Raw genomic sequence first — 1113598 nt, forward strand, 5'->3', positions numbered from 1 at the left:
ACAAATTAAGTAGTAAAAGCATGAATTTGGTCAGACGTACTGATTACTATGTCAATATATGAATATCTAATTATATTTAATTTAATAATTATTTTACTTTGCACGTTATTTTTTTCTTTAAAAAATAAAAAATTCGAAGGAATATATACTGCAGTCGGACAAATTAAGTAGTAAAAGTATGGATTTGGTCAGACTTACTTATTACTATGTTATTATATGTATATCTAATTAATATTTGGTTAATTTACTTTGCACATTATCTTTTTCTTAAAAAAATAAATTTAAAGGAATATATATTGCAGTAGAAATTAAGTAGTAAAAGTATGGATTTGGTCAGACGTAGTGATTACTATGTCAGTATATGAATATCTAATTATTATTTAATTAATGTACTTTGCACATCTATCTTTTCCTCTAAAAAGTAAAAAATTCAAATGAATATGTACTACAGTAGAACAAATTAAGTTGTAAATGCCTGAATTTGGTCAGACTTACTGATTACTATATCGATACATGTACATATAATTAATATTCGATTAATTATCTTTGCATGTCTATTTTTTTCTGTAAGAAGAAAAAGTTGTGCAAAGTAAATTAATGTTTTGCATTAGTTACACAATATTATAATATTGCGGAATTCGTACGACTGATAAAATTCATACTTTTGCTACCCAATTTGTTCTACTGTAGTATATTTTTCTTCTAATTTTCACAACATTCAATAAAGATTGAATTATTTACTAATCAGTTTAGAAGAATCAATATCTTTGAGAACATTTTGCAAATAAATAGTTTAATTTGCATCAAAAAATAAAAAAATTTATACAGTAATATTATATTCTGTATGTTATATAAGTTATAATTGAGAAGTGTTCAACCAGTATATGGTGATTCCACATTTTCTCCAAAAATATAATTCACTCGTATAATTTGTATAGTTGACTCAATTGTCCGACGTGAACATTTAAACCAACGCTGCTGCATATAGCGCGGTATCTGATACTGGTATCATCGCTGGAATATGCCATGTTTGCTTGCCACACCTACTGTGTCCCTCTATCAGCGAGCATGTTCCTCGAGAACGTTATAATTACGACTATTTTGGAAATCCGTGTCGAGATAACCAACCGACTTGTGTGACAAGATTGTCTTCGCACTAAACCGCACTCGCGCATTTGGAAGAGACTCGCTTATCTCATTTCAACTATCAATACTATCACTACAAGGGTGTACAGAATATTATATAACTTCAATATATAGTCTCGATAATAATCTTCCGTTTAGTTTAAGTTTATATAGTAATATTAATATTATATATGTATATATTTATATATATAGATTTTTAAAATAAATTTTTAGAAAATTTTAAATGATAATATAATTCATAATTTATGAATTTATTTAATGTTTGTGTTATGATAACAAAAACTTTAAACATAAACATAATTTGTAAAACAAAGATTTTTAAGAGAATGTTGTTTTTAAAACAGTTTCAAAATATAATCCCGGTTATCCCGCTCAATTTATGCTATTAAACATTTCTTGTTTTTATATTAAGCCATTAAATACCAAGTGGAAATACCTATACTATTTATCGCAAAATAAACACCTCATACAGCATATAATTTAGAATTTATCGTTCTCCCGCATGATTCCACGCATTCCATAAAGCAATATACTTCATATTACGAAATTAATCTTCCCATATAATATCGCACGTTTATATTTTATTCATTAAATTGTATATCTCTATCTTATGTTCTGTTAATTTATTTCATATTGACCTTTTGCTCAGTTTCTATTAATATTCTATTTTTTAATATAAATTCCTCTCTAACTATTGATATAAATATACAAAAAATATTTGTAAAATCCTTCAACGCTGTGTCATTAGTATATGCGATACATATTTTGCAAAGTTAAAGTAAACAAATGGTGGAGATAAACAAATTTCAACAGTGTCTCTGGTATCGGAGTTGTTCTCGGTAAAACTTTCGAGTAGACTTCTGTCAATGGTCTCTCAATTTTGCGTACACCAAAGGGTTGTTCCCCTTTGAAAGCACAACTTTCAAGTATGGACACCCATCGAGGATCACTCACGATTTTGCGTTGAACGAGAAATGTCTGCAACTATACGAGTTGGTTTGCGAGAATACATATATTTGAGCTTGCATTCGCGTTTCTATATTAACGCTTCGTAAATCGTCACACAGGGCTTCTCTTAGTCGCAGCGCTATGCAAAGTATTTTCAATTTTCACGTTACATATACACGTGGCTACAGCTGCGGTTGCAGGATCATGCGCCCTTTTCATGCCTATCTACCTTCTTTCTTCCTACGGAGGTTTTCCGCATCGGCGAACTTCTGTCTGCGTTCTCGCGCTCGCTTTATTACGCCGCAAACACCGCGAAAAAAAAAAATAAATAATTCGCGCGCCACCCCTCGCATCTGACTGATGCATCTCTCTGCAATACATACATGATACCCGGAAATTGGCATGTTCTATCTCGCAAGCACAGACTATGTAAAGGCAAATTTACGCTTTCCTCGTTGAAAAAAATACATAGAAATGTATGCCTCGATAATAATCTCCCGTTCAGTTTGATGTTATATAGTAATATTAATATTATATGTGTATATATACGTACATATATATAGATTTTTTAAAATAAATTTTTAGAAAATTTTAAATGAGACAATTATTGCGAGAGTATTCAAATGCTCATTATGAATGTAGTCATGTAATCATCAGTGAGCATTAGATAATCAAGGGATAATCAAGATAATCAATTTAATACTGCAACAATGAGCCATATATCCTCAATAATCATCAGTATGACAATTGACATACACGTACAATCGATGTATATGAGGTTATTGTCGAAATTGAATTACCCATGATAATATTCTCATGGAAACACTTCAACTAACACAATATTCAATGTTATCACAGATGAATTATTCGACGTAGCTATATTAGAGAAGAGGAAGTTTCTGTTTAAATTTATGAATCAATTGTTTTTATATCTGTTTATAATCCAATGTTTTCGTAGATATTCTTCTCGATTATTTAAACAATTTTTTCTAAATTATAAATATGTATAAAATAATTTTATTTAATGTAATTCAATAGTCTTTTAAATAGAAGCAATACGAGACAATTATTTTTTACAGAATTAATTTGATTTTTGGCAAAAAGTAACTTTGTGTTATATTCGAATATATAGCGAGATTTATATGTATGTCTATTCAAAGCTTCTCAAATTGTTAAACACTGTTATGAAACTTACTAAGACGGAATAATTCTTCTTATAACAATTGCTGACGTGAGCCGTAGAAATTATGAACGCGATTAAAACAGACTGTTAAGCCGACGATGTTATTAATAGTGATCCGAGCTACCTACTGCGCGTAATGCAATTCTTCTCTCGCTTTATATATACAAGCATATACATATACATATAGTTGAGCGCTCGTATAACAGTGAGTACCTAAACGCAAGGGCTTGTGAAGTTACTAGTATTCAAAAAATTAAATTTCTAAACGTTATTTAATTGCACGTCGTTTGCACATGTTTGCCCTTTTTAAATTTTTGCTTTTACTTCTAGAAATGTTATTAAAAAAATGGAGGGTTAATTTCATAGATTCTCGCAAACCCCTCTAATTCGTTTTAAATTTAATTTCTAATTAACAATTATAATTAACATTTACTATATTTCTACAAAATTGGATTAAATCGATATATAATTAGCCCTCAATTTTTTTATTAAGTAATTTTTAGTGGTATGTAAATAAAAATTAAAAACCGGCAGCCGTGCAAGCAATGTAAAATAATAATCAAGTGACGTATAAAAATTTAATTTTTAAATAATTTTTTCGAATATTGGGAAACTAATTTCATACGGATAACGCGAAGTACAATCTAGAGAGTGGCGAGGAAACAATGGACAATTAATGCATGCCATTCACTTCGTACATTCCGTGAACTTTGAATTCTTGCGGTAGACTTCGTCGTCGTTCGCGTTGTCCCAGAAATAGCACAAAGGCCTAGCAAAATGCCTCGTCGTCATTTAGAAACGCATTTGCGTCTTAAAATCTTAATTATTTAATTATGAGTTTCTTTGATTTATTTCTCGTCGATCAGATATTTATTTCCTAATCGAGATTGAAAGCTCTTTATTTTTAGACCGCATGTTTAGTACTAAATATGAACATATGACGTTAATAATAATAGTTTTTTATCTTACTAATTTAAAATATTTAAATTTTATTCGCAAATTTGCGCTTTATTGATATAAGACAAGATATTCTAGTGAGATAGAGAACGGATGATATTTAATACGCACCATTTGCTAGCTTTGAATTTCCGTAAAAATACACACCTGCTTATTCGCAACAGGAGACACTTCCTTCAGTGATACTACAAAAACCTTTCTTTAATTACTTGGTCTTTAAAGTTGAATCCTCCTCGAAAGAAAGAGAAGGAAAGAGCTTACTCTCGGGTCAGAAAGTGCTGCACAATAAAAATAACAAAAATGCCAAGGAAAAAGAGGCACAAAGAAATAATGGTAACGTCTTGAGAATCTCTGCAAGTATCTTGTAATCGCTCTTGAAAAGAAGTACATATTTCATCACCCTTGCACTATTGCATTACTAGTATAATTTATTTTAAATGAGATAGAAAAGAAGAAATAAGTAAAATAACTTGTTTTTAAAAGAATTTTTGATATTTTGAGATAAATAAAATAATAATGTGTAAAATTATAAAATTTGATATGTATGAGACGTTGTCTTGAATTTATTTATTTTATCCAAAAATCTCGTTTTAACAATATAATTATGATACATGCAGACTATCTCTGTGTATAAATAATTCTAAATTCTTATAAGATCCTAAGAAAAATTTCAGAGAAGTTTTCAAGTTTTCGAGAAATTCACATTTATGATAATAATTAAAATTAATATATAGACACACATGCTTAAATTTTCGTGCAAACAAAATAAATCCGCGACTGAAAACTCCACCTTAAATTCACACTTTAAAGTCCTGCTTTAAACTCGCGGTTTAAAATCACGTTAACCTTCCCTTTCTTGTAGCGTTAGGATGCAATATGCACGTGTAACGACTAAGCTGAGAGAAAACCGCATAATAAGTAGTGGTTCGGCCGCACGTGTCCAGTCTCGTGAGGGCCGCCGAACATAGTTCCGCGGCGCGCCAACTTTGCCGAAGTGTTGTCAAAAATTTACATAATCGTGTAAAATCTATCAGACGAGATTTTGCGCCTGTCTGTTACAGAAAGCGCCAACTTGTCCTCGGACTTTGCGCCGCATCGTCGTCCTTCGACAGCCCGGCCTTTTCTCGTCCTAACTATCGATTATCGTAGTTCAACCGCTGCCGAGGTAACTCGTGCTTAACTTGACGAGATAGGGACGCGATTATTTAGACCACGACCCACTAATTGGCAAAGTTTCCGACTACATATTGTCCTTGCTTTAGGCACAAAGTATTCCACTGTATCGAACTGCAAACGCTTTGAACAGGCTCTTTTGAGCCGATCTTGGAAATCTTCTATGGTTAATGCTTTGAACAACATTGCACGAACAATTAGAATTCCCCATTCAAACCACAGCAGCCTTAATTAACACTTGTGTGACCGAACAGAAACTAAGTTTACTTTTGTTTCACCAAATTGTATAAATACAATATTTATAAGAAAATACATTTACTTAGATATTTTTTATTGAAAAATTATAAAAAGTATTATGCATAATAACACATTTTATATTTGAAGTTTTAGCACAATTATTCAATTTCAATTAATAAAAACAAATTTCTTAAAAAAATTAAAATAACGAATATAGGAATAATAAATATTATTACATTATCGAAGTTTAATCCTAATCCTGCCATTTTTCAATAAAAATTTCGTTTACCATAGAAACAATAAATTTCTGTACATTTTAATTTAAGAGTGCATCACGTATAAAGGATAGTAATTTAACTTTAGAAAACGATTTGCTATCGAATACGTATCTCGTGACTCAGCGTGCAATTTTTTGCACGTTGCGATATGCGAATCCAATTTTCTTCCCACTATTACAGGCGGCTTCATCGAATTAAAGCAGATCGAACCACACTGCAGCTGCGTCACCGGACCGTTAATTCCCGTTCATTGCATTCTAACGAGTCAGTTAAATATCGTCAGATCATAATCATTTGAAAAAAAAACTTTCGATCTCTAAGGATTTTTGCATTTTGAGATTAATCTACTTATAATTCAGCATAGCACGTGTGGAACCATTTCCAAAATCGCAACCTCTTACGTGCAAATAGTAGGTATAACATGGCAACGTCGTCTCCAATGAAGACATACACGCGCGCTCGTGCGTATAGATTTACCGAGACATGTACATAGAGGAGACGCGTGTCTAGTGTATGAACGAGAAAAGCCTCCTTTCTATTCTCGGCTACCTCACGAAAAGAGAAGCACATTTTTGCAAAGTCGTTTTCTTTCACAGTTAGTACGTACTTTGCATTTATGGCATTTGCACACCGGAATCGCGTCCACCTTAATATAATAAGGAAAACGTGCCTCAGTCCCGGGTAATTAAGACACTTGTGCGATTCTCGTTCTACGAAAATGCTCTTTGTGTATATATAAAGTGTAGCAAAAAAATACTGGAAGTATTGGAACTTGAGAATTAAAAATAGTACTGTTTACGAATTAATTTACATCAACCGTAATTTAATATTGGGAGTTGAGAAATTTTACGGTACTACAATAGTAAATAATAGAGTCTTAGATTAATTTTAAATGAACTTTTTGCTTATTTATAATATTTAAACTTTGAATACAATTGTGATTATTACTGAGACAAATTCTATGATAAAGATGACTAATAATTGTATCTAATTGACACGATTGTGAGATGATTTTTGTTAAAAACAACAAAGAAAATTTAATTGGGAACTGGTTTATGAATTGTAGGTAAAGTATGCGATGTTCTGGTACACCCTATAGCAATATACGTCCCTCTCACGTACGCGACATATATCGTACGGGCTTGCCTCCCAGCGAGCGAAATCCGGCATTTTTGCAGGCTGTATTCGCGTGTTCCAAGCGCACGTGCTGACGTAAAACGAATAATTACTGCACGGCGCTAAAAGGCGGAAGAATATGATTCGTTAAAGGAATTATCGTATGTTTTAATACTTTGTCCGCCGATTTCCAGCCTGCTTCTCTCCTTTTTTTTCTACTGTCTGCTCCATTTTTATTCTCATATATTTGCTTCCCGTTACTCTATTTTCCTCGCAATCGCAACATTTGAGCAATGTTTTTTTTCACTGTGAGATAATATTCGTATTGAAATTATTTACGTGATGATAAATAATTATATAATCTCTCAAGAATGAAGCAGGAGATTAAAAAAGAGAAGATATTCTCTCTCTATTTTTGACTCGCAATGAGATTAAGAAATCTACGAATTTGTTATGGAAGAAACATTATTATTTATATAAAGTATTAGCTCGTAATTATGACTGCATAATTCAGGATTTTTAAATCAATCAAATTTTTTTTTGCAACTTGGATTGTTGATTGTGTTATTTTATATAGATTATTATAATTTCATTATTATAATCATGTCTAATATATATTGTGTAATATCTTATAATTATGAAGCAACTCTCTTTCTATATTTTGTCGGCAAACTCTAATAACCAGTTGCAACGAAAAAGATAATTAAAAAGATGATATCCATAAAAACTACTTATATGCCTCAAGTCCTACATGTCCGCGTTTTTAATCACTGCCGAAAATACACCACGTCGGCGTCGGTATTCATAAAGGAGCGTGTATCATGTCGTGTTCTCGTTAATCACCAACATATCCCGGGACGTTAATCATGAATATTCAGAGTATGAGGATATGTAATCTTCGAGGAGACATAACAATTTAAGATCCGACATGTTGCAACTGTTTGAGACTATGCGTTTACCAGGATATAGTCACGATCTCTATTCTGAATTATGCATCCCATTAGTAACTATCGGAAAAAATTTTGTGGCAATATTTTGAAATTATTTTGGAGACCACAATAAATCTGATATAGTTTTTCTTAGAAAGAAAACTTTTACAATTGAAAGAAATAATAGAACTTATTTGTCTTTGTGTGTGTACACACACACACACACACACACATATATATATATATATATATATATATATAGATAAAAGAATATGAAAATTCACAATCTTAATTTAGCTCGAGAAGCTATTATATCCCTATAAAAAAATTATTATTTTTAAAGCATTACCTCGATTCTCACTATTTTCAAAGTTTTAAATATTTAAAAAATCTTCATCAGTAATATGAACTTTTTATCTTACTTTACTATCGACTATAAATATGGTGAGAGTATGAAATTCAGCAGAGATGACGTTACTGGAACACACCGAGACGTCATTAAAGTTAGATGCACGAGAAATTCAGGACGCGTTATTGCAAAATGCATCTCTTGCATAGAGCGCATTCGCAATGTGCATACGTGACAACTTCGCGCATAATTCTTTATTCTTTTTATTGTCATGCACTTATAAGGCATCGCTTCTTCGTCCGCTACCTTTTAACGGTGTATATTTAAAAGAATATTATTTTTTTCCACGTGTCGCGCAAACTTCACATGACAGTTTATCCCTCGTAAACGTCATAAGATTAAGTACATACCTTATCGCGCGCATTAAATATGCATTATATTGTGTTAAACATTATCCCATGTGAAATATTTATGCTATGTAAATTAGTTAAAAATTATATTCATTCATGAATATACGAATCTATAAATAAACAAAAATAAACGCTTACAAAAATTAAATAAAAGCAAAATAAAATATTTTTACATTAATCGAACATAGATCTGAATTGTCAGAAATTAAATCAATATATGCAAATAAAATAAAAGGAAATTTAAATCATTTTATGTATACAATGTAACATGTAGATTTCTAATATAATTATATTTTATTTCTATTGTAAATTGCTCATGTATTAAAAACTATATCATATTTTATTTTTGATGGATTTTTAAATCAAAATGTATACAATCATATATAATTATACAATCATAATTAATTAAATCATTATCAAAAATGTATTTTCCATAATATAATTGACATAAATTCCCAAAATTTAAACTAATATTTTAATAAAATATTTAAATTTGAACTGATATGCTAATAAAATGTTCTTTTTATAAAACTAATTTATTAATTAAAATATTTCTAGACTAAATACATGGTTATTTTAGGTATAGTTGACAGATCTAATATTATCAATATAACATAATTTTTCTCGCGATTAATATCTGATAATTAAATTATATATATGTTGATTGCACATATTGTTGTTTACTTCCATTAATTTTCTGTCATCAAAGTCATTTATTTTGCAATCAAATTGTATATCAATAATTAATTTGTATAAAATGATCAATCGTCAATTATCCACAGATATATTCGATCAATTTATTGTATATCGAGTCTTTTAATCATGCTCGATCATGTGCATAAATAATTTTGATATCCCATTATCATTTCGAAAAATGCGAGCAGCATCTAGACATCGTGATATCGCGATAGGTTGCGAGATAGATTATAAAACGAGAAAGTTTAACGGGAGGAAATTGCGAGTGGACAGTTAATTAAAACCTTAACGCCGCTATCGCGACTCTCGTCGTCGCCGCCGCACTCGAATTGAAGTTTCGTGCACAGCACATATTATTTAATACGGAACTCACGCAAATTGTAGCAGCAGCTGTCGCTACCGTTGATTCGCAAATTGCTACGGATTTTACGCGTGAAACTTAAATCATACATCGGCGCTTTCGCACTTGCACATCGTGCGTTTATTCGAACACATTTGTTCACAACGAAAAAAAAAATTAACTCTGAATATTTTATTTAGGCGAGAAACTTTCAACATGAATACATTTTATTTATTTTTACATTTGTTTCTTAGATTGATACTATAGGTGATGTTTGCCTATTTTTATAGAGAATAATACAATATATTGGCTTTAAAACAGATATTTTATATTTTTTAGAGAATGTTTATTATTAAATTAAATTTATAAAATTTATTGTTCCGCGATAAAAATTCAATAATATATATTTAAATTTTTTGTCGTATCTTTTAATCTACAAACAGGATTCTATACTTTGATACATGTATTCTTTATGTCAAATGTGAAAGGTACGTCATAAATTGCATCACATGATACGCTGCAACCATAAAGAACCGTGATTTATCGCATGGGAGTCGCGCGCGTTTGCCCCAATTTCGCTAACATTCAAATTCTTCGAGGTCGAGGCTGTTTCGAGAAGCCGGGCCAAAATCATGGAATGGATATAATTATTTTCGTGAAACGCGGCCGGAAGAGAAGCTGTGAGAGAGTATTAATAATAAAGCGGCGATGCTGCGCATAAACTCTCTGCCGCGGGGAAGCAGGTGCAAATTATCCGGTCGGTCAATTGCAGGCATTTCGGGATTTCGTGGCAGAAGTTTCGCACCGCGTACCTTGAAAAAGGATATAACTATAGGTACTTTTAACTATCATCACTTTTAATTATGGACGCGCTGTCTGTGGTTTTTGTGCGATTTATTAATATATGACGCAACTCGCAAATCCATTTTTCGTTCAACTTTTCGACCGGAAAGTTGGATCGTGGCTATAAATGTCAATACGAATAAACTTGCATTTTCATTTAAATTGTTCGATCAGCATATGCCGCTCCCAAATGAGTACGGAATGCTATTGTGACATGAATTTCGGGCGAAAGAGCTGGGCTATTACAGCACGAGCTATGACCAGCTATCAATTTAACTCTTGTATTCTGTTAGCCTGAAATAGCACTCTTTATAAAGTATAAAATAGAAATATAATCTGCAATAAAACAAACGTGATTAATAAGTTTGTGAAAAAATTAATATATGTATATATCTATATTAATTTTTTCACAAACATGTGATTTAAATAAATAAATATAATTTAATCACATGTTAAATTATGGAACGCTTTGACACATTTCTTTTTTTTTTTTTAATAATTATAATTATATCTACGCTTTCAATTATTTCGATTTTCTATATAATTCTAAATTATAGTCAAAAGTGAGATCGGAATATAAAAGTTAACGTATAAATATATATGTATATATGTGTGGGTATGTGTTTAGAGGATATTTTCTCTGGACAAAAATTTCATCTAGATAATGAGTCGTCAATATGTGGCCAATGCGAAAAATTGAAAGGCAGCTGTGACAAATCGACATGATAACGGTGAAATGCAAATTATGGACATCACATTGTCGACTTTTTCCAATTTTACGAATAGGAAAAGCGAAAACGCTTTTGCAAGAAGCCAATTAGCCGTTCGTTCGTGAATCTCTGTACTAAAGCACGAAAGTGGCAAATCAAAAAGTATATAAAGTTATGTATAAATATTTGTGTTCACTGTATAGATAAAGTTAAGTCGTACAACGTATTTCAAATTCTCTAGCTAATGTTTCTTACAATATTTACAAATCATTATACGATTTTTTTACAATTTTTAATATTTAATATTTTCATAATTTTATTTGTGCAATTTTAAAAACTAGAAAAAGCGTTCTATTTGCAATTCTGTATGATTCTAAATTTAACGCTTGATACAAAAATCTCACTATGTGTAATATACATATACATATAGGTACATATATATATATTTTTTTTTCTACAATTTTTTGCATATATAATATAATTTGCAGAAATAATAATAATTTGGAATTGTTTTTTAAACCCCAAAATATGTATATATATATATATATATATATATACACGTATACATACACAATACGTGGGCAGTTAGTATATATTTTGTATATAAAATAATTATTAAAATCTCATTATGCACAGACTCAATGTGCAATTCTTAAACAGTTTCTTCTCATATTCCGTCTAATATACAATCTAAAATAATGTTGCTCCAAAAAAATGTTGAGAAAATCTCGAACTTATTAAAGTAACGTAATGACATATAATTTAATTTTTAGACTTATGTTTGCGTTTGAATGATTTTGATTATTTTTCAATATCAAACATGTTCATTATTGCATCGGCCATGACGCGATAAGACGAGAGAAGTTAGAAGGCATCCGGATTCGGGACTGCTTGAGAATGCACGAACGCTTTTGTAAAGTTTTAGCTGCAAATTTCGTAGACTCGTGCCGATGGCGTACGCCGGCTTATCGTCACTTTATTGCACTGGCAAGTCTTCTCATCGGTGATGTCTTGGAATAAATTTTCTCGAGATAAATAGGAGTTCTAGTTTGTTCGAGATGAGCAGAAAGGGCGGTTAAAATCTAACGATTCTATAAGATTTTACTTGGCAGAAACTCGCGTATCCTTAGTAAAGAAGTACGCGAAGATAAAGATGATAACGTTTATGATATTAAGATTATTTATTAAGGCTGACCTAATGAAAACTCGAACATAAAACTCCAATTTTTTATTTCATTTTATAGAAAGTTACGGCTCTATTAAATTAATAAGGAAAATGGTTAGTGAGAAGATAATCTCTCTTTCTCTTTCATAATCTCCTAAGCATCTTATATTGTTAAGCCAAACTACTCAACGTTTAAGGTTTGAGAAATTTATATAACTTTAAAACAAGGTGAATTATCTCGATCCGTGTATTGAAAAATGTACTTTTATAAAAAGTGACAATTCAAAATTAAATTTATCATTATTAAAAATATCTTTTCAACTATATGTACATCTATATTTTCACTTTCTTCTAATTTATGTGATCAATTGCAAATATCAATACATACAATTTATCAATGGCAAAATTAAATTCTTGATTTAACTAATACATTCTTCATCTAAAATACTAATATTCTATTCGATACTGATCGATCGTATAGCTGCCGTGAAAAGAGCTAAATGTTTGAAAGAAAGGAGAGAAGGAGAAATTCCAACTTGAAAAATTTAGCTTAAACTATTATAATCGCATGTTGCGGAGTTCTCCGCATATCGAATAGAACACGAGGGAAACTTTCTACCTGGAATCTCGTTGTCTCTCGCGACGAGATCTTGCCGTCGGAGTTTCATCGTCGATGTCCACGTGCATATTTTCCCCGCGATAAATAAGGTTGACCCATTTAGCGGAGGCGGCTATACTGAGAAGGGTGGTGTGCAAGGGGTCAAAGTGCATTGTGTATTCCAACGCAGTGGCGGCGCAGTTTATACAACGGGGTCGCAGTAGCAACATACCAATTAGCCGTTTTGCATGGCGACTCACGCCGAGTATGCGTCGCGCCGTTTTTCGTGTTTGTTCGCGAAAAAACAAGTGCTTGACTACAAAAAAAAGTGGCAAGCTAGCTCGAAACTAGTGGTGTCCGATACGCTCACACCGAGCTATCGGAATCCTACTTGTAGCGCATGCACTTGTATCGATCTTCCCGAATTTTACCGGAAGAACAATTTCGTATGAGATATTAATTTTTATGTACTACATATATGGTACGTTTCTTCGTGAACGTTTATCGATGAATATTACGAGTTATAATGTACAGACAAAATTTTCTCTTTGAATTTAACCTGAAAATCAGGGTAATCGTAGAACGTGGTATTGAAAGAATTTTAAAGAGTTTCTCTGATTAATATTTACCACGATAAAAATATTAATATATCTACCATAATAAGATTTAAAATATGTTTGATTAATTTCACTGATTGTGAGTAGTAAAATTAAATTTTACATATATGAATTTTGCTAGAGATACTTCAAAATTACACGATGGAAATAATCGTACAATCTATAAATAATTAACTTTTTTAAATTTTTTCTTTTTTTTTGCATATATTATATAATATAATTTGCAGAAATAATATTAATAATTTGGAATTGTTTTTTAAATCCCAAAATATGTGTATATATATATATATACACAAAAAATATTAGTTATTTGCGTTATCCCTATCACTATCCTCTGTTTCACGATAAACATCATAATTCACAATCCCAGTCTACTCTGTTAGATTTCACTTGTGTATTACTCGACGTGCTCGAACACATCGCAGAGGTCTTTGAATGGGATTTTATTTTTAGTTGTCGCGACCGATTTGACGAACGAAGAAGAAAATGACGGTCGGAAGTGCAGTCGCTTCTCTATGTTTTGCGCTCGACGGCTTATCGATCTTTGCATCCTCGCGCACTAGCTGTACAATAAATTGACTGACAGTAATGCGAGACATCATGGTTTCAGTCGTTAAAATAAAAAAAGTTGAATATTGAGGAGAAAACGTGCCTAAAATATTGTATATCTTACAGCTTTAATAAATAAAGATGCGATAAGTTTTTATGCTTGCAAGAAAACACGATAAAGACTTCTCTTCAATATTTTGAGTGACGAATATATGTATATTCTATAGGATAGCTTAAAATAAGAGACAGCCCATCGAAGCTGCCTCGATATATTTCATATTGATGAAGTATTGTGGAGACTTCAAGAGGCACAAGAAAATATTTCAAACAAGAATCTTATGATACATAGAAAGCACTTCGCAACTATGTATTTCAATTTTTTGAAAACGTCAAACATTTTAAATCCAAAAAGGGAATACTTGATTCTTTCAAGATTCAGTTTCAAAATGTCAAGTTAGCTTCAAGAACAAATTTAATATCTTAATGTTTAAATCTGGCAAGAAGCACATACAGACTATTTATTTTTGTTTTACTTTAGTTATTCACTTTTATTTTTAATTTTATAAATGTAAAATATAATCAAAATTTATTAGATTATATGCAGTTAGAAAGAAATAATATTTTCTTTTGTAAAAGTTATGTTTTTTATTTAAATACAAATATTAATTTTTGTCTTGGTACACAGAAAGAATTTTCTCTTAGAATTTACTTTAAAAATTATGGTAATTATGGAATATTATATTTTATTGGAAGAAGTTTATGAGTTTCTTTGATTAATATTTACCGCAATAAAAAAATATGAATATCTACCACAATAAGATATAAAATATGTTCGATTAATTTTACTATGTATATATTAATATTTTTAATCGTGATAAATATTTAATCGGAGAAACTCTTATAAAATTCTTTCAATGCCGTATTGTCCCCTGATTACCATGATTTTCAGGGTAAATTCTAAAAGAAAATTCTCTCCGTGTACAGCAGATACTCAGGTACACTAGGTTTCGCGCGATAATTCCTTGGAAAGGATCAATAAGGGATAAAAGCGTTGTCTTCGTCGTTTCGCGTATCGAATTGCTGTACCGATCGGTGATGAGGTTCAATCTTTTCGCAAAGTAATTAAAGACTCGTTGCACAAAGTACGCCGGTGTCCGAGGAAGGAATATTCGGTTTCGCATGTTTAACGCGCAAGAAAACCTTGATGCGCGTGCTGTGAAAGCGAATCATTTGGAAGGATATTGCATTACAAGAGGCCCCGTTCATGCAACGCGAGAGATGGGTGGATCCTCGGCTAAGTCTCGATACGTTCGAACAGAGAGAAAGAGAGAACGTTCGTAGGCTACGGAATGCAAAACTAGACGATCTAAAATGCATGGAGCCTTCGAACGGCGTTCTAAAATATTTACACCATCCGAGCACAATCCCGCGGCCACTATTCACCGATCGGCTTTTCCGATGCAAAACTCATAGTTAGTAATTATGCAGGGTCGACTAAATCGTGCTACATGGTGGTAAATATTTCAAAGATCTAAACGAACGTCTATTTAGCTTTTTTTCCTTGCGTGAGAATTGTCTCTTGTAATATAACTCGAATAATTTTTAATATATTATACGTATTATATGCAAATATATTTGATCATGTATAATTAAAGCCAATCTCAGAAAATCCGCGAACAAATTATCGGCTGAAACATTGTGAACACAATTGAAAATATAATGACGTGCACAATTAATTTTATTTCCGAAAGAATTAAATATTTTATTAATATGTATTTTATTTCACATTTTATTAATATAATACAAATATTTTATTTCACATTTTATTAATATAACACAAATATTGTTTTTATGAATCGTTATGCGGTTATCGTGTATACGTAGACAGAAGTATAAAAAGCTTCAACTCCGATACCAAATTCTCTGAGTTTCACTCGAAAAATCTAAAGGAATTTAACTTTCTTCGATCTCGGTAATAAATTTTGAAGCTTTTAAGCCCCCGAGCTTCAGAACGGAAACGCTCTATCGACGAGCAGATGCTGTTTCTAAATAGTCGTGATGGCGTCACGTTTCGGCATTCTCGCACGAGAAAACTCTCTTCTCTCCGGGAATGTTCTCCGCAAAATACATATTCCTCGTATTTCATGTACCAGCGCACATACATCGCGCGCAAGCTTCAGGATTGGCAAGTCGGGATGCTATGCGGCCTCCCCAGACACCCACACGGTGTGCTTATCTGTTTTCTTCTTCCCAAGACAATTTTCACTCTTCCGGCAATGTGATTTAGCGGACCGAAACCACGCTTCCTATGCATATTTATCGGCAAAAAGTGGTGGAAGAGAGCTTTATCAGTCGCTGAAAATTAGAATTGCTGTGTGGGATCAACCCCCAAAAGCGCCTTGAGCGATTAAAACAGCTTTCACGAGCCTTCAGATATTAAAATATCTTTCTTTCGTTGACCACTGATGATATAAGCTTGTTTGCATTATTTCTAATTGGGAGGGAAATATTTCGTTTGCTCGTTATTATATTGTATGATTTTTCTATTTTTTTATTTTGTTTTATTATGTACATGACATTATTATTGATACAATTTTGCAGGGATTTTAACAATATATGTATGATTTATCTTAACTTGTCACCTGAAATATTATACAAATTCATAGAAATTTTCTCTAATATTTAGTTACATTTTACAAACGCTAGGCACATTTAATTATATTTTACAAGTGCAAAATTCCTAAAATTTTTAAAAAATTTTTTTGTTTAAAAAATTAAAATGTCAACTCACATAGAATCAACCGTTCAACATTTCTAGATTTTTGTATATCAAACAGTATAATTTTTTAGAATAAATGCAGCTGCATTAGCTATTTATTTGAAAAACACTGCTTAGCCAATTAAAAAATTATTAGCAAAGTTTAAAATCTCTAATTTCAATAAACTTTTGTTAATCAAATTTCATCATTTTTTCATTTAATGAATATATCTATACTTTTCCATACGAATTAACGAGAAGAACAGTTTGTACACATAATTTTGATTTCTCAGATTTCCAAATCTGTAAATATAGCGCTAACCTAGTTTGCTCTGTACCTTTGGCAAAAGTTTTTATGCGACATGATGCTATCGCTGCGAGCATTTCGCCGCGGTCCTCCGTTAGCCGCTTGCAAACGTAAAAGTTTGCTCGAAAACAGCGAAGGCAAGATATAAATGTCGCCGCGAAACGAAGAAGCTGCATTCGTATCGGCAATCGTGCTTTCGCGAGGAAATTGTAAAATGCAAATGGCCGAGAATTTTAATCCGCGAACCAGCGCGGCAACAACATCCATAAGCCTCCGCTTGTCACAGAGAAATAGAGGAAATACGACGTAATAGTGAAAATGGAACGGTGAAAATAAACTCTTATGAAGTAGATTCGAATAAAATTTTATATTTTAGATATGCGCGAGAAAGCGGCTTTCTTTTATGAATTCTTAACAGTATAAGGTCCATATTTCTTCACGAATGTAGACGCATAATAATTTTAGAATAACATATAAGTAATGAAAAATCTAAACCCCTTTTAAATGACTTTTCCTGGCATTTTGCTTCCATTTATTTCTAAAGCTTTTACACTTTCTATTTCTTCTCTTTTCACTTAAAAGGTAAAACTGTAAATGGCTGAATCGATGTGAATTAAAGTGCGCACGCACATGATGACCGCATAAGAAAGCGTACATTTCCACGCCGAACAAAATAGTCCCGGTGTTACCCTTCGGGGGAGATTTGCTTAAGGGCAGCGACGTAAAGTATTCCGGCTCCTCTTTTTCGTTGAAGCCAACGGGAAACAACGCGGACGGTATAAAATTTGCGTGCGGGTCTGCAGCTTCGGTCGTTAAATATTTATGAGACCTGGTTCTCTATTTTTTCCTCTTCTCTCTCTCTTTTTTTTTTTTCCCCCCATACCCAGGCCGAAACTTTACAGTGGCGGCGCGGGTATTTGTCGGTGCCCGTCCGGCACAGCATCCGGACCGACGGGTCATCTGTTATAAAAATGGCGCTACGTTATAACGTAGACGAGAGGATGAGGGAGAGTATGTCCTCGCCTCTGTTTTTGTTGTGCGACGATTTCGCCGAGTGATGAACGCGCTCTTTACCGAGCGAACCTCTTCGTGCAACCGTTCGACAGAAACTGCTCGCTAATTATACAGTCGCGAAGCGATATCTCGATATCTCTGTCCGATAACGGCGCGAGTCGGACAAAGCGACCGCGGAACAAAACGGATATCGACAAGCTTGCTTATCTATTTTGACCATCTTATTAGTGCTTCTCCTCGAATCGCGGATACTCGAGTGGAACTTAGTTAATTGCAATTTGCAGTCTCTCTTCGATTTCGTCTCTCACTTGTTACCGCCGCTCTCTGTCTTTTTCTCTCCTCTTTCTCTCTGTCTTGCTCAAGTGTATCAGGCTCTGCCTGCTTAATTTTATATTCCGAGCAGAAAGATTTCAGTAATAGCGCGGCACCCCTTCATCGGAGCATACTTCACTTAATGGGTTGCTGACTTGGTAATTGCTAGTAGAGTACCACGTAATTTAGTCGTCCGTAACAAAGAGAAGAGAATATATTACCCCTTTAAGTTAGGCCCTACCCTCGAGTTTAATGGAAATGCGAGTAAGAAAAATAAGTGCATCCCTTAGTAGCGCGCGCTAAAAGAGGAGGTAATGGTTGTTTGCCTATGAATACAAATGCACCGAATATCGCGCGTGCATCTCGCATTTTCTCGTATATGAAAGTCCAAATCGCAGTAGCGTAACTAACCACGCGGACATCCTTCACTGCAAACAAATCGTCAGAGGAATTTTCTTATGCCGAAAGAGAAGGAAAACGAAAACGCACATTTATTATACAAATTTTTATTGCTTATATTATACAACTTTTATTTATAGAAAGAAATTCCGAAAACATATGATAAATGTTCCAGTTTTTATCATAATTCGTCGCTTTTATATATAGGTTGCTCGATAACTTATTTAATGATTCTCCTGATATAGGAAGTCAAAAATTGATGATTGATTTTTATATAAAATGAATTTGATTATTCATATATTTTTGATGAATTATAAATGTATATTTCTCGTATATGGAATATTAAAGAATAAGAAATAAGCTTTAATGATTTCTAATAATAAAATTTCGTCTTTTTTAGCTTCAAATGAACCTCGCTTTAATAAAATATTTAATATTAAGACTTAAGAAATTGTGAATAGAATTTGATAAATTTTTATTAAAGTTCATTGTATTGAATAATTTTGGTATGATGTAAAACGAGCCAAGTTCCTCAGGGTATATACTTCCTAAACATTAGTCAAGTTCTCTAGTTACATAGTTATATGCAAACCCCATCGTGTACTGATAACATGAAAAGTATTCTTGCAGTCATCATATGACAGTCTATAATGAGTTTGATCTTCCTAGCAGCTTTTACATCCTAAGATTCAATTTATAAACTTATTAATTATCCATGAATGAGCCTATCATATTTGAAATAAATATTCAAAATAATTAAGATAAATATAAATTATATATTCCAAAATGTAACAAAATTTAGAAAATGAAATGTGCGCAGAAGAAATCATTTCTCTTATACTCTGGATTTCACTTGTTTTGTGATGTGTTTTAAAGACAAAAATACTCGTAATGTAAGTAGTGATTCTTTTCTAATGCATGTGCGTCTAGCTTAATACCTTAATAGAAAATATATCTTACCCGAAAAATTTTGTAAGTCTATATCAGAAACATTCGCGCGATTTGCAATGTTTCAGAATGATTGGATTAAACGGAGAGTTTCAGTGCTTTCGATACGGCAAACTATGGGTCTACATACCAATAAAGCAATAAATGGTAATTAAATCCAACACAGGTATTATGTACCACGATTCGTAATTGGATCGTATTGAACATGGAATTTCTCATGAAAATTCTCCAGCATTGTAAATAAGAAAAGTACAAAATAACAAGCATGAAGCTACTGTAATAACATAAGACTATTGCATTATCTAAGTTATTGATAAGCGAATTATCTACATAAATATTGTCTATTTTTAAAATGCAGGAAGAGTTAGATTTGAAAATTTTGATAAATTCGAAGATTTCTATATAAAAACATTGCACTTTCAACTATGCTTTCAAATTTTTTTTAATCCACAAAAGAGATTTTTCAAAAGCTTTAACTCTAATTTTTGTTTGTATGAAAAAATAAAGAAATAAATAATATATGGATAATAATTAAATAAATAAATAAATAAAGGTATTAATTAGTTTTAAATCATTATTTTAATATATAATTTTTTTTTATTTCTCGTTAAATATTTTAATTAATTTATAAGTACAATTAATATTTTTCAAAAAAAAACATTTTAAGAGAAAAATAAAAGATCTGAATGTTTCCTTATCGTTCTAATTGGAGATTCTTTCATACCAGCAGTTAAATAAGACCGCGTAATTATCCTCATATATAAAAGATACTAAATAGCGCAGTCAAAACTGCATTATTTTAATTATTAATGATAAATTCTTTACTGGGAATCGTATATTCTGAACACGTATCGACTATCGAAAAATTAATAATAATGATAGCGTTAATTTATTCTACAAGCTGTTGCATGTAAGTTTATTACACGTATCGCACATAGATCAAATCTTTCCTTTTGCGCTATTTTTCTGCTGTTTACATGCAATTCTTTTCATTGTTTTCTATTTTTATCTTTAATGTCTGCGTCGTAAGGATAAGCATTTTCCATATCTGAGTTATTTAAAGAACGTATTTCAAGAACTGGTTCGTGTGGAACATCATAATTTTTTTTGAAAACTTAATCATGTGCGTGATGAACATGTATGAATATTTGCATGGCATGCTAGAGATATAAATATAGCAGTGAAATTTAATATGTGCCGAGCTATGCTATTAAGTGCAAATGAATCTTTAAGTGACGGTAAAAGCAGAAAAGAATCAGAAAGAGTTTCATCTCGCAAACATATTAACTATTTTTTTGCACGTTTTCTCTTTCTCTTCCTCTCTCTCTCTCTCTCTTTTTCTCTGTTTTCTACTTTTCTTTTTTCCTTTCTCCTGTCTCTCTCTCCTTTCCGCTTTTAGAATATATTAACATTTAATCACGCATTAATGCATACGTGCATGTATGTAATTTACATTTCAAATTTAGCGCACATTTACGACACACTCGCAACGCCCTTATTGTGTCCATTGATAACCCTTTTAGTATCGTTATGTCCTTTGCGTACGCGAACGCGTTGTGAAATTTAATTAGCGTTTAACATCCGCCATGACATTTTCGTCAAATAAGAAAATGGAGACGTATCTTTTTTTTTACATGAAAAAAATACGAATGTTTAAGATACAACTTGATATAACATAGATTCATAATATTGAATTAAAAAGTTCATGCTACTGCAAAATTATATACGAATTATTCCTCGCTTTTAAAGCGTTCACATATACTCACATTATTTTTATACGACGCATATACATATATTTTGCTGTAGCATAATTGCAATTAGCAATGACACTACACCGTGGCCACTATAATATAATGATAATATATCATTAAATTGTACCACAGAATAAATATAAAATAAAATCTATATTTTTTCATTTTTTAAATTAAAAATACATGTATAATATCAAGATTTTATTACTACTTTATTGACACTTTATTTTACATAACGTCTATATGAGAAATTAATTATAATCAACATATCTGTATACAGTAATACAATTATTTAATTCACGAATTAGTCTATAATTAATTTATTGAAATAATATGTTAAATATTTAACGAGATATTGATTTCAATTTTAATTTGTTTAGTCGAATTTTTTAATTTCCTATTTTGCAAATATTTTGTTCAAGTCTCAAACATTTTTATAGGATTTAAATGATCGATATTTAAACCGTATATTTATAATGGTTAATTAGATCGTAGTTGTAAACTAAACATAATTTGACATGAAACACAGACTAGAGAGTGGACATATAGAATTCTCGTTACCGGAACGATGTACTGTGTCGAATAGTTACTGATAACATGTAACACTCACTTGTAACGTTGTTGAATTAACGCAGGTTGAAATGCTTGATAATGTAGCGCTATTATATTTTAAATCGTTTCAATTTGTGTTATTTATTTTATATATTTAATTAACTGAACGCTCTTTTTCCTGAGAGCAATTGCAATTTTCGCACATTTAATTCAGCAATACCGTATCAGACTCCTAATATTTAAAGTTATAATTACTATATATATATATATATATATATATATATATTTTTTTTACCGACGACCTAAGTAATATTTTATGCGGCTATTTAATTTTCATCGCACGTTCTCATTTGTTCTCAAATGCACAATTATATTGCAAAAGTATAACACACATTTATGTCAATATACTCTACCTATATATTTAACTCCTATCAGTCTCGATTATATATTCCGTTCTACATTGCGAGGAAAATAGCGAGGTAACCGTTTAGGTATAGTGAAAAACAATAATTTTCTCATAAATTTATCGTATTTTCCAATCGAGCCGGTGCGCGGAGGCGCATTTATTGTTTGCAATATCGCACGTATATCGCGACGCGATCCCGCTGCGTTATACAGGAAGCGGCGCAGCGTTCCGCTTCCTTATTTACGGAGGAGGAGGCGGCACCGTATGACGCGTATTCCATGCAAAGTCATTTTCACGGAGGCTTAACGCGTATTTCATGTTTTGTCGTAACGACGAGTAAGCCCTCCCACACTACCGGCCGCGCTTTCGACTGTTCATTCCGCGTAATCCGGGTCTGACTGGACGGGAAATATAGCGCTCTTGAAAAGCGCAATGAATAACATCGCGGTTTCGGCTCGTTCTGGCCTCGTTTAGCATTTTGGCCGATCTGCTCGCGGTCTATCTAGCCGGTAGAAGGTGGAAGGGACAGATGTAACAATTTTTCAACATTAATTGTTTTTTTAACGTTACTTGTATATATAGATGCAGCTATCTCTAAATAAAATGCGTTATCATACTTTATATATAGGCATTTGACTAACAAATTTAATGTAAAGCAAACGCGATTCTAGTTTACGATTGGTGCAATTTTGAATGCATTTATGCAAAAATACTTTCGCACACAAAATATATGTGTCTCACGAACGCATAATCATCTAGCGCATGTGTATGTTTATGCGTACGGGCAAAATTATTTATAAATTCTTCAAACTGGAAAGAGAAGCTAAGGCGGCTTTATGAATATAATTTGAAGAATCTATATGTGTCTCTCTCTCTCTCTCTCTCCGCGAAATTCGTAACTCTGTCGTGACATTCTATATATTATACAATTTGTTTGGTTTCTGAAAATTAACTAAGAGACTTATAGAAATAGCACTCTTTATAATCACTTGGTCGCAAGGGAACGCAAGCAAAAGATAATTAGAAGGCCTCACTTCTCTTCCGGTTATAGCTTACCATCTTAATCCTCGCTTACGACCGTTAGTCCTGCTTTAACTTCTGTATGCCGCCTGGAAAACGCAGAAATCAAGGATTACGTGCAGATTAAATTTTGTTAACACATTGACTTTAGTTTTGATAATCCAATGCGAAACTCTGAGAGTTAAATGTAGGTATATGCTTCTTGAACTAACATCGGTCAAAGTAGAAATGATCTATCTCGTATAAAGCGGAAAATGCAAATCTCTCATATAATTATTCCAAATTCTCGAAATTTATATAATTTGTTTGAATCCTGAGTATTTGTTCCATTGCACATCTTTTATCATAATATGAAAATAACAATATTTTATATTCAAAGAATATCTTTAGTAAATAGCACAAATATCGCCCATTATAATTTTTCATTTCGTTTATGATGGACTGATGGACGATAAAAATATCTATTTACTGCTACATGATTTATTTTTAACATTTTGAATGTTAATAGTGAGCTATATTAACACAGATATATTCATAAATATAAAAATATTACAAAATTGTAATGCATCTTTTAAAAACGTATATATCATTGTATATTTATTTTACACGAATTTTTACACTTTTCAAAGATTATTAAAAAACGTGTGAGACGATTCGATAATCCGTCAATTGATCCAAGCGTCAATACCAGCAAATAAAATAGCTTCAGGATAATCGCACGTTATCGCATTGCGGCGGAAGTATTTTCCGCAAGATTACCTTCGAAATTTTAGGAAACCGACTGCCGCGGTCCTTTCAAAGAGTGCATCCATAATGTCGATATACGCTGCTTTTCGATGCAAGAATTCCCGCTTCAATGCACAATTTAGTGTATAGTGAGGACGAATGAAAGCGCACTTTAGGCGACCGTACTCGCATCCTTTGATATCGATCACATACAACAGGAGTCGGCGATGATTATGTCTTAAAACGGTATATTAAGTGTGAATTTCACGTGAGATTTCATCATCATATAATTCACATATCACACAAAATATTTTAAAGAGAATGCATTTTATATATATGTATAAATACCATAAATTAATATAAAGCCTTTTTCATAGCAGATTATTTTTTATTATCGATTCGTATTAACTGATTGATTAATCCAAAAAAATGTATGTAGTAAAAAGTGATTACTTATTTACACATATATATGAATGTATACATAACGAAATAATGTTTACCAGTACTCGATATTTATCTGAACTAAATAACTTTTTTACACTTTTTTGCTATTTTTCTTTTTTCTTTCATCTTTTAATCTATATTATTTACTAGATTTGATAGATTTTTTTTATACTATCGAATTATTTTTACTTTATTTTATAGACATCAGAATTTTATTATTCGTGAAAATGAAAAAAAAAACGCTACTTGTATTATAGATTATTATTTCAAATATTAGTAAATATGTTGATTTAATCATATATCTTATTAAAATTGTATGATTAAAATCAGAATATTAAAACATGATATGATTATATTTATTAGTTGATATCATCGAACAACATATCTATAATTGATTACTATGTAGTGAATATTTGAATATTATAAACTATCACAAAATGATAATTCAATAATCATTCAAACTTTACAGTGTAACCCAGACTCACCGCAAAGCCGATCGTGGCTTTGTCAATTTGTTCATGCCAGCAATGACAGATAAATTATACGGATAAACCAAAATTAATTTAACAGAGATTCGATTAAACAATATAATTCACTAGGATGACATGCAGTCAGTCTAACTCGACGACAATTGCAATAGTTGGTTTTTCCAGCAAATTCATAAATTTTATTTTCTTTTTACGCCCGCGAATATTTGTTTTATAATATCTTTACGATAACAAATAAATTGTATTACATCGCGCATCATTTTCCTCGCTCGAAGCAGAACGGAAAACATCCGTAATATCGTTACATTTGTTGTCTCCCGCCGCGGAAAAGCAGTAACTCACATGCGCTGCAGCTTTTAATTTCACCTGCAACGCTGTGTCGACACGGCGAACTTTCAGTTTACCTTTTATTCATTGAGTAAATAACTACGATACGAGTGTAACGTATGATCAAAGGATGCGCTCACGCATGCACATCGCGTATACGCATAAACATTATAACCTCTTGCCTGGAGTAATATTGAGATCTAGCGGTTTTTACCTCGGCATTATTGACTGCATTTCTCGTTCCGTTTAACGAGAGCTTGCGCGAGCTTTCAAAGATGCGCTGGGAGTACACCAACTTCCTTTGTGAGGATCTTTCATACGGTGGAAGCTGAGAAATGTATGCATTTCGGTACCCTTGTGCACGTCGAACGTTAACGTAAATATGAATTTAATATCATCAAAATTCGGCAAAGATCGCGAGAATGTATTCCTGTTGTTTTTTTTCCTTCAGAATTATATCTTCAAATTCTTTGCTAGCTTATTAATTATTGAAAAATATTGATTCTTGATATCTCTTAATATTTTTATAAATAGACATTTTATTACAATATTTGCGATTACATAAATATATCTGATTAACGAAGAAAAACTATAATAATATATTGATAAAAATTTTAGAGTAATTTATTATAGTAAGTTAAAGGAGTAATAATGAAAAATTTTAGAAGATATATATAAATATATTTATATAACACGTGTCAGTTATCTTTTTTAGGAAGAGTTTCTATAAAATTACATATTACCTATTTTATAAAAAATGAGATACAGATTATTTTAAAAAGAATTTTACTCTATTAAAAAGCAATGTTTCATATTTTCTTAACCGTAATCTCTTTTTACATTTATTTCACATGTAGGAGCTGTCAATCAAATATATATATAGTTAACTATTTTTGGCTATGTCAGTCAAATGTTATAATATATTGAAATTTCACGTACGTTATATTTTATTAAAATACAGTCATTGCAGAAATATGACTGGATATATAAATATACAACACGAGTAAAGAATATATATATATATATATATATATATATATATTCTTATATATATATATATATATATATATATATATATATGCACATTCACCGTACATGTGCGCACACAGGCGAGAAATTAAATAGCTGATTTGAAATTCTCCGTGAGCATTGAATTATTAAGTAACTGACGAATTAAATGGAAAGGAAAGAACGTCGTGCCATAATTCGTCTTCGACGGTATTATCAATCTTATTCGGTCTGTGAAATGTAAATGTAAGTAACCGCGTCGTGCGTGTGTTGAATCCGAAAGAGAACCAATTCAACACGAAATAACACGACCGTACTTTGTCACATCTTGTCTATCTGCGTTTGCTCAGTTTTCTGCCTTAACCGTAAAGTAGGATTTAAAATTGGAAAGCGAAGAATCAATTGATTCATATCTTGTCAAAAACGAAAAATCTCAGATGTATCGGTACATCACGATCGTACTGTTGTTGGTATTTTTTCATTTCATTGCATATATTTTGCGTACATCTATAATTATATACAACATCCCAGAATACAAGAAAAAGAAAGACAATAATATAAAATTATATTCTCTATTTTGAGATAATTTTTTTCTTAATAAATATTTAGAGAACAATTAATAAAACAATTTATTTTTGGCATATTATTGTTTGCTTGTTGATGCATCAGATAACACTTAAGCATACAGCAGCATACAGGTATGTTGAATAAATAGTAAAAATATTTTTCTATCATTATATATATTTTTATAAATCAAATTCTATTTAAAACACACACATATACGCTATATGTTGGCTAAAAACTATATGCACTTCGCGCATGCTTCTCGTAACGCAGAAGTTACAAAAATGCATTCGTTGCAATCAATGCACCATTATTCTTGTTCGTTATCCTCTCGGGAAAATTTATTGATAAACAATAGCCCGTCGGTTGTGGCGTTGATCCGCGAATACTATTGGCGTAGCACATCGTCCCGATCAACGACCAAGCCGATTTTCATAGCATTCGTGCGAATTCAGAATTGCTTAAAATTGGCAAAAAATAGAGAACTCTTTACGCGTACGCGCGGACCTTTAAGCGTATTTCGTTGATCCGTTCATCTGCCAGTCCCCACGCGCGAAATAACCGACCGTTGACGATTGCGCGCTTTTAAAACACATTGTTCAAGTTTATCGAGACATATCGTGTGAGATTCTTTTTTTCTCTCTCTATAAAGCGCCGAGCAACAGCGAGCTCGCGTGCGAAAGAAACATATGGAACCTGAATTGTGAATAAAGAATAAAAAAGAAAATATCTTTTACATTACTTGAAACTTTTAATTAAAAATAACAGAAAGAAAATTTTTTTTCTTTTGCTTACCGCTTGATGAGTTCATATTGTATTTTTATAGATACTGATTTTTCCCGACGCTGCAAATCTATACTCTTTAAAAACAGGAGAAATCAATTTAAATATCCAAGAAATAGTTATTCATATTTTTTTTAATAAAAATTATTTAATCTTTCTTATATTTCATATGCGATATTTTTTATATATATTATTTTACGTACAAATTTCTTTTTATATAAACTTTTTTACATTTATATTTGTGTTAATTTATTTTGAAAACTTTGTATACAGTTTTTACAATTTTTTACTAAAAAGAAAAAACATACTTGTTAAACGTATCCTACTTTTGCAGAAATATTTTTTACTCCTTTTTGCAAGTGAAATGACATTTTGAAAAATTGCATAAAATTCCGTCGTGTACGTCATGAAACGCAGCGAAATGAAGAGATAATTCAGAATACGTCGAATAATCGGCGCTCCGGTATAGCTCGTTCATTCGTACCGCGTTTCTTCGTTTCTATTCCTTTTTTTTTACTGCTCTTTCTCCGCGCCATTGGATGGAGCGCGAACCAGGCACGTAGAAATAAATGCGGCGATCGCGCGGAATAAATGTCTCACAAATCACACTCATCCCCATTCGCTCGCGTTTTCAACGATGGCAAACTCGCTATTCCGTGTTTCTTCCATTTCATGGGAAAGTAACGATAGAAGTAAAATTTTGGAAGAGGGAAACCAAACGGACAAGAACACACAAGATCAGTAAAATCTTCGTAAACTCTTGCTTTTCAAATCTTGACAGTAGACAAATTATGACAGTTAGAATCTTAATATAAACGTCGAAAAATAATTTCCTTTCTTATATAAAACATTTACATAGAGATGTTTGCTCAGCAAATATTTTATATATATTTAATTATAAAATATTTAATGTGTATATAAAAATTGCAAATATTCTAATTTTTAATTATTATCTTATTGTTAGTGTAAAAATTATTATCTTACGTATAAACTCATTTTATAATAATACAGACAGAATTAATACTTCTCTCTCTCTTTCTCGGAAATAGAAAGGATCTAGGCGAGAGAAGCTCACGTCCGTTGCTGCGAAACGAAGAACGATTGCCGATTACCGTGGTGGCATCTTGTCCATTTCTTACCTCGGCACCCTCTCTAAAGTATCCTCGAAAGTCTTCTCCCTTTCCAGAATTCAATGTGCTTTCAAACCTTCTTATCAGTCACGATGCATTCTGTCACATCTTGACAAAATTACGGCAATTGGTCCTCTCAAGGGAGAATCGATACATTATTTCTAAAGGGATGCAGTGTGCTGGAAACATTGACATAATTATCAACAATTGCGTTAATAATGGATATATTATACTCGCCCAATTAATATCGTAATTCTATCACCACCAGTTGCGACCGTGATAATCAAAATGCTGCATTGTACGATTTAAATAAAATAGAAGAATAATATGTGTAATGAAATTAAACTTAATTTGATATTTTATATTATTAAATAAATATCATTACTTAAAATAGATTTATACATATAAGACTCACCGATCGTTGCTTATATAAAAATGATTGAATTAGTTCTTGAATAAAGTTTTTTTTATATACGATGAATATTGTCTTATTAATTAGATTTTCTGAAAAATAATGACATTTTTATCTAAAAAATATAAAAAGAGTGATGATTTCTATATCGACAATTTTTATACATGTCACGTTTTCAAGTAGATACCAAACTTAGCAAATATATTTGATATGATAATGTGATAGGTATCATTATTTCTTATATACCTCGTTAGAAAATATATCTCAATTTATCTCCTTTCTTAAGCCGTACATGTCTTTCATCTCGCAATGCATTTCATTTGTGTCGAAAAATAATGATGCTATCGATTCTTTTCGAGAGACTTCTTCTGAACGGGCAAATTATCATGAAATTTATAGCTATGCCAATGGAGCATTGCCAGTTTGATTAAAGAAATTCATTCTCATGGAAGAAGATATATTTTCTGGTGAAAGAGAAAATACATATATGTGTATATTAATTTTAAATTACATATATTATTTATAAAAAAAAGTTAGAAAAAATTATAATAAATATATTTTACTTTAATTAATATTATTCTAACATCATAATTATATTTTTATTAATGTAAAGGTATATATTAACATAAAACACAACACTATATTAATTAATTCTTTATTTATAATTTTCTCATAATATCTAATTTATAATTTAAATTATTTTGTAACAAATTATTTGTAAGATTTCTTTCGCGCTGATATAAATAATATGTATACCGAAACATCAGAAATCAAAAAAAATTAATCATCTTTCAAACAAATCATCACACTCATCAAAATAGTTATTAATGTCATTTATTTTTTCGCATTTTTCTGAATGCATTTCAGACAAATTACATAATAATTATTTTTGTCACCTAAGTTGAAAATAATATTCTCAATAATCTTACAATATATTTTTAATAATACATTGCTTTTTAAATGTATTTAGTTTCTTTTCGGAGGAAACTTAGAAAATTAGCAAACGACTAGAACTTCCGCAATGCTGCGGAAGAATCGTAAGATGAATGGGTTTGGGACGAAGGAAAAATTGGGCGAATTTGTCGAGTTCAGTATCATAAAATTCGGTAATGATCCGGTAATCAAATTCCAAAAATTTATGGTTGTTTTTGTCACGCACTCTTCTGTGTAAACGAGAAACGCTTGAGTTTTACGACGATCCCTGACTTTACGGGCGTGGCTTATTGGTTACGGATACGCATATTCCTACCGAGAATCGCCGAGAAAAATTATGCAGTATAATCTTTTTTATATGTTTGCAATTTCGCCGTAAAACCTGCGGAATATCGTACCTGCCATTTGGGTTATATGCAGAATGAAGTACGTGAGCGTATCGTTCGTTGATGCATTCTTTCGATTGCATGATGCATCATGCGTATCTTATTCCCCGGAGGTTGCATTAAACCGTGTGGGTTGCGATAAAAATGGGAATGGTTGGGTAGTAAAGCATATTTGCGAACAGATCGGCGAGAGTCGGAATTTTGTATCTATTGGGTCAGTATTCTTCGTCAATAAATTCTTCGGCGATAAAAATATTGGGTGTATCCGAGAACATAATACAACCGAAGAAGAGATAATTTTTCATGCAAAAATAAATTATTTTTCTTAATCTATCTTCTGTATATACATCGATTTTTTTAAATATATACACAAAGAATTATCTACGCAATATTAAGTATATTTATTTTATTATACACATATTCAAACAGATAATATCAAGACATTCTACAATTAATGTCATCTGTTAAGATACTTTTAAATGGTAAAAAAATAAATAGAAATTATTTTTTTATATATCAATTATTTATTTATTTAATTCTTTATAACACAATCTATCGATTTCTCAATTATTCATTTAAAAAATTAATTTATTTTAAAGACTGTTTGTACTTTTACAGAAAACGGCATTAAAATTTATATGATTTGTGTTTGCGCGTACGCTCGATTGCTGACGTTGAACGCTCACGCACGAAGCTACGGATCCTGACAATCGGGTTGTAAATCCGATCGTCGATATCCGTCTCGTGTATAGATTGCACAGGAAGATTCAAAGTGGACTGTATCTTAAGGAGGGTGGACGCGCTCCGATTGGTGCGCAGGATGGGTAACGATTTAAGCCACGTGCCGAATCGAGAACCAGAATACGGAGTTATATGCACAAATTACACAAAAACAATCCATTTATTAACTAAATTTGTCCGAGAGTCACAATGTACATAAACGCAAATTAATTTGAAACCTTTACATAAAATCTTTATCTATTAACGAATAAAATAGTCACCGCGAAAACACGTACGACGTGGTTGTTAAGCAGTCCGAAATGTCTCACTATATGGTATCTAGCATGTGTTGCATGGACACCACCGAAAAACTATTTGTTGCATAACAATTGCTAGTTACGATGAACACGCTCGAAACTCGTGTATCGAATCGTTCGAAATCTCACATTAAGATTTCGTACACGTTGCCGATTGCGGCGAATGCGATATTAAATCGCGAACCGAAATGTTTCAATTAACATGAAGAATCACTGATCACATAAATGTTACAGTGCGTTGAGCACCACGGGCTCGAAGGGATGAAAAAAAGGAACGCAAACACAATCACGACATCAGGTATCAGTCTCAGATGACTGATCACGTGATCTGCGCGCTCCAACTCACGTGATCTACGCGTGCCAAGCGAACACGCGCGAGCCTCATGTATACAATTATTACGTTCGTGGAAACAATCGGACTTCGGCACCTTGATATTTCACCATTGCGTGAATTCTGGTCCCAAATCACTGAATTCCGCTTCGTTAACAATGTTTTGAGCGCAAATTTTATGTCGCGTATATAACGGCGCACCTTGTTGCTACCGTTAATTAGCGAATGTCAAAGTGAACGTATTTCACATCTCACTTATCACTGAATCACAGCAGAATATCAATCTGATTATTTTTTTTATTAATCAAACGAACTACGAACAATTAGAATCGCGACGGAAAACCCACATGTGACTAATCGCAAAGCCGTGCCAGGAGCGAATGCCCAGGTTCGATGACGAGGCAGTTCATCCCCGATCGATTCGATAATCGAACGCTTGAAGCGCGGCGTGTAGGTTCAGTGCGTGCTGCCCCGTGCCGGATTAACTCAAAAATTATAGAATTTCAAATTATCGACCTACTTCTTCATTCTCTTTGAACAAATAATAAAGTTCTTGACCTGGGGTCAACTTACTTCTGAACATACCGCCCGCCTCGAAATAAAGATTTCGAAATGTCTTACAGTAACTAAAGAACTTACCCCAGGTTTGGGGTTTTTTTTTGTTACATAAAGAAAAAAAAGAGAAAAAATAAAACGTTAATCGCTTAATGATTTTTCGAGTGAGATTCAGTGATTACATATTGAACAATAACAGGCATTTGGTTGCTTACATGATTGAATAACAATATTAAGACATAGATTCTTACTAAACTTACATTAACGCGACGCGAGTGGTCTTGAGTAGTCAAGGATATTGAGCGCCGCCCGCCTTAACTAACTACGAAGGACTTGACTTGTCCTAATTATGCGAACGATTGAGACGTTGCATGCGCATTATGGAGTTGGGTTTTCCGCAGTACCTGTCTTACGTTCCGACAGTTGATCGATTAAGTTAATATCGATAGGTAGTAGGCACAGTTTAGTTACTGGTCGCTTGTATTCGGACGTCGCTGTTTTAACTGAGACGACTCGAGTTAACCCGTCAGAGCCCGGATGACAATGAATAACTCGCCCTAATTCCCATTTACACGGTGGGAGAAGGGGGTTTTGAATCAAAACCATTGAGCCAACCTGAATCGGAGGCGTTTCTCGACGCCACTTTGATCTTTGTTGAAGAGTATTGACATAATCTGACTGCCACTGCTTCCAAAAACGCTCCGTAATCTGTCTGAGTAATTGCCATCGCGACAATCTGTTTTCGTTCAATTGTAGAACGGAAGGTTCCGGATTCGTAGTAATGGCAGTCCCAATCAAAAGGTGACCTGGGGTCAGGAACTCGTAGTCATCTGGAGTATCATTGAGTGGAGAAAGCGGCCTTGAGTTGAGGATAGCCTCAATTTTGCACAACACTGTCGTGAACTCCTCAAATGTCAATGCGTGTGAGCTTACAATTCGACGAAGGTGGTGTTTGACACTCTTCACTCCTGCCTCCCATAGTCCTCCAAAATGAGGAGCATGAGGCGGGATGAAACTCCAAGTGATCCTATCTGTTGCGATTAAATTGAGAAAATCCGTATTGCGTTGAGCATCCCGATACGCGCGGGATAGCTCTTTATCGGCTCCTGTGAATGTTGTACCGTTATCCGAATACATAACTGCTGGCAAGCCTCGTCTGGCGCAAAATCGTTGAAATGCGTTCAAAAATGCTGGCGTTGAATAATCGCTGACTAACTCGAGATGAATGGCTCGAGTTGCCAAACATATGAAAACGGCTATGTAAGCCTTTCGTGAGGTGATTCCTCGACCAGCAGAGGCTCGAATGAGCACTGGACCGGCATAATCGATGCCGCTGTGCAAAAACGCCCTCGTTGGCGTTGAGACTCGAGTTGATGGGAGTTGACCCATTAACTGATTGGCTACCTGAGCTCTTTCTCGCGTGCATCGAACGCACCTGTAGATAACTGATTTAACTAAAGGCCTAGATTTTATAATCCAAAATTCTTGGCGAATTTTAGACAGGGTAGACTGAAGACCGGCGTGCAGCGAGGCTATGTGCGTGTAGCGAATGAGCATTGTAGTAATTGGATGATCAGCTAGTAGAACTGGATGTTTGGATTGAAATGGTAGATGAGAATGCTCCAATCTTCCGCCAACGCGGAGTAGACCATTTGCGTCTAGGAATGGATTTAATGATATCAGAGCGCTGTTTCTTGATAACCTCTTGTTTGATTTGAGTAAGTAAAGTTCTTGCTTGAACACCTCTGCTTGAATCATATGCAACCAAAAGTTACGAGACTGCATGTACTCAAATGCTGTAATGGCGTGGGACCGGACGTGATCTTTGTGATCTGCCGCGTGCTTCCGTTGACATTTGTTTATGAATCGGTATATATATGCAGTGACGCGTATCAATTTTGGCCACCATGAATACCGTGCAGCAAGACTCCAGTCTTCACGAGTACTGTTTTGATGAGCTTCACATGCCTTCAGTTCCAACTGAGTTTCGTGGTGCTCTGATAGAATTTGATGAGGCCACTCATCAGAATGAAGATGCAACCATGACGGCCCATGCCACCATAGGTTGATGGATATCAAATCTCGGCCGAGTAATCCGCGCGAAGCACAGTCTGCGGGGTTTTCACTGGTGTTTACGTGATGCCAACTACCGGTTGGTAATCGTGTCTGAATTTCGGCTACTCTATGAGCTACGAAAGTTTTCCAATTTGAGGGGTGCTTCTTGAGCCATGCGAGAACTACAGTGGAGTCTGTCCAACAATAAATCGCAATGTCGCTTAAATGAAGTGACTGCTTGATAAAGTCAATCAAGCGAACTAGCAGAACGGCAGCAGAAAGTTCGAGGCGAGGAACCGTCATTGGTTTAAGAGACGCGACTTTAGATCGCCCAGCAATGAGCGAGACCGTAATTTTCCCAGAGGAGGATGTCACGCGTAAAAACACCACTGCTGCGTAAGCGATTGTGGATGCGTCCGCGAACCCGTGTAATTCCACAGTTGCCGTTCCGGACTCAAAACCTGTCCAGCGACTCAGTTGAATTTTTCGTAGATAGGGTAATGACTCGTAGATAGACTTCCAGGATGATAAGATTTCGTCCGGAATAATGTCGTCCCATCCGATACGGTGTCGCCATAATTGCTGCATGAGAGTTTTCGCCTTTAAAATCGCAGGTGTGACCCACCCGAGCGGGTCGAATAATCTTGCTATTGTTGATAGAATTGCTCGTTTGGTGTTAGGAACAGTTTCAGATAATGTAATTTGAAACTGAAAGCAGTCATGTTTCGGGTTCCAGACAATACCGAGGATTTTTAGACTGTCATCAGTCTCCAAATTTTTTGCGTAAGCCAATCCATGATTGTCAGGCTGAATATCTGAAAGCAATTCTGAGTGGTTACTGGCCCATTTCCGGAGATCGAAACCACCACGGTTCAGCAAATTACAAAGTTGAGTGCGAGCTTGCTTTAACAGTGTGATATCGTCTGCACCAAATAATACATCATCGACGTAGATGTTTTCTCTTAGGATGGGAGAGGCTAACGGAAATGAATCTCCCTCGTCACAGTTCAATTGTTGGATTACTCGAAGAGCAAGAAACGGTGCTGACGCAGTGCCGTAAGTAACGGTAAGGAGTTGATATTCCTGTATAGTTGAGTTGTGGTCGACCCACAGTATCCGTTGGTAGTCTCTATCTCTAGGATCGATTAATATTTGGCGATACATTTTAGCGATGTCCGCAGAATATACATATTTATATTGCCTCCAGCGCAATATAACTGCTTGTAGATCGGACTGCAATTTTGGGCCGGTGTACATGTGAAAGTTGAGAGACGTTCCATTGGATGTGAGGCAGGAGGCGTCGAACACGACTCTTAAACGGGTTGTCGAACTTGTCTCCTTGATGACTGGATGATGAGGTATATAGGTCGCTTGAACATTATTTGAATGCAAAGGAGCGACTTGCTTCATATGATTTAATTGCTCATATTCGCGCATGAAGTCCAAATATTCTTGTGCAAGTGTGGGTTGACGAGCAAATTTACGAATTAGCGACGAAAGTCGGCGTTCAGCTATGCTGCGAGAGTCGCCTATTTTAATAGGCGGGCCCTCTTTAAAAGGGAGTCGCACGACATATCTGCCATCTGCTGTTCTAGTATGCGTGCGTTGAAAGTGATCCTCGCATTGTTTATCTTCTATGGACGCATGAACATGTTGAGGAGTTTCTTCAACCTCCCAAAACTTACATAATTGCCGTTCCAAGGAGCAGCAGTGAGCAACTGCATGATACCTTTGTTGTGAACTGGGTAATGGTGAGCCTTGAGGTTGGGCTCCGACATGCGATGAAACCAAAGTAGAGCCGACTACATGGGTGTTTTGTATGACATGATTAGGGATTGACGTAGGTCCAGATAGAATCCACCCAAAATGCGATTGTATAGCGTCTGGTTGACCTATGGGTCCATTGCGTATATTGACAAGAACCTTGCTATACAAATCAGCTCCAATAATGAGGTCAATAGGAGTTGATCCAGTCGGATCGTCATCCGCTAAGGTCAAGTTGGAGATGTGTTTCCAGTCACGTAATGACGAAGCGTGTCTGGGAGCATACTTCGTCAATGCTCTCATGATGTAAGCTACCGTGGTGAAGGTTGGCTCAGGTTTATCGCGAGGCGAAATATTAATTAACGCGGCAGATCGGCATGTACCGGTATCTGCACAGCTAATCCCCGAAGTTGAAGTAAATGTTTGCATACGAGGTAAGCGTAAAATTTGCGCTACGCGTTCCGTAAGAAATGTGAGTTCTGAACCACCGTCAAGTAAGGCTCTGACAGTTAAGGAACGTCCAGAAAGCGAATGTATTTTCACCGTTGCCGTAGACAACACCACAGGAGTCGGTGATGTAGTTAACGTGACCGCTGAAAGCGCTGTGACATTTGATATATTAGTAACATTCTGCGAACTCGATGACGCAGGAATGCTCGTTGTTTGTTGCAATGAGCGCGAGTCAACGTGGATCATTGTGTGATGCCGCTTGCTACATTTGCGACACGTGAATTTACTCTGACAATTAAGTGCTACGTGCTTATCGCTTAAGCAATTGAAACATCGCTTAAGTTTCTTTATCAATTCGCGTCGTTGATCCGTGCTCATTGAAAGAAATTGTTGACACTTAGAGAGAAAGTGAGATTGTTTACAAATTGGACATGACAAATTAACTGACGCAGTTGCGGTGGCGCTTGTCACTCTCGAATGTGACTTCGTTTTATCGTGTTCGTGAGGATGGAGTTCCTCAAGCGCTATAGCGCGCGAAGATATGAAACGTATCAAGTCTTTGTACGTTGGAGGATTTTCGTTATCGCTACTCTTCAATTTCCACGCTCGACGCGTAGCGGAATCAAACTTTTGTGAAATGAAGTATACTAATATATCGCTTACAATATCCTCTGCTGTACGATCAAGACGTTTCAATGTCGCTAACGCTTGTTCCGTTTTATCTCGCAACTCGTGAAGTTCTGACGCTGATTCGCGAGTCATCTTTGGAAGATGATATAAGGTCGACACATGTACTTCGATCAACCGTCGTTTGTTCTCGAAACGCGTGGTTAACGCTTTCCACGCGACCTTAAAATTTTCGGCGGTTACTTTGATTCCTGATATCGCATCGCGGGCCGGACCTGTCAAACTAGAGATCAAAAAATGCATACGAGTGAAATTTGACAATTCTTTGTTATCTATAATCAACGACTGAAAACGGTCGCGAAAGGTCTCCCAATCCTCGTTTTTTCCAGAAAAAGGCGGTAATTTAATAGGAGGGAGATGCTTTAACGAGAATGACGATGCGTCCATTTGCGCAAAAGAAGTTTCGAGGGATGTATCTCGACTTACGACAGGAACCAGGTCTTCTAGACATTCGTTCATATGATCCAGGGCTGATTGATAGAGATCTTCGTGAAGGTCGAATTGATTCTTCTTGAAATAATTAATTGACCCTTGATCATCCTCTGGAACAAGTTGAAGCAGAATGGTGTGATTGTGCACACCTTGAGTCCATTGAGCTTGTAAAGTCGCAATCCGTGAGCGAACCCTTGCGGCCGTCAAATTAGAACGACCAATCTTTTTGAAATTGTCGAGAGCTCGAGCAATTGAGTGGAAGATAGTTTGCTGATTTGCAAGAGCGTCTTCCATTTTGACACTATAGTTGTTTATGAATATGTCACTAACACGATTGTCTACTTAAACGCGATTACTTGACTGACTGTATCTCGAATCACGCTGCACTTAAATATCACTGGTGTCCTTAATTCAGTGTTCTCGATTCGTCATTACTCTCCCATCCGGCTCGAAGGACCAAAAAATGTTTGCGCGTACGCTCGATTGCTGACGTTGAACGCTCACGCACGAAGCTACGGATCCTGACAATCGGGTTGTAAATCCGATCGTCGATATCCGTCTCGTGTATAGATTGCACAGGAAGATTCAAAGTGGACTGTATCTTAAGGAGGGTGGACGCGCTCCGATTGGTGCGCAGGATGGGTAACGATTTAAGCCACGTGCCGAATCGAGAACCAGAATACGGAGTTATATGCACAAATTACACAAAAACAATCCATTTATTAACTAAATTTGTCCGAGAGTCACAATGTACATAAACGCAAATTAATTTGAAACCTTTACATAAAATCTTTATCTATTAACGAATAAAATAGTCACCGCGAAAACACGTACGACGTGGTTGTTAAGCAGTCCGAAATGTCTCACTATATGGTATCTAGCATGTGTTGCATGGACACCACCGAAAAACTATTTGTTGCATAACAATTGCTAGTTACGATGAACACGCTCGAAACTCGTGTATCGAATCGTTCGAAATCTCACATTAAGATTTCGTACACGTTGCCGATTGCGGCGAATGCGATATTAAATCGCGAACCGAAATGTTTCAATTAACATGAAGAATCACTGATCACATAAATGTTACAGTGCGTTGAGCACCACGGGCTCGAAGGGATGAAAAAAAGGAACGCAAACACAATCACGACATCAGGTATCAGTCCCAGATGACTGATCACGTGATCTGCGCGCTCCAACTCACGTGATCTACGCGTGCCAAGCGAACACGCGCGAGCCTCATGTATACAATTATTACGTTCGTGGAAACAATCAGACTTCGGCACCTTGATATTTCACCATTGCGTGAATTCTGGTCCCAAATCACTGAATTCCGCTTCGTTAACAATGTTTTGAGCGCAAATTTTATGTCGCGTATATAACGGCGCACCTTGTTGCTACCGTTAATTAGCGAATGTCAAAGTGAACGTATTTCACATCTCACTTATCACTGAATCACAGCAGAATATCAATCTGATTATTTTTTTTATTAATCAAACGAACTACGAACAATTAGAATCGCGACGGAAAACCCACATGTGACTAATCGCAAAGCCGTGCCAGGAGCGAATGCCCAGGTTCGATGACGAGGCAGTTCATCCCCGATCGATTCGATAATCGAACGCTTGAAGCGCGGCGTGTAGGTTCAGTGCGTGCTGCCCCGTGCCGGATTAACTCAAAAATTATAGAATTTCAAATTATCGACCTACTTCTTCATTCTCTTTGAACAAATAATAAAGTTCTTGACCTGGGGTCAACTTATTTCTGAACAATTTGATTTATTTAAGAAAATATTGATATTATAAAAATATATTTCATAAATAAAATATTCAAAAATATTATCAAAAAAAAAAAAATAATTACGAATAATAGAAGAATTTTATTGCATCTGTAGATGTTTTCATAGAATAGAATATTTTTATACTGACTGACTGCAATAGCGCAGAAAATGAGATTCGATTTGTGAACAATGAAGATCTTTATTCCGTTGACACAGAAGTTTGCAGTATTGTGTTGCATAGTGTAGCAAATATGCAAAGGACTGCAAACAAATCTTAACATTGAACCAAACATTCTTATTGAAGTTAACTTCCCGTAAACTCGTCGATTGTAACTTTTTGCTGTCGTTTTATTGCAAGGAAAATTGCGAATTTCTAAGAGGCGATGTCATTACAGATTGTATGAATTAGGTGGCGTATAATAGAAAATAATACCTTCAAATTGCGTTAAAACACTTCTTTCAATCTTTCTCCTGTTTGCTTTTAATATACACTATATAGTGCCTTATTTCTTTCAATAAAATATTATAATACTGTAATAATAAAATAATTTGTCGTATGTAATAACATAATTATATTATGTTTTCTATATATGTTCTGCCCTGCATAATATTGTACCTGCAAATTTTATCGACAAAAATATAAGCTTGATATGAACACAATGGATTCGAATTCATTATATATGATATACTGATCAAATTTACTGTCAATGTTCTGATTCTATTCATATTTTATTCATTGGTTATTTTATGCATAACTCAGTATTAAAATATACTTTTTTAAAAACTTTAAATTATGTATACAGCTGTATACATATACAAATTGTAAAATGTATAATTTTTTAAACTACTTTTTTAAATTAAAAATTACTACATGTTAAATGTTACCGTAAGCTAGGATTGACAATCTCTAACATACCAAATGAGAACGCGATCGGAAGCAAGTTTTCTCTTTTCTCTACCATCGCTATACATGATTCTTACAAAACCTGTCTTCGGTAACTTACCATTGTAGCGATTTATTGTTGTCAAATTTTATTGCATTTTATAGAAAGCCAAGCTATGATCTACTACTGTTAAAAATTTTTATAGAAACGTTAATATGATAAATAATGTGTTATTAAAAATCTGCAAAGATTTGAACAGTATAATAAATTTATGTGTCTTGCAAGTGAATTTTTTAATAAATTCTATAGATGTTTATAGTTCAATCCAATCAACAGAAAGTGCAGGTGCCAAAATATTCTATCAAATTTTATGAAATTTTTTAAAGATGAATTAAACAAATTACATATTAAAGTATTACGGTATTACGGTTAATATGTAAACAACATGTCAGCATTTCTACACCGTCAAAATGACTTTTTTATAATCTGTTACTTTAAATTCTTTTATTTTATCACATTGCATCTCTAATTATACACATTGTATCTGTGACTTTTCCATTTGATTCATTATTACTTATTTATATTTTTCCCAGTATTTCTAAATATTTCTATTTCTAATCTTGCTCTTTATAATTAATGACATTCAATTTTCTTTAACTTAGAATCCATTTTTTCTACGGCAATTAAGTACAATATCTTTCTCACAAATTTTTTACATGTTGTTTTATATATTTTTATATAATTAACAAATTAAAAACTGAAAAACGAACGTAACACTTTTATATGTAACTGAAATAAAAATTGTTTCATGATTGGTGTATATATTACGAGAATTTTATTTACATGAAAATCCCTAGATTTTCCCTGGCCTGTAATATAAAAGCTATTTTAATATTTTTATTAAGGAAAAATTAGATTCAAATTGGTCAAAGGATTTATGGATATGAAAGAAAATGTGATTGATGAAAATAACAGGGAAACGATGTTTACATTACCTATATATTTGCCGCTAAAAGTATAAGTTCTCATATATTGCGAGGAAAAAGGATCCGGTAGTTAAAGGCCGTAGACCTCACCTTGTACGAACGATCGATGGTACATCCCTTCCATGGGACATCCACGAGCCAGCATCAGCTTTGCAGACTTTTCGGAGTCGGCGCGATAGAGCGATTCCCTTGAGGCGCCCTCGTCGGGCGGACCGTCCTCCATCAGACCCATCAGAACCCTACAAAGCCTCTTCGCGTCTAGCAGCAGGTCGGTACGCAGTTAATCATTTTCGTGAGAACGTGTGAGTTTTGCTCTGTCGAGTTTGACGTGTATCTTTTCATCGATTGTCTTATTTCACGTGGTCGTCGCTTGCCACCGGCGGCATCTTTAATCGATATTCAAGGTGAGCACGACCTTGATTCGTCCTTGTTTTTATTTCATTCGCAGCCATCCAAAAATGTTCGACCCTCAGAAGACCCTTGACATTTGTTGTGAAAATTCAATTTAATAAATGTTTGAGACATGGCATGACGCATGACGTTTATACTGATAGAATTTTTCGAGTTTTCGCAGTATTCTCGAGTGTAGAGTACAAATTTTATAAATAAAACGGATTTGTTTATATATAACATAAATTGTCCGATTGCGAAGAAATTGCATAAAATTGAGTAATTTATACATCAGTAAAAAAATTCGCAATTTTATGCATGATAGAAGAAGTAATATATAAATCGAAGTATTCTATTTCTTAAACAAGAGAGAAAACACTTTAAAGTTTTATTACATACACAATCACAAAGTATATTTAGACTATCAACACAGTGATAATGATAATAATAATCAATATAGTTACTGATTATTTATTCAAAGTAGAAATTAATCAATATGATGAATAATTATTTACTAAAAATAACAACTCTAATGACATTGTTATATTACAATTGAAATTGTTGCCTTACACGTTGATAGTATTTTTTCTTGACTTTCTTGGATTAGAAAACTGATTTAAATTTAAATATCAAAAAATTATTTATTTATATATTAACACTATTATTAATATTATTTTGACAGTTTTTCTAGCTTTATATTAATTCGATAAGACTTATCACAATATATGCAATATTCTCAATCTATTTTTGTCTGGCTTATTCCGGGCATTATTATCAGTAGATATGTCTTATAATAACGTAATTGTTACGTTTATTATCTTCTTGCTTAATATCACTACGATATAAAATCTTAAGTAATTGACACTATAATTGAAAATATATTTTTATCATCGATAAATCGATGCAATATATTGAGTAAATAAATTTTGACAAAGGGGAACAGATATCTTAATGGTCGCTATATTTAGTTTTATTATTTCGCTATTTTATTTATTAGGACAATAGTAGATCGTTGTTGCATAAGAAAACATTGTTTACATTTTGCGCATAACGCCGGCGAAATTGCGACTTGGAACGCGCTTGCCTGTTTTGTGAACAGCTGATTGTCAGACTCGTATATGCACGGTGCATTGCGCATCTGTTAACGATCAATACATGTATTATCTATATACTGACATGAAATGAAAATTTAATGAACAGGAGAAATAGAATCACTACGATGATTTTCAGAAAATTTGTTATCTTCGAAGCAGCAGTTTCGTTATTTTGGGCAATTGTAGACATGTAAACAATGGCCGGGTCCGTGACATGCGCAGTTGACTCGCTTGTCAAGAAAATAATTCAATTGACTTAATAATTCGTTTATATACATACATATTTTCAAATCGATGACTCTAACATTCACATAATTCAATTTAGCGTGACATATCTTCGTGAGATATCTTGAGATATCATATATTAATATAATAGGAGTAATATAATAAATGTAGTTTTGTGTGTGTATTAATATTTACAGATTAAAAGAAATGATATTAATTTTAGTTTTTAACACTAATATAATTTATTAGAAAAATTGCAAATAACATCATGGAAAATCTGGGAAATATATATATATATATATATATATATATATATGTTATTTTTAATTAGAAGATACATAATTAACGTTTTGGCATTCTAGGTAGTATTCTTTTATAGATTTGACTTTTTTTTGTTTTTTGATATATATTTTTGATCTGTGAAATCTCTGCGGATATTATGCAATACGATCCAAACGATTGCTGTAAACGAATAACCAAAACAGCACATAAAATTAAATAGTTGATTTAATATTTTTATACATATAATATAAAACAAATATGGAAAGAAACGAGTTTTTATTAAAAAAGGATGAATAGTTTTTGTTCTATATATTTTTTATCTAATATCTATATTATAGTATTTAAATCTTTTCACACATTTAAATAAATATTTACTTTCCATAAAAAATAAAATTGCTCTTTTTAAATTAAACGTTATTAAAATGTTTGAATTAATTTTTAACTTCCTATAGTTAACACATTTTTCTATAAAGTTAAAACATTAAAAATATGTTTTATTTTGTTTTAAATCTATAATTTATCTGGATTAAATTAAATTATTGAAAATAATTATATTTTATTTATTGTAAGATAATACAAAATGACGTGCATAATATCAATAAAGCATATGCGGGGAAACATAGAAATATAGAAGATCCGATTGAATGTAATGGGTACAAAGTTCAAAAGCAATCATCGAATAAGCTTGAAATCGCTTATTACAGTCAAACTCGCTCGTTACGTCATCTAATTGCTCACTGTATCCTAATAGAACTGTTGTTTCAGAGCAAGAAATACACGTGCTTTCATAATTGCGTCATCAATCAATTGATTGATCCTTTAATCGATCAAAGTACAAGATTAACAGACGTCATGAGATAATTAACGATTTGTCAAGTTTTTATCATATACTATACATATATATATACTCTTTTATAAAAAAATAGCATTAAATATCTTTAACTTTGTTATAACACGAAATAATTTATCAATTATCTAAAAATGATTTCAGTATTTATCATAATTAGTTAAAATTATCATTGATAAAAATTCTTAAAAAATCTTTTTCTGATGATAATATGCACTTATTAAATCTATTATAATTAAATCTTTAATATAAAAAGATAATCTTCTTTACTAAAAGAATCTTATATCATTTTAAAAAGATTGTCGAACATCAATTAAAATTCATCTTTGAGCATATTCGGATTGATTTCAGTCGAGTTGACGGCACGTGTAAAAATAAATATATATACAGTTTGATGTAGATATTTCATAATTATTATACGCAATATTCTTTTGTTTGGTGTTATTTTTCCACATGTGTCACATTTTCCAGAGACACTACAATGTTGATATAGCCAGCATTTATTGTGATATCTGTTATTATTTTAACAAGCTTATTATTTTACCAAATAAAGTCGCAAAATGTAACATACAAGTATATACAAAACAATATTCAAAATTTTTAACATGTTGAGAACAAAATAAAATAATTAAAATTATTATTTTTATATTACAATTTTTCCTGTTAATTCTTTAGCATTTTAAATATATTTAAAAATCAAATTAATAAAATATTTTTAAAATAAAATATGAATTTTTAATATCACATTTATATAACGAAAGCAATTATAATAAATATATATTGTATAAATAAAATCTTGTAGATATAGATAAATATTAAAATTCTTTCTCCTCCTCTCTATGAGCTTTAGACACGAAATCACATATAAAATAACATGCAAAAAGAATTGTGTATATAAAATACGTATATTTATATATAATCTTATAAAAAAAATTATTTAAAAAATTGGAATAAAAAATATTAAAAATGTTAAAGTTATCAGAAAATATTAAAACTAAAAACGAAACAATCACACGGAAAATACCGCGTATAATTTTTTGGAGCAAGACTTGAATAAGACTTTCTCGTGCTGCGATAGGTCATCAACCTCTGGACATAGCGTCAGCAAAGGTGAAGTGTGATGATTGCTTTCTTACAGTGAAGTGTTTCTCCCATATCTCAGAATTAAACTTTGTTATCGTACCATTACGGAGGGACGTCAATATCAATTATTTAATATATGTTAGAGAGTTAGTGACGTCTGCAAAGTCACAAGAATGCTGCACACAGAGTTGCATGCAGAATTACGTGTATTAAAAGAAATTTTTTATGGACGTCATTAAAAACGATGTATTATAACAATAAAATATATAAACAGTACCGTTCGTAGAATTAATAAAATCATTATTGATAAACTGTTGGTGACAGATGATAAGATTATTAATTTATGTGATATATATCTCAGATGATGCCGCGGTATGAACAAAGATGATAATCCGTATCAAACACGGACTATCTGCTATTAACAGACAAACAAATTATTCACGGGAAAATATTAAAGATTGATAAAAGAGATTAATGAAAGAGATGTTGATAGAATCTGAATAATTGATAATTGATTACCATATATAAAATGGATTATTCAATTTGTGGAACAAAGAATAATATATAATTTTTATCTGTAACGAACGTAACATAGGTATGAAAGAAATCACTCGATTATAATTGTTATAATTTTATCATTCTTCGTCTTATGTGCAAACAGCTATTATAATGTGTTATGACTGATCGGAACACATGAATAAGCAGCAGTCGTTAAATTATTATGAACGCTTTGTTTTGATTTCTCAGAATAAATTATCAACTTGTATAAAATCATCTACTAAACTTACTAAATAAATACGTCTTATTATTCGCAATTTCTTCTCTTTAATATAATTTTTACACTACATTATTTTTATTTTATAGAATTATTGTGAAAGCTAAATATAAAAAATATAAGTAGAAAAGTCAAGATGAAAGTTTACGAGAGTTTTATGCCAACGCATTTAACACTAGAACTATTTCAATATTTTATCAGTCTTTTCAGTTAATAGATTTAAGAGATTATTTTTTTTACGTTTAACGATGTTAAAAAATATTTTTATTCTTTCGCCAAAATAGTAATAATATCTAAACCTCTTTATAGAGAAAAATTTTGATTAAAAATTCAATTGTAATTGTAAAATAACAAAATATATCGACGCTTTTAATGATTAATTTGAGGAATTCTATTTTGAAATTATTTTAGCTCATTACTAACGCTGCTCTTATCAGAACGTTTATGCAGCTATACGATTATCATCGCTCGTTTCCATTTATCTTGCAAAATGAAGAGGCTCATGACCTCATACATCGATCGAATACAACGAAAACGTCAAACTTTTAAACACCGTTAGCAAATAATAGGTACAGTCTGCCACAAAACTCATAGAAAACTGAATACCGTACGGACGACGCAAACAATGATAGCGCATTATTTAAAAAGTTGTTTTTCTTTATGAAAAAGAGAAACACGCGCCTCTGGACTTTGTTAAAGGCGAGTCATCAGGTGTTGACGCCGTGATCGTAGCCTTGACAAAAGTCACCGTATAGCATTGAGAAGTGATGCACGGCGCAACAACGTGAGAAATGAATGCCTCCTTTCAAGAATGCCTCACTTGTGCAGCATTATCAAATGTCAATGTCCCTGCGATGCGACCACAATTGGTGCATTTATGTAAATAGAGTGAAACACATATACTTGAAGTTTACACCTGTTAATTATCTCACCGTGTCATAAACGCGGATAATTCATCGTCTAAGTGTCACTTCCAATTTAGAAAAACATTCATTCTCTTTCAACGTACATTTTAACGTGTCTTTTACTATATTAATATTAGAAAATGTGTGACAAGAGAAATTTGTCAACTCTTTTATGAAAAATGTTTATCTCTCTCTTCTTCATTTATTACATCATTTGAAAATGATATGCAATATTAAATGATTAAAAGTGCGACTCAAAATATGTACGTACTACAATAATGTTGACTCTGATGCAGCCAGTTCTAGATAGCATATTTAAAAAAGAGAAGCATCTAAAAATATATCAGAAATTATCGGAGTCTTAGACGCACAATATATTTATTCACATTGGCAAGGAGGGGTTGTAAACCCCCTGAAACATCGCGGGCATTATACTCGAGAGCTTGGTGTTCCGAGTGAACTGGCACAGCTGAGCACGCGGATGTCTGCTGATGTGCACGTGATTCCAGCGTGCTATGGTTCCGCGGCATCGACCGACTTCCCTCTCTTTATGCACCGACACAACGGTGCCGACACAAATGTGCCGACACACACACACATCCACCGGTCTGTCCAACACCTGCGACAGCGCATGAAACGCGTATCGTGCACAGATTTAAACCCTGGGATACGCTATTTGGGATAGAACGGGAGTAGAATGACATTTTGAAAATATAGATCGTGTAAACATTAATCTTTTAGTTCGAAATAATTATGAAATAAAATAAAATTTCAAAACAAACATCTTCATCTAAATTTATGTCATTTTAGCCTAATGTATGTGTGTGTAGTCTAATTTGTTGTTTTGGTCGTTTCAATGTTTTTCGTATTACACGACACAAAATTAGAAATATTTGTTATAATGACTAATGATTTTGAAATTTTATTGTAATGTACTCTAGCCCAAGTCAAGATATCTATACAGGGCTCAATCAAATTTATTACACAGCTTGTGTTTTGCTCATATTATCTAAGATTGATTTAATTGGCAGAGCCCCAGGGTTAATTTCTTCATTTTTCATTTTTCTTGTCGGAAAAAAATTATTGCCTTTCTTTGACTCATTCTTCTAATATTTATGATCGTAAAACTTCAAGAATTGACTCAATTCTAAAATTGGATCCCCGCAACTACGGATAGTGATCGCTTCGGAATATCTGTGACGTGTGTGCGGCGCGTGTAAAAAGGGGTCGGTGTGTCCTCGAGAGAATACGAGGTGACTCGTGCATGTGTAGGATTACGAAGTCAGCGTATGAAATTGTACTCGTGCTTTAACTTACTACATTATGCAATGTATAATGAACAGGAATACAGCAAGTTTTTTTTTAACTTGCCATAATTTCTTTAATGTAGAGTTCAATGTCCTTATTCAATCGCATAAATCTGATTTATTTTATTTCAGATGTGTAATGTCTCTTTTTATTTATATTAAAATTCGTAATAAATATATATATAAAAAGGATCATTAATAATTAGAACTTTAATTGTTCTAAGAAAAATTATCCAAACCCATTGAAAAACAATGAATAATAAATCGCGAAAGTTTTTAGAAAAAAAATCTCAGTTGCATCGCTCGAACATTTTCTCCTCTTGAGTATTCACTATAAGGCATTGTGCTGTACAATCAGCTGACTTTAGTATAGTGTACTACGAACGAACGAACAAAGGCTAGGCATCGTTACGGTGGGTGATTCGACCTGCTTCTGCATGATGAAATGATGTGGAAAAAGCAAGAATATGTAGCCCAAGTTTTTACAAATATCCACTTTTTTCTATAGAAATTTTAAAATTATTATTTTTGAATACAATTTTTACCCGACAAAACGCAGCAATCTATTTTTAAAAAGTTTTAATACAAATCAAATATGCACTTTACGTGCATATGCTCCTTACAGGAAATAGATTCTTTGTATTCAACGCCACTGCGTGAATTTTTTTGTTTGCTGCAGTTGTCGCTGCAATGTAAATTTCTTCATGTTTTCTTCTGAAATGTAAAGTGATTAAATTGATATTAATAATAAAAATCAATACAAATTATAAAAAATTTTCATATAACTTTAAAAATATATATTACGTGTGCCACTCTACATTTGATTTACATTTATGTAAGTATATTGTGGTCAAAATTTTGTAAATGATAAGCAATTAAAAATTGAAATTTTTCACAGATTTTAGATTGTTCAACAAATGAAACAGAGAAATTTTAAATTTAAAATAAAACCTTTTTCAATTTAATGTTAAATGCGTTTTGTTTTGGAACATATCTAAAGATTGATTATATAGATATTTGAGTTTAATATTAAAAATAATTGCAAGAAAATATATCACTTAATTAAAATTTTTAAGTAAAATTATGTTAAAAATTTTATATATACATACACGACAAAAATAATGTGAAAACGTGCGGTGTGATATTAAATTTTTTTTACATCATTAGTATTTCGAAATTTATTTTGAATTTTTAATTAAATATATACAGGACATTTTCATAGTTTTTAACTTTACAATTTTCTTATTCTTTATAATGTTATAATTTTTTAATTTTATTATTTTATATATTATTTTATATTGCTTCTGATTCATACAAATAAATTAATTTCGCAATGAATACAAAATCTGTCGCGACTATCTAAGTGCGTAAATTCTTTATCGAAGGGCTCACTTTATCAGGTATTTTTCATTAAAGTGGGTCAAGTGATACAAGATTCTCAGAAGACTATCTATTCATCGTCAATCTAAGTAAGAGGTAACTCCAAAGGTGACGAAGAAGCACAAATGTAACGCTTCTTTGATGTTAGGAAAAATCAATTTTTACATAGAAATTCTCACTGCGATAATCATTAAATTGCTGTTATAATTATTAATGAAACATTTTTAGGAGAAGAAATTTTATTATTTGATTTTCATAATAATATTTGTGACTTACATAAGTGTTGTTTTCGTAGTAGTTATTATTGTTATGCGATATCCAAAGGAAATGGTATTATGCATGAAATTTGCATATTCTTGCAAAACATCTTCGAATTATTAATGATAAACGTTCTCTAACGCGCGTGCAAACGCATCATGAAATGTTTAAAAAAAAAATCAATTACGCATATAATATGTAATTTGAAAATATTTGAGTATTATGTGATCAGATTTTTTTCAACAATAGTTTATTATCATTAATGTAAAATAAATATTTAGCACATTAAAGTTATAGAATTAATAATAAATAACAAAATTATATTCTTCAATTAAATGAAAATTGATTTTATTTTGAACAAAATTTTAATTAACGTCTAGTTTTCGATATATAGCATCGAATAATTACGAAAAGGAATGTCACTCCAACAAATTATTCGTTAAATATGAATTAATAAAAATATTTGAACAATCTATTATTAATAATATCTTAGAATAAATGTGTAAACGATATTACTTACTAATTACTTTAAGTAAACATGATTAATCCATATTATAGATTGCTTTTATAGACATGATTAATTTGAATAAAACAAATAAACAATTTTATCATTAATCATAATTATATCACTAGTTTTTCTGTTTGCTTCGTTGTAGATAAATGGGTTTGAGTGAGACGTAGCATCAAATTATTATGCACAAGAAATTCGAAAAAAATTATTTATCTTGAAAATTGCAAGAATTTTAATTGTATATTTTCCATAACTTGAAATATTCTGAATTTGAAAATACCAATAATCTTGTTTTCGTTTAAAAGAAAAACTCGTTTTGTGGCAATATGAAGAAATCTGATAACATGAGCTTAGAAAAGTCAACAAAATAATTATCATCAAGAAACAGAGTCCAAGTCTTACAAATAATGCACATATCTTCAGTATCATTTCTTGTTTACAGATAGCTCACATGATTACACAGTGCATAAAAAATTTAATAAATAAAATATTGTAAACAATTAATAAATAAATGCAAAATAATTTAAAATATTGAAAATTGAATAGATTCAAGTTGTAAAGTAAAAATTTTCTGTAATTTTTTTTTAAATTGAAGTAAATAACTTGCATTAAAACTTGGATTATCGGCAATGTTTGTGCATCAAGCAATCCCTATCTCACTTATTGTTAGACATAGATTACAGAAATAGATAAAAAAATATTTTCTAACAAACAATCATAATATCAATTTAGGTTTGTTTTTTTTTAATATGCTCTGATATATTAAGCCTAGATTTATTGCAATAAGCTGAGACCTTTTCATGAAATAGTTAATAACAATTTGCATATTTTTTTTAATTGCAATGATAACATTAATGCTTTTTATCTAGATAGAAAAATCGGTTTTTCTTTTTTAAATCAATATTATAAACAATATCATAAGTTACACATATTAAGATTAATTTTATTGTATTATAAATAATGAAAGTTTTATTTTTTATTCGAGAAAAGAAGAACAAAGAAAAACAGTAAAATTAAAATAAAATTAAAATTAAAAGAAAATAAATAAAGAATAAAAATTACCCTCTATAAAAATTCGAAATTTTGCATTGCTTTATTATAATTTAGATACCTTGTTTTATTATAATTAAATACATATTTCTGTCATCATGTTTATAGCTGGCTTTGATTAAAACAATTTTAATTAGTTGAATTAATATTGAACGTACTCGTATAACAGATAATAATATTTATTTGTGTCTGTGAACATGTTTTTGTCATTAAATCTCTATGTACATACCAACATTTCTGCCAGGTTTAACTTGTTAAAATTAAAGATAAGATGTCTTATAATCAGTATTTTTGACGTTCAAGAGATATCGCAATGTATGTTATTTATTTATTATATTTTTTTATTCTGCAACTTTACAGCTGTTTTGTTTTTTTAGATATCTTCTTTATGCAATTGTTATAAGAATATTTTGTCACATTATTAATTAATACTTGTTAAATTAATCGAAAATTTGCAGTCTGTGTTTATATCACGAACTTTAGCACGTAATAACATTAACAGTGACACACCTCCAGAACTGATAAATATATGTGTTGTCTGTTTAATTTCTAATGAGATCATACTGTGATAGAGTAGATTCCAGCATTGCATAATGCTTATATAATGAACAACGCCATACATCTTTTATTTTGCGGACACGATTAACATTTGTACAAATAACAAATCACGTAATACTGTTACGATTTTAATTATATAAACCGCACGTCTTTAACTTAAAAATCTAACAATACGTCAGTGCATTTGCAACAATATACATATATACATATATATTCTCAATTTTTCTCCTAGAATTTATTTAGATGAATACGAACATATATATGCAACTGCACAATACACACGTACATGCACATTTTTTTAAATTAATTAAAAATAAGATATATATAAGCAAGAATATTATAATATAATTTATATAATTATATAAATATATTATATAATTTTTTATATAAATTAGATAATTTTTTAACTGGTGATATTTGAAGTACCTCATTTTGGAATTATAAATGTTCTCCATATAATCACCACACAACCGCAATATCATCGTCGGTCTCAATGCTAGCCTCAATTTACAGTTATTTTTAGTACTGCATTTATCCATGCACTTCTAGAATCTCACGACAAACAAATCGCCTATTATTATATGAAAAATATGTACTACATGTAATCAGTCTAAATTTGCATGAGAGTAAATTTGTAAGAATTAGTCAGAATTTGTGTAAAATAGCAGTCGATGTGTCAAAAATAGCACATTGCACTTTTCGCGAGAAGTTCATTGAATATCCAACAAAGATATCTTGGCGTTGCCAAGTTAACATTTTCTTGATAGGGTAAATAAATGTTATCTGCTGCGTTGCGCATAAATTTAAAAAATCATAGATAAACTATAAAACGACAAATGAATTATTATGCCAGATAGAAGCTGTATAGTAGATATCCTTTCCAATTAAAAATTTACTAAAACACTAAGGAAACTATTTCGTTTATTTTTGCAAAGAATAAAACTCTTTAAAATATTTTAATTTTGTAATTAAAATTATAGCTAGAACAAAGCCAGTTTTTCACAATTTTTACAAAAATAGAATTACTTAAAATGTATAAAAAAACATATCGACAATTATTAATCTGTTTATTTTAGATATGACGAATATGACAAAGTGATATTTGTATCGTATTAATCATTATATGATATCTGTTAAATTCAATTAAAGTTTTATAATGTTTTTATAAACTTAAATATTTTTATTCTTTGTCTATTTATTCACCAAATTTAATTATTATTATTATGTTGTAAAGATTTCCAGTTTATTTTTTCATATCTGGCTGATATATTAAATATTCGAAATAATTTTACGAAAATCTGAGAAGAATAGTTTCTGGTTTGAAAAAATATCTCAGTATTATACTTATCAGTTTATTTTATTGTAATTAAGATTACTATTGAATCAATTGAGTCCACAATTTTATCATCATTGTATATTTCCGTATGAGACGCGTAATTAGCGTTCATATTTTCTTATCGCAGTTAAAGAACGATAGAGCAATATATCACGATAAATTGGAGCTAATTGATGCTATTATTAAGCGGAATAACAGTTAAAATATCTAATGACTTATATTTGTGAGCACACAGATGTTCTTCATCTGGATATTGTTAAAAATTATAAAATGCCTGATATGTTACAATTGTTGTTATTTTCGTATTATAAAAAAGAAAAATATATTTTAATGTGTGCAGATATGTATGTACGTGCTAGCAGAAGAATTTCGCGATTATATGTCCTAATACAGTCATACTTGCATAAGTAACGTCATCAACATACATCAAACAGCTAATGAATTTATAAACGAAGAACGAAAAGTTATTAATAAATCGTTAATACTTCAATATGTACATATGATTCATTTTCAATGTACATGATTCATTCTTTTACACGATACAAATATTCGAACATTCACGCTTCAAAATCATTTCGAGAAAAAATGTTTTTGAAATTTCTACAATACAAAATGCACACAAAATATTTTACAAAAATTGACTAGATATTTTCAGGCGCGTTGCATCTAACAATAAATCTTTATGCATGATGACTAATAGTCAAATAATTTAAAGATACAGATTTATCAATTGCGATTTAATGTTGCAATAATAATATAGAGTGGCTATATAAGTGATACATTTCCAACTCCTTATAAAAGCTTGCCTCTCGTCATTTAATTAATTATACTGTGGGAACAAAAACAAACACGTTGTACGCGACCCCCAGCAACGCAGCTGTATACTTTAAAGATGAGAAAAACAGACGTTGTGCGTGCACGTGGTCTGCGAGTGCTCCGCGTGTTTTCCATACTGTTCTCTGTGTTCACTTTCCCTTCCACCTTGCCACAAATGCGTCGGCCTGCGGTATAAAAACGAACGCGCGCTGACACAACGGGTTAGTGCGTCTCTGCACGGTGTATGGGATAAACGTGTGTTGGAAATTTTATTTTTTTCTTCCTGTTCTTTCCATTATATCGCAAGTTCGTCTTGCTAAATTAGAAGATTTAAATCTGTTTTAATCGCTTTAAATCGATTTAAATTTGGATTTTAATCGTGCAGATTAAAAATAGCAGTGCTTAATCAAGCGCGATTTTGTGACTCGGCCTAGTGCCAAGATTTTTTGGGTGACTAAACCTTGCAGTGACTTTAAAAAATTATATTTAATTAAGAACTGGTGTTATGCCGGTGGAATTGGAATCGATGGCGCCTATTGCTCACAAAACCATTTCTCATAATGAGTAGGCAATTACAAGATTTTTCTTTTTGCTATTTGCTTTAATTCTTAATTATTTATTTAAGAAGACAATGAATTGTATCAATTATTTGTAAAAATCATAACGCGTGCCGTTAAATTATACAACTAGAAATTTAAGAAACTGTTATTGAATTTTAAGAAATTGTTGTTGAATTATTTATGTAATTATAACAGAAGATTTCTACATTTATTTTTAAAAAATTTTTCATTTATTTTTTATTTATGAAACTTTCATGGTAAACTTTTATTGCAACGAGATTTGATAAAGTAACAAAGTAGTTTCAATAGATTTAATAAATCAGTCGTTCTCCCAAATTAAAAAGCATCGTTTAAATTAAAAATATAAATTTGTAAATTACCTTAATTACATAATATGTAGCTATATTTTAATGAGAATTAGCATCAAAAATCGCTTTTATGTTATTCATTTTGTGCCACATTAACATATCTGTAAAATTTATTTAAATTCACATTTGCTTTTAAGGAAAAATACGATTATATATATATTATGTTTTCTTCTTATACAACCTTTATAAATATTTCATGCGAAAACGTGCTTTCAAGTAATTCCAACTAAAAGAGATTGGAACAGCTGATTCACGCGTCTGATAGGTTTCTTCGTGCCCCAGGCATATTAACACTAATGACGTACTTCCGTCAATTTTAACATCAGCTTCAGATCATTTTCTACGTGATTCGAAAAAACGGAAAATACGTCACTACTAATTTTTCTAAAAATTATTATTTATAAAAATAATTATTTAATTTATTATACAGGTTTATCTTGTTACTAAAGAAATTGCTTCTCAAAACACACAGAAAAAATACACTCTCTCATATCATTAATATATATTCTTTTTTCACATAACTTTCTAATTAAATAATATCTGATTAGAATTTTTATTTAATTCTGATAGACAGCTTAACAAAAAAATGTTATTAAGCTATCTATCAGAGTTAAAGATAATTAGTACAAAATATATTTATTTAGTTTTATACATATGAAACTATTAAGAGAAAATCTTACGCATAAATTTGTAATTGCTAATTTTAATAATTACATGAAAGAAATTTAATTTAATAAAAATAATGCTTACGCTGATGCTTTTCTCGATCTAAATATTTTGTATAGGTAATATTGTAATAAATATATAAATATTTCTTTTAATTTTTTATATTTTGCATGAAATTTTAAAATAAACTTTATAATTACGATTACTTTATTGATGATTATTTGCATTAAAAACGAATGTAATTTTTATGTGCAATATATTATAAAATATTTGATGCACCAAAAAATTTTAATCAGATATTATTTAATTTTTAAGATAATGTCATTTTAAAAAATGCAATAAATAAAACATTCTATAGCAACCTAGTATTCCAAAATGATCGAATTTTAATCACAGTAAATTTTTTATACTATATAAGAATGATTTTTATTAACAATATATAATATTAAAAAAACATTTCGAGATTTATGAAAAATGTTTCAAATTTTCTTCTCATTCTTTAGACGAAATATATATAAGGGAGGAAACCTTATTTCCCTTTTATTATATAGCATGTATAATAATATTATCAGTTAGTAAAAAGTAATTCCAAACAAGTAATTATATAGGAAATAGATTTCTCTTATACAGGTTTTTCCCCATTTCGCATTACAGAGAAAAGATGAATAAGCTGTGCCGTCAACTCTCGATCGAGAGTCCGAGCGTGACCGGTCGGGAATGCGTCTTCAGCTTCGACGTACCCGTGCCGGATGTTCCTGCTCACGGTGCCCGCATCCGAGTGATGTGCGCCGGTGCGTGTTATCATCCCCGTAGGTCATCGAGTCTGACCAGCTTGACCTCGGTCTCGAGCGGCAGCAGCCTGGCCGCCGACATGTCGATGGAGAGCGACTATCCGGTATCCCTGCCGCATCACGGGGTGCGCGATGCCGCCCTGTTCCCCGGCTACGAAGTGGCCGGCGTGATCGAGTCGTTCGGCACCGAGGTGCCCGAGGGTTGCGAACTCGCTGTGGGCGATCGCGTTATCCTCTATCCCTACGACGGTATTCCGAATGGCTACGTCGAATACCTGGTGGTGCACGATCTCAAGTACCTGATCAAAATACCGGATAGTATGTCGCTCAGCGTGGCAGCTATGCTACCAGCTGGTGCTCTCCTCGCTATGAACACCGTCTTTGCTGCACATGAACACGTGCAGGTACGATTAAAATTCTCATATTTTATTATCACTTGTTAAACGTGAGAATAATAAGAAAATCATATTTTTATAATATTAAAAGATCAATAAATTGGCCGTGAGATTGAACAAAGCAAAGGCTCTTTAGAAACAATGATCTGCTCTTTAAAATTTATAATTGATTAAAGAATACTTTTGATCCGATTTGCGCTAAATCTAATAAAATAATTTTCTATTACAAAGAGGAAGCAGAAACTCATAAGTGCAATAATAAAATGTTGCAGGCATTATTGAAAGAGAGAGGTGAGACCAGTGTGTGCAAGATTCTAGTAGTTGGCACGGGTGGTCTTGCCTTGTGGGCCCTCAGAATTGCGTCGTATCACTTCAGCAACATGAGAGACAGAGTCACCACCACGATAGCCACTCTTAAGGATGACGGTCTCCCTTTAGCTCAAGAGTTCCAACGGTAAATTTTATTCGATTGGTTCAATTCACGTGTTAATAGTCTAGTAATTAAGCCAACGCCAATTAACAAATCATAATCAATCAAATTAAGGAAAAAAATTATTTGAGTTTAGCTCAATTCAAAGAGTTTAGCTCAAAGAAATTTAATGCTCCTAGAATGACTTGGTTGCAACATGCTTTAAGCCTTCATATTATCTTATCTGATTTATCTAACAATACCTCGATTACAGAGTGAATGTAGTACAGTGGAACGAAGACCTGTACGAAAAACAGCTGATCGAGCGCACGATGGATGCTTGCGGTGGCCAGGTGGACGTAGTGATCGACTTCGGCACAACCTCGCGCAATCTCCATCGTAGCATGCAGTGCCTCAGCAAAGGCGGCGTGGTATTCGTGATTAAGGAGGTCGCCGATCGATTGTTGCCCAAGTTCAGCCGACTAGCCGAAGATCGGCATCAATCCATCAAACCGGTGGAACTGGGCACCCTGGAACAACTGCAAGAGCTCGTGCAATTGGTCGGCTCCGGTGAGATCGAACCACCACCGCACACTGTCTATCCCGCCGAGGAAGCCCTCGATGTGGTACAAAAGCTTTGTCATTCAGAGATCCAAGGTCGCGCGATTCCCCGCTTCTATCCCGCAGATTAGAAGACTTTTCGCTGAACGATTCTCCGCGATCGCGCGGATTAGGAGACAGATCCGACGACGACGACCGAAGAGTCAAAATGCCGGCTCCGGGTGATGAGAATTGCACAGTTAGTATGATTGAGGCCTGTGCGTTTAAGAATTTTGATATAAAGCTTGACGAGTTGGACTATCGCGAAGAAGTAGTTATTATTTCATACTAACGACCGGAGTTTAGATTAGGCGTCGACAATGCGTACGTCACGCGAGACGATAGTTCGCAGATGTAGAAAGAGAAGAAGGATTATAAGAATAGAGGGGAATTTTTCATGGAGTGAAATTCCAAGAATGAGTTAACTTGAAGAGATTCAGTCTACTATAGATCTCAGAGGAATCAGGCGAGAATTTACAGTACATCATCTTGTTACGCATAGTGACACAGTTGAAAAACGATTTCCCAGTTCTGATCAAATGTTAATTGTTAGCTCTATAAATTATCATGTTATATTAGTAACGACACGAAATACCGCACCAATTGTATTTGACTTTGTTAAGTATTTCGTATCGTTTTTTTTAAAGTTGCTATCATCTTTAAAAAAAGATCTCATCGTATAATATGTGAACCAAAGAGTCTCTTGCGGGAGATTTTTTTTGTCGCTGGAGAGATGAAATAAGGCAGAATACAGCTTTCACTTATCATTGGAAGGACGTCTTTTTAGGCAACGAGCAATTAGTCTTCGTAGATAGGCGAAGATAATTACGCGTGAATCGAACTGTGACACAACAGTTCAGATAACATAAAAAAAAAAAAAACAGTGTGAAGCCAAAAAAAGAGCATTATCAGAAGAGGTGACGCTCTCTATTTCCTGTTAATGAATATATCTGCTGAATATTTGTTTTTTGACGCAAAACAAGATCAAGGATTTACGATTTATATGAGCACGTGATAAAGATGTTGATGAAGCGTGCGGGCGAACAAAATATTCTATCTTTACGGATCTTTAAACTTCAATATGCGTATAAAGTTTCGGCGCTATCGTGCTGGAAATAAATAATGCGCCCGATAAGCTAACTTCAACTTCCGACCTACATTGATACTTATGAGTTTTTTATTAAATACCGACAAAGGATCATTATATTATAGCTAATATGAGTACTTAAAGTCGTTGGTGCCTAGAAATAGCAATAGCAAGGAAGGTTAAATTAGGACGACTTCAAATAATCGTATTAACTATATTATTGTACTACATTACAGCTAATAACGCCGCTATTTAAAGCCGCTGATGTATTTATAAAAATGTCAACAGCATGAGGAAAAGATGAAACAAATATTTTTACTTAAAACTAAAAGAATGACTGTTAGAAAGATTTTTTTACATAAACAAAGTTTCTCTCGTTAGTATCGCTACTACGTGTGCGATTGTTAAAAAAGGTATATATTTCTTGTCGCGCATATACAGAATATGTAATTTCAGACGGAATTTGGTTAATTCTTTGTGAGTCTTTGTTTACATCAAATATGTCATTAAAAAATCAGCCTTGTTAAACTCTATATACGAACATGACAAGAAGAATTATATGTTAATATATGAATTCGATGTAAATAAAGAATCTTAGGATTAGGCAACGCAATTCATCGAGTTAATTATCCGATAAGATCGTGAATCAGCGATCTTTATCTTCAAATGCACTATTTATTTTAAGCGTACTTTTTACAACATTTTCCGCTATTTTAATTATTGTGCAACGTCGCGACATGCATGACGCATCTTGCAATTATTTGAAATATATAAAGTCTACAATTGTTGTTAAAGACGCAATTTTTTTGATAATTAACGCATCGACGAACACCCCTAATGCAGTACAAAATACTGCAAGACCCAATAAACAAGTCCGATATTTATGAGCACACTTCAATGCATATTGCAGTGATATCGCAACACAAGATCAAATGTGTATATATTTAGTGTCAATTCAGAAATAATAATCGGAGATGACTGTATAAGCTTAAAATAAGTTTCCGTTAAGATAAACTACGGAGTAAATATTTGCTCTATCGCAAAATGTAATGTGTTATAATGATCCTAAAATGACATAAAACTCGGTAAATAACCGTGTCTACAAAACTAAGAAGTGAGTAATCAGAGCGAAGCTGTTTCTTCGTAAGGTTTAACAAAAACGAAATAATCGTTTCGTAAATAAATCTAGGCTCTATTCCAATATTCTGGATTAGACATTATTAAGATAAATATAATTCTCTACAATATACCTTTTAATTAATGGACGCACTTCATCAGACATTCTCGTATTAAAAATTGAAGTTTATATACGTGCTTGTGCAAGTCAATGACTCGATATCGGCAATATATTTAATTATGCGCAAGTTTTTTTAATCAGAAAACAACTGAATAAGAAATTTAAATTTTAATGCATTGTCTTTTATCATGCCTGATTTTTCCAGTTAATCCCTCTTTCAAGGCCTTTCTAGATCCGCGCAAGATTATCATACCATATGTTAATGCGTTACTTTATGATACATACCATATGTTAATGCGTCACTTTATGCAAACATTTGCGTAAAATGTATATTATTTCGTTAAGATTGTACTCGATACATATTAAGATCATATTTAAATCGTAGTTGTGCAAGAGAGTAGTTATATGCAAGAGTGCATTGCGTTTCGAAAAGTAAAGAACGTACGATGTTAAATGGCGAGTGATACTACATTAATCCGGAGATTTATGCTGAGATCTTGCTGTTAAATCTGCCGACGATTTCGCAAAACTGAACCACGAAATCGCGGAGATTCGAGCTTTTATCATTAACTCGCACAATAAGAGCATAATATAAAAGTTTGTATGTATTTCAACATTTAACTCGCGTGAGACGAGTCAAGTTTCATTAAACATGTATATTCCAAAATATCTCGTCGTTTAGATCAATATTTACTTTTCATTTAATATAGGTAAGTCCAGTAAGTTACAACGCGAGCGTGAATAATGATCGCAATGCAGACGCAAGTCTGCACCTCGAAAGACTGTTTTGTTTATTTCGAATGATATACTTGGTATTCTCTTATTTTGTATATTTAGACGACAGTTTAGTCGTAGCACACGTATCGTGTCACATTATTGTACCTACTGTTAATTGTAATGAATTGTATTAAGGAGATAATATAGCCAATATATTCTCTTTTCTTTTTTAATAATATGCGTTTCATTTCTCTTATTAGAGTAAATATAATCTATATTGAATATTTCAGGCCTTTCGTACGCAACTCAAACTAATAAGATCAAATGATTAAAAGATTATGATCAAAATATATGATGTTCATTGTAATGATTTGCTTAGCTTACTCTTTCAAATAATTTCAAAAGAAACGATATGACAATAGTTTATTATTTATAAATAAATTCCGTGAATATGTATGAATAAATATTAATTACTTTGCATAAATTATAAATATAACGTTTAGTAATTAAAATAACGATACCAACACTGAAATAAAAACAACATAATTAACAACAGTTAATCTTAATTAAAAGACTGATTCGTTTTTTTTTCTTTTTTATAACATTTTTATTAATTTCTTTGTCCTATTCGTATTAGAAATAATAGATCATTCTTGAAAAACTTAACATTTATGTATGCACAAATATACATTAGAAATTATATATAAAAAATCGATAAAAAGATTAATACGATCGAGTGATAAAAATATGATTAGAAACAAATGATCACAATATATGTGTATATCTTGAAAAAATAATTACAATATATGTATATGTATATCTTAAATGATCACAATATATGTATATACCTGTATATCTCTGATGTAGGCTAGTTAAATATATTAAAAGTTGTAAGAAATATTTTATTGGAACACGATTTCGTTTTAAGTGATTACATATGCACATTTTTCTGTGCTAATATCAATTATTAATACAATTGAAAATAATTTAATTATTTATCAACAGCTTAAACCTTCCCAATAATAAAGCATTATGTACATTTTATATACACGCATTAATAATTAAATAGTGATTATTGAAATTGTAGAGTATAAAAATCTTAAAGAATATATAAAGCGTGTATAAATCTAAATACTAACGAGAAATTAAAAAAAAAACTTGAGTATATTTCCACTAATACACCCCGATAGATTATCTTTCTTAAAAATTCGAGACTTGATCATGCTGAATACAGCTTCTTTTTGTACATTTCAGTTAGACAAAAAGATTATATAGACTACTACTGCATTAAAATAAGCTTGATATTAAAAAATAATTTTCTTATAAAACAAAATCAAATCGATATTATATAATCGAGAAAGATGATTGATTTTTCAATTAATCGATTTTTCAGATTAATTATATCATGATCTTATAATGAAAACTATAATACTATAAATGTAAAACTTGTGCCCTAATTTGACTTTCCATTATTATTGCTTTGATTTGGCCGCCGAGCTTAAATAATTCCGTGGAACGTAGCCTTGCTTACCTTCTCGATTCTCTACGAACCACCATTCGTTATTTCCTTTTTCGTCATGAGGCCTAACGAGTCGGAGGGCTTGGCCATTAATAATAGGCAACGTGCCTGGCATGTTTCCAGCAAAATCATACATCGCGTAGTAAAACTAAAAAAAAATTATGTTAGTACAAAAATATTGAAGTGTAATTTGGAGATATATTAGGGCTCCTAGCTCCTCACCGACATGTTGTAACAGCAAGAAAATACACGCTAAAAATTCTTAGATTTCGAAATAAAAATATGTCAAAAGAATGTGTTTTCTTTTATCTCTGACGTCACAATCTAACATGATCGTGGCGAGGACCCAGGAGTCAGGAACGTTAAGATACTAACTTCATTATATACATTTTGATACACTTGAGCTCTCGGCATTTCTGACATGTTGCAATAATTGTGATTCAATTTCGATTCTTCGTCTAATGAAAGCAAATCTTCCAGATGCGACGGAGACGTTTTCCTGATTTCCTTCTCCGGAGAATCCAGCGACATCAAATTTGGAGGACTGGAGCTCTTCCTTCCAGTAGCAGCGACGTCCGTCGCGGTTGGATCAGCTTGGTGCTGATTTTGCCGCTGAACCGGTCTCAGTTTTTGAGAGGGCAGAAATCCTTGAGTGACTCCAGTGTCAACATACCATCTCGCCGCGTTTCCCATCGGATCCTGTTTCTTGATGGCTGCAATTAACGTACCTCTCGCCGCACTTACGTCAAGCGTGGAATTACTGGTAACGTCCTCAATCACTACAAACAATTTGTCTACGGTGTATTTTTCTCTAAGCAGGAATCTCTGCTGTTCCGTTTGCTCGCACAATTGCGATTGGACCTCGTCTGTTCGAGGATTCGTGCCAGCAAATGCGAAACGCGTTAATTGATTCCATATTAAATTATGATTCACGAGAAATGACTCCAGCACATCTTGCGAGGATAGATGCGGCGACGTCTGAAAAAATTAGTTTTTATTCAAACGTACACTCCAATTTAGAATTAAAGATCAAAATTTTATCTATAAATACCTCGCAAAGAGTCAGATATTGCTTAGTAATTTTTCCACTCAATAACTTTCGAGTGTTCGCGAAAGTGCTTATGCAATTAACTAAAATCTTCGCTGCTGCGTCCAATAATATAGGTAATTCCTCGATCAATTGTTGATTCAATGCTTCGTAAATACTCTTAGCAGTAAATAATTCCTCTTGTGTCTGAAATGAAAGGTAAAGTACATCATAAAAGTGAAAAGATGTTTAAAGGAATCTAATATGCGTGTTCGCATTATAACATAAATATAGGTGTCCGCAGGATTTTTTCCAAGAAGATGTATAATTAATTTTTTTGTTCTTAATTTTAAAAATTTTTATATTAAATATGCAAATAAATTTCAATGTTTATTTAAAAGAAGACAAATGTTTAATTTTTTTACTGATTCGAAGATGGGCAAATGCTGCCTGCGGACGCCCATGAACATAAATACTAAATTATGTAAACAATTACAATTTTTGATTCTTTATATTTCTCACTCTTAGAAATAGCAGCATCGTAATCCAGCAACTTATCGTGTCTCTTCGCTACCAGCATCGCCGGTCCTTCTAATAATGTCGCTAAGGAATGCAACGGTGTGCTCACTCTCTTTTCGATACAGGTCTTAAAGTCCTGCATATATTGAGACCAAATTATAGATCTTATGTTTTGTAGTTTCTTCATCTCGGCAGTCGGAGTCTCTTGATAATAATGCACAAGGAATTCGGCTATTACTTCACCAGATATAGCTTCGTCGCTCAAATGTGTGATACATTGCTCAATATCCTTAACTAATTGCCACGTGCATTTCTCTATAGATCGAAATTGCTTCTCAAGTTCCTCAAACTCGGTGTCACTCACGATATTTGTCAAGCCTAGACTCGCCGACAACCTTGTGCTTAGCCTTGTAGACATTTTCGCTACGGAATGCATATTTAATTTCGACATTTTGCTAATTAAAGTATTATCAGTGTCTAAATATTTTGACACGATATCTCTTCTGCGTTTATATTCATTGATATAACTGGCTACATTTGTCATGGCTTTCCATGCTTCTTCTATAGCTGCTTTGTCTGGATGATTATCTTCTGTGCACTGTAAACATTATTTTTATACAAAAATATAATACAATATATCTTCGATAATAAATAAATTATATATATATATATATATATATATATATATATGTATATTTTTGGAAAATGATAAACTTATTGTTGCTAATCTTGCTAAAATTGATATCAATTTAACATCTTGTCAAAATAATATGTATTTAACTAGATTCAAAATTGGATTTTTATTGCTTTCAAAATTAACTACACTTTCTTATGCTTTATATAATTAATGCAATTACTGACCTTTATTAATTCATATAACATTAATGGGTACTTCAAAATTCTTTGAACTGGTTTTATCAGAATAGAGCTCATATCAAAGCAAGCAACTTGGCGACGTAGTGTCTCAATACCCTTATTAAATATTTTCATGATTTCTTCATTATTTTCATACTGAAACATAAATGAATACAATTTATATAATTTTTTATATTATAAGTAGATAGATAAAGCTTAATTAAAAAGAAAAAAATATATTTATTTTATATGTAGAATACCTTTGTTAACAAAGCTAATGCTGCTTCATGATTTCCACAATACTTAACATAAACGCTTTTCAATTTCTCGGACATATTTACAAAGCAAGGTCCAATTGTTTGCAAGCTTTCATCGCAATCTTTCATCGATTTTAAGATCATATCCAATAACTCCTCGGCGACATGAATAACTTCCAAAATATTCCCAAACAACGTAACGACATCAATTCCCTTTGATCCGAGGAAACTCGGATCATGCAAATTAAACGTTTCGTACGTCAACTTCAAGTCGCGAACATATTCCTTCTCTGTTATAACCAACTCCGATATTACATTTTGTCGTTGATCCGCACGTTTTTGCCTTACATTAGCTGTATTACTAATTGCAGCTTCATTTTCTTGAGCAGATGCTTCTATATTTGCAACAGTTTCCTTCTGTAATGGCACTCTACCTGGAGCCGGAGCTGGCGGTGCTGGTCTGTGCGGTTGCGACAATCTCTTTGGCTTTTGCTCTTCAGCTGTTACAACTGCATTCGCTTCCTTATGTCTAACCAGGACGAAATCTTCAAATTCTTCCAAGTTCGATTCCTGTAGACTATCTGACGAATGCTCGGATATCGAACTCAAATATTCTCGTGGACATAAACCGATTAGGCCATTTTTATTCTTCACATTCACCCAATCTTCATTAGCCATTTCCACCACGGTGACAATTTCGTCTTCTTGAACGCTCAAATCACCGTCCATTTGCGCGTCGAAGGTAAACAGTACTTTTACAGTAGCATTCGGTTCCAAAGCATCTTTTTTCGCGGGCACTTCAGATTGAACTTGATCCTGCTTGGTTACCGCACAATCGACTATAATATTGACATAAGATGATGGAAATATCCCTTTAGTAGTATCGATCATACCCTCCATCCATTCAGAATCGATATGTCTGATGAGATGCACCACTTCACCTACTCCGAAACTCAATTCGTTTGGAAATTGCGCATTAAATGGATATAATGTTATGGCATATGGTTTAACATCGATAGAATTCGCATGAATATTGCATTGTACATCTGTTGCATCACTAATTGTTGATAAGGCCTCTGGGAATAGATCAAAGTAGCTTGGAGCAGGTTCGTCAGGCAGATTCATGTAAGAGTTTCCAGTAGAAGTTTCACCAAAATCTTTGTAAATTACACCATCATAAGATGTCGAGGAAGATGCAACATCATTTTGTGTTGTGCATGTAATTTCACTTTGATCAACTGTGTCTTGATCCATATCTATGTATGATATAAATCCTTCTGGAAATATGCCTTTCCTACCATCTTCTGTAACTCCATGACACCAGCCATCATCTAAAATTTCTATAACAGTGACAATTTCGCCCGCTGTTAGGTCCAACTCTTCATCAAGTTGCGCTTTCAGTGTTGTTTTAACCTTTGCTTTTTTTCTTATTAATTTCTTTTTTATTGTTTTCTGCAAAAAGAATATTTCTGATTAATAACATAATTTTTAAAAAATTCTAATAATTAATGGTATAGTTTAACATTGGCACATATGATGTTATGTATAATCTTTTTAAACTACCTTTATTAATGTTGTATCTAGTTCCCACGTATGTGTTGTTGGAAAAATACCATTTTTCCAGCTTGTCCTGCCCATGCACCATCCTGAACCTACATCTCTTACTCCAATTACAAGTTCTCCTAATTCAACGAAAAAAAATGTATGATCTAAATTGTTATTTTTATCCATTTATTGCATTCCAAGTTTCTATCAAAGACTAGATTAATCCTAAATTCTTTAGAAAATTTGGGACTTTACAGCACTATAGCACTGACATAGCATATACCTTTAACAATAATTTTACCTCGCGCAAAGGACAGATCTCCAGTCTCCTGTCCAGGAAAGTCAGCTACAGCGACAAACACTCTTTCCGTCTCATCAAACCGAGGAAGTTCCACTTTATGTAAATGACTCGTAGGAAATTTGCCGACTCTGTCCTGAGACTGACCAAGACACCAATGCTTGTCTACGACCTCGTGTATCTGAAATTATCAATGTGACAAGGCATTCTATTATTTTCAGCTGTTTACATCTGTTGGTAGGTTATGCGATAAACGTTCACGCCAAGTACCAGGAAATATTGTCCCTGGGAGAGGCTCAGCTCGCCATCGACGGTGGTAAGGAAATCGTGCAACACCTTCGCCAGCGTCCCCGGCTCCATTTCCGCTGCGACGTAATCGCAGTCGTTGATCCCGCGATACAAGGATTACTACGCTTCATAAGAGGAAGAGGAGGCGCAAACTGGCGCGACCTGTCAGCTGAGCGCGAGTGCACACCGAGAAGTGGCTGTCACGTGGCTCTTGCGTGTATGTGTTGAGTATCAAGTGTCAAATAATTCGATAGCGATCAGCTGTTTCCGATATAGATTGCCGGTATATTGGCAGTGCTGAAAAAATCATTTTCATAATTTATATTTATGTATTGTCAGTACTGACAGTTTAATAGCCGCATTCACTGCGATCAGCTGATTGAAAAACCGCTATTTTTCTAAATTTTCGCATAATTGGTATTAATATTTAATGATGTGCATTATATGCATTGAGTAATTCTGAACAAGATTGCATTATGTGGGAAAATTGTATTAAATATTAATTATTATATGTGTATATTTCATTAGGAATGAGGTTAGAATGGCTAATATAATATAATTTCGCACAAGTGAATAACATCAACAATTGTGAATGATAGTGTAATTTATCATTGTTTATAATTCTCTAAATTATTATTCCTATATGAATTGTTTATCTTATGTACATAATTGCTATATGCAAAATTAAACAAAATATTAAAGCACATTAAGAAGGTTAAGTGACTTTTATAATAGAATTATACTAATATTGAATATTTTGTGATTCATATAAATTAATAATTGTTACATTAGCTATAGAATCTAATGATAATAATTTTGTACAGGTAAAATGCAGTGCATACGTAAGATTCTAAATATCGCTCAGCATAATTTACAAACGTGTAACAAGGTCAACACAATCTGTAAAAGATCAGGAATATTGCTCCAAGATATTGTTTGTCGTTTCAATCATGATTCCGAAGAATATATATCTGCAGACGAGGAAAAGGATCAGGAAGCATATGCAGTGATCTCCAACCACTATTTAGGTACCGCAATTGGAGGACACAGAGCATTTGTTTTACAGCCGTATATAAAATGGGGTAGAGATAAGAAAAGAAACACTTCGCCGGAGCTACAAATGTCTGAAGCTGTAGCACTCGTGAACACTTTATCTAACTGGTGTGTAGTTGGAGCAAAGTATGCCCCATTGCTTTCATTACAGAGGAAAAGTTTATTAGGTACCGGTGCAATGGAGGACTTGAAGAAAGAATTAACAAAATGCGAACACCCAACTGCCATATTTGTCAGCACTAATCAGCTAAAGTTTGTTCAAATTGGTGAATTGGAAAAAATTCTAGGTTTACCAGTGTATGATCGTTACTCTATAATCATTCATATATTTCGTCAGCATGCAAAAACCTCAGAAGCAAAATTGCAAGTAGCTTTAGCAGAAGTACCATATGTCCGGAAAAAAGTACTTGAAACATGCGTGACTCGTAGTGGTGTAATAAGCATGACAGAAAAGACAAAATTGATGTTTGATAATAGAGAAAAGAAATTAAAAAACGAATTGAAAAAGTTGAAACAGCATCGAATAACTATCAGAAGCCAACGTAAGAAGTATGGTTTTCCCACAATTGCTGTAGTTGGTTACACAAATGCGGGAAAAACTTCCTTGATAAAAGCACTTACAGATGACAAAGCCCTTCAACCTAAGAATAAATTATTTGCAACCCTTGACACAACTGCACATGAAGGAATTTTACCCAGCAAATTAAAAGTACTGTACATGGATACTATTGGATTCATTCAAGATGTACCAGAAACTTTGATCGAACCATTTGTTGTAACTCTAGAGGATGCCATGGTTGCTGTAAGTATTACATATATATTTAGAGATCCAGTATTATATTTTAAACGAAAAAGTTTTTTAATTTAAACCCTTTTTCTAGGATATTATAGTTCATATATATGACGTCAGTCATCCTGATATGAAAGCACAGTATCAACATGTTCAGCAGACAATAAAACCTATGATAGACGAGGCTCATCCGATAATCGATGTCGCCAATAAATGCGATCTCGTTCAAAGTGATTGCATACCCACAGACGCAATCGCTGTTTCTGCTACGAATTTAACAGGTGTGTTTAAAATTCATTATTATCGCTAAAAGATCAAATAAATGCAATTTATGGAGGATAGCTTCAAAACTATTTAAATATTTACAGGGATCGATTTATTACGCTCGAAAATAGAGAAAGTTCTTTTGGCGACTACTGGACTATTACGTACACGTGTAAGAGTAGAATCGGGTAGTCCTGCGGTTAGCTGGTTTTACAAAATGACGACAGTGACAAACGCTCAACCAGATCCTAATGACGATCAATATTTAATTCTAGAAGTACTTGCTACTTCACTAGATATTCAAAAGTTCAAGAAATTTCTAAGGTAATATAGTATTTTATATTGTACTTTATTTGCAATGTTTCATAAGTATTTATTTATTCATAATATATATCCATTACTTATTTGATAACAAAATCTTAAAGCACATTTTACATTATTTAAAATATTTTAATAGCATGTAAAATTGTTTTTTTGTGCGATTGATCTTATTCATATAATATTGAAAGAATAATTAGACTGTTTCTCATTGGTGAGTAGATTCTCAAAATTGAATAAAATATAATTTCATAAAAAGTGTTTTTTTTTTGTCGTAAAAAATATTTTAAATTCTTATATTGAATATATTATAGAATTTAATATTAAGTAACTTATTATTAATATTAAGTAACTTATAATTATATTATTAATATTAAATAACTTATAATTGTCATGCATACACACACACACACACACATAAATTACAATTTGTGGAAATTTGCAAATCTATTATATTTTAATTAATTAACTATTGAAATTATTATATATAATTGATTATAAAAATGTGTAACAAGAAAATGTGATAAACATATGTTACCATTATTATTCAAACAAGCATAAAAGTTTGCACGTAATTATCGTAAAATTACTTTAAAATATTTTTGTTTAAATAAATAGCTCACACATGTACATATAAAGAAAATACTTAAAAATCTGAGGATATCCTTGAGAGCGGCACTCTGCCAAGAAGTTTTCTATGCTTTTACAGCTTAGCATGTACACGTGCTCCACACATGTTTCCCTATAATCAACGTTTCTGAATGCCAGATGCACGAGACACGAGTTAAAATTTTGACTGAGATATTCGTTACGGTTATTAACGACATTAAAGACTTTATTACAGTATTTAGGTATAAGCAACGCAAGTATAAAGAATGTTTACTGATTCTTTAAACAGTATTTTTTAAAGCTAATTGTAGTAAAAAGAACCAATCATTTTGAATTTCATAATTATATCTATGAACATTATTATTAATTCATTATTTGAAAAGAAGATTCATGAAAACTTTTAATATAAGATAATATAAAAAATGCTTATTTTTTAAACATAATATAGATATTTTTTAAAAATTACAATTTTTATAAATTTTTGAATTTAGATGAAGCGCTATATAAAATGTTTATTTTTTAAAAATTCTATACCTTTTAGATTTTTCTATGATTTCTATGATTATAAATTTATGAAAATAAATTTTATTAAGGAAATTTAAGTAAATTTTCCCACTTCATGGCAGAGTAATCGAATCTCTATCATATCACTTTAAATATTATATCTTCTAGCAAAAAAAATTCATTTAACATAAAGGTTTTTTCAACACATGCAGGTTTTTAACAATATTTTTAATAATATATTTATCTTTGTTAAATAGAAGTTAAATCAGATGATGTATGCTCATCATATCTACGGACTCCCAAACATGGAAGAAAAAATATAATGATTTCAAGCAGATGCATGAGATGAAAAGCAACTTGGTGTGTTGAGAGACTCAAGAAAAGGAAAATCTTTCGGAAGAAAATGTGGCCGTGGAAAATCTTTCGGAAGAGAATGTGAAATTTGACAAACGATCAATCCGCGTCTGAATCGCAGCACGAGAAAAATCATCGCTCGGTATTTAATTTTATTTAAATTTTATTGTTGCCGTCTTTTTATTAAGAGTCTCGTTTGTTTGCCTTATCTCTCCGCTCGCGTGTCAGCGATCATCCACTGCGGGAGAAACTTTGCGATGAGGCCGTTATGATGCGATGTATAATTCATAGAGCTCGACAGCTCTTCGTGTACATGAAGTGTCCCGGAAACTTCATATAACGATAGTAAAGTGAAATATGATACATATTTTTCAGAAATTTCCCTTTTGATATAAATATAAAGAATTTATATTGAGAATCTCCTTCCATTCATTCTCACTTTATCTCCCTTTATCATCAAAATTATCAGCGTCAATTTAGTACAATTATCTCATTCGAAATCAAAGGGACGCGAGATAAAAACGAATCAGCTGATTGTCAATGATGTCTTGACGACTGCGCTTTTATGCGGTTGATTTCTCGATCGTAAAACTTCCTAGCGTTCGCTCACACGAGCAACGCGTCATTAATATCCGGTGACGGCGGGACACCCTGTGTATAGCCTTATAAAGTATCCCGCGGAATTAATCGCGTAGCGCGCAGAGGAGAGTCCTGGACCGCGCATCGTCCTTCGGCTCCAGGAATTAATGAAGGATTGATATCGCGATTATGTTGTAGATGTAGCAAGAGCGGTGTACCGTGTGGGCCGATCGGCAGCACGGACCACAGCGATAATTAATTGCAGGCGTGACGGCGCTTTAACGTCGTTAATTTTCATTATCTCGATCGGAATCCGCTTGTAGCGCGGAACCGCCGTCGCTTTGCAGCTCGCTAATTTTGCGCGCGCGTTTGCCTGGTAACCTCGCTTCCGGGAAACGCATTAATAATTCTCTGGGCGAGAAGGGGTTTCGCAAAGAGGGAACTCTTGCAAAATTTGTCACCCGTTCGCGGCTGCGGCGACGTTAACATCGCGGCCAGGATTCGCGGCGCACAAGGATGCGCTTTGTGCGATGCACTCTTGCACTTCTAGATTATTAAAGCGAATTAAGTTAAATCTAATAATCACGATGTTCGGTTGAACGACAAATTTCCATCGCTTGTACTTGCCAAAATACTACTGTCACGTTTGTATGACAAGTGTCACATTCGCGTAATTTTTTATTTTTCGGATATAAAAATTAGCTAATCGTTATCTTAAACCCTCGAGCATAATCGTCAATGTAATCGAATTAAGAATTATTTGTACTTAGCCCAATCATTTTATTTTTTTATCAAGTAAACAACAAGTTAATTAGTTAAAACAAAAATGTACCTATATGATTAAGTGATAAAATAATATTAAAATTTTATTTAACTATGCGAATATGTATATTTTTATAGTATATCAATATAAAAAAAAACTTTTTGAACTATCTTGGCAAATTAACTTGAGAATTCTCAGATATCTTATTCATTGACATTAAAAATTTACATGTGTTAACAAAATTTTTATGTCAAATTTTTTTTGCTAAAAATATATATAACACATATTTAAAGCGATATAATATAAATTTGATTATTCTGCCATGAAGTGAGGAAATTTATCTAAAACCTTGATAAATTTTAAAAAGTACAGAATTTAAACAAATAGACATTTTATAGCTTCATCTAGATTCTAAAATTTATAAAAATTATAATTTTAAAAATATCTATATTATATTTTAAAAAATTTCTATATTATCTTATATTTAAAGTTTTCATGGATCTTTTTCTTTTCAAATAACGATGACTCTCTCAATAATAATATTCATAGATATAATTATGAAATTCAAAGCGATTGATGCTTAAAATTAGCTTTAAAAAATACTGTTCAAAGAGTCAATAAACATTCTTTATACTTGTTTTGCTTATCATCGTGAGATCATTTGACTGTGAAATTAATTTAAGAAGAACGAACGAATGGATGTACATTGTATAGTATCTCTTTTCTTATTTCAGAAGAAAAATCCGTTGGAAAAATGGAATAATAATGGAGGTTTATGGTACAATGGTCTATTAGATCGCAGCCATCGGTCAGCGGGGCTGGGCCCGCGTTTACTTAACGCTTTAAACACAAAGCTGTGGCTTAACCGGGGACCTATTGTGCTTGCCCCCGGCAATTAAACCAACGATTGGCTAACGAACGCCGATCGCCTCGTCGAGTGTGCGACTCGTGTAATGTAATGATCGCCGGCGCTGATTTGCTCGCCGTTACAGATTCAATTACGGACCGCGCCATGCGGCATGCCCCGGTATTTCGCACGGCACGACGCAGCACGGCTGAACGTTCCCGAGATCAATGGTGGAAATTAAATTAAACCTAACACCGACAATACATATTACGCGCGCATAAATAACGAAAGTGACACCGCCATCGGCCCAGGCGACCTAACGAGCATAATCCGATACTTGCATTGTTTTGAGGTGTCGAACGATAAGTGGCGAGCTGTGAATCTGTTAAATGAATCGACTTTAAATCAAACGGAGACTGATTTTAATTGAAAATTCAATAATGTAACTTTCAAGTCTCACGTCTGCATTGTTATTTTATTGCGTTGCATATTCATTTTTGCATTTTTCTCTTTGCATTTGTTAAATATTGTAATATATTTTGAGATTATAGAAACTCGTTTTTAGTTTCTGTATCTCTTTCAGAAGAGAAACTGTAGCTTTATTATTTAATTTATTTTAAAAAAATTGTATATAAAACTCTCTTCTCTTATTATAAAGATTTTTCAAATCAATTTTAAATTTAATAATTTATCATTTATAAATAAATATGATTTGAATGTATATATATATATATATATATATATATATATATATATATAAGATAATTAAGAAATACCTCTCAGAAGAATGCAAAAAGGAGTATACCATGTATAAACTTTCTTATATCTAACTGTTATATCTACGTATGTATCTGACAGATACAAAAATATGAAGTACAAGTATTTGACTTTTGCAAAGGCAAATCTTCTCCTCAACTGCTTAGGAAAGAGAATGCCCATAAGGCGTTCAATCAGTAAACCAAGGTGGGGCCTGTTTTACGGCCGATATTCGCGACTCGGTTAGTAACTCTCGAGTTTTTAGCGGCTTGACTTCAAAAGGATGCAAAAAAATTTGTACGCGACCGACTCTCTTCTCCTCGTAGGAGAATACCTTCGTGAAACGATGAACGCGATTCCCTCCATCGCGAATTATCCTTCTCCTTTCTGCGTGCGTTTTCCGTTTCTTTCATCTTTCTCTTTCGCGTATCTACTCGTCCAAGAGGTCGAACGTCGAGCAATGTGCGCATTTGCATACGCTTCTCCCTTCCTTTGCGTTCTCATCATTGCGCTTTAACGCGTGTCATCTCGCGCGTGCAGTCATTTATCGCCGAGACTTTATAACGGGTGTCCCTCCACTACGGCTCGTCAATGTTTAATGAGATTCAAAACGAAAACCGATCAGCTATTCGACAGCTATTCAATAATCAATTAAGGACTTGGAATAAGAAATTACGTCTGAGATTCAATTATCTATCATGAATTAATTTCAAGAGTGGAGAAACAGATTGCATTATTTATAGTTGGTAAAATTTTTATGCAAAGTTTAATTATATAAAAATATATATATATATATGAACTAAATATTGATCAATCGCAATAATGGATAAAGCTTTTTGTCATTCGTTAAGAAGAAATTACTTTTAAATTAAGGAATTAATTAATATGAAAGAGAGGAGAAACATATATGTATATAGATATATATTTACATATATTAATAGTTATAAAAAAATGTATATATTCAAAGAATGCGTATATATATATACATATGTATATACATATGTATACATAAGAATAAAACAATTAATATACATATATTTGATCAATTAATATGTGTTGAAAACATTAAAGAAATATTACTATATTAATAGTTATAAAAATGTATATATTCAAAGTAATCAAAGAAGGATATTGAATTGATCAAGTATAAACATTTTCATAAGACTGAATCAAATATACATATATTAATTTTTATATGTATATGTATATAGGTATGTGTGCGCGTGTGTGTGTGCATATTATATTTGCATATTTCTATTTTTTTTTTATTTTTATTACATTTATACCGTCCAAATTCAACGTTATACAAACAGAATGTTAAAACATTAAAGAGATATAAATATTCTCGAAGAAAACGTGCAAAAAAAAAAAATTATTTGACATCCTGTTTTTCCAGTATGAATAACCCACCAAATGGAATACCGGGTGATACAAAAACACATACCTGCGTATATCGGGGTGCGTGCCTTCGTAATCACCTTGCATCGACCTTCTCCCTCGACATCGTCCTCGGCGGCGACGAAACATCACGCGCACAACCCTCGGCACCTTTTTACGAGATACATCCCTGTCAGAACCGGCGTGGGAGTGGCATTTCGCACGGTTAGTACGCGCTGGGGGCGAGTCGAGGCGCGCACGACGGCTAGTAACTTTTCATAGGGAAAGAAGGGAGTTAGGTAGAAGCCGGTCGGCGCACGCGCCCAGTGGGGGGGGGTGGGAGGCAACCGGTGGGGGTGAGGGGTGTATCGCGGCCTGGCGAAGCCCAGTCGAGTCCCGTGAGTCCGGGCAAGCACTCCTATCGTAGGTGGCATCGTGGTGGTGGTGGTGGTGGTGGTGAAGGTGGTGGTAGTAGTATTAGGCGTCGTCCGGGACCGAAGAGAGAGAGAGAGAGAGAGAAAGAGAGATTCCTCCGAGAGGGAGGGAGAGAGAGAATCACCACCGTCGTGTCATCGTCATCCATCGTGTCATCGTCATCGCGCGCTCGGTAAAAAGCCTGCCCTGAAAAAAAGGAATAAACAGCCTCGCGTGTCGAAAGAAAGAGAGAGATAGAATTAATTCGAGCGAATGAGTGTGTATGTGAATGAAGAGAGAGAGAGAGAGAATAAGAAGCGGTTCCGAGAACTATCTGTCCGCGGTTGTTATCGTAGCGAGGACGCGCCTACCGGCGCGCAAAGTCTCGAGCTAGCTTCGCCGGCGACGAGAAGACGTCGCGGTAGCGAAGTCGGAGGAGAGGGAGAGGCGCGAGCTGTCACTTCGATCGCCATTTTAGCGCCGAGGAACGGCCGCGTAGGATATACGCACGCCGGGGGCCAGTGCGTGCCGCGATGGATGCGCCCCCTCCTCCTCTCCGCACTTCCTCCTTCCGGGGGAGGGGGAGAGCGCGTGTTAAATTCCGGAGTCAAAAATTGCGCGCGAGTGTAGCTATTCGCAAATTTTTCCTTTTTCACAGTTGGCACAATTGCAGCATTCGACTCGCCTCGCTATTTCGTGTTTCGCGCGTGTCAACGTCGGGGGAAGATTAATTTGACGTTTCGTTTGACAGGTGATTTTTTTGTAACGTCCAGAGTGGCTTATTAATGTGTTATTTTTAGTACGAGTCTCTCTCTTTTTTTCTCTTTGCGCGTGTGTGTGTGAGAAAGAGAGAGTGCAATACTGCATGTTTGGAAATGTGAATGGTAATTAATTTTTTTATTTGTTTATATAATTTATATTTTTGATTCATTCATATAATTAATTTATTTTGATAGAAATAAATAGTAAAAATGTCTATTGCGATAATCGAAATAATATTACGAATATTATAAGATCATTCAGTTTTCGAAATTTCGCGCCGATGACAATAAGAGATTTCAAAGTGCAATACTGCATATTTGGAAATGTGAATAATAATTAATTTTTTTATTTGTTTATATAATTTATATTTTCGATTCATTCATATAATTAATTTATTTCGGTGGAAATAAATAGTAAAAATGTCTATTGCGATAATCGAATTAATATTACGAATATTATAAGATCATTCAGTTTTCGAAATTTCGCGCCGATGACAATAAGAGATTTCAAACGCGGCAACAATTCGCGCGCTTTTCGCGAGCGTGTGGAAACTATAGGTTGGCAGTCGCGGTTGAGTAATTATAAGCGGCCGACTTCACTCGCCATCGAGTTCGGATCGAACGGTCGCGTCGCGATTTCTTTAACCATTTCGTCGTTTTATTTCGTCCGCGCGGATAGTAAAAAAAAAAAAACTTGTGCGATATCGCGAGTAAAGGTTTTCGGAGTAGTTCCACGAAAAAAAAAAAAAAACACGCCGCCTCGGATTCCAATCTCGCGCGAGCGATGCTTCACGGAGGTGCGCGAGAAAAGAGCGTCGAATAAAGAAGGAAATTAGAAGAAGAGACGATAAGAGATCGAGACGTCGGAGTGATAAGACACATGTGAGTAAACGAGAGCGCGCGAGTGGGAGGAGCGAGCGCGTGAGTCAGAATGTAAGGAAGAACGAGAGAGAGAGAGAGAGAGAGAGAGAGAGAGAGAGAGAGAGAGAGAGAGAGAGAGAGAGAGAGAGAGAGTACGAAAGAAGCTCGGCGCCATACTGGCTCCCGCAGTTTCTGACACGCACGCATGCCGGCCGGCCGGCTCGCGATGCCGTCCGCGATTCGCGTCGCCAAACAAGACGAAAAAAAATAAGGGAAAAAAAGCGACGCTCCTCTGATCGATCGCGAACACTTTTTTCTTCTAGATGTCAAAGCGCCAATGTCCCCGCGGTTTCGCGCGTCACCTTCGCCACCTGCCCCGCCTCCTAGTGCACGTAAGGGACGAGAGCGGCCGAGAAGAATCGAACAATGATTCTGCGCGATTGAATACTGTCCGGTGAGTGTGTGCGAGACGGATAAATAAACACGGTGAGTGAAAACAGACGGATATATACACACATATATATATATTTCATATATATATATATATATATTTCGGGGAAAAAAGATCGCAAAGTTGTGATGTCGAGAGCCCCGTGACATCGTCGGGCTCCTCTCGTCGTGGTGATATCAAGTGCTTCGCTATATTTGTGCGTTCTTACGCGAGATAGAAAGAGAGAGAGATATCGAGTGCACCGGGATATCGCGAGTGCGCGACGTGATCGAAGAGTCACGAGGCGACCCGGAATAACGATATAATAGCGAGTCCGCCGGCTGTATATGTGAGTGTGTATTCGTTACTCGGAAACACGAGAAACGTGTCGAGAACGGGGGATCCTGAGTGACGTCGGGGGGGGCGCGTGCAGGACCGACTTTGCCCCCCCACCCCCTGCCTCCGCAAACGTCACCCTCGGAGGTTCGGCGTGGTGTCGAGAAGAGGATCGCTCGACGGTTTTGCAACGGTACGGTGAGTGGTGAGTCTCAAAGTACTTTTGTATCTTACGTTTTTTTTTTTTTCGCTTGTTCTCTGTCTAAGAAAGTATCAATTTTCATCCGCACCTACTTTAAAGCCGATGTAACAGACCGGAGCGCACGATGAATAATGTCATTTATCCTTGTGTATTTTGAGGTGTTGTGTAGCGATATAATTGTGGGGGTGAGATGTAAGAACGATACATCAATATTTTTTCACAGGTGGAATCAATAGTCGTGCATTGTTGAACAACACTTTATGATAATTATTAAGTTTATGAAAATTATTAAATTAATTGTAGCTACGTTTTTAGCAACTATACATTTTTCAATATTTTTTCAAAGATGGAATTAATAGTCATTGTTGAATAACATTTTATGATAATTATTAAGTTTATGAAAATTATTAAATTAATTGTAGCTACGTTTTTAGCAACTATACATTTTTCAATATTTTTTCAAAGATGGAATTAATAGTCATTGTTGAATAACACTATATGATAATTATTAAATTTATTTAAATTATTAAACTAATAGTAGGCTACGTTTAGTAGTTGTAAATTTTTTCATCATTTATTAAAACATTGAAAATTGTTGCGTATCATCCTTATCTTGTTTTTATGCATTTATGGATTTTTTAGAAATATGAAAGATAATTAATTAAATCGTACGATAATAGATAAACTTTTTATTTTGAAATTTGTAATGTCAAGTCAATCGTTTAGAAATTAATTCTTGAAGCTGAATATCTTTATCCAAATAATTTTCTTGAATTTAATAATTTATATAAAGTTGAATATATACATATATGCAAATAATTATTTTGTTATTTTATTTAAGAAAAATAACAATCGGCAAAAACATAAGATTTTTCTATAAATTAAGTTAATATTTTAATTTATAATATTGTTATAACTTGCCTTGTTCGTCAAAATAAATGATTAAAATTAGTTTTTTAATTTCTTAAGTCAGGTGAATTAATCCTATGTACAAACTGTACAAATATATGTATAATCTGAGTAAGTACCTAAACTTTTCTCTGTGATATATATTATATTATACAATTTTTGCCAAAGTGTCTAAATCCTTGACTTATTTATTTCTGGTGCGGATGAAAATTTTAAATCTGAAATATATTTGTATAAGTGTAATGTTACTAATTTTAAACAACAAGTTGAAGCTATTATTTGATATGTATTTACCGAATTTAGCTGTAAGGCTAAAGAGATACAAATCAAAGATTTGATATATATTGGGAGGGATTAATTTATCTATTTATAAAATTCTCCATATAGAGAAATCTCATGAATTCTTCTATAGTTTTTGCTGTCGAACATTTTACTGGCACGGTAAACGCGAATTTATCATTGTAATATATGCAAATTGTGTCAGATTCCTTTTCCTGTCTTCACGCAAATGAAGTGTTTTCTAGTCTTCAGGGTTAACCCTTTCGTGCTCATAGAATGAAATATACTCTTCCTACTTATCTTGTCGTAAGCCATGTTCAACGTATGATACTTATCGCAGAGCTCCTTAAGATGTATGTACATAATTTCGCAAATTTATTTCAGTTATAGCTTTTAAAAATACAAATACAGCTTTTCAAAATGTTTAGAATGTTATATTATTAATCTATTTCGAAAAGAGCATTATAATTAATACCAAAAATATTTTATGTACATACATTCATTTGATTATTAAATAATAATTCTCAAATTAAGTAAATAAATAATCATATAGTAAATCTTTATAGTCACATATAGATGATAATGTATTATTAAATTATTATTAATTTTTCAATGATAATTTTTAATAATACATTTATTTTCATGTATAATTGCTATAAGTTTTTTTACAAATTTGTATAAAAAATTAGCTGCCGCATAGCTAAATTTTAACTGTCTATATATTACAATTTAAAATTTAGTTAGCATGACTAAATTTTAGCTGTGGTGACTAGTATTTTTTAGCCTGTATGAAGTTAGCCCCCCATTTTTCGAATTTTAAAATTTTAAAGGTTGTTCCAGGTTGTTCTAGACTTGTTCTAAATTGTTCCAAAAGATCAAATTTAAAAAATAAAAATTTTCGCGAAAAATGGAAAAAAACGATTTTTTGACCTGGCCCCCCATTTTTCGAAAATCGAACTTTTAAAGGTTGTTCCAGATTGTTCTAGTTGTTCTAAACATTGTTCCAAAGTGATAATTCCCTAAACAAAATATTTCACGAGATATAATAAAAAAATAGTTTCGTGCGCTAAAACAGTATTTTTACGTTTTCGGCTATAGTTATTATCTCTTAAACACCAAACTGTATATTTTAGCTAAAAACGAACAGAACAACCTGGAACAACTCTCAATTTTGCTAGAACATAATTTTAAAGAGTACTTTACTCTTGGAAATAAACATATTTTTGTTGTTTTTTCGTGTTTTTCGACCGATAACGACATGACAGCGATCCCAAACTATAGAACAATTACGTACTGGCATGGAACAACTTGGAACAACTCTCAGTTTTGCTAGAACATTATTTTAAAGGGTACTTTACTCTTGGAAATAAACACATTTTTTTTGTTTTTTCATCTTTTTTGCCCGCTAAAGTCGCGATAGCGGTCCCAAACTATAGAACAATTACGTACTGGCATAGAACAACTTGGAACAACTCTCAGTTTTGCTGGAACATTATTTTAAAGAGTACTTTACTCTTGGAAATAAACACATTTTTTTTGTTTTTTCATCTTTTTCGCTCGCTAAAGTCGCGATAGCGGTCCCAAACTATAGAACAATTACGTACTGGCATAGAACAACTAGGAACAACTCTCAATTTTGCTAGAACATAATTTTAAAGAGTACTTTACTCTTGGAAATAAACACATTTTTCTTGTTTTTTGTGTTTTTCGACCGATAACGACGTGACAGCGATCCCAAACTATAGAACAATTACGTACTGGCATAGAACAACTTGGAACAACTCTCAGTTTTGCTAGAACATTATTTTAAAGGGTACTTTACTCTTAGAAATAAACACATTTTTTTTGTTTTTTCATTTTTTTTGCCCGCTAAAGTCGCGATAGCGGTCCCAAACTATAGAACAATTACGTACTGGCATAGAACAACTTGGAACAACTCTCAATTTTGCTAGAACATAATTTTAAAGAGTACTTTACTCTTGGAAATAAACACATTTTTCTTGTTTTTTTGTGTTTTTCGACCGATAACGACGTGACAGCGATATCAAACTATAGAACAATTACGTACTGACATAGAACAACTTGGAACAACTCTCAGTTTTGCTAGAACATTATTTTAAAGGGTACTTTACTCTTGGAAATAAACACATTTTTTTTGTTTTTTCATCTTTTTTGCCCGCCTAAGTCGCGATAGCGGTCCCAAACTATAGAACAATTACGTACTGGCATAGAACAACTTGGAACAACTCTCAATTTTGCTAGAACATAATTTTAAAGAGTACTTTACTTTTGGAAATAAACACATTTTTCTTGTTTTTTTGTGTTTTTCGACCGATAACGTCGCGACAGCGGTCCCAAACTATAGAACAATTACGTACTGGCATAGAACAACTTGGAACAACTCTCAGTTTTGCTGGAACATTATTTTAAAGAGTACTTTACTCTTGGAAATAAACACATTTTTTTGTTTTTTCATCTTTTTTGCCCGCTAAAGTCGCGATAGCGGTCCCAAACTATAGAACAATTACGTACTGGCATAGAACAACTTGGAACAACTCTCAGTTTTGCTGGAACATTATTTTAAAGAGTACTTTACTCTTGGAAATAAACACATTTTTTTTGTTTTTTCATCTTTTTTGCTCGCTAAAGTCGCGATAGCGGTCCCAAACTATAGAACAATTACGTACTGGCATAGAACAACTTGGAACAACTCTCAATTTTGCTAGAACATAATTTTAAAGAGTACTTTACTCTTGGAAATAAACACATTTTTCTTGTTTTTTGTGTTTTTCGACCGATAACGACGTGACAGCGATCCCAAACTATAGAACAATTACGTACTGGCATAGAACAACTTGGAACAACTCTCAGTTTTGCTAGAACATTATTTTAAAGTGTACTTTACTCTTAGAAATAAACACATTTTTTTTGTTTTTTCATCTTTTTTGCCCGCTAAAGTCGCGATAGCGGTCCCAAACTATAGAACAATTACGTACTGGCATAGAACAACTTGGAACAACTCTCAATTTTGCTAGAACATAATTTTAAAGAGTACTTTACTCTTGGAAATAAACACATTTTTCTTGTTTTTTTGTGTTTTTCGACCGATAACGTCGCGACAGCGGTCCCAAACTATAGAACAATTACGTACTGGCATAGAACAACTTGGAACAACTCTCAGTTTTGCTAGAACATTATTTTAAAGGGTACTTTACTCTTAGAAATAAACACATTTTTTTTGTTTTTTTATCTTTTTTGCTCGCTAAAGTCGCGATAGCGGTCCCAAACTATAGACAATTACGTATTGGCATAGAACAACTTGGAACAACTCTCAGTTTTGCTAGAACATAATTTTAAAGGGTACTTTACTCTTGGAAATAAACACATTTTTTTTGTTTTTTCATCTTTTTTGCTCGCTAAAGTCGCGATAGCGGTCCCAAACTATAGAACAATTACGTACTGGCATAGAACAACTTGGAACAACTCTCAATTTTGCTAGAACATAATTTTAAAGAGTACTTTACTCTTGGAAATAAACATGTTCTAGTAAAATTGAGAGTTGTTCCAAGTTGTTCTATGCCAGTACGTAACTGTTCTATAGTTTACGATCGCTGTCGCGACTTTAGCGGGCAAAAAAGATGAAAAAACAAAAAAAATGTGTTTATTTCTAAGAGTAAAGTACCCTTTAAAATAATGTTCTAGCAAAACTGAGAGTTGTTCCAAGTTGTTCTATGCCAGTACGTAATTGTTCTATAGTTTGGGATCGCTGTCACGTCGTTATCGGTCGAAAAACACAAAAAACAAGAAAAATGTGTTTATTTCCAAGAGTAAAGTACTCTTTAAAATTATGTTCTAGCAAAATTGAGAGTTGTTCCAAGTTGTTCTATGCCAGTACGTAATTGTTCTATAGTTTAGGACCGCTATCGCGATTTTAGCGAGCAAAAAAGATGAAAAAACAAAAAAAATGTGTTTATTTCCAAGAGTAAAGTACTCTTTAAAATAATGTTCCAGCAAAACTGAGAGTTGTTCCAAGTTGTTCTATGCCAGTACGTAATTGTTCTATAGTTTGGGACCGGTATCGCGACTTTAGCGGGCAAAAAAGATGAAAAAACAAAAAAATGTGTTTATTTCCAAGAGTAAAGTACTCTTTAAAATAATGTTCCAGCAAAACTGAGAGTTGTTCCAAGTTGTTCTATGCCAGTACGTAATTGTTCTATAGTTTGGGACCGCTGTCGCGACGTTATCGGTCGAAAAACACAAAAAAACAAGAAAAATGTGTTTATTTCCAAGAGTAAAGTACTCTTTAAAATTATGTTCTAGCAAAATTGAGAGTTGTTCCTAGTTGTTCTATGCCAGTACGTAATTGTTCTATAGTTTGGGACCGCTATCGCGACTTTAGCGAGCGAAAAAGATGAAAAAACAAAAAAAATGTGTTTATTTCCAAGAGTAAAGTACTCTTTAAAATAATGTTCCAGCAAAACTGAGAGTTGTTCCAAGTTGTTCTATGCCAGTACGTAATTGTTCTATAGTTTGGGACCGCTATCGCGACTTTAGCGGGCAAAAAAGATGAAAAAACAAAAAAAATGTGTTTATTTCCAAGAGTAAAGTACCCTTTAAAATAATGTTCTAGCAAAACTGAGAGTTGTTCCAAGTTGTTCTATGCCAGTACGTAATTGTTCTATAGTTTGGGATCGCTGTCATGTCGTTATCGGTCGAAAAACACGAAAAAACAACAAAAATATGTTTATTTCCAAGAGTAAAGTACTCTTTAAAATTATGTTCTAGCAAAATTGAGAGTTGTTCCAGGTTGTTCTGTTCGTTTTTAGCTAAAATATACAGTTTGGTGTTTAAGAGATAATAACTATAGCCGAAAACGTAAAAATACTGTTTTAGCGCACGAAACTATTTTTTTATTATATCTCGTGAAATATTTTGTTTAGGGAATTATCACTTTGGAACAATGTTTAGAACAACTAGAACAATCTGGAACAACCTTTAAAAGTTCGATTTTCGAAAAATGGGGGGCCAGGTCAAAAAATCGTTTTTTTTCCATTTTTCGCGAAAATTTTTATTTTTTAAATTTGATCTTTTGGAACAATTTAGAACAAGTCTAGAACAACCTGGAACAACCTTTAAAATTTTAAAATTCGAAAAATGGGGGGCTAACTTCATACAGGCTATTTTTTAGCTATAGTTTAACGGAGAATGCTACAGCTAAAAAATATTAGTTAACTAAAATTTAGGCAAACTGATAACTAAATTTCATACGCAATATAGGGACAGCTAAAATCTAGCAAATAAAACATTGAATAATAATCGAAAAGTATCACTCGGGAGGGCATCAAAGAATTGTTTAATAATTCTTTCAAATAATATCTTTTAATTTTCATTAATATCTTAATTTTGCACACTAAAATTCTATTTAGCACTTTACACTTTACCTCTTAAATAATCCATAATAATGTTTATGCTCTCTTGATTGTTTTCAAATAGATATTTCTTAAAAATAATTGTTTATGTGTATATGTGAAAAAAATAGTTGATACTGAATAATTTTTACTTCAATTTCTTGAAATTAGTTTCCTATAATGAATAATGCAGAGCACAGTATCATGAAAAAAACATTTTATTCGCGCATATTTGTGCATGACACTTCATCGTGCTTTTATTGAAACTTAGATGCTTATTTTATGTCACTTTCGGACCGAAGAACAGGACATGTAATCTATTACGCGATTGTACGTACGATTTAACGCCATGCTGTACATTGTAAGTCGATGATGCTGATGATGTACTCTCATTAAGATAAACCGAATAAGTATATAAATTACGAAAAGTATAAAATTATGTGCGATGTATAACGTCACTTTTACGCACCATTTTCCCGCGCAATTCAGCACCTCGATAATGATATTACGCTTAATGAAGTGCCCTAGCCAGTAATTTACTGTAATTCACTTGTATTCAATTCGTTATATGCAATCGTACTACGCAGATTTATATCGTATAATAGCAGTATCGTTCACGTAATTATTCTCATACTTTATTCAAGAAGTACGACACGTATTTTACTTTTTATTATTTTGCGTGCAATCAATAACGTCAAAGATGATTTTACTGCGTGTATTTTGTACTAATGAATAAGAAATAATATTTAAGTAACATAACACACATGCACATTATTAACAGTATTATTAAAATAATATTAATAGCAATAAATTAATAATTTTATATGAATAAGGTAAAAAAATATATAGGTATGTTAAATGCAATCAAGAGACTAAACTACAAATATATTAAAGTAACGCGATGTAAGAACTATTTCTTTAGTCTTTAATTAATTTTCTTCTTAAATTAAATTCTTCTAAAATTAAATTTCTCTTGTTATCAATCAATATAGATACAATAAATATTTGTGTATCAAAGTACTCGTTCCTTATAGCAACAGTACTTTTTACATTCTTCTCAATATGAAATCCACAACTTAAATCCGCAATTATACAAGATATAACCATATACACATAGAGAATTTTCTCTTAGAATTTATGCTGAAAATCATAGTAATTATGGCCTGTATGAAGTTAGCCCCCCATTTTTCGAATTTAAAAATTTTAAAGGTTGTTCCAGGTTGTTCTAGACTTGTTCTAAATTGTTCCAAAAGATCAAATTTATAAAATAAAAATTTTCGCAAAAAATGGAAAAAAACGATTTTTTGACCTGGCCCCCCATTTTTCGAAAATCGAACTTTTAAAGGTTGTTCCAGATTGTTCTAGTTGTTCTAAACATTGTTCCAAAGTGATAATTCCCTAAACAAAATATTTCACGAGATATAATAAAAAAATAGTTTCGTGCGCTAAAACAGTATTTTTACGTTTTCGGCTATAGTTATTATCTCTTAAACACCAAACTGTATATTTTAGCTAAAAACGAACAGAACAACCTGGAACAACTCTCAATTTTGCTAGAACATAATTTTAAAGAGTACTTTACTCTTGGAAATAAACACATTTTTCTTGTTTTTTCGTGTTTTTTCCCCGCTAAAGTCGCGATAGCGGTCCCAAACTATAGAACAATTACGTACTGGCATAGAACAACTTGGAACAACTCTCAGTTTTGCTGGAACATTATTTTAAAGAGTACTTTACTCTTGGAAATAAACACATTTTTTTTGTTTTTTCATCTTTTTTGCTCGCTAAAGTCGCGATAGCGGTCCCAAACTATAGAACAATTACGTACTGGCATAGAACAACTTGGAACAACTCTCAATTTTGCTAGAACATAATTTTAAAGAGTACTTTACTCTTGGAAATAAACACATTTTTCTTGTTTTTTTGTGTTTTTCGACCGATAACGTCGCGACAGCGGTCCCAAACTATAGAACAATTACGTACTGGCATAGAACAACTTGGAACAACTCTCAGTTTTGCTGGAACATTATTTTAAAGAGTACTTTACTCTTGGAAATAAACACATTTATTTTGTTTTTTCATCTTTTTTGCTCGCTAAAGTCGCGATAGCGGTCCCAAACTATAGAACAATTACGTACTGGCATAGAACAACTTGGAACAACTCTCAATTTTGCTAGAACATAATTTTAAAGAGTACTTTACTCTTGGAAATAAACACATTTTTTTTGTTTTTTCATCTTTTTTGCTCGCTAAAGTCGCGATAGCGGTCCCAAACAGCCAGGTCAAAAAATCGTTTTTTTCCATTTTTCGCGAAAATTTTTATTTTTTAAATTTGATCTTTTGGAACAATTTAGAACAAGTCTAGAACAACCTGGAACAACCTTTAAAATTTTAAAATTCGAAAAATGGGGGGCTAACTTCATACAGGCGTAATTATGCGACAATATATTTTTCAATATTTTTAAAAAATATTTTCAAGACAATATTTTAAAACAAGTTTTTAATATTAAATATGTACAATAAATTTTACTATGTACATAATAAAATTAATCGAACATATTTTATATTTTATTAGATATTTTAATATTTTATAAAATAGATAATAGTGGACATTTTAATATTATATTGTGATAAATATTTAATCAGAGAAACTCATAAAATTCTTCCAATACCATATTGTCGCACGGCTACCCTGATTTTCAGGGTAAGTTCTCTGCGTGTACGTTATAAAAAAGCATTAGTAATTATTTGTACTAAACGGGGAGATACTTGGCATTGATGATAATTAGTCTCCCTTGCGAAATTGAAGCAGAGCTTTTTCCGGGCTTCGTTTATATTTGAATAGACGAATGGTGCCGGGAACGCAAACGACGTGTTCGACTTCGGAGCGCGCGTTCTAATGAACTTCATCTAGATAGTGCGAGCACGAGCGCTCGATTCTTTTTCGCCTCGTCACGCGATCGATCGTCCGTTCCCTCGCGTTCGACATTTAATAATCGGGAGCCGCACTAGGAAATCATTCGGTACTTTCGATGCGGGAGGTCCGCGACTCCGCTTAACTCGTCCACGTCCGCGATGATGAAATATCGTATATTATCACCGCGTTTCCATCGCCGTGCTCTTCAATAAACTTCCTCTCGCACCGCGGGAATCTGCGGGATGAGAGTAAATCGAAAAAGAATCGCTGCTTTCGAAAAAATCATTTGAATATCGTCTTTTGCAGTAGGTGTCGAGATACAGGTCGTATAAAAAATATGCTTATATTATTTTTCTTACATATTCTTTACCGAAGTTTAGAATGAATATTTGGCTTATCCGCTAATTCTTATAAATTAAGCTTTGAGGAAAAAATCGACTCCAAGAAGTAATCAAAGAATCCTGGGAAAATCTATAGTCCATTGTCAGTAGAGATGTAACACTTCCTGTGTGCATATTATTTTTCTTACATATTCTTTACCGAAGTTTAGAATGAATATTTGGCTTATCCGCTAATTCTTATAAATTAAGCTTTGAGGAAAAAATCGACTTCAAGAAGTAATCAAAGAATCCTGGGAAAATCTATAGTCCATTGTCAGTAGAGATGTAACACTTCCTGTGTGCAGATACTTTTTTCTCGTATTCTCTGTACAGACTTGTGCTATTTTCGCACAGATTATTTGACCGTGTCTAGGAATTCTCTCTCGTATATATTTTTACCTTAAATTACTTTACAACAGCGCGATAAATTCGTGTGAATATAGAGATCCGTGAATTATCCAATCTCTTCTGGTCCTCTCGAGGAATGAATAAAAACAGAGCTGCTTCCTTTTTTTTCTCTTGTTTTCGCGTCTTCGTTTCGGCACTCTGGTTGAAGTTAATCGACGCCGCAAAAGAGTTTGCTGCCGACTACTGGCAACTTTAAAATACGGCCAGCTTTCGTGGCTCTGACCATTAACAGGCGGCGCGGTTAACCTCAAAAAGTCTACGGATCGGCCTTCCGCGGGTAATTTCACCGGTGTATGATGAGGAAGGGTTACAACGAGGTCGGCCGTTCGTTCTTTTTCTCTCGTACCTTTTCCGGTCCCCGACTCGAAAAAGAGCGATCTCCCAGCGTTATCGAGGAATAACGCCTTGCGATCGTCTTCTCTGTCTCAACATGGAGATTATTCCGAAATAATTAATGCGATTTTTTTTCCCGAAACTATGAATTGTCTGATGATAATAACAATAATATAAATTGCTACACTAAAAAAAATTTGGATGCAAATATTTAAATTGAATAAGTATGACATTATAAATCTAACTAAACGTATATTTGACTTAAATACTAATATATGTTCAATTAACAAAATAGTAATTTAAGTGGTTGAAAGATTCAGTCAAGTTGACAATTTTTTTCCAGGATATATTATTTTTATCATGTTATTTATTATTTCATCGAGATAATTTATGTGTCGTAGAAGAGTCTTGCAATTTATTTGCATCCAAATTTTGAGAAAACCATGATTTTGAAATATCAAATGACCATTAACTACTTTTGCGTAGAAGTTTATCATTATTTTTTCGTGACTACAAATCTGGCAAATATGCTTATTTCAACCAAACACTAAGTGAATCCCTTTTGAAATACGACCCGCTATAATCCGATTGCGCGAGAAAAAAATGTAACCAAGATTATTCGGACCTGGGAAAAGGGATACCTGAAATAACAGGCATGGAGGGGTTGCCGGATTACATCGTGTATTTGTTTAGAGGGGTCGATATGTTGGATTGTTTCTCGAACACGTTGGCACTCGAGTTTGTTTAATCCCTTCATCGGTAAAGACGTGTGTTAAACGTTTAGGATCAAAGGCTAGCACATCGTGACAACGGAAATATTTATACTTTAACACGGGGGATTTAAAATCCATATAATTTCAATAAATTAATTATTTACTTCCACTGCATTTTTATTCCTACAAATCATTATAAAGAATATTTTCTCGTACATACCTTGTTTGCTGGCAATTTTACCAGCACATTTACAATATAATCATAGTTGCAAGATTATAGCTATTTCTCCAAATTTAAAATGGAGATAAAAGAGAAATAAGTATGATCAATCAAAATTAATATTGGACGCTAGTGGTGAAAATAAACTTGGCAAAATTGATTTCGACGTAACTAGCAATTTTATTCAATACTTTCACGACGTTTCGACCATTTGGTTGTGGTCCTTATCAAGTGAGAATTCCATCAATTAAAATGAGATTAACGCAACATAAAACCGATCTTATTTAAAATTAATAGTTAAAAGAGGAACACGTCCCATCGTTGACGAAACATCATAGCGGTTTTATGTTGCGTTAATCTCATTTTAATTGATGGAATTCTCACTTGATAAGGACCACAACCAAATGGTCGAAACGTCGTGAAAGTATCGAATAAAATTGCTAGTTACGTCAAAATCAATTTTGCCAAGAAATAAGTATATTAAAAAACAATGTGTTGGATAACGATGTTTACTCCGGAAATTAGATTTAGAATGTAAAATAACATTTAGATAAATCATGCTAAAGATAGTGACAAGCTTAATTTATTGAAGACAAGCCTGTGAACCTCTGAAATCTAATTGATATATCGAAGGATGATTCTTTCGAAATTTCGCGATATTCTTACATCACTATAGCATTTGCTAATGCGGTTTGCCACTGCCGGGTTTCGAGCTTTACATCGTGCACGCCGCGCTTATTAATCGGCACGGTACCAACGTAAATCATCGACAAACGTAAATCAAGGGGGTAGAGACACGGCGAGGAGCAACGAGGAAATCACTCCGTTCCAAAGAAGAAGTCGCGAGATCCGAGTCGAGAGCTCAACCTGCTCACTCGCGAGTTCTTCTCTCATTATCAGCGAGACGCGGATACATATTTTACGAAAGTCCAGAGGTGAGCTCTCGCAGTCGTGACGAAGAGGTAGAGATCACCAGCAGACGAGGCGGAATTAAATGTAAGAAACAGGAAGAAAGAGAAAAGGAGAAAGAGAAGAAAAAAGAAAGAGAGAGAGAGAGAGTGGAATGATCACGGGCGGCGTTGGCGTCTCGCGGAAAAGGACGGAGATGAGGCAAACAGACAGGCGGATGGATTCGAAAGGACTGGCCGCGAGAGAGAAAGGAAACCGAGAAGAGGATCGCGAAGGTATAAGGCCTCGCGTCTTTGCCTCTCTTCCACCCATCACGTTGCCTGGTCGAGATGACTGAGGCCCCGTGGGACTGGCGAGCCACGAGTTTGTTCCTTCTCTCCTCTCTCACGGATACGAAAGCAAGAATCTAGGACTCGATGTGTATACATGTCTACACGTATATACACGGTGTCCCTTGGGTTTGCTCATCGCCTTTCCCCTTTAATACTATGCAGTATAACGAATTTAAAATTGAAACAAGGACCCATTTTTTTTTAATGCACCTTTCTTGAGACTCAAAAGTGTAATCGTACAAAAACAATAGAAGTTGAGAATATGCGTGATATAAATATAGTGATAAACTGCACAGAGAGAATTTTCTTCTAGAATTTATCCTGAAAATCATGAAGGGTAATTAATATCTATTTATTTAAAATAAGACATAAAATATGTTCCTTTAATTTTACTATGTATATTAATATTTCTTATTGTGGTAAATATTAATCAGAGAAACTCTTAAAAAATTCTTTCAATACTATATTGTCTCACGATTACCATGATTTTTAAGGTAAATTTTAAAGAGAATTCTCTCCGTGTAGAAGTTTTTACTTTAAGATCCATTATAAAGATAATTATTAAACAATCTTTTTTAATATTTATGATGGCAAAATAATTTTTTAGTCAGAAAAGTATTACATGAAATGCTGAAAAAATTTTTATTACAGAGCATTAATAATATTTTTAGAGCAAATAATAATTTACAGTAGCAATGCAGAATAATTCACACACATATATCTTTAAAGTTAATAGCAACATCTTTCAAATATTTTTTTAAAATGATTACGGTATATTTGTAAATAAATTTTGTTCCGAGCAATTCGAGAATTCGGCTGGCAAACCGCTGATAGCAAAAAATAATTTAGATTATTTTACAATTTTCTCTGATTTTTTTTTGAAATTACAAAATAATATACTTGTAGCTATAAAATATTTAATGGCTGCAGTTATAAAAGTCACGATGCGCGAGAAATAGAATCGCCGAGAGAAATCGATTTGCCGAAGAACGCGGAACCAAGAGCAGAGGCGTTAAACACCCAGAACACCCTGTATAGACTTGGGTTGTACTCGAGGAGAGGCTCCTCGTGCACGAGGCCATACCTCGCTCGTTTCTTCTCGTGCGCCACGTTTGCCATAAGGGCGCCATACCCGGTTGCATCATTACTGTGCGCGCGTTCGTCATACAGCTCGTTTCATCTGCGAGCAACGGAGAGATACATTTAGATTGTGCAGTATAAGAGAGAACTCTGCGAATATTTCTCTCTTTAATTCGATTGAATCGTTTATTTTAAAGCTTGATTCCAACAAAGTCGAAAATGAGTTTTTCTTATACAGGTAGAATCTTTCTATGCACAGAGAGAATTTTCTCTTAGAATTTACTCTGAAAATTATATGATAATCATAGGATAATATAGTATTGGAAGAATTTTATTAGAGTTTCTCTGATAATATTTACCGCAATAAAAAAATATTAATATCTACCATAATAAGATATTAAAAATGTTCGATTAATTAGTTTATGTACATACTAATATTTTTTTATTGTGGCATATTAATCAGAGAAACTCATAAAATTCTTCTAATACCATATTGTCTCAAGATTACCATTTTTCAAGATAAATTCTAAGAGAAAATTTTCTCCGTGTGTAAATTTATACTTATTGTTAGAAAAGGCTATATTCATCTTTATTATTTTCCATTTTGTGCTGCTGAAATGGTTGGCATTTGACTAAAATGAAATAATTTTATTAATATGGATGTTTTCTGAATAAGAATTTTAAAAATAAATATTTTAATTTAATTATATTTATTTATGTAGGTATACGTAATATTTAATATAACTATTCTTATTTATTTAGTACAATATATTAATATATAGGGAAGAGAATTTTTAACGGTTAAATGTTTATAAAAAAATTGTTAGTTTCATGTCGGATAATCGATTATCGATGCACAATGTATAAACAAAATCAAATTGAAGACTAAAACACGTTATATCTATTATTGTTGAATTTTGTTAATGAGACTTATAATATGTGTCACACATCTCTACAGGATTCTAATAAAAATTGTTGAAAAGATTCGAATATCATAATCTTTTTCTATTTCTGCTTGTACTTCTTTTATCTACATTTCTTCTCTCTTTTTCTCAAATCTAAACTTGTATCATTTTCATCCGATTATTTTCGAAACGTACTTGTTCTGTTCGTAAATTCTTTAAATTTGTCACTTAAAGTACTAAAAAAAAGGAGAAAGATACACAAACTGCTACTTTTTTAGATATTTACAAAATATTTTAAGCAATTATTAATAGCAACGAAAATTTTTTGTGTACGGTGTTAAAATTCCAGCGATCTTTATTGTCTCTTTTGCATAGGTAAAATTCGCATGCTCGAGTAGCTCGGCAGTCTTCAAGTATGAATTCTCGATTTAGCCGGATATAGTAGATAGAAAAATCGCCAGTCCAGCGGACTTTGCTCTTGGTCCGGAAACGTTTTGAATCGTTCTCCAATATATGACTCGTGCGTGTTTGGAATAAATCCCGATCCCGAATGCGAAGGACGCTACGCGTCAGGATTCAAAGTTTTCCTTAGATCGACGCCGTAATGATCAAACGATGTATGCCATCTTAATCGCGGATTGCGTTCACGTAGCCGCTTGTTCCTATATGCAGCTTGCTGATGCGCACGCGTTATCATCAGCCGCTGAAGTTATCTCGTGTCAAACGAGTAGGTCACGTATCCGATAAGACCGCAATGTACTCAGAATCATCTTCAAGCAACTCGAGTTGACGCAAGTTGAAACATCTGCCGCGGTCGAAATTTGTTTTGTCTTTATCTGGGTTTGTTTTTAATCTAACAATTAAGTCAGAGAAATATCCAAGTGGATATTTCGGCAATTAAAATTAAAATTGCAAAGAAATTATATAATTATAATTATTATATCGTATGTGGCACAAAAATATTATAGAGAGCTTAGCACTTTATACATTTATATACACGGAGAGAATTTTCTTTTAGAATATATCCTGAAAATCATGGTAATCACAGGACCATATAGTACTGGAAGGACAATAGTATTGGAAGAATTTTATAAGAGAACAATTTCTCTGATTAATATTTACCACAATAAACAATTTTAATATGTACACAAAATAAAATTAATCGAACATATTTTATATCTCATTGTGGTAGATATTAATATTTTTTATTGTGGTAAATATTAATCAGAAATAGAAATCCTTCCTTTAAAAAAGACATGTTAACTGGATAAATTTAATTTTAATCGAAGTATGAGTACTCTATTCCACGATGCTGGTTGGTTGTCTCGAAGTTTGCTCCGCAGCTTGAATCTTGAACAACCAAGTCGTTTGACAGTTTTACAGTTTATGATACAGTTAAACTTAATATTATTTTAATTTACTGAGTTCCTATTATGCACATAATTTTATGTTTGTATCATCGAATTTCTATTATGTACGTATATAATTTTAATTCACCGAATTACTATTATGTGCATAATTTTAATTTGTTGAATTTCTATTATGCACATAATTTTAAAAATTTGCCGTACTTCGTCGTTGCTTGAATGCTGCCTTATTAAAAATTAAAATATTTTCTGGGAGGGAATTGCTGTAGTGACTTCTCTTTTTTTCAATTAACTAATATTAAAAATTAATATTAGGAAAAATAAAACTAACCTGAGGAAAAACAATACTAATATTAGGAAAAATAATACTAATATATTATGAAAATAATATATTAGTACACGTAGCGCGCGCTTTCGTTGTTCTATAGTCTTATAAAATCTCTAAAAATATTAATCTTATAAAATTCTTCTAGAGAGTACCATATATTGTCCCACAATTACCATGAATTTTAGGATACATTTTAAAAGTAAGTTCTCTTCGTGTATAACATTCAAAAAAAATTAAGAAAAGAATCCGCTTTTTTACGTCACAGACATTTCTAAAGAATCAATTGCTCAGATAGTTCGCGAAAAATAAAAAATAAAAACGAAAAGGAGATATAAGTAGCATATATATATATATATATATACCGGATACAAATAATATATGCTACATTTGCGACAAATATAAATTTTATTCACCAGACTGCGTGCATGCGCGACGACACGACGAAATTCAACGACACCGAATTCCAGGCGCTCCTGGTGCCGTCGGAAAATGTACCACACATTCGAATTCCGATTACCTTCCCGCGTAATACAGCGGAAGTCAATATTGGCGTGCTCTCCGAAGGAGTTACCGCGACGGCGGAGTTTAAAGGACGTCGCTCGGCTCGCTTTCTCGAAGACCGGCGGCCGTCGACGGGTTTCTCGTGTACAGCAGGACGAGAGGCTGTCATTGTGATTTCGCGAGCGAATTCATCGAATATCTCGGAATTCGGCCCCGAGCGGCATGTCCTTATATCCTCTCTCGGATGGCTCTCGGTATTTCTATACGAACGCTTACTATACCTCTTTCTACCTTCCTTCCTCTAGCCTCTCGTATACTCTTCCCTTTCTCTCTCTTCTACCTCCTTTTTCATCGTACTCGTTTTCTCATTGTCAGTGTCCGTCTCTTTGTCTCTTATCTCTCTTCTGTTCTTTCTCCCGGGGCCTCTGTTCGCCCGTAGCTCTCTCATGGAACTTCTCTCGTGTTGTCTCCTCTTCTCTCGTATCTTTTTCGCTTCTGCTACACGTTCTCACTCCCTTGCTTCTCTCTCTCTCTTTCTCTTTGCAGAGAAATTCTCTTCTTCTCCTGTCTTTCAAGTCGCCTCGAGCTTTCCAAACTTTACTATCTTTTCGTGTTTGAAAGACGAAAGGAGAAGAGAGCTAGTATCTCCCTCTTTTCTTCTTGCAATCTTTCTTCGTCTTGTTAGATCTTTTAGTATTCCATTCATTTTTTATATCGTGTGACATATGCATTTGTGTTTCGTGGATTGATAAGCACAGACTGACTTGTATTACTTTATTCCTATATTATTCTTGGTATTTGTTTTGTCATTTTGTTTTTTATTGTTTTATACAATCTGTCAAATCGATTATTTCTTGAGCTGCATTTTGTATTTGGATATTTGTTTTATAAATTATATTTATGCGCGTGTGTACAAAAATATAGTAAATGTGAGAATAAACATAGCTCTTCGTTTCGTCGTTCTATTTTTCGTATTCTTCTCCTATGACTTATACTTTATACATTATTAACGCATTATTCAACGTACACCTGGTTCTGATTCATTCATTCAATCAATAATGCATTGCAGTTTTAAAATACTCATGTTTACTTGTCAATATATATTTCACATTCATTTATCACATCGCAAATATTTTTTCGAGAAAATTCTAAAATATTTTTAATAATATTCCTCTGTAATTTTTCCTGCTTCACTTTTCCTGGTTTTTTTTTTTTTTTTTTTTTTTTCAAATATAATTTATTTATTATACAGGGTGTGCCTATTTTAGGAGATTATTCTCTGTCGAAAATTAAGGGGGTTTCGAAAATTTAAAAAATGGAACGAAAAATATCCTCCAAGTTTCATTTTTTAATTTGTATGAAATTTGAGAAAAAAAATAAAAACTTAATTTTTACCTCCCTCTTTAAAAAAGTGTAACTCCTCAGGGAGGAATATAGAATATTTATATGAGAAACCTCTCTTAATGTTCGACAAAGAATCACCTCCTAAAATTTTTCACACTTATTTAAATACAATTTGTACATACAAGATACTTCTTAGAAAATTGTAGAAATGTTAAAACGCCAACAATCATTTTTTTTTTCTATATTACATCTTTATTTATTTGTGTATCTTTTCTTTCTTTTTACTTTTACTATATACTTTTTCGACTTCTTGATTCGACTCTTCTCAGACTGTCTTATTCCTCTATGTACAATTCTAAAAATCCTTGTCTTTTTACTCTCCTCGCTTTGTTCAATATCTTTCGTCGTCGTTGACGTAGTGGCGAACTTCTTTCCTTAATTTTCTACGAAGAACGCGCCTCCGCGATTAAGACAAAGTACATACAACGGACCTATCGAGCCATGCAGACCGTGCGCCGCTGACTTCTTTGTCGTATTCGCGTCGGAGAAGTGCATTTAAGGTCCCTAACGACGAAACTTTTGATAATTGGATGTAATGCTTACTTTTTATGAGGGAATTTCTATGCCGAAACTACGCCAGTAATATCGCCCGGCCCCAGACTCGAGCCGAATCTTTTCGAATTAATATTGCAAGGAAAAGAGATTTATGTTTTGCGCTTATTAATTGTACCCGACAGGAAAATAAGCTATATAATTTTATATAATCGTCAGGTGCAATAAGTATTTATACAAAAACAAATGTAGCATTGCATTTACTTTGATAAAGATTGCAGGACTAATGAACCTAAAAAATAAATCACTGAATTTTGTACGCAATCAGTATTAAAGTAAAAATTAGGATATTACTCGAGTGAGATATTATTTAATTAGTTAAAAATATCAGTTTTTTGATTAATACATTGGTTAATACATGCCAAATTATTTTTAAACTGGTTAATTTTAAGAAAAAATCAATTGGAGCAATTTAAATTTTTTTGCATAAATATGAAATTTATTTGACACATTTTTACGAAGATATCCAAAGTAAAAAATTAAAGTTATACATATAACGTATTACGATTTTAAAGGTCTGCATAGATCACTTTTAATGTTTATGCTGAATTAATAAAAATTAAAAAAAGCAAATGGAGTGTAAACGATGTTTCCATAAAATAATCATTTGAATCGAAGGAAGTTGAGCCATCCTCTACCACCCATTCACTTTGGAAGATCATCCGGTATGAATCATTCAAAGTGAAACATGTAAACAGAGTTTCAACCTAAGTGATTCGTGAAAGTACATTAGAAGGCTTCGTTTCGCGCGTGGTTATAGAGGTTAGATTTATATAGATGATGCTGTGAAATGAATTATGATTCTGTTATTATACAAATGGATATTGTATAGTCGGGGATTGTGATTTTCAAATGAAAGAAGCTTATCTACATCTCTCATTTCGATGTTTTAATCCTTTCACTATCGTTAAACATGTAATAGTGTTACTTTAAATGTCATTCAGTCATAAAATCATTCTTTAGATTCATAAATTAAAAATAATTTTGATTAATATTAAAACAATACAATTTTCTCTTAGAATTTACCTTGAAAATCATAGTAATCGTGAGATAATATGGTGTTGGAAGAACTTTATAAGAGTTTTTCTGATTAATATTTATCATAATAAAACATATTAATATGTATATAATCAAATTAATCAAACATTTTATATATTATTATTGTAGTAAATATTAATACTTTTATTGTCGTGTAAGCATTAATCAGAAAAGTTCTTATATAAAATTCTTCCAATACCACATTGTCCTACGATTATCATGATTTTCAAGATAAATTCTAAAAGAAAATTCTCTCTGTGTACATGTATATAAATTATTATGTATTAAGATTGTCATATCCCAATATGTGTAATTTCAGGACTATTAATGAACAAAAAAAGTTTACGTTAAATATCACATCTGACGATATAATATCCACTTCGTTTATCGTTCTGTTGAACGATTCGTTCAACAGAATCGAGGAGTAACTTGTGTAAATTTCAGTTTTATTTCGCAAAGGTGGCAATAATTCGCACAACGTGTGCTCCCGACATTAACGGAAACGCGCCATCGCTCATCGGCAGCGAGGAGCCCGGGATCGCGTCCCGGGGTCAATTCCTGAGATAATAAATCAGTACACGCGTTAAGACGATAAATCACGACGTTCCACGTCGGCGCGCCCGGTACCTCTACGTTCGTCTTCGGCGTTCGCCGAACCCTTCTCGCGATTAGGGGCGCCCAAGTTTCGTTTCTTCAGGACGCGCGACGTTATCTCGATTGTAATCGCAGAAGTTCGTGGCACGACCGAGATCCATTCTGCTCGGGCGATTTTATTTTTTCGCGCCGAAGATTCGCGCAGATCGCATCGCGATCTCGCGGAGTAGCTGAGAGAAAATCCGTCTGTTTTTATTCAAATGCGTGGGATCGATGTAATCTCTCGACACGGCTGTACCCGCATCGCGTATTATTAACGATAACGAATCGTGGCGCTTACGATTTCCATCTTTTTTCGCTTGCGATACTTACGGTACTTATCCTTTATGCATATATACAATATGCAATACTTTGATATTTTTTTTTTATGTAAAGTGTATATACACAAACGGATATTTATTTGTTAAATTCAGCAATTCGATGAATATTCTTGAAACTTCTAATCCATTTCTATATCAAAATAAACTAATATCTTTTACAAATATGTTATATAAAATAATGTAATGTTTCTTACGATATTATTTTATAACGGGAGTTTTGATTAAAAAACAGATATTGCCTTTATGCTATTTTTTGAGATTCTTTTTTTATTTTGTCTTTTTTCATATTAATTTACACATTTGAATCATATATACCAAAATTAAGTTTAACTGTTCTGTGATAAGTCATAAAGAGATGATTAATTATGAAATTCAAATCTAGCAAATTTTCTCTCTTGGCAAGGATCTACTCTCGGGTGTTCGTTTTTGCCGATACAAGTTAAAATGTAATTTCCGTCTGGGTTTTCGTAATTTTGACTGAAACTGAGCGCCATATAGGACTACGCTTTGTATCTCTCTTATCTCTCTACCTGCTATCTTCTTTTTGCAAGCGTAATTATCCCGGTGCGGTGTGCAAAATTTAGAATACACATTGCTCAGCGAGATATATCAAACTTAACTTCAGACTCCCGAACTAATTTATCGTAATGAGGAATAATGAGCGGCAATTTTCTCCCTGCCGAGCATCGTATCGATTTCTCTCGTTCTTTCTTCTTCTTTTCCTTGGCCTTTTTCACTCGCGCCTTCTCTTTTTCTCTATTGCCAAAATCCCGAAATACTTTAATGAAATTTCAATCAGTCATTTATTGTATATGATTTTCGGGCTTTATCCGTCGCATTTTATGCTGCATCGGCGACGTTTGTGGATTTTGGGAGCGTGAAATTAATATCTCTTCGAGATTATGACAGATTTGTATGCATGGCTGGCAGCTATGCAAATTGGAAAATAATTCGTTGACGCACGATGTGAAGAGGTGGGTTGATGTGACGCGGAAAAGGGTGTACCACTCTCTCACAGAGTGCGTTTGTCTCCTTTCGTCTATTAAACTCCGCCTGACGGTCGAAACCGTCAATTACGTCATAATTGCAGGGCGGGAGGTAAGGTTGGTGAATTGCATCTCGCTTTATGGCTTTCCGAAGATTACTTGCCGAAAGTTCATCGACTTCCTTCCCGCGGTCGACGAGTCGATGAGGCGAGACGCGGTGGAATTTAATCGCCGTCATCGCTCGTCGTCATCGAGAATCACAGATCGGCGTAACGTGAACCTTTGCAGACATGTAAAAGAGATAGGTATAATAGATAGAGGGATGTGATTACATGTTCAGGAACCTTAGTTCTTTCGAGACATAAAACACAGTAGCAAAAAGTGGAAAATAAATGCGGTAATAAATAAAACACAAATTTGATACATAATGTTTTATCGATATAAGAATTTATTAAGGTTTTGATATATAAAATCTAATATGTCAGAAAAAAGGAAATATAAAAAATACATGCAGAGAAAATTTTCTCTTGGAATTTACTGTCTGAAAATCATGGTAATCAGAAACTTTAGTATTAAAAGAATTTTATACGAATTTTTCTGATTAATATCTACCACAGATATAAAATATGTTTGATGTTAATTTTACTGTGTACATGTAAAATTTACTAGATACGTATTAATATTTTTTATTGTGGTAATTATTAATCAGAGAAACTCTTATAAAATTTTTCCAAAACCATATTGTTCCACGTTACCCATAATTTTCAGGATAAACTTTAAGAGAAAATTCCCTCCGTGCATAAAATAAATTATAATATATTACTTCACTTTGTTGAACCGTTATATAGGCATTAAATTATTTTTTAACAAATTAATATTTATAAAAAAAATGTAATTCATAGTATATTCGTGTGATAGTGAGAGATCAGTGAACGCTTAACACATTAATTTTTTTTAATATTTGAAGCATAATGAACAAAAGGGAATCATAAGTAGAGTGAAAAGAACAGCGGGATTATAGAAAAGAGTCTGTTGGAGGGGAGTGATTTTTGTGAAACATACCTTTGTTTGGATCTGTCGATCTTCTCTCGATGGGAAGAAAGGAAGGCGTATATCGAGACTGCGTTATCTTTCCATCGAGAAACGTTGCGCTCGGTGAAAAGAAAAAATCATTCTGATTAATTTGATGCTGTTCAGCAGTGCGTGGTCTGTCCGACGTTTCGACAGGGATCTATCATCGCTGATGTACGATTAAAGCCGGTAGATAGAAATAGTAGAATCGAATTTTTGTCAGATATATATTGTTCCAATACAACCATAAAAATATGTGAAAAAATATTTATACAATATTTAATATAATAAAGATAAAATAGAAATGAATATGACATATATTACCTCATCTATAAATCTATATGATAAAATAAAAGTAACTTCTTAAAGTATTATCTAATGTATATAGAATAGTTTTATTAAACATTTTTTTGTGATAAGAATTTATTAACTTTTCTAAAACTTTACTGAAAATTACGCTTGTAAAGATCTATATAGCATTTATCAAATCAAAAGAACAGAAAATTTTAAAACATGATTCAAAAATATGTTGTCTATTAAATTGACTTTCGCGTTTACTCTTTCAACTTTTATGATAAATTATAAGCCTAAAGATATTTGATCTATATTGATCCCATGAGAACATCATTGCATTTATGGGGTGGTTTCACGTTGACGACATCGCTCTTGTTCTTCTTATATGAAGCTTCTGACCTTCTCGTGTTCTCTTCATGTCCCTCGCCCTTCTTACTAAAGAGCAACAGCCTTCCACAAGCACACTTCGAGCTTGCATGAAACTGCACTCGACCTCGTTGCGTCCACAATTCTCTTTCTTCTTCGAAAAAGAGATTAACATCCAACAGTTTCCGAGCTTCGTATTTTGTGTTACACTGCTCTTTTCCTTTACTGTGTTATGAAATTCTCTTTATACGCAGCATTTAAATAAATGTTTTATCGTTCAATTTGTCTTACTAATACAAAAAATTATTTACTAACATAGTTTTTTGCAAAAATGGATAAAATAATTTGAAGTACGAGGGTTGATCAAAAAATTAAAATTTTCTGTTTTACTGTGACTTGTATTTATATTTTATACAAATTATTGAACTTATTGTGTTAAAGCATAAACTAACAACTACTTTTCAATATAGTCTCCAAGAAAATTGATGCACTTGTCTTATCTTGCAAAATAAATCTAAGAATTCCTTCTTGGAAAAATCCGACTCTTGATGTTTAAATCATTTTTGAATAGCATTCTGTATACCACTAAATCATCAAAGAGACAATTTATGGTAAAAGATTTACTTTTTAGAGATATACATTTTCTTCAAGATAGTATCAGACTTCATTTCAATACAGAAACGTTTGCAATTATTTGATTGAAGCATTATGGAGCACATCCTTCCTACATCCCAGATTTGGCTCCTTCCTTTTTTTATTTGTTTGAATCATTAAAAAAGTATCTTAGAGTAAGACAATATTTTAATGATGCAACGCGTTTAGCTAGTATAATTAATAGTGACATTAATATAAGTCGAAAGTAATACAGGATTTTTTACTTTGAGAAATCGCATGAAATAAAAAAAAAATTAAATATTCAAATATAGGTACTTTGAAAAAATAATCAATGCAGATCTCATTCTATAAATACTTTCTAGACGTTGAAGAAATTTTAAAACGTGTCACGCACTATATCGCTACTATGACATGCACTAAAATCAACAGACGACAACGTCTTATTATGACGATGTTTCTGCGACTCCGTGAAAAGAAAGCGTTACAAATATTAAGTGTCGCGTGGATCCGTTCGTGGATTGTTCGCTTTCGTTGTAAAATTTCTATCGACTAGTCGTTACAACGCATAGTAACACGAGTTCTTATCCGCGCGAGAAAGAAATTCAAGTTTCCATTCTTTTATTCCGCCGCATCGTTCTTCACATTATAAGCTCGCCTGCCACGCAAATCCACAATGATCTCATTCTAACGATAAATATTGTAAAATGGAATTATATAAAAAACAATTTACGGTAGCAGTAATTAAAATTTCGTGTGTGTGATATTAAACCTTATTACTTTTCATTATAAAAAAAAATAGGGTGAATCTCTACTTACTTTTTTTATAGATATACATATATCTAAAAATAGTATCTTATGAAAAGCGATTATTACACCGGAATAAATTGAGAGCAATATATATATATATATATACAGTATTTTAGAAATAAAAAAATACGCTAATATTATAAAATATATCTGTGGATGTGTGTAATATAATAGATCTAGAAAAACAATTTGTCAGTTTTATACATATACACAGCTGTAATATTCATATAGGATTTTTATTTGTTAATTTTCTCAACATTGAATCTTTGCAAATAACATTTGTGTAGAGGGTATTGCAATTGGAGCATTAAAATTTTTAGTTCTAAATTTAATTTTGTTTTTGCGTTACGATAATAAAATATAGTGTATAAAAAATTTTATTTTGTTTTATTTATTTTTCTTTTCATCTAATCTTCGATACATTCAGCTTTTGTGAAAAAAAGGACGATATTAAAATTTCTTTCTGTAATCTCAGAATTTTGTTCGCGTGCATTGCAACAAATCTCACACTGCGCGCGTAGGCGAGTCCGAGATTTTTTGCGGGAGAAAGAGACAGAAAGAGAGAAAAAAGACTAAACGACTAGAAAGAAAGAGGGAACACAAGAGAAACGTCCAGCAATCCCGGCAACTCGGACGATGTAAACGCGCGTCAATCCGTGACGCGGAGCACCGCTTTGCTTCGTTTTGTTTATTTTTCGAGGAAAGCGCTCAGACAGCACGTGGCGGCTGCCGCTTGCGAATGACACGTGTACATACAGCATTGCATGCTTTCTCGTCCGGCGTTCCCGCTCCTCTCTTCGCCGTTGTTCGCTCATTCACAGTGGCTGATCGCCGGCGACACGCGTTTACACGCGGGAGAAAAAAAGGCGCGACACCTCGCCGCGACAATGGCGCGATAATTCGCGCGAATAATGACGATGTAGGGAAACGGGACGAAAGTAAACGTTGACGCGAGACCAGCTTGTCTCGTATCAACAAATTGAAAGGCCTGTAGCAAGGAGAAATCGACTTTTTACTTGAATATTTAAGAGTGTGAAATGTAGAGAAAAACTTGTCTCTTTTATTCTTTTTTTTTAATTAATAAAAATAAAAATAGCATATTTTATTTGTACCTTTAATTTACATTATTTTGTACTACTTAATTCTAAATTTATATAAATATGCATAATTCGCATTTAGTATGCAAAAAGGGATTAAATTTTCGTCTTCAGTTTTTTTATTTTTATTGTATTCATTTATTCAAATTCTATATATATTTATAATTTGCGAAATATTTATAATCTTCTCGATTTACTCTTTTTTTTTTTTTTTAATTTGACTAAGTACCTACTTTGATATTTACCATATTTCCACGTCTAACGTTAGACACGGCACATCAGTATCTCACATAACGGTACACGTAACAGCTCTGATTTTGATTTTTATTCTCCTAATATGAAAACAGCGTGAGAATATATTCTAACGGGTCTGAGAATCATATGGCGACATATAACGACCTTAACATTACGGGTCGAAGAATGCGAATACACTCGTGTATATGAGAGAGGTTAATGCTGTTTGTTGATGCTCCTATAAATAAAGACGTCGAGATGCAATAATCTAATAAAATAATTGCTATTGCCATTGCTGTAAATTGTAATCTCGCCATTTCTCGGGGCTTATTGTTGTACACCAAAATTTATAAACAGCTGATACATAAATACCGTGATAATTTATGCTCGACGGATGAATAAAATACTCGCTGAAAAGTTATTTTTCTTCTATGATACACATATTACCTATATCTTATATCACAATAATTCTATATTAGATTATATGTATATGAATAAACAAATTTGCATTTATTTTAATTTCCAAAATACAAAACTTTATCTTCATTTTGAAAACGTTCTTATAAAATTTTTAAGCTTTTAATTGCTGTATTTACATATTTAAAAAAAGAAACTTTATATTTACATATATACATATATAATTATTTGTACTTGGCATATTAAGAACTAAATATTGGAGTAAAATACACTATTCTTCTCATAGTATGTGAATTCTTTATAAAGAGATAAATAGAATTTGTTTCCTATTTTTAGTATAAAAAATATTTATTTAGAAAAAATGTAATACAATAAAAAGATTTTTTGACATAAAGTGTATGTGACAAAAAGTCAATGGGTATATAAAATATTATCTGTGCTATTTCTAATTTCTGTTAAAAATGACCTTAAAGATCGGTTCTGATAAGAGCATTTTATTCATTATAAGTCTCCATGATGAATTGCAAATTCCATAAAATCAGGTTACCAAGTTAAACAGGTACGTGATTCGTCATCTGATTCGGTACCCGTCGACACCCGATTCTTTATCCGGTAGACGCTCTGCTCAAATTATGCTTATTCGTATGAAAAAAAATAGAATGAAAAAAAGAAGGAAAATATTAAGTTTCGACGGAGAAGTTTTAAAAGTCAACAAGTGCTACATCGAGATAAGAGTATTTGCTAACGCAGTTCTCATATTATTTTCGTGTTTATTATGCTTACATTATTCTCGTCGTATAAGCTTACTGCGTATATACTATTTAATAAAAAAAATCAATTTTTAAAGATATTCAATGAAGCCATTTTTTTATATTTATCGAAAATGTAATAATTTTAATAGAAAAAATAGAGAAAAATACATGATAATTTTAAAGTAAAAATTAAACATATTTAGAATTTGAAGATAAGTTTATACACATTATTTCTTTATATTACTGTTTCCTTGAATTGTTAATTATAAGAAATGAGACACAAGATTTTTCCCTCTTTACACTTTTTTGCATTTATATTTCTGTCATAGTTATTATTACTCAATTTTTCAATATCAGAATATTTATTCAAGAATCGATATGAAGTATGCCTTCGTCTCTTTCGACACTTTCAATCTTTTCTTCTGATCCCGCCAGAGCCGAGGTTCTTGAAAATTTCTCACTCTCAATAGAGCAATTACGCGGTGAGATATCTGGATTTGCCAGCTTCCTCAAGCTGGTTTTTCTTTGTGCCGCGACGTGGCGCGTTAATCTCTTTTTGAAGGGCTGTTGCTGAATTGGATGATTCAGGTGGAGTTTGTCGGAGCTATAGGTCTCTCTCGCCTCGGGTTAGATGGAGAGCAAGCGAGAAGACAGAGAGGAGTTATCTCCTCTCTCATGAAAAGGGGTTGGAAGCCCTTCGGGGCGCTTTGGTAGGGAGGGTTCGAACCCCCGTTGCGCGTTAAGCCTCGTTTTCAGGGAGAGAGAGCCTGCTTCGTGTGCCTCGTGTGCAGTTGACAATAAACGCGATGCTCGCCGTAATTCACAGCGGGAACGAATGGGTCCGCCGCCACGTTGTAAAGTTAACGAACTTCATCGAACTCGGGGTATATATACTCACTCGCAACAAGTATATGCATGTGCAAGTCCGGCCGGCGGGAAATTTCATTACGGTCGCAGCTGCACGTTTGAAAAATCCTCCATCAGTTCGCACAATCTATTTCGAAAGTTCGATCACGCGATGAGATTTGATGGGATTAGACTCGATACGAGATTTCGACAAGAACCGAAAAGTTCGCCGACAATTATGTTATTGATTTTTGATATGACGGAGGGAATATACGTTGCGTATTTAATAGCTAACAATGTTGAATCAGTGGTTTTTTTCGACATTTTCTTCTGGACGAAATACTTTTTAACGATTGAAAATAGTTTTAATGTATTTATAATACTAAATTGACGTTAGCATTCTTTACTAATTGATATAAAGTCATTGTACTATGTTCTAATCAAAATAGAGATCAGAAAAGAGATATCTGAAAATGAAACAGTAACACCGAATAATGTAAATAATAGATTTGACCTAATTACTGTTATAGAATTTGCTTTTATCTTAATTAAGAATATGTTTGCTGAATACATTATATAACGATATGTTTGCGAATCGATCAATATTTCCATATGTATTATTCTCATGAATTAATTTTTGTATTTAAATCAATTCCCATTATATATTAAATTATTAAATTATAATCAAATTAAATTAAAATTTTATCATAAAATTATTAAATAATTATGAAAGACTGAATTTTTTTTCTGATTTTTACCATACGTATTATAGTAAATTGCGCAATCGAAAACTTATATTATCTATGCTACAAGAGATTTATTGCTAAAGACATCGTAGAATGTATATATATTTATTAAATTTATATACATCTATATATATATATGATATAAATGCTTAAAAATATAATAAGTAAATTATTTATATTATTCTTATATAATTTGAATACTTTGTGCTCTTGTGAAAGATTATAAAGAATTCCGCAGAAGATGAAATATCATGCAGCTCCCTATTTATATTTTGGCTATCATTTTGTTTCAAATGATCATTGTTATAGCCAACAATCAGTAAACATTAATTACTATGCTTTGTACAGAAACGTCCATTAGAATTCAACGTTGTTGCTATTAAATTTACGCAATGGTCGGCGAACAATTTCAAGCCCCGAAAGACAGACAAACGTAACAAATATTCAATTATTTCGAGTGCGAATCGTTGACTCGCGTCATATCAACTCGTCGTCATTGTCGCTATGCATTTCCCAGTGATGATATCGCGATCTATCATTGCATAACATTGCGATGCGCCGACACCGTTGTGTCGGCGCGTGTTCGCGGCTCATTTGCCGCGAACGTCACCGAAAGATTATCCTGTTAGCTACGCGATTCCATCCACGTCGGTAATTGGCATAAACATATCGCAGGACCTGGCGGAAGTACACCGGAAATAATGGTAGCCTGATAATCATCCTGAAACGAAGCGGGGGCTCGGCCCGACCGGTCAGCCCGTAATTGAAAACCTGAGCGGCGTAACGAGACTGCACTTTGCTGCACACAGTAGCAAACGCAATTAGCAACTCCGCGGCTTCGAGCCGCTCCAATAAATCTTCCATCCCCCGTTTCTGTTCCCTCCACTCTATGCGTGTCGAGTACCCATGCAGAAAGCGAATTTTTAGCACACTCTCTCTAAGAAAATAAAGCGCACGTCGGACGCGAATGCGTTATCCGGCTCACGCGATATCTGTATTTATAACGTTATTCGGTCGCGAAAATATACAATGTGTTTCAAAGTTTGTAGGTACATCTATATATTATATATCTGTGATAGTAAAATTTATTTTATTCAGAATCTATACTTATCCGTAAATTTCAGCTACTATTTTATATATTTCTTATGAAAGAATCGATAAAATTTTAAATTTATTTTAGCTAGAATGAAAAAAGATCTGCTTAAATTCAATAATAAATTTGATCAATGACTATAATAATACGAAAACATTTATAATTTAAAATACATTAGCGCTGCCACATTTCTATTATAAAGTCAATTAATAATTAAATAAAAATGTCTTACATAGGTTATATGTATATATATATATATATATATATATATATAGATGTGAATTTGTGGTTCATGTGTATAACGATGCATGTTTTATACTCTTCCCGTTCCGTATTTATTAGGACGTTTCAAAGCGAGTAATCATCCATTAGACTAGCGATAAAGCGATAAAGCAATATCGAGCTTATTGTAACGTTGAATAGCATATCAATCTGGCAGTCTTTCGCAGGAAATTAATTCCGAGATGACTGGCACTTTTCTTACATTTATATCAAGATAGAACATATTCGGTTTTCAAATAGAGAGACTAATCTAATTTACTATATACCTTTGATTCGGCAAATAAAAGCCGCATTTCAAAATGAGCAATTTAGATTTTGATTAGAGTTGAATAGTGACTCAGAATGATTCCGATTTTTAAAAAGAATAGTTGAATTGTGTTATATCGTTTGTATACCTGTGTGGTTTAATGTATATAATGAAATGAAAATGATTTTAAGTACAGATATAGCTATAATATTTGATGAGATTGTGATGAAATCTTTTTGTGGTACGAATAGTTTGCTGTAAAATATTTAAGATCGCTCTTTTTCTTTTTTCAATCATTTATTCTGTTCCTGTTTTATAGTTTCGACATAGAGCCACAGTGCGATTTGGGTGAAAATTGCAAAGCTGAGCTTGTGCTCATCTTTTTTTGTTTATGCATTTCTGTGTGCGCGAGATATTCCGCGCTTCAGATATTCCACGAAGAGACTTTGCGGCTTTTCACTTCATGTTTTGCCTTTATGATTCCGTCTTGCGTTTGCTTGCAAATGCAAAGTGAAAAGCGTAAAGTGAAAAGAGAAGTAACTGGAATTTTCAATGAAATTCTGTCAAAGCCTCTCTTCCGATATCAATCTAAATTCGTAAAACGTCAAAAAAGCAAATATGTTTCTTGCACAGGTAGCACACATTTTTTTACGGTCGCTAAAAAAAGGAAGAAAATGCAAAATATCAACATAATAGTATATTTTTGCAAAGTTAAAATTGTTATTCAAATATCATTTTATATGTATAAAATAATGTAAAATTTAAAAAACAAATATATTTTACGAAACACAATACATCAGATAAATAAAGGTTTATATGAGAATCTAATAACTATGAAATATTAATAATATTAATAATTAATTTTTAATAATATTTCATGGGGCATTTATATATTATAGATTATCAGCGATTATTATTTCTCACTCTTAACTACACAATGTCGGAATTATTTTATCTTTTAGAGTGATTTTAGAAATTTAGAGTGTATGTGCCAAACAAAGTGATTCATAATTATTTGTGTCAAGTGTCTATCATTTTGCCCAGCAACCGATTACGGGGGTCCAAGCATTTCCGCTCGTGAGATAATTTTCTTATCGCTCTATAAACGTGTTCTCTTTTATTATTGCATTGACGGATACAGTCGTCTATGTTTATCATGCTGCATCAATCAATATTATATCGAGCTAAAATAAGTATTAAAATGCATAGGATAAAATGTTTTCTTGTAGTATATAACATATCACGTGTAATTATTTTTTTTGTTTTTAATAGAATTTTGAAATAATACAGATATATTAGAAAAAAAAATTTTTATGGTAAGATTATATGCTAAAAAATTCCTTGTCTTGCTCTTGTATAAATTTATTGTAGAAGAATAACATTTCTTAACATGATTTTTTATAAGATGTATAAAACTCTATTTTATTACAATTTAGAGTGAGATTGTTTGTTCGCTGTATTTTATTGATTATATAATGGCAACAAATAATGCATTGAACGATATTGGAAGTTTTTCAAAAAAGATCAACAATATTAATGTACGATAATTTGCCTACAAAATCATACAAATATATGCAGTTCTTTACGAAATGTGATAATTTTCTTATAGATTTTTTTTTTTTAATTAAATTATTTCAAAATTATTACGAAACATTTAGCTCATGTACAATTTTATGATGCTGTTATGCAAATTAATTTTCCTTCTTGATTCGTCTTATAATTTTATACAAAAAACATTTATTTAAGACATATTTATAAATAACACACAAATAAACTTGATATAAAGCGCGACTCTCTATATCTCAGGGTTAATTTTCAGAGCCTTTTAGTTCTCGCCTTCGGTGCGGCATTTAAGTGCGCGACTTACCGGATAGTATTGGCAGGCGTTCAAGTAAGGTCAAGAACTCGGGCGCGCGATAATTTTCTTGCAAGAAGATATACGCGCGATACCGGTAAGAACCAGCGAGCACAATGGGACCGAGCTATCGCGCGCCGATGCCATGAATCCCGTGGAGCGCGCGCGTGCAATAATTTGCCCGACAAACAATAGCGCCTCCGTGTCGCTCCGCGATCGATATTAAGTGCACGCCGGAGACACCAACCACCACCAAGCAGGTTGTTGGCGGAAAACGGCGCGGAGCCGAGTTATCGAGTTTTGATTGGTGTTTTCATCGTCGATCGCATTCGCTACGTTCGCGTCGCGTCGCGTCGCGCGTGCGACTGACGTGCTCGGAAATTGAAATAATAATGCAAAAAACCAAGAAGAAGAATAGCAACGTCGCGACCTGACGTTATTGCGATGCAAAACCATCGCACAGTACCTACTCGCGTCGACGAGAAACGACGAGAAGGAATTCTCTCACTCTTAACGGGGCTTCGTATGCATGAGAGTCGGCCAATATTTATGGCCTGCCTTTAAGGGAATATACGCGTGTGTGCGCCCGCGTTTTACGTTTCTCCTTGCGGTTCGAATAATCCGCGGCGTGTATCAACTTTTCTTCTTTTTTTATGATTTGTGTCGCATCTACTTTTTTATGTTAGGCAAAATTGTACACAGAGAAAGTTTTCTCTTAAAATTTACCCCGAAAATCATAGTAATCGTGAGACAATATATAATGTTGGAAGAATTTTATAAGTTTCTCTGATTAATATTTATCATAATAAAAAAATATTAATATCCACTACAGTAAGATATAGAATATGTTCGATTAATTTTACTATGTACATATTAATATTTTTTATTTGTAAATATTAATCAGAGAAACTCAGAAAATTCTTCCAATACCATATTGTCCCACGATTACCATAATTTTTAAAAAAAATTTTTCTCTGTGCACTTAATCGATCATCTTATACACATTATCTTATATATTTTTCATTTTGATGAACAGAAACAGTCTCGCAAATTGCTATAGAGCAATTTGGCGGAGTAGATGGCCAGCATAAATATAGCATAAAGATATGCAATCATTTCGCAACACAGTGCAATTATCTATGCGAAACACATTCTCTTTGCACTCGATATATTTTTGTCGCTTTATCGCAAGCCGCTCTTATCTCCCCTGTCTATTAGGTGTACATGCATCGATAAACGCGTACGGATCGCCGTTGCATAATTACGCGTTGCGGAGAGGATATAGAATACCCCCTATATTCTTTCCCGGAGAAATATATCTATTCTTGCGGAAATGATGCGACCGATACGGCGCGAAGTCGTGTTCGCGTCACACCACCGAGAACTAAAGGTTAAAGACATTAAGAAACGAGCGTAAGCGAGGATGCTATTGTTGTATTCACCATACTGTAGTCAGTATTCTTGTGACCGGAAAAGTCAGAGTTGGATGGTCGATTCACATGTTATGTCGTCAATGAACAATCTAGTCTACACTTACTGAACTCTGACGCCAGCAAACTCTGACTTATCGAGTTTCTTCTATCTTTTTTGTTATTATAATATTTTGATAGTGCAATAGTGCACGATTAAGTCCTCTCGTGGTTTGAAAATTTTATTGACAAAAATATACTTATTTTCAACACACTTAACATTTCGATACGAAATATACAGAAAACTGATATTTACTAAAACAACATATTATGAAATTATACAAATTAACAATAAAGAATACAAAGATTATTTTAAATTTTGATTTTACAATTGAATTTTGTAAAAAACAAAATATTTAATTCCCTGTTTCTCTTTTTTTTCTCTCTCTGTCATATCAAATCGACTTATCTAAATCATTTATTGCAAATTATATTCTGAATTCCAAATGATACATGAATAAAGTTTAGTTGTATTTATTCGAAAAAAATGAATTTACCATCTGTTTGCACTTCCTGAAATTCGAAAGCATTATGCCACCGATCAGCTGATTCATGATATTAAACAGATGTTAGATAGTTGTTATTCCCAACAGTATTTCACAGCGATACAATATTCAACAATTTTTATAGGGGAGGAAGAGAAGGATATAATTGTAGTTTGCTTAAGTATACTCGTGCTTGTATAATATTGCCATAACTTAAGTAATCTTTTTCCTAGACGCAATGGACAAACCGCATACATATATGCTAACCAAAAATTTCTTTGCTAATCCCGCTTAAGTAACATCCGTTAATCTTCCAACGCTTCATACACATCGTCGTGATCCTTCAATTTCCCGTAGCTTATTACTCAGAGATTATCGATGCCTCGACACATCATCAGGTCCTGTACTTCTCCGTTCGTTCCCGCGATGCAAAGTTACGGGACACCCCGTGTGTATCCCATTGTTCCTTCAATTGAGGGTGGTGTTCTCGGAGAGGTAGGTGGGCTCGAATTTCCACATGGCGCGAGTGGGTGGAATAATTTAGCGAACGAGACGAATGTCTCGAATGCGCGGGCCCGCCGGGCTCGAAATCGCCGGGCCGCGTCATGCCATGAAGAGAGAGAGATCGATATGAGGTTTTAAGGGACACGCGAAGTTCTATTTCCGAATCCGTGCCGCGATTGTCGTTTTACGTTCTTGGAAGTGTGTCGAGTAGTAAGAGATCGAGAGGGAAAAACTCGTCACGTGACGTCTGCGGAGTTGAAAATTTGCAAACGATCCCAGATGACTCGAAATAAACTTACTAAAGAAATGTCTAAATTTAACGGAGTATTGATTCTTTTATTCGAAGAGTAAATCGTTATCAGGATATCGCATTTTTCTTGTTTATATAGATACACAGAGAGAATTTTCTCTTAGAATTTACCCTGAAAATCATGGTGATCGTAGAATTATGATATTAAAAGAATATAGAGAGAATTATAAGTTTCTCTCTAATTAATATTTACCACAATAAAATTTTAATTAATATCTACTACACTAATTGTAAGATACAAAGTATGTTCGATTAATTTTACTGTGTACATATGAATATTTTACCATGATTTTCAGGGTAAATTCTAAGAGAAAATTCTTTCCAGGTAATGTATATAGTGGTCTTTGATTCATTTCATTTATTCGGAAAATCTTTTCTACGTCTTTCTTCCTTCTTCTTTGTCGTTATATGTTACTAACATTTTATATCTCGTATCTATGGGATGTGATTTATTTGAAACGATGAACAAAATGAGCCATGTGAAGTCTACTTTACTCTCAGTTCACGTTCAATGTATAGTTCGCGAAAATGTTACGAGGTGTTTCTCCGCGAGCAATTCCCTTTTCTTGTTATGGCGAAGGACCGTTTCTTGATTTCGACTCACTCGAGAAAATTGCAAAGGGATTTATCTCCCTCCCAACAGTGACACAATCATGGCTTTATTACTGTCATTAAGGAGATGTAGGAAAATGTGGGGGAGAAGGGAAAAATTTCGAACTCGTGAATTACTATTTGTTGTTTACGAGCAAAATTGATGCTATTTATCTAATTTTTATATAAGTTATAAGGAAAATTTGACAAGTCATAAATATTAAAATAAAAAATTATTTAATTTCACCTTAAAATTATTTTTAACACAGTTACAAAACGTTAATATATTTTAGAAGTTTTCAGAAAATATTTTTTTACTCTTTTTTGGTATTTATAAAAGATAATAGTAGCCACTCGTAAAAAGACAATTTATTTTATAATTTTTTAAATATAAATTTATTTTTTGAAATCATATATAATATCGTAGAATGGATATATAGAAAGAACTTTTTAAACTGTTATTTATATAAGATAATAGCCACTTGTAAAAACACATTTGTTTCTCAAGATTCTTTTATATATTAATATTATATACAATGTTTTATGAAGAAAATGATAAAAAAAAAATTCCCTATTTTACTAACAATAAGAATACTTTTATTTACAATTTATTCACAAATTGGGTTTAGTGTGTTAAAATATAAGTTAATAACTCTCTCTCTCTCTCTAAGGTCTAACTAACAATAAGAGTCAAATTTTTACCGAGAGAGAATCTTCAAAGTCGTGCCAATAAGATAAAACAAGTGCATCAATCTTCTTGGACAATATATTAAAAAGTAGTCATTGTTACATTATAACAATATTATATTAATAATTCAACGATTGAAACTATAAATGCATAACTAGAACTATATAATTAATACTATAATTAAAACGATACAAACTATATAATTCAATAGCAAAGCGAGTATTCTACACCATCTCATTGCGTGTAATTATGAATGTGACGTTTCCATCGATTACATTGTACATTCACGCAAAGTAGATGCAGCAGTATCTGCTCGAATTTCGAATAAGGCATGAATAATCTATTATCCATTCGTTGACAACAACAGCGCAGCGCAGCACAGCGTTTCCGCGTATTGCAATTTTTAATTCACGAACGTAAAGGCTATTTATGTCCATGCCCGTGAAAGCGTTAAGCTATAATTAGCCGTGTGCTCGTTTCTTGCGCTTGCGACGACGAACGCGTGTACCCTCGAGGTTGGAAGGACCTGATATCTCTGTGCTTGGCCTCTTTTTTTTTTTTTGCTCCTCTCTTCTCTCTCGTCCTCTCGAGTTGCTCCAACTTTGCCGGGCGCGAGTTTATGATCGGGGAATGAATTTATCGGGAACGAAATCGCGCACGCCGGGGGTTCAGAGTTGCTTCCAGAGAGTATAAAGATCGGATCGTCTTCGTCGCGTCGGTGCACCGAGGACAGATTGAGATTCCGATAATGGAAATTCACGACACGGCCGATCCACGTGGGACGCTTAGGCATTTTGGAACATCCGCACGCGCGCGAGATCGTAATCGAGCATTGTTATTATTTCGCGTTCCGACGAGGCGCGTGAGACGGATAATTATTTCCAATTAGATTTTTTTTTTGTTTTTTTTGTTTTTTTGTTTTTTTTTTCGTGAACGAATATGTTCACTCTCGCCATTGTGAAGAAGGCTATTATTTTCGTGTATGAGCAATTCGTTTCGCGCGCCGCAATTAGTCACCGTTTATTTATCGTCGCGATAATGATTTCGAGCCGCGAACAAATCGAGGACGCTTTCTGCCCGCAACAATAAAAGATCGAAACGTTCCGCTGTGCATTCCGATTTTTAAATTGCATTTTTTTCTATCTTGTACATTCCACACACCCTACACGGAGAGAATTTTCTCTTATGGAATTTACCGAGAAAATCATGGTAATCGTGACAATACGGTATTGAAAGAATTTTAAGACTTTCTCTGATTAAAGATTTATCGCAATAAAAAATATTAATATGTACATAGTAAATTTGAGAGAAACCCTTATAAAATTTTCTTATAAAATACTTCCCTATATTTCATATTGTCCCTCGATTTCCATAATTTTCATGGTAAGTTCAAAGAAAAAATTCTCTCTGCGTGTACGTCTGTTCATTTCACTATCTGTGACTTGTGTTCATTCTTCCGTCTAGATTTTGAAATTATTTCTGCCTTCTCGAGTATAAAGCATATACATACATAATGCGACACCCACGCGTCAAACAAAATCGCATGACTCGCGGAAATTAGATGCCATGTTTCCGTTCTCGTGTAAGTATCCCTCGCATTTGTCATACGCAACAACATGTTCCCGACGCGCGCGCCGCATATCCGTTCGATTTTTCCATCGGAACGAACCCGCCCTTTGCCGCATGCCAGTCCTCGGCATTTTTATCCGGTGACGTGCGAGCGCTGCCGTCGTCGTCATCGATTTCATCCTGGGACCGAGATGCCTTCTCTAGAGATGTTTACGATGCTAAACTCTTTCTCGACAACAATCTCGGAGTCGCACTACTCTTGATTGAAAAAACTTGGATTTTTTCCCAAGAATTTTCGTAATTTTTTTACTCCACACGACGAAAGTCGACGAGATTTCATCTCGGTGCTGGAATTAACTCGGTTCACGCTCCGGCGAGTCCTCTGATCGGTCTAATCAGGATGATGGTTAAGTGAATTCCATCTGTCATCGACGAATGCGAGGCGGACGATGTAGCATCGGTATTACGTCCTCGCGATTTCGACAAGCCTTCCTCGTCGTTTTGACGTATCTAGGTCAGGCCGATTGCGCTTCTGGGTCGACCGAGTTCCCGAATGCCTTTATCGTTGAAAGTCAAGCTCGAACGAACTTCGTCCCTGCCGACATCGTCGCCGCACGAAGTTTTAACCGGTGTTGTACCTTCCGCGATACCAGAGAATTAGTCGTTGCACGAGAGAGAGAGAGAGAGAGAGAAATGACAGACGGGGCGAAAACGAGAAAGTTACAGACAAATACGAACGAAGAATAATTGTTTGCCGAATTTCCAGCGGTGAATCGCGTGCCAAAACGTCCCGTATCTCTCCACGATAGCAATTATTTTCAGAATTATATTTTTCGGGGCTTTTATCGTTTTTAATTTTCCGGAAAAAAATGTCTCAGAGTCTTTTATATTTAATAAATAATGTACAGAAGTAGAAATATCTGAATTCTCGATATTATTTTATGAACTATATATATTTTTATATTACATATATATAAATGTTTATGTAAATTAATAAAACGAGAAAATATTTTTTTTTTTTTTTTTCGGAAGAAGCTTAATGCACGGAGAGAATTTTCTCTTACAATTAGAATTTACCCTGAAAATCATAGTAATCGTGCGTTAATATAATATCGTAAAAATTTTATAAGAATTTCTCTAATTAAATATTTACCACAAATATATAAAATATTAATATATACATAGTAAATTTTACGTAGTAAAATTAATCGAACATATTTTATATCTTATTGTGGTATATTTATATTTTTTATTGTCGCACTTATTAATCAGAGAAACTTTTATAAAATTTTTCCAATACCATATTGTCTCACGATTATCATTTTCAGGATAAATTCTAAGAGAAAATTCTCTCGGTGTGGATCAATGTATTCTGTATCAAGAAATTAATTTTGGATTGTATCTGATAATTGTTGAACATCAAAAATATAAAATACAATGGAGAGAGGCGTTTAATCATTTTTTATATGATTGATTTATTGAATGATAACTTTCAGTGTTAATAATGATTTACGATTCTTATTTCGTATACGAGCCTGATGTTCGTACAGATATTACTCTTTACAACACTTTCGCGCGATATTTCCGCCTTCGTCCATGTTTTCAATCGAATTTCCGCGTTTGTAATTTTGTTACATTGCGGCACAAATGGTAAGGGATGCCGTAGTGTCAAGTTACAATGCGAATTATCCTTTTGTCCTTCAAGTTCCTTTGTCCTGATACTTCGGTACTTGCGATACTCGCGTCCCGAGGACCGAACAGAATTTCTCGTCTCTCGGAATTATATGGCGAAACGGCAACAGGGAGTTGTTCTCAGGGCTGTAATACGAACATCTTTTAAACGATCATTGTTACGCTATCCGCCATGCAGAAATGAGATTGCATTTTATTTCGGAGATTACATGATTCCAGAGTAAGTTTTATCATCGCTTCAAATTTATTTTATTTATTTATTTTTTTTTTTTTTTCAAAAAGTAAACCATTTTCCGCAATTTGAAAAACGATAATGGAAAACTGCGCGATTCATCGATTTCCTGGATTTTTACTGTGTAAAATACAACAGACACGAACTGACAGGCATTTTGAACAGCAAAATAATAAAATAAGATATAAAGGATGTGCGCAATAAGAGCGTATCATCAAGTTGTAAGTTGATTAATTAATTTAATTTGATATCTCGCCGCTGATAAACATTTATCATCGATGAAAGCATCGCGGTTTGTAGGAAAAAGAGACGCCGGATATGCACTTAGCCGACGACGAGACGCGCCGCGGTAGTTAATAATCAGCATACGCCGATAAGGGGAGCTAGGCGTGATTAATACCGGGAACTCTTATCGCCAAGGTGTGGAATATATACTTGCTTATACGGTAGTATTATATCGTCGTGCGTGTGTAACGGTCACTCACGGTGAATACGAATCATTTCTCGGATTTCTTCGTGTGAAAACATCCAATCGTATGGTCGGCATGTTTATTACAATCCCTCGATGCAGCTTGTGCCATGTAGATCTGTTTCTCCCCGAGATAGATAGCGAAAGATGCAATAGTCTTGTTTACTATAAAAGTGATGTATGTGTTCAGTGATATGTATCTGTTTCAACATTTCGAATTTTAACGCGAGCGTAAACTTGTGCATTATATATCACATTTATATAGTAAGAATTTCAAAACAAGATTTACATTATTTTTAATAAAGATATATATATATAGTAATCGATATGTTTTTCAATAACATTCTCTATCTTCTCATATTATAGTTTCTTTGAAGATTTACACTTATTATAGTTCAGTCATAAAGATCTGTCATGTGGGATGTACTTTAAAGATAATTTATAAAACATTGGAGATGATGTCACAAATTATACATTTGATTTTATATATTTGTCATTGTCACAATACAATTAATCAGGATTTAAATCTGAATGACTCATTCATTTAAAAATACATAAGTCTACTTCTACACGGAGAGAAGTTTCTCTTAGAATTTATTCCGAAAAGTTTCTTTGATTAATGTTTACACACATAGTAAATTTTACTATGTACTTACTTAGTAAAATTAATCGAACATATTTTATATTCTATTGTGATAGATTTGTGTAAAAATATTAATCAGAGAAAATTCTCATAAAATTCTTCCAGTACCATATTGCCCCACAATTACCATGATTTTCAAGGTAAATTCTAAAAGAAAATTCTCTCTGTCTATTATCAATCAGATTAGAAAAATATTTTTTTTAGTGATTGTGCGAGAACACTTTCATAGCAATTTTGCAAAGAAGATATTTCAGAGTTTCAGAATTAAATATCCCGATCTTCAGTAACGTAGCGTTTCGTATCGTATATCTTTTATATATAGCAAGAGTTCCTTTTTAATCGTGTTTATTGTACAGTATATATAAATCTGATTATAATTTCTGGATGATGGAACGAGTTTGCTCTGAGATAACACTTTATTTTCGCGGGCATCGCGTATGATGCACCGGTCGCTTTTTTTTTTGTAAATCTGAAACTGGTTTACAAGTAGCGCACCGGTTTAGGACTCTTCGGCGATGCTGAACGAAGGGAGGAGCGATTCGCATCTCTTTTCTCGTATACGCGCCCCGTTATTACAGCAGCGGTGTCGATCGAAGGTGTGCGCCCGTTTTCTTTATTTGCAACTACAGCCCTGGTTCTCCTTGCCAGCAGCCTTGCCCGAACCGGCCAACGACCGTATCTCTCTTTACCCTATCCTGTTTCCACTCTCTTTCTGTCCCTCGTTACCTACCTACCTACCTCTCGCTTTTGCTTTTGTCTCTCTCTCTCTCGCTTTCTGTCCGTCTTTTACACTCCTTTCTCTTTCGCTGAACAAACTCTTCCACGAGGTTCCTTTTGGCTCCGACCTCTTGCGCTAAACTTGCACGAACCTGCACGAATCTGTATAGAGAACTAGAGATCAATCGGTGGAATTCGAGATGACGCGCATTTGAAATGGAAAAAAAAAAGAATGATATTTCTGGTGATAAGGAGACATTTTACTCTACGTTGAACGACACGTTGTAAAACGCGGAAAAAAATTTCGGCACGCAATTGCGCAGGTAAAACGCAGGTTGCAAACACTTCGTGTGGCGTGAGTTTTCATATTTTCGATGTGATTATCGGTGGTACGTGTGGCTTAACGACTTTGCGTTGCGTGCGTCTGATCTAAAGATTAGCGACGCGTTTTCGGCACAAAAACATGAACTCCTTCTAACTTATGCATAGAATATCCCCGAGCTGCTACTTTATATTCTCCTTTATACTCCATATGGATAATACAAAAATAATACCAATATCGGAAATTATCTTAATTTGAAATTAGATAAATGCTGATAAATAATTTGCAACAATAATAATAGAAATGAAAAAAAAGAAACGTAAACGAATCTGTCAAGTCGATACAGTGATTAATTTATATTATATTCACAAATGACAGCGTAGTTATATATTCTTCTCATACTGTGCGTAGACACACTATTTTGAATCTTGCTGTAAGTTGATTGCGCTGTTGGACTCGACTTGCTCGAAAGAATGAGTGGGTTAGCTTTCGTTCTGGTAAGCGTGGGTGGCGTGGGCCTATCCCATCTTATCAACTGCATGCAGCAGCCGAGACGGATGTCACGATAATGTGTTCCGTGAAACGTTTTCGTCACCATAATGAGGCTTGTACCAAATATCATTTAATGAGGAACCGAGAAATTACACACCATCTGGACGATAACTTTTTAAAATCACGTCTATTATGCTTACTTAATCGAGACTCACGACTTTTTTAACTGCAGTTAAATTTTATTGAATAAAGACATCGTGCACATCATGAAACGTTAAGAATATATGAGTTTTTTTATTTCAAGAACATATATGTATGTGAGTAATATCTGAGTTACAAGAAAAAATCACACTAAATTGACACAATAATATATATATTAAACTAAAATGAAAAATTCAGAAATAAATATTTTTTATCGGCTCTCAATATAAAGAATATAAATATGCTGTTTTCTAAGTCGGACAATAGAGCCAAAGGATTTGCGCGCCTATTTCTCCATATGTAAGTTTCGAGATTAATTTATATATGGAACTTTGGGATCTCAAATTGAGATACAGTTCCGAGTAATTAATTTTTCGTTTCTTTGGCTCTATTGTCCGACTTAGAAAACAGCATATTTATAAAATAAAAAATATTGCATTTTTTCAATCTAAAATATTTAATGTGTATTCTGAATTATATTGCTGATAAATGATTAATCTGTATTCTATTTTTTAATCTACTAATTTCATTTTTTTTATTTATTATTTCGCGCTATTTGGAAAAAATTAGGAAATCTAAGGTATTCTTGTGGCATTTCAATATTATTACGTAACTAAGTTCTTTTGCATCGATGCAAATGTGCATAACGAACGCTTACTGGCTTGAATTTCGAGCCACTGCATACATGAGATTGTCCCAGTAGGAGGAACGAAAGCTTGACGAAAAATGATATGTATTTCTTCGCTTCATGCGCAAACGAATGACTTGCCGAGTCGCTCGTTCGATGTCTACGTCGTCGAACCGCAGTATGTGCAATGCTTCTCGCACGTCGACGAGGAAGCTATCGTATTTCGTCGTCCATATCGTGTAACACCTGGACGCACTAATGCGGTGGTTAGGTATACACACATTACGGAATAGATGCACGAATGAATGATTCACGTACAGTGACCTAAGTGCTCACAGATCGATTACGAATCGCATTTTCGAAGAATTCGCGTTGTGAAACTCGTGAGCGGCTGGCGAACAGCTGATCGGCGCTTGGGATCGCTTGTGGATTTTGGAGTAGACGTTGCATACAGAAATATAGTCCAATTAAGATACATATTAATTAAACTCAGTCAAAATATATTTTATAAAATGTCAGAAAGCTATTCCTTTGTTATCATTCTTCTTTATAATTTCATTGCATATATATATATATATATATATATATGCATATGACAGATAGATTATGCACGAAGAAAATTTTCTCTTAAAATAGGTAAATGGTACTAGAAGAATTTTACAAGTTTTTCTGATTAGTATTTGCCACAATAAAAAATAGAAAAAATATAAACATGTACATAGTAAAATTAATCGAAAATATTTTTAATCAGAAAAACTCTTACAAAATTCTTTTAATACCATATTGTCTCAGTTTTATGATTTTCAAGATAAATTTTAAGAGAAAAGTTCTGTGTAGACATATAGTCCAATTAATACATACATGTTAATTTATCAACTTAGCCAAATATTTGATAAAATGTTAGAAAGCTATTCCTTGGCTGTTATTCTTATTTCTTTATAATTTTATATATAGGTATTCATATGACAGATATAGAATGACAGATTATACACGGAAAGAATTTTTTCTTGGAATTTACTCTGAAAATCATGGTAATATAGGACATAGGACAATATAATATTGGAAGAATTTTGTAAGAGTTTCTCTGATTAATATGCCACAATAAAAAATATTAATATGTACATAGTATGTAGGAACGTATAGTAAAATTAATCGAACATATTTTATATCTTATTGAGGTAAATATTAATATTTATTATCTATGATAAATATTTTTAATCCGAGAAACTCTTATAAAACTCTTAAATATCATATTGTCTCACGATTACCATGAGATTTTCAGAATACAATTGAAAAGAAAATTCTCTCTGTGTAGAAATATAGTCCAATTAATACATACATGTTAATTTATAAACTCAGCCTAAATATTTTATAAAATGTCAGAAAGCTGTTCCTTTATTATCATTTATCACATTCTTATTTCTTTACAATTTCACATATATACATATACATATAACAGATATAGAATGACAGATAGATTACAATATTTAAGCTCAACCTTTTAATTTATGACGAGAACAATAAAAAATATAACTTTAATATGATAATAATCACAAATAAGAACGACCTGAGGAGTCATACGCGAATTGCTGCGTACATTTCATGTGATAACCATTATTTGTTATACATATGTAGAATTAGAAAGAAGTCAGAACGATAACAAAAGAATGACACATTCTGACGCTTTGACAACTACTACAACACAGATTATATCATCGTATTTATTGTTTCCATTATCAAGGCATGACAGTATAAAAGACCGGAGTCTAGCATAAATCGAGCACAACTATACTCGATCGCGATCGCGTCTCGATTCGCGCGTGTTACTTGAATTCGCGAGGACGCCACATACGACCGTCACAAGGTAACATCGTTTTGCACCGACTATAGAGGGAATTCCATTGAAGTCGAAGCTTTCCCCGGGGCAGGCGCGATAAAAATGCGTGAGAACGCGTCGTCTCGTCGGTCCGCCGTTGCAGGAAGAATCGCGCGCGCAGCGCGATGTTTTCTCCGGAGAAACTCGATACACGACGACGAAGGGGAGTCACGTTGCCGAACGTCATTTTGCAATAGCAACGTCCTCGCTAGCAGGAAGGTCATCTCGCGTCGTTCAAAAGTACATTTATTCGTTGTACGATTGTAGGAGACATTATAGGATCTCGTGATTCTTTTTCTTTCTTTTTTTTTTTTTAGCCGGTAATCTCCGGCGTTTCTCAACGTCATTATTGACGTTGTGAGGTAATGAGCGAAGAAAAGCGGCGATTTAAACGCTTCGAAGAAGAGGAGAGAGACTACCGCGATCGCGCAACCGATCACGCTCTCGTTTCTCTTCTCTCTACCTGCCTGTCCGGCCTACGGCGAATCTCACGATCGGGAACGAGAGCAAAAAGATAACGAGTGTAGCCTTCGTGCCAGACGGTGTACATACAAACGCGTTGCGCGACTTCTCGCGGTCACGCGATACGGCCCTTGAAGAAGCGCGGTATAGTAGCAGTACATACACAAAGCAGCGCGTTGAGAGAGATTACTCCGGGGATCGTTCCCGCAACTCTTCCCCCGGTGGGGAAGACGGAAACGTGAAAAATTTCGCGATAGAGAAATTAATGAGAAAATTTTTCGCTTTTCACGTTACCAGCCTCGGGCCAAAAAGAGCCCTCTGCTGCGCGTGTCGGGGTCGGGACCAGGTTCCTCGCGTGCGGGGCTGCGCGAGCATCGGACGGACTCGGGCGAGTCCGCGCACGCTCGGGCGGACTCGGGCGCGCTCGGCCGTTCCCGGCGCCGAGCTCCGCGAGCCCTTCGCCGTCGCCGCAGTAGTCGTGATTCACAGTCCGGATCAGTACGTCGAAACGATCGTCGCTCCGTACGGGAGGACGCGTGCGCGAGTGCGGCTGTGTGATCACGTGAGAGTAGTGCAGGAGCAGTTCAATACGTCGGTTCGGTGGTGACTAACCCGCGTACGTCGCCCGAATGGTGTATTGCATTTTTTTCGAAACATCCCGGAAATAAGTGTTAGTGAATTATTGCACCAGCGGAGCGGATATAGGATTAGTGACGTGCCGAGGATAATGTGCAGGCGTGTCGGCGTGCGGGCCGTCGAAGTTCCACGGAGAGTCACGAAAATCGCCGACAAGCACCAACACGCGTGACAGGTAGGAACTTAACCTCCACCATTATGGTGTTGCCTCCGAATTTTCAAACGGGCGATGCTCCGATACGAATATTTCTTCTTGCGTAGGCGTGTCTTCTTTGTGTTCATCGGACGGAAGTCGTCGTTGTAGGTTGTTGTAGGTCATTGAGGTATTTTTTCGAATGGATCTCAAAAACAATGGAAAATCGCGCGGGGAAATTTTCAAGAAGTAGATTCGAAATTTAAACCGATAAATTGAACCAGCTCGCAATTCGTTCGATTGTCTTTGTGTATTTTGGGAAATTTAGAAACAGTTTGTGTGCGAACAGAAACTGTTTCGAGGTTAACAGGGTTTTATTTCTTCCGAGAGAGCTTCCGTGAAATACGTGAAAAGTTCTTTATTTCTGGCCCTTTTTGTTCGAGTGTCGACTTTACGGATAAATCGAGTGTTCCGAGTTGCTTTAACAGAGTTTAAATGACCATTGCATTCCGGGGATTGCGTTTTCGCCGACGAGCTCAAACGTACTAAATGCTGCGGTCGCGTCAAAAAGAAAGCGAATCCGGTTTGCATTTGAGAACATTACTTCGGAGCAACGGTTCTTAATCTTCTCACTTTGATGGATCCGTCGAATCATTATTGCCAAGCAGATTTTTATCTGAGCGTTTCAGAAACTCGATATTCTGTTTCCTTACTGGGCGTGTCAACACACATTTTTTTGAATTCTTCGATCTTTCGTTTACACACATTTCATGGAAATTCACGACTTGTCAGGATAAAAATATGTTTTCAAAGAATTTCTTAACAGAAGAAATCGTGAGAATGCGAGGACACACTTTCGAGTATTAATTTCGTAATATTTATAAATATTCTAATATTTGAATATATTCAAATTCGATTTTGAGAACCGCTGCTCTAGCTATACCATTGAATTCTAAATTGGAAGAAGGAAAGGAGGGTGTTAAGAAATTTCAAGCGTGATGTAAAGTTGTCTAACGGGTAGAAGAAAAGAAAATGATTAAGGGAAGAAATTGATTAATGTGAAAAGTAATTTTTAAACATATGAGGCATATTTTTTGTTTACTAGTTAAAAAGTCGATAGCCATTAGACATTAAAAGTTATTTCTTCATTATTAATGAAATGGAATTTTTTTCAAGAAAGATATATTGTTGCACTTTTTATGTGCATTATATGTATTACAATGTTGAGACACGCGGAATCTTTAAAATGACTTAACAAGATTCACTAAAGGAGTGTTGTAGAAAGTATGCTTTGGCGCCTGTTCAAAGAAAATAATAGTAGACAATTATTACGGCATTGTGGACGTGAAGCGTGCAAGACAATGAAAACAAATGTCGTTCTTGCGCACGATATTATCTTACATGTAATTTTATATTTGTGATACGTAAACTGTTTCTATCTAATTATATCTGTACTTACTTTTTTTGGAATCTATTTTACATTGGTATATTGAGAAATAATTATTTTTTTTAAACTTATATTATATCTAGTATCTTTAATGTCTATTGTCTATTGTCTAGTTATATGAGCAGCAATCATAACTCTGGCAGATGTATATAAGTCTGATATGATTATTATACAACACGCATATATATTATTACGCAGAAAGAATATTTGAAATAATTATTTTTTATTATATTTTATTATATTATTCTCGTAATGTAGAGTTGCATAATATACTCTGTTATTATTTTCCATTGCAACTGTAATCATCTTTGATATTCATAAAAATGTATAGAGAAAGTATATATAATTCGAACATTAAACTACAGAATTATAAATATATATTGAAGCGTATTTAAAAAATATTCAACATAGAATATATAATACAGAATCAACGTGAAATATATTTTATTTTTAAAATGAAATATAATAATAAAATTAAATAGCATGATATTACTTGCTTTAGGTAAAACATAGTTATAGAATATAAGGAATTAAAGAATATTGACATATTCTTTACTTCGTTATACAAAGAGAATCGCATTTTAGTATTTATAAAAACATTGATAGACGCTCGATGTAATCGAGATGTGTAATAAAATAATGCATTTTCAACGATTCATGCAAGACTAAGTGTGCATACACGACGCGATTTTTTGGAATCGAAAACGAAATATTCACACATGATATAAAAAGAAATTTGGCGGAATTTCAATATTTTAATATTGTTTTAAAGAACAATAGAAATGAAAGCCGGAATTTTTTGGAGTACGAATTTATTGATACAATCTCATATACTATACATGTCAATACAACTTAAATTAAATGCGTGATTGACAATTGTATAACAATGGAAAATTTTCAATGAGACATACATTATGAAACTAAATTAAAAAAAAAAATTAACGATAGAAGTATAAACAGATTATTTAAAAATATCACAAATAATATTTTATTATTTAATTAATTTGAAATAGATTTTGTTTGATTATAAAAATTTGTCATTTAAAGTTGATTTTATTATGAAGACATATTGAAAATTTAAAAATTGTGACACAATATCAAGTAAAAATATCCTAGATTCAAATAAATTTGTTTTTCATACATAGACATTAATTTAAAATTTAAAAAATTATCTACATATTTAACTTAATGTTAACCACTACGTGCAAAAATGCTAATGAAGAAGTAATTTCTAATAAAAAATTGTTTTCGATTCTGTTGAAAAATATCGTTAAAAATAGGACACCCGATGTTTTTAAGACACCCTATATATCCTCGTGTTTTCGAGATGCTTGCATACGTATATGACTGGAATCAAGCCGAGAACAAACTATTCAGACGCGGATAGTAAAGCTCTTCTCTCTGTGCCTTCTCTTTCTTGAACTTTAATATTTCAATATTCTTTCGCTGCAGAGCAAGTCCCAGGAATTTTCCGAACACATGTGAATTTTACATGCCCGTGTTTCGAAGCTCGCGCGTGGTGAAATAATTCTCACTCTCGTGGCAAAATAATGCGGTTTTCGCGATGCTTCAAATATAATGTGCTACGCGTATTTCGCGGAGAATCGAAAACGGAGGATCCAAATAAACGGGACAGAACACAGGACGAGGAAAGCGTTCGCCGAGAACGCTTTAATACCTTAATACCGTTTCAGAGTACAAACGCGAGTCCGGGAAATATGTCGCTTAGCGTCCTCGTCGTCGTGTGACTCGCGCCCCGAATTTATGCGGCCAGTATTCTTTCCTACGGTATTCTCCGTTGCGTATATATCATTTCCGAGTCTCGTGCGGTGAATCGTGTGTAATCCACCGTTCTTGTAACGGCCACAATACGCTCTTTATATTCCTCCGTCCACGGCACGAAACTGCAGCTTTTTCGAGCGGTTTGTACTACTTCAAGCTCGAAGGCCCATCGTGAAACATTAGACTATTTTTAAAGTAGATGAGCTGTGTCAATAATATTTCTGTCATCTTTATCCAGAAGAAATAATGTTATATATCACTGCTTTTTATATTTTATTAAAAATTAATTTTTAATATCATTAATAGGTATTTTGAAAAAACTTGACATGCTTCAAAATTATTTTAAAAATGTTGAAAATTCTAAATTCTTACTTTTAAACGTTATTCAAATAAATAACCATCATACATAATAATCTAAATTTCTAGAATTATATAAAGAATCACAAGTTATTAACGATTCTCGAAGTAAACGAAAATAAAATATTTGTGTAATATTTTATTTTGCGAAATGATATAGGAAAAAATATATCTTCTTTCGTTCTCGTAATCGCAGACTACACTACTATCCACAATACAAGCTATGTCCCAAGGTGGACCGTAAATAGAAAGATACGTCATTCAGACATGTATTCTCTATGTACAAGCGAGATGCGTTTTTAACACAAAGTTGAAACGAGGTGGCTCTATGCGTATGTGTGTTACGTGTATACGAGCGAAGAATCTGTCGACGGGAATCGACGCAGCGTCTCTGTATTATGCCTGGTATAAACGTCTCCGTGGCTCGAGCATTTCCATGGCGGAAAAGTTAGTTCTCTCGTTAGAAGCAACGCGATGTTGCAGTGTTAACGGCGCGGTCGTGCCGCACGTGGTGCGTTACAGAGAGGCACGGAAACAACGTCGTTACAATCTCGCGGAGTATGGCGCTATATCCACCGGTTGGATTTCGTCTTGTCGCGAGAAGAATATTAAGGAGGCGACGCAGCGTTAATTCGAATGGATAGATACGCATACACTGAACAAAAATTATCAAATTTGAATAAATATTTCAATACTGCCTAATAAATTATTTATTTGAAACTAATATTGATTATTGATTGAAAAATATTTATTTGATATAAGAATATTATTTCATTGGTATATATCAAATACAATATATAGAAGCGAGCCGATTAATCTGCAATATTTAGAAAAATAATTGATTCGATAAACAGTTTTTTTATATTTTATAAGGATTCTTAGCATGGAAAAAAATTAGCTATCATAGCTAAATTTTAACTGTCCTTATTCGTGTGTAATATAGAGCTATAATAGCTAATTTTTTCCATGTGTAAATTAAGTTTTTAGAATAAAAATAAACAACAAAATCTTATTTTTTTTTGCTTTGGAGCAAATTATTTTAGTTTCGTAGATATTTTATTAGATATTCTAACAAATGATGACTCGATTTTCAGTATTTCAATATGTTTGTGAAATTGATTTAAATATTTTTCGAGCATTTATATTCATGAACATTTGGCAAGCAAACGCGTCGTCTAAATTTGGCTTTGTAACGATGAAGCGCATAACCGTGATGAATGAATAAAAGGAGGGGATGGCGAGTTGAAAGTATGAATGGGCTAATCAATTTACAGGCGTAGTCTTTGCCCGCATCCCGACCATGGCGCGTTCACGTTGCTATCAAAAATTTTTAGTTACGAACGACGAATATATAAGAGAAAAAGATATAAATGTAGAGAAAGAAATATCAAACATGTATTGTTAACAATGAGTGATTTAAATCATCCTATTGAAAATTTGAAATAAAAAATTAGCATATTAAATACAATAGAAACTAAATATATATATATACATATACATATATGAAAATGAAATTATTCAAAGATAATTGGTGTAGAGAAATTAAATTCAGTTATACATAAAATATCTTTTGGAATTAAAAAGTGAATTTAAATATGCATATACCTGCAATAAATTATAATTTAATATTCGAGCATGAAAAATTTCTTAATTGCTCGGCTCAGAGTCTCTTTTTTCACAGTTTATTGTTATATGCCTTAATATTTAGTTCTTCCAATAATAAATATTTAAATATACATACACAATATCTATGTGAGATAATGAGAGCATCGGTACATAATATTTTCAGAGCACGCTCCTCAATAAATGAACCGTGTTGGCACAGGGTCAAGCGTCACACATTGCCCTAATTGCATGTAACATGACCTTTATCTCTAACCGGTATTCCCAACCGATTTGCTTAATAAGAAAACTTTGTTACGACGAGCTCTGGGCGTCGATCCTATCGTGCTGTGAGAATCGCGAACATATCGCGCCAGCGATATGTGAGCAAGAAAACCGCCGTGAACTCGCGCGAATGACTGGTCACTGAATCATTCGTGCAATAATCCACGCCTGCACGCCCGGAAGGTGCTCGACCGTGTTGCTACACGCGCGACCGTGCATCTACATGCGTTCTGTTATGTGCCGCCTTATATGTGTACGTAGGTATCCGTGCACGCCCGTGTAATGCCGCGTGTTCCGCTCTCCGTTCGCCGAATATATTCGCCAACCCGAGGCGGATATATCGCATCACATATGGGTGATGTAAGATATGTGATTAGATAGTTGCCGAACGCGCTTAACACGAAGTATTTCAAATTTCTTTCATATTTTACGTAGAGAGAAATTCCATTATTCGAATATCTTTTTCTGTTTAAGGAAAAACTTCACGAACATAAAAAACGAATATAAATCCAAAATTTCAATATCGATAAAAGTGCATTAATTGTAAAACAATAATTGTAAAATATAAAACACATTGTAAAAAAATAATATCGAAACACGAAAACAAAATTGTTAAAATTTAATAATTCAACAATTTTATGTTTCAGTATTATTTTTCATGCGATGCACTCTTGTCGAGATATTGAGTTGTTCTCTATATTATACATTTTGTATAGTACAAAATACGTCATCGAGAATCACGCGTCCGATAAGTGCGTCGAGTTCGAGAATTCTCCGTACGGTATGCCTTTGTACTTTTCATCATCAACATGCTAATCGACAGGTAGACCTGACTCTTCCTCTATAAATAGATCGACGATGTTGCGTGTGTGAAATTCTAAATGAAGTTGTGCACGTCTGGGAATCCTTCACTATAATTGATTGAGAATAAAATCGAAGACACGCTCTTTTATATTTATAAGAAGAAGAGTGCTGTTCAGTATCAAATCATACTTTATTAATTCTGAACTACATTTTTTATCAATAAAAATGTAGATTGAACTTTTTTATGATGCACATTTTTTCGTTGATTATTAAACTCGATATAGATGAATATATTTTCTTCTCAATGACTCACTTTTTTGCGACGTAAATTAACTGATGTAGAAGACGGATCCATATGATACCGTAATAATCTTCCATACTACATATAGAAGCGGGATTCTTGGAATTAGATCCTCCCTTATAATTATCGCATTCCGACTCGTTTATCATTCTGCCATCGATGAATATTCAAGGAAATTACGTAAGCGATTCGTCGTTTTCATTTCGGTGCACTTCAATTTCACCACTGCATAATATCTCGCAACACATTAAATACACATTAATAAACGTGCGTATATCAGTTTTAAGCGTGGTACGATAAATTACATGCCTTTTAGGCATGGTTTTGATGACAGATATGTTATTATCGCATAGTAACCGTGCAATGCGGGCGATACATATATGTTTATAATACAAGCTATAATATAACATTTTAAATCTAATTGAATTTAATATTTCTTATTTTTATGTTACTATTTAATGAGAAATTTTTATTAACAATTGTTAAATAATAAATTTCAGAGAAAATTAACAGTGTGACATGAAATTTTAACAATGCTGATAATAATGTGTATAATTTCACAAACACAATTTTTTCCTCTTTTATATAGAAATTTCTTATTGTTAGATTTAACAATATTCTTTTATTTACGTACTAAATGTACATATATATATATATATATTTTTTTTTTTTTTCACCAACTATTAAGAGCTCGGGCTCCGTTTTATATTTTAAGGAACATGACACACATCAAATATTAATCTAAAAATAAAAATTAAAAGAGACATTCGTCTCGTTTTAAGTAATTAAAGTCTCATACATCATCGAATTCCTAAATTTTCGTGCAATTAATACCATATGCACACGTATTTTTTTATTTTTGGTTTTCATGAGAAAACAAGAGAGAAAGAGAAAATGTGGAAAAGAGGGCAGAGCTAGAGCCATTAATCTTCGAGCAGGCCAAACGCGCCACAAGTGGTTTAAAATTCAAACGATTTCAGAGTCTTTTCGGTTTTGCGTTCGAAGGTTCCCTCGAAGGTAAGCGTGCTTCTCGATCCTCCGTTCGGTGGTAATGGCCGTCGGACTTCCCTTCTCAAGGCCTTTCTCTTCGAGACGGAGAAAAAGAGGATGTGTGTACGTATCCACATGTTTTCTTTTGTCCTCGCACGTGACTTCAGCCTCGGCGATTTTTACAATGGAAGTGCAAAGTCAAATTTGCTTTCGTTTGGATTCTCTTGTTCTGTCCTTATTCTTAATACCCTTTCCGTGGACCCCGCTCCACTTCACCATTATACAGATTCTTTGTCTTTCTTCCCGGAACTCGTTTTAGGATCATCTCGATGAGAGCGGGACCGGCGAAAACGATTACATTCCTGGTTTCGCTCCGGCTCGTCGGGTTGATTTTAACCATAGATTCTTCAATTCTATGTTGAAATAGAGAGAAAAAAAATTTAATTTTCAAATTTGTTTCTTGAAGTTTATTTAAGAATTTTTATTTATATGCTTGCATAGATATTTTTGTGTGAATGTTGAATGAATGTATGAATCGCTTTTTTCAAATTGATTTTAAAAATATAATATTACACACATATAAAGAAGGGAAATGAAAAAAAATATATGTACATATATAGCAAAAAGAATATTTTTATTTAAATATAATAGAATGACTGATATTTCTCTGAGAATGATAGATATAAGGAAAAGATTATTGAAAAAAATGCTTCTTCTTTATATGTAAAATAATATTACAAAATCACAAACGTTTGAAATTTAAAACTTTTTTTTACCTAAATAGAATATCAATATTGATCACAAACGATATCTTTATAACAATTCAACAGAAATTTAATCCGCGATAGAAGTCTGTGTAATGCGAGATTTTTTTCCATACAATATAAACTACATAGAAATTACTCATACATTTCATCTTAACAATTTTGCATTGATAAAAAAAACTGTGATATGTAGAAATATAATTAACTAGCACTCTTATACCATATATGATTATAGTGTCCAACTTAATCATAACTCTGCGATATGATGATTATTTTTAGGAGTAGGCTTAAGAAATGTTAATCGACTAGGCACCTAGAATTAGAGCGACTTTCGTCGTTGACATGCTGACATAAGATGACAGTGATCCAATGAATGTAACCATCTTGTTTGACATTTTTCAAACGACATTTCTTAAGGCACGAACAGTCATTACTGTGTTGCCAACAGTTCGGTGAAAAAGAGCCGACATGTATATAATTTCGGTTATCAGTTTCTTTTGCACCTTTAAATAGCCGCGATTTTTGTATTCATCAATGTGTTGCTTCTTTTAAATAAGTCTGTGCTTAGTTTAACAGTTAAACAAAAACAAAACAAATTGTATATATGCATATTTATAATAAGCAGCTTTCTAAATCTATTTTTTGATACATACGTTAAATTATATTAATCTATTAGTTTAACAGCATCTAAATTTTTAAATGGTGTTTATTTGTATTTTACTTCTATATTTTCACTATTCTATATTTTATTTCTCTTGGCAAAAAAATAAGCTGGGGTTAAAGAATGATTAATATGACAATCACGTAATTCAATTTTGTTAACGCTATTTGAGAGAAAACATTATTTATGTTTGTTTGTTTTACTTTTTATTTTGTTTTTATTTCAAACAATTTGAAACAGCAATTAAATATTTAATATTAGTTAAAAGAGCGACTCTGTTATTTTTTGGAACATTTTAAAATAACCAATAATACATTTAAAAAAAATATCGTTTGTTTCCGAAGCTGTACAGGATTTAAAAAATTTTTGAAATCAATTTAAAAAAAGTTAACTCAAATTATATTACTTTTGCGTCAAAACTTTAATAAATAATTTAAATTTAAATAAAGGATAAAATTTCATTATTTTATTGACATTTTTATATATAAATTAATTTATCACTTTATAATTTTTCTTTTTGAGTTTTTAGGGACCTTTGACAATTGCATACTTTGAAATAATAAAAAATTAAAAAATATAAATTGTGAAACGTATTTTTTTTTAATTTTCTAACGTATTGTTTCAACAAAAATCTGCGAAATATATTTCATACATACTCACGAATAAAAGCAATTAGCTGCGTTTCCTAAAAATCGAAATAAATATACTTCAGTGACACATAAACTGTATGTTTCCTCGATAAAATTCTTCGTGGAATTATTCGATGTTTTGTCCTTTAATTAAAGCTGACTTCGAAAGAGTCGGCCTTTAATTATTGACAGAACGAGTTGGGGGAAGGATGTTCCTTGGCAACCGTGTTTTACGTGTTAATCAAACGCGTGATCGGCCTCACCTGTCGCGCAGGACAGTAGCTGGGGGCAGAGTGTAGTAGAGGTTGGCTTTCCATTTGCGACACCAGGCGTTCCTCATTCTGGCGAGTTTATCCGGGCGATAAAACGACTTCTTGGTATGGCTATGCTGAGCAAATTGTAGGACGGAATGTTGGTGCTGTTCTCTCCTCCCGGGGAAACTCCATGCTGGAATGACCTCGGATCCTTCCATCCACGTGGATCTTCGAATAAAAGAGTCGACCAGCTGTAAAACGACGGACCGTTATTACGAGGGGAAGTTCGGGAAGGGGGAAAGGCAGAATGGTGGTTTGGGCGTTCTATATCAGTCGTCATCCCCGAACGATGTTAAACTTGATATATAACTCACAGTCCGTGATCTTTTTTTTTCATTTTTCCTGTTTTTTTTTATTTGTCAAAGTACAAAGGTACAAAGCAAAGTGACAAGATAAAACGATAAATTGCAAGAAAACATATATTAAGAGATGGTAAAAGCATGAAACGTTTAGATGTGATAAGCATTATAAGTATGAAAAGATGAATTAAACATGATAATTGTATAATTATGATGAATAATTAGCGGAAATTGCAAATAATTAAAAATAGTATAGGAATAACACGTAGCATGAATGCATGATATGTGTAATAAAATATTTTTCTTATATTTATTGTAAATTATTTACTGCAGTATATTTAAATATTATATGCATAATAAAAAACTTATAAACTTAAGTAAATTTATCGATTATTAAATTGCGATTATATGAAACCGTATTTGTGTGTGTATATGTGTGTAATTATGTTTCTTATTCTTTTTTGATCTTCGATCTAACGTTATGATAAAGGATCAGCTTACTGTGTTTATGATGCCCTGGCTTTCATTGGATTTTATTCACTGTGAAAGAATACTCTTTTGACATCCTTTTGCCTTTCATCTCGCGTTGTCGCGTAAAGAGAGAAAGGGAAATTGAGATAGATGAACAGGGTGAGAGCGCGAGGATCAAACGAACGCAAATTATTTCTACTTCCAAACGAAATAATCCCGTTCGTATCGTCATCGTGGAAACAACGAAAAGCAATTTTCTCCGCAAGTACGAAATAGGTACAGTGGATCTATACCGGGGTTTCATTTTAATACCAGCTCGGTACTGTGTGTGTAAATGAATTCGGTTGCACTCCGTGTTGCCTCAAAGAAATCATCCCATGATTGTGCTTTACCTGCAATCTCTATCGATATCCATAAATTGATATTTCGATTATAATCTCATGTGGACGATTTATTTTTTTAGAAATTTAATAAAATGTATTTCATTGTATTAATTATGTAGAAACGCAATAAATAATTGTCGTGTTAAAAAGTCATTAGAAGAAAGTAATTATAAAATATTGTTTCATAAAATAATGAATATTACAATACATTTTGTCGTAGCATGATTTTATTATAATTTTTTCAAAATAATTACTTACGAGTTTATATTCGAAATCATGCATTCAATAATTACACATCTAAATTTTTTTTTCTTTTACTAAATTAATTTCTGCATTGATGCCAGCCTACTTATTTATTTACAAATACAGAATAATTAGTTGAATCTTTCTGCCCTCGTTCTCTTTTACCTTATTGCCACGTAACCGAGATTGCGACAAAATATTTCTAAGATTAGTCATGCGCAATATCATAGTGAAATTACTGTGCAGTTATCAGGACTATAATTAACACAAATTTTCAATACATGGAGACAATGTTATTTTTCTCACCATAAAGTTATGCGACTAAGTACGACTCATTATTATAAACTTGTTGTCAAATAATAGAGCCATAGATACCGATTACGTCATTATCATAATATTATACTTTACTATTTTCTCCTTGCTTCTGGCTATGTTCAAGAACAAATCTGCAAATTGCATCTTGCAACATTTTCTCTCTATAAAGAATTCTCGACTTTTTTCCATAGAATTTTCGCGACTCGAAATAAATGATCTGGATGTGAATAAACATTAATTGGATCGATCGAAAACACATTATATTCTATTACTGCAACTTCATACATTTATGAAATTTGAATCCATTTCTGAATTTAACAAAGCTTATTTTTGTTTGTGCTATTTTATTTTGAGCGTCACAAAAGTAAATTTTAGATTGAAATTATTCCATCTAAATTACATTTAATTCAGCTCTATATGCCGTTAAACTTTATAAATTTATTTATTGATTATAACATGATATAGAGTATTTTGATATTTTTCTTTCCGCTAATTGAGATTAGAATTTTTATTTATTATGTAATAATTATTATTTATTCGTTAAAATATATATTTTGTAAATGTGGGATTCGTATAAAACATTTATTATTTTATTTTAATGAAAAATGTTAGAGACATCACAGAAATGACATTACAATGTGACAACACGTTTACAGTCCTTGTAATTTGTTGTGCGGTCTCATTCCTCTACTCAGCATTGCACGGAATACTAGGCTATCCTAATCGCTGATGGGAAGAATCGCGTGTCGCTACTTCCCGTCACGCGCTGATGCCTCTGTGAACGAGGCATAAGGGCACTAGGACGCCGGAAGTGAATGTAAATACCTGGCTCTGCTGATTGCAATTCTAGAAAAAGAAGAGAAGGCTAGTAGTCTTTTTAAAAAATAAAACCGAAAGCCTGATTAATATCAACTTATTATTTTTATAATTTTTATTTCCATATTTATTATACGTTTATATGTCTTGGTTATAATATATGATTCGTAAATAAAATTTTTATAAAAACTTCAGCTCTCTTTCTCTTTCAATGTCTCGAAAAGAGCTAGAATTCTTAGCTATTCAGAAATTCTAAAATGAGATATTAATTTCACAAGGTAATAAATTTAATACTCTCTTCTGTTTCACACAATCATAAAAACATCTGGATTCCGAATGAGAGTTAATGACCCTGAATGGAACAGATATCTCCATATAAAGCATGCATATATATGCAACATAGATATACGTATGTTTCTGCGTCAGCACGAATTTGCTGAAAATTATTCGTGCTTATTGATAATACAGGAGACATTATTGTAACTGCTTGCAATTTTCAATTTCGCTCGACCTCCTTGTTTGATTATCCTTGCGCCAATTTTTTTCTAACAAAGATCGATCGCGAACTTCTTGTATTGCGTCAATATTATTTCTTATAAGTTTCCAGTATCAAGAAAACCAATCAACGATAAGCTGTAAATTTTATTTTATATAAATCTGTACACTTGAAATCATTAGGAATTTATTTATTAATTTATAAATTGACAATTTAAGAGATTCTCTTTACTCTTATTTTTTTTTTAATTTTACTCTTTATTAAAAATGTTTGATCAGCGTAAGTTTGTAAAATTGCAAGATTCATTTGCGTTTTTTTCTTTAATTGCGTAATACTCGAACGCGAGATCTCTAGCATCCTGTTTTCCAGAATGCGAAAGTATTGTTTTGTCGTTGATTGGCTACAGCTGACTTTCCTTCCCTATTGAAATAGCAATCGAAAAAGCATCTAACTTTGCAACTATACTTATTGTTCTCTCTCTGTTTTTACTTAAGACAAATTATTCTATAAATTTTTATATAAATTATGCACACGTGTTTTCCAGGAAAAAACATTGAATAAAATTTTATTAATAATTGATTTTTAATATTAATAATGAAAAGATAGATTTCGATTTCTAAAAAAGATCTTCAAAACGTTACATTTTATTTAATTTATATTAAAAAGATACATGTATATATACATATATGTCAAAGTTATTTCTTGTCAAAGTATATCTTTTTCTTCGCATTTGCCGATTTGTTCTATTTGTTTTTATTTCAGCAAAGTTTTTTCAAAAATATTTATACACTTTGTATAAAAAATATACATATATTTATATAGTTTCTCTTCTTTTTATCGAGATCTTTAAAAAAAAGTAAAATTAGAAAAACGTATTATTCCATATGAATTTTAATTATAAATTATGTACATTACGTTCGCAAATAATTTTCTTTGAAATTTTTTATTATTAAAAATAGTAAATTGTAATTTCTATGAAAAATTGCCTAAAATCATTTCATGTTTTTTTAAAGATCTTGGCAAGATCTTGACAAAAGAATTTGTGTGGGTGTGTGTGTACCCATATTCTATTTTGGACCTCTTCGAGTAGCTTTTATTGAATCGTACAGGGATTCGTGGACTTAATTTTCGTAGTGGAATCCGCCGGGATTACCATGAGCAGATTTTCCCAGACTTTCACAAATCGAATGCAAATCACAGCTTTCCGGTCTCATGTAAGAAATAATACCAATCACTTAGGCGCGGCGGAAAGCCGTTACTCGATTCTGCGAGCCATTATTTTACTTTGGAAAATACCGGATTCCGAAGAATTATATATTCATAGGCATTTTTGAGACAAATATCAGAGTTCATATAGCAAATCGAATCTTGCTTCTTCATTTTAACCTCGGCCGAGACCTTCGGGTTAAGTGGCAAGAAGCTATACTTAATATCCGTGTTGAGAGGAGCAGTAATGTTTGTTATTCTGGCGTATACATCAATGGAATGCAAATCGCAAATGTTTAGTTTCATGTAGCACATGGTAACAATTGCTTATTGTTGGGTATTGCATGGTGCCATTACTCGATTATACGCAATGTCTACCTGAAAGAGTACGGAAACTTACCTCTTGAAAATATATTATAAGCTTGAAAACACTTTACGAAACAAAATATCGTATAACAAAGTCGAATCGCTTCTAAAGATTCTTCTCGAGACTCCTTTAGCTACCTTTAATTCGTGAGAGTTCGAAGCGAGAAACGGGAGATTTATTATCCCGGTTGGAGTGTCGTGTTTGTTAATCTTGGAATATCAATCGAATGCAAATTACAACAAGTGTCCGGCAAATAATAATCGGTCGATGAACGAAGTCTTTTAATGACTCGAAAAAAATGTCAGGTACAATGACACTTTTGTTAGGTTAACATAAACAGGGTTACAAGATAGTACAAATAAAAAAAGAATAAAATATGATAGAATGTTAAAAAATATACAAATTAAATTAAATTGAGTTAATTTCAAAACTTATTTTCAAGATTTAACAATTAATTTAATTGTTTAGATAAATAAAATAATACGACAAATCTGAATTAATAAAATTAATAATTGTAATTTTGTAATAATGTAGGAGAATATGAAATAATACTTACCTTTTCTTGATAAATGAAATATATAATTTTTTAACAATTCGTAACAGATATTAAAATATGTATATTACTAGACAATCGAGAGAATGGAAGAGGAATGATTTCAATTTACCTATTCGAATTTGTTTTAAAACGAATGAAGGCTTCGAATATAGAGCGTTTTACCGAAGTTTGACTTGAAAGTTGGAACTATCACTTTATTACCATTCTGTCCCGCAAGGTCTTCAAGTTATTCTTGAGTCAAGAAGATCCAAGGACTTAATCTCCGTCGCGAAAGCATTATAATCTGTCTTGTTCTCGGAATATAAATCGAATGCAAATTGCCAAGCGACTTTCCGAACGATCCAGGAAATAATACCTGTCGATTAGCGGTGTTGAGTGCCGTTGCACGATTACTGGGAGCCTCCTGGGAAAACGAGGGACTCGCGTTACTTATCGGACGGATCGATCATCTTCGTCGTTAGAAAAGATTCGATAAAATGGATACGAGAGAGATAGTCGATCTTGGCTCACCTTGAGGGAGTCGCGTTACATCAGACCGGGCGCTTCTTACGTATATGCGCTTGCGGTTACATTAGCCGCCTGTTATGCGAGAAAATCGACGTGGCACGGGAATTTATCCGTTTTCAACTTGTAAAACGAAAAACGAGTGTCCTGTGTCGTCGTGAAACTATTACGTCGAGAGAGAGACGCCGCGTTACGCGACGGTTTCTTTTAACTCCGTTAACTGTTATCGCTAGGAAAACTGCATATTACGAAATGCTGCAGGAATGCGTGGTGTTATTTTTACCGTGGATAATGCGGTGACTTGTACGTATACATGTGAAAAACGCATATCCGACTCGCTCGAAGAAGAAAGACATACATAAGTAAAAAGATCATAAATAATAAATGTATATTTATACAGTAATGTCATATGTTAATAGTTTCAAAAACATTAAGCTCTAATGGAACTTTGTTATAAATGATCAGTTATTATTAGTATTTGATAATAGAAATAACATTAATATCAGAAACATTTTTAAATAGTTTTCACACGTTAAAAGAGATAATAAAGAAAAAAAATAGATATAATATATGCGTATATCTGAATAATGGCTAATTAAAAATGTTTAAATATGATTTATAGTTTCTTCACGTGATAATAAATGTATATTGCATATTGCATCATATATATACGTAACAATTCCGCATTCAAGTTTCGAGTGCGACATTTCTCACGGTCGGAATTATAACGAAGTAACACTGTACTCTTTCAGAAATCGACTAATTAGGAATGCAACTGTCGGGTATAATAATTAATTGAAAAAGATAGCGATGACGATTGATAGCCGTAGATATTAGTCGACATATCCGTCAATTTCATGTTTTTTTGTGTTTTCCTCTTGTATCGGATTTTTGAAATTTTTATTTTTTATTTTTTTTATATTTTTATATTTTTTTTATTTTTTTGATGGATTTGATACCGATGTATATCGGATGGAAATTTCGTTCACGGATCTCGTTTACAGTTTCGTTAACGTTCTCGTTATTTCTCGCGGCGCTATTTTCGCGCTATTTATTTCTTCAGACTAAAATCTTTCTTGTTGCACGAATTAATTTTCTTCACTCTAAGAAGTGTATCTTGACATCTCGAATTCGAGTATGCTGAGGGCCACTTTGCGGCGCTTTCTGTGGCACCCAACCTGTTAATTAGCGTGAATTATTATGGATGAGGATATCATAAACGCCGCGCGTAATATAGAACGGTATATAAAGATCAGACGGAAAGATAGAATGAAAGGGACCGAGATATGCTTCCAGAATTTATGAAATATAGAACATCTACATATGAGTTTTATTTTCACGTAATTTTGTGGATACATTTAACTAGGCGACAGCTCATTAATTATTATATCAAATCAGGCTTTATTTCAAATTCTCGCCTTATTTCAATAATCTCTAAATATTTGTTACCTCTTTATTTGTGCATCTTTTGTTGACTTAATTTATATATATATCACGTATATGGAATATCAAATTAATTAAGTGTTAAATTTTAAAAATAGAAATGGAAAGCTCTAATGTTAAATATAACAAGTAAAATATAGTCGATTAATTAAGAATCTAACATAAACGATACGCTAATTATTCTTTTATCAAAATGTTTATTTCGAAATGTACGTTTTGGTTCTAATTTTAGATCATCAGTTTGTCACATGTATTATATATTATAAAATAAATCTTACGACGCGTGAATTATTGACTTAAAATAAAAATATTTGTCTATATAAAATATAGATGTAGAATATTAATTTTAAATATTAAAAAGACTTTTAGTTATATTACAGTAGAATATTTGTGTGAAGTTGCCCTATAATTTCTCGTATATATAAAAAATCATACGTGATTCAAAGATACAATTATCTTTATCCTAAAAACTAATATATTTACAGAGAATATTATATATCTCTAAATGTGATTTGAATTGGTTAAAATATGACTTATATCTGTTCCGTGGAATGATCACAATCAAGTTTGCGAACAAAATCAAACGCCACGTTCCGAGATACCGTGATACCTATTTCCTATGTCAATATAGTTGATCTCTCGAGCTATCTGGAAAACCGTTCGATCTGACGATGCAGCTCATCGGCACAGAGAGAGAGAGAGAAGAGAGCCCGTGGTGTACGGAGCGAGGTCATTCGACGTTCCCAATAATCGATCCGTTACACGCCACTAACAAAGTGCACGCTCACCACGGCACTCGGAGCCGTTGAACTTGCTAAGAATGAGATTTCGTTCACACCGCCGTGCCGACACCGGAATCAATAAAGAGCCCGGGCGGATTGAACTAGGTTAATACGAGAGCAGAAACGTAACAATTCGGTGCGAGAGAGCACCTCCGTTCGCTCACCGTGTTTCGTTTCACGTGCCTATTCCCCGTTTTCTGCTCTTTTTACCGGCACATGTAATGGATTACACGATTTAATCCGCTTCGTATTTCGCGTGTGCGACTCTCCCAATCGATGTTTCTCCTTTCTCTCTCTCTTAACACTTATTCCCGCTATTATTATCATTTGCGTATATGCGACCTTATACGTATTCGCATAGACACGTCATTACCTGGATCATTTATATTATAAATATAATGTGAGACGAGGTTATTTTACTTTTATCATCAGAAAGATCATTACCTTGTTCCGTTTACGCAACCATCTCAATTATCCGTTTGAACTTTAGATACTTTATATTTTCCGTTAGCTATAGAAGCATGAATATTATATTATAAAAAATTATTGAACTTTAATTATAATTTCCCATAGATTATTATTATTACTTATAAATCTTTGTACAAATTATTAGATTACTTTTTTACATATATGCGCATTTCGCGAATAATACCAATAATTCTCTTTTCGAAAAAAATTGTAAAAAGAAATTGTTTAAACGGTATGCCACTCCTCTTTATTAAAATTTAATTGGATTGTTTTGCGTATAATATTTAAACTTGTTAAAATAAGATACGATATATTAATATAATAGCAGTTCCGGCTGGCACATAATTAGCATATAATATTATAATATTATCTTTTTTACTTTTCGATAATCGTTTCCTTCTCCGTCTCTATCCGACTCTCTATTCCGTTCTCTCTCCTGCCTTCCTCTTTTCTCGCCGACCTAGCCAGAACGTACGGCCAAACGTATAACGCGGTCGCGCTATTAAATCTAAGTGGCTTAAGGCCTTAAAGTCCGCTTCGCGCCAATAAAAAGTGGATGAAATTACATTGGCCGGCGGGCTTGTGGCTTACTCTGCCCTCTTCGATCGTTCTCTCTTTGCCGGCAAAAATCCGCCGCCATCCCCCGTTATTCGCGAGTTATCGCGCGGATATCGCACTTTTACCCTCCCCGGAAATGGTTCTTACTCGTAAGCAAAATGACGCTGGTGGCGACGATACGCCGGCACGTCGCGCTATATAGCTGGACCGAGTTTTGTGGAGAACAATCTCGTCCAGAGAGATAGTATCGCCGCGTATTTTTCTTCGGGAAAGAGATTACGGGACAAGTCGCGCGAAATTCGCGTTTATAAATATATATGTATATATATATGTGTGTCTTTTTGCGCGTCAGCTAGCTTTTGCACAGGATGGGAAAATTAAACGACGAGAAAGCGGGACTTTAATTCGTTCTCTCATAGAGACTCGGAGTATTTTAATATCCGTTCGAAAGAGTGCTTCTCTATTTCTCGTCTAATCGTTTCTTCTCTGCCCTTTCCCATGTCGCATATGTTAATAGACCTGATAAAAAAATATTTTAACAGTAAAAAAATATATTTTAGTTGTTTAATTCTTACTGAGATAAAATAGGGATTAGCTTTAAGTGTTTTTGATATCGATGCTATTTACATCTATGCCACTTTTGACAAGCTTTCTGTCGGCGGATATAATATGTTTCGGTGCACATCGTTCTCACTCGAAGGTGTGGGCTCTGCTTCAATCTCGCGCGGTAGATTCGTGAAGTCGATACGACATCATTATATACGCGCTCGGCGGCTCTTCACTCGGCTTTGTTTGCGCATAACGATCGCAATTATCTCGGCGCGACGTTATCCGCTATGAATCACCTGCTAACCTGACGTAATGCGCGCCCGTCGCGATTTGATATTGCTGCGACGTGTTTAGGAAGAAGAATCTTGCGCGATGTATCATTTTAGATAAGTGCAAATTGGCTTTAACTCGCGCTCGACAAGCCGATTTACTATGATTCAGTCATGATGTTAACCCATTTGATCTCATGGTATCATTTTTGGAACGTTACTTAATATGCCAGATATATGTCATGTAGACTGTAAAAGTGCAGTACGTTAGAAATGCCAGAGTGAGAATAAGAAGTAATTTTGAATGTAGTTAGAAGGAATTTTCTTTTGACAGATAATATGTTACTTTTATAAATATCTAGATAAAAGAAAATAGACTAGATATGAATTAATACATACATAAAATATTCAAATTCCGAGATAAAATAACTGATAAAGAAATACTGTTAAGGAATTACAAAAATATATTTAATTATGTAGTAAAAAATAAAAGTAAAATCAATGATTAGAATTAAGTGTTAAAAATATTTTAAGAAAAAATAAAGTTATAAAAAATGCTACCTATTGATTTGCATCAGTTTATATATCATCAAAAATAAATTATATTTTGTAAAAATAAAACTATAAAATTCGTGATCGAATGGTCGAACAAAAGATGCACTATTATAGTTGTAGTTAATGCAAATCCGTTCGGGTAGCATCTGTGCGAAAAGCACGACGGAAATATAATCAATAAAGTGCATCTCGATGGGCTTAATCGCATCGACAGGCCAGCTGTCTCGTTAACCCTTTCAATGAAAATTAATTTAACGAGGTCTTGCATAGCCTTTTCTCAGCATACTTGGCTTTTTCTTTGTTTAGCAAATCCGTTTGTAGCTTGGTCAGATTAATGCCGGTTTTAGTTTTAGCCATTTAGCTATTTCATAACGCACTTTTGTTAAAAGCTATTTTGTCTCTTGCTTATTATTATTTTTTTTATCTACAAAATATCCATATGTTTATTTACTAGTTTAAAAAAACGGGGACATGAGATATATTAAAACTTTTTATATGAGATATTTTGTACATTTTCTTTTATAAAAATATTTTCAAAATAGTAGGTCGTCGTAATGCTGATTTTTAAGCTTGTCAATATCTTTTTTCAATTTTTATAATATTTTCTATGTTTCTATATATATTTTTGATATATAGGAAATTAAATCACGAATAAATATATTTGTGCCATCATAATAATGGTATTTAGAATATCATAAATCATAACAATCCAGAAATCTCGTGTCGTCTTTCCACACGGACAATGAATTACGCGTGTTTTATTGCAACATGTGACGCGCAACTCTAAATATAAGTATGCACAGACGATGTTATAGCAAGACACGTATGCAATTTGGCGAAGCTTCGAGTTGCAGTTCATTTTGAAAAGAACGTAAATTAACTTCAAATAAATCCCACCATTTAAAATAGGCACGTCATTTCAATTTGTAACCGCACCTCGCATAAAATTACATCTCGCAATTTGATTTACGTCGCCTTCGAAATGCACAACACCATTTATCACGTGACAGAATTAATCAGCGTTGATGTAACAGTCCAGAGTTAAGATAAAACCTCGGACTTCTCGAGCAACTTAAAAAAAGTCTGTCGCTCTTGTACCCGTCCACCCACATCCTCTGCTTCTCTCTCTCTCTCTCTCTCTCTCTCTCGCTCTCTTCCTCTCTCTTTCTATGCGCAACGCTTTTCTAGATAAATCCTTCAATTACGGCGCGACCGGGCAAGTCGGTGAACGTGGACGCGACGCGGCGCAACCTTCGAAAACTTCGTTTCGCCGTCTCGGGACGGCGGCTTTAAGTGATTTATAATCAAAACTGGATTAGAGACAGGTTGGAAAAGCCTTAAGTTACCCCGCAAGCTTGAGGCAAGGCCCGAGAGCTTTATGCGACAGGCTCCGCCAGATGATTTAAAAGTCGTCTAAAGTGTATTAAACGTGGGATTCTCGCAAAAGCACGTTCGATGTTTGCAGTATCGACGTCTTCTCCTTCTCCTCCATCCTCGTATTTACGTGGTTACGCGTGCACGGTTAAATATAAAGTATATAAAGTACCGTAGAAACCTCAACATCTCAAGCTCATGTACAGTCATAGTTTTCTTTTCACCTTAAAGTGCATTTTTTCCTGATTGAAATCTCTTTCTTAGCATCAAATAATTTTTACAAACATTAGAAATGAAAAAATTTTATGCTAACTTCTACAGATCAATTAGATTAAGTCTTATTAACGTTACGTTAAGTTTACTTAAAACGCACAAATAAATTTCATTTTTTCAAATTGATTTAAAATTTAATTAGATATATAAAAATAATGGAATATAAGAAATATATATATTTTTCTCATAACATTTCTTTTTCTTCAGGGAAAAATTAATTTTAAATTTATCATATTGTATGTCAGTATACATTTTCGAAGCATTTTATATAACTTGTAATATCGATTTACGATAAATGTCGTGTAAAGATTTGTGCGATTAAGAGTACTTCATAATATGCAACTATTTTCACAGAAACATTTTTTACATTATTAATTGCATGACGGAAGTTGCGCAATAATAGTGGCAATTACCAAAATGATTAATTGTAGAAGTCGATGTATAGTGGTGGAATAATTTTCACGCTAAAAATTTATTTGCTGTAGATTGCAATCAAATCATTCAGATACATATTTATCATACGGCGAGTAATATATAGCTGTACATTTGTTGTGTTACACTATCGATGCAATCGATGACATTCACACCTCGATATAACACTTGCGGGTGATGAGTATCGACTACGTATATAATAGTTTCTAAAGTCTTAATTACTTCTCTATAGAAACGAGATTATTTTCTTTCGGAGAGAACAAATTGCTGAGTATATTTAACAAAAATAAAAAAATATTGTTTAATTTATTTCTATAGACTATTATTTATGAAGTATAAATCTAACAAAAAGCGTCAAATTTAAATTTACAATTAGATTGAAACATAAGTTTCAAAAGAGAGAAATGGTGAAAGAAGAAAAATGAGTTTTCCAACGAACACACAAAGAAGTGATTTATTATTTCGACTCGTGATATTTAAAAGTAATTTACATGGGTATATCTTGAAAGGAAAACCCTACCTGACGAGACGTCGAAAAACAGGGGTGATTTGTCGCTATACAATGGTAACATTTATCGCCACTATTTCGTACGATGGAAAAATGCTGTACAAATTCTCACAGTGAAACGGAAAATCGTCGAGAACCCTACGTCTTTAGGTGACAGGTGTTTCTGATAGCGATATCTCGACATCGTGTTATATAATACATGGACGTATCTTTCATGGTTTTATGTCACAAGTGTAACCTCGAAATTTGATTCCTGCATGAAATAACCCTGAATTAAAAATGTTATATTTAAACACGGACTTGATTCAGAATTATCACTTAATTTCTTTGCAGATTTTAATATATCTATCTCGAATGTATTGTTGTGTATTTTTATTTTTAAACTTTATTTAATTTATTATTACAAATAAAAGATTCTTTAAGTATACAACTTTTTCGATTATAAATTTAATTGCAAAATGTGACAAAATAATTTTGAGGAAAATCCTTTTACGATTATTTAATCATAAAAAAAGAATTCTAATTTTATATAAAAAATTGATGATGATTACATTATTCTTATTAAATAGTATTTTTCTTTTAAATAAAACTTTATTTATTTTAAGAAGCAGATGGTTTTATTTTGATAGCTTTAGAATTAAATTTATGTAGGATTTATATACCATAAGATTTCTGACTCGTAATCACTCACAGGAATCAGATCACGAAGTTGATCATAATGTCGCGGAATACTCTGTTTAACAGAGGTGTCTTGTGGCGGTTTTGTCAAGCCCTTCTCTTGACGTGACGTGACAGCTCGCAAATGTGCGTCCGTATGGCCTGTATGAAGTTAGCCCCCCATTTTTCGAATTTTAAAATTTTAAAGGTTGTTCCAGGTTGTTCTAGACTTGTTCTAAATTGTTCCAAAAGATCAAATTTAAAAAATAAAAATTTTCGCGAAAAATGGAAAAAAAACGATTTTTTGACCTGGCCCCCCATTTTTCGAAAATCGAACTTTTAAAGGTTGTTCCAGATTGTTCTAGTTGTTCTAAACATTGTTCCAAAGTGATAATTCCCTAAACAAAATATTTCACGAGATATAATAAAAAAATAGTTTCGTGCGCTAAAACAGTATTTTTACGTTTTCGGCTATAGTTATTATCTCTTAAACACCAAACTGTATATTTTAGCTAAAAACGAACAGAACAACCTGGAACAACTCTCAATTTTGCTAGAACATAATTTTAAAGAGTACTTTACTCTTGGAAATAAACATATTTTTGTTGTTTTTTCGTGTTTTTCGACCGATAACGACATGACAGCGATCCCAAACTATAGAACAATTACGTACTGGCATAGAACAACTTGGAACAACTCTCAGTTTTGCTAGAACATTATTTTAAAGGGTACTTTACTCTTGGAAATAAACACATTTTTTTTGTTTTTTCATCTTTTTTGCCCGCTAAAGTCGCGATAGCGGTCCCAAACTATAGAACAATTACGTACTGGCATAGAACAACTTGGAACAACTCTCAGTTTTGCTGGAACATTATTTTAAAGAGTACTTTACTCTTGGAAATAAACACATTTTTTTTGTTTTTTCATCTTTTTCGCTCGCTAAAGTCGCGATAGCGGTCCCAAACTATAGAACAATTACGTACTGGCATAGAACAACTAGGAACAACTCTCAATTTTGCTAGAACATAATTTTAAAGAGTACTTTACTCTTGGAAATAAACACATTTTTCTTGTTTTTTTGTGTTTTTCGACCGATAACGTCGCGACAGCGGTCCCAAACTATAGAACAATTACGTACTGGCATAGAACAACTTGGAACAACTCTCAGTTTTGCTGGAACATTATTTTAAAGAGTACTTTACTCTTGGAAATAAACACATTTTTTTGTTTTTTCATCTTTTTTGCCCGCTAAAGTCGCGATACCGGTCCCAAACTATAGAACAATTACGTACTGGCATAGAACAACTTGGAACAACTCTCAGTTTTGCTGGAACATTATTTTAAAGAGTACTTTACTCTTGGAAATAAACACATTTTTCTTGTTTTTTCGTGTTTTTCGACCGATAACGTCGCGACAGCGGTCCCAAACTATAGAACAATTACGTACTGGCATAGAACAACTTGGAACAACTCTCAGTTTTGCTAGAACATTATTTTAAAGGGTACTTTACTCTTGGAAATAAACACATTTTTTTTGTTTTTTCATCTTTTTTGCTCGCTAAAGTCGCGATAGCGGTCCCAAACTATAGAACAATTACGTACTGGCATAGAACAACTTGGAACAACTCTCAGTTTTGCTAGAACATAATTTTAAAGGGTACTTTACTCTTGGAAATAAACACATTTTTTTTGTTTTTTCATCTTTTTTGCTCGCTAAAGTCGCGATAGCGGTCCCAAACTATAGAACAATTACGTACTGGCATAGAACAACTTGGAACAACTCTCGATTTTGCTAGAACATAATTTTAAAGAGTACTTTACTCTTGGAAATAAACACATTTTTCTTGTTTTTTCATCTTTTTTGCTCGCTAAAGTCGCGATAGCGGTCCCAAACTATAGAACAATTACGTACTGGCATAGAACAACTTGGAACAACTCTCAGTTTTGCTAGAACATTATTTTAAAGAGTACTTTACTCTTGGAAATAAACACATTTTTTTTTGTTTTTTCATCTTTTTTGCTCGCTAAAGTCGCGATAGCGGTCCCAAACTATAGAACAATTATGTACTGGCATAGAACAACTTGGAACAGCTCTCAATTTTGCTAGAACATAATTTTAAAGAGTACTTTACTCTTGGAAATAAACACATTTTTCTTGTTTTTTTGTGTTTTTCGACCGATAACGTCGCGACAGCGGTCCCAAACTATAGAACAATTACGTACTGGCATAGAACAACTTGAAACAACTCTCAGTTTTGCTAAAACATCATTTTAAAGGGTATTTTACTCTTGGAAATGAACACATTTTTTTTTGTTTTTTCATCTTTTTCGCCCGCTAAAGTCGCGACAGCGATCGTAAACTATAGAACAGTTACGTACTGGCATAGAACAACTTGGAACAACTTTCAATTTTACTAGAACATGTTTATTTCCAAGAGTAAAGTACTCTTTAAAATTATGTTCTAGCAAAATTGAGAGTTGTTCCAAGTTGTTCTATGCCAGTACGTAATTGTTCTATAGTTTGGGACCGCTATCGCGACTTTAGCGAGCAAAAAAGATGAAAAAACAAAAAAAATGTGTTTATTTCCAAGAGTAAAGTACCCTTTAAAATTATGTTCTAGCAAAACTGAGAGTTGTTCCAAGTTGTTCTATGCCAGTACGTAATTGTTCTATAGTTTGGGACCGCTATCGCGACTTTAGCGAGCAAAAAAGATGAAAAAACAAAAAAAATGTGTTTATTTCCAAGAGTAAAGTACCCTTTAAAATAATGTTCTAGCAAAACTGAGAGTTGTTCCAAGTTGTTCTATGCCAGTACGTAATTGTTCTATAGTTTGGGACCGCTGTCGCGACGTTATCGGTCGAAAAACACGAAAAAACAAGAAAAATGTGTTTATTTCCAAGAGTAAAGTACCCTTTAAAATTATGTTCTAGCAAAATTGAGAGTTGTTCCAAGTTGTTCTATGCCAGTACGTAATTGTTCTATAGTTTGGGACCGCTGTCGCGACGTTATCGGTCGAAAAACACGAAAAAACAAGAAAAATGTGTTTATTTTCAAGAGTAAAGTACTCTTTAAAATTATGTTCTAGCAAAATTGAGAGTTGTTCCAGGTTGTTCTGTTCGTTTTTAGCTAAAATATACAGTTTGGTGTTTAAGAGATAATAACTATAGCCGAAAACGTAAAAATACTGTTTTAGCGCACGAAACTATTTTTTTATTATATCTCGTGAAATATTTTGTTTAGGGAATTATCACTTTGGAACAATGTTTAGAACAACTAGAACAATCTGGAACAACCTTTAAAAGTTCGATTTTCGAAAAATGGGGGGCCAGGTCAAAAAATCGTTTTTTTCCATTTTTCGCGAAAATTTTTATTTTTTAAATTTGATCTTTTGGAACAATTTAGAACAAGTCTAGAACAACCTGGAACAACCTTTAAAATTTTAAAATTCGAAAAATGGGGGGCTAACTTCATACAGGCGTCCGTATGGTCGTCCAACACGCTCGCACATCTCGTTGCATTATTTCGGCTACGCCGATTCATCACGTCCTGACACATCACCAGTGACTGTTGCATTATGACGAATGTCATTCAGACATTCTCCTTTGCTTTTTCATCTGTTATCATGCGTGATAATAAACGATGAACATCATAAATTAGAGAAGAGAAAATAATAAAAATAATAGGAAGATCAAAAAGAAAAATAGAAGGGTCAACTTAAATCGAAAAAAGAAATACGTACGTACATAATCACACGTGTATATATTTGTAGAAATGTGAAATTTTTATTAAAAATCGAGAAGTTATTGAAATCCGAAATTTAGAAAAAAATCTAAAAGTGTTGAATTATGCTCTACGTTGGATTAATGCTTGACATAGTTTACTGATTTATTAAATCAAATTTGTCACTTAAATGAACATAGGTCACAAAGAATCATTGACCCATTTATTTTGACATCACAATTGTTACGGTTGGCGTAGTTATTATCTTTAACTGCTTAATTTTGCACTTGTTTCAACAACAATTTGTCACGAGAGTTTGGACAACGTAATACAACATTATATATGATAAAACTTTCTTGGAAATGTAAGCTATTTCTTTATCAAATGGTTGGTTTTCTTGAACTTAAAAATGATAATGTATGTCTCATCAGATAACTTTTTGTACCTAATAAGATGTTTGTAAATAAGTATCGATTTTTCTAAATAGTAAAGCGATATAGAATCGGACAAAATATCTTTTCCGTTATATATACATATATATTATTTTTAATTCGGTCAAATATATATGTAGATATCTGAATAAAATATTTCGAACGTGTAAAAGTTTAATAAACTGTGCTAAAATAGACATATATAATGTGTCTATTTATTGTTACTTTTTAATAATACATATGACATTACAAATTGAGAGATTTCATCACTTTTTAAATAATCTTTTCTGGGAAAGACGAAATTTGAGTCATAAATAATTTCAGAAAATAAAAGTATAGAAAAGTAAAGAAAATTCAAGTAAACTTGAAGAGATATATATTAAATCGTATAATGATTTTTCTGAAATAAATTGTACAAATGATTCTCTCCCACAGATTTAAAAAAAAAGTCGCTTTTTCTGAAAAAGGCAAGGCAATTAAATTAATTATCTCGATGCGATGTGCTTTTTATCGGCATCGTAGTTACAGCTCTCTCGTGCGCTTTTGGCGAGCAACTGCGTTTTATTATAAGCTAACACCACGAGGAGAAGGGAGAGAAGTCTGCATTTACCCCTCTTATCCCTCCCATGCCCACTTTCTAGGTCGGTTTAGACCAGAACGACGGTGAGTACACCCCTGGGTCGATCCTCCCGGACAACCAACCCCAAAGCCCCAGCGTCCCTCAGGGGGCTTCGGCGCACGCTATAATACTCGGGAAACTTAACAGGCATCCAGCTTACCGGCAGCCCTGTACAAGCAACATCCCTCTTTCCTTTCATCCCCGACCCTCCTGCGACCGCCGATATATCTTCTCTCCCTTCGCCGATAGTCGTACCGCTATACTTTCTCGTAACGTATGCCCCTTTCTAACATTCATCTATGCGCCTTTCGCTTTCCTTCGAACTATGAATGTTTCAAATCGCAAATTGTAATTTTCGAATCCAATCTCGCTTCTGTTTTCGAATTTCTAAGCGAAGCCTCCAATCTGACATAAAAACAGCTGGTGAGCCCTGACATGTATGTCTCGGATTTTATATCAATTATTTAAACAAAGAATTGTTTGGAGAAATACGTAGTTATATTAATATTGGATTTTTTTTTTAATTTAACAGTTTGTTTATAACATCTTAAATCAAATATTGTAAGTGTAAATTATTCTTATCGCGCAAGATACTACTGTACGCGTCTTTAAAAAAAAACTTATTTAAAAAATGCAATGTTAATGTATACCTACTATATTTTTTTATTACTGTCGCATCTTTTTTTTTTTTTTTTTTTTTTTCAAATAAAACTTTCTTTACTTCTTTTATTATAAAAGTTTAGCAACTGGAAAATATATCCGAGGGAACGGATGTTATTACTCATTTAATCATTTCGTGAGATGTCGCCCTTTTCGTACTCGAAGAGCAAACTTTGTCTCTCTTGCTCTATGCTAGCGCATCTCCGCTAATGCAATTTCCAACAGGATTACAAATTCTGCAATTTGGCAGCCATTCGTTTACAACGGCGTGTGAATCATTGGTGACGCGCGGCTGTAAATAACGTTTTGATGTCGGCCGAATATTAATATTGTGTGCGCGCGCGCATCTCGAAACTGCGCTCGTTAGCCCTACGGATTATGAACTGCAATTACGTCCGGGGGCGTGTGCAAGGTGGCCCCGAATTCGCTGGGGACACACTGTATAGGGTGTTTCGAATAGGACCGAGAACAGCTTCGGCCATCAACTACATTTCAAACTCGAAACACGCGAGCGATTTCCATGAAACTGACTTGCTCATCGATTTTCAAACAAAAAGTCGTTTCAAAATTGTTTCTCTTTCAATTAATTTCCCGACAAGCCTGGAACTTTTTTATGGAGACTCGATACTAATTAATTTCTTTTATAAAGAAAATGTCTTGGCAAAATTCTTAAAATCAGGAAGAAAGAAAATTGATAAATTTTTCAATATTTATAAATAAAATTTGTATCGGTCAAATTAAATGTCTCTGATAATTGGAATCGCACGATTTATTTTGGACGATTCTGTATATTATTTGCAGCGCACACGCGCTGGTTCAGCGGGTAACGATCATACGCGACTTTCGACAGTAAGCGAGCATCGTTATCCACTTCGACCTGCGATAGGCGGTTTACGCGCGATCGTATAATACGCAACGAGCGGTCGCTCGCACGCGCGTCCGTCGTAATCGAAGTTTATAAACCCGCCCCGTTATTAATCGCGCCCGATATTAATCCACGCGCATACAAGTGCATACACATATATGTACGACGCGTACTTTAGTCCTTTCGAGTTGCAAATCAGGGAGTTATCTCCGCATTTCCACGCGCGGGATGCATCGATTCGTTGGGAACTTAATTGTTATTCGTTCGCTGCGCCTAATCAATCAATCTTTTTACGGATTTGTAATAATTTTTCACTACACGGTAGCAATAATTTCGGATTATAATCGTAGCAGCAAAATTTTCAAATATATATCTGCGAGAAAATATATATGACAGCGGCTTTGTTTTATTATGGAAAATTTATTTCCGCTTGTTTACGAGAGATATAGAGCGTTTTGTCACAAAATTATTTAAAGAGCACGAAAGGTATCCCGCAGATCGAGTCGCAGCACTGTCGTAAAGGGCACATCGTGACGGAATTCATTCCCGTAGTGCATCCTAGCGAGCGAGCTCCGTCCTTTCTTTTCTTCTGCTTCGTCTAACTAGACACACGCAGAGTCTTCCTTCCTCATATGGACCCTCCTCTTAGAACTTGCCCAGTTCTATTTGTCTCTGTCACCAGTAAATGGCCTTTGCCGAGCATTACGAGCCTGTCTATTCCTTCTCTTTCTGAGTCCGCAAATTTTCACAGTCTTCTCTTTTTCTCCTCGTATCTCTCTCCCTATTTCTCATACGTCTTTTCCTATATTTTTCTCTTTCTCTCTTACTTGGGTTTCGATTGCGACTGATAAAAATTGGTCTGAATGATATCATAAGAAGAATTCTTCTATTTCTTATTGGCTATACATAACAATTTTACTTACTCATATTCTTTTACTTCAAATTTTTCTGATATCTTTGAATAAAATTGAATAAAATGATAGCTCATATAACGAGTTTCTGAGATAGTTAAAAATAGCAACTAGAAAATTTAGATGAGAATTTGTGAAATAGAATTTTCTAATTATGGAGACTGTATTTTCTTCGCAAATCGTAAAAAGCAGCGGTACATCAGAATTTTGTACACTATTTCATTAAAAGGTAGAACTTAATCAGTAAAACGTGAAATGTATGCTCTCTCCATAAAATGTTTGCCAGTTTTAAACAGCAGCGCAGTTAAAAGATAAAAAAAAATTACATGTACAAAAAAAATGTTTTGAACTTTGTTATTTACTTAACCCAAAATTCCAATACATACAACAAAGTCACATATATAAAAAAAGTTACAAATATAAAAGAATTTAACGTGATAATTTACGAAAATAGTTGCAAAAAAATACATTTAGCATGCGTATCACCACTCTTTATGATAATTTATTATATATTATTAAATGCAATATTATATATATATATATATATATATATATATATATATATTAGCGATAAGAAATGAGAAAGGATTGTAAGATGAAAAAAGTACACAATAAAGAGAAAATGCTATCTCGTTATATTTATATTTTCTACAAAATTGATTGTGAAATCAAAATTATCTTATGTTTAGATAACGACAAAAACTTTTAATACAATAGAAATGTCAATTTTATGAAAATTTTCAATAACGTGATATGTTTCTTGAATGAACGGTATCGGAACGTGACACATTGTGCACTTAAGGGTTAAGCAGTTGATACTGGCAACTTGCCAATCTTTCGTGAATGTCGCGTGCCTGCTGTTTGCCAGCATTGTTCCATTCACTATCGAGCAGATAGATATATCAGTGGAAAAATCTATTTTACTGATCTGATATCTCATCGGATTTTATCGTCAACTTTAACCGTATCTCATATAAGAAACATCAGCAAACTGAATAAAATATTTCTTCTCTTTCAAAACTGTTTTATTATTTGATTCTTCAAACATAGTTTGAGCAGAATTTATTTAAAAATAACTAAAGTTTTTTAAGTTGATACACATTTTACGTTTTTTACTATACATATATCAATATCAAATGATATGCTGATCATTGATAAAAATATTAAAATATTATCTTTATTATTATTTTGTACTTTATATAAAATATTAAATATTATTTCATACTTTTTTATATGAAAAAATATTAAATATTATTTCCTTTATTTCTTTTTAAAACATGATATATGTAACATGTAATATTATTAATATTGATTACAGTTATTTTAACAAATTTAATAATGTCATACCATTTGCATTAAATTACTCATATAAGTTAAAAATTTTAATGTTTGACAGATAAAATTCGTAATATCATTTCAAGTAATTACGTGAGATATTTCTGGGAAATACGTATAGTTAATACACATAGTCAGATAATTTTATTCGAGAGGAGATTGATTACTGTTACGATGAAGAATAAATTCAGTATCTTTCAGTTAGTCCCGTATTTTGACACGGCAACGTAATGCCGCTTAATTTCACTGTGCAACAGAAGTTATTAGACGAGACTATTAAAAATCAGGAGATACTATCGTTGATGCGCTACCGGGTAGCCTCTTACTTCTCATTAGCTTCGATGGATCCACGTTCGTTCTCCTACACTTTTTTTTTACGTCCGACCTGATTTTCCTTGTAAGCGATCACCTGATACGTGATCGTTTCCACGAGCCGGGCAATATATCACCTCGTTACTTTATGGATCGTACCTCGTTAGCTGACGGAACGAATGATCTTACGTTTGCAACGTGTGTCCGTACAAATAGCTTCGCGGAATTTATGCTTACGCATATTTATAATAGTTGTTAAATTCAGACGACAAGCTAGACTCGAGAACTTGTATTTTCAGGCTTTTGTATTTGTCTACTTATTTAATTAATTTTTTTTAAGCAGCAGTAATGTAGTTAAATAATTACTACTTATAAAATAAAAAATATATTGTTGAATTATATAACGGAACAATATACTTTTTGCGTGTTTTTTTCTCGTTCTTGAGTAAATTATGATATAACAACAGAAGCAGACAGGCAAACCGCTCAATAAAGAGCCACACTGTGCTTAGATATGAGTTGATAAGTATCTCACATATATCACTAGTATGCACGTAGTATATATATATATATACAGATAATAACGATAATATTTTATCATAATAGCAACATGCAATGTTTTTCTGTCGGTTATAGTCGTTTGAAAAAAACATGTATGTCATACTTTGACGTAACAATTATTTATAAGATATTTATATCATTTTGTCATCTAATTCTAATAGAATGTTACACATTTTTTATAACGTTCTCTCGAAACGTGCTCTCGTTCTTATACGCTTTCTTGGAAAAGCTGAAGAGTCACATTTTCGGCGCAAGCGCCAGAAAATCGACTGAGATAATAGCGGGTTTGTAAATCTTCTGGGGACAAGGCGGAGATAACGAGCTAGGATGTTTTCGTAGAGTTCACTTCTCTCTCCTCACGGTATACTATACTTCGCGGGCATTTAGTTTTGGTTTAAGTTCGTCGGAGAGAGGAAAGTTCACGTTTCTGTCGCCGTTGGCAACTCGATATGCCATAGGAATCGGCCGTTTTTAAAAAGTCAACGACCGGACGATTGTTTAAACCCTCTAACGATTGTTCAACTCGTTAAGGATCCATTAGGGGCTTCGGACTTGATAGACCGCACAAATTTTCCGCTGCTCGAAGTCTCTCTCTCTCTTCCACGCTTTAGCGGTGGCAAATTAATTCAAGTTTTCCCATCCCGGTTGGTTATAGTAAGTTTTTGCTAACGGCCGTTCTCTCCTCGGAAAATTTCCCCGTAGACCATAATAGCTATTCCGCTATGTTTAAAGGCTTTTAGTTTGTTACTTTGGTGAGCAGTAAATCGCTGTTATCGAAAACAGTTTACTCGAGGTGGATTAGAATGTAGATTAACTAACAATTTTAGGAAAATGCTAACGAAAAGATGTAAGAATTATATTTAGATTCTGGAACAAATTTCGTAAGAGTAATTAAGGGAATATTAAAATGGATCATCAATTATATAAAGATGAAATTAAGAGAAATAATAAAGCCGATTTTTATAAAATCTTATATAAAAAAGATAAAAAGAAAAGAGGAACGTAATGAAAATGATGTAACTATTTTAGTATCTATACAAAAGCATTTTTATTGCTTTTTTTCTTTAGGATTTTACTAAGGATTAATTAAACATTGGAGAAGAATAAGTTTGTTCTTGCGTCGTATATCTTTTTGAATTACATCAAAAGTTTTCGCGGCACGTTTTCTACGTCAACCATTTACTTAATGAGGAATCAGAAGGACTTCGAACCGAGTGAAAGATTTAAAGGTTCGCGGAGAACGATTGTACTGCTTTTGCGTTGCAATTTTTTTCCTACTCCATTATTTTTCCTCCTCGGCGTCTCTTAAATACATCCTTTTCTATGCTTTTAATACTTACACTTTTTTCCAAGGCACGTTTGTCGAGCAATCGCATTCGTTACGTAACCTTTTCTTAGAAAGGCAGTTTGTCTTTTAAGCTGCTCTCGGCAATATGAACGGCTTTACCCTAGATGTGCGTTCTTTATGGAGGCGCCGAATGCAAGGACACGTTTACAATAAAATAGAACGTGAGGGACTGTATTGCTACACGATGTACTTCACGTTGAGTCATTGTACACTAAACGCTATTTTAATTTTTTTTCGATGATAAATTGTCCCAAATAGAAATTGAAAGATGAAAAGTCCATCATATTTAGAATTTTGCAAAATGCAATTTTGCACAAGATATTATCGAATATTTCTTCATTAATATTAACATATATTTAAAACATTTATATCATGCAGTATAAATATTCTATAAGTATATAAATTAATTTTTACATAATTTATTTCTGCATCAATATTTTCTTGTATTTTATTAATGATATGAGAAATCCTATAATTTTAATATTTACTACATAAATTATAATTTTTATATCACTAAATATGTATAATTTATAAATTGTTTAATAACTCATTAACTCATAGGTCTCCGTTTAATGTCACATCGTTATTGCAAAACATGATTTTCGATATCGAAAGACCATATTGGTATCTTGATATATATTTGAAGTGTCTCTATATAGCCTTGAATTTCACATCGCCTCAAGTCAGCACGCTAATTAGTCCGTAGTTTCACGCATGTTTGACTTTCTCGACTAACATAGTTCGTCGTCGGAAACGAGAGGTGTCTCTGTCGTGTATCGCTTCGGTGAGATCGCGGTACAAACTGCCGAGAGCAATTAAGACACTCGTTAATTACTGTTTTAACCGACATCGAGGTGCGTGTCGCTCCTCCTTAACACAATGGGAATTCACGAAGAAAGGCACGCGTTCTGTTCATCAGATACGGAGAGTTACCGGGGTTTAGCGTGCGCGTCCATCCACTTCCAAGTCAGAGATGCGGTAGAGTAACATCGTAGATATTTATTGCCTTCAAATATTATGTCATCAAGACGTTAAAGACATATTCGCTTAGGGCGGTGCTTAAGACACTTTTTGCTTCGGCAAATTCTTGCGTCATAGAGATTTTCCTTCGCGTGAAACTGCACATTCCCGCAATCGATTCGATACTTATCGGTGCACGTGTGTCACCTGATCTACTTTCTTTGTGTACCTGCAATCATTATTTATGTCATGCTTACTCACCGCGAATGGCTCATACAATTGCACGAACTTTGTAATCTTTTCTTTTCCGTGGAACAAGTGTATACTGTTGCTCGATATTGGACTCTCCGATTCGTCATTTAATGAATGACGCGACGTATTGTCGACTCGACGTTCCTACAGTCTATGAGACATACTTCGAAACTACGTCGCGGTTAATAAACAAATCGATATCGCATTCATTGTTCCTTCCAGACTTTTCCGATTGACATGCGCGATGCGTAATATTGATTGTTCTCGAATCATTCATCTTTATATTTATAGGCATTCATTTTATTAATTTTTTTAGGTAATTAAAAAACTTCTCATGCTCTTTTATATACTGAAACACATTATTAAATCAATAAATATTTATTTCAATACTGCCTAATCAATCATTTATTTTCGAAGCAAACAGACATTTATCTGTTTTGAAACGGATACTCTTATATATGAAGTAAATATTTATTCGAATTCTATAAATTCTTTTCAGCGTATATAATCTTATTATGGGCTTCAAACTAATCCTATACTTATGTATATATGTATCCAAAATCATACGTTGGAACCCCTGCGACTATTCTGAATTATTTCTAAAGATCGCGCAAAGTATGCGAGATTTTCGCGCGCAGATGTTTCTAATCTGCTTCGGGGAAACTGAAACGCTATAAACCGAGATTGACATCGAATAAAATCGGTGGGGTGTAATTCAGAAAAGAGAGGGAAGAAGGGAGAAATGGGTTTTCGGGAAATAAGAAAAGTTTTGTTCTCGATCAACCGTTACCCTTCGCGTTGCGATAAGAGATGAGAGGGAGAAGAAGGAGATGATTGCCGTCTCTATTTTTTTTTTCCTCCGTTCGCCCTTTACTCCACCTTATTCCTTTCCCTTCGCTTTTCCCAATGCGCTCTCTCGCCGGCTGCACGAAGTCGGCCGTTTCATTTTCTTCCGAGAGATGCGTCGTGGGGCACGTTTCAAAGGCACCTGGTTTTCCTCGCTCGATAAATCGCACATTTCTTCCCCCGACTACCGCCATAGCCTCATTACTTTCATCCTACTATGTAGTCTCGCCCGTCGAATTTTGTACGTGAACTGCCAAACGATCGCTGAGGGGCACTTCTGATCGCATAAAAATGCTTACGTCCCATTAACGAGACGTCATTTAAATATGTCTTTTCCTTTGACAATCGTACATTTTGTTGCCGAATCGAATTAAATATATATCTAATTATTTATATGTATATCTTATTTTATATTTAATTTGTATTTTATATTTTTATTAAATATTTTAGATATTTTTATAAATAATTTTTAGAAATATGATATTTAATATTAAGCGTCGCGCGTTGTTGTTATCTTCTTTATATTATTTCGCTCGATTCCTATCGTTGGCTGTTGGCAATAATTGTTCCGTTGCACTAATTGCACCTTTCCCTTTGATCGAAAGTAGATTGCATCGCGTGCAAGAGGTGCTCTCACCTTGAGTCCGAGGAGATAATAGTTACAATTATATATGAATGTGAATGTTGCCTCACATGTATATTGTGTACCTATGTACATATCCTCAAGATCAATTCGCGAAATTAAATATCACAGCAGAAACAAAGAGAAACGAAGCATGCCAGAATTATTTTCCCTCGTTTCACAAATTTAACGAGTCTTCTTCGCGTTTTTAATTTCAATTTTTTCTCCTTTCTCCTTTTTTTATTTCATAGTCTCAAAGATTTTCACATAGTTCTAAATGGATATAATTTTCTATTGATAATTGAATAAAATGTACAATTGCTCGTTATAAATTTGTTCGCTGAAGTGCTCGAGCGCACCGTAATAATCGTGGACTTTTATTGCTCTGTTGCAGGCCTGGGCGAGGCTCGAGAAGGAGGCCGCCTCCGCCAGGATCGCCCGGCAGCGCGAGGCAGGAGGAAGAGAAGGTGGAAGAGGAAGAAGAGGAAGAGGACGCGACGGAGTCCATAGCGCGGAAGTAGAATAGACATGTTGTCAGTCTTCCCGGCAGCGACGACGGGGACGATGAGGGCGGCGATATCCCGGCCGGCGGTATCGCGGTCGTGCCGACGAGGCTGTCGTCCACCGCTGCCGCTGATCTTGATCCTAATCCTGACGTCGCTATCATCGCGGCTGCCGACGGCGCGCTCGTTGCCGGCAGATATAGTGCAGAAGTTCCACGATTCGGAGGTGGAGCGCATGAACCATCTGGTGGTGGACAAGAACACGGGCCGGGTGTACGTGGGCGCGGTTAACCGGCTGTATCAGTTGTCACCGGATCTGGTGTTGGTTGTGAAGGAGGTCACCGGGCCGAAGGGCGATTCCACGGCGTGCTCGATGCTGGACTGTCCCCGGGAGGCGCAAAAACGCCCGGTCGACAACGTGAACAAAGCCCTGGTGATCGATTACACTACCACGAGACTCATCTCTTGCGGTAGTCTATTCCAAGGTATGTGCACGGTACGCAATTTGCACAACATATCGGATGTGGTGCAGGAAGTTAAGGAGGCGGTGGTGGCGAATAACGCTACCGCCTCGACGGTCGCGTTTATCGCCCCAGGTCCGCCAAATCCGCCGGTCTCCCAGGTCATGTACGTCGGTGTGACCTTCACCGGCAATTCGCCCTATCGCTCGGAAGTGCCAGCGGTGAGTTCGCGATCCCTCGACAAGGACAAGATGCTGAACATTGCTGAAGCCGCGGTGACCACCGGTACGCGAATGTACGTGAATTCTTTGTCGCGCGAACGTTATCCGATCAATTACATCTACGGCTTCAGCAGCGGCGGTTTCAGCTACTTTCTCACCACGCAGATGAAAAACACAGAGACGCCGATCTATCTGTCGAAGTTGGTGCGCGTGTGCCAAGACGACGAGCACTATTACTCGTACACGGAAATACCGATTAATTGCACCAGCGACGAGCGCATCTACAACCTGGTGCAGGCCGCCTACGTTGGCAAGGCCGGTTCGGTGCTCGCCGGTGATCTGGGCATCACTGCCCAGGACGATGTGCTATTCGCCGTGTTTGCCGAGAGCGACGGGCCCAACAGCGACGTGCCGCGTCCGCATTCAGCTTTATGTGTTTATTCCCTCAAAGCGATCCGCCGCAAGTTCATGAGCAACATCCAGAAGTGCTTCAGCGGCGAGGGACAGCGGGGTCTAGAGTTCATCTCGCCGAGCCACAAATGCATATCAACGGTGAGTCATTTTACGAACAGCTTCAATTTAACCGTTGTCTTACTTCGCGCCTTGTTCGTTGTCCGAGGAAAAAGTAAGGAATTTCTTTTTCATCGATATAAAATGTTATATAATAAATATTTTGAAATTAGAATAATATACGAAAAATATAATGAACTCGTGATTTAGATTCAAGATGTTGTAAAATAATTTTCGAATCAAATAGTTGGAATTATTAACGAACTGGACAGTTTTTCAAGAGATCATAATTTTAATTTGATAAAATTAGAATTGATTTATCTTGAATCGAGAGAGAAGTTTCCAGCCATAAATATCTTTATTCGCTACCTGGCTGAAATCTCTCGTTATTTCATTCGTTTCCCTTCGCGGACGCGCGCGATAAATTGATAGCTCGTTTAAATGAATTGATATCTCGCGGCGAGGCTGTGTTGCCAGCCAACAATAGCTCGCGGAAAAGGCACCACTAAGGTAAGGCACCTACTACGGTACTTGATGGCTCAGCGTCACCAAGGGTATCAGTGCCATCGCGCCTAGCTGGAATTATTATAATCATATACGGCGTGGCGTATACACGCGGTGGTACTTTCTGTTGTCGAGCGGCTGAATGGCCGTCAGGTGGGAAGAGCACGTTGCAAGAAGGACGTGAATCGCCCTCCTTGATTATTACAATGCGAATCAATCGACCGCGTCTCTCTCGCGAACAGGCTCCGGGGGTCCTCTTCCTCTCGCATTTACGTAACAGGTGGCGTCGAAAAGCTTTAAAGGAAGAGGACTGGTCTCTCTCTATAAAACGCCATATGTTCCTTTCACGCGCGCTCGCGCGTCATTCGTGCGTGCGAATGCCAGGACTCGAGAGAACAATCTTTCTCTACTGCATCCATCCGCGTAGACTCTGCACCGAGTGCTTCTGATATCGAAAAATTCGTATTATATGCTGCGCGCAATCAAATTTACATATGAAGAAATGAATGATCAATTTTTCAACGGAGATTTATCGTGATTTTAAAGACATATATATTACTCGATATAGTGAGCATATTATCTTAATAATAAATGTTTGTGTATACGAAAATGTTATTATGCTTATGCCCATCGTGTAATAATTTACTAAATTTTGCGAGCAATATTGCATTTAAATCATTATTTGCATTATTTTGTGAAACGTGTGCACATCAGGATATTATTTTGTTTATTTAATTGCATAATTATTATCATATTGCAATTTAAATATTACGTACATATATATATATGTATATATCTTGTAATCCGCATAGCGGTTGGATAAAGTATATATTTAACAGCAATTATCTGGTAATAAAATACGCGGATTTAAGAATGTCTCCATTATCAATTTGCAAAAAGTAATTATTTTTTCCGTGAAAATAATTCGAATTTTTATTTACGACTTTCCGCGCTCCCACGGTAATGCAATTAAATTTTCTAACAAGACCGCGAAGTCAGGACTTTCTTTGGCATTCGCATGCATGATCTGCGCGCGATATATACCATAATTTATTAGCGTAGCAAACCGGTCGTCTTATTGCGGAACGATTTTATTGCGCACGGTCAATGGCAATCGCATTCCGCGACTTTTTCTCCGCGTCACAGACAAAAACGCGATGAACATGCGGCCCTTTTGCCGTCGTCATCACTGCCCGTAACCACCGAGGCTATATCTCTTCAGGATCGATCGTTGTCGATCGTTCGTCAGCGGTTAACCGAAACTTATGGAGAGCGCCGATGAGTTTTCGATTTCTCTCCGTCGATCGCTTTCCCTGACATATCGTATATATGCAAAATATTCCCCACGTAATATATATGTTCTATGAATTTGAAATCGAATTATTTTTAATACAAATTTGACGAAATAATGCTCCTGAAGTATGCAATTTTCTTTAAAACTTTATTCTTCAAGATCTTCAAATTCTGTGTAAAACAAAGGTTGGTACAATATATTTCTATTAATTTTTATTGTAATTTTAAATTGGTCAAGCAATTCACATATAAGAGAAATCTGACTGAGTTGCACTTTATGTATTCTGTTGCGAGAATTCTGGTGAATTGATTTCGTACGGATACATGCAACTTTCAAGCGAATTTCGCGATTCATGCTTGTCTCAATAAACGATCAGAAGGGACGGTTTTTTCGTTTCTCTTATAAAACCATATTGCGGAGTCACCGCTTGAAAAGGAACGAAATGGATTCGATATTAAATTAGGTGGACACACTTACTATTCAACTATGTTGAGTTGATTTCACAGTGACAGAAATACGATTGAAATAAATTATTGGATATATATGTCTGTATTTCTATAAATATATTTTTAGTATTTGAATGAATATATTATATAAATAACATTAATTATGCACGACGTTCAATGTGAAATCTGATAATATTTTGATAATTTATCACGGCGTTTTTAATCGTATTAGACAATTTTAGGTGTGCCAAATATGGTAAGTTTGAAGCCTGATTTTTATATATTCGGTTTCTTGTGTAATATCTACGTGATATGATAATGAAATTTTTGTATATTTAATGTGAAATGATAAAAAACTAAGTTTTTAGAATTTCATACGGTTCAATTTAGACACTGAAAAAAATTGTCAACTTTTGACTAAAGCTTTCAACTAAATATTATTTTGTTAATTGAACATATAAAAATATTTAAATTGAATATAACGTATTAAATCTAACAGAACGTATATTTGACTTTAATACTAATATATATTCAATTATCTAATAAAATAGTAATTTAGTTGAAAGGTTTAGTCAAGTTAACAAATTTTTTTCCAGTGAATAGATTGAGATTTAATATCAAAATGTTTAGGCTATTGTAAAAAGTATTTACATTATTTAATATATTTTATCTGGGAAATGTTACTCTCTTATTCTTCTCTTTGGTACACAATTCATTAATTGAATGTGTTCCATTAATTTTATTTATCTTGTCAGCGAAAATTTCTCGATGAGAGAATTTCGAGATTATATATTTTTCCTGATCCCTCCCTCTCCTTCAGAGATTTTCGCAAATTAATTTTACCTGTCTTGTAAAAAAGTAGTATTAGTGAAGTGAACAATTTATCGTCATTTGTATGTCGTCAACGCTCGATCTATGTTTACTAGGAAGTTTCACGACTATTTCACGACGCATGTCGATTTATATAAATTTAGCATTTGCACATAAACATGATATTTAGATTGATTGCAAGAAAGACGCAAAACATTTTTCAATCAAACGGCATCTAAGTAAATCTCTGACATGTGTAAACAAAGCGAGATCGATTAGAATCTTAAGAGAGATTGATTGGGATTGCATTGTGCAATGTTATGCTGCGAAAAGATATAGAGAATATAGTGAAAAATTTCGCGCAATATTCGATTTAACACATTTATCTCAATTCTTCGATTTATTTTAACAAATTCAGGACAATTATTTACCAGAAGAAACGATTCATCTTCCATATCGGCGCAACCATTTATCTTCGATATCGGCTAAAGGATATAAGACTTCTCTTTTTTTTTTCGTTAAAAAAACGTCACGGTTCTTAAACGGCGGTTATAACGAAGCTTGCCCTGGTTATCATCGCCCGAGATGCACCGGCACGGCTTTCCTTGAAACTTTATCGGAACGGTACTTAGAGAACTGTTTTCAGTTTCCCTCCCTTAAAGATGCGAAACGCTTCACGAAGTCTAGCGAAATGATATTCACAACGTGGCGCGAGATTTATTCAAATTTTCTATGTTTCGTCTTACTCTCTCTCTCTCTCTTTCTCCTTCGTTTCTCAACTTTTACTCCGCCGTGAGAACGTATGCCGGAACACAAAGGATTTCTTTACGTACGAGGGTGAGAAAAAGGTGCGCGACCTGTCGGCTGAGAGTCAGTCGCTGGACGGAGATAAGCGGGCGACCATAAAGGAGATAAAGATTGTTTGTTTGGTCTATAGCTAGAGAGACGACGAGCTGTCGTGGGACACACGACGCATTGGCTTTTTGTTCCTATTTTTCCGCTCTTTTTCTTCCTGTCCAGCCTCCTCCTTTTCCGGTTCCTCTTCCTTTATCTCTCATTCGGACGAACAACCGCAAGATTCCGGTAGAACGGAAACCACAAATTTGCTGGATGCGTGTATGTACGTTCATCTGGTTAATTGAGAAGATCGTGTTTAGTCTGTGTGAAGTCTGTAGGCCTGGAGAAAAAGTATGAATCATAATAACGAAAGAGAGGAAGAAATCTTTATCCTGAATCTTTTACTGAAACTATTATATTCTCCCAGATATATTTGTATAACATAAAATGTATCTGTATTATTTTTTTTTTTTTGCTCATATTTATTTCCATATAAATTATCCAGATTATTTTTAATTCTACAAAAAAATATCTAATATCTAAGATAAGAGAAATAATTGAATAGGGAAATTGAATTTATTGTATATTTTTAAATATCATTATATTTACTTTATATTTAATAAATCAGTCGTAATTTCAGTATTTAGACTTACAAAAGTTGTCAATAGCAATTGCATCTAAAAAAAAAAAAAAAAAAAAAAAATCGAATAAGAGAGAAGAAAAAACGCGACAAAGAGTTGATTTCTCCTTCGAATTTTGTCGTGTGTGAACGACATGTACGAGCATGACATGTTCACCTCCGTGAATGTACCGTAGCTATGTGGATTCAATTTTTACGTCACAAAAGAATCACGGCAAAGGGATCGACACAAGGGCAGGGCGAGGAAGGAAAAGCGTTCGAGAAAAACCCATTCGCACAAATTGGATGGCCTCCTCTCGCGTCGGCCATCAGAGTGAGCCTCGCAATTAAAAAGTTTTGCACGGCAAAAAAAAAGGAAATAAAAAAAAAAAATTCGCGACTCGTAGGTGGTGTAAATGTGCTGCAGTTTCGCGAGATTTTTTTTCCTCTCTTTCTGTCCGAAAAACGAAGCGGCTATGTGTGAAAAAATCGCGCGCGCTCTCTCGATTGTCGTGGAAGATAGAAGTTCAATCCATTCGCGTCGAAAATGGAAGATGCATGGATATGGATTGAAGAACAGCAAAACGGATATTTCTATTATTATTTGCACGTGAGCTTTATATTTTGAAAATAGCATAAAATTTTGGGGAAATGCAAAATTCGTTTCGTTTTAGCAAGATGCATTTGTGAGAAATATACATTCGTATCATAAATCCTTTTTTAATAGTTATTACATTTCAACAATCATTATGTTCATATTATTCAAATAATTTACATACATAATTGTATGTAATTTATGTTAAACTTTATTTGTTATTACGGGATTATAGAAGTAACCGTTTTGTAGCAAATAACTGTTAAGCTTATGTGACTACTGCTCACTAGATGAAATATATCTAAAGCGACAGACGTCAGATTGTTTCGCGGCAATGAAATAAAATTCCCTTGGGATGAATTTTCACTAGGGATTGAAACCGGTAAAATTTCAGCGAGTTTAGATTTCCGTACTGCAGACACTCGAAAATGATCTCTATATTTATGAGCTACGATGGAAATAGTTCAACTGGCGTAAAATATATTTTGCATAAATGTCGAAACTTTTACTCACTGACATTTTAGTGCTCACCAATTTTTACTTATATGACAAATTTGATGAATTACGTGAAATATAGAATAGGTTTCTGATTTTTAAATTTTTTGTGCGCAATTTTTTTAACTGACTTTTTTAAATAATCTACAATATGCAATAGAACCTTCTTTTTCTTTGCTGTTTTGAATTCCATTTATTAATTTCGAAATGTGACCCTATATCGCTTCCAAAATTACACTGCAAAATCTGATACATCAAATTTTTATATCTTTAAAGTTTTATAACAGTTTTTTGCTCATAGTAAATGTCAATTGATTGAGCAGGCATAACGGTGCAAATGCTCCTAAAACCGGATGCTTCCAATAACATGTATATATATTAATAGCACAGGATGCGACGTGTAGACTTCTATTTTACTGATTTAACTCATTATCAGGATAGATCTGCAATATGGAATGAAAATTATAATACTTTTGATTCATCCCATATATAGAGTTTTCCTACATAATGACAGTAAAAAGCAATTATTTTTTATCAAATTATGAGACATTTTAGATTGGGATATCAGATATCTTTTTTAAATATCATTTTTCTTTTTTTTTTTTTTTAAACTTTTGAAATTGGACTTTGTAAAAAGCTTTTTTGCCTTCTTGTCATGAGTTTTATTATGTAGATATAGGTCATTCAGAAATTTATATCAAAAAACAATTTTTAATGGAATAATATCTTGATATCAATTTTAGTCTAGACAAAAGACAGATTGAAGATTTACTCGAGAATATCGCTTTACCATCGTTACACAGGCTTCTTGAAATAACTTGTATACATTTAAAGAGAAGCCAACATCGGCGTCGAAATGGATCGATCGAATTTAATCGTCGCGATTGATGCCTCTATTGAAAGCCCGATTGAAATCCGATATTCCTGTTTTCGCTCATAATTTATGAGACGAAATCATCGATCGCGCTTCTTACGACAAACGATGGCAGCAAAATTGATTTGGATGTGGCAGGACGCCGGTTTTTTCAGTTAGCTAAAGAATCCGATAATATTTTCATCGGTTTTCCGAAGCAATCTTTTTTCTCTTTTTTCCCTCGTGCTTCTTTCTCTTTCTTTTTCGTTCGAGTGTAACCTCGCACTTTCGCACCTAGAAACAGTTATAGAAATAACATCGCGGAATACCATATAAACTCAACTTACTAGGGCGTGGAATAGTAATTGCCGGATGACGACGTATAATTGTGCCGACATACAAATCGCTGCGGTAACGACTTCTCCGAGTACATAAGATGAGAAAAGGGATCGAGAGAAATAATAGAAACTGTAGAATTAATTTTTTTCCGAGAAAAAGTTATAAAAATGATAATTTTTGTATTTTTGTTTGCAATTAAATTTTCACGCGTTGAAAATATTCGCATATCTACTTTTTGAGATAAGCGTTTAGCTCATGCTATTGAAAGTTTTCAATATGTTTTTGCTCTGCAGTTCGTAGATTGCATTTAAATTTTTATCGAACTTTTACTTCTACACAAAAGCAGTTTTTTCTACTTCTTCTTTTTTTTTTTTTTACAAAAGAGGAATATAAAAAAGTTGTTCCAATTTATTTAAACTAATAATTACAATTTTTATTGTAATAAGTGTCCGTCATTTTTATGAAAGAAAATTATCGAGATTGGTTTTATCTAATTATAATTCATATACTTAATCTTTTATTATACGATTAAAGTAATGTGCGAGAAATGATTTAATTATCTAATTAATATCGATATTTGAGGAGAACACATATGATTTGTCAATTAACTGAAATACGGATTATATGATATGAATCGCGAGGATGTTGACCTTTCGCGATTGAATTTATAAACCGATGTGATCCGTAAAAGTTATTTCTAATTTAAGCAGCAGCACATGTAGCGCATTTAATTTTGCAATAACGTCTGGCTTCGAAAGATTGAGTCGATTCCTGTACATTTATGCATAGGGACTCGGCGTTGCTCTCGTACACGTATTCATACATTTTTCTGTATACGAATGGACTGAATTTTAAAAAATGTAAGCATAGAATAAGTTAAAGCAAAAGCGGAATATTTGAAAATGTGGCAGGGAGGTATAATGAGTCTCATTAATTAATAGAAATAACATTATTTAATATTTTCATACATTTTTTCGAGAACGTATCCCTTTCTCTTCTCTCTTTCCAACTCTTCATTTTTATAATTCATCAAATTAATCTCTACTATATTGATTCTCATTTTCTAGTATAATTTATATTTTATTTTATTGCAGTAAATTTTTTTATCATCTATTAAATCATACATATACAGATTTAATATTGAATCTCTTAAGATTTTCCATTAAAAATGTCATCTGTTAAATATAATAGAAATGCATTTAGAGGATAATGAAAAGGAAAATAATGAATGTAAGAGTCGAGAGAACAAACTCGCTGTTATTGATTCATTATAGCTACGGATGAATAAATTCCTTTCTCGATGAAAAATTTGGCCGACCGAGACAATCTTCCGGAAACACCTGGCGGAAGCTTTTTGCAGGCTCACCGGCCTGCGCGAGTATATGTATATTGAGTCGACGCGTCATATCCGGCACGTATTAGACTTGCACGGCAATAAGAAATATTTTCTCTGCGAGTGGTTTCTACTCAAGCAGCCGTAGAACGGGTCGCTGCACGGAAAGCACGTCGTGCTTCGATAGAGTGCACATTATGCAAGTGCATCGCCGCGCATTTGCGTCGCGCTTTTAAAACGTGCAAGTACTTGCCTTCGCGGGTGGCTCGTTATTTTACGGTCATTGCATTCCGTTCGCCTTTGCTCGCGTTAGATTATATAGTTTCTATAGGTGAGAAGGAGAGAGAAAAAGTCAGGGAATTTTCTATTATGGTTTTTATAAGACTATTTCCCTATATACCGAAAAAAATTAATAAATATGTATTTTAATACTGCCTAACAAATCATTTATTTGAAACAAATATTTTTCACGTCGAATCAATATTATTATTTATGAGGCAGTATTAAAATCAATATTTATTCGAATTCAATAAATTTTTTTAGTGTAAAAAATAAGCATTAACTTCTATGCATTTATTAACAAATAAAATTCTAATTTTATTCTAATTTATTAGATAAATGAAAAATCTCTCGTAAAGTTGAAAGAAATAATTAATGTGTTGGGTGGTTTGTTACAGAAACAATTAGAAAAAATATTTTCTGACAGAAAACATTTCTCAGCATAAATTAATTGAACATATATTAATTGAGTGTTGTTATACGTCTGACTTTAGGCGTATTTATCATTTTTGATTCGTTTCACGTTCATATGCAATATGAAATTTACATAAATGAGCGCAAATGTGCGAAGCCTTAGCAGTCTAATTGCATTGCTACATATCTAAATCTAGATTACGGGTAATTTATGAGGGTAGAGAAAAGATAGGATATTAAAATATCATAATAAGAGAGAGGGAGAGAGAGAGAAATATAAGATTATATGTATATAGAAGAGGAAGAGAGAAGAAGAAAAAAGGGGGAAAATAAAGAGAAGGAGAGTGAAAGAAGCGCAGCAGAACATCCGCGATTCGCGGGAACTTTTTGTCCATTCGAATGAAAGAGCATTCTCTGCTGCGCGCGAAGTTCTTGATGCGTTTTTGATGCGTTTTAAGTGTATGTTGAGCAAGTCAATGATTAACTTTGCAGATTTTTTCTTTTTTTTTGCGAATCGTGTGTGCTAATCGAGGCGCTAACGATGCCATGACACAATATCAAGATACCGATATCAAGATCCACTTAAATATCATAATGTGCTTATGCTTCATATTTAAAGTCTACATTATTTTACAGTAGGTACACAGCATTATTGTTTATATACTGTGTTATTTTATAAAATTGTACAAAATTCACTAATCGTTTGTCGAAGTTCAACATTAATGAATAGCGCACTTAAATCATCTTATATAAGCTGTTAAAAAAAATGTGTACGTGTTTAATCGCTTATCTAAAAATCTGAAAAATATTTATTATAATGGAAAAATTCATGGGAATTTACCGACCGCTTTATTGGCCATCATAATTTGTGTTATCACGTTACATTATTATGGCACGCTGTGATTCAGACATCCTACTCCGCGAGTATCCGGTTACAATTCCGTGCTTAGCTGCGTTACTCGCGAGAGATCCTCATCGTCAAGGTACATCTTGTCTTTGTGCGCTAGCATAATTGACGAAGCCGCGGATAAAGAGAATACGCGTTATACGACGGCGGAAAGAATGAAATTGTTACGGCGGGAGTTTGCGAAAGGCTGGAAAACGCGAAACGATAATGACGGACGTATAACGACGCCGCAGCACGTACGGACAAAGAATAATTCAGCTTATAAAGAGAGAAGAAGGAAGGCTATAGAAGGTGCGGGAAAATGTATAGATGGAGAAAAGGAGCGAAAGAGTTTGAGCGCGAGCCAAAGGTCGTTTTATAGCCGGTGCGCGACGTTAAGTTAAGGAAAAGGGGGAAAAAAGTCATCTATGTAGAAACATGTGTACGGGTGAAAAGACGTAAGAGAGGAGAGCAGAAGTGAAATCTCGAGTTTCAAAAGTTTCGCGCCATCTGACCCGTGATGCAAGAGTTCTGAAAAGTAACGCAAGGTTTTTTTTTTTTTTTTTTTTTTTTATCAAGAAAGAAGGTTAATGAGACGCGTTTCCCGCGAGATCGTGAGGGAGCGAAATATTTTCGTAAAGTATGAGAAAGAGTAAGCAGCACCTTCCTGTCAAAGAAGTCTATCACGCTTCATCGTCTCATTAATCTTCCGACCTTCTTTGGTTAAGCATTCATGACTTGACAGATCGGTTTATGAATTATGAAAAAAGAATTAAACGATATCGAAGTGTTAATTTTATTGTCTTATTTTGAATTTATAATTGCAATTTTCTACCCGATTTTTTGTTTGATAGAAAATTACAATCGAAGATAAAATAAAGATTTTTGAATTAATTTCCATTAGTTTATATTTTCGAATGATTCTTTGTTAAATTCTCCACATTAAGCTTAATCGCGATCAGAAGTGTTTTTTTTTTAAATTGTACGTGATGGATATACTTTGACATTTTGCTTTTGAAAACATGATTTGCACGTTCTATATTCAATGAAATCGTAGAAGTAACAGTACCGGTATAAACTGATGCGAAACATCGTCGTTCCATTCTTCTCTGATTTTTAATGGAAGACTTAATAACAGATGTATACGTGAGATATTGACCGTTAACGGTAACTGCAATCTGTTTTTATAAAGCGTAAGGATTTATCGATGTTCCATCTAAATAACCAGAAGCTGAATCACAATCATAATATAGAATCACAATCATAATTTTATAGTGAAAATCATAATATGATTATTTTACATTGCTCATTACTTACTCAAAATATTTTTCTATACTTTGATATTAATTAGAAATGAAAACGAGAGAAAGAGAGAAATTCAGTGTTTATACATTTTACAAAGAAAGTATATTTTGCATATATTTTCTATATCTTGTATAAAATAATACAACAAGTTCTAATACTCTATTATTCTGATCAAAACATTATTTCATAATTCGTAACAAAACAATTAATCTGCGGCCCTCTTATACTTTTATTACACGAATTATCTCACTGGCATAATAAAATAAAAAGGATATAATTATAATCCCATATAGGATAATTATAGTCCCATTTGCGCGTGTGATGTCATTATTCTTATCATCAAATTTCTTTTCTTCTAAATAAAAAAAGGGAGAGAGAAAGTTTCTATTACTTTATAAATTTTACAAAAGACATTTTGGAATGAAGAACTTCGTTCCAGTTTCTCTTTCAAATCCTGCAGCTGCAAAGAATCAATCGAGTATTTACGTCATCAGTTAAACGTTGAGTCGTTTGCAACAGCCGGATTGAAGGACTTACTATTTAAAGAATCGAGAACTTTAGCTACCTGTAAATTATATATTGCAGCCGAACTATTCACTTCGAAGCGACGATATTATAATACAAGCCGCGAATAAAATTACTAACAAATCGTATTTTCGTGAGATCCAATTTTTACCAAAGTTTTCATTTTGTGGGAGGAAAAAATTACGCTCATCTGAAAGACACGAATGATAATTTCGTGAATTTTTAGGACTTTTAAATAAAAAGAAATTTATTACAAAATAATTGAATTCATTGAAATTTATATTAAAACGAATACACACATGTACAAGTTATAATATAGTATTGGAAAAATCTAAAAAAAAATAAGCTCTGACTCGTTTATTGATGAAATGAGATTTACATAATAATAACGCGATGAAAAATATTCGAGAAAATTTGAATTGAATTGTGAAATGCGCTTCGCGTTTTAGTGCATTTTTATTTTTTGGATCATTAAATATCGATAGGCACTTTTGTATAAAATCAATATATATTTTATCTGCGTCACGAATCTTTAGTTTTATTCTCTTCTTTTTTTATTGTGTTATTTTTTCTAGATACCTTAGTTTCATGCTGTAACATTGAAAGAAAATATATCTCGCATATTAGCCTCGGGATAAACATTTGTTACAAAGATTGTTTCATGTCAAGCGAATTTTCTCTGCTGCTATCGATTGAAACGCGACTCGTTTATCTCTCCTTTTATCTCGTATCGATCTGGTCGCCTCGAAACGTCCGCGATTTCGAGGTCACTTTCGAACTTTCGAATCATTTTCCATTATTTTTTGACAGCTGTTTTTATTTCTATCATTGTATTAATCACAGTAGGTAGTCAATCTATTATCGACGTAGAAGCTTTTGGAAAAAATTTTACGTATAATTATCTTTCTCACACATCAACTATGAGTTTGTGCTTTATCTACGTATTAAAAAATTCTTCACATATTTTTACAATAATTATGTTTAACTCATTTTATATATTTGTCATATCTCGCAGTCATTTAATATTGCAATTTTTCATTTAATTTTCAAAAAAAGCTTGTTCTATTTTCCAACAAATACATCCTGTCCCGTTTCCCTTCTTTCTCTCTCTCTCTCTGACGTTTCCAGCGCATTAGGCTGCTTGAAATAATAATCGACCGCGTCTCTTCCTTCCGTTCGTCGCGATGGCGTCGAATAATCCGACGTGCCAGTGAAATTCACGCTCCGATCCCCGCGAATCCCGTCCAGTTTTTCGTCCGACCGACGCTTCGACGGGCGCGGCTCAAACAAATGCAAATCCGTTAAGCTCGGGACTAAGCTCGGGGCTTTTATCGAAAAAAAGCTGTGCCCTCGAAATCGGCGGCCCTTCGCGACGCGACGGTGAACCGCAAGCTCGATGCCATCGAGGAGAAGCAACGTTTTTAATCCCTGCGAACTCGTTCCGGAACCCCTCTGCAAGCTTCTCCGTTCTAAACGACCGTAAATGCGAGACCTTTGTATAAACGCGAAAAAAGTGTGCGCGAAATGTGTTTTCTTAATATATGTATACGTACTTTGTGTTTGAGAAAAAGAGAATTTGTTCAAAAATTTGACAGATTGTTGCAACTCCGTAGTTACATCTACAAAAATATATATTTTGTGCATATGCGTATGTAGGTATATTTCAGTTATACGCTTATTTTTTTTTAATATTGGAATTTTTATAACAAAAATATTGAAACAATTCTGAATTGAAATCTATTTGATTTGCCAGACAATTTTGATTATTGATTTTCCAAGCAATATTTTTGATTAGTTTGTTTCGTTATATTTGTATAGATAAAAACTTTTTTCAGAAAAAAGCATTTTATCTTTATGCTTAATTATTCAGTTACTTTAATAACTTAAAAATAGAATACTTTAAAGGGAAATAAAAAGATAATGAAAAAACTAACAAAATGTATATATGTACTATATACAATATACAATTTATATACTAGATATAGATTTTGCTTATAGGTTTTTTAGTTTACATATAAATATAGAAATATCGGGAATCCGATAAATAAGGATTAAACGTTTAACTATAGTTTTCATTCAAAAACTGTTAAAAATCGTTTCTATTCATTTCAAGTGGTTTTGGCATTTGTTTATCAAAAATAAAATATCGAAAAAACAAAATCGATCAATTGCCAATAGGTTCGACTCGGTATTATATCTCCGACATCGAACATTGTTAAGTTATTCGTCAGGAAAAAAATTCAGAAAATGTCACGACATTTACTCCCTCAATACAAATAACATTCCGCTGAAATACCAATCTATTGCCTGACACGACGAAGGCCGCGGCGATTTTGCAGCCTACAATTTTGTAAAGTGCGAAATACAGAGAGCCGAGTCATCTGATTTGCATACGGTCTTGCATGCGAGAGAGGAAGAAAGAATGCACTCTTCTTTGTTGCATTAAAGTTAGAAGGTTGCCGTGTCTCCTCTTCGAGAGATCATATCTCTTGGTTATTAAAAGTCGTCCATTGTAGATTCATATACTAAGATTCTATTATTATTATTATTATTTTAATCTCTTAAATAACTTATTTTAATTTAAAAAATTATTATTTTTTTTTAATATATTGCTGTAGTTTCTTTCTCTTAATTTTTTCACTTTTATATTAATCTGGTAATATATTTGTGAAATTTTCAAGTAATTTGTTTGATTGCATCCCTATATAATCAATTTTATTTATTCATTTATTTTATTGTCATTACGCGTTCTTATACGTATATTGGTAAACTTTTTATTTTATGACGATTAATAACAATTGCATAAATTTGTCATACACCTTTAACATACATGTACCATATACGCATATGAACCATAGTATTCTTCGAAAAATCAGAATCAAATCTTTCTCGAAATGCATAATAAATACTCTTCGCTCTTTCTCGTTTTTTTTCCCTCTTTCTTCTGTTTATTTACTATGCATCGAACCAATAATCACGCTCTCGATACAACTCTGGCACGTTGCCCTGATACTATCCAATGAACGTCCTCCTTTCGTCGTTATGGCAACTTTCTGCTATACGAAAAAGACGAGAGACCAACGAGGTTGCTCGTTCAGACTTTGAACGACGCGCGTGCAACGCATTCAGTATATATTCGAAGACGCTTGCCGTGAATTTACTCTGTAGAATACATAAGATATGACAGCGTATGCCTGTGAGTTCGTTGGTCTCTTTTTTTCCTGGCCTCCTCAAGCTTATTTCGCACTGCATGGCGTGATCTAGCTCTCTCGCTGCTACCATATTTAATGGCTCTCCTTGACAGATATAGAAAGGCATCCTGAAAATTGATATCGCGAAATTGATCGACGTAGCTTGATTTATACTTGACAAATCAAAATTATAATTTTTATATTTTATAATTACGTTGTGCAAATTCATGAGAATATTCAAATCGCATAATAAACGTAAGAAAGACCGGCCTCAATATATTATATTATTTCAGGAAAATTTAATTCGGTACATCTTTACGTATACGCATATTCAAATTTCCAAGCATCGCAGGAACTTAATGCTAGTATATATATTTCTACGTTTTAACGGACAGGATTACCTGGGCATTAGGGAGTTATTAGAATTGTAGAAATTTTTGAACGGCTCGCCCTTAGTTCGCGCAGTTTACGCGGCTTCCTACAGTTTACATATCTCCGTTTTACGCACCTTAGGGAACACCAATTAAAAGCGTTCGAGCGTGGCGCGACGGGAATAATCCTAAGGATAATGGTTAATGGAGCGACGGGCGGATAACGACGGTGTGATACAGCCTTGCTGGCACATTGCCTTCGTTCGTTCGTTTCTTTTTCTGACGAGAAGGGCGTCTCGACTTCCGGCCGAGCGCACTCGCACTTCACTCGAGCTATATATGCAACTGCTCTATCTTTAACTAGGTTACAACGTGTATATATACTCGCACGACGCCGGCTTTCCTTTGCCCTTGGAGACAGAGTGCATTGGAGTGCGTCGCACCCTCTTCTCTCTTTCCAACTTCTTTACTTTCCCTCCTCGGTTTCTTCGTTCATTCCGATTCTATCGTTCCCGTTTTCTGCGCCTCTTCTCGCTCTCCTAGCTAGGTCGGTCAGCGTGACGCAACGGTATCATTGTTTGAGCATAGAATGCGCCGGGAACGATAGCCTCCTTTCCCAGAGACGGCGCCGCAGAGTGCATTCAGTCGGTCTCTCTCTCTCCCTCGCTACGTATCCATCCCTCTTTTTCTCTCTTTCTCTATCGTTATTCCGGTATCGTCTCTTTTTCTTTAGATGAGATGGCTCGATACGCCGAACGAAAGTGAGATGTAATCTGTCGTTTAAAGCAGTACCCCGTGAGAACATTGTTATGAAATAATGTTTAATGGTATAATACAAGATGTCATAGGAGCGGTGTGTTTTATATAGATATTTTGGAGATATTTCTTACATGAATAATATTAAAATAGGTTTATCTATATATTGCTATATTTAATTATTTTTTATAATGCTGTATTTAATAATTTTATTATTTTTTCGTTTTTATAATTCATATTTTGATAATATTGAATTAAAATTCTATTAATGTCGAAATTTATTTGAAATACGAATAAAAAAACAGTTTTGCGTAATATATATATATTTTTTTAATATTAAATAAATTTTAGAATTATATTTTCTCTCGGATTAAAACAAAAATTATTCCAGAAATCGAATTACACAATAGGTTTTTTGAAATATAATATTTCTAACTTTATATTTAATAGAAAATTTTCATATTAAAAAAAAAATAATATTGAACGTATTACCTATATTATTAGATACATATATAAATATTTTTATTATATTTTAATGAAATTTTTATTTTTGATAAAAAAACGCAAAAAGCCGTAGTTGTATAGAGCGCGAGTTAGAATTTGTAGATTAAATGACGCTGCTCGTGTCGTGCTAATCTCAGTCGACTAGAAGAGACTATCACAAGGAGGGTCCACGTGCGGATGTGAAAATTCCACACGGTCCGATGGACATCCGTAAATCAATCGAGCGTTTACCCTTTGCCCTCTCGAGCCACCCTTGGTACGAACCAACGACCACCCTTCTCCACGAATTACGATGAAAAAGCGATCTTGACTTCTATAAATAAGGATTACTGTGAGGACAAAAGTTGTTACTGTTACCTGCCTGTCCTCATCACGCGACCAATTTTACTGAACACCTGACTGCACAAGCGAGAGCAGACTTATTTTTTCAATGAATTAATTATTTACAACTTAATGCTTAAATGAATGGCAAAAAAGAATCTACAGAGTTATAATTGATTTAAAAATTATACGTGAATTATTGGCAATATTATTAAATATTATTTGTAAAATTATTATTGATTTCAGAATAATCCATCACACTTTTTTTTTTAATTGACGAAATAATAATTTATTGAATTATGCTTCACATAGAAATCATTTAGTGAATATATATTATAATTTTGATATAAATCTGGGAATATAGATCTATATTTGTAAAATATTCATATTATAGGAAGGAATTTTTTTTAAATATATGATTCGGAAGGTATTTTCTTTATAGAATTAAATTTAATTAATATATTATATGGATGTCTACGTTGAAATCCTAAAATTCTACAAATTCTGTATTTTGAACGTAGTGCAAAAATTATCTACATCTCATTATTTATATTTCTCTCCTTTTAAAGAAACATAAAGTAAAATTATTTTTTACATTAAGATATATATATATATATATTATGTATATTTATAAATTAATAAAAAAATGTAAAAGTTTTAAAATATCTCTGCTTTTCTGTAACATTTACAAATATAAACTTTTCATGAAAACATAGAGCTTGAATTATTTAAATATTCAGAAAAGTAAAGCAGAGAGAATACATAAATAAAAGTAAAATGTAAAACAATTATATATTCTAGTTAATTTTATGTTTTTCTGTAATGGAAATAGCTGTTCGCCATTCAGGTTTTTAATTAAGGCTCGGGTATATAGTCCAAAGACTGTAGTTAGGTCTAGTTAGCCAATTGGGCAGCCATTGTCGGCACATGGTTACTGAAATTTTCTCGAGCAATCCTGCACATTCACATATAGTTACAGACCGGATTGGTTGGGAAGAGTGTAGAGAACATTGGCAGAAATAGTAGCAAACGGATGCAATTTCAATTTCGAGACTCTGATTTAATCCCATTTCGAATCTCCTTTCGAGTCTTCTGAAGAAATTTGCTTCTTTCTCCGCATATTTCCCTCCTTTGAAAATACACTCGAATGTCTTTGACTTCTGCAGATTTATCTCTCAGGTACCCCACTCTTCCTCTCGGGAATGCTAATGCATATGTCAGTATCGCCATTATTCGATTCCTCTCTGGAATGTTTCCTCGCTCGAAGACCCAACGTTATGTTTGGAATATTGCATATTACGTTCCTGCGTTTTATATTTGTATCAGGTTTTTTTTTCAATGTAATAGAATGCGTGACATGTATTTTCATCGATCGACTGTATCGAGGGGAATTACAATACGTTCTGCTAATCATATAGCGGATTACAAAATATACATTTTCGATTTTATTCAATAACCCTAGCATAGTTTGGATTAAAAATAATCAGTATTTTAAAATGTCAACTTATACTATAAAATCATTGATAAATTTTTATTCGCATTCTATGATTAATAAAAAGCGAGATACTTTTTTTCTCAGAAATTTCTGAGAAAATGAGAATCAATTTGATCTCGCTCTTTTTTCTTCCGTGTTTCAGAATACGACGAAATAAAATAATCTAGCGAGGTATATCAGGTGGCGGTGAAATTTTATCGGGAACACATTGTCTATATAGTTGTCTCGCGCGCTTTCAACGAGACAATCAATTCGGATCGCGGAAGATAATGCGAGAAACGGCGGAAACCGTATAATCCGGCAAGCGAAAGCCGATATACGGAGGAAGCCTTCGATTTTCGGAGAGAGAGATCTTTATCAAGCCTGTAGTCATGCCGTCGTCGTCGATGGCGGCGTGAAATCTATCGGGCTAACTTTAATCGAACTCCTTCTTCTCTTCCTTCTAGTCGCATAAAACGCGTTGAGAAATGTCGTCGTTCCGCAACCGCCTTCTTCTTAGATCGAGAATAATCACGAGAAGCGTTATCGCGCGATAGAAATGTTTAAACTTTTATGCGCTTTGCAGTTTCACACGGTGCGTTTACCTCGAGTGTGACTTTTCTGCATCGAATAGTCTAGCTCGAATGAATAATGGTGAGCCGCGACGTAAACCATTTGTGCTGCCCGGTATTAGCGAGCTGCTTTGTGCCTCGGCGTGACTTCATTTATTTGTGAAACATTGCACAGAGAGAAGTGGCAGAAATTCATAGCTTTATCTCCGCGTTGTTGTAGCTTTTATATTTTTTTAATTTTTTTTTTTTTTTTTTTTTTTTTTTTTTTTCAGAGATATGCACCGCGATTTACTTACATTGCAATATGATGGAAAGTACAATTTAACTATTACGCGTTTATATTTTTTTTTACATTTTTAACAAGGTTCAAATCTCGGATTGTTTGTTTTACTCGGATAATCTCGGAATATATTAATTTGCACAAGTTCGCAGATTTACTGACAGAACTAATTTTGACGATGTCGATATTTTCTCGAAACATCGATCACATGCGAACTTCGTTTACTGATAAATTATAAATCTGAGTTAAGAGAGAAATTGTACAAATAATGTTGAAAGACTACTGATAATATAACAATAGCAAGAACGAACGAATGAATATAGAGCTGGACAGTAACTTATTCATTCTTTGATTAATCTTTGAAAAAAAGTTAGTTTTAAAACATGCTTTTTTAATCAATCTTGATCAGCTTTGAATTATTTTGCTAGTGATATATAATGAAGATTTTTATTAAAATAGCTGAAAATTAATAATATATTAAATCTCTACGTAATTAAATTTATACATTAATTAGAATTATATTCATATGATCGGATTTATTATACAGTAGTATCATTGTTTCAATGAGTCAGTATTTTTGAAACTATATATGATAAGAAATTTATCAGCAGGGCACGGGAATCATTGACCTCTGCGAAAGATATATTAAGCGAGGAAAAGTGACAGCTTTTTCAGCTCGATATCATTTTTATAAAGGCGATTTCTATTTTCAGCTGTACCATTATTATAATATTTTATTTCCACGAAGATTTTCTATTATCTTTCTCTTTTATTTAATATTTGATTTCAAAATTTCTCTATAAGCTTTCAGCATTATTATTCTTTGCGCATAAATCTATTTTATATTTAAAAAGTACAAAGTCTATTGTTTGCACAAAATAACCTATGACGAAAAATTGTTCTAAAATCGAGGGAGATTGAATTCGCTGGCAAAAGAATATGTAAATTATTAAAAATTAATATGGATCTTTGATTGAAATTTACGCGAAAATTTTTCTCTTCCGAGTGTATTACGGCAAACTGGTAAAAATTCACATCGCGCCGTCATCGAAATGTATAATACCCTACATCTCAGTTTGACGAGCCTCTGCTCTCAGGTTTGCTCATGTAAATGCGACGAAATTGGAGTTTCTGCGAGAAGAAAAGCTTTCGAAGGAGAGAGTCGCGAGGATTGCGCAATCCTCGGAGGTTCGACGTTCTTTTTCCCTTTTTTTTTTTTTTCCCCCACGCATTTACACTTTCTCTCGATGTGGCCGCTGAGAATTCAGCCGTGGGTCTTTATACGTAGAAGGGAGGACGATGGGCGATAGTAGGGTTGGGTTCGCGAAAGGGATGAGAGCGAGGAACAGGACGGGAATAGGTGGAAGAGAAATGCAGATTGAAAATCTGCGGCCGTCCCTTCGGCGGAGGGTGCATCAGCAAGAAAATTGGGGCCGGGCGAGAATAATACGAGCCACGGGGGATGAAGGAACGAAGGACGGTAGGCAGTCTTTTTCCACCCCTCGAGCTCGAAATATGTTAATTACATTTGGACACCGCCGGCGACCCTCCGGCATCGGATTGCGCGCCACGCCGGGATATTACAACGCCGGGATTCGTGTAAATAACGCGCCATAACTCATTTCTTTCGGCCCCGAACTCTCTCGGATTGTCTCTCTTTCTTTCTCTCTCGCCTCTCGCATGCACATCGAATATAATAAATTTTAAGTTGCCGCAACGAGGAAGTTATCGAAGTGCGGATAGTATCGCATGCTCGCTCGCGGTAAAATCAGCTTTATAACCCGGAATTTCTTCCACAAATGTAATCGTGATTGTAGAAAATGAGGTGTACCGGAATGTAGTTTAATTCGAGCGGTTGGGCGCGATTTAATTGGAATGTTGACAAGTTTTTCAGAGTTTATTTATTGCGGAAAGTTTTTCACGTCCGATAATCAATTACTTGTACGATTTTTATAGTCAGCGGTAATATTTTAGCGTGAATTACACGCTCTTTGAATTCTGTCTGACAATGAGAAAGGAAATAATCATAAATTTTTCGAGAACATTTCTTGACCACAGATACTTCTTGACCGCAGAAATGAAGTATAGAGAGAGAGTTCGCATTAATTTCTTTTCTGCAATTAAGATTTATTTTTTTTACAACTATAATTATATAGATGATTTATAAATTTTAGTTTTCCAACAGTTCTTTGCCATTATCGTTAATCATGAACATCAATTCTACGGTTTCAAAAAGAAAAAATAGAATGTTAAAAATTATGTCAACAGTATTTTTCTTTATAAAATTATTACTTTTATATCTGCAGCTTTGTTAACATATGATTAAATCTCGAGCTTGTTCGCTTACTAATTGCTTCTTCTTATATTTGATGTCATCACTGATGAAAAGAACACACGTTTTTTTTTTATCAATTATACGATGATCGTAGACATTCCGTTGCCTCGACGTAATCACGTGGGACGACTGCAACATTGAGTAATTGTGCAGAATGTCGTGGAAAGAATCTGCTATTTATTATCAAATAAAATAACGCATTCAAAGTTTTGAAAAATAGAATTTGGAAATAAACATAACATTTCCATATAATATATCTGCATTTTAAAACTTTTTTAATCGCTTGTAACTCGAAGATCAATAATATCGTTAGCTAAGGGAAGATCAATCCCAAATTGGTCAAAGGAACCTTAATTAAAGTTATGCTTGTCTAGGAATTCAAATATGTGAACTTAACGATTGCCTCAAGTAGATGCAGAAATTGACGGGAAAGTTATTAACGTAAGCTCGCGCGTCACGCTCTCAACATTCTCGATTGGCAGTTTAGCTTGAAAGTTTAGCTGAATTACGTCAGACTCGCGCTTTGCGCCGGTCGTAAGCTAAATAATCAATTAATTTGGTGTCATTCTGATAAGTAGGTACGGCTACCGTGACCAAAGAAAATTGTGCGGCATTAAAACGACCGCGCACTTTATTCCATGCATGCGCTCGATAGTTTATGCAATGCATTAGGAAGCCGCGTGTCAGAATCACGGCGAATAATTCAGCCTCCGTAATGAATCGGCGTGGCATTACACGGTATTGTGAAATCTCGCAGAGCTATTACGTCGGCGCTTCGTGTATTACCTCGTGCGACATCCCGATAGCTACTTTCGCGGCGTTTACTTACAATAATATATTCACGAATTTACTCGATGATGTTAACAAAAGAAATAGGTATTCATAGAATGGAAATATTTGAAATATAATAAACAAGAGAAAGAGAGACTGGCAAATATATTCTACAATTAACAAGAGTAATGACTGTTGTATTGCAATCGCTATTTATTTATAATTTATCGATGAATACAGTCATATTATGAAGAGAGTAAAAAAAATTAATAGAAGAATTTAAACAGAAAATCTGCTTTCGCGTGTGTATTTAAAATGTTCACGATTATCTAATGAATTATACATATTCTTATAAAACCTTCTTCTATTTAACAATATATGAATAAATGTTATATTAATTTTGTTTAATATTAACCTATTGTTGGAATACCATAAATGCACAATGAGGGCATTTATATTGTTGAAATAAAATTGCTCATACGCATTGCGTATACGATTCCTCAGATTGATGAAATCTGACCTGGATCCGAATTACAATTTGATATGCGCGATTAAGTATGCAGATGCTGCGAAGCATCTGCCGTAGTTTCGTATTATCGAATTATCAGATTAAACGTAGGAATTAAGGTTTTAAATCCATGGCTCAACTCGTTGCGCTGTTTAAGCCGCAGCTCATTAAAATTGAAGGACTCGAGACGCCTGTATATCTCTCTTTATCTCTTTCCCTCCTCTCTCTTTTAACGACTCATGCCAGATTTTCGGAGGTAATTATATGCGCGGTGAATGACGGAACAGCGTGAATTTAAATCATTACGTATATGAATAAAGGAGATGACATAAAAGCGTGGAGATTAAATACGTTATTTATTCAGATTATTACAGCTAGGTTTATTTATACATATTTTTAATGCATAATATTAATGAAAGATTTTACAAAAGAGAATTTAGTTCATAAAACATAAAATAGCCGCCGGATTTTATTAAAATTAAAAATAAAATTTGAACATAATCGTATTAAGTTTAGAGCATAAAACAATCTTATCACTACATGCTATATACAGTGACAAAATTAGCATTCTAATGAGAAATATTATTTCTTGCTATAATAATAAAATACGAACGACCATATAATAGTAAAAAAAGACCCTATATAATATCCCAATAAGAATTTAACAAAACATCTCGGCATTACTAGAGTATCACGGAATACCGTTTCTCCCACGCGAAGCGAGAAGAGATTTTTCGAAACGTCAGCGCAACGAGGCAGGATAATCTAAGACAGACACCTAGTAACTACTTTCACGCTTGGTGGAAAAAAGAGCTTAGCAATTAATTAGTGCACGAGTTGGTTGAATCAAGAGAGAGTGAGATGGGCTTTGCTCCTTTTCTCCTCGGCCAACCTCAACTGAGAATAAAAATTAACGGCAAGCAGTATGTACGACAGCGCGTAGTTGCATTAACCCATTTGCTCGCCACGACCGCTATAAAACGTCGGTAATACATCCTGCTTATATGGCGCCGCGAATCACCTGCAGGGGGTGAGAAAAAGGGGTCGAAAAAGTGAGAGAAAGAAAGAGAAGAAATGAGAGAGGGTGACGTCGAGGTGTGCTTCGACCAGACGGCGCGGCGTTCGTGCTTTCGAGCACTGAGCGTGCCTCGCAATTGTTATCTAAACACACGAACATACGTTACGAGAAGAACGCGCGCCGACCAGCGGGAGGTCTCGAAGGAAGCTCGAGCTTCGGGGCGAAGGAAATGGCGAAAGTTCCGGGTGAATGGGGTGAGTGCCGCGAGAGCGCGATTTCGAGGGGCCGAGAAAAGTTTACGATGCCGTCTCATAATTCTCTCTCTCGGTATTCATTTAGAAATTTCGCATCGATCATGGCACGCCCATATTAGGGTGCAAGTTGTGGGCGGCACGGTTATGGTTGTGAAAAAAGGAGAAAAAAATCTTATGGGAAACTACCTTGAAGAAACTTAGTGGCCTTTGTTTCGCGATAAATTCCTTTTTTGCGCGCTCGTTACACGAGAAATTTATGATTAGGCAACAGTCGTTCGAGTATGTCCGTTACGTGATTTTTTTTTATATAATCTGACTATCCATTAGTATGTTCCGATGTGTGATTTACTCGACTTGTGAACATGAAACCGGATTTTTTTTTCCTTCCCGGTAATGAGTTTGTCATCGGATTCTTTTATATTTAGTAACGATATATCTCTCGAAAAGCAATTCAATCTACCGCAACATGGTGACAATGTCATGAAAACTCTTAGAATCTGTTATCTGCCTCATCGAACCGTTATATAGATACGTGACATCGTAACAGTAACGGGAAGAAAACATTTCGGACCTATAGGTCTTGTAGGAACTTTTATTATGATACACACAAAGAAAATCCCCCAAATTTCTAAATAATATTTGTAGAGATAAATAAATATAGGAGAAATGCTCGTGTATTTTATAAATACAAAAAGTAGAAATTTAAAATATATTGTGTTTAATATAAATAATTAAAAGTACGAAGAAAATGTTAGATAAATATTTTTAATGAAAAATAAAAACATTTTCAAATGATTTTTTTTTTAGATTGACAAATTGAAGAAATGCGATCTTGAATTTCTGAATTCCTTGTAATACTTTTTTTATGTACGTTCCATATACTCGAAAGAAGAGAAATACTCGGCAAAAAGCAGAAAATAAGAGAGAGAATAATATTTTATATGTTGAAGAGTGTTTAAAAGTTAACAAAACTTTCTTTCAAAGCCCATTGCCTCTTTTGTATTCATCGCAGGATTAAAGTGCCCATCATCGTATCCTATTTACCCCGTGTTTATCACGCCCTTTTTTTTTCAAAACGACGACAGAGAGTGACGGGTTGCACGATGCACAAAGAGTCCTCGTGCGATAAAACGGTGCACGTGCTTCGTGAAAGCACGCCTCTCGTCACCCTTATCTAAATACGCGAACATACGTTAACGGAAGATTCACGCGTGGAAAAGGAGGAAAGAGGGCAGGACGCGAAAGAAGGCTCTCGAGGGTGTCCGTAAACGAGGAAATGGCATAGATTCTGCTGTGCGATTGTCGATGGGGGAACGTACGATCAATGCGGGAGGAAGAATCGGAAAAACGCAACAGGGCGGAAGTACGTCGTGGAGATAGCATTGTGCCGTGCCGGAGTTCAAGTCCGCCCTTTGTTGGGTCCCATGTTTGGCAGGGTGTGTTGCCTTCGCGCGCAGAAAATGTCGAAGCGAGAGACCAAAGGAAGGGAACACCCTTCGAGTACGTAGGTTACCCCACAACGCTGCTGGTGATCGTAAAAATTTACCGAAGTCCGTCGAGGAATTGCGTATTGTTCGATGATTTACAGCCCCCGGAACGCCCCGAAATATTCTTATTCCGAGAGAGAAAGTCGCATCATTCTTATTTCACTCTTGCGAACGTATACTCAAATCGGATTGGTATGCTTAAGAAATTACTCGAGACAATTTTTTATTTTTCTCAAATTTCTTCAATTTTATTGGCAACTGTAAATGATTAATATTAATTATTAAAATATTTCATCATTTTATTAAAATTATTTTTAGTGATTTTTTTCCGAGGAAAGATATATCAATAAAATTCACTCTTGCGAACGTATACTCAAATTGGATTGGTATGCTTAAGAAATTACTCGAGACAATTTTTTATTTTTCTCAAATTTCTTTAATTTTATTGGCAACTGTAAATGATCAATATTAATTATTAAAATATTTCATCATTTTATTAAAATTATTTTTAGTGATTTTTTTCCGAGGAAAGATATATCAATAAAATTCACTCTTGCGAACGTATACTGAAATCGGATTGGTATGCTTAAGAAATTACTTGAGACAATTTTTTATTTTTCTCAAATTTCTTTAATTTTATTGGCAACTGTAAATGATTAATATTAATTATTAAAATATTTCATCTTTTTATTTTCAACATTTATATATTACAAGCTTGTTACGCAATATTACAACATAAAAAAATTATATACATATGTCACACATATGTAATTACATTAATCTTTCCCTATTAAGAGCCTTCGTTTTTCATTTATACGGCATAATTATTCTCGTGATCATTCCAACGTTAAGTCAAGAATCTCCGCGGCTATCATTAGCGTGACTTTCGAATACGACAATGCACCGCGCGTTGCACCGTCCATTATTACGTTTACGTATGCGTACATGCATACGCGGACTTACGTATGCATCATCGCAATCAGTATTGGTGCATGGAACTATTGCATGGTACGTGCACTCTCCTTGTACGAGAGATAGATTGATAGATAGCTTAATGCACCCTGGGAATCCGGTCTTTCTCTTTCTCTCTCTCTCTCTCTGCTACCATCCTCCCCTATGCAAACCGCATTGCCGCGTAAATACGCACCGATGAATATAACGCCGGTCAGATAACACCCTAATCAAAAACGGATGAGATAGGCGTCAGCCGGGTGAAAGCTCTCGCCAATGATTGCTCGAGAGTTAAAAACGTACGTGTGTATCGCGGGTTTAACAACAAACGTGGATCGCAAATGGCGAGAGGCAGAACATTTAATAATTTTAAAAATTCTTGAAACTTTGTATAGCGAGTTAAATTAAATGAAATTAAATACGTATATGTAAAATTACCTTATATTAAATTAATTGGAATATATTGAGTCTCTCTCTCTCTCTCTCTCTCTCTCTCTCTCTCTCTCTTTAGGGCTATTTTGAATAAGCAAAATAGTAATATATTTTAAATTATTTAAAAAATTACAAAGATATATGTATTTGCTTTACTTGTTCCTTGGAAGAAAATTAAACTTTTTTATGTTTGATTTTAGATGAAATGTCAGGAAATTTAATTTCATATATTAGCAGCGTAAAAGTAGTATTCTTAGATATTACTTTCACAAGAGAGGAAGTTATAATGCGATCTGGTATCTTATCAAAGAAACTTATAAAAATCTGTTATCAATGGTTGATGGAATTTGAAAGAAACATTCTATATATCCGATAATAATAATTATTTCAAAGCATTTTTCGAAACATTACATTATCAATCATGTAGTACAGTGCCATAGATATGCTACAGATATAATAAGATAGATAATAGCAATGTAAACACAGTGCATAAAGATATGCAACCGCGAATATAATGTTCTGAGATTTACCGCATAGATATAGTATCATAACCCACGTGTTCAGATCAAGACTGCGGAAAAGTATTCTTACAAGAAAAGAATTAAAATCAACAACACTCGATAACGATACGTCTGGAACATGCATATACATTTATTTAAATCGTATCTTTGCAATTGTTCAGTTTAAGCTATTTAAATATATTAAATGATTTACATAATCTCTTTAAATTAAAATTATAAGTTTTACTATTCAAAATATTTGTTGTATAAATCTTTTTAGTATATTTCTTTGAATTATATATATATATATATATATTTATTTATTTTTGTCAAAATTATTAAATTATTCATGCTTATAGCATTTGTAATTTTCATTGCATTTATTCATAATTAAATTGTCGATAGAAACTAAAACTCTTGCGAAGAGATTTATTTAAGCACAAGAATTATTTATCTTTTTATTAACAAGCAAAAGATACGAAGTTTTTCTCTTATTTTGATTTAATTATCTTATTTGTTGATAAAAAGTAAATTAACATTTAACTCTATCGAGAATATATTTATTTAGTTCTAGTTGATTATATGACTGGATAACTTTCTGCTTTTTTTTTAAATTTCCATTCTACAATTAAAAGAGAAGCATTATTATCAAATATTAATAAACAGATCGAAAAGAAGAAACGTTTTATATAAATAGACAACTTTTAATAAATTAAAAGAAAAAATATTTACTCTTTTTCTTCGCATGCAGAAATCTAACAGTCTGTTTATATTTCATTGTTTATTTGTTTGTTGATAATATAGGAATGGTTAACAAAAAGACGTACAGTTATGAGGAAAAATATCTGCGGAATAAAGTGCACGTATATGCATATATAAATATTATTTTATTAAGCACAAAAGTACGAGAGATATATATTACATATGTATGTACAGCCATGCTTTACGCACCCGATATGTTCTAAATCTATTACTGTGGATGGTTTAATTCGCATTTATTTTGCCGTCAGGAATGTCTTTATCCTCTCGGATGCAACACAACCCGCGCTTGTAACCCCTTTCAATTTCCACGATACCGCGATTAAAGGGCCGTTATTCGGGATTGGTGGCCGCGATCGAAAGCAGGACATTTAATCCGTTCTCCACACACACACACACATACATACATATATATCGGGACTCCTCCATAACGCATAATGGGTGATGCGGAGAAGGTTGGGCCTAGATAGTTTAATGGTTAGAGCAGTCGTCCGGCAAGCAAAAGGTTCCGAGTTCGGTCTAATCACCCGAAGGCCCGATTCTTTTTCGCGGATCCCACAATAATGTAAGAATCAAATGTTCCAAAACTCTGTCAACGTCCTATATTCGTCCACAAATTTCTTCAAGTAAAATTCTATTGATAGAAATGTCAAAAAACATTATTTTAGAATTATATATAGCTCAAGTGCAAAATTAAATTAAACTAGTAAAAAATGAAAGATATATCAAAAGTTTAAAAACGTGGATAAACTTGAAGAGAGAACTACAAATGTAATTAAATTTTGTCATCAGAGTAAATAACATTATATATCGAAACACTACGTGTTTTTCGATATTTTTAAAAAATAAATCTTTTTTTCGAAAACAATCTAAAACACATTTGCCAATATTTCCTATTTGCATTTTAGTAGAGTCCCGGTCTATTAGTCACCCGCGAGAAGGCCCGATTCTTTTTCGCGGATCCCACATATATTCCAGCATTGTAGATAAAGCGGCTCTCGCGGGCTAATGAAAAGCACAGAAACCGTCCGTCAAACTATCGTTGACTATCTCTCGATCGATTCCTCGAGAGAGCATTCTCTCGACGAGAGAGAAAGGAGGGTCAAGCGATTTCGACGGAATCGGATCGCGCCGGAAGTGCCATGCGGGTCCGGAAGAGAAGCGGAAGTCGCAGGTGAAAGATAACGATACGTCCGTTCTAGCGTCACCCTCGGTACATCGCTTCCTAGAAACTGAAGTCGAGTTTCCTATAACGAAGGAATAGCGAAAGATATCATCTAGGAGAAGGTAGAGAGAGAGAGAGAGAAAGGGGTTGAGTAAAGTTAGATCGTACATCCGAGCAGCTTTGTTATTTCGTTTCTTTGATACCCGGCACGATGGGAGAGGGGTGGCGGAGGGAGGGGGTGGCGAAGATTAAAGTCGGGAGAAAAGAAGGGGTGAGAGAGTATCAGACCGAGTGTTCCACCGCACTGTCGGATGAAAAAACATGGGTGTTGCGCACCTCTCTTCTCGGTGCTCTCTCACCTTCTCTCTCTCTCTCTCTCGTTCTGGCTGTGAATCTGGCGGCCCTGGAAGGACCGGGGGAAAAAAGGGGCGAGAGAGGAACCCGGGCACGCGCAGCTCAAAGGCGTTAACCGGGGTTGCAGGGGTGGCGCGACGCGGCGCTCACCAGCTTATCGACGAAAGTCTTCGCCGAGGGATCTTCTCCGCGAAACGAGACGTAATAACATTCCCACACCCTGCGCGTTTCCGTTCCGGCTCGCTCGAAGACTGGCTGCAATAACCGGCTCTCTCGGCTATGTCTCCATTAGCCGCGCCAAATCATGTGATCCGGCAAAGGACGCTCCCAATAGTCGGATATTATCGATATCGTCGGTCTGATTCTTAGAGAGGAAATTCGACAGATGATGGAATTTTTATTAAAAAATCTTATTCGTATATTACGAGAAACGATTACTTTTATTACTGTAGCCTTTAAAGTTATACAAGTGTTAAATCATTTGTAACGAGCAATTTCGTAAAATGCGAGTTTAAGAAATATATTGGAAAAGTATTCTCTTTTACTTAATTTAAAAATTAAATTAATATGGAAATTTATTTTTGAGTAGCAGAGTGAATGTCTCTTTTCCGACAATTTGCAATGTATCAATTCGTTTAATCAAATTTCAATTTTAATTTATGATCTGTATTTTGAACCTTTATCATTATTTTCTGTTTTGTTGAGCAAATTTTCCATTGCCATTAAATTAAAATATCTATATTTCCATGAATTCAATTAATCGTTCTTCTCAAACCGATGGTTTTCATTTTTTGACATATATTTAAAAAATTTTATATTTTTTGTAAAATTAATACCAATTTTAATTAAAATTCGAAACATGTTTATTTGAATTACGTTGCGTTGGAAACAAAAGAACAATACGCCATCAGATATTTATTAATAAAACATTATCAAGATTTCTCTCGCACACACACATGCTTAACACGTGGTTGCTCGCTAATTACCATATAAAGTGCCTAATTTGGTCTCGGTTTATATTAAAATTGACGTCTTATAACAGATAATATATTATATTCTTGCCCTTTGAAATTTTCTCTCTCTCTCTTTTTTCTCTTCTTTTTCTTTATCAATTTACAATTAGTCGAATACAGTACGATGTACGCCTCGCTACATTTTGGCTTTATGCGAAATAGAACGAAAACGCAGCAATGAGAAACGCATTTTTACGAGCGCATAAATTTACATTAGAGAGGAAATGTTTATAAATTAGCGTTCGCGCACGGGCGAGGGATGAATTTGAGCTTATCGCAGGGGTGATAGCATTGGGTGCGGATAGACGGACAAGCATAATTGTTTGCTCTGCTAAATGTCTATCCGATAGCGGCGGCCAATGAAGTCCGTGATTATGCTAGTCCGGGATGTGTTCGCGGTGGATCGAAGGGAAAATTAATCTCGGTTCATTGTTGGGGTGTAAAACGCGCACCCCAATCTCGGACAAAAGATCAACGATTAATTAGTATGTATTGAATCGTAAAATTATTTATTACACAAAAACTGGTGTTTATTATATCGAAATTTATATTAAACAGTCATGTATAAATATAAAATGCAAATAGGAAATATTGGCAAATGTGTTTTAGATTGTTTTCGAAAAAAAGATTTATTTTAAAAATATCGAAAAACACGTAGTGTTTCGATATATAATGTTATTTATTCTGATGACAAAACTTAATTACATTTGTAGTTCTCTCTTCAAGTTTTTCCACGTTTTTAAACTTTTGATATATCTTTCAGCTTTTACTAGTTTAATTTAATTTTGCACTTGAGCTATATATAATTCTAAAATAATGTTTTTTGACATTTCTATCAATAGAATTTTACTTGAAGAAATTTGTAGACGAATATAGGACGATGACAGAGTTTTGGAACATTTGATTCTTACATTATTGTGGGATCCGCGAAAAAGAATCGGACCTTCGGGTGACTAAGACCGGGACTCGAACCTTTAACTCTAACTATCAAGCTACCTAGGCCCAACCTTCTCCGCATCACCCACTTATGCGTTATGGAGGAGTCCCGATACTACACTCGGCCGTCCTGCATTGACATTCGCCCTCGAATGTCGCCACGCGCTAGTGCCACCGGGTCTTTGGGCCTCTTTCCCACCTTCAGCCGACACTCGCAAACCGTTTCTAACATCATTTTGCTTCGTGTAGACCGAATCCTGCCTCCATCCCGGACGAGCCCCCAAATGTGGGATCCGCGAAAAAGAATCGGGTGATTAGACCGGGACACGAACCCAGAACCTTCCGCTTGCCGGACGACTGCTTTAATCATTAAGCTACCTAGATCCTCTGCCCAACCTTCTCCGCATCACCCACTTATGCGTTATGGAGGAGTCCCGATACTACATTATTTACATATATTTCAAAATTTAGAGGACTTGATATGTTAGAGCAAAGACAAAATGAACCAACTCAATATCTCGTCGAATTCCACTGCATTTTCGGGGAAGATGCTAAAGAGAAGTGAGAAGAGACGGAGGGTGGATGGGAAGGGGAGAGAGAAAGAGAACGTACCCCTCTCGAAAAACAATATTGTTACACGTCGTCGCACGAATCCCGTGTCTCCCATTGGCCGAACACGCTACGATGTTACCGACGATTCCCAGGCGAATCAATAGTGTTACAGAAACTCGCTCTCGCGTTGTAACACCGAATATTACTTGCGCCACGAACGAACGCCGTTACATCCCTCTCTCGTCGATCTCTCCACTACTCACCGATATTACACACACACATATATACATATATATATATATATATATATATATATATATATACATGGTTGTAAATTTGTAACTGTATTAGCGCACTGCACTCGAAACGGTCCAATAATGCGCTCGATGGCGGCTTCATCGGATTTTGACGTTATTTTGAGAGTGCGAGAGAGAGAGAGAGAGAGAGAGAGAGAGAGAGAGAGAGAAAACGAGAACGAGGGAAGAAGAGAGAAAGAGAGAGAGGGAACGGGCGGACACTTCGTCGATAACGTTTTCCAGCGGCGGCTACACGGTAATGTCCGACGAATCGATATTTGGAGCACCCCCTAGGGAGGGAGGCGGCGGCCCGAAGGCGCCCGGGCGATGAGGGGCACTGCCGTGGTCAGGGTGAAAAGGGACGAGACGACGGGGTTGAGGGGTGTCCGCTGGACGGCGAACGTGTGTTCTCGACGGTGCGTCGTTGTTCGGAGACGGCGATCACTATTCGAGTAGGTTTCGCTCCTGGAAGAGAAACGATCGGATGATATGCGATCGGTTGACGGAGTGCACTCGATGGACCGCGTTTTTTTTTTTTTGTTTTTTTTTTGTTTGTTTGAGCGAACGGAAAAGTGAACCTTTCATTTTCAGCCCTATATATAGCCGTATAGAGAGGGGACGTTTAAGGTAGATAGTTTTGTATGTAAATTAAACGCGCACTCACGTTAATTATAATTATTTAGATCAATCAAAATTAATATTGCACGCTAGTGGTGAAAATAAACTTGGCGAAATTGATTTCGACGTAACTAGCAATTTTATTCAATATTTTCACGACGTTTCGATTATTTGGTTGTGGTTCTTATCAAGTGAGAATTCTATGACACAATATTACACAATAGTTTTTAACAATGTTGAAATGTACAAGAACATATTTCAAATGTTAAGTTATGACCACAAACACAAAAATATCCATCAATTAAAATGAGATTAACCATACCGATCTTATTTAAAATTAATAGTTAAAAGTCGTTGACGAAACATCATAGCGATGGGACGTGTTCCTCTTTGAACTATTAATTTTAAATAAGATCGATTTTATGTTGCGTTAATCTCATTCTAATTGATGGGTATGTTTGTGGTCATAACTTAACATTTGAATATGTTCTTGTATGTTTCAACATTGTTAAAAATTATTGTGTTTTAGAATTCTCACTTGATAAGGACCACAACCAAATGGTCGAAACGTCGTGAAAGTATTGAATAAAATTGCTAGTTACATGGAAATCAATTTTGCCAAGTTTATAATTATTTAGATTTTTTATCTCCCACTTTTCATGTGTGATATAATTATATTATAAAAATACATATATAACAATTTTGTTTTGCAAATATGTAAATTGATCATATTAAGGATTTTTAATTGAAAAATGAAGTATAGTTTTTTAATAGAACCACGGACTATAAAATGTGTATCACTCGTGTGTGGAACTCTAGCCTTACGTTTAGGAGATAGACTTAGAGAATGTATTCTCCATCATGTAATGACGTCATAGGTTATCACGTGATATTGTGTATATGTGTTAAATATGTAAGAGCAGGCTATTCTTTGGTATTATGATTTATCGGCAGAGTTCTTTCTTAAAGGCCATATCGAATCTCGCGAACCCTCGCTCGTAATAAATGTCGACGCGAGAAATTACGAAGAGAGAGAGAGAGAAAAAGAACCTCGCGGAAGAGAGAGAGATAGAGTGAGTCCCCTGGGATTATCCCGAGCTAACGTTGCCTTCGTTCGCGTTAAACGTCGGGATTTATAAGTCCGCTGTCGTCGGTTCGTGCGACGACGACGACGAGTTCCGGACTGGTCCATGGGGGTCCGCAGCGCGAGTCTGGACTTCTCGATAGTCGAGATTTATCGAGTCTACGGCTTGACGAATTCGATCCTGGGGCAATCCGGCTCACTGCCCTGTTCCTCGTCTTCTCCTGCTTTTCAGACTTTTGTACGTGTCTGTCGCTTCCCTTGGGAAGAGGACTCTCACACGATACATTCTTAGCGAGATTTATTGAACGGATAACTCCTGCCATCGACTGCATTGCCTCGGAAGTATCTTTTTCGGCCAGCACCAACGAGTCGTGCTATCTATTTTATAAGGAAATGTGAATTTACCGTTACTTTATTATCGACTTATCTGTCTTATGAAAAATTCCATTTCTCGGAATGTCTGCACTCATTAAATTAATACAGTAAAATTATTTTCTTTTCACGAGTGGTTATATTTGTTGAAATTCAAGCGACTGCAACATTTAAACTTACTTCACACAAATTATCCATAATTTTAACAATTATTTCTTAATGTCTATACTTGGATATTCATTACCATTTTTTCATCATTTTTCAAGTATGGTAGAGAAAGAGTAAAAAAAACACGTTACTTATTGTTTTATTATTTTTTAACGACGACGGAACTTCCGCGTCGTGTAATTGCTTTTTTTTTGGCTGCATAAGGCACATTTATTCGTTTATTTCGTCTAATAGTTGTAGGGATGCATTTTCAAGATTCGTGATGAAACTCGTCGTGCGCATGGTGGCAATTAAACCCGAAACATTTCTAACGTCAATTAGGCGCTAATGTTTGTAATAACTACTGACGATGGCAGTTTTAATCGCGATGTCGCATGCGACATCGTACAATTCGAAACTATGAGAGTGCATTCCTGCTTTTGCGGGGCATTCATCCTGTCAGCCCCGAGCTATAGAATGACGTTGAATATTCTATCTCGAATATTAATAGTCGTAGTAATATATGTGTATTTATTATACAATGACAAAATAAATTTAAAAGAATAATATATATATATATATATATATATATATATATATATATCTATACATATATGCAATTTAAATATTTCAAAATATATATTTATTTTATATTGTGTCCATTTTTTGTTTCCTATTAACATGTTTTTAAAGTATCTATTTATATAAAATAGATCTTTTTTTTTCAACTGTTATTTAAATTTTCAAAATTTGACATTAAACTAAATTTACAATAAACTAATTTTAAAAAAATACTTCAATATGAATATTTTATTTTTAAAAACATGCGTCAAATTTTCTTGTTTTAACACTGAAAAAAATATATAGTAAAATTAGGATTGGCTAGTGTTTTTTCACGGCTGGAAATTAAAGGTCTCATATTTTGAACTGCATTTTGTATAAGAATTCCATGGGCGAAGGAACAATTTTTAATAAGCGTTTCGTACTTTGCGAAGAATTCTGCGCTCGATGTAGTAGTAGAGATTGAAATTCTCGTTCCGAAACGGTTTAAATTTCGCGGTTGTTGCTCGCGAGTAGCCGCAAGCTACGCGAGATACAGAATCCAAACTTTCGGGAAAACTTTTGAATTGGGCATTAATCCAATTTGTTGCGCGAAAGTTCCGAATCAGGAATTAATGGGTAGATTTTTATTGTTTTCCGCGTCGCGTTGTATGCACAAAACACAGCTTCTCGTTATCAGGAGAGAACGAATGGCTAACTTTCGTTCTCGTTAAATTGAAAGAAAAATATGTAGGGAAATATATTTGTTAATGTCTACTCTTATCTAATAATCTTTCAGTCAGTTGACGATATTTTGCGAATAATAAAAACATTTGCATCAACTTATATTTTTATCAATTCTTATTGTCAAATCGAAATTTTCGTACAAGATCAAAAACGTAGTCGCGTGCGAATGACGTTTAATCTTGCGATAAAAAGAGACTTCCTATCGAATTCCCGCGCAGAAGCTGGCAATTCCGATGCGGTCGCTGAAATAATCGCGTCTTTTTTAAAATTCGAGACATATTGAAGCGGTAGAAAAGTGGCGGGGAGCACTTTGTTGTAGAGAAGAAGAGTGACAGTCGTGGAAAGCAGAAATAGGATGAAGGAAATCGAAGGGAGCTGCGTGATTAATGAAAAGTTAAAGAGCAGGATCGCAAAACGCAGTCAGAAAACCGTAGAATTTCAAGAATAATTTCACTATTTCATATGAAATTTTATCGACGTATTCGAATCGCTATTATTTCACGGAAAAAAAATTAGCTATCATAGCTAAATTTTAGCTGTCCATATATTACACTATATATTTAGCTATGGCTAAAAATATTAGTTACCATAGCTAAAATTTAGGCACGATAACTAAATTTCAGGTTGTAATATATGGACAGCTAAAATTTAGATATGGTAGCTAATTCTTTTTTCCCGTGATTCAATCGGCGGGAATTCACGATCATGATATCGAATTCCAGACGATAAAAATGAGAGATGTGGATATAGTTTATATAGATTTACACAAAACACATGTTAAAGAAAGCTCTCTCTTTCTCTTTAACGATTGTTAAAATTAATCTTTTATCATATTGGAACGTTAGATATTTTGCATGATGCTAAACAAAATATGAAGCATCATCATTGTTTATTCATACATCGTTATAACGCTCAACAATAAATTATATATATATATATATATATATATATATATATAAACTCTCATTTGATGACGATAATAAATTTGATTTCCGTGTATATTGATTTCATGATAAGGCTTCAATATTAAATACGTTCGAGAGTAAAAGAGAGACAGGAAATCATCAATATGATCTTTATTATCTCGTGTAATTTGCGTTCGAATAATGTTATCGATTCAATAATTCTTGATAATTCTGCTAAAGTAAGAATCGTTTGAATATAGAATCACATGAAGAAATATAACATAAATATATCACAATATTGACCAAGAAACATAAATACGTGTCCAATATGGTCACCCCGGTGATTTTCTACCCCCTTCCTTCTTGACACGAGTATACGACGAGGAACTAAGACGGTTAATCAAATGATAAGCACGTTTGGAACTGATCCAAGCTAGGATTCATCCTCGTAACTGCGTTGTATGCACTGCCCGGAACAAGCAGGCACCGATATATATTCCGTATGCAAACGACCATTGTTTTACATTCGGATTTAAATGCCCTTGTTTACTTTCAGTATTTATTTCCCATGAGAATCTATCGCGAAATTATCGCGAGTAGAAAATCGGGTTAGCGATCCGATCAAAATAATTATCATTTTCGAATAATAATTAATAATGATTCACGAATATTTCTATATTTATTATATAAAACGACTGCATCTAATATATAATTTAATAATATAAGATTAACTGAAAATACACAGAGAATTTTTTTTTTTAGAATTTTCCCTAAAAATTATGGTAATCGTAGGACAATATATGATATGGAAAGAATGTCATAAGAGTTTCTCTTCTTAATATTTACCACAATAAGACATAAAATATATTTAATTTTTATTTCGTACATATTAATATTTTTGTTACGCTTTGCAATGCCATATTGTCTGATTTTCATAATAGAATTTCTAATTAATATTTACCACAATAAGATAAAAAATATGTTTGATTAATTTTACCACACAATATACATATCGATATTTTTTCTTATTCTAAACATTAATCAGAGAAACTCCTATAAAACTTTCCCGGGATAAATTCTACGAGAACATTCTCTCTGTACAATCAGAATAAAAAAAATGTGTCAACATTGATTATATAAAATTTGATCTAAAAAATTCGCCGTTGCCTCATTCCGGATACTCTTTTCAATCCAGTATATTTTTCCTAATCGCCCGACTGGTTAATAAGCCAGCTCGGCCAGCTGCTTGTTGCTTTCCCGCCAAGAGTCGGCCTACCGCGGCGTTAATCGTGATAATTTGTAACTGTTCGCGTCACGAGTCTTCTGCGATGCAGCCTTCTCGTTTACCGGCATATCTCGCCGCGAGATTGATACTTATTCGATGCGGGGCCGACTACCTACCGCGCCGTTTTATTCGTGCCATGTGCGTCGTCGTCGTCGTCGCGATATCTCTCGTGTCTACATTCCCTATTGCGTATTCGTCCTTTGATGCGCGCTGTATGGGCGATTTCTGGCCGATGCTCTCTTAGCACCGGGGCCTGCGTCTTTTCCCGGCACTAACGAGCAATCGCAGCGAAGAAGAAGAAGAAGAGAAGGTGGAGAAGGTGAAATGCCGATGAAGGAGGAGCAATACGAGCAACGGCAGCAGCAACGGCAGCATCACGATGCAAAGAATCGTGCGCGCGGGAGAAAGGGCAAGAGCAGAGGGCAGGCGTGTTACAAGAGAAAGAAGGATCTCCAGGGCGATAGGTGAGGCGAGAGAGAGAGAGACCTACCTATCTAGCAAGAAGAGGAGAGATCCAGGACTGGGGCTCAGAAGCGAGCTCAACGTCGACAAGATAGGAGGCGGCAGCCTGCAATTACTAGCTGGAATGTCTGGGAACGCGTGGGACTCGATCTTAAAGGCCCGGCCACGACAAAGTCCCTCGCCCTTCAGCCTTCTTCTTCTTCTTCTTCTTCTCTCCCGACTTTCATCAACGGCTATTCCGTGAGGCCCCTACCTTGTACAGGGTGACCCCGGGAAAATACGTCGGGACTACCTGATCGCGTGGCTAGATCTCGCCGTGATCTCGCATATTATATATACTTAATCCATAGGAACGACATTGACGAGATGCGCGACATTAACTAGATTTGCATCGTTACGCTACGTGAATTGAATAGCGGAACGGAGTAAACGTTGTGACAGAAGGAGATAATTGAGAAGGGAGGAAAATTTCGATTTTTTTTCGTGAAGAAGAAAAACGACGTTTTTAATTAATTTTTCTGTTTTTGTGCTTGCCGTGGGATTGCCCGTCCACTGACGGGGATCGAAATTCAATCGGGGAATTATGCAAATTTAATTTTAGCCGGAAATTTAATTAATGTTGTTGACTCTTAAGGCTGTGATAAAAAAAAAAAAGAAGCCGGTCTACTCTCGCTCGCTCGTTTTCGACGGACGCGCGAAAAAATAATCTCGTTCCTTCATTTTTCGCAGCACGCGACGTCCCGATACCGCGATATCGTGTGGCGGTTTTAATGAATATAATTAACGTGTACTTATATTATTTCCCACACATCGTTCTTTATCTTACATATTTTACATTCTTTTAAAGATTTTCTCGCACGCGTGATTTGTGCATGATCGAACGAAGAGAAAGGAAGTTGGAACTTTCCTTAGCTTATATAAATGCATACGTATGCATATCAATGATCTACGCCCACTCAAAACTTGATGACTAATAAAACTTACACATATTAATAGGAATAGTTAATAGATAGATTTTCGTTATCGATAAATATTTTAGAAATCCCTTTACGTGCTCACGTGAACTTTAGAGAACAAAATTATAAAGATACTTAAGTTACGAAAACGACAGAGACAAATATTAAAAATTTTGTTGAATAAATATACATTTTATTCTTTCTATTATTTTTACATATATCTTTGTTTAAAGTATAAAGCACTACTAAAAGTTTATTTAATAATTTGATATTTGCATAATAAATAAAAAAATGCCCATTACTAAAGTATTTACAGAATACTCCTGTTTAAAATAATATTTGCGTAATATTTTTACACACAAAGAAATAGGAAGATGAATTTTCTTTCCGAAAGTTTGAACCTGTTTCTACCTGAACGATCATACATAATATACCTATAGCACAGATCCGTAAAAAAAGGTAAGGTCGAATATTTGCGATGTTTCTCGGACGCCGAATACACAAGACGACCTTGCCTAAATGTAGATTTCGGGCCGGGATCGAATTTCGCCGTTCGTCAACGTCGACGTGTTGGCGCTGATACCGCGAGATACGAGCTTGACTACTTGTCGGAGGAGAAATTTGGAGAATCCCTTTGTTGCGACGCCGTATGTTAGCGTGCCGAGTGGCTAGGAGATTACCAACGGGTTCTCGAGTGACCATGAGAAATTGCTTGCTCAGGATGTCGGATAATCACGAACACCCTATATGTGAACTGCCAGGATTATGCGAGCCTGTGCATATAGGTACTTCTCCCTCGTTCCCGATTTCCTCCATCCATCGCTCTCTGACTCTCCTTCACATATTCTCGCTCTTTATACAATACTTTAGCGGAATATCTATTTGTTAGGCTACCAGATGAGAGAATTATACCGAGATCTTTTTTGCCCCGATTTTTTATTATTCATTCATTTTATTTTATCTTATTCGCGCTTAATGCCTGCTTGAATTATTGGACTGGCGACTTATTCATTATTACTGTTACTTTTTCTATATCAAACTCGTTCTAGGAGCATTAATAATTCTCTTTTTCTCTCTTATTTATATGAATTATGCTCCGTTTATGGAAAATTCATTACTTTGTTAAATCAGACATTCTTAAAAATCGACATTATCCATTTATATTACTATTATCTGCTAAAATAAATACTATTTTATACTTTTACGCTCGTATCTCTAAAACAATTTTAATATTTTTCTTGGGATTATATCTAGAGGGAAAATAAATTTTCTCCCTCTCTCTCTCTCTTTATGCCTCGTTTTCCTACCGTTCTCCCGCATATCATTGTCTCACAAATCTTCTCTTGTCTCATCTGTTAAACTCTGAAATACTCGAGCGTAATCAATGAGGGAGGCAGAACAGCACAGTCAGGGAGTACGTAGTACCGGCTGTGTACATTGGCGTCACAACCGCTTCTGCATATGTATATATCTATCGTGTACGTACCCGGGCTTTCAGCTACGTACATCTGCACGTAGGATGTTTCCAAAGCGCTGTCACGTAGCGGCAAGATGGCTGGGATTCTCAGCGCGGTTAGGTGCGATGTCTTGACCGCATGGACCGATCGGACTGTCTAAAAAGCCATCTTTTCGCAGCCATCCTTCGCGAAAGGTTTGATAAATCGAACGCGACGCGTTCTGTCTGACTAATAATTTTTTTTTTTTTTTTTTTTTTTTTTTTTTTTTTCCACGGATAAATATATTGCATAGTTATTTTTTCGAGAGAGAAATTTGAAAATTCTTCTCAGAGGCATTCCTTGAAGAGAGAATCTGTTTGACATTTGTATTGTATCTCTATAGATTGCGTTTTCACGCATCAGGGTAGAAATATCCAATTTTTATAGTTAGATATTAATTAATGTCAATTAAATTACAAATTTAAATTTTCTCGAGTTAAAGTTTACTTCGAATTAATAGGGAAATGGAGTTCCAGTACTCATCTGCATTTTTGAAGCTTAATTCGTCAGGTTCTTTAATCTCCAATGTAAAACAGCGCGCTAATGAAGTCTCTAATTAAATTCACCGAGGAAAAATCGATTATGTGTGAGTTACATGGTGAGCGAAATCCTATTACTCCTATGCATCTTTTTTCAGGATAGCTCTATACGAACGATGTGTAGGAATAACACTTATTTTAAACGGCAACTTTAACTTTTTAACATCTTAATTAAAGATTATCAAGAACTAATACACAAATATGTATATAGCAGATAAATTATACAAATATGTAAAATGGTAATCTTATTTGGCATCTAATTTCTAAATATTTTATGTGTATAATATATATATATATAATAAATATATATCCTTTTTTCTTAAAGTCTGCTATGCTTAAATTATGTGTTTATCAGTCAAGTTTTAAATAGATAATACATGAACAGTTTCACACAACGCACTTGTCAAGCATAAATTTCACATCGTTATTTATAATACGATCTTTCATAAGCCATTATGTAAAAGAGGACATTCTCGTCGAATCGATCATTCTAAGTGCGATGCAAAAAGAATCAATTACATTTGTAAAAGACATATCATGCATGAATCAGTGACATTAATTCCGTGCGTTCTTGAAGTGATTATCGAGATTAGTCTCTTTCCGTGTGCATAAATTTACATACACTTAATTTTTTTTTTTTTTTTTTTTTGACGTATTAGAGTATTCCTAATTTTATTATAGAGCATTTTCAACTCTAACATTTATTTAATAATTAATATTCTTGTATAATTAAATTACACGTTTTATTTGATTTATTCTGCTGAAAATGACATAGTGCTATTCTTCGCCCTGATCACTGATTAATTTATGCAGAAATAATTAGTATATCGATATGGAAATTAGGCTGTACTTATATATTAAAAGCTTTCTCACTGTGTGTGAAATCGCTGTTCTTTTCACTTATTGAAAACAGTCGCTGTTGTTCGATATAGTGCGAAATTGCATACGTCACATGTGAATCGAAATGAGTTTGACACGCCTGTCCTTACGATGTAATAAATGTACATACCGTTGTAAAGTGCGCAGGAGAAGTGCAATACTTATTAGCGCCTTGTGTTCAACGTATAAAGGCCACTCTTACCTTAAGCGCGCGCAATGACGACAGCTTTCGGCGCGTTGTACGGCACGCAACTGGCATGTTTCCATTTGTCTTAGGTTACAGCGTGACGTAATCGCGAGGCTCCTCGTAGTAGTAGCACACTATAATAATCACCACTGTTACGTTGCGCGACATGCCAATTGTTATTGGCATTTTTTACAAAACAGAATTTATAATAACAACACAATGTTTACCAATAATTTTTTTCGACAGCATTTCGGAAATCTTTATACTGTGAAAATACTTGTAAATAATAACAATTATTTCATTTAAATAAATAACAATAATAACAATAAATTTCTTTTGATAAAAATCCCTATGCAAGGGAGTAAACAGCTAGTATAAATATTGTTCACAATACATTTTTATTGGGTTATTATTTTAAGTGAATTCATATGGAAACTGTATGTGCAGTACATAAAAATTATATTTATGAAATTCTGTTAGATTTTTTCTCTGTTTTCTATAGTAAATAAATACCCCTGCAAAAAAGCTGATTTCTTTTATATAAAAATCATTACTTTCTCTTTAAAGGTAGTTTCTTTTTATAGTCATAATATGTCAACTGCAGTTTGATCGTATTAAGTTTATTATATAACTTTAGATAAATATTTACATAAATATATAAATATTTTCAACGACATAAGAACCCAAGTTGGCTACTTGAAACTTTTATTTCAGTCTTATATTTTACTCGCGGAATATAATAATGAGGCATTACAATATTTAAAACGAATGTTAAACATTGTAAAATTATTCGTCTTGCATATTTATTCGAATACAGAAATTAATAAACTTTGTGGAGAACAAGAGTTTCTACAATATCATAATTTTAAATTACTTTATAACACGTGTGTCCAAGAAAAATATGTCAAAAAAGTTACATGAATTTTAGAAAAATACTCGTAATTAGAAAATCTGAATTCTGATATAACACGAGTGCTATAATCAGAAATGATAAACTAATTAATAATGTGATTATGTAGAATATTAAATATAGATTATCAATTTGTACATGGAGTATTTGTAGCGTTCAAATCAACCTTTCAATAATCATATTGCTTTGGCCATCCACTTTTCTCGTATTTCAACTCCCGATATAGTCGATGTGATTAATCAGGATCAAAATATAATTCCAGATATTGGGGGGGAGGGGGGCACTATTATGGACTTTAACCTGCGCAATCATCGTAATACACGATTGCTCCGATTAACATTCTCGATAGCTGCTGGATAATGATATCCCTTGAAGTAGCGCGCCATGAAAATAAAGTAATTTCAAGCACGGTCGACCTATTCACTCTTATCCGGCGCAATGTTGTAATTCGACCAAATGTCTGCTAAATGTTTCTCGCAGCGTATAAATTGCACGGCTAAACTTATTGTGAACCGTAAATAGTGGCAAGCGAGAGCGTCCGTGGAAACTCGAGCCAGCGACAAAAATCGGGGGATTAAGTCTCGGGACAGGTTTCTCTTTAGCTGTTTAATCGCCGCGGCGTTCGACTTAACTCGGATTACTTGCGCGAATGCATCGTTAAATTGCATAATTTCCTTAGTCCTTCCGGCGGCCGCCGTTTTTATTACGGGTCATAGAGATATTATCATATATTTCGAAAGAATTTAAATATATAACAGGTTAGCATCTTTGAATTCTTACATTATCGAATTAAATCACTTTCCATATTTCTCGAAAGATTTGGCAGAATATAAAGAAAGAGAAGAGGAGATAATTCGATAATGTAATTAATATACATTTTTTTCACTATATTTTATTTCAACAAATATATTTATTAACGTTCCGATGGATTAGGCAATAATTAATCTTCCAAGATAGATGAGGAAATACGAGTTTTTCATAACATATGACGCATATAGAATTAAATATAAACATATAAAAATGTCACAGGGTCACACGGTGGTTAATGAAGTTATTATGGAGAGTTATGGTTTCAATTTATCTTCTTTGCTTAGAGAGACTAAAATATATCACACACGCCACGCTAAATATTACACACGTCTTCTCAATTAATTTTAGGATTTTATATTTTATTACGTATTATGCAATCGCATTGTAATATATGTGTTAAAATCGATTTTGATCTTGCGTACTAAAGTTTTTCAATTTTTCTTTACCATCGTTAAACGAATTTATTTTCTTTATCATTCATCCAATTTTTTTTTCAAATTAAAGCTTTTCTCTCTCATCTTAAAACAATACTATGAAAACCATTAAAATGAAAGCAAACGTGCTGACATAAAAGACACAGTAAAAAAGTAGACGCATTAGATTAAGAAGCTTTTTTAAACTAAGAATGCGGTGCATTCTCCAGGATTTAATTCCTCGATTCTTCTTCTTTCTAATGTCGCGAATAACCGTGTCGTTACATGGATTTTTGCGATATCGATCCCGTCTGCAGTGTCGCGGTTCGTCCATTCCACCGGGAATGGTAGACAAACCAGAATCTCCGGCCGCGAGGTTCAATTTCGTCTCCGAGAATGAAGAAGGACGAGTAAGAGTGGAAAGGGTCGGTGATGAGAGAGAGAGAGAGAGAGAGAAAAGAAGGAAAGAGCGAAAGGTGAAAAGGCACGAGGGAAAGTATAAGGGAGAGCTAGAAAGCGAACTCGCTCGAAAGGGAATATCGCGTAGGGGGTTGGATGCTAATTAGCATTTTCCAATTAAGGCGCCGAAGGCGGCGGAATCTCGCGCTTCCCGCCGGGAGATAGAGAGAATCGTTTCGAGCGAATTATCTTTCGCGCCGCCACCGAGAAATCGCGTTATCGTTCCCGTAATTCGCGCCTCCCGACTCTCGCCTCGATTGTTGACTCGCCCGGCATATGAGATTCCGAGGAGAGTCGCGTGTAATCCTCCCGCGACGCGTGTAAGCTAGGCGTCTATTCTGGAAAAGGTCATCTTTTGTTCGAAACTTTGCAATGAATATATTCTCAGATTATATCTTTTTTGAAAACAAAGTGATAAATATAAGGCCAACTTATCGAGCTGAATATTCGAGATGTTCAGTCAACTACCATTTATTACATGTATAAATTATAAAACTACAGTCATTATATTAAAACTAACGCAAATTACAATCATTCTATAAACGTTTCGACCGCACGCGGTCTTCTTCAGTATAATTATTGAAATATAAATTCTTACAATTCACATAATATCGAAATTTAATTATAGTTATTCAGAATCAAGAGTTTTTGAGCAATTAACGCGTGTTTTAATCCGTCCTGTCCAACAATGTTCGCCTCGATATGATCCCTGATTTTAATAAATGAACATCATACTTTTAATTGGGACAATGTTAAGATCATGGACAACGAAAATAATTATTATAAAAGACTCATTTCTGAGATGCTACATATCAAGGAACAAAAAAATGGACTAAATTTAAACAAAGATACTGAGTTACTTAGCGAGTCGTATTTTGATATTTTGGATATATTAGCGAACAAGAAATAATAATAGGACAAATAGGACATTAACGAGTAAAACATAGATATTAGATCATATATAAACACGCACGCTCTCCGATCAAGTAGAGTTTAAAATGAGCTGTCTTTCTGTATTGTTGGTTTGTTATGTGTCATCCTTAATAACTGTTAATGAGTAGCAAAATTGTCAAGAAGAACGATGATAGGTAAGCATACTACCAATTGTAGGGGATACATATTATAATTTGGACATATGTTGATCGGTAATTTTTTATTAATCGCAGCGCCTACGGAACGGGTTAATTTCTCGCATATTAACGATGAAACTATCCGAGATCTGAACAAAATCAGGGATCATATCGAGGCGAACATTGTTGGACAGGACGGATTAAAACACGCGTTAATTGCTCAAAAACTCTTGATTCTGAATAACTATAATTAAATTTCGATATTATGTGAATTGTAAGAATTTATATTTCAATAATTATACTGAAGAAGACCGCGTGCGGTCGAAACGTTTATAGAATGATTGTAATTTGCGTTAGTTTTAATATAATGACTGTAGTTTTATAATTTATACATGTAATAAATGGTAGTTGACTGAACATCTCGAATATTCAGCTCGATAAGTTGGCCTTATATTTATCACTTTGTTTTCAATATACGAGCGACAATTGTATTAATTTATATCTTTTTTATATTGCATATGTACACACTGAAAAAAAAATCCATGCACTTTTACGTGGAAATTGCTTGTTCCAAAGTGGAAAAATTACTTAATTCTCATTGTAATTTTTTTCCCCGTATTTTTTCAAGTGAAAATACATATATTAATGTAAAATATATGTAAAATTGTATGCAAAAATTATTTTTAATTTTAAATCTAGTATTTATTTTATTTTATCAGAACTTTATTTCATAACCATTTATCCGTTTTATTTATAACATTTATTACATTACTAGCATTTCGTATATATTGTATAATTTTATGTTTAATGGAATATTTTTAACTTTAAAAATATATAAGAATATATTTTATATAAAATTACATATAATCTATAATCTTTTATCATATATAGGTAGCAATATTGCATTATGCTGGGTCGAAAAAACCCAGCAGCATAATCATGTAATTTCACCGAAATATTTTTTTCAGTGCATATTCATATAAGAGGAAAATACGAGGGAGATATTTGAATTACATACATGTTTTATTTTAAATTTAACAATAATGTTTTTCCAATATATTTTTTTATAACTTCTAATACCCGCGAATCTACCTACCAATCATCGACAATTGTGTTAATAATTATCCCACATTGCGCAATATCGAGCAAACGACGCGATTTCCCGCGCCAGCCATTTAAATTGCAATTAGAGTAGAATTACGACTGCGTTCTGGACCGACTCGAGCTTTATCTTCGACTTTGCGCCGCTATTTTCCTCGCGTGTCGCTACTTAATCTTAGCGGGCGATAAACTATTCGGACCTCCTTTCTTGCCGGTTCTTCTCTCCTGATTCCTTTCTTCCGGTTGACGGCGCACAGAGGCCGAAGTCAAAGGATCCTACTACGCTATTTCCGCGTGTCCAATTACCATTCGCCAATTAAAAGTTGGAGCGGTGTACCGGGCATGGCCCGGAAAAAGGGCTTTCCGTTCCCGACTCGATTATAGGAAAAAAACGCGCAGAGGTTCAGAGGAAATACCACAAGGGTTAGAAGAAGGGCTGAAGAGAGGACGAAATCAAGCGGAAATTTTATTATTTATGCAACGCCGCGAAATGAATAGATCGCAAATCGATGCGTTTAATTGCGCAATCATACTCATTAATAGCACGTTATTTAAAATAAAATCATTTTCTCTCATTTTTTTTTCAGTTTACATTCTACTTAGTTTTATTTCATGATTTTTTAAGAGAATATCTTTAGAATTAAATTTTTTCAAACTATGAATTTAAAGAAAAAATATTTTTTCCATTACTATAAGTTCTTCTTTAACAACATAAAATCACAAATAATTTGCATATATTCTGCATAAAATTAAATACTTTATAATTAACGGATTATAGAATTCTATCAATTTGTATCATCATTGTCGCACAAATAATATATGAAATAGCTATAGAAGCTATGTTATCAAAGGGTTAGAATTTATCAAACGCATAAATAATAATAAAATAAATGAGATAATGAGAGAAAAATGAAGGAAGCAGCACAAGCGAGAAAGGAAACATAAACGTGAAAAAACCGATAGTCCCTAAGGACATCGACGTCCCGGGGAATCCTCGAGTTTCCGAAGAATGTGGCGGCGGGCCGCATAGAAGCAGACAGAGCCAATTACAATTTTCCAATTAAAACGTCCGTCGAGAAGACGCCACTCTCGACGTCGACGAGAGAAAGCTTCCGCTCTTAGAGGGATCGAAGTTTGGCCGTTAAAAATGTCCGTCGATGTCGGCGGCTTGATACTAGGCGAGACGAAACTCTTAACGAAAATTTTTTACGACAGATAATACCAATCAATAGATATTTAATATAAACGAGTTAAGTTAATTGATCGAAAAATAAAAATAGAAGCATTAAAATGTCTGTCTTTCTTTTTTAGCAAATTTCGCCGCATAAAATTCAGATTCTTATGTCGAATCTGGGAACACTTTACATGTTTTTAATTAAAGATCTCAATTTGACAAAGAATAAATAAATAAAAGTATATTTTTCTCTTACGACCGAATGAAACAAACAATTAAACAGATTTATTCAGATAAAAATGTACTACGACGTAACGAATTGACTCGATGAAAATGTTTATAGAGTATGATGCGCGTTTTGCTGTAAATGGCCGCAATAATGAGAAGCGACAGCTCTGTATTCTATAGGTTTACGAATAATTTTAGGGCTTGAAGAGATTTCGGCGACTCGATCAGCGTCGCGGGTTTCAACGATCATAGGGTTGAGTTAATTGCGATTCCCCAATTAAAATGCCAAACAGCCACCATAACACGTCGCAAATGGACGGCTTCAATCGGATTTCCATTATCGTACTAACACAACAATAATTTGCGGCCAAACTCCGACCGATCATCTAGCTCGCTATCATTGTTACTAACTATCGTTGAGACCTAACATTGAGAATGTGCGTGCGAATCCGTGCACCCTCTTATTATACATAATCACTATTCTCTTGTAAGCCCTTGTTATTATTTTGGTATACCTATGCGAAAAGCATCGCGTCAATTTTATTATCATTGATTTAATTAATATCTTAAATAATGCGTTTAAACGAAACATCTAAAATTCGACATGCAGAAGTTATTTATTATCATCTTGAAATTTCTTCTTTTATTCATTACGTTGTCTAGGAGAATTTTCAAATTTTCTTCGAAATTGATGTAGACATTCGTGCTCTCATTATTTAAGGTAAATAACAAACCAGCGCTGCCTTTTAATTATCATATTCGTACAATCTTTCTGTCGGTCTCTAAAATGGGAAATTCTCTAGGCTATAAACGACATAAAAAAAGAGAGAGAAAGAGAAGAAAAGAGGTTGAGTGTGATTATTAAAAATTTATTCTCGAGCAGCGCGTGCGCTGCCAATGTAATAATGCATCGTCGCTGCATTGCAATGGCGGTCTTTGGCTTGCATAAAGAATTAATCAAAGCAAGCGAATAAGAAAAGAAAATATATTTGTAGAGAAATAGGTGAATGTTTGTCGCGGATCTGGGACACGTCTCTTGACAGGAACAATTATAACGCGGGAATAAGCAATCGTTTGCAGAAATACAAATTTTTGAAGAACTCAAGCACGTCATAATGAGAAAATAAAGTTTTTTTTTATCGAATTTTTCTTAAGAGAACATTTTTCATATAGAAAGTTTATGTTAAGCATCCGTTTTAAGAATTTTCAAGTGTCATCGAATTTTAACTGTTCCAAATAAACGAAATAAATGACATTATTGCGACGTCAAATTTCAAATAAAATATACATATATAAATATTAAAATAAATATATACAAATCACGTTATTTTAATCATGTTATAGGTTTTGAAGATATCATTAACATCTCTTTTCACAAACTAAATGACTAAATATTTATAAATTTTTTATAAACCTCTTTTCTTCTCTTTCTCTCTCTTTTTTTACGTCGTTTATAGCCTAGAGAATTTCCCATTTTAGAGACCGACAGAAAGCTTATTAGTAAAATTTCAAGATATTTCTTGAATTTAGCGAAATATTTCAGGACATTTACACGATAAGAAAGAAAAATACAAAAACAGGAATCGTGTCACCTGGTCTCGTCGGTTGAAAATAAACGTCGCGATTCGTCATCCGATTACAAGTGGCGTAAAATATTTGGCCGCGATTCCAAAACAAATCTTCCCGCTCCGTGCACACATAATCGACTTTGAATCGAGAGCTTTTTGCATAAAGCATGCGGTATATCGTCCCGGCTGTGCGAACAGCAGGAAACTATATCGATTGCGTCTGAATCCGCGCGGCTTCGAGGCGCGTCATCGAAATTGCAAAGCGTTCTTCCATCGGGAGAAGGCGAGAGATATAGATAGAGGCGCACAGATTCTGTCTGAACGCGGCAGAATCATCCTCCTTTGGCCTATCACGACTCCGTGCCGGCCGTTGCACTTATGCCAGCGGCAAGGTAGCAATCAAAATATTGCGCAAACGGTATCACACTGCATGCCGTGCTGGAACGGCGTTTATTCTAGCACGACGTGCACAATGCGATTGTGTTGAGCTAGTTAGGGTGAACACCCGACAGTAACGAGCATCGTTCTCTCTTTCTCTTTCCCGCGGCCTTTGCTCGCAAAATATTTCCACGAGCAGCTATGGTTCAACATATTTATCGACCACAAATGCTAATTGTTAACATTCAACTCGGATCTATTTGTTGCGGCAGTTTTAAATGTTTCAAGTAATTTCGAAATCCGTGAGAATATTTTCTTAATAAGGAACAACATGTTTTTGATGTTGGAAGATATATAAGAGTGGTTTTTTTTATATACATAAATATATATTTTTTTATATACATATAATCTTGCCGGCTACATTATATGATAAAATTACTAGACGGCTAGAGATTATGGTACATCCGGAAGACTATTACTTTTTGCTTGGACATATGTACCGAGCCTAACTCTTGTAATAAAGTCGTGTAAATCGAGCGCCTGATGATTTTACCGCATATCAGTGTTGCGCAACTCGTTGTAGAATGACGTTACTGGCGTTTTCTCGCTTCCTCGTTTAATAATGGAATAATTGGAAGCGCGTCTTACGATGCACGTCGCGGCGAATAATGGTTTGTAACGATTACGAAATGGCAAAGTGGTTCATCGCACGCGAGCGTCATATAGGAATAAGAACTATCGATGTTGCATCGATATTTCAACGCGTGATCATCAACGAGGCATTAATTAAGTAGAAAGCTGGCGAGATCAGCCGGCTTATTTTTTATTGGAGATGATACTTTGAGTTAGCCAGCAACATGCCATAGTTTCAATCCGATAGTTCTATATGGTAATTGAATCTTTAGTCCATTAATTAACTGTCTTGACTTACTAAATTATGATAAGCAGGGGTAAACCGTGCTATTGATTCGATTATGCTAAATTCTAAAAATTACCATTTCACTATGATTTCATCCATAAACTCTGCTAGTTTTACTATAGCCAAGGGGTTCCAGCTAACTAATTATTCTAACTAATCAGTCAAGCGATCTAGCTAATCTAGGATAGTAACTCAGTTACCTGCGGCTACTTTAGCTGACTCAACTAAGTAAATTAACCAATTAAACAAGTTAATGAGCAGTGCACTGAGCTGAAGAAAATTCAGTGAAATTATTAAACGTCGATTATACGCATATACATATATATTGCTTATCGCTTATTATATTGTTTTCTCCCGTTCTCTCTTTATTTATGTTATATTCGGTCGAGCAAAGAATCTCACGAGGTATATCGTCAAATGTCACGTTAGGCGGGAAACCGGTACATCTTGTAGAGCGAGAAGCCGCAACGAGAACGTCTCGCGATTTTTACGAAGGTATTACAATCTCGCGAGGCGTAATTTCGGCCAAGTCCGACGTAATTTCCTCGGGCATTTATGAGCTTTCCGACCCCTGAGGGCTCGTCGTTCTTCCTCCATCTTCCCTCTGCTTTCCGTTCACCTGGGGATCTCTTTCGAGATGCGCGGCCCTCCCAGTCTCCGATGTCCCATAAGCGATGGCACTCGCAGTCGTCGACATTTACGATCGTAAGTGGGCGATGGTCATGCCAAAGTACGATCCCCTCGTCGTCCTTCATACGCTCTCCATCGTCCTCCTTCTCGTCTTTCTATCTTCGTGCGCCGCACGAATGCAATATTTTTTGCCTATAAACTCGCTTCCCTTCTTTCCCTTCCAAGACGCGCATTCGCGCAGTCGTTTTTCACGGATATACCGCGATATATTCCGCGCGCGATTCTCCGGCGGAAAGTTATGCGCTCGCAATTCACGACGCATAACCACGTGAGATACTACGGCTCGAATCGAGTTGCTTCTGCCGTCTACTTCCTTCCGCTCTCCTCTTCATCGCGATCAATCTTTTTTTTTTCTTTTTCTTTTACGAGAGTTTGTCAAATTTTCGCGATTTCGAGCCATCTAATTCCGATATTGTCACGTGGTTTCTTAGGTCTCTGCGAAGTCATTGAATGAGAATAGTTTTTCTTTGAAATTATACCCGATTATATATTCTAGATTTTATATATATATTTTTTTATTTATAGATAGTTTTTAATTTGATTTTCTCTTAATCAGGAATATCGCGAGAGACATCGATTTGCAAAAATACATCTCAAATAATTTTCACAAATTATATATCAGCTTATAATTTTAAATTATAAACGCAAATAAAGCGTAAAGAAAAAAGAATTACATTGAATTAATTTGGAAATAATTAACGTTGAAAGATATTGTAGTAATAAAAGAGAATTATTCGCTTAATTGACGATTCTCCCCTTCCAATTTCCGTTCTATCTATCTATATCCACGCGATAATTGTAGGTCTCGCTCGTTTCCATTGTAGCTGACTGAAAATGAAAAAGAAGCTTAAGAAAGGTCGCCCTTTCATGACATCGCCTTTTTTCGGTCACAATTTTAGGGACGCGATCGACTGACGATTTGACCAGATAGGTAGATACATCGCTTTCGTGCGAAATGTCGACTATCAACCACCCTCTTTCCCTCTCTCGATCGATCGATCTTCCACGAGTATGCGTGTCACAACAGCGCTTTTGCGTCGACCGACGTTTATCGTCCGTTCGAGGTCGATCGGCTTTTCCCTTTATCGACCATTTGATGTCTCTTAAATAGCGGGATAATCCACAACTTGGTTGTTCGGTGAACGAGTTCTTCCAACCTGTTTTTCCTTTTTTTCTCTCTTACAACGTCCTTATTTTTTGCAATTGATATTAAAATTTATCTTACCGACATACTACATATAATACTCGGTTAATATTTTTTTTATGTATTATGTAAATCCTTTTTTCCCTGGAATTTTTGATAAATAACAATTGGAGCAGAGTCATGCAAAAAGTTTTGCTTCAAAGGAATTTCATTCAGAGCTATAATATATTTTATCTGAATTATTTTTAAAATTTTAATTGATTTATTATTTTTTTTTTTGTATAGAACGATCGCTAATTTATTTTTTCCAAAGAAAGAGAGAGAATAGTTCAAGCTAATTGTTCCTGAACCGTTCTTTTTTTTTTATTGTACAGTTCTAGAGAGCCTACATAAACGTTTTCCTGCCTCTGTCTCGCTCGTATGCTCTTTACAGCCAACACCACTGCAAGCCCCCGTAGTCAGCGGCTAATCTGTGGATTAACGCGCGACACTATAGGAATTTATAGCGCGGAAAGACAGGAGAGATGGTAATCGCGCGCGCACTGAAACGCGGTAAAGCGCGCGAAATTCTCGCGCCAGGAGACAGCGTATATTTCGCGACATGCCACGCGCGCGTTAAAGCTAATTTACGCGGTTCGTCTTTGACGACGATCGTGTTTCGGAGTCATTCGAAGCGAGGAAAAAAAATTGCGCGCGAGAGTTTCGAAAGGTTTTATCTCGCGCGTGGATATACAATTGTTGTTTTTACATAGATTCAATATGAATTTGTAATTTATCAGTAAATGATGTTCATGCATCTCGTGTTTAAATAAAGAGTCGCCCGACTCTTTAAGTTTTTTGATATACATAAATATCACCGGAAACGCTTTCTGCTGACCTACATCGGATATCGAATAATCCGCCTTGGACAAACGTCGTTCCAAACGAGATCTCGCTCTGTCAATTTCACCCGGATGTGATCGTCGCGAACGAATCACATAAATTTGCCTTCGCCGTAACGCGATATTCTGATCCATCGCGGAAAATTATTTCGATTCTTCGCGGTGAACGGAATCCATCGACCTTGCGCACGCGCCCCGTTTTCGGCGCAAATATCGCTTTTTGTCTCTCGCGCCCGACTTGTTTACGGCGATGGGGCTACGGCCCGGGCTATCTCCCGGATTGCCGTCGGTATTTTTCGTAATTCCCGCGCGGCACAACGCTCGTAAATCGAATTTCGACTGGCACGCGTGAGATATATGCGGTAAACAAAGTCGAAAGCGTGCGCGCATACGTCCGCCGCGCCGGTCGACGAATATTAAAGGCCTTCGACGTTTCGGAATTGGACGCGCCCGAATACCGATGGTATCGATACCCTTGATAAATATGCTTTCATTAAGCCGCACATTGCTGTCGAAATAAAGCTCTTGTTCTTTTACGTTTCATATTGCGATATCGGAGCCTTATTAATCCGTTATCCGCAAAAGGGAAAGGTCTCCGAACGATGGAATGTGTTTTTTTTCTTTTAATGTACAGAAATTATATTTATATACAGAATTTTTTCTTAGAATTTATTCTGAAAATTATGAGAGAAAATTCTCTCCGTGTAAAAATTAAAATTGTTGAGCAAGTATATATTTTCTAGCGAAATATAATACAAAATAAAAAGAGAACGTTTCGACTCGAATTGAAATTCTGAATTTATGTAGACTTTTCTCTTCTATGTGAATAAGGATAATGAAATGTCTTTATCTATTTGAATTGTGAAACAGCTATTTAATTAACAATCAATTAGAATTAAATTAAAATCTTCATAAAAAATAAAAATGTCAAAAATTGTGAAACAACTATTTAATTAACAATCGATTAGAATTAAATTAAAATCCTCATAAGAAATAAAAATGTCTAAAATTGTGAAACAGCTATTTAATTAACAATCGATTAGAATTGAATTAAAAAATTAGAAAATTATTACGTGAAACAATAAATGTTATTTCTGAGAAAAAAATAAACTAATTTGATTGGGAAAATTTTTGTTGCGTACATCACACAAATTAATATAAAATGCAGAATTTGAATGGAATAATCTCACTTGGCGTCGGTTTCTCTTTGTTAAGTTTCCCATTCACTTTTACGATTTTTGATAATTATCTCGATCTGAAGGCGACTTTTGAGGCCAGCTAACGTCATCGTCCGGTATGTCGGAGAGCACGTAGAGCGCGGTTGAAAGGTTAAGTGTAATTTCGAGCGGGTACGACGCGAGGTGACGACGACGACGAGATACAAGCGTGGGCTCGTTGGACGGAACCTCGCTCTAACTGGAGGTCGACGTCCTCGCGGACCTTTCGAAACTGCCGTGGAAGCCGCGCGCGCAGTCTCGTTAATCCTCGTGGCTCGTCAAACTTCTCGCGCAATTGCATCTTGTCTCTTCTGTAAGAAGAAAAAAACCAAGCAACAAGATCACCACCCTTACACACACGGTGTCAAAAAATCGCAGAAATTTCTGAAATTATTCAATTTTCTGTAATTCAATTGCCCTTTCACTACAAGAGAAACGCGAACAATTTCAAATCACTTCCCTGTAATGATATACATTTATCTTTTCAAGCTCCGTTATTTTTTTATCGCAACACCCCGTGTACAAGGTGATTACGGTTCTTGCCCTGGTTATTTTGCCAGGAACCCGCGCCACGTTTTTGCGAGTATCGCAGTCGGCACTGCTTCGCGGTCTAATCAGCAAATGAGCCGGACACACACGTGATGTCAAGTGATTATCCCTGCACGTTGCTCGGAATGAACGAAAGGCGGACGTGTTCGCCAACGTGGAGTCGGCGTTCAACGTGTTTGGGTTGTTGCGGTTCTGTCAAAAAGTTCACAGCTAGTGTACAAGCACCGTGTGCGCCAGTTCGATGATTAAACGTTCGAGTTTTCCAGCGGTTTCAGCTGAAATATCCAGTAATGGTCGCGCATTCGTACTTGCGGCAGCGACCATTACCGTAATTATCGCGCGCTTTTCATTTTCTCGCGGTGCATTTGCCGCCTCCTCTCCGCGGAAGCCAATTGGACGTTTAATTAGGCGCGAAATCATCGGAAGGCGCATGAATTTTTATATTCGCCTGGACCAATATTTTCTTCGTATACATTTCTGCTTTGCGTTATTTTCGTTCTATTTGTTAGATTTATATTTTTATATAATATATTTTTGTTATTTCTCTACAAATAGACAAACGCAAAGTTATCTTGAAAAAAATAAATCAAACGTATCTCCGTGCGTCGCAGAGTATCAAATTATGTTTTATAATATTTTATATACAAGAAAGAGAGACATGTGTATGTAATTAGTAAAAAAGTTTTATGATTTTCATAATATTAAAATTGAAATGAATGTTGTCTCTCTTATACGCATAAAACTGATACATATCACCGACACGTATCAGTTATGAATTCCTTTATCCTTTGCGGCTTGCCGACGTAACGGCATATTTTTTATAATTCCAGTTTGCCACAAGTACAGGTGGGATTTTTTAAACTCGCAACGTCGCGCGTAACTCGAACGATGGCGAACGTAATTTGGCCGCAGCTCTCGCGCGTTCGTTGGAAATTGGTTTTATCGAATATTGGGCTTGCACGAAAAATATTACATTCCGTTACGTTGGAGAGATAGCGACGTTTTTTTTTTTTATTTTTTTATTTTCATGCCCTGAAAGTTTGCGATGACGTTTCGAACGACGCCGGTGCATCACATCGGTGCGTTTCAGCATAGCGAGTGCCTGCGCTGTTTGCCTGCCTGCATCGATGTCTACTGCTTTGTTTGACGTAAACGTGTAAACGTGCAGCATATGTCGAGAAACGGGATATTCGTTCGCACAAAGAGTTGCATATCCTAGAGATTAAATATCCACGTCGCTTGCGCAATTCGTTTTCCGTGTTGGCTACTCACACAATAGACTAAAATATCCAGTAACGTTTAACATCGTCGATATATTCTGTCGACACTCGGTATTACACTGTATTTTGCTTAACTCTGGATGATATATTCGCCACTTACATTGTCAAAATTTTATATTGTACTTAAATAATGATAAGAGACGGCAAAAATAGGAAAATAAATGATATCTCAAGGTCCGGTGCAAAATAAATTCGACATGTATTAATATGTTACATTTAATCTTTTTTTTTTTTAAAAAACGTTGATATTTTATTATATCTGATAAATATGATTGATGTGCAATATTATAAGGTTTACTGATAATAAGTAATATAATATTGACAACGGTATAAAATGTTCCAATCATTCACAAACACTGAAATATAAATAGAAGTGAAAATGTGTGGCTTCTCTGACATATATTTTTATTTTATGTATTTGCATAATTTTTATGCTAATTTATTTTTAAACAGTTTTTAATTCTCTGCCGTTTAAACGGATAAAAGCCAACATTTTAATGCAAATTGGAAAATATATTAATGTACGTAAGAGAATGACATTTTTTATGCGCGAAACGCCGTTTATTATTTTTTTCTCAACGCAATATTTTACGAATTAAATCTTGCTTATACAAATGCTTGAATATATAGGAATAAAATAATTGAAGAAAGCTTCTATATTTTGTTAGAATTATTTTTCACCGGTTAAGTGAGGTTTCTCTCTATTTTTTTCAAACGTTTGAAAATACCGGAATAAGAGGATCAAAAAGAGAGGCTAGAGCTGCGAATGACGAAGGAGGAGTTATGTCACGTCGTTCACGGGGATGACTTTTAGCGCGGGTTACTACCCCGTCTGTATGTACTACTCGCGGCTCTTTAAGGCCTTGTCACGCCGTAAGATCACTCCGGATTATTATGACTGTCACGTGCGCCACGAGGCTTTTGTCGGCCCTCGTCCTTATGACGTCGAGCAGTCGCGATTTTTCCGGCTTACGTCGGTACACGCTATGAACTTGAGAGTCTTAAGAAGCTTGGGGGTGTTCTGATTTATTCGCAACGCTCCGATTCCGAATATTTATTTCTTTTTTTCTTTCACGCCTCGATTCGGCTTGTACTTTGCAGAGTATGCGAAAACACTTGCGTACGAAATGAGGCACCTGTTGTTCTTCCGATAAGATAGAAAGAATATTATATTTCGATTTTTTTTTTTATTGGAAAATAAGAGTTAAATATAAATGGATTACTTGTATTAGAACAGATCACTAAAAGGAATTGTGCACATTTCTCGCAAAGAATAATGTAACATCTGTTTGATACATAGTCTTTCTCTTTTTCTTTTCTCTAGTATTATAGATAAAAATATTTCGACTGCAGAGAAGATTCTTGTATTTTAACTTGATATTAGAAATAGAATTTAACATCTATTTAATAAATCCTACGCACGTAAAATTAATAAAATTACAACTTGCCAGGAGAAAAATCCATTTTATTTCATAAATAAAATTTTACAATTCGCCATCTACATTTATATTTATAAACCCTATCCCCCTTGTATTCATCCAGAATGTAAGGAGAAAAAAAGCTCCCTTCTACTTGACAGGTTCTATCGCAGGGGAAAACCATCTCGGTAGCCCCGGCAATCTCGTACGGTTCGAATTTCGCGTTTTCCCCCAACCGAGGAATGCGCGTTCGACGTTAAAAAATAGCCGGTCCGGAAGCCTTGGGAAACCAATTGCGCGCCTGTAAACCTATATGCCAATTTCGCAGAGCCGCCCTTTCGAAGAATAGTGTTGGGAAAATTGCGAAGAGGGTCTCTCTTTTACCCGCAAGTTGTACGATTTCCGGATGACCGCGGCGTACTAGATAATTATTCGCCGGCATTCCATTCACGGCGTGATTTTCAACCTTTTTTCTTATTATCGATTAAGCGCGAGGTGAAAGCGTTATAGAAAAGTTCCAGTAATATCATAAATATTGATACAGCAATAATGGTAATAAAAATAAACCCATCAGATTAGAGATGGATGCGAGAATTTATTAATTTTTAACGCACGTGAAATAATTAAAATTTCCAATCAGATTCCATCTAATTATTGATACTAAGTATATATATACCATAGATTCGATTAATAAAAAAAAAATTTGGATAATTGTGCACGAAATAATAAAGACGAGACAACGTAATAATATATTAATTACGGCAATAAAAACATTGTGGTTGTAAGGATTTCTGAAAGGACGGCGCTTGCTTAAATACCTTGCGATCGCGGCAGCGGTTGATCTAGGACAAATTAGAAAATAGCAAATCGGAATTCTCGGCATTTCTGCGCCACCACACAGCGACATGGCAATACCGGGTGAATAATTCAGAATGCTCGAGAGACGACGATTGTGCGCGCATATATAACTCTCCCTCGCGAGGGACGCAATTTTCGGACGAGCTTCCGGAAGCTTGCGGTCGCATGGACCCGTCGTCTTGTAATTAGCGTTGTCGAAGTTGTCGAAGGTGGTGCTCGAGCCGTTGAGGCTCCGGAAACACCCGGGCGTATCGCGCGTGGAATCGATACGTCGGTTATCCCCGCATCCCCCACGCTCTCTCGTTTTCACCCCTCTACTTCCCTCTCACCTATTCTCTTTCTCCTCCCCTTCCCCGACCAACCCTCTTCTCCCCATACACATACACATTTTCCATTCTTATGCGAATCCGTTTCATATTCTGCATTCTTGTGCTTTTGCGCTACACAAATATTTTCTTATTCGGGCATAGTTTTTGCTAGTTTATTATTTAGTTTTTCAAACTTTCGAATGTATATATCTTTTTATGATATTTCATTTATTAACGATCGTTCTGTTTCAAGAATTATTTATATTATTTATTATTACTTTTGTATCGCTTAAATAGTATTAATTCACACAAATATTTCCTTATTCGAGCATAGTTTTTGCTAGTTTATTATTTAGTTTTTCAAACTTTCGAATGTATATCTTTTTATGATATTTCATTTATTAACGATCGTTCTGTTTCAAGAATTATTTATATTATTTATTATTACTTTTGTATCGCTTAAATAGTATTAATTTATAATATAATACACTTTCTCATGTGTATATTATTTATCATTTATTGTTTAGCCTTTTTTATGTGATATACATGTGTAATATTTTCATTTCGTAAATTATTTCCACTTTTTTTCTTATAATACTCGTATTAAATAATATATTGTATTTATTTCTGCACTTTTACACAATGTTATCAAAATATTATTAATTCACAGTAGTTATTTTTTTAACCCATTTTTTATTTACATTTTGTTCCAATATTATAAATCTTGTCTCTCGGATAAAAATAAGTTTTTCTGCCCCCTTGCTTTTTTTCTCTTTCATTTTGTCTACCTTTGCTTTTATTGTCAAATGTATGCACACACAGACACCGATAGCCACGTGTATCTGACATTGTGCACAACATGTGGTGGTATAACAGGCAGATGTACACTGATTAGAAACTTACATGCTTTTACGAACGATATAATGACCGACCAAACTCTCCCTTTTTCCCTCTCTTTGTCTCTTTCGCTCTCGGACTGAAGTATCGACTTTTGTCGGCGCAAGACATTCGGTTCAACTCGTGGCCATATTTTTCGCCGAAAATGGGCCAACCCCTGTATATTGCGGACAATTACACATGCATAGAGACTCGTAAAATGCGCAATAAAGGCTCTTATTTCGCTTTCTAAACGCAATCGGCATTGGTACTACACGATAATTGGTATTTTAATAAATTCTCGTTTTATGTAAATTCCGGAGGAAGTTAACTGGCGCGTCGCGTCGATCGCGAAAGTAAAAGCGAAGATGCCGCGAAAAGTGGTAAGATAAGTATCATGAGTACGATGATTGCACGAGCTCGTATATTTTCCCCGTTTATGTCGAGATAATTCAATCGAAATATGCTCTAGTAGTTTTTATGGGGAAAGCAACTGCGACCGCAAACGTGCTTTCCTTTTTTTTCGCCGAGTATTAGCATTAACGAAAGTGCATTTGAAAAGCGGCGTAGAAAGCGGAGGTTGATTTGCTGAACTTTGAAAGGAGAAATTAGAAAAGTATCGCAAAAGTCAATAGGATTGCATTATGCATACAATTACATTTCACGAATGTCAAAGTTTGTCATATGTATGATCGGAAATAATGCATCGAAAAAGCTCTGATCGAATTACTTTATATCAGTTTATACATAATATATATTACAAATTTTTTTTTAATTAAACTTAATATTACATCGAAAATATATATATATATAAGCTTCTATTCCATAACTCGTGCTATTTTAATGTATTTTTATATATTGTATGGAATCTAGTTAAAAGTTAAAATTAAAAGTCTAAAAGTACAAAATATTTAACTAGCACATTAAATTGCGAAATGTTACTATTTTGAAATTTATATGAAATATGTTTACTGACATTACGTTTGAAATATAATTATTTCATACACAATATCAAACGAAAATTTAATTGTTTACCTTATATCTATTTTTTAAAAGAAAAAAAAAATTGTCCGCATTTTTTCTCTACATAAATTTAGTAACACAAAGATAATATATTATATATTTTTTTTATTTCCCTACGTGATACATAGCTTTATACGCGGCATGCGTGTCTCCTTTTTTCGAAGAGATAATCTCTGAAGTAAAAAATGAGTGGAATACACAAGGACTTTTTTACGGGAGCATTAAATGCATTTGCGCAAACGTGTTATCGAAAATTCGGCGTAACAATATTAGCTTCGTGCTCTCGTCGGACGTAGCAAACACATAGCGGACGGTACCGCTTGTCGTCTCGCGTTAATGATCGACCCTGATCCAGGTAACGTCCGCGCCTACGACGACGCAGAGGAGAGGGTTTCCTGTCTCTCTAACCACTTTAGCGCGTAACCTCGTAAACCGACCGCACGTTCGGGTTACTTCGAAGGCTCTGCGGCCCGGCGGCGGCGCGAACTATCGCGCCCGAGGAAGTTGCGAGTCGCTAACTGGAAATTGATTTTGTGCCCCCTCGCTCGATTTTGCGCCGTGCACCCCTCCAAAAATTACGGGGTTTACTGCCGCCATGCTCTCTCGCCCACTGCTATTATAGACCGGCGCCGTGCACTTGCTCGGAGAGTTTTATCGAGCTCCCCTTTTCGTCTGCGCGCTTTCTCTCCTACTCTCGGAAAAAGTAAAACTCCTTGGATATATATATATCTATATCGAGAGTAACTCTCAAGAGTTTGTGTTTATCGAAAATCACTCCAAGAATAAAAGTGTGCATTAGAATTGACGTTTATCGCGGAATAATGCTCTCGTATTTTTCGCGTGTTTTTTTTTTTTTTTTTTTTTTTTTTTTTTTTTTTTTTTTTTTTTTTTTTTTTTTTTTTTTTGAAAGATAAAACTACCGTATCATTTATCATGCGCGCGAAGTCTCTATGCACCGGGAAAATGTATTATTGAAGAAATATATCGAGAACGGTGTCGGCTTCTAAAAGGTAAACCTCAAAGCTCTGAGAAATCCATCTTAAGCTTATGTTTAACCGCAAAACTACGTGCTACCTGATCTCTCCGGTATCTTTCACTAACACCTGAAGATCCGTGATCACAGCAAAGTCCTGTTATTGTTATGAAAGTAGAACTCATGCGAATATCCATTTGAGTCTTTTATATTATAAAGAACTGTATATGCACAATAATAATTATAGTAATTTTGTATATTACGCGTATACATTAAAGATATATCAGGGACTGAAATTTATTCTTTCACAACATATCATTCTATCAAGAATAAACCTCTTATTTAAATACTTATCAAAGTAATTCCGAAGGCTGCACAATTCGAAAAATTAGAGTAAACATTTCACGTAGACATTTTACGAGCAATCAATTTTACAAAATTATCACATGTTTACCACACAAAATTGTACATTCGAGAGAATTCCAAAGAAACTCGTGAAATCGTAATGTCGCGCTATTGAAGCGTGCCATCGATAGTTGCTCTCGATTAGCAAAACTCAAGTGTATATGCACCGGACTTTATTTGCGTTCGATTTCACGAGAGCACCGATCAAGCCTATATGCGATCATTGGAGACGATAAGCTGACGAAGAGAGGGTGTCGAAGATAAAATCGTATCGAATTTCTCGCTGCGCTTTTACACGCTTTATTGCGCTGTATCGTGTTTTACGTCGGGGTGTGGTGGATATCGTCGTAATTAGAAAACGATCAAGCCGATTCGCGACCGGTCATGTCAGCTGGATTTAACTCCTTTGCTCTCGACGTATCACACGGACCGAGCAAGTCCCTTGACATATGATTAATGTTACCATCACGCTACGATTATACGTATGTAATTACGATCATTTCGTTTCATCGTCAAACATGAAAAAAATTAGATAAATCAGATAAAAATGAATTGTGAAAAATTTACCTACCCATGACGAATTTATTTATCGAGTCGTAACTCTTAATATAAATTATTGATATAAAAGGCTAATAAGAGCAGAAGTGATTACTTTTGCTCTTATTAGCCTTTTATATGTGTAATACTTTATTTGAATTAAAAGCATTTAATTAGTATATTATAAATTATTGATATACATAATTCAAAACTTAAAAAGTGAATTCGAAATTATTCTACCGCAAAATAACATCGAGCGATGGTCTTATTACACCGCACATTGACCGCTTACAAGAGAGAAAGAGAGAGAGAGCCTGCGCTGTCGATAATTTCCCTTATTTTTCTCTCATACGCGGAAGCCTGGTAAAAGGCGCAAGAGCATATTTTCCGATCGCTCGTTGGTTGCGTATACGCTATGACGAAATTCGCGGTCAAACGCGTGATCGCTTTGAAACATGCGACGGAACGGTATTTCGCGCGAATAAACGGCACATATTATTCCAGTTCGAGGCAACCGCATCGCCGCCAGTCTTACGGTTTCACTGTCGCCATCGTGTCGAAACGCTATATATATATATACTATATATGTATATATACGCATGCGAGCGTAAATATGTATGGTATATGCGCGCGTGTATGCACGCATCTTGTGTACCGCGCCTGCTTTCGTCGTTAAAGCACGTTGACATGACGCCGCCGTAATCGATGTCCGCGGCAAAGTTCCTTCCCGTTGGCTACAGAAATTAATTTCAGACGTCGTTTCGGCGTCAGCAACATTACGGCTATCGATTTCGAATATCGTCGTCCGAAGTCGAAATATATTATATAGCGACGTTAAATCTGCACTGCAAATATTGATTTTAAACTGAACCTTATTGTTTTTAATGGATTATCGAGATTGTGTTCCTCGTGATTGGCGACAGGAATGAAAAATAGGAATATTTCCTATCACACATACACTACGGTGACTCGAACTGATTTATAAGAGATTATACATTTTTCCTCGAGAATATATATATTTCTAATATATATATATATATATTTTTTTTTTACATTATTTATAGCGCTACCTTGATATGCTTTTATGCACGATTAAGTACGCATGATTTACTCCCGAAGTTGTAAAATATTTATACTGCTTGTTTTAACTCTGAAAAACTGGTAATATATTTCTCTTATATTTTTCGTTAACCGTATATGCATAAACATATACATTATATTTTGATTTATAATTGTAATAATTTTTCTGTCGCTCAAACACAAATATTGTGTTAAATTTTCTCTCCTTTATCATGTATGTTTTTTTTTTTTTATTTTTTTTTTTTTTTTTGTGCGAATATCATTTCAGTTCCTTTTCACAGTTGTTGAATTTAAAGTTAATATATTATAAAAAATAGATGCGTAGAGAATTCTGATTACTTCTATTTTTATTACTCCTTGACATGCAATTAGTCGCATGTACATTTCATACATGAAGGAACTATGGTACGAAAGTAACTAGTTGCATGTTCATTAAACTTTGACGACAAGCTTCTACCGCTCGATCTAAACCTTGCATCTTGTAAAACGACCTCGAACCCTGATGACACCGTATCAGAGACATAGCCAACATGCGCGTATCATCCGGATGATAATCCAGTGCATATACAGAGTGTCTCGGATATTTATATCATATTTATAGAATTTTCTTTTTTTTTTTAAGAATTTAAAATTACCTCCTCCGGCAATAATTATATCGCACGCTGTCATTTTTAATTTGTATATATATATATATATATATATATATATATATATATATATTAAAAGTGCATTACAACAAGATCTATTTATTATCGATCGGAATGAAAATATTTATCGGAGAATAAAGTTGAATTCTCTAGAACCGCGTTTCATTGACATTTCGGTCGCGAACGATTCGCAGATTCCGCAGAAAATTCCTATTTGAAATCGGGCGAAGAATCGGCGAGACGAATCCGCAGCGATAATAGTTCCGGGACACGCTGTATGTACATGCGTATTACGCTGACGAGTACCCCGACAAAGGAGCCTCTCGAGCGTAAAGCGTGTCAGAGCGGTTGGGCTTGACATGCGAACATGATCCAAGAGAGTGAAACGCGGAGAAACGCACGCACGTATACACGGGGGTGGCGGGTCGGAGAGTGATCGAGAACGGGGCGCGAGTGCATCGATTTAGGGGAGAGAGAGAGGGAATCGATAGGTGGTTGGGGGCAGGTACGTGTGGCGGAGCAGATTTATTGGATCCAGAGGGAGTGAGGGTAGCAAATCCAGCGGGATCAGCGTAACCAAAGAGCGGTGCCTACTAGTGTACCAGAAATGAAAAGAGAAGGGCGAAGAAGGGAAAACACAGGGATCGTAGATGAAAAAGATCGCGTTCATATACCATAGATGCACCATTCATTTGTTGACGGTCCTCGACGAAAAATGTGTGTGTGTGTGCGCTATAAAAACCGGATGTTGCGAGGGCTGATGGATGTGTTTAAATCCGATAAAAGAAACGACGCATGCAAATGCGATCTTGTATTTATGAAAATTTAGAATGGATTCTTTCGTTTCTCGAAAATGAAATATAAAATTGATTTTTTTTTTGGCTCGCATTTTTGCTAGGAAAATGATTAATTTATTTTAGCAGATAATTGATACACTATTATACTCTCCGCAATTTAAGATTGCGCAATTACGCTCAATTTGATTGCAATATAAAACATTTATTTTCGTAATAAAATTACCGAACTGCCTTCTAAATTATTTAGTTTGCACAGAGAGAGAGAGAGAAAGAAAGTTAAGAAATAAATCAGTTAAAAAATTTTAAGAGAAAATTGAATTTTTTAAAGAAAAGATAAAGCTTCGCTACTTCTAAAGTAGAATTTTTTCCAGCAAAATGGAGTTTAAGAAATAATATTGCAATGCAAATATTACATAAACCTATATTCTTTTCACATAGACTGCAATTCTGCAGTTTGTAAATATATTTTATTGCCATTTTTCAACTTTTGAAGTTTATGTAGTATCTGAATTGTTTTGCGAACTAAATTGATGTAAATACTTGCCTCAATTTTTTTTTACGTTGCCTCTACATTGAAAATTTGAAAATTGATACCATCATGTTATCAACACGAACTGAATTTATCACATTTCTCTCATCTTTCCAAATGTTTAATTTAATTCCAAACATTTATTCCCTCTATTTTGTTTATTGAACCCGGTCTTATCAACACCAGGTTCCGAGGTTCCCAGGGGAGGCTAAATCGAGAGGGATGATAGAGGGTTGTTTTTTTCATTCTCAAAGGAATTATCGCACACGATGCACTACTCTACTCAACGCTTGCGCTGTGCTTTGAATCTCGCCATAAAGATAGGACGAGGGAAAGAATCCTACGAGAAAGAAAAAGAAAGAGAGAAAGAGCATCGACAGTCGATGAAGTTTCCCTTGGAGAGATCTTGCTCGACGTTGTAGTACACTGACCTCCGACCTAATTTCGAACCGATTGAGCGATCGCGCGACATTCTAGTCGCACATCCTCGCCTCGGATTAATCGGCAGGGAAAGTTCGAGGAATTCTGACAATGTCGAGGACAATTCTGTCTACGATGATGATGATGATAATGATGATGAGAGCAATATGTTCATGTTTGAAGTGATCTCAATTTTCTTTCACATACAGTCTCTAACACAGATGTTTCAAATTACGATGAGGACTGACGAGTATGTCTCGATCTGAAAAATAGATGTATGTAGGAATAATATTTTAGGATTATTAAATACTGAAGTAAAACGTAAGTGAAGCGTAACGTAAATTTTTACGATATAAAAAAAAAGTTGAATATTTAAGAGCGCGTTGTTTGGTCGCAACCAAACTCACATGTAACTAAATATCGATGCTGTAGTGCGGTCTATAGTGTGGAGATGTAAAACCTTTACATATGCGTCGGCTACGCCCCTGGGGGTGCAAAGTGACTCAATAGCCTCCCGCCGTGCTCTGTTCCCAGTCTCGTATTTACACTGACCCGAAACTATCGCCGCCTCTTCTCTGCAATATTGACAGGTTCTTCGATCAATTCGTAATGGATCTTTCCTTAGTAAAAATGTGAGCTAGTATTTGTTGAGTTAATGGCAAGTAGATAATGAAATCAATGGTCTTCAAATAACTCCAAATGGACTTTTCTTTGGTAGAAATTTCATTTGAAATGCGCGCGTTGCTCTTGATTCTTTCCTTTAATCAAACGTAATTCTAGAATTATTTTCTTTTTATAGTCATTGAAAAAAAAATGTATAATATTTGAAAAAAAATGTTTAACCAAATATATTAATAAAGCGTGATATGTAGTCTGAATTTGTATCTATATATAGTACGTATGCTAAATTCGTGTCTCGTCACTCGCCAGCACAGATTTGCGTCGGTCACATTGCGTGCAGCAGTTGCACCTTCTGGCGCATTGTACGTGTATCATGCGTAAATTTGCATAAATGCAGGCACGAAAGCGATACTGTTTAGTGTTCAGAATCTCTCCACTAATAAGGAAATATTTATTTATAAGTGTTTGCACACGTTTGTGTGCTGACATCATAATTGATTGATAAATCATAGGAGCTATACGTTGCGTATCAAAACGATCGGAGAGAATTTCGCGATTTTATTTATGAGCATTTGCGAATTTTAAAATTTTATCCATAGTATTATTTATACATAGATTGTAATAAAACTCAACTATCGATAACGCACAGTATATTACGGAGTAAAATAATTTAGTGCATACAATTGCAATGCATTATACATCACATGGTCTCACAATAATTAAACACACTCGGTATTTTTTAACAGAACCATTGAAAACTCATTCAGCGAATATTGCATAATCTCGATTTTGTCCGCATATGATGATTCATTCAAATAATTAATTTATGAGCCCCCACAAGAGTAGAATATTATATTCAAGAATTTTCACACAAAAAATATATTATTTAAAATCAGGCTGGTTAGACTGACGTACCGACAAAGTCTGTAAAATCACAAAGGAAAATAAGAAAATTCAAGTCCAATCCGCTATTTCATGCGAGACGTAAAATCGCGAATTTAAGAATATTCTTCGCGTTAGAAGGCATCGCACACGAGAGCTTTCGTCGATATTCGAAGGTCGCGTGCGTCAAGTCTCGCGATACATCGAGAATCCATTTCGCCGCCTACCATATCGCGCTTCGTGTGACATTGCGCCCACGCGTGCCACGCGTGTGTACACGCGCGTGCGTAAGTGCCTGACACACACATACACGTACACACAGTCCGGATCCGGCCGACGGGCCGAGATTTATGCAGATCTCTGCGATATCTATGTGCTCTCTCTTTCTCTCTCTAGCATCAGGGGGATGCTGTTCGCGATTTCACGGCCGTAACAATAGGCGCGCCCCCGCACGCTCGTTTCCTCGAGACGAAGAACGATCGTGATATACATATATATCTCTCTCTTCCTGTCCCTCCTCGAGTAACGGCGAAAGTGGATGGTGTTGTAAGACGACCTGATTTCCATCGACCGCGCGCGATTCCGTCCCGAAATTCTTTACCGCGGCTAAAGATGCAAACGAGAGAACGACATTGAATAAGCAAGAGGGAGTCGAATTAAATTTTATGCTCGGGGATTTAGATTATCGCGGTACTAACATTAAACGACGAGCATGTTTTACATATGTTAAAGCGAATGGCAATTAATGCCGATTTAATACCAGTGCGTTCTAGATATTCGATTTTAATGTTTTCACGTACAATGTAGATGCTAGATTATACTGCATTATTCTCTCATAATTGTATGCTAATTAATATATGTATAATTATATGGTACATTTAACCGCGATAAGTCTTTTCAAGTCTTGAAATCTTTCTGAGCTGTTATTATTATTCGTGTCTGTTTTATAATAGTATAACATATAATAAGTGAAGTCGTACGATGCATCATAAATGACATATAATTATCTATTACGATGAAATATTGCGAAATTCTATTTATCAGGATTTACATGCTCAAGCAATCAGTCTTCTCGTTTGCAAAGTTAGAAAGAAACTAAGAATAGACGAGAGTGGGTAGAAATAGGAAGCAGGAGATTTCGACATATTCCTATTAACTTCTCGAGACCGTATATGATACATGACGTGTTTAATTTTTTTAGACGCTGGACCGACACAACTTGGCTGTGCGTCTTAAATTGAAATTCATAGGCTTTATTGAACAATCGTTTCACTATATTTGCTTCAGCAGCGATAACTGACAGCAAACATTTGTAAACATGCATATACATTTCGCAATCGAAACACGTGTAGAATCGTGTATTTTCTCTTGCTTTTATTCAATTCGTACGAGTGGGAATAGATCATGTATGTACATTCTTCATAAGAGCTCTTAATTATCTGAAGAAGATATGTTATACATATATTAAGTCCTAGACATATTCTGTTAAAACTTTCAATATATTCACTACATATGAATTTTTTATAACGATGATTAAATCGCAAATTCTGACACTTATTTGATAAGTCTTCCAAATGGAGAAATTGATTATTGATTAGGAAAGATCTCGGATATTTCTGCTCGATTGGAGAAGTGGAGAGCAGCAGATTTGATTTTTGTATGACATATGTAAGATTGGTTTAATAATATCATACTATTTCGGATGAAATTGCGCAATTTTTGTCTGTGATGTAGGAATCATTTTCTTATAAAAATTAAATATTCTTTCTAATGCGAAAAAATCTAGTAATTTGATAAAATAGATATTAATCTTTTAATCAAATGCAACATATAAACTATCGATATAGGATTTTATAGAAAATTGATAACGTTGTAAACCAAAACAATACGTAAGATTTCTCATATGCAAAATTATTTTTATAATATATTAAAATTATAAGATTGAGTGTCTCAATTTTTATATCAGAGAATCTATTTTACATCGATTTATTTTTGTAAATTTTCGTCTTTTTATTTTTTCGTCGAGTGTTTCAATTTGCGATCGCCATGGAATTTTACAAGTTATAATTACTCCTACGGTCGATTTTATATTATCAACGTATTCAAACGACTACATGAGAAATCTGCAACGTATATCGATGGAGAGCACGTTGTCCCGAACATGTTAAAGTCAATGTCCAGAGTCCTGCTGCGTCCCACTCACTCTCCCGTAGTTGAAGAGACTAAATATACTTACGGGATTATTCGTCGACATATTAACGACGAACTATCTCACTAGCCAGCTCAAAATTCTCCGCACGAACGTCCAAGTTATCCCGAAGGACGTCGCTTCTCAGTGCTCGTTTCCGCACTGTGACATTCTAGTTGTGACTAGAGCATCATCAATTTAGTCAGTAGACTAACTCGCCATGCTGTATCCCATACTAAAGACATTCATTTGGAGCAACAACAACTGGATAAGTTGTTGCTGCAAATAATGTATACAGCGCGATATATTCATTCATACCTTTCGTAAAAAAGTGACAAACTCAGTATTTTATGCTGAAATAATTCGATATATAGATTTTCTCTCGTTTTTAAACGATATAAGAAGATTTGACTGTTGAGGAAAAAAGGTTTAATCAGTCTATAATTAGCTCATGTAAAATCTGCTGATGTATCTCAGTAACGGATGGATAGAATTTCTACGAAACCAGATACTCTCGTGGATTATATTTTCCTGTAAACATTAAGAGAGAAACAACAGTAGTACTTTGCTAAACTGTTGCACTGCGGTTTACTGAAATCATCCGCAAAAGCTCAAGCAGGACTAGCAGTACATCAGACCATGTTATCTTGAAATAAACAAACGGGCGGGCCTTTGAAACATTCTAATAAAACCTCAGTAAATAATCCATAAGTAATTGTACTAACGCATTAAAAGTCAGTTCTTTTTATCATCAATTTATCGGCTTTACGTGAATCCTACAACTGCTTTCACGGATGTCCAGATCGGATATTTATAAATAGATATTTAATTAGATATTAAAATATGACGCACAACGAATAACGACAGAGAAATAATAATGTATACCTATATAATACAATACAAACAGAGTCGCGTTCTCAAAGTTAATTAAATTGTTATCAAAAGAGAGAAAGATGTGCTCCGAGAGACGATGTATTATTTTCATTCGCTTTGTCTAATAAATGAGATACATGTAGCGGTTTCTTTTGCTTGCCTATACGTTAGAACGATGCATAATATTAGATAATAGAAAGAGCAAGAAGAAAAAGGAAAAGAGCGAGTGCACATGTCAGGGCCGTGGCCGATGTATCGTTGTCCCTGCAGCAGCCTCGTCGGACGAAGAGGGCGCATCGCCGTCCCTGGACCACCCTCCTGAACACCTCCTCGCCCTCGTCATCCCCGTCGACCTTCCCTTACTCCGCTCTACCGGGCTCTCACCCTCGTTCCCGTGCGAATCAATAGTGCGTAGTCGCGGCGCCCCCTGGCTCGGTACTATAAGGGGGTAGTTGCTTGTCGACGCGCGGGGGTTGACAGAGGGAGATCGCGACGATGCCCGAGCGACGACGGAGAGCGCCGATTCTCCGAGCGACACAACGGGGTTCGGCGATCGACGAATCCCTACGTCGAGGGCGCGTTCGTTCGTTTCTTTTTCGCCTTTTCCCCGACGTTTCTTGGTTTAGCCCGGTTTACATTACGTTTTGCATTCGGCGATATTTATCCGCTGAATTTATCTTCCATGTATAGATGTATACCGTGCCTATCTATAGTTATCCCGACACATTTTGTCTTCAAATGATTGATGGACCTTTTTCCTCCCCCATCATTTTCTTTCATTATCTTGTTTTGCTTCCGCATAGAGTATTGATTCTTGCTTCACATCTGAGTCATTAATTTTGCTTTTTGCTTTTGTTTACAATTTTCTAATTAGTAATGTGTTTTCTGGAAAACATAGCAATCAATTAATGATTATTTGAACATTGAAAACTGTTATTTTTCAAGTTGTATTATGCATCTTTTACGATACCATATTTTCCCATCGAGATAAATTACTTGAATTATGTAGAAGAATACATCTCATTTTCCGCGTGCGCGCCAGAAATAAATAGATCTCGATTTTCCGTGGAGCAAACTAAACTTTTTAGTTTATGTTACGACAATAAGGCAAGCGCAAAAGTAAAACCTCGAATCGAATAACGAATAAAATCTTGAAACGAGCGAAAGCCTCTGCCTGTCTACTGACCAAGTATTTATCTCGTTTATGCAGCATACCCGCCTTATTCTATTGATCTTGCGTCTTCCGCTGGACTTGGAAATTCCAAGTACACGGAGGGAGTTGAAACTTTGTTTCCCAGAAGCATCCTGCTTACAACATCTTCAGAGCCGAAGTATGCTATCTTTAATTACTATCACTTGGACTTTTATAAATGTTTGAACGATGTATTCTTTTGTATCTATCAATTTATTGGACCATTACACGGTCCTCGCTTAAGAAATATTTTTCTGAATGATATCGATTATTTTTCCTCTCTTTTGCTATTTATTTTTTTCTTGGAGCTGTTTTAAATTCGAGAATTTAGTAGCTTCTTCAACTATCACGATTACGTTCAGTCGAAATGCTTTTCTTTCAAAACTTCTATTAATGTAATTAATTCAATTGTTGGCAATATTTAATGTCTAATTTCTACACACTGAAAAAAAAATTTTGTTGGATTAACAAAACTTCTGTTCGAAAATGGACGAAACGGAATTCTGGTTGAATCTACCAGAATTCCTTTTAATACAACAAATATCTTGTTTGCACCAACAAACTGATTTGTTGTACAAACAAGATGCTTGATACATTAAAAGGAATTCTGGTAGATTCTTGTTGCATTAAAAGGAATTCTGGTAGATTCAACTAGTAATTCCGTTTCGTCCATTTTCGAACAGAATTTTTGTTAATCCAACAAAATTTTTTTTTCCACTGCATTAATTCTTTGTTAATTTAGTTCTTATATTTTTTTCTAGATAAGATTGAATAGGATCATATTTTATTTTATTTTTATATTTTCTTGACGTGCACGTGTAATAAATGCTTCTCTAAGTTTAGATATATATCTTTCGACTTTTATTTTCGTCACTATATCTTTTCATATATTTCATTGCTTTCCACGAGCACAAAGGTTTTTTTTCTTTACTCCACTTTTTCATTATATACCATCAAATATCGAACGACTTTTCTTAGCTGTTTTTATCTTCTCGGATTCTCATTATAATCTCTGCTTTGCACCTTACGCTTTTTCTTTCTGGTCATTCCGACTTGTGCGAGCCAACGACCTTCACCTTTTAATTTATCACCGACATCCAACATCTTTTTTTTGCGCTCCGTCGGCTGGAATGCACCCGTCCGGGTTAGGTCACGGGATCATGCGTTTAAGGGACTGCGGCGAGTCAGAGAATGACAGTGCCCATGGGGTCAGGAGCGTATCGATAGGAAAAGCGACCGAAAAGACATTTCGTCCGAGAAGGTTAACTGTTGTTCCCACGATGTTCAAGTTTTAGAAAAATATTGCGTGCCCTATCATATTTCTCTTCGAAATTTTATAGTTTTTGAGAAAGGTTTTACATTTCTTAAATGACTTAATAAGTTCTAAAGAAGTCTCAAGTCTTTGTATAATTTATATCATATGACAGACTTTCACATTGATAATAATTTATATATTCGTACGGTTGGTAAAATATTTTATAAACATTTTTTTTCTCTTTTGTAACACATAAAAACGCTTGATTACCCACTTAATAAAATACAAACGAGAAGCAATATTTTATAATTTAATTCCTAATAGGAATCACGCAATAATATAAAAACAGTTTAACTTGTATACATATAAATGGTGACAGCTGTAGTATGTGTTGTCAAAAGCGATAATGAGAAAGAACATTTCTTCGAACGCAATCTTGTCGCAGAATTGTTAAGAGTTAAACACGCCGTGCTCAGTCATCAAGGTCTTTCATTTCTCCTCGTATCAAGATTTCGCAGCATTGTTCGCGCGTGGTGATTACAGCGCGCGATAATTATTAAGAAATGGCGCGAAAGTCTTAACGAGGGCGAAGGCATTCTTTCTGGAAACTATGTCTTGAAAACGCGGAAGCGAGCACGTTACAGTCCCATAGGATATAGGAAGTGCATTACGCTCTCGAGAGTCGCTCAATGGACGGAAGATGTGCTCGAGAAGTGTCGTCGTCCGATGCGACTGGCTACATTCAGATGCACCCATAGTTATAAGCGCATCATTCTCCGTGCTTCTCGAGCGCATCTTCCATCCGGTTACAAGGATTACTCCAGTTGGAAACACTGGATGATGCATACTGTTAATCCTCAACTCGGACGCATACGCGGTATTTTGGTGTAGCCGAGCATCTGTTTTCGGAGATTGCGAGGTTAACCAACTACTATATTTGACCGGTTATATTTGACCAACGTAACTACCGCGTAAGGTTCAGTTCTTACCTCAAAAATATACAAGCTTGTGTGTATGCAAATGATTTAAACGTGTATCCTTTTCGCATTACTTATCTTTGAAAAAAGTATAAAAAATAATATGATTTTTTTTTTCTTTAAAGATTGATCAATTGAACACTATTGATATAAATATAATTCAGAAATCTATATTGCAAAATATTATAAAAATTGGATAGGTAGTTTTGTTGGAATTTTTTAAAACTCATGAATATTTATAAACTGTAAGTACAGTATGAAAAAAGCGAATAAAATCGTTTCAAAAATAAAAAATTCTACAGCTAGATTTTATATTTACATTTATTTTAGCATATGCACTCTCATTTAAATGTTCGTAAAATCGCGTAAACGCGAAACTTTAAGTAATTAGGGATTAAACATATTTCACGGCGCATACGTAACATCGAGTAGGTGAGACCCTCGAGAAATTTGTTAGCAACAGAGTCTCGTCGAGTCTCCGTAAGCCGAAGCGAGCGAGAGAAAGAGAGGAGAAAGGGAGAGAAGAGGTACAGGGTGGGATGGTAAGGGAAGAAGCTGATATATATATATACATATATATCGTAAGAAGGATGGAGCGAGCGAGTGAGTGAGTGAAGCGCCCTAAAGCAGCAGCCAACCCCCGGGCTAAGCCTGGCGAAATTCGTTTGGTCCGCGCAGGAGCGGCTGCGCCCGAGAGAGAAGGATGGCGTGTTACATCGGGGGTGGTCTTCGCGAAGGGTAGGACAAGGCAGGATAAGGCGAGACAAGAGAAACCCTCCCGGCTATGCGACCCATTGATACCTACTCCTCGACCTGCACACTGTCTCTCGCCATTCTCTCTCTCTCTCTCTCTCCAAGACTCTCCCTCTTAAACATCCGTTCTCTTACGTCTTTCCACCCTCTTCCTGGAACGCAGACCCTTTCGATGGCGATGATGATCGCCGTCGCTCCGTTCTAATAATGGCTGGCATACTGCCCCGTTGAACCCGACCGCGCTAGATCTTATCGTCGCAATTAGAGAATATTAGAATGCTCCGATATTATGAGAGGACACTTTATTTTTATGGCGCTAAATCAATTTACGGTATTGATATCTTATCTTCGATATTAGCGCGAGATTATCGGGATATTTTATGGAGGCAGTATCTTTTCAGAAATGTCAGTGAATATTATTCATCGCAATGATCTTAAAATTGATTTTTGTGTGGATTGATTATTCCAAAATAATTTCTTCTGTATATTTATTTATTTAATTAAATTTTAAGTTTAATAAGAGAATGCTTTTTATAAAAGTGAGTTTCACGATCCATTCGGAATATAGTCGGGATTCTCGTTGAATTCGATATCATGGAATAGTGAGGACTTGTTGGAGGATTATGGCGAAAATCGTAGCATACATTCACGAAGACATATGTTCTTTTAACGATACGTCTGGCACGTTGCCGTGCTTACAGCTCTAAGATTCGATTTCGAATCTTCCATCTCGTCGTTCTAGGCAGAGATACTTCTTCTCTTTTCTGTTCGTTTTATTCCGTCTCTTTTACTTTTGCTCCATCGTTCCGCTCAGCCTCTTTCTCTCGCATGACCGAGTTCTCGGACCCCGTCGATAAAGCCAAACGGCCGGCGATGATCGTTCCTTTTTAATGGGCACTGGCAAACTGCCTTCGGCATGATTATCTTTGTATACTATAACCAACAATCGTTCTGGAACGAATGCGACTTAAAATCGTCCCGCTCGTGCCATCACCGGTTGAGAGATGGACGCGGCTTGTAATTATACTCTTCCAATCGCAATCCCGATACAGATTCGAGCGTGAAGCGATTATTCGCACAAAAATGATATCGCAAAACATGACATATCGCACAAAAATTTTACCACACGTCCTGTATGTAGAGTTAATTCTAGAATAAAAATTCTTCAATCTTTATATATTGCTTGAAACGAGTAGATGTATATTTGATGAAAAAAGCCATATTTAAAATGCTTGTGTTTTCTCCATTTTTGCTAACTCTTTTTTTTTATATTACAAAAATTATTTATATTTATTAATGTTTATTATCTTTAAAAGTGCAATCAGAGAGATTGCGAGCGACGAACTGACTTGGATATAAATTTTATTCGTTCGATTTATTGCGGTATTCTTTCGCCGCAAAAACGCGTGCAGATAAAATTTCGGCGTAAATCTATTTATGTATTTTTTTCATGATATAAATTACAGCGCGACAATTATTTTTCGCGTTATAACGAGCGGACGAAAAACGATTTAAACCAAAATGCATCGGATGGTCGCAGTGACATTAATTTGGCGGACAGTTTGCATTGCGTCGCGATTGTGATGGCCGCGAAATATTTTTCAGCGAATTTCCGAGCTACATATATATATATATGTATCCTATCGATAGGTCTCGTAAAACTTTCTATGATTTACGTTAAATGCGAGCACACCACCCTTTTCTATGAGAAAATCCGACGGTACTCTTTGCAAACGGATAAATAATCCGAGCGTGACAACCCGCCGGCGCTTTTGATACACGCAATTTTAATTATGGAATTAATGAGATCGCTCGTTAATAAAACTACCAGTATTATTAATTTCCCGATTATTCCAGCACGGTAATTATGAGACCAACATCCCGAAATTTTCACGCTGCAATCAACCCTCGGATGAATGTTGTTGATTTTATTCTATTCGGATATGTATGATGATGCCGAAAATAATTATTTATATGCACAGTTATATCTTTTAGATATACTAAAGTTATATATTTATTTTAGAACTTATACAAATTCGTGTAAAATAGAATTAAACTAATAAATAAAATTAAACTAAATAAATATATATTAGTAAGAAAAAGAGAAAAAAGAGCAGTTCTCTGCGATTTTAGAGTAATATATATAATATTCCTTTGATATAAAATATCAGCACTACTGTTTATTAACTTTTAAATAACTTAGATTTTTATTGGATCGGTCGATTGGATCAATTAATATTTTACAATCGTATACAAATTAAAAAGCTATGCAATATTTTTTTAATTTTGAAAAATAAAAATTTAATTCTGATAAAAGTGGCAGTGCAATAGAAATCGTTTAAAAGCTCTCTATTAAAGATTTATTTTTAATAAATGGCACTGTATTCTCTCTCTCTCTCTTTCTATCTGTCTTTTTTTTGTTTCTTTTTTCTTTTCTGGTAGGGAATTAATCGAATTGTGGAGTTAAAGTTAACGCTTGAGGAACGCGATGGGTAAATAAAAAACGCGGATTCCGTTTTAATCGTAAATTTTCGAGGTTCTTGCACAAAGTTTGCGTTCAAACGCACTGCCGAGAACTTTGACCTTGGATAAATCATTCAACCGAATTCCTGTCGTGAGTTCCGCAGCCTCTCGCGGAACGGGGAACTGTGGAAAAAAAAGAGGAGGCTCTAAAAAGTCCAAGGCGGAAAGATCGGAGATATCGGGCGGCGAGAAAAGCAATTTGCGAAACGTCGCTTCACTTTCTTGTTTCGACGCGCCGGCGTTTAATTGGCGCGTCGAGTGAGTTCCTTCGACGTGTTAACATCGAGATCAGAAGGAGAAGGAGAAAGAACGAAAAAGAAAGATCTTGCTATAACCATGATTCCCTTAGCTGCGCGTCAATTTTTATTAAATAATTTGAGTTAATAATTTTACAATAATTTTTCAAGTTTACGAGAGATGTCTCGTTTGGTAATTCAGAATTTAGAAATTGATATGAAAAGTTAGATAATTTTGAAAATTTCTATACATAATTCTTCGTGTAAAATGGAAAATTAAAGAATTTTAATTATTAAAAAAATTTGAAATTAAAAGACATAATCAATGTTTTTCATAATCTCATAGCTTATCAAAGATTGCGGAATAAATATTTATAAAATAATGATATTTAATAAATTTGGCTAATGAATAAACAAATATGTGTGAACAAACAAATTGATAGATAAATAATTAAACAAATCCATTTGAAATGTTATAAATAACTGCGAGCCTCGTCATCGATCTATACCGTTCTCCAAAAGTGCGAATAATTGGAACGCTCACAACGCGACCGCGTAATTGCGCTTTTGACTTTTTTTACGATACTATTTTACTCCCGTACATTTTTATTATTATTTTTTTTTACGTCTCCCTCCCTTCCCTCGCATCCCCTTTGACGTCGGATTACGTGCACGCGCACCTGCACCCGTGCCACAGACCGAGAAAATCAATAACCGCGAAAATTTCCATCGTTCCGGGCCATTTGAACCGTAGATTGTGCGAGTCTGCGGAAATTCCGGCTCGATTTTCCGCATGGCCGTGCTTGCGCGGAAATTTTTGGCCGATGGATGTGTAACACGGCAAGGCCGCATAACGCGACACGCGCGAAAAATGACGCTAGACTTTAGCATCGAGATGAAATAAAACGTGAAAGTGCGATATAAGATATGAGAGAATCCAAGTTACAGAAAATATTGTACATTGATAGATATATTATATTCCGGACATTTACAGTGTTTCGAGTGTTTCATATTTCTTTTGTCTTATTTCTAATTATAATAATTGGATTTCTTTAATTATTCAAAGACCGAGTGATAAGAAGACGTGATATCTTTGGAATCGGTTCAATCCATTAATTTTTAAAATATTTTCTCTCTCAATTTACCATTATAATTCGATTATACTTTAGATTAGCGACAGATATTCTTTATTATATTTCGTTAATCTCATCGAGAGGAATATAAAGTCTCTCAAAACTTAAACAGAGTATGTTCGCAGTTTCAACAATTCTAATTTCGAAACAAATCTCATAGGTACAGACAAACAAACCTCGGAGAGCTCGCAGAAGAAAACCAACAATAGCCAGTGGTAGCGTTAATAAATGTCATCTGTTAGTGGGAAACGTAGCAACGAGATCAGCCAGATGTTGACCGTCTCGTTTAAGATTTCCACGCTCGAATCAATCCCAAAAATACGCGATAAGCGGGTCGATCTCTCTCTCTCTCTCTCTCTCTATAGGAGGACTGATAGCGAGCGCTCGTTACGACCCTTCGCCGGTTCTCCGCACAACCACCGTTTCTTTTCCACTCCTCGCCACTTGTTTCATCCCTTGTATGTACATAACTGCCACCCCACACCCTTCCGCGAAACCTGGCTCCGTTTTTTCCAGCGCCCTGCACACGTAACTACCCTCTCGCTTTCTTGTCTCTATTCTCTCGCACGTATCCCTACGAAGAGAGAAACAAACATAGGACGGGATTCGCGAAAGAGAAAGACGCGCGCGTATGGGAGGAGTCACTGGAAAATAGTCACGTTCCGGTTAATTTCGAGCAACCCACGTTCCGTCATCCCCTTCTGCACCCCTTCCTTTTCTCTTTTGTACACGAGGTTGTGTAGGTATAGCTACGAGCCACCAGCCTGCTATTCCATCTCTGCGCCATCTCGCGCATCCTTGCTCCCGTTCGTCCTGAGAATTTCTGTTCATCCACGTTCGCGTTTCTTCGTCCTATTACAACTTTCACACATTTTTAGCTTCCTCGTATCATTTTCTCCTTGTAATTCGTCGCTTGTGTAATACAGAATTTCAAGCACACGCAACTCCTCTCTTGACATATCACGTGTGTATCGATAGATGATTAGCATGATTGCTCAGGTATCAATGATTTTTTTAAATTGCACCGACGCAATATATAATTCAAAAATATCGCATATTTTTGTAATTAGATTTCAAATAAAAATTGTATCAAGCTCGCATCTCTTTCAGGTGATTAGGACAATTTATTATATTCGCGCATCTTTAGCATCTCAATTTTATAATAAAAATACAATAGTAATATTTTATTAATTGATATTATTAAAATATTATGAAAAGTACTCAATATTTTGAATGAAATATTTAATAAAAATAACACCTGCTAATTAAGTTTTGAATGAAAATTAGAAGAATCCGTCAGAGTAAAATTATATATATATATATAGAGAGAGAGATACCGGGAACGAAGATGCTTAGGATATCTCATATTTTCCGATACTCTTGCATCGTGGAGGAGATTAATTAATATTATTAAAAGTACTCAATATTTTGAATAAAATATTTAATAAAAATAACACCTGCTAATTATGTTTTGAATGAAAATTAGAAGAATCCGTCAGAGTAAAATTATATATATATATATATAGAGAGAAATACCGGGAACGAAGATGCTTAGGATATCTCATATTTTCCGATACTCTTGCATCGTGGAGGAGATTAATTAATATTATTAAAAGTACTCAATATTTTGAATAAAATATTTAATAAAAATAACACCTGCTAATTATGTTTTGAATGAAAATTAGAAGAATCCGTCAGAGTAAAATTATATATATATATATATAGAGAGAAATACCGGGAACGAAGATGCTTAGGATATCTCATATTTTCCGATACTCTTGCATCGTGGAGGAGATTAATTAATATTATTAAAAGTACTCAATATTTTGAATAAAATATTTAATAAAAATAACACCTGCTAATTATGTTTTGAATGAAAATTAGAAGAATCCGTCACAGTAAAATTATATATATATATAGAGAGAGAGATACCGGGAACGAAGATGCTTAGGATATCTCATATTTTCCGATACTCTTGCATCGTGGAGGGGATGAAGTATATAGAGAGAGTGCCGACAGAGCCATTAATGCGTCTGTACTGTACGTCGCATGCACCTGTACATACGTGCGCTACTCGTAGAATAAAGGGCCATTGTCAGTTACGAGGACGCCTCCATCCAATCGATTATCGCTTGAATCGAGTCCTGGCATGTGCCTCCAGATAAAGGACTACCTAGGACAATAGATATACACGCGAGCAAATGCATGTGCATACAAACAGGAATAAACGTAATGGTTTCTTAATACATCTAACCACGCGCCGTTTTCTACGGAAAATTAATACCTGTAATTAATGTGTCCCTGAAATTGACTTTTTGACATTAATTAACCAACGACTTGTAAATATTTCACGAATATTACATCGAGCGAGCTCGAGGTCTTTAAGCACCTACAATGCGCGTTGAATTTTAATGTAAGGCGGACAATATGTCTGAACGAAAGAAGCAAAAGAGAAATGTATGCTTGTAATCTATATGGAGCTATGCGAATTTTACCAAAAATTCTAAAAATTACATCGTACAAAAATAGTAGTAGTTTTTCTACATTTGAAAAAATATCAGCTGTTTATATATTTGTATAAAACAATTTCTCGTTTCTCTTCCGAAACCACGTTGTAGCATTTGTACTATTTTTATTTTTACATTATACTTAATATAATGTGCTCGGCCTGTTTTCTGTCAATTACGTATGTGAAATATAAAATGATATAGGTACTATAGATGATGATAAAATCGATAGACGTTGAAAGTAATCGAACCTTTAATCATTTAAAGCAATGAATTACGCTCAATCGAAATTTCTGTTATAATAAATGTAGTATTACATTACATTACATTTCGCGATTTTTTATATGTTAATAAAGAATAAGTTTCTCTCTCTCTCTCTCTTTATCAAATAAAAACTTGTTGTGAACCTACTCTTTTTGTTTTACTATATATGAACAAAGAATTTATATCTCACTCGTAAATGATTCATAAGCAATAAAAATCAGGATATAAAAGTTAAACATATAAATTAACTTGTCGGTGGGTAATTAATTTAGTTTACTCTGTATACACAACTCTGTAAAAATTATTTTCGAATAATTCTCAGTTGCTCTGCAAGATATATTAAATATAATTATATACGTCGTGCATAAAAATGCAGTTTGAGTAAAAATTGCAACGAAAAGACTTGCATTATTTAAATATTTACGTAAATCATGAGATTTTTTCTAGTTTTATCCTTTAACGCACAATTTCCAGTTTTATTAAAAAACGAATCTAATTAAGATAAAAACAAAGATCTCTTTTTACAATTGTATGTTACATTTAATTTGAAAAGCTATTACATAATTTAAACTCACATATGTCTAATATTTAATACTTTTTAAATAAAAAAAATTATTAACAGAAAAGAAATACATAAAAATAAATTTTAAATTACCAATTTTCAGAAAGTTACTTTTTACATAGGAAGCGGTTTTTTTTTTATATCTGTAAATAGTATAGATATCCGTGTATTCTGTGTATATTTCTACTGCAAAAAATTACAGCTACCAGTTACTCAAATATTTACAAATAAAAAGAATATAAAATATACTGTTATTTTGCTATTGTTATTAACTTTTTTCTACGAACAAATAGTTTTATTTCTAACACAAAATATATCGTTGTCTAAAATTCTTGTTATTACATATATCTAACGTACACACGGATTATTTTGACTCCAAAATGCAGGATTGGGAAAGAGATTTTATTGTTTTTGTGTTAAAAGTCTCATATATCTCGCACGAAGAAAGTGATCGAGATGAAATAAAATTGATTTTTATGTCGCTATCTTAATTGTTACCGAATAACAACAAAATTTAGCCGACTAAAATCAGATTTATACGTCGCGATATGTTGTTGTCGACTCGTTTCTTGGTAATTTTTATGACGTCGCGTCCCTCGAACATCGACGAAGAAGTCCTCTTATCGTAATTGTAATGGACTGTACTTTAACAGTCATAATAATTCCGGCCATTATTCTTTTTACAAAAAAGAGCAGACATCATCCGGTCATAATAGTGATTTAAAATTTAAAAATGGAAATGCTCGACGCGAGTATTGATCGGTGGTATCCTTCTTCTTTAAATATCGTATCAACGAATTTTTCAACGTGACCGAGTTTCTATATTCTTTCACATTTTCTCAACGAAGATAACACAGAACCAAGCAGAAGCAAGAATTTCCCTGGGGTGGGCGCGTCAGAATTAGAGAATAAATTTTAAGAAGATTCCCAGATAGAATTTAAGATTTGCGAAATTAAGTGCGATTAATTTTTTAAACAAACGGTAAGAAAGAGACAGAAACGTTTTAGTACAGATTCCGAGAATTTTACGTTATAATACAAAATTTTCTAATTTATCAGCGTTTTATATGTCTACTATTAAGTACATTACCTTGAAAAGATCCTCAATTCTGTGAGTTAAGATACGTAAAATAATATTTTGTATAAGACAGAAGGATGAGAAAAAGAGAGAATCTTTGAAAGAATTGAAACAATACTTTATTAGAGAGAACATTTCGAGAGAACATAATTAAACGCTCGAGAGAGGGATATTATAATGATTATTACACGATTTCTCGTTTGAATCTGCTTCCGGAGAAGCTGACGACGGCTTTCGCATTTAGAGAATCTTAGCAACAGAAATTTCCTCTTTTCTTTGATCGTACAGTTTCATTACAATAACGAGAACGAAAAGCAGGTAGTTTCGAGATCATTTTCACTCCCGTTACCTTTCAGACCTTGAACACCGAGTGTCCTTTATTCCTTTCCTCCTGTTTCCTGCAACTTATCCATCCCCTTTCTCACCGGATCTTGCGCAATGCGAAGGTCACGAGTTTTTATTCGCTGGCCAATTAATTTTTACCACGATGTCGATTAATGCTTAACTTTCTTAATTCTTCGTGACCTTTCCTCGTGAAATAACCGGAGGGCATTGCACCGTCTATGAGAGACTTTCAGATCTATCCCGCGAGATAGAAAAAGAGAGAATACCGGAGCGAGAAAATAATTTCATTATCATGATAACGAATCTTTGAATACCGGCGAACTCTTGATTACTTCCAACGTTTAATTCTCCCATTCCGCTGAATTGATCAATTTGATGACTACGGTGAGACGGGGTGAGATTGCACCGATGGGGGAGGGATGAGGGTGGCTTTACCGCGATAGAAAATGTGTTTATACGATAATATTGTATTAATTAATATTATAATAGTATTAATCAAATGAAATAAATTGCATTTCGTATCCATGAAACTGTCCGATATTGTTAAGCAATATTTTTTAACATTATTTACAATCGTGTATTAAAAAATATTTTTATATCGTATTACTGAAAGAATATGTCGTGTCAGTGTAATATCGACACAACTTTAAATTTTAATATGGATGAATTCAGTTTTTTTTTTTTTTTTTTTTTTTTTTCCGCAATCAGAATGTACTATAATTAAAATTGACAAAAGTTGATTGCGACAGATAACGAAACCTTTCCGAGTCTGGGTCATATGCGCCCAGGATAAAGGACCTTTTTTCTCTATTATATATCTCTTCAGCGTTCTATGAACCATGCAATTTTCCTGACCGGTCTTATCGCTGCTCTCATCGTATTTCCTAAATACATGTCGGACTTATATGTATTTTTAATCAGTGTTCGGATCGAGTTCCCTCCCGAACTTGCCCGTTGTGCCGCTAGCTTCCGTTCAACTTACCAGGCGATCGTTTTCCCGCGGGATGAATTCGCCGCATGGGGACCAGCCCGACGAAACTCGATATTCGCAATTTCGCTCGACTGTCGCCGGAATCGAGAGTCGGAGGCCTCGCGCGTCCTTTTTGTTCCTTACCGCCAATAGATTCCACGTCTCCGCTCGATCTTCCCACGTTTCGCGAATATCGTCTCTAGTCTCTTTCTCTCTCGCTTTAAACTCAATTTCTTTTGTTTCTTCTTCGTGTCTTTTGCCGCACCAGATCAGCTAGCGAATCAAATAAAGTGGCCATGAAATCGGTTAATAATTGTCAAATCGTTTCTGAAATTTTTTAAAGCGACACTTCTCTTTAAGTTTGTTGAAAATAAATTTCAATATTATTATAGTAGAAAGTATCTTTGAAAAATCAGTGACATAAAAATTCAATATATATATATAACAAACGCACAGAAAAAACAGTATCCTTGAGAGAATGCAAATATGCCTTGATTCAAGTATATTTTATTCTTATAATAGCGCCAAATATAAATAATTTTGGATAAAGGATAATTTATCCTTAAAACAAAGTGCAAAATATTCTTGGTTGAAGCTGAAATTTACTTATAAATATTGCATGGACAAGTGACAAGTGTGCATCGGATATAAGCGGTACTTTCAAATATATATAATAATTCTTAGTTCAAATGTGACTAAGTTTGTTTTTACCATATGCGATTTTTAAAACAAGAATATATCTTAAGGATAAAATATACTTCACACAAACTTATTATTAAGGCAAATGAAAATTTGTGATTACAAAGAGCATTCTATGCTTAAATCAATCAAATAGCGTTCAAGAATAAAAATATACTTGAATCAAGGATTCCTTTTTTTCTGTGCGTGCTTCGAAAAATTCTATTTTTTAATAATTAATTTTACGAGGAGCTTCACGATTTTTAAGCGCGAGATCTCCGCCCGGAAATTAGCTTTCACTTCGATTTGCGAAATGCGATATCCGTTATTTGCGTCGGACGCAGTCTTGGCAACCCAATACGTCGCGTGTTTGTTTCAAACATCTCGAATTCGCAACTCACTCCTGAAAAGAGGCAATCATCAAGCGAGCATACTGTTGAGCGTCGAAACCTTGTAATTAGCTGAATCGCTACCTACGCTGATAGAAAATTTTAAAGATTTAAAAATTCGCGGATTACAAAAAGCAAGTTTGTCATCTCGGAATATTTTGCAAGACGATTCAAAATAAAATGACTCCATTTATAATCATTGTTTTTCTATTCGTTGTTGCATAAAAATTCAACTATCTTAAATTTATTTATACATATATATGAAAAGTCATAAAAATATATTTAATCATAATTAATCGAGATTATTAAATGAAGAGTCTTATTTTCTCATGTATATATGTATTACGACATCTCAAAGTAAACATTTATTTCCGTTTTAGTAAAGGATGTCATATCAATACAGGATGTGCAGGTTGCCTTTTCTGTTTCTCGATTCATTTCCCGTCAGTTATCCGGTTGTCTGCGATAACTCGAATCGTTCCCCTTCTTTTTTTTTTTTTAGATCTTTTTACCTCAACTGCGTTTTTATTTGTCCTGCGTTATAATGATTTGTAATACATTTGAAATTACAAATTGAAGAAAAATATTATTCGATTTTCTTCTATTTTTACTACAATTATTATCGTGTCAAAATTGATTAAAAATTATATAAATTATAATTAAAAAAATTAACGCGATACAAACATAAAAAATTTAAATTGCGAGAGTAATAGAGCTATAATTTCTGATTTAAAAATTATAATTTTTACATAGCTGAAATCAAACTTTAATCACTGACATATATTTCATTAAATTCTGCCCCCAAACTCTCTCTATCTATCTATAAAATGTAGCAATACAGAAATGTAAGTTCGACTACAGCTTTGACTCGGGAAGAGAGGGAAGTGTTAAGAATCCTCGTTCCAGGTACCAATATACTTAAAACCGGCACCGTCTTGCAATCTGGCGCAATCGTTGTCGCAAGGGAAAGAATTCTGTTTCGCGCCGCGGGACGGATATTGGAACGGATTTTCGAATATAGCGCATGGGACACGGGAATCTCTGCCTTTACAACGGTCAAAGTATATTTTACTTCACTATGCGCTCATGCATTATTCAGGTCCCCACCCGGAGAGACCCGCGCTATCATATTTTGTCACGCGCTCTTGCGCCGACCGGCACGTTGCAAACTGCAACGCTTTAAGCGAATCGGCATCATCTCCTGGATCTTCTCGACATTCGTTAAATATAATGACGAGGCTCTTTCTCGCGCATATCTTTGTAATAATAGAGATTTTCGCAGGCGAGATGTCGATACTGCGAATGTACAAAGTAATCGGGACATCGCAGATTTTGATTAGAATGATGAGAGAACTGTGGGATGTGATTGCAGTGGCAAAGAAAAGGAAAATAAAATGAAAAATAAACTACATCGAATTTAGAATTTTTAAATCCTTTCTTCGTTATAGAATCTCAACTCCGAGTTGTATCAATTATTAGAAATTATAATTAAGCTACCTGTAGCTTTTGGTCTTTAATAGTCTGTTTGATTTTTAATCTCTAACTAAGCGTATTATGATACAAAAATAAAATAAAAAGAGAAAGCACGCGCTGTTCTATCAAAATAAAATATTTAATAAATATATAAATAAGTCAGTATGATAAATGTTTTTTCATTGTCCATAAAAAAAGAAACGATAAACAATGCCAACCAATTCGATATGACCATTATCCCACTTTTGCAAGGTGGCAAAAAAATATTAAAAAATCTGCTGTAGCAGAGAGGATTGCAAAGAAGGCCGGGAATATGAACGGAGGAAAAGGGAGAAGAGAGAAGGAGTTGAAGACAATGAGCTGCACCTTTATAATGTTCGACTCTTCGGAGGAATCGTTCTCTTGTAGCCTCCCTTCCGACTAATTAAATTGGTGGATACTCATCCTCTCCTTCCTCGGCTCGCCAGGTCGATCGATCAAAGACGAAATGAGCTTTCATTATCCGATCGTTTCGCGTTCGCGGCAAGAGCGATTTGAATATTTTTCCTCCTTGGGGATCTAATGGACCCCTGGATGCCTCTCGATTTTCCGGGCGTCTTCCGTCGTAAATGGGGAGCCTTATAATGCGAAAAATAGAAAAGATGTTTGAAGGAAAAAGCAACGCGAAGTGATATTAATGCGGGAAAACGATCTTCTCTCCTCGGACTCGGGGTTCACCTCCGTTGACTCCATTAAACGCGATTCTACTCCCTCGATAAAGGAAACTCTTGAGGGAAGGATGCGACTTTCTCGTCGGTGTTCCATCTCGAGCGAGTCACTTGTAGAATTGAGGCAAAATCTTTTCGATTGAAGGAAAATCGGATCGATGAAGCTTACACGGATGGATAAAAAGATCTCACAAACATTTTACAAAGAGACGTTGCGTGATATATATATTTTTTCTCAATTTATTAATCCAACATTTTATTCTCTCTATTTCAAAAATAATCTATGCATAAAAAATAAAAGAGAGATGTAATTATGTATATTTTTTTTTTACCTCTATATGTATTTTCATTATATTTTTCCTTGTTTATATCTTTCGATATAATAGATTTTTCAGTGATCGTGGGTCTTTTTCCAAGGAAAATTTTATTGGACGTAATCCGTAAGAAGGAATGGAAAAGCAGAAAATTAAAAATCTTTTTTTACATTTTTATCTCATATTTAAAAAAATCTGTCTGTTCTGAATTGCTGTTTTTTATGCATTAACGTAGTCGGTAAATTACATTTTTGTGTTCTCAGGATTTTTAGAAATTTTGCTGACTGTCTGCGATCTCAGTTATTCTCGCCTTCGTTCACATTTTGCGGGAGATCATTAGCAAACATTATGCGCAGAAAAAAGAAGTGCAAGACATTAATACGGAAAAGGAGATTGTCGCGCGCTCGAATTTCCTTCTGATTCTGTTAAACATGATTCTTGCATGAAGGGAGTTTCTGTGAACCACCTATTTCTCGTAGTCACAATCGGGAATTGAGAAAAAACCCTTTTGCGATAGACAAATAAATGATCAAATACGCTTTTAAACGTATATGTTCTCTATCTTGTAGTAACATAATCTTTTATTATTTCTTTTGTACAGGAATTTTTCCGTCTGCACTTTCGTTCTCTATATTTTCGTTAAAAAGTAAATTCTCTTTCCGATCAAGTAGAAGAAATATACCGTTTCTACAAAAATTAAGCTGCTGTTATAAATAAATTATTATGAAAACTGTATAGTACAGTTTTTAGTATTTATTTCATTTAAAGAAAATTTTTTGCTGCGCATATAAGTTTATAAATGAATATTATTCAAACAGTAATCTGATTTTTGTATTATTATTCGCGTTCATACATATCAATAACTTTAAATTATATTTTATTTCAACCTGTGAATAGATGGAAAATTTTACGCAATATTTGTTATAAAATGAAACAAATAATTTTCCTCTGCCTTCTGATTTATAATTATTTAAACAGACATTATTTCACAGTGATACACACAAATGTTCCCTGAAAATAATTCACACAAGCATTGTTAATCTCATCTTGCTTGCTTCATTGCTTTCTGATATTTTATTTTTCTTTTCGTGATTTCAATTATAATCAATAGCGTCAGATTTACATTCACTTTTCTCGACGGCAAATACATTTTGCATATTTTTATATTAAAGAGCGCGCCCATCGCGTGCGAGTAACGCGAGAAGTTTGAGAGTTGCGCGTACATTGGATGAATAATTCAGTTTGAACGACGTTTTAGAATTACCGTAGATAGAAAATCGGCGATGAAAATCGGCACATCCCACTTTCCGATCGATCTCGATAAATATTATCCCGAGAGAAAGAGAGCGAGAAAAAGAGGCATCCACTTTCGGTTACGCGACGAAGGTCCGTCGAGGATTTTCCGTAATTTATGTTTCGAATTTGTCGTCGGTATGACACGCCACAAGGCTTTGCAAACCTTGTTGAAGGACCATAATGCGCTGGTGAAAATGCAGCGGCGGATATGTAGATCTATATTCGGGCGAGATATATAGTTGCATTCGCTAAGCGCGAAAAGATTTTCTAAAAAATCAGCTTTCGGCAGATTTTTTTTCCCGTCGTCTTCTTTTATTCTCTTTTCCACTATTTCATTCGTTTCATTAAAAATCACTGCTGCTTCTTAATCCGTTTTTCTATTCGATTCTAGCGAGAAAGCAATTTTTTTATTAGTTCTTTGGTAAACCTCAATCTATGGTTAAAAACTATAAGATATAACTATTCGACGATATATATACTCATCAAATTAATGCCGGATCTCTTAAGCCGATCGGGCTTGATGAGAACGCTAGCTGATACGTTATTCATCGGCGAGTATCGATTCGCGTATATTAGCACGGTTCTCCCGCGATGTCCATGTGACATCGAAAAGCAATTTGCGAAAGCGAGTCGGTATATTGCAAAAAAAAAAAAGAACGTTCTTTCCGCTCTCCAATCTGCTAAGTAGTTCTCTAGTCTAAGAAACACGTATACAAGAAAGTAATAATTTATAATACGATGTACGCGAAATATTTCTGAAGTAATAGTAATGAAAGTTGCGTAATCGATGCGATTAGTTTGAGCATAAATTTGAGAAATCAATATATAATTTTTACAAGAGAGAAAAACTGTTATACATAACTCGGAAATAAAATGCTGCGTTAGGAAAATTTTTAAACTAGAATTAGAAATGATGAAGAAGCAAACTCCCGTTAATTTTCGACAAAGAATCATCACTTAAAATTTTTCGCACTTATATTTAGATACACCCTGCATATTAACTTTCACTTTTTCATAGATCGTACAAACAACAATAATTTGCTATATGCAAGTTCCGATGACGTCATTATTGCACAGATGCAAAATTGTACTTGGCGTGTTTGCACAGCTTGTCGCTCATTAAAATTGCGATACAAATTTCGATGAGGCGGGAAAAGGGGGGTTGGAAGGGATGGAGGATAACTGGTAGAGCAACATTAGCAATATTGCAGAGATCGGCGAAACTTTACGAAACTCTACTCGTTAGGAGCGAACGAAACGAATGCTTACACGGATGAATCATTACGCTAATTAATTAACGCTGAAAATCTAAAAGAGACACCGAGTCGCGAGTGTATTTCTGCGGTTCTGAACATTTGCACATGTGTATGTACACATATATATAAACTTACATCCAATCGCAACGTGTCGAGATTAAAAATTTTAAACAATGATATAATGTTCTGAACAGTTTCGACACATCTAATCTAAAGCATATTTATGTATGTATTTATGTGAGATAGACGTAATAAATTATAAAATATTACATACATTCAATCTGTAATCAGTAATCTTCTGAATTTATATCTCTTTTATATAGACATTTAAATTTATCATATAGGGGTATATTATATAAATTATATAAATTGTGTATATTGTATAAATTGGTTAATCTGGGAAAAGAGAGAGAGAGAGAAACCGACGAATTTCTAAACCAAAGACCATAGAAACATAATAAAAGTCGGTCGAAACGTATATGCCGGAGTTTCTCGAGACCGTAGATGCGAATTAAGCGAATTACCTTTCTTAATTCTAAGTTGACGAAATGTTTGCGAGATCTCTTCGCCAGCCGCTTTTGTATCCAGCTTTGCAAACGCTAATAAGTTTAACGACATAAATATTAGCTGTTCGTACAGCGTAGCAATATACATAAAGTTAGCGAAGTTGTGTACAAATTTATTAAAATTTACATATATCCCTGCAATAAAAATTCTAAATTACTCTTTCTTTATTATCGAATTTTTCTAGATTTTCTATATTATTTAAAGATCTATACATATGCTTATTTTTCATCTTTAATTTTATTTCAATTTATAATCTAAAAAATCTCCATCTTCTTGCAAAAAGGACATTTGCTCGTAAAATTCTCCGCGACGTCCACGTCTAAAAATCCCAACTAAGCACTTTCTTTATCACCACAGTTTTCTAGAAATTATCTTCGTAGTTGACACCCCCTCGTATTGTAACGTCGAACGTGTTTTCCTTCAACGAACGAGACAGGAAAAATGCGAGAGCAACGAAAAGGGCAACGTCTCCTCTTCTCTAGGGAGAGTAGAGGTTTTTACAGGGGTAGAAAGAGATAAAAGGGGAAGGCTACAAGAGAAGAAAGAGCAAGAAGGGTTGAAACAAACAGAGTGGGAAATCGAGATCGTGGGGAAGAAAGAGAGGCGAAAGCGGCGGTGGTGATGGCGATGGCGGTGGCTTGTGTAAGCGTTATGCGATTTCAAACAAATGGCGAAACCGTGAGCGGAAACGTGACCAAGGCTGGCGTCCATTCGGATGCCATTGGTAAGTTTACCTTGCGCGCCGCGGTAACTTACCAGTCGAGATCCCGCAACGGAACGAGGGATGGCAGCTGTCCTCGGTAGCATTCCGGCGGAGCAGGGTATTGCGGCGTCGTCGAGGGGGTTGCATGGGGGTGGAGACGGAAATACGTCGGGGGAAATACGGAGACGAAAATCCGACGGAAGCGCGATTTTCTACGTGGATCTCTCCCTAAGCTACGAAACCGTTTTACTTCGTACCATAAGCAGTGTCTATTTAAACTCGGCGTTTAATTAGACCGTCGCTAAATAACTCAATTTGCTTTTGCGTCTCGTATTACGATTTTCGAAGGAAAAGAGAGCACTGATTTGCGTCTGCGGTGTATCGACGTTTCAATTTACAATTAAAGTTTCCCGACTTACGAGCTTTAGATTATTTATTTATTTATTTTTTTTTTATTATTCTATTACTTATATAAAATTAAGAATTAAATTATTTACTTTAAATATATTAGTAATTGGATTATTTATAGGTATAGGATTTTATATAAAAACTTGATATATTTATATATATAGATTTTTTTTTAGTTCAATATGATTTATAAATTATATATTTTTAATTATTTATAAACCATTTTTTAATTTTGGTGAAGAAAGATTTAAAACGGATAAAATCATTTAAAATAAAATAAACATATCTTCTGACATACGTTCCATCATAGACTTTAACATTGAGTAGAATATGCAATAGAAACAAATTAAAATAAATGATAAAAGCGTTTAAATATCTCTTTGACATTTTGACATAATCTAAGGGATTTCGGTATTAATCAAATGCGCATGCGGTGTTTTTCAAACTGGAAGTTAAAACAAACATGACAAACGTTCCGAAAATAACCACGAATGCGCGATGAATTATTTAGTGCGCAAAAGTGAAGCTACAACGGGAATAATGTTTTGCGATTTTTTTTTTCTCGCAATTTTCTCGTACGTAATTTCAGTACGTAAATTTTAAATGACACTCCAATATATATATATATATGTATATATTTCGTCCTTCGAGTATGACTAAACTAGACATCGCGAGCTAGGAAATATAATAATACGGAAAATGGCTCGGTGAATATCGAGCCATTTTTTACGAGGAGAGAAGAACGGAAGAGCGATCTTTCACATCACAGATTCGAGTAACTTGAACATTTCTCCTCGAATAAGGAGAAACGGGAAGGAAGCGTTTTCTGTGCGCATCTCGCGCACCAGTCAATCCATCTATTCGACGGAGGCGGGCCAGAATTTAATTGCCGCAGGTACCCCGGGCGAGAGCGGAGGATCAGAATTTAGCGATCGGATAGATCGTTTCTCGTTATTGCAACGGGAGACAGTGGATTCGACGTCGTTCGCAATTGCCCCGTCGCGGTAATTAAATTGCAGATACACGGCGCGACGCGCAGCTTCTGCATCGACGACGACGACGACGATGCTTCGACGAGAAGCCATATACGCGTTTGTATACGTTGCCAATATCGCAAATGCGTTCGAGTATAGACAATGGAAGAGGGCAGGGAAGGTGGGACGTGAAAATTTTATATTTAAATTATTTTGCAACAATAAATTATTATGTGCGTATATATATATATTCGACCGAAAGCGAGAATCTCTGGAATTGATTTAAGATAATTATCAAACTTCGACGTGTAAATATGACAATAATTTTGATAAATGACAATCCTAGATCGCAAATAGATGATAACACTATTTTTGATGTATAACTTTGAGGTAGGTTATATTAAACATTACTTTATTCTTTATAATTTCAATATGATATTAAAAAAACATTTTGAGAGAAATGTTCGCTGTAATAGTTATTATTAATAAAAAGTTCTAAATTGAGTAAAAATGGTACATTAATAATTACAAATGTACAATTATATATACATGAACTATTAAATTTTTATTTAATTTTATCCAATTGAATATATTGAAATTATATTATCATGGAATACGCGCTAAATAATTAATATCACATTCTAACAATAAGATGGAATTTGAATAATGTAATATCGTGAAAGTGCATGTATTTTATTTTATAAAACATTCAAATAATACGCAGTTTTGATCAGAAAAATATATTTTGTTTTTCATGGTCATACATCTTCGTTTAAATGTTGATATAACGCGGAACTGTGCATTAAGACAATTAATCAAATACACGCGGCACTTTTTTCACGAGCATCGCGAGCCATTTCAAATACAGCGAATATACAGCAAATATTTGGCGCACCGGATTGAAAACACAGCGAGATGAAACTTCGAATGATCGAATACATTCCGTTTGCACTTTTCACCAAAACACTTTTCTTTTATAAACAATTCGATACTGACTCGGATTACCTTCCTGACTAACGATAAGCTTTTATTATTATTTAACTTGATACAGCAAATCACTAATAGCATTTGTTTAAAGTAAATTGATCTCGATTTTGTTCTAAATATAAGTGTAGTCACATGAGAGGGATAGATATATATATATATATATATATATATATATTTATATTTTTTTTCATTGCTTATTACAGTAGGAAATTTGCATTATATCAAGCTTGTTTGCATTGCAATGATTCTATGCATACTCTACTCTTAAATTGAAGAGATGTGTGCACACACAAACAGATGCAACGCACAGCAATTTTTTAAAAAACTTGCTATTATTGTAAGCAGATACATTTAATATAATAAATTAAAAATCTAAAGATTTCTTAAATCTCTAAATCTGTTAATTGAATCGAATATTCAAATAATCGAGGAGCATCAACTCTTGAAGAATAAAAATATTCATAACTGTGCCCGAGAAAAGTTTCATAATAAATCAAGTTTTTTCTAATATTGTAGCAACATAAATAACCGCATTATTATTTTCTTGATGGTGTGCGCGCGCGATAGGCGATGCTTTTTAATGCAGCAACGTTCGTTTTTCTCTCTTGTGGCCTCATTATCGTGCCTTGAGGAGAGCGACGTTTTCGCGTTGAAGCTGAGCGTGCGAACCGCGCATAAGGACACCGGTAAAATGGAAAGTGGGATGAGGAGCTTTAGTCGTTAATGCGCGATGCACCGCTAAAAGCTTCGGAACGAGTGGACCATCACGTCACTCTTGCGTTAGTTTCCATCGATGCCCAGCAAAAAGCAAAAGAAAGATTTCAGTTCCACTCTCTTGTTAGCAAATATTCTCTATTATTATTACACAGCGTGTCTCGCAAACATTTCATTCTCATTTGACTCGAGTTATAAAATTAACAAATTTTCACGAACCAAGATGAAGCTTTAAATGAATAAAAAATTTGAGTGAGAGGATTTTGAAATAGCTACATATAATGAAAAATTACATTGTGCTGAATTTATCATTCGATTTGAAATTTATATCTATTCAAATTCGAAGAGTTGTTTATAAGTAAATGAAATTTGCAATCGAGTTTTCGTTAAGATAGAAATAGATTTTAATTGATCGAAGAATTAGCGAGTGATGGGATAATTCTTGTATGATATAATTTTGTATTATCGTCTCTCCTACAATCGTCTGATATTTTTTTTATTTTCATCAGCATTTACAAAATTTAACGATGTTATCGTCGAGTTATAACAACCATCCTGCGCACATTTATATTTGATCAGAAAAGTTACTTTGTTAAGTACTTCGAGTAAAGCTTTGTGCTGATAGAAAACGTATCGTGTAACTTTGATATGTGAGAAGTTTCTCATTAGAAAATTGCTATCGAATAACCAATAAAACGTGATACGTATGAGACGAGCTATTTGACATGATTTATAATAATAATATTATTATTGAACAGAAAAAATATTGCACACACACACACATATATATAATAAGAAAAATAATGTCCCCTTTAATCACATAATTCTATAATCATCGTGCTATGGAATTCCTAGAATTTGTTCAAACGAGAAATTTCAAATGATTTCTTTTTTTATTTCCTTTTTTTACCGTAAAAAAATAAAGTTTTAATTTCCACATCGGCGAGAAATGGTGTCTTATTCAATTCACTTTACGAGGTATCGCGTGCGGAATTTCACGGCGAAGTAACACTCTCGAAACGACTTGACCGGGGTTGTATAAGGTGTATATATATTCTGTCTAACTGTCTTCTATTAGAGGGCGAACCGCGGTGCATCGGTAACCGAAATAAAATCGCTCGTTTCGTTGCGAATGAGCGCGCGAGCCCTTACTTACGCGCGCATGCGACCCTCCTTTTTTTCTTTTTTATTATTTTTTTTTTGTGCAGGAAAGCAATAAAAGCACCCACTTCCGACTCGTTACACGCTATTACGACCGTGCGCAATAAATCGTTATAAAACCACGCCTCCTTTCTTTCAGAAGTTTATAACCCGAGGGGCTCGTCCGCCCACGTTTCACCAACGATGCGCTAGAAACCAGCTTGTATCTGTTTTGAACAGTATTGCTCTTATAAATGTTCAGTCATCTATGTGTGTGTGCGAGAAAAATATCGAAACTATCATTTTATTCATGACCTAAAGTGTAAGGAAAGAGCAGAGTAAAAAAAAAAAAAGTTATGGGGATAAGATTAGCCAGTTCTTTCCTAAGGTCGACTAAATTTTTAATATCACTCTTGGCGAGAATTATTTGAGATAAGTTCTTTAGAAAATCGTTATGGGTGAGTGAATAAGCGAGGGATGAATCGGATTAAAGTTCAAAATTGGTTAGAAAAGGTATAGCAGGTCGAGAACAACTAGCTGCGCTCTGACTATCATGCCACTACTGAAAGAGATTTAGCTACTCCTAGTTTAAAATCGGATTTTGCCTCCGATCATATCTACTCGATTATTACTGGATTATACAATTTTTATATAAAAGAGAGAGGGAGATGTATAGAAAGAGAAATTTTAGGCGTATGAATTTTAATTCTTCCAAATAAGAATTTTATTTTATTTTAATTATTGAATATTATTAACAATTTTTTTATATACGTGTGCGTATAAATATATTTATAATTTTAATCTTCTTATGTTCTATTAAAATCTAAAAAATCTCTTAAAGTTTTCTGGTTCAGTTAAATTTTATAACCGTAACAACTAATTTATTAAATAAAATAAAAAACTTTAAAATTAAAATAAAAATAAAAAAATAAAATAAACTTATATTGCGTGTTTCTCAATTTGTTTATAAAAACCAACTTATACAATAAGAATAAAATTCAGCAATCATATTCGTCGTAATAACGTTTGCGAATTGAACCAAGGTTGAATTCAATATCCGTTTATATCGAAATAAAATCACAAAGATGCAATGCGAAAGTGAAGACTTGCTTACTCGCTTCGTTAATAAAAAGGAAACATCTCGAGATTTATCGCTTATTCTTAACAGTAAAACCGTATCAAGATTATCTCTTGTAATATTGCTTTTTATAGGTAAATCTGCATAAAGAATAATTAATGTTGAGCAAATTCCGTCTTTGTCACGCTTTAAAGAAAATTGATATTCTTCCTCGGTGGAATCATTTGCGAGAAGTTAATATCATTCGTGATCGTTTTTATCACAAAGCGGAAGACGTAATAACGAGGAAGGACAAGTATCGAAATGCAGCTCGATCACTGACAGAAAAATAAATCAACCTCGAACTGTTTTTTTTGCTTTGTTCCGTCAAACAGGATAACATCGAAGCGAATCAATTTCTCGTATTGACAAAAACGCGACCGTTGAAATGAAACGAAGGGTACAAAGGGAAGAAAATGAAACAGATATCGAACGAAAATTATCCGCAAGAAGAGATCCATCGTGTTTTGCTTGTGTTTCGATAACTCGAAGCATAAACTCGTACCTTCGAAGATATCATTATTATTAATGAAAAATTTTATAATTTAACGAAAAAGAATGAGCCACAAAAATCTTTTAAAATAGGTCAAGTTTGTTAATATCAAAGCATCATTAAGATAATATAAATATGGGAAACAAAATTTTCTTAATAGTATAAAAGAGTAAAATTTGTTATGAAACTTTTATGTAAATTAATTTAAAATATTTTAATTACCGCATGAAATGTATTTTATGTGGATAAACATATATAAAATAACTGACAAATAATATAATATAACGCCCATGCATAATAATGGCAAATTTATTCGCATTTTATATATTTGCACATCTGAAAAAAACCTCAAAAGAAATTACGATCTGAAAATTATAGTCTATCCAATTACCTTACAGATGCAATAAATTTTATAAACGATGATTAATAATATTATTATGAAGAATTTGCGCAAATATTGCATATCTGGATTGAAAAGAAATCCAATTAAAATCTGCGTTGTTGATGAAAAAAGAAATGTCACACATTTTATGACGCTGTGTGCCGAAAACGACGCAATAAGAGAATATTCAATGAAAAAACAATCATTGAAACGATTTCACCAGACTTTCGCTGCGGAACGAGAAACACTCGCGATATAAGTGACCTAATAACTCGAGCTGGCCGCCATTGCCTGTATGGATATAAACTAAATAATCGCCCCTAAATAATCGCTTGCTTAGAATACAGCTTTGGAAAAAGAGATCTCGTCGTAAGAAAAAAAAAAAAAAAGACGTCGCGTGGAATGTTCAGCAATGCAAAAATGTGCACGCTCTATTGTGAGCGACGACAGTCACACATTGTTACCGTTGCGACATACAACGTCGTTAAGATCGTTTCGCCGATACTGTTACGACGGCGAATGTTACGGTAATTTAGCGTGACGCGTATTTTCTCGCGGATTATGCGACGCTTATTGTCCGGTTGCCATTTGTTATTCACTCGCGAAAACTTATTGCGCCGTCGTAGCGGCGCACGAACCGACGATGATGTACATATTATTGCGAATTATGCGAAACATGCGAGTGTATATAGAGGGTTAATCGGGCAAATTTGCACTGGCGTTCCATACGGTGCATTCCTTTGTAGTATTGATGCTTTCATAAATAATTGCGAGTTACGAATAATTCTCCGTAAATGGTGCAACATTCGTGGAACGTATCTTCTACTTGCTTGTCTAATTCTTTATTCAAATGTGCACGAAACTGCATATAATTTCGAAGATTTAGTTTGATAATATAAAATTTTATCGAAGAATTATTATTAGGTTTATAGAGAGAAAATAAAAATTTAATTTTTCAGAAAATAAAAAAATTTTATTTTCTGTAATGAAATTTTTCGAACATTTTAGTTTTATATGTATAACTGAAAAAAATATAAATTAAAAATGTTTAATAATGTAATATATGTATACAAATTATTTTAATCGAAATCTTTTATTACTTGTTTTGCGAAATTATAATCAGAAATATGTTCCATGAATTTCATACAATTTCTATAAATATATAATTGAGCTACTACAGTAGTAATAAATTGATCACATGAAATTCGGAATTACAACTTATACCGCAACATATTACGACGCATACTGCGTCGTATAAGCATATTCAAATAAGATGAACATAGTAACAACCGGTTGAAAATATTTGCTTTGCACATATTGGCGAAGCCGTCGATTTATGTCACCGAAAGACCTTCGTGTCACGTACTTCACGAGAAATATCGTCAGGTTACTGACGACGGCGGCGAGATGCAGCGCTGTGCACGAAAATCGAAATTGGCGGAAAACCAAGATGGAAGAGAGGCGAGAAACGATCGGAGGGAAACCAAGGTGGAATAGATGACGAGGACGAGGACGTCGACGTCGACGTCGACGTCGTCGTCGCCAGCGACGACGAAAAGGGATCGAAGAAGAGAAAATGCGGCGATCGTCTCGCGCTTCCCGACACTCTCTCGAAATCGTACCGTCCTCTCTCGACGCAGATCGACACGACGGGTAAATCGACGAGGAGAGCGTTTTTTCGGAAAATGAGATTTCGGCGGGAATTCGACGACGACGCGAAAAATTGCTGCAGCGACAGAGAGAATGGATTGTCCTCCTTAATCGGATTGCCGAACGGCGAAATATGGCGCGCACTCGCGATTTCATTGCCTGTCTGTTGTCGGCATTTTCATATTTTCGAAAATTGGGGAGACACTCTCTCATTCGATTTCGCCGCCGGACAGGATTAGCGCACCGGCGAGGCTTTTATATCGCAACAACCGGCGAGATTTGTCGGAAACCATTCTGGATTCATTTAGTTACACGTGGACGAAATTATCTCGTCGTATCGGTTGGAGTTGATTTTATTTCACAGCAAGATATATAGCGCGTGTGTCGTCAATTAGGATTCGAAGATTCTTCATTTCAAATTATTTGATTTGGAAAAAATCATCGTTTATGATTTAATTTTGAATTAGAATCTATTTTTTAGCAAAAAGCTAAAAGATTAAAGGAAATCATTCAGTTTAGTACATCAAGCATACTTGCAGAATTCAGCGACAAGCAATTTTCGGGACTCTGGCAGGAAAAACGCATTCGTAAAAAAATGGTATATACGCATATATATATGTCTTTTTATCAGATTACAACAAACATAAAAGTTTCGAAATTTTTCGTTGAAAAATATTTTATCCGGTGACAGAATGGCGTGTACGTGCAAAATATGTTTACGTTTTCGGAAATGATTGCGCGTTTGTAATAACAGCCGTAGGTGTGCTTTTTTATTGCTCAACAGTATCGTTCAACGGGAAATACGTTTCAAACGTGAAAAAAAAGCAAGGGTGAGGGAGAGAGAGAGAGAAACGAAACGCGAAATTCATATTCCGAAATTATTCCCGTCCATATTGACTTGGTTAGCGAATATATATATATATATATATATATAATACATGCATCGGATCGAAGAGAGATAGTTTTGGAGGAGATCAATAATTAGTTCTGTTGACATTAGTCGTCTAGGATATCCGTAGATATCCTAGATAGCACATTTCCGCGCGTATATCCAGTTCGGTAAAGCTGTCGGAAGGCGATCGTCCAAAGTACATACTTCGATCCCGATATTAATTCACGCCGATTGCCATTATTAAAATTATTCGACCGCGTTTAAGCTGTTTACTCTATTTTTTTCACCCAAAATTAAATGACGAAGGACAAGTCAGATGAGAAATCTCGAGCGCTCTTCATATTCCTGTCGGAATAATTCATTGCACTCGGTTTTTCGCCAGATAACATATGAATATCAAGTGTGTCAAAGCATTGACACAGCGGCTTTGTGCCTGGAAAATATATGAAAAAAAGCCGAGATGAAGTTTTGCATACTATGAATTTTTTAAGTCTCGTCCCCTTTGCATGGAAGATATAGAGAGTAAATCCAGCATACTCGAAGTCCCGTGCGCGAATATTTAAGGCTGAATATTAACATTGCGCATTAACATTTTTTACTCTGGAATTAAAATTAGTGAAAAACGGTGCATCCTTGCTAAATATGCAAATTGCTGCATGCAAGCATAAGAACTTTGCTCAAATTACTATTAACATATTCGTTATGACCGATCAAGTCGTAGTAATTTCACAATTTTCCGTTGATTCCTTCTATTGTTTATGACAATGCAGACAAGATTGGATTAATTAAGAAATATAATATAAAGAACTTAGTTTTTATTTCTAACTTTGAAAATATACCGTTTATATTAAAATACCAAATATATATGAATCTCTTTAAGGTATATTTAATATTTTAATAACTATTATCACACTCTCGACTTTTATAGAAAAATAAATTATTTTAATTCATATTATGCTGTATTTGTGTACAAGCTCGCGTTTGTATCCTTCGCGGACGTTTGCATGATTGAATAGAGGTTTATTGCACATATGCGGCTGCAGCTTCGGGCGCGATTTCGCACAAGGACGTCACTGATTTTCCACAATTGTCGCCGTCGCCGAGAACGACCGCAGCGAAAATGCATCTCGACGCTTCCTTCCGCACCGTTGGTGGCGTATTAGCACTGGGAATGCAAATAATTGTTTGCTGCGGTAATATGTGTACGCGTGTGCGTGTGCACGGGGTGGTGTAAAACCGACTCTGGAATGTAAATAGAGCCGACTTCGCGCGATGCTTTCGCCGGGAAACGAGCTTGCTGGTTTGTTCGCTCTGATGTGGATACATACGCTTTTGTATGTGCACACATAACACGCCCGACCGGTGGGATCATCCTATCTGTCGACTCGTGCAGAACAATCCTTAGTTTCCTGCAGGAAGGCATTCGGAATGCACCCATAGAAAAAAAAGATACGTGATTGAACAAAATTGAATGTGAACCGATTCGGCAATTAATAATCAATTCTCTTGTAAATCTTTAATTAATTAAAAAGAAAACATCTATCATTATTTAAATTATTCAGGCATTAAAATTTCACGCGAGATATCTCTTACATATATATTATAAAATTATAATTATATATTACACGCGTAAAAAAAATTTTAGACTACATTTTAGATGGTGCATTTAAAATATTCAAAATATAAGAGAAGATTTACTGGCAAGTTCTGCCTTTCTCACGCCTCATGTGTTTCAAGTTTCACGAGGAAGAGAAGAAATGTTCGGTAAAAGACAATAAAACAGCATCTCTGTGTCGTAGGACGCGATTAGTCGTCGGTCCGGCAAGAATTAATCGTCGGCGCTGCGATAATTTATCGCAACCAGTCTCGCCGCGATATTTTAGCCGCAGATATTTTTCGCGCCCCGTTTTCGCGCTTCGCTAACTTACCTGCCGCTTTTCCGCCGGAAAAAGGAAGCGTGTTCTCCGCGAAATCACTCCTGCAATTTTATATCCATCGAGATTTGTTTCACGTGAATCATTTTCCCGTGTATTCTTTCTGCGCAAATCGCTTGAACGTAAAACTTTTATATCCCTCCGCAAAATTATTTTCTTATAAAAAGGAGTTGTTCTCAACGATATATAAAATATATTTATGAAAGAGTGCAATTTTGATATTTTTATATGTTTAATGTACAATATGTATACAATAATATTAATAATTGAACATACGATGCTTCGAATTTTGGCTTGTGTAATTTTCTTATAATATTCCTATATTATATTATCTATGCCGATGTATAAAATATGATAAACATTCTAACTGTGATAAAAGATAACAGTTTCTGACGAGAGAACTACACAGAAGGAACAACATACTCCGCAGAAAATTCATATTTTAATAACATTTTGCACACACATATGTAAAGCAGTCAGAAAGATGAATGATTTTGCAATTTTCCTTTAGCGCAGGAAAATAGATTTATGTTGTCATACTTCGCATATATTTTAACACGCGAAGTTAAGAATCTGCAAGTAAAATCAGTCGCGGCCTATTTCCTCAGGCGGTGAATTAGTCGTTGTAAAGCGAGCTTTTAATCCTTAACGTTAAGACGCTCATATTTTTCTTATATCTTACTTTACATATTCATTGGCAGAATATTAAGTTTTATGTCCGACATAAAAGATAATCAAATAAATAAACTTGGGTAGAAAGATTTAATTGTGACCTATCCAAAAAAATTATAACTATTAATTAAATATGTTATTAAAAAATTAAAGAAAAAGTTTTTTTTTCGTATGTTCCATTTAATATTGTCTTCTCATCACAAAATTTGAGATTATCGAATCAAAAGTATTGAAACTAATTTGATTTATTGTTAATTAAATTTGATGTGAATTTTTACTATGAATGATAGACATTGTATGTATATATAAATTCAGAGATATTTTTCCCCATCTAATTCCACGCTGTAAAAAAATATGTAAAATTACACTTATTATTTATTATTAATTTTACATATTTTTATGCGATATATTACATATTTTTTTAGCGCACGTATAAACGGAATCGTTAAAATTTAAAATAAAATTAGAACGACTGCTTTTTGAAGTATGGAAGATTAATCATAAATGGCTAATATTTACATTAATTAACTGTTCCCAAATATTGTCGCTGCCAGAATATATCTCATCGTGTCTTGTTTATTTCTGTTTACAGAAATTGCAAACGATCGGCGAGGATTTCTGTGGTCTCGACGTGAACACACCCCTAGGCGGCGAAGAGCCGATGGGTGCAACTGCCGTTTTGACATTCGAGACTCACTTGACAGCTGTGGCAGCCACTTCGACCGGCGATTACACCGTCGTCTTCGTAGGCACCAACAAGGGTCATCTCAAAAAGGTCAGTGCTCGAAATTAATTAACTTGATAATTCGATAATTTATCCCTCAGAAGACACAGTCATTGTTTCTACTGTTACATGAGAATATCTTTATAAAAAAAATAACCTCGAGGGTAAATTAAATTGGATCGCGAATAAAAAATGTTTGCATAAAATAATGAATTCGCGAGTAGCGAAACGTAGTTCGACATTTGCCCACTACTCGCCTTCCCGAATCTCTTCGACCGTGGAGGCGAAGAGTTCAGTAACCCTGAACTTAACGGGGCGAAGCAGGGGATCAAATGGCAAGGTTCAGTAGTCATGCATGCACATGCACGCGCGCACACGTCATTCCATCTTGGAGCACACGCCCGCATATGTATCGGAATCTTTCCCGATCTTCGTAGAGCATGATCGTTAAATTAATCGCGATCACCATGCGATTACCACGCTCGTGCATCAAACACCGTGGAAGCAGCGTGGCGTATAAACGTTACAACGGGCCATTTAATTGGCTTCGGGATGGATGATAGAGCCGGCGGCACGTTGAAAAAACCGCGGCGTGTACTCGCAGGGATTGGGAATCGTGGATGGTGCATTTTATCGTACACCGCCATTAAAATAATACTTAGGGAAGCCTCTTAGAGGAACACAGTTTCATTGGTAGGTTGAATCGCTATGCGCGAATAAGAACGGATTCCCATGCTTTCTTTCCTTTCGATTCATCCGGATATTCATTTATTAAGATTTATATATTCCAGGCTTTAAACATATAATTTTGAATAATTTCTCTCTTAATTCCGACGTAAACAATTTTTTCACAATAGCCATCGCGATATCGTTCTCATTATATGATTTTTCGAGACTTTAAATTAATTATCTGCTAGATAGAAAGGAAACGCGTTCTCTCTTATTTGCGATCTCGACAGTCATCATCCTTTCGATAGAGAAAGTTACGATAAATATAGCTGATTGTCCTATTGTAAATAATAGTATATTTCCAGAGTAATAGCATATAGAGAGAGAAAAGAGCACATATATTTTATATGTATAAATATATATACGTGCTTCTATATATATATATATATATATATATATATATATATATATCTACATTATGATAGGCGCGTTTTTGCGCGACATCGCACGTATATCTCGTTATAAATTTATATTATTTACGACACTGTAAATGTGAAATCTCTATTCGCGACTTGTGGTATTCTTCTGAGATTTATCGGTCTCATAAACAGCGACGTGTAACTCTGCTTCGGACGTTTAACACTCGGGTACGGTACATCTAGAACCTAGGGTGGCTCGTGATTCGCTTTGTAAGATTCGCGACGTAATACTATACCTTTTGCCATTTCAGCGGAAATGGATTATCTCGGCGAGACCTCGCCTCGAGCTCACCTAAACGTTCCTTTCGAGCGTTCGATCAGTTCGCTCGATAGGTCAAATCGATTTACGCGAGTGCGCGCTTATTATCGCAATAAGGAGATTTATTTAGATCCGAGGGGAAAAGATCTCAAAAATCACGAAAAAATTAAGATTATATTAACAAGAGAGATGAAAAGGAATAATAATACTAACACATTGTGATATATAGATTTCAAATTTTAAAATTAAAATTTTTGCATTGAAAAGTTTTATACAATATATTAAAAGATATAATAATGATAAAAATTAAAATGTGATAAGGTTAACGTGTAATAAGAATGTTGGTAATATTGTATTGAATATTGCATCATGACAAATTGCTGAAAAAAATTATCGCATATGTATAATTAACAATATATCCGGCTTACTGTGACGAGAAAAAGTATTTCGTTTGGAAATTCTTGATCTCGTATTTTTCACTTTTTCCATTTGCATGCTGATTGTTTCCGAGATATTGCAAAAAATATGATTTTTACGAATTCAGCGAGGTTCAAATACACAGTGGGATTTTTGCGCGTATTGAATATTTTATCCCCAGTGAAAGCTGCTTTCGCGTACGTTTCGATGAGATGACAGAATATCGTTGCCAGAAAGTTGCAATATCTCCGCTTTATTTCCTCTCGAACTCGTTCCATTAGGTACATGTAATCACATCTCATCGCGAATTGTTCCTCCAGCTATGTATTATTGAATATTTTTTATTAATTTTAATGTAATTCATCGGTACCTTTATATGCATTTAATACTAAATACCACAATGCTCGATATACTTTGATATTTTTAATACTCTTTGCAAAAACGGCGACGTTTCATTTAATAGATGTGTGTCACATGTGACAATTAAAACTTCTATAATAATAATTTAATCAAATAAATGGAATAAACCTATCATCGCGAGTGTAATATGAGAAATTTAACGAGCTCATATTTATTAAGATTTTCTGCTACATATACTTTTCAGAAATCTCTACACCTATTTAATATCAAGATCGGAAAATACTCACGCCAATATAATATTTAATATCAAAAGCAATATGTCACAAATACGCTAATATTAAATTGTATCGTTGTCGATACTATCAGATGATCAGTGTCGCGGAATCATGATTGCATCGTGGCCGGAGATTGAGCGAGAGCTTATAAGTGATAGACAAAAGAGATAAAATACGCGAATCGACGTGCTACAAAAGAGACCAAAGGGTCATATTTCGAATACATTATACAATTTAATTGATCGATTTATATATCGTCTTGTACGCGATCTAATACGAGGGCGTATTCTTACGTGTGACACGTGGCGATATATGACACACGTGCTTGTTATAACTGCGCTCAATATTAACTGATATACAGTTAAATTGAGTGATCAGGTCAATAATTCTATTTTCACTAAGCAGATATTGATTTTATGGATATGATATTCTCCCCGAGGCGGTGGAGAAAAGAGGACATATATGAGAGCATAGGAACAAAAATATAATCATAATATATTGATCACTGTATACACACGTATATGTGTTACAGATTATATATCCACATACATATATATAATCAATGTTTCAAGTGTGATTATTGACTTTCGTTGATTTCAAATGCGATGTATAAATGAAAAGATTCGTTAATTTTCGACTAACATAAAATTGATTTAATTCATAAAACGCTTTTTAGTTAAGTTAATGCTATTGCGGAGTAATTTTATTATCGATTATATATATATATATATACATTCCACACTAATAACATTCCTCAATATATTATGGTTTATCAATTATTGGTGTAGTGTTATTGGGGATATAATTATATATGCACGATATTAATATGAGCATATATATAGAATATATATTATATATATATATATATATATATATATATATATATATATATTTTATATAGAATATTATATATTTTATATAAAATCTTTCAGATAATTATTTTCAATTATTACTTTCCATGACATCAATATATTCTTAATTAAGCTACGAGTTCAATTTCCATTAAACAAGACTTCAATTAGATCTAAGAAAGACAGTAGATTAACGAAAATAAATGTATATATAAAATACTAGATATTCTATGCACCTATATATATATATATATATATATATATTTTATAAACAAATAATAAAATATTTCATAAATACATTCACTTTTGCTAATCTACTGTTCTTTCTTACATCTAAGCGAAGTCTTTTTTAATGGAAATTAAAGTTGTAGCTTAATTAAGAATATATTGATAGCACGGAAAGTAACTGAAAATAATTGAAAATAATAATTGTTTGAAATTAATAGAAAGTGCACGATTTCTCCTCACATACAAAGCAACGGCAATTTTCGCACGCGGATAAAGTTCTTTTACACGAGTGCATCGACTCGCGCGGGCTAATTGCGTCGGATCGGTCGGCCGGTGATTAATAATCGCACCGCATTGTTTATCATTGCGATGATCATCACCGTGGCGGCGAGATATTTCGTTCGCGATCCCTAGCACGACACGAGAAGGCGCCTTTACCGTACCGTCGAGGCGGCGGGCGTTGATTCATGACTTCTCTCTTTCTCTCTCTCTCTTTCTCTCTTCCTCTTTTTCTCATCTCGGTCCCGGAAGGTATTAATTAATGATCGCGTCCACTTATACATATATATATATATATATATATATATATATGTATAAAACGTGCGGACCCCAATACGAACCGGCACTGCTCAAGTTGTGCCGTGAGGTCATCCCCGAGATATTTACACATGCAACGCTATGCAATCACTGTGTGCGAATGCGCCGGTAAACAATCTTCCTGCTTTGAGATTAGATTATGAGTCGCTCATAAATTTCTTGTGACATATGCGTAAGTCTCAAGGTATTGACGTGTACGATAAAATCTAATAGGCGACGTACTTTTCTGCTAATTTTTTTCTCAAATTGGAAGACTTATCAGGAGCCTTGAATGTCCTCCAGAATTCTAGAGTTCTCAATTGTTTTTAGAAAAAGTTCTGTTTAATTAATTTAAAGCAGAGAGAAAATACGATTTGAAAAAACCGGAGAACTAACTTCGCGACATTATGTAACAATTGCAATTCTTTAAAGTTCTGAGAAAAGATTTAAGATAGTTCTATAGTTCTAGATAAGTTTTTAACAAAGTTCTGCTGAAAAAACTCTCAAATATTAATTTCCAAGTTCTTAGATCGAGAAACTTTTTTCGGAAATCTGACGTTCTATCGAAAGTTCTGGGTAGATTTTCATGAGTTCTAACAATTATTCTTAACATTCAAGGAATTAAAGAATCAGTACAGAAAGAATTCTTACGATCTTTCATCTCTCGTGTCAGAAAGTTCAAAGTTTCTAGAATCGAGAAACTTTTCGGAAATCTATTGCGTTTTATCGAGTTTTATATAGCTCCACTCATTCTAACAAATTTTTATATAATCGAGGCTTTAAAACTAAAATTTTAAAAATTGCGATTTTTATCTTTCAGGAATTTCAAAGTTTTTAGAATCGAAAAAAAAACTTTGCGAATCTACTATTCTGTTGAAAGTAACCACGAATTTTTAAAAATCTTCTTTCACTAAGATCTCAAATAAATATATGCGATGTTCACTATAGAAATTTCGGTATTGAAGTACGATGTACAAAGCCTCACCCGAGCTGTTAATGAAAGTTCCGCTGCTTATTATATACAATCATGCGGGAATCCGTGACTGAGGGTCACGGCGAGAGGTCGCCGCTGATATATTTACGCATGCCCATCGACATCCCTTCCGGTAGCGCCGCGCAAATATCGCCTCGAGTAAAATACGAATCGTGGGACCGACCAAAGTTTTAATTCACGTCTCTCGACTTATCCGAAAATGTGTCTAGTAAAGAAAAAAATGCTGCAATCAACGTAAGTTCATTCTAAAAAAAATCTTTTTCAACAGCCATTTCATAACATTAATTAATTAATATAATTTCAATTAATTATCAGTTATCTACCTAAAAAAATTAATTTATCATTATGTGCAAAAGCAATTTTGTAAGCTTGAAACTACTCACTCAGCAAAGCTTTAGCAATCCTAATAATTTTTTCACTCGTATAATATTTGCTTTGATATGAAGATATATGCTTAGCGGAGTTTACCCTTCCGATTAATCAACGCAGCTTTCCATAATTAACAGGTCTCGAAGACATTCGACGGCACAGCGTCTCTCTCTCCGAGTTTGGTTACTCCGTTATAATCTCCTTCAATGGAGGATTTTCCGCGTTTCTCGGTTCTGTTTGCCTGCTAATTGCAGACGCATCCGACGTCGATCTCTTAATTAATACGCTGATCTTAGAACCTCCGTAGTTGCTGTGAGCTCGACAACGAGCCGATCGATCGATCGATCGATCGAGGCAATTCGAGAGAGACCGCGCTACCGCTTCGTTGATAATTAACCATCGTATGCCGATTCCTGCGTTTAACAACATGCGACTGATGTTTATCATAGTGATAGCATATCAGAAACTGCTTTTTTCAAACTCTCGCAGCTAATTATGGGAATATATCATATGGAATAAAGACGTTTTTCTTGTAGTATGATTGTTTGAGCAGCTCTTGAGCAGGTTGAAAAATTAATCAACCAGCAATATAATGAAGTTAACACTAAAAATTAAAATATTGTATAACTGTTTTACTTTTACAACAATCAATATTTAATTTTAATAAAACAGAACATTTCTCAAAATTTTACTCGAATGATTTCTAACACAAAATTCGAATATAGAAAATAACTAATAAAAGATTGAAGTATAGGTAATATTATATATGAAACTATTAATGTCGATTTGGAAACTTAATGATATTTTCTGAATGGATTGAAGAACAAGAAAACACAGATTTAGGAATTTTCTCCCTTTCTTTCTTCTTGTAACTGAACAGAATCGACTATGCATTCTGCGAGCAAACGATGTTTCATCGTCAAATGGTAGTTCGATTCGGAAGGTCTTCAGGTCGAAAAGTCATAGAATGTGATTGGATAAAATTGTTTGATTTTCCGATATCCGATATAACGGGAGTTAACGTCAAATTTTGCCGAAGTGCATGCCAGACGGTTATACGCTTCCATTACCTTTCTCTGCATTCGATAAAATGTTCATTTACATTTTTCTTTCTGCCGCTTCAATCTGTAATATCTCGCGAAATCCAATTTTGACATTCATGGTAGTTAGAAATTTACGACTCCGATAATATTCCAATCCTTCTGACTGTCAAATTAACTGGAGCATTAATCTTCATATGCGATCATCCATCCTCGTCTTTGCATATCGCTAACGTTGGTCTATTGAAAATTTCCGCGGAGGAATTATTTTTACGTTTCGAGTGTTCACACGAAAACACTTTCGTCTGCTCGCTTGAATCGATATGTATCTACCGCAGCTCTCTGACCTCGTGAGTGATAAAAATCGGGCGAAACGATATGTATTTTCTGGAAAATTTCCGCTACGTGGAATTTAGGTTACTATCTAACGACGATTTAATCAGTTCTAGCTACTACGAGCAGCTAGATAGACCTAACCGCGTGGATCGTAGATTAATTCCAGCGTCCATCAATCGACCGATTCTATACAGAGGATTACGATTAATAACGGCTGTGCTTAGGGTATCGCGTATGAGTAATCGCTTATGTATACACGTTTCTGTCCCGAGCCTGGGAACGAGAAAAAGGGATGATCATCGGTAAAACGAATCAGTCGATTGATTGACTTTTTATTAAAAAAGACTCAAATGCAATCAACAATGAATGCTAAATCGAAATGGAAAATCAGAAAATGGTATTATTGATAGTGTGAAAATACGATAACATCAGCAGATCGTAATTATAGAAAGAGAGAGAGACAGTCTAGGTAATGAGAAAATAGTAATAATTATTATTATTATTACTATGGCAATATTATTATCGTCTGGATTTCTGTATTTTCGTGTATTTTGAATATGATAGTAATATTTACGCTGTAGAAAACTAATAAACATAATTGCAATTGTAATTTTGTAATATCTCGCACTTTCATATTTTTTGTTTTTAATTCTAATTCCAACTTTAACTTTACTGATATACAATCAGCTGTAATAATTGAAAATATTCTTATCATTGTGTAATATTTTTATATAATTTATAAATTTCTATCAAGTTGATTAAATTTTGTGATATTTATCTTCATCTACTAATTAAATTTAAGTTACCAAATTATTTTGATACAAAGCTAGTTTGACTAACAATTAAATCGATCGATAAATAAATGATTCTGTAATTTAACAAATATTGAACAGCAACTCTCATATAATTTTTTATTTTTATTTGGAGAAAAAATACAGCAGTGTGTAAATATTGAAATGAAAAAAAAAAAAAAAAACACCTATACAGATGTTAATAATTCGTAGACATACATATTCCGTTTTACATTCTCGAGATTGACGGGATATTTTACATAACACAAACCTATATAGATTCGGAAAGCACTCACACGATGCGATCTAAGCTGCAACATAGTGTTGATCCGCGGTGTTATTAAGTGTACCAGTTTCAATTTGTCCATGATTGACGAACATCAAGAGAGGGATCACCGAATGCGCTTTGAAGGGTGTGTTCGCGATTATTGCACGCACGTTGCGTTTCGAGAACATATGCGCCAGGACGACGACCGTGGGTTAAGGGGCAGTAATGGGTTAAACTCAGGGATTCCCGGTTAATTAATTGGTATTAACGTGCAACTCGATGGGGATAGGCGCAGCGCAAGACCCCGGGATCATCCCGATATTCGAAAGGGTTTGCGTCACATAGACCGCACGTAAAGGACATAAATTGTACTTGAGCTAGAATTACGACAAAATTTACAAATCAGCCGCCCAAAACAACAGAATAGCAAGAAGAGTGAAATATTTGAAAAACGACATGTTTCTCTAATTAAATCTAAATCAAAATTAATTACAGATGAATTTTCCGCATACTTTATTATATGACACGTTTATCTACATCTGCCTCGAAATTTCCCTAAAAATAAATCAATTGCAAATATACGCAGATAAATTTATCGTTAAAAATCAAGCTTGATTTTCTACGAAATTTTATTTCATTCACGAGATACGCGCATGTGTAAAATTGAACATACAATTCAGGAAAATGTTCGATTATTTTTAGCATACCAGTTTAAAAAAAAAGGCAAAAAAGTTTTATTTGCCAAAAAAAAAAAAAAAAAAAAGGAGAGAAAACGAGAAAAACTCTGGTAAATCCGAGCTTCATTAAATAGAATGGTTACTTTTAATCGGAGGCTTTAATGCGGATTCGTCGATTCGCGTTCGCGATTAAACAGTCGGTTAAACGGAAAGAATTCCGGCGCATCGCGCGTCATATCGCGCACGTATTCGCGACGTGCGGCGGATCGATCGCTCGTAATTTATTATTCGTTCTCGCGTCGCGACGTTCGATGACAATAACGCGCGACGGGTTCGACAATAATAACGCGGAGAACGCGGGGAACGGACGAACCGTAAACGCGGCTAATGGGGGCGTTCTCCGCCTCCTCGTCGCACAGTTTCATCAATGCGCAATAATAGGCTGCGGCGAACCGCGTTGCGACTACAGCATCCGGAACAATTGGATTACCGTATGTTCGGATCCGCGTCTGAAAATTCCAATCAGCCATAACGATCTTATCGTGCTGCGGATGTAAATGCCCTTGCCGCCGCGGCATGTCGGATTGTTTTCCGCGGTGGCGAACTCTCGCGAAATCACGGCCAAGATTATAATCCTTCGTGTCGAGCGCGCCGGCACGATGCCGTAATACGGGCAAATTAATTAATCCGTCGGACAGAGAGATACTAATGAGAAAAGCGGCTATATCTTGCCCAAGAACTTCTCTTCGGTTAGACCAAGCCGCGGATCAGTGTCAAATCCTTGGAGGGTTCAATTTGTCCAACAATCGACTTGTGAAAGACTTTGTTAATTTATATATGTCTATCATTCGCGGTTTTCAGTGCCGATACAACTTTTATGTAGGTACGCTGAGAAAGAAATTGTTTTTTAAATTAATAAGCAAGATTTATTTATTTCAATACCGTCTAATAAATCATTTATTAGGCAGTATTGAAATAAATATTTCATTGAATCCAATACATTTTTTTCAGTGCATTATTTTTAGAAATCTCTTACGTATATCATCTTAATAGAGAAGACGGTATCAAGATTGAAGCACCTTTTGTGCTCTTCTTGAATTATAAATTTGAACTTGACTTTAGCATAAATGATACGACCAATTTTACAAGTTTAAGAGACAAATAAAATTGAATTTATGAAATTAGGGTTGCAATATCAATGCTAAAAATATCAATGCTCAATTTTATGATTATTTGTGTATTTAAATATAGCGTGCACACCAATCGTTAATTAATTTATGTCACTAATTAGCATTCTAACATGCATCGTCGTGTTTTGATATCTAATTTAGGATGCGACTGTTTATCAAGCTTGTCACGCGCGATATCGCGGTCAGCGCACGAGGGAGAGAGCTTGCGACTCCGGCGCTGCAGCACGTTGAAAGATACGAAATTAAGTACGACATAACGGCGGAATTAATCGGGCTCGCGATTAGGGGGGCCGAGAGTCGACAGACAGCCGCGAGCATTAGTTCGGCGGCGGCGATCGATCGACTACCGAGTTCCGGCCGAGCACGTCGCGTTTCCACGCCACGAATTATTAACACGCTTTCGCGAAGTCTTGTCGGAAAGAGTATCTTCCGCCATATGGCGCGCTCTCCGGACGTTTATTCACGGATATATTACTTCCCCTCCGCCGCCTTTTGATTATAAGTTACAGGCATTGTAAATATTTATCTCGTATACGCTGCTAAAAATACGTTAATTAACATAATTAATTTACGGACACTCTGTGTTGATCCTATATACTGAGCGATCGCGCGCAAGCGGTTTGTTTACGATCGATTGAATCGGCCGAACAGTGACAAATTTTAGGGAGAAATAAATGGCGTTAAATTTCATTAAACTGCGTTCTTCTCATATTTCAGAAAATATATGTATTTTTTACACGTTATATGTGAGAACGAATAATATGCAAAAAAAGAATGCAACTTTGTTCCAAGAAGCAAAATTGAACAAAGATGAGAGTTTTATATTACTTTAAATTCAGTCTCTCTCAGTTTCGCTCAACTTAAAATCCGGAATGGCAAGACGCGACTTTAGACGATAAACATTTTTAAAATAAACTTTGCGTCTATATACTTATTGATCCATCAATTTGTCCACTTCAAACTTTTGCTTACTGTTAGATATTAATATCCGACCTCCCACATCAGCATCTTCGAGCAGTCTATCTCCACCTACACGAAGAACGCGATCTTATCATCATGAATTTCGATTCTCACGCCTATTAACCACCTCTCACTCTCTCGTTTCTGGTCAGTTCCTTCATAGCATCGAGGTCACATGTCCTACGATCGATTTGCAGGAATAAAAGGAATTTGACGACGAAATAAGTGGTAGGCAATGGACATGGAGAGGAGCATACGGGATAGAATGTAGATTCAGGCCAGATCAGTAGGACGGGGGTGGCGATAGGAGCTTTCGGGGTGGAAAGCCCAGGGTATATCGGGTCCCGACCCAGAACGCCCCGGGAATAACGAGAGATTGGGACGACGAGGAAATTTCATCGCTCGCTCGCGTGGGTGGTCGATGTGTGCGGCTAGACTGAGAGAGAGAGAGAGAGAGAGAGGAAGATGAGGAAAGAGGGAAAGAGATTTATCGAATTTTCGAAATACCCGTGCACTCGGCGATGTCGAACCAGACGCCCCCATTTCTCTGCTCTTCTATCTATCTCACTCTTTTTTCCATCCTTACTTTCCGTTCTGGCCCTCTCTTTCTTTCTCTCTCGTTTCCGCTCGAGCGCCGATTCTGTTCGGCAATGATTCCCGATTTCTCAATTTCGCGGCTACCTGGAAGCAAGGTACTTTTCGGAGGTGAGAATTTAGATTTGCGGCGAGAGACAGTCTTCGAGATTGAAAATTATATGGCTGAAACAGCAAGTCGTACTGCGATAAGGTATGCTTTTATCTTCCGGAGAAAATGACATTTCGAAAGTTTAGAAATAATATTAAAATGTTCACTCATTAAAAAAGAGATTATAAATTGAAAAGCATATTAATTCATATATTAATATATGAAATCGCGTTTAAAAATTGTTTTCCCGCAATTAATTATATATTTGATTAATTTATGTTTAAATCCCGTTTGAAATTTAAGAAGCTTAGGAAGCAATTTGCGAAGATGTTAGATTTTGTTGAACGATCGAGAATCATCCCCTCGCTGGGCAACAAAATCTAACAACTTGGTGCGATTGGCGCGGTAATTCTTGTTGCTCTTTTTCATTGCGTTACAATCGCGAGACACAACAAAGAGTTGGATTCGACAAAGGAAATCGCATAGAGGCCATGAGACTTACAAATCGAAGAGTTTCCGCGCGACGGTGTTTGTCTTCGGAACATTTTCAAACTCGCCTGCCTGATTTCTTCCGCAGTTTTCTGGCTCTATTGTTTGCACCTGACTTGTTTGGCCTGATGGCTCCTTTAGGGAAATTGTCTTTCGTAAGCCGGAGAAAGAGCGATCGTATAATAATCAACTCGGAGAACGATGAAACTGCCGCGATTAATTTCCGATCGACTCTGTTTGATCAAGGAAACAGGAGGATTACCACTCCGTTCTATCCTGTGCGTTTTAATTTTACCGATTTCCGACGTAATATCGTCGATGTAACACACAGATTTTCGACACAAGCATGAAAGAATATGAGGACGATATAGAATTAAATTACAGTTATTTTCAAGATAAATTCGACCGAAAGCAAGAATCTGGAATTGATTTAAGATAATTATAAAACTTCTACACATGTAAATATGACAATAATTTTGATAAATGACAATTCTAGATCGCAAATAGATGATAACACTATTTTTGATATATAACTTTGAGATAGATTATATTAAACAATATTTGGATTCAATGTTAAATTATATATATTAAACATTATTTTATTCTCTTTAATTTCAATATGCTATTTAAAAAACATTTTGAGAGAAATGTTTGCTGTAATAGTTATTAATGAAAAATTCTAAATTGAGTAAAAATGGTACATTAATAATTACAAATGTACAATTATACATGAACTATTAAATTTTTATTTAATTTTATCCAATTGAATATATTGAAATTATATTATCATAGAGTACGCGCTAAATAATTAATATCACATTCTAACAATAAAATGGAATTTGTGAATAATCACAGAAAAACCAGTATCCTTGAGAGAATGCAAATATGCCTTGATTCAAGCATATTTTATCCTTATAATAGCGCCAAATATAAATAATTTTGGATAAAGGATAATTTATCCTTAAAACAAAGTGCAAAATATTCTCGGTTGAAGCTGAAATTTACTTATAAATATTGCAAGGACAAGTGACAAGTGTGCATCGAATATAAGCGGTACTTTCAAATATATATAATAATTCTAATAGTTCATATTAAGAATAAAATATACTTCACACAAACTTATTTATTATTAAGGCAAATGAAAATTTGTGATTACAAAGAGCATTCTATGCTTAATTCAATCAAATAGCGTTTAAGAATAAAAATATACTTGAATCAAGGATTCCTTTTTTTCCGTGATTGAATTAATGCAATACATTTTTTTAAGTAATTTTTGTATGACTGCCTATCTAATAGAGCAAATTATTTTTAATATGTCATATAGTTATTTCTGATACAACGATAATTTTTCAAAACGTTTATATACGTATATATTAATTTCCTCTTTTTTCTCTCATGATCTTGTTTCACATTTATTATTTCGCGCATTGAGAAAATCAAAATTATGAAAAAAATTTAAGTCGTCGCAGAAATAATTGTGCCGCGTTATTAAGTTGAGCAACATACTGAAACGAGTGTTGAAAATACGGGAGATGATGACGCGAATGTGTAAGTAAGAATTATGACAACAACTTTCCACGGTCGTTGGAAATTTCCGAAAGCACGGAAACTCTCGTACAGCGAATTACATTATTCGTTCTCGAGCGAGCACCACAAATATTCTGGCGGCGATACCCCCAGCCCTTTATTCTCTCTTTGTTTTCTATCTACCTCTCTCCGGCTCTTCTCTATCGTTAATCCTACTCGGATCCGCGGATTCCCGTATGCCCATATTCCCAAGGGCCATTCAAGAGAAATTATGAACGAGACGAGTATACCCGGAAAGGAGAAGGACCGAATATGTATTTCACGTTCGTCCGTCCGTCAAATTCTCGTTTTCAACAAACTCGCGCGCAATATAATGCCAATATAACAGAAGGGTGCGATAATAGTGCTATAATTTTGTATGTGATCATCATTAATATTTATTAGAAAATAAATATGAAATAATATATACATGATTTTTTTTTACGACGCACTTGCGTTAGAATTTTTCTCTAAAGATACGACGAAACAAATTGCTTATTGATCGCGCGACTTTTTTCACGCGGGAAGGCGTTTTTTTTTTTTTTCACGACTGCGAAATTTCCTCGACGCTGTCGAGGAATTTTCAAGTGTAATAAGCTTCTTTTGACATTCCGCCGTCCGTATGCGCGCTATGGACGGGATAATTAACGTGTCGGAAGCGTGCGTGGAAAGGGGGTGGAAAACGGGGTGGATGCTGAAGGTGGACGACACATTAGAAAATAAGTTTCCGCGAGCGCGGCTGGAAAACCAAGGCGGAAATTGTGTCTGGGACATTGCGTCGCGTCGCGGCGCTGCTTTTTCCGGCTATCGTTTCTCCCTATATCCGCCAGCATCTCTCTCGCTTTCTCTCTCTTCCTCGTCCAACTCGGAAGAATAAATATCGCGCTGGTGCGCGCAAGTTGGAAATGAAAAAGGTGAGGTTGACAGCTACGAGAGTTTCTGTTTCCCATTATAACCGCTTTAAGTTTGCGATTCGCGCAGGTTCGCGATTCGCGGTTATTGCACCGGGTAGGTAATATTGTGGAGTTTGCTTACGATGCCGGCTTATTGGAAGCGAGATGCACCACCATCTAGATATCCGCGCGATATCTCTTTATTCGAAAAACGAATGCGATATCTCTTTATTCGCGAGAGAAACGGCCGCGACTATTCTTTATTCGCGAAACGTATGTGACGTCTCTTTATATATTCGATACGAAACGGATACGAGATGAGATATCGAAGATGAAGACGAAAACTGTTCAAAGAAATGGCTATCCCCCATACAACATGATCCGACTTCAAAAGCAATATAAGCGTGCGCATATATAATATATATATATATATAATATATACATATATGAACAATTGTGAAATAAAATATTTTATATAGATGGCTAAATGTATATTTTTCATATATGAAGATTTTCCACTAGCTGTAAAAATTATTTTCCGCCACTATTTACTTTGCTATATATTTATTTTGTCTCTTCCTCCGCTTCTCGTTATTTTTCGCTACTAATCTGTTTTTCGTGCTCATAAACATATTCATTCTTTATGACGTAACACACATACATACATTTATTAAAATAAAGTCGTGTTTTATTATTACTCTCGGAATTTTAATTTCGCGCAGAATATTATGATCCATGTTTAAGAAGGCGAAATTCGGGCGAAATATGCCGAGAACGCATTAGTTTCAGCGATAAATTACAAGACACGGCGAGAGGACTCTTGTCTCGTTTAGGCCGTCGTATAGCCGGGCATTTCGGAGAAAATGTTTTCTTCTCGGCACGTCGAAAGTTTCGTTGTTGCGAGGCCGCGCCCGCAGTTAAGCCGCGCGACGATATTCCGCCGGGAGAATTTCCGCGCGGCGTGCAAGTTAAGCGAAACTTCTTGCTTTCGTTATCGGGGAAAGAGAGAGAGAGAGTACAGTAACCTGGTGACACGAGGGAAATCCTGCGTGGCAGGCTGCCGTCGCGAATTCCAGGCGGAGGCATAAAACCACCCTTATTTCTTGTGAGCTATTGTCAAGTGTCAGTCTACCGATCTTTTTTTTTTTTTTCGGCTCGCTACGTGTGTTTTTTCGTACCCAAGTAATGGAGTTTTTGTTCGATTATGAGTGATTAACTTGGAATTGTGGAAATGCAGGTTGATCGTTCGAAATTTTAGTCCAGGAATTTAATATGACGTGAATGTAATTTTATATATCGGTATCATTTATTGATAAAAAATTAGATATATATTTAAACAATTTACACAACCTTCGTAACTCTTTTAAAGGGTTGTCATAATTAAAATTCTCATCGCTGGTCAATTGCAATTTTGCCTCTCCCACAAATATGGCTCATATCGCGCGAAGAAATATATTCGTCTCGCGTAGAAGATATTTTCTAGGATAAAACGATGTGTTCTCTCCCTCGGCGTTAAAACGACAAACCCTCCCATTATTGGCTGATCTACTCCACCCGGTCGATTGTAACTCCGACAACGTAACACAGAACGGAACGGGACGGTGATCGGAGAGAGGATCGGAACTTAAGTCACCCAGCTACATTCGTCTAACTGAAAACACGCGGAATTTACGACGACTGAACCGGTATTAATGCGAACCCTGGACGGGTAGACTGATGCTTCATCGTCACCGGAGATTACACCCGTAAATAAATCAGCGTAGAAACTTCCCAGCTGATCGTTACGTAATCCGAGTCGATCTTAACCCCGCGTGGCGGTATCCTATCTACTTCCCTAAGATTTGCGACATCGTTCCACCTGGGGGATCTTGCCGGGCGATTTGCGACGCGCCACCTCGGCGGTTTGTCTAACCGCCAAAGAGTACCTTTATACCACCTAGTGCACAAGAGAGAGAGGGAGAGTTTCATCGTACCGAGGTTGCGAAAAAAGAGGATGATTCTCTTCTCCGCGAAGCCAACCGATCTCTTGACAAACGTATATTACAATCTTTTTACATCGCGGCGAAATCATGTTAGCTTTGCAGATGCATCGCATTTTCAAATTGGTTCATCATATCAAATGAAATAATTATTAATTGATTGCACACACATGTATATATATTTAAATATGATAATAATTCATGAATTAGAATTTATGTTATATGTTAATATAATATTTAATTGGGCAATAATGTGTATTTATAAGTATGCATACAATAATATATTTATACAATGCAATCTAAACATGCAAAGTTAAATCTGTTTGTATTTGGAGGGAAAGAGAAAGAGTGAAAGAGAGAGAGAGAGAGATTGAATTTTCATTACACATTTATCGACAAAGGTAATTAGTTCGTATAATAATATGTGAGATGTGTATATGATTTAAATACAGAAATACCAGATGGGAAACAAATAATCACATTTCTTGTCAAATGTTAGTTTAAAATTAATTATTGCACTTATTTATTTCAACTATTAAACTTACTAGATTTAATTACCTATAATAATAGAGATTTATTTGTGTGTTCTATATATTTTATTTTTTGTTTTATTTACGCGGTTGGATGTACGTTTGTGTCACAAATTATTTCCGGAAATCAATATTGAAGTCGTCCGAGAGCAACATCGTTTTCTAACTTTTATACGATGGCCTCCGCTTTCTAGTCTCGAAGATCAATTTTATTTCTTGCTTGCATATCGCGCCGGTTGTCTCGTGGCTGGCCACAACGCGCCCTTAGGAATTTACGGAACGCACTAAATGGAAACGCCGAGTTTTTCCGCGTTCCCCTTCGATTTTACAACACGCAATATCCATCCGACCTCTCTATATTAATAATAAATAATATGTTGGGAGAGATAAGAGGGAGCGCGATAAAAGTAGATTTCTAATTAACGTCAACTCAACTTCAATTGCTAGCGACATAAAAATTCCTTCATAAAAAAAAAAAAAAAAAAACGTTGCCTTTAGTGAAAGCAGAAAGCTATAATAAAAATGATTTATGAAGAAGATTTCAATAACGAATAGAATTATATTTCAGTGTCTTTAGAAAAATTATCTTCATATTAATGTAAACTTTATATATATGCTAGAATATAATAAATAATGAAAATCACAGATGGTGAAGAAAGGTAATATTTTACTAGTTAATTTTGAACTGGATTTCAAAAGAAATGATTCTGCAATTATATACTCGTCTGCGATTTTCTTCTTTGATCATTTAGATTATATAAACGGTAAACAAGCCGGAGGAACAACGTTGATGCAAGTCATGACACAGTCTGCAATTACAATCCTTTCTCCTGATTTAATTGCGAATTACAAAATTCTCGTCGATCATGCAAAGCGGTGAATGTTGCACGCAATAACGACCTATGAATAGTTAATTCAACGCGACTTTAACATCTACACGTAATGACGTTGCAACTAAATTCTCTATAACTAATTCTTAATTTCTCCCATCTTCTCAGTTTCTTTTATCATCTAGCGCGTAGAAATCATTTCAATTGGATTCTGGACCACCCTTGATTCTCCCGTATTTCCAATTCAAAATAGAAACCTTCGTTAACGAGACTTTTATTTCACTTAATGCTCTACTAATTTATTCGATGATTTTTCAATTATCAATAAATTATTAAATTATACACTGAAAAAAAATTTAACGAATTAGAATAAATATGTATTTCATTACTGCCTAATAAATCATTTATTTGAAACTAATAATTTTGATTCGATGTGAAAAATATTTATTTGTCATAAGAAAATCCTTTTCAAAACAGATAAATATTCATTAGTTTCAAATAAATGATTTATTAGGCAGTATTGAAATATAAATATTTATTCACTCAATAATTTTTTTCAGTGTATTCAAGAATTGTATAAACGAGATTTTTCATTTTTTATATACCTATATTTTTCTGCGCTAAATTGCAAAAAATGTGTGTATACATATAATTATTAAAAAATTTCATAAAACTCACTGAAAAAAAAAAAAATTATCGCACCGTGCGTATGAAGTGAATAATGAATTTTGAATTGTAAATGACCCCCCAACTGTCAGAAGATTAATTAAAATTTGCCGAGTTAGAGCTCTTCGCGAACAATAAACGCGAACCTCTTTCGCGATAGATATCAAAGAGCGAAACTCGCATTGTTGGCGTTTCTGGCGGCAATCGGTCGTCACTCGGTTGAGTTAGGTCAGGTTCAGCCGCACCGTGAGCACTGTGAGTCCAGTGCCCTGTGAGAATCGTTCCGGCCGATAAACTACCTCGTTCGCCTCGTGTAGAGGATTCGACGCGGATAGACGTCGTGAGGGTTAGGCCGGGTCAACCGAAACGCCGGACACGATGGAACGAACGCACGCGAAGAAGACGGCCGAGCAGCCAGTTAGTTAGCGTTACAATGCCTTCAGTCGGCTTCTCAACACCTCTTTTCTTCTCTCTCCTTCTCTTCTCCGGTCTGCAACTTCGCCTGCCTGCTCGCATTGATATACTAGTCAATTTTAATCCCGCTTGGAAAATTGTACACGATCAAATTTACAGAGACGATTTAATTTTCACGTCATTCTCGCGCAGCAGTTCGTGATAACTGTATAATAGAATGGAAACTGTACGCGGCATGTCGATAGAAAATTACACGCAGCTCTCACAGGTTCGGTTTGACCTCCCAAGCGCAGAAGAGGGATGATTAACTCTTAATTGAAAAAGTCACGAGTTTAATATGATAAAATTATCAACGTAGCGGTAGACGTTATTGTGGATATCGCGGATTTCATCGACAGGAAATAAAAACGAATGAAAAAGAAACTTCGTTTACAACGGTAAGATTAATTGATCCTCGCGTTTCTTTAATAATTTTACAATTGTTAATTTAATTAAAATCAAACAAAAAATTAACATTTTTTAGTTCCTGACGTTACCTACAATTTTTCCGTATATTACGCGCGTGCAAACTGGTTACGAATCATTCTTTTTTCACCGCTCTTTTGGCGCGATAGCTGACGGGTTAAAGATATAAAAGAGAGAAAAATTCCAAGTCATGATAAGAACGTTTCCATCCGGCCAACGTCGCTATACGATTCTGTGCGTACATATATATACACACACACATATATATATATGTTGGCGATACAGTGCATCTCTCGTATATGCTGCGGTATGCAACGGAAACGGAGTACAATTCCAGCGGGCAACGCGCGCAGCGGGTAAAAATAAGGAACACACAACCGGCTGTGTGTGGCTCCACCCACGCAGTTTCCCCGTGAGAGATCGTACGTCAGCCATACCAACTGTGAATACAACAACAGTGAGCCGGGCAGGTCCAATTTGCCGTTGCTTGCCATAAAGGCGACTGAGTAACACGTATAGGTCTGAGAGAGAGAGAGAGAGAGAGAGAGAGAGAGAGAAGAGATGGAGAAACGAGGTGGGAGAGATCGGATCAGCTGCAGCGAACCCGCCGGCGAGAGTGAGCCTGACTACTACTTGCGAAAAGTCGATTTTCTGGCTAAATCCGATTCCGCGTGTAGCCGTTGCTCGATTTGTTAGAAGGAATGATATATATATATATATATATATATATACAGCGAGTCCTTTAGCTTTTTCTCTCGCGCCTTCGAAAAATCATAGATGATGCAACAATCATCTCGATTTTTAGTTCCCAATGGCGAGCTTTTCACGTTTAAGATATAGAATTTTGCTGGATTGATTTGATTTTTTTCATCAAAAGTCTCTGAAAGCTTTTGTTTGTCTCTGAAAGATTTAATTAAATTACAGTTTACTAAATCGGAAATAATTTTAATGAATCGAAATCATCGGAACGATTTCATGAATTACTTATTATTTGAATAATGCTAATTTAAAGATTGATTAGAGATAACGGAGAAAAATTTTATTGTTGGAAAAACTTTAATTATGACACTACTTTATCGGATCCTGATTTATCTCATGAAACTTTATAGTTTCATTATGACTGATACATTATTCATGGAAATATAGTCTATCTCTTCGTCCACAATTATGGCGAAATGGATTAAAAATTGTGTGGTTGCGCTCTTTTTTTTTTTTTTTTTAATCTATTCGAGCAGCGCTAAAGCGGCGTTAAATTATCGATTTTGTTATACATTGAATTATTCGCGGTACGCCGGTGATGGTACACCTCCATTTCTCTATCGCGAGCAATCATATTATCGTAGAAATTTTTTCTTATAATCGCGCGCTGACGAGGGTCGCTTTGTATATTCCGCGTACGATGCGCCTTCAAATAGTCAATATCATGAATAATTTCATTTTTCCATCTCGATATCGCGTTATTTCGCGGGCCCTATTAATTGTGTCGGCGACGTGGCTATTCGATGCATCGGACGTTGCACTATTAGTAATCGGCAAGATAATAGTAGGATACTAATCTACGGTCATTGACGTATCATTTTATCGAGAAGAGAAAAAAGGCAATATAAAACTGAACTTTAATTTTTTCCGTTCTTTATAATTGATAGTGTTGTACACGGCGCAAGAATTGTTTGAAAAGTTGCTGAAAAATTCATTAGTTTTTTTTTTTTTTTTTTTTTTTTTGAAGCCACATAGAACACAATTGAGTTTTGTGATTAAAATTTGCAAAAATGAACAGAAAATGAGATAATAATTTATGCTATGTTATTTCGGAAAATAATATAGAATGAAATAAAGAACGTTAAATAGAATATAATAGAAAACTAATTTAACATTAATTAATTTGTGAAAATTATTGTTTGGAGAAGAAGGAAAAATGTGAAGAAAAATATATATAAGCAACTTTTAATTAACTGGAAGTTTAACATCACTATATTATGAAAAATAGTTGACTTCGACTACGTGCATTATTCGTCTCGATCTTTACGACGCAATAAATTTTAATTAATATTCTAGCGGCTCGACGGTAATAATTGGGCCGCAATGTATTCCGGCTGCGGTAATTTTTCCGCGCGTAATGACGGCGTGCGTGATACAACCCACGACAGTTGCAATAGAGATCGATCGTGGACAAACTGACATCGTGTAATCCGTCATCCCAGTTAAAGCTTGTGGAAAAACCTGCGGTCGGGACCTTGAGAGTCTTGCGAACGAAAGTAGGTCGAAAGGCAAAACGGACGCGTATAAATGCCGTCGTTGCAAATCGGTTATCGATGCCGGATTGGAAAATCGGTCGGAAAATATCTCAAGGAAATCGCCTCGGGAGCTGGTAAAACACTGGTATATTTTTTTTATTTTTTTAAATAAATTTTTACATAATTGAAAATAACTTGATCTAAAAAAAGACAAAGAAAATTTGATATAAATATATAACATAGTCGTATTCGTTGAACAGCAGTGTCTTCCGACACCTGACGCTCTCGGTAACCCATTTAGCTCATAACCCTGTTTAAGTGACCCTGTCGATGCATTATTCGACGTACGAGCCTCCCGACGAGAGATGAACGGCAAGAATTCGTCGTGAGAACCGTAGGCCCTTATCGGGCTTAGCTAGCGATAAATGCGAACACGTCTGAAAGATTCAGCGGATTACATCGGGGGAATCGCTCGACGAGCACTCGCGGTAAATGTTACATGACGTTCCGTTTTCTCTCTCTCTCTCTCTCTCGCTCTCGCAAGATCCGCAACTTTCGATAAATGGCTCTGCGAACGGGGCACATTTGCTTGAATATTAAAAAGATGCAGCACTGACGGGAGATAGGCGTCTTAAGGCTGTGTTGTTGAGGTAGTGAGAATTTTTTTAAATGATCTGGCGATCATTAAAAAATATATATAGGTACTCAGTATGTGCAATTCTGTACCATAAATAAAATGTCTGATTTATTTAATAATTCTGAAATAAAACTTTTCAAACGAGGTGTATGTAATTTCTCTCTCTAATTGCTTTATCGAAATATTTTCATTTGATACGTTAATCAGGATTAATTATTCCAATTGTTGTATTTATGAATTATATATAATAAAAAAGTAAATTAATAAATTATTAATTTCCTAATTTATATAAATTTGCAATATATGGAAAATTAATTTGTTTCGAGAGAATATACATCGATTCGATTGAGATTATACAATAGTTTTTCGAGTATAATATTCTGAATGGATATAATATCCATCGATAATATCGAAAAGAATTTCTTACATATGTTAGCAATGCAATATGGTACAGCTATCGCATATCGATAAAATTCGAATTATCTGGATGATATCAAGACGACAATGTCTGATCTAATTTATAGCTACTTGAAATGTTTTGTCCGCGAGACATTTTTCTGATATAAAAGTGAACACATTAAGAACTTAAATGTAATATCCTCGGAAGTTTCTTGTTAGTTTCTCGGGGACGTCGTTCCGACGTCTACGCTGTAATGGAGAAGTATACTTTTATATAATTCATTCTCATGCTCTGCTAAGATGTTTTACCAACATTCCTAGACCAGATTATTCAAACTTTGGCCGTATTCGTTATATTCATTACGTAAAATAAATAATGCATCGTTGAAATAAAATCATGTAAACTGTGCTTTTCAAATTTTCTGTTCCTCTCATATTGCTTACATATATATAATATTATATCGTGTAAAAAATTATGATCGTAATAATTTCAAAAATAGTATTCAAAATTCTCTCTTTTAAAAACATTTTTAATAATTTCTGATGCATGGTTATATAAAGTGAAAGAAAAATGTATAACGTGGTAACTGACTACTTATTGTTTGCTAAATCATAAATTAAAAATAATATTTCTAATTAAACAGTACATAGCTTATTTTATATTTCCGATTAAATAAAATATTTTCATCTCAATGTATAAAGCTAAAATTGACGTCTACATTTCTTATTGTATGGAATGTCATCCCTTTGACATATGAGGATGATGTGTAAAGTGTCAGTAGTTAAATAAATGTATTAAATGGAAGACTATCAGAGAGAAAAAAATAACGCGTTTTTCTCTACAACAGAATCGATCATTTCGGAAGCTGCAGCATTTTTGCAGAAATATCGGTGCAATAACATGCTTGAAGGGAAATTTCTTTCTCTCTCTTTCTTTTATAACACTTTATCATCTGTTATTTTTCGACAATTTGTAATACAAATAGAGCAATATTGAAGCAGAAACATATATCTCTTGAAAATTCATAGTCGACAATAAAACTATTTCAACAGATTCTGTAAAAAAACACACTGTAAAAAAATTGAAAAAACAGCATGAATATATAATCAAATATTAGCGATGACTAACAATCAAAAAGGTCAACATAATACATATTCCATAAAAATAACTTTTGATTAATATCGGTCGAACATTTAATAATTAAGCAATCAATTATCAAGAGTATCTAATTTTTTATGCCATATATTTTTAATCTTGCTAGATTTTCTCCTCCCTTCTTTTTCATTATTATTGTGTTATTAATTATAGTTGTTACGACGAAATTAAAATACGAAACGGATGATCAAAGATATTGGAGCAAAATGGCACCAAGCGTTTGTTTCCCTTTTGCAAAAATATATTGATCTTCAGTTTCGTCGGTTGCGTGTCACGCGCCGTGAACATATAAGTACCGATTCGCGATACGCCGAAATGGCAGAGAGAAAGAGAGCGAGAAATGGAGGTGCGGGAGTCACGAAAGGACACAAAAATATGTCGAGTGTATATTCGCCGACCCGTAACGCACGGCACATTTTGCCCAAACTCGGCGAGGACGGACTTTCACGCTGCACGCGTGTCGCACGCGCTTTCACGAACCTTCGAACCAACAGTGGACGTCGTGCGATGCATAAATAAGGTTCTTTATCCTTTTTTAGATTTAAGCGCCAATGCATTTTTTCGGCGGATCGATCAAAATGTTTTTTTATTTTATTTTTTCAGAGTTAACGAATATGGAATTTTATATTATCAATTTTATATTTAATTCTCGATATTTCAAACGCACGATTTTTGACGTTTTTTAAAATATTTTTGAGCACTTACTATCGATCGCATGAAATATTAGCGATTATGATAATTGAAAACGATTCTCGCAGGATGATTAATAAAATTGCAAATTTCAAATACACTATTTTAATTTGCGTGTTCTCTTTGCGCGCGTATCGTGTTCAAACGCGAATATCGCGTTATACAGGTATGTAAACTGCGTCCTGTTGCTGGCGTGCACATATCAAATATTCACTTGGGGTTTGTATTTATGAAACGCTCATGAAATTTATATTGTTGCTTTGTGCGACGCGATGTACGAGCACGCGTAAATATGCGTAATATATCGTGTTACCGTACACTTTACTATCATTCTTCAAAATGTGACTACTGCAGATATCATGACCATCAAGAGAGATGGACTGTTGAGAGTCTGTTAAAATTCATCTTTGACGTACCTATGTATATAAATGTACATAAATCGATTTAAATCGCAAATGTAATGCTTTTTATGGACGACTTTAAAATCGATAAACGATTACAGCTGCTGTATATTATGCTATTTGTGTCTCTGCGGACATAAAAATATAAAGATTTTAAAAGTACGTAAATAACGAGTATACTTTTAGAACTTTTACTCTACTTTTTAATCATTAGAAATTTGATTTATGCGGCTAACATGTACATGAAAAATTATTTCTAACAATTATATAGAAAATACAGTTTCAGCAATTTAAATTCCATCATTAAAGAGAAAAAGAAAAACATTTAATTTTTTTTAAATACCCAATTTAAATATCTTAGAAAAATTAGTTTAACAAATTTGTACGTCGATGAAAAATAAAACATTTTAAAATAAAAAGGCATGTCTATATTAATATAATTAAAGATTATATAAAACTAATGTTGGGGTAAAAATTTGCTCCGAAAAGTTAATTAGGAAATAATTTAAAAGAGCAGAGATGGGAATATTATTAAAATTCCCTAAAAATGGTAACGAAACAAATAAAATAAATTTGCGATCGTCGGTGATTTTACGGCGGAAGAATCTTCACCGCAATAAAATGGCGGATAATCGAGGGTTAACGTTACAAATCTGCATAATGACATCGTTAAAAATGAGATCGGCTCGCGATGCAACGCGAGAACGCGCATAAGAGCAGCTGCCGGCCGTGTCATGCTAAATGAAAGCCATCCGTGAAAATCGTGTCATTGCGCTAAAGCCGGCGGGTCGCACACGGTTCGTCGCACGCAGCGTGGTATATAATTCGAAAAATCGAAGCAAGATTTAATTAACTCGGGATCGGGGCTAACGCTCTATCGATTCCGGAGCCGTTGTTTGTTAGATACATTATGATTTGGTTGACCAGTTCCCGATTAAATTAATTTTTTTCTTTTTCTACTAAAATAATAATTTTAACTAAATAAATCGCATGACAGATTATTGCATTATGAGATGGTCTGATGTATATAGACATGCCTTTTTATTTTAAAATGTTTTTATTTTTCATCGACGTAAAAATTTGTTGAACTAATTTTTCTAAGATATTTAAATTGGGTATTTAAAAAAAATTAAATGTTTTTCTTTTTCTCTTTAATGATGGAATTTAAATTGCTGAAAAAGCTTTTAACATATTTGAACGTGATAATTTAAACACAAAAATGTACGTGGAAAGAATAAATATTTAATAATAAGTCGTGTTGCGATGGCAAAATTCGCGTTTAAATAAAAAAAAAAATAGATTACAGCTACAAAAATACTAATATACGTCACACATATATGCAAATAAAATTGCTTATATTTGGCTTGTATAAAATCGAAAAAAGAAGAATTATTGAAGCGTATTCTGACGATACGAGGTGATAACATGGAAATAATGTATCGAATAATACGATAATGGTGGGATTCGTGTACGTGTTAAAAATGAGAAATTTTATAACATTATATTCGCGAAAATATATACATATATATACGAAACGGATTAACGACGCGGCTGTTATCCTTCAGGAAGCCTGCAAATGTGAGAGATATTTAACAGAAACACCTCTGCGTGTTGCATTAAAATTATGTTAAAAGTATAAGCTCTCTCTACGCGAAAGAGGAGAACGAAAATATGATGTACACGCAAACGCAACGCACGGATTTTATCTCGATACCATCTCATTATGCACAATACATGCATACGCATGCATGCATTTGGACACGACGCATGTGTCATGGTGTCGTGTCGTAACGACAATCGCGTCACTCGCGAGAGCGCGGCCGGATGTCGGACGCGTGAAGTAATTTCAAAAATCCAAACGAAATTTAATTAAACCGGGAATGCCGACCTCCTCTGTTAACTCGGTCCGTCATTGTGTTCTCGCACCCGCTGGATCGCATTCAGTGCATCGCTTTACAAAATGCACCGGCTCGCGTAGTGTCTCGAAACGATTTTCCGTACCGAATTACCTTTTCCCCGGGACCTATTTGCAACTTAAAAGCCTCTCGGACCGCCCGCAGCTGAATTTTACATTTTACGCTAGCACTATCGACCATCTCGCGCCCCGTTGTTCGCGCGTTTACGAAAAACCTGCCGTAATTGGGAACACCGAGGTGAAAAGAGACAACGCGTTTCGTACAACCAAGTGAAAATTGTACGGCTGCTGTGGCTCGCGAAGAATATTCCCAAATCGGCGTAACAATTATTTCAACCTGCGAAATGGATTACCGATACTGCCGGATTTCAAAGTGCCGCATATGAACCATATTTTTTCGCTTGTCAAATATATAACTTATCAAAATCACATCTATTACATTTAAAGTCAAAACATTGCTCAATATATTTGCATCACTTACACGATATACTTGAATCAACTGGGTGACAACTATTATTATTGATCTGTCGGATGAATATATATATCAGTCGGACTCATCTTGCCTGCATTGTGAGAAAAATTGAGATACAGAGATCAAACATTCTTTGTATAATAAAAACTATAATGCCTGAGAAATAATTACCGTTAATTACCCTGCGTGAGAGGGACATCACGTAAGAGAGTTGATGTGACCAAAGACGGACATACCTCGCGATGAAAAAATGAATCTAATCTCTCTCATCACGCAGCCATATATTCACGCCACCCTCGAAATGGCTCGAAACAATAAGCCGTCACGGTCGCGCGTGTTCTCACGTGCGTGAAGCGCGTGAGGCCTCGGCCTTGCGACGAGTCCGAGGTGATCGTCGGTGCTGGAGATGTCGCCAAAAATAGCCGACCGATTGTAACATCGGCACGCACGGATAAGTCCGTAACCCTTTAGTACGGGAACGACCTCACCGATTCACGACGACACGCGGTTCTCTTTTTTCCTTCTTTTTTTTTATCGGCGGAATTCGCTTTCGAGCGAAAGCTTGGAATTCCAGCGGCAGCGGAGAACCGGTTTTCTGGCTGCCACAGGACGAGAACGAACCTCTTCGAGGACGGTGGGGCACGAAGTGGTGAACGATCGCGCTTCTCTCTCGCGCTCTCATCGGCAACCGGATCGGTTTCTCTCGTGACCAATAAATCTGTGCGCTAGCGTAATCGCGTGGCTCTTCTCTGCACAAGAACGGGCGACAAATCGCTCCGATTAGAGAGATATTAGCGCTTCGCGCCCTGGCGATTTTTGCTGGGACGGCGACACTTTAAACGAGGCGAAAGGATACTGCGCGAAACGTTAATTATGTAATATACGCGGCGATATGATTTATAATTATGGTATATATAGCGTAGTAATTTATACTACTATATTATGGACCGTATTACCGTGCCTCTCTTATAATATGCGATTAATTATTGCCACTAAAGAGAGATTACACACCGCGTTAGAATGATCTTAAGAACGGAAGGCTTTTAGCTTTTATGTATATATATATATATATATATATATCGGTACGAGGTTCTCTCGCAAGAGCGATAAATAAATAAATGTTGAGCAAACAATGCAATAATGATCGAAAAGAGTCGATGTTATATATTGTGTCCCTGCTATATTATGCAAACATTTACTTATTTCTACAGAGATTGATAATATTTATGACAAATAAACGATAGAGACTATTACCATCAGACGCATTTATACTATTATTATTCTTTAATATATCGTGCTAATCCAATTTTGCTACTTTCCATTTTTTACATCCTTTATTTTCTGCATTAATATATTTTGCATAAAATATTATTTGTAATACAGCTACAAAAAGTGACATGTTAAAAAATAGAGAAAGAGAAATAGTTTATTTTAACTTTGTCTTTTTTTTTCAATATAACAGGTTCTTTATTAATACTTGAATGAAAAAGATGTAAAAAAAGATTAATCTCACATCGCTTTTTGATATAAATAAATAAAGTGTTTTTCATGTCTAGTTGCATTTTGACGTGCCGTTTTGCTTTTTTTTTACAAGTCCAAATATAAGTCGCTCTTTATATGAATGAGAAATATGAAAAATAATGAAAATTAAAGATCGCATTACATACGTAAACGATTACGCATGAAACCGTGTTCCGCGATATTTCTGCGTTAATGGAACGAATCGGTGCGGCAATCGCTTTTAAGCAATTTTACAGTACAATTTTAATTGACTTTCGCCGACCAATGTGTGGATTGTATAAATTACTATTCTCGTATTATATATATGAGTTATACAAGTGTGTTTTAATTTACACAGCTCGAACGATTAATGTGTTACATCGTGCCAAGCTTCCGATAAAATCATGTTTGCTGGTTAATCTCATGAACGGACTGGTTGACGCAACATAGAACTTATAAATATGTAATTAACGTCACACTGAGAGAAATTTAAAAAAAAAATAGTAGATGTACATATATTGCAATATCTGATGTGTAGCACTAGAAGAGAGTACAGAGAAATTGAAAAGTTCAAAACCAGTTAAAGTGATCTTATTTAGCATACGAGAGAATATCTCAAAATTCTTTTCAGTAAATTCCGATAATTTTATCTATTAATTACGGAGCACTTAAGACTAGACGTCATCATTCATATATATTTGAAGATTTTTTTCAATCTTTCCACATCGAAGAAAAAATAAATTTCATATATATTCATAAACGAGGGATAACGCGTGGAAAATCGGTGGGTTATGCTACGATAATATTATGCAGGATATAGCACGCGATAAACCTATGGCAATGGTATTTATATAAATATTATATCAGACGAGTTATAGGACGACTCACACGATAGCGAATTTCAAAGAGGAACGGCGATGCTGTGATGAAACTTGCTGGCCGGTCATCTCGTTGCGAGATCGTTTCACTGGCCATGCAATGTTCGACCGATAAATCTGCTTCCCCATATACGCGCATATAATCGCGATCGTTTTGCACGCATTATGCACTGGTACATGTATATTTATGCGATACGGTGACAAAATGCATCCCCTTCTACTCGCGGCAAAATAGACACTATACGAGCGGTCTTCTCTCGGCAGAATTATAATTAGAATATATGTCACTGTACATAATTTACGTCTCATTTTTCACGTGAATTATTATTTTTTTATGATAGGACGAGGAATTCTTCGGGGGCCAATATTGATCAAATTAATTCATATTAATTTGATATCTTATCTCGATTTAATAATTTATCTCGATAATAAAGTTATATACTTTTATATCATTTATTACAATATAATTACAATTTAATTAATTGATAATTTGACTTTATATCAGTTAAAACAAAGTTTTCTAATAATACTTTCTGATTTCGTAAGAACATAAAATTAGGACAGAATTGGCTTATAGTTATAGACGATCCCATTTATCTTTATCGGTTGCAATCGATCGAACTCTAATCGATTCGGGCTTAACCGAAGCTTATCGAAGCAGAGTGTTCATTGAACATTATTCAGTAATGTTCAATGAGATTCAATCCTATTTCATCGGCATCGGAAGTACGAGCCTCGATGACAATAATAAACGCGAAATCAGGATATTATGCGAAGATGCGACGAATCACAGCAGCACACCAAAAACCGATGCATTGTTCAATGTAAACTCGATGCATCAAATGCACTTGTCAAATGAGTCATTTGCAGACTCGTATGGCAATATTGTGTTTTGGATATTTAGCTGTCCCTGCAGAATAAATCTTTCAAGCACTGAGTCCACCCAATGTCGAAATTGGGAAAAGTTATATAATTTTCTAATATAATATATATACTTTATATATATAATTTTTTATTTTATTATTGAAAGAATAAATATATCTATAATTATATATATTTTAACGCAAGTGAATAAATATATGAATTGAAATTAAAGATAAATATTCGCGATTATACTATTCGAAAACATAATTAGATTTGCCGATTGTTTACGCGACAAATTTCAATCGAATAAATATCACAATAAACAATAATATATCGTAAGAAAATGAGCGCTAAACATAAAGTGAATTAATTCATTGCCGCGAAATTGTGAAATATTATAACGCAATACAGAATAAATTTATGCAGAATATTCTGTTTCTTGAATTTCGAAATAAAATTATTAATTAAACAATTGCATGATGTATAATATTATTGCTTTTCATTATTTTAATGCGTTTAATTTAATTATGTTAATCGGTCTCGCGATTTATATTTTATAGCACGAACTCAATCTCCAAATGAATTACATTTGATTCTAATAAGGATCGTAAGAAGAATTATTATATATCAAGACTTATAAAGTAATTTTCGAATTTTTAGAATTTTATAAAATAACATTTGTATAAAAAGATTTTTAAAAAAATTATATTCAGCTTTCTGTTGCTTTGATTTTTATTGGAAATAATAGTTTATCGCTCGAAATATGCATTTCGAGAGAAAAACCTATCATCGGCTATGTAGTTACGCGTTGTTCGCTGAAAGTTTGCTATTTCTGTTACATCGAGAAATTCTTATTGCCAAAATTTGGATGATATTTCATAAAGTTACGGTGCTGTGCGCTCGATAGAGTTAGTTGTCAGGCCGTTTTAACACTTCTACGAAAGAAAATAATTCCTCGCTCGATATACACGAGATCGTATCTGCATTATGGTGATAAAACCCAGGCGAGTGCTTTCCGTACTCGCGCGAAAGGCGGAATAAAGCGAAATGTATCGCTCGATTTTCGGACGGAAATTGAAGCGGTCTTTCCTTCTCTTCTCCATCGACTCCTTTTCTTTCGCGACAAAAAGACGACCCCTTATTTGATCAATGCGTACATTCTCGCGCGCTCGCGGGATTCGAGAATTTGCGGTACCGGGCGACGATACTACATCATCACGCGTTTATAGTAACGCTGTAATAACGTTACACGTACGTACACGTATATATGGCACTATGCTACGTGTTATGCCGTTGGCGCAGAAATAACGTAACGGATCGCCAGGACTCGCGGCACGCGGCCCATAATACTATAACTTGCGCGAAATTATGGGATATATTTGCGCGAGTATTTAGTGCTTCGACGTGAGTGCGACAAATAATGATGTCTTATTGTAACCAATGCATTACATTCGCACGCGAACGCGCAGCGCACAATAAATGATTTAAACGAAATGAATATGGAAACTTGGTCGCGCGAATGCGCGGAATAGGAAAGTATTTTATAAACTACGTGCTAAACTTGTGCTACCGATGTGACGTGCAAGTATAATGAGCATACTGGTTCATTTTGACGGTCCATTTATTTTATTAATTTATGTTGCGGCTTTTGGAATATATGTTATTCATTTATAATAGATAGTTGATCTGTGTATTTGTAATTTATTTCCCCATATTTGCTAATCTAAAATTATATATATACAGGGTTTGTCCGGAAAGTAATGCGTCGCATTTTTTTAAAAAAAGAATTTATTGATCGCATAGGTAAAACAACTTAAAATTGTTCGAAGTATGACCCTTCTGCGTCAATACATTTTTGCCAACGCGATTTCCATGCGTCATAAGATTTCTGGAACTCCTTGACTGGGATGCTGTTCAGGGAGGCCGTCGAAGTAGCTTGTACGTTGTCAACCGACTCGAGCTGTTGTCCTTTGAGCTCCCTTTTCAGCCGAGGAAATAAAAAAAAGTCCGCCGGGGCCAAGTCGGGACTGTAGGGCGGCTGCGGAAATTGGGATTATCTGCACAGAGTTGCTTGAGTTCTTCACAAACTTCCACTCGGTGTTGCTTTTGCGCATCGGTCAACACTCTGGGCACAAGTTTTGCGCAAATCTTCCGCATGGCCAAGTCTTCCGATACAATCTCGTGAACAATCGTTTTCGGCAAGTTCAATAATTCCGACATTAAGCGAACATTCATTCGACGGTCTGAATTCAATAATTGGCGCACACGAGTCACATTGTCGTCCGTTCGCGATGTTGACGGGCGTCCTGCGCGGGCCTCGTCGGCGACCTCCTTCCGACCTTCTCTAAACATCTTGTGCCATCTGTTTGACTGCGATTTGGAAAGGCAATCGTCCCCGAAAACTTTCTTGAGCATTTCAAAAGTTTCCAGCGGCGTCTTGTCCAGCTTCACGCAAAACTTTATCGCATAGCGTTGCTCTATCGTTCTCTCCATCACAAGTTCGACGCGACCACTAAGCAGAGGTTCACAGAATAAGCCGTCCTAACCCTCCAAGCGCATGGAAACAATTGAGCGACCTACCGTTGGAAAGCTAAGGGTACCCCCCTTCCTCCCCAACCGGTCCCATCGCTCTGCGATGTATAGTCGCGTCACAAAAAAATGCGACGCATTACTTTCCGGACAAACCCTGTATATGTTATTTATTAATAATATATGATTTTATTTATCTATTTATAATACTTATATTTTTAAATTTCTTTCATTGTGATATAATTATTTTTACCCACTTAAGTTTCTCATTCTTTATAATGATGATTTGTATCATTTCCTTATCCTTACTTGCTGTAGTTATATTATTTAATATTTTACGAGTTTTTTTGATGACGATTATTACGTCAACTTATTTATTACAATGTGTCCTTTAGTCTGCTCATTTAAAGTATAACTACATTAATTTTCTTTTCTCACTTTATATATTTGCCACTAAATAGCGTTGCTTTATTTTCCGATTTCGCATTTACATATTATCATGCCTATGCATTTATTACGTACGTATATTATGCGGTGTGATTAAGAAGATGGAGTTAACGAGTCGCTTCGTCTCGCAATCATTACAGCTTCCCGGTGCGCGCAGAGTCGCGAGACACAATTTTGCGTTTCAATACCGCCGTAATAGAAAATCACTTCTTGATACGCTCCACGCGAGACGAACGCGGCGCTGTCTCTGTAATTGCAATGTAGGGATATACCTATACGTATACCATATACTACACCGTGTACGTTCAGGTATATACATTTGGCCGAGTCACGCGCAAAATAGCGCCGCCAGTTCATCGTCCAAGTCATTCTGCACCGGAAATATAATTACTTCTTCTTCTCTCACGTCTAATTGACAGATTCTCTACGCGTCGCAGAATGGACGCGAATGGAAAATTTACGCGATTAATACGCGACGTCAAGATCTGCAAAATGGACGCATACGATGTTCGCGAGCGCGCGATTCGCGTCCGTCGACTTGTTATTTTCGCAGCGAATTGTAACGACCGGAGAATGTCTTGGAGAATTATTGCGAGACGTTTTCCGTTCCATGAACGACGGCTTTTTTATTAAGCGCTCTCGAAGATTGCCTCCGAGACTCTCGTCGAAGCTGTCAGGGGGAAGCAGTGATCATCTTCTGCCTTGGATAAAAGCTCTCGAGAAGTCAATATTGAACAGGAAATCTCGAATCGATTCGTACAAGAAAACGTACGATGCTTGATCGTAACTAAAATATTTTAATTGGTATTTGCGAATCGCGTATGCCAATCATTTTGATTATACTTTCTCACGGCATAATCGATAGCACTTATGGAAAGACAGTTTGAAAATTAACGAGTATCGATAGTGACAGTTGATTAAATGATTTTCTAATATTATAATTTTAGAAAAAAAATAAAAATAAATTTTAATAAATCTTATATTTAAAAAAATTTAAATATATATAAAAATATATTTTTGAAAAAACTCGATATCGCGGATTATTTTTTTTATAGAATTGAATTGAGCTTAAAGATTTTCGAATAGTATAAAAGATATATTTAATTATCAATTAAATTAACAATGCCAATAATAAGATTGATATTGCTCTTATTTAAATTCTATTAAAAAACATTTTATTCTAATTCTAAAATCTTAAAAAAACTACTTGAAAAAACGATCCGAATATTTAGCATATATATTTTTGGTTGCTTTATTTTTGAGATCAGATACTAATAACTAAGAGTATCAGCGCGCGATACAATTTTACTCAATTTGGGTCAACTCCATTATACTACGAAATATTTATGGCATAATTGACTCTCGCTTAAAAAGAAAATTACATTTCCATACGACAGAAATATCTTTTTTAAAAATACAAAATTAGATGAAAAAGCTATAAGATGTGAATGATTTTCCAATTTACTGACAAACTATCATTAGCTCTCGAGAGATGTGTTTTGCAGATAACCAGTTATATATTGCACTGAAATCTTCGATTTCACCTAACTCATGTCACGTCCAGGACAGTTTTGATATCAGCCGCTTATCGATCCTGTCGCGATCGCCAGCAGCTCGACTGCTCACCGACAGGACTATGACTCAACGTTTAATCGGTATTTACCCCGAAGTGACGATGGTGCCTCGGGCCATTTTCGCTGTGTTTGACGATAACTTCGAAAGGCAGCGACGGGACTCAAGTCAGTGTCCATTACGTTAAATCGCATACGGAGGAGCGCACTTCGTAAGCGCGCTACTGCAATTTATCAACGCGTGGTTTATTTACACTCGCGACTCCTCCCGGGATGACGCCGAAGGGAGGAGGGCCAACCCTTTCATCTCTTTCATCTTGCCTGGACGGATGATAGCGGCCGAATTCGAAAACGTCATTTAATTCGCCGCCGAGGACATTTCACTTTCTGTCCGCCTGTCTGTCCATCTGTCTGTCCGTCCATTCGCATCTCTTTTCCCTCGTTCTCGCTTTTTGCACCGCCGATTGACCGACCGACCAATCGCGCCATGTCAGAACACTGGCCGCATATCGATCATACAGAGATCGTCCGACGAATGAATCGACGAGGGATTTTTTTTTTTTTTTTTTTAATTTTTCCTCGATATCCTATATCCGCGGTCTGCTCTTCAATTAGAACTCGCGGATGAATGGTACTTGCGAGAAAAAAAATGGACGAACAGAAAGATCACGCGCGGAAGGATAGGAGTATATGTGATAGGGAGTGCACGAACGGTAGATCGGAATCGTAACCGGTAATTCAGAATTTCGGAGAGATCGAGATTTGCGGCGAAACATCAAGGCCGCTCGCGTGGATAACGAACGTGTCTGATATGTGTATTTTTCACGTGGCTGTGAGCGGAATAATCTTGCTTCCAGGAAAATGTGTTCTACATTTTCCGAGAATAATAATACAATATCTAATACATGTCTTATTTGTAAATTAGTATATTACAATAAATTGAATTACGAGTGTGTTTGCTTGTAAAATATTTTCGATTTTATAAGCATAATTAATTAATGTGAATTTATATTTTCGATTCAAGTTTACTAACAATAAGTAATTTGATATTCATATATTGATAGTTTTTTAAAAATATATATTTTTGAAAAATATATGTTTTGAAAATTAAATTGTTAATAAATTGATTCTTGTTTACGAACGCGCTGAAAATAAATAATTACATATATTTATATATATGCATCTCGATAACAACCGTATTTCCAATAGTACAATTAATAAATGGAGAAGGGAAACTGAGAGAGAGAATATAACGAATTTGAGGGGATTATAACGAATTCGCAATATACATTCTGAAATAAAGTGTTAATTGTGTTTAAGCCGCTTAAAATAATCACGGTTATATCAGAATTCCAGCATCGGGTGTAGTGTTAATTTTTTTTAACTAAACTTCCTTTCTTTGTTTATATTATATAGATAGGATAATAATCTAAAAAATAAATCTACATAGAGCGAGAGAGAAAATTTAGCTTGGATTTTATGTACGCAATATTTTTATAGGCTTTCTCCTTTTTGAGATTCTCTGTTCTCAATATATGATGAATTAAATCTGCTCAAAAGAGATTCCGAATGCTGATTTGTGATAAATAATATGATAACTCACTTTCTCTTGTATTCGAGCGTCAATCGTATAATAACGATGATAACAGCACCGATGCTATAATAACCATCTTGTTGAATTCTTTTGTTCGCAACTTATTTAAACTCTGCGTATGTTTTTTTCTGCTTTTGAATCTTGAAATGCGCCATAACGATGATAATATAATACTATGCGTCATAATTCAGAAGTTTCTCTCTGAACTGAAAGGTGCACGCAAACGCTATAGCGTTTTGCTGCATCTTTTCTGAGAGCAAATGTTGCGACTCACGTTTGACAGAGTTTACACGAATTTTATCTTCCAGAAGTCGGCTTAAAGTCGTATTTTTTTTATTGCAAAATTAAATTGAGAGTTATTTTTTATACGACTCTTTTCCTGTTCGTTTTCATTCATTATTTTGTAGACGAGATCCGCACTATGTGCTATTTTTTTAAATCCGCAAGAATTTGAATTTTTCTCACGGATGATCGTAATTTTTGTATATGAAAAACTCCACAATAATCTTCGCTATTCTATTTTTCTTTTTTACTTTTACATAATCAATCAATCATAAATTTGCATTAGATATAAAGGGTGTTGCGTGTTAAATCTCTTGATTATGAATTTTATTTGTGCATTATGTATAGATGTAATAATAAGAATATTAAGTCAGCTCCTCAATTTTTAAAAACACGATCTACACTCCATTCCTCTCAGCCAATAGAGCCACACGCGATGTTATTGCGACAACTAAGAAAGAAAGAAAATTTGGAAACTAAGGAATTTGTATCCTATGGTTGGCATCTCAGAAATTCCTCTTTGTTCCTTCTCCTAACTTCCCCTGTAAAGAAATAGGCGAGAAAAATATTGGTCCGAAAGTCGGCTGAATCGGGAATCGAACCCGAGACCTTCCGCTTGCCGGGCGATTCTTATTATTGTTTCGATTGTTTCGTCGCGTCTGGGCCTAATCACGACGCTTTGGAGGTATATTGAGAGAAATATTGATTTGTAAGTGTCTGAATAGCTCAGTTGGAAGAGCAGTCGCCCGGCAAGCGGAAGGTCTCAGGTTCGATTCCCGATTCAGCCGACTTTTGGACCAATATTTTTCTGGCCTATTTCTTTACAGGGGAAGTTAGGAGAAGGAACAAAGAGGAATTTCTGAGATGCCAACCATAGGATACAAATTCCTTAGTTTCCAAATTTTCTTTCTTTCTTTCTTAGTTGTCGCAATAACATCGCGTGTGGCTCTATTGGCTGAGAGGAATGGAGTGTAGATCATGTATAGATGTGTTGAACAGCAAAATATGATAAATTACGTAATTTCTTTCATATGAAAGTCATTTATGAAGCATATTACAGCTAACTTCCAATCATAAGCAATCACGAGTGAACGAATGTCGACATTTACGTTTTATGTGAGATGTCATTTCGTTGAAACTCGAAGAGCAAACTTTGTCCCTATTGCCCTGCGCTAACTTATCTCGCTAGTGCAGTTTCCAACGGGACTACAATTCCCAACGATTTGGCAGATATCCATGCCTATTATTCGCGACCGATTTAACATCATTAAATATCATCCTTGACTAAAATAATTAAACATTAATATAGTCATAAAAACATTGTTTTATTGTATTTTTTAATTTGTTTTGTGAGCGATAAATTCGGGAAATTAGAGTAATCAAATTTTTACATCCTAATATTTATGATATAGTCGTGTAATAATTTTGAAATAATTTAACCTTCGTATGAATAAAGAAGTATAAAACACCCATAAAGTTGTCATACGCACGAGACGCGAGTCAAAATCATCCGTGGGAAAGAATCTCTTACGCGCATATAAAGGTGTTTTCACGACTTAAATATTTCAACGTTCGGCTCAAAAGAACGAAGGGGCTAATCTCGTTTCATGAGGACCCCAACACAAAGACCGTCGCATCGCGATATAGTATAGTCACGCTATAGAGGACCTTTTAAGTTAATCTCCTGAACGATTTAAGAGAGAGTCCGGTATAAATCACGACGCTCAAAGAGCGTGCATATGATGGAACAGCGATTGGCCAAATAGGAAAATCGCCGGCGGACCTTCGTCGAGCGCTATTGGAAAATTTCCCACTCATTGTCGCATACGGCAAACGGGTCTCGTCACATTTCAGGACAAAGCGAACAGGGATGAATATTAAGTGGAAATTATGCTTATACATGGTGGCGAGAAACAAGGACTGAATAACATGGCTACTATACAAGTGAAATAAGTTTGTACGTAACTATTTTACTTGTTTTTCTATATATTTGCATAATTGGAAATAATTTTCGTTCGTTTAGATTATTCTTGCGGTAAATATATGAAAAAAAAAGTGATTTATCGAGGAAAAGGGAATTGAATTTTATTCGTGAGATATTACGCGCGAGAGCCAAGTTTTGCTGATACAGATGTATGATCGGGAATGCGAGCACATACGAAATTTCTTACTTGTTGCCGTTGTGTATAAAGAAACTTCGTCTTCATATTTGGTATCGAAGTGCTAGTTCATCTTTACCCTTTCCGAAGAATGAGTAAAGATGGTTCCCCGAACTTTTCACTTCCCGGTTCGCAAGAAAATGTTCACGTCGCGTCGCCCGCGTAAGAGAAACTTGACAGAAATTGGATTAGAAATTCCTGGGGAAGGTCGGGTCAATTTTCATCACCTCGCGTCGTTCCCTCGACACGGCGTCAAAAATCATCAACTTCCAACAAAAATCAAGCTACCTGGAAAGAACAACAAAGAAGGGTTGCTGTTTTTATTACGAAGGAAAACGCGATCTGAATTGCGCTTGTCACAAATGTGGTTCTTCAATCAAAGTTGCTCCTGAAACTGTAAATCTTATTTGACATGAAGAACACTGTCTCTTTGACTTTAAAAAGTGTACGACTTTGACATTTCACGAGAAACAATTTTTACTCTACGTGCATTACCATATATTGAGATTGATTAAAAAATGTATTTTTAAATATCTACATTTTCATTTTATCGTGATTCATTAATTTGTTCATTTCCCACATATTACATATTTGACAATTATATGTAATATTCTCAACCGTTATTACTACATACAAATTATTAAAATGGTGTTATCAGTATTATGAAATCTTTAGCAGCATTAACTTATAATTATAGCACTGGTGTAATTAATAATTATTCTATACTGCTGGGAATTCCCTTTAAAGGACTCGCTATATTCTGAATTCAAAATCAACGCTGCTCGATTAATTCGACCAACTTTGTCACAAATAATCTTCCTATATCGCTCTAACAGATTTGAAATGACAGATTTTAGCGAATTGACAGTTGCAAGACTATCTCGTTAATAAACGCATCAGAGTGCACCGCTCTAAAAATAGCAAAAACGACTAGTGCTGCATAATGTGAACGCGATTGTCCCTAATTTATCGTATTGTGGAGGCAAATAAGGCATCGTTACATCGTCGTCGTAAACAGCTGTCCAAACGCGCGCCAGTTGATTAGGTTGATGCGACGTCTATGACTGGGTTTCTTAATTATCATCGTCTTTGTTCGATAATTACGGTATTACGGGATTACGATATACACGGCGCGAGATAATACTGACATATCTCTTCTTTTCTACGAAGATCTCGTCTCTTTGATATAGCGCGTTAACGTGTACGCGAGAAAGCGCGCGCGAATTAGAGGCGAATTGCGCTAATGTACAGAGACAAGAGTCCTTTTGTCATCGAGAGGACAATGCCAGGACATCTCCTCAAAGAGGGGCGTCTTCGCGTCTTCTCGTTCTTTCGAAGACGAAGATTTCTCACGGTGGTACAAATTATCTCACTTTTATTTCGCGTCATCATAACGCCGAAACTTGACGTCCTTCCCGAGACGAGGCACGAATGAAGATTACTGCAGACCAAATGATTGATGAACGTTACTTACGGATTATCTTTAACCGCCGTAAAATCTCAAATGGAGACGCGACTTTAACCCTTTGTACTCTTGTCTCGAGAAGCTACTTGAAAAACCATTCGAATATTCAAAAATTAGTCTCAAAATTGCATCATTAATTTCGTAACGATTGGTGCGCGATTACAGAACGAGAAAAGTCACCGGAGCACTCTCGTTAACGTTGTTTGCGGACTTGCACGCATCTGTAAGACACCGATCATGACAATCATTGCGAGAATCACGAGAACGTGTAACGGTGTCGGTCGTTTTCCGAACCAGCCAATGAGACAATCGTAGTTCTGATTCTAATTACGGCGCTGCACAGATCTTATTCGTGAACCGCGTCGATTTTTTGACGGCTGATTTTTTTCTGATTTTTTTCGGAGGGAAGACGATCACGATCGCGAGCGTTCGAAGCGAAGGAAGCTAGGTACCGTTGTACTTCCTGTAATTTAGTCCACTAACATGGCCGGGATATACACACTGTATAATCTACCTTGTGCTACGCTTCATTGGCAATAAATCCCCAGGCACAAGGGCACTACGCGATTAATCGTTTGCAATGGAGACAACTTGAAAATTGATAGAGAAATTATTTCACACACGAAGAGAATTTTCTCTTATTGGAAGAATTTTATAAAGTATTAATTTGTACATAATAAAATTAATCGAACGTATTTTATATCTTATTGCGATAGATATTAATATTTTTATTATGGTAAATATTAATCATAGAAACTCTTATAAAATTCCCCCAATATCATATTGTCTCATGATTATCATGATTTTCAAGGTAAATTTTAAAATAATTCTCTCTGTGTAGAGATTTCAAACATTAGAACATTGTACAATAAATTTAAATAAATTTCTTAAAACGTACAAGAAATGCGCTTACATTAATTGATGAATTATAATGTAAGGTAAATTATTGACATAATTTGTCTATTTTTTAAATAAAGAAATATCTCTAATTTCTAATAAAACATTTATACATGAGAATATAATTTTCTCGGGAGCTGCCTAATCTACATCGCCCGAACCAAATTATCTATGCAAACAATCAGACTACTTTTTGCACATACATTGCTGTATGCGTATCTTATTAATTTATCAAGTCAAAAAAGCTTATCTAGCCAAGAAAGATTATGTACATCGATAGCTGAAAATTTCCGCAAATGTCCAAAGCACGCGAGCGATATTTCTCGAAAACGAGATAGCCGATCATTCGCCGCGACCTTTCTCGAGGGTTATTCGACAAGTACCTCAAGACTGGCATCGCGACTTACTGGAGAGCCTCCGAGGCAGCAGGGAAAGATGGGAGAGGGATTTTTAACATCTCGTCGAGACGAAAGGATACCGTGGGTGGATATAGCTATATACATTGGTTCTAGAGACTTCGGTAGGAATGATGAAAGGAACGAAAGAAGATGGAGAGAGAGAAAGTAAGGTGGACCGGCACGAAGCGTGTGGAGTGTGTAAGTGCGCCCCTTTACGTCTGCTAGAGGGATAAAAAGGCAAGCCTGCCAAACTTTCTTGCACTCGAGCTTCGAGACGACCCTCAGGGCTCGTCGGTTGAGCTGCATTTACACCAGAGCATTCTCTCCCTCTATTTTCTCTTTCTCTCTCTCTTTATTTTTCTCTTTCTTGCTCTCTGTTTCTCTCGTTTTCTGCGTCCTCTCAAAGGGCGCCTTCGAACGTGTATTCGTGTAGAAAACAATTTCGAGAATCTGCCGAGACAACCGAGAATTTGTACAAGAAGAAATTTCGAAGAGAGATAGACGCAATCTCGTTGAAATTGGAGTCCGGAATAAGTGAATTTTGCTAGATCGAAGAGGAAGAAATGATTCTCGCACAAAATCGAATGACAGGAATGCAAAGAAGAAAAAGATTCGAAAAGAAATATAAAAAATGCATGAGTGCTAGTGTGACTGACTTTTAAAGGTTTAAAATAGACCTGTAAATTGCTTAATTATATTCTCATTAATTTTTTGTTCCTTATAATAATGATTTTTTCAACAATTTAATTATCTCGCAATGTGCGAATGTTACGCTAGAGAAATAATTGCATAACCAGAATTATGCAGATTCTGTTATACTTTTTAATGTATCAAGACGGAAATTTCATAACGAGCTCGTACTTGCAATATCTTCCGCGTACACATCATGAGTTATAATACATCGCAAATATTGTTTTACGTAATGGAAGACACCATAAGGATATTACTAGCTTCCCCTGTATCCCACGGATTGTTAGAAATTACACTCGTTGCCTGTTTTGTTTAAGGATCGATATCCTGCTGTTTCCACCACCGCCTCTCGCATTTCTCAGCAACTATAAAGACTTTTCCTATCACAAAGTCTCGAAGAAAGCCTTTGAAGCTTCCTTTGGACTTTCTGATTTTCCCTCCTCATAATTTCCTTCCTCTTTCATCTGCCCTCTCTCTCTCTCTCTCAGTCTCTCTTTAGTCATGTCAACGATAATTTTGTGTTAATTATTGTTTGGCATATTCCAATCCAGACAAAATTTTCCAATAAAGAGTAATTTGCTTTTCAATCAACGTTGCTTGTTTTTACGATAAAGATTTTCAACTTTTCTATTTTTTTGTTTTAAACTAACTAATTGTAAGTTAAATAGCTGTTACATAAGTATATAATATTAATTTTTATGAAAAATATTTATAGATTCATAAATATAAAGAATAAAAATGTACAATTATTTTCACTAAAACATTGAGGGAAATTTATTTATTTTTTATATTATCTGAATATTAAAATATAAATGCAGATATTTACACAAAAATTAAAAAATCCAGTTTAAAAATATTACTTACTTCCCACGGAAGACTCAAGTACTGCCTAAGATAAATATCTAGACAGTTGTCATAAATTTCAGTCAGAGGAGTCAACACGCACAAGCTTACGTCTCTCTAGCTTGGCCTAAAAAGATGCACTGATATATCTAATTACCGTTGTTAATTACGCCTTTGCACGCCCAGGGCGGTTATTTTCTTCTTCTCAAGTTCCGATGTTCCATTAATCAAAACTCGATCGAGTCGCCATTCATTTCTTCCTACATTTCGCCGAGACATACGAGACGACACATTGCGCGACCGACAGAAGCGAACGTATCTTTCATGTAATAGACGCCGAGGTATGCGGCTTTCGATATTAAATCTCTCCACGAGGTCGACGTTAATTACCGATCTATCATGTGCCGTTTGATTAATTTTCGCAACTGTGTGCTCTACTTCCTAAAAATCGATTTATAGCAAATCCCTTCTCTCTCTCTTTTCCTTTCTTTCTCCCTAATATACGCAAAAATATGACATTTAAAAACATATAAAGTCTGCTTTAAACGAACTTTATACCTCTTTACGTAACAAAGATTCGTTTCATGGCAGTTTGAGTTATGCACATTTAGTGGTAGCACGAGAGGGAAGTAGATTGGATATTATGCCATATATCAACGAAGTTTACTAATTATACCCTTGTGTATTCTAGGAAGCGCATTGTGATATTATACTTGATACTTGGTGTAAAGAGCATAAGTCAAAATTCTACTACAAGACCTAAGATCTATAAGTCAAAACCATAATAAATTCTAGCTTTTAGGAAAAACAAAGAAAACTTTTAAATTATACGGATTATCTTTTAATATAGTGATAGAGATAATATTTTACGTTTATAATAAGGCTGTTGGAATTCATTAAGTATTTCGCACACTTCTAGAGCCGCGAATTAGAATAAATCTAAAAAATTTAATCTTATATATTAAATAATTTAAATCTATAATTTAATCATATATGAAATCAAATTAAATATATAAATATGATGTTTTTTTTTTAAATCGGATAACAGAGCCAAAGCACGAAAAATTAATTATACGGTACTGTATCTCTTGGTTTGAGATCACTAAGTTCCATATATAAATTAATCTCGAAACTTACATATGGAGAAATAGGCGCGAAAAATATAAGTCCGAAAAGATTAACTTATATATGGAACTTAGTGATCTCAAACCAAGAGATACAGTTCCGAATAATTAATTTTTCGTGCTTTGGCTCTGTTGGCTGATTAAAAAAAACATCATATTTATATTCTTATTAATGAGAGCTGATAAAAATATTTCTTTCAAATTAAATATAATATAATCATATTAAATGTAATTTAAGCTATCAAGGCACTAAATATATATGCTCAATTTTGCATATTAGATCATGATATTAAATATATTTAAAATATTTAATGCGATTAATTTTATTTTGCGCAAAGAAAAAAGTATTTTTAAATATTAAATTTTTATTCTAAGAAATATGATTCGAAATAAATATTTGTCACTGATGCTGCATTATGTATGAATAGGAGCATATAAATTTATTTTCAAAATTGTGAAAAAAATTTTTTTATTTTTAATATTTTCTTATGGGGCATGATTATAATTTTAATACTTATTTTAAATATTTGTTTTATTCTACAATTATTTTTTTCAATATAATATTAGGTATGTTTTAGAGATGGTTCAGCTTTTATATAATTCAGTAAATATCATAATGCTAATTAACATCACGTGTAGTCTAGCTTATGTTTTTTTAATCATCAACTGTTGTCATTATTCATTGTAGTTTTCATGCTGAATATTTTACAACTCATTATTACGGTCTGAGTTTGATTAATTAATTAAGCTTTTCCGTCCGTTTATTTGACATTTAAAAATCTATAGAAACTAGCAATTTTAATACGTGGCGATAATTGTTGCTAAGTGCTACAGCTGATTAAGATTCACAGTCTCATTCAAGAATAATAGTAATCTCGATTTTTGGAAATTGTTTCAATTTCTTTTTTGGTCACGTGTTTAATCGTAAGAAAAATATGTGAATTTGCGTTTCATACGATTTCTATCTTAAACATTTCCAGCCGTTTTAGCAATGAAGCAAAATATATATCACTCAACTTTACTATTAAAATTACGAGATTTCGTTTTCCTAGGTTAGCGAAACTTAATTAATTTTATTACATTTTTTGTCAAGTTTAGCGTTTTATATTTGGTACTTCAAATATAAATAAAACAATAAACACGGGATCTACTAAGATCAATTAAAATCCAATATTTATGTTTTACAGCTGATTAAAACAGGTATTTTTAATATTTGTGAAAATATATTCATAGGTATATGTAGAGAGCTATTCATTCAACTAGTTTCTTATATTTTCCAAAAAGAAGAAAAAATCGTACACTGTCGATTGAAAAAAGCCGACAGTAATGGAATTTCATTGCACATTAACAACCGCTCGATAGGTCGCAAATGTGACTCTGTGTCTCTTTTTTTTTTTAAATTTTCGATAGCCCATTTTTTAAAATTAGTTCAGGCTGACTCGACAGCTCACATTTCGTGCAAACGCTTGATCAAAGTAACGAACTTTGGCATAATTGACAGCAAGCGCGCGTGTAAAGCACGGTTTTAATCGTAAATCTTTGGACGCGCGCAATCAACATTGGTACTCCACCACCGTACATGTACATATACAGCTTTATCCGCCCAGTAACTGGATCGTTACCCTCCTCTCGTATTGTTGCACGCATTGTCTCTGCTCTCTTTTTAAATTGAAATCTTTTTAGTTTCAATTTTTATTCACAGCAAAATAAATACGAGTATTTTGAGTTAATAATATATTTTTAAAAACATTAAAATATATATATATATATATATGTTTGTGTGTGTATATATATGTAGTAATCATTGATCAGTTTATTTCAATTCAAATTTGTAATATTATTTATTTCAATGAGGTACGGAAATATTAAACTGTGATATGTCGCGTAAAATTTTAAAAATAAATTTTATATTTATGTTTTTATATTTATACTTTATATTTTTATTATAAATATATATTTATATGTATATTAAATAACGTTCAAAATATATTGCTGCAAGCGCGATTAAATATAAAAATATATTTAAAGAAATAAATCTCTCTGGTGAATTGATTTTTGTGACCTTTTGACTTCATGCACTCGAAGCTGGATAAGATTTGATAAAATTAATGGAGTAATAAAATCTTTTGATCTTCAATATCAATACTGAATGAGAAACATCGCGAATTTCCGTCTCAAATAAATTGACAAGAGATATATAAAATTATATTTTCGAATGGAAAGCTAGAAATATCGCGATAATTTGAAAATACAATTCCTTAGCTTATACTACTTGTTATAAAATAAAAAAGTTGTATTAGCAGGATAAAGCATTGTTAAAATAATACGTGATATTAACGGAAATTTGAAACAACGAGAAGACTAGTTTCCTGTGTAACATTCATCTGAAGAAAATAGGAGGGACGCAAAGGATATACGGCTTTATTATATAACAAAATTCAGTAGAAATGTGCATATTGGAAAGTAGGTTACAGAGAGAGAAAGAGAGAGAGAGAGAGACGTGCTTTCTTTGCTTATTCCGGTCTTGAAACGTTAACGCGTCGCGTGATGTCACGTGCACAGCTGAAATATAGAAAAGCGAGATAGGAGACGGGTTTGCTTTTCCGTGTATATTAAATCATTTCGTATCCTCATAAGAAACAGTAAGCTATGTCATCTTGTCTCTATCCTGCGTTGCTATAGTTTCGTTATTAAAGGATAATACGCGACAAGACAGGCAGGACAATCTACGGGAAAGGAAAAGACGAAGGAAAAGAAGCTCGCAAGAGTGCTAGGCTATTATTTAAGAAAAAAAATTCGCGGAGAAACTTAAATGAATATTTTCCTATTAATTTGTTTTCCCGGCCGAAAATACAATTGCACGACGAAATTGCCGAAATCACAGCGAGGCGGAACAAAAAGTTTTTTTTACGAATCACACTAGCAATCCTGTTCGCGTCGAAAGTAAAACCGGAAACGACTACTGAATACGAGGTGCCCACGGTATATCCGTAAAAATACAGAATATGACGCTCATAAAAGAGCGAATGAGGAGGGTTGAAATATGAACTAGCTAAAGAGATGAAAGAGCGAGAGGCTAGACAAATATACTAAATGAAACATTGAGGGTAGTAAATGACGAAGGAAGGAAAAATGAAAATGGTTGGAGAAACGAAATAGAAAAAGAAGAAAAAAACCAGAATTCGTTAAGTGCTAAACAGAGAAGGAGAGCGAGACAAGGAAAAGGGAATGAAAATAGAACACGAACTGTTATTGCATACTACATTAATTCTCCGAGAAAAATTAATCTTACAAAAATTATTCTAAACAAAAATTCTTGAATACGAAACTTTATTACTGAAGTTGTAATCTTACGTATGATAGACACATGTATTAACATATACACATTTGCAATTTAATGAAAAATAATAAGTACTAAAAATAATTGAAATGAATTGAAATGGAGTGCTATTTAGCATAAAATCTGATGCCAATTATTACACGAGAAATCATTTCATTAATTTGATGAGAAACCAGTTTATTAAATTTCACTCAAAAAAATCACATTGATAGACGGCACATTATATACACCGTTCACGATCGAGAGACCAATAAAGCGCCGGTGCATTAGAGGTCCGAGCACAAAGAAAATATAGATAACCATAGCAGAGCGAATGTACGAGAGAGAGCAAAGTAAAGTATGTCCATAAATACGGCAGAAGTCGGAACGTGGTATGAGCTATAAAGAGGAAGTGAGACAATAAGCGGAGAAAGCAACCGAGGAATCGGACGGGCGAAATAAGGTGAAAAGGAAAAATCGTCGGCAAAGAAAATATACTCGAGAGAAACTCGAGAGGACGAGAGAAAGGAAAGCACGGAGGAGGCTGTTATTAATGTTAGCCCTGAGATGGCGAGACCAAATCTGATCGCTCTAAAGTCAAAGAATACTTATTTTATCTGCAAATTTTCAACATAATGCATTTATCAATTCATAATAATTTCATGCACCTTCTTCCCGTTTAGCTCCAACAAATGTTAATATAATTATTGTCACTCACTCAATTATGTAACAGTAATTTTGTACATTATATAATATATTCTTTTTATAATAAATATTAAGAATATACTGTTTATGAAGTATAAAATCATTTCCAGCTATTATTGTGTATATTCTAAGTGCACTACTTTCTTCTCAAGATTTCTGAAAGCGAGTTGTTTATTTTTTTTTGCAAATGATAAGAGCATTTTGAAAGATAAAGACTCACAATATTTCAAGGAACTCATTAAAATTGAATTTTGGAAGAGATTCAGACTTGTCTTACGTAGTTGTCACCATTTCACAACACAACAGTTTAATCGACACATGGCTGTTAGTAGAGCTAAATTATTTTTCGTGTACGAAATAAAAAGAACTTAGCAGCGCTCATTTTGGAACAACGACGGAGAGAATAAGGGGGAAGATAATTATAAAATAAATCTCCAGAGGAAAAACGGAATGAAGTGTGTTAATAAATTGGGTGGAAGCTAGTAGATGGTAGTAGCAGCCATAAAGATGAAGCGGAGAAAAGCTATGAGGCGAGACGGTAGGTAGAAGGAGGATTCTGCGAAGGCGAAAGATGACGAAGAAATGAGGAAGAAGAAGAGAGAGAGTAATAGAGAGGAAGAGGGAGTATTCTGTACCGGAGAGAAGAGCTTCGAGAGAAGACGAGCCATTGTTTCTCCATGCCAGACCTGTTTCGAGACTAATGAATTGCATTATAGGAAATCCGGAATATAAATTAGATTCTGCTATTACGTCGTCCAATAGGTAATTGCTGGCTTTATGCGCCACCCTTTCCACCCGATCCATCAATGCAGGAATGTATTATAAACACGACAAACTAACCTGCCGACGTTTTATATTGCTAACTTTACGATGCAGTAATATATTTTCGCTATTATCGAAGAAATTTCATCGATGACAATAAAGAATTTTTTTTTTTATTTTACGACCACGCGGAACACGGTAAAAGCCCGATGATTGGTATTTACATAATACATACTTGTATTTACACATGACTATATCTATTGTACGTATTAGCATGAGATTTATATATCACATTGCACAGTCATCGTAATAATATATATTTTTTATTCTTCAAAATAATTGGGTTTTTTAACTTATTTGTTATTATTGATTTTCGATAGAGACAGTTATTATTCTGAAAAATAATAATGGTCGATAATGAAATTTATTTTAAATAATATAATAAATAAATAAAATTGACTTTATCGAATATTTATCGAAGAAATATTATTAACGAGTGCACGAATTAAAATTGATGCATTTAAATGAAATGTAATAACGGATAATCTTATTTTCTAATTATTATTTCATTATTATTCTTTTTTATTATTATTTCATTACTATTCTTATTTGTATAATTATTATTTCAAATTAAGAATTTTCTTCTCAATAATAAAATAATACCGTATTGCTCGTTACACATGGCCTTAATTTAATAATTTATCATTGTTTTTATTGTCATACGAGCTTGAGCATTGGTATGTGATGTTTTGATTAGGTATTAATTTAGCATTGCTTATTTTCTACTTTCGATATAAAAATGTTTAATTTAACAGAATTGTAATTGGAAGATTATTCTCATCGAAATACAAAATTAAATATTTAACAGTTATTTAATAATCTTTTATTTCTTTAAGTAAATTATTACCAATCAATCAAACTAAATTAATCAAATCTACAGACGAGAAAAACCGCAGCGAAAGCATATCTTGTATATGCGGAGAGAATTTTCTTTCAGAATTTACCCTGAAAATCATGATAATCGTGACAATGTGGTATTGGAAGAATTTGATAAGAATTTCTCTGATTAATATTTACCACAATAAAAAATATTAATAAGTACATAATAAATTTATCTTATTGTGGTAAATATATTAATCACAGAGAAACTCTTATAAAATCCTTCCAATACCAAGATTATCATGATTTTGAGGGTAAATTCGAGAGAGAAAATTCTCTATGTATAGATGTTGTACACGTATATTATAACGGAGGAGCATGATGAAACATTAATTCGACGATGTTTCTCACAATAGTTTCGACATTTTACCAATATAGAGAGGCCCAAACTTTCCCTTTAGAAAGCAACTTTTTCTAGATCGCCGTGCACGAGGAACTCGAGGATGACAGGCAGGAGCGCGAATATGAGTTTGCAACCGCGCGTTGATCACACGCGCTTACCGGCAAAACGTTTATTTAGCGATCATTCGGGCACGGCTCGTTGAAAAACCATTTGCATCGCAGCTCCGACGCCGGCTTATGAGATATTCGCCGACCGTGCTTTTTCGCGACACGATTTTTGCGAGACCATCGTATGGTCGTTAGCGCTCGACGACGGGATCGAAGGCTCCCTGAAATGCGTTAGCCGCGCAAAGTATGATTTATAGGAAAAATCCGATTAGCTCCACTCTCGGGGCTTTGGTACAGCCCTTTTCATCGCGGCCACCCCTCTTCTTTCATCGTTTCCCCCATCCGCGACTTTGCCTTTGCTTCTTCTTCTTTCTCGTCTCAGCCTCGCGCGCGGATTCTAAAGCGAATTTACGCACGGTTCATCTATACGATCATCTCGGATGAATGATTCGTTCTGTCCTCAATGAAAATTTCATCACGCCGTTCTTGTCGCGGATTTATATCAGAGTTCCCGATATTATATTATGGATATATAAAATGTATTATGAATGTATAAAAAATTTACGCGCACAAAAAGCAAGTCGCAAAGTCAAAGATATACCTAGGGTATACCGTGTATAAAAATGACGTACTAGCGCACAATGCGAGGGAATCGATTGATTCCGCTCTCGGGAAGATGTCGACTGTATTAATTTCGCGCTCACCCCTGCGGCTTCATCGTGGAATGAAATCTCACCACTTTCCTCCCTTCCCGATCGATTCGCTGCTTCCTCCCGATACCTCGTTCCGAAATTGTCGTGCCGCTTAATTAGAGTTTGCGAGATGAGACTTTTTTCCCCCGTGTTTCAATAGTGATTCCATTCGGGCGATTCGATGGCAATTAATCTCGGACGTTGTCCAGGAACGGGCGAAAGCGCAGGTAAATAGTGGAAAATCCTTTATCCGCGGAGAAAAAACCCGATGGAAAGTTTCGCGGCGTTATTTCGGATTCTTGCCGTTTCATCCCCTCCATCTCGCAATTTTCACCCCGTTTTTTTTAACTCCCCCCGAAAAACAACGACAGATTCGAATAATGAAAAATTGTTGCGTCGACTATATAGCCCGCGTAATATAAATTGTGGCATACAATCGCATTTATGTCACCTCGCTTGTTTTATACCCTGGTAGATGAGGAGAGAACGGGATGAAAGGACGGGGTGTATAAGGGGGTTGAAACGCATTATGCCCGCGCTTTTACCGACGTCGTCGTCGGCGACCTGGTTATTACATACTGCAAGTTCATTTATCAAATCGCGGATAGTGAGTTCTTGCGCTCCCAGTCGCGGAGGTCGACTAAAAACGCGATACGTACGTCGCTCGTAAATGTGTGTACTGCCGGCCATCGCTTCTTATCGGCGACGATTATCGCGGGAAATGATGATTCGCGCGTGCGGCATTTTAATGACACCCCTCGGATGAATTTTTCTCTCTCTGTCTCTCTCCTGTTAATTTCAATTTAATGGATTTCTCGGATTCATCACTATTTTTTTGTCGCGCCGTTATCGCCAGGTATACAATTTGGTATACACTTTCGACGGCTGACCTTTCCATTAAAGTTAGCACTTCTGCTGTTATATAAATTTGTGTTGCATATAGAGCGACTGGAGAACATTTAAAGGTAACTGTGTGCGAAAAGCAGTAAATGATTTAAAATAATCAATATTCATGCATACCGCCAAATATAATATGCTACAAATATATATACTGTCACATGTATAGGACAGCATGATAGGCAAAATTGTCACATCTTGTAATGTATTTTAAGATATAGTGCAATATCACTTTTGTCGTTCTCTAAATTTTCTACTTGCATAGCGCTATGATTTATAACTCATAATCACTTTATTTGACATTTGAAAATATAAGAATTTTTCTCGATGTTTTTCTCTTCATTTAAATTGATAATTCAAAGAAATTGTGTTCATCGCAAATTAAAAGAATGAAATATTTTCTGTTATTGATTCTCTAGTCTTAGGAAGACATTGTTTAATTCTCGCGAAGGTACGACGTTAATTTATCACCAACATGAAAGATTCCCGATTTCATCCGTTTCTGTCAAATCACTATTTCAGTTTGACATGTCGCAAGTATCGAACTGTAATTTATTAATCACGAATGAATAATGTTAACTGCGTTATACTTGCACGTATCAGAATTTCATCTGCTACATCGCATAGCTGCGATGATAATTTAGAGTACAGATTTTTCAGACCAATAACTTTTTTTATTCAATCTGGGTTAATAATTCATATTTTTATGAACGTTTCAAACTGTGAAATTTGCACGATTTTAATTTATTTCAAGTTAAGTAAGTTTAAGTAAACAGCCTTATAATATTTAATAAGTTAAAAATTATGTCAACTCTGTTTTTCATTTTTGATTTATTTTTATAATATTAGAAGAAAAAGAAAATCTATTAATTTATTAAACAAAAGTATATTTGATTGACTTAAAATCAATCAAATTGTTTTATAAATAATTCTATCATAACGTCAAATTAAAAAAATAAAAAGAACGAGGGAAAATAAGTTCTCATTAATATATTAGATAATGTGAAAAATAATAAAAGAATCATAAATGTGATTAATGTGCGATAATTTAATATCAGACGAAAGATTCCTAGACGAATCCATTATTATAGGACACAAGGCATTACATAAAATGTTATTGACCCAGAATTATAATTAGAGCTAATTTTTATCGATCTTGCTACACTCACCTTTTACCGCATATGAATCGGCGTTCGATCCCCTGGATAAAATCGATGGATAAAGCTTATGAGATAAAATTCTCTAGAAATCTCTCAGCGGCAGAATACATTTGTGCCTTTGTTGAACGACTCTCAGAGACATTGTCGTCTCCCCATCGCATAGTGACGATGGAAATCCCTTTTTTCCCACTGATGCATCCGCGGGAGAAAATCTCAGCGATAGTGCAGCGAAAGATGCATTTAAACATTGGGGGAAAGATGCCGTACCGCCAATCGGGGGTAACGCGCAACCAGATGAAGGAGATAGGAAAGGATACATACGTAATGCATAATCACTGCCTAGAAATGCATCGCGACAGCGGGAGTACTTACCGGATTTAATCGCGCCGTGTTCGGCATCGGTCCTGTCGAGGACATCCTGATAGACTGCAAGAACGTGCTCCAAATCGAATTCCCGTTATGATCGTCCTTAAATCCCTTTCACATCGTCGCCTCTACGAGAGAAGAATTTTCTATCAGACTTCAATTGGCCGCTCGAGGTCGGTGAAACGATCGATATACACCATATTGTGTGATATTGTGCATATCTTCCTTTACAGTTTACATAATTATATGTATATAAGACTTAAAAAAAATTAATTTAATTAAATTATACAAAATATCTTAAATTTTCATACATTTTCTAAAAATTATACTTTATAAATTATATTTCTCTATTTGAATTAGACATGTCATTTTAGTACATTAGTTTGTAACACCTAAAATTGGAAAAACTGTCAAATATGCATGCGCATAGAGAGTTCTCTCGGTCTAATATGTCATTACGAGATTAACTAATACAATAAATTATTTATCAACGTGCGATAAATCTGGCTTCTCAGACGATGTTGTTTGCAAATCTCATAATTAATACTTGATTATTATTCCGATTCGATTGACAGTTGTCGCTATTTATACGAGCATTAACGAGAACGGAGAAGCCACGTTTTATATTAAATTAATCGCGTTTGGTCGCGCATATGCTGTGCAACTTAAGGTGTCGATTTCGCTTGTGGCATTAATGCGCGAGCACTTTACGTAGGACGCGCGAACACGCTTCGGTTCGAAATCGATTCAGGAATGTCGACGTTCGATTCGATTTTTTTATCGCGATGCGACCGATCGACGGCGCATTGCCCACGCAATTGCAAACGCAAATAGACGCATACGCAATAGCACATACCAGAAAAGCAAGAATGCAATCGGCCCGCTAATTAAGATGTCCGACCACTACCTTTCGCGATTATTATTTTTCACCGCGGCTGAAACGTCATCGATTGAATGTCAAGACGCGAGGTGGGATGATATCTCATCCTCCGCTGTACGCTTAATCTCCTTCTTGTCTTTTTAGCGTTGCCCTTCATTTTCTCCTATATACGCTATTTCTCTTTTACATATGCGCACCTGCGCTCTAAAACGTGCTGCAGTATATTACGTGAAATAATTGAAAAACACCATCCATAAAATTTCTCGTCTTGAAGCTCGCTTTAATAGTTATTACTTATTTTAAGAAAGATGCGAAATAAAATGTTAATTAAGTAATACTTCAATCAAGTAACATTCACTATTTCCTGCTAACATCTCGATCTTACGTAGCAAGATACTTTAACGATTTATCCCTCCTCCGCAAATTTATGTATGCAAGTACAAGAGAGATTAATAGCACATTTGCACAGAATTAAGATAATTGGATATTTGTTTTCCTCACAATTTTAATTATACGAAATTTTGCGAAAATTTCAATGCAGCAGTTATCTATTCATATATTTTTATTAAATGTCCCCGTTTTTTTTCGACTTATTTATTCATTCCAAAAAAAAAATCAATTTTCGTTCTTATCGATATTTTTTGTACATCTAATATTCCATCGTGCTTGCACTTGTCTGCACAAAACTTTCATAAACCTTTTGCCTGCACCCTGTCTCCTTCTTCGTCATTACCTGATACCCTCTTTGCGTTTGCGCCTGCCTCACGGTACTCCTTCTTCCATTAAGAAATAATTTCTATCTGCCTTGGTCCCTCCTCCCTTCCATCTTAACCCTCCTACCGGCTCATTCTCGACCTCGCCGACCTTGCCTTTATCCCCGCGCGTTTATTAAAGCCTCTTTGTGCGTCGACTTTGGCTGGGGATTTGCCGAGGCCGAATGACGCGCGAATAACTCGCGTTACCGTATATACCGATGCGAACGAAATTACGCTAAAAAGCCCGGCCGCGGATACACGGACGAACCTTAGAATTAACCGCCATCACTAACACTCGGTAGTCTTATAATTATTGTTATTATTTCTTTCCGTCCGTTCCCCGTCTAGACGTAAGGATTGTAACATAGTTACCGCGCCGTGATTGCCTGTCTTAAGTAACGACTCATTATCCAGCCAGAGGTCGAATGCTGATCGGCACAGAGTGGACAGCCCTTGGCCCCCTGTCTAGAATTCTTCTTAGAGCCACGCTCATCCTTCACTCTTCCCGATATCTCGCGAAGCTGCATCGATTAACGATGCAACAGTGAAATTCGAGAAAAAGAGAAGACGCGAGAGATGCACCATCTATAAAGTTCACAGAAAAAACAGTATCCTTGAAAGAATGCAAATATGCTTTGATTCAAGTATATTTTATCCTTATAATAGCGCCAAATATAAATAATTTTGGATAAAGGATAATTTATCCTTAAAATAAAGTGCAAAATATTTATTCTTGGTTGAAGCTGAAATTTACTTATAAATATTGCAAGGACAAGTGACAAGTGTGCATCGGATATAAGCGGTACTTTCAAATATATATAATAATTTTTAGTTCAAATGTGACTAAGTTTGTTTTTACCATATGCAATTTTTAAAACAAGAATATATCTTAAGGATAAAATATACTTTTCACAAACTTATTTATTATTAAGGCAAATGAAAATTTGTGATTACAAAGAGCATTATATGCTTAAATCAATCAAATAGCGTTCAAGAATAAAAATATACTTGAATCAAGGATTCCTTTTTTCTGTGTTGTCAAATCGTTTCTGAAATTTTTTAAAGCGACATTTCTCTTTAAGTTTGTTGAAAATAAATTTCAATATTATTATAGTAGAAAGTATCTTTGAAAAATCAGTGACATAAAAATTTAATATATAACAAACGCACAGAAAAAACAGTATCCTTGAGAGAATGCAAATATGCTTTGATTCAAGTATATTTTATCCTTATAATAGCGCCAAATATAAATAATTTTGGATAAAGGATAATTTATCCTTAAAATAAAGTGCAAAATATTTATTCTTGGTTGAAGCTGAAATTTACTTATAAATATTGCAAGGACAAGTGACAAGTGTGCATCGGATATAAGCGGTACTTTCAAATATATATAATAATTTTTAGTTCAAATGTGACTAAGTTTGTTTTTACCATATGCAATTTTTAAAACAAGAATATATCTTAAGGATAAAATATACTTTTCACAAACTTATTTATTATTAAGGCAAATGAAAATTTGTGATTACAAAGAGCATTATATGCTTAAATCAATCAAATAGCGTTCAAGAATAAAAATATACTTGAATCAAGGATTCCTTTTTTCTGTGTTGTCAAATCGTTTCTGAAATTTTTTAAAGCGACATTTCTCTTTAAGTTTGTTGAAAATAAATTTCAATATTATTATAGTAGAAAGTATCTTTGAAAAATCAGTGACATAAAAATTTAATATATAACAAACGCACAGAAAAAACAGTATCCTTGAGAGAATGCAAATATGCTTTGATTCAAGTATATTTTATCCTTATAATAGCGCCAAATATAAATAATTTTGGATAAAGGATAATTTATCCTTAAAATAAAGTGCAAAATATTCTTGGTTGAAGCTGAAATTTACTTATAAATATTGCAAGGACAAGTGACAAGTGAGCATCGGATATAAGCGGTACTTTCAAATATATATAATAATTTTTAGTTCAAATGTGACTAAGTTTGTTTTTACCATATGCGATTTTTAAAACAAGAATATATCTTAAGGATAAAATATACTTTTCACAAACTTATTTATTATTAAGGCAAATGAAAATTTGTGATTACAAAGAGCATTCTATGCTTAAATCAATCAAATAGCGATTAAGAATAAAAATATACTTGAATCAAGGATTCTTTTTTTTCTGTGTTGGCACGACTTCTTCGAAGGATGCTAACTAAGCGTTTTGTTACGATCTCAAAAAATCTAAAAAAAAAATTATAATTTAGGCTGATTTAATTCCTTATGCATTTATGCTCGCAGTTATGAGATTGTCGACACGATGAATCATAATCCATTCTTCTATTTTCCAGAGCATATTAATTATTGTTTTAATGAGCATTGTAAAATAAACGAGGAGATGTTTACGAAATTGCAGCAAATTACATGTCGGTTGGCTCGATTCGCGCCGTTTATACGTACGACGCGACTTAATTAATATTTGTTAATTAAATCGGAATAGTGACTGTATGTTATGCGTTTGCCACGAACTTCCCTTCACTCTCTCAATTCAATTTGTTGTAAATTACACACAAATGCTTAACTATTCCATCTCTACCTCGGTAGAATGGCTTGTTTCCAGTAATATGTTTGTCTTTTATCATATTACATTACATTACATTATTATTCACGAACTATACAATTCTTGAATTATTAGTGTATGGAACTAATGTCTGCCAAACACAAGCGAGAATTGAAGAATTCCTGAGACTGTAAATATTAAATTACGAGAGAGATCTTCCACGAGCTTGTGCAGAAGGAAGAATTTGAAAAGTTTTATTGATTTATAGAATCAAACATTTTCTTAATTAAAGCTAGGCAAAATTTGTCGACTTAATTATTAATTATTAAATATTGAAAATGAAGAAAATACTGGTATATAATAGCAGTGAGGATCGTTTTGAGAAATCTCGAGGACGATAATAATGATTATCAAACTAACAGCAAATGTCTTTCATTCTCGAAGAACGTCGGGTATACAGCGAAACTAACTAAACGTCACCGCGATTCGCGTCGTGCTTCGCCGCCGATGATCACTGTTATTACTATTCGAGCGAATGATCTTTTTATTATTAGGCCCGCAAACGATTTTAGCCCCTCCGGAATCCTCGTCCGTTGTCATCATTTCACTCGTCGATTGAAAGCCCGACTTCGTCTCGGGCTTGGGGATTTAATTTGCGACCTCTTAACCACGCGACCGCGAATGAGACTCGCGGTGAGGTCTGAGAAAATGAATGCTGCACAAGTGCACCTGGCAGAGATGATCGTGAGCCGTGGAAAAGATGCGCGACGCGAGCAGAAACTTTAACTTCACGTTAAAATAATAGCGTGCAAATTGCAGCAGCCACGCTGTTACTTTCGGCGACTGCAATTTTATACCTAGGACATTCCAACCGCACCAGCCCCAACATTGGAGTTACAAAAACTCGCTCGCGACAGTAGACAGGGTAACCATCTGGGAAATTTGTTGGGACGAATCCGCGCGACGACGTAAATATTCATGTTACTTTAGTGTAATACGGGAATAAAATAGCCCGGGCCGTTGTAAAATTCACTCCTCTCTCACGGATGTGCGTATTACCGTGCCGAATTTATTATACTCGTCATTACTATTAAAATCGCGGCGATATATCGTCGGGGCTAATGGAACTGCGTAGCAAATATTTTCGGGAATAAATATTACACTTTTTCGTGACAGTAGAAACGGAATACGCAATGAGTGGTTATCGCCGAACTAATATCGATAATTAATATCCAATAAATATTTAAACGGAAGTAATATTTATTCCGCGCTAACCGAGCTAGCAGTTGTTCATTATTCTGTCGTGAATATTTAATTCTTCATCCCGACCGTGTCATCCTCGTTTTGTTATAACGAGAGCATAACTCCGACATTACGATAAATATATTATACAAGTCTGTTAACTGTGTGTAATCTACATCAATGACTGTGTCTCTCTAATTTTGCGCAAATCCGACGATTACGATACATTTCTGATTTTTTAATGCTCTTCTTCGCTCTTCTCTGTTGACAATTCAAGCATTTTCGATAATTTATCGATTTAGGTGTATTACATTTTACAATTCAAAATTAATGTTGTTAATTAAAAATAATTATACTTAAGTATAGTTACATTGAAATGAATCAGAGAGATACAATTGAATTCTACATGGATAAAAGAAAAATACGTTCGAGGGTCTGATATTTCTATCTAAGAGAAATTTTCTTTGCGCATTAATCCAACAAATTTAATTTCTATTTACTTCTTGATATAGCAATTTCTTACTATATATTATCGAAAATACTGCAATTACCTCTCTTGTAATTGCCCGCAAATTTCCATCTACCCATCTACAATAATTTGATCGAAATTGACTACGCCGACCAATCTATACAAAAAGACATGTATATACTTGTTTCAGGTGGTGGTGGAGAGTTCGACGCTGGCGTTGGAATACGGCGATCTCGAGATCGATCCCGGTTCTCCGGTGAACCCGGATCTGTTGTTCGACTCACAGTTGATGCACCTCTACGTGTTGACGGAGAAGAAGGTCTCGAAGGTCAAGGTCCAGGAATGCTCAGTCTACAAGACCTGCTGGGATTGCTTGGGCGCCAAGGATCCGTATTGCGGATGGTGCTCGTTGGAGAACAAATGCAACTTGCGCAGCGATTGTCAGGACGCTGCCAAGGACCCGCTCTACTGGATCTCGTACAAAAGCGGTAGATGCACGACGATCACCACCGTCACCCCGGATCAGCTGCAACGCACCACCGCCAGGACCCTCGAGCTCGTCATCGAGAACCTGCCGACTCTCTCCGGCCAGTTCCTGTGCGCCTTCTCCGCCCTCGACAAGACCCTGATCACAAACGCCTCGCGGAAGTCCTACGGCGTAAATTGCACTACACCTAGGACAGATCTGCTGCCGTCGATACCGCCGGGTCGACATCACTTCACCGCCAAGTTGTCCGTCAGAATGACGAACGGGCCCGACTTGGTAGCAACAAATTTCACCTTCTTCGACTGCAATACGTACAGCTCGTGTACGCAATGCGTATCATCGAGCTTTCCGTGCGATTGGTGCGTCGACGGACATCGGTGCACGCATGACACGGCGGAGAACTGTCGGAACGACATCCTCGTCACGGGAGTCAGTGTAAGTCTTAATTATCATTAATTAGAAAAATTGCACAAAAAATATATTGCTTCAATTTATATATTTCTTTTTATTTAAATCTAATTTTTTCTACGAAAAATAGTACCGGAAAATTGTGTCAAATGAGAATAAAAATTATGTATATTACAAAATTGCATTCTTTTAATACATATTTTTTTCATCATTTTGCGTAATTTTCTGATATTATTTTTGTTTAAAAAATTAATAAAAAAAAGAGCAATATAATATTAAAGAAATATTTTTTGTTTTAAAAATATACATTAAAGAATATTTTTTAAACAGGTGCATGAATCTCTCTGCTGCCTTTTTTTACATAATTTTTTAAGAATTTCTTAACAATTATATAATCTTTTTTTAGTACGCAGAATTATCACACACATATTCATTTATCATAATTTAAAAACATTTAATATTAAAACTTGCATGTCTTTAAAATTGTAGTAATTGATCTGATGCACTGAAAAAAAAATTGTTTACTTGATTAAACCGTTCAACTAAATAATATTTTGTTAATTAAACATATAAAAAATATTTAAATTAAATATATTGTATATTATGTAAAATCTAACAAAACGTATATTTGACTTAAATACTAATATATATATATTATATATATATATATATATATATATATATATATATATTCAATTAACAAAATAATATCTTAGTTGAACGACTTAGTCAAGTTAACATTTTTTTCAGTGTATTTATATAATAGCATATTAATTAAGAAGTATATCATATTGAAAAATATTTACCTCTCAATTATATGAAGAAATATGATAAAGATGTTATGAATATTAAATTTTTATTCTGAAAATAAGTGTGTGAGTCCAATTTCGAAAATCCTGCTAAAATCGATATAATCCGTTTACACCCACATTTCACTAAAACTCATTAATGTTTCCAAATTAGATTTACACCATTTTCAAGATAAGCGATTCATATGTGCTGCAAACTCACAACATCTAGTTTCGAAACAAAATTACAAGTCTGTTGTTGTATTACATATGCATCCATTAATTTCATTTTGACATCAACTCGATTCGTTTTGGAGTTAAAATGTTGCGTTCACTCCATGAATATTAATGCGCTATTATCAATTAGCTTATAATTTTTGATGAAAATTCGATGCTGAGAACCTCTCTCTATGATTTGCATCGCATAATGTTTGAAATAATCAAGTGGAATAAAATCGAATAAAGATACTAACAGCATAATAATTAAATTGAATGAAAGAGAGAAATGGTACAAAAATAAAATAAAATTTCAAAGTATATGATACAGATAATATTATGCAAAAATTTTAAAAGTTGTTTCAACGATATAAAATAACTTCAATAAAGTTTAATTTGCAATCTTAATCTCTCATGCATATCTTACAGAGAATGGGACCAAGCTATAGGAGTGGACCAGGTTTTTGTCCCACTATAAACGCCACTGAATCTCAAGAGATCCTCGTGTCTTCCGGTATCAAGAAAGCGATACGAGTTAAAGTGCATATCATTGGGGTATGTCAAAAAATATCATATACATATTAATCTTTTAATTTTTTTCTGATCTATGTAATTTTCTTTTTTCATTCTTTTCAAAAAATTCTTTTTAATGTTTATATATTTTTTATACGATCGCAAAATAAATAATAATTAAATTAATTGTCTAATTGTGTGAAGTACAGATTTTCATGATCTGAATTCGAATGCGTTGTATCGTATTTCTAACGAAAACGTTTCTTTCAGCAATTCATTATACAAACACGCTTCGTGTGTCAATTTAACATCGAGGGCCGTGTGACGAGTGTCAACGCGCGTTTGTTGGCCGACACGATCTATTGCGAGGAAACGGAGTTCTCTTATACGTCTCGCGCGCCGAACATTACGGTGCCTTTCGCCGTGATCTGGGGCGGCTCCAAACCCTTGGATAATCCAGACAATATACATCTTGTGATATATCGATGCCGCGACATGGCGGACAACTGCGGCATGTGTTTGGCCCTGCCAACAAAGTACGGCTGCGGCTGGTGCCAGAGCTCAGACAGATGCGAGGTGAAGGATCAGTGCGACCGCGGTTCTGGTATGTGGCTCAACAGCAACCAGACCTGCCCAAATCCGGAAATACAATCGTTCGAACCGATGATGGGCCCCTGGGAAGGCAACACAAACGTGACAATACGCGGCATCAATCTAGGCAAGACTTTCAAGGTAGGAATTTGTCGTTTGCGATTTATTATGATGACTTAAAAATAAAAAAAAAATGCTAATACACAAAAAGAGTAGTAAAAATAAAAAATATGTTACTATTATTAAAGTAATACGACATAAAGGTATGTTAACTGATACATGTTTAATCGTTTCAGGACATAGTCGGTGGTGTTACTGTGGCTGGCATGCGATGTCTACCTTACGAGGAGCTCTACATTCGAACAAAGCAGATCGTCTGCCGAGTAGATGGACCCGGCATGCAGGAAGGCAAGAGCGGACCTGTCATCGTCAAGATCGAAGATTATCGCGGCCAGTCCAACTTCAATTTCGAGTTTGTAGATCCACAAATTATCTCGATATCACCCAAATATGGACCGTTGAGTGGTGGCACCACCATCAAGATTACTGGGAACTTCATGAATGCTGGCAGCACCATTCACGCTGACATCGATGAGCTACCGTGCTCTATAATAAGCGCCGAATCTAATGAAGCTCTCTGTATGACGAGTCCAAGCAATCGGAAGAGAAGCGGAATGCTCAAAATGTCCTTTGACGGTGGCAAGCGTTTATACGATGGCTTCTTCGAGTACGTCGACGATCCGACGATCGAGAGCGTCGAAAGCGGTGTAGCCGGTCAGATGAAGGTTCCAAAAGGAATTCCAGCGGGTGGAATAAAGATTTCGGTGACTGGAAAGAATCTCGGCTACATACAGAGCCCGCAAATGTATGTCTATTATGACGAGAAGATGTTTGTGTCGCAATGCGAGGTGCATAGTCAGGAAAGCATGATGTGCAAGTCACCGACTATCGAGGTACCTGAACACGTGATACTGGACGCCGAGCGTCCGCTATCTCTCGAGTATGGCTTCCGCATGGACAACGTCACCGGCGTACAAAATCTCTCGCAACACGGTTTCAATCATTTCCTTTTGTATCCAAACCCTATATACGAGGTCTTCGACGAAGAAGTTAAGTATTACAAAAGCGACTACTTGACAATTAACGGTCAGCATCTTGATCGCGCCTGTCAAGAGTCCGACGTAGTCGTGCAGATTGGTAACGCCTTTTGCAATGTCACATCTTTATCGAGGCAACAGCTCACCTGTCGGCCGCCCTTGACGCAGCCGCCGTCTATCGACGCTCAGGGTCTGCCCAATAAACAAGAACTGCCGGAAGTTGTGTTGATAGTAGGCGGTACGCTTCGTTACAATATCGGCAAACTTAGCTACGCACTGCCAGCTGGACTCAATGGACCATTGTCGAAACCCGCGCTCATCGGTGTGATTGCTGCGATCGTAATTTTAGTAATCGTATTTATAGCATTCCTTGTCGCTTATCGAAGGAAATCCACGGAGAGCAATCGAGTATTGAAGAACATGCAAGAGCAAATGGATATCCTGGAGCTACGAGTAGCCGCCGAATGTAAGGAGGCCTTTGCCGAGCTACAGACGGAAATGACGGATCTCACGGGAGATTTAACGAGCGGTGGCATACCCTTCCTCGATTATCGCACTTACGCGATGATGATACTGTTCCCTAGCGACGATAACAGTCCGGTACTGCAGTGGGATAGACCGGAACTGGTGCGAAAGGAGAAGGGGCTACGTCTGTTCGGTCAATTAATAATGAACAAAACTTTTTTACTGTTGTTCGTGCGAACCCTCGAGAGCAATCGTTATTTTTCGATGAGAGATCGAGTTAATGTAGCCAGTTTAATTATGGTTACGCTTCAAAGCAAAATGGAATATTGCACAGACATTCTGAAAACTCTGTTGGCGGATCTTATCGAGAAGTGCACAGAAGGCAAGAGCCATCCGAAATTATTCCTGAGACGGTAAGTAATACTTTCAATTGTTAATACTTTATGTTGCATCGAAAATATGTTTTAAATTGTTTATTTTTTTTTTTTAGAACTGAAAGTGTCGCTGAGAAAATGTTATCTGCTTGGTTCACGTTTCTCTTGTACAAGTTTATGAGAGAATGCGCCGGTGAACCATTGTATGTGCTATTTCGTGCTGTAAAACAACAAGTCGATAAAGGTCCTGTAGATGCGATTACGTCAGAAGCACGATATTCTTTGTCCGAAGAAAAGTTGATCCGACAATCTATTGATTTCAAGCCGATGGTAAGGAAGCGTTTCAGTGTTTCTGTGAGAAAAATAAATTGATGCTTTGTAATAATAACATTTCCTTTAAAATTTCAGACCGTCTACGTTTCGATATCTCAACAAACCGTGTTCGTCGGCGGAATGGATCCTAACACAGAAAACGTGCCGGTCAAAGTTCTTGATTGCGATACAATCTCTCAGGTGAAGGAAAAAGCGTTGGATACAATCTACCGAGCGACTCCTTACAGCCAAAGACCTCGAAAGGAGGATCTTGATCTCGGTAAGAAACTCACGCACTTGAATATCCCAGAAAATGTTTTCGCGCGAAATCAATTTTCTCACATTGTTTGAAATATTACAGAGTGGCGAACTGGGGCGTCCGGAAGATTAATTCTGTACGACGAAGATTCAACAACGAAGACAGAGGGCGAGTGGAAAAAGAGGAATACTTTGAATCACTACAGGGTACCAGATGGAGCGTCACTTAACTTAGTCTCCAAACAATCATCTATATATAATCTCTCGATTCTATCGGAGAAAACAGACAAATCGCACAAATACGAGACCTTGAATCTTAGCAAATTCAGTTCGGCCAGTCCCCCACTTTCCCGCGCTACTTCGCCGCTCAATCAGAACCACGAAGGCGGTATGAAAATTTGGCATCTTGTTAAGCACCACGATTCTGATGCACGGAAAGAGGGAGATCGTGGCAACAAAATGGTCTCGGAGATCTATTTGACGAGGTTACTGGCAACGAAGGGTACACTTCAGAAATTTGTCGACGATCTGTTTGAGACCATATTTAGTACTGCCCATCGAGGCTCGGCGCTTCCTCTCGCCATCAAATATATGTTTGACTTCATGGACGACCAAGCTCTCCAACATGGCATATCCGACCCCGAAGTGGTACACACGTGGAAGAGCAATTCCCTTCCTTTAAGGTTTTGGGTTAATCTCATAAAAAATCCAAACTTTATTTTCGATATACACAAGTCCAATATCGTGGACTCGTGTTTATCCGTCGTGGCGCAGACTTTCATGGATAGCTGCTCAACGTCGGACCATAGATTAGGTACGTATCTTTTAGTTTTTTTTTTTTTTTAATATTCAGAGAAATGTATGTATGTTTTTCTGCTCTGTTTTTAGGTAAGGACTCTCCGAGTTCGAAACTATTATATGCAAAGGACATTCCAGTGTACAAAGAGTGGGTAGAGCGTTACTACTCAGATATCAAAGTCATGCCAGCCATATCCGATCAAGACATGAATGCCATGCTTGCCGAAGAATCGAGGGTATTTATCCATTTCTATATTCGCAATATATAAATCTCTTAGGATAAGTGTTTTGCCCAACGTGTAAACTAATTTAATGTTATGTCTGATCTTATTTCAGTTGCACACAACGGAGTTTAATACGAACTGTGCTTTATACGAACTGTATACATACGCGGGTAAATACAACGAACAACTAATTGTCACTCTCGAGGAGGACGAATTCTCGCAGAAGCAGAGACTGGCGTACAAGCTCGAGCAAGTGCACAATATAATGGCGGCGGACAACCCCTGATGTACCATGAATTCCATGAAGCACATGACGAAGCCCGCTCGTCAAGAGTTACCCTGCTGAGCGGTCAATCGCGGTTCGATTTAATTCTCGACGAAGAGGACTGGCCTATCTTGTAATCGATTATCTCAGGTTTCGTGCAAAAGCCAGTTTTTCTCAGCATAACGCGAATCGCGAGTGAACTAGGGAGAACAACCCCGAACAGGGTTGAACGCCGCGAGTTAACTGGGGATTTAATTAAAGGATAAAGTGTTAAAAAATATGTGTCGAAGAGAAGTCTTCTCAGAGGTCGCCGGTTCGTACGTGTGGCCATAATCATAAGCATAACATTGCCGCATAATTGTACATAAGATATCAAAAAAAAAAAATCATTGTAATAGAATATTAAATGTACGATCACATTTCGGCGGCCGAGTCGAGTGCAAAAGTAAAAGCGAAATCGTGTTTCCCTCGTCGCACGGTGATCGCGCACCGATTTGCACAGCGCGAGTGATTTTAAAAATGAATATAATAATGAAAACACATACTAGTGATAAGAAAGGCGCGAGTGAGGGAATCGGCCGTGATATCGATCGATAATTTGTAAATGTGTTTAAAAAGAAAAAAGAAACGATCGATCGCCGGCGCCGATTAAATGGTGATCTGGCGCGATTTTTAACGAAGAAACATTTCCATCCACCGCTATTCTAGCTGAAATTTTTTGAATTATGTGAACTGACGAATTTTATGAAATAATGATAATTACCGATAACGATGAAATAATTAAGCGATATGAATATATATGTATATATATTATATACAAATTATATATACATATATATATATATAAATATAGATATATATACATATATATGGTTGGTATGTCATATGTATATGTGTACATATATACACTTTATACTGGCGCAAGCATGCCTGTGTGTGCGTGTGCGTATATCTAGTATCCGAGGAGGCGCGCGTGCGAGCAGGTAGGGCGGTATCCCGCGTCGAGTATTTTGCCATAATTTTATCACACAAACAAAACATGAGATTGTAAACGAGTCTCAACTCGCTCACACGCTTATAAGCGCGCTGTCGCTCGCTCCATAGCTCGGCAGCGCTATACCGCGCGCACGCGCGTATTTAACGTGGTGTATTACGTATACTTACACGGCGCTCGAGAAGGAAGGTGAAGATAAAAAAAAAAGTCATCCGCGCAAGAACGGAGACAGACTGTGTACTAGTTAGTAGGTAATTAATCTATGGACTATTGGCCACGCGCGAGGCCAGCTCGATGTGACGGTTGTGTTGAGTGTGCGTGCTTCCCTTCCTTAGTCTCCGCGACTCATCGTTCCATTTAATCGTTCATTCCTATCATCGTGCATCCATCACCGATGTCATCGTCGCTATTTCATAATCATTCATAACTTTGTCCTTTTCCTCCCTTATTCTTACGCCCTTCGCTATCTCCTCTCGCGCTCTATCTTTTCCGATACTATAGCTGTAACATGTCCACTATCAAAACTCTCCCTGTTCTTCCTTCACCCTCCTACGATTCATCTTCATGCCATTTTTAATCTCTCTCTCTCTTTCCTCCTCCTCTCTGTCTCTCCCTTTCTCCCTTGTAATGCTTCAACGCCTCCGTCGTCATATTGTTGTCACTCTTAATTATTGTAATATATAATGAATAATGATCACTGTTGAGTATTGTCTGATTGTAATACATTGATATTGAATTGATATTGAATTGATAATCATTAATTAAAAGCGTAACATTAACTCTGTGGATGTAGCCATATTGGTGTGCGTGAAAGTAAGCCGCGCGAATGGACGTGTATTTGATCAAAAGCCGAAAGCATTGCATAGAAAGAAAAGGGGCACGTGTGTAAAGGCACTTTTGAACTTTCATTTTCGAACGCGAACAGTCGCTGTCTCGATGAACAAAGTTGTTGGAGATCACCTTTTATTTTTTTTTCCTCGTATCATGTAATCTATCGGATCTACGATGAGAGTATCTCGTCAGATTTTATATACTTTTTAAAACTATAAGGAGCTTTAAAATAATTCGAAGCTAAATGTTTCTCTCTCGCGTTTAACGTTAACACGATGTCAATGCGTGCGGCTGGTAGCGAATGAACTGTCAGACGTGTATGCGGGTGTGCGTGTGTGTCCTGTGCGTCAATTCAATGTGCAGTTGTACGTGGAGAAAGTATTTATTGCTCAAAAAACATCGGAAGACCGTGGTGGAAGGCTAAGGAAAGCGGATAAAAAAAAAAAAAAGAGATACGGGGGAATCGTTGGGATATAGGTTCACGGAAGAGGAATTGGGGGGAGGGCGGGGGTATATAGAGTGTCGAATGAAGAAAAGAGGGACAGACAGGTGATTATCTACGCGGTGGCGAAGACACATCGCCAGACAGGGTAAATTAATTTGCGCGACACACAAGAAGAAGAAGAAGAAGAGGTGGAGAAATTTATAAAACGACTAAAATAACGACGACGACGGGTCAATCAAACAACCAAGGATTTCTCTCGAGGCGTGAACATATATATATGCTCGTTGTTCGCCCGCTGTTCCGCGCAGGAGGACGGGGCGTGCGGTACCCTCCCCCGCGCACGCCGACTTCAAATGGTACTAATAAACCCAAAGTGCCTCTGGTAGATTTTTGGGCATAAGCTTGAGTAATAAAGACTACATAGCGTTTACTATTAAAAAAGAAAAAAACGAGAGAAAGGAAAAGAGACACGACTACGACGCGATCGCTGATTAATAAATAATAATAATAAAAAAAAAGAAAAAACAATAATAAAGAAAAACAAAACCGAGGAAGAGAGAGAGATGAAAAGAAAAAAGAAATAAAAACGAGAAACATAGCGAGAGCGCTTCTCCGAACGCGCCTTGCGCTAAGCGAAATATTGTACGCACAAGGCGGACGGAGAAAGAATGTTTTTGCGTACCGGATGTGTACGCGGTGCGTACGCTAATTACACGTTTAGATAGATATTAACGTATAGTCGGTAGCCTAGTCTCTATGTCGGTGTCTGTCTGCCCTGAGTGTCTTTCCCACGGTGTATCCCCCCACCCCTAAGTGCGTGTGTACCTTAAAACCCTGGTGAGCAGACGTGCGACTTCTTCACGGTCCACCGTCATCCTCGAATCCCCGCCTCTTTTCCATATCTGTATGTCCTCCCCCGGCCGCGTATACTATTTGTGAGAATCCTCGATTCCTCTCTCTCCCTTAAATCTCCACCCTCGCCCTTCATCTTCAATCCCTTCTTCCAAATACCCTTGATATCCCGTCTTTTTAACACGACTAACTGTGCTCACATCACGCGTCATTCGCCACAATTACCGATCGGCACATTTTGCTAAGTAAATATTATTATGATTATTATTATTGTATCGATGGTTCCTCAATCAATTAATGAAATGTACGAATCCCGATTTGTAAAATTCGACTTAACTAAGAAGATGTGTAATAACTTAATCACCGTATCGTTCGTGCGTGGCTTGCTGCCCCCGGCAGTCTAACTACCGTCGTATAATTGAGTATGGAGTGCGCGCCTCCGAGAATGTTTCCGGTGTACGCTGATATGTGCGAGCGAATGCAAACGAGTATCTGTGTGTCCACTATGTCCCTGCCTCTCTGCGTGTCTTGTTCGAGCCGCGTAATGCGTACTCCGTACCCTCTCACTGTCGTTCCACGGATTCGTCTGACCGCGCTTATGCTGAGAGGGCTTAACAGGAACGAGTTGGAAGAAGAGACAAAGATGAGGACGGGGTCGTGAATGAATGGAAAGGGTCGAACGAATGTCGGATGGACTGTGCAAGACTGAGAGAGGCAGCGGAGGGAGTTCGCCAATCAATCCCGAGGTCGCTCCCTCGCCGCTCATTTTTACGTCATAATTATTAATTACAATTATACGTGAAGGATAAACGCAAATCCGGCAAAACATGATTACGTTACGTTTATAATAGTCATGTTCCTTTCCGATCGATGATAATTGATAATAATAAATCTATATCACCTTGCTACATTATTTTGTACTTGTTTTTTTTTAATTTCTTAATTTTTGGATAATCTTAATATATATATATATATAAATCTATAAATATATAATACCGTTTTTAAGTTATCTGACGTATTATTATTATTAATTATTATTTTTGTATAAATGTGTGATTACTAGTACGGATAGTGTAATAATTTTGTATGTTTATTGAACCAAAAATAAATATTATTGATAAAGAACAAGGATGGCTTGAACAAACTGTCCGTTTCATCAATCTTCATCATCAATCGTAGCCGCAACCATTTGTCGCGATCGCTGTTTTGTGCGTAAACTCGGTGGCCCGATAATACTCAATACTACTGGCAGCATGATTAATCCATGCCAGACCCCGAATAATATCACCAGAAAGAATATTTTAAAGAAAGCTACAAACACATAGGATGTGGAGAATGCCAGCATCGATACGGCGAGCAACGTCGAACCAGCACCATATGCAACTGCAGCCCCGATATGTCTGACCGCGTTCAACGCTCGAGTTGTGCGAGGAGAGTCATCGTCGTCATCCTTTGACAACTCGGTATGCAAGAAGGCATGCGCCACGTGAGCGGCATAATCCACGCTTAAACCGATTGCCAACTGGAGACCTGCACAAGGGAATCTCACTGAGACAGTAGTCGACGCGAAATCATCTGATCGACAACCAGAGGACGTTCCCTCTGAGCAACAATATTGAAGAGAACTCGCGCGTGTTGTTAAGAATAATTGAAAATGCTCTAATACGTAACAAGTACTTCAGTTTTATACAGTATAATGGATAATGCAAGCTGGTAAGTTTGTTCTCAGCTACTCTTCGCAGATATTTTTTCTAAGCAATTTGTCGATCTTGCAACATAGGTATCCCTTTAGTTTCTCAAGCAGAATGCCTTTATCGAAATGTCAACAACGATATTTTTTATAATGAACTAACTCACAAAGAATTTACTTAAGATTTTAGAAACGTTTTCTTCGATTTTATCATATTTCAGATACTTTTATCTTTCACTCGCAGTAAAATGGTGAAATAAAATAGAATTAGAATTGAGTAAAAAGTGTAAAAACTCACCAATGCTGGATATCATGTCTATCGGTTGTCCCCAGAAATACATAAAGCCACAAACGTTTAGAAGTGTGAGAAGTATGCAGAGTAAAATCCAAATGCAGGTCTGCATCTCGGCGATGAGTATTGCTGTAGTACTCATGACACAGATCAATGCCAGGAGAAGGTTTCGTGATACTTCTTGAGTAATCATTTTATCGGAGGTCCAGGGTCCAAATGCTTTGCACCATACTGTTGTGTAGCCTTCAATTTGCGCTTCACTCACCAAGTTTTTACTGTCATCCATTGCTGGAATCCACTCGGAGGGACTCTTAAACATTATGAACTTAAATTCAATGGTCGCTGCTATGATTCGAGGAGCCTTCTTTCCACACGTGAAAGTCTCGTTGAAAACAAAATTTCTCTGATATTTGCCACCAGTTTGACTAATGAGAAATTTCGATAGATAATGATGAAACATATCATCTGTAATCTTTGTGGTCATCAAATCTAAAACAAAAAACATTCTTTAATTACTTCGCGAAAATTATGCAATTTATATTTATAAATATCTTTTTTCAGAATTAAAATTTAAAAAAATTATATTTTGCAACTTTAGATGAACTCAAATAAATGTTACAGCAAATAACCTGTGTCAAAGTACGTCGAAACAAATTTTGCGAAATAAATCGGCCAAGATTCTATATTTTGTATAAAAGACACATTCTCTAAGCGTTCTGTTAAATTTATTATCTTAGGAAATTCAGATGCATAATCAATGTCGTCTCCCATAAGAACAAAAGCTTCAAATCCTTCATCAAATACTTGAACATGTATGTTTATATATTCGTCCAAGTATGATCCTTTCGGCACCAACAATCCCGGATCAAATCCCTGTTTTAATTGAAGCGTACCCACGATGCTTATCGATATCATTACAAACGTAATCATTATTACAATAATTTTGCCTGGCAAAGTTAATATTACACGTGAGTATAAATAATGTATAATTTTCCAGGAGAATGCATTGCTCGGATCTGATAATTTGGGCGTAAAGTTTTCATGCACGATACATGGTAACATCCCATTTCTTTTTTGTTCTATTCTTTTGGAATCTAAGGTAAAACATGCAATAAAAAATGTGATTTGTAATAAATATGTCACGAATATCCCCACTGCAGCATAGATACAAAACGACCGAAGTGATGGCAATATCTAAAAAGGAACATTATATACATTAAGTCGCTTTTTTCAATCATAATTATTCCTGCCTTAAAACAAAGAATGCATAACGTCAATCAAATGACTTGACAACTGTTATATATATCAGTATATATTTTCAAACTAATTTATCTAAATCAAATCGAGATCGTCAATCTATTTTTTTATATAAAAACAAGTAGAAAAATAGTAAATATTCTATATAAAAATATTTTGTAAGAAGATATATTCATAATATGATAAAAAATTATTATTTAGTTACAAAATCAAATTAGAATTTTATTACAAAATTATGAAAAGAAACATTATTTAATAAAAAATGATAATTAAGAATAACATTTCTTTTGCGATTTAATACAATTCTCTTATTTAAATTTAAATTTCGAAAGAAACGAACGAAAGTCATTAAATTCGTAAATCAGCCATAATATGATAAATATTATGCATTCTTCTGTACATTATAATTAATCATATAATCCTATACGTACAGTGGTAGCACCAATCATGAACGCCACAATATCAGTAAACGAAGTAACGGTAATAGCAGAACCGGCAAGACTTAACGTAAGCCCGATTTTCTCTGTCAGTGATTTACTTAAGTTTAATTCATCAGTATGTATCTGTTTCCAGAATGCATAAAATACAAAAATATCGTCTACCCCAAGACCTAAGAGTAAAAATGGCAAAGACGTATGTATTGGGCCATATGGAATACCAATTAGAGAGCATATTCCCACTGCGAGTATAAATGCAATGCCCACAGAGAAAAGACCAACACTCGTAAGACAAAACTGTATAAACAAAAAGATGAGAAAATTTCGATCAATCAAATCGGAGGAATTTATATGACATGCATCAATATATATACTTAAACACATACCCGCCATTCTACCCAATTATAATTCGACAATATCATTAAAACGTACAGAAACATTAGTGCAACTCCTACAATCAATTTATCTATATCTCGAAATATAGCTGACCCGGTGAGATCTCCATAGCTTCTGCCTGATTCATAATATAATGCCAACGAGTTATTAGTTTTCTCACTTTGCAATTGGTTTGAAAACTTCTTAGCAATGTCCAAAAAAACTGATTCCGAATTTAATACTTCGTATGTTGCCTGTGTATAAATGATTTTTCATTATAAACTAATTATCAAAATTTTATATCTGTTTACTATAAAACTTAATACTACGAATAAAATAAAATTTACATAAATATAATTCTTATTAGATATTTTAAACACCGAACCATGAAAATTTATGAATTAATAATAAAATATAGATAAGAATAAAAATATCATTTAATATTACAATTTATAATTGAGACTTTGTCAAATTATTTTTATCTTTGGATAAAAGTAATATATTAGGCCTAAATCATATATAGACAATCGAAAAATTTTATCAATTAAATGATAATTTTATCTCTTTTTTCCTTTCTTTTATTTAATTTTATTTCTAACTTTTTGAAAGCAATTAGATACAGCTTTATTTATAATTAAAATTTAAGATTTTCTATCTAAAATTCATTCAGCATTAAGATATTTATTAATAGGTATTATGATTTAGGCCTCGTTATAAATTCACTTACCCAGTCAGCAGTTCCTGCACTGTTTCCGCTTTTATCCATGTTCACATCACGAAACTTGATGTGAACCATTAACTGCGTCTTTATTGCTGTTGCAGCAATAATTCTGCCTCTTTCATCCAAAGTTATGCCTCTCAAAAGTTCAGTGAAATTTAAGGGGTGGCCTAATGTAGGACTAACTTTTACTGTATTTATCTTTGTAATAATTTCTTCTGTGGAATCCTTTTCAATTTTAGCATTATCAAAACTCCATATATCCAAAATACTGAATAGAAGGCAAGTCCTAGGCAAACTATTAATTATGTTGCAATATAAGTTAGTATCAGTAGAAATAGCAGGTTCAAATGAAGTGGTATTAATTTTCGAACTAATATCATCGTAAAAAAAATCATCTTCTAAAAGAGAGCTTTGTCTTTTTCTTCTATGCATAAATCCAGCAATAGAAGGAATCCTATAAATAAAAATTTGTATATTAATAATTTTTTTCTTGCAAATAAAAAAATTAAATTAATCTTTTTGATATAACATCTTAATTTGCCTTTATATAAGTTTAATATTATAATATTAAAATGTAAAATTTTATAATTTAATAGAATTTCAATTGTTTAAATTTTATCTCTTCAATACTTACTTCATGCACACATTTGTCCAAGAAATTTTCTCTATTGGTGTTTCACTAGAGATCATTTGTTTAGTTATTTCATTTAACTGCAACATAAAAAAATATATTTTGCATAATTACTCTCATTAATTAAACATACTACGTAATAATTATGAAAGCATTTATTGAATTATACATACCTTAATGAGTGCTTGCTGTTCTAAGACATTGCTACCAGTCAAGATAAATGTTTGAATTCGTAAACCTTGCTCCACATGTGATAGTAGCCATTCAGTATCTAATGCGAAACCAGATTCTGGTGGAGACCAAAGCTTAATAGGATTTTTTTCCTGTCGAAAGCGAAACAATCCTGAGAAACAGATTAACATTATAATGAAGCATCCAAGTATCCATTTAAATGGATGTTGAGTAATTTGTATTCCTAGCCTATAAAAATATAAAAGCATCATTATATTATTCAACTAATTGTAGATTATTTATCATTAATTCTTCTAATTCTGAGATAAAAACTCACCGATAGAAAAAATATTGTGTCCCCTTGGATATGCGCACTGGTATGCTATGCCAAAATCTATGGTATGATTGTTTTTCAACACGATTCGCGTGCAGTTCCATCCTTTCCTTAGTTATAATAAAGCTCAGACAACAATAATTAATATTAAAACTGCATAAAAAAGACAATAAACGTCTATTTTATGGAGATGACAATTCAATTCTATTATCTCACTAAACATATGCGTACGTACACGTGTACGTATGACACTGGTATAATTTGTGCACTAGATTACATTAAAATAAAAATCAATAATTATATAAGTGAATTTTCCTTATATAAATTTCTCTCATATCACACAAGCACTTTTTATATGTATTTAATCACCTCATAACCTCCAAATATGATAAGCACTCAAAACTTCGTGCATAAAGTTACATCACGAATTAATTATATATCACAGTAGTTATTTTTATCGTGAAATAGAACTTTGGAATAGTACTTTGTACTATTATTCGGTGTAAACATTTTTTTATATACTTCTTCGTTCGTTTTGCATTTTTACTACTCACGTCAAATTTTTTACTCTCCTTTTCTTTATCCGAATATATATTTGTCACGTTTTAAATATGACAATTCAGAGAACGAAACAAACAGATCCTAATATACGTGATCTCATTCCCCTTATTAAATTCCTCTTGATTAAATTCTAATGTAGTAGAGGTGACCATGATTCTTGCACACATGCCAAACGAGACTGGATTGAATGTATTCATTCATAACCACAACAACATACTACGTTCATGTGTATTCATAACGTCTTACGTCATTCGATTAAAACGAAAAAATAATAATATAAAAATTGTTAAATATCCAATTATAAGAAATATCTCAGATTCGGTCTTTTCTCAATTTTACTATTTTTAATGATAATTAATTAATAAAAAACATATTTTTCCAAACATTTTCGCTTGAATAAATATATTTCTCTGAAATAATTTGTTTATATATATATATATATATAATTATTATTACATTCTTTGCTATAATTTTCATATTTTGTTGAAATATGTACAAGATAATAATCACGTTAGAAAAATAATTGAGCTAACGCAAGATTTGAATTTGTGCGCGTCCTGTAACTATGGTCACGTGTCACATGATCAATTTAGTGCCCTCTGGCTGCAACTTCACGTTATTTACGACCAACGTTTGCCGCGTTTACGTGCTCGTCGCCGGTCCGCGAAAAAACGGGTGGGAATATTAATTAATTCTCTTTACGTCGTTAATTATGGTACAAATCGGATCACGTCCCGCGTCCCAACATCGTGATCGCGATCGCACACGTGAAATTAATCTCGTCGGTCGCGAATCTCCTTTGTTCTCCCGAAAAAGCGCGACTCGAGCCGCCGAAAATTTGGCGCGCAAATTTACGAGGGAGCGGATCGCGAGAATTTTCGGGCAATTTCGACGCGAGATTTTCCGCAGTTGTTCGACGTTGTCGGTCGTTTTCTAAGTAGGCGATCGCGCGTTTCCGATCGTACTAATTAGACTCCTACATATTGCATTTATTGGCGACACCTGAGTGCGTCGTGGGGGAAGTCGCCGTCACAAGTTAGCCTCGAAAAAAAACGACGACAGGAAAACGGAGCATCGGTTTCATTCGCGCGCAAATAATCTCGCGTTCCTCGCATTTTATGAGAACGCGTCGAAGATGGTGATAATTACCGGGCGTCGTTGCGAATCGCGAACGAAAAAATTAACGCGAGTGCATGCGAGTGTTTCGAAGCTTCTACGAGAAAAGGAGGAGGTCCGGGGCGACATCGGGCAACGACGGAGCAATTATATGGTAAACATTTTATTTATTATTTATTACTATTTTTACTGTAACCTCAATGCAAATAATAATTTTATTTTTTTAAATATCAATTCTTTTAAATTTTATTTACTACATAATTTCTATGTATTTATATTTTACAGTTTACCAACTTTGCTGATGTGCATCGTATATCGGTGAGTCTTATTAATTTTTACTTAAATTTTGTGAAAATTCTCCGATTTTGCCGATATATGTGTGTACATATTTTTATGTGTGAAACACGCATTTGTAAATTAAGAACCGCCAGAAAAATTATATAAAAAAATAACATTGTTTAAGAGAAATATGATTTAAAAATTAAAATTTTAATTTTTCATATATAAAATATAAACTCCATAAGAAAATATATATATTTCACTTCTAAAGTGTGGCTGTAATGTGTAATTATATAATATACAAACATAATCTTTTTATGCGATAAATATATACAGTGTATTATCTATGTATATTTTACTGTAGGATAATATTAAATTCAGTTAATTTTTTTTATTTACAGTATAAATATCGCAAATGCGAACAATTTATCAGAGGTTTCTTGCTACGCAATATTTTACTTCTATATTTAATGTAATTAAATATAAAAAGAATCTGAATAGACTGTAACAATAATCGTTATTGCATTACAGTTATTAATTTAAAAATGTATTGCATATTGAAAAACGGTGATATTTTATATTTTATGCTTTAATTTATGATCGTTTTTATTTATATTATGGTATTTAAGATGCAATCAATTCTCTGAGAATTCTCTGATAATTTCTGAAAAAAACATTTATTATCGCCCATAGAAAAGATTATTTTTGTATATTATACTAATAATATTAATTACAGCCATATACATTACAAGTAGAATATTTTTTTCAAAAATAAAGTTGTCATATATTTATAATATATTTCTATATAAAAAGACATAATATTAAGTAAAGAGAAAAACTCTGCGACTTACCATGTAGCTGGTTGAATTACTGCTGAGCAGACTGAAGAACTAATAATATTCCCAGCAAACACCAAGTAACAAATATATATAACTGTTAGGTATAATTTTCCACTTAACAATATAAATGCAATATAACACGTGTGATCTTGAGATCAGAATTTTACGTCATAGCCTAAAAAATATTACAAAAACAGCAAGAGATAATTATATTTACAATACTTAAATATGTAAAACAGCATAACATAACTTCTAAGATTCTTATCTTATACCTATAAATCTTATTTCAAAAACACTTTTTTGCATTACTTCTTATGCATACATATATGATTTTATAATCTTTTATAATTACAGCACATGACTGTGTGCATATTGATTATTACTATTATTAATTAATATTTTTTTTCTCACAAGAATATTTTTTATAAGAAATAATAATTCTATCTTGGAATAATAATTTTAGATAATATCAGTATTATATAATTATTTTAATAATTTGTTCGCGTATGTTAAATATGAAATTTATAAATATTTATACTAGACATTTTATTGCATAATTTTTATAGACTGACGATATTAACAGCAAAATAAATTTATACAGATAATCGCAACAACATTTTGCTTTTACATTAATATGCAAATCATATACATAATAAGATAATAATACACATTTTTATATTTTACGTTTTTTTATTTGAATTCAATTCAAAATTATAAAATAATTTCATATCCTCTTTAAAATTATTTTTATAACTCTTTTAATGCACTCATTAAATATTTGACTCGTCCTTGTCAATTTTGCTCGCCATATAATTAGTAATTAGACATTGATAATGAAGTGATAGAAAATGATAAAGCTCAGTTCTGAATGACGAGAAATAATTGTAACCTATTATATTAAAAGCTTCATATTAATTATCATGTATAATTTAATCTCTTTTTTTGCAAAATATAAATCTTGTAATAAAATGAACGTAATTAATATATATAAAACATAATTAAATAATATTTTATGCATTTTTTTCCTCTACAAAAATTACTTTCTAGTACAGTGTACTAACATAATCTTCTCTTCATTAACTTAAATCAATTTTGGGAGAGTAATAGTATGTCCCACTGCAGCGATTGCACATATATAAGTCAAAATGCAATACAAAATCATAGATGAATAAAATTTCCAAAGAGCAGACATTTGTAGAAATTGCATATGAATCAAAGTATATAAGATATTGATTAATGCAAAACTCGGTATTAAAATTTTCACTATAGAATTACATGTCTCGACGTTTAACCAGAGCGGTGTAAAAATGATAAAAGGTAAAATCGTCTCGAGATCCTTTCGATGAGCACTTCTTATGCGAATCACGTTAGGATGACCATCGCCGGTTGAACATAAAATTATGTTTGATTTATTTTTCATCCACATTCTGTCCTCTTCGCTGTGAATCACCTACACAACAAATAAAATCGCAAACAAACCTGATTAGATCGGAATGTGATTTTGACTAACCCACATAAATAATAAACATTTTTCTTTATTAGTATAAAGATTTATTCAACACATTTCTACGGTGATTTTTACGATAACATTTTAATAAAAAAGAAAAACACATGACATGTGAGAGACGCGGAATTGACAGAACAACGAATGTCAAAATTTATCTGGAACGAATGTCCCCATTTGTCATTCTACCGAGAGTTCTACCGCGAAAGAAAAAGGTTTTAATTGACTGTGCGCGCTTGAAAGCTTTTATTTCGTGCACACAAGCTGTTCTTTCATTTTTTTTATTTTATTGCGTACGTCATACATGATAAAGTACTATACATTTGAGAAAAAGATCTATTTTTAGATTGTAACAAAGTTTAATTTCAAATTTTCCAAAATCGATTTAATTTGCATTCCAAATCTGGATATACATCTGATTTTTATGTATCGGGATAATAATTCAAAAATTAATTAAAACTTTAGTACAGGATTTCATTGTATTTACAATTTTTGAAAAAGAATTACGATTTAATTTAACATGCTGGTTGCAGGTTTGTATATATGTGTATAATTAATCCAAAGGTTTGCTTCAATAGTATATTTTGAATTTCAATAATAATGATTCGCAAGCGCTCTTGAAATAAAATAATAAAAAATATTACTATTTATAAATGTTATAAATAATTACAGAATAATATATATATATATATATATATATATATATATATATATATATATATACAATTGTGCCTTTTATGATTGTTTTTTATTAAATATTATTTCTTATATTTCTCATAATATTTCTGTTGCATATTTTTCAATTATTAAAAGCTGTTGATATTTTATATATTATAATTTACCAAATTTGAATATTTTATTTTAACATTTGATATAATATAAAAGTCTCATTATAATTGAAAATATACACGAATTAGGAATAACGAGCATTATGTAAAATATATTAAATATGACTCTCTTAAGATAAGAATATATATATATATATATATATATATATATATTTATTTATTTTATACTTAAAACCAATTAAAATAAATATAAATATATATTTAAATTTTATTTTTGATTAAATAAGAATTGAAATTTCAATGCGCGCAGTGTGCAATGACACACTGCACACTTTGCATATTTCACGAAATCAAATTATGCTGATGTTTAATAACATCCGACCTTATATATATCTTCAAAAATAGTCGACACATTTCCTATATGTTTCACAGCCACTAAATGAAAATATCAAATATGATATTATGTGATTATAATACAATATATTAATTGCAATTTGCAGGTATAATTAATTTAATTAAATTCAATTTAAGTTAATTAAAATATTTATGTTTTTTTAATAATAATACATTTCATGAAAAAATGACCGATTAATGTATAATATCATGACTTAAAATTAAAATTAATTTTTAATTACATTGTTATTATAATGATATATTGATCGAATGTGTATGTATTAGTGAACAACTTTTACAATCAACGTACACACATAATTAACTGTCAACCAACAGCTGTTCAAATTACATAAAATCGTACAATTTATATTGCAGATTCAAAATGTCCGGAGTGTCGAGTAATATGAGACATTTATTGTCATAATGTTAATCGATGTGTGTAATTATATAATTAATTATATAGTTTTCGATACTCATAATCTGTATTTATTCTAATGCTATTATTTAACCGCTTCACAAATATCATCTGTGGAGTATATTTTGCATCGAAAGTAAATTCATATAAATATCACATTATTAATAGACACGGATATATCGAAACTTGTGATATGAGACGAGTATGTTAATTTCCATGATAGCACTATTAAAAAACATGACAATACTGAATAAAGTTTCTTACGATCGCTAAATTGTGCGATAATTCAAAAGTGCGTGTATAAAATGATTAGCATATACATAAATTAAATGTCATAAGTATGGAATCAAGAACGATGTTTTAATTAACGTACACTATAATTTTCCAATCGATTCACATCTCATTTATTATACATTTAAAACTTATCAACTACACTGTATAAAAAAAAAATTTTATCTCAATTTCCTTTAATTTGTTAAATAAAATTTCATTTTAATTTTATTTAATACATATGTTTTATATTTAAAAAATGGTGTATAAGTAAATAATCTTCGCATTAAGATAAAAATTTTGAATAGAAAAATTTTTGTTGGAAAATTTTTTTTATACAGTGTAATTGATAAGTTTTGAATGTATAATAAATGAGATATGAATCGATTGGAAAATTATCGTGTACGTTAATTAAAACGTCGTTCTTGATTCGATACTTATGACATTTAATTTATGTATACGCTAATCATTTTATACACGCACTTTTGAATTAGTTAATCCACTTAATTTGTTTAATGTTTAAAAAATGGTGTATAAGTAAATAATCTTTGCATTAAAATAAAAATTTTGAATGTATAATGAATAAATTGACTTATTAGTTGTTCTATCTTTATTGTATATAACAATTGCATTAAAATGAATGAATAAAATCGCTTTATTTCATGTTAGTAATTAGTTCTCTAGACTTTCTTTTTAAAGAAATCTTATTTTTAAAGAATCAGGCACAAACAAAAAATTAGATTTAATGATAAATGAATAATAGGAATATTCCAGATTTTCCAAAATTTTACCTGTTCTCTCACTCGTATTCGTCCAGTATACCAAGTGAACAACATCATCTTTAATACAAGCACACATGACCACCAAGCGTATATAGACCACCATAGTTCGTTTTTCTCATTTGCAGTTGCATTAGTTAACATTATTTCTGTTGCTATCTTATTTGCTTAACGTTCTCTCGAAACGTCCGTAGGAAACCAACGTGTTACTAGCTGTTCACTCTCTCGTCTGAACCGGTTCCTATTAGCAAATCAAATGCATGAAACCACTATAGGTAATCTGATGCGTAAGCAAGCCAGCGGGAAGATTTAAACGTAAGCATTTTTGTCGCGAGACAGGCATTATTTTCAATTGAAGTAGCACATGTATAAATCATTAAAAATATATATTTTTAGCTCTATCAGCTGCAATATTATTTTGATAATAATATATGATATATTCTCTCTTAAATGGAATTAGTTTTATTACTAAAAAGTAGAAAATAATCACTGAATAATCTTAGTTATAAATATAATATTACAAATAAATATAATATTACAGTGAAACTTCACTAAAAAAAATCAATTTGTGGTAATGACTATTTCAATCAATAATATTTTAAAATGCGTTTATTTCAATATTATACATCACGGAAAAAAAGAATTAGCTACCATAGCTAAATTTTAGCTGTCCATATATAACAACCTGAAATTTAGTTATCGTGCCTAAATTTTAGCTATGATAACTAATATTTTTTAGCCATAGCTTAACGGAGAATGTTATAGCTAAAAAATATTAGTTGTCATAGCTAAAATTTAAGCATGATAACTGACTAAATTTCATGTGTAATATATGGACAGCTAAAATTTAGCTATGGTAGCTAATTTTTTTTCCGTGCATATATGAAATATTAAATTCATGTTAATTGTTACATATATGAAATTTGTAGCAATATATTTTGTTGAAAAAATATCTGAATTTAGCTGAGAGTTTTGTTTATTTTTTTAAGTTTATAAGTTTATCTTATTTTTAAACGGCGCCAAGAATTCCTCTTAATTTAAGCATTTTCTCTACTGAAAATAAGAATAATCATCTTAAATTAAGAGAATCCTCTTGGCGCCTTTTTTCGGTGCAATGTATGATTATTACTGATTTTTCAATGAATTCTTACAATCATAATCAATGAGACATAAGAAATAAATTATGTCTTCACCGAAGATTAATAAAATATTGATCTTCGTAAAATCTTGTATGACTGATTTTTTGAATATTGTTTTTACTGATTTAGTTTAACAGAGTTAAAAAATACAAATACTTTTAAAATCTGGAAGTTTTATTTTAAAAATTCTTGTCAGTTATAAGATTTATATTTAAAAAAAACATCAGCTTTTTTCTTAGATACAATTTATCATCAAAATATATATGATTAAAATCCTGATAATAACGACATCTATATAAGGAAGAGTTAAAAAATTATACCAATTGAGAAAACATAATTTTCCACAGTAAAGAATGTTGTATCTCATTAATTATGATTACATTGCAAGTTTATTCTGTGTGATAGCTCTAATAATAATATTTAATTCCATATATAACTATACATATGTCTATATTTATAATTCACTAATTTATAAGTTCACGTATTTATCACGGCTTACTTAAGTAAAACTCAAATAAAAATCATGAAATTTTTATTTGCAAAGTCGATACAGATTGCATTGCATACAATATAAATATTTATCAAACATTAACCTGTCACTTAATATTTTTATTACTAATCACATTTATTTAAATAAATTATTGTATTAATATTGTTTAAGCATTTTTCGCTCTTTTTCTTTCACTTTTTTCTCTTCTTTTCTTTGCAATCATATCAAATAATAAACGAAAGAATTTGAGTCTTGTGTTTCTAGTGAATTTCATATTAAATCAACCCGTTCGTGGAATATCAATTTCTTTCAATATATACATTATTTTAATATAATTTATGAGTTTAACGGAAATGATTCTTTTATCTTATAATTTTTGAAACAAGGACTTTATTATGTTATCAATATAATTTTATATCTATAAACGCCATTGTGCGATATTACTTTTTTTTATGTTCGACATTCTCGATACCGAGATCAGGTCGTTTCCGAGGAAAAAATCTGTAGCAACAATATTTGTTTCCTTCCACCACTCCTCTTGAAACTTGACAGTGAGATTTCGATTAACCGAATCAGCCATGTGCCGAAGTCCGCCGGATAAATTAAAGAAAATATCCAATGGGAATGGCGTCAGTTCTGCCATTACTGCCCACAATGGATTCTGATTATTCTTACGTTTCTTTGATCTGAAAATTTCTTCATCCAAATACTCAAATAGACCTTCTACAGTTTGTTGATTGCCCCATACTTGCGACAAGGGTGGCCACAACCAATCATAGTCTAGATTAAAGAAAATTATATGCAGATTATTAATTAAATTAAACTCTCTTGATTTGAGCTAATTAAACTCGTTAGCTGTAAGTTAACATGTGTAAGACACATTTTTATGTAAATTAACAAGTGTAAGACACATTTTTATCTTGATTAGAATTTGTAAGCCACATTTTGATATTTAATATATAATTTTTTATTGAAATTTTTAATTTGAAATACTTTGTGGCAGAGACAATTATTTTGTTAAATTTTCAACAATTTTATGAAATATACACATATTCAATCAAGTTTTTGTTAAAAGAATAATTGTCAAATCAGACATTTACTATATATTTTATAAAATATATTTTAATTTATGTTAACATATTACGATTTGTAATATAAATTGTGCACTCCTGTGTGCAATTTTATATATAAATATTGATTATATTAAAAGAGAATTTAAGACTTAATATGTTAAATTATTTGAAGAATATATACAAAAAATCATACGACTACTTCTTTATATACTTTTATATATTTATTTTTTATTATCACTTTTATTATCACTTTTATTATCACTTTATACGTTAGAAATGATAAAAATTCCTTTACCATTTACTATATGTTTATCGCCATAACAAATAATTAATCTCTTCCCGCCGGTCCAGATGTCATTCAATGTTGGTCCCAGACCTTCAACCCCTCTGTCTGGTTTTAAAATTAATTTTTCGAACTCTCGATGTAAAATAGCTATTAATTTTCGATGTCTGTTTGGCCTACCTTCGAAGCCCACGGGGAATCTATTTGTTAATTTCTGCATTAATTATTATTATATACAAATATTCTGGATATAAAACATATTTATCAAAATAATATTTTATTAAAATTTTCAACAAATAATACTAGATAGTACGCAAAAAGTAAAAATTGAAAAAAGATGTAAAAGCTGATTCGAACAAAAGCAACAATTAATTAACATTATACATATATTTAAGCATTTTTCCAGTTTTTCCCTATGTAATTCCTTTAACGTCTATTTAGATACTCGAATTTTACAACAAATAATACTAATTCCATTTAGAATAAATGTATGCTTCCGCAAATTTAAAGTGTGTACGATGCAATATTCCAAACAACTGATAGAATCTCTGTGTATATTCGCGACTTACCTATGAAAATCCAAAATAACAACTTCACCTCTCGCCGCATCCAAAAAGTTTCTCACATCCTTTAAGACCTCCGAAAGAGGTGTGATGCGAATGACATCGTGGTTGATCCAAAATCTACTCACATGGTTGCCTTCTTCGTCGAGTGCGGTGCCGTTCGGTATCGATGGGTAATATCCAACCCTGATATCCAAATATCTTATACCGTGCACCAACTGCGTCCAAACGTCGCGATCTTGCGTCAACAAGTATCGTTGAAAGGCATCCCGACGCGACAGATCGCCATGTTTGTAACAGCCAGAATTATGTGTCCCGGGTATCATTAGGCTACCGATAGGAAGCATGCCTATTTCTCTCCTTACAAGGAAACATTTTCTCGATATTAGCATACAATAATAATTATTAAAGAAATTTGGGTATAATTATTATTGATTGGCAAATTAGTATAATAATTTCAAATTATTACAAACTTATATTAATTTAGGTTACATTTATGTTGCATGTACACTGTAAAAAAATATGTAATATATTACACAAAAATATGTAAAATTACATAAATAATAAGTGTAAAATTACACGATAAATAATAGAAATTTTTACCTTTTCATTATTTATCATGTAATTTTACATTTATTATTTATGTAATTTTACATATTTTTTTACAGTGTATGTTACATTAAAATTCATGTTTAATATTAGAGACTGATATTTGTAATCAATTCTTTCTCAATTCTTTTTACATATTTTTTACTACTTATTTATTCCTCTTGTCACTTAAGCATTTATTAATTTCCGTTTGAAAGCGTAAATTGCTTTGGAAAGATAAATACCGATAATTCATAATATTAAAGATATGTAAAAAATTACCTCATATCATACATCCAAGTCGGCCAAATCTGCAAACAAGTCACGGAGAACATGTGACCATCTTTGTAAAGAACTGCATAATAATCGAGACAATGTGGTCCTGGGAGAGTCGCCCCATCCTTTGTATCCCATCCTCCTGGTAACGGTGGTCGACCGACAGTAATATTTGTTCTGTAATATCCTCGCGGATGTTGCAAGGAAGTCAAGATCAATTCAGGCTTTATCATTTTATCTGGAAAAAGTAAATTGCGTCTACAAATTTTTCGATATCCAAAATTCGATAGATTTATCATGAGAAAATATGATAAAACATTGATACGTTCGATTTCATGACGATTCATTCTGTAAGATAAATCGGATTGAAAACGATTTAAAACTATCGAGGGATTCATTTCGAACGGATCAGTGTTTTCAAATTGAATGCGATAGGCGGAAGAGAGACTTAACGAACAAGTTTTAACGACAAACTCAAAGCGCTTCGACGCGCATAAGCTGGCGATTTGTATTAAGCAATCAGTGAAAGATGAAAGCAAGATAAACTTATAAATCTCGAACTTTGTTAACAGCACTTTTAAAAGAAATAAATTTAAAGATTTATTTGCAACAATTAGAACCTATTGCACTCTATGTACGTGTTTTGTTTCTATTATAAATTATGATATTTTTAATAAATATTTTTAGATATACGCGGAGTTTATACGTAATACGTAATACGTAAATACAATAAGAATCACGTGTCAGTACGATTTTGTTCAATCGCTATTTCTTAACATTAGAATACAATATGTACAAAATTTATTACTATGTGCTTCTAATGGATCAGCAGTGAACACTTTGATCTGGGTATCTGAATATTTTGTGTCCTCTGGACAATCAAATTCCCAATTTACTTCTAATTCCGCATCGATAACTTTATCGGAAGCAGCAATTGGTCTCCATAAAGAGGAAACCGTGACCCACACCTTTCCACATTGTCCTGCCCATACTAAAAGCAAAATTAGAAAAATAATTTAGAAAATACAATGCACAATATTATGAATCACTTAATATAATTTGATGTTAGATAATATATATTAAGAATATTAGATAAAAATATTTATATAGAAAATTTTTAGCAAAAAAGCAAATCTAATCATACAAATATTAATAATATTTTTCACATTTTTCAAATTTTCTTTGCAAAATTTAAAGAAAAATTAGTATATTTATTTTTTAGTTATGAGAAATGTGACTATAAAAAATATTAATTTTTTTATTCATATATTTATATGTTACATAATTTCGATGATGTGTGTGGACTTCTTTTTCAACTTATTAAAAATTATCTGTTTGAAATATATATAATTTTGCATTTCCAATAAAATAATATAAAAAATAATATAATAATAATGAAAAACTCGTGTTACATAAACACGATAATTTACTCTCACCAGTGTCGCAGAAGACATAGAGAAGTAGCAAAACAATTCCTTTCTGCATAATTAAAACGATGAGAGATTTCGATGAAAATTATTTATCTATCGCTTTCAATCTTCCAATATCAACAATCGTCGTACACTCGTATTTTAACCAGACAGTTTCTTATCTGTTCGAGCATAACGATTGACACGAGAACTAAAGTTTTCGAAATTTGCAATTTATTTACACATTAACGCGCCGTCAAATCTTTGTTAAATAATGATAAATAATTTTTCACTTTTGGAGAGTTAGAAATACTTCCTATTTAAAATAAATTTAAAAAAATATAGAAAAATAGAAAATATACAATAGAAAAGTTAAATAAAAAATAGGGCAATGTTTTTTTTTTCTTTCAGTTTTTACTTTTATATTTTTAGACCAGTTCAAAAATTAAGCAACAGTGGAACTGAAACTCGCCATCAAATTTATCCACGTCATTGATAATAGTATTATGTTTCGTATCGAAAATTCATCCCACTCTCTTCGCGAGTGAAAAATTATCCATGCGCAATGGAATGTGCGATTTAAGAAATACAATTCTCCTCCACTACCGCGTTCAACGATCGATTTTTTTCGATTCCTCCAATCACGTCTCACTTTTGCCACGCATATAAGGATCCCTCGATCGGGTCAAACATTATCGTCGCATCGGGAAACCCCGAAACGCGCGAAATGAAAGTCGTGCGAAAAAAAAAAAACCAGAATTCAGGTGTCCTGCCAACAGGCGCGGCGGACAATCCAGTGACTGAACGATGGACAGCCGAACGAGCTGCCGGTAACCGGAGCAGTTTAATACAGAGCCCGCTTATGGGCAACATTCAAGCACATTGCGGCTTCCATCCTTCCGTCACTTCCTCGGACACATTAATTGAAGGGACCAGGGTTCACTCATTTCTTCCTTCTCTCTCCTCTCACGTCCGCCTCTCTATCACATTGGCTATCAGCTGCGTACGCGTATACCCGGGGTCGGGCCCGGTCTGATCTGTCGACATTAAATATCATTTCCTGCATATGCCATCATAAAATTTATAGTTTCGAGGGAGAGTCGCCGATGGATGCGAGGTCATTCGACCGATCGCGAGAGGTTGGGAGAACGGATTCAGTTTCTACATTGAATTATCGCCCTCGTGCATCGTGCACAGGGGACACTGCGTGTCAGGAGGGAACGCGTCGTGAGAGCAAACAAGCTAATCGTTACGTACAGGTATAGAGACCGAACGTATAGAATGCGATTTATCGTTCGACATTTTATGAAGCATAAAGCTACATTTGGTCGGGATAGATCGATCGCGAGTATGTTACAAATCTGCCTATCGGTTTCGCGTTGCAATATGCGTATATAATATTTTGCAAATATTGCTCGCGTGGATCTTACTATGACACTTTCAATTGAAATATTGGAATAAAAATTCTTCTTTACGAGCTCTTCGTCCCATTTATGAAATAAATGAAAAATGTATATCTGTATTTGAATTAATAGATATAAAATAATAGATGTGATAATATGTAGATTTTATTAGAAATTATTGGTCTGTACACAAAAGACAAAAATGATTAATAAATAATATGAATAAATGACTAAACATCAAGTCAATACAACAGATATACAATTTATTTACAGTGTCATGCTTCTTTAAAAGATAACATTACATTTTATATGGTATATGCAAATAAAAGCTGAAATATTGAAATATTTCGTTATATTCCGATCCCATTCACATCCAAAAGATGTGGTCATAATTTAAAAAGGGAGAAAATAAATTAAATCTCAAAATATCATTTCAAATATCAATATCGATATTATTCAATTTCAAATATCAATATTGATGGCACCAATGAAAAGTATTGTAACTGCATTTTTTGACATTTTTAATTATTTTCCAATGATCTTTTATGAATCATAAAAAGCAATTGTAACTCTAATTCATGTACGCTCCATATTAAGTTAATATTTTATTTTTATTCGTAACAAAATTTTAAACAAAATACTGACAAGAAAAAAATTATTATACAAATAATTCTTCTGAAGAATTAAATAATAATTACGATACTTTTCATTAATACTGTCAATGAATTATATATATGTATGTATTCACGCAACGAAAAATTATGCATATGTCGCTGCAATCGCAAACTACTCTACGTTAAATAAATAACACATTACCTGTTATTTACAGAGCATAAGACATAAGTACAATATACTTTTACGCGCATTAACTTACAGTAACTGTTCTTATCGTGATGCTCTAAGCTGACAATTATAGTACATGAAGGACGTTAATACAATTTGATTCGTTGAGGTAGATAATTTAATCAGTCTATGAAGCTACTTTGTCGGTCGTTTAATCGTTGTTGTTTGCTGGTAAATTTCCGTGCCGACATTAAATTAGAAAATCAGTTCCGTTTGTCATTGAAAGATCCTCCGTACAGTCTTTCGTGCGTGTAACTAATTTAGACTCAAGTGATCTCAAAAGATACGCAAATTAAATTTCAGATGATATGCAAATTAGATCTTTGACTGATTTAGTGGCGAATACAAAAATATATAGAGATACATATAAAGAAAAGGATCTTTTTTGACAACAAAAAATAATCAAAATTAAAAGTACTTTGCATCGGAACAAATACAAGATTGAAAGAGTTTTTTTAAAACAGCATTCTTGCTCGATTTCAGCGATAAACTGTACGCCGTGAATTAATTCGTAGAACATAGTTACGTGCTTCGTTATATTTTGCCTATAACTATAATAAATTAAAATATTCATGTAACTATATAGTTATAATGAAATATACACTTTCTACACGCCAGAACTCTTATCTTTCCTTATCCGTGTCGGCAATAAGACCGATCGAAATATCTATTCTTTAGGTTTTCTCGTCCTTTTTGCAAAACGAGTTCTGGAAAAGAATCATCAAAGATTCTTCTATAAAATTATATACATTTATTTTGGTTGTACGCGTAACATTTCTCTAATTTAAGCATTGCGATTTCGCTCGTTGCCTATTACATAAAAAAATTATACTTTATCTGTTTCTCTGACGCGGGCCTAATATTCATCGGCGATTAAATGGCAGTCTCCATTTTTAATTAAATCTACGATACGCAAAGATATCCGACATAAAGATTGTCGTCAAGCCTAAAAGAAATATATTTTCTCGAACTTTGGCTAAATATATATCTGACAATTATACAAATCTATTATTATTTATTAGTATCGTAAAGCTGTAAATATTTGAATTTTACGCACTTACGTGCTGACGATTCACTTACGTATGTCATTATTTATATTTTACACACCTCTATACTCTTTTATATATCGTTGAGGTCATATTTCACTCCTTGTTCTTAATCTCGTCTTCGATCGCTTTGGTGAGTCCTCTGCATTTATTCTTCTTTCACTCAATTTTTCATCATAAAATTTTTTTACATTATTTTCTTTAACTTACACTATTATTCGTGAACTTTTGTTTGACTTTTCGAATTATTCTCATCATTTTTTAACGGGTGAGAATAGAAGACTTTCCAAAGACGTAAGATGAAGATGTAGATCAAGACATATGAATTTTTTATTAATCAATCTACTGAAGGCTGGTCCAAAGAAAGGACTAAAAAAATTAAAATTTAAAATAAATTTTAAAACAAGTTTGTTGCGCCTAATTTCTGCGCCTAGTTTTTTAGTAGCCCGTTTCTTACCTAAATTTTAATTTTAATTTATTCATTTTCAAGTTATCGTTATATTAGAAGAAAGATAGGACAAGTTATATTTTATTTTTACATATCTATACGTCTAATTTTGTTAAAAATTTACTGCTTTCAATTCTGAATATATCTTATTAACAATGAATATATTCTTTCGAATTTAAGTACTATACTACATTGATACCGACGAAAACGCTGATATGAATCATTCCACGTCATGAAACATAATATATACATATTTTCGAATTGTACGTAAATATCTGACTTCTTAAATATGTCAACAGAGATATCGATAAAGCAAGCAGGAGCATCCTGCATAATCATTAGGATAGAATACCTTTCGCTAGTTTGCGCGTTGTGTTAGAAGATTTACCAACTTCTCTTGGTCCATACTAATCAACGTATGTATATCAATACCAAGAGCGTTCGCGACGCTTTTCATGTCCAGACCGAAGCTCTTAAGTAATTCGATAAGATCCATTTCCTCGCCCGTAAAGGGATTATGCAACTTAGGACAGCTATGGTTACATTGAGGCCAAGTACAGCGCTCGATCATACGGAAATGGCAGTCCTCGACGCACTTCCGTTTCTTCGACGGTATTACCGATCGTTGCGGTCTAGTGCCGTTAAATATGACCGTATGATTGTTGCCATTAATTTGCTTGCGACGACCTGCGAGAACATTTGCATAAAAGAAATATTTGTTAATGCAAATCGCGTAAAAAAATTATAATATATATATCTTTTTTGAGAGGGAGATTAATAATAAATTTCGAAATATTAAATTTTATCACCGATAAAATGCAAATGAATTTTATATTCAATTTGTATTTGTATAATTGTATAAAACAGCGTTAAACTATTCGAAGAATGCCGACTGTTATTGAACAAGATTCAAAACATGTTTGCGCATTGCTAAACTTTACCGGCGCCTTTTCTTCGCTCGTGCTTCTCTTTCTTCTTTAACCTCTCTTCTTTAGCCCTCATCCTCTCTCTTCTTCTGCCTTTGTATTTCCTTCGCCTCTTCTTATTCTCCTGTTCTTGAATCGAGCCGGATGCCGGTCTTCTCTTCAGCGTTTTGCCAACGACAGCCAATTGAGCTTTTTGCGTTTCCGTAGAAGATCCAGCTTTGCTTTTTCCTTCGATCGACGTACCGTTTCCCTTTCTGATACCAGAACGCAATAGCTTTTTCAGCGACTTCCCGCACAGTTGATTGGTCTCGATTTGCGAATGAGTGCTGACAGCCAAACAAAAAATAACATTACATCTTCGAAGTCTCATCGACATTGATTTATTTGTCGAAATAAACTCGCAGCAACTAGCGCTACAAATATTTTTTCGACAAACAATGCAATATCAATTTTTTGTGTCTTTGATCGTCCAGTTTCACACCACACATACATATATACTTACTTATTGTATATATTGTTTCTGCGATGATTTCCGATCGGCATGTGATCCCAACAAAACAATGCCTGTGCAAGGGAGACTTCATCTATCTTAATCATCTTCCAATCTCTCTTCGTCAAAACACTATGACTAATACAGCTCGGGGCAAAAACTGCGGTAACATTTTCTAATGTATGCCGTAGAGTGTCACCCATTTTATGTATATAGTCCCATTCTTGTCTCGTTAACGGTGCAGCTACATTGTAGGCTCTCATCTGGGCCTCATCAAATATCCATTGGAAGACAAACAACGGTGCTAAAATATTAAATGAAAATTTAAGAGTTTCTCTACAGATATTTTATATTCAATGCAGCTATGTCAAATTTTCGTCATAATACTTCATAAACTTACCAGACAGGGTTGGATAAAGTCGATATCCAAAGAAACATCTCCACGGTTCTTTAGGATATTTAAGTACGCAATTGCGGGGCATTCGTGACTTCCACAATTCCATTCCATTTTGTATCGCATCGACAGGCGACAGACCTTTTGGAGGGTAAGGTACTTTATCAAGAAACCATCCGGAATCCGACACACCGCGTATAGCAATGTGCCTCAAGCCTGCGCGAATATATAAATCTTATCACTTTTATGTATCACAGATAACTATTGGAGATAAATTAACGAACTCGTACAGAAGAAAAATGTTTATCGATTTTTGAAAAAATATTTGATTTCCAATCTGCAATCTAATATTTTATATATAGACTATTCTTTTCTTTCTAAATAATAAATATTATTTAAAAAATTATATATATATATATAATAGGATTTTTTCAATAATCTACTTATATACGATGTATATATATATATGTTTGATATATGATGTTTAAATGATAATATTGACAATAAATGTTCACGTTTTATCATGATTTTCTCATTTCTGATTCACCTAACTAATTTGTCGAATAACAAATATTTATTATCGGGAAAATTGCAAACTGCTATCAATAACAGCCTCGAGAGCAGTGTAATTGGGCGGATAATTAATTGATAAATCAATCTGGACGCATCGTACCCAATTCGTGGTGCACTAGATTCTGAACGCGATCCAGGTTCAGCATGACGCCGGTACCGCCCGCGCTGCTACCGGCGAGAAGAAAGGCGCTCGCATTTTCGAGGCCAAGGGGAACCAAGTCCCGGACGATTTGGATCACGATCTCTGCCCCCATAAACGAGAACATGTCGTCCGGCGCTCGGAATGCCCTGGTGCCGCTCCAGCTATCGCTCGTGCAATAAGGAACAAAACTGTGGAAGCGATAACAGCATCGTTACGGAAAAATCTTGCTTGTGGCGGGACAACACTAACTCGATTATACGATGGACAATACCTACACGTGATTCGCACCCCAAAAGAATGGATTTTCATCGGGATTCGGCGAGAGTATTCCACCCACTGAAAAAAATTGTGAACAATTTTATTTCGACAATCAGTGATAATATATGTACATACATATTTATATAATAATATTCTTCTAATTATTGAATTCATCATTATTGAATATTAAAAATTTACAGAGGCAAATTAAATCTTAAGATTATGAATAAAAAAGATTTAACAGAGATTTATTAAGACTCACTGCCAAGAGATATTTTTAATACTAATTAAAAGATTATTAAATTATATCAACGACTGATTGAATATCCGATGATGAAATATCGTGTATAAATGCTAATGAAAAAAAATTGAGAACATATGTCTGATACATATAAATTGGATAAAAAATAAGATTTATAATACATTATCGTTGTAATAAATTACAATCCACAACAAAGCATATTTTTACACATTGACATGCAGCGGATATATATTATTAAAATGAACCGTGCGAGGTAATGCGAACGTTCAAGAATGCGCATTCATCATGAAGGATCACATAAATTAATTTGCGATGCAGCGCGAGCATTCGATACTCGGATGCACAAGCAGAAAATCATTTCCGTTCCGCGCGACGTATAATTATAAGCTATCGAGCGATCACCCACCATCGCGTGTCTCGGGCCACTGGGTTGACGTCATCAGATGCCGTACCCGCATCCATCTAGCCCTGCAGCTCTTTTGATCGTAGCAATACCAGCCGCCCTCCAGGTACATGATCCAGCGCCTAGAGCCATGAGACTTTCGTAGGTAGAAACCGGCCTGCGATCCGTCATTGCAAGTGATCGACCTGTTGCTTAGGTAGACTCTTTTCAGACCTCTCTGATCATCTAGCCCGTACTTCCCCAAGATGCTCATCAACTTCTGTATCGTGTTGCTCTGGATCTCTGCCGACGAACTCGAGGAAACCGAGACCGTATTCTTGAACTTGTCCTCGGCAACTATCGTTAGGCTCAAAGCCACTAGGTACAGGATAATCTAAAACACGCGTACACGAAGTCTCGATAATGTATATCTTTAATTTTTCTCTATGCTTTCTCAGCAATCTCAGTTAATCACATTTTCTGTTGCGAAATAAATGTTGGGGAGAGAACACATAATGTTAAAATAATCAAAACAATTTTCTTATTAAATGGTATTTATACACTGAAAATAAATATTAAATTAATAAATATTATTATTTTAATACTGTCTCACAAATTATTTATTTGAAACAAATGAATATTTATCTGTTTTGAAAATGGTTTCCTTATCAAATAAATATTTTTCTCATCAAATCAATATTATTAATTTCAAATAAATAATTTGTAAGACAGTATTGAAATAAAAATGTTTATTTGAATTCAATAAATTTTTTCAGTGCACGTATCAAGAATAATTTTTTTATCATGCGAAGCTTTTAATATTTGTCATACACAAATATTAAATATTTTAGGTATTACTGAAAATTTGAAATATCAAAATCAAAAGTAACATTCAGAACTGATACTTCTGATCTTTACTATCAATTTATAACAGATATGTTGACAACGAAATTATGTACATTATTTGTATTGATAATCCTTCTATGCTAATTTTTATATGTCCAATAATATTGTCGATATATTAATGAAAAATTTCCACGATTTTAAGCTTAAAAAAGACAATCATCATTAAACTGCAAACTGCTTTCAAATCAATCATTTTGCTATCTTGTTTGTACGAAAAATACAACTTGTAAAATTGTCGCACATATACATAATAATTATTATTTGATTAATTAATATTTCATTAAATCATTTTATCGAAACGTTATTGGAATAACGAATGTTCATCAATCCTCGGTTCTCATCGATGGACTTTTCTTTTTCGGCGATTTTTATATGAACGCGTATCGTCGATATCGGGCCAACACATCGCGGGCTACGTTACAAACGAGCAACCGCAGGAATAATTTAAAAAACGACTATAACGACGACGCTGAGCTACACGGCGCCACTCTCCCTCTTTATCTCGCGTCCGACTATCATCTCTGTCGGTGTTCTTGGCGTGTTTTACCGCAACAACGTTCCTCCACCGTCCCTCGGCCTCCTGTCTTTCTTTCACGAAAGCGACTACTTAAGATCAAGTTCCAGCTTCCAGAACGGTAGCCGGCGGCGGAAACACCTCGGAAACAGAAGCTAGGTCTCGATCTCGGCCGAGATGAAAGGCCGCCGCCAACATTGCGGATAGTAGGAAGGAGAAACGTTGTTGCGACGCAATTATGATCAGGCATAATAGGCCGCAAACGGTGAATTGGGTTCCGCTCCATACGGAGCAACGGAAGCAAAAAGGAAAGGAAGCTCACTGCTCTTTCGTCTTCGCCTTTGCATCGCGTCGATGCCGCGAAAAAATCGTGATTTTACACCGCGATCGTCGATCGGCGGCCGAGAATTGTCTCGCAGTGTCGCGATTAACGCGAAAAGCGAATGTCTAATTTAAAATATCTTATCGATCGTACATTATAATATTCGAAATTAACAACCGCTCTAAAAATGATAGGAGACCTATAATTGTATATTCATAGAAAAGAAAACAGTTTCGATTATAAAGTCTTTGATTAATTAAAGATTGGATCTTGAGTGATTGGTGAATTAAGAGCTTTTGAGTAAATTAAGCTTGAAAAGTACATAAATATAGTCAATATGAATAACGAAATTCTTTTTGTTTAATTTAAAGTGAGTTAGAGAAAGAGATTTCAATTTTTCTATTTAATTAAAATATCAATTAGTTGTCATATACATCTACAGCATCTAGTTTTCCGAAACAGCATTGGCTATTTTTTATTCTCTCTCAGAAGATTAATTTCAAAAATGCTGTCAGCTATAATTATTTTTTTTGGCCTTTGTGCGTGTACAATCATCTACACATTTACACACGTAAACACACATTCATAATACATGCACGCACATCTTTATATGTACATACAGTAATAATTTTGCAATAATTTTTTTTAATAAAAAAAAATTCTTGAAAATACGGTGTTGACTCTAAGAAGAATTATTATCTAATTCGCAATTTAATTATAATTTTCATATTGTTTATATATTTATAAAACCTTTTTTTAGAATTCAAAGAATTCATATCTTTAAAGGAGAACCTGTTTCTTACATAAGTTCTTATGTAAGACGACAAAGATTCTCTGAATTGTAATCTTATTTTTTTTTTCATCAATCCATAGAAAATTCTTGTACTGTTTAGCTCAATTAGAAATATCAGGATGACGAAAGGTTTTAGATTTCTTAAGAAATTGAAGACAATTGAGCGAAAAACGTTCCACGGTTCATCGACATTAAATATCGGGCGAATAATACCTCTGTTACTGCAAAAGTTAGAGGTGACCGAAAGTGGCATGATTCCTTCTTGTCGTATACTTTTCGCGTAACCACAGATTATCGGGAAAACGTAGCGACAGACTCGAAGCGATTTCAAGAATCCGCGTTGAATCGGAACTTTCGGGGAGGTCGTAAATAAAGTAGACGACTCGGACGGGTGAGCTTCCATTTTGCGCTTAACCGCTTTATTATGCCGTAAATCAGCTCGCTGGTGTGAGTTTTCGAAAGGTAGTTCTATGTTACGCTCTGAGTGAGGATATTCAAGAACTATCGAGAAAAGAGGATTGAAAAGCCGATTTAAATCCGAGGATATAGTTCGGCAATATCCTGAGGCAAATGTTTTCATTTTTTTCGCAGAATGTTAATTTGTTTTTTATAGCCTCAAATCCACGATTTAATTCTTATATTGTTAATTCGTAATTGAAAATAGTATCTAATTATGATTCTTTTATCAATAAATTGATGACAGATTTTAATAATTAGTAAATATACTATTTTTTTAACTTATAACTGGAAATAATATTCTGCTCTTGTATGTCATTGAATATAATGTTTGACTCGTCCAATAATCATTTTTTGAAATATTAAATATTTTGCACGTTGTTATAATTTGAATTTTATATTTGTATGTTACAGACAATACGATAACTACAACAAAATCAACAACTCCACTGCTATGCATCAGTCGGTGAGTGACAAATTTTATAATATTGAGAGGTAGGATAAAAAATTCAGATAACCTATTTCCTGCTACTGTACATTTTGAAACGGTCATAAATATGGAATAATTTTTTCGATTTGTTGAATTCTGAAATATTAATTTTGTTACATAATTAATAACTGATGATCACAACGTTTCGTTCTCTTTCGGCACTTTCGCACAATTGTATAATCTATAGACAAATATACTTTTATTTTTTATAAGAGATTAATATTTTAATTTTTCGAAATATTTTTAATATTTATAAACTTTGAAAATTTTGCTTCTTTGAATTTATGAGAAATGTGATGGATTAATTTTTTACAATATTTTAACTATATCTCTCACGTTCAACTGTTATAATTGAAAAACCAGTCGTATAATCATAGACTATACAAATATACTTTTATTTTTTATAAGAGATTAATATTTTAATTTTTAAAAATATTTTTAATATTTATAAACTTTAAAAATTTCGTTTCTTATTTGAATTTATGCGAAATATGATGGCTTGATTTTTTACAATAATATATTTTAACTTTATCGCCCACGTTCAACTATTATTTAATCATGTCTTTTCTGGTGAGTACAATATTTTTATTAAATATTTGCTGGTGAGTACAATAGTTTCTATTAAAATTATATACTGTATGGATTACTTTTGCATAATTTAGAGCTTCCTCTCAAGGAAGACGTAGGTACTATAAAGTGTGTTAAGGATCCTCGCAATTCTCTGATTTTTTACAATATTTTAACTTTATCGTTCACATTTAACTATTATATAATTGAAAAACCAATCGCGTATAATCATAAACTATAAATATACATGTATTTTTTATAAGATTAATATTTTAATTTTTCAAAATATTTTTAATATTTATATAAACTTTTAAAATTTCGCTTCTTATTTGAATTTGTGCGAAATCTGATGATTAATTTTTTACAATATTGTAACTTTATCGCTCACGTTCAACTATTATAATTGAAAAACCAGTCGTATAATCATAGACTACAAATATACTTTTATTTTTTATGAGATTATAATATTTTAATTTTTCAAAATATTTTTAATATCTATGAACTTTAAAAACGTCGCTTCTTATTTGAATTTATGTGAAATATGATGGATTGACTTTTTACAATATTTTAACTTTGCTCACGTTTAACTATTATTTAATCATATGTCTTTTCTGGTGAGTACAATAGTTTCTATTAAAATTACATACTGTATGAACTACTTTTGCATAATTTAGAGCTTCCTCTCAAGGAACACGTACTATAATGTGTGTTAAGGATCCTCGCGATTCTCTCTCTCTCTCTCTCTTTCTCTCCTCCTCTTTCTCTCTTTCTTTCTTTTTGCCGGCTCTGTAGCCGGCGCATTAGAGGGTGTCCTGGGCGTGAAGGTGTCCGTCATAATTTGCCACCCGGCGCATAATCCCCGTGACAAAGGCCGACAAAGTGATGGCTGTTACTTGGACTGGCGGCACACCGTATACTAGCTGCAGGGAATCTGGTAGCAGGTAAAACGTTTAAAGATACCGTGCGCCGCAGTCAAAGAGATGAATCACGCCGTAGATAAATGACCGCGATCTGAAGCGCTTTTTACGACGAGGCGAGGCGAGGTACGATGCACTCGTGGCATTTGTGCCAGAGCTCTGGTATTTGCGCATCGATCGATATTTTGTTATCACGAGTACACGTGATAGTGAGAGAGAAAGAGTGAAAGAAAGAGAAAGAGAAAAGAGAGACTTTTTGCTGCAAAATTTTTGTTGTCGCCTTCCTTGACGAAGGCATCTCCTTAACGATATTTGTCAGGACATTTCATTGTAAATAATGTAATTGAATTGACTCTTCTCAATTTATCAAGTATAATATGCATATGTTTCATGTTCTCTCAATTGATTTTAAACGATTGAAATTTTCGGGTATGGGAAATATGAATTGAATTTTTAGATATAGTGTGATTAATAATAAATATAATTCATATGTGAAAGTAATAATTAGGAGAAATTTGTTAAACGATGTATCAGTCCTATTTTTAATAATTTTTCCTGATTGTTGAATGAATTTTATATAAATCATAATTTTCTTCGTCATAATAAATATATTACGATTTTATAAGCTGAAACAGTCATACAAGTTTAATTATTAACGGATAATTGGAAACATTTCCCATTGGGATTATTTCCGATCTCAATTCTCGCAATATTAAACTCAGCTTCACTGCCTGATATTGATACGATTTTGCTCGTACTTTTTTTTATTTTATCTCAAATGCACACAAATTCTTCTTGAAATTTCTGTATCTACGATATATATATATATTTTTTTTTTCTGTATGATTTGATATGCGCATGCTTTTTCAAATTTTTATCAAAAATAAAATAATAAGCAATTTTTATATGACTGAATTTTAACTTTATTTTTATTAACTATACGAATGCGCGAAATAAAAGTTTTAATATAATATAAATAAGACATTAGAAAATTATCAATAATTCTGATTTGTATGTATATTATACAATTGTTGAAAAATTACTTTGTTTAATTAAAAAAAAAGAAAGAATTTACTTTAGCATCCAAAATTTTCATTTTTAAAACTTTACTTTAAAAATTGACAATGTCAATGTTTAAGAGAATAATATTGGGAGCATGATTCATATTTCTCGTAAACATCATATAACTGAAAAGTCTAACAATTATTTTTAAGTCGTATCAATATTTTGCAAATATCATTCTTAATATTTAATAAAAAATTGAACATTAATATTAGTTAAAATACTTTTAAATTTTATCGTCAAAAAATATAAAACAAAATATACAATCGATCTCTTTAATTTTTTTCGCGCAAGTAAATGATCTCGATACTTGAATATCAGAGCAGAAACGGCGATGCCCTGTTTTACGATTCTCTTCTCGCCAAAAGAAGCATTCGCTTCCGCGAGATTAAGGAGCCGGCTGATCCGTCTCCTCCGTCGCTAATTCATTTGTTCCACACCTGATTCTCCCTCGAGAGGTTGACTGACTCTCGTGTTTAGTGATGCGTGGCATTCCATCGATGCGCGGAATATACAAGTACGAAAGAAAGAAAGGGATAAAGAGAGGGAAAATTTATTCATACTCTGGGACGCGGATTCCCTAAGAACATATAGGAAAGAATGAAACTGTAAAAGTATGTACATAATTCATTGATACGTTTAAACATATTAATCAGAATGATATAAATGTATAATTACGTATGTTTTGATTAATTTTTACGTAATTTAATTTTTAATTGCTTTCACATCCATATTGTATAAGGAGAGTGTATGTTTTTTAAAATAAATTTTTGCTCTCTAGGAGGAGAATTTTCTCTTAGAATTCACCCTGGAAATCATGGTAATCGTGGGATAATATGGTGTTGGAAGAATTTTATGAGTTTCTCTGATTAATATTTACCACAATAAAAAAATATTAATATGCACATAGTAAAATTAGTCGAGTATATTTTAATATCTTGTTGTGGTAGATATTAATATTTTTATTGCGGTAAATATTAATCAGAAAAATTCTTCCAACACCATATTGTCCCACGATTACCATGATTTTCAGGGTAAATTTGAAGAGAAAATTCTCTCTGTGTATTATTCAATTGTAAATCATAATTAGAATTTGGGGCAATGCCAAGTGTACCTTTTTTGACTAGTAAAAACATAATACAACTATACATCCGAAGAATGTAAAAGGAGAGAGAGAGAGATGGAAAGACAAAAACAGCGAGGAAGAGAGAGGCATAAGGGACACGAAAACAGGTTAAAAATAGCCAGAGAACGGATCGCGGTCGGCACCTTTGAGAGAGGGCCGTGCGTCTTACTGGTGAGTCGTTGATCGTTCGCATCGCGTCGTCTGGATGTTGATGATGATGGTGAGAGACCGTCTCGTTACCATTACGAGGGCCGGCTAACACGCACCTCAAACCACGCATTACCATAACCGCACGCGTATGTGGGGATGTGTTGCCGCGCGGCAAGGCTCCTTCCTCGGGAGGTTGGCGAAAGTAAGCGTCAGCTTTCGGCGCACTCTCGCGAGTTAACGAGCGCGTTCCCGTGGGATGCGGAAGGAGGGATGCACTCCGCAAGGATGCACTGACAATTACGTTCTCCCGGTTCTCGGCGGACTCATATCGCGGAGAAGGAGTTTTAACGGCACATTATGCGATTTTTCCACGAACGATTTGAGCGCGTGCTAGAATTTTAATAAAATTGCAAGAGCGAAAAATTGGACTCCTTTTCCGCTCTTGCCGTATTTAAATCTCTTAGTCTCATGTCTCTCCGGTGTGTGATTTATATCACGTGAAAAATCACGTTAACCCATGTATAATAATTCTAATACTAATTTAATGGTACGTCATGTATAATGAATGGACGTAATTACGGAATGAATATTCATTATTTTTTATTATTATCAATTTTATCAACGGATCCCCGATCGCCCGTGACGGAGAATAATGTAGCATGCAAATTCGAAATTAAATTAAAAACGCGCACGAGTGCAATATATCGCCGCTCCGACATGAAGGTACATCTCTAGAGAACGAAGTCTCAACGTTGCATCTATTTTTGTACGAATATTTTATATATAATGCATAAATTATGCACGTTACAGATTTCTTTTTCCATATTAATGGATCACAGATTAATATTGAGTAACAAACTTTTTAAAAAATCGTCTTTCGTTTCGTAGTATAAAAAATTTGTTGACTTGACTAAACCTTTCAACTAAATATTATCTTGTTAATTGAACATATAAAATATTTCAATTAAATATAATATACATTAAGTCAAGTTAACAAATCTTTTTTTTTTTTCGGTGAACATTTGCATTTGTACAAATGCATTTTTTCAAATACACGAAAAATATTATCCCTCATTTCTTTCTCCTCGAATTTTTCTCACCGCTTTATCGAAACAATCCATTGTTTGCAAATTGGGGATCGCGAATATAGAAAGACTAAAAAAATTCGTCAAAGCTTCAGTTCGCAAGAGGCTCAACTCTTTCACACGGTCGATGGTGCATTTGAAATCTTCCGTGACCTTCTTCTCGTCGGCAGATCAGGCTCTTTAGCAGAGCAAGGAAGTGTTTGCACGAAGGTGAGACGAGATATGCTCTTGGTTCCAGCGATTGAGCTGTCCACCGGGATAGATGTCGGAAAGACTTTACTATGCTTTAGCTTTATTATGCATTTCCGCACCGACCGCGGTTGATCTCTAAATAGAAGCTGAGGTGATATCCTCTGCATCCTTGCGATTGTATTTGCACAATGGGAGATTATTTACTTAAATTTGAATATATTCCTCTTGTATTTAATTCTTAAGATAATCCCTAAAGAAATCGGATTTCTTCTGTTATTTTAAAATACTTGCTCCGACTAGTTTTAATCTGACTAGTGTCAGATTTAAAAATTTATCCTTGCGGCATAATCGATTGAAGCTTAATGCAGAGTTTTTCTAAGCGTAGTCTTGTAAACTCACGGAACAAAATTCTTTCTTATTTCGTATATGCTAATCGCACATTAATTCTGAAACTTTGGTATACGTAAGAGAGAATGAGAAAACGCATATGCATATGTGCACTGGAAAAAAAATTTTGTTGGATTAACAAAAATTCTGTTCGAAAATGGACGAAACGGAATTACTGGTTGAATCTACCAGAATTCCTTTTAATGCAACAAGCATTTTGTTTGTACAACAAATCAGTTTATTGGCGCAAACAAGATATTTGTTGTATTAAAAGGAATTCTGGTAGATTTAACCAGAATTCCGTTTCGTCCATTTTCGAACAGAATTTTTGTTAATCCAACAAAATTTTTTTTTCAGTGTGTGAGTTGATATTAAAACATCCCACGGTAAATATTTCACCTCTATCTTAGACACTTATAGATACTCCATGTCTGGTAGAAGCATGCAAATGTTTGCATGTGTGTACCAGCTAAGACGAAATCCAGTAATTAACATAACATCCCGCAATAATCAACGACCGTAGACATATATCACTTCTATTTAGATCCGAACCCGTAAAAGGAATACAAGCGCGAGAGAGAAGGAAAAGACGCGTAAAGTATCTGCCGTAATTTACGTCGATAGGCCTAAAAGAAAGAGAAGACAACGGAATCGAGCGGAAGAGAGAAAGAACGAGAAAAGAGAGAAAGAGCAGACGTGCATAAAAGAGTGCAGGGAAGAAGAAGACGAGGAAGGAAGAGATGAGGAAGGAAGAGAGAGCAGGTGGCAAGATAGGGTATATGCCAGTGGATTAAGGCACGGAGCGGCGAGTCAAAGAGATTTTCTCCCCGGCCCGTCTCGGCAGGGGCCCCTCGTCCTAACAAGGGCTGAAATATGACTGCCTTGCCTCGCCTTCGCTCGCTCGCTCGCTTGGCTCGGCTTCGCCTCGCCGCGTCGCGTCGCATCGTGCGCGCCTTCCGAACGCCGCACGAGGGAAAAGTGAAGGAGATATCTCCTGGCAACTAATTTATCGGTCGGCCTGCTTGCCGCGGCGACCCGCGGGATCAACGCACTTCCCCGACGCCAAGGGTTCATAAACTAGCTCTAACATAAGTCGCGATTCTCGTCGGCGCTAATTATTCGTGCGGCAAGAAAACTCGGGTGAAACTTCGCAAACGGGGAAGGAAATTAGTTGAGAAGGAATTATTGATTCTCTTATTTTATCATTCTCTCTGATACCACATTCGGGCGGGTGTATTCTAATTTTGTTGCTGCATTTTTTATATTTACTAATTCTTTTTTTAATTTAATATTGAATTTGCTTCAATATAAAAAGATAACGATGTATAATGATTTGAAAGTATAAGATTAAAAATGAATGGTCTTTGATAAATTTTTCTCTTCAATTGCGCAAATAATCGGTTAGTTTATTAAATGCTCTTTACCTTAATAGAATTTTAATTTAAGACTCAATCATAAAATATTAAATATCAAAAATTATAAACGTGAAGATCAAGACGGAGTGTAATTAATATTGTACTGCACATCGCAAAGATATTTGAGCATAATTTTATTAAATATTAAATGCTTCATTATCAAAATATTTAATATTAAAAATTACAAAGCTACATAAAGAAATAGGTATGATTAAAATTGCAATGCACATCGCAATCAAATACTATTCATTTATATTCTGAATCATCAATAGGCGCCATTCAAAATATATGCGGTTATAAATTGTTAAAATTGCATTGTATTTTTTCAAAATGAACGATGCGGAAAATTCAGTGAGTTAGCTGCTGCCATAATTTTACTCTCTCTCTCTCTCTCTCTCTCTCTCTCTCTCTCTCTCTCTCTCTCTCTTCTCTTCTCTCTCGTGGCCCGTGTATTTAAATTTACATTTCTGCAGATCCGTATACGAAGCAAAACTGAATAACACGGTTGAATCACGATGACCACAGACATCCGGCAGCGCAAAGAAAACTTTTGGATTATCTAAAGAAAGCGAGAATAGAAGTGCAGAAAATTTTCCAGTATTTTCTTTTTATGTCGTTCTTTTACTTTTTTTGCTGGACAAAATACATCACAATGAATTGCATGTTTTTATGTAAAATAGTCGCTTAATTCTGTATTTAATGATCCTCTTAAAAAATATTTCAGAGAACCTGTTTTAAGAGCTCGATCTCTTGTTTTTTATTTATCACATTTTATATATATATATATATATATTTTTTTTTTTGTTTAAATTACGTTTTACATTATTTTCAATAATATTGAAATCCGATTTTTACTTGGCAAAAAGTCTCATTACAGAAATAATTATTTTAAATATTTACGTGTATATACGAGATGTGATTTATTTGTTTTGACATCTGTTAAAAATAGAAGAGTTTCGTCGATATTGTGGATTGCAGAAAGAAAAAATATTCGGGGATTACCACAATACTAAAATCTACAAGTCTCTTTTATGATACCGCGATAAAATTAACGACTGTCAATGCGAATGCGGAATCATAATTGACAACTTATATGTAAGATGCGTACTTTCTGGCGGAGATTGATAGAGAAAAAAAAAGAGGAAGAAAAAGCTCGGTCAGGCTGGTGTGGCGCACCGCGAACAAAATATCCGTGCGTCGACCGTGACTGCACGGTATAGCGGTTACACGATGGTCACGGCGCGATTCGGTGCAGTGGTTGCGGCGACGACGATGATAGCAGTGACAGTGATGTCGGTAGTAATAGCGATAGTGGTAGTGGTGGTGATAATAGTGATGTTGGTGACACTAGTGGTGATGATGGTGGTGATTCTGGCAGTCTTGATGGTGGTGATGATTCTGGCAGTCTTGATGGTGGTGATTGTGGCAGTCCTGATAGTGGTTGTGGTGCTTGTGACAGTCTTGATGGTGGTGGTGGTGATTCTGGCAGTCTTGATGGTGGTGGTGATTGTGGCAGTCTTGATGGTGGTGGTGGTGATTCTGACAGTCTTGATGGTGGTGGTGATTGTGGCAGTCTTGATGGTGGTGGTGGTGATTCTGGCAGTCCTGATGGTGGTGATTGCGGCAGTCTTGATGGTGGTTATTGTGGCAGTCTTGATGGTGGTGGTGGTGATAGTAGCGGTGGTTCATCGGAGTAAATATATTGGATGACGGTAGGATTGGTGGCGGTGTCTTCCGCTCTCTACTTGAGCCGCGTGCCCGCTCGCTCGTTCACGCCTGAGGTGCGCCTTTGATGTGCCGCCTACACCGCGTTCTTGCTAACTCTCTCTCTTGCGCGAGCCTCCGTCGTAACTCGCGGCGGAACTGACAATGAGAGAGAAAGAGATTGCGCGTTTTTTTTTTGGTTTGCTCCTTCTCCACCGAACGGCTCTACTACTTGACGGCCGTTGCTGTAAAAAGCCGCTCTTCCGCGCCGCGGAAAAATCTCGGGTCCGTTCTTCAGGGTCTGTCGAGCCGCGGCTCGTCGCGGTGACGAACTTTGACCTTGATTCGTCTGAAGGATCGGGGAGGAAGCGAGAAACGCGGAGGCGCGAGAGACGGAACATCGATTATGGCCGCTCGTTTCGAGGGCTCGGCCGTGCGCGCTGGAAATGGTGTTTTTGCACGCGCGAGAGAGACCATCTGCCCTTCCACCGATATTAGGGCGGCTTCTTTGACAACGAGGAAAGAGAGGCTGCGCGCACCAATCCTGAATGTTACTTGTCGTCGTATTGACGTCGCGCGAATGAATGAAATTGTACTCTTTCTCTCTCGAAGATGGAATTTTCAAAGAATTAAAGGAATTGCAGCCGAGTTAGTATAGAAACTAAGTCAATAGTAAGAAAAGATTATAAAATATGCCATATACATTTTCATCCGTGAAAAGATAATCTTGTATCTAGGTATAAATGAGATTCTCTGTCAGGTACTTTTGTTAAGAATAATGGATTTAAAAAATACACAGAGAGAATTTTCTCTTAGAATTTACCCTGAAAATCATGGTAATCATGGGACAATAAAAATATTAATATCTACCACAATAAGATATATAAAAATTAATATTTTTATTGTGTTAAATATTAATCAGAGAAACTCTTATAAAATTCTTCCAATATCATATTGTCTCACGATTACGATTATTTTCAGGGTAAATTCTAAGAGAAAGTTCTCTCCGTATAACGATTCGAAATAAAAATGCACTTGAAAAAACAAATAATCTCCAATTAATAATTCGATTAATTATTTACAGTAGTTGCACGGAGTCGCGTATCTGTACGAACGTGTTATCATTCAAAACTTGCTTACTGAAGATAAAAGGCGACCTAGATTCGACGAGCGTAACTCGACAGTCGGCTCACTCCGCGAAATCGGACTCCGGCTGACATCAAACGAGTTAGGCGAAATCGGACATAACGGCGGTAGCGGACGTAGGTAGGCAATCATTTTACGGGAGCTTATTTCGAAGATCTTTTCTCTCTCTCTCTCTCTCTTTGCGCGCGCGCGTATTCTTTGCCTCCACTTTGGCGGGTCCATCTCTTCTCTGTATTCATCTCGCGGCCGCTTCCTCGGGAGATTCTTTACGCGTGCCGGATCGAGACTTGTCCGTATCCCCGATACACACACACACACACATATATATATATATATATATATATATATATATATGTTTTTTCCGGAAGTCTCGTTCGCGAACTTCGGTGCACATCAAAGGTTCCAGTCGAGCGCCGCCAATCCGCGACGCCGTACAAATCGATAATACGATTCGTAGCTGTTCCGTAACGAGGTCCGTCTCTCGAAGCGATTCTCTTTCCACCCGAGGCTGTCGACCAAGATATCGAGAAGATACGTAACGATCGAGGAACGGACTTTACGGCGACGACGCCGCGATGCACCGCGTTTTCTCCGGCCGTAAATGGAAAATTGCCTTCGCGCGTTCACTGCCGCAGATCTCGATTGCTAATTAGACCCGTCAGGGGATATGAATCTGACGCATAAGTTCGTACACGGAGGGAGTTTTCTCGTAGAATTTATCCTGAAAATTGTGGTAATCGTGGAACAATGTGGTATTGGAAGAATTTTATAAAATATTAATATGTAAAGTTTTTACTATTTTTTACTACGTACATAATAAAATTAATCGAACATATTTTATATTTTATTGTGATAGATATTAAGATTTTTTTTATTGTGGTAAATATTAATCATAGAGAAAAACTCATAAAATTCTTCCAATACCATATTGTCCCAAGATTACCATAATTTTCAGGGTAAATTCTAAAAGAAAATTCTCTCTGTGTAGCATCAAACACGTCCATGTTGTATCGTTATTCGACATGTGCACCTTATGTAATACGAATTTTAAAGCGAGTCTTATTTCTCTCAATTGCGAATTTTATTTCATCTTTCAAATTTCATTTCTGTAGCTTTACGTGGGATACATTTTACCAATATACGTTGTTTATATGTGCTATCAGCACTTTTTCAGAATCTAAAATTAATCGTTTCTAAAAGAATTCCAACAAAAGCAAAGCATAAATGTTCAGAAAAAACCTCATTATTTAATTAATTTTTTTTCATTGTATAACCACCAGAATTCGAAAATTATATATACAATATTATAATATAAAATACAGAATATTTTAAAATTATTTTTTATAAAAAAAATTAAAATTATTATAATAAATAGAACATTCAATGCTATTAAATACACGATGTTAATATGATGAAAAAATTGTGCGTTTAAACCATTTTCGCACAAAACAATATATTTTCGAATTTGCTAAAAATGAATGGTAGCACATATTTACGAGTATATCGGCCAGCATCCGAAATAAATAAATTAACAAAAACGCTCCGCAATATATCGATTGTGATATTTACGGGCTGAACAATTTCCGCGATCGCATGTATTTTGCAACAACCCCATGTAATCGGCTTACACCAAAAGAGTAACCCGGAAATCTATCGAACACAGAACGCCCAGAAAAATATCGGCTTTATTATATACCGTGCCGCGACCAGTTTGTCCGCAATACACCACAACAACAAGCGATGTATATCGCCATATAAATATATCTTCCAGAACCTCATAAAAACAAGGGCGAAAAAATCGATCGCGTTTCCGATATTCGGACTAGTCGGTCACGTCGCTGATGGACAGCCGCGAGGCCGAATCTCGAGGTCGGACCTCAACAAATTTGCGATCGGTTAGCGAGGGGCACGCGTATTTGTTTAGGTGCCTTCCCGGGGCCCTTTCCCTTTCCTTCGCCGAACTGGGGATCTCTCTCTCTCTCTCTCCTTTCCCCATTCGAACGTGCTTCCTCCCTTCACGCGCGCGCCCTTTCTCCTCTTCGTACACGAGAGTACCAGTTCTTTCCTTCCTTCTTCCCTATATCGCCTTCTCTCGCCTCTTCCTTTACCCTCTACAGTTGTGTGTACACATATATCTATGTATATCGGCGCACCCGCGCGCGCGCTCGGTTCACCGTACGGTGGACCGTGAAACGTTTGATCTCACCGCCAAGCCAGATCGGCAAAAGGCCTTTTTCTGCGGGCTCGAGAAAGACGCAAGAGAGCGAAAGAGAGAGAGAGAGGCGAGCCGGCCTCAAAGACTTGACTGATGACTTGCGGCCACAACTCGGGTAGAGGAGGCGCAGCCGCGGCTAAGGCTGCTAAGCCCGTCGGGCGTTACGACCTCGTGGAAGAGATCGGCGACGTCCGAGAGAGCAGCAGCCGCAGTGCGCACGTCGGCCTCGATATCCGCCGGGTTTACCGGTGCCCCGTCGATTTCTCGGCGCGACGCGTGCCCACTCGTGTGTCCACGCTTCGCGGGCCCATGCGGGACACACGCCAACCCACACAAGCCACGGAGATATTCGTCGTCGCCCCTTTGATCGTCGGGCCGACCGTCTCTCGCTTTCCCTCGCGACCACGGAAAGCCTTTTTTTTTTTTTTTTTGTTTTTTTGGACATATTAGATTCGGATCTTCCACCTTTGGACGGGGAAAATTACGAGAGGGTAACCACTTAATGTAATCGTGGGACAGTGTCCCCGAAATCCTTATGAAATCCCGTGTAATCGTTTGCAATCAGATGTAATTGATAAAGTCAAATGAAATCATGCGGAATCATTAGAAATCATAATGAAATTATATGTAGTCAGCAGAAATCATTTTGAATTTTCGTGTAATCATTGGAATCATGTGTAATCATTATGAAATCTGTGATGAAATCATGTGTGGCACGAGCACTTTCCGTAGTAAATTGCGATCAAATTCAAGATAAAATGCTATTTATAATTTTATGTGTCACATAAAATCCTAAATGATTACATGTGCAATCACGAAAATGCATTGTGTAATCAGATGAAATCATTACTTTTATGAAATGATTTCATATGTAATGAAAAAAATCCATTTGCAATCAGATGAAATCATTTGTAATCAGATGAAATCGTTTGTAATTAGATGAAATCATGAAATCAAATAAAATCATGTAATCTGTGGGACAACATTTTAGCTAGTGGTTACCCCCTCGGAAAATTATTACGCTTTGATACAGCTGTATTTTCTCGAATTATGTCTATGTCTTTTGATGGGGATTTCGTGCGAAACGCGAGGGAAAATCCTCTATCCTCTTGTCTGTATTTTCGAGAAAATGCGATATTGATAATCGCGATTGTATATGTTTATACAGTGACTCTTGCGTGCGTAAAACGGAATTTAAAACTCGACAATTTATTTGATGCACGAGACCAGCGCGTACATGTGACCAGCACTCGCTATTTACAACTTTTATCTTTAGGCTTTTATTTTAAAAGCCTTTTAAAGGGACATTTTTCAGGAAGAAGTAAATTTTAGGCCACGCAGTATATCAAAGTATATAACAAAGAGAATGCGCGTGCAAAACCTTTTACTGAAATACGCTGCGATGTAAATGATAAAAGCAAGACCAAAAAATAAGGAAAATGGTAACAAAATATTATGTACATTTTTCTGTTTATTACTGATATTAAAAATTTTATAAAAAAACACGAGTTAAAGATAATAAGAGTATGATATGATTATTCAATTTTATAAATTGTCTACTACAAATATTAAAAAAGACTTAATATAAAAAATATGATTTTATATACACAGGGAGAATTTTCTTTCAGAATTTATCCTGAAAATCATGGAAATCGTGAGACAATGTGGTATTGGAATAATTTGATAAGAGTTTCTCTCTGATTAATATTTATCACAATAAAATATCAAATATGTTCAATTAATTTTACTACGTACATATTCATTTTTTTTTTTTTTGTTACGATAAATATTAATCAGAGAAACTCTAATAAAATTCTCCCAACGCCATATTGTCTCAGAAAATTCTTTTCTGAGTGTAATATAAAAAATGTATCGTCATATGCAATTAGAAAAATCTTTTACCAATTACACACATTTCGTCCACGGTAAGATACATAAATAACAAATATTCGCCATTTCAACTACACGCGTCAGCTGCGACGAATGCGCGTGATAATCTGATAATATAACGATAATGCTTGCGAACGAAGCGAGTTCTGCCACCGCGAGTGATCCCGCGATCAAAGAGAGAGAGCAAGGAGTATTCTCGTAGAGCAAAAGATGGTAAGAAGGTAAAAGGAAGAAAAGAGAGACGAGAGAAGGAAGAGAGTTATCGAAGGCATAGTCAGGTCTGCGTCGACCGCCTGAGCTCTGGGGTATACGAGGAAGAGGAGCGTTGTTCTCGGCCCGGCCATTCGGAGGGGATGGCTCGGAGAGGAGAGGAACTGTCGGCTCCTTTGAAGTCGGTCGGTACCGTGTGTAATTAGGCCGCCGCTCCCCACTCCGCCCTCGGCCTCTGATCTCGCCGCGCTGTGTCGCTAATTGCTCATCGCCTCACGGCAGAAGCATCGTCGTCGCCGTCGTCGTCGTCGTCGTCCTCGTCGCTGTCGCCGTCGTCTTGATCGTCTTCGTCAGTTGCGTATCAGCGTCCAGGTCTCGTCAAGCTCCTTGTATCCCTCTCTCTCGCTCTATCGTCCTTACTTTGGATCTTTTTAAGCAAAACGCAAAACTAGACTTTACCGCAAAAGAAGGACTTCCAGTCGTTAACGCCAGTTTATTTCGTCGAAAAAAAGCACGGATTTTGTCATCTTTTCAATTTTATTTTCTTGCAGAGAAACGTCACAATTTTTGAACGTTATGCATATATGATATGTGGAATATATAATGTTGTGTAATTGTGGAAATATATCAAAAAAATTAGAAGAGTATGCGCATGATAAAAATTTTAGTTTTATTATTTATCAATTCTCAAGGTGTATTTCTTTATACATTTTGAGAATTGATAAATAAAATTAGAATATGTGGCATTTAATTATTCCTTCCGTTAATAATTTTGTTTTAATTTTTTGATATTTTTCCACAATTATAATATACGCAACTTATATACTTTTATTTAAAACAATTTAATTCATACATAACGTTTGATTATGCAACCAGATGAAAGTTGATACAAATCTATCGACACAAATATTAAATATTAAATCATTATCGATACACAAAATTATTTGTCAGTGGACCGAAAGACTAAAAGATTTTTTTCCCGCTCATCTGAAACTTCGTATTATTTTAGCCATTCTTTAATTTATTTTCGCGAACTTCCAGTTGTGCGGAGAGAACGACGAGTAGATTGTTCGCGGTGTTAAATATACTTTTGCCTTCGTCTTCGAGATTAAATTGTCCATTGCTCTGTAATCCAAGTCGCAATTATCCTCATCCGTGTCCACATCGTCATCGTTATTCATCTCCTTTAATGTAGATGTTCTTAAGTAGACGCGCGTATAGTCACCTTCTTGAGTACACATCTCCGTCTACTCTCAGTAATTGCTACCGCTGCTAATTGCTCCGCTGTATTATGACAGCGATTCACCCCGAGTCCAGCCGAGATCTCCTTTCATATATATGAAACGCGTATCTTCTCAGAAAGTAAAATATCATTAATAATGATTTATATACGTGCGGAGTCTGCTTTACGATGTCAACGCAACCAACCACGTAGCGCCAAGGTATTTCGCCATTTCCCATGTCGCTTGTAACAGCCTTGTTTTGCCGAGAGTGCTGTATCTTGGTCCGCTTGTATAAACTATTGCCCACGCATAGTTTAACGAAGTCATGTTTACTATGTAATTGTTACTCCCGCGATGCCACTGCTGCTTATACAGTTAGTGTGTCACACATCCGGCTTATATACAGTCGAGAATCCGACATGTTAATTTGTCACTGTTCTGCAATTTCTGTAAACCTTTGATAATTATTCACGTCTTTCAAGAATCCTCACATCATTCGATACGACCGAATTTTGCCAAAATTTTGAATTGCATATTTCAATCTCTGTATATATAGAATATATTTTTCATTCTTTTTTCATTCTGGGAATATATTTGTACATATTTTATTTCTCGTGCATTCATACAATATTTCTGATTGTATTTTTTAATTTATAAATAGTCTTAAAATATTCCTTCACTATTATATCGGAAAATCCTATAATAGTTGCCGAAAGGATACTCGGAATCCAGTAGATAAGATAGTTGTTCTTCGGCGTAATTAATCAATGTGCGTGCTACGGACACAAAAACGGTTATCAATTTCGTCGGAGACGACACTTTGTCGTTGTATCGGTCCGTGTTTCAAGCAAAATCTCTTAAATACTACAAACTGAATATCCCTCTCGGCTCTCGTGATAACAGTACCCTACTAATTGCTGCTTTCTGCTGGCACAATGCTCCATTATCCGTTTACAGCTTGGTCTCTGCCGAATTTCCGCACAAAAAGGCACGTAAGAGACGGAACGATCCCGAACCAGCATTACTCTCTAACGGGGTATTGTTTCTGCTAGCGTCTTCTAGCTTTGAGAAGAGGGTTCCTGTTCTTATCGCCTCTACCCTTCATCCAGCTCGAGAGAGTCCCCGGCAAACATTGTAAAAGTTTCGCGTTAAATCGCAGCAATCTCGCTAGTCCACCCGTTTCTTCGACAATGAGATTTTATCATTAGCAGAGATTTTAGCATTAAGATCTCTTCCGCGCGAAAGGCGTTTAAGTAAATGACAACGGTAAGCAAACGCGTGCAATCTTCTCTCACACAATGTATATCGTTTATTATTATGATCATTAATATTGCTCTTATCGCAAAATCTACAATAGCTACTTTCATCGTTCATAACTGGCCTATTAATGATGGACCATCAGCGTCATCGTCGTCGTTTTCTTTTCGCTGCCGTCTCTCTTCCGTTTTTCATATTCATGCTGTGCAAGCTACGCGATTATCATGAATATGTCCTATGAATATTTTGCTTTCTCGTTCGTGTTATGTTTTGAATATGACGGCTCAGCCATTTAACTCTATTTTAATTACGCAAGTTAAGCTTCTCGCTTATGTAAAACAAAAGAATAACGAAATATGCATAATTCTATACGAGATATTCGTAATTTATCGTAAGGTTTTAATAACGTTGAACATTTATGCCCTTGACAAAAGTTTAAGTAAAATTTCTATTAAGCTAATATTTAATTTCGCTTGGAGGATAGAATTTTATTATTTATTTACACGTGTTTAACGCTCAATTTATAAAATTAAATTTAATGTTTAATGACGAATAATTTTATGATTATGAAGTCTTCATCATTAAAAGTCAATCCTTTTAATTTTATACGCGGGCAGAATAAAATATGTGTTCGCGCAAAAAACATGGGTATTTATTTTTACGTTTTAAATAAGTACATAGAGATCACAAAAAAGAGCTAGAGAGAATAGATGGAGATGAAAAAAAAATGTTTTATCGTCATTTAGCTGTTTCCAAAACACGAGACGCGGATATTTATATTTCGGAGCAATATCGCGAGTCGTACGCGAGAGTACATTGAGAAAATAATCTCGAGTTGCTGGCGCGCAAAAGCAGCTCGGCTACAGAGCAAAGGGCTAAAACGGGAAGAGACGCGATGGAGAGAAACGCCGGAGGAGACGGGATTCCGAATCGACGCGGACTATGCGTGGCGCGCGAGATCACAGAGACGGAATCCCGACGTAAACAGGCTTAAATTGTAATTTCGGGCTTTCGGTTCTCTCTCGCGGTGGGATACTTGTTGCTCGTCTACTCTTTGATGTTCGGTCGTGCGGTGCTTGAGAGATCAATATGCGCTCATTAACGAGCGCGGTCGCTCGCGGTGCCAAAGGGACACGCATTCACCGGGAATATCGCGGTAATGTTAACCTTGACAGGTGGCGTATACGATCATCGTCGCAATTATCCGCCCTTCTTTTTACGGCTTGACGCGACGTGTCCATTCGCCACCGCTCAAGAACAAGAGAAATTGTCACCTTCCTTTCGGAATCGCGTTACTTTCAGCCGCGACAAATCCTGTGCTTGTGAATGGATGTTATGTTCATTACGCATTTTGAATAAATTAGCGATTAAACCGACGCGGAATAATACCGCTTATAGCGATAGAATGGGGGAAAAAAAAAAAAAAATACAAATGGATATTTTGCGTGACTGTAACACGTATTTGATAATGGATAAAGTTGACTGCGTAATAACTGAAACTTTCATTGATTTAATTTTATGTTAGATTAATCTTGACATTTGAACACACACATATAATCATAAAAAAATATATTACGATTAAACAACTATTTTGCGGTATATATATCTGTTTGCTGTGTCATTAATTGGATTTATTGAAGCAATTAAACCCGCGTATTCGATTGTATTCGAAATACTCATAATTCAAATCTATGCATCTCCGTAACAAGCACCGATAAAACATAGGAAACGAAGAAAATTTATTTATTTTTAACAATTTTTTGCTAAGTTTTAAATTTGGAAAAATTTAATATAGATAGTTTATTTAGCATTACAAAGGAAAAAGTTTTGTTAAAAATTATTATTTTAAAATAATTATTTAAAAAATGAGTAAACAAAATTTTGTTCAATTAATTTCAACTAAAGTTATAACAAAGTATACGCAGAATATTTAAAAAAGTTTGCTGTTTTTACGACACTAATTTTAGAAATTAAAAAGCCAAAAATATAATTTTTACTTAAATTTGCGCTAAAAAATACAGCGTAAAATTTCATTACACATATATACATTTTCGTGTACATTTTACATTCAAGAAAATAAACAGAAACAAAATTGTATATTATAAGACTTGTCTGACAATGAGTGTTATGAAAATTCATAATCGAAAATAATCCGAATATTTTCGGAAACAATAAATACATTAAAAAGAGACTTTTCGACTGATTTAACTAAAATATAAAAGTGACTTTTGTCACAATATTTATTTAATAAAAATGCAGTAAATAAAATGTTTTGAATGTAAATTGAAACACAAAAATAAGAATAAAACAGGGTTTTCAAATTATTATAAAACATTCTTGAGTGAAAAAAATGCATGAAAAACAATTTACAAAATTGAGAAAAAGTGAAAGTTCTATTTTGTTTATAACGAATGTTACATGTTTTCACCATTCGTGTCCATTCATGCGACAAAGAGAAATTTTTGCTCGTTCTCTCTGAATTACAATTCTCTCCGAGTTTCCGTTCCTATGTAAATCATCGTGTGGTTACTGTTTGGAAAAAAAACATGCCATGCGTTTCGACAACACAAAGCTATGGCTAAAATTTGGAAGTTTATATATAAAAGATATAGCATAGTATATACTAGTGTAGCTGACAATTGAATACCTTTTTGCCCTAAATTTTCACCAATTTAGGAATTTTAGGAATTGTGTGCCGTCGTTCAAATATTGTGAGAGAGGCGGTGATAATACATCAAACAAATAAATTTATTCCTCCTTTTTAATTTCGAACGAGGGGGGCCTTTAATACAAAAGTACGTATCGTGCGGCTGTCAGCGACAGACGACGATAAATTTGCGGGAGAGAATCGCGTGCGATTCGCGCGCGAGTTTGCGGTTTATCCCATATATACGCGGCTAGCTACCGCGATGATTTATCGCGTGCAGCAAGATCGCGTGCGTCGTCGCACGAATTGTATACGCCAAATCAAGCGCATCGTAGTCGGCTGTCCAGGAAGTCGACCGGTGACGTTGAGCTTACGCTCGAAATAGCTTCTCATCTAATGAGATTCAATCAACGTCGTAATTAATGATGTTACTTGCGTGAATATTTATAACATGTCTGCATACTATTGCATAGAAACAATAATCAAATTCAATCTAATTATTCATTACAATCAAAATTTTATAACCGTGTGCAATAACTATAATATCGAATAAATTAATTTAAATGAAATTTAAATTATAATTTATCTTGCAAAAGTGTAATCAAATTTATATCGTCTTTCGTAGTTATTTATGGAATTAACGAATTAGGGTTCACATTACGCATTTAGATGTGGCTTCTGAATTTTATACGTCTAATGGAGACGTCGAAAAAAATGTGATTGCATTGAATGCATATAAATATCGGTTCTAGGAAGATTCCTTGAATTATTTCGGTTGACATCTTTGTATATCGTGACAAAATTGATGAGCGATATAATCCTTCATAAAAGCGTTATTATTGTCATTCGCTGATCTATCATATGTCGGGCTTTTGCGACTAACAAAGAAGGCGCCGTATACTTTGACGCGCATAAGCGTTCCCGTCACGCGCGAAGAGGATTAAAAATATCAAAGCGAGCTCGCAGTAGCAGCAAATCGTCGTGCGCGAGGGGACAAAAGCGCACGGAAGCGCAGAGGGTGAAGGAGGATTTCCGAGGGCGGCGGCCGCTGAGGTCAAATAACCTCCGGAGAATCCGCGACCGGTACCCGGGAGTTGCGAGGCGGGTGTTCAAAGGCTTTCGTTAAATCGTACTTAAAAGTTAAAGGCCACGGCTACATGCGAGATATTTAATCACATAGAAAGATGCCGGTGAGGGAGAAGAAGGGAAACCTGAAGGGACGTGGTGTGAAACGGACGGTGGATATATATTCGTGAAAGCAGAATCTCCAGATGATCAAAGAGCGTTAAAAGAGGATTGGGTTGCCTCGGCGCTACTCGTCTTACGAGGCATCCGTGGAAGCGCGCGTGTGTATGTTAAGGAGGAATTAACGCAAAGGACATTCGCCCCTCGTTGTTATAATGACGCATTGACGTGTTTTCTTCTTATTCGCACCGCAAATATATGAGATCTTCTAATTTATTTATTTATTTTTTTTTTGACGAGAAATCTGATCTTATAAAATGTTATTCATATTATGTTGATCCTTAGCTCCTTTTTTACGTAAGAAAATTTTACATAACAGAAGTGTCTGTGATCATTTTCATTGTCGTTAAATTAGAACATAGTTCTATATTTTAGAATAAAAAAACCTAATATAATAAATATGTAAAATAATGTAATAACGTGTTTTTTTACAAATTTATATTTTTTTATTTTTATTTTACAATATAGAATTATACTCTAATTTAATGACAATTAAAATAATCAATTATATATTCTTATATATGCATATACTTATAATATTAATATTTTATTACATGTATTTTATACATGTGCAAATATTAATTTATAAGATTGCATGGAACATTTTTGCAAATTTATGTGAATACAATATTTTTTGAAAATGAGACATGTGTCTTAACGCAACAATTCACCATTGCTCCAAAAGTTAGATAGCGAATTTGTGATAAAATTATGAAAGATATATTGCTTAGGTGAATTTAAAAAAAAAAATTGACTCACCTGCAAGTCCTTCATCTTGATCCACCCTCCAATAACAATAATGCAATCGCTGCTCACGCGAGAAATCTTGGTGCCTTTATTCACATGCAACTATCGCAGTCCATGTCGATCACTTTCAATCCATGCGCGTGTACCAACGTGGATTTCTCCTCACGCGGATCATCCTAGTCTTGTCATAGAGAATCACCGAGCAGCACCGTGTCTTTCCGTTGATCCATTCATATCATCTACGGTGGTATCAAGTTGACGGAAGGCTGCAACTTCTTCGATTGAATATGCCGCACGATGACGATGCAATGACAATTCAAAAACGTTGAAGATGGGGTTGAAGAGATATATCTGGTGAGAGAAAGAGAGTCACGTGGTGTGCATCTGCGGTACGCGCCAACTCTCTTCCTGAGCGTCCCGCTTGACGGTTCGGAGCACACTGCCGTCACTTTCTGCTTCAGCCGCTTTTCCTTTTCTTCTTGCCTCCTTCTTTGCTCCTTTCGCCGATGCACCCTTCTTCTTCCGAAGGCACGAGGGACCGAGTACGCGCACGTGCCAGGCACGATCGACGAACTAACAGCGACTGACACCTCCTCTTCTTCTCGCCCGATGTTACTTCCTTTTTCTCTACTTCTTTCACCCCTTACTTGCTTTCGAATTTTTAGACGGTTCTCTTCGAAGAATTCCCGATTCTTATGCAAAATCAAACATCGTATTTTGAAATTTTATACAGTGCTCATAAATCGGAGCAATTTTGGAGCAACTGTCTCGGTAAGAGATTTAATTGCAATCGGAATAATTTGATTAATCAAGAGGGAAAGAGGGCTTTTGGCACAAATTCACGTGATCTTCCTATAGGAGAAATCGCTGTGAACTGTTCGATGCTCCTTGCACCGGCGGAGTCGGGGACCGACTGACAATCGGCCCAGCTCAAACTGCGCGAAGTAAGCAGCAAGAGCACAACAGCAGAGGGGTAGGGGAGAACGAGAAGGAGAGAATTTCAGAGGGAAAGAGCAAGAGAGAGAAAGCGATGAGGTTGAGCGGACTGGAGGACGGTGGAGAGGAGCGGATTCTCACCACCACGTGTAGGGTTGTTTTGGCTGCGACGCGGTCGCGCAATCATTACGGTCGCTTCGGTATCGATTTCGACAAATATTTTCTTCGCACCGCGCTTTTGTTCTATTTCTTTATTATATTTTACTTATTGTTTATAATTGTTACATTTCTGAATTAAATTTTATCGATTAGATGATGTCAAATATTTCGATTTCGATTAAAAGTCTATGGAAAGATGAATATGGAGAAATGATTGATGTATCAAAATAAATTGTTTGATATACTTTTCCAAGTTTTTTTTTCATTTTCATATGTGTTTGGTATATTTGAAAATAAAAGGAAATTATTAATTTAAAAAATATGATTTGCTTTTTTGCGTTTATTTTACCTAACAATATTTGAATTTAATAAACTAATTTTTATAATCGATATAGATAAATGAGATGATTACTGCAACAGAGTAAAATGTGCCGCATCGCAATTTCAATTAATAAAATTATTGATTTATGATTGTATTTATATGCGTTCTTTAATTAATATAGGAACGCTAATTATATGACAATAACGCAAACACATAGTACATCGCAAGAGATATCGAAATATATTCCAATTGACAAAAAGTTAATAATCATGTTACAATCATTTAAAAGTGATAATAATTATATCAAATGTATCAATTAAACATGAATGATAATAATCGATTAATTTTGTAATTCGATTTTTAGAATTATTTCCTGCATTGTTCCCTTTTTCTATAAAAGGGATATAATATATTATATGTTATGAACATGCCAGTATATTCATAACATCAGAAATATGTGTAATTTTAATACCATTGTTATATATAAGGAAGACCGATAAATGTCTCACAAATGAATCTATCCGATTTATTCTGCACTTCTATTAATATAATTGCATTTAAATATTTGACTTTTGATTAATAGCTAATTCGTTTGAAATAATTGCGTTTGTACGGTCAGTAATAAGTCCGATGATATTATCGCATCCCATTTTCCGCGCATGCATTTTGCGTAGAGCCTTGAATTAATTTGTTATTCATTCATCGCCGCCAGAGAAGTTATTATCCGCGATATTGTTGACATCGTAATATCGCACAATATTTGCATGCAATATTACATAGCGGTGGAAAATCGACGAGGTGTATTGTTAGAGCCATTTTTTTTCGCGTAATTGCGGTTTAAACGTTTTTACGGTTTATTTTATCATCGTATTGAACGCATCGGATGTTCAATTAACAAATGGTGCCGCTGTTTCTATTGAGCATATCCATGTTTATCGATTTTTTTCATCCGTTTCTCTTGCTAATTGAAACTTAAATTTGCAATTTTACTCAGCAAACACCACAACTCATATAACGTACGAATATTGCATAAACAATGCGCTTATTTATTTATGCAATAAAAAAGACACGAATTCTGCATGATATTTAATCAAATGTACTCTAGTTTATTAAGGAAAAGAGATTATTAATGCATCAATCATTCACATATTATAATTTTTGCACGAAGTAAATATTTTGAAAATAGCGTGGTCAAATTTGTCCTAATTTCTAACTCTTTAAACTTCTTTAATTTTACAACAACATGCATCCTCAGTTCCTAATAAATATTTTCGAATATAAAAATATGTTAATTTATATACAAATTATGATAAGTGATAAATGATAGATCATAAATAAAATTCTGGATTGAAATTCATCCGATTGCAGCCTTCTGATTTCCCTGATATTTACATCCTCTGGTCTGAATTAATTACGTTCTTATCTTGCTACAATTACTTTCCCATGCGTCGCAGCAATTAACTGCGCGTCTAATGTGCGCAATTCGCTGCGAGCGGCGCGTCGCTTTTTTAACGAACGTTATGGTTGACCGCCGTAAATAACTATGGTATGGTGTACTACGACGCTGTCTCTTCGTCGTTGTTTGTCCCGAACATCGTCGACGAAAGATCAAAGCTCAAAGTATTCGAAATCGCCGACAAAGGCAGCCGACGACAGTAGGCGTACTTTTCGTGAACCTGTACCTGTAATTTTTCTTTTTCTCTGCCTTCGATGAGAGGAGGGTTAACGATTGATCTGCTATTAGGTCACGGTGGACACTTCTCACTCAAAAAAAAAAAAAAAAAAAAAAAATGGCAGTAGTCAGGAAATCCCTGACACGTTTACAATAGCCGTCCCTTGTTCCTGTCCGATTCCCTGGCTTCTCGTCGCCACTGTAATCGGTCGGCATTAATCTTAAGGATAGGGTAGGTGGGAGGTACCGACCTTCGTCGAGGTCGCGGCTCGTTCATGGAGTTAATGCAAATTGCGCGCGGGAATCTTACGACTAGTAATGAGGAGGCTCCCTTGATCGTCGGTTATTTAGCAATGGGGCAATTTGCAAGCCGCGTTATTAGAAAGCGGTAGACTCATGCAAAAGGGATATCTCTCCTCTACGCAGTCGCGGGATCAGAAGTATGGCTGGCAATAGCTGACCTTTAAGCGCATTCTATTGCAGAATTGCACTTAAAGGTGCAAGATCCATTTCCGTCTCTTACTTTTCCCTTCTAAACAATTGACCAATTATTTTCAAATTTATTCAAATCATTAATATAGTATAGTTATGTATCTAGTGGTGTAAATATCTAATTATATTTTTGTGTAAAAAATATTTCGACGTTAATATATAATAATTAGGAAATATATTTTGATTAAATAAGATCTTATAGTATATAATACATATTATATTTTTTTATGATGTTTTAATTATCTATATTATCTACTTTATGATCTATTATCAAATAAATTGAAAGTCAGTAGGTATACATGCAATAACTTAAATAATAATTTTAACATAAATTTGAATAAATAATAATTTTGTAATCTCTAAATAATATATATATTTGATTAGATGTTCGATATTTAAAATAATCTAATAAGTTGTAGACTATCGGTAAATTCTTATTTCTACAAGCTGCTTATCGCGATAGAAGAGGATTTAACAGGGACAAAAGAGTTCATTCATTCAGAAAATTGAAGTTTCGAGCCTCGCGCGACTTACTCGTTCGGTCTTCGTTTTTCGCTCGGTGATTCCAAATTGGGAATAAATGAATGATAATACCGAGCACCAGAATATACTGTACGTGCGACTATGAGAGGTGTTCATGTACAACTTGTTATTGTTATCACTACGTCGTTAATGCTCGCGCAAAAAGAGCTCGTATACCTTGCCAGCACGTTAATGACATGTAACGAGATAAGGTATATATGCGTACTATGAAAGCCGGTAGTCTATCGCGACGGGGTGTTCGTCGAGTAGCGCGCGTATTCATTGTTAGATACTTACGAGCGAGCAAGGAGAAGAAGAGAAGAGTTGCGCGCGAGGGAGAGAAGAAGGTAGAAGAGCGTGAAAAAGTCCACTCTCGAAAAACGGGTTTGCGGTGCCGCGGGTGCTGCCGGGTGCGTTGTAGTTTATCGTCAGAATCGTGTAGCACGTTACGGTACACCGCGATCATTAGCAGCTAGAAACCGCCTGCTCTGCCATGCCGCCGGGAAGGCTGTACGATATACTCCTTTGATATTCGTCGTGCTGACTCTTTACACTGCGATTCACGGATCCTTCGCGAGCTCATGATTCCAACACAGAGAAAATAGAAGGAAAAGTTATCTTTTTCTGAATAATACCTTTGCTACAGGAGACAAAATAGAATGAAGAGGAAAAAATAGAATAAAAATTCGTCTTTTTCTGAATAATTTCTTTGCGCGACAGGATAGAAATATAATGACGTAGTAGTATAGTAAAAACAGACACTATGAAATCACAATTTATATAGCGTGAAAAATTGTAATTACATTCTACGAAAATAAAAAGTTTTCTGAAAATGGAGAGCAGAGAGTGTAATATAAAACAGAACATATATGACATAGAATTTCAACAGAGATAGAGTATGAAATAGAGTAAAAATTCATTGTTTCTCAAAATATTTGGATAGGGATAGGTTCAACGTAAATGGACCAATGTATAAGTAATAAAGATGAACATTATAAAATAATAATTCATAACATGAAAAGGTTTCTAAAAATGAACCAAAGTGCAATATAAAAGAGGAAAAAAAGGAGTAATAGAAAAATGAAACATTATTTTTATAAAAAATTAAATATTGCAGACTAATAATCAAAATCATAATTTATTTTATCAGACATTATATAATGAAATTGTTATTGACCTTTATAGCATTATATATAAGATACAAGCAGCATTATTAAATTTTGTTTTTGTTCTTCAAACTCTTTGAAAGTATATCAGCCTGTTATTGAAACTTATTTTAAACTATTGATTAACTATCCTATTTTTTGTTGGCTCTTATGTTCTTTCAAGTTTATAATATTTTATAGAGAGTTTCTCGTAAAACTTTGAAAACACTATTCTCTTGAATGCGCTAAACAAATGATTTCTCCTCCCTCTTTCGCGTTTCAGCATCTGGCGCCGTACTGTTTCCCACTTACATTAGAATTTCAGTGGAATTTCGAGCGTGGCTTAACATGGTATCTCCCGACTGACCGAATCTGAATTTCAGTTTTATCCAAATTTGGCTTTCGCTCGGGCACGACACCCGGCGACGACAGTATTTGCGTACCGCAAGCCGCGCATAAATAAATAAATGAATATGAGAGCGTAATGGTCGATAAGTAAATTTGCGTAGAGGCTTCGCGTTATATGGTAGATACATCCCGCGAGCGAATATCGAGCGCGCGTTTCTATTTCTCGTCGTATCATTGAATGTCGAGAAGATCGAGAATAAAACGCGATATCTAGAAAGGCGGCGATCAAAGCGATCAACATGATGTTATTAGCGAAGAACGTGTTGTCGTAATATTACCGTATCGAATTAACGATAAGCAAAAGATCAAGAGTTGGGCATCGGGGACTCTTTTTGTGAGTCATCGTCGAACCGGTCGATACCCAATTTAGACCGATTCGGAGTCGAAATGATCCGACTTCATGCTCAAAAGGCGCCAAGGATGCTCTCGATGAACATCCACTCACAATCTTGTTTTATATTCATAAACGGTAAATTCGTCCAATTTCAAGGAACAGATTCGAGTTGTACATTTTAGGTGATTATCTTCTTCACATTATGGAATTATAAGCTAGAATACGATATCACGCACAAAATTAATTTTATTAAATAAAAAACTTTAAATATATTTAATTTTAATTCAATGAAATTAATTTTGTATACACAAATGTATTGTATTTTATAATAGATAATTGCCAAATTAAAAATATTATAGCAAAACTGACTACTTAATGGATATAACGTAACAAAGCGAAAATTAAAAACATCATAGTTTAAATATATATTATGCGCTATGCATATGCACAGATACGCTTTTCCAGAGACCGATAATAACCTATTCTTCTGTTAATGACGTACGCGATGCAATTACGCGAACAATATTCATTTTACTAGGATAATAGAGAAAACAAATTATAATGTTGGTTCGCCACTGTTCAAGCATTTTCGTGTCATAATTGAGTTATAAGAGATGATAATGAAACAATGAAACCACACATTGTGCAAAAATAATGTAATATGCGGTGTTTTGCCGGGTCATTAAAATCCAGATGCAGCATTAAATGTTTGTATTATAATTACAATTGTACTTTTAATCAATGATTAAATAGATTCAGTTTTTAAAGTTTTATTCACAATTCATTTGTCTATCTTATTTATGTCTTCACTTTTTATATAATATTTGATGGTAAAAATGCTATATACATGCTATCTCATTATATGCAATTTGAATTAAATGGGTTTATGAAGATGAAATTGTTCGAAATGTTTTTGTAAATCTTGTGTATATTATATTTCTATATACGTCTATAAAATATTGTTTTATTTTTAATTTTAATTCATCTATTATTTTCAATAACAAATCGGCATTTTTTATGAAGTTTTTGTGCAATTAACGAGTAAATAATTATAACAAAAGTTAATTCTGCGCGATAACGAATCGTATGATCATTCCTGTAGAGTTTTGATACTAACAGGCTCAGGATATATATATATATATATATATATATATATATATATGACGAGGGAGTTGCGACCAGGTGTATAGTAGTTGAAGAAAGGGGGGAGGTTCTCTCTCTCGTGGAATATAGGAGGAGAATGTCTCGGAGGGAAGTCGGCTCCTTTCATCCCTTCCTTGGCGCCCTACCTCTTGTTTATCTCTTTTTTTTCTTGTTCTGCCCCCTTGTTGCTTCAGCGATGCCGCCGGTACCGTGGCCGAACCGTCACAATCGCGGAGAAGTGTGATAGCGACCTCGCGATATCCTCTTCGACTAAATCGGAGAGAATTATGAGAGCAAAATTCAGAGCGCGCCGAGAATTTTCTTGAAGCGCCGCCAAGAGCATGCATATAGTCTATTCTTATAAAGGAGCTCGACAACGCTCGTGATTATCATTAATTTTCACGCTTAGAGCGCGGCTGTTATTGCGGTGAAAATTGATGATAATAACGCTTTTATAATCCTAACGCAAACGATGTCTGTCGGTATCGCTCGTAAGAGCTCGGGGTATTAACACAATAATGCTTTAATGATACGATAATAACGCAATAACGTTTACGCGATTGTCGCAGGTGGTTTTTGGACAATTTTCTACGTTAGTTTCATGGAGACTGGTAATTTTTACGTTACAATTAATTTATATATGCCTCTTTTAATCAAAAGGTTCGTTTAATTGACACGCCTATTTTTTGCGGCATTTGGCTACCGAATTGATTAATATGGTTACGGATACAAAACTGGACACTGCACACGTGTACAAATGCAGCTAAATTGGCTTTTCACTGTTGTTATCCTCGTCCATCGGCGAAGACAATTGTGGCTTTGCACCGCAAAGTCAGGCAGCAGGACCGTAACAAAACACAATTACAAGCTCTTAATGTTTAAAGTATCCCTTTCCATTGCGCCGCAAATTTCCAGCTTATTAAATTAAATGCGGCATGTGAGGTTGTATATAGAATAAAGGATTTGGAGAAAATGGCATAAACGAAGCACAAATTCGGGATAATAACTGTTTGTTCGTCTTGCTCGTCATATACGCAAAATATGAGAGAATAATATACATACATTGTTTGAGATTAAATTATTAAAATGTATAGTTAAAATTTTTCCGTAAAAATCTGCTAGATTTATGCACGGATTATTAACAAGCTTATTTATATATAAATCAACAAAGAATTTCTCATATTTTAATCTTTATATAAAAATACACAATTATTAGGCAAAAAGTTATTTATTGTTATTTCAAAAACATTGTAACAGGATATTAATTGCACGTACATATATATAATTAAGAGAGCTATATTTTATATGTATAAATTATTTTTGATTAATAACAGATTGCATGAGTGTCATTGTAATTTTTTTAGAGCAACATTTCTTTATTAATTTTGAAAAAGAAAAGAATTATAGAATTCTTTAGCGGAAAGAATTAAAGAAATAATATATTAATCACACATACCTATCTATATGTACAATTTATCGAGCTAAAATTTTTTCACATTTCTACGATATTTAACGAAAACTCCGCGTGTGAAATGTTTGAAAATCTCAAATGAATAAGACGAACAAATAGAGTACGGGGTGATGAGTAACCGAGACACGTCGTTGCCAAAGAGGCTGCCGCGCCGGTGGGGGTAATGAGAATACTCGTAAAGGATAAGAGTAGGAAGGAACGAGCCGTTTACTCGCACGCCTGACGGAGGCAGGTGTAGTACGTCGTGGCTGTCGGCACGTTTGATGTTGGCCACGCAGCTTCGTGGAGAATGGGGGGATGCGTATGTCGCGCTTGAATCGGTGATGCGTGCGCATGCCAAGGGGATGGGGTGGGAGAGACAAGCAGTGCGGTCAACGAAACGGAAGAGACCGAGGGAGACGAGTTGGGAGGCGATAAGAGAAATGTGGAATCAAAGAAACGGAAAGAGAGGAGTGAAATAAAAATGCGGGAAAAGGGTGAGGCTGATGGGGATGAGAAAAGACGCGCGATATCGCAGGGTGTGAGATGAAGAGAAGGAATCTCGGCGAAAAAAAAAAAAAAAAAAGAGGAAATTAAAATGACGGAGGATAAAGGCGCGACCGGGCGGAAATCAAATAGTGCGAGAGCACCGGATGGATGAGTCTCGGTGAATGAATGAGATAATGATGGCTGGTTGAGATGACGTTGCGTCCGTGATAAGTGAGCGAGTTATTGGATCGAAGAAGTTATTATTACACTTGAGTTGTTCCTAGATATAAATGACTATTTATGATAACGTTTCGTAAAATTGATCGACGGTTCAATGAACTACGCTGCTGCAAGAAAGGGTTCAAATGACGCTCAATTTTTTTCAGAAAAAAATCTTTCTTGTAACATGGAAATTGATAGATTTAGAATAAAGTGATGCCTCGTTCGAGCATTTTCGAGTTATAAGAAAGTAATATTAATTATAGGAGTAAGAGCAAGTTAATCTAGAGTTAAAATCACATGAGAGATCGAAGTTGAGTTGACACTGAAAGGGAATAAAGCAGAGAGAGAGAGAGAGAGAGAGAGAGAAACTGAAGAGAAGAAAGATAGAGAGAATGGCGACAAGAATGTAAAAGGAGACGGTCGGAGAGTGAGAATATCAAAGAGACGATAAGGGATGGGCCGAGAAAGGGGGAAGAATTACGATGGACTACTATTATGTAAACATCGAAGTAGCTTTCATCTTGCCGCCGCAGAGCTTGACCTATAACTTCAACTCTGAATCGGGGGAACCACCGAAAAACGGTCCATTCGCGAAATTACCATGGGACGTCGAATCGATGACCCCTGCCCTACGTGAAAAATACATAAGTCGTTAACGAGGTCTCGAGATACTTATCCCCGGATTATCTTCGAATTTCTTGATCCGAGATAAAGATAGGATCACATTCATTAGCTTATCATTATATATCGCTATCTATTTTATTTTCTAGAAATAAAGAGGAAAATGTTTCAAGGGTTTGATATAAAAAAGCTGTAAATGTCATGTTTTTGCATTATCTTTCGTTGAAAAAGATCCCATTTACCAGAACTAATAGCATTATAAAAAGCTGTAGATAGCTGTAAATGATGCTACCTGCAGGTAGTATAATAGATATTTATGAGACTCTTTATATGAAATGTATTGTACATACAAATAAAAATTAAAAAAAGTTGATTCTCAGTATTCTTTGAAACGTCTGTAATGATAATTGCAAATGTGCTTTCTTCTCAAATTTCTTGTCGACATATTTTCACAATAAAAAATTTATTAAAAACTCTATATATATATAAATAAAATATAACACTTTTTCTATGTCTTTAAATTGTTATAATGCAATTATTTTATTTTATTGTATTATTATATAATAGCGTAGAAATAATTATATTTCAATTTACAGAATTAAAATTTCTAGTGACAAATAAGATTATGAGCATTTCATCTCAATATTAATCAACGTTTATATAATTTGGTTTCTATAATGATAAAAGCAATTATATACTAACGATAAATTTTATGTATTATAATAATATAATTTATTTCTAATAATTTTATTCTATTTATTGCAATTGCGTTTACATGATCGCATAATTTCACTGCACATTTTATTGACCGAATGTGTAAATCAATTTATCGTAATAGATTAATAATTTTCGTACTGCTTGATATAGTATTGCCGAAATATTAGCAATATAATTATTTACATATACCCAGGATATACTTTTATTAATTTAGGATATTAATTTGTCGTGCACAATATTATAACACATAAATGGAATATTGCAAATACTTCGATATTATTAGAAATATTCTTTTGTAACAAGAAATATTTCGCGGAAAAATGTTTAATTATTTATTTATCAACATATATATTCGAGATTACTGGCACAAGTTATATCTATTATTATCAGAGAAAAAAGATAGATGGATAAGAACAGTTGTTTCGATCTGTCGACATTTAAAACGAAAAAAGGCATAAATAAATTTACGAAATAAACAGCTCACCGGTGTTTGCTGTGCATCAATTAAAAATATCGAAAGAAAACAACCATCCCGCAAATTTCGCAATCTATTCCTCGTTGTTGTTGCCGAGTTGCAAATCTTGCAGAGTGAAATTTTCCCGATTCGTTACAATCGCGCTCCATACGCATCAGTCGCCATTAAACGAGTTTTTTCGATTTTATATACGATCGTAAGAAAATAAATTTCAATAGGGACTGCCCGATCGAGCCAGGCATCGATATACGCTGTTTGCACGCACGCGTATATACGCGAAACGACATATATCGAAACGAGAGAAGCGAACGACGGAGGAAAAAAGTGATATTAAATTGCGACCACCCCGGCGCCGACGCGCCTTTAATTATTATTCTATGATTATGCTCGCGCATATATGTACAGAAATTTCGTCGGATATACGCAGTCGAACACGAGTCCGAACCCTTGGCAATCGTTCTGGATATTATGGGCGGTTGTATGTGCGCGTCTGTGTGCCAAATAAATATCGATAATGCCTTTTCGGTGCCTTTTCGCGAAAACGAGTCCGTCCATGGGGCCCATAAGCCTCTACTTTATTGTTATTACGACGGCCGACGCCGACGCCACGCCGCATCGTTTCTCGGGGCAAAATCGCCGCGGTACAAGCACCCGATAAATTAATGTAATGCTCGCTGATGGCTAGAAGTTATTGCGCGGGTGTGCATACACACGCCCTTCCCGACAATCATCCTCGTATGCAAATATGGAATGGCACGCGGTTCGTCGAAATTAATGTCAAGGATTTGGAGGAAGTAAAATTACGTCCGTTTTCTGTCGGCCGGCGCTCATAACAATCCGTTCGCTGATAGAATTATCTATATACCTCTCGAGTGCTATAGGGAAATATGTATGATTTGTGGCAAAAATGTTTTCGATAAAAGAGAGTATTTGAATTCATATATACGTGAAAATTACTTTTCGCGATTTTTTTCGCAGCTATGAATTCAAATAGTTAAAAGCTTCAATATAATAGCGAAAAATCCGAAAAACTATTCGATTTGCATGAAAATGATTCTCAGGTTATTTTCATGGTAGATTTTACTGTGGATTTAAAATGCTTGTCAAATTGTAAATGGCAGTTTTCCCCAACATGATAATTAAAAATCCAAATGGAAAGAGATGAAAGAATTTTATTCAATTTTTTTTCGTACACGTGTAATCACTCGATATAATGTAATGATGAAAAAATATTCACATCAGATATGTATATTTCTATTTATATATAAATATATATATATATATATATGTTTTGATACTTAATCTGATCAAGTACTTTGATCGTAATAGATTTACTTTTAATGTTCATTAATAGAATCAAATTATATGTATATTCTTAAAATAAGAAGAAAGAAGCAGTGAAAATATCGATAATGTGTCAATATAATATAGAAATGTAATAATTTATAAAATTTAGAAAAATATATAAATAGGATTTACAGCAGGTTTTTAATATACATATGTATATATATTAAAGTTTTCTTTTTGGCTTTATAGCTAAAAAAGAAACACGTGAGATAATTTTTCATATAAATTCAAGAACCCCTTTTATCGAAAATATTTTTGACAGAACAACGCATATATGCATTAGACTTCAAATTTAATTAACTAATAAATTTTTAATACAATATATTTTTTTCGCGTATAAATCTAAATAAAAAATTTTTTAATTCTTCAAACTTGTATCTCGCAACGGCTTCTCAATTTCGATAGAGGAATTCTATATGGAAAGTTAGTGTGGAATTTTAGCAGCCTGAAAAACGCGTATTCGCTTTTCGTGAGCGTTTAATCTCACCGTCTTCCATAAAGAGGCGTGGAATACCACATGAGTATCCGAGGTTCGCGCGAAGGATTCGAAGGATGCGAAGCCGTGGCGCGGGACCTGATGTAATCAACGTCGTAGTACAATACGATGCAATCAAACTCAACAACGGTATTTCCCGTTTGACCCGCGCCCGAGAATCCCGGCATTATACCGCAACCGGAGATAATCAAAATATGCAGTTCAATAGCACACCTGAGTCCGCGTGGAAACTTTACGCAATAAGTTCGATTAATTAATTCTAATCCCGCGGATTAACGCAGAGTAATATAATTAGTATAGCCGACCAAATATTACTCTCCCTCTGTATGAATAAATTATCGAGCGTTATCGGTCTGCATTATTACAATACGGCTGTAATTAATTTGTGGCGGTTTGTTAATTCGACATTCGATATAATGAACATTATCGCAACAAAAATGGCATAATTATTAATAACATGCTCCATAACACAGAAAGAATCAAATTTCTATCTACTTTTAATCCTTCTACTGATAATATTTATTTTAAGTGATTTTATTTTCGATAAATATTTCAAATAAAACACATCATCTATATCGAAGCCCTTTTTTCCAATATGGCTATGTAATTTGAGGTATTTGCGAATCATTAAAAAATATTATTGAAATAAAATTTGCAAAAATTCTCAAAACATATTTCTTTGCAATCAATGCTTTCTCGTTGATTGGAAACCACAAACAGGAGAGTTCGCAACTTTCCGCAGTAAACTTTGAATCAATACGATCCCTATCTATTTACAACTGTCAGACTCGTGTTTCCTATTTCTATCGCTCTGCCTAACTATTATACAACTAACAAAAATATCTTCAACTTGATACAAATCAGCCGTGCTCTGTGAACGCACAATGCCTTTATGTTCTCTCGGATAATTTCTCTCACACATATCAATCTCCACGATTTTTTATTTTTACTTTCTCTTATATTTCGCATTTTTAACTTTAACTTAATAATTTAAACGGATAATTTACATCTGCATACTATTACATGAAAGTCTTATTTTCAAGTTATGTATGTATACATTCTATATACATACAACTGCATAAAACATTCAATATGTATAATGTATTTTCATAATTAATAATTGATCAAGTATACGTAAACATAGCATAAACTAGGAAGCTCAATTGAGGCGCGTGCGTAATCATAAATGCTAAAGGATGTATGCTTTCAGATTAATAATGAGAACGTTTGCGTATTGGCGTGGTAAATTATATTGTAATCGTTATAGACAATGGTCGATTAACTAAAAGCAGATTATTAATCTATAAACAGCTTTGCATTTGGTTCGAAAAATCATAAACTTTATCAGGGAAGTAGAAGATATGAGAAAAGGGGGATTGAAAGGAAAAAGAAAAAAGAAAATAGTGATAATACGCTCCGTCGTGTGCAAATAGAGCGACTTGAACCGAATACGAAAGTCTGTTTTGCGATCTTCGCAGTAATTAGGACAAAATTAATTGAAAAAGGTCGATCAATCAATCAATCTACGCGAATATAAGTACGTTGTTGGGTATTTGTTCACAGTATTAAAACGAAATGTTTAACAAATATTTAATTAAAAATGTAAAAAACTGTGAAGTCACCAGATAATAATTAAAAAATGGTAGTAATTTAATCAATCAACTCTGGCAAATTAAGTGATCTTTATTTAATATTCACGACGTTTCGCGGCCATGGGTTTCGGCCCTTATCAAGTGCTAAAACACAACTTTTTTTAAAAAACCTTAATTTTTGATCTTAGAATGTGACAAGATATAATGTGAAACAATTAACTATATCTTGTCACATTCTAAGATCAAAAATTAAGGTTTTTTAAAAAAAGTTGTGTTTTAGCACTTGATAAGGGCCGAAACGTCGTGAATATTAAATAAAGATCACTTAATTTGCCAGAGTTGGTTGATTAAATTACTACCATTTTTTAAATATTTAATTAATTATTTATGCTTATGCCACGGGGGACCTAGACGGTAGTTTTCAGGGTAGCTCCGAAACGGGGAGGATCGCTTGTCGGCGAGCCGTCAAAGCAAACTCGGGTTCATCGCAATAGAAAAGCGTATAACCACATGGCATAGAGAGGCTCCGGTTCTCACAATGCCGGTCACATGTCACCATTGCTTTGAACTATGCCGCCGCGCTCTTTCTTCTAAACTTGCCGGTACGCATCCCCTTCGCTTACCTGCATGTCTCTCCCGCTTGTCGTTCCGCCATGGCAAATGAACACCACTGTGTATGCTCGATTTCGGATCTAATCGGTTATATTCGCTCACCTGCAATAGCCTCAAGAATGAATCACGTATGCAGGTTGTTTGTTCTGTCATCATGCGGGTCTTTCGCGTAGTGTGTGTCGTGATCGATCAGTTTCGCGCCGATTATCTGATTGTGAAACGCCTACTTAATGGGTGAATCGGTTATAGTGGATGATGTGAGTTTGAATATACGAATCGTAAAGAAATTTAACACAATTTTTTTTTATAAATCTTTAATCATGTTTAATTTTAATTATCGTATGAATTTTCTTCTATTGTATCTATTTTTGTATTTATTATAGACATTATATCACACGTACACCCTTCCTACATTATATGTTGTATACATATGTATATGATCTAACGTCTAATAAATATAACAATAATAAGCAAACATATGATTATAAAATTAAACACGATGAAGATGAAAAATCTCTTTACGATTCACACATTCATGTTTACTTCATCTACGTTTTTGTAATGAAAATATATTTCACTAGCCAAATTTATAATAAAAGTTTTGGCTCGTATGAATTCAACAAATTGATAAAAGAAAGGCCAACTAAAATCTTTAGACTTTTTAATTAAAGCCGCAGTAGCGTCTAAACCGACTAGCCTCGACTATATCACGTCCACTAGGATCGATGTTATTACCTTATAGATACGCGGTTTTTAAATGAATAAAAATGAATACATGGCTTAATCTGTATCAATTCGTACATTATTAAATATGCATCATTCATACACAGTATTGTGTTTTAAAATGACGTAACTACAGTTGCAATCATTTGTTTGACGTGTTTCTATTCGTAATAATAAATTTTGTTTGACATCCTGAATTAAGGTAGCTCGTTTTAATTGGCCTTTCTTTTATCAATTTATATTTCACTAGCAAACTGTGCTATGAAATTCATATGGAAGAGCTAAATGTACTCGTATACATTTATCATATAACTCATTGTTAGATTACACAGAGACAGTGACACGTATCTCTTGCGAGGTCGCAGAGAGTAATCAGTTTGTTTAAACGTAAACAGCTTAAAAGGACGGACGTTCTCGCGACTGTAGCTAATACGAAAGTGCATTCAAAAGATCGGAAGCTTCCTGTGATGTCCCAGCATGGCCGTGGTTGCTGTGGGCATTGCACGAATACGGCGCGCGCTAATGGATCTTTTTACAGGCAAAAACGACGTAATCGTATACGACGACCGATCGTGTAATGCTCGCGGGCGTGTAACGCATCGAGAAGTCTGTTGGCGCTTAATTAGCCGTTGCGGCATCGTTCGCTGTGCGAAACCGCGCTTTGATCAGGAGTCTGATTATTCCGTCTGCGCGTGATTTTTTTTTCATTAAACCGTTTTCGTAGCGTGGAAAGAGTTTCCGGCGAAACTGTCGTCGGAAGTCTCATCGCGATGACGAGAGCGATTTTGCCTGCGCGTGCATAATTTAAAAATTATTTGTTTCATAATTTAGAATACGATAACCATTCTCTTTTTAATAATAATTCTCTTGGTAGCAAAATCTCGGAAGTTTTTATAAAGGTATATAAAATATTCATTTCATAATCTCTAAGTCATATATATTATATATATGACTTTAGAGATTATGAAATGAGTATTTTATATATATATATGTGTGTACGTGTGTGCGTGCGTGCGTGTGTGTGTGTGTATGCATACATGTAAAAGAGTAAAATATTTAATATTGATTTCGAAACATGATAATTTAATCGATGAATATGTAAAAATGTAACAAATATTTTTTTATATAAATCCTAGTTATTTCCATATTTATAAAAAATATATGTATTATATACACTCTTTGTGTATAATTCAACTTGCGTCATTTTAAAACACAATACTGTGTATGAATGATGCATATTTAATAATGTACGAATTGATACAGATTAAGCCATGTATTCATTTATATTCATTAAAAAAAAACGCGTACCTATAAGGTAATAACATCGATCCTAGTGAACGTGATATAGTCGAGGCTAGTCGGTTTAGACGATACTGCGGCTTTAATTAAAAAGTCTAGAGATTAAATCCCGTGGAAGTAACGAAGATAAATTGTATTCCTCTCCATCTCGTCGAGATTACTTTGGGAAGTGGCGGGCTAATAAAGGCCGCTTGACCGTTTTATAAAAGCGATGAAGATGGAGCTCGTTTTCAGACGGTGTCCGGCGTGGCTTTAAACGTATACCATTTCTCCTTGCGATCATTACCTGTGCCGTACGAAAATAATATTCGCATTTACATACACATCGACAAACGCACACGGACGTATACGTCGTGACGTTTGATAGGCCCCTGATGCGGACGCGAGATTAGGCGACAGGAAGGCCTCCGAATTCTCTCTCACGAGAAGAAGGGAGTCCGACAAAAAGGAGAGAAGGACAGAATGAGGGAAGGGAGAAACGAGGAAGACAAATTACGATTGTCGCAGCTCGAGGCTACTTCGTGCCGGTATCCAATTAATAAAAACCACTCGGCCGGGCTCTTCGTAAAAGTGATAAAGATTCGTTCTAAGAAGACGTCGCGATCAGGAAGCGTTCGTCTGCGAGACGTTCTGTCATTGACGGATCTCGGCCCCGACAAATTCGGCCGAAGGCATTTGCATTCGCGTGCACTAAATTGGCGATTTGTGAACGAAGAGATCGTTAAAAGGCGTTTATAAATGACGGAGATTTACGGACGGAGATCGGCGGATCGATAGGACGCGCCAGCAGTTTAAAAACCGCAAGAAAATCAAATAAGAACCGCCACGACCTAACTTTGGCGAAGCTAGAATTTTGCTGAATCTGTCTTATGATCGCAAAAAATATATAAATTCATTCGTGAAATTAAATAATGTAAAATTATGATAATGATAAAATTATCAAAATGGTGAATAATTAGATGAAATCGAAGAATTAAAAATAAAAAAGCAAGTTTTTACGTATTACGTATTCAATTACACATATTACGTCTCTCGTATTAATTAAAGTTCAGAAAAACTAGCGGATTTTAAAAATCATTTCATAGATAATAAACGCAGCTAAATTCTAAAATACATCTTATATATAAAAAATTAATTTTCTTAAAACAGGAAAAACTGAATGTTATTAAATTATAAAAGTAATAGTTATTTATTTAATTCTATTATATTTATTGCTCAAGTATGCTTAACACGTGCAAATTTCTATTCGCGTCGAGACTTTGTCTATTTTATCACGACGACGCGCGATCGCGTGGTATCGATCGCGTGTCATTAATGATCGCACTTGTATCGGGGTTGCATGCGCGATTAACGTGGCGTTCAAAGAGATTCGACCTATGGAAGGTGCGGCGAAAGAGAGCTCCTTTTTCGGACGGCGTCGTCGTCATCGCGCGTAAACTTATTAAATTACGCACGGTGACGAGGTTCGAACAGGGCGTAGTAATTATGGCGCCTCTTCGGTCGGATTAGGGCCACGTAATGCCCGCAAAAACGGAGCCGGCCTGGCGGCGGTCACGTGGCGGTGATTATCTCTCGATGCTTTGCGCGCGGTGCCGGTTTTTGCATCGCGCGTCGCGTAATGCATCGCGCGGCCGCGGCCGGCTGGACCAGGGCGGCTTTCACGGGTCCGCAAAATGCCGGCACGGCTTTGTAATTACTGCAGTAATCAGGAGATCTGACCCGATCTCTCTCTCACTCACTCTCTTTCTCTCCCTTTCTCTCCTCAAACGCTCACTGGCACTTTACTTTTTATTGAAAGAATATGCACAAGAATACGCAATTTCTTTCGTAAATTAACGTCGGCATTTAGATAACGGAACACTAGCGAAAAATGTGAGATGTGACAGGAAAAATGTGTAAATTGAGGGAGAATAGTGGTGGGAAGAGACAACAGAAGATTCCTTTCAAAATCTCGTGTATCTAAATTATTAGTGAAATTTCTTCTGAAACATATTTCTAATGTATATGCTCTTGTTTTTAAATTTATATTTCATGCGTAAATTTAGTTTTTAAAATTTTTTTTAATTTTCTCTGTCATATTTTTTGTGTTTCTGCATATTTTGCATATTTATTACTGTTTGCTAAAACATGAAATTCAAGTGTCTTCTCATCTGTATTATCTGTCGATTTGCAAATGAAATAGTGGGATAAATTTTAAAAATCGCGCGCAATGAGAATGTGTGCAAAAATATTTTCGAAAAAAATACATATATGTAGATTTCTCTCTCCGGAATAAAAGGAGATAAATAAAAAGGGATAAAGATTCAAGCTTGTTGATTGAACACGTATGTATTTCGTGATAGAATCCCCTCTCTCTCAAAAAAAAAAAAAAAAAAAAAAAAAAAAAAAAAAAAAAAAAAACTGGCAAGCAAGCAACCACCCATCAAGATGCTTGCGATTTTACACTCTCGCCACGAAATAAGGCTCTGTGAAACGTCAGTTGTCGCGGGCATGAGCGACCGCGTTACTTGCACCGATACGCCCGGAATTCGCTGAGGAATGCTTTTTGACCGAACCGAAAGCCTTCTCCGAGTGCGAATGCAAAGGCGACGATGACGATGACGAAGTCGTGTGGTTAGGATGAATAATCCGTCTAAATCCGAGGACCACCCACTAGTCCTGTGTCATGTACGTAAAGAAGTCCCACGTGATTTATCTTTAAGAGAAAATAAAAAAAAATCCCCGATTCATTCTCAAGATAGCGAGCTCGAACTTTACACAATTTTCTTTCATGTAGAAATTGCCAGATATATGATTTTATTTCTTCTCCTGGGCATGATTTATTATTATTAAATCAAATAGAAGCTTATATGTATATAAAAAAAGTAGTACAACCTGAAATTCTTCCTCCTTTTTTGAACAATATTTTTTTCGAACAGATATGCTTCTATTCTTATTATTAGACAATAATTATGTAATTATTTTAATTATTAGATAATAATTACGTAATTATTTCACAAGAACAATTTCAAAATTTATGCGATATAATTGCGTTTTATATCATACAGAGAGGATAAGTAGGTAGATATAATTATCCTCGCTTTGATATTTATTTCCGGTAGAGTTCTCTCTTTTCGTACAGCCGACGCGATTATTGTCGGTAACACACATAAAGGCGAAATTAAATCGAAGATAAGAGCGCAGCTCCGTATGTAGACGCTTGTAAACTCGTATAGTCGAGTGGCTCGTTCCGCGTTCGTGCAAACAAGTAGCTCGTGTTAGTTCGTGCAAGCTGCTCTCTAACAAACTACCTTGTCCCGGTTCTCTTTGTAGTTACCGCCTTCGGGCCGAACACCGGTAGAAATGTGTTTTCGCTGCCCCTAATAAACATAACAGATTATAATATATACGTCTAGTAGGTGGGCACATGGTACATCTAAAGCATAAGTTCGAGAGAAGTTCGTGTTATATCTACACGGCGCGTCGCATTTATTGTCATGAATAAATCAGTTTTATGGTATAAAAACTTGAAATTTGCATTTAAAAATTACATACCATGATTATGATTATATGTATTTCTATATTTTTTTTATCGCACATTTTTACAATATAAAAGTATTTTTATATTGTCAGAAATGCAACTTTTTAGGATTGTAGAAAAAAGGTCGGGTTAAAAGTGAAAACAATTTCTCTAATAATTTGGAAGCTCTTTACTCTGTCGGAGTTTTCTTCTCTCTCTCAAAAAAAAAAAAAAATCAAAATTCATATTTAATTCTACATAAATATGATTTATATTCTGCACGATTAAATATATATATATAAATAATCTGAGATCATGACAAGATACAATGTTCTCCACTTGAACGCATATATACGTATAATACTTGAACCGGATGTGTCGTTTCATTGAGACGACCAACTCTCTTGGAATTTCTTTTTTTTTCTTCGAAGATCAGTGTATATATACGTCGTTATAAGCTTCCTTCCCTTTCTTCCCGTTCCTCATCGAGAGGTAAACCATGACGCCACTTTCGGCACGGAGCCCCATTATTTCTCTTACTCTTTAACGATCCGTCTGTGGACACGCGGCGGCGATTCCGAGGCCGAGAAGAGGAACCTCACTCTGCTTTCTTGGTGGTTCGCCGCCGAAGGAAGCGCCCTGCTGCGATAGTCTGAAATCGTTTTAACAAGCCCCGATGCCACCCTATGCGTCTCTGTCCCGTTCCTTGATCCGGTTGTCTTCGCTCATTGATGTAGTACTATTATTACATCTCGATATTACTATGTCAACGCACGCCTCTTATGTTCGAAAGTTCTGGCAAAGAATATAAACCTATGAAGAAATACCTTTTTGGTCCCGATTGTGAGGTCACCATCGTTTGTCAAAGTTTACTATTGTCTCATTCGTCTCCTCAAACGGTGATGACAGAATGGCTATTTATTGTTTTTTTTCTCGTTCTTTTTATTAAATTTAAAAATATTCAGTGAATTTGGCGAATTTAATTTAGGCTGTAAAAATAAACAGTGCAGCGTGTTTAGCTCTCTCTCTATGAGAGACGCTTCATATTAAATTTTATATATATTAATAAATATGATCTTTTATTTTGCATTTTATAAATATTTCAGATAAAATAAAACAATCTGAATTTTTGAAAAAAGGTAGAACTTCATATAATTTCATAAAATAACATAATGGAATGTGTAAATTATTATTACTCATTTTTTTGCTGATTATTTTTTGTTAAATACTAAAATATAAAAACTGATGAAAAGAGGATTATCACGAAACAACAGCTGTATGGGAGTTCAATATCCATAATTCATGCATCAAAGAATGTTGCAATTTACGATTTGACATTTACGAATCTGTCATATCTTTATACATATAAAAAAAACTAATTAGTTTTATTCGATAATTTTTTTTGTGCCGAACAAAAAAAAAGATTCTTCGTCAATTTTGAAATACACGATTTTTAAGCCACGTGGCATCTAAACGTTCGTACGTGACTAGTCGAGAATTTCTCATATAGGATCGGGAGGGAAAGCCCGCGATTGCGCTCCTTGAAGAGAATCCGGAAGTACCTAAGTGGTTACCAATCTACTGGGTGGTCCATAGAGAAAGAGAGACGGGACCATCGGTCGTAAAGCACTGTCACACGCGAGTGACACAATGGAAAAGCTGACAAGTCCATTCGGAGTAGGGCGCAGCGTGTCGGCATCCTCGGCGTAGGTTTGAGGAGATCGACAAGATTCGAGAGAGCGCTGGTCCTGGTCCCGGACGACGCGACGCGACGTCTCGGCGTCAGCCCGAGCAAAAGGAGCGAATCGACGATTCTCTTCCTCTCTCTCTCTTTCTTTTTCTGGATGGTTGTTGGTAAACGCGCCAGGAATTCCTGGGGCCACGGCCGGATGGAACCTCTTGCTCATGTCCAACCGGGCTAACGTCGTGGCCTCGGGCGGCCTCCACAAGCTCTCTTATCTCCGTCTTGATCGCTCCTGCGCAACTTTTGTCGGTACGCGGTGCGCGTCCCGGTCCTCTTCCCTTGAGTAATGGAACTCGGCCGAAATCAATTTCAATTCCCGCGGCCCGCCACCGGTTCCTTCTCTTTGAGAAAGAGGTTCCGCGCATGTTTGCGCTCGCTTAACACCTTTCGATTTCGCGTTGTACCGTTGCTCCAAGATATCTCTTTGCACTGAGTTATGCCGGAGTATATTCCCCACGGTTATATCACTTAACTTTATATATTAGAATTTTAGGAAATTATAAGAGAGAAAAAGTTTGTAATATTTTTAATTATTAGTTGCACTAAAAAAATTCTTCTTACATATGAAAATTAAAATTGTTAAAAAATTTTTCCTTTTTTCTGTCTTTTTTAATGTTAGAAATAAATCCTTTGTGAGAATATATATATTATATAGTATAAAATATTTCTTTAAAATTGCAAGAAAGATAATTTCAATATTTTAATTTTTTTCGAACTTATTAACCGCAAAAATTTATTATTTTTAATGAGAAAAATATTATGAGGAAACTGTAAAACTGTCAAATTTAATGTAATCTTTTAGATCATTTTAGTGACTATGATATTTTATATTAAAATATTTCAGATAAAGGTTTCGAATAGAATGTCTTCAAATCTTCACGGATCTCTTGAAATGGATGTGTCTAGAAAATATTTCAATACATATTGTATTTTCGATTTATATATACATATATATGTATATAATATACATATAAAGAGTTTCTCTTTCTCTCTAAAAGTTTTACGCAATCTTTTCTTACTTATTTTTCTTTTGAAGTCCAACATTCATAAATTGTATATGATAATTCTGAAACGTGTGAATAATAATAAGATATAGTATATAAAAAGGCCAACTAATCGAGCATTATTAGATGATATAAACTAAGTATTTATTCTATATAAGATAATACAGTACAAACGTTTCGACCGCACGCGGTCTTCTTTAGTATAGGAATTAAAAATAGATGATCATAAGTGATTGTAAGTCGCAATTTCATCGCCGATTAATTGGCCTTTTTATATACTAAATTTTGTTTTAATCAATAGACGAGCGAATACACGTTTTTAATAATAAGATACATATACAGTTCGATACAGACATTTTGCACATGTCTTATTCGCGATTATCTCGATGAAATCTCGATAAAGTTACGTTACATAACTTACGTAATTCGCTCGGCGGACGAATCTCGTTAATGAATCGATCGAAAATGCACGGTCGGCTCTTATACCTGATAATTACATTCGCCGATCGGCATCGGTAATAACAAATGTCGCGGATTAGCATAATGATATTTTTGTCTTAAATTCTGGCAAGCGACACGACGTTACAGAGCAGCGCAGAGCCAGGTGGACCTCAAAGCGTTTGTGATTTCTGCACCTGTTGTTTTCGTCGGGGGACGATACAATCGCTCCTGTACAAGTGCAACCGGGTATATGAGAGTCAAAGAGAGAATTAGAAAGAGCATCTTATGGAGATGAAGATGTATCATAGATAATGCAGCCGTATGCGCACCTGCATAACGGCGACGGTCGTAAAACTTAATTAACCCTCTCGCGCGACGATTTATTTCCCTTTCGATTAAAAGGATTCTCGCTAATCTGAATAGCCGCGCGTCACAAAAAGAATGAGGGCCACGTAACAACATTGCGATGTGATTCTAATCTCCGTTGAAAATACGGTAATAACGTGCGATATTCGCGGAGACATATTCACAAGATTTTTCTCTCGGCTCGCAATAATTTAAAAATTATCGCCGTTTGAGGATTTATACACAAATTATTTATTACAAATATTGAAAAAGATTATGATAAATATAAAAAATTAGGATAAATAATTAATGCCAAGTCCTGAATTATATAGAGGTATAAACAAAGTTTTTGCATTTTACAAATTTCATATCACGTATTGCACATTACAAATTGACACATTTACTTTTTCTTGCATTTATACAATTTAATATAGTCAAAATTAAAATGGATGATGTTCTTAACAGTTTCTGAATCTGATTTGTAAACTTTTGTATTTTGTAAAATGTGTCATACTCTTTAAGAAACAATTTCACAATTATTGGAAAAATATGTCCCTTTCTCTTTATTATGTCTTCCATTTTTTAAAAATGACTTCCAAGTACAATTCTTTACAAGTAAACATATTTGTCTTATCATCACTGATGTAACGTACATTCGTTATGTTCATACGTGTTTCCTAATTACGCATCCTCCTTTATAAAAGATATTAAATCTGCGCGCCGTACGCTCATAAAAAAACACGTCAAAATAACCGTGAGAAAAAGAAGCTTTGTTTTCATAAAACCGCGCATGATTACGAGTCGTTTGCTTATGGAAACGATGTACAGTTAACTCGTTTCGGCCGCAGTAAATGTTGCTCGTAATCATGTTTTGCGCTTTTACTGAGGCAATGAAAAGAAGTATTAATTGATATCCTTACACCTTTATCACATTGAACTGCTAATAGGCGCGGCACTTTGCGCCGCTGAAGTATTTTAATTCATGCTCGCGGAAATTAACTGTATTTCGTGTCGTTCTTGATGCTATTCCCCTTTTTTATCCCTCTTTTTATTTATATCATCAGAAAATGTAGGTTTTATGAGTAGCGTTTTTTTACACTGATTAATGTTTTATTTCGTTTCATCTGTATTATTATTGGAAACTCATTAATTAAGTAGAAAACAAAAATAAATTTAAAAAAGTAATCGCTTTAATATTCGACAGAATATTTCAAACAGATTATTCTTTTATATTTTTCATATATATATATTTTTTCGGTCTTGCGTGATAGAAATTATCCTATATAATTGAAAAATGTTATAATACTGATTCTCCACTAATGTTGAATTATTCGTCAAACTTCAAAAATTCGAAAACAAATTGCAAGAGTTTTAGTAAAAATACTTGCATCACAATCATTATATTAATTATTAATAATAAAGAAACAGAGAAAAGTGCATCGTTTCTGCTTTAGTGTCGATTCGAAGATTCGATAGCCGATCGTATCAGCAGTACTTAAATTTTTATTCGAACTCTTGGAAACGCGCTGTTATTCTCTTGCTGAATTTTCTTTTTGGCAGTTCGCTTGGTCGTTTAGACGAGGAATCTTGCGCAATTGATGTAGACGGCTACACAGAAATAATAATACAAAGATGCCGCCTTGCTCCCGGGGGACGATGATGTCAGGGCAGCATCAGGTGATTTCTCGGGACGAAAATCCCCTGAGCAAAGGGCACGGTTCGTTAGAGCCATTGTGGCCACGTCCAAATATTGTTGAATTCTTACACAGACCTACAGCGACGATTCTGGGCTTCCATGCCGGTGGCGTATTGTGCGGCGAATGATAAGAATGACGACTTCATGCGCAACTCGTGAAAAATGTGTTCCAGCACATTTACGGTTTCTGGAGACCACCCTGTATTGCATTTCCGAGAATATTTCCTACTGAAAACGAAACTGGCTTTTCTTTACAACAGGCTCGAGTTACGAAATTCCTTTTGACTATAACCGAGAAAGACCGCGACTAAAGAAACCTAATAAAAAAAATTCGAAAAAATTTTTTTGTTTTTTTATAATAGTTATATAAATATATAATAAAATCTAATTCTTCGCAAAATGAATTTTAACAGAATTCTAACAGAATCTTAATTCGAGGTATAAAAAATATAATCAGAAAGAAATATTTTTATCGGCTCTCAATATTAAGAATATAAATATGATGTTTTTTAAATCGGCGAACAGAGCCAAAGCACGAAAAATTAATTATTCGAAACTGTATCTATTGGTTTGAGATCACTAAGTTCCATATATGAATTAATCTCGAAACTTACATATGGAGGAATTTTTTTGTTTTTTATAATAGTTATATAAATATATAATAAAATCTAATTCTTCGCAAAATGAATTTTAACAGAATTCTAACAGAATCTTAATTCGAGGTATAAAAAATATAATCAGAAAGAAATATTTTTATCGGCTCTCAATATTAAGAATATAAATATGATGTTTTTTAAATCGGCGAACAGAGCCAAAGCACGAAAAATTAATTATTCGAAACTGTATCTCTTGGTTTGAGATCACTAAGTTCCATATATGAATTAATCTCGAAACTTACATATGGAGAAATAGGCGCGAATTATAATATTTCTCCATATGTAAAAGTTTCGAGATTAATTCATATATGGAACTTAGTGATCTCAAACCAAGAGATACAGTTCCGAATAATTAATTTTTCGTGCTTTGGCTCCGTTGGCCGATTTAAAAAACACCATAAAAAATATAATGTCTATAATTAATTTTATTCCGCGTTTACAATAATACGAGCTGTGTATAAACGATTTAATTATTAAAATTTCGATCAAATTATGTCGGTGATTTTATTATAAAATTATATTATTGAGGATAAGTTTCGTTATATGTGCTCTTTGAGGCTGGAAGCGACATGCGTTTGTATGGCAACCTATCTAGATATCATTCCTCGTAGCGGAACGTAAGTTGTAGATTCGCATTTATATTCGGCTTCTAGGTAGGAACGATTTGACCGTGAGATAAGACGGTGACCGAGATACGAGGAGAAATAACGAAGATGGAGAAGAAAAAGGCACTCTTCTTCTCCCTCATAGCAATCTTTCGTATATTCCATAGAGAAACTCGTAGATAACAATGATCAAGGAGGCACTGCAATCGCATATCAGGATGAGAAAACGCCAATCTCATTGATACTGACTCTTTTTATGCGTCGTTTTTGCACAAGCTTTTTTGCACTATTTCTTATTGTCATTTCTTCTCAAATATGGTTACAATTTTTTCTTATAACGTCACGATCGTGGAAGTCTATATAGTTTGAGTTTGATATAATCGGCTATTGACACCCCTCGGCTTAAAAATTTATAATGATAAATAATAATATTTAAGAAATAAGATATCATTCTCCATAATTTGCATTGTTTATAATTTGCAAAAATTAATTATTTCATCCGTACAAATAATTTGATTTAATTTACACCACTTAAGATAATTGTCTTGATTTGTTGGAGCGATATCTATTAACGATGAAGCTAAACATATAGATTGTATATTACTTTTATGAATGAATTAAATTAAGAAATATACATATCTTCTTTTAAATCGCGAATATCTTACTAAATTTTTGAGCTAAAGATAAAAACAGATGAATTCCGAATACAATGCTTGCAGCTTAATGCGTCACCATTTAGTATATATTATATCACAGAAAAAAGGGAATCCTTGATTCAAGTATATTTTTATTCTTGAACGCTATTTGATTGATTTAAGCATAGAATGCTCTTTGTAATCACAAATTTTCATTTGCCTTAATAATAAATAAGTTTGTGTGAAGTATATTTTATCCTTATAAGGTATATTCTTGTTTTAAAAATCGCATATGATAAAAACAAACTTAGTCACATTTGCTTATATCCAATGCTCACTTGTCACTTGTCCTTGCAATATTTATAAGTAAATTTCAGCTTCAACCAAGAATATTTTACACTTTGTTTTAAGGATAAATTATCCTTTATCCAAAATTATTTATATTTGGCGCTATTATAAGGATAAAATATACTTGAATCAAGGCATATTTGCATTCTTTCAAGGATACTGTTTTTTCTGTGATATCGTAGCTCTTCGTTCGAATTTGTTACACGACAGTTTCTAAACAGTAACGAGTAAAATAACAGCCGATAGACATTCGGTAGCAAAATACGCTCATCCGAATTGTTGAACATTTCCACTCCAGGGGGCCAGGTGAGAGGTTGAGAGACGACAAACCGGGAAGAGGGCAGAGGCCACGGCGCGAGAGAATCATGCGTCACGTTCCCCTAATTAAGCAAAGGCTGAAGAGCCGCGTATGTAAATGACGCCTGTTTGCTCGCTGTCGGTTCGCACGCACCCGTGCCCGCACGGCTGCAATTCCTGGAGGTTACGGGCGGGTTTAGGAAACCCGCTACGCAATTCTAGCCGGTCGTCTTCTCACCGGCGATTACATACATATACACGGCCCGGCTACGGCAAACACGCACGATATCCGCTGCGGAGAGTTTAGCGCCGCGCTGGCGCTAATAAGTGGGAAGCCGCCTCAAATACGTCCTGCAAACAGTGCCTCGTTAAGCTTAATTGTCGCGAAAGAAGACGGCGACGACAGCCAAGGGAAGGGAAAACGCTGCCGCGATTCCTTTTGCCACCGCCGTCTGGAAGAGCTTTCCTAACCCGAACAATCGTGTCGTTTTTTTTTTTTTTCATTTTTCTACACCGACTTTTCCGTAGGCGACGCCGATCTTTTCGGTTTTGCTTCGCGGAAACGGGAGAAATTTCGCGGCGCCTCGCGAAACGCGGCAAGAATGGAGCCCGCGTGTTGCGCGGAGAATGCGTAATTAAGGACGGTCCCGCTCGGTCGTTAGCCGGATTTTGCGTGTGCAAACGAGCGCGCGGTAGAATTTTTATTCGTCGCTCATGAGTATTTCATGGGGTGTACGTTAGCGGAAAATCAACGTTTTCAATGCCTTCGACGGAAGGAAGGGGACTGGGGAGAGGAGAGAAAAGGGAGCGAGGAAAGAATAATAAATTTGATATATAAAAACACGATTTTTTTTTCAAAATCGATAAAATATCACTTAGCTTCGCATGTCAGCAACACGCGACATGTTTTAGATTCCAGAAAGGAGTTTATCTTTTTTATGCTTCAAAAATAAATTTTAAATTGGTCCAATTTTTTCAATAAAATATTTGAAATATATGTGTCGAGTTGTGAATATTTTTATATCGAAATCTCATTTTTTTTACAATTTATGTCACCGTACACAATTTATTCTTATCCATAAAACCCTTCATTATAAAAGTACAAATAAATCCGATATGATAATGAATATATCAGTGCAGGGCAAATATGTATTCTTGTTTTGCAGGCAGTAAAATCCATTTATAGCAGTCGGTTGGAAATAGAATTTTTTTTATGCATTATCCATTTAGAGTTTTGCATTTTCGATCCCGATAAACTCGATCAATTACGCGCCAGATATGATAGTAAATTGCTACATTCGTTCGTTTCCTGTATACGCACAAACTCATTTATTGGTCCCTTACCACTGCATTAATGTGTTGCATGCGCGTACAGTTAGTTGATACATTATATGCGTTGTACGTGTTGACAATATTCTCAAGGATGTCATTTCATTGCATTAGAACAAGGTCGATCGCCCCTTTAAGTTTTATATATTTCGTTCTATTATTATTAGATAGTATATCAATCTTTTAGAAGCCAAGTCGACTTCATCAACTCCTGTTGCAATTTTTTTAATTTTAATGCAGCACACTAATCTTACACATATCCACATATATGATACATATATATAGGCATTGAAGAGAAATTTTGGGCAGAAATTTGACATTTAAAGTTTTAATATCTGCTTTTTAAAGTAAAATTCTGCTTTTATTTTCTAAATTAATAATTGTATTTAGGAAAAATCATTACATTCTTACAAGAAGCAATGAAACTTGAAGTTATGTGTGATGCTGGATAGTGTCTGGATATGTCTTAGATAAACCGTTGTGCCTTTTAAATGTATTAATCTTTGATTATGTACTTCGCATAAAAATAAGAAACAAAGCTGTCGAATTTACTTATGACTTATGACAGATGTTTTATTTTGTTTTTTTTTCTAAGAAAAAATAATTTTAAACAGAAAATATTTTACACATGAAATGCAGAAAAAGTTTTGCAGATTTTTTCGGTCATTTTTTTCCTTGGATTATAGTGTTTCCATGCAATCTATTCAATACCAGATGAAAAATCGAAAGCCGATAAAGCTTTGCGTGATCCGATCAATGCAATAATCTTCTTTTTCTCTTTCGCTTTTGATTCATTAAAGTTTCACGTGGTAATTTCCATTGGTCACTTCCATTACGTTTGACACATTCTGGGTGGGATAGTATTATACATGTCATATTTAGATTGGTAGTTTTATCGGTCAATTGCGAATCCATTTTTTAAAGTAATTTCTGAATCGCGAATGTTTTTCTAGATTTACAAAACTGATTATTAAATTTATTATGGATATTAGAATTATGTCAATTTTTTATTAATTATTTCTAATAGATTTATTATTGGAAAAGTAAGTGTACTATGTCATATTTCACGTCCGAAAGTTTTGTTAGCCGATAAATTCTCTGTTATGCAACTTACGGCAGTAAACTTGCATTTTCTCTATCAAAGAAGAAGAACTTGAGGGAGAATTTATCTCTCATATGATGCTGGTAATGCTGGGATCTGCGTGATACTTCTGACTAACATCGCAAGAGAGCGGCATCAACTCGTTATCAATATTCTTCGCATGCCAGGCATTTCATTGCGTTCTCTTGAATAAGAAAATAGTAGAATATAATACTGTGTTTTGGAAAACAATCGAACTTAACGATTTACTGAAATTGCAATAGTTCAAACAAAGTTCAAAATACACCTGAGAATTTCTTCGTGTAACGAGAACTTTCTGCAAGAAAAAGTTCTTCTTGAATCATGACCGGCCAGAGCACCATATGAAATCCTTTGTACTCTCCGCAAAGATTTCGAAGCTGTTACTGGACACGAAAAATGCACAAGAGACACGAAGATCGTATTAGAGAAAATATAGTACAACAATTTACTAAAAAAAAGAATTTAAAAAATATGTCTGAAATATAAAAATTTTCAAAGATAATTTGAATCTCGATCTCTTCATTAGGTGTCAATTCTACGATTTCATAAATTTTTTAAACATGTGCAAGTTATTTTACTGCATAAAATATAGTAAAAATAATTTTATAAATTTGAAATTTTTTAACAACTTCTAGAAAAATTCTAATTTTGATTAACGATTCCTTTAGTATTCATATCCAGTTAAAACAAAATGTTTCTTTTTTGCAAATATGCATTAGAATTTTTTTCACAATTCAGTTATTCATTCAAATAAGAAAGAACAAAATTTTTGCGTAAAATAATATATATATGATACATATATACAATAATTTTAGTTAAATTTATTTCAGATAACTTCGCGTGCTATTATTCGTATTTTCAGATCTTTAATTTTATCGTATTTATTTTTTTGGAGATATTTTGTTTTCGATGTCGAAGAATATGATACAAACTGCCAGTGGTGGCCTAATGAAACGAGAATTAAGCCACACCGTCAGGTGGCCTTAAGTGCTATGTCGCGGCTAGATTGTGCTGGACGAGCAGTTCGTTGCACGCTTATGAAAGAGCACTGCTCCATTGTGCCGCGAGGTTAATGAAGAAATTAGCCCAAGTGGTTCCAACGTTGTGCATTTAGATCATTTTTCTTGCGGCTTTTGCCGTAAACGGTTTTATTATGCTATTGGTGAGAAAATCATGATAAAGCCCACCGACCCAATTTGTCCGTATATGCGTGCAATAAAAGTGAGAAAAAAATTTATTTTCTTATTTTTCAAATAAAAAAAATTAATTTATGAATAATCTACTTATAAAATATGCTCACTAGAGTTTAAGTTTTATCTGATAAATGTGAAATATATATTAAATTTATAAGAAAATTAGTCGATTCAGACGAACATTTTTTTATTTAAATATAAATTTAACATATATAAGATAGGCAATAAGAGCCAAATCGCGGATGACAGTGCGTTATTCTAAACGAAACTAAATTTTTTCGTTAGAATTAAATACCTGTGCACAAGGCACCAAATTTTTACTTGGACACGGCCAAGATATAAAATTGGAATAATCTCTACAAGAGATTTTTAATTCCATGTATCCCCTATTCCCCCTAAAGAAATAAAGTGCGAGAGAAAAATATAGATCCGAAAGTCGCAGAATCGGGAATCGAACCCGAGACCTTTCGCTTGCCGGGCGACTGCTCTTCCATCTGAGCTATTCAGATCCTTTCGATTCTATACTTTTCTCTGTTATATATATTAATGTTGGTAAATAAACGCCTTTAAGCCAGCGTGTATAAATTAAGAGTTTAACTAGGCTCTGTAATATATAAATATAAATTTAACATATATAAGATAGGCAATAAGAGCCAAATCGCGGATGACAGTGCGTTATTCTAAACGAAACTAAATTTTTTCGTTAGAATTAAATACCTGTGCACAAGGCACCAAATTTTTACTTGGACACGGCCAAGATATAAAATTGGAATAATCTCTACAAGAGATTTTTAATTCCATGTATCCCCTATTCCCCCTAAAGAAATAAAGTGCGAGAGAAAAATATAGATCCGAAAGTCGCAGAATCGGGAATCGAACCCGAGACCTTTCGCTTGCCGGGCGACTGCTCTTCCATCTGAGCTATTCAGATCCTTTCGATTCTATACTTTTCTGTGTTATATATATTAATGTTGGTAAATAAACGCCTTTAAGCCAGCGTGTATAAATTAAGAGTTTAACTAGGCTCTGTAATATATAAATATAAATTTAACATATATAAGATAGGCAATAAGAGCCAAATCGCGGATGACAGTGCGTTATTCTAAACGAAACTAAATTTTTTCGTTAGAATTAAATACCTGTGCACAAGGCACCAAATTTTTACTTGGACACGGCCAAGATATAAAATTGGAATAATCTCTACAAGAGATTTTTAATTCCATGTATCCCCTATTCCCCCTAAAGAAATAAAGTGCGAGAGAAAAATATAGATCCGAAAGTCGCAGAATCGGGAATCGAACCCGAGACCTTTCGCTTGCCGGGCGACTGCTCTTCCATCTGAGCTATTCAGATCCTTTCGATTCTATACTTTTCTCTGTTATATATATTAATGTTGGTAAATAAACGCCTTTAAGCCAGCGTGTATAAATTAAGAGTTTAACTAGGCTCTGTAATATATAAATATAAATTTAACATATATAAGATAGGCAATAAGAGCCAAATCGCGGATGACAGTGCGTTATTCTAAACGAAACTAAATTTTTTCGTTAGAATTAAATACCTGTGCACAAGGCACCAAATTTTTACTTGGACACGGCCAAGATATAAAATTGGAATAATCTCTACAAGAGATTTTTAATTCCATGTATCCCCTATTCCCCCTAAAGAAATAAAGTGCGAGAGAAAAATATAGATCCGAAAGTCGCAGAATCGGGAATCGAACCCGAGACCTTTCGCTTGCCGGGCGACTGCTCTTCCATCTGAGCTATTCAGATCCTTTCGATTCTATACTTTTCTCTGTTATATATATTAATGTTGGTAAATAAACGCCTTTAAGCCAGCGTGTATAAATTAAGAGTTTAACTAGGCTCTGTAATATATAAATATAAATTTAACATATATAAGATAGGCAATAAGAGCCAAATCGCGGATGACAGTGCGTTATTCTAAACGAAACTAAATTTTTTCGTTAGAATTAAATACCTGTGCACAAGGCACCAAATTTTTACTTGGACACGGCCAAGATATAAAATTGGAATAATCTCTACAAGAGATTTTTAATTCCATGTATCCCCTATTCCCCCTAAAGAAATAAAGTGCGAGAGAAAAATATAGATCCGAAAGTCGCAGAATCGGGAATCGAACCCGAGACCTTTCGCTTGCCGGGCGACTGCTCTTCCATCTGAGCTATTCAGATCCTTTCGATTCTATACTTTTCTCTGTTATATATATTAATGTTGGTAAATAAACGCCTTTAAGCCAGCGTGTATAAATTAAGAGTTTAACTAGGCTCTGTAATATATAAATATAAATTTAACATATATAAGATAGGCAATAAGAGCCAAATCGCGGATGATAATTTTTTTATTTATTTTACATTATTAATGTATCTCTAATTTGCTTTATAAAAAAAATAATTTTTATTATTTTGCGCAAGAAAATACACATTTAGATTAATCAAATTTTCGCGTATTGTCTTCGATAATTCTAATTATTTATGTGATATTATTTTAACTTTTTGTTTCTTTCTTTCACCTTATTTATTTAAATATTAAAAGTTAAACTGTTAAATAATTCGAAGGAGTGTTCATCTGAACAAATGTAAAAGGTAGCGTAAAGCTGCTAGTGTATAGAGCGTTTGAAAGGGATAGAGGAATTCTCGAGTTTCCTGGATATCTGACTGTCAATGTTCCTGGTTCTGTCTCGAATCTCGTCTGCAACGTTACAACCACGTTTACACGGTTTTGTCGACTTCCTTTCGGAATGTTGCAATCCTGAAACGGTACGAAATGAATGTTACTTGTGTCTCGTGCGTACCTTTGCGCATCGTGCATACCGAAGCTTCGAAGTATGAATCTCACTTCGTCTGGTATTTCGGATTCGGTTTCTTTGAATTAAAAAAAAAAATGTGCACAATTGGTTAAGTTAATTTTAGTACAAATAAGTAGATTTTTAAAGAGATGCTTAATTTCCCTACTTTATGTCGAGCTTATAATTTCTTAGAATCTTTATAATTTATTTTTTTTTATATTAGTAAGATTACTTATAATAAACATGTTTAATTAATTTTTTTTAATCTAAAGATACAAGATATAATTTTATTATAGATAAAATTAACAAATTAGAGTTGTAACTTTTTATGCAGATTCTTGGAATAAAATATCTTGACTTATTTTTATTATACTTATTTAAAAAATTGCGCGTGCTATGTGAGATATAATGTCTTTCATACAAGTTATTATTTTCATAACATTATTATAGCAAATTATTAATATACTAATGAGTAAATTAGAATCATTTGTATAAATTGTACAATTATTATAATTTAATTATTTTACTTTCTACAATATACTATATTACATTGATATATATTAGCCATATGCGCGCACATATTATTATATTGTATTCATATGTTTAGTACAAAATAATGAAAGTTATTAGACCAGTTAATTATCTGTTTAAAGCGAATCTCTGATATGACGATAGTTTTTACGGTAATAGAAACTCTTGTCTTTCGCGAGTTTTTAAAGAATTTCTTATTAATGAAACCAAATGTACATACAGGAAAGAAAATATTGAAAATTATTTATTGCATACCTCTTACATCAAAATTTCATTAAAAAATTAATAATATAGCGCACAAAAAATGAAGAATCTCTTTCTTTCTAATTTTATATTTCATTTTTTCGTGTGTTCTTTTTTATGAATTTCATAAAAAATTTTGAAAAAATTTGTTGCTACTAAAATTTACTGAACCAAGCACATATTTTCAAAATAAATTAATAGTGCTTATATAATAGATAAATCTGATCTTGTTTGCGATTGATAAGATTGATTGCGTCTCATACAGTAGAAGCTTGTTATGCGGCGATTGCTTCAATCAATTATCTCGTTTTCCTGAACATGTTTATGATTATTGGCAGTGACAGATTCCTGACTGTTTCATATGGGATTGCCAGTTCGGTAATTCCTCATTTACTGCTAAACATACTCAATACGAGGTATGTCGTATGGCGTCGCAATACTCGTGACTATTCCACGAGTATGCGCTCTTGTAGACCCAACAATGACTGTCACGCCTTACTCGAAGAGCTCGCAAATTACACAATAAGGAATGTAATCAAATATGCAGACGTAAAACAATAAATGCGGTCCAAAACTGATAGAAAATTTTCTCGAAATTATGGTAGGACGTTCCCTGTTCGGAACGTTTCATTTCATATGTTCGTATACTCTAGGAACAATTTTGAAGCTATTGGTATCAGTTTCTATATACTCAATGAGAGAGATGTAGGAAGGGCGAGAGATATGGTAGAAGAGACAGGAGAGGGAGGAAGATCGGATATCAACAGTGTATCTCATTTCAGAGATAACTATTACTAGTTGATATGTGATCGTATTGTCTTTGTGGATCACATGTAAGGAATCTTTGGAAGTAATCACTTGTATGATGCACACTTGATCATAGATAGTGATGAATATCGTTGCATTTTACTTTTATTATTCTAATGGAATTGAAAATTAATTAAATATTACATATATAGCGGGGAGAACAGAAATTAATAATCTATTCATATATCGTTCATGAAATACATGTCACCATATTGTTATTAATTAATTACATTCATGATTTGAATACTCTTTTACAGAATATTATGCGGGATAAACTATTTTATTCTATTATATTTTTATGGAATTTTATCTTTAATTTCGTATAAATATCTTTGATATTCTGTAACTGTAATGCACATGGAAATAATACCGAGCATGTATTTTCATATAATATATTATTCGTAGAATTTTGTATCCAACAAAGAGATACGATCGGTTTTCCAAAATGCAACGCTAAAATTCAACTGGTGTCTCATAGAAACTAACTTTAAAGCGATGCAGTTGAGTTAACAGTTAAGCCAAGCGCAACGCGTCTCGCTGTGACCGATTAGAATTATAGTTCTAGAGCTATATGCATATATATTTCGGTTTTCATCATCGCGCACGCTTTTACGCGTGAGTACTTATGTACACGGCAGGTAGCTCCGTATATTGATATTTTGAAATTAGACCAACCAAGCTATTCTGTGGTTCGATGACTTGATATACTGAACCGTAGAATAATATTGCTTCCTTTACTTTCGAAGTACCTATTGACATTATCACAAGATAACAGATTGGATGTTAGTCTTGCATTCGCAATACACGAATATGTCGAATGCTTCTATAGAAGATGACGTCTCGTAATTAAAATGTTTCATCATTTTCCAAAAAAATATCATAACGTATAGGTATATTATTCGATCTTATATTTTTAATTACAGAAATATTGACGCAATTTATTCGAAAAATTTACCCACAACTTTACTGAAATTTAATCAAAAAGATTTAATAAAACCGAATTTTTCTTAAAATAAAAATTTTAAACATTTTTGTTTAAATTAAAAAATATATAGTTTTTCTCTCTGGCATTTATTCTTTATGATCAAAATAGGAAACGAATAAAAGTATTATATATGATATTATATGTAACGGTCAAACCTCTCTAATTTACGCTAAACTTAAGCACTTAACCATAAACTTGAAACTGCAGGTCTAAATAATGAAAAATAAATTCTGCCACCACGTGGTCGAACATTATCGGACATTTATGTACGATCGTTAGTCAGGGCTTTGTGGTAGGAAGAGTAAAGATAGGGAAGGAAAAATGGAGGGTGATAGGAGTATACGTAGGAGAAGGAATAGAGAAGGCGTGCAGGGAGATGGAGAAGTGGACGGAGGAGAAAAAGGAGGAAGTTTACACGATAATAGGAGGAGATTTTAATGCGAGGACAGGACAAGAGGGGGGTAGAATCAGAGATAAGGAGAATGCGGAAGAGGAGAGGAAAGAGGAAAAGAAAAGAAAGTCGAAAGACAAATTAATCAATGCAGAGGGAAGAAAACTACTGGAATTCATGGGAGAAAGAGGTTGGAGCATAATGAACGGTAACACAAAGGGAGATGAGGAGGGAGAATGGACTTTTACAGGAGGAAGAGGAAACACGGTTATAGATTACGTAATTGGGAATGAGGATAGCGGAGAGAAGGTGAGAAGGTTAAGAATAAGAGACAAGGTGGACTCAGATCATCACCCAATAGAAGTGGAGATAGAAGGATGGCAGAGAAGAGAGAGAAGAAAGTCGAGAGGAGGGAGGAGAGGAGTATGGAATGAGGAGGGCCGGAGGATTTTTGAGGGAAAAGTGGAGGAGATAGGAGAAATAGGAGGAGGAGAGGAAGAGATAGATGGAGAATGGGAAAGAATAGAGGAGAGGATGAAGGAAGTATTAAGAGCAACAGAGGAGGACTGGAGGAAAGGGAAGAAGGAGAAAAGAGGATGGTGGGATGGGGAGTGCAGAGAGGAGAAAAGAAAGGTAAGGAGGGAGCTGAGGAGATGGTGGAGGGAAGGAGGTGAGGGGGAGGAATATAGGAAGAGAAGAGGGGAGTACAAGAGATTGTGTGAGAGGAAGAAAAAGGAAGAAAACGAGAAATGGGAAAAGAAGGCAGCAGAGGTGAAAAGAGAATCGGAGGTATGGGAGATAATAAACAGAGAGAGAAGAAGATGGAAAGGAATAAACGAAGAAATTGAGATGAGAAAGTGGAGAGAATATTTTATGAAGTTGTTAGGAGGAACAGAGGAGAGAAAGGTAAGAAAGGAAAGAAGAGAGGAGGGGAACAGGACAGAGGAGGAGGAGGAGGGGGAGGAGGAGGAGGAGGAAATAAGTAGAGAGGAAATGAGAGAGGCAATAAAGAAGCTGAAAGCAGGAAAAGCGACAGGGATAGATGAGATTCCGAATGAGGTATGGAAGTATGGAGGAGGGAACGTGGAGGATTGGATGCTGGATTTTTGTAATAGAATATGGAGAGGAGAAGGATGGCCGAAGAGATGGATAGAGGGAGTGATTACACCGATAAGGAAAAAAGGGGATGGAAAGGAGGTGGAAGACTACAGGGGAGTAACCATGATGCCATCAATGTATAAGGTTTACACGATGATACTGACAGAAAGATTGAGGAAGGATGTGGAGGAAAAAGGGATAGTGCCAGAAAATCAGATGGGGTTTAGGAGAGGAATGGGAACAATAGACAACATATACGTGATGAATTATCTAATCAATAGACAACTGGAAAAAAAAGAGGGAAGGCTAACGGCATTGTTTATAGATCTGAGAGCAGCATTTGACTCGGTAGACAGGGAGAAATTAATGGAGGCAATGGAGGAGAGAGGAGTAAGGAAAGGATTGAGAAGAAGGGTAGAGATGGTGATGAGAGAGACAACATGCAGGATAAAGATAGGGGAAGAAGTTGGAGAGAGTTTTTGGATTGAGAAAGGAGTAAGACAGGGGTGCCCATTGAGTCCAATACTATTCAACATCCTAATAGCGGACTTAGAGGAAAAAATGGGGAAGGTGAAAAGAGGAGGAGTAAGAATAGGAGAAAAAAGGATTTATACATTGGCATACGCGGATGATATGGTGTTGTTGGTAGAGGAGAAAGAGGAACTGAGAAGTATGGTAGAAAGGTTAGAAGAATATCTAGACAACAAGAGATTGGAGCTGAACGCAAAGAAGACGAAGATAATGAGGTTTAGGAGAAAGGGAGGAAGATGGAAGAAGAGGGAGTGGAGATGGAAAGGAGAGAAAATGGAGGAAGTGAAGGAGTTTACGTATCTGGGATATAGACTACAGAGGAATGGAGGACAAGAAGGACAAGTGAAAGATAGGATGAGGAGAGCGGCGGCTATTATGGGGCAAGTATGGGGAATAGGAAAGAGAAAGTTTGGAAAAGATTGGGGGAGAAGATTATGGCTTTTCGACAAATTGGTGTGGACAGTGATGAGCTACGGGGTGGAAATATGGGGGTGGAAGGAGAGAGAGGGAATGGAAAGGATGGAAGAAAGATACCTGAGATGGATATTAGGAGTAGAGAGGGGAACGCCAGGTTATATGGTGAGGGAGGAACTGAGAAGAGAGAAGCTGAGGATAAGAGCCGGAAAAAGGGCATGGAATTTCGAGAAGAGAATGGAGGAAGGAAGAGGAAGCGAGCTAGCGAGGAAATGCTGGGAGGAAATGAGAGAAAGGGCGAAAATAGGAAGAGTGGGATCGGAGTGGGAAAGGGAAAGGGAAGAATATTTCAGGAAAAGAGGTAGGAGGATAGAGGAGGTGGAGGAGAGAAGAGGTATGGAGGAGGGATGGTTTGGGGAGTTAATAAGGAGGGATCTGGAGGAGCAGAGGAGGGAGAGGGAGGAGAGAATAAAGGGATCGGAATTTAACAGATGGTACAAGGAGGTTAGAGGAGAAGGAGTGCCAGAATACTTAAGAAAGGATTGGGGAGAGAGTAGATGGAGGAGGATAGCAAGATTCAGATTAGGAAGTGAGATTTTAGAAAGCAGGTATTGGGAGGAAGCAGAAAAGAGGAAATGTAGGATATGTGGAGAGGAGGTAGAATCGTGGGAGCATGTATGGGAGAGGTGTGAAGTGAGGGGGGAGAGGAAAGAGAGTTGGCAGGAAGTAGTGAGGGAGATACTAGGAGAAAAGGGAGAAGGGGAAGGATGGATGAGAGAGATAGAGAGAGAAAGGGAGATAAGAAAGGGGAGAGGAGAGAGAAGTGTGGAGAGAGTAGGAAGGAAAGAGGATGATGGAGGAGAGAATGACGTGAGGGGGGCAAAGGGGAAGAATGTTTAAGAAAAGAAAGCAAGAGGAAACGGAAGTCCAAGAAGCGTGTGTGTGTGTACATGGGGTTGGGCAGAAGCCAAGGGGAGATGGCCTGGACAACGGGCGACCCAAAGCGGAAGTCCAACCCCTTAGGACAGATAGGTTAAGTTAGCAATAAGATAGGTTAAGAGGTTAATAGCGAAGAGGTCATGGTAGCGTGCGTTTTATATTTTTTGTTTTTTTTGTTTTTGTTTGAATTAGCACCTTTGTATATGCGGCTGCTGTATTGTTAAATTGTAAGGGAATTGAAACCCCAAGGGGACCAATAAAATTTACTACTACTACTACTACTACTACTACTATGTACGATCGTTAGTCTTTTTCGTTCTTGCGCAGGACTCTGTTCGGCCATTGCGAACGCTACAGAACGCGTAGGAAAAGGTCGACCGGCTGCCGTAAATGTTCCCTTTAACGTCCATGCGACGCAACGGCTATACTTTAATGGCACAATAAAGCCGTGACATCGCAAATTATAAATTGTCGCGCGGATTGTTTATCGGCCTTGCTGCACCGTACATTCGTCCGTGTTTCCGTTTCCGAGAGAATCGCAGTTCCAATCGCAGCGGCATAGTTTCCTCCGCCAATAATAGCGATTCCGCCGAGGACGATTTGAGTCGAGCACACAATCTGTTTTAATGCGTTTTAATTATCTCGCGTTAATGTGACAGAAGCGGATTCAAAATAGAAATTTCAAGAAATGCAGTTCAATAGTTTCCAGACATAATGTGTTGCATAATGCATTTTTTTGGTATCTTGATATTTTCGAAAAATCTGAAAAATTTTTAAATCTTCGTTGTGCATAAAAGTATATGTGTAACCATTTTAAAATTTTTATTCTGCATAGTACTCATCCTTTTTCTTTCTTCTATAATAAAATCTTTCATACTCAAAATATCGAACCATAAAAGAGATTCTATTCTCGACGTCGGAATGTTCAAAATTCAATGTTCAAAAATATTTGTAAGATAATGCACAATGGATATTCTTGCTTCTTCAAAATAACTTTTCATAGAATATTGGCATGCATGATTCCATAATATAATATTTTATTATATTAGTTATACATATATGTATATTGTATATTTAATCTCTAAAATGAGATATATAATTATTAATATAAAACATAAAATTTTATCATAATTTATTAAGTTCTAGTCTGAGATAAGTTATGTGTAATTCAATTTTATAATGCAATATCTCCAATCATTTACTTTTATTTAAATCCTCGTCGTTGAGTCATTAAAATTATTGAGTGTCCATTAATGTCGTGCACGATATATTGCTCGCAATTATCATTCAGGATGATCGATTTACCGTGTAACTGGCATTCCCTAGGATTTTCCGTGAAAATATATGATATCGGGTAGGGCCAATAATTTCCATAACAGACACGATGCATCGCGCTTTAGATATCGATTATTCAACTTTTCGAAAATATTCCATCGTGTAATATCGTCTGTCCAGTTGCGTATTTATGAGGAGGAGGAGACTGTTAGGCTTCAGTTCCTCCTCGAAATTCCTCCTCCAACAGACTAAATTGTCATAATTTTTACACTTATAAAGCAGTTTTATTAAACAATAAACTACGGTTTATTTTTATAGATTAATGTTAATTTGATATAATGTAATTGCTTATCCAGAGTTTTAGTTTCCCTCTTTCACCCTCTTAAAACAAAATTCTACATATTATTATTGCGTTTGTCTAATAAAAACGGAGATAATTTTATGTTTATTTTTATTATGCTTATGCAGTTTTAACGTTCGTCTAATAATTTTCCGTCATAATTGTTAATTGGAAAGTCTTCTCTCCAAGATTAAGCTCTAAGATTACGATCTTCTTCTCGCAATGAAGCATTAAATGTTCTTGTCATACTTATAGTACATCGATACATCGAATATTGCTTCGATAGGGGGTAATTGTCTCTCCAAGAAAATTGAAAACAAAGCCTTTATTCGCTTATACGATAAAGTTCATAAACGAATCCTGCGTTTTTATGCTTATAATTTTATATTGCACTGGAAGTAAAGGCCAAATAATAAAATATAATTATAAATAGCATTAATTTATGAAAAACTTGAAATGAAGAACTTTTAAAATAAAATGCAAAAATTAATTATTATTTTTGTTAATTTTGAACAGTATCCTATTTTTTAATTTTTAAAAGATTTTTCTATTTTGGAAAAGGATTTTTATAAGGCACAGTTTTATAAAGACTTTTCTTTTACAAAAATACAGAAATATCATAATTTCTGAATTTTTTAAAATTATATATCCGCATACAATTTTCTCGCAATCGATGAGGCAAGTGAATTTAGCATATCATTATTTAACACATTTTGATTCTAAATTTGTATACCATCTAACGTTTCTTTTAAATATAATAGAAGTCTGTCTTTCGCAATTGCATGTCTGTTTTTAAGCCGGCGATTTTTTTAAATGCCATTAATTCTTACACTTTACATCTGGTGCTGTTATACGTATACGTGTACTTTCATATCGCGTAGCTGTCCATATTTCTTCGTTATCAGCGAGAGAACGCGGTAAGCCGACCGAATTAAGTGCGGAATTGCCGGGGAGAGTTTGCTTTAACACGAGATGTAAACTCTCGATATATGTATATTTTCTCTCGCAGTTTCTCTCTCTCTCTCAGCGACGAAACGAGCGTACAGGGACTTCTAGTAAATCCAAAAGTTTTCCATCACAGGATAAACTCTTTCGGAGAATTTGTACGTTTTTCGCATCTTTTGCTCCTTTCTCTTAAACTCGCCTTCGTATAGACGTGTATAGACGCTGTTTAGAGATTGGCCAAGTTTCGTTGGGTAACGCCGTTAATTACGAAAGAACGAAAGGAAAGCAAACCCGTTGGCGCTATTGCGGGAACCATTAAGACCTGTTGATCTCCCAGTAGATATCCGCTCTGATGATCAGATGCTTTTCTTAACGGATAGATGCGATCTCGCGAGACTAAAGGTGCATTTCGTGTCAGACAGGATTTTGTTCCTAACGCGCTTTTACGTAAAAACCCAACACTTTTAAAAGCGATAAACGAATAAAGTAAAGTTTTTCCTCGAGGAAACGACGCAATAATTCTATACATAAAAATAATGCGTAACAATGAAATGCAATCTTTAATAAGATTAATGCATTTATATATATGATAAGGATAAACAAAGAAATTAACATTGACCGGAAAACTTTACGAAACGCATTGCGCCAGTGAGAGAGACAATAAGGATTTCTAATATATTTCAAAAGTTCTCTCGATTTTTCGCAGCGAGATGCACTTTCGTCGACAAGCATTGATTTTCCATATCGCTCTTCTCTCGCCAAACTTTTGTTTCAACGCAACGCGATACCGGAGAAAAAGTTCGATCAACGCGCGGAAAAAGGGAGGAGTGTAAGTAGTATCGCAAGGGATAAAGCGTGTTGAGGACAGGGGAAACAGATCGATTACGCGGCTCCATTTTCGATTATGCAGCATTTGCAACGGGCAGAAACCTCGCGAAAATGTTTTATTAAAGCGGCGTGAGCGTCGAATTTCGGAGCAAACGCGAGCAATTGTTTGAAATTACTGACGGAGATCGGAAGTTAACGAGGTATCGTGTTCATCGACCGATCTAAAGCTTCGCTTAAAAGCGCTGCTTTCTAATTTCATTACTGCAATCTATCTCCCGGTGATGCGGTGTGTACAATTATTCTATAGATTAAATTCTCTTAAAATTGAACGAGACTAAATTCTCTTAAAATTTCCAAAGTGTGCCACGAATTAATTAATTGCTTAAATGAAAATTTATCACGTACAAAAATTTTATTATCATGTTTTATTATCAGCTAACTTATCTTCATATATATATATATATAGTGTTATATAATTTCCAACTATATATTTTTAAAACTGCAAAAGATTCATGGTAAACTGCAGAAGAGAAGAAGTTGATAGATTGTCTTGTAATATCTGATTACATATCGAAAATAATAATCACATATGAAATTCAATATAAAGGAGAATACATAAGATCCTAATAACAATATGTATACAAAATGTAAAACATTCTTGATAAGATGTAGTCAAATTAATCGGGGTTGATATAAATTAAACTAAATATTATAAGAAGTCGAAATAATTATGTATATTATTAAATTAATTTTATTAAATTAAAAATAATTTTTATATAAGAAATGTAAGAATACAAAACAATAAATTATCAATAAATTATTTAATAAAATTACTACACATCTGAACTGCTTTGCTAGAGTAGAACTTTGGATATTCCTTCTTCAAATATTACGTACATCTTTATATCTATTATCTAAGTTTTTTCGATACTGTTACTACTAAAATGATCAAACAAGTAAATGAATATAAAAGCAGGTTACAAATTTTGAAGTATACGATATAGGACTCTAGTTATATATTATTTTTTTAATAAGTATAAGAAGCTTTGCAAGTTCCTTTCCCAAAACTTATTTACAATTTAAATTTATTCGTGCACATGCATGTAAATGTAAGAGATCAATCTTTTTACATCGCAAGAGAGAAATCGAAATTATAAAAAAATTCCTCTGAATTTTTATGCAAAATTTTGTCGCTACATATATTACTCGAAGAATATACATATATCAAACGCACACACATAAACGGAGACGAAAATATGTTAATTTTTTTACATTAAAATTTATATGTGAAACTGTATTTTCACAAAATATGTAATGATTTATCTATTATTTCATACATATAAATGAAAAAGAGAAACAATATTTTTGAAATTGGTGAACATAACATTAATGAAATAAATATGATAATTTATATATATATATTTTGTGGCTTCCGGTTCCGGTGAGAGTGTGAGTGACAGGTGTGTGAAAGCGTGGCAGGTATTTGTGAGGAAAGAGTGAGAAAAGGGGGGAGGAGAATAGGAGATAGGAGGTGAGAGAGCGTAGGAAAAAGAGGAGGATAGATTGAAAGGATATGATATTATAAGGATTGTAAGGAGTTAGAAAATAGAAAGCAGGAAAAGGTGAGACACGTGGACACGTAGACACGTGGAAGAAAGAGAGTAGGTGTAGAGAGCAGGTGCAGATAGAAAGATAGGGAATTCAATAGGGAATTCACTAGGGAATTCACTAGCGAGTTGGAGCGAATTAGAACATAGAGTAAGTGAATCAAAGAAAGAAAGCGATAAGAGGAAAATGAATAAGGAGGAAAAGAATGGTAGTGAAGAGAATAGTAGAGATAGGAGGATAGAGACTACTAGAGATAGGATGGTTGAGGAAGGGGGAAAGAAGGGAGATGAGGAGGAAGTAAAAAAGAAGGCAGGGAGGCCGAGAAGAGTAGATGAGTTAGCGAAAGAGAGGAGGAGCAGTATAGGATGTATAGAGGATTTCTTGAAAAGGAAAAGGGAGGAAGGGGGAGAGGAGGATAAGGATGAAGAGGAAAGAAGTCTGAGAAGGAGCAAAAAAACAGAAAGGCTGAACAGAGAAGTAGGGGGGATAGAAAAGGAAGAGTTAAAGAGGATGATGGAGGAGATAGGAAAGAAGATTACAGAGAAGTTGGGTGAGGAAATAAGAAAATTGAAGATTGAAATATGGAAAAAGGAGGGGGAATGGAGAGAAGAAAGAAAAGAAATGGGAAAAAAGATAGAAAGACTGGAGGAAAGGGTGATAGAGTTGGAGGCAAGAATAGAGAAGAGAAGTAAAAAGGAAGAAAGAGAAAGAGAGGGGGGAGAAGGAGGGAGTAAGGGGTTAGGTGAGTCAATAATGGGGAAAATGAGAGACATAGGAAAGAAGTTAGAGTGGAAAGAGAGAGAAGAAAGAAGGAATAACATCGTGATAAGAAGAATAGAAGAAGGGAAGGAAGATATAAAAGAAAGAGTGGAGAAAATAATGAAAGAAATAGGAGCGGAAACGGAAATAGAATGGATAAGAAGGTTGAAAGGAAAGGAGGGAAAGGAAGGAGAAATGGTGGTTGTAAGACTAGGCAGCAGAGAACAAAAGAGACAGGTAATGGAAAAAAAAGAGTCTGTTAAGAGGAAAGAGGGTGAGGATAGAGGACGACCTAACATGGGAGGAAAGAAAGATGAAATGGAGAATAATGGAAATTGCGGAGGAAGAAAAGAGGAAAGGGAACAAGGTGTGGACAAGCTACGGTAGGATAAAAATCAATGATGTTTGGTGGAAATGGGAAGAGGAAGAAAGAGTGCTCAAGAACTGGAAAGGAGAAATTAGAGAAGGAATGGAGAAAATGGAGGTGGAAGAGGGGGGCATGAAGACAAGAATGGAGGAAAAAAAGAGGGATAGAAGAGGGGAGAAGAGAAGAAGGAAGGAAAGGAGAAGGGAAGAAGAGTAGTAAGAAGAGAAAGGAGGAGGGAGAAAGGGAGACGGAGATAGAAAGAAGAAAGGAGCAAGAGAGAAAGGAAAAAGGAGAAGTAAGAGAGGAATGGAAGATAGGTTTTTGGAATGTGGCAGGGTTGAAAAACAAGGAAGAAAAATTCTGGAAGGAAATAGAGGATTGGGAGGTAGTGGTGATGATGGAAACATGGATAGAGGAAAAGGGGTGGGAGGCGATTAAAAAGAGGTTACCGAAAGGATATAGATGGGAGAAGCAAGCAGCAAAGAAGAGAAAGAAGAAAGGAAGACCGATGGGAGGAATGATCATGGGGGTAAAGGAGGAGAGGGGAAGGATAAAAGTATCAGGAATGGGAGAAAAGGCGGAGGGAATAATGATGGCGGATTTAGAGGTAGGAAGAGAGAAGTGGAGGGTAATAGGTATATACATTAACGGGGACATGGAAAGGAAAATGGAGGAAATGAAGGAATGGATGGAAGAGAAAGAAGAAGACAAATGGACGATTTTAGGAGGAGATTTCAACGCAAGGACAGGTAGAAGGGGGGGAGTGATAGGAGGAGAGGAGGAAGAGGAAAGAAGATCGAAGGACAAGAAGGTAAATGAGGATGGGAGGAAGTTGATAAAAGAGCTAGAAGAAGTGGGATGGGGAATTTTTAACGGAGGGATTAGAGGGGATAGGGAGGGGGAGTACACATATACAGGAGGAAGAGGGGAATCGGTGATAGACTATGTGGTGGGAGAGGATAGAGTAAAGGAAAAGATAAAGAGAATGGAGGTGGGAGATAACATAGAGTCGGACCATCACCCTTTGATTGTAACGTTAGAAAGAAGAGGAGGTGCTGAAAAGGGGAAAAGGAAGGAAGGAAAAGGAATAAGAAAAAAGGGGAGATGGACGAAGAGGGGAGGAGAAAGAATAAGAGAGGAAATAGAATGGCGAGAGGGGTGGAAAGAGGGAATAGAAGAGGAGCTAGAGGAAAAAATAGGAAGGATAGAAGAGGAATTGAGAGAAGGAGAAAAAGAGAGTGGAGAAGGAAAAAAGAAAGGGTGGTGGGATGAGGAATGTGAGGAGAAGAGGAAAGAAGTGAGGAGAAAGCTAAGGGAATGGAGGAAGAAAGGAGGAGGAGGAGAAGGATACAGAAAAGAAAGGGCAGAATATAAGCTAATGTGTAAAGGAAAAAGGGAGGAGGAGAGGATAAGATGGTACAAGGAAGCGATAGAGGCAAGAACGGAAGGAGAGGTATGGAAAATTATAAACAGGGAAAGGAAGAAGAGAGAAGGAGTGAATGAGGAGATAAAAGCGGAGGAGTGGAAGGAATATTTCATGGACTTATTGGGAGGGGTAGAGGTTAAAGTTGTAAGAGGAGGAAAAGAGAAAAGGGAGAGGGATGAGGAGCAGGAGATAAGCAGGGGGGAAGTAAAGAGGATATTGGGAAAATTGAAGAAAGGAAAAGCAGCGGGGGAGGATGGGATACCGAGTGAGGTATGGAAATATGGAGGAGAGAGGGTAGAAGAGTGGGTATGGGAAATGTGCAACAGAGTCTGGAGAGGGGAAGGATGGCCGGAGAGGTGGAAAGAGGGGATAATAGTACCACTGTTAAAAAAGGGAACGGGGAATAGGGTGGAAAACTACAGAGGGGTGACTTTGATGCCAACGTTATATAAGGTGTATGTGGGGATTCTAACAGAAAGGTTAAAGGAGGAAATAGAGAGGGGGAATATGTTGCCGGAGAGTCAAACAGGCTTTAGGAAGGGAATGGGGGTGATTGACAGTATATATGTGCTAAACTACCTGATCAATAAAAAAGTGAAGAAGAAGGGAGGTAAGGTAGTAGCGGCCTTCATAGATCTGAAGGCGGCGTTTGACTCAGTGGATAGGGAGGTGTTAATGGAGGCGATGAGGAAGAGGGGGGTAAGAGAAGGGTTAAGTAGTAGGATAGAAGAGGTATACAAGGAAACGAGGAGTAAAGTAAGAGCGGGGAAGGAGGAAGGAGAAAACTTCTGGACGGCAAGGGGTGTGAGGCAAGGTTGTCCAATGAGCCCACACTTGTTCAATTTGTTGATAGCGGATATAGAGGAAGTGCTGAAAAAAGGAGGCTGGGGAGGAGTAAAGTTGGGAGGGGAAAAAGTGCACTGCTTGGCATATGCGGATGACATGGTGTTGTTGGCGGAGGAGGAGGAGGGGATGATACATATGTTGGGGAAAATGGAAAATTACATGGATAAAAAAAGGCTAGAGGTAAATGTGGATAAGACAAAAATAATGAGGTTTAGAAAGGGGGGAGGAAGAATGAGGAAAATGGAGTGGAGATGGAAAGGGAAAAAATTAGAGGAAGTGAAAGAGTTCAAGTATCTAGGATATAAGTTACAAAGGAATGGAGGACAGGAGGCGCAGGTGAGGGACAGAGTGAGGAAAGCAGGAGCGGTGATGAGACAAGTATGGGGTATGGGAAAGAGAAGATTTGCAGGAGACTGGATGAAAAGAGTATGGTTAATGGAAAGGTTGGTGGGAACGGTGATGGAGTATGGGGCGGAAATATGGGGGTGGAAGGAGAGGAGAGAAGTAGAGGCAATGCAGGAAAGATGGATTAGGTGGACGTTAGGAGTAGATTGGTGTACGCCGGGGTATATGGTAAGAGAAGAGATAGGAAAGGATAAATTCAGGATAAGAGCAGGAAGAAGAGCGATAGGGTATGAGAGAAAATTAGAGGAGGGTATGGGAGGAAGTTTAGCGAGGAAATGCTATGAGGAGATGAAGGAGAGGGTAAAGGAAGGAAAGGAGAAAACGGTGTGGGAGGAAGAGAGGGCAAAATTTTTTGAAGGAAGGGGGATAGAAGAGAGGGAGATGGAGGAAAAAAGAGAAAGGGGGGAGGAAGTATATGAGGGATGGGAGCAGAAGGACAGAGAAAGGCAAAAGGAGGAAAGATGGGAGAAGATAAGAGAGTCGAGATACAATAGATGGTATGGAGAATGGAAGGAGGAGGGTTTACCGGAATACTTGAGAAAGGGATGGGGGGAAAGCAGATGGAGAAGGATAGTGAGGTATAGAATGAACAATGAAATGAGGGGGGCGAGATACTGGGAAGAGGAGGGGAAAAGAAGATGCAGACTATGTGGGATGGAAGATGAAACTTGGGAACATGTAATAGGAGAATGTGGGGGAGAGGGGAATAAGGGAAACTGGTGGGAAAAAATGAGGGAAATACTGCAAGAAGGAGGAGAGGGAGAAGGGTGGATGAGGGAATTAGAGAAAAAGAGGATGGAGGGGAGGGTGGAAGGGGAAGAGGAGGAAGGAGGTATGAGGAGAATGTGTGAAAGTATGAATGAGGTGTTGGGGAATGTATGGGGAACTGGAAGCCGAGGCGAAGCGAGGAATAGGTTAGGGACAGCTCTTTCTCTCTCTTAATTAGTAAATAGGTAGATTAAGTTAGAGATAAGATAATTGTAAGATAGATGTAAGAGTAGAATGTAAGAGTAGTCTATAAGTTAAGATTGTAAGAAAATTGTAAGGTTTGGGTACGCTCCTCAAAAGCGCCTTTAATCCCTGAGGGGGCAAATAAAGTATTGAATTGAAATTGAAATTGAATATATATATATTTTGTATATAAATTTATAAAATGTCTACAATGTAAATACTTTTTTAAAAAAATGTCAATATATATATATATATTTTTTTTTTATTTTTCAAATATTTCAAATAGTATTTCATTATTAAAATAATAACAAATTAAACAATATTAATTTATTATATCTTTGTCGTATGACATCATTATTCCCATATTTATTGTATTAGCTGCCGCTGTGTCGATACGTATCCGCAGCATTAATCTCAAAAAGCCAATTGTTCTATCCAATTTGTGTATGTGTATATGTGTGTGTATTTCAGATAAATCTGTTACTATTTAATTTTATTAACTGGCAATAGCTTTTATTGGCGGAAAATTAAATTTTATTATCCGAATAAACTTAATTGTCAGGATTTCTGCCTGAATTTATGTTTTAAGTGACTGAATAAATACTTAACAGTACAATCAGATTTATTCACCTAAACGCATCAAGATAGATATTCGGTCTCCCGATTATCGACTACAGTTGTTTATTCCGTTACAATCGGAGGCTATTGTTACAGATATGTTACACGAACAATTGGAATAGTTGATGCAGAATTGTGGAGCAATATGTGTCAGGATGAAGCCAATTCGCAATGGCTGCCAATTGGTCGGATCTGATTAATGATTGATCGGTTGACTGTGTAATGCTACGAATCTTGAGTTGATTGAAGTTACCTTCTCGGTCGACGCAATGCAATACGCGGCATGAAACTGTATGTATTAAACTGCGAGGCAAGGCTGAATGTTGTTTGGAATACATGCATTCCGATTCTGAGAGTGAACTATATCGATAGCTTGGGGTTAACCAATCCTAGTTTAATGATTTACCCTTTCTAGATTACTGACATATGTTATTTGCGAAATTGACGAAAATAATTACCATTAATATTAGTGGATTAAAGAGTAGAAAAATGAATCAAAAATTTGATTCGACAGATTGAATGTCTAATTTAAGACAATGAACATTATTTAAGTTTAAAAAAAGCATATATATATTATGTATTATTTAAAAAATTTTTTCAATATTTTTAAAAATTAAATCTTGTATAAAAAGATTTATTTTATATTTTCAACCTTTTTTTACGGGAATTATAGTTTAGCCTATGCAGAATATTATCTGTAACTAATCTAATTAATCTAATTAATTAATATTTTATAATAAATGCAATAATATAAAATGTTCTTACAAGAAATTAACGATACAAATTTGCTAAGCAGCGGTAGCGTAAATGATCTAGTTTAGCAAACGAGGTTGACAGAGTTACAGGCAATTCGTGAATTTTCTCTGCACTAATGTAATCTCGTTTGCTGAAATCGACAGTCATGTCGAAGTTTAAATTTATCCCGCGTGACATTACAGATTGTAGCCGTACGTGGTCTAAACTAATTTGTGTTAAATCGCTCTCCGGCACTTGATTCATCTAGCATAACTATAGTTGAATGGAGCAATTATTCAAACTTCATTCTCTCAATTACGATTGCTTTCTAGTAATGCGCAGTGTTAAAATGTTTTTTTTTCGAAAAAATTATAATTAATATTAATATGGCAGTAAATAAAATACAATATACACATAAAGTAAAAGAAGAAAGAGAGAGAGAGAGAGAGAGAGAGAGAGAAAGAAGAGAAAAAACATCCTAAAATTTACGTTAGTAAAATCACAAACGAATATTTTACAAGAAGCACACATTACAAGCATACGATAATTAGAAACCATAGAATTTATATGGAAAATTTTTCATATTAGTAATTATATTCCTTATTTTATTTATATATAACAAATGTACAGTTTTTTTTAATGTAAGATATATTTGAAGTTATGCATAAATGTATAAATTTGTTTTTCATAGAATGATTATGTATTGTTTTATTCGGTAAGAATAACTCCATAAGTTTTACAAGAGTATAATATAAGTATATAAAAATTCACCCGTCTACCCAAGAGAATAGTATACATGTATGTGTTTCATGGTTTAGTCATATTTTCAAGAGACTTCAACTTCACGCTGCGACAAATTCACAGCAATTTCGTTTGCCTGACCGGTACACATCTCACTTTGGTCAACTTTACTACTGTTAAAGAATTAAAATTTGTTTCTTTACTTGAAGATAGAAAAATCCAAGTCGTTGGTTGCAATAAACGATCGTTTGAATCAACTTGAACAGGAATAAATAGAGTAAACAGGAAACGAAAATTTATAGTATGCATCGACTCATGCATAAAAGTGTAACGTGAAAAGTATAAATATGCCTTTTGGAATGCGCAAATATTTATATTTTTGTTATTTTCATTTTCAAACATTTATTCAAATTTTTCGCGTGAAAATTGCATACAACTCCTTCAATTAAGATCCTTGTTATAATTCGATTTAATTTCACTTTTATTTAATTCAATTTAATATTTTGCATTTATTTACCTCAATTTAATACTGTGATAATGATACTTTTACATTGAGAATTACCGCGAAAACCAACATACACTCTAGGGCTGACATGTGCAAAAGGACATTAATGATCAATTTTAAAAGAAATTAAAAGTGTGAAAATTCACACATGCTTACACATTATTTATTAAATATATTTAAACAAGTTTTCACATCCTAAGCATATGAAACTAGATAATGGCACGAAATAAAATATTTTTTCTATAAAAGGTAAACTTTTTTGATAGTTTTAACTTGTTCGAAATGAAATAATACATAATTTTATATCTTACGTAAACTCATTGTATCTATTTTCCCAGCCTTTTATTTTGATAGATTATTGCAATGCCTTTTTTTTAACTTTTTCAAATTATAGATTTTCGTCATTTTGTCTGATAGGAAAAGTCTATAAAACACTTTTCATATTTCAACATGATAACTCACTATGTATTAACTTCAGTTTCGCGTTGTTGCATTGAGTTTCATGGTGAAAGTTTCCATAATCGTATGCTTCCAATTAGCGTGAAAGTGAAAATATATTCGTTAGTGTTTCTGTCCAAAATATCGTTGTTCCCCTGCAATGCCGATGGCATTAAAGTGCATTGCGGATACTAGTAACGCAACGAGAAGGGTGATAGCGGTAGGTTGATTCCCTTTTCCCAGCAGCGCCGGCGGGCTGCAAACAAAATTTGCATAAGACTGTTAATAGCCCGGAGGAGGATAATGCAGCCATGGAAAAGAGATTCTAGAAAGGGTGGAGCAGTGAAATTATACATACTTATATATGTATAATTTTACTGCATATATATATATCTGAATATATGTATATATGTATATATATATATATATATATATATATATACCTATATTCAGATGTGCACCAGCAGGAGAGAGCACGAGACGGTGCGCTGCGCCGACACTTTTTCCGTAAAAGACGCTTTAACGTTTTATGGAAGTAAAATCTGCATTCGATGGGATCGCAATATAAGAATCGACAATACCGGTGCCGAAATCCGTAATATTATATGCAGCTCGTGCTACACTTGAGAAAAATTTTAGTGAGTTTATGAGATTACCTGCAAGACTTCACGAAATCTTGAGAGTTGAGTCTTTGATATTTTTTTATACATATATAAATGTTTATTTTCTCTTCTTTTTCTCTCATAGTCCTTTCATTTCTTTTTCTTTATTTAACATATCAAAAAGAATTTGTTAGAGCTTACATAGAACAATGTCATATTCTGACATTTATTCGAAAGTTATATTTTTTTTGTGATAAAATTGCTAATAAAAATTTTATTCTAAAAATGAAAAAATAATTACCTAAATATAATACGTTTGTAACATTAAATATGAATTATAGTGTAACCAAATTGTATTATTTAATACACGGAGAAAATATATGTTATAGTAAAAATTGCAATATAATATTTGATATAGTGGAACATACTAACATATATATAAGAAAAATCACATTTCTATTCAATAATATTACCTACGTATTACATTTTACAAAGGAATGTTGTAAGTAACTATTCAATATTCAAGTATTTTGGGTGCAATCGTTAACAAACAATAAAACAAATGTACAATTTACAATTGTTGCAGTAATAAATATTTTAATGCGTTATATTCCAGCTTTACAATAAATGTCGTAAAAGAGAATGTATTTTTCATGTATTGTAAAATTTTCTCCGTGTATTGTAAATATAAATTGTGAATTGTTTGAATTTAAAATAATTTTCGGACTCCAAAACGCAGGCAATAAAATACCTGTCGTTAGAGAGAGAGAGAGAGAGAGAGAGAGAGAGAGAGAGAGAGAGAGAGAGAGAGAGAGAGAGAGAGAGAGAGAGAGAGAGAGAGAGAGAGAGAGAGAGAGAGAGAGAGCACGGTTATAATGAAATCTTGATAGGTAGTATATCGCATATATATTGCTGAAAAATATACATTTTTTTGTATACCGTCCCATTAAAACGTCATACCTTCCATTTTGCGGCAGTAGCACCGCTTTTGCATACGTTTGTAGTTTCAAAAAAATTATTTAACGTTGTTTGCTACGTTTGCTGTAATATTTCAACAATGAAAACTGTCGTTTGCATATGCTCTTTTTCTAAAATGGCGCATGTAAGAAGGGAAATTTAATTATGTCTCGGTTTTAAAAAAGTTCACAAAATACAGTTATACATATGGTCTGTTATAATGACTATAACTATTACCCGTCGATTATAATTATAACTGTTTATCGAGCGATGAGATACCAGAACGTGTATAATGATCCTTTAAACGCGAAGTACTATCGTGCAGTCTGGTGCAAAGTTATATAACGCTTACATAGCGAATCGCGTAACCAAAATCCTCAGAACTCCTATAACAGCGTAGTCGTCACGATCTCGTACTTTGACCACGAATCTAGGGCTGCATATTCGTTGTAGAATAGTTTACGAGTTACGGATTATGTTAACCTGTATAACTTTCTAGCCCAACATCGCTCAGTAAATGATAAATAATGTATTAAACGAGATAATGATCAGGTCAATTCGCCGGCTTCATACATTTTAAAGGTCCTTTCGATACAATTATAAATTACACAATGTTTTCGTAAATATAAAATCAATTTTATGTTTGTTCGCAATTTTTTTCTCCGGAATATATTTAAATAAAATTTATATACCCATACACTAAATGGAGTTTCGATATTTAGATAATCAATTAAAAACAGATAAACAAAAGCAACTCTTATAATATTCTGACCAAGTATATGATAACAATGGGGAATAAGACAATATAGTCTATAAATATATTTTTATGACTCTATAAATCGAACTAACAATGAGATAAGTTATCGCGCTACACGAATAATTGTTTTTATTAAATGCCAGAGATATCCATTGTGTATATAACTGAAGAGAAAAAAACTTTTTTGAAAAAAAGGAGAAACGCGGTCGCGAAGAAGTGGATAAAGGATGTTGGAAGAAATTTCTGAAGTAAATGGCAGCAGGGCGTCTTCATTATCCGCCGGCGAATCTCTCAGCCCTATTCATCGATTCGTTCTTACACATTTCAGCCGTTAACGATAGGATCGATGAATGGAACAGTCTTGGTGGGCGACAAGATGGCCTGGGTGAGAGTTAGTTCGGAAAAGTCAGAAGAATAGCCGTGTTTTATGTCGGATAATGAAATGTAACGATCCAGCAAAGCAAAAAACTCGACAAACTTGACTTTTTTTTTGTAAAATTACGACCGCGTTGTGATTCGGGTTGTGTTCAAACGATGAAATTCTACTAGCGAAAAGTTTTCGAAAAGATTTTGATGCAAGGTTCTTGAAAATTTTCGAGGATCAAAATTCTCGGGAAAAATTTGTGAATCTTTAAAATATCGTAATAAATCGTAGCTTAATAAATTAAAGAACTTTAATTAAAGAGTTTAAAGAAGTAATTGTCTAATAATAAATGCGAGTTATTAATTATCGCGCTTGTTTTCTAGTTTTCTCTTCAATTCTACATATGCGACTATTTCTAGGACAACGAAACTTTGCTGAAGAAGTATGTCCAAAAGAAGTCGTGCATTTCTTTAAGGAGATCGCCTGCAGACTAAAAAACTTTAACTTTCTAAAAAAGCCAAGTCGCTTCACAGCTCGCTCGAAGACGTTGTGGCATTTTAAATGCTTGAAATTATACAGTTGAATGCTTTTCTGGAAGAGCTTCCGTCGGTTTAATTTCATTCGTTGGGAAAAATACCACTTCTGCCGGGACGGCATTGTATTGGGTTTCTCGGTACGTTTGGAAGAGAAAAAATATTCGCTTTTGCATTTGTCCAAACCTTTTGCAAATAAAATCAACAAAAATAACATTCAGTTTTCAATATTCAGCCTTTTCAATCTTTTTTTTTGTTTGTTAACAGATGTATGATGCGCAATTTTCATATATGTGTATAGCTTTACGAACATGTAAAATCAAAACATAAAAACATTCTATATTTTATGTAAAAAAAATTAACTTGTGCTTTAATTACCACGTTTGGCTCTCAGTTAACTCGTTTTTTTATTTGTGAATATTATATGTAAAACTCTTTGTGTGTATTTCAGTTTTTACATAAATAATAAGTTATTTTATACGCAATGCTAAAATGAGTAATTTTTAAAAAAAATTTTACGATTTTATCTCATGACGATGTTTGCAAGGATAATTATTGCTTAATTCACATCATTTATCATTATATCATAAAAATTGTTATAAATATTCGTCAATTTATATATATGCAGGATTATTTTTATACTTTTTTTTTACTTTTAATTATTTATTAATTATATTGCATATCGAGACAAGAGCGTCTTGCTTTTTAACTCACCAAGCTTCGGTTTGATATTATATCTCATATCGTTCTATAGTAAACAAGTCAGGTTTAACAAATTTCATAACTCTCTCAGGAGAGACTCAAGAGAGTGGTTTCGATTCAAGCGTTTCTCGTTATTTTTTATTTGCACAGAAACGTTTTGTCAGTGTGGAGCTACCTTGTTTTCCCTCCTGCTTAGGAGATCTTCCCGACTATCCCGTCTTCCTTAAATCTTTTATTAATACTCGCCCTACGTTGTGTGTAGTATTCCTCATCGTCCTGCGAAATTATTTCGCGCATCCTTAACTTCAAAGAAGCTAGGAAAATACAGAGCGCCTAATTCCTACCTCTTCCTCGGCTCCTTCTCTCAGCCGTCTGTCTGCATCGTGCTTGATAATGGCGTAGCTTAAGCTCGACTTTGTGGATAATAGTGTGGTGATTACATCGTCACATACTTCCCTGAAATTAACAAGGAAAACACGCATACGAATACGGACACTCACATATACGAAAAGGACAAAGGCACAAATAAACATAAATAACAGACGAGACGAAAGACGAGTAGTACAGAAACAAACAAGTAAAACATATAGAAAATTCGCGAAGCCTCTCGAAGCCTTGCGAAGGGCGTTTTTGAGGCAAGATATGGATAGAACATTTTGAGAAGAGGATTCCGTTCTTGACAGTCGCCGCGTACGGACGCACATTATAAATCCGAACGATTTTTCATGTATCGATTTTAAAAGACTGTGTTCCTCGAAGAATATACTTTGAATTATATACAATAAATGCCTCTCACGTTATTTTATTCCCGACTCTTATGATACTTTCCAAACGTAACGGCGCGAGATAACTAAAGTGGTGACCCCGACGTGATCGCGAACGAGCGGGAATTCGCGATTCTTTGTTCGTGTGAAAGCAGTACATTTTTTAACTTTTTTATTATTGTGACGACGAGTGAGACGATTTATCCGATCGTACACGAGTGAGACAGTGACCAGTGGCGAGTAAAAAAAAAAACAATTTGACATGGTAGTGACACGAGACGAAGAAACGGGCGCTCCGCTGCCGGAGCCAGAAGCACGAGCGCTGGAGCAGCCGCGACTCCATGGAATGCCGATGAACCTGCTCGGGATGCAACCGGCGAGATACGAGCAGCCGCCAGGGTATTTTTTACCCGCTCCTGAGGTGAGCCGCGTAGGCATGCGGATGCCAGAGTTCACGCCGTCAGACCCTGAACTCTGGTTCAGTATCGTCGACCGGAGTTTCCAAGCCGCCGGAATCACGGTCGACGCGACTAAATTCGGATACGCGCTGACGGCCATCGGACCGCGTCATACAATCGAAGTGCGCGATATTATCATGAATCCGCCCGCGGAACGTGCATATGATACTTTGAAATCGGAATTGATCAAACGGCTCAGCTTGTCGCAGGAGCACAAAACACGTAGACTCCTCGAGCACGAGGAAATCGGAGACCGAAAGCCGTCGCAGTTCTTGCGGCACCTGCGCGGTCTCGCCGGAAGTGCCGTGGGCGACCAGATTTTACGAACGATCTGGCTGAGTCGGCTGCCGGCGTATATACAGCCGCATTTAGTGACGCGAACCGGGGACACGCCAGAACAATTAGCGGACATCGCGGACGCGATAATCGAGGCGACCCGGGCGCCGGTGTTCCAAGTAGCGGAGGCAGCAAGAGCCGTAACGCCTCAGGGACAGAACGCAAGTGATCCCGCGTCTCTGGAGGCGAAATTCGAGGTGCGCCTGGCGCAAATGCAGCTGACAATGCAGCGGGAGATCGCGGAGCAGATGGCGGCAATCCGAAAATCCATCGAGGCGATCGGTAGCGAGCGCTATCGAGGAGGTCGCGATGACGACCGACGTCGTCCGCGTTCGCGTTCGCGTTCGCGCCCGTGCGCGCGATCGGGAGGTCGCGATCCGCCGGCCAGTGGTATGTGCTGGTACCACTGGCAATTCGGGGCGGACGCTAGACAATGCAGAGCACCCTGCTCGATGCAGCAGGGAAACGCGGGGGCCGGTCGCTAGTGGCGGCGAGCGACTCAGGCCACGGAACGCGACGCCTGTTCGTGACTGACGCGAGCTCTAAAGTGACTTTTTTAATCGACACGGGTGCGGATCTCTGCGTGTACCCTCGAAAGATGGTTCGAGGTCCACGACAGAGATCCACCTACGAACTTTCGGCCGCCAACGGTACAACGATTTTTACTTACGGGACGGAAACCCTACAATTGAATTTCGGATTACGACGGGCGTTTTCGTGGCGGTTCGTGGTCGCGGACGTCTCGAGACCGATAATCGGCGCCGATTTTCTGGCGCACTACGGACTCCTGGTGGACCTGCGCGGGTCGCGTCTCATCGACCAAGTAACTAGTCTAACCGCGCGTGGACGTTGCATCCAGTGTGATGCACCCAGCGTAAGGACAATTACGGGAGAGACTCCATACCACCGATTACTGGAGCAGTACGCAGATATCGCGAGGCCAGACGGGCGTCCGGGAGGCGCGATCCACGCCACGCGGCACTACATAGAGACGACACCGGGACCGCCCGTCGCGTGCAGACCGCGGAGACTCGCTCCGGACCGATTGGCGGCGGCAAAACGTGAATTTCGGAAAATGGTGGAAGCCGGGGTCGCGAGACCGTCGAATAGTTGCTGGTCGGCTCCTCTGCACATGGTGCCGAAGAAAGGAGAAGAATGGCGACCCTGCGGCGACTACAGGGCATTAAATGCGCGAACGATCCCGGATCGCTACCCGGTGCGACATATACAAGATTTCGCGCAGGCTCTCGCCGGAAAGACAATTTTTACAACGTTAGACTTGGTACGCGCGTATCACCAGATACCGGTGGCAGAAAAAGACGTGCCGAAGACGGCAATAACCACGCCGTTCGGCATGTACGAATTCCCGTACATGTCGTTCGGCTTACGTAACGCAGCGCAAACCTTTCAGCGCTTCATAGATGAAGTTCTGCGCGATTTTGATTTCTCCTACGCGTACATTGATGACATCCTCGTCGCGTCATCCTCGGAGGAAGAACATCGCGAACATCTGCGGATGTTATTCGAGCGTCTACGAGAATACGGGGTTATCATCAACCCCGCGAAGTGCAAATTCGGCCAGAGCAGCGTGGAATTCCTCGGATACGAGGTTTCCGAAGGAGGAACTCGCCCGCTGCCGACGCGAGTGGAGGCGATACTGACGATGCAGTCGCCGAGGACGGCGAAAGAACTCCGAAGATACTTGGGCATGGTAAACTTCTATAGGAGGTTCATGCCCAAGGCCGCCGAAATATTGACGCCCCTGAGCGACCTTCTGCAGGGAAATATCAAAGGAAAGGCGACAATATCGTGGACGGCGCGGGCTCAACAAGCATTCGAGGCATCGAAGACCAATTTAGCCGAGGCCGCCCTTCTGAGACACCCCAGGGCAAACGCGGAGCTCGCATTGTTTACCGACGCGTCCGAACAAAGCATCGGCGCGTCATTACAACAACGAGGCAGTGACGGCTGGGAACCCTTAGCGTTTTTCTCGAAAAGGCTAAGCCCAGCCGAAACGAAATACAGCGCATTCGACCGAGAACTACTAGCAATTTACCTGGCGGTGAAGAACTTTCGGCACATGGTGGAAGCCCGCACGTTCGCAATATACACGGACCATAAACCGATAATATACGCATTCCGCCAGAAGCCTGAGAAGAGCACGCCGCGACAATTCCGCTATTTAGATTATATCGGACAGTTCACCACCGACATTCGACACGTGGCGGGCGTAGAAAACGTCGTGGCCGACGCGCTATCGAGGATAGAAGAGCTCAACTCTCCCCTGGATTACGCCGCGTTGGCGGAATCGCAGGAGAAGGACGAGGAGATTGAGAAATACTTGCGGCGAGAGTCCGGCCTGAAACTCAACAGGATAGAGATTCCCGGAACCGGGAGAAAAATTTATTGCGACACGACAACAACGATACCACGACCGTTTTTGACAAGGCCTTTTCGCCGGGCCGCATTTGATCTGATACACAATTTGGCGCACCCGGGTATTAAGACGACGGGCAAGCTCGTGGCACAGCGCTACGTTTGGCCGTCTATGAACGCCGACTGCCGGGTCTGGGCTCGAACATGTGTGCCCTGCCAACAATCAAAGGTATCACGACACGTGTCAGCACCGCTCGGAACAATTGCTGCGCCATCCAGCAGATTCGAACATATTCACCTGGATATCATCCTAATGCCAGTCTCGGAGGGCAAACGATATTGCCTGACGTGTGTGGATCGCTTCACACGATGGCCGGAGGCGTTCCCGTTGCGAGACCAGGAGGCAGAGACGGTTGCGAGAGCCTTCTACGAAGGGTGGATATGCAGATTTGGAGCACCTCTACGGATCACGACGGACCAGGGCCGTCAATTCGAGTCCAGGCTTTTCCGGCGGTTGAGCGAGCTTACGGGAGCGCGCCACCTAAGGACGACGGCGTACCATCCGCAGGCGAACGGGATGGTCGAACGGTTTCACCGACAACTAAAAGCAGCGATCAAATGCCAGCAGAACGACCGCTGGACCGAGGTGCTGCCGACGGTGTTGCTCGGGATCCGAGCAGCCTGGAAGGATGACCTGCGAGCGACCGCGGCCGATATGGTATACGGCCAAACGTTGAGGATTCCGGGGCAGTTCCTGAATCGGCGACCGACGGAGGACGAGAACGACGCCGCCGATTTTGTCGGAAATCTGCGAGAGCAATTCGAGAAGCTGCGACCTGTGGATGGGACCCGACACGGCGAACGACGACCATTCATATACAAAGACCTGACGACGGCCGAGCACGTATTCGTTCGACACGACGGGCCGAGGACGATGCTACAGGCGCCGTACGAGGGACCATTCGCAGTGATCAGCCGCAGCGAAAAGATCTTTGTCGTGCGAATGCACGGCAAGGAGAAAACGGTCTCAATAGACCGTCTTAAACCTGCTTACATTTTACAGCCCGAAGCAGGAGATGGCAGCTCGGCAGGGTCGGCGACACGGAGCCGAGAGGATGCGGCCGACGGACGGGCGGCACGAGACCGGGACATCGAGGTCGAGCAGCGAAACGCGCGAGAGGACGCGAGGCCGCTGCCCCGAGAGAGCCAGAGAACAACGAGAGCGGGAAGAAAGGTCCGATTCCCGAGTCGTTTCCAGGCGGGCCTGTAGCACCGAGGAACCAGGATGTGCAGCATGCGAAGCCGTGAAGAACCGCCGCGAGAAAAAAAAAATAAAAAATAAAAAAATTAAAAAATAAGACATATTTCTCGCGATTTCAATTTTCTTTGATTTTGTTCTCGTTGGAAAATTTTTTAGTATGATCGACACGAACCGCGGAACGCAACGAAAAAACGAATTTGACACACAGTAGAAACTTAGTATATCTATTTCGCGTTTTATTCTTGTAAAATTAAATTGACGAGTCTCAGACCGAGAGCGACGTGCGTTAGAATAGTATTTTATTATTATACCATTGTTATTTATTATTATTTATTATTATTTATTATTATTTATTATTGTATTTTTGTTGCGTCATATCTATTCTTGTTTTTGCGCTTCGAATGCATCATAACGACGAGAAAAATTTAACATTCGTCTCGGTCTGCTAGCGAAGAAATTATCGCGGAAACAGCGCAATATTCGGGCGATATCGTGCTATCGGTATAGCACTGGCGGGGGAGTACTGTGGCGATTACATCGTCACATACTTCCCTGAAATTAACAAGGAAAACACGCATACGAATACGGACACTCACATATACGAAAAGGACAAAGGCACAAATAAACATAAATAAAATATAACAGACGAGACGAAAGACGAGTAGTACAGAAACAAACAAGTAAAACATATAGAAAATTCGCGAAGCCTCTCGAAGCCTAGCGAAGGGCGTTTTTGAGGCAAGATATAGATAGAACATTTTGAGAAGAGGATTCCGTTCTTGACAGTCGCCGCGTACGGACGCACATTATAAATCCGAACGATTTTTCATGTATCGATTTTAAAAGACTGTGTTCCTCGAAGAATATACTTTGAATTATATACAATAAATGCCTCTCACGTTATTTTATTCCCGACTCTTATGATACTTTCCAAACGTAACGGCGCGAGATAACTAAAATAGTTATAAGTTGAATTAAAGCAGCCCTCCGTACCAGCCGCCGTCCCGCATCAGAGCGGATATTTCGATGCCAAGCATGATTCTTGTCTCAAAGAAACACAATCACAAGAAAAAAAGAGAAACTTTGGCGGTCAACGATATTAGGAAATTCGTTGAAAAATTTAATTTTGCTCGAAAAAGCACCGTCCGCGCAACTTCCATCGTGTTACAGAATATGCTTAAACACCTCATTGTGTAAACTTTTCGCTTTCGCAACTACAACGTATTCCACTAGTTAATGGATCGTATTGAGATTCTGTATGAAATTGTTGCAGAATTTTTAAATTTATTTTTAAAAAATAATATATAATAATTGAGAGGAAAAAATAAGATTTTTTTTCTAAAAATTTATTAAACTTTAGTCGCGCTCTTACTTTAAGTTCGCAGTATCTGTAAGATGAAAAAAGTATAGTTGTTATTTATTTTCACGCTCGGCACGATTGCTTATATATCATTTTTCTGTTCTCGCTGAATATCGTGCCAGAAACTCTCTTCATTGCATTAGTTTCCTAAATAAATTATGTACAGAGCAATTCTAAAGGATAATAGAAACAATTGTAAAGGCATCTAGAGCGATATACTGTCACATTTCGCAAGCACCACAAATTCTGATAAAATGTATGCGTAAAAAATTGCACATTAACTTAAGAGCATTCCGATTCTCTCAGATAGAACTTTAATGATATATAGTTGTAGATAAAATGGTATAGTTATTTTTTTCTTAATATTCAATATTTATTTTCAATTATTGAGTTCGAAAAAAAGAATATTTAACCAATCAATAATTACTAAAATAGTAATAGAGTCCAAGAAATTTATTACTTCAAAGTCAAATATGCCTAATTTTTCAAATTAAATATTAAAATGAAAGATATTATTTTCTGATCTTTCTTTTCGTTATTACGTCGGAATATTATATGGGAATGCATATACATATATTGTATATGGATATATATTTGATGATATAATTGCTGACTAATTGCCGAATATAAAAATAAAATAAAAGGTAGAAATTTATTTTATTTTAATTTTGCATCAGCACATTTTGCATATTTATTTAAAAAATTTTCAATTATACCTATTGTGAGAAAAATTAATTAATCAAATAATAATTCAGAGATATAGAAAAGAATGCAATGATTGTGTAATTGGTTTGAAATCAAAAGAATTTACAATTTCATAAAATGAATTCTGATCATTCCGTTTAATTCAACTATTTTTGACATGATAATTAACAGCCTCTTGATTACAGAATTTATTGTCTTTGTTCGTTTAGAGATAGAAAAATATACATACAAATACGTCATAAAAAAGATAGGCTTTTTCCTTCGATTGGAGAATCATTAATCGTTTTGAAACGCAGCGATCGATCTTTCGATCTGATTCATGTTGATCTAGTTTTGATTCTAGGGTATGCTCCCTTTCAAACGTTTTCTCCCGGTTCCTTTTATGCGCGATGGATAGCGGCTGCTGCGCGGATGTCATTAAACATCGCTGGATTTTCGTTGAATGAATGACCTGTTTGCTCGTTCCCGGGTATATGCCGTCTGATGCCATAGTTCCCTCTCTTTTTAAGTACATACATCCGCGCATCTTGGGTTGGAATAGATTTCGAGCAGTGCGTTGATCCTTGAAAATTCTACGATGTTGCTGCGCTTGTGCCAATCTTTTTCTAAAGTGAAAGAAACTTTGTACGTCTCTGCTTCCTTCGGCTGTGGATGGTATATTTTGATATCAATATTTTATAAAATATATTTTTATCAATTTTATCAGAATATTTCTCAATTAAAATATATTTTTTTAACGACACTAGCGTAAAAGTTGCTTTAATCAATTAGATGATGTGTACATATACTGATTAGCCTTACGAAGAATTATTATGTATAATGTTAAAAGATGATAAAAAATATCTGATATTTTTTCTCTAATTGCGAGTTTTAAAAATTGCAATACGTACGTGTATACATATATTTTGTTTAATTATTTCGTTTAATCTGATCGAATATAATACGCGCGCGAAGTGAAGTCATATTTTTCTTTGATAATAAAATATTAAAAATTACAACGCAAATGCATAAAAATTATCATTGTAATGCATGTATAAAAATATATTAATTAATTATGTAATGCATAAAAATTCAATATTTAAATCTTTGACAGAAAATGCGAAAAGGAATTTTCTATATGACTCTTTCGATCAAAATACCCGTGCTTTCATTAGACTCGCGCATTTCCGTACACTTATGACACTGCACGTGTCGCGCGAGACTGGCGTCCGATGTCCACCAGTTCCACCACCGATCGCAAAACACGAGCCTTAGCGTCACGGTGTCGACATCTAACGGCGAGACCCAACTTCACAGCCAAGTACCTTGCCTGACTAGACCCAGTATCTCTCTCTTTCTATTCTCTTCGTTAGAAGCGTGCGTCCCATGCATCCGCTACACTGCACGTCTTATCCAAGACTAATCCCCACCACCAATCACTATCTTTTGCGTTACTGTGTGTCGCCAACTGACGGCGAAACCTAACTTTACAGCCAAGAAGCTGACGAGAGTCAAGTTACGCTGCAGTATGTGGCCGAGCGCCGAGCTAGGCGAGGATAGTTATGCCTGATTAGACTTAAAATCTCTCTTTTTTTCTTTAAATATTATATTATATCAGAATCTACTGCTTTCTACTAATAATAAATAATATGTCTCAGATTTGTTTGTAATATGTCTCAAAGTAAAATAACTTAAATATGGATAGAGAACATTTAATTCATAAAAATTCGTACTGTCAATTGTAGGCATTTTTTTATAAAGACGTTAACCGACGATGAGATTAGCTGATTTACGTGTTTTGTTTGTCGACCTCGTGCCGGGTACTTATTAATTTGTAATATTTATTATTGAAAGCGTTCTGAGCGATCCTTTGTTTGTCGAGAAAACCGAAAACACATCTCTGCGCGATGAACGAAGGTAATTCTGATTGGTCCGATGTTTCGGGTAGGGAAGGTTTTAACACCGGGTATAAATATGCCGACTTTTTGGGAATCGACAGACAATAGAGAACCGAACAGAACAGATCATATCTCTCTTCTTCGAAACATCGAACGACGGCGAAAACGGCGAGATACGGCTCTGAAGAATTGTCGACGTGAAGACGTGTAATATTCACAATTGCACATTATACATACATATACATACTATCATTTTGCGTTGGAATAAATTAAACCTTTGGCCTATCCATTGAAACACGATATCCTAATCGAAACGGTGAGAGAAACATTCTATTTCTCTCTCTCACGCCCATCAGACGCCTACACAATGATGTTTTATATAATTATTTTATACAAATAAGTTTTTTATTAGATTTCCGATAAGAAAAGATATTTCTATTTTGTGATATTTTTCTTTGTTTTATAAGCTATCGTTCTTGCCATCGACAATGTTGAAAAAAATGCATTAAGTCTTGACAAATGTATTTTGTTACTATACAGTATTTGTTTCATAACAAACAAATATGTGGAAAAGAGAAAAGAGAGAGAGAGACAGAGAGAGAGAGAGAGAGAGAGAGAGAAGAGAGATTTTATCACTTTATTTGTACATATATATAAGTGTAAATAGGAAATTATTTTTCTTAGCCCTATCAATTTTTGTTTCTTTTTAAAGATTATTGATTGTTAAGGATTTCAGTAGTGGTATAAAATTAAAATGTGATCGGTTGTATACTGGTGGAATATTATCTCTCAGAGATATAGGAAAGTTTGATATATAAATGGCGCTATAACAGTATTGCTTATACGGATTCGATCGTTATTGTTATCTTATCGTTACGAGTGGACATTTATTCAATCTATCGTTCGAGCCAGAATGTCCTGAATTTTCAAAATAACTAATAATTCACGAAACAAAAGTGATTTTATGTGTCCATGGCATTACAAACGCGAGATATATCAGCATTGAGTCAGCATTAATAAAAACGCGATCTGAAACTACGAACAGTTATTTCTATTACAAGATGCCATTACGATCAATGCGAATGTCGAATCGTAAGGAACATTTAATCGCGAGTTCCGATACGCTACAGTACGCACTTCTCTCTAAAGTTTTGATTATTGTAGAAATTTATATATTGGAGAAACAATGGCAAATTTCTCAAAATAGAATATTGTTACAAATTGTCTTGAAATATTATCTTATTGTTAGTAAAAATGGAGCATAGAGATACACTTGTATTTACATATCCGTAACAACTATTGCGAATATGTTGTTGATATTGATGATGATATATACGAAAGAAAAAAACAATCATTTTTTAAAATAAATTATAACTGTGTGTATAAAAACGAATAAAAATATAATAACTATAAAAATATACAGAAATATAAAAATTGATATAAATCTAAAATACAATATAAAACAAAAATAAATTTTTGTAGAATTGAAAATATAAAATAAAAATATAAAGTTAAACTATTAATAAAAATTATTTGTTAAAAAGCACATAGGCATAGACTAATAGAAAATGGAAAACGAGTTATTTTTTTGAAAATTCTTTTTCCAGCCCTATAAAGATAATAATGGAATACTCTCAATATTAATAAGTGCAATTTTTCAAAAGAAAGATGAAACATTTATATAACGTAGCTATTCGTTATAAGATGCATACTCTATATGAACGCAGGTGCGTTCTAGCAATCTGGAAAGGTTTCGATAAGATTACTGAGAATAGACAATCTGTATGGCTGTAGCCAATGAAAATGGGACGCGAAAGAAGCTCGCATCCCAGATCTTATCATGCAGAACTCGTCCTTGTATTATGCATATAAAACGCGTCAAGTAGTGAGAACACGTAAATGTAATACGTTTCGAGTTAAAACATCCTCGGCTTCCTCGCGTATACTAACACTTCCGTCTATATTATTTTTGCGACGCGCTTCTCTTAAGCTCGGCGTCGTGATCAACCATAATACGCGCGGTCGATGATGAAAATAAATGTGATCCTTATTAAGATCTATGGATATTTTCTGCATTGGCGGCCGCGCGGCGTCGCAAGTGTCGGCTGATGTATTTTCTGGGAAGAGACTTTACAGATGCATCTTTTTATACAGTATACTCGTATAAGCCATTTATCTAGAGAGACTGAGATAAGCCAACTTTTGAAGATTTTAAAATAGCGGCCTCGTATAAATTTTCATAAAGCGTAAGCTGAATCATGAAATGCAATAAATTTAAACTTTCTTCATTTTCTTCACTTTTCGACTAAGCAGTTCATTCACGAAAAGCTCCACTTGGAGTATTTCAATTGGACAAGCAGTGTCTAAGCGTCTATTTAATCTAATCAATAATTCAATATAAGTTAATCAATAACTTTTTAATAGAAATCGATTACATTTTATTGGCTTTCAATGAATTAAATTTAAGCGACGCAAAGAAACATTTGAAATCTTACTTTAAATAGAGTTTGTTTTTCTATTAGAATTTTAATTTAATATTTATATTTATAAAGTTTTATTTAATTTGTCATATTTACATATATATTTATAAAAAATATTTAATATAATTTTATATGATTAAAATAGAATAAATTGCAGAAAATGTCTAAAGCTATATTTTTTTGTAACTCGCTATGACAACCAGCCATTTTATCTGACTTTACAGCCTCTTTGCATCTTGTACTTATTTCTTGCTTCGATGTTTTCTTTACGGAATTTAGGGATCGCGCAGAATTTTCATTCGTTCAGTCTTAAACTTGCCAGCATTCTTACTAGCTATGCTGCATTTACGGAAATGTAACTTCGGTAGATGGTGCATAAAGCATGCCGCTCCAATTTTCATTTAGTTTCTCCGTTAACTCGCCGTATAAGTACTCTACGGTAACGCTAATGCATTCAATCCCGGGCCGTAAATTAACCTTTTTAGCCATTCATTCATTACCGCCGCCCATTCTCTTTCCGCCTTTTCCACGGATTTCGAGCGGGTTCGCGCACTGGCCTTTCGTACACTATTATGTACGTGTGTGTGTATGTGAATGTACAGTTGTATACTGAGTGCTCCAACAAAATTACATTGGTATGTGATAATTATTTTTTTACAATCATTATTGAAAACACTTGTAGAATTGATACTTTGTTACAGAAAAATCGAGTGGTTATTATTTAAAAATCAAGTGTATTTTTTTCTTTTGTGTGCGTATAATTTTTTAACATTAAATAATAGGAAATAAAATTAAAATTTTTATCACAATAAAATATTGTCTCAAAATTCGAGAGAAGAGAATCGAGAGAGAGAGTTATCTATTTATATTTTTGAAGTTAACAATTCGCACTAAATTTTATCCTTTAATTTACCACATTTTTCGTTCATATCTTACAGTATTTACCATGTTGTTTTCGGAACACCTTATATTTGCTCGGAGTTTGCTAGAGGCGAACAAAGTTTCATTCCGCAGTAGGAGCGCCGGATATAGCTTCTTCGTGCAATATTTCGCGCGAAGACTTCCGGAATTGCTGCTGGCCGCTTTCGATCAGCAATTTCGCACGTGCTTGCGTGCGGACGCGTATATCCGCTCGGAAAGCTCTCTCCCATTCGTATAGCTGCCCAAATATTTGGGCATTTTTAAAAGCGAGGACCACGAGTGACCCGCACAAACGCACTCGCGTATTGTATTTCTCTCTGCTAAAAGAGCGACGTGAATGCATGCGAGCGCGGTTGCATAATTTGCCGATAATGCGCGCCAGTTTCATCGCGCACGTAGATAGACTACTATGCGGAATTTACGTTATATGTACCAGATGAATACAGAGTTGACGGGCGGCGAGCGGCAGCTTGAAGAGCCCCGTTGCTGGAAAAATTTTTGTCGCGAAATTTGGTATACGCGGACGCGTACGCGCGTTATCGCGTGCAAAATTGGTTGCTGTTGAGTCAGCTTTAATCCTAAAATGGGCGGCTGAGAGTAAATTTCTCGCTCTCTTCGTCGAGAAAATTCACATTACGAGGAATTCTCCCGCTGCATTTTACACATATATATATTTATATATCTCGTACATATGTATGTTGTTAAGAGTAAAAAGAAGGCGGTGTGATTATAATTTTTTGTTCTATCGGTTTTTTAAATCTAGCTTTAAAAAGCCATAGACTGTGCTCTACAGCGTTAATTTTTTTATATGTTATATATATCATATTTTATATTATATACAAATTATAAAGATTGTTGCATGTAATTTTTTATTATTATTTTATTATTATGATAGATAACATTTTAGAAAATAAAAATTAGTATAATAATTCGCGCTTGCTAATTCTGCTATTAAATAATTTTATATGTAAAAGCTGATAAAAAGTTTTAAACCTATATTTTATTATACGAATATAAAACTACACATAAACCACATTCTTTTTTGATGGGGTTTATGTCGCTTCAAAACAAGAATATACTACTTAAGTATATTCTTATCAATTGTAGTGCAACGTGACGATGCTTACGTTATCAGTGCCAATGGAATTAACATATACCTGAAAAGAAAGATTAAAAGAGCACCGTGGATTCATGATATGTAAATAATGACCTGGAAAACACAGAGGTGAATTTATTCAGTGTGAGTTGTTGTATCCGTTAATTAGAGTACAAAGCTGCAACTTGCAACGTGATGTCGAATGTTCGTGTGCATCTGTACACGACGCGGTCTCATTGCTGCAATGCTTTGAGGTAATTACGTTGCCAATTAGCCGGAACGGTAAATCGACTAAAGCAACTTATAAATTACAACAAGCATGTACAACGGTGGACGTAGCTTTTGCGATCGAAAAAAAATTTCCCGTTTGTATACAAGAGCCTAGAAAACGCGTTTCAATCAGCTTTGTTCGCACGCAAGAATGTAATATTTCAGCTGTTATAAAAATATCGTACACGTTGTAAACGCAGACTATCGCATTTGCATTATCTTGATCTCTCAATAATAAAATAAAATAACAATTCGTATACAGTGAATCAATGCATTCGAATATTGTATATCTATAAATAAACATGCAAGAAATTGCTTTTATCCTCTCTCTCTCTCTCTCTCTCTCTCTCTCTCTCTTGCAATAATATAATTTTTAAATATTTTTGCTTAAAAATCCGAAAAATGCCCCTTTTTATTTTAATTATTATTTAACTTTTGTAATTTTTGTATTGGCTACGCAAATAATTTCTCATTGATCGTGCAAGCTATTTGTGTTTGAAAAGAACGTATATATTCGAATATCGGAAAAATTTGGCAACAGTTTTACTCACATCGATGCGGATCGATACTCTATTACAATGAAATGAATTGCACATAAAACGAATGCTATCACTGGTCGCATTTTGCGCGATGTATATTAACGAGCGAAAATTCAACGGATAAAACTACGTTTCCTCGCAGTTTTGCATAATACATGATTAAAATGTACGAGCAAATTTTCGAAGCAATTTAATGGAGAATGAAACATTCCTATTAGGACATTATTAATTAATAAAATTATATCATACATAATTGATATTCTACATATGATACAATTGTAAAAACATGTACCGTATGCTAATAAATTTAAAGAATTTCTATAGCGATTGCTTGCAATATCAAATTCTGTGTGCAGGACATTATTATTTATATTTAAACATTAATGCACATTAAATTCACAAATAACAAGTTTATACGTTAAGAGCAGAACCTTTCAAAGATTATTTTAGGAAATAAAATATTTGTTTTTCATTTTGTATAATACATATATACATATTTTGTTGTACAATATATGTATATTTTATCAACAATAATATATTTTCTTGCCTTGTTTAATCTGGTTTAATTAAAATAATGTAATCATTTTAAGATACAAACGTCTGTTTCATTTATATTAAAATGTTTCAATAACAAGTTAAAATTTTTTTTTAATTTGTAGATTTTGTATTACTTTCATTACATCAACGTATAAAAGTGGCAAATTAAGCAATATAAATTGTTATATACAATATATAAATAATAATGAGAAGTATTAATTATATTGCCATATTATGTTATATAATAATTTGTTTATTCCATTCTCTCTCTCTCTCTCTCTCTCTCTCTCTCTCTCTCCCTCTCTCTCTCGTGTAACATCTGGTAAAGATACAAGCACATACACTATCACACTTAAAGCTTAATCTTGCTTCTCTCTTGGGATTCGTGTTCCACCATTATCGGTGTACCTACTAGTTGATAGGTATCTAAACGTTCGATAATCACATCTTAATTTAAATCGTCGTTATACCAGGAATTATGTTTTGGGAGAGTGGAAATCAAAAACACTAACAGGATGCAGATAGAACTTTCGTTCGATTTAATTTCGATAACGAGAGATAACGATTTTTAATAATTTTAATTTTAAAAGTTATACGTGCATACGTATTTTTTATAATATTATAGAAATTTCGTTTAGAAAAATAATTAGTTTTAATTTATGAATCACGGGTACATCAATGCTATAATAAACTTCTAATACTTGCAATGTCACATATATGTATGTCTATCATGAAATAATTGAATGCTGTTTTGCGTTAATTTATTTGTGATAACAATACTAATAATTAATTAATAAATATAAATACTATATATAAATAATAATATAGCTTTCAATTGCTTTAACTTACCATATACATGATTTCTGTCGCTTCCGAGACGTTCAATATAAGAGTTATTAAATGCACATGCTGAATGTTCGCTGCAATTGACTTTATAAATATTCGATAAGCATTGCTTGCATCGTGCTTCAAATTCTCGCGTAATGTGTGAACATTGGAATTTCTTGGAATTTCTTGGAATAGATATTCGAAGAAACATTTACACACGAAGCTGTATACAGAGTATCTCGTGAATTTCGGACGATCGATTTCAAGATCGATGCGCGAGCAATAAATCGGTCGAAGACGGTCGCGTTTCTTCCGGAATCGATCATTTGCTCGATCTCACGAGATATAGGCGTGCGGGTCACCGTGAAATCCGCTTTCCGGTTGAATTCTGGTCGGAATTGTCGGCGAACGTCGACGCCGGACGGATTCCATTGGCTACGGGCGACGCGCGAGTAATGCGCTTTGATCATCGTCTACGTCTACGACGAGACGGCGGCGACGATGGTGCACCCGCGAACAATGACCAACGCGACTTGCCGTCCGTTCAGCTTCGATGCAATCTCGTGAGTAACCGGCGCGGCGGAGAGCACCCGTTGGCGACGACGGCGAGAGCGTTGCCGTTTAAACGCTTGACACGTTCTCCGATTGTCAATTCGTGCTCCGGCGAGAATGTCTCCTTTATGTAGTTAGTAGCGAGAGAATCGATGTAGAAGTTTCGCAACTCTAATGTAGTTATTAATCTTACGATAAGTGGTACCGAGGCGAACAAGAATTCATATTATCGCTTCTTTTAGTGTTCAAATTTCATCGAATCGATCATTCCGATGACTTTTCGTACATATATCTGTATATTACAAAGAGTTATAAATATCTGTATCTTAATATTTTGTCAAGGGACAACATTATAATTTTTAACTTTTTTTCCTTTTATTTATCTTTAAATGTTAATAAAAAAAAATTATATAAAATTATCAATTTTGAAAAAAATGTACACATAATGTTTGATTGCAATCTCAATTTTAATATTTTAAAAATCGATTATCACATGAAAAGCTTATTAATATATACTTTTAATCCAAGTTCTTTCGTGGCCAATTTGACCAAATTATATTAGTACAATTGGGGAATTAAGGAACTTATAGATTTTTTCACACATATACATATTATAAAATGTATAATTTTATATGCAATCTTAACGAGTTGATAAAACCATAGAATAATCATATATGCATGCAGGATATTCTGTGCGTCTATAGATTTTTTGAGTCGAATCTTTTTTTAGAGATGAAATTATTAATTAAACATCATAGTTTTCTATATCGAGATTATATTTGTAATTTTATAAGCTAAAATTTCCTAATAACATTTTTTATAAATTTAAATTAAAAAATTTATATTTTACACCGCAAAAGCGCACAGCGCCCCATGAATGCTTAATAAATACACATTTATCAAATATATATAATGAGAAATAAAATTCACATTATCAATTTTAAAAAATATATTGACTAAAAAAATCTTTCTAGAGACGTTTATTAATGCAATACTTGCCACACATATATATATATATATATATATATATATATATGTTATAAATTTAAAATAAAATTACGAATATACTGAATATGCATTTCTTTGAGAGAAGAATCTCCTTATGACAATCCGAGGCGAGTTGCGACTGCAAATACGCAACGATCCCATATATATGCATCAAGCATATATACATATATGTGTATTCGCAGCATCGTCCCGTTTTGATGGGACGTCAGACATTAAGTCAGTAATTGGCTTCTAAACGAGATATATGTTACACGTTGGCTCGCGCTGTCACGTCGAAATCAAATATTTTCCCGTACTGATCTACAACGTCGAGATTAAAGATCAACAACGCGATGGACGTTAACGAACAACTTTGGAATGTTTTGTTGAAGTTATGAGCCGCTATATGCACGCTGGTCGACGTCAGCTTATATTCTCTAGGTGCTCGTCTCGGCCGAGTTATTTTTACTTTAGACTGCGCTCACAGCGCTGCGCGAGAATCTTCTTCTGTTAAGTGAGGGCAAACTTAAAAATCCCACCGCGTGCGTTCCTTTACAAGGAAAGCGCCTTAAAGATCCTCTTAACTGCATTTCGCAAAACCTAATGATATTACAAAGTTCTGAAAGAAACGAAGGCGGGCTTTAAAAACGCGCCCCGTTCGGCTGGAGCGAGCTAACGAGTCTGCTGCGATTTTTATCAACAGGCCTTAACGAGAATCGGAAACACCGAAACAAAACTTTCAGACAGATTTCAAATAGTAGTTACCGTTTATATCAGTTCCAACTGATAGCGTCGACGGGAAAGATTGTAAACAAAGCTATAAGGTAGCCATAAGATGGTTCGATAAAACTGCACTGCGGAGTAGTCATTAAATCGGTTCATTGATTGCTCAAGAACCTCGCTTCGATTTGGCAAAATAAAGAATTACAAGAATAAAATCATTTTGCATCTATAAATCTGATATTTTATGATATCTCCAGAAGTTCCATGATTTATTTCCTCAAAACAGATTCTTTATTATTCAGCGATTAAAACGTTGAAAAATGAGAAATTCTTGGGTGATTTTTGTGCATTTTTTATTTAACAATAAATATGCGAATAAAAATATTTGCTTCGATTATAGATTAATTTTTTATTACCAAAATTAAAACTTACAAATTTTTATAAAGATTATAGAATTTTATTTCGTCAAGTAGTTGAATTTAGGAATCGTTATTAATTCATTATGAATTACTTCATGATGAACTACATATATTCGTTCAAAATTCTATATATCGAGCGTTTTCATGTTGAACACATTTGTTGAATGGCATTTGTACAATTGTAAGATCAAGATTGAATTTAAAAGATAATAGTATGTAAAATAAACTTACTTTACATACTATTATCTTTTAAATTCAATCTCGATCTTACAATTTTACAATTGTCATTCAACAAATATGTTCAATATAAAAACGCTCGATATATAGAATTTTGAACGAATATATGTAGGCTAGTGTAGACATTAGAAATATATATATATCAATCTTGAATATTCTCGTGTATTTTGCGAATAAGAGTAATCATCGTAACGATTTACGTACAGTAGATTTATTTCATTGATTGTTCCGGCTGACAGATTTTTGCACGAAGAATTAGAAAAGCTACGTTGAATGCAATACGGCCAATCAACTGAGGATGCAAAACAAAAGTATCGACGGGTGACAAATTGAGCTACATATTATTGGATTTTGATTGTGTTATACGTCAGCGATTCCACGAAAATCATTCTGTAGGAAATGGGCTCTAATTTTTTTTTACGAGACACGTTAAACGATACGGCGATTTATAAAATTACACAATGCGCCTTTCAAGGCTGCACAATTTTGTGCGATATATAAAAGAAGCCCCGATATTCTAATATTACTCGTTTTAGAAAATAAAGGAGAAATATAACCAAAAAATCGAATAAAAATTATCCATAAAATAAAAATGCTAGAGATATTAAATTTTTGCATGGACATATAAAATTGAAATTTTTAAGTAATTTTATGGCTTATATATATCTTTAAAATTAAAATACTAGGAAAAATTGATATAAACATGTCAAAGTAATTTTTTTCTAAATTATGCAACTTGGACGTGTCGGTTTTTTTTCAATGCACAATTAAAAAATTTAACTAATTTGCATTTAATTAATTCAAAAAAGCTTAAATATCAAACATACCTGTATTTAAATATTTTATATCCTTAAAGAGAATTATATCCCCACATTGGTTTAAAACCAATTTCAGAACGTTGCGTGGACAAAATAATTTTCGAACCGCGTTTTATATCTTTATTAATAATAATCAGTCAGACGTATGTAATTATTGATTGAATAACTATGTGTAAATGATGTATCTTCTGTAATTCAAAAACATGTTATTTGTAACAAGCAAGTGACAATTTGTTGAAACACATCTCGTTTAGGTGGTTCCATATATTAAATGAAAATGGGCTTTATTCGGTTCTGGATACCACACGAGAGGTATCGATTTTATTATCCCCGCAGGTCTATATTCTGGCAGATGGCATGTGATTCACGCGGACATTAATGTACTACTAATCAGACTTATTGCTTGTCATTATTCGCAGACAAAGGATAATTTTATGAAACAATTAAATTAAGTTTAACTAATAAATGATTGCTGGACAATTTGTCTAATGGGAAAACTAATTGCCGGTTTAGAGAGATATATGATTCAATAATAAATTTAATAACTCCAAATTGATTTCTACGTACGTATTTGATCCTCTTTGTGTTTTGGAAAAATAAAATTGGAAAATTAAAAATGGCATTGTTTTTTTGGAAAAATCGCGGATTCTTTTATCAATTTGCAACGTTATATTTTTGGTGAGTAGTTTTTCGACGTTGATATTCTACTCATTTATTCCAATTCACGCGCCTATCCCGTTGTAACGTGCGCAAATTTACGTTTTACGTGATAAATATTTTAGAACACGAGACCGGTATACGGTTAACAACTAACATTTTATACGAGCGTGCCCATAAATAAAGCGAATAACAATTAATGCTTCATATGATTCGCACCGGTATAGAAGAATGATGGTACGTTGAAAATGGGCGGGCGTCGAAAAATTGAGTGGAAACGACAAAACGAATGTGCCAATAAAGTATCGTGTCGATTAATTTACGGGGTGGGAACCATATGCGTTCGGCGTGTATGCGATTTGTTAAATTAATTAACGTGTCAGGTATATATGCGGAAGGGAAATGTGATGGTTGATGATATTCCGAAATAATATATAATAATAACGATAATCGGCATTATTGATCGACGATTCGTAATTATCATATGTAATTATGCGGCCGAAGCATACCAAGCGACGATATCGAAGCTTCACGTGAAATCATTAATTAACGTTACATAATTATCACAGTCGTCATTCTACATGCTTTTGTGCATCTTATCGACCGACTGACCGACCAGCTCGGTTACTGGGTCGACAGTGCGAAACTCGCTTATGAAATTGGATAAGTTATAGCTTTCTCTCTCTCTCCCTCTCCAAGAAGTTAGTCTTTAATTATAGAAAGTTGAATCGAATTGGAAACGTGTAATAACTCGAATGTCGTGCGAAAAGTATTGAGTACATTGATATCGATGTAACGTTATAAACGAAATGTTTAATTTCTGCAATATGGCAAGTAAAAAGTAAAATTAGTCAAAATAAATAAAATCTGAAAACGGCTCTTAAATATATTACATAATTTCATAAGCTTGAAACTTTTTTAATTTAAACGTTCTTATATTCATTCAAAATACATTTGAAGCGAGTTTAGCTCTTTTTTAGATTTCTCAAATAAAAAAGATGAGATAGACTTCCAATGAGTATTAAATAAACAAACTACGTTAAAATATATATATATAAAAAAAAAAAAAACAGAGTGACTTTCTTTTAATATAAATTGCAGTTTCCTGGATTTACAAGTTCTCTCTACAAAAGTCTTGGTTTCGCGTGACAAATGAAGCGTAACGAATTGTAAACGAAGTGGCAACTATTCGCGTAGCCAGAAAGGTCCGTTGTCTCTGATCGGCAATCTACCTGTGTAGATTTCCTTTGCGTTTTGCCTCGGGACAAGAACGGTGCGCGGTTTCGGCACGCCAATCGATAACGTGAAACGTTACGCTCTGGGGAAATAAAAGGACCGATCCCGCCATCGAGGCAAAGAGTACAACGGACACGGGATGTTAAGCCAGTCATTGTTTCAATCGGCGCTCCCGTAATTTTCCGAAACCGAAATTGGCAACGAACGAGTTAGTCTCGTTATTTGAAGGGCTGATACTCATCCCGCGCGTTTGCTTAAGATCCCGATTTGCCGATCGGTGATGGCCTGCGCGCGGACGTATCGATCAGCACCATTTAAAACTTTAAATTGGCAGGTAACGAGCGCCTTTTGTACCGGATAAACGTTAGTCTGAAATACGTTTCTCTCGCTATACATCGAAGCGGTAACAGCGCTGGCTTTTACCGAGAGCCAATTTGGCCGATTAGTGAAACTGGCATGAAGCACGTCGAAGTTGGTCGTAAAAATGTTACGCGAATGAGCATAACAAATCAATAGATTTGCTATTAGTACCGTGAATTTTGTGTTTTCGACTTCGCACTAGTAACAAGAAAGTCGTTTTATATTTTTAATGGCGTGACGTAAAAATAATTAAATTTAGAAGGAGTGAAGTTTACGTCAATATATATAATTTCTTGCTCTTTTTAACGCATGTTTTCTACATTATAAACATGTTACATATAGACACAATTGTACAATTTTTCACGCAGTGCTTCTTTGCACTTAGATATCCACTAAAGAATAATGTGTCAAAAGAAAATCACTTTAAAGAAATTGCATATACTTATATATTATATAATAAAATTTATATGTCGGTTTAAAATTACAGTTGGTCACGAGACAAACAATTATTTTTATTTCTATTTACTTGTTGTTTGCGCTTGTGTTATCAAAAGTTACTTCTAGATAAAAAGAAAATTGTATTCGTGAGATACGTGAATCTCTACATCGTTGTTTACTTTTAGATTGCTCGATTCTGACTGCACGTGCACACACACACACACACAAATATATATATATATATATATATATATATATATATATATATAATACGATATAATACGATCTGTTTTGTTATATTTCTAAATATAAATCAATTTTTAAAAATTTATTTTTCCATCTACCTTATATATATATATACACATATATACAATATATATATATATATAAGGTAGATGGAAAAATAAATTTTATATATATATACACACAGATCGTGTGTGTGTGTGTATTTAAAGAAAATATATCTAATTATTAATGGAAAATATTTTCCATATATATATCCTCCAAAACGAATAAATCGCAAAGTTATCATTTAAATGCGATGTCTTATTATATAATTTTAAGAAATAGCAATCGACACTTTTTTCGCTGGGGCAAATCCCATTCGGTGTTCCTCAAAATCAAACACGGTATAATAACGGCCAATAAATATATCGCCTAAAATCCAATTATCAACAGTTTTATACGGTGCGAAGCCGCTTATACACACCGTGCCATGAACTGTTAGCATCTGTATAGATTGAAGCACACACAAAAAATGTAAGTTTTCTAAATTTAAATAATTTCCTAGCCAGAAATAATTGTCAAATTAACGTCGATTCGACAATAATTTCTGGGTTTAAATCTATTATAGGATCTACTATATATAATATTCACCTGTAAGATGTAATCCTGACTGATAAGATCAAACATTTTACCACCTATAACAAAACTGATTACTGGCATCTCAGCAGAGTCTCTCTTGCTGCAGTTTACCTTTAAACAAAAGAGAATATCAAATTAAGAAATAGCAACTCACAACACAAATATCAATTTATATTTTAGTAACTTTTTATAATTTTTCTACAGAAAGCTATGTCATTGCTATGTGAAAAGTATAATTGTTTACTTACTCTATACTCTCCATTAATGATACTAGCTCCAATAAGATCATTAATAAATGAGATGTTCGTAATTGGTCCATATATTAATGAGGTACTTGTATCAGCGATACCTTGATATAACGCGCGCATGGTAAAAGTGCGCGAGATATGAATGTCCTGTTGATGTATTGTGATCCTACAGCACAATAATAATATTAACAATTTGTTGCAACTATGATTATGAGAATAATTTAGAAAAAATAACGTACTCATTTATAATAAATTTCCAGTATCTTTTCTTAATAAAAGGAACATACGTCAACTCGCCTTCGTAATAAGCGGGATCGGTACCACCCAATATTATTTCACCACCGACCTCTGTCGACAAATTTCTGTGCAGGTTGTATATTTTTCATATTGTAATATATATATATATATATTTTTTTTTTTTTTTGTTAAAAACATTTTTAGACATACGCAATGTATGAAAAGAAAATTCATACTTATTCAAATAAATACTGAGAACGGCTGATGACACTAGGCCTTGTTTTATTGCATTGTAGAATACAGATCCTACTTCATTTATTCTAAAACCTATGCCCAAAATACCATCATATTGTCCAAAAATGAACATATCGCTTTGCTCTTGGTGTGCTTCCGCAAATGTTTGATTGTGAACACTGAGATTGGCAATCTAGAAATAAATTGGAATATTAATGATAAAATATCACGAGAATGGCAGTGTATAAAAATACTTGAAAAATGTTTATAAATTACGATTGTAGTTGATTAAATTGGCCTATTTGTTTAATGATTACTTACATTCACTACATCAGTAGATATAAATCCAGTCACCCAGCCACAGTTATATGGAATCACAATCGTAACATGCGTATCTGGATTTTGTACAAATGTACTGGATCTTCTACCATCATATTTCTTATGTATTACTGTAAAAAATAGAAAGTAATATCAAAAATTATCGCAATAGGGAAATTTAAAAAATAAAAAAATTTTTTAAATAATTGCTGAGGAAAAATTGTCTCCAAATAACAAGATCTACTTGTATATTTTCGGTGTGACACCTTATATCAAACACTCTGTATATATTAATAAATTACTTACAGCAAGCTGTGGTTGAATAGTTGCAGTATACGGATGGTACCCAAAGATTTAAAGAATCAGTATCAAGCACTACTTTAAATGTCTGCGGCGGAGTTCCGATATTAATAATACCATAATACTGAGCATCTACATATTTACATAAAGGCATTTCGATCGTAGAAATTATTGGAATATTAACGGCAATGTCAAATTTCTTCAAAACGTGTCGAATAGAATCCATCTTGTATAATAAAATCCTTGAAATAACATAAAGAACATTCTGTTTTATTTTACATATTTTACACAATATAAGTATTTTATGCATTAGTTATATCAGAAACATTTATTAACTTCGCGATTTTTCTAGATTATATGATTTATGCGTTTCATATATATTTGTAATAATATTCACTTTATGGTTATCGAAAATTATATGTAGAAAATAAAGTCATTATAACTTAAAAGACTTTGATTTTTAGAACAAAAACGTATTACATGTAATCTGGCACAAGATGTTATCAAATAGAATAATATTCTAAAAGCAGAATATATACAAAGAGCTGAGTAAACAAACAGTACAAAACAACGCATTGGTACTGAGAATTTATATGCTTACACGTAAAAAAATTACATATATTTATGTAAGTGTTTCTTTCTCGAATCATAATACGCACGTTAACGACAATTAAATGTAGACCAAAACTATAAGGTAGACAAACAAATTTTGCGAATTCACATAGAATCACTTTTCCTATAACATATTCTATGTCGCCATCTTTTTACTAATAAATAAAAATACAATTTTGTAAAATAATTTCGTCGAATCGTTATTATGAAACGTTAATTACGTTCACACAAGCTTTGCTTCAAATCCAAAAAATCAGATGCAATTACGAAAAAAAATCATCTCTACAATCTCAATATTTATCATATCATATAACGCAATGCAAGGTGTACTTACTTGTGTAATTGTGCGTCGATCATCACAAAGATCGCGATGATCAGCATAAAAATGCGAAACATGTTTGCGAATTTTCTTGCGATTGGAACTTCGAATCACGAAATTTTCAACGACAAATATGTATGACCAGACACACAGAAAAATAAAGCGTTGTCGATTACTAACACTCTTATACTAACCTTGTATCGATATTTTGGGGCTTATATATACGATCGCGAAGCGCTTATTGAATGCTTGAACGGGGAGAGATTGGTAACGACACACGAAGCATTTAAAAAGAATTTCGATAGAGATTTCTATTAAACAATTTAATTTAAACATATATTTTTGGTATGCTCCTTTAATTAATACAACGTGTATTTAGATAAATTATTAATAATTAAATAAAAAAGCAATCCTAGTGAGAAATAACAATAATATACATATATAATCTATGTAAAAATTTATATTGATGATATGTAAACTTTATATCAGTTGACGAAGGGAAAGATTGAATTTTTTTCTTAAAACTACAAATAAATCTTAGAAGATTGATGATAAAGTTTCGATAAAGTTTCACGCAATGTGATGTGATATGGTATTTTTTTACTTTAAATTTTTATTCCGATTTGGGATATAGCTGACTATCATCATTTTGAAAAATTTTAATTTATTCGGTTGTTTTCTCATTTATTTATATAATACGATAAAATCTGTACACTCATTTTCTTTTTAGTCATTTTTGTCGTATGCTTTTGCCTCATTATCGTAGTTTTATTGAAATATCGCTTGTTTATATGCAATTTTGAATGAGAGGAAAAAAAAATTTTTTAATAAATCAGTATTACAAAAATGGAAGACTGGAAAATGTATATAATAACAATTATATTAAAGGAAAAAAATCATTTATTTTATTTTTAAAAAATTTATTTTTCAAAGAAATCTTAAAATATATATTAGTTATTTTTTACTTTACATTGGAGTTTGATTCTATTATTAACAAACAGTTTTTTGGATAAATTTCTGTAAAAGAAATAAATGGAAGAGAAAACTTTAATTATATTAGTGTAAATATAAATTAGTTATAAATAATTGATAAATGCTTGTAGTTTTAAAAAAGTATATTTTTATTCGTAATACAATTTTTTTATCGATAATGAAGAACAGATCATTCCAGTCATTACATTCAAAGGACTGAAGTATCTCTTTTAGTCTGAATCTTTTTCTTCGACCTGTCCAGCGTACGGTGACCTTACGTAATTACATTATCGCCAGCATAGCTCTTAGGTTCATTAGAGTACTTTAACCGACCAAATGTCTTCGTTAAGGTGGACATACCATCGGAGAAATAAAATCTTTATTATAATTATTTCGGCACAGGTTTTTTTGAGCAGTAATAAAATATAACAAAGTATAATATATAATTATATATATAAAAACATATAAAATACAATATAAAAAATATACATATACAATATGTTATAATTATTGATATGTTACACATGTAATTAATTATATATTTCATATTATATAATTATATACATTACAAATATATATTACAAGATATGCATAAAAGACGACTAATGTGCGTCACATATAAAATATTTGGAATTTGTGACAATGCTGTGTTGGGTGTACTTGGCTTTCCCTTCAGAATTAATAAACCTTTAAAAAACTATTTCCTTCCCATATTCTGAGTTCTTTCGCCAAAATTAGGTGTATCCGTTAGACGAATTATTATTAATTTTGTAATATAATATATAATTTAGAAATTTTTTTCTATATATTTTTTGCGTGAGAAATTAATTTAATTTTTTTCCTTGAAAAGAGATTCGATATGTTTTAAAATATTAATATAAATATATTATCATTATTAATGATAATAAATTAAAATTTAAACAATTATATAATTTAAAACAAGCATCGAGAGTGTCGACTAATTTTTTAAATTATAAAATATATTAAAAAATATGAGAAGAATAAAATTACATAATATAAGTACCGTACGTTCAAAACATCAGAAATTAATTAATAGTAACTCAATCGATATTTACTCGTGATGCGAAATTATATTCAAACACGAGAAATGTATGAATTGTTAAAATAATTATTGTTTATAAATACGTCCCAACGGTAATTCAAAATCTCTAGCACTCCAATTTCTACTTCGGATGAATAAATGCGCGAAATATTTGGCAAATATCTCCAGCCTTCATACATTTGCGAATCTTTAATCGTGAAGTTAATTATTATTCATACAAGTTGAAAATTACTAATTATGATTTCTGATTTACTTAACAATTGGCTGTAATGTGTAAAATATTGTTTGTTTATAACAATATTATACCTAAACTTTTATAAAAATATTTGAAAGAATTGTTCTACTTGATTAATTAGAAAAAAAAAACGAATTACGAATGATCGTTGAGTAATTTATTCACGGATTAAGTAAGAATTCTTTCCATTTTAAGGAATAGAAAGGTGCATTTAAACTACGCGTATTGTTCGATAGAAACACTAGAAATTTATGTCGCTGTCAGCGGATTATTAAATAACATTCAAATGCGGTGCAAGCGCACGCCCGATGCATTCTGTCGCGCGTGACTATGTTCCTGACGTAACTATTCTTGTTGTTTCATTTCGTCGACGGCGACACACGCGCATTATTTCCGACGAAACGCATTTGGGACTACGAAATACCCGCGTCCGCGGGGACAATCTCCGTAATAGTCTTGAGCGAAATTAACATCTCGACGATGACAACGAGAACGATAACGTATGCACGCTACCTACTTACGTATTACCCAAGTACGCGTTACCACCCACATCTACGATTATGTAATAATCAACCGTGCCGTCTCCCGAATCTGCGCTTTCCAAATGGATGCAATCGCGCTCAATTATAATTGCGCTTCTACGACGAGAACCTTTATCAGGGTTTTATCGTTGCAGATCGCGCTGTTCTTTCAATTCTGAAAACAGCGTAAAATATACTGACTTTAATATAAATAAAATATATTTAAATTTATGTTATTATATGATGATTTTAATTGTATTCTTTGTCTTAAAACAAGCAAGAAGTTGGAAGCCAAGGTGCTATTTAGATTCTACTTCATCATAGTTAAAGAAGTTTTAGTTTTTGATAATTTGTGAAGAAAAGTGTTGAATAGTTAATCTGATTCGTAAGAATTTAGAGGGAATAAAATGACCTACATATTTCTTTTTTTACAATACTTGTTAAATAAATAATTAATTTTATTTATCGGTTAAAAATAGTTTGTTAAATTAAAAACTAATTAATTAATAAAGAGAATGTTTTTAATGTGTGTCAGCATGAATTGAGTTAGAAAGCCGCATTTGATGTCAAATGCAGAATAAAGACCTATTGTGTTTATTATATATTTGTTCAATAAAAGCATTTCCATCCCCAGATTGTCATACTCTCCTTTTATTTTCTCGCTTCATCAAACATTGCACACAAGTCTAATAAAAAAAAATATTGAATATGCTTTTGCGTGGAAAACAGTTAAACTTTTCGATTTTATTGTTACTTTAATATACGTTTTGCAAAAGAGTGTATTTTGAAAATATATTTAATACATATACATATATGTGCACAGGGCACAGACACAAATGTATAAAGATTGAAAAATTATGTTTTTATTATATCAATGAATACGAGCTTTTTCAATTCACAATTCACACGTTAAATTAAACATGTAATAAATCTTCATAATACATTTTTGTTAATGCAGATTTTTTTGCAGTTTTATGCGGAAATATGCAAATCTCAAATTACAGGATATGTTTAATCTGTGCAAATGTAGCATGTAAAATTTAAAAAAATTTAACGCAATATAAAATTCGTATTATATGTATATACCTATATACATATGTATATATAAAATATCGATATTTTGTATGGAGAATGAATTAATTTAGAAATAATAATCACAGCTCACTTAAATTAATGCCTTAATGCGTAACGTCTCAAAATCGATTTGCATTGATTTGCTAAAATTATAAAAATAAATTATATACGAAATAGTAATGTTTTCCATCCCTCTCTTTCTATACAAATAACGTGTTTTGTGAAAACAAAAGAGTAATAGTTTATTAATAAAAATCTTGCATTTTATTTCGATAGAAAATGCATATCCACATAAATAGAAGATGCTTGTATTATTATAGTATGCCGCAATGTTGTGGTGTGGTGTAGTAATCTAAAGAAACTTTCAATGAACACGTGCAAAATTTTGTTGTGACCATACAAGAGCTCGGTTTCATCCAGATAATTCGCTCTCATTTCGGTAAATGTTCAGAAGTCTCAGGGAAGCGGAAATGCTCGTGAAATAGCAAACTTTTCTAGGAAGCTGAAAATTGGGTGAATGTTTACGAATATATACATTATTCACATTTCTATAATTTTGCGTGATTGTGTCAATCTGAAATTGTTAAATTTAGTGTTCGCTCGTCAATTTAATTTTGAATAGTTTTCAATGGATAATTCTACGACCACAATCGACGATTCTACATTACAAATTGCTAAATACTTTGATTTGAGATATTATCGTGATAAATATAAGATATTTTGACGTAAATGTTAAAAAATAGTCATTGAAAAAGCTTTACAATATCTTTTAATTAAGTATGAATAAAATTTAATATATATCTGTAATCTAATTTATTAATATATATAGCAAAATCATATCTACAAGCGCATTATTTTCATCCTGAAAATTGAGCAATTTTTAGAGAATGATATCATATTATATTTTTATTATGTACGGTTACATGGGGAGAACAAAGAAAAAAAAAGAAAGGTTTAATGGAATAAATTCCGAAAGAATATAAAACATAAAATAAATAATAATAACGAAACAATATAAATGATAGACAGTATCAATTTATATCGACGCGAATTCAATTTTTCAATTCACTTTGCTCTGTCATGACGTAGAACAACAACCTTTTTCATGAATACGTATTTATACGGGTGTTATACAGTACAATTAGCCATATTGTTCCTAGTAGCTAGAACTTCCTCTCTTCCTACTGTCTCTCTCTCTCTCTCTCTCTCTCTCTCTCTCTTCGCCTCTTTCACCACCATTCCATTCTCTCATCCCTCTCCTAAATCGAATGTACGATCGGATGGCATTGTTTGCATGCACTGCGATGGTACGAGAGTAATCGATGTAGTGCCGATAGTCATTTTGGAATTCGCAAACTCTTGCAAACTGCAGACAGTTTGTACAACAATAACGACATGTCGGTACCTGCGTGTGCCGCTTTTTACTCTCGCACAGTGCTCTATACGCCTATACGCCCCGTTGTCCATCGCTATGAACTTCGAAAAAATATTCACGAATATCAGATCCAATCCTCAAACTTGAAAAGAGGAATCCCATACCTACCCGCAGCGCGACGGTTGCAAACATCGCATCAGATATACACGCGCGATTCGCGCACGCGGAAATGGAATATCGCTCTCGATTGATCGGATGACACTGTCTCTCGCTCTGGTTCGGAATTTCACCAAGTTTCCGCCGATTGATTATCAATACCCGCGGTCTTTCTCGAAAAGAGTTCAAGTGAGCTTTCGGATTCAAAAAAAATACATAATAAATAAAAGCTGCGACTATAATTTTATCCTGATACAATGATAACTTATTAAATATTACGAGGCCATGTGTAACGAGCAATAAAAAATTATTATAAAACTTGGAAAAACTTTAATTTAAAAAATCAATTACGAACGTTTCGAACTCTACTTAGTCTTCTTCAGTGCGCAATAAACATAATAATAAATAAATAAATATAAATAAAAATTCTAATGAAAAGTCGCAATACAATGTCAAAATAAATTAAATAATTATGTCAAAATTAAAAGGCGAAATACGCTAACAATAAATTTAAATTATCAAAAATAGTTCAACACGAACAGTCCCAATTAAAAGCAAAAATCGAATTAAAATAATTTATCCGGCTGATCAATATTATTTTAAAAATTATTATTGAGAACTCGGAGTGGCACTTAAACATTACTCCAAACTAACCGCTCATCGTTAGTCGGCGAAAGGCTATCAGTCCGGCAATGATCGTGTCCATCCTCTCCAAGTTTTTTTAAAATATTATAAACTGAATTTAAAAATTTTATAATATAAAATAGAAATCAACTTATGTATGTGTAAAAAATTAAAAATTAGTTAATTGTTGCTTACAATTGTCTCCGAATAAATTGAGATGACCATGCCTCTAATTGTTGTTGAACGTAGTACTTGACTGATGTCGAGTCATTTAAAAAGTTGAATAAATAGGTGTCAAGTCGCAAAATATAAACATTTTAATAAGTCTAAAAATTTCCTATTAAATTTATCCTGATATCTATATTATCGGAGTAATAATTGTATTCTCTAACTGATTATTCTAAAAATTCAAGAATAAATAAAGCTCTCTATTGACTGAGATATACTCCTGCTGTTATAATAAAAAATACATTTGCGTTTGAAAAACATACCGTTAAAACTTGGAATCTCTCATTGACATTTGACCTAACTGCATCGCCGTCGTTACGATAAAAAGAAACCGCGAAACTGCTCGCAATTCAGTACCGCGTTAAACTGCTGCTTAATTGCAGCTGAACTCAAGACGATTAGCGAAGCGTCGTAATGCACGACTGCGACGAACAAGTTAGTTGCGGTATGTAGAGAAAGCAGATAGATGTGGCAAGTTGTATTTTCCGGTAATAAAGATCGTGGGTAAGCGTTAAAAAAATCAACGTTATAGAATAAAGATAAAGAGTATTTGGATCTTTCAGCATGTAATGCGTTACAAATCTCCAGTGCAAATTTAATATCTTTTCATCTCTTAGATAAAGTCTTCGTTACTTTCTATAAATAGATCTAAATATATTGATTTCTTTCATTACTTAACAATTCTTTTTTAAACTCTGTTTAATTAATTGTGAATACAAGCGCGGCTTGATTTTTTATAATTTAAAATACATTATTTTAATTTTTTTCTATTATAATATATTTTACTGGTTACTTGAGTTTATTGCTCGAAAAAGAAGAATTTTTCGACGTAAAATATTTTATCAAATAAATGGACGATTTCCACCATAAAATGATATAACACTCTGAGAAATTGTCGAGGAAATTTTCGAGATAAAAGTTCTGATATTTTTGTCAGCTGTAGCGTTAAATAGCGGAAAGTTGTTGAAAAGAGACGCGAAGTTTTACAAGTCATGCGAGATGACCAAAATAAAATGCTTTCTTCTGCCTCTATTTAACGATTCCTTTTGTCATCTAATTACCTTCGAAATAGTTGCTACCGAAGTAAATCTTCTTTCGTAGACAGTGTCACGACTAAGAAGTGTCATGTAATTCTATTATGCAGACTGTTAAGATGCAGAATGGAAGCTCTAATCGTGCGCGGGAACCTTAAAGTCGCGCGATTGTTTAACTCGTAATTAAGGAAAGCTCGAGAAGGGAGAGTACGATACTTGGTTGCTTTCGTAATTCGTTACATTATTACTTGAAAATATATTCCAAAAAATATTAACTGAATTTAATTATTTTAGAAACGTACAATTGCGTTGTGAAATAAATTATTAAAAATTAATGACAAAACATTAATTGTGCTATTCTCAATTGAAAACTATTATGCACCTTGTAATGAAATAATGATGTCATATCTTTCATATAATTAAAAAACTCCATCTTCATCTCGACTAAGAGCCAAACGCGATGTTATTGCGACAAATTAATATTTAGAAATTTTTGGAATTTTCATATAATTAATTAAATATATAAAAAGGAATGTGTAAATAGTGTGAATAGATATATTATAATTTGCCCATTTTGCAAGCAAAATAAAGTTTATTAATTTAATAATTTGATATTGCTGTATCATCGTTACCTTAAAATATCGGTGAACTTTTGTGCAATATTTTATTATAAAAATTGTAAAATAATTTTAAAACACAATGCGTACGAAGAATGATTTTCAAATTAATTCTTTCCCTCTTGTGCAAATATTTAGTGATTTTTTCCAACTAATCTCTGATATTATACTTCTCATCAACTATATATAACTTGATTCAACTACGAGATCAAAATTATCGTGTACCAAGAATTTTAGCAATCTTACTTTCTCGCTGCAAACGCGTATCACCAACTGTATCCTCTCGTCGTTCCGAAGCGATGTACTTTCGGTTAGATTGGACGGGGGAACTGAAAGTTTTGCTCGGTGGAAATTTCTCGTACCAGCAAGAGAGTGGCCACAGGGAAAATCGATTGCATCGTCCCGCGAGAGTTTCGCGTTTGGTGGCTACGCACTGATCTGAATTCGAAGCGTACTATCCTAAATACAGGGTTTGTCCGGAAAGTAATGCGTCGCATTTTTTTAAAAAAGAATTTATTGATCGCATAGGTAAAACAACTTAAAATTGTTCGAAGTATGACCCTTCTGCGTCAATACATTTTTGCCAACGCGATTTCCATGCGTCATAAGATTTCTGGAACTCCTTGACTGGGATGCTGTTCAGGGAGGCCGTCGAAGTAGCTTGTACGTTGTCAACCGACTCGAGCTGTTGTCCTTTGAGCTCCCTTTTCAGCCGAGGAAATAAAAAAAAAGTCCGCCGGGGCCAAGTCGGGACTGTAGGGCGGCTGCGGCACCGTTGCCACACCGATCCGGGTCAGGTAGGCCGTAATAACAAAGGCGGTGTGAGCCGGCGCGTTGTCGTGATGGAGTTTCCATGAAGCGCGGATCTCCTTTCGGACGCGGGCGATCCTGTGATTCAGTCTCTGAAGCACTTCCTTGTAAAATTGAGCGTTGACAGTCTGGCCGGGGGGTACGAATTCATGGTGCACTATCCCCTTTGCATCAAAAAAAACAATGAGCATTGACTTCACCCGGGACTTGCTCATGCGAGCCTTCTTCTGGCGCGGCGACGACGTCGTGTGCCATTCCGCACTCTGCCTCTTTGACTCCGGATCGTACTGAAAGACCCATGACTCATCCCCAGTGATAACGTTGTTCAGGAAATTGGGATTATCTGCACAGAGTTGCTTGAGTTCTTCACAAACTTCCACTCGGTGTTGCTTTTGCGCATCGGTCAACACTCTGGGCACAAGTTTTGCGCAAATCTTCCGCATGGCCAAGTCTTCCGATACAATCTCGTGAACAATCGTTTTCGGCAAGTTCAATAATTCCGACATTAAGCGAACATTCATTCGACGGTCTGAATTCAATAATTGGCGCACACGAGTCACATTGTCGTCCGTTCGCGATGTTGACGGGCGTCCTGCGCGGGCCTCGTCGGCGACCTCCTTCCGACCTTCTCTAAACATCTTGTGCCATCTGTTTGACTGCGATTTGGAAAGGCAATCGTCCCCGAAAACTTTCTTGAGCATTTCAAAAGTTTCCAGCGGCGTCTTGTCCAGCTTCACGCAAAACTTTATCGCATAGCGTTGCTCTATCGTTCTCTCCATCACAAGTTCGACGCGACCACTAAGCAGAGGTTCACAGAATAAGCCGTCCTAACCCTCCAAGCGCATGGAAACAATTGAGCGACCTACCGTTGGAAAGCTAAGGGTATCCCCCTTCCTCCCCAACCGGTCCCATCGCTTTGCGATGTATAGTCGCGTCACAAAAAAATGCGACGCATTACTTTCCGGACAAACCCTGTACATTCGGTTTGACATCAACCGCCTTGAGAAACGTCGTAACGAAGTCGTGTGTCCTCTCGAAAGCTGGCGAAGAAAACAGAGCGCGACGCAGTGCCTCGAGTCTTCGATGGCAAAGTTTGTCGTGAGTTGACCCGAATTTGTTGAAAAATTCGGTCGATTCTAAGTAATAGAGTTTCGAAGACTCGGAATTCGTAGAAATATAGCAATAAAAAAAAAAGCCAGGTACTTTTAATTTCGACGCATTTATTTAAACAATGATAAGTGAAGAAAAATTCAAATCGAAAGAGAGGGTAAAATGCGTGGTACTAATTACGCGACTTTATTTTTGCCCCTCATACAAATTTTCAATTTTTAATTTTCCAGGAATAATTTCCTGAACATTTATATACATTCTATTTTCCTTGATTTATTTTCTATTTTCGCGAAAATGATTGAAATTTACCGAGTGCATTAAAGCTTCATTTATAAATAATAGGCAACGTAAATAAAAAATTGTGATTTCGCTAGTTTTATTTTGTCGCCTCGGGGCAAACGTGACAGGGCGACAGTCGCGGTCACCAACGTATACCACAATCGAATTTTGTCCGTTAAATAGCAATTAATATATTAAAGTTACGCGAGAGCTTTGAGAAAATCGATTAAAATTCCGTTAACAACAAGGAACTAATTACGAAACTGCCGTTGGAATTGCTTGCGGAAATTCCGAGAATTACCCGGAAGTGGCTGCCATTTCGAAGATTCAGTAGCGCCGTGACTGCTCGCGAAGGGGCGTAATATAATGCGAAGCAGTTAATTGCAGTTGTAATTGGTCGTGATGAAAACGACTGGGCCCGTTAAATATCGTTATTATCGTAGAGAGAAGTGACGATTGATTAATTGCAACTGATTAATTGCGACAGCGAGTGTATGTGAGTGCGCGCGAGCGTTCGTTATATTCGCGGTGAATTACAACTACGATAATGTAGTTAAATATTAATTATTTGCTGTTAGATTACTCCGTTTGCCAAGAACCGCGTACGAGCTGCCGGCGTTTCCGCGAAAGCTTGAACATCCGCTTTGAAAACCTATATCCAACGTGCACGACATGCGTTTATGTACAGTGCAAATTGCGTTACATCGATAAATAATCGCGCGATTGCAAAATGGAAGGCGATATCGTCGAGATTTTGATGAAACGTTTCAGCAATATCTAATTTATACATATTAAATCATTCTATGTATAATCGAAACTTTCGCAACTATTTGTTTGCACGAGCTTAGCAGGTCATTAAAGACTTGGAGTTGATAAGTGCATTAACTGTTTAAGCCACTTCGAAAAGACAGTCATACCATCTTCGCGAGATTCCTGGATTTACAAAAGGTGATAATAAGGAGGAATAATCGTGAATATCCGACTCTCTCTCTCTCTCTCTCTTTCCCAAGTATAAATACAATCTATTGTCTCGCGAGCGTCCTATTAATCCGCCAATAATCACTTCTCGCGCGCGCGGCTTGCTTTCCAAAAAAAGAGTCGGACTTTGATAAAAATGTTTAATACTCCGGATGGGGAAATTAAATCCCGAGCGCGAACGGCACCGCGCGGAAAGTCGAATTACTTCGGCGAAAGTTCTCTTCTCTCGGTGTATAGGGGAAGAAGGAAATTCAACTCTGCTGCGTGAAATTATACGAAACTGCCGAAAGTTGGACGTTATTCCGTTAGTCGTTCCTTTACGTACATACGTACGTAACGTAAAGGGTATACGAATAACACGAGTTAAATAATTAGTTGTTCTAGCATTTCTACCTATCGTATATGTTGAAGAGCGTTCGTCCGTAAAATACGATACTCGCTCACTCGGTTCTTTCCGAATGATGCTAATTGGCCAATTAGAGAAATAATCGTGATCAAACGAGCATCCAGCACTACTACTTCGCTCTGTTTTCGGGGGCCGTGCAATTATACGCACGGTTACATGTAACTAACGCGACCAAACGTGCTTGCATTCGTATATATAAATGCGCGAAGTTAATTTATGTGTGTCGAAATTGCGTTCCGAACGAATCGTAAACAGCAAAGCTCAACTGATTACGATCGTATAATTAATTTCCAAATACCACGCTTCAGTTCGATCGATAGTCATTACAGAATACACCTACATATATATATATATATATATTCATCTCCAATAAAAATAATATCTTGATATGTATCATGAGTTATAGCTGAAATAACGAATATCTGCAAGCATGTAAATATGCAAGTTGCATACATCAAAAAAAAGAGAATCGACAATTCCTTCGAATATAATTTTTTTTTCGAGCTGTTTGCACCAATCCTCTTTCGTCCTAAATCTTCTAGCTGGAGATTAAAACTTGACAGCGGCATATTTGACAGCGTCATTATATGTCATATTTCAGAGAGGTTTTTCTATTTTTTTTTTTTTTTTTTTTTTTTTTTGCGATATTGCATTTGCAAAAGGAACGCGCAAGCAAAGTTTTCCCACCGTTAACTCTCTTCATTCTCACGAACTCACGACGGATTCTTATTTGCGAAACTCGTAAATCTTCGGCCGCCATGTTTGTAAAACTCGTAAATCTCGCGGCACTTTGTCGCCGCATTCGTTGTCGGTATTTCGAATACAGAAAATTGCTGCTACTCGTATGTCGTATAAGTCGATATTCTGAGAATTTTCTGCATTTCTTCTATTCACATATCGATATATAAGTGTTTCAAAAAATCTCCCGGCAATTTCTGACAAATTTGACACAGAATTATGTGTTGCAATTTGCAAATTTTTAAGTAAAAAACAATTTTCTCTTTCTAAAATATTATTATTAATATATTGTGTTATATAATATAAAATATAAAATCACACACGTACACTTTAGATTATTTCTCTTATGTGTGCGTGCTATTTTATGTTATTATTATCTATCTTATATATTTTCTAAAAATATTGAAATTTCACATTATTTTTATTTCAATATCTGCTTATATTTGTAAATTCTATATGAGATTTTGCAATAAATATTCACTTCATCACTGGAAATAAAGATCAAAGTTATCTTGCATTATAATAATTAAGCTTTTCCCGAAGATATCTTCACGCCAAATTATCACGCTTGATTAACTGCAATTGTAAAACTAGTAATTCGCCGCTCGATTGCCACATTAAATGTTCACTCATGCGAATATTGGTTTTCATTATGTTCTCTATTATTAGTTTGCGGCGTACCATTGCACATAGCAAATGGTAATGACGATTCCAACTCGCAGGGACGAGTTCGCTGATAGTTTGTTGATTGAAGGACCATCGAGCAAGATTGCGAAGGGATTCGCTGCGTTTTGGTAGCTGTACTATCTCGACATAAATGTCCGTCGCGTCTAATTGCACAAACAGTCGCGCCACCAGAGGAGTTAAATTCCTGAATAATCCATGCCCTGCTAATCAGTGTAAACTGGCGTACTCCGATTCGTCGGTATGTCGCACTTGTGCGACCAGCAGCAAGAATTCTCTCAATCACACTCGGATCTCTTGGGTCGCTCGCTTTTACCAACGGTATATCTTGGTAATAATCCGCAATTAATCCGTCGCTTTGGTGCAAACAATGCATCACCTGGAGACGACGTATCCATTTCGAAAATTTGGCGAATATTTTTTATATACGTTCCTGTATTGGGGTATGTGTGAAAAAAATTAACATTTATTTGTTCGAGAAATTCGAATCATTTTGTTGGCTCTTCTTGTGTAGATGTTCTCGTTCCTCACTTTCTGCAAGGTGGCAAGCGAAATATGATTCGATCTATTTCTGCTTGTTGAAAACTTGTGTATCGCGAATAACGTTTTATTGATGGTTGAAGCTTCTCGTCCTCGTTATTTCGCTTCCTCAGCGCGTTTGCCTCGCTTTAACGATCCTATCTAGCAGACGCGTATGCGAAAATTTTTGGCTATCCATCATCGCATTGATTTGATGTTATCCCTTCAACATGCTGTGGCGTTTCAAAATTATGATCGATAAAAAGTCCATCAGCTAATTTTAATATTTTCCCTATTTTTTTTACTGACATTTTTCACGCTTAATCCATAAAACGCGATTATAGTTCGTCTCAAATCAAAACCACAACGTGTTCGAGAAGCCTAATTTATTTATTAAGTTTCTTTGATTCGCGCGAGGTTTTTGGTACATTATAAGTTAACGAAGCGAACGTTCGGTTTAGAGGATGAGAGAAGGATGCGCAAACGTCAATTTATTATTCACAAGCAACAATTCCCGGAGCGATCGCGTGCCGGCGTACGAAGGGGCCGACAGAAATTGCGGAATTCGAAGCAATATTTCACATTTGGGAATCGCTTTGGTAATCTTGCGATTTAGGATCCTGTATATTTTAGGCGGAGAAGCGTACACTAGCCTTATGCGAAGTGTACCTACTCGGTCGGATAAACTTTCCGGCTTAAGATCCTCACCCATCTTTGCCCGACTTGTTCCAAAGGGAGAAGGGAAAAGTCTTACGAGAGCCTCGTGGAAAGGCTTTATAGCTTTTTCCCATGTATCCTATGTATCGTACGACGCGCGTGCTGGTAGTACGAGATGTATGAACTCCGCTCTAAAGCGATATAAAAATGCTTGTCTCGCAAAATATTCGACACTCGTCGCGTATAACGAGAACGTTTCTTTCAAAATAAAGTCACTGATTCAATTCGGATGCAAATTTCTTTGTAAACCAAAAATGCCCATTTGCAGATTTATGACAGAGAAGAATTCTTGATGCTGTATTTATATACAGATGAGATTTATTCATTTCTCAGAATTATTTTTAATAGTAATTTAAATATCTTCTAATAAAACACGCGGGATTTTCGATAGATACTTATTTGACTTTTATTCTTGGAATTTTAGAAAATGTTTTGTCTCTAATTTTATAAAATACTTTACTTATAAACTTTTCAAGAGTCTTTCATAAATCTGTATCAATTTTGCTATGTTTTCCTTGCTTTCGAATATTCATTAATTGCTTTAATTATTTAACAAAATAGCTCTCATAATTTTCACATTATGAATGTTTGCAAAACGATACATATAGATTTTATTAGTACAAACCATCAATTCGTATATTTGCATCCGTATTTTTTTATCAAAGCCATATTACGTGGCTCGTAATCTCACTTCAAAATATCAAGTGAAACACAATAAATCATTCTATTATCATTTATGATTTTTACTGAGTTCACTCTAGCTGTGAGTATGATAAATTGATGATTTACTGAATTTCCAGGATAAAATATTTAACTTAATCAGTTCCCCAGTTTTCATCTATTTTACAAATAATGGATTTATTATATGGTACGCACACATTGTTTATAATATAACATGTTTTTAACGGGATATATGTGTATCCAGACACACATATTATTTCAAATATATTTTCATAAATTCTTTACTTTAGAAATATAAAATAAAATATTGTCACTCACCGAAAAATACTTATATCTTGCAGATTCCATATTTATATTAAAAATATTTACAACATATACATATATAATATATATAACATATAAAATATAGATAGATACTTATAAATAAAATATATTATTACTCTATACATATATATTGCATTTTATCGAATAATTTTAATATTAAAGCACGGATAAAAAATTAAATTTTATTATGTCTTGATGTTATTAAAGCTATAAAAATATTTACTATGATCGATGGAACATTCGAGCAGCTCTCTTTCATATATGTATATATCTTCAAAAGATAGCAAACTTAAAACATCTTGCTCCACATTTCCAATAGCTTATCCTTATATTTTTATGCGCAAATTATTCAGAAGGATTAATTCGTTAAAAATTTAATTAAATAATTTCTTTAAAAATAAATGCAATTTTATTTTTCCAGCACATATATAAAAAAATGAGATTATAAAAAAAATGATCATTGTTGTGCTATTGTTAAATTTTTCAATAGTCAGTCGTTCTTGAGAAAAAATTGCAATGGTTTTGAATACATCTACAAATTTCTTTGCTTAATGTGCAAGACAATAAGCGCGATAAAATTAATAATTGTGTGCAACTTCACTTTTCCTTTAACAATTTCCTTCGGAAATATCGCGTAAAAGAGATGTAACGCATGCAGTAAACGCGACTTAGCGGCACGTCGTGGACAAGAAGATATATGTCGGGAGAAATATATATAATAATCGCGATACAGGACCAATACTCGTTGTTTTATTCCCCACCTAGATTTATCGTCTTCGTAACGGCACTTATGCGCGCACGATCGATACTTTACATTTTAGCACCGAGTAGGCGCAATGGCTTTACAATTTCGCGGAGCATACGTGCGAGACCGGGTTAAACGTTTCGCGACGACAAGTCGCGTAGGCAAGCGAAGGAATGGAAAGAGTGCCCGAACGAGAAAGGTTTTATTAAAAATCGTTGCCGCCATCCGGGACCACATTTTCGATTCGTCTCATGGTCGACATCTAACTTTTACGACGCGTCGAATTCACGTCGCGAGAGTCCGATTCTTCAAATGAAGACGTCGTTTCACTCTAATTTCATTAAATAGACAAACTTTCAGAGTTTTTTCACATTTTTTATATATGTTGAATAATATCAATTAAAACTTACAGTCTATCTATTTGGTTGATGTTCTGATAATTTTCCCTCTCTCTATTATTTAATTAAAAAGTTAAAAGTTGTGTATTAACATTTGGTATAAATTATTTATTCTAAATAGTCATTTGTATTAATGTAAAAACTTTTAGTTCAATAAATGTTTAATTTGTTAACATTGAGTTAATATTAAGCGCGGCAAAAATTAATATTCTGTTTAAAAGTATATATATATATTTATCATTAAAAATTTTAATTAATAATGTAGTATAATATTAATTAAACTAATTAGACTATAATATTTATAATACAATAGTTTATATTTGAGTAAATTTGATTCTCCTGGAAAACCTGAGCATTATTACATAACACGTAGTATATTTTATTTTATATCAAAATACGATATTTTTATAGAAAAAAGAGAGAAATTATTAATTTATATTCACATGAATGTAATTACATAGATTATTTATAACTCTCACATTATGCATATAGCTTTAATCCTCCTAAATTAAAAGAATTTTCTATATTATAAGCTTCTAATCGATATATTGATAACGCTTCAATATTTTTGAATGAAAGTGGAGCAAAAACATGTGTAAAAGTAATATATAGATATAATCTTCATTTTAAGTATGCGCGCGTTCTTACACGTGCACCCTGAAAGTTTTATCGCAAGCGATGCTATGGAAAGCAACGGTCTCGAATAAATGAAGAATTTAATTAAAAGAATTTTTTCTCAGTCTCTCTCTTATTACTTAAGAATCAATGATCTGTTATGTAAATACCTGTCTGCTTTCTTTTAATAATATAGCCAACGACAAAGAGAGAACCAGCATTATATCAATAATCTAATTAGAATGCAATTTTATTGCTTATTGCATCCAATCGAGAAAGACGGTCTTTTTAAATATACAAATTCTCGGCTGACACATGTTAAGCAAATCATTAAAGAGAAAATTATCTTTCACATTAAGCTAGACGAATCTACATAAAATATACTCGGTGAATTTTCGCGGAGTTTCGCACTTTTTTTCTACCCTCTCATCTTAATTTTAGATAAATACTTCTGCTTTTTCTTGCGTTTACTTCATTTTCTGTTCTATCCGGGTTTTATTCCTTTCGAGTTTTATTCCTTTTCTCTTGGTCCTCCCGCGTATTCTTTGCCCTCTCTTTATCCCGCTTTTTTTTTATTCCTCTCTTTACCTTTTATTCCTTCCGGAGGAGTCATTCGCGCGTTTCTCACTTAAAAATAGATTCGATTTCTCCTGCCCACGTCGCTTTTCTCCGTCCGTCTTTCGTTGTCGTTACATATCAAATGTGGATCGGTTGAGTTTATCGCGAATTCAACGAGTGAAAATAGAATAGTTTCAACTTGGGAAGAGAAGAATTTATTATTTGCATTTATGCGGGAAGTCTTTTCCATTTTTCCTATTCAACGATCAATATTAATAAATGGAAGGCAAGATTGCGATTTATCGCGAACAAAAAAGTTAAGTATTAAATTATTAAGTGGAAGAAGACGCAATATATTAATTAGAGGACTTACAGGAAAAATATTAGATCTTCAAAAGGAAAGATATCGAAACACTTTATGTTTTCGATTCTTTATATCAAGATTTTATCTCTTGCTATACGTATTATATATATATAATACTCTTAAATTTTTCCTAGATTTTTTGTAATTCATTACCGAATTTCGCGCGTGACGATGAAAATTGAGTTCCTGAATTTCTGCCCATAATTATAATTCGACAAAGTAAATTACTGTTTGATCGTCGATATTGCATTCAATTTGATTCCATCCCGCTCTGAAATATTAAAATTAATGAGATTAAATATGAAATTTAATTTGAACACATTTTTTACAGCTCTTTTGTGCTTCTAAAACCTTATTTGCGCCACTCGGCATATTAAATGATATCATAAGATGAGCTGAAATTGCAATAATAAAAGCAATTTAGTGTCAAGAAACGAGTAAAAGAAAAAGCCTTTAGAACCATGCAATATCTAATAAGATAGTCAATAAGGAACAGCCATATGATGAACACTGACTGCAAGAATTAAAGTTCGTGAATTATATATAAAATGGGAGTTATATTGCTTCATAAAAGACAATCTTACGCTGACTGATTTTGGAATTATATAATAACAATCAAATTAGTTTTTCTTTTTTTTTTTTTAACAACACTGTATTTCATTTATCAAACTGTGAAGTTAATGATTCTAATTTTCTTTAGTATTGTATTATATAAAAATCTTTGCCATTTCAAATAAGCATTTCTTCAAATCTTCTTCCGACCATAATATTTAAAAAAATTAATCTTTTTGGATACATAAATTAGTCACAAAACTATTATCATTTTTTTTTAATAAAGCAGGATTTTATTACGATTATCCATTTAAGATTATCGCGAACATTATTGGAATTTAAATGTAGCTTTGTGAATAATAAAAATTTATAATAAAAATGGTAAAATATAATAACGATAAAATTAGTTTTTCTTTTTTTTTTTTTTTTTAACAACATTGTATTTCATTTATCAAACTGTGAAGTTAATGATTCTAATTTTCTTTAATATTGTATTACATAAAAAATCTTTCCCATTTCAGATAAGCATTCCTTCAAATCTTCCGACCATATTTAAAAAAATTAATCTTTTAGGATACATAAATTAGTCATAAAACTATTATTATTTTTTTAATAAAGCAGAATTTTATTACGATTATCCATTTAAGAACATCGCAAACATTATTAAAATTTAAATGTAGCTTTGTGAATAATAAGAATTTATAATAAAAGTGGTGCTCTTAAAGCGAGATAGGAAAATAAGACAATAATATCTCGATTTGCCGCGCGCGGAAAAAGAATATCCCTTTCGAGAAACACCTGTGTAAACCTAAAAAAAAGTTTCTTATCGATAAAACAATTGCGATTTTACCAATGTTAAAACCAAAGATTACTCCCGTAGACGCTGCATTATTCATGAACGTTCTTTTTTACCGCGAAGATTATTTCCTTAACATGGTACCTGCAGTGTAGTTGAAGTTTAAATATTTCGCAACAGGGTCTTCTTCCTGACCTGACGACTCGCGGTGACTTAGGAAGATAAGACAACATTGTGAAATCGCCACGGGGAAGAATAATGTTTGAGACACTCCAAGTACCTGTTAATAATGCGCATTTCAATTTGCTACTTTGCCGCGGAAGAGGCAAAAGTCAAAGCGCACGAAAAAGATAAATGTGTGCGAGGCATAACGTTACTCGGCGTCTACTTCATTTTTTTTCTTTCCGAATTAAAATCTAACTACGCGCATTAAAATTCCGGGCGCGCGCAAACGGGAATTCCAATTTTCCCGTCCAATTTTCAAATTGTGTGCGGATGAATCTTCTATATTCGGGGGACGTAGTTTTCTCGCGAAAGACATAGGCGCGCGTAAAGACGTGAATGCAGATCCTCGAGGATGAGAACGGAAAAGATGCGGAGTTTGCGCGAAGACGCGGCGCATCACGAGGATCCCGCATTCTCAGGCAATAATAACATCCATACCCGCGAATGCCATTTATCCCTTAAGCGCTTACAGTTCCCTATGTGTTTATAGCGCGATCACGCGACTCATGGGATCCGTTTTCCCGCGATGAACCCGGTTATGTTTACGACGTTATATCCGATGTTAATTTTCTGTTTTCGCGAGAAATCCCAAAACAACGCGAAAGAAAGAACACACACGTATATGATGTTGGCAGTAACAACGTAGAAGCGGTTCTTTTCCCCGTACTTCTTTTTTCATGAAACTAATTTTCAGTTTTTCCAACCCCGTAAATTTCCCAGACCCAGACTCGCTCTGCGCTCTTGGCTCGTTATTTCCCCATAGACCGCGCGAACTCGCGCGTTTCCGCCGTGGGCGAAATACTTTCGGATCGATAACTCATTTTTATCATTTAAAACGCTTCTTCGGTCCGCGCGTCCGCTGGGATTATACGCCGATGGACACGATCTTGATAAATATAATCGAATGCGAATCACGAGGGGAGTCGAGGACGATATGAAAGCGATGTTGGCCGCGAGCAGGTAAACTGCGAGCCTGATGATGACGGACAGCCCTTTTATGTTCCCGTTCGTCGCAATGACGTTTACTCGAGAAAGCCCGCGTTATATTTGTTTAAGCAGTCGACGATAAATCAACCGGCGCATTTGCACTCGGTAGTTACGCGACGGAGCTTGTAAATAATTTGATCTTATCGTCGTCACGGGGCACTCCTTCGAGAGATCGAGGGTGGGAGCGAATTAATGGCAGACTACCGTCATCCCCTTTGGACTTTTCGCTAATTCGCACAGTACAGAAGTTTAACGAGATTACATAGCGCCGTCGTCCGCCTCGAATTTAATTCGAATCAATTCGCTCCCATTATTTTTCTTCTACCTCGTTTCACTTTTTTTCCTTCCGGCCATTTAGCAGACTATGATTTAACGGCGTCGCGTAAAAAGACGTTTCGCAGCTAATTCGCGCAGCTAACGTCTCTATTTATATAATGTTACGTTTTCAATGTTTATGTATGAACGGAGAAAAGAAAAAACTTTTTTTTCCTCTTTCTCGTTCTGATTAATTAGCAAAAATTCTTTGAATATTCAACATATGTAAATGAATGAGTATTATAAATATACTCCCTATAAAAAAGACTCGGAGCTAAACTTTCGCGATTCAATTTCTGAATGAAACTCATGGTTATTTGAAAAATGTCGATATTATGTAAGAAGTAATCAGCACAGGGAACACGATGAAACAATACGAAGCGATGTATTTCACGTGTGTAAGAAGATTAATATCGCATTTCCCTCGTGGATCCCTCGTGCGCTTTTGTTAGCGAAATACACTAAACTCTTGAATTTCAGTTACATCTTGCTTCACAAATAGCCGGAGAATTCTCGCTCGGGTTTCTCCGTACGATTTTCTCCGCACGTTTAGATCTTTGATCCAACCTCTCTCGAATTCCGCACGGCGTCGCCATTACTGCAAGAGCAGTTCGCGAAGTAGAAGCCGAAGTGGTACGGCCGCGTTGTAAAACCCGATCGAAAATGGAAAGGAAGCTATAACGACACACATCCCGGCGGCTGGTCCAAAACCGCCTGGCTGAATGACGACGGGAGTTACGATAGCTTTTAGACCCCAAAGTAACTGTCGCTCGTAACATTTGCTTTGGCCTTTCTTCCGCGTTTCGATCTTCCTCGCGTGAGGATGACTCGCTCATTATTCCTCGCTGTTTTTATAAATACGCCACCGCGTATCTGTCTCCGCCGCGATTCGTTCAAGTTTATTGCGTAGGGTGTTACTGCATCAAGACCCTAAATCTCACCCCACAGCGGAAGAGATACGAATACTTGACTTCTTGCAGAAAGAAAAAGAAGATGCGGATGTGTGTATAAATATTTAGATTTAAGGCATTAAGGAGAGAATATAGTTTATATCACAGATCAGAATTTGTCCTATAATATAACATGTATATATCGTTTATAAATTTTATTTTTATTCTAAATAGATGTTTTCGATCTAGAATAAAATAGAAATGTGTATCTGTTTTTGACAAATTAATAGTGTAAATTAGTATAATTAATTTATTGAAACACAATTAAATTTCTCGCTTTTTTTTTATTTCTTAAATTTCATTTCCTGCTTAACTTAACTTTGTAGCATTCTCAGAATTTCATAGTAATTGCTAGCCACGCATTGTTGTAAAGCTCTATGTGAGAGTATACTGAGTAAATGCTTAAATCAAAAGGCAACTGGGCGAAATTCTACCACGGCCACAAATGAGAATTTATCATGCAAAGCAGAAAGTTGTTTTATCTCGTTTCTGTTGAGCTCACAAATGAATGAATAAAAGTTCATATAGATAGTAACACAATAATACATAATTGTCCACAATATTGGATATTAGAATTTTTTCGTACACTATGTTAAACATTATACAGCTGCACGTATAGCTTTATAGAAATAATTCTTTTCATAATTATAAATAAGATATTAAAATTTAAAACAACAATATTAAAGACATTTTATTGTAAAAATACGTTAATATCATATGTCTTTGCTTAAAAATCCTGAAATCAACATTACTATGCTAATACGAGATTATCCGAGAAACGAGACTGCTTAACTGCATTAACTGGCTAAGCAGCACAGGTTGAGAAATCCGAACGGAAGCTAGCTTTTCGTGCTAGCCGTGATGGAAACAGGATCCAAGCTGTGCACTGTGCCGGGCGAAAATATAGCCCATTTTAAGTATTCAAGCTAAAAGCATGGTTAAAAAATAAAATTATTAGTGCCTCAAAAGAAATCCAAATTTTCTTTTTCTTTTACATTCTTATAAAGCTTATTATCGTTAGATAAATATTTGAGTTGTTGTAGTTAATTTATTTTTAATTATATTTCTAATTATTTTTAATTATATTTATAATAATTATTTTTAATTATGATTAAAATATTTTGATATTACAATTAACGAGAAATATCATTTTATGTGTGTGTGTGTGTGTGTTGCGTTTAATATTACTTTGTATATTACTCTGCAATTTTGCCAGTTGATTTTAAATATTATTTATTCTCGAATTACCTGTCAGATATCATTACTTCACTAGTTGATAGTTTATCAATTTACAATATATGTAAACACTATGTAATATATATATATATATATATTTACTTGTCTATTATATTAATATTACGATCATTGCTAAGCAAGTTTTATAATCCAGTAATAGATTGTACGTAAATAATTTATAATAAATTAGACATCGTAAATACAGTGCGAACAAGAACATTTAAACATTCGGAAACATTATTTTTTATTCAACGATTTATTGAAGTTCCAATTCTAATCTCATCTCCTTAAAATGAGCTGTACACCGAAAACGCGATCCTGCATCCCTTTATATCAAACTATATCACAACAATATAGAGAATATAAATTTAACGTATAAGACAGGCAATAAGAGCCAAATCGCGGATGACAGTGCGTTATCCTAACGCGAAACTAAATTTTTTCGTTAGAATTAAATACCGGTGCACAAGGCACCAAATTTTACTTGGACACGGCCAAGATTTATAGGAGATTATTCCAATTTTAAATCTTGGCCGTGTCCAAGTAAAATTTGGTGCCTTGTGCACCGGTATTTAATTCTACCCAAAAAAAATTTAGTTTCGTTAGGATAACGCACTGTCATCCGCGATTTGGCTCTTTTATTGCCTGTCTTATACGTTAAATTTATATTTATATTACAGAGCCTTGTTAAACTCTTAATATAGAGAATATATTCCAAGACTGAAGAGCGAACGACGCATGTATTGCGTTGTAACTTTCGAGGTCTCCAAGCTTCTTAAAACAGCTCGTCCGCAGCGTTTCACCTCGTTGCAGTCGAGAAAAGTCACGGCTGGTTCTCTCCTAAGAGAGGAGAGAACAGGCCGCGCCAAATTGAAAACCAATATCTCGAAGTAGCCTACGCTTGCAGGATATGAGACGTAATAATCCGCGAGCGTGCCGATTAGCCGAGTCGAGGCCAAACGAGAAATCAATCATCGTCGGGTCGTACACGCGCGGGTGATAAATTCTTCTGGCTCCCCCGAGGAAACTGAATTCTCGGAACACGACCTACGATTCTTACCCCTCCAGAGCGAAGACACGAATATTAAATCTTGTCACCTGTCTCTACCCTATACCTACTAGCCTTCTACCGCTTCGGCGCGTTATATTCGTTGTATTTTGGTCTCTGGCACAGCTGACGTTCATTTCTTCGTTCGTCGACCGACAGGGAATATACATACATATTATATATATATATATATATAGAATCGTGCGATCTTACGTCATCGTTGCTTATAGCTGCCGCCACGTTTACTAAGACTGTCACGTGAAAGCGAGAAAAAAGTATGCACAACAACCGTGGCGCTGCTTTGTTCGATCTTTCCATCTACCCCGAATAAACGAAGCGCGACAAAGGAGGAACAGAAAAGAAAACCGGCGGGAAAACGCTTACCTTATATTAGAAGACAAATTGTGTTCAGCTCTCTTTCTCTCTCTGTAGCTCGCGAGCTTTTTCTTGGATACACATTACCATCTTTATATCATTATTAAGCTATTCTTTTCTCTCGTTATCTCTTTCGACATATCATTTAGAATCATGTTTTTTTAAATTATACGACGGATGACCTACTTCTAGTTTCTTTAATAAATATTTTTCAACAATTTTCTTTGGCTGATTTAAATTTTCTTTCACAAGTATCTCAGGACCTTTATCATTTTTCAATAATTAAACGATGGAAGATATATTTCTCTTATCACATAAAGTGTTTAAACTTATTCTCCAACTATACGTTACTTTCCTACATTCTTTTGGCCGAAACTACAAAAGAGATCCTTGGCAATGCGATCGATTCATCTATCAAAATCTACGCGAACTGTCATGACAGCGTTTCTTTTCATTCGTTAGGAAGCCCGGTTCCAATTCAGGACCGAACCACTTTCTTTCGTTACTCCGGGAGACGAATCGGATCGAATTCCGGAATGCTGGGAGAAGTGAACCGTGACTGATAAAACGTATGGCGAGATACGAGCGCCGTATACCGTAGACCTTCTTTCCTTCCTCGACGCTCCTGTACATGTTTCGATACCTAGCATTCTTATCTTTTATTAACATGATGCGACAACGATGTACTCGCTGCGCAGTATTACGGGAAATCCGATTCTTTAGAGTAAAGTAGAGCTATCGCGGTGTTCGTTGCCATTGAGGAGCATTCGCCTGGAATATATGAATGCTGGGATACAATGTTGTAACCGGGCTCTGTCTTAAGTAGTCTTGTCTCCTATGAGCCGGGACTGCAATAACGCGCCAAGATGAACGTAATAAACCGTCGAATTCTTTGCCGAGCTCTTATTGCGCCCTGGAATTTTAGAAAGATGGCGAGCGCAAGCTGCACTGTTGGCATTAGGGAGCTCGAAAAGATTATCGAGGAAACGTCGATTTTCCTGAAGTAGATTTTGTAAATCTGCTAGCGTCGCGTAAGTGATAGAACTCTCTCATCTCTCTCTTTTTCTCTTCGGTGAATCTAAGATTCGAGAATCCATGAATTATTTAGAATCTTGCTTCGCGTTAAAATATTGGCATATTGAAAGCAAAAAATAACATGTTATTAATAAGTGAATTTCTATTTTCAAAGTATTATTTTTTTACTAATTGCAATTAAATTAAAAAGAATAGAGATTTTAATTGCGAATTTTTAAAGCGAAAACTTATCGACAAATCTGCCACTTTGATCAGACGAAAAGCTAATACTTGGTTCAATATCAATTTAATTTAATTACACAATCCTTGTTTTTATATTCTTTATCCTTTTTTAAAATTTTTGACACATGTATTTTGACACTCGGTTGATGTATTATGACGTTTGCTCGTTTGAAATTTATATTTGGAATATTTTCGCTTTCGAGATTCTGGATAATTATCGAGAGAGATTCACGTCAAACATCGGAATATAATTTTTTATATCCGCAAAAAAATGATGGCTCTTGTTATATTAAAGAGAGAGAGAGAGAGAGAGAGAGAGACAGAGAGACATCGACTACTCGCACAACTAGAGACTCAGACTGAATTTATTGCAAGCGACTTCTTGAACCTTTTACGAAATAACGACAAACACCCATAAATCTGCATTGTAATGCATTTGAATATTCACTTTATTTTTCAAATATCTATGATAAACGAGAATAACTTATGGATGAATGTCGGCTGAAATGTCGAATATCGACGATTCGGCCGAAAGATAAGAGACGCAGAGAGCTTAGCTCGGTGAGAGAACACATCTGACGAGTCGATTATCGCGAACCAATTACCTCGGCCACTGCGATAGAGCAATCCGCAAGGATTAAGCACGTTAACTTAATTTGCATGCGGCGACGCGGTAGCGGAATGAAGACATTTGTGGTGATATAGGATGTGTTAATCTTCCTATGGAATGAGATTATTTCTTCTGGGAGAGGTAGCTCTTAACGATTAGCATTAGAATTAGCAAATTTATTTCTCGTCTCGATATCAATTTTTCCAAATAAATCGCAATTAAATTGTGACATTTATTTATTTGATTTCAAAATAAATTGCAATTAAATCGTAATATTTATTTATTTGACCAATTTTTTCCGAATTTTATATTTCAATAGCTCTCGTCAAATTATATTGTATATATAGATTTATGTAAATAAGTAATTTTGCATATTTCAATATATTAGACAGGTTTCCAAAGAGACAAAATCATCCCTTATTCTCTCCGCATTTCCAAAGACAACGAGGGATGGAAACACAAACCAAGACGCAAAGTACTCTCTTAAGCTGAATCAGGGAAAATGTCTGATTAAAGTAGTGACAAGATTTCCGAAGATCAATGTAAAATATTCATTGATCTTCAGTGGAAACATTTTGCTCTTCCATTCGTTTTACTGATTATGGTAAAATTTCCCTAAAAAATTACCCGCTATAACCAACTGGTTCTTCTTCTCCGGTGAGATTTCACGATACACTGATAATTCGATTTCTCGTTTAAGAAAATAAGGAACGGTATAAAAATCTCTCCCGAGCGACGATGTGATTTCGCGCGATCAATTACAAAATGTCATCCCGTCTCATCATACGTTACCGCGTCACGTTGCCACTTGCGGAAATCGTCGCCGAGGACGAGAGGGTGGCTCTCTCCTTGCGAGCAAACTCAAGTTCCATTAACCGCAAAGAGCCTCTGACACGTTCCTCGCAGCACGTTTCTCGGTTCGCACACCGGCCGATCCTGTCATCTGCCATAATCGGAGGCGCGCGCGAGAGAGAGAGAGAGAGAAAGCTTCTCTCCGTTTATATACCGCGACACACTTTGCATAACGATGGTCGCGCGAAACCCCCATCGACATTCACGATTAGGTGGAGAAATACAAGGAGAGCCCCGAGTGCGAGATTATTTGAGGGGTTATTGAATGACGGAAGTCATTCCCGGGACGAAAGCGGTGTCCGCTCGCCAGCGGTAAATGCACGGATGGATCCGCCTTCATTACTTCGAAATATCGCGTATATATATGTATATACATATAGTCGGATCTCATGCGTTTCACCGCGTTAATGGATACGCTCGGGTGGTAATCCGAAGCGCGAATTAAACCCGACCGAGCGCGCGGCACGTGCACGGAAATCGCCCACACGCGGTTAATCATGCCATCCCGAACGTATATTTACGCGCCGCTGTAACACTAATCCACGATTACGAAACTCGTCACACATTTGGCGACGGCGTTTCCGGATAAACGGATCACGATTTATGCCGAGCAGCATAGAAACGCGATATCCGTAAGTTAATGTAATGTAAATACATTGCGATAAAAAAAGAAACTTGATTCTTTCGTACGTAATACTTACTAATTATAACATCGGAATTTGTGAAGTTTGTCCGATTAATTCGTCGACTATTTTAAATTTTAATTTTATAGTTAACTTTTTTATGTGAATTTTATTTTTATTTAATTAACTATATAATAATGTAGATACGATAAGTTACATAATGTGAAGCAGCATCGATCGCACTGCGAGTAAAACGCGGCAGAATTCTGCGTCCAGATCAGCTGGGCAAAAGTTTTTGCTCAGCTCAGCATGAGTTAAATTTTTCGAACGTTTGTACGTTATAATGATAATAAAATGAAATATTTCTATTACTAAAATTTGGGTCTGTTGAAAAATAATGTAGCATTTTCACGGAAATTCTGGAATTAATTTTTTTATAATAAAGATTCACGAGAGTTACATGATTCATTTTGAAAGAGAAGAAGTGAGTTTGATGGTATAAAACTGCTAGATAAAGCAAAAAGAGAGCGCATAAAAAGGGGAATTAAATTATTAAATGTCTCCTCACGTGATTGTTATCTCCCGCAAAATTTTTAATATTATTATAATATCTTTTCTTATTTTTTAAGCAAACATTATTTTATTTATTGTTATAGATCAACACACATACTTTATATTTATAATAATTATCAGCTAGTTTTATTTCAACTTATTAATTAGTTCTTTTTCAATAATTTTATTATTATTTTTATTATATTTGAACTACATTACTTACAATTACTTCAGTAATCATCATGCAATTTTTATATTGCACAAGAAATTCCGATGTTACTTTAAATGAGAATATATTCTTTACAAAAGCTTATATATTAAGTTATTAGTCGCGTATTCTTTTCTTCTATTCGCGACAGAAGAGAAATAAAATTTTATCACTATGCAAAACAACTATCGAGTTTTCCTATGTTCGATTGTTTCTGTCACGATTTATGAAGTTGTATTAAACAGTATAAATGTTACCAGGTCACGGGAACATGAAAAGCCTATATAGATCTAACAATAAGTGGAACTCTGCTCCAGTTAAGAACATTATTTTCTATTTCTTAATAGCTGCAATTATATAGAGTATAATAAATATATAGAGTAAAAATATTCAATGTATACTTTTAAGAGGAACATTGTACCCAATTATAATATTCGGAAAAACACATTGATCTCTTTTCCATACAAAAACAACCTCATGTTCATTACATAAATAGCGTATTAAACTTTCATCGATATATTATAAATTTTATATGATATTTAAAAGTTTTGTTGATGTTGTATTGATATTTTAATATAAAACACCTACATATACATATATGATACTATTATTATCATATGTTTTGAAATACTAATTAAAGTAAAATTCGATGACAAGCAATTTATATAGATTAAACAAGTGAAATTTAGTATATACTATTAAACAAAAGTATAAATCTGTGCGACAGAGAGTGATATCGCGATCGGAAGTGGTGAAACGCGGAAAAAGGCAGCTTTCCAGCGCTTCCTTATTTTTTCCAGGCCACTTTTTTCCTCTTGTAGCAGCATCGTCGTAACGACTTGGATTTACAGCGGTAGATAGCTCGCGCTCGGAACTCTGTACACCGGAAGTTATTCGCGTCATCCGAGTTTGCCGCAGAGAGATCGGCTGAACTTCCCGAGATCAGAACCGCGCGAGTTTCATCGCGACGCGTCACCTCCTTCGCTGTGGGTTCGCATCGAGTCCACACCTCCGCGACGAGATTTATGAAGTGTGATAACACAGCCGACACCCAAGGCCGGAAAAAGCTGCCAGACGCGCGTCTGGATCCGCCCGTTGGAATTTTTCGCGTTTTCCGGACGTATGTAGGTAATGCGTATGATCTCACTTCTCGTTCGCAAAGTGAGGAAAAGATTTCCCATAAAATGTGTTTATCACTCCCCACTCGAATGGTCTCTCCTTAATGCTTGTCTTTGGAAAAATCTTTTCTTATTCCGAATATGAAGTTCTTATTATATTTTCTTCTCCCTTTTTCTCACATACATTTCTATTCAAATATATCAAATAAAACATTTGTTTAAATCTAAAAATATATGTGAAGCAATTTTAACTCGACCATATATACATACATATACTAATATAGAATACAATGCTGACATTCACGTGATCATAAAGATGTTCCCGGTTGCCACAGATTTTGATGTTTCGTATGAATTAAGAGATATGACGTGAAACGGCGTGAAAACTCACAATCATATTTTTTATGTGCATTTTACCGGCTCGGAAGCGCGTTGTCCTCCATAAATCTACTCTCCCAGGACGAATGGTGCCGTGGAATATTTTTTCGCGACTTATCGCGCATACGTATGTATACAAGGCTTTCATGATACAGTCTCTTCTCTGGGTTAAACGAGTCGTATCGACAGAAACTCGAGTGTCTTTAAAGCGTTTGGAACATTTCCGCGGTCGCTCGTGGTCGTCGAACTGAAAGGGGAGATAAAGAAGAGGACAAATGCGAATGTCGGCGTGGAACGAGGGCTAAGAAAATTTATGGGGTAACACGAGGGAGAAAAGCTAGGAAGGCCAAAGCAAGAGCGAGAAAGTGCGACGACTTGGGAGACGCGCAAAAAAGATTGCGGTAGACGTTAAATAGAATTGACTCACATGGGGACTTACGATCGGCAAATTCGGCCGTCCTTTCGTTCGAGTGGATTAGCAGTCATCTTGTTTGACTTACTATATAGATAAATGATTTCAAGATGATTCTTACACTCTGCGTGAAATCGGTATAAAATTATAGATATAGAAATTTGAAAAATTGTCTGATAAATAAGAAAATAATGAAAAATGATATAATTATATTGATTAGTAACGTTGCATAAGATTGCGACGTTATTGATTTTTGATTTGTAATTGCATGGATTTAACCAGTATTAAACAAGTAACACGCAAAAAATAATGAAACATTTCTGAAAGGTTAAAACTATATATGATTAGAGTATATGTAAGAATTATTTTTGTAACTTAAAAATAGATTATATGTAAGATTATAAAAAAATGTACAAAATCTTTTTATTCATAATTCGATAATGCTAAGCGTTTTATTTTAAATTTTATCTCAGAGAAAAATAACGGCAGCATTTCTTAAAGACAACTATAAAGAATTGTATGGAAAGAATTTTCTCTTAGAATTTATACTGAAAATCATCATAATCGTGGGAGAATATAATTTTGAAAGAATTTTATAAGAGTTTCTCTGACTAATATTTACCACAATAAAAAATATTAATATGTACATAATAAATTTTATTATGTACGAATTAATCAAACATATTTTATATCTTATTGTGATAGATATTAATATTTGTATTGTGGTAAATATTAATCAGAGAAACTCTTATAAAATTCTTTTAATATCATATTGTCCCACGTGATTACTATAATTTACAGGGTAAATTCCAAGAGAAAATTCTCTCTGTGTAAAATAAATAAATTTGTAGCTATCTACGAAATATAAAACTCTTAATTCTCAAATAAAAATTTTCAGGCATTATAAGATTCATACAGCTTTGTAATATCCACGTTCCACAAAGCCTATTTTTTATTATTTTATTTAACATTATTATACTTTTAAAAAATGTAACGTGAAACGAAGAGAACAAAAGGATAACGTTATTGGAGTAAGTTCTTGAAGTGACAGCAAAAAAGCTGTTAAAAAAGGAAAGAATATTGTGGAAAAAATAGAGCTTGTCCACCGGGATAGTTACGAAGAGCGGTTTGCGCGTCTTTGCGCTCTCCCGAGAACAACGTGATCTACGATGTCGGTCAGACGATATCTTCTTTCTTTCTCGCTAGAAGCTAACCGAAAAAAAAATTTGTTTGCGCGCCGAAGAAAAAAATTGCAAATATTTGCGAACGCGCGCGCGGTTTTTTTTTTAAGTCGGGAAGCGAAGAAGGAGTGAGAGTCAACGGCTGAACCTCCGGGAAAATTTACGGCCGAAATCGCGGAGTGAGAGAGCGGAATTGTCGGCGGAACTCATCGTATAAAAGTAACGAAGATTTCGCGGGAATGGATGGAGTAGATCGCCGCGAGGAGAGTCGCAATGGATCAATGGATGGATCATGTTACACCTGGGGACACGATGCACTCCGTAATCTCGCCGAAAATTTCCCTCGATATTCGCGAATACCATAATTTTTTTTTTTACAAAGCACGATGGCGAATAAAATATGCATATAGTATCGAAACAAAGATGACTTTTAACGTCAAAACGTATTGATAAATGACAGGCAGAGAGATGTGAGTGGAATGAAAAAAATTGAAAAGAAGTTACTCTATATTCCGATTTTTTTATAGAGATAGAAAGTGAAAGAAGAAACTCGAGTTTTTTTTCTTATATATAATCACGTCTTGTTTTCTCTTCAAATAGTGGAAATCGTTTAAATTAATAAAAGTAAGCTTACATAATTCAAAAATAATAGTTCTATTTAATAAACATAATAAGTTTTATTTTATACGTATATGTTCCATATTATTTATTCAATATTTTGATAATAGTTAATAAATAAAATTTAATAATCCAACATAAGAAAATAAAAAAGTAAATAAATAAATGAATCTACAAAATATATCTGTATTATTTTGCAATTATTTTTTTATATAATTTAAATTTTTATTTTGTTCATTAATCGCATAATAAAATTGAATTACTTTTCACGAGCTTGTAACTTTTTATGAGAAATATTTAATCAAAATCTCATTAAATATATGACTTTTACTTGATTCACCTCCAACATACTGAAAGTAATCTGACATTAAATTTATTTTCGTTGCCTCAATTTTTCATCTACCCAATTGTCTGCCAATGAACGCGTTATTGATTCTAGCGTTGACTGATTGATTACTATCAATTTCATCTATCTGCCTCCGCGATCGTGTAATTGGACGATTGGCCAATATTGTTCGCGGTGGCCATCGACTTTATGACACACCGATGATTTTTCCCTAATTTTCTCTTACTTTTGAGTGCTGCTGTACCGCCGAATAGTTGACTCCAATCACACTAATTGAAAGCCCGAAGAAGTCTCTCCTTCGCATCCGTACACACAATATTACCTCACAATATATACATATATAGCTTTCCATTTGTTCGTTTTCCTCCCTTAAACATCTCTCTTGAAAATTTTGCCGACGTTGATTGCGCGGATAGAGCATAAAGCTCGCAGTGAAGCATGCGTTGAATTAATTGTAAGTGAAAATTAAAACTTTGTTAGCCGGTCGCCTACGTTGACTTTGTCTAGCTATTTTCTCCCACTTCCTCTTGAAGCGACGCGAGAGGCTAAATATCACTCGATGAAAGCGCAGCTAAAATTGCAAAAGGAAACAGGCCTGGCGCACGAAACGAAGCGCTATTAGCGCGGTAATTAATGACTCTGCAGAAAGAAAGAAGGGGAGATTAATAACCGTAATTAGAGGGACAATGAATGTACACGCGTTACTTCTACCGGCTACTTAATAAAACACTCCGGTGACACACTATCCACGATGATAATTACGCGAGTTTGCTAGCTATGTGAACCTGGCACCCGACTTAAAGTAAATGGATATTTCAGGTACGCATTCGATTGTACTTCGTTTGTACCCGTTTGTACCAATTTTTATTTTGTTTGTACCCCTAAGGGTTGCAAGTTATTAAGCGTTGAAAAATCACCAGCACCCCACTTTGAGATATCATAATTTTCGTGGTGCCATTCGATACAGTATCGTTTGTACCCGTTTGTACCGCTTTCCATTTCGTTTGTACCCCTAAGGGGGTGGAAATACGGGGTATTTAATATTCGCAAAAGGGGTAACTTTGTCAATTTTAAAGATATTCGAATTCTGCAAACGGGTGCTGCTTCCTAATCGTTTGTACCCGCTTGTACTGCTTTCCATTTTGTTTGTACCCCTAAGGGGGTGGAAATACGGGGTATTTAATATTCGCAAAAGGGGTAACTTTTCTATTTTTAAAGATATTTTAAATCTGTAAACGGGTGCTGCTTCCTAATCGTTTGTACCTGTTTGTATCGCTTTCCATTTCGTTTGTACCCCCACGGGGGTGAAAGTACCGAATTTTTAAAATAGGGGTAAGAGCTAACTTTGTCAATTTTAAAGATATTCGAATTCCGCAAACGGGTGCTGCTACCTAATTGTTTGTACCCGTTTGTACCGCTTTCCATTTCGTTTGTACCCCTAAGGGGGTGGAAATACGGGGTATTTAATGCTTGCGAAAGAGGTAACTTTGCTATTTTTAAAGATATTCGAAATCTGTAAACGGGCGCTGCTTTCTAATCGTTTGTACCCGTTTGTACCGCTTTCCATTTCGTTTGTACCCCTAAGAGGGTGGAAATACGGGGTATTTAATATTTGCAAAAGGAGTAACTTTTCTATTTTTAAAGATATTCGAATTCTGCAAACGGGTGCTGCTTCCAAATCGTTTGTACCCGTTTGTACCGCTTTCCATTTCGTTTGTACCCCTAAGGAGGTGGAAATACGGGGTATTTAATATTCGCGAAAAGGGTAACTTTGCTATTTTTAAAGATATTCGAATTCTGCAAACGGGTGCTGCTTAATAATCGTTTGTACCCGTTTGTACCGCTTTCCATTTCGTTTGTACCCCTAAAGGGGTGGAAATACGGGGTATTTAATATTCGCGAAAAGGGTAACTTTGCTATTTTTAAAGATATTCGAAATCTGTAAACGGGCGCTGCTTCCTAATCGTTTGTACCCGTTTGTACCGCTTTCCATTTCGTTTGTACCCCTAAGAGGGTGGAAATACGGAGTATTTAATATTTGCAAAAGGAGTAACTTTTCTATTTTTAAAGATATTCGAAATCTGTAAACGGGTGCTGCTTCCTAATCGTTTGTACCCGTTTGTACCGCTTTCCATTTTGTTTGTACCCCTAAGGGGGGGAAATACGGGGTATTTAATATTCGCGAAAGGGGTAACTTTGTCAATTTTAAAGATATTCGAATTCTGCAAACGGGTGCTGCTTCCAAATCGTTTGTACCCGTTTGTACCGCTTTCCATTTCGTTAGTACCCCTAAGGGGGTGGAAATACGGGGTATTTAATATTCGCGAAAGGGGTAACTTTGCTATTTTTAAAGATATTCTAAATCTGTAAACGGGTGCTGCTTCCTAATCGTTTGTACCCGTTTGTACCGCTTTCTATTTCGTTTGTACCCCTAAGGGGGTGGAAATACGGGGTATTTAATATTCGCGAAAGTGGTAACTTTGCTATTTTTAAAGATATTCGAATTCTGCAAACGGGTGCTGCTTAATAATCGTTTGTACCCGTTTGTACCGCTTTCCATTTCGTTTGTACCCCTAAGGGGGTGGAAATACGGGGTATTTAATATTCGCGAAAGGGGTAACTTTGCTATTTATAAAGATATTCGAAATCTGTAAACGGGCGCTGCTTCCTAATCGTTTGTACCCGTTTGTACCGCTTTCCATTTCGTTTGTACCCCTAAGAGGGTGGAAATACGGGGTATTTAATATTTGCAAAAGGAGTAACTTTTCTATTTTTAAAGATATTCGAAATCTGTAAACGGGTGCTGCTTCCTAATCGTTTGTACCCGTTTGTACCGCTTTCCATTTTGTTTGTACCCCTAAGGGGGTGGAAATACGGAGTATTTAATATTCGCGAAAGGGGTAACTTTGTCAATTTTAAAGATATTCGAATTCTGCAAACGGGTGCTGCTTCTAAATCGTTTGTACCCGTTTGTACCGCTTTCCATTTCGTTTGTACCCCTAAGGGGGTGGAAATACGGGGTATTTAATATTCGCGAAAGGGGTAACTTTGCTATTTTTAAAGATATTCGAATTCTGCAAACGGGTGCTGTTTAATAATCGTTTGTACCCGTTTGTACCGCTTTCCATTTCGTTTGTACCCCTAAGGGAGTGGAAATACGGGGTATTTAATATTCGCGAAAGGGGTAACTTTGCTATTTTTAAAGATATTCGAAATCTGTAAACGGGTGCTGCTTCCTAATCGTTTGTACCCGTTTGTACCGCTTTCCATTTTGTTTGTACCCCTAAGGGGGTGGAAATACGGGGTATTTAATATTCGCGAAAGTGGTAACTTTGCTATTTTTAAAGATATTCGAATTCTGCAAACGGGTGCTGCTTAATAATCGTTTGTACCCGTTTGTACCGCTTTCCATTTCGTTTGTACCCCTAAGGGGGTGGAAATACGGGGTATTTAATATTCGCGAAAGGGGTAACTTTGCTATTTTTAAAGATATTCGAAATCTGTAAACGGGCGCTGCTTCCTAATCGTTTGTACCCGTTTGTACCGCTTTCCATTTCGTTTGTACCCCTAAGAGGGTGGAAATACGGGGTATTTAATATTTGCAAAAGGAGTAACTTTTCTATTTTTAAAGATATTCGAATTCTGCAAACGGGTGCTGCTTCCAAATCGTTTGTACCCGTTTGTACCGCTTTCCATTTCGTTTGTACCCCTAAGGAGGTGGAAATACGGGGTATTTAATATTCGCGAAAAGGGTAACTTTGCTATTTTTAAAGATATTCGAATTCTGCAAACGGGTGCTGCTTAATAATCGTTTGTACCCGTTTGTACCGCTTTCCATTTTGTTTGTACCCTTAAAGGGGTGGAAATACGGGGTATTTAATATTCGCGAAAAGGGTAACTTTGCTATTTTTAAAGATATTCGAAATCTGTAAACGGGCGCTGCTTCCTAATCGTTTGTACCCGTTTGTACCGCTTTCCATTTCGTTTGTACCCCTAAGAGGGTGGAAATACGGAGTATTTAATATTTGCAAAAGGAGTAACTTTGCTATTTTTAAAGATATTCGAATTCTGCAAACGGGTGCTGCTTAATAATCGTTTGTACCCGTTTGTACCGCTTTCCATTTCGTTTGTACCCCTAAGGGGGTGGAAATACGGGGTATTTAATATTCGCGAAAGGGGTAACTTTGCTATTTTTAAAGATATTCGAAATCTGTAAACGGGCGCTGCTTCCTAATCGTTTGTACCCGTTTGTACCGCTTTCCATTTCGTTTGTACTTCTAAGAGGGTGGAAATACGGGGTATTTAATATTTGCAAAAGGAGTAACTTTTCTATTTTTAAAGATATTCGAAATCTGTAAACGGGTGCTGCTTCCTAATCGTTTGTACCCGTTTGTACCGCTTTCCATTTTGTTTGTACCCCTAAGGGGGTGGAAATACGGAGTATTTAATATTCGCGAAAGGGGTAACTTTGTCAATTTTAAAGATATTCGAATTCTGCAAACGGGTGCTGCTTCTAAATCGTTTGTACCCGTTTGTACCGCTTTCCATTTCGTTTGTACCCCTAAGGGGGTGGAAATACGGGGTATTTAATATTCGCGAAAGGGGTAACTTTGCTATTTTTAAAGATATTCGAATTCTGCAAACGGGTGCTGCTTAATAATCGTTTGTACCCGTTTGTACCGCTTTCCATTTCGTTTGTACCCCTAAGGGAGTGGAAATACGGGGTATTTAATATTCGCGAAAGGGGTAACTTTGCTATTTTTAAAGATATTCGAAATCTGTAAACGGGTGCTGCTTCCTAATCGTTTGTACCCGTTTGTACCGCTTTCCATTTCGTTTGTACCCCTAAGGGGGTGGAAATACGGGGTATTTAATATTCGCGAAAGTGGTAACTTTGCTATTTTTAAAGATATTCGAATTCTGCAAACGGGTGCTGCTTAATAATCGTTTGTACCCGTTTGTACCGCTTTCCATTTCGTTTGTACCCCTAAGGGGGTGGAAATACGGGGTATTTAATATTCGCGAAAGGGGTAACTTTGCTATTTTTAAAGATATTCGAAATCTGTAAACGGGCGCTGCTTCCTAATCGTTTGTTCCCGTTTGTACCGCTTTCCATTTCGTTTGTACCCCTAAGAGGGTGGAAATACGGGGTATTTAATATTTGCAAAAGGAGTAACTTTTCTATTTTTAAAGATATTCGAAATCTGTAAACGGGTGCTGCTTCCTAATCGTTTGTACCCGTTTGTACCGCTTTCCATTTTGTTTGTACTTCTAAGGGGGTGGAAATACGGGGTATTTAATATTCGCGAAAGGGGTAACTGTGCTATTTTTAAAGATATTTGAAATCTGTAAATGGTTGCTGCTTCCTAATCGTTTGTACCCGTTTGTACCGCTTTCCATTTCGTTTGTACCCCCACGGGGGTGAAAGTACCGAATTTTTAAAATAGGGGTAAGAGCTAACTTTGTCAATTTTAAAGATATTCGAATTCCGCAAACGGGTGCTGCTTTCTAATCGTTTGTACCCGTTTGTACCGCTTTCCATTTCGTTTGTCCCGCTAAGGAAGTTTGTTCAGCATTCCATATTTTTACCCCCGTGGGAATACAAACGAAATGGAAAACGGTACAAACGGGTACAAACGATTAGGAAGCAGCACCCGTTTACGGAATTCGAATATCTTTAAAATTGACAAAGTTAGCTCTTACCCCTATTTTAAAAATTCGGTACTTTCACCCCCGTGGGGGTACAAACGAAATGGAAAGCGGTACAAACGGGTACAAACGATTAGGAAGCAGCACCCGTTTACAGATTTCGATTGTCTTTAAAAATAGAAAAGTTACCCTTTTTGCGAATATTAAATACCCCGTATTTCCACCCCCTTAGAGGTACAAACGAAATGGAAAGCGGTACAAACGGGTACAAACGATTAGAAAGCAGCACCCGTTTGCGGAATTTGAATATCTTTAAAATTGACAAAGTTAGCCCTTACCCCTATTTTAAAAATTCGGTACTTTCACCCCCGTGAGGGTACAAACGAAATGGAAAGCGGTACAAACGGGTACAAACGATTAGGAAGCAGCACCCATTTACAGATTTCGAATATCTTTAAAAATAGAAAAGTTACCCCTTTTGCGAATATTAAATACCCCGTATTTCCACCCCCTTAGGGGTACAAACGAAATGGAAAGCGGTACAAACGGGTACAAACGATTAGGAAGCAGCACCCGTTTGCAGATTTCGAATATCTTTAGAAATAGCAAAGTTACCCCTTTCGCGAATATTAAATACCCCGTATTTCCACCCCCTTAGGGGTACAAACGAAATGGAAAGCGGTACAAACGGGTACAAACAATTAGGAAGCAGCACCCGTTTACAGATTTCGAATATCTTTAAAAATAGCAAAGTTACCCCTTTCGCGAATATTAAATACCCCGTATTTCCACCCCCTTAGGGGTACAAACGAAATGGAAAGCGGTACAAACGGGTACAAACGATTAGGAAGCAGCACCCGTTTGCAGATTTCGAATATCTTTAGAAATTGACAAAGTTACCCCTTTCGCGAATATTAAATACCTTGTATTTCCACCCTCTTAGGGGTACAAACGAAATGGAAAGCGGTACAAACGGGTACAAACGATTAGGAAGCAGCACCCGTTTACAGATTTCGAATATCTTTAAAAATAGCAAAGTTACCCCTTTCGCGAATATTAAATACCCCGTATTTCCACCCCCTTAGGGGTACAAACGAAATGGAAAGCGGTACAAACGGGTACAAACGATTAGGAAGCAGCACCCGTTTGCAGATTTCGAATATTTTTAAAATTGACAAAGTTACCCCTTTCGCGAATATTAAATACCTTGTATTTCCACCCTCTTAGGGGTACAAACGAAATGGAAAGCGGTACAAACGGGTACAAACGATTAGGAAGCAGCACCCGTTTACAGATTTCGAATATCTTTAAAATTGACAAAGTTACCCCTTTCGCGAATATTAAATACCTTGTATTTCCACCCCCTTAGGGGTACAAACGAAATGGAAAGCGGTACAAACGGGTACAAACGATTAGGAAGCAGCACCCGTTTGCAGATTTCGAATATTTTTAAAATTGACAAAGTTACCCCTTTCGCGAATATTAAATACCTTGTATTTCCACCCTCTTAGGGGTACAAACGAAATGGAAAGCGGTACAAACGGGTACAAACGATTAGGAAGCAGCACCCGTTTACAGATTTCGAATATCTTTAAAATTGACAAAGTTACCCCTTTCGCGAATATTAAATACCTTGTATTTCCACCCTCTTAGGGGTACAAACGAAATGGAAAGCGGTACAAACGGGTACAAACGATTAGGAAGCAGCACCCGTTTACAGATTTCGAATATCTTTAAAAATAGCAAAGTTACCCCTTTCGCGAATATTAAATACCCCGTATTTCCACCCCCTTAGGGGTACAAACGAAATGGAAAGCGGTACAAACGGGTACAAACGATTAGGAAGCAGCACCCGTTTACAGATTTCGAATATTTTTAAAATTGACAAAGTTACCCCTTTCGCGAATATTAAATACCTTGTATTTCCACCCTCTTAGGGGTACAAACGAAATGGAAAGCGGTACAAACGGGTACAAACGATTAGGAAGCAGCACCCGTTTACAGATTTCGAATATCTTTAAAAATAGCAAAGTTACCTCTTTCGCAAGCATTAAATACCCCGTATTTCCACCCCCTTAGGGGTACAAACGAAATGGAAAGCGGTACAAACGGGTACAAACGATTAGGAAGCAGCACCCGTTTACAGATTTCGAATATCTTTAAAAATAGCAAAGTTACCCCTTTCGCGAATATTAAATACCCCGTATTTCCACCCCCTTAGGGGTACAAACGAAATGGAAAGCGGTACAAACGGGTACAAACGATTAGGAAGCAGCACCCGTTTACAGATTTCGAATATCTTTAAAATTGACAAAGTTACCCCTTTCGCGAATATTAAATACCTTGTATTTCCACCCCCTTAGGGGTACAAACGAAATGGAAAGCGGTACAAACGGGTACAAACGATTAGGAAGCAGCACCCGTTTGCAGATTTCGAATATTTTTAAAATTGACAAAGTTACCCCTTTCGCGAATATTAAATACCTTGTATTTCCACCCTCTTAGGGGTACAAACGAAATGGAAAGCGGTACAAACGGGTACAAACGATTAAGAAGCAGCACCCGTTTACAGATTTCGAATATCTTTAAAATTGACAAAGTTACCCCTTTCGCGAATATTAAATACCTTGTATTTCCACCCTCTTAGGGGTACAAACGAAATGGAAAGCGGTACAAACGGGTACAAACGATTAGGAAGCAGCACCCGTTTACAGATTTCGAATATCTTTAAAAATAGCAAAGTTACCCCTTTCGCGAATATTAAATACCCCGTATTTCCACCCCCTTAGGGGTACAAACGAAATGGAAAGCGGTACAAACGGGTACAAACGATTAGGAAGCAGCACCCGTTTACAGATTTCGAATATTTTTAAAATTGACAAAGTTACCCCTTTCGCGAATATTAAATACCTTGTATTTCCACCCTCTTAGGGGTACAAACGAAATGGAAAGCGGTACAAACGGGTACAAACGATTAGGAAGCAGCACCCGTTTACAGATTTCGAATATCTTTAAAATTGACAAAGTTACCCCTTTCGCGAATATTAAATACCCCGTATTTCCACCCCCTTAGGGGTACAAACGAAATGGAAAGCGGTACAAACGGGTACAAACGATTAGGAAGCAGCACCCGTTTACAGATTTCGAATATTTTTAAAATTGACAAAGTTACCCCTTTCGCGAATATTAAATACCTTGTATTTCCACCCTCTTAGGGGTACAAACGAAATGGAAAGCGGTACAAACGGGTACAAACGATTAGGAAGCAGCACCCGTTTACAGATTTCGAATATCTTTAAAAATAGCAAAGTTACCCCTTTCGCGAATATTAAATACCCCGTATTTCCACCCCCTTAGGGGTACAAACGAAATGGAAAGCGGTACAAACGGGTACAAACGATTAGGAAGCAGCACCCGTTTACAGATTTCGAATATTTTTAAAATTGACAAAGTTACCCCTTTCGCGAATATTAAATACCTTGTATTTCCACCCTCTTAGGGGTACAAACAAAATGGAAAGCGGTACAAACGGGTACAAACGATTAGGAAGCAGCACCCGTTTACAGATTTCGAATATCTTTAAAAATAGCAAAGTTACCTCTTTCGCAAGCATTAAATACCCCATATTTCCACCCCCTTAGGGGTACAAACGAAATGGAAAGCGGTACAAATGGGTACAAACGATACTGAATCGAACGGCACCACGAAAATTACGATATCTCAAAGTGGGGTGCTGGTGATTTTTCAACGCTTAATAACTTGCAACCCTTAGGGGTACAAACAAAATAAAAATCGGTACAAACGGGTACAAACGAGGTACAATCGAATGCATACCTGAAATATCCATTTACTTTAAGTCGGGTGCCAGGTTCACATAGCTGAGTTTGCTGCGTAATTACGCATTCCCTCTTCTTTGCTTATATCTAATTTTTTCAATTACGAGTTACGAGAGTTGTCAGAGAATATTTAAATCCCTTTTCAAATCGTGTTTACGGAATAAAGAAAATGTCTATACAAGATGTCTATACATTTATAAATTATTTTAAATTTGCAAGCGTATATTTAATCAAATAAACACTGTGTATAAAAGTGAAGTGATAGCGAATAGTAAATAAAGTTTAATATTATTGCAAAACCGTCGTCTGTTTTTATTTCTTGTTGTTTTCTTTAGATATCGCAGATGATTTATATATAATTCGCGAGAATATCACTGAGAAAAGATCGGATTCTTCTCGAAAAAAAAAAAAAAAAAAAAAAAAACTAATTTACATATTTTTATTTTTCTATATCTTTTCAAAGACCATCGGTACACATTTACACAATTACTTTGCATCGTACAGATAGATGTATCGTTCTTTCTCGAAACGGAATAGCTGCAATTGCTTCTAATTTTTTATCTAATTTTAATATCTAATTTTTTCAATTACGAGTTACGAGAGTCGTCAGAGAATATTTAAACCTTTTTTCAAATCGTGTTTACGGAATAAAGAAAATGTCTATACAAGACATTTATAAATTATTTTATATTTGCAAGCGTATATTTAATCAAATAAACACTGTGTATAAAAGTGAAGTGATAGCGAATAGTAAACAAAGTTTAATATTATTGCAAAACCGTCGTCTGTTTTTATTTCTTGTTGTTTTCTTTAGATATCGCAGATGATTTATATACGTATAATTCGCGAGAATATCACTGAGAAAAGATCGGATTCTTCTCGAAAAAAAAAAAAAAAAACTAATTTACATATTTTTATTTTTCTATATCTTTTCAAAGACCATCGGTACACATTTACACAATTACTTTGCATCGTACAGATAGATGTATCGTTCTTTCTCGAAACGGAATAGCTGCAATTGCTTCTCAGATACGTAAATGGCAGCTACTCCAACAGACTTCTCGTATCGTTAAATATACAACATGCACGCGCTACGCGATGTATATTGCACATGTTCGTATCGAAGGAGCTGCATAAATATGGAAGCCGGGGGGAAAACGTGAAGTCAATCTCGACTTCGATATTCGTCTTCTCGTTCGCATAACATCGAATCGGAGACGATCAAATCGTTATCTAGTTACAACTCGATCCAACACCTTTCCTAAATCATTTTGAGACTTTGAAGCGATGTTCAGATAATACTTAAGGGAAATGTTACTTATTTTTATATAAATCACATGATAACAGAATAATTTTAAAATTGCAATTTTTATATTTATCTTTATAATATAATCAGTGATCTCCCAAACTTTTTAAATATGTTAATTTTTTCAATTAATATTATTAAATTGTAAAAAATATTTTTTTCAATAATTTAAATTAGAATTATTCTTAATTATTTTTCCTTTATATATGTTTTTTAGGTCTCATGCATATTTACCGTTTATTACAGCATATAATAATGAAACTTATTTTTTCGGTTAATTTAATTTGAAATTTGATCCAATTCAAATGTCGCTTTGATTAATTAAGTTGGTAAAATATTGAGATTAAATTGTATTGTTGAGAGAAAAAGAAAAATTGAGATAAAATTAAAAATAACAAACGAAGGAAATACGTGTGCGTATTTAATAAATGTGTTAAATAAACATATACAAACAAATAATCCGACAATTTGCAATATATGAGACCACCATTTGCCTCGTGGCTTTATCACGACGTGCGTAGAATACTGAAAGCAAATGTGCTGAAATGCGACCATGTAAATTCTATATCAATCTCAACTTGTACATTCTATATGTATTCCGTTTACATTAACGTAATAATCCGATTATCCAACATTTAATGAAGTAATGCATAGTGGAAATAATTTTTTATTAATTATTTTTTCCGTTCGCGCGCAATTCTTTGTCATTATTTTAACGAAAATTGTTCGCATTTTTCTCAATATTACGCAGATGTAAAAAACGTTTAAAAACAAATATGAGCATAATATAAATGCACAACACAGGCGGATGCTGCAAATTTATAATATTTTTTAAAGGAGTCACTACTTCGTGGTAGTACAAGAGCGGCGAATATCTCACGAGAATAAAGTATATCCTTATCTCCAGAAGAAAGAGAGATACTAAAAAAAGCTCGCTAAAAGAAACTCTCAGAGGAATTCTCGTTAAGATGAATTTTTCCTGAAAATACGCGAGTTGCATCAAAGAAGAATCAACAAATCCCCCCGAACTCGAGACTTTTATCGATAAGTTCAGCCTCAATTATAGGCTCCAATTAATTCTGGGATTATATATGATCAATTTTTTATCATTATACTCCATTTTTATTTATAACTCATCTATGCTAAATAAATATATCAAACATAACTATACAATTCTAATGAAAAATTTTGGAAATTGAATTGACTCAAAATACTGTTATTTGTTATTTATTTAATTAAATTAATGTTTTAATATTGTATTTTTTTCTATAATTGTTCTCTTGTATAATTTTTCTTATTCTCGACCAATTTCTTAAAGTCTCTAATGTTCGATAAAATTGTAGTTATTATTACAGTCGTCCCTGTGTTTGGTGCCAAAAATTATGAGTATGGTTACTTACTTTTAGATTATTTACGACAGAAAAAAATTTATTTGTTAATAAACAAGGCCCGGAAGAGTTCCGTTTAACGAGATGTTTATATATATGCGCACGAATTTCTGCGTAGACGTCTAAATACTCGTTTAACAATTTATTACAGTCGTCCCTGTGTTTGGTGCCAAAAATTACGAGTATGGTTACTTACTTTTAGATTATTTACGACAGAAAAAAATTTATTTGTTAATAAGCAAGGCCCGGAAGAGTTCCGTTTAATAATATATTTATATATATGCGCACAAATTTCTGCGTAGACGCCTAAATACTCGTTTAACAATTTCCCTGCATGCAAACAATCCAGGCAAAGGAAAGGATCCAAAAAACAAGAAATATATGTATGACAAAAAATATACATTAAATGTAAAAATCAATAAAAATATCGACAGCGATTAGAAGTCTGGTCAAATCCAGACTTAAGGCCGTTTAACTTTATAATGAATACCACGCCATTTATACATCAGGCGCAAGGATGGCTCTGATATGTATCTTTCCAATTCTTTTAGATAAAGCTGTAGCAAACTTGCATGGTGCTAGAAAGTCGTGGCACCGGCAAGGCAATTTCTACCAGAGTATGGCATTCGATAAAAGTTTGCGCATATTCGTCGTGTATTTGGAGTTCATTCGGAATCACTCCGGCGAGAGTAATATGAGGTTGAATCGATGAAAACGTATATCATATTCAGATAGAAAGCGATTGAGATCGTCTACATATACGATCCTTTTTACTTCTCGTCTGACCAGTTTCCGCGATTTTGTGCATCTCTCGTATATTCTATACCGGGCTAACGCGTTATTTTCGTAGCGGAGTATCGAGTTGAATATCATTAAAAGTTCGGAATGGCGCGGAAGGAAGGGCCAGATACCTTCGGGGTACAATTAACCTCGTGCTAAAGCGTGAATACCGCTTGGAAAAAAAAATATATGTATATATATCGTGCAAGTGTTTTAAATTTCACTATAAACGGCCTAGAAAGTGTGCGCTACAGTGCGCGACAACATGCTTGTCAAAGCAGTTTCTTTTCTCTGCCTCTGATGTGTGTAACACTTGTGCTCCGTTTTTAATTATTGCGATGTCTCGCTTTTATCGCGTTCTGCTTTATATGTAGATTTTACAGAAATACTTAATAATATGCTTAAGATATAATCAAATCGCGAGAACATTCCTTTACTTTTTATAAAGCTAAAATTGTTCTTACTAATAATTAATTTAAACACATTTAATCTTTAATTAATTATTATTTTTTTTATTTTTACAAAAATAAAAAAAATCCAATTATATAGGATAAATAATAAAATTAATTCATATTTGCATAATTTATATAATACATTTGTAAATACTCGTATTTTTAAAATCAACATGTAATGTAAAATCACTATTTCATTGTGTTTAGCAGTTGTATTTTACTGCAAATGTAAGGGTTGTATTTTTCACGCGCACACGAAACATTCAATATTTCAAGTAAATATTACTAATGTTTTCCCAAACTCAATGCCATCTCCATTCTGAGAATATATGAGAATATATGAGAATATATGAAAAATCTACTAGAAAACAAGAATAGACTTGACAATAAATTTTAGTCTTGCTTAAATTTTCTTAGTGATTGAATATAGCAAGAAAGAGATTATTAAGGAAAATCTCTCGATTTATCTAGCGGAATATGAATTTTGAAATGAGTTACGACAGACGTGCGAGACGTTGAAGAGCAGTATACCTTACAAGAGAAGATGAACGGTTTTTACGCAAAGCATAATCTATTTAAAGTCTGTTCGAATCAAGAATTCAAGACATAGTGACTTTGAATAATCAAATAAAAAATGGGCAAAGAAATTTTGACTTTAATAATATATTCGTCGATCAAAACCCTCGACTTAGCAGAATTATTTTCAAAATACTGGCAGGAAATTAATTGTTATTTATTCACAAAGCTAAAAAAATAATTTGACTAATGTAATTCGTCAATGAACTGTGATTTCTTTCTTATCATATAGTGCTGATATAAATGACATTACAATGCTTTAATAACATGGAACTACCTAATTTGCAATTCTTTGCAATAATAATATTGCTTTTTTGGTGCATTATTGCATTAAAAGAATAAATTTGGTTAAATGTTTCTTTTACACATTTTATAGATTTTTTTGTAAAAAGTGTAAGTAGTTTGTTCTGCTAAATCTTTTCGTGAAACAATGCGTAATGTCTATAAAGACCGTAATTAACGAACTCGAGTATCGAAAGGTAGATGATAACCAGACACGATGGACCGTCGTCGGAAAGCAAAAGTTGCCGGCCTCGAAAGCCGGGGCAGAGCAGCAAGTGGTCGTATTCTCAGCGGCGGGACAACTTTCTGCGTAGCATACCGAAGTTCCTCGATCCGCCGAAACTCCCGAGGAATTACGACAGCGTCCTTCGGGCCATTCCTGTTACCGGCTCGTGAACTTTGCTTTGTAACAAAATTTCACAGACGACTCCCGTCTGATATTCGAGCAAAACAAGACCGATAGTTCGGAATTCTTCGCGTCATTTTACTCTTCGATTAACCATTCAAGCGATAAATGCTGTCGATCTGCGGTTTATTAATCTCTTCTATTAAATTAAATGATGTAATAGCCGTTCCGTTTAATTTTAAATTAATATTTTATCTTACACAAATAAAGAGAATTGTGTTTGAACGACACATATTTTTCGTCCATTAAATATTATGTATATAATTTATTTAATACAAAAAAATTATTTTAAATAAAATACGGAAGGAAATTTCGTTGAACGTATAGAAGAATAATTTTCGACTAAAAAAACAAGATTTAAAAAAATTAAGTTATTAAATTAAAAATCTAAAACATCTAATAGTCATTAAAACTTACACATTACATAGATTTGATATTAAATAATAAATAAATCAATTTTTAACTGACGAATTATTTTATGTGTGTGTGAAAAATTGTGTTATTTTATAATTTTTCAAACTTAAAATATATTATCTTGTGAGAAATTTGATCAAGTTGCGCGCAAAGTCACGTTTATTAAATATTTTATAACATGATTACATATTCACTTCCTATATCGATAATTGTATTTACAATTCAAATAACTAGTCTGTTTTTATAGCGTTACCGATGACAAGTTTACTTTTTGTTCTTTGTTCTTTTAGGTGTTACGATGTATGCGAACCTCACGAACTACATTACATGAAAAGTTTGTCAAGGTAGAATATGAAATTTGCAAACTTTGTTACGCAAAACTTCAAAATCTTTGATATCTTACTTGAACTAGCTTTAATGTTGCTTATACCTTTCTTGCTTTCTCCACTGATTATCGCGTCTTTATAAACAATGTTAATATAGTTATAGTGAAATTGTGTGTGCGGAAAAACGAAGAAAGAAAAAACACATAAGCTGAAAATGCGTTTTGAAATAAATAAATAATAAGTTATTAAAAGTAAAATATTATTAAAAATTATTATATATTAAATATTTCGCATATTGTAAAAAATCTTTCATAAAAGAAAATACATTATATCAGTTAAATAATTATCTCTTTCTCTGAATGAAATAAAAATGCAAATTTCAAACTAAACAGCAATAATGAAATATAATTGAATTTAAAATATAATTTTCATCAAGAGGAAAATATTGTAATATTTAATTATAATTAATATTTCGTCCAAACCTTACAAATCATATACGAATATTTCATTTAAATTACAAACTAAATTTGACAATTAAAATTTTGCTGAGTAATTTTAACGTATTAATAAACACGAAGCACATTTATATTGGCAATTTATCCGATAATAAATGTTTTTTTAATTCTGCGCACGATATATTATTATATATTAACATCAGATAAATATAGTGTTTAGAGACGAGATTCACAAATTACTAAAAAAAAAATCAAGAAATAAATGGTAGCAGTAAAGCATCGATTTCAATTTGAGGTGCTCTTTCTACAATTTTATATTTCCTATGCGGAATAATACCGTATCATTAAAAGTAAGACGATAATCTCGCTTTACGTCGAAATTTCTTGATTTGCACTTTTACGTAGATGTGATGAAGTAGAAGTAGAATAATATAACCTCGTTCTTATCTACGGTCGAATAAAAATGAAATCGAGCTGATTCTAACATATCGCTTTCGTTGAAGTTTACTCTTCTATCGTAATGTGTTAGACCGAAATCTGATTGTCGAGAATAGGCCGTAGCCGTATTCGCAAGTTAATGGTAGATTCGAGGCCACGATCGTCGAACTTTCCACTTCCGCCAAACTTTGGCGACCCCCTACGCGGATTCTCCTCGCGTCCGGAACTGTCTTCCCACCTAGGCAATGCTCTCCGTGTCTTTTGAACTTTCTTCTCGTGGAATTGAATTGCCACAAAATCGGTTTTGATTCTGAACTGCGCGTGAAATCTTGGAATTTATATATTTGGTTAAGATTCTACCTATTGTTCCTGAGCCCTCTCACGTTGGAAGATATCGATATATGTTTTTCTTTTTGTTCATTAACCGTTGCTAGTGCAATTATACCGATAAAATCTTCTCTGCTGGAGAATAAGAATTTATTTGCTTGTTGAATAACGTTACAAAAAATAAAAAATTGTATTTCTGAATTTTGTGACTCGCGTAAAATTGAATAGCCCAAGAAGAAAATTAAGTCTACAAAGAATCAAGATTAAAATCGTATTATAATTTGTTCCTCCAAAAATTACTTAATGTGATGTAAGAATATCAGTATTTTCAAAGAAAATTAATGCGGTTAATGAAAGCATATTTTTATATATTGACATAATCTGTTCTTCTTTCATAGGATTAATTAATAATGACAAGATTATTATATGGTAAAAAAACTTACCCTATCCCTATTTCAATGAAATATCGTAATTGACTCATTCTTTATTAATTACTGAAATGTATTCACAGATTATGTCATCAGGGGTTTTTATAATCATTCAAAATATTTAATAAAATTATTTCAAAATTTGATACTGCAATATCATTGTATATCTCATAGAATAGACTACGAATACATTCAATACTAATTGAAATATCTTTTTAACGACTACGACGACAGAGTTTTTAACATCCTTTTTTTTCAACTAGCATCCGTTCTCTTTTCTATCTTTGCGTTTTTCGTGGACGAGACTCCAGGAATTACACAGCATGACCGCGTAAATCGTGGAGAACGTGACAGTGTGAAACGTATCCACCGCTATTTCCGAGTCTATTTTATATCTTTTTCATAAAACACAACGGTGTTCGCACCGGTGCTCCTTTTTGGAGTGACATTGGCATTACGTGTCTCATAAAAAATCGATAGACTCGAGTGTCTCACAGGTAGGATATCGCATTGTCGTGAGATTCGTCGGTTCGTTCCGCGGATAAAAAATGTCGGTGCATCTTTGTCTTGCTCCGGGGGACGTTAACGTTTTCGCCGACAGAAATTATACATACATACGATTCCACAGAGGGATGCAGGACTTATCTGTACGGAGGTGCGGATGTATACGATGATCAAGCGACGCCGACATAAACTTTTTACTCGCGAGAGATGGAAGAAAAATAAAAGTGTGCCGGCGCACACAAAGGAGATCGAGACGAGATACGGCGAACAGGAGATGTGTGACTAGACTCGCTCAGCAGGTTTTAAAAGTCAAGATAAGCAATGAAATCGATAGACTTTCTTTCTGCTAGAATCTACTTTCAAAGGCAGCTGTGGTAGACACTCGCCCTCTACTCGCCATCCGTTCGAGAAACGTTTTTCCGCCACTAACTCTCGCCTCAATATCTTCAACAGAAACTTTACCGCTATTTTAAGAGATTTATATCGCGACGAACGTTTATTGATGACATCGGTCACTTTACGGTAATAGATAAATTAATAAGTCCCCTTGCTTTTAAAATGTTTCATTTGATTGTTTCGTTCGTGTAACACGAGTTTTTCGAATAAAGCGCGTTGTAACATCCTTATTGACTGCAGGAGTAATCATTTTCACTAACGACTGAAATCTATAAAGCGTCTTCGATCACAAACATTTTTCAATTCTTCTCCCGTTATCTATTATTGTTCGCGAAAAATGATGTATCACACCGTCACCCACAAATTTTTGCTTTAATATTTGCGCCACGAGAGGGATTGTCGCATTTTAAATCGTTAAATATTTGGCGGTATTTCACAGGATCTTATCGAAGCTGGCTTCACTTATGACTCTTAATGGACACATGGCCGCAAGATTTATATATTTATCTCGCGGCTTACAAATTTCATTTATATCGAGGTTTTCAACGCAATTTCTAACGTGCCTGCCATTAAGCGAATGTTCAAACCACTAAAAGCCTAAGTTTTGCAACACCTTTAATTCGCGCTCTTACATTCAGCCTTTCTTTCGGCCTTTCATCCGGCAAAATGACCCGTCGTAAATATAAAGGGCGGACAATTCAATGGCGAAAGGACGTTTGGGCGATATTCTGGAGCGACTTCGGCATAAACGTCTCGCTGTCATTTTTCACTGCGCGGTCGTTCACCCTATTGTTGTGTCGGCTCCACTGTGCATACCCTTTTTGCATATGCCCCGGTATAACAACGTGGCGATTGATAGAGGAGAGACATCTATATAGGGTGTCGCATCGCGATCGAATGTTTTCTTAGTCACAAATACTAGAGATTTAAGAAGAATTGCCACCGTCGAACCATCAATTTCAACGGAATTTTTTAACATTCTCCTTTATATTACATTGTAGATACTTGTATATATATTTTATATACTACATATTTTCTTGAAGATAATGTTTTGCTATATATGCTTGCATATGTTTGCCTACAAATCATTTAGTTTTATTTGACGTTTTTCAATAGAAAAAGAAGACTAAAATGTTGAACAAAAAATTGTGCGATAAGATTGTGTGTGCATAAAAGTTGATAAAAAATAAAAAAATATATTAAACTGCTTGGAATATACATATATAAATCTAAATCTCGTTTCCTATCAATTCACATTTTGTATTAAAACAAAAAATTATTACACACACACATATATATATATATATATATTATATTGAATGTTTAAAAAGTTTTAATTAAAAAATATAATTTTGCTAAAGAAAAATTAATTCGAAAATCATATTGAGAACCAACGACTAATAAATTTCCAAAGAAAATAGTACACCTTGTATATGTATATTAATTAAACGCAGCGTTTATATTGATCTATAGTTTAATGAAGTATAAGTAACTCATCTTTTTTGTTCTTTTCTTGTTCAAAGTGCAACCACATAGAGTGAGATATATATCTCCTCTTTGCAAGCTTTTTTATTCTCTTTTTAATAATAGACGATAATATTACTTGTGCGAATTTTACTCTTGCAGCGATACATAATATTTAAATGATATAACTTTGTGAAATTAAATGCAATTAATTTAATAAATTTAATCTAGTAATTTTTCTTCTTCCGCGTATAACGTTAAAATAAAATGCAAATATTAAATTCGATAAATTTAATCGATTAATTTATCATTTTTCCGTATCGTTTTAAGTTCAATATTAGAATGAACATATCCGAGATAACTTTGACGTACTGATATAATTTCAGAAAATGCAAAAATTCCCGGTTTCTCATATATTTCTTTGCTCACATTACTATCCTGTTTTCGCGTGATGAGGCTCGAAATCTTCGGACCATTTCCTTTCTGTCGCGATTTTTTAGATTTATTGGTACCTAAGCAGCGAACCCAAAATTTTACGAGGGTGATCGTATCAACCATTGACCATACGTTCTGTTTCTGCGCAGCGGCTTGGCACAGAGAAGATCCGCATATAGGTCATGCAGACATATGTTTGTCTACTTCCGCAAATAGATTTGACAGGTCAATATAACTTAACTAATCATGATAAACAAAGTGTAGGCGTATTTTTTATTTAATATATCGAATATATCAATTAATTATTGATTAAGGAAATGTAGGAGTGCAGGAGAAGGCCGGATTAATTTTGTTGACTCAGGAAAAGAAGTCAGGTTCGGAAGATATATATATATATGTTTATTGCGAGTCAGAAACGTCTTCGCTGTCCAAGTCCCGGTTCTACTCTGTCTTCCTTCCGCCGCCTCGATATGAAGGATTGTCTGCCGGTTCGTGAGAGAATGCGTGCTTGTGTCTCGATAAAACGTCCCGAAGATGATGTTCTCAACTGTGTCCGTTACTCAAAATCGCCGGTACTTATACCGCTCCTAATTTTGTCCCTTCCCGTCAGGCTCGGGCCAATCGCTAAGCGACAGCTAAACTTTACTCGGATTTTGTTATTCGAACGGTCGCGTCTGTTATTTTCTAAGCCGATCGCTTTCTCTCACTGTCGCACACAGTATAATAAATATTACAAATAAATAAGTACCCGGCACGAGGTCGACAAACAAAACACGTAAATCAGCTAATCTCATCGTCGGTTAACGTCTTTATAAAAAATGCCTACAGCTCGGCCATCCTGACTTTTTGACCGTCCCGGTCAACGTTATTACCAAAATTACAATACGCAATAAATAAAATTCCTTTACCAAATAATACATAATCATGCTCGAATATACGGGTGCATTTGATCCGTCGCAAATTGTATCACATCTCGTTTTTTTCTTTTGCGCTTCGTCAATATTTGTCTGAAGTTTATCTCGCGTCGAGGTCGCGCTACGGATAATCGCTCACCTTAATTGGATCGCGTAATAGATCGCTCGCATCACCTCGCTGCTCAATTTTTTACCATCGGAATTATCATTCTATCATATTTTCCACCCGTCCGTTTGCCCTCGGCGTGCCCACAGCAATTGATACGTGCTCTATAGCACCGGATCCCAAATATCTCTCAAATATGTCAGATTTAACACAAGTTCCTCTGTTCGAAATTGAACGTCTCGATTTACCATACGCGCAGAAATATTTAAAGAGATACTCTACCGATTCCTCCGATGCTGTTGACTTACGCGGGTAGAGCCGGATAAATTTAGCGAACACGTCGATGACGACAAACAGGTGACGCCCAAACTTGAAAACAGAGTTTTTTCGAATAAAATTGTACAATGATTTTGCCACCAATAAAAATCTCGGCATAGATCGATGAAAATGACTCGCGAGTCCGACGAACCTATGTACGTCCCTGATGTTACATGGCACCGGATCATTCAACGCAGACTCTATATTCTCATCGCTCGGTCGTTCGTGTTTTAATGCGATAACCATCTCGAAGTCCGGCGCGCATTTCTCCGCTCGAAAATTACTTAGATAACGAGATTCATAGATCTCGCGAATCTTCTCGGCCGCATCCTTGTCAACCGCCGGATTAATTTTCAATTCTTCGCTCGGATGTACAACACTATCGTCGCATTCAATATGCATCATTTGGCAAATGACGCGCGCTTCTTCCGTGCTTACAATTTCGAGATCTTGCCCTAAAGTAACACGCAACGACGGACAATTCAAGAAATCTCTACCGAGTAGCACACTATACGCCATCGTATTATGAGGCACCGTGTAAAACTTTATTTTCAAACGCACGCCTCTCACCTCTAAGTCGGCGTGAACGATACCGTCGATATTTAACCGCGAGCCGTTGATTCCGCAAAATTGATCGATGCTCTCGTTCTCGAGCAGACGTGAATCGCCCTGAATTATATCGCTTTTCACCAAACTAATCGGAGAACCCGAATCTATCAACGCGTCTACCACATAATTATCAAACCCGTTATTTTCATTTTTAGTCCTGATTTTCACCGTAATCATGTATGGTTTTAGTAATGCAACCGGTTGCACGACATTCATCGACGTAGTTTGCGCAACGCTGTTCGGCGTTTCCGACGCCGCGGACCGATTTCGCTTCGGACATTCTCTGGCGAAATGGTCCGGAGATTCGCACACGTAACACGCTCGCTTCGCTTGCGGTCGCACACACTGGGCCGCGGTATGGCCTGTTTCACGACACTTATAACACCTCGTCGGGCCTTCCCGCGTCGCCGCCTCTGCTCTGACTCCGCTGGTTGTCCTCACTCCGTCTCTCCCTGGCCGGACGTCTGGTCTCTTTGGATTCCCTCGGACCACCTTCTCGAACGCCTTCAATAATTCTCTTCCGGATTGGAAGTTCATCAGGCGCGCCTGACTCTGCAGCCGAGGATCCGTCACTCCTTCGATGATGTAATCGAGGAGCTCGTCTTCCGCGATTGGTACGCGATTTGCGAGAATCACCTTTTCGTGGTAATAATCGCAGAATTGCTCGTCTCCTTTCCACACACGAGCCTCGAATTCTCTCCTCAGTGTCAGCTTTCCTGGCCGCAGGTCGAACATCGACTCCATTTCCCGCAGAAGGTCCTCCAGGTCCAGCGTCACATACTCGGCCTTGGAGTAGAACCACGTCAACGCACGACCTTTCAACCGAGAGCTAATTAATACTCTCGCTGAATTCTCGTCCAACTGGTACGTGCGTCTCAGCAGCTCCAACTGCTGCCTCCATCTCCAAAAGGTGCTGTCCGTCGCGTCAAACTCAGGCAGCAGCTCCTTGATTCCTCTCACACCGCCGAACGCAGAAATGACGCTGCCATTCGTTATCGTCGGTGTCGAGGCTGCACTCCTCATCATCTCTATCTCCCTTTGGAGCAACTGTCGCTCTCTCTCCAAAATTTCTCGCTCTCGACGCAGTAACAAGAGTTCCGCCTGCGTCGCGTCGTCGTGCTCTCTCCGTTCCGGCGTCGTCATCCTCACTCGGTCTCCTCGTCTCGGCGTATCGTCCACGGTCTCCATCTCCATGGCGTCACCCTGTTCACTGGGTGAACGCACACCTCCTGAAGCCGGGATGCCATCCGAATATCTCTCCTGCCTCCGTTGCTCGCTTAATCTCGCCCATACGCCTGAATCGTTGGCATTCAGGCGCTGGATGAGCTCGGCTTTCGACCCTCCCAAGGTCAGTCCTTTCTCGCGAAGAGCCTCCTTCATCTCAGCGATGGTGAAATCACTCGGCTGCATCGACTCCGCCATCGTTCCTCAGATTTGCTCGATCGGTTCCTCGGGCACTCCGCGATGTCCCCAACACTCGCGCAACCCAAAGATCACTATGCGTTGATCGTCTCAACCCGCGCGTCCCACACTCGACGCGTATCGCGAACTCCCGAATCGCCTCTCCCAGGCCGAATTCGCGAAACCGGGTGCAACGCCTCGATCCCACTTCTGATTTCTCTGTAGGCGTATCTTTTATCTAATATCGAATATATCAATTAATTATTGATTAAGGAAATGTAGGAGTGCAGGAGAAGGCCGGATTAATTTTGTTGACTCAGGAAAAGAAGTCAGGTTCGGAAGATATATATATATATATGTTTATTGCGAGTCAGAAACGTCTTCGCTGTCCAAGTCCCGGTTCTACTCTGTCTTCCTTCCGCCGCCTCGATATGAAGGATTGTCTGCCGGTTCGTGAGAGAATGCGTGCTTGTGTCTCGATAAAACGTCCCGAAGATGATGTTCTCAACTGTGTCCGTTACTCAAAATCGCCGGTACTTATACCGCTCCTAATTTTGTCCCTTCCCGTCAGGCTCGGGCCAATCGCTAAGCGACAGCTAAACTTTACTCGGATTTTGTTATTCGAACGGTCGCGTCTGTTATTTTCTAAGCCGATCGCTTTCTCTCACTGTCGCACACAGTATAATAAATATTACAAATAAATAAGTACCCGGCACGAGGTCGACAAACAAAACACGTAAATCAGCTAATCTCATCGTCGGTTAACGTCTTTATAAAAAATGCCTACAAAAGGGAATAAAAGTATATACTTTTCACATCTTCTCTTTAGCTAGCTTTTAAGAAAAATCAAGGTGCTATTAATCGATACATGATTTCTTTTTATTTTTAATTTTTAAAAGAATATTTGTAACTTGTTTCTAATTGTGTTTTCTTTATGATTTCTCTCTGCGTTTGTTTCTACAAGATTACGTATTTAACGAATCCAATACATTTAACAGTTTAAATGATTTAAATGATAACTTTGTGAAATGGAATGCAATTAATTTAATTAATTTAATCTAGTAATTTTTCTTTTTCCATATAACGTTGAAATAAAATGCAAATATTAAATTAGGTCACATAATAAATTTAATCGATTAATTTATCATTTTTCCAAAAAATTTAAAAGTTTAATTAACTTTGCCGCATATTATGATTACGCGTTATATATATCAATAATCAAAGTGTTATGTCTTAAGCCAGCCTGGCTTCAGATCTCTCATTTTCATTTCTCGTGATATGATGAAAGGCGTGGCAAAGCAATCTACCGTGTACACGTATCGATTTTAAAGGAACTTTTTTTTGCGACGGATAGGTTTTTGAACTTTGCTCTCATCCAATGAAGAGTAATTACGAGAATCAGGTTAAAGTGTAACGTGTTTCAGACTGTCTAGACGGTCGGCTGGCATCTCACGACCGCGTCCAGCCGTCGTGTAACAATTTGTAGTTTTCACACAGCAGCACCGTTGCTATTCTCCTCGTTTTCACGACAAAACGTAACGAACGCGACAGATTTCGCGACCCTCCGAAAGCTGCACTCTCGCGTAAATTCTAAGGATAACATTACAGTTTCATACAATATTTAAAGGATTTCTCTCTCGTATATTCCTTGGCATATGCTGAACAGGATGTATACGTAGTTAAAAATATGAAATATTATTTCGTCAAAAATCGAATAATACTGTGAAATATTTGCGGAAATTATTATATTATGCGATTTTTGATCATTGTAAATAATGTCGATATCTTTTTTTAAAAAAAAAGTTGAATATATATGTCAGGATATATAATTTTTGATATGCTGTACGAGTCTAGAAATATCAATACATTTTTAAATTTAAGTTAACATGCGTATTTAAGTTAATATTAATGCATGAATGCATTGGCTCTTTGTCAGTAATATTTTATTCTTTTTCTTTAGCACGATAAACGCCCAATAGTATTAGAGCACTCAACTGTGACATATCGACAGGTTGACTTGTGCCAATATCATACCAGAGAAAACTCTCGAAAACTACGGGAATGACAGTAATCGTTAGAAATCTTGCAGAATTTATATATACGAATATGTAAGATTTTCATTAGATCTCGTAAGCTGCAAAATATTGCGCTTTTTTAGCCGATCTCTTAAAAAAATTTTTTTTTTACTTTTCAGTGACATTTTCGACAACATCATTTCCCAAGAGTGTCGCGATAAATATTTCACCGTGGAAAACCGCACTACGTCAACGATATAGCGATATATATCGGAGGCTCTCTGTCATCCGGCAACATTTTCGACTGCAAAAAAAATCTTGATTAAGAGTCTAGATTTACCTACAGTTTTTTTGTTTTCTTCGTCAAAAGACACGCACGTAAAATGAAAGAATAATAATTTAATCTTTTAACTACTGCTACTTTCGGCAAATTCGGAAAGGGAAGCAATGCGTGAGAAAGTTCTCTCATTTTCACGCGCGGCGATAAACATGAGACATCTTGCAATTATATAGTAGTTTTGCAACTTTCGCGGTACTTGAAAACTGCTTTATTTCGCACGACGTTCCGCTTCGTTATGACCGACCGCAATGTTGAATTTACGTTCGTCGCAAAACTCACCGTTTTATCGCTGATAATTATTTTTCCTCTCGGAAACCCATTAGGACGAGAGTTTGCGAAAACTCTGTTTCTCATTTTGCTTATACCGGCAACGTTTACACGGCAACGCATACACATTTACATAGTAACACACATCGAGTAAGATTCCAACAATAAGAATAACTTTATAGAGAAAAAAGAAAAGAATGGTTAGAACTTGTTATTTTTGTGGTATCCGGTAATTCGCGAATCTCTAAAATCTATTTGTGCACCTTAGACAATTTTATAGCATATTACGGCCATTTGAAGTGAATTACGAATTTTGACAAATTTTAACGACGCACCATTGGACTATTTCGAGAAATAGTTTCGATCGCGATTTTTGCCCGAAGCGAATTGGGAAACCGTGCTTTTTCGAGGCGGACCATTGAAAATCTATTGGATTAGCGGAAATTCTGACGTTTTATTTCCTGCTTTTCTCATCTGCGACGGTATACTACGGAATTTACTCCAGCCGCGAAGCTCTCGTTAACGTCAAATACGCGTTCCGTGGGAAAATAATGTCGGAATTTCCACGCGCGCGCATTTTCTTTACATTTCGAGTTCTGTAACTCGCGATTTCTTCCGGTTAGAAGCGATATATCTCGAGATTTACTCAACCGCGAAGCGTCCGTTAGCATCGAATGCGCGCTCTTTATGGAAATAATATTGCAAATTCGCCGCCTTAACTTTGAGTTTCAAGTTTCTATTTCTCTTTATTTTTTTTTAATCTGCAATTTCTCTCGGTTAGTAACGATATAATTTGGAATTTATTTCATCGCAAAAATTTTGCCGGCGTTGAATGCGCATCTATATATCTTGAGATATAATAACATTACGATTTAACTCTGTCTTCTACATTTTCATTCCCTTCCTAAGCTTGAAATTTCTTTCAAGGATAACAATTTATTTTAAACTTTACTCTGCCGCGAAAAACTTAGTTATTAAATGATAAAAGTAAATATTCGAGAAAAAAATTCTGTTTTTTCGTTATATACTTACTTTAGTTTTTACGCGTTCAGAGAGTTTTGCGTTTCTTGCATAGTAGTATTTTAGAACTTTTTTATGAAACAATTTTGTTCTCGTTATATCAAGTAATTATTTGTTTATCCAGCAATTGTCGCAATATTTTAATTAAAATACATGCGCTGTAAAGCGGTCAAAAATAAAAAATTAATTATACCACGATACGAATAATGTGTGTGTGTGTGCCTAAAGGCAAATTATAGTGATATGTTCTATATATATATACACACATGCATCGTTATTTGACATAATAAAATACAAAATATTTACACATTATTTTTAATTAAATATAAATAATTGCAAAATCGCCACAAATATCCTACATTCAGCCTGTATAATTTACATTCGAAATTATTATATAATTCTTTAATTAATTTCCCCATACCTATCTATATTTTTGTAAAGCATCATGCTTAATGTTAAATATGGCCTAATTCTGAGTTTAATTTGCTTAGTAGAAGGATCAATTTAATGTTATGCAAATATATGATTGCAAATTTAATGCAAACGCGTAATGGAAATCAAGCAACCACGTGTAATGTTAATGCATGTTGTGAATATGAAGATCGATATACATATCGCACTTAGGTTCTCTCGCAAGTATATTATTGGAAAGTGCGTGTTACGATATATATACGAGGGAATGAAACGTTCAGATTCTGTAATTCTCCTGCGAGCATATAATCAGAAAATCCGTCATGACACAAGGGAAGTGAATTCTAAGGGCTACTTTCCCTTTCCTTTTGCACACGAATATATACGATGTATCTATTCTAGTTAGTCCAGTATTTTCGTATCGCAAGAGAGATGTGGGACACTCCGATAGTGTGTACGAATTTTAAATCAGACAGCTGCATTTCCATTCCTGCAATCTTTATGGCATACGCCACATTGGAACTCAATCATAGTTATAGTTTTATAAACGTAATTTTAAAAGAATTTTTCGATGACAGAAAGAAAGCCTTTTTTATGTTCGATAAAAAAATTCTTCTGAAAGTCTCATTAAGGCAAATGTATTTTCTTAGTAAGTCTTATTTTCTTTCCGTTTAGAACAGAAGGGAACTATGTCGATGCACGAAATGTTATCAAAATATTTAATTCTATCGATCTCAGGGGATTATTATTTTCATTCAAACTTAATATATCTTCTGTTCTTAATCCGACTTACAATACGAATTTTAAATCAGACAGGTGCATTTCTATTCCCGCAATATTTTGACATGTCACATGAATTGAAATTCAACCATAGTTATAATTTTAAAAGAATTTCTCGATGATTAGAAAAAAAGCCTTTTTTTTATATTCGCCAAAAAATGTTCTTCAGAAAGTCTCATTAAGCGAAGCGTCTTATTTTTTTGTCCGTTTAGGGGCGAAGAGATATCACGTTGATGCACGAAATGTTATCGAGATATTTAATTCTATCGATCAGGAGATTGTCATTTTCATTGAAACTCGATATCTTCTGTACTCAATCAGACCATCAATACTTTGACGCTTAATTCACCTTCTTCAACTTGATTCATTCGCCACATAAGCTTCTTGCAAGTTTATTCTCGTCGATAAAACGCGGAGCGATCCATTAACAGTCCAGTTTCTCGCGCTTCGAAGAAACGAACGAACTCAATAAGGAGTTAAAATCCGCCGACAACTGTCTTCCCTCGCGTTTCTCTCGCCCTATCTCCTCCTCAGCTTTCTGGACGACAGTCCAGGCGATCTACGCGAGCGCGATTTGCAGTCTCCGCTCGAACCAGGCAAATGGAACGCACCAGAGGGCCTCTCCCGTAGGATCGATAGAATAGTGGGGGCTCTCTCTCTCTGCCGGGGTAGAGAGTCGGAGGAAGTACGGGAGGGGTTGAAGCGAGATGAAACGACGAGGTCGCGAGGGGATGAGATGAGGGAGAGAGATGAGGGCGCTCCGGCGGCTTCCGCGTCGCGCCATGGTTGCTGCGAGCGGCGTCGGCGTCGTCGTCGTCGTCGCCGGCGAAAGCGGCCGCCACCAGACCGTACACGCAGCGCAGAGGCCAAAGGCAGTCTCCGGCGCTCGGTCCAGTTTGCCCTCCGCCGTCGCTCGGCTAAGTACGTACGCAACCGCCAGTGCCGGTGGCGTCGCGACGCACGTCGTTTCGTGCCGTGTTACCCTCTCGCGCGTTTCAATCCTCGACGACGTTTTTCCTTCGTCGCCCGGGTTTTCCGGGTTAACTTCTGGATTCCGCCCTCTTAGAATTCATGGTTCAGTGGAAGGATAACGAGACTCTCTTTCACCTCGACGGCATTGAATCAACAATTTGGAGTCGACATTGAAGGAAAAGGTGCGAGAACACAATTTCTCTTTTGGAAAGTTTCTTCTTCTTCTTTTTCGAGAAAGAGTGGGCGAGAGAGAGAGAGAGAGAGGGTGAGAGAAAATCGAAAAGAAGCAGTGATAGCCTCCGGATCAAGTTTGTGGATCGAGATCGACTGGTTGAAAAAGGTACAGGGATTTGTTGTTTGGAGGTGTGAGTGGTCGGTACGTGTACACGAGATGTTCTACTTACGTTTAGAGAATTGCGGTGTCTGAATTATAACGTGATGTTACTACTGATTAGGAAACTGGTACAGAAAAGCACAGGAAATTTTATTTTTTTTTTAAGTGCGATAGTGTTTGTTCTATTATTAAGTTACACGTTACATGTTTTATTCGCATTCGAAAAATATTCATTTTTGACTTGTATTGTTTTTCTATTATTTACGAAGATGTGTGTGTATATATATGTGTTTGTGTGTGTATGTGTGTGTGTACTCAAAAAGATATAAAAGATTTATCATATATATATTTCTCTTTTAAAATTCAACAATATGCACTCCGCAGTTTTCGCGTATTTATTAAGAGATGCATTATGTCTGACTTATTCGCGATCTTTCTACTGGCTTTCAAGTGAAATGACTTAGGAACCTACAAGATATTCATTTTCTAAAGATAGCAGAGTTAATAGAGCAAGCTTTCAAAACTATGCACTTCTTTTCTATTTATATTATGAAAATCATCATGTCTGATATGTTTTATTTCATATTTAAAGGAATTATAAATAACTTTTGTTTCAATAGCAAAGCTTCTAGTCGAGGATATACATTAAAATTTTTTAAGAATTCCAATTAAAAAAATTTTTTATTTGCTTGAGATATTTTTTAGTAGTTATGCTATATATAACTCATAAAGATGTATAAAAGTTTGAAGGGAGTGGCAAATTATTTCGATTAATTATTTAGATTCGAACAGTATTCTATCATGTCTATGAAATTTCTGATCTGAATCATGTTTTTACTGACCTAGAAAGCGATCGATCTTTTGAAAACGTAAAGTTGCTGATCCCTACGAATTGTGACATAATCTTCACAATTATACTTAAGATCGTGTCTGATCACTTCGCGGTATTTCCACTAACTGGAAGATCGACAGTTCTCGAGAAGAATGCGCAAAGTAAAGTTAGTATCTCGGTGAGATGCTAGAGATGTAGAAGGGACGAAAGTTTTCGATTTACGATTCCAGCTTTGGCTCCGAACGGAACTTGCTCATTGTAAATTCCTTTTGTTTCGTAGAATTGCGATCCTGAAAATAGCCTTCGCTTTCCCGAGGCGTATTCGCAATTCTCAATGGACTTATATATGTTGATGCCCGTGTATACCTGCAGCTGTATGTATTCTCAAAAATGAGATTCCGATTTAGAAAATATCTCGTAAAATTTAACTTTATTCAAGTCTGCATCTTTTGTCTCTATCCTAGTCTTTGTTATAATTGCAGCTTCTTAAAATCAAACGCATTTCTACGTAATCGTATTATACGCAGACGTTTGAATGTTTTCTATTATATAATGCTTATCGAATCTTAAAAAAAACCTCGATAAACTGTTTGTTAATAAACGTGCTTTGTGTTGCGAACGTGATTATCAAGCTATTAACGGTAAATTTAAAAAAACTTTGAACGAAATAAGCCTCAAGGGTATAAACAAGTAACAAAACCGTGCTTCTCGATAAACTTCTATCAAAGTTTACTTTAGCGAAGTCTTAATCTGAGGCTTAGTTGCCGGAATACGTAATGTTGAAAATTCAAAAGTTGCGAAGGAAGATAGCGCATCGAGGTAACTTTTCACCGAGGAAAAAATCGTCGCTAAATTCATCATAGGATACACTTTTTTCGGAATTTGATGCAAATCTCGTGAAACGCGCTATGTAGTGTTACGGAGGGATGAACGCCTCTCTCTCTCTCTCTCGTCTATATTTTTTTCTTCGCTCGAACGAAGGAAGTGACGATGAGGGCTTTAGAGAAGCCGGAGCGCAGAGTAACGCGGATCGACGTGTACTCGAAGCCTCTTGCATAAATAAGTCGCATCCCGGGCGAGCGCGCGCGAATCCGAAGCCATTATCATCCGTATACATATATATATATAGCGTGGGGAAAAGCAGCGATGCCATTACCTTCGATTTATTATCCCCATCCGCGGCGAGTCCGTGGCAACGACAGGACAATGCCGAAAGTTCGTGAAAACGTCATCTCTTGCCGGTTCCCATTTTCTTTCGCGCACGAGCTACCCGGTCGCTGGACTCACCGGACCGCTTTGCATTCCAATGAATATTAATCAAATGCAATTATTAAACGCAAATTGGAACTCAAACAACGATTGTTTCGTCGTCCCGTTTTCCTCTAACTATGAGCTTTAAATCGCCAGGACGTCCAACTTTATTCGCAAGCATCTATTTCGCTATTTCTGCGGATTTAGTGTGGAAAATCGCGAATGTACATGACTATTTCGACGTAAACTATTTCGATAAATTTTTTCGTACTAGTCGCTATTTTTTGGATGAAATGTTTAAATTTTTGCAGATTCCACAGAAATTTCTCATTTTTTTCATTAATTCCTCTTTTGATGAAAGCGCGGCAGTGAAGTCTTGTGAAACATTTTAGTAGCAGCAAATCATAAATTTTTCAGATTGATGTAACTAATTTTTTAAAATTCCAACATAGATGTGATTAAGCACACCTGATTCAAATTTGGTTCGTTCTTGGATTAAAAATTAAAAATTCGCTAATATACTAAATTGGTTTGCATAAAAGCTACATATAGATATAAAATTCTAAAAGACTGCGAGAAAAAATTAATATATAAAATTAAAAATAATTCAGCACTCACCAGAATGATGTGCAACAGCGGAGTTGTAGTACACAAAATTGATCTGTAACATGCAAATATATTCAAATTATGAAGTGGTATCAAATAATTAATATTTTTTGCAAAAATAGTTATTGCATAAAATTAAATTTTTTATTTATTTATTCTCTTTAAACAGTTATTTAATAAAAACACAATTTTCGAAGAGATTTTTTAGATATCTATGTAAAAATATTCGTTATTAAAAATATTTTATTAAATGTTTTAAGTATTTAAATATTTAACATGTTTTACATATATAGATATTACACATTAGTAAGTCACAAAAAATATCGCAAAAAATAAACAATTAATATAATGTACAAATATTTTGCAAGTAACAAGTAAAAAAGAAATTATGCTTATATATACCGATAGCTCCACTATCGCTCAATGACTATTCCCCTTTTCTTCTTGATTAAAAACATATATTACAAAATCCAACGCATTAAAATATATATTATGCAAAGCTTTTTAAAGTCTTGGTTCTTAAATAATTATTTTGCCCTCTGTCATAGATCTTGAAGAATGCTATCGTATTTGTGTGCATTTTTTTGCACAAAACGTAGGGATGATCGCCAAAAATTTTTAATCGTGCATACATATATATGTTCAAATATTTTGGAATACATGGAGCCCTTCCAGGTTCTGACTGTCATTTAGCAATTTTCTTGTCGCAAAATATCTTGAATTCAATAATAATTTTAATTTTTGATTAATTTTTTTTTTGAAATTTTGAGAAATCAATATTTTTTAGATTTTTTATTGCATCTATTTCAGTTTATTTATTTCGAGATTTAATCATAATTTCATCATAATTTTACTGTTTAACTATTTTTGCTGTACTATATTAGTAAATAATTTTTACTTTAACTTTAAATTTCAACCATATGTGTATGTCGTTGAATTCGAAAAGAAACATTTTCTTTTGGTGTATTACGCTCATTTTTAACGAATAATCGATACAATTTTCCAGTGATTCGCATCAATTCACGATCGATTAAAATGCATTAGCAAAGCAAATTTTATTGCGTTTCGAAATCTATTTATCCTGCAATCAACAAGTGATGATCAAAATAATTTATGTTTCATAAGGTTGTTTGACTTCTTGATTTGCGAATAAATACATAAAAATATAGTATACCTATATACATATAAATGTCATATACAATAATAATATATAAATATTTGAATATGGTATAATAATATACAAATATTTTATTTTAATAATATAAGTATAAGTAAATAAATAACATAATCTATATATGTCATATGGACAAATAATACACATTTAAAATATTCATACATTTACGTAATTACGTTAATTTACTAATTATATTTCTGTTTTATATTGTATAAAAATTGAAAAATGATAATATTATGATCAAACTATAAAATAATTTTAATCCCTAAAATTATAAAGCTTTTAAGATATAATTGATAAGAGATTAAAAAACAAATGTTCATTCTCTTTTATAATAAAAATGTTATTACGGGAAGAATGCATCTAAATCGAAATGTTAACATATCTATTCATTTCGTTTTTGACATAGGTACATCTGCCTATTTTATATAACAATTCCATTATTTTTTATTTAAATTATTACACAAATGTACAATTACTTTATAATATGAATTTTTGCAACGACATAATAATGAATCGATTTTTCCGATATAACTCGCTTATATTTCATTACCAAGCTGCAGATTCGAAATATCAGAAATTTATGTCTACCGATAACTGATGGCATTTATCGTTAACGAATTCTCGCGAAAATGATTCGTGCCTACTACTGAGTTCGATAACTCAATATTTGCATCTGGCTTGGATGGAAGCGCAGGATGGGCCTCAATTAACTTCAGATTAATTAGCCGCGGGGACGAACCGATTCGCTCCTACGGCAAGCTAAGACTGCCAACTTGGAATTTAACTTGCGCGTCGGTAGCATGGTTGCAGTATTGTCGACGTGAATTTCTCGCGTCGAGATGAATTGCGCTAATGGATTAGCATCTCTGTACGATGCGTTTCATTCGTGTGTGGTTCATTAACAGAATTAAAGGTTTGATCAACACTAGACTTTGCCGAAGAGTTAAAACAGTCATACTCGCATCCACGAAAATAAATTTGCTTCGCATTGGATTAAGCAAATTTCTCAAATAAAGACATCGCTATTTAGCGATTTACGAATTTATGATATCCGATTTGTTTTTTTTTTTTGTTATTTCCGTTAAAATCGATGAGCTTCTGTTTGATCGGTCGGACATAATATGAAATATGAAACGTATACAACTCTTCATGCATCTATTCTACGTCGGTATTATATTATTTATTTTGTATTCGTTGCTGTAAAAAATATTGCCAAATCTGCTCACGATATAGTATTTTATTCGCGGGATTTGCACATGGGATTTATTAATGCCGATGCATTCGTCACGAATGCAATTCAGCTATTTTCTGAGGTGGATTTGAGCCGCGATTTGATTTGATTTCTTAAAATACAGACGCATCGAACGCGTTTATACTCTAGCGAACTTTTGCGCGCTATTATATTTACTCTGAAATGACTCTGAAAGAATCTCGCAACCGGATACAATTTAGTGAAATTGACTATTTGCGTGGAAATTGGCATAAAAACGTAGAACAATATATACAATTATAGATCCAGTTTCACGTAATATTTTGTCACATTTTTTTTTATCATATGTAACGTCATTTATTATACGAGATTATTGCATTGCTGGCATAATATTACCGATATAACAGAAATATTGCGTGTATAATAGTAGTCAATAAATAAAAAAATAGAAAATTTAAAAATATAACAAAAATTTAATGAACTGTGTATTGCAATCATGAGAGATCCAATTTATTGCTTTTTATTGTTTTATTTTTTTATTGCGTTTTTATTTCTTTCTGCCTTTCTCTCCATCTACGATAATTGTTCTCAATTTCAACGACAATACAAATTACAAATATTATATTACAGAATATTTCAAATGTGTTACAATGACAAGTTTTATTATATTTAATTATATATATATAATTCTTTTTACAATATTATTTTATAGTGCGAAATTTAGGATTAATAATACTCTACAAGAGCAGTTAATTAAAAGTGGTGCAATTTAATATTGTGAGAATTAATAGTAATATATTGTTACATACCATACATATAATGTAATGACATTTAAAAAAAAAAGAAAAAAATAGACGCGAGAAAGATAAAAGCGGAGCTTAACTTCAAAATTTCCGAGGCATAGAAAAATTAATATTCTACCGTAGTATTTAATTTTACCAGTTTGTTGAACAGACTACCTAAGTTTGTGAAAGACCTCTTCTTTCTCTTCTTTGAGAATAACATAGTCCCTACTTATCACACTGCTGTTTATTTCATGTCACGCCTTATATTAAAGGTTATTTGAGTCTTATGAGACCATCTTTCCTCGCCGCGATAACGCGACGTTTATATTATCATGAAATCGCGTGTTTATTGAAATTAATCTAAAAAACCAAACTATTTTACACAAGGCAAACATGACGTTTTATTAGACGGAATCAACTCGAGTATTTTGCATAAGTATAATGTTGTGCAGTTTTAGTTGCGCTGTTAAGTCAGTTAGTTTCGCGCTTAATTAAATTTCATATTCCAAAGTGATAATAGAATTAATACAGAGTGCGGCGCTTTTGAGAGAGGAAGCTTCGGCGGAAATAAACGTGGACGAGCTTAAAGCTCGAATTCTCGAATCAATGTTTGTGTTGTGCCAGCATCCAAATAAGGGGCCCGTACTTTACACTCGTATTTCTGCAAACTGACTTTGTCAAGTTGCATATTGCGCGCTTCGTGTCATGCTTGACGTTAACAAGACGTTTGTGCCTGTCACGAATATCACCATTGCTACAGACAGATTCGTCCGACGAAGCAACATTTACACTTCTCTGTCAGTGCGAAACGATTTACATGACGCAGAAAATTAATTAATCCGTTTTTGTTTATGTAAATGTAACGAAAATTTGTGTATATCCGGGTTTAAAAAAGATAAACACCGAGGGAAAAATTCATGGGGAAATTCGACAAATTTACGACAAATTTTCGATAAAATTGCGCGAGAAATACATAGGTTCTTCTTAGCTTCGACAACAACGGATGTTTACCTTCTGTGTAGAAATTGAAGATTTGATATGGCGTGTTTAATATTTTTTGCTAGAAAATTAATCCGAAAATTTCTCAGAGAACGAGTTCCCAAGTGTACATCAAAACTTTCGACAACATTAAGAAGCTAAAAGAAAAAAATCGACTAATGAGAGTAAATTAACTATTTTGAAGAAACTCGTATATTATGCAAGCATGATAACGCAAAAACTTAAAAATTCAGACTGCTTGATATCTCGTTAGGGAAAGGACTGAATCAAGTGAAAAGGTTTTTTTTATATTATGGTAGAACTTTGATAAGTTGGCTACGTTACTTGTGAATGTATGAATATCTATATATGCAAGCGCACTTTTATGACGCAAAGCGCTTATCTTTTATTGGCAATCGCTCCTTCTTGTCCAATGTAGTACGAATGGTATTACGAATGGAAGTTGCTTCGAGTCGAGCTTGTTATTAACAAGCCGTTTATGTTCCCGGAGTTTCACATTTATCCGCGGAAGTACCCCCGGCCATCTAAGCTAAGGTTTTGATGCCAATGCAAGCTGACGCTCGTGTTTTCGCAAACGATGAAATTAGTTACGTAGAACAACTCCGCGATAGCTCGGTCGTGAATGACATTCCTCATTACACACGTACGAATGAGCAGTTTGTTACGTTCGTTTCGAGCGATTGTTTCAGCAACCGAAATATGTCGTTGGTTTTAATGTCCCTCGAGCCTCGAGATATCCGGAAATTCAGTCGTGCTGCTACAAACACATGGCTTTGTATGAACTTAGTTAAATGCGAACTCGTGAGTTATTTAGCTATTTAGCGACAGGATTGTTTCAACTGTGTCACAAAATTTGATTTTCTTTCATTTTAATGCATACAATTTTTAATAAAAAGTTCAATTAAAAAATTAGAAAGACAAAGATTTTAACTTTAACATAAAACTAATTTTATTTTTTTCTTGTATTATATGTCATTTAAATAAAAATTATAACATTTTTATCTTTTTCTGCGTGCAGTTAGAAAGATTATAATTATAAATAATTACAAGTAATATAATATGATTATATTATATTATTTTAGACAAAAGATAAATAATTGAAATAAAAAAAAAATATACAAAAGTATACATTTGTAATGGTGACTGTGGTTAGTAACCCGTGCGTCTGTCCGAATTATTAAAAGCTGTGTGCTTTTCCATTGTATCTCTATTCTTCGTTTTTAACATTTTAAATCTAAAAAACAGTGAAAAATGGAATTGTGCATTATACTTAATAAAATATTATTTTTACTCGTGCATAGTAATGATTTAAACTGTATGTAAAATTGTACGTTTGCATAGCAGTTGCTGTAATATAATATTAAATCGGAAAGTTGGAATGTCACGATATATCTTCGGTTAAATGCATCGTGAACGAAAAAATCGTTCTTAATGAAGTTTTCTTTCATTAAATTTTGTCGAGAAAGGTCGTTCGTTTTCAGCAATATTCGGTGAAAATCATCGGAAACTGCATGTTTTTTCGGTCATCTTCTTTCGTTTCTTCATCGAAATGAAGAAAAAAAAATTTTTACATTGGATAAGTGGCATGCCAATCGAATCAGCGTGGAATTAACGATGTCGCGTAGAACGATGGAGGTTACGAGAAAAAAAAGGGGGAGAGAGAAACGGATTTTCTCGCGGAAAAATCCGCTTCGTGCCTGACACGCGCGCAAACTCGCGCGTATTCGCTCGCGCGTTAACTCGCTCGCTCGCGTGGCCGAAAGAGCTTAATTGAATTTCTCTTAATTAACTGCCTTCGCGGTGTTACGATAATTGCAACGCACGAACTCTCCCATTACCGTAATTGTGGATCTAATTAATGTAGTCCCGGTGTTCTTCGTTCCGCTGTCGCTCCCCCGGCCGGTGGATTAAATTTTTAGGGGAACTTTCAACGGTCCTTCAACTTGTGTTCAGCCCACGCGAGATCATATTCACTGATATTGCGTCTGCTAAAGCGCTCCGAGAAGATAAGGTATCCTTTGAACAGTCTGAATTCTCTTTAACCCTCCTTTACTCGATCTGCTTCTGTCTTTGTTTTATTGAATTGATTCTCGCAAAACAAATACTTTTTAATTACATAATGAAATTATATAGAACATGATAATACACAATTAGCATAAATAACACGCGTGTGTGTAGAAGTTTAATCAATATAGAAAATGATGTTTAGTTATTTAGATTCATCTCCTCTTACGTAGTTTACTATTACATGTTTTTATTCACACAGATAAATATTTATTATTGATATATATATTATTAAATATTAATGTTTAAAATGTTAAAAGTGTAGGAGTTTCTCTAAACTTGATCCATTATTTTGTAATAAAATACTTATAAAAAAAGTATTATTGAAGTATTATTTATTATTGATATATATTATTAAATATTATTGTTTAAAATGTTAAAAGTGTAGAAGTTTCTCTAAACTTGATCCATTATTTTGTAATAAAATACTTGTAAAAAAAGTATTATTGAAGTATTATTTATTATTGGTATATATTATTAAATATTAATGTTTAAAATGTTAAAAGTGTAGAAGTTTCTCTAAACTTGATCCATTATTTTGTAATAAAATACTTGTAAAACAAGTATTATATATGAGACACTTTAATATACGTACGTGTATAACACAAATTCAGTGAAACATGAAGAAGATTCTAGTCAAGACGAAGTACTGTCACAGATTTACAATGTGCACTGTCGCAGATTTACAATGTACGCCTCTTCCCTATTTTCCAGGGAGAGAAAGAAAGGGTGCGATATACGCGCCCGCTACTTTCTATCCTTTGGCCTCGCGCCCTTTTTATCTTTTAGCCGAATGGACTCGAAAAACGAAGAAACGACGATGCTTTCCTGGTGATACACCCGATATACTTTCACAGGTAGAACAAATGGAGGAACCATCGTCGTTCGACGAGAGTCTAGTACGTAATGGACGATTACACAGGGCACCGTATTGCCGACGTAGAGCGAGAGAGATTTATGAGACCGCAGGAATTGTGCGGCACGTAACTGAAACTGAAAAAACACGAAACTATTCGCCCGTTTCGCGACTTTAGCTATTTCGAGTTACTATGACTGGCGCGTATCTACTGTATCACCTGACCAGAAGCCAATCGTTAAAAAGTCCAGCATATTGCGCAAAGCACAAAATTTATTCCCTGAACCGGAAATGCTCGGCTGTATTGTAATGTCGAAAAAAACATCGAGAGACAAAATTGGAAAAAAAAAAAAAAAAAAAAAACAATTTCCATTTGCAAAAATATGGAATTAAAATATTCAAATCCGTTTATAAAATGTTGTGCGTTTTGGTTTGATAATATTCTTCCCGATATAAAACGCCATGTTTCAATTGACATGTATGACAGAATGTTAACGGATGCTGTAACTATCTATCAGGAGTAAGTTTGAATGGTTTGAAAATTCAATTTACCGATAATGGAATTTAAAAATTCCATCAATTTATTACAAGCAATTATTGTACGGAACGAAAATACGATTTGCGGACATTAAAATGTATATATATTAAGATTTTTCAATTTTACATTAGAATTAATAGCGTGTGTGTGTCGCGACATCGCAAAATACTAGTAATTCATAATATTACATCATAATCGTATCACAATTTACTGTCGTTAATATTACCGTCTATTTCGCAACGTTCCATAAATAAAGTGGTACAGTGCAGATTTTATCTATGCGAGCATCATCGTAACTTTATTGCTGACTGTGTTGCCCGCAAATTTTTATTACGCAATATATAATTGCATACTGCGACAGATACTTTGGCTGCATTTTTATATGAAATGATTCATGTTAGACATTAATGATAACAGCATCGATGGACAACGCATATGAATCTATTTTGTATGTATTGCAATAATAAGTTTTGTTTGCATTATATCCAATATCGATTAAATTAGAGTAATTAATTAGTATAAATTAATTAGTATTATAAACGATATCGGTTTCAAACAAGAGATTAGACGAGCGAACATATGAAAGTATAGAACAGAAACTACAAGCTCGTAATTAATGGTAATCTTCATTTTTTGGTAAAATTATTTTATATTGATTTTTTTATCAATATTAATCATTATTACATTATAGATATATGTAATATCATAATAAATAAATAAAACATAATTTGGATAAATGAGATATTAAATATAACAAATCGACTTTAGTCAAAATTCGATTTGAAATTTAATGAAATTGAATTCAATTTTCGAAAAGATAAATCTCCAAAGAAACATCTCTAATTCCCTCTTTCTAATAATATTCCATTGTTCCGATTTTCAGTAATTAAAAATTAATGCATTTTAAAGAATTTTGTGGACACTTGTTTATGGCAAACGTATGAATTCAGGACAACAGTTTAACTTTAAAGCAATATGCATTGAAAGAGAGAGAGCATTACTTTTACATTACTTTTACACGATGTGAAAAACAGCCTCATAGAACGTTTTTCATCGAGCTAGTAGTTGAAACTTTGATGCTGCTAAATGGGACGGGCATTTATGGTTGGCGCCGGCATATTGGTTTTGGTCTGTAATGTTCAGTTTGCCACGTCGATAAAAATGTAGGCAGGTGCGTTTTTCGACATCGCGCGTGTCACGCCGATCGAATTAAATGGTCGAATACGTTCACGAAATGTGACAAGGGCCGATAAGTGCGTTGGTATGCGGTGCGTAATTACGACAAGGCAATTTCGTCGTTTGACAAAGTGGCACCTCCTGTTATTGCGAAACGAAATATCAAACAAATGCGAAAGCGCTGCGAAATATACTAGCCTCAATCGTTCCTTTATCGGAAAAGAATTTCACTCTGGTAATTATGACGTGCCGATACGTCATCGAATATATAAAGCCAATTGCTTCATTAATTCTTTAATTCCACAATCGATCACAGTCTTGCTGTGTTGTGCGAGAAGAGATTTCGATGGCCGGTTAAGCGCGATCGATTATTCACATTGCTTCTGTAATGTAACAAATCTCTTCATCTCATTAAATTCTATTGCACTTTTGACGCAATCTGTTCGTTTAATATTTAATTTATGTTGATTGGATTATTTATCTTAAGCGATTATTTATCTTAAAAGATGCTAATTACTCAATTTGGAAAAGAATCTTATATTCAGGATGTAAAAAAAAAGCGTTGTCTTGAAATGACGTCTTCTGTATTTTTATAATGATATTTTATTTTTAATTTAACATGACACATATATCCTTAGTAACACCAAATTTAATTAAAACATTTAAAATATCTGCGCGATGCAAAATGCAGTGTGTTGTTGCAGTAGAGTCCTAATTGGGAAGCCACCGAGCCGACAAACGCAACGGCCGCTCTCGACCGCCGCACTGCAAATTCGACATAATTCGTACGCTTAACTGAAAATTAATCAAACTGCCGAGCATTGATATTGGCAGCGAATCATCGGCCCGGTCCTGAAATTTTGATGCCGCACGGCGATCGAGGCGACGAGGCTTTCGCACCCCCGCCCAGTGCAGTATGTACTGAGCAAATATTTGTTGATGTTAGAACGCATCGTGCGCGTTTCTGTCGTAATTACGCTTCCGTAGAATGGAATCACGCTTCGCGGTACTCTTGCATACGAACGAGAATAGTCAAATGTAAAATTAAAATTTTTCCTGTGCTCTATAAGAGCGATAGAATAAAAACTGTAGAGAATGCGGATGTTTAGTTTTTTTTTTCTCTTGCAATATTGCGGCCATTACTGTATTCTAGGATTCTTTAATTAATAATATCTTCTAGATTATAAAAAATAAATAAGCAACTAAATCATAAATATATAAAAAAAACCTATTTTATATTTAATTCTACAAGCGGGTGACAAAGTTTTATATAATTGCAAATTACTGAAATATTGAATATTAAAAACGAAGTGTAAACAAAATATTTATTTTGATATAATAAAATTATTCCTTTACGTTTATAAAAAAAAGATACGCGTCTGCCGTACTGTTACGTAATATTTATATGCTTTAATAATATTGAGAAAATGTAGTGAAAGTCGTATTTTCATCCGGCGTTTTGCCGCTCCATCACTTCGGTAATTAACGATAAACATAGTCGGTTGCGGTGTCGGTCGTCGCCGAAAGTGCTACCCGTTCGATATCGCAGCAAGGAGCTAATTAAATGCGGGTGTAACAGCCGCTCGTTGCACGCTTTGATGCTCGTCGCTATCGGCCGATGTTCGTTCGTTTCCGCGTTCGACCATAAAGAATGCAAACTCTAATTGGAATTCCATTACCATTAGACGCGCCGGCAGAGTCCCGCGCCGGTCGCTCTAAACTGCATATTTCGCAGATTAATTAAAAAGTGTTTTGCATGCAGAATGTAGAGGAAAGACCTCGTCGTACACGCGGCGCGTGTTCGTCCGGGACTTTTTCATCCTCGTCAAAGGAGACCGCGGCCACCAGCCGCTCGGTTCACAGAAGCAAACTTTATATTTAAAAAATTTCTTTCTTTTTCTCTTTTTTTTTTTTACACTAAGAGTACTCGAAGCCCTTTTAAGCGTTCTTCTCGTTAACGGTCCATCTCCTACACTTTCGTTCCGGATTTTATTTTTCTCGGGATAGGCCGAAAATATGATAAATTTCAGTGCATCTAATGCTACGAGAAAATATATGATGTTATGCATAAAGGATTATTTATTTTCGCATATATTTCTCGGGATGATATCGTTTTTTAAACGTCTCTTTTTCAAATGTCTCTTTTTCCACTACTCAACGGCAGAATGCGTTTATTATTCAAATGTATTCAGGATCCTGATTGCTTTATTATTCCTTTATTATCTATATTTACTGATTTCCTCTTTTTCGCTGTACATATTAAACGTAAATATTTAAAGAACAACTTTCGCGTTTTTTTGTGTATTCTTGATTTGATATTTTTATATCAAACAAAAAACTTTACAACGTTAATCGCCGACAATTATTGGTGTAATCATTTAGCAAAAAATTTTTTACGTGCTCGCGTCCATCATCTCGCGATGGAACTGAAAATTCCTTCTCCTTCCGGACATTTCGGGCTTCGCAATCGCGCATTGTTCCTCGTTTTCGTAACGACTCATTCCTACCCTCTCGTGCCATAGACCTCGTTGAATCGTTGAATTGTAGCTTTCATGCCGACTGCTCGTAAAGAATTTACCTGCAATTTCCGACGGTCTATTCGCGACTGGAAAGGCGTTTTTTTCAATAAAACGAAGCGTGTGACTCGTGGCTTGACACGCGGCACGCTATGCGAGTGCTCATTGAAATAGTGAGGATTAGAGAGAAGAAGAGGTGAAAAGAGTATGTATATGTGTGCGACAAAGGGAGAGAAAGAATGAAATATATACCCATAACGCGGCTCGAACAGGCCGAAACACACTCGGTATATTGAATTTCCACTTTAACTCGACAACTTTTTTTTTTAACTTTCGTTCGCCACAATCGCCCCGGCTATTTCGACGACCGCTATCATGTCGATGGTGTGATGCGAATGAGAAAAAAATCGGCGCGTCCCGATATCAGAGGACGGACGTATGTATGCGATAAGCAATCGCTCGATAGCCTCAAAACCGGAATCGATAACGCAACGAGCCCGATGATTTTCGACATGTTTGCGGCGACGATCAGCCGACCGGTAGCACGGTTTCATGCACTCACGCGTAAATCGCAATGCGAGTGACATTAAAAAACCAGCTGCGTTGGGTTATAAATTTTCAGGGATTCTCACATACGCAGCTCTCGCATCTCCCGAAACCCTATCGCGCCTGTCGTTATAGTTTACACACAAACTACTGCGAACAAAAATTTTGATCGACGTGGGACCTATTTGTTCCATTTGTTAAAATAAATAACTGCTCTATCCTGTGACAACAATTTTAAACAAAAGTATAAAAGAAAGAAAGACAAAAGAGAAAGTCAGTGCGGTGTGGTTATTAATTTTATTAATCGAAAAATAAATAATTGATCTTTTGTTTCTTTTGAAAAATTAATTTTTTAAGTTTCTTTGTCTTCTCAAATGCCAGAAAATTATCTCGAAATATTTTAATATACGATTTAATTACGCGATTAATTAATGAAAATTAATTACATTAGTACAATTCATTTCAAAGAATTTTGTTATTAATTCAATGTGTGTGATTTATGCTCGCAGAATACAATACACGACAATTAAAGAAACACGAGATTTGTTATTTAAAAACTTATTTATTTCAAAAGTAATGTAATTTCGTAGTAAAAATATTTTTATTTTTGGCAGCTTTTACGACCTGTCTCTTGCGATTTTTTTATTCGAATCTCACATAAAATACCACGATAAAATTTGACAGAAAATTGCAAAGAAAAAGCAATATTTCACTACTTTCTATATACATATTCATTCTGTCGCCTCTCGATTGAATATCTAGTAGGATTGTTTCGTTACTGCAGCCACGCCTTTAGAATTATTCTGATTCGTTTGTGCAACAGTCAACTAGACATTTTTTAGCCAAATCACATTCGTCGAAATATCACGAAATATCGAAATAACTCAAAATTAGAAGAAATTCTTCCATAATAAAAAAATATTTTATTATATTTTGTTACGTTTTAATTAAAATTTATTAAAGTTCTAAGAAATTAAAGAACGAATCGACAAAGAAATGTAGATCGAATTACGTGAATTCGGAGAGAGAAATTAAAGTAAGAGCGAAGTTAGAAAAGATAAAAGACGTGGCGACGAAATACTCGCTCTGTTTTTTCTTTAATTTCCTTCCTTCCATTCCTTTTCTCATTATTTTGCAACAAGCGTTTCATTTGACAGTTGAACGTTCGCTGATTGACCTCATCTAGTCGCGGACACAACCCGATCTCTTTTCGCGCAATAAAAGAAATATAAGCGTCATAACGGCAAGGAGCTTCGCTACTGATTGCACCAAAAGTTCGCGACTTAATCCTGAAAGGGTAAAGAGCGGTGACAGAAAGAAATGGCAGAAAGAAACATAGACAGTCTTTGTCGATGTCGTGACACGGGGATGAGTCGAGGGAGCGAAGGGAAATTGCATTTTAACTTAATCGGGAGGCGGAACACGAAACTTTCGCAACGAAAACGGAGCGGTAAAGTCCCGTCGCGCTGTAATCGAATAATCGAACCGGCATTAAGTCAACTATCGGCTAATGGACTGGGAGCACTGGATAAAAAAGAACGCGAGGTGAATCCCACGGGTCATTGGAAGGGTGGTCTTAATGCAAATACACTTGCTGTGAGTAGAGAATTATTTTCGTTTGAATGATTAACAAAGTTATGAAATGCACGCATGTACCTAGTGTGTGCAAATTTCTGAGATAATAGCTATAAAAATATAGATAAAAATTTTCACAATATTATTGCAGATGATACGTCGCTTAATTTGGATAAATATAAAGTAGTGCTTACTGTACTTAATAAGCGGATTATTAAAAAAGATTACATTTTAAATGACGTGAAAAACTGATGATTTAAAAATAATCTATCACACCTTTTACCGTGATCTCGAATTTGTGCTTTAAATAATATTTAATAACATTTTTACTAAATTTTAAATCATATGTATTCAATCATTAATTTCTATATGTATATTTAATTCTATTTGATATAATCATTAATTTAAATATAATCTTCTAGCGAATTCTAGTTTTAATGATGTAATGAGCAAAATGATTTTTATATTTATTTTTTTATTTATTTCTCTAAACTCTAGATAATAAGAACATAACATTCAAAATATTGTGTGTGTACATGTTATTAGTATCTTATATTATTAGGAATTAATTTTTGTTAACGGAAATTGAATTGCATATTACGTTTTTCCCTTCAAAATTGCTTAAACGAAGATGTAAGACCTATTACTGATTTGCACTACTGAAAATGAGTGAAAATGCTTATAATGTGAAAATTATTGCTCTTTCAATATATATAAAATATTCAAAATATATATAAACTATATATATATATATATATATTGAAACAACAATAGTTTTTACATTAAAAATATTTTCAGAATCATTTTCAGTAGTACAAGTCAGTTTCTGAAAATATTTTTAATGTAAAAACTATTGTTGTTTCAATATATATATATATATATAGTTTATATATATTTTGAATATTTTATATATATTGAAAGAGCAATAATTTTCACATTATAAGCATTTTCACTCATTTTCAGTAGTGCAAATCAGTAATAAGTCTTACATCTTCGTTTAAGCAATTTTGAAGGGAAAAACGTAATATGCAATTCAATTTCCGTTAAAAAAAATTAATTTCTAATAATATAAGATACGAATAATACGTACACACACAATATTTTGAATCAGATAATAATCCTTAAGGTTCGCCAGTAATAATTAATAAAAATCTTTCCTCAATGGTAAAAGTCGACCAAACTGGCAATCATTTATTATAGATAATTAGTTAAAATACAACGTTAAAATTATAATTATTTTTATGTAACTTTTTATAGATTTACTTGAAAAGGGCTGCAATGACAGCCGAAACGTTGTATTTTAACTAATTATCTATAATAAATGATTGCCAGTTTGGTCGAATTTTACCATTAAGGAAAGATTTTTAATATTTAGAATGTTATATTTCTATTGTCTAAAGTTTAGAGAAATAAATAAAGAAATAAATATAAAAATCATTTCGATCACATCATCAAAACTAGAATTTATGGAAGATTATATTTTAATTAATGATTACATCAAACATATAATTAAATATACATATAGAAATTAATAAATTAATTTTTTTTAACGAAAATTGAATTGCATGTTACCTTTCTCGCTTTAAAATTGCTTAAGTGAAGATGTAACGCTTTTTACTGACTTGCACTACTGAAAATAAGTAAAAATGTTTATAATGTGAAAATTATTGTTCTTTCAATATAGAATAATCAAAATATATATAGACTATAAATATATATTGAAACAGCAGTAGTTTTTACATTAAAAATATTTTCAGAATTATTTTCAGTAGTACAAGTCAGTAATAAGTCTTACATCTTTGTTTAAGCAATTTTGAAGGGAAAAACGTAATATGCAATTCAATTTCCGTTAAAAAAAAATTAGTTCCTAATAATATAAGATACTAATAACATGTACACACATAATATTTTGAATGTTATATTTCTATTGTCTAGAGTTTAGAGAAATAAATAAAGAAATAATTATAAAAATCATTTCGATCACTACATCATCAAAACTAGAATTTATGGAAGATTATATTTTAATTAATGATTACAACAAATATATAATTAAATATACATATAGAAATTAATGAATTAATCTGTTTTAATGAAAATTGGATTGCATATTACCTTTTTTGCTTCAAAATTGCTTAAGTGAAGATGTAAGGCCTATTACTGACTTGCACTACTGAAAATGAGTAAAAATGTTTATAATGTGAAAATTATTGCTCTTTCAATATACTATATAGAATATTCAAAATATATATAGACTATAAATATATATTAAAACAGCAGTAATTTTTACATTAAAAATATTTTCAGAATTATTTTCAGTAGTACAAGTCAGTAATAAGTCTTACATCTTCGTTTAAGCAATTTTGAAAGGAAAAACGTAATATGCAATTCAATTTCCGTTAAAAAAAAATTAGTTCCTAATAATATAAGATACTAATAACATGTACACACATAATATTTTGAATGTTATATTTCTATTGTCTAGAGTTTAGAGAAATAAATAAAGAAATAATTATAAAAATCATTTCGCTCACTAAATCATCAAAACTAGAATTTATGGAAGATTATATTTTAATTAATGATTACATCAAATATATAATTATAAATATACATATAGAAATTAATGAATTAATCTGTTTTAATGAAAATTGGATTGCATATTACCTTTTTTGCTTCAAAATTGCTTAAGTGAAGATGTAAGGCCTATTACTGACTTGCACTACTGAAAATGAGTAAAAATGTTTATAATGTGAAAATTATTGCTCTTTCAATATATATAGAATATTCAAAATATATATAGACTATAAATATATATTAAAACAGTAGTAGTTTTTACATTAAAAATATTTTCAGAATTATTTTCAGTAGTACAAATCAGTAATAAGTCTTACATCTTCGTTTAAGCAATTTTGAAAGGAAAAACGTAATATGCAATTCAATTTCCGTTAAAAAAAATTAGTTCCTAATAATATAAGATACTAATAACATGTACACACACAATATTTTGAATGTTATATTTCTATTGTCTAGAGTTTAGAGAAATAAATAAAGAAATAATTATAAAAATCATTTCGCTCACTACATCATCAAAACTAGAATTTATGGAAGATTATATTTTAATTAATGATTACATCAATTATATAATTATAAATATACATATAGAAATTAATGAATTAATCTGTTTTAATGAAAATTGGATTGCATATTACCTTTTTTGCTTCAAAATTGCTTAAGTAAAGATGTAAGGCTTATTACTGACTTGCACTACTGAAAATGAGTGAAAATGCTTATAATGTGAAAATTATTACTCTTTCAATATATAGAATATTCAAAATATGTATAGACTATATATATATATATATATATATATAAGAAATGTTATTTATCTTACATCTTTATATATATATATATATATATATATATATATACACTATTTTATTCCAAATTTGTATTATCTAGAAAAATAAATATAAAGAAAAATTGATATCAAATCAACGATTTCGTCGATTTTGTTAAAACTTATTTATTTGTCAAATATTTTTCCTGTATTTAGACTATTAAAAATTGAAATAATTTGAGTTATGATTTCAATTTCTACTTCACATATGTTTCTCGACAGCTTTGTTATCTGCCAGGTTTATCCGATATTGCGAAAACATTTTAATTCACTCACTGGTGATATTCCCAAATGTATCGTACTATTTCTTGACTATTGTTTATGACCATCCGTGCTTGTGATTTAATATTCGCGACTAGGGGTAATGCCAGGAGATGCTCTTGGCTTTTTCCTTTTATAAAGTTCATCTGTGATGGTGCTGACTGTTTTGTACAGCTTAAGTGATTCTACTGTGTGCTGCAAAGCAATCCTACGACTCCTGTTATTTTACCTCAACTACAACCCGCGTTTCAGCCAATTTATGAGCCGTAAAATATACTTTCTGTACGATAGCTTTATAACGTGGATTGTCACGATTATTACGCTCTCTCGATTTATATCCTGCAGTGCAAGAAATATTGTGAGTGAAAATAAGATTGCTCGAGAAAGAAACATATATATATATATATATATATATATGTATATAGTAAAATATATAAATAAGTGTATATGACATTATGTTTCTGCAATATATATGTATATATGTTCCTATATTTTCTTAAAGTTTATTAAAGTAGAAAAAATGTTCTAAAATAATTTATCTTAGCTATGATTTTACACATACATATGTATATGCTGAATAACTGGTATTATAACACTTTCTGAAATGTTTGCTCAGCCATAAAAACATAAGTTTTACATTCCACGACACAGTTTCATCATTTGTAATAAGCTTTTCAAAGAGCTTTTTGAAAGATACATAAGTGGATAGTAAAAAAATGTATAAAAATTCACTAGTATATATCAAAAATTGTTTTTTGAAACATCTTTGTCGCGCATAAGTCGCAAGTTGCTCTAACAGATATCCTGGATTTTTCTAAAGTGGACGACGAGCTTGCAGACAAGATGTAGACAAATATTTGCAGATCGGTTATCGATGCAACGTGATATTTTGATTCGATTTGGCGATTCACGTTGACATAACGTTTCTCGAATAATTTACGTAATACGAACAACGGACGCGCTTGTGAGAAATAATATATAGAAATATGGAGATACAGACATCAGAAAGATCACTGAAACATTCGTCGTGTTTGTTTGTAAACTGACTGCCAGAATTCATGCTAATTGCCGTGAAGAAAATGTAGACATGCGCACAAATAAGTGTACTCATTATTAAATTTGGATTATAAAGTGGATGTTTTTATCGAATATTTTCGAAGAACATTTCGATAAATGGACCATCAAGAATGCTGTCATAACGCGATTAAACGTGCTTGATTGGCCATCGTTGTTTTTGACATTTTACGATTAATGTCATTATGATTAATAAAATGTCATCCTTAATAATCCAATGTGACATCTAATTACATCATGAAAAAGATGACTTATAATGAACAACGTGAATAATTGATCCAAATTTACAATGCAAAAAGATACGAACGTGACATCAATGATTTCACAATTCTTGCAATAAATATTTCCTCTCTCGCATCTTTTATTCTGTATGAGTTTATGTAGATTTTGATTATACTTGAATATACTTTTACACATATTGAGTGAATTTTTAATATTGTCCATAAATGGCTAATATTAAAAGATAGCATTATTAATGTTTTCCTCCCTTAGTAGTAGAATAATGCAGATCTAGGATATTAAAGAAATAAAGTCTAAGAAAGAAGAATGAAAAGATTCACAAAGTTGTGATTTAATTAAAAAAATTATTCTCTTTTTTCCTCTTCAACTTGTTTAGAATACGATGTTTTAATTTAACAATCGTTAAAATATTCATAAATCAACAAATAAGGTTTGCTTTTTTCCTTTTTATGTAATATTTGTATATAATGTAGATCACAAGTATTTGTCTCAAATCAAATTCAATTGTTCACATTCAAGTTTATATAAGTAATAAATTCAATATTATATTCATATAAATCGAATTCCAAGCCATTACGTCAAACTACGTGTTCCGTACTCGCGATATTGTTCGAAGAAATCCGTGTAACAATTAGATTCATGAGCTTATGGTTAGCGGTCAGAATGGGTCCGTCGCCGAATATCTATATGCAGAAGCGGTTCAAATGAGATTATGTCTCTAATGGGAGGTCAGTCGACCGATCCGAGGTCACCGCGTGCGGGAAGTAGTATGGTTACGTATTGAATTCAGATAATTATTCAACGGATTGGTGCCCGGCGTCGCACGATGTGTACACAATCGTCTAAGCGAGCCTATATACCCGCGGCATACCTGCATAGTGGGACTCGGACAGACGCTAAAGTGCTCCCAGTGGGCTTTGATTCACGACTAGTATCGTGGCAAAATTGGCCAGACATCGCCATTAATTTGAGCGATCGAGTGTCGATCGTGCGGTCCTCGCCACCTGTTTGCCCGCAGCACCCTTTATTTCAGCAAGTGTACCTTTTAATCTTTCTCTGCGATCACGTCAAGTGAAGCTTCATTCGGAACTGTAGTTACATTCATTTATGACGCACATGACTTGGGTTAAAATGTAAGAGTAAATGATTATCTTGTAACACGATATTATTCGAAACAGAATTACGAGATGCGAATATTGATTTATTGCATGCATGTATGGTGAGGAAAAAAAAGAAATTTATATCAAATAAAATAAATTATTTGAGAAAAAGAGAAAGAAAAGTATTCGTCCGTAAATGTATATGTTGCAAATTTTGTTTGTAAAAATGATTTGATCTTTCATAAAAGAGCTTATTCTTTTAATATTTGTAAACTTGAGTTACAAAGGTCTTATTTATATCAATGTACAATATAACGCAAGAAAGGATGATACGCATGATTTCTTGATATATGTATTCCCATAATGCAGTATGATAGTTGCAGTGACGGATCGGGCGCTTTAATGCGACGATACATGGTGTTTCGCGCGCTATGAACTGTGCCTTGCATGAATGTTGCAGCGATAAATCGTGCGTTCGGGAGTCGTCACGTTCGCACTAGAGATGAATGTTATGACAACGTCGTGGAATTTCATGGCACTGAAGTGCTTCGTCGAGGGAAATACGTGCTTTGCGCGAAATTTTGCAACAGATGCGAATTATTCACGTTTTTCACTTTTGATGGCAGTAATCTTTAAAATACTAAGTGATGACTTCTCTCCGGAGATCTACAAGCAATCTTTAAGATATTAAATATTGAAATATATTTTCTTTACGAATGATAGATCAAAAAGCATTTTTATTTCACTAATTAAAATAAATATATTAATGTAGGGCAATTAATAATTCTCTATACGTAATTACGAAACAAAAATAATTAAATTGCATATATATATATATATATATATATATATATATATATATGTATATGTATACATAATGCTAATTAATATTTTTAAATTCTGCTTCTTGTATGTTTTTTGTATTTCACGAACATTCAAATTATTTAAAATGTTAGAAAATGGAACACGTGAATTACACAATGCAGAAGATATTAATTTATTAATATATTATTTCGAATATTACTACATTATATATATAATTATTATATTATTACATTTTATATAATCAATTTCTCTATTAATGTTAATACCATTAATTTTTTAATTGCGCATATATTAATAGGAAATCTGGCATAATGATCAATAGCAATGCATTAAAATAATTTTCCCGATATTAATTTAATTTTCAATCGTAGATGCCTTTAAATGAAAATACACGACAATTATATTTCTTTTCGTAAAAATATCTACCTTGGTAAAAACCCATTCTCTTTTCACTCAACCACCATTCTTCAAACCGAGAGCTATAATTACGAAAATGCATTACCTACGATAAAATCTCCGCATCTCCGGTATGGTCGACAATACGCGAGCACCACATAATTTCTCCCGTCAATAAACCGAGTCCTGTCCTCGATATACGAGCTCCGTTGCATATCGACGAATAAGAACATATTGGACATTCGGCTTCGACGATCTATATAGTCTGCGTTCGCCGCAACCAAAAATGAAAAATCTGTCGACGTGCAAGGAAAAGCTTTAACTTCATCGGGGAGAAAGAGATAGGAGAACGAAAGACTGATAGACAGATAGAAAGATTTATTCTGCTCTGAAATTAAATCTTTTCTAAAGATAATGGGATATTGTAAAAAAAAAAAAACTGACAGTTTATATAATGTAACTGTAACATAACAGAATATTGCCAATCAGAAAGCTAAATTTCAATACTAATATAGAATTATGTGAATATATATGTAACGTAAAAAACTTGAAAATTTGACACTAAAATTTTAAATAATTGTTTCCAATCATCTAATTCGCGAGAGAATTCAAAACAATTTTGCTTATGATTTTATATGCCACGTGTTCTAATATATATGTATCATGTATTTTATTTCTTTATAAATGTTCTGTATATTATATGAAACATAAGATTAAAAATACGAATTGTAAAATTGATAAAACCAGAATAAAATCTCTCAATTCTAGTGAAATTTATTTTAAAAATAAGGCGATGGCTATATACATGTACAAATGCTTGAAATCATGTTGGATATGCATCTAGCATGTCCATTGTAATCTAAAAAACAAATTTTTCATTTATATGAGAGAGAAACTACATACGCACATTTCATTCATTAATATTAAATATGGGATGAGACATTCCGAAGCTCATGAAATGTTCGTCATTGTTCGTATATTTTTTTTCATATGCGATGCTCGCGAGAAAAGAGATTACCCAGTACTCGGATTTATGTCGGTAAATAATTTATGTAAATCTACACTGCACCCAGCTGAATAGCCGATCTCTCGTGCATTTCTCTCTTCACATTGGATGAAAGGTCGGGAGAGCTCGAAAGCGCATTCTATCGACTCTTCATGTCGAAAAGAGTGAGAGAGAGAGAGAGAGAGGGAGAGAGAGAGAGAGAGAGAGAGAGAGAGAGAGAGAGAGACGGCGAGAAATCGGTAAAGCTGCAAACAAGTGGACGAACGTGCAACGCGTAGAAAGAGAGTTCTCTTTACGGTTGTATTCACCGTTTCGCCCTTAAATTCTGTTCCTATCCTCAAACTCTTCTCGATACCGCAAGCGACACACCGCAAATGTTGACCTGTGCACGTGCTTTCGAAATGTTCACGGATTTGTACACCCATCTCTAGAATAATTATAGCACGTGAAGCAATTATATCTCATGCTTCTCGCGTATGGCTCTTTCTTATTGTTCTATTTCTCCGGCAAAACGTATTCACAAACTTGCTGTATCTTCTATCTCGTATCTTAAATGAATTTCCTAGTGTCAAGCTTATACCTATATATATGTTAAGCACGTATATTACAAACTCAAAGCTATTAAGGCGGAATTTTATGAATAGCGGAAGAAGTAGATCCGGAACGTATAAATAAAAAATTATTATTTGCTTGTCTCCTCATTTTAAGTTTCTTTTAATACGATTCATTACATATAAATAATTACTTCTATTCATAAAATAATATTATGCAACAACTTGTATAGGTCTTCACTGTTCTATAATATTTTATACAGAACTTTGGATGCAATTCAAAACGTGGTTTGCTCAACTTTTGGGAATGAGTTATTGCATAGCAATTGTATAAAATCGGTGTATAAGATTATGTCTCTCGTTCGCAGTTTTACACGTTAAAACTTTCAGGGCAATATATGTCCAGAATATTTCTATGTGCCTACATCGCTTCTCGTAAAGTTCTATAGCAGATGCACCGTATGAAGATTGGCGAACCGTGGATAAGAGAAAACGTGCCAAAAATATTCATACTATCAATATATATCAAATACATTTCAACACTTCTGAAAAAATTAAAAATTTCTTCTAACACAAACTTTGTTCAATATATATTAGAAATGTATCTTATTATATTTGACAGTCTCAATCCTGATTAATTCATTTTTTACACATTTACTACAAATATGGAGGAATACCGCGGTTTCTTCAAGTCCATTTTCAAGGACCTATCAAAGTATTATATGAGATAATAGCCGAACGTGTCCGACACGCGATTTAACCGAAGAGATTGAATGCTTTTCAGATCTGCTTGCTCGGGACAGCTTACACTATCAGTTGCGACATGCCGTCCGTGTTTCGGGCGTGACCAAAACGGATCGAGGTTCCATGTTACGTGAGGCGAGATGCAGTGCGTGCAACGTGCGTGCACTTACGACATCCTCTTACTAGCCACCTGCAAGCTGTATTTACTCCGTTTACAGGCCGCCCGTGTATGTTTCGGCGCATTGTTAGTACACACCTATAGTAGTGCTACGCTGTTGTTACCAATAGGCCGATTGCATTCGTGACATTGTCGAAGTGAGCAGAGCGCGATGCATGTAGGTCGCCATGCTCGCTGTTTCGATTCCCGACGTTGCGGCTGATCCGCGAAGTGCTCTACATCCAACGAGCCCCGAGACGGCGCTTTACTCGACAAGATTATGACTTAATCGAGTTGATACGCGCAACACTTTATGTTCTTTCATACGCCGGTATGAAACATACGTGTATTTCCCCATTTGACTCTATTCTGGCTCGTAGAATTTGCACTTAACAAAATTGAGTACATAAAACGGTAATACAGTAAGAGCTCCGTATTCGCGAGGCGGGATTGCGTTTTGCAAAATTGCCACACATTTCAAAACTGCAAATATAAAGAAGAATATTAAATGGAAAAATTAAGAAATATATGTCATATGAAAAAAAATATATTATATTTCCTTTTTTTATTTAAATAAGAATTAATTATATACCTCATTTTTATTTAGAATTGTAATTTATATGAAAACTAAAAATGTTTTATATTATTTATTATTTTATTATTTGCGAATTTTAAATGCAATTGCAAATGTAAACGTATAAATTACAAATTCTAAAATCGCAAATATATGAAATAAAGAATACGCAAATATGGAAGTTCTCTACCGTATTATATGCAAACAACAATGCATTCTCTGCAGATAAATCCGCCTTAGAGGATCGTGAATAAATCCGGAATTAGTAAACGATATCAGTCAGGGAATGCGGACGTTTACTCTCACGGCAGTACAAAACGAGAATTCGACTATCTTCCCGCGGACTATCTCAAATTGCAAGATTTCCTGGTCGAAATTGCTGACGGTTAGATAAATTTATCGCGGAGTGCGAATCGTTCGCCCATCTCCCATGTTCGTCGCTCAATTCATCTCACTCCGATTTACCTCTCTCTGCGAAGGAAGTGTGCAGCCTCAGAACGTGATCTTATCGATGGTTCTCAACGAACATTTCCATTGTTTTGCGATTGTCAACGAGACAGTATCTTGTTTCCTTCGTAACTCTTAACATGCATTAAATTATCATTAAAAAAAAACTATTACATAATTATATTTTTTTTATATACATAGCTACAAATTCTGTAATGCGTGTAATTAAAATGTTACAAAATATCCTTGCAGGATATCGATTAAGAGGAGATGTTTAGAGAGAATTATTACGTCACGTACGCGAGATACAGCATTGCCGGTAACATAAGTCATTTAATTTCACGATGGAATTAAACGTCACGCGATATTTCAAGTTTCTTGCATTTCCTCGTATATTCTCTTCATGTACAAATTCTTTGATCAATTTGTAGTTTATTCTTCCTAAAAACTTTGATTAATTACTTTATTGTCTCGCAACTGTGTTTGCAATCTCAAATATCTTTGTATTTTCTCTTTCAATTTATACGATTCGAATGCAATATTTTTTTCTCATATTTTAAATATGTGTGTGTTTGTTAAATGTAGTCATGAAATTCCTAATTTTATTTGCCTAATATGCGACACACGATCGATCGGCGTGGAAATTGAAGAATTCTATTTAGCTGCAAATACGCTAAGAGAATGCGAGCTTACTCCCCTATTTCCGGTTTGCTCGTCCGGTGTAGACGTGAGATGGCGCGTGCATGAGATCTATAACTCGAATACGATGGAATTCGGCGCATTCCGATAATGCACGGCCAATCGATCAGAAGTTAATCGTTGGAGGGAGGAAACGGGGAGACAATCGAAAAACGTCACGTTCAGCGGGGATGGTATAAATGTCATTATGGAATGGTTTATTTGGAGATGACAGGAAGGGGCAAAAATCACGTATGACGAATCTGTCGATCTGTTCGAATAAACGAGTCGCGTACCAAATATCTCGCGTGCACTTTTTTTTTAGCAAAAATAAAAAAATAAAAAATTTGAAAGTCATTTCCACATATATCCAGATTCTATATCGTCCACTCGCGGTTGTGTACGTTGTATAAAATCTATGATTTTTCATTAAACTTCGCGTGTATAAACAGCGCGTAGTTTATTCACTAGGCAGAGTAAAAGTGCCCTGAGCTCAATTTCACGTCAAATTGATTTAAATATAGTATCAAAGCTGCGAATGGAGTCACAAAATATATAAACACGATAATAAAAGGACACATGACCTTAATTTGCGAGAATGAAATTGTAAACCAAACTTTTTGCAGAATTAATTTAAATATAATATTTGTGCATTTTATAAAAACTCGCGTGAATTTGTTAGCAAATTGGAACTGAAAATATATTTGTTCTTAATAATTTTGGCATTGCAAAATGGCAATGCGTATGTGCATAGACAAATACTTAAACGCGAAATATTCAAATGTGGTATATTTCAGCACGTTCGGCCAGCTGATATCCATAAAAGCTTTTTACAGTCAATCCAATGTAAAGTTTGCGAAAACGTAGAGCAAATTTGTTCAGCTAAATATAGTAATATTTTTTAAAATTAAATGCTCTTATCTTTTAACAATGTTACAATAAATATTTAACACTATACATTTAATCTTATATCGAATTATTTCTTTCATATGATAGAAAATTCTTTCAACGTTATCATATTTATTGCGAACAATTGTATAAGTTCGATAAAAGTTCGGTAGAAAAAAGTTTTAAAGTATAATTTATGCAAATCAGCGTATTGCAAAATACGTCCATTTTATTTCTTTTCATTATTAATTCAACATATCTCGACGTGAATTTCATATTAGAAAGATATCGAAAGATATCATTATACCGAAGGGTGAGATGTCGGACACACGGTGAAAAGTGCGATGAGATGCTGACCACGTAGCAAACATCCCGGTTCTTGAAGGATTTCGGTCAGCTCAAGCATAGGATTATCTTTAAAGAAAGAATCTATCGTTGGTGCACGGTCGATTGATCGAACATCCGCAAAAGAAGAAGACGGGAGGTGCACAAATTGCCGGGTCGTAGCACAAATTGCCGGAACTAACTCCAACTTCCGCTGCTACTTTACTGACATCATAAGTTCGCGAACAACGTCGTCATTCAAAATTTTAAAGCAATTTTATATTCATCTCATTATATGCGCATTATATGATCGCGCCCCAAAATATCTTGATGGCGTATCGCTCAGGAAATTATAAATGGTCCAAAAGTAAATGCGTTCTTGAAGCGAAGTAACGTATACAATATATGATATCTGTCATGTCGCTTTGAGATATTGATATTTATGATCTGAAATGATATTTCGTGATTCAAAAATAAAGAAGAGACAAATGCTCTATGTACGTGTAACATTTTTGTTTATTTTTAGAAACAGAATGAAATTAAGAATTCTGATTTGACTACTGATTGCGAGATTTCAATTTCAAGAATGCGTTGTCTGATTAGAGAAGATGTTTTGATAAAGAAATATTTTTTAAACGAAATTGTTTTTAAATGATGTGTAAATTTTTGTCAATTGCCGATTTTTGCCAGATTTGCTGATGTTTTACGTACATAAATTAAACTCTTGGGATTACCGACCCTGCGCGATGAAAATACTTTCGAACATCTCTACCTCTCGAATGTCTTCTTTAATATTTTATTATGCTGAAAGTTTTATGAGATGACAAAAACTTGTTTCCTTAGAGGACCGGAAATTATTTATTTGTGTATATATATATATATATATATATATATATATATATAGTTTACTTAGTTAGAAAATACATAATAATCTTGTTTATGTAATATGTTTCCTATTAATCTTTTCTGTTTCTTTAAAGATTACTTTAAATTTTAATTTGAATTAATACTCAGATGACAACAATAAATAATTATTAATTTTCAAATAATTTTAAAATCAATTTTTCAAAATAGAGATATCATCGATCTATCTTTTAATTAATTAAATATTTCCTATACACATATCACCACACAATTTAAAACAGGTATTATCACCGAGAAATATGTTAATTATATATTCAAACCAGAATTCTAAATTTTTATCACGGGAGACAAATTTTAATAAATCCTTTAGATTCGAGAAAACATTTTTTTTTGTAAAAACAAAGCTAGTTAACGAAAGTGATGAAACTGGTTTCGAGATGACTCGATATTTCACACGAGATCGTAGATTCCAAGATGACTATTTCGTGCTCTCTGTTGGAGCAACCATCTCCATCAAAAAATTCATTCCACGTCATCGACGACGCCGGCAGACGACGTCGCCTTTTATTGCGGAAGGCGATCCGAATTTCCGAGGGATCCGCAGCTGCGGCGCGCTGCTGCTCTCGAAAGAAGTTCATGCGAACGATCCAGCTGCTCGCGACAGCTCGTCGCTGCCGAAGCTCTCCGTGATACCGGATGCGCAAGTTTTTTTTCCCCCTTATATCGCCCTAAACCCTGGTAATTCGATCCCCTTGTCTATTTGTTTGTTCCCTAGTGACGACTTTTACCATCAATCGACACCGTTCGCGCCCTTACGCGCGCCATGCAATCGAGAAGAATAACTTCGGACGCTTTATTATCCCGGCATTCTCCCTAGCGCCAATGTTTTCGCGAGACGAGATTGATTTTCGAACCAGTCAGCATCCCATAGTCATGACTTACTTCGCATTCACCCTCCGTTTACGACGAACTCTGGCATGTGAGTCTATACTTGATTCTATATATGCAATCATATTAGGATTCGATATATGTATAAGTGTTTATCTAACGAATCAAATATATTAGAGGATAAAGACGTATCATATTCGAGGAGATAAGCTAAGAGATATGTATGTAAGGAATACATTGTGTGTTCTATATATTGTTCTATATATTATTCTATATATTTATAATTCTATATATTATTCTATATAATATTCTATATATTTATATAATTATTCTATATATTTATAATTATTTATATTTATTTTATCTTCTCTTTTTCCCTCTTTGTCTCCTGCTGCTCTCGGAATTTCAATTTATAATTGCAATAATCTGATTTAATTGCGCGTAGATTATTCATCCAGATCATTGAATGAACATTTAAAAAGTATATCAATATAATCGCGATATTATCTAATATAGAATTTATGTACGTTTCATCGCCGATTTTGCATGTCAAAGCTTTACATAAATCGAATACAAAGCAAATGCCATGTTATTGCGAAATGATACAGCCTTCTGCTGATTAACGAAAGAAGCAGCGCGATTAATATGCATGCCGATGGCTTAATGCGGCTTTGTCGCGATGCTCCCTGCGGCGGCGTGCAACCGGGAATGGAAAATGAACAAAGTTTATCTCGGCGTGGATGAAAACGAGCGAATGAAAAACGGCTGAAGTTTGGATACGGCGCCGCCGAGTTCCGGCAGTTAAATAGCTCGTGAGTCTCTCGGAAGAAACAGCGAGCAGTAAGAATCCCGGGTACGATTTATTTATTAAAAGCGTTGGAATTGAGCGCAAAGTAGAAAATCGTGGGAGAAAGAAAGAGGGAATATGACGATGAAAAGCCGAGGGCAAGTGAGAAATAATCATAAAAAGAGAATTGCGCAAAAGCATTTGTCTTTAAATTATTGCAGAATACAATAGTAGAATGCAGTTTGTGTCTGCTTGTGTGTGTATTATAAAAGCGCATTAATTAACGTAGCCAATAGAAATGTAATTCAGCAAGCAATAAAATTTTTGGCGTATTTTTTTTTCGTATTAATATCACAAAAGCAGAAATTAATCACTATGCGTATAAAGGATAAAATCTCTTTAAATTTAAATAGATATAAAAATATTTAGTTTAGATATAAAAATATTAGTTCTTTTATCTCGCTATTAATTAATATGAATTTTTGAAACAATATTTTTTGATAAATTATTTTGTAGCATTTAATGCATTATTGCTATTTTTTTAACAATTGAAAAAATTTAGTAATTAAATTGATGCATAAAAATTTTATATTTTATCGTTTATTTACGATATGTAGAGTAAAATAAAACTGTTATTTGATATCACTTTTTATTATATCAATTTATAATAGTTAATTATAAGTAATATATATGTTATTTTTTGAGAGAGAATTATTCTGTATCGATAACATGTATATTGATATGTTATTGATTTCTTGAGTAAAAAAATTGTTATAATTCTATTGTAAATAAATCCCAAACAGTGCGACAAAATGTATCGGACAAGCTTTAGTACAGTTGCATAACTTTACACAAAGTTTTTCTCATAATAAATGAAGAAGGTTAGATTAGCGCGTTATTTACACCGTCTACCGTACTCACGGGAACAAAAAGGGTGTCGAGCCCGATTCAGGGCTGGAAATTTATCTGGTTGTAGAATGGCGATGAAAGGTAGGTTCGGGGTGGGTGCTAGTGTTTGGGAAACCCGGCCATTTTCTAGGGATGAAGTAGGGTTGGAAATGTGTGCGCGCGAGATTGCGCCATGTGTGAGATGGTATCTCTTCGCATCTGGTCGTCGGATTTTTACTCGTCTCCGCTTGCTTATAAGCAAATCACTTGAGTCTGAGAAAAATGGTGATATTTAGAAAGAAAAATTTTTTTTACACTATAATACTTACTTAATAAATCAAGAAATGAATAAAATCTTGTTTGATTTATCTTTCGAAAGGCTTTCCGTTCAAGGAGCTTGAAACTCTTCGATTTCGATTTATATGTCTCTCTTTTTTATTTTCTATACACGTTTCTTGCACTTTTTTCATGAACATTTTTTGAAAAATATTTATTGTTATTAATGGTCAGTGAATAAATATAAGAGTAATGTAAAATTTAAGCACGAAACTATCAAATATACAATTTAAAAAAATATTGATATAGAAATCTTTGTGCAATCATATGGGAACTGGAAAAGATATACAATTCTTTCTATAATAGTGACCTACATTCAAGAATGTGCTTTTACTTCGCGCGTAAATATGTATGTTTGCTAATATTAAATTACGAAACTCTTACATTAATATTCATTTATTTTATATGGAAGTGCAACTGAATATTTACCCACATGCAGAAATAAAATTAATAAAATTTAACATCAAAGTGTTAATATGCACAAGATGTTTCTTCTAATTAATTATATGTGTCTAATTAATTAAATTTTGTTTTGGTTATAGAAGTTAATTTTTTCTAGTCAATTTAACTTGATCTAATCAAATTTAATATCAAATATCTTTTCTACTTGATCCTCGAATTAAAACTTTTATGATAGAGGCTTCAGTGTAAATGGAGGATAAAATAAAATTTTTTATAATCTTTAATCTCAATTCATGAGGTGTCAAATTGTGTGATTAAAAATTACCAGAGTGCTTTGACATATTCGTCGAGGAAAAAATCAACCGTATATAAATTTATCAAAGGACTGATAGATTCTTTGGAAACGTGTCTGACAAAGAACACATCTTACATTACTATCGATATCGTTTGTGTCGTGATTTGACCGAAGATTGGGTCTTGTCGATGCGACATGCAAATGCATCGCCAAGTTATAATGCACGAGCCTCTCGTATGCGAATGAGGGGATTATCAAAGAGCGCAAATCGAACTTCGCGCCTAATTTATGGATTCTGCAAACCGTGCACAGTTATCGGCTTATCGAGGGGGTGGAGCGAAGCGAATAGGAGAACCAAGTGCGAAATTATTCAAGAACGACAGATCGAATTTCGTCGTGCATACATAAGCAGTAGATTGGATTTCAAGATTTCATCCGCCGCAATTATAATTTCAACAAGGCAACTCGAAAGGTACAATGCGCAAACTTTCTCCGACTGTTTCGATATTTTCTTGAGCAGAGTAATGCATTTCAGATTGCTACAAAGCGTTTCGTTAGTCTACTAATGATATAATAAATAATGAGAGACCGGTATCAATCGATTGCATTGAAAATTGCAGTATATATATTTTATCCTGTTTGAATATTATAATATTGTATATTATTAATTGTAAAGAGATAAATTCTCTATGTATTGTTATATATATTTTCCATACAATGTTCTAATTGTTAAAAAGATGTAATAAAAATAACAATCGTAAGATTTCTAAAACTGAAAGCTGAAATCACTATTACAAAGTATGTGCATATTGTGCATGATTAATGTCAAATCATGTCTATTTTATGGATTAATTGTACGTGATAAATTGACATCTCTTTCTTTCTTACACTGTCACATTTCTTCTTCTCTAACGCCATTCAAAAGTACGATAACGTCGTTATCGTTATGTGTTGAAAATATAACGAAGCGTGAAAAAATGGTGACAAGAGAGTTCGTTTCTGGATTAATCCCGAGATTAACCTCAGGTGGGAATACCGGGCGTCGTTATGTGCCAAAGAGAAGACTACACGGGGGATTGAACGTCCGGACTAATCTCGTTCGAAATTAAGCTGCTTATCTTTCCTTGATATAGTGCATGTATCCAGCCTCTTAGTAGACTCTTAGCGAGAGAAATTCCGGCTCCGTCTTTACGAAGGTATAAAGGATTTGTGTATAATGCGCTCAGGAATTTACCGGCATAACTTCACGTTACGTTGGGCGCGTTGAAAAACGCCATCGTAGGGGTGCTTTGCATGTATTAATTTGTCATTAATAGGATTATACGATGCGCGAGAAAGAGACACACGTTGCGTAAGAGACTACACACATCACACCCTACGTTCGCTCTTTGCAGGATTTTATTCGAGTTGCAGTAATCCACGAATTTATGCGACGTCATATGTGCGCGGATGATAAGTATACCGTTGTCCGACTTTGACTAAACTGATTTTGACTAAATCCACAGCGGTCTGTATCTACATTACATGTTTAACGAGATCCATCCAATTTTTAGTTTCTTTAAATTAAGATTTGGAGAAGAGTATATCAAATCGATTAAAATTATTTAGATTGTCAATTAAATAGCAAAAAATTCTACTGCAATAAAAAAACAGTGCATTACACAAGTTAAAAAAAAATTAAGTATTTACTATATGTATATCTAATTTTTGACGCATTTTGACGTTTTGTTCTGCGTATTCATCTCGCTATTGTGCTTACGTAATTACTGGGTTTTACGTTGTAGCACAAATTTGTACGAGCGCGTCCCGACGCAGCATCCCAATTCGGCGTTTCATTAGGAGACTAAAGAATCTTCTGCTTACTGTCACTGATCCTTGATATGGAATTCGTGAGAAGCTTGCGAATCGGATTACTGGCTGCTTGTTGCGCAAGCACAAGTTGAGATAATTGGGTACATTGAAAAACCTCGAAAGTATATTTTTCTCCGAAGATTGTTTCTAAGGGTTGCGAAAAGGAAGCTAATCTCACGTCCTTTAAGATTAATTTCACTTCCAAGATCACGATCCGGCAGAAAGATTAATGGATGTTGTATTCTGTTGAAGAAATAAATCACAGGTCGAAACTTCTATCGGAATCCACTTTTTCAAAACAATCTACAAAATAGCAAGATTTTCTTCTTCTTCAATAATAGCGATAGAATTAAATGATTACTTTATAATAGTGAGAGAGAGAAAGCGTCTATGCAGATACATACATACATGTTAATAATATACCATATCTTCACGATTCAAAATTGTGGTAGATTGTTGACAATACGACAATGCATCTACCGAAATATCTAGATTCTCTGGATCATTTTGTCTGTTCAATTATCATATAATGCTGTCACTCCGGCGAAATCAGACCCACACTAATGGACTGAATAGTTGAACATATGTAATCGCGCATGTAAAGTCCGAAATAATTACCGGAAACAGCTTGACCGTCAATAACGGATGTGGCAATAACGTTGACAGAACGGCGACGAGTCGAATTGAGTCCAAACGTTGATAGTATTTTATGTATTCAATCCTTTCCATAGATTGGATTGCATATAATTTTATCACGATATGAGTGTGTGTGTGTGTGTGTGTGTGTGTGTGTGTGTGTGCGGTGTATGTATATAGAAGAGAGAGAATGAGCAGCGACGGTAACTGGATTGCGAAATGCATATCCGCGTGCGTACACGCATCACGTGTGCATACACACACGTGTACGCACGTACGGATGAGACACAGAGGTCTGGATACATCGGATTACGCCATTCCCGGAATTGTTTGCGTATATCAGGGCTCGGGGCATCGATATATGTCCTATTTGATGTGCGCATAGGTTGTCCCAAAATCACCCAGTGCCTATTATTTCGAGGAAGATGTTAGAAACTGAAGAAAAATAATGACAATTTTCATCTTTGATACAAAATAGGATTTTTGCTTTAATAAATAATTAAAATGAAAAATTCTCATATTAAGTTTTAAAAGATTATAGAGACAATAAAACTCGTTCTGTCTGTTAATTCGTAATGAAATCGCTAACTCTAAATTTTTCACTTGAAGTGTACTGAGTTTTCTTTCATATATATTTTACTGTCTTGGTCTATATTTTTTCTTCCGTACTGATATAACATCTTTGGTTACTTTTGTAACGTTCCGTATAGGGTGCACGAATGACCCCAGGGACGGTAGTGGATGGAATTACATGTGTCCGCCTCACTGTGCATCATTGTCATTAAATTACACGCGATGACGGTTCCGCTGTAGAATCGCATGGACTGAAAGGATCAGCATTATTCGCTAGGATGCGAGTTGATCAAATCAGAATGGATAGCCAGAGAATATCGCGGAACTTTCGATTAATGGATCATCACCATTTCGCGAATAACGCAGAGAGAAGCGATCCATTTTCTACACAAATAATCTGTCCCGTGAAAATTTGTCACTGCTAAAATTTTATATTCTGTGTTACCTTAATTTTATATTCTATTTATACTATTTTTTAAATAAAATATGTAAGTAGTAATTTTCAAAATAAAATATAATACAAATTTAACTATGTATTTTGCGTTACATAGTTTCAAATATTTTTTCAAAGTAAGTAAGATCGAACGTAAATTTAATTATAATATTTTAACTTGTAAATCTTCTCTCTCAGAACATTTATGCCAGATTTTAAGCTGATTTCTTATTTGCTTAACCTTCCATGTTATTGATTATAAACTTTCACGCGACTGATAGCACATTAACGCATTCGGAATTTTTTGTCGTTCTAGTAATTCGCGACTTTGCACAATCCATTATTGTCATCGTTAATAATCTCGTTTGCAATAATAAATGAAAAATTTGATGGCGCATAGCATCCTTGTTCGAGAACAATGCCAGATTCATATGAATTTCTTTTTTATGAGATTCATATTATATTTTATCGAAAAATTAATTTTTAGTGATAGGAATCGATGATTTAACCGACATCCATCAAGTACTTTAATCTTTAATTTTTTACTCAGAAATAAATATTTTTATCGGCTCTCAATATAAATAATATAAGTATGCTGTCTTCTAAGCTGGGCAATAGAGCCAAGGAAACGAAACGAAAAATTAATTAAACGGAACTGTATCTCAATTTGAGATCCCAAAGTTCCACATATAAATTAATTTCGAAACTTACATATGGAGAAATAAGCGAGAAAAATACAGGTCCGAAAAGTCGCTGAAGCCTGTATTTTTCTCGCTTATTTCTCCATATGTAAGTTTCGAAATTAATTTATATGTGGAACTTTGGGATCTCAAATTGAGATACAGTTCCGTTTAATTAATTTTTCGTTTCGTTTCCTTGGCTCTATTGCCCAGCTTAGAAGACAGCATACTTATATTATTTAATTTTTTACCTCAACTTTTTAATCGCGTGCAAAATAGCGTAAAGAATAGATGCGCAGAAAAATGTTCCGTTCGTTCACACGATATTATTTTGTACGTTGGACGCCTGAGTGCATTATCGAGTATTTATATTACAATAAATTTTGAAGAGAATAGAGTGCTCTTAGCAAGGTATACCTGAGACGATCCGATTGATAAATTTTAAAAAAATAATCAAAAGTATCATATAAAGAGTTCACTCTGAAAGATTGCGAGTAGCAATTTTTTACTATTTTACGAATACATGTAAATTAAGTGGAACAAATTGTAATAATATATGAATTAACTTTGAAAAGTATAAACCAATATAAAAATAATTCTGAAACATGTATGGTATTAATGTAGACGCCTATGTACTTGCACTTCCGTAATGAAATAAAAAATCTCTCTGGAGAAAGTTGATTTTAGAGACCTCAAGTTAATTATCCGAGTACGAGAATGAAAAGGGTCGTCGTCCATCGATTTTTTTTCTCAGGACTTGGTAATTCAAAGCGAAAGTCTCACAATTTCCGTTGCGCCCGCGAGTCTACTCGAGTGTGATAAAATTAAGTGGTCGAAGTGCGTTTGGATCCGACACGAGCATCTCCTACCGTTGCTTTTTCTCCTTTCTCTGTCTTTGTCTCCCCCCTTTCCACCCCCCTTTCTCTCTCTCTATCTTTTCTTTATGATTTCCTGCCCTTTCATCTATTTTCCACGCCGACATCAGCCAGCTTTTCTTGGTTCTCGACGCTCGCATTTCTAAAGACTTTGTTGAAATACTATTGCTATGCAATATCAAGTATCATATAGCATATGTGTCATATGTATATATAATATATATATATATATATATGTATGTATATATATATGTATGTATATATCTACACATACGTTATATGTAAATAAATGGAGCGCGGTTTATAGAGGAAAATTTTGCGTCACAAAACACATGATCAAATTTTGCTAAAAATTTTACAGTGGTCGCGAGAAAATAAATCAAATTTGTTAAATCCACTTCAATGCAAAAAAAAATTATCAACTTTATATTTTGTCAATTTTCAGTACCAGTTATCATACAGTGGAATTGTCTGCGTTTATAAATTTTTCGTATTTTTAATATTGCTTGTATTATGCATTATTTTCTGCATATGAGAAATGCACGATATTTTATATATTGTACAAAAAACGTGTACATGTAATATGCCTCGATTTTTGTTAATTTTAATATTAGTCGAATGCAAAATCTTTTACCACAATAGTTTCTTTTTAAACAATATTAAAGCACGTTGCAGCATATAAACCCACATAAGATTAAAATTAAAAGAAGATTAAAATGAAATGATTTTGGGGCGTAAAAAGTTAAATCCGACCAGACTATATTTCCTTCAACTGTCGTACGAAAACAAGGGCGTGCTCGAAAATTTGGTACGTGCAGTATGAATTCCTCGTTACACCGGTTATATTTTCTCGTTTCCTCGTCGCATCGCCGCGACGTGCTGTATTTTCCAACATCGACCTCAACGACGATGAGAACGTCGACGACGGCGACAAATATGTCGAGGTTTTTCGTGAGGTACATCATCATTTTGGCGAAAGAGTCCGGCATCTCGACGTATATATCTTTTAAATTTTGTACACGGTTTCATTTATCCGCCGAAATATCGGCGCTCGTTCATCGTCGACGTTCGCATTCGGCGGAATCGCCCCGTCTTATTCAAGCTGGATTGCTTGATTGGCTGAAACAAGTCTCGCGAGACTTTTTGCTCGCTTGACTTACGGGTATAAAATATTACGAGCCGATGCGCGAGTCGGCGACACATCGCGACCGACTATTGCTTTTCTTCGCATAAATGGTGACCGCGGAAAATACGGTCGAAAAAAACATGAATTATGACAAATCATGTGGCGAGGACTATTATTTACAGCCAACTCGACCAAGGCAGGGGTACTCTGAAATACATATAACACCGACCGCCAAAACGGTAGAAAAGCTTAACGTCCGAAGAACAAGTTTCATCGGGTTTTCTGTCGCGGTTATGACTTCTGAAAAATACGACGAAAAAGCAACATTCTTTCATCCGAGATCTTGGATACAAATATACACTTTATGACATATTTGATAAATATCAGATGTGTGTAATGAGACTAGACAGCGTGAATTTTTGAAAGCTGACTTGAAAGGATTTATTAGACTTATTCGGCAAGATTTCTGTTATAAATGCTGTTTTTATTATATGCTACGAACTTTTTTCAAATTTTTCTTTTTTTCACTGAAAAATATTGATTGTCGATATTAAGTTAGACAGCTGTTTTGGCAACTTTAGCTAGAATCTCCTATAGACGATCTATTATGGCATGAATTGTTGTGTCGTATATAATACTCGCAGACGCGATAATGACAGGGAATCGACGATAATTTTGCGGGATCCGTCTGTTTCTGAGGTCAGTTTGGCGGGACAAAGCAACTGCATCCATTGAAATATCTGTGAGCTCGCGCTTTCATGATTAACGCGACCTGCCTGCTCGATAAGATCTGGCAACCCCCAAATTTCGTACGTTCCAACATCGTGGTTGCTCGCTCCGGGAATTCCAACGCCGTCTGTTCGAACAATGCCCCGTTTCGTAGATTCCCGGTGTGTTTACCGAAGAAGTTTATCTGCTTGAGAAACACCGCTTGTAGCGGGACGAAAAGTTCACCAGTCGTTGTCGACTGGTCCTTGTATTCCTGAGCGATTAAGCTTTCGTACAATGCAGTATTCCATTTTCGCTTTAGTATCGAATGCTGTTTAAGTAAATTGTCTTTATCGTACGTTTATTCACTGTTAGATTAATAAATAAATATATAAGGAGAGCGACTTTGTCAACCGGCAATATTTTAGTATTCATTGACGCACGCAATTGTACATTTTGGATAAATTAATTATTCCACGCTAAATATTTTATTGAAAAAATTAGATTTTTTTAATATATCTTTAAATTCAAGTGTCGTAAGATTTTTTTCATAATTATAGAAATAATTGATATCTCAATAGAGAACGAAGCAAATTGTGAAACTTTATATATTTCATATAAAACAGCAAAAAGAATAAAACGTCCCAGCGTATGTCAATGCGTCAACTTCACTTATGTAAGAAAATATCAATTTTTGAAGAGCATTCTTCTGAAAGTATATACCGTGATTCAGTAGATTAAATATAAATCAGAGTTCGCTTTGAGAAATTGTGTTTTCATGTCCGATCTGCAGCTACGAAAAATTTCATCTCCCCTTTTCGGAATTTGACGCCCGACGTATTTCTGCTGAAAGATGAAGGAGCACGCAAAACTTCAAGAACGAGCCATATAGTATACCGGCCACTTTAGACAATTTACTTTGCGGACCGGTGGACTCCGAAAATGGGGTTCGTTTACGTCATGACGGAAGACCGAGCCGCCGAAAGCTTAACTCGCGGCGATCATATATCATCCCCACCGGTGCGCGTCATGAAAACCCTCCTCAAAACCGTAACTCTTGTTCTCTTCTTTGTTTTATAAAAACTTTATGGGCCGGGATATTAGATACGAACCTCTGTATGATCGCAGGCTTCTCTCTAGTCTTCGCCGCGAGCTACGAGAAGTATAAAACCGACTTCGCCGTAATCCACAAAATTCGCAGATATCGGGAAAAAGAAAATTTATCTGTCAACATTTTTCTTCGGAATATCGAACACCTTTATTATTCGAATTCCTTCTGTTCGTTTATTTCGATCTCTTTTTCCATCGTGAGTTGCATCGAAATGAAACATCGATGTGGTTTGAAATTTTTTAATTTTCTTATTTTTATTTCATCACATAAAAAATAATTTTTCATTACGATTCCAAATGAAAAACTTGTAGAAATATCAAATATTTACCATAGTGCAGTTTATGAAAACGTTTGGAAATATTTTATATTGATATTTAAATAGTATATGAGAGACAGTTATCAAGTGCAAACCATGAATTGTTACGGACATACCTCGATAAATTGGAACAATGTAAATTATTATAAAACCAAATCGAAGCTTTATGGAAGTGGGCAAAAAGTTAAGGGCGTGCACATGTCTACATATGACTTGATGATTCAAATATAGAGAACCACAATTAAAAAAAATTCATATAATAAAATATATTTTCTAATAATGAAAAGTGCAATGTTATAATTTTGTCAAAAAGTTTTTTTTACGAAAAATCTTATTATAACCAAAATGACTTAAAAATAACACATTTAAAAATTCGTGATAATCGTATTAATCATTAGAGAAGTTTCATCACATTGAAATTATAGACTGACGTAAAGCTTTTCGCGAGTTTAACTTTTAGTCTCTGACTGAACTGTCCTGGTGAAATCGGAGTCGAGTATATCTCTCGATGAATGTCAATTCGAGAGCGACCCTCGATGAAAACTCTCTCAACCTAGCTTCGTCCATCCAGCCTCAGGCGAGCAAACTTTATTCTCGGGTTTATCATTGCCGCCAAATTTTTCATACCGAATCAAAACCGACTGGATTCTCGGCCGAGCAATCGGGCAAAGGCAACGACGTTTCCGGACTACGAGAATAAATATCCCAGTTTTCAGAAGGAAATGCGCGCGATTCGACATATCGACAATCGTGGCGGGAGAGAGAGGATCGGATGAAACTTTAATCCCTCCGTTGATATTCGCGCGCGCACATAAGCGTAATATACACGTACAGAGAAAGAGAGAGAGAGAGAGAAAGGGTTCAGCAGGAAAAACGTAGCCCGGGATTACACGATTCCTCGTTTCTTTTTGTTGTTCTTTCGCCGCGAGTTTCTCCGGTACCGGCATTTATTTTGCAATAGCCGGGGATAAATATTCATGACGTGCGCTTTAACCCGGCGTCTATGACACATCGCGGTAACCACGTAGTACGCCGTTACAGGCGAGATATAATGGACCGCCGTGTGTGTATAACCGCCTCCTCTTCTCCATTTCGCGATTTATATGAATCGTAAATAGGCGCGTCATGCACGCCGACCGTAATTTCTTTCCGCGCAATTTCCGCGGAAAGGTTTTTCCCCGAGGTTGCGATCATTAAACGTCGCGAGTGGAAAAAATGATCGGCAACGCGCACGAAAATTCAGGTGATAGTCGGTACCGGATATAATGGCTGGGCACGGTTAGAGATGTATATCGAGGCATACCGGTCGCAATATACGCGTCAATGTGGATGATGCTTGACATCTGACATTCACGGTCGATAGTGCGAATGTACGTGTTATCGGTTCAATAACAACACGAACTGTCAAATTAGGGAGATTATTCGCGTTAATTGGAGATACAAATGAGCTGTTACACGCTTATCTTCATTCATTCATATATTATCTTCACATTCGGACAAAGACAATTTTCAGAAAATATTTTATGTGAAATATGATTATATCATATTACAGTATTTCTTTGTGATTAAAGAAGAAAACAAAAGTAAAAACTTTATTAAATGTGTATTGAAATAATGCAAAAAACTGGTATGTAAAAAAATTGGTTTTACTTAAGAGTTTAACAAGGCTCTGTAGTATAAATATAAATTTAAAGTGTAAGACAGGTAATAAGAGCCAAATCGCGGATGACAGTGCGTTATCCCAACGAAACTAAAATTTTTTCCGTTAGAATTAAATTGTGAAACTTTATGGCTTTACTTATTTTTTATCCGTAATTTATTCGTATAATAATTTATCTCTTGTTTTTTTATTTTTTTCTCAAATTAAAAAGGAAATTTTTAATGATTATAGGTAAAACACTGACATGTATTACTCCTTTATAATTTCTATTAGAAAAAAATATTTAAACTTTCTAATTAATCGCTTTAAAATCAATTAAGTTAAGTAGGTAACATCACAAAAGCGGTTTACTTGGGCCGACGTTAGTTGCTTCATTTGCGGGTTAAGGGGATTTTGTTACAATGTTCGTGGGATCTCATGTAATGACTCTTATGAGATTAAATGCAAACTAATAAAAATTGAATAAGGATGCAATAAGGAGGAAAAATAAATTCTGTAGTGAAGATAACAGTATAAAAATTATCGATTTGAATGTATAGTTAATATAAGTAATAGAAAAACAATTCGAAAGATCCGTAATTGTTGACAGCGACATATAAAAATATTACCAAAAAATAAATAAAAGAGGATATAATAAAATCGCGGTTTTCCTATTCAAAAATATATTTCTGTCCGAAAAGACACATTTCGCAGTTTCGAAATTGTTGTTAAATCACAAAAAATTATTCAGCAGCATCAAAATATCTTTGTAAAAAATTGCAAATGCAGCAAGATATATATATATATAATGCGTAATGTTTCATTCAACAGATCATATCGAATACCATAGAACTTACCTTTTTAGTTCTGTCATAATTATAATAATTTTATGATTTCACTGCTCGATTGATACTTTAATTCGTCAATGCAGATACAGAAAAAATTATTCAGCAGCATAAAAATATCTTTGTAAAAAATCACAAATGCAGCAAGAGATATATATAATACGAAATAAGGTTTCATTTGACAGATTACCTCGAATACCATAGAACTTACCTTTTCAGTTCTGTCAAAATTATAATCATTTTATTATATTGCACTGCTCGATTGATACTTGCATTTGTGAATGCATATACTCTACATTAAGATTTATTTAAGTTTTCATATGTTTGGTTGTAATCTTTCAACACTCAATTTTTATAAACGTATCTATTTTGTAATTAAATCTTAAATTGGATTTCTATTAACTTTTGTCTATAAAAACGTACTTTTGAGTGGCTTGGAAAATTGTATCGTCACGGACACTGGTCTACCTCATTGGTCTGAGATTGTGTCGTAAAAAAAAGTGTGTGACGAGTGAGCGCCGGTCGTCGAGGCGTCTTAAACGTTACTTTTGCGCGTCTCGTAAAAGGACGAACTCTTGTGGTCGAGAGATATAAAAGCACGCGATTAGCTGGGCTTTGGAGTGCTATCTCTCTCTCTTTCTCTCCTGCTCACGCGCGCCCACGGATAGATGAACCGTGCTGCTTCGAGGTAGAAATAGCTAAGCTCAGTGCTAAGTTTCAAGTTATGGACGGTGTATAAAAGTCTACATTTACACGTTCTTTTCATTCGCGATAAAAGTTCCGTAAATTGTGCTATGCGCTGCACAATAATGTCTTCGTTAATGTTGCGCTACTATAAAAGTAGACATTTTTTTGCAATAAACATTTTTTTGAGATTGTGTTGATAAAGAGAGAGAGAGAAAGAGAGAGAATGAATTTATCATTATATTATACTTATAATCCCTTTATAATATATGGCTTTAATAATATCTAATTATATTTTGAAATATTTAGAGTAACATTTTTTTAGAAAAATAAGTTTTAATAGTTATAGTTTAAAATATTGAATTTTGCTATATTTTTGAGAAAGCATAGCTTCCACAAGACAGTTTTCTTGTTTGCACAAATATCGAATTGTATATATTCTTTTGTTTTTTTAGAAAAGTTTTTGATAAATAAGGTAAAAGTTGTGTAGGTCACACTCACCAATTAATGCACAACAGCAAAGTTGAAGCTACGTCGACCTGTAACATATAATAAATATAAAATTTAAATTATAGTAGCGCTCACAATACTTAATTATTTAAAATAATTATTATTATATGAATTGATTAAAATAAAATAAATTATAAAATAATATGAAATTTAATGCATATAATAATAAACAGATATTTAATTAGAACAGTAATTATAACAGTCATTTCTATATAAGTTATTTTTTTAAACAAATGTTTTTGATATCATAAAAATTCTTTCTTAAATTCCTATTTTAAAAATATACTTTATTGCAAATAAATGAACGGAAATAGACGTACGATATATAAAAAATAATATTATATATATAGATAAATTATTTACCCCAAGATTGCTCCGATATCGCCTGATGCCTCCAAGGCCTCTTCCTCCTCTCAGGTTGACATTGCACTCACTCGCGAATAATATAGTTATTTTAATTCATTATTACGGCACGATAAGAACGAACACGCGATATTTTACACAGCACTCCCGAATTTGAACGATAACACTTTACATAGCACTCCCGAACTAATTAAGACGCGACAGACCATCTGCAGAACAATAACAAACGGACACATTTAATATATTTAATATAATATAGTATAAATATGTTATCAATATACATACAAATCATTTATTAGTTATTAATATTAACTTGTAACAACCCGATTTTCTGGATACTTAATTTTCCCTTCAGGATAAACTTTTCAAACACTGAGATCCTTCCATCAACGTCAAAGTGTAATGAGAGAGAATTATGTTGCATAATTTTGTAATAGTTTAGTATAATTTACATATAATTGATTTTTTAATTAAAAGATTATATCTGTACAATATTAATTTTTTTCTAATACGATATAAATATTCTCTAAAAAATAAGTTAAAGGTAAGCCACACACAAGATATAATTCATCTTATTATTACAAAATTTTCCTAACTATAAAATAATTTATAAAATTATATTGTAAAATTATATAATATCAATGTGCTACATGTTTTGTTTAATCAAACACTAATTGTTGTTGACTCTATCGATTGTTAATTGACAAACGAGATATACTTAAATATTGTATATAAAAAATGCGAAAATAAATGTATATATAAATTATTATAAAAATAATTACTACTTGCAATAACGTGATAGTCTATAATTTTCAATTTTTATCACTTTAATCTCTATACTTTGAATAATTATGCAAAATATTTATTTAGATAAATAGTTGCCTTTATACATTTAATGAATCTTTAATCATATACAAGCTCATGATTACTAATTGCTGTGAATTGTATGAAAATGGTATGTAATTTGTGGCATTGTTTATTTAAAACAGAATATGTTATGTATATTATATTTTATGAATATATATGTATCTTTGATATAATCTGATTATAATTTAAATTTATTATTTTGAAATTAAAATATAAAATAATTAATACTCACCCTATGTATTCTCTCTTTGGATTCTCTTTGGATAAACAGGTTAACAACGAAGTTGCAATATACCATGTTGATTTACCTACAATATACAAATATGTACAAATTATAAAAGTGTCACTAAAATATAATTAATATTTTTAAAAATAATTATTAAAAAAGTTTATAAATAAATTATTTATTTTCTGTAAAATTTTATATAAATGTAAACAATTTAATTTATATGTATTAATATAGTTTTATTTATAATTAATAAGTTTATATATATATATATATATATATATATATATATATATATATAATTTTATAAAAGTATTTTAAAAACATGGTTAAAATAATATATATATATATATATATATATATATATATATTGTTATTTGTAAAAATGGTAACACAATATCGTTGCAATTTTTACAAACAGTATATTTATATACAAAAGAGGTAGAGAAAGAGGAAAAGAGAGAATAATAACACGACAAAGCGTGAACGGCTCGCTACCCATCTCTCAACGTGATATTTGTTAAAAGATTTCTTACAAGAATTATATTTCTTTAAAAATATCAAATTTATTTATTATTTTAATATTAAAATACAAAAATAAATCGCAAATTGTTGGAATGAGTGTATTACTTGCGCAGAGAAATATAAGATAAAACCAGCATATCTCGATAGAGTTTCGTAAAATATAAAGACAATCTAAAATTATACACATGAAACTGTAATAAAGTAAAATAGCTAATCCTTGGCATTAAATAAAATATTATGCACTTAAAAACGTATTAATTATTAATGGTAAATCGCAGGAAATATTCATACCAATAAAATAGGTAGATTAAAGTAGTTTACATTACTTTCTTCTGTAGATGTACAGTATATTATATATACAATGTATATGTGTATAATGTGTGTATCTTTAAAATTTCGTTGTGGCCACTCTCTGCTCGATGCCATAATTCTGGCAAATTCTCATTAACAACCACGCGATGGTAACGATGAAAGCCTCGCTCGGTTCTCTTCGTTTCGTATCGATTGTGACTCGACCCAAGGGAGAATCAAGATTTATAGTCATGGAACTGTCAAGCACTCCCTGTTGGGGCTTACCCACGGTTGATCCATCTGTCACGGAGAATATATCTGATCTGTTCGTTCTTTTTTACAAATTCATTTTATATATTTTTTTAAACGTATTTTTAGTAGTATAGCTTTTGGCAAATTGCGGCACGTCGAGCTTGTTTCACGCATGTACACGTTCTTGCATATTTTAGACAGTCTTCGAATACTTTTTTGCCTTATTCTCTGGAGTACAAGCTTCGCAATATGGGTAGACAAAGTCTGATTAAAAATCACGAAGATACGGAGAATAATACGATAATGGTTGTTGCAAGCATCGCTTGCATATCGTTTTTTCTTTCTTTTACGCGGAAGCAAGCGATAATTTACAATTGACTGGATCTGCCTTTTATGAGACACTTCCATCTTAATTTTATAGATTTTCTTCTCTTGGAAAAAAAGATTGACAGCGAGTAGAAAAACTTTTCCATTCGACGGTATTATTCTCATTTTGTGCGGTAAATAAAATATGCGTGATAAATAAAAATCTCGGATGTGTCTTGTGAAAAATCAATATTATTGTATTGTAAATTAAAAATGAAGAATATAAAACGTAATCTTGAATAAGATTATATCTTTTTCACAATAAAATTATTTCAACATTTTAAATTGTGTTTTCGATAAACTCTGCTCTGTAAAAACAATTTGTTTATGTGGTAACATACTGTTATCAACAGGGTCTCTTTGCAAAGTAACCAATCCAATCGTGGAATCGATTCTCCCTTACACCCGTTACACGAAACGATTCCGTTGCGTCTTCGAAAATATTTGCATAGTCGTTCAACAAAAGGAATGCGTTCTGCGTATAACATCGCACGTCTTTGTCACGGATTTTCGTTTGGCATTTTCGCTTTTCCGGTGCGAGCGAGAAAATTCTCCCGAGTCCTCCAAGATTCACACGAATGCTTTTCCGATATCCACACACGACGATGACGGCACGACGCGCACGCGAGTCTCTGCTCCACGTTTGAGAACACCAGAACGCTCGTTGGTGCATCATGTACATACGCTTTCGTCAGACGTTATTTTCAATGACAATTCCAATTTAAAAAAGATAACTCGATATATATGTTTCATCGGCGAATGCGTGTCGTGCACTTCCATATGCATATACGCATATCAGCAGTATGAATTATATATATATATATATATATATATATATATATATATAGAAAGCTTTAATTCATAACGTATTTATTGGCAAAGCATTCACGTGAGCCTGTGCAAGAATTTGAATATGTTTTATATTTTGCGAAGTGAAATTTATGCATATATCAGTCGCGCGCGCGCGCGTGTGTGTGTGTGTGCGCTTTAAATTGATATATTAATTTAAATAAATTGTTGTATGTTGTACAATACTATATCTTTTGTCTTCTATTTTAAATAACTAAACAACTATATTGTAATATTGTTTTATGCAATGTTACTTACATTACACAAACTAGGACGATCATTTATTATTGAATTCACGCAAATTGTACGTGTTTTAAAATTAAACATTATAATTCAGACAAAATTGAAATATTGTAATATATATATTGTTTAAACACAATATGTACACTATTAATTATTATTACAACATTATATATACTATCACAATTTATTTAATTTCAAATAACTTTTCATATAACATTTTATTTTGTATATTCTTTCTAATATGCTTTATATTTTCTAATACTGTTTTTTAATATTTTTGCTTTTAAACTGTATTATTGTATTTTTTTAAAAAAGAATTTATTTATTCTTTATATAGGTAATGACAATTGCATATGGAAATGAGTTTATTGTTTTCGCGATTATGTGCATTGTTTATTTATTCATTTTACCGCGCGTGCGTATGTATGCGTATTGATTGGAACTATTTTTTTCATTATTCTTTCATTCATTTTGAATATAAATGTAAATATATATATATGTAATGTATGAGTACATTATCAAAAACTTCTAATAAAACTTTATCAATACAATGATATAGCTATGATATATAGCTAATAAGTCAATTAATTTATGTTAATAGTGCGTGTGCGCATTATGCCATAAAAATAACATTGCAAAGTAGCACTGCTCCAAAAAGAGAAAGACTATAATTTACTAAAAATATTAACGTACGCTAGTGCAAGCAAGACCGCTCAACTCATATCGCCGACAGTTTTTTTGCTCTACTTTTTTTCGTAACGAATGCAATCCAATTAATTCTTTTTAACATAGAGCGCGCCTTTCGTTGACGCGCCAGCAAAAAATTCAGTTTTTATTTGGAATTATTTAGTTTTTATTGAACTCAATTTTTTCGCAGTCGTGCTCTGCTGGTAAACATTTCTAATAAAGAACGAGTTTCCGGAGAGTTTCTAGAAATAACATGCGTTTTTAAAGCGCCGAATGCGTTTCGGTCGTCGCAATATCGCTCTGCGACATATTTGCCGGAAAAAGGTCTGCTGGAAGACTTATCGTAGCGGAAGAACCGGGTCCTCTGCTCGAATGGTATTTTCGTGTGCGGAGAATGTCTGGAACGATATATCTCGAGCGGTGAATAATCGCGACTCAAAAACAAGAAGCGAGAGAGCGCGAGAGCAGAGAGATGTATTATTCGTCCAAGCGCGGCTGGCAACATAAATTACTAGCGTATTCGTCGTATATATATATATATATATATATATATATGCGTGTGGCTTCGCGTATAGATGTGGAACAGGGAATGCAGGACAATCCACTCTGCCGTAATCTTATCTAACGATTGGACGAACGAAGAGCAGGAGAACGACCCAACGCTCGCTGCGGCGCGATCGACACAGTAGAAACAGACAACCTGCGTGTAGTCCGCGATTATATGTTCTATTGCGCTGGGAGAGCACCGACAGTGAATGACTGCGCGTTATCAGTAAGTGCAAATAATCTATATTTCCATCGTACGGTCCAGCGTCAAAGATCCATCACATTCAGTTGCATACATACACGTGACCGTATATCCGATGTCATATATGTCATTTATCTTAGATATTAATCTTCTACCCACGCGAAAGCTAGCTCAATTTTTTGTTATATTTTTGCTGCAGTTGTAACTTGCACTAAAACTATTAGCAATAAATTATAGGTTTTTTCGTAATCATAAATATTTTTTGTTACCATACATGTAATATATATGTGTGCTGAATTTCAGAAAATAAATGTTCTAAATATATACGTTTCAAGTTTTCTGGATAAAAACAATTTGATGTTATCAGAAGTGGCAATTGATGAGATGTTTTGTCAGCGATTGTATTTTTATATTTATTTAAATTTTTTATATTTATATTTATAGAGTTGTCCGGTAATTTTCTAAAAAAATATATTACATATTGGAGATATCGGTAATAAATACGTAAACTATCGTAAAAAAATATTTCCGACAAATGTCTTTAAAAATAATGCATGTTATAAAAGTTTATTTTACACTTTTAATTACTAAAATATTTTTACGAATCTTTTCAATACATTGTGATATTAATACTGTATTTAAAAAAATAACAAATATATTAACATAAATAATGACACAGTTTTTTTAATATCGTTTTGTAACATTGTAATTTTATTCTAAAAAGTAGAGAAATTTGCAGTGTGGATAGAAAATAAAGGAAAGACTTCAGCCATCGTAAATCACAGAATAAATTACCGGGTCACCGCGTTGGTATCGTCAATTGTATACATGTACTACTGCACTCGAACTGCGCAAGAGCGTAACAGAACTCCACTCGCTTTGTATGAAAATAAACCATCCGGCAGCAAGTAGCACTATCGACAAAGGTAAATTTTGGCCCGGCTAAAAGCGTTTAGAGATACGTCTGTTTCCGCATTGTCTTAATGCGTCTACTTGCTCATACATTCACGAATAAGAGAAAAGTAAACGACAGAGAGAAAAAGAAAAAGATAGGAGAAACAAAAAGAACAAAAAAAGTTACAAGTCGCGCAAAATAAATTACGCAAGTAAATTAAAAAAGATGAAAACAAAGGAGAAAGAATAGCGGGTCGATGTATTTATTTTGATTTCTCATGTGGATTAGATAGAACAAACAACAAAGGAAGCACAATTAATAAGAACTTTGTGTAAATAAAATCAATGTTTTGTGACACCTTTGTTAACATTTATTTTTTTCATTGTATTAGAACAGTGACAGAATTAATGTTAGATGACAATTTCAATTTTTCAAACTAAATTGAAAGACAAATACAAATATATTTGTTTAAAATGTTATGTAGAAAGAGTTATTTATAAAAAAAAAAATAAACTATTTTCATGATTGCATACGAGACAAAATTGAAATACATAGAAAACTTTATAATTTATTCCCGTTACTTCATATTTGAAGTAATAATATTACATATAGTATCAATTTTAACAAATATATTAGTTTGAGATGTACTTATTCTAAAAGCTTCATATTTTTATTTTCATTTATTAAATGTGTGTCAAACTAAATTGATTTCAATATTTAAAATAACATCAGAATAGAAAATATGAGTTATTTTTTTCAGTTGTGCCTTTGGGTACAATATCTGCTCTCAGGTCAAATAAAGGGTAACTAGTGCTGAGATAAAATTGCAATAAAATATATATTTGCGTCGTGCAAATTATCGAAATCAAAAGCGAGGGGGTAACCACTAGCTAAAATGTTGTCCCACAGATTACATGATTTCATTTGATTTCATGATTTCATCTAATTACAAACGATTTCATCTGATTATAAATGATTTCATCTGATTACAAATGATTTCATCTGATTGCAAATGGATTTTTTTCATTACATATGAAATCATTTCATAAAAGTAATGATTTCATCTGATTACACAATGCATTTTCGTGATTGCACATGTAATCATTTAGGATTTTATGTGACACATAAAATTATAAATAGCATTTTATCTTGAATTTGATCGCAATTTACTACGGAAAGTGCTCGTGCCACACATGATTTCATCACAGATTTCATAATGATTACACATGATTCCAATGATTACACGAAAATTCAAAGTCTGCTGACTACATATGATTTCATTATGATTTCTAATGATTCCGCATGATTTCATTTGACTTTATCAATTACATCTGATTGCAAACGATTACACGGGATTTCATAAGGATTTCATAAGGATTTCATAATGATTTCGGGGACACTGTCCCACGATTACATTAAGTGGTTACCCCCTCGATCAAAAGCCAGTATACTTCGAATTAAATAGTAAATAAATAGCATAGAGGGCAAAGAAAGGGAGAAATGGATCGGGCGGATAATAAGAAGAGAAAAACAGGGGTGGAAGGGATAGAGAGAGATTGGGGAAAAAACTACCCCACAGCGGTATCCAACGATCGCGACGCGAAGGATATAAATTGCTTGTTTGTTACGCGTTTCCCTTGTTAAACTCGGCGGCAGACAGGAACAGCGTGAAAGTGCACGGCGTCCGTGCTATATATCGTATAAAAATAAAGCACGGGTGTGTGAGTTCAATGAGCGCGCGCGGGATGAATGAAGGCAGGGATGGATGAGCGTGAGCACGTGCGGTCGCGGGTTAACTGTTGAAAAGCGGTTATAAATAAACCACCGCGGTGTCCTCGCGGCAGAGATGTCACTTCTCGCTTCGCCTTGTCGCACTTTGCGTTGCATCGCGCGAATTTCGGACGCCGCGCATGAATGTTTTACGACGATGCCGTTCCGAGGACAATATCCTGTTTCCACTTCCCTCCAGGTACAAGTATGTTAAAAAAAAGAAAAAAAAAACGGGCAATCTATATCGTTTTTATTGATCCAGGGAGTCACGATATTATGTCAAAATAAAATCTAAAAGCAAATATCATACCGATAAAATAAATAAGTCATTAATAAAAAGAGAAAGCTAAATAAAAAAAAAAAAAAGAACTTACACTAACACCTATATAATTTTGTTAATTTTTATATTCTTTGCTAATTTTAGATATTGTAATCTTGCATAAATTACTTGTTATTAAAATAGTGTTTAATCAAGCTTTTGATTAATTCTCCTCCTCAAGTTTATATGAATTCTTATATTAAAGAAAATAGATTAAGGAGAATTAAATTTTTGAATAATAAAAATTATATATGCATTCTTGAACTGATATCTGAAAATTCTATAGATTTTTCCAGAACGGAACGAATTGAGTATATATTGAGTAAATCCGAATGAAAATAACATGCAAACTACAGCAATAACGCCTGCTACGTTAAGCTCTTCCAATCCTACGTTGGTTCGTATCTAGATATATGTATGTGAAATAACTCGGCTTTCATCGAAGCGTTTCCATGCAACTCAATGGACAAGTGCTTAATCGAAACTCGTCAACTGTACTTGACTCTGTTTAATGCGTGCGTTTCCATAAAATAACAAAGTGTGAGTGTGAATCCCTGTAGTATTTATTTTTCTGCTATAAATATTCATTTGTCAGATTTTAAATGAATAGACGCATAATTATAATTAAGTTGCTCAATTCGTTCGCTTATTTCGCAATTTTCATGGATAATTTAAATATTTATAAACCGTGTCCCGCGATTTCTGTGAGATGACATTTTTTGTTACTACTGATTTTTCGTATAGATTGTTAATTTTACAATTTTATTTTTATTTACTTTATATATAAATTAAATTGCAGATGTGTGTGTTAATTATTTTCAGTTTTCAAACTACAGAAACTATGATACACATCTTGTCATGTACTTTTCTATTTCTACAGTTATGTGGCTTTCTAGGAAAAGCCAATTAGCTGGTAATAGTAGTTGATAATAGTCGCTAGTACTTTGAAATTAATTTTGTGTGACAAGCTAGTTGCGCTTAGTCTTTGTTAGGTAGATTTGGTTACGAAAATGCTTTTCACAACTAGACCTTTATTCTCAAGATGCACGATGAAAATAGAATGAACGAATAAATAGAGAAAAATTAAATAAAATATAATATGTATAGAATAATGGAATGTATTATATATTCTGATTTATTAATCTTCTTAGATTGATTTAAACACGAAAGGAATATTATTGTATATAATATTAATTTGCGAAAACTGTAAAACAAATTAATTTAGAAATTAAAATAATAATAAAAAAATAAAAAAATAAATTATTTAAGACGAAAACAAAAATATAATAAGTCATTTATTTATTTCAAAAGAGCAATTATTATCCAATTAAGAAAATATAAGCTTGTAATAAAATAAATGTAAAATACTACATTTAGAATTATACCAAGTCATTTATTTATTTCAAAAGAGCAATTATTATCCAATTAAGAAAATATAAGCTTGTAATAAAATAAATGTAAAATACTACATTTAGAATTATACCACAGTAATGAAAAAAAAGAAAAAGATGTAGAAATTGTACAAAAGAGGAAAATATGTTATCACAAAAGAATAGCAAAACAAGAGCATGATATGAGATGACGATATGAGATGTTTGTGCTTGAAAGGCAAGTTAAATAAACGCGCAAATGCCTCGCGGCGAGTGCCAAAACAACAAAGCTGTTATCCATTCTAATCACTGACCTACCGTCAAACAATCATAAAGGGAACCAGATTGCATGGAACTTGAGAGTTTAAGGCAGTTTAATTAACGTCAATTAATTCCATTCTTTTTTCTAGCATGGCTCAACTTGATTGTGTCTTGATTTGGTGTATGTGTTTCAATAGAAATGTGTGTATTCATTTTTCGACAAGAAATAAACGCGAGCAACGAGCAAAGATGGACGCACAATACATAAAATAGAAGGATTTGCTTTGTGTCGTCTACAGTCTCTCTCAATCGGATGAAATTCTAGTATAAAGAGATGAATAGAGCACAGAGAAAATAGAGAATATATATTTACAAAGAGAAGCTCTTTGCGATCAATAATATGATTTTACTTATAACATAAAAGTAAAAAATAATGCAATTAATGGGAACAATAACAATTCGATAGGAACTTCTACGAACGTAATAATCAATAATTATGCGGTTTGTTTGCTCGTTGTAATTTACTTATGTGTGTAATTCAGATCTGAGAGGATCGTGTTAGCTGCATCGGAAATTACTAATGATAAGAAACACCTGCACATTTCCGATTATTTCCGAATGATAAAGGCAATGTAATAGAGAGAGAGAGAGATAGAGATAGAGGTAGAATCATATGCACATGTAATCTACGGTAACACGATAACGTCCTTGCAACGCTACTTCGCGACGGCGTCAGCTGGTCGAGGTAATTTAGAGAATCAATTACAACGAAACGATTAGATCATCTCTCAACAGCAATAATACATAACGATGGCACATCTGTAACATTACGACTGTTATTGCCGTGAGACGATTATAGTTGTCGCATTGCATATTGCGGAGACATATTGTTCTCTGACAAACACGTACCGATATCCGTGTAATCGATAGCAACAATTCTAATATTTGTCTCGGAAAATAATATTTTTTTTTTATTGATATTAATAGCGTTTTAAAAATGTTCATTTAATTTTTTTTATCTTTTTTGCTGTTTTATTATCTTTCTCTCGCGATATATTTAATGAAAATTATATTTTTTTATGTAACATTCTAAAAAAAAATATGAAAAATTATAAAAGGAATGTTCCTATGTGTATCACTATGTTCCAAGTAATATTTCAAATATTATTTTAAAGATCTTCTTTCGCACGCACAAAAAATAATATATATTTATTATTTTAAATTATATAAAATAGAGTTAAGTACATTCAATATTTTGCATTTAGAGTAGCACAATTCGGCTGATATCAGAAAGTATATAAGCGATCGAACAATTAATTGATCGCATTTTACGCGGCAACAAAATTTGCGAGTAGTCCGTGAAAATGTGGGTTGCGCAGTGTATCGCGTGCCAGAAATCTTTCTCTACCGGTGGTGACAAGCCCGGCAGGTCTGGATGTGCGGCGGTGAGTTACGCAAAATTACCCCCGTGTGCGGTTTCGTGCACTCTCGCTTCGCCGCACAGTGGAGCGCTTCGTGTCGGAATCGACGCAAAAGAAGAGCAGGGGATGGATCGGAGGTGACAGGACGCGGTGACGTGAGCTACGTGTCGACGAATCTGTTTGACCACGATATCCCGTTCGGCTCGCTGCAACGCAATGACCGGCGCAACTTTGTGTCACCGCGCCGGAATTAATGCGCCCGTTTTTCGTTGGGTTTGGCAGAGGGAAAGAAAGAAAAAGAGAAGAGAGAAGGAAAAACGCGTTTAGATACACGCATATACACGAAGTACGATAAACTGCACATGTCTTGTTTATGTAAATCCATCCATATATGCATTTGGATTCGTATGCATTTTAATTAATACGTTCGAAATTTTCGCTCTCGAATTATGCAATGGAATCGGGCTTGAGTTTAGCACGTGAAAGATTGGCATTCACAATATGCAATTGGTAATCAGAATCGCCATGTCGGAATTTTTCATCAAATGTAATTGACAAAACCACATCATTATATAATCGTTTGTAAATAATATAATGCAGTTTCAAGATAGAAACAGAGTTTGGTATCTCTTTCGCGCGTCGCGAGTGCTTAGGAGGAACGATGCGGGAATTAATTAAAGTTATGCAATGATTGTACTTAACTAAATATATTCTTCAAGGCAAAATGGTACGCGTGAATACAGGTAGATATATCGCTCGGATTACAAACGTGATGCGTCCGTGCGCGGCGACTATCGAAGACGGTATATCGTTATCTCAAAAATCTCCTATTTATACCTTGCCTCCTAAAACGCCCTTCGCTAGGCTTCGAGAGGCTTCGCGAATTTTCCATCTATTTTTATTTCTTCGTTTCTGTCCTACTCGTCTTTCGTCTCGTCTGTAATATTTTATTTATATTTACTTGTGCCTTTGTCCTTTTCGTATATGTCAGTGTTCGTATTCGTATGCGTGTTTTCCTTATTAATCTCAGGGAAGTATGTGACGATGTAATCGCCACAGTACTCCCCCGCCAGTGCTATACCGATAGCACGATACGTTTGCGTGATGCACTGTTTCGCAAAAGTTTTTCTTTCCGATGGCAGACCGAGACGAATGTTACCATTTGCTCGCCGTTATAAATTCGAGCGCCAAGTCGAGAATAAATATGACGTGACAAAAAAATAAATAATAAATAAATAATAATAAATAACAATGATGTAATAAATAAATGCTAATGAATACCGACAACCTATACGTAAAGAATTTTCGCTGTGCTTAACGTTATTCCGTCGCCCGTCGCTCTCGGTCTGAGACTCGTCCATTTAAATTACAAGAATAAATATAAAACGCAGAATATACAAGCTCTCGATACGCGTCAAATTTTTCTTCTCGCTTTTCGCGGCTTAAGTCGCTGTTGCCGTGTATACATAAATTTTCGCCGATAACACAAATCAAAGAAATTTGAAATCGCGAATACTAGTCAAAAAAATTAAAGAGTCGCGAACCGTATACTTAAAATTTTTTTTTTTTTTTTTTATTTCCGTTTCGCGGTGATTTCTCACGGGTTTGCTGCACATCCTGGCTCCCTGGTGCTACAGGCCCGCCTGGAAACGACTCGGGAATCGGACCTTTCTTCCCGCTCTCGTTGTTCTCTGGCTCTCTCGGGGCAGCGGCCTCGCGTCCTCTCGCGCGTTTCGCTGCTCGACCTCGGTGTCCCGGTCTCGTGCCGTCGACTCTGCCGGGCTGTTGTTTTCTGGCTCGCTCTGTAAAATATAAGCCGGTTTAAGACGGTCTATTGAGACCGTTTTCTCTTTGCCGTGCATACGCACGACAAAGACTTTGTCGCCTCGGCTGATGACTGCGTACGGCCCCTCGTACGGCGCCTGCAACATCTTTTTCGGTCCCTCGTGTCGCACGAACACCTGTTCGGCCGTCGCTAGGTCCTTGTAAATGAACGGCCGTCGCTCCCCGTGTCGGGTGCCGTCCACCGGTCGCAGCTCCTCGAACTGCTCCCTCAGCGTCCTTGCGAAGTCGGCCGCGTCGTCCTCGTTGTCCACAGGTCGTCGGCTCAGGAATTGCCCTGGGATCCTCAGCGTCTGGCCGTACACCAGCTCCGCTGCGGTCGCCTGCAGGTCGTCTCTCCACGCTGCTCGGATCCCGAGCAGCACCGTCGGCAGCGCCTCCGTCCAGCGATCATTCTGCCGGCATTTGATTGCCGCCTTGAGCTGGCGATGCAACCTCTCGACCATGCCATTGGCCTGCGGGTGGTACGCCGTCGTCCTCAGGTGCTGTACTCCTGTCATCTCGCTCAGCCGTCGAAAGAGATGGGACTCGAACTGGCGCCCCTGGTCCGTTGTTACACGCACGGGCGCCCCGAATCTGCAAATCCATCCCTCGTAAAATGCTCTTGCGACCGTCTCCGCCTCCTGGTCTCGCAGTGCGAACGCCTCCGGCCACCGTGTGAAGCGGTCCACGCACGTGAGACAGTATCGCATGCCCTCTGAGACGGGCATCACGATAATGTCCAGGTGTACGTGCTCGAATCTGCTCGCTGGTACTGCAAATTTTCCTAATGGCGCCGAGACATGTCGAGTGACCTTCGAACGTTGACAGGGCACGCATGCACGCGCCCAGCTGCGGCAGTCAGCGTTCATCGACGGCCAGACGTAGCGCTGCGCCACGAGTCTGCCCGTCGCCTTGATTCCTGGGTGTGCCAGGTCGTGCACCAAGTTGAATGCGGCCCGCCGAAAGGGTCTTGTCAAAAACGGTCGCGGTGTCGATGTCGTCGTATCGCAGTAGACTTGTATCCCCGTTCCGGGAATCTGCACTTTCTCGAGTTTTATTCCGGTCTCTCGCCTTGTATAATCGTCGAGCTCTTTGTCAGTCCCCTGCGACTCCGCCAGTGCAGCGTAGTCCAGGGGAGAATTCAGCTCCTCGACTCGTGATAACGCATCCGCCACGACGTTCTCCTCGCCTGTCACGTGCCGGATGTCGGTTGAGAACTGCCCGATGAGGTCCAAGTGGCGGAACTGGCGCGGCGTGCTCTTCTCTGGTCGTTGACGAAAAGCGTAGATCAACGGTTTGTGATCCGTGTAGATCACAAACGCGCGCGCCTCCAGCATGTATCGAAAGTGTTTGACCCCCAGGTAGATTGCCAGCAGTTCTCTGTCGAACGCGCTGTACTTCATCTCGGATGGGCTTAGCTTCTTCGAGAAGAAGGCTAACGGCTCCCGTCCGTCGCTGCCACGCTGTTGCAAAGTCGCGCCGATGCTCTGCTCCGACGCGTCAGTGAACAGGGCGAGCTCTGCGTCTATCCTGGGGTGTCGCAAGAGCGCGGCCTGTGCCAAGCTCTCTTTCGAATTCTTGAATGCCTCCTGCGCTCGCGGCGTCCACGATATCGCCGCTTTCCCTTTGACGTTGCCGTGGAGGAGATCGTTCAACGGCGCCAGCATTTCGGCAGCTCTCGGCAGGAATCGTCGGTAGAAGTTGAGCATGCCTAGGTAGCGTCGCAGCTCCTTCGCCGTTCCTGGCTCTCGACACGCGAGGATCGCCTCCACACGTGTCGGCAGCGGTCGTGTTCCCCCGTCGGAAACTTCGTATCCCAGGAACTCTACCTTCTGCTGTCCGAATACGCACTTCGCGGGGTTGATGGTCACCCCGTATTCCCGCAGCCGTTCGAATACTGCTCTAAGATGGTTTCGATGCTCCTCCTCCGACGTTGACGCGACCAGAATGTCATCGACGTACGCGTAACAAAAGTCTAATCCGCGTAAGACTTCGTCGATGAATCTCTGAAACGTCTGCGCCGCGTTTCTCAATCCGAATGACATGTACGGAAATTCGTACATGCCAAACGGTGTGGTGATCGCCGTCTTCGGGATATGCTCCTCCGCCACTGGAATCTGGTGGTACGCCCGCACCAGATCTATCGTTGAGAATAGTTTTTTTCCTCCGAGGGCCTGTGCAAAATCCTGGATATGTCGCACAGGATACCGGTCCGGAATCGTCCTCGCGTTGAGTGCTCTATAATCGCCGCAAGGTCGCCATTCTTCGCCCTTTTTCGGCACCATGTGTAAGGGCGCCGACCAACTGCTCTTCGAAGGTCGCGCGATTCCGGTCTCCACCATTCGTCGGAACTCCTTTTTCGCGGCCGCGAGTCGATCCGGAGCGAGTCTTCGTGGCCTGCACGCGACAGGCGGTCCCGGCGTCGTTTCAATAAAATGTCGCGTGGCGTGGATCGTTTCTTGTATTTGTCCGCGCGGCCTCGTAATGTCCGCGTATTCCACCAACAACCGGTGGTACGGCGTCTCCCCTGTGATCGTTTTAATATGCGGTACGTTGCAATGGATACAACGCCCGCGTGTGGTCAAGCTCGTCAGCTGATCGACGAGGCGAGAATTGCGCAGATCTACGAGGAGGCCATAATGCGCGAGGAAATCGGCACCGATTATTGGCTTCGACACGTCCGCGATCACGAAACGCCACGTGAAAGCCCGTCGCAATCCGAGATTCAAAGTCATGTTTTCCGTCCCGTATGTGTATATTGGTGTGCCGTTGGCGGCCGATAACTCGTAGGTCGATCTCTGTCGTGGCCCTCGAACCATCTTTCGAGGAAACACGCAGAGATCCGCGCCCGTGTCAATTAAAAAATTCGTTTTCGTGTTTGTGTCCGTCACGAATAAGCGGCGCGCACTATGTTCCGGGTAGCTTGCCGCCTCTAACGTCCCGTTCCTGCGTTTCCCGGCTTCTGCATCGAGCAGGGTGGTCTGCACTGCCGTGCCTCCGCTCCAAACTGCCAATGATACCAGCATACGCCGCTGGCCGGTGGACCACGGCTGCTGGATCGCGCTCGCGGGCGTGAACGTGAACGCGAACGAGGTCGCGAACGACGTCGATCATCGTCGCGATATCGGTCATCACCCATGGATTCTATCGACTTACGTATGGCCGTTAGTTGTTCTGCCATCTCTTGCTGCATCGCAAGCCGCATTTGCGCCAGTCGCATCTCCATCCTGGCTTCCTGCATCGCACTTGGGGCCGCCTGCATCGCGATCGAGGCCGCCTGCTGCATCCGCACACGCGGCCGCTCGTACGCCCGCGCCTCCGTCTCTACGCGCGAACCGATCATTCCATCGTCTCGCGTCACAATCATGTCAAATCGTTTTTTTACACGCAACTGGTCACTATCACTTTTCCCGGGTCCGATCGAATAGATCGTCTCACCGGTTGTCACAATAAAAAAGTAAAAAAATGTACCGCTCTCTCACGCGAGCACAAAAGAATCGCGAATTCCCGCTCGCTCGCGATCACGTCGGGGTCACCACTTTGGTATCTCTTTCGCGCGTCGCGAGTGCTTAGGAGGAACGATGCGGGAATTAATTAAAGTTATGCAATGATTGTACTTAACTAAATATATTCTTCAAGGCAAAATGGTACGCGTGAATACAGGTAGATATATCGCTCGGATTACAAACGTGATGCGTCCGTGCGCGGCGACTATCGAAGACGGTATATCGTTATCTCAAAAATCTCCTATTTATACCTTGCCTCCTAAAACGCCCTTCGCTAGGCTTCGAGAGGCTTCGCGAATTTTCCATCTATTTTTATTTCTTCGTTTCTGTCCTACTCGTCTTTCGTCTCGTCTGTAATATTTTATTTATATTTACTTGTGCCTTTGTCCTTTTCGTATATGTCAGTGTTCGTATTCGTATGCGTGTTTTCCTTATTAATCTCAGGGAAGTATGTGACGATGTAATCGCCACAAGAGGAAAAGGGGACATTCTAAATCATTAAATACAACGAAAGGAAAAATATTATTTTCTGTTCTTTCAATTATTGTATATCATATTGTAATATGTATATAAGCGCGATATATTTACGTGATAGAAGGAAATAGCGAAGATCCGGAGATGCAGTCATAGTTTGTGAGCTCAGTAATCATTGATTCACATATTTAGAGGATTTAGTTCTCCCTCGTCTGCCTGAGTCCGTTAATAAATTACCGTGACTAAGTTTCAGAGATATTACCAAGTTCGGTATTTACCTTAATCTAAATTTTCGATGAACATACCCGGGCATTGCTAATTGCCGGAAGCTGTGTATCGTGATATTCAATCAGACGATGCCCTATATACACGAGCAAGGTATTATGGTCTTGATATAGCTACGAATATCGAATGTGCCTCGTAGACAGGTAGTAACATATCGTTTGATATGCCTTTTTCGTGTCATAATCAATTAATCAATCGTAATTTATATCCGAAAATTGAAAGGATAAGTTCATGAATTTTATAAATGCAGAGATATCAAATTATTTGTTAAAGATAAGAGAAATTATTATAATTGAAATGAAAAAATAAATAAATACATAAGTATGTAAGTGACAATTTGATTAAATGTATATATAGAAAGCGGTTTTCTTTCATAAAATAAAAGCAAAAGATTATTTGTCAAATCGTACTTAGTATCCACAAAATCGTGGAGTTAACTCTTTCCTTTACTTTTAGTTACCTTTACTTTCGTTTGAAGTATGTCTATATATTTACGTTAAATATGGGTCAGTGATAATTATATACTCCAAGTATTAAACTCAAATATAGTATAACATATCAACATGTAACGTTAATGATATCGCTAGTTCGCAAAATTGAAACTTGTAATGGGAAAATTATAATTTGTATTTGTTTTCGTGATTACTTAAATTTTATTTGAAAGTTATTATGTATAAACACATACATAATTACTAATGTACAAAAATATACAATATAGAATGTTTCAAAAGGTGTAAAAAAATCTGAACGAAGATTTCTCATGTCACAACAAGAAAAGAAATTTATAAATGTGTCCAGAAATGCTTCATTTCTGAAATATGACTCCTGAAAGATGTGATTAAAAAAGTATATTTTTCGCGAATAAAATAATAACTGTTATGCTTTAAAATTTGACAAAAATGTGTTTAATATTAGTAGAAAGATATATTTTCTAGAGTAATTTTTGTCTCGAGAAAACTTATTAAAAGATAAGAACTTCGATCCTTTTTTGTCCATATTTTCTTCTTGCAAATTTGCTTATTCTGCTCTCATAATTTTTAGATTTTTTAAACAAAATACTTTTATATAAAGTCGCTAGAAACAATGTTTTTCGAAATAAGTTAATTTTTATATTCACGTACGTTTATATTCATTTACATTTGGAAATTGTTTTACTTTCTACAGAGAGAACCCTACTACTTTTATAGAACTCTACTATTTTTATTATTTTCATTAATACAATTTTTTAAAATTACTAATTGAACTTTTTACTCTTGCCATTTTTGCATTTAGTTAGGTAATATGTATAATTAGGAACAAAATTTTCAATTTTATCTCTAAAAGTATGCCACTTTATTGAGAAATTAAGTTTCTATTAAAACTAAATAGTTGCTTAGATGCACCATTCAAAAAATTGCAGATACTTACTTTAAAGAGATACTTTGAAAAAAACATTATTTTTAATTTTTTCTTCAATACCTTGTATTTCCGGAACGAAGCATTTTCGGACACATGTTAAGAAATTTTTTCTCATTTTTGATCTGAAAAATTTTCCTTTAAATTTTTTAATATTGAAACATCATACATCTATGTACGTACATACATATGTATGAATTAGTTAAATTTAATCAATGTTTATTTAATGAACGCATAAAACAACCTAATAACTTGAAAAGATTCACGTCATTATAACTTTAATGAGATTCGATAATGATAAATATGATATATTCAATCTCTCCTACTCCCTCTCTCTCTCTTTCTGTCTCTTTTCGTGCTAGATCTTAGCATCTACGCCAAATTATTTTTAGTTATGAAATATAATACCTTGCTAGTAACACGAGTGAAAATATATTCGACAATATTCTGATTTTTGTCTTGAGAATAGTGAAAAATCTTAAAAAAATATGACAAGAGAGAATCTTTTCTTTTACAATTTTAAGATGAAATTTACAATCAAGTACGAAGTCCATTGAATAACTTTCCGTAAAAGAATTCGCAGATTTCCATCTTGATCTTCTTTTTTGGTGAATGAAATCAACGTACAATTACACGGCATAGAAAATCATCCAAGCAAGAAACTTCGATACCACGCTTATTCCTTTAAACGTGAGAGAAATTAATAAACTGTCGGTTTATAAGTTCCGGAAATTAGCGAGGTAGTTTAATTAATGCTCTACTGAACTTCAAATCCCCAGCGGATATTTCCATACTTTGCAACACGTTCCTCTCTCTTTATAAAACAAGGAGTCCGCCTCTTCGTGGTATTTTCCGTTGCCACGCTCATACACTGCATTTTAGTACTCGCCTCATTCTCTTCTCCTTTATACCGGACACGCTCTATTCAGCTTTCATCAAATTTGAAATCGTGTCATCGAGAGCGGTTTCCTCTCCTAACGTCCTTTGGGATTTGTGTCATTTACCACGATAGGGCTAATTAATCACAAGTTACTTCACTTCTTGTCATCGTTATATATATATATACATCGTTTCACGTTCTAGTAGACTCTGTATATAGAATCTGCACATGAATCGCTTTTATCCGTCATACCTGAATTATACGCAATACTCGAATTTCAGTGATATGAATGCAAAAGTAAATTTCGTACTTTCTCATATCATCTTTTGTATCGATAAATTTCTGAATGCTGTAATTTGTGCACGAGATGTTTTACTTTGTTTATTACCATGCTCGACTCAATTTTCTTTCTAAAGTTAATTGCAAGTCAGAAAATTGAAATGTAGGAATTTTATAATTGATTTAGCTAATTGAATATAAATAAATTGGTTAAAAGAAAAGATAAATGTTTTGTTTTGTGTGATTTTATATGACATGAACTTTATATATTTAATTTATTAATCTCAAATTAAGCCTCACATTTGCATTCAAATATCAGAATGCATATTTAATTAAAATTTGATTTTTTATTTTGCGATCTGTTAACTTTGAATCTTTTAATTTTTCCCCTTTCGATTCATCACGCATTTTGATGAAAAAGAATATGTTTTTAATTTAAAATTTTACGTACATGTGTTGAAATGCGCGTATGATGAATTTGAAATTATTTTTAACCCGCAATTCATTGTATTCATATAAAACTTTAAAAAAAGTTTGAAATAACTCAAGATTAATTTGCTCTATTAATATAATTAACAAAGAATTAATGAAGCAGCATATTAAAGGTTGGAAATATAATGAAGAGCATGTATACATAGAATAATTAAACAATTATGATTTTCTATTTTCGATCTAATTTAAGTTTTACTGCGTTTTATATATATATATATATATATATGTAGTATTTATTTTTAGTTAACTTTCTTGATTAAATAAACCAGATTATATTTGACAAATAAATCTATAGTATATTTATGCTGTCTCGGATTTATCCGAATTCAGTTATAAACGCTGGATAAACGTCGGCTTCTCTCTCGAAAGTAACTTACAAGGTACTTGATTCCCGGTTTTTATTTCAGTACTTACACTGTTACGGTAAAGCCAAGATGGATCGGCAACCGTCTGATCTCACGACTTAAACGGCGGGCCCTTAGCAACTCGCGGATATAGAAACTCGCTTTCTATTATCCGGTCGCGCTGAGATTTTGCCCCCGGGGGCGACGTCATTCGGAAATTGGAAAATATATCTTCCCCGGCAAAAAGGTCAACTCGATACACCGGCTCTGTACAGCGAGGGATTTTTCCGGGAAGCTGCTTACGACCGTTACGTCTGATTTATCACGTGTGCGCCGCGCTTTACCGCGCTTTACCATGGTCGAGCCGATGAAATTAAGTATCTCGCGATAAGTTCCTTCCCTCACTCGATACACCGGCGATGCTTTATTCACCGTCGATCGTTCACTATGCCTTTCTGTGGACTCTATGGAGCGAGTGGTACTGTTGTGCGCTGCACAAGAGACTCGCCATCAAGGAGTTTAAGATCGCTTTTGAGAGAAACCGATATATAATAACGAACATTTTTAGGGGTTTAAAGAAACATGAAAAAACTTTTTGCTTTCAATAAAAATTTATCGACAAAATACGAAAATTCTTTTCTTTGTCTAGGATATTATAGATTTATCTGGATACGTGCAAGAAATAAAATATGTAATATATTATGATACGTGATAATGGTTATCTCAGTTGAAAATTGTCATTTACTCTATTGAATTACATTGGATATGTAATAACAATATCATAATAATGATATATCTAGAAAAAAGCTTTATTATTTCTATTTAACATTTTTTTATAATGATTTCATATCCTTTGATTTATAAATATTCATGTTGTGTATATAAGACGTATAATTTAGAGAGAAACAAGACTGTTCTTGTAGTCTTGTTTATTTTTTACATATATATTTCTTGCACATATCTTTTGCTTTTAGAATATATTTCATAAGGATTTATTATAAAAATATATACACAGTTGTATACAGTTGTATATATTTTTATAATAAATCCTTAAATAAGAATTTTCTTAAGATAAAATTTAAATCAAACAAAGGAAAAGTTTTGTAATTTGCATCTTCTGAAACTTATTTCATGACAATTGCTAGATGTTCAGGCTCTTATAATTTGCAATGCCTAAGGCAGTTCCGTTGGACAAAGATCAACTTCAATTACACAAAGAAATACATACAAATATATACAAAAGCAAACTTGAGAGAAACTTCGAAATCTCATATTTTACTAGATTTCAAATTTTCGAGTGTCTTTAGATTTTCCTTGCTTTATAATTATGAAAAAAAAAAAAAAAAAGAAAATTAATTGTAAAAATTCTAGTCCTTCCATTTTAAAAAAGATTGAACTGTATGCACTTAAATATCTATATTATAAAATATTTATAATTTTTTCCTTTAGAAAGAGAGAGGTTTACATCGCGTTTATTACACGTTCATATGATGTAATAAATCTGTACTAAATACGCGCGACAGATTTATGATGTTGAGCGTACAATTATATTTATAGTCATTATCGTGGAATATATTAACTCAATGCGAAGATCGTTATGCAACCGAATCATTGATTAAAATGTAGATTATTCTCATAACTGTAAATCGCAATGTTTATAATTTATTCGATTCGCGCGAACATTCCGGATTGTTTCGTGAAAATTTTCCAAACTAACAACATCTGAATGTGCATTTAATTTTAGAAAACGCATCCTCGAAGCTATGTGTCGACGGCGCGGTTGTAACTTGTGCGTTAAATAAATTCCATCGGTTAATTTCGAAACTGTTGCAATGACTATCCGTGCGATTATAAACTTTACCTTTTGTCGATTGCAGGTGCGATTGGGTTCTATTTCAATTGCGTTGCGCACTTATCTGCTCTCGCTACGTTGATCCAGAAACTCTACAAAAACTCGCGCATATATAGATTGAAAAGGGTTTATCGAGGTATCCCCGGTTAAAATACGGAGATACGAATGATATTGCTCTGACAAATCGACCGATATTGATGAATACAATCCGTGTGATGCAATATCAAGATTCCCGTACATTTTCCGAAAACTCTACACAAACATAATACGCGTATACAACTATTTGTCACGATCGTTTATCGTGGACATGTTCGTAATCTGATTTAAAAAAAATCATCATTTATTGATAGATATATCCGTTAAAAAGCAGCGATGTTAATAAATATTATATTTTGTGATTCTTATATTAAAGATTCAAATTTATAATTCTTTATATTTTTAGCTTCATCTAAAAAAATAATTAGTTAAATTGAACAATCAGTTATTTTTAATTTTTAACTTCAAATCCCCTTACTGCCATTTTCTCTAATTAAATTTATTACTTGCATAATACAGAATGTTTTAAAACCATTGGATGTTTTTTTAATAATTAAATTACTTGCCTAATTTAGAGTTAATTTTTTCCTTAACAAAAAAATGTGCATTCTTGATAAAAACAATGATACCTACATAAAAACAATAATACCTAAAACGTAATTTACGCAATCTTCTTTCTCTTCTCAAATATTTCTTTCTTTTAACATTGTCTTTAACATGTGACGTATTTTCAAACGCATAGCAGAAGTGTCGATAAAAACATGAAATATCTTGCTTTAACAAGATGTCAGAAAAAAATCCTCATTTGTAAGAGATTTCTTTTCGTTGTCGTCTAATATGCATAATGCTATGGCAGTTGCGATATGCAAAATATTCTGTCGTATATTTTTATATTTTGTATAATATTTTTAGTAAGATAATAGTGCGAAATAAACATAAAAAATTTATGTAATATATTATATATGAAATTAAATAAAAAATAGAACAAGCAACTCTCTTTCTCTCTCTTGAGATATAAAAAAGAGATATATTGTTCGAAGAGATATATTGTTTGTTTTACTAAACAATAAGGAAAGCACTCTTTGTTATATATAATATATAATAATATATAATTTGTCGATGTTGTGTGTGTATCAATTAAACAGGAGATGCCAATCCAATAATATTGTGTTCTATTCATATAATAGGTATATAAATTAATAATAAATTCGAGCTATTTATATTATATGATATGTATATATATATATATATATATATATATATATAATATACATATGTAATACATATAATATATATAAATATATGCATAATTATAATATGATATTGATATCATAAATGAAAAAAGTATTGAATTTTGATGTGTACAATCAATTATAAATATAAATAATTGATAATGCTCATCTCTTTTCTGATTATATGTCAATAAAGTATAAAAAAATTTCTCATTTTTCTTTTTTTCTCATAAATACGTTAGTTGTTGTGCTTTCTCGTGATTGTACGGATTAAGACTCAATCGAGTTTCACGATTGATAGCTTTCTTTTCTATAGGGATATATAACGCGTACAATCATTGACCCGTTAACGGAACGTTTCGGATCTCGTTTCTTTCTCTCAGGATTTCGTTTAAGAAAGCACAGAAAACGACTCGTGGAAGATCATAGATACATGGGCCAATAAATTTTCGTGAATTTTGACGCGCGGTTAAAACCCTGGAAAAGAGAAGAAACTGTTCCCAAAGTAGGCCAAGGATTTAGTCGATACAGAATTCTATTCAAGTTAGAAACACATCCTCACGTAGCAATGCCTTGTGTATAGCGACACAAGTTTCTCTGAAACCGGAACCGTATCGTCGTCGATATCGCGGTATTGAAAAGCTATCTGATCATGTTATGTGAAATGTTGAATGGTATAGCAAAATGTGGATTATATAAAATATACAACGTTAATTATGGTAACTTGAAATTCTATATAATAAAATTAGTTTACGTAATATTATATAATATTATATAATAATTGATGTTATTGATTTCTAGTACTACAAGTGATATTCAATCTTCCTCACAATTCATTAAGTGACGTTTAGTGTCATAACTTTCACTTTTAAAGTATCTCATTTATATGAATATTTAACATTATAATGCTCACTGTAATTAGATTATGATTATTCCAGTCTCATATTATAATAGTTTAAATTTAATTATAATGATTATCATATGTGATGACATACATAAATCAGAGATTTTAAAAGAGAAAATTATGATACTAGATATCTCGAATTATATAGTGAAGGCCTAAATTGTTTTTACTATTGTATATATATTCTTTTTCTCAACTTAATAAATGCAAAATAAAATTTATTAATGAATATTTCTTGCAGTAAGTACAAAGAAAACAATCACGAATTTTTTATTCATATAAAACATTCATGTAAATCCATGCTAAATATTTGAAACTAAATAGAACTACTTAAGTCTTGACTTTTAGTGAGTTATTTTCTTTAGTGAGATATTAAAATTATTATATATTTGCATTTTTTAAATCACAAATTACGAGAAAGACTATCAGAAATTTTTTATGTATATATGAATATAAGCGAAAATTTTGAGATAATCATACATGTCATTTTTAGATCTTAACTTTCGACAAACTATTTTTTTTTTATATTGTAATGTTTCTGCAAAATGTCACAATATATTTTGTTTTAAATGTAGAAACAATTCGAGTAATTTTATCTACGTATATGAACAAGACATGCAAATATTTTTAAATACAAAGCTTTTTCAAGTTTTAATTAGCAAATTATATTTTTTATCATAAAAAATTAAAAAATTGCAAGAGAACTTGTATTTTTTAATACAGAAAACAAAGAAACGATTGTTAGAAAATTTTAATATACATAGATCCGACCAAAAATTTTAAATTGCATGTTAGCATGTTCTTTCAGATCTGATTCCTAGCAAAATATTTTACGAATTTTTTATATACAAATATATTTGACATTATTTTTGTAATGTCTATTAATTTTATTCTGAAATTATAAAAATTATAAGAAATAAAAAGATAATGTAGTACTCATTGAAATATGATGTACAATATAGTAAAGTTATAGCATGCATTGTTAATCTATAAAATAAAAAATAAATTATATTTTATACATTACATGTACTTACATAGACGTACATTATATTATAAATTGAAGCAATTGAAATATTTTATACAAGTAACAAATAATAAATGAAATAAGTTATAAATCGTTATCTTACGGTTGTTTCACCATCACAGAATGCTTCTAGAGGTTCTTTTCTTCCCTCTTTGATTGCTACTTTATGTCACTCACTCGCGAAGGCACTTATATAATTACACGAGTACTATTTAGAGCAAAATTCGACGCGCAGCACTTTACATGACACTGTCGACATTAATTGCATTGACACGCGTTAAATACACTCGCTATTTTTGCTTCGAAACGCTCTTTAGAACGAAAAAAATGCGAACATTACAATCACACAACGCCACGCATAATAATACGTTTGCTATATTAAAATTAATTCACCAAATTCATGCGTTACTTGTCGCGCACACGCGCGCAAATATTCTCTTTGTTATTAACATATTTTTAGCCAACTCAAAAATGTTTATGAATGTCACGATTATTTTTAGTCAGTTGATTAACGTGCAAACTTTACCTCTCGATTCATCTAGTCTTTAATCGGTGAAATTTGCTTCATATCTTAAGACGATTTTATTACTTTGCACTATAACGTAAGTATATGTATTTGTCATTACAAATTGAATCTATCACGGTATATAATCGACGTATAAAATATAATTGAAATATTACATTGCTAATTGTGACAGATTTCTAAGGCGCAAAAACATCTCGAAAAATACACAATTATTAGAGATTCAAATTATAGAATCGTAAACGTAAGATATTTATTAGTAACAGAAATAATATTGCCGCGGTGAATAATGCATAAAATTAATAACCTAATTTTCGCGTGTATTAAATGTGTATTATTATGCATAGCATTGTATATGACTACATGTCCGCATTGTTTTTATCACAATTTAATAAAATTATATTATTAAATACATATTAGTGATAATGTCGATTAATTTCAGGAGTGTCATGTAAAATGTCGCGTCGAATTTTGCTGATTAACGCGTGTGTGATTATAAGTAAGTGTCTTCATGAGTTAGTGACATGAAGAAGCAACCAAAGATAATGAAGAGATAACCCGGAAGGCATCAGCGGAATAACCGTGAGGTGAGCAATTTATAATTAATTTAATTTATTTATTTGCCATCTGCATCAGGCATTAATACTTTAGAAAATCTCGTATAATAAAAAAGAATAATATAAGAATCAAGATCGTTATAATATATATTTTATATGCAAACACATAAAAGCTTACTTTGCTAAAATCTTTATTTTTTAAATATTCAAAATATAATATTTCAAAATATTCTTTAAATTTGACAAATTATAAAGTAAGATCTATCTTTTTATTTGCACTGTATTTATTGACTGATTAGGCAAATTGATGTGTCTATAAAATATTTTATATGCGAACACAAAAGCTTACTTTGTTAAAATCTTTATTTTTTTAAATATTAAAATTATAATATTTCAAAATATTCTTTAAATTTGACAAATTATGAGTACAAAGTAAGATCTATCTTTTTATTTTCATTATATTTATTGATTGATTAGGCAAATTGATGTGTCTTTGTATCCTTTCGTAAAACTCTTAATGATCTTGGATCCAGACATAGACATTTAATCACACATATAGAATATGTACGAATAATACATAGTATCTCCGTATAGAGATAGAACGATTCCCAATATTTACAAATGCAGTCGAGTCTACTAGGTACATAAATGCTGCGCGCAATTATTGCCGTCAAAGCGTAGCAAATATAATTTCGAAGCGTTACGGAATATGTAGCAAGACGATCCTTTTCTTCTCTCAATTTATTAATTATTTTGCATGTATAATTAATAAATTTTTTAAATTTTATTATAAAAAAATAATTATATACATATATATATATATATATATATATTTTATATTTTATTTTTACAATTAAAAATTTTTCAATTTCTCTTTATATTCCTCCGGAAGCAATTATTTTTTTTCGCGATAATTTGTCAGAGTGAGATATACATATTTTAACAATTCTTTATTTTCACGGTATATATATAATAATTATACATATAATTTTATGTTCCTGTCCCTTTATTATTATGTCACTTATTGTGATAGATTCTTATTGAGACATCTCGAGATAATAAATTTCTGTTGTCTCTTTTAGTGAAAATTGCAGCAGATTTAACGGGCGCGCATTTATTTTCCTTAATTGCATTCTTATCTATTAAGATCGGCAATTCGATTTAGCGCGACAGAAGTTTCCTCGAATCTTTCACGCGATACAATCTCTGCTCTTCGCTTTGCCCGCAGGATTTAATTTCGTAACGATGAGAATATTTCTGTCTTATTTCTCGAAAGTATCCCGATGTATCTTACCTCGGTCGCAATGTCCATTTTCAAAGTTTTCCGAAGCGCGGAGCTTATTTCTATTTCACGTCGTGCCGCCGAAGTATTTTGGTCCGACAGGGATTTCTTGCGTGAGAAGAAAGAACGCTATCCAACTTTCATTGTAATGCGACGAGTCGCCGCAATATGTTAGGAAAGTAATTTCTAAAGTAGAACCGCTGTTCCGGAATAACGTATATACGCGTGTGCAGATTGAACAACATGTACAACACAATTGCAAGACAATCACCGTTAAGGATATTCCTTTAATGGCACACAAGATCTATACACCGTCGTCCGTTTCGATTCGATTTTAGTATCACAATTATATTTTCTCGATCAGTTCCGAAATATTTACCGCGCATTGAAACGTTACGTTAAAGACAATCACGGTATCGCTACTAAATGACGCATCGCTCGATGTCAAATCTGATTTAGTGACCTCAATCTGTTCCGTTTAGATAATTACGTGCAGTTTGATCAGTGCATCATCGATCAGACCAAATGAAGCGGTCTAAAATTAATGCAAGTCATTTGTGAACCAAACGCATTGACTGCACATTTAATAAACTAAATTTCTTTTATAAGAGTTTTAACAAGGCTCTGTAATATAAATATAAATTTAACGTATAAGACGGGCAACAAGAGCCAAATCGCGGATGACAATGCGTTGTTCTAACGAAACTAAATAATTTTTCGTTAGAATTAAATACCGGTGCACAAGGCACCAAATTTTTACTTGGACACGGCCAAGATTTTTTTAAATATGAAATAATCTCATATTTTGAGATTTAATTTCAATACCCCTTTAACCCCCTACTTTCTCTTGCATTCATTTATTTATTTTCCGTAGGGGGGTTAAAGGGGTATTGAAATTAAATCTCAAAATATGAGATTATTTCATATTTAAAAAAATCTTGGCCGTGTCCAAGTAAAAATTTGGTGCCTTGTGCACCGGTATTTAATTCTAACGAAAAATTATTTAGTTTTGTTAGAACAACGCATTGTCATCCGCGATTTGGCTCTTGTTGCCCGTCTTATACGTTAAATTTATAAATTTCTTTTATTTAGTAGATTATCAGATAAATTTTTAAATGTAATAGGAGCGAATGCCGTTAAATAAAATAAAATTTATATATATATATATATATATATATATAATATATATATATAAAGTATAGATAATTTAAATTAAATCTAATATATACTAGTCTAAATTTATTTAACTTACTTTCAAAAGACTGATCACGAATCATTAAAGCATCGAATGAATTAAAGAGCTAAAATTACGGGCGGAGTATTTTGCGCCAATCTTCGTTTCTCATGCCTCGATCTTTAATTAACGAACTTGTTGGTAATACGAATTGATTGCCTGTGCAGATGTTAATTTAGCCCTGATAGGAGCCGTTTAACTTTTAATTAGAATTCGAAGTAGCACGACCAATCCGTGCGCATGTATGCGATTATCTATTTCCGGTATGAACGACGGATGCATCGAATCGACGAATTAACTTTCGCACGAGTTCATCAGCTAACATCGGGCCGAGTTGCGAATCAGGTAGCTACAAATCGTTAAAATATAGGAACAGCGGCTGCATCATTCGTAATCAGCGCTGAGTTAACTATAATTATGTCCGACCGAGCCGGTAATTAATTCTAAAGTGAGAGACGATTAATCATCTCTCGTGGCTATGCCGCGCGATACAATATTTTACTCAACCTTCCGACAAATATTTCCTCTACTCCTTCACCGGAACCGGAAAATCCAGGCAAACAGTCCTGATTGCGTTTATTTTTTGCGATCTTCATAAAATGCATCACTTGCGTTTTTTAATCACATACTTTGGTGAGAGGTATTCTTGACGAAAAACTTCATACTTAAGGTTAAACAATATTAAAATATTTTTCTGACGAGAATTCTCTTTTTCCCTCTTTTTCTCTTCTACAAAGATTACTTGCGCGAAAGAAAGCTTATTATAAAATTCATAAGATTTTCTGAGTTTTATTTTTTTTAAAACAATGAATTAAATAAATACGCAACCTTGTTATATCTTAAAAAATAGCATTTTGTTATCTTATATGTGTGCATAAGTATTCTATTAATATATAATTAATCCAAGCTAAATGAAACAGAAGATATACATTACTTTGTTTTGAACTTATTTTTATGATGAAAAAAATTCAGAAATACATTTATAAATACATCATTCTCTTTTCATTTAAACGTAAAATATAATATAATACAATTGTTTGTTTTACTGTGGCAATTTGATAAAAATGATTTTAACGGATTTTAATTTTAATTGCTCTCAAATCATAAACAAAAAAAAACAATTTGTAACGAAATTATTTATTGTTTGTGAGCACATGGCATATGGTATCATTTAAGCGGTGATTTCAAAGTGATAGTGCAGATGTGGCTTGGCGCCAACAAAGCCACATCCGAAAACCCAGGCAGCGCGATGTGAATCGCCTTGTATATATATTTAAACTGCTCGTAAACGATATATACGGGCAATTATCTGCAGTGTGCTGAATGGACAAAAAAAGAGGCAATTTCTATTATATTAAAAATATTGAAGGCAGTATTTGAGTTAAAAGAGAACATGTAGATATGAATTTCGCGCTTGACTATAGTGACATAGTGACGCGTTTTTAATTTAGTTTGCATTTTTTAGCTTGAATCACTTAAGGCAAATTTATTTCAAACCATTTCAACAGTTCGATAAATGGAAACAATCAAATTTTAAAATAATTTTTTCAATATAATCCGTTGACAGATATAATCGAAAAAATTATAAATTGCAAATTGTAAATTTACATTAAATCACTCGATGTCTCGATTGAAATAAAAAATGTTTTTAATATTGTAGTATTTATCAGAGCAAAAATATCATTGCACATTAAGTTTTGGATTATTTATGCACATATGATTTTATTTATTATTTTCAATATTTTCTAATGATTCAGTTTCTAAAACTAATCTAAGTAAGAATTATCTCGACAGTTCCCGCAGTTATTGCTGTTTCATACAGTAAATAGACTACGCTTATATTCTTATAGTTTCATTTAGCTCGCGGAATTTCCTTTATACGACGCTCATCCAAGTCTCTCTTTCTTTTGCACGAAGAGCATTGGTATCCCAGACATGTTGGGAGAGACGGAAAAAGCCATAGCGTAGGAAAGAGAAAGCCGAAAGGTAAAGAATAGCCTCATATTCGAACAGCTCTGCGAGGCAGAGCCAACCGTAATTTGAGCGGATTCTTTGACCTTCCGGAATTCGTTGTCCGTGTACCTCTTCACCACCGATGCTTAATTTTCCTCCAAGTCGTCTATGCAAATATTCACTATAAAAATTGTTACTCGTCGTCCGGAATTTTTCAAAGTCCACAGCTTCCTTTCATCTGCAATTTTTGTGCATGTCTTTTATATCTACTCATAATTATAATAATATAAATATGAATTACAAAGCAATATTTTATTTGTAAAGTGATCTACATTTCTTCTTATTTTCTTATTCTTAGATATATATTATCGATATTGTTTGTTACATAACTTTTCCTATAATTAATCTGATATTTTCTGTTATTTGTTTCATAAATAATATTTCTTTTATTTTGTTTTCATAAAAAATTTTGCAATTAAACTTTGATTAATGCCATTAAAGAGAATATTTTATCTTTTTATGTATAAGATAAAGAAATTATTTTTCTATAAAACTTGAGAAATAAACTTTTATTGCTATTACCTATATATATTTTATATAGTCATTATGCATATTCTATTATTATACCATAAATATGCAATGTTTGCTATTTCTATTTCAATTATTCTATAATAAATATTTACTATTATTCATAAGTTATCTCGTTTCTTTTCATTTAAGAATAAAAATATTGAATATAAATACAACAAAATATTAATACAATGACGAAAATTGTTCACATTATAATCATACACAATTTTGAAATTTCATAAATTTGACATATCATAATTTTGACATTTCATAAATTTGACATATCATAATTTTGACATTTCATAAATTTGACCATTCGAAATAAATTGCGCAAATCAATCAATTATTTTGTGATTCTTACACGCAAAAGCAGTAGAAAGAAAAAAGACTTGATGACACTATAATGGCATGACGACGAAGTAGAATACCGGAAGACGTTTATACGAGCGGCGGCAGACAATGCCGGCAATAAACCTGGTTTGGCACGGCGAGGGTTTAGGTAAAATTGCTTACGATAAAAAGATAGACATCTTTTTGTTTGTCGGTGATTTGTCGCCGTGCATGAACGCCGTCGTGCAATTTTGAAACTTATAAGGCGATATACGATTTATTGCATTATACCGCAATGATATCAAAAGAACGGCAGGATAATGCGTCGCGATATCAATTTAACATCAATCACATCAAGTGCCATTGTTTGTTCAATGAATGAAAGAGTCAAAGATTGAAATTTTCACACAACAAAGTGCACTATCCTTTCTCACTTTAAATGTCGGCGACAATTAAATTGTTCCATTCGTTTATTCAAGCTTAGGTACAGCATTTTTGAATTTTCAAAAATTTAATCTCTTGATGTCTTTTCTCTAAAATTAATTAATGTTTTTTATTAATATTTTATCAAATTAAATATTTTACATAATAATATACTAAAATATATATGAATTTTTATTTTTATCCTTAAAATATTTAAAGAGAAAGCATATGTTGAAGAGGAAAAGAGAAAAAAGAGAATTTTTTTCTTTATATAAGTTATTTATTTAAAATGCAAGAATATTGTTAATATTGTTGAATGCGATATTATTGACAGAAAAATTTTATTATTAGGTAAGAGTTTTTTTCGTAAAACAAAGCTGCGAATGATTTTAATTTTGTAAATTGCTAAGTGAATAATTACTTGAAAAGTTTATTTTCACCAAGCATTAAAAGAGACCTGCGGAATTGAAGAAGTTGTGTCATTCGAGATGTCCATTTCAGCATATTCATTAAAAGTTTAATTCCGTCATTATGAATATATAACCTTAAAGCCTTTTGTTATAATGGAAAGTGAATCTATTCTATAGTATTTTGATCATTGTTCGATAAACTTTTAATTAGCTATATTTCTCTTTATTTGCCTGCATAAAATCTTTTTATACTCTTCACGCAATGGACATAACTGAAAAAGCTATGCTTAAATGCTAAAATAATATTTAATTAAAATATCGTGTGCATGGATACGAACTGTTAATTGCCAGTATTTATGCTGGCTTTTGATGCGCTGGAGATTCTACAAATATTCATATTTTTCGAATAATCCATTTTATTTATTATATAAAAATAACACGGAATAAATAATATATTTTTGCTGATATTTTTCGAAATGATATTCGTTTTTCTACCGAGAGATCGTCATTTACGGATCACATAGTACGTGCAAAATTTTCGAACATGAGCATACGAAAGAATAATTAGTGTTTATGCAAAATACGGTGTACGAAGAACGCAACGAGAAATATTCCAATTATTTGATAATTACATATGTATATGAAAAAAATATGGTGAATAAAATTTGAATAAAATTTATATATATATGTACAATACAATTGTATGAGACAATAGAATAATGTTACGTAAATATATTTCAAGAATTCAAAATAAAATGAGAAATATATACTTTTTTACGTGCTATCTTTTATGCTTGCATTATCAGAATTAAGAATAGATTAGCAAATATAGCTTTAAAAAGATACATCTAATACATTTATCGAAATATATCTGTTGCATTATTTTAATATAGTAATATAGTTTTAAAAAATTTTAATTTTGGATATGTTGTTGAAAACAACGTGAATTTCGACTTACAACAGAACAGAAAGGAAATTACAATATACAAGAAACAGAAATCCGTCCAACGTTGAACATTTATCGTGTTGTTAAAATCGTTGACACGGAATCTAATGCACGTTGTACCAGACGCGGCTTGCTCCATTTCGAAGAGGCGGTGTAGCCCGAGGCCGAAATCGCATGGAATTCGCTCTCAGATATATCTATCGTTGAATCCAACTTTATCGGTTCGCACGAAACCAGGCAGGCGCTCACGCTAATCCTAGATTTACACGAAGCCAACGGAGGAAGTGAGTATAAAGCGAAGGAATTCCTTGCTGTAACCTATTGACGTATAATCACGTACTTCCTTAAAACGATTGGCAAAAAAAAGGAAACGCCAAATGTTGCATTACAAAGTAATATAAATGAATGATGATAAATTTACATGAAAAATTCATCCTTCCATCGACGTTGTTGGAAAATATAAGTTACTGTCATTTTTAAAAATTAAACAATTTTGATTAGAAATAAATGTATTATGAATTAAACATTTTTTTAACAGCTATAGCTATTTGCTAATTTAGTCTTAATTTTGAATTTTAGTTTTAATGCAGGCATAAAAGATAGCATGTCTCAAGAAATATATTTCTTATAAAATTTTTAACTTTTAAAATATATTTACGCAACATTTATCTAATTCTAAAATATAAGTTACTGTCATTTTTAAAAATTAAACAATTTTCTGTTTTCAATTAGAAATAAATGTATTATGAATTAAACATTTTTTTAACAACTATAGCTATTTGCTAATTTAGTCTTAATTTTGAATTTTAGTTTTAATGCAGGCATAAAAGATAGCATGTCTCAAGAAATATATTACTTATAAAATTTTTAACTTTTAAAATATATTTACGCAACATTTATCTAATTCTTATAAAATTTGTTACTCTAATTTAGAGTGCTATTTTTCGACTGCATTGATATTATATAACATATAATATAACAAAGTAAAAAGGAGACAATACACAGTAAATAGTGACTTTTAAATTCAAGATGAACTATATTTGTTGTGATTTCCGGCGACTGGAATAAATATAGTTATGAATTATGTACTGATCGGTACATCAATTTGTACCGATGACAATATATCGAATATCGATATCAAGGCAAGATTTGTCAAACGCTAGCAGCATCGCTGAAAGTCAATTAGAAATCGTTCCGTCGAGTACGTGTCCGGGACATGTTGAAGCGGGAATCGGAGCTAGCTTTTATAGTTTCCTCTTCGACCATGACGAAATTTAACCCGTAATTCAATATCGCTAATACCTTCCGGTAGACACGACTTTCTTATTTGGCACTCGTGCGTCAAAAGAACATGTGATTTGTCGCTACGAATCGGTAATTAGCGCGAATCCCAATAATTCGCGGACAAATAAATTTATCGACAAACTGTCGGGATTATTTTTTACCTATTCAACGTTTAAAATTTTAATTTAATGCGAATATATTTTTTGACGACTAATTCGGCGATGCATCGTACGAAATGCATGTATATGAAAATAACAGATATGCATTAATGCAGTCGTTTATAAATTTGCAAGCAGAGCTGATTTGGCGAAATCTGATGCGAATTCTAAATGAAACACATGATTGCCTGTAATAACGCATGTGAAACCTGCATATACATTTTCAGGAATTACATTTTTTTCATTTCTTTCAATATATTCCCATATTTGCATTTTCAATCATGCTCCATTTCTTAGAATATTTTTATTCTCAAACCTATATACACACATAGATATATAAATAGATAAAGTTTTATATCGGATATACATCAGAATGTAAAAGAGAATACTGAGATTCGCCAAGGTATGTTTCTATATTTGCATTTCAACAACATCTCGCGTAGACTGTACACTTGTACGACACTTGCTCGATTTGTCGTAGCTTCGATTTCTCGCATGCCACTTGTTTCCGCCGGCGATGACTACGCGGCCAAATCTCTCGGGAACGATCTCGCGGTTACGGACGACAGTTTGGCAGCACTTTTTCGTTGCGCTTCTCCATCCGGACCATTGTCTGTCGTTCTATCCGGTCGTCTATCTGACATGACATTCCTGTCATGGGAATGTTGGACGAGCCACCAAAAACGGCATGCGATTTTCTATTATATGACAGCAGCGATTGCCTATTTCGGGAAGCAATTAGCAGTCTCGATAAATAAATCATTCGACATAAGTGTAAATCAATGTTCTGACATGTAATATTACACGTCAAATCATTTCTGTTCTAGTTTATGCTTATATTAACATTTTTTTTTGTTAGAAGAAAAAAGAAAAAATATATAAATAAAATATAGCGATTATCTACATAACAGTAAGTAAAAAAACAATAGATGGGTGAATAAAATAAAAGAAAATAAGACTGCATAAGAGACTACATCATGTGTAACACATGTCTCGAAAATATGAATAAATGTGTACAGATATAAGAAATATTGAAAATATAGGTATGAAAGTTGGTGGTGTAGCGATATCGATACGGAAAAATCGCAGAGTCCAGTGAATCCGGAGCAATAATCGGTCGCATCTATCACGTCCGATTTGCAACGTTCGATTTATTCAGATTTATTTTCGCGACGACCCTCGGCGGATTTCTCACGGATTTTCTCCGGCTCTCCGTGTGTCGAAATATTCTCTTCCAGTTGCACCACATCGTCGCCGCGGCGTTCTATTTATCGATTTCGTCCGATCGCACACGCGATTTCGCACCGTGACAGGCGTAATTTCCGGCCGCGAGTTAAAACTCGCACGGCGCACCGGTTGGCCAAATTTCGGGAGAGACGTCGCGGCCATATATTATTGAATAGTAATGTCCATAATTAATACTTCTGCTACTCCGCGCCGACAATGGATCGCGCACATTGCCCTCATTTCATTAAACATCGCGTAATTTATGCAGTGAGTTCCACCACGGAGCGAATAAATTTGATTGTTGCGTAGCAAAACGTCTTTTTTCGATAAAGCAGCTACATTTTCAGAATTAAACATGAATTCTACATAAGCATTGTGCAACAGCAAAAAGCCTCTTTAATTTATCAAATATAAATTTATATATTAAATATCTATATTTATATTAATTTATATTTATATAATTTTTATATGTCGAAAATCTCGTACAAAAGTAGGAAGACAGCTTGAATATGCATTTAATTAAATGTATAATGTATATTGCTAATTAATTAGATAGAATAATATTTAAAAATGATTTTGATAGTCAATATTCCGAAAATTGAGCAATATAATAATATCATTAATGAAATTGAAGACTCTGATATTGAATATCCACAAATGTGTGAGAGAACTAGGTTAATTTAGAGACAAACGCTGTAATTAAGAGACAGTTAATTTTTCTTCTAATGCAATTTATTAATTATTTAAAGTGTGTTTCGGTCTTTCTTATTTACATCAGGAATCTTTCTTTCAGTTGAAATCAGGAGCAAGCTTTCTGCGCTTGTTTGTCGTAAGAGTTAATTATGAAAGAACATGTTTTTTCAATTTAATTTAATTTTTGTCAATAATGATCTAAATATTATAAAAGATCAAAATATATATTTTGAATAATTAATAAGTCTCATTGGAAGAGAAAGAATTAACTTGCGTTTTAATTAGCGTGACTCTCAATTAACCTGTTTCCCTATTTAGGGATGTAATTATCTAGAATCATAATAACAATGAACTAAAATGTAAAACATGTATTTTTCTTTTTTTTTAGCAAAAGCAGCGAATAGTGTAAAAAAAGTATTAACGCGTCATTTGACTGTAAAAAAATATCTTCGTATTTTTCACCAACTACATATCTACGTATTTAACAAACGGAGTTATCAGATGAAAAGTAGCAAACTATAAAAATGTTGTTGGATATTCAAACTGCTAGTTCAAGAATAAATAGGTAAATATACAGAAATATCGAAATTCGATAATTCAAACATGCCTGGAAAATGGATATCAGTATGAATAAGGATTTAAATAGATAAAGCCTCTGTCCGTATCATCGTATATCTAGTAATTTTGTCACTAATATGATAATTAACCGAGTTAGTAAAATTTTGATGCTATAATGTACCAATTTTAACTTACATGATATTGATAAAAAACTTGTAACAGATTATTAGATTATAGTAGAATATATTCATAGTAATCATTATTAATAAAAATTTATTAATAATTATGAAACACTTATTACATATTAAATTTGAATATCATTAATTATATAAAATTTGCTTAAAGTGTCGAATAGTGATAACATAATATTATTTTTAAACATGATTCAATATTGTAAACTCGAAAATCGGCTTAAATAAAATCGAAAAACAGATATCGGCTAATTTGGTTGTATTGGCAATTGTTAGCTTTAGCTACAGGATTATTTACCATATCGGAAACTCTGTGACCGTCCATTGCACCCTCGCAAGTATAAGCAGAACTATACATACACGCCGGCTAGTAATTGTTTTACATACATTTCTGACGCGCGAATATATAATAGTATTTCAAAAGGATTGTTTGCTCGGCCAGGACAGCATATATTTAATGGCGAATTTAAACGTTGCATGGCCGCTTTGTGCGGCTCGCACCATTATAATTTACCCTAACAAAGGACACTCTTATTTGGCAAACGTTTTAGAATGACGCGTCCGTTGGCCGAATGCGATTGTTCCGGAAAATGCGCCCTATTAAATCGGACTTGGGACCAGCCAATGGATATGAAGCTAACTGATACAGTGCAAAATGTTTTAGTATTTAGTTATTTATCCAATCGCAGCTTTATTTTTCTGCTAAATGCACTTGCGTCAAAATGGTGATTTTTGCAAGCGCGATACGGCAAAACGGTACGATATATGCATATTTTCCGCTTTCACGCTACTGTTCTCGCTGTTTTATACCCTCTGGTATCATATCGAGTAAAAATGTCGCGTTTTATCTCCGCACTACTTTAACTGCTATACGCACCACAGAGTGTATCAATAAATTTCAATTTTAACTAATATTTTTTCATAGCCAATGGCAATAAGGATAACAGTATTTTTGCGACGATAGCATAATGTTTCAGATTTAGTTGCACAATTATTTTCAAAAAATCACTAGCAGAAATAAAAGTTTTTTCATTGCAGATATATGTATATTATTGTTTAATGAAATATACATATAACTGTAGAAATATGAAAGAAAATCGCATATTTGAAACATTTATCAAATAAATACAATTGTGTTAGTAAACAATAGTATTTTGATGATATGGAGATGAAATCTGAAGTGTATTTTTGCCGAACAATTTTTTCTATTTTCATCTGTCTCGATTTAATAAATAATACAATTTTTATAATCATAAATTGATTTAACGTTTCTTATTTTTATTTGAAGCGGGGATTGCGTTAAATTTTTATACACTTTTTCCTGAAATAGACTCGTACATCGTTTAAATTCGAGCAATTGAATTACTTGCGACATACAGGATGACTTGTTTTAGAACCGCAATTGGTGGTAATTGCTTCGTTTTGGCCTAGCACATGGCTATGTGTTACAAAGAATTGTTGTAATGCCACAACAGACAAGAGTATTACTTCTTGAATACCATTGTAAACAAAGAGGGAGAGAGAGAGAGATTTTCACAGAAAATCAGATCTAAATTCGCTTTATTTCGGATTTGCTCCTTTTAGACTAGCTTCCATCGTAATACAAGTCTGTCGGGTAATTGGATATTGTCTAAAAATAGCACGTTGCGAAAAATATTATTTTAAATATTTTTGATTGTTACAACATCATTTGTAAATGTTTATAATACATTCGATCAAACAAACGTGAATTATTATTACTCAAATGCAATTCTTTTTATATTATTATGTATTTAAAATTCTCGGTTAATATAGAGATTCATCTTTCCAAGCGAAATTTTTAATAAATTTTACATTTACCGTCAATTTACAAACGGCCGCTTTAATTACGTAATTCAAACCATTTATTAAATATGTAATGCAATATAACAAAAAATTTGTTTCACTACGTTAAAGCAATTTTTTTATTTTCAAATATATTGCATGACTTACGTTTTATTTTATTATATTTCGTCTTTTCTACTATTAAAAGCAAAAGAGAAATATATAGACAATTGCAAAAAACTGTGAAATTAGACATTTAATCCGTATATGCGCGATAATTATACTTCGTGCGAATATAATGCGGGATTGAAATTGATATTTCTATAAATAAAATTAAAAGAGCAAATTGACGATATATTAACTCTCTGAATTAATTATTTTCTGAAGTTACCAACTAAAAAGAGATAACACAAGAACAATAATAAGAAGAACGCAGTCTGCTTGTTTGTGCATATGCGCATTTTGTCTGTAACTGTATACACATTCAGTCCGTCCCTGCGGACATCAGTCCGTTTCTGCATAATAGAGTGCATTATAAAATTAGATTATTCTGACAACGCATTCGCGCCGTATTTACTTTGTTCTTGTTTTTCGTTAGCACAATCTCTACGATGACTTCTTCCGTCGAAATAATTCATGGAAATCATTACAAAAATATTTTTGTTATATTCAATATAATCTATTTTACTAAAAATGTGACATTTATTTTATTTGCAAAGTACAATGTACTATAAAGATAAAGATTATATATATGAATATTTATAAGATAATTTATGTAGATTTATGTCGTCTTACTAGTAAATATAATAAAAATGAATAATTTTTTTAAATGTAGTGCTTTCCATTTTGTTAACACATTTTGTTATTTTATAATACCTATTATATAAGAAATGTCATATTATATAATTAAAAAAACTTTGATTTAATAATTTATATATCTATATTTTTTTAATTATTCATATAATAACAGTAAGATGTGCAAATAATTGATCGATTCTTATTATATATTTTTGCTGCGCAAAAACGTTGTCTAGAGATGAATAATGTACTCCTGATTAACTGGTATCAAGACAATAAGCGAACGAGTCAAAAGCTGCGAAAGAAATTTCATTTTTAATGCGTCGAAGTTTTCTAATAAAGAATATTCCAAAAGACCATCAATTAAAATTCTCATTCATATCTGTCAAAAGCGGTTTACGTGACAGCGTAAAGTTTCTTCTACTGAAACAATATACTATTTCATGCATGTTAATTCATTTATTATTAACGCGAGTTATCGTACAACAAGGCATTCAATGTGCATGTAATATTTTCGTGTAAACACCGACAATATAAAGCGATTAGTGACCGTGCGTAATGACGATAAATGATATAAGCGGCAAAAGCGTGTACATATGCCCGTTAGTTTATACGATACGTAAATACTGGCTGGCAATCTCCAATTTAATACCGTATACGATTGAAATATGTAACGGTGCACAACTTTTCGTCATATATTATTAATCGTCGCGTTTACAATATATACACGCTCGCGTAAAAAAAAAAAAAAAAAAAAAAAAAATCAAACGCGTACGTACCGTTTAATGAGACACTCAGGAGCTGCATTTCCAATTAGGATACATAACACATATGCAGCGCATAAAGCCCGTAATTAGTGCACGCCGCGATATGGCAGCTCCCGGTTGCAGCAAGCTAGTCGGCCGGCGCAGGACGTTTTTAATGCCGCCGTAAGTCATCCTCTTATTGCACGCTACTTATTAAACGTGCACCCCGAATTTTGCTGTTTTGCAGCAAGCTGCATAGCTGCGCCAACAAAACGTGCGTGCGCGTGTTTGGGCAAATAGCAGGTGTAATTTCCGCGGGATAACTAAGGGCCGTCGTTTGGCTTACGGTCTTTCGGGATATCGTGATACCTCGGATGTTCTGCGACCACCTGCAGAACGGCACCATAAAATGCATCGACTACCGCCCGCATAGGTTTTATTATTATTAACGGGATCGACGCGCGATAAATTCGGGAAAAATGTTACGCGCTCGCTCACGACGTCCTTTTATTCCTCCGTGATTCGGAATTGAAGTAAAATTCGCTGCGATGATGTTTATGTGGTTTCTACGACTTCACGTGTGACCCAAATAATGCTCGATAATTATGCAATGATTTTCAAAGTCGGATACATTTCAATTCAGAGATGATTAGTTTTATTCAGATAAGGCTTGCGAGAACGATTCGCAAATGATATAACAAGTTTCTATTTGTTACATGTTTATCATTATGTTTCGTTAGAACTTTGGGATACGCGCAGTTGAAAATTGAGCCTTAAAAGTTGCGAATTCAAAATTTACATATGAATACGTACGCTCACGTAGATATACTCATATTCAACTCTAAATTTCAACTCTAATTGTAAATACGTGCGAATTTATGCCCGCACGTGTACATTCCAAACTATACTGTATTTAAACAATTGTATTTGTACTTCGGAAATGAAAGTCTAGTAATGTTGAATCGCAATGAAATTTTGCACGTATTTTACGATGCATGAAAAAGTTTTGCGCATATTACATGATGTTGAATGTACAAAAGATATTCCCGTAAACTTTGTAAAAATGTATGCCCCCGAATACGAAATGTGTTGGACGTTGCTATATATAATACAAGAGACCTTGGATCTCCCCGGTTAATGCATACGATGCATTTTCGTGTGCTCTTATGGACTGGCGGCGACTGACAGTAATTGCCTCGTTCTATCTTTACGACAGAGAGACACTTTGAATGGGTTTTTCAAAAAGCTTTGTCTGCCCCTTCGCGCAAAAGAAAAATCGTTTCATCGACGTATTCCGGTCGTAACGAAATTACGAGGGCTTTTATCAATGGGGAACGTTCTGGCCGCGAAAAAAATGAAACGATATCGAAAACATTCGGCAAAAGTATCGCCATATTTAATAGAATGAAAAAGCTAACGAGTTATTTCACACTGAAGAGCGATCATTCACAATGTAATGTCAAATTTAACGAGAATACTATCCGGTACGTTTATCATGAAAAATATTACGATGTAAATATAATAATAAAGTTTTTACCATAAATAAATAATTATCGGAAAATTTATATAAAATTAAAACATACATGTTATGTAAATAATACGTATAAATATTTTAAAATTGCTATTAAATGAAATTGATCAAAATATCAAAGTTACTGTTCCGCTTTTTCTATATCAAATTTACGAGATTATTTCTCGGTATACTTAAATGTATTCAAGTAAAAATTTGCAATTCGCGTATACGTTACATTACTAGGACGTGATGATAAAACTTTCTTTCATTATTTCTTGAAAAAGAGCATAAACATTTTTCTGAGGAATTCGTGGAGAGACGTATTCTGAATGCAAATTTCACAATCTTCGATATGTTGTTTGTTTTGTCATCGAGATGGCTTTGCAACGTATCTCGAGTCACACGATAAACTGAAGGCACAACCTGTATGCCATATGCCTTGATCCTCATACATATTCAAATCTCAATTGCCGTATACTGTGTGTACACCGTCCATCCCCGAAATCCAACGTTTTCCTCCTGCTTCATTTTATAGAGCTTTCGTCTCTCACTTTTATGCGCGATCCTTATCGTTTAATGCGAAATAAATGAACGGAATAAGCAGAGCATTTTTATTGCGCGATATTTAGAAGAAATAAGACAATTTTTAAATATTCATTCTCTAATTATTCAATGATCTATGTGTCAAAGATTTATTAACGCGTTATGTTAAGCTAAATATAACTGTCAAGTAATTAAGCAAATTTCATAATTAAGTTTTTTCCGTAAAATTTTTATATTTATTTAATGTGAGTATTGCTTGCAGAAAGAAAATTTTTTTTGAAAATATCGAATCTGTAGTCAAGTAAAAAAGATTCACGCAATTTTTCGATTGTTTTTTCCAAGTTCTTTTTAAATACATATCTTCAAGTGAAAAAAGAAATATCACTCAGGGAGGATTTGATAATATGTTGCGGTACGATAAAAATTCACGAAACTTTGACTGTTTTGTAAAAGTATCTAGAGCATAACTGTAGTTGGAAAGTGGTGCACAAAATGCAGAGATCCCTCGGGACGAGCTCCCCTACAAAACCCAAGCGGCACCACGTTCACGCCATTTCGCCATTCTTCGACTAATGCCTAGCTTATAAAGTCTACGTGCTGCGAGAATATATTAAACCGAGTGTGGTATGTTGTTATACACTATTACAAAGTTTTCTAGGTTTTTCATTAATAAAGTTATTCCACCACAGAGTTAGCATATATTCGTGGATTCTTGAATATTTAAATCTTTGGTTTTCAGAAAAGTTGAATCTCCCTCTGTAGTTCCTTAGGTACTAAGAGCGTTAAACTTTAATTGAGTCTTTGAATTCTCACATTCTAAGACTCTAAAGCTTTCACAAATTTTCGGATATTTAAATTTTTATAAAGTCTTAGCATATTTAAATTTTTAGAATCTTCGACCATAGATCTCCTTGGATTTTGAAAATTTTCTTACTATGTATTTTTAGGTAATTTTTAGATTTTAAGATTTTGTTTTTTTCTTTTCAAGTATATTAATCTTGAAAAATCTTTGAACCTTCTGATACTTTCAAATTTTTTTATCTATACAGTTTTTCGATTCTATAAAACTGGATTTTTTTTATTTAAAATGCAAAAATTATTAGGGAAATTTAAACTATTTTTTTTTTAATATTATATTATCATCAATATTTATGTTTTAACCAATTTTAGTATCGAGCAATGGAATATAAAATATTCTGCATATGAATTATTCATGAAATTAATAACTAATAGAGTAAGCAATTTATAACATACATTGCAAATATAAATATTACATACAATCTTTAAATTATTATTAGTAATAGGGTGATGAATATTAAAATTTAATTTCAAATAATGTTAAAAATTCCACTCAATTAACAGATGAATAACGTGGCGGTAACGTGATAATGTTTTTAAGTATTTACCGAGAAAAAAAGAGAGAAAGGGAGAGAGCAAGTGAGTTTAACGCACATATGAACTTAAAAAGGAAAGCTCGCCGTGTAATTAGCTCGATTATCTACATGCATTAAATCACAATGAATGGGTATAAATTTTTTTTGAACATATTTCGCTTTTATGTGTATTTATATGTATATATGATGATCACACAACGTGGAAACGAAGACGTGCGATCTCGATAGTTGACGGGTAAGGATTGCACAAATGCGCACGAAAATCCTGCAAATCCCGATGTCATCCGTTGCTGATGCGTAAGCGAGAAATCTCGCACTGATATGAGCATGTAAAGTGAGAGCTTATTGGCTCATTTTTTTTTACTTATAAATGAAAAGGATGAAAGCGAAAAATATTCTCGAGACATTCCTTCGAGATTTTCAAGCGTTAATTTATCAAATGTAAAATTGTACAAATTTATGGTAAACATTTTTAAATTATGCGCGAACAGATTCATGAATTTTTATTATATTATAATTGATTTTATAAAATGGAAAAATATATAGATTTATGAGAAATGCAAATCTAATCAAACAAAAGATAGCAAAAACTGTAGAATGTTAAAATAGTTAACAAATGCAAATAGAAATTATCATTGACGTTTTTTTTCTACTTATAAAAAAATCTCTTTATTTTAAAAATTCTATGATATAATAATCTTATAATGCCTAGAATACCATTAGTGAAAAAACGAAACGATAACTAAACTTACGTAATTCAGAATTAATAAGGAAGATTTTGCATTACTTTTTATCGTTCAAAGATTTTATCTATCCAAGATTTTGCATTATTTTATTTGATTCGTTAAAAGTTCTTCACATGCAATATGTCAATATATTTTCAATCCATCAGCGCATAATACTTGTGCCATTCATCGTTTATGCAACATCACAGTCCACTGTCAGATCTTGAAGATCGAATGATATCTTTCCTCACAATAACTCCAAACATTGTCCTTTCCTTTCGCAAATCCTTGAGACCTTTCAATGTTATCACTCCCTCTCCTCAATTCCGTTTCGGAGAGCATCGTGTATCATTTCGCATTCTTTTCTTCGTCGTTCAGGCGGATCGTACGCAGAAAGGGAACGAGCTCTTCTCGAGGGAAGAGAGATACATAGTGTAATCGCGAGAGACTCGCGAATGGAAGACGTTACGAATGTTTTTCGATGGCACGGTTGCTACGACCTCGCCATGAATATCTGCTCCGAAAGAAAGTACTTATGCGCGCTTTACTACGCGCGAAGCGACGCGCGCTCCGTTCTTATGCAAAATCCATTTGGGAATAGAGCAGGAGAGAAAGACGCCATGAAACGTTAAACAAAAGGGGGACTCAAAAGCAAAACGGAAAATAAAACTGAAAATCCTACAGCCGCGACGCGGCAATTTCGGCATTGTGACGAGGATTCACTCGCGTACATAAAAGTCACAGAAGCAATATCAAAAATGTGCGAGAAAACCGATAGACGAGAGAACGCACAAGAATTACTCGCCCGAATCTCATCATACCAGCATAAAGTAAAACGTAGGTAGATATTAAAAATAAATGGGTAGCACAAAAATTACATCGTGGATTAGAAAACACACTGGATTAGAAAAAAAAATTATTTTATTTCGAAATTTCAATTTTAAAGGGACAGAGAACAATTTATGTCGTTATTATGAAGACTTCGTATTTTCCTTCTATAACGCGAAAATCATTAGTACTAAAACAAAAAAGTTGATAACGCAAAATCTTTATTTTCATTCGTTATGTTTATTTGCTTCTTATTTTTTATTTACTACGTTTAATAAATCGAATTATAAACACACACAGAAGAATATTCCATTTATTTTATGTAAGATTTTATGTAAGATTTTATGTAAGATACAATTTTATATATTATTCTAGAACGCGCATATAAGATCTCTCCAATCTTGGAACTTTCAACTTAGTATTCAACAAAAGAAGGCGAATTATTATCGTTAGCATAACTCATTTTGCAACACACATTGCGGTACTTATTAAACTTCCGAATACTTCTTACCAAATGTTCGCGTAATAAGTTTCTTGCTTGTACCTAAGTTTCATACTTTGCCCAATTTTTCATTAAAATTGGTGACTGCGCCGTTTTGGCGTCGCGCCAGATGACAGATCGATCACACGCGGTACCGGAGAGACAAAGGTGCCTCAATATATCTGCCATCTCGTGTTCTAAGAGTATCCCAATTCTACTTACATCGCGAATCGTGAATAATTGTGCTGCATACAAAAATTTAATACTGCATATACATTTCGTTACTGCCGTAAGGGAAGTGTCGTCATGAGGTCGCCGTGACACGAGTTTGGAACAAGTGATCGCGCGAGACGAAACGAATGATGTGTTTCCATAAAAATTTCATGCCCGCGCGGTCCTATGGGACATGGACTTTGCCGGGAGGAGCTTAGCGCACAAAGGCAAAGCGTTCATTAAAATTCAACGTGCATCTCCGAACGGCACCAATATCGGCTCTTCGTTGCGAGAGCGCTCTCGCCCTCATCCTCATTTACCGCATCCTTGCATATAGCGACTAAATCATGACTATACCTATAATTGCGAGGGTATGCTTAACAACGCTACTTCAGAATAAGCTGCGAAGATAGAGTTTACAAACAATCTAAGAACATTGTCTTTTCGTGAAAAAAAGCATTTATAAACGGTTTTCCACGGAAAAGAGATCTAATCGAAGCAGAAACTTGATCATAGAGTTGAGGAAATAAAATTTCGTTCAAAATTCTTCCGATCTTTCTTCTTTTTAAAGATCAGATTACTGCTGCAGGACTCTCTTCACTTTGACATAAAAATTCCTCGTTCTGTATTTTATTTTGAGATATATAGTTACAAGTAAAATGTGATAATATCAATAATAATCAAGAAACCTTCTGTCTTGCTTTTTATATTGTGTTATATTGCAAAGAAGGTGTTAATTTTCCCCGTCAAAGATACAATCTGAGAAATTGGTTTTTTTCTTCTCAAAAATGTCAATATTATTTTATGATGTCCCAAGGTGGAATATTTTCTCTTTTCCTACGATCTTTTCCGATAAGGAAGAAAAGAATACGAAATGATACGATATTTTTCAGGATGATACTGAAAGAGCGATAAGATTGAAGATAACCAAGGATTCGAGAATAAAGGGTGATGATTTATAAATATTGTTATGAATAAAATTGTTATGCGCATTTATATAAAATCTCATTATAAATTTACTAAACTATATAAACAATCTTTTCATGTATTTGCATTATAAATTTCTTTTCTGTTATTAAAGTCTATTTTTTAATCAAAACTGGCATATTTAATTTAACAGAAATACAGAATTTCTGTAAGAGTTACGAATATTTCTGAAATTATTAATTAATATCAAAGGAAATTAATTAATTTCAACGAAATGCAACTATATTTGCACTTATATTCAGATATAAATTTAACGTGTCTCGATAGGTTGAAATTTTATACAAATCTCATTTTACATGAATCCCAATCTAAATTCTTAATATTTTTTCCAACATAATGTAACTCTCTCATTTCTCTTTATAACATTTTTATGATAAAGTATATATATGATAAAAATATATAATTAGTATAAAAGAGAGGAAACTTGCGTTTTACAAATTTTGTGTTACATTATATTTTCTATTCTTTCACATATATTTTTTCCGTCATTTTATAATATACTTTTGAATATTTTACAAATAATGCGCGCGCAAATTCCGGTCCGTTTTTAACTCGCGAGACTTTTCTGCAGTATAAGTCTTTTATGTTTTTTTTATGTCCACAACGGATATAATATTGAATATTTTAATTGAAAAATATATGTCGGTTTCATATACATACTATATCAAAAGTTAAAATACGTGAAAGCAACATTTATGTTATTCAATTTTACTTTGCTCCGTTACAACAAGCTGCGCGATACAGATTGATAGAGATTGCATGCCATCGAAAAGAGAGCAAATAGGATTCGAGCTTCGCAGCACATCTGCGGGTATACGCGTTATATGTTGCGAGTTCGGCAATATATCGGAAATTCGTGGCTCCATGTTGATGTGGGGTTTCGCGCTCGCATCGGTAGCATCACTTCCGGAAGGAAGTCAACGACTGCAACCTAATAAGTTATGCGGAAAGAGAATCGACTATCGGTGCATGTGTTAACTCCCGTGTCTGTGCGTTTGCCAATATTCCCTCCACTTTGAAAGGTCTCACGGGCGTGGACCGGAAACGACGGAGCGTTTTGTGAAGTGGCGCGCCGGTTTTCCCGGTTAACTACCCCGAGTCGGTAATTTTAGGAACAGTGCATAGCGGATGGGTAAATAGGTAAATGGCGCACTGCACCGCTACGAGTATGTGTAACGCAAGAGTTGCATTGTAATGCAAGTCTTTGCTGTCCTATTAAATTCATTCGAATTACCGACAACGAAAACCAGGGTGAGATTTTGGATAATCCACCGAGAGAATAATATAGAAAACAAATAATAGAGTATATTTTCAGGATATAAAAGGGATAAGAGATCGAGGTAATTAATTCGTTCGTTACGTATAAGCACAATATTAGTTTAACAATATTTAAAAAATATAACTTGCTAATCCTATTCAACTTTGTTGTCAACATTTATAAATTATTTATCATCCGTATTATTCTAATAACTCTAAATATATATATAATACTTCATTAATTTATTATTTTTATAACATTAAACTTCTCTGAGTTTAATTTAAAGGTCAATTAAATATGCTTGATGTCACTTAGTGTCTTTCTAATAATTGTTCTTAAATAATTATCTTTAGGAGCAATACGAATTTAGTGGTTGTTAATTCACCATCAAAATTGAAGCTGTAAATCGCATTTGCCAACCTTTCAGTTTACCATAGATTACTACAGAGCGTTATATTGCTTCACATAACGTATATAATATAATTTAAGATAGTTATAATTGATTGCACATACGCTATCGTGGAGATGATCAGATAATAGCAACATGACTGCGTAATTTTGGATATAACCAAAATGTGATGTGTAGCAGCATCAAACTAAACATTCATGGAACGGGGATACATGATAAATGTAATTGTACATTACATTTACACGTCTGTAATTATTTAATTTTAAACATTTGACGCTATTTTTCAGAATCGTTATTAAAGAATTTAAGAGATATTCGTATAATATTAATCTATATATAAAATATTCAATTAAAATCGCTCGAGTTCATATATTTTGAAATCGTTCGATGGACTGAAACACGGAGCGATGATAAAGGCAAAAGTATCGCGATGCAGTTTACATTGTTGCATCATATGCATCCTCGATCGACACACACTCTTTGACAATATACTTATAAACAATTCAATACAATTCATGAATAACGTATATATGTATACGGGCGTTGAACAAAAACTCCGGAAAAACAAACGGAAAAATAAACGCGATCCATCCTCGCATGCGCGACAATTCTCCATAATGAAAGAGCGGATTTCCCAAAGGCGAATAAGGGATTTACGCCGCTTACAAAATCTGCATTGCGGGATTAACAAATATTTTTCTAGAACACATGGTACTATTCTACATGGTGGTTCGGCGCAGCGCTATGTATTTTCACTGTATTCCTGGCTGCATTTACCAACCTTGCGTTACTCTGCCTCACAGTGCGAATCTCGTGAAGCTCGTATATTGTGAACGCACGGCCATTGTAGCTACACGTTCGCGGCTCGCATTACGTAAAAAAAAGCCCTCTAGCTGCAGTTTAAAAACGCGCGCGATTCCATGTTTCTCCCATTACTGCCTTTGCTTGACCGGCCGTGTTTCAAATTGTATTTATCGTATTTTCAATTTAATCACCGTAATATCTTCTTTTTCTGAAGATGATAAGTGCATCGAGGACGGCGTATCGTATATATTTTGTGATTTGTGAGAAATTCGCTAAAGAGAAACAAGGAAGTTCAACAGAATCTGAAGATTTAATAAATTCTCTATACTTTAATTATTAATGTTAGGTAAAATAAGTATATTTTAAATATGTAAAAGTATATTTCTCTTTCTCTCCTTTCTCTCGAAAACTAGATAATAAAAGTTGCTTGGAGAGAAAAAGGGATTCATTTATAAAATAAAAAAAATGTGACAATTGTTCCTAAAAATTTAGATGAAATATCCTATTTATATTCAGGGATGTTGTGATTTAAATTGTATTTATCGTATTTTCAATTTTAATCACCGTAATATCTTCTTTTTCTGAAGATGATAAGTGCATCGAGGACGGCGTATCATATATATTTTGTGATTTGTGAGAAATTCGCTAAAGAGAAACAAGGAAGTTCAACAGAATCTGAAGATTTAATAAGTTCTCTATACTTTAATTATTAATGTTAGGTAAAATAAGTATATTTTAAATATGTAAAAGTATATTTCTCTTTCTCTCCTTTCTCTCGAAAACTAGATAATAAAAGTTGCTTGGAGAGAAAAAAAGATTCATTTGTAAAATAAAAAAAATGTGACAATTGTTCCTAAAAATTTAGATGAAATATCCCATTTATATTCAGGGATGTTGTGATTTAAAATCAGTGCGACCTGCATTTCTTGCGCGATATCTGACCGCACATGTAACATTTACTTTCATAGGGTATCACGAAGCAGCTGTAACAAGGGAGGAACTGTGCAAGCAAGGTGCCTTAGTATTTCGCTGAATATATTTCAGCGCGTAATATATTTTGGAATTATATTCAGCGCGACGTTTCGTAATGCTACAATACAAACTGCCGGCATATATACTCGTTTTGTATATGTAACATCTTACAAAACTTATATTTAAAAAGATGAATAAGAAACATTTGTATTTATTATAGTTATTTTGCCATGCTGTTTAACCATTATTATTCGCATGCTAACTTTGATATCTATTTAATTTAATTTTGTTACTTACTATTTTTTCCTATTTTTAATTTGCATTTATATAATTTTTCTCATTTCTTTAATTTGCAACATAATTATAATGAAATTAATAGATTAAGAAGTAAATATATTGTATAGCTTATGTAAACTACGCAATAGCTGCAATGGCAAAAAGACAGTAACATGCAAAATTTTTCCCGTAAGCGATAAAATTATAATATAATTATTATCCATATATAAATGTGTCTAAAAATTAAAATAGCAAACAAAATAATAAATTTTAAAAATAATTTTAAAAAATTATTGCGGGCATTAATAATTTCTTATTTTCTTTTCAAGTATATATTTGTTAAAATAATTATACATTTCTTGAAAAACATTTTTTTTTAAATAAATTTTTATAAAATCTAATAAAATAAAAATATAATTTTTTTATTAATAATTCAAATCTCTTTAAAATATTGAAAATATTTTTATAATTCTATAAATATATCCAATTGTAATAAGTAAAATTAATGGCTAAAATAGTATAGGATGCAATAAAAACCAATAAAGTACATCAAATTATACCAATGGATACAATTGAAATTCAGTATTGCATAATACATTTCGAATGCATTAACATCGCGGAATACATGTATTATTAATAAATTAATTAATGTATTCCGATTGTCTTATTTGAATTACTCAATTCAATATTGTGCATTACTCTGTGCTTCCAATTCACAAATGATGAAAAAATTATATTTAAATTGAACAAAATATTCAAAGTGCGATATATTTGAATTTAAGCATTGTTAAAGAAATAATTATCTCTCGTAAATAATTTATGATTTTCGTCCCATATCTCGCTTCAATTTCTACTTTATTATGTGAAATATTTTACTTCAATAAATAAGCGTTGCCTTAATTTATACGTTATTAATCATCGGAGTTAATTAATTGCGCAAACGGATAATTGTTAATTATTCGTAAAGAATGTTTGTGTCTTTTCGTACTATTTATCATGATCGCATTTCGAAGGATAATAATGCGACGACATGAAGAATACAGAGCGGTTTAAAGAAATATATTTATTCAAATAAATGAATTATGGGTGAATATAAACAATAAGATAATTTAAAATGTAAAACATATATATATATATATATATATGTGTATCTTTTACATTTTAAATTATCTCATTGTTTATATTCACCCATAATTCATTTATTTGAATAAATATATTTCTTTAAACAGCTCTGTATTCTTCATATGTGTACTTATATATATATATATATATATATATATATATATATGTACTTTTATATATATATATATATATATATATATGTACTTTTATATATATATATATATATATATATATATATTTTCATATGTATATATATATATATAAGTACAAATACTTTATAAAGTAGGTATTATATAAGTAAAATTAGATAATATTATAATATTATCTAATTTTGATAATTTTTATTTTTAGATAATATTAATTTTAATTTTTAGATAATATTATAATATTATCTAATTTTGATATTATTTAGATAATATTAGATAGAATTTAGATAATATTATAATATTATGTAATTTTGGATCCGACATTTCGCGATATTTTTCTACGAATTTCCTACCCCAATATTAATGATCGGTTTAAAGATCTCTCATTGCTTGATATCTTACGTTGTTTTCCGGCTCTCGCAAGACGATAATCATAGCCGCGATTTTATGTCGGCGATCAGTAATGTCGTGGTGCTCTCGAAACACAATTCTCTTGTAAACGAGGGCAGATATTCAAGCCGGATACGCAGGCTTGCGGCGTGCATTTTAATGAACTCGCTGTCCAATCTTGTTTTCCAGTGGCGTAACTTCCCTTGGGAGAACGAGGAGAGGAAGAGTCCAGAGGGTGGAAAAGAGAGAGAGAGAGAAGAAGGAAGGGCTGCAGGCAACGACGGTGGTGGCGGCGACGAAGGGCGGGGGAGGCGGCGGGGTGAACCGGAACCGGAAATGGCTGCGAGGTGGCTGCTGCTGGCGCTCCTCGCCGCCCACGCCGCGGCTCTTCCTGATTTCATTAGGATAGGTGAGTATCTTTTCCAGTTTTCCCCGGTGTGAAAGCGAGCGACTCTTTCGACCGCATTGAATAGCGCCGGTAAAATTATTATCAATGTCCCGGCCGATAATACTCTGCGAGTGAGAAGACGGGCCGTTATTGAGAATGGGAGAAGCTTCGGGAACATTATAAACAGATAAGAGATTTTATTCCGCAAATTAATTTCAAGTGAACTTTACTTCAACCGTATCTTGATCCCAGGCTTAATTATCGAGTTCATCTCAGAGCGTGAGAGTGCGCTAAAGTTTCTTTTCAACGGAAATGCGCGCATGGAGTAATTTACTCAATTTACTTTTGTTCGTGAAAACTGCACAAATTGAAAGAAATATATGTTAGAAAGAATATTAATCTTTTATTGTGATATCCAACTCGGTGTAAATCTCCGATATTTCTATAACACGGTAAAAAATTGCGACTGGCTTCATATATAATGTTGCAAATCATTCTTATGACGTGATAGATAAATTTCAAATTTTGTGAAAATGTTTATATTCTCTTTCTATTCATAAAGAACGTATTTTCGAATATTCTACGATACGAATGAGAGAATATCGTATAACGCGGAATCATATGACACGACACATATCCTTCGCACACGGGGATATTTTATATCGTTCAACTATAACATTATTAATTGTTTTTTTTTTTTTTTTAACTTTACACTCGTAACGTGCAGTTTTAATTATACTTTCGGATTTCAAAATTATTTTCTTACAAATTGTCATCTTCTTTTTAATTAGATGTAATTACTTTTGTTTTTAATAACTGAGTAATTAGGTTGTTAATGTTATACGCTATAGCTTCATGAAAATGTTGAGGCATAAAAATAAAAATTGAAATTAATGACAGTAATAAAATATCGCATTACTACGGCGGTCTATTTAAATGACACTGATTGTGATGCAAATGTATCATTCACAGCAAGACGCGAACAAGCATTTTATCGATGTGTAACGACAATTACGGAAGTTCTGGCTATCGCACGTCAAAGAGAAAATCAGTTCGAGACCAGTCACACATGTACTACTGTATATATACTGTATATGGTCGATATATAACACAGAGGTATTTCACAGTCAAATGTCGTTAATTAGTTGCCTGTGGGTATATTAAAAGTAGTAGCGTTGACTGTAAACAGAACAGACGCAGTGATACACACATATCAGTATTTCCCCAATCACAATAATATCGTATATAGAAAATAGCAAAATGCCATAATTAGAAATAACAGTTAAATATAAAGATTATTCTATCATTTTATTTTACATAAAAATGATGAGATCAAGAAATAATTTTACATGTATTTTGAATTTTCTTTTAAGTATTTGAAAAAAAGAAGTACAACATTTTTTAGTCTTTTACATTACATGCATATAACAATTATAAATTAATGTAGTAATTATGATTTTTTTATTAAGTAACTTTATATATATTAAATACATACTAACATGTTAGTTTTATTTTAAAAATCAATAGAATATTTATATTAGTGTATCGTAACTTTTTTTCAGTATGATTTTATTTTAATAAAAAAAGCATTTTTAAAATATAATTTTTTAATTATAAGTTACATAAAAACGTTTGGTTATTTTAATATAAAAACTACTTATTTTTTCGTTACATGTAAAAAAATATCTTATAATTACGGAATCGCGTAAAGTGCAGTGATTTTCGTCGATATTGTGTCATGTTAACAGAACAAAATTTTCATTTATTAAAATGGAAATGTTTATTCCATTGTTCGACGAATATAATACTACCATTACTCGAAGGCAAATTAGTATTATCAGACTCTAATGACAGCATAACGCATTGACTGCGATACATATTTTTATATCAGAAATAATTGACCTAAAAACTTTTTTTAAACATAAATATTACATTTTATAGCATCCTGTTCCATTTAAAATACTCAATTTTCTATTCTATTTTTATATTTCGCAATATATAATAAAACAATAGCAGATTTTGTGTAAGAAACCACATCAAACCGTAAAACCGTCATCATTGTTTAATATTACGATCGTCATTTTTAGACGATATACGGATATACACGAGCAACGAGAAGACCAGACTGCACTTTTATCGAAACATAAATTCACGTTCACTCGATTTTCGAGCGCCGCTTTCCTTTCTAAAATAGTGATGGAAAAGTAGACGCGGATCGATATTGTACGTCCGTGCTCAGGAAGACGCTTTGGCGTACTTGCCATGAGTTTTGATGCATTCATTTGTGCTACATACACGTGCTTGTTTCATGGCCAACGGCGTGTGTATGGTCAATATTTTTCTATATAAGAAAGCTGAAAAGCGAAGGAATTTATCGGAGTAATACAGAAAAGACACGCGGTGATAAGAAAGATGTCGCGAGAAATTCTTTTAACTTGCATTAAGTCGATTTAATTTTACAAATGTTTCGCATTTTAATTCTCTAATTTTCTCAGCATCCCTCTTCGACACTTCGTTCAATATCCGTTGTAACTTTCTTAACGCTTGTTTGTAGCATTTCTATTTGTTTTTTTTTTTTTTTCATGATTATTGTTAGTCAAACAATCGCACACAATTTATCCTATTAAGAAAATTACGTTGAAATTAAATAACGAATTAAATAACGAAAAAGAAATTGAAGAACAGTATAAATTTACTTGTTTAATTTTTTTGAAGATATATAAATTTATTTCATAAATATATATAAAAAAAACAATTATATCTGTATATAACAATTTATATATTATAATAATTGTAATGAAAAACATAATTAATAATGTTACACTTTATACGCCAATAAAATCTGGCTTTTGTTATCATTATAATTACAGCAATCTTCTGTTTAAAACGGCAACTCATCATTCGTTTTTAAATTAAACGTTATTGCAGACATGCTTCTCGTCGTTCTCCCGAAGTCAAGATTAAAAACGGCATGTGGTCGTATATACTTTTCGCAATTTATTTGCATAAACCGGCGGCAAACTTGCTTTCTCGAGCGTATAATTAAACCGAGGCTTGAGATATATGGAATACTAGGAATGAGTTTGGACTCTGATGTATTCAATTGGGATCAATTTACCGTTTTTATTTTATCATATAATGGTTTCGACGGCGGATTGCTTCAATTCGAGCGGGATAATTCATTAACAATCGATGAATAAACGAGTTCGATATATGTACAAATTCGGTTTACTCGCAAACAAGGAAATGTCTAACCGATGTAAGTGTAAATTTTTAGCAGAATATTTGCGACGATTTTACGATTGATTCGCTACATCGATTTTCACGATGTGTACTCTCGTGTTTAACAATATTCGATTTAATTAATTATTTAATAAGCCGTTACATCCTGAAATACATGCATATTATTACGGTCTTTTAACCGCGTTTCCTAGTATTTTGCAATCTTTTTCCTACTCTTCTTTTTTTGAAGAAATTTTTATAGACTAATTTTTCTATCTCCACAAATCTGGCATAAGAATTATGTAAAAATTTATCTTTCATATGCGAGAGCTATATCTATTTCCTCTTTTTCGATTTTCGCCACATTCCTTCGCTATTCACTTTCTCGTTCTTATGTTCGCGTTATTACACTTATTATTGTCACAATGACTGTGGCGAATCGGGCAACCTTACGAAGTGCGCCGAAATAAATCGATAGTAGCTCACTAACGAGAGACGTAAATCTATCCCGCAAATTCTATAAATCGCGAAGTCAAGCCGGCGCAGCTGCTCAGTTACTTTATGACATAAACGAGATTAAAATCAATTTATGGCGCCAATTTCTCCTGACTGAATGAATTGGAAGGCGCGGAATTTGAGCGAACCATATAAAGAAACTATCGAGAGTACTTATGCGACACGAGTTGATGGAAATGACAGCAGGTGGAATGTTTAGTTACTCGTGTGTCGATTTTTTCGATATCTGTTTCGATATAAAATAATTCGATATAGAAACTTTATTATTTTATAAATTTTAATCTAATTCCATTGTGTAGTTAAACAACGGCTCACACGCAGTTATTATTTTTTATATGCTTTTATTTATATTAATTTATTTCCATGCTAAATGTGTTCTATGATAGATGGCACAAATGTTTTAATTGATAAGTTTTTTTACGTAAAATATTAATGGATTAATATATTTTTAGGATTTATTACAATCTCTTGTCAAAAGTACTCGTATTTAAAAATTAAAAAAAAAAGATATTTTTAAATATAAAAACTGTACATTATAATATATACAACTTTAATCAACTGTTTAAAATGTAATATTTTCAAATTCATATAAAAAAATGCATACACAAAAGTCGCGAAAATACCAGATATAATGTGTAAACACATGTCGATAAAATACATGAGACAGTAAAGTTGGAGTATAAATATGGTTTGGATCATTCCGCGGGAAGATGAATAAATAGATCATAAATCTTTATCGTTCGTTTTATATTGGTGGACAGCGAGACCAGAAAGATTGGATAAAGGGCAGATCTGTGATGGTGATCACAGACGGAAAGTAAGGAGGAGCATACGCGCATGGATCTCGTCAAAGTAGCACTCTTTAATATGGATGCGTGATTTCCCAGGTGGGCTGTTTCATCCGTCGGACGACAAGCAGGAAGTGGCCTTTCGCTACGCCGCGGAGAAGATCAACGCCAACCGGGACATCCTGCCCAAGTCTCGACTCAGCGCCCAGGTCGAGGTGATACAACCGCAAGATAGTTTCCACGCTTCGAAACGAGGTGAGTTTCATAATTGAATCAGAAATACTCGTGCGATACGAGATACTCCGCCATTCTTCGCTCAGTACAAACAACAGTCTTACCAAGCTCAAGTATTTTTCATTCCGTCAATTTTCAACGCGACGCGTTCTAATAATTTGCGCGTTAACAATTTATTCATTTATCTTTAACTTTTTTACCATATACAATTTTTAACTAAAATATTTTTATGAACTTTCAAAAATTTACACACATATTTGGAATAGAATGAATACAATTTTAGGCCACGTATTTTATAACTTTTTCAAAATTTAATCACAATTAAAATGCTTCTATGACAAGAAGATAATTAAAGAAACAAGGAAAAAGTAATATAAAAATTTTCCATATATTAACTTATATATTATATATGTATGAGTTGAAACCACGACCTTTTGTGGTAAAAGTAGATAAATTAATTCAGTTGGCAGTTTTGCCAAAAGTCAAATAGTTAAAGACTTACTCTGCAAGCAAAAGGATACTAAGTTGACTGAAAATCGCTTTGCGTTAACGTATGCGTGGCACGCCAAGTCGCAGGTAACTGCCTCGAAAGTTCGCACGACTTGCTTGATGCGCGAAATAAACTCCATTTACGCGATTAAGGATTCGAGACGTCGTTGCTGTAAAGCTTCACTCTCGCACGTGATAGAACCGGGTGCTGCCAGTTGATGCCCAATGTGACGATTCTGTTCTCTGCTACCAGAGTGGAACTCCCTAACATCCTTATCTCAAAGCCCGTTTCCGACACTGAATTCCATTACTTGCAGTTTCGGTATATATCTAGTGCATTCGCATTAGAGAATCAGAGAGTTTCAATATATGTTAAAAATTATTTGGCTTTGATAACGAACAACGTATTTCTGCAACGGTATCATTCGAGTAATTAACAGCTATATTTTTTTTTAAATCATCTTTTCTAAAACTTGTCATAAACTATTTTAATATAAATCTTATCATTCTCAACTAAAGTTGCAATATACTATTTTTTAATAAATAAAAATATTTTTGTGTTGTGGCTAGGGAAATCGATATGAGATACACAAACATAAATAGCAGTTATATTAAGAAACTTATATTAAAAACAGCTAATAAAAAATTATTTATGAAGTAAAAATATATGCAATATAAACTTGATTTTTCATTAACAATAAAATTTTTTTTTTTTTACATGGAGATTATTGCTATATAATTTACATTTAGTAAAGGTATATCATTTTTATCATGTATAAGAAATTTTTCTTACGTATAAGTTTCTTTTCGCAATGACGAATCTGCTAAATACGAACAATACTAAAAGTATAAAGGGACGTAAGTAGTATTCTACTATTTTTTCTCCAATATTTTCTGCATTCTATATTATAATTATTCTCTTTTTGTATGCTTATATATGTTTGCTCCTTCCTTATTTTATTGGAAAAATAGCAATATATAAAAAGTTGCCTCGTAAAGCAGAAAATGGAACACAAGTTTCCGACACTCATGGAGCTCAATATGAAAATAGCTACGCGCGATATGTATAATATAAGCCTGCGGTTATGCGTTTAACTATGTACACAGCCGGAAATTGATAATCTCCAGCATAAAATAATAACTTGGCGGATATTTGCGCATAGCATTAACCGGGACCAACGTAATTACCATGTCGAGTTACTAAATGATTAAAGCGAACGGCGCATTCTAAATATGCACGCCGGAGTCAGACGCATATACAGGGATGCATCGGTCATGAGAGCCGCGAGTCTGCGAGCGTGTGAGCCGTCGCAAAACACCGCGCAGGAGTTGGATGGCCAAATTTGGCGGAACTCCAGAGCGGTATTACACCGTGAAAGCAATTTTATTGATAAACTTCTGTTTGCTAGAAGTTAACAAATCTCCTTGGGACACGGTGATCGCTACGCTCGAGCTGGCAATCGCGCTGCACATTTCGCGACGCTCGAACTCGCCGCTATAGGTGATTCGAAAAATTTATCTCCCCTTGTAGTAACTCAACCGAGTCCACAGTCCGGAGTAACGAGCATTCCTGTCGGAAACGAAACTCAAACTCGGTTAACAATGACGTATACCGGCTCCATCATAGCAAATTAGCAGTGAGATCCAAGCTTATTATTAACAATACTGTGTAACGGAGATATAATGCGAATTAAGATTCAAGCCTTATGAATAATAATATCCACTACAACCATAATGAGATGCATGTACATATGTATTGTACTATATATGGCAAACTCTGGATGTAACGTTCGAATATTTAAATATTTAGATATCATTGTAAATCATGAATCTAAAGCTCCCAAATATTCTGAATCATTTGAAAATTGGGACAAAAGAGACATTCGATCGGTTTATTATTTAAATTTAAATTTTAATTTATATATTTAAATTTTATACTATGTACATAAATGCTGCAAATTTGCTTCAGATTAAAAATAAATTAATTCATTAAGTGTTCTCATATTTGATGTTTCAATTTATAAATTTAGTATCTAATTTAATATTCAAAATATAACAATAAATATATTAAAAGTAAGGAATATAAATATAACTCTGTTAACAATATAAATATACTATACAGAAGTTAAATCCACAATACACGCAGCTCGAGAATAAATATTTAATATATCGATAGCAAATTTATTACCAACAATAGAGCTTATTTACAATATATTTATTGAGACCGACGCTATTTATTTATTACGTAGCAGCGTAATTAATTCACAGTCATTCGAGATGAAGGAAGTCAAAGGGAGAAGAAGTAGTGCTGATAAACAGTAGTCTGCGACGTCGGCAGCAATAGCGAGACAAATTAAATGCTGAAAATTCACTTCAGGTCTTGTGTTCTTCTCGTCATCTAGATTCCGTTTGCCCTCGGGGCGATGAACCCCCTCGTTCGACAAACAGAAAGAGAGCGGATGGTCGTTTGGACGGTCTCGCTCCGCCGTCTTTTTACGATGCGACGGAAAAACATCGGCGAACCCGGTGGCCTTTGTTCGTTTCGTACCTTCGTATACCAGCGCGGTTGTCGGTAATAGAGTTTTACGATTCCGCTCGGCTGTCTCGGAATTTTCGGGCGATACAGCTCGTCGTGCTCGAACGCGAAACGCGAGTTGAAACGGAAGTTAACGAGGACGCGAGTATTCGATTATGCGTGCCGTTCTATCGCGCCTCGTTGAAAAAAATGTGCGACGCGATAGCGCCAAGCGATAGCAGTTCCACCAGGGACAATTGCCGAGAGCTCACTCTGTATGCATTGCGCGAAGAATATTATTCAAAACGTAAGAGATCCGGAGCTCTTATGCGAACATCATCGCGCGATAATCTTTGTAAAGCACCGAGGAGATTTCCTCGATTCTTTCAATATACTTCGGCCAAGGTGGAGGCGATATTTTGCAAAGTGTTCGATTGAAGGTGACATTTCTTTAATAATAAAAAAGGTCTAGAATTTTTATCAAATTTGGAAATATGTGAAACATAGATATAATAGAATCTCATTTCTCTTTAATTTAAGTTTTATATTTCAGAATTTTTTAGTAAAACATTTTGGGTAAGAAATGGACTGGAATATATAAAAGCCAGGCGTGACAAATTTTTCTTATAATCTTCATAATTTGATTTGACGTTGTCTCGGTCTTTCTCTTGAATCATCTTCAGTGGATCGAAAGAAGATTGTTGTTGAAGATGGTTTAAAAAAAGGAAACAAAATGTTCAAATCAAATAAAGATTTTAAGACAAGTTTATTGCGCTTAATTTTTGCGTCCGACTTATTTGTCATTTTCTACTCGAATTTTTATATTTTCATGTCACAGTGTTTTTAAACGATTTTAACATTTAAAAAATGAAATGTTTTAATAATTTTGAAAAACCAATATTTAAAGTCTATTTATGCGAGATAACTACTACATATTAATACGGAAAAATAGAATTGTTGTGAATAATCTCTCTTTTTAACACATCCTGATTTCCTTATTGATTAAACATTCATCCAAGAAAAAATTTGAATTCCACGTACATACATAATGCAACTTATGGTAAATTTTTCGCCGTAACTCAAATACATTACTTATCGATTATCTTGTGTAACTCGCGTGTACGAGAAGAATCTCTTTCTCTCTTGCAAAACTGGACGTCCCTCGGCGCCAGTGCGGAAATGAGAATATACCGGAATACCCTCGTGAAAGTATAAGAGACGCTCTGTAATATTTTACGCTTACGACGATGGTGCTTGGCGAGCGTGTCCGAGGGAGGTTTCCGTAACTACCCTTACCGGGGGAGTGAAGTAACTCGCCGCGCAAGCGGTGGCGTTGTCTCGCTCGTTTCACTTTCGCTAAGCCAATTTCCCAAAAACCACCAGGAGAAAACGTAAAGTTCCGCGTCGGGATCGTGAGAGCGGCCGCAAGTTGCGCGACGCGGAGATGGAGTAGACTGCTCTAATTTTCCCGTAACTTTTAAGGTTTCTTCTTTTACATTGTTGCGCCAACTTTCGAGAACGTATTGGGAAACAACCGACACGTTTCTCCACCTTTCTCTCTCTTTTCTCGGAAACTATTTCAGAATAGCCATGTTACAATCTGAAAGAATGTCGGGCAGAATCGAGAGATACAGGCGCGTCGTTAACCCTCTTTATTTCAGTACACATGTATATTCATTCGCATTTAATTTTATATTCCGAGTAAGAGAATTTCATAAACAAATTTTTTCAAGAAAAATTCTGGATACATAAATAACATTTGCTCTGTGTTAAAAGATTATTTAATGGATATTCATAAAGGTTTAAAATATTTTGAAAAAATTTTTTATTTAATAAATTAATTGGAATAATTTCTGTAAAATTTTGTTTTATTGGAAATAGATGAATTTAATTTATAATTAATGATGTTATAATTAAAAAATTTAAGATAAGAGAGTATAATAAAAAATTATTAAATTTAAATATTATTTGTTCATTGGAAATTAATCTTGAAAAATATAATATATAGATTATGTACCCAAGATTGCGCGTGCATGCGTGCTTTGGCGATAAAAATTATCTTTATTATAACGCATCATAATGGTATCGTAATAGACGTATTTGACACAAGATTTAAAAAATGTAATAGGTATATGAAAAGAAAATATAATTTTATAATACATATGAATATTAGAGCAATATATTATATATTAAAACAAATATAAATTAAATAATAATCAGATTTAAATAAATGCTACCACATTAATATTGCATTACTTTCTAAATTCATTAAATAATAGCATAAATTAATAATCTTATTTAAAGTAATAATTTTTTATATTTCTTCAAATTTCATCAAATTAAAAAGCTTGTCTATATTTTTTTATTAATAAATACAGCGTCGACTAAACATAATTTCTTTAGCAGCAGTCAACGATTGGCTGCTTCAGGATTTTGAAAGTATAAATGCTGCGCCTATCTGTCTTTCGCTGACAATGAGATCCCTTTATTTATTAATGCTAATAGAAAATTAGTTAGAAAACTATGTATATCAGCTAGCAGTTACAAGTAGCTTATACTAACCTACATAAATAGCTAGGTCGTCGAATTGTGGGTGACGACGATTAAGCGTAACCAATCCTATGAGTAATTACACACGATAACCAGGTGGCTCATTAGCAAGCGTGCAAACAATACAAGTGCAAACTGCGCTTTCAACAATCGCGATTTGAACGTAATGACGTGTCGAGCTCATGTGATTTCCGATCACGTTCCAAGCGGATGTTGGAGGTATCTCAGGTTCTCTATAAATCCAGCCATTTTACCAAAAAAAAACTTTAGTCTTTTTACATCGTTTGCGAAGATTCGATGTTTTATAAAAGAACTGCGCTTTTTGCAAGGAAGACGGATTTTATAAAAAAAAAAAAAAACTTATAAAATATATACAATGGTAGTGAGAAATCGTCAACGGGGAAAAAAGATTGACAAGGGACACAAAGCAAAGAAAAAGATGAAATCGCAAAGTTGCTCGATAATGGCAGTCATGAATAATGTAACCGCTTCTCGCGTTTGACGAAACGTTCTTTTATTTTCCTCAAACAGACGTTTTACGTAGATTCAAAAAATAGATAGAAAAGAAAACATTACTAAATATTATACATAAAAAAATACGTACAAAAATTAAAATTTTCTGGCTTTTATAATTAAAACAACGTTTATACTATGCGCGATATTTAACCTACAGCTGTTTACACTATACCCTACGCTAAACTTGCAACAGATATTAGATTCACGCGCGTCCACGATGGACCTTCTAAGTATGCATTAAATGTCGCGTCGTGCAAACATCGCAGCCAATTTAATCGGCATACACATAGTATGCCTTGTTAAGACTGAACTAGTTCAAAATGTCGGTTCGCTCCTCTCTCTCTCTCTCTTTCTCTTGACGAACTTGCGAAATGTTGGCGAGGAACTGCTCTCTTGGACCGTAGCGGTGCGTTAGCTTTTCATGCAATTACGAGGCACACATAAGGGCGCTATTCAACTTGAAAACGGTGCCGCTGTAATTATGGTTTTGAGTTTTTCAATTACAACAACGGTACCTCAGGCGCAACCATGGTGCACTCGCAAATGTTTCTCGTCGCCCGTGTAATTCGCAAAATAATTCGCTTCGTTCTTCTTTTTTTTGAAGATTGCATTATGCTCCACGCAGATTTTCATCCTCTTTCCTTGTTAGTATTTTTCAAAGTTATACGGTATTTATTGCAATTTTATAGGATATCCTTTGTACCACAATTTCGTCAAAATATATACTAAGAAACCTAGATGCTAAATTAACAACGTCGAAAATTAATCTAGAATGTGATGTAATTAATCTCTGTTGGAAACAATGACGTGTTTTTAATGCTAATAATTAATAAGGAAACATCCTGAAAATCACTGAAAATATTTACATTCATTATGCACGATGAGATTATGTGCAATGTTTTACATAAAGTTAATTGTCATTTAACTTTCTTTTTGTATAAATTCATGCTTAAGAAAGACAGATAAAAACCTATGTAATTATTTTATTACATCTAAATATAAAAAACAGAGAAAGAAAAAGGGAGGGAGAGAGAAATAATATATGAATCATGATGCGTTCAATAAAATGCGCGTATAATACTATGGAATTCGCAAAAAGCCAGGCAAACGATATGAATACTTACGGGTCGCCGCAATTTCCGCCGTTCTTTTAGCACTGAATGCTTTTCTGTCCACGGATTTCTCTCTTTCTCTCTTTTGACGAAATAAAATTGAATCATGTTTTGTGCGGGCTTGTACGCGTACAATTAAACATTACTATTTTGCAAGCTCAAAAAAAATATGAAATTAAAAAATGGTAGTATATTTTGTGAAAATGGTAAAGCAATTTGTTGGAAGGTAATTATGTTATAAAAGACTATTAAAGACAAAATTTATTAATATATTTTTATGGCATTTATTAATATATTGATATAACAATACGATTAAAATTATTTGCATTATTGAATTTTATTGATAGTTTTTTTAAGTTACAATAAAAGAGAATTAATGCAGTTCCGAAATTAAATATTTAAACATTTTTTTCATTAATTAAGCTGCACGAAAAACTAATATTTCGTTTTTTCTCTTACTTAGTTTTATATGTATATTATTTTAACTACATTTTTACTAAAACATTTAACATTTGAAAATAAAAACTAAAGTTTAATATACACAATTATGACGCTTTTATCTTATGGCTTGCAACACACACACAAACATATAAAGAATTCTTTAAATTATACAGCAAGATGAATGCAATCAAGAAGGTGTTTTTGTTTTTTAAATTGTTTGAACAACGAAAATAACTTTCTATTCAGACAGAATGATTAAATAAAGATGTCACGATGATAGTTACGACGTTGAATGCATTTTCTTTTATTTCGGCTCATTACTTAATGTAGTTTCTTCGTCCCTCTTGTCTCTCACGTAAGTCTCAGAATGGCTTACTATTCTTCCGGCAACTTCCGCTATTTTTCTCCCCTATAAAGTACGCGCCGTTTTGCCGCTTTTAAAATTAAAATAAATTTACGAGCCGGCGAAGTTCGTTAAGAAGGAGATCCTCGTTATTTAGTAAATCTACTTGAAATTCTCAGATATGGTCCTCCCTGGTATAATATAACTGGAAAAAATCGAGCGTGCTTCCGCATTTGCGGTATAGGACGACTCATTTAATCTAGCGTTATGAATATTTCTCTGCAGGAAATCCAATATTATACAGCGACATCAAATTTTGCATACACACATACAGATATATAGTATATATAATAAAATAATTTTTTTAAATTAATTTTTTATAATATTATCTTAGTTGCATTAAGAGAAACTTAATTGCAAAATGTACAGGATTTCTCAGATATTAGGCATTTCTTGATTACGTAGTACATTTTTAGTACGATTCGAGTTATATATAATTGAAAAGTTTCATAAATTAATATAGTCTTTATTTAAAAAGATTAGTAAAAAATAAAACATATATTTCATTTAATATCAGAAAATAATTATTTTAAAATATTTTTAATTCAAAATTTGATTGCAAAGATATGCACAAATTGAATATTAAATTATCGCAAAAAACACTGCTTTTCGTTGATTAAAATGTTAATGTTGTAAATTATCAAACCGACGTAAAGAACTGGATGAATGAAAGTAAGCTGAATATATTTTGTATAAGCTGTGGTTTATATAACCTTTTACTTTATCATTACAATCGCACGCGTTGCATTTTTAATGATCTAAAAAGCGACGTTGAAACGAGGGATTTGCTTTTATAAGAAAAGAGGGATTTAAAATTCTTTATCAAAAAGGGAGGCACACGACATTGAGGAAGCATAATCTTCTACATATCTGTTGTATTATACATTAAGCGTTTAATAAGCGATGAAAAATTGATCGTAACGGAGGCGAAATTTTCACCGCAGTGTCGAGAAGGATTCCCTTACAAAGCCGCTTATGAGAATCCACCTAAGTCGGGATGCCAAACTGTAGTCTAAGATTCTCATACGCAAGCACTCGGGTTCTGTGAACGGTGTTATCATTCACATTATATCGCATTATATCAGTAGAATCTCTGTTCCTTTTAATTGTATACGCACTTTGACAAGCTCCTTTAACCTTGTATAAGTAGACTTGGGGACGCCGCCTTAAATTATACAGAATTAATTATTACAAGTAAATGAAGTCGTTTATACTCGATCGTTTGAGCTAAAGTACTCGCAATCAATTATCAAATATTAGATGATTATCATCATTACAAATTATTATCATCATCACTAATTATTTTAATGTTATGAGATTTGTCACTGTGTTATTAATACATTCTTGGAATATTAAAAAAAAAAAAGTTATATAAATGCTTTGCCCAAATGACGATTTTATTAAAAAAAAAGGAAAAGAAAAATGCGGCAATTAAAAACATGAAGTGTTTATTGCACAACTTTGCCTTAAATAACATTTATTAAGACAAAATTGTGGTTGTTCAATCTCCTTTTACGTGTTGTAATCCCTATGTTTGAATTCCTGTGTAAAGCCGATACTTCCAGCAATATCAATTTGTTCCGTTTTAACTATCTCTCGCATCTACAATAAATTGCAATCAACTGCAAGGTAAACAGTGCAGGTAGGTCGAACGCGCGCGCGCAAGTTCGGCATCTCATTTTGCCTCGGTTAATTTTGAATTTTCACAAAGTACAATGAGAGAGGCAGGCTCAACCGCTCAACGAAACCGCCACTTTTGGCCGATAGACGAAAGTTTCGTCGGTACAGCGAATCGATCGCGCCGGCTGGCTCTAGCTATGGCTGGCGTCGCTATGGAACCCGCCCGTTTATGGAACCCGCTGCGGTGCGATCCAAACTTTTTCCTCAATTAAGGAAGCGAGTTTCAGAGCTATAATTTCGTGCCCTGCGTTTTACTACTTTTAATAAAATTAGCGACGCGCCGCCGCGGAAATCGTCTCATCGCGCTCAAATGACCATTTCTCCTTTTTCTCTTACTTGTCTTCACTCGAGTTCTCTCGTTGACGTTTCTCATTCTCTCCTCAAATAGACTCGAGCATAGTGGCGCGAATAAAAATAGCATAATTATCCTATTATTCTTCGTCATAGTTCGCGGCTGGAGACGAAGCGAGGGAAATTATGTACAGAAGTAATATCGCACGAATAATCATTGTTAAGGATATATATATATATATTTAATCGATTATATTATGTACGTAAACATTATACAAGATTGCAACTTTTTTATTAATAATTTATATTGTAATTATTTTTTTTTTAATTATGTGGTCTAATAACTTTTTATTAATTATGCGTATGATAAACAATTTAATTTTTCTACATATACACTATGCATATATCGGAGTAATTTATATTTTTTTAATTTAAAAATATTTCTCAAAATAAATAATTTACAAATGTGATTATTCGAAAATTAACTAAATTAATTTTTCATCATTAATGTTAATTTAATATAACGTTATATTACATGGAAAAATTGTTATCTCTCACTGAACATTGCAATGCTGAAACTATTTCGGTGCACAAACATTCAAGATTCGGTTTTATCAACTAACCCTTCAGCATAAAATACCCCGCATTGTTTTCAGCTGTTTGGTCAGTGAAACTATTCGTGCTTCTGTTATTTATTTACGAGTGTCACAGTAGAAATATCCAGAGTATCGATAAACAAATGTGCTCGAATATCGTTGGTCACACGAACCATCGATATTTCCGATTTGATTTCAACTTGACCTGCCCTAAACTATTAAATTCTTTTAAAGTGGAGATAGCAATCTCGAGTTTCACGTGAACGATGTAAATTCTCTGTCAAATTTTGCAAACGAGTCACTGTAGTTTTTTAATCTTCTTATTTTTAAATTCAAGATAGATGCTGAAAATTAAATATTTTTGATTGCATAATAAGCAATAATTTATTCAAACTTTTATGATTGCATTATAAGTATCGGCGACATAAAATAATAACTTTGAATAAAATGTAAAATCAAATAGCTAAATCTTTTATTATAAAAATTTTAATATGTCACAAAATTTATTTCTCAAGAAATTCTTTATGTTTTAATATTTTCTACTTATATTAAGAATGAGAATATATTGATATAGATAATACTTTTTTTATAAATTATTATCTCTTGTATTTTTCGTTAAAAATTCTTCATAGTCTGTTCATGCTTATAAAACTAAACTAAAAAAAAAACTGACAAAAAAAATACTTATAGACTGAACGATCGGTTAATGGTCTCATGGACTGGAATAATCGATAAAAGAACGTTTACGTTGTTTTATTAATAAGTAATAACAGGTCACAAATTGGAATACCGCTATTGGAATATCGGTCGACGAAGCGTTTTGTCGAAGCGTGTGAAATGTTCGACAGGATGACACATCACGGGATTACATAGGACTGCATCATCCTCGGCATTACAGGAATTCTATTAACTCCCGTTATCTCCTCGCGAATTCTCGGCAAACCGGGAATTTTCTATTTTTCTCTGGTGGGTAGTAGCCGCGAATAATTTTCAATAAAGGGCGATCTGAAAAATACCTATAGTGTCGAACAATCCCGACACATACAGGAACATTCTTCTATCAAACGAAAAAAAAAATTGTATGTTTCTATATAAATTGCAATGACTTTAAATAGCGGAAAAAATCCTTTATATATAACAATAATTTGATAAAACGATAGTATGGTTTGTTAACCGTTACATTTACCGTTACAAATGTATAAATGAATATAGATATATTTTCAATCATACAAATATATATCTCAATACAACACGTCAATTTTTAACAATATCCTTACAACGAGAATTTATAAAGATTATTGGTTATACTAATTTTAAAATAAAATACCTATATAACGGCGATATAAATAAATATTATTGACTGCAAATGGTTATAAATGATTCTATGGAAAAATTATTTAGTCTACAAATTTATATAACGATAATTCGATATAAATCAGTTATTGTAAAACAAAGTACATTATGCATTATTTGTTTCTATGAGAAATTATTAAGAATAAAACAGAGAAATTCTTCTGTTTCGTGATCGAGCGAGGCTACACGTAATCAAAATGTCGATAATCTGTCGGGAATTAATTTAAATTTTCCAGCGAATAATTCTCGATTTCTTTTTTATAAAGACTTCAGAGACGCTGTCGGACGAAGAAGGGTGCATAACTTTCTGCGAAAGTTCACGGCACAATTCTTCGAATACGTTCATCTGCATACCAAAATACACGGCTATTTAACTTAAATTGAAATTTTAGATTCCGATGGGGGATCATAAAAATAAGAAAATTTTTTCAGAAAATATTCTTATAAATTTATTTCTATCGTTCTGTTTCTTATTAGAATAATCATTGACAATTCAGTTGTCTCTGAATTTAATTTAATATGACTAATTTTCATACCCTTCACTATTCATGAAATACTTACAAGGAACAAGCTCGTACCTCATGCTTGAGTTTTATGCGACGAGCATGATTAATTTCATGCAATTCAATTAGACACAGTGGTAAAGATTTTTATCTCTAAAATAGTAGAAAGAAAGTTTCATTGCGGTCGGTTTTTGCTCCGTAGCACAGGAGAACAATAAATTACGTTTGTACAAGAGTGTTGAAAAGAGAACGCGGAAAGGGGGATGTTAATCGAATTGTTAGCAGGGAACAGAAAGTCTTACAATATAACTTTGCGAATGAATATTCGCGACAAGCAGTTGACGAGACAAGTCGACGCTCATTAATAAATGTCCTCCAAAGTCGCGTCGTCGCGTCATTTTCTTATAAATAAAGCACTATTTGTTGCATGCCGCATAATAACTGAAAATGAATGCGTCTTTCGTCGCATTTTGGTAATAAACGTCACCGAGATAGACGAACATTCATATAGCAAAAAGACATAACTTAACCGTAAAACATCAACGTTTCGTGCTGCACATTAAGAGAGTATATTAACAGATTTAACACAGTTCGTATTCCATACAACATAAATTATTCCATATACTCAATAACACATACATAATTATCTTTCTTATTTAAAAAGAAAAAGAATATTTTAATTTTATTTCTTTAGATCTATCGAAACTTTTGATAAAAAAAATTGTCACTTTTCACGACTGTGTCCTCTTGTCCGAAATTTTCTATCAATTTTATTCGATAAGAGGGTATATTAACAGATTTAACACAGTGTTATACAATGTTCGTATTCCATACAACATAAATTATTCCATATACTCAATAACACATACATAATTATCTTTCTTATTTAAAAAGAATTTTTTTTTCTTTAGATCTATCGAAACTTTTGATAAAAAATTGTCACTTTTCACGACTGTGCCCTCTTGTCCGAAATTTTATTCGATATTATTTCGTGTATTTTAAATCCATGTCTCTTTTTGTACATTATTAACATTACGTAATGAAAGATAATAAAGCTCGAAATAAACGAGTTTTAAAAGCGCCCGCGGCACCGTGGAGTTTAATAACCCGTGGTAATTCTTATTTTCTGCGGTTTAACGCCCTCATTAGAAGCGAGGACCCAATGAGTCACTGAATTCAGGAACGCTTTCCCAGCATTCCGCCGAAGCGAGCACGACCGCACGACGACGGAGCGGAATATAAAGGCGGGTTTCATACCGCGTACTCTCACGACGACGACGACGACGACGACGATGCGTTTCCTCATCCCTAACCCTGTTTTAATCCTCCGGAGGGATTTCAACGCCGTGGAATTTGCATAGTCGCCGGATTTTTATCTGCGCGCAAGGCCATCCACGCTGGACCCGGCTCTTTGGGACTCGCGCGAGAGGGTAACCACTAGCTAAAATGTTGTCTCACAGATTACATGATTTCATTTGATTTCATGATTTCATTTGATTTCATGATTTCATCTAATTACAAACGATTTCATCTGATTATAAATGATTTCATCTGATTGCAAATGGATTTTTTTCATTACATATGAAATCATTTCATAACAGTAATGATTTCATCTGATTACACAATGCATTTTCGTGATTGCACATGTAATCATTTAGGATTTTATGTGACACATAAAATTATAAATAGCATTTTATCTTGAATTTGATCGCAATTTACTACGGAAAGTACTCGTGCCACACATGATTTCATCACAGATTTCATAATGATTACACGAAAATTCAAAATGATTTCTGCTGACTACATATGATTTCATTATGATTTCTAATGATTCCGCATGATTTCATTTGACTTTATCAATTACATCTGATTGCAAACGATTACACGGGATTTCATAAGGATTTCATAATGATTTCGGGGACACTGTCCCACGATTACATTAAGTGGTTACCTCCTCGGACTCGCGAGCTTACACTTACATGCATAGGGCTTGGTCCCGTCGTTCCGCGTCGTTCCGCGCCCATTCCGGGCGCGCTCGGGGAACGCATCGATTTTTCATTAAGCTTCAACCCCCGCGGACTGTCGGCTGCTTTGCATACGCGTTTATTCGTTGCACCGTCGCATCGCGAATTCCCGGATTCTCCCCTTCCACGCGACCGCGCTCTGTGTTTCCGATTACGCGATACATATATATATAGGCGATGCGAAATCCCGCGGCCCATTTCCGCATTGGCCGTTCCGCCGGAAGTGGCGAGCGAGCCGAGAAGGCATCTGTGTGTTTGATTGATCTTAACGCGCGTCATTGCCAAACGGAAATCATCGCGTGTTATACAATGGAAACATCCGAGATATCTATACACGAACAAATTTTTAATTATAATAACTAATATTTTTCAACTGCAATTTAATGAGGAATTCTCTCCATTAAATTGTAATTAAAAATATTAATATTATAGAAATATCTAAGCTATTTTTTTTTTTTTTTCGTGCGTATAAGGAAAATATCAGTCTATTTTATATTAAAAAAGAAGTAAATACATTTTATTTTATTGTACAAGTTCTTATTTTTTTTATAATAGTGAACAAAAATGACATTAGCATTTCCTTGCATACCTACATATGATTATAATCTCTCTTATCTTTAGAAATATATATAAAATAATATTCTGAAGACAATAGTTCCAAAGCTGTACGTGCGATAAGAGGATAATGTGAAGCTCGAAAATCCGTTCGATCCTTAAAAAGCACCGGAGGATTAAGGGAGGGAAAAAAAATTCGGAGATTTGCTGCGATATCGTCTATTCCTCTCTGCGTTACAGTTACGCGTCAATCGTTTCCACGCTGGTTCGCGCCAGTCAGTCGCGGAAAGTCGGACGGATGGGCGAGGTCGCATAAAATCGAGGCAAATTTTCGGGAAACGAAATTTCCATTACCGCGATATCCCGTTCGCGTTTCCCGCTTCCGCGATCGACGTGGGAAACGTATCGAAAGTCGCCCGTGAATCCCGTCGCGGACGGATCATGACGATTCTGCGCTCTCCAAATGAGTTGCACAAACTAATTCGCGCCGAACGAGTTTAACACTTCAGTCGTTCTCCAAGTATACGAGATCTCGAACTTTCTTACAATTGCCTGATGAAATTTCTTCAATCGCGGAGAACACGAGAATCTACGAGAAAGCTAAACAACTGTCGCGGTGCTTGCAGCCAACGGCTGATATCGATAGGGGAACGAAATATTGTTCGCACTATTTCATTTCTTCCGAGATTCGCGCGGACAGATGCGCTTTTTATTTGAGTAACGCGCAATCTGCCTGACACCCTTACGTAAAATTTGTAAAATATTACATACACTGTAAAAAAATATGTAATATATTACACAAAAATATGTAAAATTACATAAATAATAAGTGTAAAATTACACGATAAATAATAAATGATTACCTTTTCATTATTTATCATGTAATTTTACATTTATTATTTATGTAATTTTACATATTTTTAATGTAATTTTACAAAATTTTTTTACAGTGTAGGATATATATTGGACCGCGATAAAAGCCAAATTTTCTCATCTATATAAGCGTATGACAAGAATTAATAATATCTGAATATATACTTTTTTTTCTTTAATGCAGCATTTATGTATTATTAGATTTTTAAAGAAAAAAATTGGTACGAAAATTTGATGAAGAATAGAAGAGGATTTTTCCTTAATATCCTGCTTTATTATGCATCGTCGGGAAATATTAGCTTATTACGTATTAAGGTCGCAGGATGTCACCTCCGCTAATCGCCACTGAATATCTCAGCGCGCGCAGTAACCAAATATATTTATAGCAAGTGGTCTAGTATATCAGGATGAGTTCAGCGGTAAATGCCTTGTAAAGTTTCTGCACAATTTCCTTCGACATAGACTTGTTCCCAATCGCATGACTCTCGTTGTGGTATCGTACGCGACCGTTAGACACCCTCGGTAATAGTCCTTGTGTCGGAAAGTCGTAGATAGCTTTGTGTTGCGTCACCAAAATTACGACGTCGACGTGGTTCGTAGCGGCTAGCAATAAGATGTACCCAAGTACGTTTAATCGCCAATGTTAGAGGGCTGAAATATCACCACAAAACTACGATGTGTACAGCATAAACATGTCTTACGTGTCTTTAATATAAAAATAGCGATTTAATTAAATTGAATATGAATAATTTCGGTATATAAGTATTTGTACAAATATCGATACAAAGGTGAAAAAAAATGATATATCGAAATCGTTGTCGCGTTGAATTTAACCAATCATTAATGTAAGAACAGGCCAACTCAAGAGCATAAATTATTAGGATGTTAGTGAATATTATAAATTTTTATTACTTCCCAATTATACCATATTAAAACAATTAAAACATATTAATACAATTAAATCAAACGTTTCGACTGTACGCAGTCTTCATCAGTGGTGTCATATAGTATTAGGCAATTATAAAATTTTAAAAAACATTTCAACGATGCGAATGATTGCAATTCATATTATTAATTATAATCATATATAAAATAACTTGTGGATGATGCGAACGATTACAACTTTTGATGATGTGTAGCATGTATGATTTTGAGGCTGAATACATCGCTATATTGTTCTTGGATCATTTCAAGATGTTAATGCGGATTATTTCCATAATAAAAATTTCTAATATTCACTAACATCCTAATAATTTATGCTCTTGAGTTGGTCTGTTCTTACATTAATTTTACAAATTTATTTTAATATATAAGAGCGTTATAATTTATTATTTTAACCAATCATACTCTGAACTACGTTCGACAAGATATTAATCTTTAAATCTCCCGGATGTTTGCTTTCGATTACGCACAAGAGAACTAGCAACGTCGTTGTGCACGTCGGACGCGGATGGTATTTACGCGATGGGATTGTAAAGGAGTTTGCGGAATTGCGAAGCAGACGCTATGAACGGAGAGACGCGCGAGAGACATAGTCGTATATAGATTGTGGGGGTCGCTTAGCGCATAACGCGAAGCAAAACGCGTATAAGTAGAGGATATCTGTTGGCAGAGAGAGCCTCGGATCCGATGGATACGAGGTCGCCGTCCTATTTCCTCGGGAGAGAGACGGTTATCGGCTGGTCGTGAATGGGGCCAACATCGTGGACACCAATTTTACGATAACGAACCGCATGAATATAGATGGGAAATTGGAGCGACCCCCGACAAGCACGGAGGGCGATTACTCTCACATAGGATTTCTTTAATAATTTAGAGACAATTTAAGGTTTTTTCGACAAGTTTATGGAATTCTTGCGCTTGGACTCGAAGTGCCAATCAATGGTAGCGCAACGACGCGCCAAAAGATAGACCGCGTGCGAGAGATATTTTCATATTTAATTACAGACTTAATAAAAAAAAATTATTTTTTTTTTTCGTAAGCGGCTTATAAATGGTGCATTTTGAAAGAACAATTTTGTAAAAGAATATATACACGTGAACACAAATATATGTGACTAAACATACGTTTCTCGTAAGAGTTTGACGCACAAATATAGGTATTTGGCGCATAAATACATACGAAGAGGGATATTACTAAATACATATTACGAGCTTCCATCCAAATATGCACATAAACCGGGGTGTTATACTATCGCTGAAAGCGATAAGTACGATCCAGTTGTGGCGAAAGGGATTTTAGTATAGGTAACTGACGCACGAGATCGAAAGCCTCATCGGACGACAACGTTAATCAACACGGAGACTGAAACGCTCGCAAACCAAGCAAGTAGAGATCCTCCTTTCGACGATCATGCTCGACTAAAGCCGGTTTATGTTAACCTAGTCTGAGATTAATGTCACAATGAACGCTCAAAAGCCTCTTTGATATAATTTGGCTATCTATACGCCGTATATGTATACGGAAATATTGTTGGCGCTTTTTGAATTTAAATTTAAAATATAAAATATAATATACATATAATATATAAAATGTAAAATTAGAATTTTCCATGTCCATTTAGATACATGTACCTTTATAATGTGATTGACGTCACAATAATTCTATATTGATATTTTAAAACTCGGTACACTAAATATTAATACAGAATGCAGAATTTTGTATTAAAGTATTTTTAGTTACAATTTAATAATCCAAAACTGTCATTTATTTCAAATTCATTTCTGTCCAGTTGCATTTGGAATATGAGATTGTTGACATTTTCGACAAGAGAATTCCATTTTCAATAAAATGTAATTAGGTAAAAAGCCATAGATGAAAGTTATATTTGAAACAAGGAATATTATTGTAAACTATTTTTTGACATAATATCTCTCATAATTATCTTTCTCTCTCTCTCTCTTTCTCTAACATGACATTTCTCCCCCTTTACACATTGAACAGCATTCAACTCCACCAAACTTTGACGATCGTTAGCTTTGTCAAACTTTACACCTCCTATCTCCTTCATTAACCGTTCTCGGAGTTATATAAAGTTGCCATCATGCTATTTCCTTACGATATCAGACTCTTCAGTTGCTTGCACGTCGTTAAATTCTATAAGGTTTTGATCAATCAACAGTATTTCTGTCTCTGAAACAGTTAATCCATTTGTATTATAATATTGATAATATAAATGTATAATTGTATATAAAATTTTAATAAGAACAAATATTTATATATTCTAATTTATAATTTTCACGATACAGTTCTTAATATTTATAATTTTCATAAACCGAGAGATATTTAAATAGTCAAACATTATCATTTGCTTGATTTTGCTCTATAATACGTCTATAAAAAATTTTCTCAGCGAGGAGATTCATATAAAAAATTGAAATCAATTCGATAAAAAATCATTTACTTTTTATTTCAACATAATGACATTTATGCATCAATTGTTCAGCTTAACGACTAAAATCGAATGATAACAATATTTTTAGGAAATGTGTGCGAAAAAAATTTCGGAAACATAAATACAATATAATAAAATTGCAAATATAACAAGATGAAAAATCCATGCCGAAACGTCATAGGTCAAAGACACACATACCTATCCATATACAGATAGATTGATGAAATAAAAATTTCTCGTGCCATCTTGAATTTCGAAAGAGAATGCGAAAACGACAAGCGCTCTCGTGGCATTTCGCGTACCATGATTTCGCGCGATTCGTTTCGATTTCCACATGGGAAACCGAAGATATGTATTTCTGGACCGGCGGCATTTTATATATCTATATATACATACTTTTACATATATATCTACCAAGGGAAAGGCGGGTAATGCAATTCCACGTCGCGAGACTAGAGAGCGGAGTTCTGCTTGCCTCCAGATATATGCATTCCTGCTCTCGCTCTTCCTTCGCGGCGCAACGTCGCGGTGCTGCACGCCGGCATCAGGCAACCGGATAATGCCGTATGAGAAGCGCCTCGTTTGGAAATGTAATATAACCGGAGACATCGGAGGAATGCGTCCTTCGCGGCGGCGCGAGATAGAGACGTCGTCGTCCCTAAGTAAATGAAAATTGAAAAAGGAGAAATTCGCGGCGTAGACTCTTTGCACACTTTCCGCATAGTTTTCCTTCTCGTCTCGCCGTTTCCCTTCTAGGTGTCTGCGGTACACCTATAGAGCACTTCATTTCTTTTCCATTATGAATCCGCGCACCCGGAGCAAAATGTGACGTTTGCGTTGAAATGACAATTCAACCCTCCAAGTTTATTCAGACGTCCTGCACCTCTTTCGTCAGAATGCTTTTCAATAATAAGAGTTATTATATGTGTTCCAAAGAGAAAAATTAATCATTGTTAAAAATCTAGATTTCTAATCCTTTAGGACTTGCTCATGCTTTGATATTACTTTTATGGTAGAGTCTATAATAATACGAGTGAAGAAAGAAATAATTTTCTAATAATGGGAAGAAAAATATTTTTAGATAATTATAATAGGATAATAATGATAAATATAAATAACGTGTAAGCACTGGAGTGCTAATAATTTTGTTGATAGGCAAAAGCATATTAATAGAAACGATCGATTTTTTATAACTATCTCGCTTATAAATAATTAGTTTATTAAAATATTAACAAGTAATAATACATATGTTAAGTAACGTGCGTTTCGTCAAGGTATTTTAGACAAACTGACATCACTTATAACAATGAAATACATATTTCCATGCAAATTCATTCTTCTGTGGCTAAACGAAGAGTGGTATCACGCTGCCACAGTAATTAGTGCTTAATTTGATTTAGTTTATTTGGGTCGGAGTGGAGATTCAACGCGCAACAAGAGGAGAGAGCTCCATAATAACAAAATGACTGACGAAGCACGTGCATTGTTGGAGACTGCGGTATCGCCGAGGGGACCCTGGATGTGATTGACGGTGGTTCGGAGTACCCTGTAGTGTGTTAATTTGAGGGATGACCACATCTACAAGTGCTCCGCCGCGTATCGATCTATGATGGACACACCTCGCTTATAATAGCTTTATTTCCAAGACTTCCGGATAACTTCATTATCCCTGCGTGCGTGCACCGAATTTTCTCACGAGATACTCGCGTTACCGTAAATTACCGTGCATTCCCTTTTATTCTCGTAAAATCTCGTTTGCATTTACAAGCTTATCCGCGCGGATTAATTAGCAGATTCGAACGGCGATATGGTTGGGCGATTTATTTCATCAACGTTTCATTTCAGTCGATTTTATTACTTATCGTTCGCGATTTTATCGAATCGATTTACGGTGAAAAAAATTTACATGTCAATTTTTAAGATTTCGAATATCGTATTTGTATTGCATCATATGCATAAATATCATCGCAAATAGAGAATTGCTATGCATGAATGCATGCATGAATAAAGTCATTTAAACTCGTAAAGTTTTATCTTCGGCGAAATAGAACGCCTTGTATCTCTAATTTTTTTTTTACATATCTCCAAATATTTATAAAGTATATATAACATTTTTATCAGTTTGAACGACCTATATTCTTCTAGGAGGACTACCTATTCTTCAAACATTACATGTAATTACATGCACTAGTGCTTTAATGATAATAATCATAGCAGATATAACAGAATCGTATTTTCGGGGGAGCAATTTTAGGAAACGTATTTCGCCTACAAGAATTTCGCAGAGCTGAGGTAAAGGGAACGTTCTGGACAATGTTCCGGACAACAAGTGGTCACTATCAACATTGTGATACGATACTGGCAGCATAGCGTTCCGCGTGCCATGGGTACAATACTATCAGAACGGTACATAATAATCCACGGTACTAGTAGTGGACCATCGTGCATGTTACTAACCCACTTTACATACATTGTACCTATAGACTCTGGCTTAATTACAATGCGAAGCTATATAGGTCGAACCCTTCTCCCAAAATCGTCGATATCTGTCGATTGCCTTTGCTCGTTTAACTGCAAGGAACTATCGCCGAAATTGTGCGGGAAATGAGATTCTACGTAATTTTCTAGACACCGTCGATTAATCTCGCAAGGCTATTTCTTGCTAATCCTTCGTGTTATAGTTTCATTAATTTAGTTGACACTAAATAATACGATTGTGTTAGAAAATAACTTATTACTTTTTCGCTTAGTTCACGGTTTTTAAGTAATTGTTTTACGAGAGATGAAAAAGACATCATATTTACACATTATTTCTGAAAATATATTACTTTTGTATTTTTTGTAAAAACAAATTGCTTGAAATCAGATAAAATAAGCAATAGACATTTTTATTTCGCGATTTGCATTGTGATACACTTATACAAAGTATCTATAAAATACACAAACAATTGTGAAATGTCAATTATTTTAACAACTTCGTGCTCTAACTTAAAATTAAAGTTTACTTAAAATAAACTAAATAATAAGTGTGCATTACATATATTTCAATAAAAGATTTAATGCACGAAATTCTCATCATTCGTCAAGAAATTGAAAAAAAAAAAAATTGTTTTTCTTATGCAAACTTAATTATTTATTCCATTCTCATGTAGATGAGATGTCGTGAAATTCGAATAATTATTGACGGCAGTGTCTTTGAACCAAAGTTGCGTTGATTAATAAATAGAGAATTAACAGATCTAGTGGACGACTACGTTGCCAGGCGATTTGGAATATAATGTTGTCCTGTATTTCAGCGAATAGCCCAGATGGCTTATTGCCAGATTTGCGCAGGATTCTAGTAAGTCGTAATTTATTGCGTAATGCATTTAGCTATCCTACCAATCTCGCGTCATCCATTGATTTGCAGTACACTCTTGTATTTCTGCATTTGACGATCGAGATATATTTGACACGCGTTCATTAGCGGCCGCATGGTCTTTCTGTAACGAAGCATTCATTTTGACGATTAATTAATGTCACGTTCGTGGAAATTTCTGTACGATTTAAACGGATAAACAGTTATTAATTGCGCAATATTATAATAATATATAACGGGAATGTGTAATTTTCGTGACAAAATAAAAAACTTTTAAAAAAGTACCTTTTTAAACTCCATTTTATATTGTAACGAATACAATTAAACGCTCTTCTTTCTCTCTCTTTTTCTCTCATTTCGCAAATTTTCCTCAAAATAAACAAATAACTACCAGGCATCACGATTAAAAAAACTATCGCAATAAAGCTATCGCAATAATCAAAGGAATAGTAAACAAAGCATGATGTATTAAAAACGTCCACAAGTTTCGAATAATAGTATTACAAACATTATATTTGTAAATTCTGCACATTTTTTAGATAAAAAAATACTCTGTGTACAAAAATAACTCGTTTTAGATATCCAAATATATAATAAAAAATAATTGAAACTGAAGGAGAGAAAAAGCCTCTTCTCTCGCAGAAAGTTTTAAAATAATTGCTTTAGTTTAATTTAACACACACACACACATTTTGATGTTATACAATATCGATATCTCACACATAGCGCTAACGATTTTCAACTTGTAAAAAATAAATTTTACGATATGAAGAAAATAAATGTATCCCATTTCTTGTTTAATTTTTCAAGTAACTTTTTAATGAAATTTTAATTTGTTTTTAATCAGTTGTAAAAGTAAGCTCGAAGCTGGCCGATGAAAAGTCGCGAACAAAGTTTCCCCAGCGCGATTGAAGACTTTCCGTCGTTCAATTATCCAGATTTTCCAGCACGCAATCGATTGAGCTGCCGCCAACTCGTACGGCTATAATCATGTCTCGCGCGCGCTATTTCAAACCGTGATATTATACAATTTGCGCGCTCGTTAGCGAAAACGCGCGACGGTGGCCGTTTGTGATCACGCATCGGGATCGCGCACCTTTCAGCGTATGCAAATATAACGCGCGGCTGTATTTGCATACCACGGATTCCGCCAGAAAACCGTCCTCCGATCGGGCTCGGACGTTCAAAAACAGGCTGGACATTTTGAATCCGTAATTCCAGGTTAGTCTTTTGCATTTACATGCGCCAATCCTTTCCCGATTGCAGATTACGTAACCCTCTCCCTCATCCCCCCGTGACGTGGAAATCGTCCATCTGTAATTTTTTATCATACGTACCTATGTATTTCTCGCGTAATGCCGTGTATTATTGCTGGACATTTGTTATTTTTTTTTTTATTCTTCAGATATTTTTTCCATTTTTTTTTTTTTTTTGATAAAATAATTTTTCAGTGTGTAATATTACGTTACATTGCAAATCATGTTTTCATACACTCCTATCTCTTTTACAATTATTTTTTATAATTAGTTTTGCATTTTAGTCTTACATTTTTCATTCTTAGTATACTATTCAATTATACTATCCTTTTTTACGTTTATAATATAAAAATTTATATTTTTAAACACTCATTTGCATATTCTTCAAAATATCTAATACGTTGAGAAAACCATCTTCCTCAGTTCTATCAAAAGTTTCTCATTCTTTATTCTTATCTCGATATAAATAGATGCGAAAATTCAAATACGCATAAGTATGATTTATTTCTTTATTACCCGATAACGTCATGGAATATTAGGAGAATTTTAGCAAGCGTTATGTCGTAACGCATTACTTCGCGTTGTAAAGACATTCCAATCCTTCATTCATCAAAGTTGCAGGACCTTGCATTACGCTGTCGTGGATAAAGTGATGTATCGTTTCTCTTTTGCGATAAACTCGAAAGGAGTAATACTTCAAGAGAGAGAAAGGGGTGAAAGGTACCAATCAATTACAGGCACGCTAACGTCTTTTGAATATGTTCCATCACAATCGCGCAGAGAAGAGAGAAGTCCATTATTTGACGATCTAAAAACAATTATGCGCAAGGGGATCGTCGTGTTCCTTACCGCTAAAAAGATCGATAGAGGAATAATAATACTCAAGCTCCTCTCTCTCTCTCTCTGATCATTGTGATCAGAATGCAGCGGATGCACCCAATTGCGAGCAGATCGTATCAATTCTGCGTTACTCACGGCTCGAGAACAGAGATATCGATAATCGGTGCGAGTGAATTAATGCGGGAAGAAAGCATTTTTGCGCGCGAATGACGTGCTCGGCATCATCGTCTGATGGGGAAAAATCTCGGTATCCGCGATGCTCGTTAAACGCGAAGCTCCGGTAAACGTGATAAATCGGCGCTCGCCGTCCTATCGCGAAATTGTCGCGTCCCGACAAAACCACGCTGCGACTGAACTGGAAATTAATATATTTAAATCCGACGAAAATGCTCTCTCTCTCTCTCTCTCTTGTGCTTGAGCGAGCGCGTACCATTTCCGGCTTTCCGCTCTTCCTTCTCTTTTCACTGCGCTTCGCTCTGACGTAATCTACGGTTTCGGAGTTTCCTCAATGGATTTTTGGATTACCGTGAGACAAATGACTACTGTTCCCCACGGAGAAAGTATAGAATACTGTAGAACCATGATTATCCGGCCAATCCCGACAGAGAATTAGCTCGACGTCGGTGGAAATTTCTTCCCCATTACAGAGGTCTACCTTAGAAATTGATGAAAAGATATTACGAAATAATAATCTTGAATATTTACAATGTAAATATTCATCGAGTTAAATCGAGGAGACATTAACTTAAAATTTCGATTCTGAGTCTGTGTCTTGAGTTCTTAGAATTTTCATTCATAAGTCATCTTAACGCTCGATTTCAGAATTATATTTATAAAGATTTATTAGTCTTTTTGAAGAGCTCACTTTTGCAGTATTAATTTTTTAATATATCTGTAATTTTTGCTTTTTTAAATTTTTTAAAAAATCTGTAGAAACTCAAAATTTCAAATTAATATTATAAAGTTTAATAAATTATATCAAATGATATGTTAATTGATTAATAATTAGGGAATATTATTAAAATTTTTTATTGTTATATGTACGTAAAACAGAGTTTAATAGAAATATAAAATTATCATGATAAAGAAAAATTATGAATATTAAACACGGTATAATATGAAGAAATAAAGATACATATTTATATATGCTTTAATACGATAGATATATATTTTTTTAATATTAGATGCAATATTATAATTCACAATTAGTGTTTTAATCTTTTCAAAATGTTAATATACTTCTCAAAAGATTCAGTTTTCCTATTTCGAAATGCTACTGTGAGTTTCTAATATAAACTGCTTAATAAAATAAATATACGAAAAAACCGTCACGTAAAGTTTTGTATTTAATGCGATTTATATTTTGTCGCCCATTTAATATTTGCAAAAAATGATCGGAATAAACGTTTTTCTTCATATTTTTTATATTTGTGTGGCAACTTTTATGAGCGCCGGTGATAAAAGTAAAATGCGCATTGTTACTCGCACCTACATTCTGCAAATTACATCATTTCTTCTACTGTGCCTTAACGACAGTATATAATGAAACCGTGGCAAATTTATATATTTCAATTTCTATGATTGTTCCGAATATTAATATATAAAAAAATTTATGTTTAGATTATATAAGATAGATATATGTTTCTACATATTTTATGGATCATATTATATAATCGTATGTTTCTATATTAAGTCCTATGTTAAGTTTGAATTAATGGCACAATACTAAATAATTTCAAGTCAATTGTACAATATAATTCAATACATATAGAAAATATGCATAATACGAGATATCTAAAAAATATGAGATAAAAGCAATCAAAGTTTTTGAGTTTTCTTTCTATTTGTGAGAAGCATAAGTATCATGTATGACGTATTATTTATACAGAGTTTATAAATTTAATTGTGTATTTTCCAACTTTTTTTTCTACTTAATATTTAAGATAAAATTCACGGTCCAATTATTTTCCAGGCTTTGAATGTTTGCCCGGATAATTGCATGAAACGAAAAAAATAGAGAAAAAATGATTCTATCCCTTTAGCTGTAACACAAACAGTAATCTCTTTGTAGGAATATTGTTTATATTTTTCCTTTTCATATGAGACGATTCGGATGGGATAATCATCAAAAACGAGCCACGCAAACATGCCTTAAACGACATGATCCCCGTTCGGCGTCTAGCGTTCGGATTACCTACCACGTTTTACTTTACCGAGAATTAACGAGCCGAGAAGTAAATAAGCACTCCGCTTACGATTCACGGGGCCAGTATTATACGAGCCCTCGTCTCATAAAATCCATAAAGCACCGCCGTGGAGCGTAAGAGAATGAGCATGCCCGTGAAAATTTTGCAGCCCGATCTACTTTTCCAGACTTGGAAGTTTACGGGGTCGTCATACGTGCACCAAAAGGTAGATATGCATGAATGTATGTATTACACATAGGTACATACATACATATATACATGCATATAATATAAAAGTATTTTTTAAACGCACACATACACATAAATACATATAACATAATTCGATAAAAATGTTTACAGCTGAAATTTTTGTTGAATTTGATAACGCGTTATTAACGTGGAAAATTAGCAAAATTTTATAATTAAAGTTTAAATAAAAATTATTTAATAAAAATAAAATTAATTAAAGAACAAGATTTTGTACACGGAGAGAATTTTCTCTTAAAATTTACCCTGAAAATCATGGTAATCGTGCGACAATATGGTGTTGGAAGAATCTTATAAGAGTTTCTCTGATTAATATTTACCACAATAAAAGTATTAATATGTACGTAGTAAAATTTACTATGTACATAGTAAATTTAATTACTATGTACATAGTAAATTTTATTATGTACATAGTAAATTTTACTACGTACATATTAATATTTTTATTGTGGTAAATATATTAATCAGTACATAGTAAATATGTACCATATTGTCGCACGATTACCATGATTTTCAGGGTAAACTCTAAGAGAAAATTCTCTCTGTCTAGACAATTTATGAAAAAGAATATGATTAAATACATTGCATGTAAGATACATTTCCCAAAAGTATTATTATAATTTATTTTGATGCAAAATAATGATGAGTCTATTGAATAAGATTTGAGAAAAGAAGGTGGATAAACAATAAGAGCGGTGCTGATATTTTTATGAATATATTTCTCTACGCTCATCAGTATTCTCCACATACCACATGCACATGTGAAAATATATTTATTACGGTACCTTAAGAGAGAGCCAGAGGAAAGTTTATCGAGCAAGATATGGGACACCTTATGTAGAGACACATAAAGCGAGCTATATGGGGTATATGGAACCAAGGTAATCCCCATGCCACATTCGCGAGACTCTTGAAAAATGGATCGGTCCGTTGCTGTGTTGCGCGTATAATATCGTTCGTAACAGTAATGTTCGTAATAGCAGCTATAGGTGATCATAAAACGGTCACTATTCTGATAACATAACAGTAAATCATCATCTCGTCGCGTCGGCACGATTATGCTTGCGATTACGTGGCAGTCGAAAAATTGAAAACATTTTCTTCATAAACGAATCTCAATCACTCTTGGATCCGAAAATGCTTTCATTTGAATCTCTTATATAAGGTTTCTTCTTAAATACAAAAGAATATGTCGAGAAAAACATTTATTTTGTTTATTAACCATTTAAAAAATCGTTATAATAAACATAATGTTGATTATAGTATATTATTATATTGTAAATAACGTAATATATATGATCATATCGATAATCATTAATAATTAATAAATTCGAACATTATATGTTTAGTTTCAAGTAGTATGGTAATATATTATGACTGAAATATAAGATTTATATTACAATTGTTCTCGAAAATATATAATTACATCAGTTTGGTATATAATCATGACAATGACATTGATGTTCAAATTCAATTAATCCAGGATCGCGCACGAGAATTTATCATATAAATAAACGTAAAATTTTATTATGCGGTGTTATGACAAGCAGTAATTATCGTATTTATAATATCAAATCGGCAGCAAATGAATAGATCAGATGGTTCGAATGAGAGAGAAAGAGAGATTATATCTATTCGTTGTAAATTAAATTTATTTTATTCAAAAATTGAATGCTATTTAACACTACAATAGATGTAAATAAGAAATATTTCGTTCTGTTATAAATGTCGGTATTTACTTACAATTAATTTCTGTATACAAACCACAAAATGCTGATGAGAACATAAGCGAATATTTCAATTAAACTTTGAATATAATATTTTGCGGCTATATATATCTGCGTCATAATGAAAGTACAAAATTGGAGGAATTAATATTAGCAAATTAGGTAAAAAAAAATATAAACCAACAGCGTAGTTCAATTCGTTATTTCGATGATTTCGTTATGGTAGAACTTGTTCTCATCACCGAGAATGTCTTCGAGGCGGAACAGATTTCAGTTACTTGGCCGATAGACTTAGGAAGAAGCAATTAACCGATGGGTTAACTGTAAGAGCGTCCCGTAGGGAACCAATACGATTTCTCGCGCTAATGCATTAAGCTAATCTTCGAAGTTTGAGCAAAAACTGCATTGGACACGAAGATCTCGAAAGTTTAAATTCCATCCCGAAGTCTCCGTCCCTTTTCAGTGCATCGGAAAATTGTGATTGCGATCAGTATCACTATTTTTTTATTTTAATTCTTATTATATTTATTAAATAATTTTTTAAATATTTATTTGGTCAGCAAATTGCAAGTGAGAACCAAAAAATTTACATCATAGTTCGAGGGTGATTAAAAATACAAATAAATGTAATCGAAATTGAATTTTAATTTGGATCTTAAAACGGTGTTTTTTTCTCTATTTTACCATATTAAATATTTATCATATTTAATATTTGATCATATTTTGATAATAACCATGACGAACGTGAAGGTTTCACATAAATCGGAAGAAACGCATTCTTGGATTTATATTCTCATCCCATTTATCGTTTTACGTAGAAACCGACACGACAGGAGCAGTAACCTCGTTACTTATTCCGTTCTAGTTTAGCTCTTTCACTGCTATGGATACATATATAATACGCATCCGAGAAAATCCGGAGATATGATAGGTATATTCTCTAATAAATTCTTAAAAATCCGATACGTATGCATCCAGCATTTATATGCCAATATACACTTCTTTAAAAATAAAATTATTGGCCATATAAGCATTTAAAAAGTATTTCATATATATTACATAATACTAAAAACTACAATAAGCAAAACTAAGCAATACAATATTAAACAGAAATGTTTCAGTTTTATTCACCGAAATCCACCCTTATATATATTATTCCTCTTAAATAAAAAGGAAAATAAAATTTAATTATTCAAAAATATCGAAATTTATTATTGTCTCTTTTCCCATTGGGATTATCTCAATGTGTTCAATATGTTTAATGTCGATATGTATTATTTCAATAAAGATCATTGAACGAAAGTTGTGTAAATTGATTTGAGTATTGAAAGAATTAATAGCGTGTGAATACTTTTATTCATTTATGATATTTTAATATCAATATGCTTGTAAAAAATAGAAAAAATTGTGATACATTCCTCTCTCGAGTTTGCAATAATATATCGATCGTTACAGAATTGCGTAGTTTGACAGTTTTTTAAATCGAGTTCGTATTCAAGTTTGCTCGCGGCATTGCTTCCGCTGATGGGCGCACGGCTACCGAAGTTGATTCGCGTGTTGCATTCAGAATCGATGGAATATTAAAGATGATTCAAACAATAATATTGAAAACAGTGATTCAAGAATTTAAGATTCCACTAGAATAAAATAAAATCGAAAAAAAAAAATAAAATAAAATCGAGAATTCTTGAATCATAATTAATAGTGAACAATTAAAAATAAATGTAATTCTTTGAGACAATTCTGTAAACAAAAACGTAAAGAAGAGTTGATAAGAAAAATATTACTGAAAAGTTAATCTTTGAATTTTTTTATATATTTAATTAAATAAAAGTGATTTGAAAAATGTAATAAAGAGAAACATTTTTGTAGTAATTCTTTATTAAATAACATGTGTAAAATAATTGTATGTAATATAATAATATAAATGAAAACTAATTAAAACAATAAGAACAGAAACACGTAAATAATGACCGCTACGTGCGCGCTGTTATGCTTGTTAAAATTATATTAGAGCTTAAATTTAAAAGGTTGAACTTCATACAGCGTTCATGTCAGCAGCGAAAGGATTAAAGTTACCATGGAGACTCTAAATGAGACAAAATGAAGAAGCAGTTAAGAGCGAGCTGCTCAATATCGAGTTACTAAAAGTTGGGAGAATTGCCGAAGTCATCACAAAGAATTGCATGAACGACGACACTGTGAAAATAAGCCGAACCTTTTGTCATATAATTGTAAGATAAGAACGAACTTATTCGTAGTAATGGAAGAAATCGTGAAAGAGAACTCTTTAATCATTAATAGATCAAGAGGTAAGAAATGGAGAGATTAACGTATTATTATCTCTGTCGTTATCTAAAGTCTTTATATAATTTGCAGAACTACGAGAGTTTGACAACTCCATGTATCCTTAATTACATCATAATTATGCATAATGTAATTTCGTCTTATTACGTAGCGTTCAACATTTTCTTGATGTAACTGAATCCAAATAGCACAAGGTTAGATAAGTTACTTATATTTTCTAGCTAACATCGTTATTGTAAAATTTGTGATAAAAAGTATTCGAATTATATAAGTACTCCAAATTTTATATCGCGTATCATTAAATTAACGATACTATCATCAAATTTAATATAATTTAATATTAATATAATTGCAACAAAATAATCAATGATTTTATGTGATTACGGGTAATTATAATATTTGTAGTAATGAAGTAAAAAAGTGTAGTGCAATTTATTCGGAAACTGAAATGGAATAATTATGCCAGAAATGACGAAAGTAAAGTTGATCCATAATTTAAACGATTCTCATGCCCTGCGCATAGGGATGCATGTACACGAAAGATCACCGATCTCGTAACGCGGGCGTCTTCCATTCCCATTCTTTCCGCAACCAGTCGCTTTTATCTTCGTATCGTGCCGCGACGGAACGTGATAAAGCGCGTTTCACGCGAGAAAGGGTTCTTTGTTCGACGAGCAATGCATTATTTGTGCGTCTATCGATCTTCGGCCGTGACGAGATCCTTCGCGCGTTCGCTCGTTCGTCGATCGGTGATAAACATAAATCCCCCTTGCCAAAGTCATCCCCAATGTTCGTGGAAGAATTGCGCGCATTTGACTTTCGGATATTCCGACGATGGTGCTAAAAACCTCTGTTGGAATCTCCAATTAATGTGAAATTTTCAGTAAATTCAAGAAAATCATAATATTATATTTTGTATTTAATTATGAGAAGTACAGAATATGACTTAAAATAAAAATTAGCTCGCTGGAAAAAAAAAATTTTAAATACGAACAAATAATTAAAAATTCTTGCGCGATGATTTACAATGTTGTAAAAAGTGGAACGTTTCAATTATTAAACGGATTTTCTTTATTTATGTAGTTTGATTAATAAAGACTCGACATACATATTTTTTTAATCAAATAGATATTGCTTTTTCTGAATATCCGTCAGATATACTACATTTACATGACGAAAAAAATTCTACTCGCACGTGACAAGAACAGAATAATCTATTTACGGCAGCAAAAAGTGAATCGGAGATTTTTCAGTTTTACGGCGAGCTGAAATCACGATCGCGCGCGTGATGGACGGGTTTCAGTTGGAAGAACGGACAGTTGGATTTCACGTAAGAAAAGATTCATTCCCAACTAGGGAGTTTCTCTCGCTCTTGGGTGTAGCAGTTAGTTTCCCCGAAGGACGGCATTAGGAAGATTAAAGGACAATTCGGCCCTCATTGCGAAGGGATTAAAATCACTCTCACAAGCTTCGCAGTTTCCTTCCCCATGTGTCTCTACACCGTGCTTTTTCTTCTTTGCCTATCCGACAGGATGTGGTGGATGTGCAGCATCTAACGTAGCATTCGCGATCGGTGACAAGCGGAATTAACATAATCCTGCCGCTTCTCGTCAAATCGACGGGTACAAATCAGCACGCGCGTTAGATTTCAGGACATGGATAAAAAAGACGATCAGTTTGCTCGGTCCGCTTTGCTCAGTCGGATTTAATGATCATTTCGCGCTGATCACTCTTAAATGATCCGAGTTAAGGGACAGGATAATCTAAAGCGGTCGATTAGGTTGCGAATTTCTCGCCGTTAAGAGGAACGATTTGACTCCGCTCGATTCACTCGAACAGCTTAGATCGAGAAATCTCTATCATTTGTCAAATGGATTGATTTGATTATAGAAATTGCTCGAATAACCGCGAGAGTCCTTGCTAGCACAATTATCTTTCTTTCTTTCCAATTATTTATAATTATATTAAACCCAGTTATATGAAAATAATCAGAAGAGATAAAACACTCAATTCTGACGTGAAATTAAAATACATGAAATTGGCAGATCATATTCGTCACAAGAATCAATGAGAAGATATCGATACTGTTTGAAAGTGGGGCTGATCTCAATGTCAACGCACATCTCGTGGAAATGATCGCGTGCGAGCTAAACTTTTCGTTCTCAACAAGTAGTCGACGAGAATTCAATAGAGAGCTCGATAGAATTTAATAGAAGCTATAAATGTCCCGAGGTGCCGACTCGTAAAACAGTATATCCTATTAACCGCGACGGTAACCGATATCCGTGCGTCTTGACTTCTCTCGCGGTCTTATCGGTGATAGGTAGTCGTGCGATAAGCGAGTTTACGAAGGGCGAGGGTGCGAACTCCAGAAATCTTTCGAGTTATCTCGAGAATCAGCGCGGACCGGACTGTTTCGTATTTCGTCGGCGTACCACGAAATCTGCTGGATTTCGCCGGCTAAGTCGCGCGCCGAAGCCAACCTCCAACTCGCAAATCGGAATTCCTGTTATCCGCGAAATAAGAATTAAAGGCAGATATGTGCCCGCGGAGCCGGATTGAGAATATAAATCCGCGGATAAAAAGGGAGCAAAGAGAAAGCATGCGCAATGCACTCTTGCGCTATCGAGTGCCCTAATCTTGAATAAGGAACGAGCACGAGAGAAAGAAAAAGAAACCCTCTCTTCCTTCGAAGAGGAAGGAACGAGAACGGGGAATTACGGTTTGCGGCCACCAGACGTACTGAAATACTCGAGTGAAGCCGACGGGGAAAAGCCCCGAGAGAATAGAAACATATCACTTTCCTGAGGACAGGAAGTAAAAATTTCGACTGTGCAATGCCGAGGAAATGGCAAGAAAAATAAGAAAGAGAAGAGAGGGGGCAAGCATATATGTATACATATAATATTTTAAGAAAATTTTTACATTATATACTAGCCAAAGAAGTATTACGTTTTTTAATTGCGCGATTAGTAATGAAATATTAAAAAAAAAATAATAAAATTTTTTTATGCATATTCTTATCTTCTAAGAAATGCATAAAAAATACTTTTACACACACGCGCTTGCATGCGGAATATTAAAAATATCATGTTTTTACTTATAACAATTGTAATCAAGAATTTAAATGTTCTCAAATAATTTTTATACTTTTTAAATTAAAACCGTGCACATAAGAATTGTATCACTCTAATAAAAAAAAAAAGAAATTAATTTTGAGTATTATCGTCGTGACACTCGTTAACGGTATAGAGGTAAAGGATGAAATTACAGTCAGCAATGAGAGAACGAGCACGATTAAGGTTCGCGTAGAAGGACTCTGGAAAGGAGGAAGAGAGGACCACGGAATTAGATATTACTCGATGTTGAGATCGCTCGCCAACTGGCTTTGATATATTACCGAGCGATAATCCTATCTGCGGGTAAAGCCAGGACACTATGATACAACCGGGGCAACTGAACGCCACGTCGACTCCGTTGCACCTACATTATACATCCAGCTAGCTACCTGTCTGTATGAACTAGACTTGTGTCTGAAATGTCTATAACGCGGAGAAGAGAGCGAGCGCGGTTTATATGGGCGCACCGACATCTCTAGTAAGAGCCTGAAGATGCAGATTCATGTTGACGAAGGAAGGTAGAAAGGTCAAGCGACTATGTCAAGAACGATTGCAATGCATTTCACTGACGTGTAGTATTATATTATATGTATGTATATCTCACGAATACACGAAAATGATGAAATATTCCACGTTACGTGAATTGGCAAAATTCCCATATTTCCGCTGTCATATTAAATACAATATAAAACGAGGGGAGCAATTACTACAGTGTAAATGATTTTTTTGTTCCATCCTGAACGGTTCATTGCACGCAGCAATGCAATCGATGACGCGTAACATTTGTGTAATCAAAATGAAAAGCGTATTGATATATATTATTATATAATAAATTTACAACATACACATCATGTGAAAGAATATAATAGCTCCATCATATTTATTTTATTTTGATTCATTTTTCAATTAACTATATATATATATATATTTTTTATTATAAACTTTACATTTAAATTATATTATACTCTTTTGTTTTATAATATGTTTATTTTTATAATTTAGTATTTTATCAGTATTTTTGTGATATAAATATTTTTTATTTATATATCTTATATCTCATTTTTTTTCTGCAATTCATATATCGTTTATCATGCTATTTAAATTTTAAAAAATATATTGCATATATTTTGCTGTCATAAGTGTGTCTCTTTTTTCTCTTAATACAACGACATAATTGGTCATTGAGAATGATATGACTTATGTTTGAGCAATTGCTATAATGTTTGAAATTATTGTGTTTTAACTCTCTTCTATCATAAACATGAATTTAAATCATCTTATAATCCCTAAATATATTGAATGGATAAAAATATTATTATAAATTTACGCTTCTCCAAAATGCATTGAAATAATTAGGATAAATTTTTTGTAGATATTGGAGTGAAATTCTAATGGGGGATTTGACTATAACGGAGTATTGCGCCGTATAAAATATCAGCCTATACGCGCGCGTTTTATACGGAAAAAGCGCATTATACGATTTACTGATGCCTCAGTCCTCGCTTGCGTTATCTCTGGCGAATTGATAACCACCATCGACGACGTAAACAATTTTTCCCCGACTCCTGTGCACACATCACCCCACTTAACTGCTTCTCAAAGCCAGCGAAAGACGAGCGCGCGTATTGCTTCTGGGCCACAATGCAGTTTCAATTGATTTCCAGGTCCATCTCGAAAAAGAGATGCTCGAGACCTCCGGCGCGCTACGATGAACCGAAAGAAAAAAAAAAAAAGATGGAAGGACGGAGAAAAAGAAAAAATCCGAATTCTCGATACATACCGATATATGAATGGCCGTTCGCAGATCGCCCCCGGGGCCAGTCCGACAAAATTGCATCCGGAATTTCAATATAGCGCATATCATATTTCAACCTTAAAACGCCGCCAGCGTTGTCCGGGTATTACTTTGAGGCTTCTGTGCTCGTGCAAGTCGACTTTGCCGAACGATTATAGAAATTCCGAGTGCGGTAAGGTGCACGCAGATGAAGCACGTATATACACACAATCACCCTTTTCTCAACCCTTTCGTTAGGATGAAACAACCTCTGTGCGTATGCGCGTGTTTTATACGAGAGACATTAGACGCTTTTTGCTCGGAATAAATGATCAAAAGGTAGCTCCGGATTAAAGCTGTCGCTCCTACCTGATGATAACTTGCTTTTATACAGCTTGCCTGTGCGATTCGATGCTTTATACAGCGTTTTAATCAAATTTTTAGAAAACAAGATGATGTCATTAATGTACATTTTGCGTTGATGGAAATAAATTCGCGCGTGTTTTCTGGATTCGTTGTCCGATTTAGAGCTAATTTCGGCTTACAATTAGTAAAGAGAGATTTATGCGATTAAGGTTTGACTGTGAGTAGAAAATAGGAATTTATTATAATCTTTGTCAAGTAGATTTAATTGTGATCATTATTTCGTAAGTCTGTTAGTGAGTTCTAGTTTTTAATCTCTAATTCTAACTTTTGGTTTTACAGTTAAAATCGACATTTTGCTACGTGTGATCTCGTATTGTCATTAAAATATTATAATGTACAAGGATTCCAAAAATAAAAAAAAATGTGCTAATAAGCTAAATTAATATGCTAATAAGCTTAATAACATTGCTCTTGTTTGAAGTCGAATCTTAATTTTGTCAAATAAATACACAGCCTAGCTTCTTGTATATACTGTTCATTATTTTTTATTAATTCCATCACCTCCTTTTCTTTCATAAATATAGGGATGTAAGAATTATAGAACTCTACAAAAAAAGAGACTAGTAGCTTTAGAAATAATCGATAATTACTGTGTAATTAATAAAATAGAAATGAATAAAAGAGATTAATAGCGATATTAAACTGGAGATTACGAGCCGATTATAATTTCAAAGTTTGTTCTTTTTACGTTGTATTTGCTGGAAAAGGGGAAAATTATCGCGGTTCACACACACACGCACACGCACGCACGCAAATCGTAAACGAGAAAGACGAGAGAAATTAATGTCAGTTCGTTAGGATGGCTTGTGTCCATGTCGCAGAATTTAATTACTAGTGTGAGTAAAAATAAATGGCAGCAGCCACGCAAAATATACCGATTTAATGAGGAGGAACAAGCATATCGCCATCGGCACACTCGCGATATTCGCCGTTAGACGGAACGACCTTTCGGGTAATTTTCGCTGTATCTAACGATCTCTAGATACGACGCGACGAAACATTTTTTTCTTCTTTATTAATGAAAAATATCATAAACGAGTTTCAAAGCAATCTTCTGCCAAGTGCTCGACGCGATGCGCGCGGAGACAATTTTCTTCCAAAGTTTATCCGAAGTTCGCGATTATCGAGAGACGCTTCCATTCCGCGAGCGAAAAATTCTCATTATAACTTATCCGCGATCGACTCGACGGATATATATATATATATATATACCTCGGGAATCACATCGTTGACGAAGATGACGAGTCTGAGAAATCGTCAAGACAATCGGGCGGCGAAAGCGTAATTGAAAAGGATGAAACTCACAAGCGCGCGGATATCCGCAGAGATGAGAAACATCGTTTTTCCAGCACGAGAAACACACGCGAATGAGAAGAAACGAATTCGGAAACGGGCTTGAACGCGAGAAAGACAGGGAGAGTTGACGCCGTCGAGTGAATGCTTGGCTCACCACTGGTGATTTATTGTTGCGGGAGTGAGGAAAGAGTTGTGAGAGGATATACGTGGGATGTAACGCGAGAGCGAAGAACCAAGGGACGAATGGTAATAAAAACATTTATTCGGCAAATGAAATTGGGAGTGAATGGGTGAGATTGATCGGGGGAGTTATGCCATTGTCGGCGAAAGATTCTGGTGGACAACAAGATCCTGGCGAATGTTCCGGTGATATCTCATCGTTTATCACGATCTAGGGGTAGAGAGAACTCGTAAGTCCGGAAGATCGTCCGACAAGCTGCACACGCGGTGTTGCATTGAGCGCGACTAAGTTCGCGTGTGAGTTGCGATGATTAATCGATAACAGGCTCCATATGATACGGACAGTGTGTTGTCAATGTGATGAAACGACCCTAATCACATTAGTTAACGATGGTATGATCGATATATTATGATGGAACAGGTCATCCCGTTTCGTTCAGTTTAACATCACAGTACGCTGCCGCCGGCGTTCACGTCATGCTTATCTTGCTCGCGTATCAGCGTGTTATACGCTCACATCTACATGTACATTATGATAATAGAAGCGAGCTGGCTAATTAATCGATCCACATAACGATGCTACCTGCCTATCTCCCAATTTCAGTTTGCGCAATATATATATGTATGTATTTACAAATGCGCCTATATATCTACACGAAGACACACATTCTGTATTACAGAGGAGAAAAGCATTAAATATATTATTATAATTATATACTTTGCGAATAAAACTTTTCTGCGGAGATATTTTTTTATTAATAGCTCTCATAGTCGTTTTTTATTGTTGTATATTTAATTTAAAAAATGTTGCTAATATGAATCATTGCCAAACTGAACGAAAATGATGACTGGAGATCTCTCTCGAGAAAAAAAATAAGAGAAAAAATCTGACGTATTTCCTGCGCGACAATTGTTATTAACCCGCGTTCTCTCGTCTATTGCAGTGTGCCATTTGCTACGAAATGGTGTAGCAGCGATTTTTGGACCGCAGAGCGCGCACACGGCGTCTCACGTGCAGAGCATTTGCGACACCATGGAAATTCCGCACTTGGAGACACGCTGGGACTACCGGCTTAGACGACAGAGCTGCCTCGTCAACCTCTATCCTCACCCTACTACTTTGTCTAAGGTACGTATACAAACTTGGGGAATAATAGCCTCATTAAAGCGACAACTGCCGCAGAAAATCTGCCTCCGTGGCCTTTCTCTCTCTCTCTCTCCTCGGTTTCACGAATTTCTTGCCCCTCGTAAAACTGTTCCATCTCGCTTTCGTCGACAAACAAATATCGCTTTTTTATGTCGTGGGATTAATTAAACGGTCGAATCTCTAAATCAGGATGGTATTAAACATTTCATAATTTGCTCGGCATTTTATGCTGCATTTAATTAAGTGTAATTATTTAATTGTAATTGTTTAATTAATTGGGATCAAAAGGAAATACAACGAAACTCAGGAGAATTAAACTCTCGATAAAGATGAAGAAATATATTATTTCTCAAATTTCAGGATCATAAATGGTTTGATAAAAATATAGTATGATTGATGAAACTATATTTCAAAGAGGTTTAATATTTTACTAGTACAAATATTTTTTTTAATTTTTGCCTGTGTATATATCCTTTTTTACTGGTTAACCAAAAACATAGCTATTGGTAAAATCAAGCACTATTTGAATTACGTTGAAGCAAAAGAAACTATTTCAGTTTTCGCTTTAGCCGTGCGTTTTCATCAAGCCGCAGCGCGGCTTGAATTGCTTTCTCGACCACTGCGTTGCATTTGCAGCTATATCTAGTTGCATTGGATGCTGTGCTCACAATGCGACAGTTTCTAAACTTAACGTAAAAGAACTGAAACTTTCTAAATTTCCCTTAATAAGCTCAAAGTTCTCCCGGGAAAGAATGCGGCTGAAAGCCTCAGTCGCAGGATTTGTGTACCTCTCGAGCTTTCGGGTTAACGAGACTTCTCTCCCTTTTTCTCCACACTTTTCTCTCAGCTTGTTGTTTTATGAATCCTCGCAGCTCTTTTCCTTTTCCCAATATTTGCGACTCGCGAACACTCGCATCTTGCGACATTGTGCTTCCTTTCCTTCTCGCTCGTTCTCTCTCTCTCACGCGTCTTTTCTCAATATTTACCACTAGATTTGTCCTCCCGAAAAGCGTTTTATTTATTCCCTGTATAAAATGTAATGGGAATCCTGCTCATCGCCCACCATTGAGTTTCCTTTATCTTCAGGGAATTTCGTGAACGTTAACCGTAAATAAATATCCGAGATACTTTATGCTTCAAACGAGAGAACATTGAGAAAGTCAATAAATCTATCGGGCAAACCAAACGCGTAAAAATTCACCAAAGAGAAGCGTGAAAGGCAGCGAAAATGAAATTTTCTTCTGACATATGCGTTCGAAGACTTTTATTTATGTCTTACGTATGTATCTAATAATAAATTGGAAGAAAGAAAAATCTCACTTTTATATTATATACAGTATTGTATAGTTTTATATTAAACTAACTAGAAAAAAACTCAATTCTTAAATAAAACGAGATCGGCAAATCGGTATTTATTTTTGCTTGACAGATAACCCGAAGAGACTTTTATAGATTTTTCAGTTGAAATATTGATAGATAATAATTTACGGTCGCGCACATTGACTTTGACATTGCCGATCAAAGAGCTTTCAATCGGTGCACAGAGAGCACAATTTAAAAGCCATCGCATACCTCAAGTTATCCGACCTTTCCTCTTGCTTCCTTTCTTTTTTATCTCTCTCTCTTTATCCTGTCAGAGTAAGAATTTCAATTAGAATTCGCTCATGTGTCGCATCATTGAACTTGGAGCATTCGTTAGAAATCACCTATATCTAGTGTTGCCAATAAACTCGCGCGATCGATAACTCTAATTACTCGACATTATTTATTTCACGCAAACGTTTTATTATTTACTGTGATAAATTTTATAATTCGTGTATGTTTATAAAATATTGGAATATGCAAATATCCGTACGAAGACAATAGTAGATATATAAATATTACGTAAAATAATAAATCAATATTTATACATAATACGAATGTATTCATCTCTTTTTACTTTTTCTTAATATCCATATCTGTTTAAAAAACATAGAGATTATTTTTTTTTTATTTCTCTCGCTTCTAAGAATATTAAATGTATAGCAATTTATATTTGTATACGCACGCAAAACGAATAGAATATAAATCCAGTAGAAGATAAATTTGTATGCATTTGAAGAGACATACAAAAATAATCCGTTACATAGATTTTGTTATATTAAACTTAATTATATCTATCTGTATTTATGCACATTGACAATTGGATCAAAAAGTTGCATATACGACTTAAGCAAAAGATTTATAATAAAGCTCGATTTTTTTCTGCAAAATCCAATGTTCACATTTTATTGTGCGCGGAAAATTGAAAATCACAAAAAAAACTAGAGGATATTTAATAAGTCTTCGTGTTCAGAAGGCGATAAACATCAGGTTTCCTCAGTTTCGCGTTTCCATTCTGAATCCAGTAGGGAAGTAGCTTACGTGTCGTCAGTTATTTCACGGTGTTGGAACGGAGTTGGTTTTCCCTTACTCGAGTTCTTTTCCTCTCGGCAAAGTCCTGCCACTTCCAACACGGCAAAAATGCAAAATTCGCTAGGAGAGCAACGGCGTTCTGATTAGAGTACTCGAGGACGGAGGGAAAGGAAAATTGAAAAAAGGACAGCAAAGGTGTGGAGAAATGTTGGCGTCGATTCCGTCAAACGAGCGACAGCCTCATTCAGTCAACCCCGACGACGGAAATATTTTACTTTCTGGTACCATCTTATGCGCGGTTCAAAGGAACCGAAGGCGATTGCAGAGAACTGATGGGAAAAATGGAGCAAAAAAGGAAGTGCAGTCGCGTTGCAGTGAGTTTCTTTGATTCGCATCGAGCATACGAGCTGCGGGGATAAGTTTCACATCCTCTTTGCACCGTGGCTCTACGCAGAATAACAAATTATTGTACTAACGCAAACGGCACATTATTCCAGATAATGACAAAGTTAAAAGAATAACTGCGCAATCTGCGAGAAATATCAACTGAAATGAAATGTTGAATGCATTAAAGTACTTTCAAACGTTTGCAAATCATAATTTGTCTGTTAATAAACTCAAATCTTTTTTTTTTTAATAATTTAAATACGGCAACTGTATTGCAACAAACGTTTTTATTTTAATCAAACAAAAATCTAATTTTTTTTTATATATATATTTTTAATTGACATTGCGGAATAAATTATTTTGATGTAAGATTCAAAGAAAGAAGACTAATTATTATTTTGTTTCAAATATTTAACTGTACGAATTAAATGAGTAATGGACAGTAGTTGAACGAATTTTATTATTTTCAGGATAAAAATGACACATTGTGCGCGCAATGCGTAAAATATTACTTTTACTTTTCTTTTTTTTTCTTATTTCGTATTTTACATACAAACGTTTTGATTTGTAAAAAAAATAACAATACTTCAATATACAAATAAAAAGCGACATATTTCGTGACTGCTCTATCACGTTGAAATGTTTCTAATCGTGACGCTTTAATTAACGTATTCAAACGCGAAGACGAATCTATCCAATCTCGCTTTGAGCTTTAGAACAGCTCGTATTGTCCGTGTTGAAATCGAATTGTCAGGTATTTCGATTCGCATTCCTGCACGAACGTGAACTGCTTCTTCTGTTCTGTGTTCTGTGTGAATCTCGTGAAATAAAATAACTCTTTGTAAGCTATCAAAGAAATGCCTTACAAACTTGTCGAATTCTCGCTCTCTCCTAATATCTTTTTTAATAATGAATAAAACGCGACAAGAAAAAGAAATAAGTATTTTCTTTATTATCTTATATAATCTTGAGAAATAAATGGAATTATCGAAATTATACATCTGTATTAGCATTTTCGACTTGGAATCATCAATGTCTTATTTTTATATGAATTTATAGATACATGTATCATATAAAAAGTATATATAAACATATATAAAACATTATATACACATATGTGGAGCCTTATTGATCATTATAACCATTGTGGATATCTTCTGATTATTACAAGATGCATCAATTAGCGATTGCTTGTTGTTTCGCCTAAATTTTTCAGTTGTTAAAATGTCACTAATTAATTATTATATGGATTATATGAATTATGTGGATGTGGAATAAATGTTAAAAACATTTTCAATGTATCATATTTAATGCATATTTTTAAAAAATTCTCTACAACTAAAATTATTCTGTACATTACGAACAAATTTGAAGCTTGAAAGATCCTTCTTTCAAACTTCAAATCACAAAATAATATTGGTCATTTCGATCATAAGGTATCCAATTATGATGATATAGCAAACGATATGTTGGTATTGATGAACCTCGAGAGGCGCAATTGCCGCGGTAGCGGCAATGATTTAACGATCTTGTTCCTGGTTGATAATGGACCGATTTCTATGCTGCGATGATCGTCAGACCAATAGTCGCAATATATACGAATCGGTTGAATCAACCATTATGTTACTGTTGTAATCCAATTTGTGCCGCTTCCTATCCTAATCGAGCCTTTTACTCATTACGTTTTATCATGCCACATTTCATCCAATTTACAATATTGACATCATCAGCAGATTCAGTTTGGAACATTCAAGAGTTTTAAGGAAATATTTTGTAATTATATTTTTCTAACTGCATTTCTCTCCAGTTATTATATTATGTGTATAAAAACGTTTTACAATTTAATGATGGAAATATTTGAAATTTATGAACAAATTTCTGAAATTTACCCATTTGTTTTTAATGAGATTAAGTAACTGATAAAAATGGAATTTATTATTATTTTTAATTGTTTAATATTCAATTTAATCTCAATATAAATTTACAATTAATTTCTTTTTTAATTATATTTTGTACAATTCGCAATAAATTGAAATGCAACATAAATAAAATTATTCTTGTGATCACATTTTTTTATTAATTTAAACAGAGTTTACGACAATATCACACTTTATTACATTCAGAAACGGCCGCAATTTCATTCGCTATTCAAGTCGCACTTGATCGCCATCACTTAAACAGATCATCGACGATAAGTACGTACTCGATTCTGCTCGTGCGGCATTCACGGCTAACTGTAGAGAATCTCTCAGCATATGCTATCGCTTTCCCGTCGCTTTTCTCTTGCTTGGCTTTTAGGCGCCATTGAGGAGCAAAGAATTCGCGGAGCCATATTGGGTTTATTTTTCCGGAAGCGGTTACTAATCAACGCTATTCAACGAAACCGAAGGCACGTAGAGCCGACGCGATCGAAAGCCGATTGCATCCTCTTCCTTGGCATCTCGCCGATTAACTATTTACGTCCGTTTCCTTTTTCGTAAGGTTTTCTTCGCGCTCGTTTGGCCGACCGCATCTTCCGCTTCCGCCGTCTTTTCTTTTCCACTCCATCGAGATAGAGAGGGTGTCAGGAGTAAATGGATTGCATTCCCGCGTATTCGTTTCTGACGGCTGATGAGCGCCTCTCCCTCGTCTGGTTTGATCGAGATAACGATCAAGTTCGCGAGCTCCGAGCTAATCAGTTCAATCGTGCAGACGAGTTGCCCTTAACTTTTCTCAAATCTTAAATTCTTTGGGTTCGTTCGACATCCGATTCGCGATAAAGATCGAAATGCTTTCTAGAAAAAGTATCTTTCTTAAATGTATATCGTTGATAATCTCATTTTAAGCTGTTATTAATGAAGCATATTATATTTTTATATTTTTATACTAATTTTAACTTTGTTCTATTATTAGCATTTTTCTTTTTTTAGTTTATTCACGATTGAAATTCATCTAAATCCGAAATATTTTCTCCGAAATTAGAGAGAATTACGAAAGCTAAAATAACACATGAAAAATGTTATTGATGGAGCGTATTATATTTTTGCATTTTTATACTAATTTTAACCTTGTTTTATTATTAACATTTTTTCCTTATTTATTCACGATTGAAATCAATCTAAATCCGAAATATTTTCTCCGAAATTAGAGAGAATTACGAAAGCTAAAATAACACATATGAAAATTTTTTGTTATTTATGGAGCGTATTATATTTTTGCATTTATATACTAATTTTAACTTTGTTTTATCATTAATATTTTTTTTCTTAATTTATTCACGATTGAAATCAATCTAAATCCGAAATATTTTCTCCGAAATTAGAGAGAATTACGAAAGCTAAAATAACACATATGAAAATTTTTTGTTATTTATGGAGCGTATTATATTTTTGCATTTATATACTAATTTTAACTTTGTTTTATCATTAATATTTTTTTTCTTAATTTATTCACGGTTGAAATCAATCTAAATCCGAAATATTTTCTCTGAAATGAGAGAGAATTACGAAAGCTAAAATAACACATATGAAAAATGTTATTGATGGAGCGTATTATATTTTTGCATTTTTATACTAATTTTAACCTTGTTTTATTATTAACATTTTTTTTCCTTATTTATTCACGATTGAAATCAATCTAAATCCAAAATATTTTCTCCGAAATTAAAGAGAATTACGAAAGCTGAAATAACACATATGAAAAATTTTTGTTATTTATGGAGCGTATTATATTTTTGCATTTTTATACTAATTTTAACTTTGTTTTATCATTAATATTTCTTCTTAATTTATTCACGGTTGAAATCAATCTAAATCCGAAATATTTTCTCTGAAATTAGAGAATTACGAAAGCTAAAATAACACGTATGACAAATTTATTCAAGTTACTTACGTCTGCATAATAATAAGATGACGAGATCAATCTTCGGCGAAACTCATTCGCTGTATATTGCGGGCATTATTTCTAAAGAGAGAAAGGGAGAGAAAACGGGACGATGCTCTTTATTGAAGCGACCAGAAAGGACCGTCAAGAAATGTAGACGCAATATCGTACAAGGAAAATGCGGTCGTAGAATATGGTACCGTCGAATAAAGCGATCGTATTACGTCGGAAGTGAATAATTTCGTAACGTCTAACATGTCAGACATAATCTCATGAGAGAGAACGAACGTAATCGAGAAAGAGTGACAAAGAGGAAGAGAAATAGAGGAGGATAATGCAACAACCCTCTTTGTATTGAATGTCCGTCGGGGGATTATTCGTGTTTTCGCGGCGACTTAAGCCGCTTGTTGCTACGAGTTTCATCGCTCGTAATCGACATCCTCACCTTCTCGCGGTTCTCAGCCATTTTAATGTCAACGGTGTGACAGTATCAGAGTCTGAAACACCGGAGCTTGGGACGGTGCATTTGAAAGCTTCGCGGACTCGAGAATGCATTATTTACGAATGCATTAAACGGAATTCTATTAGAAGCGGAATTAAGAGCGACGCTTTTCCTTCGATTTTCGCTCTCTCTCTCTCTCTTTCTTTCTTTCTCTCACCCTCTCTTTCTTCTAATGCATTTCGAAAACTTCACTATCGAGTCAAGACGCGGAGAAATGAATCGTCGCGGAGAATGCAAAGTGCATTCATCGCTACTGACGTTCCAGAGAATCGAATGAGAGGATACTTTCCGAATAGTATTCTGTCTTAGATTAGAAGGAAATTCTTATTACACGTAATAACATTATATGTGACATTGTTTTATTTCAATTATTTATTCAATATTTATGATTACTAATGTGTAATCAGAGTTTATTATTTATATATTGATCAACAATCTTTGTTGTTTTATATATTGAATTTAGACGAACGATCGAAGAATTTATATTTTGTGTTCTGAACCTTTTAATTTCTTACGTACATTTATATATCGTTAGAAATTTTATTAAACATTGTTAATTAATACCTAACATATATATATATATTGGCCAATAGGGACAACGCGATGTTATTGAGAAAATTAAGAAAATTGTTAATAAAATGTTAATTAATTTGTGTCATCATACACTGCTGTTTGAAACTGCTGTTATAAGCGCTGTCTCTATACATATTAATGCAACGAAAATTATTACAGTAGAAGTAGGTTTATTTGTTGTCACTAAGCTGCGCACGTTATGAAATTCGAACCAATTGAAATTTCAATCGAGCAAGAAGGCCAATATAGCGATTGCATTAGATTCTGTGTGCATACATTGTGTCGAAATTTAATAGAAATTCGTTTGAAGTATCGCCGAGTGTAATTAACTAATATTGCCAATGCAAATTCGTGTTCTTATGAAGACAGTTTTATTTCTAATATATATATATATATGTCTCTTTCACTTTCCCTCTCTCTCTCTCCTCTTTTTCTCTCTTTACTGTTGCATTATGAACAATAAATCAACTCGCAATTTCCCGACATAATGTAACGCATTCAAATATTAGCATCGGCATCGACTGCAATTTGCTTTTACATATAAATCCAATGTAACGGTATGGTAATAATGCGGTACATGATTTCACAAATTGCATTAAAGTCAGAAGCATCTGTGTCAACTATGATGCAAGTTTAACACGTTTAATGTCCCATGTGGATTTTTTGTTTTGAAAACAAATTATAGATAATACAGCTAACATTATGACAAATATATTTGTTATCTTATTTTTGATTTCTATTTGCAGTTTTTGTATGCATATTATGCATAGATTATATAGAAGTGAGATATGAAAAAATTACTATCGCAAAATATACATATAGCTAAGTAAGCAGGAAATTTTGCTTTTTGTCGGAGGTAAAAAATTTCAGTCCCTTGAGGCAATTGCCACGTCGAATTAAAATGCAATTACAAGATGATAATCGACAACCACTAATCTTACTAACTTATTATTTCCGGAAAGCCGATAAAACTCGAACTCTCGGTGTAGGACGCAAGAGACGATAAGGGTAGAGATACAGGCAATAGACGTAAGATGCTGAGCAAAACTTCAATTTCCCCTGGAACTTGGATTTAATCACGCTAATTGCTCTTTTCAATTTATTCGTGACAATTACATTTTTTCATTCAATTTAATATTCAATATTAAGTACGATGAATTGGCAGATTGCTCTGAGGCAATAGATTAAAATAATAGTTGGTGTTTTATATATAGAATTAAATTATGTGCTAATTATGCTAAAAATTTATTCTTGTTATATTCATACAATACAATAGAAAATTTAATAATTAATAATTTACATTTACAGAAAATACATATGATGCAGTCCTTTAACATTTAATATAGCTTTAGCTTAATTTAAAATGTTATTTCTAAATTACTCTTGCGCATGAAACAATATTCTATATAATTAATATTAAACGATGTGTAATAAAAGCACTATAAAGCAATTCGGAAATTAAACTGGTATTAAAATTATATGTTGATGAGATAAGTATTAATATAAAACGGTACTGTAATATAACAAGAAATGGGAGAGGCTATATTATTTTGAAAAATAGATATAATCTAAAACGTAAAGGATTAAAATTCGATCATCATGATACAGAGAAAACGATGATCCAAGCATCAATTATTTCTTGATTGTATACGATAAATATCGCAATATTCCAGAGAAACAATGATTTTAAAATTTTTCTTTCCAATACTCATCATTGGTAGATTGTATATAAATATTTTGCACAACAGCATGATGAAAATTTGAGAGAAGTCGATTGATCACGCATTTATTATCTGAAGCATTCGAAAGTAATCGATGAACGGTTTAGAGCGTAATAACGCAAAACCAAAATTGAAAGCGGTTTCTCACGCTCGAGATTAATGCCAATTGTGTATTCTATATGTAAATTTCGCAATCAACACACATTTATAATATATTATGGTAATCGACTGTATCGAAATTTGATTGATGGTCATAACAGCATGATTTAATACATAAACTATTCGTCCATTATTCATAATTTCGATTAAATATCATGACATTGCAATACAATGTGCTAAATATACACATATATGCCCCAGCTTTTACATGCCTTTCCGAATCTTCAGATTCTATGTCGATTTTACATTGATTTTACATTGACTTCAATGAATATATTGAATGTGTGTCATTCTTCAGATTTTGAATACAAAAATATATTTCTCTAGATTTAACTAAAATTCTGTTAGCTCACATTCTATTTGACTCATAAGATTATATGTATATTATTTATAGCTTGGAAACTTTGTGAAAATATCTAGATTTTTAGTCTTATTATTCATTGTCAACCTAAATATCTCGATATTTTTATAAAAGAAAATCAAATGACAGTTTTGCCAATCCGTAGGTGAAAGAGGGCTTCGTAAAATCTGAGATATTTTTCAATAGAAAAATAACAATTCTCGTTCACATGGTGAGAAATCATTCTTTTGTCCAATCTTTCGTAAAATGAAAACACACATTTCAGTTTACCTATTCGTGCAATTTAAGACGCGGTATTCTTATGCGGATGCATTAAGCGCTCTACAATGCCTGAATATAATCTCGCGTCAAAACAAATTTCTTGAGATTTATTCTGAAATAAGAACGAGCGGAACTCTCTCGTGGAAAGCATCTTGAGAAGAGAGAAAGGAGAGCAAAAGGGAGACACGATCTAGCCGGTTAGAAAAATCATACGAGCTCCGAGTACAGACGTACATTCCTCTTTTTGGGATCTTGTTACAAGGAGTACGTCAGCAAGTGGTTCGTTAGCCGTGCTACCACGAGTAACTGCTATTTTACATAGATCTTACACGCGTAAGAACTCAATGAGAGAGCAAAGCTCTTTGCGCGCGCAAAAACTCAATGTGAAAGCATAGCACGTTTAAAAACTTTTGATTGAACGCGCGTGTATAAAAAAACCATGTTTAAGTCGAATGAAGAAAATCTACGTATGACGTGAAATTAAAACTCGAAATGCATGAAATAGTAAGAATTGTAATACTAGTATTACAATGTTTCAAATTTTTTTCTTTGTCTTTAGATTTCCATATATATCTCTACTGTTTGATATAAAAAGTCGCAAATACATTTTGCGACAACTGGAAGTATATTTCTGTATAAGAATCGTTTTAATCAAGTACGTAATTTACGCGGAGATTTTACGCGTGCAAGAACTCAATGAGAGAGCAAGGATCTTTATACGCGCAAAAATTCAATGGAAGAGCAAAGTACGTTTAAAAACTTTGGATTGAATGTGCGTATAAAGAAAACTGTGTTTAAGTCGTGAATAAATCTACAAAATTTTAAAGCTCGAAATGTGAATGCATTAAATAGTAAGAATTATAACACTATTTTTTTCTATACGTATTTTCAGATTTCCACTCTTACATTTTCTATTTGATATAAAAGATCGCAAAAATATTTTGTAATAATATATTTCCGAGAAAAACGTGCTATACAAAAATTATTTTTCTAAGATACGTAACGTTGATCATCAAAAGATGTTTTTATATTTTACAATAACATTCTATAAAATTGACATTTTTTCAATACAACATTTCATAAATGTAACTCTATACAACTATATACAAGTTCGTCAAAAATCACGCGACACATCTCGAATTGCACTTAATCTGTGTAAATCCGGGTAAGTTGACACTTTTCAGTTCTCGGTATAAAATATCTGAAAAATGCGACGAAGAGAAGCTGTTCCGTGCTTTGAGCGCTGCTCTCAGTAAAGAATGCATCCGCGAATTTGCAGCCAACGTGCATCAGCGCGTTGTTCATTATAATAAGCAGTACTATAATGAACGCATAGCGTCGACTATAGATGCGTATCCACGCGCGACGAGATAAAAGCGTATACATACATACATCCGCGCCTTATGTGCATCCACGTGTATACAGGATGTGCCTGATACATGGTCCCTTTTAACGAGATGAATTTTTTTCATGAATTTCTAATTGAAGCACAAGATCATGTCAAATTTTTTTTTTTAATTCTTGATGTCAAATAGCTCGATAATTGAATTTAGTTAAAAGCTATTTCTAATTAATAAGAGATATTTTCCATTTACATTCTCAAAATTTACTTTACTCAATTTTCATTACTACAAATTTTTGTTTATTCTACCTTTAATTTTAAAAATTAAAAATATCTGTAATAATTAATGTGCCGTTGAAATATATTTTATTACAATTTTATTCAAAAAATCCGTCAATAGAAAAAATGTACATGTATGAATTATCCAGTAGCAGCATTTTTTTACGAATGTTTTTTTATTAATTTACACATTTTTTCAAAGCAATAATATTGATATAAAGAGTTTCATAAATACACTTGTTTCTTTTGTCCTTCTTAATTATTGAGACATATTTTTATTAATGTGTACAGAAATTCTATTAAATTAAAAAGCATTTGACATCAATTGAAGGATAACGCTTATTTAATTCTATTAAAGATATTAATTTGCAAAAATCCTTAGCTATGGTCTGACTAAAAAAAATGTTTTTTCCACAAAGAGCATTTCTTTCAAATAATAGACCAAAGATGTAGAAGAACTTGCACGTAAGAGGAGAAATGGATCAACTCGTGTTATAGTCACCGTCGTGTGAAGCGTAACGTACTCGACCGCAAACGTGCTCGAAATGGCAACGTAACGGCGTGATAAATCTCACGTCACGCGCGAACTCCGATACTATGATAAGAGCCACCGTGGCGAGGCGTACGGCGACTTAAATATTTCACCGCTGAAATATTTCCGCTCAATTTGCATCGGGGTCGTGGAGGTCCGCGCGCTTCTACACGCCCGTATCATGTTCCGTGAATACGTAATTTTGACGACCTTTCTTTCAGAATATCTCATCTTGATCGCTTTCCGAAACCCTTGCGATGGCATACGTTAACGATCGAAATCTTGGGAATGAAAAATAATCATAGCTTTGATATATTGATACAATGGATTGTGCAACAACCGAAAATTTTAATCGAGTGTTACAAATGAGAGAAAAGCATTTTCGTGAAAATTATCATTTTCGTTACTTGAATTTCATAAATGATTTCTAGCCATGCCTACAGATACAGATTATCTAAGTTAAATTATATTAAATTAGGCAATATAAATTAATGTCTAATTTAGAAGCATAAGAAATAGTTAAATTGATATAAATATTTATATCAAATTACAATAAATTAACGAAGATTAAAATGATAATCAGATGTGTATACACACAATATGTATATATAATATGTTAATGAGTTAATTTAACAATTTATATACTGTGGCTCTTTTAATATATTAACACATTATTATCTTACTTAATTTATCACAATTATATAAACCTCATGTTTTTTAATTTAAAAAAAAATAAATATAGGATTAATAGGAGTTTTTTTATTAATATATAATTAATTATTATAGGTTTTAATTTTCTTATTAAATTTTTAGCTATTCTATTATAAATTCTGCATAAAGATTAATTCATTTACGTTAAAAAAGGCAGCAATGTTATCCGCAATTAAGAAATATTATTCATAATTTAATTCATGTGTAATAAATTATTTCACACTTTTAATTATGCGATAATAGTACAACGATAGAAATAATATTATAATTCTCTAAAGAATACAAATATGCAGAAATGCTCAAACAGAAGTGAACACAGTTTCTAAACGGATCAAGAAGAAGATTAATTATCAAAATCATCAAACAAGATAATTCTTTATTTTTCTTTTCTCTTATTTTTTTTTTTTTAATGTTGAACATCTTTATAAATCATTAGTCATAATTAAATAGCGAAAGCATAATTAGTACACAATAATTAATAACTAATTATAATGATATAAAAATTCATGTAAACGAATACATCTTTCATTAACAGCTTCGGAAATATATAGCTTCGGAAAATCCAGCCAGTTTCCGAACGAGAAAACCAGATTCGCGCAGTCGTTGATTATTGGGGCCGGCAAAATTATCGCCACACAAGCCTCGCCACGCAAGCCGCGCTACGAAACACTCAGATATTTTACAAGCATCGCGAGCTGCAATTTATGTGCACTACACTGACTGTAATTTAAACATCGATCCAGTCGTGATATATTACATGCGCAAAACAGACGACGGAGGCGAACAAGAGAATCTGGCTGGTGGTTGCGCTATTTGTAGAGGTACCGGTTGGTCGGCACGTGCGAATATGCGACGGACACGCTACGCATAGTTGTCGTGATCAGATTCGCCAACTCTCTCGTGATTATGGAAGATGCACGGGTGTACGGCGATGATCAATACTGTCCGAACACAACGACCGGATTTATTCCCTTTCCGAAACATTTCGGCCAAAAAACGGGAGAAGGCTACCGAAATTGGACTGTCGTGTAAATTACATCGGTCTTGTTGAACCGATGATAATTTCGCACTACAGGTGGAAAACATTTCAAGCGCGCTGTTTTGTTCACCCAACGGCAAACCTCCGAAATACATCACACAAAACGGATGTTAATTTATGTACAGTCTTAGAAACTGTTTCCTGTAAAGCCGCTATTATATTTTTAGCGGTGCATTTTCAATTTCCATAAATCGTTCTATTTAATAACTTATAGACTATCTCTTTAAAATTTACTGAAATAGTTGCACGTTTTTGCTGTTTCTTTTATCAAGTATCGATTTAATTTAATATTAATTTAATTTAATTGAATATTAATGGAAAATTTTCATTAAATTTTAATTCAATTTTGCAAATTATGTAATAAAGAAGAAAAACAATAGCCGTATGGTTGTTCAAACACAAGAACCTGTTTGTGGTAGCTAGGAATAGGGATGTGGACAAGACATTAACATTTCAGAAAGCTAACCACAAGCTACATTTGTCATTCTACGAGTTTGAACAAACGTTATTTCGGTGTGATACACTGTCGACCTAGTTTAATCGTGTTTGGATATTACGAAATTTTAGATATTATGAATTTTTAAATAAAAACGGGTCTCGTGCTGAAACACATTTCATAAAATTAAAATTAATATATTCTGAAACGTCTAACAATAAGTTATTTTTTTATTTTACTAAAACTGCCAATACATAGAATACATAATTTCTCGAAATATTTATTCCGTCATATTTTCTCAGCAAAAAACTGTTATAAATTACTCTGCCGAGTACTGTTAAACGCTCAAAAGCGTAATTTGCGAAATTCAGCAAATTTCCCCTCTTTGACAAAAATTCACAGTATATAATCACTATATTATTAATGAATGCGACCTGGCTATTCGCCGGACAGCAGTCGCTGTCTACGCTTTCTATGACAACCGAGCCTGTTAGCATCGCAAATGGACAAGTAACGGGGTCGATAACCACACCGTCGGCAGTTTTAGCATGTAAAAAAAAATGAACAAAAATGACACATACAATGGTCATTGAAATCTGCATAGTATATATTTTTCTTTCTTTTTTTTTTAATAAACTTGCATCGCATAAAATAACGAGCAACGATGAAGCGATCCGCGACATTATAAAATTATTATCTTCAAAATCGGAGCATCGCACGCGCCTAGCACCTGTAATAAATTTCATGGATGAGTTGATTTTGGAAGCGGAGTAAGATAAGTTTTGAATATCTTGCTTTCTAAAGTAGGTACATCGTAGTAATTTCCATTCGCATCCCACTTAAACGTGCTCCGAAGTTGGACTTACAGCACTTTCAAAGTAATCCACTCTTATTAATGTTGTACATTTAGAACTTTCGATCTTAGTAATGCTAAGTGCGCGATATAAATACGATAAAGGATACGAGCATAAATAAAACACGAGCTAGCAAGAATGATCTATTACTACTAAGCTCGAAGAGACTATAAACTTCTTTTTATTGTTATTCTTGAAATTTTTAAACAAGTTAAGTTTTATGTTTCCTTTGTGTAGAGAAAAAAATTTACTATGAATCCAAGAAACAAATAAAAAATATGATATTCAAATAGAAATAAGGATATAAAATCGTGAGCCAAATCTTCAAATATCAAATTTTATTTTTTTCATTTTTTTTATCATGATACATTCAAATGAAGAAGATAAATTTCATACCACTAGAGTCACGACTATCCTCGTGTTCTGTATATTTTTATCCGTAATAAGAAAATTTAGCATTTTGTTATACTGCATGTAACAAGGCAATCAGACGCGCAGAATTCATCTGGCAAAGCTTGCGAAATAATTTATCCGCGGACGAGATAGAAATTAAAAGTTAATTTAAGGATGTGAAGAACGTAAAGAAACGTGACATCCTCACGTTATAGTTCTAATGGCTGGAATTATCCAAGATGAATATTATGCAGCTAGTAGATACTTGGTTTCCCTTCGCTAAAAGCGCAGCAAAGTGAAATCTCGAGACGGTGGGTAATATAAAATTTTGAAGTTTGCGCGAGGAAGTACGCGTAAAAAGAGATAAAAAGATAAAAAGTGAAAGAGGATGGCGCGCAAAACCACGGCGAAGGTTTCCGGTTGGAAAATATACATTCGTCCTTTCATAGCGCGAATTCGGATTATCGGAAAAAGCGCGGCTGCGAAGTGTGCGTTACCAGCAAAGTGAATTCCTGTGAAAGCATCTCGGCTCGCCTTCGATTCGGCCATTGGAGAGCATCGCGACTGTGTAATAGTTGTTTTCCCAGTTAAAAGCCTGGGCTATAGACGAGCTCTACTGCGCGGTAAAATAAGTTGCAGTCTCTTACAAACTACTCTTGCAGAAGGCACTCTGTTGCATCGTGATATAATGTGTAGCAGGAAGGAGTATACAGCAGAGAAAAGGCTCTTTTAAAATACAATTGATGTTATTTTTCTTTGTTGCGTTTATGTTGTTATATACATGGGAAAATATAATATTAATACACATGAATTAAATCATGTAAAATAACAATATACTATATGTATATAAAGGTATGTGTTTTAAAGTGTGTGTATAAAATACATAGTTTTCTTCTCATATATACAAAATTAAAATATATGCTCTTAAAGCCTCTTAAATAAAGTTTTCTTGTTTTACTGACTTTCGTTAGTAATGATAATTATTAAAGAGTCGATACTAACCAATAGGATCATAAATTTACGTGATACTTTAAGGAAAGTTGCTCGAGCCGATGGTAAGTCCTTGATAAGAAAATGGTCTTAAATATGCCATTACGACTAACAACGCGGAGACTTTCCAGAATACAGAATGTGTCCAACAATCAACTTATTCCGATATAAATAAGTCTAACAGAGAAAGCAACGAAAAAAAAAAGACATATAAATAACACAGAAAGAAACATTGACCATAACTAGTGTCCCATGATTTTCTATGTTTGCCTATGGAACCTGCATTCAAACTCTGCTCCGATTTATAACTAACGCCGATGACATTTCATCGGCAACGTATTGTAATTCAAAACTCTAACGGAATTTGGAACACGCGAAACATGTACATCCGGTACGCGAATTCTTCTTGCCAATGGACCGTTGTATTTCATCTCAATATGCAATTTGTTACTAGCTATAGATCTGCAAGCGCAAACACAGTTTTCACGCTTGTGTCGAATTTACATATTTTTTTTATATAAACGTAGATGAACGTGTTATTTTGCATGAATGTATCTAGTAAATCTCAATTAGCTTTCACATTAAATGTTAAATATAATATTTAATTTTCCATTTCATTTTTCAAATTTTCATATCCTAAGTTTTTATTCGCGTGCTACAGTTACACAGATTCAACAATATAATATACATACACATCCTTTTTTTTTCTCTTTCACTCTTCCTTTTTTCCTTTTTTCAACACATTATATTTTATATAAATAATATGTAAAATAAATATAAAATATTATTACTCTTTGACGAGAGAGATATTTATCGTACTCATTACTTTTGCGTGTAATAGCATATTATCGCAATCGATGTAGATAGTCAAATGATATGATGAGAGATGTAAAAGAGATGTTAAGGCAGTGGTTGAGACAGTCGGGTTAGCAGGTTAACAGTGTAATAATAACACAGCTTGTGATTGATTGCCCGCTTTTCAGGCGTACGTCGATCTGGTGAAGGCCTGGGGCTGGAAGAGTTTCACCATTATCTACGAGAACAACGAGGGGCTCGTGCGATTGCAGGAACTTCTGAAAGCGCATGGACCCAGCGAATTTCCTATTACAGTCAGACAGCTGAGCGAGGGATCGGAGTATCGGTGAGTTTGGCTCTCTCAGTCTCTTGCTCTTATTCTCTTTCGCGGCGGATGGAGTTTCCTTCACGACGCAGTCAGTTCGTGGCATTTAAAGCCTTCGCGCGATATTTTACCGCCTGTCGTATATTTCTCATTCATTATACGATGACTCTTACAAATTTACATTCTACTTTGCATAATTTATGTGACGCTTTCAGAAGAATTAAATTATCAATTAATTTATCAATTTCTCCGTCTCTCATCCTCGTGCGCATTATTTTCACATTTCTGAGTTTATTTACGAAAAATTTGGTAACGATAATATTACAAATGAAAATTAGCAACTACTAAAATTTACTCCTTCAAACCGAATAGCATAAAAAGATTTGAAGTAGAGATTTTACATAGTGAGATGATACGTCGAAAAAGTCATCAATCTTTTTGGAATATATCTTCTCTTTATAAAGAAGACCATAAAGTTCAACAAAATCAGAGCATTTTCACAAAAGCTCAGCTATCCTTTGCTCGAATTGATTAGTCGAGATTTAATTTGCGATCTATACTGATTGACAGCAGTGATCGATACTTTCTCGTTAGCTCGCAACAATGCACAGATCTGCGCTGTGCGTTTGACACTTTGAAATGACCTGATGAGACCGTCCCTGTCCGTGATCGATATTATCGTGGCATTAACGGTAAGCCCAGACATCAGTCATATCATACGCGGCGAACCGCGAAACTACATATCGACAATGGCCCATTAAGATTGAAACGTAGTGGTTGGCGCGAAACGCTTATTGGGACGATGATCTTAGGCAAAATCGCAATGTCGGCGTGATAGTATCGATCGTGCGGCTATGATGGGAAACTATGTCAACTGTAAGGCAGCCAATGAGCGAATCTTCCCCATCCTGTTTTGCCCTATAACGCGTTTATCCTCTTATCCTTTCGGCGATGACGATACCGGAATTGCTCCAAGGAACAGCTCGCAATTACGACTAACTCTGTGATTAAAAATTGAAATTCTGTTAATATACAATCGAAAGAAATTTTCTTATTTTATTTGCTCCTCGAGTTCCAAATTTAAGAAAGCATTGTAAAATATTCGATATTTTTTTAGAGATGAATTTTTACGAAATCCGTAGATAATAGAAAGCGCACGGAATTTAAGATAGTTTCGTATTCCCTACGAAATATTTTAAAAGCGCGGTAATAAAAGCTGGACGAATATTTAAACATATCGCGTTCTCTTTTTTGAAAAAAAAAAATCCAGCATTTTATACAAATCATTTGTTTAAAGCATTGTTTCCGTAGTATACAAGCTTGACCTCTGAAAGGGTTGCAGAAATATATATCTATGTTTTTTTCCTCTGCATCGTGCCATATTATACGTTCTGCGGAAAAAGTTTCTCGTAAGTTGCATTATTCATAGAGACCATCCACGACGGTGACTTATTGCTGCCGCCCTACGGCTAGAGAAGGGTAAAACGATAGGGATTTGAATAAATTCGGTTAGATTTGCCTCTGGACGTGCGACGTATCCTGTCTTAAAATTCATCGCTCGCGCTACATTCTCCTTGTTCTAGCAAAGCGACCAATTTACAAAACTTCCGCACGGTTCGTACCACATAAGATATAATACAATGTATCGAGAGAACGGTGCAAGCCTTTTTCTCTGGATGAAGTAAGACCGTTCCGGAGAGCTAAAGAGATTTCCGTAAAAATTTCTTCAAAGAATTCATCTGGAATTTTTCCGTCATCACCCTTCGCGCATCGGGATCAAAAAATTAACGTAAAAAAAAAAAAAAAAAAAAATAATATTGTATTCCGATGTTAATTTTATACATGTACCAATAAAACTTCCGCTCTCAGTAGTGCAGTTTCGTAAATAATAAGCATCAAGGGAGTGACGTTCACTCTAAAAAGAAAAAGGGTGTCATCGCGGATGACTTGTTTTAATAATTTACGTGTCACTTTGGCCGCAATATCTACTGGCAGGCTCTCGGCAGGCTCGCGATCGTGTCTCTTCTCAAGATGTTGAAAGATTAACTTCGATGCGCCGACTTCGCGCAGTTATTCCCCGACGTGAACGAAGGAAATGAACGACGCTCGCGGAGCGTAGTGCAGCCGCGAGGCGGAAATGAAGTCGTATCTTATCTCGGTCCCGCATCCCCACCTTCTTCCAACACAACTCGCCGAGATTCCCAAAGTGAATAATTCTCCGACCATTCATTTTAGCGTTCCGCTTTAGCGCGAACACTCGCGCGCCATGGACAAAAGGAAGGCGGGTGAATGAAACCCGCATGGAAACGCGGTGAAATAAAATGGTCTCTCTTTCTCTCTTATTTTTTTCCAAGACGAGCAGACGCGAAGAAAGAAAGAAACGACGCGTGTCCGAAAAAAATTCGTCGCACGCGCGCGAGCAAATACTGCAAAATGGATTAAAATTACTTCGCGGAAGCTCGACGAGGGAAGGTAGCGATGTAGAAGCATTCTAAGATAGAGCTCGAACTGTAATTCTTAGTAAAGCCTCCTAGAGTATGAATAATCACACAGTGAAAGCCCGATACACATGAATACTGAGTAGTTCTCAAAGCGGCGGAGATAAGAACGCGCGATTGTATTCGTATGCGTATATAATAGTTCTCGTTGAACTCGCATGAGCGGGAGAGATTATCTTTAGAGCTATGACTTTCGAAGCGGGCGGACATCTAAAAGCGCTTAACTTTCGCGTAGATAGATCCTCCTACGAGAGAAACGAGCGGAGGCTGCGAATCGACAGGCTCGCGCTTTATCAAGTGGAGAACATTTCGACTCTCGGGCGAGGGAGAAAAGAGAAAATTGACGCGAAAAATCGCGGGTAGGAGAGATACGCTAGTTTTACCGTCGATATAGCTTCGCGGTTAAACCGCTTACCGGTGCGCAAACAGTTGCCTGTGCACTTAGCCACGTAGAACACAGGCTGGCAGTGATATAAAACTTTATCTATCCGGCGAACGCGCGTCCGAACGCGAAATGACCGCGGCTCCGAAAACGCTTTCGACACGTTCGAGATAATATTGCGGGTGTTGATTTTTGCGAATGACACTTCTTTGCGCAACAAGTGCGTCCTCGAGAAACGTGGAACGGGTTAAAAATTATTTTCACGAGTCCACTTAGGAACGTATAATTGTCAAAATAAATATAAAATTATCTACGCAGAGAGAATTTTCTCGTAGAATTGAGAAGAATTTTATAAGAGTTTTTTCTGATTGATCTTTACCACGATAAAAAATATTAATATGTACATGGTAAATTTTATTATATAGTAAAATTAATCGAACATATTTTATATCTTATTGTGGTAGATATTAATATCAGAAAAAATTCTTATAAAATTCTTTCAATATTATATTGTCTCACGGGGTGAATTCTAAGAGAATTTTTTTTTTCGTGTACTTTCTCATTTTTTAACGACAACAAAGCGAAATTTTTAATTACATAATTAAGCAGAATTAAACGATACTTGAATTCAAATAAATCGAGGTAGAAAACGTAAATCGGAAAAAAGAATACTGCCTTTTATTTCCCTTGTATTCTTTTCCTTTCTGGGTACCAGCATCCCCAATTACAATATTCTGCACATTTCAGATAACAGAAGTTCAAAAGTACCTCCGTAACTCACGAGTTGCGATCGAATTAAAGTTGCAAAACGCATCACACAGACGACTGATTTCCGATACTATATTTACATAACGGATCATTTAAAAATGAATGTGCCGTGTGCACGTGTTTCCATAAACGAACCGACATCGCGTTTACGCTCAGCTTAATCTCCCGCAGATTCGGGAGAGAGTACGTCGAGCGGTAACTCAAACGATTCTCGCGTCTATATCGAAATCCCAAAGTCGATTCTAAGATTCCGCACTGCGAGAGCGAACTGCGAAAGGCTGCGCCGTTAAGTCACTCGCTTAATAGAGAGAAACAGGAAGCAGCGCGTGCGCGAGAGAGAAAGCTGGTATGGCATAAGTAATTGAAATGTTTCGAAGCCGACCGTGTGGAAACGCTCGGTTTCGATGGGGTATATATATATATATATATATTGTATAAGTACACCCTGGCGCACAGTTATACGACCGGCATGATGATAAGGAGCTTCCCTCTCCGGGAGAGACTTCAAACGCGTCAGCCAATCCGGCCGCGGCCATCCGAACTTCGGGGGTAGTTTCCGTTTGTAACCGTACGACTTGGTCCGGCGGATCTTACGTCACGTTTCCCGCCGACTAGACTCGGCCGTCCGATTGATCAAAGAAACGTCGCCGACGAGAAAATGAGAGCGCGAAATACCATCGTCTCCTCTGCTCCTCTTCTTGTATGCTTCGCCAATTAGAATCCTCATCCGCGAGACTCTACGTGCAAGTTTTTCTTTGATCAGTTATGCAATATTTCGGCGCGCTTTAAACGGGAACCAAAAATAAAATTTTTACTTACCCGCGATATGGTGCCGTACGTGCACTTTAATTTTTTTTAGACGCGTGCACCTGTACAAAGTGCATAAAAAATCCGTGCACGAAGGCATTTAATAAGAAAATGAAAAAAAGCTTCATCAATTTAAAAATGCAGGTTATATGGAAATTATATGCGAGTTTAAAGCTTTGACTATTTCGATGTCGTTCCAACTACCATAAAAATTCTAGGTCCGTTGGCAAGAATAATGGTGTTTGGACAGGTAAAATATCTATATATGTACATATACGTATATTCTTTCGTGCTTACGTATGTGCAGAGAGATCTCGAGAGACATATAATATTAATTATATTAATATATGTATATCTAGTACTGTGCACGATATACTCTAATTAAGAGAATTAACCGTTACTCTTAATGCTCTCCATGAATTTTCGCGAAATAATGCTTATATGTACGTGAAATTGACGATGTTATTCAGATCGACAACGTGCGTAATATGCACATTAAGCACATATACGTTCTTCTATTGTGATTTTAATTGGAGAAACTCGAGTTTACGGTCTGCTATATGGCGCGTAAATATTTACTATATAAATTTCATATAGAGATACAGTGCAAAATATCGAATATCTTTCATATTTGCACGAGCAGAAATCTAAAGGAACTGACCAGTAATTAAAGGATGATATTTGCAAACATATCTGCTTTTATACGTAATTGAACAGACAACTTTAATTAAGGATTTATACATTTTTCTTGTTACATACGAAACATGTAGTAATTCTGTAAGTTGATCGTTTCAAATATATACGAAGATTTTCTCGTATACACATATGTATATAATACTTTGCCATTTTATATAACAAAGTATTAATTGGTGAAATGAATAATTTATATTAGAAATCACATATTACAATTATCTAGGTACAATTGTCTAGATTTTCGACGTTTTTACTGCTAAAAAAATCATAGCAAATTAAGCAATTATATATATAATTTTATTTATTATATATATAATTTTATATCCACACGTACATATATACATATGTATCTATGCATGTATATATTGTTTTATGGTCGATCAAATCGCGAAAATGGAGATCGACTGTCACGGATACTCGCAGATCTCTGTCTTTCTCGGTTTCCGTTTCGCAGAGTTGCATCCAACTTGATATTATCTTTCATGCGCGACATACATGCTGCGCAACTGACTGGATATATAGAAATAAGGGGAGAAACCCCGGCGGGATGCGAAAGAGTACCAAACGTACCGAGTGGCGAGATAAAACGCACAGTCTGAGCATTTCATCGAATATATTGCCATACCGCTACGCGGAAAATTGCGCAATAAACTTTCAATCTTGGAAAGAAAATACGCGAGAAAAATTGTTTCTTTAACGGAGAAGTGTCGCGCAGCTTGTAATTAGCCACAGACAACGAAGAGTATATTTTATACCATATATATTTTATATCGTTTAATATCGAGTTGATTTATGAATTTATTCTGCTTTACTCAACAAACTGAACTTTTTTTTATTTAAAATTATTTACAACAAATTCTAATCTGCTGTATGTTCTCTATTATTATGTCAACTTGTTCCCACATTTAGACGATAACTCCTCTTCGAAAAATCTTGGAGATTTTGATGCAAAAAATTTTTTATAAATTCATCGATATCAGCATTATGAAAATTTTTTCCATCTAATGAATTTTGAAGTGACCTAAACAGATGGAAATTTTATGGGACAAGGTCCGGAGAATAAGGAAGAGGTAGAACTAACCACGAAAGCTCCAGAATTTTTTCCTGGATTATTTTAACCATATATTGTTGGCAAAATCACATTTTTGCGATTGATATAAAAAGCTGGTTGCTTTTTCTGCAATTTTTCTTGTATTCGCTGTAGTTGCTGCATTAAATACCTGCTGTGATTGTTTCATTTCGATTTAAAAACTTATGGTTTCTCAAAAGACGTAAATCATAATTATCTATTGCTAAATATTTTACGAATAAATTAAAGTCAAAAATAATTAAATAGTACATTTTTATCTAATTAAGAATCGAAATAAAGAATTCAATTTTTCCATATTCTCGATTTTCTCTCTTTCTATCGAAATTAGTAATTCAATTTAAAATTGTTCGAATTACTGTAGGAAAGTTCATGAAAGGGCATCAATAATTTTTCTATCATATTTTACCCTTAATTCTTATTTTATTAAAATTTTAAATAAAAATTACAAAAAATTAATGATATGGAATTATCTGAAAATAAGAAAAAAAATGTTCTGATTAATTTTTGTCGAATTTCTTTGCCTTTAGACGATAGTTACATGCATGATAAACATGGCTGCATATCTTTGAGCCTGGAATTCTTATGTGTTATGCTTACGCATCTCATTTTCGCGCCCTAACATCCGTCAACTCTGAAGTTTCTCCGCGGCAGCCCGTTTACGTGCTTACAAGTTCCATGGAAATGCAGTTCGTGTAAACGCGTCAAGGTACGAGGCAGACGATAGAAACTTGTTAAGCGGCGAGTTTTATTGCGCTTCTTCGTATTCGGAACACGTCACACTGCGAGAGATAGCTCGCCTGCCAAAGTTTCGAAGTCGTCTGGGTATTGTAAATTTTCTCATTGTTTTGCGCCAGATCTTCGTAATCTCCGCAAGAACGATTCACGAGCTCATCGTGTCTCAAAAAGCGCTTTGCGCTTACGAATTATTTACTCCCGTGCCTTCGATCGTGGCGGCTGAAAGCTGCTATGTTTTGCGAGGCCAAGCTTTTTGCCTCGTTAATAATGTTGCCATGTGGAGTATCGTAAAGCAGACGATTCCTCTCGATAACGAGGAAATGGGAGAAAGCAAGGAACCGTGACGCCTTAACGGCTCTGTGCCAGAAAGTCTGTTTGAAATTTTAACAGCTAGATCTATCGTCCCTTCTACGTAAGCGATTTTCAAGTAGCCGCAAATCTTTACGGATCTTTAATCGATATCATTTCCGCAAAAAATAAAGAACGGCTTTTTTCATAATTTGAAAGGTAATCCTTCTCTCGTATCCAAGATGATCGATGATTCTTTCAATTCTCATTATAATACAGAAAGTAATATAGTAATATGCATAAGGAAATGTATTTTTCTTTATTAAAATTTGATTTTAAAGTCTTTATTATTGTAACTTTCGAAACTCTACAATTTAATCATTACAAATTTTTATTGACGTAAATTTAGGTAATTTTATATACACCTTATTCATATATATTCTGTAAAATCCGTGCGTGTTTTATTAAAGTAATTAGAAGGAAAATAAATATAAGAATGTAGACGAGTTATTTATGCAGCGTGGATTTGCACGCTTTGTACATTATAATGCAATCTTCGAGTCACAGGTGCGCTCCTAATCTTCGTAAAAAAGATTCGCTTGTCCTTTCCTCGCAACAGCAACACCTCGCCTTCCTTTTCTCCGTCGGAAACTTTCAGCTTTCGCGTCTTATCCTTGCTGCGCCAAAAGTAAGGGAAGGAGGAAGTGAAATGTCGTTTAAGTCTACTCTTACGTATCTGGTATCCATTCGGCACCGTTAATTCTTCGCGGGAAAACGCGACGCTGTGAGCATTATCCTGAAGACCGGCCTGCGCGAAATGAGGTTTCCATCAGTTAGTTTGCAAATTCTCACGAGTTACTTGGCCGCACAACGACTGAGTTTCAGCGAGAGAGTCGTGCTCAAACTCGCTTTAGTTTGATCGGGGTGGCACACGAGTTAAACTTTTGCGAGGGACCGCCTCATCTTCGAGATTGCGCGCCAAAGATACTTGTGTTTTCAGAAATGAAAATAGATATTTATAAAATATAGGAATTATTAAGATGTCCTCTTTCCTCGTTGCACGTTAGAATCATTCTTGCATCAGTATTTGTCTCTTAAAAGTCGCATAAAATATATATTTTTTTATTTAAATCAACCTTGAAAGCCTTGGACGATAAATATGATAATTAATTAGTATCTTAAGTGTGTTTTTAGTAAGGGAAGGGATTATAATTTATAATTACAAAATAATAAAAAATTAAAATGTTAATTAGTAATGCTATAAAAATAAAATCTTTTCAATGAGAGAAAGAAATTTGCTATCTGAAATTATTATTTTTCTTTTATAGCTACATAAAGTAATTAATAATCCCTACGAATTAATAATAATCTGTGGTCATAAATATTAATAATCTCTTCAGAATGTCCGAAGAGATTTTGTGGATTGAAAGTATCAATATTCTATAATTTTTCTCAGTAACAGGCACAGTTATCGGGAATCGATACTTTTAAGCATCTCGACAACTTAGTCCTTAGTACTTGAGAAACTGGGTGAATTGTTAGCGTGATATAAAGACGTTTTTATGACATTCGATCTTTCTTGTTTTCGCCATTTTTAATCCTCACGGAAGATATCGCGCTTCGTACCAGCAGGAACGTCAGATTTAGTCATACATCAGCGAAAGGAAAGACGCGTTCTTGTTGACCACTCGGAAAATATGACCGTGCGCGACCACTTAAGAAATTGTATAAGAGACACGATGCATCATCGTCCTTCGGGAATAGACGAGAACGCTGCTCGAGATGCATGATGGATGTTGTAATATCTCAAGAACGTGGATGGAACGTGGATATTGATAATAAACCTGAATCATTTTCACAAAAAGAAAAAAAAACGATTCTGATGGTTCCAATAAAATTTCTTATCCTACTAATAGCAATATAACTGTCGCAAAAATAGCAAAACAAAAAATAAGTTAAAAAAATATACATATATGTCAAATTTGTGAAAAATTATGACGGTTTAAATGCTTGACAATTGCTGATATTCATGCGGATGAGATATGACGGTACATTTTTATATGGTTGCTATCGTACAGAAGAATTGTGGAACGCAATGCCGATAGAAAAGTTTCAGTTATAAATTGTGAAACTGCAATGTCCCGATAGGCAGCGATGGCTGAATAAAGCGGCTTTTGTGCGCACGATAATATGCCGCTTTTCAAAGAACCGAGTGGTTGATGGACGATGGTAATACCTGCTATACGTCGCGGCATGAAAAAAGTACGTGCGCTAAAAACTCGGGAAGGTCAGTAATAGCGTTACGTATGCTAATACTTTATGCATGACGTCGCGAAACTTTTTTTCCGATAAGTTGCAAAACTGTGGCACTTCGATAACCAGTAATATTTGAATTAAAATGATGACCGACTTAATAATGCGTCGCATTCTGGATTCGTATTTTAACAATTACGTCTATAATTGCATATTTAAATACGAATAAAAATATGAAAGAAAAGAATTACGTGTATATTTTATTATAAATAATTTAATAATTTTTTTCTTACTCATAGTTACAATAAGATATTGTTATTATTATATATCTTATATTTAATCAGTTAATATTTTGATTAAAGAAATATTATTAATGTATTGAGGAAACTAAAATTATGTAAATAATAGTAAATTATATACATATAATAAATAGTAAAAGTCTGTGCACAAAGTTTGTATATCGTACAAACATAAAAATTGCCTATACGAGATATACAAAGATAAGATTTATAAATATAGATTTTTGCGAGATACTTGCAAGTGAATTAAATGCACGAAATATTAATGCAGCGAGTAGCATTATGACGATATATTGCAAATGTCCTGGTATTTCGTACACGTGGACTCCACTTGAAAACTTATGTACCTAGGAAAAACACGCGCGTCTAGACACATTCTCTTATATTATTTCCCTATTTATCTTATCGTCGTAAGTACACGTACATAAACAGCATTTCGTGCGAGAACATTGCGCGCTCTGGAACATGGAGGCAATAGAAAATTGCGTTTCGTGCAACATTTTTACTACGTACAAGGCGAGAGAGAAAAAGAACGCTTCGACTTCGTGACACGTTAGAGCGACTTGAAATTTCGCTTCGCAGTACGTCAATCCCTCTCGAACACGGAGCAATAACAATTATGTAATTCAGTTTTGTAATTTATGCGAAAACTTGATGTCTTGTTAATAGTTGAGAAGCTTCGCAAAACTCGCATATATATATATATATATACATATATATATATATATATATATATATATATAAGTTCGCTATTTATAAGTTTACTGATACAAACGAGTAAATTCAACGTTTGCCACCTTGCCTTAAACTTTCGTCGGAATAAAATATTCGCAACTCAAGAGAAAATGAATTTCGCGAACGTAGCGTATAATTGCGACTCTATGTAAACTGTAATTTAGCAAAGAAAACAAATATCCGACTGTCTCTCTTCCGACTCAGCTTTCCGAGATATAATAAACCAAATTTATAAATACATATATATATTTTCTAGCTTTGAAGAGAATGTAATAGAACTCCTCTCAAGTTGGTCTGTGTCTACAATCTTCATCGAAAATCCAAAACATTTAATATCTCTGTAATATATTAAACATACGTATTATTCTCTCTTTCTCTCTCGTCGAAAGGTTTTGCTTCGTATAAAGATCCCTCTGTCAGATATTATCGCATTTCTTTGTAAACTTCCGTCAGATATAACTTATCATGGTAAATCTGCCGACGAGTCGAGAGTAATTTAAACTTCAGATGGGACTAAAAAAAATTGAGTGGATCTAGGGTGGAAGTTTTCTAATTAATCGACGAAAGCCGACGTAAAAGCCGCGGCTGATGAAAAATTCTATCATTCGCTTTCTCCATCGAGCCGCCATCGAGGAAAATACGAAGATGAGGCTCGAAATTATAGTTGACGGATAGAGATTGCCAGTATGATGAGAGGAATCCTGCAGGAACCCTCGCACACTAAATCGAAGCTCCGTTTTCGCGGAGACCTCGTTAGAAGGGAATCGCTCTGTAATCAATACGATCCCGCCGAATCTCAGAAATTCGTCGTCTCCCTCAAAGGCAAGAAGAAACGCCGTGGAATGCAACGGAGGACCGATATAAATTAAGGCTACGTCGAAGAAGGGCCGGGAGCGATCGACCTCTATCTGTCGACGACAGCTGCTTTATCGGGGAATCAATTTTTCATGGAATTGTTTCGGCTTTCGCAACAGCTCAAGAATCGTGCTTGATACAGAGAGAGAGAGAGAGGTACACTTTTCGTCATAAAATTGTCAATCCGGTGCAATGTGCCAAGACTACGAAGCGAGATTGCTTCCATGAAGATCAATCATCGTAAATTTTATCGAGACGCATCTCGGCGTTAATAATCTCTTTTCCCAGACATGTTCGAATAGAATTCGTCAAAGAAAAAAAGAAACAATTATAAATATATTTAATTCTATTTTTTATCCCAGCAGAATACATTTCTCAAACATGCAATAGTGCTAAGAATCCAAGTAGACCTCATTTATTCGTTTATTAATTTATTTGTTGTATTAATCGAAATAATAAAGAATCAGAATATGATGCATGAAGAGAAATTAATCTCATCTTGTATCTCAATGTATAGTCTGCGTTAATATATACGCAAAAAAATATAAGCTTTCGTAATATATTATAATTATAATCAAATATATTAGCGTGCACCTAATCTTTTTTCGAAAATAATTTTAAGACCAAAATAATTGAAAAAAAAAAAAATGGAATATATCCTCTTCTCATTCTGCACACTCACATTCACCTAATATGCATATAATGCGCGCTTTATTTCGAGACTATTAAGTGTTTGTATTTCCAAACTGAAAAATGAATATCTAATCTATAATTAAAGGATGGAGAGAAATCAAACTTCTCGAGAACAGTAATAACAAATAAAATTAATTTTATCCTAACGAGCTTTCCACAAGTTTGAGAAGTGTGTCGAAGATGGGGCTGACTCGCGCGGCAGCAGTTACTCCTCGTACTACTCGGTAAACTGCACTCGACTCTACGACGGGGCTGTCCGTCGAGATGTAACTTACACATAGCCCGCACAACCAACCCCCGAGACCATTTCTCATCCCGACTACGCGCGCCACGGAAGAGATGTGGATGGCAGCGGCGAGTGTGCGAGGCACGCGATGTCGACGAAAGCAAGGCAGAACCGCCACCCAGCCAGAAGAATCCATTCGACGAAGGTAACGGATGAGGCGAGAAAGTTTGCACGGCGATAACTCATCGTTCACACCTTATTTACCTAGTCGTCTTCGCTTCACCTAGTCGATCGGCGTTCCTACGCCTCTACAATTCCACGAAATTGAATTTTAACACCAATTTTTTCCCGAACGCCGAGAATTCGTATATTTATACCTCGACAAAAAATTATCTTATGAAATACTTTGAATATTAATATATGCATATTAATATTTTTGCAGATGACAAGTCCGAATTCCTATAATTTTTTCTCATACGTAATTCTTTAGAATTCATCTCACAATATTTGATCATAATATCATTAATTTGAACAGTATATAAATTTGACGATAAAACATATCCCGTAAGAAATTGAAAATAAAACTGAAGAACACAAATCTGTCTGACGTTTTAATATCTATTCATTTGTGCTATTCAACGATCGAGACTACGACATACTTCGCTCTTGAGAGATCGCAAATAGGGATAGAGAAACGACGAGGAGAGCAAGTCGTCATCGCAACGCGACTCGACGACATTCCGGAAGACTCTCTATGCATCACTCCGTCACATATTTATACCTCCGCCAGTGGGATAGGGAGTAAGGGAGAAGACGGTGTGGCTTATCGCCTCGAGATTGCGGCTAAATCTCTCCCCAGGGTGCAACCCTCCGTGCGCGCGCGCGCACACGCGGCAAGTTCCGGGTTTAACAAACGTTTGCTCGCGAATGAAATTGCTCGTCTCCAGAACCGGCGTCGCGCAAGAGGAAGTTCTCGACTGTTGTCGCGCGGTTGCATCCACCAGAAATCCTCCGTGCGACTTGTTCGCCGTGTCGTTTTATAATCGCAGTCCTTTGTTTTCGTCGTGCTGCCAAGCGCGAAAGAAAGAACGTGAAAGAGGAGCCAGCTTACATTTGTGCGATAACACCGTCAATAAAGGTACTTTCTGCTTCTGACGTTGCAACTGTCTTACTACGATATCTCTCTTAATGGCATTTTATTATTTGTGAAATAAATATATTTTTCTTTAATTTTCCTCGACTTTTCTCTATCGAGTTTGAAAAAATTCGATTTATCAAATATATTCGTAAATTATATTTTTAACGCACACAGCGGGTATTTATAATCGTTTATAATATACAATATTATATAATAACTTTTAATTTAAGTCTGACTTATTTCGATATAATTATCGTACTTAATGCTTTATCGTGTCTGAAATTACAGAGTTTAATACCGGAGCGAAATGAATCCATAAATTGCAATTTTTCCGCTTTGAACAACGATACTTTGTGCTTCGAAAGAATTCTACAGATTGTAAATTTATCTCGTTGTTGAACTGAATTCTTCAATTGTGCTTAAAGTTTGCCGGTTACATGCGGCGCTGCTTAAATGCGAGAGAATCGATTGTATCGCTGTTAAATGCAGCGCGGGAGAGCGAGATGCAACATTGATGTAGCAGCGAACAAAAACGGGAAATTTTACCATGCTCATTTTTACGCTTGAATTAACATACTCATTTGTTTCCCCTGAGAGGACACTCGTTTAACCCCCAGGCGGATTCACCGAGCTTCTATGCACCGCGAGATGCAGATGTAGCCGGATGCACTGGAAGGGCCATATTCTCGGAAGATTATTCATGGTGCACCTCCATCGCCACTTGATTCCTTGATCTTAGCGCACCAGCCGCAACAAAGATTGCATTTGCACCGCACCGCCATTTTATCTCGTTATTGAATGCAACTGTCGTCGACGGAGGGTTTAACTTCTTGTTTAAATTGCCACCGGAAGAGAAAATGTATTACGCTCGTTCGTCGTCATCAAGCGAAATGTTTAATTCGCTTCTTCCGGGAAACTAAACACGCGCTTTTCATGTGTAAATATCGTAATGACTTCTGCTCCATTATTTTTCGTTATATCGCATAAAGTGAAAATATATTTTGACACTTTCTTTACAAATGCGATACAATAAATTATATCTTAAATATTTGCATCGCAGAACAATACGATTAATTTTATTGCTAAATAATCTGAGATTTATGTCAAACGTAAATTAATCTGTTTTACGTGTATGCATATTCAGAAAATTTATTTTATAAATCAAAGTTGCATTGAATAGTCACTTTTAATAGTTGAGTCTATCTCGTGAAAAAAATTGTAAAAATTATATAATAAATCTTCTTTGCGTCGAGAAATATGATTTATTTAAATAATGCATCTTTTGCACATTATTTATTGGAAAGTCACTGTGGATTTTTCCTTCGCTAAGTGCTGACTTGCGCTCTTAAAGCACTTGGTCGAAGAGTTTTGGAGCGCATTATCGTAAAACACCTGTGGTGGTAAATATGTACTTGGCATACTAGGATGTTTAACTAATAAACGAAAACTGAAAGCGTCATAAAACGCGTTAAATTGCACGCAATGTTTCAAAGTTTTCAATTAATTTGGTTATAATTTTTTCAGAATAGTACAGATTTTAAATTAAGACATTTACTAGGCGATTTATTAGAGAAAATCCAAAAATACTCTTTTGAATAGTGTAATATTTTTACCGATTAGTAGTGATTACAATAAATTATAAAAATAATTAAATATAGCATGAAAACGATGAAAACTCATTGATCAATTAGAATCAAGTAGTATTTAATTTTTCCAATAAAGCCTTACTGCTATAATCAGTGAAATATAATTTAAGATGTCGGAGCAAACTGTGAGTTATTTCACTGATTTTTGTATGAAGTCTTATTACTGCTTTAACTAGTGAATTTTCACAGCTTTAGTTTAAAAGAATATAAATCAGCTGTTATATATTTGAAATTAAAATGTGTTAAAATATAATAAAAATTATTATGTTTGATAATTTATTAATTCTTATACGAATCCTTACAAGAGTTTCACGTTGCAAAGACGCAAGTCTCGAGGCTTTAGACAAGTACCATAGTAATCTGCCATTAATAAAAGTCCAATATAAATGCAAAAAATAGTGTAATAAACAATTACACACAATTAAAAAATTTTTTATCTCATAATGTCGTGTAATGTATTCAGAAAATGTCATTTATAATATGTTATATAAATTCCGAAAATGTACGTCAATTTTTTTTAAATAGTAAGTATATTTGTATTTATATATTTTACGTCAGATTTGCAAATGATATTATGTTATTAGCTTAAATTGAGTATATCTAGTACATCTACTAGGGTCATTTTTCGATATATTTTTCAAGAAATTCAAAACAGCCTTTGAATAAGATTTGTTCAAAACGCAAAGAAGATTTATATTAAAAAAGAAGCGTTAGAAAAAATTAATACTAAATATTACCATATTATCTTTGAGTACATCTTTCTCGATTTGCATATTTGTCCATCTTTTTATAACATGTGCGACGTCGCTCCCCAAACCCATTAGGTACTTTTATTGCAAATTTTATCGCCCTCTTATAAAACACGATTTCTCTCTTTACGCGTATCGTCGCTTATTCTCGCTACGTATCTCGGGTTGATTTTATTGCTGATCAAACATTTATCGTGAAAGTTTGCAAAGTGGCAGAAATCTGAAATCCCCTCATTGCTTATACTCCCGGGAAGAGCCCCATGCCGAGCACATTGATGTGCACGTATACACGTGCGCGTGCGAATACTTCTCCTTTCCTCGATGGTAATTTTAGTACCGTAGGGAGAAATTACCACGGAAAAGCAGCTGAAATCATAAAATGTTAGGACCGCAGTTTTAAGCGGATTCATATTGCCGACACGTTCGACATTTATTCAACGATCGAGGAAATACACACGCGAGATGGGAAATTATCTCGACCGAATTGTAGTCGTCAATAGAAAATGAGATGATGGTGTAATAACAATCTTTCGTCAAAATCTCAAGAAGGGAAGCATCAATTTCTTAAAAATAGATTCAGCATTATCCGATATAATTATATACATGCTGCAAACTGAGAGACAAAATTTGCGATCGATATATACTCATTAAAGCAAAACGTTTACATGTTTTGAAAACGGATGACAAGAGTGAAAAAAACGTACGACATTTGGATTTCAACTGTCATAACAACAAAAATGATTCCATAACATAGCGCAAGCTCGCATGAAAAGAGAAAAATTTCGAAAAATGAACGAGAAGAGAATAAAAAAAAAATAACAACTTTACCAAACATAGTATGAATTTCGTATTTTCTTTTCCTGGCTATAGTCAAAACTTCACCGAAGATAAGCATCCGACCTCGGACACGCTGCGTCTTCCTGACGAAGCGACCTAGACAAGCGGAATAAATTACTTTCTTTATTCTCAAACGTAGTTTTCGCTCCGGGTCCGAATGACCCTCTTCCAGTTTATCTTCGGGCACCGACTCGTCTAGCAGCCGCCAAGGATATCGATTATTTCTGCGTTCCAACTGGATTGCCGGCGCAAAAAAGAAACGATCGTTCGTACGAGTATCGAGAAACGAAGCCGGAAAAACATCCGTCAAGAAGTATCCATTAAGTAATTAACGTTACGGTAACAAAGGGCAAAGAATTGCAATTTACTGTATACGAACGCGCATATTTATGCGGTTTTTAATCCCGTCGGATGTCCTAGATACTACATGCATTAACATTTTCTTTGATCAAATACATCTCGTACGCGTTCGTTAAGAAAAGAATAATTAATAACTATATATTTATTTTTCTATCTAAACATTAATATAAAGAAAATAGTTTACTATAAAAATTATACGCTTCTATTCAGAATCTATCATAACATTAATTACTTAACAAATGTTCCTTGGAAGATGTTTTTTCAGTTTCGTTTCACAATATCATGTACATGATAATTTTTCGACAATTAGTTAATTATTTTGCTAGTAAAATTATAAAAAAACCGTGAGAAACTTTAAACATTACATTTGGTCTGTTAAAAATATTCGTCACAATTTCTAACAAAAGGAACCTTTTCTCTTAATCCTTAACTTTTACAATGTTCATTCAACGACGATCATTCACCGGCGAAACTTCGCGTCTACTAAATTTTATCGACCGCATACGAATGAATTGGCGCGATGACCGGTCGCGACTATTTTAAGTCGCGAGCCGAAGATGTCAGCTGTGCTTGACCCAATTTCCCGTTTCTACTTATATCGTGGCAAAGGTGGCGATCTAGAAAACAGACCGGAAATGACCTAGTAAGTTAGTTAACCGAGACTGTCCCGCGAGACGACCGAGACGTAATTAACTCATTAACGTCCGAGATGAAGGTAGAATAAGGGAATCGTCGGCGCGTTCTTCGGAACAGAGTGAATTTAAGCGTGAGGAATAAAGCCCGTCGTCATCGGCGCGTGTCGTCTCTCGCGCGCTTTGACTTCTCGCAGTTCTCTCTAACGCAAAATTAAATTTGTGCGCGAGGCGAAATTATTTCTCTCGTTTTATGGAGCGTTCCCGCATTCGTTTCCTCAGAGTTTTACCTCGTGTACGCTTGCACTTTTGCTCGCACCGTCTGTGATTCTCTCGTGATGCCACGAGGCGCGATATGTGTAAGTCCGACGCGAAAAAGGGACGAAAGTCAACAGGATGATCCAGCGTAGACCGAGTGTGCACGTAAAGATATATTTCGTGTGCAGTTTTAAAATTGAAACGCGTGCAACGCGTATCATAGTTAAAAAATTAACGATAAAATTATTGTAATATATGTACGTATAAAAGTTGACTTGTTTTATATGCAATTTCTTACGTTGATAAGAGATCTGCGCAGACATTTATCACCAGATCCAATTAACGCGAGGTTGCCTTGATTCTAATCAGGAAATCCCACATAATACAGCAAATTGCTCAAGGATCACGATATCTTTTCTCAGCACAATTACATATTAATTACATTTTTTTAGACTGAGAAGTATTACACTCTCTTCTTTTCCTTTGTCACTTAAAAATTAATAATAAAGAGGGTATTATTAAGCTTTTTCAATATTAAATATTTAATCAAATTTTATACTTTGTAATTTTTAACATTAAATGAATAATAAGGTTGTATATTTTAAAACAAAAACTCAGTTTAGTTTTTTAATAATATACGGATGCTGTATAAATGAATACTCGTACAGTATTCAAATTGTGACATTATTTACAATATAAATAACTCGATGAGAGCAGAAAGAGGCGGATGATGTTAATTCCAATTTTCTTACACACAGAGTTTGTCGAGCAGAGAGATAAGCAGAGGATATATTCTCGCAAATTCTAAATGTCGCCGTACGCTTATCTGTCTGATTATGCTAGCTGTATGTTACACTTTCCCAACTGCGGTTACTTTGAGAATACAGTTTCACACGCCTGTCGGATAAGCTGGAAGGAAGCAAGCCGTTTCTCCGAAGCGTTCTTACTGAACCGTAAACTCGCGAGACGCTCGTCTCGATATATCTCCTCGTGTCCAATGATCAGGCAGTTAGACGACTCTACTCTTTCTCGAGCCGTCTATTAAGAGGGTCGTTCGGTGTCTTAGAAACTTGAAATTCGCGTCGCGAATAGAACTTTAGGATTGGAGCGAATAAAAAGCCTCCTCTCTCTCTCTCTCTATTTCCTTTCTCCCCCACAGCACCAGAGAGGATGATATTTATCTTGCTTCCGAGTCGAGCGCAGCTCTTTGGAAATTATAGGCGACGCGAGAAAATTTGTTCCGTCGCGCGCATCTGTACGCAGGTACGATATTCCTACGGCAACCTCGGCAGAGAGCAGACCCGGAAATAAGTCGCGCGTCTCCTTTATTGCTCCTTCCCCTGGTACTCTTATCGTCTTAATTCTGAGCGTGAAGCATTAGGAGACTCTTGTTGCTCACGCTTACACGTGAACTTCGCGACCTCTTACACTCCGCTCGAAAGTATTTTGACCGATTTACAGTGATGAAATACAACGCCTAGGGTGTTTATTACGAGTGGATTGTCTCGCGTGCGAAGCAACATCACTCTCGCAAATTGATATTACTTTCGTAATTAGCCATTTTTTACGTGCAATTTCATTTAAGGAGGATGAGCTCTGTCAATAAATGTTGGCAAAATAAATAATGTTATAATGATATATTGTATTGTAAGAATAATTTATATTAATGATAACGTAAGTTTTAGTTTCTTTAACAAAAATGAAAAATTAATTTAAAATTTAATTTATTATTATTTATATTTGTTAAGTTAATAATCACATTGAAAAAGAAATTTATTGAATTCGAATAAATATTTATTTCAATACTGCCTTATAGATCGTTTATTTGAAACTAATAATATTGATTTAATGGGAAAAGATATTTATTTGCTAAAAGAAAATTCTTTTCAAAACAAATCAATATTTATTTGTTTCAAATAAATAATTTATAAGGCAATATTGAAATAAATATTTATTAATTTAATAATTTTCTTTCGGTATCAGAATATCACACGAAACAAAAGCGTTCTTAATTCAATTTTAATGTACTTTCAGAGTGCGAAAAAATAATAATTGTTCAAATTCCGATTTCCTCCAAAACGAGAAAATAATTATATGAAAAATGCTGCGCCGCAAAATCACAATTAAAATTGTGTGAATATTATATTAAAACAAAATAAAAATTTAAATTTTATTTTTATATTAAATGACACATACGTAGATGTACAATATTCACATTAAATCACAGAAAATCAAATTCAAAAGAGCAGTAGTTTAAGCTGCATTTTCTTAAAAAAAGAATTCCTACAAATTTTATCATCAAAAAAATTTGAAGAATGCACTCATTTTTACCGTAAATATATTTCAAATTAATGAAATCACATGCAGAGATTCTTTCAAAGGAACATTTAATTAGCTTTATACCATGGAACGATAATTTCGCTCTATACTCTAATCACTTTAAGGAATACTTTCAAGACTGGACATTAGTAGACATGTAGTTCGTTAAAACAACGGACGTAATATAACAAAGAGGAACCGGAGAAGTTTTACCGCGTGTTTTTCCACGAAGATAGCGGAGACGGCCAAGCTCGTGGAACGGACCGACATTGTGACAAAGTATTGCGCGGAGTATCGTTCTTTTTTTTGTAAGACCAGTCCTATAGAGAAATTCATCCGACTCAGCGCCAAAGCAGCTTCCCGAGGCTCCCCGAAAGAAAAGGCACGACGTAACGCAGCTTTGCTGTAACTGACGCAATGATTTTCTTCCTCGAGGCGACCTAAGAGTGCGGGAAGCTCGCTTATCTTTCTCTATCTCTGCCCGAGTCCTTCAGTTTCTTTTAAAATCGCTGTAGTAGATCTTCGCTGAGAAAATACCATCGATAGGCGAAGTGTTATAAGATTGCCAATAGCAGATAATTAACAGCAAAAAAATGAATCGCATACTTAATTGAATCGTCCCTTTAAAGAAGGCAAAAAACAAAGTCGCAATTAAAGTATGTCTGCTTAATAAAAGATTTGATAAAAAAATTAATTTCTTTTATTCTTTCAACATTTACAAACGCGAGAAATGTAAAATGTTCACGTATCCAAAATTGCTGTGACATTTAAAATATATATATTACATAAGTAAAATATATTTTTAATATGTTTACCGATAATTCTCTCTTTCAATAAATTTCAAATAGAATACATTCGTATAATCGTATTTTAGATTTCATTTATCTTCATTTTTTTTTATACGACAAAAATTTGTAGAATAAAAATTAAAATAGCACTCTGAGAAAAAGAAGAGAGAAATTATTCGTTATAAAAATACTATTAGATAAATATAATGAATTATAAGATTCATCCTTCACTGACCGTCAAGAAATATTGTGTTTGCCTTACTCTCATGCCTCTTGCAATCCAATAATTGACTATTATTGTATAATCGCAGTCATATTAAGAGGACATCGAGAGTTCTCTCATAAAATCAACAGCAAAACTCGGGTGTCGAAGGGAATTAAATCGGTGAGAGAGAACTTGGTCGATGTGCTATACATAGTAATATACCTACAATGCGCCGTGCTATTTTTATTACTTCCGCGAGTCTCCGAGAGACGATGAAAGCATCCTGTAACCAGCGTGAATGCGCTAACTGCCAGACACCGAGCAGAAGTATCTCCCCCACAATGTGTGGCAGCCGCAATAAAGCGTTTAATCGACTCACGCAACTGTGCTTTATTGATTATCCGATTTCAATATACCTGCCCACTCCCAGCCACCGATTGAATTGAACCGACATGAAATGAAACTAAACGTAACTTAATATTAGATATGCATACAGCCTCGTCATATTCGAATGATATTATGCGATTCTAGCAAGCGATATTGGTATCGTTATTATTAATGAGACAGCGAAAGTTGAGTTCCAAATTATAATTAAAATAGATAGAGGAAATTTACTTTTATTATATAACGAATTGAAATATTCATAATTAAACATGTTTTTTCACACGTTATCTGCTTACGAAAAATTCTTACTATCTATCACGCAATTCTTATAAAACAAGCAAAAATTGTCCAGACTTTATATTTCATTTCGGCGAGGAATCACACGATAAAACACGCAATGTGTCCTTGTGGAGAGCCGAATTATTCATTTAACGAAGAGGTCGCGAAATTGACGTGTCATCGGCGTTTTTTGCATTTCCTTGATGAAAAACAAATATTGAAGTGGCGCGTAATATTGATTATCAAACATATCGAATTGCAGGATGCATTTTTCATCAACGTGTATCGTTCTTCCTCGTTTTATCATATATAATATCGAGCATTATATTCGTATTTCAAACACGACCGTGCTTGATGAAAGAATCATATCCGTACGAGCACACTAATCATTCAGAATCTTATTTACTTGCTTCAACAGATACCATTTATAATGACGTATCTCCATGATATATAACATGTTATTTAAGTATCATGTACTTTTCATTTTACATCTATTTAAAAACTCTATACAGATTTCAGATGTATTTTCAAAAATCAAAAGAGATACAAAAAAGTTTTATATTAATGTAAAAAAAAAAAATTACTTGCAAACAATGTTTTATTATACCTACAATATTATTTGATAACTGTCCATGACAAGAGATTAATCTTTATTACATTATAATTGGAATAATGATTTATTATATAACCGCTAATAATGGAGTAACATTTATCGTGCAATCATATGTTTTATAAATGCTTTTCCATTAAAAGCATTTAAAAGGATTCTTTAAAATATCTATTTAAAAGATAACCGAATAACTAACGTATATGCTTTCATTAAATTTGAAAGCTTATAAATCGAAGCACAATAATCGGAAGAAGATGTCAGAAACGAACGATAATTACAATCATCTTTTGATCGTCTCAATTCCAAAGTTACTCGATTCGTCACTTTTCCCTCGCGGCCGCAAGCGGAATTAAAAATTCCAAGATTGTTTTATCATCGTTGTACACTTCGTAACGATAAGGTATCTCTCGACCTCTCTCGTAAAGGGTTGACTATCGCACAAGTTATCTCTCGAAAGCCATCTAGAGTCTAGAGCAACGGCGACGACGATCGACTAAAGTGCCCAAGAAGACCACTCCTTGCGGGGGAGAAAAGAGAAAAAGAGCAAGCAGAGGACGTTTGCTCGTCTTATGTTAGGTTGTTTGATTCTTTCGAGAGTGCAGCTCGTAATAGCGGGTATTATCTAGAAGGAAAGAGGCTCGAACATGGAGAATTCTTTTGCGAAGCGTCGAACTGATTCCTTATCAGTGACGAAGTTTATACTACACTGTTATCAATATCGTACAAATGTATCTGTAATAAGTGTCCATAGTTATTCTTCTCTTTTCTTGACACGTTATCAAAATTTGCATCGCCTAGGGAAATTATTATCATCGCGGAATTCGTAATAATTCGCATGAAAATGGCTTCGCGTTTAGCGAAGGAACCAATGTTTCCAATAAATAATTTGTGACAATGCAATAACTTCTTCGATAATTAAGTTTACAATTTCAAAAATCGAAATTTGATACGTTATATTTTACATTTGTACGTGTTGTAAAAATGTATGTGCTTTAAAAATTAAAAAACTAGCTCTATTATTTTTTCAAAATAACATTATTTTACGCGTAATGTAATATCGAATAATTGATACGAGTGCAAATCAGCATTTTTATTTACAAAATGGATAACTAGAATTTTGCAACAACCAAAATATGCAGGCTTCGCGAAATCAATTTAGCAAATTATTCTGCTCGCACAAGTAACGCATATTAAAACTTGATGTTTGATGAATAGCTTAGATTGTTCGCTAACACAACATGACTGCTGCAATATTTACAGTTATCATAATTGTAAACATGCATAACTTAGAATCGATATAAACAGGATGGGATGATTAATTTAGAGTGCACAATCATTGCAACTATCAGCGCAATTAATCATTGCATAGTAACATGATAACAATCAATAGCAAATAACGTTATAATTTGTAATTGTTAATCGCCGATCGTGTGTTAATAGTGGAAATACAAACATATTTCATCAAACCAGACGCAACTGTCAAACCAAAATATTTGCTCTCATATAAAAAGCATCCCTGTTTCAAAACACTCTATTGCTCTTGTTATTGGTTAACGATATAAAAATCGATCAGTTTAGTTTATAGATTTAAATTCTACATACAAGAATTTCCTGTTTCGCTTTAAAATATTTTATTTGCGCATACATATGTGTGAATGTATATATTATGTGTAAGCTTTCTACATACATATATATACACATGCAGTCATAAAAAAACAGAAAATAAAAATATTACGAGAGAAAAATTATATTTTTATTTCAAACATTATATGTTTTTTAAAATTCATTAAATAATACAAAGAATGCCTAAATGCTTAAAAATGGTTTTAAACGAATATAATACGTGACTAATCAAGTAAAACCGGCGTTCGAGTATCATGTCAAAAAAAGAGAACTTCTCACATAGAATTTCTCAAATGACTTTAACTAGCTCTGACCCTCAGGGTAGTTTTGGGTAAAAGCCGGAACTACCAAGCAACGCGATGAAAATACGATGAACCCTTAGAAAGCTAAAGGGTGTCAAAATGTACGAGTCATCGGTGTCGAAACGTAATTATACTACACGTAATTATACTACGCGTAATTATACTACACGTAATTATACTAAATGTAATTATACTAGTGTTTTGAAATGTTTCACGACCTCTCTCTGTAATATTGTAAAGATATTCGAAAGGCTATTCAAAAAGCTGTTTTATTGCGGAAAATGTTATAGTCTCTGCTGATTGCATTTTTATTGTTACAACAAATTATCGCATACAAAGATAATTTTGCGTTATTTATTCATAGTTTCGTATTTTGAGAATTAATATTAAAATAACACGCGCGGTAAAAAAAAATGCGTTCACAGAATAACGCATTATAATTCAAATCTATTAATTAATAATTTTCGGACGCGATATATAAATTTACTTCAATAGCCGAAAGTATGATCGATCAGCAGTGATTTCACTCTACTGCATATAAAAGATAAGACTATCATAACTCTGTTCTCTTTTGTAAACGCTCTTCCTTCTCCGTTTCATTATTCGATAAAGTCACAGACGCGGAAAGAGACGCAATCGTCGTCGACGGATGCGGGAATAGAGGTGAAATTCACGGGACGATACGGCTACGAGAGCAACGCGCGCATAAAGGGCACTTTCGTTAAATTATGCATAGCGCATGAAAAATTCCCACGACGAGCCGAGCCCTCGACTTCCACGGGCTGCATAAGGAGATTCACATTATCGTGCATGTGAATGACGGGAAGCGAGAGAGAGAGAGAGAGAGAGAGAGAGAGAGAGGCCGAAGGCCGGCAGCAGTATGAAATTTTTATCAGTGGTACACGGCGGAAAGCATGTCCGGAATCGGAACCGCTCCGTCCCCGAAGAGCAGCATTGCGAGAGAGAGAGAGAGAGAGAGAGAGCGAACGGAGCCCGCGAAAATTTCAAGCTTGACAGTATATTTAACATTCTCGCTTTCCTTGTACTAATTAAGTCGACATACTTCATTAACTAGTCCTAGACGCGACCGACGAGTTATTTTCAAAGCTACTCTTTGGTCTAATCATATTTCATCTAATATTCCTCGAACTAAAAGGCATCTGAAATTTAGATAGCGAAATATTCGTACACAATTTATAGATAGTATATATAACTAACGCTTTTAATATTCTTCTCATTTATTTTTGAAGCATTGAGCCGCCATCTTGTCCGTCTCTAATAAGGGATTATTTAATTTCAGACCGTTGCTAAAACAAATCAAGAATTCCGCGGAATCACACATCGTCCTGGACTGCTCGACCGAGAGAATCTACGACGTGTTGAAACAGGCGCAGCAGATCGGAATGATGAGCGACTATCACAGCTACCTTATCACTTCCCTGGTGAGTATACGAGATTAAATGCGATTAGCAATCGACTTTCCGTTCGTCGTAAGCCACCGGGTAATCCGAGGTAGACGTAAGATCCGCGAAATTGCATCAGGCGCGACCCTCGTAAGGCTAATTCGTGCGATCTTCATTATCTGCGCCATCTGCGGCTCTTCCAGTCTTCGAGAGAGGGAGAGAGAGAAAGGCTTGACGTTCTCCCAAAGGTCGAAGATCGATAACTTTACTCCCGGAATATTCGAGCCCCTCGTAAATTGCTGCTAAAACGACGAGAAATCGATTACCGTAAAAACGGTAGCGTTGGTCAGAGATTGCCATTAACTGTCATTGAACCGTCGTGATTGAAGATCTTAAACGTAGAATAGCTCGATGTAGCGTTAAATGGCCTTTGCGGTATTATTTCCGCAAATTTACTCGGTTATTATCTTGAGTAATGTAATAATCTACTTGATTCTCCTGTTCTACAGCTAAACAAATTTGAGGAATTTTACCAAAAATATTATTATTTCAGACTAAGTAGATTCAACAATGGCACGTAGTAAATAATACTACATCAACATTATATAATCCATAGAATACTCACAAACTCTTAGATCTATTAAAACAAACAACAATAAAAATTTAATTGCAAGACAGAAAATTTTCTGTTTGACGTGAAATATTAAATTAAGAAGGCACTAACATTTTACAGGTAATTCGATAATAAAATAAAAATTAACAAGTTATAAGTCTCATCGCGAGAGACAAATTAAAATACAAATTCAAAAAAAAAAATAATGCAAAAAATGTTGACAGATCATTCATTTGGTTACAATAGAATATGGGATGTTGTTTATAACAGCAATAAAGTATTAAAATTCGTTTATTCTAAGTTCTTCCGCAAACTTATAACGAAGATAATGAAAATATTATGCGAGCACAGGATGCGCAACTTGACAAAATATTCATTCAAAAATCTATAAAACATTAATATTATAACGAGATTTAGAGGAGTCTATTAAAAGCTATTAAGACTAGTCAAAATTTAATTGCAAGGTAGAAGATCTGCAGACTGCCGTAAAATGTTAAATGAAAAAGACATTAACATTTTACAGGTAATTCGATGATAGAATAAAAATAAGTATAAATTATAAATTTTATTGCAATAAATTAAAATATAAATTCAGGAAAAAGAAGATGCAAACATAATTTTGACAAATGATTCATTTTCTAATTTTCTTGACTGGAACGAAAGCTCACAGTTTATAGATAAGATCGCCATACGAGATATTATTTTTAATAGCAATAGAAAATTAAAATTTATTTATTCTAAGTTCGTCCGGAAAACTCGTAACGAGGATAATAAAAATGTTGTATGCGAGCACGGATGCACAACTTAACAAAATATTCATTAAAAAAGTTAAAAATTAAAATAAAAATTCAGAAAAAGAAGATGCAAAAATAATTTTGACAGATGATTTATTTTCTGATTTTCTTGATTGAAACGAAAGCTCACAAGTTTACTATAAGATTGCGAATATGGGATGTTATTTTTAGCAGCAATAGACAATTAAAATTCGTTTATTCTAAATTCGTTCGCGAGGCTCGTAACGAAGATAATGAAAATGTTATGCAAACGTAAGAAGCGCAACTTGAAACGTTCGCTCAAATGAGTAAAGGCGGAAGTAGTTAAAATTGGAATCTGTCTCAGGATAATTAGTAATTTACAACCGTCTCGTCGCGGCGACGAAGGCTTCCGAGAGAAGACATCCTGTCGGACGAGAGCTACGAGAAACCGTGGTCGAGTCTCGACGTCGACATTCGCGACGGCAATATAAATGATAAAAAATAAATAGAGCTTTAAACGGACACGCCATATAACCGCAAGCGACGTAATTTATCTTGGTGCATCCTCCCCCCTTTTTCTCTCCTACCAGATTTCAATTTAGATCCATTAAAATGTAAATCAGCGAGGGTATTTGTTCAAGCGCGCGAAAGAATCGAGCTTCTTCTTCCGGCTTCTTCACGTTGACTCCACGCGATGACGCTCGGTTTGCTTTACACAGGGTTCGTAAAACATGCGACAAATTGCGTTGATCACCTGGTATCAATTCATAAACGGACGGAGTTGACAGTCGCGGTTTGTAGATCCGTCGTAAAATTTATTCCTGCATGGATATCACTTTGACCCAGATACACCAGCGTAATGTTAAGAAATAATGTGGAAAACTACAAAAGGGAATACTACATTTGCGATGAATCTTCTTAAGTAAAATATTTTTTCATAAAACAAAATATTCACTGTATTGTTCTCTTCTACGACCATTTAAATTCGGTTGTTTTATCGTACCGACGGAATATTTTAACATTGATGATTGCAAAATTTTGTATGCATCTAATAAATTGTTAAACATGGAATAGGCTATTCATTTAACATTTGCATAAATTTAATTAATAATATAGTCTCTTAATGACTCCATTGTAAAATAGAATGCATCATGCGATATAGTACGTTTACTAACCGCGACTATTAATTAATTTAAAATTAAAATAAAAGATGCGCTACCCTCATTAATATTAATTGTTATTCATGCAAAAGAAGCACATAGCGAAAACAAATGAGCGTTTTTAAATAAACATTACCGAGTAAACGGTGCAATCTAATGTAGGGCGCGAAAAGAGGCGCGAGTGATAAATTATTAGACAAGTGCGACCAGATTTGTGCGACATGGAGGAGCTCGGAAGAGATGAAAAGGATAAGGTTGCTTAATAATTGCTTAGTGTCGCGGCTGATTTCCATCGCACGTGGGAATTTAAGCGGTGCCGTGCTCGATTCCCGAGACGATATGTCCCGAGTCGGAGACTATTTATTTTCACTTACGTCGGCCAGTCGTCAAGGCTCTCGGAGGGAAAAATTGGCCATCATCCATCAACCTGACCTTTCCGCAGCACGGTCAGGAAGTCTGCATAGCTGTGCTACACATAGGCGGATATGGGTACACACACACACGCGCATATATATACCTACTGTTGCGCGTTGTTTTCTCCGGGTGCGAAGAAACGTGGTGAGAGAGCATTAATGATTCTCGCTCGGTCACTGTAAGCTTGACTTTCGACGGATTACCCTTTATCGAATTAAGTTCGCCCCATGAAACGGTGATTTCGCAACGAAATTATGAACATTCGCCCTCCAGTACAGACGACTTTGTTTGAGGGAGATCGCGCGAATTTTGCAACACCCTTCGAATTTAGCAACGTCAAGATATGCGATTATTACGATTATTATGCCTGTAACTGTTACGTTGATTGTTATAGTCATTATGGCTTTGGGCGCCATTAAGACGCTTATTGCGGACATCCATCGCTTATACAATGATACGCCACTGGATTTTCGCCCGTTGCACCTTGGAACTCTCGAGCTCTCGAGTGGAAATATCCTGTTTCGTCCCGAAATAGAAGACTTTCCAAGCAAAATTTCGCTCAATAAGAGGGTACTTAACGGTCTTTAATCAGGAAACTGTGAAACCATAAAAACGTAAAGAAGTTGTTAATCAGAGAGGAAACTGTAAAATTTTTTAAATAAAATAACTTACGGAAAAGTTGAGTCTCCACTAAAAAAAGAAAAATAACACGTACAACTCTTTGCAAATATCAAAATAGAAATATAAATAGTCACTTAGTAAACTTGTAAAAATAATTCAAGATTTATCATATACTAAATCGATTTATTCAAATGTAAAATTCATTAAATAAAATTTTAATTTGAGAATATAATTGAGATTTAATTCATACGCGAATTTTTCATATAATTTAAGATAACCATAAAAATACACCTATCACGTCAATTTTTAACTCTTTACTTTTATCTACATAAAGTTTAAAAAATATGACCGCAAGAAAAATTATATATCACACTTGTTCTAAAAATTAAAAAATAGTTGAAAATAATTCCTATCGATCCATAATTGTCACGCCGAATAAATGCATAAATGTAGCGGAATACAAATTAGATATTTAAAAGTCTGCTGTAGGATAACTTTGACATATGACCGAACCAAATACAGTCGTGTATGTACAACGCAGTAATACACATCTCTACAATGTATAAACCATCTGTCAAACAGCTTCGACGATACTCTCTCCGCGAATATATATATATTCGCACGCGCCGGCTGTTTCCGTTTCAAACAAGTTACGAGCGAAACGAAAATTTAATGACAGATCCCGCAGCAGCGCAGTGTGCAATATACCGTGTGAAAAGCAATATTCTTCCCGGATCCGCATCCATATTCCGCGGACGCGATGATAACATATGTTGAGAATAAAGCCGGGTCCCTTTGTTACTTCGCTCCTCTATGTTACTCCTGCAGGTGAACGAAAATCCGATATCGCGCGTATATTTACACGGACCCTGTATCAAGACGAATAGAGACAGAGGAGAGGATACAGCAATCTGTTTTCCATCAACGTTATGGATGAAAAGTATCCGACAGATATTCATGCCGGCACCGCGCGACCATCGGATCGACTCGCGATCGATCAATAGTCATTTATGCGTGATATATACGCATCTCCACGTGAAAACGCGCGCGCGCACACTCTTCCGTTTTGCGATTTTGAAACGCGTGTTAATAAAATGTCATAGGAGACACACAGGACGTTGCTGCCGCTGCGAATCGTCACGCTGGAAGAAGTTGCACGTATATGCAAGCCAGGGTGCAATAATAGCATTCACACCGTTGCTTGTGTGTCCTCACGGAAGAGTTCTTCGAATTTTCCTCTCCGTTACTCTCGCTTTACCCAGCGCAACTTATTTCTTTTCTTCGGCGACTATAACTAGTACTCGCTACTTTTATTAAATTATGTATTAAATGGGTATCGATCAAAGAAAAAAAATCAAATAAGTGAAGCAATGATTTTCCAATCAATAGGTAGTCGTTTTTTTAGAAACTTTTGATTAAAAACTATCCAAGTGCTACACTTTCCTCGAGATATTTTCATTCATCGAAAATTTCTTTATGTTTTCCCTATATGTAATTACTTCATTAAGGACAAGTCAAAAATGTTACATATTGGCGTTTAACTTTTTATTGAATTATGAGTACAATTATTAATTAGTCTACATAATAATCTTAGAATTGATGATACTTCGAAAATGCTTCTCTTAACGTTCTTTCCGGAGATTAATAATCGCAATGACCGATGCAGGAGTAAAAAGAAGTTTCGTAAATTCGGTTCGCGTTATCTGCAACTATGGTGCGTTATTGTACGTGACAAGTAGGATTTCGATGTTGCGACGTGTCTCGAAGGAGGACAGACCGGATGTAGCCGCGGGCGAGATGATGATCAATCACCAACGAGGCGGTCAATCGATCCGGGTGACATCGGGAACGTGGATACGTCGCCAAGTGTGTCGATTCACTCGCGAAGACAGCAGATCGGGAATATCGGACTTATCCATCATGTTCCCGTATATGCGGGACAAAGGATAATAAATGGCCGCGGCGGCGCGATTCTCCGCGAGTATTCGAAAAGATGGGAACCGGGATGCGCCTTCGAGCTCTGCATGCGACTTTAAATCACGTCGGACCCGCCAGCGTCACTGATACAGATACCAGCCCGCATGAAGCAGATCCTTCTACGCTCGAGTTATCTTTATTCCCGCTGATAGCTACTGAATACATCACGAATAATGCAAACTCGCACATTCTTCATGTTCACGTTGTGTTGTCGATCGTGGCGAAAATAAATGACGATACATTGTATCCTATAATATATTAGAGTAATTCGAGACAGAGAGATACACACGCGATGAGAGTGATCGATCTATCATACAATTTATCAAAACGGGTATGAAACAATTATTGCGCTTTAACTCTCTTACCGAAAACATTATTCTAATTTTGTAATATGTTTGCACCCACGGTAGTCATTTAATTTACTTTCGCAAGTTTGACGTACACAAAGTATATTTCAACTTTACTCGTGTGTAGTCGGTTATTAATATTCTTTCAGTGTAAAATAATTTTGACGAATGAGTGCATGCACAGAATATTCCACTGTCTGACAGCGCTAAATATTTTTTAGATACCGACACTTCATGATTTCTTCATAAGATCAAATATATTGCGTTACATCTCATAGTAATAAAAAATTTAAACCTAAAAATTAGTATTTATCAAATACGTGATTACACTATTTATTTGTTACACTATTTATTATGTACGTCAGGTAAATTAGGTATATTAATTTTAAAATTGTTTGTCATTAACAAACATCGCGATTGCCATGACATGTAAACACGCACCTACGAATTTACCGAATGTAGTCGTCCAAATAATTGAAAAACAATGGGATATACATATGTGAAAATGTTTTAGCAAAATATGTCAGATTATGTGAGTAGTTTTCTGTTTCCGCAAATGTAACATACAATGTTAAATTATTAAAATTAAAATAATTTTTAATAAAGAGTCTTTAATAACAAATAATTTTAAAATCAATATATAAGCAGAATAAACACGCTCATAGCTTATATAATTTTCTGGTGCGTTATACATCCACTGGAAGCTTTATAAATTAAATTACAAATTAAATATCAAAAGTAATAAGTGTAATCTATCAAAACAATAAGAAACGATATATAGAAAGAGAACAATGTGAATGCTTTTTCTTTTAACAAATCGAACATAATTTTTGTACTGCAGTAACAACTGGCAAATCTCTTATAGAAAATGTTTCAAAACAAAACATCAAATTCTCTTTGAAAAGCACACAAAAAAAGAATCGCCCAGCTTTATGAAATTCGACATCTGTCAAAGTGATTAGGACCCTACGTTTGAAACAAGTCATAAAACATTAATTGTAAGAAGATTTTCTAAAATATCATTGGCTTTACCATGTGAATCCAATTGAGATTTATTTTGCACGACTAATCAATTGTAAATTGTAAAACAGAGTTTCAGAAAAAAATATATTCCAAATTAAAAAATTCTTTATTTATTTCAAAATTTACTTCGTAATTTTTATCATTCTTTCTTGGCGTTAAATTTGATTTTAATTAAAAATGTAGAAGAAATTATCAATTATTATTTATATATTTCAATTTTTTTAGAAGAAAAACTAATATTTACGATCAATAGAATCTTCTATAACCGAATAAATATTCATATAAAATGTAATAATACATATAAATGTATAGTACATTTAAATATAAAATACATTATAATATATATATATGTACACAGAATGTATGGTATAGCTAATATAAAATTCCATGATTTAGTACGGAAGTATGTGATAATAGGAATTTATGTCACGACTGATCGAAATTCTCCTTTCAGGACTTGCATACCGTCGACTTAGAAGAATTCAGGCACGGCGGGACCAATATCACTGCCTTTCGATTAGTGGACCCGGAGAAGCCAGAAATCCAGAAGGTAATCCAGGACTGGATCTACGGTGAGAAGCGCTATAATCGCGAGCTCGATATGGGACAGAACAGCAACAAGGTAAGGTGCAGCTCGCGGAAGAGAGTTAGTAACAGTAGTAACCGGGAATGGATCGCCCTGCCGTATTACACTGGTTATATTGAAGCCGTTTATTTCGCCGATGCCGATATTTCTGCTCTCAAAGTTCTCTTCGGGCATAAAGTATAAATAATATGTGGCGCGTAAGATATATATGGCGTCGCAGAGTGTAAACATAGAACGTTATGTATGTAAATGTAAAGATCGTTCTACGACAAAATATGTTCCCGTCCTTAAAGCGGCCGCGCGTCTCACGTAATAACACTCTAATTTCGCATTCTTCGCGCAAGCCTGTCTGACAACCGCATCGATCTACTTCTCCGTTCTTTCGTTCGTAAGACTTAGCGGAAGCCAACTCGCGTTCTTTGACGTAGCCGGAAATAAGTACGTAAGCGAAATAATTGAGTAATATCCTAGTTTCGAAATTTGACTTGTTGTCACAGAAAAATTAAATTTTTAACAAATACTTTTTTCATAAAAATGCAAATATCATAGAAAATCGACTATCGAGCTCGAGTCCTCTTTTCGCTTATTGTCAATCAAAAAGTAACCCCTGTCGATTATTTGCAACGATAATGTAATGTAAAAAGAGGCCGAATCTTCTAACTAAATATTGAACAGCGAATACTAGAAATTAAAATAGATAATTGTGTCTGTCAGAATAATCGCAATTTTCGGATAGTTAATTAAGTAATTAAAAATAAAATAATGTCAGTAATTTATTACATATGTAGAACACTTCATATATTCATATGTAGAACATTTCATATTAAATAATTCGAAATGTTTTGTGGCCTCGTTTCAATTTATAAATCTATTAAACATCAGGAAATATCATACACGTAGATTAAATCATTCCGATCAAATTTTCGATATGAATAAATTAATATCAAATTTGCCAAAAAGCTTACTAGAGATAATATGTTTCTGGTATATTTTGCATATTTACTGTGGAATTATATAACCATTAAGAATATACAGATATGGATTTATACGGATATAACTGTTCTCTTTATACATATATCGTCTACCAAAATCAAATCTAATTAAAATCAAACTATTTAAACCTGAGCACAAAATGATTTCTAAGAATTTTCAAGTGTGTACTTGGAGAACTTTTTCTATTTTCAAGCTAGAATTTATAATAAAAATAGAAAAAAATTTGCCAACATTTACGGATCGTAAACTCAACATTTTGCATACGTGTAAAAACATCATTGTAATTATTTATTTAAAAAATATTATATTTAATATCTTTTACTCCAATATAAATTGCATAAAAGATCTATCTAATAATAAGTATTAGTGTAAGATAAAAACTTCATGTCAAATTTTTAGACAATTTAATAATGAGTAATAACAATAAAAAAAATATATTTTTTAATCACTTGAAAGAAAAATGTAATACTGGTATTCACAACGTACAGCATATTCGTAATACACTAATACTCATTGAAAGTAAAACATAATGCACAAATCATTCATAATATTATATTACACAAATCATACCCGCAATGTAATATTATACTACGCGATTAATATAATATTAATACAATATCGAAATTGTACAAGCAAATTGCCTTTAATTTTACATCTTCTCGTAAAATCACGAACGCAAACACATTTCTGGTTTTATGTACCTCTTGAATTTGTAAAGATCAGGTCAGGCAGAATGTAATAGTCCATGCGTAAACACGATTTCCGCGTTATTCGTAGATGCGGTTTGCATACTACTTTTTTCACTTTTTGTAAGCCGATTTCAAGTACAATCCGTACGAGAACGTCGCGCGAACTCGTAGTGCAGAGAATTACGTGTACAGTTTACCTACTTCGACGAACACATATTCTGTACATGTAACGGCGTAATGAAACGGCGGCAAATTAATCGGTACATAGGTATATACACGTGTACATGAGAAAGTACACGCGAGTTTCGCAGACTTCCATTAGGTGTCGACATTTTATTGGACGTATCGATTAAGTCGATATACAGACCTGGATGTATAGCGTTAACATGAGACTTAGCGCTCGTTTCCTCTAAAAGATTTAATAATTCAAAAGATTTTCATAAAAGCAGACGTTACAAAATTACTCATTAATAATATCTGAAAATAAAACGTTCTGAAAAAAGTATCTTTAAGTTTAACTTTTCTTGAAGAACCAACATTAATTTTCGATATTATGTGGAATTTTTGTATGAATTTGTATTGTTTTAATAATTACTGTAATATAAAATACTGAGGAAGACTGCGTGCGGTTGAAACGTTTATTTTATAATGATTGTAATTTTCGTTTAAGTTTTAGTATAGAATGTTTGTAACTTTCACATAATGTTTTATGTTCAGTTTATACATGGAATAAATTTTATTTGACAGAACAACTCTAATAATTACTCGATAAGTTGGCTTTTTATCTATCACTAGTTGCATATACAATATACGAGCGAAGATTTGTATTAATTGATTTTTTAACTTTTCTTGTACTAAAAGATTTATTATTATTATCATCACAATATTAAAATATATCTTAATCTTTTTCTACTAAATTGAAAATATTTTAAAAATTTATCTTCAACATAATGTTCACGTATTGCATTATTATAGATAAAAATTTATTTCTATTAAATGATACTCATTGAATGAGAAATAAATCGATTTAAAGACAAATTGTATGTTTGTCGATTCGTTAATTATCCTGCATTTCCATAATTAATGGTGTATAATTATTAGAGAATGATTACTATTCATGATATCTCGAGAAATATATCGAATAATCATAGTCTCAGCTTCTTCCTTCATTTATCCATCAAGATTATTTCCAAGATTATTGCTTTCATTCTTGTTATTGTTCCATTTATATTCGCCGTTTGCAACTCTATTATGCTGCTGTATATATTACGTTTGTTTTGTATATTTTACATGCATTATGTTACCGGAAAAGTAACAATACATATACATAAAAGAATATGCTTCTTTACAAACAAATAAGCATACATTAAATATTTCAAGAAAAAGCATTTCTTTTACTACTTTTATCTTCATATTTTGCTTTACATTCTGCTAATTAAACGTATACTGCGTTGGTTCTATTTTAAACTTAAATAAGGTTCTTCTGTAATGCATGATGAATTTCTTGCATAATAAATAATGCTCTTGTATCAGTATATATTCCCATAAAATTTCACGAGTGTAATCTAATCGTATAAAATTGGAATTACAGTAAACTCATATATAACTCTTCCAATAATACGAATTCATGTATAACGCGGTAAAAAAAAATGCGATAGATCTCATGTGAGTAACATACATCATTCTCATATATATCGCGTTAAATAAATTTCAAATTTTGCGTTTCTCTAAATAAACAACGTATTTCGAATTTTGTATAATCCATGAATACCGTATATCCAACGTGAGTGGGATCACATATATCGTTCGCGTTACACAATTTAAAAATGTTAAGAGTGAAAAATCCCCCTTGAATCTCTTCCAGAATGAACTATTGCTAGTACCGTAAAAAGAAGCAAATACCGAAGCGCCAATTCGCGAAAAGCGAATTATATCGTCCGTCGCATCTGGCACGGCATCAACTGCAGAAAAGTTGAGGAACGCGAATCCGTACGTTCGGCTATTTCGACGGAAGCAACATCTGCCGCGTCCAGCGCGTCCGGGCCCTTAAAAAGGCCAATTTGCTCCGACACGGTTGCACGTTCGCGCAAACTTTTCAACAACTTTTTGCCGATGTTCTGCGGTATACGCGTAGCTGCAGCATCCTGTACGAGAATGTGACAGATCTCCTGCATCGTTCGTTGCAATAGCGACATTATTCCGCAAAAGATGCTCTCTCACGTCGTTTACCTTTTTCGCGCGAAAGCCGAAATATCATTCGAACACACTAATATTTACCCGGTTGCCAAAGCGTTCGAAAATAGTGATTATTTTTGTAGCACTTTATTTTCGTGCAATTTATGGTTTAATAATAGATATTGTTTATACGTGTGTAATTTTTTGCAATACTTTGTGGAAGAAACGATGTATTTTTTTGTAATTTTTTTATGGATTTTATATTTTAAACCGCATATTGCTAAGCTTCAATACATTCGCTGTTTGATGTAGTGTGTATTTATGTCTCTACAGATGTGACGCTACATCAAAACCATAAGATAAAACTGCAGATTTATGAAGCTATAAAAACGTAGTCATAAAATGTATTAAGTATTGCATTTTTACAATGTATATAGGATTATAAAGAAAATATAGCAAAAAAATAAATGTTAATATGTTGGATAATATAGCATATTTTGAAAATGTCGATCTTATTTGTGTTACACAACTTGTAAAGTTTATTAACATGACGTATTAAAGCAATTTGTTGAATTTTAATTAAAATTATGTAAGTAATTTAACTGAAGATGCTTGAAACGATTTGCACACAGACAGAAAATATATTAAAAAGAAATATTACATATAGGATTTTTAAGTAGAAACGCAAATGCGTATAATATACAAATAATATAAATAACATAAATTTAATAAAATTTAATTTATATCTTATAAAAAATAACTAATTGCAATCCCCCGACGAAATAGCTTCAGACGTTTTAAGGACACCATAAATTATCCATCTTTTTTCCATCTTCTTCTCTTTATAATTTCAGAGTAGTTCCATTTTTCTTTTATTTTTTTTTAAAGCACCCTCACCCGTTTGATCTGTGACCTGTTCATAACACGGAGAAAATGACTTCTCGTATCATGAATACGGCAAATGCATATATATATATATATATATAGACATATACAGAAGACAACTTATTACATTTCCAATCGCTATTATATTGATATACGCCGTGACCTGATAATAAATAAAAAAAATATCTTATTTTCATGTTCAAAACTTCTCTCATCCTCTTTCTCTCTTTCTTTTGTATCTTTAATCTTTCGATTTTCTTAATACAACTAATTCATTAATATATAGATTACTATATCATGTATTTGAAAAATAATACTTCTAAGAAAACAAAGTACAGACGAAAATCCAATCAGTATTTGTTTAATTTCTCTGTACATTCCTTAATTAAATCTATTTGCAATGAAAAAATTGCTGTTTTTTAAAGACGTGTTTATAAATATTGTATTTTTTACCGCGTGCAGCAGACGGATAGAATTTGTGGTGTTTTTTTCTCTCGTAGTGAGGAGAAACAGTCAATAGTTCACGGAAGATATATCATTGTGACGATGGATAGCGCGTCTTCACTTACTCGCTTCAGCGAGAAGAGGACAATGAAATGCCGATACAAAGAAACACTCGGTCTCTTGTAAAATCTGACAAAATAAAAGTTATAAAATCGTCAATTGAAAGCCGCGCGAAGTGAATTGCCACCAAAGACTACGGCGCGCCATCCATTTGTGGCACGCAAAGAAACATCAGTAATAAAAACTTTCTCAATTCGCCAGTTTCATCAGGCACAGTATCGCAGCTTTACGCGAGACGCCGACTATTAGACTTACCACTACTACTATCTCAAAAAATCAGAAACATCGCGGTACAACCGCGAAAAAAAAGAACAAGTGAACTTCTTAAATCAGAATTCAAATTCTTAAGTAAGATCGTACTCTCTCCATGCTTGACATCTATTAATGAAGAAAAACTTGCCAGACATTTAAAGTTGTAGACTTTTAATGTTTCGTTGATAATAAGTATATATTTGTTGACTTTGCGTATTATTTCATTGTTATGTCATCATACCATTATTATCCAAAACTTGGTAACAATATGTGACGAATCTGTTTCTTGTACTTTAGTTATACTTATACATTGAAAAAAATTATTAAATTAATAAATATTTATTTCAATACTATATACCTATTTGAAACAAATATTTATCTGTTTTGAAAAGGATTTTCTTATATCAAATAAATATTTTTCACATCGAATCAATATTATTGGTTTCAAATAAATTATTTATTAGGCAGTATTGAAAGAAACATTTATTCGAATTCAATAAATTTTTTTCAGTGCATTGGGAAGCATTTGGGAATAATTTATCGATTATTTTTCTTTGCTAATAAAATTGGATGTTATCTCAATTAATTCTTTGAAATAAAATTGAACATTTAACTTTGAGAAAAGTATACACTAATCATTTACAAGTTGTAGAAGGATTAAGACAAATCAGATTTACTTAGTAAGTAGTTACTTGAGAGTGAACTCAAATGAACAAGACGATTTCGTTTTCTCTTCATATATACGAATGAGAGAACATTTTCCGTCAAGATGTCCTTATAGAATGAATCCCTTGAAGACCGTGGAATCGACGGAAAACCTCTATCTCTAGATGGGCGCCTGTATTCATGGGAAATTTATCAGCAAAGGGCAAATTCTAGGGCGTTTCCACCCTCAAGCCGACACGAGGCTGGTTACCGCCAAGAGGGTGGATTATCCGAGCTGCACAATGGCCGCTAGGTTTGCGGATTCCTCTACGGAAAACTCACAGGGCTAAGAACATCTCGTGCATTCAATTCTTCAAGAAAGCATTTCGCAATTTTATTATATTCTCCTGAATATCCTTCCCATTCAATCGTACTCGAGCATTTTATCGCTTTTGTGAAAACTGTGATTTATTTACTGATAGCTAAAACTTGTTTTTTAAAGAAAACTATTAGATTAATAGGTTTTTTCAAGATTTTTAATGGACTCTGTGAATTTATTTAACGATATGTTCATATCCCTTTTATATTCATTTAAAATTGGTTTTATTGAAAGATATTTCACTATATAAACCGCAACTGCAATACATATATTTCAAAAGAGACAGAAATTTCCTATAGATGAAAATAATATCAATTTATATAATTGATCTATTTCGTCAGAATTTGCAGGTATATTTTCTCAATTGACTCTTAACTGGCAAATCCATGTACACATTACTTTAACTGAATAGTATGTTACGTGCGTAATCAAAGGATATACGAAACATTAAATAGGCATCATTGAACCAATTGAGAGATGACTCAGCCCCATTGAATCCATCCGCGTCTCTGCCGCGTCGCGACGCGCTGTCATTCAAAATTTAATAGCAACGTTACGTAATCGCGTTGTTGCATAACGAACAATCACGTTTGGCCAAATTCCGTAACGGGGATATGTCTGTCGTTCGGGAGAATGTCGACAATCCTATTACGAGCGCGTCAAAGTCAGGCTAATTAACTCAATCGCGTATTCAAAGCCGACGACAAACAAACGGACAGTATATTGATTTGATTATAGATGGGATATATATGTGCATATGTGTAGCGAGGGTAGGATCGTTAGGATAGAAGTAGCGAGTTATTCAAGACTTGTGCGTGAACTGCGAATAATTTTGCGACATCGTTCAGTAGACTTAAACTTATATCCTACTAGTTAGCAATTATATTCGTATTTTCAGCTTTTTTATGTAAATAATTAAAAGACTATTCTATTCTAAAATTGTTGCTTCTATTATTCAATTAACGTGCCATGTTAATTTGACTTTTTATATCTACAATAAAGTATATTTTTTTAAACCTTCCATAAAAATATTTTATAAATTAAATATTAAATTGTATTTTTTTTTCACGCATGCATGGAACAGAATAATCTCACAACTATAAAGGTAAGTTAAACACACGTTTGTTATAAATAGATAAAAAAATATTAATTATAACAGTTATAATTGTCAAAGTTTATTGAATATAACATGTCCTGAGAAATAATATATTCCCTTTCTATGAGATTTGTAACAAAATGTTGATATTAGTAATTGCTCGTCTATATAAATTTTACAATGATAAAACTAATTGGTTATGTGTGAATTCTATCAATATACACATCAATTAAAATAATTGGATTTATTTTTTATATTCGTAATTAATTATTTATGAGTAAATTATCGGCAAAATACAAGAATGTTCAATCAGTAAATCGATTCGATCATAATTACCAAAAGCTAATACAAAGTTATATTAAATTATACGTTCGTTGCTGGGGGCGTGTGAAAAATACGTTGTGCTACGAAATATCATGACACATTGTCGTTTTTCAAATTCTCAAAAATTAAAAAAAAAAAAATTTATAGATATAAAATAATTTGTCAATAAAAAATTAATTTTACATGAATTTTATATTACGAAAAATTAATTAGATTCTAAACTACTTGATATAAAAAGAAAACGAACGAATCAATGCGAATGCAAATTAAAATTTAATTACATTCTTTTTAAACAAAAGAAGACTTGAGAAAACTGTGGAACTATTTACGATTCCGATTGTAACTGCATTCCGAATGAATTTTTCACTTGCTCGTGAAGTATCAAAAAACTATAGAAACCGTTTTAGATGTCATTTAAATTTTTCTCTGATATAAAACCAATAAAAAACAAAGTTATTTTAATAAGAAATCTTTCCGAATAGTTAATGCGACAGTTCGCCACAGATGACAGAAAAAATGAAATTCTACCGATCATTAGACAATTAAACATTCGGAATATTGATATCGTTTAATATGCAATTTCAAGGTAATTCATGTATTCAACTCTGTCTTTTTCTCTTGTAAATGATGTGGGTAATAAATAAAGTTAGGGAAAAGTGTGACTTCTTCATGGAACTTCTATTTGACCGAAACTTTGGCGTATCTATATAGTATAAGGAACCCTATGGTCCCTTTATATTGGGAAACATGTGAATCGTATACATTGACTTGTCCCTCCGTAAATACGCTTTCCGGACGAGGCCTCGTAAAATCCGGTAAGGATATTGGTTGTCCCGAATATATCGGAAGGAATGTACAGCCACGGCGCGATATCTAAGATGATACCGCTTTTACAGCGACAGTATCGCGGGGATGCCGTGCGCGCGAGTTACGAAATATAAATGTCGGGGAAACAGAGGCGCCAATTTGCCGTGAAATCCTCCCAGGAGCTGAGATTTTCGTTCTTTCGTTTCCCCCGCTTGCATTGGCGCGGAAACGGGAATTCCCCGTCGGATCTCCACCTACAAATACGATTCCTCTCGAAGAACGGCAGATTTGGGATCTAGCTTTTCCATTCTTTGTCACGTTCTTTGATAATTTCAATATCGTCAGCGTAGAATTGCGATTTCGCTTGAGATAGTCTGGAAATCGATGACATCAAATATTTCTCTCTGATATCGGACACTTTAATAATGTCGCATATCTTTTTCTCTGTTATATATAAGATGTTTCAAAAATTTATAATATAACAGAATAGTATATAATGATAATAAGTTTCCGATCGTGTTCAATAAATTGGTATATTGAGAAATATATTAAATTCTATAAGTAAGCTCATACGCAGAAAATTAAATTATAATATCTTTTCTTTTGTCCAAAACCTTATTATCAATCTTATTATCATTTTCTAGAATATTCAGTATACAAAATATGTAAAGCGACATGATCATAAAAAATATCAATCACAAAAAATATATGTTATAGTTAGAGAAAAGATTACGCGATCAAAATAGCTATTCTTAGATGGAAAAACGCTGTACACCTTCGGCTTCTGTCTCGCAATTTATTTCAACTCGCTACGACCGGAGATACGGCGACCTTACAAAAAATAGTGCATGCTCGCGCGGGCGAATCTCATGACAGCGAACAGCTGATCCACTCACGTGTCGACTCCGTCCGCTCACATGATCGAGTTGTACTACGCGAATAGTAAGCGCAATCTGTTTCCACTGTTCTCGCCTTCCATACACATTCATGACTATTCATTCATTAATCAAGCGGACGCGCTTTTTTAATTTTATAGAAGATTTTAGCAAAAATTGAAAATCTCGTGGAAAGTTGACAAAGACGGATCTTTAGAATTCTCGATTGCGATCTTTTTTCAATTGTTCGGTATAAATATTTTCCTGCATTCCCTTCTAAAATATTTCTACTTTGTTACTTTGCGTGAAATAGGTATCTTGCACAAAGCACATCTCTGTCGTTGATGACATTTTGTCATGTGTCTGCGATTCACAGACTGAAACATCCTTACTGTACGATGCCGTCCATCTCTTCGCCAAGGCATTGCACGATCTCGACACGTCTCAGCAAATCGATATCAAGCCGTTATCCTGCGAGTCAACAGACACTTGGCCTCACGGATATTCACTTATTAACTATATGAAGATCGTAAGTAGCATTAATTAGAAAAATATATGCATCTTGAAACATATTGTTCTTCTTATTTTTACGTTATCTAAAATGTAATATCAGGTTATTTTAATATGTAAAATAATTCTAATATCTTCCAATATACACGTTAGAAAAAATTTCAAGAGGTTCTCACGTATTTATTTAATTTCTTAAATGCACTTGACACTTCTTGACACTTCTTTTAAATGGAAAAGATATGTCTTCATCATTATTAATTAATATTTTCTCATCATACTTTTATCATGAGTAATATAATTTTTACATTAAGTATATTTTAAATGCATTATTTTCATATTAATTAAAAAAGTGAATATAAAATAAGCCAATTACATTCTAATACTGCGACGTCTAATTAATTACATTAGTTATATAATAATAGATTTAGAGATAGCAAATAACATGTTTCGAATCAGCGCGATTCTTTCAAATTTTTATAATTAAAATATTATCGGTCTATCAACCTCGTGTAAAACGCGCACGCATCAAACTTGATGATATAAAAACAATGTTTGTGTATCGGTGCAACTATCTTCCGCATGATTAGTATACGCTTGTATTATCCAACGCAGAAGCAGGTTATCGCGAATGTACTACACCAGGGAGAAATTAATTTTGCAAAATTATGGGCATCGTCGATCGATCGCACCGACAACGTAATAAGCCATTATAACGATATGCTTAATCCGACCTATTCGCTTCGCTCGCCTTCTACGCATCGCTCATTAACAAGCATCATGAGTCTTGTCATATATGTACATCATGCGGAATGCACCATAGATCCATCCGTCATTCTGCAACGCATAAATCATACATATATATATAGAGGCTCTCTCATTTTTCTCTTCTTATTTCTTGTAACATCTCAATAAGAGATTACATTTTACAAATATGACATTACTTAATGAAAGCTTACACTTTTTAAAAATTTATAAATTTTTTTTATACTCAATATTAATGCACGGATATACGTAATATAAAATATTGTATTAAATTGATAAATTTTAAAGCCTATTATATTTAAAATCCTGCATACGAGAATTAACAGTATTATTAATATCGCAAGTAAATATCAGATATACCGCTTTGGCACAAATTTGCTCGTGCATACAAACTACTGATGAAACAATGAAAGCTAGATTAAACTCATTAATTTAATATCAATGCAGATTCTGTGGATTTTCCGGATGGCCCTTAATGCAAGAAACAAGATGCATGACACATATACAAAAAAGCGTGCAAAGCTAAAGAGAAAAAAAATTGATAAATATACGTGACACTAGCGCGAGATGCAGGAAATCACGCGAAACCCGGACGCATTGACTTTCCACGATCCGCACGATTGTTCTCGCAGAACAATAGAAAGTTACTCCAGTTTAAACGAAGCTGTCGCACCGCGCTGACAAATTGTCGTTCGCGGTTTTACCCCGGTGCATCTCTGACGCCAAGGCCTGCACAGACCCATAGGATGTATGCTGCGCAATGTATGAATTGGCGCGCGATATTCAGGCCAAATACGCGCAATAAAGTTCCTATAATCAATACGAGTGGCTCTCACAAAGATTCGCTTTTCGAAAGATTTGTTCAAAAAGACAACAGTTATTAAGCAAAATTTCGTTCTTTACACTGATATAAATTTCCTTTCCCAGAAAAGTTTATAGAAAACTTGATTCAAAATCCATTTAGCAAATTTATAAACAATATATATATATATATATATATATATATAACTTATAAATTATTTAAATGTAATATTTTGACAGACATCTTAATATCATTGTTAAAACATGACAAAATTTTATTATGTTATTAAAGAGAAATTATATTCTTTTTAAAAAATAAATTCAAAATATTGAGCCTTTTAAGACAGTAATAAAAAATTATTAAAAATATATATTTGGTTGTATTTTAAAGGGGAAAAATAAATTGAAAAAAATTGTAGTGATTAAAATAATGTATGCAAAAGATAATCTGCGCAAGTAATGCTACACAAGATTGTATCTCGCATTTGCCTTGGTGACGATTTGTTTATTCGTATGCCGTAACAGTGAATGCGCGGCATGCTCCAGCTGCTTAACGCCGAAATCGCACGTGGGATATGGTAACGCATTGCATCAGCACCGCGATACGAGTTGCCGTGAATATAAATACGCACTGCATGCAGGATACGAGGGAACTTGCCTCGTCATTCGCCGTGTCGAAATTGACAAGTATCAGAAGATATGTTCTCCGTGCGGAGGCGACTCTCATATGCAACCGTGACTGCGTACATGTCACGAACGAGCGAAGCCTGTCATGCAGGACGGGCTGAACGCCCTGACAAGGATCAGCAAAAATTGATGTCGATAGAATCAAGCCTGCGCGTGTAATTTTGATGAACTTGCGACTAAATCCGAATTATTATACGAAAAATGCGCAACCGTTTCGAATTACATGTGACGTTTCTAGGTTTTGTTTTAATAAAAAAAAAGAGACACATTTGTTCGAAAAAATATAGTTTTGAAAAAAGAATTTTATGTGTCTTTCTCATCTAAAAATAAAATTTTATCTAATGTGCTACAATATATTTTGGATATTTACGGCAATTCTTTTTTGAATTATAAAGACTAAAAAGAAATGAGACAATACGCGAAAAAAATATAAATAATTTACCATGTCCGCACGAATAATTTTTCAGCTATGAATAATACAATTATAAAGGCTTTCCTGAATAGAATAAAAGAGGAGTAAAAATGACAATAAGAGCCCAGCACAGGAAGTAGAGCGTATATATATTTAAAATATGAGTCATAAGTATAATTAAAGCGTACGTTTCGATCCTTTTTTGAATCATCTTTAGAGAAGTTATAATCAGAAATAATTAACAGAGATTACATATAAATATAATATTTGCGACACAGTCAAGCGAATAAAAAAAATTGTTGTATAAAGAATAATATTGAAGTTTTATCTCGTCATCAAGAGCATTAGCGAGTTCAAAAGTACATGTGAAACGTTTTTCGAGATGTTATTTCCAAGTTGACAGCCTGAGAAGAGTAAAAGAAGAGAAGAATCAACCGTGAGACTTCGTTACATATGCAATTTCAGGAAACGTTCAAGTTTTAAAGATACAAATTCTCGGCTATGACATCGTTTTCGTTTGAGAAAACGCGCTCTCATAAACTATGATAGAAACTCTTCTACTATAACGGGCTAAATCATAGCATAATAGCTTTCTCAAACAAAGATTTTGCGGCGAGTGATGTAAGTTACCAATTCGCGTTACATTACATCGCCGACAGTTTCTTACAGCAAACAAATTGTCCTATATAATCATCAACCGGGGGATGGTTTACTTTTTCGAAGAATTACACCATAAATCGTCGGTAACGCTAGCTGTATTAATCCTCGCACGTCAGGACTGAATTTAATTTCGCGATATTCATGAACCAGTAATTACAAGCAGTCACCGAGAATTTCGTCCGCAATTATACCGCGTCGTTTTATACGAATACACACATATGTACAATTGTAACTTGCAGGAAGATAGGAAGGTTCGGTTATCATGCGGAGCGTTAATTACTCGCGAATCGTTCTCTTTACGAATATCGCGACGAAATTTCCGTCTCAAAATGTTGCCGCATATTAATGCGTTTTCTGCGTCTCAATGTAATTGTGAACTATAACACCCGACACACTGCCGCCAGGCGCTCGCTCTAGCTTTATATACGTCAGCTTTACAAGCGGCAAATGTTTTGACAAACCCTATACGTATGTATGCGTAATACATGCACCGCGAATCTCGTCGTACTCCAGTTTACATAGAGAGAGTCTGGTGGTTCTCTCTGTTCAAATTTTCTCTGTTCAAGAAATCACGGTACGTCGAGTGTTTATACTGGCACCTACATATGTGTACATAACACAATTTATATAAAGCGAAATTATTAATCAGTTTTTCCCTCGACGGCGATAACAATAAAAACAGGTACGAAGTCTAAGGTACAAAGTTAGAGATTTACGTTTTAGGCAACATTTATGTGCCACGATTTTTGAGAACTACTGATTTACGGATATTGCGTATACAGTAAAACTGTTATTAATCGTATATTGGTTTGCTCGCGTATTAAATAGCATGTCGAGATATTTCGATTTAATGCGCATAAATATAATCTAGGCTGTCAACAATTTTAACATTATACATTTATAAATATGATATTAATATTCGGATATAATTTCGTGATTACAAATATTATTTAATAATAATTAGTAACAAAATTTAACATATTTACAAATATAACTTAATATGTATTTATGTTACAATATATATTATATTAACTGTTAAATGTATTTTCTTTACACTACATTTTAGGTGGAAATGACGGGGCTGACAGGTATTATCAAGTTCGATCATCAGGGTTTTCGCTCTGACTTTGTCCTAGACATCATCGAACTGAATAGCAAAGAGGGATTGAAGAAAATCGGTACTTGGAACAGTACCAAGGGTATCAACTTCACGAGGAGTTACGGCGACGTTTACACTCAAATCGTTGAAAACTTGCAAAATAAGACTTTTATCGTGACGACCATACTGGTGAGTAATGTTTCCAAAATATCTACTACAATCACTGCCAAACATATACACTGAATAAAACTTTTTATCTTTGAAAACAGGGATACTTAAATTCACAGTTTTATAAGTTTCCTAAAAGAGAGAAAGAAAGAGAAAGAATCGTGTACTATTTTATTCAAATGGAGTAAAAAAATCATACACCACTTTTCGAGTTCTTTAATAAATTCGATAGTATTATAATAACATCTTTTACGTCTCTCTTTTATCTTAGAAAAATTTTTTAAAAACACCTAATTAAATACAATATTTTAACTTATAAAAGAAGTAATAAAATTTAATATACATTTTTACATATATAAAATCTCCACATAAGATTTTTAAAAAATCTATATAAATTAGTAGTAAAATATCTCATCTTATTTAAACAGGATAGAAAGTATTTATGCTAATTTGACAGTATGTACATGTGGGAGTTAAAAAAATCCCCTGGAAAAGGAGGAATTAACCCGATGCATAAATTTAAAAAAACTTCTTTGCACGGTGCTTTAAAGTGAGATAAAATAGCGAATTGTGTATTCCGGTATCGAAGACGTCGCGCCTGTTCGCATCCACAAAAAATGGTTCGCGACAATCGCGCGGCGAGCTCGAAAATCGCTGCTTTAATCGAAGGGCGAACAAAACAGGAACGTCGCCGCATTTAAGCGGCAGTCACAGCGGGGGAAAATTTTTTTCTGTCCATTAGCGAAGAGAGCGTTCTCTGTGTGCTCGTTAGCTCTTCGCTTTCCTCTTTTTCTCCCGGAAAGGAAAGAAGATGAGAAGGACGGAAACACACCGTTGCCGGATACGCGCGGCTTAATTGAAGTTTTCACGGCGTGCTCGACTCGCATTACTTATTCTCGCGCTAATTGCGGCGACAAGTAATGTAGTCGGTAATGTATTAAGTACCTTGAAACTCGGGAAAGGAATGGTGGTACCAAGTTATCAATGGCAAAGTCGCGCAGTAAGAAGTAAGGGATGTGTCTTACGAGAATTATTCGCGTAAATACTCCGATGTTTCTTCAATCAACTTATCCGAAGCAAAATCCGTAGCTAAACGAATCATTTATAAGAACGTAGGACGCATTTTACGGTTGTCAAAACTTTAGAACAGCATTTTTCTGATGCAATACTTCTGAACTGTATCAATTATCACGTTTCTCCTGTTAGAAATAAATGTAACAAATAAGTTTATCGTATAGCTTCGCAGCTACAGAAACCTAAAATTATCAAAAATTATAATTATCCTTCTTTTTGCAGTTTTCAATATTAAATATTTTAGCATCTATGTGAAAAATTCAGATTTGTAGATAAAATTTTTTTAATATTTTCTTTAAACGAAATTCTTTAATTTTCAATATAATTCGGAATATGAAAACTGATAAATGGCTCATATTTATGCGCTATTTTTTGTGAGAGGGCAGGGATACTATACTGCATATATTATCTAGATACGATTCGATTTATTATTATAAGAGAGGAACTTTCCTAAAGAGACGCTATTGTGAATATTGTGTATAGTCTCTCCATGTATATCGAATATACTTGAATCTTGATATTCCTATATGAGCGTCGCCGAGATTACTTCTGCAGATATTATAACTCCACTCGCGGGCTCGAGAGCTTCACTGTCGAGAGCCATCGTTCGATAAATCCGACTGCTCGTATCGGTAAACGCGCAGCATCCTTTCAGATGCATATGTGCAGCACAGTGTTGACGGCAGCTCATTATCTCGCAGAGCGCGCCGTACTGCATGCGGAAGGACACGAGCGAGAAGCTCACCGGAAACGCGCAATTCGAAGGCTACAGCGTCGACTTGATTTACGAGATATCGCGGCTGCTTGGATTCAATTATACGTTCCGGCTTGTGCCGGACGGACGTTACGGAGGGTACAATAAGCAGACGAAGGAGTGGGATGGGATGATGAAGGAGCTGCTTGATCAGAAGGCCGATCTCGCGATCGCCGATCTCACCATCACGTACGATCGGGAACAGGCTGTCGACTTCACCACGCCGTTCATGCCTTTAGGTAAGAGTTAACGCTGCGACGTAGCGCAGTAAACATGCCGCTACATTTCCATGGCATCACATAAACATGTTATAAAGAGACGTAAAAAAATACTATGTTATGTGTAGTGTGAAATATTGCGCGAGATGGTATTATAATATTTTTATTGCCATTTTTATAGAACGATAAGTTGTTTAATGGCAAGCATTAGCAAAACTGGGAAAAAAATGCAAAAAATGTATTTTCAATCATATAACTGAAATGTTTCTACGTAAAGAAATGAATAATTTAAGAGGTTGCATTTAAAACAAGTAATATAAAATATGAAATGATAGAAATCTAAAGCATAATGCATACGACAGTCTTTACCTTGCATATCTCCGAAATAATTTAGTAAGAGCAATTTAGCGGACCATTATATGCTTTTGTGAGCCGTATGTGGCCGTAAAAGAACAGTGAAATAAATCTCACGAGTAATTATACTCGGTCCACTGTGTCCACACATCAATGCATTCTCTACTTGTAATCTGCGCCGTGGCTGAGCATAAAACGAGAATTTTGAATTTTCAGGGATCAGCATACTTTACCGCAAACCCATAAAGCAACCGCCGAATTTGTTCTCGTTCCTCAGCCCTCTTAGCCTCGACGTTTGGATCTACATGGCGACGGCTTATCTCGGGGTCTCCGTGCTCCTCTTTATACTAGCCAGGCAAGTGAAACCACTTTAAATTCCTCCGACAAAATGTCGTGATACTATTCGGGAAACTCGATCTTCTATTTAATCGATGCAAACTTTGTGCATCATCTCCTACCTAGCACGGTACATCAAGTTAAGTACAAGGAAAATGTGCAAACCTCTCTTCCATGATTTTTATACTTTTTTTTATTTAATAAATAAATTGTTTAGTACGGCGATTAAAAATTAAATTTATATCGATATTAATATCTTTTCTCTCTTGACTTTTAGAGCAACACAAAAACAAATTAGATACTTGACTCTATTTTTCATTTCAATCAGCTTATTCAACGTTCTTTTTATCGTTTCTGATATATATATATATATATATATATATATATATATATTTTAATTATTTATGCAAATTAATTATAAGCCCAACAAAAATGTCTCTTCGAATATAATCACAATATTATATCATATGCATTAAAATAAGTTTATCATAAAATGAACAAATCTTGGGCGAATTTTGAGATGAAGTTTGTCATATTAAAAGAGCGTGCTTGACTATTGGATCAGAACAAGTTTGGAACAATTGAGTTTAGATTCACACCGTACGAATGGTACAACCCGCATCCGTGCAACAAAAATCCGGATCGCCTGGAGAATCGCTTCAAGCTCCTTAACTGCTTGTGGTTCACCATTGGCTCCCTAATGCGGCAGGGTTGTGACATTCTGCCCAAGTAAGCTCTCTTTCACGCATCAAGATAGCAATCTTCATGCGCGCAGCATACATGCTCATTGCATTCGTTGTATGTTATACTCCTGATTATCCTCCTCGGCAAAACAAAAACAGTATTGCCTTTCCCGTGCATAAATCATAGGAGCGATCGATCACTAAGAAGTATAGACAGCTTGATAAATTGCTACGAGATGCTAAAATCAAGCTATCTTATTTGTGTCGATATGAGTGCAGAAACTAAATCAAATATTATACGTATAAAATTGTACATATATTTAAAGGAAAAGAAAATCAAAGAAAAACATTATTTTATAAAGTACATTAATTCATACTAATCAAACGAGTTTTCACGCATGGTCAAGTGATATAATCGAGACCAAAGGAATAAAATAATTACTTTTTGCCGTAATAAAAAATTGAACTTTCTTTTATCGAGAAATTAAAATATAATATACCAGAATAATTCTTAATGATATTATTATTTTATGTAAATAATATAAATTATGTCTTAATTTTCATATATTATTCACGCGTGTCGCTATCATGGAAAAATTGCACACTGCTTCTTTGAATCTGAATTGAATAATCTCTCAATTGATCCACTCGCCTGCGAAGCACATAATTCCATAAACCTATCGCGCCATTTCAGGATGACAACGTCAATAATAATACGTGAATAGAAAGATGCACGTTTTGATATCTAATCTCGGACCTTCCCCTTTCACCTGTCCGCAGGTTCAGCCCTTACGAGTGGGAGAACCCCCATCCGTGCAACGGGCAGTCCGAGGTCCTCGAGAACGAGTTCACCCTACTGAACTCGCTCTGGTTCACCATAGGCTCGCTCATGCAGCAAGGCTCCGATATAGCGCCGAAGTAAGTTATCGAAGCGCAGTATACATAAAAGTGAAATACGACGATGGTAGAATCCGTTGTATCCCTGCGTCGGTCCAGATTGTGTAAACTGAACGATAGTTTAGCAATCGTACAAAGAAAACAAACGAGCTTTTTTTCAATTAATGTCGTAGATTACGCGAACGCGTACAGGAATCGCTCAAAAACCGTGCTATATCGTAGGCTTGCTGCAATTGCCGATTGTACGCCAAGTATGCCGGAAAATGTGGGATTTAGAAGCAGGAATGTGTATTTCTTAACGGCTTTTGTCGACTCCTGCCTGTAATGAAAATTTAATCGATGGCTTAATTAGGGAGCCACTTAATTAAAAGGTTATAGCAAATTAAGCGTTGCAGTGGTGTAACGAAGTAACAAAACTTTACTTTCTAATTAATTCGAAGCAGGCACTTCCCTTTAATAAAAAATTAACATGATACTGAATTAGCAAGATGTTTAATATTCGAGATTAAAAGGCTCCGAGAAAGTAAAATATGCTCCAACAGAGATATGATTCTAAAATATTCGGTAAAAATAGAAAGAAAATATCTTTGTACTACAATTTCCGGTAAATCGTGCGTAAGTGCGACGTAATGAATCAGAATGCCTCGTCCGTCTCTGGTCATCAAAATGCATGAAATCGCATGGCATGCCTAGCAGCTTGGAATGCCGTTACGCAAGTAGTTTCCAATAATTGCACGCGCTCGTTATACATGACATAATTGCGTTTATGTATACGCACCAATTTTCATATGTCAAATAATTCGCCCGCACACATTCTACATATCTATATATATATATATATATATATATATATATAGATATGTAGAATGTGTGCATATATATATATATATATATGTGTGTGGAATGTGTGAAGGCGAATTATTTGACATATGAAAATATATATATATGCACTTGCCGACTCTCCCGCATTTGCCATTTAATAGCACACGCGAATTGCTTAACTGTGCAACGGAGTTATATCGACGTATACAGCTAACTCGTTACATAAAACGAAGTTGAACTTCCGTACGGTCCATTACCCCCGTGGAAGGCGTCAAGTTACTTCGGAAAGAGTTTCGCGAACGGCAGGTGCCATTGATTCCTTTCTCCGCGTACTTCGTATTTTCGACACGCTTCGCTTTATCGAGCACACGGCTTTACAAACGAGACAATTTTACGGACTATTTTGCGCGCACAATTTCGGGGAGCAACGAATTTTTAGTTTGACAGCGTCTTGCCACGGGTATGCAGCCTTTGATCTTTTATCGCAGGGCCGTGTCGACTCGCATGGTCGCGGGTATGTGGTGGTTCTTCACCCTGATCATGATCTCCTCTTATACGGCTAATCTCGCGGCTTTCCTCACCGTCGAGAGGATGGATTCTCCGATCGAGAGCGCCGAGGATCTCGCTAAGCAGACAAAAATCAAGTACGGCGCCCTCAAAGGCGGTAGCACGGCGTCCTTCTTCAGGGTGAGAGATTGCAATCAAAAAATGTATACCCCGTTTTTGAGTATATTTAGATGGCAAGATTCGTCAAGCACGGTTATTCGATTTTTAACGTCAAATATCGCACGACAAAATAATAAAGTAGTTACAAGAGTATAGAACTTGCGGAACGATACAAGAGATTGAGTCGGTTGAGCACTGACATTGTTAATCCGAAAGCTCACGATTGGATTTGCTTGTGACGGGCTAAGAATTTCCAATCGAGCCGATAGCGGAACCGCAGGATGCGACCGAGAATATTCCCCGATTAATTCGAGAAAGCGCCGCGATACGTACAATTAAGGACGGAGAGATGCGCGATGCCTACGCCGAAGTAAGGCATGCTTACTTCGGGGTTAACCGGTTTCCACTCCTACGTTCCATCGTTTAACGGCACGCGTACTTAACCACGAAATTCCCGACGTGATCTAGGATTCCAATTTCTCGACGTACCAACGCATGTGGTCCTTCATGGATTCGGCGAAGCCGACGGTATTTACGTCGAGCAACCTCGAGGGCGTGGATCGAGTAACCAAGGGGAAAGGCAGTTACGCATTCCTCATGGAATCCACATCTATCGAATACGTAATCGAGAGGACCTGCGACCTTACTCAAGTCGGCGGTCTCTTAGACTCGAAAGGATACGGCATAGCCATGCCGCCAAGTAAGTGCTAATAGAAACACCATGTACAAAATTGTGCGGGAAATTCAAGACTTTGAGCGTCGACTCTCTAACGGAAATTATAAAAATACGGAAAATGTTGATTAAAGCTGAAGGAAAATAGAAATAGCAGGAGAGAAAATTACGAGTTTTAATAATATAATTTTTTATGTCGTTAAATAAATCGACAAATTTATTTTATGTATAATATATCTCAGATTAAATTAAAATTTTTGATTCATCAGTGTACTGATATTGTCGAATAATCCGCGTAGATTATCCAGAAAAAAACCTTAACACTTCAACTGCGAAAATGTATTAAATGTATCTTTCATTCGTATCGATCAGGTATAATCCGGATATAATATTCCGGCCCCACGATTATAAAATTTAATTCTATTAAATATAAAGCATATTGATAAATTTTTTAGCGTTGCTGAATAGCTTCCGCACTCGATGAATTCAAATATATTCTGATAATAATTAAGTTTGCAGTCAAAATATTGAATCGATACGTTTTATCAAAGTAGAGCATTATGTTTTGTAACTATCGAGAAATATTATCGCGTCCAATACAATATAATCACATCGTATTAATATGTCCCTGGTGATTGAAATATTAAATATCAATTTGCTTGACGCTTATGACAACATTTTTTATTATATGTATTTTTACGCGCATCTAATTCATATTGGCTTGCACTTTTTTTTCCTTGCTTTTTACGAATATTCTTACAAAAGTTTAAATTATGCAATTTTAAAAAATTTTTACGTGAAAAGCGTAATTTGATTTAAAAACTTGTGAAGTTACGATGTCTTTGCATTATAATTTCCAATCGATAAAAGAGAATAGCAGATATATAGTACAATGGTTTAAAAAAAAAAAACGCAGCTAATCAATATCAGTGAAGCACTTAGCCTAGCGACTCACCTGTGAATAAAAGGTCTCACTTAATTAAAATTTCTCCTTCATGCAAATGAATAGAATTCTAATAGAAAACGCGAATCGTTCCCTCGGCGAATCGAGAGATCGCGCGTTAAGTCAGTTTATCCCTCCAAGCTCATCCCGAGAAATCGAATGAAATCGTATAGTCGGTCGTCCCGCTGATCTCGCGACTGCGCGAAAATATCGGTCGATGGAAAATGTCGTTTTATGAAGGAAGCGATCGCGCGCGCGGAATTGCGGGCGAAAACGTTGACGCGAGGGAACGATTGGCACAATGGTACTTCCGAAAGTTTCGCGGAAGTACGATGCTACGAGACGATAAAAGCAGTGGGGTAAGTTCCTCAAAACGACCTTGGAACTTCAGACTCGCCATACAGAACGGCCATAAACGGGGCCATCCTGAAGCTCCAGGAGGAAGGGAAGCTTCACGTGCTGAAAACGCGCTGGTGGAAGGAGAAACGGGGTGGCGGATCCTGCAGGGTGAGTAAATATATATATTTTTGGCTAAAGAGTATACAATTTACCTCATTCAAGTCTTATTAAAGAAGACAAAATCTAATAAAAAAAAAAAAACATTAATGACATTTCATTAAGAGCATTATTTAAGATCACGGTCGAAAGAAGATCGCGTGAAAAATTCACTTTTAACCCCTCGTCTTTTTCGTTCTGTTTTTTTTCGCACGAAATATTTTGGTGCTAGCACCAAGTCAAGAAGTGCGCGTTCGAAATTCTTGCGCCAGACTCCAGCAACTCCTCTCATCCGTCAAGGGTGGGAAGGGTTACTGGGGTGGCACGCGAAGAAGACTATTTCGCGAATTCGCGAAATCGAGACTTCGCCGAGTATGCGATCACCGTTGCGCGCACTGCTATTTCTCGCGTAGTTGCGCCGATAAATTCCCCTGATAATTCGTCGGTTCCTCCTTCCTCGAACAAACTTGCCGACATTACATTTGACGCACAAACGTAGATAAACGATTGTAGTTATGCGAGAGGTATTAACACCTCGATCCCCAGTTCCCCACTTACAATCATTGTAAAGTATTATTAAAAACATGGTATTTTCACATATTGTAGAAATAAGTCAGCTGCAATTATTAATTCTTTATTCAAAGTAAAAGATATTATTCGTTTATCTTCTTCAGAAATATATCCGTATAATTAAACTCCATTAAATTTAAGAATAATTATAAAGATGATGATCCCGTAAAATATTCTAATTTTATATAATAAATCTAGTTTATAGATAAAAGGATCATCCTTTTTTTTTTTTTAATTGGATATACCGTGTCAAGCATATATATTTTTGATCTAAATTAAAAAATTGCAATGTAAATTTAAAGACACGTATTTTTAATACGTTTAGAACGTAGAATATTTCCCATGCAAAATGTAAATCAAAAAAAAAATTGAGCGCTTTAAGATTAGCATATATCGAACAAGGGACAAAATTTAATAAAATTGACAGACCACTTCCTCTCTCCTCTCCGGCGCTTTAATTCATCCAGTCCAGGTGCGGGATAAAATTTTCGCGATATTATCGGCGACGCGAATCGCTTCAATAATGAACGTTCGAGCGTGAAGACCGCGCGTACATTAACGACGCGCAGCAGACTAAGCGCGAAAACCGCCGGTTTCCCCGACGATGTGCATTATCGGCGCAACGGGTAGCCTTCGCATATATACATATATTCGCAGCCTGTTAATAGCCCGCGTTAATACACCGCAGGCTAATCGATGCTTCTCATGAGCAGGACGACACCTCGAAGAGCAGCTCGGCGGCGAACGAGCTCGGCTTGGCGAACGTCGGCGGCGTCTTCGTGGTGCTGATGGGCGGCATGGGCGTCGCCTGCGTGATCGCGGTCTGCGAGTTCGTGTGGAAGAGCCGGAAAGTGGCGATCGAGGAGCGGGTGAGTGACGCGAAATAGCACGTGGAGGAGGGTCGCGTGGCAATCTCGTCGGAAATCGGCGGCAGGTCGGGATTATCGGCCGCGACGCGGCTCGATCCCGACGCGATCTATCCCGACATACCGCGGGAATACATTAGTTGATGCTCGCATATTGGTGGAGTTCCTCTGTAATGGTCTCGACGGTACAAGAATCACTCGGGTCTGATCGCTCGCGCGCAGCACGAGATATGGTAGATAGTTAGATATGCCTCTTTTTTTTCGATCGATCGATCGCCATCATCCATCGGCGAGAACTTATATACGCGAAACAACCCACTATATATGCGCGTATAATATTCCTTCATTTTTCTGCCATCCTCTCGTGCATCGTTATCCTCTTCCTCTTGTCATTATCCCTATTGTTTCGTTGCGCACGAATATCGTCGTTAGTCGGACGAGCAAATATCCGTCCTTTGTCTCATTGAAAATGCGCTAGTACTTGCATCTACGCTATGAAAAAATTAGTATTTGCGATTTGTGAAAAATCTTGGTAGTAGAAAAAAATTTAAATTCTTATCCCGCGGAAAACATTTCCTGCTTTGTTCATCAGAAATAATTATTAGCAATGTTTAAAGAAAGGAATTAAATCTTGTTACACTTGTCAAAAATTCTTCCTAAATTTAATCTTAATCTTATTTTATTTTAATTTTTTTGTGGTCAGTTCTACCTCGTCTTCCTTATTCTCCGGACCTTGTCACATAAAATTTTCATCTATTTAGGTCACTTCAAAATTCATTAGATGAAAAAAATTGTCATGGTGAGATCGATGAATTTGTAAAAAATTATCGTCTAAATGTGGGAACAAGTTGTACTTAATAATGGAGAACATACAGCAGATTAGAATTTGTTGTAAATAATTTTAAATAAAAAATTCGCATTTCTTTCCTCCAACACCGACATTAAAGAGCGATCTTGGGTTGCTCCAATTACACGAACGAATAGAAAATCCGCGCTCGCAAGCATTAGATGCGAGAGCATCGGGATTACCGGGAGGAAGACTCGGTTGTCAGAAACGCAGACCAGTGAGAAGTTGATGAAAAAATTTCGAGCGAGATTTGTTTTGCTCGAGAGCGAAATGGAATTAGCGTATGTAAAGCTTCGCGGCATGCGGTCTATGCGATATGTATTCGTGCCACCGTTTGCATACATTCAAGGGGTAAGCAAACAGGCAACTATTTGAAGAGGGCTCGTGCGGGGATACGAATATGCAGCTTTGCGCGAATCATTCCGGACGTACCCTAAAGAGCAAATAGCTCTATGAGCTGGCGAACACATTGCTGGGTGTTGCTCGAGTCTCTTTTCAACCGTGAGCTGTCTACTTCAGGGAACGCTATAGATTCGCGTTGCGAGACAAGGTTCTCCAAAAATTCCAAATCCGCTTAAATCGATCACGAGACTCTTGTTCCGCAATGAATAGTACGGATTTCGAATAGATCGTGCACGGCATATACTTGAATTTCCGTGCTGCGTGATGCGCGAGATTGATCTGATAAGGTCTAATGTATAATCACAACCGATCACGAATACGATACTCGATATCACAGTAATTGAAAATGACAGATAAAATTAAAATTGATTTATCAATTAATTTTGTATAAAATTAATAAAAATTTATCGTGAAATAATGATTCTATAGTAATCAACGCGATGCTTCACGTAAAAGTCATGATAATTAATGACAGATAATATCTCCATGAATGTATCTTTATTTAAAACAGCAACGAGAAAACATGATGGAAATATATATATATATATATCATTTATTTGCTATTTAAATAAACAGAGATGATTATATCGACGCACAGCTTTTTTCCCGCTTTGCTATTCGATCAATGACTTGTGTAACAAATCTGACTCGGGTATTTTGGTGTTATGTTCTAGAAGCAGAAATCCTCGGGGAAACCGATCTGCGAAGGTTTTACTGATCTGCACTAGCGACGGTACGCGCTGCGCTGCGAAAAAGATTCTTAAACTCAAGCCGTACCTCAAAGCGTATCCGATCCGAGTTCAGTGGACCTAAGGAAGAACTCCATCACGAGTGATCGGAAAACTGTGTAAAGATCGTAAAATTATAGGGACAAACTAAATAATCGGACAGAAGAAGCAACGAGTCTTGGCATTTCCAATTTCCCTCCCGAAATCCTGTCAAATAATCTAATTCGACAAAATTATGCAAGACATATGTTAATTAAAAGAAATAAATAAAAGAATATAAAGTTTCAATATTTTGACGAACAGATGAATTGGTTCTATCAAAATTATACGATATATATTAAATTCTTGTTCATAATATTATTAAAATTCGATTAACGCCAATTTTTCAATAGAAAAATCTATGATTATTCCAACACGTATAATATAAATAATCTGAGGCGAAAAGTGACATAAAAGAAAGATTGGAAATGTCAACGTGTTTGCCATTTGCTCATATCAAAACTTAGATTAACAAACAAAGACTTTCAAGCCTCGCAATAGGAAAGGCCAGATCCTCCCTCGCGAAGTCGTAAATGTCTCAAAAAACGGCGTCAAAAAATACTAGAAAAATAAAAAAATCCGTGGTATTCACAACCGAATTTATAGTGCTGCGGTAACAGACAAACTTTTAAGAACAATCACGATTTTATACCGGCTAGATAGTGAATGTATAGCGTGTGCCAGATTACAAGACGTTTTACTGTACATAATACGTAGCTAACGAGCTAACCATTGCGTTCGTAAGTGTGCGCGGAGTCCGTTCGCTTCTCGAGATAAAAATACGCGATAATCGAAGGAGCAAGTGTGGATACAGAAAAGATATATATCTTGTCAAAATTTATTCCTCTTAACAATTAATTATTTTTTCCCAAGATTTTTTGCAAAAAGAAAAAAAAATAGAGATTATTAGCAAGAATAAACACATATTTTTAATCAATCATTTTTGCTTAAAATTAATTGAAAACGTGAAATTTGTAAATTCGATTAAGTCATTCTTGAAGTTTGATATGTCCGGAACTCTTCAATAAATAATATTTCCATTAAAATAGAACTTCACCAAGAAAATGTTGATTTTGAATTAAAGAACGCACGATTATCGATTCTCATCTCTTTACGTACACACTTTCTATATTCGATTCATTTAAAAATTGTGGCATGAATAAAATTGATCTATCTGAACGTATTATATCAAGTAAATATTAAATTGCGTAAAATATTACTATATCATCTTTATCCACCATGCATCTTTCTTCTTAATGTAAAGTACTTCCGATCCATGTGTAGAAGCACGCGGACTCCAAAATTTCGTTATCGAATAGACGAATTTCTGTGTCATGGCGAAGTAACTTTTATGAAAATTGCAATTTCAAAAATGTTGCATTATTTGTAGCCATAAGTAAAGTTGAAAGGCCAAGACGCGTTATGTGACAGTTTAGTATGACATTGTTAGTTGTGTCGCAATGTTTCTTGCTTCTCTCCCGTCACGGATTCACAGGAGGTGAGCTCATTTATTTTTTATATATATTTTATTATCAGTTACATAAATCCTCATAGCTTAAAGAATTCAATCAAAATTAATATCTTTTAATATTTTTAACATTAACAAATATTGATGATTAAAAAACAGCACATTTTTAAAAATTCTATATTTATATAATAATTTTTATATTTAAGTTTAAATATGTATATTATTACAAAGAATTATTCATATTATTGCGAAGAATTATTCATTAAAGCTATGAAGATTTTATAATAAATTTAATGTGAAAGAAGAGAAATTTTGAGCTTTCTACTCGCATGCATATAATTAAATACCCTATTATAATTTATTGTTTGCACGAACTCAATTTCTTGAAATTTTTTGGATCTTCTTAAGACATTGGTCTAAAATTATTTCAAATGTAAGATATGAATTTTTCATCTTCCTCTTCTCTGTCGTATTCAATCATATCACTTATCGTAGCTTCTATTATATAAGTGATATTATAGTTTCTCTCTCAGCTCAAACATTTTAAATAAAGATTATGATTCGTTAACGGAATTTTTAACTGCGTCTTTGCAAATAAAGCAGAGACCTTAAAGTTTAAATCTCAATAATGAATTTAAGCTAAATGGCTCGTTCTCGAGCCAATACATGAGCCTGTCGCAATACTTTTTCCGTGAAACTTTCAGAAGTCTGTGTGCTCGGAAATGGCGAGCGAATTGCGATACGCTTTGGACTGCGGCAACGGGAATAAAAAGCCGTCGAAGAAGGTACTCTGTCGACGTCAGAGGCAACATTCGAGTCTGTCGATCGTCTCGGAGGATGGCAGGTACGCGGCGTGCAACAAGTACAGGCACTTCGTCGGAAAAGCGCCTTTGACGTGAACAAAGGGACGTCCGAGCGAACGAAGAAAGACCGAATGTTGAATTTCTTTAAGGAGTTTAATTACTTCGCTCACATGCGATTTCAAATATGTATAATATAATAAGGTGAATCGATTAACGAAACAAAATTTGATCCAGAAAAAATTGTAAAATAAAAATCAATTATATTGTAAAATTTTTAATCTTAAAAAAATGTGGATGCGAACGATTGTCCGACTATTATTTTATATAGAGAAATTAAATTTTCAGTTTCAAATAAGATACGATTCGGCATTACATTTCTTGAAAAATGATACAGAAAAGTACTGTTACAAAGGAAAACCTTAATTCAAGGATACATCCTGTAAATTCGTTACGAGATGGGAAAATTTGCGATGCGATTCGCGGGTCGCTGTGTAAAGACTTACCTCTAACTATATGTACACGTCTGTCTGTCCCTTTTTTTACGAACCACTATCAAATAAGATAGTCCACCATCTAGCCCCTCATAGGGTCTACTTGTTAAACGCGATACGAGAAAGGGTGTGTGCGAGAAAACGAGCGAGTGAACAAGAGTCGCATTGAATTAGGTGGCCTTTCATTGACGTTAGGGATGCATTGTCGCTATCTCGCAAAGTATCATATTAAAATCAATCCGAGTATCATGTAATCACCGACGTGTGTGAATTCTTTCGGACAAAACGCGAATTCGCGCATGGTAAATTTTGGATGTGACCATCGAACAAAATTCTACTCGCGTATAAATAACGTACATTTCATCTTCAATATACGACGAATAATGAGATTGCGCGAATTGTCATTCACACAATTTTATCGCGACCCAACTATTTCGTATATGTATATGTACAATTCGCGATAGATAATTAATATGTACTGAATATACCTTTATCTGAATTTATTCCTATCCTTAGCTGGTCTGACGGGGTCCATAAGGTCAATGAAATATTACTTGAGCAAATTAGAACTAATGTGATGCGAACTATTCTAATTATATTCAGACTATTTGGATAATATATTCTTCGCGTTTTCGAGACGCGTTATCAACATTCCGTCGAATGCAAAAGATTGCTGCTAACAATGCTCAGATTATTTTCAAAGAACACACACCATTGTTATTGCTAATTCTTGTTCATCCGATCAACGTTTCCGTTTAATCGCGTTTATGCGGACCTTGTGAACCAAGCAGTATTCATTTTGAGTCTTCCTTCTATCGTAAAAAAAAAATATATATATATATATAAAAGTTCCGAGCACCGATTTCTAATGTTTAAACTTTCGGAAAAGAATGGTGCGTAAATCGAAATATGAATGCTCGATAATATTTAAAGAATGTGCGTAATGTGCCAATAGTTTGTGCAAACATTATTTTAAGACAGAGTGTGAAGAAGCAAAGATGAATGTGATCCACATTTTATTTCCTTCTCTCCTGTACTTGCACATTTCGCGAATTTCGTTACTCTTGATACCATTCACCAGAATTCCGAATGCATGATGATAGAAACGTGTATCAGACACTCGATATATATACATACATATACGTACACACAGGCACCGATACAAAGCCCACTGTAAATATCGTCGATACTAAAACTTGTTACATATTTGCGTTTACACGTCGCGACATACGAGTTTGTTAAGAGCCTATCGATTCTACTTCTTATATAAAATGTACTACAAGCATCATATTAAACGTGAATAAATTAATCGTCTGTAAATTCTCATCCAAACATTCTCTGTTTTAATTGTGCCCCCCCACCGATTAATTAATGATTATTGGCCAATCAGATCACTAATTTTAGTCAATTGTATTATTTATCAATTATCTTCTTAGTTTTTGTATTATAATTTTGATCAACTATAAAGTAGAGAAATTTAAAAAAAAATCAGTGTTTATTAAAATATTGAAATATTCGTATTATATATTTTTATTGATTATTATAAATATATGTAAATGACATTAGGAGATATACATTAGGTTTCTCTAAATTTCTCGATAGTCAATCGGAAAATAAGAAAAAATCAATAATAATTTATTTAACGATAAAACTAAAAATCAAGAAATTAAATAGAAATTTAATCAAGCTTGAATTAACAAGGCTAAATAAGGAATTAATGACGACATCAAAATATGACTTCTCTCTAGTTACACTGTCGAGTATGTTCTAATAATAAAGTTCAATTTTGCATAGCAATAGTAATTATACATTTCTTTACAATTATAGTAATTAGACATTTTCAATTTCAATTGCGATTATTATCTTGATATATAGTCTTGTATATATCCAACTAATTTCTTTAACAGTTTAGTCATTATATTCACTTAGCCACGCCCTTCATACTAGAATTAACGTAATTAAATCTACATTGTACATAAACGTAATCTACCTGTTATGGTTTGCCATTGTTATAAATCTTTTAAAAAGCAATTATCTATAATCATTAATAATAAGCATTTAGAAATCTCAGAAAAAATTTAAAAAAATGTTTTTAAATATTCCATTATTAGAATACTGAGTATGCAACTGTGCGACAGTCTTCTGTAAGCGCACAGAAATTTTTCATAAAATGACAGATTATAATTTTATAACATTGATTATTTTTATAGCATCAAACAAAACGAATATCTATATAGATAAATTTTGATCATTTTCGTCTTGGAGAATACAATTTCGAAAAGAAAACATATTACGCAACAAGCCAAGACAATTTTTTTTTTAAATATCGAAATTTTCTTAGATTTTTACGTAGTTTTTTATGCTAATCCATTTCTGCCGATTTCTTTCCAAGTATACACGTCATGCCACCACCGTGACGATGGATTGTGAAAACTTGGGAAGGGAGTTTAGAGCATGCGCTGCCGAGATGAGACGCGTGAGAAGTGGCGTTCGGATTTAGAGTCGCGTATCGCGCAAAGCTCATTCGGTAAAGCACGCGTCTCAAAAGTTCCGTGTCAGATAGAACGGCGAGTCGCAGCATCGCATTCTTTAGGTAAGCTTTTGCGAATCCTTAAAGATGATCCTCTTTGGAGAAACAACGATTCTCCGTCGTTTGTCGCTTGAATCGTGACACGTGCTTCAATATGTTAGAGTAAAACTTGCAAATAACTCGCGCTACGCTTCCCCTTGCTTTCGAAAAAACCATCTACCTCGAGAATCTTCAGTTCGATCGATTAATCCTTAGACGACTAAAGTAAAATTAATTTGGAGAAAAGTTTTAAAAAATTGATTTCTCTTTTGAGAGAAAATTTTTTCTCGAATTTTTCCGAATGCGTTTGATGAAGCAACTGAAGTCTCTCTTAATAAGAATATTGGTTCTCCAAATATCATTATTCGTAGTAAATATATAAAATAGAAAGCGAAAAAGAGATAAAATATCCTAAATGTCGAATTAAATAAAACTTGTGCACACTGTCAATTTTCTATGTAAAAAAAATACTCCAATTGTATTCCATCGAAATCTATGTCACACGCGACGAACGCGACAAGCACCAGTTGCGGCGGCGACGCTCGATGTCTAAATATATCGACGTCGTTATGCGCTCTCTTAAGATTTTCGTTAGTTTTCTATGTCGTGCCGACGCGTGCTAGACCGTACAATATTTTCCGATCACACAATCAGTAAATCGCTATAGTTTCACGATTTATTTCGCGAATAATGTAGCTGAATAAACCGACACTTTGTAAAATATCTAAAACGGCTCCAATAAATAGATGTGAATGCGTGCCCGACGATGAATGAATGAAAAAGAACGCGCCAGACAGCGTGCATTTGGCACGATGACAGTAGGTTACGTGGAACTCTGAATGTATATGAGATGTTGCTAAAAGCTCGCACTCTCGAGACAGACGCTGGTTAGTCCAGGGAATAAAAGACACCCAAGAATGTCGGACAAATATTTATATAGCTTTGAGAAATTAATTATATCGATGGTCCCCATCACGCGACAAGTATTTATCAAGTGACTCACGTATTCACAACTACATAATTAAGAAATAATTTTTCCTACGAAAATTTTTTGCAAACATACCTTTAAATTACTTTCCAGCAAGAATGCAGAAACGTAATTATTGCTAATTAATATAAATAATTAAATTAAGTAAAACTAAATTAAAGAACTTTGAAACTTAAACTTTAAAAGTAAACTTAATGTGTAATATTTGTGAAAATATTTATGTGATAATTCTTCTCAATCAGTTTCACCTACTATATTTTTACTCCAATATAAAAAAATTTAATCATTAAATTAAATAAAGTTTAAAGATACTTAAATGCTAATAATAATCCACTAAAATTTTCAATACATACATAATATTAATGTTATATTAATATTTTTTATAAACCATAAAATCATAGCGCAGAGAGAGAAAGAAAGAGAGAGAGAGAGAGAGAGAGAGAGGAAAGATATACTTTCTCGACTGCAAGATAAAATAAACTCGCTGGAAAGTAACATAATATTTGTCGCGTGGAATGTGCTGCTGAGTGGAATCGCGACGAACGGATTTATTAAGAGCACGCAAGCAAATAACTAGACTCAATATTGGAAGATTGATTTTAGACGGATCTAAATATTTATGTGCGCCGAGAGAGCAACTTTCAGCCAGCACGATGCCTTCCGGTTAGTTTATATAACGTCGACCGGTTAAGTGCTCGTTTAAGATCTTTCCGTTTGATCGTGTGCATCCTATACACATCCGTTTACATCTTTCTCTCTCATACTCTCTCCTTTCTTTTTATTAGATACGCACCCGCACCTGCCAACAGAGTGCGTGTATTTTAATTTTACCTTAATTTTACTTGTGTGTGCGCAGAATGATCGTAAGATGGTGGCCAAACACGCCATTGTGCTGATATTATTGTCGATATGTCTATCCTGCCGCGTTGTGTTAGGTTTTCCAAAAAAGATCCACATAGGTAAGATGAATGCTCATTAATTTGATCGATGAAAAAAAATAAAATGTGTACATCGAAAACACTATTTTTGCATTTTTTATTACGATCTTAAAATATATATTTTGAGATAAGATGTAGACAAATATTTAACAATATAGTCTGCTGTTTCAAGTAATTTTATTTTACGATATTTATTGAACATTTATAAATTTTCGCAACATTATTATGAAAATAATATTACTTCGCGTTGCTAATTATCTTTAAATGTTAACAAAATATTGTGAAAGAAACGCACTTCGTTGAGTTTGCGCATATGCGATAATACTTTACGAAAGATTTTATTCGTGAGCTATTTCGGTCATGTCAGTGGGTCTCGACTTTAAAAAGAAACGACCAAAATATTATAGCGGGACTGTTCGACCAAGATGATGTGATTCAACGGATGTTTGACTCATCAGTGAAAGCGGTTAACAGAGAAAGGCATGAGAACGAAGAACTGTCAAATGTGTATTTGGTATCGGAAGCGAACGAGATTGACACAGACCTGTACGAAGTATCAACAAAAGGTGAGGCATTATAGCTAACACTAGAATGATACGGCTAAAATACTACTACATTCGTTTGTTTGTTTAAACGCATGAGATAAAAAAACAATCACATTTAATGAAACACAAACGTATATATATGAATGTAACACACGTCGTCATTAATTATTGTACATATATGAAACAATATGGCCTTACATAAATTTTCCTATAGAGATCAAATAATAAATAATAACTGTATTGCAATTATTTTTAAATAATAACATTTTTTTTATTACTTTTTATTACATTATCAGATGTATTTTGTGTATATTGATTTTTTCGAAATGTTTAGTATGCGAACTGTTAGACATGGGTATAGTTGGGATCTTCGGACCTCAAGAAAAAGTGACCGCAGAATACGTGCAAAGCATATGCGATACAATGGAAATACCGCACATTTCCGTGCGAGAGGATCCCAGTGAATTATCTGAGCCACGTGGATTAAGTCTGAATCTCTATCCACACGTGAGCTCGTTATCACGAGTAAGTAAATGTAATTTGAAAGATATTATAATGCATTATTACAAATTGAAATAAATAGTAAGTAGAAGTAATATTATATATGTGTAAATTAATATATTTTGAATGATTAAAAACAAAACCATTAATCAACTATTGATATATAAATAAAATATACTTCTTGTCTATACATCGGTGATATAAAAAAAATTAAAAATAAATAATGAATCGATTGCAATTATTGGCGTATCTTTCACCTCCTTTCTTTTTTCATTTAATCTTTCTTGAAATTTTAATTTTATCCTTATATTTTTGATGTATAATTATAACATAAAAATGCTAACATAACTTTTCTACAGATATACGATCAATTGGTGACAGAATTCAAATGGAAATCTTTTGCAATTCTTTACGAGAATACCGATAGTCTGATTCGCCTGCATCTTTTGCTAAAACGATGGGACCCTCACGGCAATTCTGCATTTGTATATCACTTAGGTTCTGGACCGAATTATAGGTATGCGGTAGAGAAATATCTAATTTCGCAGTGTATCTCGAAGATCTTTCAAATAATCAATACAAAAATATTTTTCATGATACGTTTATCGCTTACTATTTTATTTATTCTCTCTATTCTCGATCTATTCTTATTTATTCTCTTTTAGTCATTTAATATATTATCATATTATCTAATAAACATATATCATATGTATACGAGTATTCTCAAAATGGTCGTTAAAATGCATTACTGCATTTGTGCGTTACCATCTTCCTGTAATATTTGTATAATATCCCGGTTGACTCGAGTTCATAGAACGCTAAATAAAACAATATTATATACTATTGTTCCACGTTTGATCGATTCGGAATATAATTGCGAAGCTAATCAAGAAGATAAAGATTGTTTCTGAGATGCAACAACACAGTTTTAGCAACTTTTCAATAATAATATAATTTTTGGACATTTTTTCAATCAGAAAAGGCAATTAAATAATTGCATTTTAATTATAAATAATAATTATGTCAAAAGTGAAAATAGAAAGATCGTCGAGACATAAATTAATTGTACCTATAACTTACAATTAGTGTCGAATCCTGTGTAGGCGAGCAATGCAAGAAATCAAAGCATCGGAAATTGAAAACATTATCATCGACTGTTCCTACGACATACTCAGTGATGTTCTCACACAGGCTCAACAAGTTGGAATCTTATCCGACAAGAATCAAGTGATTGTAACATCTTTGGTAAGATATATAAGTTGCTTTATACAAGATTAAAAAATGCACTGTCCTAATGATATAATGAAAATTTTTTCACGATAAAATCTAATAATTCTATAAAACAGAAATAAAACTTGTATGAGAAGTGCAAAATTTATATCACAAAGACAAAATGTACAAGGGTTTCAGAGATGAATTATCCACTGATTATACTGAAAGCAGACTTTTGACGATATTTAAGCAATACGAATGTGCATGAATTCGCATAGTTTATGTTCTGCCTGAAAGGTATAATATAATAGTTAAGATGATATATATCGACGAATATATATACATTGCAGGATCTGCAAACCTTGGATTTAAAGCCATATCAGTATTCTGGCGTGAATTTCACTGGCTTGCGCCTGATTGACCCTGAAGATTTGATAGTTCAACGAACTTTGGACAAGCACAAGAACGAATGGGGCTTAGATGATCCCTCGAAGCTACGAGTTGAATTCGCGCTCATGTACGACGCGGTACAACTATTTGCAAGGGCTTTCAAGCAATTGAAAGATGCCATCAAAGGCGATGTTAAGAAATTGCCATGCGATGGTAGCGCCAGATGGGAACACGGATTGAGTTTGAGCAACTTTATGCGATTGGTAAGATTTTTTAAACACATGTCTGCGTTTGAATATTTTTATAGCTCTTACAACAATATACAAGAATTTTATTCTAACCGCGTTACAAATCTTATCACTTTCAGACTGAAACAAGAGGCTTAAGCGGCTTTGTAAAATTTGACAGAGACGGTCTTCGCAGTAATATACAGTTGGATGTTGTACGATTAACTGAAAGTGGCTTGGTAAAAATTGGTGTATGGAATAGTACAGCAGGAAATAAAATTGATTGGATACCAGAAACCGGCACAAAAAAGAAAAATTTTGATACTGATCTAAGCTTGCAAAACAAAACATTCATCATTTTAATTTCTCTTACACATCCGTATGGAATGCAAAAGGAATCATCAACGATATTGAGCGGCAATGACAGATATGAAGGCTTCGGCGTAGATATAATCGAGCGAATCAGTAAAATTCTTGGATTTAATTATACATTGCAAGTTGAAGCTCAAACTGGATCCGAAAATCCGATTACTGGAAAGTGGTCGGGCATGCTTGGAAAACTTATGAATGATGTTAGTATTGAATCAAGTATAATATCTTTTTTACTTGTAGTCTTTTGTAAGACTACAAGTAAAAGATTATTGGGATTAAAGTCATTAAATTTAGAAATATAAAGGAAAAAAAGAAAGAAACATGATACTCTTTTAGGAAGCAGACATGGCCATATCGGATCTTACAATCACTTCAGAACGCGAAAGTGTCGTCGACTTTACTAATCCGTTCATGAACTTGGGGATTAGCATCCTATATCAAAAGCCACGCAAGACACCACCGAGTTTGTTCAGTTTTTTGTCGCCGTTCTCAAGCGATGTTTGGATCTATCTCATCGGCGCATACATCATAGTCTCTTTGCTATTTTTTATAATCGGTCGGCTCTGCCCGGCTGAGTGGAACAACCCCTACCCCTGTATCGAAGAAGCTGAAGAGTTAGAGAACCAGTTTACGTTCAAGAATGCATTTTGGTTCGCCATAGGAGCTATCATGCAACAGGGGTCGGAGATAGCCCCTATGTAAAATCTATATTTTATATTAATTTATTAATATATCAATATATAAAATTAATTCTTATAATAAAATATTAATACATAAAAACTATAATTATTATGTTAAAATCAATGCCTCCAAATCTCGTCTGAAATTAAGAAACTCAAAATTTCCGTATTATTTATGAAACTACATTGTTCTATCATTTTTTCAATTTTTCAATTTTTTATTTCTTTATTTTTTTTTAATATTTTTGCACTTTTTCAGTGGGATTTCTACAAGAATGATGGCAGGATGCTGGTGGTTCTTCTGCCTTATCATGGTGTCGAGTTATACAGCAAACCTCGCTGCTTTTTTAACTGTAGAAACTGTTGTCTCACCGTTCGACAATGTCGAAGAATTGGCAAAAAAGAAGGGTGCGATAAAATATGGCGCAAAACGTAAAGGATCTACGTTATTTTTTTTCAGAGTAAGTCAATTCTCATCTACATTTGTCCTGATATTTTACGTAACAATAATAATTAATTATCTCGCAATAAGTACACAATATTTCACAGAAATATTCTAATAATGACATAAATATTCTCAAAAGAAAAATACCTTTTTAATTCGCATTAAATGTGCTCAATTAGTAATAATAATATTAGACAATAAGCATGACAAATGAAAGCTAAATTCTAACTCAATTCTTTAAAATAATTTTGTCGATTCCCAGGATAGCGACTACCCGTTGTACAAGGAGATGTATAAATACATGACAGAAAATGAGGCAGAGGTTTTACCAGAGTTCAATGATGTTGCTATTAATAAAGTTAAAATGGAAAACTACGCATTCCTGATGGAATCCAGCTCAATAGAGTATGTATCATTTGTGTGTGCGTGCGTGCGTACGTGATCTTATTGTATTATATACACATTGCATGTACGATATATTATTTTAGATATACCGTAGAACGTGAGTGCAACGTCACTCAAGTAGGCGGGCTTTTAGACGAGAAAGGATACGGAATTGCTATGAAAAAACGTATGTAAGCTCTATCAAAATATATAATATCCGCAATCTTATAAAGTAATAATGTGTAGTGTTAAATATTTCATGTTCTTTTTCATCATTTTAAACATCTTTCTTATCTTAATAATTGGCAAATAGTGAAATTATTGAAATCGTCCAAAAGAAAATTTGATAAAAAAACTTATTTGCAACAATATATCATTTATTTATTCGTCTGTGTAAAATATTTTAATAGTTGAAACACAAAATTAAAAATCAAAACATAATTCGGAAGAGAATCAAAAGAAAAAATAAAATATAAAAAATTATTTCAAAAATAATAAAATGATTTAATAGCACAATTTTAATCAGAAACTTCAACTTTTTTTATCAGATCTCTTTCTAGAACTCTTTCTCTCATTATTTTATTTTTATTTAGCAAACAATCACATCATGTAAAATGTAATTTTTCAGATTCACCATATCGACATCATTTTAACACTGCACTTTTAAAACTATCGGAAAGCGGGATAATCACGGAGCTCAAGAAAAAGTGGTGGCAAGAAAAACGAGGCGGAGGCAAATGCCATGTGAGCATATATATATATATATATATATATATATATATATATATATAATTGACGATTCTATTATTATAAAATGCAGATTACACATTACATCGTCTTAATTTACTCATTATCGCTATGTAGGAGAATGGTGGAGGTGGTTCAGCAGATGAACTCGGGCTCGATAATGTCGGAGGTGTGTTTGTTGTACTCAGTGTAGGCGCTGTTCTATCGTGTGTGTACACTATTTTCGAATTACTTTGGGATGTTGCCCGAACGTCCATTCGAGAAAATGTAAGCAAACTATGTTTATTTATATCATGCGATTTATATCATCATTCCTTAATATACGCAATAACTTAAAAAAAAAAGTAATACAATTTTACTAATTTTTTATAATGTAGAATTACGATAATCAAAATTAATGTGACTCTAGATCTATATTTAAATTGATACAACATTAACGATAATCTTAAATGAATTTATTTAATTTGATAATTTCTTATAATTCGCGATTTAAAAGTTTTATTTTAAAATGTATTAAAAACAATAATTGTAAAAGTTATGTTCTTAACAAACCTTTGGATATATTTATCTTTATATTTATTTATCTGATATATGTGATAATTGATTTTTGTATGTGTAGGTGGTTTTCAAAGAGGAATTGATAAACGAAGTGAAGTTTATTTTAAAATGCAGTAGCTCTAAACCAACACGAAGAAGAAATGGAACGTCTAGTAAAAGTGAAAATAACAGCACGAGAGAATGTACACCTCCATATGGTTTTATACCGACAGTAATAACGACGTCACCGACTGATGACAAATAACGACGAGACAAATTTAAAGATCCATATATTTGGCCCCTCATCTACAACCAGATACAAAAATATTGATATATTTGCATTGTACATTATTTGTACATAAATGTTTACATGTATGCAATATAATATAACATATCCGATTTTACAATCTAATCGATCTAGTGGACAGATATTTTATCTGTTGCAGAAAAAAAACAAAAAGTGAATTAGTTATTAAGAATGTATACTTGAATAATGTACAAACGATTAAGCACAATAAACTATGTGATTTATCATTATTTTTTAAATAATAAGGGGTTAACTTTTAGAAGTCTTGGTAGTAAAATTTTTTAATTTTTAATTAACCAAAAAATGTACAAACACTAAAAATCATAGTACATTCATGTATAAATAATGTACAATCTGAATATATCAATGTTTTTGTATCAGATTATAGATACGAAGGGCCAAAATATGAAGCTGATAACAAAGCTATAGTTTGCAGATTTATTACTTCGCAGCTCACGATGCTCAAGTAAAACTAACATCAGAATCAAATCGTAAACATTTTAAGGCACTTTTATTGAACAATAAATTTTAAGAGATATACGATACCTACATATATAATATATAGTTTTCATAAATAATAATTTATTTTAAATCGCCATATCTTTTCTCTTTCTGCATCTATCGATCATCATTGATTGATGATAAGATGACAGGATATCTAATTGAGAGAAATATAGAAAAAAATTGTACAAACAAAAATAGAAACATAAATAATAAATAATTAGCGATACTCAATATAATACTCAATATTATTAGACGAGTTTCTTCTAAAAATGCACTTCTTAATCTCTGTGTGTTTGCATTTAATAAAAAATGAATAGAGATTTGGTTTGGTGTGATTAGAAAGAAGAAAAATTATGCAAAAAATACATAACTAAAAAAACTAACAAATTGCTATATATTAGATAATATTGTAATTTCTATATCTATTGTATAACTCGCATCAATATAGATTTATAAAAATGTGCGACGAAAAACTGGAAAAGTTAATTTTGGACATAAATATTTTATATATGCAATCGCATTAATTTCTCAACCGACAGTTCTGAAAGATATTATCAATTCTAGAAGAATTATCGCTCGCATATAATAATCTCTATCTTTTCACTTGTCACGATTACAGGTTCACAAAATCATTACGAAGCGTGAACCATTATTAACAGCGATAATTCTCCGAATTGAAATAAGCTACGGTGGTCATGCGCAAAACAGCATACGAAAATACGATCCTATTACCTACTTTTCGAGCTTGCATGTGGTCGAAATAGTCAACCGGTGGTTATGAGATAGTGTAACCACTGGCTCCGATAGCGCCGGGTGGTCCGTGGTATATATACAAGTTCGACGAATTTTTTTCGCGCCAAGCATTTATTTCTAGTTATTTTAATAATTTACTCAATTATAATAAAGTCAATTAATCGCGCGAGTGACCTTGTATCATCAATATTAAAGAATTAGTTTCTACCGATATTTTTAAACGTGAGCCGAAAATGTGATAGATCGCTGCTCGTATGGAACTCCAAAACGTCAACATTACTTCACGTTAGAAGAATGGTTTGTTTTCTCATCTCGAAGGAAAAGTTTAATGCACTTCTGACAATGCAAATTTGGCGCCCGTGTTTTGCTTTGGCAATCGGCCATGCAGATGTAATACGCTCATGTAAAGCTTTTATTATTTAATACTTTGTCATTATGCGATCAAGATTTAAAGTCTTCTTGAATAGTTATATTTAATACATTCTTGTAAAATTGGACATACACTGCAACATGATACAGAAAGTGCATTAAAACAAAACAAATTCAAAGAAAAAAATATAAAAAGCGCTTTTTTAGCTAATAAATGTTGTAAAAACAAATTTTCATTTTCAAAACGACGCTATATAACGAAACAAATGAATAATTATAATTCTTATAACTAATTTACAATATCTAGAAATTGTATTTACAAATAATATGCAAGATTATTTAATTATTAAAGCGTTTTTTGCTTTGCAATTCTATAAATAATAATGTATATTTGAAAAATAAATTATCTTATTAATTACATTAATACAAATCTCTTATTTCAATAAAATAATTGAGAATTTTTAGATAAAAAGAGATATTAACATACTATTAATACGAAAGTCTGACATATTAAAATATTAAAATATAGTTCTGAAATGTCTTTAAAACATTTTTCACACGTTTGTATTATTTGGCCTATTTTAATACACGTCAAAAATTACATTAATATGTCCAAATTATTTGTATTTGAGAAATCATGGAATCTTTATTAAAAGGCGAATATTTACGCATTACTGACAACTCTCAGGAAACTGTCAGTGAACCATTCAACTGTTTTCAACACATAAATTGAGAGAATCTGTTATATAGAGCACATTGGCATAGCAAGGCGAGAAGTGTCTAAATATATCGTAACTACGCATATATACATATATGTATGTACATACCAATGTGTTATATAGGATAGCAGTGCAACAGCACTGGAATAACAATAAAAAACAAAAACAAACTTTATTTTAATTGACATTAATCTAAATTCTTTATAATAGTTTATTTTTAGAAAAATAAACTGTTCGATACTTATGTAGATTGTATTAATAATTCGTTGCACTTATTGCATTGCTATCAAAATTATTCTCTTTTCAGAAACGTCCAAAAATGCTGTTTCTGTATATTATTATTGCATTTATATCCAATATTTTGGGATTTCCAAGAAAAATTCCTATTGGTAAGTCCGCTATATATTTTTCATAAATAACCAAATGGTAAGAATATCTATAATTAATTCAATATATCAACAAAAATTTTGAATAATCGCAGGAGGTATATTCGATAGCGACGAGATGATTCAAAGAGCATTTGAGATATCAATCAAAGCAGTGAATAAAAATATCAGTGTCTCTGAGCACGCGATGGGTGTATTATTAACACCCAGAACCGAGAAAACTAATAAAAATGCATTTCATGTAGCAAAAATAGGTATACTATTATTTTCTGTATTTAAATTAATACACAATTTTATATATATTCTTTTGTCTACATAAAAGCGTCCTCATAGATCACACGCAATTTAATTAGCCTTTTAATTTTTTTTTGTAAAGCTATATGCGTTTATGCGTTATTAATTAAAAGTAAATTTTCAGAAATTTTTACTATACGATATATAAGACTAGATACTCTAATTTACTAGTTAAACTCAATTTCTAACATAAATGACGCATGTGTGCAATAAACGCACGTGTGCATCTCGTGAGATTATATTATGCATTGAGTGCAGCGTGCAAATTGGTAAGCAGTGGAGTGGCCGGAATATTTGGTCCTCAAGATAAATTGAAAGCGGACTACGTTCAAAGTATGTGCGATACCTTGGACATACCTCATATTGCTGCCAGATGGGATTCCAAAACAAAACGCGATAATGTGATAAATCTATATCCACACCCTGACATGCTTTCCATGGTACTTAATATTTTATATCCCAAATCACTTGGAGTCATCGCACATAATTGCAGTCAACAATTTTGATTTTTTACTAAAACGACAAATTAAACTTTAAAACTATTTAAATTAAAATGGAAAGAAAATATTGCCTACAAAAAATTTCTTATTGCAGTGTTCTAAAAACAAAATTTTAAATAAATATTTTCAAATATATTACATTTATCATATTTTTTTCTTGGATTGTTCGCATTAGTATTTTTCAAGATATAACACTTACAGTTTAGTTGCATCAAATGACGACTTAATCAAAACCGCGAGAATAAAGGAATCGTAAATTGAAATCTTTGATATTTGATATATTTTAATACTAATATTGTAAGTGATATTTGTATTAAAATTAATCTCTGGCATAATTTAGGTTTTCCATGATATAATACAAGAATACAAATGGAAGGAATATGCAATACTTTACGACAACACAGATGGCCTAATTCGTATGAGTCGTCTGCTAAAATTGTCAAACGTGAATACCATTTCCGCCATGGCGTTCCGTTTAGGTAATGGACCAAATTTTAGGTACGCACGCACGAATTATATAAATAGAAAATAGATCGTTACTGGAACAAACCTGTGTGCGAGCACAAGCGACGTTTGTCAAACAAAGTTATTATGCACCTGTGCCATTATTTAATTCCGTCGTAAACGTCAGAAGATATCGCGATGATTTACGGTACGACTGTCTGTATATGATGCGAACGTCACTCGCACAGCTACATATGTCACATGCAATTGCCAAGATTTTTTTAAAGAGATACAAACGCTATTCAAAAATTAATGAGATAATTGTCCTACAGGCAAACCATGAAAGAGGTAAAAAAATCCGATTACAAAAATATCATAATCGATTGTTCGTATGACATTCTTGCGTCTGTTCTCGAGCAAGCACAGCAAATCGGAATACTATCAGAAAAATATAAAGTGATCGTTACTTCTTTGGTAAGATGTTTCATCATTTCTTTGATAAAAAAATAATTTTAAAAAAGATTATAAGTTACAAATTCATATAAAAATCCGTCACATTTTTAGATTTTACACAAAAAACATTTTCAATTAAATTAATCTTCTAAATTCTTATTTGATTTACAAAAATGCATATATATATATATATATATATATATATATATATATATATATAATACGTATTTCATTATTTATCATTAGGATCTGCAAACTCTGGATTTAGAGCCATATAAATATTCCGGAGTAAATTTAACAGGTGTACGTTTAATCAATCCGGAAAGTTCAATTGTTCAACGCACCCTCCAATTTCGGTCTCTTAATTGGAATTTAACGAACGGTTCTCACTTAAAAGTAGAAGCGGCACTCGCTTATGATGCTGTCCAACTTTTTGCGAGTGGTTATGCACAATTACGCGACAGCATTAATGGAAATCTTAAGAAATTATTTTGCAATCGTACAGAAACTTGGGGACACGGTTTCAGCTTGAGTAATTATATGCGAAACGTATGTATGATTACATTAACGTATTTAAACGCACATGTAATAAAGTCTAATCTTTTCATAACTTTGCAAAAAAAAATGCATATATATGTTTAAGAATTAATTCAAAAGAATCATACAATTTCATCACACAATGTATCATTCTTTAATATATATTTTAATCAGAGAAATGTTTTATCTGTAACACACTAGACGCAAATAAACGGATTGAGCGGGATGATAAAATTCGATACGGCTGGATTCCGGAGCGAATTCCAATTGGACATTGTAAATCTCGAAATTCAAGGATTGCGCAAAATCGGGAGATGGGAAACGAATGTTGGTATTCAATGGAAGCCGAGATATAAAATTCCTGGAGTGGATGATGAGAAAAGTTTACGTGACAAACATTTCCTTGTCCTGATATCGTTAGTACGTTCCAATAATTTGTATAAAAATTATTAATAGCATTTATTCCTGAAATGCATTTGTTTACAATTCATAATTATGAAGCGATTATATGATTCGATGATGATAAAAAATTCAATGTTGTAAAATATACTTTAGCAAAAGAATGCCATATTATCAATTTTAATATGCAATCGAAAAAGAATCGTATAATTATCCCACTCTTTTTATTCTATACATTTTAATATACATAATATGTTATCTTTTAAATAATCTCCTATTTAATATAAGAAAGATATAAGAGATAAGGGAGATGTTCTTGATTAGACTGAAATAAATTCCAGACAGACCCGTATGGAATGCTTAAAGAATCATCCGTTAGGACAATTGGAAACGATCGATACGAGGGTTTCGCGATCGATATAATTCATGAGATGAGCAAAGTACTGGGGTTTAATTACACCTTTGAAGTTCAAGCCGACAGCGTGTATGGATCGCTTAATAATGAGACCGGACAGTGGAATGGCATGCTAGGAAAAATAATCGCTGGCGTAAGTCGATGAAGCATCCTTCCACGATTTGATCCCACGTAAACGGCATAAACACGTGATAAACTTGACCGACCTTCGTTCGCGAGTAGTGCTGCTACCTTCCATCGTGCACACGATGTGAGAGCAACGCTTTGTATATTCTTACATCGATAAAGCAGCTGCCTCTATATTTCTCTGATATGCCATGAATAATATCCTTTTAAGCAATTTGTTCTTTAAAATAAATCGTTATCATGTATATTTCGACGCATTATCAAAAAAATTGTATATTTTTCTTGTTCTCCATCTGACCACATAATTGGTATAAAAAATGATATGATTAGGAAAACAAATAAACTAAAATTATATTTTACGTACTAATAAATATTTTTTTAAAAATTTATACAACACGATGAACTTTTTTCTTTTAGTTTTAAAGACAGCAGATTTAGCGATCACAGATCTAACAATCACGGCGGAAAGGCAGGACGCTGTAGATTTTACGAGCCCGTTTATGAATTTGGGTAAAACATGACATGCAATGTATATTCTCAGTATATAAAATCGGAATAAATATAAAATATAAATCAAAATTTCAAAATCCATTTACGCCTCGTTTAAATAACTTGTTTGTTAGGTATAAGCGTGCTCTACAGAAAACCAACGAGCGCTCCTCCGAGCTTACTGTCCTTCCTGGGACCGTTTTCGAAAGACGTGTGGGTGCATCTGCTCGCAGCTTACATCGTCGTGTCAGTGTTATTATTCATAATTGGGAGACTCTGTCCCGTTGAATGGACCAATCCATATCCTTGCATCAAAAAACCGAAAGAATTAAAAACGCCCTTCACTCTGATGGACACTCCGTTTTTCGTGATCGGAGCTTTACTGAAATCTCCTACTGGATTTGCACCCGCGTAAGTCTTCGTATTTCTGCTCTGTGAAACTCGTCAATATCCGCATAATTTCGAGATATTTCTCTTGCGCGGAATCAAACTCTTATTGATTGCACAATAGCTTTGTATCGTTGCAGATTTTTATATCGTCACATACAGCTGCACTGAAAAAAAATGACTTTCAATACTGCTTAATAAATAATTTATTTGAAACAAATAAATATTTATTTTAAAAAGGATTTTCTTATATCAAATGAATATGATTAGTTTCAAATAAATGTTTCATTTGGCAGTATTGAAATAAATATTTATTTGAATTCAATAATTGTTTTTCAGTGTAGTTACACCCACGTGCAATTAATAATTATAGTTGAATCCAGAAAAAACACTGAAAAATGTTGAATAAAATACTTGTATTTCAGAGGAATTTCAACAAGAGCCTTGGCTATCGCGTGGTGGTTTTTTACTCTGATCATTGGATCGACGTACGTTGCCAATCTGGCGGCCGCGTTATCCACGAAATCCGTCGTGTGGCCCTTCAAGACGGCGGAAGAGCTGGCTAATCAACAGAAAATCAAGTACGGCGCGAAAAAGGGCGGATCGACGCTGTCATTCTTCAAGGTGAGTGACAAAAGAGAATCGCAAAAGAGATACGCAGTATAATTTGATAGGCCATTATTAAAGGCTGACAATGATATTTCACGTAATTATGTTTATGAAAGCGTCTAGCAGGGTTCGATCTCGTTTTGCAGGATTCCTCGCACGAACCATACAAGATCATGTATAATTACATGATGGATCATGCTGACGAAGTGCTTATGGAAAAGAACGAAGAAGGCGTATGGAAGGTGCAACAAGAGCATTATGCGTTTATCATGGAGTCCACGTCAATTGAGTATATTAAACAGAGAAAGTGTAATGTAACGCAGATCGGTGGACTTTTGGATGCCAAAGGCTACGGGATAGCGATGAAAAAAGGTTGGTGATTCGATTTTATATATTTTTTAGCAATTAATTTTTTTCAATTTATTATACGTCACACCAATTTGGCTGTCATCTTAGATTCGATGAAACAAATTAATTCATTTTTAATCAAATTTAACAGACGCACATTATCGCACGGATCTCAGCGGTGCTATATTAAAGCTGAAGGAAAACGGCATAATTAATGAGTTGGAAAATAAATGGTGGAGACAGAAGCGAGGCGGCGATAGATGTGAAGTAGGTGATGTTTTGCATTGCGTTTTTGTGACTGTTTATTTCGTAGCAAGAATTAAATTGCATAGATCATGTTGAACGTGGCACGTAATATTTGTGAAACGTGTCTTCATTAATGTAGTTGCGAAACTATTAACATGTCGATTATTTAAAAGCTTTTATATAATGATGCAAGATACTTTCACTTATTAAAAAATCATACACGCCCGCTTCTAATTTATCTCAGGCAAAATCTTTGCAGATAAATTAAAAAGTAAACGTATATTCTGCACGAATTGCCTAGAGTAATTTAAATAAAATGCACAATTAGCTAACTCGAAAAATATATTTTTATTTTCTCTCTATCTCTATTTATCTATTTATCTTATTCACGAATCATTTATTTTCTGTAAATTATTCAAATATCAATTAAAGTCAAAAATTAGCTAACGCGATATTTGTTTTCAAGTATTGTTTCAAAGAGAAACAGTCAAAATTTAATTAATTTTATCAAAAATGCTTTCTCTTTAACAGTTAACTTTTCACTCGTCTAATTGTTGGCTGTTTATTTTTCTCCCATTTATTTGATTACTCAAATGGATAAAACACACAGGCAAAGTATTTCACGTTACTTGGCCGCTTTTATAGTTGAGCTGAAACTCAAACTTTGCCGATTTGGTCTGTACGTGTAGGGACGACATAGCGGTTCTGGCGCATGTTTGGCGTGTAAGTGAATAAGCCAGAGCTGAAGTATGAACCAAAATGTAGTTACTTCAAGATTTACGAAACTACTAGATAAATTTTAAACTATTACGAGAGCAACTCAGAGAGAATTCAATTTTCGAAAACTTCAATTTTGCGTCATTATTTAACCATTAAATCACAATCGTTTTTCAATAATGTTTATAAAAAAAAAATTCGATCAATGTTGAAAATTTGATTTCTTTTATAGGAGAAGGCAAAAGTCCAAGTAGAAGCATTAAATTTCGAGGACGTCGGTGGAGTATTTTTAATTATGATAAGCGGCGTTATGTTATCGTGGCTTTTCACGATATGGTCATTTCTTTGGAACATTCGAAATCTTGCAATCAGACATAACGTAATAACATGTTTCATAATTCGAATTCTGTATATTTTCTACGAAATTATTTCGATAATTATAAAAATTGCACGTGTTTTACATTACAGGTATCCTACAAAGAAGAAATGGTAGAAGAGTTGAAATTCCTAGTTAAGTGCAGTAGCAAGAAGATCGTCAAAAGAAGAAACACATCCCTGGAGACGATTAACAGCGATAACATCGATTTCTAATAAAGATACATGTGCCATCTGTAGCAAGTCTTACGTGTAAAAAAAGATTAAGTTCAATTAAAAGATTAAATGAGTAAGTTGTTTGAATTTTAGCATTATTTATAAATGGTGATAATGTCGATTTAAGTGAAGCTAACCGAGTATCGAAAGATCTTCGAGAAAATCTCACGCCAGAGTTCTACAAACTCGTTCTAACGATTACCATCGGCGCTAAGGCAGAATGGAAATAATGCAGGAAATAAACGTTTCACCACTACGCTCCTCTCAAAACCGGAATTGACGGTTGCGGCGAATCAGCGTTGCATACGTAAAAAATTTTTCAATGATAATAGATTACATAGGGGAGCACCTGTTTATGCGAGAGCAATCGAGGATCTCCGACAATCTTTCGCGAGCGATCAGTGACATAACGATTGAACGATTCTCGTGTTATCGAGCAAGAAATGCATTTTCTCGACGTTAAACGCGGATCGACTCTCGCGGACATACGTGCATAATGGAGGAGTCCCGTGAAAATATTTCTTAATGCATTCGAAGTGGGTAGGCGAGCAAATAATGGGGCTGTCTAACAGACTACTAGACGCGATGCACAGTTCTTCTCGACGGCATTAATATTCCCCCTGAAAGAAGTCCACTGCTAGCAACTGCTGGAACTTGGATCTTTTATCCTCCGGCATTCTCAAAACAATTCTGTAGAAGGCAGGATTGTTTATCGCGCGATAAAGTTCTATGAATTTACCGTCGCGCTATTATTTTGCTCGTGGAAATATACGACAAATAAATGGGACTGATAACAATTGTAATAATAGCTAAGAATATAAAGAAGGGGAGCGAAAAATATTCGCAATTACCGTTTGTAAACTAAAAATGATATAATATATATTAAGAAATTTGCAACGTATGTAGCTTAAAATCTTGTACGATCTATTATATAATATCAAAATCTAATTTTTCAAATTTTTCAAATTAGATGATGATATATAATAAATATTGAAGTTTGCATCTATAGAGAATATTAAAAAGTAATGACAAGCAATGCTTGATGATACAAATAATGATCAGAATAAAAAGATGAGAAATATTTAATTGTCGGACATTAAACAGAACTGTCCGGCATCATAAGGTCATTAGGGAGAGATCACCACTTATCTCTCTGCCATTTTGTCGTAAACACATCCGCGTATATATCCATGGGTATAGTCATCCGTGCGTGATGGAAGTAACAAAGAAGATCCGGCAAGGAGATACGCGCAACGACGCGTAACCGCTGATAGGCATCCGCACGAACAGAAGAGATCTGCTCTCCAGACGCTAAACGATGAAAGTCGCGCACTCTCTCCGCCGGGAATTTTCGCCTCCGGTTTACGTACCGGCTGCCCGACCGATGACATAAACCCCTTTGGAATCTTCGATTACCAGTACATGCATGGGCGTCCACAGGGAGGGACATTTGTCCTCTTGGAATCAGGAGAAAAAAATTAAGCATTTGCTCTCCTTTGGAATAAACGCTGGAATTTATTTACATATTTAATAAAAAAAAATTAAAATTTAAAAGGATTAAGAGAGAACAAAAAATTTAATTATATCCCTTCCTTGAAAAAATTCTGCGGACACCCATGCATGGGAATCAGTACAAAAATTAAGTATTTGCTCTCCTCTGTATAATAAACGCTGGGATTTATTTGTATATTTAATATAAAAAATAAAAATAAAAAAAAATTAAATTTAAAAAGATGAAGAAAGAACAAAAAATGTATTATGTCCCTTCCTGGAAAAAATTCTACGGACACCCATGCATGGGAATCAGTACAAAAATTAAGTATTTGCTCTCCTCTGAAATAAACGCTGGGATTTACTTGTATATTTAATATAAAAAATAAAAATTTAAAAACATGAAGAAATAACACAAAATTTATTATGTCCCTTCCTGCGAAAAAATTCTGCGAGCGCCCATGTGAGAGAGACCCAGCAAGTTCGACGGGAAGAAGCAATGGCATCTCTCGGAGTCTCTCCGTCGTCTCGATCGTCTTATTCAAAGGCGGCGGCCGCATGAGTGAAAGAGTTGCGCGGGTGGGGAAACGCGCCGCTCGTAAGGTAGTATTAAAAGACCATTAAACGGCTCGACATGACGTACGACTTTGTGCGAGCGCGCGTGTGTGCGCGAGGAATCGTTCCTGGCGAATGAAAGTCCCCTTAAGTTCTGCGGTTACCTGCCTCGCGCCGATAAGAAGGCATCCGGTAGACCAGATACGCGGCTCCGTAATTTCGTCCTCTCTTACGCTATCTGTCCCCATCGTGTTCTGTACTGTCCCTCTGATTAGGGAAACTGTTGGCACGAAATTTACGATCGTCATATATGACGACCGAAGAGAGACCTGTCGCTTAATCTGCATTAGCTTCCTCTCCTCTATCGCGATCCATTCCACCGTGAACCGGAGACTTGATTAGAGAAACAGGAACCGCGAAATTTACGATCTGCGCGTGCTCGTTGAATTTCGAGTGGAATGCACGGATACATACGTCGGATATTATTCTCGAAATCTGCGATGTGTTTCGGAGAGTTTCTACCCGTATATCAAACCCATTTTCGAGTCAAATACATGCGAGCGCATGTATGACTTTCCCTTAAAAAAAATCCATGTCAGAAATATCAAAAAATGAATCGCCTATTTTAAAGACCTTTTTAAACTCATGAATCGACAATTTAAGTACAAGCAAGAATTGTTATGTAATACACATGCAAATGTGTAATACATAAGCAAATATGATTCAAATTCGACACTTTAAATATCAGACAAAGCACGGACTTACTTTGTCTGACCATAGGCAAGCCCTAACTACTGTTTATATTTCGAAAAAGAATTTTAGCAAAAATGCAATTTTGCTAACAAACTGATAGTCTTAAACAAAAAAATAATATGATTATCAGTTCAAAAATAATTAAATCAAAATTCTCTACATAAAATGGATTAAATTTATCGTAGTTTATAAGGTTTCTTTTATATATTTAATTTCAATGTTCAAGTTTCTCTTAATAAAAAATTATCAAGCTCTATCATGTTTAAGTATTTTAGTAAAAATTTTATAAAATCGATATATTAAAAATAAATTAAGAAACCCTTATTCTTCTCTTTACAAACTTTGACAGAATTTAATTTGATTCAAAAACTGATAACAAAAAATATAATCTAAAGTTAATATTACAAAATTAGAAAATAAGTAGGATAAGATAAAATCTTCGTTAAAGAAAATTTAATTGTAAATTACCAGAATAAATGACAAGAATTATATGGAAACTGAAATATATTCGTGCAACGAGAGATATCCCGACAATTGCTTAACATCGAGAACTTTGAATAATCTCGAGAGAGACATTCAAAATACATATATGCACTGCCTTGAACTTCCTATGCTTTGCCATGAAATGTCATTGCATTTGGCTGTCCCAACGTGTTAAGGACTTAGTTAACGCCGAAATGCTCAACGAAACGCGCGCATCCGTCAGGTCGTTAATCGTGGTTATCGCGACGACAAAGAGAAATTAGTGGGCGCGAGGAAAATTAGGGAAGATTAACGTGCGTTTTCCATTATCCCGTGTGTTCCGTAGCACATCTGCGATGCGGTATAATATGTAATATAACATGTGAGGTGCAAATATTCACTTTGCGTGCGCGCCTTTATGAAAGCTTAATGTTTGCGAATCTACTTTTAATGCACCGTGCCTCACCTGGTTATCTCTCTTGAGACCCTCAGCTTCATCCGGATTATCAATTAATGCGCGCTTATTTGAGATCGTTAAACTTTTTCAACCCATCATGTGCATTCGAATGTGCCGCAATATCGGCGACTTTCCGGAATTCCGATATCATTTAATTACGAGATTTAATATTCAGCAATTTCCCAAACAATAAATGTTTGATTTAAACGAAATATTCGTGGTACTTATGTTTTAATTTGAAATACGTAAAAAAACATTTATGTGAATTGATTTAATTTGTAAATGACTTTAATGTGGCTTTTAACTTCGACAATAAAATCTACAATACAAGATAATAAAGTTGTTAGAAATCCTCTTTGCGCAATAAAATAACGTTTCTTTCCTGTTTATAACTTATACAAAATTTAACAAGCAATTTAACTTTATAATTGTAATTAAACTCTGTCTACAGCGAGGTACCACTTATTTAATAACGATAAAATAAGACATTACCATGAAAATAGCTTACATAACAAGATGATTAAATTTTCAACAGTGCCGGTATTAAAAAATAGACCGATCCGTCCACATAGAAATGCATTTAAAATTTCCTTCTTCAAATCTTTCGAAAATAAATTTAAAAAAATTAATATCTAATAAATCGGTATTTTCTCTACATTTTCGAGAGATTATGTATAACGTTTATTTGCATAAAAAAGTAAACTTCTGACTAGGGAAAATTCCGGGACATCACACGAAAGATAATTTCGCACGCTCCTACCCAGCGGTGTCGAATCGCTCGCGGCGTCGTGTGAGATCGCGAACGCGATGGATAACGCAATTACTCATGCAAGCGATCTGACGATGATGCGTGCGTTTTGTTCGTATATCCGATTAAGAAGTCACTGCGAGTCCTGACCGCGGGCAACACATTCCGCGTTCTAACAAGTCGGGAGGCTGAAAAAGAGGCACGGGTGTAAAGGGAGAGAAAAACTTGTGCGAGAGAGAAGTTAACTCCTCCCTTCTTCTTCGAGACAGAGAGAGAGAGAAAGAGAGCGAGCCGCAAGAAAGTCGGCTTCGAGAAGTCGAGGTCGTTCGTTAGAGACGAAACTTACGGAAAGGAATTGGAGGAATGAACCTTTGCAATGTAATTTCATTTCGCTTTCGATCCGGGTTGATAATTAGAACGCTAATAGCTATTATTGTTGCAGGAATGATTAATAAGTAGCAAAAACGTACCTTTATACGCGAACATTTACGGTCTTCGTATATACATATACGAGTACCGCCCTATCTGCGCACGCAATTTAGATTCGAAAGCGGAATGGAACACTCTCCGGGCAGATTGCAACATCGTGAATGCCGCCGGCTGATATTTATAGCCCTCCGCTTGCATCCCTGAGAGAAACGTCATTTATTCCATTGTCGCTAACAATAGATAACCGTCTCTTATTTCATCGGTGATAAATTTGCGCGGCATCGTGTAAGTTACATATGCATATTCGATGCTATCTCGAGAGCGGTAAATTTTCTCAGCAAATTTCGGTATACACATTCTTCCTGTATATTCTCTCATATATATTCTCTCTTATCGCGCGATCGCGCAAATTACCGGATACTCATGCATCTTGTTTATTGATACGATATTACGAGAAGAGGGATGGAATATTTTGCCTTTTAATTCGCGCAAAATAATATTAGAATTACATATGGACAGGATAACGCAAACGTCGGTAATCGCTCAAGTGGAGAATGTAAATCTGAACTGCCAGCAGACCAGACGTGTCTTGAAGGGGCAGCGCGTAGTATTTGTAAGGGTGGAGGAAGATTAAGTGCTACGTAGGACGAACAATGTGACGCATGTCGCGAAGCCGCGAGTCCGTCCGGCTCCGTTGTCACTAACGCGTCTCTGTTTGCGGTTGAATAAATCGATCGTGAGAGCGACAACACTGGAAATAATCTCTTTAGAAAACGCTTTGGAAATATCTGTTCTTATATACAGCCGCATCCGCAAGCTGCATCATTAATCGCAAAAATGTAAAAGAAGCTCAGTGGACTTTAACTTAATTAATTCACCGATAATAAGATTTTAGAAATATTTATGCATATACATTAGGTGAAGCTATTATTTTATTAAAGCTATTAATAAGTATGAGAAATATTGCTGTACTAAATTAAAAATAACATAGTATCGTTATTGCATCGCGGGTTAAATTAAAGAGGCACTTTATATATGTACATGAAAACTCGAACGGGCTCATCTACATTAGAAATTATACCTCGCAATTGCGATCCGGACATTGATAAATGACGGTGTCCTGCACGCTGTGAATTACAAATATTCCTTATTATCTTAATACTTGACTAAATGAATGACGAGAAAGCACATTTAGTTTTCGACTTAAGCATGTGATATCGCGCGCCGTGAGAAATTCAACAGAAAGACGAAGACTTGTCGCGATGCATCTGGAGAACGAACGCTTCAGCGTAGATTAACGGTACTCCTCTCTCACGTTTTGATATTAATAAAGGTAATTTAATATGAGAACTTTAACTAAAGAGGCATCTAGCGCGCATCCATGTTCGGATGAATCGCGCGAGTCGTATTGTTCGCAACCTTCTATAATCTGGCACTCCCATCCATGAGAATCAAATTCAAATACACAATCAAGTACTAATTAAATGCTAATCCCATTTTATTGCTCTATATAATCCCGAATTTATCGTTCGCGGAATAAGTGCAAAATTATCAAAATCGTTCCAGTGCATATTTATGATATTTTTTTGCGGTTAATTCAAGAAACAATTTGATATCAAGATAATGTTATGTTAATATTATTAAATTTTTATTTTTGATTATTTTATTGTTATATATTATACAATTATAATATTCTTACATCTATAGGTATATACACAAAGTTTATACTTTTGATTTATAAATATTTTTCAAAATTAAGAATGCCAGCGCAATATTAAAAATCAGCATCTTTAAATCAATTTTTCCTGCTAATTGATAGAAGAAATAAATTCGGAATTAGAACAATAAACAAGCAAATTATAACACTTAATTATCCTATATCTTTTAATTTGATTTCTTGTGACAACAGTGTCACGTTAATGAAAGTACGTGTTATTATTCATATACGTATAAGAATATAAAATGTAAATTTCCTGTTTGTCGAGAATATTAATAGAACGCACGTGGTAATAACTTGCGAAAACTAGAAGCATTTCAATGCAACTTATCGTCCGCTACTCGTCGCATTTCTTCACGCGCATAAGATTCTGTGAAATTATTACGAGATTCACCGCCGACAGACTGAAAGCCTAGAGTCCGTTAATATCCGAGCGGAAATCTATAAATCGCAGGAAAAGTTTGGTAATAAAATTAATAACGACATTAAATCATTCCGAGGTGTCGAGACATAAAATCTATTTCTTGGATCTTACCATCGTCGTTGATGGCGAAGCTAATGGAATGAATTTAATTCATCTATCTCGAATTATTAAAACTGAGAGTATTTAAACTCAAGGGAAAGAAGAAGTTAACATTTCAATTTTAATGGATTTATTTAAACTTTTAAAATTAAAAAATTTATATAATTTATATAATTATTTAATTTATTTATATTACATTTTTAAAATTAAAATATATTTAATTTATTATTCGACACAGAATTAAATTAATTTTTCTAATCTCAATAAATCAATTCTTATATGTATAATTACAAAATTAATTCTTATACATATAATTACAAAAAAAAAATCTAACTAAAAAATAATTATTGTACACTAAAAAAAAAATTTATTTTATTTGAATATTTATTTGATATGAAAAATATTTATATGATATGAAAGATATTTATTTGATATAAAAAAAATCCTTTTCAAAACAAATAAATATTTATTTGTTTCAAATAAATGATTCATTTGGCAGTATTGAACTAAATATGTATTTTAGTCATTTTTTTCTGTGTACTTATTTATTATCTCTATCAATTAATTTCTAATCGGACTTTAATAAATTTACTTTTCATCGATAGATTTTATGAATAGTGAGTTAATCAACGGGAATTATTTTAACAGAAATCGGATAATATTATAAATTATATCTGCAATGTTGATTTAAAAAATAGAAGATTTTTAAAAAGTTCCGCTAAATATATGTTTTTATGGAAAAAAAAGAACATAATAAATCACGATATTAAAAAAATGTCAAAATAAAATTATTTAAATTATTTAAATTATATAATTATATAAACATATAAATATATAATTATATAAATTATTTAAATTATATAATTGAGAAGAGAGCAAAAATATATCAATATAATTATTAATTTTAGAATATTTTATTTCAGACATTTTAAGTAAAAATAAAAATATGCTGTTATAATTGTTCTTGTCCATGATGATTGCAGTATCCTCAATGTTTTGTTCGAAATCTGCGTCCATGTTGTTTAAATACCTTTAAATTAATAATTTGTTAATCTAGATTTACATGCAAAATTAAATTAGTAAAAAAATGTGGAATAATAAATATGACACAAAGTTATTCTTAAAAATTATGTGCGTCGTTTAATTAACAGAGGCTCAAGCTGTTACCATTAAACTTATTCATCTTATGATTCATATATTCGAGAGAACTCATATACTCAAGAGTTATAAATATTATCTAGATTTAGAGATCCATATTTACATAAATATGTATACATACTCAAATCAGTAATTATATTTAAATTATAAATCGACAATTGTTATATATAGGTGTAAAATTAACTAAACAATGTTATTATTTAGACGCTTATACATAATGTTTTTAAAATACAATCGTATGCTATATCACTGATTCGACTATTTATAATATTCATGATAAAAGTGCTAATTTAAATTTAATGTGCTTATTATTCATAAAAGTTCATGCGAGTAAATAAAGAGATAAAAAATAAATAATATTGTATCTATAATAAAACCTACCATTATGATTTACAATCACTATTCTTCGATATTAGTCCTTCGTATAGGAACTATGTCATGATCAAAAATTAAATGCGCAGATAAAGTTGAATAGTGCGTGTCTCTAAGAAATATCTTATTGCAATGTATACATTTTTTGTTTGTTGGCCTATTAAGACGATAGTTAAGTACATAGTTTTCCTGTAGCCATTCGGGTATATATCCATCGTTTCTAGGCGCATGATGATATATATAATGTTCTTCTATTTGCCTCAAAGCAGTTCTTAGCAGTGGATATTTGGTAGCACAAAGGGTACATTTAATATAATTAGTTTGTGTTATATAAAAGAAATGCAACACCAAACGTATCCAATTATGCGTTCCTATATATTGTTGCCACAAACGTGAATGATATCTATGCGCGTGTTGTTTTAATCGTCGTAAGCGTTGTAAATCGAATATTCGACGTGTTTGATAACAAATTTTGCATCTTGCACGTACTTTCTTCATTTTAAAATGTCTCATTATCCAATGCTGTGGCTCAATATTCATCCTCAACATGATGTTCCTTTATTATCACCATTCGTATTTTACGAAAAGATGTGTTTGAAATCGCGCAAGAAGTTTTAATTAAATAAAATTAATGATCACAAGTATATGTATGTTGCTGTTGAAGATAACAAACGTACACAGTTTAAATCTGTTTAATGTCCCGAGTTTCTTTATTATTTTTCATCATGTGTTCAAAATTTTGGAGGTGGCAAAAATATTGTATATATAATTTGCGTCTAAAAATATGACAAGGGTAAATGGAGTACATAAATATGTATAATATGTGTATGTATTGTATGTTAATAAATATGAAAATCAAGAAGGAAATTCAAAACATTTAAACAGATTTAAACTGTGCATATATTCATCTCATTTTCAACAGAAACATGTAAATACATCTATTCGCGATTTTTTCTTTTATTTATCTAGAATCACTTATATATATATATATACATACACTCAATAATTGTATATATTGCGTATTTTTATTTAACAGAAAATAACTTTTTTAAAATAATCATATTGTATAATATATGTAGTTGTTTTCTTTTATTTGTATCATAATATAAAATTGTTTTATTCATATTTTTATTATTTTATAGCATAAGCAATGAAAAATATATCAAACAAAATCTATAATAAGAATTAAGAAAATATTCTATAATTAGATTGGTATTTTGAATATTTCATCTCTCTTTTAATTTGTGGAAACTGATTAGCTCGTCTTACATTCATTTACAGAAGAAGTTGTGTTGCGCACCAAGATTGTATATTCAAAAGCTGGTATATGCGTACTTTCGCATATTTTACTGCGATGAGCGGAAAATGATACAAGCAAAATACGGCGAAACGGTCGTAACTTCTCGCGGGAATACGCAAATCTTCTTTAATGACTTTATCACGAAATAGCGTGCGACTTGACGATCCTATACGTATATTCACAGTACTTGTAGAGAGAGAAAGAGGGAGAGAGAGAGAAAGACATAAGTCTGCATTTAGTCGAATGCATATTTTTGCATTGTCTTGTATTGTGAGAAAAGAAGAATCCAGGCTTTAAAGGCACCGACGCGACATAAAGATGTGACGAATCGTAGATCTGACGAAGAAACGCCGTGTAATGTTAATGAACGCAATTGTGAGTGCGGAAACGCTCGTCAACAGCTTTATCTTGCGCTTGATATTGGTAAGATTATATATTACGAGAGAGCTCGCAGAAGCGGCGACTATAGGTGTTGCGCGAAGTCATTCTCACATAAGAAAGTCTCGAGACTGCGCTGTCAGTGCAAGTTTCTCCTCATAATTCTTTCTTTTTTTTTTTTTGACATGAGCTTTCTTACGAGTTTACCTACCTAGTTTATGATCCTGATCAGAACCGGTATTAATTAGCATATATACAAAACATTGATAAAAGTCATAAAACCGAGGTGTGAGAAAATTTCTTTGATGAACATGGATCTTTTATGAACATGGATTGTCGTCCGCATCAAGGGATCATCGAGTCGCGATTTCGTATTCGCTAAGAACGAAACTCGAAGAAACGCATCCGCGTAAGGAAGAAAGGGAGTCTGAGATGCAGGATGATGCATCCTGCAACATCGGCGGCGGCGATGCCACTTAGGGGCCGAAGGTTAACTCGCCTAACGTCCGAGCCCAGGCGGAATATAGATGCACGGTACCGTTCGCCGCTTCATTTCCCTGAGTTATGGTCAATTACGGATGCCTTATCTCGCCGGCGCGGCGTCGGTCCATGACTACCACCTACGAGAGAGAGAAAGAGAGAGAGAAAGCCGACGAACGAGGAGTGCCTTCTCTCCGTTCTCTCGTAACCGTCACAACCCGGGGATAATCTAGCAACGTGTATCTATCCAGGAAAACATCCCACTGCGCCGCTCTCGCTAAATCGTCTTCTTTTCCACGTTCTCACGGAGACGGAGTGTAATCGATGAACGCGCATACGTGTATCAAGTACCGGAGTTTAATGATAGGTCGTCCAATCAGTAACTTGCCTCGCGCAAAATAACGCGGTTGATCGAATCTCTGCCGTTTATCTTCAATTAAATAGTCCGCGTATGTTGACGTATTTTTGTGCGATAGAATCTATTGTAATGTCAATTTTGAAATATTGCGCTCATTCGAGAAACTCAAACATATTTGTGCGACAAATCTACATAAATTTCTTTATATAAGTCAGTAATCAAAGTATCTCTATAATTAGTATTTTTCTCCCATTTGGGATAAGAATCAGTAAGGTAGAAAAAATATAGAAGATTTGAAAATTAAAAATTTTTTTAATTATTGCAAAAGAGAGAAAGTACATACACATTAACCCGATATTTTAACTCGAAAAATGTTGTCTGACATTTATGCGTGTCGCAAGTATTTTTATCGTAATTTTATGCTAAAATTTGAAACCGTTGAAAATGTATGCATATATTTATACGTCTAAAAATAAACTTGGATTTTCAGGGATATTATAATATCAGCGGAACATCGTGTATATGTAAAATCCTTTACAACACAATTTCCTCCCAATCTCCGCGTGTCCGATACTCGCTTGCGCCGCGTAATTAAATTTTATTTCTCGCCGCGCATGCATCTCACACAGAAAACGAGCTCCTGAAATTAATCTCGCTCGTATAAATTGGTCGGTGAGCCAAGCGGATGACCGAGTAGCCGTGTTTATGCCCGACTGCAGTTCTTCGACCGACATGCACGTATTTTAAGGACGACCCGACGATAGTGAAAGTCCGCACGATGGAAAAGATGGTTTACAGCGAAAGTTAATCTCAATCGTCCTACGAATTCCAGCACAGTTTATTGAACTGGAAATTAAACATTTTTAGCTCCCGCGTTGTAATCCAAGCACATCGTTTCTTGTGTTTCATAAATAAGCGAAATTCTCGGATTTTAGGCAGATGTAGGATTAAACGGATTCAAGGAATTTTAGCAGTAGCCATAGAGAATTAATTACAAGCATTATGTATGTCTAAAATAGCAAGAGCAATAAAAATCTGATACTTACAGCTTACACCTATAATAAATATTTTGGAAAAATTAATTATTTATATATTCTACATTACACAAATATTTTATGACGATATAATTTTTTACGACGCCAATCAACATTTTTGTCCGTCTCGCTTTGCGAAAATGAGTACCAGAAACCTACTACAAATCAGTAATAAGCAGTTGTAAGCGGTCAGATGCTTAAAAAAAGTATAAAATAAAAAAAAAAGTAATTGATGTGTGCAAGAATAATAATAATCAATTTCGCAGCGTTTCTCGAAATGCTTAATATATCAAATGTTATCTCGAGGCAGGAGGGTGAGAAAAACGGTCGATCACGTCCGACGAGAATGCGTTTGCAACGCTTTTTCCAGAACAACTTTGCAGCATTGTCGGTCAAGGAGAGACGTCATTTGGCGCCGCGAAATTAATGTATACGAGAGGCACGATAATTTCGCCGTGGGACACGCGAGAAGAGAGGTCGTAAAACTTCCGCAAGAAGCCGGCTCTAAGACGGAGATGCCCCCGAATGAAATCGGTGGATGATTAATGTCGCGCTCTTGTGTAGCCAGACCAAGCACGACGCGATGCACCGCTTCGGAATTGCATAATGCGTCCGGATATGTAGACGCTACCGATTATAAATTGAAAGGTCCGCTCGCGCGACAGATATCCTTAAGTAGATCTCGCCGCGGGCGAATCGAGTTGGGCGATTTATCGGCGTCACCGATCGAAAAACAAACCGGTTTTTCGCACGAAATACGAATTCGGGGCACGAAACGCGCGTGGATAAGAATAGATTTTCTGTATTTTTGCGTGCGAGTGCAATGGCATTCTTCAGTAATTCCTTAACATTGAAAACAAATTCAGTGACAAGTGATTAACTGTCATGTGATTATTATCATCCTTAATATAAACAACAAGGAGCACGCAATATTACGAATTATAGAGAATGTTTCTTCCAAAATTAATATTAATAATAACTAACTCGTGTATAAAATTATACAATAATTTAAATAAATGTAGCACAATTATTTATATTTTATATTTGCTAAATTATTAAGTATGAAAATAATGAGTTAATTTAATTTTTATAAATATATACATAAAGGTATTATTTTTAACATTAAAAGTGTAGGTAGATATACTATAATCCTTCTTACTGCAATTAAAAGACTTAGATAAAAAAAAAGTTCAAGTTCTCAATTTTAAAGCAGTTACGTTGAGTGTGCTTCTATGTTATACTGGTAATGCTTCTTCGTTTAATCTTAAAGTAGAAGATATTGCGCATAGAATGCTAAGAAATTTCAACATTGAAAAAGACTAGCTATATATCTTCTTTATAGCACTGCACTGCTTTATGAGATTCTGCGATAAATAAAAAATACCGAGTATACACGCGCGCACAATAAAATTGCGAAAGCGAATTATACTTTTATAAATAGATGTTTGCCATGTTTGTACTTAATATTTAATTTTAAAAAACATCTATCTTCCTAAATTATAAAAGAAGATATATTAAAATTATTATGTATTGTACATACATTTCGAAATTATACGTTTCTCAAAATATCAAACTTCTATAAGCTATTTATAATTTTACGACATGAGAATGTAGTCGATAGGTTCAATATGTTTACTGCAACAAACAAGAAAGAGAGAGAGAGAGAGAGAGAGAGCCAAAAAAGAATGATAAATCAAGATACATTATACTCCCGTGTGACACGAGGAAATTCTAATGGAAAAATCGACATTGAGCGTCGACGTACCCAGCGTAGACTAAAATACAGCTGAAGTGCCTGCGATCGGTTCTCTTTTTAACGACTACTCTCGACAGCGCCGTCATTACCGTCGTTGGTACGTGGATCGATGTGCCAATTAACTCTTTAGCAAGCGTACCACGGGCTCTCGTGGCCACGCTGGGCGCTCTACAGCTCGCGCATACATGATTAACGGTATAGAATAGGGTACATATTGGATGACCAAATTGGGATTCACTCTCGCGGACGTAGGCGGCTTGGAAGGAACGAATGGGGTCCCGGGCCCGAAGAGCTCGCTCTCTCTCTTGACTTGGCAATTTTACAACACATCGAGATCGGGAATTCCCTTTCCTTCTCCAGCATCATCGTCGCGATCACTTCGGGGCTTCGGCCTTCGCCGTAACCAGATAGACGACCGATCCGCGCGTGTCAAGTGCATTCCGCATTAATTGCGAAACGCAACTCACGATCTCGGTGCTGGAAAGCGAATTTACATAGCGCGGCTTTATAGCGGGGCGGATCGCGCATCAGCCCCGAGGGATTGCCGAGCTCTCTAGAAATCTCTAAGTACAAGAGCTGACGATCCGACGACGGTACTCTTGCCTCTTTGCTTTCCCGTGGGAAACCTCGTATCGTGCCAATGTCCGCAAGGTCAAAAACTCGCGTTAACAGCCTCTATTGTACATTACACGGTGTAATTATTTTCTGGAATTCTGCAATGATTAGTCCTCTTTTAGTGGATTATTTAAGTTCAAAGATGTGCTGTTCATTCTATTTTTATGCGCATATAAATATGTTACAATATAAAATTCAATATAATGTGATAGAATGTCAAATTAAATTGATATTAATATTTCCATGTGTGTATAATTTTTTAAAGACGACAAAAAATTTTTATTCGCACGTAATAGTATTTTTAATAGAGGTGAATTTAAATCGTTATTTAAAAAATGATTAAATATTTTTTTTCAATTTATATTCTATTGCAAATGTATTTGTGTGCGAATTGACCTGAGGTAGAATTATGATGTCATTAATCATTCTCGTACGATTCAACCCGCCTTAATAGAAAATAGTGTAAGTTATATAAGAAAAATTGAAAGAAGCCATAATTTTGCACTACGTACACATCTTAAAACAAAAATATTTTATACTTAGCCCATCAATATATGCACATATGTCTCTATAAGAGATATAAATTGTAAGAACAATTACATTTAATAAAATTCAATACAGAAACGAATTAAAATTTAATTAATTATTCGCGTGACAATTTTTAAATTACGTAACAATTTTTCAACATAAATATTGATGCAAATATAAGATTGAAACATCTTTGCAAATTTATTTCGCTATAAATTTGTTTTCTACGCTGTATAATTTATTACTAATTATTGTACAACTTAATAGCTAATAACTCATTTATTCTCTTATGTATGATCAATCGATACATTTAATATTTTATAAAAACTACCGCTGATATCGAACTACCTCTGATGTCGTTCTTTTTTCCTCGTGATTCGTATTATAAAATTTACTGGTACACGAATCACATTTGCTACGCACAAACGCGTCCTTAACTGAAGTACGAAACGTTCCATCCTGTCGGCGAACCACTAGAACGAAATCAAATAAATAAATCAAGACGATAGCTTAGGCGGGAATGATCACGCCTCCATCGAACCATTAGTTATGATTTCAGTATTGTGGCCTGTCTCGTTGTGACGCCTTTATTCAAAGGCGAGCATTTCGATCGACTTAAGGCGATCTCACACTAAATGCATTTCTATTCGGCAAATATTGTTTAGAGTGAAAATATGTATTTTCAAACATATCCTACACAACTCTTAGATAATATTTATATTTCATTAAAACACAATCTAAATAATACTTATATCATTCGCATCCAGTAAAAATTTTATCGTCTAATTTTTCATAAAATTATAAAATATTTTAAAAAAATATAAAAATTGATAAATATTTGCTTTGACATGTGATATATTTTTCGTAACTCCAATCTATGTATTATTAAATTTACCGTTAATAAGTATATATGATAAACACAGTATTTTTGTACAACAAAAAGCGAAGAACAACAGAAGACCTACTTCGCTCGAGAAGAAGTTGTGAAACTGAAACTATCATAGTGCAAATATAATCCTACCATGAACGAACCAACTGCAAACGAAACTCCGCTCAACTAAACTCAAGTGGTTGTGCAAACGCTTTTCAAACAATCTACTACACGAAGCTTTATTGTCCTTTAATTCTGGCATGTTTACCGACATCCGGCCGGAAACGAACAAATAATGACTGTTCGTGTAAGTCTCACACACTTGACCAAAAATATGTTCAGTGTGAAGCCGCCTTTACACTTAAACTTTGCCCTTTCGGCGCGTCGAATCATGAAGAGAGTTAATTCCAAGGTACAAAATTACGACGGCTGGAATGGGAACAGGATCGAGAGAAAAAAAGGTACCAAGGCAATCCGGACTCTCGATTTCTCATTATTTACGTATTAGTTATCGAACGATTAATCGCGCCGCATTGAGGGAAGTCGCATTTTTTTCGCTATTAATTTTTTTCAATTAACAATTCGCGGATAATCGCGAAATATAAAAAACGCCAACGGGCTTATATCCATGCCGCATCATCATCTGGCACCAGTCTAACTTCCACCGGCTTTTGCCGTTCTACTCGCAAATTTCCGCGAATAACATATCCCTTTGTAATAATATACGATTAAGCGAAATTAGATACCGCGTTACAATAACTTTGCCTTTTCATTAAAGGGCGCCGCTGGAAAAGAATAACAAAGGTAGCGAGATAGCCACGTTGAAAGTGATTTCTACTCTCTAAGAACAGCTGCATATACGGAGAGCCCTTAAGCGTTTACTTCGAAATCCACAATCTCCACCGGTTCTGTCAACCTCGGGGGCAGAAATTTCAATCAAAATGCCAACTTGATTACGCGTCGCCGCGTGAGAAACTATAATATTTGCTTACTTGATTTCTCACCGCAATAAATTCGCGATTAAGCTTTCTCGCGAGACGAGGCCAAAAATATCGAAGGACCTCCCAGCAGCACGTAAATCGATGATTAATGTCGTCTGCTTGTCCGACGCGATCTCGAATGTTGCAATGGGCCAAGTCGGGTTCCTTCCTTTTGAGAGAAGGTCCTTCTTCGTGTCGGTTCGAGAAAAAAAATGAGGACGAATTAAAGGATCGAAATGCAAATGCAATCGCGCGCATAACAAATATGCGGCGCAAACGAAATGGTGATTTCGCGAATGTAAGTGTCATCCAGCCAAGAATTGCATTTCTCACGTTCCGCGATTATACCCGACGATCAGGGACCTTTCCTGCTCTTGTTCTCTTCTCCTCGTCTCATCTTCTCTGAAGCACCATCGTCATCGTCGTCGCCGTCGTCGTCGTCGTCGTCCTCTCCTTTTTCTCCTTGAGAAAGGCAACCTCGAAGGTAGGAGGATTAAAGTGTCCTTGCCCCTCCACGGAGTCGGGCTCTCGTGAAAGAATCTCCACTTCGAGGACGATCGAGAGAAGAAGAGCGGCAAGAAGGTCGGAGCGTGTCGCCGAGCGATTCGGTGCGATAACGTCGTTCCGGTTCTCGAAACCGACGTGTGTGAAAGAACATGTTTGTCGGCTGGCAATAAAATATTGGTGGGCGCCCCTCGACGCTTCGATGGATTCGCGAGCCTTCCTAGAAAATTGGATGCGAGGTTTTGCGTCTTCTCGCGAGCGCGAAGTGTCGTGAAACCGCGCTCGTGCCGGGAAGAGTCGCGCGGTTTCATCCATTTTCCCTCTCGAGCTAATTTTTAATCTGCTAATTTTCTTTTCTTGCCATTAAACCACTTCCCCGATTATTGTTATAAATTATATACACACAAACCCGTATTATATACGTATATGCAGTAACATTTGTGCGGATGTGGTAATTGCAAAGTATTATAACGATAATTGATAAAAAATATTGAGACAAAACCATATTAAAACTTCCATATACGCAACACTATTATTACATTTTGCGAACCTCCATCTCCTTAGCATAAATTAACGAGTATCTACATCGCGTCGCCGTAAACTCGGTATCTGTAACAGCTCAACTTTCTTACGCGATCGCGTGATTTATATCAGCAGGAAGTGAAGGTAATTAAGTAATTAACATGAAACGAGTATCTCTTGCCGCTTGACGATTGTTGTCGGTCATTAAATTATAGAGACGCTAAATAATGTCAGACGACTTGTCTGACGTTACCGCCGGGTTGGTAGTATAATAATAATTACACCGCGTCAAATGTGTCGGCGCCTTTAATCCTCAAGCCGGTCAATGATCCAGCATATTTCCTCTGTCCGATACGGCAGAGTTTTGGGTAAAAGAAAAAGGGATAAAGACCGGATAACATCATGCTGATCTATATTTAATTGGACGGAAGTGTTCCTTCATCTCGTAAATCGCGGACAGCTCCTCTAACGTGTAATTTTCGACTAAATGTTATTGAAACATATCAATTATTCTTTGTTTGGGGGTGTTCGATAATCGATTCGTGACAGTGTAAAGAAAATTAATTTCATGTGTCAATATATAATTGATTCGTAAATAATGATATGGCTTATTGGCAGATTAAATGTCAAAAATTAATCGTATACTATTTTTAAAAGAACGAGAATTACTCATTATTATAAATATAAATAATTTATATAGCAATTTTTTAAAGATATTAAATATGCGTCAAATGCGCACATCAGACATACATATCCGCGTGATAGCGGTATCATTTGCGAAATAACAGCTACTTATGTAAGTAACAGCTACTCGTGTACCGTTAAAAGTCATTGAAATAAATAAAATTGTATCAGATACTGGGTATATATACACGCGGATATTTGTGCGATAAAAAGACTCACTCGAAAACTCGGGAATTTCTTATCCGCGATCTCGTACAAAACAACTATTTTTCGACGACAAACTGACTCTATTATAAAGAAGCAAGCGACGATCCATCGACCTAGTGATCAGACGAAAGCCAGACTTTAATGACTTCCGTAATGAGAGACTGACCGTGCAAATTGGACGAAATATTCGATGAATCATCTTTCAATTTAGTCGTTACTTCACACATAATCATGACCTCAATCATTACCACCGTGTTTGTTACCAAAAAAATGTTCAAGTTTCACAGATTAATATATACATTATCATCATCTTTGATTAGTATTATGATATTATAAATTACTAATTATATTTTATGAATAACTTATTATTTAATAAGTTAAGAGACTACAAATAAAAAAATAATATATTAAAAATACTAAAATATAAAATGTCTAATGCACACTATAAAAGTTGATTGGATGTCTAGCTGTCACAAGGATATTATCACGCACACGGATTAACTTTTTATCAAATAAAGATTTCCTGGACAAGAACGTGATGTGAAGAAGAATCCACATCAAGCTCTAACATAACTTTGACAATGATTCTGCTGAACTGACACGCAATGATATGAACGAAATAATAAGTGAACTCGACAGCCATTATCACAATTAACTATCGTCCGTCTAATTGACTTCTACTGAACGATTAACAATTCTTCCGCTATCTTATTATCCAATAATCGTATAGTTGACTGAAGCAATATCTATTAATTTAAAGAATACCGCTAGAGCCATTCTCCGTTTTAATTAGTATTATAAACTCAACTGATAATTCTCGCTTATGGTCATCTCGGATTTATGTCTGAAAAACGCAGGAATGTGCGAAGCTGCTGGTACCAATAATTGTAATAATATCTTAGGGTCAAATAGTCACCTCAACAGATAGTTAATTCACAAAAAAAAAGTATGGTTTCATAATCTCGTGTGTTAACTGCGCATTATAAATAATAGTAGAATGCGTCATACAATTATGAAGTGTTTTCATATGATTTAATTAAAATCTCTGAGGGTGAGATCTCTAACAGTTTCATTTAGTTTACACAAAATAAATCGCTGTTCATCCGATCTATAAAATGATGATTAATTTATGTAACTGCAAATCTCATTTCTCTGTACAATGATTTGTGCGGATTTGTTATGTATCGATTACCTTACAAATTACCTACATCGGCGGTTCTTGTATCAATTACTTTTGACATAAATCGCTTTAATATGAGAGTTAGTTCAATTGCATCTAGCTGTCGACGCAATAATATTTTCCGTGTATCATATGCGGGTACATCGGCAGGTACTAGCATTATTTCCATTCGTTTTGCGAATGCTCTTACTAATATATTTTAAATGATGCACAAATATGTCTTCATAAATTATAAAATAGAACGAGATATTATATTATTCTTAAAGTTCTTAATTACATTATTCTGATATTTTGTTTGCCTCTTAAATTTTATTATTTATTAATCTTGAATCTGTAGCACTTTACCGAATGCATTGAAAAACTAAAAAAGATTAGAATTAGCATTAATTGGAATAATTTATCATAGTTTTACTTAATTTTATTGAAATAACATAAATACCGAACATTAAAAATTATTTTCATTTTAAATGCCTTGTGAGAGGGCATGAAAATTTAAATTTATTTTTTGATCGCGGAGATAATTCTTCGAAAGATTTCGTACGAAAGAAAAAGTCAATCAAATGATGACATTGATCCCGCTAACCTCGCTTAACCTTTATTACGTATAAAATGCGTACGAGATGCGTTCTCTTCGTGTGCTTTCAATCGTTCGATACGTTCCGCATTCTTCAAGATAATCAATAGCTTTAGCTCGAACATTAATAGACGGCGGAATTTTTCTCTTACGCACAATCTTCGTGTAATTCTACCGTAACTTGCAACAATTAATATCTGACATCTAAAGCATATCTAATGTATAAAGCCAGCAACAATATATAAAACCTATTTTTGAAGCCTATAAAAAATTTTCACATGGAAAAAAACTGCAATAAAAAATGCATATAAACATAAATTTAGAATCTCTTCGTTTCTAAATTATATAATAACGTTTTTCAATCTTTACTGAATATTAAAATTACAAATATTCTATATAGACAGAAATAAAAATATTGCTTCTCCTGAGAATCTCTTTAAAACAAATGACACAATTAATTACACGATTTTTGCTGACAAAACACATCGAACAAATAAAGCAATGTCTTAAACTCTGCTTTAAAAGTGTAACAATAACTTAGCTTCTCATCGATAATCCACAAAGAGATACGGAGTCGGACAGAACTTTTAATAGCGGCATTTCGCAGATGTTATGAACATTGTTGGAAAAAAATTAAAAGTTTACACGCACGCGCAGACGAGACGGCAGATGTTCAATTTGCAGCTTCGCCACCGAGACTCGAGAGACGATAGAATCTCCAGCAGCTTCGGGCAATCTCGCGCGCGCATATCGGGGCTCGTAAATGCACGCGTGTATAACCCGCAGGATTCGCGTGCATATATGCACGCGTTGCATATGGCTCGTAATTCGTGCGAGCGAACTAACGCCTAAGTGCGTAAATGCGCCCGTATTCGCCCCCGAAGCGGAGCGAACTCGTCCGCGAATCCCACGGACTTATATCCTCGCCGAGGAGGTAGAGGAGGAAGAAAGAAAGAAGAAGCACGATTTACGAGTCCGCCGATGGCCTTCGATCGCGATTCCGGAGATTTGTCTGAGATAGCCAGGCTTCGTAGCCATCGATTTGCACGCTCGATGTGCCTCGCGCGCGATTTCTACGCCGCACGCAAATAAAACGTATTACTATATATGCGTGATACAGATGAGAGGAAACGGATTCGTGAGCGTATAAATCCATTTTTTAAGGTCTCATGAATCATTTATACCCTTCGTCTCTTTCTTCGGAAAATAAATAAATAAATTGTCTCGCAATTACGCGATACGCGCTATTATAAACGATCAGCGCGAGCCTCCTCCTCTGTGACATTAACAAATCACGCGCCGTGATCCCGGACAAATCCAACCGCACGCAAGAAATCATCCAAATAAACGACAAGCTGCGAGATGTAAAAAAGACACGCGAACATAAAGCTGTGCTCGATACGATCTCTCTCTTAGAGGCTTCCCGTTTAGTGCAGGACGCCCTTCCGGCGCGAATACACGAGTTCCTTTCCTTAACGAAGACGCGAAAAGGGACGAGAAGAGGGAAGAGCAACCCTTCCAGGAATAATGACGTTCGTATATCGTAAAGTGGCACGTCTACTTTATACACGCGGTCAATCGCATAAGTAAGCCACTGCTTCGGAAACAATCTGTGCAACCTGGATATTCCCCGGATGAGAGAGCTCACAGACGTGGTTGGAATACAAATCGGAATTGGAATTCAACGAATACGGGTGTACAGGGCACGCCGAATGGATCCCGGTTCGAGAAACAGCCTTTGCTCGCTCGCATATAGCCATGGGTATATACCATGTACGGATTTGCGTTATCGTTTGCTTACAACGACGACGGACTCGTCGACAGAGTCGTGTGCGTAGGTGCGCGTCGAATCTCGCCGGTCGGGACAAAAGCGAGATCTACGAGCGGCATTTCCTACTTCCTCTACCGTCGTTTAGAAGTATCCGGTACATCGAATCCGATACTTCAAAGCGTTTCCCCTATCACGACGTCTAATTGCGAGTCGGCGAACTTTAGATCCAATTTATCACTGTGAAACTTCCACCGTGGAATGTATCGAGTGGACAAAGCTGTCAGTGTGAAATATGAATATAAAGTGAAAACCGAAACGGAGTTTGTGAAAAGAGCTCAAATATGACCGGATTGAATTTCAGTTGAAATTTGGTTAAAATTCCTCGTGTATTTAATTAATTCAGATTCAAAAAATGGATTGATACACATCAATTTCATTTACGTGATATATTGAGATGTCAAAAATATGTTACAGTTCTTTCTCCTCCGTTTAATCAATATTCGCCGTATACATTTATTTTATTTAAATAAGATTTATATTATTATATATTTTATTTATTTATTCAATTTTTTTGAAAATTAAAAACTAAATAATCGTACATTTAAAGCAATATGAAAAAAAAACGTAAGTATCAAAGAAAACAAAATATTTACAAAACCATGTAATTTGCATACATCTGCGTGCAAATCATACATCATACTGTTAGCTGTAATATTTATAGGAAGTTAATTACTTTTTGCATGCATGATTCGCGAGAGGAGACGAAACGTATGAACCGAGAGTATAATATTCATCGAGACAAAATTATATACGCCTACAGTTTTTTTTATATCGAAATTGTACGTACAACCACGTTTGCTCGTTATCTGTCGAAGTGTTAGTATTTCCCTGGTATGATGCGGCTCTCGCATGTCCGTTCAGGAAAGTTTGCGGAAAGGATAAAAAAAAAGGAAGTAACCGTGCACTTCCAGTGGCACGAGGAAAATTATATACACCAGCCGGGTATTTACTAACCGTGAACACACGACCGCCGCACTCCGCACAGCGTGCACTCATTGCGGACAAATGGACGCGAAATCACCGTTATTATTGCAATTTTCCAGTCGGACCGAGGTCTCACGGCGGTAGTCGCCATCGACTAAAGAGAAGGTCTCACAGCTAAATCGGTTGGACATTTTTACGCCGTAAATCGAACCAGAATCCGGACTCTTTGTCCAGGCGCAATATGCACCTTCGATAAATGCAGCGGTTGCAGGTTGGATAAAAGCATGGTAGACAACTCGCTTTGTGCAAACATGATACCAATCAACGCGAATTCACGACTTCCAACGACTTTAAGTTTTTATTCTTTCTAGTGAAGAAATAATTGAGATTTTTTATTTATAAATTCCACATTTTTATGTGAATATATAAAATATATAGAATAGAAAACTCACACACAAAAAAATTATGTGTGTATGTAATATCTTTTATATCATATATGATGCAAAACTAAAAAAGATTTCTAATCTAATAATATATAATAAAAGAAATGTATATAAAATTTAATACATTTAATTTACTGAATTTATCATGTGTGTAGATTTTCTTATTTAAAAAATTAAGTAGAGAAAGTTTTTGCATGTATATGATTTATGATTTATAAAATCGTAAAGCGAGTAATGTTAAAAACACATTAGGGTTTTCGATTTCAAAACTTTAGAACAATTACTTGAGAAGTTCTACAACTATCCATATCTGAAACTGCAGAATAATAACTGCTGTTGGAAACTTTAATACAACTAATATATGATTTCATGGTTTAATAAAAGTTACGATAAAAAAAGAAGGCAAATATTATACGATATAAAATACATAATATTTCACAATTTCAATTTTTTGACGGGATTGGTTATTTCGATTTTACGCTACATATGTACTTATTGATATATTCATATGAAATTTTTATTCACATGTTTATTTTACTGTACAACATTGAAAGGACAGATTCCCATATAGAAATTGATAAAAATTAAATTCTAAACTTTCTTGAAAAATAATTATATATAGAAAGAAATTAATCAAATTTTTATATATCGCATAGAGTATTAGAGAGAGGATATACATGTTACTTTCAAACAGAAAAATTCTTAAGAAGCTTGAAGTTTCGCGAAGAGTTCATCATCCTTGAACAGCGCTGTGCTATGAAGATAGCCACAGAAGAAATGATTTGAAACCTTATTCGGAAAGGATATGACTACGGTGCGGAACGTGGTAATACTTAAGGATTAAACTAGGCGAGATTAAGTCGGGGGATGTCAGCTAGACTGGATATTACTGAAAATGATTCCTCCTTCCGCGAGCTGATAATTGCTCGATCGTGTTACGTGATCATTCGTGCCTGCAGATAAACAGCCTAGCCTGGCGCCTTCTGTATTAGATAGTTCACATCCGTATATACGCTCTCAATAATTACGAAACGTGTTCGTTTTCTCGTCATACCAAGTCGCTCTTTCTTACAAACTCCGCCGGAAGCTACGTTGCCTTTGAAACGAGCGTTACTTTTCCGAGAATCTAAGAAAGATGTAAGCAGGTACATTCAGTTCTCTCCTCTAATCTAAAATCTTATAGATTGTTATAGTTCCGTTCTTCGTTAAAACGGGATTTCAATCGCTTCGAGAATGATTAATGATCATTTTCTTGTATAAATCAAATCTAGATAAATTTAAAGTTGCAAGTTCATGAAAATTGATTTTAATCACTAATTCACAGCGAATGAAATCTGCTTGAATCGAAACGTTATAATGGGACTATATCACTCAATTTTTTAATTAATGCCGAAAAATTAAGCGAATAATAATTTAAATAAAATTATTACTATTATAATTAATAATTTAATCTCTGAAAATATTGTACTATCGTATTTACCCTACCCAGCACAATTATCACAATTGATTTCAATTTTTTCTTATAGTCTTTACAGACAAAAATGATGATCCTTTAATAAATTTATCTACTGTAATTTTAACAATACTTTTCTAGAGATATAAATAATAATATATAATTACCATAAACTTGTTACGCGGCAAAAGCGACACGAACTGATGTACAGGTTTAATATGATATTTCTAAAAAGATAATAAAGTTACATGATGAGAGAAGCCATTCGAGAGTCAATTGATACGGTATTCAACGAATCAATAACGCATAGGATAAAAACGTTCGGGTCCGGATTACATTATGATAAACGTACTAAGCGATACCGCGTATATCATAATATCGCGCATTGCGGTATAAAAGATCCGTGAAATTAGATCGCGACTAGTTCCGTTCAGAAAGTGCAGTTTTATAAATCAGAGCTTCCATTAACGCATTCTTTTCATTTTTTTTCCACGAAGACGTAATAACGTGGGATCAGCGCATATCATGAACTCTTTACATCTTAGTCGAGGGGTGCGTTAAACAGTTCGGAAACTTAATATTATGCGGTGGATAATTAAGAGCCTAATGAAAGCTGTTTGAAAGCCGAGCCGCCGTCGAGGGATGCTGGCAAGAAAACATGCAAGAAACATCGATCCAGCACACCATGCCGCGACAGCGTTTTATATCTAATGATATACGCGAGAGAGCGAGAAAAACACTGGGCACACATCGCGTCAAAGAAAATATAAATATAAAACACATCTGTCGCGGCAAAAAAAATGCCCATGTACTGCTCTCTCATTTCTTTCACGTCGCAAAATTATTTCCACAACATGATCATTTCTGTAATGTAATCTAATATTTTATTCGCACGCATATTTATAGTTGCAGGTTTCTCTTTAATGACACTTTATTTAATCTCTTCGTTTACCATTACGCGAGCTGGCGACTCGACGTAAAATTGATAATCAAACTGTATATATAGCACAAAAGAGCATTCAATATCCATTATATGCTCTGATACTCCGATATCACGGTTTGTTGCATGTCCGGCAATGACACGCGTCGCAAATCAGGATTGCGCCGAATGTTAATCACGATAGGAGTCTGTGATCCCCGCAACTTGTGCTATTAAAGCTGGCTACCGGTTCGACAGGCGTGTAAGTCGCGGCCCGTTGTAATTCACGATTGCCATTAACACGTTTCTTATGATATCCAGCCGGTGAACTCGTTATCTTCCACGGTCGGGAAGAGAAAGATATTATTTCGCTGTTAAAGTCAAAAATGTAATTATACTGCGTCACGGAATAAATTGAAAATTATCGTGCCGCCGCACCGTGGAATCGATGCAAATGCAAATAAAATCATGTATATCTGCGTACAAGTGAAATAAATTACTTGTCACATGAATCATTCGTCGACACCGAGTCGCTGCTTGCACGCTGTTTTTACCTATTATTGGCTCCGATAAATGTTGCAATTCCGTGTCCGATACGAATTGACTACGAATTATTGCCCCAATTTCTATTCTATGGATTATTAGATTATTGTTCGCTGTACGCGTGACTTTCGCGTTTATCCATATCCGAAGTATAATACTGCAAAAGCACTCTAATTCGTATAGAAACAGAAAACAAATCAGCGAATATATTCCAAAAACTTTTATACAAAAAGCAATTACGGATTTCTTGACAAAAAAAAATTGTGATAGAGAAATAGATCTTGAACTTTATTGCAAACGTATCTACAATAAAAAAAATGTGTTAACTTGATTGATAGATTGTTAGATTTATTATGTTATATTTAATTTAAATATTTTTATATGTTCAATTAACAAGATAATATTGAAAGGTTGAGTCAAAAGTTAACAAATTTTTTTCAGTGTACATATGTATAGCGCTATATATACATACATATGTATAATGGAAGTCCCCGTTCTTAATCCCGCTAGGATCGAGAATGATTGCGCCGGTATAACATTCACTTCAAAGCAGCAAAGTTATTCGCGAGCTTGCGAGAAAGAGAGAGCGAGAGAGATAGAGGCAAGCGGCGCATAGGGAAATTTGTGCGCGTGTCAGGATTATGACCGCGGTCGAGATGCCGTGAAGCGAATATATGGCTACACGCGAAACGCGACGACGTTTCGGTCCGCTGTGCACGTACGGGATCCCGCGGTTATTCAATGCAACGCGAGCTTATATGCATTGCATCGCGAGTCGCCGGAATATGTAGCGGTGCTGCTGCTGCTGCTGCTGCTGCTACCTGCGTGCCGTGGCTTCGGATTAACGTCGTTATATTTCGTTAGAGGCAAGAGACCTGCATACTTGCATGCGCAATTTTTTTCTGATTCGTGTCTTGGTTGCCGATTGGGTGGCAGAGATTTTTCGGTATGATAATTCAATATACATACGTTTGCTTCATTTTTTCTCGCCGAATTATCACAATAAAATTCATCAAAATTCTCGCAATCACGTCTGCGGAATATTAAGAGACGCGATATTCTGTTACGAGGAGCAGAGCGTGATTAAAATCGTCAATAAAAAATTATATTTACGGACAACATTTTAACGATTCATGTTGGATCGTTCCGAATGAAGAATAAAATAAGAATAAAACGTATTGGGATATATCACTACAATATAAAAGAGCAGGTTGCCTCTGATCTCATCGAGGAAGTTATCGTCTACGTTAGATATGCAACTCGTTACTTAAATCTAATGCAGAACGATTATCAGGCATATTTTATCTCGCATCAAAACATTTATTGCACGTAAGTATTTTTTATTCACCGAATGCGACCGTATTAATGTAAGTGCGATATCCTCGTAGATATCATTTTAAACGAGAACGAGATTCCGCGATCGAATGTAAAATCGTAAAATTCTGTTCGATCATGTTTCATTAGCTGCAACAATCTCTACAAGATCAACGAACAGTTTAATCCCGATCCGCACTAAAACCGGAATTAATTCCTAGAAACTTGGCAAAATTAAAAAAAAAATTTATTGATCGTACTAATATAATAGCGACAAGCGAAAGATACGAATACAATTTTTAATAAAAGTTTTAATTAAAAAAATTAATTTCCTACATTTCCTTCAAGTAACAATAAATTTTTTAATTGCTATTAAACCATCCCATTGTTAGAAAAATCCATGTTAAGATTATTAATATTTATTAAATATTAACATTAATAATTATATTTAAATTTTATTTATATAACGCTGTTACAATAATAGAGTGTAGAAAAGAATTTGATTGCATTATTATTGTTCGAAAGTATAATGAAATATGAAGTATCAGAGAAGCACCTTACATTCTTTATAGCACTCGACGAGAGAGATTACACCAACCTCACCTGATCTTATCTTCGATAGATAAGTGCAATATGGAAAAGTGATTTTTATTGGCTCGACGATCCACTTAAACATCTATATAGTAATCTCGTTGAAAGAGAAAGAACCTCGGTGCGCGCTGCACGTGCGTGTATGCGAGTGTATTACCAAGCTAGGACGTGAAATTGAGAGAAAATGAGATCGATCACTGCCTTGATAAAGGATGAAGTGCCCATCCGCGAGCCTTTGAGATTGTTCGCCGTGGAATGATAGAGCTTTAACGATGATTCCGCGTAATATCCCTTCACCCAGAGGTTCCGCGGACGGTAAATGATTCCCGCCAGAACGAAATTACACGGCCAGGGGAGATCTATTGTGAACTGCTTGTTGCTATTCGTGGCTCGAACAGAAATTCCGTCGGGCAAACGAAATCTTTCCACTTTTCTCGAGATCGTTCGCTTCTTGCAATTTCTTTATTCTTCTTCTTTTATGACAAGAAAGCAATTTTCGCGAAACAATTCGGACGATTCTATCGAATTTGAAAATTCAATCGATATCTAGCAAATGGTATATTCATTTACGACTATCACACTGCCCACCCAATTCATGCATATTGCTTGGTTGTTGCTGTTCAAAAACTTTATTTTTATTTTTAAAAATTTCTCTTAGTTTAAGAATTTAAAATTCTGCACCAAAAAAAATTATTGAATTAATAAATATTCATTTCAATACTGCCTGATAAATCATTTATTTGAACCAAGTAAATATTTTCACATCGAATCAATATTATTCGTTTCAAATAAATTTATTCGGTAGTATTAAAATAAATATTTATTCGAATTAAATAAATTTTTGTCAGTGGGCAAAGTTCAATTCTTCGACAAAATCTTTTAATTAAATAATGTTTAATTAGATAAGACTCAATGATGAAGTGTATTTCGAGCAGCTTGCCAGCGATTGGAGATCTATTTATTTTAACGATTTATTTTAACGGACGTGATTAAATCTCTATACTGAAGAACAAATTTGTTAACTAAACCTTTCAATTAAATATTATTTTGTTAATTGGACATATAATAATATACAAATAAGAATAACTATATATATGTGAATAGATTTTTGTAGCAATAAAAAGTGTGGCTACGCAGACAAATATAAATTCATACAGCCATGTTATAACTACAAAAGATTATTACATATATATTATTATTATTAAATAATTTGTATAATATTATTAAATCATTATTAATATCATTAAAAATATTTAAGTCAAATATAACATATTAAATCTTACAAACAAAATTTACATTTCACTTAAATACTAACGTACGTTCAATTAACAAAATAGTAAATTTAGTTGAAAGGTTTAATCAAGTTAACAAATTTTTTTCAGTGTAGGAAAGACAAAGACGTGGGAAAGTGATGGAGGATCGTGTATACGCGCGACGTCGATAAGAAGTTTGTCTCTAGCCTATGACCTCTTCGCACGGCGCCGCGAAGGATAGACGTAATGCATTTTGGACGTGGGCGATTTGAGGCAGACGCAGGATAATGAGTTCCTGGACTGCGGCTTATATCGGCATGCGACTATATAAGGATGCGCGCCAATCGGGGAGTAGTAATAGTAGACGCAAAAGATCGATGCATCCCCGGGAATAGACGATCCTCGGCTATTATTCGTAAATCGTGATCCGGGGTCAGACTCCTCGGTAAGCCTGCACTCTCTTAGGTACTCCAGGCTTACTTCGGGAGGGATACCATCGAGGGACGGCAATAACGCATTTTGAGGAAGCACCCTTGCCCTCTATCATTCCCCACGAGATCGGCCGGCCGTGATGACGTAGGATGAACGTATAATGATGCATCGCGCTAATGTAACGGTACGCTTTATTCTCTGTCGTTACTCAGGATTTATATTCGTCTAATTCTTGCCATCCGCGTAGAAAATGTATGCACATCTCGTACGAATGTTAATACGAATGGTGGAGGTCTTGGAAAATTATTATCGCAACACAAAACTTCGAAGTGGAACGCGACACTTGGAATTCAATTTTACGAAAGTTTCGGATAAAATAATCGCAACCGTCTTTCGACATTTACGGTTGAATTTTCTTTTCCAATAATTTATAGGGACTCTCATCTTGTCCGTTGTCTTAATTTAATATTAAATACCTCGATGACTATCGAAGCAAATGTGAACTTTTATTGAAATTTTTATTGAAAAAGGCCACTTTGTGCTGGTTTGAAAGTATAATTATCCCGAAATGGAAATGGAAAATGGAAATCTCATCCCGGGACGTAATGTATATTTCTATTATCTACTGCTTCTAGAATTGTACGATTAGGAACATGCGAACGCATGCATACGTGATGTCTCGTAAATACAACGTTAATGTACAGTCATGGAGAATAATACCTTGCGTATTCCGCAGAACGAAACACTATCATTATGATCGATTCGCGCGATTATACGCGTGATTTATCCTCGACTCGTAACTTCAGACCGCGGCGTGTCAATTGCATTCGGTATCTCGATTAGACGTCACTTGAAAATTGAATATCAAAGCAACGGGGGAGAAACGTACGACATGTAATTTAACGACGAGTTTATATTGCAGGGTCAGGTCGCTTCGGAGAAACGCATTTAATAACACACACACATACATAGTGTATGTGCCTGCTTTGCTCCATATGGTAGATCCTTTTACGGGGCTCTCGCGCGACGATGTAATAAGCAGTATAACGACTCGTCAGCTATTTTTACGGACGATCGACGGGGTTTCGGATTTTATTGCAGATGTGCCGGCATGGCGCGCCGTTCATACGATAGGCTGTAAATCTTGGAGCTGAAAAGTACGCGAGTCCGAGAGAGTAATTTCACCACCGATACTGAACCCACCTACCTAGCGACCCAGCTACCTACCTACGCGCGCGATTGCGCACGATGCATCACGTGCATATGCACGTACCTTCGCGTTGCACGTGCATACGTGCACTCGTGACTATCCCGCCGACTCTCGACTGCCTCTACTCGCAGCATATAACTCCGGCGTGCTTTATCTCCTTATCTTCGCCGCGAGAAGATTCGTAAATTCGTACTCGAGGTAAGCAAAGTTACGCCAGCTGGCGGATCGCATGACTTACTTGATTTCTCCTGTTGCATCTTGAAGAAAGCTTAAAGCACCTACCTTTTGATGCGACGTCCAAAGTCGAATCTAAAATCATATAAAATAATTTTGAATTTAGAATGGTTTAAAAATGAAAAAAAGAAGATGGAAGTCTTCGAGTCTTTGGTTAAAAACATTATTACTTGAGAAATATATTTTATGTACAATTATATTTCTTAAAACTATTTTACCAATAAAATTTAATTATTCACATAATACTATATGTTGAATATTTATCATATTCATAATTTTCGATTTATCATTTTGATTTAAAAAAAGGAGGGAAACGTTTGAATATATAGTTATATTTTTAATGAGAAAAATTTGACATCAATACACAATATTATTCCGCTTCGAAGCATCTAAATTATATATGTATCATGCCCGCTGACAGTTTCTGCCCGCTTTGAACAAAGTCATCGACATCGCGAAGGCGTCCATCTCGCGGCATTACCTTTTATGTCCGCTGGTAAACTTGTCCAGGCGTACATAACCACCTACGTGCCTCGTCATCCGCTTCCGATCGTGGTGTTTTTGCCCAAGCGAATTGAGTTACCTTACTATTATCACGTAAGGATATACTCCACGCGTGCATGTATCTGTTTAATTTCCGACTTGAACGATAAGGCGACATTCACAAGCAAATCGATTAAAAAAAATCGTCATCAGACGCAAAAAGAGAAGGCGAAGAAGCAAGGAGATCGATCGTCCGATTTGCGGAGATTGGGAAAAGAGAAGCGAAAGAAAAAGATAATCTCGCCGGCGATGGACAATATGTTATAATGATGCATCGTAAAGAGGGCATTTATTTATATTCAGATATCTAAAAAATAATACGAATATTTCAGGATCCCGAGAGCAAGCGAGTCCTTAATTAATCGCTGCGCAACCGATAATCAAGCAATTATGAGTATACAACTAATGACTTTAGATCGGATAATCATTAACGTTCCCGTGTCACGCGAAAATTGCTAATTCCATAAAAAAGTAATTAAGTGATCGGTCATGATACAAAAACTTAATACACTCCTTTTTGTGCTTTAATGTATATATGCGTGTGTATATTCTAAATTCTTATTTTATTTTTCCCGGATCTGTCGGCTTGTAGTAATTAGAGCGCAACGCTATACACGACAAGTACAATATTTCACGCGCGACGCTGAATAAAGTTTGATAAATTAGTTTGAAGCAGGTTTGCTCCGGATATTAAAACTGTATCCTCGAACGTAAAAGGGACCTCTTTGAAAAAAAAAAAATTATATCATGACTTTCAATTTTTATTTCTTTTAATAATCGATTTATATAGTATCCAAGCACCGATACCATAGCGCTGTATGATGTTTAATTGAATAAAAATACCGATAATGAATTTTTTGCGATCAACTGCATAAACCCGGCAGGTCGATCGACAAATGTCAAGGTTTCTTTCGCGCGATGACTCGCCGATGAGCGAGGAACGAGGAACGTCGTCGAAGAAAAACGAAGCAGCTTCTCGCGTATTACTATAAATTAGCTTTGCAAATATTGTTCCACGATCGGTGCCGCGCAGCATCCGCGATACCTTTTTCTCGAGGCGTCGTTTCCGCGAACAAAGAGTTAGAAATGCCAAGAGGTTCGCTATTCGATTTCGCATTAACGCCGTTTCAGTAGGTAAAAAGAGGAAAATCTGGCTACCCTTTTGAGAAAAGACCGTCGCTTCGCATCATCGCTGAAAGCGTTTATTGGCGTAAGAGACCTCGGCTGCAGAAGTTGCACTTGCAGCTGCGGCGCCGAAGATGACGGCCGCCACTTGCTGTTGGTTGTCTGACACGAGAAATAAGTCCGCCGGCCGTTTATTGAAAACGCTCCTGTTTACTTTATTACTTTTGTCCGACTCGGCACGTTTCGATCGGCAATATAACTGGATATATTACAATTCTGATCAAATAATTTCTCGTTATGCTCCTGTATATATATTATATGATTGTATGCGATATATCAAATCTGCATTTAATTACATATTCAAAAGAGAAATTAAACAAGCCTCTTATTTACCAAAAGAAAATTTAAATTTAATTTAACATATTACTCTTTAAGAAAATAATTTTAATTTTAATTAAATTTTAATTTAGCTTTCTTGACTTTACAAGCTAAAAAGGAAACGAAAGAAGTGTAATATATTCAAAGTAGGATTTACGTAAAAATAACATCGCGCAAATAAACGCTTAATATTCTTCGTAATAGATTTAACTTTATGTTGTTATATTTATTTTATCTTGTTTTTTATTGAATTTGTCTTATAGTAAAATAGCAGATCGAAATTTTTCGTATTATGTAAGTGTAATTTTAAAATTAAATTTTGCTAAAATCCTGTAATATTCTTCATATATAAGTAATTTTCAAATTGATATTTGTTTTAATTTACAGTAAAGCAAAAACACATTTCCTACGCACAGGATGTTATCGTAACAGGATGTTATCATAATTCGTTATAATTAATCTTATCGAGAGAACGACTCCTTCGATCGTTTTGCACAGCAGTTTTATCTAGCGTGATGACGCGCGGATTGGCTAGCGGCGCATTAATACTCACGGTTCATACCTTCTAGTCACTTCCCTTCTAAGTTCGATTTCCTGCCTTATAGATTGCAATTTGCAATTCAAGAATTCCTATATATGGCGTACGGAATAAATTCGCAACGCGTGATGCAATATAAAATATCAATCATTTTTATGATTCATTCCAATTTGAAATTCATCGCTCTTTAACTTCAAAGGAATGCGCTCACATTTTTCAATATTAAAATTAAATGTGAATCATCTTGAAATTATATTATGATAAGAATGTAAAATATAAAACATGAAATATAAGATCCATATAAACATTTAAAATTATATAGAATCTATGTTAATGTTCTTGCAGAACAAATTAGAATTTAAATTCAACAACATAAATACAATTTATGGTATATTTATGAAATTTTAGAATGCATTTTAGGTCAAATAAAATATTGCAAGTTTAATAAGTAGACAGACAAGATGAATATTATAGCATGCATAATTAAAAATTTTCACTTAACGATTTTATGATGAGCAAGATTGTAATTAAGATAATCTTTATTAGACAAGCATCTTGAACAGAAGAAATTCTAACATGCGCACATATGCATACGTTCTAGTATGTTTTTCAACGATATCTTTTGATATTAGATAGATCTATCTCAATATAGATATATAGAGAATAAAATTTTATGCCTCAGGGAATAAAATGTTATGCATCTATTTCTCGTTGATTGCAGTTATTTATGCATCGTAATGCTTCTAAAGATTTCAAGAGATGAAAACGGCAGGGAAATAACCGGAGAATAGAGCAGATAACTCTAGTTTGATAACACGTCGGCAACACGTATAGCGAGGTGGATCGTTGCGCTTCTCGGATCGACATATCATTCCATAATCAGGCTTGTTAAATCAGATGCAGGAACACAATGATCCCGCGATCGGAGCCGCGCGATACCGTCCGTCAACGCGTGGCGAAATATTTCGCAGCGATCAGATCGATCGATCAGGTCGATCAATCGTGTTCGAGGGAAAAAGTCAACCGCGGAGATCCGGGGAAGACGATCTCCATCTCGGCGTGCCGCTTCTCTCGGGAGAGAAAAGAGCGACAGGAGATCCCCGGATGAGAGCGTCGCGGAGGGAGATAGGGACGTAGATTACACCGAACGTGCTACCCATATTAATAAACTAGTTTTTACCGAGAGGTACATACACTCGCCGCCGCTGCTCGTCCGCTTATTACCATAGAGAAGACCGCCGGCTACTGAAAATGCGGCCCTGCTATGTTAAGCTTGCGCTGCGGTCTCCACCGTGCGGACACCACGACCAAACTAATTAGATAGCGCGGAGGTTACCAAGGTCAGAACGAGTGTGTCGTGCTCTTCTCTTTTCATCGGCAGCGATTCACTGTCGCCGATCGAGAAAAAACGAATAATAAAGTCGAAACGATTATTATTGATCACGATGATTAAACTATTTTCGCTAGCGACGCCGCGCGATTAATTCGTAAGCTAAGGAACCTTGAGAAGAAGAGAATCATGGCTGTATGTATAGTAAAAAGCGCAATAAATCATCGATCGCGAATTACTTTTCATTGTCTGAGATACTTGTAATTCTATATATCTCTGCCTCGGCTACATCTTTTTTTTTTATAAAAAAATTAGATTTTTTATATGTGAATTAATTTATATATTATATTTACATATTAAAGAAATTATATAATTTTTAAATTCAATTGCAAGCGCGGAACAATATTCAAATAATTTAATATAATTTTTATATAATTAAATAATAATTGTGTGTGTTTGCAACAATTTGCTGTAAATGCTGGAAATTCTATATATATTAAAAAATTTTTTTAATATTATTGATAAACGACACTGGAACGAATGCGGAAAGAATGTGAAGAAAAGGGGATGGATGTTACAGAGAAAGAGCTATGCACGACCGGTCGCGCACGCTAGCCGACTGTCATAGATGATTACATCAATCCGGTCCGTCAAGACAGCTGGCAATTGTACGGTACACAGAAGATAGTACGGTGCGCTTAGCATTGTTCTCAAATTATGGCCTTAGCGTAATCGTTTACAGAGACGTGCTCGCTATTTTATTAGTCTCGTAAAATCCGTTAGACGCGAATAAAAAAAGGATAAATGTTGCGTAAGAATCTTTTTACTATAAAATTCCTTTACAATTCTTTTCAAGTTATATACATCTTAGATAGGGTTTATACAAAGTTGCAAAAACGTTCACGATTTTATTAGTTCAATCCGTCAGTTGCGATTTATTGGATGAAACGGTGCGCTGGCTTTTCGAAGTAAATTTCTTCCTCCGAAGTCACAATCTGTGACAGATCGTTTCCCCGGTAAATAATTTTTATTGAAAATAAGATGAACAAAAATCAACAAAAAGCTAATGCATTTCCGATGTACATTTGCTTTGTAATAAACATACGCATGACTTTGGACAAACTATTTCGAGTTGTAAAATATACACCATAAAATCATCACTCTATTTCGAAAGTTAGTCGTGTTCTTTGGAAAACATCTCTAACGACGTAACTCTCGGAATATAAATATATGTAGACCTTATCTCTAAAGTTTGTGCTTGACAAAGAGACACATTTTTTCTCTTTTTACCTCCGTATATTCTCTCTTATTTTTATATTTTTATTGACAGCAAAACTGTTATAACCAATTTTATAAGACACATAAGCAATTTCATTGTTCCATAAAATCTAGTGTCAATAGACTTTATAGATAGATAAAAACTGTGTGAATAAAAATAATAAAGTATATCAGAGATATACAACATATTTTTTGGTCTATGTATTTTACGTATCTTAATTTAGTTTCTCTAAAGTCTGAGATGAATATTTAAAAGGAGAGGGTAAAGGTTAATCTTAAAAAATTACTCCAAAGGTAAACTCTTGCTGAAGTTTATACTTAAACGATCAAACTTTGTACATACACAAAGAAAATTGGGAAGAGTAATATTTAAACTTTTTTGAAGCAGCTAAATCTTCTTATATTATCTTAATAATTAAAGGTAAGAAATACTAGATTATTAAAGCCAACCACTGTATTCAATTATACGGCTTGGAATTTGTTTTTAAAATTTGATTTTGATGAAGAAAGCATACAGAAAATAAATTCATTTTTGAAGAAAAATATAAACAAGAGTATTTTTTATTTAAGATATTTAAGTAAATGTAAGATGATGAAAAATAAGAGTTGTTAAAAATTATTTTTGTTTAAAAGGATAGAATCTCTCCTCCTCTCTCGTTAATGGAAATCATTCTGTACGATATGTAAAACTGTGTTTTTAAATGTTGCGTGTTTTTATCAGCTTGTATCATCTAACGTAATGGAGCTTCATCAATGAAAAGTCATATTTACATGAACATGAGTTGCAAGAAGTGTACAATTTCTCTCTTCTTTTAATGTTTATATAGTTGTTATAAAGTTTTTAAATGTTTTTCTTGATTAAATTAATTCAATATTACATCTAAAATATCCAAAAATATTGTTATATCATATAAAAGTAATAAGTTGAAAAAATGTCTCTTAAAATATCAAAGAAATCATGAGCGAAAATACTGTAAGCGTGAACGGAACAAAATTTAATTTAAAAGTAAAACACGATATGTGTGTCAAGTTTACACTTAGTATAAAAAACTTAAGGGGCAGAGACGCGTTTGTGAAACATCAAAGAAATAGCAAAGACCAGAACGGAAGAAGGATCGGCTATGAGAGACTGCCAATCGGTTGAGGAACTTAGTCAAGGACATACAGCGTAGGCGGATAACGACAGGATGGACAAAGTATCTCTCTCGGGGATACGGTGACGCGCACTCAGTGTGAAGAGCAAAAATCAGGAACACGATATTCCACTCGGCGCGAGCGGGCGCTGGACCGTGCGGGTTAAGAAATTGAAATCGATTTGATGTAAATCTCTCGCTTCAATATACCAACTAACTACTAACTGCAAATGAAAGGAAAGACATTGCAGACGGTTCTAAAAAAATATAATAATACAAAGTATATTGAGATATTTTCAAAATTGGCAAATATATGCTGTGTGTGACTCGACTACAAATGAAAGGAAAATTATATTACGAACAACAAATTGGAAATATTTCAGCAATTTCCTTTAATCTTAAAATAAAAGATAAAAGTATTTTTTTTTTTAATACTATTATAACCTTTGATGGCTTTGGCAAATAAAATTTCTGTTGCTATGAATTGCAAACAGAAATACTGTATTAAATCATTTTCTGTATACTAAAATTTTAGTTTATCAAAAGGGTGCTAAGTTCATATGAGTTATTACTGAAATTAAAAAAAAGTGAAATAAATGCCATTTAAAATCCAGAAATCTAATTCCTGAAATTTTAATCCTTTCGCTGCCAGATACGTTAAAATAATTAAACTGCGATTTGCAAATCAACAAACGAGAAAACGTCACAATAATATCGAATAATAAAGCTAAAATTGACAAAAATAAAGGAATATTTAATATAAATGAAATGAATATTCTGCGGATTTATCTCCGAAATATCAGATTCACGGTCGACGCGCTACACGTGCGCAAACATAGTCGGTCTAACATACCAATGAGCTAAAATATAAGCGCAGGCATTCGCGGATGTGCCCTGAAACCGCGAAGCGGTGCTTCCTTAACATTCATGTCTGCGCTCTAACGCTCGAGACACTTAACTGTTTCTCGTTAAAATTAGCGGAAACGACGTCGTAAAATTCTAAGCCTTGTCAAGTTACCGTTCTCGTCATGGGGCGCGGAGCAACCGACAAGCAACGACGAGTAAATTGTCGCGGTCACGAGACGAGCTATAAGTAGAGAACCGCTGCGGCGCATAAAGTTCCTACTGAACCTCGCTTAACGACACTGCGACAAGCGTTGGCGGGGTCTTAACGGTCTTTATTATTATTCTCGCCTAACTACGTGGGCCACTGCAGAAAATTACTAGCTATTCTTGGACTATGCACGCAATTATGGCATTGTGAAATACAGAAAAAATTATATTGTACAGAAGACTTTAAGAAAGATAAGTGAGAATTTATTAATACAAAAATTCAGATAGGAAATGGACTAAGAATATATAAAATTTGATTTAAAAAATGTGTACATTTTATATAAATAAATTTCAAATCGAATAATAAATATTTTTCAGAAAAATGTGTTATGCCTAATTTTTGTGTCTGAATTTGTAATTATCTTTAAAATCTAAAAAGAATATATTATTAAAAAATGCAGTAATTATGCAGCATTATAGTTCAGAAAACACTCGCGCAATCCCTCTTTGACATCACGTTCCATCAAAGGGGATGACTGTAACTGCTGGCGCGCATCTCAAGGTTGCAAAATTAATATCGCGGCAAAATAAAAATAAAAATAAAAATAATAATAATAATATCTTGTTTACTATCGATCCGGCTGTTCGAATCCCCGGCCGCTAATCAAAGTCGCGATATACATATATAATACGCGACTCGCTGATTGCCAGTCATCGGGGATATCCGCGTATCATCTCGTCCTCCGCATTTACCGAAGTACCGTGCACGTTACGCCGCCACTCGATTTGCCAGGCCCGAACGACACGCATGTCGTTCCGGACATATGTACGGCGCGTGGGCCACTTAATTGAGTAATGAAACGCTCGCGTGCACATATGCAGAATGCATATACGCAGCGTGGATCGCCTGGAGGCCATAAGGCGGCGACGACGCGACGGCGACGACCAAGGAGCCATAAGGACGATCCTGTCGCGAGGAGAAACGAGCGGATGGTCGCGCGTCTTGTATCGGTTTAAGCGCGACCGGATGGATTCAATAACTCTTCCATCGAAGAACGACCGCGCCAAGGTATTCCGGTTAAAACGTGCGTGGCAACCGATATTTATCCATCTCATTATCGGCGGAATTTATGTTACGATGCACGGCGCGGACTCTGAGAGAGACTTCTTTTCGTTTTCCTTTTTTTTTTTTTTTTTTTTATCCAGTTTCTTCCTGCTGCCGTTAGAACGCGTTCGTCAATTATAAGAATTATTCGCGACGGACCGTATCAGATTTGTATCTCTCTTTCTCGTATCTGGCGGATATAAACAGACCGCTTTAACGAGCCACATAAGCGTGCCACAAACTTTTCCAACTAGACTCGTCGCAGCATCCAAACGATCGATACTACCGTTAACCCTTTAATACCTAGCGTGACCAGTATGCAGGTGTCTGCTAAATGGTTTCTCCGCTCATTTGTATTCTCCGCGCGAAATGGATTGCGATTTTTCAGAGCATTCGAAAAGTAGATGAATATTATTAATGATTTTCTTAGTAATTTACACAGACAGTTTGGGATAACGGTTCTTGATAACACGTGCAGAATGTCACATCAAAGCTTTCGCATTATTCTTTTATAAACAACGATTTTTCTTCGTAATAACAAGAGAAAACACGATCCTGTGTAGAGCAACTTTACAACATAAACTTTTCGATTAATTAATTGATTCCCCCTCAAAGAATAATATTTTCTCCTGCGTTCGTTTTTGATTGGTTAAAAGCGATGTTCTTGTCCGTTGATTACATAGTTCGCCTTGTAATAGAATGGTTTAAAGTTTTTCGATAAATTTAATTATCATAGTCTGTCTTCGCATTATTTGCAAATCATCGTGACGATAAGTTAGCCGCAACGTCGATCAATATAGCAAGGCATTCGATGAATTAACAGATTCGCGAAAGAGACAAAGTATATTCTGCAGACAATGTAATCTTTTACAAAGAACGATACATAATATAGAAGAGCGTATTAAAAATAATTTTGCATTAAAGACAAAAATATAGAAAATTATTTTTGCACCACGTATGAAATATTATATATAAAAACAAACAAACTTCTGTTAACGTATATATAAAAATGATAGCTAATATTTCTAGAAAATCAATTAAGTTTAATTTAATATGTATAGAGAGTCCTCATTATCTAATAAAATAATTCAAGCTCCCTTTCTCTAAAAAAAAGTATTTAAATATCAATATAAGTCTGTTCGACATTTTTTTGAGAAATGAAAAAATTGAAATTTCTTCCTACGTCGCAAAGGCCTGCTGAAGTAATCTAATCTTACCATATGGTGTATACTTTTCTGGGAAGGTTCAAAATATGCGTTTCATGACGATGATATATGAACGCATCAGTCTTATGATCTGCGCAAAGAGAGATCGTCGGCATGAGAATGATAAAACCAATCATCATGGCATCGATTTTTTGGTCAGAGACTCGATGAGTACCGCACACTGACGATGCACTTGAATAACGAATTCGCATATCGTACGCGTAACGCGTCACGCCCTACAACGCTAATAGGCTTCGCATTTAATTAGTGCCAGAGGCTACCACGAGTGACTCCGCGTAGATAATCTAAAGTGTGTTACAACCCGTGGATCTTTTCGGGCCACGAGGCGAAACGAGAATGTCGGCCCGATGATAATTATCAATCTGACTGAATAAGACGGACTATCGCGGGAATGACGTACCTATGTCAAACACCGCGGCTCTATCATTTCAATCAGCAACTTTTTGTATTTGTCTATACAACGCGTGATTTCCTGATTAGAATATGATCAATAGAATTTATAATTGTTTTGAATAATTTAAATAATCAAGTATAATTTTAAAAAAGCAAAACGATCATTATTTCTGCATTAATATTAATATATGTGTATAATAAAAATTATTTTAATGTAATGGTGTTTAAAGTAATTTATTTAAAAATTAATTTTTTTTTAAGAAAGAGCGAGAAGCAGGCTTCTATTTAAAAAAACATTTTTTTTATCAGAGCGACTAATAGATTAACTCATCACGCGATTTATTAAATATTCTGCTACACTGCGAAATCATGTTTGACAATGTATCTGAAAAAGCATGAATTTTTCATACAAGTATTGCGAAAACGATTAACGCGGACAACATAATAATTGAAACAATCTTCGCCGGCAGTCATTATCTACATACTGCCAGAGATAAGCAATACAAAGTCAAGTACTCGGCGAGCCTCAGGTCGAGGGACTATTCGCTGATATCGTGATGCCGACAATAAAGTCCGCGGGCGAACTAACATATATTATTAGCCTGGCGAGGGGAGACCGTATAAACGTGTCCACAGGTGACGTCCCGACATCCCGGTGCTCCGGGCGTACATGAACTCTGTACTTTAATGGGCTCGTTTCGTTCCCCTCTCTCATTCTCCAGCCTGGCAAACTCTTGCGTTTTTCTCGCCTTTCACCATCGCTTCTCTCTCTTCTTTTCTTTTTTCTCCTCGTCTTCCGAAGCTTGGCTCCGCAACGCGTATCGAAAGGCGTACGTGCTGCATGCAGAACGGTCTTCTGCAAATGACACTGACCGCCAAGCAAGGAGGTTATCCTCCAATTAATCGAGCACCGCCGTGTACTCCGTCAGTCCGCTGCCCTTCGATACACGTCGAGGCGCGAAATTACTCCTTGACGGTGAATCCCCGTGGTTATTAACGCGCCTCATCTTTCCTCGCCGTTTCGTTCTACCCGTGAAATATGCAAATCCGCTACTGCTCGCGTTTCTGCGATTATTACGCCTGTTTTCGAGAAACTCGAGACAAGACGAAAAATTTATCTTTTTTGTACAAAAAATAGTAACGCAATAGCGATAATAATCATATCGATTGAAATTAACGAATAAACATTTTTTCCCAAATATTAATTCATTGAATTTATTCCAAATTATTTTTAAAGTGATGAATCATTTGCACGAAAATTTTGCACGGAAAGAGACGAAAGAACGAAGCTTGAGAAGTCGAGACATGAAAAATGAAAGGCATGGAAAATGTAAAGTTGTATACACTTGGGAGCAAGAATGCGAAATTTCTGTTACTGGAGATCTAGGATCTCGCGTCACCTCGATCAAGAGTCACGTTTCGATGGGACTGGGAGAATAAGTCGTGACTACAGCTAAGATCACGCGAGAACCAACACTAGCTTTCTAGTGCCGTCATAGAATTGGCGTATCCACTTACGTTTTCCTTCCTACGTATATTCAAACATTCAAACATCAAGGCGCGAGAGATGCTAATCCATTATTTAATTAAAAAATCAGCGCTACAGGCAGATATTAAATATATGTATAGATTTCAATTTCATAAAATCTAACGTGAATATTACATCGCATAATGAAATAAAAAAATCCTACGATGCGATGGCAGAGAAAAAAAGAGAGACGTAAAGTACATATTCGGAAACATTGTACGTATTAAAAAAGAAACAGGATATGTACAAGTATTCTAAATTCTGGCTCTGAAAGACGTCACTTGGCGCACATAATTGCTATGTACCCGGGGATATCGCGCTGCTACACCTTCATCATCCAGAACGAGATGGGGGAAAAAAATAGTTTGATCAACGGGTACGCGACTGCGCGTATTATGACTGACGTCTATCACGTTGAATCCTTTAGGTACATCAGCTTCAGTCATATTCCCCTCGAATAACTGACGAGGTATCTAGACTCGCCCGCTCGTCTCTCTCTCTCTCGGTTGCAGTCGGAGCCAACTCGGGACAAGCCGATAATTTAGCGGTTTTGTTACTTCTGGGGTAGTGCGCTGCGCCAGTGCACTCTTCGCGTTTTACATGCATTAAAGCCACCGTGCGCAAGCCCTCTTTCTCCTCGCTCTCGTTCTCCCTAACAGCAGGCCGTCAGACTGCAACCGCTTCGCTGCAGCGGTTTTGCCTCGCTCGGTTTCGATTTCTACGCTTCTTTGGCGCGAACTCTCCCTTCTTCCACTCCCGACCTTTGTAGCGGCGGCGCATTTCGACCAAACGGGATGTATATCTTGCTTCTTCGTCGCGACGATACACAAAGAGAATGCTTCTTCCTTTCACCGTACTGATTATAGTTTCCGCGCGTCATCGTGGGTTCTTTCTCTCTCTCTCTTTCTCGGAAATAGTGGAGTAACGCCTCATGCCAGCAGGACCGAGAGGATTTTTCTCTCCGGCCGCGCAAGAAGCCGTTGCATAAACGTCGAGAAAAATAGAGTAGAACGAATAAACTTCATTGCTCCGACGGGAATATCTATTAAGCGTTCGCGCCACGCGGAGAATTAACGGCCGCAACAAAATCGCCCGGAGCCACGTCACGATTTCCCATTCACGGTTTTGCACGATCCACCATTACGGCCACGTGATTCCACATATCCAGAGATAAGACGCTCCTTTGCCGACACTAGCGAATAACGGCGAATCCGAGGGGGTGCGATGCGAGATCGCCGAAAGAGCGAGGAAGGGGATCGGTACCGTTGCATCGAGAGAAAGATCGAGGACAACCGTGAATCGCGATTTGCGAATCATCGTGTATGCGAGTTTCTATCTCGGATCGTTTCAGTAACGCGGGACGAGAAGATACACCCGGCCGATCGATTTGCTTCGTATGTCAATCGATCTGACTGTATCGAAACCGGATGCACTCTTTTTTTCGTCGAGCTCGTCACGCTTGTATAACGAGTTTAAACAAGTTTAATCGCGTTTCCTACGCAAAAGCCGATTTCACGGCAATATGAACAGGCGAGAAATTGTGCACAGCTGTCGCAGCTGTGTAACGACTTCCTCTCTTCCTAACATTTTTCTGTTCGTTGTATACCTGCTATATTGTTTCTCCGTAACCTGACCTATCTCGCAAGTATGCTTAGAACAATGGCGAAAATTCAATATTAAAGATAATCACGATGCAATTCACGATAAGACGCGCATTATCATAAATTCTCAGTATTTAACCGTCACTGAATTCTTTTAAGATAAGACACGCTTATTATGTCTGTGCGATCAGAATGTCCAGATACGGTGAAATAGATGAAAATAATTGCTAATTGATTCCGCTGAGGACAACGTTAATGACTTGCCTCAGGGAATGCATTATGCGAGATAACGTTACATTTAGACGTACATGAAATAAAAATTAAGACAACGAGTGTATATTCACTGCACTTTTAAATAAATCATTATTTATTAATTTAATTAAAATTTTCTGAAAAACATCGAGAATAATATTCTCTACGTTAATAAAGAGATTCTCCATTTTTTAATTGAGAGAAAGACATCTTTGAATGATAAAGGCAGAAGGAGAAAAAAAGAATCAATTTATCGTTCAGTGGCGCAAAGATCAATGATGCTTATCGTCATTTCGCACTGATAATACCTGAAGCGAGCATTGTGGCAACGTTCTTTCACGGCGATGTACTCTCCCACGAGAGTGTAACGCCTCGTTTCATGGCGCACGCATCTCAGCGGAGAGTCTCCTTAAATTTCTTGCCCATATTCTCCCCCAGTTCGTGCCATCCATTCTTTACTCTCGGACCTAACGCGAACGAGCGAGCGCGTATATGCATTCGCGTTGCACGATTCACAGACCAAGGCAGCAAGACTTACGAGCTCTCTTCTCGGTTAATGGAATACGCGCGCATAAGAACGATGGACCTTCGCGACCGGACGACCAGTCCATTTAATTACCTCGGCGTCCTATTCTATCTCCGAGGCTCGACTCGTCGACGTCTAGAACGAGTGAGGCAAGAGCGATAAACGCGGAAGCGACTGCTACGTCGACTTCTGTTATTAGGGGCATCTTTTTATGCGTCACTTCCATCTCGTGCGTGTAATCAGGAAGATTGAGAGGATCGAGAAACGTTAAGTCTTTGATTATTCGGAACCGAATAACAAAAGTTCTCCGGTTGTAAACGGAGGGAAAGTTTTAGGGTGAGTTATTGCGCTTCTCTTCTCTTGAAGAAGAAGAAGAAGAAATTTCCGCGAGCGTACACATAAACCGAACGCAAACAACACGAGATGGCAGACCGATGAGAAGGCGTCCATAGAGAAAGGTCGTGACTCGACCGAGGATCGAGAAATCGTTTCCCATCGTACCTTCCTTATGGCTTTCTGCCTTCCTTATAGCCATCGTCCGAATGTTCGCGCGGTAGCAAAATTGAACTGAGAGAAGGGTATAAAAAATGTTTGCGGGTGCAAAAAATATTCCGTTGATTATAAAATAGTACGTTCTATAATACTTAAAAAATAATGCATTTGGTCTAAGAATATTTTACGCGCGTAAGACAAGAATTTTTATTAGCAAGTAAAATTGCAACTATATAATTAATTAAAGGTATATATAAGTCTAAAAATTACGATAAATAAATATATTTATGAAAAGACAATTTATATAATTATTACTTAAATAAAAACATTTTCTTCGAAAATATGAGACAAAAAAGCGTGGCATTTATAAGTTAATCAGTGTATAAATAAAAAAAATTAATTTAATAAAATTGAGATTTTTCTTCGTGCTTAATTGAAAACAATTTTGTATCTCACAAATCTATTCTCTCTTTCCCCTTTTAACATTCATAATTTAAATCCAGAAATTGATAAAAAAATTAACTTATTGGAAACGCTATCAAAGACATCGAACACAAAAAATTGAATTGCTCGTAATAATTTTATCCAGCTGTTTCCACAACACGCGTCTCGAAATAAGACGCACGCGTAGCGGCAATAAACGATATATACTGACCGAACAGAACAAAACTTTAAGAGCCTATTACTGAAGTAAAGATACAAAATCGAAATGAGCTTATATTATATCGAGGATCAGAAGGTGTTATTTGAGGCTTCGACCGCGTGAAATTTCAGATACCGCTTTATCGAACGCATTACCAGACAACTGTAAAACCGGTAAATCTCGAAGAAGCAAGAATATAAAGATCATTGTTCGCGAAGTGCTTAAGAAAAAGTATCGGAGTTAAAACGTAGGAATATTTGCGAATTTCAAAATGAATATCTTCGGAAACAGCGACTAAACCAAAAACTATTGCAAATCGCGTTTCACTCTTTGACTCGTAAAAATGTATTCTGTGTCTTTAATATTTTCCATGTTTAAGAATTGATTTTTGGTATAAAAAGATTGATAAATACATTTAATAACAATTTTTAATATTTATATTTTCTTCGTTTCAATCGTTTTCATATTTCAAAAAATATGACATTCTTTTATATATAAGGATTATTGTCATATAATATATAAAAAACGCATTTTTATAAAATATTTCTATTATATATTAATCTGAGAGAAATAAAAATAATTTCCCACATTGATAAATTAAATTTCCTCCTAAATCAAAACAAGTACAAGTAAAAATATAGAAGTGTAAAACGCGTAAATCAATAGTTCGGACAATTTATACTCTATAGTTCAAGCGAAATCGACTGTTCTAACTGTCCGATCAGAAAATTTCGAGCGCTAAACTAAACCACTTGGCGCTTATCGAGATAAGTGTCAAATTTTATGAAACTACTTTATTATTAGCGGCCTGGATCTACTTACTTCTACTATTCTGATCGAAAGTAACGCTCGTAATCGCCGATGAAATCCCGAGAGCTCGTCAAAGTAGCGGGGCGGCATTTTTTCGGAAAAAAATTAGCGGATATCTCCGTCGATTAATCGCGGCGAAGATTATCAGGTGCAACGACCATTTTATCGAACACGATGTGGATAGACGCTCGCGATGGGCGGTCCGGCAATCCGGCGGTCGCTATCAACGTAGCAAACCTATGTACAACGTAAAGAAGAAGAAGAAGAAGAAGAAGAAGATCAGCAGTGGAGTAGTCGTCTCTCTAGGTCTCTCTCAACTAGGAAACGATCGGTTCCTGCGGCTTTGCCTATACCCATTAGCTCCCGCCAGATAGGAAAGTAATTACCGATGCATAAATCCGCCGATTGGAAGCCCCACGACGAGGAAGGAATAACGGCGCGACTCGAAGAGAGAGAGAGAGTGGAGTCTCCGTTCCTCGTAATTCGCGGGGTGTAAGTCGTGTCACGTACGAACCGGCCGTTTTGCGCGTTCCGGCGACGAAGCAGGAAACGTCTGTTGGATTATCGGAATATAATCCCGGATAATTGCCGGTATTCCACTTCGATTCTTAACTACTTAATTAGCCGACTCGCGCGCACGCCGGAGAAGTTCGTGCGATTCCTCGCACGCATCACTTACGTGGAAGTCGCGGATGTATTGTAATTTTTTTTTCTCCACTCCCTCATTCGCCTCCGATAAAACAATAAGATCGCCGAGGAGAGATCGGAAACGCGTTACACGTTCCCAACAATTATAACTGTTCGCGCGGCGAATTACAGTAAGATAAATTGAAAATTGACAGACGATCTTTTATATTTCAAAATGATTATTTTACTGATATAATTTTATCAATATAAAATTGTGAAGAGAGAAATAATTTTGAAAACACACTTTGTCTTTATACGATGCAACTTCATCTCCATATACATTTGCCTGATCTTCCACACGCTACTGTATTTTCGCCTTTCGATTCGCGCATGCTGTTTCTCGCCGCTTCTATCCCTCTTCTGGATTCTTTCACGTTCGTCTCTCTTCATTCTCGTTTCCCCTTTTCTTTCGTTTTATCCTGACCACCGTGAAGCGTGAGCTGCTTGCTCGTCTCAAAGTCGATCGCGCGTTGAACAATGTTGTATGACTATCGCGTAGTATCGAGGCACGCGGGGAGGCTGCATTTAAATCTTCCTGACGCGATTGTGATCGCTGCTGAACGATCGCTAAGGAAGACTTTTTGCGAAAATTACGCGGTTTTGTCCGCCGGTGGCGTGTAAAACGAGAGAAAGAGGAAACCGCGAGAGAAAGAAATCCGTATTCCACGAGCGACTAGCTGTCTTTTTTTTTTCCTTCATTATTTTTGTTCCTGACGCACTCGCGTGTCACACGCTTTCCGAGAATAATGCTGGACGACGTTCGCGTGAAGGCTAACGCGGCGATATGTATTATTTGCGGAACGATCGTTCGTCCCCGGACCGGTCAATTCGTCGATCAGGCAGCAAGTAAGTAAAGACTCTCGGAGTCGAACGAGAGACTGGCGCGCGCCTTCTCGACTTAAATGAAATCTCACAAAACCGAGATGGTACGTTAATACAATAAAGATCGGTGAAGAAGTAGGTGCAAATAAGGCACGAGAATACGGCACCACGATTCTACCTCGGTATATGTATATACGCGCATGCACGCGGCCGCTCGCCTACCCAAGAATGTCGCCCCGTGCAAGAAGAGGAACGGCCGCAGTACATCTTCGCGCAATGATACAAACAGCAATCGTTCCGAACTTATTATCGCCGGTAAGAAACTCATAAATGCTTATGACTTGCTTGCCGCTTTTTGCCACGGCGCTCGTACGATCCAGTTAAAGCGACGTTTCGCCGGATTGACTCTCCGACAACCAGCTGGGGATGGCACGGAAAAGCCGAAGGAGGCTCGTTGCATCTGCCTACAGTGCATTCGCGAAAAAAAACGAGGGAAAGAGAGAGAAAGAGTTGGAGCGATGATGGACAGGGAAAGAGGGAGGACAGGAGTACAAAGAAGAGGTGGAGGAGCCTGGGGAGTCCCTTCAACGTCATTTGTAATACCGGATGGCCTAATGATGCGACTGGTCGTGACAGGACAGGAATAAGAGAGTGGAAGCGTGCGAGAGCGCGAGCGATAGAGATTCACCGCGTTCTGGGGTCCTCTGTACACCCCAAGGTATATAGAACGAGTCGGAGGAAAGGGCGGAGGAGGAGGACACGCACAAGATAGGAGACGATCGTGTATAATACATCCACGTGTCTCGGTCACTCGGTTGTTAAGGACGCGCGGAAAGCCTCGGGGATGTATTCGCGATGCGCGACGGCGATTTGCTACGTCGTGGTTGTTGATCACCGGCGAAGAGGGATCTATCTATCTATCTCTGCCGCATGTACCACCATCGCGCCAATATATATATATATATACGACACGACGTAATATATACGAGCCTGCGACTTTTTTTGCGAGCGATTCGCGCGCGGGCAAAAGTACACGTTGAAATTAATCTACCACCGGCCCACGATAATTTACTCGCGATTGTGTCTGCGCGCTCATTGCGTGCCTCGAATCTGGCGACACGCGTGCGATCGGCAAAAAGTCGATGATCCATCGAGAGGGCTCTCGAACGTATGGTTTTTCGTTTCGCTCGCGATTAACGACGACTCGGCCCTCCCATCACTGCCGCATGGAATTTCGAGAGCGAATTCTTCGAATGTGGAGCAGTGTTTCAATTAGATGAATGAATAGTTGAATTGATTTGCTCTGCGATTAATTGCTCTATATAGATAGTAGTAGTTCGTTTTCGTGAAATTGAAAAGAAATATTTTTGACATTTGATGTATAGAAACGAATATAGAATATAATATTTATATAGATATAATTTAATTCGTTTGTTACGATGAAAACTCGATAAAAGTTAAAAATGAATTCAATATTATTAATGTTTGAACAAATATTGAAAAGAAAAACATCGCGGTTCTTTAAATTTAATGAAAATAATTACGCAATTAACAGCTCTTTCAAAACATTGCGATGCATTTAAAGGACGGATGTTTCGTATAATATGTAATTGTTAGAGTCGGAAACGTAGATACACGCGCATGTGCTGTCAAGTGTTGCGACCTAAACCCTGACACTCGATGAACTCGAAGCGAAATCAACGCTGCACGCGATGATTCCCCCGCAAATCATGACGATCGTCGACGCGACGCACTTTTCTTCCCCTCAATACTATAGTGCACGACGATGCACTTCGAAGCACGGCGCAGCTAATGATGCAGAACGTGCAGCAGTGTTTTCTTGCGGCCAACCAAGTAGCGGGACTTGGAAAAATCGACAACCCACCGTAAGTTACGTCTGTACGATCCCCACGTTAAGAAGTCCATGTATAGACGCGCCATAAATTATACAGAGAATGATTTAAAAGAAACTCCAATTTGTTAGCTTCATTTAACGCAACGAGCGTTGCAGAATTATCTCCCCTTACATATCGCGCTGATTTATTTATATGTATTGTAATATAATATTTGGAGGAGACTTACGAAGGATTTATGAGTGGAGAAGAGAGCAAAGATGAAAAATTCAATTGAAATTGAAAATTTGTGTATGCGAAAGTATTTAAATATCTGTCAAGAAATAAATGCTATAATTGATCAAAGCAAAATAAATTAGTAAATTATTTTTTTCAAACTGCAATTAAATTAGCTTATTAGTTTAATATATTTGCACCACCTACACATGATTCACATGCTGACAGTATATTATAAGCTGTCAAATCAGTATTTATCTTGATCATTTCGTATTTTAAATAATAATATTTATTGCTAATTTGACACATAATTCAGCCCATTCATCTAACATGAAAAAACCTATTAAGACAAGCTGTTTAAAAAATTGTTCTCTTTGTCTTTTTACAGGTATCGTCAGACAACACCTATAGATAATTTTGCCGTCTACAACTATGGCACAGTGTTTACTTCTGTTCTGGTCGAGCAGTTCTGCTGAGGTGCAAGATCATCAAGATCGAGCGATTGGACTCTTGCAATACGATATCGATCGTGATTTGTACCTTTCTTTGTTCAGTCAACAGCACGACGCGTCGAAATAATCGGTAGAATTGGGCCGACAATAAAATTGCGCGGTGCTGAACGCGCGCGCTATGGTTAGCCAGATTAATCAGCGACATACTTAGATTTATCTCAAACTATGTAACGGCGAGGCATCGTCGATTAACAATGCTGTTCGTAAATTGTACCTTTCGCCCACGTCGTAAGAGAGAGAACGCACGTTCATTACAATAAATAAGTCTTCACGGCGGATTATTTAAAAATTTCTAAACTTTTTAAAACTTATATATAAAGTATTGTGTGCACGTTAGAAAGGATTGTCATTAATATAAAAGACTACTTGAACGCTTGTCTAAAACTGCTAAGGCTATTTGTTATATAAAGCAGCTTATACGCCTGAGAAATAATTGTGCATTTTGATAATAATATACAATACTAGTTTATATATATTTCTACATGAAAATTTACAGAATAACTAATAGGACAAAAATTAAAAAATTTTTTTAAAAACTTATTCAATGGAAATATATATCCACGTGTTCTTATATATTACATGACGATATCTTTATCATACGAGTAAATAAGATCCAAAGATATATCACGTCTTTGAAGATAAAATTGGAGCCAAGAAAACATCGAAAGTTGTCACTACATGTGTTAATCTATTCACGCGAAAAATCAGTTGTTGAATAAGAAAAAGAAAGAAAATTAATCAAATGTACAGGAAAGGTTTAATTTTTTCTTTAATTAATTTTATCATAAAGGAATGCTGTGATGTATTGCGAGTTCTTTTTAGGTCTCACTCGTGTTTATATGAATCACAAAGAAATAATATATAGAATTAAATAGAAAAAGCATTTAAAATTTGATTTTCTATCTCGTTAATGTTTCATTATCCGCTACATTTCTCATAGTTATACTAATTAACTATTATTGATCTATCCTACTTCACAAAACAAATCTTTAATAACGAAGTGTTAATTTGTAGTAAAATATCAATTTTCCGTTAACTCATTGTAAAAACCGCAAGAAATCAATCTCGACACCGCATAACAAACGTGCGAAGAAGAGACATCGATAGGAGAAACGCACAGAAGCGACAAAACAGCAATGCAAAACGACGACGAGAAGGACGAAGGAGGCACGGAAAGAAGAGGAGCATGTGAAACTCGAAGCGATTCACAAGGTTGCGACAAGGTAAACTCAACTAACGTTGTCAGAACCGACCGGCCAGCTAGTCCGGAGAGCGGGATAAGGCTAAGCTAAGAGGCAAGTCAAAGCAAGTCAAGAAGAGAGTTAGGTCGTGGCGAGAGAAGCAAGAGGCAAAGGCGAGTAGGGACGGACGGTGAGTACGGGCAAGGCGCATTGGCGAGGCACGCTAAGGCAACGGGTCCAAAGTCGTACACCACGATGGCGAGGCCCCGGTGCGGCGCGTTAACCTCCCGCTCGCGAACGCAGTACGCTCTCGACTCTCGCGCAGGCCAGTTTGCAGCAATCTTGTCGGTCGATCCGCCGACCACGTGCTGCCGCATCCCGCCGACAGGCGAGCAACCGCGAGAGAGGAACATCCGATCGCGCACACGTGCCTTTCGCGCGCCCTTTGACAGCAGATCAATTTTGACCCAGGAGAAAGAGAGACGTAACGAAATTCGATTAATTCGCTCTTCGCATTAATTAACGAAAACCCGGTGACAGAGAGATTACGTCGGTGTGCGGATAATCGAGAAAAGAATTATCAAAGTTTACATCTCTAATTATCTCGATCAATCTCTCGATGTGTTATACTTACACTGGGGGAAATTCAATTTTCAAGAGTGCGCGAGATGAGATAATCGGAGGGAAGTCACGACCGGACAGGGCGATTTAAAACGGACGTAGTAAATTAATTCGCGAGAGAGGCGAAGGAGATTCCGATCGCGCTTATATAGATTTGGAGAGCGGTTTTACACCGGGGGTATCGCACCGTGACGCCAAGCCGGACGGTTAATTTAATTCCGAGGTGCGTTTCTCACGCCCGATGCGAAATCGGTTCTGACCGCGACGATTAAAAGGAGGCGTTTCCACTTTCGGTGGCCGTGCGTGAAATCTGCGGGTCTGAAACGAAAACGAATTCGAAATGGTCACGTCGGCACGTGACGAGTCTTCTCTTCTTCTGCCACGGCAAAAGTGTGTTCGCGGAGCCGTCAAAAGTTTTCGCGCTTCGATGAATCGCGGCGAAAAAAAGGGGTATCGTGCCCCAGAAAAAGCGATTGGCGCGCGGAGATCGATCGAGCAAAACGAATCGGAGTAATTGAATTATCGAAAGAGAGGAGAGAGAGAGAGACAGGACCGAAGGAGGACGCAGACCTCGGGAGACGACCATACATGGTCATCATCCGCCTACGAAGCCGAGGAAGAAGAAGCCAACATCGCGTTGTCGTGATTGCGTGGGAGGCATCGCACAATTTCTTCTTTTTTTTTTTACGAAGAAACGAGGCGGAGAGACAAATTCGCGCGCTCGCTCAGGAATCTGGAGAGCTCGACTGTTGGATCTTACAAGTGCACCCTGATTATACGACGAACGGATCTTCCAGGAACGAAATGACCGGCGCCGCCGCGATCTCTTTCTTCGACGTGTCGCGGGAACGCGTGCCGAGACGAGGGCGACCGACAGATCGAATAAGATCACCGCGAAGAGACGAGAGGAACCTGATTCCGGAGCAAGTTTGTGCCGCCAAGCAGTTCGAATAATTAGCAACAACTAGTTCGTTAGCAAAAGCCGTGGCTAAATCTCCGCGCGAATCGAACCGCCGCGAGCGAGCAAAACGAGATAGGAAAACATGCTTCCGAGAAAAAAAAAAAGCACGCGAGAAATGAGAAATGAGAATTTCGCGAAAGGCAAAAAGAGGAGCGAGTAAAATGAAGACGCGAAGGCAGATTATGCGAATCCGCTGTTGGGAAAGAGCGTAAAGGGACGAGAAACGCGCGCAAAAATCGTGCGCGTGGAATAAAATAAATCTTCGAGATCGCGCGGCGTTGATCTGTGTGTCTAAATTCGACATGCAGTTGTTGGCTAAAGTGCATCGTCGAAATAAACTGCTCGCGATACGTCACGCCGTCGTTACGCCTGTGACAAATGCGCACGACGAATGAAGATTTTCGCTACGGATAAAGATAATAATAGGGAACGAAAGAAGAGGAAGAAAGAGGAGAGAACATGCCGGTCGCGGGAACGAGGAAATTATGCAGAGTGGGACTCGCCGCGATCCTGGTCACCGCGCTGTGCATCCTGACTCTGTTGGATTCGCCGCCAGCACGACTCCCGGATCCGCCGACCGATCCTCCTCCCACGCCTGGTAAGCAATTTTCCTCCCTCCCGCATCTCCGCGGAGGGCGCGACCCTTGCCCTTTTGTTATCGGCGAACGGTCCGCCACCGCAACCTACCTGAAGACGCGTCGGCATCTAGCGGGATTTTTTGCTGCCGCGCGAATCCGTCGTGAGCGCAGATAAAATCGGGGAGACAAATCGGTCTCGTTTCGCACGACGTGACGTCTCACAAACCTAATTAACCCCTTGAACTCGAGCGATCTCGCAGCGAAATCATCCGTGTCGCCATTATTCTAATAGCGGCTAGGCATTGAAAACGCCCCGTTGTTTGTGTGTGCTCGGTAACGTTCAACTATTTATTTCAATTATTTATTATATCGTAAATTTCGCTTTCAATTGTTTCAAAATTCTGTGGTCTATATAAATAGATTTACTTTGGAAACTTCAATTATTGGAGTTTTAGCAATCAACTATGCAGTAAAATAGTACGTTCCTCCTACTATTAAACATTCTTATACGAAATAACTTGATATATTAAATTTTTATATAGAGTTTTAAGGGATCAACGTATTAAAGTATTCGTACAAATTGTATTGTAAAAATATAGGTTTGTAATTTCGAGATCAATTCCGTAATAGAGTCATAACCATCTCGAGATTCTATGCATTTTAACTTCAACCACAACGGAGATTGCAAGTTTAAACTATAATATCCCTAAGATACACTGCCAAGAATAGGCTTACACACACACACATATGAACAATTTATGATATAAAATTTCATAGCCTGGGAAGAGAAAATTATAATTACATTACAAATTATATTACATAAGAAAAGAAGGAACTTTTATCCTCTATTTTACGTGCACAATCGCAACGGAAACGCAAGGGACGAGATCTACATAAAGTAACAGAGATAGTTAATGTACTGCTCGCGCAGCCATTTTGTTAGAGTATAAACCGAAGTACTATCTCAACACGTATATAAAAATAAAGATTCGCACGCAATCGACTCGTGCGAAGTATCTGCGAGTGATGATTTGTTACTTTATACTAGCTATTTCCTAGTCGCGCAAAGTTTCTCAGCATTAAAATGCTATCCGAGCGAGCCGACACGAGGAAGAGGAGCCTCCTCGCTCAGCCCTACTTTTTTTTTTTAAACGCACGTTCATCACGCGTAATTGTACGGACGCTGCGCTTTCTCTTGTACTAACAAAGAATATAACTATGTAAATAACTCGTTTCGCGAGGGCCGATACCAATCAACCCACGCTACGCATCGCGTAGAAATACACCCGAGTTCCGCACGCAGTACATATACAGTCTCTCCTTAAGAGAAAGAGAGAGAGACTGAAAAAGATGCCAAGATAACGCTTCGAATGCGTGCTTACGCGTGCAACAAAGGCAAGAACGCAGTTACCGAGTTGTAAATAAATATCACGAAAACTTTGGCACATATAAAGCTCGCCAGGAACGTAAATCTCGGAGCTGTTATTTAGTAGTAGCGACTTCATTAGTCGACATAATTTATGACGTGATTCATCGAATGACCGCCCGTCGACTCGCGCGCTTTCGCGTATTTCACCTTCGCCTCCGCCATGCAAACATTTCGCCAAGAATTATGACAGCTGATTGTATGTACGGACCGAGGCCTGCATACTGTACCCGCGATGCCCGACAGACTCGACAGGCTTTTGAAATTTGTCTGTGTTGTATATACATGTACGATCTTTCACGTTATCAAAGGGTTGAGGAGAGCAAAGAGGCATATTTAACGCTAAATATAAATTGCGATTCATCACGTCGCACTTTTTTACGACGTAAAAATGAAGTTTAGTTAATTAACCGCGAGTAATAACGATGAGGGAGTTATATTAAGAGAGAGGTAATAATAACACTGTTCGACAAAAAAAAATTAACCATAACGAGACTAGTTTCTTATAGCTTTTGAATGCTGAATACGAATCTGGTTTCCAAATTAATCCATCATGTCAACAATTTTATTATATTTTTATTATATATTTTATATTATATTTTATATGACAAAGTTTATGAAAATACCCCTTTTGGCAACTTTGATTAAAAATTTCTCAACACTGTGACGCAATAAAGCAATTTAGAAACCTGATTCGTATTTAACATAAAAAACTATAAGAAACAATTAATCTCGTTACGGTGTTCGAAAAAAGGTAATTTTTTATTGAATAGTGTAATTAGCGAGTTTTATAGAACGTCACCCGTTTCAACTCGAGTTGAAGAGGAATTTCTTTCGTGCGGAGCAATTCCTGACTAATTAGGGATGGATTAGCTTTGAAAATCGGCACGATTTACTTGCCTTCCACAAAGCCGCGGCTAGATCCAGCACTCTCCGACCTGACAGTGCGATTTCCATGAGAACGCCGCAGTGCATTAGCGTACTTCTAGCGTGTACGAATCCCTCTATCTCTCTCTTTCTCTCAAACGCATTTACCTTCTCGTAAAGCTCGCGAAGCGTGGCCGGGACGTACGTACGTACGTATACGTACGAACGAGGGACTAAAGGGCACGGAGTCACGAAGAATGCTCGCGGCACGCAAACACGTAATACCACCATCGCATCGCGTCGGTGGCCTCATCGGGTCAAACAGCAACTTTTAACGACACACACCATGACGGATCATCATCCATCCCGTCGCCCGCGGAGGCGAACCCGCGCAATGGATCAGCGGGATCGACCCGGGATCTCGTTATCTACCTACGCTCTCGCCTGCCACGTCGAGAGATCGTCGGGAAAATAGTTCCGGACACGTTCGTTCGATAACGTTCACGATCCATATACGTCGAAGGCGAGTAATTGCGAGCGAGACGAGTCACGAAACGTGTATAGTGCCATACATTTATCCGCGGACGCCGACACGGTTTTTCTTTTCCCCCTTTTTTCCTCGTCGTCGTCGTCGTCTCGCAGAAATAATTATAAACGAGAGATGTAACGAAAGTTCTTAAAGCTATCAACGACGTGGATTTATTTGCGTCGCCGTAGGGCAGCGCGTCCGGCGCGGCGGACATCCCTCCCTGTCGTATTTCATAAATATATTTAATAAATGCATTAATGCACGGAAAAGAGAATGGAAATCTCGCTTCTCGAGTCCGCTTCGGCTCGTGACTCCTCGGATCCTCCGTGACTGCATGGGGAACGAGTTTCTCCGCGGAATAGAGGATATAGGCGGTGTATCAACATTAGGGAGTCTAATTAGCTGGTCATGTCGATTGAGATTCCGCCCAGCTCATTTTCTTCCCTATTAGAAAGGCCGCTGGAATATATGGAAATTACGACGACTACGTGCGCTGATAAGCGAGAGCGCGACGCTAGGACAAATATTTTTAGATGCAAGCAAGGTGAATTCTAAACAAATGTAAACGTATTCATAGTACAGGCGCGTCCGTCTCTAGTAGTGCATGACACGCGCGTCATTTCCGTCCGGTCATTAAATGCCAATATCTTGTCGCGTCATTTACAGTCTGCGCGGTAGATAAGATCGTTTAACTTGAACAATAAATTGTACTCGCGGAAATTATAAAATAATGTATAGTAATGTTAGCAAGTAAAATGCGAGGGATACTATCTGACTAGAGGAAAAGTTTTGATAAGCTACAGACAGAGTTAACTGCACAGCGTAATATCAACGATAGCGTAAAGCCTTGTTCTTACAAGAAAATACGGTCCACCAAAACTAGTTAACTAGAATGAAACTTTGTAAATATAGAGTGGCTCAAACATGAATATGCATTAGGTTCGCTTTTGAAAATTGTATAGTTCAAATATGGAAAATGTCATGTCAAAATGTAAATACCAAAATGAGAAAAATTTATTTTATTGACTTAATAAAAACTGTAAATGTTCTGTTAAAAAAATAATCCTGTGCAAGCGAACGAGATTTTACGACGCATTCGCAACTCGTCCAGTAAAGTACATTTTACCCATTTTGATACGTACATATTTTAACATGCTTTATATGTATGAAAGATATGCAAAATTTAAAAAATTTTCTTCATAATAAAAATATCTTTAGATACTGTTTTTTGCAATTCTATTTTATTTTAACGCGCTTTAAATTTATTGTAAATTTTTAGTCAAAATATTTTCTCTACATATTAAAATTTCAGTACCACCTAAAAAATAGAATTTGTTATTTTCAAATACAATTTACTGCTATGCTTTGAAAGAACAATTAGACGTGAATAAAGCGTATTGCGTTATCAATTTGAGTTATTCTACATAAAATGTAAAATTTTATTCTTTATACACATTTATGGATTCTAAATCAGTAACGTTTCTTTGTTAATCAACAAAAATATAGTTATCTTTTTTAATACCTGAAAATAACAACAACGAATTTTTTGATTAAAGTATATGTTCTGCTCTTTAAAGATATTTTAATAAAAGAATCAAAAGAAAGAAAAAATATTAATTATATTTCAAAAGATATGCATTTGTGAGATACGAGCGTTGCATTTCAACAACGTAAAATTTTAATCAATTAAAAATAAGAAATCATTTATTTCGATAACTACCTTCGAAGATAAATATTGCTAGAGAAGGAAAGGGAAGCCAGTTAACGTGCTCTGTAATATCTAGTACTGAAAGAATGCTCTACTCTCTCTCTTAACAAAAACTCGAGTTAACGCTATATTCTCCCTCTCAAGTCTCAATTAATTTTTTCATATCGATTGCAGTTTCTCTCTCCTCCTCCTCTTTCTCTATTCATTCCGACCAAATGACTACTTAACATCATTCTTTGCGCGTGTTCCAGGGGGTGAACCGCCGGGCACAAGAAGCATCGTCGCTTATTCGTGGGCTCGAAGATTGGCACTCGATTACAGGCCCACCAAGCAGTGCGACCGTAATGGAACGCGAGGAATGGTCTTAAACGCATACGAGCCGCCCGGCACGAAATGGCTCGAGACAATCCCGGGACGGCTCTTCCTGTACAGCGCCCACTTGGACCTCAGAGTTGTCAGTTACCCAAGCATCAGAGTGATTGGCGTTAAACGAGGAACTCTGCCGCCCTCCACGCTCTTCTGCACTATATGGTGAGCCATTTTTCACGGCGCAATGCAGCCCCTCGTGTATCTCTGACAAACGTTAAACACGAGGAAAGAGAATCACTCAAAAGACACGCTCATAAACGCGCGGTATAATTGCGTGGTGCTTCTACAAACCGACTCGGTAAATTAGTATGAACTTTCTCAATTATATTATACAAAGATTTAATAAGCTCGTAATTAAATTTATATTGTTTGAAGTGTGTGTTAATAGAAAGATCTTTTTTATTTCTAATTAAAATTATATTACAATTTAATTAAACGTTTTCCACAGAAATACATTAGATCTTAAGCTTATATATTTTTATATTTAAGCAAAAATTGGTGTTTCGATGATTTGAAAACAATGACTGATTCTCTTCAAGTTGTCAATTAAAATATAAAACTGGCTCACGTTTACCTGTTCGTATCTTATTCTACTTTGATATTCAAGGAAAATCCCGAAGCACTTAGTCGTTCGTAACAAACTTACGAAGAAAATGTACGATGCGGAACATATATACACGCGGATTAATAATAAGCATGCCGAGGAAATGTGTTTTTGATTCATCTTGCACTTTCAATTTCGGTTCGAAATGAAACTTTGCTAACGCGAGTCAAACTTTCATCTCGCCTAGAAGCAGCTGACTCTTTCGGGTAAGCGTTATGAGTAACGACGAGCAATGCAAATGTTAGCAGCGACGCGAAACGGAGCATATTCGTTTAAAATGCATGGTTGGAAGATATAAATGGCTTCCACCATGCGTGCAGGTGTTTTCCGCTAGGATACTCGACATTAATCAGCGCGTTCCCTTTCAATCGGAAGCGGTAGATTAAGCGTCTCGGTCTCGTTATGTTTCAGGTATCGGGAGCACGGTGAGACACGATCGTTCAGCGTGGAGGCCCTGATCTCCACGATCTGGTTGGACGAATGGGACGGCACGGCGGATAGTTACACCGGGATCCTCGTGAATTGTCAATTGCCGTTTGATGACTCGATACGCCGCACGTCTCGGATTTACGTCGGTCCTAATCCCTGCTACGAAAATGCTAGTCATAGTTTAACGACCCGCTCGGAATACGACGAGATGATCTCCGTCGACCGGAAAGGGCGCCAAGAATTCACTCTATGCATCAAAGGACTGGACTTCGACGAGGATATATCGCGCAAGCTCGTAGCCTTCGTCGAATTACATCGCATACTAGGCGCCAAGTTGTTCTACTTCTACGTCTTCAACGTGCATGAGAACGTGCTGAAAGTGTTGCGACTCTACGAACGATCGAACGTAGTGCGGTGGTTTTCTCTCGATCTACCGGGCGATTTACCGAACGAGAAGTCGACCCGGCGGCGGTTCTTCGGCGAGGATATCTGGACGAAGAGGCGAATGGAACTTATCCCGTACAATCACTGCTTCTACGAGAACATTCATCGATCCGAGTTCGTGGTGCCGATCGATATCGACGAGGCGATCGTGCCGACGCGTCGAAAAACCTGGCACGAGCTGTTGCTGGACGAACGCGCAAAGCTCGGCAGAAGCTTCAAGGATTTCGCCTCGTATTCCGTACGAAACGTCTACTTCTTCCCCGAGTTGCAAAACAAGAGCCGGCCGAGAGAACTCGACGAAGCGCCTCGTGCCTCGCTCGAGCAGTATCCCGATTATTTAGATACCATGAGAACGGCCAATATCTCGCCCGAAGGTGACTCGGTGAAGAGTTTCGTCTCCACGAGGCGCGCTCTAACGGTGCACAATCACTATGCTCTGGCAACGTTGAACCCGTCCACCAGACGGGCTCATCATCTGAACTCGAACGACGTGCTCAAGCACCATCACCGGGCGTGCGACAGCCGACATCTCGACTGCGATCTCTTAATGGAAGACGTTAGGATCGACGAGTCCGCGCTGCGCTACGCGGACGAGCTCAGGACGAGAATGAAGATCGCTTTCGCCGATCTCGACGCTTTGCCATAACTGTATATATAGCGATATTGTAAATAATAAAGGTCTGTTCTCGAAATCCTTGTCTCTTGTGTCTCTCAGATATGCATGTTAACTCCTTCAGATAATCCCCGAGAGATCTCTCTCGCGCGTGTGACTTTGAATGACTTCTCGAAACAATATCCAGTGTTCTCTTTGTCAAAATTATGTAATAATTAAAAATCATTGCGATAAATGATACGAACAAAGTAATTTTTTGATGCAAAAACTACTTTTAAAAATAATTTTATCATGTTAGCGAGTACATTAATAATATATTTTAATCAAATAAATCGATAAATAAAATGTGAAAAAAATTCTATTCTGAAATATAAATATTTCGTTTTTATATCTCTCTGGAATAAAATCTTTTCCTTTATAAAACTACTCAATTCATATCCATCTTTTGTTAATAATTACTTAAAAATTTTTTTTGCAATAAAAATAATATAGAAATATTTTTCTATCATTATTCATATCCTTCTACTCTATCAAACTAAAATAAATCGTCTAGAAAAAAAAACGACCAGTTTTTTATGACGATAAAAATAATGGTGACATTTTTCAAGCGTAATACGTATTTAAAACTGTAGCGAATAGTCAAAATAATCGGAAAACGTATAAAAGGAAGAATGTAAAACTTGACGCTTTTCAGACTTTTGAGTAAAATTATTACAACCGCGCGATAATTGAAGAACGTGCAAAAAATAAAACGCAGAAAAAAATCCACGCTGTCACGCTTTTCAACGGTAGAATTCCAGCTTGAAACTATCGAGAGGCCGGGTGCACAATAATTGAAAGTATTTAAAATGACAAAGGCATGTCTGACGGACCGTCAAGATTGAAGCGTGAGATTGTAATGGTCGGACGAAATAATTGGAAACCACCTCAAAACGACAAAAACAATAGTTGGCTTTTCAAGGCGTGGTGTATTCAGAAGATGAAGCGCTTTAATCTCTAGTTTAACCTACTTCCAAAGATTCAAACGAACTTTAACAACTAAAAATCCATTTCGCACCGCCACGCCATGGTCCCACGTCGTCTGACAAATTTATCAAATAAGACAAAACAAACGCGCTATTTATGTAAAGGAAAGTCTATCTCTCAAATTAACAAGTACGTATACGAGGAGTGGACGACTTTATAAAGCGCCGCATCCATCATACTCGATACGCGCGAACGACAGATTCAATCTCGCTAAAGTGGCGGTTCGGTGGTCATCCATTAACGCTCGAGATCTCGTTCCGCACGCAGGTCAAATGCTTTGCCACCTCAAACTACCCTGAAGCGGCGATTTCCATCGGCGTCGTTATCGATTGATTAGATATCGGATCGGGTTACTCACTGGTGATCAGAATGGCGTTTATGCGCGACAGCCGTCGAACATATTTTTCAAGAGGATAAAATCGTGGAACGGAGATGGCTTTTCCGCGAGCAAGCGACGGTTCGAGACAGAAGATAAATCCCATCGCGGCGGAAGCACAAACAAAGATACGATCGTTCGAAATACGACCGACGATTCCCGCTAGATAAGTTTTACGACAAGTATCGAGTGCGGCACAATCAAGGTCGCGACTAGCTTTAATAGATCATAAGAAAATCGTGGCATCCGCATACTTTTCTTACGAGGCGCAGGAGATAAAAGCGGAATGTCGTCTCTCCCGAGAGAGATAAATAAGTTTCGCGGAACGCTGAAATTATTCGCGGACATTCATGGCGTGCTAGGCACATCTCGAGATGTCGTTTCGACGATTCTTCAAATGTCGCTACGATACTTCAGAATGGAATAAACGAGTTCGCAAACTTCTGAAGAGACTGTTATAGGACGAACGCGACAGTTTTTCGTTGTACTCTTCAAGAAGATGTATCAACTTATGACGCTACTATCGACGTTTAAGACAGGTTGCGCCAAATGTCGTCAAATATGCACACATCAAGATTGTTCCAGTTCCATATAATAATATGCCGTATAAGCGAGACAGATCAACCTGATAGTGTATCATGAAATGGGTCACAGTAAGAGAACTCGGCCAGCCATCGATTACACATACGGATTATTGCATCGTGCAGATTCTGTTGCCGATTTTTCGACCGGTCCAAGATTATCGTTCTCACATCGCTAGTAAAAATCTGAATAATAAATCGGTCTAATCCATATACGTCTACTTTTTTATCGACCATATAATTTTTATACATTCACTCTGTCCTAATGAGAATTCAAAGCAGTTCTACTTTTAGTAACCCTTAGAAATTTAGCACCTTTTTTATATGTAGGAAAATTATTATTCAACACAGCTTTTAAAAAAATATCGGAGGACATCTTTAATAAATCAAATCTGCCATTCAACGAGCTTACAAGTTAAACTTTGTTAATAAAAATATATTTTTTCAGCCATATATGTAAAATATATTTACAATTTAATTATGCAAGTAGCTATTCCATATTCATGATTACATCCAATTGCATCGCGCGGACTTTACGATCGGTGCAACACGTTCCGAAAGCACAGAATGTAGGATATAAATGAGTTAACGCTCCCGCAGCGTGCACACAATTTCGGGAATTAAAATTTTCACCGCGGAGCGTCCAATCCATCATAAATCTCATTATATCCTTCAGCCAGTGTACGTTAACGGACGTATCTCTTTACTGATTTATATCCGTCGCGTTTGAGTTACAATGTTTTTTTCCAAGCTGACGAAGTAATCTTCGCTCAAAGTCACGTCCGAGAGCCTCCATTGAGTGCCTCGTGCGTTAATTCGATTGCGAAATATTTTCGCGCCGCACGAACAACGATGACGAGGAGCCGTGCTCCACTTAACAAAGTATCCGCGTGAATAAAGCGTCCGTCTGACAACGCGTGATAAAATTCACGACGTCGTCGCTTATATACGCCGCCCGCTGGCAGACACCGCGGAGCTAAGACCGATTCTAAATTAATGCGGCAATAAATCACGCGAACTTGAAGAGAGAAAGCACGTTTAGAAAAGCTACACGCGTTCGCGGTGCCCGCCTAAATTTATCGGCGTACCGTATTTACCGTACGCTCGCATCCCTCTGTCTCTCGCTTCATATTACGACGGCAACGACTTGCGGGACGACGACGGAAGCTTCATCTCTCTTACCCGCAAACCGCCGCATGGAATTCGCATATATCATCGGTAATAATGTCTCCACCACCAGGCGAGCGCGCCTGGTCTCCTCTCGCTGCGACACCCTCCTTCGATCAGGCGCCAACCTCTCGAGTTGTTATTCTCGAGGAGAACACGCGGGAGATCATATTATTGCAGACACGCGCCATCGAACAAACCTATTTGAGCATCGACCTCGGATATAATCCATCGCGCGAGCGAATTTTTACGATTTTCTCTTCCTTCCCCTTCTTCGGAAAAAAAATCGAGGTCGCTTTTTTCGAAAGATCGGTTTCTATCGTTGCTGCCTCTATAAAACCATGTGCCATTTTTCTCATTGAGAAATTCACCCTGCTTCTTTTTCTTCTTGACGCCATTCCAAGTCGTATCTCATTGTCTTAGATATGTAGCTACGCTTTCCGCAGTTCGTTACGACCGACCGATTACACACGTAAAGATAGGTCAGGTACTGCACGATGAGAGGCAAATGGGATACAATATTATCACAAAGACGACTCTATTCGTTGAAATGAACGAGAATTCTCTCGAGACGACAATTTCTCGTCGTGAAACAAATTGGGACATTCGACGTCAAAACAGCGTATAATACTTTGTTGTTTTAAGCAATGCGGTCTGGAGAAAAAGAAGCTCAAATATTATAAAGAAGAGCGACTTGAGAGAGAATGCTATTTATAAATATGTAATTTTTCAAAAAAAAATATTCAAATGCATACTAGAACATTTAATTGTAATTATTAAAATATTAAGAAAATTAGTCAAATATTTATAACAAAATATTTTTATGAAAGATCTAAACATTAAGAGAATAAAAGTATCATAAATCATATAAAATGAACCGATAACTCTAATATATTATAATTATTTAGTTTTATTATTATTTATTAAAATTAAGAAAAAATATCCAAAAGTACTTTTCGAGTTACAAAATTATATTTTTTAATACGTTTCATGTACTTATTGTTACAGCTTTATTTTTTTCAAAATTATTTATACGTAAGTCAACCTCTCATCATGTTGTTCCTTCATTATCAATTTTATTCTGTACGCGAAAGACTTAGAAAATTTTATGCATGTGAACGAAGGTTGGCGTAAAATATAAATATTAAGAGCTTGATCAAGACCTAAATCTACAAATTCGCAGGAAGTATTATAAATTATGCGCGCGCCATAAACTTTAATAAGAACATATGAGCACGCGACACGAGTGCTTACATTGTAAACCAAAAAAGCTGGAGAACGCAGCTTACGCGATTCGTCGGATAGTTGCAAGCATGCGCCTGCCATCCGCGAAAGCGAGAGGGAGAGAGAAAGAGAGAGGGTTGATCGCGAATAAGCAGCACGTGCGTAACAGTCATCCTGGCGCATTCGCCAGGATCGCTTGCACCACGGAAGTTATCTCTCCATCATCGGATGTTACAGATCATTATCTCGTGCAATTTGCAATCGCACATCGACGCCTAAAACTTACGTCACTCGCGAAAAATTTGCATCGACGGCTATATCACTTCATTATATTCTTCGTCGCAAACATCCAATTTTTTTGTTCAATTAAACACTCGTCTTAATTAAATAAAAATATCTAAAAAGAGATATTCGCGAAAGATCTTGAGAGAATTTATTCGATATTGCGCACAGATTTATTTTGGTTTATTTTAAACGCACACATTCTAGTGGACATATATAGTGAACGTCGTAAACGCCGGTGACACCCATAAAACATGCACAATTACCACGAAGAATACACGTGTGTGCGCGTTTTGCGCATATACTGCATCGAGAATGCGATTCACTCGCAAATTACACTTAAGTATTTACGGCGAATTTTTTTGTCGACTGTAATTCTTATTATTCTCGCCCGGATACAAACCGCCACTTTAATAAGGCGGATCGTCGTATCCTCATCATCTTCGAGAATAAGAATTATTTGTCCGCTAAAGAATTACACTGGAAAGGATTATTCTGGATACAATGCGCTCGTCTAAGTGACCTAAAGACCTAAATATAGAATCCGTAAAAATTTCTGGCAAAGCACGATGAAACGCAGACGGAACAAAATGAGACATAGCAGTTCCTGGCCCGATCGAGCACCGAAAACAGTGAAGATGCGTATCGATCCTTTATCTCGTGCCTTCACTATTATCCCGGCAAGCCGCGAAACGTTATATCGTTTGGAACAAACTTCGAGCAAATCCGATTGCCTGGAAGAAGTCATTCTCCTAGATCGATACTCCTCTAAAGGAATCGCGTCTGTGATGATAAAACGAAAGTTAATCGATGGAAAACCTATATCTATAAATAACAAACCCGCGAGCACCGTTGAAAATTCATCTGACGTAATAAATAACGAGACGAAAAGTAGAAAAAATGCCAATCGATATTTTATGCCACGTAGTCTTTCATCAATCGAGACTACTGCAATTAATCAAAACGCTGTTATTGTGTTGGAAGAAAATATTTTCCGAGATCAATTAAGATGTAAATCAGATTTTTTCGCGAAGAACGACGAAGCAAAAAATACAGAGGACATTAAAAAAGCATCTCTGCTGAGAACGACGTCGGATACGACGGATATCGCCAAGTTATTTCCGAAACATGTCCAAGAGGAGCCCGTAAATACAGCGACACGACTGACAAACAAATCCCCTTCGTTCGCGGAGACTAACGCCTTTGATGTAATAGTAAACGTTGCAGATGAGAGCTTGCATGCAGCCAGGATCGCGCAAATAGATAATTCACAAACACGAGAGACGAATGGGGTGAGGATGGAGCGTCAGACTGCCATCTCGCCCGCATCCTCACCGAGACAGGCTACGTCATCGCCGCCGCATATCAAGGTGGACGACTACGACGATTATGCGACATCCGTTTCATTCTCGTCGAAAGGGGATTATCACGCCTGTCCAAAGTGCACGTCCGAAGGTCTCCTTCGCTCGCAAATCGATCCCTTCTGTTCACCGTCGCGAGGCAAAAAAAACGACGACGCGACGGAGGTGAAAGCGCACGGTTTTCGACGCGATGACTCGATCAAACACGAGAAAAAGGAAGGGTACGATATACGTCAAAATAAAGATATCTGGTACGCGGGATGCTTAATCGGAGAGGCAAGAAATGCGAATGGCAAAAAATTGCCTCGGCAAAATAAAGACGACGGCTTGTTGCCAGCACGACCGGCTATAGACTTCAGAAAGGAGGCTACTCTCAAGCGACATTACTATCCCGAGGGAGGTTGGGGATACGTCATTGTCACGTGTTCGGTGCTGGTGCATTTTATCGGGGTGGGTCTGCAACTTGCCGCGCCCGGATGTTGGCATACCACGGCGGAACGAAAATTTCGACATCCTCCACTGCATAGTGCAGGTAAGAAATCAGATATTCCTCACGCATCGCATATTAATTCATTTTATAAAAGTTCAAAAGCTTGCATAAATAAACGCAATCTTTAGTACATATATAGCTAACCATTTTAAGTAGCTCCTATTATTATTATTTATATCCCGCGTCAATAATTAGTAACCATCATGACATAGATATATTGCATATATATATTCAATATGTTAATTGCGAATAAATGCAAATATAATGCAAATACACTTATGGAAATTTTGGTTTGCCATAATTTCAGTAATAAAAAACTGGATTCATCAAATTCTAAAATTGCAGTATACCAATTCTATAGAAAGGTATATTAATAAAAGATATATAAATAATTAATTAACTCACTCAAAGTTGTTCCGCCGTCGCCCGATGCCTCCTAAGACCTGCTCCTTCTCCTTAGTTAATTCTATAAAACAAATTACAACATACTATTAATTTTATGGAAAGATATATTAATAAATATATATATATATATTTATTTATTGTTTATAAATTTATATATATATATATAAAATATAAATATATATAATATATATAAATAAAATCAGAAAGAAATCTGTTGGCCGATTTAAAAAAACATCATATTTATATATATACCTGTAAATAAAGTTGTTCCGCCGTCGCCCAATGCCTCCTAGGTCTGCTCCTCCTCTTTAGATTGTAAGGCTCCATTGATTCACACGCGAAATGTTCATATAGTTTATACAGTTTATTCGCGAAAAGTTAATATATGTTTATGTGGCATTATAGAACGAACGCGCGATACTTTTCTCGGCACTCCCAAATTCTGCGATTGCAATATATTTCGTTTCACGCGAGAATCGCAACACTTGCACTTGAACGCGCGATACTTTTAACGGCACTCCCGGGAAAAGAGATAGCGAGAAAACAGACATTTCATTCATTGCACGGTAATATAATAAAAACGGACGCGCGACACTTTTCTCGGCACTTCCGAATTCTGCGATTGCAATATTTCGTTTCACGCGAAGATCGCGGTACTCTTAGACGCGCGATACTTTTAACGGCACTCCCGGGAAAAGAGATAACGAGAAAAAAGGCCATATAAGGCTTAAAAAAAAACTACTAACCGCGCGCGTTTGGGTATCTTATAGCTTCCCCTTCAGGATTACCCTTGCAAGTACTGAGCCCTCCCACGTCAAGGTGTATCCTTCGGGAAGGTTTCATCTACGAAAAGCCGACGATGCAATATAGGTAAGCTCTAAAAAAATGAGCATACCTATATCGCAACCCTTTCCGTCGATTGATCGCTCGAGAGAAAATTGTCGCTTTAAAATATTCTCTCTTAATTATAAAATAAATTATATTACATATATATAACATATTTGTAATACAAAACAAGCTGATAATTACTAATTGTTTGTAAAAAATAATTGAGTTTCGAAGAATGACAGTGCTACTCGAAATACAATAGAATGCGTACATAGCATAGAAAAAAGAAAAGTACTGTCAAGTTTTTTTAAACACGTGGCTCTAATTCCAAAAATTTTAATTAAAAGAACATTTAATATATTTTGGATTATTTATTAGCGGTTCAATGATATGTGAGTATATATGATAACACGAGTAGTCACTTTTTATCTACTTGATATCTTTACCGCATCGCGTAATGTAATGTGCATATAATTCATGCATTATATATTTTTGTCTCACACATACACACATATACATATATATTAATTCATGTAATATTTACTTTCTCGAAAAATAATGACGTACTATTTATCACAATAGAAGATAAATTTCGATGATAGTATCCTAATTCTGACCCAGATATGTCTCCTTGTGGATTTTGATCACGTTTTATGTAACTATACATACACTCACCCCTCTCTCGAATCTGGTCATAAATAATGTGTTCGCGATATCTAAAGATATGATGATCGCAGAACGAATCGAAGAGATGGAGAAGCGAAAAACCCTTCAGATCTTCACTCAACGTGCGAGCTTCAGATTCTACGAGTACTTATCATATCTGTCACCTGTGGTCCGTAAGTTTTAATCAAAATAAATATATAAAATTGCATTATATGAAATATCAAGTATTTACTTTCTATTGCATTTTGCACAAACAAATAATGATAATGTCTAATAATAATTATTATAAACTACTTTAACAATATAAATCCTAATATACATATTATATAAAACATATAAATTTCATCTTATTATAATATTCTATATGCTCTCTTTATATTAATGAGAATTAAGACATTAAAACACAAAAAATATCGCTATTATTTTATACATACATATATATATATATATATATATATATATATATATATATACCATGTCATCCGCGATGTGGCTCTTATTGCCTGTTTAACACTCTCAATTTATATTTATATTTATATTACAGAGCCTTGTTAAATTCTTAATTAAAAATTAATTTTTAATAATTTTTAGATATGTTGTAAGATATAGATGATATAATTTTAACAGAAATTATAAAATATAAACTCCTTCCCCTTTTAAAATACAAGTTTACAAAACTTCTTTAGCAATAAAATCGTAAAAATCTTGTCTTAAATGAAATCTGCTATTAAGTTACGTCAGAAGCAAATTTCTAAAGAAACTCAACAATTGTGGTCAAAATTGGGGTCGAAGTTATTTTCAACTTAGTACAATACTTTGAATGTGCATTGATTTTCTTGCTGCGGGCGCGTTTTTTATAAGTCAAGTTTTTACATATTGTAATTTATTTGCTCCGTTATGTTGGCGAAATTCGCAGAATACGTATAATTTTGTAATATCTTTCTCTTTTTTAATCAAAGCTCTCGCTCTTCCTCTTGTCAACTACGATATTAATATTTTTCATTTAACAAATAAAAATTGTTCTAATTCTTCAATAATAGCAATAATTTTCACATCTTTCCTACCATTATCAGTTATTCCTCGAAAAAGTAGAGACACGTTTTTCGCGTTCGCCGTCCATTTCTAGAATTAATGCATATGAGCGGAGAAATTCGCCCGCGTAACATCGTGAAACGTACGTGCGAGAAAAATTAGGACAAAATATCGACAGTCGGGACGCGTCGTGCGACTCACGTTCGGCTTCACGCGTGCGGAGCATCGCGATGTACACGCGAAACAACAATGGATTTTACACGATAAACGAAACAGTCCTCGTTGGAAATCCACCGATGCTGTTAGTGTAACTTAATACCTTCAATTTTCGGTTACATGTACTATTGCATCTAAAATTCAATTACAAGAATAAAAATACGATGGAATAACGAGGTAAATGTCGATCCATTAAGCTGAAAAAATATTTCTCAACGTTAATAGTGTAAGTGGTGTGACATTTTTTTATTATCTCATACTGTAAGAGATTTATAAATACGTGAATTGAGTTTAATTTTGGAAGCAGATGAGAATAGAAGATAAACATTTTCTTTTTTATAAAAGAGAATAAAATATCATTGTTCACGATCCCTTCGACATCCTGAAATAATGCAACGGCGCGTGAACGTAACATGACTTGGTCGCTTTCCTAATACAAAGATCCGATTCTGCTGAGACACCCGCCTCGATTATACAAGTCTAAAAAACGAACCGCGAAATGGACGAACGAGCTGACTCGGCGAGCCTGCCGTGCGAGGAAGCTGCTTATCGCAAACGTCGCCGTTCTTATAGCGCGGCTATGAGCGAGGAGAATTCGCTCGACGAAGACGACGAGGACGACGAACCGGAGGAGAGATCCTACCCTCATCGTGACGGTGCAACGCGTGCGGGCTGCTGCAGCGCGCGTAAAATCTCCAACCCGGAATCCGAGAGCGGCTGGTCGACCGAGAGTCTGGTCTTGAAGAGAACGAGGGCGTCTTCCGGCGACATCGCGAAATCATGGAGCGAGATCGAGATCCCGGAGTTGCTGCTGGCGCATCCGGAGATTCTATCGCGCATGATGCGATGTCGTTGCTTTGTCCCGCAATTCTCCGGATGCCGTTGCGCGCAGTGCCAGTATCAACGCCGGAAGATTTCGTCCACGTCCTCCTGCTTCGCCAAAGAATCCGCTCTCCTTCCTCAGGGTGGAGTTGGCGCGAAGCGGAAGGACTCCGGCAACTCCGTGTCGACCTGCCAGAGCTTCCTGCCGCCTTCCTCCGGTAGGAATTCAGCCGGCAGCCTTTATCCCTGCTGCAACGACACCGGGGACAACGGGATGACGACGATGACGACGACGATTCAGCGACGGCACTCGATCGCCGCCGGTCCGATTCCGTCGCGTCGATACCCGGATCAAACGCACTCGCCACGCACCTGCAAGATCGATCGCCCAGATAATCGCGAGCTCTCCGAGCGATCGCTCGTCGGAGATACGATCGGAAATTGCGAGAGCGTCACCGGTGCCGCGAGTATTGCGGAGCCAATCATCGCGAGCAAAACTCGTCCGCGAGCGTCGTCTCTAAAGAGGCAATCATCCGCCGCGTTTCACCGCGACAATTCCGCGCCCGCCGATATTAAAGCGCTTAAGGATAACGAAGCCCGTTTCGCTGGCAAATCCTTCGCGCGTCTCACTGGCGGCGGAAAAAATGCTGAAGCGAACGCTGATGCTGCGTTTACCGCCCGTAAAGGCAGTGCCACTCCAATTACACCTAAGATGATGAGAAGGCGATTCTCCGAACAACTAATCCTCGAGGGAGGCCTCGGGAGCGTCGGCGAATCTGAAAATTTTGTCGATCAACCCGAGAATGCGGACGACTCCTTGACCGCGATAAACGCTCGAAAGAAAATCACGCTTAAGAAGCATTATTATCCGGAAGGTGGCTGGGGATGCGTCATTGTCGTAGTAACGATTCTGGTGCATATAGTCTCTCATGGCCTGCAATTGGCGTCCGGCTTGTTGATAAGTCCGACGATGATACAATTCCAGCAGACAATTCAAAACGCAGGTATGACGTACAAAATTACATTAATCTGTCTAAAGACTATAACTTTAGCTAAACATATAATAATATTTTCAACTTTTTGTAAAATTAAGTTAACTTCTATAAAATGCGGTATCTCTCTGTACGATGGCGTTTTACAAGGCTAAACTTTTACGAGTAAAAAGAGTGAATTTATGAAGAGAGAGCTTGCGGCGACATACATATTGTACATTTATTCGTATATACATACATATATCGTATTATACACACATATACAGAGGATATATTGTTCATAACAATAAATAAGCAAGTTTATAAAAAAAAATTGTAATTTTTGTGAAAATTATATTTTATGTTGCGATTTCACATATTTATTGCTTTAAATGTACGTACGTTGTTTTTCTCGAATCACTCATGTTGATAAACGCATTAAGGAAACTATCATCAGAATCAGGCCGTGTTATACTTAGTAAATGTGTTGCGAGAATGTAGATCATAAATTATGCATAAGGATTAATTCCTGTCGCGTGCCCCAATCATAAAAAAAGTATTAAAGACTATACTTAACTTGGGGTTTTAACAACACATCCTAAAAAAACTCGCATCCGTATATCATAAATAATATGACAAGACACTAGTGTCTCGAATGCATTTTTCATTCCACGTCGTAATTAGTAAATCTAATCGAGACAACGTGCGTTCGTGAGAAGACCGAAGAACTGACCTCTTCCATGCAGAAACTAATCAATCACAGTCAAATGAGTAATCGAGATGCGCGATGAGAGCATAATACGTCACATTACGATCCTCGTTAATATGTAAATATGCGAAATCCGTTATGTCGATTAATATCCGGTTAAGATACATTGCTTGCATTCTGATAGAACTTCGCGAAACTTTCAGTGATCTTTAAAGGGGATGCCTCGGGCCAAGACATGCGCCGTGTAACTGATTCGATACACCTGCAGCAACTGTCGTCTACCGCAGTATTCGCTTGCTATAAATCGCAGCGACATACAAATTTCCCTTTATCTTACATATATGATTTGTTATATGGAGCATACGTGTACGTAAACGTGACACGGATGCATTAATTGCATCGCCAGTTAAGATTAGCAACCATACATAATTCAAATTATTAATTCAAACGTTGAAAACAATATTATTCATATAATGACATACTGCGATGTAATATATCTCATCTCTCGCATATTATTTTCCGATAAAAAATATTTTGATCAATTTGTGTAAAGTTTTTTTAGGAAAAATGTCACGATATGTCAATCATTTTTCAATTGTAAATCATTGTGGAAAAAGAAAGTTTTTTTGTAAATTATTTAAAAAATCAAATAAATTATAGAACTTTATTCTGCAAGTATTTTTAAATAAAATTTACTTTTCAACAGAATTTTAATTTGAAGATCGATTACAAAGACATATGTGATTATTATTTGTGAAAATGTATTACTAAAAATTTTTTTAAATTAAAATAAATAATTTTTCTTAATATTTTTAATAAAGAAAATCAATTTTTATTTTTAAAAAAATCAAATTATCATTGAAAAATAATTTATGAGAAATAAAACATTCTAAAAATGAAAAAGTTTTATTTATGAGAAATCATTATTGCTTCAAGTAATTCATATATTAATTCAAAATGTTCACTCTTTTACACGAAAAAGAAATGTAAAGTGCAATCCATAACATTATTCTTTAATTTATAATATATTAACTTCTATAAGAAAACTTGTAAATTTCTAATGCATAAACGCATTGTTGTACATTTACAATTTCATTAAAATCTGCTTAAAATTGATCGCGACAAACACATCACTCATAATTAATCACAAATAATTTGTCGAAAGAAGCATTGAATCAACTGGAGAAAATTTGAATATTATAATGAAAAACGGAGCAAACAGAGAATTTGCACAGAGCATTTAATCGAATGGTAAATTATTCGAAAAGACTTCATCAAAACATTTATCAAGTAAAAAATAAAAAATCTATCGAAAAGAAAATTGTTTAAACAGAAGAATTTTTATTACAAAAACTTGATTTTATCTGATTTAATCTGATTTGATCTGGTTGCAAACAGATCATCACATTTCGATGACTTTTTCTTGAATAGAGATCGAATAGAGAGAAGAGAGACAAAAAGAGAAAAAGAAATTCTGTTTTATTTATTTTCTTTCAATAAAGTTTTCGTTTAAATATTTGTTTAATCAAATTATATTTAAATTTATTTCTTTGATGAATTTTTATTTATATATCAATAAATTATTTACGATTATCTTTTCATAAAACAAAATTTTCACTAATTGTAAGTAACTTGTCATCTCGTTGAATTTCGTTTTTCAAAAAATTATGTATGTCGACTATGATGCAGCAAATAATTCTGCAAGCATCAGAGACAATTATTTTCCTAGAAAAAAGATTTACTGGCATACGATACTGGCAACTTTGGTCGCACATAAAAACCTCTTACGGAATTCTGAGAAAATTATTGGATATATATGTTGTGTTTGGTACATGCTCAATCGACTGTAACAAATTTAGTTGCATGAAATAAATGGTAGCAAATTAATTCTAGCAGTCCAAAACTTTTAATCTGCCTTCATGCAAGTACGATCATGTTTACGCTCCAATAATACTTGCAAATCTATAATTCTGGCACATTCACAAGCAGATATATGTAGTAGATATACAGATACACATTTATTTGGATCAGTTTGAGTTTTAGTATTTTTAACAATTCTATTATATTAATCTATTTCTTATAAATGGCATAAATGCGATACTTTTTGCAAAATATTAAAAATTATTACGCATAATCGCTTTATTAAAATCAGATTTTATATGTATAACATCTTATATGTAAAATCTTGATATTATATCAATAATTTTTTAATAAAATAGCTAAAGCTTATAGATCAGATTTTGTTTTACCAACTTATACTAACTTACCGACAACTTGATGCTTAAGTATGCTTACCAAGGGTTGATCTACTTTAGCAAAAAGAAATTACTTTGCACAAGTATTTGTGAAAAAAAACTATTATAAAGTTACATTCTCTCTTTCGTCTGTTTAAACTCGCTTTATATAAAAATGATTTTATTTGTAATATGCACTTATCTTAAACAATTCTTTATACAATAGAATACACATTTCTCTAATTGAATAAGTTATACCCGATGATAGTGTATATGATATTATACAAAATAAATATCAAAATTTTAATATCAATAAAATCAAATAACTTTATGAGATATTTTTATGAGAGTAAACATTTATATCAGTAGCATTGTTTGTTTATCTTCATGAAAATACTTATAAATTTATTAAATTAAACAGTACTATAACCAAATCAATATCAATAACAATTGAAGAAAATCTGGTGCTATTATTTTGAAAATCGTTAAAGAATATAGACAGTATATATGTATATATCAAGTTTTTTAACTTTTCAGTTTTACAACAATTAATAAATTTTATTGTTATTCGTAAAATATCATATCAGAACTCAATGTAAGAAATATGTACCAAATATTATATATTTGTAATTAATTCATGATCAACTACTACTGTGAAAAAGAATATTTTTATTTTACTCAAGCTTGAGTTATTTACGGAATTATATTAAAAAATTTTGACATTGTGCACTGTAATCCAAACAAGCAATAAAGAAATACCAGTGGTTTCATTATGATCTCCATTCTGTTTTTAAATCTGTCTGGGGAGCAAAGGTAATTTCACATAAGAACGAAAGTCGCTCGTATGGGCATGAAACATACTTGTTTTTCATGTTTTACTCTACACTCTACGCGGTAATGTTACATAGATTCTCAAATGGTTATCGTCCCTAGAATGCTGAGAGTAACATTTGTTTTTTTTCTTTTTCAAACTAATATAAATAGCTAAAGATCAAGATAATGATTTATTATTTTTAATCATCTAGATATATAGTATAAAAATGTTGTATGAGTATATAAAATCTTATAATATAATATAAAATATATTTGTAGAAAGCTTTAATCTTAAAATAACTAAGATAAAAAATGTTGTTCAAAAATATAATTCATATTCCAAAAATATAATTGAATGAAAATTAAGTGCAAGTCTAAAGATAAAACATTATATGTATATATATGTGTGCTAATAATAAGATATATGTTTAAAAATTTTTTAAATTAATCGTCTCAATATATAAGCGAAAAAGAAAATTCAGAAAAAAAATAAATAAAAAAGATATATACATTATTTTGTGACACATCTGTCAAGGCTTTAAATTTATCACGGTTAACGATGCCTGACTCGAATACTTTTCGACGCACAATGAAAAGAAATCGCGAGAACACGCTTGTTGCGAGCGTGACTAATGATCTTAGAGACGCAGCCGTCGAACAAATCGATATACATACGTCGCTTCACTCTGCCGAATCGCGCGAATAAGCAGTGATAAATGTGTCTCGGCTGTCGTGAATGCAAAGTACTTCAGATTAACAGATAACTGTAGTTTGCTGTCTGCAATCACACCTACAGTTGCCTTTTAAAATCGACTGTCTAAAGAAAATAAATACTGTAAAATCCAAAGTAAAGATGAAATATTGTGTAACAATATGATCAATGTGCACAGTGTAAAAATTTACATTTGCAAATGTATACTTTGGAGGTCGGACAGGGATGTTATCGTGTTATGTTATAGAAATCCTTACGAAAAAAATATCTATGTAAAATTTGGCACCTTATTTTAAATATACGATTGTTAAAAATAAAGTACTGAGTCACATGGATAAAGTAAAAGTTCTTTCCGAAAATACAACCTATATATCAAAGTCAAGAAAATCGGAGCAAAATTTTGCGTCATACAGAATGATAAAAAATGAGTTAAAAATTTTTATATAATAATTATTTTTATATATACATACATATATATATATATATAAACAAAGAATATTTTTTATTTATTTAAATAAATCTCAATCAATTTAATTAACTTCATAACTTTGAATGGAAATAATTATTTTAGAAGTGATTTATTGCATACTATTTCTCTTCTCGTTTTTTTAATTATTGCATAATTAATCAGTGTTCATACTTATCGTTATTATTACACGCAAGATGCGTCTAAATATATACGAAATGGCAAATATAAATCGTAGTCACTTGACACGTATTAGAAGTGATAAATTCATCATAAGTAAGTTATTGAATTGCTAATTTTATCGATACATATTCCAGCGGGAGACATTTGCATAATTATGCGACACATAATTATCAGAGCCTTACTATGCTAAGCAAGAAAATAGGAGACCTCGAGTAACGTATCCAAAAATGTTCACAGATGGTACTCGCTAATAAAAACGATAAAACCGGATGTGCTTGTATCGAAATAATATAAAATCCACAAGAGCATGCAACCAGCAACTAGAAAAAGTCGTAAACGGAACAAATACAAAGTAGGAAATGTAAGAAGACGCAAACAATATGCTTGCAAAAAACAGCGAGAACGAAGGAACAAAGTCGGCTAAAATTAAAATGCATCCTCTAGTAGTTACGAATGACTATGAACAGACACTCGGCGAATATTCAAGAGAACCGTATCAGCTATCGTACTTACACATTTAACGTGCATCACACTTTTGTTTTATACTTGAGAGATCACAAAAAATTAAGAAGCAACATGAAATACACTGAAAGATAAATATAATCCTTAAATATATCCGAATGCAATTCAAAATACATATATTAATTATAAACATATAAATAGTGAAAGATCAATAATTTCTGTTTAAATAAATTTGATCAAAACCTATAATTAAACTATGAAGAGTATAAACTATAATTAAAATATAAAGATTTCAAACTATATACTCTAAGAATTTATACAAAGTAAAATTTTCAGCGAAAATAAAAATTATCGATAAAAATACAAAATTATGGGATTATTTTAGATAGATATTAAATTGACGAACTTGCAACCATCTCTGTCTGCCACAAACGCGGACATATACAGACGCATAGGATACAATCGCGTCGTCGTAAATTTGGGTATCTCGCGATATGCAACTTCTAAGATTGCTGTTGATTCATTTCAGCACAAGTACATTCCTTTTTCTCGAATATATAAAAGCAGCTAGTTCTTCCCTTCTCGTTCTCGTAAAACTTTATTGAAACTGGTGGCTGTCTTCTACGTACAAAAGTTTATAGTTCGCGAATATGCCGACCATACACGAAACGACAAATGAAATGGAATCGGCGAGGTCGGTTAATGACATCCGAAAGCATTCTGCAATGACATCGTCGCAATGCTCGCTCGACCGCGCCTGCCGAATCAAGTTTTACTTTCATTCGGTGAAAGTGGTACCCCCCGGTTGGTCTCTGCAACGAGTTTATCGGACGCATGCACTTTTTCCCTCGTTCTCTTCTTCCTCTGCTATCGCGGCGTAGTGTAATAAACATTTTTCTCTTGGTATCCTCCCGGAATAATATCGTCTTTTTCTACGACTGCGAGCAACGCTACACCACATCAATTCTTACAAGTTTTTTTACAAATACTTTTTAGAAATCTTTTTTTTACAAATCTCGCAATAAGTTTTATGACACGAATCTAATTGTATCATTTCAAAAAATTTTGTTGGTTTAATTAATTTTTCAAAATTTTATCCTCTCATGTAGGTATAAAAAAACAAGAAATAAATGTTTAATTTATTATATGAGTTAACTCTTTTAGATTTAAAAATCCAAAAGTTAATTATTGAAAATTAAATTTCTAATTATTACGTTAAATAAAATATGATTTTTGTGATCATGAAAATAATATAATTTAATTGATTATTTCTAAAAGAAAACTTATATATATTGTGCTCCTATTTTGTAGTAATAATTCAAAATAAAAAATTTAATAAAAATTCACAATTGCATTAACAATAATGTAACATATGTACAAATTAGCAATCACATCATTAAAATTATAGATGTTATATTTATCAAGGTATATTTTGGGATGATCTCGGATTCAAAAAAAACCAAGGCGTCCAGCGAAATGTATTCTTTTATTCCATCGACATAATTGGAGCCGTTGCAGCGAAGCGAGGAAACGAAATACATAACAATGTAAACCGTGCAAATCGGTGATTTCGCGGTTATGTACATACAGATACATGTAGGACCTATACTATTGTTCTGCGACGCGGGCACCGCGTTTAATCCCGGTCTCATTTGATTTTAGATGAACCCTATCCGACGAATTCCTCCGAGAGAAACTCCATTCTATCCAACTGCCTCTATATACTTTTCTTACACATACGCGCATCGAAGACACCCGTAGTTCTTGTACGCATTTCCGCTGATCCGGTCTGGAAAAACCACCGGATCGAAGCTCGCGTACGTGAGTACCCGGAAAAAAAAATTAGCTACCATAGCTAAACTTTAGCTGTCCATATATTACACATGAAATTTAGTTATCATGCTTAAATTTTAGCTATGACAACTAATATTTTTTAGTTATAACATTCTCCGTTAAACTATGGCTAAAAAATATTAATTACCATTGCTAAAATTTAGGCACGATAACTAAATTTCAGGTGTAATATATGGAAAAAAGAATTAGCCACCATAGCTAAAATTTAGCTATGGTAGCTAATTTTTTTTTTCCGTGTACGAACCTCCATTCTTCAGATTTGGCGAACATTCGAAAGCTTCGTTTTTCAAGAGCGACTATAATACTTGCCAACAAAAAGAGAGCTAACAATGAGCGATGATTGAGCATATAAGAGTCTTAAAATATATTTATTAATTATTGTTTTTATCGCTACCCGTCCGGCTTTTTTGTCCAAAAAGTATATTATAAAAAGAATATATATCAAAAATATAATAAAATATTAGAAAATTCTCACAACGAATACTTCTGCTCGATAATTTTAACTTTCCGAAAGCAAAATTTTTTTATAATAAAATTTTTATAATAAAATTATATACTTTTAATTTATGAAAATAGGCATTGAGCCTGTATCCTCGCAAAATTCGCGTAAAACTTTCTTGATGTCGATTCGTAACTCGCGTCTGACAAAATTCATATTGTGTCAGTATGTCGCTTGCGAGGCATTGCGCGATAAGATATGCGAAAATATAATACAACTGATATGTACATGCTTTAGCAGTATCATGTTCTCAAGCAATCTGTCTAAGATCGTCGACAGTATAAAATTCAGCAAAACAAACAACATTCCTACGAAAGGGAAATTCATGAAGTTTTCGAGAAATATGCAAATTATGTCGACTTGGTACTCTGTTGAGATATTATTTTTTTGGTCCTATTTAACTTCTTCTAACAATGATTAAAATAATTGCCGGCAAAATAGAAATAAAATATACATAGTAAGCACGTATAAAAATTCTATAATTTTAATTAGATAAAAATATATTAATTTAATATCTCACTTCTGACAACAAATTACTAAATAAAATTAATTGAAAACAATTCTCTTATAATATATATCTACCCACGAAATTCAGTCAATTTATTGTTTCACCTTCGCGCCATCAAAAATCCGACCGACCAACATAAATTTCATTAATCCAATCGCCAAATCAGTAACGATTGATTCACCGATCGCACATGCGTTTGATCGCGAGATGAGTCAGAGATGCGTGCCGGTGGCAATTTAAGAACTAAACGGAATACTTTACGAGAAACACTCACCGGCAGTTATGTACATTTATACCGAGAGCAAATGGTCTGCTACGACAACAAAAACGAACTAACATATATGACGCCCGGTATACAGGCGAAGGTATAATTACGTCGCGTAATTTATATACACCATTCGCAGCGCACGTCTCCGTGATACGGTCATGAAAGAAAGGAATGTCGAAAGAAAAACGCATGACACACGAATGAAACTTCCGAGGATACGCTTTTTCCGTCTCTACTTTCGCAAAGTCGTCCTGAACGTTCATAAAGCTCGAAATCTAAGACCTGAAGCCTCCCAGATTTGTCGTCCTAAACTCGCGGACTCTACGACGCCGGTGACGCGTGACAGATGCATTTCTTTTGTTGTTTCTTGCACTTTTTCGCGACCGCGACGTTCTGCTCGACGTCCACCAGTTACTGCCAAAGTCACGAAGGCAAAAATAGCATACACGTAACAGATACATACACATATGTTAAATTAGAAATTTGTATATAGATCGGTTTCTCAGCATCAAAAATATATATTGCTAAATAAAATAAATATATAAATTCGATGAGTTCGGTATTTTGCAATGTTTGAATAATATGATACAATATATTGGCCTAGTTTAAATTCTTTTATATATAATATACTGAAAATTAATTAAACTGTTTGAAATAAAATTTTTAGCTAATAATTTTAACTAATCTTCAAGTCATGGTTATTTATGTCTTTTACATCGAATGTATGCCACAGGTCATTAACCCACAATCCGAAAATATCAAATCTAGTCCGATCTAAAACTGATTTATATTAAAACCTACGCTCTATATTAGTTTTTCGCTAATTTATTTTTCTCTTTCACAATTTTTATAAATGTTAGCTGTTTAATTTCAGTTGTTTTTATTTTCGTCATTTTTATGGAATACCCGTCACACCAAAGATCTTACTTAAAGCATCCGGTCTCTCGGCAGCGGAAGTCACGAGTCAGCATCGCTATTACAAGCACGTGTCTCTCACTCTCGCGTCTTTCACGGAATGATAGAAATTTCAGAAATTTAGAGTCGTACATCTTTCTTGTCATATTGTTATTGTTTGTATATTTGTCAACTATAAAAATTGTTATGCACCCCTGCCATTCCTTTTTTTACGTGCTTTGTAAAAAATTTACAAAAATCTGAGACTCAATAAATATTTCACGCGGCAAAAAATACATGAAGATCAAAAAAAAAAAATATATATTATTTTGATTCTTTATTAATAAAATATATTGTATGTGTCTATTAAATTTACGAAAAATTAGAGAAAGAGAGAGACTGACCTGAAGTAGTTAATACTTCGTCTTCCATCTTCAGTTAAGAATAACTTGTATAGAAAATATCTGTTTGACAGAAATTCATATGTTATAGTCGGCACAAGGGAATATTTATAAGATACCGATTTTTATAAGACAATATTGCCTACCTACATATTGTATACCTTCTTATGAGAAATACCTAAAAGTATAGATGCAAGGACAGTGAAATTTGCAAGACGATGCAACAATATTAGCAATGGTAATGTGTTTTCGCCAAGTGATGGTGGTGATGGTGGTAATGTTAGTGGTGGTGGTGGCGGTGGTGGTGGGTGGTGGTGCTCGAGAGGCGACGAAGGAAACTGCGGAGCGAAAGAGGGTACAGAGGGGATATAGGGAAAGAGCCTGTCTCTCGTCGGAGCGCGGCATCAGTCGACGATACGGCGCGAAACCCTACGTTCCACAAATCCGCCGGTCTTCAGCAACAATCACCTTATATCGCTTAGTCCGTTACTTCATCCCAATCGCAGGGCGTTAATTTATCATTTATTTGTAATTAAAGTCGCACGGCGTTAATTTTCTCGAAATATTTCCAAGTCGATAAAAAAAAAACGTGTTTCATACGTTTTTGACTCTTTTCGCGTACACTTCATTTTTTCCCTTGTGTTTGTTATCACATTGAATCCGTCCGATCGAGAAACTCGCTCTCACCGTGGATTTACACGATCACATAAAACCGTAAATCGGTCACGAGAAATAAAGCCATTAACTGACTACAGTAATCATTTTATGGCGCATCCATTACTCTCTCGTTCGAAATTGAACTCAACCAAGCGTTATCCGATAGATCCAATAGTCTGTCATCTGAGAGAGCTGCATATTGTCTCGAATACAATTACCTCCAAATACTCTTACAATCATGTGAAATTTTATATGATTCCCAGTTAAGAAACAATAAGACTCACAATCGACGCAAAACGTATTATTTTTGTTTCATTTAATCATTATAATTTTTTAAACATTATTATGTGATTAAAAAATTGATGGAAAACATGAATTATTATGAGATATTAATTCAGCGTTTATCCCTTTCTAAATGTCACTAACGTCATTTGTGAGTACACGTGTAAATAAAGATTAAAATTAATTAAAGCTCGAATTAATGACTCGAAATTGATTGAAGCTCCAATAATCGAATACTTTTCATTCGCGTATTAATATATTCTTAATAATAATAATTGTAAATAAAATTTGCACTGTCATATTTCAACTGTATTCCTAAATAGAAAATGCTCTAAATATGTTTTAAATATCATCTGTAAAAAGATATACATTTCGCGTATCTCTATATATTTATTATTATATCACTAACTTATAAAGCATAGAATAATTTTTTTCAATATTCACTACCTCTGTTCGTTCAAGTACTATGATAAATAGAAAAAAAAGAACGTTGTTTTTGTCGAAAAGTTTAGCACGATAATTCGTACTTCGTTCGATAAACGATGAAAGCTTTTAAAGAACGGCGGGGAAACGTGTGCGCAGAGGCTGTCAAGCAGTGCATTTATAGATGTAATAAATCGCGATGCTGCACAATGAGAGAAGCCCGCGTGCTGAGAATTTATTAAAATCGCGCGTTTAGAGAACACTCGACCTCGTCCACGCACATTAACGAGAACGAAGCAGCCAATGGATCGATCTTGTGATACAAAGACCGCTACACGCGATAATTTATAATAAGCTGGTTCGGCAGATTCGCTAAATTAATTCATTGCAATATCCTATAGGAAAAAGTATTTCAGTCATAATTTACTTGACACCCAGACGTATCGCGAACAAAACTATACAATTAATCTTGTCTCTCAAACTTCCGAAATCGACAGTGGCATTATCCACAGCAAGGCACGTTTCATTACTCTTCGTTTCGATAACGCGATCAAATCTGAATTAATACGCACACAAAAAAATATCGAGAAGAGAAATTCTATTACTAAATATACCTCAAAATATTGATTTCGTAAAAATATTAAAAACGTTTCAATCACATCCCTTGTCATTCGAGTTTTATCAAAGTAACGAACTAGTATTGTAAAGATCTAAGCATTCATAAGCAGAAATTTACTATTAACATAGCTAAATGACATAATTAAAAGATAATCAATCATAAGATTTTTAATATAACGAATAAAAAATATGACAATATTTGAAAAGTATATATATTGTATCTTTTCAATTTAATCAATAATAAATTAAAAGTGAAAATATATTTCTACCATTAAGCTTTCTTCATCTAATCGTTTTCTAGTGCTTAAAGCAGATATAAAGCAGAAATAATAGCTGAGATTATTAAACTAATAATTAAATTAGTTACAACGCCAAAAACATACCACTCGACTTTCCAAAATACCGCGACGCGATATCGAGCATATAATCGGCGTGTTCCGTACATCATCGGATCGGCAAACGTTGCAGCTGTCACGAGGAAGAAACGCATGAGAGAAACCTACGCTGCTGTCTGGACGACAAGCAGCAGCATGCTTCTGACAGCACGCGCGCCGTACGCACCATCGATGCGTACGACGAAAACGCATACGAGCATCATATACACGAGCGACAACCTAGATACGGGCACCTAGCTACCAAGGGAGTCGTTCTCCCTTTTGTGATGTCGATATCCCGTGCGCGGTCCTGGCCGCTGCTGAATACGGCAGGTAGAGGCAGCTATGCCGCCACTTCCGTCGACGACTCCTTCCTGAAGGAGAAGAATTATCCGGCGGAAATCAGCGACAACGAGGATAGGAACAACATCGCGGCCGTTCAGCTTAACGGCAGCCCCCGAGTGCGAGCAAAACGACTACTTTGCCGGCACTATTATCCTGAAGGAGGATGGGGTTGGATAGTCACCTTTGTTGGCACTCTCGTGCACCTTCTGGCATCAGGCCTACAATTCTCGATTCCGGCCACCCTCGCGTTGCCCGCTAAGGTCAAGTTCTATCATCATCCGTGGCATACAGCCGGTGAGTTTGAGATTTTCGAATTATTGAAGACAATTTAAGACTACACGTGACTTTTATACGTGGAAGGAAATAATCGAGGCCGTACACCTATCTAATTATATCGTATTTATCAATAAACTAAAAATTTATTATAATTTAGCACATGAAAATTTTCTAGAATAATATGCAGGTCAGTTGTGACAGCTCGAATAATCGTGACATGTACGATAAAAAAATTGTTTGCTATTTTAATTTAATGTACAATAGAATCAATAATTATTTATTTTACAGTATCAGTGCAAATCTATCAGTACAAAATATTTTTGAAAAAATTTGTTGTTTTATATTAAAGTAATTAATTTTAAAGTTTCTTAAATTAAATTGAGATAATACGTGTGCACGAAAAGAATTTTCTCGTGATAAATCTCGTGGGATTATACCATGACTTTCAGGATATATTTTAAAAGAAAATTCTCCCTGTGTACATATAGTTCATATAACTTATAAATAAAAGAAAAAATTTCATTATTTTATCATTATGTTCAAACATTTAAAACTGTCACAGAATTTAATAAAATAATGTGTTTAATGTATGTATTGGCGTTTAAATTTGAATAAAAATTTATTAAATTTATCTAATATAAAATTGCAAAAAAATTAATGCAAAGAAAATCTCATGAAATTTGTCATCCATTAATCTGTCAAAAAATCTAATTTCTTTTATCTGAATACAACCTAATAACTGGACCAATTTATCATTAAGGTATTACCTAACGAAGAGATTACTATAAAAAGATAAAAAAAAAATATTATGAAGATTTCTACGACTCGCTCGGTTATTTAAATATTTGATCTATTTCTCTGCATATTGATATAAATATCTTCCTATTCATAGTTAATAAATTATCCTTTCTCGTTTGCCATCTTATATTCCTCGTTTCCTGAGCACGCGTCGCGATGTGAGAAACGAGTTTCTCGCACGATAAAAGTTGCGGTGGAATCCTTAACACTTATGAAAGATATATATTAAAGTTTCCTGAACTTGCTACTTTGTTACATCAAAACGTGATATTTTCGATCAATCTAACAGATGAGCGAATGATTCATTTTTTTACTCGTTTAACTCGCTAAACATTAAATAGGGAAAAGCAGATTTCTTAATTTGTAAATGTTTCTAATACAGTTTTTTAAATTGAATAAACAACAAATCCATAATACAACAAAAATTTGATATTCTAGTCAATAAATTTTTCACAGGATATTTTCTATATTATAATTTGTTTTTAACTTTTTATGCTATATACAATACTTTTCATTAAAATATAAAGACGAACCATTTTTTCTGTTTTCGTACAAATATATTAACTCTAAAATTTAAAGTACGTAAAATTAAATTTTTGTAATAAAATTCTTTTTTATTTATATCGACAAATATCTTAACGAAAAATATCTATATAATAAACTATATCCATCATATATGAGGAAAATATTTTACAAGATAAATAACTAACTAATTACCGAGTTATCGACGTTGAGAAGATAACATAGCTCTCTGTTTTGTGAATAAACGCTACCAACTGGAGGAGAGCGTTACAAAAATACCGAGCAAGATATTATAGTAAGCTCTTGTAAAAATCAATAAAAATTCAATATAAAAAATCATCTAATGTATCTCTAAAATATCATAAATTTCATTAAAAATGTGTATTTTATGTATTATCCAATTTTACATTGCTATTTAATATACATAATGTCTATCTTCATTTAATAAATAATTATTTAGTAAGCAAGATAACTGCAACAAAGTTTTTAAAATAAAAAATATATAATTTATAAAAATAATTAATATTATCATAATTAAAATAAATTATTACTATATGCACCTATGCGCCTAATTATTAATCTTATTATATTTATTTTGTAATAAATCCAGAAACTATAATATAATTTTAAGATATTATTTTAGGAACTCTTTTCTCTTTTATTATTTAAATTCAATTAAAATTAAGAATTTTAAATTAATTAATATTACTTTGATAATATAATAAATTAAAAATATTTCAATGAAAGTGTATATGTGTATATAGCGTATAATACTACAAATAAGTTTACAATTTTCATATTTGCCTCGAATGCTTTACAAAATATTTTAAGTGTAATATTTCCATATAAGTAGATTCCATATAAGAAGTAGTTTGAAAGCACGGGACAGTTTTAAATGTATAAAATATTAATTTTTTAAATTTAATTTTTTAAAATAATAAACATTAATTTAAAATAAATTTATTGATCAAAATACGGCATATATCGATTAATAGTCAAGCAAAATACCATTTATACTATTTAGTTGTACCTGAGACTAAAAAAATGAACAATAAAAATTCAATTATCTTGATGTTCCTCGCGACGATCAAGCTGGGAGTCGTTCTGACACAAAAAGCAACGAAATGACTTCAATGCACGAATCCGCGACAAACTTATGTTCATCGTCTTCTAGCAATAATCTGGGAGGCTTACCAAAAGCTTTCAGCAATTGAGTTACGGAAAAAGAAAAAGAATTTCTCAGATATTCCTAACCGAGGACTCTCTTTAATTTCTGAGATTTCTATTTCCTTGGATGTCATTCAGATCTTTGTTAATCTGTTTTTTTATCATGAGAATTGACTTGGATGTATGGCTAATTATTACTATTACTAATTTATTTGTTTCTAATTTCGTATTATGTATTACTTTTAATAATTAGTAGGAATGATATTAAAAATGGCAATGCTAACTTAATACATGCTACGCTAGCATTTCCATTTCTGAAAATCACATACAGCGAATCGTAAATAAAAAACAAATGTACCAGAATTAATTGCTAATATTTATGCTCAAAGATGTTTCGCAAATAGATTTTAAGAATAATAAATTTTCAATATGGAGAATAATAAATTTTCTAACGTACCAACACAGAATTCTCGATCTGGTATAACAGTAAAGTGATTAAAAGTAAAAAATTAATATAAACTCATCAAATTATTTTACAAATTAATTTTTACTGAAATAATCTGATTCTGATTTACAATTTATAAAATAAATTTAAGGTATGCAAACTATATTTTTAATTTAAAGATATTTAGTCTTTATAAAGTATAAACTTTAAAATATTAACGACTATCTTTTCTGATACAAAAAATATATTGAATGTGGATCAAATAATATTAATATAATAATATTAATAAAATCGGAAATTGACTGTATTACTGAGGGTAAAAGTCTACATTGTACTATGACATACTTCAATTCATAAGTATTGTGCCTTTAAACTGTGCCCTGTCAGACATAACGTTTTGTTCAAGTAATAGCTGCTCGACAGTTTCTTTGTTCGTCCATCATTGGAGAACACTGTTCCTTGTCAGCAGTATTGTACTATTCGCATCTTCCATAAACAGCCATATCGAATCGATATGTAATAACGGGTTGAAACGTGACACGCGGAAAGAGTGTTGACGAAGTCCTAACGGAATGACACGCGAACAATACGAGACCTAGCATGACACAAGCATTTGGTTAAAGCAGACCAAAGCCTTTAGTAAAGTAATCTTTATCTTTTTCCCCTTGCAAATTGCGAATCATTTTCGTGACGGGGATAAATTTATCTTAAATTGATCTCATTCAACCATGTGATTTTGACAACTCATACACTTTTAATTTTCTAGTACGAGCATAAATAATTATTTTTCAAATGATTTAACTCTTATATTAATTTAAGTAAAATATCATTTCACAATTATTTCTGAAAATATAAGAATATAAAAAATGTTTTATATATACAATACACATATATTATATTCATATGTTAAATGTTTTGTTACCAATAAAAAGATGAAAGTTGCGAATATATATAATTTATTTCCGCAATTTAATTAAATAAATAATACGGCAAAAAATTCTATTAAAACTCTTTTTTTCAAAGTAATACTGAAGTTCCTACAATCAATCTTCACAGCGAATATTTTTTATCGATCTCAGTCTAATAAAATATTCGCTTAATCCACAGATATATAACTACAATAACATCTGGATACTCCTCAATTCATATATTTTGGGTAACGAGAGAATAATGTCCACAAAAAGGATATGAATAAAACGGACAGGGATTTACGGAGGGCTTGTCAAAGGAACCGTATGAGATTCGCGAAAGGGATTTTTCGGTGCGAGAACGGAAAAGTTAAGATTATCGCGGCAATTTAGATTTTTATTCCTTGTGTAATAAAATGACTTTTGCCTATCGTAAAAATGTTTATGTACAAGCAGGACTAGCTGTATTAAAACCAAAGATAAACCAAGTCGGGGAGAATTAAAACTGATTGCGAGATACGTTTATCTCTTCCAAAAAAATTTACCTCCCGCTCGCTCAGAAAGAATCTTTTTGTGTCGTCATTATTGTTAACGCGAGTCTGTCGGAGAAAGTACCAAATCATGCACGCAAAGCGATTGTGTAATACATTGTACTCAGATTCACCTTTCGCACGCACAGCTTATGACAGCTTATACAGACGAATGTAATTCGGCTGACTAACTGTCTATTTAAAGGCAATGGTCACGAAATCATCGACCTTCAACGAGAAAAGATAAAATGACTCCTTTGTGAGATTTGCTCCACATAATGAATTATTAAGTAGAAAATATCATCCATTTATCATTTAGCGATTCAAAGGAAAACTTTCAAAGTTTCGAAATTTAAAGTTTCATGAGCTCGAAGTTTTACTACGAATCATATGTTTTCCGCGTTCGAATTCGCGAAAAAAGATATAATGCATATCATAGTTACATTTCTGTGCAAATATATTATTGTACTATTTTATCTTTCTCTTCATAGACTAAGCGTACAAATTTAGAATTGAAAATGCAGTAAATTCGAAATAAGAATTAATAGAAACAAATATATGCGGCCTTTAACATCACTGTAGTACAATTCAAATACGATCATTATTAAAATAATAAATAAAATCGCAAAACTATTTATTTTACTTTGTTGTAATAACATGTTTAGCAATAATTTCATCAATACGTTCAGACAATATATGTGCAAAATTTAATAAAAAGAAATGTAAGAAACAAAGTTACGCTCATAATTTCTTCGCCCACGACAATCGATATTATAAGAAACGTATACTAATAAAGACTTTGCACGCACAATCATAGATTCAAGAGTTATCCTCGAAGGAGCGAAACGAGAGATTCGCCTTTCAACGGATTACTTCCGTAATACACGATCATTTTCACAGAGATACGCATAGTTAGGTACAAAGATAGTACGATTTATTACGGTCCAAGATAAATACTCAAGATCATTCCGGCAAGTCTCAGCGCGTAACAGCGACATTGATCAACATAAAAAGCAAACAGAGAAAGTAACTAGGCTCCTGATGAACGATAGTCGAGTCAACGAACTGACAACTGACGCGGAGGAGACGGGAAAAGGCGGGAAAAATAGCGATCCGCCACCGAGAAGAGTCCGTAAGGAAAAAATCGCCGATACGTCCGTAAGAAGTAGAAACGGCCAGCATCCTTAAGACATATCTACTGATGAATGACGCACGACGTCATTGCGGTGGAAGGGAAAGTGGAGTGGCATAGAACAGATACCCCGAGATGAAACAGAACAGCGAGAGCGAGCGGTGACGGAGGAAGAGGGAACGACGACGATCGCGCGTCCGACAGCCTGACACAATCCGCGACGACTCCACTCCTCCGGAGCAGAGAGATGCCGCGGGCCGCAGCCGCAGAGAGACGGCACTCGCGCGCCGAGATGAGCGCTCTCTCAGTTCGCGCGCTGAGCGTGTCGCGCCCGGTTGTTTCCCCGGTTGTTTGTGAGATCTATCTACAGCATCCCCTTGCACTCGACCATCGTATATCTTGGGGACAGGGGGACTCGTTCAGCTCGAACTTTAATTACGATCGTTACTGAAATGGGGGGCTTTTTTTTTTATCTACGAGAACCTCCGGGTTACTGAGGAATGAAAACTTTTCCAAAAGTTTTTTGCGACTGACACAATCGCGGTTTCGTTATGACAATCTTGGCGCATCCTTCGTCTTAAGAAAATTTATTCTATCCTTCGGAAACTGTTCTCCGAAGTTTTACGAGATTTTTCAATTAAATAATGATCACCGTAAAATGTGAGAATTACGATTGTATTTGCGAAGACTTTATCGCTTTCAGCTGTAATAAATTAGAGTCCACACGAAGGTGGCGATAATTTGAATTTAGATGGTTTGCGTGCAAAACAAAATTTCAATTTTTATTTTCAAATTGAATTGATTATTGATACTCGTAGTCTAAGTATGAACTGAAAAAAGGAAAAAAATAAAGGATTTCAAATTATACTCGACAAAAATTTCTCTAAAAAATACTGTTACAGATATTTTATATAATATAAATTAATTATTTATATCCTTATTTATACAAAAAAATGGATTATAATTTCATCATGTTTATGCTAAATAATAAAAATAATATTAAAATGTTTATAAAAAATTCAAATTATTTCTTTGTGCGACAAAAATAATGCATTAAGAATGTAATCGCGATTCAATCTTTCGTTTCGATTGCAAAATTCAAATTTCGAGACAAACATTTTTCGAGCCTTGGATCTCTGATCAGGAAGGAGATGGAAGAAACCGAGGAAGGGGAGCGACGACGACGACGAAGACGGCGACGTCAGTGAAGAGAACGAAAACGACGAAAACCATAAGTCATGTGACATCTTGAAATCAGAGAAAGAGAAATTCGGATAATGGCAGCCTCTCGTAGAAATCTCGAAGTTGACGAATACCAAGTGACGTCTGCAACAGCTGCGGAACCGTCAAGATCTTCAAACAAAGCGCGCGTAATGAGCAAATCTTGGACCGATTATTATAATAATCACCGCGCCGATTACGTCGAAGAGCCAATTAGCCAATTAAAAATCCGCGATCCTAATCACGTATTAAAGTATTTTGATAATGGCAACGCCATCATCGGGAATCATTGTACACCAGATGATGAAGAACGGTCAAAGCAAGAAAAACCATGTATTGAAAATGACATTCAAATCGCCAACAAATCGGATGTTACTAAAGACAAAATGGATGACGATATTCGTAATGATATCGTTAACGAACGTAAGATAATTACATGTGAAAGGGAAAACGAGAGATTTAACAACCTAAATGGTAAGCTTGAAATTTCCTGCTTGTTCCCGCCAATTGACGAAATCAAAGAAAATCAAAATTCGAACGAAACTATCGATAATGAATATTGCGACGTAAGAAAAAGGCGCGCTGTTCAAGCTGAAGTAAAAGTTGCATCGATAAACAATCGCGCAAACGAGCCATGCGAATCAGCATATCACTCCCCCGATGCTGATAAAACGATTGGCTCGAACAAACCCGAGCTTATCAGAAATATCGAGAGCCATAAAGATGACTGCAACAAAGAGAAGATGGAAATCAATTCGCGGCAAAGTCGCGCGTATTCTCACGGGGATAATGTCATTGTATCCGCCGCTATACCTAACACAGACATGCTTCACGAAGCTCCTCCGCGAGGTGAAGCAACCCGTAAGGTCGTTCACATCTTCGCGAAAGACAACCGCGCGCGATCGCCCGGAAGAACACGACGATCCGCGTCCGCGAGGAACGCTATCGGGAATCGAGCGGAGTCGAGGAATCAGGAAACAGATATCGTCGTTCCTTGCGCGGAGCCTGGCGGAGCGAGAAAATGCGAAAGCTGCGGGGAGACGCACTTTCCTTACGATCGACAATCTCATATGCAAAAGTATTCGGGTTATTTGAATCGCGATGATGCTGCAACCTCCGTCTATGAGACGATGAACCGAAACGCGGCCAAGATCGTCGTCAATCGAAGAAGCGATTCGACGAAATTGGCGGCGCCGATCGCCACTGCGCTGCTTTGTCGCAGCCGATCGCTGCCGCGGCTGTCATTCCATGACAGCGGGATCGCTTGCAGCGATCATTCGCCAGTTGCACCGGAACAGACGCATGCAGCGTCGCGCCAGTTGGTCGCCGACCTGAGACAATTGCTAACACTAAAGCAGCACTACTACCCGGAGGGTGGCTGGGGTTGGGTTGTTCTCCTCGTGGGTCTACTGGTACAAATTCTATCGCACGGCACGCACGGGGCCATCGGCATTTTTCTTCAGCAAGTGACGGTCAAATTTGGCTCCCACGTGCATGAGCAGGCAGGTTAGTCGAGCGATCAATTATTGTTAAATTATAAATAATTGATCGTCCCAAATTTCAATAGGCATTCACATTTTTTTACTATTTGTGATCGGCACAAATATTTCAACCACTTTTAAATTTCAAAGATTTAAAATAAATCTTATTTTGTGTCAATATAAATACTTGTAAGTTTTTTTTAGTCATTATTAATTTTAAATTTGTATGAAAAGAATTAAAATAAAAATTGATATTATTCTCATTGAGTTTTCTCCTTAGATTATGATTAGATCGAAAATTGATATAACCTTGTTAAACTTATTTTTGGAGAGAAATCGTAATTAAAAATTTTTAATTCATGACATGTTTAGAACAATATTAAAATCAGAATAGACATATATCTCTCATTTGAAAATTATCTTAAGCAATTTATCAAAATATTTTCTATCTTTTATCTTTTAATTGTTCAACGTATTTTACATGAATTTCTATATTTGCATAACTATAATTATACGTTTGCCAGTTATGGTTTTATAAAATTTATTAACATAATTAGTAACTAAAATTTCATGATAACAAATTATTGATATATTTGTAAATTGTACACATTGAAAATAAAAAAATTTAAATCTCATCGCGTTTCGACAGACTAATGGTGTCAATGTAAACACTTTTACTTTCGTTAATACGTAGATGGTATTGATCGACAGTAGATGAATTTTTATTAGCTATGTGTTTACGTAACAAATCAAGTACTTCCGAACGAAAACATTTGAGTCAAGGGTTTCCCCGATTTAAATCTCGTATTCAGAGATACTTAAGATCTTCTATAAATAATAGGCATCGGAAATAAGAATGATGAAAAGGCAATCATTCATAATAGAAAATTTCAAAAAATAAGAATTATTGGCCAAAATCTTTTTAGATTAAAATCATAGACGATAATTCTAATTTAGATCAAAAAAGAAAAAGTAATGCGAAAAGTTATTACTGAAATTGGTCGCGAAATGGGAACGTGTCAACTGGCATTAATATTTGGAGCGGTAGTAAAATCGCGGTGCATTTTTAACACACACATCGCTGGTTTAACTTTAAACATTTTGTGACATTTCTCTATAGAAATCACATGCGTACAACTTGCTTTGCTGGCGAACGGCCAAAAACGGAAAATCGCGATTTTACAGTGCGAATAATAATTGGCGTTTTTGTCGCAGTTAGTACTACTTATATGAAAGAGATAAAATTTTGGACCGTTATCGCGGAATTAAATCTCTATTTATATGTAAAATAATTACGTTTCACATAATATAAATCACTCATGTATCATAAAGTATTAATATCAAAGAATCATTACAAAATATAAAATATGAATATTAAGAAAAACTTATTATATATATCATAATATATTGCAAGTTTTTTAACTCAATAAAATTCGATAATATATGCTTGAAATGAAAATATCTTTTATCCGCAACATTTTTTTCTTTTAAACATGTCACTATATATTATAAAATTAAATCACTAAATAAATTTTTTTTAAATATATCTATAAATATTTTCATCTCTTCTCGCAAATTAAAGACATTTCTTTAATTATATATCAGTAAATAGTTCGATAAGAGCGTAATAGCCGTCACAAATTAATGGTCTTATAATTTCAATCAATGATAAATCTCTATCGATATATCTTTTAATTTTCACGGAAAAGAAATAATCCAGCTAAAACGGATCAGCGGCATTTGTATCACGGCTGTTCGCACTGGTTGTAATAATCCTTCCTTATAAGGTATTTCGCGCATCGGGTTGACGGGCACACATGGTTTCTCCTCCGAGTTTACGCTGGCCCAGATATCTCGCGAGACGGAAGCTCTCGCATCGCGACATAAGGGGCGAAATTACGGTATCGCAAATAACGATGCTTACAAAAACTGGTATACTAACTTGTCGCTTTATGTTCGTCCCAAAGGAACTCTCTCTTGCTGAATAACTGACAAACGTAAAATTATAGTTATGCAAATATGGAAATTCGTGTAAAATGCGTCAAACAATTAAAAGATAAAAGATATGGAGAATAATGTTTCGATAAATTGCTTAAGATAATTATCAAACAAGAGATATGTCTGTTCTGATTTTGATATTGTTCTAAACATGTTGTATGAATAAAAAAATAACAAGTTTCTCTTTTCTCTCTCTTCCTCTCTCATTTTTCCTATGTGTTGTATGTGTATATATATGTACCTGTGTTTCTTTATCAGCATTGGCTCGTGAATTTAAGATGTAATTTAAGGTAGCTTTTTGTAAAGCAAATTTAAAACATAGATATGAGATATTCACCAAACTCACAGAGAAATTGGCTTTCAAATTTGTACAACCCAAATGAAGATTAGAAAACTGACGTCATCAAAGCAGAGTCACATTAAAACATTGATCCCGTTTGCGTTCGAGAACAAGTCATGAGAAAGCGCTCTTGCACGTACACACACGCACGTAAAATAAATATAATATTAGGCTTTAATAATTTAATCATTCCTTTTTTAAATATAATTCAGTAAATTTTCTATTTTTTCTATCTAATTATTTATCTAATCGGTTTTCTAATTCTACTTGTAAAACGAATGGCAAAGAATAAAAATAAGATAGAGCTAAAGCAAAATATATCGAGAGAAAAATATAAATTACAGGAAAATATGCAAAATTATTTTATGTCCGATTAAAAATGTTATTTTCATTGAATATCTCAATTGTATAAAGATCTTTGAACAAGCGTACATTTATCGTTAATTATATATTATGCAGAAATAGCACAGAATTAAATATGAATAAATATTTTAAATTCTTTTCAATACGGCCCTGAGAGAAATGGTCAGATAAATGACGAACTGACACATATAAGATTCATAAATCAAAGCAAGAGCAAAAAATTTAGAAATGCGTCAAGAGAACAACAAATCAATTTTTTGTTTTACTTAAATACCTGCATCAAATATCTCTCGAAAATATTAGCCTAGGGCAATGAAATCCCATCATCGTTAAAAACTTGTCACCTACCTTTTATACGATCCATTAACATGTTTTCTCGTTTATAATTATTGCTTGTTAAGTAATGCACACACACATAATATGATTTATAATTAATATACTAATAACGGTACTCACTTTAGGGTCGCTCTGCCCGATGCCCTTCTAGGCCTGTCTTCTCCTCTCAGGTTGTCAGGATCGTCAAAGTCGTTGATTAATACGCGCGATACTTTTAACGGCACTCCCGAATTTTGTTAACTGTAACATACAAATAGAAAATTTACATTATAGCAACGTTCAAATTAATTACTATTTCAAAAAAGTACTATTAAATGCGCCGAACAATTTGTATACTTTTAATTTAATTTTATATTATAAAAAATTATTTTAAAACTATATTCAAATTGTATTAAGAAAAAAATTAATCATAAACATTAAAAAAAGATTGACCATATCTAACACACAAACTTTTAAAAATGTCTTTGATATATATTTTAATGTTCAAAAGAGAAATAAAATTTTCTTAAACTTCCTAAATTCCTATAGTTTGTGCTTATATAACAGAATAAAAAATTATAGTACAATTTAATTAATTAAAATATTATTTCTCATTATTTAAAAAATGTTATTTTATTTCCTATGTTTCAATAAAAAATATGAAAAAGCTAATATGCAAAAAATATAATCAAAGTAGATTGTTCCGAAGTACCATATACATGAAAGATAAAAGCAGAAAATAAAATATGTAAATAAATACAAACATAAATATGATACATATATATGTGTATGATGTAAAATCTCTTTGGAGACTTATAAGAGTTTCGTGACACAAGATATATGTAAATCTAAAGGACGATCTGGATCTAAAATACTCCAGAGAACATTTTTATTTATTTTGAAAAAACAATATATTTTAAATTACTTTTATATTAATTTCATTTAAAATATTAATTAATATTATAATTATTTTATAATTAATTACACACACATATGTATATATATTAAAATTAAAATTAAAATATAAAATATTTAAAAATAATCTTTTATCTAACTAATGTTTTACTCAACTTTAATTTTGTTTAAAAAATACCACAAAAACAACATATTAACTTAAAATTATTTTTCATTAATACTTTTTCATGCTCGTTTGTTGATATTTGTTTGTGGTCATTTATTCTCGCGTTCCTTTAGTCTCAGAATCCAATTACTTTAATTTTGATCGGAAATAGGTATTAGTGCACTCGATATATGTAATTGGAAAAGCAAAGACGACGAAACTTCTCTCAAAGATTGCACTGTGTGCTGAGAAAGCGCAAAAAGTTTTCCTGATCTAAATCTAAGCTAGTTACGTCCCTGAGTTTATCCCTAGATTCGCTTAAAAAAGAAGGAAAAATCCAGAGATTAAAATTCCATCGGATTAAAATCCAAAGTTGCCCGCATTTTCTCGCGGCGTCTGGTGTCTGACCTAGCAAACGCTTTCGATAAAAGATGTAAAATATGCGCCATGTCGACACAGCATGGAATCGTCACGCGTACGCGATAATGTTGAATACAAGTGAAACACCTCAAGGAGGAACCGCCGTTGTGTCTGACCGTAAGACAACGCAGATGAGAGAGGTACCATAAAAATTACTCTTGGACTCTCTTAAAAAAGTTATTTTTTTCGTGCCCCCGCAGCGAATGCTTTCAACGCGCCAAGCCGACACGTAAGTTCATCAAGATAAATTCTATCTAAAATGCCTATTGTCGCGAAGACGCCTCTCTGTCTGATTCTCTTGAGAGAAAGAGAAGTAAAAATGAAGAGCAAAAGTCTGCTGTCATTTTCCACATTAAAGATTATATTAAAAATATCAACGAAAATTATATTAATAAAATTTTCGATAATTTATAAATTATTATTTATGATTTATTATAACACATAAAAATGTGATGATGAAAATTATTTACCTGCTTAATATCAAATTGATAATTTGTAATACTATGAATTTTATTCTGACAAACGGATTAACCGCACGAAATATAATCTAGATATGATCCTCGATACGAAAACGCAAGACTGCTCCGACATCTAAAAGGATTCGGTTATCTCCGGGGATCGTTTCCTTCCACGGTAGGCGTCGTTACCGCAATTATAATCGAGAAACGCTTTACGTTTTCTGCGTAGGACGTCGCCCGAAATTGTCCACTGCAATTCGCGACGAATCTCGTAAAAAAGACGTCGACCTTTCGTACTTCTTGTCTTTCTCTTTCTCTCTTTTCCTTTCTATACATACATCTGTCAGTCTGTCGCAAATATTCTTGTTACTGGAAATGCACAGACATGTAGCGCGTGCGGAAATCGCATCCGTAAATCCTTCGGTTTGCAATGAGTTTAACGGCTTCCACGTTGCACTCTCAAAAATATTGTTCCCGGACGAATTCGTTAGTCGTAAATGTCGACATCAGACGATATTCATCATGTTTGCGTACGACATGCGAAAGAGAAGTTTGCTTATCGTTTATTCATATTATTTATTAATTCTTTAATTTTGATTTGCATTTCTAATATTGTATCCCAATTATTATTTAAATAAAATTAATTTTTTCATTACGACACATTTTTAATATATGCTTTTACAAGAAGTTTAATTATTTGTGACGTCACTTTTCTAATAGATATTTCACAGCCATTTTTAAGACGCAATTTAACAACAAGAATATTAGAGAAAAGGTACGTGAAGAAAGATACATTTTTTATAGTTTGCTCTTATTTAGCAAGGCCTTAATTACACGAACGCCTAACCAGATAGCTACGACCATCACTGCAATTATCACGTAATTGATTCTAAACTAATTATACGGTCGCGCATTTGAACCATTTCGCACAATCTAATTGAGCTGTTGAACAAATAGAATTTAATCTTTTTATGCATATTATCAGTGTTAATTTATTGATTTTCACTATTATTTATATATCTATTATATTTGTACAAACAAAATATTTTAGATATCTAAAAATTATTTCTTTATTTTTTGTGTATATTTTCATATATCTTTCTGAATAACTATGTATCCTAATCTAGATATTTTAATAACGAATCTTTAACAATATACTATTCATAGGAATGATCTGTTTTCTCACAGGACTAATGAGGATTTATTAGTCGCTCGGAAATAAATCTGTCAGTGAATCGATGTTGTGTGAAAGTCGGTCTTTTTTATAGACATGTTCATTTAAAGTGTGTTAAAAGTTAATCGTGGATGAAAAAGAGAGAGAAAACGAAAAAGCAGATGCGGAAAGTCATTAAAGCTTTTGCCGGATGTAAGATTAAATTATAATAACATTTTTTTAAAATATCACACGAATCATTTAAGAAAATAAAATGTCACAATACGATATAATGCAAACATCTTGTCCTTTCAGTGTAGATATACATTATTATGTAAGCTTGTAATAACTTTTCTCAGATTTCTATTTCTTGATATTAAAAAATGATATATCCGCAGAAAAAGAAATTATGCAAATATAATAAATTTTTACAAAAAAAATTAAATGTAATAATTATGAATCATATAAGTCATAAAATTTGTTAAAACGCAAGATATTTTGCAAGCATTGATAAAAAGTGGGAATAAAGCTAAAATACAACTAATAGATACAGTTGACATTGAATTTGAATTATCGATCTGACGAACATGAATGCAACAAGTTGATTCCTAGTGCCTCCTAATACTTGTCAAGATGCAGCATGCGAGCTCTGCATGTATGCATTTCATAGCTATGTGTATAATGAAATAACTCGCGTTAAATTTCTAATGAGAAGCAATGCTTTCGAATTTAATACAATCACTATAAAAAAATTGACAATAAACAAAAAAGGGTACAATGTACAATACAATTATACTGAATAGTACAATGTATTCAATTTGCAAAATAAATAATCTAATATATAAATATGTGTGCAGACACACATAAATATGTATATAATATAATTGAGATTTAAAAATATTTTTGAAATTGTTAAAACAATTTTTTAAAACATCTAAAATATAATTAAGTACTGAATGTAATGTTTTTTCACACCCTGTTTATTCTTATTAATTAAAACTTTTAAGATTTTTTTTTTTAATTATTAGAATCGTGATAATGATTTACAAAACATAATTGAGTCTTATTAAGATACTTGCAAATACGAATTTATGAACGATTTTGAACATATTTGATGTTTTTATCAGAAACACTATCAATATTTTGATATAATACCGAGGGTAGCGTACAATGATTTTTTGTACGGAAAGGATGATCATATCTCTCGAGGGTCTCAATGGATTCTAATCCCCTTCGTCATCAAGTGAATAAATCCGAACCTTCTGTCAGGAGCATCGCCTGTTTTAGAAAGAGAAAGGGACCAGGAGAGAGAATCTTGGCTAGAAAAACCTTCCATTATTCGTGGATGTAAAGATATGCGTATAAAAAGAGATAGAGATTCGCTATCATCCTGTCACTGACAGAGATCGAAAACTTATCACGACACCACTTTCCATTTTTCAAAGCGATTAGAGCTTCGTAAAATCAGGTCGTTGTATTTCACATCGTACAGAACGATCAAGAAAAATACTCCAACCGAAATTGATTGCTGTCATATGCTCACTTATTCAGTATTACATTACGATTGTATATTACACTAAAATTCTTGCAGCAATCTACTATATTGTATATATTTGCTACAGCAAATAATAATTAAGAGTTATAAGATAATAGTTAAAAATGTTGAAAATTCTTTGCAAAAAAATGCACGGCCCACTATGCATACTCAGCTTTCAAAGTTGATGTAATACAACGTGCAAGTTTATCTGAATCAGATAACCATGTTTCAAGAGAATCTTGAGGGAAAACTGCTTTGCCGGTCACAGATTTGTAAGCTATGGTTCACCACCATTCCCTAGCATACTATACTTACACAATAGTTATCACGAATGAAATAGAAATATCTATCTACACATGGTAGCGCTCATTACGATTTTAACATTACAATAAATGAGAAACAGATGATTCTTTCTCAAGATTAAATTGAATTTAAAAAAATTAAAAATATTCTGTTTTATATAATAGTAAAAGATCTGAAAAACATATTTTTTATCTGTAAATATTTTTCTTTAATACAAATAGAATATTAATGTGTTTATTACATTTTCAATTGTTTTAAATAATAAGCTATAAATTGAAATATTTTTAAGAATTAATCTCTAAAAATAATACAATTTTAAATGTTTTATTTTTTAAATATAATAATTTCAAATTTTTATTTATCTTAACAAAATTTTGCGTGGATTAATCACAAAAACAAAAAACAAATTTTCATCAAAAAAATATCAATTTCAAGTTAATGAACTGTATAGTATTTAATCGATACTGTCAATCTATTTAATATCGCGCGACTGTTATCAAAATTAAGATAAAATATTAAATTATTAAAACACCCATTCATTGATTAATTATCACTTGGATTTATTTTGAGGATTCAAATAAAACTTATCAGTTCACCAACTATTCACTGTGATAAGGAATCTGTGCAATTTTTCATCTCGCAATCAATACGGACGAAAATAAACTATCTAGGCAGATAGAACAACTGGACAAACACAGTCAAATATTTCGTAGAAACTGCGATGATTCTAAATAAATGTTCTTGTCATCCCTTCGCAGTTTATTAATACAATTCTAGTGTTACATATACACATACATTAAAAAATATATATATATATATACAATATTATTCCCTAATTTTAAAACAAAATTTATTTGTATTTCGCTTTCTTTCTCTTAAATAAAAGAGATAAAGCTATAGTTTTATATATATATTATTATTTTTATAAGAATTGTAGTATAAGTCAAAAGTATTATTTTTATAATACCGGGTTTTTAAATTAAAATAACATTTAGAGATATAAATAATCTTTTTTGAAGAGTTCTCTAATAATGATATCAAATGTCATTTTTGCGATTACTACAACTATTACTAACAAACATAATTACAGTCCCCAAAGAACTCTATCAGTGTTTTTGGCCAAGTATATAGAGTGTCTCAATGAGTCGTATCAACGTCCTGGTTCGTTACACACGTTGATCGAAGACGAGAACGAAGAGTTTGGCAAACGAACGACGAAATTTCGAAAGCTACTTCAACTATCTTCTTCTCTTTACGCAATGAAGAGAAGTGCTTAACGACTCGGCAATCTAACTGAGAGAGTGACTCATATACCTTCTTTCGAAAATTACGACTTCCGAATTACATTCACGATCTTCCCTTTCTTCTTTCTGCGTTTCTATATACTGTTTGTTTCTACTGTTTCAACTATTTGTAGCTTTTACGATAAGTAGTATATCCAGTTTGCTTAATGTAAGTTTTACTACTCTCAATCTGACTTTAAATATAAAATCAATATGAGAATATTGTATTATTCTTTCTTAATCGATAATAAATAATTTATACACACAGAAAAAATATAAAGTATGCAAAATATTCGTTTAAAGTCATAGCATGCATTTCATTAAATTTATATGTTTAGATTTAAAATTATATATTTTATACATTGCTGTTGCGAAAAAAATTTACTAATAATAGAATTCTATATTGCATCAACTTTATGTTGTAAAATTTCAAAAATGCATCTTGTTCTCTCTTTGTAAAAAGAGTTTATAATTAAACTAAATAAAAACTAAAAAAATATAAATTTTTTTAATTTTAGTGTAATAATTTTTGCATGTAATGCTCGCGGATAGAATCTTATATTAATATGTGTATCTTGTATTAATATATGTAATCTTTCTCACTTATAATCAGAAACATCAATCGTAATTTACCAAAATCTCGGAACTTTCGCTCCGAGAAGCAGATTATCAGGGACCTAGCTTGCTACGGTCGGCGCCGTACGATTTATCCTACTTCATTTCTACTTATTTTCTTCAAGAATCTTGACACTGAAACTTTTTGTGTCACACTGTGACCACTCACACGAACAAATTATTCCACGATTAGAAAAAAACTAGTAATGCTACTGCCATAATTCGGCGAAATTGGTTAGCGAATTGGAAGAGAATAAGATAAGGCAAACTGCCATTTAGGGACTAAGAGTTATTAATCACGAGAGACAACATCTTTTAGTAACTCAATCGTCCCTTCCTAGCCTTCGTGTGTGTCGCTCTATCATCCCCATAATTTATCCTCATAATTCCGCGTCGAATAACACTAATACTCTAAATACGTGCAAGGAAAAGAGTTTAATGGATTATCCCTTCATGTCATTCACTTTGCTTTACTATCTAAATATAGTAACTAATGCACAGTCATGAATCACATTGAATTCTGTATTCAATTTAATTGCTATTGTATATCATTATTACATTTAGATTAAATGTCCTTATTTATAAATTTTTAAAATATATCGAACTATGTGTCGCATTAAAAAAATTTATTTTTTGGATATCTCTTTGATTTAAAAAATATGAAATATAATAACATTAAAAATGAATTTTGAAGATTTGCTTTTTATATACTTCACATACAATGCTGCTTTTAATACATCACTTTAGATTTAATGACTGTTCAAAAAATTTAACACAAAAAATGAGTGATAGCGTTAAAACTCTGTAATCAATCATTTAAATCATATTAATCAAATTTTTTTACGTATCCCATGCTAAAAGTCCGCGATAAAATTTCGAATTCGTCAGATCTCGAACTCGCGCTTATAAAAGAGAAAATCGATAATCTACAAACACGAACAATTTCGTCTTCTAGACACGGAAATAAAATCGTAATTATTGCTCTGGGCGTATAAATTTATATTCTAATCATCAGGGAATTTGACATAATTTAATCTCATCAAACCGAAAAGTGAAAATAGAATGCTCAAAAGGAATACAATAATGTGTACTTTGTAAAACAACATGATTAAACTATTTCTTTTTGAAAAAAAGTATTTAAGACGACGAAGTGCTGTCACGAGATTTATAATGAGCTGTGATTCGACAGCTGCAACATAGTTCCGCGATAAAAATAGACGTCAATTTTAATGATACAACGATGGAATGCAATCTGTTTGCATGACATTTATGCACTTTGACAATTCTTATCTGTTATTTAGCATTTTAAATGTATTTCATGACAACATAAGAAAATATATTATCGAGAGTTATTTGTAGAGTGTGCTTCGTGTTTTGTTTGACAAAAAGAAAATTGAAATGGTTTTAATTTATAAAACTTTGTTCAACTATTCGACTATATCACCTCAGTACTTAATAACAGCTTGTCGAAATATTACAGGCAAGAGTGCGTGTAGAATATAATATAGTTGATGTTAGTCGTAATAAAATTCATCATTCTGTCACATTTCTAGTAATGTATATTATTGATTAAATATAATCATCATCTCGTTTACTTCTCGACAAGGTGCATCTCGTAGTCTTAACGATAATTATCTATAATGATAATTAATTTACTCAAAGGAAACTCTTATATTCTCCGGCTGAGTCTCATTCTATGGTTTTTTCTCCGCGTTCACACATATATAAAATCTCATCTCTAAAAATAATCTTATCTCTAAAAATAAGAAATATACTATCGCAACGGAAATCTCACATAAACAATCACAGAATATTTATCTCACAGAATATTTATCTCTATCGAAATATTTCTTATTTAATTTATTCAACTCTTTTAGAGAAAATTTATTTATACATTTTTTTATTGTATTTTTTAAATCTAATTCGCCAACTCTTTGTCACGTGATACATAGTGAATAATTGAACAATTTCAAAATAGATAACACTATCGTATTAAATTATCATCATCATGTTATCGTCATATAAAAAAATCCTTAAACCCAATTCCGCATGTTCTATAAAAAGCGTAGGGAACAGAATGTAAGACGATGTCGCGACGGAAGGAATCGTCGTGATCTTTCGGATGATCGGCGCCTACTCAAGCGTGCAGCAAAAGGTGCTCTGTGAAACCTCGATTGAAACTTTTTCCTGTACGTCGCATTTATTTTACGACCCTATGGCAGTGATAGTCTCTCCAACACCGATTTATTGCTGTACTTGAATTATTGCATTCAAAATTCTTTTTTGCGGTTTTTCTGTTTCGCCATTTTTCATATATCAAAAAATGTATATGATAGAAATACAGTTTTTTTTAATTTAAATTTTTATATATATATATATATATATATATATATATATATTGCAATTTAAATATGCAAAATAAAATACCATTAAATTTTAAAAATATATTTTCTGATAAAATAAATTTGTCTTTTATATAAATTATTTAATTACCTAGCGATCATATCGCCATTTAATCGTCATTATAGCAGAAAAATATTATGAGCTGATATTAATCAATAGAATATTCTAATTCTCAATTACTGCAGTGGACGCTTTACACACGCAAAAGTTTTTTATCAAGATGAATTTTATAGAAATTTTGTCAAAAATGAATAATAGCATACGCTTAATTTCTTTTTTTTAATCCACTTCTTGAAACTTCATTAAAATCGATAAATGGCAATTCGATCGTGATTTGTAGTCAGAAATTTCACGAGAATCAACAAATTAGCATACTACATAAGTTTTTTTCGCGAGAAAATAAACTTTTCCAGAAATTCTAGAGTTATAGAACTAATTTGCCTGAGAAAGCTAAGAGAGCTGCGAAGCTTACTTTTATTATCTCTGCCATTATATATTTTGGTAGACTAATTTCATTTTATTTTACTGTTATTACTCCCCTATGCACGACAGGGCTCTGTCTAAATGAAGCTATCACATTCGAGGCATAGACATAACAATGATAAAATCGTGCTGATCGTCGACAAACAACTTCGTTAGACACAGCAAAATTTCACTTCGCGATTGGTCCTATCACGAACCCACGAAAGCACGTGGTGATCCCGAGAGAACAAGGGGATTGGGATTGGACCACTCGCTTTCTTTACGCAAGCTCAGTTCGCAAAGCGCGCGTCTCTTCTGATTCACCTCCGCGAACCCAGTCGACGTTTGGCAACGCGTCTCTCATCTGTTCCGACAACCCCTCTGAATGGAACACGCGATATATGCGCGCAAACGTAACAATAAATTATTACCGTTTTCGAAAAACTCGTTGCGTTTGTTGTGCATCGTAATTCAATATATAAAACAATTTATCGTCATTATCATCAATATCAAATCACGAGTAAAATCGGGAATATTTATCACGTTCTCGATAATCAAATATAATTCAAAAACAAAGTGTGACAATCAAGCAAAATAAAATTTTGAGATAGAATAAAGGTGTAAAGATCATCGACTGGTGAGGCAAAAAAAAAGATCAATATTTCGAAAGAACTACAGTAAAGTGATCGCATTAATCACGCAAGTGTCACGCACCATTTTTATATCATGGTGTTAACAAGATTTCATATATAGTAATGTTAATCTGTTTTATTGAAGTATGATTATATTTTTATCGTGGCAATTTTCCCAACATGCAAATTAGAGGAAAATTTTTTAAATTTATATTGGCGAAAAATTATATTGAATCCTTCGATTGTGTAACATAAATAATTCAAATTAAGAGTCAAACAAAATCTTTATCTCAAATTCTTTAAAATAATATATTCACTCGATATTAATCTTTCAATTAATTTATATAACATTATAATTAATTTACTTTTAATTAATTTAATTCATAAAAAGTTTCTCTTTCAAAAAAAGTACTCATACAAAAAGAATGTTCTTTATATATGGCAAGTTTTAAATTTTATTACATTCAAACTCAAATGTATTCAAACTATTTAATATTTAGTAACTATGTTCATTTTAATATATTTCAAAACTAATAATACATACTTGGGTCAAAGATTCCTTTATGCAAAACAATATACAACTACATTTAGTTAAAATTTATTCCATTTTAAAAGCTAGTAAAATAAAAAAATGTTTAAATATACATATAATTTCAGAATCTAAAAAGGTAATTTCGAGAAAAGTTCCTACCATAACACGGTAAACTTTCTTGTATACAAATTCCATATTAAATGTGAGAAAAATATATGCGCATACGTCGTTCCAAGCATTGCAAAGTCATGGATCGTTTATCTTCTCTTGAAATTATACAATCGTTGGATTAGCAAATCGTGTGTTAAAAGTGCAACACGCTCCAACGTCTCTCGCTCTCTTTTTCTCGTCAATTTCTCCCTTACTTTTTTATTTCCTACTCGGATACGCTAAATTCGTATCCGCCTTTCACTCACCACTCTGCAACCCCTTATCCTTAGCTTCATCTATAGACTCTGTTTGCCTAGCTTTTAGCATAATGCACTTAGACGTGTATATATATCCATCGAACATGACAAGAACATCACTATAACGATGAAACTCACGACTAGAAACATGCATTCTCTCACCAGCTTTGTTTAACTCCCTTTGATTTCGATTTTATCGCCTTTTAACTATCTTAATTTTTTCCTTGGATATTAAATATCATAAAAATCATATCAAAAATTAATTTAAAAATAATAATTATTAAGTTTTTGTAACTCTCTTTTCTTAAAAGCCTATTGTATTTTATCATTTATTCAGAAATTATTTTACTTATTTCATTATCTGGTTAATTCTGTATCAACATTATAAAAATAAATAATAAAATAAGTAAAAGATTATATATATATATATAAAATTTAAATAATTGTAATTTGAAATCAATTTTTTACTATTTTCATTTGCAATTTGACTGAGAAAAAATTTTAAAAATATTTAAATATAAAATCTCTCATATTGAAGGTTACGATTGTAATATAACGTTCAATATTTAATTTTTAGTGAGTTATAAAAGATCATAATTCCTGCATAAATAATGATATTACCGCGAACGATCAGTGACGCCGACGGCGTAAATTCGTACCATGGCAAATCAGCAGCCTCTGACGAGAATACACATCATACTGATGTCGGAAAAGATAATTGAGATCGCGTATCATTGTTGGTACCAAAAAGAATAGTCATCTTCGATCGCGGAATGAAGAAACAAGAGCGCAACAGAAAAGTTGTTCTGAGTCCTGCTTATGAGGACAGCGGAGTCGCTATTTCCGGCGAACTCGGTGAACCTTCCTTTTCCGGGGAATGTGAGGGAATAGTATCCCTTCAAGCAGCAAAGGAAATTGAGGAAGATGCAAATCCTGATCCTAGGTTCGAATATACAAAATGCAATAAACTGCCGAACGATCGAGATGTTCTATTTCGCGTCAAAATAAATTAAACAATATCTAATATTAATCTTGAATTTAATTGAATCTATTTCATTTTTATTGATCTACAAGTTCTTCTAATTAAGATCAAATTATTTCAAGAATAATTAATATTTATTTTTAATTAATTATCAATATAAAATATTTCTTCAATTTATTATATTATGTAATATTTAATTGACATTTTCAATATCTTATATATATCTTTCGATAGACTTCCATTTTTCTAAACTAAATATCATTATCAAACTATTTGTTTTATAATCATTATTTGCGATTGTATAATAATGAATATTTAATCATGTGTCTCTGATGTAACTATGCGATCGGGGTTGGACGTGATCCTCGAAATTATTATCAGATATGAATTTATATCAGATATGCCGCGCAATGCACCATAAGACAACATTATTACCCTGAAAATGGTTGGGGTTGGGTCATCGTCGTGACGGGTGTCATGGTACAGATTCTCGCCACGGGAATTCACGGGGCTGTCGGGGCTTGGTTATTACTTGATGGAACAAAACGATATCGTCAGACTCTTCTGAACGTAGGTACGTGATGCAGCAAGTGCACAAGCATTATTAATATTTTATCCAACATTACTTTATCAAAAGTGATTGTATTAAATTAATTACATAATAAAAATATATTTGCGACTTATTAATATCTGCTTCGCGCAAATAAGAGATAATATTTATATAAGAGAAAGACTTGATATTTATCTAATTATCACGTCTAGATCAAAGTATTTTCTTCGCATTTTTTAAATTATTTTTCTCTGTTATTAATAAAATAAAAATGCTAATTTAAAAAATAGAATAAAGAAAGAGAAAACAGCACATGAGCTATAAAAATACACACTTAAGATAACATGTAATCACAAGATTGAAATTTATGTCTTGCAATATATGAGATGATATTATCTCCAGTGCAAAAGAAAGAATTGTCGAGAGTATTCTTTTAACATTTTATAAAGAAACAAAATATAAAATTGTATTCTCAAGTGATTTTCAATACTTCTAATAAGCACAACGTCAGCAATTCTTTCAAGTTTATATAAGCTTGCTTCGTTATTTGCGGAGCATTGTACAACGAACGGATTATTATCGTCCGTATAAATGGAAAGCCGCTTACAACTTATTTTCAACGATTTTTGTTATGCTCTTTGAATCTAAATAAATTTTGATGATTTTGCAACATAAGATTGTATTTCACAAAGGCACAAAATTTCAACAACGATAAGCTAATCCGACCCGAATGACTTGTGAAAATTCAGAAAGAACATGCGGAAATGAATCATGTTGTCTGGCAAAAATCCCAAGCATTTCAAGAGCAAAAAGTGCTCTAATCGATTTGTTATATCGATGATAAAAGAAACATTTGCTAAAATTTTAGTTATGTTTAAAATGTTTATATATTTTTTTATTAATGTATTAAAAGCCTTTGTCAATTAATATTCTTTGACGCTTTATGTCTTAAATTTTCGTTGCTCCGATTTTGAATTAAATATTTTTAAAAAATACTATAATCGAGCGTCCTCGTCCTTCGCGAGGACACGTTTACTATGTAAAACCCGACTAGTCCGCAAGTCATTGACCCTGATGGCAGCTCTCGCTCTCGCCAATTCACTCTCACTGTCGTTTTACCCATTCCTATCAACGGAGACTATCTCGGGGGGTGAGAGTACTCACACGATTCTCGATAAAGAACTCTGAACCTGACCGAGAAAAATAAAAAAAGGAGAAACGCAAAAAGTAGCAAAGCGCGAACATGATGAATGTCCTCCTTGGATTTCACAAACTAGAAGTGATTTTAATTACAAAAATTATTTCTGTAAAAACTAGATAAATTAAATGTTTAAAAATTATTAATCGGAAATAAAACGTTGTTCAATCAATAAACCAATATAGAAATAAAAATAATATTGCCACGCACGTACCAATTTATATTCAAATTTTACAGATATTTCGCAGATTTATGAACCTTATCATGTTATCAGGAAGGCACTTCACAATCTAATGTATTCCGAAATAACTCTCTGCATACAAATTTCTCTCCTGAACTTTCACATTCTTTCTCCCTCGTCAACGTCCTAAACGATAATAACAGAAACAGCCGGTGTATATCCCAAGGCAAATCTGGACGTATATATTTATTCCTGCGCGTAGGAGGGGATCTTCCAAGACGGTTGCAGGCTCTTAAGAATCCCGTCGGTATATCCAAAAGGAGAAAGAACCAAGGGAGATCTTGCGAAAGGCACCTTAAATGACGCATGCACGCGGACAAGTCAGCATCGTTGACGAGCGATATTTAACACGCATCCATCTCACTCCCTCGTAGCAACAGTGAGATTAATAACTGCTTTTTCCTACGCGGCGCCCGTTTGTCTCCGTAACCGGCAGCCCGTTACTTACCGCCGCAATAAAGCGCGATCGATGAGTTCGCGTATCAATGCCACCGGTGAAAATTAATTAAACGATTCTCCGCCTACGGCGACCTAATCGCGTCCGCTTAATAGAACGGTGTCGTAATTAAAACGGTCTTAGTGACGCAATGAGTGAGTGCTCGTTCGGTATCAACCGACGGTCGTATTAATTAGCGTCTTAGCGAGAGCGATCAGGATCTTGCGATAGAGAATGTATTTTGTACGTATGTATAATACGATATCTCGATTGATCGATAATTTTAAATAAGTATTTTCTTTTATTAATTTAAGAGGAAGTACTTATACGCGATTTACGATAGCTTACAGAGATGTAAACTAGTATTGTTTGCAGATAAATCTTCGGCTGTTTAAGTAGATGCAAGAAGTGTTTGCGGCTTTATTCCTTCCTTAGACGTGATTTATCGATGAGATTTCATAGCTGCGATAGACGCGCTAAACACATCGTGGCAAGAATAAAACGGAAAAGGAAAGGAGCATGAAACGTATTCGTTAGCACGTCGATATGCTTTCCGAAGATTCTTTGGATGCTGCGACTATCATAAATCATTTAAGAAACGATGGATGACAGCGCGCAAACCTTATTGGCTCCGACTTGCCGCGTATCTTGGGATATGGCAATAACTTACTTATGTTAGACGATACGTATCGCGAGTCTTATAAGGAAGTATATATAAAGCCGCTATTTAATCCATTTCCGCAGGCTGGAAATGTACTAGACAAAAATTGTGACTCACTCAATTTATGCTGACGAAAGAGATAGTATAAGAAGCAAATGAAATTAAAGAAAGAAATATTATTCCATGAAAGAAACAATATATAAGAGAAAATGTTAATAAATATTTATGAATATCTAATGGTCGAAAAAAAATTATATTAAATGTTAAGTGCGCTTTAAGATATCAAATGTATATATTGTTCTATTTTTTTCGAACATTGATGATGAACAAACCCGAAGCAGTGAGCCAATCGATGCGATAAGCAAACATTCTTCGTCGTGGTCATATTGCCGATCGCGGTTTATCCTTCGTAAAGTGTCGAGGAAGATTTGTCGGATTCCATTGCCATGATACACAGTGAATCCGCAAAGTGAATTCGTTTTACTATTGACATATCCCTCGAAAATCCGCGCGGAAAATGTGATACCACGAATTGCGACTCTATCATTTCTCACCAGACATCGTCTGACGTTCGTCAAACAAATGGCGAAAACGGATGGTCTGCGTCAATTTTAATAAATAGATAAATGAGCAAAAGAATAAAATGAAATAGATAATTGACATAACGTTACATAGCGATATAAGCGAGAAAAATAATGCCAAACGAGATTAGATAAACGATTGCTATAGTCGTAGCATTCTGTTATCTATGGCGCGTGACAAAAATCGAGACCGTTTTAAAATTGCTACGTACGATCTGATATTTATATTACGAGCGATACGAAAAAGTATTTCCTTTGGGACATAGATCAACAAATATACCGCTGATATAAAAAGATATTTTTCCGCATCAAAATTAATTCCGTCGCATTATATATAATATATATCTCGCAAACAGTAATAATATAAAAATCCATAATATTGCATTATTAGATGATATAGAAAATTGTACGAATAATTATAGTTGTTATCGTTCCTCCTCATAATCATGCTTCTTCGATTTTATCTAGAAGCCGTCTACGCAGCGTATACGGTTAAGCAAAGTTTGCACAATACCTGTACACTGTATCTGATGTTTTCTCGTTACAGGATGGCTGGGGGCAATGTCGACGGGTGTAGCCCTGCTGGTTTCGCCGGTGACGATAGCGTTTTGCCGAAGAAAAAGCACAAGAGTCACGGCAGTTTTGGGCGGCCTCGTTACCGCGCTCGGCTGTCTCTTCACTTCCTTCGCCTCGCAGTTCCACCAATTGTTCTTCAGCTACGGCACCGTAGTCGGTGAGTAAAGCTCGTAATAATAACGAGACTCTGGAGGACTACTCGCGGTAATGCAGTCATAGATGTTCTCCTGTAATGTGAGAGCAATGTAAAGATAATGAGATTCTTGGATAAACGAAACTCGTCGATAAAATATATCTCTATCTATAAAGTACATATCTCTTTTTTTAATCTACTTAATATAGTCTGAATAATTTTTATTAATAAAAACATAAACTATGTGACATAATATATTTATGAGAAAAATATATGTATATATTGCGATTTTTGACTATGTCAAGCGATTATAGTTGTGTCATCTTCCTTCTCGTTTTTTTTCATCTATAATTATTACTAATATTAATTTTATTTTTCTATCCTAATTCTTTCTCTCATGTGAAACTTTGTGCGAATTGAATTCAAGCAACAGTTTCACAAAAACGCAGAATAATCATGAAAAGGAATAATCACAAAATTATTATTATTATTATTATCGACTCCTATAAGAAAACTAGGGATGACTATAAATATATTTTAGCCATTAGTTTTTTATCCACACAGGGATAGGGGTTGGAATGACGCGAGACTGTAGCACACTGATGGTGGCACAATATTTTAAAAGGAAGAGAGAATTGGTCGAAATTTTCATCGTATCAGGAAGCGGCTTGGGTATAGCGGTCATGTCTGCTTTTATAAAAGGAGCAATCACGTAAGTTAAATCATAACAAATAAACGTCAAAAACTTATTTTAATAAATTCAAAAATATGAACGAACGAAAAAAAATGCAAAACTCATTACATTTTTTACATTAACCTTCATATAATTCTATATAATATTAATTACAATAAAGTTATTCTCCTAAAATGCCCTTTATTACTATTAATAAAGATAATTAAATTATTAAGTATTTTTTTACTTCAAATATAAAAACAGTAAAAAAATTTATATAAATATATATTTACATCATTATTATTATTTTTATTAAGAATCAATGTCTTCATATAAGTTTTTCTCTTCTTCGAAATATTACAATTAATTATTACAGAACATTTATAATTGGGACATCACGAAGAAATCAACTAAAATTTATATACAAAGATTATTTTTATTACAGGGCAATCGGATGGCGACTCGGTCTTCAAGCTGTCACAGGAGTGGTTTTTCTCACTTTTATTCTTGGCACTTTTTACCGTAGCGCTTCATTATACCATCCTCAACGAAGAGCAATCTTACATTTAAAGAATCAAAAGCGTAAAATAAAAGACAAAAACAAGGCTGATGACAGGCCACCATTTTTCGATTTTAGCACTTTGAAGAGTAAAACAGTGAGGATTCTCTTAGTGTCAACCGGAATTTCGGCGTTTGGGATCAACACGCCAATATTTTATCTGGTAACGATAAGAAGTGAATTTTAAAAAAACTGACGCAGCACATGTGCTGCATACATTTTTATGCTTATTCCTGATTCGATAATAAATCACGTAAAATAAATTTTTTTACAAAAATATACTTTATAAATTAATGCAGCTTACGATATTATGTAGATATATTATGTTATTAAAATTGCGCAGAATTAATCTTCTATATATTTCAGTAAGATTTAATCATTTTCTTCTAATTTTATTTAATCGTCATTATATTATTTTCTTCTAATAGATTATATTTTAATTGTTTAAAAGCAATAAATTTATATCAAATCGCTATTTAAAATTTTAAAAAATTATAATCTATATACTCTTGTATATTAACTTATATTTTCTTCTGCCGCAAAAAGTAAATGTTAATATCCGGTGTACATATATTTTAAGCTTGTAGATGCATAAAATAAATCTATTCTTTGTAGGCGCATCAAGTCGAGGAGGAAGGTCTCGGGGATGCAGTCGTCTTGTTGCAAGCTTATCTCGGACTAGCTTGGACTCTCGGCTGCGTAGCATTCGGACTTTTGGTCGTTCATCGCAGCGTCGAATGCAGGATAGCCCGCCAATATCTCACACAAGCGGCCGTTTTCGTATGCGGACTCTGCATTCTCGCTCTCACCGCCGTTCAAGGAAATTACCACGGATATGTTATGTTCGCGTGGATTTACGGTAAAGTCAAACTTTCATTTGTGAAAATGCAGAAAATCTAATAGAAAGTCTTAAAAAAAAAGTCTTTCTTGAATAAGAAATAATTTGAATTGACAAAAAAATTATTAGATAATTCTTGATGTGTTAATATAGTATAAATTAATAATATATATTGTCTCAATATAATATAATATATACGATTATACGATAATAAATAAAACTGTGATATTTTTTCTCAGCTGATCAGTGTTTGTTTTTTCTTTGAAGTAATGAAGATTATAAAAAATCGACGATTTAAACCACCAAAATTGTAATAACGAAAGAATACAATAGGGATTTAGTAACGCGATTTCTCCACCTTTTTCTTTCATTATTTTATGCCATAAAATATTTTCGAGATCATATTACGAGCAATAAAAAAAACGCTGATTTTCTTGTAGGTATTTTTTGCGGCGGCTATCATTATAGCCTGAAGATGTATACGTACGAAAGGGTGAGAGCACGAAACTTTGCCAGAACATGGGGTTTCGTCCAATGCTCTCAAGCGATACCAATTGCGATCGGAGTGCCAATATCGGGTAATAAAATAAAATCTAACGTAATGATATTTGTGCATTTTAACGAACACAAACATTCTATTATATATTGTTCCATTCATTGCAATTATTTTACTTATAAACAAACTTTTTCGAAAGAGAAAGATTTTTAAAATATTTGAGAACGTATTATAGATTATGCTCTGTATAATATAAACTGAATCTTCTTTTGTATATATGTGTTCGTGTATTTTGTAGGATATATAAACGTAGGCTGCGGCGGTAAGGCTGGCTATTACTTCAGCTCAACATGCGTCTTAGTTGGCAGTTTCACTCTCTTCTTCATCGATTTGCATAGAAGAAATTTGTCCAAACATAAACATAGAGTTAATGGTACGAAACATACATGCGCTTCGGATAACTGTCCTCAACGACGAAAGCCGTCATTCAGTCAGGAACCCGAGAACGAAGGACCTCATGTGTCCGCTGCTGGAGCAGCCGGAGCAACAGCCGCAGCACTCGTCTTAGGAGCTGATATTGTGCCAATACAAGGTATACATATATCTCGTTTTTTCTTTCTCTCTTTTATATTTTTTTTAATTTTTGCAATTTTATTAATAAAAAAAGACTATAGTTTGAAAGTATCCCCTTTAAATGACATTATTTTATTATAATGCGTTATAATAAAATTTACGGCAATTCTGAATTAAACTCAAGTTCTCATCATATATCGTGCTATTACTTCGTATGTTATTTCTTTAATTATTAATTATAATTATTGAAGAAATAATTTTAATTTACATTAGAAATAAAAATATAAGATTAATTTATTTATTTGTAACTGCTCATCATATTACTTGTAGTGAGATTTTACTAACTAATTTTTTCACATATGCTCTATATTTATATTCATAGTCTTTTAAATAAATTAATTAATATTTTATTTGCATCACATAACATTATATCTATATATAATATATGAAGCATATTATAAAGTGTGCCAAAAATCGCATGCCAGTTATATTAAAGATATTACAAAATATGCATCACAATTATTATTTTAGGTGAAACAATAAACGCTTTGGGATCAAATAAACCGGAGCTCACATGTATCTCAGAGGAAGGTATCGCCGACATGGATTTACCCGACAATCTACTAGAGGATCTTGATTATATAGGAGACTGCATAACCTCGTGTAACAAGGTCGAGAACTATCTCATGCTTTCAGAATTCGAGAATAATTTAATCGCCGAGGTGCCGATTATTATGGATCGCCGCGGACGCAGATGGTCCTTGGCGCGATCCAAAACTATTCAATCTAATTGTGGTCAGACTAGCGGTGTGCAATCGACAGCTGACGAAGAGGAAGTTAAACCGAAGTGGCGTTTCATGAATGTACCGCCTAATGCTAATACCAGAATGATCACTGTCATCGACGAGGCCAGCGCGTAATTACGAGTTACAAACAATATAAAGTTATTAATCCTAAACTTGATAAGATTTGAAAAAAATAAATTTTAAATAATAAATGAAAAAATAAGCAGAAATTTACAAATAGGAGGAAACGTATAATTTTAGCGTATTTTTAATGTAATCTTTTTGTAAAATACTTAATCTATAAAACTAAAATTAACCTGAAAATACGTTTTAACTAAAATAAATAAAAAATAAAAAATTGCAAATCTATTACAAAACTGTGGAACAAAAATATATCTTATATGATACATTGCCAAGTATATGATTAGAGACATTATTTCTAACATGTCAAATTTCTGTATACGCATATTTTTATGTCGAGCATTTAGAGTCGCAGAAATATGATTAAATTATTATTTTTCTTATATTAGAAAGAAATAAAATTTAAACACGATCTATATATTAATATATAAGTATCATTTTTTTCAAATTCTATTGTTATTGCACGCAATTTTTAAAACAATCTTGTGAATAATCTGAAAGAAAAGTTACGAAGTCTAAAAAAATTAACCAGATACAAAATTATTTCGGTCATACATGAAACCTATTAATCTAATCACGTAATCTCTATTAGCATTCTATTAATTATTCCGGTTTGTTCCTCCGTTATTTATTTAAATACTTGTAACAGTTATATTAGTCATAAATAATAAGTAATAACATGTTAATTCAAATGACTTTGTTCACTGAGAATGTAATCACTCCGATAACACGGATTACTTAATTCGCGATGCAATTAAGGACAATAACGTCGGCTTTCGACAAGAGGAAAACCACGGAAACGCTCCGTCCATATGAAAACACTTTTAATTTGCATTGACATTCTTTAAACTTATGATTATTTTATTGTCTAAAATAATCGATATATTATATGCTATAATTAACTAATTGATAATATTATATTTTAAGCCTTAAAACACTTCAGAGAATGAAAGATATCTGTTAATTACACGAATGAAATAGCAAGCTCAGACTCCTGGCACAAATAATTTACAAATTGTTATGCAACCAATGAAACAATTGAGAATGCAATCATAGTAAACATAGCACTGACAAATACCAATATTATAAATTATATTTAAATAATACTTCTCAATTTTAGTGCACTTGAAAGAAATCTAATTTTATACAAATTATTTTCTTTGATAAATTAATTTTTTAATTCTAATGCAATTTCATAAAAAATATATATGTATAACATAAAAAATATTACATATAAATATATTTTACTAATTGTAAGAATTTTATTTGATTATTTTGATATTAATTGCTGATATTTATAAATAAAATACCAGTATACTTTTCTTTGCGATTGTAAATAATTATTCACTGTGCAAATGAGAATTACTAATACAACTATATGTACACATACACGTTAGTTTAAGATATGAAAACTAGTCCGATCGCGTTTTAAAAGTATTTGTGAAAATATGAACTGGCGATCGACTCCAGATAACAATGTGCATCTATTTATTTATATTAGAATATATTAAACTATTTATATTAGAATGTAAATATTTAACATTAAGCCATGTATATACACACATTATTTTAGACATGTGCAATTATCGGCCTATATTATGCATCTACAACAGCAATATTTTCCCTGCTTAAACATTTATTTGAATAATTTAAAATTTTGTTGAAACAATATCACAATATCTTTACCAAGCAAACAGCTTTTCAAACAGAAAAAAAATTACTTATGAAACAGATGAATGTGAGGAATCTGAGGAAAATTTCATAAATATTTGCGAGTATCAATGATTTGATTGAAATCCGAACAATTCATTCAAGCAATAAAAATAATTGGTATTTAAAATACTAATTATTTTTCTGCGTAAGACATATATTCGCTGATAATTATAAAATTAATATAAAAATCAATAATATACTAATTAACTGCCATTTAAAAGATAACACCAAACTTGCTAAAAACATATCTTGCGTCCAATTTATAAATGCTTTTTACTAAAACTCTCTCAAATTACTGCCATTAAAAAAATACTAACAGGTTCACCGAAATGTATTGTAACAAAAAAGTGTTCACTTAAAAATGTTCAAAAAAGAATAACAATAAAAAATTAATTAAAAAATTGAAAATTAAAATAACTTATAATTATTTCTGATTTTATATTGCCAAGAATGCTACATTAAGTTTTCCAAAAGAATTCTGTACTTTACAACAATAAATATATGTAGATATAGCAATCTCCCAAAAAACAATAATAATTACCAAATTTCTTCCTAAGTAAAGTAAATTGTTAAATGTACCATAGTGATAAGATCAATATAAGATCAAACAAAAATCGCTGAGCGTATTGTATTGTCGTAATATTGTTGATATAAAAATATGATTCAAATATGTAATTCATATACGTGTAGTTTTTTTACAATATCCCAATTATATATTTTCTTCGCATTTCTAAACGAAAAGTCGCAATTTCAAATGAATGTTTCATTAGCATGGAATGGTCGCAGCGTGCAGTAGTAAACACAATTTGAAATTGGGTCGAATTAGAAACAGTACTGCCAAACGACCCCATTACCATTCCAATAAACATGATATCGATTGCGTTAATTACAAATTCTTGATACTCTACTAATTTCAAGCGAAGCATGTGTTACGTTGCGTGACAATTCGTACATTTAACTTAATAATGCTTAAAGATTTATATTCCTAAATCATTTATCGATTAATGACTCAATTCTCCTTTTTAAAACTGAAATAATCTTGAAATGATAATTTGGAAATAATTTATATGCACTTGGCCTTAAAAAATAATGCAAAAATGATATTAAACTCTTCATATCAATTTTAAGACACTATAAAAATTCAAATATAATTTTATATAATTTATATTTTCTATTTTCTATTTTCTATTTTTGTTTCCATATTTTTGAAATGTATATTCTAAATTTTTTTCTATAATTTTCTTAAAAATCAACTTTCATAACTAATTATAAAAATAAATTATAAGTGCATGCAACAGCTATTAAATAACTTAATAACTAATTTCATCAAAATAATTAATTTAAGAGATTAAATCTTTTATTTTATTAACAACTTTGATTTATAAATAATTTCGTTCAAATTATTTAATTTTTATTTAAAAACTGATGTGTGTGAAGAATATGCAGACAAACACAAATGTTTTTGATTTTTAATTGAAATATATTCTCACAGAAATATATTTAAAAAATAAATTAAATGTCGGAAAAATGTATCATATTGTCTCGCGTTGCACATTAATTAGCATGTAATTGTATGCGTGTGTCGATTGGTACGGTACGTGCGATAAAAGGTAGCACAACAGAGAACAGTCGCGTCAAAGCGCTTCACGATTAAATGCTTCCATGGCATGAGTCGTGACAGTATATTCTTATTAAAAAAGTTGTAAGACTTGACGAGGTTCTCAAGGTGAGTTTCGATCATTTTTTTTTCAATGATAGAATTCGATTGTCATAAGTTATCAAATATCCATTCTCCCAAAAATTCAACAAATCGTTTTCTTTGTTATGCAATTAAAAAATCTTATTTCTCAATCTACAGTAAAAATAAATTAGCAAAATTTTGCTTTCCTTTCGAGTTTTTGGTTCAATAATGTACCGAGTTTTCTCAAATATCATCTTGAATATCTTATTATTATAAACGATTTGATGTAACAAATTTTTAATGTTTCGTGTAATGATTCATTGATTGATTATGAGATAAAACTTATTTATTTATATTTGTTATATTTATTTGTTCTTAATACATTTGATATATGTATGTGTCTACTTTAGTAGTGTACCAAATATATCAAGAGATTTATTAAAACTGCGATATAATTAGGAAAAAAATATCATTTTTCTATCCTCCAATACCACCCTCAATATCGTGGAATGAACATTATAAATCACGAGAAGAGTCTTCCAGCGGTCTCTTGGGTCATTTTGGCTGAGTCCTTTTTATGAACTCAGCTAAAATATGTGTCACACCCCATCTTCTATCTGTCCCTTTCAATCCATCGATCATGCTAGCTATCGCATCGCGACCAATCTTAATCATCTCGATGAAGAATGTGTACAAGTGCGAATATAGGACGCATACAACACTAACAACGCGTGATAAGAATTACCGTATCTTGCAGAACTGAGGGTAAAACGAGAATGGCATACGGGAAACTACACGTACTACCATTGAGTCTTTTCATCTTAATTCCCGTGACATTTGTAATTACGTAAGTTTGCAATTTATGAATGGACAATAATAAGTTAAATTATTAGTAGCAGTATAGTAAAAAACAAGACAAATACATTCTTCAGTATAAATTAAAAATTTAAAGTATATAAAGTATTATAACTTCTCCAACTTCTTTCTTTTTAGAATTTTCAATTAGCTTATTCATTTTCTAATCGCTATTATTCATCTTTCTTAGCAAATCTTAATTAATTTTTATCTTGCTTGCACTGTCAATCAATAATTTCTTCTCAAAATTAGATGCTAAATATGATACGAAGTCAATATAAGAATTATTACTATATTATATCTTTTTATCGACATAACACAGGCAGAGAAAAAGAGAGTACTTATTCTTTTGAAAAAAAATTGAATTAAATTTTATTCTATTGTATATTATTTTATTTTATTTAATACGTATTATATAAATAATTTTTAAAATATTAAGAATATTGTATTTCATTGAAATTAAAATAAATAAAATTTTAAAGAAATAAATATTCTAAATGTAAGTTAATTAATTATAATTAAGGAATAATTTGTTTTACAACTTGTATTGTATTTTACTATCTATTCTATAGAATAGCAAATGCAGAATTATTAACGATGAAGAGCTAATCGTAAAAGAACTTTGCGAGCGGTCGAAGAAATCTGATGCAAGCGTTTTATATACTTGCTCGCGCCACACGTTTATAGTTTATAAATGATTCATATTTCAGATACACCATATCGGTGCAATGGGACCACGTGGTGCCTGGATTCCCTTATATATCAGAGACCGGCACATTATCCCCGGAATCCTGCATATTTGCGCAGTGCCTAAATATCGCAGCTCTTTTACGTATGTATATACAGTTCAAAATTCTTCAAAGATTATATTAAATTAGCTTTATCCCATTCATTAAAGTAAATTAAATTACATTAAATTAAATTAGATTTATCTCATTTATCTTTAAAATCTAGGTTTTCCCAAAATAATTAAATAAATTTAAAAAAAAGTTTGAAGAGAATAAAGTGTCTCATTAAAATAACTGTAAAATAAAAAAATAAATAAGATTACAAAAAGCATAATAAAAAGATAAAGAAAAAGGGAAGAACTAGAGAAAAATAGATTTAAATAAATTCTATTTAAACAAAATCAAAATCTGCATCTTTCACAGTCGGATGCTGCGTCTACATTAGGCACCGGCAAGTATTGCAATGGCAGATAGAGAGAGGTCGTAACCTCGTAAGCAGAAGACTTATCGTAGTGACCGCATGCTGCGGTATCCTTGCTTGTTTCGGTCTAGATATACTAGCCAATTTTCAAGAAGCTCGTGTAATCGCCGCTCATATGGTGGGAGCAATGACTTGCTTTTCAGCTGGCACACTCTATTTTTGCTTTCAGGTACCTCGTAATGTGTATCGTTACGTTTTATCGTGGGTATTCTTGCAAAAGGCATTAATCGATAATGAGGCAGCCATTCTTTGGTGCAATGCCAATTAAACATTTACTTAAAACAGTATCAAAGTAGTTTGAAGTGACGGAATGGATAACTTTTATACAAAAAAAATAATTTTATCATCATGAAAAATAATTAAAATTATTATTATAATAACTAATATTTTAGACATATCTGAGTTATAAGATGGTACCAGCAATGAATGGCACGATTATCGTTTATGTACGCGCAATTCTCTCAGCTCTCACGTTGATATTAACAATCGCTACAATAATTCCTGGCTATATCTCGATGTCTGAATTTCAAGGTAAATATATTATAAATTAGTATGTATTGTATAATGTAACAAATACTCTTAGTGAGATTAGATTCTGCAATCATTCACATGCAAAATGGCTAGATTCTCATTCAAAAATTGCATACAAATGCAAAAATATTCATATATAAGATTTTTCATTTTACCATTACATAAAAAATATTATTCTTATCGTTAAACAGAATTAAAATAAAGTAGCTTAAACATTTTTAATTGAAATAGAATGTTCAAACAATAAATAAAATAATAAAATAAAAAGAAAAATAAAATAAAATAAAAATGAAAATTTAATTTGTTGTGCAGGTAATGATTACAAGAAGTGGCTACCAGCAGACGGTGGTTGGGGCTGGCACGTCGCCAGTACTATATGCGAATGGATTCTCGCGATAGTCTATTGCGCGTTTCTTCTCACATTCGTTCTGGAATTTCGATTAATTAACTTTGAAGATCCCGTAGTTACGGTATCACAATTATTTATAATTGTTGATATGATAGTTTTTTTTTGTTTGAGAAATTATGTTATCTTTTGCATTTGTTAAGTTTTTTCTTTCTAAATACTTCTATAAATATGATATTCTGCCACTATCGTCTTTTTACAAATTTTTTAGAATTTAAATTTTTTAAAAATTTGACAAACTAAAAAACAATTATCGAGCTGAATATTCGAGATGTTCAGTCAACTACCATTTATTACATGTATAAATTATAAAACTACAGTCATTATATTATATTAAAACTAACGCAAATTAACGCAAATTACAATCATTCTATAAACGTTTCGACCGCACGCGGTCTTCTTCAGTATAATTATTGAAAAATAAATTCTTACAATTCACATGATATCGAAATTTAATTATAGTTATTCAGAATCGAGAGTTTTTGAGCAATTAACGCGTGTTTCAATCCGTCCTGTCCAACAATGTTCGCCTCGATATGATCTCTGATTTTGTTCAGATCTCGGATGATTTCATCGTTAATATGCGAGAAATTAACCCGTACCGTAGACGCTGCGATTAATAAGAAATTACCGATCAACGTATGTCCAAATTATAATATATATCCCCTACAATTGGTAGTATGCTTACCTATCATCGTTCTTCTTGACAATTTTGCTACTTATTAACAGTTATTAAGGATGAAAGGACTAAACATCCATGCAATTCGAATGTGGTTTATAAGATCAGTTGCAATAATTGTAATGCATCTTATGTAGGCCAAACAAAGAGGCAATTGCAGACGCGAATAAAAGAACATAAAAATAATATTAGGTTGGACTCAACGAAACATTCAGTAATTTCTGAACACATAATAAATGAACATCATACTTTTAATTGGGACAATGTTAAGATCATGGACAACGAAAATAATTATTATAAAAGACTCATTTCTGAGATGCTACATATCAAGGAACAAAAAAATGGACTAAATTTAAACAAAGATACTGAGTTACTTAGCGAGTCGTATTTTGATATTTTGGATATATTAGCAAACAATAAATAATAATAGGACAAATAGGACATTAACGAGTAAAACATAGATATTAGATCATATATAAACACGCACGCTCTCCGATCAAGTAGAGTTTAAAATGAGCTGTCTTTCTGTATTGTTGTTTGTTAAGTGTCATCCTTAATAACTGTTAATAAGTAGCAAAATTGTCAAGAAGAACGATGATAGGTAAGCATACTACCAATTGTAGGGGATATATATTATAATTTGGACATACGTTGATCGGTAATTTCTTATTAATCGCAGCGTCTACGGTACGGGTTAATTTCTCGCATATTAACGATGAAATCATCCGAGATCTGAACAAAATCAGAGATCATATCGAGGCGAACATTGTTGGACAGGACGGATTGAAACACGCGTTAATTGCTCAAAAACTCTCGATTCTGAATAACTATAATTAAATTTCGATATCATGTGAATTGTAAGAATTTATTTTTCAATAATTATACTGAAGAAGACCGCGTGCGGTCGAAACGTTTATAGAATGATTGTAATTTGCGTTAATTTGCGTTAGTTTTAATATAATATAATGACTGTAGTTTTATAATTTATACATGTAATAAATGGTAGTTGACTGAACATCTCGAATATTCAGCTCGATAAGTTGGCCTTATATTTATCACTTTGTTTTCAATACACGAGCGACAATTTATATTAATTTATAAAAAACAATTAACTATCAAATTTTTTTTAATATTTATCATTGAGCGTATCATTTTTTATTATTTTTAAAAATTTAATTAAATTTATATATAATTAAATTAAAATTGAATTAAATTTAATTAAAGAATAGAATAAGATTTTGTTATACATTTACAATGACATATTTTAATCTTTAAAAAATTTTTAATTGTTTTAAATAAAAATCTTAATTTTTACTTGTCAAGAAAAAATTAATTTTGAATTTGTTAAGAAATTTAAGAATATTATACTTAAAAAAGAAGACTATAATAATAGTGGAATATCTTGTATATATTGCTTATACAATTATTTTTATTTTTATGCGTAATTATCAACCAATTTTAATAATAGATAATGAAATGTATATACGACAAAAATGTATTCCATGCATTAAATTTATAAATAAATTTGTTTTAGTTAATGTATTTGGATAAAATCGAGAACACGGAGTTACATAAAACGGAAGCAACAACGCCACAAGATACGTAATTTCTTTTCTACACTTGTCAAGTTAGCACTAGCTATATATTTAGTTCACTATATCCTATCTTTCTAATATATCTTAAACCCCTGACAGTTATTGCACATTATCGCAAAGAAAATAGTAAAGCAACAAGAAACCAGAATAATGAAAATAGCATATAAGTATATACGTATTATAGAATATAAACAGAAAAAACAATAATTTAGTCAATCACAACGGAAAAATAAGACCTGACATATGAATTTCCTATGTTAATAAAGAACAAAATATAGAAAAAATATTAATTAAGAATGCAAGTTAAACGAATAAAAAGAATATCGTTATGCGTTGCGTAAACTGACTTTCTCTTATTCCTCAGAACTTTGTTACTATATAGTAAGTAATAGTATTAATTTAAATAGAGTTGTAAGCTGCATTACAATTATAGCCAACGATAAAAAATATGTCATAATAAATCAAAAATTAAAACATATCACAACAGTATAACATAGAATACATTATTTTAATATTTCTCATTTTTTAAATTATAACTTCAAACGAAATTATCGTTATTATAATATTAAAAAATTAATTCCCTACAAGTCGGACCAAATTCATATAGCAATAATATTCCGTAAAAATTAGATCGAAATATGACGTTTCTGTGTTCGAACAAGAATTTAAAAAGAGATAGATCGATTTCAATTTTAATTATTCTTGAAGTTAGAAATGTCGTGCATTAAGGTATGTGAATAGTGAATCTAGCCCCTGACTTTCAAAAAATTAATTTCTTAATGTGAAAAATGATAGTATTTCGTTCGTAGTCAATATAAAAATAAAAAATATTAAAATTATGAACGACAACCGACTTTAAAATTTCTCAAATTCGATTGCACAGTCTTTCTTAGAATCGAATGTAAATGTTTGAAGTAATTTCCGTTTCGTTTGCAGCTGCACAATTTAGAAATTACATTCGTTTAAAAAAATTGCCAAAACTGATTTTCGTCAATTTTTAAGATTTTTTAAATGCTTTTTCAATATAAATTTCGATTTCGACTATCACAAATAACTAGAAACGAGTCTGAATCACCTGGAAACAGCAGATATAAAAAATCTTTTAGATTGGCCATTTTTTTTAAACAATTACAAATTTAAAACCGTGCAACTATACAAACGACGCGAAAATCATAACAAACTACTACAAGCGATTCTAAAAAGGATTGCGCATGCGAATTTGAAATATCTTAAGTCAAGAGCTGGTCATTAAAAACATTTTTTTCTCTGTTAAATTGATAAAACCAACAAACGAATCAAACAATCGGAATGATGAGACGCCTACTTCACACGTAACTTGCAGACATATTAATTAAATTATAATTTTTTTAAATATAGAAGTAGCTGTAAGTAAACTCGTTTTGTTTATCCTTTGGAAGAAATATTTCGAAAATATTGAAGATATTTCAATTTGAGAAAATGGAGAAACTCCAATTGTTTTAGAATTATAATCAATTAGAAATTGATGTATTTTTGCAATAAAGTATAAAAAAAATAAATAGATGTATTTATCAATATTAAGTTTGAATGACTTTTAACAAATAACTTTATTTAAAGATAAATTACGGTAAATTATATATGTAAAATGTATTTTTACGATAAGCGCGATATAAGCGGGACAGGAGAGAGGAAGAGACCTGTATAGATATTTAAAAAGTCTTTCAATGCCTGAAAAGCAACTGCAACGTATTACATCGAGTTTATTCTGACACGGAATCCGATCAATACTTATATTTCTATTCTATCGCTTACAAAATAAATAACAAAATAAATAATTTGACTCACATTTCGACGATTCTTCTTCTCCGGTCTCGGTGTATTCCGCGGATTCCTCGTCGGTGTTATCCATTTTTCCTGTAGGAGACCAATCTCTGCAATCTGTCGAATTCACCGAATTTCTATCATCTGTAACAATATAAGTGATAATATATGATATAAAAATCATTACGCACACATATAAAATTTCAAGAATATCAATAAAAATATGTTGATCAAAACATATATTAAAAAAATAAAAATTTGTTAACTTGACTAAACTTTTCAAGTAGATATTATTTTGTTAATTGAACATATAAAAATATTTAAATTAAATTTAATATATTAGATCTAACAAAACGCATAAATTTGATTTAAATATATGTTCAATTAACAACTAATATATGTTCAATTAACAAAATAATAATTTTGCTGAAAGGTTTAGTCAAGTTATTGTGATAAATTTTTTTCAGTGTACTTATATTAAGAAATCAAATAAATAAATTATTTTAAAAAAATATACAAGTACAAAATATGCAATTTCAAAAAGAATCATAAAAAATTATCATAAAGTGTATTAATATACAGCGAGATTGTACGGTGCTCCGAATTGACGCTATCGATAGCATCGATTTGGAACGCCGTACAATCGCAACCTAATATATTGATCTTAATTTTGACGAAAATATTGGACCACCTCTATTTCTGAAACAATAAATGATAAAGATTTCCTCTAGTCGAGCAATGAAACGTCCTTCAAAGCATTTATTACTTGAAATAAAGAATATTGATACATGGCACGATTGTACGGTGCTCCGAATTGACGCTATCGATACTGTCTGATTCGGAGCGCCGTACAATCGCGACACAATTGATCTTGATTTTGACGAAAATATTGGACCTGCTCTATTTCTGAAACAATAAATGAGAACAAAACTCACCGAAGCAGCTTATCAATGCGGCCCTACCCTTGCTTTTGGCTTAAATTTTCTGTATTTAGTCTCGATTTATGCACACACTCGCGACGCGTTAACTCTTCGAAGTGCCATATTCGAATGAAAAACACGTCACGTGACTCGTACCTTGGTACGTATATGCGCTACAAGCGGCGCTGTGCGCCAGTGCGATGCAATGTTTGTTATTCCTAACCTCTGGACATAAAATCTCTGGACTAAAAATTTAATAATTATGATTGTAATAAACTATAAGTGAAATTTTTTCGCCTGAAAAGCATGTGACGTATAATAAAATATTTATTTATTGTACACATATGTGTATATTGTAGATAGTATGTGTGCGCATGTAGATATATATGTACATAAAGAGAGAGAATTAGTAAACACACACTACTTAATATGCAATAAATATTATTGATGAACACAAATGTGTGCAATAAATAAACATTTATATATTACGTGATGGATGTCTGTAATAAGTCTACGACAGCAATGCTGCGAACAACAGTACTGCAAAGATCTGTGAGTGTAGCGTAAAATATATAAGAATATATTTTTAACAATTGTTATACATTTTTACTGATTATAATTTCAGGAAGCAGTAAAAGCTGTTCTCTGTCAAGATCATTACTTTGAAACACATTCTATGTAAGAAATAATAAAGAAGAATACATTGAGAAGGAAATGAAAGACACACCGAGCAAATTCCACAAATGTAAAGACTGAGTTTGATGATTCGCACATGTGATTATGTATGTATATGAATATGTATATATGTAAGATTATTTATATATTACTATTTAAAGAAGAGTTCTAAAAATGTAATGGACTTTTATATTACAGAAAGAGAGAAGAGGAACTTTTAGTGGAAAAAAAGATGAAATTGGAGTCTACATTAATAGAAGAATGAAACGAATATTATTGGAAAAATAATGATGCAAGCAAAAAAGTATTTTACTGGCATCTTGCAACACTTTTCCTTTTTAGACCAAAACTTTTCTGCTTAAAAATTTATAAAAATCTAAAATACATTTTATTTTTGTATAATAAATAAAATATATTTGCAAAATTCATCCATGATATTTGGAAAAAATTAACTTTATCTATTGAACAGCAGATAAAAAGTATTCAACATAAAATAGAGTATGTTAATGAATAAAATAAGTTTTTATATAATATGCTAAATAAAATAAAAAACAATATAAACATGCACCACATATGCATATTTTATTATGTATAGTGAATATTATTAAATAATTCATGTTTTACTCAAATTTTAATTAAAAAATCCATTTATTTATAATAAAAATTATTTTATTAAATATTTGTTATTCTCGTATAAAAATAGAATTTCTATAAGCTTTAGAATACATTATAAATATTTAGTTTAGGTATACTAAAACTAATAATAATCGGCAACAGTTGTATTGGAAATTCATTTATTACATTTTTTGACGCAAAGGCTCATTACGTAAAAACTTAATTATTATATACATAAATGTTCTAAATTTACTTGTATAATACATTTTTGATATATAATCCTTGATAATATATGTGATGGTTGTAAAAAAAAATTCTGAATCTATGGAGATCTTGATATTTAGTCCTCGATATTCTTACTATAATTGTGTATATATATATTCAATTAATTTTAATACTAAAATTTTACAATTAATTTTTATATCAAAAATTATTTTCAAAATAATTAATTACTTTTATTATTTGAGCCAGTATTATTATTTGATACAAAATAGTTGATAGAGTAATTTAAAAAAATCTTATGTTTTTGCTTTTTTTATGTGTTTATCACAACAGAAAAAATTATCCAGGTTTCACATCTTTTAAGTCTTAAAAATCTTTAAAAAATATATAGAATTAAAATTAATTAAAAATAAGTACGATTTCTGATTCAATTAGAGTACAATTTTATAAGATCACTTTTTAGCAAGTTTTCTAAATTAAATTTCAATAAAAACGGTATATAAATATAGTAAATCCGATTATAATTATACAAATAAATTTGATTTTAAATATATATGTACTCAAAAGATAAAATAAAAAATGTAATAGCCGATGATCTGAAATTCCGATTAAAAATATGCCAAAATTATTAAATAATCTTACAATTTATTCAAAAAATACTGTGAATAATATTTATTCAATTTGTCTATATATCTATTTATCTTGTTTTATTTATATTATTTAGCTCATTTGGAAATATATTATCAAAATTCAGAATTTCACAATTATCAAGAAAAGAATCGCAGCAATACTGCATTTATATGAAACTATAAAATTCTTAAAATTTGTGAAATAAAAGGCATTATATTACAATCAAATATAATTCATCGAAGATGTTTTCTAATTTCAATAATTAAAAAACTAGCATCAAAATCGATCAATAATAAATGATAGAAATCCATTTCCAAATTCCAATACTATATTGTCCCACGATTAACATGGTTTTTCAGGATAAATTCTAACAATAAGGGAAAATTCTCTCCGTGTATCTTTTTAAAAATTAGAATACAAATCTCTCAGTCCTTACTAGATGAGTTTAATAAAGTTCTTTGCTAAAATGCTGAAATAAATTCTTATTCTCGAATTTTTATCGATACGAACTCAAAACCGAGTTTGACAACAATTTTGCAGTTCTCCAATTTGATTTTTCAGACAGCCTTCGCTATTAATGTTAAGACCGCGAACGATAAATACATCCTAGCGATGAAAGACATTCAAAATGTGGTAGGAGAGACAGTCTTTGGCGAATGTAGTAATCGGACAGTAAGTGTAAGGACGCCGACAGCGCTGGCGACGACGGTCCGGCACCGCGCAGCTGTCGAGAGCGTCGTTGACGCAACATCGATCGCGCACCTCCACAGGTCACAGCATTTTCCGACGAGTTTTATCGCCATCCTATGAGGCTTTACCCTCCAAGAAAATTCAAACGAGACAGCTTACAAGTGAACCTCCAGCCTAAATTTCCAATTGAGCGTGATATTCGCCGCGAATTTCCGATATATGCTCCACAAAGTGAAGATTACGAAGAGCTCCAACAAGTCTCAGCAACCCCACGAATGAAGGAGTAACGGGGAGGAACCATCGTTTTCAGGGTGTAAATTCTTTGTGCATCGCCCGATGTGTTGTCGAGTGCGTCTTATAATAATTTTAAATTTTTTAGATAGCACAGAAATAGTAACAGAAGAAAACTAATTTTTAAAAATTCTTTTCTCGATGAACATTCTATAATTTTGTGTATCGTAAAAAAATAAACATGAATATAAATTAATTATCACTGTTGCACGCGTTGTCGATTACGAATGCCGTCGACATTATTATTCATCGACTTTATTTTTAGCTTATAAGCGGATAAAGAGAACGAGAAAGTGTTATTTAACTAGGGATTTCTAGTTTGTCATATCCGTTTGCATCTCGTATGTGTGGCTTTTCGCTTAACCGCACGCTTCGATCTTTCACGCAGACAACGCCCGTGTGACAGTTCGCACGTTCATTAAACAAGACGTGTCGTAAGCGCTGTTACCAGCACGATATTATTTACATAAGCGTATAATGTAGTTTTCTCTGCTATGTCTCGAACGGATTCAGTATGAATCACTGATGCGCAGTAGATTAAATAAATGTCATTATTATCCAACTCATTGAAATTCATTAGTATACGTTGCAAAGTCCACAATCTATAAATTCTATTGCCACACGTGTTATACTACCAACGATGCTATTCCTACATCTAAGAATTCTCTGTTTTTGACATTTTTTTCTGATATATAATATAGATATTTGATATTTCTCTTGATTTCTGTTTATCAACCACTTAAAACTCTGTTATCTTTTTGAGATTGCATTATTTATTATAATAATTTATATAATTTTTATTATTTTCATTTATATTTCATTACATCTATCTTTACTGACAATTATTCATGCTATTAAATATAACTATTATATAATAAGATCTTATTGTTAATTAAAATTATAAAATTAGTTGTCTAAAAAATTTAAGTATAAAAATCTAGAAAATAAAAGAAATAAAGTTTTATGTAATGCAGTCGAATTTAATTAATAATAATACAATATCCATAATAATTAATTTTTGTTTATATCAATAGAAATAAATGTGTAGCCATTAGTAAAAATTAAATTAAAAAATTAAAAATCGTAAACATAACAATCTCATTGTCAGTGATCATCAATTATGATAAAATTTCGATATTAAAATTTATTACAATTAATATATTATATATATTAGTGTTTTCTAAAAGAGTTTATACATCAACTTCCTCTCCAAGGTAAAATATCAAATATTTCGTAAGAACAGGCTTTCTCAGCAGCTCACCTCGGCTATTATAATTTATAAGAAATAACGAAGAAAATCTTTTGATATAAGGATAACATTAGGATAATGTCATGAACAAAGTGGTCAATATATTTAACGTACGTGACAACAGATAAATTTATAAATTACAAACGTTACAGAAGCACTTAGTGAATAGAATAATATTTTTAGCTCTCAAAATTTTTATAATTTACTGCGCATTTAAAAAAAAACGATTACATTTTTATCAAAAATATAACGCTGGATATTAAATTACTGAATGTGATGCACGAAATTATTCTCACATAAACAAGGATATAAAATTGCACGGATTTTATACTTATATTTCATAGCTATATTTTATAACTATATCCAAATATAACATAAGAATATATAGAAAACACGAGATATGTTATTCTTTAAAAAATATACTAGAAATACTATTTACAAAATATACACTAGAAAAAAATATTATCAAATTTGTGGCGGAAATAATTGTAGGATATGATATAAGGATACCATTTATCTATCTCGCACTGATGAAACTAATTGCAATATATTATATAAGATGATGTCATATTCGCGGAAAAAAATAACGATAATTTATTCTCTTGCAGAACTCATCCAGGAAATATTAAATTATCTCTCTCTTGCAGAACTCATCCAGGAAATATTAATGGCAATTGAATCGCAGTACTGTCATCAGTTTAGACGTTGCAAAGATTGATAGACTTAACGAAGAGAGGATTAAAAGGCCTATGAATTTATAGCCACTAAGAATATGAATGATTGTAATTCGTCGGCGGCTGCATCGATGCAAGACTCTTCCCGATAACGGTGTCGATCGCAGACGTCGACGATTAACGTGATCATCATCAGCTTTAACACACTGACAACGATTATACATCGAAATCATGGAGGAGTTCTTTGCTAATCTACATTATCTGCCGATCGCCGTTTTTATCTCCTTGCCTACAATCTTCATTTTAACGTAAATCATGTTTATAAATCATTTAAAAAATTATATACTTATAAATATATTGAAATTGCTTTCTTTTAAACAACTTGATATTTATTTCATTGTTATCTATTTATTTATATTATTATTTTTATAACATTAATTATTATTCTCTTGATAAAGACCGATTAGAAATTAGATAGAATTTGTGCGTCAAAAATAAACTTTTTACTATTCAAATTCAACAAACCAATATATGTATATATTTTTATTTGGTTCTTTATATCCGTTATATTATTATTATCACTGTTACTTCTAATTTAATATAACTAATAATATAAAAAAAACATTAAGTTAATCCTTAAATTAATCTTTTAAATTTTATATATATATATATATATATATATATATATAATCTTTAGTGCTATTAGTAAAATATAATTAATAAATCAAATAATAATTAATAAATCAAAATTTTTTAATGTTATTTTACAATTGCAATTTGCAGATACGTAATCGCTGTTTTACTAGGACACGTAGAAGCTGGTTTTCCTTATATCTCCGATGCAGCGACTTATGCACCAGAGAGTTGCATTTTCTCTCAAACTGTCAATCTGATTGCTATTCTCAGTAAGTAGAACATTTTATTACAAGTAGCGCGGTATTTTTTATAAAAAATGGCTTTCTTGATGCGCACATATATTGTATATCACAACAATATTGCCGAGAGATATTCGAATAGTCGTGCAATATTGATTATATGGCAATTTATAACAGGCAACTCTCTCCTTATTATATCAAAAATAAGAAAGTTTCGATATGCAAGTGTTAAAAAAATAATACGATAAAATAATAATTAATATACATTCATATTTAATATTGTATATCGATAGATTATAAATGCATCATTATTTATATTGCAGTGTTCTTTATGATCTACGTAAGATATTCTCAAGTTAAGGAGTGCACCAGCACTTTCGGTTCACCAGCCTCTTTGCCGAAATGGAATCATTGGGCCTTAATATTCGGTCTCACATCAACCGCTGGTCTATCAATTGTCGCGAATTTTCAAGAAACTTCAGTAATTGTAGTTCATCTTATTGGCGCGGTACTCTGTTTTGGAGGTGGTACCGCGTATTTTTGGACCCAGGTGCGTATTAAAAGGTCATTGTTTAAAGTAGCAAATAACGAAGCAAAATTTTATTAAATGCTTTTTGATATCAAGATTTAATTTAACGACGCAATATGCATAAACGATATTTAGAGAACATGACAGCCTTATAGTTTATGAAACTATTGTAACTGCAGGAATAAAACATTATCGCCGAATCATTGTGATATACAAATTAAATTTAATAAATAAAATCATAAATTTAAAAAGTGGTCCAAAATTGAAAATTAATAACATTTATAGAAGTTTTATGGTAACTTTGTTCTTTTCCAAAAATGGGATAGAATTCTTAAAATTATTTTACGTTAAACGCATGTACCTAATTTTTTTATAATATGGATGTAAATCAATTTAATTTTTTTTTACAGGCCGTATGTTCATTTTATTTGCAACCATCAGGATATTCATTACGACTCGCGCATCTTCGCACGGCATTATCAACCTTTTGTACAGTATGCTTTTTTGTGATTCTCATCACAGGCGTGCTGGCCCATCTCGCCTATAAGGGTTAGTTCATATACTTTTAATTTTATATTATCAGTTTTATATTAATATTTAAATTTTATTCTATATTATAGGAACGAATCCTCGAAAGTGGTACAAAGAGGATGGCGGCTGGGAATTACATGTGGCTAGCACAGTAACCGAATGGCTTTGCGCAATGGCATTTTGTGCTTATATTCTGACGTTCACAGAAGAATTCAGAGATATTAGGATAAGTCCTCCAAAGGTAATTCTTAATGACAATACATTTTAATAAAATAAGCTGGGTTTTTTTTGTGTGCTAAAGAAAATGCTTAATTCTTACGATATTATTGTCAATAATTAAGACAATAATTAATACTATATTCTCCTGCCATAACATTTTTTTTCTTTTAATATACCAATGACACTAAGATATATTCATTATTATCAATTATTATATAGTAAATACCATTAATTATTGTATAATTCCAAGTATGGAATATTGAATTTTTGCAATAATAGAGGTTCGCGGCGAGTACTAAAATAATTGTTTGATTTTTTTGAGAAACAAAATACACTGCTCTTTTCTACCAAGCGTCGAAGAATGATTCATAGACGTGTTTATTTTGTACGTGTTCGCCAACAGGTAATATGCAACATGCATCGTCTGAGACCGAGCGACGAAGCGCTGAGCGAAAGCCAAAACTCCGCTGTGATTCACGATCAGATGAGTCCATCTACCAGTACCTGATCGCTCGTAGGCAGAGGCGCCGGTGGCTACGTCAATCTCCTCTCGCACTCACCGGTCGACACACCATGTCCCGGCTACCGGTACCGCGGGTCCAGGGATAATCTGCTGGACGAAGCGGCGCCGTTGGTGACAACGACACCGCCAGAGCTGCGCGACCACGTCGAGAGGACTCCGGACGTTCTCTGCCCGGTACAAATACACGTACACGACCCCACGATACGCGAACGACGACGATATCCCGAAGGGAATCGCTCCGAGAAACGACGTTCCAAGAAGTGGATCGATCTCGACGAAAATGGGCTGGACGGTTACATTCTGATCGACGACAAGAACCTCGGCCCTTCGGTCCCCGAAATCGAGGGCGAGGAGTTGTCGTATCCCGAGGACGCTATGGAGTATAACGACGATGACGAAGACGATAACGACGACGACAAAGACATCGGCAGTCACGGCAAACGCGAGTGGTCGATCTACGAACGATTGAAAAGACGGGACTCGAGACGGCATCGGCCTGATTTTGACTTCGGCGCAACATATCCGCTCGCGAACAGCCACGGAAATGCTTATCAGGACTCGAGCAGCCACAACAAGTACACGGAGCTGTATTCAGGGTACCAGAGCGCCAGTAATAATCTCGATGCGACTTGCGATCTTGAAGTAACATCGATTTACGCGGTGGCGAACAGCCACGGCAAGAACGGCGACTTCGCAGCTAACATGCGGAATCGAGATTGCGTGGAGAATATGGAGAGCGATAATCCAGCCTGGGATGTTAGAAGGACGGACGTGAATTACGAGATGGCCAACAGTCACAGCAACTATCGCGTGTTCTATGACAGCCAGACGCAACATCAAGCTCCTCTGATGCCTCCCTGGACCTCGGAAATGTGGTCGGGAAATCGTCACGAAGAAGCTCAAGTCATGACGAGAGATCCCAAGGACGAAACCACGAGAAAACCGAACAACGAAGGATGCGAGGCGAACAACGCGGGTCAATCGGAAAAGAACGAGCAGGAGGACTCGGAGACAGGCTGCGACATCGAACAATGTCTGGTACAGATCGAGGAAAGTCTCCTGAATATCGAGCAGAATCTCCTTCACGTTCAGGACCTGGACATCCCGGAGCTGAGAAATTTATTATATAAGAGTCCGAGCATCGAGCGAAGTCTTTACGAAGTACAGGATCTCCTTTACGCCGATGGCATCATTCCAGCTACGAAAAAGAAATCCAAGTCTCTTGATTCGGATGAAGAAGAGGAAGAAGAGGAAGAGGAAGAGGAAGTCGAAGAGGAACAAGTATGGGTAGGACAAGATATAACGATCAAAGATAACGACGACGAAGACGGAAATGCGAGCGCGCCTCTGCTAAATGACTCCAACGAAGAATCTTCGGATACAGTCAACATCAATGAACGTAATCCCTCCACGTCGATCGATGATCGCTGTCTCGACTGGAACGACGGATCGAACGTTTTGCGAGAAGAAGCGACAGATTTGCAGACGTGTCAGGAAAAGACGATGAATTTTGTACCCAATAGTCTCGGCAAAACTTTACCCAGAAGAGTCGTTCTGGATGAAGTTAAGGAAAATATTAGACTATGCTCGTCGGAACCGGAAGAGCCTACGATGACGATCGATTACAATCTTAATAGCGCGTGCGTCGAGAAGAAATCTCTTTTCCGCGATAAGTGGCATAGCAGGACAAACTCGTTGGACGAGAATTCGATCTTCCAGAACGCGGAACTCGGCGACAAGCAGGAGAAGAAAAAATTCTCGTTGCAAGATATTTTCCTCGAGGCCACGGGATCTCGTCGCTTGACAATTAATGCGAAAGCACGATCGGAAGGCGCGTTACAAACAGACCGAGAGAAACGACGCGACAGAAGAGGTTCCCACGAGAAGAAGCTTCTGCAGGCCGTCGAAGCGACGACGGAGGATTTTCGGAAGAAGCTCGAGAGCTTTGCGTCGCAGCGACGATCCATTTTGGAGAAGAGAGCGACGCCGAAATCGGTGAAGGAAGTCGGATCGGACAACGCGGTATCGCGATCGCGAGAGAAACGCGCGACGCAAGTTAAGGACAACAATGTCGGGAAGAATTCCGGTTGCGATAAGCGCAAGAGAAAAAAAGCGTCGGGAAAAAGTCAGAGCGTCTCGGAAAACGCTCTGGTACCAAGTAAATTGATTTCGCTCTCGCTATCGCTGCTGCTCGCGGCTTTACTACAGGCGGTCAGATGCTTGACGGACCTTGTCGAGGACGCCTTTCGCTCGGTCAGTTACGACAAAGGATTGCTGCAATAAGTTGCAAAATTTTTTCAAGAAAAATATTCAAGCCTCGCCACAATGAAGTGGTGAAATATATCGCAAATATCATCGACGCGGACACATAAACGAATGTGTCACAGAGACGATCAACCACGTCAACAATCAATCTCGTCCGAGAATTACACCCGATAATCTGTGATAAATTCTACGTTTAAGATTCTTGATAAAATTGCGTTACTCTCTGCTTCCAAAATACCGAAGTCAACCAATCTCATTAACAAGAATCGAGAAACCGATTTGAAAGAACTTTTAAAAAACTTAAGGAAAGATTATTTGCTGCGAACGCGCGATTGTCTGACGAGCGAATTAATCTCTCGACAATCGCGGTTCGATGATCTTTTGTAAGAATTGTAAAAGTTACTTGACAGACATGAGACAAAGCGAAATTACGGATAGTGCGCGATAAATCTGAATACTCATCGATGGTGCTGAATACGGGCTAACATACTCAAGTATGAACGATATTTAACATATTATGTATATATATTTTCAAAAGTGCCTAAAAAAGAAACCATCACGTATTACATACGAGATGTAGTACACGATATAATACTAATAACGCTATTTATGTCTACCTACGTAAATCTCCTTTTTCAAGATGTAAGAGTATTGAAAGAAAATAAAAAGCAAGGCGAGAAGAGACGGGATGCTTGAAACGTAAAAGCATTCTTAAGCGTAAGTCACTATTCCCTGTGCTGCATCCGTCCTCTTTACGATTCAAAGAACATAAATCTAGAAATGCTAATATTGTGCTTTTCAAGTGCTCGACTTGAGAGAAACCTCTTATTAAAACAAGCGCAGTCGAATCGATAAAATTCTATTATAAATTCATCATTTATCGGATAATGAGATAAAATGAAGACGGTCCTCGCAAATTATATTTTTGCATCAATCTAAAATTCAGTCAAAATATTCATGACAAAATATTTAAAGATTTTATATATAGCGTGAATAACGTCATTAAATAACGCAACGGAAATAAATCATTATTTTCAGTCGTGCTGTCACTTCGATAGAAAAGCAGATATTTTTCTCTCGCATCTTTCAAAATTAAAATATAATAATTTCCATCTATTTAAATTAACGAATCAATTAAAAACATATAAATCGACATTTCTATACAATAATTTACAAATTATAAGTTACTATCGATCTATTAATATTAGGTTGTTCCATAAAATTTCTTTTGGCAGTCTATTTACCATTCTGCTCATTATCGATTTTCTGCCTGATCATAAATCAGTATAAGATAACTTATGTTACGTGTTAGAGTTTACGCGCGAAATAGTATGTGAGGAATGGGAACAGAATTCGGATCGATGTTTCGTGCTTGTCACGCATCAAAAGGGCGACATGGAGTAACGCGACACTGAATTGTTCCGAAATGTTCGTTCCCTCAATTTCGAATTTCTCATCTTACAATCAGTTAAACAAAGTCTCGAGTTTCCCAAGTCAATGTTATCGTTCGTAAAGCTTGCTTCGAAGATAGTTACTTCCCTGTTCGTTCACATATTGTCAAGCGCATCGACATTTTTTCATAATATTAAAAAAAATTACACATGAATCCTTTTACAAAAGCAATGATTTTTTAAATCAAATAAAATTGGAAAAGTTACGTTTAATAATAGTTAAAATTTGTATATCATTTATATAAATACACATAAATATCAAACTGAATTTTTTTTTTAATTTAGATGAATCTCTCGTGTTATAGGATATTTTCAACAAAAATAAAAGTAAAATTAACGCTTAAGAGAAACCGCGGGGCATTATTATTGCGACATTTATCACCATATAATAAACGCAAATAGATAGCACGGTCGGGTAAGTTCACTTTCCAGTACATCAATCGTTTACAAACGACACTGCACGTATTCTTCTCTATGGGAGAGCCCGTTCGTCCAGCTGGGCAATGCTAACATAAAAACGCCATTATGAAGATGGAGAGCTAGACATCGAGTGGATCTTCGGAGACTTAATACTGAAATATACCCTCATGTGAAAACGAAATCCAATGCTCGGTTAAATCGTGTCTGTCAGAAGAAGACGCTCTCGTCCCTTCTCAAAGAGGGACTCAAATTTCACGAATGTCCTTTCGGGCACTTTCGATGGAATGCATCTTCCTTGAAGATGCCACGTCTCATTCCTTGTAGATACTAACCATCGCACTTTATATGCGAATATAGGCACCATAAAGGACCAATGCATTCCGCTATGCAAAACATGTTGCTGCTACGCTAACGCGCGTTAGAATGCGCTTCAATCTCTCCGTAATTCTACAGCGAACACTGCTATGTTATATTTATACATTCCTAACTCAACAGCAGAGAACTAATACAACTATTTCTCAACTAACGCAAGCATGCATAAATCTCATACCTTGGACGCGGATAAATGCGGATAAAGCACTTCATCAAAGTTTAGAATCTCCTTAGAACGATATTTGATACTAAGTTTCATATTATGCAATATATATGTAAAGCAATTTTAAATCTGTATAAAGTTATTTTATATATACAATAAAATTATTAACAAAATTATAATAAAAAATACGAATTTGAGATAAATAAACACGAAGAAAAAAATTGTTTGCTGATTATCTAATACTTTTTAGTGTTGCTTATTAATAACGTTTTTTATCATAATCTCATTATAATTTTTAGATATAAATGTAGGTTTTTTGTGCAAACAATAATATATTTGTGTTTAGCAAATTTTAAATTTTAGTTTAAAAATTCCCCAAATTTCAACAAGCAAATTATAAACTATAAACAAACATCCTCAGAATAATGCATGGAAAAAATTAGCTACCATAATTAAATTTGTAGCTATCCCTATATTACACAACCTAAAATTTAGCTACAGTAGCTAATTTTTTTCTGTGTGTGTAAATATAAATAAATTGTTTGGTATATATAAAAAATATTAATATAATATTTCTAATTCTACTAGAGAGTATTCCCTAACTGCTTTCTTTTATAACCAAAGAATTTGATTATTATTCAACATTCATATTGCTAGCATATTAAACGACAAGCATACTAATGAACAAGTTAATATATTCTAATCTTTTGAGTTGTAAGATTGACAAAAAGAGAATCTCTTTACTCTTCTACAGAATGTATTTACTTTAGAACTCAGATCTATATTACTTAGTGCTTTAACTTAAAAGCACCTTTTAACTTCTACAATTCTTTGAAAAGCATGAAACTGATGATCTTGCTCGTCTAGTTCTCTGCTTTATTACTCATGACGTAAGAGACTGAATAAAACATAGTAATGCATAATACACTTTTGCATAGCGCAAAGTAGTGTATATTTGCTTATGCATCATACGTTTCGCAATATTTCATCGCAAGATAGCTTTGGACTTGATTTCATGTAAATTTAACGCGAACTAAATCAACTGACATTTTCTTAACGATAAATTATAATCTCTATCTCTGAAATTATACAAACAGAGACGAGACAAAAATGCTAAAGAAATTTCACGGAAACAGTAAAATGAAAAATTAGCATATTGCTTAATTTTAATTTGTTCGGCAATTTACATTTCATTAGTTAATGAATAATAAAACTAACATATATACTCTATATATATATGTATGTATAAAAGAATAATTCGTAAAATTCAAATCATGAAGTATTTATTTTGCACTTCCGCAGCTTTCAATAAAAGAAGCTAAAATGTGCTGAAAATTGCATGTAACTGCATGAAAAGCCCGAATTCGCGTAATTCCCGCAATTTTTCAATATGTTCGACGAATCAAAAGCTTCAAAACTTAAAACTCTAAAATCAAATATTTCGCATACGGCTCTTTTATGGTAAAAATAATGACTACAATTTTTTTTCAATATTGTATACGATTTCAAAAGGTTTTTATTATGGTGATTAAAACACAGTTTCAAAACTCTGTTTAAAAATAATTATTCATACAATTATATGTTCGCTTGATTCAGTGAAATTTTTAAAGAGAACCGTCAAAAAAATTAAAGTAAAAAGATTTTTCGAATATATATTTGAAGCAAGATAGCTTTGCTAACAAAGAAAATAAACATACTTGATTTATCCTGAATTTTGAAATACTTGCATGCAAATTATTATTCATTTTATAATTATATCTTTCATATGTTCCGGTAAATTAAAGATAACGATGTTATGCAATTTCCCCCTAGGAAACTAGATTACAGCAACTTCGCGACAGAATTCGTTTAGAAGTTAATAGAGAGAAAAATTGTCGAAGAGCAAAGTTTAAACTGTACCACGGGCGGTATCTGTAACCCGTGATAATCCTCGGTGGATCGTGGTAGATCACGATAAACGACGGTAAAGATTCGTTCTTGGTGATTTTATTTTCCTCGTTGCTTCCAAGAGGCGTCGTCTAATTTTTATCGCGCTATGAACTTCTCCGAGTCAGCCCATCTTGTTTTCGCGCCTGATTCTCTGCTCGTCATCGGTGACGTAATAAAAATCTTGTAACAAATTTTTATCGATCACTGTAGAAACATATTTTCTTTTTTCTAGACACGTTATTAGATTGGAAACGTGTTCGCGAGCCAATTCGAAACAAACATGTGTCGATTGGCGCACATCAACTTGATGTCGCCGATTGCAATTTAATTTTGATCAATCTGCGAACTCACTTTTGCAATATTATGTCATTCAATATTCCGAGAAATCGATAGAGTTATATAACATATTGGTATTCTTTCTTTTAAATTTATTTAAAGAGACACGTCTCTCTCAAGACTTATTGAATAAGGAAACTGTTTAAATAGGATTATTTATCGATTTCATAATACGATAAAATACAAAATCTATTAGAAAGATAAATGTGAGCAAACAAAGCGATCCGATTCGATTCTCGTATCAATTAGAGATAAAACTTCTATGTATTGAAAATCGATTTAAAAAGAAATCTAATTTAAGAACGCTACACATATTTGCCACACGTACTTATAAAAGCAAACATATGCTACAACTGATAACGTAAATTTCGCTACGTAATAAAACAAACAATTAAAGTTAACAATCAAAAGCGTTGCAGCAGCTATCGTTGCAGGAAATTGAAATTTTCTACATAGCCGCATAAATCAATTTACCAGCTAAAGTCGTCGCTGAATTTTAATTATGATATAAATTTTAAAAGCAGGCGCGAGGGAAAGGAAAAACATGCGGCCCGATTAAAATAAATATTCGACGTATGTGTAATCCCATTTTCAGTGGGCCGACACTCAATCGGGCCAACAATTGCCTGCTAATGAATCTCCAAAACTTTTTCCAATTATCTGTTCCAATTACCGCAAGCGTGACGAATAGGGTCGCCGCTTTGCGCCAAGCATGATACGTGCATTACTCCTGGGATATTCTCGGTATATACTCGTGCACATGCATGCATATTGCGGCACCGACTGTGGCAATAATGAATACACGTTCCATACGTGTGTAGATATGCGCAGTGTTCTTGCAAAAGACAAATCTCATTTATAATAACATTTTGCCCTACGGCTATTCCAGTTTTAACAAAAGATTTGAAAATTTCGTTTAATTAAAGCGCCCAACAATTTTCGCTTTGAATAGAAAAATGGACAAAATCATTTACCTCCTATAGTCAATTGATATAAAAAGCAACGATCGACATATATATATATATATATATATATATATATATGTAAAATGTAATTTTCAATTAAATTTTCAATTCAACAAATTGTTACTTTCGCGAAATTTAATTGCCGCTCCATTTGCAGCTACGATGTTACTTTAAATGCTGCTCTCGTACATACATGTAATTCTTGATTTTTAGCTAAATTTTATATATTTTTATTTTAACAAATTTATTTCAATAGCAAAGATTTTTCTATGAAATATCATTATTTTTAATAAATTAAAATCGTTACAAAATATAACAATATTAATTTATTTCTCATAATTAAAATTAAGTTGTTTATGCAATTTATTAATATCCAATATATTTGATGAACAAAATCTAATTTCTACTTCTCGTTTCAAAGAAAAATGTTTATCTTCGAAAATTATCTATCCTATGCTGGTTGACTTATATTGCCATTCGCGATTAAACGAAGTACTTAAAATATTAAAATGTTATCTCTGGAAAACTTCTAGAAATAAAATCGATGCACACACACACACACATTCGCGGTACGAGAATGAGGCTACACCAAAAATAAATAAACTTTTAATAATGTACCAATTGAATACATAAATTAGTCTAGTTTCATTAAATAAATTTGATTTGCTATCTTTTCATATACACACACACACACACATATGTGTATGAAATAACGTATGTACGTTATTATCTCATTGACGTAAGATTTTATTGTGTTTTGCATAAAGTCACTAAATATGAAAATTTTAAAAAACGTATGCATATAATGCAAATTACTAAAAAAAATAAAAAAATAAAAAGACTTAATTCCTCTTTCTCTTCCCTTAAATTATTTACATTTTAATAAAGAAAATTAATGAAGTTATTTAAATGAACATATATAATACAAGCAGAGGAAAAGATTTAGTTTTAAACAAAACTAGCTCTAAAGTGATGTTAGCACACTCTGGTTTTAGTACTCATAATAAAAAAAATGTTATAAAATGTTATAAAATATATTACAAAATATATAAAATATCATCTACGTGAGGTAAAATCTGATTTTATAATTTATAAACGAGGATAACACAAAAGATAAAATTCACATTTAGCAATATATCTTAGATAAAATACATTGTTGTCATGATGCAAACGATAAATTTTACATTTGCGTCGCATTATGAAAGTTCGAAAGAGAATGTATTTGTCAGGGTGCACGCATACATATGTATGCCATGCAACCTGCAGGCACAAACACGCGTAAACAGATTGGGGAAATGCATTTTGAGCGAAATTTAATAATAGATATATGGAATGTATTGGAAATAGCGTGCACTGTGTCGGCATTTTGTTCGATAGTCAAAAATATATTTGAGATGCTTTTGACCATCGAAATGACGAGTTCCTGAAAATTCGTTAAATTCTTCCTGAATATTAGACGAATTTCAAATTTGCCGACGAACATGGAAACACGACGCTCAGCGGAAATTGAAACTAACTTGCGCAAGGAGAAATAATGCGACCTCAGTAGGACAGAATCGGCTTTATACAATGCGACCCATTAAAACTCAACTGCGCGCAACGGAAATGAGAGATGTATGAAATGTGAAACGCAGCTCGAAATTGGAGCTACGATAAATTTTATCGCTTCAACAAGATAGAATTTTTATCTGACGCTGATAAGTAAGTGAAATTTTTATCAACGCCACAGAAATCTATCAATGTTTATAACAAAAATAAAAACAGCATTAATGAATCGTCCAGTGACAACCTAATTAGATGGAAAATTGAGACACTAAAAATGATTCTCGCTCGTGAAAATTACGTGCAACTTTGCTACATTAATATTCGCGAAGTCGTAAGTTTCTTGGCCAACTTTTCGTTGAAACTTCTCACTCTTGACTACAGCAAGAGCAAACTTTTCCTTGATAGATGTCTGGCGAAGTGGAAATTCTCACGATAGTTTGAAGAATGAGAGTTAGCACGAGTTCGATAACGATAACGAATCTAAAAGAAAGAGATGTATCAGGATGTTAGATCGTAGCAAAAAAGAAGGGAAAACCCAGAAGCACAGGATCGTTAATGAAAATGAGTCTGTAAAAGACATTGACGTAATCGTTAGAAAAATGTTACATAAAATTGAGATAACATTTCATCGAGAAACTGGTTCGAATTTCACGCCCTTTATATCAGACGTACCTTAAAATATCTTACCTTGCCCTAGCAATTAGAAGCAAGCATACATACAAATGTTGAATATATATCCGAATCTACCTTGAACTTGTTTAATTATATTACTTCACGTATCAACGGAAATAATTTGGTCAGTGTCATCGTAGCAAATCGGTAATTAATAAAACAAAGCTCAAAATTGAAAGCGTTGAAATTGCGATAATATTCACCATATTTTATTAAAGGGTTTATCTCGAAATGCATAGTGCTTTTTGATTGCTTTAGCAATTAGCGTCAAACAAAGTGATATGCAATCTCAAATCTATTTCACGCTATTCAACTCCCATAATATATTTCCCATAACATCGATTTCATCGATTTGAGAAATAATAACTTGTAAATTTTAATACAGAAGTGATATTTCGAGATTATATGATTAATGCAGTATATAGATTCAAACATTTAGTTCTTTACAAATATGTATATTGTAATTATAATTGCCCTATCAATATCATTTGACGAAACAATACAACAGAAATACGAAACTTATAAAACTTCACTCTCATATAATATTAGATAACATTCATGATATTTTTTTAAAAATTTCGATCAATTATTGAGTCGATTTTGTGTGTGAGTAAATCTTTTTTAACAATTTTTTAACAATACACATTGTCATCATTGGTTTTTCAGTGATAAATTAATTCTCAATAATATAAGAAAATAACTTTAATTTTAAATAGTGTAAGGTTATATTTTTTCGTTCAAGTAAACGAGAGAAAAAAATCAATGAGAAAAAGAGAGAGATTTGAAAAAAAATTTATATTCTTATTTTCCTTGCAGTTATCTCTGGCGCAGCAAGAATAAGCACGTATTCGTCATAACTTGGCCTCCCATAACTTGATCATTTCTAAGCGATTTTATTTGCATTCTATTTTGTTTCTTTCCAGATTGATTATATTTTATAACAATTAAATTATATTATTATATAATATATGTATTTATTAATTAAGAGTTTAACTAGGCTCTGTAATATATAAATATAAATTTAACATATATAAGATAGGCAATAAGAGCCAAATCGCGGATGACAGTGCGTTATTCTAAACGAAACTAAATTTTTTCGTTAGAATTAAATACCTGTGCACAAGGCACCAAATTTTTACTTGGACACGGCCAAGATATAAAATTGGAATAATCTCTACAAGAGATTTTTAATTCCATGTATCCCCTATTCCCCCTAAAGAAATAAAGTGCGAGAGAAAAATATAGATCCGAAAGTCGCAGAATCGGGAATTCCCGATTCTGCGACTTTCGGATCTATATTTTTCTCTCGCACTTTATTTCTTTAGGGGGAATAGGGGATACATGGAATTAAAAATCTCTTGTAGAGATTATTCCAATTTTATATCTTGGCCGTGTCCAAGTAAAAATTTGGTGCCTTGTGCACAGGTATTTAATTCTAACGAAAAAATTTAGTTTCGTTTAGAATAACGCACTGTCATCCGCGATTTGGCTCTTATTGCCTATCTTATATATGTTAAATTTATATTTATGTATTTATTAAATTATATATTATTAACTTTCACAATATATACATACATGTAGATATATAATTATTATTTATTTTATTATACCAGATAAATTATTCATCATCACAAATATCATCATTAATCGCCAATTTCATATTTCTACATCAAGCTATATAAATACAGCTATATAAATATAAAATAACATATAAATTCAAGAAAACTTTTGAAGCGTAATAAAAATATTTTTGAAATTCCTCTCTCGTAAAATATCAGATTACATACATTTATAAAAAATCTGATTTATTAATACCTGGATTTTTATAATATAAAAATAGAACCAGAAATAATCACTAACTGTAGTCTTATTTCAATAAAACAGTCATCACATATTATAATTTTAAATAATATTGATAAGCATAAATGATTTTATTGATCAATGTTAAAATTTTCTCTTTTCCAGCTATTTATATCCCAATATCAGCGGTCTTTTATTATACATAAATATAAACAATTCCGTAATGTTTTTGTAAAATAAAATGGCTTCAAGTCTTTGCTGAGTTAAATTCTACATCGTGCTCCGAATCATATGCCGTATCAAAACTCAATTATAATTCTGTCTGTTGCCTCTCGCATATCATTACTTTTGTTTTTATCTCTTTCATGATTTTAGCTGATTATTTATTTTGCATTCTATGCATACCAAGACAGAATATAGTTTCAGCGTTTTATGACTGCCATTATACTGTTATTTACACAACTTCCTCCGAATCATGTAAGAAAAACGGAAACTCACCGAGCAGGCGGTCACGTTTAGCGATGTAAAATGTAAAGAATGCCGTACCGTGCATTATTTCGCGAATACATTCTCGCTCACGGGATGCATTGTGCGAAACGCATTCGTTCTTCCCTCGTTCCCATTGCCCTACTGCTCGCAAACGGGTGAATTTCCTGAAATATTTATTAGACTGTGTGCTCGGCTACCAGAAAACGTCGTTCACCAGCTAGACTACGTTAAATCGCGTTTCCCAAAATTCCGAAAATCCAGTAGCGGAAAATGTCTTTTCCATACTGAACAGCCGATCGTGCGCATTCACTCTCCTAACCGAGACAACGACAAATAAAAGCATGCGAAACAGGGTGCCCGGCACAAAGAGAGTAATGCACGGGCGGTAATGGAACAACGCCGACGTTGTGTTGGAACTGTCTGCGGCAGAACGTTCCTTTACAATGGACCAATACAACCAGTTTCAGATAATCACCGATGCAAGATTCGCCAATCTCGCTATTACAGACAACTGCGTCTGACTATTTTTAAACATTTTTGCCCTTTTTAAACAATCAATCTTTATTTTTCACATAATGCTGCATTTTGACACGAAGAAAGCAAAAAAGAAAATTGCATATAAAGTTATAAAAATTAATAAGGATAAAACTTTATTATATTAAGATAAATAATATTTGAAAAAATATTTAAAATGTTTAATACCTTTTCTCTTCAAATGCAAGTATTGATAAACGCGCTAAAATTTAATTATGTGTACGCTAACATTTCTCAACGATGTCAGTAATTAGAACTTTGGTGAATAATTTAAGGAAATTATTTCACCTGCCGCGCGCGCACACAGTTAAATCAAACAGATAATTTATACAGAATCACTAAGAGTAGTTAGAAACCAGAATTAGTTAGATAGTAAATGATACATATAATTCACAAATTTAAGATAAAAATAAAGATATTACATAAAGATGAGAGAAAAAAAGAAAAGATAAAAAGTAAAAGTATATTCTTTAGAAACAATTTTTGGAGAAAAATCATATAAATGATTTTTCTTCCAAAATTGTTTCTAATACATTTAATTGTGAAATACTTTCATTACTGTCAAAATTTTACAAGTTTAATGTATTATTAAATTAAATGCTAATAAATCATGAAAAATATATACAAAAGCAGGTCAAATATCAGAATAAAATTAAGTTAATATGTCGCCAAGTTTTATAATCATTTTCAGCATATTACTATAATGAGAAAAGAAATGTAAAGTATGAAGTGTGCGATAAAAATGATGGAGTTAGTAAAGTTACGCAGCTATCTTGAGAGATAGCTAGTCTTTTTTCTTCGTTTACATCAATCTTATTTTTTCAACCATTATTGATAGGCCAAAAATTTCATGTTATTATTACGTTCATAAATCTATTGATATTCTAAAGTCTCCTTTGACTTCTTTTGAAAAGATCAATCCATTTTACGAACATCGCAAGCGAAAGAAGATTGATAAAAAATAGAATAAAGTAAATGGAAAGATTTGTGATAATAGATGTCAAGAATAAATTATAAAAAATGAATATTATGTACAGAATATACATTTTATGGGATATAATACTATCTTTTTAAATTTTTGGAAATAATTGACAATTCGTGTTACAATTTCTAATCAATTCGTGCTACAATTTCTATTAGCCATGTTAATGATACCGAATATTTTTAAGTTTTTTTTCTTTAAATTATAATAAAAAATATTAGCATCATGTATTTAAAAATATATATTAAAAATTAGTACCGATAGACCAACAAATTTATATGTATAACATTTGCTCAAATGTTATTTCGTTTATCATAAAATTTCATGTATTGACATTCATGTATTGCATTTCGTCTATCAAAATATTCTCCAATTCATTTTGTGAAATATCGTACAAACGTGATTAATGGCACTGATATTATAGTAGCTATTTATAAAAAAATTACATAAATTTCCATAAATATAATTTTATATCAATCCTAGATTAAGTGTTAAAAAAATAAAATTATTTTTAAATAATTGGCCAGATAATATATTTTGTCTTATTATTTAAATAATAATTATATCAAAAGTTTCAAATTATATAATCACATTGTTTTTGTTAGATATAAATTATTTGTTTCTAAACTACAATTTATTTCTTAATTTGTAAATCAATTAATATTTTATATTTCATCTTATTTTATATTTTAATAAATTTCTTATCAAATTATTAATTTTGTGAAATATAAAAATACTTAATTATGAAGAAACGTCAACATGAAGAGTGTTAATTAATGAATTTTACGTTTAATATTATCTTCGCAAAAAATGAAAATAATAAGTTAGCTAAAAAATTCATTATCTCAGATATCTACTTGTTATAACTTTTAAGGAATATATGATACACATGTACACATTTATTCTGAAAAATACCTTTCCTAGATCAACGCATTGATCATTTTCCGTATGTTCTCATACAGCTTTGAATTTTCACATGTGAAAATCTTTTCAAAGATTTATTAATTAATGCAGATTATAAATAAGAGAAAGACAAGCATGTTTCCGAATATACCGAAGATAATTGGAAAATGCATCTCATTCGCGAATGCTTCATAAACTAAAGTAGGTCATCACAAATGCTCGCTTTTAAAAGTTCCCACTATTTTTTCCGCTATGTCGCGTAGAAGAATGCTACGACCCACACAATGCCATTTTCGCATTTGCCAAGAATGCGACGCACGTACGATTTACTACAATAGATCGCGCATCGCTATATAATTGTGAATGCACTATCCACGTTTGCTTATATAAAACGATGTAAAAATCGATTATATTTCATATTTATATTGATTTTATACAGATCCAGCATTTGTCCCAATCATTTAAATTATCGACGATCACGCGTTCTTTTACAAACAGCTCGTAACAAATGTCGTTTTAAAGCAAACGAGAAGATAATGGATACTCCTGCACGTAATTACACTAAAATTGATTTTTTCATCAGTGCGTGCTCATTCCCATCAGGGCATTCACACATTGAATTAGCTCTGCTCTCATCCATTTATTATTAATAAGTAATGTACATAAAATATGTAAACGTAGTGGTTGAATCTCAACACGTTTATAAATTATTAAAATTTTTAAATATATTTACATAAATCTGTTTAATTATTTTAATAATTATTTTCTACTACTTGATAAATAGTCAATTTTCAAAGAGAAAGATTATATTTAAAAATTTTTTTTTAATCTAAAAAAAACTTTACATTATTTGTTATGTTTGTTTTATATTTTATAGTTCCTATTACAATATAATATTAAGATAATATATAATTGTTTTTTTTTATTATTATATTTCAAATTATACTGTTAGTTTTATTTTGTAAATATTGCTTAATTTTACTTTGTTAGATAATGCGATACTAAAATTTACTTTATGATCATAAATCATGATGAAGTAAGATAGATTAAAAATCAATTTTTTCTTTCGTTGCGATTAAAAATGTTTAATTATTAAAATATCTCAGAAACTCTTTTATGTATCGTGTGCCAAATATTAATGTGACATGTTTATCTATTTATTGATCACGAAACCGCAATGGTTAAAATTATTACTTGCTCACAATATTGCATTACATTATATTTTATGCTTACTGCGTGTAACAATTGTAAAAAAAAGTATCTGATTTAATGTGACGCGGAAAACACGCAATCATGCAAATACACAATGTGTAAAAAAACTTATTTTTCTAATTGTAACAAGGGAAACATCGATAAATTATATTTTAATATAAGAAATTAAAAATGTACTTAATAAAAATAAACCGTGCACGTAATAAAAATACCACGGAAGAAATCATTTTTACGTACACGCGATATCGCTAAGATTATCTAGCTTTATTACCGATACTTGAGGATATTATCGCGAAAATTAAACAAAGATTAACGTCACGTCATCGTACGAACTCGAGTAAATTTGTTTAATAGACAATAAGCTAATATTAACATCCATTAACCTCGTTTCTTATAAATTAAAATTAATCTTGTAATAAACAACTTAATACTTCAACTTGAATCTTCCTATATTTCAAAGATTTGAGAGATATTTTATATATATAATTTTATATATATATATATATATATATATATATATATATATAATTTTTTTTATCTCTATCCGACACTTTATGCTTATGTAATTCTAATCTGATATTTATAACACATCATATAAATCGATAAAGCAACAAAGGAACGAAAAAAGACTATTATAGTCCGTACTGGATGAAAATATAGTGGTTCCTGTAAACATGCCGACGGAAAGTTTCTCGTTTCAGAATATAAAAATACATATAAAACGCACACGTTATTGAAAATCACAGGGGTTGGATTTTGCTTCGTTGGAGCGCAACACTGGCTTAAAGGTCGAGGGCGTGTATAACACAAGGTTATCATCTTTTTATATATAAATCTCAAGGGAATTACGTTCATAGATAAATATGAAAAAGCAAGAATTTTAGCCATAACACACCGATATATAACGTTTCTAATTGCAAGAATAACAGCACAATAATAGATAAATTAGGTGTCTCTTCATTATATGAATTGACCTTCCAGTTTTGAAACTCCAAAAACGTTCACATAATGCGATTAGCTACAACGTTCATCAAAAACTGGATATACGTGATTAAAGAAAGTATAGCAGAATAGCTGCAAAATTATCTCGTTAAAGTACTTGTGCATGTATGTGTATGGCGTTCCCTAGTTAAGTTATTAAATTACAAAACATTATATAGATACTCCTATAAAATGATGAAATGTGTGTAGAGAATATTACATAATTCATATCCATGCTCCACGATAATGAGATTCCTTGACTAATTAATTATTAGAATCAACTTTTCGATTAAAGTTTGATCAATCACATCTTATACTCTGTGTAAACTTTTCAATATTATATTATTCAATATATTTAATCACATTTTAAAATTCAGTTTTACATTAACATCATATGTAAAAATCTATTTACTCGTGCAAATAAAGAATAACGTTTTGTTTTCCTAAAGCTTATTTTATTTAAAATTTTTGATTTTCAATCGTTTATAACTCAAAAACTATTACCATCTCAATAAATAAATAAATAAATAAATAAATAAATAGAAACTCCAAATCGATCACAGCGGTATGCAAATATTGTGAATAAACTTGTAAATAAACATACTACGGAAAATCTAGGGCATGCATAAACATTTGTGTTCTGTGTTATATATATCTTTAAATATAAATACTCTACACCAATGCAAATTTTCAGACTGCTCATAAACCGGAATTTTAATATCGAAAAACAATCGAGACAGAAATGGACAGATCCGACACAGGTCCAACGAGTAAAAATCCTGAAATTTCTGTTACTCTGAGATCGAAACTAGCCCTTTCAACCCTGCCTTCAGTCGAGCGCAGGATTACCCGACGGGTCAACAGAGCGGAGAACGAATAATGCGAGATTGAATTCTGTGCGTTTGATCGCGCGCACAGGATCGCGAAATACGTTTGTTTGAGATAATTCAGCACAGATATAATCGCCACTTTAATACTTCGTTGATTCGTCTATTATAAAAAGCTTAGACGACACGAAAATAAATTATTTCAAGAAATTATTTTTAATGCATTCAATTTACTTATATGCAATACATATGCATCAGAGAAATGCGCTTAATGATGTATCTATGTGTAGAGTTTTAAACAATTCGATCTTGATTTTGATTGTAAATGATTCAACTTTAAAGTTCATTTTTCTTTAGCGAAAATCTACAATTGAGTTTCTGAATTATAAACGATTCAAAGAAATCTATTTGTCAAAAATTTAAAGCACAAACAGAATAAATTATTTTTTTCTTAATTAATCTTATTCTTTAATTAATTGTAAGATTTTACTTTAATAGAATAACTATAATAATTATAAAATTTAGTTACAAAAAATATATGAAAATTTTGCGATAAAATTGATTTTTGATATTTTATTGGAAAAAAGATCAATATTCTGGAGCAGAGTATATCATTACAATTGAAATTGCATAAAACATGCTATATGAACATTATGATCCAGTAAAATTGAGACGAATGTATAGGCAAAGAGAAGGAATAAACATTCATTATCTGTTTTCCAATAAAAAAAATTTCGATAAAAAATATCAATGAGAATTTATGAGAAGTCATACTACATTGGAACTACAGAGGAAATTTTATTTGCATCATTTCTCGTGGGACCGCGAAATGATATTTGAATGCAATACACAATGTCACCGAAAAGACAAGGGAAAGAGAATGACACGGTATGACGCGGTTATAATCACGTGGGATAATAAAAAAAAAAAGTTTTCTCTCGAACCGATAATTTGATATCCTGAAGATCGTCGGGATCGTAAATGTGAAGTCTCAGTGTGAAAAGGCTTATCATCCTGAAATGATCGAAGGTTTCTCCATTGACACCAATACGATTCGTTTGGATGATAAGTGCATTCCGTTTGACAAATGCAATCGCTTTTTCATTTCTCAAATATATTGCTCAGAGATGTTGAGCCTGATATATATGTCTTCCGAATTAACCTCTTTACTCTGTCCAGAGAGATAATAAATTATTTTGGATCGGTTTTTCTATTATATTTCTTAATCTTAAATCAAGAATTTTCTATAGCCAGAAAAGCTGAAAGATATATTTTTCTTATTCTCTTTAAGATAAAAAGGAATAAAAGAATTAAAAATATCACTCTTAAAAGGCAATAAAATAATTTTTAAAAATTTGCTCTTATCTATGAATGAAAAGAACTGGTGTCCCTAATTAACAGGACATCTTTTTTCTTGAAACTTTTCTTGAAGTATAATGGCCAATTAAAATGTATCCCGATAAAGGGAATCATGTTTCTGTCATCTGTATATGTATATATCTTCTTATATGCTTTTCTCAATCTGCTTTTCTTGCTATCTAGCTGTTTCCGATCAGATGTGGACACGAAAGCGAGAGAGCCTCGTGTTTCCATTTGCCGAGAACGCCTGCGCGCTGCTTGTATTGATCAAACTGTGAGAACATTCAGTCCGGTTCGACCCATCGAACCAGACAGATCTGCGAATCCGAAATATGATTGTGAAATGTTCGCATCGATATTGAATCGTAACCATGGTTCCTTTACCGGATTCTTATCAGAATTTTTCAATCCTGTCAGCGTAATTTTCGTGCACAAGCACATCTTGATTTCTCTTAAACTTTTCCCTTCCTTAGTTTTAGTAATAAAGAAAATAATTACGCAAATGATCACGATAATGTAAATTTGAAGACACATACAATTCATCTTAGTAAACAAAATACAATAGCAATTTATAAGAGAAAAAGAAACATTATTAATAGTTGAGATAAACTGTTAATAATAATAATTACAAATATGTCAATCGCATAAATAAAAAATATGTATTTAAAATTGATTTCTGAAACTGATAATTTGCTACTTATTGTTAATAATGTTCGATATTCGATATGGGTATATAATGACACAAGATAAAGTTAATGCATCTATATATAATTTCGCGCTCGATGATCATATTTTGTATTACTTTAGTTAATCGAACTAACAGTTTATTGTTAAAAAAATATAGTTATATTTATCAAAAAATAATTTTCCGAAATATTTTTTGCAAGGAAAGCAATATATCTTATATTGATCATTTAATTCTAAGTGCTTATCTAATTCTAAGTTTGATTGAAATAGTGTCATGTCCATCTGAGGCAACAGAAAGCCGAAAATCAGATGTTTACATTCAGCCCTAAATGCAAACATGAACCGAGTCATTCGTGCTAATACATGAGTTTGATTTTATCTGGAAGAATTCCTACGTATTTCTAAACCGCGCTGAGATCTGTATTGCAACACCGGATATTAACTCCGACTTCACCACACATGATTGCTTTCTGTGCTTACGGATTTCTAATATCAAAGAATTTTGTTAGAAAAATAAAATAATATATAAAATATATCATTCACATATATTTTTTATATAAGTTAATACTTTTGCAGTTATAAAAATATCTTGATATATCGTTAAGCACTAATAATTATGAAAAAACGTGGATGTGAAAAATGTTAGGGAAAAAATGCAAAAAATTGTGTTCCACGTAGAAAGTCACCATAGCGCAACATAAACGTTTCAAAAGGATTTTAATTGTTTCTGATTCATTAGAGGCTACCCGAGATCGCTCGTGGCTATTCATGATTGCTGCGACGACGTAACTCAATCCTGATCACTTACCGGGAAAATGCGGTTGCCGTGAGCGACGTCGTCGACGTCCGCGGAATCCGCATCGAACGGCTCTCGAATACGAAATACCATTACGCGCACATCACGATAGAGCGATCATCCCTTATGACGGAGATATTCGAATAGAACATTTTCAAAGACATATGCGTTATATTAACCTGTCGATATTTATCTATATCGCGAATTTCAAAAAGCAATTTGTACAGCTATTTCTTATTTTCTTTTTCATTTCTTTATCGGGTACGATTAATACTTTATATACAATAACAATATTCAATTTCACTATACTATCATTAACTAGATTGTAAAATATTTATATATTTCACATAATCGACAAATTAACGCTCTACATTTGTCATTTTCAGGTAGCAATGCACAATTGTGCTCTTAAAAATTGAATAATCTTATTGTTTTAATATGCAATGCTACGTGACGAGTGTCACAAAGATTTTGTGCGATAAATAAAAAGATATATAGGAAAGAGTCTGAAATCTAAAAATCGTTGAATTTTTTCAAAAAAAATTATACTTTTCTTATTTAATTTTTTTAATTTAATTACTCATGCATCCTATACTTCAAACTTTATCGCGCCAATATTTTTTTCCTGTGCACATTCCATCTGGAAATAAATCTCTCTGCAATATCCGCACGGAAAATAATATATTATTATCAGCGATAAATCTAGGACAAGGATATCGTGTAAATCATTTTTAATTTTCCTACATTCTATAAAACCGCCTTCAAGAAATTGTAATCTATGAGACATTTTATTTATTTGAAGACAGTTCATTAATCATTTTAGTCTCATAATTAAATAGAATTTCACTGTCTCATTCTCTAGCAAAATTCATGTTTTCGTAATATAACACGGCACTTCTCTTCACCAAATTAAATAACTTGCACAGCCAAAATACTCAAATATCGTAAATGTCGCACGTATGAATACTGTTTATTATGCTTGGAGGTTCGTAAACGCACCCCCTGTGTTTGAAATCATGTTCAAATATTCTTCAATAGATTTTCCGCGTCATGTTTTCCCTCCTTTTGTTTTATTTTCAATACAAACATAGGCAATCATATTATCGCCTTACCACATTAAATTGAAATAATTTAAACCGTAGATGAATTTCTTTAATGTAGAACTTTAGATGACTTTTAATGGCTTCGTGAAACGCTATAATGTTGTTTTAATTTAAAAGTGAGAACAATTTTCTTTTCTCACGACTATCAAACTTTCTAAATCTGCTCGTTCCGCGAAACTGCCGAACTTTAGGATAACATAGAAACCTATTTGGGCGAGAGATTACTTTTATCAGTGTTTCAAAAAATAATTTTCAAGAAGAATACATTATTGCTAAATCATTGCACGCCAAACACGCCATATAAACATATATAAATTCTTGCGTTTTACGAAAAATCTATAATAAAATACATAGGAACAAACACGCGAATAAAATTCCTTACGTTGTATTATCGAAAGTTCAAGTCAAGATATATATTAAAAAAAAAAAAAAGATTTAATTACGCGCAATAAATATTGATCTCGAGACAAACAGGAGGTTTGTCCGACGTACCGGAGTAAATGCACTTGTAGCTTCATTAACAGTTTCCACAAGATGACCTCATGGGTCCTCGTACCGCGCCACAGTAAACAGTATTCAATGCGAGTCCCTATCTGGAAATTGTATTCGTCGTCGGGGGAAATTGCTGGCACCTCGAGTATCCGAAATTCGCCAACGAGCACGAGATTGAAATTCTCACTCCGGCCACCGCTCCTCGTCGTCGTCGTCGTCGTCCTTCGAACCGCAGCACCGGCCGCAGTGTTATAATTATCCGATTCGATCGATGCCGGGACGAGGGAGGAGCAAGCGGCAGAGACATAGGTCGGGAGAGATAATTATGAGTTAATCGGGAAAATTTGTACGGGCAATGATAATACACGAGGCAAATGGAAATTCGAATGAACGGACGGCTTTGCATGAAAACGACCGTCGCTTTATTTGCACTGGAATGACACGACAAATGGCTCGAAAAATTGATAAACCGCCAAACGAAAGGCTGAATGCAGAGCAATCTGAAAAAAATGCTTTGACTGAAATATTCAAAATTTAACCGGAAAATATGTTTCCCACATCAATTCCTTTAACCTTAATTACATATTTAATTAGACTTTTCATTCCCACTGTTGCTTCTACATTTTATTTGTGCTTTTATACTTCTCCTGCATAAAGTCAAAAAAATCAAAAGTTCTGAACGAGAAATTAAAATCTTACCGAAATTACTTCATATATAGCATTAAAATTAATATATATGATAGATGTGACTAGATTAAGTTTTAAATATAAAAAATATATATACTTTGATATTTAAGATTAAATTATAATCATTTAAGTTTGCATTACATTTTGCACAAAAAAAAAGGAAAGAAGTTATATGATTTAATTCTAATATTTCAAAAATGAAAAATATAAATTATACGAATATCAAATACTTTATTTTCTGATCCTATATCCTAATGAACCGGAAAGAATTTTCTTATAGATGATGCTACCTATCATTTTTATTTTTATATTACGCGACAGTGAATTAAACAAAACGATAGATTTAAACAAATGTAACCAATGAAGAATATAAAAAAAGACAATTAATCACGCTAAATAATGATCATTCATTATTTATCGCACTCGTCATTTCGGAAATTCATTTGAGTCATTTGATTCATTTTCGATGTGCAACAAACTCAATAAACACGAAACGACAATGTGATGTCGGAAACGAAATATATATACGCAATCGGGGTGAGATATCGAATTTTTTAATTGACAACAGAACAACCATTGGTTTGTTTTTAGTCACGTGCAGTATTCTTTTTTCATTCAAATTCCCAATTTGTGCACATTTTTAGACAAAGGTTAAATTACGGATCGATTTCTCACCTCAAACAAGAACACCACATCTGTACAACTTAATGTGTTTTGCGATTCATACAAAAAATCACCCACTTTTCACTTTTAAAAATATCCTCTTCCGTCTAAAGCTAAGTTTATACCTGACATTTATCGTATGACGTTTCTCATTAGCACATTCCTTTATTGTAATATAAGGAAATTGTTACGCTGTTCGATAGGGAAAGTTTTTTTTTCTTGCATTTGCATTTGCGTCTATAAGAGAGTACTGTCATTATTAAAATATACATTAAATGTTACGTTTAAAATTAATTTTAAAAATGCAAAATTTAACAATATCACGATGTAATATAATAATAAAGCAATTATTATTTCATACAATAATGCAACATTTTAGTAATATACAAGATTATAACAATAGAGTTATTTTCATATCGTGAATATATAATAGCATTAAAAAAAATAATAAAATTTTAAATTTATTTCTCAATATATTCCTGCATTTCATTTAATTTTATATGATATATATATATATATATATATATATATATATATTTGCTCTGTATTTTTTATGACAAATCTTATATATAAACGCTATTACGTAATCTATTTAGTTAACGTGATATGGAATTTTCAAATTAATATTGTCAAAGAAAAAAAGAAAAAATATATTATTTAATTTTTAACAAATTAATTTTATATATGTCAATGAGAAAAATGTATCATTTAAATATTCGTCAGAAAAACATTTATAAGCAAATATAACAAATATTAATTACATCTAATTTACTTTTTATTCTAATTATATTCTCATTATATTATAATTTTTGAATGAACTCGTAGCGTAGCAATTATATGGGATTTAGATTAATTATACGTATAATATGCATTGTTGTCATATTATCCAATGAACGTATAGCACAGCAATTATGCAGGATTTGTATAATTAATATAAATCCTAAATAATTGTGACGCCTTTACTCGATAACATGATACGATATAAAACCGTACAAAACGTGAATTCATGTAACGCAATAATAACGTGTTTACGTTAGTAGAATAAATTTCGTATTTAGCTCGATGCTTGAAAAAAGCGAAAAAACACTCAAGATTGTGCTTTATTAAGAAAATTCAATAAAATCAATAGGCTAACTCACATCGAAGTTGTAATAAATGACATACAGATTATACAAATAATATCTAATCTGCTGCTATAAGAATTTCGAAAGAAAAAGTTATAAAGAATATACATTATTATATTGTTTCTTGTTGCATTTCCTTCAAATTTAAATATCAAACTTTTTCAAATCTGATTAATGCTTGACAAGAGCCCAAAAATGCGTACACATGCAATAAATTTATGTTGAAAATTGCTTAATAAAAATTGGTAAAAAAGAAAATAATTTAATAACTCAGGATCGTTGCAAATATTATTCTAGTACTTCTGCAATTCTGTATTTTGTCAGATAAGAAAATTAAAATCTCGAATAGAAAAATGTAATGTCGAGTTTTATGAAACAATAAAGATAGAATATTTAATAAAAAAAGACAACACAATATAACACAGTGTGATGGAATAATAGAGGCAACATAGAAGTTATGATTCAAGAAGAAAAGATTATACCAGAAATAGCTCAGTTCAAATAAAAGAACGTAATAAGATATAATAAAAGGATATTTCAGAAGGATATAATAAAGTAAGTATCACTTTGTCGAAATGATAAATATTACGAAAAATGAAATCCAGAATAAATAATATAAAAAGTGGACATATATATCAAAGGAAGTAAATGAAAATTTGTTAGCTCAGCTAATAGATAAGTCCAACCAATCAAAGATAAATCATTGTATATAAGTAGAATCACAAATAAATTGATTAAATTAAACAGAACTATTCACAGAAAATCAAGAAAAATATCTAAAATAGAAATTCCAACATATAAAAATGAAGCTACAATATTTATTCTCAAATTCAGTTTATATGTGTACTTCGAACAAAATTAGATACAGGTATATAATATTCTGTATCATAAGTATTCAATTATATTTGTATATTTCTCTATCTTATAATACTACCTTCTTTAATATGGTAGATATTAATTTTATGCAGTATTTTAAAAAATAGAATATGAAATATTTTTCGAAAAATTATTATTTACACCGTACACATACATTCTTGTTTTATTAAGCCAGAAATTTTGTTGAAATTATTATTATTTATTTACTTAAACACACCTAGTCCTGCTTTACACATACTGACACATCTATAGTCTTTCGGAAGTATATTAATCCTTAAGCTCTATACCTGCACATCGCACATGCTTCGGTGCTCCAGCACATATTTTCGCGAGAATAAACCGACATTTTTAGAATCCATAGAATATTTATACATAGGCGAAAAAGGGAAATGCCTGACCAATAATCGATATTTCCTGCCAGACTAGCGTTATGAACAAAATCTCACTGTAAAGAGAAACGCCCTCGACAAAATTTTCTAACCGAAGAATCCCTTGATCTTTTTTTATCTATCCATAGCTGAACAATTCTAGCAAAAAAGAAATATTTTTTAATATTTAGTTCGGTATAGAGAATTAAGAATTCTTATATATAATGAATGAATAAAACCTATTCTTAAATTTATTCCATTAATCTATTACCGATCTAATTCCGAACTATAGCTTCGATCGATTGAAGATGCACATTTCAATTGTAAATTACCTTTCCTATTATATTCATACCAATTTTTTCATCATTCTACATTCCTAAAATGTTCTTTTTTAATATTCATGAATTATTCTATAAAAAAGATAAATCTTCCTTGTTTCCATTGAAATATTTGAAACTATATAAAGAATATAAATCTTTGAGACACACTCTATTTATATAAGAGTAATATTATCTCTGGTAAGAAAAATAATTTTGTTCGTAAAGTTTCGCATATTATGTTGCAGTCAAAAATTTCAAAGAAAATGATAAGAGCAAAGATAAACAACGTCGTGTTATTCGCGTCTTCAACGAGGCGTTGTCGAAAAGAAAACTCGACCTCGATTTTGCTTACATCTCGTTGATGACGCTTACTCTTTCTTGCACGTTCTCTCGCTTTCCTCTATCTAACTGACAGATGAAAACTCAGCAACAGATTGCTCCCCTGTGTAGCACAGCTCCGCTACATCTTCCACGAGCTGGGCGTTCACGTTCGTGTAAGTACGACAGTTCATTCAAATAGGCAATCGAGTTTGCATCCACCATCTTCCGGCGCTTCGTGTTCGTTAACACGCAATCTCCTCCTCCACAGAGAAACTATCGTGCAAGAAGAATCGTTTCTTCCTTCTCTCGATTGGCAAACGAAACGATCCCGCCTTGTTGCAATTAATTTGAACGTTGTATATTGCATCCATTACATCCGATCTTTCCGGATATTCCCATTAAAGATAATAAAAATCTGATAGCTTTACATTTTCGGATCAACAACGTTTATCTTTAGAATATACAAAATTCCAAATTATTTGCGATTTAATCAAATTTAGAGAATAGCTACGTTTTCAATTTATCTCAGGTCCATCTCAAAAATAGTACGATCCCATTAATTTTACAAAAACTTGGAAATATATATAGATTGTAATAATATTACAATAAATTTAATGTGTTTATGCTATTTACTATTTTTATCACTAAAAAGCAATTTTATCTCAGTTTCTTCGCTCTAGATTTTTTAATCCGAAGCAATTAAAATTTCATCTCATAGATTATCGTCCCTTATGCATTTCAATATAAAACGAAAATTAGACGCTTCACTTGATTCATATACAGCGGAAAAACTATTCTGGAGTAATATCATTACTTTCCTCCATAATGGAAAGCTTAAAGGGAAACGTTCGCTACTATCCCTACTGGATTTCGATAAATCTCGAATATGTTGCAGAGCAAAATGCAAAAAATATTTTGTAGTTATATATACGTGTTATTATAAATTTAAATATTTTCTTCAAGAATAAGTTGACCTATTTTAATCTTTGTGTAGATATAGCGTATAAAAAACTGTTTTACACAAAAATCTTATAAAAGTTCTAGATTTTCAGTTTTAAACATAGTTATATAATAACAACAGTTACAAAGTGCTAAATATAAAAATATGATTAAAAAACATATTTTTATGTTTCTATTTCCGTAGTATTATTCGTAGAATTAGATATATAAAATTAATTTTAATTTAAATTGTATATATCAGAAACACTGATTTAATACCTTCTAAAAAATAAATGTAGAAATAGTTTCTTGAAAAAAATCATCGAAAATTGCATCGCACAAAGTTAATAGAAATTTTTAATCACGTATAAAATTTAATATCAAATTCCATTAAAGAAAAAACTTGAAAATGTAGTTATTTAGACCGAATGAGTTTATTGAAAAAATTAAATTTTCTTGATTGTATTTTATGAAGTTAGCCATTTGATATATTTCACATATGATGCTTACGGTTTATATATCATAAGTTAATTTTTCGTCCCTTCCCTAATTAGAGTATGGAAAAAATGGTAGCAAAGAAAACTTAATATGAGGATAGTAACAAAATCACGAGATACATGGATCGAGGATTGCCATAATCACATTCTCATTGCCATCTCATTCTTTTATTTCTCCTCTTTTTATACTTAGATATACGTTTATATACATGTACAATAATTTCATATCGCGCCACAGTCTTACACACTATCTAACACCGTTCAGATTCTACTCGTTGAATTCTCTCCAATAAACGGGTTCCGAGTCTCGAATATCGGAATCAAATGTTTCCACGACGCGCGTTGCAACTTTTAGTTGAACTATTTCTCAAAGAATGTCAAACCATGTGCAATGCGCTGGAAAAAAACCTCTTCTCTCTCTCTCTCTCATCCAATCCATAAATATATATATGTACTGTGTATTAATACATAAAGTACTTTTATACATATATGTATATACCTAAATTCGATTGGTCAAGACGTCTCCTAATTGAATTAAAAGAAATACTTTGATAAATTCTCCATCGTTATAATGCAAGGATGTCTTCTAATATATCATAGATATAATTTGGAAAAAAATGATCGAATCATAATCAACTACTATTATTTTTCTACCTTGTGTTTCCTATATTCTCTATTATCTTACAAACAAAATTTGGAATGCCAACATCAACCTCTAAACTTCGATGGTATTTACGGAAACTTTATGTTAAAGGAAAAGATTTCGCAGAGAGCTATTTAATTAAAATTAAACAAAAGTTTTTAATCGAGAAGATTCGAAAAGTTCAAATTCCATCGTATATATCGAACATTGTAAAGCGAAATAAAAGAGAGATTACGTAAAATAGATAGTTTATATCTATAAAAAATAATATGAAGAATAATGCTAAGGTAATAACCCTAAGCAAAGATTTTTGAAGAATCGAAAGATTTCGATAAAATTCGATTTCTTTATTAGAATCTCTGACGAAACTTGAAGAGCTTATGAGTTCTATTAAATTTATTCACTCGAGACTCGCTCCCTTTTGCGGCGAGTTATAATACTGTTTCTAATTTACGAAATAGAGCCTCTATATCACGAATTACAATCGACATATCGTCGATCTCGATATATTCTTCACATAATATACTGGTGCAGGTAAAATAATCGTATCTTGCGCATAACCAAAAACAATGTTCCTTCTAAGGCTCACGACAAGTGCACAATAAATGCATTTTCTGCATACGCGCAAAAAGTATAAGATAAACTCACAAATAAAAATTTTACGAAAATCCGAATATAATTTATGTATATACTGTATTTTGAAAAGTTTAACATACTAACGCACATGTGTGAATATACGTTTATATACTCTTTTACTGCATCTGAAAATCGTTTTCAGTATATCTTAGAAATCAATATATAGGAATCAGAAAATACAGTTTAATTCTATTTGACAGTATAGACGAATGTATATGTATATGGTAATCAGTCATTATAATTTTAACGACTACAAAGACTCAAAATGAAATAATGAATAACTTTTTCAACGATAAATAATTTTTACAATGAGCTGTCCATATTGTAATAAATATTTGGTTGGGCCCAATTTTGCATATATATTATGAATAAATTAAATAAAATTCCGTGATATAGATCAAACTATAACATAAAATTCCGTAAATTGAATCGTAAATCAAGAAATTCGATAAACAGCTACATCGAGTGTCTATCAAATATAAATGCACATAAAAAAAAATATCTGAATGATATATACCATAAGATTAAAAATTTGTGCCATCATAAAATAAGTCAAAGTTTATAGTCGCTCTATGTGAGACTCTCTTACATTAATATCTTGCAACATCCGTATCTACTATCTTACAAGTTTGATTTACCTGAATGTCTTTAATTTGTACAGAGTAAATGGAAGTAGGCGATTTACTAATGTAATCGAGAAACGATTACGGTACACATACCACTGCCTCACATTAATAGAATCCCCCAGCTAATAAGATTTGACTAATTGCTCATTGCAATCATCATCGTGATCAGTTGCATATAATACTGAAGCTGGTCTCTTACAAGAGGCAAACTTGAAAATATCGAAAAGGTCGTTCATTCGTTTCACTGTGCGATATATCATGTAATGATAATATCTTCACTTGATACGCGAAACATTTATGAATTTTAAGCAATTAACACCATTCATTTCATTTACAAAAAAAAGAATCAGCTGTTTCAATGAAAGACACAATATAGATAAATTAAATGTTATCGAACGTACATTGGGCTACCTTCCATTTTCCATTATATATGCATATAATGCCTCACGTTGACACGTATAATTCGCATACAACCCGAGAACCTAACGTCATTATAAATCAATCTATTGTGGACGCAGTTCGACGTACAACACACTAACAATAACAGTTGTGATTCGCATTATCGCCCCAAAATTACTTTCCGACAGCCATAACGTGTAATTATATTATAAAGGGAAAGTATCAAGCCATAAAATTTTATCTCTTGAAATTTTAGCAATAATCAATTTTTCGCAGTGAATAACTTCAGTATTAAAAATTAAATGTCTTTTTTTAAATTGAAAGTTAACTTTTCACTTGTATCATGAGATTTTGTATAAATTCATTAATTATCTAATACTGATAAGTATCATTTCGTAACAATGCAACATAGGAAACGCTGCTGTGACACAATAATTATATGTCGTATTATCTCGATCACTCTTGAAAAAAGTCTTTAACATTATAGGTTTTTATGATAACGAGAAATTAATGAGCGCACGAAACTCAATATCTGCCTCATCTGTTCAGTGCCGTCGGCACTCTTTGAAACAATCGCTAAACATTGCATCCGTTATATGATAACCTGTTGCGACAAAGATTATAATTGCGATGGGTTTCTCGAATCTTTTATCATTCTAAATATGCAAATAATTATTAATAGTATTAATAAGGGGACGATTAAAAACAATATGTTACGTGTATAGTGCATAATAATTAGAGTCTGAAATAAAAAATCTTCTATTTTCTATTATTTTAATAACTCTGCAATATAAATATGACTAGAAAAATTAATGTTTTTAATTATATAAAATAAATCAAATTTTAAATTCAAGTAAACATTATCGTTCAAAAATAATAATTGAGTAGTTATATATTCAGTTATAATTAAAATTTTCGATTTTTTAATATTTTCCTTTTGTTATCTAAAGAAAAGTTTTCTCTTTCTCTTTCTCTTCAAACTTTCTTTACCAGGCATGTATTTTTTATTCTGCGAGAGACCATAGAAAAGACTATAGAAAAGAAAAAGTATTAAAGTTTTGCTCTTGTTTAAATAATTTCGTAAATGCACTTTTTTTGTAACTCGCGAAATGGGACTCATTGTGAATTCATAACGACACTTTCATTATATTTTATCGAATCTTTCTTTTCTTCTTTGGAAGTCGAAAACGATACGAAATGCCTATCACACACTTACGTTTCACTTTACCAAAAAAACACTTACCGAAAAGAATTAAGAGAACAAATTTGACATAAAAGAAAACAAGCGTTACTTTGGTCGTACTTTGAAGACACTGATAAAGAATTGTTAGAAGAGACACGAATCCGATGTCCCGTTGTTCGAATAACGCGTTTGACATCGTGTCGGGTTGTAAGTACACGCATTCAACAAGCTTGCTCGACCACAGAGAATAAAGCTAGTTAGCTGTTTAAGCTAAGTTGAAGTGCTCAATTACGTCGAAAGGATGATCTACCGAACGTTAGTATTTTTATATAATTCTTTTGAATTTTTGCAGCAACAAATTATTTTTTATAAATACTTTTAATAAAAAAAAAAAAATAAAATATACATTTCTAGCACACCGTTAATTAATTTGATTCAATTACCGATCAACGCCAAGTATTCGATCTGACCATAAACTAACAGTGACTACTCGGTCTGACTATTTACTGGCACTAACTACTTGAGATATTAAACAGAGCCGGAGACTTTTTTAAATGATGATCTCAATAATTTTCGAATTTTCTAACATCTTTAATTGATTTCCGCGTTAAATGCGAATAAGAAAAAATGCAATTATGTGTCATCTACGCGTTCGAAGCTTCAATTTTAAAATATTTTTATTCAAGTCTGTTTTGCGTGTTTCCTTGCATTTTATCTGTCGCTTCTGGCGGTATTTATCACTGACATGCAGTCTAACATTGTTGCCCTTTTAAATAGTCAAGTCGCGTACGTTCGCAAATATTTCAACATCACCGAGCCTTCGCCCGAATCCGCTTTCCTTCTGCGTCTTTCATTCATCATCTTCCTTCGCGGCCACCAATGAAAAACGCCCGATATTGGCGTCTTTCATCTCGTGGATTTATATAAGACTGCTTTTTAATAAACGTTTCTCCGTCGCAACAACTTTTAAAAGCAAATCGGATTTTCGTCGGAAATTTTAGATGCTGCCGTCGGCACGTTTCGATTATAGAAAACATTAACATATTCAAGGAAATTTTCGATTCCATTTCTGCAGTTGTCAATCAAACTCGTATAGAATTAAATATTAAATTATACCCGTAAAAGTACACGGTATGATTAAACAAATTCAACTTTCATTCAAATCAGTCTTTGATTTGAAAGCAAACATTTTCGTTATAGCTTGATGTTGACTACTATAATTTTTTATTATGCAATTTTAATTAACTTATCAGCAAATGACATTTGAAGATCCAACATATACTTAGTCGTAATCGACGAATTTATAATTCTTTTTAGTGCATCTTTAATTTCTCGTTATCATTATTAAATGAAGCATCAATATTTTGAATAAGAGTCCTCTATCGAAATACGAAAATCTATCTTTGCTTTATCCATTCTCGTCACTCGAATAAAAGAGTCGAAAGATTAAAGTGAAGGGCTCTCAAGAATTAATGCTTCAGAGAGGGCTGAGAATGTTACTCTCGTGTGGTACTCTCGAAAATAGAAACGCCCCAAATTCCTAGTAATGTCAACATTGATTGATTATAATATGATAACTTCGGGGAAATTTCTAACGAGACAAAATTAATTAAGAACTCCGCGAAACGAACGTTCGACGCTTTCGCACGAACTTTTCCTAAATCCGATATTATATATCGACCTCATTAATTATGCAATCAACGAAAATGTCTCATATTATTAGCGTTACGCGGTCACACGTTAAGCACACAAACACGTGTTCTCACGTCTCTCCATATTTTCGCTTTTGCCTGAAAATCCTTTCAAGGAAGTACCTGAGGAAGTCTTTTTCTCTGTGTTCGCCGCTTTTTATTAGCACGTTTTAGAAGATGCGAGTCATCGACGACAATCAGACGAAACGAAAGAGTACACACTTTTTTTTACTCGCAATTACTCGCGAAAAGGCTGCTAACAAAGATTTCTCTTAATCGCGCACGAAGACGAACTCGTTATAATGATTCCAGCGATTCTCCTCGGAATCCACCCCGGGTTTCAGCTGGTCGGAGTTGCTGCCAGCTGTACCAGAACCGCAGCTAGCCGCCAGCCTGAAGCCCTGCTCCTGCAGCATGTCGAAGGCCTGCTCGATGACGCTGTGCTTCAGGAAGAAGCGCGATGTGTAACGATCGGACATGCCGTGGTCGGGATCGCGACTCTCGTTCAACGTTTCACCGAAGACATCCCGGCAAAGCGCTACGCGGCCGCATACCAGGATCCTCGAGAGCTTGCGGAACTTGACGTCGGCCAGACCCTCGCGGCCAAAGGCGAAGCTGCCCCGGTAGCCGATAGTGATGTATCCGGGCGGGCGTTTGCTGACCGCGCCGCCGGTTTGCCCGCCGGAATCCGCGTTCTCCAAGATAGCCTTCTCTAAACCGGGTAGCCCATAGAAATTAGCTTCCTGCTTGAGCCTCTCGCGTTCGCGAAAGCCCTCGGGCAGAACCAACGCCTGATTGCGCAGGAAGTCCAACACGTAACGGAATAGCACCCCGTCGCGATCTAGGAAGTACTTGCCCTTGGCGTCCTTCTCCACGGTGGATTTGCCCGTGAAGAGTGTTGCCAGATGCGAGTCGCTCTCACGGGTCAGCGTGGTCAAGGCGGTGGTATAGAAGACGCCGCCCACATTCAACTCCACCACGCTCGGCATTGTTTCCTGTTGCTCCTGGTCCCCCATGCTGCTTCCGGCTAACGCGACGCAGGATAAAGAGAGGAAGACTAATATGGTCAAAATTGGTCGCGTGGACCGACGGCGCGAGTTCCGTCCTCACCGATGAAACGGATAGGAGAGACGTTGATATGCTGAGAAAGCTCGTAGATTGGAAAATTTCTCCACCAAGGATCAAAGACAACAAAGAGGATCACGATACGGAACTGCACTCCGCTCGATGAAACACGACACTCGCGCAAGACGACTACAGGTCGACGACCCAGCGTTGAATCCCAGAGTCAAGTCGCAATAACGTTGAGGAAGGTCGCTCTCCGACTGACGAGAAGCAACAGACTGACTCCTAAAAGTCACTCGTACATAGTCGTACGTAAAGACACCCTCGGCGATGCTCTCTGAAAAGTCGAGCCGATCGAATCCTGGTTACGTCTTAGAAATCACCGTCGTTATTCAAGGCAGATGTTAATACTCGCTGAACTACTGCTTCGTTCGAGGAAACGAACGCGACGGCGAAGAGGGATAAACTGCGCCTATCTGTCTGAACGACGATGAAGGCCGAGCTCGGGTCTCTCGGCTGCGCGCTTCCTCACCTGGCGCGCGTCAGGACGCACTCTCCTCCGTGTCGCGAGGGTAACGTGATGGTAATGCTGCGCTGCCGACGCAACGAGAGCCCGCGCCGTGTGTCAACGCGCAGCCACCGATATCGCGCAACAATCCCCTCGACACGCGCGCGCAACTCCCGAGAAGTGAAGCCGCCACTTGATTCTCATCCTTGGAAGAGGCTACGTGTCGTGATAAGAGTTTTTCCACGTTGCACTTACCTCCGAGTCTATCCTGGCGAAACTGCGTTCCATTCTGCTCGTGCGATCTGGATCCTCTACGACTCTTGCCGACGACGTGTCTCAGTATATTCCATTGGATTCCGCTGAAATCCAAATTACTCCGATTCCACATCCTGACTCCTCTACGTGCTCCAATGCGACTCGAGCGAATTGGACCTGATCCAAATAACGAAATTCGTGATTTTAAATGTGCATGTCAGAAAGAAGCTATAAATTACAAATGTGATTGAAAAGTTGGAGTGTATCTTTAAGATTAATTTTTAAGATTACCTCTTGTCCGGATTTTCACGGATCGATGCTTCGTTACACATTATGAGACACGCAGTTGCTCTCTTATTGCATTGTATCTCTCATCCGATATCTCATCGTCGGCTATCTGCAAATATTGAATAGGTTGTAATGTCAATATACAATGAGATTAATGTTGTCGTGTAGACAACTATACATTATTCACACAACTGCATATCTATTTGGTTCCGATTGCTACTCTATATTATCAAATATAATATTGATGGATTTAATGAAATAGCACAACTTTGTCATATATAGATGGAAAAGGACGTTGCTATTTTATAAATCTAATTATATTTTTTGTAATTTTTTTTAAACTAAAAACAGGACAAAAGTTGGATTGTTTTTAAATATATTTATACATACTTTGGACAAACAAACAATAGGTATGAATCGGTAAACATAATTAATCCATGCAATAATTCCATGCAATAATTATTTTTTATTTTACATTTTTTTATATTTTTTATTCAATATTTTTATATATTTTATTTTTTATTTTGATTTCATAATTACTCCACTTTCATAAAACAAATTATATTTAATTTTATTGTGTTTTTAACAAAGTTTCAAACTTCAAATTAAATTTTTAAATCGCGTGCATGTTTTTTTACATATTATTTATTAAAAAAAATTATGGACTTTATTATTTTTGCGACAAAATTTTATGCACAAAAAATATGGAAAAAATAATAAAAGAAAGGAAATCTAAAAAATAAATTTTACCTCATTTCTTTAGAAAACAAATTTAAATGATATCTTTAAAAAAAAATATATATATATATATATTCTACTAGCCAAAATCCAGAATTAAATATAATTAAATGTATTTATAAATTATAAAATGTATCTTAATTTATCTTAATTGAAGAGTATCTTTTTCTCTTTTCTAATATATTTATTCATTTATATATTCATGCAAATTCTCAAACATATTTGTTAAGAAGTTATATTTGATTTTTTTTTAAACTATATAATTTTCTCACAACTGCTATTTATCTTTATCTTAATGTTTAATATAATATTAAATAATAGTTTTAATGAGAACAAAAATCTGAAAAAATTGCATGTAATAAATTCAACCATATAATATACAAAACGTAAATCTTTATAAAATGCCCTACTTTTTTTTATTGCATATAATACCGTAACGTTTTTTTCTTAGAAAAACGCATTTCTTGAAAAATGCGTGAGCATGTATATATGTAACAATATGGCGTAAATCTTCAGCATGAACAAAAACACTTTATATCGCGTTTAAAATTATTAATAATACATATATCTCGTCGAAAGATCGAACTTTAATGAAAAATAAAATAAATCATTAATTTCTTTTGAGGTTAACCTCGAAATTTTTTAATAAAAATATATATAATATTCATTATAGCTCGATCCCTTCTTGAATTTATACTCGAAGCCATACAATATAACCGCACATCAAGTAAATAAAATCATTTATCGAAAAGTAATATTGTTCAATCTATCGCAAGTTCCCGATTATGAAAGAGATAAATCGAAATTGAAAAAGAAGCATTGGAGAAGAAAAATATAAATAGAATCAGAGTAAACGTTGCTTACATTCGATATCACGATGCCAATGTGTGCGTGTGTTCGCGTTCAAAGTTGAACACTTCCGGCTTCCGGGTCAAAAACATCGTGTTTACATAGCGTAGATTCATTTTATATATATATATGTATGCGTCTCATCTCAAAGGTGTACCTGTGACAATATTTAAGAATGGAAGTTTATATACAATACCAATGTTAAATTATTATTATTCAGACAATATTTTCCGGGTAGATAAGAGCGTGCAAGTTCGCGCAAGCGTGGTAGCAGGATCTAATATGGAGGGATGTTTCCTCCCCAACTCGCACTTCCCGATCACGTGACTGCCTCTTCGCAGACTCGTACGACACGAAACGTTTTTGGGGCGCATATAGATTTTTCAAAATTTTCTCTTACAACGTATAAAACGTTATAATACCGCATCCTAATATTTCTAATATCAAGACAAATATAAATACTGCAATTTATAATAATAATATAATATTTATAATAATATATAATAATAATAATATTATTTATAATTTATAATAATAATATATTATAATATACAATTTATAATAACAATATAATAATAATAAAATTTATAATAATAAAACGTATTAATGATCATGTGCCTGAGGATACCACTTATTTCTACAAGTATATACGCTACTGAAAGTCACTGGCTGTCACTCACTACTGCGCGTGCGCAACAAAATCTCTCCGTCTGACGTCACGTCTTCTGACGTCACGTCTCCCTCCACTGTTGTAACCAATCAGTGGCGCAGTCGGTCAGTCGAGCTCGGTCGCTGCATCGGGTTGGATCAGATGGCGTGCGATGGCCGTTAATTTGGGACCATTGCATCTGTCATCAATTGCGCGCTCCCTTTTGGTACGTGATATTTTAACACTCAATCTAACCTAATTGCACAGTAAAATATATACTTCTCTCACGCACAGATCTACGCATGTGAACAGCTGGATGTCTCATCGCCAGTCGGAAAGTGGGACGACGACGACGACTCTGCGGGATAGGAGGCCGATTGTTTGTTGACATTTTTACCTGAGCTCGCTCGTCACCTTTCGTATTGTCGCGTCGGAATTCTGAAGGATGGAGGAAAGTCCGACGAAAGTACGTAAGAGAATGCAGCACGAGGATACCTCGGTGGGGAACAATTTGCAGAATCGCATGTGGAACAACGACGAGAGCGAGGACGATATCACCAGCGAGAACGCGTTGCTGAACGAAGTCAACGAACCGAGGTTTGTGCTTATCGAAGTTTATTTGCTGATCGCAGATTATGCGTATACATAATTATCGCGAGAACTGTCAAATCACGTCGATATAATTGAACGAATTATACGCGTCTCTTTATGCGGCACTCTTGGTGTCGTTACGTTTCTTTGTTGCGGTTCGATCAAGTGGACTCTGCTCGCTCGTGTTAAAATATATAGTAAGTATTGATAGCACTCTCGACTGCTTCCAACATCTCAATTAACAATTCTTTCTGATAATCTATTGACAGTGACCATGCTTGAGAGATAGCATGCTCTTGCAAACTTGAAAAAAGGATTTATTTGACGTAATTGAACAAAAACAAAAATTATTGATTGTTTTTTCACATAATAATCAATAAAAATATAAATAAATATTCAATTCTATATAATTAATATAAATCTATATATATATTCTTTGATTATTATTTTATTTGTGTGATTTAAAATAATTTAATGTTAATATTATATTTAAAAAGAATCCCATGTGTGTGATATAAAATAATATAGATAAAACCATTACAATCAACTATTATGCATTATAGGCAAAATCATTCATCTCCAATGGAATGCAAAACTTGTCCGACTCTCACTACTCTTGCGGAGGAGAAAATGCGTCGCAAACTACGGTTCTTCTTTATGAATCCAATTGAGAAGTGGCAGGCAAAACGACGTTTCCCATACAAATTTGTTGTCCAGGTCATCAAGATTATCCTTGTGACTGTACAACTTTGTTTATTCGCACACAACAATTACATGCATGTGAATTATACTTGGGACAATCGAATCACATTCTCTCATCTCTTTTTGATGGGATGGGACTCTACGCAAGAGGTATATAGTTTTATTTTGTTTACATATCTAGAAATCTAAATGATACCTTCATTTCTTGATGTTATGAAAATGAAATAATGAAAATAATATTAAAAAACTATATTTTAATCATATAGTATGTTTTAAGAATTCTTAAATGTAATTTATTAAATAATTATTTTTTGCCTTTTACAAATCAATTATTGTAGCTATTATTGCAATTGCAGTGTAATGAGAAATGAATTTTTCACTTTGATAATTATTTCTCATATTATAATGCTTGTGAATGACGTTTCAGGTACCTGCATATCCGCCTGCGACAGGACCATTGGCTATTTACAAACGAAGCAATTTTTACGAAGCCATCGATTATGCTCTACACGGCTACTACAACGTTGACGATGCGATTGGTTCGTACTCCTACATCGCCGAGGACAATTCCGTCGGGCCTGTAATTTTATGCCTTTATCAGTACAAGGAAGGCACCATATTCGGCTTCAACGAGAGTTACGTGTTCGACAGCGACATTGTGCAAACTTGCGTAAACATCAGTCTTGAGGTCTTCAACACATTTAAATCATCGCACAATTTTCTACAGGATAGGAACATAACTGTTAAGTTTTCCGCACTGGTACGCGCCCATCTCAAATTTGCTCTGAAGACGGTAAACCTGAAAGCTGCCGGACCGATGACATCGCCCGATTGTTATCGTTTCAATGTCAAAATCGACTTTGATAACCGCGATTTTGATGGACAGATGTTGCTCTCGTTAGACGCAGAGGCTAGAAAGTTGCAGTGCAAGGGCGATACCCGCTATATAACAGATAATCGCATCGAATCCGCACTGAGGACTCTGCTGAATTTACTTGTCATATTAATCTGCGCGGTCTCTTTGATGTTGTGTTCACGAGCGATATACAGAGCGCAGCTGTTGAAATTCGAGACAATTAACTTCTTCAAGAAGACGTATGGCACAACATTGAGCTTCGAAGGTCGACTGGAATTTTTAAATTTCTGGTACATCATGATCACCGTCAACGATCTGTTGATCATTATTGGCACAATCATAAAGGAGCAAATTGAACGGAAACATTCCGAGAGCGATCACTGGAATATCTGCAGCATCTTTCTCGGTACCGGCAATCTGTTGGTATGGTTTGGCGTGTTGCGCTATCTCGGCTTCTTCAAGACGTACAATGTCGTCATTTTGACTCTGAAGAAAGCGACGCCGAAGGTAGCAAGATTCTTGATATGTGCAATCCTCATTTACGCCGGCTTTGTATTCTGCGGCTGGCTGGTGCTCGGGCCATATAACTTGAAATTTCGTTCTCTCGCGACCACCTCCGAGTGCTTGTTCGCGTTGATCAACGGTGATGATATGTTTGCCACATTTTCCATCACGTCTTCCAAATCATCGGTAATAGTGTGGTGGTTCTCTAGAATATATTTATACTCGTTCATTTCATTGTACATTTATGTCGTCTTAAGTCTGTTTATTTCTGTGATAATGGACGCGTACGATACAATCAAGATCTACTATCGCGAGGGCTTTCCGAGAAACGATCTGCAAACATTTATAGCTCCGTGCACAGAAGAAGCGACGAGTGGTATCTTCAGGGATGATTCCGAGAGCAGCGATCTGACGGAATTATTCGATCGATTTTGCTGCTGTCGAAAAAGGCCCTTTTACGGATCTTTCTCGGAATCGGTCACAGATTCCTCGATGCCCAAATCAGAACAAGTGTATGACGGAGGTATCTGCGTCTAGTGCATTAATGGAAAGTACCTGGAGATGTTACGGCGCAACTATAGATGCGCGACGCGACACTAAGACGGTTGCATCAACATCTTCGGTTTAATAATCTTGATCGACAACTTTTTTCTCTTTCTGAAAAAAAGAAAAGTTAAATGTAATTTGATTTTACAGTCATACATAATTATTCATGTACCTTTCTTTATTTAACTTACATAAAAAATTACATTTCTAGAGGAAATTGTAATTGTGTTAGAAATAATTTTTCTCTTTTTAAAAGCGAGAAAATAACTAATTATTTTATAATTAAGTTAAAAATATAATAGCTTCTATATTGCTAATTTCGATTTTTCTTATGATACGCAAGTACCAAGTAACAATCAGAAAGAGATCAGTTCTAATTGATGTTGATGCAATCAAGTATGTAGGCAAACTATTTTCATGTTGGTTTGTAGCAAATGTTGCATGTATGCAGCTATATATTTATTATGTTACTGCCATTTAACAATAAGTTCTGTCCCAATATGTAATATTTTTTTAAAAATCAATTTTATTACAAAATGTATAGATATTCCTTTTCTGCTTTAATTTTTATAATAACATAAAATAATTATTTGCAGCAGAAAAGGCAATTTTGCAACAGTTAAAAGATTTTCTACTAAATGTCTCTTAATTTCCAATATGTTCATTAAATAATTTTTTCAATGTGTATAAAGTATATTTATATATAATAAACGTAACATGTTGCAACACAGTAACGAGACAAACGCAGCAGAAAATTTTAAACTGTTGATAGTGCAACATAGAATGCTAATAATGTCGATTTTTGCTGAACATGACGATTTTATCAATATATTAAAAATTTAAGTACAGTATTTAAATATACAATGTACATTTTTGTCTACAGTAATGTAAGTATATGCTATATATTTATTATTGTACTTCATAATTGTAAATATATCTCTGATACTTGAAAAAATTACAAAGATTCTGTATAATATTATACACTGCTTTTATGATATGTACACAATATCGACAAATAATATAGAAAAACAAAGTGATTAGAAATCTCGTACAAATGTGTTGCAGCTTCATTGTTACATAAAGCACAAAATATAGTGTTATATACCAAAGTTATAAAAAAATGTATAATATATAACTTATGTAAAGAAAATTAATTGAATTATGTATTATAGTGTATGATCAAGGCAATAGGTTTTCATATAAAATTAATTATATAATTAATTAAATGATGTGAATTATTCAATCATAAATCACATGATTGTAATATTCTTTCCTATACATATGATGCATAATATATTGTATTAAAAAAACTTTGTATCGAGTGTATCTCATATATTTATGCTTGTACATAGATTGCGTGCACTTCCATAAGATAGACCCGCATACAATATTATATACCCAAAGAAATATATTTATATATTTACATTGAAGTACAATAAAAATATTTTATTTTTTTCTAATTCTTCTAACTCTATCTCTGTATTTAAATATATATATGTCTTTACATATAATTAAAAAGAACCATTTTATTTTGAATGTCAAATGAGAACTATTGTGCCATTGAATATAGTATTAATAAATATATAACAATTATTTTCTAATTTAAGGATTTTTTTTAGATAAGAACCTTGAAGGAAAGGAAGGAAAAAGAAGGAATGAAAGATTCTTTTCGATAATAGCTGTAGCCTTTTAAAGAGGGAACCTTTTTTAGTAATAATTATACATATGTTCTCATTAATTTTGCAATATTTTCTTTTCATATATTTTTTTTAAACCAATTTATTTTCCAAAGCATAACTCGGGTGCTTTATTTTAGTACAAAAGATATCAATAGCACATGCACATGCATGAGTGGAGAAGGGAGCGAGGTGAGAGGCGGTGAATGCGAATGCAGGATCGTGTAGCTTCGTGCATCCTCGCGATCATGACAGCTGGCGGCTGTATACACTCAGCTCTTTGTTTATTTTCGTGCGATGTACGGACATCGCGTGGCAAACGATCTCAACTGATTAGTGCTAGTGGCAGACAGTCAGTGCCGAGTGCGCTGACCCGTAGAATGATCGTGGATGGTCATTGACCGCGACTGACAGGCACGATCTATTGTTTACATCTCGACATATCCTGAGAAGAGCGACGTCCCGGATCTCGTTCCTCCTGACTCCTGATCGACGATTTCTCGCGACGATACGTGAACGAGCATGTCATCGTCGAAGACAGCGGAAAGCTCTCCCGCGAGAACCACGAGCAACAAAGGCGAGCAACAGGAATTTCCGCTCGGCCTCGATAAGGACGCCAGCGAGCATAGCATCTCCAGCATGATGTCGTGCGTATCCATTTCGCCGAAGCATTCGGAGAGCAGTCTCCGGATGATGGAAAGTTATTTGCACAAGCAACAGCTGACAGACGTCACGCTAATCGCGGGTGAGCAGATGCTTTGTTTCCTTCGTGACAGCGCGAAGATATCGCGTACCTGGCTCAACTTGTTAACTGTCAAAATGATTCATATGATAATAATTTAATCAGTGTGTGCTTCAATTGTAAGATAAGAAATATTATTATATAAATTATTTTTTTTTACTTTTTAATAAATAATCAAAGATTTATCTCTCAAAAATTAAAAAATTTTTTAAAATTATATTATTTTAATATTAATATATATATATATATATATATATATGTATATATAAAATTATTAAAAGTATTGTCTAAACTTGTGGATATTGTTCCAAATTTCCAACTATTAAAGTTTTTAACTACAAAAGTTAGGAATAAAGCATATTCAATGTGAAAATATCTTTGCATATATTATATTTGAAAGTATATTTAATATGTAATCTGAAATATTTATTTAAAATAATAAATTAATTTTAAATAAATCTTAAATTATATTTTCTAATTTGTACATTTTCTTTAGGAAATAAACGTGTCCCGGCTCATCGATTAGTACTAAGTGCTGGTTCAGAATATTTTGCTGCTATGTTTACAAGCTCTCTACGAGAGTCAGCACAAAATGAAATAGAATTAATGGATGTAGATGGAGATGCATTATGGGCTCTGGTTCTTTACTGTTATACAGGTAATTCAGTTTGAGATATATTTAATCTAAAAGAACATTTTTTTTAAATATTAATAATATTGTATTGAAAAAAATAATTTAATAATATAATATATTTAAGAGGTCTAACTTTTTAAGTAATTTCTATTAATGTTAATAATTCCTAATCATATCTTTTTTATGTCTATATGCAGGTTGCATAGAGTTACAGGAAGATAGTGTAGAGACCCTTCTTGCAACTGCATGCCTATTACAATTAAATCCAGTTATTAAAGCATGCTGTCAATTTCTCATTAAACAACTTCATCCAAGTAATTGCCTCGGCATACGAATGTTTGCCGATACACAGGGTTGTACAGAATTATTTGAGCATGCACATGCATATACTACCAAACATTTCATGGAAGTTACAAGAAATCAAGAATTTTTACTTCTGTCTGCTAACGAAGTCGCAAAATTACTCGAATCCGAGGATCTTAATGTTCCTTCAGAAGAAACTATTTTCCATGTAAGATTGACTATATGCATTATATAAATTACTTATAAATAATATTATAAATACAAACACAAATAATCTAGCCTATTTAAAAAATGAATAAACTTTTGTCTAATTGTAAAATATTTAAAAAATACATGATTGTATAACGTATACTTTTAATTATAGATATTTTTTTTAAATTACTTATAAGTAAATATTTCACATATGCAATTAAAATATATAAGTTTAATGTACAACTGGTATTTTATTATTAAAATGTTACTGTAGGCCCTTATGATTTGGTTGGAGCATGATCCAGAAAACAGGAGCAAAGATGCCAGTGATTTATTAGGTCTAGTCAAATTACCATTGTTATCACCCGCAGTAAGTTCATCAACAGTTTAACTCTTTTGTTCAGTAAAACTGTATTGTATAGACCAACTAATAAATTAAAACAGTTTATAGCTGACAATATTGAGAGCAATGAAATGTTTAAAGACCAAAGAGTGGCACAGGAATTAGTAATGGAAGCATTGAAGTATCATCTGCTGCCTGAACGAAGACCTCTGCTTCAATCAGGAAGAACGAAACCAAGAAAAGCTACTGTGGGTACATTGTTAGCTGTCGGAGGAATGGATGCTAATAAAGGTAATTTATATTAATTATATGTAATATTAAGATTTTTCAATGCAATATCAATATTATATATTTTAATCATGCTAGTTTAATTTATAAATTAACAAACGATAACTTTCAGGTGCGACATCCATAGATGCATTTTCATTGCGCGACAACGCTTGGAAATCTCTAGCTGCCATGAGTGGTAGAAGATTGCAATTTGGTGCTGTAATAGTAGATAAAAAATTAATTGTTGCGGGCGGTAGAGATGGTTTAAAAACGCTAAACACGGTAGAATGCTTCGATTTTTCTACTCTTACCTGGAGTACATTACCACCCATGAATGTACATCGTCATGGCTTAGGTATATATACATAAAAACTGATAGCATGATTTATTCAAATAACTTGATAATATTTCTTATATAGGAGTAGCAGTCTTAGGTGGACCCTTGTATGCTGTTGGTGGTCATGATGGTTGGAGTTTTCTTGATACAGTAGAGAGATGGGATCCAGCAACACGTCAATGGAGTTCGATATGCCCTATGTCCATACAAAGGTCTACAGTTGGTGTAGCTGTATTAAATGATAAGTAAGTTTTGATGTATTAATAAATTAATGACCTTTAAAAAATCGAATGAGTTTTTTTTTTAGATTTTTTCAATGTTTAATTTAAAATTTTCAAATATACGCCAGAATGATATTCTATTATAGAAAGAAAACCAGTTTAAAACCAAAAAATTGATAGCCTAGTTTTTAAAAATTAATTATTACATTTTTTCATTTAATGCAAATTTTCATAATTATTTAAGCATTAAAAAATCTCAATCTTAAAATATCTTGTTTAAAAATATTATTTTTAAGATAAATTCTTAATACAATTTTTTATATTTTGACAGATTATATGCTGTAGGAGGAAGAGATATCAGTTCCTGTTTAAATACTGTAGAATGCTATGATCCACATACTAATAAGTGGACACCATGTGCGCCTATGTCAAAGAGACGAGGTGGTGTAGGCGTAGGAGTAGTAAATGGTTGCCTTTATGCACTTGGTGGTCATGATGCTCCAGCTACTAACCCAAATGCAAGCAGATTTGACTGTGTAGAGAGGTAAAACTGTACTATTATATATTAAGTATATTTAAAGTTTCTTAAGTTGTACATAATGAACTATGACAATAGATATGATCCTAAAACCGATACATGGACAATGGTTGCACCAATGAGTGTACCCCGAGATGCAGTAGGTGTGTGTGTGCTAGGTGATCGACTTATAGCTGTGGGAGGATATGATGGTCAGCAATATCTCACACTGGTAGAAGCCTACGATCCACATTCTAATGAATGGGAACCCGTAAGTGTATAAATAATTCTTATAATTAAATAAAAAATGTTAAATGTATACTTTATATATATTGTATATAATTATATATATATATATATATATATATATATAAAAACACATGAAATTTAAATATGTTTATATTTAAAGGTTGCTCCTCTTAAAACTGGCCGCGCAGGACCTTGTGTAGTTAAAAATTTAGCTGGCATCTAAAGTTTTTTAATAGAAAATACATATATATGAACTCTATTTTTTTCTTAGAGTATAACAATGTGTAATACTGCTTATTATAAATATTTTGAAATTTTAAGATATATGATAAATATTATTAATAATAGATAAATTATTGAATAAGTTTTGCTATGAATAATAGAAATGAGTGATATAAAATATGTGCTGGGAGAAAAACTGAAAAATAAGTATTATAGATATAGATATTTCAAGTAACGCCTGTATATTAAATTATATTAATTTCATAAAATTAATTCTTAGTATCAATCAACAATCTATAAGATTTGTTTCAGAAATAATAACACAATCTGCTCTCTTGTGATATTGTATATGTTAAATTATTGCAGTGTTATTTTTTTGAAACACAATTTTATAGAGATAACTTCATTTATGAATAAATATTAAATTTTTTTTAGTATGTACTTTTATAGGATTTTTACACACTTTTGTATTGTTATACTATATTAAGAAAATTCCAATCATTGTAACTGCCATACGTTTATTTCGACGCTTATTTACGAATTTGTACATATTACTGCGATTTTATATAAATTTTCAATGTAATGATTTTACTAATGACAATGTTTATAATGCATGTGTGTTTGTTATAATCTAAAAACAAAAGCCAAAAATTTTTTAATAGAATATATATATATAAACTATTCTCTCTCAAAAAATATAACACAAGTATAATACTGTTTCTTATAATATCTTTAAATATATGTATAATACTGCTTCTTATAATATCTTTAAATTGTTCTACACAATGTATGATGAATTGATTAATTTTTGCTATAAATGATATATTTAAAATAAATGTTGAGAGAGAAATTGAAAAATATTATAGATGTAAGTACTTTAAATATCTGTATAAAATTATATTAATAACTCCACAAAAATTAAAGTTTGATAAGCATACATTTCGACAAAAGAAAATTTACATATATAAGAACAATTTTATTTTTCTCATTTAACTAAATGTTTTATTTACACATGTATGATGTACGTTTCTATATATTTGGTGGTTATAATTTCTCTCTTGAAATAAATAAGATTGATTCATATCTACTAATTTAAAAAAAAAACCCTTCACATTGTTTAAGTTTACATTACAATATATATAATCTTAATTATTTAATTATTTTCTTAACAAGCTGGAAAAGTCCTAAAACAATCACAATAACAAATTACATATGTCATAAAAATGTATATAAAAATTGTAAAAATTTGTAAAAATTATTAGAAAACTAGAAAATACTTGTTTTATCTCTTCAAAAACAATCTTACAAAAATATATGATTAAATTTTAAATATGATGAGTAGACGATATATTTTGGCTTACCGTGGAAAATCGGAGGCTGGCTCTGCAAACTTATGTCTAACCATAAACGTAGCAATGGCTTCCGCTACCTTATCTGGTACATCTTCGTGAACAGCATGTCCACACGCGGGTAATACTTGCATTTGGAATTTGCCTGTTTTTTTCATAAATGCATAACAATTTTATTAAAAAATATTAAAAGCTATATCATAATTCTGAATAATTGTATTATTAATAATTTGAAAATATACCTTGCATTTGTCCTACAGTAAGTTCACGATCTAATCTATCAACTCCTGCTAACAACAACATTTTTGGAACTGGGACATTCAAAAATGCTGTTGATAATCCTTTAAACCAGCCAAACCAGTGTTGCTCTGTCTTTGCTAAATCTATTCTCCATACATATTTCCTGTTAGCTGCAGAGGTAGCAGAAGATGCAGGTGGTGGTGGCATGCTGAATGATTCTTCCTCTTGAATAATATCATCTCGTGGTACAACTGGTTCTGGATTGGATTCACATGTGTTGTATTGGGTTGACAATGAGTCAATATCATGAGTTGCTAATTTGCTAGTTTCAATGCTGAAATGGCACGTGTGTTGCACATAACTCGATTTATTTTAATATGAATAAATTAAAAAAGCTTAAATATTTTTAAGAACTCACTAACTTCTTTATTTGTCCAGGAACTGAGACCTTTGCAGATTGTATATTACGAATTTGTCCACTACGAACACTGAAAAATGATCAAAAATAATTTTATTTCATTTTAGAACTTTATTTCACTTTATTTTACAACTATATTTTATTTTATAAGAAAATAAATAGAGAAAATTAATTGCCAATTATTTTCAAAGAACAAATTTAATTATTTATAACAAAACACAATTATCATAATACAATTATTAACTTATTAAGAGTATGTTGTATATTGTATACTAACCACCATTCTATAGCTTGAGATATAGTGCTAAAACTAGATGGTCGAGATCTTAAAAAACTCTGCATAGAAGCTAATGCATCCATTGCTGTACCCTCCACAACATCTATAACTCCTAATCCATATAAATTTGGAATTAACGGAGCTGCTTTCACAGCTACTGCTCCACCCATGCTATGACCAACAAGAACAATTGGAGTATCACATGCAACTGTGTCTATAATAGCTGCAACATCCCTAAATAAAAAGATAAATAATTTATTAAAAATTCAAAAGATTTCTTAAAATAGTATATAGAATGACTTACTATAAGACACTATTAAAATGCACTAGTAAGACATTTATAAAATAAATAAAATTTTTTTATACTGTGCTCTATGTAATTTCAGATCGTAGATATATATACAATCTCATGGTTCTCTTCACATTTTTAACAAACTTCAATCACACATAACATTCTTCTTTTTTACTTTAAAAATATAGATGTTTAAAAAGTCCATACAATCAAAATAAAACGTCAAACATAATACATTTCACACTCACGATGCTAAAGTTTCTGCAGACAAATCCTCATCATCTGTAGTGTAAGTATCTCCATGACCTCTAAGATCAATGGCCATGACTCTACACAATACCATTGTCATAATAGATTTCTAAAATTCATATTATGTATTAATGTTTTCTTCTTATGCGTATAACTGAATTTTTTGCAAAATAATACCTACTGTAAGTTCTGCCCATGTTAAGCCACTGTAACCACCACCGTGTAATAAAACTAATAATGGTCCTTCAACGCCTTTGATATAAACATGAAATGTATTCTGTCCTATTGGCACATCCTTAGAATGATCAAAATACGGATTCCATTGCACGGGCTCGTAGTCTCTCTTTCGTTGGGATCTCTTATTGATTCTAAAAAAGAAATACTCTTGTATACGATTTTGTAGCAATCCAAGAAACACATATATTTCACTCTTTCAACAAATCAATCTTGCTGGTACACAATTTTACCAAAAGCCACACAAACCTACCTGGAATTTAATCCTGAAAATTTGACAGCTGACGGTGGTAACTTGGATTTCAAAATTGATTTTTGAAGAGCCGACATGTTGATGTAGCGTTTACGTCACTGGCACCGTATCGGAAATGTTGCTTATGATTTACTTGCTTGTAGCTACATATACGCAAGAAAAAATACTCCAGAAGATGCAATTATGAGTACCGAGTTAGCGACTGAGAAAAGCTCGGGAAATATATATGACATTAACAAACACTACCGGCGAAAAGAATTGTCAAGAATGCGAGACTCGTGCACGTCCAACACTATCACACATCGGCAAGGCCGGGCAAGGTGAACCGCAAATGGCGCACACATGCACACAGATGTTTTTTTTATTAAATATACTGCACGATTCTCTCGTAGCTAGCAACAACGGTGCAAAAAGAAGGATCTTAGCGTGTCTAAAAAAAACCAGCTAACAGAATTAGGAAATATTTAAATAAAGAAAGCTATATGTATATATGTCAAATGTCAAAATAAGGGAAACATCATGGCGTAACCAATCAGATTTACACGCAACGCGTACTTGTTTTATTTAGTAAATTAATTATTTTTTGTAAATTATTTTTATTTTTTAGATAAGCAATTAACGAGTAATAATGTTTTTTAATATGCTCAAAAATCATCTGAGTTTAATAGGAGAATATATTTTGCAAAGAGGTAGTAGCGGTAGTGCAGCAAGTCTTAATTTAATAGTCCTAAAAATCATCTGAGTTAATAGGAGAATATATTTTGCGAAGAGGTCGTTATTAGGAGAATATATTTGCGAAGAGATCGCTATTAGGAGAATATATTTGCGAAGAGATATGTCAATATGACAGTCGGTAAATTATCATCGTCGGTAAGTTACCATCGTAATTACCGACAACATTTTTGACCTTACCTCTTCACAAATATATTCTTCTATTAATTATCAGACGATTTTTCGAGCATATTAGAAGGCACATGAAAAGAAGAATATTACCAACTAATCTCTTCGTAAAATATATATTCTAGATGATTTTTCGAGCGTATTAAAAATATAATTTATCTCTTTACAAAATATTAAAAAAAAATAAATAAAATAAAATTGTAGTATTGTGTCCCCAATAAGACAAAAATCTAACAATATAAGAAAAAAAGATGACTCCAAAATGGAGTAAGATTCAGCAATATTTTAATTTATTAATATTTCGATTTGTTTTTATAAAAAAAAGAGTACTATTTTACTGTTCTATTCTACTATGCATGATTTTATTAATTCAATTTTCAATGAACACAATTGTTTCATAAATTTTGAATGAAAACTGCACATATAATTTGATTTACTATTATATAGTATAAATTTGTATATGATCCAACTGCCGCCTGTATATATTATAAAACCATCGGCATTAAATTTTGCGTTTATTGAAACTTTTTTGAATATTTTTAATCGGTTTGTTGGTCAAAAACATTTGCATTTTTGCTACCTTTGATGATTTCATCAAATCTATTTAGATTGCAATAAAATTAATTGTATTTGATTTTTGTAAGAACATTAATGTGCGGGGTCTACAATGGCAGCAGGAGTACAGAGTACAAGAGTAAACAGTAAGCAGTATGAAATGGGATTTGTTCATTTTGTTACTCCCGAAATGAGCGAATCCTATTTCGTACTGCTTACTGCTTACTCTTCTACTCTGTACTCTTGCTGCCATTGTAGACCCCACTTAATATTAAGTTTTCTAAAGATATCTATTTCTATTAGAATTTTCTACATATATTTTAATTTTCAGATAAAAAATTTTACAAAGTATGTGTATGTGAAAAACCAATAGAATAATTTATTGCAGAATAATACTTGAATTAAAATCAACAAAATAATTTGTTGCAGAATAACATTTCGAATAACAAATGAATCTAAAAAATTATTAATTGAATACAGGATAATATTTCTTTTTTGTGTACACTGTATAAAATGTAATTTAATATCACAGTTCAATAATAGTACGGAATTATGCTTAATTTGTACCATCTGGCCGTGCTCTGCCCGTAACTTTAGGCATTTTCTTGTTTGTTGAGTCTTCTATCTCTTTAGGCTTATAATAATGAGGCGCCACTTCCAATAGCCATTTACTTTCAATTTCTGTCACCTATTCAAAATTTTTTTCGAATATCAACATAACTTTTTTTTAAACTTACAAACAGATTTGAATTTAGACAAGACAGTTATAATTTTATACATACCTGACGCATAAATTCCTTGGTAGTAAACACAAGTTCATGATAAAGAAGCCAACGTGGAAGCTCTTGGAATAAAGAGCTGTTTGGATGTATCGCAACTGTTTGATTATGTTTTGCAGTTTTATAATGACCACCCTTTGATAACCGGGCCACGTGATAAAAATAACCAGCTGTAATAGCCTAAACAAAATATTTTATCATTATTTAAAGTAAAATAAAATAATATTAACTTGTGTGTGTGTGTGTGTGTGCATACACACACACAAACACACATACCTTTCTAATATTAATTGTTTCTGTGATTCCTGAGACTAATTCCATTTCTACACGCTGCATTAAACCTACTAACTGTTCTCTAACATCTCTTGCTCGTTTCATAGATCTGAAAAACAAATCGTAACAAACTTATTTTATAAAACTTTGTTAATATTACTACTACTAATCACTGATTAACATACCTGTGTTGTATAAAATTTTCGTAACACCAATGTGTACTGAAATCACTCTGTGCCCATTGATTATATACATTGAGTAGTGTCAGATGATCTCCGCCGAGCACGTAAAAATTTTTGCGCGCAGCATCTGCGTGTATAATTTTGTCCTTTGGCCTATAAAAAATAGCGCCATTTACCGAGAGCATGGCTGCGATAGTCGCTATCTCTTCAGAGCAGCGGTATTTTTCACCAGCTAGTAGCATCTTTGCCATCATTGGATCCAGCGGAAATTCAGCCATTCTACGTCCGAGTTTTGTTAGTTCTCCGCGATGATTCAGCGCGCCCAATGCATAGAGCTGCTCCAGTGCTAAGATCAATGTTTCAGGTGGCGGAGGATCCAAAAAATCAAAATGCATTAGATCATCGATCCCGAGAGCTTTCAGAGTAAGTACTGCATTGCCTATATAAATAAAATATTTTAATCAATTAAAGAATATTAAAATATATTTTTACAATCTGATCAATGTAATCAATATTGTCTATTTTTGTTAATTCTTACCGAGATTAATTCTTTGAATTTCAGGCACAGTGCTGTCTTCAAGTTCGTGCTGATAGGCCCAAGCTGTATAGAGGCGGAAGCATTTGCCGGGTGCTACTCTACCAGCACGTCCCGCTCTCTAAAATTTCATTTTTTACTCTTATTTAAATTGGATAATTAAAGAAGAAATTGTAAAGATTTTTAAGAGAAATATTACCTGACTCGCAGATGCTTTACTGATTGGTACAACTATTAAACTTTCCATACCAGTACGTGGATTGAAATTGTTTTGCTTTGCATATCCAGGATCTATCACATACACTATGTTGTCTATAGTCAACGAAGTCTCTGCTATATTAGTCGCTAATACAACCTTAAAAATAAAAGTCAAAATTTTATATGTAAATAATTTAAAAAATATTTAAAAAATAATTTAATAAATATTTTTCAAGAGAAATATTACCTTTCTCGCACCAGGTGGAGTTGGTTGAAATATCTTGGTTTGCATATCGCTTGGTAAATTCGCATAGACGGGTAAAATTAAGAGTTCTGCTAATTTGCTACCCAATCTTCTCACTCTCTCTTGTAATATTTCCTGGCATGTTTCGATCTCCTCTTGTCCTATGTACAAAAATATATTTTTCATTATATTTTACAACCAGGATTGGATAAGTTAATTATTTTTGAAAACTAAGTTAAAGTTAATGGCTTATAAAATTAATTTAGTTACATTAAAATGAATAAATAAAAAACTAACACAGTTAAAAAATGAGTTAAGATTAAATTAAATCAAAAGATAATTTTTAAAAACATTAATATTTATATAAGACACACACACACACACACACACATATATATATATATATATATATATATATATATGTTATATGTTTATTTCGAGAGCCGACTAATATTTTTATTAATTAATATTTATATTTAATATTATATCAAATTAAAATGTTATAATTTTAATATTAATATTTAAAATTTAATATTTTATTTGTTAATTTTTTAAAAATTTATATAAAATAACAAAAAAAAATTTGTTTTTTATATAAGAATGTATTTTTTTCTCTTTGTAATTATAATTATAAAAAAAATAAATAAAATGTAATAGTAGCTTTACGTATTTCATAATAGAAGAGTATATGTAAGAATGTAAAGAATGACATACATCAATTAAAATTTAATTGGTATTAAAAATTTAATTATTTTTTAATGTTTTAGATTTTACAGAAAAAAATAATGATATTCAGAGATGAAAAAAATTTTTAATAGAGGAAAAAGTTTAGTTTATATATATATAAATAAAAATTAATTTATTTTAAAGAAACTAATTGTAAGCTAAGTTAAAAGTTATTAACTTTTTAACTTTTATTGCTTACAACAATATTTTACACATGCTGTGATGCTTACCAGTTAAAAACACCAATATATCACCCGATGATTGTGTTGTGTGAATTTGAAGAATAGAAACTACACATGCTTCAATATAATCTGATTCCGGTGCTTTTGTATAGTAAATATCGACGGGAAAACGGCGTCCTGGTATTCTAAATATAGGTGCATCGTCGAAAAATTCACTAAATTTTGTAACATCCAACGTAGCCGATGATATTAACAGCTTTAAATCGGGACGAAACCTCGCAATATCTTTCACTAATCCAAATAATATATCGGTATGCAAAGTCCGTTCATGTGCTTCATCAATTATCATTACACTAAAAATAGAAAAACCCATCATAATTATTTATCAATATGTATTAAGAGATTCAACGTTTCATTATTTTTCATTTTTCTTAATCCCTTATTTTCTTATTTCGTTTTTATTTTTCCATTCAACTTTGTTTTTATCTTAATAATTTTTATTTACGATTCTATTAGCAATGCTCATAAATATATACCTATACGACGCCAAATCGGGTTCACTGAGGAACTCGCGGTGCAATGTACCGTCAGTCATATACTTAATACGGGTGCGATGCGACGTACAATCTTCGAAACGAATGGCATACCCAACTTCATTGCCCAGTTTAACAGCCATTTCGTGGGCTACTCTTGCAGCCACCGACATCGCTGCTACACGTCGCGGCTGTGTGCATCCGATAATCTTACCGTCCTCTGCAAATCCAGATTCGTACAGATACTGTGGAATTTGTGTAGTCTTTCCCGATCCCGTTTCACCTTCTATTATCAAAACCTAATATTCAAAAATGTAATGCCTCTTATACTTTATAATATTATTCATCATCTGTGATGTTTCAATATTTATTTATTTACCTGATGATCCTTGATAGCTTGTATCAAATCCTTTCTAAAAGGATAAATGGGGAGACTCTTTTTGGTTTCCTGTATCGTTTGCAAACTTTTAACGTGCGCAGGCGGACTTTCCTCACGTTTTTTTTCCCTATCATGCCCCGGCATATGTAACACTTGAACAAATTCTATCATCTCATCTTCCATGAGAAGACTATATTCTTGTTGAGCTATAAAAAAGAAATATAATAGTATTTAAGCCAAGAGAAAATTTACAAAAATAATTACTTGCTTTTAATGGTCAACAAACCTTTCCTATCTTTAGCACCAAAACGGAAAACAGCTGATGATATCTGATCCGATTCCCATTTGCTCTGTTCCGACTGCGGTGGTTCTTTGTCAATATCAGGTTCTGGTTCCATCTTACCCTTCTCAAGAGGCATGTGATAACGTTGGATACGCTCAAGTTCTCTCGCCTTCTCATGCTCTTTTGCCAAATATAATAATTGTTTCTTACGAGTTCTTTCATGCTTCTCCCTTTCTGTTAAACTGTTAAAAACATATATCAAACAATTATGTTGTTAAAGTTAATTATATGAAAAAGTTAGATATATTTCCATATAAAATTACACTTCTTCATCAAATAAATATTCATCGTCAAGAATGTCAGCTTCTAATTCTGCAACTTTGTCCTCTTTACGTTTCTCCAAATATTTTCTACGAGACTCAACTCTCAATTTTGGTACCAGCTTCTCTTTCGCATCAATCTCCATAATTTTGAGTCTCTTAGCTGCTTCAGCTGCAAGGACAGAAGATATAAATTTTAAAATGAACAACTTACATAGAATGTTGTAAATATCTATAATATTAATTTTATTGTCTCTAACAGCTATTTTAGTTCAGATTTGAAGGCAAAGGGACGAAATATTCTCCATACAACTTACCGGCTCCAGAACCACTAGGCATGGCAATTTTGCGTGTTTTGCTTTCATCTTTGGCTCTCAGACGATTAGCAAAGCTATCTCTCTCTTTGATATCCTTCTTGCGAAGTTCCTCTTCATCGGAGGGCACAAATTCCATCTTCGAGGTCAGTTTCAGCCACTTGCTCTCTCAGAAAGTTTTCACGTATATTCAATTCGTTTTACGAAGTACTAATTTTACGAATTCTACCCTACACTTTTCGTTCAAGTTATATCGGCATCTATAGACCCTTTAATCGCATCACAACAAACATAATCCGCCATTTTTCATCAAAATTCTACAAAAAGATAGTACGCGAAGCACCTTATTGACCAATCACGACAAAGAAATCTTTGTTCCGATTGGTGAATAAAAAAACCTAGAGCGAATTGGATAAAAAATGGTGAAACCAATCGCAAGTTGCTGTCAAAAAGTCTCTAGATATTATGACGCCATATTCGGTTGTCCCCAAGTAGCTCGATCAGCAAGAGGTTGTAAAGTCGAAACGCTCTTGTGGGTTTTTATTTCGAATATTTTCGCACTTTTCTTTCGAGCTGTCATCTGTCATGACTAGAGACTAATATCGAGAGAAAAATAGGTATAGAAATACATTTTTGTATTTATGCTGGTTACCATATCTGTCAAGATTTTTCATGCGAAATTTGCTGTCACTGTTCTACAATTATTAGCTTTTCCAAATCCGAGTTATATTTATCGTGTCTTTGCACATGAAATCATCGATTATAACACAGTGAGTTTTATTAAGGTGTGTTGATTCCAGCTAAACGACTCGCTGATGTCGTTTATTTGTTATTAAATTTTTCCAAGTGGAAAGAAAATAACACGTTACAAAAGACGGAAAAAATTATGTAGTTACAATGGTTGCAAGCTCGGCGACTGATATGACTGGACCCATATATCATGAGAGACAAGTAAGATTTGGCAATAAAAATTAAATGTATATTCTGGTTTTTATAAGATATTGTTACATACACTTATGTTGTTACGTACTTATGTTTTTTTTATAGAATATTGTTACGTACACTTATGTTGCATAAAAACATAATGATACAACAAAAACGTTCTTTGATATAATATTAATAAAAATGATATAAATGCTTTTTTTCAATTGATGTGTATATATATATTTTCTTTATGTATATATTAATTTAAATGAGATTATAAATTACATTTTAGGTGAAGGAGCTATGTGCGTTACATGCACTAAACAACTTGTTTCAAGAGCGTGGCTTTAGCAAACAGGAATTGGATCAGATTTGTTACAGTTTAAGTCCTGATGTATGGATTAATCCTCATAAGTCATTACTAGGACTTGGCAATTATGATATTAATGTTATTATGGCTGCTCTTCAAAGAAGAGGACGTGAAGCTGTATGGTTCGACAAGCGTAGGTCTGTACTTTTGTATTAAGAAATATGATTACATATATGATTAGAATTTTGAACATTAATAAACATTTTTATTTTATAGGGATCCTAAGTGTCTTTGTCTAGACAACATTGAGGGTTTTATACTTAATGTTCCAACTGAATATAAACTAGGTTTTGTGTTACTTCCTTTGAAACGACGTCATTGGATTGCTCTAAAAAAGATTCACGGTGCCTTTTATAATCTTGATTCAAAACTGGACTCACCCCAATTAATAGGAAAGGTCATTAAATATGAAATTAATTTTGTTAAAAGATATTTTTTTATATATGTATTGTGCAATATTAATTATATATTTTCTCTTATATTAGGACAACGATTTACTCATATATTTAAAGGACCAGATAGATAGCAAGGAAAAAGAGCTATTCCTTGTTGTTTCTAGAGAAATTGATAGCAATCAAGGATGGTTAATAGACACATGTGAAAACAAAGAAGACAATAACATGGATCATGATTCCATTAGGTATATTGAAGACGGATATCCAGATTTAGATTTGAAGAAATCAGAATCCAGAGAGATGAATGAAAATGAAGAATTTCTTGATAACAAAAATTCTAGATAATTGGGGGCATCATGCTCTACTTAATTGTTTATTTATTTATTGTTGCAATCTTAAGTAAAAAATGTGACTATAGTTGTTGCAAAGAAAGACTTGAAATTATAAAAACAAAGGAAGAAAAATGAAGCAAATAAGGAAAATTACGTATAATAAGTGTTTCACTAAAAGTGTTTCACAGTAACATTTCCATTCCATATAATGCAAATAAATTTATTTATTTATTTTTTTTTTTTTTTAAGAAAATTATTTGCGTATATGTATCACATTGTGTATATCACGTGATATCATGTATGTACAATTTACACAACACATTTTAAGTGAAACAATGCAATTTAAAAATTAATATATAAGATTATATAGCGTTAGATATTTATTAAAAATGAAAAATGCTGCTTTAATTAAAAGCTAAAATGTAACTCATATTTAAACGACAGCTATTCACATGAATTGCGAAAGGGTATTTATATGTACATGTATCGTGATATTATTTATTGTGATAATCATATCTGTTATTTTATGGCTTGTGTAAATAAACACTTATAAAATTATTGATACATTTTAGGTATAATCACAACTCTTTTACACAATGAATATGTTTATAATTTATTTATTAATATCATTTGTTGTGTATATAAGTAGATTTTATTATTTTATTACATAATAGCACAAAATATTTATTTTTATTATCAATATTATAATGGCAATTAATTTAAATTTTTAAAACTAATTTTAAAAACTAATAATTGATTAGTATTAATTTATTTTTGTTAAACACTCACAAAACATAATTCAATCTTAGTCAATGTAAATCCATTATAGGAAATACACATATATACATATTGTACAAAGCATAATTACATGACATTGTTATTGCTATGTTACCATTTTATTGCAAGTGCTGTATTCATCTTTTGTATTTCATGGTATTGTGTACTGAAATATGCGCTAACTTTATCTGTATGTTCCCCTCCTAGCCAAGTTTTGTACAAATTTTGCACCACTGTGTTTTCCTCGGGTTTACTCAGTGGAAGTTTATGATAAGTACTTTCTAATATCGACGCCAGTTCTCGGGGTTGAATATTTCCTTCAGGTCTTATTTGTGCTCCACCATTTAAGCAACCTAACAATAATAACGGCAGATATATCACAAGATTATTTGGCAAATAACATTAATGAATTATTTTAAATAAAGTAATAATTACCACACGGACATGCCATAATTTCCACATAGTCATAAACGCATTTGCCTCTTTTCAGCTTCTGCACTATGTTTTGTATATTCCTGAATCCATTGATAATAGCAAATCTTAGTAACACCTGGTCATTTCTCTTCAGTTCCGCTTCCTGGAAGTCGGGATTTCTAAGATTTTTAAAATCTACTACAACATCCTCCTCGTCAAAAAGATTCTTCGCTGCATAACGGAAAATAAAATCCGCGTAACCGCCTGATCCCGATCCGCTATGACCCCACAATTTGTTTTCGATTTCTTTGTTATAGGAACCAAATGGTTGTTTAATTTCACCTTCGTCTATTTCGTTTAATATTAAACCATCTTTATTGAGCATTTGTTCCAATTCAACTGAAAAATAATATAAATTATTTTGTTTAAATTTGAATAATTTCTAAATAATTTAACATAGAAATTAATATATGTATACATACTTGATGTTATAACGCAATCTACATCTCTCGTCTTTTTTTGCTCATTATAAAAGTCTTCTCTAGAAGCTTCCAATTTTTTATCATAACAAGGCATTACAGTTACATGATATATTCGTTCTGGTAAAAGACCCATGTTTTCGGCGAAATGATATTTTACTAACGATCCTATAATTTGTTGAGGTGATTTTGTGACACTTATATATGGCAATATAAAATTTCCATGAGTTTTTTCTGCGTAACATACCCAACCTGTAAAAGAAATTAATAAGTTTTAGTAAGTTTCAAGAAGGATTAACATGGTATTTTTATTAAAACATTTGTTTCACCTGGACAAGAAGATGATAGCATTGGTAATTGATTTTTTATGTTCTCCTTATTAGCTCTATAACGCTCGACGAATTCTTTTGCAGCTTCTAATAAAGCAAAATCATCAGCTACAGTCATATCTAATACTGCGTCAGCTCCCAAGCTATAAAAGAAACCTGCCAATTTATGGAGAGCTTGCTCAGGTGTAAGTTCATAACGCTGCGCCAGTGATAATACAGGTTGCACTGATAGGCTTACTACTATATATTTGAGATCTGTATTTCCCATATTCTATATAAGTATAAAAGATATCATTATTAAAAAATACAATAAATTAAATATATAATTTATAATTAATTATAGTTATATTCTACTATATAAAAGACAATTATAAATATTTCTTTAAATTTTATAATAATAAGTTATATTAAAAAAAATTATCTTTAATCCTGATTTAACATTTACTTATCATAATGATATACTCACTTGATGACTTATCTTTTCTTGAAATACTCTGAGCAGTTCTTCTTGACTTTGTTGAGTAACTAACACACTTTCAGCAGATGTAATGCAACCACTGCATGCCAAACAATCTGCGAGTGTGATTTCAACTTTTTGCAGTTTTTCAGGCTGTCTAATCTATATTATAAAGTAAACTTTAATAAGAAGTTTTAAATTACAATTTGTTTTCAAGTATAAATAAATGAATGTCAAGTATATATTTACTTCATTAAATGTCAAACTATCAGACTGTATTTTTATCTTTGCACCTGTTTTGCTTTTATTTGATTGCATTTCTATAGGTTTAATGCATTCCTGTAACAATGTAATATAACTTAAATTAGAGTATGGTTTGATTAAGTGTGTGGAATTCAGAGGATATCAATTATTTATTATATACCTGTGATGGAGTGATAAAATCATCCAGATTTGTAATCTGCAATGCTCCACTAAATCGTGATGCCATTTTTGTCCAAATTTGACTTCTTATAATTGATTCTTATGTTCTAAATATTTTCTGTTAAAACACAATTTATATAGAAAAAACCTGATAAAAACTTTATAAAAAAATTATTTTTTCTTTATGAAAAGACAAACTTAAAAAAAATAACAAACATAAATTATTAATATTTTTTATATTATTTTCTGTAAAGTCACACAACATAAAACATTAAAGAATTCTCTTATATAATAAATATTTTAATATCATAATATATTATTATAAATTATAATCAAAAACACTGTAGATAACCTCTTCTATTTTTACAACTCTATAAATGAATATTTTCTATTACAATTCATACATACACTCAAGCCAAAAATAATAGTAAAATTTTTCATAAAAAATCGATAATAAAAAAAGGAATATCTTTTTTTATCAAAAGCTCTAATGCGGAATATTTTTCCCTCTATTTACAATCAACACAAAAGTCTGTTTCCCATGCCATATGACTCATCACATCACTGACTTGCGCCTGAGACATCGCAACCATTCTATTGTGTGGAGTACTCGTGTAAGCATCATTAAGGGTGTGATTCGTTTATATAAATAAATATAGCAATAATGACCGAAGTTAGAAAGGATGATGTTGTAAAAATTCTTCACACTTATCCACTTTGTCGAGTAAGTAAAATACATCTTCGTGCCCAATTTATTGTAAAAAATTTCGCTGCAAAGTAAATGCGAATGTGACAGTCGATCAATAAAAGGAGAAGCATATATGTATATGTTCAATCGATTTTTCGAATTTAAAACAGAAATTATATAGTTTTATCGGCTTCTAAATGAATACTATTAAATATATATATTGTTAAATATTAAACAATATAGAATTTTATACATTTATAAATATATAAAAAATTATTTATCTCTTTCAATTTACATTTTATTTTTCTTTACATTTTTTAAAAGCTTTATATTTATATTTAAATTTTTGAAAAAATTATAAATATGTTACATATATTATATGAATTAAATATTATAGCTAGTTGAAATAAATATATATTTGTATATAAATTGCTAAAATTAATAAAATGATTATATTATTATATATATATTATATAATTATATCTTAATTTAATAGTATATTTTATAGAAATGTGATATGTCCGATGAGATGAAACAAGAAGCAATGGAATTATGTGTGACTGCAGCAGAGAAGTATGCAGATAATTATGAAAGCGTATCTCGAATGATTAAGGAAACAATGGACAAGAAATTTGGTGCATCATGGCATACTGTCGTTGGAGAAGGCTATGGTTTTGAAATAACTTATCAATTAAAACACCTTCTGTATATGTATTGCGCCGGCAATTTAGCGATATGCATTTGGAAATCTGCATAGAGTGACTTTAATTGTAATTGTACAATGCATTTTTAAAACAGATATTTATTTACTTTAAGTATTTATATAAGTATTTATACAAAGTATTTGTATAATTGTGACAACGATATAAGAAGAAAAAAAAATATTTTTTATGCATCTCATAATAAATATATACATATATGGGTCCAATCTGTATTTAACTGTATTTAAATTAGATGTTTATATCATCATAATTAAATATAGTTGCATATTGGAAATAACATCAAGTAGATATATCTATAATAATTGAAATATAAATAATGTATTGAGAATATTTTCTTCTTGTTTCTGGCAAAACTTTTGAGAATTATAATATGCATGGCATTGTGTGTAATATATAAGATTCAAGTCAAATATATACTATTTTGTAAAGATATACATATTATATATATTTAAAAATGTATATACATGATAATATATATATATATATATATATATATATATATATATGTATATATAGAATTACAATTTAGTGTTGTTTAATCTTGTTTAATCTTGTTGTAGTCTTGTTTAATCAATATAATTCATCAAAAACCTGCAACTGTCCTCCATACAAGTACTGCTGTATTACCTCCAATAAACATGTACAATAATGTTTTTTCTTGATATGTAATTGCACATGCATAAGCTTCTCCAACAATTACTTGAAAAGGTGGTCCAAATTTTTTATCCAAATTTTCTTTGATCATGCGAGCTGCGTGTTCATAATTTTCTGGATATTTTTCTACAGCAGTGACACAAGTTTCTATGGCCTCTTGTTTTATTTCTTCTGGCATGTCACTATGCTAAGAAAAACTCTTTATTGTAATTAAAATTGGAATATTTTAATTAAAATATATTATGAATTATTTCAATTACTTTACACAATGGATATGTATGAACTACCAAAGCTACAACATCTTTTTTTACTTCCCCAGCCCACATGTTTTTATGTTTATTTTTTTACAATTATTTTATATGATTTTATTGTATAATAATAAAACTGACTGCGTGTTATATTTTAAGTTTTTAATAAAAGAACCAAATATCTTATGTATATTATATTTGGTTATATTAAACAATACAATTAAACAAATGAATATATATATATGTATATACAATATATTCTATTATAAAATTTGGAAACAAAAATGAATATGTCAATAAAATATTTCAATAGTTTATTAGTTCATTAGACGTTAGTTTTCTTGACGCTTATATATTATATATAAAATTATTTATTACTATTTAATCTAAATTTTAGATTATTTGTGCAAAATATATTCTCCTGCTATTAACTCAGACGATTTTTCTGACATTATAAAGATTCATATAAGAAATATAATATGTTTTAGATTTTAGATTCTAAATTCTTTCAATCTTAAATATTCAATATTTTAAAAATAAATATAAGATTTAAATAAAAAGCAGTAATAGTAAAAAATAAAGTGCAATGATATGATGTTCCTTATATCATTAATAGAATTTCGTTAAAATTTTTACAAAAATTATGACATTTTTCTTGTCTGTCATATTAAAATAATTAAATATGAATTACTTATATATATGCACAATAAAGATTCACACACTTTCTATAAAAATCAAATAATTAAAAATTGTAAAAATTTTTTTTATAAAAATAACAATTATGTTTACTAAATTATTGGATTATTGCAGATAAAATACTGCTTTTATTTCAGATTTGTCTTTATTCATAAAGAAAAATATAAATAACTGTAAAAATTTAAAGAAATTGATTATTTGAATTTCTATATTCATTAACAATTATTTGAAAATTGTATGACTGTCATCTTTCAAATTTATATTTGCATAATTTTAATGTAATAATTGATTATCGAAAAAACATTTACTTTATACATTCTATAAAACATAAACTTTTTCACATTCTTTTCACATCTACATGTAGATGTGAAAAGATGTGACAGACGTTAAGTAATTAAGCAGTTACGAAATTTCGAAAAAAAAACATCGCGTTACTATAATTAAAGAAGAAACGCATTGTACGGATATATAATTTCAACAAATGGAGCAAGATAATATATCTTACGCGCAATCCGCGAATGACCGAGAAAGTGCTTATACAGATAATGGATAAATAGATAGTTGTGAATTGAACTATATGCAGCAGAGAAATAGGGAGGAATCATTATATAAATAAACGAATAAAAATGGGTCACAAAAATATCTGTAAAGAAAATAAAATTCTTTTTCATTAATAATATATTTTATATTGCATTATGTTTACAGAGTGCACATAATGTTAATATAATATAGATCAGAATATATGTATATAAGAATAATTCTAATATATAGAGATACTTCTATATTATAACATTACAAAAAGACGATATATTTATTTTAGATTTATACTTTTATATTATATATATATATATATATATATATATATATATATATATATAAATACATATACATGCACAATTATCATGCAAAAATTTGAAAGAAGAATAAACATTGATATATTAATTTAATGTGTGTGTATATTTTATATTGATGTTTGTCCTACCTTTTTTCAATAAATAAAAATTTTTTGAATAATTACTTAAATCAAAAGAAACAGTAACATCAATAACTTGTTTATTTTTATGATACAGATTTCCTCTACGAAAATGTTAATTTTCGAAAAATTATTAGTAATTCATATTCAAAATGATATTTTCTAATCTTATACAAACTTGATAAAATATCCTATCTGATTAGAGCTTAACTTGTTAAGATTTAATGTTTTTGTTTCTTGTTTGCCCAATCTTACAATCTTGAAATTAGTAAGATTGATTAGAATAATTTCTTTTCACCAATTCCATATTAATTAACTAGTTATAGTTATAATATGAACATAAAGATTATTTTATTGTCTTAAAATGGTCCATATCCTGTAAAATTTTATACCATATTATAGATAAATACATATCAAACACAATAAACATTATATATTATTCATATATTTATATTTACGTGGATTTGGGGGTGGAGGTCCTAATCTGTACAAATCCGGAGGAATAAATCGTGGAGGAAATGGTCTAACTGGTGCCATTACATGTCGACCTCTTCCCATAGGAGGAACCTGTCCTCTAAATGGAACCATAGGGCCTACTACAATTGGTCTCGGAGGCAGATTCTGGAAATTGTTAAGAAAAATTCAATCATATAGAAATTTGCAAGATCAAAATTAAGATTTATATGAATTTTTATATTTAACTTACATAATAGATAGGCACGTGTATTGGAGGTTCGATATAATGCGGTGTTACATCTCTTCGTTCTTTCGATCTATCTCTATCTCTATCTTTATCTCTATCTCTATCTCGGTCTCTTCTTTCACGAGAATGTTCGCTTGATCTGTCACGATATCTGTCACGATAAGATCTTTCTTCCATCATTGATCTGTAATAATAGTAATAAATGTAATAATATTCTCAATAAAAAATGTAACAATAATTACAATAAAAATACTATTTAAGGTATTTTCTAATAAAAAATAGTATCTTTTTTGCTCGCCTTTCTTGCAAGTAAATCAATTAGTGCAATTTTAATAATATATTTAGCGTTAAATATTTTTAAATGCTAATAATAATGATAGTTTAAATTAAAATAATAAAAATGCCAAATTGTTAATAATAACAAATATCGGTACCTGGAATGTGATTTGCCTGAATCTCGTTCTCTAGAACGTGATCGATTAGTGTTGTATTTATGTGCATCTCTTTCTGCATATTTCTCTTTATATTCTCTGCGCTTCTCTATGCTACTTCTTCTGAAACATAGAAATCTAATTTAAAATATATATATTAAACTTTCTCAAAAATCTAAATTTATTATGAATTAGTTTCTTTTAATCATATATAACATTGGTTTGATTATATAACATTGCTTTAACGTTATTTAAAAATATTATTGCTATAATATAAATGGAAAGTTAGATACTTCTTCAATCTATAAATAAATAATGATACATAAATAATGAGGCTTTACCCGTTATTTTGATGATGATCACGGAATTCTGTCCTGTTATCTTGACGTTTTAAATCCGTACGATATCTAAGATGGGAAAAGAAGAATGTTAAAAATGTTTTAATATTTTAATGAAGCGAATGCAGTTGAGAATTAAACAAACCTGGATTGATGGGAAGATAGATATCCGGGACTATAAGTAGGACTTGACGAACGTTTTTTAGAAGTCTGCGGCTTACTCAAAACTGTAATTGTAAAAGTGTTATAATATTTCATAAATAGTACATTAATTTGTTTATCGATACACAAAAGTATTAGTTTGCTGAAATCACAAATAAAGATATTTATAAATAAAATTTTCATCCATAACTTAGTTAATTTAGTACAGCATATACATATATACGCACACATAGAAATCTGATTAATTTTTTAGAGTTTAGAATAATTTGAGAAAAATTAAACGTAATTTTACAAATTCAGTAATTACTAGTTAAATTAAAACAAAATTTTAAATTTAAATAATTCAATAATTATTTCTATAATACCTGACTGCTCCCCATCTACAGCTACAACCGTACGACGCTCCTCTACTTCATTAGTTTTGGTTACAGCTTTTTTTATTTCTTCTCGGTCGAATATTGGTTTAGTTCCTTCTCCTATATAGTTTAATTACAGCTTTTAATGATACAATTTTGATATGCATCAAGTGAAAAAATTTAGCTAATAATTTTATTTCTTTCAAATCCAAATTAGGCGATAATTTTGCTTATAAATTGTTCTGTTCATTATTTTCAGTTAATATTGTAAGATCAGCAATATTTACGAATATTATGCTTTAAACGATGATAAAGATATTTGCTATTTTAGCACAAATTTAATATTTGTAAATATAATTGCAAGCAAGTAAAATATCTTATGTGCGATTTCAATCTTAAATATTTAATATTTTAAAAATAAATATAAGATTTAAATAAAAAGCAGTAATAGTAAAAAATAAAGTGCAATGATATGATGTTTCTTATATCATTAATAGAATTTCGTTAAAATTTTTACAAAAATTATGACATTTTTCTTGTCTGTCATATTAAAATAATTAAATATGAATTACTTATACATATGCACAATAAAGATTCACACACTTTCTATAAAAATCAAATAATTAAAAATTGTAAAAATTTTTTTTATAAAAATAACAATTTTGTTTACTAACATATTGGATTATTGCAGATAAAATACTGCTTTTATTTCAGATTTGTCTTTATTCATAAAAAATATAAATAACTGTAAAAATTTAAAGAAATTGATTATTTGAATTTCTATATTCATTAACAATTATTTGAAAATTGTATGACTTTGTCATCTTTCAAATTTATATTTGCATAATTTTAATGTAATAATTGATTATCAAAAAAACATTTACTTTATACATTCTATAAAGCATAAACTTTTAAACAACATTTTCTATGCAATAATCCAATATATAAAATCAGATCTTCGATAAAATCTGATTAAAATTATTTTATAATTGCTATATGCTATTTATATTAGATTAATTAAATGAGATATGAAAGAGTATTATAAAATATCTTCGGGAAGGATGACTACATCAATCTAACTCATCTTCCCGAAAATATATCTTCCGTGTTGTGTAATTTTGCAAAATATATATCTAAATACTTTTGTTTAACTTTTTAAATTAAAATATTCTCTTTTTATTTTTAAATAATTGATTAATTGTGATTATATTTTAATTCTATAGTTATATACTTTCTTCAAATCCAGTGACTTTGTCTTTGCCATTTATAATAAGAATCTTCACTGTTAATTGATCTGCTCTCTTCCAATGATTTGTTGTTAAATCCATCTAAATTATTCTTAGCCCAATGACAAAGAATTAGCTCAGCATACAATCTTGAAACAAATATTGTCCAATATTATGTAATTAATATATATAAGTCTTTAAATATAATAATTAAAAGTTAAATGTATAATTAATTTTTTATACAACATTATTTCTAAATCTAAATATGTCATTTAATGTGGTAATAAATACAATTATTAATATATATTTATGTAATTATATTTCAGTTATATTATAGTTATAATTAAAAGAACTTTTTGCATTCCTGTTCAAATCAAGTTTAAAAACAAGATGCGATAAAAAAAAGACATTTTTATACCTGTTTCGAACATCTTTATTTGTTTTTTGTGGTATTCTTGAGAATTTTCTCGATCGTTAATTTAATTCTTTTTCACATCTTTTTTACATCTACATTTAGTAATATCTGTAAAGAGAAGCAATGATAAGCAATTAATATATATATACTGGTCTTTAAGTATAATGGCTAAAAGACAAATTGTATAATTATTTATATAATTATCTTTTCATACATCGTTTGTTCTAAGATTCATTGTGTCATTTAATGTAACACAAGTATTAAATATTAAAAGATGTTTTTATAAAAAACAAAAGTGAAATTTCTCTACAAATATTCTATATTTACAATAATCATGGATTATTTTAATTAAAAATGTGATTAAAATATATTATAAATACATTATATTTCTAATGACACATTTTTATAACTTTTATATTTTGCTATATGCACAAATTATACTAATTTGACTGAATAATAATTATATGAAGAGTAAAATTTTCAGTTAGAAATAATAATAATATATTATTCCAATTACTTTTCAAAAAAGTGCATATCTTCTAATATAAAGTAATCAAGAAAATATTTGTACTTAGCAATACATTTTTCGATTTATGTTGATCGATTAAACAATATAAAAATGCATGAAGTTTGCAACATACTTTAAGTGTTCCTATTTTTCTATTTTTTGTTATAATGCATGTATGCTTACACATATTTTCATCTTTTATCTTCACGATGAAATCCTGAGTAATCACTGATTATTTAACTACTTTAAATATATATATACACATGTTATTATAAAATTTCAATAAGATCAATAAATGCATGGTGATTAAAAATCCAAATATTTAAATATATGAAAATTAATCATAAAAAAGATATATCATTATATATTATTTTCTACATTTCATAAGAGTTACAATGTGTTTAATTTTTATATATATGAGAAAAATCATCTTTAAAAAACTATATATTTTAATTTAATGTATTAATCAATTATAATATTAACAAGTCTCAATAAGTGAACATTTCTGTATTTGTTTTAATATTTTTGATCTATTCTTGCTTTCCTTATTATCAGTTATCTTAATTTTCTTATTGAAGTTTATAGCCTTTCTCTTCCGAGTTGGAATCTCTCTCAATTCTTCCTACGCTGAATCATATGTATCATTGTTTTGTCAAAAACGATCATTCCTATTCGTGGTTATCTTTTTGGAGCTTACCACTGATTTTATATATATAGTAATTTGTTTATAAAAATAAATCCATTGATCAAACATATAATAAAACTTTTATATAATGTAATAAAAACTTATCGTCAATATTTTAATAAAGATTTTAGTTCAGACTTGGCTATGACTTAATTCTCAAATTATTTACAAATTATAATACTAGAATATCTACTAAAATTCTATTAAAGAAATCTCTAACATTTTAGATAAGAAAAAAAGAAATTCCTCAAAAATACTAAATTTTCTAAGTTTCAAAAAACAGACATGCTGAATGACAATTTCTACAAAAAATTAAAATTCAGAAGAAATGTAACAATTTTCAAAGAAGTCAATATTTTATCATCTCTTCAAATTAAGAATGCATTTTCGGCATGAAGTATACTTCATTGTAGTTCAATAATCTTTTATAAAAATTTTCTGATAAAAATCAACTATAATAATAATAACAAAGTTATCAAGGAAATTTATTTAAACAATTTCCTGAGTTCTAAATTCTACATATAAAAAAATCTTCTTAAATTTTTTAGTAAAAAATAAATCACAATATACTAAGTATTCAAAGTTTCTTCAAGAAGTAGATATCTTCAGTGCAACATAATCATCTCTGCAAAAAAATTTAGAATACTGTATAATTGAAAAAAAAAAAATCAATATTTTACCATCTCTTCTCTTGAGGACTACATCTTCGGCATTAAGTATACTTCGTTGTAGTTCAGTAACAATAGGTCCTTTTGTAGGAATATTCCTGTGAATATCAACTTTAATTCGACGTAGTTCCGTAGTACTAATCTGTATACCCTCAGGACCTTTAAACAAAGGTAGTGACCCACTTGTAGACCCATCTAATCTAAAGAAAAATTCAATCATAATGTATTAAATTAATTATAATAAACAAACTTTTGCATTAACCAGATCTTTTCGAGAAAAGATCTTAGGAGGACATTTCTATTCCTAAATATGCCTTCAAAAATTACATCTTGTTTTTATTTTATACAATTTTATTTTTCTTGTTCTTTTGCTAATCAAATATGCATTTTTATGATATTAAAAGTATGATCTCAACCATCTAACTATTTGTTAATATAATAAATAATGTACATGCATTACTCAAATCATTTCAAATTTATGATAAAATTTAGAATGCTGTAATAAATATTAATAGTTTATACCATATTGTAACTTTTTTCATTTTATCTAGTTCTCTATTATTTGTTATTTGTATTATATTTTTTCTGCTTTATTAAAGTGATTTCCAAACATGGATTTGACAAATTTCTTACCCATCTATAAATACTTTACTTTATAAGACATAGGTAAATGTTTAAATAAAAAAAGATGTATATACATGTACAGCCAAACATATGTTCAGAACTTACTTTTCAAACAGTGTACTAGGTTTGGAAGTAATTGTTGCAGATCTTCCTCTATGCTGGTAGTGTGGAGGAGATTTACTACCACTTTTGCTTCGACTACGATGTGAAAATTTATGTTCAGCATATCCTAAAGCTTTTGCACGTTTCAACTCATACTCTTTAATCTTTTCTTGTTTTAATTTTTCATGTTGCCTTTCTCGTTCTTGTTGACGTTGCCATTCACGTCTACGTCTTTGTTTTTCTTCTTCGGTCCTTGAACGTAAAATTGAATGAACATCATGGTCTTCATTACGAGCAGATCTTGATTCCTCATATCGCCGAACATTGGTTGATCGGGTTGGATTCATTAGTGATAATATGATGCAAAGTGAAATTTATTGCTGTAATCATAATATACAAAAATTAAATATATATTTAACAATTTATTGAATAAGTTCTAGCAGAAATCACAAATTATTAACTTTAGAATATTTTATGCTTAGAGATTAAATCTTTTCTTTTCTTTTTTGACATGTCCCTGTACATATTTGAATATATATTTTACACTATGCAAAAGAACAATATTCATAAATAATTGTCTGTAGTTATCATAAAATGTATAACTACATTATCATTAAGAAATTGTAAATGCTTTCTTAATCTTCATAATAAGATTTAAAAACATCTTATCTGAATTCTTTATTAAAATAGAATACTGTTATTAATGATATCTAATATAACCCAGTACACACATTTTAAGAAAAACCGAACAAAATTATGAATCTTATGGAACCTGTGTAGAAGACAATAATAATGGCATAGTAGAAGTGGTAGAGATATAACCAATGCCTAATGGAATCGAACTAATAATTTTAAGTCAAAATATACAATCTTTAAATAAATTAATACGAAGTTTATTTACATGGATCACAATCTAATTAAATAATTTAAATTTATTTGATCTTATTACAACTTTGCACTATCAAACCACACAGTTATCAAACAAGAACCAAATATTCTCCATTTTACATAGAATTCTCCGAGATTGCGTTCGAAAATCTATCGTCAAATATGGCCGTGTTCAAACCAATCAGTTGTCGTCTTATCAACATTCCACGTTGATTTGTTGGTTATAAAATTAAGAACCAATCACGTTCGTGTGCTACAGTTTATTTTTCGGAACGACTTTGCTCGGTTTGATCATTCTCCAACTGTCAAGTTTTCTATCAATTGTGTTTTTTTAGCCTATGGTGTTACATGTAATGTATATGTATGAACATTCACAGGATTAATGTGAATAATCGTAAACAAGTTTTAATTATTTATTAATAATTATGGCGCAAACCATGCCTGGGGATGATTCATGGAAGACGCAGAGCTTTCGACAGAGCCTAATCGCGAAAATGTAAGTCAATTCGCATCTAATATATTATAAAAGAAGAAAACATTTGAGGAAGATGAAAAGGATAACCTTTGACTATAGTTTAGCTACGGTCAAAGGGGGTATCATTATCGATTAAAATTTTCAACTTAAATTTATTTGTTTAATATATTTTTTGTTCGTAGAACATTTTATTTATATGTGTCTATACTTATGTGTGCTCTTATGTATTTACAGGATGTCTCTGAATGGTTTGTACAAACTTTCAAGACATGTTCAGGGACCGAAATAAACAAAATATGTCTTATAAACATGGGGTCAAAAATGCTTTTTTCTAGAGTTATGATGGTTTGAAGTTTTCTTGCAATACAAGAAATTATTACATTAAATTATATAGGAGTTGTAAATTGTATTTATATTTATTTCTACAGATATAACAGTACTAATGTCGTGTTACGTGCTATACCAAATGCTCAAATTGGCCTTTGCTTGATTCCAAGAAAGTCTGTGCCTGAACCGTCATATAAGCCTCTATATAAGCGTTTTGACCCTATGTTCGTATGACATTTTCTGCTTGTTTTGTCCCTAAAATGTATTCCCAAAGTTTATGCAGACCATTCAGATACACCCTGCATATGTGAAACATTATATTAATTTTATGATTAAACTTAAAATTATAACAAATTTGATTTTAACTATCCTTTCTATTTTTTTTCTAATTTTTCTAATTATTTGTTTTTTTTTATTGCTTTATAACATGTATTACTGCTAAAAGAAATGATTTATTTTTTTGTATGTTATGTAATTGTAAACTTTTATTGACACAGATGAAGCTATACAGATGTCAGGAATGCCTACACCGAAAAATAGCATTGAAATAGAAAATCATCTCTATCAGAAGGCAAAATCTAAGGTTTGTCTAAAATTATGATTCGAATAATCTTGAATATATTGTCCTATTTTTATATTGTTTTATTTTACCTCTGTAAAATTAAATTATATATTTTTTGCAAGCTATTTTTTCTTAGTTAATTTTTTTTAGTAATATTAATTTAAAATCTTTTTAGTCACAGTAAGATTTAATAGATATTATAAATGTTATAACAATCAATGTCTTAAAAGTATATCACCTATAATTAATTTATTATTAGTAAATTGTATCATCATTATTTTTGTTTATTGCTTTCTAGCAAGTTTTCTAACATTTTTTGTAATATATTTTTTTTTTTGTAGGAGGAATACTTGGGCTTTGTTGCCAGAGTAATTGGTCATGTCAGAGAAATGAGTAATACTTCTTAAATTATACTAATTTTAAATTTATGGTAATATTCAAGATTTATTATAAGAGTAATGAAACTATTTTTAATATAGTTGTTTTAATATTAAATATATACATAAATAAATCTTTTGCTAAATATTAAAAATGTGTATGTCAATTATACCTAAAAGTTGTTTAATTACTTATTAAATTATATTAGACTGTTAATTGTTATTAATATCTTTGACATAAATATTGTTTAAAAAAATTTAAGAGATAATTTACATTATGCTATTAATGTTTAGTGTTGTTATATTAGCATTTAAAAAAATCAGTCTTATTTTTGTGACTGTTTTATATATAATACTAAATTAATTTAGTAAAATTCCATTTTTTTTTCTATAGATTCTAAAAAAGGCACAACTGGTAATGCACCAGGTATATTTTTACTCTATTTGATCAACAAATTGATTTTTTTATGTTGATAAAATAATTTAACAATTGATATTGTCGTAAATACAGAGTATTATAACATTAGACAGATAATATATCTTAAACATAGTAAATTGTAGATAAATAAATGTAATAATAAAACGTGTTTTGTGGGGCTTGCACATGTTATAACATATTAAATTATAATTAAAAATTTCTTATATTAATCACACTCTTTAGCAGACTTTTGTATCAATAATTATAAATATGATAATTGACGATTTTTTTATTCAAGAAGAGTGAGTTTACTTAACTGAGATGTAAATTTTAATGTGGCTATACCAGTAAATATGATAAACTTGACCTTGAAAAGCCCTTTAACTAAAGCGTATTTTGAAACGTCACTAGCTGTTAGTAATAGTTAAATATGACAGACATTAAGTAATTAAGCAGTTACAAAATTTCGAAAAAAAACATCGCGTTACTATATTTAAAGAAGAAACGCATTGTACGGATATATAATTTCAACAAATGGAGCAAGATAATATATCTTACGCGCAATCCGTGAATGACCGAGAAAGTGCTTATTCAGATAATGGATAAATAGATAGTTGTGAATTGAACTATATGCAGCAGAGAAATAGGGAGGAATCGTTATATAAATAAATGAATAAAAATGAGTCACAAAAATATCTGTAAAGAAAATAAAATTCTTTTTCATTAATAATATATTTTATATTGCATTATGTTTACAGAGTGCACATAATGTTAATATAATATAGATCAGAATATATGTATAAAAGAATAATTCTAACATATAGAGATTCTTCTATATTATAACATTACAAAAAGAAGATATTTTTATTTTAGATTTATACTTTTATATTATATATATATATATATATATATATATATATATATATATATATATATATATAAATACATATACATGCACAATTATCATGCAAAAATTTGAAAGAAGAATAAACATTGATATATTAATTTAATGTGTGTGTATATTTTATATTGATGTTTGTCCTACCTTTTTTCAATAAATAAAAATTTTTTGAATAATCACTTAAATCAAAAGATACAGTAACATCAATAACTTGTTTATTTTTATGATACAGATTTCCTCTACGAAAATGTTAATTTTTGAAAAATTATTAGTAATTCATATTCAAAATGATATTTTCTAATCTTATACAAACTTGATAAAATATCCTATCTGATTAGAGCTTAACTTGTTAAGATTTAATGTTTTTGTTTCTTGTTTGCTCAATCTTACAATCTTGAAATTAGTAAGATTGATTAGAATAATTTCTTTTCACCAATTCCATATTAATTAACTAGTTATAGTTATAATATGAACATAAAGATTATTTTATTGTCTTAAAATGGTCCATATCCTGTAAAATTTTATACCATATTATAGATAAATACATATCAAACACAATAAACATTATATATTATTCATATATTTATATTTACGTGGATTTGGGGGTGGAGGTCCTAATCTGTACAAATCCGGAGGAATAAATCGTGGAGGAAATGGTCTAACTGGTGCCATTACATGTCGACCTCTTCCCATAGGAGGAACCTGTCCTCTAAATGGAACCATAGGGCCTACTACAATTGGTCTCGGAGGCAGATTCTGGAAATTGTTAAGAAAAATTCAATCATATAGAAATTTGCAAGATCAAAATTAAGATTTATATGAATTTTTATATTTAACTTACATAATAGATAGGCACGTGTATTGGAGGTTCGAGATAATGTGGTGTTACATCTCTTCGTTCTTTTGATCTATCTCTATCTCTATCTCTATCTCTATCTCTATCTCTATCTTTATCTCTATCTCTTCTTTCACGAGAATGTTCTTTCGATCTATCTCTATCTCTATCTCTATCTCTATCTCTATCTTTATCTCTATCTCTATCTTTATCTCTATCTCTTCTTTCACGAGAATGTTCTTTCAATCTATCTCTATCTCTATCTCTTCTTTTACGAGAATGTTCTTTCGATCTATCTCTATCTCTATCTCTATCTCTTCTTTCAAGAGAATGTTCTTTCGATCTATCTCTATCTCTATCTCTATCTCTATCTCTTCTTTCACGAGAATGTTCTTTCGATCTATCTCTATCTCTATCTCTATCTTTATCTCTATCTCTATCTCTTCTTTCACGAGAATGTTCTTTCGATCTATCTCTATCTCTATCTCTATCTCTATCTCTATCTTTATCTCTATCTCTATCTCTTCTTTCACGAGAATGTTCTTTCGATCTATCTCTATTTCTATCTCTATCTCTATCTCTATCTTTATCTCTATCTCTTTTTTCACGAGAATGTTCGCTTGATCTGTCACGATATCTGTCACGATAAGATCTTTCTTCCATCATCGATCTGTAATAATAGTAATAAATATAATAATATTCTCAATAAAAAATCGTAACAATAATTACAATAAAAATTAATACTATTTAAGGTATTTTCTAATAAAAAATAGTATCTTTTTTGCTCGCCTTTCTTGCAAGTAAATCAATTAGTGCAATTTTAATAATATATTTAGCGTTGAATATCTTAAATGCTAATAATAATGATAATTTAAATTAATATAATAAAAATGCCAAATTGTTAATAATAACAAATATCGGTACCTGGAATGTGATTTGCCTGAATCCCGTTCTCTAGAACGTGATCGATTAGTATTGTATTTATGTGCATCTCTTTCTGCATATTTCTCTTTATATTCTCTGTGCCTCTCTATGCTACTTCTTCTGAAACATAGAAATCTAATTTAAAATATATATATTAAACTTTCTCAGAAATCTAAATATATTATGAATTAGTTTCTTTTAATCATATATAACATTGGTTTGATTATATAACATTGCTTTAACGTTATTTAAAAATATTATTGCTATAATATAAATGCAAAGTTAGATACTTCTTCAATCTATAAATACATAATGATACATAAATAATGATGCTTTACCCGTTATTTTGATGATCACGGAATTCTGTCCTGTTATCTTGACGTTTTAAATCCGTACGATACCTAAGATGGGAAAAGAAGAATGTTAAAAATGTTTTAATGTTTTAATGAAGCGAATGCAGTTGAGAATTAAACAAACCTGGATTGATGGGAAGATAGATATCCGGGACTATAAGTAGGACTCGACGAACGTTTTTTAGAAGTTTGCGGCTTACTCAAAACTGTAATTGTGAAAGTATTATAATTTTTCATAAATAGTTCATTAATTTGTTTATCGATACACAAAAGTATTATTTTGCTGAAATCACAAATAAAGATATTTATAAATAAAATTTTCATCCATAATTTAGTTAATTTAGTACATCATATACATATATACGCACACATAGAAATCCGATTAATTTTTTTAGAGTTTAGAATATTTTGAGAGAAATTAAACGTAATTTTACAAATTCAGTAATTACTAGTTACATTAAAACAAAATTTTAAATTTAAATAATTCAACAATTATTTCTATAATACCTGACTGCTCCCCATCTACAGCTACAACCGTACGACGCTCCTCTACTTCATTAGTTTTGGTTACAGCTTTTTTTATTTCTTCTCGGTCGAATATTGGTTTAGTTCCTTCTCCTATATAGTTTAATTACACCTTTTAATGATACAATTTTTATATGCATCAAGTGAAAAAATTTAGCTAATAATTTTATTTCTTTCAAATCCAAATTAGGCGATAATTTTGCTTATAAATTGTTCTGTTCATTATTTTCAGTTAATATTGTAAGATCAGCAATATTTACGAATATTATGTTTTAAACGATGATAAAGATATTTGCTATTTTAGCACAAATTTAGTATTTGTAAATATAATTGCAAGCAAGTAAAATATCTTATGTGCGATTTCAATCTTAAATATTCAATATTTTAAAAATAAATATAAAAGAAGATTTAAATAAAAAGCAGTAAAAAATAAAGTGCACTGATATGATGTTTCTTATATCATTAATAGAATTTCGTTAAAATTTTTACAAAAATTATGACATTTTTCTTGCCTGTCATATTAAAATAATGAAATATGAATTACTTATATATATGCACAATAAAGATTCACACTTTTTATAAAAATCAAATAATTAAAAATTGTAAACATTTTTTTAATAAAAATAACAATTATGTTTACTAAATTATTGGATTATTGCAGATAAAATACTGTTTTTATTTCAGATTTGTCTTTATTTATAAAGAAAAATATAAATAACTGTAAAAATTTAAAGAAATTGATTATTTGAATTTCTATATTCATTAACAATTATTTGAAAATTGTATGACTTTGTCATCTTTCAAATTTATATTTGCATAATTTTAATGTAATAATCGATTATCGAAAAAACATTTACTTTATACATTCTATAAAGCATAAACTTTTGAACAACATTTTCTATGCAATAATCCAATATATAAAATCAGATCTTCGATAAAATCTGATTAAAATTATTTTATAATTGCTATATGCTATTTATATTAGATTAATTAAATGAGATATGAAAGAGTATTATAAAATATCTTCGGAAAGGATAACTACATCAATTATATTTTAATTAAAAATGATTAAAATATATTATAAATACATTATATTTCTAATGACACATTTTTATAACTTTTATATTTTGCTATATGCACAAATTATACTAATTTGACTGAATAATAATTATATGAAGAGTAAAATTTTCAGTTAGAAATAATAATAATATATTATTCCAATTACTTTTCAAAAAAGTGCATATCTTCTAATATAAAGTAATCAAGAAAATATTTGTACTTAGCAATACATTTTTCGATTTATGTTGATCGATTAAACAATATAAAAATGCATGAAGTTTGCAACATACTTTAAGTGTTCCTATTTTTCTATTTTTTGTTATAATGCATGTATGCTTACACATATTTTCATCTTTTATCTTCACGATGAAATCCTGAGTAATCACTGATTATTTAACTACTTTAAATATATATATACACATGTTATTATAAAATTTCAATAAGATCAATAAATGCATGGTGATTAAAAATCCAAATATTTAAATATATGAAAATTAATCATAAAAAAGATATATCATTATATATTATTTTCTACATTTCATAAGAGTTACAATGTGTTTAATTTTTATATATATGAGAAAAATCATCTTTAAAAAACTATATATTTTAATTTAATGTATTAATCAATTATAATATTAACAAGTCTCAATAAGTGAACATTTCTGTATTTGTTTTAATATTTTTGATCTATTCTTGCTTTCCTTATTATCAGTTATCTTAATTTTCTTATTGAAGTTTATAGCCTTTCTCTTCCGAGTTGGAATCTCTCTCAATTCTTCCTACGCTGAATCATATGTATCATTGTTTTGTCAAAAACGATCATTCCTATTCGTGGTTATCTTTTTGGAGCTTACCACTGATTTTATATATATAGTAATTTGTTTATAAAAATAAATCCATTGATCAAACATATAATAAAACTTTTATATAATGTAATAAAAACTTATCGTCAATATTTTAATAAAGATTTTAGTTCAGACTTGGCTATGACTTAATTCTCAAATTATTTACAAATTATAATACTAGAATATCTACTAAAATTCTATTAAAGAAATCTCTAACATTTTAGATAAGAAAAAAAGAAATTCCTCAAAAATACTAAATTTTCTAAGTTTCAAAAAACAGACATGCTGAATGACAATTTCTACAAAAAATTAAAATTCAGAAGAAATGTAACAATTTTCAAAGAAGTCAATATTTTATCATCTCTTCAAATTAAGAATGCATTTTCGGCATGAAGTATACTTCATTGTAGTTCAATAATCTTTTATAAAAATTTTCTGATAAAAATCAACTATAATAATAATAACAAAGTTATCAAGGAAATTTATTTAAACAATTTCCTGAGTTCTAAATTCTACATATAAAAAAATCTTCTTAAATTTTTTAGTAAAAAATAAATCACAATATACTAAGTATTCAAAGTTTCTTCAAGAAGTAGATATCTTCAGTGCAACATAATCATCTCTGCAAAAAAATTTAGAATACTGTATAATTGAAAAAAAAAAAATCAATATTTTACCATCTCTTCTCTTGAGGACTACATCTTCGGCATTAAGTATACTTCGTTGTAGTTCAGTAACAATAGGTCCTTTTGTAGGAATATTCCTGTGAATATCAACTTTAATTCGACGTAGTTCCGTAGTACTAATCTGTATACCCTCAGGACCTTTAAACAAAGGTAGTGACCCACTTGTAGACCCATCTAATCTAAAGAAAAATTCAATCATAATGTATTAAATTAATTATAATAAACAAACTTTTGCATTAACCAGATCTTTTCGAGAAAAGATCTCAGGAGGACATTTCTATTCCTAAATATGCCTTCAAAAATTACATCTTGTTTTCATTTTATACAATTTTATTTTTCTTGTTCTTTTGCTAATCAAATATGCATTTTTATGATATTAAAAGTATGATCTCAACCATCTGATTATTTGTTAATATAATGAATAATGTACATGCATTACTCAAATCATTTCAAATTTATGAAATTTAGAATGCTGTTATAAATATTAATAGTTTATACCATATTGTAACTTTTTTCATTTTATCTAGTTCTCTATAAATTTATGTTTAGCATATCCTAAAGCTTTTGCACGTTTCAACTCATACTCTCTAATCTTTTCTTGTTTTAATTTTTCATGTTGCCTTTCTCGTTCTTGTTGACGTTGCCATTCACGTCTACGTCTTTGTTTTTCTTCTTCGGTCCTTGAACGTAAAATTGAATAAACATCATGGTCTTCATTACGAGCAGATCTTGATTCCTCATATCGCCGAACATTGGTTGATCGGGTTGGATTCATTAGTGATAATATGATGCAAAGTGAAATTTATTGCTGTAATCATAATATACAAAAATTAAATATATATTTAACAATTTATTGAATAAGTTCTAGCAGAAATCACAAATTATTAATTTTAGAATATTTTATGCTTAGAGATTAAATCTTTTCTTTTCTTTTTTGACATGTCCCTGTACATATTTGAATATATATTTTATACTATGCAAAAGAACAATATTCATAAATAATTGTCTGTAGTTATCATAAAATGTATAACTACATTATCATTAAGAAATTGTAAATGCTTTCTAAATCTTCATAGTAAGATTTAAAAAAATCTTATCTGAATTCTTCATTAAAATAGAATACTGTTATTAATGATATCTAATATAACCCAGTACACACATTTTAAGAAAAACCGAACAAAATTATGAATCTTATGGAACCTGTGTAGAAGACAATAATAATGGCATAGTAGAAGTGGTAGAGATATAACCAATGCCTAATGGAATCGAACTAATAATTTCAAGTCAAAATATACAATCTTTAAATAAATTAATACGAAGTTTATTTACATGGATCACAATCTAATTAAATAATTTAAATTTATTTGATCTTATTACAACTTTGCACTATCAAACCACACAGTTATCAAACAAGACCCAAATATTCTCCATTTTACATAGAATTCTCCGAGATTGCGTTCGAAAATCTATCGTCAAATATGGCCGTGTTCAAACCAATCAGTTGTCGTCTTATCAACATTCCACGTTGATTTGTTGGTTATAAAATTAAGAACCAATCACGTTCGTGTGCTACAGTTTATTTTTCGGAACGACTTTGCTCGGTTTGATCATTCTCCAACTGTCAAGTTTTCTATCAATTGTGTTTTTTTAGCCTATGGTGTTACGTGTAATGTATATGTATGAACATTCACAGGATTAATGTGAATAATCGTAAACAAGTTTTAATTATTTATTAATAATTATGGCGCAAACTATGCCTGGAGATGATTCATGGAAGACGCAGAGCTTTCGACAGAGCGTAATCGCGAAAATGTAAGTCAATTCGCATGTAATATATTGTAAAAGAAGAAAACATTTGAGGAGGATGAAAAGGGTAATCTTTGACTATAGTTTGGCTATGGTCAAAAGGGGCATCATTATTGATTAAAATTTTCAACATAAATTTATTTGATATATATATTTTTTGTTCGTAGAACGTTATATTTATATGTGTTTATATCTATATGTGCTCTTATGTATTTACAGGATGTCTCTGAATGGTTTGTACAAACTTTCAAGATATGTTCAGGGATCGAAATAAGCAAAATATGTCTTATAAACATGAGGTCATAAATGCTTTTTTCTAGAGTTATGATGGATGGAAGTTTTCTTGCAATACAAGAAATTATCACATTAAATTATATAGGAGTTGTAAATTGTATTTATATTTATTTCTACAGATATAACAGTACTAATGTCTTGTTACTTGCTATACCAAATGCTCAAATTGGCCTTTGCTTGATTCCAAGAAAGTCTGTGCTTGAACCGTCATATAAGCCTCTATATAAGTGTTTTGACCCTATGTTTGTATGACATTTTCTGCTTGTTTTGTCCCTAAAACATATTCCCAAAGTTTATACAGACCATTCAGATACACCCTGCATATGTGAAACATTATATTAATTTTATGATTAAACTTAAAATTATAACAAATTTGATTTTAACTATCCTTTCTATTTTTTTCTAATTTTTCTAATTATTTTTGTTTTTTTTTTATTGCTTTATAACATGTATTACTGCTAAAAGAAATGATTTATTTTTTTGTATGTTATGTAATTGTAAACTTTTATTGACAGAGATGAAGCTATACAGATGTCAGGAATGCCTACATCGAAAAATAGCATTGAAATGGAAAATCATGTCTATCAGAAGGCAAAATCTAAGGTTTGTCTAAAATTATGACTTGAATAATCTTGAATATATTGTCCTATTTTTATATTGTCTTATTTTACTTCTGTAAAATTAAATTATATTTTTTGCAACCTATTTTTTCTTAGTTTATTTTTTTAGTAATATTAATTTAAAAGTTTTTTAGTCACAGTAAGATTTAATAGATATTATAAAATGTTATAACAATCAATGTCTTAAAAGTATTTCACCTATAATTAATCCATTATCAGTAAATTGTATCATCATTATTTCTGTTTATTGCTGTCTAGCAAGTTTTCTAACATTTTTTCTAATATATTTTTTTTTTTTGTAGGAGGAATACTTGGGCTTTGTTGCCAGATTAATTCTTCATGTCAGAGAAATGAGTAATACTTCTTAAATTATACTAATTTCTTATTTCATGGTAATATTCAAGATTTATCATAAGAGTAATGAGATTATTTTTAATATAGTTGTGTTAACATTAAATATATATATAAATAAATCTTTTGCTAAATATTAAAAATGTGTATGTCAATTATACCTAAAAGTTGTTTAATTACTTATTAAATTATATTAGACTGTTAATTGTTATTAATATCTTTGACATAAAATATTGTTTAAAAAAATTTAAGAGATAATTTACATTATGCTATTAATGTTTAGTGTTGTTATATTAGCATTTAAAAAAATTAGTCTTATTTTTGTGACAGTTTTATATATATTAATTTAGTAAAATGTTATATTTTTCTTTATAGATTCTAAAAAAGGCGCAACTGGTAATGCACCAGGTAATGCTGGCACTAACAATCAAGGCATGCCGGATCCAATCAACGCTCTACAGACATTGGCGCGTCAAGGAACAGGAAATAATCAAATGATGGGTATGGGAGGTCCGGGTCCTAATCATCAGGGCATAATTCAACAACCAACTGCAAACACTGCATCTAATCGTAAGTAATTAATATATATATATATATATAATTTAAAAATTGTGTATCAAAACAATTTGATCTCAGAATATTAAAATTATATAAATAATTTGTATATTTTTACTCTATTTTTGATCAACAAATTGATTTTATTATGTTGACAAAATAATTTAACAATTGATATTGTCGTAAATACAAAGTATTATAACATAATAGATGACAGATAATATATCTTAAACATAGTAAATTGTAGATAAATAAATATAATAATAAAACGTGTTTTGTGGGGCTTGCGCATGGGTTATAACATATTAAATTATAATTAAAAATTTCTTATATTAATCACACTGTTTAGCAGGCTTTTGTATCAATAATTATAAATATGATAATTGACGATTTTTTTTATTCAAGAAGAGTGAGTTTACTTAACTGAGATGAGATGTAAATTTTAATGTGCCTTTACCAGTAAATATTATGATAAACTTGACCTTGAAAAGCCCTTTAACTAAAGCGTATTTTGAAACGTAACTAGCTGTTAATAATAGTTAAATATGACAGACATTAAGTAATTAGCAGTTACAAAATTTCGAAAAAAAAACATCGCGTTACTATATTTAAAGAAGAAACGCATTGTACGGATATATAATTTCAACAAATGGAGCAAGATAATATATCTTACGCGCAATCCGTGAATGACCGAGAAAGTGCTTATTCAGATAATGGACAAATAGATAGTTGTCAATTGAACTATATGCAGCAGAGAAATAGGGAGGAATCGTTATATAAAAAGTGGTTAATACAGCGACGTAACTTGGTGCAAACATATCAAAGAAGAATGAAAGATGTAGTAGTGCAATCGGGCGAAAAATTTGTAAGGTACATATTCACGTACAAAGGGAACTACGAAGTATTTGGTGCAGAGAGATTTAAATTTAAGATAATACTCGTGTATTGTAGTTTTGCACGTAAATGGTACATCAGTCAAGGCTACTCTTTTGTACCAGAGGTGATCGATCTCAAAGACAAACTGAAATTCGGCACATATCACCCTATATCTGAAAAAATATTGGATATAATTGACAAAATACAACGTTCGATAGATACTTACATGCATCGCTTCATCACTGTACACCGATTCATGTACAATGCGAGAAGAAGTTACAAGGATATGCAGTTCTCCATTAATTCTAACGTTATTACAGAAATAAAATTAATATTTACAGAGAACGTATGGCCAAGCGATATACGAAAATTAAACATCAGAGACACGATTGTCGTAAAACTGACGTTAAATGAAAATGTTCAAATTTGCAATGTCGTTTACAAGTATATATACATTCAAGCATCAAAAGATACAAAAGAAAATATTTATAAATTAGGATTTAAGTTGAAAAATTTTTACAATTTTCCTTTAGAGGTGGCATTTGACAAATTTATGAAGGAAGAAAATTGTAGTGAACGAGAAAATTCCGAAAGCACAATTTAAAGAATTGTTGTTATAGATTATTACCATAAATTTAATTATGAGTTTGTTTCTAAGATTTTCCTATATTTACATTATTAATTTTTTTATTTTCTATTACTAATGGATAGAATAAATTGATTTGCAGTTAATTGATGTAATTATTGAATACAACTTTTTGATTTGTAGTACATTTTTTAGATATTCATATTTTTTTTATTATACACAATATTATTATAATATACCTACCTTTAAGTTTTTTAAATATACATACATTTACTTGTGAAATATATTGAAAATATACTGCTAAATGATAAATAATCCTTGAGATCTTATGCATTTCCTTGTTAGTCTTGCAAAGTTTAAATCAACGACCTGGTCAACCAATGAATATGCCTGGCATGCAGAATAAAATGCCAGGTATGGGTATGATGCCATCACAAACTGGTGGTCCAATGAATCATATGGGTCCAATTCAAACCATGCAAAACAATCCTATGTTAACTCAAATGAATCAAATGGGACAAGGAAATATTCCTCAAATGAATCAAATGGTACCTGGGCAGATGGGTCAACTGTCTGCTGGACAAATGCAACAGAATATGCAGGTATACATCCATATATAAGTAATAAATTTTTAGATTTATTATAGTAAAAATTATATCTTTTTCTCTTTCTATATATACATATATATAAAAAAAGTTTAGAAGAAATGAATATTTTATATTCTTGTATTCTTTGTCATAGTCTCAAATGCAGAATCAACTACCAGGTCAAATGAATAACCAAATCACGGGTCCAATAGGTAACATACAAACGAGCATGCCGCAACAAATGAATCAGATTCCTGGACAATTGGGTCCTGGACAGATGCAACAGCAATTGAATCATATTCAAAGAAAAGTACATGGAATACTTATTACTTTAATTCTTTAATTTTTCATTGATAATATCTTATTTATATCATTGTTATTTTATTAGCCGAATGAAATGATGAATACTGGATTCCCTGGTCCACGTAATGTTACGCCTAATCAATTCTTAAGGCAAAGTCCATCTCCTTCGGCTCCAAGTCCAGCTGGTTTAGGAGCACCGTCAAGGTAATATGATAACGTATATAAATTTTTTTTTGTTTTTTTGTAGATTGTATTTTAATTTGACGAATAAAAGATATAACTTAGCGAGACGCTACCGCGTCTCCTGATAATTTTTAACGAGCATATCTCAACAAGATGAAAAATATTTTCATAGCAATCAGATGGTAGCCTCACCCGCTTTAGTGCCATCACCAAGCCCTCAGCATGCTATCATGACAGGCCCATCGCGTTCTGTAAATTCTGTAGGTAAGTTCAAATATAATTTAGGATTTATAAAGCTAGAGAATATATATATATATATATATATATTGGAATGTAAATCATAATACTTTAAATCAGGCATGGCACCATCTCCAAGCAGTTCATTAAATACTCCCGGAGGTGTAGGTGCCACACCGAGTCCTCAGCAAGAAGATCAAGCGTACAGGGATAAAGTTAGACAGTTGAGCAAATATATAGAACCATTACGAAGAATGATTTCCAAGATGAGCAGTGAAGGAAGTAAGGATACACATATATACATATATGCATATATTAAAAATTTTATTTAATATAATTTTAATTTGTGTTATATTTGTAATTTTTTAGTATATTTTAATTTGTATATAAAAACAAACTTTTTAGTTCTAAATAAAATTGTTTTGTTCAATTTTTTTAAATTTAGTTTTTTAGAGTTATATAGTTTTAACATTACAAATATCAACACAAGATAATAGGATTATTTTCTTGATGGAAATTTTCAACAAAGAAAAAAATGATTAATATTTATTATAAATATTTTATAATAATATGCCTTTTTAATATTCTTTTTCAATAATTTTCATATATAAACAGCATTAATATTTATAGCTAATCTTATTTCAAGTTATTATTAATATTTATATAATTAATATTTATATTTACACTACGTCCATTCTTTGCTGCAGATGTTGATAAACTTAGCAAGATGAAGAAACTTTTGGAAATTCTATCAAATCCGAGTAAGCGTATGCCACTAGATACATTGCTGAAATGTGAAGTTGTCTTAGAAAAGTTGGACTTTAAAAGAGGAGATGGTAGCGTGGGGCCACCGGTAACAACATTGAAAGAACATCAAATCTTTAGTCCATTATTAGAAGCTGTAAGCACACATCTTCAGAGTCCAGTAATCAATCACACATTGCAGCGTACCTTTGGACCATGCCTAGATGCCTTGTTTGGACCCGAGATAAAGTAAATATGTTATGTATATGCATATGTATAGATGAGTGTGAATGTCTAAATGTGTAAATGACAGATAAGCTATATATGTGTCCATTTATATATATATATATATATATATATATATATATATATATATATATATAACATTTTATTAGTAATAAATTTATGATCTAAACAAAAATATATTATATATTTCATTATATGTTTGAAAATAGGAACTTGCCACCACTACTGAAGAAGCAAAAGGTAGAAGAATCACCTAGTGAAATACCAGATGTATTACAAGGAGAAATAGCTAGATTGGATCAACGGTTTAAAGTATGTAATAATTTTGCTTTTAGTTTATTTTTTATCAATCTATTATCTCGAATCGTTATTTTTGATTAAAAATTATTTAAGACGAATAAGTCTGCTGCCTGCTACACATATTTTATTTGTAAATATAAATGTCCTAATGTTTTTTATAGACATGATTCATATAGTCTGATCTAAGCTAAAATATTTTGTATCAATTATATATGTAGAATTTTATCCCGAATTATTGTAAGCAATAATTAAATAAAAAAAAGTTTACATATAAATAATTATTAATAATATAATTTTCTCATTTAAGGTTAGTCTAGATCCTGCGCAGCAAAATGGATCCAAATGTATACAATTGATATGTTGGCTTGATGATCGTCATCTCCCATGTGTACCACCGATCTCAGTCACAGTCCCCGCGGATTATCCTTCAATGCCACCTCGCTGTGTTATGGCCCCACATGAATATGAGGCAACAACATTCCTATGTGCTGTACAAAAGGCTCTGAATGCCCGTGTTGCAAAATTGCCACGTCGTTTCTCACTCTCCCAGCTGTTAGACACATGGGAAATGAGCGTAAGACAAGCTAGCGCACCAAGGGAAACATCTATTACTGCCAGTACAATATTGATGGGTTTTTAATAGACCTATATAGTTTTTCTTTATTCGTTGTACATTTTTGTTTATAACTGCTCTAATTAATTATAACAAATTGGCAGTTTTTTTATGTTATGATGAATTATTTCGATGAGATCCTGTAATATATATATATTTTTGGCAATTCTACACTAGAATCTCTATAAAAAAAAAGTTCTCTGTAGAATTTATACTCAATATAGACTATAGTGGTGAATGTAAAAAAAAAGGTAAAATGTTGTTTGATTTAAAGTTTCTGTACAATCTTTTTTTTTTGTTTATTTTAACAAATAATCATCGAATACAAATATACAAATCGAAATAAAAAAATCCTCTTTGATATATTATTTATTTTTTCTTCCCTTTTTCCATTCTATTTAATTGTTTACTTACATAGTTTACTACACTATATAGGGTATTTATTATAAAAATCACTTTTATATTTTAAATTTTAGAAGTATAATTTGCCTGATAAGCAAATCCGTTTAATAATAAATTGTCAATTTCCTTAGGTTGAAATTTCAATTCTGTTAAGATTTCTATAGTGTCTTCACCAGGTTGTGGATTTCTGCAAGTTCCTTGAGAAATTCCGGGTGTATAAGATAAACGAGGGGCAGGATTTGGGATTATATCATCTTCCATAACTGTGAACGTTTGTCTCTGCTTATTGTGACTGTGAGACGCAGCATCTTTCAAACTTAGTACTGGTGTAACGCATGCATCAGTACCATCAAATATATTACACCACTCTGTCTGAGTTTTTTTCTTGAAAATTTCTGCGATTTTGCGACGATTCTCTTCAAAATTTTCAAATTGCGGTATCTCCTCACTGGAGAGACCAAGTTTCTCTATGAAAGTTTCATAAAACTGTGGTTCGAGTGCTCCAACACACATATAAAGCTTATCTTTCGTTTCGTATGTATCATAGAAATGTGAACCTGTATCTAATCTGTGAGAAAAAAAAATATAAGATTTTTTCAAAAATAGAAAGGCAAGAGCATATTTATATATATTCCAAGGAAGCATTTACATATTTTTGCCACGTGGATTTCCCCATATACCAGGCATCTTCTGAGATCTGAATAGCCAGGATCCTAAGTATGCGCTTCCTTCTACCATTGACGCATCTACTATTTGTCCAACATTACTTTTAGTTCGTTCGTATAGTGCCAAAATTATTCCAAAAACACACATTAAACCACCACCACCAAAATCAGCAGCCAGATTAACGGGTGGTGTAGGTTTCTCATTATATCGACCAAATAAAGATAGTAGTCCTGTTAATAATTTTTTTATATCATTTTCACACAATAAAAATTCTATTTGCAAAGGAATATTACAATATATGAGTATTTATATAAACACAGATCTATACTATTTCATAAATAACTATAATAAATTATAATATTAATATTACCAGATAAACCTAAATAATTAATATCATGACCAGCCATATCCGCATAAGAACCATTTTGACCATATCCAGTTAATCTAGCATATATCAGCTTTTTATTTGTTGCCATAAGTTCATTTGGTCCAATCCTCAATTTTTCCATGACACCTATATTACATAAATTCTATGTATAATTTTGTACACAAATTAAATATTTTGTTCTTTATTATTACACATTGATATAAATTTATTTTACATATTTAAAATCAAAATTAAATATTACTTTAAATTAAAATTATTTATTAACATAATAGCTTTTATTCTGAAGATGATTAAAATTGCTAAATAATATACATATATTCTATACCTTTTCTATACGTATCAATAATAACGTCACTTTTGTCACTTAATTTTCTGAAAATATTAATCCCTTTTTCAGATTTCAAATTTAATGCTATGGATCTCTTTCCATGACCCAAATAATCTAATGTTGGAGCTCCAATCTATGACAAAAATTAAAATATATAAATAATTATAAGATGACAAATTCTCTTATAACTTAAAAATTTCATTTAAATTATAATGTAAAATATAATATTAATTTATTCTTATATATATATATATATATATATATATACATATATTAATATATATGTATTATAATTAACATATTAGGATATTTTAGTAGAATTTTAATAAAATCTGTTTCCTTTTTTTTAATTTATTTACCTTGTCTACTCTGATAACAGATGCCCCAAAATCTGCTAAGACCATTCCACAAAAAGGTCCTGGAGCAAGTCCAGCTAATTCCAAAACTTTTATTCCTTTCAGAGCCATGTCTATGTTATATCAATAAAATCTCAATTTTATAAAAAAAGAGTTAACATATAAGATTTTTATTACTTATATAGAGAAGACTTCTTCTAATATAATATATGTATGATCATATTTAGTGTCTATTTTTATGCTTTAATTATTAGTATATATTAGTATATATTATCAATTGTATATGTGAAATTAAATTTGTGCCAGTCATCTAATTAACATAGTCTAATTAACATGTAATGATAACAATTGATCATATTATAATTATTCAAAAGTTCAGTATAATCTTATTATTTTTAAGTTTACTATTTTACTTTAACAATGAAATTAGAAAAGGGAAACAAATGCATTATAATGCAATATAAAAATTGGAGAATATAAACATAAAAATGATAGATTTATTGATTCAGATTTATGTAGTCACAGATTTATAATCATCCAGTGTAACTCCTCTATTCTGAATCAGCTGTTAAGCAGGGAGCACACACTCTTGCATAGGCGCATAAGCGTAAACATGAGAATCTTGATTGGTCTATAAACATATGCATAAGAAATTCAACCAATCAAATTTCTTATGCATATGCTTGTGCGCTTATGCAAGAGTGTGTGTTCCCCGCTTTAATCTGTCAATTGAAAACTCCACTATCTTGTCACGTGATCTATGCGTATAAAATATGAGAAAATAGCCATTAATTATTCATTTCCATTTTTGCAAATATATATCATTAAAACAGAATAGCAATTAAGAGGAAATAAAATTCAAAAATACAGATCGATCTTTCCTACCTATAATTATGAAAAATCCTGAAAAATATTTATTTGGACAAATTTGTGTAACCGCAAATAATAAGTCTGTTCGTGTTGTTTACATTTGTTCGTAAATTTTGAACTTTTTTCTTTCTCATTTCAACGTCTGAATATTATATTTGTTTTGTTTCTGGAAATTGCAGGCACACGAATAAATCTATTACTTATTCGTTATATCGTTATTCGTAAGATTAAATGTTTTTTTTCTTTTTTTTTTGTTTACATTGTCAAACGTCAGATGAATTCGTATTTGGCGCCTTTTTTTGACGTTTAGGTACACCTGACACGCCTGACACTTGGCACTCTTATATGACATCATACTTCATTCCAGTGTTTGATTGATTTGTTATTTATATTATTAGAGAGCTCTTATGTGTGTAGGTTTTTCTCTTCTCCGTGTAATTTGAGCTTATTTAGCTCTCCGCCGTTTTATATAGTGCAGTGTTTATTGTAACATTTTTTAGTGCGTTATCGAAGATACCGGCTGGTTGCACAAAAATTTAATATAAAATTGTTATATTTTCATGTGATTGTAATTAATAACAAACAGCCAATTATTTTTGAACCTTTACCTATATTTTCTCCCATCGTGTTTCTCCAATAATGGCTAATCATGGTATGTTAAAAAAAACACATACTATCGTAAAGAGATTATAGGTTATGTTTGATTTGATCCAATTATTCTAGAAGACGACAAAAGTGAAGGTTCTGCCGAAATGGAGGTCGAAAACGAGAGAGAAGATTCTGAGGAGCCTGAGAAGATATTAATTATAGATCCTAATAGCGAAGTTTGTGACTTTCATGAAATATTTTATTTTTCTAATTGTTTGCAGAATTTTATAATTTTTTTTCAAATTTTTAAAAATAATAGATTATATTTACATTACGAATACTTTAACAAAAGGTTATCAATCTGTAATATTAATTTTAGGAACTAGATTTCAATCATTCAAGATTAACCAAATTAGAAAATCTAGAACCTCTGACACAAATACGCAGATTATGCTTCACGTGGAATCTTATAAAGAAAATAGAAAATCTTGATACACTTACTACTTTGGTGGAATTAGAACTGAGAGATAATCAAATTACATGCATAGAAAATCTGGACGCTCTTGTGAATCTGGAGTATGTTTATAACACTGCATGATATATACATATCTATATTTTTAATTATATATATAAGCGCACATACTTTTAATAACTTAAAGTTTATATATATATATATATATATTTCTAATTATGCCATTTATATGGATTTTAGACTTTTGGACTTATCATTTAATCGTATTAAGAAGATAGAAGGATTGGAGAATTTATTAAATCTACAGAAGCTATTTTTATCATCCAATAAGATTTTACATATTGAGAACGTTTCGCATTTGGCAAATCTCACAACACTGGAATTAGGTGATAACAAAATACGTGAAATTGAGAATTTAGAAGGTTTTCAAAAGCTAACTAATTTGTATCTTGGTAAAAACAAAATCACGAAAATTCAAAATCTGGAAAGTTTGAAAAATCTCACCTTATTAAGTCTGCAAAGTAATCGGATTACAAAGATTGAGAATATCGAGGAATTAAAAAAATTGGATCAATTGTACTTATCTGAAAATGGTATAACATGTATAGAAGGCATAGAAAATTGCCCAGGATTAACAACATTTGATCTAGCAAATAATAAAATTAAAAAAATTCAAAATATGGATCATCTTGAAAATTTGGAAGAATTTTGGGTGGGTAATGCAAATATGTATTATACAATTATTATTATGATTATAATGTGTATTATTACAATTGAAATTTGTTATGTTATTTACAGATGAATAATAATGAAATTGAAGATTGGAACACATTGGAGAATTTAACAGCCAACAAAAAATTACAGACTGTGTATCTAGAGTATAATCCTATTGCAAAGGATCCAAATTACAGAAGAAAAATTATGCTATTACTGCCATGGCTCGAACAGTTGGATGCAACTCTTTGTAAGAGAAAGACAGGTCAACAGTGGAAAGAATAACAATAAGTAAAATATAGCAGAAAGTAACTATAAATAGCAAAATCGCAAATTGTGTTTACAAAGGATACATGCAATGGAATTCAAACCGTATAGTTGTTACCTTCTTTTGTAATTCCCAATATGTATCTTCATAGAGATTTTGCCATTTAAAATTAATGCTAATGCTTATATGTCGAAGACATGCTTGATGTTAGATCACTATGAATTATTCAATATTGAAATTTATTTCTATTTATGTAATTTATTTTTATAAAATCTTGGGTCAATATGTGAAAAATAATTTATCCTTATGTCATGCATGATGTCATAAAATTCTATTCCACAAATAGATTCCAATATATATTTTTGCTTTTTAATCTAAATTCATATTACTACATTATGTATTTTTGTAAAAATCTTATTCCGTACCTATTATGATAAAAAAATTAATACATATAGATTTTTAAGTACCATTTAGTCTTCCAAGATTTTTTTTATATTTTTTTTAACTGTATAATCATTTTTATAATTATAATATAATTTTTAATAAGGTACATTCATATTTTAGCAATATAAAACAGCTTTGTAATTTAATTACATTGTTGATACACCTCTTGCGATAACATTTGATTATTGTAATGTATAATAATATCATACAAATATTCTAAGCTTATACAAATAAATTATTGTTAAATGTCTTAACTGTATTTAAATCATCCATAAACCACGATGATGATGCAAAATGTAAATAAAATAACGTAATATATATATATATATATATATATATAAATATATGTAATAATTATCATATTTATGCAATAATTAAAAAAAAATAAATCTACTGTCATCGAATTGACAGATAAACGTAGTTCGCAGCGTCTGTCCAATCGCGCGCGAGGCTGTCGTCGCTCGCGATTGGCCGCGCGAATCTCTGTCCGAGACGCCGATTGGCTGACGCGTCCTGTCCGGAGAGCGCGGGGGCGGCATCACGCACGAGTACGACCTGACGTCACCGCGCTAGCGCTCGGCGTTCGGCCATTTTGTGTGAATGAGCGCTGCTCTCCGCACCTACGGGATATTTTGTGTCGCGGGACCGTCTCTCCGCGGGGCCAGTGAAGTGGGAAGAAAAAATCGAATGATTTAGTTTCTTGTTCAACGGGGGACTCGCTCGGATTTACATGCGATAGCGAGAGGGTGCGCGGGATATTTATACACCGTTTGCTGTTTTAATCTCCGTGCATACCCGGGAACAGGTACAGGATGGAGGAGAAGGCGTCGCTCAAGGAACTCGACCAGTGGATAGAACAATTAAACGACTGCAAACAACTGACAGAGAGCCAAGTGAAAACCCTCTGCGATAAGGTACTCGATCCCGCTTCGCGAAATCGATCCCGTACGCGTTTTTCACGTCGCCCGATTAGAATCCAATTCCGATTTCTGTGCATTCGAATGAATAGGAACGACGGTGTGCTACAGTACCGACCTCGGCTAGCGTGTGCACCGCCGAATTAAAACATGGCTCGTCGAAATGTCACGCGTGTTTTCTCGGAACACATTTCGCGAGAGTTCGCAATAAATCCCTCGAATTCTGGATTTACCACCGTCTTCAGTTTTTTATATCCTCCATCGCGATCGAAAAATTTGCAGCGAGATTTACAATTCTTAACCAATGACTATTATATATATATATATATATATATATATATATATATATATATATAAAATATATATATTTTTTCACAGGCCTTTAATTGTGCAACAAGTGTATATTGTTTGACAATTTCTGCATGAGATAAATAGTGTTATCATTTTTACAGATTAAAACAATATATTTTACAATATCTGCGAATAGCATTTGTCATTCCTTCTTATCTCTTTATTGATACACGTAGGCATTTAATGATAAGGAATTATGAATCATATAATCTCTTGCGAATTGAGATATTTATCTATTATATTTAAACTAATATGGAGGAGCAATAATTATCTGAAATCGAATAGGATATTAGTCAAAATTGTCTGGTATTTAAGCTAACTATAAAAAATTCTGATAAATTTTATCAAAATTCTGAGAAAATAGTGTAATATGAGCAATATCTCTTAAGTAAAGGATTATTGGAAGAACAATCTGATTATTACTAAACTTATTTCAGTTTCTAAATCTTAATAATAGATACTGAAGTAATGAAACAAGTATTTTTGAATGAACTATATTTAAACTTTTGAAGATGGTATTATAATCGCAATGTACTTTATAATTATGTATTGCTGCGTTACATCCCTATATTGTGCCAATTGGCCAAAGCATCTAATTTTCTAAATGTGTCAGTAATTGTATCTGACAATTAAAGTCCAGTTATAGAAAATTTGTCTGAGTGTTATAAAGTATTTCTTAACTGCAGTAGGATAGTATAATATAAAATTTTAAATTGGTATTTTATTCTCATCATATATTGATTCATTTTACATATTGACATATTATTTTATGTCACAGAAGTTATTTTTTGATCACAAAAAATTAATGCAAAATAATATTTAAATATTATATTGTGTTCTACTTGTAAATTAATCTGTTCTTTAATTGCAATACAATTTATCTTATTTTTTCTTTTTTTAACAGTTTCAATAATTTTTCTCCTCTTTCTATCCTCTTTTTCTCTCTCTTTGAGACAAAAAAAGTGGAAGATTATATTTTATTTTATAATATTTAAAACTTTCAGGCGAAAGAAATTTTAGCTAAGGAATCAAATGTACAAGAAGTAAAATGTCCTGTAACAGTGTGCGGAGATGTACATGGGCAATTTCACGATTTAATGGAATTATTCAGAATAGGTGGCAAATCACCTGATACAAATTATCTCTTCATGGGTGATTATGTTGACCGTGGCTATTATTCAGTCGAAACTGTCACTTTACTCGTAGCTCTTAAGGTATAGTATAAATAAATATAAATAAATTTCTATATATTATAATTTAAAATATCTATAATCTATAATGTGGAATATATTTATTCCTGTTAATTAGTACTATTAGATGTTATTCTCTACAGCATATATTTGTATATATTTTTTAGATTAATAAATATTTATCACAAATTTATATTTATATATATATATATATATATATATATATATATTATTTATTTTTCCTCTCTTTGTTTTGCTTAAAGGTGCGATATCGAGAAAGAATAACTATTTTACGGGGCAATCACGAGTCGAGGCAAATCACACAAGTGTATGGATTTTATGATGAATGCTTACGTAAATACGGAAATGCCAATGTATGGAAGTTCTTTACAGATCTATTTGATTATTTACCGCTAACAGCATTGGTCGATGGTCAAATATTTTGTTTGCATGGTGGTTTATCGCCGTCAATCGATACTTTAGATCACATACGTGCTCTAGATCGTCTTCAGGAAGTGCCACATGAAGTTAGTATCTGCTTGTGTAATTCCTACAATATAAATTCTATTATATAATAAGGAAATTTATTTCATAATTATAACTCGTCTATATTATTTAATAGGGTCCCATGTGTGATCTGCTTTGGTCGGATCCAGATGATAGGGGAGGATGGGGTATTTCACCGCGTGGGGCAGGATATACTTTTGGTCAAGATATTTCTGAAACATTCAACCACTCCAATGGATTAACACTCGTCTCACGAGCTCACCAATTGGTCATGGAGGGTTATAATTGGTACATACAGACATTGATATTATTTATAACTTAATAGATAACTTAATAGATTGCATATAACTTAATTTTTTATAAACAATTTGTAATAGGAAATGTACTATATTGTTTCAGGTGTCATGATCGCAATGTCGTGACTATATTCTCTGCACCTAATTACTGTTATCGTTGTGGAAATCAAGCTGCAATTATGGAATTGGATGATGCTTTAAAATATTCATTGTGAGTAATTTCAATACATTTTATATATTTAAATTGTACATATTTACTTACAAATTATAAAAGATATATTAGACATATTGATACATTTGAACACACGCACATATATATATATATATATATATTCAAGTTTTCCTCTTAATAAACTTTATACTATATATTAAATGTGTACCTTAAAATATATATAATAATTTTAAATATTTGTTATATTATTACATTAAAAAAAGAATTACTTTATATAGTCAAGGATATTTTAATCAAATTACAAAGTATAATAAAAGTATAATTTTTTTTATATTTTTATTACAGCCTACAGTTTGACCCAGCACCAAGACGTGGAGAACCACATGTTACCAGGCGAACGCCAGACTACTTCCTCTAAGAGGTTAGGCTTCAGGGCTAAGTGTCAAGGTAGGGGAATGGAAATGCGCGATCCTGACTTTATAGTGACGCCAGATAACATAACTTATAATAAAACATCGCTAAATGAGTGTGAGGCTCAAACAAGTTCTCATATACCACATATAGCTCCAAGTATTATATCATGGCTCACTTTGTGGTGTCTCATTGAGAGAATAGAATAGATTACACGCACGTTTTGTGCGTGCCTTACACAATACATGTAGACACAACATTACTTGTACACTAAAAAAGAAAAAATACAATAATGTACACACGTATCGATTAAATTCACTTGTAGCATTGAGTTTTACAACTTTTATTATATCCGCTTGTATTTTTATTATATAAAAAACTGAATATAATAATATGCACACACATTTGCGCGTAACAGGTAGAACAAAAAATATTGGTAAAATGGTATTATTTTGTAATCTTGAATGAGAATATTAAAACCCGTCGAAAATAATTATACTTGTAAACGAAACATCATATATTCTAAAACAAGTTTTTGTCATGCAAGATTCCAAAAAATATACCAAGATCATAATTTATATTTAAGAGAGTGTCACATCAGTGTGAATGAAACATGAAATGTTCCACTTGGAAAAAAGTTGAGTTGATGCAACAGTAAACTAGTATGCTTATAAATTGCGCTGTATAAAAATTCAATAAATAATTCAATAATTTTAAGGTAAAAATGGTTAAGAATCTTTTAATAAGACATTGCATATGAATTTATCAGATATTAATTTTGTTAAACTTATATCACTCATTTTATGTAATATTCATTATTTTTAAGCACAAAAAAAAATAAATATTTTTATCTAAATGATATAAAAAATATTCAAAATGTGCGATTAAGTTTGCTTCTCGTTGTTTTTACATTATTTTTGCGGAATAACATGCACGAAAGAAAAACTAATTAGAATATATATATATATATATATATATATATTCGCACTTTAAATGTTGTTTATTTCATTTAATTATATTTCATGATATTTATTTATATTTTATTATATTTAATTATATTTAATATATACAGTCAAATTTAATTGGTCTGATAGGTTTTTTGGTAAATAATTTTTTATCACATTTTAAACATAATTTTTAATTTATAAATAATTATAGAGTTTAGTTACTATTTAATGATTGACAATTTAAAAAACATAATAGAAAACTTTTGCATCAATTCTGCCTTTTAAAGTGAAACATGTATTTTATACCGAGTGAATCTATGCATTCACATTGGTTAAACTAAAAGAAAAAAATTGCTTATAAACCTATTGATGATCTTTTTATTAATTAATAGATATAAAATGATGCTTCTGATGAAATAAACGTATGTAATGCAAGCCAAAGCAGTCCAATGTGTTGTGTCAAATTTCATATTCATTGAATGTATGCAGAAGCATCGTGTATGGGATAAAAAAAATGAAAAAAAATACATACGGATGTATTTATAGGAATAAGCATCGCATTCGAATATAATGCATAATGAAGCAATTACAATAGTAATGACAACGGATGGCGAGACAAACTTGAAATGTGTTAGATGCACATTACATAGCAATTTATTAAGACTGTAAATCCATAGCACAGGATGCTGCGCGGAGATAACTTCGCGATCCTTTTCTGCACAATGCAGGCTGAGCATTTTTTTTTTTTCGTTTTCTACTATCCAATCATGCGTATATATACATAATATATTCTCTCTGAATTCTACAACAATAAGAATAAATTTTCCTATAGAACAAAAATGCACTTGTAGTATTATATAATACGACGGAGTTTGATTAAAATTACAGCAAATCAATAGGTAGCAACATCCAGTATAATTAATTTTATATGCTCTATTTATTGCCTTCTTTAATCGTCATACCAATTTTCATGCAATTGATAAAATAAATATGGATTATTAAATGTTTCGTTGAAAACATAATATATTAATATCTATATATAAATATTATTGATTTGATTTCATTTAATAGTATGGGATATATTGAAAAGGTATTATCACACTTAAAAACTCATTTACAATATCAAATATTTTTCATTAATTTAAATTTCAAAAATATTTGTACTATCTAAAATATAACTCATTAATACATACATATATGTATATATATATATATATATATATATATATATATATATATGTAATAATAACCATTTGAAAAATTAAAGTTTTATTTTAGATTTAACTCTGTAGAAATTGGTAGATATCCTTAATTCGAATACAGTATATAAAATTTCAAATTTTGTATATCTTAAATTTTTTTGTGATAGCTTTTATAATTTTTTAATTTATCTGAAATAATACTTATGCATATATAAATCGCGCGTGCGATTGTATATGATAAATATATAATTGGCATAGAATTAAGCCTGCAATATTCTTTTAAACTTTACTTGACATGAGCTTTATTTGACATTACTTTAACATAGCTTACAAAGATCTGGTGTCAGATAAGCCCAGATTTGTGAAAAGGAACAAAAAATGCCATGAACGTATAATTATATAATGTCATCTTATTATAAGAAATTACAGAAATAAAAAGCTATTATCACATTTAGACAGAGTTTTGTTTGTGCTCTACATATTCACAATATTTTAGAAAAAAACGCATGTTTCAATAAAACTCATTCTTTATGCATGTTTATAATTACTTGACAGTTAAATCACGCACGCACACACACACACACACACACACACACACACACACACACACACACACACACACATATACATTCAAATATATAAAATATATTTTTTTTCATTAGTTTATCATCTAATACTTGCATCTGTTAATAATAAAAAAGTAAGTAATACTGTATCAAAATACAATAAAACATTTCTGTTATATGTAATATAAATACATTTTGAGATAATATATACAAATTTTTTTTTAATATAATCTTATCATGTTTCTTATAAATATTATAATTTTGTCAATCTATGTGTATAATAATTATTATATTGAAATAATAATTTACATAATTTAGTTTCTTCAATACTGATTTTCAATATAGATTATTATATATTTAAACATCTATTTCTACAAAATATGTTTATTATATTGTAAATATGAGTAATTTGTTTACAATTACAATATAAAAGTATAAAATTTATATTAATTAAAAACTAAGTACTCAAAGCAAAATACTTACTTAAAATACTTATTGTATTACATATGATATTTACAGTCTAGCCTTTTATGACAGATTTTCATGAAAATAATACAATATCAAATTTTAATATCAAAATTGTTTCTTTTTTAATAAAAACAATTTGATTGTATTAATTATATATATATATATATATATCAGCCAACTGATCAGTATATTATTTTTATTATATTCTTTCATAAGAATATATAAATATGTAATGTATAAAAACTAGGCATTTATTTTATGTAATATGTATATAATTACAATCTTACTCCTGTATCTAAATCGAGCATCTGCTTCGTCACTTCATACATTGCAAAGCCAACTGCCATGAAAGGAATTGCTCGTAAGAAATTAATACTCATTCCACGATATAAGCCTTTTACAATGCCATTCTCAATATATATCATCTTAAGAGTAGACAACATTCCAGACCTGAGAATATTAATTTTCTGGATAAGAATATTTAAATAAATAAATTTACTAAATTTTTTGCGTTAATAACGTATTATATATGTATAAACGATAATTTTAAAAAAATATTGCAAGGTTAAATTAATAATTTAAAAAAATATTACAAAAGAGTTATTTCAGTTTCTGGTGCAAGGTTTAATTAAAATTCTTATCAACATATTATATCATATTACTTACGCATATTTATGTGTAGTTGGATTCATCATTGCCAATTGCATACGTCTCTTTGTAACATCCAATGGATAAGAGAAAGTATGCGCTACAGCACCGGCTGCGCCTCCACATAAAAGTTTTGCTGGTATATTTAATATAAGATTACCTGCAACACAATGAAATATAATATTACGATTACTTTTATTATATTTTTATTATCATTAATAATGTCGATTCTTTGATCTTTATATGAGTTATTAATTCTTTAATGACTAATTTTCTTTGTAAAGAAAATTAGTTTTAAAAGTTAAAGGCTTACTAATAAAAGAAGTAAAAAATGATAAATTTTTTTCTAAAAAAATACGATATAAAAAAAGCTATTAATCATGTAATAATTATTTGAAGGGAGATATATATTCATAAATAGAAGAATTTTATAATTGTAACTTCCTATCATTATACATATTTGTTAGATTCAGGAAATAATGTACACATAGGAAACATAGATTGTTAAATGAGCCAATCATAATAATGCAATAAAAGAGTGTATCTAACGAATGTGTCTTTCTCCTTTTTTATCAGAAATAAAAAATAAATAAAGTTTCTGCATGGGTCTATTAGAAAAGAATAGCGAGTTCTAGCATAGTTTTATTTTTTTTACTTGAGCAAATACTTTCTGTTAAGCAGATTCGATAGAAGCAATCTATGTTTCCTATGTCTGAAAATCGGCAATCTAACTCACCAGTTGTTTTTTGTTCAGAACAAAAGTAATGTGGCACGTATTTCAAACATAAATATTTTAATTTCTCAAATGTATAGAAAGAAAATCCTGCGTAAGGTATCATGCCCAACATATTTGGCCAGAATCCTCTATATAAGGCTTGTAGGCCACCTTCCTGAAATATTCTCTTTCTATTAACTCTATTAACTTGTTCTGATACAAAAAAGTTTTCACTCAAGGTGTGAAAAGTTAGCAAAGTTTTTTTATATATAAGAATATTTGGAGAGAGAGAGAGAGAGAGAGAGGATGAAAATTAAATCTCTCTGTATTATTAATATATATATAATTTATCTGTCTATATGTTTTTTATATAGATTTAACATCTGATCTCATTCTTGTATTCAAAATTTACTTTAACAGTTATTTTAATTTATAACATGAAATATATAATTAAAGCATCCTTGTTATTATTGTACAGAGTTATGGTACAAAGATGCAAATAAAGTTTTTATAGGTTTAAATACATCTTTTGATGATAAAAATAAACTGTTATTTACCTCTTTAAACATTCTAACAGCAGCATGTTTAATTCCAGAATAAAGTGTATTACTAGTAACTTGAAAGGCTAATCGTGCTCTGATGGTGTCAAGTGGATACGTAATTGCAGCTGCTGTGACACCTCCGGCAGCTCCAGCTAAGAACCCATCTATATGCGAACCTTGTTGGAGTAATTTTCCTAAACGCTGACAAAAATTATACAAACATTACATGTAATTTTTTAAACATTTATAGCAAAAGTAGAGATCGATTATACGTGTATAATACAGGGCAAATAAATAAGATTTTCAGTTATAATAATCGGGTAGATAATTGGCCGAATATTAATGTGTGAATTTATAATGTGTCGACAAAGTATTTTAAATCATTTACCAATAATTATTTGATGAAAAATTCTATATATTTTCTCTCTCTCTCCTCCATATACATACACATATATACATTTATTGGATAAAAATATATATCCAAAATTAAATATATTTCTATTTAGAGATTCTCTTTAAATTAACTAAAAATTAATGCTTATTATTAAAGTTTTATTTTAATAATTATCAAATAAAAATTATTACAATAGATTAAATTCGAGTGATCTCTATAATATTGAATCTCTTCATTACCTTTTTATACTGTTCAAATGCTGTAAATTGTATTGCTGCGTAAGGCACAGCTCTAATCATTTGTACAAGGTTGCCTTTATATAAAGCAAAAAAATTTTCACGTTGAACAACTTCTTTTAATCCTGAGAAAACACCTGCAAAATATATATGCATACATATATACATACATGTTATGTACTTATACATATATATAATTTATATAAATTTAGATACATTTCACATTATTAGCAAGAGTTCAAATTTTTACCTAAATGTTTATAATATTCGTGTTGAGCTTGCAATAAAATTTTTATTCTGTCTAAAGGTGCTACAGCTGTTTTTGAGCACATGCCAGCTACACCTGTAACACATATTATATATCAATATATTTAGAATATACAAAATTTTATAATTTATATATTTTTATATAAAGAAATACAAGATATTTCAAGTTATCTATCATCAAACTATCTATTCTATCAAATAGATCTTTAAAAATATTTTGGAACATGGAAAGATATGAAAAGATATATAAAAAGTAAATTTGTTGTACTTTATAAATAATAAAAAATCAATAATGGAAGAACACAAATCATTACAGGATATTTCTTTATTTTTTACATAAAATATAAAGCTAATGAAATATCTTTGTTTTAATTTTTCTAGATAAAGATTGAGATTATTTTCTAAATAAAATGTTGTACTGTTATTTCTTTTGTGACATAAGTTTAGGAAAGTAATTTGAAGTGATCTTAAAATCCAAAATAATAAAATCAGATATTTAAAGAATTTTTCAAGTGACTCACCGCCAGCTATAAGGTTTTTTATAATGATTTCAAAATTCTTAATTTTTTTTTCAGATTTGTCCATGATTACTGGATGATGCTATTATGTAAATCGGCTTGCAGACATAAATCGCAGATACGAGTCGTACGAGAAAAACACGAAGGACAACCTGTTTGCACTCAATCAATAATGAGAATCGGAAATGGTCACTGAGAGAGAGAGAGAGAGAGAGACCACTGACCACCACTGACCTTGAGTGATGTTCCCACTCAAATGAAAAAAATGTTGAATTCCCAAGCTGATATACAAGTGAAAGGATCATCGAATAAACATGCTATAATATCTTATCTCTTTTAAATTCATCGCCATTCTCTATTAAAGGGATTGCAGTGTCACAGTTTCAATTTTCCACTCTGTTTTTCAATTTAATAAAATCTCAAATTTCTTGGTGTATATATTACATGAATCTTCTTCAATCATTATACTATATAATTTTAATTTACCAACAATGAGATTAAACTTTTTCTTGTACATGTAGACAACTATTTCATAAAAATCTCTGAATCAAAAGTACACAGGACTTTTGATTAGACGACAATTCTAATTGAAATTATCACATTCTCAATTAAGTACTGAACCAGCAAGCTTCCAGTTATGTTGTAAACTTCCCTCTTCCACTCTACAGGTGGTTTGTTAAAAGCATAATACGATAGATAAAAATAGAGTTGCTTCCCACATCATTGCCACGATACTCTGGTGGCAAAGAATAAGGAAAATAAACTTGTCCGATTCTAGAGATGTTTCGATTCACCAATCAGAATGAAAATATTAAAGGATTTCTTTGTCCTGAGGTGTTCACGATTTAAAATCCATATTAGACTGACACTGAAGATTTAAAATGTGATCAATCAGAAAAGAAACTTTAGTTCCTTTTATTCTGATTAGTCAAATTCCATTTTTCAATCTTCAATGTGTCTGGAGTGAGTTTTTGTGTTAGGTGTCTGTATTTTGTATCTGTGATGAAAGAAAGAACATTATTCGGAAACCCCCTACTTACGATCAAGCACGTGTTTATACTTGTTATATATATATAACACGATTTTCAAATTTCAAGTTCAAATAAAGGAAATTTTTATTATTGACGTAACATCGTGTGTAATATTAATAATGTTGGCGATTATAGAATATCTCATTAAACAGCGGATGCATGAACCATCTCAATTTGGTAATATACAGAGAATATTTTATTCCAAACTGTGTTAATATATCACATAATCATATAATATAATCTATTAATGTTGATTTTTTGCAGGTGTAGTTAAGAATAACGAAACTGTAATTGTTAACGAGAAGTTTCGAGAAGTTTTAAAATTATCGTTTGAAGTAAAAGCTTTTCGTGAAATAAATCAACTTCCTAAAAAGAAAAAGAAAAATATTAAAAAGACAGAAGTTAAGATGGATAACTTGTTTGAAAATTTAACCAGTTCAACAGACACAACATTCGATGATATTATAGTTCTTGCAATAGCTTATATGAATGTGGGTCTAATGTATGTTGCTTGTACAGAAGAGACACAATTATGTGTTAGTAAGAATTATTTCATGAAATGTAACGAGCTGTTAAAAGGAAAAGAGCTGGAGCGGAAAGCTATTTTGACTGCTATAAGAGTACGTCATGAATTAAGGTTGGTTTTTAATAAATTAAAGAAAACAGAGGAATCTGATCTATTCTTAGATCAAGCATTGGAACTCTATTTAAAATACACAAAGGAAGAAAATAAGTATCCGGATCCTATTAATGTACCAACCATTCTTGGTATTGAAGATGAAGAAAATTTTCTGCTTTCACTAGAGCAACTTCATTTAATGACTGTAGATTATTTAGTAAACCAATATCATAAATCGCCTGGAAATAAGGAGAAATTGATTATATATATACATACTTTATTGAACAAACAACTATTTGAAGCATTGCAGTTTTTAGATATAGAGTGTTATTATTGGGCTTTAGCATCATGTGATATAACCCAGTACTTCATATTAAAGCATCGTTTCACTGAAGCAAAACATCATCTTGCTGCAGCTGATTATATGATGGAAAGACTTTATAAAGACAAATTGATAGAGGCCAAGACTCGTTCGGAATCTCTATATACTTCAATGCTTAGTAAATATCAACATGCTCGAGCTACTATTGCTAGATACTGGAGTTTCTATGGAATTACGCTTTTACGTTCATCAAAAGAAAGATTATGTCGAATAAATAATAAATGTTGCAAAATAGATGGAAGATTAGAATCCCTTACAAATTCGAAGAAGGAATCTGAGAATCTTTTATTATTTCCTGACTTAGAAAAAGATCTAGAATGTATTACTAGTAAGATTCCAGATACATATGTGTTAAATCTTGATGAAGCTAAAGTAGTTTTTGTGAGTGTTTTGAGATGGCTTGATACAGCAAGATCATATTTTACCATAGAAAAGCAGATGATACAACATGGAAGAATAATAATAGAAATTTCCAAAGCGTACAAATATTTTGCATATTATGAACAATGCAAATTCAAACAGATAAAACTATATAAACTACAAGTAGAAATTTTGGAGAATGCTATTAAGCAATTACATCTACATGCTAAAACAAATGAAGAACAGGAAATTTGCAAACATATTCACTTTGATTTAGGAATCGCTTATTCTGCTTTTTTGGATATAAAGTGTGAGAAAATGCATGACAATACAGCTCTAAACTTTGAAGATCTAAATACAGAAGTTAAGCAAATAGTTGAAAATGCTGTAACACAATTTAAATCATATTTAAATCATTAGATTAAATCATATTTTAAAACATATCTTAGATCTTTGGACATCTTTTTAGATATTTAGATCTTTCTGAGACTTATATGCATGTGTTTTTTTTTTATCTGTGACATTCATAATACAAGATTCATATTGTAATATTTTTGTTCTTTTTTTTTACATTATATAAATTGTAACAAGGATTTATCATATGTAGAGATGTGTGCAAAAAGTCATTTACATTATAATTTAATCATTTAATTATAGAAAGAAGAAAACACAGATAGATGATGCAATTAGCTATTAAATAAAGAATTTTTAGGATCCTGACAAGTGTTCCATTTGGTGATCAAGGTAATCAATTGTGACATTATATGTTTCTTTCTAGAAAACTTTAAGATTTACTATTCATTTAACAGATGACTTAGATCTTGAACCATAATCTTATGAGTAAAAAATGTATATATAATTATAATGTTTAAAATTTCAATTTATATCATCCCTTATCTAATTAGATTCTAATACTTTACCAAATATATTAAAATGCTTTTTGCCATTTCTATATATCAGATTTTGTCTGATAACTTTATTAGTACTTTTTAAGAGAAGCTACATAAGAAGTTTTTCATATATAAAAATTAATATATTGACTGATTAAAACTGAATGTTAATATTATTAGAATATACATATTTTATTTGGAGTTTTTTAATAGAATATACATAAATTATTATTAAAGTTGTGTGCGTGCGTGTGTATTAACTTTTTTCTAGAATACTTTTTTATAAATTTCCAGCTTTTTTATAAATTTCCAGCTATATATTCTACATTAACATAATCTAAATATATTATACATTTCATTTATAACTAAATATTACAGAATGTAAATTTGTACCGGAATCTGCAATGTGTCACACACGTGGGTACCATGAATTACGTATATTAAGATGAACTTACATGAGTATGACAAAATATTTGTCCAATGCATTGATTGGCTGTCAGATGGTAAATACATAGAGATTCTAGAAATTCTCTATCCGATAGCCAATTGGCGTCCACAAATATTTTGTCGTATTAATGCAATCTCATTCTTTAAGGTTTATGCTTGAGATTTGTTTTGAAAGCATTGTTTTATAACCAAAAAAAAGTGATCGTAAGAAATTATATTTTACAATGAATATGTCAAATATGTTGCGAGAGCCTAAATTAACGAACACATCGCCGGATTTTGGTAAACCACCTGAGAAACAGAATGATGTAAATATTGTATTTTTTTATACAAAATTATATATAACATAATTGTGTACACACATACTAAGCTGATACAATTCAAATGATTTTCTTATATCTCAATATAAATATATTGTTTTTTTTAATGCAAAATCGTATAAATACTATAAATAATATCGAAAAATTAATTAAAATTTAGTGTTATATACTATTAAAGATCTTTATTCACGCACATTATAGAAATAAATTATTCCAAAAAATTTACGACACTAGATAGTTAATTTTTCTACACGTTTTAGCTGTTACAATCTCTGGGTAAACCTCACATTGACTCTTTTAATTATATGCTGGAAGATGGCCTTTTTCAAGGTATAAAAAACAGTACACCAGTGTATTTAACTCTTCCTAATGGTGACAAAATAATCCTCTGGTTAGACAATGTGCAAATTCATAAGCCCACTGTACCTTCTGGTACAATTGGTGTAAAAAATTATAAAATATATCCGTCAGAATGTCGACAGAGGGGTGCTACTTATAAAGGTAAAATAGTAGTGAGACTTGGATGGTCTATAAATGGCATAGAGCAAGAATTTCTTGAGAAAGATTTAGGAGAAGTTCCAATTATGCTCAAGGTAAAATATACAAAAGGATCTTATTAATCATTATTAATCAATAATTATTAATAAATAACTAGGTCCCTTTCTCTTTTTCTTACACACACACACACACATATTGAAAAAAATGAATCTAATTTTTATAAGCACAGTAATTTTACAATTAACAAAAAAATATAATATTTCTTATCTTAATATTCTTAGATTTTTGTAGAAAAAATAAATCAAAATTTATTTTTTCTTATATAATTTTTAGAAAAAAAAATAAAATAAAATAAACAGTTAATATACATATAACAATGAATAAAGAATAATAAATTGGCTTTTTACTTTTTATTTTCTAATCATTAAATATTATGTCTTATTAATTTTTTTATATGATAATTTTAATATATATTTTTTTATGCTGAATTATAATTTATGAAATAATTTATGAAAATATATGATATTTACAGTCTAATCGATGTCACCTAAATAAAATGAGTCCTAAGGAATTAGTTGCTCATGGTGAACATGAACAAGAATGGGGTGGATATTTCATAATCAAAGGATTAGAGCGACTTGTACGCATGTTAATAATGACGAGACGAAACTATCCCATTGCTATAAAAAGACCAGGTTGGAAAACTCGTGGTGAACAATTTAGCGATCTCGGTATTTTTTTAAGAAGTGTTCAAGAAGATAATACTGCCACGGTATGTATACTTTAGCACAGAAATATTTTTTTTTATAGATTTTATATTATTACTTTTATTATGTATTTTATATGTTAGTGTAAATGTATATATATACAGTATAATATAAATACATTTTTTACAGAACAATACACTGCATTATGTGAATGATGGTTCTGCAAAATTCGCTTTTACTCACAAGAAAACTACTTACTATGTACCATTAATATTGATGCTAAAATGTTTGATAGATGTGACCGATGTATATATTTACAAAACATTAATTGCTGGATGTGAAGATGATCTCTATTACAGTAATAGTGTTATGAATATGTTACGTGCTTTACATGAAGAAGGTTTACATTGGCATGAACAATGTAAAGCGTATGTAGGAAAAATTTTTAGAGTAAAATTCTCTGAATTGCCTGCAGATGCAACTGATATAGACATTTGTAATTATATTCTAAAGTAAGTTTGTATTTCATTAAATTATCTATTTTTTCATGTATAATTCATTACAAGTCTTAATTTTATCATATTCATTTATGTATAGACATTGTATTGCCATTCATCTTGATGAACTGATTGATAAGTTTCATTTACTTGTATTCATGACTAAAAAACTGTTTGCTCTTGCCCGTAACAAATGCGCTGCCGAAGGTGCGGATTCCGTGATGATGCACGAATGTTTGTTAGGCGGGCATTTGTATCTACAAGTTCTCAAAGAGAAATTGGGCTCGTGGCTGGCAAATCTTAAAATTCATATTCTCAAACGTGCCAAAAGTGCTGGTAATAGGTACATTTTAAATATGCGTAAGTATTTTACCTGTAAGTTTGATCTCTTGTGAAAATAAAATCACGAATTTATATATATTTTGATCTTTTTACCTATTTAGAAGAAATGTTGAATGTTACCAAAATTCGGAGCAACATTGACGCACAAATGGAGTATTTCTTATCCACTGGAAGTGTAAAGTCGTCCACTGGTCTAGGTCTCATGCAAAATTCCGGCCTCACAATTGTTGTGGAAAATATTAATAGGATGCGTTATATGAGTCATTTTCGTGCGATACATAGAGGCACATTTTTCCAAACTATGAGGACTACCGAAGTTAGACGATTGTTGCCTGATGCATGGGGTAATTAAAAAATCCTACTATAATTTGTCTACATTAATAGAGATGTTGACAAATGAGCACGAAATAAAAATATAAGCAATGATTTGCAATTTTTCTCTTCAGATTATATATTACATAATTATTGATAATCTAATTAATAAAAATCAAAATAAATATATCAATTATAATATTATTGTAATATTTGTAGGATTTATTTGTCCAATACATACGCCTGACGGTGCTCCATGTGGGTTGCTGAATCATTTAACAATGAATTGTGTTGTCACAAAACATCCAAATCCAAAATTAAAAGCCGCGATACCCACAGTATTGGTAGATCTTGGAATGATTCCATTGTCTATCGCAGATAATTGGAAAAATTCGTATACCGTCATGTTAGATGGAAAACTAATCGGTTTGATCGAGAACAAGATTATTAATAAAGTAGTCTACAAACTCAGATTGCTTAAGATAGAAGGCCAAGAAGTAAGTCGAGAGATATCTTGTGATTCAGTTTATAATTATCATGTATATTAATGAAATATTTTATCTTCAGATACCATCGACATTGGAAATTGCGCTTGTACCAAAGAAGAAGGTTTCAGCTCAATATCCAGGGTTATTCTTGTTTACTAATGCAGCTAGAATGATGAGACCAGTGATAAATCTATCTGTGCAAAAAATTGAACTTATTGGAACATTTGAACAAATTTATATGGACATCTGTGTGATTCCTGAAGAAGCTTATGAAGGAGTAAATATACATTATGTTTTTTGTATTATTTTTATAGTTTTTATATCTAATGATAAGAAAAAAAATGTTATTCTTTTGTGTGTGCTAGTTCACGACTCATCAGGAAGTAAGTCAAACAACCATCTTCAGCAATTTAGCTAAACTTATTCCAATGCCAGATTGTAATCAGAGTCCAAGAAACATGTACCAATGTCAGGTAAATCTTTTTATGCTCAGTGTGCACATTCATATGTGCAAACATTAGTTTACTAAAACTAATAATTTAACATCAACAATAATACAATAATAATTCATACAGATTTGAATAAAAATTATTCCGGTTCGTATCTGTAGGTCGAAAAATATCTATTAATATATATTAATATATATTAATAAATAATGTAAATTAATAATACCACAAATTACACGAATGTGCTAATAATGCAAGTAAAAATTTTTACCAATATTTTCTTGTAGATGGGTAAGCAAACAATGGGAACGCCATGTTACAATTGGCAACAACAATCGCAAACAAAATTGTACAGATTGCAAACACCAGCTGCGCCTCTTTTTAGACCAGTGCATCATGATAATATTAACATGGATGATTTTGCGATGGGTACCAACGCAATAATTGCTGTTATTTCATATACGGTAAGTGTTATTTCGTTTCTAGTATCAAAAATTCGGTTCAAGAATTATTCATAATTCTATTTTATATCATTGATACATATAGGGGTACGATATGGAAGACGNGATGGTAATCAACAAGGCATCCTATGAACGCGGTTTCGGACATGGAACGATCTATAAGTCTGAATTTGTTGATTTAAACGATAAGAAGAGTTACTTTACACGCAATCCAGACAAGCCTGAACTTGAGAAAACGTTAGATATTGATGGTTTACCTATTATGGGTGCCTTTATCAAAGAAGATGACCCTTATTATTGGTAAAGTCCCTTTTAGCTTTAATATTGTCATTTTTTTTATTTCGCTAAAAACTCATCAAATATGTATATTTGACAGTTATTATGATGCTGATAATAGTAATTACGTCATTGGAAGATACAAAAGCACAGAAAACGCTTACATTGACAATGTAAAGTTATGTGGAACACTTAACAGTCAAGAGCCTCGAAGAGCATGTATTACATTCCGTATTCCTGTTGGTACAATTTTGTATATCTACACATATTTTAACATATTATATATTTAATATTAATATAATATTATATTGAACATAATATACATTATACACACACACACGCACGCGCGCGCGCACACACACACACACACACACACACACACACACACACACACACACATAAAATTCATTAATTTTTCAGAGAAATCCTATCGTTGGAGATAAATTTGCGTCAAGAGCGGGACAAAAAGGAATTCTTTCGCGGTTGTATCCTGCTGAGGATTTACCATTCACAGAAACCGGGATGGTTCCGGATATTATATTCAATCCACACGGGTTTCCAAGTCGTATGACAATAGGTACGTTTGCGTTGTATTTTATATATTATCTAAATTATTTATACTATGATAATATAGGAATTCTGATGAATTTTTTTTTCAATTCAGACTTATAACACAAACTAAAAATTTTTTTTACAAGAGAGGCTTTACAAGAAAATATGGATATAATTTATAACTGCCATGTAATAAAACCATGTAACTAATCATTGTTTTCCATAGCTATGATGATCGAAGTGATGGCCGGAAAATCAGCGGCTGTGCATGGACTAGTTCACGATGCTACACCCTTTAGATTTGATGAGGAAAACACAGCCATAGACTACTTCGGAAAATTATTAGAACTCGATGGCTATAATTATTACGGAACTGAAAGAATGTATTCAGGTATATATGGATGCGAGATGAAAGCCAGCATCTTCTTTGGTATAGTTCATTATCAAAGATTGCGACACATGGTCTCCGACAAGTGGCAGGTAAATTAGATCATATAAATTTTTATATTAGCATCTAAAAAAATTTTTCCATTCTATTTTATGTGTATGATTTCTTAGATTTTATTTAGTTATTATTTAAATAGCAGCATTTTTGCTTGCGTCTCTTCGTCTATTTTTTCTATGTGTAATTTGAAAATCAATAAGTCATTCCATTCTCTTAAAATTATACGAAAACAATCTCTTCCTCTCTCTATATGTATATATATACATATTTATATTTCTTATTTTCAGGTAAGAAGCACTGGACCACTCGATCAACTAACGAGACAACCTCTCAAAGGTCGTCGACGAGGCGGCGGTGTTCGATTTGGAGAGATGGAACGAGACGCTTTAATTTCTCATGGTTGCTCGTACCTTCTTCAAGATCGGCTCTTTCATTGTTCCGATAAAATGACGGTAAGCGATAAGAGATATTATCTCCTTTAACATTTTAATATGATAATCGTATCGATTAAATATTGTTTAATTATTTATAAAATCAGTATTTGAGGGATTCATTAAATATAATAAATATTGATTTATAGACTTTAGCATGCCAAAAATGCGGTTCGCTACTTGGACCCGAATTAATCATGAATAATAGAAATGATGACGACGATAAGAAATGCCGTCTGTGCGGCGAAGAAGATAATGTAAATGAGATCGAGATACCATATATATTCAGATTTCTCTTAATACAATTGGCATCCTGTAATATTAACATTAAATTGCAATTTAGGAAAGTTTAAGTAAAATATATCTGTACGTATGTGGATGTTTGTAATGTCGCGTGTACAACAGTTTTTTCAACAGAATAAAATTTTATTCTCTCTAACATTCCAGAGAACATTCTATACATAAAGCTAAAATATGTTACACGTGACGGGATTCATTATACATCAACATTATATATCTTATTACATTCGCAATGTAAAACGTCCCTATGTATAAGTTTGTATATACATGAGTTGGATATATATATCTATATATAATCAAGAATTATCTTACAAAATTGGATTACACGAAAGAAAAGTAGAGAATAGATTATATCTTTTTTTTTTTACAATAATATAGAATGGAAGGGAATGTAAGTATATCGAATTATACAAGTGCTTTACATAAGCGGATGTAGATAATGTCACGCACGCAAATCCTCTATAATACTCTCGTATTTTTTCTCCAAACGGAAAAATCATAATTTATACAGGTTGTACGAACATTTAAGCTTTTGCTGGCACTTGTGCTCCAGGTTTATTAGTGGACGCTCCAGATGCACCTTGTTCTTTTTCTAATTGCTTTCCAAGGTATTCCCTAAGAAGGTAAATAATTTACATAGTTATAAATGTTTATATATAGACAACAAATTTATATACATGGAAAAGAATTTTTAAAAAATTAACAAATTTGTTTCAACATAAAGAAATCGAATAGTAAAAAATGTAGAAAGTTCTTAACATTTTATAACTTACCAATTATGTACCATGAGTTTTTGTACTGCAAGAAGAGCCTCATATCTAACATTAGGATCTTCGTGCCCAAGAAGTTGCATTACACGTTGCTTTCCGCCAAGCTGTTCAATTATACTGAAATACACGAGATTTTATTTTAACAAAAAAATTAATTTTAAATATTTTCACAAATACTGAATTTATTATAAAAATTAAATACTAAAAAATAAAAAAAATGTACAAAATATACTTCTTTATAACATTAGAAATTCACTTAACGTACTGTTTGCCACGCGGATAATGGCGTACGTATTCGCCAATGTCGAAACTAGCCACACTGAGGACAAGAGGATCTTTGCTGGTTTCTAACAAATGAACGAGAATCCGCAAGAGCTCGTAATTCTTCTCATTGAGACGGCTAGCGTTCTCGCGCCAAAATTTGCCCGATTTGTGAACAGGAGACCACTCCAGACGGCCAGATTTCACTTCCGTTGAATATTCGTCGAACGAACTTAGATCTTGCACGGATGCTTGCAATTTGTCGTTCAGGAACTCGATGTCATCAGTAATATCTTCATCGTCGAATTTCCGCTGACACAATATCGAAAGCTGCTTCAATACTTTGCATTGCACCATAGCGATGCAATGTTCCTTGGCAACTTGCCCGTCTTCTACTTTCTCGATTAAATTCTGTGATAATATAAAAAAATGTAATATGTATAATCTTCCTCTTATTCCCCGACATTCTGACTTACCCTGAATACTGCAAGTATAATACGTGTTACTTTTTCTTTGACTGAGTCGCTAAGTATATCGGCGAGAATGGGTATGACATTGAATCTGCAATATAAAACACAATTTTTTAGACATTACAGTTATATTGAACAATTATGAGTTAAAATTTTTTAATAAAATGTACACATATCACAAATAAGAGGGAGAAGAAGGAAGATTACTTACTTATTCATCTTTTCTGCCAGGAGAGGATTGAAAGTAAGTACCCATAGGCAGAAAATAAGCTGATATTGCACTTGGAAATTTACTCTTCCAGAAAGAACACTGAGGAGAGTTGAAATTCCATCAACGGATACGAACGCAAAACGATATTCGTCTATACGAAGCATCATTTGTAAACAACGCGCCACTGATTGGATGTACTCATTGTTCTAAAAAGTGGAAGAAATATAATGTGTATCCTCTATGTCTCTCGAATAAAAAATATAGAGTAGAACAAAAAAATAACTTTCTAATTTAAAAGAAAATTTAATCGATATTTTGCTACATGCAAAAATATGATAATAATTTGATATATATCTTATATATATATATATATATATATATATATATATATATATATATATATATATATATAATATATAAGATATATATTTAGATTTTATTGAAAGATTTAGCATCTATTAGTAGCATCTAGGTAAGATATTATCTAACAGCATCTAAAATTCAAGAAATTTATAAATATGACATCCACAAAACAGGCTCTTATAAAGCATAATTCATGCGTATTCGTGTTAAAAGTTCATTAATAAATTCAGTCCTAAAGATCTTTAAGAGTTCATAATACATTTATATATAATATTAAACATCTTTATAAATCATCAGTAGTTTGTTTATTGGCAGTATATGGTTTAAGGATTTTAATAATTTGTTTAGAATAATAAGTAATATTACTGTGATTAAGTCATTACAAAACCAACCGGGTTGAGCATTTCGTGCAGCTCATTGGCCTCCTTGGCCTGTTCCACAGCAATGTCTTGTTCTAGTCCCGCATGCAAGCCTTTGTCCTGAATGGCATCAAACTAAAACCCCATCTCATTTTTTATCTATACAAATTCTACTACAATTCTCAAAGAAAGTTCTCGTGTTTTAAGCTCTCGTGTTTTGCGCGAAGCGATAAATCTATATATTGATCAATCACACACTAATTTTATTCGGTTAGTTATGTCTTTATATTTAAAAGGCTTTTGTAAATTTTTTTCACAGATTTATCACATAAATTCTATAATTTGCAAATTACAATAATTATATATTATTCATTAGATTAGTTATGTGTTATTTATAAATCAATAACATAATAATGTATATTAAATAAATTATATATGAAATATTATTATATTAATATTAATGTAATAAATAAAAGGTATGGAAATTTTTAATAAGAATGTCATTCTTTTTGTTATATAAATACAAGACACATGATTATTTTTGTAGAACCCACCAAGTACACGATAAATTAGTTGGATTACTAAAGGTAGATTGCATGCAACACGCACATTAAAATAAATTATTACCATCCAAAAGACAAACCAATACTATTAAAATAACCATATAAAACTAACTACATAGATACATATAAAGCAACTAACATTGCAATAGCTTTCAAGCACAAACCATTCAAATAAGATAAGCATATTTTTTTTAGTGTTCCAATAAAAATTATTATACAAAAAATTATATAATTGTGTAAAATTCATTTACATGCTCACATGGAAAAAAAGATACATCTCAGCAGTTGTGCAATTTGAATAGTCAGTATTAATATAATTTTAAATGCCTGTGTTTTCTTAAAACTTAGCATTTTCATACTGCTATATAATATAATTAATAAATTAATAATTTGTAATTATATTAAACTACTATAATATAATGAAACAAAAACAAAGAAGTAACATAACTGATATAATTTGAACCTTGTTGGACTGAGTCTTCTGACTTACACAACCTGTGATATAATAATTTATTAAAATAAACTTACGCTAAGTTTTAGTTGATCCTTGAGCCATGTTAAATAAAATTGAAGATCAGTTTTTTCCATAAGATCATGGCTCCAGCAAGCTAACTTGGCTATAATGCGTGATGTCATATTCATTATAAAGCCATCTTGTCTATTCAACAAATTAAGAAATGGTCCCCAAACCGATTCTCGTTTTCGTGTAGAGTGCTCACGAAAGATTTCCACACGACTGCGATCCTCCTATTAATAACGTTACATTAAAATTTTAATTAATAAAGAATGAAACTTTGACTGGAGTAAAAATACTAATGAAAAAAATTTCGTTTGTCTTATAAGTAGAATAAATGTGTGTAGCATTATACCTGTAACATGTCATCAATCATAGTAAGAATATATTGAATTGTTTGATCCTTCGAAACATGACCAAGCAAATTAAGAAAAGTTTTAGCTGCTTGATGCGGATTTTCCTTCAGCTTATTTTCTCTTGCTTTTGCATCACTTGTATCAAAGGCTGCTATAAAATCATAGTCTTCTTTCGATATCATTTGTGATCTAAAAACATTATAAATATTTTTAAAATACTACTCATATAAACACTTCCATACAAATATTTTTGTACGTTACTAAATTTATGTTATTAATCAGTTTAAGTTTTTCTGTCTTTTAAGAATAATTTAGAAATACTTACTGGTAATAAGACTGCCAATTAATTCGTTGATTCCTAATATCAGCAGCTTGCTGCTGGAGCACACTTGTAGCTGCCAGCATATCTGTAAAATCGCATAAATCAATGCGTATAAATATTATACAAAAAAACGACAATAAAACATTTTTTTAAACATAACTTAGCACATCTCTTTATTATAATAACGACAATATAATTGTTGAACAATAAAAACAGAAACTTGCTGGGAGGGGCACCCTGTCAAATAGACGAATCTCTATTATGCATGCGGAATTTAATTACCAATTTTTTCATCCGGCAATGCCGGTATAATCTGCTTGATATTCGCACGATCCACCATGGTTGTTGTCAAGACTTTGTGTTAATTAATACAGAAATTATCTCGTTCGAGGTGTCAAACTTCTGACCTTCCTCTTCTTCACTTTCCTCAGCTGTTCGATCACAAGACCGTGCAGATACCAACATGATCTGATATAATCGAGACCATCCCGATGTTCCTAGATGTGGTAGAATTTTTATGGTGTCAACAGTGGCGAATTTATAATGGTTGTGGATATTGACCAATCACAACAAAGAAATTTTTGCGCTTTTTGTTCCGATTGGTATAATAATATTTGATCGACCAATCGAAACACAGAAATTTTCGTTCCTGATTGGCCGATCAAATTCTATTTTGCAGAGAACTTCAAACAGTTCAACGCGATGTGAGTTATTGCAAGTGCAAATTTACGAGGCGGATACGCGAGGAAATAATCACAATTCTTGAATGCAGAACGTTTTGCTGAAGGTACGTCATACTAAAAAGAGAAAAGATTCGATTCATATTATTAATCCTATGAAGCAACTGCGCATCCTATTGTTATTTTCGACAAAAATACCAAATGTTGATTATACGCATACATTATTTTACATGTGTGCAAAGCTCAGATATTATTATAAAATTTGTTATTAAAATATTTTCGCATACACATACAGATGACACATTGTGACACATTTTTGAAAACAATTTTTTGAAAACATTTTGAGAAAGAGATAGAGAAAGAAATAGAGAAAGAGAGAGAGAGAGAGAGAGAGACAGAGAGAAATATTTGTTGGCTGCGCTGCGGGAGACGGTGGAAGGGGATCGGAGCACGTATCTGGAGGTCGATTGTGTATTTTGGGTGAGTTGCTCACGAGGTGAAAATTACAAAAGTGAGGAAATTTACTAGAGTACCCACGGTTTCATTTGTCGATATCTAGTAAATCTTTTCACTTTTGTAATTTTCATCTCGTGAGCAAACTCACCCAAGATACACAATCGACCTCCTGGTTTCTCACTCCCCTCCCCCACTATCACTCTGTCACGTGACACGTGACGCGACGCGCCGCATACCAGCGCCGCCTGGAGGTTAAAGTCGGTTCAAAGTTGTGCGCATCAAGACGTGCTCTCTCTATCTCGCCATGATAATTAGGTATATTGTATCAAAAACTCTTTAATTAAAATAGTGTTGTGCGATAACATTAAACGTATTGAAGCATGCAAAGTGCAATTATAAACAACGCGTAGAATATTTTGATCAAAGCAATATTACGACTCGTAAGCATTCGCTCCTATGGCTTGCGTGCAACGACGAGACATCCGGTGTTATATTTTGATTGATTTATAAATGTATGTATGACAATCTTATTGCTATATTACATTTCTTTCCGAAGAATATATCGTCTGTTTATACATATATGTACGCGTATAGTGTATCTTCGCGAAATTTAAATGTGTAGAAAAGAATATAAAGATTGCGAGAAAGTGAAAAAGAGGGAGGAGGGTAAGAGGGGGAAGGGGGGGGGGCAGAGATATTTACAATGTTAAATATATTTTGTGCGTGCATATAATTAGTGTTAAATTGAAGTGAAAAATAGTAATAAACGACAATTGTGAACTACAAATATATTGAATGCAGAATCCAGTTCGAGCTTTGCGGAATTTATTACAATAAAGGTATTTTATTTTATATCATTATTATTTTATATATAATTTGCATCACCAAATATTCTTTGAATAAATTAAAATATTACTTTATTTATCCCAGTTGCAAATCTCGTTTTACGATAAATACTCGATTAAGATATTGAATTTGAATAATTTGAATTGAATTTTCAATTAATATAATTAATTTGTTTTTAGCTGGATTTGTTCTATACTTTATTTTGATGTATTTTAATATTTTGAACAGTGCAGAATGGATATATAAGAATAAATAGATAAACAATCGTTTGTATAATAAAGAATTTATTATACACATTTCCAAATGTTTTTTTATGAAACAATACAAATATTAATATAAAATACATGAATATATATAAAAATGTTACAATCTCTGGGTATAACTAAAGTAATTTAATAATTATAAAATATCAAATAATATTGTGTGTTATAAAAGAAAAGATTACCGTAATTTATAAAAACAGATTATAAGAAAATAATAATTGCAATTAATTACATATTGAATTATTTGTGCGAAATCTCAACAGTATCATTCAAAAGCCCCAAGGATTGCTATAATGATATATGTATCGATATTTATAAAAACAAATTTTTTCTAATACTTTAAAAAAAATCCTATTTAATCATTTATAAATTCGTGATACAAAATTTCGATTTTAAAAAATTTATTTTTATTTATATAGTTAGTCGGTAAAATTTTAACTACGTTACATTGATTTATTCATTATTATTTATTTATAAAATTTATCAAAACTCATGTCTGTCAAATTATTAGAAATGTTGGGGAATTAAATAATATATCTTTATTTTAATGTGTTATATGTGTATAAGGAAGAAAGATCAAGTTTGGCATTATTTTATTCTATATCAGAAATTTTATAAAAAAAGCGCCAAAATACACTATAAAGATGTATACAAAATGTTTAACTGTAAATTACAATAAATTTTTAAATTTATTACTTTTTTTGCTTTTCCAAATTTTTTTAAGATCTATGGACGATAATATAGAGCAGAAAATAGAATAGTGTATAAATAGCTTTAATATTTGCAAAAGTCATTTTGTTATTCTAAATCAAAGAACTCATGAAACTAATATAAGCTGTAAAATTGTATTATTACATTAATGTAGATTTTTTGCATACAACAGTTTTAAAAAAAGAATGTTTCAGAGTTTGATGTAACAGCATCATAGATGAAGGTATTGTGAACAGGTTTATATTGATTTGTAATAAGTTTGATGGTTTCTTGCGCTGCAAGACCACCTAGAAACGCCGAAACGGAGTGCAATTCTGCGCCACCAAATCGACAAAACTCGTGTACATAATCATCTTTAGCTAGTGGTCCGCACCCCCATTCGCTCAATAGTTTTGTCAGGCATGTCTGTAATAATATAACTCAATTGTAGAATATATTGATTATGATACTTCGATTTCGATACTTATATCAAAAAATTATATTATTAAAAGATGATACCTTAAGTTTTACAATATCGGGTTCCACTTGATCATCGAATTCGCCGGGATATGAATTGTATTCTGCTTGAAATTTATCCACTCCTCGAAGCATAACATAGTAAATCATCATGCTTTCTGGGGTTTCCAAATTTTGAACTGCAAAAATGTAAAATCAGATATTAAGAACAATTTGGCTGAGAGCTATTATAATTATGTATATCATTTTCTTTTTTATAATTATATTTATAATATAATTATTTAATTTTCGTTGTATAATTGTAAATTATTAATAATTATAATTTATTATAAATATTATAATTTTGCATATTTTTGAGAGAAAAGTAATCACCTATGATATTTGTATCAAAAATCTTAGAATCGTATTCATCTGCAATACAGCTTCCTTTCTCTACATGAATATTACTGGCATGTTTGCAAAATAACTTAACATCTTTCTCTAAAATTGAATCTGATGGTCTACCCAATTGACGTAGCAATTGCAAAGTACGTCGCCACACAGCTTCTACATCTGCTGATGCTTGCTTATGATAACTGTAAATATATAAATTCGATGTTTGTCTATGATTATAGATATTAAAAAATAAAACACGAAAAAATAGTCCAATCTTGAAAGTCAATGTATGATAATAAAATTAATAACACATTCTTTAAAATTATTAATATATTGTAAACTGTATTAATCTGATAATTATTAATAACTATTTAAATATATTTGTTACCTTTGTAGTAAATTTTACTAAAATTAAAATTTTTATTTACAATAAGGACTGAACTACTTTTTCATGTATATTTTCTCACTATAACTGTTATTTAAATATCAGTAACATACATTTGTTGGAGCGTAATATATTTTTCAGTATCTGCAGTCATGTCAGGTAGAGTACCCTTAAGTGGTAATAATCCTTTTCCTTCATTATCAACGAAATCACGCACCGCTTTCGCGATAATCCAAAAAGAACTGCTCTAAAATAAACCAATCAGTTTGAACATATTTTTCTAAATCAAATTTCTTAAAGTAAATTATAGAATAATAAATGATAAAAACGTGTCATTAATACCTTTGCTGTTAAATTAATGCAACGATCATCGTTTAAAATATTTCTAATATTATCGGGAATATCACTCGCTCTTATACATGTATTTACAGCTTTCATTGCTTCCTCGAAATTTTCCTCGCTATTAGACGAATCATGTTCATCGCGTCTTATACCATTTTTGATCATATCTTTGAGTTGTTGCTTGTCTTTGTAAAGTTTCGGTAAAGTACGATGCTCCAAAAACCATTTTTCTAAGTATTTATATAGAATAATTAGATATGGTACATGACAATGGTCTTTAAAGCTCATTTCATCTAGATTTATAGAATCTAAATGTTTCTTCAGGCTATCAAATGGTCTATCTAGACGTAAATCTGGCGTTTCGTTGTCTGGATGGGTTTCTATAACACTATGTTCCTTTACTTGAATGCGCATATATGCAATAAAGCCTATACTTCTGCATACTATTAAAGGAATATCCAATTCCCAAAGTCTTTTTGACAGAAGGACCAATGTTCTGAAAAATAATGTGTACTTTTGAAAACATATTTATATTAGAAATGATATGTAAAAAATATATGTAATTAATTTTAGCTCAATATTTTGTTATAAATTATGTCTGTATAATTAACATTTTTTATAATATTTTAGTATCAGAATTCTTACTTTTCAGTTAGTGCAGTAGCCACAACCACAGTAAAGCTATTGAAAAAATCTGGACTGTTGGATAAAATTTGTTCGGGTTCTTCGTCAATATAATCACCTGTTACATCTGGATTTAATTCCAAAAGCATTTCAGTGGCTACTTGAGCTCTAGATTTTCCAACACTGTCTGCTTCTAGAAAAAAACTAATTCAAATCCATTTAATGTATTACATTAAAATAAATCTCGAGAGTATAATGTTGGTCTAACAGTTACAATATTATGTACATACTTAGGTTCGATATCCTCAAGAGTAATCTTCTTGCCATCTACTATAGTAAATGCTCCTATACCTGGAAGCACTAGCGATTTTAATATCTCTGTCCCAAGCCCAGTAGCATTTATAAGACAGACATGAGCAGCTTCTAAACTTGCTTGGCCATGATCACCCCATAATCTGTCAATGACAAAAATGGTACGATGAAAAATATTTCTTATATGGAAGGAAAAGAAAAAACAAGTATAATTTGAGAAAAATATAACTAAAATTATAAAAGTGGCAAAATTATCGATTTAATCAGAAAATGGGAGCAAAGACAGGACATAAAAGTTTTGTCATGTATAACCTCAAAATTTATTATAACGAGTAGTACCTCAATTGTCTATCGTATTTTCGATTTTTTTCGGATTGTTCAGGTGATTTTGACTCAGGAGATGCCATTGTAGAGATCTATTTGAAATAATAGTGTAGTAGTAGGAAATATTTAGAGAAGCACACGAATACAGCAGCAGTGATGCTGACAAATTTACTTATGTGTGTGGATTTATAAATGTATGCGTGAAAATGTGTATAGACATATTACATATATATGCGGTATGGTGTATATTAATTTTATGAATAATTATAGATGGTTTTTAATCGGATATATATTGACATAAACACGCAAATATATATAGCAAAACAAAAATTTAAATAAAATATATATATATATATATATATATATATATAAATTATTGAACAAAAAAAATTCATAATATATAATATATATATATGTATATATATTTTTGCATTCATGATATATATATATATATATTTTATATACTAGAGTGATTATTATTTATATTAATATATATTTATTTGAAATTGTTTAAGCTGCAAAAATCGACATTGTATTATAGAATTATTATTTATTTAATTAGAATTATATATATTTTTTTCATTTTCCTATAGATGAGTTTTTCTTACTTAGAGTTTTTTGTAAGAATAACCCTGTCCTTATATAGGACATATCTTATTTCTCTTTTTTATCTCATCTTTGTTTTTTTTTATTTGTAGATTATTGATTCGAGAATATCAAGTATATATATGCACACAACCATTGATGGTGTTTTTGAAAAGGCGGGAAGTACCGAAGATTGACGAGATGTGTCGACTCATCGTTCGATGTATCGTTCGATGGACCACGTGCCATCTGACTATAGCGTTGTAGGTCACTACGGCGAGACGATCGCGACGGTTGTTGGCATTTGACAGTTGTTTTTGATCAATCGCGGTGAACGCTACGTACTTATCTGCATAACATCATGTTGAAAACGTAAGTAATCAACGTGACAATATTATATATTGTTCTTTTTATTCGGTTAATTTTGTCCCGGAATACATCGAATGCAGAGGAAATTAAAAAATAAAATATAGTGTATAGTAACCGCGCTGCGGTTATTATTAACGCGATCGTTATTGACGTTTATCGAATGAAAAATTGAGAATAAGGACACGCATAAACTACATGAATCATGTGTAGCACACGAACCATATACGAAACGAAAGAATAAATAATAAACCAGGTAAACAATAGTGATTAAGGTAAATGTCAGCGATTTCTCTTCATGGACACATTTCAATTTTCATTTAAGGAAACATGCGTAATAAGTTTTTTATAGGAAATATTTACATTTATTTACATGATAGGGTAATAATAAGCATAGATAAACATGAATAAAGTGCAATTTCATGAATAAACGGTATAAATATATAAAATAAAATATATTTGAGGAAACTCTTTTAAAAATAGAATTTTTTAAAATCAGAAATATAGAATATTTTTGTTTGTATAAATAGAAGCATAATTTGTAACTTATGTGTTGCGAAATTTTTTAAAGTTTTATTTAATTAATTATTTTGTAAAAAAAATAAAATTTTGATTAAGAAAATTCATTTAACATTGAATTACTAACATATTTATATAAATGACTTATTAATAACTAAATTAGATATAAATTTATCAAAAATTAGTCACTTATTATTATATTTAAAATTTACAGTATTTGAATTATATGTATATATATATATATATATATATATATATATATATATATATATATATATATATAGGTATATTAATGACAAGCAAATATAATGATCTGTTTTTTAATAACAATTAAAATAATTAGATAGATAAAATTAATTTTAATTTATTCACAAATTATTGACAGATCGATAAGGGTGGACAATTCACAAAATTTTGAATTATGTCAAATTTATAATAACATATTTTAGTAGTATATATTTTCGTATACATAATGAGATATATATATATATATATATATATATATTTCTAATCTATTGTAATTTTCTATTTATTTTATTGATTTTCTATTATTTACTATTGACTATATCATAAAATTATATTATTTTATAACGTGTATTTAACGCATTTTTAATTAATTCATTACTATTTATAGTGAATATACATAATACGTTTCTAAAATAATTTACTTAGAAGTACATGTATTATACGTTATTATTTGTTAACATAAAGTCTTATCATTAATTATCATAATGGAAAATAGGCCTAACTTCTGTAAGCTGTGCATTGCAGAAAAACATGTAAGATTTATTACTTTCATGAAGTTAAAAGTACTTTAGTGTATATATTTTTATTAGATTACACAACTTGTTATTCATATTTATCTTTATTAATAGTACTTATTAATAGCAATGGAATGAAGATTATATATTCGGAACAGGAACATTTTTATCAATTTAATAGATTGAATATTTGTATATGTAACGTTGTGTTATCGATACTGAAGTATATTATCCATGTGTTATCTCCAATGTAAGTACATATTTCAATTATGTATAGAATTTCGATCGGACTATGTTCCTTGAATTTCGATCGGACTATTACTCATTTCTGTTCACATGTAATATATGTTGTACTTTACACTTTTACGCATCATTTTTTATACTTTATGCGTATGTTTTTTGCGCGTCTACATATCAATTCATCAAATCAATTTTATCTTTCACAAAATAACAAATTGTTATCAAAAATATTATCTTAAGTACTTTATTTAATTCATTTTTGCGTTTATTATGTTAAATAATAAATCGAATAGAATACATTATTTTTTATGTTCATTATGGGCTTAACATAAAGAACACAAACTATGAATTAGAAAAATATTGAGGTATCTCAGGATATTATCTTGACAATTCGAATCAAATTGAAACTTACTGAATGAAATCGTTTAACCTTTTACGAACGAATTGACTCGTTCGTCAACCTGAAAGAGTAAAGGACTTAAGTAGTCAAAACAGTCAAGAAGAATTTTGACCTTTAGTGATCGGATGATCCGCATAATATCTGTGATGATTATTTATTTGCTTCACATTACAAACTGAAAATTGAGCTGCAGTATATTATTTCGATAAATATAATGTTTGAAGAAATAATAAATCTATCTCTCATTATCTTTCTTTATCTTAATTTAAAAGATTTGTTGTATTCATGTCGTAATACACAGTGTGAAATTTGTGTCTTATAAACAGATACAAATAGTGTTTTACATTGCATGTATATCAATATTTTGTAATTTCTCTCATTTTAAGATTATATTTCAAATTCAAATTTAATTTGAAATCTATCACATAGACATAGAATTGATTAATCTACTAATTAAATCAATTAATTAACAATCAAAATTTAGGTGAAAAATGGAATATACAAAAAATATATATAACTTAAAAATTTTAATTATTTTCTTTATAGTGTGAAAAAGAGTGTTTTAATCTTATAAATATTAATAATAAAATTTTAATATTAAAATAGAAACATTTGATTTATAATTAATTTATATATTAACTTATATATTAATTACGAAATTATATCTGTTTCATTTTCTATTTCAAATTAAATGTATTAATGTATTAATACATTTTATTTAATATATTAATTTTTAATACCAATTTATTGCACAATAATCGATCTTTCTTAAATTCTTGGATTATAATTGAAATCTATGTAATCAAAAGATATGTTTTCGATTATAAAAAGTTATTAAAAAATAATTTAACTATTTTTCGAATAAATTTAAAATGTGTAAATGTCAAAATACTCAAATTTAAAAAAATTCTCTAAATAACTCTAACGATAATTTTCAATATTTATCTGATAGAGTAGAATTTTAATCACGTGAAGAATAGCACACACAGCATATTCCTCAGAATAAAATAGTGCAATTGTAAAGCTGGATGTGGGGGACGGAAATATGTGATAATTGAAATGATTCTCACATAAAAAGAATCGATTACTTTGCATTGCAATGTGAACTCGACCCTGCGTGATTATAAATACAACAATGTATGTCAGAAAAATTAATTTACTAATGAATGATTGACGTTATCGTAAAGACTGAGGAAACACAATATTATTGCTTATTGGAGAATAGTTTCATTTTCTTGCATATCTTTGTATTATATATTTGCTTATTTTGGAACAAAGAGTCAGTTAATAATACTATCGGATTCATGTTTTGTAGAAGTTATAAGATAATCATTTTTTATTGTTTTTTCACATTGTAATAATATGATTTCCAGAATAGCTACTCATATTGAAGAAGGTTACAATTTTATTTTTACAAATAATATAAATAAGTATGTCGTTAGAAAATAAAACTTACAAATGTCTTTTGAGATTAATATAACGAGGTTTAATAAAATTTAATTACAAATAATATTATTAATTTATAAGTAAATAGATGAAAATAATTTTTTATTTGTCGTAAAAACATGTATCTATTACATAAATATGTACATTCGTATGACATCTGTTTTTTTTGATAATGCAAAAATACAAGAAAGTGCGAAGTTCATTTATGCGATATACGTCTGTTTGATAATTTATAGTCTCATTCGAAATTATAAGGAACAATGGTAAAAAATGGTGATAAAAAAATTGAACTTCAATCCTATCTAGAAACATTGACAATGAATTTTGTTATATTAATGATTGCATTATGTGATTAATTGTGTCATTAATATAATAATACAATCGATTATGTAACTTCCAAAAAATTCTTTTTCTTCGATGTTTTCTTCGAAATTTATCTTTGTGTCTAAGTTTTCATATTTTAATGTTTATTTCAATGTTATTTCAATGTTATTTCAATGTTTTATGTTTGCTATATGTATACACAAAAATATGGAGAACATGCATAATCCCGAAAAAATGTACCGAATTTTAAGATATGAGACATTGTTTCGAAAAGTCATAATGTCGAAATTTAAGAAATGAGACAATATACCGAATTTTTTATTTAGGAACAACAATTTATTTTTATATCAGTACGTACTTTGAAAGAATAATTTTCATAGAATAATACAAAGTTAATTTTTATTTATAATAAAATAAAAAATATATAAATTTAAATAAAAAAAATAAAAATTATAAATATATATATATATATATATATATATATATATATAAATATATGTATATATTATAATTATACATATATTATATAATATGTGTAATTAAAACAATTAAATTACGTTTAATTTTAATTGATAAATAGCACCTAAAATAATTGAAGAACTTTTTCACACCTTTATCTCGTGTTACAAATCCCTTTTTATTATATCGAGCATCCTTTTTATTATCAACTGACGCAAATTAGATGGGATTTACGATGATCGTGCTTGCCACATCTTTTAAAATGCATGTGCAATTGTGCACGATATAAAATGCGTGAGAAACAAATGCATATATATAAATATGTTTTTTCACACGTGCATTTATTTGCGTCAGACGACCGACACTAATTATATGATATTTTAAAATTGTAATATTTTTCAATATTTATGAAACAAAGTAATTTCTTTACGCGCGTCGATTAATATATATACAATGATATAACATGATTTAAAACTAAAAAAAATTGAAAAACTAAACTTTTTTTTACTAACACTAAAAAACTAAAAAAAAAAACTAAACTTTTTTTTACTAAAACTAAAAAACCAAAAAAAAAAAAAACATGATTATTCTGCCGATGATTATCGGCAGAATAATCATGTTTTTTTTAGTTTTAAATCATGTTATATTGTCGTATATATTAATCGACGCGCGTAAAAAAATTACTTTGTTTCATAAATATTGAAAAATATTACAATTTTAAAATATCATATAATTAGTGTCGGTCGTCTGATGCAAATAAATGCACGTGTGAAAAGACATATTTATATATATGCATTTGTTTCTCACGCATTTTATATCGTGCACAACTGCACATGCATTTTAAAAGATATGGCAAGCACGATCATCGTAAATCCCATCTAATTTGCGTCATTCGATAATAAAAAGGATGCTCGATATAATAAAAAGGGATTTGTAACACGAGATAAAGGTGTGAAAAAGTTCTTCAATTATTTTAGATGCTATTTATCAATTAAAATTAAACGTAATTTAATTGTTTTAATTACACATATTATATAATATATGTATAATTATAATATATATATATATATATATATATATATATTATTATACATAAATTCAAAATCTAAAATATCAAATAATAATATCAAAATAATAGTATTTATTCCGTATTTATTATAAATAAAAACTAACTTTATGTTATACGAAAATAATCTTTTTGAAGTACATACCGATGTATGAACAGCTTTTTGTCTCTACATGAAAATATTTCGGTATTTTGGCTTACTTCTTAAATTTTGGTACTGTGATTTTTCGGGACAATGTTTCATGTCTTATTGTTTAAATTTCGGTATAATGATTTTTCGAAACAATGTCTCATGACTACAATTTCAGCATTGACTTTTTGGAACAATGTTTTATATCTTAAATTTTGAAATTATACTTTTTCGGGACAATGTATGTCCTCTTCTTGCATAAAAAAAATGAATGATTTATATATCTTAATAATTAATTTTCGAGAAAATATATATCGAATAATATTTGACTGCAAATTTTAAAATATATTTAATTAAACAGAAAAGAAATTAGATAAGAGAATAGAAGTAATGAAAATTGGAAGAATATGTTTTCACCTTCCATTCTCAAATGTTAAATATTATACTAATATACTTATATCTTCTGTATCTATTTTTATTGATTATCAGAAGTTATTTTATAAGAGTATGCCACACATAAAATTGTTATATTTTTGAAATTCAATAATTTTTGTGTAATAATATTATGTATATATAAAAAGAAGTTTATTAAGTTAATCAATTCTGATAGTCTTTATGATACACATAAAACAGTTATTTGTGAACAATTTCAATTGTTGAAGCGGACAAATTGAAAAAAATAGTAGCTACATACAATAACAGTAATCCTGCAACTTTAACTCGTAGACGGATCACGAAAGAAAAAGAAAAGAAGATTCGAATAAAGAAGGAAACAACAAAAGATTTTATATATATCATCTTACTTTAACATTACAATTACTAAAAATGTCTTTTAACTAGCTGAAGCACTTGCCTTTTTATAAACTTTTAATTAACCATAAAGAGAGTGAGAAAGACAAAGGGAGGGAGAAAGAAAGAGTTAGAGGGAGACCGAGAGAAAGAGAGACAGAGAGACAAAGAGACCACTAGTAAATTTATAGCATAAGTGCAACGATGCACATGAGTTCTTATATACATGTATAGACCTGAAAAAAACGAACGTGGTTCTTTTGAGGCAAACTTTTTAAAAATAAAACATCATTTTTTAATAGTTATGAATAATAAAGAATAAATTATGAATAATAAAGAATAAATTATGAATAATAAACAACAAATTATGAATAATAAAGAACAAAACGATGCACATGCGTTCTTATATAAGTATAGACCTGAAAGAAACGAATGTGGTTCTTTTGAGGTAAACTTTTTAAAAATAAAACACATCATTTTTCTACAGTTATAAAAAATGAAGAACAAATTATATATGAATAATAAAGAACAAAATGATGCACTTGAGTTCTTATACATGCGTATAAACCTAAAAAAAAAATACGAACGTAGTTCTTTTGAGGCACATTTTTTAAAAATAAAACATATCATTTTTCTATAGTTATGAATATAATAAAGAACAAATTAATATATCTTTTATTTTATTGAACTTAAACTTTTTAATGTCTTTTATAACTTTATCTCTTTGCGAATTTTGATTTTTAAATGTCACACGAATTTGACGCACGATTGATATAATTAATTTTGCACCATATCAGAGTACTGTACAGCGTTTATACGACGAGCGGCATCGCCCTGATATTTCTCTTTGTGATGGTTTGTGCCTTGAGCGAGAAAGTGAGATATCGAGCGAAATTCATCTTCTTCATAGTAGGGAGCGCGCTAGCAGCAGGATTATGGATACCGTTCATGCTGTTCCGAATTCGTAGCTGGAAAAATGCACTGTATGTTCCTATACATGTGAATAAAATCAAACCTTTAAACTTGAAAAATAGAATATAAATATGAAATCTTTCAGAATGCCAGCCAGATGTGTAGTAACAATAGCGAAAATAATCGGAATCAAATTCCGTTTTCGCGGTAAAGAGAACATCCTCAAAGATTCAGGTTGTGTCGTGCTCATTAATCATCAGAGTTCACTAGATCTTTGTGGTAATTATAATTACTTATTACAATTATTCTAAATTTGTCTCATTAGATTAAGAAGAAAAATTGTTAAGAAGACAAACTTGAGAAAATAATGTATGTGTTGTGCGAATAAAAGCTTGTATATTTTTTATCAAGAATGATAGATATATGCATAATAAAATTGGTCAATATAGTTTTAGGTGAATTATGGTTAGCGATGGAGAATTGCACAGTTATTTCTAAAAAAGAGATTTTGTATCTTGGACCATTCGGTCTCGCGAGTTGGCTTTGGGGAACAGTATTCATTGACAGAAAAAACGTCGAAGAAGCCCAACGAATTATTAACGATACAGCGGAATCTATTCGTTTAGCAAAGGTGATATTTTTGTAATTATTCTTTGTGTGTTAATGAATAACAATCTAAAATAAAACACTAAAGAATAGATTATTTAAATTATGTAATATGAGTATACATGTTTACATATAATATAAATTAATATATAGGTAATTATATTATTTTAATTATACTTTACGAAAGCGTATTGATATTTTCGATTGAATTTTTTAGCGGAGACTTCTTCTATTTCCCGAAGGACATCGACATTCGGGTAATTCGTTGCTTCCTTTTAAGAAAGGTGCTTTTCATGTCGCAATTGAATCCCAAATGCCGATTCAACCTGTTGTTGTGTCAAAGTACTATTTTTTAGATGGCAAATTAAAAAGATTTTATTCAGGTATAAACCAAAAATTATTTTTATAAATGTATAATTAATAAATATATCAAATGAATATCTCTATATATTTTTTAAGAAATGTTTTCTTATATATAATTATAAATTATATTTTTTATGCATGCTTCTAAAAGAAAGACTTTCTATTTTAGGTACTAGTTATATTACAGTCTTACCGCCTATTCCTACCGCGGGTTTGACTAAAAACGATCTTCCAAAACTTATGGAACAAGTGTACGAAGTTATGAACAAAACTTTTGTAGAATCTACGACGGAATGTCTCGAAGAACAAATACAAAGTTTTAAGCGTGAGTAATAAGAATGATGTGGAATGATTAGCATCCGAAATGTAATCTGAATCAGTTGGTGAATTTGCAATTGACGAATTCGCAAGATGATACCCGTAGATTGATGCATGAAGATTACATGTAGGAATGACTTGCATTGTGTTAACAATTTTCATGGGCGTGGTCTTTTTCAGTACGTTCTTTCGCATATATTTATGTAGAAAATTTAGCTCTTAATTTAGTAAGATTTATTTAGAGTTTTATATGTCACGGTTCCGGCGATTGATTAATGATAAAATTATTTCTCTTGGCTTTACTATAATAACGATATAAATGTAAGATATGTCATATCAATCACATTGTTCTTCCATTACTTTCTATACGAGTTTATTTTTAACAATAAATATCATCGCGAAGAAAAATTTTTTGCAAAACTCAAACGATCATCAATTTGTACTTTTTATAGCTCTCGCAGAAAAATAATTTATATAATTGAGATTTTCTCTTGATTTCTAAGTTCTATAATATCGTGCAAAATATGACGTATATTTCTAATGGACATGGAAAATTGTACAGCAATAGCTGTAAAATCATACAATGTGTATAAATCATCCTATATATTTATGTATTCCAACGTGTACATATATTATATTATATTATATGAGATAACTTTTTACATTAAGAAATTTATTATCAATCTGGATATTTGAAATCAATTATTATTTCTATTGTTCTATACGCGCGATTAATTTCTAACATTGCATTTCTTTTATAATAAAAAATAATTTTTTTATATTGTTATTTAAATAATATTATGAGTGCGTAAAAATATATTAATTTTTTTTTTCAAATATCTGAGATTGAATTTAGGAACATTGCGACATTAATTCGTGATAAATAATATTTAAAAGAATCGTTCATTATTATATTTAATATATGTTGATATTTTGCGTACAGTTTACGCAGAATATTTTTTCCGAAACCTTAAATTATGTTAAAATTTTACTATTTACTTCTACGAGACTAACTATATAAATGAAATGTGCCATGTACATATATAATTTTTCAATATTATTATAAAACTTTATAAAACAATATTATTATAAATATAAATCTTGTCAAATATATTTGCAATGTAGTCATCTATACATCATGTTTAAATTACATAGATAGGATAAAGAAAATTGTTTTTGTTAAATTATATAAATTAATCTATGCGTCAGGAATGAATAATGTGTTAATGTATTTTTTCGAATTTGTAATATTACGAGACATATTGAACAACATCTGTATAAATGCATTTTTGCAAATGTACGCTTTACGTATGTTTACATATACATATCTTCTCAAAATTAATATGTTATAACTATAATAAATTATATTTTAACTAATGTGGTGCACACATTTGATTAAAATATTATCCTATTTCTATTTTTAATCATTGATTATCAAAGCTAAACGCTGAAAATGATAAAACACGATGAAATAATATTACGATTATGAAAATTGCAGCAGTAATATTTTCGAGTTTTTAGGCAGTTATAAAGTTTGCCTGATATATGAGCATTACTTATGTTAAAATTCAGTATTTTAAATGCAGAATGAAAATAATTAATAAGATAACACATGAGATTTTTATACTTTTCAGCGGAAATGTGATTACAAATAACACAGATAAGATGTTTTTACAGATCTATTTCGCCAGTCATCAGTCTATAGTCACGTATTTGATTAAAAATTTTTTTTGAATGAGCATTTACATCTTTGTTAGTCTAGAATGCAAAATAACTTATGGTAATAATACCTTTTAATTTAAGGTCAAAATATTTCCAATGATAAAGCGCCCATCTTGATGATGCATCTTTTATTTTTTTTTAATAATCTTTTTTGTAATCTTTTTTTATCTTTTATCTTGCGTTTTTTGCATAATCATTAAAAAATGATATGTCTTCTATATAAGTATATAGTTAAAACACGATATTTTGTGTGCATCTGTACATTTATCTTCCTCCATCTCGTTTTTCTTTTAGAAAAATGTCGTCCTTCGACATAAAAAAAATTCGCGTGATCTTAAGTAATATTGACAGATTTTTTTTATGAATCGAATGAAATCATCAACCTTAACTTACCTCTATTATTTCATCAATATTTTTCTTTTTTTTATTTTCGTGTCTCAATAAGGAAAATGAATTTTATTGAAAAATGGTTCAGTTTCCTTTTCAAAATTTTTAATTAAGTCATTTTTTCTCATACTTTTTTTATTTACAATATACGTTCTGGCTCTTCTCCGTTTGGAAAATTCGTCGATGTTCTCCGAATTGGGATACTCCTTGTGAATCTTAACTTCGAGATCCACCGAAAGCGAAGAAGTTGAAGATTCATTCACTTTAAATTTAACAGGCGAAAAATCCGCGAAACGTCTATCACTTTTCTCTCGTGCTGTATCAACATTTACAAATCTCGGCAAATTATTCTTTCTTTGGAAACTTATGCACTCGAATGTCAATCCGTTTATTTCGTTGTCTACTTTTTTTGTCGGTGTACTGCATTTGTATTTGTTGCACGGCAATTTGTATAGTGCATAAGGACATTGTTCTTTGCACGAACATTTTTTATATTTTTTTCTTTTATTCGTCAAGAACATATATTTCGCGTGATTTTTCGATAAATCGCCCGTGAGCCGATCTGAATGAATCATAAAACGATCATCGCTTATCATTGATAACGGCCTTGCTTGTGTATTTTTTATCACGTTTTGATATGGAAAATTGGATAAATTTTCCTCGTTTTCTTGCCATACAGCGATCTCTGTTTGTACAGAAACGTCGAATGTTAATGATATATCTGTCGAATTATATAATTCTTTGCTGATGTCAGTGTTGTGTTCTTTAATTATGTCTTTATTCCTTGTATTTTTGAGAGATTTTTGCTTTTTCTCTTTTTGCAGAATGCACATTTGTAATTGCTGTTGATTGGACGTCACACATTTATGTTCATTGCTCCCGAGTGATCGTCGAGTTTTTAGACTGCTTTGTATATTTTTTATAATTTTATTCTTAAATAATTTTAGGCTATCGTACATTAAGGATCTAATTGGATGCGCTGATGGCTTATGATCGCTTTTTCTCTCAGAATGAATATAATTTGAAGAAACTGAGCAACATCTCCAAGCCTAATAACAAATATTATAATGTATTTGTCATTTGTATAACGATATAATAAATGTTATATATATATATATATATATATTTTCATCTGTATAACAATTTACACAACATAAATAATTTTTACGTAAAAAGATACAACAGAAATTTACGTAAAAAATTGAATTGCATTGTAAGTTTGTATAAGAAAATAAATTATATATTTTTTTATAAAATTTTGGGTAATAATGTTATAAATATAATAAATATACTTATAACATTGTTTGCTTATAACTTTTTTATATATAATAAAAATATATGTATAATAAGTATTTTACATTTATGTAAAATTATTGTAATCATTGCAAACGTTGCATAATTAATGTTGTAGAAATGTAGAAAGATCATTGTCTATTTTAGGAATACCTGGGTATTATCTGTGAGCTGATGCATTTCATCGATCTTTGTGCAAGTTCCAGTATTTCTAAAATACGTTTCATTTTTCATTTTTCTCAGTACAGTCGATTCGACAATTTTATTATTTTCTTTTGTAGACTCAAGAAAAACTCTCTTACAATTTACATCGATGACTGCCTTCTTCAAATCATTTAGTGCTATCCTAAGTTCATCCACTACCTCCGAAATAGCTTTTACTTGCTCGAATATTTGATTAAGCTTATATTGATCATGATGATAGATATTGTTTGACATAATTCGAAATTTTTACGATATTCTAAAACGAAAATATGCAGTGCTCTTTGTCCTATATTTATATGACATATTAATCATTTTTGTACTTCAAATTATTTTAATAACATGGTTAAGTTACTGATTTTTCTCATCTGTCATTCATTTCAGTTTGTTTTTCTTCGCATATTATAATATATATATATATAAGAAACATTTGAAAACTGTTAAGAAAATTGTTCATAAACTGATTACAGAATTACTTAAATTTGCAGTAAACATTAATATTTACTAAATACAATATATTAAGAAAAATAATTTTATATCTATCATAGTATAACAGTGTGACATCTTGTAGTAGATTAAAATATGTGTATATATTTAATCGTGCATAGTTTATCATTTTTTTTAATAGACATATATTGAAAATTATATATATATATAAAAATATTTAGATTATTAATTTAAGGTATTGAAAAATTCGAAAGTATTATATCTGAAAAATATTACTATAGATAATAAATATTATTAATATCGCATTACATTATATATATATAATATAATCTTTCATAGTTTCATATTTCAGTAACAAGAAAAATTGTGTTTTTTTTTAAATAAAATAAAGTATTAGAAATAGATATTGACATTTCCATTCCATGATTAACTCGGAGAAAAAGAATTAATATTTTTCATCCATTTTTTCACGCTGCTGAAATCTGACTATCATATTTATTATTACACATATTACCGTTGAATTGCCTCTTCTCCATCGCATATAAAGGCGACTACCGCATCTTGAAGATAATGGAAAGAAATTGGCACCTTTCTCGCTTGAAAAAAGTGCGGAGATATATTTTGTGAAAGAAATAAAAGACCTGACTTTCATAATCACAACAGATATTATATAATAAATCGTATTTTTACAGTGGCAGATACAATGTAAAATGAACAAGGATACCTTTACGAAATATACACGCATTAAGTCGTACGTTGATCCAGGAATCGACCGGCGACACTATGTACAACACAACCACGGAAGCGTGCGCGATGTACCAATTGGCAGGCAACGCGGTTGCACTTTTGAATTTGGCACGCGGTGCATCTATTCGCCTATACTCTTGTCCCGGCGTCTCCTTCTCTAGGTAAGTAGTTCTGTATGTGTGTAAAACTGTCTGTATTTATATATATTTTTATGTGTGTGTCACTGTTATATATATATTTTTTAAATGCACTTGTCTGTTTCAGTCGAACGAGACACCGGAACGCGTCCTGGCTAATCCTCGCGCTTTTCCGGGCGCGATAAAAAGAATAGTCACAAACAAACGAGATTTACTTTTTGATGAAAAATGACGACAAAAGTAAAGAAGCATCAAATATACGCCCGGATACGTCGCAAAAGCGTTGTAAAAGCGGATGTAACATCAGCCAAGACGCTGCTATCGCTCCTTTTCGATCCTAGTCAAATGTGAGTTAGCGCGTACATCGACCAAGAAACGTAAAAGGAAAAAGAAAACAGTAAGTACGTAAATGTGATAAAGTTATAACGAATCACTATCCTGCGTTATGTACACATTTTTTCTCGTTCTTTTTCTCTCTCTCCTTCTCGAGGACACAAAAACGAAGTAACGGAAGAAATTTTTCAATTTCAAAGATAATAAAAAAACGAGAGAAAAATACGAAAAGAACGAATAAAGACGAAGACGTCGACGACGTGCGTCGATTAGCGATTTCGCCAGCAACGATCTCTCTACGTGCATTAATATTTAAGTACATTGATTAACCGATATTCTCTCGCATAAGTACCGCAATAAGTACTCAATCGTTCCCTGCTGCCTACTTTACAGTGTTTGTTTAAATTTTCATCGCGCTTTTAATTTTGTTATCTCTTTTTTTTTACCTTTTGATTTTCGGGACGGACGGAAGGTGGTTCGAAAAAACCAAGTCCATTTTCGCCGAACAACTCGCAACGGTGACGGCAAAAATTTCTCTCGCAGACATAGATGGATGTATCCTTCGCATTCATAATCGCCAATTAACAATTTCTTTCTAAATCAATTTTCTGATTAAGATCTATTAGGCAAATGAAGCGATAATACTTCTTAAACAATACTCGCCGTGTGGAAGAATATCGATATATATATGTAGGTACGCTTCACGTTCACAGCGTGGCTAAATAAATAAATTACATTAGATACGATTTGAGACGCGACTTTAATGCGACATCGAAATTAAATCGCGCGATCAAAAACTTATGTTGCGTAAGTATCTCGGTGTGGAGTATTGCAAGAATGTCTACATGTATAATATTGTACATATACGTACATATTTATCAGAATGACTGCGAATGTGTGACAAAATCTGCTATTCTTAAAAATAACGCAAGAATTAGGAGGAGCTATAATCGAACTCGTAAATAAATTATAAGTCGCAGATTTATCATATGATCGCGCAAATATTATGTGTGCTATGTCTCCTCTTCAATATAATCACCTAAAATCATATTTATAAGATATTATTACACATCGATTAAATTTCATCTAGGAAGAATTTTTCTCGTCTCATTGCTGAGTCGCCGGTTTAATGAATGATTCCATTAACGTTCTTTCTTTGCAACTTTTTCATACGTTCTTCCTCCTTTTCCTATACACTGTCGTGTCATACTTTAAATAATTAATCTATGTACAATGCATAACTACACACATACGCGCCTCAATTATCCCTCTTGTGATTATCTCCCTTGGCCTTCCTCGACTTTTACCCTCGATCCGTTTCGAAAAACCGAAAGTGCAGCCGTTAACTTGAAAGACAGAAAGCTGCTAGAGGCGCAATACTGATATCTCGCGGGACGCTATCAATTATTACTATACGGGTCTGAGGAAAATCTTCTTGCACTCGATTGCAATCAGATCGTCAGATATGAACTCGCACCTTTTTTTCGAGGATCGGCTCGACGAACGATTTTCGCACAGCTATTCCTATTACAGAGCGGAAGCACCGTCTAAGATTCTCAAGGAAATCGTTCGACGTGAGCGTCGTCCTCGTGCGAGAATTTTCTCATCATCCCGCGATCCTCCATCTTTACGATAAATGCAACACGCTCGTGTGTGTGTGTATATATATATATATATATGTGTGTATATATATATATAATAGACGACGATAGTGTAAGACAATATCTCCGCTATAACCTTCAACAACTAATCTTTATTTAAGTAATCTATATGGGTGTTTTCTGCCGGCTATACAGGACGATAGAGTCCGCGGTACCCGAGCTCACGATCGCTCTTATTCTCTCTGTTATCGCGCGGCACGACGACCTTGAGCAAGTTCCTCACGAGTACTTCTTCTTCGACCCTGTTCGCTTAAGTACTGGCCACTTCGCGTCAATATCACAGTCCCTCACGCGGATGTTAATCCACCTGCATAATGACAGTTCACGTATGGTGAAATGTCACTCTACATCTATCTAACGTGCTTGTCTGCTTGAGCCGGGTGAACCCGCCGGAAATGCAAGTTTCCCTCCTGCGAAAGGTACGATTATCATTTCGCGATCCAGGTCGCGGGACACACGATCACGAAGAGCGACTACACTACGCGTAATTTGTTCTCTCTTGAAAAAGAAAAAAAAATGGTAAGGGTGCAGTATAATCTTGGGTGCGTACAATTTCGTTTTTTCATGCAGAACGACGATAATCTCGCTCGCGGTTCGAGCCTAACTCTACTCAAGATAATTGGGATATCCAATTACGATATATCGCGTGACAGACATTGAAGTATAATTATCGATACTGTCGGGAAATCCGTTGTTGGTATTTCGCGCGACGTCTATTGCTTCTCCATATAATCGCGGCTGACGAGCTTGTAAGCCACTGTTATTATTCGGTGCATGAAACTTTTGTGTATCTCCCTGTCACATCACCCGAACATATATGCTTGGTTTTTAATGCGTTTATGCGTGTACCATTTTTTTACTTTTTACTGAGGTCGTTAAGGCTGTGCGCGTATACTTATCTATCTATAAAGTATTTTACGCTGATATTTTTTCTTTTGTGCTGGTTTTTAAGTTCGCTGCGCTACTGTCGTTCTACTAAATGCCGACTCGATATAAGAGAAAGCTCGTCGTCGTGCTCCTTCGGAACCCGGCTTCTTTTTTTTCCGGGTCCTCTCCTGTTTAGAGAGAACTCGTATTATTCAACCGGAAGAAGCTTGACCGCGGCATTACGCGCGCGACAGCATTCGACGGTGTTCGAGGTCGGGCCAAGGACACGGCGGCTTACGTGTAGTATTTTCGATCGTGCGCGACGTCGAAACGCGAACGTGCGGACTGCCGCTATGTGCTCGAGCGAAAATACTTAGCGACGCTGTTGATGAACTCCTGACGCTACAACTGCACTTGGAACGCCTGGGTCGCGTTCGGCATAATGAAGGGATTCGTTGTCGCGGTCGATTGCCGCAGATTTCTGGCGGCGATTTCTGCCCACTCGACGTCGAAAGGATCGGAGGGTCCTCCTCTGGAAGCCTGGCCCTGCATCGCGGCCGACCCGAGCGAGTGCGCTCTGGCGTGAAGCGGAGGTGCTCGTCGTGGACTGGCAGCTACCTGCTGCGACCCCGGCGACGGCACCGAGCCGGTTATACTGCCCAACCATTGTTCTGGTTTCGGCAAACCGGCTGCCGTGGAAAGTGGTTGTACCTGGTGAATAGAGAAACTCGTGAGAGAAGACCGTCCCCAGTAATTTACCTTAGTGATACGATACAATGGACCAAAGGAAGAAAAGATTCTTGTATGTCGGCTGTAAGAATTAAATAATGTAAATGATCAAAAGTTTTCAAGAAGAATAACATGAAGAATTTTCACGCCTGATTTACTTGAAGTTTTGCGAATAATTTAATTTTAATAAAATTCTAAAGAATTTCGCTCATCGAATTAAGAAACTTGTTCATAAATGTTCAACTTACTAAAGCTGTCGGAACACTGGTTGCCGATGAAACTTGGCCGACGTCTGTCGAGATGGATAATGCCGAGGAGACGGACGCTACGCTGGCGCTGGGAGAACTTGTTTTCGGTGTCATCGCCGAACTTATTGGTATCGGCGATCTGTTCACAGCCGACGTAGACGTATTTCCCAAAGAGGACGTAGAAGCTGTGCTAAAAGCGGGGCTTGCTGTCGACGGTGCCGGTGTGCTCATAATGACCGGAGTAGGCGCGTTCGTCCTTGGAAGAACAGGACTCAAGTTGCTTGTCTTAAGAAGAGGCGTGAGCCTGTGGTTTGACGCGAGAACGGGGGATGCCGACTCTTGCCAACTGGGCCCGACGTGATTCAGACCGCCGAGCTCGTCGCTCTTGTTATTATCGTTGTTGTTATTATTGATGCTGGGACCATTCTGCAGTTTCATCTCGTCCAATGAGCTGCTACTCGTTACTGAAAAGGATCGCCATGTGAAAATTACGAACAAAGTTACGAAGAAGTTATAAAGAAAAGTTACGATTCTTTTAACGCACCATCGACCATCGCGATTGATCGGAACGAAAAGGGAAATTAGTAACTTTCATTGATCTTTCCTGGAAAGTACCTGGAGGAGAGTTAGTGATGGTGCTCGTGAAAAGTTGTTTAGCGATGGAGCTCGCGGCAAGGGACGGCATTGGTCCAAAGTCGTCGCTGCTCGAGAGCAGAGAAAGCCCTCGAGAAAGCTGCTGACACATTGCAGAGACGCTGTCCTGACCACCGGGAGATATTTCTGGTATTGGACTCACTGCGGAGAAACAGAAGAGATCACGTTTGACGAAATATTTCATCGCAATCTGCATGTCACAACGTGGTGCTGGGATGCATATGGTACAAAAGACATGCTACGGGATGTATAAATACGTGTATCGGATAAGTATAAAGTGAGGGAGCATATAACAACGATATTGAATGTTTTTTCTTTCAAGCACGAGCAAAATCACGCGGGAAAAAACAAGGAAATTAGATTACGAGAATTCTAGCTACACGTGAGCTCACGCTACTAGTGTCGTGAAATCTGTTTCTGTCTGTTAACGCAATTGTACCATGTGTACGGAAAAACGAGCACGTTTAAGGATACATCGAAGAGCAGGCAACAATGGGGGATTAACAGAATAAGGAGTAATGACCTTCGTCATATCCTTCGAACTCTATTGTAAAAAACAGGGAAGCACATCGTTATTCAGCAATCAGATCGATTTAAATTAATAGCACATATGGTCACATTAATCACATTTTATTTAATGAAGCTAATTCGCTCATTCATCCATAATGAATTCGCTCATTCATCAATAATTGTCTTGATAAGATTATGAATGTAAACAAGACGAAATAAGGTACACACTCACCTGGCGGCTTTAAAGGTACGATGTGCGAAAGAGCTGACGGCATTCGCGACAAGTCCGTTGGCTCGAGACTGTGACTACGTGTGCGTTCGAGATTACTAGGAAGATCATTGACTCGTAGACTGAGCTGCCTTTTAAATGGGGATGCTTGATTGAGCTGCGTGAAACCTCGAAAAGAACCCTGTCGTTCTAGCATAGACGGAGTGGCGTGCGGCCTCTCGATTGCAAAGGGATTGTACACCTGTTTAACTGGAGGAACATCTAAAACATAAATACATTTGAGGTATAATAAAATAGAAATCAATAAATATTAATAAAGGATGAGAAATTTTGTGCAATATATATAGACGTAATATAACATTCAAGCCAAAATATATATTCGTGATAAATATATTTAATTATATTTTTACGAATATCTTCCATTTGTTATCTTTCAAGCACGACTTATGATACATTTTCAATATTTATGGAAGATATTTGTAATCTTCTCTCCTAAATTGTTTTAATTTTTATATGCATTGGCTTGTAATTATAATTATGAAAATAGAAATTAATAATCTATATTACGACTCACCTACTGCACGATCGCGTGATTCCTGCAACCGTTCCGTGAGACTAGGTTGCCGGAAGCTGCCGCTTCTCGTAAAGGTGGAAGTCTTTGAATCGAATGTCATTGTAACTCCGCATTCTTTATCCCGTCGCTGTTTCCTTTCCAGACATGCAGCAAAGGCGCAACCCACTGCGTGACTCAATCTTTCCCCCTAAATAATATATAAAAGATAAATCCATAAAGAGAATCTTGGAATTAATCTTAGGAATCAATATCTTCTATAATTACAATAGAATCTTTTAAAAATTAATATGTCATTTATATTTTATTTTAGGCAAAACAGAAAAATGCATATTATGTAATATGACTTACACTGTACAATACAATACAATACAAATCTCAATTAATAGTGAAATGTACGACCGTTTTGCAATATATAAAAATATTTTATAATTCTTAAAAATTATATGCAATATTGCAGTAATTTATTTTCGACATATTTCTCAATAATGTGTTTCTCTTCATTTAAATTATACTATTAAGTTATTTAAAGCTATGTATATTCTCATAATTTTGATACATTAATGCATTGATCATATAGCTGATTTACCGATTCTTTCAACGCTAAAAATCCATGACACATCCATCGTCTCGTTGTGCCATCCCTGCAGATGTAACTGAATCCCTTCTCGTGATTTCTGTCAGGTGCACAGAATGAAACCTTTTCAATCGTCTGATCGACAATTAGTCCCTTTGTTTCGTCCTCGACAACGCGTAGTCCGTCACCGGATACATGAAGTATCGCCCGCACCGGTCTTCGTCTCGAATTCTGAAAATTTTATGTGGAATCACTAAGAGTGCTCGATTTGCTCTCTGACCTTTAAACCACCGACTTATTTTTAGACTTCTTTAGTGTCAATGTCGAGTCTTTATATGTGAGCCGTGCTAAATATAATCAAGGCGAAAGACTTGGGAGAGTGTGACGCGCCTAACTTTCGCAAAGCTTGAGTTTCTCAGCTGGAATCCCCTTAAATATTCAAAATGAAAAGAAAGAAGTTTTATAAAAAATTATCTGATTGCTTTCAGAATTATTTTATATTTAAAAAAATTTTTCGTTAATAAATATGAAGATAAAAGACGAAAATTGGTAGTTTCGAAAAATTAATTTTTTTAGTTTATATATTTTCTGAGAAATCGTATTGATTTAAAAAAAATGTGTAATACTTACTCGGAGAACTTTAAGAGCTTCCTCGCAAACCTGCATACCCCTCGATTCGAATACCTCTACGCATCCCAGGTACTATAAATATAAATAGTTTAATTAACCATTCATTAAAAATTTAAATAGGCCAATTTATATTTCTCTAATAATAAATAAATTATATTTATTTTTGACGTTTAGCAGAAGAAATCAATAACGGAAATTTCAATTATTCCAACCAAAATTAATTATTCAAAGTAATATATAATTATATAAAAGTATTTGAAGTAATGTGTGTAAATAATTTTCTGTCAACATTAATTTGAAAATTGATCTACATCAGCAGTATGTCTAAAGTAATGTCTAAGACAGGTTTAATTAGGCCAAGTCCGAATAGTCATCTTAATAATTTCGGTACGTCTCGGATTGGTCATTTAATTTACATATCTAATGTATCGTTAAACTTTTATGCTTACCTTGACGTGAAAAGCGCACGTGGCTGAACGTACTGCACTTTCATCAGCTTGCCATTGATGGGGCTTGCTGGACTCGGGTACGTGAGACTCTTTCCGTCGACGGAAGCTGTCCCGGAAGCTCCGTCGAAGCCGATCCATTCTTTTTCCCGGCGATCTCTCGCGCTTCTATAACGGAACAAAAAAATACGATTTATTTTCTGCAATTCAGGCAAACGTTCAAGCGACATTATCGCGAAGGGCTTTCCTTCGAATATAGAGAAAACCATCCATTCGAATAAGCATATAGTCATTTATCTCGGCACAGAATTCAATCACGTATATCATAATCTGATAACGAAAATGTAAGGAGAGAAAGAAGAGATTCTTATAAATATAAAATTTTAATCATCCTTTAATTATAAATATAAAAATAAAAGAGACAAAAAAGAAAAAAATGAGAGACATTAAAAAAATCGAATCATTCATTGATTTAATTTTCTTGTCTAATCTTTAATATCAAAAATATATTTTTTTTTATAGTAAAGAATATATTGTAATTTAATCTCATACACATATCTAAAACACTTTCTTAATTTTCTTGATATTTATTTTTAGAATAATTTAATTTGTGTGATATATAAATATGTATGTGATTATTAAAAATTGCTTTGGAGAAAGACGCATTTAATTTGATGTTTAATAATATCGGTGATATTATGTATGCATGTCAGTGTAGCAGAAAATTAACAAAGGTCAAGTCGGGAAAATCCTAAAACGGAATCAAGGCAATAATATCATAAAAACTAGGAAAGACATCTCTGTTAGTCCGCAATTGTCTGCTGATAAGAGTTCAATAAGAATCAATACGGTAATCAGTCAAGGCAAAGCCAGGAGTAAATTCTCAAAGGACGCGGCTAGGATCCTCCCAATGAATCGTTAAGACCCCGGGCTTGAGAAAATGTCCGAAAACGGCCAGTGTCTGGCAACGGTTGCGCCGAGTCGCCAACCTCGACAAAGCCCTGTGATCGAATCTTGAGACCCGTTCCCAACACGAATCCTTTATATCGGAACCCTCCTTTATATATATATATATATATATATATATATATATATATATATATCGAGTCTCCCCTAATACCGACCGCGGATCTACCCTTCGAATCGACGGCACCCCTAAGAGCTGGTCGACGGATCGAGAGCGGAGACGCGTTAAGAAGACCTTTATCGCTCGTGCTCCGTGTTTCTCCCTTTCACCATCATCGACGTTTCCTTCCGTCGTGCTCTTCATTTTACTGTCAGATTTCGCGAGGTTAATTGCTCGGTGTTGCGTCATTTGATCGAATATCATATATATATCGTGACTTTTTTTCATTTTCTCACTAAGTACAATAATTAAAATAAAGCTCATTAGAAATTTTTTTATGTAGTGTAATTTTAAAATGCTACGTCTAATATAATATTATATTTTTCCATTTTTTAATAAACAAAATTTTGCAGTATCGTCGAGAATGACAGGGATTATCACAATTTTGCTTTTATCGCTATTGCGAGAACAGAGTACTTTAGTAATTTTGTACTTATATCGAATTAATTAATTTTATTCTTTTAGATTTGCAAACTCTTTGTCTAGAAACTTTGCGGACTAACATTGATCTACAATTAGCTCAATTGTCTACTTGTCGCAATTTGTAACGTAATTGATGAGTAATGTTCCTGTGATGATTTCGAATAATGAGAATGTTAATTAATTCATTTAGCTTGCCACTCACATTCATATTCTAAATAATGAATGTCTAACAATCACCAATCACTGCCTCTATTCTAACAGAATCATATCTATATTAAATATATAAATGACAATGTTCAAAATTAATTTTCGAATTTAATGCAGTTATCAGTAAACGTTATCATATTTTTTTCTTTAGCAATACTTTCTTTGACAAATTTGATATAAATTTTTTTAGAAAAAATTGCGTTGGAGTCATCTGTCACAATTATTTAACTTTAGACTTTCAATATAAACAAATTAAAACTTTAAACTCTCAATATAAAATATACATTTAAACTTAAACGAGTCAGACGCGAATATATTAATGTCAATTTTATTTAATTTTGATAAAATTTTGATTACATTTTTACAATTTCAAAAAAATATATATTGCAATCCGTATTAAATTAACGCATATGTAAAGATTTATATATTTATATTTTTTGAAATTACTTTTTAAAAACGCTTTTATTTTTAATATTAAATTAGAATTGCTACATTTATAAAATGTCTGTAACGAAAAGCATCGATTTCCAAGTTCGTTAAAGAATTTAAACTCTTAATAAAGAATTTAAAAAGCTAATCGTAAGAATAAATCTGCTAATACAGAGAGAATTTTAACCGTATTTCTAGTACACATATTTCACTTACATTAATTATATAGATAAAATCACATGAATGACATCGTACACATCACGCGACGTGTATAGATATTTTGAAAGTTTGCGATTGATGTTCAGATATCCATTAAATATAGTTGTGCGTATATGACCGTGGTTACTTGTTACAGTCGAATGTAATTAGAACTTTATCGAGTTAGTTTGATTCGATCAGATAATTTAATAATAAACGCGAACAACAAATTCGTGTATTATATAGAACGCGTACGCACACACACACACATACACAAGGTTTATAAACTCGTTAATTTTTACAAATCTCTCATGTTGTGATTTTATCTGAATATATTCATGAAAAATCTAGAAATATATATATAGCAAACAATGTCGCTGTATGTTTTATTAAAATTGTTAGTACGTTCCGTTAAATTTCTCATTTTATACTGATAACCAAAAAGCTAACTATTTTTTTATGGAATTCGCAAAAAAATATCTTACAAATTTAGAAATACCGATATTTAATATTACATCAAATTAAAAATTTTGTATTATTGTTAAAAAGTTAGAGATAAGATAAAAAAATATGTAAAATGAAATGATTGATTTGAAAGATATGATTTATTAAATTAATATATATTCAAATTAATTCATATATGTATAACTAATTGAAGAGCTAATTGAAGAGGTTACGTATTGTAAATTAAACTCAAAATATTTAATAAAATAGAAATAAGATACATATTTGCTCTTATATATTTTTTTCTATTTTATTAAATAATGTGAGTTTAATAAGATAAGAATTTAAAGATACATATACATATATCTTGTTAAAATTTGTGGCCTTACGTGACTCGACAACCGAAAATTCACTATGTTATCTCACTCTTAAAATATGAGAGCACATTGACACCTAATTTTATACAGTGCCCTAGATAATTTATATCGACAAGATCCTCTAAATGTATCCCCTGCGATTACATCTCCATAAATAACTTCTTTTGAATGTATGTGACATGGGACAGTTTCTAATGTATTTTAAATTTGTTCTATTTAAATTTCTAGTCATCAAGAAGGAAATACATTCGTAGTTCTATTAGATACCTGTACTATTGAATTATAAAAATCTAAATAAAGTTTAACGTCATTTTCTGTTGCACGAGGCACGTAACTAATTAGCAATTTAGCACGAGTGTTAAAAAAAAAAGAGGTTAAAGTGACATTCGACACGCAATAATCCGTAGTAATGACTATTATTTTAGGATCAAGGCCAGACGTATACGCAAGCATCTTCTATAAAGGGTATGATTGGCTCGTAAAAGTCACTTTCACCTCACGACTGCATATTGCAATCGTGCAAGCCTGAATCGAAACAGAACTGAAAGAACTGCGATATAAGGTAAGTAGAACAAAGTCGATGACAAGAAACTAGAGAAATCTGTAAATATCCTATATTAATTCTATAAATTATTTTTCTCGTGCTTTTCTATTAACACATATCTGTTCTTATCGATCGAAGAGATAATATGGAGCATTTAAAGAAAAGATAAGTTGGAAATTTTTCACGCACATTATTTCTAAAATTTAAATTAATATGAAAATGCAAAATACAGTATAATGTGTCAATTATGTTTTTCAAATCTTTCATCAGTCTTATATTTTTCTGATTTAAGATGTTTCGATTCTTTCAATGTAAATGAGATAAGCGAAACAATTGTTGAAAGTATAGATAGAGATCACAAAGTTAATGACTCATGAATCATTAATAAAGCAGATATTATTATCGCAAATTAAATGAAAAAACATTTTCTCGCATTAAAAGGCATTAACAAAGGTGCATTAAAGCGCGACCTATGAAGAACACATTGATAGGTTTGAAATCGCGTGTCACGTGTCGCTCGTGAAGGACTATCGAGGGAACAGAGTGCAGCATTATTGCGCACGAGTAGCTGCATCCCAATTTTTTTTTTTTTTTTTACGAGGCGACACTTCTCCGTGGAAACGATCGCATCTGGGTATCGCGTGCTCGATTAGAATAATATGGTTGAACGAAAATAATCGGGACCCTCCGATCGAACGATACCGCACGGCCTTCGATTATCGCACGATGACCGACTAATGGCTAAAACGTGCGAAAGTAAACGCTCTCGACGCAATCGGATTAGCAGGACTGTTTACTTAGCACGATATAATAGGCTTACCTATGCACGCTCTATACAACAAAAACGATCGCATGCTCCTCGTGTACCACGTCGCTCTATTCATCCCGCCTACGCGAATCTTTCCTATGCGAGTTCGTGTTCCCTATATCGTGTATCTTTAGCAAACGACGGCCGATCGTGCCGAGCGAACAATACGACTGTCTGCACTGCCGAGCTAAACTGCTTTGATCGAGCAAATTAGTCTGCGACTGTTACAACGCTCTGCGCAGATTTAATTTGACTGCGGCGACGCGTTCGAATGCACGCGTAACTGCTTTTTAATTGGCGCGATATGGAGGGAATGCGGCTTTTCTACAGTCATTCCTTCCCTTCTCGTTGCGCCACAGCAGTTCAATAATTCAGGGAACATTGTGTTAATGGCCTCATAAATACGGATAGCAGATGAAACATGTACCTACCTATTATCAATGGAAACAAATTATTTAATATCTCACATACATTTTCGAATAATTTATTATAAAGATGAAAACATCGATCTTCTGGAATAATGAAGCCTTTTACAGGTTGAAATTTAATTTTTATAACTCTTTATAGTATCCTCTAATGAGATGTCTATATCTGAAAATACGATTATCCGAGAATGACAATCTATATATAATATCCTTTTTTTCAAATAGACATTTGCTATTATTATTCATTTTACTTTAAAATTGTTGAGAGTTTGTACATATTTTTTATTTGCGACTTGTATAGATTCGAATGTAAACATTACGGAATTACATCATTGTTTTAAGTAGCATTAACATAGAACAAAGAAGGTGTATTTCAAATGCTCCATAGATAGCACAATATTGTTAGAAAGACGTTAACATTATGTAATACATTGTTTATCACAGTATAACTGTACTATTATATAATAAGCAATTTATTATATAATGTTAATAAATTATTTATCATAGTTATATCATGCTAAATAGTTTATTATATAATGTTAAATTGAACACAAGACTCGAATTATTCATTTTCACATAATTATAATGCAAATTGTGTGCATTGCTCGATAAATTTGATGCTCAACGATGCTGGGATGTTAAAAGTAAGAGCATCATGTAAAGCTACTCATATTCTATTTTTTATAATATAAAAACCTACGTTGTAAATCTATTGATCGCGTCTCCTTTTACTGCACGTGGATATATCCGCGCGGTCAACGAGAGATATTATAAATATTCCGTGGGAACATAATAGTTAAGTATATATAAACTAGAACTGTGAAAAACAACCAGCTTGATACTGAATCGATACGTGAAATCGTTTTAAGTAATTGTTACATTCGGAAAATAGTGATTCAAAAATCGGTGAGATTATTCGGTGTACGATGTCGCAAAAATCAATACCTCAGTCAGTATTTATTTCTAGTTTCGCGTATTAGTTATTGAAAGAGTTCGTTGCATTGATTGCCTCGAGAAAAAAAACTGTACAATATTAGCAACTTTGCCAAGTTTTATTAAATATTAAACTACGTAATAGCTATTTGATTTGCAATAATCGTGTTAACTTGTCCAATAACTCGTTTTTGTTAGTTGCTTTTTATATGTTTTTCTCTTTTTTTCTGCATCAATAAACCAATTCACAGAAGAAATAAGAATAATTATTTCTTTTTATCACATAAACAACTTGATTATTATATTATTAGAAGCAAAGAATATTTTCCATCATAGAATATAAATGTGTTTTAACCTTCTTTCCTGATAGATTTCAATTATGCAATATTTTTCATCGTATTTTACTTTTTCAATTAGTTTACACAATTTTTTACATCAACATTTGCTTTTTTACATACAATATATAATAATTATAAAAAATTACGTCTGTTAATAATATATTTATAATAAGTTCATTTACATAATAATATAATAAATAAGTTGATTAAGGGATTTCGATTATTTATAATTATCAATAAGAAACAGATATATGATATATATATATATCGAAGATGATATCGTGGAAAGGCATGACAAATAAAAATATAAGAAAACACACGAATGACTCATCGTCTTGAGTTGTTTAGTATTCTTTCAATATATTTCGTGAGAGTGAAGCAACTTTCTTTTCCCTTGAATTTTCAGTTAGAGTAGACTGATGACTAAGTAAGAGTATGAGAATCTGGAAAATTCAAGAAGTTCAAGGCTCTTTTGTCTTTTAAATATGTTATAACTTTATCTATATATCTATAATCTATCAGTTCTTTCTCACATGTGTTTTCTTTGAGTAAAAATATATTTTCTACACAGGAAGAATAAAACCCACGGATATAACATCTTTAAAAAAACTGTAAGAAGAATTATATTTATGTTTATATTATAAAGAAAAGAGTATTAAAATAGAAAAGTAGTAGGCATAATTTGCAACTATATAACGTTATTGATTTTATCGTGTAACGTATTAACACGAACCGCTTTTGATAGAAGGCCAACGATGACGTACTATTTTTCAAGCAAAAAGTTGAATAGAGTGCACGCACAAATTAAGAAATCATTTTTTTCGGTAGAAATGCGCATGTATTTTACATGCAAGCAAGATAGTCGATGAAGATCTTCTGGAGAAGTGTCTCCTGTATATGATAATCAACGAATAAGACCTTGAGGTGTGAAAGGAAAGATGGCGGCCAAGAATGCATCTCTGCATATTATACGTGCAAGTAGCGTGCACATGGCAACCATAGATAAGTAAATCTTGCATAATAACTTCTTGTCTCCGCTATTGTAAAGAGAGATAGAGAAACAGAGACAGAAAGAGAAAGAGAGGTCAGAATTTAAACAGTTTTAAAACTCTTATTAATCATATCTCTGTTAAAAGATAATATTTATATAAATAATTAATCTCCATTTATTATTTTTTATATAATTGTGAACATATTGCAAGATAATGCGCAACTTTAATACATATACTGCAGAATTTCTTAATTAATTTTGTGATTATTATATGCAAGATCGGCAATGCATCATCAGAGAAAATAATTCGCATTTATATATAGAAACCTGATAAACGAAACCAGATACATACACACACAGATAGAGAGAAAGAGAGAAGAAAAAGAGAACATTTTATAATTATCGTTCATGCAATTACAACAAATGAAAATAGTATGCGATTCAAATTTCTATATATAACAGACTTATTTCTAATACATTAACTCATCTACAATCATCGTTGGGATAGTCTCATGTACGATTGTGTTCTAAAAAAGCCTGCGTGAATTTTTGGCACGACTCGTTACAGCCAATTGGCGTCTGTTCTTCAGAGCTAAGAACGTCTTGAAGCCAAAAATCTTCTAACCAATCGAAAGATGTTACGAGCTAGAAAAAGCTGGCAAAAACAAGCAGTTCATCCAGTCTTGTTGCTCGAATTAAGGTTCGATGACCTTAAAAGCTAGGAATAAGAATCGTTATACATTGATATAATTAGTAACGCCTCATCGGCCTCACATTAATAAATTTATCGTGTTTATTTCGAATTTTATTATGTATACTATTAGACATTTATATTAAATTAGAAGATATATTATTTTCGAAGTCAGATTATGAGAATAGAAAAAAATTTCGGGGATTAATTTTCAGTAATTATTTAAATTTGTCATCTAGTTTAGCTAGATGTCTTATTAGTTTTATTTCATATAAAAAACTTTATGAACTACACAATTTCGAGCATACATAGCTAGTTGCATGAAACACGCAAATTATTTCTAATACAGTAGAATTCAGCTAAAAATAATTTTAAAAATATAAATTTAAAATAAATATTGTATGTTTTACTTTATTTTAAAACAAAACAATTAATGCTAATTTTCGTACTGCTATATGAATTTTGCTGCAACAAAGGTTGAAAATTGCAAATTTTGAAGTAATATGTAATTCGCGTAATATGTAATAGTATTTTAGTCACATTTATTAGTACTATACAATGTGTTATACATAGTTTATAAATTCGCGTTCAGGACTAAAAAATCTGAATTTATGAAGACTAATAAAATTCCAAAAATTTCTCGGTTTAAAAAATAATACGAGGATGCAAGCTAGCCATGTGTGATCGTACGCTGTATGCATTTCCGGTGAGATTCTTTCGAAAGTGTCAGATAACACAGATAACTTAGGTGAGAAATATTTGAAGTTTACGTGCGACCGAAGGTAGTCTGATTATGGGAGCCGCATTGTTTGACGTGATGAATAGCTGGAGCCAGGATTACAAAGTACTCGCGCGAGGGGGCTATATCTTATATTAAATAACGTCGAGAAGGTGGAAGGCAGAGGGTGCAAGAGAGAAGTTTATGTAAAAGACGAAAAGATCCCCATACGAAGAAATTCGAATACTGCAGCCGCCCAAAAGAATAGCGAGATATGAATGAAAGAGAAATTGAGTAAAATAAGTTGTGCGCGAAATACTTTGACTTTGCACTACGCCCAGGTTCATGTATCCACGTTGAGCCGAGTCCTTTCACCGCGGCAGGTGTTTACGCATGCAATAACGAAGGCGGATACGTATATACACGCAAAAAAGTTCAACTGGTTGCATACTGGACTGTGTGTGACGAGTGGGCTTTCACGCAATGTGACGCGGCTTGTATGACATGGAAATGCCAAGTGCATAGGAATGCAACGTGCGATTTTTTAATTTGCACGGTCGGTCATCTTTAATTCAACGCGTAAGTAAACGTTGTCTATTCATCGAGATCGATTTAAAAAAATAAAATACTTAGGCATATAATAGAAACACAATATTAGGATTAAAAATTATTTTAAAATAATATAAAAGAGCTTTTTATTTTATTATTAAATAATTACTATTCTTTATATTTAATATTTAACCCTTAATATTTTTTCTATTGCGCGCAGAAAATAATCGTCGTTTATATCTGGGAATGAGGAAGTTGCAGGAAATGTTTTTTGAAATACCCAATGCGCGTATATTTCTGTATATATATATATATATCTAATATCAAACTCGTACGTAAATTTCATGAAAGATTCAGAATAAAAATTAATCGCGGCAAAATTGCATATCAAGTTGAACATCTTTTCAGAGATAAATTGAATTTCTGGATTATTTATAAATAATGGTGATAGTTAAAAATCCTGGAAGAGCACGGCTCGTTCACCTCTAAGAGTAGTCGAACGTTTAAAGGCTTTCTCAGTCTCTTTCGTTTCATCGTCACGAAACGAGCACTACGTACAGCACCAGTTATCCTTGAGTTCGATCCCCTCGATACGATTGGATCAACCAAGTATGCGTGATCGCGGGCGTGTACGCTTGCGTGTGCGGAGATTAGATTTATGCGTATCGACTTGTCGCGTAACGCGACTCGAATTAATAAATTCGTAATACGTCCGCTTCGATTGGCCAGGCATCTCCATCATTTGCGTACATAACTGTTTCCTCCGTTGAAATAAATTCAAGTATTGCGTCTTTGAATTTTCGATTTTGCTACGACCATATAATCTTGTATTTTCCAATTTGTCAAATGTGATTTCTTGCAATTTTGAAAATGTATGATTCATAGATATACCTACGTGATTTATTTCGTTGGAAATAACGTAAATTCTGAGTTTCTTTAGGGCCGGTTGTTCCAACTCTTGGTAAGTTTTATCCGACAATTAAGTAGCATATCTTTGTCTCTTTTTTTAGAACTTATCTGGAAAGAGACGAAAATATGCTATCTGTCAGGTAAAACTTACCGAGAAGTTGGAAAAATCAGCCCTTAATCTTTCAAATGATGAAACTGTTGTTATTGTTTTATTATTGACATATGGAAGAGCTTTATATCTAATCGCTACGTGTTTGTACAGATCTACGTTTAGATTTGTTCAAGTATTTCTTTTCTATCTTTATTAAACTGACTATGATGACACAAAGATACACACATATTTTCCTATGCTAGTCTCAAGAAATTGAATTATTTTGCACGCTAAATTGCTTGCATTGTATAACAAGTAGGTATATAGAATAAAATGTGTAGAAGCATGAAAATGGAGGACGAATCCTTCGACGTCGCGACATTAAATCGAATATTGCACTAGTCCATTTGGTAGGAAACGCAATTTTCGCCGTCTCGACGTAATCGAGCAATTTTACTAATTTGCGCGTAACGAACATCATGTAATTAGGCTGCACGGTGAAATCGAGAGAGAGAGAGAGAGAGAGAGAGAGAGAGATGTTGGTGCGAGATCCGGACATTTCTATGATCGTTTTGCTAATTTTAAACTATTTCATTTGCCTCCTAGCGGGATTAAATACCAACGAAGCGGCAAAGCAGAAGCATTTTCGTTTCGCAGAAAATACACGTCTCGGTAAATTTATCTCAAAAATCCGATGTTTATTTGCTTATTCTCCATGATAAATACCGCTTGCTTTTTGACAAAATAAATTTATAGCAAAATTCTTTTACCCAGAAAAAATTTATAGGCATTAATAAATCTCACATCCTTTTTCTGTTTATACAGAATTATAGACGCAAATTTTTTCGTTTCACGTTTTATCATCTTCCCGTTACATCAAAGTGACAGGGGTGTAATTTTCTCCTCAACTTTACAAACTGCATACATGTTTCATAAACAGCGTATATGATTTCGGAGTGAAATGCGGCTTATATGGAATATTTTCACACGGTTTTAATAATATCTTGAATTCTACTGTAAATATTTTCTAGAGAATTAATTTAACGTAACTTTATAGATAGAAGTTTAAAAACTCTTTTTGCGCATTTTATTACACACTCAAAATAAATATTTTGCAATACTGTACATTAATTAGATGTGTAAAAGTCAATATTTTTTAACGTTATTCTAATATTGAAATACTTTTATAAATTCTTTCCTCTTAAATTACATTAAATTATGAATTTGTCAAATATATAAATATTAATACATAAATATTAATATATTTAATAAATTACGATATACTTTAAAAAATATTAAACAATTAAATATTAATTAAATATATCTCTGTGTATAAAATAATGAAACAAGCAGTACTGGCAGGTATTTAAAAGAAGATCAAAGTAAAGATCGCATATAGTGAAAGAGGAAATTTAAATTACTTTTCATTATGATGTTATGTCAAAAGAAAACTTATGTTAAATCTTATTAAACTATCCCTAATAGAATACTTCTATTTCCTGAAGTTTCGTGTAATAGTTACTCGTGTAACACGTAGGTACTTATATGTAATTAATTTTTGATGCTACGAAATTTTATTTTTAATGCACTTACTATGCATGGCATGTTGCGGACGCAAGCTTTTCGCAACGATAAATTGAACATTATGCTATTCGATGAACGAAATGTCGTTTTGGCCGTGCCAAATGTGACACGTGCTCGACCAGCAAAGGTCATTGAAACGCGAGCGTCAACCGCACCTCGTTGCACCGTCATTTTCGCTGTTGAGAAACCGTCATGCATGAAGTGCGTCATCCCGTCTATGAAATGGAAATCCACAAAGTGAGATACGCGAGCTTATATAATTCACATGGCGCATTGACGGTCTCGACGAGCACCAAGGATCCGCGTCAGGATTTCTAAGCACATGAGAATGCGCGATTGTCACGGAAATCGAATTCTCACTGATAGCTGATTGTAATGTTCACGATGACACGAAACGTCCAGCATAAGGAAAACGACATATATTAGTCATGCTACGACCGGTGCGATTGACGTCACGTCTCCTGATTAATGAAGTTTCGCGTTATCAGAAATATCTGAGATGTGCAGTCAGCAATATTAGTAACGAATATTCGATTTTATTCCACCTATATCCAGTTTCGTCAATTTTTAACCAAGTTATATAAAAGTTCTGCGAGTTATACTTTTAGTATCTAATTTTCTAAAAAAAATCATTCTGTCAAAAAGGAACAAGAAAAAATATGAATTTAATACATAATGTCATTAAAATTAAAACAAATGGTCTATAGAAAAATGCCTCAATCTTATAATATTTTGTAAAATAAAAATAATCTAAATTTTTTTATCTCTATTTTGTTTGAATGAATGAATACTTTATATAGTTATGGCATAAATAGTGATATATAGTCTAAAAACAAGATATAATAAATTGTTGTATTAAATATTCAAAAGGAGGAGGCAACAAATATTTTTAATATTTAAAAATATGTATATGAACAAATGTTTAATTTACCGTATGTAGAAGATTGCGAGAATGAAATGAGAAATACGGACGTGAGAGACGCGATGAAGGGTGAAAAATGGAAGCAATAAGAAGGGCAAACCGTCATTTCCGACGGCTGCAAATCTCAGATTTTATGAAGCGTGGAATAAATCGTCCCTTCATATGCTTGTTCACAAAACACTTGTAAGAAAAACGTTGATGGTCACGTCATGAGCATGCAATTTTACGATTCATATTAATACTCATATACTGGATTTTGTCGCGATGACAGCGTAATTACAATTATAAATAAACCAAAGTAAAAAAAGTGAAAACAAAGATATACTGCATTACACTACTCGTTAGAATTTTGATTATACATATAGAAATACTTTGATTTATTCATGATAATCAAAATTGTGAAAGTTTTAGAAATCATATTTCATCGAAAATATTTCGATAAAACTAAAGTCAGATAAATTTACACCCTTCAAGTTTAAGAAATATTAAAGAGAATATATTATAATTATTTATTTTTGACAAATACGTAAAAAGTAATTAATTATCTAAAGAATATAAAAATATTTTTATGATTTATTTGTCGATTTTATGATTAGCTTAATTAGAATTAGAAACGAAAAAATGCATAATGTATATTTCTCTTTGGTAATATTAATGTAAAGATAACTAACAAATGTTTTATCTCTCTGTTCTTTGTAATAATGGTTTTTCAACTAATATTTTTATTCTTTCTTTATGAATATGCAAAATGGCATTGAGAAAAAGAGAAATTCAAATTGCAGAATTAATGTATTTGATCCAATTTCATTTGAAGAACGCACACAAAAAATTCGACAGGATCTAATTTGAAAATAAATGTCCCTTCACTTTAATTAAGTGAATACAGGTTATTTTGTAAGATATATTAGAAGTGTATTTTTTCTGAATTTTGAGATAATTTGTTCTGTATTCAAATTTGATTGAATATCGGTTGAATACTATTTTCACAAGCTTTGAGTTACCAATATTGAATATTTTGATAAAGCTAAAGCTAGATAAATTTAAATCCCTCAAGTTAAAAGTGCATCAAAATGCACTTGAACTAAATGAAAATCCCTACACTTAGTTTTTCATATTCGATTTTAAATAATTCCATATTTATGAAATTTTTGACGAGAAACTGTGACAGAAGGGGATGGTACCGATGAATATGATCTTGCAGCTTGATGCAATTTAAGTGAAATATTGTAAAGTTAGAGCAATATTGTATAGTTGCAGCTGTCACATGTGTATGTAGACGTGCACGATAGTTTCGTCTCATATCGCAGACATTTGTGAAGTATGCGCGAGTAACCGTAAACGTTATTGTTGACGTAAAAAACAACACCAACGACGTACCGAGAGACGAAGACCATTTCCAGCATGGCTGGTAGCCCTCTCGAGTGGCTGGTGGGCGGATGGGTGGTTTCCCATTTCTCTCGAGCAGCGATGTTTTCACGATGAACAGTATCACTCGCGTCAAGTATCCAAATACAATGAACTGTTGGCGATTTTAAGTACCTTTGGTGAACCATTCGCAGTATCCAACTATCATTCAACGACATCCATGCGCACTGATATACAAGTGTGATCTTTACGTTTATCTTTCACACATTGGAAGAGAAAGAGAGAGAGAGAAAAAATTGACCAAGTTTCTCTTCAAGATCCCCGAATGATTCGATGAGGTTTTGATGAGGAAAGATTCAAGTATTACGCGAGTCTATACATCGATTTGTCGACGGATGACCTTTCGGTCTCTTTCACCTCCGCTATATAGACTCCGAATGCCTGTATTATTCATCAAGCCATTCAGAATGACGTGCACCTCATCAAGATCGATGCTGAGCGCGCAGAGCTTCTCGATCATATCACAAAACAATTATATCACTGGTCCCTGGTGTTACGCGACGTCTGTTTCACACATTTGATGCATCACAAACCGCCATCAAGAGATGCGCCTCCTCGTCGCGACAGGCTCCGAAACGTTCCACGCTGGAGTCGAGCACTTCACTTGCGCTTAGATCGCCAGCGATCAAGCCGACCGGGGGTAATTTTAGTCCGGCACAACTGCCACACTGAATGGATGCCGCGAAAAGGCAGATAGAGAGAGAAAGAAGAGAGAAGTAGGGGAAAACGCGTTACTGCTGCTGATGGATGTCGTGGTGCGCGGATGACATGGCGGCGCGAGATGCTGCAGAGTAAAACCGACCGGTAAAAACGCAACCGCGGATGAATGTGAGAGAGAAGACTATTGCCTCCTCCTATATTTCTCCCGCTCTCCTTCCTCTTTTTTTCTTCCTTTTCTTCTGCCTCTTTTGCCTTTTTTTTTTTAACCAGCAAACTGGTCATGCAACTTGCTCCAGGCTGACGTCACAGATTCTACCTAGAGAAGAGTGGGATTTCGATCAGGCTCTCTTCGTTTCTGGTCCCGGGACTAAGTCCTTCTTCTCCCCGAATACCTTCGCCTCTTCCGTCTCCTTTCAGCCTGCAGCTCGCAGGCAGATACCGCAGAACACCTTTGTGGACAAACAGCGGGAAACCGCGTATTTTACTGCACGCCAGGCTACGATGCAGTTAGCTTTGTCTTGTGTGATGATGCTTCCTTACGCGATCTTTTTCCGTTTGTTATTTATAAACGATGATTGCGTGCGTCCTCAATATGTCTATCATCGCGAACTTCGATCGTATAGTCTTCTTGCTCCCCGCAAATTGCGTTTTTTTTATTCTTCTTGAATTGTAATTGGTGTCGTGTGATCTTCTTCTAAGATACTTCTAATGCGAATTTCTCGTTGCAAATTTTTCGACTGAATAAACGAAAATTTTATCTAGACGATCGGAAACTCATTTGAGACTAGAACTAACTCCGTTAAACTTTCGAGTATCTGGCATTTAAATCCTGCAGTTTGGATCTTTCCTCACGGAGTTCGAGAGATACCGCGTGCGCATTCAATTAAACTGACTTCGCGTTGCCTTAATGCGCTAATTAATAAGGTCACGGCGGAAGAAGACTTCGGTGTATTTTATGGACTCGCTCCCTTGCGAATTCCCTTATCGTGAATCCTTTACAGTTTAATCGATACAATTTCCTACCCATCTAATTGCATAGCTGTAGAGTGCTTCCGACGAGGCAATTGAGGCATCGTTCCAACAACAAACAAGTTGATCTCTTCCGTTAATTTTTTCCTCTTTCTTTTTTTTCGTACGGCTCTTTTGTGCTGCGCTCTACGTCTTCGTGTGTACCGCGAGGTAGGACTTAAACACGATGGTAGCTCGCGATCAAAGTTTTCTCGCGATAGAGCAACATTTGTCGCAAAGTGTATAATGCGATTATCCACAACTTCGTTTAGTGTGGACCAACTGCAGTAATGGAGTGCTGCGCGATGCGAGTTCCCACGTTTTTCCGTTAGCCCCGTCACCGTCACGCTCAGTTACTTCCGGCGACCCCACCGGAACTGGAAAGTACGTTTCGCTCTTCGTAGGATCCAGTCGTCTGACGATTTTTCGGAAAAATCATACTCTTGGAAAAATTGTATTCGTCACTTCTTTCCGTTTCAAATTTATCTAAACGAATAAAACGAAGAAGACAACACAGCACGATGAAATCCGAACACACATCAATGAAAGAGTGTTATTATAAAAAAAAAAAAAAATATTCACGTCGTTTAATAAGTGCTTGATAATTCAGGTAGAGAAGAATTTGTCAGGTAATCCAACGGGCGGTGACGATGCCTACGGCTTTCAAATGAACGCTCAACGCTTTCACGCAATAACGAACACGCCATCTGGACGGGGACTCACAGGCGACACAGGTAGATGATTCAACAGCGTAATCATTTTACGGGGAAAAAATACGTGGAACTTGGACGAGCACTTGTCAATGAAATTCAGATTTGAAAGGAATACACAACCGCACCGTTGCACTTTTGCCGCGGAGAACGACGCGACGCAACATTGCGGACTTTCACCGATATCTGGTACGAGAAGAGTTTGTTCGACGGCATATATTCTCGGGCACAAGCCAGCCTGTTCCACAACGGATACACGGCTACCCTCCCTGAAAGACTCCACAGACGTGAATGCCGAGGGTCCAATGGGCCCAGGTCGCTCTATCCCACTCACTGTCGCTTGCCAGGGACAGACATAGGATTACAAGATCCTTCCTCCATGAAGAAACTTTGTCATAATACTTATTTACGATCGCTTGGCAAATATCTGCAATATTTTATTACAATATACTGAATATATTGCTACGTGGACATTGCCTACATTTGATGAATCTATTTTGATCAAAGTCGTATTTTTATAAGTAATTTTTTTTAATTTCATATTCGATTTCTGTCGGTAGATTTCGATATATTTTTATAGAAAAATTATTGAAAAATATGCTTATTCAAATAGTAAACTGATAAATTTTACAAAATTTTTTTACATGTTATGTTTTGTACATGTATTTATATTTCCTGAATTATAGAATGAAACATTGGGATTAAAACTGATTAAATGTTTCATATAATTTTTGACAACGTATGTGCATAAATATACAGATTGTATTGGCATATTAGCACATTTGAATAAAATTTCAGGAACGTGATAAATTACAAAACACAACCCTGTTCGAAAGCAACCGAATAAAAGTCAGTCCTTCCTCTTCTTTCCAACGAATGAATGCCTTAGCCTGAGTCAGATCCAGGTTGTTTTCTTCTCCCTACCTTACGTATCTCAGGGATATAGCTAGTGACAACGATACCCCGACCATCGACTTTTCGCTCGAGGTTCAATCACGTGAAACCGGTTTTCGTGTGATTACACCTTCCGAGGACGAGCTCGGTTCTCGAGCTGGATCGGAGAGAAATTTACATCGACGCGATCCAGAAATCGCCGTCGCGATCTTTTGCAGTTCACGTTAGGTTACCGAGACCGCGGATATTCAGGGTCAATGCGAGACGGAGAGTCGGGGTGGATATCCAAAGTTTACGGCGATGAGAGAAGCAGCTGCCGCGGCAAATGCTCGTACATCTGCTGAGACACGACCGAGAGAAGTTTATCGCGGAGTTCAACGCGTCTCTCTCCTCTCAGGGTGAACCTCTCGCCCTATAGAATTTGTTTTGGATACTTCACAATTCGATGAAAAATATCGAAGAATTATAACATTTTTCATCGAGAAAAGCCTATCGAATTTATCTCTTTCATATTTGTGACGAATCTTTCTCGTTACGCAAATTAAAATCGAAAATGCATAGAGCAGAAAATGTATTAAATCTCACTTAAGGTCAAAGAACCTTGCAGAGTTTAATGCTACATGGCTACTGATACATGCTACTGATAGAAGATGATATAAAATACTGATAGAAGATGATATAAAATACTGATAGAAGATGATATAAAAGCGACATTAAATAATGGCTGAAAGTCAGTCAAGAATAATTAAATTAATTATATTACGTGAAAATAACAAGAAAAAGTAAATCATTAATTTGACCAAGATTATTTAATATTATTTCACATTTTAAAGCTGATGTATGTGAGACTGAAGATCGTATTCTTGTTAAATTTAAATGAGATTTAAAACAAATTATACATGCGTTAAGATTTAATTAAGTAAGATGTAGGTAACATTTAACGGTACTAAAATTTCTCAATGACATGTTTCCTCTCTCACTTTTTCTCCAAGCAGCTGCGATACATGGATTTATTTTTCGCGTTTAAGGGTGCGACAAAGATGACGAAAGAAACTTAACATCTGCCTTTGCTCTCCTACGTCAGGGTCTTAAATGCAGGAAGTTTGTTCTAGAGGTTTTCTATCTTTAATAAGTATACGACCATATTAAATTTAAAAAATTTTGTTTTTATTTAATTAATCTTAAAGAAGCGGCTAGGTAATTTTGTCACCATGATTAATGATACGAATTTAATTACAGTCGTATGTTAAAAGCTTTTTAAAAAATATAAAAAAGATATATATATAGAAAAAATATAGAAAAGAAATAGCTTTTCAAAAGCTATAAATAGATAAAAGGCGCAGATTCAAGTACGTTTTGTTTTCCAGCAATGTGAAGAGTTTTCAATGGTACAAAAATATAAAAGGTATTTAAATGGCTCAAAGTCCTGAAAAATAAATGTCTCATTCTTCTTACAGTCCTTAAAAATCACAAAACATAAATGTCGGATTCTATTTTTATCAGCAAAAATATATATAACTTTGATCAACATTATTTTTTTTCAACGTGACACATATATGATCATATTGCATAATAATGGCACAAACAATTAAGATAACACTATTTTAACACAGACTGATAGTCGCTCTGTTCCTTTTGTATACGGTAAAAATCTCCGCTTCGAAAAAGGTCGTGAACCACAATAACGCGTTGCCCAGCTGCGATTATTTCGGTCGGATTTTTTTCACATTACGTGCGATACGCATATATGAAAGTTTCACAATACGCCACGTAACGCACACACACTCAAAATATCGGAACGCTATGCGTGAGCACAGGTGTAAAAAATAACGAACGGTAGGTGCACTTGCGTCTGCCAATTGAAGGGTGAGACTCCCAACATACTTCTGTTGAAACCTGCAACTGCGATTGCTATTTCGGTAGCACCCTTTTATCATCTTTCGTGGTTCGAATCTGCGGGCCTCATATTCGACTGTGGCGAGTCAGATTAAAATTGCAAAAGTAATAATATTATAGAACAAATATTAATTTGTCAGTATATACTGATATATGAGGTTCTAATGTATTTTAAACTTTAAAAATACTGAGAATTATATTGGTCTACAATGTCATATTTCACGCTCGTTTTTCATATATCAATTTTTTTTATATTGAATATTAAATTCTCTAGCAAATTTGATGCAAAAACTTTCCCTCAGCAGAGAAGACTTTCGAGAGTATAAATTTTCCAATATTTTTAAGTTGGTAAAACTTGAATATTTATTATATTGAGATGTCTATAAATAAGTATTTCCTTACTATATACATTCATATTATTTTAAAATATTTTAAATACTACTATAATTAATACGAATTTAAAAATGAATGAAAATATTGTCAGATTAAATGTATTTATTTACAAATTATAATTAATGCGCAAGCAAGTTTGAAATATTTATGCAACATAGGCTATGGCGCGGCGTGTTGTTTGCCATTTTCAGATATGAAAATATCCATAAGCGGTTTCGGGAGTATAACATACTATTGCAAAATATGTCTGTGTCAATGGACAGGTATCTGCATCACTTTAACTGCCGGTTCACAACCGAATAAATTTTATCACAAATAAATTCGTTGAATACATCTTGCTACTATAAAATTTTATTCAGTTACAACATATGATATATAAATAGAATAGTCTTTTTTTACAAAGAAATATGTTACTTTTAATGTACTTTAAGATAATATCGTGTTAAAAATCATTGAAATTACATCATTATTAAAATATTGCTAAGGACGCTCTCATATTCATTCAATATCAATTGTGCAAATGTTTCTTCATAAGAAATGATAGCGTTTTGTATAAAAAAAATACGTGTGTTTCTATTCTCTCTCGCACGTGCGTTTACGGATGCGCCATATGGTCGCGACAAAACCACATGCCAGTATATTCCCATGCATATCGAGCTGGCAGGTACCGATACTAAGGCATGTGTTTCGATACACATACCATCTCTCCATTGTCGGAGAGTTTCGGGCGTAATTATCCTACTTCGGCAATTAATTAAAGCGCAGCAAGCTCTCTGGATTCTCAAACGCCTTTCTAAATAGGCACAATATTGCGAACGTCAATTAAAGCTTAAATATTATACACACGCGAAATTGCATAACAATATTTGCTCAAAATGTGGAAAAAAACTTGAAAAATTATTTTTATTTCAATACAGTCAATTATGCATAACTATGTAAAATGATCAAAATAAGATTAATTGCGTCCGTGATTAAAATTTCCTCAACGTAGGCATTAAAGTAATAAGTGAAAATAAATGAATAACTGCGAGTTATTTTAAAATTATGATAGATAAATATTGTGGTTCTTACTTTTTACATTTAATTGTTAGAATTATTTTTGAAGTATAATAGAAATTCTTGTTTGGGGAAAAGTCAAATAACTTTATCAATAGGAATTTAAAAATCAAAGAGGTCAAGTTGTATGTTTTTGCAAGAAATCTGATTAAAATTGAGATTGACGAGGTTAAATGCGATAATACGATTTAAACGAGTGCCTATAGAGAAAGAGAGAGAAAGAGAGAAAAAGTATTAAAATATCCAATTAAAATTTATTCATTACGACATCCGTATGGCATCCGTTAGCATACTGTTAACTAGATGGGAGGGATCATTCGCTGGAATGTTTGACGCGTTTAACGTGTTTGCTAATTGCGATGCAGGAATTGCGTTTGCTTTCCACAACGATTAAATTTTAACAGGTCAGTTTGAAGAAATTAAATCGTTTGATCATAAACGTTGACATTTTCCAACGAACATCGCACGTAATAAACTCAAATCTAAAGATTTTTACTTCACAGAAAAATTATATTTATTGCATATATATTAGCCATAATTTAATAATGATTTAATTTCAATGATAAAATGTCAACACATTATTATCGTAAAAGTATATTAAAAGTAACAATTAATTGTGAAGATATATTAAAAGTAACATATCTTTTTATTAAAAGACTATTCTATTTATACAATATGTTATAACTGAATGAAAATTTTATAGTGAAATATATTCAATAATTTTATTATATACATATATGTATAATTAATAATTTCTATGACGATATTAATTGCGTGAAGCTAGTATATTAATATTTGCTAAAACGCCATATCTATACTATAATCATGTAGAATCTTAATAAAGAAGGTGCTGTTACAGCCAGAGAAATGTCTTATCCGTGTTAATAACACCCTGTAAGTTATACAACAGAGAAACAAGGCCTTATTCATTTTACTTGACGGTTGCCTTTGTTTTGAGCGTGGCTGTCTCACCGGTTAAGAGATTGCGCGCTAATGAGCGCTTTCTTCTCCACCATTACTCATTTCTTACTGCAAATCAACGGCGATTCAGTAAATTAAGCATGACGCAAACGTAGTCTTTTAAGTATTGTCCGATAAGCAGTCTATTTCTAGAATGGACAAAGAAATTCATGTTAATTGACAAATCCCACTATTTTCAATTATCACGAGAGAAGACGGCAGAAATCCAAGTCATTTGATAAGATGTATGAATCGTTCCTATATCTTGCTATACTCTTTGCTTTAAAAGGTGTCATTTCTATTGTGAAACGAAATACGAAAGAAGACGAAGGATCTGTCATGGGAATTCTGAGTCAAGGCCCCATAACCGTCCCTTTCCATCAGTGTGTACGGTTCACACAATAAGTCCCGCTTAATAATGGAGAACCACGAGTAGCATTGTTATTTGTACACGAGAATAGATGAATATACACGCGCTTAATCGCAATGTGAAATCGGGTTATGGCAATTAACGAAGCATAACATTTCGTCATTGACCTCGCGCGCGTCATCAAACGTTGATCGGTTAGATAAATTGATTTTCGAGTTCGTTTCATGAGCGAATGCTTTGTGAACATTCGACAAAGTAACAAATAGCTATTTCAGCAAATAAGTTTCAAAATATTTCAATGTATCTCACATTTCGAATGATGTGTTTCATGTATCGTTGTTCGGATCGCGATGTATCAGCGAAATTTGAGCGGAAATTATTGGACTTATATCGATGATTTATAATGAGTCGACAGTGACTTCATGCTCAACCTATCACCTCAATTAACATAAGAATCGCCGGTAAAATATTTCAACGTTAAATAAATAGAAATGTTTCTTGCAGAATTTTATTCAGAATTCGGAGTTTTTAAATTGGCAAGGAAATACAAATATTTCTAATAAATAAAAAAATAACTGTATATGTGTTACTTTTAAAAAATATAGAATATTATAGTGTATATGTGTGAATGCATTTATAGTATTCTATAATACAATATGCGTGTGACACATATTTCATATACATATAATTAATATATTTTTACATTTCATATATTTGCAAATATTAAGAATTTATACTATTTCTATTATACTATTTTAAGTTTTCCAACTTTTGGATATAGATATTTATTTTATCGTGTATTTGTTTATATCTTTTATTATATAGTCATATAATATATATTTAAAAAATTCGAGCAGAATTTTAATTATTCTAATACTTAAATCTACATCTAAATAAATTTATCGGTCACTGCGTAATGTAAATTATGTATAATGTAAAATCAATATACATTAAGAATCTCTGAATAAATTTAAAATTGATTTTACTTTAATTTAATTGAATGAATGTGCGTCAATTTTCATTGCAAGCTATATGTAGCACATATAGGATATATTTTAATACAATAATATTTATATAATAATTTAATTCGTGGCAAGATAATTACATAGATGATTAAAATAGTATAATTAATAATAGTATAATTAATATTATATTATATATTAATTAATATATTAATATTTTAATAAACAATTTTTTTACAATATTTCATATTAAAATTTAACTATTATATTTTTTAACTTAATTCTTTAAATTTATTTTTTATATTTATTTATATATCTACATATTTTATATGTATTATTATTTTTTAATACTTTTCTTTAGAAAGTATATATAATTGCTATTTATAATTGCCATGATATACAATAGTTCGTTTTATTATTTGTGCATTTAATCTATCTCTATGATTACATGCTCCCAAAATTTTGAACAAAGAACATATCATAAACATCGGGAACATATATGATCGATATTCCAGTGTACAGGAAATGAATCAAAATGTCCGAGCAGATGTGTGGATTTTATTGCTTATTCTATCACTACTCTATTCTGCCATTTATATTTATTTTTAAAGAAAAGAAAACAACATTAAAATTGAAACAAAAATATTAGAAATTAATAATTTTTTAAAGAATGGTTGATAGAAAAACAATTAAAACTCACCGAAAATTTTGTAGATTCCGATCCAACAATTCAGTTTTTGTCTGAAAAAATAGAAATAATGTATGTAAAAATTATGACAAAAGATTTCAAAGATAACTCAGCTGATTTTATTAATACTTTACACACACACACACACACATTAAATAGACAGCACCTGAAATTGTTTCTTAAAAAAATTTTGCATTTGTAAATAAACACAGCTATATTTTTTAAATTATATAATAGAGCAAGTAATAGCTAAAATGGTTTGTTAAGGTTATCATCCTCAATATTTAATATATAATGCTATCATAGAAATAAAGACAGTTTTACGCTGAGTTCGTTTAAATAGCCACCGGAAAAAATTCAATTAGAGAATGGTTCTGTGGTTCCAAATGTATGCAAACCAGCGTGAAATTAATGATCCTTTGATGACAAGGCTTTAGTGAATGATATTTTATCAAACTTTATAGCGTACTTGATGTAGTATAGCAATTAATAGTAATTTATAGTCTTTGTTTTGGAAGAGAAAGAGAGAGAAGAGTCTTGATTTATATTTCGAAATTTGACAATAAAGTAGAAAAGACAAATTAGAAAAGACAATTAAGTTTTTAATTTATTTGTAATAATACTATTTATCATAACAAATGTTTTGTCAAAGTAAAATTAATTGAAAAAAAAAAAAAACATTTCAAACAATTTACTTCATCGATTTAAGACGTTTTCTCGCGAGTAAAAGTAAGAATTTCGCCTCGGACAAACTGCGCAAGACGTTCTGCGAGAAAATTGGAGTTGCATCTCCCATGATACTGTTTCGGAAGAAGAAAGAAAAATATATTCTCATTTGGATTGACTCGATGTCGCGACTCCCAGGCGAGAAGACTCGTCGTCGATTCGTTACAAAGGAATCCCCGTGCTACTTGAACGTCTACGCGCCCCATAAAAATGTGCACGGCACTTTATATCGAGCGAGACCGTTCCCACGACACCCCGTGCGCCTTTCCTATGGGAATATTTTATAGGGGTGAACTCGTACGTATATGAACGCGAACGCGTGCGTAAGCGTACGTGTACATGTATACGTATCATATACGGCACACATATATTACACATGCGTGTGCGTCTCGCGAGGCTGGTTCTAACGGCAATCAGCGTGCTCGCATTTTCATTGGTATGGTATACTGATCCTGATGTTATGTTTCACTTTCGATTCCAGCGCAACTCTGGCTAATTAAACGCAAACATCACAAATTCAATTGAAATTCAAAGTGCGAGAAAAGCGCGAAGCTTAACTGAGCCTACATCTTTTAATTCATCAGTTATTTATCATCTGATTTATTTATCACCAATAAATAATTATTCTCATTCTTGATTGATGCAGAAATTAAATGCAGTTTCAAAAATGCATGAAAAGCAAGACAAAAATAAAAATTTTTTATGTAAATTGAATTAAATTGACAATGAGAATAACTAAGAAATATTTTTGGGCAAAATGCAATAAGGATAAGGATTAGATTTATAGATACAAAAGGGTTATACCAACTATAAAGATTTCTCGTATTTCTTTCACATACTGTGGCCTAGCATTTCAAATATCTCAGATTTCTGCCAGATGGTTTCTCAAATATATCCATCAATTCTTCTATAAAATTAAACAATTTAGCATTACTTAAACGATAAAATAATCAGAGAAAAATATATGTTTTCTTATAAAAAGTATGTTTTTGCAAAATTTTTCAATTTATCGCATTGAAGAGCTACAGTTTCGTTCTCGTAAGAATTCTATTTAAAGTATAAGTTTCATTTAAAAATTCGTGTTTTAAAAAAAATTTGGTATGATATTTTCAATATGTATATAAATATAATAATAATTCATAGTAAAAAAATATTAAATTTATAATGACAAATATATAATTGTGTAACTATCTCATTAACACATATTTAATTATCAATGAAAATAAACTTTATTTAATGCAAATTCCGCATTATTTATTCGATATCATCGAATGTTACAAAAAATACGAAAAATATGGAATTTATCCAATATTTAAATTGTAATATTTAAACATTTTTTCTCTGTTTTTCTTCTTTCAATATTTAAGTGTATAAAATTGTGAATTAAAATAATCGCCCATAGATGCGAAAGAAAAAGAGATAAAGTGAAAATATAAGAGAAAATAGAATGTTGAAATAAAGAGCCAGCAAAAGGATGCAAGATTGAAAGCGTGAGATTAGTTCTTTAGCATCATACATAATGAAAGAAAATGGTATTCACATTGGTTGATTAAGAAAAAAATATTATTGAATACCTTAGCGTACGTAAATATATAAGAAATATAAGAAAACACTAGGTTGCAAATTGTTAATCTTGCAAGATACGTTGCATTCATTATTATTTATAGTGTGTGTATTATAAATTATAAAAAGCAATTCATTAAAATGTAAGAAAATATCTTTAGCCCAAGCTGTCAATTTTGTAAAATAATATATACTATTTTAAAACAGTCGATGATTATAAACGATTTATACAGTTTTATCACTGCAGAAATTAAAAGAGTACTGCATACATTTCGTGTACATACGAGAGTATGTTTATGATATTATTAAAAATGGTCAGATATGCAAATCACAAATTATTAATACAAATCATAATAAAATATAGTCATACGACCGATCTTGAACGATGAAACAAAAAATTGTCATGCGGACATTACAATTCACTATTAGTGTGTTTAATTTTATAAATATTTTATAGAATAATAGATATTTTATAGTACAGTAACATATTTATTATTTATTACAATTTATTATAATGTAATAAATAATAAATATTCGTTCTATTAAAAATTAAAAACAATTGTTTAAATATGTAAAAATGCATCATAGAGAAAAGAGATTAATGCTTCTACAATATTAATGGAGAAGCAGAGAAAAGTTTCGATTTGTATTATAATTTAATTTTTGCGCATAAGTCTTAATTTTATATAATAATATAAAAACGTTCTGATTTGCTTGAACTTAATAGTGAATGAATTTTTTTAATATAATAATTTTTCTGTCTATTTTGAAGTCGAGAGTTATAATATATTAAACTCATTAACATACATTAAAAAATAAAATGTCAGCTTATCATTTTATTACTAATATATTATTATATATTATTTAAAATTTATTTCTATAATTATTCATATAATTCCAATGCGCAGTTTCTAACAACCAAGAAAAGTAATCAAAGTAACAATAAAATTATAAAGCTATGATAGAGAAAATTTTATATCTTTTTATTTTAAAACAAAGCAGTATAAAGGGTAACAATGTATAGATATTGTTAACAGAAATATATTTTCTTGTATTAAGATTAAAAGTGATTTAATATCAAAATACAAAAATGAGATCAGAAAGAAAAATCATGACTTTATTCTCTGCACTTCCGGACGATAATGTCCGCATTTAACTGGTGAAATCAATACTCGCTGTGATATGTAAAAGCTGCTGACAAGCGTAAAAACAAAATATTACTGTATATAAAGTATTATCTGACTTACATAAAAATTGTAATATTAGACTGTAACTGTTAGTAAAATAATTTTTCTTTTTTTTTTAAATAGAATAATAATATTTAAAATATTATTTATTTGATAAAATTATTGAGCACATAATATTTTCTGTGTTTTCTGTGTTTAAAACTTTCTTTAAAAATTTATTGCATTTATTATTGCACAGAAATAGATTCTATTATAATAAATTATATATTTAATGTATTTGGTTAGAAAAAAAATATATGTATATGTATATATATATATATATATATATATATATATATATATATATTATATGTAAAACGCAAAAGATTATCATTAGTAAAATGACGAAACGACAAACATATCCAATACATCATTAAAGTAAAAAGTATGACGTCTTTTCATGTAATATATTTTTTTGTGCGTTGCAAATCATTTTTTATTTAAGCTAATTAGAACAACTGCATAGTAATATGAATGTTCAAAGTTTGACAAGTTAATTTGCATGTCTAAATGATATCTCTTACAGAGGTTGGAGGTGGATACCATATATATAAACTCGTGAGTTTTAGTTTGAAAAATTATTATTATAGAAAAGTTGTGAAGTACAGTACATCAGAATCAACAACAATGTTGAAGCTTATCGCTATAAGTTGCGTCATCGTGGTTGCTTCCGTAAGTATGACAATTTTTAAATTTAAAATAATTGTTTGTATCATAAAAATTAAAAAGCAATTAATATAAAATTGAATATATAACATTTTTAGTAAAAATTACAGATATTTTGATATTTTTATCGCTTTATTCTTTTTCTATGTTACAATTTATATATTAAAAATGGTAATAGCCCCGATTAAAAATAATTACATGTATATATTCGTCATATTTCATTAAAAAAACTAATATATTTATAATACATTATTAATATATTCATAATATGTATATTTGTTTAATTTCAGCTCAACTTTCAAAAAGTAAAAGGTTTTAATTTGGTACCTTCCATACCGAATGTTATAAAGAATCCCATACCGAATATAAAGAATCCCATACCGAATATTATAGAAAATCCTATATCGAATATTATAAAGAATCCCATACCAAATATTATAGAAAATCCTATATCTAATATTATAAATAATCCCATATCGAAGATTATAGAAGATCCTTTATCGAATATTATAAAGAATCCTATAGCGGATATACAGAATCTCATACCAAATATATCTTCAATTAATCCTCTAAAAATAGGAGGAAATGACATCTCAAATATTATAAAGAATATATCAAAGGTAAACATAAGTTTTAATATAACTACCGTAATGTCATATAACTTAATAAAGTTAATAGAATAAATTTGCATTTTTTTCTAAAAAAATATATTATTATTTTTCAAAAAAATATATATTTTTCAAGTTTATTTAATCACTAATACTTTACATCAAGTTTTACACATTTGTTTTATGCATATTTTGATTTATCTATTTCGGAGTATAATGTCCTTTTTTTAGTTTTTTCTGTTTATTCTCCTTTCATTATATTTAAGACGAATTAAATTTTATGGGAAGGAGAAGAGCTTTTTTTCTCATATAATGACACTTTACAAATGTAAATTATTAATTTCTTTAAAAATATTTATTGTGACAGCTCGGTGGGGACAGTATTTTAGGAAAAATTCTGAATGCCAGAGCTACATGTGTTAGAGCCTTTACAGAGGGATATGAGATTTTCACTCAATTATCATCGATTTTTAATACCTGCGTAATAAAGCAAATAAAGAAAATACCTTCGCCCACAGCAAACATAAAAAAATTGTCCAATCTGGCAAGTGATGTGCAGGAAATTCTGACGAAAGATGTGCATGATACGTTACAATGTTTGCAGCAATCCCCTGTCAACATAGTTTCATGCCTTAATGTAATGAACGTAAATATATATTTAAAAATTAATTTTTATTTTTACTATTTTAAATATTAAAGTCTTTTTATAATAATGTAAAATTTTTAAACTATTTAACTATGTAATTAAAACTATTAAAATGTAATTGTATTTTAAGTTACAAATTTTCTGCAATTGATGGAATTATGATCGTTAGCAAACTTTTTGAAAAAATCTCTAATGTACTTATTCATTTTTTTCAGATCCCGAAACACTTATATGACCCTAAACTACTTAGCGATGTGATATCTGAGGTCCTTTCGATTTTCCCTTTCAATTTGATCAAATATATCCCAGATATGATATCATGTGGTGAAAAACTGGTTGTTGAGCTTATAAACATACCAAAGCTTTTTAAATTTCTGATCGACGCGGGACTTTGTGTTCACAGAGTTAGAAGTCTTATATAATTATAAATTATTCGTCGATTAATATGACCAGTTACTCTATATTACTACTATATGTACTATTGATTTATATTATTATGAATGTATAAGTAAGTTTTTTTCACACTATATAAAGCGCTATAATTATGCACATACCTTCAAAAATGTAAAAGTAAATAAATAAAAGCAATAATAAAATATTGTTATAACTATTTATCTTTTCAATAAAAGACAGATTTGAGGAATTCATAAAAATAAATATAAAATTGTAATGAATATAAATCTAACAAAAAATTCATAAATTTTATTATTCATATGTCTTATTAATATTTAATATAATATAGATTTTAAAAGAGTATTTTTTTTGTTAAAAAATCAAGCTTAAATAAAAAGATGTAAAAGTTCGTTCGATTGTGAAAAGTAATAAGACTGCGCAATTAATTTAAAAAATGGAATTGTCTTAGATGTAATCAATAAATGCAAATAACATATATAAGCATGAGAGAGAGAGAGAGAGAGCAAAAGTGAAAAAATGAGAAAGTTTGATGGAATAAAAAAGAAACTAAAAAAAAATAATGCTAATGAGAAAGAATAAATGAGAAAAATCTAAGAATGAAAACTATTATCTGTAAGTTTAAACATAAATTTATGACAAAATCAGTCTGATGGGAGCGACATATATAAAATCGTCGATTATGAGAGAAGCGATGAAGAACCGATCAATGTCACCATTGAACCACAACGCTTACATTGTTTTCGTTACAGAAGACTACACAATAATCAGACAGTGGAAGAAGCGTTATATGTGCTCATGTTAACCGTATTCACGTTAATCGAAAAGTATCATCTCGCATTGTTTTGTTATAATGTATTCTTTGTCAAATAACAATAGTTTTTTTTTATATATAACGATTCTGTCACGTTGCATTTGTGAAATCACGAACGATCGCATATTGGATCAGATGAATCAGAGATCACTGCTCCCAGCTCTACGCGATTACTCATTGTTAACTGAGTAATCGTGTTAATTATAATAACATTACTCACAACGTATATACAAAAAAATGATATATACTTAATGCAAATGCAATTTCATGACACATATGTATAATCGGTGACTGCAAGAAAGCGTAAAATATTGTCAAAAAAAAAAATCTTAAAATTGAAATATCACAAAGACGTGTACAATAATTGTACATTAATTTATTTTAGCAGGTATGTATTATTACGATAAAATATTATTTCAGATTATTTCAGATTAGTATTAGAGATTCATTTTTGAATTTTATATATGTTTGATTTTTTTTATAATGTGCACACAATGCGCCTGTGTATATGATATAATAATCGATTATGTTACTAGTCATAACAAATGATTATGGTAATATATTTTATCTGTTATTTAAATTTGCATTAAGCAATAAATTGAAGTATTGAATAAAATTCGACACACGCAACAAAGCTTTTCTGTTCTATTAATAAACAGGCTTTTTATAATATTATTATAATAATTATTCGGAAATATATCTAAAATTAAAAATAGAAGTTGAGCATAAAAATGTATCCGCTCATTGTTTAAATAAAATTAATATATTTGTTTTTTTTAATAAAATTTCTTTTAAATTCACGTTTGCAATATGTTCTTTCAATTATAGGAATAAACAATAAGAAATTCTTATAAAACAACGTAACAAGGTGGTCGCAGTTTACTCGGTACAAAGCGTTTTGTCAACAAACATGTCGCAAGAATTGATAATGTAAAGTAAAATGCCTGAATAAAATTTATCAATCTTTTGTTCCAGTCGTATCTTCATTGACAACGCCTGACTAAGATCAAACCTATCTACACTGCGTATAGAATGAATATTTGCGCCTACGTATAATACTTTGTCTGTTTATAAATGGTTTTATAATAAATAGATATTGCTAATCTATCATTTCTTTTATGTAAAATATAAAATTTAATTATTATGTATGATGTAAAAAATATTCTTTATTTGAAAGCAAATAAAGCTTTTCCATTTTTTTCTTTAGATATTGTAACATATCACAAAATAAATCCCTCTCTCTCTCTTTAACATAATTATTTATTTTAATTAAAAATTTTTAACATTTTTTTATCTAATATAAGAATATTATAATTTATTTGAAATAGCTGTAAATATTTGTTAATAATAACCAAATATTAAATCTATTTTTATTGAAAATAGATTTAAAATTTAAAAATTTGTTGTAGATAAAAACTAATAAAAATGACTTCTTTGAATGATTTTGAACTAAAATTGTTAAACGAGTATTTAGGCGTCTACGCAGAAATTTGTGCGCATATATATAAACATCTCGTTAAACGGAACTCTTCCGAGCCTTGTTTATTAACAAATAAATTTTTTTCTGTCGTAAATAATCTAAAAGTAAGTAACCATATTCATAATGTTTGGCACTAAACACAGGAACAACTGTAATAATACTAAAGAAATGTTTTGTAATTACAACAAAGATCATCTTTTCAACAAAGCGTACTTAAACATTTTTTATTCAGAATCTATAAATAACTTATTTTCTTCAATTGATAAAACAATAAATCATATAACTGTGTTTTACATTAAATTTTTTATTTTTATTGCTGCAGATTTTATATAATCTATTTGATCTGAATGTTTTATGTTACCTATTATTCGAGTAACAATAATAAAAATTTGATATAAAATTGAAAGAATAAATACTGCAGCAAAGAAAAATAAACGCAAAATATTTTTAAAATAATTTTTCTCTTCTTTCTTTTTTTTAAAATAATGTTTTTTTCAGAATAACATAACCTTGATTGAAAAAAAAACAAAATTTCATAAAAAATTCAATTTTTGAAAAAATTGTAAGAAGAATCGTATCAAGATGAGATTCTATCTTTCTAATAAAAATTTATTTTTAGAGATGTTATAAATTCTTTGAGGTTGTAATAAAATGTATCCAGCACGATTCGAAGAAAGTACATATGTATGTAGAGGATATGTTCATATAAGAAAATCACTGATAACACAGGCACGAGAAAGTTACATGTAATACCGTTTTTTTTACGAGTTTGGTTGCGCAATTTTTTTCTCAAAATAAAATGATGGAATACCTATTACGTTTTTTATGTAAAAATATTAGTGTGCGTTCAAATGGAAAGCAATAAAAAAAGTATCTTTGGATTACAATGTACATATCAATTGCTTATTAATAATACATTTATTTCTTGAGATTTACGAGTTTGGAAGGCATGCAATATTAAATTTTAATTTCATATTTTCGAACAAAACGTCATATCTTCTAGTCATTAATTTCAATTCGAATATTCCACAGCATCAGGATGAGAGGCTGTCATTCTCAAGTTTTTTGATTATTAACAGAGTGTCACGGGAATAGAATAGACTGACTCTGATCGAACAGCATTATGTCACGTTTAATTAATAAAATATTGTCGTTATTAATCTTGTATTTTAATTTGTCAACCGAACATAAATTTGACATTTGTAAAGTTTGTATACAATTGAAATTTGTTTAAAACATGTATTTTGAAATTTATTTGATTGAAATCTGTCGTGGAATTAGTTGATAAACTATATTTTATATATTAAATTGCCCTAAAATATAAACGTATTATATTTAATAGAAATAGCTGTTGCAAATAATGGATAAAATTTTCCGCATAATTATTGAATGCCAAGCAGATCATAACTTTGTTATGACGCTAATTTTCGCGTTGTTCTCTTGTTGCAATATACACATAATAAAGTGCGTCATGTGAGATCGGGAGTGCCGTAATGTAAAGTACAGCGCGTTTGTCTCTTGTTGATCAGTGTGCTCATAATTAATGTGTTTTCGCAAATGAATATCATGTGAGTGCTACGAAAAAACAGCAAAGGATGAACAAAGAAGTAAGTATTAGATATCAGCAAAGCAATCGTGAGATAAATAATAAGTTATAACTTACTTAACTTTTTAACGAAATTAATTATGTATTTCTGTGATTTATTTTATATTTTTGTGTAATATAATACATATAAAATATAAAATATTATGTAAATATCTTCAATATAAAGATTATAAATTCTTTTATAAATATATAAATACAATTAAGAAAAAGCCTTGAGATAGTCTTAGTATTCTTTTATAAAGTTCACACATTTTGTTGAATTTTGAAAAATAATGAAAACTGAATCTACTCGAAAAAATTATTGTCTTATTTTTTTAATAATCATAAACATGATTATATGTGTATTGCTATAAAATCTAAAATAGAAAATAATTTGTTTACAAGCGTAATAAAGCAAGAATCTCTATTAAAAATATAGTGGTTTACACATTGAACATTTATCTATTTAACAATATTTAAAATTACTGTTGCACGAAATATTACATGACGGAATTATCGCATTATCGACGCGATATATTGTATTTTGGATAATACATTTATCCGATACTCTTTTCGGCACTCTCGATACTACACATTTACTTGAAAGCGATTTTCGCCTAACTTAATTTCTTGGTAATTAAATCAATACTTTAATGATGCCTGGGGCTACAATCGCGTGACGTAACTGTCTCACATGACACACATTTTGATTTTTATATGTAACACCTATTTTTTTAGATACTATAATTTTTCTATTAAATATCTATATATAAGATGAGTGAAAAAATTTTCATTTTTGTACAATAATTTTTTTTGAAAAATTAATAATTTTAGAATTACTTTAATTTGATTACATTTCTATTTTTCAGATATACGTTGTGCATTACTACTCAATTGTTGCTTCATCGTACTGGTAAGCCCTTAATTATTTTTTATTTTAATCTCGTGGTAATGAAAATATAAATATATAATATCAGATATATATTCAGTAGAAAAAAATAAAATGTTATTTTAAAATATCTGTATATTTATATAAAATTATTTTAATATCTGAATTTATTACTTATTTCTATAATTATTATTGTACTTCAAACAAATTTAATTTAAATAAATAAAAATATATATATAGATTCATTACCTCGAAATAATTTGTCAAGGGTCAAATGAATTTCGTATGTTCCATAATAATATTTTGCATATATGTACGAAATTAATAATTTCTGGCGTTTTGTGTTACAAAATGTATTATAAATATTATGGTGCTCTTTGAAGCATTAAGAGATTAACACCTATAACAAAAAAATATATTTTTTCTATTGAATTTTGTTTAAAGAAATTGATGATTAACTAACAATTATTATGAAAAATAATATAATACAACAAATATTTTTATATAAAATTAAAATTAAAAGAAAAATAGAAAAACTATATTTATAATTTGAAAACTAATGTATATTAGTTTTGACAACTTGAATATGAACCACTTATATATCTATTGGATCTATTTTCTTCTTGTACTTGCCGACCAATTCACCGTAACACGCGCGGTACGTATTGATTTTCGGAGCGGGTGGATGCTGTGAGATTGTCGAGGAAGGAGAACATATAGTAGGGCAACTCTTACTTATGATATTTTTTTTCTGCCATTTTCTCATCTTGTCATAGTATTCTTTGATCATAATACAAGACACGCGTTTTTGCTCGATCGTTGATGAAACTCAGAAGATCCCAGATATGCGTGGTTCTTCTTATGCTATATTGTTCTATGTAATAAAGGAATTCTCATCTTTTCTAGGAATTATCTAGCAAATTTTTTTATTCTCTAATTTTTATATAATATAATTCTGAATTTTAATATTTTTTATTTTATTTTATATATTTATATTTTTTGAAAAGTATTAAATAAACGATATTTTGAAATATTATGTTTAATGTAATGTTTCTCTATGAATAAATGTATGATGTATTAATTGAAATAAATCATGCAATACAGAAAAAAAGGATATGTATCCTTTTTAAAATATTGTAAAAAATTATTACAATTGCCAATTGTATTTATGTATTTAGAATACATAAAACGATTTTCTCTAACTATCGATTCTCTAACTATGAATATACTAAAACTATAAATTAAGACCTTTGAATGGCTATACCTGTATAAATGGAAATTCAATTGCTATTCGAGAAACGATTTGCTTCTGTCGGAATAAGTCATTAATCTTCTTGTTCTTGACAATTCTCTAACGCCATTTTCACTCGTATGTATATACTATATATGTATAATGAACAATTTCTATTTAATAAGAATGTCGCATAAAAAATCGTTAAAATAATTTTGCAAAACATACACACATCAATAATTTAATAAAATAATTTACAATACAAAGAATTAAAAATTTATTATACTTTTCTCATTTAATGATCTTTATTTATGTAATTAAATGGGTCAATAGATTGCATGAAGCGAGCGTGTAAGTTGTTAAGTTTTTTTATCAGTTTTATGCCGGCTCCACAATCATATCTTGTGGTTTGCAAGCATTTTTGCGGTTTTATTCTCGTTCACGACAGTTCCTGGTAATACTATAAAACCGTCGTATATACACAGAATATATGAGATACTTTGTTTTAATATTCATCGCAGGGCATATGCGCATTAACTAAATAAAACAAAATTAAAATATTATATTTCATAGTAATCTATAATCATAATTTTATTATTTGTGCATTTAATTATGAATTAAACATAATTATTTCTAAATTAAATCTGAAAAAAACATTATAAATTTCTTCAAACTATACATGCGTAAATTATGAATAATATCAATAAATTCAATTTTATTTCAAAGTGATCGACATATTTTATTTTTTGACGATTGAAACTTTTTCATTTAATTTTTTGAAATACAATTATATTCGAAGATACTACATATTATCTATTTAATTATTTAGAATCAATTTATCACTCATACACATTTTAATAGCAGAATTCGGTAATAGAAAAAAATAATTGTGAGATAATGTAATCCACTAACAGATCCTGACATTTATTATAATTTATTTATAATAAATATAATTTATTTATCTTTTAATCGAAAGAGCACGAAATACAATAATAGTAAATAAATCCTTACGAATAATTTAAACAACAAAGACCCGATTATAATATCAGCCATTTATTAATAATACATTTATTTCGTGAGATTTATATATATGTTCGCAAAATGTAATACTACAATACTGAATCTTAATTTTCTAATATGTTTCTTAATCAATCGTTAATTCGACTCGAATAGTATCGTGCTGAATTCAAATAAGGTTGTCAACATTATTTTTTAATTTTTCAATCTTTTTAACAAATTATTCGCGTGGACAAGATGAATTAACTCCAATCGAATGATATCACAACGCGTTTGAATTAACAGTTATTAATTCTGTATTTTAATATTTTTGTTATTAATTTCGGATTTTAATATTTGTCAATCGCTCACCGTAAAATCGACGTTTGTACATTATCATAATTTGTCAAAACGCATATTTTATGAGATCGATATCTACTGTGCTAATCCATCGCGACAAAACGATGACATATTTCGAGATATTTTATTCTACATATTTGTCTTCAATTTTAACTCATATATATTTGTTCACGTTTATCATATAAAATAATAATTGTTGTAGAATAAAAGCATATTCAATTTAATAACAGCATTGCAGCAACAAATGTATGAATTTTGATCGAAGATTTAATCGATGATTTAAAATGTTGATCGATTTTTCCGTGTGCCGAGTGTAAATCATAAATTCTGTTGTTGCATGATAAAATGCCATATGATGTATTTTATAATCATAATTAATCGTGTTTTCTAGATTAGTGTTCTGAAGAAGCAGCAAGAGAGGAGAAAGGAGGCCTGGAGAGATCATTCATCGGCAAAGTAACCGTGAGGTGAGTGATTTATAATATATGGTATGTATGTACACAGTTGTATACACAGTTAAACATTTCTGGCGTACCTTCTTTCGTTTTACGTCAAGATATTAAAATATTAATGACATTCTTTAATAAATGACACTCTATTAAAAATATAATTTCTTAAAAGAACTAATAATGTTCGATTTAGCTTGAAATATTCTCGTATCTTTAAAATGTATGTTTAAAAATTAGTTTCTCGATATATATCATTGATAAATATAAAGGCAGGAAATAATACTTTTTATTAATAATATATTGCTTCTGACGAATTTATATGAATGATACGAAAAAACCAAAGGCGAAATGCATCGTTGATAAATTGTAAAGAAAAATGAACAAGCATTGACATTTCAATTTCAGTATTAGACACAAAAATATTGTGGAATTAAAAAATTAAAAAATAAAACCAATATCCGATATATACGTGCTATTTTAATCTCTAAAGAAAAATTGATCGCAGATTATTTTGATTTAGGTATAATTAAAATAATTCATTGTAACGCATTCACGCTTTCTGCTCATCCCATTGTTATAATGATCAGAAATTTTATCATAAATCTTTTGCTATAAAGTTGGAAAAATGTCGGCATGAAATGTGTCACGCCGATTGTCATCTCTGCAATGACTTCACTGTTTCTGTATTATTTATATGCATGCGTCCAAACTCCATATTTTTTCTCGACACACAGATTTCCTACAAAATTTATGATGTTAGGGTTTTAGGAAATAAATGATTCAACTCTTCATCTCGCTCTCTGTTTCTCATCAATACTTTAGAAATATTTAAATATATATATAATTGATTCTCTAAAGATATATCTATATATACGAAACCACAAACTAGCTTTCAAATCACAAACATGCACTCTTTATATTTCCAACACGATAATACTGCATCGAAAATCTGTATTTCTTTATTTTTTCAAAATAAGTAATATTATCTGATTACATTATAATTCTATATATTGAATTAATCGATCGTACTTTTATACAAATAGAGAAAAAATAAGCTCTTTTGATTTCATCGTACATAATTTCTCGTTCTCTCTCATATGTGGAAAAATTAGTTTGACATTTTACTTAAGTAAATAACATTTTTTATTTCATCGTATACATAATTTCTCCTTCACTCTCATATTTGGAAAAATGAGTTTGACATTTATCTCAGGCAAATAAAATCGAGAGTAACATTATAAAAATGGTTAGATTAAAAACAAATAAAGAGTTGCTTTTATTTTTGGATTTCGCGTATCCGGGACAGCGCGTACGCAGATCCCGACTACCAAAAATTGTGCGCTCGACATACCCACGTTAGGAGTATTCGCAAGGGTCAGCCTCGCCGAAGTGCAATGGCAAGGCCTCGCCCAGGAGGAACCGCCTTCGTGATCACGGTATCCTCCGCGCCAAGTAAGTTATAGAGAAATGCTTTCGGGATTCGCTTTTAATTCACCTCTTGATCGTTTTTTACGTACGAGAATGGGTATTAAGGCTCGACGGCCTCTAGCGGCCGCGAAGCGATACATTATTATCGCGTTGGAATAAACAAAAGGAGCTGCATAGCAACGATTCAGACATACAGGATGTTTCACGAAAAGGCTGTCAATTTCTATACATGTATAATTGGTAATATCAAAACTGTATAATATTAAAGTCGTTATATCCGAAAAAGGATAACATCTATTTTATTAAAGTTGAGAAAATGTTCTAATTTATATATTTATCACAATTAATATTCTCCTTTATTATATATCAAATATATACATATATTATGATAAATATTTTGAGATGGATATAAAAAATCTAATTTCTAATATTACAAAAAGAGAGTCTAATTAATTTCATTCACAAAATTTGTTTTCTCTTCTCTTCTCTTTTATGATAATTTTTTATAAATTAAATGAAAAAATATTTCTTTTAACTTATTTAAGAATATCACTAAAGGCAAAATAATTTTATCTAATTTATGCTGTTTAATTTAGATGTACTCAATATTTATAAGACAACATTATATCTACAGACTTCTTCGTTCTTTATGAACAAACTTACATTTGCGATGACATTAAATATTACAGCGTTTCTCTTTACAAGTTCTTCGAATGAAATAATTTTCCTGTTTCAATTTTTAATTTTTTTCGAACAATTTTTATAATGCAAACGATAAATAATTTTCTAATTTACTTTCAAAGTTCACGTTACGTAATTTAACAAACAACGAAATCTCTATGAAATATAGATTTAGCACTCATGAATAAGATCATCTCGACGTTGGTTCTATATGACTGACTCACAATAAATAAATAACCAGATAAATAAGTAAAGTTGACAGCTGTGATGCAGAAGAACGCAGCGAGGAGAAAATAAAAATGGAATTTATTCGATATGCTATAAATACTTATAGAACCACCATACTTTTTATATCAACGATAGAGTTTATTTGCGTTTTATCTCAAGTATGATATGAAGAGTGAGGTCCTGCTTTTCCTTGCACCGCGTCTTGTAAATTTATTCTTATTGTAACAAAAAAGCAAAATGATCTTTAAATTAGCCATTGTTAATAAAATGCACACAGAGATTATTATTTATTATCGATCATTTTTACACAGTTTTGCGTGCAATAATTTAATCACATAGTAACATCAATTATATTACTTTATACAGCGTATTATTATATGCTATTTCCAATTTTTAATATAAAAAGATAAATTCAATATTTTTATGTTTATGCACTTATACACACACGCACAAAAAGCATTTAAAACTTTGATAATTTTTTTCATATTTTGAAAATACGTACCTAACAAAAGTAATTCAACTGTGAAGCTGTACCGGTATGCAATCAATATATCATATAAATGCTTAAAGATGATTCTCCGATAGACCGAAACAATAGGATTGAGTTCTCTCGAGAAAGCTTCTTCAGTTTCCATTCGATGTCACGATGGCAGAAGTCTCATTTGTTGTTTCAACCATCGCAATTTCGCTTGAGAGTCTGAATTGGATTTTCTTGACCTTTGTGTAAAGAAAAGTTAGTCGAAAAATGGTAAGAAAAAGATTTGAGGAAAAAGAACATACTTTGTGAAAATGTATCGTTTACAATACAATGCTATTTCTTTATTATAGTAAAAGTAAACTATATTTTTTTCTCATTGAGATTAAAAATGTGTAGATTTATATTTAAATAATATGATATAAAAACATATAAAAATATATATACATATATTTAAATAATAATATAAATATCTTAATATAAATTAACATATTTAATAATGAGGAGAAGCAATAAGTATATCTTCGTATTGATAACGAGGTGTAGAAAGGATCGTTTGATTAATATTATAAATATATGAACGTCAATTTCAAAAACGCACTAAAATAAGGTCATCTAACGCGAATTTAAAAATTATTCATCAATCGATCGCGCGATTATTTTGCAAAAAGAAAAACGAGAGATAACTTTACGATAATCCGCGGCTCGCGTGCACTCGATGAAAGTACGAAACATAAATCTATTCGTTGGATAAAACGATTTCGTGCACGAACATGACCTTGAAGTACGTCATAATGGATCTGCTTAGATATTCGAGTCGAAGGTGGCGAGGTGTCTCCATTATATTCAGTTTTGCCTCGCGACGAGCATCTTTACTGTGTAATAGCAACAGTGCATTTGCGTAATAGCGGACCGAGAGCCAACAAGGTCAGTGAAACACATTTGCACTATTCGTAAAATCTTATCCATTTTAGAGGGAACGAACGCGGAAAAAATTTACATAAAATACAAAATATATTGTATATACAAAAATGTATATTGTACATATATTTTCATTTTATACATCTCTACTTCTCTCAGTTTTTCAAATTATTTAAATAAATAGTACGTTCTGATATATATATAGAATGTATAGAAAATACAATACAGAATGTAGAATTCTTAGTGTTATTCAAGTTTATTGTTCAGTTAGTATATTACATACAGCACGTGTTTTTAAGAGAATATAAGAATTTAAAAAAAAAAAATATGGAATACTGCCATCGCGAATTTGATTAAAAATTATTAATTTAGTTATCTTTCTTCTCCCGTTATAAAATATGCGTGACAAGAATTGCGTTTTATCGCAGTGATTTTATTCGATTTTATTCTCTGATGTATGCCACAAATTCGCAGATATTCTGAGTTATGAAGTACAGCATCTCTATTGGATCGCAGTGTGTACGTATACACGCGTTTCCGTGTATAGCACTAAATCTCACTTCATCGTATTATCAGATCGATATTGCGGATTAAAGTGAAAAGCTCAATTCGCGTTTCCATTTTCGAATCTGTTTGTGTGTGTGCGTATGCGTACGTGATCAGAGCGATGCATATGAAATAATAAACTATTGCATTTTAAATGCGCGCATTGATGCCTTTTATATTCACTCCATTTGCAAAGAATTTTTCGGTTTGAATTTTAGTATACACATATTCATGCTTTTTCGTATTTTGTGAGTATATTTTTTTCAAAAATTTAATAATTATAAATCACTTTATTTTATGTGTGAGTTCAATTTTCATAATTTTTGAAATTGAAACGTTTCTCTCTCTCTCTCTCTCTCTCTCTCTCCGCATTCTTATCATTTCGTTTTTATTTAAAATTTTATTTTTACTTAATTTTCTTTCATATATTTTTTCAAAAATTTAATAATTATAAATCACTTTATTTTATGTGAGTTCAATTTTCATAATTTTTGAAATTGAAACGTTTCTCTCTCTCTCTCTCTCCGCATTCTTATCATTTCGTTTTCATTTAATATTTTATTTTCACTTAATTTTCTTTCATAAACCCATTGTGTTTAGGATCACGTCACAACATTCATTCTTTTTAATTATATACAGTTTCTATTGTGAAATGTGTTTTCTTGTCACCGAGTATAATGAATCTTAAACGACTCGATTTCGATTCGCAGAATGCATAGTGTTAAACCGTGTCAACATTAGAGAACCTGATATGTTGAGATAGGAAAAGATGCCTTCATCTTCTCATTATCAAGCATTCCGCGCATCGTTTCGCATAGTTTCGAAAGAAAGCATTCGCAATTGGAATAAAAATGTGAAGGATTTTTCCCTGTATTAATTTATACAGGACAATGATTTCTTATTGATGAAATATTGGTGATTATTCAGGAAAGGGAAAGGAGCAAACATTATATACTACGGTCACCCACACGTAGAGCTCAGTTACCGTCACGCTCTTACGATCATGCGGCAATGTGAGAACGGTCTTCGTTACGTAAACACGTGAACGTACAGAATTGGCATTGGTAGAGAAACCCGCATTATTTTTCGCAAAACTCGGATGACAAAGGGTGTATCGTGTACCTTTACCTCCCGGTGAAAACGATAACGAAGCCGGTGAAAATTCGTGACAAGTATTGTCGATCATGACGCGCAATGCGCGTCCGACATGTAGAGTTTTACGTCGAAAGCACACGACGTTTTCACACTAACCGTGCAAAACAATGCCATATGTCGAACAATCGCTCGATTATTTGCGGAGTTACAATAGTTACGCAGAAGTAACCGGGAACCACTTTCTGGCAACGCTGTTACAGGTTCATTAAGTCTTGTCCAAAAAATTTGATTTAATTTTATATTACATATCTTTAGCACGGGCGTTCGCAGGAATTTTTTCCAGGGAGGGGCATGATTAAATTTTGTTTGTTTCTTATTATATTATTCATCCTTAATTTTTTAAATTCAATTTTTTAATCATTTTTTATTTTAATATTTTTATCCCTAACAGCACACGTATCCCGAAGACGTTCCTCTGGATATCCTCAGAATATCTTTCGGATATGTTGTGCTGCGCTATTAGGAATATTAAATAAAATTACAGATAAATTTCAGTGTTTATTCACAAGGAGAGTAAATGCTGAATTTTTTTACTGATTCCTAATTTTACTTCTTGCCCTCCTTTGCGGACGCCTATAATCTTTAGTGTTTTGTACGTATTGCGGAAAGAATTTGCGAGTTTCGAGAATCGATGCACTGAAACTTCGGTACTATCGATTCTGTCACCTGCAATTTAACGCGCTGCCGGATACGAGTATCTTTTGACACGGTATAATATGTATATAGGAAGTACGATCGCGTAAATAAATGTCACGTGTAAACGGAGATACATACCGCATCGTGTTGCATCGCGGTCAACATAGCTCTGAATTATCACACAACCGAGTGTGTTACATACTATCGCGCTGATGCACCATTTTGAAGAGGAGAAATCAGTGCAAAGAGTATTATTGTATTCCATTCTCTCTGTTTATCATATCGGTGTCACATAAATAACTGCGACTCTTGATGCGACCGGTGCAAAAAATTTGTTAACTCAGCTCAAACTAATTACTTGATTGTGCATTCTTTCGCCGAACAAATGAAATGTTAAAACAATTATCAACAATGGAAATTCGGAGCGAAAGAATAAAAATTCGGAGAATATTCATCGCATTTAATATTTAACTAATTCAAACAATCTACTTGTACTCTTCTGGGAAAAGTATGTTATATATTTACAAAATTCATAGAACAAAAATTAATCGTAGGAAAAAATATTGATAAAATAATTATAGTTTATAGAAAAAGCTTTCTCCTTTTCTCATTATATCTCTCTTCTTCTTTGTTAGGATTGTATGTAACCTGATACAAATTTTCTCGTAAATTAAATTGATATATAGTTGAAGCGGCAACTAAATATTTTCTCAGAATTTTCTCTCAAGATGATATATATCGTCTCAAGATTTTAATATATCTTTTAAAAACAGTGTCTGGGAGCGGCGCAAAACGTGATATTATCCTAAGATAACGAATCGATAACGAAATAAATAAATAAGATATAACCGATAAGACGTTTTCCACATTCAAGAAGTAAGTTTATAATTACGTAATATGTATGTACACAGACATTTCTCCCAAGTACTACAAATATGTACGAAATATTTTTTAGACAGGTCGTTTTATTTAAAGAAATATTTCAGCTTTTTGACAATTGTTGGTTTAACGATCAATTACAAATTATACTTCTTAGCCTTGTAACGATTGTTGTTATTTATTCAACTGTTGTGACTGATCAAAAAAATATCGCCTGTTATAGCATGTATACCCGGCACAATAGGTACTGATGCTAGTTGCCAAAGTTCATGCTCGCATTTATAATACAAAGCATCTTCGATCGTCCATCGCTAATATTTAGACTTAAATTACCGGTAAAAGGGAGTGCCCGAGAATAAATGTAAACTTGAGATGCCAGAAGGAAGGGCTCCAGCCAAGCATATAGCGATTTCATACGGAACATCGCAAAGTGACGCCAAGCATCACTTGCTATCATGCTCTGTTTCATTTAAAAAATTTCCTTTCATTCTGCCGAGACACTTCTATTCTGTCCGCACTTTACCTCGCCGATAAAAGTCATATGCATTGAGTGTCAGACCGATAATGCGAAACAATTGGTGAACACAACCGTCAATAGACATAAAAGTATTATAAGCTTCGGTTCAAATAATTATTTATCCAAAATAATTCCATATAAAAATTATTTTACAGGCGATTTTAATTATCAGAAACAACGCGTTGAAAATTGATAAAATTACAATTTTTTATTTTACTCTATTCTTATTAAAAATATTAATCTTTCAATTCTACATTGATATTTACAAAAAAGTTGCAAGCGAATTAATGAAGAGTTTAACAATTTCTGACATTCGAATTTTTTGGGTTTACGGGATCCAAAACTATTGATAGTCTGTACAGAACAGGTAGAAAATGATAGAAAGTGCGGTTCTAATCAAAGTACGTTGTTTAAAACAAATATGATTAACAGCTTCGATGATTTAATCCTGCAGTTGAATCCTATGAATTCGCAGCTCCGTTTTCTTTGAAAGAGGGATGACGCCGAGCCCTTCGAGGGCTCGCTTCACGCTCTTTGGTTCTCGCCTAGGACAACGAACCAATTGTTCGTGGGGTAACGAACGTTTGCTTCGTTACAGAATATATAATTGTGCTGGTCGCCACGTGCCGGAACGTGCCTTTAACTTGCATTGAGAACAGTGACGCGCTGTTAATCCGTATGCATAGAAGCGCGCGTTGCGATAATCGATATCTTTATAGAAAAAAACTAGGGCTTTGTTTTGGATTTGCTTGCATAAACCGCAATATTCCATAAAATATTCGATATTTTTTTCATGTAAAACTGCACGCATATAAAAATGCAATGAACCCGCGTGTTTGAATATTAAAATAACCAAATCTTCTCTCGCTCGCAATTCTTTTGGTTTTAAAAGAAAAAAAAATTATTATCGCGGAAATAAACCTATGAATATGAATAATTTGTAAGAACACGTTTTTTCTTTAAATCAATAATATTTTAATACTGCATAACGAGCAAGCTATGCAACCAATATCACAATATATTTCGAAATTGTCGCACTTTGTTGACATTTTTTTAATTATCAAATTATTATCTGCGCTATGAGATAGCATAGTCATTTGCCACTGAAAAGAGCTTCGAGTTTAATCAGAAGAAACGCGTGCGAACGCTAATACGATAAAGCGCCAACCTTGAGCGAAGAGCAACGTCACGAATAATACGCCTGTTAACTTGCAAACGCGGCAGCAGATAACGCCCTTCCTTGCTACCATCTTCGGTTAGGTTCGAAGAACCTTTCGTAACGCTGCCGCCAGTTTCTTTTCCTCACCTGGCCACTCGAGAATTCATGTACGCACCTTTTCTTAACGCGTGGGAGAACATCTTGCTTAACGATACGGCGAGACTGTGCCTTAGACGAAGGCGTGCAAATTTTTTATTTTTCTAATGCATGCAAATATATCATTTCCCGGTAGAAGCACGTAATAGGCGCATTAAAGCAAACGAAAGTGTTCCAGTAAGTGTAGAATAAATGCAGGTTTCATTATAAATCCTATCATGTCAAGTAAGGTATATATATATAATCTACTTAAGCTACATCTAGATATATATATTCTTTTTAAATTTTTAATAGCGCTTATCTGTTCTTTGCAGATAAAACTGACTGAATCTATATAACGCTGTTTGAAATAAGTCTGTTTGAATGATACAAAATATTAAACTTAAATTTTTCAAAAAATATATCTTTATCTATATTGTTGACATAAACATTTTCATATTGATTAAAAATGAGATTTATAATTCAAAACTGCGTAAGAATATGCATAATTATCGCTGATGCAGTTGCCCTAGAAAAGTGGAAGGTGCAAGAATAGCATGTAATCGTGAAATCAATGCTACTGGTGCTCTACATAGTGCTATTATCTATATGCTATATACGTCATACGGAAATAACATCAGAAAAAGTTATCATTAATCTTCAAGTTGCCCTAAATCGCTCGGTGAAATATTTATTGTATTTAATCATCGAAATTTTTCATAACATGTTTTCAATTTGCTATTGCTTATATTTTTGAAACAAAAAGAGATTTTTTAAATAGCGATATAAATCAATTTAAAAAAAAGGAGAGAAAAAAATGTAAAAAATTTTAAAAAATATTTACAAAATTAACAATGTTTGTATAAATGTTTAGTATACAATTTTATGATCTATTTAAGATCTAAATTTCATTATCTTTTTTCACACACACACACACACATATATGGGTACATTTTTTTCTTTATTTTCAAGTATATTAATCTTGCACGCGACGCGTAATAAAGCAATAAAACACATTTCTCCTCGTCTTTCGCGAAAAATTGCCGATTAGACAGAAACATATATTTCCACGTTAGAGTCGCACTCTGCTATTCATCAGATGGAAAAGGTTAATAGCGATAACACCAAAGTACTTTTGAAAAGCCGATGTCCAGGAAAATACCGCATTGACGTGCGACCTGGTGGCCTGGTCCCGCCAGGTACGTATCCATACGTTTTCCCCCTATGCTTTCTACGTGCAATCTCGTGCGTTTGTTGACTTCGTCGTGCTCACACAAACACGGTCGCATGCTCATCGTCGCACCGGCGCGCAATTCCACCTGCGATCGATAGTCTACAAGAGAGCCGAAACGATTCCCGCCACCGCGACGATATATATGCTGACAGCGTGACGTCATGGCGAAATAATTCTCATCGCGAAATCAAATTCGCCGGCACGGCGTCACAGGGCGACTTTCATCGGCCGCGGAAGAAGGACAAGGATATCGGGAGGAGCAAGAAATTCACGTCGATTGACTCGTCGAACGTTGCGGCTGGAGATAACAATTTTGGAATTTACATAATCTGCGAAAGAGATAATCAAGACAAAGTACAAAGTCAAGACATATGCAGTACCCTCCGTAAGTTTCTGTTATAAATAAATTGTTATAAATAAATAAAAATGTCATTTAAATGTTTTGTTTATTTTATGATTTATTTATGCAAACAACCTGCACAGATCTGTCAAAAGGATCTTCTTAATTTAAGAGAAAAATTCTCTAAAGAAATATTCTTTAATTAGATATTCGTAACATGCAAGAATATAAACTTAATGGAATGTTTTTTATCAGTATATTATTCGAAATATTATTAATTGGGGGTGATAACAAAAAACGGTCTTATAAATAGAGATTTATTAATACAAAAAATCTACACAGATCGCTGCCATACGATTGTTAATTGTAAAATGTAAGGTGTTTCCAAACTTATGGAGGGTACTGTATATCTTTAATTAATTCAATAATGAATGAAATTGCGATAAATAAATGTATTCGTATGCATAGCTAATATTGAAAAAATAATAGTATTATTTATATATGCAAATTGTAATTTCTCGGATAGAAGTGTAAATATGAAAATAAGATTCCGCGCTAAAATATTCCGATTGGAGAGAAACGGAGATTTAAAAAAGCTGACGTCAGGACACGGCTTACGGATGGGAATTAAAAGCATATATACCAGGCGACACGCGGCGAGTCATTAGAGATCAAGGTCGTCAGGATCGAAGTTTCACTCTGAGTAATAATCTAATATTGAAATATGAATAAGAAAATTCAAAAGAAAGAAAGAATTGCAAAGAGGTATCTGCTGAAGAGAATTGTATCGTCTTATAAGACTGCATCGACTTAAAGTCTTTATCCTTCAATTAAGCCTGGTAACAAGCGAAAAATGTACAAGGACATGTTCAAAATCGTGTCTATTGAGAACTGTGTTTTACACGAACGATAAGATCATTATTCCACTCGACAATTCGCGAATCTCGTTTCACTGGAGTCGAGAAGGTTAAACGTATACTAATATGGAAAGTGCGGTATTAAGCATGACCTCAGGTTTTAAGAGCTGTACAAAATGATACATATATTTTGATGGATATATTGATAGATACTGGAGAATATATATAGATAATTGTTATTAAATTAAAATTATGTCCCAATAGTTATTTAGTAATTAATAATCACATATGTAAATCTTTTCAGATATATTCTTTAGTTTCGTCTCTCCCAATATCATTTATGTTATATTGTGAAACAATTTTAATTTAAACAAAATATATTTAATTTATGAAAAAGTATTTTAAATGATTGCATAATTAAATATCTGATTTGAAAAAGGAAATACTTCATTTGAAATTGAAATAAGTGTCTATAATTGGATGGCCAAAATCAATGTAAGCTATTAATGTAGGTAAAACGAGATTGGAACATATAAAAAGTACATTAAATTATATTAAAAATGAATGGTATCCATCTTCACAGTCAAATATTGAGTTACTATTAATTATTAATAGAATAAACCCGAAATCAGTTTTATGCTAATTTTATTAAATTTAATTTTCCATTTTATAGAAATATAATTCATGAAAGAAATAGAAGAAAAACACTATTCTCTAAAATTAATTAAATCAGGTTATTGATCCGGTGCAATTATTCTTATATCACAGTACACATTTCCTAGTACAATTAATAAATCAATACGTGATTTAATTTTAGACCGTCTCTAGTGCATTAAGTGCAATTGCCTTATACGAACCATCATTTTCGAGTCCCTCATTTACGACTGGCTTATATGCCTTTTTAGGAAACGCCTGGAATTTCAAGCAGTTGCATAAATCGGTCGAGGTGTGTAGTTTAAAATTCTTCATAAAAATATTCAATACGTATATCGTAAACATATCGTAAAATCGAAGCGCACAGACTATGTGATCACAGCAAATTACGTTTGCTCCACATCTGAAATTGTAGCGAGAACAGGTATGCGATATTTCATTCTGCGTGATCTCGGCACGTTTGCACATAAGCATCCACATATACGGCCAAGAAACAGTTACATTTTTGTACCGCACATAATACACAGTCACGAAACCGGAAATGATAATTACCGCAACGAGTGGGACTGTCTACAATCGCGAGAAATAGATTCGAAAGGAAAGAGCATTTTTTGCGTGGTTCTATAATTAAATAAATGGAAGTTTGCAAAAAAAATAAACAACAAATTAGAGAATATGAAGAGCATTGCATCATCAGACAAATGTCGCAAAAATAAATTTTCGATTATTAAACTTGTCACATAAACTTATCATAAATGTGATAAACTTTCTGTTCTTATAAAAAATTAAAGATCGAGGTCGACAATCCTCGAGTTTATAAGAAATTTCTCTTATACGTGTTCCCACAACTCAATCGAGCGATACGATCAATAATCGTAATTAAAATTTAAGTTTAAGCCGGCATTATATAAAAAGACTTGGGCTTTTTGTAAAAAAACGAAATTTGCATCCATGATATATAACATATAAATTTACTTATATATTTTTAGATATTATAAATGCAGCTATTTATTATGGTTTTTATTGGCACACGTTTCTCAGGAAATTTAAAACAATAATTTTTCCTTTACTGTCCAAAAATGACAACGTGATATTTTCTCTGCCATTCGTTGTTGCAAGATGATCAGAATGAGTTTCATAAGATTAATCTTTCATAAGACTTCAGATTTCGCAAATGTTATATATCACTTTTATTCAGCTTAATTCTCTCATTTATACACTCTGTTCATTTTTCTACATTTATAAACGTATTATAATAAAGAAGACTACGAATAAATTTATTTATAAATTCAAAAAAGTATACGCAGAGTATAAATATGATCAGCTGAATAAACGTGATGTAAAATTGAAAGTTATTTTGATCATCTTGCAGCAACGAATGACAGAAAAAAATGACATTGTCATATTTTGACAATGTTTCGAAATAAAAATTATTACCCGAAAAAAAATGAATCGAATATAAATGAGAGAATCGCGTTGAAACATGGATGATATAAAATTGCAAAATCTTACGAAAATGATTTTGGTCATCTTGCAGCAACGACGAACAGAGAAAATCGTACTCTCGTATTTTGTTAGCAGTATATTTCGAAATAAAAATTACAGTTTGCAACTTCCTGAGAATATCTCTCTTATCCCATAACAAGACCATGATGAATATACTTGTCCGTCGTTCGCAAGTTCGGTGAAAGGAAAAAAAGGGAGAAATGCCGGCATGTTTGCCGGACGTGAGGGCACAACTGGATGAATAATCTCGGTGGGAAGCAATCTCGCGCGTGACCGAGGCGTAAGTAAATCTCACGTGCACGCGCGCGTAGATATCATCGATCATAATTAGCTCGATACACGCGAGAAACGAGACAGGAAGTTAGATACCTGTCGACGGAGGGCGCGTTCATACCGGAATCGATAACGGCGTCGTGGGGTGGCCAGGATGCAACCCCGACGACGATGATGCACGTCGCAGGTAAATGGGTCGCGCGACGTAAAACACGCGCGCGCACGCGCATCTGTCAGCCACGACTCAGCATCACGTCTTGCTCCGATTTTCGCGAAAGTCAGCCGAGATTCGCCGTGACTGCTTTCTGTCCTCTGTGCCCTCTGGAGCCTTCGGTACTGTCGAATAATTGCTCTGCCGGCTCTCTTTCTCTCTCCACTACTCCCTCTCTCTCTCTCTCTCTCGGTATCTGTCGGAATTGCTACTTATCTCGCAACTCACCTGCGTACACCTGTGCGTCTGACAGCGCCGTTCTCCGGAAGCGGCGTCTAAAATCCGCGGGCGCGAAAAGCGATCCGGTCCGTGACACACTCGCGGACTCGATCAAACCGCGTGGGTGACAAAGGAAAAGGGTGACAAGCAGGGTGGTAAAGAATGACGAGGGGTCGAAAGAAGGAGGAACAGGAGGCGCGGAAGAAGGAAATGGGCTCTCCAGATGAGACAGCGTCGAAGAAAGAGACGAGGACTTCTTCCGTTGAACCGGGACTGGTCTCTCGCGAAAGTACGAATTTCTTCTTAATCTAAGACCTGTGAATTTGTCGTATCACGGGGAGGAAGGCGCGACGAGAGCCCGAGGAGAGCACACGGCACGCGCGCGACTCTCTATCGCGGCGGCATTTTCACTGAGGAAACGGCGACAAGAGAGAGCTCTTTGCGGCGAGACCCCCTCCGAGTCGGCGGAGCCCCGTTTTCGTAAAACGCTTACGGACTCTGCGCGTATCGGGAGCGACCGGAGCGGGCTACGCATGCGCTTCCATTCACAATGGGCACGCGCGAACGCGCGCCGTCTCTTATCAACGATGAACGTCACGTCGGTGCGGGGGCGAATTTCATCCCCTCTTGTGCGCGAAGGAGAGAGACGCGAGCGAGACGGGGTTGGTTTCTGACATACC

The 1113598-nt window shown here is 33.6% G+C and overlaps 45 protein-coding genes, 2 long non-coding RNA genes and 1 other non-coding gene across 105 annotated transcripts; 25 read left to right on the forward strand and 23 right to left on the reverse strand.

Moving 5' to 3' along the window:
- Window positions 1–33213: 33213 nt before the first annotated feature.
- LOC114933740 (uncharacterized) lies at window positions 33214–38517 on the reverse strand. The gene has a single exon (XM_085481827.1). It carries the CDS (start codon window positions 38515–38517, stop codon window positions 33214–33216), a length of 5304 nt encoding a protein of 1767 aa, XP_085337953.1.
- A 3569-nt stretch (window positions 38518–42086) lies between these two features.
- Drat (Death resistor Adh domain containing target) lies at window positions 42087–61753 on the forward strand. Of its 4 annotated transcripts, none has more exons than XM_029309191.2 (4): window positions 42087–42274; window positions 56936–57476; window positions 57740–57921; window positions 58151–61753. In XM_029309191.2, exons 2-4 carry the CDS (start codon window positions 56943–56945, stop codon window positions 58566–58568), a joined length of 1134 nt encoding a protein of 377 aa, XP_029165024.2. In that variant the 5' UTR covers window positions 42087–42274; window positions 56936–56942; the 3' UTR covers window positions 58569–61753. The 4 variants fall into 4 exon arrangements, with proteins under 4 accessions (XP_029165024.2, XP_029165023.2, XP_029165025.2 ...); XM_029309190.2 differs by lacking the exon at window positions 42087–42274 and adding an exon at window positions 54895–55251; XM_029309192.2 differs by lacking the exon at window positions 42087–42274 and adding an exon at window positions 54896–55137.
- On the reverse strand, window positions 59456–76215 carry LOC114936136 (rho guanine nucleotide exchange factor 38). The gene is made up of 10 exons (XM_029309188.2): window positions 76107–76215; window positions 67808–68122; window positions 67541–67718; window positions 67258–67376; window positions 65698–67146; window positions 65444–65593; window positions 64560–65180; window positions 64088–64270; window positions 63412–64014; window positions 59456–63184 (listed from the first exon to the last, which is right to left on the reverse strand). Exons 2-10 carry the CDS (start codon window positions 67895–67897, stop codon window positions 62990–62992), a joined length of 3588 nt encoding a protein of 1195 aa, XP_029165021.1. The 5' UTR covers window positions 67898–68122; window positions 76107–76215; the 3' UTR covers window positions 59456–62989.
- Window positions 68086–75397, forward strand: LOC114936137 (putative GTP-binding protein 6). Of its 6 annotated transcripts, none has more exons than XM_085481700.1 (5): window positions 68086–68108; window positions 68650–69680; window positions 69760–69949; window positions 70037–70256; window positions 73794–75397. In XM_085481700.1, the coding sequence occupies exons 2-5, from the start codon at window positions 68655–68657 to the stop codon at window positions 73852–73854; spliced, it is 1497 nt and encodes a 498-aa protein (XP_085337826.1). In that variant the 5' UTR covers window positions 68086–68108; window positions 68650–68654; the 3' UTR covers window positions 73855–75397. The 6 variants fall into 6 exon arrangements, with proteins under 6 accessions (XP_085337826.1, XP_085337822.1, XP_085337823.1 ...); XM_085481696.1 differs by lacking the exon at window positions 68086–68108 and adding an exon at window positions 68118–68425; XM_085481697.1 differs by lacking the exon at window positions 68086–68108 and adding an exon at window positions 68118–68360.
- A 207-nt stretch (window positions 76216–76422) lies between the features above and the next one.
- On the forward strand, window positions 76423–339879 carry PlexA (plexin A). 6 transcript variants are annotated; one of them, XM_029309200.2, is made up of 13 exons: window positions 76423–76462; window positions 78399–79046; window positions 163125–164467; window positions 269336–269518; window positions 329244–329975; window positions 331382–331507; window positions 331736–332197; window positions 332353–334031; window positions 334109–334322; window positions 334401–334584; window positions 334666–335376; window positions 335451–335596; window positions 335697–339879. In XM_029309200.2, exons 3-13 carry the CDS (start codon window positions 163259–163261, stop codon window positions 335868–335870), a joined length of 5820 nt encoding a protein of 1939 aa, XP_029165033.1. In that variant the 5' UTR covers window positions 76423–76462; window positions 78399–79046; window positions 163125–163258; the 3' UTR covers window positions 335871–339879. The 6 variants fall into 6 exon arrangements, with proteins under 6 accessions (XP_029165033.1, XP_029165031.1, XP_029165030.1 ...); XM_029309198.2 differs by having other exon boundaries at window positions 76442–77204; XM_029309197.2 differs by having other exon boundaries at window positions 76442–76646.
- On the reverse strand, window positions 133087–135976 carry LOC114936143 (uncharacterized). Its single transcript, XM_029309204.1, has 2 exons — window positions 135713–135976; window positions 133087–133808 (listed from the first exon to the last, which is right to left on the reverse strand). The coding sequence occupies exons 1-2, from the start codon at window positions 135919–135921 to the stop codon at window positions 133637–133639; spliced, it is 381 nt and encodes a 126-aa protein (XP_029165037.1). The 5' UTR covers window positions 135922–135976; the 3' UTR covers window positions 133087–133636.
- Window positions 339880–340040: 161 nt separating the features above from the next.
- On the reverse strand, window positions 340041–347719 carry LOC114936109 (patched domain-containing protein 3). The gene is made up of 10 exons (XM_029309133.2): window positions 347687–347719; window positions 344883–344989; window positions 344548–344794; window positions 344378–344454; window positions 343750–344197; window positions 343034–343276; window positions 342642–342944; window positions 341583–342147; window positions 340960–341442; window positions 340041–340501 (listed from the first exon to the last, which is right to left on the reverse strand). The coding sequence occupies exons 1-10, from the start codon at window positions 347687–347689 to the stop codon at window positions 340128–340130; spliced, it is 2850 nt and encodes a 949-aa protein (XP_029164966.2). The 5' UTR covers window positions 347690–347719; the 3' UTR covers window positions 340041–340127.
- On the forward strand, window positions 346048–759001 carry KaiR1D (Kainate-type ionotropic glutamate receptor subunit 1D). 5 transcript variants are annotated; one of them, XM_085481707.1, is made up of 21 exons: window positions 346048–346710; window positions 346842–346874; window positions 368217–368268; window positions 633354–633573; window positions 638178–638333; window positions 677289–677473; window positions 695270–695427; window positions 721159–721300; window positions 728626–728793; window positions 736424–736444; window positions 738818–738970; window positions 743340–743561; window positions 745316–745607; window positions 746157–746295; window positions 746868–747005; window positions 747740–747877; window positions 749167–749365; window positions 749813–750044; window positions 751352–751467; window positions 752739–752894; window positions 757080–759001. In XM_085481707.1, the coding sequence occupies exons 1-21, from the start codon at window positions 346634–346636 to the stop codon at window positions 757272–757274; spliced, it is 3192 nt and encodes a 1063-aa protein (XP_085337833.1). In that variant the 5' UTR covers window positions 346048–346633; the 3' UTR covers window positions 757275–759001. The 5 variants fall into 5 exon arrangements, with proteins under 5 accessions (XP_085337833.1, XP_029165088.1, XP_029165090.1 ...); XM_029309255.2 differs by having other exon boundaries at window positions 754815–757097; XM_029309257.2 differs by lacking the exon at window positions 747740–747877 and having other exon boundaries at window positions 754815–757097.
- LOC114936167 (uncharacterized) lies at window positions 348279–352176 on the reverse strand. The gene is made up of 2 exons (XM_029309268.2): window positions 351836–352176; window positions 348279–349124 (listed from the first exon to the last, which is right to left on the reverse strand). Exons 1-2 carry the CDS (start codon window positions 351965–351967, stop codon window positions 348756–348758), a joined length of 501 nt encoding a protein of 166 aa, XP_029165101.1. The 5' UTR covers window positions 351968–352176; the 3' UTR covers window positions 348279–348755.
- Window positions 353480–358508, reverse strand: LOC146723514 (PI-PLC X domain-containing protein 1). 6 transcript variants are annotated; one of them, XM_029309265.2, is made up of 7 exons: window positions 358251–358508; window positions 357672–357855; window positions 357044–357226; window positions 356242–356473; window positions 355378–355731; window positions 354821–355008; window positions 353480–354232 (listed from the first exon to the last, which is right to left on the reverse strand). In XM_029309265.2, the coding sequence occupies exons 2-7, from the start codon at window positions 357718–357720 to the stop codon at window positions 353871–353873; spliced, it is 1368 nt and encodes a 455-aa protein (XP_029165098.1). In that variant the 5' UTR covers window positions 357721–357855; window positions 358251–358508; the 3' UTR covers window positions 353480–353870. The 6 variants fall into 6 exon arrangements, with proteins under 6 accessions (XP_029165098.1, XP_085337829.1, XP_085337828.1 ...); XM_085481703.1 differs by having other exon boundaries at window positions 358117–358508; XM_085481702.1 differs by having other exon boundaries at window positions 357672–357906; window positions 358117–358508.
- On the reverse strand, window positions 359729–390378 carry Notum (palmitoleoyl-protein carboxylesterase notum). The gene is made up of 8 exons (XM_029309266.2): window positions 389490–390378; window positions 364836–365205; window positions 364185–364245; window positions 363868–364097; window positions 363201–363410; window positions 362813–363104; window positions 362326–362636; window positions 359729–362071 (listed from the first exon to the last, which is right to left on the reverse strand). Exons 1-8 carry the CDS (start codon window positions 389502–389504, stop codon window positions 361743–361745), a joined length of 1818 nt encoding a protein of 605 aa, XP_029165099.2. The 5' UTR covers window positions 389505–390378; the 3' UTR covers window positions 359729–361742.
- LOC114936166 (lysosomal aspartic protease-like) lies at window positions 469621–472561 on the reverse strand. The gene is made up of 8 exons (XM_029309267.2): window positions 472403–472561; window positions 471463–471698; window positions 471160–471287; window positions 470841–471031; window positions 470607–470729; window positions 470368–470533; window positions 470132–470230; window positions 469621–469985 (listed from the first exon to the last, which is right to left on the reverse strand). Exons 1-8 carry the CDS (start codon window positions 472462–472464, stop codon window positions 469815–469817), a joined length of 1176 nt encoding a protein of 391 aa, XP_029165100.1. The 5' UTR covers window positions 472465–472561; the 3' UTR covers window positions 469621–469814.
- Window positions 526222–528877, reverse strand: LOC146723515 (uncharacterized). Its single transcript, XM_085481706.1, is given in 2 exon segments — window positions 526222–526329; window positions 526331–528877. Coding segments are annotated over 2 exon segments (1800 nt in total). The 5' UTR covers window positions 528083–528877; the 3' UTR covers window positions 526222–526281.
- A 1107-nt stretch (window positions 759002–760108) lies between the features above and the next one.
- Window positions 760109–769530, forward strand: LOC114936164 (glutamate receptor ionotropic, kainate 2). 5 transcript variants are annotated; one of them, XM_029309261.2, is made up of 15 exons: window positions 760197–760262; window positions 762083–762185; window positions 762572–762730; window positions 763044–763234; window positions 763570–763727; window positions 764314–764455; window positions 764773–765075; window positions 765180–765611; window positions 765748–766109; window positions 766351–766552; window positions 766799–766941; window positions 767025–767107; window positions 767549–767664; window positions 767785–767934; window positions 768287–769530. In XM_029309261.2, exons 2-15 carry the CDS (start codon window positions 762095–762097, stop codon window positions 768467–768469), a joined length of 2715 nt encoding a protein of 904 aa, XP_029165094.2. In that variant the 5' UTR covers window positions 760197–760262; window positions 762083–762094; the 3' UTR covers window positions 768470–769530. The 5 variants fall into 5 exon arrangements, with proteins under 5 accessions (XP_029165092.1, XP_029165094.2, XP_029165096.2 ...); XM_029309263.2 differs by lacking the exon at window positions 760197–760262 and adding an exon at window positions 760826–761056; XM_029309264.2 differs by lacking the exon at window positions 760197–760262 and adding an exon at window positions 761232–761334.
- A 1638-nt stretch (window positions 769531–771168) lies between these two features.
- LOC114936110 (glutamate receptor ionotropic, kainate 2-like) lies at window positions 771169–778349 on the forward strand. The gene is given in 15 exon segments (XM_085481649.1): window positions 771169–771245; window positions 771338–771496; window positions 771795–771976; window positions 772377–772534; window positions 772813–772954; window positions 773180–773482; window positions 773672–773890; window positions 774211–774417; window positions 774836–774920; window positions 775034–775310; window positions 775712–775910; window positions 776042–776267; window positions 776395–776510; window positions 777439–777604; window positions 777607–778349. Coding segments are annotated over 15 exon segments (2700 nt in total). The 5' UTR covers window positions 771169–771175; the 3' UTR covers window positions 777798–778349.
- Window positions 778350–831266: 52917 nt separating this feature from the next.
- On the forward strand, window positions 831267–840033 carry LOC114936063 (uncharacterized). The gene is made up of 3 exons (XM_029309058.2): window positions 831267–832985; window positions 837747–838026; window positions 838880–840033. Exons 1-3 carry the CDS (start codon window positions 832847–832849, stop codon window positions 839985–839987), a joined length of 1527 nt encoding a protein of 508 aa, XP_029164891.1. The 5' UTR covers window positions 831267–832846; the 3' UTR covers window positions 839988–840033.
- Window positions 840034–844515: 4482 nt separating this feature from the next.
- Window positions 844516–898675, forward strand: LOC114936118 (uncharacterized). Of its 2 annotated transcripts, none has more exons than XM_029309145.2 (8): window positions 844516–846503; window positions 892061–892246; window positions 892787–892934; window positions 893341–893617; window positions 894070–894313; window positions 894733–894870; window positions 895087–895380; window positions 895893–898675. In XM_029309145.2, exons 1-8 carry the CDS (start codon window positions 845180–845182, stop codon window positions 896279–896281), a joined length of 3000 nt encoding a protein of 999 aa, XP_029164978.1. In that variant the 5' UTR covers window positions 844516–845179; the 3' UTR covers window positions 896282–898675. The 2 variants fall into 2 exon arrangements, with proteins under 2 accessions (XP_029164978.1, XP_029164977.1); XM_029309144.2 differs by lacking the exon at window positions 844516–846503 and adding an exon at window positions 870914–872608.
- A 966-nt stretch (window positions 898676–899641) lies between these two features.
- LOC114936060 (DNA damage-regulated autophagy modulator protein 2-like) lies at window positions 899642–905435 on the forward strand. Of its 2 annotated transcripts, XM_029309056.2 has the most exons (8): window positions 899642–899726; window positions 900439–900528; window positions 901247–901368; window positions 901688–901914; window positions 902138–902276; window positions 902589–902746; window positions 904896–904963; window positions 905056–905435. In XM_029309056.2, exons 2-8 carry the CDS (start codon window positions 900458–900460, stop codon window positions 905081–905083), a joined length of 813 nt encoding a protein of 270 aa, XP_029164889.1. In that variant the 5' UTR covers window positions 899642–899726; window positions 900439–900457; the 3' UTR covers window positions 905084–905435. The 2 variants fall into 2 exon arrangements, with proteins under 2 accessions (XP_029164889.1, XP_085337776.1); XM_085481650.1 differs by lacking the exon at window positions 899642–899726 and having other exon boundaries at window positions 904896–905435.
- Window positions 905436–907847: 2412 nt separating this feature from the next.
- On the forward strand, window positions 907848–908779 carry LOC114936062 (uncharacterized). Its single transcript, XR_003820645.2, has 3 exons — window positions 907848–908228; window positions 908302–908458; window positions 908550–908779. It is a non-coding gene; the product is annotated as an uncharacterized LOC114936062 (long non-coding RNA).
- A 1703-nt stretch (window positions 908780–910482) lies between these two features.
- Window positions 910483–915394, forward strand: LOC114936061 (DNA damage-regulated autophagy modulator protein 2-like). 2 transcript variants are annotated; one of them, XM_085481709.1, is made up of 7 exons: window positions 910483–910821; window positions 912696–913030; window positions 913506–913627; window positions 913921–914147; window positions 914537–914675; window positions 914747–914898; window positions 915280–915394. In XM_085481709.1, the coding sequence occupies exons 2-7, from the start codon at window positions 912954–912956 to the stop codon at window positions 915382–915384; spliced, it is 822 nt and encodes a 273-aa protein (XP_085337835.1). In that variant the 5' UTR covers window positions 910483–910821; window positions 912696–912953; the 3' UTR covers window positions 915385–915394. The 2 variants fall into 2 exon arrangements, with proteins under 2 accessions (XP_085337835.1, XP_029164890.2); XM_029309057.2 differs by having other exon boundaries at window positions 910804–910856.
- Window positions 915391–918369, forward strand: LOC146723516 (uncharacterized; the record flags this gene model as incomplete). Its single annotated transcript, XM_085481828.1, has 1 exon — window positions 915391–918369. A coding segment is annotated over one exon (2292 nt), but the record flags the coding sequence as incomplete, so codon positions are not given.
- Window positions 918370–943623: 25254 nt separating this feature from the next.
- Window positions 943624–952531, reverse strand: Ktl (BTB/POZ domain-containing protein Ktl). The gene is made up of 3 exons (XM_029309142.2): window positions 952374–952531; window positions 950775–950880; window positions 943624–950660 (listed from the first exon to the last, which is right to left on the reverse strand). Exon 3 carries the CDS (start codon window positions 949669–949671, stop codon window positions 948928–948930), a length of 744 nt encoding a protein of 247 aa, XP_029164975.1. The 5' UTR covers window positions 949672–950660; window positions 950775–950880; window positions 952374–952531; the 3' UTR covers window positions 943624–948927.
- A 478-nt stretch (window positions 952532–953009) lies between these two features.
- Window positions 953010–957666, forward strand: LOC114936056 (mucolipin-3). Its single transcript, XM_029309049.2, has 4 exons — window positions 953010–953233; window positions 953302–953604; window positions 954162–954450; window positions 954728–957666. The coding sequence occupies exons 2-4, from the start codon at window positions 953453–953455 to the stop codon at window positions 956195–956197; spliced, it is 1911 nt and encodes a 636-aa protein (XP_029164882.1). The 5' UTR covers window positions 953010–953233; window positions 953302–953452; the 3' UTR covers window positions 956198–957666.
- A 68-nt stretch (window positions 957667–957734) lies between these two features.
- Window positions 957735–962090, forward strand: LOC114936057 (kelch-like protein 5). Its single transcript, XM_029309050.2, has 10 exons — window positions 957735–958627; window positions 959121–959282; window positions 959456–959769; window positions 960028–960123; window positions 960198–960387; window positions 960497–960721; window positions 960786–960948; window positions 961256–961468; window positions 961541–961712; window positions 961851–962090. The coding sequence occupies exons 1-10, from the start codon at window positions 958405–958407 to the stop codon at window positions 961911–961913; spliced, it is 1821 nt and encodes a 606-aa protein (XP_029164883.2). The 5' UTR covers window positions 957735–958404; the 3' UTR covers window positions 961914–962090.
- Window positions 962091–962867: 777 nt separating this feature from the next.
- Window positions 962868–965709, reverse strand: LOC114936058 (protein phosphatase methylesterase 1). The gene is made up of 8 exons (XM_029309054.2): window positions 965225–965709; window positions 964919–965105; window positions 964737–964846; window positions 964197–964430; window positions 963924–963989; window positions 963504–963835; window positions 963274–963406; window positions 962868–963096 (listed from the first exon to the last, which is right to left on the reverse strand). The coding sequence occupies exons 1-8, from the start codon at window positions 965299–965301 to the stop codon at window positions 963078–963080; spliced, it is 1158 nt and encodes a 385-aa protein (XP_029164887.1). The 5' UTR covers window positions 965302–965709; the 3' UTR covers window positions 962868–963077.
- A 1323-nt stretch (window positions 965710–967032) lies between these two features.
- On the reverse strand, window positions 967033–971929 carry l(2)37Cb (DEAH-box helicase 16 lethal (2) 37Cb). Its single transcript, XM_029309065.2, has 13 exons — window positions 971631–971929; window positions 971317–971485; window positions 970997–971235; window positions 970711–970916; window positions 970335–970630; window positions 969847–970151; window positions 968894–969051; window positions 968648–968803; window positions 968452–968569; window positions 967917–968352; window positions 967735–967840; window positions 967462–967638; window positions 967033–967367 (listed from the first exon to the last, which is right to left on the reverse strand). The coding sequence occupies exons 1-13, from the start codon at window positions 971764–971766 to the stop codon at window positions 967236–967238; spliced, it is 2634 nt and encodes an 877-aa protein (XP_029164898.1). The 5' UTR covers window positions 971767–971929; the 3' UTR covers window positions 967033–967235.
- A 157-nt stretch (window positions 971930–972086) lies between these two features.
- On the forward strand, window positions 972087–975045 carry Josd (Josephin domain containing). Of its 2 annotated transcripts, XM_029309086.2 has the most exons (5): window positions 972087–972244; window positions 972428–972578; window positions 972844–973058; window positions 973138–973318; window positions 973407–975045. In XM_029309086.2, the coding sequence occupies exons 2-5, from the start codon at window positions 972525–972527 to the stop codon at window positions 973659–973661; spliced, it is 705 nt and encodes a 234-aa protein (XP_029164919.1). In that variant the 5' UTR covers window positions 972087–972244; window positions 972428–972524; the 3' UTR covers window positions 973662–975045. The 2 variants fall into 2 exon arrangements, with proteins under 2 accessions (XP_029164919.1, XP_029164920.1); XM_029309087.2 differs by having other exon boundaries at window positions 972087–972578.
- Window positions 974402–977300, reverse strand: LOC114936071 (putative cytosolic Fe-S cluster assembly factor AGAP009023). 2 transcript variants are annotated; one of them, XM_029309077.2, is made up of 8 exons: window positions 977045–977300; window positions 976529–976645; window positions 976354–976443; window positions 976114–976266; window positions 975648–975918; window positions 975322–975570; window positions 974861–975238; window positions 974402–974778 (listed from the first exon to the last, which is right to left on the reverse strand). In XM_029309077.2, the coding sequence occupies exons 2-8, from the start codon at window positions 976592–976594 to the stop codon at window positions 974537–974539; spliced, it is 1449 nt and encodes a 482-aa protein (XP_029164910.1). In that variant the 5' UTR covers window positions 976595–976645; window positions 977045–977300; the 3' UTR covers window positions 974402–974536. The 2 variants fall into 2 exon arrangements, with proteins under 2 accessions (XP_029164910.1, XP_029164909.1); XM_029309076.2 differs by having other exon boundaries at window positions 976936–977300.
- On the forward strand, window positions 977093–978620 carry LOC114936077 (dynein axonemal light chain 4). The gene is made up of 2 exons (XM_029309088.2): window positions 977093–977251; window positions 977724–978620. The coding sequence occupies exons 1-2, from the start codon at window positions 977192–977194 to the stop codon at window positions 977970–977972; spliced, it is 309 nt and encodes a 102-aa protein (XP_029164921.1). The 5' UTR covers window positions 977093–977191; the 3' UTR covers window positions 977973–978620.
- Window positions 978477–978954, reverse strand: LOC114936079 (dynein axonemal light chain 4-like). Its single transcript, XM_029309090.2, has 2 exons — window positions 978852–978954; window positions 978477–978778 (listed from the first exon to the last, which is right to left on the reverse strand). The coding sequence occupies exons 1-2, from the start codon at window positions 978915–978917 to the stop codon at window positions 978521–978523; spliced, it is 324 nt and encodes a 107-aa protein (XP_029164923.1). The 5' UTR covers window positions 978918–978954; the 3' UTR covers window positions 978477–978520.
- A 1617-nt stretch (window positions 978955–980571) lies between these two features.
- LOC114936072 (uncharacterized) lies at window positions 980572–987752 on the reverse strand. Of its 7 annotated transcripts, XM_085481718.1 has the most exons (11): window positions 987628–987752; window positions 987458–987498; window positions 986730–987106; window positions 986013–986200; window positions 982508–982618; window positions 982126–982207; window positions 981984–982049; window positions 981646–981780; window positions 981215–981395; window positions 980967–981129; window positions 980572–980884 (listed from the first exon to the last, which is right to left on the reverse strand). In XM_085481718.1, exons 3-11 carry the CDS (start codon window positions 987071–987073, stop codon window positions 980868–980870), a joined length of 1287 nt encoding a protein of 428 aa, XP_085337844.1. In that variant the 5' UTR covers window positions 987074–987106; window positions 987458–987498; window positions 987628–987752; the 3' UTR covers window positions 980572–980867. The 7 variants fall into 7 exon arrangements, with proteins under 7 accessions (XP_085337844.1, XP_085337843.1, XP_085337845.1 ...); XM_085481717.1 differs by lacking the exon at window positions 987458–987498; XM_085481719.1 differs by lacking the exons at window positions 987458–987498; window positions 987628–987752 and adding an exon at window positions 987499–987621.
- A 182-nt stretch (window positions 987753–987934) lies between these two features.
- Window positions 987935–989510, forward strand: LOC114936078 (uncharacterized). Its single transcript, XR_003820647.2, has 3 exons — window positions 987935–988110; window positions 988914–988999; window positions 989320–989510. It is a non-coding gene; the product is annotated as an uncharacterized LOC114936078 (long non-coding RNA).
- A 1357-nt stretch (window positions 989511–990867) lies between these two features.
- LOC114936069 (uncharacterized) lies at window positions 990868–997358 on the reverse strand. 8 transcript variants are annotated; one of them, XM_085481711.1, is made up of 11 exons: window positions 997231–997358; window positions 997061–997101; window positions 996486–996709; window positions 995893–996080; window positions 993294–993404; window positions 992911–992992; window positions 992772–992834; window positions 992434–992568; window positions 991516–992179; window positions 991268–991430; window positions 990868–991185 (listed from the first exon to the last, which is right to left on the reverse strand). In XM_085481711.1, exons 3-11 carry the CDS (start codon window positions 996674–996676, stop codon window positions 991169–991171), a joined length of 1614 nt encoding a protein of 537 aa, XP_085337837.1. In that variant the 5' UTR covers window positions 996677–996709; window positions 997061–997101; window positions 997231–997358; the 3' UTR covers window positions 990868–991168. The 8 variants fall into 8 exon arrangements, with proteins under 8 accessions (XP_085337837.1, XP_085337841.1, XP_085337840.1 ...); XM_085481715.1 differs by lacking the exon at window positions 997061–997101 and having other exon boundaries at window positions 996522–996709; XM_085481714.1 differs by lacking the exon at window positions 997061–997101 and having other exon boundaries at window positions 992434–992550.
- Window positions 997359–997530: 172 nt separating this feature from the next.
- MED15 (mediator complex subunit 15) lies at window positions 997531–1005398 on the forward strand. The gene is made up of 12 exons (XM_029309066.2): window positions 997531–997713; window positions 998517–998604; window positions 998924–998975; window positions 999348–999542; window positions 1001335–1001591; window positions 1001731–1001886; window positions 1001965–1002083; window positions 1002235–1002326; window positions 1002420–1002581; window positions 1003007–1003292; window positions 1003499–1003601; window positions 1003897–1005398. The coding sequence occupies exons 1-12, from the start codon at window positions 997643–997645 to the stop codon at window positions 1004227–1004229; spliced, it is 1914 nt and encodes a 637-aa protein (XP_029164899.1). The 5' UTR covers window positions 997531–997642; the 3' UTR covers window positions 1004230–1005398.
- On the forward strand, window positions 999570–1001328 carry LOC114936075 (uncharacterized). Its single transcript, XM_029309085.2, has 2 exons — window positions 999570–1000397; window positions 1000479–1001328. Exons 1-2 carry the CDS (start codon window positions 1000177–1000179, stop codon window positions 1001005–1001007), a joined length of 750 nt encoding a protein of 249 aa, XP_029164918.1. The 5' UTR covers window positions 999570–1000176; the 3' UTR covers window positions 1001008–1001328.
- Window positions 1004557–1006843, reverse strand: Amacr (Alpha-methylacyl-CoA racemase). Of its 2 annotated transcripts, XM_085481721.1 has the most exons (6): window positions 1006756–1006843; window positions 1006346–1006455; window positions 1005984–1006119; window positions 1005641–1005784; window positions 1005254–1005500; window positions 1004557–1005172 (listed from the first exon to the last, which is right to left on the reverse strand). In XM_085481721.1, exons 2-6 carry the CDS (start codon window positions 1006451–1006453, stop codon window positions 1004668–1004670), a joined length of 1140 nt encoding a protein of 379 aa, XP_085337847.1. In that variant the 5' UTR covers window positions 1006454–1006455; window positions 1006756–1006843; the 3' UTR covers window positions 1004557–1004667. The 2 variants fall into 2 exon arrangements, with proteins under 2 accessions (XP_085337847.1, XP_029164917.2); XM_029309084.2 differs by lacking the exon at window positions 1006756–1006843 and having other exon boundaries at window positions 1006346–1006732.
- Window positions 1006844–1007548: 705 nt separating this feature from the next.
- LOC114936088 (protein phosphatase 1 regulatory subunit sds22) lies at window positions 1007549–1009537 on the forward strand. Of its 2 annotated transcripts, none has more exons than XM_029309109.2 (5): window positions 1007549–1007864; window positions 1007936–1008036; window positions 1008180–1008376; window positions 1008513–1008984; window positions 1009071–1009537. In XM_029309109.2, the coding sequence occupies exons 1-5, from the start codon at window positions 1007852–1007854 to the stop codon at window positions 1009269–1009271; spliced, it is 984 nt and encodes a 327-aa protein (XP_029164942.1). In that variant the 5' UTR covers window positions 1007549–1007851; the 3' UTR covers window positions 1009272–1009537. The 2 variants fall into 2 exon arrangements, with proteins under 2 accessions (XP_029164942.1, XP_029164943.1); XM_029309110.2 differs by having other exon boundaries at window positions 1007939–1008036.
- A 738-nt stretch (window positions 1009538–1010275) lies between these two features.
- Window positions 1010276–1020488, forward strand: mts (protein phosphatase 2 catalytic subunit mts). 2 transcript variants are annotated; one of them, XM_085481724.1, is made up of 7 exons: window positions 1010276–1010612; window positions 1011971–1012180; window positions 1012420–1012683; window positions 1012779–1012951; window positions 1013063–1013170; window positions 1013477–1013578; window positions 1020103–1020488. In XM_085481724.1, the coding sequence occupies exons 1-6, from the start codon at window positions 1010511–1010513 to the stop codon at window positions 1013547–1013549; spliced, it is 930 nt and encodes a 309-aa protein (XP_085337850.1). In that variant the 5' UTR covers window positions 1010276–1010510; the 3' UTR covers window positions 1013550–1013578; window positions 1020103–1020488. The 2 variants fall into 2 exon arrangements, with proteins under 2 accessions (XP_085337850.1, XP_029164855.1); XM_029309022.2 differs by lacking the exon at window positions 1020103–1020488 and having other exon boundaries at window positions 1010277–1010612; window positions 1013477–1016145.
- Window positions 1016084–1020787, reverse strand: LOC114936044 (mitochondrial coenzyme A transporter SLC25A16). 3 transcript variants are annotated; one of them, XM_029309019.2, is made up of 8 exons: window positions 1020280–1020786; window positions 1020049–1020197; window positions 1019511–1019603; window positions 1019264–1019397; window positions 1018646–1018831; window positions 1018110–1018263; window positions 1017392–1017533; window positions 1016084–1017175 (listed from the first exon to the last, which is right to left on the reverse strand). In XM_029309019.2, the coding sequence occupies exons 2-8, from the start codon at window positions 1020110–1020112 to the stop codon at window positions 1017001–1017003; spliced, it is 948 nt and encodes a 315-aa protein (XP_029164852.1). In that variant the 5' UTR covers window positions 1020113–1020197; window positions 1020280–1020786; the 3' UTR covers window positions 1016084–1017000. The 3 variants fall into 3 exon arrangements, with proteins under 3 accessions (XP_029164852.1, XP_029164853.1, XP_029164854.1); XM_029309020.2 differs by lacking the exon at window positions 1020049–1020197 and having other exon boundaries at window positions 1020532–1020787; XM_029309021.2 differs by lacking the exon at window positions 1018646–1018831 and having other exon boundaries at window positions 1020049–1020786.
- Window positions 1020564–1022880, forward strand: LOC114936043 (KIF-binding protein-like). The gene is made up of 2 exons (XM_029309018.2): window positions 1020564–1021253; window positions 1021341–1022880. Exons 1-2 carry the CDS (start codon window positions 1021196–1021198, stop codon window positions 1022855–1022857), a joined length of 1575 nt encoding a protein of 524 aa, XP_029164851.1. The 5' UTR covers window positions 1020564–1021195; the 3' UTR covers window positions 1022858–1022880.
- A 1043-nt stretch (window positions 1022881–1023923) lies between these two features.
- On the forward strand, window positions 1023924–1030330 carry RpI135 (RNA polymerase I subunit Rpl135). Its single transcript, XM_029309195.2, has 16 exons — window positions 1023924–1024082; window positions 1024355–1024687; window positions 1025125–1025364; window positions 1025489–1025811; window positions 1025897–1026156; window positions 1026240–1026482; window positions 1026670–1026947; window positions 1027018–1027215; window positions 1027304–1027411; window positions 1027672–1027848; window positions 1027931–1028145; window positions 1028222–1028360; window positions 1028542–1028698; window positions 1028900–1029153; window positions 1029406–1029570; window positions 1029699–1030330. The coding sequence occupies exons 1-16, from the start codon at window positions 1023999–1024001 to the stop codon at window positions 1029900–1029902; spliced, it is 3378 nt and encodes a 1125-aa protein (XP_029165028.2). The 5' UTR covers window positions 1023924–1023998; the 3' UTR covers window positions 1029903–1030330.
- On the reverse strand, window positions 1029917–1034493 carry VhaSFD (V-type proton ATPase subunit VhaSFD). 2 transcript variants are annotated; one of them, XM_085481722.1, is made up of 10 exons: window positions 1034321–1034493; window positions 1034042–1034123; window positions 1033716–1033905; window positions 1033375–1033593; window positions 1032317–1032418; window positions 1031562–1031767; window positions 1031357–1031441; window positions 1030885–1031291; window positions 1030623–1030736; window positions 1029917–1030464 (listed from the first exon to the last, which is right to left on the reverse strand). In XM_085481722.1, exons 1-10 carry the CDS (start codon window positions 1034376–1034378, stop codon window positions 1030374–1030376), a joined length of 1554 nt encoding a protein of 517 aa, XP_085337848.1. In that variant the 5' UTR covers window positions 1034379–1034493; the 3' UTR covers window positions 1029917–1030373. The 2 variants fall into 2 exon arrangements, with proteins under 2 accessions (XP_085337848.1, XP_085337849.1); XM_085481723.1 differs by lacking the exon at window positions 1032317–1032418 and having other exon boundaries at window positions 1034321–1034492.
- A 1406-nt stretch (window positions 1034494–1035899) lies between these two features.
- Window positions 1035900–1056519, forward strand: LOC114936141 (1-Acylglycerol-3-phosphate O-acyltransferase 2). 2 transcript variants are annotated; one of them, XM_085481727.1, is made up of 8 exons: window positions 1035900–1036013; window positions 1040511–1040769; window positions 1047695–1047880; window positions 1047955–1048088; window positions 1048259–1048440; window positions 1048633–1048798; window positions 1048948–1049107; window positions 1053694–1056519. In XM_085481727.1, the coding sequence occupies exons 2-8, from the start codon at window positions 1040759–1040761 to the stop codon at window positions 1053818–1053820; spliced, it is 966 nt and encodes a 321-aa protein (XP_085337853.1). In that variant the 5' UTR covers window positions 1035900–1036013; window positions 1040511–1040758; the 3' UTR covers window positions 1053821–1056519. The 2 variants fall into 2 exon arrangements, with proteins under 2 accessions (XP_085337853.1, XP_029165029.1); XM_029309196.2 differs by lacking the exon at window positions 1053694–1056519 and having other exon boundaries at window positions 1035911–1036013; window positions 1048948–1051958.
- On the reverse strand, window positions 1037042–1040022 carry APP-BP1 (Nedd8-activating enzyme E1 regulatory subunit APP-BP1). Its single transcript, XM_085481726.1, has 8 exons — window positions 1039828–1040022; window positions 1039467–1039631; window positions 1039198–1039380; window positions 1038553–1039048; window positions 1038324–1038457; window positions 1037823–1038025; window positions 1037493–1037629; window positions 1037042–1037399 (listed from the first exon to the last, which is right to left on the reverse strand). The coding sequence occupies exons 1-8, from the start codon at window positions 1039893–1039895 to the stop codon at window positions 1037169–1037171; spliced, it is 1617 nt and encodes a 538-aa protein (XP_085337852.1). The 5' UTR covers window positions 1039896–1040022; the 3' UTR covers window positions 1037042–1037168.
- Window positions 1051190–1053524, reverse strand: LOC114936158 (uncharacterized). The gene is made up of 2 exons (XM_029309249.2): window positions 1052652–1053524; window positions 1051190–1052254 (listed from the first exon to the last, which is right to left on the reverse strand). Exons 1-2 carry the CDS (start codon window positions 1052934–1052936, stop codon window positions 1051256–1051258), a joined length of 1284 nt encoding a protein of 427 aa, XP_029165082.2. The 5' UTR covers window positions 1052937–1053524; the 3' UTR covers window positions 1051190–1051255.
- Window positions 1053793–1113398, reverse strand: numb (NUMB endocytic adaptor protein). Of its 6 annotated transcripts, XM_085481725.1 has the most exons (12): window positions 1112928–1113398; window positions 1101704–1101918; window positions 1085227–1085267; window positions 1061489–1061653; window positions 1061040–1061111; window positions 1060422–1060640; window positions 1059836–1060022; window positions 1059265–1059522; window positions 1059046–1059066; window positions 1058484–1058663; window positions 1057869–1058332; window positions 1053793–1057602 (listed from the first exon to the last, which is right to left on the reverse strand). In XM_085481725.1, exons 4-12 carry the CDS (start codon window positions 1061624–1061626, stop codon window positions 1057294–1057296), a joined length of 1848 nt encoding a protein of 615 aa, XP_085337851.1. In that variant the 5' UTR covers window positions 1061627–1061653; window positions 1085227–1085267; window positions 1101704–1101918; window positions 1112928–1113398; the 3' UTR covers window positions 1053793–1057293. The 6 variants fall into 6 exon arrangements, with proteins under 6 accessions (XP_085337851.1, XP_029164998.1, XP_029164999.1 ...); XM_029309165.2 differs by lacking the exon at window positions 1101704–1101918; XM_029309166.2 differs by lacking the exons at window positions 1085227–1085267; window positions 1101704–1101918.
- Window positions 1089294–1091245, forward strand: LOC114936129 (uncharacterized). Of its 2 annotated transcripts, none has more exons than XM_029309167.2 (4): window positions 1089294–1089401; window positions 1089686–1090015; window positions 1090371–1090649; window positions 1090865–1091245. In XM_029309167.2, the coding sequence occupies exons 1-4, from the start codon at window positions 1089357–1089359 to the stop codon at window positions 1091069–1091071; spliced, it is 861 nt and encodes a 286-aa protein (XP_029165000.1). In that variant the 5' UTR covers window positions 1089294–1089356; the 3' UTR covers window positions 1091072–1091245. The 2 variants fall into 2 exon arrangements, with proteins under 2 accessions (XP_029165000.1, XP_029165001.1); XM_029309168.2 differs by having other exon boundaries at window positions 1089295–1089401; window positions 1090371–1090640.
- Window positions 1100161–1100324, reverse strand: LOC114936170 (U1 spliceosomal RNA). Its single transcript, XR_003820661.1, has one exon. It is a non-coding gene; the product is annotated as a U1 spliceosomal RNA (small nuclear RNA).
- Window positions 1113399–1113598: the final 200 nt, after the last annotated feature.

The sequence above is a fragment of the Nylanderia fulva genome, unplaced genomic scaffold (assembly GCF_048542155.1).
Source record: "Nylanderia fulva isolate GAGA-0341 unplaced genomic scaffold, ASM4854215v1 Scaffold19, whole genome shotgun sequence".
Classification (NCBI taxonomy): domain Eukaryota; kingdom Metazoa; phylum Arthropoda; class Insecta; order Hymenoptera; family Formicidae; genus Nylanderia; species Nylanderia fulva.

Bases quoted from the DNA above. Each gene is read 5' to 3' on its own strand.
- PlexA (XM_029309200.2), top strand. From the start codon at position 163,259: ATGTTGTCAGTCTTCCCGGCAGCGACGACGGGGACGATGAGGGCGGCG. The intron at 334,323-334,400 runs GTAAGGAAGCGT...TTAAAATTTCAG, and splicing joins CTATTGATTTCAAGCCGATG to ACCGTCTACGTTTCGATATC. The intron at 334,585-334,665 runs GTAAGAAACTCA...GAAATATTACAG, and splicing joins AAAGGAGGATCTTGATCTCG to AGTGGCGAACTGGGGCGTCC.
- LOC114936129 (XM_029309167.2), top strand. From the start codon at position 1,089,357: ATGTTGAAGCTTATCGCTATAAGTTGCGTCATCGTGGTTGCTTCC. The intron at 1,089,402-1,089,685 runs GTAAGTATGACA...GTTTAATTTCAG, and splicing joins GCGTCATCGTGGTTGCTTCC to CTCAACTTTCAAAAAGTAAA. The intron at 1,090,650-1,090,864 runs GTAAATATATAT...CATTTTTTTCAG, and splicing joins CATGCCTTAATGTAATGAAC to ATCCCGAAACACTTATATGA.
- LOC146723514 (XM_029309265.2), bottom strand. From the start codon at position 357,720: ATGCAGAAAGGAATTGTTTTGCTACTTCTCTATGTCTTCTGCGACACT. The intron at 356,474-357,043 runs GTAATAAATTTT...TACTTTTTCCAG, and splicing joins TGATCCATTAGAAGCACATA to ATAAAATGATAAAGCCTGAA. The intron at 355,732-356,241 runs GTAATTTTTTAC...TTTCCTTGTAAG, and splicing joins ACTTGGATGTATGATATGAG to GAGAGAAATAGGCATGCTTC.
- Notum (XM_029309266.2), bottom strand. The intron at 363,411-363,867 runs GTACGATGCGTC...ATATTCGCGCAG, and splicing joins TCTAGTGCACCACGAATTGG to GCTTGAGGCACATTGCTATA. The intron at 362,637-362,812 runs GTAAGTATATAT...TTTGGCTGTCAG, and splicing joins AGAAACAATATATACAATAA to CACTCATTCGCAAATCGAGA.
- APP-BP1 (XM_085481726.1), bottom strand. From the start codon at position 1,039,895: ATGGCATCTCCTGAGTCAAAATCACCTGAACAATCCGAAAAAAATCGA. The intron at 1,038,458-1,038,552 runs GTATTAATGACA...GGTTTATTTTAG, and splicing joins GCATTAATTTAACAGCAAAG to AGCAGTTCTTTTTGGATTAT. The intron at 1,037,400-1,037,492 runs GTATCATCTTTT...ATATTATTACAG, and splicing joins CCGATATTGTAAAACTTAAG to ACATGCCTGACAAAACTATT.
- LOC114933740 (XM_085481827.1), bottom strand. From the start codon at position 38,517: ATGGAAGACGCTCTTGCAAATCAGCAAACTATCTTCCACTCAATTGCT.
- LOC114936167 (XM_029309268.2), bottom strand. From the start codon at position 351,967: ATGTTAACTAATGCAACTGCAAATGAGAAAAACGAACTATGGTGGTCT. The intron at 349,125-351,835 runs GTAAAATTTTGG...TTTGTTGTGTAG, and splicing joins GAATACGAGTGAGAGAACAG to GTGATTCACAGCGAAGAGGA.
- LOC114936071 (XM_029309077.2), bottom strand. From the start codon at position 976,594: ATGGCATCACGATTTAGTGGAGCATTGCAGATTACAAATCTGGATGAT. The intron at 975,239-975,321 runs GTATGTATACAT...ATTATTTTTCAG, and splicing joins AGATTGCGTTATAACATCAA to TTGAATTGGAACAAATGCTC. The intron at 974,779-974,860 runs GTAATTATTACT...TATTATTGTTAG, and splicing joins AATTATGGCATGTCCGTGTG to GTTGCTTAAATGGTGGAGCA.
- Amacr (XM_085481721.1), bottom strand. From the start codon at position 1,006,453: ATGGCTCTGAAAGGAATAAAAGTTTTGGAATTAGCTGGACTTGCTCCA. The intron at 1,006,120-1,006,345 runs GTAAATAAATTA...TTTTTGTCATAG, and splicing joins CTGTTATCAGAGTAGACAAG to ATTGGAGCTCCAACATTAGA. The intron at 1,005,785-1,005,983 runs GTATAGAATATA...TATGTAATATAG, and splicing joins TATTGATACGTATAGAAAAG to GTGTCATGGAAAAATTGAGG.
- LOC114936069 (XM_029309070.2), bottom strand. From the start codon at position 996,676: ATGAATCCAACCCGATCAACCAATGTTCGGCGATATGAGGAATCAAGA. The intron at 996,081-996,485 runs GTATGAGTTGAA...ATTTTTCTTTAG, and splicing joins AAACAAGAAAAGATTAGAGA to ATTAGATGGGTCTACAAGTG. The intron at 992,569-992,771 runs GTAAAGCATCAT...ATTTTAAATTAG, and splicing joins CGTGATCATCAAAATAACGG to ATTTCTATGTTTCAGAAGAA.
- LOC114936077 (XM_029309088.2), top strand. From the start codon at position 977,192: ATGACCGAAGTTAGAAAGGATGATGTTGTAAAAATTCTTCACACTTAT. The intron at 977,252-977,723 runs GTAAGTAAAATA...TATATTTTATAG, and splicing joins ACACTTATCCACTTTGTCGA to AAATGTGATATGTCCGATGA.
- LOC114936118 (XM_029309144.2), top strand. From the start codon at position 871,159: ATGGCAGCCTCTCGTAGAAATCTCGAAGTTGACGAATACCAAGTGACG. The intron at 872,609-892,060 runs GTTAGTCGAGCG...TTCTCGTTACAG, and splicing joins CCACGTGCATGAGCAGGCAG to GATGGCTGGGGGCAATGTCG. The intron at 893,618-894,069 runs GTAACGATAAGA...TATTCTTTGTAG, and splicing joins ACACGCCAATATTTTATCTG to GCGCATCAAGTCGAGGAGGA.
- LOC114936075 (XM_029309085.2), top strand. From the start codon at position 1,000,177: ATGGAGCAAGATAATATATCTTACGCGCAATCCGTGAATGACCGAGAA. The intron at 1,000,398-1,000,478 runs GTACATATTCAC...CGTGTATTGTAG, and splicing joins TCGGGCGAAAAATTTGTAAG to TTTTGCACGTAAATGGTACA.
- LOC114936158 (XM_029309249.2), bottom strand. From the start codon at position 1,052,936: ATGTCAAACAATATCTATCATCATGATCAATATAAGCTTAATCAAATA. The intron at 1,052,255-1,052,651 runs GTATTCCTAAAA...ATTTGTTATTAG, and splicing joins AGCTCACAGATAATACCCAG to GCTTGGAGATGTTGCTCAGT.
- LOC114936088 (XM_029309109.2), top strand. The intron at 1,008,377-1,008,512 runs GTATGTTTATAA...TATGGATTTTAG, and splicing joins GACGCTCTTGTGAATCTGGA to ACTTTTGGACTTATCATTTA. The intron at 1,008,985-1,009,070 runs GTGGGTAATGCA...TGTTATTTACAG, and splicing joins AAAATTTGGAAGAATTTTGG to ATGAATAATAATGAAATTGA.
- LOC114936164 (XM_029309263.2), top strand. From the start codon at position 761,009: ATGAATGAAAAAGAACGCGCCAGACAGCGTGCATTTGGCACGATGACA. The intron at 761,057-762,082 runs GTAGGTTACGTG...GTGTGTGCGCAG, and splicing joins GTGCATTTGGCACGATGACA to AATGATCGTAAGATGGTGGC. The intron at 766,553-766,798 runs GTAAGTCAATTC...GTCGATTCCCAG, and splicing joins CTACGTTATTTTTTTTCAGA to GATAGCGACTACCCGTTGTA.
- LOC114936058 (XM_029309054.2), bottom strand. From the start codon at position 965,301: ATGTCGGCTCTTCAAAAATCAATTTTGAAATCCAAGTTACCACCGTCA. The intron at 963,990-964,196 runs GTTAGTATACAA...ATCATTTTTCAG, and splicing joins TCTCAAGCTATAGAATGGTG to TGTTCGTAGTGGACAAATTC. The intron at 963,407-963,503 runs GTATATTTTCAA...TGAAAAAAACAG, and splicing joins TACTGTAGGACAAATGCAAG to GCAAATTCCAAATGCAAGTA.
- MED15 (XM_029309066.2), top strand. From the start codon at position 997,643: ATGGCGCAAACTATGCCTGGAGATGATTCATGGAAGACGCAGAGCTTT. The intron at 1,002,084-1,002,234 runs GTAATATGATAA...ATATTTTCATAG, and splicing joins GGTTTAGGAGCACCGTCAAG to CAATCAGATGGTAGCCTCAC. The intron at 1,003,602-1,003,896 runs GTATGTAATAAT...TTCTCATTTAAG, and splicing joins GATTGGATCAACGGTTTAAA to GTTAGTCTAGATCCTGCGCA.
- LOC114936043 (XM_029309018.2), top strand. From the start codon at position 1,021,196: ATGTTGGCGATTATAGAATATCTCATTAAACAGCGGATGCATGAACCA. The intron at 1,021,254-1,021,340 runs GTAATATACAGA...GATTTTTTGCAG, and splicing joins GCATGAACCATCTCAATTTG to GTGTAGTTAAGAATAACGAA.
- LOC114936079 (XM_029309090.2), bottom strand. From the start codon at position 978,917: ATGTGGGCTGGGGAAGTAAAAAAAGATGTTGTAGCTTTGGTAGTTCAT. The intron at 978,779-978,851 runs GTAATTGAAATA...AGTTTTTCTTAG, and splicing joins ATACATATCCATTGTGTAAA to CATAGTGACATGCCAGAAGA.
- Josd (XM_029309087.2), top strand. From the start codon at position 972,525: ATGGTTGCAAGCTCGGCGACTGATATGACTGGACCCATATATCATGAG. The intron at 972,579-972,843 runs GTAAGATTTGGC...ATTACATTTTAG, and splicing joins CCATATATCATGAGAGACAA to GTGAAGGAGCTATGTGCGTT. The intron at 973,319-973,406 runs GTCATTAAATAT...CTCTTATATTAG, and splicing joins CACCCCAATTAATAGGAAAG to GACAACGATTTACTCATATA.
- numb (XM_029309163.2), bottom strand. From the start codon at position 1,075,644: ATGGGAAACCACCCATCCGCCCACCAGCCACTCGAGAGGGCTACCAGC. The intron at 1,061,112-1,061,488 runs GTAAGCATAAAA...TTATATTTATAG, and splicing joins CGTGCGCTTTTCACGTCAAG to TACCTGGGATGCGTAGAGGT. The intron at 1,057,603-1,057,868 runs GTAAGTTGAACA...TCTATTCACCAG, and splicing joins CCAGTGTTCCGACAGCTTTA to GTACAACCACTTTCCACGGC.
- LOC114936141 (XM_085481727.1), top strand. The intron at 1,048,089-1,048,258 runs GTAATTATAATT...TGGTCAATATAG, and splicing joins GAGTTCACTAGATCTTTGTG to TTTTAGGTGAATTATGGTTA. The intron at 1,048,441-1,048,632 runs GTGATATTTTTG...TGAATTTTTTAG, and splicing joins AATCTATTCGTTTAGCAAAG to CGGAGACTTCTTCTATTTCC.
- LOC114936061 (XM_085481709.1), top strand. From the start codon at position 912,954: ATGGAGGAGTTCTTTGCTAATCTACATTATCTGCCGATCGCCGTTTTT. The intron at 913,031-913,505 runs GTAAATCATGTT...TGCAATTTGCAG, and splicing joins CCTACAATCTTCATTTTAAC to ATACGTAATCGCTGTTTTAC. The intron at 913,628-913,920 runs GTAAGTAGAACA...TTTATATTGCAG, and splicing joins CAATCTGATTGCTATTCTCA to TGTTCTTTATGATCTACGTA.
- mts (XM_085481724.1), top strand. From the start codon at position 1,010,511: ATGGAGGAGAAGGCGTCGCTCAAGGAACTCGACCAGTGGATAGAACAA. The intron at 1,010,613-1,011,970 runs GTACTCGATCCC...TAAAACTTTCAG, and splicing joins TGAAAACCCTCTGCGATAAG to GCGAAAGAAATTTTAGCTAA. The intron at 1,012,684-1,012,778 runs GTTAGTATCTGC...ATTATTTAATAG, and splicing joins TTCAGGAAGTGCCACATGAA to GGTCCCATGTGTGATCTGCT.
- LOC114936137 (XM_085481700.1), top strand. From the start codon at position 68,655: ATGCAGTGCATACGTAAGATTCTAAATATCGCTCAGCATAATTTACAA. The intron at 69,681-69,759 runs GTAAGTATTACA...CCCTTTTTCTAG, and splicing joins TAGAGGATGCCATGGTTGCT to GATATTATAGTTCATATATA. The intron at 69,950-70,036 runs GTGTGTTTAAAA...AAATATTTACAG, and splicing joins TTCTGCTACGAATTTAACAG to GGATCGATTTATTACGCTCG.
- Ktl (XM_029309142.2), bottom strand. From the start codon at position 949,671: ATGGGGGACCAGGAGCAACAGGAAACAATGCCGAGCGTGGTGGAGTTG.
- VhaSFD (XM_085481722.1), bottom strand. From the start codon at position 1,034,378: ATGGTGGATCGTGCGAATATCAAGCAGATTATACCGGCATTGCCGGAT. The intron at 1,032,419-1,033,374 runs GTAAGTTTATTT...ATGGGGTTTTAG, and splicing joins AGGATCAACTAAAACTTAGC to TTTGATGCCATTCAGGACAA. The intron at 1,031,442-1,031,561 runs GTAAGTAATCTT...TTTATATTGCAG, and splicing joins CTGGCAGAAAAGATGAATAA to ATTCAATGTCATACCCATTC.
- KaiR1D (XM_085481707.1), top strand. From the start codon at position 346,634: ATGCGAGTGTTTCGAAGCTTCTACGAGAAAAGGAGGAGGTCCGGGGCG. The intron at 346,875-368,216 runs GTGAGTCTTATT...TGTATGTTACAG, and splicing joins CTGATGTGCATCGTATATCG to ACAATACGATAACTACAACA. The intron at 721,301-728,625 runs GTGAGTATACGA...TTCTCCTTTCAG, and splicing joins GCTACCTTATCACTTCCCTG to GACTTGCATACCGTCGACTT.
- LOC114936143 (XM_029309204.1), bottom strand. From the start codon at position 135,921: ATGGAAGGATCCGAGGTCATTCCAGCATGGAGTTTCCCCGGGAGGAGA. The intron at 133,809-135,712 runs GTGAGGCCGATC...ATTTCAACATAG, and splicing joins GCTACTGTCCTGCGCGACAG to AATTGAAGAATCTATGGTTA.
- LOC114936109 (XM_029309133.2), bottom strand. The intron at 342,945-343,033 runs GTATGTGTTTAA...TTGTTTATACAG, and splicing joins ATAATTGGGTAGAATGGCGG to TTTTGTCTTACGAGTGTTGG. The intron at 342,148-342,641 runs GTACGTATAGGA...GTTCCTTTTTAG, and splicing joins TCATGATTGGTGCTACCACT to ATATTGCCATCACTTCGGTC.
- LOC114936063 (XM_029309058.2), top strand. From the start codon at position 832,847: ATGCCGGTCGCGGGAACGAGGAAATTATGCAGAGTGGGACTCGCCGCG. The intron at 832,986-837,746 runs GTAAGCAATTTT...CGCGTGTTCCAG, and splicing joins CGATCCTCCTCCCACGCCTG to GGGGTGAACCGCCGGGCACA. The intron at 838,027-838,879 runs GTGAGCCATTTT...GTTATGTTTCAG, and splicing joins ACGCTCTTCTGCACTATATG to GTATCGGGAGCACGGTGAGA.
- LOC114936060 (XM_029309056.2), top strand. From the start codon at position 900,458: ATGGCATACGGGAAACTACACGTACTACCATTGAGTCTTTTCATCTTA. The intron at 900,529-901,246 runs GTAAGTTTGCAA...TTCATATTTCAG, and splicing joins CCCGTGACATTTGTAATTAC to ATACACCATATCGGTGCAAT. The intron at 901,369-901,687 runs GTATGTATATAC...CATCTTTCACAG, and splicing joins AAATATCGCAGCTCTTTTAC to TCGGATGCTGCGTCTACATT.
- LOC114936056 (XM_029309049.2), top strand. From the start codon at position 953,453: ATGGAGGAAAGTCCGACGAAAGTACGTAAGAGAATGCAGCACGAGGAT. The intron at 953,605-954,161 runs GTTTGTGCTTAT...TATGCATTATAG, and splicing joins AACGAAGTCAACGAACCGAG to GCAAAATCATTCATCTCCAA. The intron at 954,451-954,727 runs GTATATAGTTTT...ATGACGTTTCAG, and splicing joins GATGGGACTCTACGCAAGAG to GTACCTGCATATCCGCCTGC.
- LOC114936072 (XM_085481717.1), bottom strand. From the start codon at position 987,073: ATGAATCCAACCCGATCAACCAATGTTCGGCGATATGAGGAATCAAGA. The intron at 986,201-986,729 runs GTAAGTTCTGAA...ATTTTTCTTTAG, and splicing joins CCTAGTACACTGTTTGAAAA to ATTAGATGGGTCTACAAGTG. The intron at 982,208-982,507 runs GTATTATAGAAA...TTACAATTACAG, and splicing joins TGTAGATGGGGAGCAGTCAG to TTTTGAGTAAGCCGCAGACT.
- LOC114936057 (XM_029309050.2), top strand. From the start codon at position 958,405: ATGTCATCGTCGAAGACAGCGGAAAGCTCTCCCGCGAGAACCACGAGC. The intron at 960,388-960,496 runs GTAATTTATATT...GATAACTTTCAG, and splicing joins AGGAATGGATGCTAATAAAG to GTGCGACATCCATAGATGCA. The intron at 960,949-961,255 runs GTAAGTTTTGAT...ATATTTTGACAG, and splicing joins GTAGCTGTATTAAATGATAA to ATTATATGCTGTAGGAGGAA.
- Drat (XM_029309190.2), top strand. From the start codon at position 55,193: ATGCCGGTGGAATTGGAATCGATGGCGCCTATTGCTCACAAAACCATT. The intron at 55,252-56,935 runs GTAGGCAATTAC...TTCGCATTACAG, and splicing joins AAAACCATTTCTCATAATGA to AGAAAAGATGAATAAGCTGT. The intron at 57,477-57,739 runs GTACGATTAAAA...AAAATGTTGCAG, and splicing joins CTGCACATGAACACGTGCAG to GCATTATTGAAAGAGAGAGG.
- LOC114936136 (XM_029309188.2), bottom strand. From the start codon at position 67,897: ATGGAGCCGGGGACGCTGGCGAAGGTGTTGCACGATTTCCTTACCACC. The intron at 65,181-65,443 runs GTCAGTAATTGC...TAATGTTTACAG, and splicing joins TGTTATATGAATTAATAAAG to TGCACAGAAGATAATCATCC. The intron at 63,185-63,411 runs GTTAGTATCTTA...ATTTTTTTTTAG, and splicing joins ATCAAAATGTATATAATGAA to TTTTACTACGCGATGTATGA.
- LOC114936044 (XM_029309019.2), bottom strand. From the start codon at position 1,020,112: ATGGACAAATCTGAAAAAAAAATTAAGAATTTTGAAATCATTATAAAA. The intron at 1,019,604-1,020,048 runs GTGAGTCACTTG...TATGTGTTACAG, and splicing joins AAAAAACCTTATAGCTGGCG to GTGTAGCTGGCATGTGCTCA. The intron at 1,018,832-1,019,263 runs GTAATGAAGAGA...AATTTTTGTCAG, and splicing joins CATTTGAACAGTATAAAAAG to CGTTTAGGAAAATTACTCCA.
- LOC114936166 (XM_029309267.2), bottom strand. From the start codon at position 472,464: ATGTTTCGCATTTTTATGCTGATCATCGCGATCTTTGTGATGATCGAC. The intron at 471,032-471,159 runs GTAAGTAATCAT...ATTTATTTCTAG, and splicing joins TATCTACTGATGTAGTGAAT to ATTGCCAATCTCAGTGTTCA. The intron at 470,730-470,840 runs GTATGAATTTTC...CAACCTGCACAG, and splicing joins CTCAGTATTTATTTGAATAA to AAATTTGTCGACAGAGGTCG.